Source organism: Triturus cristatus, chromosome 3_1 (genome assembly GCF_964204655.1).
Source record: "Triturus cristatus chromosome 3_1, aTriCri1.1, whole genome shotgun sequence".
NCBI classification, from domain to species: Eukaryota; Metazoa; Chordata; class Amphibia; order Caudata; family Salamandridae; genus Triturus; species Triturus cristatus.
The window spans coordinates 682,300,300-683,453,732 of record NC_140583.1 but is presented as its reverse complement, the minus strand read 5'-3'; the positions used below and the strand labels follow the sequence as shown (position 1 = coordinate 683,453,732).

The window sequence follows — 1,153,433 nt, the reverse complement described above, 5'->3', positions numbered from 1 at the left end:
GTAAAGGATATGTAGGAAATTATAATAATTAATAAATATTTATTTTTAAGAATTGTTTAAATTATAAGTTTGTAAATATGTAATTAAAATATTGTTTAGGTAATATGTGTGAGTTGTATTTGTGGGGGGGGTGTAGTGTGGGAAGTTAATTCAATATAATTAATGTATAATTAGTTAATCAGTAATATTAATTGTTTGATTGTTTATTAAATATGTAAATTCTCTAATTTTGTAAAATTTATATATTGGGTGTGGTTGTTTGTTTTGTACGAATAAGGAGTGGAAAGGTAAATAAATGTAATTGTATTATTAGTAATTAATTAGCATTCATATTGTAATGGATATTTAATTATGTAAAATGTGTCAATATTATACATTTAAATAAACATTTTAGATGTGTGCTGTGTAGTTTGTAGAGGTATAGGGTAGAAAGTTATGTAAGTAATACAATTAAAAAGAGTAATTTTTTTTATTTATTATTGTATGTTAATTGTATTATGCTTTCTAATTGCAAATAACAATGTATTTATTGGTTGTTATGATTGAATTATTTTATAATATGATTGGAGTAGGAATAATACTGTTGCACTGGCGCAAGTGGGAATAGTAAATATTTCACTTCCGTCATCCAACACTCTCCCTCCTATTGCACTAATTGGACCAGGAATAGTAAATGTAACCCCTCCAACATACAACACTTACCTACTGTTTGATTCACTGTAGTGAGATTTGTAAATTTGACACCTCCTGAGTTAGAAACTTTTTTCTATTACTTATAATTTGTAGTGTGTATAGTATATGTATTAATTCTTAAATTTTGCAGCTTACTTTGTTGTTTAAACTTATATTAATATGTTTTTAGTTATTTAAATTATAATATTTATAAATATTTATGTTTTTATTTTATTGATTTTGTTTGTTTTTAATTTGTAATTAAAATGCTTTGTTTTTAAAAAAATTTTTTTTGGATATATGTATTTATATATATTTTATATGGTATTACATTCAAAAAGTATTAAAATAATATACATTAAAAATATTATTTTAGTTATATTTTTTAATTAGATGTATATACATAAATTATGCATATTAATATATATGTTTAATTAGATTCTTTTAAATAATGATAATTATTATATTTTTCAAAACAATAATTACATCTATTTTATTTTCATTATTTTAGAATTAATATTTTATTTAATTAATGTTTATCATCTACAGTTTTTTATATATATAAAGATACAATACTTCCAACACAGCAGTAAAGGGCCCTCTCAGGCGAAAATAGTAGATGCAGAAAGAGATTTATTTCTTTATAAATGTGTTTATAATGCGTTTCGACCGACCAAAGGTCTTGATCACACAGTGAGGTGTAGACAGAGATGTCATTACATAGACAGAACAAGACTCTGGTGCCAATTACGATCCGGTAAAAAATTTCCCCGTGCGACTCGTATCCGGTCTTTTTACCGTACGAATCGTACAAGTGCCGTACGAACTGGCAATCACGATTCGCATGGTAAAAAGTCCATACGAACCGCATTGGGAATCATTCCCCACACGTCCTCGGGTCGGAAAATGTGTCCGACACGTCCTCGGACGATTTACCGTACAAATGTGAAAGGTGAAGTCCGACCGAGGAATCACGATCCATCCCGTGCGTCCGATCTCACAACCGTATGGAAAAAACACCGTCCGCACCGAACTCCCATAGCAACCATGGAGACATGTGCCCTCATACGCGCCCAACACTCCCCCCGCCCCCGTACGTCCAACACGTACCCCCCGTGTATGTACACCCCTACCCGTGTATGTACACCCCTGTACGTTCGAGTCCTACCCCCACCCCTGTACGTGTCGTACCACCGTCTATGTACACCCCAGTACGTTCCAGTCGTACCCCCACCCCTGTACGTGTCGTACCACCGTCCATGTATACCCCTGTACGTTCCAGTCGTACCCCCACCCCTGTACGTGTCGTACCCCCGTGTACCCACACCCCTGTACGTTCGAGTCCTACCCCCACCCCTGTACGTGTCGTACCACCGTCTATGTACACCCCAGTACGTTCCAGTCGTACCCCCACCCCTGTACGTGTCGTACCACCGTCTGTGTACACCCCAGTACGTTCCAGTCGTACCCCCACCCCTGTACGTGTCGTACCACCATCCATGTACACCCCTGTACGTTCCAGTCATACCCCCACCCCTGTACGTGTCGTACCCCCGTGTACCCACACCCCTGTACGTTCGAGTCCAACCCCCACCCCTGTACGTGTCGTACCCCCGTCTATGTACACCCCAGTATGTTCCAGTCGTACCCCCACCCCTGTACGTGTCGTACCCCCGTGTACCTACACCCCTGTACGTTCGAGTCCTACCCCCACCCCTGTACGTGTCGTACCACCGTCTATGTACACCCCAGTACGTTCCAGTCGTACCCCCACCCCTGTACGTGTCGTACCCCCGTGTACCCACACCCCTGTACATTCGAGTCGTACCCCCACCCCTGTACGTGTCGTACCCCCGTGTACCTACACCCCTGTACGTTCCAGTCGTACCCCCACCCCTGTATGTGTCGTACCACCGTGTACCTACACCCCAGTACGTTCCAGTCCTACCCCCACCCCTGTACGTGTCGTACCACCATCTATGTACACCCCTGTACGTTCGAGTCCTACCCCCACCCCTGTATGTGTCGTACCACCGTGTACCCACACTCCTGTACATTCGAGTCCTACCCCTACCCCTGTACGTGTCGTACCCCCGTGTACCTACACCCCTGTACGTTCGAGTCCTACCCCCACCCCTGTACGTGTCGTACCCCCGTCTATGTACACCCCAGTACGTTCCAGTCGTACCCCCACCCCTGTACGTGTCGTACCACCGTGTACCTACACCCCAGTATGTTCCTGTCGTACACCCACCCCTGTACGTGTCATACCACCGTCTATGTACACCCCAGTACGTTCCAGTCATACCCCCACCCCTGTACGTGTCGTACCACCGTGTACCTACACCCCAGTACGTTCCAGTCCTACCCCCACCCCTGTACGTGTCGTACCACCGTCTATGTACACCCCTGTACGTTCGAGTCCTACCCCCACCCCTGTATGTGTCGTACCACCGTGTACCCACACCCCTGTACATTCGAGTCCTACCCCCACCCCTGTACGTGTCGTACCCCCGTGTACCTACACCCCTGTACGTTCGAGTCCTACCCCCACCCCTGTATGTGTCGTACCCCGTCTATGTACACCCCAGTATGTTCCAGTCGTACCCCCACCCCTGTACGTGTCGTACCACCGTGTACCTACACCCCAGTACGTTCCTGTCGTACACCCACCCCTGTACGTGTCGTACCACCGTCTATGTACACCCCAGTACGTTCCAGTCGTACCCCCACCCCTGTACGTGTCGTACCACCGTGTACCTACACCCCAGTACGTTCCAGTCCTACCCCCACCCCTGTACGTGTCGTACCACCGTCTATGTACACCCCTGTACGTTCGAGTCCTTCCCCCACCCCTGTATGTGTCGTACCACCGTGTACCCACACCCCTGTGCATTCGAGTCCTACCCCAACCCCTGTACGTGTCGTACCCCCGTGTACCTACACCCCTGTACGTTCGAGTCCTACCCACACCCCTGTACGTGTCGTACCCCCGTCTATGTACACCCCAGTACGTTCCAGTCATACCCCCACCCCTGTACGTGTCGTACCACCGTGTACCTACACCCCAGTACGTTCCTGTCGTACACCCACCCCTGTACGTGTCGTACCACTGTCTATGTACACCCCAGTACGTTCCAGTCGTACCCCCACCCCTGTACGTGTCGTACCCCCGTGTACCTACACCCCTGTACGTTCGAGTCCAACCCCCACCCCTGTACGTGTCGTACCCCCGTCTATGTACACCCCAGTACGTTCCAGTCCTACCCCCACCCCTGTACGTGTCGTACCCCCGTGTACCCACACCCCTGTACGTTCGAGTCCTACCCCCACCCCTGTACGTGTCGTACCCCCGTGTACCTACACCCCTGTACGTTCGAGTCCCACCCCCACCCCTGTACGTGTCGTACCACCGTGTATGTACACACCTGTACGTCAGAGTCGTACCCCCACCCCTGTACGTGTCGTACCCCCGTGTACCTACACCCCTGTACGTTCGAGTCCCACCCCCACCCCTGTACGTGTCGTACCACCGTGTATGTACACCCCTGTACGTCAGAGTCGCACCCCCACTACAACCTCCTAAGTACGGAGCGCACCCCATGCCCCAACATCACAACCGCATGTACGAGTCGTACCAAGCCACACACAAGGACAGCACCGTACAACCAAATGGCCCATGTACACACCGTACACACGCTAAAAACGCACGTACACTACCAGGACAAACCAAAACAACACAAGAATACACCATTCGAATGGCACTAAGCCACTAAACATGTCCAACAACCACTAAAATAACACATTCACTGACCTGCAACTGCCAAAAACAAACAGAGGCCCAATACACCACCACTCCTTATAACACACCCACTCAAACTTCAAACACAGCCACACCCACCAATGGACCAATTAAAAGGGCCCACACACACAAACCATGAGCCTTTGCAACAGACTCACTGCTGCCAGGCACCACAGACAACCTACAGCACCATACTACAAGCTTTACCACACCTTACACTTGCACACCTTCACACAACCACCTTCACAAACACCCCCTCATCACATTCACACACACACACACACCTGCACAACCACACCCACACAACCATCCACACACCCCCCCCACCATCCACACACACCCCCCACCATCCACACCCACACCCCTCACCATGCCCACTACCAAGAATCCAAAGTTCAGTAACCGAGAGTTGGAGGTTCTTGTTGATGAAATCCTCAGAGTCGAGCCACAGCTCTTTGGAACATTGGTCAGAAACACCAGCATGGCAGCTAAAACAGCCATGTGGCAGACCATCATCGATGCTGTGAATGCTGTTGGGGACACCAGAAGGACCAGGCATGAATGCCAATCCAGGTGGTACGATCTGCGGAGGAGGGTCCGAGCCAAGATGCAGGAGGAACACAACCAGGCCAACGCCACTGGAGGAGGGCCCTCCCGCAGACCCGTACACTACCAGCCCTGGGAGGAGAGGGTGATGGCCATACTGCCGGTGGAGGCAGTGGATGGATTAGAAGGACTCCGAGACCCGGGTGAGTACACAAACAACGCACCTCACATGGGGGGAACGTCATCCACAACCAAAATCACTAACAGGCACGCAACCACCCCAAGCTATCGCATGACTCAACCACACTCCATGAACACGCACATGCCACTGCCGCCACCATGCCCCATGCACCCAGCTGGACAATGTCAAGTCACAGGCCACAGAAGACACCAACACCTGACACGGTAACCCGAATGGCGGGAGGGTGGGCCACAAAATCCACATAGTGCAACTCAGAAGCAGACAACAATGCCCTCTGCCCATATGGCCTAGGTCACAGCCAGACAAACACTGTGTCCCCACACAGGAAAGACTCGCCAGCAAATGGCGGACGCCTTGCATCAACACATGGGGGTGACGGCACGTTCTTGCACATGACAGCAGCTAATGAACAGCCAACATTGTGAAAGAGTGGCAGCACACACCACCACAGCAGCAGCGCACAGACACACACTACACCCAATGGGTGCCTGGAGATCAGAAACAAACTCACATCAACAAGCCAAGGGCCATTCAAAGATCTGCTAACAGTGTGTGCCCAGGAAGCTGGCCTGAGGTGACAGAGGGTGACACACAGAGGGAGGGAGAGGGGGACAGAGAGGGAGGGAGAGGGGGACAGAGAGGGAGGGAGAGGGGGACAGAGAGGGAGGGAGACACAGGGACACGGACAGAGGGAGGAGGCTGACACACGGAGGGAGGGAGAGGGGGACAGAGAGGGAGGGAGAGGGGGACAGAGAGGGAGGGAGAGGGGGACAGAGAGGGAGGGAGAGGGGGACAGAGAGGGAGGGAGACACAGGGACACGGACAGAGGGAGGAGGCTGACACACGGAGGGAGGGAGAGGGGGACAGAGAGGGAGGGAGAGGGGGACAGAGAGGGAGGGAGAGGGGGACAGAGAGGGAGGGAGAGGGGGACAGAGAGGGAGGGAGATACAGGGACACGGACAGAGGGAGGAGGCTGACACACGGAGGGAGGGAGAGGGGGACAGAGAGGGAGGGAGAGGGGGACAGAGAGGGAGGGAGAGGGGGACAGAGAGGGAGGGAGAGGGGGACAGAGAGGGAGGGAGAGGGGGACAGAGAGGGAGGGAGACACAGGGACACGGACAGAGGGAGGAGGCTGACACACGGAGGGAGGGAGAGGGGAACAGAGAGGGAGCGAGACTCAGGGAGAGCAAATCAGCCGTGTGGCGTGTGCGAATGTCTGCTCGTCAGCACGTAGACTGCGTGCATGTAGACAAGGGTGGCCAGTGCCAGAACCCCCCCTCTTCTCCATGGCAAAACACAGGGCCATGTCACAACCTGTGCACGAGCACAACGACAGCTACCTGCATTATATAAGTGTGTGGATCCACTCCATGTGCACATGTACAGTGCTACACGGAAGGCGCCAATGCATGGCTCGCCACACCTGCCCACTCCACTGCTGACTGCAGTCACACTTGACGCAGCAAGTAAGACTGTGCCACACATAGTTAAAGGGGCCAAAGTGGTGCCCAAGGGACACACCCATGCACAAGTGCACTGTGAGTGGAATGCAAGACAGATCCTAATTCCAAGAGGAAAAGTGCCAACGTTGAAACTGATGAAACATGGATGTTGCATGGACCAAAATTAACATTGTCTCTCTCACACACAGGTCAACGTCGTGGTTCACCCCCCAACACTGGGGGGGAAGACTCACAGGACCCGGATCTGCAGGAGCCCGATCCCACCGGCAGCGACCACTCTCACCACTCTGTGGACGACCCCGACCGACCTGGCCCCTCTGGTGTCCAACCACCTGCAGCACCTGCGTCAGGTACAACTGTGCCAACCACCACCCCCACTCCTGCCACATCCCAGGAGACACCCAGGATCCCTGCCCCACCACCACAATGCAGCCAGGCTGGCCAGGAGGGACATGGTGTCCCGGGCACCCAGGAGGAGGCAGGCGACAACGCCAATGCCACCCCTCAGGGGTCCCGGAGACCCGATGTACCCACAAGGGCAGGCCAGGTGCAAGTGGGCAGGGGTGGTGGGAGTGGAGGACGGCGGAGGCGCGAGCCTGACCAGTTGGCTGGGGAACCGGTATTTTCCCATGTCCGTAACATCCTGGACACATACCGGCAGGACACCACGGGCCTGGCCCAGGTTGTGTCCGTCCTCGAGGGGATCAAGACCCAGCAGGCCCAGCAACATGCGGAGCTACATGCCTGTCTACTGCAACACCAACGGAGGATGGAGGACGGACAGGCTGAGCTCGTGACGGCGTACACGGGAATTCACGATACACTCCGTCGGATGGCCGACAACATGGCCGACCCTCCCTGTGCCAGAAGGCGGAGAACATCACCACCCACAGGGAGGGAGCAGGAGGAGGAGGAGGAAACATCCGATGGAGCATCCCAGACATCGTCACGGCCTGCTTCTGAGGGTCCCCGCAGGAGGGCGGGTCGTCCACGGAAAAGACCGTGAGGGTCGGCGCAACATCACCATCTCCCAGGACACCTGGCCTGGCACCTGGCCCACTGGAGCAACAGCATCACAGCATCAAGAGACATTCTCTGCCACATGGCCCTGCTGGTCACTGTCTGACCAATGTTGACAAACACTGTGGCATGGACTCTGATGATTTCCAATGGCAAGGACACCAACTCCCCTACTGAACTTTGGATTCCAAACTCCCGGAAAGCCCCTCACTTTATCCCCCCCCCCCCAAATAATAAATCACACTATGAAGAGAAGATGCCTGCTGGTTGCATTATTACCTTACATGTGTGTTGTAAAGTCTAAACATGCCTGAGTTCTCTTTTGACTTCAACCATCCACACCCTGGGGCCTGAGTCTGGCACAGGACACACGGGTCACAGTGTATTAGGCAAGACAGACATGGAGCACCATACACACCCGTGATGGGCCCAACCAGCTGAGGGGGTGGCCGCACAACCGTGCTGACAGACACATTGAGTACAGCAACAGTCATGCGCAGAGGTCAGGGATCATGTGGAGTGTCCTGGGGGGCACGCAGATATGTGTAGACAGGTGGCAGAACCATGTCCTGCAAGCTTAAGTCCGGTGGATGCAGAGAATGGGGGCCTGGGCAACGTTGGATGCATGGGGATGGCACATGTCACAATACCCACACAGTCATGGACATCATGCCCACTACACAGTCTCAGCCCACACACACAGCTTGCATCTTGCTACTCGACACATTGACACATAGCCACAATCAGGGAAAACCATGCCAGACATGCTGGATGCACCTTGGCAACACACCAGCATTGACTGATAAGAGGCACCTTGGAGGCATAGGGACACCTTTATTAGTCATGTTTTCTGGATTGCAGAGGCAACTTGAAGTACACATGAACACATCTTGTGGAGTAACATGTGGGTCCAACACTGGCACCCCCCTTCTGCAGCACAAATGCGTGTTAGCCATGGAACTGGCACACAATTGTCAGCTAACAGCTAAACACCCACAGCTGCTCACGAAGAGCCTGCCATACACCATTGATCCGCTGATGTGGAAGTCCCACACCATGTCAAGCCAATGCTAACCGTATGTGTCCGAGAGCAGTGTCACACACGTTGATGCCATCATCACAATCCACTATCCCATCACTGATGACTGTCAACCAGTCAGACCATCTATTCAGGTGTACACAGCTGCATGTCATGTCCCATGGTGATGCAACATGTCTGCAGAGGAACCAAACATCGACAGGGGCAGTGTGCATACATCGTGAACAACTGCCACACCCAATACACCCCTGATGCATCCCTTACCCTATGGAGACTTCCAAACGTGTCCGTGCCTGTAACGCTGAGTCAGCCCACGATTACGTGTCCATGAGGAATAACAGTGCCACAACAATGCAACCAGCAGACGGCATGCGCAAGTACCTGGGGAAGAGAGACACAGAAGAAGTCAGCCACAAAAAGCACAGCCACTTGCATGTGCATTTACTCGACACATGTATGGATGACAACATGCTAGGTCACAATTATGACTGGGGAAATACAACCATCACTGGCACCATCACTCCAGTGACACACCCACACACACCTCTGACTCACGTGCCATACATGCAGGTGGAGACACACATCACAACACATGCCACACGGGGACCAATGCGTGCACACTCAGACACTGGTACTCACCACTAAGCAAAGAAGTCGCGTATGAGCCGAGTCCGGATGTCCTCCTGCGGCTCCACATCCTCCACATCACTAGCCCCATTGCCAAGCCCTTCGTCCTCCACGGGTGGATGGTCCTCGTCATGTTGATCCAGGATGAGTGGCACAGCTTTCTCAACTGCCATGTTGTGCAGCATACAGCAGACCATGAAGATTTTGCAGACCTTCGCAGGGGCATATGGGAGGGCGCCGCCGGTCTTGTGGAGGCACCGAAAGCGGTTTTTCAGCAGGCCAAACGTCCTCTCTATCACTCGCCTTGTCCGGCCATGGGCGGTGTTGTAGCGGAGCTGGGCCGGCGTGATGGGGTTGCGGAGAGGTGTGAGCAGCCAAGGGATGTTGGGATAGCCAGCGTCCCCTACATGGGAAGCACATGGACATCGTTAGAACTGGTGAAGCGGTCGTGCAGGTAGGCTATGCAAAATACAGGACAGACAGACTGTACCCACCAACAACACATGCTCTTTCGTTGCGCAGCTGCATCATCATTTCAGGCATCCTGCTACACCTCATGATGTAGGCATCGTGTGCTGATCCTGGAAAACGAGCACAGACATGTGAAATCAACATGTTGGACTGACACACCACAAGGGCATTGATGGAGTGGTAGTGCTTCCGATTGCGGTACGCTACCTCCCGTGCGTGTGGTGGTACCAAAGCTACATGTGTCCCATCTATGGACCCAATGACATGGGGAATCCCTCCCAGGGCATAGAATCCACGCTTGACCGCAGTCAACTGTTCAGGGGTTGGGAACTTGATGAAGTCATCCAGGTGAATCAACATGGCCTCTAAGAAATCATGCAGCACACGGCAGAACATGCTCTGGGACATGCCACCAACATGAGCTATGGTATATTGAAAGGTACCCGTGGCAAGAAAATGTAGGGCAGCCATTACCTTCAGCTGGGGTGTCAGTGCCGTAGGATACCTTTGCTGTGGTTGCAGGTGTGGTGCCAGTCTCGCCGTCAACTCCAGAATCAACGGTTGGGGGAAGCGGTAGCAACGGATGCTGTCATTCTCCCGCATGTCAGCCAAGTCCGGAATTGGTCGGGCAAGAGGCGGCGCTCTGCAGTAATTAGGAAGTGACAAGGAAGAGTGAGTGCACAACGACAACAAGTCATATGTACTGAGCACATGTAAATCTGTCAATACACATATGCTACATAGGGAGTCAGGTATGTGCTACATGCCCAGGACACGTATGGCTGCCAGGTGACAGGAGTGCGGAAGGTCGGAAGCGGCGCCTGACCCAGGTGAGGAAACGCTTGCAGGATATCCGGTGCTGGACGCGGAGGATCGCACGGGTCCTGCTGGGGGACTCACCTGAGAGCCACAAGAACCGCGGGCGCCGCCGTCTCTCCCACATCCAGAAACGTGTGCTGGCGGTGGTTTTTCCTGACTTGGACAGGCGTCTACAGGAGATGCAGCAGCCGGAAGGGGGTAGGTACATGTGTGTGTTTGTTGTGTTTCACCAGCATTTGTAAGTGCAATGTTCCATGGATACACTTCCAGGGTTTATGGTGCTGTGCAGATCCTATTCCCCACAGTATTGCAGTGCTCTCCTGCCTGCCTTCCCCTCCTTGCAATGTGTTCCCTGGTCTCTGTGTAGTCACTCCATCACAAAGTTATGTAGCCTGACACATTCTCCAAGTGTCCAATGCCTGCAGCATCATGTGTGGGGGTGGTGTGTAACAGGTTTAGTGACCTTGCCTGTGCCCTGTCCAGTTCTGGACTTGTGGGTTCCATGTCAGTTGGCACTAATGCTGATTCCAGACATGGGAGTTAATCTCTCGAGTGCAAGGCCTTCCAGCAGGCATGTCCCATGTGGTGGCCTGTGACATGATGTGCATGATTGTGCGTTACGCATAGTGCAGGGATGTTAGCGTGTGTTGCAGTCATTCCCATTCAGGAGCATGGAGTTGTGTGGCCACTACTGTCCCCAGGGGCATATTTTCCTAGGTTTCATGTGTGTAAGCCGAGAATGTCGACAATCTCTGTGTCTACAATATAGGTTGTGCTCTGTGCCATTGTCCCCTGGCACCATGTATATTGACGTGAGATGTATTGCAAGTGTCCACTGTCCAGCCTGACCTGATTTTCCTATTACATACTCACGGTGGCCATTGCCTTTGTGTCTTGTTGCAATCATCTGATGATGGCCATTTGTACATGATAATTTGGACAGCCGCGCCTTGGGTAGTTTGTGTGCAATACTGAAGTTTTGCATCCCATGTGTATTTCACCCTGACTAAGAGATGTAAGTGCTTCCTGTGTCTCCACAGATTTGTCTCATGTAGGGGGTGGGTGGTGCGGGCATGGCCTACATGTCAAGACCTGTCATCTCCTTGCTAGGACTGGCCAGTGTGTGATGTTTGTCTGGAGATACACTCAAGGTGCATTGTGCCAGTCAGGGTGGGCATGTTCTCAGTATTACCTATGCTGCATGTGCCTCTAGTTCCTGGATGTGGTCCCTGCTCATCCCTATTGCCTGCCACGCTGTGTGGTGCAGATGCAGTGCTGGATTGTCCCCAGGGTCTTGCTCCTCAGTCCAAATGCCATGTCATCTCATTTGCTATTGTGTCATGCTCTCCATAGTTTTTCCATGGCATGGTGGGTCACACAACTGTGTCTTGCAGGGCCTACATATGTACCTTGTTTTGTAGTTGTAACTCTTCCTTTGTTTCAGGGTATGCACTGTGACCTAAGTAGATTTGACTCATGTGACATTTGTATACAGGTGTATGATTAATTTCTGTCTCTTCACCCTGCCCACAGCATCGTCGGGGGACACGGAGGGAGACATGGACACAGACGATGCGGAGGGACCGAGCACCAGTGCCAGCGGTGACATCGGGGATGGCACTTCGAGTGGGACTGAGGCGGTGGAGAGTGAACCCGGGGACCTGTCGACTGGCACAACAGAGTATGAAGCTGACGGGTCCGAGGAGGATCACTCCGAGTGGGCGGTGGCTGCACCACCATCTGACAGCAGCCCTACATCTGGCACCGCCCCCTCCATTGGCATCAGCCGCCTCCCACGTGCTCGTGTCCCTTCCCAGCGTGCCCGGTCCCCACATGTCTCCTTCCTGCCAGGCACCGCACCCCCTGCCCCTGTCTCCACGGCTGCCGCCAATGCTGAGTCTGTGGACATCCAGCGGCAGTTGCAGATTGGTCAGACTGCGATCCTTAATGTCCTCCATGGCCACAGCCAGGTCCTCAACAACATGGAGGCATACTTGGAGGGCATTCATTCTTCGCAGGCTGACCAACGCAACTTGCTGAGGTCCATAGACTCCACACTGACTGCAGCAGTGGGTCTCCTGCAGCGCTACGTCCCACCCCCTACCCCTGCTCCTTCCACAATTCCCACTCCCATGCCTGTCCCACATACACACAGACGTAAGCATGCACCCACCACAACAGACACAGGCACCAGACCAGCAGGGAAGGTCCGCCGCACACCTCCTGACACGCACACACAGGGTGCAGTAGGCACACCCACTGGGTCGGGGGGAAAACGTGTGACACGCAGCCAGAGTGGGAGTCCGCATTCCACCCAATCCACTCCCTCCAAATCCCCTCCCCTCAGCTCTCCTGGCCACATCTCCCCCAAGGACTCCTTCATGGCCGCTCTGTCCCTGAGCCCCACATTGACACCACCCCGCAAGCGGTCAAGGAGGTCCCCGGTCAGGGTGCTTGAGTCCCCCCCCCTGTCCACATCCTCCCCCAGTGGCGCTGCGACCCATCCCTCTGACCCCCCCCCCCTCCTTGGAGCCTGTGGTTCCTTCGGGTGCAGGGGAGTCCCTGGAGGACCTTGCCAAGGTGTGCAGTGACATCCTGGCCTCCGCCTTTGGCCCTGCCCCACCCCCTGTGGTGGAGTCCTCCATCCCTGCACCCACGATGCCTACCCTTCACCCTCCTGTCCCTGCGGTGCCTGTTTCCTCACCCCCACATGATGCCCTCACCCCTGTGGAAGACAACGGATTGTAACTGTGCAGGCAAGCTAGGGGACACGCATCCCACTGTGTCCCCCATCCAGCTGGGACTCCTGGACTGCCCTATGGGCTTTGTTAATATTGGACTTACGTCATACTAGTTTTTTGCTCATGCTGAATAAAGCTATTTATTTTTTTCCCTTGGAACACTCCTGCATTGCTGGCATTGCTGTTGGTGGGGCTGCTACATGGTTGTGGGTGTTGGTCATGTGTTGGGTGTGTGGGAAATGTAGTAGTGTGCTGCTCATAGGGGGGACCCTGGGATCTGTGTGCCTCACACGGTGTTAGCTACCTTTCTCCATTCATGTATGCAGTTGCTGCATGTTGCAATTGTCCCAAGGTGTATTACTTCCTCTGTGTACCCTGACTTCTTCCCTGCAGGGTGTCCCCTGACTTTAGCACAGAGCTGTGTGTCCATTAGCTGGGTGTGTGACGTAGTCCTTCACCTTTGCACATGCATGCTGAGCGAAGTCTCCACCTGCATAATTCGTGGCATCCTTGGTAGTCATTGTACTTGTGTATGTGGCCTATTGACATGACTTCATGTGTACATGTTTTCTTTTCTGCGCTATGCATGCGTATACTCCCAGCCTCGCACACATGTGGTACATGTACTGCAGGGTCTTTGGACACCTGACTGACATTTGTGGGCATGGTATATGTGACTACTCCACCCTTTGCGTTCCATGGGCACTGCTGGGAGTGATAGGCCCCCACCCCTCCTGTCTCAGGGCACTGCTGGGAGGACTCTGCACACACCCCTCCTGTCTCTGGGCACTGCTGGGAGGACTCTGCACACACCCCTCCTGTCTCAAGGCACTGCTGGGAGGACTCTGCACACACCCCTCCTGTCTCAGGGCACTGCTGGGAGTGATAGGCCCCCACCCCTCCTGTCTCAGGGCACTGCTGGGAGTGTTAGGCACCCACCCCTCCTGTCGCGGGGCACTGCTGGGAGGACTGCACACACCCCTCCTGTCTCAGGGCACTGCTGGGAGGTCTCTGCACCCACACCTCCTGTCTCAGGGCACTGCTGGGAGGACTCTGCACACACCCCTCCTGTCTCAGGGCCCTGCTGGGAGTGATAGGCCCCCACCCCTCCTGTCTCAGGGCCCTGCTGGGAGTGATAGGCCCCCACCCCTCCTGTCTCTGGGCACTGCTGGGAGTGATAGGCCCCCACCCCTTCTGTCTCAGGGCACTGCTGGGAGGTCTCTGCACACACCCCTCCTGTCTCAGGGCACTGCTGGGAGGACTCTGCACACACCCCTCCTGTCTCAGGGCACTGCTGGGAGGACTCTGCACACACCCCTCCTGTCTCAGGGCACTGCTGGGAGGTCTCTGCACCCACACCTCCTGTCTCTGGGCACTGCTGGGAGGACTCTGCACACACCCCTCCTGTCTCAGGGCACTGCTGGGAGTGATAGGCCCCCACCCCTCCTGTCTCAGGGCACTGCTGGGAGGTCTCTGCACACACCCCTCCTGTCTCAGGGCACTGCTGGGAGGACTCTGCACACACCCCTCCTGTCTCAGGGCACTGCTGGGAGGACTCTGCACACACCCCTCCTGTCTCAGGGCACTGCTGGGAGGTCTCTGCACCCACACCTCCTGTCTCTGGGCACTGCTGGGAGGACTCTGCACACACCCCTCCTGTCTCAGGGCACTGCTGGGAGTGATAGGAACCCACCCCTCCTGTCTCTGGGCACTGCTGGGAGTGATAGGCCCCCACCCTCCTGTCTCAGGGCACTGCTGGGAGGTCTCTGCACACACCCCTCCTGTCTCAGGGCACTGCTGGGAGGACTCTGCACACACCCCTCCTGTCTCAGGGCACTGCTGGGAGGTCTCTGCACCCACCCCTCCTGTCTCAGGGCACTGCTGGGAGGACTCTGCACACACCCCTCCTGTCTCAGGGCACTGCTGGGAGGTCTCTGCACCCACACCTCCTGTCTCAGGGCACTGCTGGGAGGTCTCTGCACACACCCCTCCTGTCTCAGGGCACTGCTGGGAGGACTCTGCACACACCCCTCCTGTCTCAGGGCACTGCTGGGAGGTCTCTGCACCCACCCCTCCTGTCTCAGGGCACTGCTGGGAGTGATAGGCCCCCACCCCTCCTGTCTCTGGGCACTGCTGGGAGTGATAGGCCCCCACCCCTCCTGTCTCAGGGCACTGCTGGGAGTGATAGGCCCCCACCCCTCCTGTCTCAGGGCACTGCTGGAAGGACTCTGCACACACCCCTCCTGTCTCAGGGCACTGCTGGGAGTGATAGGCCCCCACCCCTCCTGTCTCAGGGCACTGCTGGGAGGTCTCTGCACCCACACCTCCTGTCTCTGGGCACTGCTGGGAGGACTCTGCACACACCCCTCCTGTCTCAGGGCACTGCTGGGAGGTCTCTGCACCCACACCTCCTGTCTCAGGGCACTGCTGGGCGGACTCTGCACACACCCCTCCTGTCTCAGGGCACTGCTGGGAGGTCTCTGCACCCACACCTCCTGTCTCTGGGCACTGCTGGGAGGACTCTGCACACACCCCTCCTGTCTCAGGGCACTGCTGGGAGGACTCTGCACACACCCCTCCTGTCTCAGGGCACTGCTGGGAGGTCTCTGCACCCACACCTCCTGTCTCTGGGAACTGCTGGGAGGACTCTGCACACACCCCTCCTGTCTCAGGGCACTGCTGGGAGTGATAGGCCCCCACCCCTCCTGTCTCTGGGCACTGCTGGGAGTGATAGGCCCCCACCCCTCCTGTCTCAGGGCACTGCTGGGAGGTCTCTGCACACACCCCTCCTGTCTCAGGGCACTGCTGGGAGGACTCTGCACACACCCCTCCTGTCTCAGGGCACTGCTGGGAGGTCTCTGCACCCACCCCTCCTGTCTCAGGGCACTGCTGGGAGGACTCTGCACACACCCCTCCTGTCTCAGGGCACTGCTGGGAGGTCTCTGCACCCACACCTCCTGTCTCTGGGCACTGCTGGGAGGACTCTGCACACACCCCTCCTGTCTCAGGGCACTGCTGGGAGTGATAGGCCCCCACCCCTCCTGTCTCTGGGCACTGCTGGGAGTGATAGGCCCCCACCCCTCCTGTCTCAGGGCACTGCTGGGAGGACTCTGCACACACCCCTCCTGTCTCAGGGCACTGCTGGGAGTGATAGGCCCCCACCCCTCCTGTCTCAGGGCACTGCTGGGAGGTCTCTGCACCCACACCTCCTGTCTCTGGGCACTGCTGGGAGGACTCTGCACACACCCCTCCTGTCTCAGGGCACTGCTGGGAGTGATAGGCCCCCACCCCTCCTGTCTCAGGGCACTGCTGGGATGACTCTGCACCCACCTCTCCAATTGCACAATATGTACGCTCATGACATGCACGGATGTGGGTACGCTCCATGCATTCGAGGTGGGGGTACGTGTCGTACTTACACTGTTGGGGTGGGGGTACGCTCCATGCATACGGGGTGGGGGTAGGGGTCGTACTTACACAGTTGGGGTGGGGGTACGCTCCATATGTACGCGGGTGAGGGTAAGGGTCGTACATACACGGTTGGGGTGGGGGTAGGGGTCGTACTTACACTGTTGGGTTGGGGGGTACGCTCCATGCATACGCGGGTGAGGGTACGGGTCGTACTTACACTGTTGGGGTGGGGGTACGCTCCATACGTACACGTGTGAGGGTACGTGTCGTACTTACACTGTTGGGGTGGGGGTACGCTCCATACGTACGCATGTGAGGGTACGTGTCGTACTTACACTGTTGGGGTGGGGTGTACGCTCCATACGTACGCGGGTGAGGGTACGTGTCATACGTACAATGTTTGCATGGGGGTACGCTCCATGCATTCGAGGTGAGGGTACGGGTCGTACTTACACTGTTGGGGTTGGGGTACGCTCCATGCATACGTGGGTGAGGGTACGGTACGTACTTACACTGTTGGGGTGGGGGGTACGCTCCATGCATACGCGGGTGAGGGTACTGGTCGTACTTACACTGTTGGGGTGGGGGGTACGCTCCATACGTACGCGGGTGGGGGTACGGGTCGTACTTACACTGTTGGGGTTGGGGGTACGCTCCATGCATACGGGGGTGGGGGTACAGTCCGTACATATCCGTCCCCACGCTATGTGATGCTTGTGCGGCCCGTACCCAGGCCTTTGCCACGTGGGTACAGCCGTCCCGCCATTGTTGGGGTGGCGTAGGTGTGGGCATGGTACGACTCGTACCCACGCTCTTAAGGCGTGGGTACGGGACGTACCTGTATAGTTGTGTTGCCGGTTCGCGTCGTCAGGCACTTCCGTTGTGGCGGACGCTGGCTTTGCTGGACACGCCCCCACCCCCTCGTAGTGACCAGGGCATGGGGGTCAGGTATGTCCAGGGCATGTGTGCTGTGTGACTTTGGTGGTGGTTTTGTGGCCTGCCCCTGGTCCAGCCCCCCCCCTCCCTTAGTTGTTCTGACCTTCTGCGGCGTCTGTAGAGGAGGTCGACTGCTATGAGGGCCGGGATGACACGTAGGTTTGGGACCATGTCTGTCCGTCGCGTACGGGTCCTCCTTGTTCACGTCGTCCTGTGTGTCCGTCGCGTACTGGTCCTCCTTGTTCGCGTCGTCCTGTGTGTCCGTCGCGTACTGGTCCTCCTTGTTCGCGTCGTCCTGTCTGTCCGTCGCGTACTGGTGGTCCTTGTTCGCGTCGTCCTGATTTCCCGGCAGTTTTTGGCTGCCGGAAAATATTCACCGTGCGGGATGACGTCGGTGCGAATCGTAATTCCTGGTTCGTGAATGGCAGGCTGCGAGCGTCCCGACGTCAGGTCGGCGCTTTCCCGGTTCGCAATTTGTAGGATTATTTTGTTCGGTGGGGGTTTTTTACGATTCGTACGGAAATGGTGTTCCCGTGCGAATCGTAATTCCATGTTTGTATTTTTTTACGACCGGGTACGCGTCGGACGGAGAATATGCTCCGTCCGACGGTTCGTACCCGGTTTTTACCGGATCGTAATTGGCACCATAGTAGCAGGACTTTGAGTGTGCCACAAACAACATGGTAGGGCTGCAAATGTGAAATATGCAAACATACAGTAAACGGTAGTTGCCATCTTAGATTGTAGAAGTTAAAATCCAAAATTCATTGTGATGCAGTCACAACCGTTCAAGCTGTAAGATGCCTGTGTAACAAATTATATATATTGTAATGGCACCATAACATACATGCTTGCATCAACATTGTATATTATGTATTAGGATCATACAACTGGCCACTTATTAGGTCATGTTTATGTGAGCAGACTGTGTGAAATAATGCGATGTTTGAGGGATACTCGGTATTCATGCTTGTACGACCAGGAGTCTCTGTTCCAAGGTGATACCAGGTCCTGAATGTACAGCGTCTAATCTGTATTGACACAGTGTCAAATGCAGGGAGAAAGCCCCTCGTGTCATGTATGTGATTGAGACGGCACCACTGCACGCACGTGCTAGTCCCAAGTAGGTTGCCACCTACCCCAGAGAAAATAGACAAGATGTCTATAATACGGTAAAGATAGTACCATGATTCTTGCGTCGCCTGGACATGTTGCCCACGTTCAGGAGTCCCTGCTCAGTATAATATAATAGTGTTTACTATAATAGTGTTTCATTATATTAGTATTAATATTTAAATTAATTAATGTTTATCATTTAAATGTGTATATATATCGCAATATTTTAGACAACTATATTAGTGAAAATTATATTTTTTCCTGATATTTTTGTCATTTTAATTAGTATAGGGAGTCGAATTTTTTCAATTCGATATTTTTGACTCAATATTTTGTCATTGAACCAGTCCATTAATTGTGGAGGTCTTTGATGTTACATATCATTGGTACATTCTAGGCAATTTTTGTAACTTTATCACATAGGTGCCGATTCCGATCCGGGTCGGAAAGCACTCCAACCGAGCCGGATCCGGAGGGTTTTCCGACCGAGCCGGAGTCCTGCAGTCCGACCGAGCGAGTATGATGCGGCCATATGCTGCCAGACTCAGTTCGGTTAGACTCCCATAGAAGTCAATGGGAGGCTGGCGTACGACGCGTACATGGGCTCCCATTGACTGAATGGGTACGTCTCGCGCAAGGGCGCCCCCTACAGTGGGTACTCGTTGGTGCCATCCGCACCGTACATGCCTGTGTTGGGGGGACCCTTGGGTCTCCCCCTGTGTCCGAGTCGTAGGGCTACGGCTGACAGGGGGTCTGACGCGGACCCCCAAAGGCAACGACCCAGACGTTTTGCTCGCACAGGCTGTCCAACGTGTGCATCGTACTGGCTCGGTCGTAAATCGCATCCATTGCATGCCACGGTTAGCTTCCGAACGAGACGTATGGAGTGGTTCGGACCCGGAAACGACTCGGTCGGTGAATTTCACGTAGCTCACATCGTACTTGCTCGCTCGTACAGCTGTACGAGTCAGACGGAAAACACGCGTTCAGCTCGTAGTTTTTCCAGCTGGATCGCGTTCGGTGCCCTTCCGACCCGGATCGGAATCGGCCCCCTGATGTTTTCTTTTTTCACTTAACGAAGCCATGCAAAACACTGTTTTGTGTTCCCACTGTAGTTGTTTGCCCTTATTTTTTCCTTAAATAAATAGTTTTGAAGTGTTACATTATTCTATATACATTAAAAAGAAAATAAAGGGGTTAAAAAAATAGAAGAACATTCAAATTTCTTCTAAGCCCCAAAGCCTCTGTTACTTTTTGAGAAGAAAAATCCTCCCTGTGTGGGCCGCCGCTGAAATTGTAGCCTCTCCCTGGGAATCGACGGCCAATAGTTGAAGTAGGCTGGTCCTGCTGGAGCTCTAGGGCATTGGATATTTCTTGCTGGAAATGTTCTATTTCCAAATGAAAAATGGGACTTATTCGTGTTTTCAGAAGTACTGGGAGCCTTGAGTGGAATGAAGATGAAATTCAATCTGACGCTGAGGCGGCAGCAGCCGCTCCATTAGAGTAGAGAAACACCACCTCCCCTGGCACCACCAGCAAATAAAATGATAATAAAAATGGGTTTAATCCCATTTTGTTATCATTTTATTTTAATCCCCTGGACCCACCCCAGGACACTGAAGAGCCTTGAGGGCGGGTGCAGGGGATGACACAGCTGGTGGGGTAGTCGTGTCACTCCCTTCACTGCTCATGAGGTGTTTGGCCATCCATCACAGGTGGGCCAAACCCCTCATGGGCAGTGACGCTCCCTCCAGCCCCACTGCGTTGTTGGAGAATGCAGGCACAGGCTCCTAGTCTGCCTGGTAGTGTAAGTTACAGACACTCAGGCCAATGCTGATGCTGCTCTCATGCGAGCTGCTGCTCAGCTTCAGGATTGGCCGCAGGGCAATCTGGAAGCCTGTGCCCAAGGCCAGAAGCAAGGAGAGCGCGATGCGGCAGGAGATGGCGGCAGCGTTAAGGTAAGGGTTTTTTTTTCCCCGCCCCTGAACCCTCCCATCCTATCTGCCCCATTTCCTTTTCACCTCCCTCCTCCTTTCTCTGGGCTGATCCCCCCTTTGGCAGGGGACAGGCGGCTACTGCTGGTTGGATACTTTTTATGCAGGTCCTCAGTGCTGGACTGGCCAATAACAACAGCCCTGATAAAAATGCTCACAACAACCCTGCTCCCTTCTTCTCCTCACGCAATTTCTCTTCTATCCATCCATTCTCTCTATTTCCTATTCTCTTCTCTCTCTTCTCCCTCTCTGATTGCTTTCTCTCTGTCTCCCCCTCCTTCACTCTCTTTCACTGTCTCTTAAAGCCTCCCTGTGCATGCTGCAGTTAACCTCGGCGAGCTAGGGAAAGTGGCAGTGGAACCAGGAGCATCTGTTGGCTCTCAAAACCAGCCTCCAGGGGCTCCAGGCTATCGGGGCAAAGCCTGGTGGAATAAAAAGCCTGTCCAGCCCTGCAGATCTCCCTGAAGCTCTGGTGAAATTCTTTTTCAGAAGCTTCCAAACTTTCTTCTGTTGCACAAACCACTGCTGGCGTACACTTCTAAGGGTCTCAGGACCTCAGGGAAGTCACATAGAAACTCACAAGGAATCGTGCAGAGGCCAACAGCAGGGTCCAGTTCAGGTTACGTTGCCACTGGTCAGCTGGGCGCTTATGGAAAAGGCTTCTTGCAGCTTGGTGTGTCCCTGTAGCCACACAGGAGGTAGTCCAGCTGACCCTTGGAGTCCACTTATTTGTTTTTTATCCTGGTTAAAAGAGGGAGCAGGTCCAGTCCTTTAGGATCCCTTTCATGTCACAGGCTGCAGGTCCAGCGCTCTTTTAATTTTCTGTGGGTCAAGCAAGTCTTCTTTAGATGGTGCTTTGTCTTGGGGTGCTACATTTATGCCTTATACCTACTAGGGGTGAGTGTGACTCCCTGGCACTCCCTAACTAATGGGGTGAGCTTTGTAACCCTACTGCAAACAATCCAGCAGTGCCCCTCACCCTCAAAATCCAAGATGGAGAAACACTCCTCCCCATGTGCAGAGGCTTTGTGCCTACACTGTGGTGTGATCAGGGTGATGAGCAGCCCATGGGTAATGAATAGTCACTTCTTCTCTGGACACTCATAACCAGTTCTGAGGATATAATACCAATCTGACTAGAAGGGCAAAAGGCAGCTTCCTCCAGGTTTTACATTTACTTGGGAAAGAGCAGATTCCCTTCAAAGTTAATGACGTTTCTGTGTCCACCCGAAGTGGTCTTCCTACAAGGGGAAGGAAACACCTCCAATGAGAACTTGGGTTGTTTGTCGAAGAGGTGGAATATCCTTTTCAAGCAGCAATCACAATCCCTGTGAGGATGAACCACAAAAGTCACTAAATTAGCATGTGCTTAACCCTCTGGTAGCCTGACACATAAACAGGCAGGCTTACTTTAGAGACTGTGTAAAGTATTTATACAGCACACAAACAGTAATAAAGTGAACACAACACATACCAATTTAGAAATAAAGAGTAAAAGTCAATAAATAAAATGAAACCAAAACAACAAAAAGCCAATCTGTACAAACCAAGATATGCAATTTCAAAGTTTTAGGTCAAGTACAGAGCCTAAAACCACAAAGTGTGACTCATGGTTACCTGGTTGTGCTAGACTGGGTGAAAGTCACAAGTTAAGGCTGACTGCGATGGATCAGGCCCAGATACAGGGACTAGGTTAGTTCCAAATCAAAAAGTTGCTTTTTCAAAGTCTGGTATGTAGAGTTCAGTTTGCAGTGGAGGAGACCACAAGGAGCAGGGAGACATTTATGGATGGTCGTTGCTGTAGCACAAAAGGCAGGCCAAACATAGTGGATGGTCATCGTTGTAGTGGAAAGGTCCTGTCAGACGTTGCAAATGGTCAATGCTGGAGCTCTGCATTGGCGGTCACTGAGGGCTCTCAATAGGGTAGCGTGAAGTGCTTATTTCACATTGCTTCTTGTCGCTAGCAGTCAGTACTGTAGTGCAATGAGTCAGGTCTGCCGTAGCATCATGCTGGCAAATGTAGCAGGCGGCAAGATCTCCGTGTGAATGAGTCCTTTCGCGGTTGCAAATAGTCCAAAACATCAGGATTTCTTTTTGTTATCTAAAGGAGTGCACTCTGATGCCAACCAAGGGCACAGGACCTGGGGAGGTGCCTCTTGGGGGTCAGGAACTCACTATAGCAGAGGCTCACTGGTTTCAGGCAGGTTCAGTTGCAGCTGGGCAGTTGCAGGGAGGCCTCTGGAGCTTGTTGTGTTCCTGTAATTCAAAAACGGAGGCCAGTCATCTGACTCTTGGTGTCGCTTTGCCTGAAAGGAAGGTAGCATGTCCAGTCTTCCTTCTCAGAAAGTAGGGCAGGCCTCTGGCAACTGGGCAGTCCTTTTTCTTCAGTATCCACAGGCCCAGGACTGAACGGAGTAGTGGGTCCGAGGGTCCTATTTTTCTTTTACCTGGTGCCAGCTTTGAAGTGGAAGAAGTTTCAACCCCACAGATGGTTTTGGAATCTCCTTCCTCCCTGCTCTGGTCCCTGTCTTGGGTGACAAAAGGCTAGTGTGAAGTTCTTTGTGTATACAGGAGGCAGCTCCAATTGAAGTGCAAGTGTAGTGGGTAAAAGCTCCGTCCCAACCCATGCTGGGCCCATCCTACCAACACCCAGACCCCCTTTGTGACACTGTCTAGGAGGAAAACACAAATGCCAACTGCCAACTACATCTAGTCATGGGACCCAGAACACAGACTGCAGTCACCAAATGGTTAGGACATGAAAATATCAACTTTCTTAAAGTGACATTTTCAGGAAGGTGACTTAGAATCCAACTTTACCAATAGAGAGAGTTTTAAATGACAAAAGAGAGTTTTAAATTAAAATTCATTACAGTTCATTTGAGTGTTAACATAACATCCCAGGACTAATGCCTCCTTGCGAAAAGACAGCCTGAGATTATTATGTGTAACTATATTAGGGTGTACATAGGAAATAGACTGTAATTACAGTATTACCCCTGCGATGCTATTGATTGTTCTATCACAAATTAATAAAAATCTGTTTACAAAAGAAAAACATGACATCCCTACCAGCTAAGTTATTACTTATTAAATGTAATAATGTAACCTAGTGTTATACAGTGGAAGAGATAGGCCTTATAGTAGTAAGAAACATAATGAAGGGTTTTTCACTACCAGGACAAGTAAAGCCTAAAAGTACATGTCCGTCATTTTAATATACTGCACCCTGCAATATGGGCTCCTTAGGGCCTATGCTAGTGGTCATTTATATGTATTAAAAAGGAAGGTTTGGCCCGGGCAAAAGCTTTGCTTTGCCAGGTGGAAATGGCATATTAAAACGACACACAGGCTGCAACGGCAGGCCTGAGACATGTTTTAAAAGGCTACTTAAATGGGTGGCACAGCCAGTGCTGCAGGCGCACTAGTAGCATTTAATTTACAGGCTCTGAGTACAACTTTACTAGGGACTTATTAGTAAATTAAATGTGCTAATTTTGGTGTAAGCCAATGTTACCATTGATTGACTGCCCACGCCTAAAAGATTTTATTTGGATCTTCCACAAAAAGGACGGGGTCCCCTTGTGACCCCTTTCCATTTGTCAACAGGTTACCATCTCATTTGAGGTGTCAATAATATACCCATGTTTTACGAAAAAATTTCACTTGCAAAGCATTAATACATACTATATAGACTCGCTGTTTGGAAAGGATGCTCTAAACACACCATTCCCAAATAGCGATTTCTTATGATTTCCTAAACCCATTTAGCAATTTGGTAAGATGTTACAGAATCGCTAAATGGGTTAGTCCATTTGAAAACGACATCTTCTTATTACAAACCATGAGATTTACTGAATTGCAGGGTTTGAGACTGGAAAATACATTAGTACATCTGGCCCCGAGTTTCTCCACACTTTTATTAGTCCCTGGTCCCCACCGGTACCTAATATCCCCTGACCACCAATTCCATTCTTTATGCTTATTCCCTCTTTCCTGAATCACCTCGTCCACACTCTCTCCTTCTTCAGTTTAATCACCATGCTTCTCATAATCCTGTTCTGACTCATCTCGCATCCATAATCCACTGTTTCACCACAGCATCAATTGAGCCAAGCTGCTTTTCATCAGCCATCCCATCAATTGCACACTCAAAAGACCTTTGTCTCGCTGTCATTATTTATCAAGGAGGCTGCACCAAACCTTCCTTGCCCTACTTAATATCAGCACCGGGCCAACCACACTGAATTGTACCCTGTCTTTGCCCTGGGGTGGCTGACTCACACAAGACTCTCACGGTTGTGCTGATTGCCCTTCCTTTGTGATTTATGCCTCTTTTGCTCTTTCTCAGCAACTCTACCTGTGACCATCTCATTGCCTTTCACACTTCTCCTATTCCACCTCATATGTGCTCTCCCTCCACACCCACTTTCCATGTTTGTTCTGCCCTGTATTACTTATTTCTTGGTTTCCCTTCCCCCCAAAATTGTACTTCCCCTGCTCTGACCCCTAATCTCCCAATTGCCACCCTCATGTGCCTCTCTACACTCTACCCTTTCTTTTCACTGGGCCTTCCCGGCCACATATACCAACGCTTGCTCCCATCCTGCAACCACTTGTCAACCCCAATTACACCCCTAACATTATCTTGCCAACGTCTATTCCATTCTGTCCATTGCTGTCGCTCTCCTCCCTCCCTCCTGTCACCTCACTTGAAGCTTTCTCACCAGTGCTCCAAAGAGAGTCTCCATTAGCTTGAATGCTCTTCCTCATTGCAGGTGTTGGGATGTCAGTTCCCCTTCAGCCTCTCCCGTTTGCTGCCAGCCCGTGCCGAGGAAATTACGTATGCATTCAGAGTGTCAGGCTGGGTGGACCCAGCGCCACTGCACAGCGCCACTTTCCTGCCCAGAGTGTTTATTGCACTGTCAGACTTCTGCAGTGCCAAGCTCTGCTTCACAATGCCTCCCACCACAACTCCCTGCACCTATTAACAATGGCTTATTGCAAAGGGATCTAGCTGGAGGTAAGCACTCTGAATTGGCCACCTCTGCAACCCTACCAGCGCCTGCCTAATTCTTTAAGCAGTATCGGCTCCTCCACAATGGCAGAGGAGCGTTGACCCACTGGTTCAGAGCCAGCAGTTGAAAAATAAAACAATATGTTACTATTGTTTTATTTTTCAGCTACTGGCTCTGAGTCAGCATGTGCAGAGAGGGGCAGAGCCTGGGCATGGGGGAGCACTTTTAAAACCCGTATGTCAGTTTGGCAGATTGTCTTAGGCCGGCCAAACTGACATGCTCACTTAGGTTTCTCCAACCTGGCTGTATTGTACAGCCGGTTGTAGAAACACCACAGATTCCCTGTGCCTGAGCGAGCGTCTTTTCAGCCGATTTAGGCCAATCCCCATGCTGCTCTTATGCTTGAGAGCAGCGCAGGGATTAGACGGGGAGTTCGATGCTGTCCCAGGGACTGCTGGGTCCAGGAACAGAGGAGCGTGAGGCAGCTGGCATTACAAGGTAAGTCTTGTTTTTCTAATTGTTTTTATTGACTCCAATCCCCCCCCCATGTGCTTCTCGCCGGCCACTCTCCCACCCACAACCCCTCCACCTGCCTCATCGGTCTTTGTCTCCATCGGCCGCCACTGTCTTTAAGGATGCATGGTGCGGCTGATCAGTTCCACCTAACCCTGACTCTAGCCCCCCTCCAACCCCACCCCGTTCTCCTGAAATTTCTCTGCATTGGCGAGCAAGCTAAAATCATCGCTGTAACACCCCGGTCTGACCTAAACGGAAGTTACATCCTACGTTCCTCTCTGCACTAAAGCCCCAGGGGCTAGAAGATCCTCTCTCCCTGCATCACACAGTGCCCTCACTGCCTCCCTGACTCTGTCCTCACAACCTGCCATTTTAACCCGACAGGCTTATACTCCTACACAAAAAATGTCCCAACTTTGGCTTAGTGATCGACATGCCCACTTACTAGGAAAGAGACCCTCTAACTTCCTGCCTCCCCGCTATCTAACTCACCGAACCAAAACACCGCAGAGATCCCTTACGAATACAATACCTGCAGTCTCCTGGACTGTATTACACACTTGAACAGCCAGGGTGACAGAGCTCAAATTGCCTGCACCCCCTAACCCGACAAGCCTCCTTACCACATGCCAAGTACCACCATCAGACAGAGCTTATTGCGCATTACTGCATTCCAGCACTAAACTGCATTTGTCATGCTCATGCATATATAGCTGCTTGAGGTGGTTTGTTCTCAACCAGCCAGCGCTCATTTGTTTAATCTCTAGACAAGAGGTCTTCAAACTTCATCCTGCGGACCACATCTGGCCCTCTAACAATATTTTAGCTAGCCCGCAGCAGGCCCGGTTCTAGAGGGTGGGCCGGGTGGTACAGTTCAGAACACAAAATCTCCTCCTGCTTCCACGGACGGAATGATTCCACAGTCACACGCACATACACACATCACACGCTGGTGGGGCCCATAACACCAACATTCATTCTCATCAATCTATCCGTGCCTACAGAGGGATCCTGAAATATCCCGAACTACAGTTCTATTTCCTTGGATGGAGGAAACCACATCTATTAAATTTTACCCTAACAATTCCTCCATCCGGAGGTCAATCGGATCATTTAGTTGTTCTAGAAATTTGATGAAAAACACTTCAATTCTTATATTAATCAATAAACATTTCAAGAAATAACCACCCGACACAGTTCTTCAAACAATGATTTTTCTTTATCTAATTAAATTGCAGGTTAAAATCCTAACAAATGCAATAGTATCTTTTGTCATAATTACCTATTCTGGCTAATGGTCGTTCTCTAAGTCAGAAACTGGTCCTCAGAAATTTCATCAGAGATTCTACCGTCCCGTCCTCTGCTGTCAGCGTGAAGAGTCGCATAGAGTAGCATCGATCAGGGTGCGTCTCGAGCTCATTGGGTGGTAACCTAATTTCCCTCTCTAGACTACTAATATTTATACCAAAATTTACATAGACATGTTGCATTTTCTCTATTTCCAGGCTGCCTATTGGTTGAATTCAGCCCCGTCCCAAATTTTAAGAAACAATTTCAAAAGTTCTCATACGGATGATGTATAAACTAGGCGCATGGGAAATATCGTTCCCAGGTCAGGAAAGTATCAGTCTATTGTGAATAGGTGGCTTTTGGTTCCCAGTTTGCAACATTTCTTCCGTGTTCAGGGACATTGGCATCTCGCCCAGAGTAGTCTTCATGGACCTGGTTCAGAGGTTCAAGGAGAGGACACTACGTAGTCAGTGCAGATGCCTTCCTCCATTGCTATTTGCATGAAGTCATGTACTTAAGTGAGGATTCAGTCGGCAGCCATCTTTTAGTAGGCCGAAATAGTCAACTTTAGGTAAAAGAAACACAAAACGTAATTAATACATAGAAATTACTAAAACAATGTTATTCCCTCACTAATACCCTTATGTGTATGTATTTATCTAGCCATATGCGACATTTAAAGCCGTTAATGCTGATTTATTTAAGCGCAAAACACATTAACATTGCTTAAGCTGAACATATAAATTTAATATGCATACAAACTTAGTTCACTTATTATTTTAGCCATGCAAATACATTCCCACGTGTATTCTCTTGGTTAATAAGGTTGATTAATTCAATTACCACACATTATTATTCATTAGAATTAGTTCTTTAGTCGTTTTAATAAAAAACCTATATAAATGGATTGGGTTTACCAAAATATTTTATTTTACCCGCTCCATCAATCCCGCCTTTTGTGATTTTATCACCAACAAACAACCCACCAAATTTCAATTTATCTCCCCTTTTGCGGAAAATTTGAAATGTCTTTTTTGCTTAATTAAAATTCTGTTTCCCTTTCATCTTCTCTCTGGGTTTTATCATACATACTCTCCTTCCACTCTTCCATTTCTATTTCATTGAGATCTTTTTCTGGTTTCTTTTCCCTCTTTTTGTAAATTTCTCTTTTAACCTTCTTTTTATTTCTTCTATATCTACAACATATACATCCTAATCTAAGTAATAATAATACAAAAATCACACAGGTTAATGGAAATAATATTTTCCCTATTATGGCACTACCTAATTTACCTAAGAAAGCTTTTATAGCAGCCATTTTATTGCTAATTCTAGTCCAGATACTTTCAACCTCCAGTGGTTTTATTTCATCATGCAATTCTGTAATATTTTTGATATAGACTTTTAGATCTCTGCTTTCGTCAGGAATGTAAGTGCAACAATGTTGAACTTTCAGCATTCCACAGACTGCACCCTCTTTTGCCAATAAAATATCAAGGGCAAGTCGATTTTGCATAATCATAGCACGCATGGCAACTAATTCAGTGTTTACCAATAGAAATCCTGCAGCTGTGCTTGTTGACAAACGATCCACTATGGTGGACAGCTTCCGAATATTATTTGCATTCAAAGATATTCCCACTGCTGGTATCAAGGCTCCAAAAATATCACCTACAATTTCTAACCAGGTTTCTCTTCTGCTACGCATTAGTAGGTTATTTGGTCCACTATTTTCTACTCTATCCATGTGATAGATCTTTGGAAAGACCAGGCCTACATAACATGTGCCATACCAATGGTCAGGCAGCCTGTAATAAGCCTTGTTCCCACAAATATAATACAATCCAGGAAAAACTGGGTCTTCTCCACCTCTAAATCCCCATCCGGATGCAATTAAATATGTATCATGACACTCACTTGTCCCTATGTATATATAATCATATTGGGATCTTTCTCTCATGATGCATAATTTTCCTTTCTGTGGTGAATCTAAAGCTATTGTTGGTCTAACATCACCTTGCGTTTCCTTGTTCCCATCTATTGCCCAAATGTTTTCCCCTTCTTTATGTCCTTCTGCATCCTTGTGTATTTTCAATCTTCTCTCCTCAACCATATCCAAGTATGTTTTCTCTTCTGGTTTCAAACTGCAAGTTAAATTGTTCTTAAAAATATACTCCAGAGTTAGTCCTTTAGGAGCTCATTTATGAGCCCCTGCGTCACTTTTGCGCCACCGCTGCATCACTTTTTGTGACGCACCAGTGGCGTAAAACATACGCCATGATGCGCCATATTTACAAAGTGACGCATCTACCTAAATGCGTCACTTTGTATACCCCTGCGCTACATCATACCTGCGTCAGGTATAATGTATGCAGGGTGGGCGTTCCCACGTAAGTAAGCATCGTAGAAGTGACGCAGTGAAATCTACGAGATTTCACTGCGCCACTTCTAGGGTGCAAATGCGTCAATATCTTGCGCCTGCCTCACAGCAGGCGTAAGACTGACGCAGGCCCTTTCACATGGGGCTTGCCCCATGTGAAAGGACACATTGCTGGAGTTGCGTCACTTTTGTGACACACTCCAGCAATGCGTCACTTTTGCGCCTACAGATACGTCAGAAATACTGACGTATCTGTGACTCCTTGCGACATGATGCGTCATACTGTAAATATGACGCATCATTGGAGTCGCAGGGAGGGCGCAGTGAAAAGTGACGCATCACTGTTTTCACGCAGTGATGCGTCACTTTTCATAAATGAGGCCCTTAGTTTCTATAAAAAAATTCTCCTAATGTATTAGCTTCTTTAGCTGGATTTCATTCTTTATTCATGGGCAATCGTCCAAGAATATTATCTATGTTAGACAAATTATACTCTAATTTTCCTACTTGATAAAATATACTAGTTAAGACGCTACGGTGCCAATTACGATCCTGGCAAAAATTCCCCGTACGACTCGTATCCGGTCTTTTTACCGTACGAATCGTACAAGTAGCGTACAAACTGACAAGTACGATTCGGATGGGAAAAAGACCATACGAATCGCATTCGGAAAAGTTCCCCACACGTCCTCGGGTCGGAAAAAGTGTCCGACACATCCCCGGACGATTTTACGTACAAATGTGAAAAGTGAAGTCCGAGCGCGCAAGTACGATCCATCCCGTGCGTCCAATGTCACAACCGGATGGAAAATGCACCGTACGGACCGAACTCCTATAGCTACCATGGAGACATGTGCCCGCATACCCGCCGAACCCCCCCCAGCCCCCGTGAGTACGCGCCGAACCCCCCGTGTATGTACACCCGTGTACGAGTCAAACCCCCCGTGTATGTACACCCGTGTACGAGTCGAACCCCCCGTGTATGTACACCCGTGTACGTACGAGTCGAACCCCCACCCGTGTATGTACGGTGCGTACCCCCAGCCCTGGGTGCACATCCTGCTTTTACCCACTGCCTCATTTCTTCATCTACTGCCTCATCCTGCAATTGCCTCACTTCATCCCATGTTCCCACAACGTTAGTAAACATTATGGAGCAAAAAGACATTTCCTTTTCCTTTGACCGATTAATCGAATATTTGTTTCGGACACAATACTGAGCCATGTCATTGGCAAACTGGTTTCCGGTAGTGATGTAATCACTACCTTGTCCATGAGCAGCACATTTTACCACAGCCAACTCTTTGGGCATTTGTATTGCCTCAAGCAATTTTCCAACCACTTCTGCATTCCTTACAGGAGTTCCACTTGAGGTCAGGAAACCTCTTTGCAGCCATAGTTGGCCAAAATCGTGAACAACTCCGAAGCCATACTAGCTATCAGTCATCACAGTTACTCTCGCATTCCTCCCAACCTTGCATGCCTTGGTTAATGCCACTATTTCTGCTACTTGAGCGGATCTAACTCCTTTCAAGGGTGATGCCTCTATAACTGCTGAAACTGTGCATACTGCATAGGCTGCGCTCAAAACTCCTTCATCCGTCCTCAAACAAGATCCATCTACAAAAAACACATGATCACTCTCTGGTAGTGGTAGATATCTTATATCAGGACGAGGTTTCGTGCAGTAATCAAGCACATCCAGACAATCATGATCAGCCTCTTCTCTTATCTCCACTCTCTCTGCATCAGGCAAAAGTGTAGCTGGATTCACATTCACACATCTTTCCAGACTCACATTGTTTGCACCTAGAATGACCTTTTCATACTTAGTCAGCCGACTATGTGACATGAACTGTGTTCGACTCCTGGTTAAAAGGATCGCCACACTATGGGGTACAAACACTTTTACTGGATACCCCATCACAATTCCTTCACTCTGCTCTAGACTTCGGCATGTAGCCGCTACGGCTTTCAGACATCCTGGCAGACCTATCGCCACTGGATCTAGCATTGACGAGAAATAGGCTATTGGTCTCCTTTGTCTTCCATGTTTCTGTATCAACACTGAAAGTGCACACCCATTTCACTCACTACAGTATAACTCAAACTCCTTTTCATAGTCTGGCATACCCAGTGCAGGGGCTTCACAAAGACTGTTCTTCAACTGTTTAAAGGCTGCCAATTCTTCTTTGTTCAGTTCAAGGGGGTCTTTTACCTCACTTTTTGTCAATTTTACTAATGGTTTGGCAATCAGGGAAAAATTACTTATCCACTGACGACAATAACCAACCATTCCTAGGAACATTCTCACTTCTCTTTGGGTCATTGGAGCTCTCATTCCTCTAATGATTCGGATTCTGTCTATGGTTACTTTTCTCAGGCCTTTCTCAATATTATGACCCAGGTATGTCACTTCCTTCTTACAGTATTGCAATTTTGTTGGAGATACCTTAAGCCCTCCATCTGCCAAATGATTTAGCAAAGCTATGGTGTCTGTTTCACAAGCCTCACATGTCTTTGACGCCACTAGTAGGTCATCAATATACTGGACTAAAACTGAACTCTCAGGCATGGTAAGACTTTCCAGAGATTTCTTTAACAGCTGATTGAAAATGGAGGGGCTCTCTGTGTACCCCTGTGGGATTCGGCACCATGCCAAAATACGGTTTCCAAACCGAAATGCAAAAAGTGGCTGGCTGTCATGATGCAACGGAATGGAAAAGAAAGCATGACACAAATCAATTACTGTGTACCATTCTGCATCGTGTGGGATCTGATATAAAATCACTGAGGGATTTGGAACAATTGGACAACAGGAAACAACGATCTTGTTAATCTTTCTCAAATCTTGCACAATCCTGAATTTCCCACTTGGCTTTTTCAGTCCCATGATAGGCGAATTACATGGACTGCTCATTATCTCCCTCAACACTCCTTGCTGGATCATCTTCTCAATCAAAGGGGTTACCCCTGCTATTATTTCTGGGGTCAATCTGTATTGTGGAATGTTGGGGTAAACAGCTCCCTCCTTTACAGCAATTCTCACTGGGTCTACATTTCTCATCAAGCCTACATCTTCCCCAGTGAAGTCCCAGACCGCTTCTTTCACTGTCTGTTTCAATTCTGGAGGTAATTCATCTGGATTGAATACTGCATAGGTTCCAGCGACCTCACACTCTCGGTTAGCTATGGTCATTTTGTACAGAACATCCTCATCTGGTGTTTCAAAGGCTATTCCGTCTGGTGTACAGAATATGGTGCAATTCATCTTGCACAACAAATCCCTCCCTAATAGATTCACGGGACTGGTGTCACACACCACAAATCTATGCATGTCTGAAAATTTCCCTATTCTGACCTTTACAGGATCAGTAAGATACGTTTTAATCTGGGTGTTGGACACACCAACTACTTGGATTGTTTCATTCGAAAGAGGAAGATTTTTCACATCTGCTGATCTGACAGTGGATCGTGTAGCTCCAGTGTCTACTAGAAAAGTAATGTTTTCATCATTAACTTTCCCATCTACAAATGGTCCTGTCTGATCTATTTCTAGAGATGCGCCAAGTACGCACTCTGCTTCCTCTTTTCGGTACTGTCAATAAATTTCTTCTGGCTCGCTTTCGTCATTTTGCATCCAATATTGTGACACAGCGCTCGCGCGTTGCGGTTTGTTTACCTGTTCTTCATTGTAGAATCCCGTTTCCTTGCTATATCTCTGTGTACTCCGGCTCTGTGGTAAGGGCGGTTTTGGCACCTGATTCTGTAGATTAACAGCCTTCTGCTGTTGCGGCGATGGGCCACTCCCCTCACACTGCACCTGTGGATTTAATGACGGATTTTCATCATTAGCAAGAGGTGGATTTTTACACTCTGATTTCCAATGCCCTAATCTGCCACAGTTGTGACAGGGAAACATTTTCTTGGCTTCTTCAATGTTACCCTTTCCCTTTCCTGGACCAACTTTGATTTTATGCCTGGATTATTTGCTTGTTCTATTAGCTGAGCTTCCTGTCTCTCTGCAACCTTTACTTGAGCCCACATTGCCTTCTCTTTTAGTTTCCGCTGCTTTGCCTCAATTTCATCACTAAAGTATTTAGCATGTCTCAGGATCTCATCTATTTTCTTGCTCTGCCAGTCCACGGTGTGCTGCTTGATCATGTCCCCAATCTCGGGATGCAGACCATACACAAATCTGTACACAAAATGACTCAGGTCCTTTTCTCCCAGACTGTCATCCCCACTAAACTGTTTGAAAGCCAGAATTAGACTCTCATAGTATGCGTGGACTGACTCTTTCGCTTCCTGATGTGTTTGATCTATTTTAACACAATCTGTTTCTTTTGGAGGCACTTTGTTCTTCAGGAAGGCCATAACCTGTTCATATTTCTTCATGACCTCCGGGTCTGAGGCTCCTGTTTTGGGATCTCTCGGGTATTCTTTAGTGGGCCAGTCTATGACTATCTTACATTCTGCCCACAAGTCTGCTGGCACTATTATATCAAACAGACTATTCAAATCAATCCACAGCACTTTTGACAATTTCACAAACTGTCTACCTGTCTGTACCATTCGACCGGCTTTTCCCTTCATCTAGGGAAGTCATTTGTAAATGACAAAATGTCCTGTCTGGTCCATGGGACATGCACATATCCCCCTCCTGGAATCTCTCTCATAGGGAACTCCATTACCACCTTCTCCTTTTCTCTCACATGAAACGCTGGAAATGTTCTGTCTGAGATGTCATCCCGCTTCCTATACCACCTGCTCTTCCAATTTGTCCACATCTCCTCATTTCCTCAATACCGTGATTATGTCCCTAATCTGCCCTATTCGTCCTGCAGCGTTCAGATTCTCAATGTCTTTTTCTGTGAAATCCACTCTGTATGGTTTCTGTAAAGCTTTTACCTTGTCCATGTCAATTCCCATTTCACTCGCTATTTCTGCTAGTCTGTCATGTAAATTCTTTGCTCTGCAAGTGACACTTTTACAGAGGAACAGTAGTTCCTCATCTTGGTAGTTTTTCAGCTTCTCTGTGGGAATAGTCCCTACAATCAACTCTTCTAACACCATCCGTAATTTCGCTACATCAATGGTATGAGATTCTTTTTCTTTATCCTGCAAACCTTTTAGCCAGTCATTCAATTCTTCAGTAGTTATGCTCACTGACTTCTCTGCATTCCCTGGTTCTGTCAGTCTCTGTGGTTCTAACATTGATCCTTCTACCCTTCGGCTTCTCTCAGCAGTATCGGAACAATAAAATGGATTCTTTGACACATGTAGTTCACCTTTACCCATAGCATGTTCCCAGGAACTTTCTTTCGTTTTCATCAGGGGCTGTTCTGCCTGTCTTTGGTTCACATACGGAACTGTTAGCCCATGCTCACTGTTTTTCTGCTTCTCAAAAATAGGCATAACAGGACCTATGGTCACAGGGACTGTAACTGCTTCTAGATTTTTCGTTAATTCTCTTATTTTCTCTGTCAATTCCAATGTGGTTTCTGCTAATTCTCTAGAATTTTCGTTTTTGACCCTATTTCCCTTTTCTTTAAGTGAATTTCTTCTTTTCACTTCTGGGGTCATAACTTCTGTTTTAATGATTCTCAGAGTCTCCCTTACTGGTGTGCCTGTGGTTGGCGTTTCTGGTTCCTGTCTGTACGGAGGCGGGCTCTTGTAAAACATATCATCTAGGACATCATCATCAGTTTCATTAGCCCCATACCTCCGGGTTTCTACATGATTTCTCTTTTCTAGGCATTTTCTTCCTCCACTTTCTCCTTCCGTTCTAACAGGGAATAATCCTTCTGTCATACTAGCATCTCGCCACCTTCTCATTCGATCACTATGAGTTTCCCGATCATTTGGCCGTCCAAACATGTACCTATATCTAGTTCCATTTCTCTGCTTTTCTCGCTCATGCATCTCATCTTCCCACTCTGTCAATGCCTCGAACTGTGTAGGCCTAGGTTGCGGATCTAAGCTCATTATCCTCTCCCGTAAGTTCCTTAATATTGCCAAATTAAAAGACCCATCCTCTGGAAACGCTAGAACTCCGTCTTCCTTTGTATACTTTGCAAAATTGTCTAACCAGATACAGGTATGGTACCCATATTTCGCAACCATGAAGGATGCGGGGGTCTTTGCCGGAGGGAGTAACTGTCCTTCCCTAGTCACAATCTTCTTGTCCTTCACAAACAAATTCTTCAATTTACTGAACACAGACTTTTTCTTTCTCTCGGGTGAATGATAATACATTTTCCTGTCTTTTGTGAACTCTTTAGTCTTTTCTACCACTGTACGATCTCTAATCCAATAGTAGCGTGACTCCTACTCACGCACCAATCCTGGCGCGTCTACGTCACTGTCACAACCTCCAATCCTTGCGCGTCTCACACTAACGTACCAATCCTGGAGCGTCTACGTCGTTGTCGCAACTTCCAATCCCTGCGCGACTCACACTAACGCACCAATCCTGGAGCGTCTACGTCACTGACTAGCTGTCCAATCCCAGCGCGGTCCTTCTGACGTCTACAGTCGCTGCAGCAGCTTCTGCTCCTGACTCCTGTCCTCAGTCTACCCCTCCTTTACAAAACTACGCGATAGACTTTGTTTCAATTTTACAATACTTATTAGTTACAACGAACAAACATCTCCATTGTCTGCTCCTCTAACCACAGAATAGCAAAAGACCTTTCCCACGAGAATCCTGTTTTCCCGAGAGCAGCGCTTACCTCTGCCCTACTACAGAATTATTACGTTTGTTGGCAAAGTAGCGCATCCCTCTACTTCACCCATCTATCATGCATCAATTAACTGTTTTCTCCGGAATTAAAACACATAGTTGGAAACGCAATGCTCCTGAGAAATAAAACCAGAGTTCCGCAATTAATCCGAATGCTATTTCATTTACAGACTTTCACACGAGGAAATACCGTTCATTCACACAGAATCCTGCTTTTCTGAGAACAGCGAACAGTCTGTCCTACTACAGAATTATAACATATGTTAACAAAGCAGCGCTTACCTCTACTTTGTCCTTCTAACAAGCTCAGAGTACACCTGCTACCTTTCCAGTAAAAAGCGTTATCGGCATACCAATTGGTTTCCTGGTACTTTAGACCAAATTTTCACAGATAACTCCTTGCTATCATATGCACTTCTCTCACACAGAAATTGTCTCTAATGGCAACACACAGCGATATCACCGAATCGAACCCAGACAATGCGACGCGCAACTTCAATTTTTACGCGTTTTTCCCGTGTACCTACGGGCAACCACAATCCCGTCTTTCCCGAGAACAGCGCTTACCTCTGTCCTACTACGGAACTGTCACCGAATTCTTACATCCCAGAAGCTGTACAAACGACATAGAACTCAATACGACTTCAACATATAGTGTTAATACATACATCAATACCAATCAATAATCGATAAGCTATATATACATGCCAAATCATCAAACCAAAACAATAAAAACCATCTCTAGCTACCAAGAATACTGGTGCAGTTCAGAACACAAAATCTCCTCCTGCTTCCACGGACGGAATGATTCCACAGTCACACGCACATACACACATCACACGCTGGTGGGGCCCATAACACCAACATTCATTCTCATCAATCTATCCGTGCCTACAGAGGGATCCTGAAATATCCCGAACTACAGTTCTATTTCCTTGGATGGAGGAAACCACATCTATTAAATTTTACCCTAACAATTCCTCCATCCGGAGGTCAATCGGGTCATTTAGTTGTTCTAGAAATTTGATGAAAAACACTTCAATTCTTATATTACTCAATAAACATTTCAAGAAATAACCACCCGACACAGTTCTTCAAACAATGATTTTTCTTTATCTAATTAAATTGCAGGTTAAAATCCTAACAAATGCAATAGTATCTTTTGTCATAATTACCTATTCTGGCTAATGGTCTTTCTCTAAGTCAGAAACTGGTCCTCAGAAATTTCATCAGAGATTCTACCATCCCGTCCTCTGCTGTCAGCGTGAAGAGTCGCATAGAGTTGCATCGATCAGGGTGCGTCTCGAGCTCATTGGGTGGTAACCTAATTTCCCTCTCTAGACTACTAATATTTATACCAAAATTTACATATACATGTTGCATTTTCTCTTTTTCCAGGCTGTTTATTGGTTGAATTCAGCCCCGTCCCAAATTTTAAGAAACAATAACAAAAGTTCTCATACGGATGATGTATAAACTAGGCGCATGGGAAAGTCGTTCCCAGGTCAGGAAAGTATCGGTCTATTGTGAATAGGTGGCTTTTGGTTCCCAGTTTGCAACATTTCTTCCGTGTTCAGCGACATTGGCATCTCGCCCAGAGTAGTCTTCATGGACCTGGTTCAGAGGTTCAAGGAGAGGACACTACGTAGTCAGTGCAGATGCCTTCCTCCATTGCTGTTTGCATGAAGTCATGTACTTTAGTGAGGATTCAGTCGGCAGCCATCTTTTAGTAGGCCGAAATAGTCAACTTTAGGTAAAAGAAACACAAAACGCAATTAATACATAGAAATGACTAAAACAATGTTATTCCCTCACTAATACCCTTATGTGTATGTATTTATCTAGCCATATGCGACATTTAAAGCCGTTAATGCTGATTTATTTAAGCGCAAAACACATTAACATTGCTTAAGCTAAACATATAAATTTAATATGCATACAAACTTAGTTCACTTATTATTTTAGCCATGCAAATGCATTCCCACGTGTATTCTCTTGGTTAATAAGGTTGATTAATTCAATTACCACACATTATTATTCATTAGAATTAGTTCTTTAGTCGTTTTAATAAAAAACTTATATAAATGGGTTGGGTATACCAAAATATTTTATTTTACCTGCTCCATCAGGCCGGGTGAGCCAGGCCCACCCAAACATGAGCCTGGCCCACCCCAACATGGCCCTCGCAGTGAGGACATGAAGGCCAATAGAAAATGGGCACTTTAATTTAAAACGTTCCTCAGAACGTTGTTTTTCTTGGGAGTTGTGTGATTGGGCCTGGACTCTCTCACAGCCATTCCCAATCACCCAACTCCTTTTAAAAAGGTGGGCTATGTCGTGCAAGTACAATAGGGGCATGGCGAAGGGAACAAATTCTTTTTTTGGCACCGAGTAACTTTTTCCCACCGTCCTGTGCTGTGTGGATATTTCCATTTCTGTTCAGCATTGGAGAAAAGAAGATTGTTTATTCTGATTCACCTTTCCTGACTCCTGCTGCTGCTTATCAGATCAGGCTGTGACACCAGGAGTAGGTAAGAGAATGTATAACTATTTGTTTTTATTTTTAAAATCTGCACAGGCCCAGCAAGGCACATACTTTGAGTATGCTTCATTTAAACTGTTTTTATCATTATCATGGCCATAAATGCAAGACAACATTAAAAGATGTCCAGAGAACTGGTGATTAATGATCCTGCTGGTGAGCAGTCCTTTGCCTGTTGGTAGTTTTGAAATGCAGATAAGCTGTATTTTATTTAGATAGCTCAGTGGGTTACTGCCTTTGTCACAGAGATTTTTGTGTTACTTGCAGTTCAGAAGTTACAATCCTAACATAGGACAGTGACCTATGAACTGTCATCAAAGAGCTGCATACAAACATGAATGGTATTGTTAGAACTTCACTTTTTTTGTGTTACTATATAGTTAGAAATTCCCCAGTCTTTCATTATTTTAATGTTGCTAAAAGAGTTTGGGCTGCTATACATTTTTATTAGTAAAGCCAACCCCCAACCACTTGGGTATGCTTTAAATCCTGAGTTTGTGCTTCCCCAGTCCAAACCCTCTTAAAATATACTGCTCACCAGTATGGATGACATGTAATTCCTACACCTTGTAATCCTCATTGGCTCATGTGACATTCCCTATGGACTGATTTACATACTTGTATGGTTCATTGTCTCTATATAATGTGTGTGTGATGTAAAGTACTGTGACACCCTACACTGATATGAGTAGCGCTATACAACAAATAAAATGCATATGAGAGAGGGCTACCGAGAGATGAAGGGCACTGGTGGAGGGTGGTAGTAATGGTGTCTGCGGAAAAAGAGGTCATTGGTGAGGCGCCAAAAAGGACTTTCGCACTAGCGCTAAAACCAGCCCTGTCATGGCCTTTCTGTTTTTATTTAATTAGCAGTCAGGTCATTAGGGCAACTGTGGAACACATTTTAAAGTGCGTGCTAAATATATTTACTGCTATATTCAATGTTTTAAGTTTGAAGGTGATTTTACTAATGTTTTTTCCAGGAATAATGAAAGTAGAGCTGGATGGTGGCTGATATGGGGCTGGTGCCCAAGGTCAGCTGTGAGATAAGGTGCAGAGGAGAGGAATGGTAGAAAAGTGGATAATCGGACCTAGAAGTACTTGTCTTGAAGCCTGGCCTGTTGGAATTTGAGGCTTTGCACTTAAGTCCAGACATTGCTTTTACTTTCAAATAACTCTCCACATGCTCTGTATACATACAGAATTGATCCATTGTATCATGGTGACTGTTTGCAAGCAAGTATAATGTAATCTAGGGCTTGTAGGCTACCACAAGAAGCGATAAATTGGTCCCGCAGTGGCCCACCCAAATGCACCCTTGGCCACCCAACTAAAATTTCCTGGAGCCGGGCCTGGCCCGCAGCAACCTTAGCATTCATTTGTTAAACCGTGTGTTGTTTCTCTGAGGGAAATATGTATCCAACTCCTTTGGCAGCCTGTAGGTGGCAGCAGAGTCTCTTGAATCTTCTCTATTATTTGAAATGAATAATAGCCCGCTCCAAATAATTATTTTGTCAGAGCATTTACTAATGTTTGGCATTGTAATATATCATTTCCCAGTTTAAGCACAGCATTATATCTTTTTAATTGCCACATGTCTGTTTGTTCTAAATGATAATATGCTGACGCAAAAAAGAAACAATTAACCCTAATTCACTCATTTTAAATTTTATTTATTAATTTATACAACTGATTTTTTTCGGCCCACGAATATTTGTAAAATATGCAATGTGCCCCTCATGCTGAAAAGTTTGGAGACCCCTTCTGTGGACATTGTGAACCTGTCCCGGAGAAGAGGTGTCTGTGGTCACTAAGGACACCTCTGGGCTCAGCTTGTTACAATGTGGGTACATTATTTCTGACGCTCATGCATGTCCAGAAAAAATGATCAAAGTGTCTCTGCAGAGACTCAAACTCAGAGATGCATACCGCTCCTGAGAGCAGGTCTTCTCTACTCTGCCTAGTCTTCCTGTCATGTGACGAGCTGGCCTATAGGGTAATCTGGCAGCGCCAGAAGAGCCGATCTCACAAAGTCAGTGCGGGCTAGTTTTTGGCTGGGTGTTGGCCTGCTGTGCAAGCTGCTGGGGGACTTTTTTGTACTGTTGATTTCCAACATTGTTTGCTTCAAGCACAAATGCATATAGTCTCCCATACCTAGCAAAACTTCTAAAAGGCTTGCCTTTACAAGTTTAAAAACTGCCTGGATTTGCAATTATGGCCCACTGTTTAGTTTACTAATTTGCTAATGGGCACTACTTTTAATTTGGTGCCCAGTCTATTTTCTATCCCAGTCCAACCCTGCCCCAGTCAGAGACTCTGACAGATCGTTCACACAGATGCAGACAGGCAGATGCACCAAGACTGCAGTTTGGATTTTTAGCTTCAGCACAGCGGCCCGAGGTAGATTTTCCAATGTTTAAATCAGGTAATCCTTGTGAGAGATGCAGTCCCGTGTAACTTAATCTTGCGTTTTGTATGATTATATACTTTTACCAGATGTGTTTCTGTAGTATATTTGCTTTCGATGTGACTCTTCAATAGTGCATACAAGGTGAAATGAGTTGCCTCTAAATGTCTGTGTGAGATCAGGAGTAATTGAGACATTCTGAAGAACGATTTCCCTTCCGCAGTCCTAGCAATATTCAATTTCTGTCTGATTATTTCAGAATTAAAATATTTCTAATTCTATGTATTCAGGACAGTCATTATTGCTACATATTTATCTGATACTGCTGATAGGCAGTAGTAAAGGCAATGGGGCTGACTAGTTTTAGGCATCTGTTTATTGCTGCCTGATGTCTTGATACAGGAGCAGAAACTTAACAGCCACTCATATACTGGTTATGGCTTTGGTTTACTCTTAAGAAAGTGTTACTCGAAGTGTCAAACAGTTAACATTATAATGTCACTCATATCTACATTGAAACCCTTGAAGTGTCACACATCAGCAGTCTGAAAGATTGGCAGCTATGTACATGCCATGCATTCTCAGTCTATTCTACCTCCTTCTCTGCATGCTGTTCTGCCAGTGACACCGAGCCCTCTAACTATTAAGGAAAGTGAGGAAATCATTTTTTAAATGAAGCGAGGGTGCCATCTGGCGGGGCTGCGATTATTTACAGCAACGAGCAACAGACACCACTTTAATATTTGTTCTCTCTTTTTAGAAGCCCTAGAAACAGGTTAATGATCTCCACCCTCAGAGACCTGTGAATACAATTGTGCCAAGTGATAACAGAGAGAGAAGGGATAACAGAGTCTTCGATCTAGATGTATGCAAGGATATCGATAGATTTGTGAACGAGTATGAAAATGTTTGTTTAGTTTCGTAAAATTCTGTTCATTGAAATGATGGAAAAAGGTACTGCAGCGGTATAGTGGTTAAGTCATCCTGGGTTTTAAATCTTATTTTCCCATCTGACCATTCTATGTGATCCTGAGTAAAACATTTTATCTCACAACAGTTGATGGAGCAAGGACTCGTAGAAAAGAGACTTGTTCGGAAGCAATCTTCTCATATAACTCATAACCTTGTATTAATCATGTATTGTGAAAATTAATTTGTACCACACATGATATTATAGCAAGAAGAAGCTTGCCTATGTGTTTTACTGACAAGTAACCCGAGAGAAAGCTAAAATGTTATGTTATGTTATCTGGTGTTTTATTGAGCGCTCAGCTACTCAAGCAGAGTGTCCCGGCGCTATCAGACCTATAACCGCAGAGCTCCGGCAAGATAGAAAAGACTTATTGGCCGAACAGCCACGTTTTGAGCTTCTTTCTGAATGACAGTAAGCTCTCGCTCTTTCTTAAGGACAGTGGGAGGGTATTCCAGGCCCGGGGAGCAAGATATTTAAAAGACCGCCCACCGATCCGGGCACGCCTAATTGCCGGGACCGTGGTCAAAGACAATGACGCCGAACGCAAGGCTCTGGAAGGCAGATGAAAGCCAATTCTCTTCCTTAAATAGAGGGCACCAGTGCCATGATGGGCCTTAAACGCCATAGTGAGAGCCTTGAATTCAATGCGTTTCTGAATTGGCAACCAGTGAACAGACTCCAGTAGTCCCGTAGCATGGGAACGATGGCCGAGGCCAAAGATAGCCCGAGCGGCCGAGTTCTGCACCACCTGCAAGCGTGAGAGAAGGAACTTCGGAAGACCCAGATAAAGGATGTTGGCATAATCCAACCTTGATCCTATCATAGCCTGCACCGTGATTTTCCTATGGGCAATAGATAGGAAAGGAAGGAATTTCCTTAACATTTTCAATAACCCAAAGCACTGACCGACCAGGCGCATAATCTGTGGTTTAAGAGTAAGACAATTGTCCATCTTAACACCAAGATTCCTAGCCACCGAGGCCACTGCGGAAGGAGGAAACATGTCCGCCGGCCACCAGGACTTCCAACAGGGGTTCGGAGGACAACCGAAGAAGAGAACCTCGGATTTATCAGAGTTACATTTCAACTGGTTACATTGAAACCAGGCACAAACCACACCCAGACAGCTTTAAATGCGGTCACCGTTAAAGTCCATGTTTTTTCCACATGTGAAAAGAAGCTGAGTATCATCAGCGTATGAGGCAATCTGGGTGCCAAAAGACTCAACCAGTGCCGCCAAAGGGGACATATATATGTTCAAGAGAGTGGGGCTTAATATCGACCCTTGTGGTACTCCCACCGCCAGGGGCGGCACTGCCGCCGAGTACGGAGGAGCCCAGACTGTCTGTTGCCGATTGGCAAGAAAGGACTTAAACCATCTGAACACCGTTCCCCCATGCCAATCTCCGCGAGTCTGGCCAATAGGCGATCGTGTGGAACGGTGTCAAACGCCACCGAGAGATCAAGCAGCACCAGCAGTGCCTTCCCACCGGTGTCCTGGATCTCCTTGATGGCCTCCACCACCTCCAACAGTGCAGTTTCCGTGCTCATATTTGCGCGGAAACCGGATTGGGTATAGTGCAAGACACTGTGTGACCCAACAAAATGTGAGAGAACGGATTGTACATGCTTTTCTGCCACCTTAGCCAGAGCCGGGAGCAAAGAGATAGGCCGGTAATTAGCATGGATGGCAGGATCCAGAGAGGGTTTCTTCAGAAGAGGAAGGACCATTGCCATTTTCCACGCAATCGGCACTATCCCTGTCTCCAGTGAGCGGTTTAAGATTGGATTAACCAAAGGGTTAATAATATGAGCCACTTTGGCGAGAAACTTAGCGGGGCAGGGGTTCAGCGGAGAGCCTGATCTCATTTTAGAAAGAAATTCCAGTGAGACTTGAGGCTCAATAGGTGGAAAACTCGTCAAACTGGGCTGTCCCGAGTCAGACACAATGGCAAGGGGTTCAGAATAAGACACTCCCCCAAGCCCAACAGATGGAAAAGTTGCCTGGATGCTTTTGATCTTATTGGCAAAAAAACTTGCCAGTTGCGAAACCCAGGGTTCCGAGAAGGAGCACTTCTGCGTGACAGAGGCAGGAGATGTAAATTCCTTCACAATCATAAAGATTTCTTTGCTGGTGTTGGTGGCCTCCTCAATCCTTTGAGCAAAGTAGGCTTTCTCGGCCAGATAGATTTCCTTGTGATAGGCCTTGGTGCGACACCTATAGGCCTCCCTCAATGGTTCCAGATAGTTTGCTCGCCATGCTCTTTCGGCCTTCTTACAGAGCCTTCGACTGGTATTGAGTGCAGGCGTGAACCATGGGGCAGACGCTCGCGTAGATTTCTTAAAAGTCCGCCTAGGCGGAGCCAAATCCCCCAAACACTGCATGAACCAAGTTTGAAAGCGGACTAGGTCCACCTCTAAGTCACCAGTCGACGAGCAGGGGTGAGTTAGCAGATATTGATCAATCATTTCCGGTGTTACACGATGGAGTGCACGCGACATCCGGGGTTGACCCCCATTGCCTCTCATAGTCACAGTAGTTTTAAACTGGATATTAAAGGTCACCAGCAGGTGGTCAGACCATAACACGGGGAAGGGGGGCGCCACTGTAATAGGCGAAGTAGAGAAAATCTGATCCAATATATGCCCTTTATTGTGAGTAGAGGACACTACGTAGGGTAACAGGCCCAGAGGAGTAGTAATGTCTAAGAATTTGATGGTATCTGCAGCATCCGCTGTATCAAAGGGAATGTTAAAGTCGCCCAGGAGAATGAAGTGCTTAAATTGTACACTCATTGCCGAAATCACTAGGTCCAACTCGTCGTAGAATGATCCAATAGGACCAGGGGGTCTGTAAACCAACAAACCGGCGCACGATTGAGCGGGTGAAAGTGTCAGACAAAAACCCAATGCTTCTACCCAATGGCTGCTAACTAAGTCTGTATTGCGCATGCGTCAACTGCATCTATGCAGTATGACAATCTGTCGCTTGGAGGGAATTTTCTGCACCTGCGCAGTTGCTCTGAAAATGGCTGCTTGGAATCTCACATGCTAAGCATATGCTTTTCCTAAATTAAAACAAGTTATTTATTAACTGCTAATGCGGGGACAGCATTTATAAGTAAATGGGATTAAAGTAGAGATAGGTGGTATACAGCGAATCCATGTTATTTTGAAATTAATCTGTGTTCTCTTTGATTTCCCTATTAGTACGTAGTTGGGCCTCTAATGAGATGCTGGAGTCTATAACCATGTGACCGTTACACATGCGCAGACCAAGTGAGCCAGAAGCTGCGATGTAATCCTTGAACGCCATCCAAGGACGAGAACAGCAACATATCCTGGGAACCAGTATGATGTCCTGGGAAAGGAAGAAAATCATATGAAGTGTATACTTTGTGATTGATAAAGATGTGAATGCGGGTGGGAATACGATTTATGAATAAAAATTAAAGGGCGGGATCATTTAACAATGGGCTAAAGGAATATATTGAAAATTTGGTATGGTGTGATGATCATTCCCCGTTGTCTGTCCAATCAGAGTTAGAAGTTTCATGATATTGAAACATTAATTGGTGGTACATGAGCATAGAAAGGTATAATTGAGGTAGCTTTAGTTAGTTGGACGGAGATTTGCTGAATGCTGCAGAGCTCGGGAAGCTGTCGGATTGACGAGCGAATGCTGAAGAAGAATTTTTCCAGAACATCACCTTAGACTTAATTAAATAAATTAGAAGAAGATCGCGGAAGAATCTCGAGGAGGAATGAGTGTCAGAGAGGGTGCGACGCCAGCGTCGGTGCTAGAGAGGTCATCTATCCTGTCCTGAATCCTGTCCTGAAGTCTTTGTCGCCTGATCTTTCCCGGGGGACCCTTCCCAGCTCCTTGGCCAGGGGTTGGTTTTCACACCATACTAGGTAAATATAATTTCATGAAAGTGCAGATGTACTTTTCTCTCTATCCTCTCCTTTCTGTGCACCGTTATTGCGAATTATGGTTTTGTCTGAATAATTGACTAATCAAATCTTCCTTCCTTTGAGTAACGGAGACTGTACTGTACTTTGAATTGTTCACATGAATTTAATTTAGATAAAATCTTAAAAGCTTTCCAGAGTCTGTGGTTATTCTCATCCTAAAGAAAATCGATTTATGTCATTTCTCCATCAACTAGTTCAACTAATGGTCCATCGACCAGAGGAGAGAACTCATTGATCAGTGAAAGATTGGTTAGGAATGACAAATAACTAATCTTGCAATAAGAAACAACTTAAAAATTGACCCCCAGCGGTTTTAACTAGTCAGTGTGAGTATGTGTGTCTATGGGCCCAGGTGAGTATATGGTTTTGGATTATCTGTGGCTGGTTTACCCCTGGATCAGTTTTCTGGTAGCAGAGCTATGGTTATTATTGCCTAGTTTGGTGATGAGTATTGATTATTAATTATTGATTTATGTTTCACAAACCCTTTTGTATTTTGTTTTGTGTTGTCTGGAAATTCCCCGGAAGTGAATAGCGGGTGGTAAATGGAAGCCACACTGCAGTGAGGTTGTTAGAATAAGTGCTTAGAAGCTATGCAGGGTGTATTAAAGTGAGATTGATTGGTAGCAAAGGAGTTCGCAGGTGAAACTTTGGTCTTATATCACCTAGAAAGGGTAACACCGAAGGAGCAACAGGTTCTTCCGAGCTTGAATGAAGGGTAAGCGGAACGTTTTACTCGCAGTATATGAATATTTAATCATCTACCCACAGCGGTCAAGGTTTTGAAGCTCTGTGTGCACCAGCTCAATAATTCTGATCCTGTCACCCCAGTCCTTACACTCAACTCTTAGTGGTACACCGCTGTAAGACCACTCAATATTCAACATATATACAATGAAAGGAGTGTATGAATCATAATTATAAATCAATTATTATGCATTATTACAACTAATACAATCCACAGGCCAATGATTTCCAAATTCCTTTCGATGTTGAAAAGTTTTTATTCGTAATAGTTCATTAAGTCATTTCCATATTCTTCACAAATTTGTAGATCAATCCATCAATTCTTTATAATCATATATTCTTAACAGCCTACGCGTTTCGTCCTGCAACAGGACTTCATCAGGGCTGTAAAAAAAGAAGATAAATACACTCATCAGTGTACTATTCATTCAAATTATATAAAATATTTGTACACTATTGTCCATAAAAATAACTTTTTCTGGCCTGCCTATCTTCACTCTAGATTATGCGAATAACATCAATGGATGAAAAACATATTTCAACAAAATATATCACAGCCAATTAAATCTAATTCCATATACACAACTTTCTCATGATCAACCACATCTTAGTATTGTCTATACACCAATACCCCCTGATAAAAAAACAGTGTCTTGTTTATTCATACTACAACACCATTCTAATATGTAGACAATGTCTTCGAAAAAGAACCCTTAGAGACTTCCCTTGGTATCTAAACTCTATTTTTGAGCAATTTTTGATTTATTACCTTATCTTTGATAGTTAGATATAAAAACTCCATTTTTCACGCCCTCTTATTGTATATTGATCCACCTTCTTACGTTCTCGTCCTTAATCCTAATTTGCAAAACAATTTATTGTTGACTTAACAACTCTCACAATGTTGACTAATTATGATTTCAAAAGCAAAGCTATGTACCGGTATTTTTCGCCTGATGACTGGATTCTAATTTTAGATTATTTAATAGGCGGGAATCATTCTTTTAAAACTGAAAAGTAAAGAATAGAATTCTGAATCTATTCAGATTAGTCCTCCATCTATACACTCTCCTCTTTAGAAATACATTTCTTCTCATGTGGTCCTATCTAAAATCACTTAACACCTCAAAATATTCTATCATTATACATCAGGTTTATTTATAATACTCCCCCCCCCCTTCTTATTACTGTTATATTTTCCACTTAGATCCTGGTGCTCATTTAGTTAAAATGAATGTCAAGTACCTGAATTATATATCAGACTCGGTATTCTGTATCCAGAGTCCGTGACTGTTCTGTCATAATTCTGCGTATATTGTCCTCAATCCTATTTGGTAAAGCAAATAATTATTAAAGAGTCCACTATGCGATTCTTATCTAATTACAACTGAGAAAATAAACCCACATACCGTTATTTGCTATTATTTAGGTCCTCCAAAAATTCTTCCCTAAAGTATCGTCCTTCACGTATTCCTTCTATCTTTTAGTCTTGATACCACAAGCTGACCAAGTTTACTGCAATATATAAACAAACACTCACTTAAGTAAGCCCAAATGCAACTGCAGATTCTCCAATTGATTAACCACATACGCTCCTAATACCTCCATTCCTAATCTCACATTAGTTCTATGCAAGTTCTTATTGACTTACCATTTATAAGGTCTGAGCGTCCATCACTCTTTGTAGCCGGTCCAGTGAATCCCGCCATGACTCAACTTCACTGACTTCCCACTATTTAAACATGTGACTCACCTATCGGGTTGCGATTCCAATTAGTACATCTGTTCTAAACCCGTGCATTCAAATCAGTATACGGTTCCCTCTGTGGTCCACTAAACAGATAGACCAATCACAAGTCTCTATTTTCCGCCTTGCCCCTTCCTCTAATCAGCCAATCCGCTTCTATATACCCCAGTTCCGACTCTGGTCCGTTTTATTCTTCAGTTCCGCCCAACCTTTTCATTCAAAATGAACCGCATTAGCCTATTTGTTCTCGTGCTCATAATGTATTTAGGCCAATCCGTATCCACTGCCTTACTTCAACCAATTCGATTTCGCATATGCATGTTGTAGGAGAGGAGGATCTGCTTCTTATGGTTACCCCCACTTTTTGCTGTTGTAACACTGTTTTTCGACTTTAGTCTGGCTGGGGCCCTGCTATTCAGGACCCCAGCCTAGCTGCTTCCTCTCTAAATTGATTCCTAGTACCTTATGTACACAGCAGATTGGATTCTGGGGTGCCCTTATAAGTCCCTAGTATATGGTATACTATGTACCCAGGGCATAGGAACGCCAGAGGCCTACCAGGGGCTGAAGCATGTATTATGCCACCCCTGGGAAGCCCTTCAAAATGATACCACAGGTCAGCGACTGCAGCCTGAGTAAGTTGTTGCATGCATCCCTTACTTATATAGAGGTTCAATATATCTCACCTATCACTGCACAGAGAAACCCGTATGGCAGGCCTTATCAATCCTGAAGGCAGTGTGCTTGGTTTTGTGTGAGAGGGTGCCCATGAATGAGCAGAGCCCCTCTGAAGCCTTCGGAATCTCCTCTCCGGGGTTGTCTGTGATGCAGCCTGATCATATACTCTTAAGTGCATTATAACCAAATGGTAAATGCTAACTTTGGACTGGCTGCACGGAAACATGTTGTGTTTGGTGTCAAACACCTTGGAATCATACCCCACACCAGATACTCGTGTGGGAGTATGACCCCACCCTTCTAGAGGGAGAGACATGACAGCACCGGTACACCCGGTACCAGCTTAAAGAGCCCTGGCATCACAAAATGGATGCTGCAGCCACAGACACGAGTCTGGCCTCCTGCTGCTGACCGAAACTCCGGCAGGGGAGGCCTGGACAATAGGTTTCCTGCCACCGGGTGGTGTTACCACCTCCCAGACAGACCTTAGCGGATTGGGGCTGGATAGGAGCACTCCAGGAGTGCTTCGAAGTCCTGCACTGGGAGCACATTTGGTGTCTCTGTGCACAGTCCAGCTCAGACCAGTTGCAGGGGCTACCAGCCCCTGCTCTGGCATGAAACTGGACAAAGGAAATGGGTGTAGCCACCCCTCTTTCCAAACCCTCCCATAGGTGGGTCCCCTGAGTTAGTCCAACCCCTTACTTGGGTATAAAGAAGGAAACTCTGTAACCAGAACTTTAGATATCCCTGGACGAAACTCTGAAACTGAATCCTGGAACTTCAACGATCTGTTCAATGCTAGATGATGGAAGAATCTCCCTTGGAGTAAAGGAGTTACACCCCTGCTTAGCAGGCACCAACGACGCATCTGTTTGATCTGCATCTCCGAAGCTCCCACCGGATGCTGAAGACTTTGCAACACCAGAGGTGGATTTTCAGACTTCCCAGAGGCCGAACCGAGTCCCCAGCAAAGCTGAAACCCGTAGCCCTCTTGGGTACCATGGAACCAGAACCCCTGGACACTGTGCACATTTGCAAGTGCATCAGCTTCCAGACGACTCTTGTGGCTGTGTATTGAGTTACTTGAGCTTCCCTAGTTGCTCCAGATGTGCCCTCACTCCTTCTAGCTGAGGGAGTCCCTCAGACCTTGCTGGTCTGCACCAAAGCATCTTTCTCTTTTCTGCATGGGTTGCTGTTGCCAAGGCTTGTTGTGTCCAATCCGGGCACCGACGCTGCAGCACTCGACATCCTTCATGGGACAGCTCGAATCCAGCTCCTGGTTGTCCTCGACGCCTCCAGGTCCTCGTGGCTGAAGAGTCAAGCTTCACCTCCTTCACCTGAAAACACCCGACATCGGTGGGCATTCGTCTATCGTGCCCCTGGTCACTGGCAAGTGATCCAGACTCTGTCCCCTCTGCTTTCAGGTTCTTCACATCTCCGATCCAGGCTTGGATCTCTTCGGACACTTCACATCTTCCCAGCAGCAGCACTTCTTCGCCAGCGGCCATTGAAAACGACGACGTGACCCGACACCATTTGACACCTATGCACCTGGCTTCCCTGGGTGAGGTAACTCGAGTACTCCGGTGCTCCAGTGGGTGTTGACCCTAGAACTGTCTAAGTCCAAGAGGGTTTGGTCCTAGTCCATTCCCAAGTGTCCTTTAACTCTAAAAATCTAACCGCGACTTTCCCCATAGAAGCTAACGGGTGCTCGCGGCTGTGTTCTCACACTGCACACGGCCCGTGGGTTCCCTGTGTCACTACCTTGGGTGGTTCATTGGGGTCCCAGCGATTCTACAGGCTCTAGACCTTGTGTCTAGTTAAGTCGTGGTTCTTATACCACTTTTTTAGTATATGGTTTGGTCCGCCCCTACGGCCTAACGTGTATTGTGCTACTTTACTGTAATATTTTGAAGTGTAACTTATGTGCTTTTACCTCTAGCCTCATAAATAGACTAGTAAGGTATGTTTAGGAATAAATACATATATTTTATATATATACCTGGTGAGGTCTCCTTTCATTTAGCCACTCTAGAGATTATAGACTGGTAAAACAAGCTGCTTTACATTCCCTCAAGACTTAGCCTGAAGGCTTCTCTCCATAGCTACCACTAGGATAGCTTTCAATAAAGTTTGTCTTTAACCTATCATCAATAAGGAGTTGTTTGGACTGGTGCAAGGTGCCCACTATAACTAGTAGACAGCATATACCAGGCCAACTTCTCACACATGTTCCCTTTCAGGTCCGCACAATGTTATTACCAATCCATCTCGCCGATATACTCATCGCTTAACCAGAGCTATGCGGGCTGCCTCGCGTTTTTATCTTGGTTAAGCTTATCAAAATTGCATATTCTAACATTCTAACTCTCAGAAAATTAATAGTATAAATCTACTTGTGTGCCAAGTTCTGTCCCCAATGGGTGAATTCCACATCATATTCATGCTGATTTCATCACAATATTATGCGTTAATCTTAATCACGCATATATTCCACAAATAACACACATTATTTCTAATGATATTCACCATGTCATACTCAACGTAGTCAATAACCTACTGTTATCCAACGCTCTTCACCAAGTCCTACTCAAATTTCCCTATACCTTACTGTTATTCAACGCTGTTACCCCAGTGCCACAACTCGAGTATAAGATGCAAGCGATACTAGCCCATCCGGGATGTCCAATGTAGACTAACCCACTGCTTGGTATTTACAATTCATATAAGGATCGTGATTCCAAGGTACAACTATATAACACTTGGCCCAGCCTATTTTAAATTTCCCGCGTGTTTCCTTTGTCCTTGCATAATACATGTCCAAACATTCTTGAACATACAATTATCTTATGGCTACCTGAGATATTACTATCCCAATTCCATCAACCATAAGACAATACTGTCAATGTTGCTTCCTCTGGGGCAATATCGTATGTTCCCCTCAATCTCCCGGTTTCATAATGAAGGTGTTTCAAGTTAGTTAATGTCCACCATAATTCCCAATCACTCTTCAATGTTAAATCACATGATGCTTCCATCAACCACAAACCGGCACTGTTTTTTGTAGTCCTTATATCTAAAAATCATGTTTGGTCAATTGATCAACTACAGCAAAACTCATCAAAATAAACCTTAATTCTGGACACTTTTTAGGTATACCTGAACACATCACCGATTAACAAAAAGTAATGTAGCTCATTGTCACGGTTCAACACCATGGTTACCGCTCTACATCTACTAATCCATCTTGCTTCTTGCTGGCACAAATACAATTCCCAGTTGCCACCCCTGGTTCTTGGTGCATTTTTTTGAATGCCATGGAACTTAATTCCTACTTTTTCTTCATGGTTTTCTTTAATATGTTGAAAAATGGGAGATTTTACGTTCTTGTTTAAAATGGCTCTCTTATGCTCCTGAATTCTTAATTTCAAAATTCTTTTGGTACTCCCAATGTATATCTTATTGCGTTCACATAGGATGATATACACCACCCCAACACTGTTACAATTATTAAATTCATTAATCTTGAATATTTTCTTAGTATTATAACTAAATTCTTTCGTTTTATTCATGCCTAAGTCACACACATTGCAAGCGCCACATGTAAAAAATCCCTTGGGAAGTGGTGGTAGCCAATTGCGCTCTTGTGGTCTAGAAGGTTCAAGGTAATTTCTGGTTATTAAATTACCTATCGTGGCACGTTTTCTAAATGTCACCATTGGTAATCTGAGATAGCGTCTAATAGTCCTGGTGTATCTTTCAGTAAACTTCAATTTTTGAGCAGGATTTTATATATATCATTTTGGCGTGTACTATATGTTGAGATGAAGGCCACTTTGTCTCTAGTAGAATCTCTTTGCTTCTGTATTATGGTAAATTCCCTTTTAACTAGCAGTGCTCTTCTTCTTGCTTTTTCTAAACTATCCTGTGAATAACCCCTTCCAAAAAGTCTCACGTGTAATTGTTCCAATGCTTCCCTGAAGTCTGTGTTTAAACTGCAATTCCTTCTGATCCTGATCATTCCACCCAACAGAATGCCTTTAATTACCGCTGGTGGATGTGAACTGTCTACTCTCAAAATAGAGTTTGTAGCTGTTTTTTACAAAACAATCTACTGTGAACTTTATCGCACACAATGAACAATTCTACATCTAAAAACTCAATTCTATCCTTGTCATGACACATGGTGAAATTAACATTACAGTCATTATCATTCAAAAATTCAAAATTGTCCATTTGATCCCTATCTGAACCCCTCCATATCATCAGGACATCATCAATAAAGCATCCCCAAAATAAAATTGAGTCCATCCATTTTGTTGCTCTCCTGCCCCAGGCATGCTCCCTCTCAAACCAACCCATAAATAGGTTGGCGTAAGAGGGAGCAAACCTCAAACCCATCGCTGTTCTTCTAATTTGGTGATACCACTCTCCTTCGTTTAGGAAAAAATTATTTTTCAATATCAAGGTGCTCATTTCCACAAGCATCACTGGGTGATCCAAAAGACTCACACTTCTATTCCCCAGAAAGTGATTCAAAGGTAATACTCCTTTGTCATTCTCGATACAGGTGTACAAAGCTACGACATCTAAAGTTACAAAATACAAATCTTTTTCCCACACTATATCCTGGATTTTGTTCAATACATCCATAGTATATCTGATGTATGAGGGTAAATTCATGACTAATGGCTTCAAAAATAAATCCACAAACTCTGAAATGTGTTCAGTTAAACTGCCAATACTTCAGACTATAGGTCTCCCTGGTGGATTCTGGAGAGACTTATGAATTTTCGGTAAGATATATATAAAAAGAATTGTAGGATTCATTACATTTAGATATTTGTACTCTTGGGCATCCAACAAACCTTGTTCTTTCCAAGAGAATAATCTTTCAGATATATATCTACCTGCTTCTTTCATTGGATTATGACTTAGTCTAAGCGCTGAGAAGCTATGCAGGGCTAGCAGTACAAATTTATGGACTTTTTCTGTATAAAAGTGAGTGATTGGTAGCAAAGGAGTTCACACGTGAAACTTTGGTCTTATATCACCTAGAAAGGGAAACACCGAAGGAGTAACAGGTTCTTTCGAGCTTGAATGAAGGGTAAGCGGAAAGCTTTACTCACAGTATAGGAACAGTAAGCGGAAGGTTTTACTCGCAGCAAAAGACGTAATCTATCCTTTGGTTTTAGTGGAACAGACAGAGTAGCGAATGTTTCTATGTTGTTATTAATGAAAATTGAAGGAAAATAAGTTTTCGTGTTACCTTGCGAAGGGAGGGTCAGTCGCCAGAGTTGCACTGACGTCACAGAGAGCCGCGCTGTGATAGGTTGAAACAGCGGGTGTGTGATTGACGTGAATTTGTATAGGAGGGATCAGTAGTAAGGAGTGATACTGACGTCACGAAAAGGCCACACAAGGTTTGGTTAAATGAACAGCGTGAGCCCGAGTCTGATTGGTCGAAAGAATAGAAGCAGTGCTAGGATTGGTGGCCAAAAATTTGTATAATTGAATCTCATTTGTCATTTAGTGTGAATCGTCCTGATAGAAAGCTCAAGGATTTGCAGATTATTGCTTTATGTTTCCACAGTATAGAATGTATGGTAAAAAGAGGAAAATGTCATTGATTGAGAGAATTAAGAATTTCTTTAAAAAAGACAAACCTGTATTGACTAGGGAGGGAATTCCTATACCTCCGCCAAAAACACCTGCTTCATTCATGATGATGGAGAGAGGATATCATATGTGTGTATGGATGGAGAATTGGATAGAGTACACAAAGGGTGACGGTGTATTTGCTTTTCCAGAACATGGTACGTTTAATAGGAGAATTCTTCAGAATTTGAGAATGCGAATGAATGTTTTAGATCCAAGACCCAGAATGACACAGTATGAAGCGCTAGAGGAATGGGAGACTGAGTCTTATGAGCGAGAGAAAAACAGAAGAAGGAGAATGAGGGGATTTTACCCAAGATATATGAATGGATCACGTGAAGATCAGATGAAACAATGGAGAAGAGCAATGGTATCGGAAGGTTTATATCAAGTATTAATGGCTGAAGAACAAACAGGGGGTAAGTGTAAGCAGAAAACAAAACATTTGACAATGACAGGTTTTGGTGAATCAGAAGATGAATTAATGGAGGACATTTGAACTAAAAACCTTCCACCATATCAGGAAGGATAAAATAGCATTATTCTGAGGGCCCCTGCCCTGGGAACGCCTTTGATTCCACAGGTTATACATGATCCAACAGTTAATAGGGTACTACAGGATAAGGAAAGAAAAGCAATAAATAAAAACAGAGATGAACTAATACAGAAAATAACCCAAATGAATACACACCATGAAGCATTGACAATACCGGTAACTATAGGTTCAGTTGTTCCATTATATGGAGACAAGATAAATGGTCCAAAGCCACAAGCTATGACAACTCTTTTGAATAAACCTAGAAAAGAAATTGTAATAACTTATGACCAAGCCAGGAAGTGCGATTCAGTAATTTCATTAATGGATTTGCCAATAAGGGAATCAGTGAATGAAACCCTGTGAGAAGTTACACCCAGCAGTTCAAAAGAAGGAAGGTCAGGGACATCCTCAGGAGTCAGAAGTGCAACAGCAGTAACCCCAGAAGATCTGGAGAGATGGGCACAAGGAATAGAAAAACAAAGCTCACCCCCAAAGATTTGAGATATTTACAAATTGAAAGTGGAATTGGAAGAGATGATAGCTGGAAATGTGGGATTAGATAAATTAAATACTTACAGTGAAGAAGAGTTGTTGTTCATTTGCAGGAGTATAACTAGAAATGCAATGACATTCCATGAGAAATTGACAGATCTTGCATTCGAAATGTTAATAGAAATAGGAAGATCAAAGGTATTACAGATACCATACAAAGCAGAATTTACTGATAAAGACCTTGAAAATATGAATGTGTCTGGAAGACAATTGCAGATTAGAAAGCTAATGATTATTTTACAGAAGTGGGGAGACTTAGACAGGTGGAAAACTAAGTGGACAAAGAAGAAGGAAGAAGCACAGGCAAGTCAGACAGCATCTGAATATTTATTAAATGAATCGGGAAAAGTAGAGAGATTGTGCCCAATGAGAGAAATTCCCGGAGGGGGATATGTACATGTTCCATGGAGTCGACAAAATATTTTGTCATTTACCAATGAATTCCCTAAATTAAGAGAGAAACCTGTGAATGGTACAAACACGTTGAGAGGTTTGTGAGGGTTTCGAAGGTTTTGTTGAAAGATTTGGATGGTCTGTTTGACATAGTGGTACCTGCTGATTTATGGACAGAATGTAAGATCACAGTTGATTGGCCTAGTGATGAATATCCAAGAGATCCAAAGACAGGTGCACCCTCATATGACGTAATGAAGAAATATCACCAAGTAATTACTTTCTTACAGTGAAAAATTCCTCCAAAAGAAACAGATTGGGTAAAAATAGATAGAACAACCCAAGAGCCGAATGAATCTGTTCATGCATCTTATGAAAGATTGTTGCAAGTGTTTAAACAGTATAGTGGATTTGAGAATATTGGAGATAAGGACATGGGTCAGTTTGTGTATCAGTTTGTGTATGGATTGAAACCAAAGATTAGTCAGATGATTCAGCAGCACATGTTGTGTTGGCAGGGAGAGCCCATAGACGACATTTTAAAATATGCAAAGTACTGTGGAGATGACATTGAGGCAAGGCATAAAAAATTGAAAGAGAAGATGATGTGGGCACAAGTAAAATTAGCAGAACAGCAGGAACTTAAATTAAACAATCAAACTGATGGACAAATTAAATAACAGGGTCAGAATAATAATGCTGTGAGTGGTGGTAAAGCAAGAAGACGAATGAGCAGAGAGGAAGCAAAGAAAAAGTTTCCTTGTCATGGGTGCGGAAAGTTAGGACATTGGAAAAACGAGTGTAAGAATATTCAGAATAATAATGGCCCAAATCAAAATTTAAATCCACAGACGCAGAATGAGGTGCTTATGAATCAACCACAGCAGGTTGTTATTCAGCAGAGTCAGGTGCCACCTGCCCCTATGCCAAATATTGTGGGCAAGACAAAGTACAGTGCGGACGCCGGATTTCAAGGAGGAAGTGGTAAGAAAAAATCTGTGATTTCACAATATTTTTTGCAAAATGACAGCGTGACTGAATTTGAACAATGACGGTCCCTGAGGGGGGAGGAAGAGGAATGCGTACTTGGTGCATCCTTGCCGGTAGATCAGTCAGGTCCATTTATTGATAGGAAGGTGGAAGGTAATGATATCACTTTCCTGTTGGACACTGGTGCTACCCGTTCTACTGTGAGAACAGCAGACATCCCAAACCTACCCCTCTCGGGAGAAGCCATCCAAGTTGTAGGTGTATCCAATAAGCAGATTAGAACCCCAATTACAGAGCCCATGGAGGTGCGAATTGGCAACTTTAGAGATATGTACACATTTGTGGTGTGCGACTCCAGTCCAGTGAACTTACTAGGAAGAGATTTATTGTGCAAAATTAACTGCATAATTTATTGCACACGGGATGGTGTAGCAATTCAGACTCCTGACGAGGACACTGTCTATAAGATAATGCTCGCAAAGCAAGGCACAGAGGTAGATGAAATGTACTCATTAATGACGAAAGATGACTTACCAGAAGAGTTAAAAACCACTGTGAATCCAGAAGTATGGGATTTTACTGGAAAAGAGATAGGGCTAATGACTAATGTAGACCCAGTGAAAGAACTGTGAAAGAAGGTGTAGTTTACCCTAACACCCGACAATACAAAATGAGTCCTGAAGTCAAAGCAGGAGTAACTTCTGAAATTGATCGAAATATTAAACAAGACATTTTAAAAGAAATAGTGAGTAGCCATTGTAATTCACCTATAATTGGTCTTAAGAAGCCTAGTGGAAAATACCGGATAGTGCAAGATTTAAGAAAGATTACTAAGATTATTGTCCCTTGTTGTCCTGCAGTGCCAAATCCAGCAGTTATTTTATATCAGATACCTTGGAATGTAGGATGGTACACTGTAATTGATTTATGTGAGGCACTTTTCTCCATTCCTTTACACCCAGGCAGCCAATATCTTTTTTCTTTTAAATTTGAAGATCGCATTTTGGCATGGAACTGAGTTCCTCAAGGGTATACAGAAAGTCCTTCAATTTGTAATCAAATTTTGAAAAAGTGTCCCGAGAAATTGGTTATGCCCAGAAATTCAGTTTTGGTGCAATATATCGATGACCTACTAGTAGCATCGAAATCTCGAGATGACTGTGCAACTGAATCAGTTGCATTATTAAATCATTTGGCTGATGGAGGACACAAAGTATCCCCAGAAAAATTAAAATTTTGTCGGACTGGAGTCAAATATTTGGGTCATCAAATAGAAAGGGGAGTGAGGAAGGTGACCTCAGAAAGAATAAAGATAATAAAACAGATGCAGTTGCCCCAAACTCTGAGAGAGATTAGAATGTTTCTTGGAGTAGTCAGATACTGTAGGCAGTGGATTATAGGGTTCTCCTTATTAGTGAAGCCACTAATACAGATGACGTGAAAAAGAGTAAAAGATCCAATCGTTTGGGATGATGAAAGTGCTGAAGCATTTGTAAATTTACGAACTTTTCTGTTTGAGGCCCCTGCTCTGGGTATGCCAGACTATACAAAATAATTTGCATTATTCCGCTGTGAGAGGGAAGGTTGTGCACTTTCAGTCTTAACCCAGAGACATGGATTAAGCTGACGTACAGTAGCCTATTTTTCTGCTACTTTGGATCCTGTGGCTTCAGCATTACCTGGCTGCTTAAAAGCAGTAGCTGCTACCTGTATGAGTTTGGAACAAAGTGAGTCATTTGTGATGAGACATTCAATAAAGGTGTATGTTCCACATTCAGTCGAGATTCTGTTAACAAGAACTCGAACACAGCACCATACACCTAGTCGGATGACTAAGTATGAGAGAATAATTTTGGGAGCAGAAAATGTGACGGTGGTCAGGTGCACCATGGCAAATCTAGCAACTTTTTTGCCAGACTCACATTGTGAAGAAGTTAGAGATGAAATAGGTCATGACTGCTTAGATGTGACAGAGTTATGCACTAAGCCCCGTCCGGATATACAAGAAGAACCACTAAAAGAATCTGACCACAAATTTTTTGTTGATGGTTCCTGCATGAGGCTTGAGGAAGGAGCCTATGCTGTATTTACGATTTCCAAAGTCATTGAAGCATCCTGTTTACCGGGAGTCAAGTCTGCACAAGTAGGCGACTTGATAGCTTTAATTAAAGCATGCAAAATTGGGAAAAAATGGAGAGTAACCATATATACTGATAGTCAATATGGTTACGGGGTTGTACACAACTTTGGCCAGCTATGAATGCTAAGGGGATTCATGACTTCTTCAGGACCGCCTATAAGAAACTGAACATTTGTGAAAGAACTGTTGGAAGCAATACAATTGCCAAAAGGACTAGCAGTTGTCAAGTGTGCTGCACACCAGTAAGTAAATGACCATGTGACAGCTGGTAATCGTTACACTGACCAGATTGCTTAGTATTGTGCAAGAAATAACATGGCAATAAACCAGAAAATTGAAACAAGTGGACTCAGCTGCCATCTTTTGCTATTCTCAGCTTTTGAAACATGGGATGAGGTGAGACAGTTGTAGGATGAGGTGGAAGTGAGTGAAAAGGAAGGTTGGATAAAATAAGGTTGTGAAAGGAGGACAGAAGATGACGTGTGGGTTTGTCCAGATGGCAGAACAGTCATGCCAGATGGTGTGCTTTCACAAATGGCTAGAATGTACCATGGAGACACACATGTAGGCAGGGATGACATGATCAGACTTTTCAGACAAGATTGGTACAATACAAGATTTAGGGCAGTCGCAGAAAGTCTTTGCCAGCGGTGTCTAATTTGTCAACAAATAAACCCAGGAAGGAAAACAGTGGTCAGTTAGGGAAAAATTGTAAAGGCAGAAGGACCATTTGAAAGGTTACAGTTAGATTCCATACAATATCCACCATGCAGAGGAATGAAGTACATCCTTGTTATAGTTTGTTTGTTTTCACGGTGGGTGAAGGCATAGCCTACTAGGAGGAATGACAGCATAACCGTTGCAAAATTGTTGTTGAGAGAACTGATTCCGCGGTTTGGTTTCCCAGTAACTTTGGAGTCAGATAGAGGATCTCATTTTAATAATGAAATAATTTGGTTAATCTCTGAAACATTCAAAATTGAACACAAACTGCACTGTGCATACCGCCCAGAGGCTTCTGGAGTGGTGGAACAAATGAATTGCACAATCAAGTCAAGAGTGGCAAAAGTGTGTGCATCCACATCACTGAGTTGGCCAGATGCATTACCTCTTGTTCTGATGGGACTCAGAAGTATTCCTGACAGAAACACAGGACTGAGTCCCCATGAAATTTTCATTGGAAGAGCAATGAGACAAGTATTTATACCAGGACATAAATTGTTGAATACAACTCATGATCTGGTATCAGACTATTGTAAAGGATTGGCAGACCTAGTGCATTCTGTCTCTCACCAGGTTGGAGAAGATGCAGTTGCCAGGCGGCCGGATCAAGCATATGATCTTAATCGCAGAGATTGGGTAGTGGTGAAGAATCACACCAGAGAGTCCTGTTTAACACCCAGGTGGGATGAACCAAAACAGGTTATACTGGTCACTACAACAGCAGTAAAGTGTGCAGGTTTACCTAACTGGATTCATGCCAGTCACACAAAAAGGGTTCCAGCCCCTGACGAAGAGAGACCACAACTGACTCAAACAGTTGAGGCCGCTGAAAGTTGTGCAGCCGAAGAATCTGAAGCATTAGATTCTGAAAAAGCTGAAAAGGAACGACCGAGCACCAGTCAGGAGGACTGGATACCAGTGGTTGACATACCTGAGGTGATTATTAAAACAAGAAGCAGAACAAAATTAGAAAGACAAGAAACTAGAGAGGACCAGATAGGTATAGAAGAACATGCTCAGGAAAGGGTGAAGAAAAGCTACCGGAGACACTGAGCAGGACCAGATAAGGAGAGAAGAACATACTCAGGCAGAGGTGAACCAACACATTCACAGATCTGAGGAGGGACAGACAGGCCTAGAAGAACTCATTCAGGCTGCAGAAGAACAAATTGCAGTAAGACCTGAACAGGACCAGTTAGGAGAAGAAGAAGTTCAGGTGGAAGAAGAACAGTACGAGATAATACCTGAATAGGAACAGATAGAGGAAGAAGAACATGTTCAGACTGGTAAAGATGCAGTAAAGGGACAGATGAAGATGAAGAAAATCAGGTTGTGCCACAACATAACGAAAATAAAAGAGTTCTTGAAAGAGACGAAAAAAGTGAAACTGCAGTGCAAGCAAAGAAGGTCAGAGAAGGTGATAACTGGCCAGGTGGAGTCAAAAGGTTAAAATATTGTTTGAAAACAATCAGCGAGGAACCTAAACAAGTAAATGAAGTCACTAGTCAGTCTCGACCGTAGACTGTGAAAACTAGTCGAAGAAGCCAAAGACTGAGAATCTTGAACAATAAGTTCAAGGGTCCCGAATGGACCTATTGATTCTTGAAGAACTTGAGAATCTAGATTTAAATGGAGAAAGTGATGAGGAAATAATTGCAGGACAGATTGACGAAGGTGAAGTGAGACCTCCGTGAGCAATAAAAATAAAAAAAATTCAGAAAGCAGAGTAAATAAAAGAAGAGGAATCTTTTTTGACTAAAATGGCTGAAGATAGAGTTACTGGAAGACCAAAACGAAATTGTGTAAAGAAATGTTGTAGAATTTGTATATGTAGTATTTTGTTAGTGATCATACTTTGGCTATTTTTAAAAATAGCGATTCCTTACCTTATGATAACAGATAAGAAAAATAACACAGACACAATGAAAAGTTGGCTAACATAAAAGGATATAGAGTAAAATTAGAAGCATCAGATGAGTTAGATTTACATCACACTGTGACAGATAATGACACTACATTAAATGTATTCACAAACTTGTTGTTCCAATATGTAGATACTATGGAGATTAGTGATTGTTATGTTTGTATGAAATTACCTACCTCAGTAGCAGAGGGGGTCACTTACCATCATTTACCATTAACATATGGAATTTCATGTAGTGTACTGACAAGTCTATTTTATAGAACTGGAAGACTTCAATATTATTATTCAAACGTAGAAGTGGTATTTTCAGAAATACCAAGTCAAAAGAATATGAATCCAGTACTTAGTAGTTTAGATTCACAGTTTATGGGAGAATTCTTTTTAACTATGAAAACAATCGATGTTGCAAAGGCACATAAAAATAATTCAACATGCTTATTACGTGAAGAAAAAAAGGTGTTTTTAAATTTAGTTGAAGAAAGGAGACAAGACTTCCAGAAAAGGGCTTCTGAACAGAAACCCATATTCCATCATGGGCTGAGAAAGAGGGAATTTATACAGCTGGCAAGACACATGCTGCGATTTTGAAAAGACAGGGAAGACCTGCCTCCATAGATTAAAAACTGACTATAACAATGTATTTATTGGTTCCAGTGAGTGTGAACATAATTTCTTAATTCTTGGAGGTTGGGGACTAAATGGGGGAACAGATCCAGTCTTTCCTGGTGTTTACTACATGTGTGGGAATAAGGCTTATAATAAGTTGCCTGCACGGTGGTACAGGAGTTGCTATTTCGGAATAGTATTCCCTAAAGTTTACCACATAAAGAGAATCACTGGAAGCAATGAGAACACAAAAGAACTAACATGTAGAAAGAGAGCTAGTTTTCAGAGATAATAGGTGACATATTTGGTGAATTAATACCTTCAGTGGGAGTCACTCTAAATTCACGTAGAATTTGTCAATTGTCTACAGTGGTTGACCGTCTATCGACTGATACTGCTGGAGGTTTCTTGATGATTAATACGAAAATGGTTGCAATTAGGTCTATGGTTTTACAAAATTGATTTCCACTTGATATATTGTTAGCAAAGGAAGGCGGAGTCTGTAAAATGTTGAAAGAAATAAGGGGATATATCAAGAATATTACAAAATTAGAAGAAGAATTGAAACCACTGGAGGTTGACAGTGTATGGGAAAGATTAACAAATAGTATTTCTTCAATAGGGACCTAGTTTACTAATATAGGGAAAGGCATTATAGGTCAAATAGTAATTCCATTATTTTGTGTAACCATGATCGTCTTAATGATAATGATATGGTGCAAGTGTTGTAGAAAGAGAAGGAGGTACGAAGTTAATGGAAAAGGAAAGAAAAGAAAGTATGAAGAGATACAGGTGGAAAAAATGAAAGGAGAATTATATAAGAGAATGAAAAACTTGAAAGCTGAAGATGGGAATAAAAGTGAAAAGATAGAAAAGAGAATTGAGATGTGCTAAAAGTTGGCATCTGGGTTTGATTAGTATTTTGTGTTGGCTTAAAATGCCATCAGAGAGGGGATTGATGAAGCAAGGACTCGTAGAAAAGAGACTTGTTCGGAAGCAGTCTTCTCATATAACTCATAACCTTGTGTTAATCATGTATTGTGAAAAATAATATGCACCACACATGCTATTATAGCAAGAAGAAGCTTTCCTATTTGTCTTACTAACAAGTAAACTGAGTGAAAGCTAAAATGTCTGCTAATGTGGGAATCTGTATTGCGCATGCATCAACTGCATCTACGCAGTATGACGAGCTATTTATTAACTGCTAATGCGGGCAGAGCATTTATAAGTAAATGGGATTAGAGTAGAGATAGGTGGTATACGTTAAATCCATTTTATTTTGAAATTAATATGTGTTCTTTTTGATTTCCCTATTAGTACGTAGTTGGGCCTCTTATGAGATGCTGGAGTCTATAACCATGTGACTGTTACACATGCACAGACTAAGTGAGCCAGAAGTCGCAATGTAATCCTTGAACGCCATTCAAGGACGAGAACAGCAACATATCCTGGGAACCAGTATGATGTCCTGGGAAAGGAAGAAAATCATATGAAGTGTATACTTTGTGATTGATAAAGATGTGAATGCGGGTGGGAATGAAGATTTATGAATAAAAATTAAGGGGCTGCATCATTTAACAATGAGTTGAAGGAATATATTGAAAATTTGGTATGGTGTGATGATCATACCCCTAGTCTGTCCAATCAGAGTTAGAAGTTTCATGATATTGAAACATTAATGGGTGGTACATGAGCATAGAAAGGTATGATTGAGGTAGCTTTAGTTAGTTAGTTGGACGGAGATTTTCTGAATGCTGCAGAGCTCGGGATGCTGTCGGATTGATGAGCAAATGCTGAAGAAGAATTTTTCCAGAACATCACCTTAGACTTAATTAAATAAATTAGAAGAAGATTGCGGCAGAATCTCGAGGAGGAAGAGAGTGTCAGAGAGGGTGCGACGCCAGCGTTGGTGCTAGAGAGGTCATCTATCCTGTCCTGAAGTCTTTGTCGCCTGATCTTTTCCGGGGGACCCTTCCCAGCTCCTTGGCCAGGGGTTGGTTTTCACACCATACTAGGTAAATATAATTTCATGAATGTGCAGATGTACTTTTCTCTCTATCCTCTCCTTTCTGTGCACCATTATTGCGAATTATAATTTTGTCTGAATAATTGACTAATCAAATCTTTCTTCCTTTGAGTAACGGAGACTGTACTGTACTTTGAATTGTTAAACATGAATTTAATTTAGATAAAATCTTAAAAACTTTCCAGAGTCTGTGGTTATTCTCATCATAAAGACGATCGATTTATGTCATTTCACCATCAACTAGTTCAACTAATGGTCCATTGACCAGAGGAAAGAACTCATTGATCAGTGAAAGATTGGTTAGGAATGACAAATAACTAATCTTGTAATCAGAAACAACATCAAAATTGACCCCCAGCGGTTTTAACTAGTCAGTGTGAGTATGTGTGTTTACGGGCACAGGTGAGTATATGGTGTTGAATTATCTGTGGCTGGATTACCGCTGGATGACAGCCTTCTGCATGTATGAACGATGCCAATATAATGCACTATATGTTTAACTGAATGTTCATATTATATAGCGCCAATTGCAATAGAGATGGTAAAGACCAAGGCACTGATTCAGATTGCGCAGTACAGTATTTACTCTGTCAGGGCGACAGAGTGAAATACGTTGCAGTGACCAAGAAACTTTACTCCGGATTAAGAGATGTCCGCTTCCGCAGCTGAGATCTTTTACTTGGGCAGTATCCGCCATCACTGCTATTCCTGTCAATGCATTGAAAGTGTGCCATGTGCCTCCATCAACACAACAATGTCATATGGCACACTTTAAATATCTTTTTTAATTTTGTAAAACGAAATCCCAAAGCAGGATTTTTTTTTGATAGTAAAGAAAGCAATGAGTTCCTCACCTAAGAAGTTGTCTCCCATGGCGAGGGGTTCATTAAATGTTTTTACTTTCACTTACCGCCACATTTTGGATGCAGTGTGTGAAAGTAAACACTGGCTATATGTACACCCAATCTAAATAGGGCAGGCAGGCAAATGGCCAAAGCTTTGACAGCCCTTACTCCGTCGATCTGTTGGAGGAATAAGTCAGCACCTGAGGCGGAGTTGTTTCTGTTACTGACATACTTAAGATTCGGCTGACTCTGAATGAGGTGGATGTAACTTCCAGTTTGGTGGAGAGAGTACTCCTTCGCAGTTGCAACAGAGTACCCTCTCTGTCAAACTTTAAATCAGGCACACTATTGTCATGCATCTCTCTTCCCCCTTTGTCTTTCCATGCAGGCCTGATGCTTCTGGGCAGTGGAGTAAACTAACAGAACACCACAGAAGAGCTAGTACACTTTATATTGGATAACACTACACTTGTCTCTGTGGTTGTAATAACTGTAATGGGAAAGTAGCATTGCTTCTGAGCAGGATTGCCACACGTTAGTAGCAGAGAAGTATTGCTTCTGTATTCAGAGAGAGAGGGGCCAGTCCCTGGTTAATGGGAGGCAGGGTCTGGGCCGGTGCTTATTTGGTACTTGACAAAGGCTTCTATGCTGAGAGCTAGCTCGTGATTTCTTAAAATGAATGGAGGTTGGCATGGCCCTGAAATTTGCATCTAAAGCATTCCATTGGAGTGCACCCAATGCTCAAATTACTCATTATATGGCTGTTTTGAAAGGTGACATGTTTAGTCAGTGTGGAGCCGTGTTTCCTGAGTGTTCATCATGTGCTGGGGCCAAGTTTATACACTATTCATTGCTGTTTGCCTCAAAGATAGCGTAGGTTGTACACAAATTTCAAAGGAGACCCTTTGCTCAAGTTGGAGCTCAGAGAGTTTTTTCAGAGATAAAGTTGGCCAGCTACGACCTCAGGGGATTTATTTATACTCGAACTGCCTAGTTCAGGATATGCGTTAAAGGAAACAGTGGTCCCATACAAGTTAAATTAGTACAATACCACAATTAGGAAATCAAAATTGGGTGTACGAATGTATAAATGGAAAATAAGGAAATTTAATAACAATTAAGTGCAACGCAAGAATAATATACGAAAGGTGAGTGAGCAAGACGTGATAGGGTAATGGGAAATCAGCCGATTTCCTTACCACAGGCAAGTGACTTAAAAAGTGACTTTTCAATTTGTGAAAGTGTAGATAAGCAAAAAGTCACAATCAGAGTTACATCTCCTACTCCACAATTAGATACAGATTACAGTATAGAGTTGACGATGTATGTGTAGACTACGTTTCGATCCCAATTTGGGTATAGGGATCTCATCGGGACTAAGTGATAAAACAAGTGCCTGAGAAGTTGCCTGGATAAGTATAGGGGAAAGGAAGGGGAAAGGGGTTTAGGAGGAAAAATGTGGAGAAAAAGGAGGAGGGAATTAGATAAAAAGTATGACAAAGGGCAAGGTCATGTATAGTTATAAGGATCAATATAGAGATAAACAGTTAGTACATTGGCGATATAGATTATCAAGAAAAATAGCACAAATCAAAACAAGAGGCGTAAAGTTGTGATAAAAAAGTGATAAAACACGCAAGAGGTACAGTAATAAGACGCGCTAGATGCGGGAGGGATGTGTCCCAATTAGCTAATCCCTGTAGGATGTAGGAAAGGGCAAAACATAGTCATAAGCAAGGGCTGAGAATTAGTAAGCTAGTTACAAAATTAAGGGATAGATACGTACTCAGGTCGCTGGAGAAGTAAAATTAGCACAGAGGGCTGCAATGACAAGAATAACGTCGGCAAGGGCCAATTGAGGACTGGAATGATATTATGCTATGCGTGAACGCGCAAGTAAGGGTAGGAGCAGGTCAACCTAAGATAGTAATGAATACTAGAGACTGAATGACAGCATGCAGGGGGGAATTATGGGTGATAAGGTCAAGAGCCCCAATACAGTGGAACTAGTAAGGAAGTTTAAGCAGTTGAAGGCAAATTAAACTTACTATGAGGGTAGGTCAATTATATCCTCGTGAATTCCTGATGGATAGGAGATAACGAGTGGGCAAGCAGACTGGGAATGAAGGGAGAAGTAGATGTAAAATCTAAGAGGGATCGGAAAACCTAAATTGATAAGCAATTAATACCAAGGTCTTACCGGAGAACAATAGAGAAGTATGGAGCCTATTACGACAGAACGTCGGAGGCAAGGGAGGGTGGTGATGGTCCCATCCGGGTACCATAGGTTGCAGGGCCAGTCGAAGCAATGAGGTTACCAAGTCTGAAGGAAGGGGAGGAGTGAGTTAGTGAGCGAAGGGGTTGGCATCAACCGATGGTATCGGTATATTAAAAACAGCGCTTACCAAATTAGGCAGTGTTGCGGGGATGACAGGCAGAAAGTCGCATGCTCCGTATGTTAATTGTTGCGTTGGGAGAATCAGGTGCCTCATGTGCTCTGCCAATATGCTATGATACAAGTGAATTTGAGCGCGTCTGGGGGCTGTAAGAAGGAGCGGCGCCAGGAAAAGACGCGATTCACGGGCGCGAGTAAGTATCAAGGGGAAATTGAGAGTCTAGTGCAGCCATCTTGGAAGGGAGTGTTATGTATTAACGTAGTTGAAAGGAGCTGGGATGGGCAAAGGCAGGGGTACCAAGAACAATGAGGCTACCCCCGTAAATTAGTGAAAATAGCCCTCAAACTAGCCTGGTATTGCCCCAGGGAGACACTATTGAGCCCAAAAGAAAGAAGCAATGGGGACAAAATCGTATGTGTCACTACATTTTTTTCACCAATCTCCAATGCAGTCAGGAAGTGCATCTTGAAACACTGGCCCACACTGAATGCAGGTAACCTTAATTTAGAACGTCCTCTATTTGCTTTCAAGAAAAGCAAGGGTATAAAAGACCACTTGGTAAGGGCAGCCCTCCCGAGCACCAAAAGTAATCACACATTAAGAGAGGCATGGGGACTACCACCAGTAATCGGCCATATTAAATGCGGTGGATGCAGCGTGTGCCACCTCACTGTTGATACTAAAAAACTTGTGCATGCACACATTGATGTCACTTGAACTAATCGCCCATTTCAAATGCGGTGGATGCAGCGTGTGCCACCTCACTGTTGATACTAAAAAACTTGTGCATGCACACATTGATGTCACTTGAACTAATCGGCAAATTTCAAATGCGGTGGAAGCAGCGTGTGCCACCTCACTGTTGATACTAAAAAACTTGTGCATGCACACATTGATGTCACTTTAACTAATTTTTCTAATTGTAACACTGTCAATGTTATATATGCAATTATTTGCCCTTGTGACCTAATTTATGGGGGCCAAACGACTCAAAAGATCAGGATCCGGATTTGTCAGCACAGAAGCCGGGTACGATGCAGAACACCGAATGTACCACTTGTGGAACACTTTACCGCCCTCAACCACACTGAAGATGACATAAGGTGGCAAGTGATTGCAGTAATTCATCAGCCCCCTAGAAATACGAACATTGCGGGGATCCTCAACAAAGAGGAACTAAAATGGATCATACGAACGGACTTCACACTGGACTTAATTACTTGGAGGACTGGTCCAATTTGTTATAATTTCAGTTCTCCCACTGTTAACAGATGTTTCCCCCTTCTTTTTTTTTTTTTTTTTTTTTTGAAACCGTTTATTACAAATCTCAAGAATATACAAATATGGGCCCACAACCTTCCGGCCGGCCGCTAGGAATGGCAGAAACATATGGCATACGTTCATAGAACACTTGGCGTTACAAAGGAGCATAAGCAGGAGTTATCAACATCATGGGCCACAGCCATAATACCCCACAGTACGGTTTCCTTTTATACAAACAACAAGAAAACAACACCCACAAGGCTACCCACAGTCGAATGTAGCAGCACGTGCTCCCCAAACGGGGAACCCTAACTATCCAGAGGAGTCCAAAGAGGGGAAGGGGAACAGAGCGAGGACTGGGGGAACCCTGTGCCCGGGGCTAGGGGATGGAGTCAGCTAAGGGGACGGGGCTGGTGAGGCAGCAGGCAGCAACGGTGGTGCGCAAATACTCCCACGGTAGGCGTTCCAGGGGCCCCACACTTTCACCCATGTCCCAGGCTTACCCCTCGCCACATACACCACCCTTTCTCGAAACATGCACCAGTCCATGTGCTCTTTCCAGGCCGACACCGCCGGGGGGTTCTGGGATCCCCACAGTTGCGCAATATCACGCTTAGCAATCATATATCCCAGAGTCACCCACCACGTTTGCGGAGCCGAGTAGTCAGTTGGTTCCCACACATTCAACAGGCATCTCCTCGCTTCAGGCAGCAGCGCAACACGCGTAACCACTCGCAGGACCTCGTGCACACCGCGCCAGAATCGCTCCACCTTCGGGCATTCCCATAAAATATGCAGGAAGGTCGCCAAGACACCACAACCACGCTTACACAATCCATCCTCAGTATAGCCCATACGCTGAAGCCTCGGCCCCGTCATGTAGACCCGGTGGAGTATCTTAAGCTGGACGAAGCGAAGGCGAGCCGGTATAGCCACCTCCTTCGGAGAGGCCACCGCGGAGGTCCAGTCCTCATCGTCCAACTCCAGACCGTCGGCAACCCAAGCCTCGCGAAGGCCAATCAGCAAGCCCGAGCGATCATTAATCAGTTTTTTATAAATAAGGGAGATCGTACTGTCTGGGACGTGGCCATCTAGCACTCTATCCTCCAGGGGGGAAGACTCCGGGATGGAGGCGACGTCTGGGAAGACGGAGCCCAGTGCATGACGGACCTGCAGGTACCGAAAGTATTCACTGCCCTGCAACTGAAACTCCGTCTGCAGCATCTCGAATGTTTTAAATACTCCCCTCGACCAGAGATCCCCCACTTTACTGATGCCTATCATGTCCCATTTCTCGAAGCCCTTCGAGGTCCAGAGAGAGCCCAACTTCTCAGACGCATACAGCGGTGACGCCCGGGTCAAACGGTCCTTCCACCCCATAGCTGCATTAGCCGCATGCCATACTCTGACCATGACACGCGTAGGTCCCGTCAAGCGAGCGTCGGGCGCGCCAGAGTAGAGCGATCGATTGTAGTCGCCACCGGGCAGTAGCATCTTGTCCATCTCAAATGCCGGGTTCAAGGCGGGCCCGTAGAGGCCATGGTTAATTGCAGCTAGCTGGGAGGCCCAGTAATACCGTTTAATATCCGGGAGGGCAATCCCCCCGTCATACCATGGGAGCGTCAACTTCGCCAGGGCAATGCGCGGCCTCCCGTCCCAGAACAGGCGGCGCTGTAGACTCTCCACCTCACGGAAGTAGCGCGCCGGGACTGGGTCCATAGTGTTCTGGAGAGCGTATAAGAAACGTGGCAACGACATCATCTTAAACAACGCCGCCCGGCCGAGCGGCGATAGCGGCAGGCGCCGCCAGCGCACGACGTCCTCCTTCAAGCGCTGGAGGGGGGGAAGCAAGTTCCGCTCGTAGCGGGCCTCTGGGTCCAGAGTAATGTAGACACCCAGGTATCGAAACCCCTGAGAGGCAATCTGAATCGGACAACCCCGCGGGAGGACAGGAGCCTCCCCAGAGAGCACATACACACATGATTTAGCCCAGTTGATGACAAGGCCTGAGTTCCGGCCGAATGAACATAAAACATCAACCAGGACTATGAGTGACTTACGTGGGGAGGCTAGGTACAAAAGGATGTCGTCAGCGTATAGGGACACACGGTCCTCATACTCGGGGGTCCAACGGAGACCACGGATGGAGGGGTGCCACCGCAGCCACTCCGCCAGGGCCTCCAAGGCCAGCGCAAACAGGAGCGGCGACAAGGGGCAGCCCTGTCGCGTGCCCCGGCCCAGCTCGAATGGGGCCGAAACTCTTCCATTCACCACCACCTGCGCCAATGGGCCCGAATACAACAATTTGACCCAACTGATGAAGCCCGGGCCGAATCCAAACTTCGCCAGCATCGCCCAAATGTATGGCCACTCAAGCGTGTCAAACGCCATAGTGGCGTCTAAGGACGCCAAAATGGCCGGCTCCCGCACGAATGGGACACGTGCGAGCACCCCGTGCAAGCGCCGCAGATTAAGGGCCGTGTTGCGATGGGGGATAATGCCGGACTGGTCTTGGTGGACCAGATCGCCCACCACGCCGACCAGCCGACTGGCCAGCACCTTGGCGAGAATTTTGGGCTCCGCATTCAAGAGCGAGATAGGCCGATAGGATGTAACCCGGTCCCGAGGTCTCCCCTCCTTGTGGATCACCACGATAGTAGCCAGACGCTGGTCCGGCGGGAGGGAGCCCAGCGAGTGGGCCGCCAGGAACATCGCGCGGAGGTGGGGTGCCAGTACATCTGGTCGCAACTTATACAACTCGATAGGGATGCCATTCGGGCCCATGGCCTTGCCAGAGGCAACCGAACGTATGGCGAGGGCAATTTCGTCGGATGTAGGAGCGGCATCCAGCGACACCCTGTCCTCCTCCGAGAGGGAGGGCAGCGCGATATCCCTAAGCAGGGAATGGGAGTCCTCCTCCGAGCAAGGAGAGACCGGAGAATACACCTCGCGGAAATAATCCGCGAAACAGGAGACAATTTCTTCTGGCTCGGTTACACTCACACCATCCGTCCTCTCAATCAGCGGGACCACACGATTCACTCTCTCCTTTTTATCCAACCACGCTATCAGTTTGCCCGCCTTATCACCCACATCATACAGTCGCCCCTGTTGCTCCCTACTGAGGCCCCTGGCCGCCTCCGTAACGAGGGCCCTGTAGGCCGCCTGCTTAAGTTGTAGGACATGTAGTGCAGCATCCGACACTCCGCCCTCCAAATCACCCTCCAATTCAGCAATTTCGGCCTCCACCCGGGTAACCTCCTCCCGCTCGCGCCTCCGGGCATGGGAAATAAGGGACAGGGCCTCTCCTCTGAGAACTGTCTTGAAGGCTTCCCACAGGGAGATAGCCGAAGGGACGGACCCCACATTCTCATCAAAGTATCGCTGCAAGGATTTAATCACATCAGCGCGAATGGTGGGGTCGCGCAGGTACCAGGCATTGATGGGAACTACCCTGCCCTCACCCCTCGGAAGGACATCAAAATGGAACAGGAGCGGGGAGTGATCTGAGATACCCCGCGCCAAATGGCGCACCTCCCCCACCCTCCCAGCATAGGCCGCCGGGACAAGGACATGATCAAGCCGTGAGAGGCTACCATGGGCCCCCGAGTGGAAAGTGTACTGCTGCTGCGTGGGATGTTTTAAGCGCCAGCAGTCCACCAATCCCAGTGTATCCAAGAGGCCGGATAGCCACGCCTGCGCCCGGGGGAGGTCCCTAGGGGGGTGACGATCCAGAGTCCCAGAAACCACCGCATTGAAGTCCCCCCCAACCACTAGGAGTCCCCCCGGAAGGCCCAGGAGGAGGCGCCCCAGGTCTGCAAAAGTGGTCGCCTGTAGCCCCGGTGGGACGTATACTGATACAAAGACCACTACTTTGCCTTCCATTCTCCCCACTAAAACAGCATAGCGTCCCCTATCATCATGGCGCACCTCATCAATTTCCAACGGGAGCGAGTTCTTCACCATAATGCCCACACCCCGTGAGCCCGACGTGAAGCCCGAGTGGGCCACCAAACGATAGCCACGCCGATTCATGGCACAAAAAGAGTTTCCAATAAGGTGTGTCTCCTGCAGGAAGACTACATCGGGTGAGATTCGTTTCAAATACTGCAGGACCACACCTCGTTTGATCCTATCCCCCAGTCCATTGACGTTCCAAGACAACAGAGTCAAATCCCTACCCCCCATCACACACAGGAGCCATCAGTCGTCCCCCGGAGAGCACCTTAAAAACAATACAAAAAAGGGTTTGCCTTGTGGTAAAAACGAACAACACCCCACCCCAACTCCCCCACCCCAACAGAACTCCCCCCTCCCTGCACCCCTGCATGAGCCCAAACAGCCCCCCCAAAGTGCAGTGTGCATGTCGCCCCATAGATGGTGAAACTAACTAGACCCCCAGAGGAGGAGGGAGAACCCCCAAGAGACCCCACACGACCTCCACAGGAGGAAACTTACTCGAACAGACGAACAGTCAAAAGTGACATCAATTTTGTCCAGAGCGAGGCATAATATTAGTCCCTCAGACCTGATCCGGCGGGCCCTCTCCCCCCACCGCTCCCCCCCCCACCCCCCCGATCCCGATCCCCAGGCAAGGTATCTAGCCAGTCCCCGGCTGCTTCGGGACGATCAAAAAAGTGCGTGCGGCCATCCAACTCCACCCGCAGCTTAGCCGGGAAAAGCATAGCATACTTGAGATTTAGGTCCCGTAGACGACGTTTGACTCCGAGAAAGCTTAGTCTCTGCTTTTGGACCGCTGGGGTGAAGTCAGGATAAAAATTTATATCCATATTGTCGAGTCTGACCGGCCCCTGTAGTCTGGAGGATTGCAGGATAGCGTCTCTGTCCCGAAAGTTGAAAATCCGGGTGATGAGAGGCCTCGGAGGGGCTCCGGCCTTGGGCCTTCCCCCGGGAACCCTGTGGGCCCGCTCCACCGCGAAGAATTTACTCAGCCCCCGGGGCTGGAGATGGGTGAGAATCAAGTCCTCCACGAATAGATCCGCCGCCGCCTCCTCACGTCCCTCAGGCACCCCGAGAATACGGACATTGTTCCTCCGGGCCCGACCCTCAGAATCCTCCAGGCGACGATCCATCAGCGCGCTCGCCTGGCCGAGCCGGCGCACCTCCTTTTGGAGGGCTGCCACATCCGTCGTGAGGCCCGATGTGGTGTGGGCCAAAGAATCGACCCGGTCATTAGTCTTGGATAGATCGGCCCTTACCAGGCCAACATCCACGAGGACCGAGTCAATTTTCTGCGCCAGTGTATCAAAACGCTGGTCCACCGAGGCCTTCATCTCAGCGATAGCGCCCATTACATCCCGCAGGGTCAGATCCGCGGGCAGAGCAGGAGCATCAGTCGGGCCCTCAGGGGACCTACGCGGCACCTCGGGAGATCCCTTCTGGAGGGTATAGCGGTCCATGCTGTTAGACTGGTGGACTGCGCCACGTCGGGTCGATTTAACCTTTGCCCGATCTCCATCTTGCTTTGTGGACATGGTTCCAGTCCCACGGCCGTGCCAGGCACGTCGTAAAGGGCGGGCAAGCCGGTTCACGGGATCCGGGGGGGGGTCACCACAGGGCCGCGGGGCAGGTCACAGCCGGCGGGCCGGCAGGGCACCCCAACGAGGCCACACCACCTCACAGTGCCCCGCGACCCAACCTCGCCGAAACAGCAAGGAGGGTGCAAAAGCGAAAGTGAAAGTGCGGGGTACGCGAGCCGCCGCGCCCAGCCCGCCGCTGTTGTTCACTTTGCCTCCGGATCACCCCACAGCTCCAATCCGGGGTCCGGCGTGGAGAAGGCCGCAAATCTCAATCGGTGCTACCGCCGGAGTCCGAGGTCCAATTTGGAAGCGGAAAGCGGGTGCCACCTCAGCTCGGGCTCACGAACACAGTCCCCTCATCTAGGACAGGATATTGTCAGGATATATGTAGGAGGTCGCGGAGGTCCTCGGGAGCCTCGCACCTACGCGGCCATCTTGGTTGCGCGCTAGGCTCCTCCTCCTGTTTCCCCCTTCTTATGTGCTCCTATTAAACCATTTCTCACTGTTTTGCTTACACCCCTCTTCATGATTTTGTGTTCCTCACAACCTTGGTATTTCAATATTGTGCTACCGGTTATCGACTGTACCACTGGAATTTTTGTACTCCTGGAGATCATTCTTACAGGTTCAATATCACCCCTTCAACCCGGTGCCCATTTGATATAGACTGTTGTTACTAGTGATCCCTATTCTCCGGACCCCTATCATTCTATCAACCATTATCTTTTCTTGCTCTTCTGTACTCTAGCCCTTCCTCAACTACCCTAATTCTGAGTCCCCTTAAAACCTTATACTCTGTTAACTCTTGTCACCCTTACACACATTTTGTTCTTCTATTTAATTACGTAACCTACAATTCATTGCCCCTTGTCACGTAATTGCACCATTAGCCTAATTGCTCTTGGTACCCCTGCCTTTGCCCATCCCAGCTCCTTTCACCTACGTTAATACATAACACTCCCTTCCAAGATGGCCGCACTAGACTCTCAATTTCCCCTTGATACTTGCTCGCGCCTGTGAATCGCGTAATTTCCGGGCGCCGCTCCTTCTTACAGCCCCCAGACGCGCTAGTATTCACTCGTATCATAGCCTATTGGCAGAGCACACGAGGCACCTGATTGCAGTAAGTTAATATTTATTAATTCATGTCAATTTGAGTGTTGTTACTTTAAGGAATTTTAGTGATGTAAGTAATCTCTGTGACTCGGTCCTATTCTAGAATGTTAGTGTGACATTCAGATTGAGACTGAGTTTCTGATGTGACAAGTCGCGGGTCATCTGTACCGGAATAAACTTTACTCAATTTTACATAATCCTTCGCTTCTGCAAGTTATTTGGTTCTACACCTGGAAAGGACTTACTACATATTTTGGCGACGCACTGGGATTTCATCATTCGGGCAGAGCGCTTTTGATTTTCTGAGTTGCGTTTAACCGAGAAGTATTTAAAAAAGGAAAAAGACCCACCGACTGCTGCACCTTGTGGATTGTTTCTTTTTTCAGAGATAAAGTTGCCCAGCTACAACCTCAGGGGAATTATTTATACTCGAACTGCCTAGTTCAGGATATGCGTTAAAGGAAATGTGGTCCCATACAAGTTAAATTAGTACAATACCACAATTAGGAAATCAAAATTGGGTTTACGAATGTATAAATGGAAAATAAGGAAATTTAATAACAATTAAGTACAACGCAAGAATAATATACGAAAGGTGAGTGAGCAAGACGTGACAGGGTAATGGGAAATCAGCCGATTTCCTTACTACAGGCAAGTGACTTAAAAAGTGACTTTTCAATTTGTGAAAATGTAGATAAGCAAAAAGTCACAATCAGAGTTACATCTCCTACTCCACAATTGGATACAGATTACAGTACAGAGTTGACGATGTATGTGTAGACTACGTTTCGATCCCAATTTGGGTATAGGGATCTCATCAGGACTAAGTGATAAAACAAGTGCCTGAGAAGTTGCCTGGATAAGTATAGGGGAAAGGAAGGGGAAAGGGGTTTAGGGGAAAAAATGTGGAGAAAAAGGAGGAGGTAATTAGATAAAAAGTATGACAAAGGGCAAGGTCATGTATAGTTATAAGGATCAATATAGAGATAAACAGTTAGTACATTGGCGTTATAGATTATCAAGAAAAATAGTATTCACTCGAATCATAGCCTATTGACAGAGCACACGAGGCACCTAATTGTAGTAAGTTAATATTTATAAATTCATGTCAATTTGAGTGTTGTTACTCTAAGGAATTTTGTGACTCGGTCCTATTCTAGAATGTTGGTGTGACGTTCAGATTGAGACTGAGTTTCTGATGTGACAAGTCGTAGGTCATCTGTACCGGAATAAACTTTACTCAATTTTACATAATCCTTCGCTTCTGCAAGTTATTTGGTTCTACACCTGGAAAGGACTTACTACATATTTTGGCGACGCACTGGGATTTCATCATTCGGGCAGAGCGCTTTTGATTTTCTGAATTGCGCCTAACCGAGAAGTATTTAAAAAAGGAAAAAGACCCACCGGCTGATGCACCTTGTGGATTGTTTGATTTATTTTCAGAGTTCAGCACCTGTGAGTACAAAGTACATTTTACCATCCTTTTCCCATCTCACAATGACTCTCATACCTGTTGGTGGACTTTGGCATTGTTTGAATCTCTATTACATTCCGAGCGCATGATATCTGCTGGTTCGCGCTCACGTTCTAAGTTCAATTGTCGGCATCATTGACGCTCCTCCTTCGGAATTGTGGCACTTCCGTACACGTGGGTAAGACGTCAACGCGTGATTGCTTCATCACGCTTTAGCGGCCATTTTGAGTGATTGGGATGGTTTTCATTCAAGGATACTGGTGCCACGTTGTACTTTGAGATCGTTTTCTCTCGTTATTTTTTTTTTGGTTATTACGATCGGAGCCAGTTACATTGGATAATCAAACTAAAAGCAAAGCTTTATTTTTATTTTTTCTCGTTTTTTTGTAAACAATGGCTAATTCAAATGAAAGCATTTTGGCTCCACCATGTTTTTTGAAGGTTTGAGGTAAGCCACCCACTCCATGGCACAAATGGTTAAGAGTATTTACAAACTATCTGGAGGCAATAGATGCTCTTGAGTATTCTCCATCATGAAAAAGGGCTATTTTATTTAATCATTTGGGTGACGCTGGACAACAATTATTTGACAGTCTACCAATTGTACAAAATCCAGCATCAGATGATTCTTGGAATGTATATTCTGAAGCTTTAGCTCGCTTGGGGAAACAGTACAAACATGATTCCTCAATAATGGTTGAAAGGCATGTTTTTTTTAAACGAAAGCAATTAGCAGAGGAATCCATAGAAGACTATTTAGCAACGTTAAGGGTTCTTGCCTCAAAATGCGAATTTGGTTCCTATTTGGATACTGCACTTCGTGATCAATTAGTATTTAACTGTTACAACAAAAAAATACAAGAACGTATATTAACTTGTAAAAATCCTACTTTGGATGAAGTTATGATCAGCGCAAAGAGCATTGAGTGCTCCGTTACATCGTTGAAAATCTTAGCTGAGACTTCTAGTGCATCCAACAACACCAACGTTATGAACATATCTTCCGATAATAGTAATCAAATTGACGTTAACCCCTTCGGTGCTCATGACGGAACGGTTCCGTCATGAGCCACGGTTGAGCTGTGCTCATGACGGAACCGTTCCGTCATGACCACGCCCGCGCAAGATTCCGTCAGCACAGCGGCGGAATCTGCGCAGCATGGAAGGGGTTAATGCTATCACCAATCGTTTAAAGGACAAAAAAGTGTTTGAGCGTAAACCTAACATCTTTTGTTACAGGTGTGAATCCAAATTTCATGTAGGTAATAATCCTAATTGTCCAGCTCAAGGCAAGAGATGTAATAATTGCAAAAAAATTGGTCATTTTTTCACTATGTGTAGATTACTTAGGGACAAAAGCGAAGTGAACTACATTTACACTGATGATGAAATTTGTGATGCTTTAAATGTGTCTTCTTTATCTTTACATATCAATTCCCTTGATGGTAAAAATGTTAAAGGTCCTAATTGCAAGGTATTGATCGGTCATTTGACATTGATGTAATCGCAGATTCAGGTTCGCCAATCACTATCTTAGACGAGAAAACATTTTACAAGTTATGGCCAAACACAAAATTAATATCTACTGCTGTGAATCCCAAAGCGTTTGGTGAGTATGACATCATTATGCGTGGATATTTTAATGACACAATAAACTTCAAAGGAAGAGTCATCAACACAAAAGTTTATGTTGCATTGGATGGTAGAGACATTTTAGGATGGCGTGATCAAGCTGGTTTGGGAATCCTGTTGAAACCTGGTCATCCTGAACCTGTGGTACTCGGTGATTTTCCTGCTTTATCAGTTGATGATAACAAAACACAAGACCCTATTCTTGGTAAATTATTTGAGAAATACAAATCTGTGTTTAGTACTGAAGTTGGTTTAGTCAAAAACTTTGAACACACTATTAAATTAAAAGATAAAGTTTTTCCTGATATTCAAAAAGTACGCCCTGTTCCCCTCTCTGTTAGGGACGATCTCAAAAAACACCTTGATCATTTGTGTTCTCAAGATATTATTTGTCCTGTGGAATCATCAGAGTGGGTTTCTGCTGCAGTTGTGGCCCGTAAGCACTCTGACGAGATTCGTCTATGTGCGGATTTGAGGATTCTCAATCGTAACATTGTTGTGGATGCCCATCCTTTACCTAAAATTCATGATATGCGTGCAAAGTTAGGTCGCAGCAAATTCTTTTCCACTATTGATTTACGCTCGGCATATCACCAAATCCCTTTGTCCATTAAATCTCAACCTCTAACTACTTTTGTAACTCCGTTTGGGGTTTACATGTAAAAGAGACTTCCTTTTGGGTTAGCATCTGCTGCCAGTATATTTCAGAGATTGATGGACAAGATTTTTAACAATTGCTTAGGGATTCAAGCTTTTCAGGATGACATCTTGGTGCACTCTGAAACATTAGAACAACATTACACCTTACTTGAAAAGGTTTTGCAAAATTTACAAACACAAGGAATGACTGTAAATATTTAAAAAAATGCAATTTTCTTGCTCAGGACGTGGATTACTTAGGTCACAATTTTTCAAGTGAAGGTATTAAACCAAAAAATTCATTATTGGATGCAATCAAAAATGCACCTGCTCCCTCAGACGAGGATTCTTTGAGAGCATTTCTCGGATTAAGTGAGTACTATGCTCGCTTTGTTCAAGGCTATGCACTTGTCGTACAACCTCTTAGGAATTTATTAAAAAGACATGCAAAATTTGAGTGGTCTGCAGACACAAATGAAGCTTTCACATCAGTTAAACAATTAATTGTCAATGCTCCTGCAATTAAACCGTTTACATATGGTGTTCAAAGCATCATAACCGTTGATGCTAGTGCCAAAGGTCTCGGGGCTGTCTTGAGCCAGATTGTTAATGGACAAGAGGGTACGATAGCTTTTGCTTCTCGTACATTAACTTCTGCTGAACTCAATTACAGTACCATCGAGCGTTTAGCATTAGCTTGCACTTGGTCAGTTGAAAAATTTTGCATGTATATTTGGGGACTAAATTTCAGCTATTTACAGATCATAAACCATTAATGTACATGCTTGGTGATAGTTCCTCCAATAAAGCATCTCCTCGGCTTGTGAGGTTATTAGCTAGACTTCAGGAATTCATTTTTGATATCAAGTATCTTCCTTGTGGCAAAAATATTCGAGCCAATTGCCTTTCACGCATTCCTCTTCCTCACAGTCAAGGAACTCTAGATTCTGATGATGAGCTTGAATGTGTTTTCTCTGTTGAAGATGTCGTACAAAGCTACAAAATCACTCAGGATGATTGGGTGCGAAGTTTTGAACAAGATGATTGCTTGCAAAATGTCGAAAAGTTTCTAGTCAATGGTTTGCCCTTGGATCGGAGTCTATCTGTAGAAGAAATTTTTTTTCACAGATTGCTTCTGAATTATCTTGTTCTAATGATATTTCAATTCAACAGGATACATTTGTTCCTCCCAGAGGTATTAGAGACATCTAGGTACCACTGCTACTGTTAACAAAATTAAACAATTGGTGGCCTGGTATTGACAATCAAGTCAAAACTCACGTTAACCAATGTTCTCAATGTCTTTGCTCCAACAAACATTGGAAGTCTTCTAATTCCCCTCTTTGTCCTGTCCAATGGCCTTCTGCAGCATGGAAAAAAATTGGTTTAGATTATTCCGGTCCATTTTCTGTTTTCAATTCGGAAAAAAAATATCTAATTGTGGCTGTAGATTATTTCTCAAAGTGGATCTATTTTTCTTTTGTCAAAAATGCAGATTCTGATACTGCCATTTTATTTTTGCAACGCTTATTTTACACTGAAGGAACACCTGATGACATTTTAACTGACAATGGTTCTCATTTTACTGCTCATGATTTTAACTCGTTTTCAAGCAAATTAGATATCAAACATACCCTAGCTCCTTTGTACCGTCCATCTACAAATGGACTTGTTGAGTGTGCTAACCGTTTGTTAAAAGATGCTGTACAAACAGCTGTTAGTAGTGGATTAAACATTCCCTCCTTTTTATTCCAGAAAGTATGGAACTACAATACCACACCACACACTCCCACAGGTGTTTCACCTATTTTGTTGTTAAGAGTCCGCATACCAACTTCTAAACTTAATCCTTCATGGTTACTTGAGAAATCTTCTCATGTTCCTCTTGATTTAAACAAAATTAGAGATTGTGCAATTAAAAAACAAGACAGTTATAAACATGATTATGATAAACACATGCATGTTTCTAATAAACCTTTATTTCCTGGTGATTGGGTTTTGATCAGGAAACCCACTAAAGTTTGTAAAGGTCAGTCAAAATTTTCATCTCCTGTTCAAGTTATAAGAGTTTCTCGTATGTCTGTTCTTCTACAGGATAGAGGTTGGTGGAACAGAAATGCACTTATTAAAATAACCAATAGGCAGGTTGCCATTATTCGTGAGAACAAACATAACACTAATGTAATTGAAAATTTGGATTCAGATTGGTTTGGTGTCTGTGACAATATTTGCACTCAAACTAGTTCCTCTATTCACTCATCTCTTAGTCATTCGGGTCAATCTGATAGAGGTGATTCTAATGTAACATCTTCACATCAAGTCTCACCTTGTTCAACATCTCATAAAGGAGAAGGTGATGGTAGTTGTAGGAATTTTGGAGGCTCTTGAAAAAGGTCAGCACCTCTCTGTTTCCGTGATTATGTCATGACTTAATTAATCATTTTATTCTTTTTTTTTTAATGTCATTTTTGTTTACATTTCATTGTATTCTTTTCTCAAAGATATTCCCTTGTAGTTTGAGTTAATTTCTTTTTTTGTGTAAAGGGGAGGGTGTGTAGTAAGTTAATATTTATTAATTCATGTCAATTTGAGTGTTGTTACTTTAAGGAATTTTAGTGATGTAAGTAATCTCTGTGACTCGGTCCTATTCTAGAATGTTGGTGTCACATTCAGATTGAGACTGAGTTTCTGATGTGACAAGTCGTGGATCATCTGTACCGGAATAAACTTTACTCAATTTTACATAATCCTTCGCTTCTGCAAGTTATTTAGTTCTACACTTGGAAAGGACTTACTACACTGATTCTCCCAACGCAGCAATTAACATACGGAGTACGCGACTTTCTGCCCGTCATCCCTGCAACACTGCCTAATTTGGTAAGCGCTCTTTTTAATATACCAAAACCATCTATTGATGCCAATCCCTTCACTCACGAACTCACTCCTCCCCTTTCTTCAGGCTTGGTAATCTCATTGCTTCGACTGGCCCTGCAACCTATGGTTCCCGGATGGTACCATAACACCCTCCCTTGCGTCGGACGTTCCGTCGTAACGGGCTCCATACTTCTCTATTGTTCTCCGGTAAGACCTTGGTATTAATTACTTATCAATTTAGGTTTTCTGATCCCTCTTAGGTTTTACATCTACTTCTCCCTTCATTCCCAGCCTGCTCGCTCACTCGTTATCTCCTATCCATCAGGAATTCACGAGGATATAATTGACTGACCCTCACAATAAGTTTAATTTTCCTTCAACTGCTTAAACTTCCTTGCTAGTTCCACCGTATTGGGGCACTTGACCTTATCACCCATAATTGCCCCCCTGCACGCTGTCATTCGGTCGCTAGTATTAATTACTATCTTAGGTTGACCTGCCCCTACCCTAACTTGCGCGTTCACGCATAGCATAATATCACTCCAGTCCTCAATTGGCCCTTGCCGCCTTTATTCTTGTCATTGTAGCTTTCTGTGCTAATTTCGCTGCTCCAGCGACCTGAGTATGTATCTATCCCTTAATTTTGTAACTAGTTTACTAATTGTCAGCCCTTGTTTATGACTATGCTTTGCCCTTTCCTAAATCCTACAGGGATTATCTAATTGGGCCACATCCCTCCCGCATCTAGCGCTTATTATTCTTTTGGTTCATACTGTACCTTGTGCGTGTTTTATCACTTTTTTATCACAACTTTACGCCTCTTGTTTTGGTTTGGGCTATTTTTCTTGATAATCTATAACGCCAATGTACTAACTGTTTATCTCTATATTGATCCTTATAACTATACATGACCTTGCCCTTTGTCATACTTTTTTATCTAATTCCCTCCTCCTTTTTCTCCACATTTTTTCCCCTAAACCCTTTTCCCCTTCCTTTCCCCTATACTTATCCAGGCAACTTCCCAGGCACTTGTTTTATCACTTAGCCCTGATGAGAACTCTATACCCAAATTGGGATCGAAACGTCGTCGACACATACATCGTCAACTCTATACTGTAATCTGCATCTAATTGTGGAGTATGAGATGTAACTCTGATTGTGACTTTTTGCTTATCTACACTTTCACAAATTGAAAAGTCACTTTTTAAGTCACTTGCCTGTGGTAAGGAAATCGGCTGATTTCCCATTAACCCGTCACGTCTTTCTCACTCACCTTTTGCATATTATTCTTGCATTGTACTTAATTGTTAATAAATTTCCTTATTTTCCATTTATACATTCGTAAACCCAATTTTGATTTCCTAATTGTGGTCTTGTACTAATTTAACTTGTATGGGACCACTGTTTCCTTTAACATACGTCCACCCTTGGACCCTTCAGACTTTTACGGACTCCTTGTTCTTTTTTCAAACCATAGTTCAGGATATGCAGCAGTTTCTGAAACTCTGACATAGCCAGTGCTACATTAGTTTCTTTCGTATGGTATTGAAACCTGGGCCAACTCTTCTCTGTACTTCAATTACAGTAGCCACAAGTCCCTCCTCTGTAATATTATCTGGAGGTTAGTGCTTTATATGGCCTTAGGTACCTGGTGACAGGATTAGTTGGAAAGCCAATTTGTTTCCACCCACTGGTCTCACAGGATATAGACATGTAAGTCTACACTTTGGAGTAAAGTTATGTGTGGAAAATGTGACTAACCAGACTATTCAAAGTTTAAGTAAATTTACACATGTGAAATTACTCATTTGTAAACTTACGTTTGTGTTTATACCCCTCTGATTATATGTGCGAAATGCTGCTTTAATTAAGCATGTCTGATTACATGTCCTTGTTACCTATTAAATTACCGTTAAAAAATGTTAAGTCATTAAATAAATCAATTACTGCGCTTTTATGGAATGGTAAAAAAGCGCGAATCTCTTTATTATCTCTTTGTAAACCCAAGGAGCTGGGAGGAGTACATTTCCCAAATTTTCAGCAATATCATAATGCCTTTGTTTTAAAACAGGTACTACCTCATATGGTAGGCACTGACACTTTGCCTAATAATATCTGACTCAGATTGGAGGACTCGCTTGAGTCTTCATTTCCTTTTTATTTGCTACCATTTTTCTCGAAACAACCTCAAACCTTTTCCTCTCCTCCTATTGAGCATTCTAGTCAGGTGTCTACTCTTATCCTCACAAGGCCCTTATGCCCGATACACCAACTTCTAGATTAGATTAGAATACTTGTAGAGCACATGGCTGCCTCGGCAAAGAGGCGTCCCAGCGCTCATGCAAGGCAAAGTGAGGGACAGAGAAGGGATTAGGGTTGAGAGTACAGCCAAGTCTTCACAAGGCGTCTGACGATATGATGGTCAACGATGCAGCGGATGTGCAGAGGAAGGGAGTTCCATAAGGTAGGGGCCAGTTGTCTAAAGGAGCGGCCCCCAGATCTAGTCCTTTGAAAGCGTGGGATTCGTGCGAGCATAAGATTAGCCGATCACAGCGCACTCGGCGGGGAGTGGAGGGAGCACATGTCGCTCAGAATGGGTGGGCAGGTGCCGGTCAGGATCATGTGCACGATGCAGAGCGCTTTAAAGCATACTTGGTGTGCAAGGGGCAGTCAATGTAGGCAGAGAAGGAGGTTAGTCACATGGCTATACTTGGAGAGGGAGAAAATGGTGCGTGCTGCAGTGTTCTGGACCCGTTGCAGTCGGTTCACCACAGATTTATTAGAGCCACGGAAAAGCACATTACAGTAGTCCAATCGGGCCAGTATGGAGGCTTGGATGATCAGCTGCCGCGTATGGGCATTAAATAGACCAAGTATCGGTTTGAGGCCGCGTAGCAGCCCAAAGCATTTCCCTGACACAAATTTGGCGTGTGTCTTGAAGGTGAGATCTTTGTCAAGCATAATGCCCAGGTTTTTCACTGCGGGTTTGGGGCCCGGAGGGGCTCCAAGAGCTGGAGGCCACCATTCATTGTTCCATAGGTGGGAGTCTTTGCCAATCAGAAGGATCTCAGATTTTGCTGAGTTCAGTTGCAAAAAGTTTGCCGTCATCCACTCTGCAATGGCCAATATATCTTCTTTGAATTTTGCTCTGTCCTGGCTGGGATTGTTGGACAGGGTGATCACCAGTTGGGTGTCGTCAGCGTATGACACCATGGAGATACCCTTTACTTTGGCCAGCCGTGCCAGAGGACTCATATATATATTGAAGAGCGTGGGGCTCAGGGCCGAGCCCTTAGGGACCCCACATTGCTGAGAGTGGACACGAGAGGTGAAGGGAGGGACAATAACTTGAAAGGTCCTGTTGGTCAAGAAGGAAGAGAACCATGAAAAGGCAGTATTACTAATCCCTATCTCCTCCAAACGGAGGAGCAAGATTTTGTGGGAGACCGTGTCAAATGCTGCGCTCAGATCCAGAAGGACCAAAGCTGAGGTCCTGCCGGCGTCCGCAGCAGATCTCAATTGCTCTACCACCGTCAGCAGTGCCGACTCGGTGCTATATCGCGGCCGGAAGCCATTTTGGGAACTATCAAGTATGTGATTAGCTTCCAAGAAGTGAGTTAATGTCGAATTCACGAAGGCTTCCAAAGTTTTGGACAGAAATGGAAGCAATGATATTGGCCGGTAGTTTTCTGACTTGGAAGTGTCCAATGAAGGTTTTTTGAGTAGAGGGACCACTTTTGCGTGTTTCCATGATTTTGGGACCACTGCTGAGGTCCCAAACTTCTAGAATCTTCTATATGCCGAACAAAGCCCTCAAAATTTCGAATCAAACTATTTTTGGGAAAAATTGGGTTCTAAAGGGTATAATTCAAATAAAACAGCTGATGCGTGACATGACTCCTCTTACTTTTTCTGAGGTTCAAAACAAATTTAATATTCCTTCTTCATATGCTGGTAAATATGAGTCTCTCAGAGGTGCCCTCAGGCAAGCCATCTCCACTCTCACTCAGTCCTAATCTCATAGAAGCTCCTCGCCTCCTGTTCCTGTTATTATCGTCGCCTCTTAAAGCATCATATATATATACAAATCTGCATTACACTATTCTTTACCACCCTAAGTACAAAATAGAGACATTATGGGAATCTGACCTTCAACATTCCTTATCTTTAAGGGACTGGGGTTCCATTTGGAATAAAATACATCACACATCCTCTAATGCTAGCACCACACAAACTCTTTATTATTTTTTATAACAGGCTATATAATACTCCATTTTCCCTGCAAAAATATAATCCTACATTCTCAAACGTGCTGGTCTTGCAAAGCTCTTCCTGATACATATATACATATGTTTTTTATTGCCTACCAGCCACTGCTTTTTGGATACAGGTTTGCAAGACTATTTCCACTATTTGTTTTATTGATTTGCCTTTTGATGTTAAGTGTATTTTTCTAGGAAGTTCGTCACGCTTTTGGCCACCACGTTCTAAACTAGGCATGTTTTTAGTTCTGTCACTTGCTATTGCCTTTCAAGTCATTACATCTAACTGGAAAAATGTCAAAGATATTAATGTTACCAACTGGTGGAATCTTCTTTGTTCCCATCATAGGGGTCCATTAGGATGGAGGGCAGACTTCAGTCCGCCCGCCACCCTAGCGGTGCTGGGACCAGCCACCAGTGGTGCAGCAGTCCTGCACTGACAATTAGGATGCCACAGTGGCATCCCGCATGTATTGCATTGTGGCGGGCGGTGCTGTAAGCAGCACCCGCCACAATGCTATATATGCATGTTGTGCATTGGCATGCACAACGTGACAGGTGCCTGCCACCTTATGCATGCCAATGCTGGGGGGTACCATGGGTACCCCCCAAGTGCAGTCAATCCCTGGTGGCCCGCAACAGGCCCCCAAAGAGAACTCTGCATGCCTTTCCATGGCGGAGTCTCCGCCATGGAAAGGCACTGAAAATGCCAGATACTAATATGGATGGCGGTGCCTGCAAGGCACCGCCACCATATTGCAGGCCTTTTCCGCCCGGTAGGCATTCATGACGATAGCCTACTGTCGGAAAAGCGGCGGACGGTCTTTCCGTCCGCCATGGTACCCCCCGCCATGCTAATGTGGCAGGGGGTAAAAGGCCGACCGGCGGGGTGGTTTGACGTGCGGATCGCCAACGACAGTTGGGCGGTGGCGATCCGCGCGCCATCCTAATAGACCTCATAGACTTGAAACAGCAGCAGTTACATTTACACTACAAATGAGGAACAAAGACCTTTTTTGGTCTCCGCTTACTGATTACTTAAATAAAAAGCGTGAAACTCCAGCGGGTCCACTAGGGTTTTCCAGCCACCATGAAGGCTTCTTCCTCTAATATTTAAAATAACTTCACTCACTGTTTACCATTGTTATTATTAGAAATACGTTGCAATAATATGTTTTTATTATATGAATTATTTATTATATGATATAGGTTTTATTATGTGATACTTGGGTAGATATGCAATAAGTAATATTTATTCTTTCTCTCTTCCTTCTTTCTTCTCTCCTTTTCTGTTCTCTTCTTTCCTTTTTTCATACACAAAATACCAAAAAATATAATGTTTTAAGTACAGAATGACTTCATTTAATACGATTATGATGTATTCCTTCCTTTGTAGTGAGTGTTAGGAACTTTCGCCTTTCTGGTTAAATTATATTTCATGGGTTGATTTCCTATTCCATGTACTATATAATTCTGTACATTCCTATTTTATTCAATAAAGCTTTGGTAACTAAAAAAAAAACATGTCTGAGCTAACAACACACCAGCCCTGGCAAACAGCCTAAAATTTGCAGTTCACTGATACAGTAAATGTACCTCTCACGATGTGTCACCACCTTTCTTGTTTTGTCTTTATTTTTACAATAGCAGTAGTGAATAATAAGGTATTTTTATAATAATAAAACATTATGAGCATTGCTGCAAGTGAGGGTCAAGCAACAGTATTTGGCAGTAAATGTGATGATGTCCGGCATAGGGGATAGAGGTGGCTGCACCTGCTATCAGACACATTTTCTAGGGTGGATAAAGGACAGCCCTACCCTCGCAGGCCTGAAATGCCCAGGTGCTACTCAAGTTATGACACAATGCAGGATAACCTGCGGCTAAACCTGTATCCTCTGAAGTGCATGATCTTAGTGTATGTATTGCACAAGCTCCAGCTTACAGTTTCCTGCTTCAGTACCCGAGGTGGAAGGGAGCAATGTGCCTGGCCCAGGATCCATGGAGTACCTGCCAGCTGAGGATCTGAAGTGGACCGACACAGGCCGCTTAAAATAAGTAAAATAGTAAAGCAAATCTCTCAAATGTTTGTATGCAGGTTAATAAGTGTTTGTGTGAAATAGAAAAGGGTGTGTATATGTGTGTGTTTGCGTGTGTGTGTGTGTGTGTGTGTGTGTGTGTGTGTGTGTGTTATTGACAATTGAGAGACAGAAAGTGATGGGGTGAGCGAGAGTGACAGCGAGTGTATCTGTGAGAGAATGAGTGGCTTATGTCTCAACAAAAAGAGAGGGAGGTGGAATAATTTAATTTATGGTCTCAAGATACTTCCTCCAAGTTAGTTTTACCACAAAAGTACTCGACAATCCCTTTCATTTCATAAAGACCCGGAAGTTACTAATGGAGCACTACAGGAAGTGATGTAACTATTTAAAGGAGGAATAGTCACAGGACATAACCAGAAAACACTAGGCCACAAATTATCAGAACAACATTGTACAATATAGAAAGAGAGCAAAAAACATTAACCATGACTCTGAGCACTTTACCACTGCTAACCAATGCTTAAGTGCATGTGCTTCTTTCCTAAACATGGTGACATTGGTGTTTACCTGAGTGGCATATCTGATTTATTGATAAGTCCCCTGTGACGTGGTATAACATATCCAGGGCCTTTAAGTCAAATGCTACTAGTAGACTTGCAGCACGGATTGTGCTTCTGTTAGAAATGACTCCACACAAGGTTATATAAAAATGTCCTTTGTAGTATACATAGAACATATTAGACAACAAATCCCATAAACAACTTTGCCACTAGGCAATTGTCATCACGGTACATAGATCATAACTCACTTTACCATAAGGAAGAGGTGTGTCGCAGCGGCCAGGGTGCCTGAATCCAGACCATGGGGTTCACGGCTCGATCCCCAGTGCCGGCGGCAGGTTAGCCCAGCACCATGTGACTCTGGGCAATAGCTCGCTTAATCTTCCTGACGGCCCCCAGCACCCGGACACCTCTCCGTAGGTAGCTGTGCGCTTTACAAATGCTGGTATTTCATTTCATTTTCATAAGGCAATCATCATAAACACAATTGGTGCACTAAAGCAAATACGTCTAGGTTGCACATGTCCTAAACACATTGTGAAAACATTATGCATAACATCACAGTTAGTGCCATAAAATGAATTCCTGTATGTGGCACATGCCATAAGCACACACCGTGAAAGACACAGTTACTGTGCATATCATACTATCACATTATGTTGCATTACATCAGGGCCTGAAAAGGCAGTAGTTTGATGCAGCGTAAATCACCAAAGTTCATTGTACATGAAGCACCAAACATTACCATAAACTCATAGGGTGCAGCGTCCCAGTGTTCCTACAACTCTTGATAGGGTACTTCCTCTCCACCACTTGGGGCGCAGAAGCATCTGCTCCCCTCCTACAGGCAATACTGTAATCCCAGTGGTTTCCTTGAAACCAACTTGCAGTTAGGACTACTGTAGAGGATTTCCGTAGACATGCAAAATCTTGTCTACGTGTCCCCCAGGTAGGTGTGACAAAGTGGGGAGGCACACTCACATGGGACGTCAGTTGGTAACATGGTAGAGTTCAGCTGCATGTGACCGTGTAGGGAAGCTGCAGGCTTGCAGGTCAAAGGCGGACATGGACGGCCTCCAGGACGGTCCGTAAGCAGAACAACACCATTTGGGGAGGTGAGAAAAATGTAACGGGGCAGAGCAGGACCACAGTGGATGCTTCTGGCCCGCTCGGTTACTGGCGGGTGGAAGAAATCAATTCTTCACCCTCCCCCCCCCCCCGCCCGGGGAGAAGGGACTGCCAAGCCCTCATGTGGTCTCCCTCTGCCAGAACCAACTGCTACCTCACGGTGCGCCTCCCCAGCTGCAGTAGGCAAGGGGGAGCGAGGATCCTTTCTCACTGCTTGACATGGGCCTGGGGCGACTGCGAGGCTCCGGTTTTACTCGGGAAGCAACCTCACTTTAATCCGCACCCAAGCTCTTCCTTGCATGGCCTTGGGCGGCAGTAGTTCATAGTGCCAATATCGGCAACACTTCTCATACGGCAACATACATAAATAAACCACAAGACACCTTCTCAGTTTTCGTACAGCAAAATACATAAATAAACCACACAACACCGTGTTAGTGGAGAAAATTGCTACAGGTTTATTTGCATAACAAATATGCCAACATGATTGGTTATCTTACAGGCGATCCAAGGGCAGAACAGCCCCTATGCTGCCTGCCCTCCTGATGAGCCAAATTATACCGTGGCCATCGCCAATCGGTGTTTACCAATTTTGGGAGGGGCCACCGCTCCCATCAGTGGACCGCCAGTCCACGTACTTACTCACGCCCCCCAAAAGGGGGGGGCGGAGCGTTCCAGGCAGCCCCTGGTTGCTCAGGCCCACAACCGCCCGTAGGACCAATGGGGCGCCATCGCTCTTCCAGGGGACAATGCTAAGACATCCCTGGGTATACTTGGCTTTGCACCCTTGTTGTGCTGCTGCATATAGTGCTCTTCTGTACCTTGTAGACTCTGGATCACCCTGTAACTCCTCCACAGCTCTGGGGGAGGCCAACTTCACAACCAGGGCCCCCCACCAAGGTAGCCATCTTTACCTATATCCTGCTGATTCCCGGGCCTCTCCCAGGTCCAGCCAAAACCAGTCAAAGCCCATACTGGACCGGAGGCCAACATGCCCCTTCTGGACAGGTGCCCCCATCCTTTTTTAAACTCACTGTGGACTTTAACACATGGTCAGCTTGCCTGATAAAACCAAGACCCCTCTGTTCAGGTCCTCTACACCTGGCACTCTTGATTTCCCCTGCCTTTTCCCAGGCCCCTTCCATACTACATTGGGGTATCTTTGACCATCAAACGCACATGTACACCAATGGTTGCATAACTTACACCAGGGATTCTAGCAGCAGGACCCTCCTATCCTGGAAAGTCAACTCATTGCTCCCAAGTGTCAGACCACAGTGATGAGAGGGGAGACACCCCCCCCGCCGCTGCTTCTACAGAAGCTGTTCCACTGCCTGCACCATAACACTACCACTCCCCAGGGTGGCTTACGGTTGGCTGTACCCTTTAACGCCTTGGGATCCCCATCGCCCCACCTGCATGCATGTCTTGCAGAGTCTGAAACTCGAAGGGGGACCCAGTATCCGGGGCACTCGCCTCGCCTAGCCCTTCAGTGCTGCCCTGAAAAGGCGAGACATAGTAAGTTTGACCTGCGCCCCCATTGAGTATAATGGCAACTGCCAACCGGTGCTGTGTTGCCACACTGGTGTCCCTACTCCAGCGAGTGTATATGCGCCCAGGATAACCCTAAACAATTAGTTTTGTGTTGGCTAAATGTTAACATTGCCTGGCTGAAGAACAATACCTTAACAAGCAACTCCTGATAAGATGTGCCAATGCGGGTAGAAGTAGGAGTTATGAAGCCCGCCTTACTTCCTCTCACCCAGTTATCTGTGTATAGCGCTTGTTGGAGCAAGTCCATCTAATTAAGCCAGTCACCACCCGAGATGACGCCTTGCCCTCCCAAACGTCTGCTAGTATCCCAGGGAGCCAACAAGACATTGTGAAGAGGAGGGGCCATTTGTATAAATACCTGCCCTTTTTTAGAATACTGGGAATGCCAAGTGTTCTTTAATACTTTGTAGCCCATTTGTGCTTAACCCAGAGTTTCCCCAATCTTTGGACCGTAGCACACTTGTTGGATGACAACATCCACAACCTGCATGGCTGCCAACCAAGGCTATAGGGCGGGAGCATTTACACATGTTTATTGTTGCTCCACTCAATGGTACTTGATTTATCGACCTCCGAAGGATGAAATACTAAGTGGACCTACCAGGATCTGAACTTGTGACCAAGACGTCGAACACAACCCTCTTTCAGTTTTGCTGCTCCCCAGGCCTGTAAACTTGTATCCCAGTGCCGACTTCTGGCCTCTTAACCCTTACTTGGGCATGCCTGTGCTATAAACCCACCTCTAAAAGGCCTGCTAAGTGGCTGACCACCAAAATTGCAGTCCCATTGTTAGCTGACAACTCCCAAGGAAAATTTGTTTAGCTGAAGCGACTGGTAACATGCAATCAATTAATCTTAACTATGACTGCAAAATGTGCTCTCGTAGTTGTCCGTATTAGTGCTCCATCCCCTCCATATCAGCACTATTAAGGCAACCCGCACCCTCTGGGGAATGGCACACTCACTCCACAGCTGACAGAAAGTGCCTATTTATGTGTAGCCCCTAACCATATGTTTTTTACTGACGGTATACCAGGATTATGTTGAACAGCCCCCTTTCCGGAATGGCAAGCTCGCGCCCCAGCTGACTGAACGGAGCCTATTAGTACTCGGTCAAATGACCCGACAGACACCTCACATGACGTGTATTTGAGTGCGCTGTCACCCTGGGGGTCTAACCTGCCCCCAAACTCAGCGGAACAACCACATGTGTGAGCTTGCCACAAACTTCTGTAACCGCATGCAAACCCAACAAACCATCTCCTGCACTTGGGGGAAGGGGGGAACGAGGCCACTCCTTGGCCTGAAACCAACCATGTTGCAATCCTGGATGGTCTCGACGGACCCCTCTCCTGGCCCATGCATGTAACCCTTTCAACTGTACCACATTCGTCGGAGAAGACCACTGCCGGGTAGCAAGCCAAGCCCCTGCAGAAATCGCCTGCCTGTGCGAGCAGATCAAGATTCATCGCTCCCCACTCCATCCCCAATCTTTCTTGCTTCCAGATGTTGGCATGGTGTCGTATATGGTGTTTTATTTCCCTTTGCTCAAGGGGAGAGCACTCCTGTCTGGAGGTGTGTGTACTGAAAGAAATGTGTCCTAGAAGTACCTAAGATTTTAAGTACAAATGTCACTCCTTCATAGTGCTTGGTGTGTTTAATAAAACGAATAACAGGTCAACGAAATCAAACGGGCATCCTCCGCTCACTTAAGGCGTGTTGGATTGAGGGGAACCAGAGGCATATGGCAGATATCTCCCTTGGCATGCCATCCCATTAGCACAACGTTTACAGCTCTAGGCATGTCACTTAAATTGTCTTCAACATGCGTATAAGGCTAATTAGTTTGAGTTCCGCTTTCGACAACATCCCTTCTAACCAACAGTGTTGAGTAACCACTCATGTTCGTCTCCTGTACCAGTTGTCTCAGTTTGCCTGGCACTCGTTAGACCATAGGAAGCTATGAGAATTTATTACAATTTGTTGCGCTTAGGCCTGTCAAAAGTAAATGTTATTCCATTATTACTATTGTGCAAGATCCAAACCCATTGGCTCTCTTAAATGTGTGTTTCCTGTTCAAGCCGCATAATCAGGAAAGCTAGCCAACTGTGAAGGACATAGTCTATGCAAAACATAACAGGAGTGTGTTTGCGCACCTACACCCCGGGGATATCCTGGCACTGATTAACAGATGTTTATTGCTGCCCAACTCTCTGGTACTCAGTTATCGCCCTCAGGAGGGTGAAAGGCTGAGGGGGCGGAACACCAACTGATGGGATGGCCTTAATAAATGGATGCACCTCTGCTCCCCCTTTTCTTAAAGGGGTAACTAATATGTAGAAAACTATCTGCCAGGACTGACGTCAGGCTGCCACTTCAGTTTGCCCCACACATTGGTCCTGCTGTGCTACCACTCCTAGTCACATCAGAACTACTAACCCTGACACCTGCCCAAGTGTGACACTTCAGACTATTCCAGGCCCCCAAAGCTAAAGAATGGCTTGGGCAGCAGGCAATAGTAATTTTAGTGGGATTGAATAACTCAATGCCTGTTGTAGTGGTCATCCCTTGACTTTCCACCTTGTGGATTTCACCGTAACGAGGCTGGGACTTAATGCAATGTTCAGATCTGTAAAGGGGTATCCCTGTGCTTATACTGGCAGGGGTGAGAGTGTCAGAGTCCTTTCCCCCTGCAGTATACAAAACCAATTGTACATCACTTATACTGGTCTGTAAATAACTGAATAAAATTGTCATCATTGTACCTCACAATGTTAAACCATTTTGGCGGCAGATGACCTAGGTTGCACTTTATACTACTATGAATTTTTGGGTCTTGTTCGGGTTTTTCTTCGCTATACACCTTAGTACGAACATCCACATGCATGCTCAGCTCTGGATTTGGAAGACGCCACGATTTGACCAAAAATCTATCACCAATTGACCTATTTAGTGAAAACATTTTAAAGAATTCTTAGTTAGCTACCCACTAGAACATTCTAAGCTCGGTATGTAGGAACAGCATGATTTATTTCCGGGACATTTGTCTTGTTCCTTATTTGTGCTACTGCAGTGAACATAAGTGTTCTACCTCTGTACATGTCAAACTGCCTGCAATACTTATTTTCTCTTCAAACACTGGCTAGGGCAACACACATAAAAGCATACCTTCTCTGTGTGACATTTAGATGGCACGCCGGGTTAGCATAGACCCCCGCCATGTTATTTTCCCTTCATTGCTTTGATGACCGACCTTGTCCTTCAAAAAATTATTTGCATGCAAAAGGCGCAGAACCTGTTACACTGGTATAAAGTGGGGCAAAAATGTCCCCTCCTGACGTGCTAAACTCTCAAGTAACAAGGTTGAACACAAGTCAGAGTTCCGCCATTATAACAATGGCGTATGATGACAATGAAAACCAATTGCAATCCTATACAATAATCTGTAAATGAATCACTACTAGTCAACATTCACATCACAATGTAAAACCCTTACAGGGACAGGTGACAAAGGTTGATTTAAAGCCTTTACATTCCCATAATATCGGGTCATTCTTAGTGTTTTTCCTCACTATTCACCCCGTTTAAGTCAACACCTCTGCAGTACACCTGGCACGTACCAGCTGCACACCCTACTGCCAAGGATCAGTTTTTTGTTCGTGCCACAGCCAAACTGATGTTATAATGTAGTACAAGAAATTTGTTAGGCGTTGTACTGCTGTGTGGCACAAGCAAGGCAGCAGATACCGCAAGCAGCTGAGTGGAAGGGCCTCAGCAGGCAGAGATGGAACGCCCTTAAAACTGCTAGTAATTCTAGGTTCCGCACGAGCTCAGTTCAGAGCCAACAGAATTCAAGAGGGAATGCTGCTCCCTGCTTCTAGATCTGAAATTGACATGCACTAGTCTTAATCGCGCTTACCAGACCTCCCTTTCTCTGTAATCCCAGGCAAAACATAACGTGTATTGTAAAGCGCGAGTACACCCGTGGGTATCTTAGCGCTGACTTACAGGTGTTTCTTGTTGCCCAACACGAAGGTACCTTTTTTTTTTTGCTATATATTTTGGCTCGTAATCTGCATCTAACCTTTCACATGCCAGGGTATATGATGGTCGTTTCCAACAAAGAACATTCCTCACATATTCCTTCATAGCGCGTGCCTGTCGAGCTGAGAGCTGCAAGTAACGTGCCACATTGACACAAGGTGCTGACACTCTCAGCAACACAGAGTGACCAAGTTATGACTCTGTCACGCACTCCTCATATGACCATGACCTAACCACACAGTAAGTGCAGCTTGAACATGTATGGAGGAGACCTGCGCGCCTTCCATAAAGAGGCCAGGATAATCTGCCCTGCGGCAGGGGTACGGGACGTGGGGTGGCCTCCTTCCCTCGTGCAGCATGGCATGGGCAGTTGGAGCTTAGTGCTGAGCCCCAGGTATGGGAGACATGCCTCAGCTAAGTTAGCCTAACTAGTTATTTGTGGCCTCTCTGGAAGCTGTATATCACCCACTGAGGTATGCTAGGAATGCTCCTCCAGTACACTGTATCTGTCTGGTGATTTATCAGGGGAAGCACAGCTCCCCACTTATGACGTCACAGTTATGTGTGGTACCACCTCCCCGGTTTCCGTGGCAGTCACAACCTCACATAGCTGGTGCCCCCAGCTTATCTCCGCTGCTGAGGGAAACAAACCCATACCTCAGTCGAAGTCCCGCACTGCAAGTGCCGGTTCAATAAGTTCTGCTGGCAGCATGCTTCCGCAGCGTTTGAAGAAGCCGGAATCCCTGCCAATGAGGTGTCGAAAGGTGCAGCCCCCTGATCGAGTGCGGCCTGGGATGTCAACTGAGCTGTGGGTGAGCATGGTACCTACCAGCCGTGGCTAATGCCTCACTCAACGATCCTACTGCTGGTTGGTAACTGGCGCGCGCCGCTACAAGAGTTGCACCATTACCCCGCCAACCGCAAGAGACCGGATATACAAACCCAAGGGAACAAGAAACATGGGGTGCAACTCAGAGTCCGAGTTTTGTGCATCCAAATAAACCAGGATAGCACTATCGCAGCTGCAGGCCCCTGCATTTCCCGGACTAATTCAACTCCCAAACCCTGCCATCCGACTGTGATCGGGCAGGAGAGTCTGCGGCACCTAATGTTTCCCTCCTGCAAGCTTTGATTCGAGGTCCGAGCTCTGCTGTACCCTCGCAGTGAGGGGGGGTCACTTGGTCAGACAAGGCAGCAGCCTAAAATACCCAGAGTGGTTCGGTGACCTTCTTCACCCCTTCCCCCCTCATCGGGCCCTTTGTTGGTTAGGGACTGAGCACCCGGCACATTAGCAATTCCTAGGGTTGGAGGTAGAGGACCTGTTTCCTACCCGGCACTCACCGCAACCCACCACTGGACTCCCGGAGATGTGCCGCTCCAACAGCGTACCCAGCGGGCAATAGTTCACAGGCAAATGGGAATGACCGATTACACTGCTTTAGCCGGGCCGGACTACCTGCCCACATTACGGAAGTTGCAGAGAGTGGGGGGAGTTTGCCGCCAAGGTGCAGAAATACTTCGCTGGAACGCGAAATCACCAAGCTAGATTTTGTTCCCCCCTGCCCTGGGATGGTTTGAGCCATACCCTTACTACAGTCCGGAACAGTCAGCTTGCCAAGACAGCGAGTCAAAGAAGCCGAGGTAAGCCCGCCCTGTAGACCCCCCATTGTAGACCACTCGGCGGCCCCCGGCGAGCCCAAACATGCCACTGAGTGCAGATGAATCCCGAGCACTGCACCTGCCATACCTCTCCAAGACCTTGCGCTGCCCCCTCAAAATGTTCTAAGTCTCGACTCTCACACCCCCCCCGCCAACTGGGGGACGGAACAGTCCTGGGATGACGAAAGTGGGTCAAGAGACGACAGAGGTGTCCCCTATCGGGACCTGGATGCAAAGATGGGGGGACAGGGGAGCCAGATCAGCATCCCAGCCACCGATCTCTATGTGGGCCTAGGCCTTCCCCCAGCGCCATATACTCAGGTGTCCGACAACCAGGGCCTAGCGCCCATCGCACGGCCTAAGCCCGGGGAGAAAAGCGTGTGGCTGTGGACTGAGGACACTTGTCGGAAGGAGCGCTGGAGCATAACCCCGTCCCAACCACCGACATCTGGTGCCCCATGCAAGGGAGGGAGCCGCTCAACAACGGCTGCCCTCCCCATGGCCCATAAGCGAACGGACCGCTCGGGCCAAGGACCCCCTTTACCCACATGGGCAAAGGCCTCCCAAAGCCGACGAGGCGCTCTGGCCCTGCCGCCAGATGCTGGTTGCCCACCAGATTGGGGTGAGAGGGAGAGGATTGTCCGCTCCAGGGAGGCGCTGGAAATTTTCCCATCGGTTCTACCCCGACTCGATACCAGGCCAATCCGGGCCGCCATGCAGCCTAGGACTGCAAGTAACAAAGCTAAGCCCAGGGCAGGACTGACGTGGGCATACCTCGCTGGTGGGGGGCACTCACCAGCCTCATGGCGAGCGCATCGATGGCGAACACAGGGACCAGCAGCCACAAACAGCAAGACGGGCAGCAGGCAACATTTGTCTTGTTCCTATTTGTGCTACTGCAGTGAACATAAGTGTGGGCGGGGGAAGGTATTTGTACCCCTGTCCTCCCCCACCATGGCCGGAAGTGACGCGGCCGACTGACCCTCTGGTCCCTAGACCGGGGACCCTAATACGCTGACTCGTGTGCCTTCCTGTGGCACTAAGGCGGCTGCCCTGTTAGGAGGGTCCCCTGCGTGGAACCCGGGCAGCCTGACACTCTCTGGTTTCGCTGAACAGCAGGTGGGGCTGAGCCCAGAGCGGGGGCAGATTTTCTCCCTACCATTCAGTGCAAGTAACTAGAAAGTAACTTACCTGTGAATTGAATTTCCTTCCATAGGATAACATTGGGGGTTCTTTTTGAAAAAGGTTTTGTGTCAACTTTTGAAATACAAGAATATTCTTTAAAAATCGTACAAACTACAAAAATGTAATTACTTACCTGTTTGAAGTAGATGTCCCAGTGCTGAATCTAGGAGTCCAGCACTGGATTACAAAAGTAACGCAATAGTAACTTACCTGCTAAGTGAATTTCCTCCCATAGGATAACATTGGTGATTCTATGTGAAAAAGTTTGTGTTAACTTTTGAAATACAATAATATTCTTTAAAAATCGTACCTCTAACTAAAATACATTTACTCACCTGTTTTCAGGAAATGTCCCAGGGCTGAATCTAGGATCCAACCCTGTGTTAGTAAAAGTAATCTGAAAAGTAATTAACTGCATTTTACTTAAAAAGTCCATTCATTTGAATGTACCATACTTGCAATGTGTTGCAAACTGCTTACTTAAAACTGTCACAAAATCCAGTACAAGTTATACTGCAATTTTGAACTGTGTTCATACAAGTAATTTACAACTGCAAAGTATTTATATGCTTACCTGTACCAGGCTTGCTTGGTTCTAGAAATAAAACACCAGTATATTTTTTTAAACAAAAACAATTGGCCTAGAGTTCAGTTCTTGAGTGTGTGAATTCATTTGCTGACTGAGTGTGTACATCAAATGCTTAACACTGTCCTCTGATACTGCCTTACTGCTCGACCAAGCTACCACTTTAGAGAGTAAGGTTCTATCTAACTTTAACCTCTGCCAAACCTCTGGAGACCCTTGGACTCTATACACACTGTACCTCACTTTGGTTCATTATATATAGAGCCAGTTTCTTACACTTACATGTAAGGAAAGGGAACGTTTGGGCCTGACAATTGGGTGTACTTGCCAGGACAACATGGCAGTTTACAACTGCGCGTGCAGACACTACAGTAGTAGGTCTGTGACACATTTATGGGGCTACTCATGTGGGTGGCACAACCAGTGCTGCAAGCCCACTAGTAGCATTTGATTTATATGCCCTGGCACACACCATGCAATTTACTAGGAACTTCACCAGTAAATCAAATATGTCAATCATGGATAACCAATCATTGTCATAATTAATACAGAGAGCATATGCACTCTTGCACTGATCAACAGTGGTAAAGTGCCCAGAATCCTATAGCCAACAAAACCAGGGTCAGAAAAACGGCAAAATGTTTGGGGATAAACCAATTGGTGTAACGAAACTTGAGGGCCCCCCTGCAAAGTACAAGGAGGGCCCCCCCACACTCTGGACCCATTCAGGAGCTCTCAGGCCAGGGGCCAGCCACTCATGCACAGTGCTGGAGGGGGCCCTCTGGAGCTTGCCCCCCGCACCTTTGGGTGTGCAGGGGGTATTGCTTTGTCACTGGTGAGAGGATATGTGAATGAGTGGGTCCGGTGGCTCAGTGGACTAATGAGTCAACTGTAGTGGCTTGTGTTTGACCTCATAGTCACAGATTCAAATCCTGGCTGGTCCACTCAGCCTTTCATCCTTCTGGAGTCGATAAAATGAATACCATTGAGTTGGGTAACAATAAACATCTGTTATTCAACGCCAATATACGTGTGCTTTGAAAACAAAATATGTTATGTGAGAGGATAGATACATAGGTGGATGAAAGGATGACAGAGTAAAGGGAAATTTCTGAGGATGGATGGATGGCAGAGTAAATGGAAATCTGAGGAAGGGTGAAAGGATGGTAGAGTAAATGAAAATCTTAGAGGATGGATAAAATGGCCAATGGAGGGAATGGTGAACGATTGAAAGTTGGATGAAGTAATGAATGGATGACAGAATGTAAAGGTGAAATGATTGATAGCAGAAGGTTGATGGAAGAGTGAAAGGCAAGACGAGCACTTCTAGGGTGTTTTGAACTCACACAGACACACCACTCACCTGCACACACACACTGATATCACTCAATCTCTGCTCACATAGGCGCCCCTCTCACCCTGCACTCACATGGGTAGACCACTACTCACTCAAAAAGGCACACCAGTCCTTGCGCACTCACATGGGCACATCCTCCCCCGTGCACTCACCAAAGTTTATCTCTCATCATGCATTTACAGGGGATCAATATCCCCCGGCATTCTCCATGGCGCCCATGCATTTACAGGAGCTCAGATCTCACCATGCACTCACATAGGCTCACCTCTCACCATGCACTGTCACACACTCTCCTCTCACCATGCACTAACATAGGTACGCCTCTCACCCTTCATCCACACAGACTCCTCTCTCACATATGCATACAACTCACCCTGCATGAACATCAGCTCACATCTCAACAGGCACTCACAGAGGCACACCCTGCATTCACAAGGTCTGAAGTGCACTCTCAGAGCCCCCCCTTTCACACTGCATCTGCACAGCTCAGCTGTCACTCTGCACTCACATGGGCTCAAACTTCACTCGGCGCTCGGACAGGTACATCATTCACCCTCCGCTCAGACGGGCTCACCTCTCACGCTGCAGTCACAACTTCAGCTCTCACTGTACACTCACAGCACCTCATATATCAATCTGCACTCGCAGTCACACCTCTCACCCTGCACTCACAGTCTCATCTCACGTACGCACACATGCCTCCGCAGATGCTCTTTGGGCAGGTGGAAGGTTTGGAACGTTGGCGGAGGTTTGCCTTTACACGCGGAGCTGAGGCTCGGAGCAGCGTGGTTTGGTGGAAGGGAAGTATCCTCTAACAGGATTCATAACCTGGGATATCTTCAGACAGCGCCGCTTTTGAGACAGCTGCTTGGGACTGGCACTTTCATTATCTATCACTTTCTGCACATTCAGCACATACAAAACAAAGAGCATGTCTGCAAAGAGGGTGACCAGTTTCCTTAGAGGGTGACATTACAATGTCTAAGAAACACTGGAGGAAATTGGCGCTTGTGCAGGGAAAGTAGAAAACACCCAAGCGCTAGTCATGCAAACGAACCAAACTGACCCAGTTTAATTGGTCACAGCTTAGCTTGCATTTACATTACTCCGACGTAACGAGGGAGTCTATCTTATTAGAGGCACCATGCTCTGCCACTGAAATTGAATTTGAAATTGAATTTCTTATCTAAGTGACGAGGCGGGCGTGCAGTGGTAATGTTTAAACCAAGCCTCGTGAGGGCTGTCGAGTCCATGTGGTAGGATGACCTTAAAATACTCAGGCCCCAGCCGCTGCCAGTGGCCTAACAAAACGTGAGAGGGCCCACCTGCAAGATGTGCTGAAGGGGCCTGTTAGATTTGGGGGTCTCTAGTTGGCAGAGGTAGGTACCTTTGACAAATAGGGACCCTTGCGTCTAGTCAGGGTAAGGGGGTACACTCCTAAAATAACCCCTGCTCACCCCCTTTGTAGCTTGGCACGAGCAGACAGGCTTATCTCAGAGGCAGTGTGTAAAGCATTTGTGAACACATACAGTAACCAAGTGACAACACTACAGATGGACACCACAGAAGTTTTATATCAAAAATAAGTATTCTTTATATAGACTTATCACAAGACCACAAACGACAAAAATCCACAATACTGTACTTAAAATGGTAGAATTAGCTTAGATATCTTTAGATGTTAAAATGCAACACTTTGAGTTCAATGTACCTTAAGATGCGTAACGCTATACAACGAAAGTGTTGCAGGGAAGGTTATGCGCCGGTTCCTTAAACGCAAGAACGGTGATGCGTCGGGTCCCTACTGCTGCGTAGGGAATGCGTCGGTTCTTCTCTGCGAGGGGAGGTGATGCGTTGGTTTCTTACTGCGCTTTCGTGGCGATGCGGCACGCAACGCCGTGATGCGATGAAGCTCCGGTACAATGCGACAAAGATGGTGTCTTCTTGATGCGACACGATGCGTGCACGCCCGACGGCCGTGCGGTGACTCAACGATACTGCTGAGCTGCGACAGGCCCTGCGACACGCTTCTCAGTGATGCGGCGGCGTATGATGCGATGTCAATCCTCTTCTCCGGTGATGCGAGACGCTTCAGCAACGATGCGACAGCCGTGAGGTGACTCAACGATTCTTCTGAGCCACGACAGGCCCTGCGACACACTTCCCGGTGATGCGGCGGCATCTGATGTGATGTCGATCCTCTTCTCCGGCGATGCGAGGTGCTTTGGCGGCCCTGCGATGACTCAACAATTCTTCTGGAGATCCTTCACAAGTTGATTAAAATTACACACAAAGTTCCTTTCTCCTCTCTTTGGCAGTCAGGCAACCACTGCAGGCCAATCCCTCAAGCTTAGGGATAGTCTCTCCTCAGTCTCTCTGGTTCCTCTCCTCAGCAAAGGTTTCTTCTTGTTTCCCAAAGAGATCTAAAGTTCTTGGGTATGGGTCCCAATATTTATACTCAGTTTCTCTTTGTTCTCTGAAGGCAGAGAGGCCTTTGCCTAGTCCAAACCAGTTCTGGTCAGTCCTGGAGCACTTTGTTTACATGACTCCTTCTTTCCTTTCACAGTGCAGGGCAGAGACATCAGACGCACCACAGGAGGTGGAGTCAGCATTGTGGAGGGAAGGCACAGCCCTATTCAGGTCCCAGGTGCAACTGCTCCCACTCATCTACATGCAGATCTTTCTATTCAGCCCTGTGCTGACTCACCTTGTCTCCTGGAATCCCCCAGCCCCTGTCACTCAAACTCCAGACAAGGAATACACAACCTAGCAGAGGCAGGCTTGAATGGTTAGACAAGAAAATACCTACTTTCCAAAAGTGGTATTTTCAAACACTGAATGTTAAAACCAACTTCACTAAAAGATGTATTTTATCATTCTGAGTTCAGGCATACTAAACTCAAATTTCTACCTAGTTCCCTGAGTCAGTTAGGATTATAAGATGTAATAATCAAACTTCCCATTCTGGCCTATGGAGAACAGGTGGCCTTGCAATAGTGAAAAACGGAAATGGCTGTAATGCACTATTAGGACATGCCACACACACCAGGGCATGTCCTACCTTATACTTACAATGCACCCTGCCCTTGGGCCTACCATAGGGGTGTCTGATATGAAGAAAAGGGAAGGTTTAGGGACTGACAAGTGGGTGCACTTGGCCACACAACATGGCAGTACCAGCCTGCACACAGGCTCTGCAATGGCAGACCTGAGACACACTTTGACAGGCTGCTTCTGTGGGTGGCACAACCAGTGCTGCAAGCCCACTAGCAGCATTTGGATTACCAGCCCTGGGCACTCCTGGTGCACTGTACTAGGGTCTGACAAGTAAACCAAATCAGTCAATCATGGAATCACTAATCCATACATCAATTTACAATAGGGAGCACTTGCACTGTGGCACTGGATAGCAGTGGCACAGTGCCCAAAGCTTCTAACACCAGCAAAAACACATGAGGGAACAGCAAATAAAATAGAAGGGAGACCCACGCCAAGGTGCCAGGTTTAACAGGGCCCCTCACACTCACATCTTTAGAGGCTGTGGGGGGAACCTCCAGTATGGTTATGCCTGGGGGGACCCCCTGCACTGCGGGGGCTGTGGGGGCCTTTGTTACGCCCCTGGGATACACCTGTCAAAAGGACCAGGTCTAACAGCCACCCACATAAGTATCCTGTCTCAGGCCTGCCGTTGCAGTACCTGTGTGTGCAGTTTACTGCCACTTCAACTTGGCGTTTAAAACAACTTGCCAAGCCTCAGACCCTCCTTTTATTACATATCAGTCACCCCTAAGGCAGGCCTTAAGTAACCTTAAAGGCAGGGTGCCATGTAAGTAAAAGGTAAGACATGTGGGGTTAATCTGGACATGTCCTGATAGTGACAAACACCCACATTCGTTTTTCAATACTGTGAGGCCTACCCCTCTCATAGACTAGCATTGGGAATTACGTTTTACACTTTAAAGCTGTAATTCCTAATCAGAGAGGAGTAGCTTTTTCATGATTCATCATTTTGGAATGGTAATGATAAATCCTTCTTACAGGGGAAGATAGATTTAACATTACTCTTTTAGAAATGCCTCTTTAAGAAAGTGGACATTTCTCTGTACTTATTTCTCTGAGAACCAGACAGTCTTTCTCCAATACATGTCTGGGGTAGGCGACAGCTATACTTCGTGCATTCCCTCTAGACAGCTTCAACACATGAGGGATAGGTGTCTGAGTTCCCCTCTACATACATCTGAATTCTAATGGCCTTGCCTGGGCAAGATGAAAGGGAGGGGCTAACACTTCACTTGAATAAGCAGTGTCCTGTCCCCACACAAATGACTAATTACCCCCCACAGATAGCCTGGCAGACAGGACTGGGTTGAAAGGGATACTCGTGCACGTCGGAGATCTGCTTGAAGTCACCCCCCCACATCAAAGCCACTTTTGGGTATAAGTACTGGGTCTCTGACCCCCTAAAATTAGACACTACTGGACTTGTAGCTGAAGCTCTGCCAGAGGAACTGCTGTGCTGCTTAAAGGACTCAACTTGCCTGCTGATCTGGAAGGCCTGCTTGTCATGGTTCTGTCTGTCAATCCTTTCCTCTGAGCTACAGAACCCAAGAGGCAAATGAAAAGGATGATTGTCTGTTGATGTGTATTCCTGCTTTATCACATGTGCTTCAGGATTGTTTGAGAAAGCAATAGCGTGGGTTGAACTTCCAAGTTACTCTACATTTATGCCTGTGTCATTTAACCAGGCACTGCATCGTAGCACCAGCAGGAGGCAACACTCCCCACCCCCCCACAATAGCATGCATGTTCTACGCATAAATAAAACGCACCACACAAATTTTGTTTGGGTAAAAAACTGCTGCAGGTTAATTACATACACCGTTATGTAATACGGTGGGTTATCCGCGATCCAAGGGCAGGCAACCATCTGGGCCGCCTACCCGCCTGATGAGCCAAGCAGCACTGGGGCGAACCCCGTCTGTGCTGCTGTGCTGCTCCTTCGGTGATCCTCTTCCCGGATCACGGTCCCTTATTACTCACGCCCCTTTCAGGGCGGAGCGTAGCAAGGCAAGCCCCCGGTTGTTCAGGCCCACAACCACCCGAAGGACTAACGGGGCACCAACACGGTTTTCCAGGAACCCCCCATGAGGCTCCTGGGCTCTGGCACCCCCTATGGTGCCACGCAGAGGTACCCTTCGGTACCCATTTGCTTCCAGAACGCCCTGTAACTCCGACTGCAACGAAAAAGAACAACATTACAACATTCTATGGCTCCCCCGCTGCTTCCACGCCGGGTCAGGGGTAGGGTGGGAGACGGCATGTCCAGGGCGCAAAAGAGGAAGACCAGAGGGTGGGGGAGGCCTATATACCCCCCGTACCTCGTGCCCCGGAAATGACGCTCCCTGCGTGCCGCAGCCCCTGGCTGTCAGAGTAGGGGGACTCCTCCCTGAGGGGTCCCCATATTTAGAAGAAGGGGGGTGGGCTGGTGCCTTGCTGGCACTAGAGGCCCGCCCTTCTATGGCACCCTGGGGGCGCCAGGGCAGCCGCAGAGCACCAGCAGGAGGCAACACTCCCCATCCCCCCACAATAGCATGCATGTTCTACGCATAAATAAAACACACCACACAAATTTTATTTGGGTAAAAAACTGCTGCAGGTTTATTACATACATCGGTATCTTACGGGCGATCCAAGGGCAGGCAACCATCTGGGCCGCCTGCCCGCCTGATGAGCCAAGCAGCACTGGGGCGAACCCCGTCTGTGCTGCCCCTTCGGTGATCCTGTTCCTGGATCACGGTTCCTCATTACTTTTGTCCCTTTCAGGGTGGAGTTTAGCAAGGCAAGCCCCCCGTTGTTCAGGCCCACAACCGCCCGAAGAACTAACGGGGCACCGGCACGGTTTTCCAGGAACCTCTCATGAGGCTCCTAGACTCTGGCTCTGGCACCCCCTATGGTGCTGCGCAGAGGTACCCTTCGGTATCCATTTGCTTCCAGATCGCCCTGTAACTCCGCCACAGCTCTGGAGGCGGCCACCGTCGCCGCCAGAGCCGCCCACCAAAATAGCTATGGTCTTGCCCGCTAACTCTCCTGTCTAGAGCCTCCTGCAAATCTAGATGGTTGGTATAGACGACCCCATCTATATCTAAATAGCCCTTGACGTTAGCCTGGTTCAGCTAGTGTCTGATGAAATCAAAGCCCTTTTGGCCTGTGACTTGGGCAATTAACTCTTCACCCTTCTGCGTGAAAGTTCCACTGCCTCACATGACTCCACCCCGTGCCAGCTCTGGGCGGAATGAATTCAGACACTATAGCACCCATTACCTATCTATTTGCTGATCTTCCCTAGCTGGCGCCCTTCTAGCACCGTGTGTGCCTAGACACCTGTGTCTCCCATCTCTGGGACAGCAGCCCACTTGTTAGGAGACCGCTCCTTCACCCGCCTGCCTACTTTGGCTATTAGGGCTTGCTAAATAATGACGCACAGGAATGTCCATAGCTAGGCAAATGTGACAATGAGCAAGGCTGCCCTCCAGCACTTCCCCTGCATCCCTTATTCCTTATGGGAATTTTGCCTGCTCAGCTCCCTCTGTGGTGAAACCCCCTAGGACTATCGGCTTAGAGAATCTGTCTGATTAGCACAGTGCACACTATCTGCAATATGGTGCCTAACATTCAAGATTGACTAAGTCCTACTTTACCACCATCCTCGAATTTTCCCAAATAGGGGAGGAGAGGGGGTACCCACCGCCAGCCCTGAGCATCCATAGCGGATGAAAATTACCTGCCCCGTTAAGTTTTAGTTTTTGTTGAACACTGGACGTGCCAAATGTTCTATTGACATAGTAGCCCATTGTGCTTGACACCTTGTTACCTCATTTATTGGGACGGCAGCACGCTATGTTGGCTGCCCGCGTCCACACCAAGCATGGCTAATATAGCTGACTGTGCGGGGCTTTTGAGCTTAACTGCAGCAACAGGTCACCCACCCTTGGTTCTGGAGTGCACTTACTTCACCCCGTTGACCAGACAATTGCACAGACCCCTTTGAGTGCTAACCCTGTTGAACACCGTATTGGTGTCAAATCTGGTTTGAACCATATATGTATTGACCCACTATTGGCGACACCTCCCCTTTGGTGTATTGACAACTTACGCAGCGCACCCCGCTTGCTTGACTGCCGTCGGATCACAGATGCCAGCACCTGCTAACCATATCTGACCCTGGATGCTTAATTCACAAAAGTGTCGGAATCCCAGATTCCCAGTTTTATGTTTAGCTGCAATACACCTTCAGTTAAATCGCTAGGAGATACCACCAAATGGCCCTTCAAGGTACATCTACCCCAGCATTGACTATCAACGTATTTGGGACACAGGTCGCAGAAGATGCCCCTTCCAGTCTCTGGTGCAAGCCCATAGAAGGATAACCCAGGGGGCAAACCAGTCTGTGGGAACCAGAGGGGAACATTATGTGCAAATACCTGCCGTTTCCTGAATATTGGGAATGGCAGATGGTCTATAATACCCTGTCGCCATTTGGCTCTAACGCAGTGTTTCCCAAACCTTTTTGCACCGCAGCACACTTGTTAGACGGCAACTACCACAACCCGCCTGCTGCCCTGACTAAAGCGCGGGTGAATATGTCTTAACTGAAGTGACCTGTAGCCTGCCCTTGTTTGCAGAGGGCACTTTTTAACTGCATCGACCAGACATAGCAAGATGAGACGAGCTTGCGAGCCCCACTCCCACACAGCTAAAATTAAACCTAGTCCATCAGGGGCCGAGGCATCACCTTCGCTGCACCTCCCCTTGCGTTGTAATTGCCCAGAGTAAGTGTAAAATTGTACTGTCCCACCATTGGGCTGGTAACTAAAGGCAAAGAAAGACAGAACCTGGGAATAAGATCCCCGTTTCCGAAGGTAAAACAATAATTGTCCTGCACCATTCTCAAATGTGCCACAAGCACCCAATGCGCTATCCACCTGTTGCTATGTAGATGTCATCCAATTCAATGACATAAGCGACTTATCAACCCATTCTGCCTATGTGGTCAACAAAATACCATCTGCCAGGATTTCTCCACTAACCCTATGATGCTGAACCTGGATTTGTAAGGTACACGTGAGGTTCGGCGATCGTCCCAATACTAGATGCCATGTCCACCTTATCAATATCGTCCCACTTAGTGAGGGCACTACCAGGACTCGTGAAACAGAATAGAGGTCTAAAGCCTAAGTGCCAATTAAGAAACCGCCAGGAAACCTCCGCATCATTCAGGAACTAGCCAGTGGGGCCACTTCCCCGAAAATCGGCCACAAACCCGTAACCCCCATAATCCCGCAATCCAGATATACACCGGGGGGGCAAACAGGCGACTCTGGTAGAGGTGAAAGAACGCGCGAATTCCATCCTTGCAACCCGGGCATACTACTAAGTTAGAACCGCACATCTCTATAAGCAAACAAAAGGACAGCCGGACACAGTCGTCCCACATCCAGGAAGAACCCTCTACGGTTTAAAACCCACTGAGGGGAGAAGAACAGTTCCTGCCTACTTCAATACCAACAAAACTAAAGAGAAGGTGGACCTCACTGGAGTGCCCCACCTTGGCCCCCTGACATGCACATGTCTGTGGGTGGGGGCAGAGAAACCATGACCACTGAGTGGTCACTCGCGACACCGATTGGGTTGAATGCCCAGACAGAACTGATATTGAAACCTACATGCTCCATGATTTAACTCGGGCGCCATGAGACAGAGTCTTAAACAAGAACCGGTGGACAGCCGGCCCACTGGAGACAGAGGTCTGTCCCGTTCTCCTCCGAATTCTCCGCTATAGGGGCTCCAGATAATCTCAGGTGTGAGAAAAGTCTATCTAACGTAGCCAACCTACGTTTTATACGTGAGTGACTGCCCCCCATTATGGTACGACCAAACCAAAGCTAAAGCAATAGGAGCATGAGGCCTTAAGCAACAGGTGTCTTTGTGTACTGGAAACCTTAATTAGCCACACAAAGAACCATGGAAATCCCCGTAAATGCGAGTCATCAGATCGCCAATGCAATAGTGTTGGATTTGAGACATCGGCGCCATCGAAAACTACTGATTAAAATTAGTGAAAATAGTTCTATGAAAGAAAAGCATTGAACGAATCGCTCATCAAAGTCAAAGGACATATCAAACCGTTTTGGTCTACCTTGCTGCGAAGAATGGAGCAATGCCCCTTATCAGTATTAGTGAATGAAGGCATTATGCATTCAGCCAAAGTGAGAAACACTGCCCCCAAGTAGCCTTCCCACTTTATGGCACCCTGGCAGTGCAAATTGGTTTAACGCACCAATAATGAACCCCAAACTGATATACTGTTTTGCCCCACCGAGGGCACCCTGTTCGGTTACCGCCAAGGCAGGCACCGCAAGGCCAACTGAAGGCAGAGTAAAACACAAGTTCTGGCCTAGAGCTGTTCACGGCGACACATACATAGGGACGCCCAATTTTGTGCGAAACTGGAATTAGCATACGCCCACGCTACATGCAGCAAGGCAGTTCTATGGAAAACCTGACACTTGTGCCGCCCACTTCCTTTTGCACCACACCTTGCTCCTGCCGTGCCACCAATCATAGTAACACCACCACTACTAACCCTGACACTCGTGCAAGCGTGACCATTCTGCCTATTCCAAGCCCTCAAAGCTATAAGAATGGCTTGGGCAGCAGGCAATAGCAGCAGGCAACTCTAGTTTCCTTGAAGAATGTTGAGAATTCTTTTGTTCTGAAATGAAGAGACTGAAATGAGAGCTTGAGCTCAACACGCATTTAAGTGCCCCCGACCCCAATCTGTCGTCCCACTAATAACTTGCTGCCCACACAACAGGTTCATCAGCATTTGTCACCATTTTGAGAAGCACAGCCATTTTGACACCAACAAGTTTACTATCTGAATACACCTTGTGCTAGTTCCTCTTACATGCAGCTGAATGTCTGGCGCTGTGCGCTGCTGACTCTCGCTCCACGCGAAGTATTCCATTTAATGATTCCCGCAGATGCGCCCTGCTCAGTGTTCCCCCTCACTTCCCCGTCGTTCAGACATTCCCTCAAAGCATGGCAACCTCTGAGTAGAAGAAGTGACCGAGGCTGACGTTACCACAGCTGCTGGGGCTTACCTCCCCTGCACATGAGGGCTGATGGTGTTTGTCGAATTCGTGCGTTGGATCGCACTGTAATATCGCACCTTTTACCCTCCATTCGCTCCGAATGGAGGGCAATCATGGAAAAGCATAGGGTCCAGCGGTCGCACCGGGGCTGACGCTGCCCCAACACAGAGACCCGGCTACTAGGATCAGCACCTTCCGATGTGCATCAAGATTTCTAAGCTCTAACGATTAACCGCAGGCATGCCCTCGCAGCCGAGGCGTCATGCTGCCGACCCGTAGTGCAGTGTACAGTGCGAATGGGACGACTGGGACAGTTGGCACGCCTACCTGCTTCCAGCCTTGGGTCTGTTACCAGGATTACTTCATCCTTTGCAGTAAAAGTGGTCCACCACATGACGCAAATTTATTAGGTCACCAAAAGTTTTTTTTTTGAAGAAGAAGAATGCGTAAAACTCATGATAGGTGCTGTTACTAGGCACGAAGGAGATGAGTGATTCACCCACACTCACGGTACGTTGAGCCGACGCCGTGCTCGATCCGGGATATCCCGATCCACAGACGGCACATCCGGCCGTTACTTCAAGTCCTCTCTTCTCCCGATAAGTACCCTTTTTGCAGTGCTTGTTGAGTGTACAAGTTTTTGGCCAGATACATAGCAAAAGAGGCATACATTATCGTCCTTGCCTCCTACCCCTTGTGTGATTACCTCCAGCTGGGGCCCTTCGTGCTGACCTTAGTGGAGACAATTTCGGCAAGCTCGCTCTGTGCGAGACTGGGGAAAGGTATTTCCCCAACCTGAAGCACGGTAACGCCCGCCGGAGCTGCATGTATGCCACCCCTTGAAAAACACGGCACTCAGCGTGCGCGAGCCCGGCCCTTCTTATGCCGCAAATGTGCCACTCAATTTGCTCGCACGCCCGATTGTCGTCAGGTCAGACCTGCCCCAAATGCCCGCAGACAGGGACAGCCGGTCCTAAAAGGCATCGCCAGGAGACCAAGCAAACCGCCCCAACGGGGGGGGGCACACTCACCGATAGCTGCCCACATCTGGTCCCTCAAGCCTTTGTCACTGGGACTCTTCTCACTCTGGCCCTCCCTCTCTGCCGTACGTGGGAGGTCATACATGGTGGGGGGGCTCAACTGCTGCTGCTTGTGGGCCCAGTTTAAGGGTGTACCCTACAGCTCTGTCGCCTCTGCCCGGTGTGCGCTGGCAAAATTAAGGGTAGATGTGTGCCTATGATCAGCTAGAGGCGGGCAGACACTGCGATCCCCATGAAACACTGGTGCTGGCGGGAGACTGGCCCAGTCAGGTTACGGGCACACCCAAGGCTGCGGGGGCCTGCCGGGCATTGTTCTTATGCCCCCACCCACCGCTTGTAAAACTGTGCAGTCACTCTGGCCGTACTCGACTGCGCAGCTGGCACAATTACCCGTCCTGATGCATGGGAGGACAAGGACAACCCCAGTCTGGGGCTTGGGTATTCATGTGAAGTGGGTATGGGGGACGGGGCCTCATCCATGCCACGCATGTGCTATTCCACTGAGCTGCGTCCCTGGCACTGCAACGGCCGGGAACGAAGCCCGGATCCCACCCCCTAGCTGAAAGCACAGCCACCTGACACCCCGCGGGATTCGACCATGGCATAACTTGCGATGCTTCATGCTCTGCACGACGCCTCCAGTGAAATCCCCAGGACACGCCCCTCTGCCACACCAATCGTGACCCCGGCCTAGCAAACGTATCGCTGGCAGGGGACTGATCTCCTGCCCCCACAACCAGATCAACCAACGGGACACTTCGTGCCAATGCTACACAGCGACCTGAACGCGGTGCCCCCAGACCACTCAGCCACGAGTTACTCCCCTCTCTGCAGCCACCCAGCATGCTGCCACCTAACGACCCGACTCGCAGATCAGAGATATGGGGGGCCAGAGAAATGTAATGACAGGATCATTGGATAGTGACCACCCCATATCACCCGCCCTGAGCCACAAAGCCGCCTGCGCGTGCAACAGCCACATGGCTGCAGCATGGGACACATTTACTGGCCCAGAACTAGACGAATTCGGGGAGGCCGTGCTGAGGAGATCAACGGGGTGCTAGGGAGTGAGAGCCCTATCGCGGAGATCCGCTGTGAGATTCAATGCGGGGGAACGATTAAGGGACGATATTTATTCTGGGTTTACAGGATACTGAGCACCCAAGACTCGAACCTGCTTCACAAGCACCACAGTCCGCCGCTCTGACCGCTAGGCCACAGTCGCTCCACGAGTGAACTTGCAGTCGGGCCCACTGCTCCGGATGCTGGCCCTTGCAGCATCGCCTGATAGCCCTGCGGATGCTGAAGCCGGGAGGGACCGTGCATGAGGGTAGCAAGAGGAGTTAGACAAAACTCCTTTGTTTGCGGGACAAGGCTGTGCGGCGAGATGCCTTGTAGCATGAGCCCCACCCCCCCTAAACTGCCCCCTTCCCAATCCATCACCACAACTCTGCGGGCCAGGCCTGAGAAATTGCTCCTGGGATGGGGTCCCACACGGGCCATGGCCAGCGTGGTGGGACCCAAAGAGAGGGGGGGGCGTATGGGGTAGCACTCACCTCGCTACTAACGCACTGAAGCACGACCTCAGGGCACCGAGTCCCACAGCGCGACCAACAGACGGCGTGTCCAGGGCGCAAAAGAGGAAGACTAGAGGGTGGGGAGGCCTATATACCCCCCACTCTGCCTGCAACGAAAAAGAACATCATTACAATATTCTATGGCTCCCCCGCTGCTTCCACGCCGGGTCAGTGGTAGGGTGGGAGACGGCGTGTCCAGGGCGCAAAAGAGGAAGACCAGAGGGTGGGGGAGGCCTATATACCCCGCGTTCCTCACGGCCCGGAAATGACGTGCCCTGCACGCCGCAGCCCCTGGCTGCCAGAGTAGGGGACTCCTCCCCGAGGGGTCCCCATACTTAGAAGAAGGGGGGGTGGGCTGGTGCCTTGCTGGCACTAGAGGCCCGCCCTTTTAGGGCACCCTGCGGGCGCCAGGGCAGCCGCATATTCAGTATCTGTTCCTGATTCTAGCGTGTCCTGAACCCATTACAGAGCAGTCCGTTCTGTGTATCCTGTTGTGCATTGTTGCACGCTGTGTTCTCTACCGACATTCAGTCCAGCTACTCCATGCCGTGAGTCTTCTGGTTGCCCCATACTCTTACCTCAACTCATGCCTGCGCACTGCAGCATCCTTTAGTTGTTCCGCACTGGGAGTGCTAAACAACATTTCATACATGCGCTGGAGCGCTTTCTTTCTTTTTTTATTTGGATTGTTCCTTCACGCAATGGGAGCGCTAAAGCAACATTGCATATCACACTCTCTTTCTTTGTCATTTGAATTGTTCCTTTTCCGCCCTGGGAGCGCTTAGGCAACATTGCATACACGCTAGAGCGCTTTCCTTTTTTTGCCATTTTGGTTGTGTTTTTACACGCTGGAGCACTTGTACTTATCCTGACTTTTCTGCGTTTTACAGCACTGACATTGAACCTGGATTCACCGTGTTTGTGGCTCTTGTTCTATATCCTGGATTCGCCGTGCTTGAAGCGCTTTTTCTCTGTCCTGGATTTTCAACGCATGGAGTGCTTTCTTTACATATTATTTCCGGGCTTCTTTACATATCATTTTCGGGCTGGATGTTCAGTATATGAGTACGTTAGCTCTATGCATGGAACCGCTTACCTTGGTTTCAACACCTCAGTGAATCCTCAACTGAGTGTTTCCTTTGAAGAAACCTTAGACCAGTCCATGACATTCTTTCCATTCCAAGGTGAATACAAATAAATGCACATGTTTTTTCTTTCTGTTTTGGTATGACAGTTTGAGGAGTGAAGGTGAATTAGCCCCTGATATTGCTTTTAATGTCCTAGGTTCCATTACCCTAGATGGTTTCTTGGTCTCTTCCTACTGCCTCCTCTGTTGGTTTCCTTCTACCTTTGTCCTACTGATAACTTGTTTTTGGGTGGATACCAGTCACCAGGGGTAGAAAGGGGTGCATGTACTTATGCTATATTCTGGTTGTTCTAACCTCTGTCCTTTTGTTAAAAGATGAAACTGCAGATGAAAGCACAACCAAGCCATCTAGGATCTCCTCTCTGGCCTTCAGCCATCACCCTTGTTTTTGTTGATACACATATGCAGGAGGGAGGTAAGGAACTGTGGAGGTCATTCATATCATCTCTGCAGGATCGCTCCTCAAACTTAAGGTAAGGTTTGTAGAGATCTGACAATGCTTTTCTGTTTGTTGCCCTGTGGCCTGCGGCTCTCTGATTTTGCTGAAGGTAAGCTGGACTCTGCCTTCACTCCAAGTGATCTTCAAATGTTTGTTGGCTTTCGTTCTGTTGCTTGAGATTCAGAGATATTAAAGTCTCTACCCCTGCTCCTGTACCTGGCTCACTGGAAGTGGCTTAGATACTTGCAACTTGAATTTCGATGCATCTCCTGTCTGCATGTAGCAGAACCAGCGCATCACCCCAATTGCAGGAGTAAAATCGGTGCATTGCCTCGGAACCAGCACTTTGCCTCCAGAGATCAATGTATTGGAGAGCGTACCACCACCGCTACAGCTTGAGGAGATCGACGTACCCCCTCGACTGCATAGCAGAATCCGACGCATCGCTCAACGCCTCTCGACTACTGCACCCATCTTTGGAACGGACGCATCGCCTTCACTGCTTGGAGAAGATCAACGCATCCTGCGTTTGCGGAACTCGATATCGACACATCAATCAATCAAACCAAACAGCATTTGTAAAGTGCAACACTGTCACTCTTAAGGTTATCTGGGTGCTGTGTCTCTGTCGAAGTGCCAAGTCTTAAGTCTCTTTCTGAAGCCTGCCCACGAAGACGCTGTACGGTGCTGGAAGGGCAGGTGCGGGGGAGTGTGCAATGGTGAGTGAAGAGAAGCTCAGGTTTCTAGAGGGTTGGTGGAAGTTCAATCAATGGGTTCATTTAGGCAAGTCCTAGATCATTGAGGACTTTGTAGGCATGCATGAGGATCTTAAACTGGCATCCCTTCTGAATGGTGAGCCAGTGGAGATCTCTCAGGTGGGGGGCAATGTGGGTTCATTTGATGACGTCCAGGATGAGTACAGCTGCAGAGTTTTGTATGGTCTGGAGTTTTCTGAGGAGCTGGATGGAGATGCCGGCGTAAAGGGCATTGCTGTAGTTAAGGTGGCAACTTGCCTTTTCATGGTCAGTTGGCTGTAAAGGGTGATGCCGAAGTTGCTTGAATGATCGGTCAGTGTGGGTGTAGGTCCGAGTTCTGCCGGCCACCAGCTGTGGTCCAGTGTGGGGGTGTTTAAAACAATGTTTTATTAAACTTTTCACAGCTATGTACAATATTTCACTTGCATTAAAGATATAGCAATAAGAGTAAGAACATGACAAGCAAAAGATATTACAGCATTACGTTCAACTAGGAATCAGAGTGTCCATTTACATATCCTGCGACATAATTTAACGAACAGGTCTTTACTATGTACTTTAACATTACTGAATTGGCGCAGTATTCCATGGTGACCCATCATATCCTACCAATGCCATATCTTGATGCAGTTACACTAATCATCACACGACTCGCCCAAATCTCAAACCGCTATATATTGTTTATACAAACCCCAAAAATATTTCGGGCGGCTCTGTGGGGGCATTAGGTCACTGTATGTTTCAGACTGCGTGTTACAGAAATATCATATCTTTTTCCCATTTGGACCTTGAGGGAGTAGGGCCTCGTGACCAATGCATCGCCACTCTACGCTTCGCAAGGAGCAAACCCAGACCTATACGTTTCCTTACACCTTTATGTAGGGGTTTCATGTAACCCGCTAGTGCAGTCATGGGGTCAGGAGAAAGGGGTGTACCTGTTATTTCCCCCATTTCATGAAATATTTGCTTCCGGAAGGCGGCAATCTGAGGGCAAGACCAGGTAACATGCAGAAAACGTGCACTGCTTACGCCACAGCGCTCGCAAAGGTCCGACACTCTTAAACCGTATCTGTGCAGACGCTCCGGGGTGTAATATACGCTGTTACGGTACTTAAAGTGTATTAATCTGTGTTTACCATTTAGCAACACCTTCTGTGTGACCTCGCAGCAATACCTCCATTTATTGTCATCTAGTGTTATCTAGTGTCCGCCTGCCATTGCATTCTAGCTGTAGAGTATTGTTTGCTTCTAAACTTTTGTGACATATATATATTGGACACCTATTTATTTGGAAACTGCATGTAAGAGATAGGTGAAGGAAGGGAGAGCCGGGAGCTCCTGATAATCATCGACCAGCAATGCCTACATGGCATGTCAGACCCTAAAGTAGTGAAATTGCTTGAGTGGAGACGCATGTCGCTCATCAGAAGGGGCCTCCTCCCAAGTAAGAACCTTACCCTCCAAAAAGAAGTCACCCATAGTGTGAATACGGATGGCCTGACAACCTCACTTTATACACTCATTGGGAGCCACTGACACCATTCCACCGGTAGCAATGGGGAGTACAATAGTGTACCTGCCTGTCTTTTTAATAGATCATGCCAAGCATGCACTGTCGAGTTTATAGAGTCTAGCACTCTGCAATATCTATTAGGAGGTTGAGTGATGCGTCAAGGGAGTGGGGAGGGGTCGACCACTATTTTTTCAATGTGGACATGAGGGTGAGTATGTGGGCCATGACACCAGGAGTAGGCATGCAAACATTGTGCTGCTGTGTAATATAGCTCCAGATCCGGGGCTCCCAGCCCACCCACAGAGTATGGAAGTGTGAGTGTGTCCATCTTAACACAAGGGGATTTCCCCGCCCAAGCCAATCCTACCATCAAGGCACCCAACCTCTTGAAAATATATTCAGAATTACCATTGGGATATTATTGAAGAGAAATAAAAATCTTAGCAATACAATCATTTTCATCAGGGAGATACAGCCAATGTGAGATGTGGTAGCCTTATCCATCTGTCAATGTCTTCCTCTAATTTAGTTATCGCTTTTCCATAATTGTCCCGCATAACTATCTCTGAATCATTATGAACTTGTACACCCAGATATCGCACTGAGTCAGTGGTCCACTGAAGTGGAAAGGCCATGTTGAAAGGAGCCATGGCTGGAATTAAGGGGAAAATAATGGACTTGTTCCAATTAATCTTTAGCCCAGAAACACCGCCGAATCTTATCACCTCTCGGATCAACGGAGCAAGGTTGGTAGCTGGATCCATTGTGTACAGCAGCATATCGTCTGCATAGGCTGACATTATAAGGTTATATTTTGAAAATTGAATTCCCCTGTGACCATGATACTCTCTGAGGGCGCACACTAAGGGGCATATTCTCAAGAACGGGTGATAAATATCGCAAAATTAGCTTAACGCAACTCTGCATATCGCAGTCTATCGCGGGAAAACAATGCAGTGTTAAAGTAGTATTCTCAACCCGGCGGCACCATGCAATAGTCCCACGATAACGCGTCAAATGTCCGCATTAAAATCAACGCGAAGCTGCAAAAATGCGAAAAAAGTTGCGATTAGTCCAATCGCGATACAAAAATCAGCAATAACCATCGAAAGGCCTGCAATTCCCACGGGTTATGTGGGAATATGCACAATAAAAGCAGAACAAGAAAAACCCACCAAAAACAAAATAAACTGCGTAGCAACACGGATGCACCCGGACCGAGTGCCCAGGTCAAGGCGAACCCCACAATCCCCACAGACCACCAGCAAGGAACCTCGGGGCCGGGGAAGGCCAAGGAGAAGAGAAAGAGGAAGACGCGGTTCAGTCCGCATGACAACTGGATCGCTGTCACGGAGGTGACAGAACACCAGCAACAACTGTCCGTCACCTCCACCGTGTCATTGTCAACACAGACGGAAAAATGGTATTCCATTGTGAATGCAGTCGGAGTGTCGAGGAGGCCAAGATGCGCTGGCATGATGTGAAAAGCCAAACCAAGCAGAAACCCACTGTCAACAGGAAGGCAGCAACGGCGAATGGAGGTGGGAGTCCTGCGCCACAGGAGGAGCTGGAGAAAATGGAGGCCACAGTCATCAGTGTGGTTACGGTGCAAGGAGTCGGGAGTCCGGACACTGCTCGACATGACCTGACACAACATCAACAGGGTGAGTTACGAACAGGGACTGGGGGATGGGTGGTGACGGGCACAGTGGCACACATGCACAACGATGTGTAGCACACCGCACACCCACAATGACCCTGGGTCATGTCCCTGATCCCCGTGGCACACTACAGCATACATACAAACATCAAGTAGGACCCCATCCACCATGTGCCCAAAGGGGTCCTACCCCACACATCACCAATCCACAACACAGACATGCATCCATGCGAAACACAGCAAAGATGCATATTTGTGAGCCACACTGACAATGCAAGTGACACTACATGACGAGCAGCATGGCTGGAGTACAATCACCATGACATTGTTCACGCCACGAGATTGAGGTGACTGAGTGTGGACCACATCCGTAAAGGAGCAGGTCACACTCTGACACATCCATGTGCACAAACAACCACTGACGTCAACAATACCTCTGCAAACAAACAATGCACAAGAGTACAAAAACCGTCCAAGAGGACAAATGACTCAAGTCGCCAACATCACAGCACCTTAAAAGCACAAAAGTCAAAGGCACCCCACCTTCAATGGATAAGGGACAGCAAAATCACAGCTGCAGGGGCAACTTCCCACAATGCAGCACCCACACATAGCAATGACAGCACATCCACATGGACGACAATGTGGCACACAGTGCAACATTTACACTGCAGAACAGAGGACATAGGTCTGCTTGTGCGTAGAAAATGGCCAATCAGACCTGACATAGCAGTAAACTGGTGGAAATGTACGTGTACAACCTCACCTACGTTATGTAGTCCAAATGTCCACTGTCCCGCATCAAATAGTCTGCTCCTCCCAGTCACAATGTACATTGTCAAGCAGTTTGTATGTAAACTTGAACAATGCGTCAACATACATTCCAACACAATGTCAACAAGCATCTCCCCTTCACATTGCAGAGGGACAAACAAAACGTCCAGCAGAACAAACCAGACAACTCTACAGTGATGCTGAAGAGGACCTCCACCCTTTCGACACCGACGCCCTACAACAGATCATGGACGTCTTAGGCAATTGACCTCCAGGAGCAGGGCAGCCCAGCTGCATCGAGGATCCCCCACCCCCTGTACAGACCACACAGATGGATGCACCCACCACCACGGCTGGCTCCCAGCAGCCCACCGAAGCACACATCGCATCTCAAGGCCAGGTGTAAGACTGCCAGAAAGGGGTGGCCGAACAGGCGTGGGTGGGGTTCTACCTCATGGAAGCCGAAGTAGATCACATACGTGGGTGTTAAAGTCCCATCAGGGACCACCTACACTCCCCAACAGAGACCCACACTGCGACAGAGACACATGCCTTTGCACATTTCCAGTACTGAACCACACCCAGAGCCACAGGATAATCATCCACACCCCCACACTGGACTGGCGCACGCCAGCCCAGTTCACTCCTCTTACGTATTGAGTGGGGGACGACAAAGCTACAAGCGCACGGTCTCACCCGCTGCCTGCGGTGACAGGGCTGTGTCCGCTGTACACGGCACAATGTAATGTTGTAGGGCCCGGGGACCTAATGCATACATTATGAGCAAACAGACACACTCAGATAGTTCGTGGAACTGGCTACGGGCACGTGAACCCGACACCTTTATTGCCAGGGTCACATGTACAGTGACACATGTGCTGGATGTGTGTGGGATGAGTGTAAGCCAGCCCTCATCGAGTCGTTGGTGCTGGCAACAACTTGAACAGTGATCACAATTAAAGCGGAAACAGAAAAGACCAGCATAACAGAAACAACTTTGAAGCATCATGGTGGTCACCGGAGAAAGTACAGTGTTCACCCAATATGCAACCAGAATGGTTCATGAGTTAGTGGCACCTGAAGAGCTGAGCAGGGTATCAAGCTGATGATGTAACTAGAAAGAACAGAAAGTGCGCACTCAATTTTCAACAAGTTGATAATGTAGACGGTCGGTAGTTGGTGCAAACGAATAAATCCCCCCGAGTAGGGAAATTAAATGTTCAGAAAGTCAGCACGCTCCTATCCTATCTACGAGTCTTTCTCCCTTGTAGTTCTCAACTAATTCACGTCCTTAAATACTCACGTGTTGCACTATCACATGACTACCATCCATTACACTCACCAGAGCGTACAGACGCGGCTTTCCTCGCTACTCGAGAATTCGTTAACCGACACCACCGACCGTAAGTTAATTATTCAGCTTTCGAATCACCATAGTTTTTTCCTCTTTTACCCGCCGTACGCACCATTGTTATCCTACACATTAATGCACGTAGTTTTTAACATACGTTTAATTTTCTGTTTCGGTATGATTTTATAAGGAGTTGAACCGATTATCACTGTTTAGAGGTTGTCAATTCTTCCGTCTGATTTACGTGTCAACGTTTCACGAGGTTACTCACTAACCCGTTTCTGAATCTTCACAATTTACTACGAATGTTTCGTTCACGTCCTTTTCACCGTAATTCACCGCGAACGCCTTGTTCACGTTCCTACGATATACCCCCTCACAAGAGTACACTTTACCGGTGCTTTTACCTTCTACTCTTCTCAGCACTTTTCTCTAATTCACTTACAATGTAACGCTCTTATTTCACTTTTTGAATACTGAAACTGACTCCTGACCTTGTCCTTTTTAGAGCGCCGCCCCTGAAGAAGGGCTAAAATAGCCCGAAATGCATTGGGCAGTTGGATTAATGATTTTGAATAAGAATTAAAAGAATTCTACAACATTACTTTGAACAAATGGTTCAATAAATTGAATTGACTTTTGGATTCAACTTTCGCTTACTTTGTTTCACTTACCCAGAGAACTTGCCTCTCATACTGAGTGCAATACGAATGACACTTTCCTATTCAGGAGCGTGCTGACTTTCCTATCAAGCTGATGATGGCACCCACGACAGGTGTGAGCAACTCTGATAGGCTGGCAGTAAGACACCTCCGACTCTGGCACCTGTTGTTTGGAGTTGGTCCTGGCGGTGGTGGTGTGTGCATCCTGTAGTGATGCGATGTCCGGGTAGGTCAGGACTCGATTTGATGTGTGAGTCCTGGTGGACTGCAGTTGAGGCCGCAGGCAGCAGTTGGCGCAGGGCCACAGACACATGGCATTGATGACCCCCAGGCCATCGACTCAAGAGGCCATCCAATAGTCAGTCAGACAGGGTCCATGACTAAAGTTGCACAGAGATAGTGGCCCTGGATGCACCGCGACCGGCACAGGCACACCGCCAAGGGACGGTGACTTGTGGTGCAGTGAGATAGGGCCACGAGAGCTGAGCGGGTCCTCCTCGATGTCGAAGGTGAATGTCGCGGAGTGTTACGGGGGACAGTGGAAGGTGTCCTCCAGGGCATGATGCAGAGGGCAGAAGCCGGCCGTAAGTGGCAAATGGAGGAGTGGAATTCTACAGCCTCGTTTTTGCCACAAAGTCAGTATCAACGACATTATGATGAAGACAACCCCCAGTCCATAGACGGGACATAGTCGCCACCAAAGTTCAAACAGAAAGTGTCCATGGATGTCGGGGAACAGACTTAGTGGCACCGGAGCTGAAAGGGAATGCAGTCTGTGATGAGGCCAGTACAATGAGATCAAGTCTGCCATAAATAAATCAAGACTGAGTTCCCAATGTGTGACCTACTCGACCGCAGTGTAGGCCCGAGGCAGCGGTCAGCAGGGGCCCACAGCCACGTGTCGTTGTCTCGCGAAGTTAGTGACACCAGAGCAGTTGTTGGCAGTGTTCGATCACCTCTGTAATGATGATCCTTTTTTCCTCCTGACACAATTGCGTCTTCCTCTTACACCTCTCCTTGCGTGCAATGATATGAACTCTGCCATACACAAATCAAGACTCAGTTCCACATGTGTGACCTACTTGACCGCTGTGTGGGCCAAAGGCGTAGACATCAAGGGCCCACAGACACGTGTGGTTGGGATGCTATGCACAGACTTGGTGTCACCACATCGAAGGGAGTATAGTGATTTAAACTCTGCATTGATATGTGTACTCGGCCACTGTATAATCAAGACTCAGTTCCAAATGTGTGACCTACTTGACCATAGTGTAGGCTGGAGGCAGCGGTAGAGTACGTCAACGAGAAAGGAGTACAGCTGGCCTGTGTCGGGGAGGCCGTGATGGTCTGAGGAGGCTGTCAAGGTCGTGGGCCTTGAGCTTGGAGCTTGCGCCGGCACGTGGTCGGCCCTCTTTGACACATGTCATTGTCAGCAGGTGAGCAGTGAGGCCTGGCTGCGCAGGGGCGGCCAAGATGGGTTTGGGTACCAGCGGCCCGGGGTGCAGCAGGCGCACAGGATCGCAGGCCACACCGCTCATGGAGATGATGTCGACCTTGTGGCAGGGTGGGAGAACCACGGCCAGAGCAACGTGCTTTTTATCACACCCCTACGCTGGCCTGGCGTACGCTAGGACAGCCCACTCCGCACACGCTTATGGGGGACATCACAAGCTACATTTCCGAGATCTTCCCCACTGGCTGGGGTGACATGGTTGCGTCCACTGTCCACTACACTCCAAACACCAGCAGTGCATGTAGACATGGATATGACTGTGGTCTGCATACTGCAGTCTGTCCAGCACAACTCCGTCACACTTGGCATTGTGTGCATTCTCATTCATGGGTCACTTGCCTCCTTCGCACAAGCCTGGTTCCCACCTCCCCCCACATTCCGCTATTGTGTGGCTGAGGTGCCATGCCGGTGAAGACTCATGTACATGGCTAGTCCATGTTGCCACAGTAAGTTGTGCTGTCATGTCTGGTGGGTGGGCATGTAGTTTGGCATGTTGAATGTGATTTTGTAACATGTGCATTGCAGAGTTGTGAGTTGCATGATTGTGGAGTTGAGGTGTGTTGTGTGTTCATTTGGTACTTACCAACGGGCAGTGCTTTCCCATAGGTGCCATCCTGGAGGCGCTGGTTGATGATGAGCTGTCGGAAGATGAAGGAATCATGCACACTGCCTGGGTAGTTGGCGATGACATTGGTGAAGAGTCCCCGGTGGTCCACTATTGCCTGCACATTTTGGAATGTGTGTGCTTTCTGTTGTGGTAATTGTGTGCAGTGTCAGCAGGGGGCACAAGTAGGACATGTGTGCTGTTGATTGCCCCCAACATGTGCGGGAATCCAGCTATGGCGTGTAGTCCTTGCTTGGTCTCCAGCTGTTCCTGCGCATTGTGGGGGACGTATAGGTACTGGGGTACCAAGCTGATGATGGCATCCAGGACAGGTGTGAGGGACTTGGATGGGGCTGGCTGTGAGACTCCTCCGACTCTGGCGGTTGTTGGTTGGGAGGTACCAGAGGCCAACAGGTGCAGCACAGCCAGCAGATTTGTCTGAGGTGGGATGTTGGTAGTCCGCTGTGTTGGCATCGTCAGGCTGTGGTTAATGATGGTCAGGATGTGGAGGATGGTTTTCCTTTTGAGCCTGTAGTGGGCAATGACATTGTCTGGTGTTAGGTCTGTGAGGCTGGTGCATTACCTGAAGGTCTGCTGTCTTTGTCTGCGCTGCCTCTGTGGTGGTCTGGGGGGAGGGTGGCGGTCCTGGGGGTGGTGGCGGTGGGTGTTGTGGCCATGTTGGGGCTCAGAGCTGCATGATCAGTGACTCCATGGCATCTGTTGGTCTTCAGGTGCGGCTGTGGGCTGGGCTCTCTTTTCTGGTGCAGGTTGTCATCCGACTTTGTACCATGTCAGAGCAGGTGTTAATTTCCTGCTGCTACCGCGCCTCATCGCCTGTTTTGTGGTCTTATCGCCGATCAGGCAGGTTGTTGAGAATGTTGAGGTGTGGTGTCGCGGCTTTTTTCTCGGTAACACCTACTCTGCATCTCATTAGCGATAGTTGCCGGGGTCATCTGTGGCAATGTTTTTTGCGGATGCTATCGCAGGTAAAATGGTGGTATCGGCTGTTAGCACCAGCTTGGGGCGATGAATTTATCGCGACTTTGGCTGTGATAAAGTGCCAATAACTCGGCGATAGATCCTTGAGAATATGCACCTAAGGGTTCTGCCACAATTGCATACATTAGTGAGGACAAAGGGCAGCCCTGTCTAGTGCCCTGAGATATCTTGAAGAGGGATGTAACACAGTTTCCTGTCCTGACTCTGGCTTTCGGGTGATTGCACAGAACTGAGACTAATCTGAGGAAAATCTCTCCTACACCCAGTATTCTTAATACTGCCATCATGAATGACCACTGACTACCGAGTCAAACGCTTTTTCCGAGTCCAGAAAAACTGCTGCGGCTTTAACATCTGGCCTAACATGTTGTATAGCCCCAAACACTGTCCTAATATTTTGGTTTAACTTGTGCCCCGGCACAAAGTCTGCCTGTTCTGATCCTACGGGCGTCGGGAGAAGGGGAACGAGTCTATAGGCAAACATTTTCGTATCAGGCCTGTAGGATGAACAAACCTGAGGAGATTTGCCTGGCTTGAGCAGAGTAACAATAAGAGCCTCCCTCATTGTTTGCGGCATTATGCCTGTGTCGACGATTTCTTCAAATACCCTACTTAGGTGAGGGAACAGTAAGTCCTTATAGGCCTTGTCAAAGGAGACAGTGAGCCCTTATTGACCTGGGGCGCTACCTTCCCGCATCGAATTCTAGGCGACCTGGATCTCACTGGAGTCCAGCGGTCTCATCAAGTATTCCCTATGCCCATTAGAGAGTCAGGGCAGCTGTACATGTTCTAAATAAATCTAATATAGCTTTTTCGTCGACTGCTGTCTTCGAGCTGTACAGATCTTCATAATACTTGCTGAATGTATGCGCTGTATCAGAGGGGTCGCTCAGTATACTGCCATCCTCCTCAATCAACTCAGATACTCCGCCTGAATCTCTTTGGTGTCGTGCTAGTGCAGCCAGCACTGTCCCTGGCCTATCCCCCTCCCCATAGGATTTAGCTACTGCATACTTCCCCATATATTTAACTTCATTGTCAGCTTCCTCCGTCTATTCTTCCAGCGTTTTTTTTCAATGAGTCAGTGATCTGCGGGTCACTTCCCTTGAGTGTCCCTTGCTCTAGTCTACCCAATTGACTTTCAAGAGTCGAGAGCCCGCTCCTAATGGAGCAGAGAACGCCAGCGTATTTACTGATGGCAACGCCTCTAATATACTTCTTGAATGCCTCCCAGACTGTGGAGAAGTGTTCAACTGAGCCAATGTTAATATCAAAGAAATCGTTGATAGCTGTGGCAAGCTCAGCTTTAAATACCAAGTCTAGTAATGAGTACGGGGAAATTTCCATGTGAACGGGGCAACCCCACATGGAGGATTTCCACCTCTAAGATAATCGGCGAGTGAAGGCGGACGGTGGCAGAGTCTGCTCTGACCCGTATTGGCGGTACTGCTTTGTGTGGGCGCAAAATCGTTTTAATTTGTTTCTGCTTCCTGAACACATCCTTTAAAAAAATATTAATTGGACGTTGGTTTTTTAACTTGGGGGATGTAATAGGAGCTTACCTATTACAGCGGATACCTGGGCTCAGTGGTCTGTCTTTCCCGCCCGGTCCGATGCGGTAGCTAGTACCGTTGCACGGAGGGCGTGGAAGGGAGAGCTAGGTACTTCCGCTTTGCGGAGGGGTTAGCGCTCTAGTTGGCGGGGTAGACCAGCTATTTAGGTCGCTTGACATCGCGGCCGCGCTGCGGTGAAGGAGGACAGTGGCAGAGTCTGCTCTGACCCGTATTGGCGGTACTGCTCTGTGTGGGCGCAAAATCGTTTTAATTTGTTTCTGCTTCCTGAACACATCCTTTTTTAAAAATATTAATTGGACGTTGTTTTTTTAACTTAGGGGATGTAATAGGAGCTTACCTATTACAGCGGATACCTGATCTCAGTGGTTTGTCTTTCCCGCCCCGGTCCGACACGGTAGCTAGTACCGTTGCGCGGAGGGCGTGGAAGGGAGAGCCAGGTACTTCCGCTTTGCTGAGGGGTTAGCTCTCTAGTTGGCAGGGTAGACCAGCTATTTAGGTCGCTTGACATAGCGGCCGCGCTGCGATGAAGGCGGACGGTGGCAGAGTCTGCTCTGACCCGTATTGGCTGTACTGCTTTGTGTGGGCGCAAAATCGTTTAAATTTGTTTCTGCTTCCTGAACACATCCTTTTTTAAAAATATTAATTGGACGTTGGTTTTTTAACTTGGGGGATGTAATAGGAGCTTACCTATTACAGCGGATACCTGGGCTCAGTGGTCCGTCTTTCCCACCCCGGTCCGACACGGTAGCTAGTACGGTTGCACGGAGGGCGTGGAAGAGAGAACCAGATACTTCCGCTTGGCGGAAGGGTTAGCGCTCTAGTTGGCGGGGTAGACCAGCTATTTAGATCACATGGCACAGTGGCCGCGCAGCGGACGTGCACAGTGGGCGCGCCGCCGGACCGCCGAAAGCGCACCAAAGGCAAGTCCGCGGCAAAACGGGGCACGGGGCCAGAACCCTTGCCCGTTTCGGACAAGCACTGAGCTATAGTTCCCTCCAGCTACATGCGCTTTGCCCCACCATTAGGGAGTCGTGTAAGCACAGTATAATGGCAGGGAGTAAGAGTTTTAGGTGTAGTCATTGTCCTTTTATGGTGGACTCTAATTTGAAATCCAGGGAGACAGGTCAGAAGCTCAGCCTCTCTTTGATAAACTGCAGATCCCTGAGGAAACATAAATTGGAAATCTTTGACCATCTGTTAGACGGTCAGCCAGATGTGTTATTCCTCACGGAAACATGGCTAAACGAGGATTCTGCTCCCGAAATTCTCAAGGCCCTCCCAAGTGGTTATGGAATTACTAGAGTGGACCGACCTATTGGTAGGGGAGAAGGTATTGCGATTATTCACAGACTATCTATTCAGTGTATCCTTGAGTCTGTGGACATCGTGGATAGCGAAGCAGGCTTCTTCTCTATCACGGCATCCACAAATTATATTATAAAAGGGTTTCTGGTCTACTGGCCCCCAGGGCCGTCTACGCGATTCGCATCTAGTATTATTGAGCAATTAATTCAACCGGCACTACGTTACGAGAAACTGTTGCTGTTGGGAGATATGAATCTTCATTTTGATGATCTGTCTAACACCAGGGCTCAAGAGATTTGTCAGGAACTGGCGGCTTTACAACTGACACTTAAATCGGAGCTCCCCACTCATCGACTGGGCCACTTATTAGACCCGATTTTTGCCAACTGGGGTGCCTTAGAAATGGAGCCTCCGCTTCCAGTTCTATGGTCTGACCATTTTGCAAGGTTGTAGAGGTGGTGGGGACAGGGTTCAGTGGGTGCCCCGCAGTGGATGGAAGATATGATGGCTGAAGTGGGCAGGGCGGTGAGCGGAGACCAGGTGGTGATGGTTTAGCTGATGTTCACTGATGTTTGCATCTTGTTGTTTGCGACCAGGAAAGGTATTTTGTTCACCAGGAAGCAGTTTTGGGAACTTTAGCTGGCCGGCACTCCATCACAGTCAGCCCAAACTTTCACAGTGCCCTGGTCCAGAGCAACCTAAAGTAACCTTTTTAGTGCTACTTGCTCCAAAGTGCTTTACGGCTTTTATTACTTTAAAATTCAATATCTCAACTTCTATACATTGGATTTTTGTCTTGTTTTATTTATAATATAATAATCTATTTTTTACAAACCTGTGGGGAGTTTTTTTGTGGTGTATTCATTGTGTGTGTTGCACAAATACTTTATACATTGCCTCTTTAGATAAGCCTGACAGCTCTATGCCAAGCTACCGGAGAGTGAACACAGATCATCTTTTAATGTATATCTAGCTTATCCTGACTATAGTGGTGGGTCCTGCCTGGCCTGGGTGCGTTCCTGAGCCAACAAGGAATCCCATTTCTAACATTGGTGATCAGCGGTGAGGGTTGAACTTGTGTTTGTGCAATACATATAGTTACTCATTCTTCACCGCAAATCTGTACTAAGATCAATTCGAGCCTGTCTGAGTTCTCCCTGTTCTGACAAGTCCCAATTTTTCTGCAGTGTCTGTGGCCCTACCTGGTAGTATGGAATTTGAGCTGGCCAATCCAGAAGCATACGCAGTGGCCTGGATCAAGTGGTTCTGCTAGCAGAGAAGAATGTTCTATAAGGGAAGTGCCAAGAAGGCAGTGCTTCAGAAAGCCTTAAGAGCATGGGCAGCAAAGCATCCAGAAGGGGAAGTGGATGGGTAGGAGGGATCTGAGTCTGAGGAAGTATCAGAGTGGTCCTGACAGAGGATCTTGTCATGTAGCTTAGAGAGGGGGGAGCAATCTTCCTACAGGACTGGAAGTCCACTCTAGACCAGGAAGCAGTCTGTCCTCAAAGGGGAGGAAACTCAAACTAGAGCTTGTCAAGATTGACGGGGAGGAGGTTCTGACTAAATTAGAGAAGGAGCAAGCTCTAGAAGAGAAGAGGCTGATCATGAAGGAAAGAAGGGTCACCCATGAGCTAAGCCTTAGAGAGCTTGATACTAGAGCCTTCCAAGTGGGGACCAGCAACAACAATATCGGTGGTAGCATACCAGCAGTGTCTTCACATGGGTCCAGATTTCATATCCCAAAAGATATGGGGCCCAGTTATTGAGTGGAGGATTACTTAGATAAATGGTTGGCAGTCTATGAAGTGGACTTGAAAGTGTACAGGGTCCCAGAGGAGTTCTGGCTGGAAGTTTATGGCAGTACATGTCCACAGTGAAAAGAAACAAACTCCTTCCATTGGAGGTAGGGGACCAGACCAGCTACACTCCCATGAAGGCCATTTTAGTCAGCAAGTTTGGGCTGATCCCTGAGAAGTACAGGCAACAGTTCAGGGCCAGTCACAATCTACACAAACATGGGTGGATTTCTTGGACTATGGTGGTAAGGTACTGAAGGGCTGAGTGGGGGTCAGCAAAGTTTTTAAAGGAGTACATTCTTGTTGATATAATTAAGATGCAGCCAATCTTCTTATAGCACAATATTTAGACTTCAGAATTAACTGGCCTTAATCAAGCCGGTATTAGAGATTGCCTCAACCTTAGTTCTGCAATGCATTTCCCATGGCTAGTTATAATAAACATTTCTGTTGAGACTTGGGTCAACCATTGTATTTTGAACAGCCCAATACTTTGTTAGACATAAGTACGAAAGATCTGAAAATTAAGTGCCTGGGGCTCCTTGAAGAACTCTGGGTAAATACTGAGCGGTTATAACCCACAGTCCTAAAAAAATCAGCTTATGCTGATTACGTACAATATGCAAACTCACCTTAATATATCCCGAAAGCCAGGCATAGGTTTGTACTTACGCGTTTCAGAATGGATATCTTTTACCATTTAACCAGCTCCCCCGTAATGAATGATGGGTCTAAAAAAGATAACTGTCCCTGTGACCAAGTGTTGAAACAAAGCACTATGCACATAGTCGTTTTTTTGCACACTGTGTGTAGAACAGAGGAAACGCTATATTATTCCAGTCTTTTCATTTCTGACAATGCCACCCAGCCTATTTGTTTTTGCAAACCTTACCTTCTCTGGATATATGCTGCTATCTGTCAAATTTCTTTATGGGCAGTGATCTGTGCAAGAAAGTCGTTTTAAGTTATGCACAATTTTATATATAATAATGGTGTTTTTAGATGGTATGTTTTTAATTGATCCCTGTATGTATGTATGTTTTTTACTATTACTGTCTAAGGGCCAGATGTACAATGTGATTTTGCACGCGCAAACAGGTTTGCGACCCATTTGTGCATACAAAATCACTGTGGGCCATGTACAAAGCCTATTTAGCAAGTCGCAAATTATTTGTGACTCACTAAATAGGTTTTGCGACTCGCTATTGGGAAGGGGCGTTCCCTTCCTAATAGCGACCACAGAGCCATGTATGAATGTTTTGCAGTCGCAAAACACTCACAATTTACCGCCCTCTTCGAGAGGGTGTAATGGAGGTGCAAATGGGAAGGGGTCCCCAGGGGACTGGCTCCAAAATGATTTTTTAAGGGCAGGCAGTGGTCCCAGGGACCAGTGCCTGCCCTTAAAAAATGAAACGAAAACGTTTCATTTTTATGTTTTTTCAAATGCATCCCATTTTCCTTTAAGGAAAACCAGCTGCATTAAAAAAAAAGAACTGCTCTATTTAAAAGCAGTCCCAGACATGGTGGTCTGCTGAGGCCCTGGGAGGGCCTGTAATTCCCAATGGGCTCACAAATTTACGGAGGCTCATTAATATTCATGAGCCTCGCAATTTGTGACCCCATTGATAATCGCAAACAGTGTTAAACACACTGTGGTACATGCAAAATAGCGCCTTGCACATTGCAAGTCGCAAATGACTCGCAATTTGCGAGGCGCTACATTGCGCGCCTTACATCTGGCCCTAAATGTCTTTTTATTGTATGTCATTATGTTTTATATAGTTATATTTGATGATGTATATATTTGTTTTTAACATAGATATATTTCTATGCTGTAATGCTTTTTATGCTTTTATGATATCAATTGAAATCGAATAAAGCTTACTAATAAATTAGTACATTCTTGATACTTGTTATGTACATAGAGTTCAGCAGACACCATTTCTGTCCATTAGTTCTGATTCTAGGGTGATGTGACTAATGAGATGGACGATTAATGTAGCGTCCTATTGGTGTGCAGCAGTGAATGCAAAGATTCCACTGTGCAACAGGTCTCTGTTGGGCAGTGGAATCTTTGCATTCGCTGCCACACACCAACGAGATTTCAACACAGAGAACGAATATTGGATTTTGTTTACTATTAAGAAATAATAAAGTGGATGATCTTTTTCATCTTTGCATTAAGGATCTATTGCTTGGAAACCATGAGATGACTCTTTGATTGATTATCTTTCTCATGAGGACTTCATCCTGTGAAGGAGGAGTTCCTTTTCATTAACTGTTGCATTTAGGTTGTCTACATGTTTTTAACCTGTCCTGAAGAAGATCCAGAGTGATGTATACTTACTAACGTATACACCTAGGGTCAAAACGTCAATGCTGCCTTAATCGGTCAACGTCTTTAGTCACATCACCCTAGCATCAAAACTAATGGGCAGAACGGGAGTCTGCTGAACTCTATGTACAAAAAAGGGATGTACATTTATTTATAAGTACTATTTATGTTTTTTAACGAATTTTGTGTCTGTTTGTAATTTTGTATAGAACATTGTTGCACTTTATGTCAAACCTTATCCTCTCCGCATATATGCTGTTATCTGTCGATTTTTTTTTTTTCAACACATTTTATTGTATTTTATTTCCGAATGGCCCGAAGGGCTACATACATTTATCATGTCACATCTTAACTAACCAACCATAACATAATAACCAAATTCATTGTATTCTGATAAATCAGTCCCCAGGTAGCGTTGAAGTATATAAAGAGCGACAATAGACATATTACATCTCAGGATTGCATGTTTGGAACACAGAGTCAATGACATCCGAAGTCGACGTGTGATTTTCTAGTACTAGTTTGCGGGATTCAGCCCATCTCCTCCATATTTTTGCGTGGTTCTGTGGGCATCCCCAAACCTGAAAGACCTATAATTCAAGCTCTATGCAAAAGTCTATCGCCTTTTTCCATGCCCCTATTGCCGGAGGTTTGTCCTACATCCATAGTCTTGCTATGTCTCTCTTGGCAAGAGTGAGACCCACCCATAATAAGTGGCGCTTGTATCTATTACCTCCAATATCATCCGCGATGTGTAGTACGATCAATCTGTCAATGAAGCTGGGCATGAGTGGTGGAGGTGCGTTACCGATAAAACTACCTGCTCTCCTGAAATGGTCCCATGAAAGAAGATGTATCAGCCATGTGGATCTGCCCATGTGCGGGAGTGTATGAAGGGTATTCTCAGTTGTATTAGGATTGTCACCCCCTGAGATTCTCAAGTAAAGCCTACATGGAATATTTGGGTATAGCCAAACCTGGCAAGACATGGTGTTTTGGTACCCATGAGGTGCGTCTCTTGTAGTAACAGAAAATCTGCTTTTATCCGTTTGGCTTGGCGTAATATCACGCCACGTTTAATCTTATCTAACATACCTCGTATATTCCAACTTACAATCTGTACTTGGCCCAGTGGGGCTTAACCCATGTGTGTTGCCATCCACATATAATGGTATATATCGGTGTTGCGGACCCATGGAGCAACTACCCGTAGGGCTGCCTGATGTATTGCATTGGGTTAAAACAGCACCAAACTTAAACTTAATAAAACTTTCCGGCCCCCTTTCCCCACCCCAATATCTCATAATGGATGTCCCGCAGTACAAGCCCCAACAAGGGATCGGCTCCGTGTCCATCCAATGGATCCCTGAACACCCTAACAGTTTCATGTCAATGCCCGATGTGAAACACCAGTGTACCGCTGCTCTCTTATAGATATGGAAGAATATCTGGTAGTTCTTCAAATGAGTGTCTAAAGTTACTTAGGATGGTTGCTTGTAGCGTCAGATGATGAGTCCGAGTCATGGTGTGGGTGTGTGGTTTGAGATGCCGCATGTCATCTATCCAGTGAAAGACTTCTTCTGGTGTATCGAATAATATTGTGTGAGAATTATAGGCTAAGCGCAGTCGAGCTGGACATTGCAGCATGTATGTAATCTTGAGATCGCAAAGGGGTGTCTTGGCAGCTTGAAATGATTGTTGCTGCTGTTGGACGAGTCTTTTGTAGTCTGTGAATATCATAATTTGGTGAGATTCTTGAAATAATTCAGCTTTCATCCAGGCATGTCTAAGAAAAGGTTGCGGTCATGGTAATTTAGAATTTGCGCAATGATGGGCCGAGGTCGAACCCTGCGGGGCGGTCGCTGAAGAAGAGCTTTGTGCGCACGTTCTATTATGAAGCATGGCGAGAGCGAATCCGCAGGGATCCATGAGGAGATCTACTCTGCCACCTATTTTTCAGTGTCGCCACCATCACAATTCTCCGGAAAGCCCACAAGACGGATATTGTTTCTCCAAGCTCGTGCCTCTGCGTCTTCTACCCATGACACCAGGCCTTTAGTGAATTTCTCTAGGGTGGAGACTTTTGTTTGGACTGTGGTGACAGCATCTTCAAACCCAGAGACTCTGGACTCGGCCTCTGTTAGTCATTCGACCGCACCCCTGAGGTCTGTCGCAGGAGTGTCACTCCTGACACAACTGCACAGATTTGGTCCTCCAGCGCTACTCTCGACTGGGTGATTGCGGCGAGTATTGTGGCGTTATCTGATGGGGCATCAGGGGCCCCCCTCCTCGTCTTCGCCACATGTACCTGCACCAGTATAGCGAGCCATAGCGCTCTGATGTGCGGTGGAGGACACGACTTTGTCCCTGGTCATACTCTGGGCTGATGTCGCTCCTCCTGGTCGCCTTACTGCCTCATCCCGGGGTACATCTCGTTGAGTGCCAAAGATCTGTCAAATTTGTTATGGGCAGTGATCTTTGCTAGAAAGAAGTTTTAACTCATGGACAATTTTGTATATTATATTGGTGTTTTTAGATGGCATGGTTTTAATTGATCCCTGTATGTATGTATGTTTTTTTACTATTACTGTCTAAATGTCTTTTTATTGTAAGTCATGATGTTTTATTTAGTTATATTTGATGATGTATGTATTTGTTTTTAACTTGTATATAATTTGGTATAGAACATTGCAACACTTTGTCACATCACTCATTTAAGTCACTTATTTTCTGTTGTTTGTTTTGTGATTTATATATGTAACAGACATATACAATGTGAATGATTATTTAAAAACATAAAATGAAAAACATATATTTATATATTGAGTATGTTTTTCGTGTGGCGAATTTGACTCACATTCAATGTTAAAATAATTGTCAAACATTGTTAAGTTAAGAAAGTTACTATGCTGTTATCACTTGTGATTAATTCCGATTTGTACTAAGCAATTGCATTACCCAACAGAACATATTGTAGATTATATTTTTATGGTAAGGAGTCAGCTTGTTTCCCAGAGCAGGTAATTCCCCATGCATTCCACCAGGTTGTGGTGGCTGACAACAGAGAGGGTCACTATCATGTGGCCCTCGTTCCATTTAAGTGGTCAGGTCTTCTGAAAGTTGCAGTGAGCCCTGCCATGCCTGTGGACTGTTTTTTGGGTAATGACCTGGTGCACACTACCTGAAAGGAAGCAGAGCTCAAGGTTCATGTGGAGATGTTGGGCCACAGAATATGTGCTACCACACAGTCCATGGATGCCCAGGATGGGAGTCAAAAAGGGCTGAAGTCTGGCACAATGGCCTAGCCAGTTTCTAGGAAGGGGAGAGGTAGAGGGTGTGGGAAACCAGCCACTGAATGTACCTCCAGTGAGATGGATGGGGCATTTGTGGTGGCAGCCACAGAGTTCACTGAGAAGGACATTGCTTCCCTCATTGTCCTGCCTGAGCCTACTGGATGGCCTGCGGAAGGAGTACACACCAAGGTGGAGTTCTATAGGGCACAAAGAGAGTGCCCAACCCTTGTGGGCATGAAGCAAAAGGATGACGGCCAAGCAGCAGGTGATGCCTCTGGTAGTCACCACACTCACTGGGAGGTTAACCTCCTTTACAGTCAGCTTAAGGCTCCTGGTCATGGGATAGCAAGGGCCCTGGTGGTCGCTCTATGCTACAGGGCCTTCCTACTGGAGCGGGCTCATGAAATCCCCCTGGCAGGACACCTGGGCCAAGACAGTTGCAAGGCTTGTCCCCCACTTCTATTGGCCTAGGATCAAGAATTCCTCAGATGCGTTCTGTAGAACTCGTGTGAACTGCCAGGCTAGTGGGAAGACAGGACAGAGGCTTAAAGCCCGCATAATCCCTTGCCTGTTGTAGGCACACCCTTCAAGAGTCTAGGTTCCAAATTTGTAGGGCCTATGGAGCACCAGACTGCATCAGGCAACAGGTTTATCCTGGTTCTGGTGGATCATGCCACTAGGTATCCAGAGGCAATCTCTCTGAAAACCATGACTGCACCTGAAGTGGCAAAGACCCTGATGGGAAGTTTTACCTGAGTGGACTAGCATTTTATATTGTGTACCACAATGAGGTACACTATGTACTAAGTCCAGGCAACCTTATTGGCTTACAGGGCTTCAATTAATAATCCCAAATGCTCTCTTTTGTGGTAGTGTGGGCAAGCAGTTTAGGGTTATCAGAGGGCAGTGTTAAGCATTTGTTGAAGACACAGAGACATTAAATGAGATACACACTCAAGAAACACAAGATCAATTTAGAAAAATAACAGGGATTTTCCATATTTTGTAACACTAAGAACTTCGTAATCGAGTAAGTACTTTTCGAGTTATCAATTCTTACAGTTAAGCAAAAATGTCACACAAATGCTTTTTACACGGTAATGCTTTCCTATGGAGAAACAAATATATATTGAATATAGGTATTTGCAAGCTTATTTCTAGGGTCCCCTTTAGGACTTAAGGTGCCAGGGGTCAAGGTCACAAGATTCAAAAGCAGTTTGGGTTTACTTACCGTGGAGTGTCCTGGTGCAGAGGTGCTGGTTCTGTTGGTAGCCTTGTGCTCTATACTGTAGGCAAACAACGGGGCCACCTAGAAACAGGCTGCAGAGGGGGACTTAGGACATGTCTGGGAGATCCCAATGGGGTACTCAGTTTGTGAGGGTATTGGGAGCAGTGGGGTACAGTTGGTGTTTGTGGACCCGAGCCAGGGAGCACGGGTGAAGAGGGTTTTGGTCAGCTGTTCCCATGCGTCAATGCCGTTCTTGGTCAGACCTGCAGAGGGGAACAAAACAGGAGGGCTGAGCCACTCTTGGCACAGGCCTCTGTGATGCTGATGTCCCTCATTGTCTAGTTGGTCTTTGCGGTGCTGGAGTCGGGATTGGACTTCAAACAAGCTTTGGTTGCAGCAAGTGGTCTGGTATTCCGGATATTCGAGCAGGGCGGCTCCTGGGGGCCTGGCATTTCTAAACTTAGTGGGGAGATGGATCTGACCCTCTAGAGCATGGTGACCTCTTCATGGGGGAGGGGGGTGGCTGCTGTGTCAGTGAACCCGGTAGTCAGCAAAACGGAGAACCGGACCTTGCAGACAGTGGCTGCAGGTTGAATGGAAGTGGCTCCTCCACTTCAAGGGAGATGCTGACAGCTTGGTGAAGTGCTGGTGGCCCTCCAAAGCTGTTGGAGGATGCACAGCTGCATGACAAGTCGGGTTGTCGTAACTATCAGGACAGGAGCAGGCAGGCAGGCTTTGGCGCAAAAGTCCACAGGTAGTACACAGTTCTCACTTCTTTGGTTCTTATTTCTCCTTCTTCCTCTTTTGTCAGGTGAATCTGAGTTCCTGGTGTCAGGGGGCCACCTAAATACTGTTAAGGATAGTAGCCAATGGCAAGCTACTTGCCCTTGGGGTCACTACACCCCCTATATGAATACTTCCTGTAGGGAGTTGGCATAACCCTGTCCCGGAGTTCCTAATTCCACCAAAATCAAGATTGTGAAACCCTGCCTTCATGAAACACATCAGGAAGCCCTCCTTCGAGGTGTAGCTAGCCTGGTCGTGAAACATGCCTGCTTGCATATTTAATTTCCCGCCTGTCCTGGCACCAGCTGAGCCTCAGGGCAGGAGGTGGCATCTCCCAGGTCTGGGGGAAGCAGAGGTCTCATATTAAAGGCGAAAGAGACTTTGAAGCCTCTGGCCTTGGTATGCAGATTCACTAGCCATCCTAATGGAGGAGATGTAAACACTTCCTGACAGAGCAGGCATTGTTTCTGACCTCTGAGAGTGTGGTCTTTCACCTCCAGGGGATCAGAAACTCATCTGTGGTGGCAAGCTGCAAGATACCAGTCAGCCAGCACACTAAGAGGCTGGTAGGTATTCATGGGGCACCTATAATGTGTCCTCTGGGTGCATACCTTAATAAAGCCGCTACTGACATCAGTATGGATTTAATAAGACAAGGTGTTTGATACCAAATACAATAGGTTTCAGTGAAGTTGTCATGAAGCTGGGAAACTCTTAATGACCAGTGCCCAGTACATGTACTTACGATGGCTTCCCAGTTAATTTGTACTGTCTAATAATTGAACTAACAGCACAGGGGCATATCTTCTCATGCAGACATGCCCTTACATGTAATATAATGCACTCTGCCTTATGGCTAACAGGCCTTCTGTGCGGGTAAATTACATATAGTGCATGCACTCTCTATGGGTAAGGTACACAGGATGTGTACAATGTCATGTTTTCACATTTGTTTACACCATTTCCTGCAGCCTGCAATGGCAGTCTGCATGAGTTTGGTGGTGAGTCCCTTCGGGTGGCAGAATACATGCTGCAGCCCTTAGGGACCATCTTTAGTACCCACGCCCTTGGTACCAGAGGTACCATTTACTAGAAACTTACAAAGGTGTTAAAGGTCTTACCAATTGAGCAGTTACCTTGTTTTGGGGAAAGAACACTGGCACTGGGGACCTGGTTAGCAGGAACTCAGTGCACTTCAGTCAAAATTGCATCAAATACCAGGCAAAAAGTCACAAAGGGGCCCTTTCCTACAGTTTCCCCAAGGAACTTGTGTCTGACAGGGGCACAAACTTCATGTCTGTTTATATGCAGTCAATGTGGAAGGAGTGTGAGATAACTTACAAGTTCTCCACCCCTTACTATCCATAAACCAATGACCTCGTTGAGAGGTTCAACAAGACCCTGAAAGACATGATCAGAGGCCTGCCTGAGGCCCTGCCGTAAAAGTAGGATATCCTCTTATAGTGCCTGTTGTTTGCTTACAGAGAGTTGCCACAGAGAGGAGTGGGTTTCAGCCCCTTCCAGCTGTTGCATGGGCACCCAGTCTGTGTCTGGTGAAAGAAGGGCGGGAGCAAGCTCCCAGGAAGGTACCCTAATGTGTAACCTAGAAGCCAGTGAGGAAGGCATGAAGGAGTGGTATGACAAGAATTCTACCACTGTGGTGTTTTAGCCTGGTCAGAAAGTATGGGTGATGGAACCGGTAGAGCCCAAGACCCCAAAATCTCTGGAATGGGCCCTATGAGGTGATTGAAAGAAAAGGAACAGTACCTCCAAGAAACCCACCTTCTGGCAGTTCTGACTCTGCGTACAATAAACCAGAGGATCAGAATGGCCAGATGAGGGAAAGGGAATTAGGGAGGGTACTGCGGGGAAGGAGATCTGGAACAGAGAAATTGCCTGGTTCCATCTTTTCCTTAGGAGGAGGAACAACATGCAATTCTACAGAATATGCCTTTGAGCAAGGAAATTTTACCTGTGAAACAAAACTATATTGTGGTATGTCTCTTACTTCAGAAACTTCTATGGAATTCCAGAATATTATTATCATTAATAATATTGTGTTATGTCTCTTACTTTAGAAACTTCTATGGCATTCCAGAATATTCTTATCATTAATAGAAAGATTGTTCATCAAAGAGTTTGCTAGGAAATGTGCCAGTTGCTGTTATTTGCAATTGTTATTAAAGCAACTTGCCACAGTCTTTAAATAGCAAAGTCTTTTGATAGCACACAACTGTCAACAACTGTTCATATCACCGTTTTTTCAACCACTGTTCATATCACAGTCTTATAATGAGCACAACGATTTCTATATATACATATATTGTCCCATGTTGTCTTTTTCTACTCTTTTACACTCTAAGAAGCTTTAAACAGGAACCCCAAAATGCCTAAATGTTCATCCTACCTGAGAGATGTGTAATATTGGAGATGAGGCCTACCGCAATGCCAAGAACAACAGGGTGTAGGAGAGTAGGATCTGCTTCTAATGGTTACCCCCACTTTTTGCTGATGTATCACTGTTTTCGACTTAGTCTGACTGGGATCCTGCTGCCCAGGACCCCAGTCTAGCTGCTTTCTATTCTAAATGGATTGCATGTACTTTAGGTACACTCCAGTTTGGATTCTGGGGTACCCTTATCAGTCCCTAGTGTATGGTACCCCATGTACCCAGGGCATAGGTACCCCAGAGGCCTCCCAGGGGCTGCAACATGTATTATGCCACCCCTGAGAGACCATTCAAAATGACACCACAGGTGTGCTACTGCAGCCTGTGTAAGGTGGTGCATGCACCCCTTACTTAGACATAGGTTCAATATATCTATTCTAAATCACTGCACATATAAACCTATCAGTCACCCCTATGGCAGGCCTTATCAATCCTGAAGGCAGGGTGCTGGGTTTTATGTGAGAGGGTGCCCCTGCATGAGCAGAGCCCCTCTGCAGCCTTCAGAACCTATTTTCCGGGTTTGTTTGTGATACAGCCAACCATATATATTTAAGTGCATTATCACCTCGCTGTAAATGCTACCTTTAAAATGGCTGCTTAGAAACATGTCGTGTTTGGTGTCAAACACCTTGGAATCATACCTCCCCGCCAGAAACTGGTGGGGGAGGTATGATTCCACCCTTCTATAGGGACTTATGTGAAACATCGGTACACCCGGTACCAGCTTTCTCGAACTGGGCATCACAAAATAGATGCTGCCAGCCACAGACACGAGTCTGCCCTCCTGCTGCTGAGCCAAGCTCGAGCAGAGGAAGGCCTGAAAATAGGTTTTCTGTCACAGGGAGGTGTAACCACCTCCCAGACTGGCTTTTGTGTATTGGGACTGGGTGGGTGCACTCTGAGAGTGCCAGAAAGTCTGCACTGGGGGTACATTTGGTGTCCCTGTGCATAGTCCAGCTCAAACCGGTTGCAGGAGCCATTTGCTCCTGCTCTGGTGTGAAACTGGACAGAGGACATGGGTGTAGCCACCCCTCTGTCCTGACCCTACCATAGGTGGGTCCCCAGAGTTTGTCCCACCCCTTCCTTGGGTATAAAGTAGGAACCCTGACTACAGGACTTTAGATTTTACCTGGATTAAACTCTGCTACAGAAACCAAGTACTTCGACGGTCTACACTTCGCTGGACGACAGAAGAATCTCTCTTGGAGTAAAGGAGTTACTCCCCTGCAGCAGCAGGCACCTTAACGCATCCGACCGGTTTGCATCTCCCGAGCTCGTGAGGACTCTGAAGATTTCTGCAACACAGGAGGTGGGTTCCTGAGCGTCTCTGAGGTCGATCTGCTCTCTCAGCAATCCTGAGACCAGTATCCCTCGTGGGGACCATGCAACCCGACCCCCTGTGCACAGTGTACTTTTGCAGAAGCATATGCTTTTTGGCGATCCCTGAGGCTGTGCTTTGGGCTACGTGTAGTCCTGACCCGAGCAGTATTTCCACTGAAGATTTCCGGCCTACACTCCACGAGTCTTCCGTGGGCTGGTATTTCATGATTCAGCTCGAGGTCCCTTCGCGATCCCTGGTCTGTTGGCCTGTGGGTCCCTGTGAAGGTAAATTTGACTTTCCTTGGTCTTTCCTGGTTGCTCCAGACGTTCCCTGACTCTCCATTGCTTGGAGAGTCCCTAGGACCTTGCTGGTCCTCACCGTAACTGGTTTCCTCTGCCTGCGTGGGTTGCAGTTGCCAAGGCTTGTTGGTGTTCGATCCAGACACTTTCCCCCCCAGCACTCGACATCCTTCATGGGACAGCTAACCTCCGGACTTCGGTTGTCGTCGACATCTCCTGGTCCCAGTGGCTGCAGAGTCAAGCATCCAATCTTCTCACCTGAAGCACCTGACATCGGTAGGCATTTGTCTATCTTGCGTATAAAAACTTATGGGAGCGACCCCACTGCCCAAGAGACAGGGTACCACAAATGTGTAAAGAAAAAAGTTCTCTTTGGTATAATTAACCACCTTAACCACAGTTGTGCCAAATTCAATCATACAGATATCAATCACTCATATTACCAACTAAAATTATAAAAATCATACACTATCAGTTACTCATATTATCAACTGAAGTTGTAAAGACTACTAATATTCAACCAAGCTTGACTTAAGTTCTGGAACACCCAAATGAATAACCACAGAGGCTGCACTTATTGAGAACCCTCTGATTTCTCCAATATTCTTTGCCCCGTAACTCGGCCTGCCGACACTAAGTGTGATATTTTTTATATTTTTTTTTTGCGTACCCGCCAAAGCGGATAAATAACATAGACGCCACTTTTGAACCATTCACTGGATATTGGGACTAAAAAAAGGTTTATGTAAACCACGAATGGTTTTTTGTTCCTCCTTTCCTTATATTATCTTAATTAATTAGTACCGCATTTAAGACACAACTTTAGAATACTTAAAACAACGCACAATATTTGCTAACTTGTGAGTAATCGACAACGGGTTGAGTATATGTTGTCCTTATTATATAAAAAAAAAGACTAGGGATAATAGAGGTGAGCTTATATCTCTAAATTTTCTAAATTGGATAAAATAAAACCATGGATTGTTATTGAAATAGGTATATATATATATATATACACCTAGGCATTTTGGATCTGCTTGAACTATGATTCAACACATGAATTCCTAAGTACGTCCTACGATATATAATGTCTAAGTTGACATCTACATTTGGATATGCTAATAATAAGATATCTAATATTCATTGACATTGTAGGTGGATATTAAAATATACCTTCCATGAGAAGACTGCATTGATCATTATAAATCCTGCTATATCCCTGTGGATTTCTCTGAACCATTGGTTTGAATTTATGTATGTGGAGATTCATACATTCCACATTATTATGCGATTATTGAGGTAAGAAGGAAATTCCCTACGGTTTAATTTAGTTGGAATCTTGTTGATATCAGTATTGATCCTAATAGACATCTGTATTCCTTATTAGGACCCTATATAGCTCAAATAAACTGTGATATCAAGGCATTCCATCAAGAACACATTTACAACAGAAAATTACAATAAATCTGTTCCCTTGTTTGGATTGAACCCACTGGGGGGTATGTATTATTACTATTACATATTGGTAATATTGTTAGAAAGATGGACACATAACATAAGGTCATTAAGTAACCTGATGGAAAACAATAATACCGTTTGAGCCTCTATGTTTTAGGACATATGAAGCCAGCTGGAGAATAATGAAAACAATTTAATGTGGGGAATTAATTTGTGTGTTTGGGTTATGTTTGATCCTGAGGACCAATGGACACCTTTCCTAATGACAGTATGAACTCACTGATAAAGATTTGATAGAGCTATGTGTAAAATAGGTTTTTCTTATTTACGGGATACCATACTGATTGTTCCATTAGTTTAGAAATTAATTAAATAAATAAAAAATGTTTGAAATATAGGACATTCATGGACTCACCACTGATCTAAGATCTCTAGTGTGACAATGTATTTAGGAAATTGTTAATATTGTTGTTGTTGCTTTTTAGTTTTAAAAAACGAAAATATTATTTTGTCTTTTATCCTTTTTCCTCACGGTCTAAAATTTCTTTCTGGCTTTATTAGGTTATTTTTAACTTTTTAGAAAGATTGGAGAGATTTTATTCTTGTCCTGATGAAGGTGGAATCGAAATAAGAATTAACCACCGAAACGCGTCGACGCCTGTGCAATTCAGAATTGGTCTAAAATCCAGAAACTGTTTCATATGCTGATCTATTGCAAAAAGAATAGACCTATGACACGTACACATTGATTTACACTGGAATTACACCATTCTGTGATGAATAGATTGATTTCGCATTACACCTTTGCTCTCTAAAAAATTGTTTTTTAAAAATTTTCATTTGTTTTTGTATTTTATGTGGATTGTATTCATGGACTCAATTGTAGGGATGTAGATATGTGATTATATCCTTGTGAATAAATTATGATAAAAATGTTTTAATTGATTTTGTTTCTCTATCTTTGAGTTATATGCGGTTATTTATTTGGGTGTTCCAGAACTTAAGTCAAGCTTGGTTGAATATTAGTAGTCTTTACAACTTCAGTTAATAATATGAGTAACTGATAGTGTATGATTTTTATAATTTTAGTTGGTAATATGAGTGATTGATATCTGTATGATTGAATTTGGCACAACTGTGGTTAAGGTGGTTAATTATACCCAAGAGAACTTTTTTCTTTACACATTTGTCTATCTTGCCCCGGTCACTCTGAAGTGACCCAGACTCTGTCCCCTCTGCTTTCGGGTTCTTCTCATCTTGGATCCAGGCTTTGATCCCACCGGACACTTTTCATCTTCCCAGCAGCAGCACTTCTTCGCATCACGCCATTGAAAACGACGAGGGTTTCTGACACCACTTGACCCCTATGCACCCGGCTCCTCTGGGATAGGTAACACGGGTACCTCAGTACTCACAAGGGTGCTAGCCTTAGAACCTTCTATGTTCAAAGGGTTTGCTTGAAGTCCTCTACGAAGTGTCCTTAAACTGTAATTTTCCAACCGCGACTTTCCCATAGAGTTGTACGGAGCTCGCGCCTGTGTTCTCACACTGCACCCGCCCTCCGTGGGTCCCCTGTGTCACTACTTTGGGTGGTTCCTTGGGGTCCCAGTGATTCTACGTGCTCTAGGCACTGTGTCTAGTGAAGTTGTGGTTGTTAAACCACTTTCTTAGTATATGGTTCGATCTCCCCCTGGAGCCTGCTGTTTATTGTGCTATTTACTATCGTTCTATTGATTTAATATTGTGTGCTTTGTGCTCTAACCTCATAAAGAGGTTAGTAGAGAGTGTTTAGTAATAAATGCATATATTTTATATATCTCTTGTGTGGTTCTCCTTTCATTTGGTCATTCAGGAGGTTCTGATCTTGTAAAACAAGCTGCTTTACGTTCCTTTGAGACTTAGCCTGAAGGCTGCTCTCCACAGCTTCCACAAGGATAGCTTTCTATAAAGGTTGTCTTTAACCTAATAATCAATAAGGGTCGGTTGGACTGGTGCAAGGCACCCACTTTAATTAGTGGACAGCATATACCAGGCCAACGTATCACACAGGGGAGCCGAAGAGAAGCTCTAAACCGTTCTTCTGTGACAATGATGCGCTGTACTGACGAGGAGATCTTCTGCAATGTCAGGGACCGCAGGGAGCTGAGAAGAAACACCAAACCGTTCCTCTCCAGGTGAGAAGCTCACCGCATCATCAGGAGCAGCCGCAAAGACAAAGGAACACAAGAAACCCCTCTGCTCCGAAACCACTAATAATCTGCTGTACGTCCTCGGGCGTGGTCGCTTTTTATACACGACTGTGGAGAAGACGGTGGCCACGTTGAGACATGTTCTTTGACCGCGTCATGCTCTTTGACTTCAACACAAGGGAAAATAATGTTAAAAGAAAAAGAAAATCAGGCACAAGCTAAATCACATAAAAATACGACATGTTGTGATCCTTTCTGTATTGGGAAACACATGGGTGCAAGACGAATAGTTTCCTTTGTGGACAGAACGTACAAAGGTATTTACTGCTACTACATGGTGTGCAGATACGACAATGAGGCTTATTGTCAATATATTGGTGCGCAATACTGGCATACTGGGGGTTCATGAGACAGGCAACCCCACAGGGTGCTGCATGTAAATCGCCTCAGACCCCACTTGGAGAGGTCTGAGCTCACCATGCTGTTGGTGACAGAAGAAGAGGCGAGTGACCCTCTCCCTGACATCTTGGACTCCAAGGAGAAGAATGGGTCTGTAGAAGGAGTAATGCTTTCCCCCACTCTAACTGCTGAAGAACAGAGAGAAGGCCACCAAGTGTTGAGACATTACTCTTCTCTGATCTCCCTTATCCCTGGGAATACCCACCTGTGTATCCATGATTTAGACACAGGAGACAACCTCCCTGTTAAGAATAAGTCTTAAAAGTTGTCAGATAAGGTGAGGTCTAGCATTAAGGCTGACGTGTCCACAATTCTAGAGTTGGGGGTGATAGAACACTCCAGTAGCCCCTGGTCCCGTGCTCTGGTTCTGGTACCAAAAGCTGCCCCACCTGACACCACACCTAAAATGATGTTTTGTGTGAATTACAGAGGTCTAAATTCAGTGACTAAGACTGATGCTCACCCCATTCCCAGGGTTGATGGGCTGATCAACAGGTTAGGGGCTGTCCAGTATCTCAGCACCTTTGATCTTACATCAGGGTGCTGGCAGATCACCCTAACAGAGAGAGCAAAGGAGAGGTCTGTCTTCTCCACTCCACAGGGCTGCTATCAGTTTAGTGTGATGCCCTTTGGATTAAAGAATGGCCCTGCCACCTTCTAGAGGCTGGCGAACCAGGTCCTTCAAGGTATGGAGGCCTTCTCTGCTGCTTATCTGGATGAAATAACTTTCTTCAGTAGAAGCCGAAAGGACCACCTTTTTCACCTCCAGGAAGTGCTTCAGGCTCTGCAAAAGGCAGGCCTGATTATCAAGGTAAGTAAGTGCCAGATAACACAGGGGTCTGGGGTGTACTTGGGATTCCTGGTGGGCAGGGAGAAGGTGCAACCCCTTCAGGCCAAGATAGAAACCATCATAGCCTACCCGCCCCCAAAACCCGGACTAAGGTGAGAGCATTCCTGGGCTTCACTTGCTAATGTAGGGGGTTTGTCAAGGCTTATGGCACCATTGTTGCTTCCTTAACTGAGCTGACTTTGAAGAAGCAAACCAGGAATGTGATTTGGATAGAGGCATGCAAAACTGCATTTCATTCCTTTAAGCAGACCATATGCATAGCTCCTGTGCTCAAGGCCCCTGAATTCTCCAAGGAGTTTTTCTTTGAGATCGATACCTCAGAACATGGCGTAGTGGCAGTTCTATCCCAACTTAATGAGGAGAGCTTACATCAACCTATAGCCTTCATTGCCAGGAGGTTATTCCCCAGGGAACAGAGGTGGAATGCTATTGAGAGAGAAGCTTTTGCTGTGGGTTGGGCACTGAAGACATTGAGGCCATACCTGTTTGGCAATCACTTCCTGATTCAGACTAACCACAGGCCCCTCAGGTGTCTCATGTAAATGAGAGGTGAGAATCCAAAACTGTTGAGGTGGTCCATTTCCCTACAGGGTATGGACTTCAGGGTGGAACACAGACCTGGAGTAGGCCACACCAATGCTTATGGTCTATCTAGGTTTCTCCACCTCAGTGATGAAAACTCCCTAGGGGTTGGGTAGATCTCAACACTTTCAGCTAAGGAGGGACACGTGTTAGACCTGTCATCCTTAGAGTGGTCTTTCCCCAGAATTCTTGCAATTTGCCTCCTGTTTTTGCTGATTCTTTTTGTTGTCCTTGGGATTTGGAGGACTTTACCACTGATAACCAGTGATAAAGTTCCTGTGCTTCTCCCCTAAACATGGTGACATTAGTGTATACCTGATTGGCATGTTTGATTTACTGTTAAGTCCCTTGTAAAGTGGTTTAACATATGCCCAGCGCCTGTAAGTCAAATGCTACTAGTGGGCCTGCTACACTGATTGTGCCAGACACATAAGTAGCCTTTCAAACCTAATTCCTTTAACAGAGAGGCAAAACAATGACGGAGTAACAATAATGATGGTACATAACGTATTTCAAAAACAAGTATACTTAAAGAAAGAATAGGTTCTTTTAATTTGTTGTAGGTTGAGCAAGCAGCAGAGAAACAGCCAACGCGTTTCGCCCAACAGCGGGCTTCCTCAGGGCAAGGATTGGAGTGTAGTCCGATCCAGTCCAGAACCTAACGTTTATCCCGACATCAGCTTAGGATCACTTTGTTTTTGAACGATAAAGTCTCATCAAGTGTCCCAATTAATAGAAATCAATCCAACGGAAAATTCATCAATGGGTCACAATCAATAGAAGAAATATTTTTCTCCAAACAGTCAGAAGTAGCCAAAACCATTCACTTCGTTTGGTGAATTCTTATCTGAGCATCAATATTCTTTATCCAAACGACTCCATACCACTCCGAGTTCTAGGATCACGGAACCGCGAATGCTCTTCAATCGTAGGTCACCATTCGAAGTGAATGGTTTTGGCTACTTCTGATTGTTTGGAGAAAAATATTTCTTCTATTCAGGTAGTTATTGAAATGTCACTCATAATTTCACTGAGTCTCGTAAGAAGTTATGTTCAATAAGTCTTATAGTATAGGACAGAGCAGACGGCTGCAGTCTATCTTCTTACAGATCTACCGCTTGCTAGCCCTTATCATGGAGGCACACGCAGCCACATCATACGAGCTTACTGTCACTTTTATGCAACCCAACTTTATGCCCTGAAGAAGTTCATTGTTATGAACGAAACGCGTTGGCTGACAATTTCCCTCACTTTGGATTAATTTGTAATAAAAGACTGTCTATGACAACTACAACAAAGACTATAAGACTTATTGAACACAACTTCTTACGAAACTAATGGGTGGTGCATCACTCCTTTCCCTGGGTCAATTAACTGCTTAGTTGGAAAGCTACTTTATGAACAAGCACTCACTGAAGCTGAGCTCAGTTGGATGGAGATCGAGAGGGTGCCTACTGATAACTAAAGGGTGGTCCAAATACATGAACAACAGTAGGTGTTCTGCCTAAAAAGCCACTTGGTAAGCCTCAGCGATAATATTAAGTGGAACCAGCAGGGCTAACACGGACCACCCTATCTTTCCTTCACAATATCTCATAATATTCAGGCCACAGGAAGTAGTAAAGGGGAGACAGTGGACCTACATTTTGGCCACCAGTCCAGATTCAAATTAGACCAATGAATTCCATTAAAACAACTCAGCAATAACACCTTGCAACATTAAGCATTCTAATACATCTCGGTTTTTGTGGGGTGATAAATAGTGATTTGCCCCTAATAAAGCTAAATTCATCTGGGAGTCCTGTGCAGGACCACTCATATTTGGTGAGGAATCCACAAACATTAATGACAACATTTCATCTTTCTGACTTTACCACTTCCAATTGATGTTTAAGGACGGGCACACTCTGACTCCTTTCAAAGATGGCCCCTCAATCTTGTATCAATGCATGACAGGACTGGCCTCACACACATAATGATGTCACATGTACGCACGGACCCATTGTATCCCCCGTCTCCTGCTTAATGACGTTTGAGGCAACACTTCATAAATATGAACATTCGTTCAAATGCCTCCATTGTTCGGCGGCTCGGCCAACCTGGAAAACTGATGGCACGCACCAGAAAACTGTTTCGGAGTATCCACTGCTCTTAGAGGGTGTCAAGAGGGTTGGCTTAAACATCACACAGATCACAACATATTATGGGTACCTTAGTTTAACCTTTGTTTGTTTCCCATATTCCTGTCCTTTAAATTCACTGCCTTTACCCTATTATTCTCTAAATCTCACCCTCCGAGCTCAGCTGCACCTCTGCCCTCATGCTTTCCTCTTTCAAGCTGGCTTGTCTGATCAGTTATGAAGCCACCCTCTTGAGCCCCCTCTAAATTGTCTCACACATGTTTGCCCCTACCTGGCAGATCTGTCCTATCAGCAGCAGTGCCGCACCAGCCCTGACCTGTGCCACCACAGCGTGCCAAACAAGACCACAAATGCCCCTTGTGCACTATTACCATCCTTCCCCTACATAGTAATACGACATACAACAGAAGAGTAAAATACCCCCAAAGCTTATTTTAAGGGACAGTGGGCATTAGCAACACTAAATGTCTCTGCCCTAAATATCTAGCCCCTATCTAGCTAACATCTCTGCTGGATCCCCTGCTGTGATTACCTATGGGAGACCTCTGTGACCTTTTTCTCCTTCCAGGCACCACTCAAGTAAGATAGTGCTACAAAGGAAAAACTGTATTTGTTAAGGGCTGTTTTAATTAGGCATGTCTGTTCTAGCAAAATGCCAACCCTGGTGATACATTACAGCCCACAATTCCCAGACTCCATATATTGGAGACCGAATATATGTCAAAAAACGGGGGTTCCTGGCCTAGAAATGTCGGCAAACCCTATCATTACAAGCACGATAAGTGTCTGTATTAACTCCAGTACGAGTAGGTAAAAAGATTTTTACAAAGAGTTACTGTCTATCTAAGTTAAAAAGACAATTTAACATGTCTATAGTTGAGCTCGCAAAAAAAGATAAGTGTCGATGATAGTAACAGATATCAAAGGTGCCTTCAGTCTGATAGACCAGTAAAAACAAAGAGGCCACGAACGAAAACAGTCAGAAAGGATTTCTCATCAATATTGTTACAACAATAGAAACTGCCGAATGAATAGACAAAATACCGGTTCCTAACATTGTATAGAGATAATATACAATGTACAAGTATATAAGGAGATGTAAATCTTTGTCAAAACCTCCATATTAAAACGTATTGAGAACTTTCAAATTAAATTATAAGAGTCGTTCACTAACACAAAGGTCTACGAAGTGTACCGATCATGTAAGATATCCATAGATACTACCCAACAGGTTCATGAGATTAAGGAATACGATAACATGATAATTAAGATTATAACAAGAGAGGCATAGAAGCCACTCACGAGGATTCACTTACATATCTCAGATCTCAGATCTCAGTGAAAGTCTACTTAAGGAATGGGAGGGGAACTTGGAAGGTGCCTCGCGCATCATGATGGAGATTCTAATCAGACACTCGATCGAAAAAGGAGAGAAATTGCAGGAGGAAATTGAAAAAATAGAAAAGGAGATTAGTGAAGTGGGAGAAAAAGAGCTTGTAGAAAATAATTTTTGTATACTTAAACAGGTGATGGACAATTACCAGGCATATATTAAGGACAAAAAATTAAGCAAGATTAAAAGGGATGACCGTGACTATAAAGAAGGGCGGATTTACACCTTTGCCAAAAAATTTGATCACCTGTCAGGGTCTGATGCCAAAAAAGAAACAGGGAAGAAAGGGAGGATGTCGATGATGGTCAATCTGTAAGCAACCTTTCAGTTTCTTCCACAAACAGTACTACATCCTCCAATACCAATCAGGAGATCCCTTTAGGGGAGGGGGCCTCCTCTTTTCAAAAAGAATTAGCAAAGTTACGTATTTCGAGTCGCATCCAGCAGAAAAAAAAACAACTAAAACCAGGAGGGGAGGTAACAAAAGGAAAAGGGGCCATCAAACCACCAATAGAAAAACGGAGGTTACGGCCAAACCCAGGAGAATCTAACAAATCAGACCCCCAGTGACCAACATGACAATATTAGAGGTGACACTGCACACTGTAATATGGATGATAATATCTCTGACCTAAGAATTGTAAACCTCTCTAATAAAGTATTGGATGTAGAAGAAACTAAACTTTTGTGTAAAGGTCTTAACTTCTGTCCAACTCAGAGTGGGGATTTTGCAAATATACATGTTGACCTTTTTAAATTCACACGGTTACTTAAACTTAGGGATTACTTTTCTGAGCGAATCCCTAGACAAACAAGACCTTTAACTAATGGGCAAGAAGGAATGCATACCATCGCAGATGTACGCAATATCCAATGCCTTCTCTCCATTTCGGATGAGGAAGGCTCGGATATGGCAAATCTACTCAGGGAATTGGACATTACACAGGAAATACCTACCAACAGTGTCATGCGTCCTAAATCTAAGTTTGTTCCTGCCAGCGGCTATCATCCCAATATTGATATTTTCCACAAACAGGTAACGGAGGATATATATAAACTAGAGATTTCAAGTAAACACAATAATCACACCAAAATGAATCTCACTTCTCGTGAACGACTGGCATTACAACGCCTCAGGGAAGATCCAGAGATTGTCATTCGTGAAGCCGACAAAGGCGGCAACATTGTGTTAATGAATCGTTGCGATTACTTAAATGAAATTGATCGGCAGCTCAGTGACACAAACAATTACAAAAAGATAAGTGTAAATCCCATTCCCAATGTTACATCCAAAATTAATTCAATGTTATGTGAATGGAGAGATTCCTGCCTAATCACTGAGGATGAATACAGATGTTTACGGGTCGATGGCCCCTCTTACCCTTGTATCTACATCTTGCCAAAAGTACACAAGGGGGGGCAATTCCCCCCTGGAAGACCTATTATCTCTGGGGTGGGCTCACCGACAGAGAAAATGTCAGAGTATGTAGATTTAAAGTTACAGAAACATGTTGTGAGCCTACCGTCATATATCAAAGATAGTAAGGATATTCTAATGAAAATGCAGAATTATGAATGGTCAGATGAACTTATGTTTGTTACCTTTGATGTTGAGAGTTTGTACACATGTATAGACAGAAAGTATGGTGTCATGGCTGTACAGTCCTTTCTAAATAAGGAGGGGGCAGAACTATACGCACAAAATGAAATGATTGTCAGTATGATTGATCTAATACTTTTGAACAACTTCTTCCTTTTCAATGACAGCTGGTTTCAGCAGATTAAGGGGACAGCGATGGGCTCCAGGTTTGCTCCCTCTTATGCCTGCCTTTTTATGGGGTGGTATGAGAGGGAGCATGCCTGGGCCAGATGTGCCTCCCCATGGACCCAATATGTGGTGTACTGGGGAAGGTACATCGACGATGTTATCTGCCTCTGGTCAGGATCGATGGAACAACTAGAACAATACCATCATTATTTAAATAACAATCTGTTCAATGTGAAACTCACTATGGTCCATCATAGAGAGACGATTAACTTCCTAGACATAACCTTTTATGTCAGGGATGGGATTGTGCAAAGTAAACTATACCGCAAAGCAACGTCATGCAATTCTCTCCTGCACGCCACAAGTGCACACGCGAGCTCCGTCATCGAAAACATTCCTTTTGGCGAATTGACTCGCGTAAGGAGGATTTGCAGTGAGCCAGATACTTTTCAAGCTAATATTACTGAGACCAAACATAGATTCCTCAAACGAGGTTATAACATTCGAAATGTCGCTAGAGCTGAGACAAGGATTCTTGCAACTAATAGGGACAGACCTAAACGAAGGAGCAATTCACAAGGAAATAGTGCTGGAATCAGGTTTGTGACCCAATATACTACACATTGTGATAAAATTTTCAATGCACTCCGTAAGAATTGGCATCTGCTGACGGATATTCCCGGCTTAAGAGAATCCTTAGGGAACCGTCCATCTATCACATACAGAAAAGGCAGGACAATACGTAATCACTTATGTCCTAGCTATGTTACATCGATTCCTGGTGATGGTACTTGGCTCCCTCCCAAACCCAAAGGTTTTTTTCGCTGTGGAATTTGCATTGTATGTCCCATGGCTAAAAATAAAACAACTACTTTCTCCTACAATACTGATCATAGGTACACAATTGACCAGTTTTGTAACTGCAACTCCACACATATTGTATATGTATTGGGCTGCCCATGTGGAAAAATCTATGTGGGCAGCACTGTTCGTCCTTTGAAGTTACGAATTCAGGAGCACCGACGGGCTATTCTGGGAAAGGATCCGAGATACCCTATTACAGAGCATTATATTCTGTCACATGCACATGACAATTCTTTCTGGTTCCATGCAATAGAACATGTTCTGCCCAACAAGAGAGGGGGCAACAGAGAATTGATGTTGAGGAGGGCGGAAGCCAAATGGATATGTCGCTTACGGGCTACACAACTTGGACACAACACGATAGTGAGATGCACTATTTTCTATGATTTGACTGGTTCGGAGTTTTTTGGGCTCAAATACTCCTTTTCCTTGCATTTCTAATCACATACTTGAATCCCTCTTGGATTTGGAATTACATCGGGTCAATAATGTTTTTCCCCTTGATGAATATGAGACAACCTGTTTTTTAGAAACGGAAGGATGATGTAACACTGATCATCTGTCATTTACTAGGTGGCTATCAACTCATATACGTATGAGAAGACTTCTTCCGGGATTTATTGAATATATAGAAATAATTTCTTACCTAGCAAAAATTTGATCACACGATTGATTTTACATGATACGATATATATACATAGGTATTTTTGAAGTTTGATTCCTGTTAGCAAAACATATCACCATTTATATCTTATCATAACGGGCCTAGGCCCTTATTGTAATTGTTCCCCTTTATTTTACAAATCACATCTCGCAATGATACTATTTCTTTGGAACGAATACTTTCTCTTTCAATTTAAAGGGCTTTTTGGTCTACACAAATATGGCGCTGGAGACACTTCTTACGATGTTTAAATCGACATATCAGTCTGACCCAATTGGTTAATCATACTTTTCACTTTCTTAGGAAATACATATGTTTTATTGTGAATAGCTCCATTTAAATTATAATTACCAATGAGATTATCATAAATGGGTGCCGTACTTTTCTGCGGATTCTGCCGAGTATATTAACTATATGATGAAACGTTTCCGTTTCTTTAAATAAATGTGCACAATATTATAAAAGTTTTCAAATGGGGGATTTATTTATTAGCTTTGATATCTGAGAGACGATTAGGATTATTTTTTGAAGATGTTTACCTTAATTTGAATCCCCACAACACGGTTTTCGACATGTTTAAAGATGGCGGCTAACGTGTCTATATACTTCCATTAGCTTTTTACCTATCCTCTGACGTCACACGCCATCCAATTTAGTCCCAGAAACCCCCCTTTGATTACTCCACCGACGTCACACGTGATACGGTACTTTGAGTTACTAAATCTGCATAAATACCGGTTTGGGATGCATATCCGGTTGCTTCCTCCTTGGACTGTGGGTGCCTAATCTTTGATCGTGAGGCGTCAATCGTAACGCCGCCAATATGTAAGTGAATCCTCGTGAGTGGCTTCTATGCCTCTCTTGTTATAATCTTAATTATCATGTTATCATATTCCTTAATCTCATGAACCTGTTGGGTAGTATCTATGGATATCTTACATGATCGGTACACTTCGTAGACCTTTGTGTTAGTGAACGACTCTAATAATTTAATTTGAAAGTTCTCAATACGTTTTAATATGGAGGTTTTGACAAAGATTTACATCTCCTTATATACTTGTACATTGTATATTATCTCTATACAATGTTAGGAACCGGTATTTTGTCTATTCATTCGGCAGTTTCTATCGTTGTAACAATATTGATGAGAAATCCTTTCTGACTGTTTTCGTTCGTGGCCTCTTTGTTTTTACTGGTCTATCAGACTGAAGGCACCTTTGATATCTGTTACTATCATCGACACTTATCTTTTTTTGCGAGCTCAACTATAGACATGTTAAATTGTCTTTTTAACTTAGATAGACAGTAACTCTTTGTAAAAATCTTTTTACCTACTCGTACTGGAGTTAATACAGACACTTATCGTGCTTGTAATGATAGGGTTTGCCGACATTTCTAGGCCAGGAACCCCCGTTTTTTGACATATATTCGGTCTCCAATATATGGAGTCTGGTCTGTGCTTCTTCGTTTTTAATAATAATTGTTGATTTTTATAAACCTACTTGGCCTCAATATAATGGGTATTATTAACCTTTATTTTAGATTTGACTTCATCAACTTTTGATGCTCACTGTTTTGGATATCTTACAGAGAAATTTCGCATATAAGGGCGCTTTCGGAATTACACTTCTGGTGAGATCACATATATACATATATGCCTCTTGTTGTACTAAACTAACTAGGAAATTACATACTATTTCTCCTTTTCTTTTTGCTCTCACGTGAAACTATGTATTGTATATACTCAGTGCATATATGTTAACAATATGTGATACTATTTCGTGGTCAGATTCCGGCCTTTCACCACTATTCACTTTTATTTTAGATTGACTTAATCTACTTCTGTTTTTTACTCTCTTTGGGTATTTACAGAAAAAACTCACATAGAACGCTTATTTCAGAATTACTTTCTGGTGAGATTTGACCTATATATATATATATACTATTTAATTTATAGATATATGCTGTTTGAGAAATTATATATTAGCCTATCTTCCCTTACAGGGATGCATGTACCGTATTTGGGGAATGTTCATTGTATTCATGCTAATAGCAACTGATACCTTTCTATGGACAGATGTCTGTTCTTTTTTCTCTTTTTTTCTCCCGTCACCATTTCCTTTTCTGTTCTCCCTACCTCACATTTTTTTCCCTATTTGCTCTCCCTGAAATTCATAAGATATAATGCTCATATATGATTGTATATAGTACGTATTTTTGTAACTTATTCCTCTTTTTAACTGTGTATTGATATAATCATCTATGCTGTGTGATTTATGAGTTATGTTTACATGTATTATGTGATATTATATATGTTTATGTACATAATACATGGTGTTTTATTTGTTTAGTGCCATGTGTGATATAATTAGAATGTTTAGCATTATCAAATGTTTATGTTTATATTTATGTTGTCATTTATATGTTTGTTCTGTATTGGTTACAGCCCTGATGAAGTTCCTTTAAACGGAACGAAACGCGTTGGCTGTTTTTACATGTTACATGAAGGAGAATAAAGTACCACAGTGAACTTATCCGTTTTCACGTGACTGTGACTTCATACCTGGTGCCACCTCCACTTCTTTTCATTTTGATTCCCCATGGTGTTCCTGTCTAATATATGTCTCTGCTCTATTTAGGATCTCTACCTCCCTCGAGTTAGTAATCTTCTCAGCCCCAATTTACACCAGTATTGGCTTTTTCCTGTCTCTTTCGGCCTATCAGCATCCCTGGCCTCATTGGGTTCGCGCAGGTTTAGTAACATGTCCTGATTGCCATCCCTTTCCTCACCGCGCCCCTGGAGCACCTACGCATGCGCGCCGTGCACACTTCTCTCCTTGGAGCGGGCGCTTTTCGCCTAGGCACCCCGGCAGCATTCATGCATGTGCACCAGACCTACGCTGCTCCTCCACGCCTGCGAAGTGCTCACGTCTCCGCCCGAGTTCACCAGCAAACCCACACGTACGCAATGGAGCACTTCACCATTTAACCTCTCCCTTCCGGGAGTCCCACAGCATCCGGGATTTCGGGAGTCCACAGTAGGTGCCAGGTGATGGTAGCTCCTCAACCAAGTAAGGTGGCGTTCACATTTTTCCATGGGGAATACCACATCCTTCCCTACCTTACTTCTGAGACGCGTTACTCCTTTCTTCTACAGAATTGACGTGAGGAGCGCCCCCCTCCCGCTTCCTGAACAGCGCACTCACTCAGCCATAGTGTAATTATTTTAATACTTTTACTATTCCTTCCCTGTATTGCGCATTTTGCCTCCTTTTAGTAAACAGCGCCCACCACGAACTTTCAGCGCTTTCCTCTTGGCTCTATTTCAGCCCCGACTTAGCAGCGCTCACTGGGCCATTCACTGTGACACACCTCGCTTGAGGTCTCACGGTTCCTCCTCAACCAGATCATTGCCGGCATACTCACCAGGCACCATATGTGTATTATTCACCATCTGCTGTTCACTTTAGTAGTGCCGTGTTATTTACCACCTGGCACACATAGTTCACAAAGCGCTTCGCGTTTCTCTAATTGTCTTGCCTCCGTTCTTGATACGCTTAGCAGCATGATACACCTTCATAGTGTGTGTGTCACCAATAGTACGATCCCTGCAGACAGGTTTGTTTTATCACAGCACTTAAGATTGCATTTTATAGTTGCTATAAATCCACGGCACCCAAGTGGCAGTCTCATATGTGTTTTTGTGCTGTCTTGTTTTCCTTCCACAGGTTTTGCGCTGCAGTGTCCGCAATTGTGCCGACACTGGGTCCACACACCTTAGCGAGTGTGTAGGTAAACAACCTTTTTATTTTTTCACTTACCACGTGGCACTTCGCACTTTGCCACTCACTTACTGCACTGGTCCTGACGAAAGCTCCACATTTTTACACGAGAGCTGAAACACGTAGACCTACAACACAGACAACTAGTAGATAATTATTTCTTTCGTAGTTGCATCACATACCTTGCTTTTTAGTCTATATCCTGAGCCGCCAGTAATAAATTTCCTAAAGGCAAGGATTCTCAGAGATATAATTTTAACTATCACTTCATCACATTCTTGCACCACACCAGCTCCGCTGTAGCCAGGCGTCGCAGCACAACCGGGGGGCATTCGGCCACCCGGTTGGGACCCCGATGATGAAGCATGACACCAACCAGGTTGGTGTGTGAGGGGTCTTTTAACCTACCTAGTGGGTTCCCAAACACTGTCTCACAGTGATCGTACCACACTACATTGGGTCCGTCCACCATTGATAAGACAGACGCCAAACAACTCATGACTCGTCCAGTAAGGCAAGGTGGGCTGAGACCGTTGCCATCCGTAATGATTGGTGTTCATCTCTGCCTCCCCATTTCCTGCACCTCGAAAGGTTTCCATGATGCATGCAAGTGTCTTAAGCATGTCCCTGCCTGATGTGGCCCTTGCCTTGTCCGTACTGACTCGCATATTCCAATAAAGTCTACGCAACTTCACTGGTGTCTAACTGTGATGAGTTTTGATGAGAATGATCACTCATGTGCCACAATGAGCATCGTCCCTACACAGGGAGGGTCTGACTTACGCATGTACAATGGGGGTGGATCCCTTTCGACAGCTCCACCTCTGTGAGCCAGTCATTGTATTGGGATTGTTGCTGTCAGACCAGTGCACTTAAGTGTCTTCAGCAATGTGAGCATGGTATCCAACCTCTGACCATGTGGAGCAATGTCATTGATCAGAACAGAATGTGTCCACACAGATGTGTGTGAGTAGGTATGCGACTTGATGTTCTGTTGTCACATGTGATGTAGGACACCACTCAAGGCCTGCTACCGATTTGGTCATTCCTACACACAGCTCTATTCAATACATGGACGTGTGGCTTCGTTGGGGTGTTGTGAGCTTGCTGTTGATGTGCAATGGGGACACAGCTAGTACTCACCTTCACAGTCATCCAATTGGCCATGTGTCTCAGGGAAAAACATGTGCATTGACGTGATTCACCAGGGTGTACCTTCTTGTGCAATCATTGTGCCTACATCCAGCCATACTTCCATACATGAGTGAACATATACATGACACATCTGTGTGATTTAGAATGTTTTATTCACATTCTGGTGAATGACGGAGCTGGAGCTGTACATGGCCATCCAAGACCACATAACATGGAAGCCCAGTGGTGGGCCAACCAGAGTCCTTTGGGGATTGTAAAGTGATTGGGAAGAGGGAGAGTGCAGTCTGCAGCAGGATTGCTGTGTAATTGTCAAGCAGTGAAGATGTGAAGATGTGGCAGTCCATGTCGGGGTCCGGGTGGATGTCACAGGGTATTCCGGGGGACAGTCGGAGGTGTTGTCCCAGGGCATGATGCATAGGGCTGAACCAGGCAGGAATAGGCAGGAACAGGCCATCTGGCGGTGATGAATGATACTACCTCCTTCCTCACACAGTAATTACCCTCCACATCTTACTCCTCTGATACTTCTTCTGTGTCCAATGTGTGTGGCGGTGTAAAGGCTGCATCACTGGGTTCCACTGACACATCAGGGTGCAAAGGTGATGGGGCTGCATCACTGTGTGCCACTGACGCATCAGGGGTCGGAGATGTGTGTGTCGAAGTTCCCTGCAGTTATCTGGCTCAGTGGCAGCAATGGAAAGAGGATAACGTGCAGGGCCCGGAAGATCCCAGCTACATCTTGCTGGTGTTCAGCTGTGGCAGCCCTACTTCCGGCCTGCATCTGCTCCATGGTCCCCATTGTCCTCCGCATCTGTGCCGACTCTGTGCTGTCATTGCTGGTGCCTGTCTGACTAGACAGTTCCTGTATCCGAGTAATGGCCCCTGTGAGGTCACTCAAAGATTGTCGGTGAGCATAGTGAGGACAGGGGGTGTCTGTAAGGGACTATACGTGGTTCCTGATGGGACTCAGATACCCACGTATGGCCTAGAGTTTGGCTGCCACGAGGTCGAAATCAACCCGCAGCTGATCCGCCAAAAACCACCTGGCAACCCAAAACACGGCGTTGAAATTCCATGCATAGTTTGTGGGGGTCCTGGGAGACAGCCGTGGTGGTGTGTGTTTCCTGCTGTTTGGCTTGTGCAGGTGGCAGGGTCACCTTGAGGCAGCTGGCCTGCCCTGCTCCTGGGGGTGGGCTGCGGAGGCTGTCCATTATCCGTTGGAGGGTGTCTTGACATATGTTGCAGGTTGTCCTCTTCATCATCACTGATGGGGTTTGTGGTCTGCTCTGCAGTTAGCGTTGAGTGTCCCTCTGCAATGTTAAGGGGAGATGCAGGGAAACAGAGTGTTCCCTGTATGTTGACGCTTTGCAGATGTTTACATACAGACTGCATGACAATGCACATTGTGACTGTTTTGGTGGAGCTGGCTATTTGATGGCAGACAGTGGGATTTTCGACTACATGACGGATGTGTGGTAGTACCCGTACATTATCATCACACGATGTCAGTCAATGCCAGATGTGAGTGGCCAGTTACTATGCACAAGCGGAACCTGTTGTGTCCTCTGTCCTGTGGTGTAGGTGTTGCACTTTAAAACACATTGCCGTCATTGCTGATGTTCTGTGATTGCTATGTGTGTGTGTGTGCTGCATTGTGGGGGGGGTGCCCCTGCAGCTCTGATTCCGTGTACCCTTATCCCTTTGAGGCGGTGTGCCTTTGAATTGTGTACTCTTGGACTGATTTTGTGGCTTTGTGCATGGTTCGTCTTCTGCGTGTTTTGGACGGCATGGGTTGTGGGTGCACGTGGATATGTCAGAGTGGGACCTGCTCCTTTACGGATGTGATCCGCACTGGGCCACCTCAATGTCAATTCGTGCACCATGTATTTTGGCTGCTGCCATGCTATTAGGCATGCAGTGTCACGCGCATAGTCAGTGTGGCTCACACAGCCACTGCTTTTCTATATTCATCACATGTGCATGGCTCGGTTGTGTCGTTGGTGATTTGGAGGTGGGCCTACTTGGTGTTCCTTTGTGTGCTGCAGTGTGCCAAGGGTATCAGGGGCATATTCCACATTCATTGTGGGTGTGCAGTGTGATACACATAATTGTGCATGTGTGCAATTGTGCCCATCTCCCCTAGTCCCCCAGTCCCTGGTGGTTACTCACCCTGTTGCTGTTGGGTCAGGTCATTTCGAGCTGTGTCCAGACCCCCAACTCCTGCTACCGTCTCTACACTGATGACTGTGGCCACCATTTCCTCCAGCTCATCCAGCTTCTCTTATGGCGCAGGAGGCCCACCTCCAGTCTCCTTTGCTGCCTTCCTATTGGCGGCGAGTTTCTCCTTGGTTTGGCTGTGCACTTCATGCCAGCGCCTCTTTACCTCCTCCATTGACCTCCTCGACACTCCAACTGCATTGACTTTGGTGACGATGGACTGTCATATTTCAGTTTGGATTGCCAGTGCTGCAGTGGTGGTGACAAACAGTTGTTGAGGGTGTTCTGTCACCTCCGTGATGATGATCCGGTCTTCCTGGGCACTGAGCCCCGTCTTCCTCTTCCTCTTCTCCTTGCCCTTCCCCGAACGGGGTTCCTGGCTGGTCCTCCGTGGGGCTTGCAGAGTTAGGCTTGTCCTCTGCACTCGGTCTGGGTGCATCCATTGTGTTACACAGTTTGAATAGGTTTTGGTGTCTTTTTTTTGTTGCTTTTATAGTGGATTTTCCTGCATGATGCGTGGTAATTGCAGGCCTGTTGCTTGTTTTCGCTGATTTTGGTATTGCGCATTGTGGCATCGCAACTTTTTAGGCATTCGTGTTTTGCATTTTTTGTTTGTAGCGTTGTTTTTTACGCGGTCATTTGGCGCGTTATCCTGCTGCTATCGCATGGTGTAGCCGGGTTGGGAATTGGACGTTAAGACGGTGTTATTTTCTTGCGATGGACTGTGATATACAAAGTTGCGTTAAGCTAAATTTGCGATGGTTATCATACGTTCTTAAGAATATGCCCCTTTATGTATAGGTGGCATTAGGTGCTGTATCTGAAACAACTCATATAGAGATCACTTAATGCACTCATACCTTAGAAATTGTCCCAGTGGGAGATCGTACTCAGCCATTAAGGTGGGAAAGGCTATAAGCTCCCTCTTTTGGAGATGCTAGCCCCATGACAGGCCCACAAATGTCCCAATTGCAACCTACCTGTTGTTGTCAGTGGAGCTATTAGGGGACTAGAAGGGGCAAAAGGAGTGTGCTCTCCCATTATCTTGCCCAATTTGGTTAGACATGCTGTGGCCCCCAGATCAAAATTGTGAGCAGAGTAGAACGACGTGTGGAAGGGTATATGGTGTAGTGTAGCAGCCAATCCCTAAATTCAGTCAGCTCTGTTTGATGAAGACAGCAGCTAAAGAGCCAACGGACCACCCATTGCAACTGAGCCACTAAGTAATAATTTTCAAAATCAGGTAGAGCCAGTCTCCCCGCCTCTACCGGAAGTTTCAATGTGGGAAGCATTACTGGGTGGCATCCACCGCCTCACAGCAGTCTCACCAAATAAGAATCAAGTTGTTGATAGAAAGTTAAGGAGGCGAGGGAGAACCACCATCTTGGCCAAGGCACCTCTTCCTATCACTGATAGAGGCAAGGACTTTCAGAAGGTCATCGGGGAACGAAGAGCTCTGGAGGCTTTATCCAAATTGCCATTGAGAAGAACCTCAAGCGAATGATAAATGTGAATCCTGCGGTACTGACATGTCATTTTAGTTGGCAATTGAGGGTCAGGTAGTTACAAAAGAGGATGCAGGCGTGTTTGTTTCAGAGGAAAAATGCTGGAATTAGCCCAGTTAACATGGAGGCCGGGAACGTCTGAGAAGTCCAAGATGATCTGGACCACATCACGGATATGTAACAGAAGATAGTAAGCATACAGCAAAATTATGTGCGTCTGGCTGTGTGGGGAAATCCCCCATGTGGTTCCGCGCTGGTGCCTACAAGCAGCCTGTGGCTCCATAGCCATGGCAAACAAAAGTGGAGACAAGGAGCAACCCTGTCTGGTGCCCCTGAATATTGTTCATGCAGCGGTTTCATCCGGGCAGTTGGAGCTGAGTACAGTATTCAAATCTATGTATGCTATGGCGGTCTTATCCCAAAGTGCCAGAATTTGCTGTGGATGTAATCCCAACAAAGAGAATCAAAAGTCTTCTCCAAGTCGAGGGCAATACATATTGCATTGGGATAGGAAGAAGCAGACTCCCCCTTAATATGCCACAAATGATGGAGATTGTGTGATGTATTACAACCCAGAATAAAGCCTGCCTGGTCTTTATGTATTAAATCAGGCAAAAGCGGGAGAAACCGAGTAGAAAGGATCTTGGTGAGCATCTTATAATCTGTATTTAGAATGAGGAGTGGACGATAGGACCGAAGATCCTTAGGATCTTTATAAGACTTCCACAGAGTGGGTTACGATGCTGTCAGATTAATTTAAGAGCCTCACCACAATGGGCCTGGTGATGCTGCAGGAGGGGTATGCAGAGTGGGCACTCGGTGTGCGCGCTCAATGACTAAGGGGCATATTCTCAAGGATCTATCACCGAGTTATCGGCATCTTAACGCAGGCAAAGTCGCGATAAATTCATTGCACCATTTACTAGCTGGTGATAACAGGCGATATCACCAGATTTCCGGCGATAGCATCCTCAAAACAAATTGCCACGGATGACCCCGGCAACTATCGCTAATGAGATGCAGAGTAGGCATTCCCGAGCAGAAAGCAGCGACAACACCACACCTCAACATTCCCAACGACCAGCCAGATCTGCGATAAGAACACAAAACTTGCGATAAGGCGCGTTAGCAGTAGGAAATTAAAACCTGCTCTGACCTGGTGTAGAGTCGGACAACAACCGGCAGCAGCCAAGGGAGCACAGCCCAGATCCACACCTGAAGAACAACGGATGCCATGGAGCCAACGATCATGCAGCTCGGAGCCCCAACAGGGCCACAACACCCACCGCCACCCATCCCCAGACCCCCTCCCCCCCGGGCACCTCCCACCTTCCCCAGACCAAGAGACTACACATTAACGGCATGAAATCAGGAACAACATCATCTGCCTGATGCCACAGAATTACAACAACTAACAGTCATGTGAGTACAGAAAAAGCAGAATGAATCATTCACTATTGAAAGTCCAAACAAAATATCACAATCACATTTCTCTCCAAACAACTATTTGGAAGAGTCATGGCGGGTCATCCCTGGACAATCTGTAAGTGACAGCCTGTAAGGTAATATCCAAGATAAGAAGTTGTGTCAGGCACTCATCAAAGGGCAGAGAGAGAGAGAAAGAGAGAGACTGAATAAGGAGCGCAAGGACAATCGGGCCCTTGGCTCATACATGCCAACTGTTGCTTGTGTTTTGCAATTGGTGAACTCTAAATCTAAGGCCTGGCAATGATTTCAGCATGAAGGCCACGTCACACTTCAGAAATGCAAGCATTAGTCAGACTAAAATTAGGCATGAAAGCTCCTTTGTCTCAATACACAAGGCGGAAGGACATCTGAACCTCCGACCGTGGTCTCCATTGCGCCCGGCACCCCCTGAGTGAGATACTATACCAGACTCCTACGACTCCCACACCACGAACTGCGCTAATGAAAGAGCAACGTGTCCACACCCCACACACACTTGTCCCTGCTCGAGGTACACCTGCATGGCATGCCCCCAACACATTGCCAAAAAACAACCTATATGCCCAAACGTTGAACACACATACGACTCATTTCTCCGATTTGTGGCATATCGTCCACAGAACTGCCGCCGGTCTGAGGAGTGCCGGGTGGTACGAGACCAACAAACACAATGGCAGGCAATCCCAGGCACATGCACAACCCCTGTCACGTGGAACTGTACCGTGCACAAATGCTGCATCTGTTGGGAGCTCTGCCAATGGCAGTTTTGCGAATCAGTTTCCGTCTGAGTTTCCGTCTTGCGTACGTCACATGTGTCCAGCCCTGGTTTCACTGTCGATCATGCACAATCGAGTGGCCCATGGAGGTCTGCCTATCCAACACAACGGTAGCCCAACTGGATTATGACTTGAGTGCGCGCCCCCTGTTGGCACACAAACAGGAGTGCAACCGGGATACCCGTGCATGGGATGCCCTGATCTGTGGCATGTGTGCTGGAAGTAGTTGCTGGGAGATTTCACAAGTCATCGTGTGCAGTACCACTTCGAGGCGCTCCCCTATTGCGCAGTGTTGCGGATTGGTGAAACTGCGTGGTCGGAGCACATCTGTCCGGACCGGTTAATGGGTTGGCTCTCCCTCGTGTTCCTTGAATTCAAGAACGACGTACTTCTGGAACTGATTGCCTATGAAGCAGCGCTCGCATTCATGGAGGACTAACTACCTTCCTGCAGCCACAACTGATTGACACCCAGAGCACAGGTCACAACATCGTGTTGCATCGTGGAGGAATGGTCACATAAGCCAGAACAACAGTGGACATGTCTGCATTTGCTCAGACTCAGAATGCATGTTCGTGCACCTACGCGTGTTGTCACACACCTGTGCAAGGTGAGGCAGTCCCATGGGTGGAGCTGCACAGCGTCGTTTGGCAACGTTCCTAAATCTGACATACTGCTGGAAGGAGACTACACACATGGCAATGTAGCACGACATGTGACCTTGTTGGTCCCTGTCACTTGCTCACTGTCTGCATTGCACACAGTTGGCGCAGTCCGGTGGTACAGCTCCATGCAGATCCCATGGGCTGTGAATGGTGTCCCTTGACACGGGGCTATGAGCAGATGCCTTACATCACATGACTCGACCAGCAAGGCAAGGTGGGCTGAGACCGTTGCCAAACGTAAGGATATGTGTTCATTTTTGCCTCCCCAGTTCTTGCACCTCGACACGTTCCCATTCTGCCTGTAAGTGTCTTAAGCATTTGTCGGCCTGTCGTGGTGCATTACTTGCCCGTACTGACACGCACATGCTAATAAAGTCTACGCAACTGCAACAGTGTACAACTGTGATGAGTGTTGATTTGTATGACAAATCCTGTGCCTCAATGAGCATTGTCCGTACACAGGGAGGGACAGACTGCCCCTGGTACATAGATGGTGAGTCCCTATTGGCAGCTCCACCTCTGTGAGCCAAACATTGTGTTTGGGATAGTTGCTGGTAGACCTGTGCTCTTACGTGTCTTCAGCAATGTGAGTATGGTGTCCAACCTCTTGCCATGTGGATCAATATGATCCAGTAAAACAGACTGTGTCCACACTGATGTGCGCGAGTAGGTCATACGAAGAGATGTTCTGTAGCCACATGCGATGGGGGACACTACTGCAGACGGGCTACCGATTCTGACATTTACACACACAGCCCCGTATAATACATGGACGTGGGGCTACGTTGGGGGATGCAAGATTGTTGTTCATGTGCAATGAGGCCACAGCTAGTTCACACCTTCACATTCATCTAAAGTTCCATGTGGGTCAGGGTCAGACATGCTCATTGATGACATTTAGCAGGGTGTGCCTTTTTTGTGCAATTAATGTCCCTACATTCATCCATTCTTGTACATGTGAGTGAACATAGACAGGACACATCTGTGTGATTTGGAATGTTTTATTCACATTCTGGGAAGTGTCGGAGCTGGAGGGGTACATGGCCAGTTCAAGCACACATTTCGTGGTTGCCCAGTGGTGGGCCAACCAGAGTCCTTGGGGGTATGCAAAGTTAATTTGGAGCGGAAGAGTTCAGTCCTCAGCCGGATTGCTGTGTCATTGGTACACGAGCAGATATGACAGTCCATGTCAGAGTCCAGGTGAATGTCTCAGAGTGTTCAGGGGGACAGTGGGAGGTGTTGTTCCAGGGCATGATGCATAGGGCTGAACCAGGCAGGGACAGGCCATGTGGCAGCTACGGATGCTACTACCTGCTTCCTCACACATTCATTATCTTCCACATCATACTCCTCTGAGACGTCTTCTGTGTCCGGTGTGTCAGGTGTGGGTGGTGGTGTTATGGCTGCATCACCGTGTGCCACTAACACATCAGGGGGCGGAGGTTGTAGGGCTGGCTCACTGTGTGCCAATGACACATCAGGGGGCGGAGGTTGGTAGGGCTGCATCCCTGTGTGCCAATGACACATCAGGGGGCGAAGATGTGTGTGCCAAAGTTCTAGCAGCAGTTATCTGTGACAGGCTATGTGGCAACAATCGCAAGATGAGGATCTGCGAGGCATGGAAGATCCCAGCTACATCTCGCTGGTGTTCAGCCGTGGCAGCCATACTTCCAGGCTGCATCGGCTCCATGGTCACCATTGCCCTCCGCATCTGTGCCAACTCTGTGCTGTCATCGCTGGAGCCTGTCTGACTAGACAGTTCTTGTATCCGAGTAATGGCCCCAGCGAGGTCAGCCAAGGATTGTTGGTGAGCATGGTGCGGACAGTGGGTGTCCGTTAGGGACTGTAAGTGGTCCCTGATGGGACTCAGACACCCATGTATGGCATCGAGTTTGGCTGCCATGAGGTCGAACCCCACCTGTAGCGGATCAGCCATCTTCTCCTGGCACCCTAACACACGGTGTTGGAATTCCATGTGTTGGTCGTGGGGGTCCTTTGAGCCAGCCGTGGTGGTGTGTGCTTCCTGCTGTGTGGTCTGTGCAGGGTGTGGTGTCACCGCGATGCAGCTGGCCTTGCCTGCTCCTGGGGTTGGTGTGCAGATGCTGTCCACGAGCCGTTGGAGGGTGTATGGGCAAATATGCAGGGTGTCCTCTTCATCATCACTGTAGAGATGTGTGGTCTGCTCTGCAGGAGGTGTTGATTGTCCCTCTGCAATGTAACAGGGAGATGCAGGTTAACAGTGTGTTCCATGTATGTTCACGCATTGGAGATGTTTACATTCAGACTGCATGACAGTGTACATTTTGGCTGTTTTGGTGAGGCTGGCTATTTGATGGGAGACATTGGACATTTCAACTACCTGACGGATGTAAAGTTGTACTCGTACATCATCATCTCACAATCTCATGCAATGCCCGATGTGATTGGCCAGTTACTACGCACGGGTGGCACCAGTTGTGTCCTTTGTCCTGTGGTGTATGGGTTGCACTTTGTACAACATTGTCGTCAATGTTGGTGTACTGTGCGTTGCTGTGTGTGTGCTGCATTGTTGGCGAGTCTCCCATGCAGCTCTGATTTTGCGGCCCATTATCCCTTTGAGTCGGTGTGCCTTTGACTTGTGTGCTTTTCGGGTGCTGAGATGTTTGTGTCTTGGGTCATTTGTGTTCTGATACGGTTTTTGTACTCTTTTGCATTGTTTGTCTGCAGATGTATTTTTGACATCATGGGTTGTAGGTGCACGTGGATGTGTCAGAGTGTGACCTGCTCCTTTACGGATGTGGTCCACACTCAGCCACCTCAAAGTTGTCTCGTGCACCATGTCATGTATTGTGACTGCAGCTATGCTATCTGTCATGCAGTGTCACTTGCATTGTCTGTGTGGCTCACAGCTTTTCTGGGTTCAGCACATGTACATGGGTAGGTTGTGGCATTGGTGATATGGAGGGGGGCCCTTTTGTGCACATTGTGGACGGGGGCCTACTTGATGTTTCTTTGTGTGCTGCAGTGTGCCAAGGGTATCTGGGACATGTTCCACACTCATTGTGGCTGTGCAGTGTGCTGCTCATTATTGTGCATGTGTGCCATTGTGCCCAACTCCCTCCGTCCCCCCAGTCCCTGGTTGTTACTCAGCCTGTTGCTGTTGGGTCAGGTCATCTCGAGCTGTGTCCAGGCCCCCAACTCCTGCAACCGTCTCAACACTGATGACTGTGGCCACTATTTCCTCCAGCTCATCCAGCTTCTCCTGTGGTGCAGGACTCCCACCTCCAGTCGCCTTTGCTGCCTTCCTGTTGGCAGCGAGTTTCTCCTTGGTTTGGCTGTGCACTTCCTGCCAGCGCCTCTTGACCTCCTCCATTGACCTCCTCGATACTCCGACTGCATTCACGTTGGTGACGATGGACTGCCATATTTCAGTTTGTGTTGCCAATGACGCAGTGGAGGTGACGAACAGTTGTTGGTAGTGTTCTATCACCTCTGTGAAGATGATCCAGTCTTCCTGCAGCATGAACCCTGTCTTCCCCTTCTCCTTGCCCTTCCCCGACTCCGGGGTTCCTGGCTGGTCCTCCGTGGGGCTTGTGGGGTTTGGGTTGTCCTCTGTACTCGGTCCGGGTGCATCCATGGTGCTACGCAGTTTGATTTGGTATTGGTGGTTTTTTTTTGTTGCTTTTATAGTGCATTTTCCCGCATGAAGCGTGGAAATTGCAGGCCGGTGGCTGGTTGTCGCGGATTTTTGTATCGCGATTTGGGGCATCGCAACTTTTTTCACGTTGGGGTTTTGCATTTTTGCGGAGTCACATTGATTTTAGCGCGGACATTTGACTCATTATCGTGAGCCTATCGCATGGTACCGCCGGCTTGTGAATACCACGTTACCACGGTGTTAATTTCCCACAATAGACTGCGATGTGAAGAGTTGGGTTAAGCTACTTTTGCGGTAAGTATCACACGTTCTTGAGAATATCCCCCTAAGTTAAGTGAGAGCGTTGTGGGGGCAATGACTTCTTTTATCCAACTATCCAGGAATGCCACAGGGTCGGCTCCATCCGTGGTCTCCAGTAGGCCAATTATATGAATGTTGTTGTGGTGTAAGCGGCCCTCTGCATCATTGCACTTACATTCAGCGTTATGCAGCCTTTCCACAATGTCTCCAGTTTGTTCAGTAACCGCATGTATAGAAGGTCATAGTTCCTCTATAGCTTGTGTATTTGCAGTGATCTTTTCAGACATCTTATGTTGGTTTTCCGGAAGAATTGCTAAGTCATTGATGAATGAGTCAAATTTGGCCTCAAATGCTTCTCTGGGCTCGGCAATAGCCACTAAGTTTCTATCCAACTTATTGGGGGCAGGTGTCACCATACACATATCCGAACCCACAGGGGATTTCGGATTGGAAGCCATCTGGGTATCGTGGTCCTCACCAACACAGGACGAGTGTTGCGAGTCCTGGACAAGTGATCCTGTATCAGTAACTGTGGGGTGCCTGAAAAGGTTCACCCTCCTGCAACTGTTGGGTGAAGGGGTGGGTAACGGATGGCTTTATGAAATTTAGGAGCACCATATTATATAGGAAAAATGTTAAACCCTCTGTCTGCCTTAAATATTTCTCCCCATATTCAACAATAGTAAGTGCTTTTTGTCCTATTTTTAATAATTTTTCTTGGGTCTGAAGTTAGTTTTGCATTTTGTGTCGTACTTTAATATTCGGGACCGCGTAGGGGACAGGGCCCTACCCCTGTCTATCTTGGTATTAACAAACCGCAAATGGTAAATGCGGCATGTACAAGTGCTTTATATATCGTTCTAGCTATGAATGCACTGTGTACACGTTATTCTGCTTCACTACGCGGGTTCCATTTTGGAAGCAGTGGCCATCTTGTCATTGCCCTCACATAGGCTATAATGGAGTAAATACGGGCCTCACAGTACATGGGCTTCTCCTTTGACTTCTCTGTGACCTGGGCAGCTGGCTCTGCTGCCCCAGGTCAAACCGGTCTCACGAGCTCCCCTTCCTCCGTCCACCTGTGATTAGCATCAGGGCTTGACCCGTCATAAAACCCTTTCATTCTATACAATCCCCCGGCTAATCTCTTCCACACCTGCTTGTTCCTGCTTTATGACTTGTTTCCCAAAACAGGAGATGCTCATGTTTATTGGGGGGTCTATTGACATCAACTGTGGGATCTGAACCTTACTGTGTAAATCATTGTGGGCTGGCCGAACTGGAATGTGGGATGGTCATCATGACTCTGCTTTTTCGTTTGTAATGTATACTTATAATGGCCATATCGTAAACCAAGGAATGTGTGCCTGGAGCATGATATTTTGTACTTAAGGAGAAGCCCGTTCCTATGATTTTCAGCAGTCTCCTGAGAACATACACGCTGTTGTACTTCTAGGATACCTGTAATTGGTCTGCAGCCAATAAACGAATCTTTGACTTCACCCAGAAGACTCTGTGTTTCTGTAAGTCTGGAACAGGGTGAACCCAGAAGTCATAGGGTGTGTGTCCCTGCACCGCTGGGTCTAAAATACCCAGTACTTCATTTGTTAGTCTTCAGATAGGAGAATCATCTAATTGGTGTACCGTTTCCTGTCTACAAGGACTTTTGCCCCTCCTTTTTCTTGTTTCTTAATTATTCAATTTTTATTTTTAGGCACTAGTTGTAAAGGTTTTAGGTCTGTCAATTTGCTATTTTGTCTTTGCTCTTCAGGAATATAGCAAATGTGTTCCAAGTCTTCACCAACTGTTTTGTTGAAATGTTCTATTGTTTTATTGAACACTGGAGCATTTTGGGTGTTTTGTGGCATAAAACATCTCTAATTTTCTTTCACCTTTTGCAGTTGCTGTAAGAAGATTTTTTTCCATTTGAGTTTACATGTAACTTTGTACATACATACCTTTTGTGAAACAGGTTAGAATCTTTGCCAGGTACAAAATATAAACCTTTGTGAAACACGTTCACTAATCTTTGTTCCTTAAGCATAGAATACAAATTAACAATGAGATTGTCTTTGTCAGTCTTGTCTTTCTCTGAAAACGTGCAGGGGATACCTGAGCAAACACAAGGAGAGGATGGACGGAGCGCTAATACTTTTCAGACACTTGTCCCAGTCACAGATCTCGTATGAACCCATCATTGTTCTTTAGCTCACTTCACCACCCCAGTTTAGACCCAGCTGTACGCAAATCAGGCTTGACCCTGTGCCTCATGTGAACAGTCCAGACTGAACTGCCAAGCCAGGTCTTCCCTAGACCAGAAACAAGCATCCTGGAACCGGTTGTGGGGTAACACCCCTCATCAGCCAGGCTAGATTGAATCCAGTGGCAAAGTGAGCAAGTGACTCATGTCTAGGCATACCCTGCCAACCTAGGGTGAGCAAAGCAAACACAAGGAGATGATGGACAGAGTGCTGAAACTTTTCAAACACTCATCCCCAGTCACAGATCTGGGTTGAATCCATCATCGTTCTTTAGCTCACTGCGCCACCCCAGTTGAGACCCAGCCAAATGCAAATCAGTCTTGACCCTGTGCCTCATGAGAACAGTGCAGACCGAACTGCCAAGCCAGGTCTTCTACTGGACCTAAAACAAGCATCCTGGGACCGGTTTCGGGGAAACCCCCCTCATCAGCCAGGCTAGCTTGAATCCACTGGCAAAGTGAGCAAGGGGCCCACCCACGCATTTACATACACGCCAACTTAGGGCGAACAAAGCAAACACACGGAAGCAATTGTTCTACAGTCATTATGCCCGTTGATTTCATATTTCCCTAGTTGATGTACTAGCTTCTGTTTTTCGGTCTTAGCATTCTTGGGACCAGTTTAAATAGTCCTGGGGTTGGTTTGCCTTCGAGGACTGAGAAGGTCAGGGCTAAAGAATTATATAGAAGCAAAATGCGATGCAGCGCGCGCAAAGAAATTTGTTTTATTTATTTAAATGTGTACTTACCTCCGTTCATCTATATTCCGGTGTTTACATTCCCCCACCCTGCCCCTCCCCCGCCCCGCCTCACTGCCCCACGGAACTCCCTCCACGGACCGCTACTGGATCCCGGACCTGACCAGCACAGAGTTTGTGGCCCCAAATGCACTGCGGCCGGTATGTAGTGCTTCAAACAGTAATAGAGTTAGAACATGACACAAGAAAAATCCCACACCAATTTAGAAAAATAGAGTAACTTTAATATAGTGTCTGAGACCAAACAAAAATCCAAACAGTGGATTCAGAGATATGCAATTTTAAATGTTTTAATAAAAATAGTGCCTAGAAGCACAAAGTGCCAGCTGTGGTTGTATGGTCTCGCCGGTCCAGGACTAAGTTACAAATTCAGGCTGAACATGATGGACTTGGGTCTGATACAGGGACCAAGTTAGGCCGGATAAACAAGAGTACCTTAAATCCTGGTTGTGGGGCAATGAGAAGTCCCACATCGAGGATGCGTTGCGCAGCAGAGACAATGCGAGGTCCGTGCATTGAGATGTGTTGTGCAGCAATGGTTCTGAGGAGCAGTGGTGTGATGTCCTGTGTGGAGATGAGTCGCGCAGCAGCGGTTCGGAGGTGCTGCAAGCTGCAATAAAAAAGTTCTGAATTGTGCAGCAGTTCCGATGCGGAGTTGTGCAAGGTGATGCGCTGCGTCGGTTCTGCTGGTACCACAGATGGGCTAGCAGAGCACCTTCAGGCCCACTTCATAGAGTCCAGGACTGGAATTGTACCACTTGGGGGTGGGAGGCAGGACTCACAGCTGGCACAGCCAGGTGCTGGGTCCAAGGTTGTTGGAGCCTGGTCTGTCCATGAGGCACTGAGGATCATTGGGGCCAGCCAACTGTCCCTTAGAGTCACTCTGGTGGTCCTGAGGTCAAGATGTAGGTCCAGTCCTTCACTCAGGCAGCAGGACAACAGCTTAGCAGTCCTTCTTGCACAGCAACACAGCAGTCCTTCTGAGTCTCCCACAGGCCAATAAGTGTACCGAAGAGTGGGTCTGAGGGCCCTATTTTTGTACCTGGTGCCTCCTTTGTAGTAAGAGAAGTTGCTAGAGAATTACCTTTGAATTGCCTGAAGGTTCCTGACTCCCCTACCCTGGCTCCAACTGGCTACATGAACAATGCAGGAGTGACAAGCCCTTTGTGTGAAGGCACAGCACAGCCTATTCATTTGCAAGTGGGGCTCTGCCCAGCTTCGTCCCTCCCCATCCTGCTAGTGGATGGCCTATTAGGCACACCTAATCCCTCTATTGTGTGGCTGTCAATTTCTCAGACACTAAAAAAGAAAAGTCTGCCAAAGACTAGCACTTATTAAATGTAATAAGCAACCCAATGTTATCCTATGGGAGAGGAAGGCCTCACAGTAGTGAAATACACATTTAGGAGTTTTTCACTGCCAGGACATGTAAAACTTAATAGTACATGTCCAACATTTTAATTACAATGCACTTTGTCCTGTGGGAAACCTAGTGCCTACCTAAGGGGTGACTTAAGGATTGGCAAGGGGGTTATAGTGACATGTTTTAAACAGGTTACTTAAGTGGGTGGCACAATAAGTCCTGCCATCACACTATTAGCATTTCATTTTCAGCTCCAGCTATATGGTAAAACACTCTACAAGGGACTTATAAGTAAATTAAAGATGCGAAATAGGTGTAAGCCAAAGTTTAAAGTAGAGAGCACAAGCACCTTAGCACTGATTAGCTGTGGTAAAGTACACAGAGTCCTAAGGCCAACAAAAACGAATTCAGAAAAAATAGGAGGCGTGAAGGCAAAAAGGCTGACAGGTCTAACAGGCTGAAATCTGTAGAAAGATAATTTGAGTACCCTTCATCATGTTTGCCCATTTTTTATAGATGGAGGCTACGGTGTTGGAAGCTTCCTGCTGGATGTTTGCGGAGAGAGGATATGAGTCCCTGGATGACTCTAGACCTGTTCTTCGATGTCAGATTCCTTACGCCCTCCTCGCTCCCCACTGGCCTGAGTGCCTTTGTGCTGCTGGAAGCTTGCGTATCCCCAGGGCTTTTCTCTTATAGCATTCAGCTAACTCAGAATTTGTCTTTTAACTGAAGTTTCTGTCTCAGAAGTACAGAGCCGGTCATGAAGTAAAGCTTATCAGTAAGTAACTGGCTATTTATCCCCTGTCTATTTTAGAAAGCAATATAAAGCACAGAATAAGAGACAGAAGAAGTAGGAAGATTTACTTCCTCTCAGCTGTTCACCAAGGCCGTCCTGCATCCGGGTTTTCTTTTACTTGGACATCGGTGCCAGCAGATGGTTGCTTACAAGGAAACGTTCACTTTGCTGCTCTTATAGCTCCAACTCACTATCACCCGGCACACAACAAAACAAACACTGCTGAGTGGCAGGCCCAGAAATAGCGCGCGAGACACTTTAATGTCCTGCTTACCACTCCAAGCATGTTTCCGACCCTTAAGTAACCTCCCACAGGGGCCAGTTGGGAGGATTTCCAAACACCTGATACGTACAGATGACTGTCCTGCCTCCAGGCGTAATGCCTGGGTCTAGAAAGAGCAGGTCTCCCTCGCATAGGGTTAGAGACTTGTAAATAGGCCCCTTACACAATCCCTGCAGTAATTATGGTGCCTTAGTTTGGGTGCTGAATTCCAATTAATACGTGTATTATACCTCGTAAAACCGTATCTGGCACTTTCTAAAAGTAGCTTAGTGAATGCCTCCCTTTGCTTGGAATCTGGCATACGGTTAGGTTTCCTTTCCTTTCCTTTCCCTGACAGTAAAGTTCAGTTATTTATAGACATCGCCAACGAAGGCTTCACTTTCTAATCATCACCAGGCCCATTGGGACAGGGCTCTCGGGAGGCAGAGTCAGCGCAGTGATGTGCCACACAGTCATTCAGGGAAATACCTACAAAAGCCCGTGAACATGGGCCATTGTTGTTCAAAAGTGGGGATATCGGCCCTGATATAAAACAGGAAGGGAACACTACACTCACCGCTCGAGAACCTCGCATTCTGTGATTGGCACGCACAGCACTGAGATTACGCCTTCCTTTTAAGCAAAATTAGAATAAACCCAGTCCATGTGGAAAACTGACATGGCTTTAAACGGCACTTTTCACACGTAAATGGGCACATACGCACACACGATTGAATGTATTTTGTTTTCAAGGATTTTGGGGCATATCAACAACAACCGGCGATAATTATCTCTAAGCGCACTTAGCGCTAGGATAATTACCGCCGGCTAGCGTGAATTTTTATCGCTGAGATAGCGTGCTATTAGCAACGCTTATCTCAATAGCGATAAAAATCCTCACGCTAACAGGCTAACGTGAGATTATCGCTGGAAACCCAGCGATAATCTCACGTTACTTTGTTGATAGGGACAGACAAACTTAGCCATGATATCCTCCTTCCATAGGATATCATGGCTAAGTCAGAAAAATACCAGATGTAAAAAAGCAGCGTTAACCGCGGTTAGCGCTGCTTTTTTTGTCTCTAACAGGGTTAGCGACATTCTTGATAATAGGAGAAATGTCGCTTAGCGACATTTCTCCTATTATTTTACTCTGGAACGCCCCCTTTGCATCTCATTAGAGATGCAAGGGGAAGCGTAGAGTAAAAGGGTGCTAACATGCAAATTTGCATGTTAGCACCCTGTTGTTGATAGGGCGCTAGTTTTATCTCTCCTTTTTTGGCTTTTAAAGCCAAAAAAGCAGAGATAAAGCCCTTGTTGATATGCCCCTTGGTTTGCACGGTAGTGAGCGGTACACTACATTTAGCGCTGTAATATAATATCTATCACCTAACTCTTCGGCCCTCATCGTGCAATAAAAGAACACACCCACAAGCCTGTTGTTGCAGAAAATGCCACTTCATTGGGACAGGCTTGTAGTTACACAGCGCTGCAATATGTACAACACACAACAATAACTTCATTAATGCATAACCCAATTTAAACCCCCAATTTATGCAAGGTCCCCTAATCAAACACCCCATACCCCGCCAGGTCATGCATTCGGCTTACACCCATTCTTCACATTAACCAACCTCTCTCTCATCCACTCCAAACCACCCTCGCCAAAATCACTCCCCTTCGCCTTGCTCCATGTCCTCCAAGCTCCTCTTTCCTCCCCCCCCCCCCCTGGGACTGTCACCCCACTCCCCCGAGGGATGGATGCACCCGCACCTGACCCTCCAGCCCTTAAATTACCGCTTTTGGGGAATCTGTAGTCTGCCCTACTGTGGTAAGAGAAAAAAGGTCCACAAACTAGCATAAACACCCCAATGGCGCAAAGCACGAAAAGACAGATATAAGGGTGGGTGGGTTATAAATTCTCATGAAAGACAACCCCCGCTCCGAGCTCCTTTGCCCGCTGCAAGAGGAGATCAGACCCCCTCCTCGGACCTAACATACTCCTTGCCCCTTAACCCAGTCCCCTCTGTCACTCGACCTATCCCTGACCTTGGTCTTGTGGCATGTGCCACCTTCATGAAGCCACCTGGGGGAGACCAGCTAATGCCATGCTCTCCATGGGTACCCTCATCGTGCAATAAAATAACATACCCACAGGCCTGTTGTAGCAGAGAAGGCCACTTTAGGAGGTCAGGCTTGTAGTTACACAGCGATTCAATATACACAACAATAACTTCATTAATGCATAACCCAATTGAAAACCCGAACGTTTGCAAGATCCCCCAGTTGAACACCCCATATTCCGCCAGGTTTTTCAATCTGCTTACACCCATCCTTCACATTAAACAATCTCTCTCTCACCCAACCCAAACCTTCCTCACCACAATCACTCCCCTTCGCCTTGCTCCATGTCCTCCAAGTTTCGTCCCTTCCCCTGGGTCCGCCCCCACCCCCTAAGGGATGGATGCGCCCACACCTGACTCTCCACCCCCCAAATTACTGCCACCCAGGAAAAACCCTGCAAGGTGTTTTCCTGTCCCACCCTGAAGAAACACAGATTCACAGCAAAGCATGTGCCCCAAGGCAGCTCATTGCACCCCTGCCAACAAATCCCCGAACTCCATGAAAATGAATGCCCAAATTTAGTCACATGCAACCATCCGAAACCAAGAAACATACCCCCTTTCTCGTCTTTTATGAGTGAATGAAACAACACAATAAAAAAAAAAATCCAAACGCTGGCAACATTCCCCCTTTGCCCTCTCAATATTTTTCTCTTTTCATTAAAAGCATGAAATTAGGGCAAGATGTGCGACGGTCTTTAGCGGTCGCAAACAGAAAATTGGGCCATTTGCGACTGTAAATAGCTTTTCCACATGTACTAACCCTATTTTGCAAATCGGTAAACTATTAACGACTCGCAAAAAAGAGTTTGCGAGACGGTATTAGGAAGGGGCGTTTCAAGAGTGTCCCTTCCTAATAGGGAATCTTAGGTGCATGTATGAATGTTTTGAAACCGGAACGTGGTTGCAAAACATTCATATTTTACTGACTCCGTAGGAGGTGGTAACCCATTAGCAAATGGGAAGGAGTCCCTAAGGGACCCCTTCCCCATGTGAATGTGGGTGCCAACATTTTTTTTTAAACATTCTGTTTATTGAATAAGTAAACGGTGCACTGTCGCAAACATCTGTATACATGGTATTTGGCAATCTGATACATAGTACAATTAGCAATGCATTTTGGTCAGACACACCTCCTGTCATGCTATACGTGCTCTCCCTTTGTTGTAATCCCCCTTGAGTTATTTATTCAGTGTCCGCCCTATATATTTCCCACGCCGACCATATCTTCTACTACTTTGCTGGGCAGCCTCTACTCTGATAGATCGTTTTTTCGGCCTGTTGACACCAATCCAAGTCATTTTTCCAGTCTTTAATTCTTGGAGGATCCACCTTCCCCCATTTTCTAGCAATGTTTCTTTTGGCTACGGCTGCTGCTAGCATCAGACATGTTTTGGTGTGTGTGGGCCATCTAATTTCACCAGTTACTCCCAGTAAGTGCCATCTTGCACCTATCGGAACCTGCTGCCCCACCGCCCTCGCCATTGTCCGAGTCACCCCTGCCCAGTAGTGCAGTATCACGGGACAGGCCAAACCTATGTGAAAGAAAAAACCCTTCCCTCTGCATCCCCTTGCACAGTGGTCTGAGTCGCTACAGCCCAGTCTATGCGGTAATGTTCTAGAAGCGTAGGACTTATGCAGGATACGAAGTTGCACCAGCCTAAACCTTGATCTTCTGGCAATCTCTCTAGGGCTTTGGATGGTGTCCCTCTAGTCCTCTTCCTCCAGGAGTCCCAGGTCTGATTACCATGCCTCCCTCAGAGAGACCAAAGGGTCTGGGGAATTGTTCATAATCTTCCGGTTAGTGAGTGACACTGCTTTATCTATCATTGGATCTAACAGTAGCCTATCCTCCAATCGAGAGTATTCCGGTAATGTGTCCCCATCTGCAATACATTTCCTCAGGGCGTGTCTCAGCCGGAAATATTGAAGCGTCTCCGACTCTGTTAATTGATATCCTGCCTGCAGCTCCTCGAATGTAATCATTGAGCCCCTCTTGCATACATCCCCCAGCCGTTCCACCCCTATAAGGCGCTATTTCTGGAATCTGTATAATTTTCCAACTTCCCTCAGCATAACACTATCCCATAGCGGGATCTGTTCAGTCATCCAAGCCTTCCACCCTTATTTCCCGGTAGCCTCCCACCAGGCACGTGCCACCGTCTGAGTATGTAGTGGATATAGTTGCCGGGCATTATTACAGTATAGGGCTCTGAGATAATTCCCATTGCCCATGGTGTGCCTGTCCACCCGATAGGCCGGTTCCGTCAGTGGTGCGAAGGCTCAGTCATTTACATTTATCAACTGGGATGCCAAGTAGTAACTTTTAATGTCAGGGATCACCAACCCAGCCTCATAGACTCCTTGCTGTAATTTTCTCAGTGCACTGAGTGGACCCCCTCCGTCCCACAGCAGCTTCTGTAGCTCACCATCTTTTGCTTTGAATATTGAGTCAGGGATCTGATATGGCATATTTTGCAATACATATAGGAGACGAGGGAGTGCCATCATCTTGAATAATACCACCCACCCCATTAATGAAATCAGAAGCCGTCGCCAGTGGGCGACGTCTTCTCGTAGTCTCTCCATCTGTGGGTTTAGATTTCGTGTCAGGAAGTCCGCTACTGAGTTGGAGATATGAATCCCTAAATATCTAAGTTCGTCTCTGCGCTTCAACGCTACAAATGTCGACGTAAGTGGTGGTTGTTCCAGCATCAGCGGAAATACCAGTGATTTATCCCAGTTTATCTGGTAGCCTGAGTAGCTACCAAATGATTGTAGTATATGCATTAGCCTGTGGATTGTCTGGCGTGGCTTATGAGCGTAGAGCAGCACATCGCCTGCATATAGGGAAATACGTTCACCCCAGCCCCCTCATTTATCGATCCCATACACCAGAGGGTCGTTACGCACCCACGCAGCGAGTGGCTCCATTACCATTGCAAAGATTAATGGAGAGAGTGGTCACCCCTGCCGTGCCACTCTATGTATCTTAAACGGCCTGGATACACGCTACCATTTACCCGTACCTGCGCTAATGGATTGCTGCATAAGAGGGCCAACCATGCCCAAAAGCGTAGTCCGAAACTCAGCCTGGTCAGTACGGGTGCCAACAGTTTTTTAAGAGCAGGCAAAGGACCTCTGCCTGCTCTTAAACAAGCATTTGCAATGCAATATGTCTCACATTTTCAAACCTTTGGCCTATTGGTATTGTAAATTACAATGCCTTTTATTATTGCTTTTATTAATGCTTGGAGAGGAGGAGCCTAGCGCGCAACCAAGATGGCCGCGTAGGTGCGAGGCTCCCGAGGACCTCCACAACCTCCTACGTTTATCCTGTCTTCATCCTGCCTCGGTTGAGGGGACTGTGTCGGTGAGCCTGAGTTGAGGTGGTACCCGTTTCCCGTTCTCGAATCGGACTTCGGATACCGGAGTGGGCACCGATTGAAGTTTGCGGCCTACTTCTCACCGGACCCCGGATTTGCGCTGGGGGGTGATCCAGTGGCAAAGTGAACAACAACGGCGGGACTGGCCTGGCGAATCGCGTACCCCACACTTTCGCTTTCACTTTCGCACCCCCTTGCCGTCTCTGCAAGTGAGATCGCGGAGCTCTTTGTGTTGGTGTGGCCTCGCCGGGAGATCCTGCCTGCCTGCCGGCTGTGACCCAACCCGTCGACCTGGGGTGGCCCCCCCGGAGCTCGTGGCCTTGATTGCCTGCCCTCTACGGCGTAGCTGGTGTGGGTGTGTGACCCGTGGCGATGGCCACGAAACAAGACGGAGATCGGTCGAAGACCAAGTCGACCCGGCGTGGCGCCGTACATCAGGCCAACATCATGGACCGCTATACCCTCCAGAAGGGATCTCCCGGTGGACCGCACAAGTCCTCTGAGGGCCCCCCTGATGCCCCGGATTTGCCCACAGATCTGACTCTGCAAGACGTCATGGGCGCCATTGCTGAGATGAAGGCCTCGGTGGGCCAGCGGTTCGACACCTTGGCGCATAAGATCGACGCGGTCCTCGTGGATGTCGGCCTGGTGAGGGCTGATCTCTCCAAGACCAACGACCGGGTTGATTCTTTGGCCCGAACCGCGTCGGGCCTCACGACTGAGGTGGCGGCCCTCCAAACGGAGGTGCACCGACTTCGTCAGGCGAGTGCGCTTATGGATCAGCGCCTGGAGGATTCCGAGAGTCGGGCCCGGAGGAATAACATCCGCATCATCGGAGTACCCGAGGGACGGGAGGAAGCGGCGGCGGATCTTTTTGTAGAGGACCTGATCGCTACCCATCTCCAGCCTCGGGGACTGAGTAAATTCTTTGCCGTGGAGAGGGCCCACAGAGTTCCCGGGGGAAGGCCGAAGGTCGGAGCCCCTCCGCGGCCTCTCATTGCCCGGATTTTTAACTTTCGGGACAGGGACGCGATCTTGCAAGCCTCCAGACTGCAAGGGCCGATTAAGTTGGAAAATATGGAGGTGAACTTTTATCCCGATTTCACTCAAGCGGTCCAGAAACAGAGACTGAGTTTCCTGGGTGTTAAGTGCCGGCTCCGGGACATGAACTTAAAATACGCCATGCTCTTCCCGGCCAAGCTGCGGGTAGAGGTGGATGGTCGCACGCACTTTTTTGATCGTCCCGAAGCGGCCGGGGACTGGCTGGACACTCTGTCTGGGGGTAGTGCTCGAGATGGTGGGGGGGGGGCGGCGGGAGGAGACGGCCCACTGGATCGGGACTGAGGGGTTGATATTGGGCCTCCCTCTGGACGACTATGATGCCACTTTCGACCAAGCTTCTGTTTTTGTTCTTTCCCCTCCCTTGGAGGTTGTGTGGGGTCTAGAAGGGGTACTCTTTCCTCCTCTAGGGGGTCTAGCTAGTTTCATTATATAGGGGCGACAGGCACACTGCAAGTTGGGGGAGCTGTCTGGGCTCATGCAGGGGTGCAGGGAGGGGGGAGTTTTGTTGGGGTGGGTGGGTTGGGGTGGGGTGTTGTTCGTTTCTACCACAAGGCAAAAGCATCGTTGTGTTATTTCTAAAGTGCTCTTTGGGGGACGAGTTTATGATGGGGGGTAGGGGACTGAGTCTGTTGTCCTGGAATGTTAATGGATTGGGGGACAGGATAAAACGAGGTGTGGTCCTGCAGTTCTTGAAGCGAATCTCGCCCGATATAGTTTTTCTGCAGGAGACACACCTCGTTGGCAACTCCTTTTGTGCCATGAATCGACGGGGCTACCGCCTTGTGGCCCATTCGAGCTTCACGTCTGGTTCAAGGGGTGTGGGCATTATGGTTAAGAACTCGCTCCCGTTGGAGATTGATGAGGTGCACCATGACGACAGGAGACGTTACACGGTTTTGGTGGGTAGAATGGAGGGCAGAGTGGTCGTTTTCGTGTCTGTTTATGTCCCGCCGGGGCTGCAGACGACCACCTTTGCGGATCTGGGGCGCCTCCTCCTTGGCCTTCCGGAGGGGATTCTAGTGGTGGGGGGGGATTTTAATGCTGTGGTTTCCGGAACTGTGGATCGTCACCCCCCTAGGGATCTCCCCCGTGCCCAGGCGTGGTTGTCTGGCCTCTTGGATACCTTGGGGCTGGTGGATTGTTGGCGTTTGAAACATCCCACGCAGCTACAGTACACCTTCCATTCAGGGGCTCATGGTAGTCTCTCACGGCTAGATTATGTCCTGGTTCCGGCGGCGCACGTTGGGAGGATAGGGGAGGTGCGCCATTTGGCACGGGGTATTTCGGACCACTCCCCGCTCTTGTTGCACTTTGATATTCTTCCGAGGGGAGAGGGTAGGGTGGTCCCGATTAATCCCTGGTACCTGCGTGACCCCACCATTCGCGCAGAGCTGGTTAAATCCCTTAAGCGCTACTTTGACGAGAATGTGGGGTCTGTGTTATCGGCGATCTCATTGTGGGAGGCGTTCAAGACGGTACTCAGGGGAGAGGCCTTATCCATTATTTCCCATTCCTGGAGGCGCGAGCGGGAGGAGGTGACCCGTGTTGAAGCTGAGATAACCGAGTTGGAGGGTGATCTAGAAGGGGGGGTGACGGATGACAAATTACATGTTCTCCGACTCAAGCAAGCGGCTTATAAGGCCCTCGTCACGGAGGCGGCCAGGGGCCTCAGTAGAGAGCAACAGGGGAGACTGTATGATGTGGGTGATAAGGCTGGTAAATTGATTGCGTGGCTGGACAAAAAGGAGAGAGCGAGTCGAGTTGTCCCGTTGATTGAGAAACAGAATGGTGTGTGTGTCACTGAACCAGAAGAAATTGTCTCCTGCTTTGCAGATTATTTCCGTGGGGTGTATTCCCCGGTGTCCTCCCGCTCTGAAGAGGATTCCCACGCCCTGCTCAGGGATATCGCGCTGCCTTCCCTTTCGGAGGAGGACAGAGTGTCGTTGGACGCCGCTCCAACTTCCGAAGAAATTGCCCTCGCCATACGTTCGGTCGCTTCCGGCAAGGCCATGGGTCCTAATGGTCTTCCCATCGAGTTGTATAAACTGCGACCGGATACGCTGGCGCCGCATCTCTGTGCTATGTTCCTCGCGGCCCACTCGGCGGGTTCCCTCCCGCTAGACCAGCGTCTAGCTACTATCGTGGTTATCCATAAGGAGGGGAGGCCACGGGACCGGGTCACATCCTATCGGCCTATTTCGCTATTGAATGCGGAGCCCAAAATCCTCGCCAAGGTGTTGGCCAATCGGCTGGTCGGCGTAGTGTGTGACTTGATTCACCAGGATCAGTCCGGCTTTATCCCTCATCGCAATACAGCGCTTAACCTGCGGCGTTTGCATGGGGTGCTCGCACGTGTCTCGTTCATGCGAGAGTCGGCCATTTTGGCGTCCTTGGACGCCACTATGGCGTTTGACACGCTCGAATGGCCTTATATTTGGGCGACGCTCGCGAAGTTTGGGTTTGGCCCAGGATTCATCAGTTGGGTAAAATTGTTGTACTCTGGCCCGCTGGCGCAGGTGGTGGTGAATGGTAGAGTGTCGGCTCCGTTCGAGCTGGGCAGGGGCACGCGGCAGGGCTGCCCGTTATCGCCGCTCCTTTTTGCGCTCGCCTTGGAGCCCCTGGCGGAGTGGCTGCGGTGGGAACCTTCTATTCGTGGTCTCCGCTGGACCCCCGAGTATGAGGACCGCGTATCTCTATACGCTGACGATATTCTTCTGTACCTGGCTTCCCCACGTAAATCACTGATAGTACTGGTTGATGTATTGCATTCATTTGGTCTTAACTCCGGCCTTGTCATCAACTGGGCTAAATCGTGCGTCTATGTTCTCTCTGGGGAGGATCCTATCCTGCCGCGGGGCTGTCCTATCCAGATCGCCCCGCGGGGATTTCGGTACCTGGGTGTCTGCATTACCCTGGACGCGGAGGCCCGATATAGTCAGAACTTGCTTCCCCCCCTACAGCGCCTGAAGGAGGATGTTGCGCGTTGGAGGCGCTTGCCGCTCTCGCCGCTCGGCCGGGCGGCATTGTTTAAGATGATGTCGCTGCCGCGTTTCCTGTACGCTCTGCAGAACACAATGGACGTCGTCCCGGCGCGCTACTTTCGCGAGGTGGAGAGTTTGCAGCGCCGACTGTTCTGGGAAGGTAGACCGCGTATCGCCCTGGCGAAGCTGACGCTCCCGTGGTATGACGGGGGGATCGCCCTCCCGGATATCAAACGGTATTATTGGGCCTCCCAGCTGGCTGCGATTAATCACGGCCTGTACGGGCCCGCTCTAAACCCGGCCTTTGAAATGGATAAGATGTTACTGCCGGGTGGTGATTATAACCGAGCGCTTTACTCCAGCTTGCTTGACGCACGTCTGATGGGCCCCACGCGTGTCATGGTACGAATGTGGCACGCGGCTAATGTGGCGTTGGGGTGGAAAGATCGTTTGACCCGGGCGTCGCCACTATACGCATCTGAGCAGTTGGGCTCCCTGTGGACCTCGAAGGGCTTTGAAAAGCGGGACATGATAGGCATCAGCAGGGTGGGTGATCTCTGGACGAGGGGGGGATTCAAAACGTTCGAGATGCTACAGACAGAATTCCAGTTGCAGGACAGGGAGTACTTTCGGTATATGCAGATCCGTCATGCGCTATGCTCCGTATTCCCGGACGTTGCCTCCATCCCGGAGTATTCCCCTCTGGAGGATAGAGTGCTAGATGGACATGTGCCGGACAGCACGATTTCATTAATCTATAAAAAACTTATCAATGACCGCTCGGGACTGCTGACTAACCTTCGTGAGGCATGGGTGGCCGATGGATTGGAGCTGGATGACGAGGACTGGGTATCGGCGGTGGCCTCCCCGAAAGAGGTGGCCATACCGGCCCGCCTTCGCTTCGTCCAGCTCAAGATACTCCATAGGGTCTATGTTACGGGGCCAAGGCTACTGCGTATGGGCTATGCTGTGGACGGGTTGTGTAAGCGTGGGTGTGGTTCTTTGGGGACCTTTCTCCACATTTTGTGGGAATGCCCGGAGGTGGAGCGATTCTGGCGTGGTGTGCATGAGGTCCTGCGGGTGGTTACGCGTGTGTCGCTGCTGCCCGAAGCGAGGAGATGCCTGTTGAATGTGTGGGAGCCAACCGACTACTCGGTGCCGCAGACGCGGTGGGTGACTCTGGGATATATGGTGGCCAAACGCGACATTGCTCAACTGTGGGGTTCCCAGAGGTCGCCGACTGTCTCGGCATGGAAGGATAACATGGATTGGTGCATGTTTCGGGAAAAGGTAGTGTATGTTGCGAGAGGTAAGCCTGGGACATGGGTGAAAGTATGGGGCCCCTGGAACGCCTACCGCGGGGGAATCTGTACCCCGCCGTTATTGCCCGATCCGTCACCGGCCCCGTCCCCTTAGCCAGTTTATCTCCCCGGTTCCGGGAACTGAGTCCACCTAATCCCAGTCTTGACCTTTTTCCCCCCCTTGATACTCCTATGGCTTGGTAGGGTCCCCCCGCTAGGGGAGCACATGCTGCTGTTTCCGATTGTGGGTTGCCTTGTGGATTTATTTTTTTGTTGTTATTTATATTAAAATGAAACCGTTATGTGGGCCCGGATGGTGTGGCTGTGGTAAATAATTTAATTACCGGGACTTAATTTGATACAGAAACATAATAGAAATAGCTCAGTAAATAAGAGGCAGAATCCGTGGTATTAGAGGTTCGGAATGGGCTTTATTCCAATGGACGATTCGAATCGGTTGCTCCAAGTTCCATCACCACGAAGGTTCAGGAAGTGAAGTACATACATTATTGATAATTAATCACTTTTATACAATAGGCATTACAGTGAAGCAAATGCAAGAGGCGTAACAATTGATAGCAAAGATAACATTTCACATGCGTAGCTGAAGGAGGCGTAATTGGGAGTAACAAGGAAACGTCATTGGTTGTGATGTCACATATGGGTGGACCTATGAAATAATTTCGCAATGTCAGCAGAAATACTTGGCAGAGATGCGCGCGCAGCAGCATGACGTATGATTGACGTGCGACTAGGGGGTGAAGGGGACTTGACATTTAACTCTACATGTGGCGACAGAAGTCTGGAGGGTCAAGTCAACCTAATCCCAAATCATATCTAACATCCTATGTTTAAAGAACTATGTTATCCAGAAGAGAGGTCTCTTAGAGTAGAATCTTATTCTATACTGACTATACTGACTGTTAGTGCGTGTACAAGCGTCTAAGTGTCTACACTAGATGCGAGGGCAGGAATCTTCCATAATAATAAGGCTATGAATTACTTGCATAAAGACAGAGAAACCGGGCCTTTGCTCGGTAGCTGGAAGAATGTTTACTGAAACTACTAGACAGGAATGCATTGGGCAGGGAGCGGAGCAGATAATTTCGAAGGTGAAATACAGTTTCTTGGCAGGCAACAGGCTGATGTCAGGCTTCGTGAGCCGCGCAGGGAATGAGACAAAGTTCATGGTCACAGATGCAGGCTCAAACTGGAGCTTCAGAGACAGAAAGCAAGAAAAGCTTGATGACAGAATCAGGGCCTACTTGCCTGGACTGTAAAATGGCATAAGTGAACTGTATAAAGCCGGTGGCCTTTTATACTTAGGAATGGAATATCCAATCTATTCATGGCGGATCTGAAAGAGGACATGTTGACGGTGGACGCACATGTGTTTGCGTCTTCATAACTGGAACTGGAGGGAACATACATGTACTTGTGATTCATACATGAAACCGTTGGGGTCCAAGATAGGGGACATAACTGATCAGAAAAATCCATATTTCCACATTCCCTCCTTGTCCCCTACTTGCCCGTGAAGAGATATCAATCTTCATCAATCCATTGATCTGTTCATATAGCATCATTTGTTCTTCTTTTTTCTTTTGGGACGAATGAAATCTTGGTGATGGAATACACGATGTGGCACACAGACCACAAATCGCTGGTCCACATTGTAGGCATAGACAGCAACTGAATAGTATGAGGAAGCCAATACCTAGGAAGGATAGGACCTTCCATCCAAAGGTAGATAATACACTCCAAAACCAACCGGACCAAGTCCAGGTGCCTGGATTCTGGTGTATCTGGCTTACAATCTTATGAAGGCGAGTTATGGCTTTATATACAGATGGCGAATTTTCTGGTATGAAAATGCAACAACTTGATCCGATGACCCTACAAGCTCCGCCCCTATCGGCCAGGATGACGTCAAGGACAAGACGATTTTGAAGCACAACAATCCGCATAGCAGACTGCTCTTCTGTTAAATTGCCTAAGGCGGAAATAGTTTCGTTCACTACTGCTTCAAGGGTTCTAGTTAATCTACGTATCAGCTTACTATTAGTAACGGTACCTATATAGGGAAAGAGACCTTTATTGAAATCTGTGTATTTTTCCCATGCTGTTTCAGTGTAATCGACAATTGGGAGATCTCTCCTTTCTCTATTGTGTACTAAATGAGTATTTCTGTGATAATCAGGAGGAGCTAGGAAAACAGGTGGCAAAAGAAATCCAATGTAGCAGGTACCATCCCAATCTAGAGGCAAACGTACATATGCCGTCTGACCACATATAAAATAGGAATGGCGGGAAGCTCTAAATGTCGACTTGCCTTGATCACTAAATTCTATTACAGTGGTGCATCTACTATGGCCCATATGTATGGAACCATTCTTTCTTACACATAATTCACCTTTTACTGGAAATACTGACATGGCGGATAAAATTGGAGTAGCTTCGGATTCGACATTTAGGATCATAAGATTAAGCGTAAAATTACCTAATCCATATACTTCATTTTCTAGATCAGTTCCTGTTCTCTTGGGAAGTCCCTCCTTGTTAGGGTAGCAGACTTTAAGTAAAACTAAGTTCAAATTTCCCCATACCCAGTTGTCTTGATAAACTACGGAATTTGAATCTAGGGGATTAATTAAACTAAACCATGCTCCACAGGAGCCGTTGTGTGTGAATGGGTATGGAAAAAAAGGTAGAATTCCTTTATAATTCTGATAGGGAGGGAGTCGGCCACATATCCAACAATTTGTAGCATTACTAACCTGATGGGAATGATGTAACATACTAATAAACGTGTTATTGCGCAGCGCAAATCTATAAGACAACTCATGCGGAGGTAATTCACTAAAGGAATGTTCAGCAGTAACATTATAAACATGTCTAGAAATAGGATAATATATGTGCAACAATATACTTGCAGTAATTATTAAAAGACTTAAGAAAAACAAAATTAATAACGTCACTGTGCAATGACTACGCAGTGATTTACAGTATGCATGTCGTTTCAACATTTTTCGGGTATTTTCTCTATTCAGATCTAAGGGATACATGTCAGAGACGAATTCAACCGCTTCACCTTGGAGAGGACTTAAACAATCAAATTTCCCGACTGGTTAGATCTGAGTTTTAGTTTATATTGTTCGTGACTACTGGTTTCAACAAAAGGAAGTTTTGAGTCAATGGGTGAAGACACACGGGGTGTGGTGTTTACGTCCGATGGTAGTCCATGAAATTTCTTGATATGACTTGAATGTATCCAGCCTTTTCTGCCCTCGATCTTCACGGCTGTCCTTGTGGTGAGCAGGACCAATTGCGGCGACTTCCACCTAGGATCCAGCTGAGTCTTTCGATCAAAGTTCCTCACTAAAACGAGATCCCCTGGAATTACGTCATGGGGTTTCACCTCAGTGTTGTCAGGAAAGGCTGCAGCTACCTGTGAACGACAAGATTGTAGTGCAGACATCAAGGAAGCCAAATAATCTGTCAGCATATTACAGTCAATATCAGTTATTTTACGTGGTATAGGCGTCCCCCACATATTTGGTGGTCTGCCAAAGATCACCTCATACGGGGATAGCCCTGTTCGAGAGTGTGCTACCATTCTCATGTAAAAGAGTGCAACTGGTAAGGCTACTACCCAGTCGACACCTTTCTCTCTGCATATTTTGGACAATCTGATTTTCAGGATCTGATTATGTCTTTCTACGAGACCTGCTGCCTCGGGGTGTCGGACACAGTGGAATTTCCACTGATAACCTAACAAAAGTGAAACGTGTTTCATTAGTTCGGATGAGAACGGCTGGCCGTTATCTGAGTAGACAGCACGTGGTAAACCGTATCGTGGGAAGAATTCTCGAACTAACTGTTTGGCAGTAGTCGGGGCAGTGTAATCTGAAACCGGGTATGCCTCTGTCCAACGGGAAAGAGCACAGACAACTACGAGAACATATTTGAATCCTCGACATCGTTCCATCTGGATATAATCCATCTGGAGCACTTCAAAAGGGTGATCAGGAGACTGAAATCCACCCTGTTCTACGGGAACGCTTTTTCCTGGGTTGAACTGACAACAGATCATACAGGTACGAACTTTTTGTTTAGCTGCTGCTCGTAAATGTTTATTGAACCAAATGTGTTGGATGCTGTCTAGCATAGCTTTTTCTCCTAGATGCGCTGGACTATGTATAGTGTTAATAATAACTTGGACCATTGAATCAGGAAGGAACCACACAGATTTTTCCTTCGTCATCCATCCTTGGTCCGTTTGAATCCCTCCTAATTCAGTCCATTTCTTTATTTCATCTGGTGTAGCATGCGTCTGTATGTCAATTACATCAAGAGCGGGATCTTTAATCGTCATACAATGTGTTGGCGTCGGGACTATTGTCTTTGTCATGTCGGATGTTTGAGTTTGAGCAGTCTGTTTAGCTGTTCTGTCAGCTAGATCATTGCCTTGAGAAATGATATCAGTAACTTTCGTATGAGCTTTACATTTCATAATTGATATTGCAGTGGGTAGATGTATTGCATCTAATAAGGCATGAATGAGGGGTCCGTGCTGAATGTGGGCACCGTGAGAAGTTAAATAACCTCTCTCTCGCCACAGCACGCCGAAGTCATGTACAACTCCGAATGCATAACGTGAATCAGTGTATATGTTGACTTTTTTATTTGTGGCTTGAATACAGGCTTGCGTCAGAGCGACGAGCTCTGCTGCTTGAGCGGACAAGGTATTTATGCAATTTGTTTCAATGATTTCAGTGTCTGTTGTGACTGCGTAAGCGGCCACTAACTCTCCTGTACTTGTTCTCATACATGAACCATCTACATACAACGTTAGGTCTGGGTCTGACAATGGGACATCTGTCAAGTCTTGTCTGGGTTTCGTCGTGATTGTAATAACATCAATACAATCATGAGCTAGTGGGTCTGTTCCGATTACGGGTAAAAGTGTGGCAGGATTCAATGTGTTACAACGTCTGATTTCTATATGTGGCTGGAACAATGTTAATTCATACCCTGTAAGTCGCGCTATAGTTAAATGTTGTGTTTGCGTTCGATTCAAAAGAACCTCTACTGCATGTGGTACTTGAACTATCAATGGATGTCCTAACACTATGGCATCGCTTTGTCTTATTGCTAAAGCTGTTGCTGCCACTGATTTTAGGCATGCAGGCAAAGCCTGAGCTACGGGATCTAATGTACTAGAAAAATAAGCACATGGTTTGTGGGATCCTGCTTGTTCCTGTGTGAGTACTGACAAGGCAGTACCTTCGCGTTCTGTAACAAAGAGTGTAAACTGTTTATTGTAACATGGTGTTGCTAAAACCGGTGCTTGGCATAAAGCTTTCTTTAAGCTTTCAAAAGCTTGTGTATGTTCCTGAGTCCAAGGGAGAACAGTCGATGTGGCTGCCTCCTGTGTTGTCAACTGAATGAGTGGTTTTGCTAAAAATGCATACTGAGGGATCCACTGCCTACAATATGAAGTGAGGCCTATAAAAGCCCGCACCTCCTTTTGTGTCTTGGGTATTGGCATGTTAGCTATTAACTGAATGCGGTCGGGTGTAAGCTGCCTTCCCTCCTTGGACAGCGAGTGTCCAAGATAAACAACTCGCTGGACACAGAATTGCAGCTTAGAAGGGGACACCTTGTGCCCCTTTTCGGCTAGAAATTGTAAAACTGTCAGTGATGCTTTCTCACATTCAGGTTCGCTTCTAGCGGTGATCAGCAGATCATCGACATATTGAAGCAGGGCAGTGTTTACTGGCATGTGGATACTGTCGAGTTCTCGTTTCAGTGCTTGGCTATAGATGCTGGGGCTTTCTGTAAATCCTTGAGGTGCGCGTGAGAATTTAAAGCTACGTCCATTTAAACTAAATCCGAACAAGTATTGGCTTTCCGGATCTATAGGGACGCTGAAAAAGGCATTCTTGAGATCAATTACAGTAAAGAATGTTGCTTCAGAATCAATAGCTGTCAGTAATGACGAGATATCTGGGACCACAGGGAATTGTGGCACAATGCATTTGTTCAATTCGCGCAGATCAATAACCAATCGATATACTGGCGGGGCCTTCGGATCTGTTCGTTTAAGAATCGGAATTATCGGTGAATTACATATATTGGAGTCTGTTTCTACAACCACTCCTTGGGCAATGAGCTCGTCAATGATTTGTAGTAAAGCCACTACAGCATCTGGTGGTAACTTGTATTGTCGCATTCGTGGTAGTACCACTCCTGCCTTTAGTGTAACTCGATATGGTGTAATATTCATGCAACCAACATCAGTAGGGCCTTGTGCCCATAGATGTGTAGGTAAAGTCTGCAGTCGGGGATCCATGTCTCGAGACACATAGTGACCTTTGAAATCACGTAAAAACAATCTTACTCCTTCCGGAGAACAACATATTATAGCTCCTAGAGCTTTCAGTGTTTTTATACCTAACAAGTTTTCTGGACATGATTTAGTAAGCAATAAATCTGTAGTTCTGGTCAAGGGTCCTATCGTAAGTGGAAGAGGCTGTGATACTTCATTAACAATAGGTTTTCCTGAAAAACCAAGGGAAATATTCTGTGAGCCTGAGAGGGGTGCCCCTGGAACTTCACTACGTTTTATGGTTGTTCGACTTGCCCCTGTATCGAGTAAAAATTTTCTATCTTGGCCTAATAATTCACTATGTACATAAGGTCCTTCTTGGTCTACAGGGACCTCGATAAGGGGTAAGTCAACTTCCCTCTCTAGGCTGGTTCATGCATATCGTTGATAATCAGGATAGTCGTACTGTGCGGTCTGGTACAGCTGTCGTGTCGTGGTTTGTGTGGCAGCAACAGGCAGCGCTGGTGCAGCTGGCACAAACTGTATAGACTGTTGTGGAGCTGGCATGGACTGTGCATGTTGCGGGGCTCCTTGTTCATTCTGATCCTGTCTAAGTGGCCGTGGTCTTTCTTTTGTAATACCTGTGGCGATATTACGCTTCAGGACTGGACAATCGTGTATATAATGACCTGGTTGTTTACAGTAGTTGCATGTCCCTTTTACAGGTCCTGCTGAATCACCGGAATGTGTCGTACCCTTTTTATGTCCTTCAGCTGGAACTGTCTGGGAGACTAGCATTTTCATTTTCGTGTCTTTCATGCGTCTTTGTTCATGATCTTGTTCCTCTCTAATTCTATTGTGATGATACTGTAACATTTGTAACATTTGTGATGGGGTGTTACCTTGCCAGGTACTCTCGAATTTTAATACTCTATTCTTCACTTGGGGCAAGGAATTTTCAACTAATTTTGTCACAAACAGATGTGGGTATGATTCGCTACTTGCTTTTATGCCACTATTTATACCAAAACATTTTTCAAATCGTGCATAGAAATCACTAGTGTCTTCATCTTGCTTTTGTTTACAGGCTGAAATTGCACCCCAGTCTTCCTTTTTCGTAGTTAATAAACGTGGCAGTACCTGTACTAGTAAACCTGGTAGTGCTTTAGTTTTGTCCCCAAGCCCCGAACCTGGACCTCGGGCCTTTTCTTCATTTTCTAATGCTGTCCAGTCTATCTTTTGGTCTCCCACCTCCCACTCTTTTTCCTTGAGTTTTTCATAAATGCCAGCAGGCATCAATACCTTTAATATTGTCATAATGTCGGGATAGGTATACTCTCCCATGAGTAACATGTCTTTAATTTCTCGGTGGAAACCCGCTGGATCTTTGTCATGACTGGGTACCACTTTCTTCATTTCTAACAATTCTATTTTCGATATGGGCGTATATACAAATACACGTTTAAACTGATTGTCCTCGCCCTTTATTGGGTGTACTTCTCGTAAGGGATTCTGTCTGTCCATGTAATACATCGGTCTTTCCTTGAGGGGCAGTGAGACATGTTCTGGACATACAAAAAGAATGTACTGCTTTCTTGATTCTAGTATTTCTTTAATTAGCTTAGTACCTGAACCTCTCCATCTATTCGTGAGTAATTCAGTCAATATATCAGGTAACGGACCAGGGTCTGAATGTTGACTTTGATAAAGTATAAGAAGTTGTTGAATCATATAAATCCCAGCTAAACGCTGTTCATCTGGGGTGAGGTTCAAAAATGTGTGTGCTACTGTATCATCACCATATTTTCCGGGACTGTCAATCCAATGAACGGCTGACCTGGCTAGTTCTTGTTCATCCATAGAATCGAGAAAATGATAACCCCTTCGTTCTCGCAGTAATTTGTCAGCGACTTGGAACGAATGCTCGGGGGACCTTATATTTATTATAGGTGTTTGGAAATTCCTGTTATTATCTGGACATATCGGACGTATCGGGTCAGTAAAACATCTAGTACTATTACAAGATCTTCCTCTACCTACATAGGCTATGGTGTCTGACTGTCCTGTGGGCAGTCCTGATCCTTCCTCCTCGCTTTGTTCGAACTGGTCTACCGCTAATCTCTCTTCGTGTAGGCGTTCTATTTCTTTACGGATCTTTCGGCACATGGCTATTATACAGTTTTGCTTATCATGTCTCCCTTCTGATATATTCTGGCTCCATCTGGTAAGAGTTTGCATTGCTTCCGGGTCTACCCCCGGTCGGTCTTGATTTCTGATCACACAATTTATAAGGAAACGTAACAGTTCCCCCTGTATTTCCACTTTCTGGTATTCCATAGCTCGGTTAATACATTCAGAATCTCGCCCTGTTTGGACAAAATGGTATATATTATCTAGATGCATAGTCATTCCTGGTAACTTCCCTAAATACACCGCGGCTCGTCGGATACGTAATGATGCCATGATCATTTCGTCCTCTTTGCCGGGCACAGGGTCATATCTACAATCTATAAGAAGTTCCTTAAGCGTACGGGCATTTATGAGTTTGGGGGTACGTGGATGTGCTGATTCCTGAAAGGTAAGTTTATTTACTCTGGGTGGCGTAGAAAAAACATTGGTAGCACCTCCGGTAGCCCCGTCTGGGGTATCGGGCGTGAACGGATTCGTAGAACGTGATACAGCAACTATAGGTGTGGGCACAGCTGTGGAAGCAGCTGTAGGAACAGACGTGGAAACAGATGTGCTTGCCGGAACTTGTGTCAGGATTTGTTGTTGTAGAGATACAGATACAGGATCTTGGCGTTGAACCTCCCCGGCCAACGGTCTATGTGGGGCGGGGTTAGCATACTCGGGAGCTGCGTCATCTAAATATGAGGAAAGAAAAACATCTTCTGCGGTTCTAGGATGCCCCTTGGGATGTACTTTTATTGGAAATAATGGGGGTGGCAAGTCTTTTGGTATCCCCGCAGTAGCCTTAGGTAATCCCTCGGCCAGAAGGGGATACATACCCTTCATAAGGGCATTTCTTTGTCTGTCTACTTGTTCTGATTTCACTCGTGTACCTTCTTCAATTAATAGATTTTCTCGGACTTCATTTGAATTCTCTTTACTCTTCTCTTCCTGTCTACGTGCTTTTTCTGTACGTCTATACGATTCTTTACGCCATAATTCAATGGCGTCTTTCTGTGATTGTCTAGCTTTCTTTTTCCATAATTCTTCCTCTACTTTCACGATGCACTCTGCATCCCAGGTCCCAGCTGCGGGCCACCTCTGACTTTCTGGTAATTCCTTAGTGTAGTCTACCCATAGATCAAGAAATAATATGGCGTCTAGGCCATGTTTATGATACATGAAGTACCCTGGAGTGTCCCTAGGAGGAATAGGAACAGCTTCTTCGAGTACCCCTTTTCTAGTTGTGATCTGTCTTAATTTCGAAAAGAGCGGCATTTTGAGAACTGATCTGATACTTGATCTTGAACAAACTTAATACAATAAACACGATAATGAACAGTCATTCATACCACAATATGCAGAACGTATTAACACATTTAACATTTAACATTTAAATGAGCAAACAATGATGATAACGATCTAAGGAAACTTAATCACTAAACATAATACTCGGCATTAACTGAATTATTCTGAATTTATATACTTGATATACTAGATATACTGCTAAACAGTACAGATACACTGCTAAAACAGTGCAGACCGGATTTGTGTACCCAAACCCGTCTGGACCGGCACAACTTATGTGCACGCCAGAACGCCTCCCCAGTAATGGTACTCACCGGGTAGCTCGGAACGGAAGGCCTCGGAACGGAACTGAACTGAACTGGACCGGACTGGACTCGACTCGACAACTTCGGACACTTCTGAGCTTCGGAAACCTGGTGGGCCTCTGTATACCTCGGATCTTGCTCTCTCAGCTAGGCTCTGGTCGGGATACTTCACACTTCTCACCGCCTCGTCTGGGTGTTGATCGCAGCCTCAGTCGCCTCCGCTTGACCGGAGGGAGATACAGGAAATCCTGCTGGTACGCGTTGTTGTCCGTCCAGCTGTGGCAGGAGACCGGGCCTGCAACGCACCGCCGGCGCGTGAGATGAGAAAGTGTCCCTGTTCGGGCGCCATTCATGTGGTAAATAATTTAATTACCGGGACTTAATTTGATACAGAAACATAATAGAAATAGCTCAGTAAATAAGAGGCAGAATCCGTGGTATTAGAGGTTCGGAATGGGCTTTATTCCAATGGACGATTCGAATCGGTTGCTCCAAGTTCCATCACCACGAAGGTTCAGGAAGTGAAGTACATACATTATTGATAATTAATCACTTTTATACAATAGGCATTACAGTGAAGCAAATGCAAGAGGCGTAACAATTGATAGCAAAGATAACATTTCACATGCGTAGCTGAAGGAGGCGTAATTGGGAGTAACAAGGAAACGTCATTGGTTGTGATGTCACATATGGGTGGACCTATGAAATAATTTCGCAATGTCAGCAGAAATACTTGGCAGAGATGCGCGCGCAGCAGCATGACGTATGATTGACGTGCGACTAGGGGGTGAAGGGGACTTGACATTTAACTCTACATGTGGCGACAGAAGTCTGGAGGGTCAAGTCAACCTAATCCCAAATCATATCTAACATCCTATGTTTAAAGAACTATGTTATCCAGAAGAGAGGTCTCTTAGAGTAGAATCTTATTCTATACTGACTATACTGACTGTTAGTGCGTGTACAAGCGTCTAAGTGTCTACACTAGATGCGAGGGCAGGAATCTTCCATAATAATAAGGCTATGAATTACTTGCATAAAGACAGAGAAACCGGGCCTTTGCTCGGTAGCTGGAAGAATGTTTACTGAAACTACTAGACAGGAATGCATTGGGCAGGGAGCGGAGCAGATAATTTCGAAGGTGAAATACAGTTTCTTGGCAGGCAACAGGCTGATGTCAGGCTTCGTGAGCCGCGCAGGGAATGAGACAAAGTTCATGGTCACAGATGCAGGCTCAAACTGGAGCTTCAGAGACAGAAAGCAAGAAAAGCTTGATGACAGAATCAGGGCCTACTTGCCTGGACTGTAAAATGGCATAAGTGAACTGTATAAAGCCGGTGGCCTTTTATACTTAGGAATGGAATATCCAATCTATTCATGGCGGATCTGAAAGAGGACATGTTGACGGTGGACGCACATGTGTTTGCGTCTTCATAACTGGAACTGGAGGGAACATACATGTACTTGTGATTCATACATGAAACCGTTGGGGTCCAAGATAGGGGACATAACTGATCAGAAAAATCCATATTTCCACATGGCTACCACCGCTTCTAACTTCTGTGCATTTCCCTTTGCCGCGGCATGCGCGCTATTGTTTGTATCACATGCTCCTCTTGCTTGCTAGCGGCCGGCCTGAAGGTTGTAGGCCCATCTTTGTATATTTTTTTAATGTTGTAATAAACGGTTTAAAAAAAAAATAAAAAAAAAAATAAAAAAATTAATGCTTGGAGCCGGGTTATGCAGGTAATTATGAGCTATTTACATGACATGGAGCCATCTTGTTTCTGTGATGCTGCCAGGGGTTGTGTCAAATGTGTATTGTTAGTGTTGGGTAAAGTGTTCAGTCAGGAAGCTCCTGATAAGGGGTCAAAATTGATTGATGCCATAGTTTTATACTGTTGTATGTCTGCGACAGATGCAACTTCAACACTTCCTGCCTTGAGAGGCACTGTTGTTTTATCTTGCGTTAGCCAAGACCTTTGAGTTTAATAAAATTATATATATAATGTTCCTACCTATAGGGGCATTCAGCCAGCTCTCTTCCTTTTTTGATCTGTAAGTGTGTATGTAATTCACACTAAGTCCCGCCTACTGCACCATAGTGCACACGGTAAGTCCCTTTAGCCAATCCAATGGTTTACCTTTCTGTGGATGATGTTGCTCTGCTGTTGCCCACTGGCGCCTCACACACCAAAAGTAGACCTCTTGTACAGTTTTATAAAAAACATTCACAAACATTGGCAAATTAATAAGTTGGCAACCAAAGTCAGACCTATAGGCTTTGCCAATGTTTCTTTTTCCTGATAATGTGTGTTGTATCTGACCCCCTGCTCCAAATGGAGGTTTGCTTAGTGAAGGGGGCTTCTCGCAAACGAAATAGCAATCTTTAAGGTACAGGCGATATAATATTCCATAAGGGGGCGGGAGTCAAGAATTCCCTACAGGCATTGGCTTTTAGTGACTGGGACAATTAATGATTTATTAAAATTCTCATATTGGGGGTGTGGACTACATTCCCAAGGGAGGGGCGATGATTTATTTGTAGTAAGCGACGCGATAAATAGTTTTGGAAGGCTTATCTGTTCTTGGTCCGTTGGTGGGGTGTGCACCTGTGTAATGAAGCACTTGTTCCAAGGGGACTGGGTGACGCGATGGACCTTTACAAGCATTCTCTGGCAACAAACACCCTTCTGTGCTTGTGAAATGTATACCGACTTCAAAGCGCTGTTCAGGCGCTTTTGTGTTAAAACCTCAATTTTGTTTTCCCATGAGAGTGGGATTTCTAGCTGTGCGCTGATATTCGGCTTCGAATGAGCATTAGAAGGAAGTTCTACACCATTTCACGTGCTCTGTCGAATGTGTTTTTCCTATCCATTTATAAGACGCAGAAGTGCCGAAGCAGGAGCTGCTGCTCAAATAGCACTTCAGTTCTGAGGTTTGCGTTATACATATTGAAATCAAACTGCTGCCTGGAGATAATTAGCTATTTTATGTCTTTGATGCCTTAATTACATACGTTATAGCAATGAAAAGGAAAGGAATGAAAGAATCACGGTAATAAAATCATAGCTCTGTTTTTTAGGTCTCGCCTTAGCCAGCGCATGCGCTGCTCTGGCAAGACTTTTAGTAAATGGGCTTCAAAAAGCCAACCACAGCTTTTTATGTGGCCTAAACCTTGCAGTTATGCGCACAGTTGCGAACAGAGGCGCCATCTGGCTTTCTTCTCTCATCATGGCTCATTAAGCGCATCGCGTGCACCTTCTCCCTACCGCTCGCTGCTCATCAGCTGTATTTTATTAGCGTGACGACGCACTGCCTGCAAATTCTGTTCTTAGCGTGAGGACGCGGTGTCTAACAGTTCGTCTTCAGTGCGAGGACGTGCTGCCTGTTTGTCTGGAATCTCGGCGTGAGGACGCTCTGACGGTATGCCTTGCTAAAAGCCCTAGGACGCGCTGTTTTCTCTTCCCCGCTCTGTGGCTTGGTCGATTGGGTTCAACGCGGGACTTGCTGCCTGACTTGTTTCTTTGGCATTCAATGGTCCCACGCCATTTCTCGCTTGCCCGCTGCCGCTTTCATTCCCTTTCTGGATATATATGATCTTCAAGCATGCACGTTACCTTCTCCTTGTTGCCTTTGCTCCTGCCCCCTCCCTCATCCCTCATCCTCTCCCTTTCCTGGTGCATGATGAGAACAGCGGGCTGCTCTTTCCAGAAAACACAAAATGTCTTCTGGAAGCTTGGCCCGTCTACTGTTGCACACCTTCCCCACAACCTCTCCACTCGAATTACTGACAGTGTCTCGCCTTATACGACTCCACATAAAAGCGGCTCTATGCAGGTTTCATTTATGCACTTTTCGCGTTTGCCCATGTAAATAGTGGCTGGGTAATCAGTAATAACTGCGCTTGCCGAGTGGTGATCAGTAATTTAAGTGCACGTAGGCAGTGCATGAGCGTGCAGAGTTTGCTTTTAGTATATGCGGTTCCTGAGTTTTGCTTTTTTCTTGCCTGGGCAGCAAGCATGGTAGGCGTGCGGGGGTACTGCTCTCCCAGCACTCCCAATCCCAACTCCCCCTCTTCACATAATTCAGCAGCACACCACTCCTCTGCAGAAAACCAGCACTGCGCCTACTCCCTGACCAGTGCACGCCCCAAAGCTCCGTACAAGATATTTTTGAATTGTCACGAAATGCTGTTCGCCCCAGTGCACTCTACTTTATTTTAGTAGTAGGTAACCCCCCGAGATGAGCCTGCAAAAAGAAGCAGAACTTTATGAAATGTGTACCTTTGCCCCCCCCCCCCTACTGCCTAGTGTAGCTGAAGATCCAACTCTTGGACTGTATAAGGGCCCTACTTACATCCATGTGCTGTAACTGTGCATTTCAACATCACAGGACTGCATCATTGTCCCATCTGCCTGCACCTTAACGCTCATGGGTTGTGCGGCATCCATGGTGTTTTAAAAAATGTTGCAGCATGCTTTAATGTGCCTCTCAACTGTTTTTTAGCACTGTTTTTCATTTCTCTTTCCCATCTGTTTTTTAAAAAAAATTTTAGCACTGTTTCTTATCTCTCCCATCTATCTCCCCTTCAATGGCTCCCCACCCGCCCTCTTCACTCTTCCCTTTTCTCCCTCCCACTTTCTCCTCCCCTCCCACTTTTAAGAACCCATAAAATGATGTAGTTTACTTTGTCTGGCATGTATTTTCTTTCGTGATTTTTTTCTTAGGATCCCTGCAAATGGTTAATTCCAAACTCAAACATAAAGGCACATTTGATGTCTGCAGGGGAGGGTATCGCTGAAAAAGGATACATTAAATCTATTCTGTGCACCACAATAAGTGAAACCATCAAAGGGATCATTAAGCACTCACTCAGCCCCCTCTAAACACTCTATGAGTGCCGAGGCTACTAGCCATTGTGCATTCCTTCTCTGCAAGGCTGCATGTCAGGAGACTCGCCTTGGCACGCGCACAGGACAAAATAAAATACATTATAGTTTTATCAACTTTATGACGCTAGGTAATTATTTCTTAGGTTACCTTCACAAATAAGCTAGGGGCATATCAACAACAACCGGCGATAATTATCTCTAAGCGCACTTAGCGCTAGGATAATTACCGCCGGCTAGCGTGAATTTTTATCGCTGTGATAGCGTGCTATTAGCAACGCTTATCTCAATAGCGATAAAAATCCTCACGCTAACAGGCTAACGTGAGATTATCGCTGGAAACCCAGCGATAATCTCACGTTACCTTGTTGATAGGGACAGACAAACTTAGCCATGATATCCTCCTTCCATAGGATATCATGGCTAAGTCAGAAAAATACCAGATGTAAAAAAGCAGCGTTAACCGCGGTTAGCGCTGCTTTTTTTGTCTCTAACAGGGTTAGCGACATTCTTGATAATAGGAGAAATGTCGCTTAGCGACATTTCTCCTATTATTTTACTCTGGAACGCCCCCTTTGCATCTCATTAGAGATGCAAGGGGAAGCGTAGAGTAAAAGGGTGCTAACATGCAAATTTGCATGTTAGCACCCTGTTGTTGATAGGGCGCTAGTTTTATCTCTCCTTTTTTGGCTTTTAAAGCCAAAAAAGCAGAGATAAAGCCCTTGTTGATATGCCCCCTAGATCGTGACGGTAGACAGCTTTAAGTTCATATGATTTATTTAGGACGGTCTCCTTTGCTGTGTTTCTTTTGTCTGTGTGTGGTTTTTTTTGTGTGGAGGAAAGTCTTGGGGTTTATAGTGCATTTGTGCGTTTGTTTCTTCAGAGATGTGTGCATCCCCCGAACCAGTGATGGGATGTGCTCAGTTGGGAGAGTGGTCTTTTTCAGTGATGCATATAACTCAGAAATTACTCTATGTGAATCTGTTTGGGATTGCCAGCACTTCAGCGTTAGCACGACATGCATGTGCTTTCTTCAGCCACCAGCCGGTGACACCACCTGCTTCAATGCAACACGTTGTTTAGTTGTAAAGACAAAAAGACGCACTTTTCCAGATGCACTTTGCAGACCCAACACAAGGGCAGTGGAATCTAGAATGTACCCTCTCAGTCATAAATCTTCAGCTCACTGGGGATGTAGCAAAGTTGGCATGAACTCCTGTGCGATGTGTAAATGATATTTCATTTAAAGTAAGAGTCTGCATTCGATTCTTGGCTGCTGGTGTGTGCAACTTAGGTTTTTTCTTGTAGACTTAAGATTGTGGTGTCAGATATCATATAAGCGTGCCACTTCCAGAAAACTCTCAAGCTGCCTCGCTTTATATAAGCTAGTTAAACACTGTGAGAAAACGGAGGAATTTTTTATTGTAAATACTTTTTTTAATATAGTCGTTCAGCTGTACATAATGCCTTCTTGGTCATATATAAGGTAACAAAAATACTTCTGACACTTTTTTATTAAAACTTTTTAGCATGCTGCACAGCAGCCACACTTCTCTACAGCACAGCTTAAAGACATTGGCAAAGTCAATAGCTCTGGCTAAACACTTATAAGGCCCCAAAGGCGAGACCTATTGGCTATGCCAATGCTTGTTTTGTTTTGTGTTGCTGAAAGGTGATTACTTAATTATGGAAAACCACCAGTTGTCTCCTGAAACCTCATTGACACTTCGATGTTCAGTGAATATTAAAACATGGTGCTCAACGCACCCATCATGGACAAGATGCAGGTCTACTTGGACTGCGGGAGCTCTAACAGCGCTCCACCTACTTTGTACAGAGTTCTGCTTTAGGGACAACGGGCATCGCCTGAAGTTACAAGGGTGTGCACTCCTTACCAAAGGGGGTGAAGGAGTGGGTGCCAGGCAGATGTCTCGTGCATTATTGTGACAGCACTTATAGCACTTCTTTACCATGACAAAGTGCTGAAGATCATTAGCGGATGGGTAGCTCACTATGCCCGTATATAGTGCTTATTACCCTGACAATACGCTGAAACTAATCCGTTTTGAGCATCAAACACTATTCAATTGCACGAACGGCTCGCTACAGCCACGTTCAAAGCACCAACCCTGGTGTTAACAAGTATGTTAAAAGTAATATCGCGAGGAGGAGCCTAGCGCGCAACCAAGATGGCCGCGTAGGTGCGAGGCTCCCGAGGACCACCACGACCTCCTGAATTAATCCTGGCTATATCCTGTCCTTGTTGAGGGGACTGCATCGGTGAACCCGAGCTGAGGCGCCATCCATTTTTCCTTTTCGAATCGGACCCCGGACACCGGTGGGAGCACCGATTGAAGGTTGCGGCCTTCTCCGCGCTGGCCCCCCGGATTGGAGTAGTGGGGCGATCCGGGGACAAAGCGAACAACAGCGGCGGGCAGGGCTGGGCGACTCGCGTATCCCGTGCTTTCACTTTCGCTTTTGCGCTCTCCTTGCCCTCAAGCGAGGTAGGGTTGCGGAGCGGGGTGCGCTGGTGTGGCCTTGTCCAGGTGACCGGCTGACCCACCGGCCGTGAGTCGTCCTGAGGCCCAGTGGTCGCCCTCCCCCCCCCGGAACCCGTGAACTGGTTTACCGGCCCTTTCGAGGAGATTGGCACGACGGTGGGAGAGCAGGCATGTCCACCAAACAAGATGGCGACCGGGCGAAGGTGAAGACGACCCGCCGCGGCCCGGCGCCTCAATCCAACAGTATGGACCGCTACACCCTCCAGAAGGGATCTCCGGAGACATCGCGCACATCCCCGGCGGGCCCGACGGAGGCATCTGCTCAACCGGTGGATCTGACCCTCCGGGACGTCATGGGCGCCATCGCAGAGATGAAGGCCTCGGTGGACCAGCGCTTCGACACCTTAGCGCAAAAGATAGACTCGGTCCTGGTGGATGTTAGCCTCGTGAGGGCTGACTTGTCCAAAACCAACGACCGGGTCGATTCCCTGGCCCACACCACGACGAGCCTCACGACGGACGTGGTGGCCCTCCAAAAGGAGGTGCGCCGGCTTGGCCAGGTGAGCGCCCTGATGGACCGGCGACTGGAGGATTCCGAGGGTCGGGCCCGGAGGAATAACGTTCGCATTGTGGGAGTGCCGGAGGGACGAGAGGCGGAGGCGGCAGATCTTTTTGTGGAAGAATTGATCCTTACCCATCTTCAGCCCCGGGGGCTGAGTAAGCTTTTTGCGGTGGAACGTGCTCACCGGGTCCCTGGGGGCAGACCTAAGGCCGGTGCCCCGCCGCGGCCTCTCATTGCCCGGATTTTTCATTTTCGGGACAGAGACGCTATCCTGCAGACCTCCAGACAACAGGGACCGGTCAAGCTTGATAACATGGATGTGCATTTCTACCCAGACTTTACTCCGGCGGTCCAAAAACTGAGATTGAGTTTTATCGGAGTTAAACGTCGCCTACGGGACCTGAATCTTAAGTACTCAATGCTTTTTCCAGCTAAGCTAAGGGTGGAGGTGGATGGGCGCACGCACTTTTTTGACCGACCCGAGGCGGCTAGGGACTGGTTGGACACTCTGCCTGGAGATCGGGGCCGAGGGGGTGGGGGGGGTGCGGTTGGCGGGGAGGGCCCGCCGGATCAGAACTGAGGGGTGAAGAATAGGCCTTGCTCTGGACAACATTCCTTTACCATTTACTGATCGTTTATGTTCCCCTCCGATGGAGGTCGTGTGGGGTCTGTTGGGGGCTTCCCTCCTCCTCTGGGGGACTAGTTAGTTTTTCCTCTAAGGGGCGACAGGCACACTGCACTTTGGGGGGGCTGTCTGGGCTCATGCAGGGGTGCAGGGAGGGGGGAGTTCTGTTGGGATGGGGGGGTGGGGGGGGTGTGTCGTTTGTTTGCACCGCAAGGCAAGCCCTTTACTGTATTGTTGCTCTCGAGATGCTCTGTGGGGGACGACTGATTGCTTCTACGTATGATGGAGGGTAGGGATTTGACTGTGTTGTCATGGAATGTTAACGGTCTGGGGGACAGGATTAAGCGTGGTGTGGTCCTGCAGTACCTGAAACGTATCTCACCAGATGTTATCTTCCTGCAGGAGACACACCTTATAGGTAACTCCTTTCATGCCATGAATCGGCGAGGCTATCGTTTGGTGGCCCACTCGGGCTTCACCTCGGGCTCGCGGGGGGTGGGTATCATGATTAAGAACTCGCTCCCGTTGGAGATTGATGAGGTGCGCCATGATGAGAGGGGACGCTACACTGTTCTGGTGGGTAGAATGGAGGGTAGAGTGTTTGTTTTTATATCAGTGTACGTCCCGCCTGGGTTACAATCTACTACATTTGCGGATTTGGGGCGCCTCCTCCTGGACCTCCCGGGTGGCCTGCTGGTGGTTGGGGGGGACTTTAATGCGGTAGTTTCTGGGTCTCTGGATCGCCATCCCCCTAGGGACCTCCCCCGGGCACAGGCCTGGCTGTCCGGCCTTTTAGATACTCTGGGCCTGGTGGATTGCTGGCGACTAAAGCATCCCGCGCAGCGGCAATACACCTTCCACTCGGGTGCCCATGGTAGCCTCTCGCGGCTTGATTACATCCTTGTCCCGGCGGCCTATGCTGGGAGGGTGGGAGAGGTGTGCCATCTGGCGCGGGGCATCTCAGATCACTCCCCAGTACTGTTACATTTCGATGTCTTCCCTAGGGGGGGGGGCAGGGTGGCTCCAATCAATGCTTGGTACTTGCGTGACCCCACTATTCGTGCCGACTTGATCAAATCCTTACAGCGATACTTTGATGAGAATGTGGGGTCTGTCCCTTCGGCCATCTCCCTGTGGGAGGCTTTTAAGGTAGTTCTCAGAGGGGAGGCCCTCTCCTTTATCTCCCAGGCCCGGAGGTGCGAGTGGGAGGAGGTAACCCGGGTGGAGGCCGAAATTGCGGAATTAGAGGGTGACCTGGGGAGCGGGGTAACCGACGCCAAGTTGCATGTTCTGCACCTCAAGCAGGCGGCCTATAGGGCCCTCGTCACGGAGGCGGCCAGGGGCCTCAGTAGAGAGCAACAGGGGCGACTGTATGATGTGGGTGATAAGGCTGGTAAATTGATTGCATGGTTGGACAAGCGGGAGAGAGCGAGTCGTGTGGTTCCTTTGCTTGAGGGGATGGATGGTGTGCCTGTTACCGAGCCGGAAGCCATTGTCTCCTGCTTCGCGGATTACTTCCGCGAGGTGTACTCCCCGGTCTCTCCCTGCTCGGAGGAAGATTCCCATGCTCTGCTTCGGGACATCGCGCTGCCCTCCCTTACGGTGGAGGACAGGGATTTGCTGGACGCTCCTCCCACCTTGGACGAAATTGCTCTGGCTATTCGCTCGGTCGCATCCGGCAAGGCCATGGGCCCCAATGGTATCCCCATCGAGCTCTACAAGCTACGACCGGATGTACTGGCGCCCCACCTGCGCGCCATGTTCCTGGCGGCCCACTCGCAGGGTTCCCTCCCGCCGGACCAGCGTCTGGCCACAATCGTGGTGATCCACAAGGAGGGGAGACCCCGTGAGCGGGTTACATCCTATAGGCCTATCTCGCTCTTGAACGCGGAGCCCAAAATCCTCGCCAAAGTACTGGCCAACCGGCTGGTTGGCGTGGTGGGCGATTTGGTCCACCAAGACCAATCTGGCTTTATACCCCATCGCAACACGGCTCTTAATCTGCGACGTTTGCATGGGGTGCTCGCGCGTGTCCCGTTTGTGCGGGAGCCGGCCATCTTGGCGTCCTTAGACGCCACCATGGCGTTTGACACGCTTGAATGGCCATACATCTGGGCGATGCTGGTGAAATTTGGATTTGGACCGGGATTCATTAGCTGGGTCAAATTGTTGTATTCGGGCCCATTGGCGCAGGTGGTGGTGAATGGGCGAGTCTCGGCCCCCTTCGCGCTGGGGCGGGGCACGCGTCAGGGTTGCCCCTTGTCACCGCTCCTGTTTGCATTGGCCTTGGAGCCCTTGGCGGAGTGGCTGCGGTGGCACCCCTCCATCCGTGGTCTCCGCTGGACCCCCGAGCATGAGGACCGCGTGTCCCTCTACGCCGATGATATCCTTTTGTATCTCGCCTCCCCGCGTAACTCGCTGATTGTCCTGGTTGATGTTTTGCGCTCATTCGGTCGTAACTCAGGCCTTGTCATCAACTGGGCGAAATCCTGCGTGTATGTGCTCTCCGGGGAGGCTCCGGCCCTACCACGGGACTGCCCGATCCAGATTGCCTCCCAGGGGTTCCGGTACCTGGGTATATATATTACTCTAGACCCGGAGGTCCGCTACGAGCGGAACTTGCTGCCCCCCCTCCAGCGCTTGCGGGAGGACGTTGCGCGCTGGCGGCGTCTTCCGCTTTCGCCGCTTGGCCGAGCGGCCTTGTTTAAGATGATGTCCTTGCCGCGCTTTCTGTATGCGCTTCAGAATACTATGGACTTGGTTCCGGCGCGCTACTTCCGTGAGGTGGAGAGCCTTCAGCGGCGCCTGTTCTGGGACGGGAGGCCGCGTATTGCTCTGGCTAAATTGACGCTCCCGTGGTACGATGGGGGGGTTGCCCTCCCGGATATTAAACGGTATTACTGGGCCGCCCAGCTAGCTGCAATTAATCATGGCCTTTACGGGCCCGCCTTGAACCCGGCATTTGAAATGGACAAGATGCTCCTGCCCGGTGGCGACTACAATCGAGCGCTCTACTCTGGCGCGCCCGACTCCCGTCTGACGGGACCGACGCGTGTCATGGTGCGTGTCTGGCACGCGGCTAATGCAGCGATGGGGTGGAAGGACCGTTTGACCCGGGCGACACCGCTATATGCGTCTGAGAGGTTGGGCTCCCTGTGGACATCGAAGGGCTTCGAGAAGTGGGACACGATCGGAATCAGCACAGTGGGAGATCTCTGGACGAGGGGGGGATTCAAAACTTTTGAGACGCTGCAGACGGAGTTTCAGCTGCAGGGCAGTGAGTACTTTCGGTACTTACAAGTCCGCCATGCGCTGGGCTCCGTCTTCCCGGATGTCGCGTCCATTCCGGAGTCTTCCCCCCTGGAGGACCGAGTGCTGGATGGCCATGTCCCAGACAGCACGATCTCCCTTATATATAAAAAGCTGATCAACGACAGATCGTGCCTGCTGACTAGTCTCCGCGAGGCCTGGGTTGCCGACGGGTTGGAACTGGACGACGAGGACTGGATCTCCGCGGTGGCCTCTCCGAAGGAGGTGGCCATCCCGGCTCGCCTTCGCTTCGTCCAGCTTAAGATCCTCCACCGGGTTTACGTGACGGGGCCAAGGCTTCTACGTATGGGCTTTGCTGGTGACGGATTGTGTAAGCGTGGCTGTGGTGCTTTGGCAACTTTCATGCATATTCTGTGGGAGTGCCCCAGGGTGGAGCGATTCTGGCGTGGTGTGCATGAGGTCCTGCGTGTGGTTACGCGTGTCGCGCTGTTGCCTGAAGCGAGGAGATGCTTGCTGAATGTGTGGGAACCAAATGACTATTCGGTCCCGCAGAAGCGGTGGGTGACTCTGGGATACATGATAGCTAAGCGTGACATTGCTCAATTGTGGGGATCCCAGAGGCCCCCGGCGGTGTTGGCCTGGAAAGAACATATGGATTGGTGTATGTTTCGTGAAAAGGTAGTGTATGTGGCGAGGGGTAAGCCTGGGGCGTGGGTGAAAATCTGGGGCCCCTGGAACGCCTACCGCGGGGGTATTTGTGAGCCGCCACTGCCACCGGCCGCCTCACCAGCTCCGTCCCCTTAGCCGACCCCCTCCCCCAGCCGCGGGCATGTGGTTCCCCTGTCCCTGATCTATTCCCATCCCCCTCTTCAGAGTTTGGTTGCTGGTTGGGATCCCCCACTTAAGGAGCACGTGCCGTCACTTTGGATTGCGGATTGCCTTGCGGGTGTGGTTTTTTGTGTTGTTCTGTTTTGAAAAAAAGGAAACCGTATTGTGGGCTTGGGGTTATGTGGCCTGCGCTATTGATATCTCTTGATTTACCGATCTGCACCGCCAAGAGACTCTTATTGTAGGTATGTCATATGCTTCTGCCACTCTAGCGGCCGGCCGGATGGTTGTAGGCCCATACCTGTAACCTTTTTTAACATGTAATAAACGGTTTCAAAAAAACAAAAAAACAAAAAAAAAGTAATATCGCGTGAAATGTGTGACAGTTTAATGAAATAAAAATAACATTCCACCAAGCATGTGCTCTGAGCATCCCCTACATGATTAAAAATAAAAGTAACTGCGTCATGTATGTGAAGTGGCTGCCATAGTAATTCCATATAAAAAACCCATCAAAGCAGGTACCATATTGAAACACGGAGCAGCGCCCATGTCTATTGTGCGCGTGACAGCCTGTAAAGCACATGGCGCCCTGAATGTTGCAGGAAAGCATGCCGTGCCTGCAGGTGGAGAAACGCATTAAAGAAAATAGTGCTTAATTACTCAAATAAGACCTACCGTGTAACAACCGAAGTAAAAGTGCCAGTCGCCATGGGTGGTTACAAATGAAGACAAGGCGGTGCCAAGGAGGGACTAACAAGTCTATTTATGAATCAGAAGCCAGTATTTACAAAGGACAATGGAACAACCCAATGACAAATATGGGAGGAGAGTGGGCGGGGATTCCAGTGCATACCCTAATACAGCATGCCTTGCAGAGCAAGCAGTGAATGCGCGCAACCGCTAGGCTCAACCTAAAAATGAAAATTAAACTTTTATTTTTCATTTTTAAATGCTGCCCATTTTTCTTAAGGAAAACAGGCTTCATTTTAGAAAATAAAATTGCTTTATTTAAAAAGCAGTCACAGACAAGGTGGTATGCTGACCCCAGCAGGCCAACATCCCTGTTAATACAGGCCAATCCCCATTGGGTAGCAAATTGCAACCCACCTCATGAATATTGATGAGGTAGGTAATTTGCGACCCTATTGGGAATCGTTAAATGTGTCTAAGAGACATTAGTACATGCATTGTGCGGGTCCCTATTTGCGAGTCGCAAAATAATAAAAAAATAGAGACTCACAAAATGAAATGGTCGTTGATCTGGCCCAAAGAGAGCAATTCTGTTAAATCGAAATATCTAGTATCCTTTCAGCAGACAGGTGAAACAATGCAATGGAGAAGGAATCAAATGGAGCATTGTCCAGGGCGCGTGATGAAAGAGAAGAGTAATATACTGGAGTGTTACAACGGCCCAACAATGCACTCACTGTAGCTATTTCTGCCTTTGCATACATTAAAACATGCATTAATGACCTGACTGTAGGAAGTTTGATCTACACAGATTGTTTACGACGATGTGCCAGAGTAGTATGAGTTTCTTGCCATACTTTATATGCAGTCTTATAAAACGTGAACTTTACCCTAAGGTTAGGGAGCACTTCGCAAGAGCACCAGTCACACCACACATCCATTCTTTGTAGGCAGGGGGCACATAAAGAAGATACAGTATCGCAGTGGGGTAGGGCGCAGGAGGGAAGGTAGACAGTTTAGGGTGTGAGGAAGTGGCTTTTGATAGCTTCTCTATCTAGGCCAGCGCTGAAGTAAGTCTGCGGTGCAGAGGGAGGTTATTGCAGAGTCTCGCTCCCTAATAAGATAGAGCCCAGTGCTTTAAATGGGCCGGTACTCACCGGTACTGAGTACCGGCACTTCCACATTTTCTACCCGTCAGTACCGGCACTTTTCTTTAGTCAGGGAGAGTACCGGTACCCTGATTATTGGCAGGGCATGTTCAGGTTCCGTGTCCCCCCAACGCAGGACAGATGCCACTCTGCATCCGGATCTTGCAGTCACACTGAGGCTCTGAAGTAGACGCTACTAAAGTCCAAAGGCGCACCTTTGCATTCCCCACACTGCAGGGGTTTGAGAGGGCTTGCATCACGCTATGATTAACAGGACAGGGTCTTCTAGGCAGACCCTGCACTTTTAATTAGGCGTGCAACGAGCATTCAGGTGAAAGTGCTAACTGCCAGCATGAGGTCTGCACCGTCTGTGTCTAGAAACGCCTGGCTCAGCAAACTGGCGTCTCCCTGGTGACTGGGCACCGTGGAAGCCTACGCGGAAGCAGTGAGGTTTGGTCGGCATGTTCATATGCTTGTTTACTGGCCTCTTTCGACCCCGTACTTGAGACCTTCACAAATTATATTTTATATGCTGCTTTTCGGAGTGGGACATTGAGACATTTTGGCATTTCCCTTGAAAATGTTGGAGTTGTGAGTTGCCGTTTTTCCCGTTATGATTACTTGCCAATTACCTGCATAAGGAACTTAGGGGTATATCAACAACAACCGGCGATAATTATCGCTGAGCGCACTTAGCGCTCGGATAATTATCGCCGGCTAGCGCGGATTTTTATCGCTGACATAGCGTGCTATTAGCAACGCTTATCTCATCAGCGATAAAAATCCTGGCGCTAACTGGCTAACGTGAGATTATCGCTGGAAACCCAGCGATAATCTCACGTTAGCTAGTTGATAGGGACTCGCAAACTTAGCCATGATATCCACCTTCCATAGGATATCATGGCTAACTCAGTCCTGAAGCAGGTGTTAGGAAAGTAGCGATAACAGGTGTTATTGGTGCAGATTGGGGTGTACAAATTCTCCCTACTTCCACGGATAGAGTAAATTCACAGATACACGCACATACACTCATCATACGCTTGGGCCCATTTCACTAACATACACTCAGATTACTCCATTAGCACTGAACCTGTGGGAAGAAAACCTTCTAAACTTACAGCTACCCTTGAGGCGGAAGCCGGGGGTGTTGCATTTTAAACTTTTTAACTTGCTTCTCACGCTATTTTGCACATTGCTTTTGTTTAGAAACTGTACTGTATTTTACCTGCGCTTTCTGGTGCTTTAGGGCTGGTGTCGTTTCCCCAGTCGCAGAGCCAGTGCTGGACGAGTAGGGCGAGTCCTTTGACCGCCATTGCCTCCCACGAGTCGCCTGGCCACGCCCCTCTCTGTTAGCCACGCCCCCTTCCCGACGCATTTAACGCCGTTGCTTGCTACGGCCCGGCGTTGTTACAGCTACCCTTGAGGCGGAAGCCGGGGGTGTTGCATTTTAAACTTTTTAACTTGCTTCTCACGCTATTTTGCACATTGCTTTTGTTTAGAAACTGTACTGTATTTTACCTGCGCTTTCTGGTGCTTTAGGGCTGGTGTCGTTTCCCCAGTCGCAGAGCCAGTGCTGGACGAGTAGGGCGAGTCCTTTGGCCGCCATTGCCTCCCACGAGTCGCCTGGCCACGCCCCTCTCTGTTAGCCACGCCCCCTTCCCGACGCATTTAACGCCGTTGCTTGCTACGGCCCGGCGTTGTTACAGCTACCCTTGAGGCGGAAGCCGGGGGTGTTGCATTTTAAACTTTTTAACTTGCTTCTCACGCTATTTTGCACATTGCTTTTGTTTAGAAACTGTACTGTATTTTACCTGCGCTTTCTGGTGCTTTAGGGCTGGTGTCGTTTCCCCAGTCGCAGAGCCAGTGCTGGACTAGTAGGGCGAGTCCTTTGGCCGCCATTGCCTCCCACGAGTCGCCTGGCCACGCCCCTCTCTGTTAGCCACGCCCCCTTCCCGGCGCATTTAACGCCGTTGCTTGCTACGGCCCGGCGTTGTTACAGCTACCCTTGAGGCGGAAGCCGGGGGTGTTGCATTTTAAACTTTTTAACTTGCTTCTCACGCTATTTTGCACATTGCTTTTGTTTAAAAACTGTACTGTATTTTACCTGCGCTTTCTGGTGCTTTAGGGCTGGTGTCGTTTCCCCAGTCGCAGAGCCAGTGCTGGACGAGTAGGGTGAGTCCTTTGGCCGCCATTGCCTCCCACGAGTCGCCTGGCCACGCCCCTCTCTGTTAGCCACGCCCCCTTCCCTCCTTATAAATATGCACTCGCCCTGGCAGCGCAGCAGACAAGCGCAGCGGGCTCGCACTCAGCACGCCGAAGACACGCCAAAGACTAGCCCGTCTGTGCCCGTTCGGGCCCAGACGGGCTTAGGGCATACCACTCTGCTTAACTCCTCTAGCCCTCGGACCCCCTCTCACAGGTATTCGCGGGACACACTGCTTGCTCTACGCACGGCCAGACACCCCAGCTGTTGCTATTATTGGATTGAGGGTTCCGCATTTAAACATTGTCGTGCCTGTCGCCCGCATAACACTTGCAAGGACCCTGACTCACTGACTATGGCTCTGCTTAATTGCAGATCACTGCCTTGTCATGCCACGGAGGTTCACTCCATCCTTTTGGACCATAGTCTGGACGTCTTATTCCTGACGGAAACGTGGCTGACTACAGGTTCCGACCCCGACATTGTCAACGCTCTCCCCCCGGGATACCTCATGTTCCATCTTGATAGGCCGGATGGGAGAGGGGGTGGAGTGGCCATTGTCTACAGAGACACATTCTTATGCAAAGCAGTAGACTGCGGCATCAACAACGCCGAAAGTTGTCAGTTTACCCTTCGCGTCTCCTCTACTGTCTCTATTGCTGGCCTCCTTGTGTATCGGCCTCCCGCTACGCTAGGGAACTTTGTGGATTCTTTCATGGAGGCTGTTATCCCACTGGCTGCTGCCTCGTCCAACTTTGTCATTCTTGGGGACTTCAACTTTCATTTTGACGACCCCAATGACGTAGTAGCAAGGGAGTTTCTAAGTTCGCTCGGGGCACTGGACCTACATCTCGTTAATATGGGAGCTACTCATATTAGAGGTCATCAGCTTGATGCGGTTTTTGCTAATTCTGCGAACCTACAGGCTCTCCAGATGTTAGCTCTCCCCTGGACCGATCACCATCTCATTCCGTTTAGCTGGTTGCTGGGGAACCGGAGAGACCCCGCACCAAGACAACATATTGTGGAACGACTCTGGTCGAAGCTCCCGGTGGACAGTTGGGCGGAAGAACTAGCTAGAACCTGTCCTCACCCCGTAGATGACCCCAACACCGCTGATCAGCTCTTGGGTGAATGGCTGACTAACTCTCTGGACTTACTGATCCCGAATAAAAGGAGGCTTGTCAGGGAGAGAAGAATTGGCTCTGCCCCCTGGTATACCCCCGAACTTAGGTGCATCAGAACCTCTTGTAAAAGGCTTGAACGTGCTTGGAGGAGAGAGCAGACAGAAGAAAGCCGGGCCAATTACAAAAGGGAGTTGAGGAAATATAAAAGCGCACTGAAGGACGCTAAAAAGATTTTCTTTAGCGACAGGATTGAGAGAGCAAGCAATTCTTCTGGAGAATCGTTTAAAATCTTCAAGGAACTTCTGAAAGCCCCGGTCCCTCCAGTGTTGCATGATAATCCCAAAGAAAAATGTGAGGAACTTGCCAGCTTCTTCCATTCAAAAATAGAGAAAATCCTATCCTCCTTACCCACTATTCCTCCAAGCCATGAACCGGTTACTAGCCTCACAAGTCGCTCGATTGAGCTAGCATCTTTAGGCCCCTTCTCGGTAGAGGAGGTGATAAAAGTCCTGTTGGAGATGAAGAGTGGCTCCCCGAGTGACCCAGTTCCCATAAAACATCTTAAGCTCGTGGCTAACACCTTGTCAACTCCTCTGACTGATCTCTTGAACCTTTCACTCGCTCAGGGCATAGTGCCCCAGAGATGGAAAAAGGCTGTGGTGAAAGCCCTATTGAAAAAACCAGGACTGGATTCATCCAATTTGACCAACTTCAGGCCTATTTCACTTCTGCCTGGATTTTCTAAAATTGCAGAGAAGTTGGTCAACCGTCAGCTCTCTCACCATCTTGAGTCTAACCACCTGCTAGGAGATTCCCAGACTGGTTTCCGCCCCGGCCATGGAACAGACACTGCCTTGCTGGCAGTAGTGGAGGAGGCAAGGAGCACTCTAGATACAGGAGGGTCAGTGGCAGTGATCCTCCTGGACTTGAGTGCTGCCTTTGACACCGTGAGTCATCTGTTGCTCCTCCAACGTCTGTCAGAGGTAGGTATCTCAGGGACGGCCCTGAAATGGTTGGGATCTTTTCTTTCTGATCGTTTCTACCAAGTCTGGGAAGGGTCAGAGCAATCTGCCCTAATCCCTCTTCAAGTGGTCGCCCCTTCAGGGGTGAAGATCGTCAGTTACGCTGATGATACTCAGCTGGTGGTGGGCCTCACTCAGCTGGCGGAACAACCTGAGGTGTTACACGACTGCCTTGCCAATGTTTATCGCTGGATGTCTATCTCCGCCCTAAAGCTTAATGGAGGTAAAACCGAGCTGATGCTCCTGGGCAATTCCAGCCCCTCCATTATTGCGAGCTGCTGGCCCCGGTCTCTTGGTGACCCACCATCCCCCAAGAAGGAGATCAAGTCCTTGGGAGTATGGTTGGAAGAAGACCTGTCCTTCAGGACTCATGCCAGGAAGACCGCAGGGGTTTGCTTTGGTTTACTGAGATCAGCCCGAAAGGTGCTACCTCTGCTTCCTGATCCAGCAAGGAAGCTGTTGATACGTGGCCTGATTCTATCGAGGCTCGATTATGGGAATGCGCTGTTTCTCGGTGCTCCTGAAGCGACCTTCAAATCTCTCCAACAGGTGCAAAACGCAGCTGCGAGAGTCCTTATGGATGTTCCCAGAAGGCAGTCTGCTGCTCCGGCCCTCAAAGTGCTTCACTGGCTCCCCGTGAAGGAGCGGGTGAAATTTAAAGCGCTATGTACAGCCCACAAAATTTTACATGGCAAAGGCCCCCCCATCCTTGCTAACATGGCCCGTCCTTACAAACCCCCTCGTCTGCTGCGCTCGGACCGAAAACACCTTTTGCAGTTAGCGAGAGTAAGAAGAGCTCGTTCTGGGGGCAGGCGTTTCTCTGTGCAAGTGGCCTCTCTTTGGAACTCTCTGCCCCTCAAGATTCGCTCAGAGCCCAAGATCCTACCATTCAGGAAACTTCTTAAGACCCACTTGTTTCCATAGTAGTGATTAGCTGATTCTCTCCTTCTGGTCTGTTGCGCCGGGATGCCCTCGGGTAAGCTGAGCGCATTATAAATTTCATATTATTATTATTATTATTATTAAACACCCTGCATCTACACTTATGGTCGATAAGACCTAATTGACACTGTCTTGAGTCATGATTTAACCAATAATAATCAACAATAATCAAAATAGAGTACTCAATAATTGACAAGAAATAACCACCAACACAGTATCTCAAATAATGGTAATTTATATAAAATTAGTTCAAAGAAAATCAATTCAGAAGCAAAATCATTATTCTCATAATTACCTATTCTAGCTAGATGTCAAAAATGGGTCAGGACAGGTCTCTCGATAGAAGTCTCTTAGGTCACCGTCCTCATAGCATCAATCCTCACCAACGCAAGTTCGGGAAGAAGTGGCCTCAGAATCCAAAATGCAACCAACAAACCCTCTCTAAGCTAACAATATTTATAGTGAATTAAACAATAGAAGGCAACATAAAATGTTTTCGATATCCGCTGAACCGCTGAGCAAAGCGAGCAGGAAAGGATGTAGCATCGCTACATTTGGAAAAATCTCCGCTCAGAAAAAAACACAAAAATAAAAAGACGGAAGACGGAACTAAATCTTGAAATGTTTCTTTTCCATATTCATATTTCCTCGGAACCAGCATGGTGATCATCATGTTCATTGAGGCTCCTTTGTCTTCCAAGGACATTTGGATGTCCGCCCAGAGCTGCTGTCCTCACGGAAAACTGTTAACCAGGCGAAGACTGTGGTCAGATGACTCTCGACCATGTTCAGCAAGGCCTTCTCATCAGAGTTCGACTACCCAAACGCAGGCTTTAAACGGTAGCCATTTTTTACTAGGCCAGAACGTATCATCTTAATTAAAAGAGACAAAAACAACGTTACCACAGCATAGTGATTAAACAGTGTTAACCCCACTAATACCCTTATGTGTATGTAATTATCTAGCCTTTGCAACACAAGAAAAGCATTAGTACATGACATTTAAAAAGCGTTTTTGTGCTTTAAAATAAACAGCACTCAGCAACATTTATTAAAAAAAAACATGCACATTATTAGTAAACGACACAAATGCTTCCCCACGTATAGTTTTCTCTTGTTATTTCTTATTGGTTAATTAGAACATTTACACAAAACAAATAATTAGTAATTATGAATTAATAATTTTTAATTTCTTTCGACAATAGACAAACCAGAGCTTTAAAAACCCAATAGATTTTCAACAGAAAAGTCTGCTCCAGCAATCCCCCCTTTGGTGATATTATCACCAAATAAACAACCCAAAAAAAAATTAGTAACATTTAATCCCAATTTTTAGGAGAAACTGGAAATGTCTTTTTCTTTTACACAACACTAGACACCAGACTCCCTTTCATCATCCCTCTTTGTCTCCAAATAAACACTCTCCCTCAATTCTTCTAATTCTATTTCTTGTGGATCTCTTTTTCTTTTATTTCTCCTTTCAATATTTCTTTTAATTAATTTATTTTTCCCTCCCCTGTTTTTACAACACAAACACACCAATCTTAGTATCAATAAAGCAACAATTATACAAGTCAAAGGAAACAATATCTTACCTATAATAGTACTACCTATTTTTGCAATAAAACTCTTAACAGCAACTATTTTATTAGCTATTTTAGTCCAAATACTTTCAGCCTCCAGTGGTACTAATTCTTCATGCAAATCAGTAATATTTTTGATATAGACCTTCAGGTCTTTGCTTTCGTCTGGAATGTAAGTGCAACAATGTTGAACTTTCAATATTCCACAAACCCCACCCTCCTTGGCTAATAGAATATCAAGGGCAAGTCGATTTTGCATAGACATGGCACGTACGGCAATCATCTCCGTATTTACCAAAAGAAACCCTCCAGCGGTATTTGTCGATAAGCGATCCACCACTGTTGACAGTTTCCGAATTCCATATGCATTCAAAGAAATTCCCACTGCTGGAATTAAAGCTCCAAAAATGTCACCCACTATTTCTGACCAAGTTTCTCTCTTAAAACGTGTTAGTAAATTAATATGTTCTACATCTTCTATTCTATCTACATGAAAAATCTTTGGAAAGACCAGGCCCACATAACACGTGCCATACCAATGGTCAGGCAACTTGTAATAAGCCTTGTTCCCACAAACATAATACACTCCTGGGAAAACTGGATCCTCTCCTCCTCTAAAACCCCATCCTGTCGCAATGAAGTATGTATCATGACACTCGCTAGTCCCAACAAAGTATGTATCATATTGGGATTTCTTTCTTGTAATGCACAGCTTACCCTTCTGTGGTGCATCTAAAGCTAAAGTTGGACTAGCTCCATTTCTCAATTCTTTTCCCATCTCAATGTCCCAAATTGTCTCACTCACTTTGTATTTCCCTGCCTTTTCATGCATGCTCAATCTCCTTTCCTCCACCATGTTTAGGAAAGCTTTCTCCTCTTCTTTCAAACTGCAAGTTAAATTATTCTTAAAAATGTAATCTAATGTTAATTCTTCTTTTTCAATAAAAATCTCACCAAAAATGTTAGCTTTTTAGCTGGATTCAACTTTTCATTCATAGGCAATTGCCCAAAAATACTATCTTTGTTAGACATCTTATAATCTATTTTCCCTAGCAAATAAAAAACACTACTTAACACACTACAAGAAATTCCATACGTAGCTGGTAAATGGTGATAAGTAACACCCTCTGAAACGGATGCAGGTAATTGCATACAAACGTAGCAATCCCTCACTTCCATTGTCTTCACATATTCATACAACAATTTCGAAAAAACATTGCTAGAAAAATCATTAATTGACCTATCTTTATGCATGTAAGTATTACTAATTCTAGTTGGAACTACTTTTTGTGAACTTTTCTCTACATTAGTCTCATTCTCAGTATGTATTTCAAATGTACCTATTGTAACTCTAAATGTAACTAATAAAGCTAAAACACCCCATAGTAGCATTATTAATCCAGTACAGCAACAGCACATTCTACACCATCTTTTCAAGAAGGCACATCTACTTTGATTATTCTCTATGTTAGCCATTTTATTACTTTGACCGTGTCTTTTGACTTAGCCTCTACTACTCCACTACTGTATTATTCTTTATTTCTGGATTACTTCAAACAGCTGAATTTCAGACTTTCTCCTTTTCACTTTTCTCCAAGTGATTTCTTCAGTTCACTCAATTTGGATATTCATCACTTTTCACTCCTTCTTCTTCAGCAACATCAAATTGTATCAGATCATCAACAACATCCTGTGCATCCGACTCTTCTCCAATGTCAGTCAGGATAACTTTTAAGATTCCAACAGATTTTTCCTTTTCCTCAACCACTTTTCTCAAGATCCCCTCCGGATTGTCTCGATTCACTGTTTCTTCTTCTTCTCCTCCTTCAGACAGTGCCACATAAGACCATTCCGGTGATCTGTACTTTTGGTTGGGTCTTCTAATTCTCTTTATCGCCTCAGGTTCTCTTGACTCCTTTTGCTCCTTCCTTTTTACTTCGTTTTGACTCGACACCTCATTCACTTGTTCTGCTTTCGATGTATTTGCTCTTATCAGTCTGTATCTCAGCCTCTTTACTCTGTTGTTAGGCCAAAAATCTCCTCTTACAACCTTTTTCGGTCTTGTTTCTGTATTATTTCTTTCTCCAATCCAAGTTCTCTTTCTCAGAACTCGACCTTCTGATTTTTCATTCTCACTTTCATCCGATTCTGTTTCAAATGCCTCTTGTTCTTCAGCAGTTTTCTTTCGCTCCACAGTCTTTTTCACCACTGTTTGAGACTTCCCAACTTCTTTCCCTCCTCGAGTCTCCAACACGCAATCTTCTTGCTGTCTACTTGTCCCTTCACCTAGCTTATCAGGAATGTTCCCTACACCTCCTCGGGGGTCTTCCGCAATCTGTCCCTCTCTATCTTCTTCTGACCCTACTTCTTCAGGTATAATCTCAAGTGGTTCTTCAATCTCCTCCTCTTCTGATTCAGGAGTAATTTCTGTGGAACTGCTCTTTTCTCTTCTTTTTCCTCCACTGCTTTTTGGAACTTCAGGCTCTCTTACAGAATCTGATCTCCCTTCTGAGACTCTCAATGGTTCTCTTGAAGTCTTTTCTGCTTCTTTTCCTGAACTTTGATTTTTTCTCACTGGTTCTGGGTCTTCATCATCACTGGAATCTGATTCTTCAAAATACTCCTTGCCAGTCCCATCCTTTGGGTTTGGAACTCTAAGAGTATGACTCGCATGTACCCAGTTTTTCACACCAGCACACTTCACTGCAGTTGTCGTAGTCAAAATAACTTGTCTTGGTCTTCCCCACCTTGGAACCAAGCAATTTCTTCTTCTGTGTACTTTAATCCTCACCCAGTCCCCTGGACTCAGATCATGAGCTTGCTTCTTCTCAAGTGTGGTAGCTTCTTCTCCAACCTGGTGAAACACAGAATGAACTGCGTCAGCCAGGCCTTTACAGTAATCCAAAATCATGTCATCAGTTATTGTCATCAACTTATTGACAGGCACATATGCATGTAGCATTGCGCGTCCCATCAAAATCTCGTGCGGACTCAACCCAGTAGTTCTATCTGGAGTAGATCTAATAGTCATTAGCACTAGAGGCAAGACATCAGGCCATTTCATTCCAGTGGCTAAACACATCTTACCAATCCTGTTCTTGATTGTGCCATTTATCTGCTCAACCACACCAGAAGCCTCTGGCCTGTATGCACAATGTAGCTTTTGCTGTATGCCCAATGCTTCACAAATCAAACTCATGAGCTCATTATAGAAGTGTCCACCTCTATCAGACTCAATCGTTACTGGAAACCCGTACCTAGGAATCAACTCTCTTAACAGTAACTTTGCAACTGTTATTCCATCATTTCTCCTAGTCGGATAAGCCTCCACCCATCTTGAGAACAAACAGACTACCACTAAAACATACCTTAGTCTGTTCACTTGGGGCATTTCAATGAAATCTACCTGCATTCTCGTGAAAGGACCACCTTCTCTACCTATCGTTCCCAGACTCACCACTGTCTTTTTCCCAGTGTTAAATTGCTGGCAAATTAAACATCTTTGACAGATGCTCTCTGCAATTGTCCTGAATTTTGCATTGTACCAAGTCTGTTTAAAAGACCTGATCATCGCATCCCTTCCCAAATGTCCCTGGCCATGATACATCCTTGCCATTGTCGACAACATGGAATTAGGCATGACTGGTCTGCCATCTCTATAGACCTAAACATGGTCTGTTTCTCTTGGGGCACAACCTGCCTTGATCCAGTCTTTCTTTTCTTCCTTTCCTGCCTCATCCTGCAACTGTTTCACTTCATCCCACGTTTCTAGGACATTAGTAAACATCACAGAACAAAAAGACATTTCTCCTTCTCGTTCCCTATTAATCGAGTGATTGTTCTTAGCACAATATTGTGCAATGTCGTTAGCAAATCTGTTGCCAACAGTTACAAAATCATCTCCTTGTCCATGAGCAGCACATTTCACAACTGCTAATTCTTTAGGCAGCTGTATCGCCTCAAGCAAATTCCCAATCACTTCAGCATTCTTTATTGGAGTCCCACTCGACGTCAAGAAACCTCTCTGTAGCCAAAGTTGGCCAAAATCATGCACAACTCCAAATCCATACTGACTATCAGTCATCACAGTCACTCTCAGATCTTTCCCAATTTCACAAGCTTTCGTCAATGCCACCAATTCTGCAACTTGTGCAGATTTCACTCCTTTCAATGATGATGCTTCCATCACTTCTGAAACCTTGCACACTGCATACGCTGCACTCAGCACACCCTCATCATTCCTCAGGCAAGATCCATCTACAAACAGCACATGATCACTCTCAAGTAAGGGAAGATCCCTTATGTCTGGTCTCGGTTTTGTACAGTAATCCAGCACATCCAAACAATTGTGATCATCTTCTGTCTTCACACCCACATTTTCAATATCCGGCAACAATGTCGCTGGATTCACATTCACACATCTCTCCAAAGTCACATTTGATGCTCCCAGAATGACTTTCTCATATTTAGTCAGCCGACTATGTGACATATACTGAGTTCTGCTTCTTGTCAAAAGAATTGCCACATTATGAGGTACGAATACCCTTACAGGATATCCCATTATGATTCCCTCACTCTGTTCCAGACTTCTACATGTTGCAGCCACAGATTTCAGACAACCTGGTAAACCCACAGCTACAGGGTCAAGTGTCGATGAGAAGTACGCAATAGGCCTTCTCAATAATCCATGCTTCTGGATTAACACTGAAAGTGCACATCCATTTCTCTCACTGCAGTACAACTCAAACTCTTTCTCATAGTCTGGCATACCCAAAGCAGGGGCTTCACACATTCTGCTCTTCAGCTCCTCAAATGCTGCCATTTGTTCTCCATCTAGTTCCAATGGATCTGTCATCTCACTTTTTGTCAGCTTAATCAGTGGCTTTGCTATCAGCGAGAAATTAATTATCCACTGACGACAATAACCCACCATTCCCAGGAACATTCTCACTTCCCTCTGGGTCTTTGGGGCTTTCATTTCTCTGATAATTTTGATCCTGTCATCAGTCACTTTTCTCAGACCTTTTTCAATATTGTGTCCAAGATAATGCACCTCTTTCTTGCAAAATTGCAATTTAGCTGGAGATACCTTTAACCCTCCATCTGCCAGATGATTCAGTAAAGCTATGGTATCTACTTCACAAGCTTCACGTGTTTTTGATGCCACAAGTAAGTCATCAATATATTGCACTAGTACTGAATTTTCAGGCATGATCAAACTCTCCAATGACTTTTTCAATAACTGATTGAATATCGAAGGACTCTCCGTATACCCCTGTGGGATACGACACCATGCTAAAATACGCTGGCCAAACCTAAATGCAAAAATCGGCTGGCTGTCATGATGCAATGGAATTGAAAAGAAAGCATGACACAAATCAATCACTGTGTACCACTCAGCATCATGTGGAATCTGATACAAAATCACTGACGGATTTGGCACAATAGGACAACATGCCACCACAATTTGATTAACTTTTCTCAAATCCTGTACAATCCTGAACTTCCCATTAGGTTTCTTTAGCCCCATTCTCGGTGAGTTACACGGGCTACTCAATAATTCTCTCAAAACTCCTTGCTGAATCATTTTCTCAATTATAGGAGTTATTCCTTCAATTATTTCTGGTGTCATTTTGTACTGAGGAATGTTAGGATTAGTAATTCCTTCTTTCACTGCAATTTTCACAGGATCTACGTTATTCATCAATCCCACATCCTCTCCAGTAAAATCCCAAACTGTCCTTTTCACTGTGTCTCTCAGCTCTTGAGGCAAATCCTCCGGATCAAACACAGCATATGCACCAATTAACTCACTCTCTCTATTTTCTAGAGTCACTCGGTACAAAACATCCTCATCTGGTGTTTCAAAAGCTATTCCATCCGGTGTACAAAAAATTGTACAGTTCATCTTACAAAGCAGATCCCTGCCTAACAGGTTCACTGGACTAGTGTCACAGACAATAAATCTGTGCATGTCTGAAAATTTCCCTATTTGTACTCTTACTGGTTCAGTAAGACGTGTCTTGATTTGTGTATTGGCTACACCAACTACTTGGATTGCTTCATCCGAGAGAGGAAGATTTCTAATATCTGTTGACCTGACAGTTGATCTTGTCGCACCTGTGTCTACTAACAAAGTAATACCTTCTTCATTTATTTTTCCATCCACAAATGGTCCTGCCTGGTCTATTTATAGAGTTGCACCAAGTATGCACTCTTCCTCCTCTCTTCGGCACCGTCAATAATCACCTTCAGACTCACTCCCTTCATTCTTTAGCAAGTACTGCTGTACCTGGTTAGAACACCTTGGTTTGTTTACCTGCTCATCATTGTAGAATCCCGAATCCTTATTATACTTTTGTGATCCTCTATTCTGCGGCAAGGGCGGTTTTGGCTCTTGACTCTGCTGTTTCACAACAGAAGGTTGTTGCTGCTGTCGATTATTCCCTTCGTTCTGCACCTGTTGATTTAAGGATTTACTCTCATTATTCGCTAATGGTGGATTGGTACATTCAGATCTCCAATGTCCCAGTTGGCCACAGTTGTGACACGGGAACTTTTTCTTGGCTTCCTCAAGATTCCCCTTTCCTTTCCCTGTATATCTAGGTCTATTCCCTGGATTATTTCCTGCATTATTCGCCTGTTCCACCAATTGTGCTTCCTGTCTTTCCGCAACTTTCACTTGTGCCCACATTGCTTTCTCTTTCAGCTTTCTCTGTTTTGCTTCAATTTCATCACTGAAGTATTTTGCATGTCTCAAAATCTCATCTATTTTCTTACTCTGCCAGTCCACTGTATGCTCACGAATTCTCTCACTAATCTCAGGTCTCAGGCCATATACAAATCTGTATACAAAATGACTCAAATCCTTGTCACCCAGGTGTTCATCCCCACTGAATTGTTTAAAAGCCAGTATCAGCCTCTCATAAAAAGCATGAACCGATTCTTTTGCTTCCTGATGTGTTCGATCTATTTTAACCCAGTCTGTCTCTTTTGGAGGTACTTTATTTTTCAGGTATACGATCACCTGCTCATACTTTCTCATTACCTCTGGATCTGGTGCTCCTGTTCTTTGATCTCTTGGATATTCCTCAGTAGGCCAACTTACAACTATTTTACACTCAGCCCACAAGTCTGCTGGAACAATTATATCAAACAGACTATTCAGGTCAATCCACAGCACTTTTGACAATTTCACAAACCTGTCTACCTGCCTATACCACTCGACGGGCTTTTCTCTCAGTCGAGGGAAATCATTCGTAAATGATAAAATATCCTGTCTGGTCCATGGAACATGTACATATCCTCCTCCAGGTATTTCTCTCATAGGATAAGCATCCACTGTTTTCTCTTTTTCTCTCACAGGAAATGCTGAATAAGTCCTATCTCCCGATTCTTCTCTTTTCTTGTACCACCTATCCTTCCACTTCTCAACATCACCCCATTTTCGCAATAAAGCGATCATCTCTTTAATCTGTCCTGTTCTACCAGCACCATTCAGATTCTCAATGTCTTTATCTGTGAAATCCATCCTGTAAGACTTCTGCAAAGCTTTCACTTTATCAATGTCAACTCCATGCTCATTCGCTATTGCTCTTAATCTGTCATGTGTATTTTTAGCTCTCCAGGTAATATTTTTACACATAAATAACAATTCACCATCATGATGATTTTTCAGAATTTCTGTAGGAACTGTCCCTGCAACAAGCTCTTCTAATTCTACACGTAACCTAGCCACATCAATTGCCTGTGAATCTTTATCCCTCTTTTGAAGAACTTTCATCCATTCATTCAAATCTTCAGCTGTTATTTCAGTAGATTTTCTCACTGGAACCACTTTCTTCTGTGGTTCTAAAATCGGCATCCCTGAACAACTAGCTTCACCAGCATTCAATCCTGAATTAGACTGTATCTCTAATCCTTCACTACATGTCTCATGTCTGGATTGTCTCAAATCATCATTTTCTGTCCTTTTTCCTGAATCTCCTGAAGGACCAGCCAAATTTGTCAATCTATTCCCAACATATGGAATCACCAAATTATTTTCACCCGTCCTCTGCTTATCAAAAACAGGCATAACCGGACCTATGGTTACAGGCACCGTAACAGCTTCTAGATTCTTTGTCAGCTCTCTAATCTTTTCAGTCAACTCCGATGTAGTTCTGGCTAATTCTCTCGTGTTTTCGCCACCGCTTCTATTCTCTCTTTCCCTGAAAGGATTACCACTTCTTAACTCAGGTGTCACATTTTCTGTCTCAATGATACGCAATGTATCTCTTATCGGAGAAACAACTGGTGTGCTCTCTTCTGGTTCTGGTCTATATGGAGGTGGTCTTTTGTAAATCATGTCATTCAAGACTTCATCCTCATACTCATTAACTCCATATCTTCTCACTTCTGCCTCAGGAACCCTTTCTGTACCCTTCTCTTCAAATTTTCTCATAGGGTATAATCCCTCTGACATACTAGCATCTCGCCATCTCTTCATTCGATCATGATGAGTTTCACGATCATGTCTCCTCCCAAACATGTACCTATAATTTCCCCCAGACCTTTGTTTTTCTCGCTCATGTACTTCCTCTTCCCATTCCACTAAAGCCTCAAACTGTGTCGGCCTTGGTCTTGGGTCAAGACACAACATCTTTTCCCGCAAATTTTTCAACACGGCCAAATTAAATGAACCATGTTCTGGAAATGCTAGAACACCATCTTCCTTTGTATACCTAACCCAATTCTCCAACCATATACAGGTATGATACCCATATCTCGCAGCCATGAAGGATGCAGGCGTTTTCGATGGAGGTAACTATTCACCCTCTCTCGTTTTAACATCTTTATCCTTGTCGAACCAATTTTTAATCTTTCTGAACAAAGTTTTTTTCTTTTTCTCTTCTTGGTAATACATTTTAGCTTTTACCAAACTTTTCTAATCCCTTCCGTAACACAACTCAATAGTACGATGTTTTATCCAATAACAGCGCGACTCACACTAACGCACCAATCCTGGAGCGTCTACGTCACAAGAATACAAGGTGACTCTTTCCAATCCTTGCGCGGCTCACACCAACGCACCAATCTCAGCGCGAGCACTGTTCTGATCTAATATCCAATCAGAGCGCGGTCTGTTTGACGTCAGCAGTCGCTGCAGTCTCTCCTGCTCCTGTCTCCTGTCAGTCATCTACCCCTCCTTTACAAAACTTCTCAGTAGACTTCGTGTCAGATTCTACAAAATCTATGAGTTACAACATATAAACATCTCCATTGTCTGCTCCGCTAACCAAAGAATAGTAAAGAAAATCTATTTCACAAGAATACCGTTGACACAGTAGCACATCTCTGTACTCTGCCCTTCTAACATGCATTCATTAACTGTTTCCTCTAGAACTGCTCCAAAGAGTATTACAATTAACTAAATGTATGAGCATTCACGCACATTCATACAAGAAAATGTAGTACATACACACAGAATCCTGCTTTCCCCGAGAACAGCGAACAATCTGCTCCACTACAGAATTATAACATACGTTAACCAAGCAGTGTTTTCTTCTGCCCAGTCCTTCAAACATGCTCAGAGAATACCTATTACTCCTCCCGCAATAAGCTTTAACGGTGAACCTTACGGATCCCTGGGACTTAAGACCAGAGTTTCACAGATAACCTTCGCTACCATACACACTCCTTTTATACCAGAAATATTTCTCTAATAGTAACACACAACGATGTCACTAATTCCGAACACAGACAATGTGACGCGCAACTTCAATTGTCACACGTTTTTTTTTCCTGCATACATACAGGACCAACAATCCCGTCTTTCCCGAGAGCAGCATATACTTCCCTCTGCCCTACTACGGAACTGCTACCAGCTCCCAAATTCCAGAAGCACTACATAAAACTCAACATGACGACTTCAACATTTAGTATTAGTACATATACCAACATCAATCAATAATCAATAAATCAACAGTCAATGTACAAGCAATCTAATCAGATCAAGACAATCATCAATAACCATCCTCTGCTACCAGGAAATTGGTGCAGATTGGGGTGTACAAATTCTCCCTACTTCCACGGATAGAGTAAATTCACAGATACACGCACATACACTCATCATACGCTTGGGCCCATTTCACTAACATACACTCAGATTACTCCATTAGCACTGAACCTGTGGGAAGAAAACCTTCTAAACACCCTGCATCTACACTTATGGTCGATAAGACCTAATTGACACTGTCTTGAGTCATGATTTAACCAATAATAATCAACAATAATCAAAATAGAGTACTCAATAATTGACAAGAAATAACCACCAACACAGTATCTCAAATAATGGTAATTTATATAAAATTAGTTCAAAGAAAATCAATTCAGAAGCAAAATCATTATTCTCATAATTACCTATTCTAGCTAGATGTCAAAAATGGGTCAGGACAGGTCTCTCGATAGAAGTCTCTTAGGTCACCGTCCTCATAGCATCAATCCTCACCAACGCAAGTTCGGGAAGAAGTGGCCTCAGAATCCAAAATGCAACCAACAAACCCTCTCTAAGCTAACAATATTTATAGTGAATTAAACAATAGAAGGCAACATAAAATGTTTTCGATATCCGCTGAACCGCTGAGCAAAGCGAGCAGGAAAGGATGTAGCATCGCTACATTTGGAAAAATCTCCGCTCAGAAAAAAACACAAAAATAAAAAGACGGAAGACGGAACTAAATCTTGAAATGTTTCTTTTCCATATTCATATTTCCTCGGAACCAGCATGGTGATCATAATGTTCATTGAGGCTCCTTTGTCTTCCAAGGACATTTGGATGTCCGCCCAGAGCTGCTGTCCTCACGGAAAACTGTTAACCAGGCGAAGACTGTGGTCAGATGACTCTCGACCATGTTCAGCAAGGCCTTCTCATCAGAGTTCGACTACCCAAACGCAGGCTTTAAACGGTAGCCATTTTTTACTAGGCCAGAACGTATCATCTTAATTAAAAGAGACAAAAACAACGTTACCACAGCATAGTGATTAAACAGTGTTAACCCCACTAATACCCTTATGTGTATGTAATTATCTAGCCTTTGCAACACAAGAAAAGCATTAGTACATGACATTTAAAAAGCGTTTTTGTGCTTTAAAATAAACAGCACTCAGCAACATTTATTAAAAAAAAACATGCACATTATTAGTAAACGACACAAATGCTTCCCCACGTATAGTTTTCTCTTGTTATTTCTTATTGGTTAATTAGAACATTTACACAAAACAAATAATTAGTAATTATGAATTAATAATTTTTAATTTCTTTCGACAATAGACAAACCAGAGCTTTAAAAACCCAATAGATTTTCAACAGAAAACTCTGCTCCAGCATTATCGCTACTTTTCCTGACGCTATGCTTCATAGCGTGGGGCTTGATGATAGGAGAAATGTCGCTTAGCGACATTTCTCCTATCATGTCAGGTCAGGAACGCCCACTTTGCATCTCATTAGAGATGCAAAGCTGGGCGTTAGACATCCCCACGCTAAAGCAAGGTTTCACGCGTTAGCGTGGCCTTGCTAATATAGCGATAAAATTATCGCCGCTTTTCGGCCGAAAACAGCCGCTAAAGCGGCGATAATTTTTTATCGCCTTGTTGTAAATATGCCCCTTAATGAGACAATTATGTTTCCTGGGGAAATGCGGTTTAGCATTCGGCTTCTACTGAGTTATTTCTATGATAAAATTGCCCTGTACATAATGCTTATGTTAATTTGCAGTAGGCTATTTCTCATATTTGACTTTTTTCAGGTCGAGACTTACATAATTTACATAATTTAACCTGGGGCATTATGGGACTAGTAGTCCCAGTTGTGTTATGAATGTTAACCTGGGGCATTATGGGACTAGTAGTCCCAGTTGTGTTGTGTTGTCTGTAAGATTACACAATTTTGTGTTTTTCAGCCTCTTGCATGTTGTTCATTAAGCTTAATATTAGACTGCCCCTACCTGTTGAGTGTGTATGTGGAGTATCTTGTGGCACGCTGTTTATTGGGCGCTTCAGAATATCGCTCCCCTCTGCAATGCATTAATAAGAGAGTAAGCCTTATTGGTATGTCATTTTCAGAATTTATCCCAAATGAAATAGTCTCCTCTTAATTGGTCTAATTATAATTCAGCAGCATGTTTTTACTATATGTTTTTAACGCATGTTTTTTATTGAGGTTACATTCACTGAAGGGGTCAGCACCATTTTATGAGTCCATTCATACACATTTTTGTGTTTTTAATTGTGCGGGTGCCCATTGCTCGAGCCAGAGAAGAACCACCTTGTCAGTGGGAGGTATGTGCCCGAGAAGACCCATTATTTTATATTATTTTCCATTAGTGTTTTGGTATCGAGCATACACGCTGCTTTATTTCCATTGGAGCACTATTGGGCTATTCTTTTAGCAGTGTGTAGCCAGAACACTTAGCATATTATTACTACTTTGTCAGGACACGGTCCACACACTCCCGGGGTCTCATTCAGACCCGGTCTGTCATCCACCCTTAGACATGGGTTCCAATGAGGATCTATGTTATATTGTTGTGTCTCATGTGCTCTCTGATCTTCTCTATGTAACTATTATACACACAATTGTGGTATACCTTGTGGCATCAAGTCGTTACTGATGCTCATTCTCGTGATTTATTATGTTTTCTTTTCCTAGGTATCGACCAGGAGCGGTATACACCATGCAGTTGCAGCCATGATTATAGGTACATAGGCTCACTGCCCGCCCTGACTTATCTAGAGGGCTTTTTAATTGGATTAATTTCACGTGCACTTTACAGTATTGGTCCTGAGGAAGGGCCAACAACCACTATGGCAACGAAGGCGCGAAACATGTCGACCTAAGACCTTGCTTACATCCAGGCATAATGCACTGTAGGGGCAAGAATTCACACAGTAGTTTAGTCTGTGAAGGGTATACAATATTAACAATTGCTGCACATTTACCCTTTATGAACTGACTCATCACTATGCACGCACTACTTTGACCCTCATTAGACCCCCACCCCGCACACCCGCATGCACCATCCGACAGTCCAAAAATATCTCCGACAAAGAGACCCTTCGGGGGACCCGTGGGGAATTGCAGCGCCGGCCCCACGAGGAGCAAACGCCCGATGATGAAGCATGACACTCCTTGGGGTGTGTGAGGGCAACAGAGAACTACATGTGTCCCTTCACTTCACTGGTGGGTTCCTCTCACCTAGGATATCTCTTTCTTTTCTTTTCTTCCTTCAAGTTTCCTTTTTAATAAATAGGTGACTTTTTGCACCTTGATGCAATGGTGACTGTTTGCACCATGCAATAGGAACAGTATCCCCTTTTTAGTTTTAATAGTATATGCCCAACCCTTTGGCAGGCAATTTGGTCTTTCATGTGTTCTTTCATATTCACTGGTAATGTGGACTGATTATGCCCCACGCAGTCAAATGTATTTTATAATTTTGCAGTTTGCTTAATTATGTTTTTGGCAATTTTTCATCTAAATAGCCACACTATTTGAGTGCCGAGTTGTGAATTATTCACTTCATGTGTCTGAAGCACCACGGAACGTCTCATTTCTGTGTTTACCATGCCTCACAGTGGGGGAAGGGCTATGTAAGCTCACATGTGTATGGCGCAGGCCAGATTGAGAGAGGCTGTAGGGTCGAGGGAGACCCGAGAAAATAAAGAATACCATTTACCTTCAATCCTCGAGTGTGTGCCTTCTTCTGATAGGAGCAGGATTGGATCGTGGATATTGTGTATGTGTTAACATATCCTGTTTGCCTTTCATTTCGTGTAATGAGGAACCTGTTTTGTTTACATAAACACATTTCTCGTGTTTTAATATGCACTGCAACTTGCATAGAAGTCATTATGTATGATTGTCTTACCCTTACCCTTAGCCCCGCCCCTAGCCCCGCCCACCTACCACACCTCTAGCTCATTTAATGAGTACCGGCACTAATTTATTCCCATTTAAAGCACTGATAGAGCCTATTCGCCCAGAATCACAGGCTATTGAGCCGACGCCGAGACTCGAACCGGGCTCCCAGCTCCAAGGTGTGTAGCTCTGGCAGTTACACCACATCCTCGCCCCTTTCGTCCAATAACACAAACTAGGTAAGCTTTGCCCATGAAAGTTGAATGCCAGAAAATACACTTTTTAGGGTCCACTCAGCGTACATTGTCCTGTGGTAATCATTTGTAGTGTGCTTCCCAACAGAATTGCTTTTTAAGCAATTTGAATAGGGGCTTTGAGTTGTGCTTTTTTAGGTCTCGTCTCGAAGGCTGCGCTTGCGCAGTCTCGCTCCGAGATTTAATGTTTTGGAGTGGGGCCGTAACCCGCCCCTTTTTTTTACCTCTTCTCCATTGGCTAGCCTCTTGAATGCTGGCCAGCCATTGGAGAAGAGGTTTGTCTCTCCGAACAGGCCCTGTCCTTTTCTGATTCGGGGGCGTGTTTTTTGCAACTTTTCGAATTATCTCCTCCAGCCAATGGCAAGAGGAGAGAAAAGAAAAACACGCCCCCGAATCCGGAAACGCCGCTGCCTTTCTCCAAGGCATTTCTGCTTCGCCTCGGAGAAAGGCGGTGGTGTGCTTGTTAGCCGTCTTGCGTGAGGTCGCAATACTATTCTTTCCACCCTCTTCAAGCTCACTCTCGCTATCACTGGGGTAGTTGGACATTTCTGATTCTTCCATAGACCACTCGGCTGCAGGAGACACTGAAAAGAAGCAGTCACTAATTTCATTTGGCAGCCTCACATCCCCCCGTTGCATCCCAAGCATTGTCACGACACTCTCAGACAGATCTTTATTCCGGTCTATAGATGCATTAGAGACTGAATCAAGATTCTTAGAATTAACTAGGCCGTGCTCTTGTGCACCTTCCAGTGATCGAGTACCCTGTACAGTTAAGTGAGTGTCCTCTGCTGCACAAGCCCCAACTGACACCATTTCCCCTCTCCCGCTGTGCGAGGTCAATGTTATCCGTATTATCCATATTCATCCCCCCAGCCATTATTACAGTATTACTGCTTGTGTCATTAATATTTACACTTGGAATGGGTGGGGTTGGTAGGGGAAATATCCTGCATACCTTGTGCCTGTTCCGCTGCGGGGGTTTGAGATAACTGTAGGCATGTGTTGGACTCGTCTGCAGAGCTCGGCGTTGTAGCAGCTGCCTCCACTGCCTGCGGCTGTTGTTGCTTCTGAGCTGCCTCTTCCAGCTCTTGCCTCTGACCCGATCCTCGCAGCAGCTCAATCACTGCAGGGTGGGCCGGGCGCGCATTGCCGGCAGCCCCGCCTTTCCCTTTTCGTCCTGCCTCTGACTCCTGGAGAGCACGCCGCCCCAACCACAGATTCTGAGCCGCAGTTTCCTCACCCAGCAACACCGCTCCTGTCAAGGTTGATATACGGGCTGATTTCACCTCCTCATTACCGCCACCAGCCGCGACCTTTGGCCCCATCTCTGCCACAAACCCCAGGCACGGAGCACAGCACGAGTGGAGCAGGGCTGCCGTCACCCAAAACCGGACAGCTGAGAGCCCCTTCAAAAGTTTCAATGTTCGTGGGCAAGTCCCAGTTCCCTCGTTCCACCATCCACCGGCATCCCAGAGGTCTGTTTTAATCAGTTTTACTTATTTTTGCTCAGTTCATAATCACAACCCAACGGTCAGTATGCTGCTACTGCTAACGGCCGCTACATGACCGCCATCTTGCTTCTCAAATGTGGGTCTCATTGTCTGTCAATGACCCTTCACTTACCGATCATGCAAACTTGAAGCAAACAAGCATTTACAATGCAACGGTCTCGGCATTGTTAAAGTTAGAGCTATTGGCATTGCTCATGACATTATTTTTGTTTGTTTTTTTAAAACATGTAAAGAAACGGCATTGTTATTTACAATGTCAATAGCTTAATCAGTGTGTGTGTAGGTGGCTCTGTGTGTGGGTGCAAATGCAATAGGTCTCGCATTTGAGAGTGATTAAGCTATTGACATTGTAAATAACAATGCCGTTTCTTTAAATGTTTTAATAACAAAAACATAAACAATAATAATGTCATGAGCAATGCCAATAGCTCTAACTTTACCAATGCCAAGACCAATGCATTGTAAATGCTTGTGTTTTCTAGCTAATATGCCCAAATTCTTGCTATCTTAATGTTCGCTTAAATGTTTTTTCTTCACTGTTCAGTACTTATTTTATTCATCTATTTTGGAGGGATGGTGTGAATTTCAGCAAATGCTATTAGTCCTGGCCTCTGGGCCTCAGCTGATTACATTTCTGGGATGCAGCCACTTTCTATTGGAGCTTAGAGGACTGACCCTGTGTAGAAGTGTATCAAACATCACTGCCTGCAAGTGGGGAAGAGTTAGTTTCGAAATGTGTGTTTCTTATTGCTCCCTAGGTAGACTGACTTTCATTTAGTTGCAGGGTAAATATTCGGCTTATGACTTGATATGCTTTATGCTCACCCAATCCTTGCCTGCTGGACATCCCACCTCCAGATTTGTGGTGGTAAATGGCTTCGGTCCAAGTCCCTAGCCTCTGGAGCGAGATCCTGCCAGTTAAGTCAGCTCCCTGATCTCCTGTCATTCAAGTAAGCTCTGACGATGTGAAACTTCTACAGAGCTGATGACACGCGCCTTTCTAGGAACATGTATTGCTTGTACTGGTGACAATACGAGCTAATCAAGATTCCCAAAGGGTTCGTGAGGATTGCTATAGATAAAATGGGTCTTGCATGCTGGGGCCTGGGCCCTCACTCCACGAGTTGTCGTTCAGGAGCGGAGGGATGAGTCAATGACCATGGATGAATGGGTGGATCATGGGATGAAGGGACATTACAAGGTCATTGTGCCTATTGTTAGTGGTTTGCAAGGGTGGAGGTTTGTCTGATGGTCCACCATTGCCTGGAACACACAGCTGGTCTGACTGGGAATCCAAAGATTTATGAAGAAAGGACACGCTAATAGGTTCGATCTTCGTAGGGTGTGAGGCTCTTTAATTACCTCCCTCTAGAAAAAGCCACTTCTTCACCCTAAACTGTCTCCCTTCCCTCCTGCTGATTACCCCACATTTATACTCTGTGCCTCGTTTACAAGATTTTGGTGTAGGACAGTGCCTTCATTGCTGCGCTGCCGTACATCAAAAGAAAAGGGCAGGAATGCGCCATATCTATGAGATACAGCACATTCCTATCCTCTCCTACTGCGCTGGTGCACAAATGGCTGCCATGCACCAACTCAGGCGGTGCAAGGGTGTCTGCGTTGAAATCAGGTTGTTTTTGTGGGGGAAGGCACCCCTTCCCCCACAAAAACAACCATCATGCTACTACTGGGGAGGCGTAAGCTTTTGAAGCATTCCAGGTTTACAGCATGTTGTAAATCTGGGAATGTGTCAAATGCCATGTGTATTACATGGGAACACCCACTGTAACGTCCATGGCATGCCTCCCATTGCAGTGTGAGGAAACGCAGCAACTTGCGCTACATTGCCTCACACCATATCTTACATGGCCTCGTAGATATGGGTAAGCCCAGTGCGCTGCTGGAACGTCATAAAAAGTGATGTTTTGTCAGTGCGCTGGGGTTGTAAATAAGCCCCTGTGTTTCTTCTTTATCTGTAAACAGGTATGGTCATTGTTTCTTGTTGTAAATGTACTTATAAGTCTCTGTGCTAACAAGGTGGCTACTCATGATCCTCAGCTTCCTTCCAATTGATGCCTTTGTTTGAGAGGACGCAGTGTTTAGCTGCCAAATCGATAGAGAGTGCTCCCCTGGCACTTCAGGTCGTACCCCACATCCATGGCGGTGATGGTCTTCCTCTTGGCGTGCTTGGTGGAGGTGACGGTGGATCACATTTTCCAGAAAAACCATGAGCACATTGTGAGTCGCCTCATGGATGAGGATGGAGAAGCGCTTGACTCCGCCACGGCACGCTAGGCGACAAATGGCAGGCTTGGTGATGCCCTCAATGTTGTCTAGAAGCACCTTCCTGTGCTTCTTTGCGCCCCCTTTGCCGGGATCCTTTTTCTCCTTTGCCTCATCCATCTCTGGTCTTCTCTCGCTCACAACATACCCACGGAAAAAAATAAATATGATAATGGTGATATTTTCTTATTTTTTGGTGTCATCAAATTATTGGACATTTCTTCTCTCGCATTGATTTATGTCTTTTGTTTTTGTCAGGTTTGCTGTTGATGGCTTTGTAGGAGGGACCACGAGATGTGGGAAAGCGTACCAGTCACATGAGGCGGACGGACAGACAGATTCCATACATTTAGCAGAATCGTGAGTGCTGTGAGGCACAGTTATTATCATCTATTCAGATTTTGTGTCTTTTTTTTCACTGAAAGAATAATTCTTTCGTTCAGCTGCCTCATTTGGCTCGAGGCACCTCTTGTGTTCGAGCAGTTGGACAAGTAGCATCAGAAACTGCTGTCATAATCTTTGTCCCTGCCAAGAGGGAATCCAATATTAGCTCATTGGATGCTAAATGTAGCACAGTAAATGGCGAGGCATTCACGGTCTGAGAAGCATAGACATCACTGGCACTTCATTGCAGAACTTTAAAATGTGAATGAGTTAGTGATTATGGATGCATACACAGCCCACACAGCTGACTAAATGATCTCAACACTGACTTATATATGGGTTAATGCTCCTTTACATGATGGCCAGAGAGCGCTTGCGTTCTTTCCTCATTCCACACCTTATATGAATGGAGGTGCAGACAATCTCCAGACCACCTCATTTATGTCTGTACTCATAGCTGCTCCTAACGATTGCACATTTCGAAGTAAAGGGCTTCTGCAAGAGGGCCAATATAGAACTGAAACCCAAGAAGGTTATTTGGATTCTTTGCAAGAACATCCTTGAGAATTCTGCAGGCATACTTTGCAGTCAAGTGGCAGGGAGCCCAGAGCAACTATTCACCTCGTAGCAGATAAACATCCGGTACCAAAAATCTTTCCTATCTCAACTATTCAGAGCAAAGAGGAGGGAGAAAGTGATGTTCCAGGCATCTTCACATTTCAGTTCACCCTGGCAGACCGAACACCTGAGGTGGACAACATTATATTGACATGTTATTTAAACGCATGGCAACCGTGGCATCATCTTCTCCAATAGTTGTTATGATGGAAAAGTTGTTTACAAGAAGGTGGTGGATTAGTTTAGAGCTTTCTACCAATCCAGTATTCTGTTTTTTGGAGCATAGAGCTGTTGTTCTCATCAGCTGCAAAACACTGGCACAGTCATTAAACCCCTGGATAATGCAGGCTATCGGGAGCCACAAGACTTTGGTGAATTTCGGTCCATTACTTCATGACACATACTTGCCCACGGCTCTAGCAAACCAGAAGCATTTAGGGTAGTAGAAACTGTCTAATGGACAAGTGTGAGGATGCCAGGAGGACTTTCAGATGACTAGTCCAACCACTGTTCAATATGTAAGTGGGTCGCCTCTCACCCAGTTCTCAGCCCATAGCCTCATTTGCATTAAAAGAAGAAACCACACATGGTTAGATTTTAGCTAGGTGTAAAAGGTTATACTGACCAGTCATGTACACTTCTTCCTGCATTTATGTGGTTGTGTTACTACATTACTAGTGACATTTTAAAGCCATTGGATTCCTATACGAAAGGACCATGCCTACTTAAGGAACGATCCTACAATGACTGTGATGGAAGAATTAAACATTTGAATTAAATAATTGATGTGCCACAGCATAACCGTGATGTTGCTTGTTGACACTGATGGAGCCGTGTTCCTTTTCTGGATATACTCTGGAACTCTTGGTCGACAGATCGTTGGTTGATGCTTGAAAGTGTGGAGGGGAGAACTTGTCTCATTAGATTTTAAATTCCCAGTAAATCATGATTAAGAAGAATCACCGACTTCGGGTTCTACGTTTAGTAGTTTATTACAAAGCCAAGAATAACTGGGCATACACACACCTCAAGATGAGTGTGTAGAAATACATCGGAAGTAATACAAAGGCAAACCTACGGGCAAAATTGAGATAGGGAAGCATACAAAGAATGACAAGTTTTAAGATTAGAACGCAGGCAACGACCGCCCCTACATCAAGATTATTCTTCATTGGAGGTTCGTAGGTACAAAGCATTAGTCTAACCCTACTCCACCACTAACATGACATCTCTACTTAGCATTCCCCAGGCAAGTTCAGGAAAAGGTGTCAGCACGTGTTGACTTCCTAAGAAGTATACTCACGTTGAATGTATCAAGTAGCATTAAGCTACAGAGCTTGTTCTAAGATGCATCAGATCTCCTCTCCTAACTCACTCAATCCCGGGGGCACTATCCCTAATTCCAACATCAAAATCCTAGAACACACCTATCTCGCATCACTCGATCATCCCCTCAAGCTAGACACCTCCTCATAGGTAACTTTCCAGGCGGCTTCAATCCTCCCAGCCCCTGGCTCGATTACCTTGATTCCCAGGCCTTCTCCAGTGAGAAAGAACACCGTCCCACATTATCAGCCGTCCTTGTTCAAATGTATCCTCTTCTCCTTATGCCTAACTCCTAAAACAAAAGCGTCATTCTAACTAACAAAGATGAATTTTTCTACCTGCAACAGAAACTTGAGAAAGAAAGATTCTACATGCACATGCAGATGAACATTACGAATGCTTCAGCTATCAGAGCCAGGGGGAAAATACACACGAGGCCTACAGAAAATCAGCAAACATAAGAATTAATATGAACTCCATTAATCACGCATATACATGAACATTATTACGGTGCACGTTTAAATCAGTGCATTACACGTCAGTGAATTAGATTCTCAGTCATTTATAAACAAACATTAGAATTTTCACAATTTAGAGCACACTTAGAACGTTAATTTCTCCACATTACATGAAGTATCTCTATCACTTCACTTTACACGTTATTACACTTCACATCCTAACAACCAAATGTTGGCACGAAAAAAGAATATATGCAGGTGCAAACTACTTGTGATTTTATTGGGAAACGTCCATTACAATGAAGGCATTGCACCGTAATGCCTTTACAACGCATCCTTTACAATGCAGGTGTCATTACACCGCCTGCCATTACTAGTCATGTGCCATCACAACACATGTCATTACAACCCATGCAATTACAACACAATTTAAGGTGAGTAATGGAGGTAAGTGTTATTTTTATGGTGTGTATTGGAGGTAAGTTTTTATTTATTTGGGTGGGGGAGTGTTCCAGTACTCAGGTATCCATTTTAATACATGATTATTAATTATTACTTAAATTAAAATTTATTTTATTGTAAAATTGTTAAATTAATATAGATCATTAAAATTAATAAAACAGATAGGCAGCCATACACTGGGTTTTTGGGTGGGGGAGTGATTTAATATCCAGGTGTAATTATAAGTACTCTTTACAAAATTAATAATATTTTGCATTTAATTTAAGAAAATTAATAATCCTTAAAAAGTATCTTACTATAGTTTAAAAAATAAAAAAAGCATATATGTGCAACGTAAGTTTGCATAAATAGACCTAGAAAATGTTTAAAAACATAAATATGAATAATGTATTATTTTACAGATCAAAAAAATGGACACATTAATAGTAATGTAGGAAACTTTATTACACTTAAAAAAATTAAAATACGCTATTTAAAAATAACCAAAAAACGTTTTTCAAAAGTTTATTAAAGGTATTCATTTTTTTAAATGAACATGGATTTTTGACAGTATTGTAACATATACTTTTAAATTTTTTTGTAGGTTTTTCCTTGGTTTCCTATTGGAATGAATGAGAGAAATTGTCCTTTTTTTCCTTTTCACAAAAAGAGATAATGTTGCCGCTTGTACGTGAGTTTCGTCAGTGCAAGGACCGTCGCGTCGGGATCTGAAGCAAGGAAAAGCTGAGTACATGTAAGGCAAATTTAAATTATTAAAAATAGATTAAGAGTGGCATAGTTTATTGTAAGGAGAGAGGAGGGAGTTCGTAAGAACTAGGGTAGTTATATTTTGATAGTTGTGTATGTTTTAACCCAAAACAAAATTCCTACGCAGGTAGAAGTTCTAGGCCCACGTCGGGTTGATTGCTTTCGTAACACTTTTGGTTTAATAGAATTATTTTAAAAGAATGATTACCTTTTCTATTAAACAATAGTGTTATGAAAGCAAAATGTTTTGAATATTTTGGATGCAACGGGTTTTGCAATTAAGGTATTGCGTTGTTGCGTTTTTTTGGATAGATCAAAGGAACATGGAATCAGATTTCATGGATTGCAGAAATACTTTTTGGGACAATTTTTAAAAGTTTGGATATATGGTTTTTGAACTTATGCTGGATTTCGGTCGAGAGAGGATTGCAACAACGGATTTTTTTGTAGCAAAGTTTTAAACACATTTTTTTCTTTTTCAGGTGTTTTTTGTTGGATTTTGGTTGAGAGAGGATAGCAACGATGGATTTCTTGTTGCAATTTGTGCCAAACAAGTTTTCTTTTTTGGGATGTTTTGGGCGATGTATTTTTTGAAGGTGAGCACAGTACAGTTTTCAGCACAATTTTCGCTCTATAAAATGGCTTTGCCTAACTATGTCTATTATGCTTAGTTTGACTCTGTACATGGTTTTCATCACAGATTATGAATTATTTACTATGGATTAATGGACTGCACAAGACTCTTGTTGAAATGTGGGATTGTAACAAAGTCCAAGAGTTGAAAAGAGAAGACAACTGAAGGTAAGAAACCCAACTTTAAATTCATAATTTAAATTGTTTTAGAAAAATGTAAATTGAATAAGAGAAATTTATTTTCAAAACAGGCAAGTAAGGTGGTTAAGGGGTTAGTGTAGATTAGAAATGTAGGATGTGTCCAATATTGCCTAGGTAGTCTGAAGCCACCATCAACGAAAATTGTTGAATAGCACCCAATAGTTGCTCGGACATTTCTTTTGTTCTTTTTGAATTTCGTGGGTTTAGACTACCAGTCAATGATTGCTCAATTCTCATTTCTAGAAAACTTTGCTCGATCTTCAAAATTTCCCAAAAATGATAGAAGTTAAGATGTGGTTTACCTATTAATTTGTTGAAGGAGTTGTGCCATCCCTCTGTGGCATTATTTGTTTTTGCTCCCCCCTCTATGCAGGTCGAGTAGCATTTCCACCACTTCACATGGAGACATGGCTTCCTCCTGCAATCTGACCTGCTTAGATGGCCAATCCATGTGTCTTCAAAGTAATTTAAAAGGGGAGCCAATTTTTCCACGTTTGCAGTAAAATAGTCAGATTCAGTAACAGATGTGTAGTATTCAGCTTCACTGTGAGGGAGAACACAGCAAAATGCTGTTAGTTTGTTCAATTCAAATTGCATTTTACTGACTGTAATCCTCAACTAAGGATGTTGTTTCAATTTTTCTCCACTAAGCCTGTGGAAAGTGAAAACAAATCCTTGTATTTGGGTATCCGTGTACATATTGGAAACTGTGTTAATCATAGGTAATTCAAAGTCAATTAACACTTTTCTAGGACTTTTGTTCATGGTTTTAGCTTTTATCACTGACAAAAATTCAGTGTATGTTGAGGTTTGTTTATCAGGGAGTAAAATGTACACTAAGGGCACTACTGTATGGTTAATGTAGGAATGAATAGTGTTTATTTGGGTGAATGTGTGGAGTGTGGATTTAAACGTACCTTCCATCATCCTAATTTCACTAGTCTCTAATTTAACAAGATTATGGGGTTTGCTAAAGATTATAATTCATTTAAGAGTGTTTTTGTTGTCATGCAAAAGAAAGGTTTCATTAGTAACAATTACTGTAAGTTCAGGAGGAATGTTAATGTCAGAGAAGTTTTGGGGTGTTACATGTAGGGGGTTACTTACCTGTTTTTTATGTTATATAATTCTACGTTGGTTGGGGATTTTGGGCATACAACTTGCTACATGGGTAGGAATATTTTGAGATACCTCGCTCAAAACTGAGCCACAGGGTTCATTGGAGGTGGATGCCAGGTCTTTCTTTTCATTTATATTTTCTCTTACCTCTATCTCCATTGCAGAGGCAGAGTGGTTATGCTCGGTGGTCCTTTCAACAGTGTCACCAAGATTAACCGCTCTGCCTGTGCAATGGGAGTAATAATGCACACACCTACAATGACACCTGGGCTCAGTTAATCTCTCCTTACAATAAATGTAGCCACAGTAACTTAATAGTCTCAACTTTATAAATAAATAAATAAATAAATATTTCCCCTGTTTGATTTCAAATATTTGGCTTGTTTTCTCTATGCCATTCTCTGTAGAAAAAAGAAAAAGAGAAAACATTGTTTTAGTGATTTTGTGTATGGTTTCTTTTAAAAGATTTTTGCCTGCAATGGTAAAGTTAGTGTACAAAATTCAACCAGGATTTAATTGCATTGACTCGGCAATGTTGGTTTGGAATTGTTTGCTGCCTTAATACCTTTGATGGAGAAAGGTTATTTTGGGAGAAACTTGACAAAATGAAACATGTTACCTTTATTAGGTTTTTCGGTTGTGTGGCCGGAAAGTCCTGGAGTAGATGCTGGGTTTCTTTGAATTTTTCTTTCAGTTGTTCTGTGGTGTTTTGTGCTTTAGCTTCTTTTGTTCTGAAAAAAGTGAAGAAATGTTCTTAGTTTTTTATTTGAATTCTCTTGCAAATAGCCTATACAGAAAAAGTGGAGTCTTCATTTTGTTTTTGTTAGTGTGGATCTAATTTTTAATGCAACATCAATTTTTGTTTTATAATTTGAAACCTGCATAAAAAGTTATTATTTGTTGTTTTTTTATCATCTTTACCTTGTATAGTTTGGCTTCTTCTAAGTCGATGGGTTTGATTTGTTTTTTGTGGTTAAGGATGTGTTCATCCACACTGGTGGGGTAATTTGATTTGATCTGTAGGGAATTCTTTAAAAAGAAAGTTTTAATGCATGCTTGACAAAGAACAGAAATTAAAATGTGAAATTGACAGTTTAAATATACATTTTTAATTTAAGTACATTCAATTTGCCCTCACCTCCATTCAACACTCCCTGAGGCAAGCATCGGTTGGAGTAGGAATAGTAAATTTGCCCCCACCACCATACAGCACTTTCCCTGAAGCTAGCAGCTGTTGGAGTAGGAGTAGTAAATTTGCCCCCATCACTATACAACACTTTCCCTGAGGCAAGCAATGGTCTGATTAGGAATAGTTATTTTGCCCCCACCTCCATCCAACACTTTCCCTGAGGCAAGCACCGGTCTGAGTAGCAATAGTTAATTTGCCCCCACCACCAATCAACACTTTCCATGAGCAAGCGAAGGTTGGAGTAGGAATAGTAAATTTGCACCCACAACCATCCAGTAATTTCCCTGAGGCAAGCACCAATCGATATAGGAATAGTAAATTTCCTCCCACCACCATCCAACACTTTCCCTGAGGCAAGCACTGGTTGAAGTAGGAATAGTAAATTTCCCCCACCACCATCCAACATTTTCCCTGAGGCAAACACCGGTCGGAGTAGGAATAGTAAATTTGCCCCAACCACCATCCAGCACTTTCCCTGAGGCAAGCAGTGGCCGGAGTAGGTATAGTAACTTTTCCCCACCACAAAACAGCACTTTCCCTTCGCATCTTCACTGAGGCAAACACATGGAGGTGCTAAAATAGTAAATTTATAACATATCACGGACCAGTGCCTTCTAATATATTAGTTGTGAAATTACTAACTTTTTTTGAGGGGGGTTCAGATCATTTTTAACAGCTTACTTACAGTTGTTTCTGTAAAGGTCTGTTTGTTCAAGGTTGGTAATAAGTGTTGCTGTAAGTCCAATCTTTGTTAATATATAAAGGACCATTTTAATAATTCTTTTTTTGCTTTTGGGCTCTTAACTTTTAAATACATTTTGTATATTTAGTCACTTACTTTTCAAAAGAAAAATAATTTCACGAATGTCTGCAGTAGACTAGGGGCTATTTTTCAAATGCAATAATTGCTGTAAATAAGTTAAAAAATATATTGTAAGTACTTGAGAATTCGGTGTAATCATTTGGAAGCTGTTTACTTATAAACGTACACTTCTGTCTGTTGATGGCAGTGTTCAACTGGAAAGTCAGAACAATTATCCCACTACTCCCATCTGCATGTGGTCACCATGGAAGTCAGTGTACCACTGTAGCACAAATGGTGAATGGTTTATTTTATAAGTCTTTTGTGGGTAAACGAGAATTTAAATGAAAGTAGCTTTTGGAAACAGTTTTTTGGCGTGATTCACACCCTGACAGAATGTATATTTATTTTGTCTTGTATAAACATTTTCGTTTATATGTTCCTTCTCGGAATGTCAGACATTTTGAGTAGATGGTAAGTCAGGGGCAGTATTGGGGCAGTATTAAAAATAGTTGAAGGACTGCCGTTTTATGTGCTTCAAGTTCATTGTATGTATAAGCTCTTTTTGCCTCTGACTGTAGTGCGTATTTTATAAAAAATGCTGTAAATATATGTGTTATCTTCGCCGTTTTTCAAACATATTTTTTACATTTATTATTAATACCCAGGTATTGTAACGATTAGGTAGTATTAAAAATACCAGAGTATTAAAATTAATACCTTGGTATTCATACTCTTCCCCCACCGAAATTCCCTATGTCCCTTGCATCCCGTCCCAGGTGATGGATGCAAAAATGTATACTTTCAGAAATTCGAGTAGTTAACAATGAACATATATTATGCGTTGTAATGGTATGCATTGTATTAGTATGCATTATAATGGAATGTGTTGTAATGGTAGTTTTAATATACCTCAATGAACATGCGTTGTAATGGCTTGAGTAGTTAAAAAATGCAGTGTAAAGGTGTTTGCGTTGTAAAAAACTGTGATGTGAAAGTATGCATTGTAATGGTTTGCGTTGTAATGTCATATATTCAATTATAATGCACCCCAACAAATTGAGGAGCACAATCGCGTTCTATCAGTCTCCCCTCTGATGACAAGTGCCATCACAATCAATCACAATTCCCTGTAGAAAGAACCGACCTAAACCAAAGTTGTAGCCAGTCTTCCCTGACGAAACCTTTCTAGGCTTTTGAGATTCCCATAGTGACTGTCCTGCAGTCTTTCCATTCTCCTATCACGTTGTCTATGAGAATTCTTAACCTGTAGTGCATTATGCCATTTATAGGTTCTTACTGCTCCAATCAAAAGAATCACAGAAATGACAACTATTATGATTGGCTTCAAGATGCAACTGCCAACTTTTCCAAATCCTTTCCCAACTTTATCCACAAAAAACCTCTGTTGCCAGGTCATGTACTTCATGGCGTATCTCAGTGATGTTACTTATGTACTTCCTCAGATCCTTGATATGGTCTGGGATATAAGTACAACACTTCTGAACCCTCAAAATTTTACAGACTTCGCCATTCTTTGCTAACAACAGATCTAAAGCAAGACAGTTCTGCATCACCATAGCATTTATTGATACCATCTCTCCATCCACAAGCAACAAAGACTTAGCTGTATTTGCAGACAGCTTATCCACAATAGTTGACAACCTTCTAATCTTCATGTCATTCAGAACCACTCCCAAGCTTGGTACATTCGCTCCAAATACATTTTCAACAATCTCTCCTGCACTCGTACCTCGTTTTTCTCTATGCGGTAGTTCCCCTTCTTTGCCCAAATCTTCAACGTTGTATATCTTGGGAAACACAACAGCCACAAGCCATGTGCCATACCAATTCTTTGGCAATCGCACATACACAGTCTTTCCACACACAAAATCCGCATTTAGCACCACTTGTACTGCTTCTTGCAGAAACGTCTTCGCAGTGACTCGGATTGTAAAAATGTGATCACAAACACTCTGTCCAACAAAAATCTTATCTTAACCCCTTGCATGCCCGCCCCTTTCCCCGCCCAGTGCCGCGCTTTGCATTAGCGGGCGGAGTTCATGACGAGCTGGACTCGTCATGGGCACAGCGCCACCGCAGCCCATGATGAGTCCAGCTCGTCATGGGCACTGAAGGGGTTAATAGGTTTGTACCGGTCTAATGCAGAGTTTCCCTCGCTGTTCAAAATCTAAAGCTATTGGACCATAGCTCCCTTTTGCCTTATGTGCGAGCTCCTCCTTAGTCCACTCAAATTTCCCTCTACTGTTAAGTTTAACCACTAATTGCCTATGCCTATCCTCTACTTGATCTACTAACTTCTTTTCTACATCAGTCAATGTACAAGTTAAATTGTGACGATGAGTGTAAGTTGTGTCTGATGTAACAGTAGGTATGAAATACTTCCCCATCCTCTCTTCCTGCTTGTAAGAATCATACTTATGCAGGTGCTTGTAAGCTGGAACTTCTGAAAGCACTACATCGTAGTTAGAAAAATAATATTAGTAAGGACCCTTCCTGTAAAACATGCTAAGCAATATAGTACAAGTGATCCCATACTTCAGGGGCAGGTGATGATAACAGATCCCCTCCTCTACTGATGCAGGTAACTGTATGCACACATAACAATCTCTCACATCCTTTGTATTTACATATTCATACAGCAACTTTGCATACGCATTCCGCATGTAATCACCTTTAGACATATCTACATGCAACATTCAACTTGTTTGATCTAGCATAGCTTTTTCAGCTCCTAATGTACCCTCTTTTGGACCAGGAGTGGTAGGTGTGAATGTCTCTTGCCTTCCCACCCATCAATTTCTGCTTCGTATGATATTTTTACAGACATGATAACTGCTACAACTGCTATAACTACTATCACTCCTACTATAAGTGTACCTATTATACACCTTGCTTAACAGTTCGAATTTCCAGACTCCATTTTTACTGAGTTTGGGCTAGCACAGCAAGAGGGATCAATGCAAAGTCTCTTTCTCTGCCCTGCGCTATTATTCAACAAGGTTCATGCACAGTTCCTCGGAGTCGTGGAACCAATTTCACAGTTCGCTGTATAGTTATTTACACAGTTCAAAAGACTTCCATAGCCCTTTTTCTTCTTTTACGAATGTCCCCAAGTTGTTTTGTCTCCCACACAGGCCTAGGTTATCTTCTTTAAACATAAAGCATTTTTATTTACAGTTCACAGTTAAATCAACAATTGCTCACAAGATCAGAGCCAATTTCATCAATGACACGCTGTAGAATTTCAAGACAAACTGCTGCTGTCTCTTGAGGTGGTGGCTGATATCCGAAGGTTAGAAATGACAGGTCTCGCAGACTCAAAACCTTCACACCACTCAATATCGGAGGATTTGGCACAGTCACTGTCAACACTCCATTAGTTTCTATCCAAGGGACCAATAGTTCAACCTCAATTATCATTCTAGAACTCTGCTAGTCACTCATGCAGACTTCAGTCCCCAAGTCCCCACTGATCCCAGCATCTGTAATCAGATAATTCAACTCTGGTGCAGCGTAGCTCTGGCATGGCACTCTTGCTCTCCTTGATCTCTTGTGCTTGCTCTGAGTCACTTGACTCCGATTCAGATGTCTCAGACACAGGGACAAGGTCCCTTTCAGGAGCAAGTTCTGCCTCATCTGTCTCACAGGCCACAACTCACATGCAAGTTCTGTTCTCCTTCTCTGTACCTAGTCACTTTCCACACCAGTTTCTTCAGCTGAGTCTGACTCTGTGCCTCTCACAACGTTACAGTCTCCCTCAGAGTCGATATCTGGGCCTTGTGTAGCGTGACTCCCCTCAGCTTGCTCTGGTGGGTAACCAGCCTCGTCAGGAACCCCCACAGCTTGGTTCATCCTCTCCAGTGGCCTCGCAGCAACGGCTGGATTTTTTTCAGGGAGAGGAGCTGTTTCTGCAGAGGGTCCTGAAACTATGTGGGTGTGGGAGGCGTGTATCCAATTCAGCAAACCTCCACACTCACAACTGTATTCACCCCCAGAATAACTTGGTATGGACCTCTCCAGCGAGCATCAAGGCAGTTCTTCCTCACATGCTTTCGGACAAGTATCCAATCGCCTGGACACAAGTCGTGGCAGAGGTCCTTCGAAGTCAGTGCAGTCGCAGCTTCAACCTGGTGAGACACAGAACGGACCACGTCAGCCAGTCCTTTGTAATAATCAAGGATCAAATAATCGTTGATGTTTATCAATGCTGTAGACAGCACTGCTGGCAAGCGCTTCGCCCTCCCCATCATTATTTCATGGGGTGATAGTCTTGTCCTTCTATCGGGTATGCTACGTACACTCATCAACACCAAAGGTAATGCATCAAGCCATTCCAGAGATGTGGACGAACAGACCTTTGCCACCTGCACTTTGAGAGTCCCATTGATCTGCTCCACAAGACCAGATGCCTCCGGTCTGTAACTACAGCGCAATCTCCGATCAACTTGTAAGGCAGTACACAACAGCTTCATAATCTCACTGTGGAAGTGTGTTCCTCTATTTGACTCCAATAAATTTGGAAATCTGAACCGCAGTATTAGCTCCCTAAGCAACAACTTTGCTACTATGAGACTATCACACCTCCTTGTTGGATATGATTTTATCCACTGTGAGAAAATGCACACGACCACCAGAATGTATCTCAGGCCATTGCACCTAGGCATCTCGATAAAATCAAGTTGAATCCTGTTGCAAGGACCCCTGAACCTTCCAATGTGACTCCGTGTAACTGCAGTTTTCTTTACTGCATTCATCTGTTGGTACGTAACATAGCTGTGACACACAGCTTCAGTAAATACACAAAACTGCTCCATGAATCTGCCTCACCATAGGGCTCAGTAAACAATCCGGCAACACTGCTTGATCTTCAGATGAAACCCAAATGCCATCATCTCTCCTCTCACAACCTGCTTTAATCCTGTAGGATGGATTAAGCCACGCCCTATTTACAACACTAAGTTAGCATAACCGAGATAATTGTTAGCAAGCCAGCTTTTCGTTTCTGCTGCGCTGCACACGACCCTGTTGTTATGTGTTATTCATTTTAGAAATGCTGACTCGACTTTGCCTTACAGGATAACAAACTGTTGTTTCACATTCTTAACAGTGAAATGTGCCCTTGGTCTGTACATCATGTAAAGAACGAGTCTGGGTCACTAGAAGGTACAGAGTGTTGTGATTAGATTGATCGTACCACTTTCTAGACATATCATACATACAGCTGCCAATATCTGAAGGACAAGCGTCTTTAATATTGCAGAACAGTTTGGTTTTACATTCATTCGAACAGAAGAGCTGATGCATGAGAGAGCTAGCTGATCCTTTGATGTGATTCTACTAAGCTGATCTATACGGTATAGGGTCCCCCCAGTTAACCTAAGAGACCTTCTAATAGTCTAATAATAATGTATTAGATTCTAGAGAAAGGAGTGTGGCTGTATACCACTGTCATTATTAGTATGATTGCTCCTTTCATTTTGTATGGTATTGTAACAATGCTTATGGTTCTGATCTGTACCGTTAGTCTGCTAGTGTTAGCCAAAGTACTGCATCTTAGGACGCGAGGTTTATAAAATAAACTCTTTAAACTTTACCGTGTCTGTATTATTCTGTTGTGGACTAACAAATAGATACGAACAGGTATTTCGGATTCCCACCACTCCTGAGAAATATCTAAGTCGCTTGTTCTGGTTTGTCTATACATTGGGGCCGCCTAGCTAGATCTAGGCTAACGAATGGGATACTAAGCTAGTCGGATAAGGGGATCTTGGTTCTGAGGGGAGTTTCTGGTACACCACAATTCTCTGAGGTCCTGGTCTCCTGCGCATAGTTCTGTGCATAAGCAGAGTCCCTGCAACAATCCAACCAGCTCCTTCTTGGTCTGACACCTCAACCTGCAGACACTTGACCTCATCGCAAGTGTCCGCTATGGCTAGCATCATGCTGAGCTTGTTTCTTTCTGTGCTCTCTGATGTGTAATCTTTCCAACACATGTTTCACATATTCCCCATTTCTGATGGGAGATCCTGATGACATTAAGAACCCACTCTGTGACCATAGCTGTCTGAAGTCATGATCCACACCAAACCCATATTGGCTATTGGTGTAGATGGTGACTCGGATTTGATCAGATGCACATGTCAAGGCACTGATCTCAGTGACTTGTGCGGAGTGTACTCCCTGTAAACAAGCAGCGTCCACAACTCCAGAAATAGTACAGACAGGAAATGCTGCTCTCAAACCTGCATTGTCTCTTGGACATGAACGATCAACAAAAAGGATTTGGTCCGACTAAGGCAGAGGTTCATCAACAATGTCGGTCTCGGTTTGGTGCAAAGTTCATTCACATCGAGACAGTCATGGTCCTCACAATCTTCCTCTTCAGTGTTTGGAATAGGCATCAAAGTAGCAGGATTCAACACAGAACATCTTTTCAGAGTCACATTTTCGGATGCATAAATGACTTGCTCATAGCGTGTGAGCCGGTTATTCGTCAAATGCTGTGTCTTGGTTCTCGTCATCGGGAGCTCAAATGAGTGTGGAACATATACAGTAAGATGATGAACCATCACAATTATTTCACACCTTTCAATGCTGACACCTGTTGCAGCAACGTATCTCAGACATCCGGGCAACGCTGAAGCTACAGGATCTAATGTAGCTGAAAAGTAGGCAACTGGTCTACAGACACCTCCATGTGTTTGGGTAAGAACAGACAGTGCATGAAAAGGCCTTGTTATAATCAGGGATTCCTAGAGCCAGAGCGCAACACAGGCTATCTCTCAGCTCCGGAAAGGCAACCAAACAGTTCTTATCCCATGGTAATGGATGACTCACATCCTTGTGTGTCAAATTCTGCAGAGGTTTTGCTTTCAATAACAAGTTGGGAATCCACTGAAAGCAGTACCCATCCATTCCCAAAAACATTCTAACTTCCTCTTGTCCTTCTCAATGCGATGACCCAACTACTGGACTTCAGGCAAACAGTACTGGAGTTTGCCTGGAGACACCTTGTGTCCATTCTCTGCCAAGTGATTCAACAGTGCAACAGTATTGACCCTACATACTTCCTCAGTTTCCGAGGCAATCAAGAGGTCATCAATTTACTGCATGAGTACTGAGCTCTGCGGCAGTCCTAGACTCTCAAGGTTCTTTTTCGGAATCTGATTAAAGATTAATGGAGCCTCAGTATACCCTTGTCAACACCACGTTAACACACGATTTTCCAGATGGAAAGCAAACAAAAATTGGCTTTTCTTGTGTAAGGGTACAGAGAAGAATGTCTGACATAGATCAATCACTGTAAACCATTCAGCCTCATAAGGAATTTAGAACAAGATCACAGATGGATTTGGTACCACAGGACAACATGGAACTACGATCGTGTTGACCTTCCTCAGGTCCTGTACGATCCTGTATTTACCACTTGGCCTCTGCAGTCCCATTTTAGAGGAATTGCATGGTCTATCTATGATTTCTTTCACAATGCCCTGTTTGCTCAATGACGCAATCACAGGTGTAATCACTGCCACCGTTTCCGGAGTCAGGTTGTACTGGGGTGCTCTTAGAAACTCAGCATTCGGCTTGACCTGTATCTGAACTAGCTCAACCCCTTGAATCAGTCCCATCTCTTCTCCCGTGAAATCCCAAACCACCGGAGGGACTGAGTCCCTTAAGTCGTTTGGCAGGTCTTCCACCATCAGCACAGAGAACATCTCTATGCAGAGGTTCTGGTTTGCCAATTTGAATGCAATGTCATCATCATTAGTCTGCAGCTCTACTCTTTTGGGCGTACAGTAAATGGTACAATTCAATTTACACAAAAGATCACGACCCAACAAACAGACTGGACTCGAATCGCACACCACAAATTGGTGATGATCCCGGAAGGTTCTTTTTCTCCCCGGTATCTCATCTGTCAACAGATTGGTCATTCTCCTATTTCCAACTCCTACAACTTGAATCGATTGTCCTGTGAGGGGTAGGTTTGGGACTACTGCGGACCTTACAGTAGAGCGGTTGGCACCAGTATCAATCAAGAACGTGATGGGATGACCCTCCACGTCTGCCTCCATGTATGGTCCTCTCTGGTCTACCTCTAAGACTGCTACACGGGTATAATCTTCCCTCCCCCTCAGGTGCTGTCATTGCAACGGGTCTTGATCAAACTCATTTAGAACTTCAATAAAGGGCATCTGTTGGTATACCCGATTTCCCTGTGAAATTCTCAGAGGTTGGTGAACTTTCACTTGTGGACTTAGACCCCCTCCGTTCATGAACCTGGGCCTCGTCACAGTATTTAACCTCAGGCACCTGCACTCCCCTCATCGTGAAACTGATTTGCTGGCTTTAATCGACACTTCCGCTTCCAATGCCCGATTTTGTGAAAAAAAGGACATGCAATGGTTTTCTTTAGGGTACCAACCTCGATCCCTGTCATGGGATCTATGGCTCTCCCTCTTCCCTGACCTGTGTTGATCGGCGCATTCTGGGTCCCTCCATGATGGCTCCCCTGCTTCCGACCCAACGTTCCTCCACTCGTCTGCACTTGTTCTACCCTATCTGCATTCCTCATCTGGACTAGTATCAATTTATCCTTGATTTTCCTATGCTTAGAATCCACCTTATCATTACAGTATCTGGCATACCGCAGAATCTAGTCCACTGATTTGTTTTGCCAGCAAATTAGACGCTGCTGAATCATAAAGCTAATTTCTGTCCTCAATCCCAAGACAAATTTGAAAACAAACTGTCCTATGTCCTTCGAGCCTAGCATGTCCAACCCACTGTACTGCTTAAAGGCTTGCAAGAGCCTTTTATAATATGCATTTATTGTTTCCTTGGGCTCTTGAGTAGTTCAATCTATCTTAACCCAATCGATGTCTTGTGGCGAGGTCTTGGACTGTAACCATCTGATTCCCTGCTCAAATCTTTTCATACCCAAAAGTGAAGGCCCATGTGTATAGGGGTCTAAGTCTTGTTCGGCAGATGGCCAATAAACTGCAATTTTACAAGCAGATCACAAATCACTAGGTACCACAATGTCAAACAGCCTATTCAAATCAATACACAATACTTTTGAAATCTTAACAAAAAAATTGACTTGCTTGTACCATTCAGCGGGTTTTTCCCTCAGCCGAGGAAAATCGTATGTAAATGCTGCCAAATCACCCCTGCTCCAAGCCACATGCACATACCCTCAGCTAGGTACCTCTCGCAATGGGTAAGCCTCTACTCCTGCTGTCCCCCCTCCCAGGTCCGGTTTATCTCCTATCCCCTTCTTGACATTCTTTTTCTTCAACCATCTTTCCTCCCATTTATCAATCATACTCCATGCATGTATCCCTACAGTCAATTCTCAAACATGGGTTTTCAATCCTAAGACTCTTTTCTTCCTGATCACTGTAGTGCCGCCTATGATTTCCCTGCAACATTTTTGTTTTGGACAAATCCATGTCATACTTCTGGGCCAATTCTGTCAATTTCCCATGTGCCCTCCTTGCACTACGAGTGACATCCTTCACCATGAACAACAACTCAACTTGCTCATAAAGTTCTTATTATTTCATCCACTCCTGCCTTCACCTTACTACGTCTAGCACCTTAGCCTTTACTGTGACCTTGAATGTTCCTCGACTTGATGCAGTATTCTGTTCTTCTCCTTCACTGCTCTGATTCCTGTGGCAATTTCCTGTTGCTATATCCTGGAGAACACGCTGAACCCTAGAAACACCCTAATCGACTCCTACTTCTGATATCCTCCCCATCAGTCCTCTAACTGGAGCTTTCCACATCTTCAAATCCAAACGTGAATCTGCCAATGACACTGATCATACTGCGCCAGACCCAACGCGCGCCCTAGAAGGATCTGCGGTTGTTGGCAACAGAATACTAGCTTCTACAGGCGTCAAATATGGACCATTTCCGTTTGCAGTAACATTTCCTCCTAAGTTGACTCTTTCATCCACTCCTAGCTGTGGCTGACTACTGCTTTTCCCTTGACTTTGTCCATACACTGACACTATAGGTCCAATGATGACCGGCACTGTAAGGGCTTCTAGTAACCGCAGAGCAGCGTTAATTCTGCTCATCTCTGTACCTTCCATTCCTGTTGAAATCTTTCACCACTCACCTTACACTAGGGTTAGCCTGCTGTGGTCCCATGCTCTCCATGTCTGCTGCTCTTGTCGATTCCCATCTTCCCTTGTCTGAATCTGTATTGTATTGTGGATGACGCTCTGCTAACAACTGATCTAGTAAACTTCCATCGGTGTCACTATCATCATCGTCCTTCCTGTTTCGAGCATCGCCTTCTTTCACCAATAGTGGGTACAACCTCTCTCCCTCAATACTGTCTTCTCTCCACTTCAACTGAGCCTCCCATTGCGCATCCTGGTATGCCTTCATTGCTTTTTCATTCTCCCCTGACTTCTTTCCCTGCTCTTTGCCTGTGCTTCTTGCATCCAAGCGTCTAATGCTTCAAACTGTGTTGGTCTAGGTGGAGGTCGCAATGAAGCCATCACTCCCCTCAGCTGATCTAGCATCTCTTACCGAAATAAACCATAACGTGGAAAAGCCATTTCTCCCTCCTTTTCAGTAATCTTATGGCAATTTTGAAGCCTATCTATGATATGGAGTCCTATGTTTGTGGCCATGTAATTGCTGGCATATGCTCGGGTGGTGCTTCCTCACCCACTCGAGTTACCACTCTTTTATCTCCTATACAAAGATCTCGTAACACTTTAAAGCATCTCATGATTGAATCAGATTCTTTTACTCGCAAGATGTTTTCGTTTCAACTTCCTGATGACAACCCACCAATCCCAGTGTGGTGTTAAACCAACAGACCTATCGCAGCGTGGCACACTCTGGCACCGCTCTTCCTCTCACAGCCATTAACCCTCCTTCACAATCTCACCTTACACATTCAGGCTCTCAATCATAGAATCAAGTAACTGTCTGTCCACGAATTGAAAGGACAGTCACATAAACCAACTGTCTGTCCACGAAACGACCGGACAGTAATCAAGTAATTGTCTTCCTCTCTTCAAGTTTGATAGAATTTGATCACTCAAGACCATTCACACACCGTAACCCATGACCTGCGATGGCCCCTCGAATTGCAGTGGTCCACCCCTGTACACAAGGCTTCCCACATGATTCTAACAAATCCGTTCACACAAACGTTCCCTGTCTCAGGCGGGTCGTCGATAGCGCTTCACAACATGCAATCATTGGTCAGACAATTACAGCAAATCGGTGTCTTCTACACCACAAATCTATCACGGGATCTTAGGCTACTCCTTGAGCCTGACATCAAAATTAAATCATATCCCATAGACTGTGCACCTTCGGCCCAAAACCACATTCACTCGACCCTCATCCCAACTCCGCAAAGACATCACACAATCAATTTATCACCACAATCTAACACCCAACATCCCTATTCATACTCACTCTACCGTTCACCGCCGTTCTTGCCGCACCGTCAATCCCCGTCGGACTCCGTCAAAGTCTGTCGTTCTCCGCTCTCAATCTTTTGGGCTCTCATTCTTTGGGCTCTTTAGGGCTCTATGGGGCAAAATGTTTCCTAGACTTTTCTAGATTCTCCCCTCACTTCAAGAGGAAACCATCCGACATTGCTACCAACTGATGGAGCCGTGTTCCTTTTCTGGATATACTCTGGAACCTCTGGTCGACAGACCGTTGGTTCCTGCTTGAAAGTGTGGAGAGGAGGAATGACTTGTCTCATTAGATTTTACAATCCCAGTAGATCACGTTTAGTTAGTTTATTACAAAGCCAAGAATAACTGGACAGACAAACATCTCAAGATAAGGGTGTAGAAATACATTGAAACTAATACAAAGCCTAACCTACAGGCAAAATTGAGACAGTGAAGCATACAAAGAATGACAAGTTCTAAGATTAGGACACAGGCAATGAACGTCCTTACATCCAGATTATTCTTCATTGGAGGTTCGTAAGTAAAAAGCATTAGTCTATCCCTACACTAACACTAACGTGGCATCCCTACTTAGCATTCCCCAGGTAAGTTCAGGAAAAGGTGTCTGTGCGTGAAGACTTCCTAAGAAGTACACTCACATTGAATGGGTCAAGTAGCATGAAGCTACAGAGCTCGTTCTGTGATGCTCCTTCTCTCGCCATCAGATCTCCTCTCCAAACTTAATCCTCGGGGCACTGTCCCTAAATCCAACATCGAAATCCTAGGACACACGATCATCCCCTCCAGCTAGACACCTCCTCGTAGGTAACTTTACAGGCGGCTTCAATCCTGACCTTCATTCCCAGGCCTTCTACAGTGAGAAATAACACTGTCCCACATTATCATCCCTCCTTGTTCAAATGTATATTTTCCTTGTTATGCCTAACTCCTAAAACAAAAGCGTCATTCTAACTAACAAAGATGAATTTCTCTACCTCCAACAGAAACGCGAGAAAGGAAAGATTCTACATACACATGAACATTATGAATGCTTCAGTTTTGAGAGCCAGGGAAAAATACATAAGGACTACAGAAAATCTGCCAAACTAAGAATGCATATGAACTCCAATAATCATGCTTGCACCTGAACATTATTACTGTGCACGTTTAAATCAGTGTGTTACACTTCAGTGAATTAGATTCTCATTAGTCATTTATAAACAAACATTAGAATTTTCACCATTTAGAGCACAATTACATTAATTTCTCCACGTTACACGAAGTATATCTATCACTTCATTTTACAAGTTATTGCACTTCACATCTTAACACCCAAATGTTAGCACAACAAAAGAATATATGCTGGTGCAAACTACTTGTGATTATAATGCACCCCTATAAATTGAAGAGCGCAATTGTGCTCTATTAACACGAGCTTAAAGATTAGAATTGTATATCTATAGGTCAAATTATGTGAGGGTATTCTTGCATCTCCATACCAGTTTGGATGGTGAAGAATTGCAGAGTCCCAAAAAAGTACCAGGTATTCATCTACCTAGAGTTACTAGTTTATGGCTGCAGCCCTTCTGTTGTCCATTGATTCTCCTGGCAAAAGCCTGGGCTGCAGATATGGATGAAACATGTTGCCGTTGTGGATGATGGTAGGGTAGGTGTAATCAAATCTAAACTGGATAGTGCATGTTATATCACAGTTTTTTTGTTTTGCTGTAATGGAAACCTCATACTTGAAAACAGTAAATAGAACTTTTATGCCTTTTAAGTATTGGGGATTAATAGACCCTCAAAACCTTTCCTTCATTCTAGCCATGTTCCTTTTTCCACAACCTTTTGCTGATCGCCAAAGTTCATAACTTATTGGGGATGTTTCTATTGAATATTGCTTGGTCTATAACATGTACAAATGGGATGCAGAACAATTAATTTGACCAGGATATTTTGGTAAAAAGACTTGCTATGAAATGTAAATATATATTTGTCGCCAATTAATCTAGGATTGGCCTTACAATCGTGACTATTGTATGTAAAACTGCAGAAGTGCCCTGGTTGGGAATTCTTCTATTACTGCTGTATTATTTGAGATGGGTCTGGGGGCAAAGTCCTGGAGCGACGGAGATAGAATTAGCATAGTTCAGACCCTCCCCCCGGATACTGAGGCATCAATTAGCACATTTTGTGGCACCATAAATGGAAATTTCGCGGGTCACAGCTATGTTTTTTGCAGCATTTCTCAACATATTATTTTGACCTTCTCCCTCAGACCAACTCAAAAAAGACCCATACTTGGGTGTTCTGGCCCGCCACCAAAAAGAACTATCCAGACCCCAAAACCTAAACACAAAGAGCATGGGATCCGCTCCCTCCATGGTGATCTCACTAATAGTGACTCCTTCAACCAGTATGTGACAGGCTTTTGCAAAAATGCTGGGGAATCAACTCCAAAGGAGGGAAAGGGTTTGACAGTCCTCGCCACCTTCCTTTCTTCAGAGAAAATTTCCTGACATCGTTTTTCAGACAGACACGCTTGGGAAACCATAGAGGTAGAATGCAGCCAAAGAGATGACCGTTACATCCGCAAAATCCACTGCGTGGACTGCCCTTCAGCAACAGTAGGGTGCATGCCAGTTTGAAGGTATGATTACGTTGGTTGCTGTTGACTGCTGGTACATCCACGATCACAAGAATGTTGATAATACATAACTACTAGTTGTCAGACTCATCATTAATTGTTAAACTTTTAAGTCTTCCAAAGAGGGCATAGCAAGGCTGTTTGGGCTATGTAAGTATGCAAGTTAGAAGGGCACCATCTGCTTCTGGCTAGTTAGTAGTAGGTGTGTCTGTCAACAAGGTGTTAATGTAGCATTTTTGGCAGGTTTGCAGGTGGCCTACATATGTATCTTCACTAGTATTCATTTGGCAATGTTTTTTAAACTCATTGAGATCACTGGCCACCAGTGGCAAGTGAATCTTCTTTATACTTCAGTTCACGCTTTTTGTTCATTGCCAATTTCTGAATCACAAATCCTTTTCTAGGTTTTGTATAAGCAAAGATGTTGGCTATGTGTAATAATATGTAACTTAGACCAAAGATGCAGTAGGTAAGGAGTATTGCAGAGTATTTGCTGCTGGAATTATGCTTGGAGCAAGGTGTTGCTCTATTCAGCAATCAAGGCAAGTCAAGTCAAAGGTTACTTTTTTTCTATTTAACACAATAACTCATAGAAGTGTATTAAGGAAAACGGTTCAATAAAATCACCTAAAAACAGTACATCACATTTCATAAAAAGGCGAGACACCCTTGCTAAAAACCACAATACAGAAAAACACACATTATGACTAGCTAAAAGTTTAAGATACAATAAAGCAGGCCTCACTTCTATAAAACGAATTGGCCGAAGGAGGGGACGTATGTACTTATGGCATAAATTAGATAATTTAGGCCAGATAAGAACAATATGTACAGTATTCATGCAGCAGCCATTTCATATATGCAAATTGGAGGCTCCGATGGTTTGTTCCAACCCACTATTAGCAGGGCAAACAAATTCAGACGAAAAGAAGACAAAAGTCGCTTGTGCAAAACTGGCATATCAAGCATTGAATACCATTCTGTTTTACATGAAAACTTCACCATCGCATAATGGGTAGACAACTTTTTAGACAGTGTACGTTCAACCCTTTTTTCATGTACATTGGTGCGAAATGCCTACTTGACCCATAAAACATCTGATTTTGAGATTTGCTCTGGTTCAGAGAAAGGTTCTGGTCTACCAAGGTCACTCAAAATACCTTTAATATACTGGAGCCAGAGAATGTAATGGCAATAGTCCAGACCCAGGCAATATTTCAGAATCTTTCTATTGAATACCAGAGAGGAAACCACAAAAGTAAGCCCTGTACCCAATTCTTCATGCACAATCTCTGAAGATACACTGTGGGGGATCCTCCGAATCTTCCTAAAGAATTTATTTTTGGCAACTTTAAAAAAATGATGAGAAGGCTTATAGCTTCAAATCTCAGAGCCAAATGACACTGTTGGGACACATTTGGCTTTCTAAAGGTCCATTATGGATTTGACATGGTTACGACCAAGGCACCTAGAAAAGGCATCAATGCTATGAGCAACACTGTTAAATGATAGTGCATGGGCACTCATCAATGTGTCCAAGTTCATTTTGCTGTTTAGCTAAATACCAAGCTAGAAGAATTTATCGGTATTGCCAATATGGTGTCCATTGACCAAATAGGTTTTAGTTTTAAAAATTTTCGTCCCTAGCACCATAGTATACGGTTTAGTAAAATTAGTTTTCAAACCCAGACTATCTATAAATTCATTAAATCAGTCTAACAGAAGCTGCAGGCCATTAGCTGTACGACTGATAATGACTATATCGTATAAAGTAATGCCGGAACCTGCCTATTCCCAACCTTCGGGCACATCCTTACTGTGATCCACTAAAAATCATTCTAACTGATTAAATTATAGAATGAAAGGCAGGGGGGCTAATATACAGCCATGGCGAACTTCTCTCCTCATCTGAAAGTGCTTCGTGTATTTCCCATTGGGGCTGATTCTCATTGAAGCTTCTGTTATGTTCCATATAGGTACCCTAATATAGGCACAGGTAGTCACTTAACTCTTCACCTATATTATCCCTACCATTACACTACATAACGATTCTTAGTACTGACCTTTTACGTATTTGCGGTGCTGTCCAAAGATGACATGGGGTTTTCTCCGAAAAGCTTAATCCTCATTCATTATGCATGAGGATTCTTGGAATCACAGCAGGACAGCAGGCCTACCATCTCCTGCATAATAACTATGTATAAGGGTCATTCCTTCCGTCATCCCAGTCCGATGTGACACAGCAAGGTATATCCCCAGGGTGTACCACTTTGGGTATATACACATCATCTCTTGCTGAAATAGTCAGAGGAGAAAAGGACTTCCATGCCGACACACTGACGTGAGACGCTGAGGATCCTGCATGCAGACACTCCAGCTCGCAGTGGTCTGATATCCCTTGCGGGGTGTCCATCTCGAGACCAAGACGGGGTCCCACAGTCTCTCACTTCAGGAGTCTCTCACTTCAGGTAATGGGGTTGACTTTATCCTAGAGGGATTCTTGGCTTTACACCCACATACATGTTAGGTACATTCAGGTACATCTAGTTAGGGACGCATCGTAGGAGTACACCTTTTACTGTCATGTATTTTATATGCTTGCCTGTATTCATTGTTTTATCACAATGGTAATAATCTACCATCCTTTTACTCTGATAGTGCCTATTATCGTTTATATCTGTTACTGTCTAATGGTTGTTTCAGCACACCTATTTTTCACTAGAATGACGCTGGTTCAATAAATGCTTTTTGAGAAACGTCCCCACCTTTTATTCTGTGTATCTCTCTGAAACAAAGTGAGCATGAGTGAATGAGCGAAAAGTGGCACTGTTTCCACGATTCTGAGGGATCAGGGTTGTCATGTTGGATAGTTCCCAAGAACTATTCTCTCCTTGGTAAGAGGGGTTTCTAGTGGCACTGTGAGCTAGCTGGTATACAGGCTTACATATTCGATAGGGGTTTCTAGAATCAGTCCGACTCCAATTCTACAGTATATGTTGTCTAGACGCGCAGATCCTATATAGGTTTGTAGGAACTACACGAAATGGCACCACCAACGTTGGTTTGGTCCTTATTTAACAGTCAAATCTGAGTAGTTCAGTCGTGCTTTTCTTAGAGACCCCTACTCACGTTTCCCGAGAGACGTCTGGAGTGGGAAGGGAACTATCCGCCACAGATGAGTAGGCAACATTCCTATTTATTGGCTGTAGGTTAATCAAGCTTAAAGGACAACAGTTCCTATTGTGCATAAAACCTTATCTCAGTTTCCTTAAAACTCTTCATTGAAATTCTTTTTTAACAATGACTGAAGATGACACTGTGCCAGCACAGCGTGTTTTAGTACAAGAAGAAGGGGAAATTAACATTTCAGAAAATGTTAGAAATGCCCTTACTTAAAAGCTAACAGACTATGGAGTCACAGCTAGGGGTGGGACAGTAACATTCATGATGGAGGCTCACGAGTCATACAGAACAGAGGTATTCTATTCATGGGTTAAATTCCCACCAGCAGATGTACAATCAAATACATTTCATTCTTACACTGAAGATGAATCACCAGAGGAATACAGTCCGTATGAGGACATTGAAATTCCACTCACCTACCAGGAGCACATACAGTGGTTTAAAGGCACCCTTACCCATACCAGAAACAAAGTAAGACTAGGTCTGCTCAGAAGAGACGGGCCACTTGGCCTGTCCTTGCATCTTACACACCGCATCCAGACATTGACACAATGCCAGTAGCAGACTTACGTACACTTCACAAACAAGTAATAAACTTTACAGAAACATGACACAGTTTGTGATGAGAACACTCACACAACAAGAGCTAAAGAAAAAATCAAGTTCAGAGTTCTACAACTAAAATTACACCACAAATGCTTTACGCAGTTATGGGTAGAATGCCCACTAAACGTGAACAAATGCCTTTCTGGATAGCTAAGGAAATAACACAGCTAGAGGCAGTATTTCCACACACAAGTGTTCAAGAAACACACAGAATGCTAACAATCTGCTTGCCAATGGGGATAGCTCCACAGATAGAGGATTGTACAACTTGGGGTACAGGTTTTGCTGCCATATATACCTGAACACATTAAATCCCGACATTAGCAGTAATACAGACGAATTAAGACAGATACAAACTGAGTATGGAGCAGAACCTGCTCTGAACTTATGGATGAAATTACTAGGTAATTTTGCCCAGCTATAAGCTATAATATTAGCAAATATAAAAGGGGAAGCAGCAGCAGTGGCAATACGCCAACGCCTTAGGGATTTCACTCTTTACAACAGGAACGTGAATTACCTAAAATGATCACAAACCTATGCTGAATTAGGTAGAGATAGTATCTGAGCTAGAGCAACAAAACCTCAACTCATGGGTGGTCCTGAGAAGGATAACACAGAGCAAGCACCTGATTCTTCTAAGAAGAAATGGGATAGTAACAATAAAAACAAAAAGATTAGAGAAAATAGATCTCTATCTAGGAGTGGCTCTCCTTCGAAAGGAAATACAACCTTAGAAATAGGGATAACATAAAAAAACCTGACAGGTATCAGGATACTGATACACTTCCCTCTCGTTCCTTTCAGGGTTCATCAAGAAACTCTGAGAGAGAAGGACGGTCAAAACACAAACAAGAAGAGCTTACAAAGTCCAGAGACATGCCACGTGCTTCAAGTTATCCTTCTAAAAAAGAAGACAAGCCACAATCGAAAATGAAATCTAAAAAGAAAGTAGCAGGCACTGGCGGCTGGTGGAATTTTAAAGTGGTGGGTATATGCAGAAGGAATCAACGTACGGAAGCAAGCCCGACGGCAATAAGGGGGATTCGGGGGGCTGAAGAAATGTAAAAAAAATTGGAATCTTTTTGGTGCAATTTTCAGCACTATTTTTGTGAAAAAATCAGTTATTCTAGGCATTCATAAAAGAAAACTCATACATTATTTCAGAGAATTTCTCTGTTGCCAAGCAAGTCTGACTTCTGAAGATGGCTAGAGTTCTAAGCAAAACTGCTTTGTCTCTACCCATTCCAACAGAAAACACATAACATAGGTGCATAAACATCCACAAAGAAACACACTTGTAATTATGTTCCTACTGGAAATGAAGGCTGGTCACTTCCTTCTCTGCATCAGCTATTCAATGTTGATTGCCCAGTAATCTTCACGACATATTAAATAGCTACAAGTATAAGAAATATCCATTTGAAACAAACATTTAATTTTTAGGAAGTCAGCAAAAGCTTTGCAATTTTGAACAAGGCAATTTTGCAAAATAAAAAATGAAGTAAAGATTGTACTTAAAATAGTTCATATAGTGCTCTGAAGCCCTTGGGTCAATCAGTATTTTAGAAAACCACTAAATAAAAATAAGTTATGAAATGAGTGTATTATGCATTGCTTAAAATATAAGAAATATCCATAAAAAATCTTTCATTTATTTTAGAAAGAAACAACAAAAACTTTATATGTATAAGCATGCTAAGTAAACACTTTTTACTTCATTTTTAAATACTTTGCATGCCACTCTCAGGCCCTTGTGCCTGTCAGCACAGTATAAAAATAAAATATGAAAATAAATAAATGTATATTTTAAGAAATATCCCTTCAAAACCAATATGATATTTGTAAACGCAAACAAAATTATTTTAAATAATACTATGTAAATACTTTGCATGCCACTCTCAGGTCCTTGTGCCCTTCAGCCAGCACAGCAGAAAAAGTTAAATGAAAAGAAATTATGAAAATAAATAAATGTACATTTTAAGAAATTTCAAAACCAATAGGATATTTTTAAACACAACTTAAAAAATAAAAATAATATTTAAATACTTTGCACGTCAATCTCAGGTAGAAGGGGTCTTGTGCCTGTCAGTACAGTAGAAAACGGTTAAATAAAAATAAATTAAGAAAATAACTAAATGTTGTACTTATAAAGAAATATACTCTCAAAACCAACATATTTTTAAACACTAATAACAATATACACAGATACATAAACACACATATATAAATACATATCAACTGTACAGGAGTTGTATGAATATTAAATGGAATGCGTACATTTCCAACAGTACTTCCTAATGTTATCAAACAAAACAAACAGAGCTATAAACACCTAAAACTATGATCACACATCAGATTCATATTTTCTATTTATATAGAAAGTTTGCCCGTCGATCTTTAATATGAACAAACTTTTCGATTGTTCTTTTGTTGAAGTCTGGTATTTCCTTTATTAGCTCTTTTTCCATTGACAGCATGGCCAATGCATTAAGTCTGGCTTGAGTCATTGTGTTTCACAAAAACGTTTTTACCCTCTTTAGTGTGGAAAAACATTGCTCAGACTCTGCTGTTGTCATGGGTGTAGTAATGACAACTCTTATGGTCTCTGAAAAAGACTTCTCTAAGTTGTTTTCAAACAAAAAGCGAAATAAAGCCATGGCACCACCAGTAGCCTGACGGAAGTCACATCTTCCATACAGAACTGAAAGTTCTGTATGCAATCTGGCTTTGTCTAACATAGAATAGGCTTCTATCGTTTCTGAGAATGCCTCAGCTGGGAAAGATTTGTCATGTCTTTCAAAAAGGTCACTTTGCAATAGTGTTACACTTACAAGATGCTTTGTGAATGCAAAGTGCTCTCTGGCATGGACCACAATAATGTCACAGACTTCTTTTGCTTCCTGGGTCAAAGTATTTATTTGCAGTCTCCGGTTTACAAATGTACATTCTTGTGGCAGTGTAGAATCCAAACTGTCAATGGATTCTCGTACTTTGGTGATGCTTGTCATAAAGTCTGTAGTAGCTTTCTGGACAGACACAGTGTCAATGTCTCGCTTTTGCAATTGATTATATAAAATATCTACGTGGGGCATTATATGGTAAAAAAGAAACAGAAAGAATATAAACTCTCTATCTTCTAATGTTCTAGTAAATCCCTTAGCTTCACATATAGTATTTGACTCAAAATCACCACTGTTTGCAATGGTTGACATGCATTCAAGAAGATCGTCACTGTATTCATAAATTATGTTTATTGCTCGAATATTGAAGTTCCAGCGAGTTGCAGACCCTCTTGGAAGTCTTCTTGAAACTATTTATTCAAAAATATTAGTCATATTCAGGGAGCGTGCAAAAAATTCTGTTATACCACCAAACTCTAAAAAGGAAATTTGAACTCTAGATATTTTGGAGGAAGCCTGTTCCATAATTAGGTTAAATTGGTGGGCATAGCAATGAATTTAATGTGCATTTGGGTAAACATCCCTGATTTTCTTTTGCACCCCACCAGTTGCACCACGCATGACGCTGGCACCATTGTAGCTTTGAGCAATTATGTTTCCTTTAGCACATTGCTCAGGGAAAACAATGTTTAATTCATTAAGAATGGCTGAGGCAATTGTTTCTGTAGATGAGTCTTTTAGATGTGTGAAACAATAAAATCTTTCAGCTACCTTGCAATTTCCATCAATGTAGCGGAAGACCAGAACTGACTGTGTCTTAGTAGAGACAACAGTTGTATCATAAGCTTGGGTAACTACATAATCAGTGCTTCTCAGCTTCTGTGTAATATATTCTCTTATTACTTCCAGCATACAGTCCAGCAATTCATTCTGAATAGTTTTAGAAGTGCCTTTAAACACTGTGGCTGTTTTTAAATGTGTCTCCATAGCACTGTCAATGCTGGAGACAAAATCAACAAGGCCCCTGATCACGCCAGGATTTAGAGACTCTTCAGTTTCATCATGGCCTCGTAATGCCAATTCAAAGGCACAACAATAACAAATACAGTCAATCAATTTTGATAAAATTAATCGGTTTTTATCCACTTCTGCATTAAGTTTTCTTACTCCCACACAGTATGCTTCATTCAATTGCTGTACAATGTCCGATTTTCCAAAAAGAGATAATTTCAATATATTTGTCAAATGGGATTTACAGGAATCATATTGTTTTATTTTTTCAGGCAGATGCTTTAGGTCAGTAACTCCTGTAACTTCACCTCCAAAGAGTAAGCAAGGGAAACAGAATAAACCATTTTTAGAAGCGCTACCAGTAAGCCATTCCATCCTATCATACCATGTACTGGCAAACCGAGGTGTGTAACCCTTTCCCCTATCTTTAGTAGACTGCTCAATTTTAATTTGAGGTTTATCAGCACCTAATGTTTTCACTTGCAGTTTATCTGCATGTGTCAAACCCAAAAATGGGTTTATGAGTAAACTGTCAACTGTGTTCATTGTGTCCAGCAATATATCAGACTGGAAATAGAAAACCTAGCCTGTTTTTAAATATTCCCTTGGTTGAAGACACAAAAACGATATTACACAAAATACTAAATAAACACTAATATGAATTGTCATGCACACACAAGTAATAGCAATTATTCATCCACATCCATCTTCATTCTGACAGGAATGCGACTGCAGCAGCACGTACAGCTGTTCCCCAAGCGGTATAGCCTTGTAAATATTTGCAGAATTCCTCCTGTGATCCTGTTAATAATTAAAATATGGTGTAAGCTTTACGGCTAGATGCCATTGCATGCACAACACCAGTGGTTATTGAAAAGCTTTAGCATGTCAATTCAGTGATCTGTCTAGAATTTAAAGGGTGTATTCAAATTATGGGGTCCTTGCATTACTATTATAATAATAAAAGAACTACATGTTATGAGTAAACCTAAAACAAAATACTTATACATTTTAACTAGACTTTAGATGGCAAATAATACAAAACATATTGAAAAATGTCTTAAAAAGCATGAAACTCTCACTGAGCAATACCCTTCAAAAGAGTTCTAGGCAGATCCCTGATATATCCAGTACTCATCTATTATGCACCCAACACAGCAAAATAAATGCATATTTTTTCGATTAAGAGTTTAACATTGCAGTTAGATCAGTTTGATATTCTACACAAGTATGAACTGAGCTATTTTACACACAAGACAGACTAAAATTCCAGCCTATAGGCAGTGCTAGTCCTATCAGTGATCCTATTACTAAATGGACAGCAGTCACAACTGTCACAGCACATTAGGTCAATTTTATATATCCTACTCACTGTACATACTCTGTGTGCAGTAAAAATATTGTGTGCAAAAAAGTAGACTGAAAAACATCACTGTAAAAAATATTGTCGACTGAAAAAATAGAATGAAAATAAACAGTGGCTTAAAACATGGTAAAATGTCATGCATTATAGAGTAAACCTGAGTGTACTGGGATCAGGGGTAAGGGGCATCTTCCTAAAGCAGACAGGAGCATTTAAAATTAGGTGGGGCAAAGGGGCGGGAGACTAGCAATGCATCTTAATAATTCAAGTAAAGTTAGCTTTAAGGGATAGTTAGGGGATTTTAGGGTAGCACTATGGAGTAGTAGAGGGCTATTATGAATTAGAGTAGTACTTTTTTTAAGCATGAAGAAAGGATAGAATTTATGGGCCGTTTGGGGTTTAAAGGCTTTAGGGGTGGAAAGCATTAAGGGATAGTAAGGGATTATCAGGCTACAGTTAAATAAATGAAACAACCTCATACTCTCTGGACTGTTCTGCTAGTCTAAATCAACAGGCCACACAGTTGGCACCCATATACAGCTGAATGTGGACCTATGCCATAAATAGAGAACCATGTCCTACCTTGTGGCCAGAGATTAAGGCCCAGGAAGCTGAGTTTCGATCAATGTCCTGTTGCAGCAGAGTCGGAACCACCAGGTGTCCTCTTTCGATATCTCTCAGTGCTGATCTTGAAAGTGATTAGATCACGACCAGTTTTAACTCCAATTTTTCATGTGCTAAAATAATTAAAACAAGAATTATTACCAGCAATTACATTGCATTCATGTAATGTTTCAAACAAATGTGCCTCCTGTACAATACTGTTTTACGTAAAACAAATAAAAACATTTAAAATAATAAATTCAGGTGGTTTTTAATGGAATGTGCATGAATGCAAGTGAGCTCCTGGGTCTCTGCAAGCATGGTGATGTGTGCAATTTTGTGTAGAGTTGCATGTTTCTGCAAAGAAGTGCATGCCCATGAATCTATGTGAACGAATGTGTGTGTATGTTTGAGTATGTGTGCATTGCAGTGAGCACCTGTGCCGCTGGCCCGAACTCTAGAATCCTATTAAAGTAGTGAGCAGAGGTATGGAAAACCTCATGTGACTTGAAGGGGGTTGGTGAGTTAAGGTTTAACATCGGCTACATTCAGGGGGCTAGAGAGTCGGGGGACAGGTAAGTCAGTGATCATTTCCAGCAACCGGACCCCAAGGTTGAAAACTTTCAGCACCAAGGCCACTGCCCCTCTAAGCAGCCTATAGTCCATCGCCTTTCTGGAAAACAACAGTTGGCATAGTGCGACCCCTTGGTTCTACGTGGAGCATTGTCTGGCAGCCGGGCCTGGAATTTGTTTTGTTTATGACTTGCACTAACTGAAGAAAGTGTTTTACACTCTGGGAAAGCAGCCAGTTTGGCAAGAGATTGGTGATTATTTTTTTCCAGGCAGTGCCAAAATTTGATTGTGCCAAGAAAATAAGTGGGACAAACTGCATGCTTTCCACGATGCACTTACTGCCAGCGTGCTTGCTGCTTAAATGCAGCTACTCAGACAGCATGCAAGGTGGTTAGGGCCCAGGTGTGCTATAGCTTGAATGAATAAAGAATTCTAGTGTAGTGATGCGGCCACCAGTACTAGTCTGACCACTAATGAGTGGTACTTGACAGGACTGCAAATGTGAAAACTGAACGCTCTTCAAAATCAAAAAAAAGTGTGTATCTTTTTAACATTTGAAAACTTTGACATTATCAAGTCAAATTATAGAACCACACTATGAAGACTTTATTAAACATAATAGGAGGGAGGGGCTGACACCTACACCTGAATAGGGCTATGCCTATTCCAACACAAATAGCTGCATAACCACCTGTAGTGTGCCTGGAGCCAGAGAAGGAAGGGCAGGGGCCTTTTGAGGATCAAAGACAGCCGCCTTTTGTTGTCTCCCCCACTTCAAAGACACATTTTGGTATTAGTACTGGACCTGTGACATCCCCAAATTAGTTCACTTTGGGGTCTGGAGGAGACTCTGCAACTATGAGGTACTACGCTGCTAGGAAGGACTGTCCCTTTGTCACCTGCTTTGCTGTACTGGCCTTCTGCCTGCTGATCGCTGTATGCCAGGAGTGACTGCCTCTGCACTCTGCTCTGCTGTGTTGGCCTGCTCCCTGCTATCTCTGTAATGAGGGACAACTAGCCCTCTATATCCTACAAGTTCCCAAGAACTTGTTGGCTTTCCTCCTGTTATGGAAGAATCAGGGCTATTTGTATGTTATTGGGCCACCAGACACACTCACATAGTCTAGCCCCTGCTGTGTTGGCGCCCAGTTACCTTTTGCTACTAGTCGTACTCAAGATTGCTATGTTTGAAGATACCGCAGCAGTGTAGAACTTTACCCTCAGTCAGCGCCGGGAGCACCGAGCGGTGTGAGTGCATTCTGGTTACCTAGCAACACAACGATCTGAGCGCGCTCCCTCCAGGCTCTTTGGGCTGAAGATTCACAAGACTGCCTCTACTGTGGCTGAACCTCAGTCCTGCCTGCCTCTGTGCCTCTTATCAACACAAGCTCCATGTGTGAGGTCCACCAACACAGCAGTATGGGGTCATAGTCCTGCCTGTGCTCCTGCGGCCATGCCGGAGCCCGACCCATCTTCCTACCACATGGACCCCGTGTGCGAGACCGCCGATAACCAGAGCAGCGACTCCGAGTCTCAGGTACTGTCCCGAAGACCCGCGCAGGCTGACTTCAACCCCCACTGCATTGAAGACCTTTCCGAGGCAGAGGTAGCCGGTGGGCTCATTTGAGGATTACTTTAACTTCTTTTAAAGGTTCCTGAGCACTGCGATGCCCCAGGCGAATGAGCCATTAACGTTACTACTGGCATAGCTCTTGGTAGACTGATTAGATTGTTGTCCTTTAGGCCTGGTTTTAATGACATAAAGATGGCCTATTTTTCTACAACTAGTGTGGAGTTTTTTGCGTTGTCTTTCACTGTGTTACTTTACTATGTGTTGCACAAATACTTTACACATTGCCTCTTTGATAAGCCTGCTCTGCGCCAAGCTACCAGACGATGAGAACAGGTAATCTTGCATGCGTATCTGAATTAACCTCAGTGGTGGTGGGTACTGCTTGGCTTAGGTGTATACCCTATCCAACCAAAATCCCCATTTGTAACGGACACATTCAGCAGCGCCTGCTGCTGCATGTTGCCTGCTTTCATTCCGAGCAGCAATGTGCAAGTAGGGGGGTGGGGCAGCGGCTTATCAGAGTTCACCTGGGCCCATAACAAAGGACGAAGTTAAAGGGCCATCAGGCCTCCTTTTGTCCCAGGGAGCTATCTGGAGAAGCAAACCTAAAAGCAAATGCCTCGACCAATGGGAAACAGCTGCCCTCTTCCTCCTGGACATCTCAGCCGTCTTCAACACCGTTTCCCACCACACCCTCTGCACAAGATTCCATGATGCCGGCATCCGGAACAAAGCCATGGATGGGTCTGCACCGGCCGAACACAGAGAGTAAGACTTCCACCATTCAACTCAAAACCCACAGAGGTTCCTCCCAGAGCCCCAAGCTCTTCAACATTTACATGGGCCCACTTGCAGCCATCGTCAGGAACCACAGACTCAACATCGTCTCCTACACCGATAACACCCAGCTGATTCTCTCCCTCACAGAAGAACCCACAGCTGCTAAGAGCAACTTCCACAATGGGATAAATGCAGTTGCCACCAGGATGAAGGACAACTGCCTCAAGCTTAACTCAAACAAGACCTAAGTCCTCAACCTGGGATCCACCCCCAAGTGCTGCCACCCCCTCTGCCTTGGATGACTCTTGGTGGCCCAGGCAGAGGGGGCGTGCAGCACTTCGAACCCCCCCACACCCACTGACCACGTGCGAAACCATGGCATCTTCCTGGACTGTTTCATCCTCCTATTTCCACATGCTCCATCTACTTCATAAGATCTTCTAGTTTGTCCCCAATGAGTAAAAAAAACTGTCACCCATGGGCTCGTCAGCACTCTAGCCAGCACCACCCACAAACTCCAAAAGAAACTGCAGAACATCAAGAACACCTCCGCCAAACTCATCCTGAACATTCCACGCCACAGCCACATCACGGTCCACCTGAGAGGGGAAACAATGAATCCAATACAACGCATGCCAACACAACGCAAGTACCATTACATCGCAATGCCATTACAATGCATGCCATTACAATGCATATACCTTTACCACGCATGCCTTTACAATGAATTTAGTTGTATAGGCATGAATGGTAAAAGCATATGTGTTTTACATGTAAGTATATGGTAAATATAGGGTTTAGGGTGGGTTTGGGTTTTGGGGTGTAGGGATAAAGGTTTGGGTTGCCAATATTAATTTTAGGGTTCAGGATGGGTATATGTTTGGGGGTGCCAGGGTTAATTTTAGGATTCAGGGTGGGTTTGGGTTTTGGGGTGTAGGGGTATAAGTTTGGGGTGCCAAGATTAATTTTAGGGTTCAGGATGGGTATATGTTTTGGAGTGCCATGGTTAATTTTAGGATTCATGGTGGGTTTGGGTTTTGGGGTGCCCATGGTAATTTTAGGGTTCAGGGTGGATTTGGGTTTTGTGGTGCCAAGGGTAATTTTAAGTTTTAGGGTTTGGGGTAGCAAGGGTAATTTTAGGGTTCAGGGTTGGTTTGGGTTTTGGGGTGCTAAGGGTAATTTTAGGGTTTAGGGGGTATGGGTATTGGGGTGGTAAGGGTAATTTTAGAATTTTAAGGGGGTATGGTTATTGGCACTGGTACAAAGGGTAATTTTGAGGTTGCCTGGGGGTGCTAAAAAAAAAAAATATATATACACACAGACACACACAATTACATACCTTAACCACTTTTGCCAAGTATATGTCTTTACCACGCATGCCTTTGCGTTGTAAAGGCATGCGTGGTAAAGGCATATGCATGGTAAAAGTGTGCGTTGTAATGGTAACGCATTGTAACAGCACTTGTGTTGTTACAACCGCGTTGTAATGGCATGCGATATAATGTCACATATTCCCTGAGAGACCTTCACTTGCTATCTATCAACAAAAGAATTACCTTCAAGCTCCTCACGCACGCCTACAAATCCCTCCACAACGCCAGACCTACATACCTCAACCACCACTTCTCCTTCTACACTCTCCCCTGACATTTCCACTCCACCCAACTGGCCCAGGCCACCATCGCACGTATCCGCAAGACCATTGCTGGAGAAAGATCTTTCTCCTAACTTCTGAAACTCCCTGCCTCTGCATCTCAGGCAATCACCATTACGTCCGCAATTGAGGAAGGACCTCAAGTCCTGGCTCTTCAAATCAATCGCAGATCCCCTCCCCTCAGCCCCCCACACACAGCACCTTGAGACCCTTACGGGTGAGCAGCCTTGCTTTAAATACTAATTGATTGGAAGCAATGGAGCAGAAAGAAAGGCTCAAAGCTTATCACGTCATGAAACGCTTGCTTTTGACTTTGTATGTGCACAAATAATTTAAATAGCAGTATTTTGTTTTTATTTCTTTTTATTGTGCTACTCATCCACATGTAGGTTGTCAAAGCGCTTTAGATCACATGTACACATATATTGACGATAAATAAAGTGTGTAAATCAATGTACAGCTTGTGTTACAAAAGTATGTGAGGGTTACAAGGTTTAAGAGTCGCATGCTGTTTATAGCTCACTGTGCTATATTGGAAGGATTAAAATGTATGAACTGTACATAACAAAATAAGCTCTGTATTAAAAGCAGTAACCCACTTATCTAGCTTCATAAAATAAAAATCTGCCATCTGCATATTACATTGTATATTACATGATGTGCTGTGCATGAGACACATTAACCCTTGCAAGTTTATTTAAATGCACTCGTGTGTCATGATACTAGACCTGCTAAACGGACTGTGCAATATGCTAAAATAATTAAAAAGCAGCATATTTAAAAAATGCAAACATTGCAAAAATAATGTAAAAGGACAATAATTAATACTTTACACTTACCCCAGTTATCAGGCAGCTTCTGTCTTGGTCAGTAACCGGTTGATGGTGTCAATGCTAGTTGCAGGCTGGCTGTGCTTCTTCTGTTGTTGTCCAGCAGCTACTGGTTCAGAGAAAGCTGAAAGTGAAAGCTCTACTCTGTGCAGCATGTGACTTCACGTCACAGGGTCATGAGTTAAGTCTCATGACTCTGTGATATAAAGAAAATGCTTACAGCGTTTTTTTTATTTTAAATAAAGTTCAAAGTTAATATACAATAATCATTCACTGCAATAAAAAAACACCTTAACCCAACTGAGTCGTCATAGAGAGATGGGTGGGGTCAGTTATGCAAGACCCCACCCCATCCAGTGACGACTGGTGAAAGGGTGGGGTGAGGGGGTCCTCATCATGCCCCAGCTTCCTTATAGACTTCAATGCAGCCTCGGGCTTATACTGTACCCGCCCAAGGCTTCTGTAGATTTATGATGCTGCCTTGCGTCATTTCTGGGCGGGACCCAAAAGGGCCTAAACAAGAAACACCGGGCTGGCACCTAATTCGCCTGGTTTGTTTTTGATCTTTAATTGTGACACAGGCGCAAAGCGCATGTGTCACAAATCAGCCCACACGTTGCCTGCATTTCCTGCCTAGCCTGCCTGATGCTGCAGTGATGCTCGCTCGAGTGCGTCGTAAGCTGCGCAGGCAGGCAGGCAGCAGGACTCGGCAGTCGCGGGGCTCGGCTCGGGATTTAAAATGGTAAGTAACATTGCTCTTAATTAGCATTTTAAATCCCTTGCTCATTGTGGATGCCGGCGTCGCAATAGGGAGAGCGGAGCCCCGCCGCCCTTGAAATAAAACCGCTGCTGGTAGCAGGTCTAAAAGTTATACATGCCCAGAATTCTGAGGACTCAAATACTGTACAGGGAATGGGCTCTGACGATGCTAGACAGCGCAGCAGAAGTAACAATAGCTCGCCAGAACCACATGAAATTTCTGGTGACAGTGGAGTTTAATGAGCACATCACGGTGGAAACACCTTACACGAGGGTAAGTGTTCCACATAGATTACATGAGATAACACTCCAAATGAAGGGGGGCAAACCCAGAAAAGTTGAAGGTTTCTTTTGTGAGAACTTGACTTTTGGCTATGACATCCTTTTAGCTGAAAAAGATTATCCGCCTGAAATTGTTATGGATTGCTCAAAGGGAGAAACCTTAATTTTATCAGCTTTTTCCAACCACGTTCCAATTTACTCAAAACACGCATACACACGGGAGTGGGCGGTAGCCCTTGCTCCGGCCCTATAAAGCAAACATGTTGGGCGGGATGCTTGGTCACCACACCATGTAACCCCAGTAAAAAATACTCCAACTCCACAGAGACAGTACCCAATAAAACAAGAAGCGAGAAAACAGGTCAGAGAGATCTTAGATCAACTTGAAAATCAGGGTGTAATTGAAACGTGCACCTCTGCAAGGAATAATCCTTTGTTTCTCATAATGAAAGCCAATATTTCAAACAGTCTAGTTTTAGACTACCAACATCCGAACACATGCACAAAGACATTTGCAGTACAGAATGCACACAGTGCTGCATTGACATTGTACGGAATAAAAATACAAAGCAACACGAGATATCTCAAATGGATTTTTCTGACAGTATATAGCACCTGAAAGAAGGTATTTAACCGCTTTCTCAGCGCTAGGTTCCCAGCATCAATTTTGTCAACTCCCCGAAGGATATAAGAATAGCCCCAGGTTGTTCAGCGCTATGGTAACAGAATTACTTCAGAATTTAGATGAAGAGGCATTGTCCTATGTAGATGATATTTATCTGATGGATGATTATTTACAGGATCATTTGACCAGGATGAGCACCATCATTTAAGAGTTCGCCTTTGAGGGCTACAAATTCAACTTCCAAAAATCGAAAATAGCGCACCTCAATGTCTTATTTTTGGGATACGAGCTATCAAGTGAAGGAAAAAGCCTGGCAGCTAACTTTTTAGAAAAGTATGCGCTGCTCCAACCTCTCAAATCTTTAAAAAATTTACAATCCATATTAGGATTTCTAAATATTGGTAGAACATACATTTTGGATTACGCAGAAAGAGTAAAACTTTTCTACGACTTAATAAGACCTGATTTCTCGGTTAGACATTGGACACAGGAACACACAGATATCCTTTGTTCCCTGCAAGCTGACATGATAGCTTCAAAACATTTGCAAACATGCGTTAATGTATGCAATGTGGTGGTCAATCTGTGTATACTTACCTAACCTTCAATGAAGGTGAAACAGTACACATACCTTACAAATCCAATTTGTACACAAATGCTGAAATGCGCTTTGCTTCTACATAATAAATACTGACAGCAGTACAGACCGCTGTAGTAAGAGAAAAAGAACTGGCTTAGGAGAAATGAATAATTGTCGTAACTCCAGTACCAGGCTTAGAGGCTGCTACAAAGGCAAGCGCTCCTAATGCTAAAGCCTTACATACAAGATGGATACAATGGGCTAATTCTCTCACTGCAACGGATGTAGAATACAGATATGACCCAAGGTTGAAAACTCAAGCATTCCTGCAATATGAAGAAGAATATCCTCTCCCAAATAAAATAATGCCTCTAGATCAGTATGAATACATTTTTTACACTGACGGATCTGCTGAGCCGGCCATAGGAAGTAAACAGCAATACAGCGCAGCTTGTGCGATTGTAAAAGGTCGTTTTCAGGATGGCAAGTTCCATCCCAGTTATACGAAGACACAGTCTCTAGGAGACTGCATGGCTCAGCTGGCAGAACTAAAAGCCCTATTACTGGCACTAATAAATATGGATCAAGAATTCCCCACACTCGTAGTGTGCGATTCTTTTTACTGTGTGCTGTCATACAACAAATATCTCCACTACTGGGGTCAAAATGGGTTTAAGGACTTAAAAGGTGGCACAATAAAGCATAAAATCCTATAGGAACAGGTAGCTGAGTTGAAAAACAAACTACCAAGAGCTCACGTGATACACGTGGGGATCGAGTAATACTAAACATGGATCGCAGATTAGGTTTAAAACTAACTGCACACGAGGGTCTAGGTTCTGCAAAAGCAGGGATTACTGCAACAGTTTCATTATTGAAACAACGCTATTGGTGGCCTGGTTTAATAAACAGACAAAGAATTTTGTCTTAAATGTGACATCTGTCAACAGATGAAGGGTTCCACCGTAGCACGTCCAGCACAGACACGTTTACTAATATCAGACAGACCACTAGCGTGTGTCCTTGATAGCATGTACTGTTAGCATCATTATGGTCATCACATTTTACACAAATAGAGTATTCCACGTAATGTGTTCACATACCACCAATGGGAGTATTGCCAAACACCACCGAAAGTTAGTTCAAACACTTTTGCTAAACAAATTCTCATATTTTTCAGGGTTTAACACTTCTGACCTTTTACTATAAGGTTGCACCTACAGCTGCACAGAAAAATATTCTGAGTAACACCAAACTGATTTATTCTGCATCCTTTATTGCCCAACTGTCTGAACAGGGTTTTGACTTATGGAAGGACACTATAGACACAAAATCAGTCTGGGGTTCTAAGGAATAGCAAGTTCATGGAACAGAAGCACTATTTAGAGCGTGCCTCACTCTGCAACAAATAACATTTCTGAATGATACTGTGCAACAGACTTCCTGTCTAGGACTAGCCAAGAACAAGGATTTGAACACATCACGGTTTCAACACCTTCACACATCAATTTTACATCACGTGGAGGGGATAAAATAGATGACATCCAACGGTACAATACTTCAGACCCCAATTGGAAGGGATGGTTAGTTTGGTCCAAATACACAAACAGATGTCAATCAAGATTCAGGGGTACAACCAAAGGGTTTAGTATCCATAGGCCAGACCCACGATATGTACAAAGAGAACATCCGGGGGTAGTGACATCATAGTGTTGGAAAGTTGTGCCTTGATTGGCTAAAAACCTCCCAGGTGACACAGCACTTATCCTTACTTTCAGATGAAGTGGATTTAAGGCAGTTTTTATTAGGTCCCCGAAAGCCACATCAGAAATGTTTCTATTAGGCAGTCTATAATGAACTCTGAAAAATTTCTCAACAAGAAGCTGCAGAGAGACTTCGTGAAATAGATAGAATTAACCTAGAAAAGGCATTAGCTGTTGTTGACAATTGAATGACTACATTGACATCCAGGATTTATTCACCGGGCAACATTATAGAACAGGACTTGTCCATTCTACAACATGGACAATCTCAACTATGTTCTATTATTTAATTAAGCTGGACGCTGCAATCATTGCGCGCTGGTTATGTGCCTTGGTGATTTATCAACAGTATATCTCTATTTTCAGCGTACAATCTAACTGAAAAAAAATTACGATGGCAAAAGAGGAGCAAAATATACAATGCTGCGTATTGAAAAGCTTGACAAATTACCTTTTAGTGTGGCAGAGTCACCGTCCACAGAATGGTTAATTCATGGCCACATAACACTACCGGTCACAACTTTCTAGTTTCAATATTGTCTAGAACATCAACAGGCATGCAGATATGAAGCGATTGGTAGGGCATTCATCAAGGAATCTTGGGAACTGCCTTACAGATTTCGATGCAGGAAAAGGGACATGGAAGTGTTTCTTAGCGGTACCAACTGCAAGAATTCCTCAAGTGGATCTCGCATATGCCAGGATATCATGCTTCATGGGGCCTATAATGGTTCAGTTGCTTACTTATCCTGTCACTTGAATGGTTCCCGAGCTGCCATGATTAAACCGGTATTCGAATTACTTTCAAATGGGAGTTACTTGCTGCTGAATGATCAAGGTTGTTGTGAGATGCTCCAGGGTTACTTGCTGGATGCAAGTATTGTTTCCACCGACCCATACAGTCAGGGAGGTGCCATTATCGCCTTTGTTGAATGTTTGCTTTATACGGTTTGATACACTGAGCCGAATGAAAGCCATGCTTTTACAGAAAACCGTGCCCTTAACCTCCGACTTAAAAACGTATGATCGCCAGGTTGCAAGGTCCTTGGCTGAGATACAGGCACCGCTAAGAACAAACTACCCTTTCCATTTCACAGAAATGGTACAATGTATCTTTAAATGTCTAATACGACGGGTATTATGAACATAGTTAAGACCATAGGTTCTGGACTGTTAAGCACCTTTCGGACAATCCTCTGAGTTGTTCCCAACTTTATGCACTCCATATGCATAAGCATTTTGGAGGGTTTCCGCTGATCCTGTTTCTAATAGCAGGTATCCTGATTGTCCTTTTTCTGCTACGCGATGGACATTCCAGTCACCAAGGAGATGGATTGCACGCTCTTGGAGCGCTGATACCGTGATCGCATGGTAATCCATCTGGGCACACATCGTCTTCGAGAACTGAGCGAGTTTTGGATTCTTGTCATTTAGACCAGTCTGGATTGATTGTATTCTGCCTATCCTCCTATGCCTGTTCAGCAGACAAGAATGCGTGTTGGATCTCTGTCTAACACTTCCAACAATTGCGCCACCGGACGTTGATGCTTTACTGGAACCGATAATGGGCCCATGTTCTGCAGTGTTCTCAGTGTATTCCAATCTTGATGTCTGCATTCTTAGAGCCACCACAGGATGCTTCATCTCCTGTCGAGAAGGATACTGGCTCCACAACAAATACTCAGGCCTTGGATGACACTAGTACATCCCCAGCAATGGCTGTGGTGAATACGGAGGAACATCTGTACTCGATTGACCTGATCTGGGAGGTGTTGCAGGGACCGTCATCTGCGATTGCAGGTAACAGTGATGTTGCGTCTCCCAGCCAGGGCACACAAACATTTGGCTCATCGTGTGCTGGGAAAATCTGGCCTTTTTCAAAACAACAAAATTTGGAATTTTAAACAAGACACTTTCTCTAAACTGCATGGCTTTCAGTCTCTCATTGTTCAGAATATATATATATGTCCTGTGACATTGGTGTTTGAATATATATATATTTTTTTTTCAAACACCAGGACATATAAAGCTGTGCACTCGGGCGCGGTCCGGCCACCTGGCCTTTGACACTGGCGAAGGCCAGGTGGCCGGAACGCGTGTATTTTCTTCTTTATTCCTGGAGCAAGCTGGAATAAACTGAATTTATTGCATCGAGCCCGAGTGCGCAGCTTTATATGTCCTGCGACATTGGTGTTTCAAAATAGAATCGCTGAACCATCTCCGCGAGCTGCTGCAGCCTTGCTGCTGAGAGCAGCGATTTTTGGGCGGTTTCACGTGTGGGTATATATATATATATATATATCACTTAAAAAACCATAGGTTTCACACATGTTATAGTTAGCTGTACATTTCACTCGTAAAAAACCAATGAAATTCCACGTTATAGTTAGATCAGGTAACTATAACTTGCGCGCCCACAATAAACTGCTGATGACGTCACATATTACATCACTCATGACATGGTCAGTGACATCACTCTTCACATCAATGATGACATCTGAAATGACACATTGTGGATTGCGGTCGCGCAAGTTATAGTTACCTGATCTAACTATAACGTGGAATTTCATTGGTTTTTTACGAGTGAAATGTACAGCTAACTATAACATGTGTGAAACCTATGGTTTTTTAAGTGAATTTGCAAGGTTTTTTAAATGCTAATTCCTATCTATAACGTGTGTGAAACCTATGGTTTTTTCAGTGAATTTGTACGGTTTTTTAAATGCTAAGTTATGTATTTATTTTTTATATTTTTTTCTGGTTTTTCACCGTGCGCACACCCTGCGCGCACTGTGGGCACTCGGTGCGCTTCGCGCACCTAGCGCCCACGTTGCGCAGTTCATACCGTGCGCGCCTCGCCTTTTTTTACACAGTAACAATTTTTTTTTCTGCCTTGCAGGTCCTTCAATTTATTTAATAAATGTGATTGTTATTTTGTTTTTTTTTAAATTTATTTTTTTTGCCGTGCGCGTACGGTAAGCTTACCGTACGCGCACTCCGTGATTTTTTTTTAAAATTATTAAATGTATTTTTCGTACTTTTGGGTCCTTCGTGGACCCCCTGACAAACGCTAGGGGGTCTGCAACTCTCTTCGTTGCCCCCTTTTCACGTTATCCACCTTTGTTTTTCAGTGCGAGAGACAGAAAATGGCGGCCGACACTTTCTGATTTCGACCGATTCGAATGTTTACAGTCATGTAACCACCAATCAGAATTGAGCTCGCGCACGGCACCGTACGCGTACGGTAAGCTTACCGTAAGCGCACGGAGCGCGCTTACAGATATATATATTGATTTAAATGCTATTTTCTCAGGACCTACTGAACAGATTTACACCAGACCTGCAAAAGGCACATCTCTGACCTGAGGACTACCTCTCTGCCAAATTTCAAGTAATTCTGTTCAGCCGTTCGGGCTGTAGCTCGGACTAAAGGTCCTATGGGAAAATGCATGGGGAAAACGCGTTTTGGGACCCACCTTTTTTGTGACATCATCAGCAGTGCATTGCGGGCGCGTGAGTTATAGTTAGCAGAACTAACTATAACGGAGGGATTTCTATGGTTTTGTACGAGTGAAATGGGCAGCTAACTATAACACCCCTGAAACCTATGTTTTTTTCTGTGAATTTCTAAGGTTTTTTAAATGCTAATTTCTAACTATAACATCTCTGAAACCTATGTTTTTTTTCAGCGAATTTCAAAGGTTTTTTAAATGCTAACTTTTAAGTGTGATAGTAGTTATATCTATTTTTTGTACTGATTTTCTACAGTTTTTTAACTGTTTATTTATACATATTTTATTCATTAAATAAAATTATATATTTTTCTGAAAATTGCAAAAAAACATTTTTTAATTAAAACTGAAATATTGATTAATTTTCTTGTTTTCATTTTTTATTTTAATATATTTATATCATTTTCTTAAAAAAAAAATCTAATTTTTTTCGCAGTCACGCACTCAAAGTGTACACATCACGGTGGGTGCGTGCATTCTAGCCGCCATTTTAGAAAAGTCATGAAGGATCCGTGTATGGTGTGCGACGGCTGCGTGTTTTTCAGTTACATCATATACATTTAATATCACGTAATATGCGCGATTGGTATGCGACCAGTCTGCGACTCCTGCTCCTGCGCATTTGCGACACATGCGCATTCCGGTACGAGATGTTTGCACGCTTGCGGGTCCCGCGTGACATCATATACGTGTTGGGGGGCGCTGGGTGCACGACTCCCGCAAAAACAATTTATGTTCCAAAATGAAATGTATGTGTCTTTAATATACATATTAAGGCAAGAGATTATGTAAGATATTCATCAAAATAATATATTTGTACTTATAAGAAACTTATATTATTTTTAAATATATTTTCGCGAAGTCGGGTGCGTGCGTCGTGAGTGCAGAAAACCAGGTCAGCAGAGCTGCTGTAGAGCCAGAGAACCAGGTCAGCAGAGCTGCTCTAGAGCCTAAGAACTAGGTCAGCAGAGCTGCTCTAGAGTCAGAGAACCAGGTCAGCAGAGCTGCTGTAGAGCCAGAGAAACCAGGTCAGCAGAGCTGCTTTAGAGGGAGAGAACCAGGTCAGCAGAGCTGCTTTAGAGCCAGAGAACCAGGCCAGCAGAGCTGCTTTAGAGCCAGAGAACCAGGTTAGCAGAGCTGCTTTAGAGCCAGAGAACCAGGTCAGCAGAGCTACTCTAGAGCCAGAGAACCAAATCAGCAGAGCTGCTTTAGAGCCAGAGAACCAGGTCAGCAGAGCTGCTTTAGAGCCAGAGAACCAGGTCAGTAGAGCTGGTCTAGAGCCTAAGAACCAGGTCAACAGAGCTGCTCTAGAGCCAGAGAACCAGGTCAGCAGAGCTGCTGCAGAGCCAGAGAAACCAGGTCAGTAGAGCTGCTTTAGAGGGAGAGAACCAAGTCAGCAGAGCTTCTATAGAGCCAGTGAACCATGTCAGCAGAACTGCTTCTGAGCCATAGAACTTGGTCAACGGAGCTGCTTTAGAGCCAGAGAACCAGGTCTGCAGAGCTGTTGTAGAGCCAGAGAACTAGATCAGCAGAGCTGCTCTGTAGCATAAGAACCAGGTCAGCAGAGCTGCTTTAGAGAGAGAGAACCAGGTCTGCAGAGCTGCTTTAGAGCCAGAGAACCAGGTCAGCAGAGCTGCACTAGCTGACACTGACTGACTGACACTGACTGACTGACACTGACTGATTGACACTGACTGACACTGATTGACACTGACTGACACTGACTGACACTGATTGACTGACACTGACTGACTGACACTGATTAACTGACACTGATTGACTGACACTGACTGACACTGATTGACTGACATTGACTGACACTGACTGACTACTCTCTACTACTCTACTACTGACTCTCTACTACTCTACTACTCTCTCTTCACTTCTCACTCTCTACTACTCACTCTCTACTACTCACTCTCTACTACTCTACTACTCTCTACTACTCACTCTCTACTACTCACTCTCAACTACTCACTCTCTACTACTCTACTACTCACTCTCTACTACTCACTCGCTACTACTCACTCGCTACTACTCTCTACTACTCACTCTCTACTACTCACTCTCTACTACTCTCTACTATTCACTCTCTACTACTCACTCTCTACTACTCACTCTACTACTTTCTACTACTCTCTACCACTCACTCTCTACTACTCTACTACTCACTCGTTACTACTCTCTACTACTCACTCTCTACTACTCTCTCTCTACTACTCACTCTCTACTATTCACTCTCTACTATTCACTCTCTACTACTCTCTACTACTCACTCTACTACTCTCTGCTGCTCTCTACTACTCTACTACTCTCTCTCTACTACTCACTCTCTACTACTCTCTACTACTCTCTCTCTACTACTCACTCTACTACTCTCTACTACTCACTCTCTACTACTCTCTCTCTACTTTTCACTCTCTACTATTCACTCTCTACTACTCACTCTCCACTACTCACTCTCTACTACTCGCTCTCTACTACTCTCTACTACTCACTCTCTGCTACTCACGCTCTACTACTCACTACTCTACTACTCTCTACTACTCACTCTACTACTCACTCTCTACTATTCTCTACGACTCACTCTACTACTCTCTCCTACACTCTACCACTCACTCTCTACTACTCTACTACTCACTCTCTACTACTCACTCTCTACTACTCACTCTCTACTACTCACTCTACTACTCTATACTACTCACTCTACTACTCTCTACTACTCACTCTGTACTACTCACTCTCTACTACTCACTCTCTAATACTCTCTACTGCTCACTCTCCACTACTGATTCTCTACTACTCGCTCACAACTGCTCTCTACTACTCACTCTACTACTCACTCTCTGCTACTCTACTACTCTCTCTACTTCTCACTCTCTACTACTCTCTCTACTACTCACTCTCTACTACACACTCTCTACTACTTGCTCTCTGCTACTCGCTCTCTACTACTCTCTAGTACTCACTCTAATACTCACTCTCTACTACTCTCTACTACTCACTCTCTACTACTCCACTACTCTCTACTACTCACTCTCTACTACTCACGCTCTACTACTCTACTACTCTCTACTACTCTCTCTCTACTACTCAATCTCTACTACTCTCTCTACCACTCTCTACTACTCACTCTCTACTACTCACTCTCTACTACTCTCTCTCTACTACTGTCTACTACTCACTCTGCTACTCACTCTCTACTACTCTCTACTACTCACTCTCTACTACTCACTCTCTACTACTCTCTACTACTCACTCTCTACTACTCTCTACTACTTTCTACTACTCACTCTACTACTCACTCTATACTACTCTCAACTACTCACTCTCTACTACTCACTCTACTACTCTCTACTACTCACTCTCTGATACTTTCTCTACTACTCTCTACTTCTCCCTACTACTCACTCTCTACTCTCTATTACTCGCTCTCTACCTCTCTACCTCTCTCTCTACTACTCTCTACCTCTCTACCTCTACCTCTCTACCTCTACACCTCTACCTCTCTACCTCTCTGTACATGCACACATATGCACATATATATATGCATATGCATGTATATATATGTAAGTGTATATATATATATATATATATATATATATATATATATATATATATATATATAAACATATAAATATAATCTGCATATCTATATAAATATAAATTCATGCAAACATATACATATACATATATGCATACATATGCATGGTATGTATATGAAAGTTTGAAAAACTCTAATACAAGCAAAGCTAAAAAGCCACCTAATTACAAACAGAATTGCTTTAACTTAAACGAGGGCGCGACCTATTGCATTTTCAATGCTTGTTTACTTTGATATCATCAAGAAGGCATTCAGATGTGTCACACATTTTCCATAAATTCTGAATGGTAGCACTCTAGTTGCTCATTAGATCACTGTAGTAAAGCTACTGCTCACTAGGGAGTCTGCTGCTGGTATTGAAAGTGCATGTTTCAGTCTGCATGGCAGAATTTTTTAATGAAATAGAAGAGGATTTGAGAAGTCACTCAAAATGTGCCCTAATTTTTATTTTTTCCTCACTAATCATAATTTCTATGGCAAAATGAACCTCCTCATTGTGTTCCTTTTAAATTAAACTACTCACTCTCTACTACTCACTCGCTACTACTTTCTACTACTCACTCTCTACTACTCACTTTCTACTACTCTCTAGTACTCTACTACTCTCTACTACTACTCTCTACTACTCACTCTCTACTACTCACTCTCTACTACTCTCTACCACTCACTCTCTACTACTCTACTACTCACTCTCTACTACTCTCTACTACTCTCTCTCTACTACTCCCTCTCTACTACTCACTCTACTACTCTCTACTACTCACTCTCTACTACTCACTCTCTACTACTCTACTACTCTCTACTACTCTCTACTACTCACTCTCTACTACTCACTCTCAACTACTCACTCTACTACTCTCTCTACTACTCTCTCTACTACTCACTCTCTACTACTCACTCTACTACTCTCTACCACTCACTCTCTACTACTCACTCTCTCTACTACTCACTCTACTACTCTCTACTACTCACTCTCTACTACTCTACTACTCTCTACTAGTCTCTCTACTACTCACTCTCTACTACTCACTCTCTACTACTCTCTACTACTCTCTCTCTACTACACACTCTCTACTACTTGCTCTCTACTACTCACTCTACTACTCACTCTCTACTACTCCCTACTACTCACTCTAATACTCACTCTCTACTACTCTCTACTACTCACTCTCTACTACTCCACTACTCTCTACTAATCACTATCTACTACTCACTCTGTACTACTCTCTACTACTCACTCTCTACTACTCTCTACTACTCACTCTCTACTACTCTCTCTCTACTACTCACTCTCTACTACTCAACTCACTCTCTACTACTCACTCTCTACTACTCACTCTCTACTACTCTCTACTACTCTATACTACTCACTCTCTACTACTCTCCCTACTACTCTCTACTACTCACTCTACTACTCATTCTCTACTACACATGCTCTACTACTCTCTCTCTGCTACTCAGTCTCCACTACTCACTCTCTACTACTCTCTACTACTCACTCTCTAATACTCTCTACTACTCTCTACTACTCACTCTCTACTACTCTCTACTACTCCCTCTACTACTCACTCTCTACTACTCTCTACATCTCACTCTTTACTACTCTCTACTACTCACTCTCTACTACTCACTCTACTACTCTCTCCTACTCACTCTCTGCTACTCTCTCTACTACTCTCTTCTACTCTCTCTCTACTCTCTATTACTCATCCTCTACTCTCTACCTCTCTACCTTTCTCTACCTCTCTCTCTACTACTCTCTACCTCTCTACCTCTACGTCTCCACCTCTACACCTCTACCTCTCTACCTCTCTCTACCTCTCTCTACACGCACACATATGCACATATATGCATTTATATATATGTATGTGTATATATATACATACATATATAAACATATATATAATCTGCATATCTATATATATACAAATATAAATGCATGCATACATATACATATATGCATGTTATGTACATGAAATTTTGAAAAACACTAATAAAAGCAAAGCTAAAAAGCCACCTAATTACAAATAGAATTGCTTTAACTTAAACAAGGGCGAGACCTATTGCATTTTCAATGCTTGTTTACTTTGGTTCCATCAAGAAGGCATTCAGATGCGACACATTTGCCATAAATTCTGAATGGTAGCACTCTAGTTCCTCATTAGATCACTGTAGCAAAGCTACTGCTCACCAGGGAAGTCTGCTGCTGGTATTCAAAGTGCATGTTTCAGTCTGCATGTCAGAACTTTTTAATGAAATAGAAGAGGATTTGAGAAGTCAAAATGTGCCCTAAGTTTTCTTTCTGCAGCACTAATCATAATTTCTATGGCAAAATTAACCCCCTCATTTTGTTCCTTTGCAAATTAAATGTTTTAAATGTTACCACTTTATTCCAATCAAGATGGCTTCAGGTGTGCCATACCTTTGTCATAAGTAAGACTGTTAGCGCTCTAGTTGTTCTTTAAAACACTCTGGGATTTCTGTCATTGGGCTATACTTGGGCTACATCTCGGTGATATTTGTGCTACATTTGGGCTCTTTTGTCTCTGGTGGCCATCTTGGGAGACTTGTTATGAAGTTTCCTAATTTCCTCATTTACTGCAGTCTCCTCAGTAGGCATACTGTCAGTTTTTTACTTTGACTCAATGAAGAAGGCATTCAGATGTGTCACACATTTGCCATAAATTCAGAATGTTAGCACTCTAGTTGCTCATTAGATCACTGTAGTAAAGCTACTGCTCACCAGGGAAGTCTGCTGCTGGTATTGAAAGTGCATGTTTCAGTCTGCATGTCAGAATTCTTTAATGAAATAGAAGAGGATTTGAGAAGTCACTCAAAATGTGCCCTAATTTTTCTTTCTGCAGCACTAATCATACATTCTATGGGAAAATTAACCCTCTCATTTTGTTCCTTTTTAAATTAAATGTTTTAAATGTTACCACTTTATTCCAATCAAGATGGCTTCAGGTGTGCCATACCTTTGTCATAAGTAAGACTGTTAGAGCTCTAGCTGTTCTTTGGAACACTCTGGGAAGCTGCAGTAGAACACAAAGGAATCAACTGACAGTCTCTGCCCTTGTTGGATGTACATGTTTTACTGAGAATGTCAGACTTCATTCTCACATGACTGAGAAAGATAATGTGAATTTACAGAAAATATGCTCTCAGTTTAGCTTATAGATCACCTTCCAAACCTCTGTGGGAAAAGCATGTGAAAATAGTTTTATCTCAAAGATGATTCATGATATCCCAGCAGAAGGCTTTTTCACATGGTAAAATCACCTTAGAACATACCACAATTCCTAAAATGAGTATGGTACCATCAACAAATGATTTATAATGTAACTAAAGTCTTAAAACCTTCTATTAACTGCAATGCTTTTTAATGAGGTGCTATCATGTATATTGGTCCCAAGATGGCTGCCAACACTTCTTGGATGAAGTGCTGACAGCCAATCAGATCTCACAATGAGATGTGTGGTTAGGCTCCGCCCAGATATGTATATGATTTTACTTTTGATTTTCTCAGGAACTACTGAACGGATTTACACCATATATGCAAAAGGCACATGCCTGACCTGAGGACTACCTCTTTGCCAAATTGCAAGTAATTCTGTTCAGCCGTTCGGGCTGTACCTTCGACTAAAGGTCCTATGGGAAAATGCATGGAGAAAATGTGTTTTGGGACCCCCCTTTTTTCTCAGCCCCCGCTTGACGAATCACCCTGAGACTTTCAGGGTAGGAGCTCAGCGGAGCGCCCCATTAGTTTTGAAAATTTCACGAACGTAAGTCAACCGGCGCCAAAGTTATTCAAAATAGAATTTTCACATTTCCTATGGGAACTCGGTCCTAACTATAACTATCTACTGGCGACCGCCAGTAGATAATATGTATCTCCATCCAAAAGACGCCGGAATTCCACTTGGGTACGTAACGTAAGCACTTTATTAACAAGGAGGGGTGGCGGCACCTGACGCGCTTCGGCTCCATTGAGCCTTAATCATAGGTGGGCAAACAATTTCAGTAGACCCCAGCTGGTGTCAGTTCCACATGGTTTGGTGGTCCCGAGGTCCTTCGGTACCCAGAATGCACCATAACAAATTTGAATGTCTGAAATGGAATGCAGTGGCGTTGTTACAATTCGTCCAATCCCTTTAGCACAGCAGCCGCTGATGTAAGTTTCTAAATTGTATGGTGATTCTGTTGATGTTCCCAGATGGCTGCCACAATTCCCAATGCTCCTGAGTGCTCATGCCCCAAGTTGATAAGAGGAATACAACACCTCTCACCTCCCTTTTTTGCCTCCCACAGAATACATTTAGCTCAGGATAGTCCTTATTCTTTGTTGTAGTTGGGGCAAGCAGGTCATGCTCACACAGCTGCAGTCACAGGGTCAATCCATTTCTCTGACTTTAAGTGAGCCCCCAACCTTGCAGGGCGGTTCCAGTGACACAAACGTGGAGAGTTCTGTTATTAAAATCCAAAAGCAAGACGCTGGAACTCCACTTGGCTACATAAGCACTTTATTAACATTGAGGGGGCTGCAGCACCTGATGCGTTTTGGCTCCATTGAGCCTTAATCATAGGTGGGCAAACAATTTCAATAGACCCCAGATGGTGTCAGTTCCACAAGGTTTGGTGGTCCCAAGGTTCTTCAGTACCCAGAATGCACCATAACAAATTTGAATGTCCGGAAAGGACTGCAGTGCGCGTTGTTACAATTCATTCCATCCCTTTAGCACTGCAGCCGCTGATGTAAGTATTTAAATTGAATGTTGATTCTGTTGATGTTGCCAGAGCGCTGCCACAATTCCCAATGTCTATATATATATATATATATATATATAAACTTATTTAGTACAGACTTTTCTCCTCACATGCACAATTTTTTTAAACATTTTTTAGAAAATTTACTTTTTAAGTATTAATTTTATAGACTTGCGTACCACGTTTTAGCAGTACAAGAATTTTTAGTATGTCGTCTGGTTGGATGAGGAGTGGTTGTTATGTTCCATATAGGTACCCGGATGTAGGTTCATACCCTTCACCTATATTTTCCCTACCATTACTCTACATAACGATTCTTAGTACTGACCTTTTAGCTAGTTACGGTACTGTCCAAAGATGACATAGGGTTTTCTCTGAAAAACTTAAGCCTCATTCATTATGCATGAGGATTCTTGTAATCACAGCAGGACAGCAGGCCTACCATCTCCTGCATAATACCTATGTATAAGGGTCATTCCTTCTTCATCCCAGTCCGACATAACACAGCAAGGTATATCCCCAGGGGGTACCGCTTTGGGTATATATACATCATCTCTTGCTGAGATAGTCAGAGGAGAAAAGGACTTCCATGCTGACACACTAACGCAAGACGCTGAGGATCTTGCACGCAGACACTCCAGCTTGCAGTGGTCTGACATCCCTTGCGGGGTGTCCATCTCGACACCAAGACAGGGTACCACAGTCTCTCACTTCAGGTAATGGGGTTGATTTTATCCTAGAGGAATTCTTAGCTTTACACCCACATACATGTTAGGTACATTCAGGCACATCTAGTTAGGGACGCATCGTAGGAGTACACCGTTTACTGTCATGTATTTTATATACTTGCCTGTATTTATTGTTTTAGCACAATGGTGAAAATCTACCATCCTTTTACTCCGTTAGTGCTTATTATCATTTATATCTGTTACTGTCTAATGGTTGTTTCAGCACACCTATTTTTCACTAGAATGATGCTGAGACAAAGTGAGCACGAGTGACTGAGCGAAAAGTAGCACTGTTTCCACGATTCTGAGGGATCAGGGTTGTCATGTTTGATAGTTGCCGAGAACAAATCTCTTCTTGGTAAGAGGGGTTTATAGTGGCACTGTGAGCAAGCTGGTATACAGGCTAACATAATCGATAGGGGTGTCTAGAATCAGCCTGACTCCAATCCGACAGTATATGTTGTCTAAACGTACAGATCCTATATAGGTTTGTAGGAATGACAACACTTCAAGCCCAACTTGCACATCAATCAAAAAGGTTACAAGGGCACTATCTGCCCCCAGTGTAGCCCATAGCTTCGATTTATCTACTGTAGCAAAGACTACTGAGGTCCATGAAGGCCAAATGAATGGATTCTTTGTTAACGTTGGTGTGCTTATTGATCGGTTGATAAAGATTTAAGTTCTGTTTGTTTGTCCTTCGTCCAGGTCTAAGACCATATTGACTATCTGGCATTATCTTTCCATTCTCTGCCCATTCAGTTGTTCAATTCAGCAATACTTGGTCAATAGTTTTCACTTCGGCATCTACTAAAGAAATGAGCCGGTAACAAGCTGGGTCTGCTCGGTTCCCTTTCTTTTTTGAAGCTCGGCACAGTTACCGATTTTTACAAGAAGGAGGAATGTGCCCTCGTGCTGCATTTAGATGTTGGGTAAGTAAAGGGGCCCAAAGATCTACACATAGTTTAAAAAGATCCCCATCCACTCCATTTGGACCAGGAGCTTTTCTGTATGAGAGGGGTGCTGTGACTTCTGACACTTCGTTCACATCAAAATGTAGCTCTCTCCCTCTGATGAAAGATGTGGTAGAAGGAGAATGACATTCAGTAGAATAGATGGGCTCAAGTGGGTGACCCAATCCTGCGCTGGGATAGTTTGGACCATACCTGGTGTGGCTGCCTCATTAAAAAGGGGTTGGTTCACTACACTCCAAAAGGCTGAGCTGTCTCTTAACTCACATGAAGTCACTAACTGTTCTCAAGCTCCTCTTTTGAGTGTTCTTCCAATTCCTACATGCCGTGTTATACCAACTTCTAGCCTCCTTCTTTTGAGTCTCGGTTTTTGATGAAGATCTTTATGAAATTTTGAGGATTTTTTATGGAACCATTTAGGTCTGAGACTATCTGCCCTTCTCCTCTTCCTGGTGAGAGAAAACTGTACTTCTTTACAACTATTTGAACATTAGTCAAAAATAACTTATTCGGGTGTCTCTAACAGCAAACATGCTTTAAAATCATTACTATAAATAGTATCAAATTCCTTCAGAAGTCCTCAGGATGATCTTACCCCAACCTATTCTGCAACCTTGCTTCTTTGTTCAGAAATCTATTTTAAGCAGATATTTTGACAAACATATGATTCTTTCAAGGGGAAATGGAGACAAGGGCAGTACGTGTGCTAAGTAAGGCATTTAAATAAAAACTGAGAAGACAAGATAAAGCTCCGAAGGCAGGTAAGGTAGATCGGTGAAGGATGTTGAGAGATAGGCAGAGTGGGGGAATAATGAGACAGACAGGTAGAATATACATGTTGGCATATTTAGGTAGGTGATGAAACTCAGACATGTACAAGTTGAGGTGAGTAGAAGTGGATAACTTGGGAATAACTCCTGTCCCATGTCTGTGCTGAAAAAGAGAGATACCGATAGGAGGATAAAACAGACACAGGGACTGATATTTATTTCTTTATATAGTGCACTGCTACCCGAAGGCGTCCAGGCGCTGGCAGCTCAACACACAGGGCAACCGATGTTACGTCTCAGTTGTTTGAAGAAAGGTTATAGGGTATAAAGACAGGTTTTAAGTTGCTTCCTGAAGGAGAGTAGATCAGGGAAGTTTTTTTAACTATATTGGTATCTCATTGCACCATCTGGTTGTGATACATGTGAAACTTTTTCCGCCCCATCTGTGAACACAGAACTTAGGTTCTTTCACGAACTTCAGAGAGGCAGACTGAAGTGTACGTGCTGGAGTATGCCATTGGAAGCGATCTGTTAGGTAGAAAGGACCAAGGTTATGCAAAGCCTTAAAGGCGATGCAAAGTGCCTTAAACTTGATTAGCTTCTCCACAGGCAGCCAGTGCAAGGTGTTAATTGCATGTTTGGCCGATGAATATTTGGCTGTGCCAAGGAGCAGCCGAGCTCCAGAGAGTTTTGGAGTACCTGCAATTTTGCCACTACTGATTTGTTTAGTCCAACCAAAAGCCCGTTACAATAATCACGTTTAGATAGAACTAAAGCTGCCACTTCTGTTTTCTGTAATTCTATTGGGATAAATGTTAGAATTTTCCTCAGGATTTTTAAAGTAAAAGAGATTGACGAGGTAAGCATCTTTACATGATGTGAGAAGGATAGGGTAGTGTCAATGATGACTCCCAGATTGTTTGCCTTGGTGCCTGTGGTGGGAGAGATCCCCAGCTCCGCGGGCCCCCATTCTGAGGACCAGAACGATGGGTCTCTGCCGAAGAGTAGAACTTCTGTTTTATTTGAGTTCAATTTGAGGCAATTCTCTGCCATCCAATCACCTACACATCTCATGCACTCCTTGAAGTTGTGGGCTGTGTTATGGTTTTTGCTCGAGATGGATACAATAATCTGGGTATCATCTGCATATGATACCAAGTCAAAGCCATGGGCTTTGATCAAGCGGGCCAGGGGTGTGATGTAGATATTAAACAGGGTAGGGCTCAGAGATGAGCCCTGTGGTACCCCACATGGAAGCCTAAAACACTGTGATTTAAAGCCTTCTACTTTGACAAATTGTTCTCGGTTTGACAAAAAGGATCTGAGGAGTGCAAGGGCTGGGCCTACTATCCCTGCCTTTTGAAGCCGATTTAATAGGATGCCGTGATCTACAGTATCGAAGGTGGCTGACAGGTCTAGTAATATCAGAGCTGCCAAGCCTCCATTGTCAATAGCATGTCTTATTTCCTCTGTTGCAGTAATTAAAGCTAGTTCAGTATTGTGCTTGAATCTGAAACTATATTGGATGGAGTTCAAAACATGGTTGTTCTCAATAAAGTTTGCTAATTCTTGGTTCATATGTTTCTCCAAGATTTTTGCTGGCAGAGGTAGACGGGAGATAGGGCGGTAGGTCCCTGGATATGTTTTAGCCAAACTAGACTTTTTTCACAGAGGTAGAATAGATTTTTTTTCCACCTTTTGGGAAACATCCCTGATTCAATGGTAGCATTAAGTACCTCCATGAGTGGTCGAGCAACTGTCTCCACTATCAATTGGATTACTTTGGGAGGCCAGGGATCCAATGGGGAACCAGATTTAGTGGCTAAGAGAAGTTTTAGGATTTGTTCATAGGAAATGTTTGTGAAGTTGGCAAATTGGGGTGGATCAGGTTCTGGTGTTGTGTGCAGATTTAGATTCCGTATATAGGTTTCCCGATTTATGCCCTTTTATAGATACAATTCACATTGCCCTTATTTGGACATAGAAATCCAGCCCTGATTTAGACATTGTCGATACAAACCAAATACAGGCATTGCCACCTACATCCGTCCATCCACACACAACAAATTCTTGGAAAACCAGACCCTTAAGCCTTTAGGAATTCCCCTAAGCTTGAATACTGATTTCTCCAAGAACTCGTTAAGTATGCATGAACATCTATTCCTTATGGGTTCATTCATGACGTTCCTCTGCCCGACTTTTACGTCAATACTGGCATTCCTAGAGACCTTCAAGGTATAAATATACCAGCATTTGCCCTGGCAGATTGCGGTTCCCGGAGGATTCGATCCAACCCAGACTACGCGGTTCGCCACAGCAAGTTCGGAAGGAGATCGTGTTCCAGCCTGATGCACTGACCTGACGCTGCCATCCTCCTTGCAGAGAATCCAGCTCCAGTGCTCTCTGACTTCCCTTGCGGGGGTTTAGATTATTGAGTCCAGAAAAGCGATTCCAAACTCTCTCATTCTAAGGTATGGAGCTGACTAGAACTTAGAGAAACTTTGGCAGCTCTTGGCTAAACTAAAATATAGCTAGCTATACTTTAGAAATGGCACCTACTTCAAACCTCGTACTGCACTTAGGTAATGTACACTGGGGTAGAAAAATTTAGAAGCATCAGGTGAGTATCACGTTTTAGCTTATGTTATTTATGTATGTATTTTGATTAATATATGTCGTAGCTACAAACCAGAGACTAATCCCTTTCTGTATATTCCAGAAGTTTATGCATACCTCTGAGTTAGCTGGCACACACAAGTAATTAAGTTTAATATACTCGATAGAGACATACTGACCGTAGTCCTATGTCAAATCTATAGTGTATGTTCCAATGCGCAGAGCCTTCAGGGATATAGGAACTACACTACACTGGGTGTAGGTTGAGCACTAGTGAAGATGAGTTTAAAGCTTCTGACAGTGCCTGTGAGCTCTGATTGTTAGCAGAGCTTAAGGCAAATGTATTGTAAATAATGGACACTTTATTGCAGAATGAAGACGCTAGGCTATTACAAAATGCTTGGTCTATGGTATTTTGTTTAGTGTCCTGCAGATGGCTTAATTTCAGCACCGTCGCAAATAGCTCTTTGGAGCTATTCTTTGCTCCTTCTATTTTTTCCGAAAAGTAGCTGGTTTTAGTTTTTTGAATGAGTTCTTTGCATTGTACCAGTTTTGTCTTGTATAGTTCTTTCTCTCTAGGATCGTAGTGTTGTCACCAACACCTTTCTTGTTTGCGGCAGAGCCTTCTTGATAACCTACGTTCCTCAGAGAACTAGGGTTCGGTGGGTGCTGTCCAGCTAGTTTTCCCTACTCTCCAGGAAATTGTAGCTTGTACAGCTGCAGTGATCCAGTCATGATATTCTGATGCAGCTGCCTCTGAGTCTTGGGAGAGACAGGGTTTATTCTGATTCAAATGCGAGATAAAGTCTGTTTTATCTATACGCTGCCACAGATATATTTTTTGACTTCTAGCTAGGCATTGCTCAGGGGTTGTTGAGGGGGGCAAGGTGAGATTTAACATCCCTGCTGAATGGTCGGACCAGTGGAGTTGTAGATTATTCTTATGTTTTAAAAAAGGACTGTGTGTAAAGACAGCATCCAAGAGGTGTCCTGCTCTATGAGTGGGCCCTTCCACAATCTGCTCTAGACCTACACTTGTCACCAGGTCCATAAGGGCCAGGGAGTTATTATAAGAACAATTGTCTAGGTGAAAATTGAAATCACCTAGAATAGTGTAATCTTGTGTTTTCACCTTATGTTCAAGGAGATGGCCCAAGGTTTGCATAAAAGTAGTTCTGGGTCCTGGTGGGCGGTACACTAATAAATTGTTGAAGGAGTACACATGATTGACTACTATCTTAAACGAAAGCACCTCTGCGTCTGTGGAAATGTTTTTAAATGATGCTTTTAAGTGATCTCTATAAATTATTGCGAGACCTCCTCCTTTTTTATGCAAACGATCCTTCCTGACTATTGCAAAACCTGATGGGATAGCTATCACTAAGTCGGGCCCTGATGTTTCCACAACAAAAATGAGGTCAAGGGCATATGAATCAACACAATGCCCGCATTCATGTTTATGTTTAATTATAGACCGTGCATTTAATAAGGCGCATGAGAACTCTCTGACATTTTTTCTTTTCTTAGAAGCAAACTGATCCTCCCTTGTTCCTACGGGTTGCTCTGTGTCAGTTTTATTCATGTCAACGTCAAAATAAATTTTAGTTTTTGTATCTATGAGTCTCATTTTGCAGCTTGGACACACCTGTACCGCGGTGTCATTACTGCCTCCCAAAATTGGCCCAGGACATTTATAAAGCATGGTGGATAATCCCAGGAGCTCACTTCTGGAATAAATATACATGGCTGCTGTACCGGATACCAAAACCGGCAGTGTGGCAGGCGCGGAGCGTGAGCCGAGCTCGGACGGGCTTGCCTTAGGGTGTGACAGTGGTACGCCCGCTGCACACGTCCGAAACAGGGTTGCTTTATGTACCCTCCCCTCGTGAGATCTAAAGCCTAGAGAGCTAACTGCTCCAAAATGGCGGCCGTCAAGCGCTCGGCCCAGACTGCTGCCTGACTCCCTCCACTCAATCGGCTATGTCGGGAGCCGTGGTGGATCGGAGAGCGGCACCAAGCAATCAAGTAGGTAAGTTTTGTAACAATGAGGTTAAAATGATTAAAATGTCAAACTTTTAAAAATGTCAGCAAGTGCTGGAGAACTGTGCAACAGATAGCTGTACAACTGGCTATGACAGTATAAAGTGCAATACCTACACGGAAGTAGGGAACCTCTCAAATCATCAATATGTGGCACTGCCTTGACTGATTGGTAGTGGAAGAGCTGCAGGATATGGTGTTTTTTCGTCATTGAAAAACAGAAGTCTACCCCGCCTGAACCTTATGCTAACCTCGTTGAGAGTGACCTAACGACATGCCATGATATAGAAAGATGGACTTTATGTCTTTTTTGATTGTTTTGTCTCTGGTACCTTAAAGTTCATGAATTATCAGTGTGGTTGGACTCTTCCAAACCTCATCTCTCAGTCAACTTTACTCTTCTATACTGCACAATTATATATGTATATATAGTCACAGAAAGAACAGGTTAGAGTAATGTTGTAGTTAGGTCAATTTGTCAGTGTGAACATTAACATTTTGAATGAAAAAACAACAGAAATTCAGCAGTTATAGTTAGCTAACTATAGCTTGTGCCCCCGACATGCACTGCTTATGACCTCACATATGACATCACTCATGACATGTTGTGACATCATTGATGACATCACTGATGACATCATCCAAGGAGTGTGTATGTTTGTTTTATAGTTTATATAGTGGTGAGTAACTACCATATTAATGTAATTTTGTACAGCTTGGGTGCAGCCTGGGTGTAAGTGATTGCAAAACATTTGTGCTCCTAATACACCATAACTGTGTAGAGGTATTGAACACGTTATAAATGTTTGCATTCAAGAGTGTGCAAGTGACAGTTGACTTGTATTCATTATAATCCATACTACGCTTTGGTTCTGCAAAAAAAATTCCAAGAGGAAAAAGATTCTACAGCTTTTGTAAGTAGCCTTGAGTTATTAGAGAGAATTGTCAGCATGATAACTTACACTTAACATGAAAGAGTGTGCACACCAGGTACTTACCTATGTACGCATGCTTGTTTTGCTTCAGGAGAAGGGCTATTTATCAAGTTTTCAGCACAGTATGAAGAGTGCAGGTAGTATGATCTTCAGCAGTTTCAGATCTTGGGTCCTGATTTAGATCTTGGCGGAACTCCCACCATCCCTCACTGATGGCTACAAGTACTCCATCGAGCTGATGGCCAAATCAAATGTTAACGGATGATTCATAGTAAAACAAGTGAATAAGAAGCTTACCTTAGATCACAGCGAGAACGAAGTTGATTAGCATGATGACCAAGTCAGTAGCAGCAAAGGAAGGACCTGGATAATGTTCTGTTTTTCAGGACTAGATCTATAAGTAAGTGAGAGGGACTGCAATGGGGGCCTGCTTTGCCCCCAGCTATGCAAACCTGTTCGTAGGCTGGTGGGAGAAGCAGATGGCATGGTCTGACACATGTGACAGATGGGTGCAAAATACAGTCAGTTGGAGACGTTATATTGACGATCTCTTTCTGAACTGGTGAGGCACCAAGGAATCAGCCACCCAATACATTAAATACCTCAATTCTATCAAACGTAACCTCAGATTTACAAGGGAAATAAGCTTGACTGAGGTTACCTTTCTGGACCTGAGAATATTTGTGGCAGAGGGCAAGATCCAGACAGCCCTCTCTAGAAAGTCCACGGCAGGGAATTCAACATTACATGCCAGAAGTAGTCATCCTGTTAATATAAAGAATAGTAACCCATATGGGGAGCTACTACTAATTAAAAGGAACAGCAATAGGGGGGATGATTTCCAAAGAGAAGCATCAGCAAGCATGAGGAGATTTGAAGTGAGAGGGTACCGTAAGGGGATCCTGAAGGGTTCTATGAAGAGAGTGACAGGCCAGTCCAGACCAGATCTACTGAAGGAAGAACCCAAAAAAGAGAATTCAGAGATCAATAACAGTTTCAGACTAATAAAATGTTTCTTCAATGCGGCTCACAGTGTGAGAAAAATATTGCAAGCCAACTGGTGTATACTGAAGTCTGACACAGTGATAGGTCAGGATCTACCCACACAGCCCTCACTCACGTTTAAGAGAACACGTTCCATCAGAGATCAGCTAGTGGAGAGCAACCTACAACCCCTTCAAGAGGGGGATACAAAATATAACAGGCTTTTATCCTTGTGGTAAGTGCAAAGCCTGTTCTAACAACAATAAGGTGACCACATACAAGGTAGTGGGTTTGAAAGATCCAGTTCATATCACAAAGTTTATGAATTGCAAAACACCCTATGTGGTGTATTGCCTAACCTGTCCTTGTGGCCTTAGGTATGTGGGCAGCACTATCCACCCTGCTAAAGTCCGCATTCTTGAGCATCAGAGGGTGATCCAGAATAGAGATGAGAGTTATCCTGTCGCTGGGCATTTCCAGACGCATCATAACAGCAACAGGCAACTAGTCAAATACTTTTGCATAGATCATGTAGCACGTGACATGAGAGGGGGAGATAGAGAGAAGCGACTGCGTAGTTTGGAATCATGTTATATTTTAGATATGGCGACCAAGTCACCGTCAGGCTTGAATACGAGTGAGGAGCTTGGGGTTCATTTATAGATTTGTATATTAGGCATAGGATAACAGGCGGCACAGGTGGCGGAAGTCTCTGTCACCTATAAGTGAGTGGAGCGGTATTATTGTATACGTGGCCCATTCAGGGCTCAATTGTGGCACTTGTGGTAGCAGCATGTGCAAAGTGCATGTAGTTGGATTCCCAGGGGAGCAGGCCCAACCACGGCGTAATCAGGACGTATAGACACCCCGTCGCATTTACCATCTGAGGGTTTATCTATACTCACAGTGAGTATTAGATGTAGAAATTGAATGCGAATGGTCCCGCAATGGGGCGATTATGTAAGCCAGAGGGTCATGATAATGTGAATGCTCGTAATGTGTAACCTACATGGATTTTCTCCTAAATAATGTTATTTTGTACCACTCAAGCATGGCGGGATCTTGGTTTGTCATGCCTGACTTGCGCAATGCGTGTTTCCTGGCTCCCAATTAGCTTTGAATGTAATTGCTATGACGATGTCTATATGATGAGGCACGAATGCGTCAGCAGTGCATTGCGGGGGCGCGAGTTATAGTTAGCTGAACTAACTATAACAGGGGAATTTCAATGGTTTTGTACGAGTGAAATGTCCAGCTAACTATAACACCCCTGAAACCTATGGTTTTTTCTGTGAAATTGTAAGGTTTTTTTAAATGCTAATTCCTAACTATAACGTGACTGAAACCTATGGTTTTTTAAGTGAATTTCAAAAGTTTTTTAAATGCTAATTTCTAACTTTAACGTAACTTAAACCTATGGTTTTTTAAGTGAATTTCAAAGCTTTTTAAAATGCTAGTTTCTAACTATGCTAAAAGAGGTAGGACATGTGAAGAAAGAAGAAACAACACACAGAAAGAAGAAAAAGAAATGCAGAAAGATGCTACAGAAGTCCTCAAAGACGAAGAAAAGTGCAGGAAATCATCCTGTACCCTCAACTTTTTCAGATGGGTACTGGTGGTAACTGACTCTGACTAACCAGTCCTAGAGCCAGTGCTATGCTAAAAGACACTTAGAATACAGTTAAAACACCCACATACACTAGGGAACACTATGCGTTGGGGTACCCCTGTTATTAGCATGACCTCCTCTGTAAGCCCCTAGTATATAATAGGGCAGGGGTATTAAAACTACCTCTTAAAATGCGCCACAGGGCGCGTTTGCACACTGGTGAAGGGAGGGGGTGGCTGAGCTGACGTGTGCAAACACCGTTTTAATTTGGGGGATAAAGTCCCCTTAAATCCTGAGTGTCCTTTGGGTACAACTAGCCCATCAGGTATCTCTAGTTAGCACCACAGAGCTGCGTTACAGAGAAAATGGGCTTGGCCTGGACCACCTCTCTGCAATGCAGCACAGTGGTGCTTACTGGAAGCACCTGGGGGACTAGTTGGCCTCCATGGGCCCTCGGGATTGAAGAAGAATTATTTCCCCAACTTAAAATGCGCCATAGGGCGTGTTTGCACACGTCACCTCAGGCCCCGTCCCCTCCCTTCCCCACTGTGTAAACACGCCCTGTGGCCGTTTTAAATTGGGAGATTAACTCCCCTTGAATCCTAAGGGTCCCTAGGGTCAAACTAGCCCACTAGGTACCTCCAGTAAGCGCCACAGAGCTGTGTTCCATTCAGGTGCAAAAAGAGGTTTGGCCTCTGACGACCTGTCTGCAACGCAGCTCCCTGGCGCATACTGGAGATACCAACTTAAAATGTGCCATAGGGCGCGTTTGCACAGTGGTGAAGGAAGGAGGCGTGGCCTGAAGTGACGTGTCTACAAACACACCCTGTGGCGTGGTTTAAGTTGGGGAATTAATTCGTCCTCAATCCTGAGGGTCCCTGGGGGCCAACTAGCCCACCAGGTATCTCCAGTATGTGCCAGAGAGCTGCCTTGCAGAGAGGTGTTCAGAGGCCACACCCCTTTTTACAACAGTCTGCAACGCACCTCCGTGGCACTTACTGGATGTACCTGGTGGGCTAGTTGGCCCCCAGGGACCCTCCGGATTGAAGAGGAATTAATTCCTGAACTTAAAACGTGCCACAGGGCGTGTTTGCACACATATCACCTCAGGACCCGCCCCCTCCCTTCACCACTGTGCAAACGCGCCCTGTGGCACGTTTTAAGTTGGGGGATTACCCCCCCTTGAATCCTGAGGGTCCCTGGGGTGCAACTACCCCACCAGCTACCTCCATTAAGCGCCACAGAGCTGCGTTGCAGAGAGGTGTAAAAAGGGGCATGGCCTCAGAACACCTCTCTGCAACGCAGCCCCCTGGCGCATACTGGAGGTTCCTGGTTGGCTAGTAGGCCCCCAGGGACCCCAGTATTCAAGGGGAATTCGTTCCCCAGCCGCAAACGCGCCAGGGGGCGCGTTTGCAAAGTGATGAAACGAAGGGGCGTGGCCTCCAGCGCGATGCCGGTATTTCTTTTTTTAAAGAAGGGGGGCTGCGTAGCCCCCCTTAATTTTCTCATTTTTTGTCCCTGGGGACCCCATCCCCCAGGGCCTGCCCCTAATTTTTTTTTTTTAAGTGTAAAATTTGAGAAGGGGGCCGGGTGGCCGCCCTCCCGAAGCCATACTCAGCCCCGGGGACCCCATTTCCCGGGGCATGGCCTTTTTTAAAAAAAGAACATTTTGGGCAGGGGGGCTGCGTTGCCCCCCTCCTGTGGCCACTAAAGGCCCTGGGGACCCCATCCCCCGGGGACGGCCTTTCAAATTTATTTATTAATAAATATTTTTTTATTTTTGGGGAGGGGGGCAACGCGGCCCCCCTCCCGGGCCACTAATAGCCCCAGGGACCCCATCCCCCAGGGCTGGCCCTCTTCTTTGGGGGCCATGGGGGTGTACCCAATCCCCCCACGGTCCCGCCGGCTCCCCGCCTTCTGCGGGAGCTGGCATTGCTTTTCCACATGGGAAGCTGCTTACATGCTGCTCCCTGTGTGGAAAAGCAATTTGGTTTGAATTTTGAAAGAGAGAGCAGGTTTCCTGCTTTCTCTTTCAAAATTCAAACCAAGTTTGCTATGGCAGGGCGGGAGCTGTGAGGCTCCTGCCCTGCCATAGCAAACAGCAGTGTCCCGAGGGTGGGCACCCCGGGACACTGCAGGAGCCGGCCCTGGGGGGTGGCGGTCCCCAGGGCCATCATTGGCTCCAGGGGGGGGGCGTGCGGCCCCCCTCCCAGCAATTTACAAAGCCCCGGGGGGTGGTGGTCCCTGGGGCTGGGGGGTCTGTCACGGACCCCCCAATTTACATATTTAGAGCCCCGGGGAGGTGGCGGTCCCCGGGGCATGTGGGAGGGCTTGAGCCCCACCACACAGGGTAGTTCTTTTTTTATTTTTATAAAATACACATGCCCCAGGGGTGGCGGTCCCCGGGGCTGCGGGAGGGCCGCGAGCCCCACCGCAAAAAATATTTACACTAAGCCCCAGGGGGTGGCGGTCCCCAGGGCTTGGGGGGCCATTGAGCCCCCCCCCCAATATTTTTTGAAGCCCCGGGGGGTGGCGGTCCCCGGGGCTGGGGGGGGTGCTCTGATACCTCCCACATATTTCCATAAAGCCCCAGGGGGTGGCGGTCCCCGGAGCTAGGGTGCCCCTGTGGGCCCCCCAACCCAATACTAGCATCGACCCCGGGATTTGTCCCCCCCGGGAGCAAATTAGCTACGAAGCGCAGGAGACCGCGCTTCATTTTTTTTTTAATCAGCAGGATCCGCGCAGCCAGCACGGATTTTGCAGATTTAAAAAAATAAATAAAAATTGTGGGGGCCCTGGGGGTCCTTGTGGGACCCCCTAAGCAGGCCTAGGGGGTCAGGGTGTTTCTACCCTGCCCCCTTTTTGCGTTCGGCACGTTTGTTTTTGTGCTTTCTTGTGCCTCTGTTCCACCCCACAAAATGGCTGCCAACACTTCCTGGTTTGGAGTGTTGACAGCCAATTAGCATCCAGCTAGTGCTAGGCAGGGTGCGCGGATCCACCGCGCCCATAGATATATCTATGATTTTACTTTTGATTTTCTCAGGAACTACTGAACGGATTTACACCATTTAAGCAAAAGGCACGAGTGTGAACCAAGGGCTACCTTTTTGCCAAATTTGGTTTAATTCCGTTCAGCAGTTCGGGCTGCAGCTGCGATTAACGGTTCCTATGGAAAATTGCATGGGGAAAACACGTTTTGGGACCCCCCTTTTTTCACCCTGAGATTTTCAGGATAGGAGCGGACCGGAGCGCCCCCAGTTTTGAAAATTTCTCGAAGAACCGTCAACCGGCGCCAAAGTTATTCCAAATAGAATGTTGCGGATTTCCTATGGATAATAGGTCCTAACTATAACTACCTACTGGCGACTGCCAGTAGGTAATATCTATATATATATATATATATATATATATATATATATATCACAAGTATTCCTCCGCTGCCTTCAAACACGCGGCTCTCCTGCAGAGATGGACAAGGACCCAAGTTCTTTGTGCAAAAGTGAATATCCTTTATTCCTCTGTCACCATTACGCGTTTCGGCTCGCCCGAGCCTTGATCACATATATATATATATATATATATATATATATATATATATATATATATATATATATATATATACAAAGGCTACAGGGACGTTCTAGTTAGGCTCAGATTTCACTCGTACAAAACCAGTGAAATTCAGCAGCTAACCACAAGTGCAATGCACTACTTATGACCTCTCATATTACATCACTCATGAAATGGTCAGTGACATCACTGATGACATCACTAATGAAATCTCAAATGACATCACTGATTACATCATCCACAGAACCACTCACACACCTACTCGCACCCCCATACAACCTCTTGTATGCCCACTCACACACCCACACATCCACTGCCAAGCCCATTCACAGACCTATACCAGTACTCACACACCCACTCGGCGTGAATTTGGGGGGATCTGCTGAAGATTTTAAAACAATTAATTATTTTTTGGTCCTATGGGGTACCTGTGGGACCTCCCCAAGAGGCCATAGGGGTTTCTACCATGCTCCCTTTTCTTTTTATAAGTTTTTTTCTGTGACTTTGTTCAATGTGAGTCACAAGATGGCTGCCAACACTCCCTGGTTTGAAGTGTTGGCAGCCAATCAAATATCTCTGAAACTGAGGCAAAAAATCCAAGAATTTTGTAGGTGCAAAGTGGGGTCGGTAATGAACATGGCAACAGTATGGTAGGTCTTTAAAGTCACCATGAGGGGACTGTTTATCTCCAAGGGAGGAGGCACCTTACGCGATATCCAGAACTTGCTAAAAAAATGGATCTCGAAATAAAAAATCTAGAACAAGAAATCATATTATCCGCTAATGGGGATAAAAAAGCAATTGTCAGAGACAAAATAACTGAATACAAAGACACAGCAGAGAGAGAATGGATGTTTAGAAGAAAATACTATAGAGGGGAAAGGCCGGGTAAAGCCATTGCAGATTTCATTAGAAAAACCTGATTCTCCAATTACATTACAGAAATCAGAGAACCCAATGGCACCACTCATAGGAACATTTACAAATCTTCACAACATACTACACCGCACTATACACCAAACTGAGGAAATTAAAATATCATGAGGCCTATGTGTCCCCGTGTGTTCCCCGTCACTCATGTGCACATACATGTAACCTATGTATTTCCCCTCCATGGCCTGTCTATCATGATGCTTATGCTATAACGTGGCCTGTCATCATCCAGTCTCCCATGAGAGAAACGACAAATCTGCTCTGAGGCCTACACGTTTTGCATCATGTTTTCCCGCATTTCCATTATTGTGGCTCAGCCAGAGCCGAAAAGAGGTTTCAGGCCTCAGAACGCTCTGAAAGCTGCAGCTGCGTATCCTTGGCCTTGCGCACTTGGGCCTCAGCCAAAGGGGCCCTGACCGAGGTACCGAGACAGTATTGAGCACGGTTATCTGCTTACTCCTACCGAAACCACATTCCTGCCTGGGGAAGGAGGAATAAACACGACCCATCTGCAAAGGAGAAAGCCTAGCCTTTCTGTCTCTTTTCATGTGATTACAAAGCTCACGTCAGTGAAAAGCCCATAGCCCCCATGTAAGACTTTAGCAGTAAATGAAGAAATAGATGCCACATTGGCTCTTGGTGATGGGCAACCTATGTCACAAATCAGTCCCTGCTCCAGACTTTAGATATCAGATGATACAAGATGTGCTGGTCGCCCTGACACTGAAGGCCTCACTTCCAGACTCCAGACTCCCTGGTTGCATAGCAACCATTTCACACGTCAGTTACACTTCATGCTCGAGTTGAGCACAAGGCAAAGTTCCAGTAAAGTTCCAGCTGATCACGCAACCCCCTCCAGGCATCCACCCACCTATGACACTTACCTATTATCATCAAGTGGACGCCCACCTTCACGCCTACTTACACACCCACATGCTCTTATCTCATTCTCTCTTGCTCCGCCTGAAGCACTCCTGCTTACGTATATTATTACAACGTATATATACTGTACTCTGTGAATAAAGTTTGAGAATATTCTGAGAATACTCTGAGAATTAGACCCTTCCTGATCCCTTGTGGTGATGGAACTATTCTCCCTATAACTCGAGTTATTTGAATAAAGCCCTTTTGAACCTGATACCACGGACTCAGCCTCTTGCTTCATGCATGATCATATTGATATATAGAAATTCCGAACGCGTAATATTTTATTTACGACATAAATGGCGCCCGAACAGGGACAAATCTCCTTCCCCATGCGCCGGAGATGAAGGTCCAGTTTTGCCCCCTTCCACAGCCGTGACGGACTTCGAGTGTACACGCCGCGGGTTTTCCCGCCAACTCCCTCAGGCCAACGAAGGAGACGGACTGCGACCAGGCATCCATACGAGGCGGTGAGGATTGCGGATCGTCCCGACCCAGAGCCCACCCTGCGAGAGAGCTGTGTCCGAGGTTTCTAGAGATCCACCTAAGATACGCCATTACCTGTGCAGCGTCAAGTGTCCGAGGCCTTCAAGTTCAAGTTCAAGTTCTGCTTCCCGGTGAGTTTCTCATGGGGGTTGCAATAATGACGGGTTCATTTAATGAACACGGTAAAGACGTGTCTCACTTGTGAGACCGGTATGTTCAAGAGCATGCATTCAAGAATTAATGTTTTCAAGAATTAAAGTCCAAGTTTTCAGGTGCACCGATATAACTGTATGAATGTTATTGTCTTAGTAAGGTTCAGTTAGGTTTGAATGTGTCAGGTTTTTGTGTAAGTTTGTTTCATTGTGATTTTTTGGGTTTTTTTTCATTGTGATTTTTGCTTTCGGTTACATTCCAACATGCCGTTATTTTCAAAACTGCGTAAGATATGTACCAGAAAAGGTGTACTAGAGGAACCAGTTAACATTCCGCCTAGAGACACACCTGGACATTTTATGTACTGTAAGCATGGTTTAGATGCCGTGTTGTTTTTAGAACTATGGGTGGATTACACAAAGGATTTAGAGACAAAGTATAAATGGCCCATTACGGGAACATGGGATGCGGAATGCATTATGAAGGTAGAGGAAGAGATATGGAAGAGAAAATCTAGACCTGCTCAGAAGGACGCCATTGAGTTATGGTGCAAGGAGTCACATTGAAGAACAGAGAAAGAGTTCCACAAAGCAGAGAGAAGTAGACAGGAGTCTGAAAAAGCCAAAGAAAAGAAATTACAGGAGGAAGGGGAGCGGGTAAAAAGAGAGCAGGCTGAAAGAGAAAGAAATACTGTCGTTGCTGGTATTTACCCCGTCCTTTCAGAGGAACTAGCAAAAGTGGCCCCAGTAGAAAGACCAGTTAGAGTGCCACCGCAAGTACCCCGAAAAATAAAACAAACAGCATCCGAAACGTTCATTAACACCTACCTAGAGGAATCCCCACCAGCATACGTGGACGGATTTTTCCCTGCACCCCCAACGCAAGAACAGCTCCAGGAGCTCGAGGACGGCGGGGAGGGAGGATCCGGGGCAACATCAGGAGGAGGGCCGACAGTAAAAGTAGACATCTCCGAATGTATATATGACCCAGATCCAGGAAAGGGCAGAATGCTCGTGTTTTCACTACGGCTTAGACGAGCAGTCGTAGATTTGGAAAAATTACCAGATATGGATAAACATCTAAAGAAAATGTACACATTCATAAGAACAGGGGAAGGTTCTGAGTGCATAGCAGAAGCTGTACAAAATAGAAAGGTAATTATTAAGAACTATATCCTTCGCTTCCTAACTAATTGTCTGATCAGGGAAAAAGACGAAGGCGACGGGGACGTAGACCGTTGTTATATTGGTTGGAGTGATCGCATAGATGCCGGTCAGCATGATTAATCAGGCCAGATAGACAACATGTTGACCAAAATTCGAAAGGCAATAATAGCGTCACACGAAGGAGGCCCGAACGAAAAGGCTGAGTTATCATCTGATGACGAAGCAGGGGACAAAGACAGAATACATTATGTGGGCCATGCCCGGCGATTTGAAAGGCCCAAGGGCCTCAATCACCGTAAACAGGGAACTGCCATAAAAGAAAGATATTCCCTTGAAAGTTTGTTCCAGATCACCGAAAAAGCGGTGAATAAATGGTTAGGTAACGATCAGCCCCTCACCCCGACTGAAAATGAATTAGCACGGTCAGCCACCCTGTGGATATCCCAATATGATATATATAATAATGACATCGTAGCACAAACGTTCTTGAGCCTCCCACCAAACGAACAGCGCATAGCTGGTGTTTACATGGTCCAACATTTGATCACGTTATATGAGAGTCAATATTCTGGTCCTGGTCTATTGTATAAGTTGCTGGACGACATAATACTAGACAGGTGGATGAACATGGGTACTGAACTGATTAATGTCATTCTGGATCAGCGACACAAGTATATAGTATACGTGACTAGGTCCCTGCTTCCCGCTCCACCACAGGTTAAGGAACAGACATACGACAAGCTGAACCCCCTACGAGAGGTTCATCCTGTAAAGGATGCAAATAATGAACTACAACGGGTGTATGTCTACACCCCCTTGTCAAAATTAGAGATACTGGAAATGAAAAAAATGTTACCATCTCATGATAAAGACCCGGGGGGTTTTCACCGAGAACTAAAAGACATTCTTCGCTTAGGATAATATACATATGCTGACATTCTAAAGTTATTAAAAGTACTATTGCCTGCTGGTATTTACGAGAAGCTGAAAGGACAGGACTGGGAGGTGGGAGAGAAAACGCTCAGCTGGGATCTGTTGGAAAGAGAGGCAGCCTGTAAACAGAAACCAGACGAGGACACTAGCGATTTTTACTCTAGGTTTGAGAAGTGTTTCACTATCAATAGTGGTCTTAAGCCCGGTAGCGATTCATATCCCCATCTTTTCGTGAGCAAACTAGTAGAAAATTCCCTACCAGAGGTAAAGTATAGGGTACTGAAGGTTGAGAGTACTTGGCAAGCAAACAGCCCTTCCCAAATGTTACAGATGTTACAATACCACCAGAACAGAATTAGAGAAGAACACGACCAGGAAAAGAGACGCATGAAAGACACAAAGATGAAGATGCTGGTGGCCCAATCGACACCGGCAAACACAAACACGAACAAGAATAGCACGAAACAAAGTAATGGGACCTGTAATTATTGCAAGAAGCCAGGCCACTTCGTAAATGAATGTGCAGTCCTGAAACACAATATAGCTATAGGTAAAACAAAGCCACGTCCTTATCCTCCCAAAGAAAATAACACACATCAGACATCAGATACGTTTCCACCGCCGCCGCCTGTCCATGCACCTGCACCAGCCCACGCCACAACACAAATGTATGAGCACGCTCAGACCGACTATCCAGAATACCAAGCATATTCATGAAGCAGCCCAGAGAGGGAATTCGACTTGCCCCTTATTCCGGTTCCTGTGGACCAAGCGGGTCCCTATGTGCATGCACCTTTACTAGGACAAAATAAAAAGTTTTTGATTGACACTGGGGCGAGTAGAACTACCATCAGTCATTCCGAGGTTCCAGGGGCACCCCTCTCGGGCTCAAAGAGTATATCCCTGGGCTTTTCAGGAAAGCCTATTATCAATGAGGTTTCAGAACCAGTTTCTTTAGGAGTTGGTCCACTAATACATACAACAGACTTACTGCTTACTAAATCATGTCCAGAAAACTTACTTGGCATAAAAACGTTAAAGGAACTGGGGGCAATTATCTGTTGCTCGCCAGAAGGAGTGCGACTGTATTTACGTGACTTCAAGGGCCATTTTGTAATGAAAGACATTGACATCAGGCTTCAAAATGTACCACAGCACTTATGGGCACAAGGCCCGACTGACGTAGGTTTCATGAACATCACACCATACCAGGTCACCCTCAAGGAAGGAGTGGTGCTGCCACGGATTAGACAATACAAAATTCCACCTGAAGCTGAAGTAGGGCTGCTGAAAATAATCAATGAACTCATCGCACAAGGGGTGGTGATAGAGACAGATTCAAACATATGCAATTCACCTGTTCTTCCTATTCTTAAAAGAACTGATCCCAATACATCACCTGTCTATAGATTAGTTGTGGACCTGCGAGAATTAAACAAATGTGTGGTGCCACAGTACCCTGTGGTCCCGGACATTTCTTCATTATTGACTGCCATTGATGCGAAGGCTACGTTCTTTACAGTTATCGATCTGAAGAACGCTTTTTTCAGTATCCCAATACATCCGGACAGCCAATATCTTTTCGGTTTCAGTTTAAAAGGCCGTAGCTTCAGATTCACAAGAGCACCACAGGGCTTCACGGAAAGTCCTAGCATCTACAGTCAGGCACTCAAAAGACAACTAGACGGTATTCACATGCCTACCACTACAGCACTGATACAGTATGTAGATGACATTCTCATCACTGCACGATCAGAAACTGACTGTGAAAATGCATCACTCACTGTTTTACACTTCCTAGCTGACAAGGGGCACAAAGTGTCCCCTTCGAAGTTACAATTCTGTGAACAGCAAGTGGCGTACCTTGGGCACTTGCTATCCAAGGAGGGTAGGCGACTGACACCAGAACGTATTCAATTGATTTCTGGCCTTTCACGGCCCAAGACACAAAAGGAGGTACGTGCATTCATTGGCCTCACTTCATATTGCAGGCAGTAGATTCCCCAGTATGCTTACATAGCCAAGCCCCTAATACAGTTGACGACACAGGAGGTAGCTTCTACTAAAGTCCTCCCTTGGACACAAGAACATACTGTGGCATTTGAAGAATTAAAAAGAGCTTTATGTCAAGCACCAGTTTTAGCGATCCCTGATTACAACAAATCTTTTATGCTTTTTGTGACAGAGCGGGATGGAACAGCACTGTCTGTCCTCACACAAAATCATGCAGGAAAACACAAGCCCTGTGCTTATTTTTCTAGTACATTGGACCCAGTAGCACAGGCTTTGCCTGCGTGCCTAAAATCTGTTGCAGCAACTGCCTTAGCCATAAGACAAAGTGACTCGATAGTGCTGGGCCACCCCCTGACAGTACAAGTACCACACGCAGTAGAGGTTCTCTTGAACCGAACACAAACCCAACACCTGACGGTAGCGAGACTGACAGGTTATTTCAACCACACATAGAGATCAGACGATGCAACATACTGAATCCTGCTACTCTTTTGCCCTCCAGTACAGAAAACGTTTCCCCACATGACTGTGTTGAAGTAATACATACCGTGACTAAACCAAGACAAGACTTGACAGATGTTGCACTCCCAGACCCTGACCTAACACTCTATGTTGACGGCTCATGTATGAGGACGGGGGCGGGAGAATTAGTGGCAGCATATGCAGTGACCACTGCTACTGAAATCATAGAGACTAAAAGAATAGACATACTGTCAGCACAAGCAGCAGAGCTCATCGCTCTGACACAAGCGTGCATAAGAGCTACGCACCTGAGAGTAAACATTTACACCGACTCACAATACGCATATGGGGTAGTTCATGACTTCGGGGTACTATGGAGGGAAAGAGGTTTCTTGACCTCTCACGGGGCCAAGATACAGCATGGCCTCCTTATTCAAGCCCTTCTGGAAGCTATACATCTACCTACAGCCATAGCTATCCTGAAATGCAAAGCACATACTAAAGCCACAGATACCATTTCTCAAGGCAATGATCTGGCAGACCGAACAGCTAAACAGACAGCTCAGACCCCACTAGACATGACAAAATCACAGATACCATCAATGACCAAAGCCATGACAGTCAGGGATCCTTCCAAGGATGTACAAGACATACAGACACATGCTACTCTAGACGAATTAAAGAAATGGTCGGAACAAGGAGGGGTACTGACTGATCAGGGTTGGATGACTAAGGGCAAAGAAACATGGTTTCTTCCTGATTCGATGGTACAAGTGATCATAAATACCACACATAGTCCTGCACACCCAGGAGAGAAAGCAATGCTAGACAGCTTACAGAATATCTGGTTCAACAAGCACCTGCGTGCAGCAGCGAAACAAAAGGTCAGAACATGTATGATCTGTTGCCAATTCAATCCAGGTAAAGGCATTCCAATGGAACAAGGTGGATTCCATCCACCTGACCATCCTTTTGAAGTCCTCCAAATGGATTATATCCAAATGGACAGATGTAGAGGTTACAAATATGTCCTGGTAGTAGTATGTTCACTATCAAGATGGACAGAGGCCTATCCAGTCCCTGATTATACTGCTGTAACTACCGCCAGACAATTGGTGCGAGAGTTTTTCCCACGTTATGAATTATCGCGTGTCGTATATTCCGACAACGGTCAGCCTTTCTCCTCTGAACTCATGAAACAGGTGTCCCTTCTGTTAGGGTATACCTGGAAGTTCCATTGTGTACGACATCCTGAGGCAGCAGGCCTTGTAGAAAGACACAACCAGACCTTAAAGATAAAACTAGCAAAGATTTGCGCAGACAAAGGTGTAGATTGGATGGTAGCCCTGCCGGTTGTCCTCTTTTACATGCGAATGGTAGCCCATTCTAGAACAGGCTTATCTCCCTATGAAGTGGTCTTTGGTAGACCACCGAATATGTGGGGCACTCCAATGCCTAAAAAGATCACTGATGTTGATAGTAACATGCTTACAGATTACCTGGCTTCCTTGATGTCTGCACTACTCTCTTGTCGTTCGCAGGTTGCTGCCGCCTTCCCTGACAACACCCAGGTCAAGGAACATTCCCTCGCTCCTGGGGATTTCGTATTAATACGGAACTTTGATAGAACGAGCCCTCTTGAGCCGAGGTGGAAGACGCCCAAGTTGGTATTATTGACCACGAGGACCGCTGTTAAAGTCGAAGGACGGAAAGGATGGGTTCATCTTCATCATTGTAAACGCTACTTTGGAAATAACGATTCGTTTAAAAAGGACACAAACTTTTCAGACTTTGAGCCCCCTTTACTAGAGGAGACTCCCCAGCAGGAGTACAACGCTAAACTTAGATCTAAAAAGTCAGAACCCGTTTGATCAATTAAGTCCACTAGGTGGTGAAGCGGTTGAACATGTATTCTGGCTTGCATAAGATCTTGGACACTACTGATGAGAAAAAGAGCAAGATGAAAAGCAAATACTGTAAAATATTACATGGTAGATGTATAGTGACTTTGATTTTTCTATTTCTTCTGTGCATCACGATAATATGTATCAGCTTGATACTACATGCTATTTTTCCTCCTATTGCCTCACTCTTCCACTCTTCCACTAACGATACCATAAAGCACACATTTAGTGATCTGCCATCCCATGAGCTACCGTATCGACTTGCCTTACGCAACAATACCTTTATTCAGATGCTGCACCATTCACATCAGACTAGCAATGCTACAGACTGCTGGGTCTGTGGCCGACTTCCCCCGTATCAGAAGGTGAAGGGAGTGCTGCCTCTTTTCCCTTTTCCATTCTCCCATAATGGTTCTTGCGGAGCATGGTTTGCCTTAATGACATCCATCAACGGTGATGCCAAAGAATGTCAAGACAAGGAGTGTAGAGGTGACTGGGTATGGGGTAACTTGAATAAAGTCATGAATAAAGCATGTTTCCCAGATGAAGAAGGTCTTCCCCAAAGGAAAGGTACAGATCTAGAAAATGAAGAGTATCTGCAAGGAAATGCGACCCTCGACTTTATAGTGTTGAATGTCAAGCCCATACACAATTTAGGTCCATCCTCAATTACAGTCCTGCCAGTAAAAGGGAACTTGTGTGTCAGAAAAGAAGGCTCAGTACATTTGGGGCACAGCGAGTGTAATACTATAATAGTGTTTAAAGACAAGGGAAAGTCTTACTTCAGAGCATCACGACACACCTACTTTATTTGTGGCCAGACAGCCTATGTGCAACTGCCCTTAGACTGGGGTGGGACGTGCTATATATCATTTCTTTTACCACCCGTTTTCTTGGCCCCATCGAACTATCAACAAAATCTCCAACTAACACTTATCAGACACAGACGAGGGCTCGATGCCTCTGGCATTGACCAGACTGAAACAGCTTGGGAACAATATACAGATTTCAACAAAGGATTCTTTTTCTTCATAGGTCCCGTCCAGAATAGTAAACTTATGCGCAGGCTAACAAGGATTCTAGAAACAGTTGCTAATGAGACTGCATCAGCCCTGGGGAACTTGACCCAGGAACAGTCTGCTATGAGAATGGTCGTTCTTCAGAATCGTCTTGTTCTTGACGTCATCCTAGCGGATAGGGGCGGGGCCTGTAGGGTCATCGGTTCCAGCTGTTGCGTTTTCATTCCTAATAACGCACCGTCTGTATACAAAGCAATAACAAGACTCCACAAGATTGCCCAAAGCATACACCAAGATCCAGGCACGTGGACTTGGTCCAGTTGGCTCTGGGGAGTAATATCGGCATGGGGATGGAAAGTGTTGACCGTCTGTGGACTAATACTACTGATGATATTCAGTTGTTGCCTATGTCTGCAGTGTGGCCCGGCCATTTGCGGCCTGTGTGCTACTGCATGTGTTCCACATCCCCATTTACAAAGCATTGAAAATGGTAAAATAATGCTGCAAGAACAGATTGACTGTCTCATGAGAATAGATGTGACATGAGGGTCCACTAGGGGACAAGGAGGGAATGAGGAAATTAAAATATCATGAGGCCTATGTGTCCCCGTGTGTTCCCCGTCACTCATGTGCACATACATGTAACCTATGTATTTCCCCTCCATGGTCTGTCTATCATGATGCTTATGCTATAACGTGGCCTGTCATCATCCAGTCTCCCATGAGAGAAACGACAAATCTGCTCTGAGGCCTACACGTTTTGCATCATGTTTTCCCGCATTTCAATTATTGTGGCTCAGCCAGAGCCGAAAAGAGGTTTCAGGCCTCAGAACGCTCTGAAAGCTGCAGCTGCGTATCCTTGGCCTTGCGCACTTGGGCCTCAGCCAAAGGGGCCCTGACCGAGGTACCGAGACAGTATTGAGCACGGTTATCTGCTTACTCCTACCGCAACCACATTCCTGCCTGGGGAAGGAGGAATAAACACGATCCATCTGCAAAGGAGAAAGCCTAGCCTTTCTGTCTCTTTTCATGTGATTACAAAGCTCACGTCAGTGAAAAGCCCATAGCCCCCATGTAAGACTTTAGCAGTAAATGAAGAAATAGATGCCACATTGGCTCTTGGTGATGGGCAACCTATGTCACAAATCAGTCCCTGCTCCAGACTTTAGATATCAGATGATACAAGATGTGCTGGTCGCCCTGACACTGAAGGCCTCACTTCCAGACTCCAGACTCCCTGGTTGCATAGCAACCATTTCACACGTCAGTTACACGTCATGCTCGAGTTGAGCACAAGTAAGGCAAAGTTCCAGTAAAGTTCCAGCTGATCACGCAACCCCCTCCAGGCATCCACCCACCTATGACACTTACCTATTATCATCAAGTGGACGCCCACCTTCACGCCTACTTACACACCCACATGCTCTTATCTCATTCTCTCTTGCTCCGCCTGAAGCACTCCTGCTTACGTATATTATTACAACGTATATATACTGTACTCTGTGAATAAAGTTTGAGAATATTCTGAGAATACTCTGAGAATTAGACCCTTCCTGATCCCTTGTGGTGATGGAACTATTCTCCCTATAACTCGAGTTATTTGAATAAAGCCCTTTTGAACCTGATACCACGGACTCAGCCTCTTGCTTCATGCAAGATCATATTGATATATAGAAATTCCGAACGCGTAATATTTTATTTACGACAAAACAGAGAAAATAACCCCTCGACCTGCATAGAAAATATAGCACTGGGCTGGTTGGGTAAACCCCGGAGAGAATTCCTGGCTGTGGCACTAGAAGACGAGATACGAACGACGATTATGCAAATGAAATCGGGACAGGCCCCAGGATCGGACAGTCTTCCGATCAAGTTTTACATAACATATGTGGAACATTTAGTTCCAATTTTGAAAAAAGTGTTTGAGGAAGCCAAGAAGGCTGGAATACTCCCTTTATATATGAGGGAAGCCATGATTACCTCTTTGCTGAAACATGGCAAACCAGCAGAGCAGTGTGAGTCCTATAGAGCACTTGCCTTGATTAACTGTGATACCAACACTTTACCCAAAGTCCTAGCTAACAGACTGAGGGGCCTATTTATGAGCCCCTTCATCACTTTTGCGCCTCAGTTGCATCACTTTTGTGATGCAGTGGCTGCGTAAGATATGCGTCACCGTGCGCCATATTTACGGAGTGACACATCTAGACAGATGCAACACTTCATAACCCCCTGCGCTACATTATACCTACAACAGGTATAATGTATGCAGGCTGGGCGTTCCCCCACTAGAAAGGGTCATAGGAGTCTATGAGATTTCACTGCGCTACTTTTTAGGATGCCAATGCTTCAAAACCGTACGCCTGCCTCATGGCAGGCATAAGGGTGACGCAGGCTGGGGTAAGCCCCATGTGAAAGGACACATTGATGGAGTTGCATCTGTTTTCAGACATGCCCAAGCAATACGCCACTGATGTATCTGTAACTCCTTGCGACATGATGCGTCGTACTTTAAATATGGCGCATCCTAGGTGTCGCTTGGAGGGCGCAGTGAGAAGTGTCTCATCACTTCTTTCACGCAACGATGTGCCACTTCTCATAAATGAGGCCCTGAATCTTTTAATGGGGACCTTGTACTACCAGACCAAGCTGGATTTATTCCTGGGCGTGCATTGCCCCATAATCTCCATACTCTCTTCTCGGTAATGCAGGATATAGATCCCGACATAGCTGAAATTGTATTTTTTTTAGATGCCACAAAAGCGTTCGATTCTGTAGAATGAGACTAACCTCCTAGGAACACTCAGACACATGGGAATGCCCCCAAGCTTTCTTAAATGGACTGAGCTACTTTATTACCAGCCTCAAGCCACAGTACTCCTTAATGGCTGAACCTCGTCACCTTTCCTAATAACTCGTGTCACGAGGCAAGGATGCCCATTATCCCCACTCTTATTCACTATTGCAATAGAACCATTAGCAGCTAAATTGAGGCAGCATCATAAAAAACGGGCCCTTAGGCATCCCACGAGGCATGTTCTAATACCTTTAAACGCAGATGACATTACACTTTATCTCAGAGATCCTCAGGAGAATTTAAATCCAATTAAGCACAAATGTATTTATTGAATTTGGGGAATATTCTCGAATACACATCAATTGGAACAAATCACAAACAAATATTCCCCCTCACAGATTCTAGCTCACCATATACGCTAGATTATCCCATAGAAGGAGTACCACGGAAGTTAAATATCTACGTATCAAGATTGCTAGAGATAAAACCGAATTAATGCGCATTAATTATGGCACAACTTTAGACACCCTGACTTTTTCCATTACTCGCTGTATAGCAATGCCGTTATTCATGTCAGGGCAGATCTCTCTCATAAAAACGGTGATACTACCCAAATTTCTCTACCTGTTTACTAATATTTCCCTATAACCTGGGACAACCATTCTTTGCAGTCCTGAAAACACAGCTGATCCGAATAGTTTGGAGTGGGGAGGAAAGCAACCCGGAATGAAATGGGAAGTACTGACCCTGCCTTTCTCACAAGGAGGGTTTGAAGCACCCGATTTAGGATTATAATACCTCTGTGCACAGGCATATTATGCTACATATTGGTTTCACCCTCCATTCATGCAACACTTAGCAGTTGAGTCAGGATATATGGACCAGTCTCCACTGACCAGAGTTATTGCAACACATGCTAAAGTTAGAGACACGGACCCTACCACGGTAGCATGCACCACTATGCCATGGTAAAAACTAGCAGTAATGCTGGTTTTGCCAAAGCTATATTCGCCCGAGTGCCCCTTAATTACCACCGGATCTAAAAGTAACTTATGAATTAGCATGTAGACAGGTATTGAATAAAGTACATATACAGTAATGGGTGGACCTATATGATTATGGTAAGTTTCGGACAAAGGAACAATTCTTCCGTGGAAAACACCTACAACTATGGACCTATTTATGTACGTAAGGATCAGACAAAGTGTTAAGACTACAACTCCAGCATTCTCACAGGAACCGCATATTCTGCCCCCTCTGAAAGCGATATTACAACTGGAACCGCCTCAACCTCCCTCATTTACCATAGTACGCAAACATCTTGTAAGCCATACCAGTTGACATCGTGCACACATTGGGAGAGGGAGCTCGGAAATCCTTCTTGACAAACAGTGAGGGTACTGTTGTAGGCAGACAGGGAACATAACTGCTAACAGTAGACTATGTATGATTCATTATAAGTTTCTGCATCATCTATATTATACCCCGGTCAAAATGCACAAATTTCAACTTGGGCATAACAATATATGTGAGCTTTGTGGAAGGTAGGCAGCCGATTTCCTACATCTGGCATGGGAATGTCCTGATGCTAACTGGTACTGGCATGAGGTATTTATTGCAATGGCACAAATGATAGGATCTTTCCTATAGGTGCCGCAGGTGACAGCCATTTTAGGATACATAGACGAGGTAGAAGTGGCATATAAGAAATACGCAGCATTGGGGTTGCTGATAGCTAAGAGCAGAGTCACCTGCAGATGGGGAAGGGGAAGAGCTCCCAAATTCAAGGAATGGATTCAAGACCTAATATTTTGGCAGGAACAATCACTCACTTATGCAGAGTTGCTCCTGCCTACTTCCAGACCAAAGGATATTTGGAACCCACTGAAAACATATCTATTAACTACATAGGTAAAAATATAAGTAAAAGAGGGGCACCAGTGCGATAAGTGCAAGCATCAACACTTTACATCTATGCATACCCCCCTGGTATACATATGCTGAACACAGAGATGCAATGAGTCGACTAAGAGTTGAAGGATAACGCCAGTGATTATGATATGCCATGCTATGATCAGACCATGAAATAACTAAAAAGTATGCAAATAATGCACTGGGACAAACCTGAAGGTGAAATTATAACAACTGACACTGTAATATGGACATATGTACAGGCATTATTTGTTATATGTGTGCTGCTGATGTTATGTTATTTGAAATGCAAATAAATAAACAATAAAAAAATATATATATATTTATATATCTCTCACCACTAAATGACCTTGTTTTCCGGAATCCGTGTCCCATGGGCAGGTGGCGAGTAGGAACCGAGCAGGTCTCCCGGTAATTCTATAAACACACAGCGTCTTCTTCACAGAAGGACTCGCACTCGGGAGGGAGAATTGACTGTTTATTTAGTCACTCGTAACGCGTTTCGTCAGTGAAATCTATCTATGAAACTACTGAATGGATTTACACCAGATCACAAAAAGCACCCTTTCTGGACCAACATCTAGCTTTCTGCCAAATTTTGTGTAACTCCGTTCAGCGGTTCGGGCTGTAGTCATGTTAAAAAAATAAAAAATCCCCATTGACATAACATGAGGAAAATGCATTTTGGGACCGCCCTTTTTTCTCACCCCGCTTGATGGAATCACTCCGAAACTTTCAACACAGCAGCTGAACTAAACGTGAAAATTTTGTGACGACTCAATGCAAACCAGGAAGTGTTTTGCCAGCCATCTTGTGACTTGGTAACCGAATCACAAGAAAACAGCACAAAAAAAGTGAAAAACAAGAAAAGAGGGCAGGGTAGAAACACCCTGAACCCCTAGGCCTGCTCAGGGGGCCCAGAGAGACCCCCAGGCCCAAAAACAGCATTTTATTTTATAATTTCGACTGAATTAGCGCTGTAAAATAAAGAGAAACACGGCCCACCCAGGGGCAATGCTTAATTAGCCACCTCCCCGGAGCTTTGTTTATCATATGCGAGGGGCATGCGGCCACCCGCAGCCCTGGGGACCACCACCTCCCCGGGGCTTTTTCTTAAAAAATGCGTGGGGGGCTCCTACACCCCACGCTGCCCCGGGGACCACCACCTACCAGGGCATTCCTAATCATGCGTGTGGTCCTCGGTGGGGCCCCTCAAGCCCCGGAGATCACCACCTCCCCGTGGCTTAAATGGATCTCAATAGGTGTGGTGGGGCTTCTGCACCCCCCACACTGCCCCAGGGACCACCACCTCCCCGGGGCATACATTCATTTAAATATGGGCGTCTGTAGCGGACCCCCGGCCCCGGGAACCACCACCTCCCCGGGGCTTTGAAAATGTAGGGAGACGGCTGCGTGGCTGGAGCCCTTGATGGCCCTGGGGACCGCCACCCCCCAGGGCCGGCTCCTGCAATGTCCTGAGGTGCCCACCCCGGGGACATTGGTATTTGCTATGGCAGGGCGGGTGCAAGGCTCCCGCCCTGTCATAGCAAACTCTCCCTTCAATGAAGCAAAGCAGAATTTCTTTTGGGCAAGGGGAGCTGCATGTTAGCAGCTCCCCTTGCCCAAAAGCAATTCCGGCCCCCATAGGAGGTGGGGAGCCAGCAGAGACCGTGGGGGCATTGGTGCTCCCCCTACGGTCCCCATCAAAGAGGCCAGGCCCAAAGGGATGGGGTTGCAACACAAAAAGATATTGGAAGGAATGTTGAACATTGTCAAACATTCACCCCCCAGTCACAGATCTGGGTTTAATCCATCGTTATTTTGCTCAACACGCCACCCCAGTTCAGACATAGCCATATGCAAATCAGACTTGACCCTGTGCCTCATGGGAACAGTCCAGACCGAACTGCCAGGCCATGTCTTCCCTGGACAGGAATCAAGCATCCTAGGACCGCTTTTGGGCTTTCAGCCCTCATCAGCCAGGATAGCTTGACTCCAGTGGCGTAGTGAGCACGGGACCCGCGTCTGGGCATACCCTTCCCACTTATGGTGATGGGGTACCTGGGACCGGAAGTGGCCCGGGAGGGGGGCCACGCGGCCCCCCTCCATTTAATGAAAAAAAAGAATGGGCAGGCCCCGGGGAATGGGGATCCTGGGCCGAAATTGGACTGGGGAGAGGGCCGCACGGCCCCCTCCTCATATAAAAATAATTTAAAAAGAGGCCCCTCACTGCAGCACTCTGCAAACACACCCCCTGGCATGTTCAATGTTAGGGAATTAAATCCCCTTGAATATGGAGGGTCCCTGGGGGCCAACTAGCCCACCAGGTACCTCCAGTATGCGCCACGCAGCTGGCTTGCTGAGAGGTGGTACAAGGCCACGCCCCTTTTAACACCACTCTGCAAACAAGCCTCTTGGCACACTGCTGGTGGGGCGATGAGGTTATAGGGTCTTGAGGACCTCAGGACACAAGTGGACTTCATCCCCCAAGCAGCAGTGCTCCAGTTGTCACGTTTGCAGAGTGGTGTAAAAAGGGGGCATGGCCTCGGACCACTCTCAGAAATCCAGGTGTGTGGCACTTACTGGAGGTACCTGGTGGGCTAGTTGGCCCCCTGACCCTCAGGAATGAAGGGGACTTAATACCCCAACTTAGAACGCACCAGGAGGTGTGTTTGCAGAGTGGTGGGGAAAGGGGGCGTGGCCTTTGTCCACCTCCCAGCAATCCCACTGTGTGGGGCTTACTGGAGGTAAGAGGTAGGCTAGTTGGCCCCTAAAGGACCCCCAGCAGCGAAGGGGACTTCAATCCCCGTCCTAGAGCGTGCCAGGGAGCGCTTTTTGTAAAGTGGTGGGCAAAGAGGGCGTGGCCTTCTATGAGAACTTAGCAATCCTGCTGTGTGGGACTAACTGGAGGTAATAGGAGGGGCAGTTGGCCCCCAAGGGAAAAAAAACCCTCTTATTAACCCCAGTAAGTCCCACACAGTGGGATTGCTAAGACATCTTCGGAGGCCATGCCCCCCTTTCTCCACCGCTCTGCAAACGCACCTCCTGGCAGACTACGGTATGGGGGATGAAGTCCAATTTACTCCTGAGGGATTTTGGGGGTCAAGGAGCCCTCCTGGTACCTTCTGTAAGTCCTAAGCAGCGGAATTCCTGAGCGCTTGTTGGAGGCCCAGTACCCTTTCTCCACCACTCTGGAAACGCGACCACTAGTTAAAGACGTGTTTGCAATGTAATAGGTTTCGCGTTTGCGAGAATTAGAGCTATTGGCTTTGTGAATGTAAACGTTTTTTACTAATGTTTTTTGGAGTGGAATGGATGTACGTTGTGTGTAGGGGAATTATGTGGTATGTTGTGCAGTGAAATTATGTGGATAGAAATTATGTGGTATTTAGTGTATAGGCATTATGTAGAGTGGGATTATGTGTTATGGAGGTAATTATGTCGTATGGTAGTCCGTGTTGTGGAGTGGAAACGTCAGGTTTAGTCTTCCTCATTTCCATAGAAACTCAACTATGAACTCAGTGAGACAAAAAAAGAAGGAATCACTGAAGAGCACTTGTGGTCCTAGTCAGAGGTATGAGCAGGGCCACTGGAATGCACCGACTTTAGCACAATTCTACATTTTCTGCATTAGCCACATAATTCATCATCTGCTCCCTAATCTGCAGATTTGAACAAAAAAAGCCTTGGTTCTAGCTTAAACGGCTCAAACATTATCAAAAATGCAGCGACACGTGTTGCTGAGTGGTGGAAAGCCCTTTGTAAACCTAGAATGGTCACCTGTTACTTATTGCTATATGTGGGTGTTAAATTGGTACTAATGGTGTGCAAGCCACTCTTGCTACCTTGTGCGCCCCTCTTGCCTCTTTCTGCATTTCTGTTGCTTCTTTCTGCACATTTCTTTCTTTTTCTGCACTTCTCTTCCCTCTTTCTGGAAATCTCTTCTATTTTCTGCACTTCTTTTTTCTCTTTCTGCACCTCATTTGCTTCTTTCTGTACCCCTCTTGCCTCTTTCTGCACCCTTCTTCCCTCTTTCTGCACCTCTCTTGCCTTTTTCTGTACCCCTCTTACGTCTTTCTGTACCCTTTTTTGCGTCTTTCTACACCTTTGTTCCTTCTTTCTGCACTTTTTGTTTCTTTCTGCACCCCTCTTCCATCTTTCTACACTTCTGTTGCTTCTCTCTGCACTTATCTTTCTTCTTTCTGCACTTCACTTGCCTCTTTCTGCACCTCTATTTCATCTTTCTGCAGTTCTCTTCCCTCTTTCTGTACCTCACTTTCTTCTTTCTGCACCCCTTTTGCCTGTTTTTGCACCCTTCTTCCCTCTTTCTACAACTCTCTTGCCTCTTTCTACACCTCTTTCCTCTTTCTCTACCACTCTTGCCTCTGTTCCTTCTTTCTTCTCCTGTCTTGTCTCTTTCTGCGCCCTTCGTGCCACTTTCAGCACCTCTGTTGCTTCTTTCAGCAATTCTCTTCTTCTTTCTGCACCCCTCCTGCCTCTTTCTGTACCACTCTTGCCTCTTTCTGCACATCTCCTACACCTTTCTGTACCCCTCTTTTCCCACCTCTGTTAGTTCTTTCTGTACCTTTTTTGCTTCGTTCTGCACTTCACTTGCCTCTTTCTGTACCCCTCTTGCCTCTTTCTGCACCTCTGTTGGTTCTTTCTGCACTGCTCTTGCTTCTTTCAACACCTCACTTCCCTCTTTCTGCACTTCCCTTGCTTCTCTTCACACCTCTGGTGCTTCTTTCAGAAATTCTCTTGCCTCCTTCTGCACTTCAGTTCCAAATTTCTGAATCCTTCTTGCCTTTTTCTGTGCCCCTCTTCCCTCTTTCTACACCTCTCTTGCCTGTCTGCCCTCCTGTTCCCTCTTTCTGTACCCCCTTTGCCTGTTTCTGCAACTCTCTTGCCTCTTTCTACAGTTCTCTTGCCTCCTTCTGTACCTCTCTTGCCTCTTTTTACACCTCTGTTGGTTCTTTTGCGCTGCGCTTGCTTCTTTCTTTCTCTCTTGTACATTTCTGCACCACTCTTGCCTCTTTCTGCACCCCTTTTACTTGTTTCTGTACCTCTCTTGCCTCTTTGTGCATCTCTCCTATATTTTTCTGAATCCCTCTTGCTTCTTTTTGCACCTCTGTTAGTTCTTTCTGCACATCTCTTGCTTCTTTCCGCACCTCACTTCCCTCTTTCTGTACCTCTCTTGCTTCTTTCTGTACCTGTTGCTTCTTTCAGCAATTCTCTTGCCTCTTTCTGCTCTTCTCTTCCTTCTTTCTGCACCCTTCTTGCCACTTTCTGTACCTCTCTTGCCTCCTTGTTGCACCTCTCCTACCTCTTTCTGCACTCCTCTTGCCTCTTTTTGCACCTCTGTTGGTTCATTCTGCACTGCTCTTGCTTCTTTCAACACCTCACTTCCCTCTTTCTGCACATCCCTTGCTTCTCTTCACACCTCTGGTGCTTCTTTCAGCAATTCTCTTGCCTCTTTCTGTACCTCTCTGGTCTCTTTGTGCACCTCTCTTGCCTCTTTCTGCACCTCTGTTGCTTCTTTCTGCACTTCTCTTGCCTCTTTCTGCACCTCTGAGTTAGAGGTAGTTTTAATCCCCCTGCCCTATTATGTACTAAGGCCTTACAGGGGAGGTTATGCCAATCACAGGGTTACCCCAACCCATAGTGTACCCTAGTGTATGTAGGTGTTTCATTGTATTCTAAGTATCTTTCAGCATAGCACTGGCTCCGGGCCTAGTTAGTCAGTCAGTTAATACCAGTACCAGTCAGCAAAAAGTTGGGGGCACAGGATGACTTTACAACAAGGCCTCTTTCTGCACCTCTGTTGGTTCTTTCTGCATATCTCTTGCTTCTTTCTGCACTTTTCTTCATCTTTCTGCACATGTCCTTCCTCTGTAGGCATAGTTAGAAATTAGCATTTAAAAAACCTTTGCAATTCACAGAAAAAACATAGGTTTCAGGGATGTTATAGTTAGGAATTAGCATCTAAAAACCATAGAAATTCACTGAACAAACTATAGGTTTCAGGGACGTTATAGTTAGAAATTATCATTTAAAGAACGTTTGAAATTCACTGAAAAAACATAGATTTCAGTGACGTTATAGTTAGAAATTAGCATTTAAAAACCATAGAAATTCACTGCAAAAACCACAGGTTTCAGTGACATTATAGTTAGCTAGACATTTCAGTCGTACAAAACCAGAGAAATTCGACCGTTAAAGTTAGTTGAGCTAAGGATAACTTGCGCCCCCGCAATATACTGCTGATGATATCACATATTACATCACTCATGACATGGTCAGTGACATCACTGATGACATCACTCATGACATCTCAAATGACATCACTGATGGCATCATCCGCGTGATCCTCTGATGCACCTCCTCACAGCCTAATATAACCTTTGATACACCCACTCTAAAATACAGACTGCCATTTTCGAAACCATAGATACACCAATACCAGTTAATACATATCCACTCACTGATTCCTAGGTCTACACACACATCCGTTAATTCACCCATACAGTCACTCATACATGCAGTCACTCATCAATACAGCCACTATCATATGCACTCTTACACCTATAAAGACACTCACACACTGCCACTCACCCATAGAGTTACTTACACAGCTAGTTAGTCATGCAAAGAATCAACCACACTCCCATGTACTCACCTATATAGTTATACACACACCGCCTCACTTATTCACACAGATACTAACACATACTTACACTCGTAAACAATCACTGACACAAGCACATACTCATCCATACAGCCACTATCACAATCATTCACTCTGACATATAGTCATTTACATAATCCAACACTCACATATACTGCTCTTCACATATGTAGTTACTCACACATGTACCACTGAGACATCCATTCACTCACCAACACAGCCATACACATACTCACCCACCCACACAGCCCCTCACAGATACACTCTTGAACCCATACACCCAGTGAATAACCCACTCACACATCCATGCAGTGAGTCACACCCACCCCACCCACCCACACAGACACTCAGGCACCCATACAGATACTCATACAAGCAATCAATAACCCATATAGACATTCATGTAGCTACTCACCAACCCATGCAACCGCTTATACACCAACAGACTGATACAGACATTCACACAGTTTAGTCACTAACCCATGCCTTCAGTAAGACATGTTTAATCACTCACTTATACAGTCAGTCACACACCTACTAAATCATCCATTCAGATAGTCATACACTCACTCATTCTTCAATACACCTTGGCCTATATATATATATATATATATATATATATATATATATATATATATGTATAAAACATATTTAAACTTTACAGAAACACACAGTCACTGGATGATGTCATCAGTTATGTCATCAGTGATGTCATTTGAGATGTCATCAGTGATGTCATGAGTGATGTTACTGACCATGTCATGAGTGATGTAATATCTAATATGTGATGTCATGAGCAGTGCATTGCGGGGGCGCGAGTTATACTTAGCTCAACTAACTAGAACGGCCGAATTTCTCTGTTTTTTTGTGACTGAAATGTCCAACTAACTATAACGTCCCGGTAACCTGTGGTTTTTTCAGTGACTATATATATATATATATATATATATATATATATATATATATATATATATATATATATATATATATATCTATATCAAGTGAGTAGCCTGCTGTAGAATCAAAAAATAAAAATAAAATGTATTATCCAAGTGGATCGTGGCACACAGTTGTACTCACTTGAGAAGAAAGGCGTGCACTACAAGACCCAGGAGGCCGTTGTTTGGGCCACGGCCACTGAGGCGGGGTTGTTGTAACGTATCAAGTGCCGCCAATAATCAGCTCTGCTGCAGTACTCAAACCGAATGCCCCTGATGAAGTAATAACGAAACGCGTCGGGCTGGGACTTTGACATTTGTGGACTACGAGGTAGTTTTGCTGCTGCTGCTTCCTTGAATAAACTAAGTTGGCATACTTTTTCCTGTGGTGATGGCGTCTTCTACAACAGGCAAACTTTGTTTGGTGGTTATATGCGGCTTGCCTGAGTCGCTGAAGACGCTCCGGTGCTGGTGCAGCACTCCAGAGAATCCGTCAACCGGCGGATTTGCATATGGCACAGGAGCCGTTTATCAATGAGTTCAAAGCAGTGACTGTGTTCTACAATTGTGTGCCACGATCCACTTGGATAATACATTTTATTTTTATTTTTTGATTCTACAGCAGGCTACTCACTTGAGAAGAAAGGCGTGCACTACAAGACCCAGGAGGCCATTGTTTGGGCCACGCCCACTGAGGCGGGGTTGTTGGAACTTATCAAGTGCCGCCAATAATCAGCTCTGCTGCAGTACTCAAACCCAATGCCCCTGATGAAGTAATAACGAAACGCGTTGGGTTGGGACTTTGACATTTGTGGACTACGAGGTAGTTTTGCTGCTGCTGCTTCCTTGAATAAACTAAGTTGGCATACTTTTTCCTTTGGTGATGGCGTCTTCTACAACAGGAAAACTTTGTTTGGTGGATATATATATATATATTACCTACTGGCGGTCGCCAGTAGGTAGTTATAGTTAGGACCACGTTTCCATAGGAAATCCGCAACATTCTATTTTGAATAACTTTGGCGCCGGTCGACGAATCCTCGCGAATTTTTCAAAATAGGTGGGGCGCTACGCTCCGCTCCTTCCCTGAAAGTCTCGGGGGGATTCGTCAAGCGGGGGCTGAGATAAAAGGGGGGTCCCAAAACGCGTTTTTCCCATGCATTTTTCCATAGGACCTTTAGACAGGGCTACAGCCCGAACGGCTGAACAGAATTACTAGAAATTTGGCAGAGAGGTAGTCCTCAGGTCAAGGAAGTGCCTTTTGTAGGTTTGGTGTAAATCTGTTCAGTAGATTCTGAGAAAATAGCCTTTAAATCAATATATATATCTGAGCCAGCTTACGGTGCGCTTACGGTACACTTACCGTACGCGTACGGTGGCGTGCGCGAGCGCGATTCTGATTGGCTCTTAGATCTTAGTAAACATTCGAATCGGTCGAAACCAGGAAGCGGCGGCCGCCATTTCGTGTGTTTCACTCGGAAAAAAAGAGTGATAACAAGAAAAGGGGGCAAGGAGGAGAGTTACAGACCCCCTAACATTTGTAAGGGGGTCAAAGAAGGACAGAAAAGTACAAAGAAAACATTTATTGATTTTAAAAAAAATCGCGTGGTACGCGTACGGTAAGCGTACGGTAAAAAAAAAATAAAAAAAGAAATGGAAATCAGATTTAAGTGTTTAGATATTAGGGGGCTCTAAAAAGAGCCGTTGTGTTTATGAAGTGATTTTTTAGTGGTACCTACAAGTAAGTACCGATGCAGAGTCTAAGGTTCAAGAGGAAGACTCTGTTCCCTTCATCATTGAAGTGCACACCATCTCCTCTATAAATGTCTTGCATGTCATAACGCAAGTTGTTGTGGTAAATGGAACCCATACCATAGTCACGGAGGAAAGCAGAAACAGATTTGTTGACGTGCTTTCTTGCTTTGTCAATCTGCGGACAGAAATGATTGGACCAGTTCCATTTTTGCCTTTGGCATATGTTAGAAAACACAAAGGCAGTTTTAGGGAAAAGTGAAAACAGTTGTGCAAAGGTGTCCTTCATAAGCATTTCCAGACCTACCCCAGTCAAAGTGCCTAGGTCATTGCCACCACAGTGCACTAATTATGAGGTCAGGGTGTTGGATGTGCATGAAGGATTTCACCAATGGCATCAATTGGTGCCACTTTAACCCTCTCTGACCAATCCATTTAATGTCTACATTTGGCAAAGCAAGGTCTCTCACCATACCTGTTTTCTCTGCATACTTTTCACTCCAGAAGACATAGCTGTGCCCTACAATCCACACTGTGAACATCTTCAAAGGAGAACTGGATGCACTCAGGAGGTGTAATTCAGTAGAATGGCAATATGAAAAGAAAGACAGTTTGGAAATGGAGGCATACATATTTTTTTCAGAAAAAAAGAACTGATTGGCTGTTTCATACCATTCTAGAATAAAAACTAGGCTGTATGTGTAAATTAATAGAAGCATGTTTTGTATTGGTACAGAAAAATGTGTTACCAAAGATCAGTACTATGGATTTGCTGTTAGGTTTGAAAAGTCAAGCACTCTTGCTCTGTGGAATTGAAACATTGTTTGGCGAACTTCTGACCTGACTCCACACAGCAGTGTTCCATGAGCTGTTGCTATGGTAGCAGGCAGAAGTCAAGTTGGGGGAAGGGTACTAGGCAGAAGTCAAGTTGGGGGAAGGGTACTTTTGGAAAAGGGTTGGTTTTCAACCAATAGAAATGTGTGATTACATTTGAAAAAAAGGGGCAAGCACTGAGATTTGAAACTAACATGTATATGTGTGGAAAAAGAGAGGGAAAGTTTGCCATTATCTGGTTCTGCTGAGAGGAGAGAGGTGTAAAGAACAGAGATCCTGGCTCTGATAATCTGCTGTTTGAGTGCCACATTTCTTTCACAACTAACTAATTTTAAAGGTGAGTTTAGAGTTTGAGAGGAGATGTATATGGTAAATTAAGAAATGAATAATAGAAATGCAATTCTTTTTGTTGAAGTTGTGTTTATTATTTTCTGTTTTGGGAGAAATTTAAATGTGAGGAACAAGTAAAATAATATGGACTATGTTTTCACAATAAATTAAGGTGTACTGGTATAATAAAAGAATAGTTTAAGGGTTTGAGGTTGGACTCAGTAATGCAAATACATTCAGCATCACTAAGGCTGGTTGCCCTTGCTGGAGTGTAGGCAGACACCCAGGTTACAAATGGTGCTGGTCTGAAAAAGCAGTTTGAACATGTGCTTTTTAAAAAATCTGAAAAGTGGATTCATAATGTGTCAGTCTGTAAAAGTGTTTATCACTTGCCAAAAAAAAGAGCAGTAAGTGTGCTTTCAAATTGGCAAAGAAATTTCGTTTTGTGACTAATGTGAAAACATGACTCTGTGTGCAAATAGGAATTACAGGCAGAGATTTATTGCGTATTGCTCTGGTGATTTCACAGTTGCATTAGATGGAAAGGGGGAGCCATTTTTTGGTGCAGAAGCTGACTCTTAGCACACAGGTAGCTGCTTACCATGTGGAATCATGCACAGTATTCACAAGCGAGTGGGGTTTGAGGTTTCAGTCAGTAATGCAAATACATTCAGCATCACTAAGGCTGGTTGCCCTTACAAATGGTGCTGGTCTGAAAAAGCAGTTTGGACATGTGCTTTCTAAAAAATCTGAAAAGTGGATTCATAATGTGTCAGTCTGTAAAAGTGTTTATCACTTGCCAAAAAAAAGAGCAGTAAGTGTGCTTTCAAATTGGCAAAGAAATTTCGTTTTGTGACTAATGTGAAAATATGACTCTGTGTGCAAATAGGAATTACAGGCAGAGATTTATTGCGTATTGCTCTGGTGATTTCACAGTTGCATTAGATGGAAAGGGGGAGCCATTTTTTGGTGCAGAAGCTGACTCTTAGCACACAGGTAGCTGCTTACCATGTGGAATCATGCACAGTATTCACAAGCGAGTGGGGTTTGAGGTTTCAGTCAGTAATGCAAATACATTCAGCATCACTAAGGCTGGTTGCCCTTACAAATGGTGCTGGTCTGAAAAAGCAGTTTGGACATGTGCTTTTTAAAAAATCTGAAAAGTGGATTCATAATGTGTCAGTCTGTAAAAGTGTTTATCACTTGCCAAAAAAAAGAGCAGTAAGTGTGCTTTCAAATTGGCAAAGAAATTTCGTTTTGTGACTAATGTGAAAACATGACTCTGTGTGCAAATAGGAATTACAGGCAGAGATTTATTGCGTATTGCTCTGGTGATTTCACAGTTGCATTAGATGGAAAGGGGGAGCCATTTTTTGGTGCAGAAGCTGACACTTAGCACACAGTTAGCTGCTTACCATGTGGAATCATGCACAGTATTCACAAGCGAGTGGGGTTTGAGGTTTCAGTCAGTAATGCAAATACATTCAGCATCACTAAGGCTGGTTGCCCTTGCTGGAGTGTAGGCAGACACCCAGGTTACAAATGGTGCTGGTCTGAAAAAGCAGTTTGGACATGTGCTTTTTAAAAAATCTGAAAAGTGGATTCATAATGTGTCAGTCTGTAAAAGTGTTTATCACTTGCCAAAAAAAAGAGCAGTAAGTGTGCTTTCAAATTGGCAAAGAAATTTCGTTTTGTGACTAATGTGAAAACATGACTCTGTGTGCAAATAGGAATTACAGGCAGAGATTTATTGCGTATTGCTCTGGTGATTTCACAGTTGCATTAGATGGAAAGGGGGAGCCATTTTTTGGTGCAGAAGCTGACTCTTAGCACACAGGTAGCTGCTTACCATGTGGAATCATGCAAAGTATTCACAAGCGAGTGGGGTTTGAGGTTTCAGTCAGTAATGCAAATACATTCAGCATCACTAAGGCTGGTTGCCCTTGCTGGAGTGTAGGCAGACACCCAGGTTACAAATGGTGCTGGTCTGAAAAAGCAGTTTGGACATGTGCTTTTTAAAAAATCTGAAAAGTGGATTCATAATGTGTCAGTCTGTAAAAGTGTTTATCACTTGCCAAAAAAAAGAGCAGTAAGTGTGCTTTCAAATTGGCAAAAAAATTTCGTTTTGTGACTAATGTGAAAACATGACTGTGTGCAAATAGGAATTACAGGCAGAGATTTATTGCGTATTGCTCTGGTGATTTCACAGATGCATTAGATGGAAAGAGGGAGCCATTTTTTGGTGCAGAAGCTGACTCTTAGCACACAGGTAGCTGCTTACCATGTGGAATCATGCACAGTATTCACAAGCGAGTGGGGTTTGAGGTTTCAGTCAGTAATGCAAATACATTCAGCATCACTAAGGCTGGTTGCCCTTGCTGGAGTGTAGGCAGACACCCAGGTTACAAATGGTGCTGGTCTGAAAAAGCAGTTTGGACATGTGCTTTTTAAAAAATCTGAAAAGTGGATTCATAATGTGTCAGTCTGTAAAAGTGTTTATCACTTGCCAAAAAAAAGAGCAGTAAGTGTGCTTTCAAATTGGCAAAGAAATTTCGTTTTGTGACTAATGTGAAAACATGACTCTGTGTGCAAATAGGAATTACAGGCAGAGATTTATTGCGTATTGCTCTGGTGATTTCACAGTTGCATTAGATGGAAAGAGGGAGCCATTTTTTGGTGCAGAAGCTGACTCTTAGCACACAGGTAGCTGCTTACCATGTGGAATCATGCACAGTATTCACAAACGAGTGGGGTTTGAGGTTTCAGTCAGTAATGCAAATACATTCAGCATCACTAAGGCTGGTTGCCCTTGCTGGAGTGTAGGCAGACACCCAGGTTACAAATGGTTCTGGTCTGAAAAAGCAGTTTGGACATGTGCTTTTTAAAAAATCTGAAAAGTGGATTCATAATGTGTCAGTCTGTAAAAGTGTTTATCACTTGCCAAAAAAAAGAGCAGTAAGTGTGCTTTCAAATTGGCAAAGAAATTTTGTTTTGTGACTAATGTGAAAACATGACTCTGTGTGCAAATAGGAATGACAGGCAGAGATTTATTGCGTATTGCTCTGGTGATTTCACAGTTGCATTAGATGGAAAGGGGGAGCCATTTTTTGGTGCAGAAGCTGACTCTTAGCACACAGCCAGCTACTTACCATGTGGAATCATGCACAGTATTCACAAGCGAGTGGGGTTTGAGGTTTCAGTCAGTAATGCAAATACATTCAGCATCACTAAGGCTGGTTGCCCTTGCTGGAGTGTAGGCAGACACCCAGGTTACAAATGGTGCTGGTCTGAAAAAGCAGTTTGGACATGTGCTTATTAAAAAATCTGAAAAGTGGATTCATAATGTGTCAGTCTGTAAAAGTGTTTATCACTTGCCAAAAAAAAGAGCAGTAAGTGTGCTTTCAAATTGGCAAAGAAATTTCGTTTTGTGACTAATGTGAAAACATGACTCTGTGTGCAAATAGGAATTACAGGCAGAGATTTATTGCGTATTGCTCTGGTGATTTCACAGTTGCATTAGATGGAAAGGGGGAGCCGTTTTTTGGTGCAGAAGCTGACTCTTAGCACACAGGTAGCTGCTTACCATGTGGAATCATGCACAGTATTCACAAGCGAGTGGGGTTTGAGGTTTCAGTCAGTAATGCAAACACATTCAGCATCACTAAGGCTGGTTGCCCTTGCTGGAGTGTAGGCAGACACCCAGGTTACAAATGGTGCTGGTCTGAAAAAGCAGTTTGGACATGTGCTTTTTAAAAAATATGAAAAGTGGATTCATAATGTGTCAGTCTGTAAAAGTGTTTATCACTTGCCAAAAAAAAGAGCAGTAAGTGTGCTTTCAAATTGGCAAAGAAATTTCGTTTTGTGACTAATGTGAAAACATGACTGTGTGCAAATAGGAATTACAGGCAGAGATTTATTGCGTATTGCTCTGGTGATTTCACAGTTGCATTAGATGGAAAGGGGGAGCCATTTTTTGGTGCAGAAGCAGACTCTTAGCACACAGCCAGCTACTTACCATGTGGAATCATGCACAGTATTCACAAGCGAGTGGGGTTTGAGGTTTCAGTCAGTAATGCAAATACATTCAGCATCACTAAGGCTGGTTGCCCTTGCTGGAGTGTAGGCAGACACCCAGGTTACAAATGGTGCTGGTCTGAAAAAGCAGTTTGGACATGTGCTTTTTAAAAAATCTGAAAAGTGGATTCATAATGTGTCAGTCTGTAAAAGTGTTTATCACTTGCCAAAAAAAAGAGCAGTAAGTGTGCTTTCAAATTGGCAAAGAAATTTCGTTTTGTGACTAATGTGAAAACATGACTCTGTGTGCAAATAGGAATTACAGGCAGAGATTTATTGCGTATTGCTCTGGTGATTTCACAGTTGCATTAGATGGAAAGGGGGAGCCGTTTTTTGGTGCAGAAGCTGACTCTTAGCACACAGGTAGCTGCTTACCATGTGGAATCATGCACAGTATTCACAAGCGAGTGGGGTTTGAGGTTTCAGTCAGTAATGCAAACACATTCAGCATCACTAAGGCTGGTTGCCCTTGCTGGAGTGTAGGCAGACACCCAGGTTACAAATGGTGCTGGTCTGAAAAAGCAGTTTGGACATGTGCTTTTTAAAAAATATGAAAAGTGGATTCATAATGTGTCAGTCTGTAAAAGTGTTTATCACTTGCCAAAAAAAAGAGCAGTAAGTGTGCTTTCAAATTGGCAAAGAAATTTCGTTTTGTGACTAATGTGAAAACAAATGTAGTAATATATTTAAATAAAATAAAGGATTTTTTTTTTAGTTTTTTTCAGGTATTGCTGAAGAGCAGTGAACAAAATTTAAGATGCCTACAAAATCCAGAGTAAAAAAAGACCACAAAAAAAACCTATATTTGAAGACAACTGGAGGACCTAAGTTAGTTGAAGATGCTCATGTTGGGAAGAAGAAAAAATCTTCTGGTAAGCAAACAAAAGATTTTCTAAGGAACATATTCAAAAAAAGGAAAAATGTACAAAATGTCTGTACTGGAAAGAATGATTTCAATCGAAAAGGACAGGAAAAAATTGAGAATTTAGTTAATGCAAATATACCTTCTGCAACTAAAAAGATAAACTTAAACAGAAAAACAGCGTTTAAAGAGATACGTAGAAAAATGTTTCAGAGAAGAGTTATGTCCAATTTGATGAAGGATGTGAAGAAATATAAGCAAAAGGCAAAGTTTTATAAGAGAAAAAAAGAAATTGAAGCCATTGCAGCAAAGGCATTAGAATTAAAAAGGAAACTATTCATTTTAATTTTGAATAGGATGCGTACATTAGACAAAATGGTTAATGTACTGAAATCACATAGCAAAAGGAAAAGAGTAGTGAACAGAACAAACTTTTGTAAAGTGTTTTTAGGAAAATGGATGCATAGTTCAAGTAGTGAACCTTTTTTTAATGAAGAGAGTTATTTTCAAAGTAATAGTTTGCTGCATGCAGTTGACACCAGAGGTCGTGCTTATGAAGTGAAAAATGGTTGCATAATGGAGAAGGAGATAATGGTTCCAAGAGATGAGGTACAAGTGATGGCGGATGAGGCTATGGGGAGACGTCCTAAAGCCCCAGTGTACACTTGGAATTGTAGTAGTATTTGCACTGTGCGTCAGGAATCTATTGATAAATTTCGTGAGTTTCTAAGAGAATATAGCAAAAAAAGTGTGAAACAGAAGATTAAGGTGCTTCAAAGTCTAGATCCATGCAGAGTGAGAGAGAATACTGGTTTGCAGGGTCATTCTCTGGCTTGTCTATCTAGAAAAGTGTGTAATAGTGTTTTCCATCATTTTAGGATGCTGGCTGTTCATCATACTGAAATGAGAAAGTTTGTGAGACGGTTGTATTTTGCTAAAAGTCCAGCAATAAAGTTAGATGAATTGAATAGGGCTCTGTTCCGTGGAACGGTATCAGATGTAGAGAAGGTTGTTGATGAAATTCAGTTTTGTTACTTTGGTCCTGAACAAAACAGTGCAGAGAAGGACACAGTAAATGAGGAAGAAGTGGAAGAAAATGTAGAACCCTCTGTAAGTAAGACATTTAATGATCACATAACAAAATTTGCAATAATCTCTAATGAAAGACGAAATATTACTTGTATTTGTTGCCGCAGAACTCATTATAGAAAACAAACCAGGTATGTTGATCTCTACAGAAAGAGTGAAAATGAAGATAATTATAAGTGGAAGGATTTTGCCACATATATATTTCTTGAAAATTGTTTTGAATTGGGTGAAGTTCAGCGTATTTGTAAATACTGTTACAACAAGTTAGAGGAAAATAGAATGCCGACCAGAGCTGTACATAATAATTTAGAATTGGATGCTATTCCTGCTGAACTTTCTGAATTAAATACATATGAGTCTATACTCATTCAATGTGTTCATCCGTTCCAGACCATAGTACGTATGGTGCCCAAAACTGGTAAATTACCTCCTTCAGATTTACTGAGAGGTTTAAAAGGTAGAGTGGTGTATTTGCCCTTGGATTTGAAAAAAAAATATGGAAACTATTGATGCGGATACTTTGGAAACTGAACCATTAATTATTCTGGTTAATGGTGTACCTACAAAGAATAAGAAGATTTGGCAGGAGCTGGTAGATGTACGGAAAGTACAAAGAGCAAATTTGTATTTGAAAAGGAATAACAAATGGTATGAATCAATTTATATAGAAGAAGAAGAAGAAGAAGATTTACAAGAAGACACAGAAACACCAACTGGACAAATTGAAAAAGTGGACAAGTCAAAGGAAGAAGAAATTTATGAACATTTTAGCATACATCCTCTTCATTCAAAAGAAGTTATGGGAGACAATATTGATCTATTTCAGATGAAGAAAGCAAAAGGAACTCCCGTGAGTGTATGGGAGGAGAGCTTGGAAGCTCGATGTTTTCCCCAGCTGTTTCCTAAAGGAAAAGGAGGACGATACGATGAACGTCCGGAACAGATTCCAGCTTCTGAGTATCGGACTACAAGACTATATGCTGAAGATCCCAGATTTCGACAAAGTATTCCTTATTTGTTCCATCTTTTATTTGAAAGCGACTTGTCTGCACTGTCTTATGCAGTAAATCACATTTTAAAAAGTGGAGTACATTTACAAAATGTGTCTGCTAAGGATTTTATGGAGAAAGGGCAGCACCGAGATGATCATTTGGAAACACAACTGATCAATCTGATGGCTTGTCAGCGTGGGACAAATGAATATTGGTACCGACGCCATGGTGAATTAAAATGCATGTTACGGAATTTAGGAACTCCAACATGGTTCCTTACCCTAAGCTGTGCCGAGTACGCTTGGGATGATTTACTGGATTTTCTACGAGAGGCAAATTCAAACATTAAAAACATCGAATACAAGACAGCAGGAGAACTGTGCTCATTGGATCCAGTTAATGTTTGCAGATATTTCAATCATAGATTTGAGGCTATGATGTCCTTCATCTGCAATAAAAAAAATCCACCTCTAGGAGAAGTAGTGGATTTCTTTTGGAGAAAAGAGTACCAGGCAAGAGGTGCTCCTCATATTCATATGCTGTTGTGGATCAAGGATGCCCCAAAGTTTGGAACAGATACTGATGAAGCAGTGTTATCTTACATTGAAGAATATGCAACATGTGCTATACCAAAAAGCACAGAAGAGAAAAAGTTAAAGGAGCAAGTTTTACGTTTCCAAAGTCATCGGTGTGGAAAATACTGTCGACGGAAATACAAGAGCAAAGATAAATACTACACTAAATGTCGATTTGGATTTCCTAGACCTGTTCTTTCAAATGGAAGAGTTAACAGTTTTATGTCATCTGTGAGACATACTATCACAAGAAAATCACCTAAGAATACCTACAACCTTAAAAGAAAAGAAGAATCAAAAAATATAAATGACTACAACCCAGTGATTTTATCCATGTGGAACGCTAACATGGATATACAGTATGTAGCTGACAATTCCATTGCTGTTGCTCGATATGTAACGTCTTACATTACGAAATCAGAAAAAACAGAATTGAAGGAAATGTGGGAAGAGATTTCTCACGAGAAAACTGTCAGTAAGAAGCTGTACAGTTTCAGTTTGAAGATGTTATCGCATCGAGAAATTGGATCCTACGAATGTTCAGATAGGTTATCTTCTGCAAGTCTCTACTCGAAATCAAGAAGAATAATTTGGGCAAGTTTAGGCCTTGCAGCAATGAGAAATCGGGTACTGAAATCTGTTGGAGAAATTGAATATTTGGCCGAGAATGACCCAGAAAGTACAGATATTTTGAAATCAAACATGTTGGACACATATTACCCAAAGAGAAGTCATCATCTGGAGAACATGTGTCTCTATGAAGTGCTGCAGAACTACATTTATTCACGGAAAGCCGCAGAAGACATCAACAATGGAAAATATAAAGTCATTGGTGAGGAAGGATGTTTGGTGAAGCAAACAAAAGGAAGTTTGATAAATCACCGGAAGCTGAGTTGCGACACTACTGACAAAAAGGAATTTTACTACTTGGCTCTTTTACAGCTGTTTAAACCATGGCGTACAGAGGATGAACTACTGGGAGAATTTCAAAGCTATGAAGATTCTTTTAATGCTTGCAAAGACAGCATACAATGCAATACATTCACAACTTATCTGCAAATGTTAAATGAAGAAATTGAACAGGAAACTACAATTGCAGCAGAAATAGCTAGAGACAGTTCTCAGGACAGCCAAAGTTCAGGAACACTCAGTCAAGATCCCCTAGGACAACCAATCGTTGAAAATGAAGCATCAATAGCCATGAATGAAGTGGAAACGGCTATGAATCAAGCTCAAGGAGAATTTATAGACTTACAAAATTTGGAAAGACAACTGAACGAAGAGCAGCAACAAATTTATGAAGAGATCAGAAACAAAATTGATCACGGATTTCTACATGAAAAAAAAGAGTGCTCATGCACATCATTTCATCCAATCAGGATGTATGTAAGCGGACAAGCTGGAACTGGAAAAGGTTTCCTAATAAAAGTCATCAGAAGCTACCTACAGCAAAAAACGGATTCTACTTTGTCTTGTGTGGTTACTGCTCCAACTGGGTTAGCAGCATATAACATAAAAGGAATCACTTTACATCGTTTGCTAATGTTACCAGTGGAGCATGAGAACAAAATACAATACAACAAGCTAACTGGAGAAGCATGCTTGGAAGTTTCAAGAGTATTGAAGAAGATGCAAGTTCTCATTATTGATGAGGTGAGCATGGTATCGAACTTAATGCTTGCCTTTGTGCATTTAAGAATGCAGCAAATTCTGAAGTCAGACTATGACGTGTTATTTGGAGGAAAACACGTCATAGTTTTTGGAGATCTTTTGCAACTTACTCCAGTTAAAGGACAACCAGTGTTTAATACTGTGACACATGAAGACACGAAGAAGTCATTGGGAAGCATCGGTAATACAAATATTTGGTCCTTCTTTGAGTACAAGGAACTTACAACTAATATGAGGCAAGCAAACGATGAAGAATATGGAAGTATTCTGAAAGATATCAGGATTGGACTACTCACAGAAGCTGGCAAAAAAGCATTACAGACTCGGCTGCTACATAATTTATTTCCAAAGGAAGAAATAGTTGCAGAGAAGATATACAAGAACATTGCAGAAAACAAAAGTGTCATCTGCTTAATGCCAACTCTACGTGAATGCTCAATATTCAATGAGGAGCTTTTGAAATTGGAAAAGGAAGATATCAGGAAATTGGAAGCAGTGGACAAAATTGAGGATGGAAGAATTACTGTCACATTAACAGGCACACTGAAAAATAAATTGGATTCACTAGAGAAGATTTCCAAAACAGCTGGATTAGAAAAAAATCTATATGTTTGCATGAACTGTAGAGTATTTTTAAGGAGAAATTTGGATGTTGAAAAAGGTTTAGTTAATGGAGCTATGGGAAGAGTTGTGGGTTTTATTAATTATCAGAAAAAAGATGGAATTGAATGTTTAAAAATAAAATTTGATCAGATAGAAGAAGTTAAAGACATTTGTCGTTGTACAGTTCGTTTCATGCTTGTGAAAGACTTATATGTACGTAGGTCAGCAGTTTCCGTTTTCGCTAGCATATGCTGTAACTATTCACAAGTCTCAAGGATTGACTGTAGATTGTGCATTTGTGAACATTGGTTCAACTGTGTTCAAAGAAGGTATGGCATATGTTGCTTTGTCACGAGTGAAAACATTATCAGGTTTATTCATGATAGACTTTGATGATTCAAAAGTTAGTGCTGATACAAATTGTGTAAAGGAGTATAATAGATTAAGAAGAAGCTATGCTCCTCATTTAGGTCAGTATCCTGTGTTGGAGAAATGTGTAGTTTCTCGTAAAAGGAGAAATGAGAATATCTGTAATGAAGATGTAGAGAGGAGGAAAAAAAAGAGGAGTGATGTAATTGCAAGCAAAAAGAATAAGGAAAATGAAGAACAGGTTGTAGGATGTTATTTTGAAAATAGCTCTGGTGTCAACTGCTACGCTAATGTAGTGCTGAATGTTGCATTTTATCTGGAAAGTTTGCAAGAGCAGATAATAGTAAATCAGGGAAAAAGATTCTGTTCTGTGCTGAGTCTCCTTTTTGAAAAGCTGAGTAATGATAAAACTCAAATAGAAAGTGCTACTGAAATTAGAAAAGTTTTAGATGTATGTTCAGGACGAACACAGTTTTCTCAAAATGTACAGCAAGACGCACAGGAATTCTTGATTTATTTTCTTCAGGTACTGGAAGAAGAAGGGGTTAACATTGAAAATGTATTTGGTCTCTCTTATAAATGGGAACATAGTTGTGAAAACTGTTATAATATATGTGGCTCTAATGTTGATTCTGAAAGGTTTATTTATTTAACATTGCCAGAGAGTAAAACAGTCACTTTTGCTAAATTAGTTAAAGATGCTAATCATAGCATGCAATGCGGTGAGTGTAAATCTGACATGTTTTCAACATTAATTTTAAAGGAATACAGACAGTATGTAATTTTAATGATGCAACGATGTAGAGCTGATGGTTCAAAATTGGATACTTTAATAAAGAAGTTTACAGGACAGCAATTATCAATTTCAGGAAAAACTTTTGTAACAGTTGCAATAATTTTCCATGATGGACCTACTGTAACTTCTGGTCATTACACAGTTTATCTTAAATGTGAAAAAGGCTGGACACTGTGTAATGATTCCCAATTGATTTTTAAGCAACGTTTGCCTTTTGATTTAGCAAATTCCTATCTAAGCTTCCTGAAACCTAAATTTTAGAGAGATTTGACAACATCTGGACAAAACAATTTTACCATTTTATTGGATTACCATTTGGAATTTACAAATAAAAAGATTTAACAAATTATCATTTGGCCTAATGGAAAGGTAACCAATTGTAATGTGGAATTTTTCCATTTTTTAAGGAAACTTTGGAAAACCAAAAATTTAGAAAAAATCGGTAACATCTGCACAATTTAAATTTTGGAATGTTATTGGATTGCCATTGGAAATTTTTTCAAAAAAGATTTTTAAAATTACTATTTGGCCATGCGGAAAAGTAAACAATTCTATTGTGGACTTATTTAATTATTAATTAATCTTTCGGAAACCAAAATGTTACAGAGAATCGGTGACATCTGTACAATTTAAACTTTTGTTTTTTATTGGATTACCATTGGAAATTAAACAAAAAAAGAATTTTAAAATTACTATTTGGCCTAAAGGAAATGGAACCAGATGTATTGTGGAGTTATTTGACATATATTATTGTGATTATACTTCTGAAACAAAAATATCAGACGGTATTTTAAAGAAATAAGTATTGATATTAGATGATATTTTTTAAGAATATTATGCATTTCTATAAAGTTATGTTTATGCAAAAAGAGATTGTGGGCTTTTTTAAAAACAATCTTTGAGATTGTTAATTTTTTTTTTGCCTGCTGTTAAATGATGAATGCAATTGCTTTCACAATTTATAGTGAAATGCAATATTTTCTGAAAACAGCAAAAAAAAGGCAAAAATATTTTTTGAAAAATATGTAAATATGTGTACTGTATCATTAAATGTTTTATTAAATATTAATACTTTTTTCTTTTTTTTCAGATTGAGATAGAAAATTTTCGAAAACTAGAACCATTTTTAAAGCAATTAAAAAAAAATTAAATGAATAAATCTTTTTTTGAGTGGGTATGGTAAGTCAATAATGTCATGGTCCCTTTTTTCCACTTCTCTACAATCACATTTGCAGTTTTTAATTGTAGTCTCTCAAGGACCTTGTAAATTGATTTTTAGTGTTTTTAAAAAAAAAAAAATAAAAAATAAGGCGTACCGTACGCGTACGGTAAAAAAAGAAAATAAAAAAAGTTTTTAAAAAAATATATAAAAAATAGATGAAAGGTAAGGTTGGCTCTTAAAAGAGCCGTTGTGTTCATGCAGGGACAGAGGAAAGAAAGATTGGGAATATTAGACGGTACGACAAGTGTGCTGATCTATTTTAATGTTCACTAGGGAAATATTGGTCTCCCTATAAGTAATTAGATCGTGACAATTGGCGCACCGTACTTCAACCCTCGCAAACCGAGGGTTAATTTCCAGAGGACCAGAAAAAGGAGATGCTCCCCCCACAGATGAAGGGCTCACCTGACCTGCAGAAGAAGGACTCGGCTCTGCAGATGATGGTCCAGGCTGAGCTGCTGTGGATGTGCTTGGTTGATTTACTGAAGGGTTACCTTCAGTAAGTCGAGCATGTGTCCTTCTGTGTACATCCTTAAGGTGTCTCATCATGGTGTGATTCCCAAAGGAATACTTCCTGTCAGGATTACCTCTTGAAAGTACACGCTTACACAGCTTGCAAGTCACTAAGGGTGCATTTACCTTTTGCTGGCCTTCTGGAAAAGTAAAATACTCCCATACGTAAGAGGTCTTTTGTTTCCTCGCTCTCTGCCTCAAGGTAGTGCTGCTAGCCTCACTCTCAGAAGAGCTCTGCTGTTCTGCCATCGTATCACAAAGACAAACCAACTCCTTCTCCTAAGGGATCACAAGCAGAAATGAGGGGAATGGGTGTGGTGTAGGAGAGTTCTAGAACTGAAAGTAGTTTCAACCAATCAAAAGTTGTGTTTCATGATCACATGACCTACCGTACGCTTACGGTACGCTTACGGCAAAAGTACGCATGCGCGTAAAAAAGACACGCGCTCGCGCGCATGCGCATAACAGTCACTCCCGACACTTCCGCGTAACGTGCGCGTGTAGCGTACACGCGTACGCGCCCCACGCGGAGTACGCGCGGCTACTGCAGGCAACTATAACTCACGCGACCGTAATCCTCTGCTGATGACATCAGATATTACATCACTGATGACATATGTGTCTTTATGAACAATAAATATTTGTAAGATATGTATAGCTAAAGATTAATGGAAGAAGACATGGGTAAATAAGTGTCTAAATACAGTGATGTAATATCTGACGTCATCAGCAGAGGATTGCGGTCGCGTGAGTTATAGTTGCCTGCACTAACTATAACGGGGAAATTTCATTGGTTTTTTACGAGTGAAATGTCCAGCTAACTATAACATGTGTGAAACCTATGGTTTTTTAAGTGAATTTGCAAGGTTTTTTAAATGCTAATTCGTAACTATAACGTGTGTGAAACCTATGGTTTTTTCAGTGAATTTGTACGGTTTTTTAAATGCTAAGTTATGTATTTATAAAAAAAAAAAATTTCAGGTTTTTCACCGTGCGCTCACCGTGCGCGCGCTGTGGGCGCTGGGTGCGCTTCGCGCACCGAGCACCCACGGGTCGCAGTGCGTGCCGTGCGCGCGCGATGCGCGCACCTCGCGATTTTTTTTTTTTACATGTGTTTTTTTCTCCCTTGGGGGTCCTTCTGTGACCCCCTGACCAAGGCTAGGGGGTCAGGAGCTGTCCACTCCGCCCCCTTTTCTCCACCTTTTTTTTTCACCCCCTCAGACTGCGAGAGACAAAATGGCGGCCGACACTTCCTGGTTTCGACCGATTCGAATGTTTACCGACATCTAACAACCAATCAGATTGCGCACGGCAGGGTGCGTGCACCGTGCGTGCACGGTGCGCACGTATAGATATTGATATGGTTTTAAATGCTATTTTCTCAGGAAATACTGAACAGATTTACACCAGACCTGCAAAAGGCACTTCCTTGACCTTATGGCTACCTCTCTGCCAAATTTCACGTAATTCTGTTCAGCCGTTCGGGCTGTAGCTGCGACTAAAGGTCCTATGGAAAAATGCATGGGGAAAACGCGTTTTGGGACCCCCCCTTTTTCTCGGCCCCCCGCTTGACGAATCACCCCGAGACTTTCAGGGTAGGAGCTGAACGGAGCGCCCCATTTGTTTTGAAAATTTCGCGAGGATTCGTCAACCGGTGCCAAAGTTATTCAAAATAGAATTTTGAGATTTCCTATGGAAACTAGGTTGTAACTATAACTATCTACTGGCGACCGCCAGTAGATAATATATATATATATATATATATATATATATAGTCACTGAAAAAAACACAGGTTTCAGGGACGTTATAGTTAGTTGGACATTTCAGTCACACAAAACCAGAGAAATTTTATATACATATATAAAATTATCAGCAAGACAAACCTAGGAGTGAAACAACTGCAAGTCAAGCTATCCCAAATGACCAGGGGGGGAAATCAGTACAGTCTTACTCCATCAGATATTGGATTACTTACAGATATGCAAGAACTAATGGAAGAAAACTGGATCTCCATTTCTAATACAGCAAGAGATGAAAGAGAGAATGTCAGAGAAATGCAAACAAAACCAAAAACTCCTTTCAAGCCTCACTCTACATTTAATCCGCTAATGATCAAAGAATCGATTGACAGTTTCCACAATAATGTGGTGGGCGGTTTAAAGGATTTAAATGATAAAATTCAAAATTCCATCAAACATAAGGTTAATAGACAGGAGATCCAATTTTATGCACTGATGTCCAAACTTAAAAGAAATCCAGACATTGTCGTCCACAATGCCGATATGGGTGGCAATTTAGTTTTATAGAAAAAATGTGACTATATCACAGAAGCAATTAAACAACTTAAGAACACAGATTGCTATCGGCGAAGCGACTATCCAACATTGCGTAAAGTAATCCATGATTTTAACATGAGATTAATTGGGTGGAAAAATACAGGATTACTAACTTTGGATGAATTCAAGTATATGAAAAATGACAAACCAGTAGTCTCCATCTTGTACTCAGTCCGAAGATCCACAAGAATGACCAAGTACCACCTGGCAGACCAATTATTTCCGCACATAAAAGTCTACTCGAGAACATTTCTAGATATATAGATTATTATCTACAGGAACATGTCCAAAATTTGACCTCTTATATTCGGTACACGAGCGACTTTTTAGTAAAATTGATGGACTATCCATGGCGGACTGAATACTTGTTAATCACACAAGACGTGACAAGCCTATACACGTCCATAAATCATAGGGATGGATTGAGGGCCCTTGAATATTATCTGGCCAGAAGAGGATCGGACTATGCTCAACACAGTTCCATGCTTTTAAACATGGTAGAATTTTGTTTATATAACAACCATTTTATGTTCCAAAACAACCTATACCAGCAGTTGCGAGGGGTAGCGATGGGGGCCAGCTTTTCCCCCAGCTATGCCTGTCTTCCTATGGGCTGGTGGGAGAAGCTGGTCCTGCTTAAAGAACACACACTCTTCGTAACCAAAAACATAAAGGCCTGGTGGAAGAACATTGATGACCTCTGGGACGGATCAATCAGTGAGGCAGAGGGTTTTATAGAGGAACTGAACAACAATTCATTGAACCTACACTTCACAGCCTCCATTAGCCACGAAAGTGTCAATTTCCTAGATGTGCAGGTCTTTGTTGAGGATGGTAAACTAGAAACGAAATGACATAGAAAACCTACAGCGGGCAATGCAGTACTACACGCTGGTAGCTCACACCCCAAGCATCTCATCTGCAGCATTCCGTATGGTGAGATGCTTAGACTAAGACATTTGCAGCTGTGAAAAAGATCTTATTACAGTGCAAGACACCAGCAAGCAGAGATTACGGGAAAGGGAATACACCGCACACTACACTGCATTGACGCTGCCATCCTTAAGAGTAGGGCCAAACCCAGGGAAACCCTCCTCAAAAAAGACATTGAGACAAACAACAAATTAGCTAAGGACATAAATAAATAAAAAGAGGGAGATACTTTCAGATTTATTTTAAAATTTAACAAACAAGAAAAACAAATCAGAAAGCTGATAACTAAAAATTGGCCCCTGATTTGAAGTGACCCTATGATCCTTCATCTGCTCCCGAGAAAACCAGCAATCACATACACCAGGGCAGCGTCTATGAAAGACATTTTGGTCCAGAAAGACCCTGCAGGTTCCTTCAAAAGCCCGTGGCTGACCCAAAGAAAGGGATTCTTCAAATGCAAAGTATGTAAGGCGTGCCAACACGGCAGCAATCAAACTACATACAAAACCCCTTTCGGTGACAAAGAAAATACCATCACCAAGTCCCTCAATTGCAAATCTGATTATGTCATCTATGTGCTGGAGTGCCCTTGTGGGTTGCGCTACGTCAGTAGCATGATACTACAGGGACACAAAAGGGTACTCCAGCACATAAGAGCGATACAAAATGAAGATCAGGTGTACCCAGTAGCCAGACATTTCAGTGAGGCACACAAAGCAGACCCCAATGGCCTGAGATACTTTTTGATAGATTCAGTCCCACCGAATAAAAGAGGCGGTGACAGGGAAAGAGCACTTAGACTACTAGAGGCCAATTACATCATTATCCTCGATACAAAACACCCAAGGGGTCTGAATGCCACTGAGGAACTTTATACTTGTCTTTAAATGCCCCATGACAAATTAACATTTTAAAGTCACATTTTAAGTAGGCCTTCTGCAAACTATTATCTATGAGCTATATTAGATTTTAGACATTAGTCAATACACTCTGCCTGCAGCAATTCACACAAGTTTTAACACACTGGGTGAGCTAGTTGCTTTTTACACATGGTTTTAGAGAAAAAAAAAATAGCACTAATTTATAGACTTGCACTAGCACATGCACTTTAAGTCAATGAGTTTACATGGGACCAAATATATCAATAGTACTGTTCTTTCGAAATTTGCAATTATCTGACATGTTTTAAAAAATGACAATCAATTCTGAGTTTGCAACTAGGGATTTATACCGAAATGTACTACATAAATGATTTTATGTAAATTATGAATTTGATCTTTTAACTGTCAGTGTTAAAGGTTTCAGTGTAATAGTAACACAGATGAAATTATATTGGTTGTGATAATTTTTTACCAATCGTTAAGAATTTTAAGCAAAACTATTCAGTTATGGTATCTTACCTGAACAAATGTATTTTAACAGAACTGCTTTGCCAAGTTCCCGTAATACCCACTGAATCTGTCTTTTGTTTCCATGATTTTAAACTTGTGCACTTGTCACTTTAAACACTGGTTGAGCATTGAGACAAAAATTGTATAAAAAAAACTACCCACCTGACAGAGCGTGTCATGTGATCAAGGCCCTGGACGGGCTGAAACGCGTCATGGCTATAGAGATCTTTGGGCAATAAAGAAATACCTTGCTGCACTACTTTGTGGTCCGTGCTCCGTTCTTTGAAAGGATTCTAAAGTGTTGACGGAGTAAACATCGATATATATATATATATTATCTACCGGCGGTCGCCAGTAGATAGTTATAGTTAGGACCGTGTTTCCATAGGAAATCCGCAACATTCTATTTGGAATAACTTTGGCGCCGATTGACGAATCCTGGCGAAATTTTCAAAATAGGCGGGGCGCTCCTCTCCTATCCTGAAAGTCTTGGGGGGATTTGTCAAGTGGGGGCTGAGAAAAAGTTTTCCCCATGCATTTTTCCATAGGACCTTTAGTCCAAGCTACAGCCCGAACGGCTGAACAGAATTACTTGAAATTTGGCAGAGAGGTAGTCCTCAGGTCAGGGATGTGCCTTTTGTAGGTCTGGTGTAAATGTGTTCAGTATTTGCTGAGAAAATAGCTTTTAAATCAATATATATATCTATAAGCGCGCTCCGAGCGCGTACGGTAAGCTTACCGTACGCGCACGGTGCCGTGCACGAGCTTAATTCTGATTGGTGGTTACATGACTGTAAACATTCGAATCGGTCGAAATCAGGAAGTGTCGGCCACCATTTTGTGTGTCTCACACTGATAAACAAAGGTGGAGAACGTGAAAAGGGGGCAACGAAGAGAGTTGCAGACCCCCTAGCATTTGTCAGGGGGTCCAAGAAGGTCACAAAAGTATGAAAAATACATTTACATTTTTTTTTTTTAAATCGCGGGGTGCGCGTACGGTAAGCTTACCGTACGCGTACGGCAGAAAAAAAAAGATTAAAAAAATAGAAGTAAAAATCAAATTTAAGTGTTTAGATATTAGGGGGCTCTAAAAAGAGCCGTTGTGTTTATGAAGTGTTTTTTTGTGGTACTTACAAGTAAGTACCGATGCAGAGTCTAAAGTTCAAGAGGAAGACTCTGTTGCCTTCATCAGTGAAATGTACACCGTCTCCTCTATAAATGCCTTGCATGTTGTAACGCAAGTTGTTGTGGTATATAGAACCCATACCATAGTCTCTGAGGAAAGCAGAAATAGATTTGTTGACGTGCTTTCTTGCTTTGTCAATCTGCGGACAAAATTGGTTGGACCAGTTCCACTTTTGCCTTTGGCATATGTTAGAATATACAAAGGCAGATTGAGGAAAAAGTGACATCAATTGCACAAAGGTGTCCTTAATAAGCATTTCCAGACCTACCCCAGTTAAAGTGCCTAGGTCATTTCCACCACAGTGCACAATAATAAGGTTAGGCTGTGGGAGATGTCGAAAGGTTTTCACCAAAGGCATTAATTGGTGCCACTTTAACCCTCTCTGACCAATCCATTTAATGTCTACATTTGGCAAAGCAAGGTCTCTCACCATACCTCTTTTTTCTGCATACTTTTCACTCCAGAAGACATAGCTGTGACCTACAATCCACACCGTGAACATCTTTCAAGGAGATCTGGATGCACTCAGGAGGTGTCTTTCAGTAGAATGGCAATATGAAATGAAAGACAGTTGTAAAATGGAGGCATACATATTTGTTTTAAATAAAAAGAACTCATTGGCTGATTCAAATCATTTTACAGTTAAAACTAGGCTGTATGTGTACATTTTTAGAAGCATGTTTTGTATTGGTTCAGAAATTTGTGTTCCCACAGAAGATTAATTTGGATTTGCTGTTAGGTTTGACAGGTGAAGCACTCTTGCTCTTTGGATTTGAAACATTGTGTGCTGAACTTCTGACCTCTCTGCTCACAGCAGTGTTCCATGAGCTGTTGCTATGGTAGCAGGCAGAAGTCAAGTTGGGGGAAGGGTTCATTTGGAAAAAGGTTGAAGTTTTCAACCAATAGAAATGTGTGATTTCATTTGAAAAAATGTTGGAAGCACTGAGATTTGTAATTAACATGTATATGTGTGAAAAAAGTGAGGGAAACATTGCCATTTACTGGTTCTGGTGGGAGGAGAGAGGTGTACAGCTCTGAGATTCTGACTCTGATAATCTGCTGTTTGAGTGCCACATTTCTTTCTCAACTAACTAATTTTAAAGGTGAGATATGAGTTTGAGAGGGGATGTATGTGGTGATTTTTGATATAAATATTAGAATTGTGATTCTTCTTTAAAAGTTGTGTTTTACATTTTGTGGTTTGGGAGATATTTAACTGTCTTGAACTTGTAAAATATTATGGAGTATGTTTTCACCATAGGTTAAGGTGTACTGGTATCACTGAGGAATAATGTTTTGTGCCTAGAATCAAACCATGAGTCTGTGTGCACACAGGAATTGTTGTCAGAGATTTTATTTGTGTTGGTCCGGTTCTGTAAGAATGGCATTTGTAGGAAAGGGTCAGCTTTTTTTTAATAAATATGATGGTTTTAATAATAAATAATTTATTTTGTTGGTCAGGTAAGTGTGAATTTCTGTATTTATCACACATTTAGTTTCATGCTCCCTTTTTTTCACTTCTCCTCTATCTGCTTTTCTCATTTACGTTGTACTCCCTCAAGGACGTTGTAGGGTGTAAAAAAATGTTTTTTATTTAAAAATAAATAAATAAAATGCGCGTATCGTACGCGTACGGTAAAAAAAATAATAAAAAAAATTAATAAAAAAATTTACAAAAAAGTTGGGAGGTAAGGTTGGCTCTTAAAAGAGCTGTTGTGTTAATACAGGGACAGAGGAAAGAAAGAATTGGAATATTAACAAGGACCACAGATGTGCTGGTCTATCTTGTTGTTTATTAGGGAAATACTGGTCTCCCCATGAACAATTAGACCATAACATCTGGTGCACCTCATTTGTACCCTCTGAAATCGAGGGTTCGTTTCCAGAGGAGCAGAAGAGGGTGATGCTCCCACCGCAGAGGAAGGGCTCGGCTGAGCTGCCGAAGATGTACTCGGCTGAGCTTCTGCGGATGTACTCAGGTGACTTACTGAAGGGTTTGCTTCAGTATGTCGAGCAAAAGTCCTTGAATGAACATCCCTAAGGTGTCTCAACATAGTGTGATTACCAAAGGAATACTTCTTCCTAGGATTACCTCTAGATAACACACGCTCACAAAGTGAGCAGGTAACTAAAGGAGCATTTACCTTTTTCTGCCCCTCAGGAAATGTAAAATACTCCCAAATAAAAGAACTCTTTTGTTTCCTCCTTCTCTGTCTGATGATGCTGCTGCCCTGCTCACTCTCAGAAGAGGTCTGCTGCTCTGCCATTGTATCCCAAAGACAATTCAGCTCCTTCTCCTAGGGAATCACAAGCAGTAATGAGGGGAATGGGTGTGGTGTAGGAAGATTCTGGAACTGAAAGTAGTTTAAACCAATCAAAAGTGATGTCATCAGTGATGTCATTTGAGATGTCATTAGTGATGTCATGAGTGATGTCACTGACCATGTCATGAGTGATGTAATATGTGACGTCATCAGCAGTGCATTGCGGGGGCGCGAGTTATAGTTAGCTGAACTAACTATAACAGGGGAATTTCTAGGGTTTTGTACGAGGGAAATGTCCAGCTAACTATAACGACCCTGAAACCTATGGTTTTTTAGTGAATTTCTAAGGTTTTTTAAATGCCAATTCCTAACTATAAGGCCCCTGAAACCTTTGGTTTTTTTAGTGAATTTCAAAGGTTTTTTAAATGCCAATTCCTAACTATAATATGAATGAAACCTATGGTTTTTTCAGTGAATTTCAAAGGTTTTTAAAATGCCAATTCGTATCTATAACTTATCTCTGAAGATATAATGTTTAATGATTTTGATTGGATTTCTATATTTTTCAAATTCAGTGTGTCATTTCATTAATTAAATTTTTGTTAAAATACTTTATCACCATTTTTAAATGTATTTTTTTAATTAATTCTTTTAAAAATTAAAAAATATTATTTGAACTTAATGGGTTTTTCAAACATATTTTTTTTTATTTTTCAAAATATTTTTTTAACTATATGTGCAAAACTTTATTTTATATATATTTTTCAATGTTTTTGGATCCGTGCACCCTAAGCGCACCGTTCTTGAGCCCTACGCGATAGCATCCGCGCATGGTATGCGGCGGGTACGTGGTTAGTGCGCGATTTCAATGCGACCGGTACGTGACTCCTAGCCTATACGCGACACGTTTGATGCACATAACGCGACGTTTACGCGCTTCCGCGAAACGTCATCTGTGTCTATGACGCCGTGGGTGCGCGGATCCCACAAAGTATTTAGCATTTAAAAAAACATATTTATGTATTGCATGTGAATATTAATTGAAGACAAACTCTAAACTAGTCTTAAAACTAATATATTTTGACATCTAATCCTATATTTCTTTTTAATTCAATTTCGCGGATGCGCGCTGGGTGCGCGCTGCGTAAGCGCACGGTGCGCGGATCCCATGTGACCTGCAAAAAAAGATTTGAGTGGTTCATTACACTTCCTGTTCTAACTACTGAAAGACCCCATCCATTTCAATCATTCTTCTTTGAGCTTCTTTGGAGAACCAGCTCTTAGGAGAGAAGAAGATTTTTTTAGACTAAGTATACACTTAGCTCTAACTTTTTGCAACCAAAAATGGCTTCAGGGCAGCAGGCGTCACCTGCATCACCTCAAACCTCTGAGGATGAATTTTTGCCGGAGTAACCACACAAAAAACGTTTTGCTGTGTGGAAATTTTTTACTTTCCCCGAAGGACAGAATAAGACCAATGCCACCTTGGTCACATGTAAGATTTGCAAAAGAGTCTTATCGAGAGGGGATCCTAACAAGAAATACTCTTGTGGCACGGCAAGTATGATGAAGCACATGAGGAGCCTTCATCCAAACAATCTTGCACGTGAAGAGTGCCGACGGATGAGAGACACTCCTGCTCCTGCGCCATCCACCTCATCGCAGCCGAGCACGTCAAGAGTGCATCCATCCGACCAAACATTGGACATCCGTCCTCAATTTCAATTTTTAAAAGTGCTCTGCACTAAGTGCAATAAGACTGTGCTATGGTGAGCAGTCAATCGATCTGATCTGCCGCCGGCAGGAAAGTCATATTTGCTAGTTTGTTTTTTACTGTTCCCTGAAGTTCATTGTTTGGTTTCCCCTGTTTTTTGGGGGTTTTTTTCTTCAGAAAAACCAAAAAAAATCACAAAATTGTTCAGAAAACCCCCCAAAAATTATAAAAGAAGAAAAAAATAAGTTCTTGTAAGAACTAACTTTCCTGGTTTAAAAAAAGAGCTAAATTTCTTTGTTAGTGTGTGAAAGTTTAGATGAATGTATGTGTAGTACGTAATTGAATGAATGGATTAGTAGCGTATGGTGAATGTATAAGTGCAGAACTATAAGGAAGTGCTGCAGCATCACACAGTAACCTCTTTAATTGTAGTGTGCTGTAGTACTTCCGAAGCAGAGGGATGCAACATATGTACATAAATATGTTGCAAATCTATGCTTCTCTCTGCACGGCTGCTTAAACTGCAGCCATGTGGTGACACAGGCACCCTTGCACAATAGTGCAAGGATATCTGCGTCATGTGCTGTTTGTTTTTCTACAGGAAGACATACCTTCCTGTACAAAAACAATGAGAAAATGCATTTTTCTCCTTCAATGTATGCTGAACATTTCAGCATGCATTGAAGATATAAAAATGTGGAGAAATTAAAACAATTCTCTTTGTTGTGCTTTCCTACACCAATTGTAGAATGGTGCACCATTCACACACGTATCAAGATTTATGATTTCTGATAAATCTAGACATGTGTCTTGTTCTATGAGTATTAAGTGCAATCAAGCACAACAACACTTACATCCGTTCAACACAAAGTGGTCTAAAAACAAAACACTTAAGCCTAATCTCCCAACAATTTAATTTTTTTTCCCCTTGGATCCGCGAACCCACCGCGAGAGGATCCGTGCATCCAACGCGAAAGAATGCGCGCACCATGCGCGCAATTCGCCGCTTTTTTTTTTTTTAAAGAAGGAGGGCCACAGGGGGTCCTTCTGGGACCCCCTAAGCAGATCTAGAGGGTCAGAGTATTTCCACTCTGCCCCCTTTATATCTTTTACACACTTATTCCCCTTCCATCTTCAGCCTTGCTTCTAACGAGGCAGAAAATGGACACCAACAGTTCCTGGTTTCGAATTTAGAGAGACGCTCGACAGCCAATTAGCATTCAGCGCGTGATCGGGAGGGTGCGCGCTCCATTTGGGGAGGGTGCGCTTACGGTGCGGGTACGGTCCGCGGATCCTCCGCGGCCATAGATATCACTAACTTTTTTACCCTAATTTTCTCAGGAACTACTGAACAGATTCACACCAAATATGCAAAAGGCACGAGTCCGAACTGAGGACTACCTCTTTGCCAAATTTGGTGTCATTCCGTTCAGCGGTTCGGGCTGTAGCTGCGACAACAGATCCTATGGGAAATTGCATGGGGAAAATGCGTTTTGGGACCCCCCTTTTTCTTGGCCCCCGCTTCACGGATCACCGCAAAACTTTCAGGGTAGGAGCGGAGCGGAGCTGGCCAAAAGTTTGGAGAATTTCGCGAAGATTCGTCAATCGACGCCAAAGATATTCCCAATAGAATGTTGCGGATTTCCTATGGAAAATAGGTCCTAACTATAACTATCTACTGGCGACCGCCAGTAGATAATATATATATATATATATATGTATATGCACTCTAATTGGAAGGTGTGTCCTGAGCAAGCAACTGTTGTTGCCAGTTATAATTAATTGTTACCCTTGCCCCTTCATGCAAAAGCCCACTTGAGCCACTTGTTACATGCCCCTCAGCTGTCCCGAAATTACAGAGTCATGTATACTAGCAAATACAGGTCATGTCCGAAATTTTGCTAAGCAGAACTATCCTTTGATCTGATGAAAAAACATCAATGGCTGCTTGTACACCAGTTGTCACATCAACAGCCAAGCTTCAGTCAGACAGTTATTCAATTTCATGCTGTGCAACGCTTCTGTCTTCATGCCGTTTTCTGCATAGATCTCAGCTCCCCCAATATGCAGTAGTTATCAGCATTTAGGATTCCTTGCGTATACACTTGCAAAATAAGGCTGTGACTCTCATTCGAAAATAAATGTAGGTCCAAGTGCTAACGAACAGTACATCTGAGATTCTATGTGTTAGAAATTGGATTGTTAACCCTGTCAGACAACAGCCACAAACCCTGTCAGAGAAGTTACTAAGTTAACCTGTGCTTAACCCTCTGGTAACTTGGCACACAAGCTGTCAGGCTTAACTTAAAGGCAATCTGTAAAGTATTTATGCTGCACACAAATAGCAATAAAGTAATAACACAACACAAGAAAAATCCCCTAACACTTTAGAAAGATAGCATAAAATATTATAAATTATTTGATACCAATATGACAAAAGTCCAGTCAGTAGAACCAAAGTTATGACTTTTAAAAGTTTCAAGTAAAATCTAGCACCTGAAAGATCAAAGCACCAACCTCTGACATCTAGTTGTGCGAGACCAGGTCAAAGTAAAAAAATATAGCCAACTGCCATGGAGTGTGGGTCTGATACAAAGAGTGGATAGGGCCTGATCAGTGCCTACCTTCGGACATAGAAGAAATGTTGTCAAAAATGTTTTGAGAAGGTAAAGTACAGTGTGGCAAGGCTGCAGGCGGTGTCCGAGGAGGCAGCATCGTCGTCGAAGAGCGCTGGACAAAGTCACAGTGAATATTTCTATGACATGTCCTTCCCGCCAGATCCGGCTGTCACGGCAGTACTTCTTCATAAATGTATGCACTGATTCCCACGTCACAAACTGGTAGATGTCAAGGACAGGAATTCCACCCACCTAAAGCTCATTCACGCTACAAGTTGAAGTAATCGCAATGAATAAGATAGTTTTCAAAGCCAAGAGTCACAGCAAGCAGTTATTCATCAGGTCCCACTGTGGCATTAAAAACATCTTAGACGGAACGTTTGCCACGTCTTTTATAAACCTCATAACAACAGGTAATTTAAACAAGGATGGTTGGTCGTGAAAATGTAAAAAAGGCTAAAATGGCAGACAAATAACTTTTAACAGTGCCCACTGCAAGGACTTGGTGGGCCAAAGACACAATAAAACAAAAGAACATCCCACAGCTTGGATTGTAAAAGGTCAGTCTTGCAGTTACAACAGCAAGCCGCAAACGTATCCCATTGACTGGCATAAATGGACTTCATGCAATGGGCATGTAGTGGCGAGAATAATATCCGTTACTTCTGGCATAGGATCAAATGTATTCAACTGCAGCAGTTGAATCTCAATGCATGGAGATGTTAATTGCATAGATTCAGGTTGAGGACCCTGCCCTGTTGCTGAGACAAGACGTCCTCTCAAAGTTGCAGCCTGATGAAAGAACAGGTGCTCATGCCCAGATGCTCCAGGTATCACACTCTTGATGTCTAATGAACATTTATTGATGTTTGGAAGGCATTCAAGGCCAAGAGAATGGCTTATAACTATAGAAAGTAGATATGGCATTAGGCTACCATTCAGGACCAGAGTCCTCTGAGCTACACCTCCCCCAGGTAACCTCCTCAACCCAGCAGTAACATGTCTGCCACCACCCTCAACTTTTGACTAGTATCTGATAGCGTTCCTTGGTGCTGAGCACACTAGCACATAATTTTATGTTGCAAAGCCCAGCTATGCCACCTGGTGTAGTTGACAATGAGAATGCAGAAGGCTCAAAGGCTAAGAAGCCTCAGAGCAGCCACAGGCCTGAGGCTGAAATGTTGGGATCATAGCCTGAATGTTCCAGACGTTTTGCAACGGAGGGCAGGGTGTGAACTGTACTGTTTCCAGAATCACTCTAATGAAAGAAAGTCTCTGCAAAGGAATCATGTGCGACTTTGGCTTGTGAACTTAAACAATGTCAGAAGGTTTGAATTCATCTGGAGGTGGTATACGGATGACTTTTGTGAGTCTACTTTCAATAACCAGTCATCGAGGCAGGAGAAAGCTATTATCTCTGACTTTTGAATATGAGCAGCTACCAGGTACTGGTGGTGCCAAAAGGGAGCACGGCAAACTGAAAATGCTTATGGCTTATGGTAAGTATATGTAAATACACATCCTGCAGGTGCGAAGGCACCTCCCAGGTGCTCAGGTTCAGGGCAGACAGGATCTGTGTCAGCGTGATAACTTTGAATTTGTCCTTTCGTAGGAAAGTATTCCGAGGTTAAATATCTAAAATGGCTGAAGGCCCCTATCCTTCTTCATAGTAAAAAAGGGGGAGTGGGGAACCAATTAGACCCTTGGAGGCTTGGGTAATTAGTATATTAGTAGGTAAGCATGACTACAAGGGATTCTTTCTTCTACTTATTCACATGTTTTTTCATAAATCATCTGTAGTAAGCTCTGAGCAGTAGCTTACATTGAATTATATCGATAAACGAATTACTTATTTTAACATAAACAGATCTATGAAGAATTGTAAAGGAACAAAACACAGACGGGTGTATACTTCTTGAAACAGAAATTTATGTTGGGAAAATATTTTAGAGGGTACACAAAATATTGCACATATAGACACACAGACCGAGATTAATATTGTTTCTGTTGTTGCTCTTATCTCATTGTCACTTGTGTTGTCACCCATTTCATACACTATGTACATAAGGAAATTGTAACTAATCATACAGAAAACAATTTCTATGGTGAAAACTCACAAAGAAAATGGGTGCAGTTGTCGACGTTTCGGTCTATGTGGTGAAGGCATCCACTAGATCATCTTCAGGTCGGTAATTTCATATGTTGAATGACCCTAAGAAAGCTACGTAGGTGGTTTTCCTTCATAGTAAAGCGCCTGGGCTTTCTTAATTTCAGATTGGTAAAGTTTTATGGACTGTCTATATTTCAGTTTACTAAACTCGTCGTAGTTCTTCCTCTCCATCTGTTTACAGGCCTGTTAAAGTGACCAGAGCTTCGGCGAGTACCATGGAGAGCTTTTCTCTTTCACCCTGGAGTGGCTTGCTAATGGCAGGCAAAAGTTGGGAGTTGCCACAGGGGAAAGGGACTGAGAGGACTGGTGCCCTTGTTAACCTACATGTTGCATTGCCTATCCATGCCCCCAACCTCAAAGGAATGGGGTGATTTTGGCAGTGGCTGAGGAGACTGATGGGGTCTATTTGCCAGCCCCACAGAGATGCCCTGATCGTTCCTAAACTGGTGAGGAAACTGTTTGACATGGATCAACAGACACAGGGAGCATGCTGTGGCTCTCCTCTCTTTGAAATGGTCCAAGACAGATTAGGCTTTCTCACTGAACAAACATGAACCATCGAAGACCATATCTGTGAGCGAGGTCTGCACTTGGTGGAGAATCACATTTGTGTTACCTGCCTATAACAGACAATTAGTAGTATCAAGACCAGCATTAATCATGTTTTTGCCTCATAATGGCCATCCTGAATTGTTATACCAGTGAGGCCCTAAGGTCTTCGAGGATCATCAATATCTCACTGGCCATGCCCCAGAAGGCATGTATATAAGGGCGTAATAAGCATATTGCAATCACCGATTTCAAAGCTAGGCTAGCCAGAAAGGACATTTGTTTTCTAAACGCCTGATTCCGCTTAGATTCTCTATCTGGAGAATTTGTGGAGAATGAACTTGGGTTCATCTTGCTCTTGAAGCTTGAACAACCAGACCCTCAGTGGTAGGATGTTTAGTGAGAAATTCAGGATTAATAGGCACCGGTCTGTGTTGTCTGGCCACCCGCCTATTCACTGGTGGGCAAGAACAGGGTTTTGACCAAGTACCCATGAAGGTATCAGTGAGGGCCTCAATAAAAAGGAGCAAGGGCTGAGATGTGGCTAGGATAGGCAGTAAGATTTCTGTAGGAACCTTAGTCTTAGTCTTATTGTCTCCAAGCCCCCAGCTGCTCATTGGACTACTACTGCAAATGGTGCACTCTCTTTCCTTGTTTGTCCAAGTGGCGGATTAAACCGTGCATCAAGGGAAGTATTTAGCCCAGTTGCCTGTTGCAAATCCATTTAAAAGTTATCATCATAATGAGGTAGTAGATAATCCCTATCCCTACCATCATCATCTCTGAGAGGTGGTAAGCTTTGGTGAGAATCACAGCCAAGAAGTTAGAGGTACCTCTGATGGCATATCCACCCTAAGAGAGGCACAGAATCAGTGGCACGCTGTATGGCTACCCATTGCACTTTACAAATTTTATAGTGCGACATCGGTCAGGATTGGGCTAAAGCTGGTCCAGGGTTAGACTTCAGACTCAGCATTTGTGGCACACCTGGATCAATTGTGGATTTGGCTCATCAACCAAAGATCTGGAGCAAGACTGACCAAAATTGTGAGGCTCTTGCGTCTTCTCTTTGGGTAGAGAGTGGTGGGATTGGGTTGAGTTCCACTTTGCATTTTTGTCTCTGTAGATATCCCTAGGTACTGGCATCAGTCACAGCGAGAATATAACACCCTCTTATAGCCCTCATGATCATTGAAACTAAGGAATGCTCTTCTCCACACCTCCTTGCTTTTTTACTGCAAGAATTGATTGAAAATTCATGCTACCTTAGCCACTGACTGGGGATTTCGCTGGCATGACTCTAATAGGCTCGCAAGCTTGGTGATCATGACAACTGAAGCAAAACTCCATTTGCCTCTATCCCCGATAAATGATGGCTTTCACAGCTTGCATTCCCTCTATTTAGCATGAAGAGGGTTTGGAAACAAAGAACCTTACCAATGTTGTAGGGACCTTTAGGGCTGTCTTTTTTGCATTCCTTCACTCTTGTGGACAAGGTTCAACTTTATGTTGTCTCACCGGGTTGTTTCTAATTTTGTTTTGGGGTCATTTATATAGCATGGAACTAACCCCTGAGGGTAGTTGAACTCGTCACACAGAACTAGAGAGTCTGTTTTATGCACATGTTCTGTCCTGTGACCCAGAAACTGAACAAAAACAGAGGCTGCCATCTTGGATCTTGTGTTCCTATGATTTTTACAGTACAGGCAGGTACCATCTTGGAAGAGAATGGATACCTGATGTTTATTGTTCACTGTTGCATTTTCTGATCAGACACCACCAAGTACCATGCAAACTCCATATGCTACTGCTGCCAGACTCTCCAGAGATGTGTAAGGAAACCCACCTGTCTACTTAAAAAGCAACGAAGCGCTCTTGATGGGAACTAGTATGACTCTAGGCCACGTCATGCACGGTGAACACTGATACTCTAGTACCACCTGATGCCAAGTGAGGTTCACTGGGCAGGATTCACTTCTTCATTATTCACACATCAGGATAGGCCCTGAAGTGATAACACCTTTTAGTTTGGATCGTAGTGGTTTAACAGTCCCAGGCAAGTATGTCTGCAGGATAGGCTACCCCTTGTACAGTACTTCCCAATCAAACAGAACACGTTGAAGTGTCACTACCTTTTAGCATTCCAGGAATTGCATAACAACATTTCCCCATGCAAAGAACCACAGACACAAAAACAATGTGAGAAACACTTCTTTATTAATGGAGTCACAAGTGTGAGTGTTGCAAGAGCAGAATAGACAGCACAGTGTGATTGGTCTAGTTGCCGGATCTCTGCGAGGAAATATCGAGACCCAGAATGTCATAAAGAAAGACTGCAACACAGACGTGAAATCCAAGAGCTATGTGTGATAAGAAAAAAACCTGAGGGGGAATGGAAGGTAAACAAATACGCATGGAATGGCTTGGTGTGAATGCATGCAAATATGATAATAGCCATGAGTAATGTACAGTCAAAAGGCAAAGGAAGCCAGACTGTAACCCATTATCTGCTGGTAGTGCTTCTCCTCTCCTGGTGCCAGACACTTATTGCCGTCTGAGAGTAGCCAACGACACAATTACGAACTGGGGAAGGGCAGTGACCTCTTGCAGTTGTTAGTGCAGCTTCATAACACCATCTCCCTTTCGGACCAAAGCCGAGGTGTCAAACCGGAGTACTCAACCACGGGATTGCCAGAGGATGGCCCCAGAGCCATGATCTCCACATCACAAATCGGAACATCACAGGCTGTTAGCATACTATGCCTGCAGGCTTCCGACTCGCCAACACTGACAGAGGAACGGCTTCTTAGACAATGCATCACAAGTCTGCGGGACAAAGTGAGGTGAGGGATTTGATGCCTCCTGTCCACTCTCCAGATAACTAACACAGGATTGGACTATCTGTGACACCTACCTCTAGGACTTCTATGCTGGTTCTTGCTCTGCTGTCATGATGAGGTACAAGACCTACCCTGGATACATGGCCGAGCACTCACCCAGTGCCCAACCAATTTACAGGGTGGGAGGCTCAAATAGTGGCATGCATGTTTCACCCACTTACAGTTCCCTTGCCGATGCGGCAAAGCCAGCCAGGTGCATTAGAGCAACTCCTGACCGACGCTTAGTATTCTGCAGAGGTCCTGGTCCGACCTCAGGGGATCCTTTACAAAAAAATCTTAGATATGGATGCACCCACCAGGGTGAACAGCACCAGCCTCACTTGAGGTGTCATCTCACTCCTGACTTCAGACCCAAACACTCACATTTAATATATACAGATATTCAGCAACCTGGCTAATCACTCTATTGCACCAAGTACATTGGCAGCCAGGCCGTGCATTGTCTGTCTTCCCTTCTACTTTCAGAGGAAAGCTATTAATCATCCTATTCCTACTATGCTTCATAAAGTTCCAGCACCCCCTTCACATCCACGCCCTTAACAACAATATGGACGCTGCTGATCCATCAGTGCATTTACGTATTCACTTATTCTTTAGTGGAGGTGTCCTACCATTGTTTGTGATTTAAAGTGCTATAGAAAGTGTTTGGCACTTACTGGATTTATATATATGGCATTATGAAAAGGATAAATGGGATGAAAATTAAATTTCTGTGTATATTTTAACTAAAAGAGTAGTGAAGTGCCATCAAATGCCACATTCGCTTTTTGGTCCGATATTTGACAATCTGTTGTGACTGTTTACACAACCAGATATTGCAACACTGGCCTAAAATCTGAGGTATTTCCAAGTGGCAGCATTCTTATTAAGACCATGGGCTCATGAAAACACGTGCTGTTGTATGAAAAGGACTCAGCTATTCCGTACAATTTTGGCCTCTGGCAATAAACAGTGAAAACTTGCCCTCAGCCAATTGGCTACTACGGTTTACAAAAAAGTGCCGTTTACTGAAATAAAAGAAGTCAAGACCTACAGATATTCAGGGGATGAGACACGTTCATTAATTTATTCATTCATTTCATTGATAAGAAAGTAAACTTTCAACATCTATGCTGGGTGTTTTGATATTAAACATGGCATATAGTTCCTTAAAAGGCACAATGCTTAACAAATAGAACTGGACTAGTGAATGGTAAAGAAATGCATCACACAAAGACCTTTTCACAAGTTCTGAAAGTTTTGATGTGTGAAGATGTGTTATGGAATGTTAAGACAACATATACAATGTTGCCAAGGAAAAAGATAATTTTGATTACAATTTTATTTAGTCTATAGTTAGACTATATTCACAGTGAGTTATAGTCAAATTGTGATAACGCGCCTGCAAATGAAGATAAACTATAAAGCGAATGATTACATAGCATTTTGTTGAAAGAAGACATGAAGACAGAAAATATGCTTAAATCATCTTTACGGAATATTCTTTACAGTAGAGTTTGGGCTTCTCTATAACACAAAGTTGATGTTACTAATGGTATCCTTAGACAATAATGCTCTTCTGTATTGTACTTTAGCTAATCACAATAAAACAACATATGTGACTTATTGTGACGAATGTTATTTTTCTGTCATTTCGTGTGCTACGCTTCCATAAGGTACAGTAAATTACAGCAATACTTGAGCTATTTAAATTCATAAACATTATGGAGGGCATTTCAAAGAACATTACTCATGGCTCTAGTAGACCATGCTGTGATTATGAACGTTGTTTTCAAGATAATTCTAGTTTCTGTTGCATATTACGTATAAAAGTGAATAGTGTATGTTAAGAATCCAAAGGGGGCTCATATTTCCAAAAAGAAAGTGAATGACTCATGAAATCAATCACTTGGTTGAGCATCAAATTGATGTCAACATTTCTACCCATAGGCTGAACAGATGTACAGCATATTGCTTACCATGTCATAGAATGGTGTGCATGTGCATACAACATTAGCCTATGTCTGAATGGTTTATTTTGAATCTTTCAATACTATGGAAATATTTCTTTGAGCTCTTGCCCTCTATGTTTAGCATTACAGCTAATACTTACACCAAATTGTGTTGATACAACCATTATATTAGCTGTTTTCTACATTATTGCTAATGCTAATACTATTTGCACATTTTCAAAATCAAATTATAAAGACACAAATATACAAAGAACAAAAATGTCTATCCATAATTAGTAATAGAACAGAAGTTGGCATTAAGACCTGTGTCAAAGTTCTTTGCAAATGTCACTCTTTCATTAATACTGCAATGATGCTTAAGAATGGAGACAGTCACTCTGACAAACCATGACATTTGTTGAGTTCAATAAACATCGTGCCTTAAAGCTGATATTTATTTTCTGACCAACCTTCTAGAGGGGTAGAGATCACCACAAGTGCAACTCAGACAAAAGATCATTCATTAAGGAACACTCAGACCTTCAAGCTACTGAAAACTTGAGTCACCTTTGACATGCTCTCACCTTAATAGTAAACATTTTAGCCTCCTTTCTTTTCAGAATATTGTGGCAAAAAGGCAATATATTGATAGTGAGCGCCATTGTGAATGGCACATTGGGTAAATCATTGAACATATTCTTAGATTAAGCCATGTATTGTAAAGTAAGTTACCAGCTATCTCTGCATTTCTTAGAACTGGCATCAAGAGAGACTATGCAGACTGTGATATTTCTGTTCCACGGTTAGATTACAAGTGCAACATATGCTTTTTCTAGAAAGGTTTAAGTGCAATAGGTTGATACTTTGTGAATTGATTGAGACATTAATTCTATTGAAATTTGCACAGCTTGTGGTGAAATCCTTTCAGCAAAATGTCACATATGAAATATTGTATAATGTATCTTTGGAAGACCTTTTAAATTATTGCTATTAATAGTGTTGATCTTTTATTAAAAAACAAACAAAATCAATAATAGTTTTAACTAACAGATCAAATATGATGTGAGCAGATAATGTAAACTAAAATATGTTTAAATGATCAAATGATATTAAATCTTTGGAGCATCTAATTCATAACTTTATAATGATTTTAATTGTTGACTGTGCTATTTGATTTGCTTTTTCCCGCACTTATTGTAAAGCAATGATTAAGAAAATAGAGCATATTAGAGAAATCTATCAAAAAACAACATAGATTGATGATAAACTCTAATATTGTTTTCTGCCTGTCTTTTACATAATTGTTTCCTAAAAATTATTTTTCACATATTTGTTGACACATCTGTCATTGCTGTGTACAAATATATAAGGGCATGGCTCTAGACAATTTGATTTTTATTAACAGACATTTCTTTAAAACAATGACAATGTGATCTGTAGAGGTAGGCAATGCAATACTATTTACTAAGACTTTTTTCAGGCAAATAAAAGTTATACTCCTTGCCTGATAAGGTGCATGATGATGTTGCTGTCGTTTCCAACCTCAGGTGTGCACTTCTTTTCATTTTGTCATTACCTTTGTGAAGAAATAAATTCCAGTTAACACTAAAGTGGTGCACTTTCACATGACAGCATCTACTTGTGATCAGTTTGTTTAGAGTTTCAAAAGGTGCTGTAAATGCAGTGAAGTGAGATGATTTTCCAGCACCTCCTTTATCTGTTTTCGACAATAAGACATGCAGACCGAAGAGAATCCTTGGAAAGTGCTACCAGGTGGAAGACGTGCAGTACAGGACACCATCAAGCAGTGTTCATCTTTCTAGAATTAAGTACATCATATTTAGATGGTTTCAGCCCATGCTTAGAGAACCCTGAAGAAAACTGGAACTTCAAAAAGGCTAGCTGAATAGTTCAGTAATAAAGTTCCTCCATCGAAAACCTGAGCAGTATTACTATCCAACCATCTGTAGTCTTCACCAGGTAGATAGATGTCTCGCTGTACTCGCCCTTGTTCTGTAATGGGTGCAATAAGCACCTGCAGAGAAACAATTTAGAAATTGAATTTACCAAACAATAAAGTCCCTTAAAAAACACAATCATAAATTAGAACAGCAAAAAAAAGCACACACGTCTTTAGGTAAACAGGAACACAAGAACATAATATCACATATTTATTTAATGTAATTGAGCATATGAATATACACTGCTTTTGTAAGCAGAGTACCAATAGTAAATACATGAAGTAATTAACTTCTGAATGGGGTAGAGCCAATAAAATTGGTAATTGCATTATGTTTTTAAAAAAAGAATGGATTAAAATTCTCAAAACAATAGTATAGTATAACATAATAGGTACTTTCCATTTATATTGTTAAAATGTTTCTCAAGACATGTCTAAAATATTTCCCTCAATATCATTTGATAAGATTTAGATCCCACAGGGTGTATGCTTTCAAAATTCCCCTACAGCATTTTGTTCTTTGGGAAAATGTAGCACAGGTTCTGGTCAGTTACATCATTGTGACTCAAAGATAGTGTTCACAAGAGTCAACTAAAGAGCTTTGAATCAACTAAACAGTAAAAGGAAAAGAACAAGATTTAAAGATGCAGGTAATGGGATTAGCAATCACTCAAGAACCCACTAACAGTTTCTGAACCACCATTTGTATAGCTTCTTTGTGTAATTCTTGCTGGCAGTGCACAAGATGACAGCTTTGTTATCAGGAATACAGCTGTGTGAAAACAATTATTTCTCAAACTATTGTCTCAAATTCACATATGGTAAGAAGGGGTAAGGAACCAGTCTCTACTGATGGCATAGAAGAGTGAGACACAAGGAATTAGCAGAAAGTTGTTGTAGGACCAAATCAGAGGATATTAAACAACATTGAGTAATTGCAGAATTAGCATTGCCTTTGGGTTACTTAGATTTCTGAACTTCATTTAGAGGAGTGGGAGCATACATGATCTTCATTGGCCAATCAAAGATAAGTAGCTTCTTGGTCATAATTCAGTCAGAAATTTAGGCACTAGGTTTAAAGACTGCACTAACAGAAAGTTGTTTAGATTGTAGCAATTGAAGATGGGGCTGATGCCATGTATTTACTGGAGACAATGAAGCATTTGCAATTAAACCACTGCCCATTTATTGACTACTGGAGAAGAATTGTGCATGCCAGAAGGTAGTCAGACTGCCCTCTTAGTAGAAGTTTGGGTGTAATAAATATTTTGTGAGCTAGGCTTAGATTTGTAGTGAGAGCACTGCTTCTCGTTCAAGGCAAGTTGTTTCACTTTGAAAAATGCCTATATTTAAAAGCTTTGATGGACTGTCGAAGCCAATGCTGAATCTTTGGAGTTTTTGGTAAATCTCTTCTTTTTATTCAATCAATCCATCAGGGTAATTGTAACCGTGCTACTCACCCATGAGGGTCTCAAGGCGCTGGGGAAGAGGGTTCCGCAGGTCCCTTTAGCTGAAAACCCAGGTCTTGAGGGTTTTCCTGAAGGTGTGCAGGGAGGGGGCGCACCTGATGTCTGCCGGTTGCTCGTTCCAGGTCTTGGCTGCAATGTGAGAGAAGGATCTTCCACCTGCTCTGGCTCTGTGGATGCAGGGGATTTCGGCCAGTGCAAGGTTGGAGGATCAGATGTTTCTTTTGGGCACGTGGAAGTTGACTCTGTCGTTGAGGTATTTGGGTCTGTTGTTGTGTAGGCATTGTAGGCGTGGGTGAGGATTTCGAAGGTGACTCTTTTCTCCACGGGGAGCCAGTGGAGTCTTTGTAGGTGTTGGCTGATGTGTTCTTGCCGGGGGATGCCGAGGACGAGTCTGGCAGCGGTGTTCTGTATGGTCTGGAGTTTGCGGCGAAGGGACTTGTTGATGCCGGCATAGAGTGCATTTGCATAGTCCAGTCTGCTGGTGATGAGTGCGTGGGGGACTGTCTTCCTTGACTCAGGGGGCGGGGGGAATCCATTTGAAGGTCTTGCAAAGTATGCAGAGGGTGTTGAAACGACTGGATGTGAAGGCGTTGATCTGTCGATTCATAGTGAGTGAAGAGTCGAGTATGATGCCCAGGTTCTTGGGGTGGTCCGAGGGGGTGGGTGGGCTTCTGAGGGCGGGCGGCCACCAGGTGTTGTTCCATGCAGAAGGCGTGGTTCTGAGGATGAGGACTTCTGTCTACTCGGCGTTGAGTTTCAGACAGCTCTTGGTCATTCAGGCTGCGACTTCTTGCATTCCATTCTGGAAGTTGAGTTTACCGGTGGTGGGGTCTTTGGTGAGGGAGAGGATGAGCTGCGTAAGACACAATGTTTAGGCCTTGTTGTCGGACAATGGCTGCGAGGGGGGCCATGTAGATGTTGAGGAGGGTCGGGGTCAGTGATGAACCCTGTGGGACTCCACAGGTGATTTTCATGGGAACAGAGAGGAAGGGTGGTAGTCTAATTCTCTGTCTTCTTCCGGTGAGGAACGATCGGATCCAGTCCAGGGCTGTTCCTTGTATGCCGGGGTCGTGCAATATGGCGACTAGTGTGCGGTGGGAGATGGTGTCGAAGGCTGCTGATAGGTCAAGTAGGATGAGGGCTGTGGAGTAGCCTTGGTCCAGGAGGGTGCGCATGTCGTCTGTGGCGGCGAGTAAGGCGGTCTCGGTGCTGTGGTTGCTTCAGAATCCGGATTGGAACGAGTCAAGGATGGCGTACTCTTTGATGAATCGTGTCAGTCCCCAGTTGACTATTTTCTCTGCAACCTTGGCTGCGAAGGGGAGGAGTGATATGGGCCGGTAGTTCTTGAGGTTAGTGGGGTCCGCTCTGGGCTTCTTAAGTAGGGGCCTGACTTCTGAGCGCTTCCAGTCGTCTGGGAAAGTGCCTGTTTTGAAGGTGATGTTGATGGGGGTTGCGGTTCAGGTGAGATGGCGGCTGTGGCTCTGTGGTAGATGTGAGGAGGTCAGGGGTCAGTGGGGGCCCCCCGAGTGGATGCCTTTCACGGTCGCTGCGGTCTCTTCGGTCATGACCAGTGTCCAGTTGGATATATTGTGTGTTGGCTGGTGTCCTTAGGGGACTAGGGGGCGTCTGGAGGGAGGTCAATGAAGTTGTCATAGAGGGTTTTGATCGTGAGGTGGTAGTAGGTTCCAAGCGTGTCGCAGAGGTCTTGAGAGGGGTTGATGTCTGTTGCTTCGCTGGGCAGGTTGGTGAATTCCTGGATGATGCTAAAGAGATCCTTGGAATTGGTGGAGTTGGCGAGGATTTTGTTGTGGTGGATGAAGTTCCTCTTCGTGGTTCTGATTTGGTTGTGGTAGTCCGTCATGGCGTCCTTGTAGGTGAAGTAGTTTTCAGTTGTCTTGCTGTTTCTACAGTTCTTCTCCAGGCGTCTGCAGGTGCGCCTGGCTTCTTGGAGAACGGTGGTGAACCAGGCGGCTTTCCTGGGGTGCTGCTTGTCGTGGTTGCGTTGTGGGGCAACCTCATCCGCGCAGTTGGAGATCTCTGACTGTGCGTCGGGTGTCCAGGTGTGGCTGTCTCGGGTGAGGGTAGAGTTAAGTTGCTCGTCGGTGACTTTGTTCCAGTTCCTTCGTGGTGGGCTTGGAGTTGATTTCAATGCCTTGGGTTTGTTGATGGTGAAGTGCACACAGTGGTGGTCGCTCCATGGTGGTTGTGTTGTGTGGCTGAAGTGAACGCTGTCTCCTGTGGCGGAGATGGGGTCGAGGGTGTGTCCTGCTCGATGGGTCGTGTGGTGACGAGTTGTTTAAGTCTGATGTTGGTGAGTTTGTCACAAAGGGTGGTGGAGTTGGGGTCGCTGGGGTTGTCGAGGTGGAAGTTTAGGTATCCAATGAGTATGTAGTTTGCTGAAGCGATGGTGTGGGGTGCGATGTAGTCGGTGATGGTGGTGGCGAAGGGTGTCCGGGGGCCGGGGGGTCTGTAGACAAGGGTTCCTTGCAGTGTGGCGTTGGGGATGATGTGGATCTGGAAGTCCAGGTGTTCGGCAGAGGGGAGAGTTTCACTGGAGGTGGTGAGGCAGAGGGTGCTCTTGTGGGCGATGGAAAGGCCCCCTCCCGGGTGGTTGGGGCAGTCCTTCCTCTGGATCTTGTATCTGTCTGGGATGGCGATGTTGATGTCGGGGCGGAGGAGTCATTGGTCCAGGTCTCAGGGAAGAAGGCGATGTTGGTCGAGAGGGAGTCGAGTAGGTTCTAGATTTCCATGGTATGCTTGTGTATGAAGCGTACGTTGAGGAGGATGCATCTTAGGGTGTCGCTGTTGCTGGCGTCGGCGTTGTTGGAGGCCAGAGTTTTGGTGAGGAACTGGCCGTGGGTCTTGTTCGGCAAGACCTCTTGGCATTCTCTGAGTCTTCCGGGGTTGAGTGCGAGGAGGGTGGTCGTGTCATAGCGGTGGCTGGTCGGAGATCCACGGTCCCTGGCGCTGGTTGCGGTCGGGTCACGGACAGGTGCAGACGGGCATGCCTTAGGTGCGCCAGCGGCGCGCCAGCGGCGTGCCCGCTACGGGCATTTGCTGCCCGACCGTGCATCGGCTGCCATTAAGTAGGGGAGGGGCGAAGGAGGTGCAGCAGGGAGGCGGGAGTGGGGCGGTCAGGGGGAGGGGTCACGGGGGCCGAAGCGGCAGCAGGAACGGCAGGAAAAAGACAAAAAAGGCAAGTGAAGAAATACGGACACAATCCAACAATATGGCTGAGCACAGAGATAAGGGGAACAAGTCACAGCAAGTGGGGGATAGCAATCACAATCACAGATAATGACAATAATAAACAGTTACAACTGAATAACAGTGCTACGATAGTGAACACAGCGAGGGGGCAGCACAATGAGCAATATGAGCAGGGTGGGATCAGGGCAGTCTTGAACCCTGCTCAGGAGTGGCTCTGGAGCTCTGCGGTGGGGCAGAGCACAGCAGAGCTGCTGGGGGGGAGAGCGGGCCTCGGACCGAGGAGAACGTAGACTTTCCATCAAATTGCAGATTTCTAACTTTTTCCTTATTTTGTTATGTAGTAACAAATGGTACTTCTAAGCACCCTAAATGGGTGAACATGATTGGCTGCATACTTTAATATGCCGAGGACCTTGGAAGCAGCACAAGAAATTTGGACATAAGTGACTCCAAAGTGTTGAGAAGTGAGAGCACATTAACAAAGAGTCACTTCAAATTCAAGGACAAATCAAGACACAGATACAACACTGTAGCTCACAGTGAGCCTTGAGGATACTAACAAAAGTCCAGAAAAATTAATCCCAGGAAAATATAACAGCTGAACTCATTGCCTTGACTGGGGAGGAATAAACAATTGAACTAAGAGTCAGACAAGGGATCTAGAGTAGCTGAGTGGTGGTGCATGACTCTACTAGAAGATAATGATGGGCCAGATGGGAGAAGTAGAGGTAGAGATGTCATCCCCTAAAGTGAGACTTGAAAACTAAGCTCTCTCTAAGACTGAAAAGAAGAATCTCAAAAGAACAAGTTACACATCTTCAGTAAGGCTTTTTTGATGGATGCCTGTAGTATCTGGATTCTCACTCTAGTATTTGTCTCATAAACCTGTCTCAAAGCTCCAGCTTATGAATAAAGGTTATATTCTAGACATTTTATACTGTTTATATTTGTTGTAACTTAACTACAATACTCTTCCTCACCTTTTGAATTCTCCAAAGCTCCAGACAGGATCAGGAACTTTCCATTACAAGTACTCCTGTGCACTAACAGGTGGTGCTGTCGGAATCCATCGGGCACCAACTGAATGCACAAAGATGAATACAGGCACCACTCATGTGCACTGATGGCAATTTTTCCTTGAAGTCATCCGTAACCTCAGATGCAGATTGGCTGTGACAGACTACCAATATAACAGTGCGGAAAACCTAACTTGGGACCTTTTTAGATTCTCAAAAGTCTACTACACAATATGGGGACAGTGGAGAGCAGTGAGGAATCTGCTGTTAGATAGAGTACTCACCAGAAACAGCACTAGCAAAAATAAGTAACTTTTTCTTATTATGAATACTTCTAATAGCAGATTCCTCAACCTTTGATTAAATACAAAAGCATTACCTCCAAGAGGGTGGAGGCTTTGAGGAGTTGACTTATACCAGGACCAAGCAGGCAAAATGTCTCTCCTCATGGACTTGATTTTTGAGACAGTAGTGCCCGGTGGAGCTTTACACTATTTAGTTACCTTCCAAGTCCCTTCTACCATCCAACAAAGAGAAGTCGGCTTAGATCTTGATGAACAACACAACTGCCAAGTGGTACTGCAACAAGCTGTGTATAGTGTTGTGGGTCCTGTTCCAGGAGGTGCTGACGCTATGGAGCTGGCAGGTTTTCTGAAGAGCCAGGCGAGCTCAGCAAACATAATCTGGCAGACCACAAATGGTATTTTCATCCAGAAGTGGGTAAAGACATCTCTGCCCGGTGGTGTGGGCTTTGGCTTCCCCACTGGATCTTATTCCCCACTGCAAATAACGCAAAGGTTTGCGATTGCTGTACATTGTTGCATCTTCCTCAAAGGTTCATGGCAAATCCATTCATCCTATGGTGGGACTTTGGTCTACTGTACACCTTCACACCACCTGTATTGAGGTAGGGACTTGGAGCTCCGCCCACTCTCCGCCAATATTTTTCATTGGCTTGTGTCATTGTCCTCTGTAAACTGTGGCTGTTCATTGGTCAAAAGGCTTAGTAGTCCCTCCTTAGTACTGCCTTGTCTCATTTTGAAACCTCCCATGATGACACCTCCTGTTACGTGTATTGTTACTCGGTAGGCTTTAATTACAGCCTCCTTACACTATTTTCTCAAATAGCAGGACAAGCTCTCTCCTAACGCTTTAAAAAACACAATTATAGCACACGTTTACAATGCAATATGTATCGCGTTTGGGAGAGTTTAAGCTATTGGCATTGTAAATGTCAATGCCTTCTATTTATCTATCTTACAAACAGCATACAAATAAAAGGCATTGCCATTTACAAGGCCAACAGCTCAAACTCTCGTAAATGTGAGACCTATTGCATTGCAAATGCTTGTTGGGCTGCTGCAGGCAGGCTACAGATGGTAGGCCATGAAGCTATGTTTTCCATTCTCACTCTGTGGATAGTACAGTAGGTGCTGCACAGGCGCCATTTAACTTCCAAGCCTGGGTACTTTTTCTATACCATACACTAGGGACTTAGAGGCAAGTAAAATAAGCCATTTAGGGGTAAGCCAATTGAAACTTTTTTAAAGTTGGAGCATAGGTATGTGACTCCTGTATAGCAGGGATGACATGCACAGAGTTAAACAAAAAAAAAAGAAACAAAAATAGGGTCCAGAAAAAAGAATGATCTGGTGTGACCATGCAGGAAAAAAATATATATGTAACTCTGAATACACCTTTCGGTATCTGCTAGAAATGGACATTACACCAACTATGTAATTGAAAGCTGTAGAATAGCACATTTTAAGGAAAAAGCACATTGAGAAATGGTCCTGGGTAAAGAATATTCATCTTAGACTCTGGATGGGATGGTAATATTTGAAAACCCTCTTGTAAAAAATTCTAGAAAATAATCCAAATCAGCATCAAAACAGTGCAAATGGTGAGATGGCATAAAAGAGCATCATTACCCAGATGGAGAAATAGCCCTAGAAATATGTCTTCTACACAGAAAATATTAAAGTGAAACTCAACCGTGAAGCAAGAAAACAGGGACCCCTCTAGTTATGAGACACAGAAATAATTATTCCCAGGACCAACAAGAACCCATATTTATGTACAAAAGAAGCATGTATTGTGTGACAGAGATAAGGTAAAGAAAAGAAAGTACAACATGAAAGTAAGCAGAAGGATTGACTGTAATAAATCTATAATGTCCTCAACAGCTGATTTAACTGAGAATGGCAGGCAAAGAGTTCGGAAGAAAACCCAATGAAAGGGGCCTTCGAAGTAGGAAGAAGAATCCAAATGAAAAACACAAAGATGTGGATAGAAAGGCAGGGAGATCGAAACAAGAAAAACAGTAGAAGCACTGATCTTGGACAAAAGAAAAAAATAATTTTAGAAACTTACATCAAGCTCACGCCTCAAAATAGATGTTATAGGCGACAAGATCAAAAGTTAAAATATAAGCCGGCTAATACCAATTGATATTACATTGTCAAAGCATTTAATATTTTTTTAGATTTTAGTTGGAAAAAGAAAATATTGGCATGTTTGGTGTATTGATGAGTTTATTACAGACTGTAAGAACGCTTTTTAAATATTTATTTTTTAAATGTAGACTGTTTTCCTTAAAGTATCATGGCTGCATTTAAAAAACAAAAGTTTAAAACTTTTTAAAAGTTTGTTTGAGAGTAGATTGTGGTCCCTGGACCACTACCCTCTTCCCAACAAACTTTTTTTGTAACATTTGCAAGAAGGAAAGGATCTCCTTCAGACCCCTTCTCTTTTGTGGATGGGTTATCACCTCAATATAGGAGTCTGTAACTTTTCAACGATTTACAACTTCTACAAACCATTGATAAATATGGATAGGCATCACTATTTTGAAGGGATGCCTGCAACACCCCCCTTCCAAATACCAATTGCTTATCCATTTCTAGATCTATTATAGAAGTCAGAAACCAGTTACTGATTCCTACTACAAGTTAAGTCCATTGCAAAAAGCATTTGCGTGGTCGCAAACTCTGAACTGTAACATTTGCGGCCAAAGAAATGTTTTGGACCACTGGTGCCCATGTTCTGTACTCAGTTGTTCTCTTAATTGGGGACCATATTTTGTGACTGCATTTCTGTTGGCTTATCATGGAAAGTGCTCTGAACACGCTCAGAAACACTCACAGCTTGTTGGAGAGCTAAGATATATGGACAATACTTAGGAATTGGTAAATGTGCCATCAAGAAAGTCTCCGAAAATGGATGTTATCATGGTGGAAACAGCCTCCCCTTCAGGGGGCAAAATGGAAATAATTGCAGAGAACAGTGATCCGCCAACTAAGTGGATGGAAATTTCTCCAGCCAAATCACCTTCTATACCTTTATCCCTTTGGTCAAATACCACCCTACACTGAACAGGATGAACTGTGTCAGACCTTGCAGCTCTTTGCTTCAAGTAATATATATTTATGAAGAATTCACTTCATTGAAGAATGGGAAGTCATACACTTGTGTTACCAAGTTGAAACTAAAATTCATATTCAAGACTTCTTTATGCATGACCAAACCTAAAACAACCTTTGTTGGACTCAAATTAGGGTGTCCTAAGGGGTAGAGGCAATGCGCCACTCATAAAATGGTTACTACCACTGGTATCCCTGGGAATGGGTCAAAATGTTACGCCTCCCCGGGTGAGGTCCTCTAGTGAGGTGTTATGATGAGAAATATCTTTATTTCTCCTTCTTTTTTCCTCTTTCTATGTGTGTCTCTCAGGATTATTTAGTGCGGGAAGGTGTGCCTTTCTGCACAAAACAATCCTGCGTACAACGCAGGCCCCAATGCAACATGATGCCTGAGTTGGTTTTAGGCAGCTAAAAGTGCACCCATGCTAGGAAAGGACTGGAATGCTCTGTACAATGATAAACACAGCACATTCCTGCTCTTCCCATTTCATGCAGCTCATCAAGATGGTTTGCTGTATTGCCCTGCGTAAAAAATGATACATTTGCACCCCTGTTTTTGCCATTTCACACATAGGCTGTATCTTGTTATTCTTTCAGTTAGTGCAAATCAATAAAATATTCTTCTGTCATGACTTTTACACATTCATGCAATCCCATCTTGAGCAGCGCTTGCTACTGAGCTAGTTATTAGTACATTACCTGCTCTAACACTGCTGTATGGTAGTTTCTGTTAGTTTTGTATCATATTGTTTATACATCTGGTTCCTACTTGGTCATCAGTTCTTCTTGCATATATGAACAACGTTAACTACCCAACTCCCAATCCTCCCCCAAACCCTCCTCTTAGGCATGCCTGAGTGTAGCAAGTTTCTGTGACTGTTACCCTATTTAGTTTCGCTTCTCGGTGTTTAAATCTGTGCTGCCGGTCATGTGAGTAGATGTAATCTTGATCACCCCTGACCTCCCTCCTCCATGTGCTCACCCCGTACTTTTTCATCTTCTGTGTTCTTTGGCTGTTTTAATAGTGTCACTAACTCCTCCCATGATCTCGCAGCCTCTTGAGAGCTCCTGCCTCGCATGGCTTCTCTCAGTCTCACTGCTCCCTCGTATGTCACCCATTTTGTGAATTCCTTTTTCCATATCACCGTCGAGGGTCCCCTCTGGGATTTCCAATTTGTGGTGATCTCCCTTTTGGCCAGCATGAGTGCAAGTCTTGGAACCGGCTTGTGACCTTAACTTTAAATGTGTGCGGGAACCAGTGTCAGAGACAGTATCCTGGCGTAGTTTGGATCTCTTTCTCTGTATTTTCCGCTATTATTGTTGTCACCTCCTCCAGAAAGACCCAACCCCCTGGCAGTCTGAAAACATATGCAGGTATGTTGCATCAGCCTCCCCACACCTTGGACACTGGGCTGCTCCCATTTCAAAGTATTTATTGATGCGTGTAGGCTCTGAGTTACATAAAAATGATTAATTGGAATCAAGCATTTCTAGTGACTTTTGCTGTTCTCTCCACTAGTGTGTCCCATGCTTTCTCCTCAATATCTGTTCCTAGGTCTCCTTCCCAGGTTTGTGTCAGTCTGGTGAGCAAAGGGAGTGTATCATTTCTGAGCCGTTGATAGAGACAGTTCACTGCTTTAAAAGTGCCAGAGGCTAACACCACATATTGACATCCTCCCGATGTGGGAGGTTCCGAGAGCCCCCTAGCCCCATTGTCTTTGTATCGCTTTAGTAAGGGTGGTGTATAGTAAGAAATAGCCTCTGGGTATATCATATCGTTCTCTGAAGCTATGAAACGGGAGTAAGGTTCTATCCTCATTTAACATGCCTATGGTGGTCACCCCTCTCTCGCTCCCTCCATGAGTGTCACTATTTTCAACAAGGATATCCTCCCCATAACCAAGATGGGTAGCGTGCCCCAAAAGGTGAATGAAATCTTCGCTCCCCAGATTGCCTTGGCTATATTTCTTTCTACTAAGTCCGCCCACTCATGGTAGATCGTAACACCCAGGTATGGGAGACATTTGCTTTCCCAATTCACTTTCACTTCCAGTAACGGCCTCTTGCGCCCTGCTTTTGTGGGAAAAAGGCTCGATTTTCACCAATTGCCTTTAAGACCCGACACTCTAGGTAATGAGGCTAACAGGTCTCTTGCCCCCTCTAATTCTGAACCCGTGTCTTGGAGAAACAACAATATGTCACCCACGTATAACGCAATGTGCTGTATTCGATTCTCCGCCTCTAACCCTCTGTAATGGAGCCCAGTTCTGGACCTGGATGCCAGGGGCTCCATGGCCAGAGCAAATAATAGTGGGGAGAGCGGTCAGCCCTGTTGTGTACCCCTCCCCACTTGATAGGTCTTGGAGATCACGCCCCCCATTTTGACTCTGGCAGCGGAGTCTGTATACAACAGAGATGTCCATTTTACAAACTCCGAGCCTAGTCCACATCTCACCTTCACCCTAAACAGATATTGCCATTCTAAGCTATCAAAAGCTATTTCGATGTCGACCGCAAACACGGCCAGCTCATCTTTATCATAGGTCTCATACTCTAGGATACGCAGCAAATTTTGGATATTCATTGCTGTGTTATGTATTGAGATGAACCCCACTTGGTGTATGTGTATGAGGTCCATCATATATGGAAGTAGCCTCGAGGCTAGGATTTTACTTAAGAACAGTAGCAGATTAAGGCCTAACAGAGTTCAGTAACTAAATAAATAAATAAAACACAATGGAATTCATTTTATTTATTTATTTACTGAACTCTGTTCGGCCTTAATCCAGAGTTTACTACCCCTCACCCTGCCCCTCCCCAGCCTCACCGCCCTGCAGCACTCCCTCCAGTAGCCGCTACTGCTTAAGAATTTATAACGCATGTATAATCAAGCGAAGCAGGGAGGGTCACTGCCGAGCTCCATGAGAGAAGCGTTAATTATTCCGCTGCTAAAACCCGGTGGTAAAAAAGGGGGTGGTGATAGACAGAGCATCAGAACCAATCAAACACTCACACCCAGTCAACAGATCTGGGTTTGATCCATCACCGTTCTTTAGCCCACTCTGCCACCCCAGTTCAGACATGGCTATATGCACTCAGTCTGACCCTGTGTCTCATGGGAACAGTCCAGCCCAAACTGCCAAGCCATGCCTTCCCTGGACCGGAAACAAGCTTCCTAGGACCGGTTTCTGGCATTTCAGCCGTCTTCAGCCAGGCTTGCTTGAATCCAGCGGCAAAGTGAGCAAGGGACTCACGTCTGAGCATACCCTGCCAACTTATGGCGAACAAAGCGGTACAAAAGGGGGTGGTGATAGACAGAGCATCAGAACCAATCAAACACTCACACCCAGTCAACAGATCTGGGTTTGATCCATCACCGTTCTTTAGCCCACTCTGCCACCCCAGTTCAGACATGGCTATATGCAAATCAGTCTGACCCTGTGTCTCATGCGAACAGTCCACGTCTGAGCATGCCCTGCCAACTTATGGCGAACAAAGCGGTACAAGACATGGCTTGGCAGTTCGGGCTGGACTGTTTCCATGAGGCACAGGGTCAGACTGATTTGCATATGGCCATGTCTGAACTGGGGTGGCAGAGTGAGCTAAAGAACGGTGATGGATTAAACCCAGATCAGTTGACAGGGGGTGAGTGCTTGCAATGTTCAACACTCCGTCCATCATTTCCTTTGGTTTAAAACCCAGCAAATCAGCATGATATCTGTTAAAGTGGGATGGGATTGAATAGTCTCATTTGGCGCTCCTCCTGCTTCATCTTTCTTGTCAGTATGCTCCTGTCTTTTGCCGGGATCCATATTGTCTTGACCTCATCATTTGAATAATCGCCCCATTCTTTTCTGGTGTTCCCCCAACTTTATTGTGCTGGGCGGCCGCGCTATCAAGAGTTTAGGGCTCCCTCAGTCTTGTGGAATTATCGATGCCTGTGTGGTTTCCCTATAATCGGGATGCTGCTGCTAGGTGCCGGGGGCAGCACTCTACTCCAGTATCAGGACTTGTAGCCGCCTCCCCACAGGGGACAGCCTCCTAGTGTCAGTCTGTTAGAACGGTAGCACCCTTCACCCCTGCAGCACTGCCAGCCCAGGAATGTCGCCCCAGAGAAACAGACCAGATCCCATTGACTCTTTTGTGAGTAGGTCAGGCTCTATTATTTCGCCCGGCTCCTCTCCTCTCCTCTGCTCTACTACTACTGCTTTTCGCCTGCTCTGATCTACTTGCTTCCCTATGTCGTATTTTGGAGTATTAGCTTTCAATCCTTATTTGCAGAGCCACTTGGCCCAATTCACATTTACCTCTTTATCCCAGCCATTGAAGATGGGCTGGCTCTATGAATTGGGATATCACGAGTGCCTCAGTCTGCCGTCTCGCCTTAGGAGCCCTCCAGCCCCGGCGATCTTGCACCCAGCCCCTGCTTCTCCTCCAGGGCTCTTTGTCCACCCCTTTGGTGTCGCCTCTTCTTGCCACCTATTCCTGTATCTCTATAGCAGTTGTGTAAGTACCTGAGGTCCTCTCAGTATTGCCTGCTATTGTTACGGTCTAGCTCCCTCGTTGCGTCCTGCTTCTGCGCTACATCTGCATGGGCTCCCTCTTGGTGAGGCCGCCCTGTCTGTTCTTCCACCCTTAGGGCTCTTTCTCCTCCTTAGGCCGCCTCCATTCTGTTGATTTATGAGCACCCTCCTTCCTGCTGCCTCAGGGCATCTTTTTTGCCACCATGGCAATCTTCAGTGCCTTGCTCAAGGGCGTATGCCGCTGACTGTCTCTGCAGACGCCAATCGGGGCACCCGGTCCCTCCTGGCTGCCTGTTCTCCTCCTCTGTCCTCCCGGCTCCTGCTGCCCAACGGGGCTCTCTTCAGCTAAAAATCGATTTTAAATCTCATCCATTAGTAGCAACTGCTCAGATTTCGTCAAGACCTTAAATTTTACACAGTAGTATTTTATCCCCGATATAGTCATATTCTGTTTGGAGAACCTCCAGCTCCTATTCCAGGAGAAACATATGAGTTTAGAGTTTCTTCAGGATTCAATGTTCATAGTCAGCAGATTTGTATTATTATTATTAATATTATTACTTAACATTTCTAGAGCGCGTAGCTACCCAGAGGCATTCCAGCGCAGACGGTATAGCAGTAAGATTGAGGGTGGGTCTACAGACTGATGTTTTGAAATAGCCACATTTTCAGGTGCTTTCGGAAAGTGAAAAGATGGGTCTCTGAGTCTAGCTGCAAGGGTAGAGCATTCCATAACCTGGCTATGCTAAACGAGAAGGAGCTGCCCCCACTGCGTGTTCTATGGATTTTGGGGACCACAGCCAAGCTCATACTGACGGAGCACAGAAGTTTCCTGGGGTGGTAAAAAGTAATAAGAGAGTTATAGATGGTGGGGCCTTTTCCCATCAAATATTGTGGGCTATGCAAAGGACTTATTTGACTCTTTCCAGAATAGGTAGCCAATGAAGCTCTTTCAGACATGGCTTTGCGGATTGCGTTCTTGGCCCTCCGAGCAGCATCCTGGCTGCGCAGTTCTGGGCCACTGGAGTTTCCTATTGGTGGATTTGGGCGCTCCAAGGTACAAGGAGTTACCGTAGTCCAGCCGCGAGAGGACCAGGGCCTGGACCACCATTCTTCTTGCCCTGCTGGGGAGAAAGGGGAGAATTTTTCTCAGCATTCTTATGATGCCATAACACGTACCAGCCACCTCCACAGCTTGCTGCTCAAATTTTAGTGATTTGTCAAGCCACACTCCCAAACTTTTGATCTTGAGTTTTGGGATAGGTGCTTGTCCTAGGCATGTAGGCCATTGTGGTTTGAAGTCAATGTTGGGTAGATTGCCCAGATACATGATTTCCGATTTGTCACTATTGAGCCTAAGGCAGGAGATTTGCATCCATAAAGCCACCTTCTCCACGCATGTTTCTAGGTCAGAGGTGGCATTGTGCGGGTGCTTTAGAGAGACCAGTAGCTGGGTGTCATCAGAGTAGGTGATGATTTTGATCCCAAATGGAAGGACAATGTCCGCCAGTGGCCTCATGTATACGTTAGGGTAGGACTCAGGGATGATCCCTGGGGCACTCCATACCTAAGTGGTCGACATCTTGAGGTGGCTTCTCCTGAAATGACTTGAAAGGTTCTGTCACTGAGGTATGATTGGATCCATGCTATTGCTTTCCCTGATACTCCTACCTTCCCCAGCCTGTTCAGAAGGATATCAAAATTGACAATGTCGAACGCGGCACTTCGGTCGAGGAGGATGATGGTTACTGCACCTCCCTGATCCATGATCTTTTTCGCTTCCTCCACTACCGAGATAAGAGCTAGTTCCGCACCCAGATGGGGTCAGATCCCGGTCTGAGAGTAGTGTAAGAGATTGTGGGATTCTAGGAAGGCTGAGAGGCTGGAGTCAACATGTTTTTCCAGAATCTTGCAGACCATAGGTAGTAGAGATATAGGTCTGTGGTTACTCAGGCCATATGGATTTAGGGTCGGTTTCTTCAGTAGGGCTCCGACTATAGCGTGTTTCCAGGGGGATGGAACCAGGCCGTTGGAAATGGAGGGATTTAGGACTTCCAGAATTGATGGTAGCACCACCTCTTTGACCTTGTTCATCTGATGGGGAGTTGCCGGGTCACACGGAGAGCCCGATTTTATCTGGCCTAAGATGTTTGCGAGCATTGCCTGGTCCAAGAGTGGGAATTTCTCCAAAGTGTGCCACTTATTGTTTGGGGAGCTAGTAATCCCATCAGAGTCAGTGGGAGGAATTGGGGCAGAAGGCAGTGGGGAAGCGGGAATGTGTTGTAGATGGCTTGAATTTTTTCTTGAAAGTAGGCTGCAATTTTATTGCACCGATCAGAGGAGATGGTGTTTTCAAACATTGGGAGTTCTAGTAGGATCTTTGCTATGCGAAAGATTTCTCTTGGAGTGTTGGCCGCAGAAGTGATTTTTTCTTCATAGTAGAGTGCCTGGGCATTATTATTTTCGGCTAGATAAGTTCTTATGGCCTTTCTATAATCCATTTTACTGCTCTCGCTATAGTCCTGTCTCCATTTTCTTTCCTGGCGCTGTCCTTTCTCTTAAACTCTGGGGAGTGTCTTCGACTGGGATCACTGTATCCAGTGCTGCTTCAATCTAGCTGGATAGATTTACTACTGCAGCAGTAACGTTAGAGTCTAGAATAGGTTTAGGACTCTTCAAAATGTTGGCCTATGCCTCTATGGACAGTTTAGCCCAGGGACAGTCTTTCCTTATGTTAATTTCTGTGTGCGTGCGTTTTCTTGGTCCTTTTAAGATAATGGGGATCAGTGAGTGATCCGACCAAGGCAAGGGGACAGGGGTACCTAGCGACAATTTATCTTTGTTGGTGAACACTGGGTCGAGTGTGTGGCCTTTGATATGTGTAGGGCCTACCACTATTTGCTCCATTTGGATAGCGGCTACGTTTTTGGGACAATTCTACAGCTTCAGTGTTATTTTGGTCATTGAAGTGTAGGTTGAAGTCTCCCAGTAATGTGATGTTGCTGCTTGAACTTACTAATGTTGCAGCCCCTTCTGGCATGGAGTGGATAAATTGCCCCGCCTTTCCCGGGGGGCGATATATAAGTACTCCTGCGAAGGAGCACGTTGCTGAGAATGTAATAGAAAAGTGTAGGCTTTCACAATCGGATACAGGGTTGGGCTCAACCCGACACGCAAAGCACTCTTTAAATATGACTGCTATCCCTCCCTCTTTCTTCTTCTCGCGGTATCTCCGCTGAATACTGTAACCTGGTGGGAGAGTTTGAATCACCTCTGGGGTGCATTCCCTCTGAAGCCAGGTTTCTGTTAGAAACAGAACGTCCGGTCGCTCTTCTACGAGGAGGGTGTTTAATTCGACCGAATGTTTGGGAAGTTACCTATAGTTAAGTGCAAACATTTTATACATGAGGTCGGTGTCAGTGTTTTGCTGACTATCATCCATCGGGTGGAGCCTAAATGCACAGTGTGCACATGACCTATCGCTATTGTCTAGCTACATGGACTGGCGGCATTCAACCATACCACAGTCTCTTAGCCCTGTAAGTTGGGAAGATGAATAAACCAGGGAATCTGTGACTGATTGTGCAGGGGTCCTGGCCCCTGGCCACTGTCGGGCGCAGATGGGCTTGCCTTTGGCACCCCAGCGGCTTGCCCGCTGGGTGTGTCCACCGTGCGTCTGGCACTTCATCTAGTTAAGTATTCTGCCCCCGGAAGTGAGAGCCTGGTCCCCTGAAGCGGGGCTGAGGCTACTGCGCTCTAAAGAGAAACGCCCAATCCCTCCATTCAAACGGGAGCCCCCGCGACGGACTGGGGAGTGAGAGAGTCAGCACAGGTGGGTAACTTGGCAGACCAGCACAGCAGTATAATATAGCTTAAGATAATTAATATTGTGTGTTATTTTAGAAAAGACTTTAATTTATCCATGCATCTAAAAACCATGTCATAAGACCTGCTCTCAGCTTTCCAAAATGGCCTTGTGTCTAGCAATTGAAGGATTATGAATGAAAAGTTCTTCAAGGAATGCTGTAAAAGAATGTGTGGGCATAATTTACACTCCATAAAGCACCACTTCTTTCTACCCCAGGATGTAAAATTGTTTCGAAGTGTCAGAGCATCATTATTTCTAGCACTGCAAGCCTCAAGTTTTCTAGCAGTTTCTAAACATGCAATAATTGTAGGTATAGCAAGACAGTGATTAATTGTGCAGATGACTAGCTCTTATACACTCACTCCATCCCCCAATCATACCACAATCCACTTGAAAACCTATTACTATGTTAAAATACACAATCATCCGGAGACCATCGTCAGTGACAGTAGCACAATTTTTCTATTGTGTCACTGTGCTGGAGATTGTGAGGTTTCATCAGGAAAAGAGCTGATTCAAGTTTTCTTCGAGCTGGGCTTTCTGACAGCTGTTAAACACATACATATTAGGCCTGGGCGGTAAATTCCGTTCCGCTCGCGGAATATGCGGAATTTGGGTTATTTCGCATTCTGGGGAGAACGCGGAATTGCCCAAAAGTCTGTGTTACGCAGCTTCGTAGATTTTTTTTCTTGTTCGCGTTCTCAAAATGCGTGTTCGCAAGATATTTCCCCCCGAGCACGCAAACAGCGATTGTGAATAGGAAAGAAGCATCGCGAACAAGCAATTCCGAGTGTTCACGGAATTTCTGCGTGTTCGCAGAGAATTTTTACTGTTTCGCGAAGCTTTGCGTAGCGCGACTACGCAAATTCCACCCACCCCTAATACATATACATCCAATCGAGACCAAAAGCTGCCTCAAACAGTTTAAATCCAAAGAAAAAAATAATAATTAGGTGGTAAGCTTCCACCAAGGAAAAAAAACAGAATGATCCCACCTGGTATAGCACTGTACCATTATATATTTGATACAGTGCCTATATTTTTAAATAAATAAATACAAAGCAGGGAGCCAGTGGCGTGAAGGGGAGAGATGGGACGTAAATGGACCCCAAAAATGTAAGAGTAAAACATAAAGTGGGGACTGGAAGCATGAGATACTCAGACCTGCCACTGTGTGCTAAACAAGAAACAAAAAAATAGTTCCCTCAGCATTGGGAGTTGCTCCATTCATCCACAATATCGAGGATAGACTTCGAACATGGTGTAGGGAACTAAGATAGACTAAAAAGTCATCCAGCCACGTGCAAGAGACCCACTCTAAGTGTAAAGTAAACAGACTGCAGATGATTCAGAATGTGACTGCGAGACTTATTCGTAGAGTGCCTTTCTGCCATCACATCGCCCCTCATATCAGGTTCCTCCATTGGCTCCCGGTAGCAAAACGTATTGAATTCAAATCCCTGACATTAGCTTTTGTGGCCATGCATAACATAGGACCTAGATATCTTAGAAATAGGCTTCGGCCATACCAATTTTCCCGAACACTGTGATCCAATTCCCAGTTTTTATTCTGTGTCCCCCGTTTTGCAAAAGCCACAAAGGGAGCAAGGTCCTTTACAGTCAGGACAGCTATGCTACGGAAAGCACTGCCACTACATTTACGCATGTCGGACTCTGAATCCGAGGTTCTGAAATAACTTGAAGACGTGGCTCTTCTGTCAAGGCTAGTTGCGAGGCCCAGTTTACTCATCTGACTTTTCCAGACATCGCCGGGACACCTCTGTTTGAGGTAGCTGTTTGCGCTATATAAATAACACTATTTTTACTATTATTATGAGATATGATGCTGTCCACAATATATATGTCTGTAGCGAGAGCTCAACAATGGTGTCAATTGAGAGTGACAAAATAAAACTACTTATGGAATAGAGAAAGTAAATTAGACAGACCAAATAAACACATACACCACAAACTACAGCCAAACTTTATAATCTAATATCACAAAACTGAGTCAATGTAAGAGCAGAGCAGTAGTACTGAAACAGACATTTGGAGCTGGAGAGGCTTGCAATCCTCCAAGTAGGATTCAACAGACTGCATTTCTAAATTTACACCTAAAGAATGCATTTTCAGTGAGCATATAAACCTTTAGCAAATCACATCCTACCTCATCTCCAATCAAGAATTCATCATCTATTGTAAATGTTGCTGGATCCTGAGGACTTATCCACCACAGCGGCCGGAAGACTGGATTTCCTGAATGAAGCCATTCTTCTGCGAATTTCACAATAAGTGGAACAACAAAGTGTTGATGTTTTTCTATGTAGTGTCGAGTAAGATTTAAAACCTGAAAATGATTTGTATACGGTTATCATGGAATCATTTCTTGATTTGAAAGCACAAGTGACAGTACAGTTTGCGAGATGATGGGTTTTGATTGAATAATACCATAACATTAAAATTAAAATACAAGATGCCGGACCATCATGCCAAATAAATACAGTCCTCATAACAGTTATTTGTTCAGTACTGCTGAAGTCTAATGAATACATTCCCCCGCAGTGCAGTGGCGGTATCTTAGGTGGTATTTAGCGTGCAGGGGGACGTTCCCAGTTGCGCAGTTGTCTATTGTTTTTGGGTGAGTGATTATTATTTTACTTTGCTTAAGCTTCTAATGTGTTAGAAATCAAGCTTGTGCTAGCATAAATTGGAATTCTATTTTGGAATGACATTTCGACACACCAGTGATTATTTATGATGTTGTTGCATTTGCTCTAATAAAGAATTACGAGCTCTGGAGCTCTCCCAGTCTTTGGGAACTAAGATATACCTAACCAATGACAACCTAGCTGTTCCAGACCACTTTGTATAAAGTGTTACAATTCATGTCACCTGAATAGACCATGCGCACCTCTGTAATTGCATTAGGAGAGAATCCTTGAATGAATTGTACAGTAAAATGTTTCTTGTGCCTATTCTTTATTGGTGCATGCCCTGGGAACCATGTACTTGTGTAGTAATATGTGAAATCCTTTGTCTGAAGTCCTATAAAAGGACCTGCTGATCTCTGTTAAGCAACACCCCATCGGCATCATTTAGGGGTCACCGGGGGTCGCAGCTTCGACCTCTGGCTTGCCCCTTGCTACCCTGGGACTGCATTTGAGACCCTTGGCCTCAGTGATGACAAAATCAGTGCAAGGAAAACAGTGGCAGCTCGTCCTTATGGACATCAGTTGGCTGCACTCTCTTTGTGTTCTGTCAATTATATTACAGTAATACTGGATCACATATATACATTATATATACGCGCTTGCCTAAACGCCTGGAGGACCGAAACTCTGCTGGGGACTTCATTGCCCACAATACCGCACTCCCAGGAGGGAGGAGAAACCACAGCTGACGCGCTCATAAGGCGCGGGAGAACACCACTGCGCGGGACGCGCTTGCCTAAACGCCTGGAGGACCGAAACTCTGCTGGGGGCTTCATTGCCCACAATACCGCACTCCCAGGAGGGAGGAGAAACCACAGCTGACGCGCTCATAAGGCGCGGGAGAACACCACTGCGCGGGACGCGCGCGGGCCAAGGGCGGGCCCGTCCTTGCCCGTCAGAGCCCGGAGGAGACTGGACTGGGCCATACCTCCTTCACCTGAGAAGAGACTGAAGCTACCCCTTAGGTGAGCACAGACCATCGCCCTATACTGATTCTACTAACTGTGTTATCCCACATTGCATTATTGTTTTTCCTGTTTAAACTATGGGGAGGCGTACGAATGCACCAACAACTAAATCAGCCACAACGTGCATCGAAAATATGTTGGAGAGGGCTGTCAGCACCGTGAGCAATGAAATTGAGCTCACTGAGAGACGCCTGTCCCTCGGCCTAGGGCAACTTGTACCACCCCCTGGGCTCATTGCTGAAGCAACTGATTTGACTATATGCGCCCCCGCTGCCCCTGTTTTGACCTGTGAAGAGGTCTCTGATGTCACTACACCTGATCTATCTGAGCCAAACTCTGTAACAAGTAACACCCTTATCTTAGGAGCTAAGCGCAAAAGGAAAGTTGGGAAGCCAGTAAATGCGAAGAGGAAACAACCTACCCGTCCCTGTTCCTCTCGCTCTACTTTAAAATCATGGATTCACTCAACAACAACAACTTTAACACCTGTTGAGGCTCTCGTGCATGCCCCGCCGATTGTACTATCTACACACACGATCGGAACTCAGACTGAGAATGAGAATGAATGTTTGTTTCCCTATATTGATAATGACAATCAAAGCAGAGCAATTGACACCAGTTATTTAGCCACTGTCATCACTGACTGTATTAAGTCTGTCCTTGATGATTTTCTTCCCTCACTACATGAACGTATGGTTAATTTTTTGCCTGTACAACAAGCACATCCTGCACCGCTTTGTTCGAATGATGTGCCTCAAGCTAATGCTAAGACACCCGATCTCACTAGTGTCATTAGCAGGCAAACCACAAGTGACTTCATTAATAATATGCCTACCCTCCACCAAAACATTCATGTACCACAACCCCCAATTCAGGGAGCCAATGACTGCGTAACCTGTAATAGGATCCGCACTTGTCTCGATACGAGGGGCACTAGGGTTGCTAAAAGGCCAATGGGCCATACAATTAAAACTAATGATGGTAAATTGATAAATAACACGATACTCGCCACCAATGCACCCACTAACATACCCCATAGTGACAATGACAGTCCGGCAAGGACCCCTCAAGAAGCTGATATTGATCCTAGCCATACAAATCATATCGAGGGCAATAACGTAGTATTAAATCTGCCCCCTGAGGCATGCCCATATGTTGTGATCTTAGCAGGGGTCCCCCCCCCTGAGAAAAGACCAAACAGAGTCTTGGGAGCAATTACGCTGCAAATGCGTTGATTGGCTCACCAAACACAGGAGATTTAGACCTTCGCTAATTGAAAACATCATCATGGTTCGACGAGTGGGTTGGTTGGGAAAATCTCCCAAAACTATTAAGGGTGATTGCATTATTATTAATTTTAGGAGGCAATCGGTGGCTAAAACCATTTTGACAGCACAGAGGGAACAGACTGGCCATAATACTAGCATATGCGCCTTACCCCTAGGTTACTTTTACAAACCCGTATTCGAGACACCGCCCTGTAAGTCGTATAGTTCCATCCCAACTTTCAATAGATTTTCATTACTATCTGGACTGGACTGTCAAGATTGACTGCCTACACAGGCAATGGATGAAGTAAGCATGGATGTATTAACTTCAGTACCAATCCTAAGCAGTCCTCAGCCTACCAAATCCGACTTATCAACCCTAAGAAAAGATGATCAAACACTTAAAATATTGAGTTGGAATGTAGCTGGTCTGGCATCTAAGTTACATTTACCAGACTGGAAAGAACTAATCAATTGTCAGGACATTGTCATGTTCCAAGAGACTTGGGCAACTCAGGAATTGCATATGGAGGGTTTTGAATGTCTTAACACCTTGTCCCCCATTCCCATATTAGGCAGACCTGCTGGTGGACTCTCAACTTGGATAAATATTAAGTCAGGCGGTCGTTCTAGAATTTTGCCCACAAATAGTGACAAATTTCAAGTAACCCTCTATACTCATGGGGATTCCATTTACTTGATTAATTTTTATAATGATGATTTTAAAACTGTACCCAATGTGAACTTTTCTTTGTTGTTTAATTTTTATCTTAAAATTACAATTAGCTAACTGTGGTACCCTAACTAAGGGCATATGCTTAGGCGGCGACTTTAATGTCAAAATCCCTAAGGATATTTATTCTGCTGTGTGGCCTACCACTAATGCACCATTGAGTAAAAGAGGGGAACAGCTAAAGAATCTTTTAAGTTCGCACAACTTTTTGAATGTTATGCAGATTGCTGCTATCCCCCCACCTGATGGATGCATAATCCCCAACTTACAGAAGTCGAGGCTCCACCTCCACTATTGATTACATTTTTGTAAATACTCCCCTAGAAGGCCATGTATTAAGGGCTGAAGTAATCCCAACAATACAAGGGGATCATAACCCTATTAGTACTATACTAAGTTTTTCCCGCCGCCCAGTGTACAATTGCACGCCTGGGGCATGTGATCTAACGGCATCTACTGATAAACTTAGAATTGTTTGGCGTAATATCGATAACAACGCCTTATTCGAAACAATGATAAAATCTCATTTGAATTTGGTCAACACATGCCTGATGTTTAGCACAAGCAATACAGAGGTGGTTGACGCTTTTTCAAGGTTATGTAACGGGATTAAAAAAATATTGTCTAAACCGATTCGGACATCTAACCCTGACCCCGGTTGGTTTAATACGGAATGCTCTGCGGCCAATAGAGCATTAAGAAAGGCTCTTGCAAGTAAACCTAGAGTAGGCTCTCTTGTATCATCACTAAGGGGGAGTTACAAGAAAGTCATCATACGTAGAAAGGAGGAGCTTATCACCGATCACTGGGCAAATCTTTTGCAGGCAAATGCACTGAAAAACGGCAAGAACTTTTGGAAGGCAGTCAAAGACATGAAATCTGTGGGTAACATCTCTTCACCGGTTGGATGTAATATTTCCAGTGAATCTTGGGAGGCTCACTTTAGTAAAATTTATGCCTCGCCAATCTCTAACGAACTTGAAAAAGAATATATATTCACTACCGGACTACAGATCGAACTATCTGAGGTCGAAGAAGCCATAACCCAAAGTTTAGGGGGCAAAGCACCGGGACCAGACGGCCTTCCGATTGATCTAATCAAAAGCAAACCCGATTTTTGGGCACCACTTCTTACAAATGTTTTTAATAATCTTACTGATTCATTTATCCCTGATACATGGTCATATAGTACCATAGTCCCAATTTTTAAGAAGGGGGACCGGACGAATCAGAGTTGTTACAGGCCAATTTCATTGATCGATAACACCCTAAAAATTTTGGGTAGGGTATTATTTAATAGGATCAATTTATGGGCAGAGGAAAGCCAGGTTTTGCATCCATCTCAGCTGGGGTTTAGGAGCAAGGTTGGCACGGTGGAACAGTGCCTCAATCTCCACTTATTAGCAAATACACAATAGCTAAGAAAACACCAGTGTACCTGGCATTTATGGATCTCACGTCAGCCTTCGATTTTGTCAACAGATCACGGCTGTGGCAAACTCTCCTAAATCTTGGGCTAGACGACCCATTAGTCTCCTTTTTGGCATATTTGCACAGAGACCTAAAAGCCAGGGTGCGCATAGGTAGGAACGGTGAGATTTCGAATGCCATTGAAATTGGTAGGGGGGTCAGACAGGGTTGCGTCTTGGCCCCGCTCCTTTTCATATTATATATTAACGATCTAACCAAATCTCTCCTAACTTCAACTGAAGACGTCGCAATTATTAATGGAAATAAGATTCCCGCGTTGTTTTATGCTGACGACGCTGTGCTAATGGGGCGCACTCCTAAAGCCTTGCGCGACCTGGTTCATGGCTTTGTGGATTTCATGGCAACCTTGGACTTATGTACTAATTTTAAGAAATAATTTTTAATGTCGTGTGGGTCCAAGAAATATTCTAATTTTTCAATTGTTTTGAACTCTAACCAATTGTTAAGCACTTGCACTTTCCCGTATTTAGGTTTGGTATTTGCATCAAATGGTCTATGGAACGATCATATCACTCATTGCAAAAGGAAATTTACTAACTCTATTAACACAATTCTTAGGCTACCCAAGCCTAAAAATATAGAGGTAGTTTCCTCTATCATTAAAATTTATAGATTACAATGCTTACCAACCACTACATACGGAGCAGAGGTATGGGGGTCCACTATTTGTATACCTATTCAGCGTGAAGAGAACAGATTTTGTCGCAAAGTTCTGGGAGCCCCTTTCTTATCTTCCAAATACGCTAGCCATAGCGAGCTACATCTGCCCTACGTAGAAGATTTTATTAAGGCTCGCCCGACTTTGTTTTGGCTAAGAATTTGGAAGAACCCGCCTGCACAATTGACCAGAGAGATAATCATGGATTGTTTAAAATGTGACAGAGGGATGGATATACCGTGGCTGGTAGGAGTCCATAAAAGTTTAAACAGCCTGAATTTGGAACACCTGTTTTCAAATCCTTTAGATCATAGCCCCACCAACATTAAAACCATAGAAAAACTACTCTATGCTGCTTATAAAGAAATAAGACTAGCAACTGAATATAATAAAACTTCAGTTGCTAGATATATGCAAATTGAGTATGCAACCTCAGCTATGCCCAAATATCTTTTAAAACCTGTTGGTTGCTGGGAAAGGGGCTTATTTTTCAGGCTAAGGACAGACACAATGAAATATCTGCTGTCATTTCCTACTGGCTACACGGCTAACCTCGAACTCTCCTTCTGTCCATGTAATAATACCTTGAAACAATCAATGTTACATTTTTTATTTTTCTGTTCTTATTACTCATCCCCCACTAAAAAAATCCTGATTCCGTATTTTAAGTCACGATGTGTTACTGACTATAAGGTAGCCTACGGAATGGTGCTAGCTATTAACAATGATGAATTATGTTTTAGAGTTGGATCCTTTTTAAAAACGGCGGTACGCACTCGTAACACCATGTATTCAGTATAATTTTATTATTTGATGTGTTTGAATTACTTGCATTTTAATCTTGTACTATATTTTAACTGTACTTTTATGGATATGCTGTTTTTATCCGAATAAAGTTCATATTGATTGATTGATTGACATTATATACTGTACTGTAATTATATAATTTACAGACTGCACTGTAATAATATAATTGACAGAATGCAAAGAGAGTGCAGTTCATATATATAATATATATATATTTTTTTTGAAAAACTTTCTTTATTGGCATTTATATATAATGAAACACGCAGGCACATGCGATATCGCCATTATCACATAGATTTACATTTCGAGTGCGCCCAGTCACAGTCCTTACGATCTTGCAGCCTCATGGCCCCTCAAGCCGTTCTTCGCTTTCCTGAGTGGGGCTGCAGATGTGTGCCCGGGTCCAGCCTCTGGGTGTGCCCTACTGGAGTGCGCCATGATCGCCTCGCTGCAGGGGTGCCGTGCAATGTGACTGAACCCCCTGTGAGGGGCGTCGCAGAGGCTATAGAAGTGCAGCCATTGAGTAACCACAAACTAACTGGGGGCAGAAAACCAGGGAAAGGGGGTGCACTGTGTCGCCCATCGGGAGTACTGGTAGCTGCGCGCTCTCGAGCTGGACCATCATGTGGGAGAGGGTTGGGGTGATCGCGGATGCGGAGATGGGGAAGGGGCAGGGGGGGCGGGAGCATCTAGCCTGGCCTATGAGGACTCTGGCAGTGGGGCCTGTGGTGACAACCTCTGTGAGACACCGGGTGCTGGACCTGCCGGCGCATTACCCAGGGTGGACTCCGGAGTGGCGGACGCCCCCGAGGGGTCTATCAGTCTCGAGCTCGCCGCAGCCTCTGTTTCCTGCGTGAATGTGTGCATTAACATGGCCCAGGGCATGGAGATCGGGTGTTTGCGCATCCCACGGGCCTCCTCCGTTCTGAGTGTGGTTTCCTCCGCCTTGCCCCACTTCCTGACAGCCCCCACCCATGCCGCTAGAGGGGGCCCCCCCGGCGCCTTCCAATGCATAGCAATGCATCGTTTAGCGATGATCAACATTAGGAAGGCAAACCTCCTCTCCACTTTCTGCTGCTTATGCCGTCCATGAATTCCCAGCGCACACGCCTCCCATGTGTCCAGGTCCTGGAACCCTGTAACCGTTTTTAGGGCAGTGTGAATTGTGTGCCAGTAACTGTGGAGCGTCGGACAGTCCCAAAACATGTGCCTAAACGAGGCAGCAGGCTCCAGGCATCTAGGGCAGCCAAACACCCCGTCGGGGAAATATTTCTGCAACTTTTCGGGGGTTAGATACGCCCTATGCAGGATATGCAACTGTATGTTCTTAAACCGATAGTTACGGGACACTTTCTTGGTGTATTCCAGAGCCCTTGTCCACTCCCTATCATGCAGGGGCCGTTGGAAGTCATCTTCCCAGTGTTCTCTAAGGGTCGCCAACATAGGACTCCGCAGGGCTCTCACCGCTTTGTATATCCACGTGACTAGATGGCGACCGGGCCCCATCTGCAGTATCGCATGGATGACCGGGTGTGTAGGGGGCTCCGCATCAATATCCCCCCACTGCCTACGGCAGTCCATGAGAAGCTGTCTATGCCGCAGGAATTGGCCCCCGGGGAGCTCGAAGTCTCCAACCAGCGCCTCGAAGGGTTGCAGGCTCTCCCCAGAGAACAACATCCCCCAACTCCGTTACCGCGTGATCCGTCCACACCCGCATCATTTGCTCCGTATAGTATGCTCGACCCCTAGGTAGCCCCACCAATGGCAACAACGGGGAGTACAGGGGAATACCCCGGCCAAGTCGATGAACACGCGCTAAGCAGGCACGCGCCGTCATGACTTGGAGGGGCCGGGGTGTCGGCGGTACAGCCCCCAGTAGCAACATGCGGTGGACAGCGGGGATTGGAATCCGCCCTGTCGCCATGCACAGCTCCTCTTGCGCCCTGCCCGCTGTCCAACACGACACCCATTGTAATTGGGCGGCAAGGAAATACGCCTCGAATGAGGGAGCCGCCAACCCGCCCTGATCAAGGGGCAATTGCAGTTTTGCCAGGGTTATCCGGCGGCGGCCATTGCCCCAGATGAGGGTCCCGAGCAGGGTATCCAATTCCCGGAACAGGGATCTTGGGGGAACCACCGGGAGATTGGAGAAGAGATAGAGCAGGCGCGGCACCAGGATCATTTTCGCAGCGGCTATCTTTCCCGGAACAGCCAAGTGGAGACCCTTCCAGAAATGGACTAAGGATCGGATGTTACCCATCAACCTGCGGTAATTCCCCTCATAGATATCTTGCGGCGTATGATATAGCTTAATGCCAAGATATCGAACCGCTTGGGGACTCCACGAGACTGCAATGCCTCCGATTCGTATCGGACCCTGGGGCACGACTTGTGTTAAGGGATAAACAGTGGACTTGGCCCAATTCACCCTAAGGCCCGTCACTTCTGCGAAATCATGCAGAATGCTTGATATTGGGGTCAGGTCAATCGTGATGTCCCGGACATATATGAGTACGTCATCGGCGTACAGTGATACTGCGTGGGTATAATCGCCTATCGGGATGCCCCACTCCTCGCTCGCCCCTCGCAGCAGGGCCGCCAGCGGCTCCATCGCCAACGCGAATAGTAGGGGGGAGAGGGGGCACCCCTGCCTAGTACCGCGCCGGTTTGGGAAGGAGTCCGAAATGAGAGGGCCTATGCGCACTCTGGAACTGGGCGAGGAGTAGCTGAGCCGAGTGTAGGCCAGCAGTTTGGGCCCGACACCCATGCGTAACAAGACCTGAAACAGGTAGGCCCAAGAGAGCGTGTCGAACGCCTTTTCGAGGTCCAGCACCAGACACGCTGCCCGAGGGAACCGTTCCTGCACCTGGTCCTGCACGTGAAACAGCCGCCGGATGTTCGAAGAGGTGTGCCTACCAGGCACGAATCCACTCTGATCGGGGTGGACAAGCCGCGGGAGGATCGTGGTGTACTTGTCCGCCAGGGCCTTCCCGTAGATTTTATAATCCGCCGACAATAGAGTTATGGGTCGGTAGGAGCCTAGCTGATGCGGGTCTCTATCTGGTTTAAGGAGGGATACTATAATGGATTCGCGCATGGAGTGCGGTAGGACTCCCACGTCTAGAGCCGCTTGGAACTGTAATTCTAGTTGGGGGACCAGCTGGGACGCAAAAGTCTGATAAAAGTCAAGGGGGAAGCCATCCAGACCCTGGGCCTTGTGGGTGGCTAGCGCCTTCATGGCGTGCCGAATCTCTGCCGCCTTGAGAGGGCGATCGAGGTCCAGACGCGTATCCCGGGGAAGCTGAATACGGTCCAGGAAGGCAGCCGGGGCGGCAGCCGACCCCGAGGGACGGGGGCTAGTGTACAAGCGCATGTAATGCTCTTGGAAGGCCTTGAGTATCTGCCCCTGCGAATACACCAGGGTGCCCTGGACGTCCCGTATGGCCGTGATGGTCGGGAGGCTCGAATCCCGCTTGATGAGCCACGCCAGCAGGGCGCCCGCCCGATCGCCCTCCGTATGGGCCCTAGCTGCGTATGCCGCGAAATTAAACCGAGGCATGCTTGCCAACGCTGCGGCGTACGCAGTCTCAGCTCTAGCTAACGCAGCCGGCGTGGCTTTCACAGGGTCCGCCTCCTTAGTAAGTGAGGCCAGTGCCCCTTCCATCCGCTGAATGTCCCCCTCCAGAACCCGCCGGACCCCCGCAATATGACGAATGCAATTGCCACGCATTACCACCTTAAAAGCATTCCATTCTGAGGCTCGGGTGCTGGCGGTGCCAGCATTTCATATATATAATATTTGCCACTATTGTAAAAATGGAGTTCAATTAGCTGAAATTTGACCTCTGGCAGATTAAATGTATGCTGTGTGCATGTTTGCAGGTGACAGTGTGTTTGTGTGAGAGAGTGTGTGTAAGTGTGAATGTGTGTGTATATGTAAGCATGTGTGTGTGAGTGAAAGTCAAAGGGCGTGTGATGCCACTGCCGCTACCCCTAGCATTTTGTTGAATTAACGTGCATCTGTGCATCCATTTTCCACCTCTTAGAAGGCGAATCTATGCTAAATTGACTACTGAACTCACTGATATCTTTGTAATTATGATTTGTATGATTTTGATGCTAACTTTGTTTCATGTATTTTGCCTTGATAATCCTTTATAAAAATACTTAAACTTTGGCTTGTGTCTGTCATTCTTATTAGTAAAGCTATGACCTTATGCATATACTGGAGCCTACATGTATTAGACACGGGTCCAATTGGGGCGCACCAAAGTCCATATAAGGACTACATCGCTCCTGGTCAAAGTACTTGGCACGCTTTGGGTAAGCAAATGAGAGATGGATTTGTGTGCCGACTGAGACCATATATCCGACTACATGAAAATTAACTCCAGTGCATCAGCTAACTCAGAGTAGGGGTTTCACAGCAGGTTGTGCCTAGTCCAAGTTTTGAAAAGGGCCAGGGATCCTCCGTGGGGTGGTGGATCGACTATGACTGCAGCCCCCGCCTTGAAGCAAAGAAGCGGTCATGAGACGTTCTGGGTACCATGTCAACAGAGAGTATTAAGTAAATTCAGGAGCTTGCTAGTGCATTCTAAAGGAGAGGATTAGTCACTCACACTTGGTGAACAGTAGTTGCTACTATGCAGTGGCTGATGTATAAGCAGGTTTGCAACAGTATCCTCAGCTGCGTTATGTGTTATGACCAATGATGACCGTGGTTTGTTGATTTTCATTTAGTGCATGGAGAGGAATCTATTTATCAGGTTTTTTTTAAATCTTACATATACGTTCTTGCATGCAGAACAAGAAAACAAGAATGATGCCTGAGGTACCAACCTGATATAAAGAAGAAAAACAAAGAAAACAACATTAAAGGCAACATGGGGGAAGGCACGCAAATAAGTGATGGCATCACATTGAATACAACAATTAACAGGTAGGGTAAGGCACAGACTGGGGAAGAAGACCCCAATGTAACCACTGAAATCAGTTCACCTTAGAATTGCTCGTTGTAAACAGCAAATACTCCATTGATCTCTCATTGAATGTGAAGGAGATGTCCATCTGAATGAGTTATAGCAGCAATAGGGGTAGGCTATGTGTTAGTACAAATGAGTCCGGCCAGTAACTGTCCTGATTTGAGTGCCATTTTGCTAGGTTTTCGTTATAGGCATGGTAGTCTAAATGGTGATTGTACAAATTGGGGCTCGCAGAACAACCTGCAAAATTGACAAGTCGCAATTTGTGACTCCCTGGGATTGGCCACACACATGGATGGTGGCCTGCAAGGGTCAGCAGGCCATCACATGTATGATTTGGTTTAAGTAAAGAAAATTTGTTTTAAAAATGTAGCCTGTTTTCCTTAAAGGTAATGATACTGATTTAAAAATAAATATTTTCTTAAAATGTTTCAGAAAGTTGGTAGAGTTCCTATTGACCACTGCTAACTCTCCCTGAAACTTTTTTCAGCATTTACAAAGAGGAAGGGGTCCAGAGCTTGAACTCAGTGCCAAATCTACCCTTGAAGTTCCTTGTGCTATCTTCGCATGGGATAGCTTAATAATGTTACTGCTTTCAGAACTGCTCTGTCTCTTTCTCACTGTGATTGGAGTCTAGATGGTCTAATCAGCAGAATGTTTCCATCCTGCCATCTCTTATGGGTTTGTCTCTGCGAACATGGGGTTTCCCATTTTACGTTGCCCTGCTTCACCAATTGTTTATTCCAGTCTTATACCTCCTGTGGGTATGTAAAGAAAACACTGAGTCTCTTTTTCTGTCAACAACTTTAACTTGAATGGAAGAGCAAAGCATATTTGGCCCCCATTTCTCAATATCTCTGCTTGGCCTCAATGACCGTAACTCACTGCTGCTGAGCAGCTGCAGGGAAGTCTTGTAATATCATGACCTTATCATTCTCAACCATGAGATGTCCCTGGAGTCTCACCTGTTACACTACATAATCCCTATTTTGGAAGTGGAGTAGTCTTGCGACCACCAGTCTTTGAGGGGCACCAGGTGGTGGTGGCAGGGCAGACATTCTGTTGGCACTCTCTAGCGCAAATAAGGGTGATAGTCCTTCAGGTGCAACTGTTTGCTTAAGCCAGGTCTCCAGGAAAGTTTTCTTGTATTTCCCCTCAACTTTCTCAGGCAGGATTAAAATGTATATATATTATGCCTAGCCCTTCTCTCTGAGTCTTTGTTTCTGTGTTCCAGATGTCACATTATGTCAGTCATGAATTACCTACTTCTATAGATTATCTTTAATTGGCAAATGAGGCAATTGAAGCCTCTGTTTTAGAGACAAGAGCACCCATCTTCTTCTGATCATCTTGCAGAAGATTTAAGTCCAGTGCTACAGTGTTTATTTTGGACTGCAGGTTGCCTCCCACTTTGGCAGTGGAAAGGGGCAGGGGGTGCTTGAGAGCCTATTTTGCTCTTGAATGCTGTGGGCCATGGTTTGTCACTACATCTATCTCCATGATGTCTCCACCACTTCTGGACAACTCTCAAGTTTTGCAGCTCACACAATATATTGCGGAGCTAGAGGCACCGTCCACCTCCTCATTTGTTCCCTGCAACTCACTCTGGCTGCTTTCTAGCTTGCTATGTAGTTCTCCCAGGGAAATTCGGCTTGGTGTCCTGAGGCAATACAGGCCTCCTCGCACCACGCTCCAAGGCCGTGCTAGAGCACTCCCTTGAGGTCCCATTTACCCAGGGGAGGCAATGAAGATCTCCTGCTATCTAAAATAATAGGGATCATTGGCTTCCAGAAAAGCAGAGGGGGACCCTGCTCTTTGTCTCTCACGTTCTTCACCCCCTTTGTTCCCTGAAGTGTCCAAAAGTAGTTTTTTTACCTGGTAGGGGTATGGGGGTGGCATCTCCCTCTGACTCCTGTTGCGGCCCCTCTGTTAATCCCTGGTGCTCCTGCAGTGTTCCTCCACACATCTGCTCGCCAGGTCCAATAAAGTAGGCATATCTGGCCCGATCGTCACTGGGGTCTACGGGTTTCACTCTTATCTGAGACCACCGCCATCTTGGTACTGCCTCGCGCCCTCAGTTAGCCGTCCCAATCTGTTGGGATCTGAGCGGTCGCTTACTGTGTACCTTTCCCCAGATCACAGCAGGGAGACTCCCAGACAAGTGTTAGATGGGTAGGGGGTTGTCAGTTGCAGCAGGATATTGCCACTGGTGGGTTTCAGGGGTACGTGGGCCTGAGAGCCCAGTGTTATGCAACTGATGTCATGCTTTTCCTGGTCACACTACTTCAAAAGGCCACCTGGATGAAGTCCAAATACCTAAAGCTGAGCACCAACAAGTGGTGATCTTCAGAAAGGATGCCTTGCTGTGGGACTATGCAAAGTGGCCGATCAACCCAACCCACAAGCAAAGAATCTCAGGATCATCATCGACAACTGGAATTGTCCACTCAGGTCAGGTTACGACGTAACTGCATCCCGCATCCACACTCTGAGAAAGATCTATAAGTGGCTATCAGAAAACACCAGATAGACTGTCTCATGAGCCCACACCATCAGCTGACCAGACTTTGGAAACTCTCAATGCAGGAATCACGAAGCAACTCACAGAGAGCCTGCAGACCATCCAGAACGCAGCTGCCAGACTCCCTATTCACAAGCGTACACGATTCAAACTCCTCACCCACCCATACAACGCGCTACACAACCCAAGCCCAGCCTACCTGAACAGCTGCATACATTTCCACCAACTGTCCATGCACTTCCAATCTGCCAGAAAATTACTAGCACAAGTTACAGAGATCCACAAAAGCAAATGCGGAGTTCAATCCTTATTATACACCTAAAGCTTGAAATAACTTTCCACTTCACATCCTAACCTACTCCTCTGCTGGAAATCCTTTGAAGATGAAGATTGGCTGTTCGAGGCAATAGACCTCCACGTCCAAGACCTAGCCTTAACATCTGCGAAGCAAAAGGATAGCCTCAAGGGTGATATCACAGTTTACAAATAAATATAACATAACATAACTGTATCCAGGACTTGCTAGTTACGATGTCCTGGATGTAGTGTGGCACAATTTAATGGATGCATTCATGGATAATGCAAGGAAACATTTACTGATTTAGGACTCTAGGCACTTCTAATGTATTCCACCTGCCTAAGGTAATATGGTATCTTTTACAAAGGCCCCAGGTCCACTGTACAAAAACCAAAGGAAATGATGGACGGAGTGTTGAACATTGCAAGCACTCACCCCCAGTCAACTGATCTGGGTTTAATCCGTTCTTTAGCCCACTCTGCCACCCCAGTTCAGACATGGCCATATGCAAATCAGTCTGACCCTGTGCCTCATGGGAACAGTCCAGCCCGAACTGCCAAGCCATGTCTTCCCTGGACCGGAAACAAGCTTCCTAGGACCGGTTTCTGGCATTTCAGCCGTCTTCAGCCAGGCTTGCTTGAATCCAGTGGCAAAGTGAGCAAGGAACTCGCGTCTGAGCATACCCTGCCAATTTATGGCAAACAAAGGAAAAACCAAAGGAAATGATGGATGGAGTATTGAACATTGCAAGCACTCACCCCCAGTCAACTGATCCACTGTACTGCATCATTTTGGGCTTCCTAGAGTTTAAAATGTTTCTTTTAGAGATGCCTAATTATAGTGCATTGCCAAAATCAACTGAGACTTGACTAAAGCCCATGATTGAGCAGTGTGCCAGGTGATGCCAGAGTCAGAGACAAAGCAAGAGAGAATCTTAGTTGTGTGTTATTAGAGAACACAGTCCTTCAGGGAAGAGACCTGCATCGGAACCAGGACATAAGCCCAGCATACCTTGCTGTCCAAATTTGATGCTTTTATAAGGCAGAGGCATGACTGAAAATGCCTTTATTTCCTTCAATTCTCTCTGAAATGATAACTAACCAGAGGACCCTCACATCATGCACAAATCTGACAAAGAGTATTGCTATTCAGCCTTTTGTCTGTTATGGGGAAAGGCTGAGGTGCCCTCTCATGTTAAAAAATTACTTCCTTATTTATGCCTATTGCCCTTCATGGGGTTTAGGCCATCAACCAAGACTCTCCAGCAATCTCTGTACTGGGATTTTCTTTTAATCTGACTCCAGGTGTAATCCATCTCCTTGCAGTAAGCCTCAAGGCTTCAGCATCAGATGATCCTTGGCCTTCCTCTTTTCCTTTTAACTTGAGGGTTTCAGATCCGGGCTTGCCTGGTGGTGTTTGATGCAGGCTTGCGGAGGATGTGACCTATCCAGCCCTAGCGTCTTTTTAGGATTTCTTCATGAGCAGGGAGTTGGAAAGTCTGCTGCCATAAATCGATTTGCTGAGGGAGTTTGGCCAGCATATTGCTGAAGGTACAGGCTTTGTTGGTGGTGGTCATTGTTGTCTTCCAAGTTTCTGCTCCATTCAGAAGAATTGATTTTATGTTGGTGCTAAAAAGCCTTATCTTGGTTTGAAGCATTAGGTCATTGAAGCTCCAGATCTTCTTTAGGTGAATGAAGGCAGCCCTTGCTTGTCTAAGGCACTGCCCAGAAAGATGAAGGCCTCAATCTCTTCCAGTACATCACCTACCAGTAAGTGACTACAGTTGTGCTGGCCGTGTTAGGACCAGGTCATGGAGCTGCGTCCAAGGTGTCCATTGGATCCCATTTCTTCTCGCTGTGGATCTCTTCATGATGCAGTCTAGGGCCAATAGGAACAGAAAAGGTGAGAGCAAAAAACCCTCGCAGACTTTGGTTCTCACTTGAAAGGCTTCCAAGAGTTGTCCTCCAAGTCATTCCTTCAGAGTTCTTGACTCTTGAGTTTATCTGGCACACCGTAGTGGTGGAGGAGTTTCCAAAGGGTTTCTCTGTTCATGCTGTCAACTCTTTTCCCATAGTCGATGAAGTTAACATAGAGGGGGAGTTTCATTCCATCGACTGCTCATCATCACTATGATGAGCAGTGGTGCAATCTGGTCTGTGCAGGATTTATCTTTGCAGAAGCTGTCTTGCTGGTCTTGCAACTGCGTGTCGACGTGTTTCTTGAATCTGGTCAGGAGGAATCTGTGGAACATTTTGCTTGGGGTTAATAGAGGAGTTTTCCCTCTGTAGTTTGTGCAGTTACTCGGGTCACTTTTCTTGGGGATCTTGATGAGATATCCCTCCTCCCAGACTGATGGAACCCTTTCCTCTTCCCAGATCCTTCCAAACATGGGTAGATCATGTCTATTGATGTTTCAATATCTGCCTTCAGTCTGTCTGCAGGAATGTAGTGAGGCCCTGCTGCCTTCCCAATTCTCAGATGTTTGATGGCTTGCTATAGTTCTTCCATGGTTGGTCTGCTGTAGTTGATTGGCAAGTCCTTGTCAGCTGGATGTATGCCTGGTAGAGAATGAAGCACAGGCTGGCTCAGCAGTTCTTCAAAGCACTCCACCCATCTTCGTTGTTGGCCTTTGTTACCCATGATTGTCTTCCCAGCTTTCTCTTAATCAGGTCTTTCTGGCTTGCTGTATCTACGGGAGAGTTTTCTTGTTATGTACTAGAGTTCTTTCAAGTTTCCTTTGCTTGCTGCTTCTTGTGCTTCTGTGGCAAGATCATCAATGAATCTTCACAAATCAACTTTTAAGATTCTCTATGCTTCCTATTTGGTTTTGGTGTATTCGGCTTTAGCTTTTGGTTTTTCTGCTATTGTTTGGCTAGTGTTGACAGTAGCTATCTTTCCTTTCTCTCTTGGATTTTGCAGATAGTCTCGGTGAAGATCCATTCTTTATGCTGTTGTCTCTTGGGACCCAGTACCTACTGGCAGTTTGAAGTCACTGTTTTTTTAATCTTCTCCCACTGACTTGTTACTGGGTCTCTGTCGTCCTCTAGTCCTTGCAGGACTTGAAACCTGTTACTGAGGGGGACTGAGTTTTCACTCCATTTCTGTGCATCTTTGAGGAGGGTGGTGTTATATCGCTAGTTTTGGTTTGACAGTTTCATCCACGCTTTCTTCAGCTTTAAGATTCAGTCTGGCCACAACAAGGTGATGGTCTGACAACACATCCACTCCTCTCATCACTCTGACATCCTGCAGGGACCTCTGGAATGTCTTGGCAATGTTGACATGGATGATCTGATTCTCTGTTGAATGGTCATGTTCACGTTGCCCTGGATCTCTCTCAAGGCATTTCTCCAGGATGAACTGGAGTCTGTTGTAAAACTGATTTATTTCCCTCTTCTTTGCTGTAATTTGTAGGTGCATAGCACTGGATAGCATTCATGTTGATCCTCTTTTTCTTTGTGTGGAAGGTCACTGTGATGATTCTGGGACTGTGGGCTTCCCATCCAGAGCTCTGTTGGCTGCTGACATAGCTTCATTGCTACTCCCTGATTGTAAGGAATGTTCTCTTTCTCGTGTTCAGAATACATCAGCATTCCTCCTGAAGCCAGTCTTTTCTGTCTGGACTATGTACATTAGGTCTTGCTGATGCCAAGCAGGGCTTTATTCTTGCATTTCTCCTTCCTTCTTTAATTCTTTCCTTCCTTCTTTCATGACTTCCTTTTTCTTTTTTCCTTTGTGTGTTTCTGTCTGTCTTTCTATATCAAAGACAAGAGGCTAACATCGAATGCCACAACAATTGGCTCTTTTATGTCTGTGTTAGCCCAAACCTTTTGATTTTACTAAAATTATGAATATGACAAAGTTACCTGTAGGGGTTTTCACCCACACTTCATCCATTTGCCTATGGTTGTGTCATTCACATTTTTCTGAACCCACTCGAGCATGCTTCAAAGGGCAACGCGTCACCCCAATTCAGCCATTAGCTGACTTCACTATGAGGTACGGCATTTTTTGTCAATGGTTTTATTTAGATTGACAAACTCCCTGCAGCTTCCCAAACAATAAAAGTTTGCAAAAACCATGATAAAACGAAACAAGAATTGCCGAAAGGCTGGCAGACGATGCCAGACCTATTGGCTTTGTCAATGCTTGTTCCTGTCTGGGACCGTCAGCGGAGGTTTCAGGATGGAAAAAAGAAAAATGCCCCCAGGTGCTGGGAGGAAAGTCACTGCTCGTCGCTAAAAGTGGATTAGTTGTACAAGATGAAAGCCTGTCATACAGGAATCTCTAAATGTGGGGGTAGAGGCAAGGGCTTCGCGAACCCGTCGGGCTGGAATGCCACCTGCTGGCCTCTAAAGAAGTCCCTAGGTCCCTCCATGACAATAGGACGGAAAACTAGCTGTGATGTATTGTCAAAAGCCTCGTTCCCAGTTCATGAAGAGGTTCAAGTTTGTGATCCTGTGCTTGAAATGGGCACACATTTGTGGCAATTTACAATGTTTATAACATTTCAGTGTCTAATCTGAAGTCCCAAATGTTTAAACATAGTCTGACTAAATGTGTGTGTGTTATATCTTCATCTCAATTTAAATGTACATTTACATTCTTAATTTTAAATAGCATCTTTCTAAACACAAATCTAAAATGACATGCGGAAGTGAAACTAATTAAATCCTGTAACTTTACATACCCAATCATCACAACAGACCCAAGGTGGAGTTTGAAAAACCATCACAGGAAGAAACGTAGCAATCTGCAACCAGCGAACAAAAAGTTCCTCATCAGTCATTAGTTCGTTTACAAGAGATCCTCCTTTGAAAAAACGAAAATGCATGTGTATTTTAATGGTTGGCATCGGTTTAAAAAAATATGCAAATGAGGTGTTGAGATATTAATCACATATATGCACATGTTATTAGAATCCAAAATATTCATGGTACAGTTCTCATTGGGGATGCCCCTGATTTGGAAGGTATAACTTAAGCAATGTCTCAAGGGGTATCGTTTGTAAGGGGGCTTTGTTAATGATATGTTAGGCCATCATCATAACCAGGTTACAAAATTGCATACAGTGCTATACAAGGGAGTAAAAATAACGTTCAGTAGAGGATCTCAAAAGGAGAATTAGAGGAGTAACTGTAGAGAAAAGCGCTGTGAAGGCAAGGAAATGGCCATGGGGCGAGAACATGGTCCATCATGGGTAGAAGAAAAGTCAGAGATCCAATTAAGGGCTACAACCTTGCCCAGTTTTCCAACTAGATCTTGCTCAAACCAGCCCCCCTTCTCCTTTCCTAGTTCAACGCTTGATAGCGTGTGCAGCTCCACACCCTGGAACTTGACGTCCGGATTCGGTCCGTGACCACTCAATAGTAAGTGTTCCCCTTCCCATACGGTTCTAGCTTCCTCCAGACCCTGTCCAGAACTAACCCTTGCCTAATGCGCACTTCATGCCATACCTATACACGCTTAGTCCTCCATAATGTCTCTCTGGTTGACTCATTTTTCTCCCTAATACTTCTGCTTAACTGTACTTTGCAACACTCATGCCTCATGATACTTCCTGGCCCTTAATTGGTCCCCTGACTATTCTTCTGCCCACGGTGGACCCCGTTCTCGCTCCATGGCCCTTTTGCCTTGCTTTCATGGCGCTTTTCTTTACAATTACTCCCTATATCCTCTAAGTCTCCATTTAAGGTCCACTACTGAATGTTATTTTTTACTCCCCTGTATAGCACTGTATGGAGTTTTGTAACCTGGTCCTAATGATGGCCTAGCATTTTATAAAGGCCAAAATGCTGTCGACCATCACAGCGTAACTTACGGCGCCTTCACTGTGATTGCCCAGAAAATCCTATTTGTACTTAAATGTAATAACTGTACAGGCATCACAGTTCGGTTTTTACTGTACATAATCCTGTTTGCGCCCCTTCACCGCTGTATTTACTCCCTCACATGTCACTTTCGCTGTTCACCTTTTCACAAGCACTTTTGCACGTTATCACAGGTTACATGACATTTAATGTAACACAGTGCAATTTGTATATGGAATTATTTGTTTTTGTTTTAACCATATAATTTACTTAATATATGTGGAAAGTAACTGTACATTACCGTCTTGCTCTACTTTTTTGTGTTTCCCTATGCCCCTCCAAGGCAATTTACTTTGCTCATTAACTAAGCCCCCTTACAAACGATACCCCTTGAGACATTGCTTATGTCATACTTAATTACCCTAGTCTCCACTGGGTTTATGGGTAACCTCCTGTAGCTTGCTTTCGCAACCTGATTTGGAAGGGTTATGGATATTCTGTTGTTTTCAAGTGGTGGGTTTATGCCTTATGTGTGATATTGCCAGGGTACCATCATGATCAGTGTTAGACCTGACACCGTTGGTGTGGTATTCCCCAAAACATTTTGCTTTCACCCCTTCAGTTTTCTGAATTTGTTTTTGTTGGCTTTAGGGCTCTGTGCACTTTACTAGTGCTAACCAGTGCTAAAGTGCTTGTGCTTTCTAATTCAAACATGGTAAAATTGGACTACATCTAAGTGGCACATTTAATTGACTTGTAATTCCCTAGCAAATGGTGCTACCAGTAGCCAAGGCCCGTATATTATACGTTACTGATGGGCAGCAACACACATTGTGCCACCCACTAAAGTAGTCCTGTGAAACATGCCCCAGGCCAGCATGTGCAGTTTAAACTGCCATTTCGACCTGGCAATATAAACCTTTTGCCAGGCCTAAACTTTCATTTTTGATACATATAAGTCATCCTTAAGGTTCACCACAGGCTCACAGAGCATGGTGCACAGTATTTAGAAAGTAGGACATGTGGTTAAGTTTTACATGTCCTACCAGTGAAAAAACACCTAAAGTTGTTTTTCTCTGTTGTAAGGCCTAGCTCTCACATTGACTAACACTGGATGTTCTTATTACATTTAATAAGTGCTAACTTCAGAAAGAGAGAAGATAGAGATATGCTGTTTATACCCAAATGAACTGTAATTTAAATTCCTCTTTGATCGAAAGTCAGACTTTAAGTCACAATTCTGAAAATGCCACTTTTAGAAGCAATATTTTCTAGAAAGGACATGCACAACCTGATACACTCATGTGTGAGTGTGCATTATCAATTTCTCAAAAACTTGATTGCCTAACATGCTGTTGAAAACAAATAAAGGACCAATGTTATACACTGTTAATAAACTATTAAAACAATATTAATATTCAAACGAATAAACCAGGAACAGTGTTCTTCTTCCTGATGTGCTTCTTTTATTAGCACGTCTGTTGAAGATACAAATCAAAATCAATTTCAATAGGCCATACGACGAGTCAAAACAATATGAAGAAACTCAAAACTCAATCGCAATGCATTTCGGGTGGATCCACCACCCATCGTCAGGGGATATCTACAAACTAAATTAATCTCATTCATTACATTCAATAAACACTGAAGTATGAGGCTCAAAAAAAGAGAAAAAGTAGGGTGATATGCCTCTATTGTCCAGGAGGGTTAAAAGCTACAGACTGAGTGAACTAAAATAAGGTGGTTGCTAATTGGCCCCAAAGTAGGGTTCATGTGAAAAAAGACGGTACTAGGGCTCGTAGGAAACTCGAAAGTCCCAAATCACCACATGTGCAAAGTGTGCCAAAAACGTTGTGCTTAATATCATGCATGAAACCGTCTCTACCTTGATAAAAAATCCAAATATGAAGTTGAATCTAAGCCCAAAACTATTATCCAAGTGGGTCAGTGCAGACCAGTGAAATCAAACCTAAAAATGAACGGGAGGTGTCCAACTGGAAGTGTCCGCATAAAGCAAACACGTCTGAAGAAAGTGTAGCATCCATCAGTGACACCCGCTTAACAAGACCACCTGTACCATCCTCTGTTGATCTCACAGTTTCAGAAGTACCATCTACTTCGAGTACTAAGGTTTCTTTTTTGGAGATCAGTCCAGCTGCCAATAATCCACCAACAGGACAACCCATACTCGAGCCAGGTATCACAAAATCCGTAGAGGCAGTGGAAAGCACAAAACAAATCAGCTCAGGCAGGAGACAGAAAAAGCATCAGTAGTGAACATTTCCTCCACGATATTATCGAAGGCACAAATTGCAGTACTAAATAAGGGAACATCTTTTGTGACTACATTTCACACCACACCATTTAATACAGAAATAGAACTTTATAAGTTCATGAGGAAACTGAGACTGCGATACTTTTTCTCTAGTCAAAGTTTTATGAACACAGCTTCCACAGATATAGAGTACACTGAGTTTAAACCCAAATGTACCTTTATCTCTCCCATCTCGCATAAGGTTTTTGACACTTGAGACGCTAGTGAAAAGAGATCTTTCCAACTTACATACTCCATCCAAAAAGCACCACAACTTAACTTCTGCAGACAGAAGAGCACTTAAAATTTTGAGAACCAACGAGGCATTAGTGTACCTCCCAGCAAATAAGGGGGGCGCCTTGGTTGTAATGGATCGCAATTTTTATGAGGCCAAAGTCAATGAGATGTTGTCTGATGAATCTGCGTATCTACCACTAAGTCAGGATCCCACAACTGAATTTCAAGTTATTCTTTCACACATACTAACGCATGCAAAGGACATGGGATGGATTAATTCCAAGACATTTGACTTTTTGTATATGAAGTTTCCACGCAGGCCATTCATATACATGTTACCTAAAATTCACAAGAGTCTTCAAAATCCTCCAATTCGTCCCATTGTTTCAGGGTGCAGTTCCATCCATGAACCTCTGGGTCACTATTTGGATACTTTCTTGCAATCAGGACCTACTTATGTACAGGACACGACTCACTTTTTGAAATTACTAGATGATCTCACTTTACCTCCTAGAGAAGAAATATGGTTAGGAACAGTGGATGTAGTATCCCTATACACCTCGATACCCCCACGCTGAGGGCATTGAAGCCATTGAATGGGCCCTGCTACAGCAGGGAGATATACCTGCAAATAAAGTCTTTCTCCTTGAATTGTTACAATTTTGTCTCTTTAACAGTTATTTTAAATGGAACGACAGGTATTTCCCAGCTATGCTAATATCTTCATGATAAGTTTGAACAGGAGAACATATTGAACGACAAGTCATGGACTGATCATCTCATCATATACCGCAGGTATATTGATGATATTTTCATCATGTGGCGTGGAGAGAGACAAGCTTTAGAGAGCAAGCTTACTTCACTTAATGAATTCAATCCCAGGGTTCAGTTTATATTTACTTTAGACAGTCTGGTGCCGATTACGATCCTGGAGAAACCGGGTACGAACCGTCGGACGGAGGCTTTTCTCCGTCCGACTCGTACCCGGTTGTAAAACTTCACAAACATGCAAGTACGATTCGCACGGAAACACCATTTCCGTATGAGTCGTACAAAACACCGACCGACGAAAATATACATACGAATGTGATCCGGGAATGCTCCGACGTGACGTCGGGACGCATTCAGGCAGCGTTTCACGACCCAGGAAGTACGAATCGAACCGACAGCAGTCCGGACGGCAATATTTTTACGGCACCCAAAAGTGCCGGAAAAGCGAAGTACGCCGCAAAACGAGCAGATAAGGGGGCCCGGTACGCGCTGTACCCCCCCCAGCCCCCGTGAGTACGTGCCGTACCCCCCCAGACCCCGTGAGTACGCGCCGTACCCCCCCAGACCCCGTGAGTACGCGCCGAACCCCCCAGACCCCGTGAGTATGTGCCGTACCCCCCCCAGACCCCATGAGTACGCGCCGTACCCCCACCCGTGTATGTACACCCGTGTACGTACGAGTCGTACCCCCACCCGTGTATGTACGGTGCGTACCCCCAGCGCGTTCGACTCGTACATACACGGGTGGGGGTACGACTCGTACGTACACAGGTGTACATACACGGGTGGGGGTTCGACTCGTACATACACGGGTGGGGGTACGACTCGTACGTACACGGTGTACATACACGGGTGGGGGTTCGACTCGTACGTACACGGGTGTACATACACGGGTGGGGGTTCGACTCGTACATACACGGGTGGGGGTACGACTCGTACGTACACAGGTGTACATACACGGGTGGGGGTTCGACTCGTACATACACGGGTGGGGGTACGACTCGTACGTACACGGGTGTACATACACGGGTGGGGGTTCGACTCGTACGTACACGGGTGTACATACACGGGTGGGGGTTCGACTCGTACATACACGGGTGGGGGTATGACTCGTAGGTACACGGGTGTACATACACGGGTGGGGGTTCGACTCGTACGTACACGGGTGTACATACACGGGTGGGGGTTCGACTCGTACGTACATGGGTGTACATACACGGGTGGGGGTTCGACTCGTACATACACGGGTGGGGGTTCGACTCGTACATACACGGGTGGGGGTACGGCGCGTACTCACGGGGTCTGGGGTGGGGGTTCGGTGCGTACTCACGGGCTCTGGGGGGTGTACGGCGCGTACTCACAGGGGCTGGGGGGGTGTTCGGCGCGTATGTGGGCACATGTCTCCATGGTTGCTATGGGAGTTCGGTGCGGACAGTGTTTTTTCCATACGGTTGTAACATCGGACGCACGGGATGGATCGTACTTGCGCGATTGGACTTCACTTTTCACATTTGTACGGTGAATAGTCCGGGGACGTGTCGGACACATTTTCCGACCCGAGGACGTGTGGGGAATTATTCCCAATGCGATTCGTATGGACTTTTTCCCATGCGAATCGTACTTGGCAGTTTGTACGGCACTTGTACGATTCGTACGGTAAAAAGACCGGATACGAGTCGTACGGGGAAATTTTTTACAGGATCGTAATCGGCACCACAGTCTATTGCATATTTGGATGTAAGCATTGAAGTGAAGGAAAATAAGATCGCTACCAAGGACTTCAAAAAATCCCCTGATCGCAATAATACATTACTCTACAACAGCTTTCACCCAGGGTCCTTAAAAAGGCACCTTCCATTCTCTCAATTCTTGAGAATCAAGTGTATTACTACAGATCTAACACAAATGAAAGTAACTCTTGAAGAAACCAAACAGGATTTTTTGGCACGGGGATACCCGAGGGAAATTGTGGAAGAATCAGCAGTAAGATTAGACATGTTTTCTAGATCAACACTTTTAGAGAAGAAAGTGAAAACCACAGAGAAAAGGGAAGTATTTGTTTCCACGTTCTCGACCCACTCACCTGCTATTAAAAAAATCATACTGAACAGATGGGATCTGCTGCAAGCAGAACCCGACTTTGGCAATCTTTTTAACGATTGACCGATTTTTGCTTACAAACGGTCCAACAATCTTAAAGAATTGTTAAAGAAACGAGACACCCAAGACACTCAGTCATATAAGGGCATGATGAGATGCTATAACTGTTCACACTGTAACAACGTGATTACTGGAACGTCAATAGCACACCCTTGGTCGGGTAAACAGATCAGGTTACACTTCACAGCTAATTGTAACACGCAAAATGTTATTTACGTCATACGGTGCCCTTGTGGCCTGTACTACGTTGGGAAGACCGAAACGTCTTTACGGATTCAAATCACAGAACATGAATGGAGGATTCGTACCAGAACATAGAGTTCTCCTCTAGCAAGTCATTGGGGTGACGCACATCATACAATAGCACAATTAAGAATCAGTGTGATAGAAGTTGTACATGTTCACAATGACAGAGACATGTCGAAATTTATCACCCAGAGGGAGACATTTTGGATCAGGCACCTGGATACCATGAGCCCTAAGGACTTAAATGATAAAATGGAGCTATCATGCTTTTTATAGGATCTGTTTCAATAACATTGGACTGTTGTTAGCTCAGTCGGAGGGTAAGGCGATACCGGCAACGCAGCCATGTGTATTTTGTTTATTTTGTTTATTCACTCACCAGACACTCTAGCAGCACACAATAATTCAGCCATCATGTTAATTCATGTATTACTTCAGCATCCATTCACCTTCATGAAAGCAGTTAATTCCAGACATAGCAGTGACAGACTATCGGCATAAATTGGTATATGTGCGCACTATGCTTGCAATGACGGAATGGAGTTTTATGTTCATGACAAAGCATATAATATAGACAGGATTTTCATTTGTTATTTTATACAGTACATCTACTAGTAAATTGATGTGGATTTATGTATACTGAGACAAATTGGTGTTTTAACTGTGAGACAAGAGGATATATTTGTAAAGCACTGTTGGTGCTATTATTATTAGGGTTTTCTGGTTTTAATAAGGTACTCAAGGTGTTTATGATTTTGATACAGCATGTGACATCTCTATTAGTGCAAGACTATTTGCATTTATGCGATTTGAGATAAGAGATCAATCTCATATAAATACACCAGTGTACAACTGTAATGCACCAACAATTGCTTCAAGATTTGTTTTATGACATCGAGACATGTTGCAATTAAGACCTGACGAGGAGATTTTTTTACTTGTGTAACCATTACTCGTAGCGCATACATTGTAAACTTTGTCAGCTCTTATGCAGATGGTTAAGGTTTCATCATGTATGACATCTTGTCATTTTGGGAATATGTTATGTAGACATAATTGTGAACAATTGTCTTTTTGAAAACTGCAGCAATCGTATTATTGGTAAATAATGTTATTCTTTTCTTTCAACACACTGTTTCCTCATCTTTTCATTTCATTTTATTTTTTTGTCACGCATTGGGACTATCACTCTTGTGATCTCTGGCACATTCCGAAGCACATTTGATTAACTCTTGCACTTTCTTGTGGTACTCGGCGACATCATACTTTTCCATCATGGCCGACACTTTTCTAGCGAATCACCATTTAGAGTCTCTATTTAGAGTCCCTTTTTTGTTTTCATTACACAGTCGCTGCACGTACACGGCAGCAGCGACTGAATTCACTTTTAGGCGGCATCTCTTATCGGGCGGTCACAACGTGGCTTCCGGGTTAATTTGGAGCAGACACCGCAAGACGGCATCTGTAAGTTTGTATGTGGTGTGACTTATCAGTTAGCAACAGCGAGGGAAGGCCAGCATTCTTATCAATTTAAATGCATCTTACAGATACACCTTCACATGTACCAGTGGCGTTCTTGAACAATTAACTGGAGCTAATCTTCCAATTGTTTACTACTACTTCGGAATCACGTTAATTGAGGCACCGTTAGCGTCTCATTACGTTCGCCACATTGCAGGAAGCTGGATTCTCTCGGCATTTTAGACGCTCAATGAGTTTTTCTTTCGTTTCACTTCTCCCACATTTAGACACGATTCCTGGGTGTTTGCTTTATGCGGACACTTCCAGTTGGACACCTCCAGCTCATTTTTATGTTTGATTTCACAGGTCTGCACTGACCCGCTTGGATAATAGTTTTGGGCTTAGACTCAACTTGGATTTTTATCAAGGTATGGATGGTTTCATGCATGATATTAAGCACAACGTTTCTGGCACACTTTGCACATGTGGTGATTTGGGACTTTCGAGTTTCCTTCGAGCCCCGGTACCGTCTTTTCTTTTTGTTACCAGTGTACAACATTGGTCCTCTATTTGTTTTCAACAGCATGTTAGGCAATCAAGGTTTTGAGAAATTGATAATGCACACTCACACATGAGTGTATCAGTTTGTGCATGTCCTGTCTAGAACATATTGCTCTAGTTGATAGTTCTTGTTTGAATTGGTGGTAGGGTGGAACCACCACAGGCATTGCACACCAAGTCAGAATAGTTGCAGTATAATCAGTTTAGTTGGAGTAACAGTTAAGCAGAGTGCACACCAGCTGTTATTATTATCTTTGTATTGTTTACTTTTAGAAAGTAGGCATTTTCTTGTCCCAACCAATGTACTTTCTGCCAGTGTCCTGGGCCAGATGACTGTGAATAGCTCTGCGGTTGGGGTTTGTGTATTGATTCCAGAGAGTGAGACAAAGGGGACTTAGGGATGGTTGGACCATCCTGACAGGATGACTGGGGAGGGGCTGTACCCAGCCCCAGTACACTCAAAAGGGCTTTGCCTACAGCACACACAGCCAGGAGCCTTAACCAGAACCAGCTATGGGGGAAGGACAGGACTGTCCCCAAGTATAAATATTGAACTCCAGGGCTTCTGGACTTACGGAAGATTTAGAAGAAAGACTGCTCTGCTGCTTGAAGGACTGCCTTGTTGTCTGAAGTAGGGAAACTGGACTGCTTGCCTTGCTCCCAGGCAATCCAGAGTGACAACAATGGTCAGTTGAATGGCCTCCTTTGTGAACTACTTAGGCACAGCAAGCTTCAAAGGCCTCGTTACAACTGTACAGCTGATCATCTACAACTGGACTTGCCTGAGCTCTGCTGCTGGCCTCTGCTGGAGTGAGTCCTCATCCCAAGAGGTGCCCCCCCAGGTCCTGGACCCTTGGCTGGCATCAGAAGAAGCTCTTCCAAGACAAAAGGGTGAAAATCCTGAGGTTTGGGCTTCTCACGACCATGAGCAGTTCCACTTGCAGCAAATCTCGGCTGCCCGTGACGACAACTACTGCATAAGCTGCAGAACTTGCTCTTCACATTGAAAGCGGCAGTTCCCAACGAACAGTAGCATGAGATCTGCACTTTGCGCTTCAGCGATGACAGCCCTCATTGACTGCCAACGCGAAGCTACAGCAACAACCTGATCTTCACACTACAGCTGTGACTGTTCATGATGCTCGAACTGCTCTATTTGCGATGGCAGCCTCCTCCTTGCAGCCTACTCCAAGTTGAATAGAACTCTTCACAATGAACATAAGAAGATAATTCTTCAGCGGGACTAAACTAGTCCCTGTATTCAACCTGGCCCCCATCGTGGTTGGCCTGAACTTGTGAGTTGCCCCCAGTCTAGTGCAAGCAGGTGACCATGAGTGACACTTTGTGCTTTTAGGGACTATTTCCACGTAAAACTTTAAAAATGAAATATATATGGTTCTACTGATTTTTTTCTTCTCAATTGGTTTGGGATTTTTCTTTATTACTGTTTGTGTGCTACATAAATACTTAAAACAAAGTATAACGTATAACGTTTATCAATGTACAAAGTTAAGCCTGGTTGCTTTGTCCCAATATGGGTAAATGTTTGTGGTTCACCTTGAAAAAGGATTCTGGTTGCTGCCTGAGTGGGGTTTCTCACCCCTTAACCAAGAACACAATTTTTTACAATGATGGTATTGTGCTCACATGATAATGGGGACATTTGGGGGCAGCTACCCGCATGGAGGTCTGCATCTGGGTTTTTGGGGAAGTGGTGCAGTTCAGCGACTGTACTGGGTTTTGAGCTTCATTTGGGCTACTTTTGTAGCCCAACACATACATATATAGGGCTCCATTTTAAGGCACCAGCCACCATTTTGTCTTGATGACACAGTGGCTGGTACCTAGGCAGGTGCTTTTTTGCGACAGGTTTAGATAGCCATATACTAGCTTCTGTGCTTTTGCCATTTCCTGAGTGTATAGGGTAGTTTAGGTACTGCCGTACTTACAGGATGGCAGTGGTCGCTGTCGACAAGAAGGTGGCCCAGGCCGTGCAACTGCTCACAGAGGCCGGTCACCTCGACCTCCTTGCTGGCGGGACCCAACTGCATGGGGGGCCGCCCTGCTCGTTGGCCAGCCAAGGAGGTGGAGGCTGCGCTGTTGGCCTGTGACTCCCTGCACTGGCCCTTGGCTGCATCGTTGCAGAAAGGGAGGAGGGACTGCTCCCATATGCAGAGAGAGCCCCCAGGAAGGGGTGTTGTAAGGGGTCGGGCAAGTGGTGTGAGGGGACATTTGGTCAACTCTTCCCGAACCGCGGTTGTGGCCTGGGGGACAGGACCACAGCATGCGGCACCTCGCGAGGCCTCCGCACATTCTAGCAATACCTCGCAGGTGCAGATGGTGTGCGGGGCCACTGCAGATGCTAGCCACGGCCCTGCACCAAGGGAGGTAGAGGGTAGGGGGCATGAGGATTTGCCCAACCAAGGTAGTGTTCCAGGGGATTGGAGCACAGCATACGGCACCTCGAGAGGCCTCAACACGTTATAGTGAGGCCTCGCAGTTACAGACGGTGGGCGTGCTGAAGCGGATGCCCTCACGGACCTGCACAGAGGGAGGGAGAGTGCCAATCATGGCAGACTGGGAGGCCCTCTGGGGCCAGAGCTGGGGGGTGAGGGGCTCTTAGAGGGCATGATCAAGGACATGAGGAAGCGCATAGGAGATAGGCAAGAGTTGGAACAGGTGGATTTCAGGAAGGTTTATAGAGAGTGAATGACAGAAGAGGCTGAGACTGAGCAAGGAAAGCAGGAAAAGGGGTTAGCCTCTCCAAAGGGGAGAGCTTGAAATGTAATAGATTGGAGCAAGGATACATGGCTGGACCATGGCGGAAAAGACTGAGACTTAGCAAGGGGAGCAGGAAGGGGGATTAGCCCCTCCAAAGGGCAGAGCTTGGAATGTGATAGATTGGAGCAAGGATACATGGCTGGACCAGGCGTCTATGGGAGTCAGGGCAGTCTGTGGTGGGGCCTCACAGGTGGAGATGTGGGCCTGTGGCCTTCAAGCCCCCTCACACATTTTTAGCTGCAGCTGACTTGGTATAGAGTGAGGGGAAGGAGAAAGGGCAGAAATGGGGTGGGCAGGAGGTGGCCAGGTCCAGACTGGAGAGCCTAGCCAGTGTCCTGGAAGTCATGTGTTGTGGTAAGGAATATGGGAGGCCCATAAAGGGGGAGGCTGGGAAAGAGGGGGGCGGGCCTGGGGGCAGTAGAAGGGGGACCTGGGTTGCCTTCCCGGTAAGTCCATCGTCCTGGGGTGGGGGCACTCCGGCAGGTGGTGAGGAGGTCAGGCAGGTGTCAGGGAAGGTGTTTGAGTGAGAGGAGCTGTTTTCCAGCATACCGGACCACGTCTCTGTTTTTCAGGTCAGCAGGTTTGTTGGGTGCCAGAATCAAGAGTGTCAGGTGGAGCTCAATGACCCCGAGGCAAAGAGACAATGTGGCCTCTTGGGGCTAGCTGGAATCCATTGGGGACAGCAAGATCACAGCCACAAGAAGGTCTAGGGTGACCTCTGCGGCGCAATGGGTGGAAGGACCGGGGTGTCCTCCTCCACGTCGGAGTACGGGACTATGCATCCTGCATCATTGGAAAGGTGGGGAGGGCAAGGTACGCCCCCACGGTAGGTTGGAGCGCAAACATATATTGCATGCAAATGAGCCCATGTACAGGTGTGTGGTCAGTGGGGTGCTCAGGAATCTGGTGCCACAGACTAAGTGGACATTGTTCGATTACGATGAGGGCAGTTTGGAGGAAGGGGAACTGAGAGACGAGGACAAGGGTCAGGTGGAAGTACGAAACTGGAGGCGGGAGGGTGCGGTGGGGGATCATTTAACCTAGCTGCACCTAGTATGTTACAAGATCCAAGGGCCCAGCAGAATACAGGGTGTCATGATCAGACCTGGAGATAACAGTCGATGGCTAAATGGTGGGCCCCCGAGCGGGCACTGACCTTGGTGCCAGGTAAGATACCGAAGTATGGGCCCTACGCGCCCGGAATATGTTAGACGGGTGTCACAGCTAACAAGACTCGGGTAAGAGATGGGCCCACACAAGAATGATGTCAGGGGGGGAGGCCATGGAGTCTCAAGCAAGCATGGAGGCCCGCTTGAAGATTACACATGTTGGGATCGAGACAGGTGCCTCAAGCAAGCTGGAGGCCTGCCAGAAAAAGGTGGAAATCGGGATTGAGACAAAGGAGCCTCAAGACAGTGGAGAAGCCCGCTAAAGGAAAGGGAGGTATGTGCAGGACACTGGTGTGGGCACCGAGGCCCCACAGGGCGCGTAGATAATATCACAGTGCAGCTGGGGGAAAAGAAACAAGAGCTCAGAGAACAAGGGAAGGTGATCTTAGATCAAGGGAGTACATCGGATAAGATTACTGCTAAGGGAATGGGTACCGGTTCTGTGGTGGAAATAAAGAATTACACACAAGCAGAGATGGGTGACAAGCTGGAGAGCAAAGAGATTAAGTTCAAGAAGTTGCCCTAAATGAGAATGGCCCAGCTGCTGGGGGTACATCTTATGCAGGCCACAAAAGAGAAGATATGGAAGGGGGAGTATGTTAAGATGATGAAACTCCTCCCTAGGGAATTGAGGTCCAAGGAAGGGTCTAAGGAGGAGGAACGAGAGCTATAGCAGAGAGTGCTGGTGACAATAGAAAACTGGATTGCAGCGTTCCTCATTTATGCAAGTGATTATAGTGAGAAGTACCCAGAGAGGTCTGTTAAACTCTTTAAATATATGGATGTTATAAGAAAGGCCCAGCTAAATTACATGGGCTATGCTTGGGTCCAGTATGACGAGGAGTTTCGGGCATGCATGGCAGTGGATCCGAGCGCACAATGGGGCAAGTTGGACACCGACTTATGGCAACACACTATGGGCCCGGCAAAATTTGCCAAAACTATTTTTACGGCTAGTAGTCTGCCAATCATTTACAAGCCCTTTCAAGGGCGCACCACCAGGGGAGGGGTTGGGGGCTCAGGCAAAGGTCAAAGTAGTCAAAGTGGGGCCTGTTGGGATTATAACAAAGGACTGGCACAAGGGAACTTTGTAAGTTCTGACATGTGTGCTCGAAGTGCTCAGGTAGACAACTATTGGTAGCCTGCTTTGGTGCAAGCGGGGCTGGCTATGCAACTGGTTCACGTTATGGACAACAACAAGGGGCATCGGTTGGACAACAGGGGGCCTCGCAGGGTCAGGCTGCAGTTTTCTGGTCCAGTAGGGGTCGACAGGGACCTGGAGGTAAGGGCGAGTACCCCCATTAAATTCGACAGACGTGCTTTTTGGCAAGTTTTGTAAGGCAAAGGCTCAGGTTATGTTGTAATGTGCACCTTTTTCAATATAGCTGCCTTTTTCACACACAATACTGGTGTCTGTGGTCTGTGCTGATCCCCTCTTCCCCAATGGGGGCTTGGGGGGGAAGTCGACCGCAGGCAGATCTGGCCCCCCCCCATAGTTTTTGGGGAAGTGGTGCAGTTTAGCGACTGCACCACGTTTTGGGCTTCATTGGGACTATTTTTATAGCCCAACACGTATATAGGGCTCCATTTTAAGTGACCAGCCACCATTTTGTCTTGGTGACACAGTGGCTGGTACTTCGGCAGGACTTTTTTTACCCCGCCTCCCCTCCCCTGTTCCAAGGTTTTCTGCAAGTTTTCTGTCACAGTTGGGTGGCCCCTCAGTTAGGGGTGAGGCTTGCTTTTCTTGCTATGGGTGCACAAGGGGCTATATATGTGTTTAGTTTGTCGCTTGATTTAGCTGCATAAGTGGTTGGCTAAGAAGTTGCCATGATTTACAGAAGTTTTTTGTTTGTCAGCAGCAGTTCAGGCTTAAAGGGAACTGGTAGGCAAGTTCTCCCCTGGACGTCATAGGAAGTTCAAGGTTAGGTATGAAGTTCAATGACGTTCAAAGGGTAATTGAGGTATGAAAACAAAAGGGATTTTAGAGGTCCTAGTTACAGTTGATCAGCACTGATGCAATGGAAAAATCAAAGGAGGGCTTTGAAGCTTATATTGAGGCTACAGGTGAGAAGAAATATTTATGGACAAATGGAATCTGGCCCTTCCTAAATATTGTTTAGGTGCAGAGGGAAAGAATATTCTGAAACACCTTCACCACATCTATAAGGATATTGGAGACTAAGGGCCTCATTTATGAGAAGTGACGCATCGCTGCGTGAAAGCAGCGATGCGTCACTTCTCAGTGCGCCCTCCTTGCGACACCAATGATGCGTCATATTTATAATATGACGCATCATGTCGCAAGGAAGGACAGATACGTCAGTATAACTGACGTATCTGGTGGCGCAAAAGGTGGCGCATTGCTGGAGTTGTGTCGGAAGCCTGACGCAACTCCAGCAATGTTCCATTCACATGGGGCAAGCCCCATGTAAAAGGGCCTGCGTCACCCTTACGCCTGCCATGAGGCAGGCGTAAGTTTTTGACACATTGGCGTCCTAGAAGTGGTGCAGCGAAATCTCATAGATTTCGCTGTGCCACTCCTACGACCCTTTCTTGCGGGTGTACGCCCACCCTGCATACATTATACCTGGTGCAGGTATAATGTAGCGCAGGGGTTTACGAAGAGACGCATCTACCTAGATGCGTCACTTCGTAAATATGGCGCAACATGGCGCATGTTTTACACCACTGGTGCGTCACAAAAAGTGACGCACCTGTGGTGCATAAATGAGCCCCTAAGTATAACAAATAAGGAGGTTGGAATTATGCCAGGGGAAGAGAGCAAGGGACAGGCAGGCAACTGATGGACAGAGTCGAAATATAAGGGGGAAGAACTGGAATCATGTGGCTAGGAAAGGTGTATGTTTCCATAGGATTTAAAGGACATCTGGCAACTGACTAGGCCTGTCCAGCTGTCAATCAAATATGCAGAATGTGCAGAAAAAAGAGGGCTTTATGCTTGCATGTTACCATGCTAGAACTGCTAATTCTTTGGAGGTCAGTGGAGGTGAGGTGAATAAGGTAAATAGTGAGGAGGAGGAGCAATTATTTCTACAAGGGTGTGGAGTGGAAGAAGGCCACAATGCTCATTTTTGTGATCTATTTAGAGACATTCACCTGAGGCATTGGTGCACTTTATGGCTGATTTAGACCTACCCACACAACCACTAAATTTAGAGTAGGTCAGATACATGATAAACAATTTTACCAATCTAAAAGGTCCCAGGCCCCAGTGCAATAACAGCTCATTTCTACAAATGATTTGGTCAACTTTTTACAATTGTAAAATTTGTTTCAGGAAACTGGACCACCCCCTGAATGTAAGAGGCTAATATATCCCTGATACATAAGGACGGGAACCCCTGGGAGAAATGCTTAGCTTACAGGCTGATAGCTTTACTCAAGTTAGAGCTTGAAATGTACATACGAAAATACTGGCTAATGAACTAGAATATTTAATGACAGATCTAATTGACCAAGGCCAATCATGCTTTATAACAAATAGATAGGTAAGTGACATCATCAAATAGGTCGATAGAGAGATCCAACAAAATGGTATGTCAATTTTTTTAATAGCACTACATGGCATAAAAACTTTTGATAGGAGTACTGAACATTTTTTAAATATCTGTATAAGTTTGGACTGAGTACAAGGATTATCAAGTATATATGGGCGACTATACATCACCCACTGCCAGAGTGGTCATGAATGGAGATATATCTGCAAGCCTCAAATCACAGAGAGGCACATGACAGGGATGCCCCCTATTCCTGTTACTTTTTGCCATGGCCATAGAAACACTGGCTCCAAAGTTTTGGACAGATAAAATGTTAGAGTGAATGTTTTTCGGAGACATCACACATAAAATAAACCTCTTTGCAGATGACATATTGCTAACAGTGAAGAACCAAAAAGATTAAATCCCTGAAGTCCCAGAAGTATAGCCGAGCTAGAAAGAGGTCTCTGGCTTTAAAGTAAACCTTGACAAATGCTTAATGATGGGGATGGGCATCCAAAAAGTGAAAAAAGAAGATCCAGATAGTATATCTCCATTAAGATGGGCAAAAGGAAAGATCAACTACCTACGTTTATGTTTAACATCAACCATCAGAGGTTTGTGTAAAGCAAATTATCCCTAATTACAAGTGGAAATAAATGTAAATAGCGATGCACATATTCTGTCTTTATCTCTAGGTTAGGAAGAGTGGCTGCAATGTAACTAAACTTATTGTTTAGGAAATAATACTTACTGCAGGTCCAAGACATCAAAAAAACAAACAATAGTTTTATATAGGTGTTGAAAAAGACCATCTTTTGTGTGCCATTCCTCTAGATTGTTTGCCTTCTTTTTGTTAACCCCTTTTTGTTGGCCACATGACTCTGCATACCTTATAACCAGAGGTACAGTGCGTGTGCTCTCCCTTTTAAATAAGGTAAAATTGGCATATACCTATTTGACACATTTAATTTACTTATATGTCCCTAGTATACAGTACTACATGTACCCAGAGCCTGTAAATTAAATGCTGCTAGTGGGCTACAGCACTAATTGTGCTGCCCACTGAAGTAGCACTACAAAACATGTCTCCAGGCCTCCCATTGCAGCCTGAATGTCTAGTTCTAAAACAATCATTTCAAACTGGCAAAAAAATCTTTGCCAGGCCGTAACCCTAATTTTTAAATATTTATAATTCACCCCTAAGTTAGACCCTAAATGCCCATAAGGTAGGGTGCATGATATAACACATGTATAATTAATGTCTTACATGTACAGGCAGTGAGAAACCTACAAAGTCATTTTTCAGTATGACAAGCCTGGCTCTTCAATAGGTTAACATTTGGTTTGTACTATTACCTTTAATAAGTGCCAAATTCAATTTGGGAGTAGCTAGAAAAATGGTTCAAGGGCTAATATTAATATTAATATAAAATCCAACTTAATTATCAAGTTGGATTTTATGTTACTAGTTTGTAAATTACACTTTTAAAAAGTTGTTATTTTCCTGCCTTAAACCAAGACACTTTCCTGGCAGCGTCCAGCTGACCCCAGATAGTTCCCCTGTGGTTATATGTGCAGAGGAGGGTGCTTCTCCCTTGGCAGGATGGCCTGGGGGGCTGATCCGAGCCCCTTTCTGAGCTTCAAAGGAACATACATTCTCACTTGCAGATGAAGTTCACACCTAGGCCTGTCTCCCTTTTGTCTCTCTGGTCAGGATGGCACCAAACCAGTGGGGGTAGAGGAGCTGATCAGAACTGGTTTGGGGTGGACAAAGACTTGCCCTCAACCACAGACTTGCACTTGGAATAAAAGTTGACCCCACAGACGTCTCTGTAGAACTGTCCTGGACCTGTGGAGAATCAGAAAAAGAAAGGACTGCCCTGCTGTCTGAAGAACCTGAAGGAAGACTTGACCTGCTTGCCTTGAACCCAGTTCCCCAGAAGTGACTCCAAGGGCCAGCTGGCTGACCTACTGTTTAAGCTACAGGGACACAAAAAGATTTCTGAGGTCTCTCTCACTGCAACTGACAGCTGACCAGTAGAAACTGGACCAACCCTAGACCCTGCCGCTGGCCAATGTAGAAGTCGTAAACCCCCAAGTAGAGCCCCCAGGTCCTGGACCCGTTGGCTGGTGTTAGACTTTTCACCAACTTTGTGCCTGGAGATCCGACAGAGACCGGGATTGCAGACAAAGCTGTAGCTTTCAACCTCAACCCACCGGTCAGCCTCAGCTTGCTAGTTTGACCTGCTGAAGAAAATCTGACTTCTATAAAAGGTTATAATTTTAATCTAGAGGACTCATTGGGACCTACACCATGCAGCAACCCACTGACGTTGAGACCTAACTAGGCAGAGTCTTCGGACTTCGCTGGCTTGGAGATTTCACTCTTTTGCTGATGACTGCACCAGGGACCCCTTTTCAGCAGTCCAACAATGTTGAGCCTAGCTTCGGATCTTCCTTACAACTTGCACCGCCGATGACTTGTCTTAGATCACTTTTTCTTCATTAAAGTTTCTTAGTCGGAAGATAAACTTCCCACCAGGACAAATCTAGTCCCTCTATCCGACTCATACTCTATCACGGTCGGCACTGACTTTTGACTTTGAGCAAGTCTAGCACAACTACATAACCACAGAGTGCACTTTGTGCTTTTTGGTGGTTTTTCTGATTTGTTGTGTAGTTCCGCACTTCCCAGCAGGAACTGCATGTTTGTTGGGCAACATAAATGTAGGGATGGTGCCAGACTGATTCTGTGCATCCCCGCAGGATATGTGGTACTAGAGACCAGCTAGCCCACAGTGCCACCATAAGCCTCCCTAAACCTAGACAGGTAGCAAATGGTTTTGTTAACTACAGAACCTGACAATCCTGAGCTCTCCCAGTGATCGTGGTAACATAATTAAAATAGTTTCGCTCAGGCACTCGTGCGCTCTTTCTCTCAGACAAGTATACAAGGAATACACAGTGAGGCGTTTTCAATATTTATTGAACCATTGTGATTCTTGTATAAAAGATACGTGATGCAATGATCAATAGACAGAAGCAGATGAAAGGGATTAGAAGTACAAGGACAGTGATCAGAATGAAAGGTTCCACCATCTTACTGAGACAATGTATATATGCAGGCATATAAATCAATATATAGATATGTATACAGAGTATTCCTACCAAGTATTTCCTAACCTAGATACCTAGGGTGTATGTATGTGTTCTGCCAGGAAACACCATTGGATGATCCAAACCCATTACCTGAAGGGAAAGAATGTAGGTCCCCATCATGGTCACAAGTAGGACATCCCTCGCGGACGGATCAGCTGACAGCTGGGCTGAGATTTCAGTGTGCTGCGACCTCTAAATGACAGCAAGCGCTCGTCGGTCCAAACCTGTATGTATGTGTTCTGCCAGGAATCCCCATTGGATGATCCAAACCCATTACCTGAAGGGAAAGAATGTAGGTCCCCATCGTGGTCACAAGTAGGACATCCCTCACGGAGGGATCAGCTAACACTTGGGCTGAGATTTCAGTGTGCTGCGTTCTCCAAATGACAGCAAGCGCTCGTCGGCCCAAACCTGGAAATGCTTGTTTATTTATAACAGAAAGCATACTTGCCTTGGGCTGAGATTGTAGTCCGACCGCTATTGTTTATGTACTATAGATAGCTGTGTCGCTGCATGGACGAAAACAATCATATTTGCATAATGTATGTATAGACCTTGCATGTGAAGTTCATGGTGTCATGATAGTGTCTGTGCAAAGTTGATTCTGTAAGCCAGTATACTTTCATGGAAACTTATCTGCACTGTCATGGTCACGAATGTGTGCCAAAAGTCATTGTGTGAGAGTGAAGGCAGCTTAGGAGAAACCTGTTGTATGTTTCCTTCTAAGCCCAACCAGGACACATGACAAATTCAAACTTCAAAAATTAAAATCTCTGGTTCCCCTTATTGGATTTTGGTCTTTTTCGTGTTGTTCTATTTATTAAAATGTACTCTTTTTTTAAAAAATTTGTTTGGAATTCTTTTGAGTTGCTCTATTACTTTGTTACTGTTTGAATGTTGCATAAATACTTTACACATTGCCTTTAAATTGAGCCTGACTCCTTTGTGCCAAGTTACCTGAGGGTTAAGCATAGGTTTATTTAGTGACTTTAGAGGTTCTGTCTGACAGGGATTGTGATTATTTATTTAGGTGGGTTCTCACTCTCCTCAGCCAATATATTCCCTACAATAAGGTAATAAGTAATACATTATAGCCAGGAAAACAATGCCAACAAACAAAAATTGAGGTTGGACTGGGACTATCTAATATAACAATCTACTTTAGAGAAGCACAATTACAAATTCTATATGAGTGGTCCATAAGAGAGTGTGAAAAAACACACTGGCCACATATAGAAAGGGCAACAATAGGAACAAGCATGAGCAACACCAATAGGTCTCACCTTTGGGACCTATTGACCTTGCTAATGATTTTTAGCTATGCTATACAGCATGACTAATGCTGTTGTAGCATGACAATGAAAAAAGATTACAAATAAAAGGTCTGACAACATATTAGCTGGAAAGTGGGTTTGGAATAAATGAAGCAACACAGAGACTGTGATGGACCACAGCAGCTTTACAGAGAGCAATGGGGCTAAAGTAAAAATGGGCGAGAGAGGGCAATATAGGCATAGAGAAACAAAACTGTTCATGAGGCCTGCCCTCTCCCCATTATGAATTTTTTTTGGGCAATCAAAAACATCATGAGCCCCAAAAAGTGTAAAAATGCTATACAATATAAGCAACTGCAATGCAGAGAAAAGAGTGGATCAGTACATTAAAACACACACTGTGTGGTACACCGTCCTGCAAGCAGTCACTTCTTTGTGACACTGGAGCTTGGGAACATAATTTTTAAATCCCAAAACAGTGATTATAAGTCAATAGTGCTGAAAGGTTGCTTGAGGTTGCACTAGACCACGGCAAATCCAAAGTTCAGGCCGACCACGATGGAGGGCAGGCCGGCTACAGGACGCGTGCAGGCCCTGCTGGAAAAGTACCTTGGTATGGAGCAAGGGTCGACGCCGAAGACTAGATGTGCCGGTTCCGATTCACGTAGTTGGAGTGATCCTTCGGAGTTAAACCTCGCAGCCAGGACCCACGTTGTAGTCGAATTGGCACTGTGTTGGCTCCAATCAGCGCAAAGGAGTCACTGCGTCTGTTTTTGAAGAAAACAGCTGCAGAACCCACTTCTGAGGCCCAGGACTGGAGGGGACACCTCAGCCAAGGGTAGGACAGATGGTAGTCCAGCAGCACCAGCAGAGTTGCAAGAAGTATTTTGTGACCCTCAGACCTCAGGGAACAGGAGGCAAGCCAACAAGCCCTTGGAGAAACTTGGGTTTAAGAATGCAGAGAACAGGTCCAGGTCTTCTCACTCTCAGGCAAGAAGTAGCAGGTAGTATGCCAAGAAAGCAGAGAAGGTAGCAATTGGAAATCCCTCCTACAGCACAGCAATCAGCAGGCCAACACAGCAATGCAAGTACCAAAGTGGCAGTCTCTCCTGCAGCACAGTAGCTCTTCTTCCACTGTCAAGAATTCCTGTCATGCGAGGGGAGGAAAACGGTAACCAGCGAAAACGGACTACATCTCCCAGGATGCTTAGCGGTTGAGAGGTTATGTAAACAGGAGAGCTGTTACATAACTCAAGGAAAACACGCCCTTAACACGCCCTTATTAAACAGGAGAGCTGTTACATAACTCAAGGAAAACACGCCCTTATGTAAACAGGAGAGCTGTTACATAACTCAAGGAAAACACGCCCTTATGTAAACAGGAGAGCTGTTACATAACTCAAGGAAAACACGCCCTATAAAGGGAGGAACCGGGAGGTACAACGCTGTCGGATATTGTGTTTACACCGACGTACCTGCTTAGTGAAGAGCAGTGTTCCGGAGTGGTGCTCCAGTAAGGCAAGAACGGAGGTAGGTCGAGTCGCTACTCCCTGGGCCGGGTCTTGCCCCATCGTCACCTGTGAAGGACCCGGAAGCTCTACCGGATAACCATTGAGCTTCGCTTTTTGACTCGGCTGAGTCAAAGCGCAGTGGCGCTTTTGCTGGTTGGAGTCGTAACTCCCAGCCCGACCAGAGATACAGGGACTGCCAGCTGTAACGCACACCAGGAGGTGTTTGCCGCGTTACAGACTCGGAAGTCCACGGGATCGATCGAGCGGCTGCTCTCGGTTCAGTCTTCTTTGCTTGTGATTGGGGTATCGGTGACGCATCACCAGGAGGTGACTCCGCGTCCCGGTGCAGTCTGAGGAAGAGGTTGAGCGGCTGCTCCCTTCAGGTAGAGACCCCGGCTGGGTGTTTCCCTGACTCCTCGATTCTCCCCAACACTCTTCATGCCCCTCACAGCCTACCGATTGGCATTGTCGGCCATTTCATTTCTGCCCTCTGTTGGCATACGCCGGGATCGGCGTATATGCAGAGGACGGTTAGGACCATCCGTGCTGTGGGCTGGTAACGTACTTAGCCTGGAGGATTCCAGTGACTATAACCTTTGTTTATTCCTTGTATTATTTTTGCCTTCATTAAAATAACTAAACCTTCACAAGTGGTTGCGTTCTCATTATCGTGTCTGTTAAACGATCCTGAGACGTTCAGGGCGTTACATCCTGACAGAATGTCATTGGTTCCAGCAAAGTTTTTATTTGGTGGTGTCAGGGACTCAGTACTTATACCCAAATGTGCCTTTGAAGTGGGGCGGGTGGACTTCTAAGAGGCCTTTGAAGATCACAAGGTCCTTGCCTTTCCTTCCCTGGCTCCAGAATCACTACAGGAAGGTATGCAGCTCTTTGAGTGGGGACAGGCACAGCCCTATTCAGGTGCAAGTGTCAGCTCCTCCCTCCCAATCTACCTCAGGAAGGCCCATCAGCCTGGTAATGGGCAATCAGGATGCAAATGTCACACCGCTTCTCCCTTTGTGGGACTGTCTAGAGGGAATGCGCAAAGCCCAGCTGTCACCCAACCCATATGTGAATTCAGAGACAGGCAGAGGCACAGAATAGTTAAAGTAATAAAATGCCAGCTTTCTAAAAGTGGCATCTTCAGACTTACAATTTCAAATCTGACTTCACCACAAGTTGTGATCTTAGATTGTGTGTCCAGAGACACCAAACTCCAAATCTCTACTTATCCCTATTGGAAATTACATTTAAAAGATGTTTTAGGGCAATCCCAATGTTAATCTACAGGAGAGATAGGCTTTGCAGCAGTGAAAAATGAATTAAGCAGTTTTTCACTACCAGGACATGTAAAACTCCCAAGTACATGTCCTACATTTTAAGTACACTGCACACTGTCCATTGGGCTGCCTAGGACCTACCGTAGGGCTACCTTATATGTAATAAATGTGAAGGTTAACTTGCTAGGTTGAAATGGCAGTTTAAAACTGCACACACAGGCTCAGCAGTGGCAGGCATGATCCATGTTTAAAGGCTACTGAAGTGGGTGGCACAAACAGTGCTGCAGGCCCACTAGTAGTATTTCATTTACAGGCCCTCGGCACATATAGTACACCTACCTTATTGGTGACTTACAAATAAAATAAATATGCCAATTGTGGGTAAGCAAAAGTTACCATGATTTGAGTACAGGACTAATGAACTTTAGCACTGGTAAAGTGTGGACAATTCTAAAGCCGGCAAAATGTAGGTCAGAAAAAAGGGAGGCGGAATGCAAAGAATTTGGGGGTGACCCTGCAGAAAGGGCCAGGTCCAACCATCACCATGCCTTTATTTTCTGTTTGCCTAAAGAGCCCAGAAGAAACTATGCATTACTTCTGAAATCATATTGTATTATTGTGCCTTTTAAAAAAACATATTAGTACGTTGGGAAGATCTGGCTATGTGTATGAGTTAAGTTAGATGATGTTTTCTGCTCCTTTGCTGAACAGGGAAAAAAATATTGCTGCCCAGTTAAAGATGGATAAACTAACTGAAATGAAGATGCATAATGGTTCAACGGGTCAATGGATAAACCTGATTAGTGCTGTAGACAGTCAGTGCTGCCTTAGTTGCTATACGAGTTTGGAGCTCTAGTCGGCAATACAAATTGTACCCAAAATTTGCACTGACTTACTGTTCTATTTCCGTGCACAAAATTAACTAGGCATTTACTACCTGACCGAATATCTACACAGAACAAAATTCAAAATCCAGCATTCTGCAGAACAGGAAGAGGAGAGTCTGCAGTATTGTTGCACTATCACCCATTTTGACCCCTGGAATGCATACCAATGAGTTAAGACTGCTCTGGGGAAAAAAATAACCCTTTAGTACCATTCCCACCCAGGGCTTATTTACACCTGATTGTGTTTTTTAAAACAATATACAGAAATATTGTGAAAACGCATTTCTAGAGATAAAATCTGTTTATAAGTTTTCTCCATAATTTTGAAATAGACATTAGTTAGGATTTTAGAGTATCTCCATTTATTTCATAATTCATTGTGAAAATGGTTGTACACTGTCCTGCAAGCAGTCACTTCCATGATAGCAACAGAACTTGGGAAGCGATGTGGGGTGACATAACACAAGAACCCACAACACACCTCACCTTCCAATATATGCACGCGATAGGCACGGGGAGACACCTCCGAAAGTGATTTGCGGACTCACTACGAACACACATGATGCAGCTGCTGACATCCCTCAGACACCACTGCGACACAGATCTCCACCGACCATGTACAGATCGAGATTGGGCGGCCATACTAGAAGGACCCACACATATCCCCAGGAATGCCAGATTTCGCCTCATACAATATTATATGATACACAGGGCATACTGACACCCGCCAAAATACCTAAATGCTTCGAGCACACTGACACCCACTGTCCCAGGTGCAATCTGGTGGATGCAGATCTAATTCACATGCTATGGAGCTGTACTGCTCTCACTTCTTCTTGGGAGACTGTTGTCCCTTACCTATCAAGCTGCACCGGACACACAGTGGAGGGTGTTACGATACAAGGCCTCACGCTGCACTACGGGGGCCTAGGGCGGGGGCAGACCTCTCGATCCGGACCTCGCGCATGCCGCGCGCAATAAACACACAGACGCGGTGTTGGCGTCGGTCGCCCGCCCATTTATTTTTATATCACGCGCCCACGTCAGCTGACGTGAGCGCAATGCACGCATTGTCTCTCGCGCTCTAGCCGGAGGCTAGAGCGCTAACTGTAACATCCCTCTCCAACTTGGTCTTTGACAACAGTTCAAACCTTAATTATTGGCGTCACTTACTTGGCACGCAAAGTCTCTCAATCGGCTGCTGGTCCTGGGGTTTTCTCTCAGCACATACCTCGCGGTCCCCCGAGGGGCCGGGGATTGGGTTGTTGGTGTGGCCCTCTGCCCTTGCTCACTGACTGGGTATTCGATGCTGTTCGGGTCTACCCCTGGGTTGCCCTGGGGGCCGGGGCTGGGCAGGCTTGCTGGGAGGGCCCCTGGGTCAAGTTCTTCATCGACCTCCGTGGCTTCCTGGTTCTCAGCAGGGCTCCTCACCACTTTGAACCACGATATGTTCTGGGTGACCAGCTCGCCACCTCGTTGCGCCGTCACCATGGTCCCCTGCCGGTTGACCACCATCCAGTGGCCCTTCTCGTATCTTGTCTTGAATTTTCCCCCGGGCCGTCGCTCTCTTAGCACCACTACATCTCCTGCATGGATCTCTCTCGGCACAGCTCTTCGCGCCTTGCTGACTTTGTCATTGCGCTCTTGGCGCCTTCAGAACGCCCTCTCCTCATCGAAGGGCGGGGCCATCCAGCCGGGGGCGACTGGTAGCCCGTCTCTGCGAGCTCCATTAAACATCAGGGCCCATGACGCTTGACAGGTCGAACAGTGAGGGGTGCTTCGGTATTCTCCCAAAAACCGCTGCAGTTCTTGCTCAGGGTCTGACTGTTCAGACACGGCAACGCGCAGGATTTTATTGATGGTGCGCATGAGCCTCTCTACCTTCCCGTTGGCTTGGGGCCACTGTGAGGTGATGCGCCGATGGCGGATGCCATGTGACCTTAAGAATTCCTCGAATTCATGTCCTTGGAACGGGGGCCCATTGTCACTCCGCAGCTCCTCGGGGCATCCGAAAATCCAAACACCTTCTCCAGGGCTGGGCCCACGTGCGTGAAAGCGGTGGATGGCAACGCCTCAGCTATCGGGTACTTCGAGTAGCTGTCGATAATCACCAGCGTGACTCGCCCGTCGGGCAAGCTCCCGAAGTCCACACTGATTTTCTCCCATGGGCACCGCCCAGGCTCCTCGGTTATGATGGGAGCTGGTGGTTGGGCTCCACTGGTTATCTGGCATGACTGGCAGCTGCGGACTGCGTCATCTACATATTCGTCCATGCTTGGAAACCAGACTTTCTCCCTCATTCGAGCTTTCATCCTCTCCGTCCCTTGGTGCCCTTTGTGCGCCAGCTGCGTGGCTCTTGTTCGCAGGGCGGCCGGGACAACAATTCTGGAGCCTCGTATGATGAGTCCCCCTCTGGTCACGCTCAGCTCGTGACGTACCCTCCACATGTGTTGGAGGTCGTCTCTCTCTTCGTTAGTCCATGAGTTCGCTGTTTGTAGGAAGTGCTGCCAGGTTCCTTCGAGGATGGTGTTCTTGACCTTGACCATCACCGAGCCTTGAGCAGCCGTCTCCAAAATCTCCTCCACCGTCAATGTGCGGGGACACGCTAGAGCAGCTACCAGGTCTAGGTGATTCTCGGCCTCTTCCTCCTCATCCATCGGAGTAGGCTTGCCACTGGTCTCAGGGTGTCGGGATAGGAAGACTGCCGGGTTTCTGGATCCTGGCCTGTATATCACGCTGAGGTGATACTGTTGGGAGGTTGATGGCCCACCGCTCTATCCGGGGAGGCGGGTGTGGCGCTGTTCCTCGGAAGAGTGGCACTAGAGGCTGATGGTCTGTCACCACGGTGAACGGGTGTCCGCACACGTACAGGTGGAAATGGCGGCAGCTCCACCGGATCGCCAGGGCTTCACGCTCAATTTGGGAGTATCGTTTCTCCGTTTCTGTGAGGGCCTTGCTGGCATATGCGAGAGCTGCCCACTGTCCCGGTCCTTGCTCTTGTGTCAGGACCGCCCCCAGTCCTACGGGACAAGCATCCGTTAGGATCTCGGTCTTCTTGCTCGGGTCGAAGTAGACCAGCGTAGTCTGGTCTAGTAGCGCTTCCTTGATCGCCTCGAAGGCTGTCTCCTCCGTGGCTGTCCACTGCCACATCACATCTGTTTTAGTGAGGTGTCTGAGAGGTTCGGCCAGGGTGGCTAGATTCGGGATGAACTGCCCACAGTAAGTGGCCATCCCCAGGAAACTGCGTACCTCTGCCACTGACGCTGGGGCTGCGGCCGCGTTGATGGCGTGTGACTTCCGGGGGTCCACTTGGATACCTTCCTTGGTGAAGACGTAGCCGAAGAATTCGATTGTTTGTTGAAATAGCTGGCACTTCTCTCGGTGTAGGGTGACACCGTGCTCCTGCAAACATGCTAGTGTGGCTCGGACGTGTCTGTAATGTTCCTCCACCGTCTTGGAATATATGAGGATATCGTCGCTCACGTTTAGGACACCAGGCAGGCCGATCAGAATGTCTTTAATGGTGTTTTGGAAGATTTCAGCTGCCGACGAGATTCCGAAATTTAAGCGTTTGTATCGCCTCAGTCCCAGATGCGTGCTAAATGTGGTAATGTACCGGCTCTCCTTCGCCAAGGTGAGCTGGTGGTACCCCGCGTTCAAGTCTAGTTTTGAGAACCATCGGGCGCCATTCAGATCAGACACGATATCATCCATGGTTGGTGTGATATGCCTCTCTCGTTTGATGGCTTTGTTCGGGAGGCGCATGTCGATGCACAGCCGTATCTTCCAGGGCTGGCACGGTTTCTTGGCAATCACCATTGGCGATGCCCACGGTGTGGGTCCCGTGACTTTCTCGATTACTCCTTGTTCCTCCAGTCTCTGGAGTTCCTCTTCTACCAGCGGGTGTAGGTGGAACGGTATCCGCCTGTGTCTGAGGGCTGTTGGGGTTACCACGGGGTCGATGTGGAGGCGTATCGGCGGCCTTTTTATCTTCCCTAGTCCAGCGAATAGGCCTTTGAACGTTTCCAGCAGGTCTTCGACTTGCTTGTCCTGGATCTTCCAGAGGAATGCGATCAGCCCTAGATCCTCCGCTGCGTGTCCGCTGAGTAGTGTGTCCACTCCTTGGTCAATTACGTGAATGTCAATGATAATTTCCGACTTTTCCGAGCGCATGGCTACCGTCATCTTGCCTTCCAATGGTAGCGGCGTGTTACTCCCGTAGGCGTAGATTTTGGCCTTGGATTGTCGGAGTTCAGGTCTTGGCCTGAGCCGATGGTATTGCTGTATGCCCATCACTGTTACGGACGCGCCCGTGTCGATCACCGCGTTCACTTCTGACCCAGCTATGAGTATGTCACACCGTGGCTGTGGGCGTCTAGTGCTCTTTAGGGCTTTGGTGAATGATACGAGGTATGTTTCTCCCTCGTCCTCGGACTCGGTGCTCGATTCCTGGTAGTCCCTGGTCTTCTCATTTCTCGGCTTATGCAGTGATCACAGCGACGTGTGTGATAGCTGCCTCACCAGCTTCCTCAGCGGCCTGTCCCGTTTTCTCCCGCCTTTCTGCGACCTCCTCCGGCAAACCGACGCGCAGTTGGTGCACGTTTTCCCCTTCGCTGGGCATGTTTTGAGGGGGTGATCTTCATACCAGCATGTTGGACTTGGCCCTTTTTGCAGGGTCATCCCTAAACTTTTTGCCTTCCTCCTGTATTTTTTCTGACCTGGTGTTGGCTGTTTTATGACTCTGGGCACCTTACCACTGCTGATCAGTGCTAAGGTGCATATGCTCTCCCTATGGTAAAATGTATACATTGATTGACTTCCATGTTTGGCTTATTTGGTTTACTATCAGTCCCTAGTAGAGTGCACCAGGGGTGCCAAGGGCTTGTATATCCAAATGCTGCTAGTGGGCTTGCAGCACTGGTTGTGCCACCCACAGAAGCAGCCTGGTAAAATGTATCTAAGGTCTGCCATTGCAGAACCTGCATGCAGTCTGGTACTGTCATGCTGACTGGGCAAGTGTCCCCACTTGCCAGTCCCTAAACCTTCCCTTACCTTCATATTAGTCACCCCTATGGTAGGCCCTAGGGCAGGGTGCATTGTAAGGGTAAGGTAGGACATGCCCTGAGGTGTGTGGCATGTCCTAATTGTGAATTACAGCCATTTTCGGTTTTCACTATTGTAAGGCTACCTGCTCTCCATAGGCCAGAATGGGCTGCTAGATTATACCACTCTATAATCCTAGCAGGCGCAGGAAGCATGGTGGAAATTCGTGTTTAGTATGCCTGAACTCAGAATAATAAAATACATCTTTTATTAAAGATTATTTTAATATCCTGGGTTTGCAAATGCTACTTTTAGAAAGTTAGCCTTTGCATGCCTAACCATTTCAGTCCGCCTCTGGAGGGGAGGGCTATCTTCTTTGTGTGTAGCTTGAGTGGCAGGGCTGGGAAGTTCCAGGAGATAGGCTGGGGCTGCCAGGTGGTGAATAGAAAGATTACACCAGGATGGGTGGCAGGAGTGCACCTTGACTCTGAATAGGGCAGTGCTCTGCCACCACAATGCTGGCTCCACCCCCTGGGGAGCGTCTGATGTCTCTGCCCTGCCTGCTGAAAGAAGAAGCCAGAGTCCCAACAACAAAGTGCTCCTCGCTGAAAAGAACTGGACTGGGATTATGCAAAGGCCCCCCTGGCCTGTAAAGACAAAAGAAACTTAGTATAAATGTAGGAGCCCTGCTCCTAAGAAATCAGATCCTGATTGAACCACAAAGGAACTCTGCCTGACTAGAAGGAACTGGAAGAAGCTGAAGTAACTTTCCCTGACCTGGGGAATTGGCCTGCAGTTGGTGCCTTGCTGAGAAAGGAGAGGAAAAGACTGAAAGAGACTTTGTACTTTGTTTTTCAACTATCTCCAAGGGCTTGGAAGAAGAGCTTGCCCCCTGAACTGAGTCCCAGGACCATTGGACTCATCTGCCTTCAAAAATTGAGTTGCCTAGACGATCTGTGCTTGTTTCCCGCTGGATTTGGCCCCAGTACGCCTCGTACACCATCCGCCGCGAAGTCGTGTCTTTGCTTCCCAGCACCATGCGTCTACGCTGATCCAAAAGCGTTAGTACGCGCCGTATCCCTCCCGGCCGCATTGCACCTAACCTTCCCCGCCGATTTGAGACGTACATCACTGGCTGCTGAACCCTGTACGCCGGACCCAAGTTCCATCGTCCCGCAGGTACGGTCCGTACGCTGCTAACGTACTGCACCGTGCCGTACTCAGAGCCGAGAAGCCGCAGTACGCTGATCCTCCCCGTACGCTGTCCGGCGCCGAGAAGTGTCGCCGCCTATCCGCACCGAAGGTACGGCTCGAACGCCGAACGCCACGGACTCTGCAAGCTGATCCGGGACATCCGCACGTATCCCAGAAGGTCCCGTACCAACGTCGCGTACTGACGCCGTGACCCGACCAGACCGAATACGCTGCCGAACTACGACCCGGACCCATCAACTTGTCCCGCACTGTCCGTCGCGGACCCCACGAACTTAAGGTACTTTGTTCTGTTCGCACCGCCGCGTGCGCATCACGGACCCCGGAGTCCGCACCGATAGTTTGACTCGTACTTTCCTTGTTTTTAATGCGGACGAGTCGCACACCCAGGTACGAACCGTACAAAACCTGAAAAGAAGCAGAATTGAGTAAAAGAAGCCTATTTTTGCATTTTAAGCCTTTTTACAAGAACATTGAACTTTAAAATAATACTGTGGTCATTTTAAACGTTATTCTGGTCTTGTGCTAAGCCTTATATAAAGAAACCTATTTTTAATATAACCTTGACTGGTGTCCATTTGTGGTGTGTCATTGTATTACTGTATGTGTTCACAAATGCTTAACCTATGACGCCCTGAGAATAGTCTTGACCGCTTGCGCCACCCTACCTAAAGGGTGAGCAGGGGTTATTTGAAAGGGTGATCCCCTTACTCTGACTTAGAATTGAGAGTCCCTGCTTGTCGCAAGTGCATACCTGTGCCAACTAGAGACCCCCATTTCTAACATTGGTGGTCAGCGGTGTAGATTTGAATTTGCATTTGTGATTCATGTACAGTGATTGAGTGAACACCACGTAGTGAGTTCAGACTGATAACGCAGCCACACAATATTGATTTTTGTTTTTGCTGAAGAATCTCCACTTTAAGAAACCATGCCTAGCTCAGTCAATGGAGGCGGAGCGTCCTCTATATTCTCTGGGGTTGATGACATAGATTGGGAGGAGAGGGCACTGCTGAAGTGCACAAAGAAAGTCTTAAAAGGATACCTCTCCAACTACAGAATTAACCAAACTGGATTGAAAAACAAGGAGCAGTATACAAAGGCGCTGAGGGCCTGGTACGAATCCAAGTTCCCAGAGAATGTGCTGGAGGTGATACGCCCAGAAGGTGCTTCTAAGCCTGGCAGAGGCCTGTCGCCAGAGGAGATGGCCGACAGGAGGGCTGCAAGAGCACATGAAGTGGAGATGGCAAAACTGAGAATGGAAATGGAAAGACAAAGGCTGGCCATGGAGCATGAAGTAAGAATGAGGGAGTTGGATCTCGAGGCCAAGAGTTTAGACAACTTTCCCTCTGGTGGCAGCAATATTGAATTTTATAGTGCTGAGAGAGTAGTATGTACACCCAGAGATGTGGCGCCTGACTTGAAGGAGGGGGTTAACATACACCAGGAGGTTCAAGGGCATGAGGTAGCTCCAGTAGTGCGCAGTATCCCTGAAGGGAATAGGGTAACTGGCGCAGGGGTTCATGGTCCTAGTGGCGGGAGGGGCACTCTACCGACTCTAGCTGAGAGGTGCAGGGAGAGGGGTTCCCCCAAAATTGAAGTCCTGGTGGGTGAGTGTGAAGACCGCCCAGAAGAGTGTGGGTTGTGTGACAGAGACAGTCAGATACTGTCTTGCCAATCTCAGGAGAGTGGTGTGGAGTACGTGTGTGGGGCACTGGATGGTAAGGTGAAGGATAGTTTGGTTAACCCTGCTAGGGAGCTGTGTGATCCAATTGTGGGAGAGCATATTGTAAGTCCCTGTTTCCCAGAGCTATGCCAACACCTGTGTGAGGGTGAGTTCTCTGACCGCAGAGAGCCCACATTGGAGGCAGACCTTTTGGTGGATTCCAGAGGATCTGGAGAGGCATTGGGGAGTGACCCCGTGGGGGGTGGCTCAGGTATCTTCCAACCCAGAGTGGTGGAAGTGGTGCAGAGTAGCCCAGTTAGGTCCCCTGTTAGTGGGAGGGGTGTAGGGGCTCACGTCCTGTCTCAGTGGAGAAGGAGTGAGTGTGGGGCTGCGTGCCCCCAGGTGCCCGAAACCCAGTCTCAGAGCCTGGATGGTTCTTTAAGGGAACACCAGGCGGGGAGCCTAGGCTGTCCTGATGGTCCGCCTGTTGAGGGGAATACCCTAGTGTCTAATGGACGGGGAGTGTCTGTAAGCAGGCCTCCCTCGGATCTGGTATCTGGCAGTACCGCTCCAGTTGGGAGGGTGCAGAAGTCCAGAGTGAGGGGTGAGAGAGGGAAAGAGTCCCCAATGGAAGAACCAGTGGGTCAGGGGCCAGCCAGAAGGGCTGCGTCACCAGTGAATGACCATGGTGACACCACTTCTGTCCTGGGGGATCTTCAGGCACTGTCAAATGGACAGGGGTCGGGAGATCAGCGCCAGGGAGACTGTCACACGACACATGAGTTATGTGTCACCCTCAGGGGGGGAATGCGTGCTCCCTGGGAAGTCCTGGTGCGCCAGGCAAGCGTTCAACCGCATGGGTTGGTCCCAGGGTTGGGAAGCCAGGTTCAGGTGTTGTCTGACCTGGAGGGTGGGACAACTGTAATCAGTGTCCTGACCCATGTTGCTTCTAGGGGTACCACGCCAGTTGGGAGTGGGCAGTACTCTGGAAGGGGGTGCAGAGGGAGGGAGTCCTCGCCTCTGACCCCGGCTCAACTGAAGTGTTCAGACCCTGGGTTGGAGGGCCAGGTTCAGGGTGTCCCCCCTGACCTGCACGCCCAGTTGCAGGATAGAACCCCTGAACTGGTGGGCGAATTGCGCAGGACACCTGCCCCAGGTGCCCTGGCAATTCTGGAAGGGGGTACCACTCCAGGTGGGAGGGTACAGAGCCCCAAGGAGGAGGACCGGTGTGGGAGAGGCCACCCCAGTCTTTGGTCCAGTCGCCGGGTACAGGCCTGGGGCTGGTGGGTCAGTGCCAGGATGTCATACCTGACCTGACAAGGGGGAGAATGGACAAAGGGTACCAAGCACCTGGGGCTACTGCCCCCCGCTCCCTGGCGCCACAGAGGTTTGAGAGCCCTGAGAGGCATACGGCCTGGGTCTCATCCCTGACTACTGTCAGTGGCCACTGTAGCATTTTGCTGTCTGTCTGTTGGGACACACCGGTGGGCCAGTTAAGGTTAGGTGCTGCACAGGTGGTGTCCACAGGTGAGAAGGGTTCCCCAGGGATTGGCTTGCTGGGCCCTGAGAGTATGGACAGAGGGATTCCAATAGGTTCAGATTGGCATAGAACTGGAGTCTGCCCCTGCAGTTGCGGTCCATGTCCTTGTTCTATCGCCCCAAGCAGGGAAGACCATCACGGTGGTAATTGGTCTACCCTGCGTTTTGGCTGGAAGGGGGTTGTGTTGGACTTGGCCTTATTTGCAGGGTCATCCATAAACTTTTTGCCTTCCTCCTGTATTTTTTCTGACCAGGTGTTGGCTGTTTTATGACTCTGGGCACCTTACCACTGCTGATCAGTGCTAAGGTGCATATGCTCTCCCTATGGTAAAATGTATACATTGATTGACTTCCATGTTTGTCTTATTTGGTTTACTATCAGTCCCTAGTAGAGTGCACCAGGGGTGCCAAGGGCTTGTATATCCAAATGCTGCTAGTGGGCTTGCAGCACTGGTTGTGCCACCCACAGAAGCAGCCTGGTAAAATGTATCTAAGGTCTGCCATTGCAGAACCTGCATGCAGTCTGGTACTGTCATGCTGACTGGGCAAGTGTCCCCACTTGCCAGTCCCTAAACCTTCCCTTACCTTCATACTAGTCACCCCTATGGTAGGCCCTAGGGCAGGGTGCATTGTAAGGATAAGGTAGGACATGCCCTGAGGTGTGTGGCATGTCCTAATAGTGAATTACAGCCATTTTCGTTTTTCACTATTGTAAGGCTACCTGCTCTCCATAGGCCAGAATGGGCTGCTAGATTATAACACTCTATAATCCTAGCAGGCTCGGGAAGCATGGTAGAAATTCGTGTTTAGTATGCCTGAAACTCAGAATAATAAAATACATATTTTAGTAAAGGTTATTTTAATATCCTGGGTTTGCAAATGCTACTTTTAGAAAGTTAGCCTTTGCATGCCTAACCATTTCAGTCCGCCTCTGGAGGGGAGGGCTATCTTCTTTGTGTGTAGCTTGAGTGGCAGGGCTGGGAAGTTCCAGGAGACAGGCTGGGGCTGCCAGGTAGTGAATAGAAAGATTACACCAGGATGGGTGGGAGGAGTGCACCTTGACTCTGAATAGGGCAGTGCTCTGCCACCACAATGCTGGCTCCACCCCCTGGGGAGCGTCTGATGTCTCTGCCCTGCCTGCTGAAAGAAGAAGCCAGAGTCCCAACAACAAAGTGCTCCTCACTGAAAAGAACTGGACTGGGATTATGCAAAGGCCCCCCTGGCCTGTAAAGACAAAAGAAACTTAGTATAAATGTAGGAGCCTGATTGAACCACGAAGGAACTCTGCCTGACTAGAAGGACCTGGAAGAAGCTGAAGGAGGAGTAACTTTCCCTGACCTGGGGGATTGGCCTGCAGTTGGTGCCTTGCTGAGTAAGGAGAGGAAAAGACTGAAAGAGGCTTTGTACTTTGTTTTTCAACTATCTCCAAGGGCTTGGAAGAAGAGCTTGCCGCCTGAACTGAGTCCCAGGACCATTGGACTCATCTGCCTTCAAAAATTGAGTTGCCTGGACGATCTGTGCTTGTTTCCCGCTGGATTTGGCCCCAGTACGCCTCGTACACCATCCGCCGCGAAGCCGCAGTACGCTGATCCTCCCCGTACGCTGTACGGCGCCGAGAAGTGTCGCCGCCTATCCGCACCGAAGGTACGGCTCGAACGCCGAACGCCACGGACTCTGCAAGCTGATCCGGGACATCCGCACGTATCCCAGAAGGTCCCGTACCAACGCCGCGTACCGACGCCGCGACCCGACCAGACCGAATACGCTGCCGAACTACGACCCGGACCCATCAACTTGTCCCGCACTGTCCATCGCAGACCCCACGAACTTAAGGTACTTTGTTCTGTTTGCACCGCCGCGTGCGCGTCACGGACCCCGGAGTCCGCACTCGTACTTTCCTTGCTTTTAATGCGGACGAGTCGCACACCCAGGTACGAACCGTACAAAGCCTGAAAAGAAGCAGAATTGAGTAAAAGAAGCCTATTTTTGCATTTTAAGCCTTTTTACAAGAACATTGAACTTTAAAATAATACTGTGGTCATTTTAAACGTTATTCTGGTCTTGTGCTAAGCCTATTTTTAATATAACCTTGACTGGTGTCCATTTGTGGTGTGTCATTGTATTACTGTATGTGTTCACAAATGCTTAACCTATGACGCCCTGAGAATAGTCTTGACTGCTTGCGCCACACTACCTAAAGGGTGAGCAGGGGTTATGTGAAAGGGTGATCCCCTTACTCTGACTTGAGAGTCCCTGCTTGTCGCAAGTGCATACCTGTGCCAACTAGAGACCCCCATTTCTAACACCGCAGTATCCGCACTGCCGGGTTTGGGCTGTTGGTCGCCGGTCACGGGGCCTCTGTGGTCTTTCTCTCGCCCGCACTGCATCCGTCTTTTCTATCTTCACCTCCACGCCTTTGTCTGTCCCTTTTGCCAGGGCCTGGTCCATCTCTTCTGCTCGCGCTGCTGACAGATCATGTGTCCTGGCTAGGACCAGGATGTCATTCGTCGGGATGTTGGGTTGACGAAGTATTAACCCTCGAAGCGTCTTGCTCCGGATCCCCAGTATCAGTTGCGCCCTAATTTCTTCTTTGGCCCTGTCCCCCACGAGGTGTGTGTCGGCGAGGGCCCTTAGCCTCGTGTGGAACGCATCCACCGATTCATCTTCGCGCTGCTTCGCTTGGCGGAGTTTAAAATGTTCATAGTCTGGATTGACTTGGGGGTCGAAGTGCGCATTCAGCGCCGCCACCGCTGCCGTGTAGTCATCTGGGTTCCCCGTGTTCGGCAGGTGTTTGAACAGGAGGTACACTTTTTCCCCTGCGTAGTGTAGGAGGAGGGACCTTTTGACCGCCCCATCCGTCTCCCTTGACCCGATGAAATAGTTTTCCAGTCTGCCGAGCCAGGTCTGCCATCGCAGTGCAGCTGTCGTGGGGTCAGCAGCTTCGCTGAACGGGGGTAGTACCCCTGAAGGGGGGTGATGAGGCAGCGCCCTTGCGTGGCCTGGCTGATCATCACTGCTCATCGTGGCGCGGAAACCACGTGCCAGCTGCGTCTGCAAAATGCTCTGTGACACACTTGCCTTTAGTGCCCACACTCAGGCAGCGCCGCCTTGTCTCACCGCCGGGTGGAGCACCCTTCCGGCCTTCCGGGTGTGCTTGTCGCACCGTGGCTGGCGGTGTGGTCCTGTGGTCCCAAGGGAGGTCGTGTGTGCCTCCTGGATGCAGCAGCCGGTGGAAGTGCTAAATGTTGTTTTCTTCCATGCCAAATTGGGGCAGGGGCCCACCCTCGTCGCCAGTGTTACGATACAAGGCCTCACGCTGCACTACGGGGGCCTAGGGTGGGGGCAGACCACTCGATCCGGACCTCGCACGCGCCGCGCGCATAAAACACACAGACGCGGTGTTAGCGTCGGGCGCGAACTGCCGAGTTTGCCCACCCATTTATTTTTATATCACGCGCCCACGTCGGCTGACGTGAGCGCAATGCACGCATTGTCTCTCGCGCTCTAGCCGGAGGCTAGAGCGCTAACTGTAACAGAGGGCACCTGGGAAGTATGCCTTCTGGGTCTCTATTGCAGATCCAAAAACCACAAAGTAACGTCTAGGTTTATATACCTGGGGTTCTTGCAGCTAAATGCTTGAATACTAGACACTGTAAGCTATCGGAGTTCCTGCCCACAATAGCATGGTTCCGCTTGTTGACAATCTGGGCTCAGGCAGAGAGCCTTACCCTAGAACTTCGCAGACTCCAGATGGCAAACGCATGGGATACAGTCCCCCTGGACCTCCGCAACACTTGGCAAACAAATTAGGTACCACATGCGCCTGCCATGAGCACTGATGAAGCACCGGTAACGACATGCTGTGAAGCGTAACGTTGACACCTAAAGGGCCCAATATGTGGGCTGCCAGACAGCCCCCTATCCTAGAACCTCACACACGTACCTAGGACTCATAACATCTGATGGGAAAGGTGAATACTAGGGGTGGGCGGAATTTGCGTAATCGCGTTACGCAAATCTCTGCGAAACGGAAAAAAATCTCCGCGAACACGCAGAAATTCCGTGAACATGCAGAATTGCTTGTTCGCGATGCTTTTTGCCTGTTCGCAATCGCTGTTTGCGTGCTCGGGGAGAAATATCTCGCGAACATGCATTTTCAGAACGCGAACCAGCAAAAAATTTCGCGAAGTCGCGGAAAGCAGAGTTTTGGGCAATTTCCCGTTCTCCGCGGAACGCGAAATTACCCAAATTCCGCAAATTCCACGAGCGGAACGGAATTTACCGCCCAGGCCTAGTGAATACCACCGCTGATCAAAACTGTGGGTGCAACGGAAGTGCTGGAGAATGATAGAGAGCTAAGTTGGGCAAAAGTTTATACCGTCCATTCCCTGACCCCACCTCTTTCCCCTCCCCGTCCCATTCCTACCTGTCCTTCCGCGCCCATACCTAACATGTTGCATGCAAACATCGGAACTGACAGCACCACCAGCAAGACACAATTCTCTTCAATCACATTGCCCGGAAGTAGGAGCTACAATAATGAAGACTCTGGAAACTATTAGTGAATATGATATGCAATGTTGCTTATTCAACTTTGAACTGGGATGTCTATTTTTCCAAGGCTGCTCGTAACTGATGTATGCACATATGTAATACCTGTTCTTAAACCAAAAAAATAATAAAAGACATTTAAACAAAAAAACAGTGTCCACTCCAGTGTATTCTTTGAAGTGGGCTGAGGTGTCCTTCCCAGAATCTCTCTCGCAGGATGGATCTACCCGAACCTATTTGGTCGAATTTCTAACTGTACATGATGCACTTTGATTAAAACATGGGTACTGCCAAGCTTTCAGAACTTGAAACATAGGGGCATGTTTACAAGCCTCATACCTTTTAATATGGGAAAAGGGACGTACCGGCGGTGCAAGGGGCTTGTAAATTAGCCTCAGAAGCTGGATCTCTCCCACAGCCTACTGCACACCCTCTGTAATACAGGGTTGGCTGGCCCCCAACATGGGTGCTTCCACAATCTGGGCCTTTCTGCTGCCCATTTCCTGTTCAATGTTCTTCACGCTCTGGCCATGGATCCATGAAGGAACATTTATTCGCTCCATTGCATGCGAGTAAGCATCACTAATGAGTGCAGGCATTTTTTGCCATGGTGTAACCCTTAATAGAATGTGGTCTGGGCTACATTCAAGAAAAACATATTTGGTTGAATTCCTATCATGCAACAGCACAATTTATTATTTGTATAAAAATGTTGCACTACTGTGAATCTTAAAATAGAGGCAAAGTATAAAAATTATATAAAAAATAATGTAAAATATTTGAGTGTCAAAAATTTACAGAACTGCAGGACCAGAAAGCCTGTCAATTACATTTTGTAAGTCCTTGAAGGCTAAATTCACAGCTATTTTGGTTAGAAGTTTTGTATTGGTGTAAGGTATCACTTTTATAAACATAATCCTTATAACGAAGTATTCTTAACATTGAGAGATTACAAGCACACAAGGGGCCATATTATCAAGAACGGCGATAACATTATCGCCGGTTTAGCGGCAGGAAACTGCCGCTAAAGCGGCAATAGGGGGCTTGATAATATGCCCTAGAGAATTCCAATAGAAGACCAGGTTCTGGTGTGAAGGACATCAAACCTAGGCTTCTATTGGAATTCTCAAGGGCATATCATCAAGCCCCTTATTGCTGCTTTAGCGGCAGTCTCCTGCCGCTAAACTGGCGATATTGTTATCGCCGTTCTTGATAATATGTCCCAAGGTGTCTTCACATGTTTTCAAAAGCTTCAGCTCTGGTTGCTTGGATAAAAGTCATTTCATTGAGGACAATACTCTTGGAATTCTGGCCTCTGACCAATTAGAGCACAACGTTCTCATCCAGGGGATACTCATCAATAGTCATAATCTACGAATAATCCCCGCCCATGTGCAGGATCCCAGAGCATATAGAAAATACATATATATACATATATATATGCATATGTGAAAACATATACATGCAGCCTAAAATGTTTAAAACATGGCAAAAATGCTGAAATTACATAGGTTTGCATTGTAGTACCCCTAACCCATAAGGAACAAGCATTTGCAATGCAATAGGTCTCGCATTATAAAAGTGTGAGCAGCTGGCATTGCTAATAATAATGCACCACTAGCTATTGGCTTTGTAAATGATAAATAAATGCCATTATGTGTTTGTTTTATAAAATAGCTTAAAAAAGACATTGTCATGAACAATGCCAATAGCTTAAACTTTTGCAAATGCGAGACCTATTGCATTGCAAATGCTTGTTTTGATTTGGTAGGAGGGGAAGTCACTTCTTGTTGACCACGCAGCTATTCAACAAAACCATAACTATAGCACATGTGCTTGCCCTCGCAAGCAGATAATAAATACACTTATGGCAGTAGATTTTCACTAAGGGGTGTAGGTCCACGCTTCGGACAAGTCAAAAGGGGCCCTCTTCTTTATGTAATATCCCTTAACTCACGCTAGATAGATTAAAAGAGCACCCACCTCAGATTTTTGGGACTATTAAAACTTGCAAAAACCAACACAAACTCGAGCATGTACTGTTATCGTCTTCTTAGTGGCATATTCTATTTTTGTTTAGGTGGAATTTCTTAAATAACATTGAGCTCAGGTGTTTTACTCCTTCTGGGCACTGGCGTTGCAATCCCAACTGAAAACATAGTCCATAGATGTGGATGTAACATGAATCGGTGCTTGTTCTGGGTTCTCTTTCCGTGAAGGGCATGCTTGAAAGCCTGGGTTTATAATCGATTTCCGTACAACTCCAAGCGCACTGTCCTTTCCTTTTTTGGAAGTGCAGGTACCCGGGCTAAAAGGCGAATTAAACACGGACACATACAAAGACTTAAACAATGTTGCAAAGTTGATTTATTTAGACACTGTGAGTTGGAGATTATTGCAAGCGCATGATTAAATGCACTTCTTTACTGCAGCGGGTTATGTTGAACAAGTTACACAGTGCACAGCAGCACGATGCAGTTACTCGGCTTTTGCACCCCACAAAGGCCAAGAGACGTTTCGTATTCATGAGTACGGGGCCAGGTAGGAGGAATAAACATTAGATTATGGTTTGTCTTCATGGTTTGACAGTTCACTGGATACGTAAGTGACTGAGCGCCCGCTACATCAAGTATCTGACGCGTGTTTAAGAGGGGCAGATCTGCTTGTGTAAATGGAGCCACCACTTGGGAAGGACGCCCTTCGAAAGTAAGGTACGACAGATGGGAAATAAATCCACAGATTCTTCTCAATTCGTTCACTTCTACCATAGTAGAGGGGATTGCTTTCGATGCAAATACGCCATAGAAAGTCATAGCCGCTTGTTTTGTTACTCAGCAAGTTAGACTTTGAAGAGTTTTTTTATGCTGCGATTCTAGCTCCCCTGCACCCCACGGGCTTCGGTTGACCTTAGTACAATGCAGACTGTTACATGAACGGCGTCAGTATAAGTTCAAAAGTTCAGGCTAAATTCATAGACTGTTGATTTTGTCGAGAGGCGCACTCGAGAAGCAGGAGAAGGGACAGGGCTTCACTTCGGGTCTGCCCGGCCGGTAAAGTGGATGGTGAGTCAGGGCAATCAGATCGGATTTGCTTGTAGGGTCACAATTATAAACGTAAATCTGAAAATGATGTGGGCAAAATTATAGAAAGAGAAGACACAACGTACACACGAAAAAACTTAAAGAACAGTTTGTTTTCGCCATAACCATGCAATTAAAAGGTTTAGGCAGGTATAAGCACTTTTATTCGACAAATTCATGTTTAACCCCTCCAGCTACCTACCTGTAAAATAGAGATATGCATCAAAATAGAAATACACCAGAGCCATAGCCAATAGGTCTCGCTTTTGGGACCTTATAAGTATTTAGTTATGCAGCACAATATCCTTGGTGCAACAACAACTGTTGCATGGCTAAAAACGTATAAGGTCCCAAAGGCAAGACCTATTGGCACGCTTGTTACTGTTTCTATGTGTGCTGCATTAAGCAGCTCACATAGGAGTTTCAAATTGGCATTCTGGATTGTTTTGACGCAGGAATGGACACCTTCCTGCACATACACAATCATTCCCCCAACACAGACACACCCATGCACTATTGTGCAATGGTGCCTGCTTTGACACTGGGCATCTAGATTTATTGCCAGTGCTAGGGGAAACGCAGGGGTGCGCCACATTCTTGTTAATACGGCGCCTCACTGCGTTTTCAGAATGGCAAATCTGTAGTTAGCAATTTTTGCTTAATACTACGCTTAGTCATTCTGTTGTAAATATGGCCCAATAGCTCTTAAAAAACACAAAGTAAGGGAAAACCATAACCAAGGTCAGGGATAGAAGCCATTCATAGTAAAGGAGGCCTAAAAGATTAAATGATGAGAGAGAGAAGTAAAGCGTGTTTATGGGCGTTGCTTTCATTAGTGCAACATTTGCAATGGCACCAGGGCCAGAAGCATGAGGGGCCCACTGAACTATGCTTATTGCTGTATTTTATCATTCAAGTAGCAGTCAGGGGCACATACCCTTCCTTGCATTAGGGCCCACGTTACACTGGGTTCGCTACTGAGCTTGTGAGAGAGAGAGAGAAAGGTCGTGAAGGAAGAGTGGATGTAAGGACGTATGGAAAGAAGGAAGAAGCTTTGAAGGGCCAAAAGCATTATAAGATGAATGCATGGGTGACAGGACTGATGGGTGAAGTGAAAAACAACATTTGTATGGGTGGTTGAATGAAAGAAAACCAAGAATAATAAAAGGTTGGATGAATGCATGGATAGGTGGAAGAAAGTCTGGGTGAACTGATAAAAGGAGGGTGAAATAATGGACGGATGAACATGAATGGATGTATAGATGGGGAAACGATGGGTGAATGGCTGGAAGTGTGAGTGAAAGGATGGATGGAGGGACGGAAGAGTGTAATGATGAAAAGGTCAATAGACAGAATGGTAAAGTAAGGATGGGTTGAAGCATGAAGAGATGGATAGGTGGATGGATGTACGAAAGGATGCAGAGAAAGGACAGAAGGTGGGATGAAGGGTCCTCATATAGGGTGACTAGGACCAACTTGGTTCACTCACCAATGGCATGCGTGGTATGGATGAAAGTGGGGGATATTTTAGGGTTCTGGCAACTCCAACAGTTGTGTTTGCTTTGGTCGCCCTAAGTTGGCAGATGATTCAAATGGCGTACCTTTCGCGGATGGAACATAGCATCCTACCTGCAGTATTTTTCACATTTGTATTTCAAAATTGGGTCGCCTGACTGTCTCTATTAATATTTTTTTAATCTGCCTCACAGACTTGCTGGGACTCCTTTACTGGGTGCAAGCAGTGCGGTGTGCATGACAGGCACAGACATGGCATCAGTACACCTTTACTGTATTGCATGATAAGATTAGCAGACGAGTTCGCATTATTAGGAACTCTGGGACAGATTTACAAGCCCCTTGCGCTACTCTTGCGCCACTTTTAACACGGGAAAAGTGACACAAAAGTAGCGCAAGGGGCTTGTAAATCTGCCCCTCTGTGTTTCTGTCATGGGTTTCCCCCTTCAAATCTTCCTCCAATAAGAGCATCGTGACTACAAGTCCCAGGATTCATTTCAGAGTTAAATGAAATCCCAGGACTGCAACATGGTGTCCTTGATGACACGGGGTCATCTGGTAAATGCTCCTTTATTCTCAGAGTAGACATGTTACTTAAACAACCCAATGTGACCTTTTCCTCAAAAAACGATTGGTTCTTTAATTACTCGTACAATTGTCGGAACAGGAATTGTAATGCGGCAGCGCCGGCTGCATTAAAGGGGCAGGAAGGCGGAGTTCCCGTGAGTCAGCAGGGGTGCGAATCTGTTTGTAATCTGAGGTACAATGTCTGCACTCGGAGGCCTCAATTGCATTTTCTTCCCTACAGTTCTGTAACCTAACCGCATTCCTGTGCTCGGCAGATTACAGCCAATCAGCGCATGCAGATGAAGCCCTTTGTCTCAGCCTCGCTGAGGGCAGGGGTTAAAGAAGAGAAGACAGTGGGCGGGGCAGGGGAGATAGCGCCCGAGGGGTGGGTGGGATCCGCAAATGAATCTCAAAGTCATTGTGGCTTCAAAGGCGCCAGGATGGAGGGGTGACGCGGCCTCACCTCTCGCAATCAAGGTCAGAATAAGACCCTGTAAGTGCAAATGGCGGAGGCTAAGCCCCCTCAGCGGGAGTGTTGGGGGCAATGGGTGAGTGAGACGTCCCGCGGAGGGAGGGCAAATGGACTCTTATGTAAAGCATCAACAATCTCGAGGGTTTTCGAGGCAGCATGCAGATTGCCAGCTCGCAGGAAGGGGTGTCAGAGATTACACCCTACCCCAAAGAATTAAACGAGACATTGTACTACAAGCCTCAGTTTGATGTAGCAGAAAAATGTAACCGAACCTTCTGGACATGATTTGATAAGTATGGGACCACACATTTGGTCACGTGTGAAGCAAAAGTGGGAGGCCATGATATACAGTTAGCACATAATAAACAAGGAATACATTTTTTCCGGTGAAAAACAAACCCTTACTGAAATTCTCTATATAAATAACGCTGGTGTTTCGCTGTCCCCAACACCTAAATGTACACAGCCGGCATTTGTGAGCACTGGCTTTAAATCTCGAACTCGGAAGTGGATTGAGTCATCTGTGGTCACATCCCCCACCCAACCAAGGAATACACAAGTTCGCGCCCCTGCCGCTATATTTAGCTCTGTTGAAAAAAAGCATTCACACTGTACTAAATTGCGAAAATACCGACTATGTGACTATCGAGAACTTGGTTGACAAACTCAACAAGAAGGGCTGGGCGAGAAGGGAGGGGGGAATGCCAGCAACAGAGGAGCCCGCGAAAGTGAAAGTGATCGTGATTACGATCGCTACGGAGGAAAGACACATGGCGCTGCGCGCGTGCACGTTCACGTGCACTGTAGCTTTAGGCCACGGCAGCACTTTGAAAAGCCCACATATAAAATGTCTCTTCGAGCCTTTGGCTCGCGAGACCTAAATAAAGGAAGCACTAAACAATTGTCATACAATAATGCCTTATTGCCATAAAGTAAACTTGTAATTGCAGGCATTTGCCTGTAGGCTGCAGCAGAGTTCTAAGAAACAAAGAAAACTGACACCTTGCCTTTAAGGCATTAGAGTAGGGGTACCGTGCCTTTAAGACCTGCAGGAGACCCCTTGCTCCCGTGATGCACCACAGATGGCAGTTAGGTCTGTTCTTTTTTCCGGCTCCTTCTATGAGGATCCTGGAGCTTGAGCTCTTCAGTTTTTTGCCTGAAAGTGATTTATTTGATATTTTCTCAGAAAACTCAACATTTTCTGACTCCTTAAGGCTGATTCTACTGGTATTTAGGTCTCGCTTGAGAAAGCGAATGCTGTCCCTTCGAGACTTTTTGTAAGTAGCTTTTAAAAGTGCCACCAGAGGATTTTGCTGGCCTACAGCTTGCGTTCACGAGCTCGTGCACGTGCACAGCTGCTATCTGTGTTTTTATTGCTGTAATCAGGCTCCTTTGCTCGCACTCCCCCTCCCTTCTCCCCCTCCCTCTTCGTCAGTTTCATTTGAGTCTTCTATCTCTGTGAATGCTCCTTTGCTCGCACTCCCCCCTAGTCTTAGCATTTACATCTGTGTCCCGCTGGTGCACAGTTGGTATAACAAATGATAAGGCCTTGGGATGGCTCCAGGGAGCTCCCTGCTTGACGCTGAAGTTACTGACTCTGCCCTCAGCCCTACCATCTAGTGACTTCTCTCACGCACTGTGCTGTTTAAAAATACAGGCACAATCGCTAAAATAAAACTTGTGTTTTTCTCGATAACCTGTTCTCGCTCTATTTCTTTGTATCCCTGTCTATGCTTCCGTATCTATCTACTCCTCTTTCTGTCTTACTATGTCTTAGTTTTTTGTTTCTATACACTACTTTCTATAACGCCTATTTCGGTACGTTTTTTTCTCTCCATGTCTTTTTATTTATGTGCAAGAGGTAATGCAATATTTTTTAAACATGAAAAACAATGTGTTTATCAGGAAGTTTAGGCATTCCCAAACATTTGCGCACTTCTTTAAATAATTTCTAGACCTGCTTTAAATTATTAATGTTTAACGTGCTCCTCCTCAGGAAGTTTTCACATCAACATTGCTTCCTCGGCTGCACAGTGGGTATAACAGCAGATAAGGCCGTGGGATAGCTCCAGGATCCGCTCTGCTCACATTAACACTGCCAATGACGTGCGTTCAATAGAAAGGCCCTACTCCCCACCTCCACAATGCTCCATTATGCCTGCTTTAATGTTAGCATATAGGTTTAAAGAGTGGGTCTAAAAAGGAAGCAGTTATGGGAGAGAATTTCGTGACACTTTTTACAAACCAAACTGTAAAAGCGCAAATGGAATGTTAATTTTCGTACAACATTTGTTTCTGTTTAAGACAATTGCCAGCCTGTAGTTTAAACAGCCCCCATATGTGAAAGTTGATCAAAGCCACATTTACATCCCTTTCTATCATAACGATCTTTAGAAGGAAGTGGCTTTTCTCTTTACTGTGCCACTCCAGACTCCCATTCAAACACATTTACAAACTATTGGAACGCTTCACACCACTCCAGACTTGTTGGCGGCTTCAGTTGGCAGACTTTTAGAAGCAAGGTGTTAATGCATTTCAAACACATGTGCGAGGAGCGTGCTATACAAGCTGCCCATACACATCTTGATTATTTTTTTTTGCAATGTAGAGGTACCCTAAATACAAAAAAAACTGAGCTTCACTGGTAACCTACGTGGACATACCTAGGAAGGTGCTGTTACTAATATCCACAGTTACTAAAAGGTTACCATAACTTGTGCTATAGACTGGTGCTGTACAGTGGTGCTGTACAGTCGATGTTTAGATTGGTGCTGTAAAGGGGTACTGTAGAGTGGTGCTGCAGAGTGGTGCTGTAAAGGGGTACTGTAGAGTGGTATTGCAGAGTGGTGCTATACAGTGGTGCTGCAGAGTGGTGCTGCAGAGTGGTGGTTTAGATTGGTGCTGCAGAGTGGTGCTGCAGAGTGGTGGTTTATATTGATGCTGTAAAGGGTTACTGTAGAGTGGTGCTATAGAGTGGTTCTGTACAGTGGTGCTGCAGAGTGGTGCTGTACAGTGGTGCTGCAGAGTGGTGGTTTAGATTGGTGCTGTAAAGGGGTACTGTAGAGTGGTGCTGCAGAGTGGTGCTGTAAAGGGGTGCTGTACAGTGGTGCTGCAGAGTGGTGCTGCAGAGTGGTGCTGTAAAGGGGTACTGCAGAGTGGTGCTGTACAGTGGTGCTAAAGAGTGGTGGTTTAGATTGGTGCTGTAAAGGGGTACTGCAGAGTGGTGCTGTACAGTGGTGCTGCAGAGTGGTGCTGTACAGTGGTGCTGCAGAGTGGTGCTGTAGAGTGGTGTTGTACAGTGGTGCTGTACAGTAGTGCTGCAGAGCGGTGGCTTAGATTGGTGCTGTAAAGGGGTGCTGCAGAGTGGTGCTGCATAGTGGTGGTTTAGATTGGTGCTGTACAGTGGTGCTGCATAGTGGTGCTGTACAGTGGTGCTGTACAGTGGTGCTGTACAGTGGTGCTGTACAGTGGTGCTGCAGAGTGGTGCTGCAGAGTGGTGCTGTACAGTAGTGCTGCAGAGTGGTGGTTTAGATTGGTGCTGTAAAGGGGTACTGCAGAGGGGTACTGCAGAGTGGTGCTGTACAGTGGTGCTGCAGAGTGGTGCTGTACAGTGGTGCTGCAGAGTGGTGCTGCAGAGGGGTGCTGCAGAGTGCTGCTGCAGAGTGGTGGTTTAGATTGGTGCTGTAAAGGGGTACTGTAGAGTGGTGTTGCAGAGTGGTGCTGTACAGTGGTGCTGCAGAGTGGTGGTTTAAATTGGTGCTGCAAAGGGGTACTGTAGAGTGGTGCTGCAGAGTGGTGCTGTACAGTAGTGCTGCAGAGTGGTATTTTAGATTGGTGCTGTAAAGGGGTACTGCAGAGTGGTGCTGCAGAGTGGTGGTTTAGATTGGTGCTGCAGAGTGGTGCTGCAGAGTGGTGGTTTATATTGATGCTGTAAAGGGGTACTGTAGAGTGGTGCTATAGAGTGGTTCTGTACAGTGGTGCTGCAGAGTGGTGCTGAACAGTGGTGCTGCAGAGTGGTGGTTTAGATTGGTGCTGTAAAGGGGTACTGTAGAGTGGTGCTGCAGAGTGGTGCTGTAAAGGGGTGCTGTACAGTGGTGCTGCAGAGTGGTGCTGCAGAGTGGTGGTTTAGATTGGTGCTGTAAAGGGGTACTGCAGAGTGGTGCTGTACAGTGGTGCTGTACAGTGGTGCTGCAGAGTGGTGCTGTACAGTGGTGCTGCAGAGTGGTGGTTTAGATTGGTGCTGTAAATGGGTACTGTAGAGTGGTGCTGCAGAGTGGTGCTGTAAAGGGGTGCTGTACAGTGGTGCTGCAGAGTGGTGCTGCAGAGTGGTGGTTTAGATTGGTGCTGTAAAGGGGTACTGCAGAGTGGTGCTGTACAGTGGTGCTGTACAGTGGTGCTGCAGAGTGGTGCTGTACAGTGGTGCTAAAGAGTGGTGGTTTAGATTGGTGCTGTAAAGGGGTACTGCAGAGTGGTGCTGTACAGTGGTGCTGCAGAGTGGTGCTGTACAGTGGTGCTGCAGAGTGGTGCTGCAGAGTGGTGCTGTACAGTGGTGCTGCAGAGTGGTGGTTTAGATTGGTGCTGTAAAGGGGTACTTCAGAGTGGTGCTGCAGAGTGGTGCGGCAGAGTGGTGGTTTAGATTGGTGCTGTAAAGGGGTACTGCAGAGTGGTGCTGCAGAGTGGTGCGGCAGAGTGGCGGTTTAGATTGGTGCTGTAAAGGGGTACTGTAGAGTGGTGCTGCAGAGTGGTGCTGTACAGTGGTGCTGCAGAATGGTGGTTTAGATTGGTGCTGTAAAGGGGTACTGCAGAGTGGTGCTGCAGAGTGGTGCAGCAGAGGGGTGCTGCAGGGTGGTGGTTTAGATTGGTGCTGTAAAGGGGTACTGTAGAGTGGTGCCTGAAAGGGGTACTGTAGAGTGGTGCTGCAGAGTGATGGTTTAGATTGGTGCTGTAAAGGGGTACTGTAGAGTGGTGTTGCAGAGTGGTGCTCTAAAGGGGTACTGCAGAATGGTGTTGTAAAGGGGTGCTGCAGAGTGGTGCTGCAAAGCGGTGCTGTACAGTGGTGCTGCAGAGTGGTGGTTTAGATTGGTGCTGTAAAGTGGTGCTGCAGAGTCGTGCTGCAGAGTGGTGGTTTAGATTGGTGCTGTAAAGGGGTACTGTAGACTGGTGCTGCAGAGTGGTGCTGTACAGTGGTGCTGTACAGTGGTGATGCAGAGTGGTGCTTTAGAATGATGCTGTAAAGGGGTGCTGCAGAGTGCTGCTTTAGAATGATGCTGTAAAGGGGTACTGTAGAGAAGTGCTGTAGAGTGGTACTTTAGAGCTCTTCAACATAGCTTAAAAACATTGCAAAAGCCAATCGCTGTGGCCAAAAACTTACAAAGGTCCCAAAGGCGAGACCTATTGGCTATGGCAATGCTTCTATATATGTAGGATTAGGCATCCAAATTTCACACAAGGAAAATCAATGCTCCTTGTCCCTTCCATCCTCCTCAGAGCATCAACCGTTCACAAAGAAGCCGTTATCAGTAGGAAACGCAAAATTTGGAGAAATGAAACAAAATAACTGGGACAGCTGTTCAATCCATGAGCTGGGGGAGGGCAGCTGGAGTTGGGCGAGGGAGGTCAGGGATGTGTCGCTTGTCTTCTGCCCAGCAACTAACATGGAACAGATGCGAACAGTAGTTTAGGGGAAGTCCTTTTTCTGTTTCATTCCAGCTGTTCTGGCATTACTTTGACCAACAAGCGGCGGCCATCTTGGAAATTCTTGAACCTTTTGTGACATTGTATACGTGCAGTCTAGCGCACTCATTGCCTCTGGGATACTCTGTTTCCAGCCATAGGGTATTAAATGTAAAAAATAAAACTCCGGATCATTCTGATAGCTGTGCTCTTTATTCACTGCAGTTTGAATGAAGCACTAGATAACTAGAATGCGTTGTAAAATTAAACCAATGACTGGTATTCGTATGACATGGCTAAGGTAGGCAGGGGCACGTTTTCCGGTCCTGTTATTTTAACAACCCAATACATCTTGGGAGTTGTTGATCTTTTTGCGGGGATTCTGCTCATGCACAGAACTATGCATAGGAAACCAGGACCTCAGTGAATTGTGGTGTACCAGAAACTCACCTCAGTACCCAGAACCCCTATCCGACTAGCATCAGTGTCTCATTCCTTCTCCGTACTACAGCGAAGCTACCAATGATTAGACAACCCAGAACAAGCGACTTAGGGTACTCTCAGGAATGGTGGGAATCAAGAACACTTTTGTTTCTATTCTCATATCAGTCCACAACGTGAGTAATCAGAGACACTGTAAAGTTTAAAATGTTTATTTTTTAACTACGTGCTCTAAGATGAAGTATTTTGGCTAACATAAGTAGGCAAATGATTAGAAATAATCAGCATTGTTACAATTCCATAAAACACAAAGGGAGAAATCATGTTATAATGATAGTGGAAACAGGTCTTATAGCGCCTTGTGTACCACCCTTCCCTGGCTAGGAGCTAGGTTTTATAATAATAGAAGTTCTCTAGGTTTAAACGAGAAACCCCATACCTCCAAGATCAGCTGAGGTGAATCACATCACAGGATCAGCAACGCTCTCTGTAGCTGGAAAGGTTTCTTCCAAGTGCCAGCATCATGCATGCAATGCAATATTAAAGACACCCGAGTTTCAGATATTTGCAGCTGTGTGCGTGTTGTGTCTAGAGCGTGGCCCGATCAACCTGAATCAACAGCATACATTGTTATTTGACCTTGAAGACTTCTGCACACAGTGTACAGACTGAGGTCGCGGTGTAAGTCTAGGGATGTGAAAAACAGACCGTTCTCATGTGAAGAAAAGCAAGCAGTTTAACTTACAACAACAGATACCTGTAGTGTAGAGTGCAAAAAGCAGCAAAGTGGCAAAATGGCGTTTAACTTCTAATACGCTTATGCTAACATAGCAATGTATGCAAGCAGAACTGTCTTCACTACAATCTCAATTGATCCAATTGAACTAATGTAGAATATTACTCAACACAATATGGTGTCGCCAATGACATTTAATCATCTGTTAAAATTCGACATGTGAATATATCAGTTTCTTGACTTTTCTATGTCCTAAATGTGTATTTTTTTTAAAGGAATTCATAGATTGTGCTTTTCTCCTGCTAAGTGTGAGGGTTAAATTAAGAGCACATACACTACCTGTTCTTGCAATTGATCATATGCTCAATTGACAACTTGATATGTTTGAGACGAATGCCTCCTCAGAAATGTGTTTTCCAGCTTTCCTTAATTTTACACTGTGATTCAAGGCAAAATGTTGGAGGTAGCAAGTTTTAACAACGAGCTTTTATACAAGTTTGTGTCTTGTAAAGTGCTCAATGCTACCTTCACATGATGTTGTCATGTTCTCGCCAATGTGTTTTCTATCTGTGACTGTTGGGAAGGCTCAACCAACTTCACCAGCCTGAACTACCTATTTTCATGGACAACGCCATTCACATTTCATCCTTGGTTGATACTGCCAAAGCCGCCCTGATATAATCAAAATGGCTTCTTCTCCCAGGCTCAAAGTAGCCTGGGAGTAGACTGGACTATGTTGTGTAAAGCCAAGATTAAATAGTACAAACCTCTTTTGGAAGGTGATCTACTTAAGATAGAAGCTAAAGTTAAGCCATTGGATCACTTCATGGACCCTATTTCCGGTAATATTGATCCAGGCCTGAACTTTCATCTTCTTCCCTATTCAATAAGTTGGTAAACCTTTCACAGTGTGTCTCGCATGACTGCCTAAAAATTGGTCAAGTCTCAACTGACGAAACCATCTGCAGAGAACCCTAACAATTTTCTCCCTATCTCCACTTTTTCTCCTTGCCAAAAGTCTGCAAAAGGTACGCAAGATGACTTCACATTATTTGAAATGTAATCTCCTCAATGCACCCTTTTACTCAATCTTACCAGTCCATTTTATTTTTGATTTGCAGAGTTTTATATTGCGCTGGCTAGACCCGGAGGTATCAGAGTGCTTTACATGAGGATCAGCGAGTTACATAATTACATCAGTTACAGGAGCCAAGTATAACATAGGAGAAAAACAGTGAATACACAATAACATGGGTTATTAGTCCATTCCTGGCTTTATTCTTTTGGTGTTCTGGAATTTAACTCCTTGATCAGTGGCGTAACAAAAGTTTAAGGGGGCCCCCCTGCAATGTACACAGAGGGGCCCCCCCTCCGGATTTTTTCCACAGCACTCAGACCTGAGTACTTTGCTGAGGGGCAACCTTGCAAATAAAAAAAACAGTCAAAATGCACTATTTCATTAAAGTCTTCTTTGGGGGATTGGTCAGTTTATTCTAGAACAGGCCCTTAAAATCTTGTAACGTTGCTAGTGCTGTCAAGGATTTACTATGAGCACTTTCTTGTGTCTAGTTTTCCCAAAATATTTCTTGTCACACTGTAGGCAGTATAACATGCAGTAGCTTGGTTCGTCATTGGGACAAAATATGTCTTTCTTTGAATGCTTTGATGGCCTCCAGTGGAGGGCACAGCTCTCTACAAGATGGTTTGTGTTGCTCTCATGGTACTACACACCTCCGCTCCCCCGGTATGTAGCAGGAGCTCTGTAGTAGAGTACAGAAACTTTGCTGCTGGAAACCCCCAGCCATCAACAAGCATTGGCAAAGCCAATAGGTATGGATTTTGAGTACTAACACATGCAGGGTTAACATAGTAGAGTGAGATACACAAGAGAAAACCAGTAGCGGAGAATAGATAGGGCTGTAGTAGGACAGGAGTCCTCCGTTCAGTTCAATGCAAGTACTGGATTGAAGATCAAAGGAAACACCCAAAAAGTCAGTAGCATTAGATGAGAAATCAATACTTCAAAGGGTTGAGCCAATACATTATAGACAAAGTTTCAAGCCAATGACTGAAATACGTATGCAGAAGACAGCCAATGGTTGAAAGGGGTGGAGCCAAAGTTTTTTCTTTGTGAATTGTTATCAATTGGTTGTTTAACTTTTGAACTGTTTAATCCCAGAGCTAAAAAGGAACATGTATTGCCAATATCAGTTTGTGGCTGTGTTACCAGAATTTGGAACTCTTTCCTTCCTAGCTTTCATACCACTGCCTTAATAGGCACCCCCAAGAAGTAGTTTTTAGGTCGAGCCTAGCGCAGCGCACATGCGCTGCTCTAGGAAAACGATCTCTTGGAATCACTCTGGACTTTCCACACGCTTGTGTGTGTGTTTTTTTTTTCTGCATTATTTCAATTGGTCTTCGCGTGTGTCTTTCTAAAAAGACTGCACGCAATTGGGCAAAGGCGGCTGCATGTCCCACCTTTCCCAGTAAATGTATCCGCCTACGGCTCGCGGTTACGAGCAGGGGCACCATCTGTTCGGGGTCATGTCACCCCCTGTTTTTAATTAGCGCTTTTGCCGCACTGCCATGCTCACTCGACCCCGCTTCTCTCTTGTGCCATTCTTTTTAACCAACCCTCCCTTCACATGCCACATGCACACACACAGCCCTGCCAATGCTCTGTTTGCAATGAGAAACTTGTGCATTCGCTGTCATGCTAGGCCAATTGATGTTGGCTTGTAGAAGGAGGAAGGCAATCTTAACTTTAAGTCAAGCACCCTATTAATCTTATGTTTGACCTCACAACCGCAGGTTCGAACCTCAGCGCGTCTGCTCTGCCTTTCATCCTACCAGAGGCCGACGAACTAATTAACAATCATTTGGTTGGCAAAAACATCTGTTACTTGGCACCAAGATGCAGCATACTCCAGCCCCGTCTTCACTTGCACACTGGGATAACTCACTTTCGCATCCTTCAAATTCTACTCCTGATTATTTTCTACTGTGCTCGCTTTCTGATTTGGTACTGGCAGTATATAATGCAATCTTAACTTTAAGGCAAGCACCCTATTAATCTTATATTTCCCCTCACAACCGCAGGTCCAAACCCCAGCGCGTCTGCTCAGCCTTTCATCCTATTCATTTGGTTGGCAATAAACATCTGTTACTCGGCACCAAGATGCAGCATACTCCAGCTCTGCCTTCACTTGCACACTGTGATAACTCACTTTCGCCTCCTTTCGATTCAGCTCCTGATTTTCTTTACTGTGCTCGCTTTCTGATTTGGTACTGATTTGGTACTGGCATTATATATTAGGAGCCAGCAGCGGCGGCCCGCAGGCAGCCATCTGTTTTGGTTCATGTTTTATTTCCAGACCTTGTCGCTTTCATTAGAAGGTGCGTCCACTCCACCCCACCTCCACAAGAGTGGGCTTTCATATTCTCTAAAACACAAAGGAACAGAAACTAAATCAATTACGGTGACATCTTACTTTTCAGCGGAATCTTCAGCACCGTCTAATGAGCGGGCCTTGGCCAACAAGCCTACCCTGGAAGGCAACAAGCAGCTGCTACAGTAGTTGAAGCTCCTTAAAGGCCACTCATATCTTGGTGAGGAAGGGAACGATCCTCATGGGGTTTCAGTAAATAGCTACATTGTGATGCTTAACCATTTGTTGACCGGATGATCATGCTTCTGGTTAAACAAAACAGAAGAACGTTAGCAATCAGCATTTTACCCTAACTGTTGTGGAGAAAAACCAAACATCTACAGCAGGTAAGCACAGCGTAACTCTACAGAGTGCATCTTTTCGCTCTCCCACCTCAGAAATCTGCAAGCACTTCTCCTTTCATTCCTTTTTATTTTTTGCATTATGTAGCACGAATGAAGGTATCAAAGCACTTTACATAAGTACTAGTTCAATTACAAAATCTGCCCGGAGGGTGATAATGTTCTGCATGGCTAAACACTTATAAGGTCCCAAAGGCGAGACCTATTGGCTATGCCAATGCTTGTTTGGTCTTACCACTATTTTTTTCCAGTCAGAATGCCTTCCTTATTCAGGAAATGCCCTTCCTGTGGCAATAAGATGGCACTGGCAGATCCACACTCTGTGTGTATTGTGTGTCTTCCACCCTCACACAATCCTGACCAGTGTCCCGACTGCCAGAAATTTTCCAGGCGGACTCTGCGTGAAAGAGAGTGCATAAAACTTCATGCCCAGCTGGAGAAGGACAGAAGCCGTCATGGAGGTGACCATGGAGTCTTCAAACCACCTTCTTCAAGCAAACAACACCGAAAACGGCGACATACCACCTCTCCTGAGTCCAGTAAGAAGAAGGTAACAGGAGATTCGCCGTCGACGTCGAAGTCGCCGTTGAAGAGACCCAGACACTCTTTAGCGTCGAGGGGCGAATCACCATCTCGATGTCGAGATTCTCCGCCGCATGCAAGTAAGTCGGCGTTGAGACACAGCACTTCGGGCTCGAAGGCTGTGGGTCCTGACAGACCTGAAAAGTCTCCGTCGACGTCGAAGCTTCCGTCAACGTCGAGACACTCTCCGCCACCCTCGAGGGGGTTGGCATTGAGAGTCACGACGGCGAACATCTCGCCGCAAGTGGGCTTGTCGACGTCGAGAGCTTCGTCAAAGTCCCATCACTCGACGTCAAGAAGATTGACGCCAACTCGGTGCCATGGGAGATAGACGTCGAGATCACCGGGTCGACGGCGGGAGTCGACGTCGAGGTCTCCACATCACCGTAGGCGATCGACGTAGAGAGCGGGACGGCGTTCCCATAGCAGATCCCCTCGATAGACGCCGATGGTGACGCAGACTTGAGCGACGTCGAGGCATTCGACGTTGAGGAACAAAAGTACAGCGGCCACAGGGGAGATGTCATCTGGGGACCAGTCTTCATCCCCAGAACTGCATATTGTGCACATTTCACCGGAGATATCTCCTAAAGCTGGAGAGAAGTACGGTCTGTCGCCTCGCTGGCCAGAAGGTGTTGGGACAGGTGACTGCAGAAGTCCAGGCTCGGACTACTCTCGCACTTACTCGCCTTCTAGGATCTCTCCTCAGAGAAGCAAGTCTCCCCTCAGAAGACCAAGTTCGCTTTCCACGCACCGATCACGGTCCAGGGGTCGTCAGTCTCCCCCCAGAAGACCAAGATCACCTTCTAGGCACCGATCAAGGTCCAGGGGTCGTCGCAGCTCTCATCACAACCGTCCCCATAAGAGAAAACGCACAAGGTCGCCCACATGGTCTTCCTCCACGAGGTCCTCGGTCCGGGACTATTCTCCGACCTTCTCCTCGACTCCTCCATTGCAGGTGTCTCCCATCGATGACATTGCGACCTTCTCAGATGTCCTGGGTAGGGGTGCACAGAAACTGAACATCACTTTGCATACCCCTGTAGTTCCCACATATATCATCTTCGACACCTTACACCATCGCACAGCTCCTAGACCGCTGCTTTTTTTGGTGCCAGGACTCTTGGAACCAGCTATGGCCACATTCTTCACCCCTGCTACGGTGGGCTCCGTACCATCCAGGATCGCCAAAAAGTATAAGGCCCCAGCCGAGGATCCCTTATTTTTCAGAGCTGATCCACCAGCGGACTCCATCATTGTGGCGGCAGGTCTTACTCAGCGTCTGTGTCATCTTCTGTCCCCCCAGAGAAGGACAGGAAGCAGATGAACTCCTATGGCAGGAAAATGTGCTATACGTCGGCTTCTTCCATGATGTTTGCAAGTGACTCAGCCCTTCTCGGGCGATATGACAGGTCTCTTTGGGACTCCCTCTCAAGGTTCACCGAAAAGCTCCCCAAAGAAGACCAACAGGACTTCAGCGAAATTCTACTAGAAGGTGGGCTAGTAGCCAATCAAGTTATAAGTGCGGCAGCGGACGCTTCAGATCTTGCCGCTCATGATTACTCCCATGGCGTCTGTTCACGGCGCTCAGCCTGGCTGCCCCTCACATGCCTCAAGCCTGATGCACAGATAAAGATTCTAAATCTTCCATTTAACGGCTCCTCCTTGTTCGGGGCTCACGCTGATGAGGGAATGAATAAAATGAAGACAGAACTGGATACTGTCAAGGCTGTAGGTCTGGAGAAGCGCAAAGAATATCGGAAGCGCTTTCGCCAGGGTGACAAACGTTCCTTCCAGCAGAGGGTTCAAACCCCTCAATGGTCCTCCCAGAACCAGCAGAGGCCCCAATTCCAGCAGAGGGGTCGTGGCAGAGGAAGAGGGAACACCAAGCAGCAAAAGTCCACCACTAAGCAGCCTCCCAAACAGTAAGGCATTGCTTCCTCCGCACCCGTTCGCCACTCCGGTAGGAGGGAGTATCGTTTTTCACCTGGAAGAGTGGGAAACCATGACAAGAGACAAATGCGTGCTGAATATTGTGCAGCATGGTTACTTGCTAAGGTTCAAGTCTCCCCCTCCGCAAGTGCCCCTGCAATTGAAGCGCCTTCCTCAACTTCAAAGTCGGCTTTTACAGGACGAAGTATCTATCCTCCTCTCTAAGAGGGCCATAGAGGAGGTCCCACCTCTCCAAAGAAACCAGGGGGTATACTCCCGCTACTTCCTAGTCCAAAAGCGAGGAGTAGCCAAAGAGTACAGACCTATCCTCGACCTGAGCCTGCTGAACAGGTTTATCAGAAAGAAAAAATTCCGAATGCTAGCCCTGCATCAAATCTTTCTGCACCTTCACCAGGGAGACTGGATGTGTGCCATCGACCTGCAGGACGCCTACTTCCACATTCCTGCCTCAGTGAAACATCGCAAATTTCTCAGGTTTCAGGTCTCTCGTCATCACTACCAGTATCGAGTGCTTCCGTTCTGCCTCAAATCTGCCCCACGGACATTCTCCAAGTGCATGGCGGTGGTGGCTGCCTTCCTCCGCAGGCGGAAGATCTTCGTCTATCCATACCTAGACGACTGGCTCCTGAAAAGCTCCACACCTGTGCTACTCCAGAGTCATCTCTCGACCTGCTGCATTCCTTGGGGTTGCAAGTCAACTACAAGAAGTCGGTCCTGAACTCCACTCAATGGATACACTATCTGGGCGCCTCCCTGGACTCCGCAGAGGCAAGCGTGTGTCCTTCAGAGGAGAGGTTGTCATCAATGCTTCTCAAGTGCCAAACTCTTTTCTAAACTTCACTTCCCACAGCCAGGCAAGTGTCTTCACTACTGGGATCGATGGCCTTGTGCATCTACATTGTGCCCAATGCATGCCTTCACATGCGGCCTCTACAACAAGCACTCGTAGATCAATGGTCTCAGAGGTCAGGTCGCTGGGAAGATCGTATCTCTCTCCACCAAGCTGCCAGGGACTCCATCAGATGGTGGATGAAACATTCTCACCTGCTGCAATGAGTCTTTTTTCATCAGACGCCTCCAACACAGACAGTGGTCACAGATGCCTCAATGCAAGGCTGGGGAGCTCATATGGGCCAGCTTCAGGTACAAGGTCTCTGGTCCGAGACAGAAAGAAGTTATCACATCAACTTCTTGGAGCCACGGGCGGTCCATTTGGCGCTCAAATCCCTGTATCCATCTCTTCAATCTAGCCACATTCAGATTCAGACAGATAACACAACAACTATGTTCTATCTGAACAAGCAAGGAGGCCCCAGGTCACAAGTCCTGTCTCTGGAAGCCCAATCCATCTGGCAGTGGCTGCTGGCGAGAGGTCTCTCAATCGTCGCAATCCACATTCTAGGAACCCTGAACGTGCAGGCAGACGGCCTCAGCAGAGACTTCGTAGAAGCGCATGACTGGGTGCTCAACGAAGACGTCGCTCAAGAAGTCTTCCAGCAATGGGGAGTGCCGGACATCGATCTGTTCGCAGACGCGGCAAACACGAAATGCCCCGTCTTCGCGTCCATATTCCCCCAGCAGGGATCACGGGGGAATGCACTTTTGATCAGCTGGTCGCAGACATTGCTGTACGCTTTTCCTCCGCTCCCTCTAATCCCAGCAGTCATACAGAAGTTCTACAGGACCAACACCAGAATGATCCTGATAGTGGTGGTACCCGGATCTCCTCCAACTGTCAGAGGTTCCACACCAGAGGTTGCCCTGCCGTCTGGACTTACTGACCAAGAACGAGGGGAGAGTATTTCATCCCCAACCTCCCCTCCCTCCGGTTGACTGCATGGCTCCTGAAGTCATCCAATACGGACATCTAGACCTTTCGGCTGACTGTATGGACATTCTTAGAGAAGCAAAGAGGCCCTCCACCAGAAAGTCTTATGCGTTCAAGTGGAAGAGATTTTACCTTTGATGTAGGGACAACGCTCTTGATCCGACTCAAGGTCAAGAGCAGGTGATTCTTCCATACTTACTGCACTTGGCAAGGTCAGGCCTGAAGTACCCCTCCATCAGGGTCCACTTAGCTGCTATCACAGCTTATAGAAAGTCTCCTACCCAGACCTCATTCTTTCAACTGCCTGTGGTCAAAGATTTCCTAGAGGGGCTTAAGAAAGTGTATCTACCAGTGAGGTCCCTTTCGCCTCCCTGGGAGCTTAACATTGTCCTCACCAAATTGATGGGTGCTCCTTTCGAGCCTATTCATAAGGCATCTTTGCAGCATTTGACCTGGAAGGCTGCTTTCTTAGTAGCCATCACTTCAGCCCGCAGGGTAAGTGAGATTCAGGCCCTGTGCTGCAAGGAGCCTTACACTGTTTTCCACGCCAATAGAGTGGTGCTGCGGACTCATCCGAGTTTCCTGCCCAAGGTGGTCTCAGATTTTCACATCAATCAGATTATCACTTTGCCCACTTTCTTTCCTCAGCCAACCACTCCCCCGGAGAAAGCTTTACATTCTCTAGACCTCCGGAGGGTATTGAAGTTTTACCTTAATAAAATCCTTCCACTTAGGAAGTCTGACCGGCTCTTTGTCAATTATGGTTCAACAAATACCGGTCTGGCTGCTTCCAAAAGATCTATTTCTAGATGGCTCGTCACCTGTATAGCCTTGTCATACCAACTAGCCAACAAGGTTCTGCAGGGCAGACCACGAGCACACTCTGCCAGAGGGAAAGCTTCGACTACAGCTCTCCTTCGCAACGTTCCTATATCTAAGATTTGCAAGGCGGCTACATGGCGCTCGATACATACCTTAACACGCCATTACTGCCTAGATTTAGATGCACAGGCTGATGCCCAGGTGGGGCAGGCCTCTTTGAGGAATTTGTTTGCATAACTGCTGTTTGAATGTGATGTTACTTCATGTTCTAGATGCTCTGTTGCTCGTCGCAAGACTTTGGGTATGGGCTGCTACTCTATTCATAGGTTATGACTATTGATGAGTATCCCCTGGATGAGAAGGATTAGTTACTTACCTGTAATCCTAGTTCTCATCCAGGGGTATACTCATCAAAGTCATAAGCGACCCACCCACCTTCCCGGACGAGCATTCTCTTCAAGTTATTGTTTATTGATTACAGATCTACTCAGGTGCATATGCACCGTCAAAAAGAACTGACCTAACTGCCACCTGTGGTGCATCATGGGAGCAAGGTGTCTCCTGCAGGTCTTAGAGGCACAGTACCCCTACTCTAATGCCTTAAAGGCAAGGTGTCAGTTTTCTTTGTTTCTTAGTACTCTGCTGAAGCCTACAGGCAAATGCCTGCAATTACAAGTTTGCTTTATGGCAATAAAGCGTTATTGTATGACAATTGTTTCGTGCTTCCTTTTTTTCCTTATGAGTACTACAATGCAAACCTATGTAATTTCAGCATTTTTGCCATGTTTGAAACATTTTAGGCTGCATGTATATGTTTTCACATATGCATATAAATATGTATATATATGTATTTTCTATATGCTCCGGGCACATGGGCGGGGATTATTCATAGATTATTACTTTGATGAGTATACCCCTGGATACGAACTAGGATTACAGGTAAGTAACTAATCCTTATTTTACCTTAATGAACTACTATGATTTGGGGAACGATTGGCTGTCTCCTTAATGGATAACAAAATATAACAGATACAACACTTTTGGGGAAATCTGCACATTTGGCAAATTATGTGGCAAATGCAGTACATTCATACTTCTGCGGTAAACACTGAAGCCATTATAGCCTAAATCCATTGACCTTCACCACTGTCCACTGCTTCAATAATAATGTATTCAAGAAAGGAAAACTAAGCCTAACCATTCTAATCCCATTTCTAATTCCAGTCATTTCCCAGATTAGCTTCATGTTGAAGAAAACCGCTTTTTCAAACAAACTACCCAAAAATAGATATGTAATATAAAAAAAATGCACAATGGGTACTATGTGCAATATATTCCTATATTGTCATCTCGATGTTCCGATGACATTTAAGGGACACTGATATGTATGTCGGAATCGACAACCAGTAAATTAGAATTTACTGTGCTAGAAATGGTAACCAGTGTGTTAGATTTACTCAGATGTTTGAAAATCTGTGAAACTGTTCAGCTCCTGGTTTTCAAATAAGGATCAATGCAGTTTCAGGTGCTGGCCTTGCTTCGCCCTGGATATGCAGCAGCTTAGCTTTTGTATCCCTCAGGGACTGGTGTCATGGCCTATGAAGCGTCACTTTTGTGGACTTCCAGGGAGTCCTAAGTGAGAGTCGACGCTGGTCTCCAGGCAGGCAGGGACACATTATCTCACTTTAAAAAATGGATCTTGAGGAGAGGCTTTTAAGAGTCTGTCTTCATGATATTGACTGTACAGATATATTACAAGAAATACCTTGTACCTGCTGGTAGCGGACCAGCATGAAGTAACGGGTAGACACAAATACACATGCATGCATGGATCTTGAAGGACTCGTGTGTGGTTTGCACGTCGCCTTTTGCCCCATCAGGCTGGCGTGCATGAAATGTACACCAACGACAAGAGCTAAACATGTCGCTGTGCTCCATTACAAAGCTCCGTGTAATGCAAGTCCCCAAACAGGATAAGCTACACATTCATAGAAAGGACACAATGTGCGGCTACAGGGCTGCGGCATCGCTGACAGGGCTTGCTGTTGTGCAAATCGACTCCAGTTATTAAGAGCAAATACAAGTAAAGTGGTAATTGATTAATATTACCTACTGCATCCGGAATGAAAAAGCTGTAGCCCAGCAGACTGTAGTGAAGCACAGAAGGAATAACCCCTTTTAGGCCAGAGTAGCTCCAATCAGAGTGAAGGGGAGTCATTTGAATGAAGAGAGGAAGATGATTCAATCTAAAATAAACAAATGGCAATTAGTTGCAAACACGAATAGTTACTTTTTGATTTCGTAGCATTTTGTAGCGCAGTCACAAGGCTTAGAAAGATTCAGGGCCAGATGTACGACCCTTTCATTTAGCACCTCGCAATTTACGACACATTGCGAGTCGCGAATTGCGAGGCGCTAAATGAAATGTACAACAGTGTGTTTACACTGTTTTGCGATTCCCAATGGGGTTGCAAATTGTGAGGATCATTAATATTAATGACCCTCTCACAATTTGCGAGCCCATTGTGAATGCCAGCCCTCCCAGTGATGGTGGCCTGCTGGGCTCAGCAGACCACCTTGTGTGGGACTGCTTTTTAATAAAGCAGCTTTTTTTTATGCAGCCCGTTTTCCTTAAAGGAAAACAGGATGCATTTAAAAAAAACCAAATGAAACGTTTTCGTTTCATTTTTTAAGGGCCGGCAATGGTCCCTGGGACCACTGCCTGCCCTTAAAAAATTATATTGCATGCATTTGCAAAGGGGAAGGGGGCAATTGCATTACCACCTATTTGAAGTAGGTGGTAATTGCGAGTGTTTTGCGACCGCAATTGCAGTCACAAAACATTAGTACATTGTTTTTGAGATTCGGTATTTGGAAAGGAACACCCCTTCCAAATAGCGAGTCGCAAAAAAATTGCGACTCGCTAAATAGGCTATGTACATGGCCCAATATGTTTTTTACATGGCAAACGGGTTCGCAAATCCATTTGCACATGCAGAAACAGGTCGTACATCTGGCCCACAGTTCTCAAATAACTCATTCTGCATAACTGAGGGCGGTGAACTTGAATGCAAGCTGGCAGTAGGACTGCACTTCCACCAACATAAAACGCAAGTCGTAGACAAGGAAGACACTTTAAAGATATGTGAAATATTACATGTGAACATATTTCTATTTTAGTGTGTCACAATATGCGAGAATAGTCTTAATCTGATGTTTGTTTTCTACATGTGAAAGAAAAAGGTTTCAATGTTAGTTTCTTAAGTCTGATAGCATGCAGTCTTGCTAGTCATACACCTTTGAAGGAAGAACACATGCTGGCCAGAAGTCCCAAGAGCAGAGCTAGGAGTACAAAAGGGTAAGCTGTGGGTAACAGATGGAAGGACATAGTTTCTAATTTTGTAGAGGGCGCAGTGGCACCAGGTCCTAGAGCAATGAGGGAGCCAATGCTCACCAAACATGACTGTCTTATACTACCCAGTCAATGCCCGTGGGAAGAGGGCATTTTCCTCCCATGCAGTAGGGCCTATGATGCTCTTACCATTTATGCAACTGAGCAAATGCTACCCTTAGCGATCCCATATTAATATCCATGTTTTTAGGTCGCGTATTCGAGACCTCTTGTATATACTTTAGTATAGACTTATATGTGTATGTACTTTGTGGGCTCTGGAGATCAGCCCTAGGACTTGTCTGCTTCGGGACTTTTTTTCTGTATAACTGCCTCTATTTAACTGTCTTGATAGAAAACGACCAGTAGAGGTCAATAAAATACAAGAATTGTTTCTGTTGAGGGACTTAATTTCTTTAATTTTGTGGCAATTGCCTCAATTTAACGTTCTTGATAGAAAAAGACCAGCAGAGGTCAGTAAAATACCAGATTCACTTTAACATTCTCTAGATTCCAGTCCATAGAAATTGTCTTCCACAAGCACCCGTAGACAATATTTTTCTCAAATTTTGTATTTTCCGTGATATGACCACCGAAGGTCCTGATTTTATATTAAAAACAGAGCTTTGGACTTTACCATTTCGCGCTGAAAGGCAATATTTCTCTCCATGTGTTCCCATACCTGGCATATTATGCTGTTTGGTGCTTACTTGCCCTCCATGTTAAAGAACAGTAGATGTTTCAGCACCCAGGCTAATGTGCTGCATAGCTAAATACAACTAAGGTCCCAAAGGCGAGACTGATTGCATTGCAAATTTCTTGTTTAGGTATTGCTTGAAAGCACTGCTGTTACCATACCTTATGTGGCTATTTCGTTATATCATCTGTGTTAGCAATAATCTAATGGTACCTAGGGCTTGTGAAGTCCCTTAGATGGAGCCATCAAAGTAGCCAAATTGTAAAAGAATTTTGGGTGTGTTTTGGAAATATTGGAAAAATATGCTGGGCAAAGTCTGGTTTTCTTTTGAAGAATGGCATCAACAAAAGATATGCTGAGCTAAGATTGCCCCCTACCTAACTTTCAGGAACAGGCAGACTTTCAAGGAAAAATACCTTTTTACAAAGGTTCTGCAATTTTCTTAGTGGTAGTAATGTTTTTGTACTTTTGTGGTTTCTACATACCTGCAGTTTGTGGTGGAAACATGTAAAACGTATGAGTGAACCAGAAAATGTTATACATTACTGAAAAATAGACAGCGTTCTGAATTCAGAAAGGGATCATTTGTGAAGATCGCTCTTGGTTTTTCCAAAACTAATCATTGAACTATTAAAAACTAATAAAAGTAAGTGGGAGAAAACAGAAATCGGTAAGAATGTTTTCATCTGTTATTTTTTCCCCAATTGCCAATCTTCATAAGTAACATACTGTTACACGTTAAGCATGGACATCACCACTGTTGCAGCTTATAATGATTTTTCATTCAGTACCGTTCAGGAATCAATTCATATGGTAAAATATAATGAATAAATATGTATGAGGGAAACCTATGTATTTTCTAAATGTACCCAAGATAAGGAATTTTGGAACACTGAGTAATTGTACTAGTGTAAGTTGCTCCTAATATCATGTGATTAAGAGGGCTTTTTGCAAAATAGGTTCTTCTTGCACACTTAAGAGAACTCTATTTGGTAATACCAAAAGCTCTACTATTCTATAATCCCGCACTTTTTTCATAGAAAAAAGGTACACCACTTGTGTGGATCGGTCTATTACCAATGACAGGAAAGGCTCAAAAATTCAACAAGGAAATATAAAATTTTTTCCTTTGAACATCTTTGATTTGGTGATGTGGGTAGCTGTTGTATTTGGGTTCAGGCGTGGGTGGCACCCAGAGAAACCTTTCAAGCTTAGACATTTCTAAAAAACTAAACACCCAAGAAGGTGGTGTGGCCTGTGTAGATTTCACTATGGTTTCTGTAGTAACTGACTCCAGGCTGTTTGTAGTGTTTCAGGAGTATTTATTTTAGTAGTTACAATTCCAGTAGTTCAGCCCCACTAGGAGCAGCCAGCATGCTGCTCAGCCCTTCTCAACTGTAGCCTCTCACTCCCATAGCATAGCATGAACCACATTAGAACCAGGATACTACATATCCTCCTTTCTTCCAAAAAAAACTAGAAAAGAACACTGTAACAGGTGAAGAGAAAAGGAGCAAAGCAGAAACAAGATGAAGCTAGATGAACGAAAGAGAGAACCCAATAGAGCAGAAACAAAATCCAGAAGCTAGACGAACGGAAGAAAGGAGAGAACCAGAGACTATGAAGAGCAGTGGGATGAAAATGGAAACATCAAGAGAAATGTAATAAATCAGAAAAACATAAACCATTACCCATCCTCCTTCCTATAAATAAACACAGAAGAATGAAACAGAATAGAAGGAGAAAGAAGAGAAATACAATAGATTACTCACACTTCTCCATCATGTAATGAAAACTGAATAATAAATAGAGAACAGCACTGGGCTATAGTGTTAAAATGAAACAAAGCGTAACATCAAGAGTAAAAACAAACGCCCAGTGTAACGTAAACCATGCACTATGGTAATGGGACTGGAACCCAAACCATACACCCATTAAGGGTAACAACACGCTTGTGCAGGGATAACCTCGAGGGGAGGTAAAACGTTGTGTACAGTTGCAATAAAGAAAAACCACATTGTAAAACATGCACAATGTAAAAAAAAATGAGAGACAGTGTGATACACCTCGGAAGGTCAAATGTTGTGCACTGTACAGTGGGTCAAAAACCATGAGAGACACCTCGTAATGAGGCAAAATCATGGTAAACAGTAGCAATGGGAGTGAAATCCACGCTACACTCCCCGTGTGGGGAGGAAAACAAAATGCACAGAACAATGGGGAAACAACCCAAAGAACACCCTTCGTGTAGTGGTAAGATAACTGTGCACAGTGGCAATAAAACTAAAGCCTATCCAACACATCTCACAAGGAGGTAACAAAATCGTGCACTGTGTGAGGGTAAAAAGCTTGTGCACTGTACAAAAAGGGATGAGACCCCATGGAACACACCTCGTAAGGAGGTAGTAACCATGTGCACCAGTCAGGTAGCTAAACACTAAGAGTACAGACACCCCACAAGGAGGTAATTACGTTGTGTACTCCGTGACGTAACAGAAACCCTCACGGCACCCTATGTAGGGTAAAAGTATAAGAAATAGTTTAGTGTAACAAAATTTAAAAACATAACTTAACTGGTTCTGCAGACTGGAGATAAATTAAAGTCAACAGCATCCCCTTAGAAAACAATTCAAGTAAAAACAAACTCTGCATACAAGTGTGAAAACATTTGTAAATTAGAATTGTGCATCCCTAGGTAACCTGTACTGAAAACAAAAGTAAAGCTTTAAACTTAACATAAACAATGCATCTCAGCTGGAATATAGAGTCCCTTGTTAACTAGTTGTAGAAGCAGTAGTAGTAAAAGCGTGGTTAAGGTCATCCTGTAAACAAAATGCAGAGTCTCACCAAAGATTGCGAAACATGTTGTCTGTAAATTGTCAGTCACTGGCCCAATGTATATAAAAGAAAATGGTGGTTGACAGCATCTACACTCAGAAATAAGACAGTAACCTTTTGTTGTATTCCTCTTTAGGTGTCCGTATATAGGTTTCCCTGTAATATGTCCTTATATAGTCACAATTCGCATTGCCCTTATATAGGCATAAGATCCCAGTCTTTATTTAGGCATTAGCCATGTTATCCAAATACAGGCATGGTCACCTACATCCGTCCACCCCAACGTCACAACGAGTTCTTAGAAACCAGACCCTTAAGCTCTTGGGAGTTCCCCTAGCACAGGATTATTGATTTCTCCAAGAACTCATTTATTATGCATGAACCGCTATTCCTTAAGGGTTAATTCCTGACGTCTTCCTCTGCCCGACTTTATGTCAATGCTAAAACATTCCAAGGCACCTACCAGGTGTAAATATACCTTCCCGTGCCCAAGCAAGTAGGAGGAGACCGTGTCCCGGCCTGACGCACTGACAAGAGACGCTGTCATCCCTGCTCAAACAGAATACAGCTTCCAGTGTTCTGACTCCCTTCGCGGGGTGTTAGAGTTCGAGACCCGGAAAGAGATTCCCACCTCTCTCATTCTCAAGGTATGGAGCTGACTAGAACCTAGCGGGACTCTTGGCATACTATACTAAACCATAGAATAACATCCTATAGATTACAGCACCTACTTCTTACATAGTACTACACTTAGGTTAGGTACACTGGGGTAGAACTAGTTAGAGAAGCATCTCATGATTACTCGCATTTTTAGCCTATGTTATTTATGTATATGAATATATGTGTTGTAGCTAAAAGATAATGCTAGCGCAGTAATATTTCTTTCTACTGCTTACGCTGTACATAATATATCTCGCATACTGTCTTGTGATTATAACAGCTCATATCTCTTACACGAGAAACAAGACTGTTCAATACATCCTTTTATTGAAACGCCCGTCTATTTTTTCTGTGTAACTCTGAAGAAACTAAGTATGCTCGATTGGCTGAGTGAAACTGTTATCTGTTGTTTCCACGATTCTGAGAGTCTGATTCTAAAGGGAAACAAAGTTGTCATGTTTATGCGGTTGCCAGAAACTACTCCCTTCTTGTTTACAATGAGTTTCTAGTGGCCTCTGAGTTAGCTGGCACAAAGTAATTAAGTTTAATATACTCAATAGGGGCATACTGACCTCAGTCCTATGCCAAAGCCTATTAGGGAAATAGGAACTACACTACATGGCGCCCAAACGTTTGGTAAGGCACTAATTTAACGCTAAATACTGAGTAATTCAATCGTGCTTTTCTCAGTGACCCCTACTCACACACTCCATAAGATGTCTGGAGTGGGTAGGGTTAAGTATCCACCAAAGCTGAATAGGACAACATCCTACATATTAGCTGTTTGGTTTGTTCAACGATGAAGGATACAGTGTTCCAATAAAATTGTGCACCTTATCTTGGTTTCCTTGAAACTTGTTCTACATTCTTCAAAAACAATGTCCCAGAACGGGGATAATGCTGGGACTTTTCCAGTAGTATCAGCTTTTAATTTTACAGGTTTAAATGAAACCGATGAGGGTGTTATAAACATCCCTCCAAACTTAAGAAGAGCCATCACACTAAAACTTATAAAACACGGCCTAACACCAAGAGGTGGTAGAGCAGTTTTCGTGATAGAGGCACACAAATCTTTTCAGACAGAGGTATTCTATTCATGGATTGTATTCTCAGAATCGAATCCAGTAACAAAAGTATTTCACTTCTTTAAAGAAGATGAACCACCTGAGGAATATATTCCTTTCGAGGATATTGAAATTCCACTCACATACCAGGAGCATAATCTCTGGTTTAAGGGTGCGCTAAAACATCACAAAAACATTACCATGCTCGGTCCACTAAGTAGACCAGGAGCAACATGGCCGAATTTAGCCGGCTACACACCTCATCCTGAAATTGAAGAGATGTCAGATGAGGAATTACTTACTCAAATACAAGAGTTAATAAAAATTTACAGACAATTAGTCCAATATGTCAAGCAGACTTTCACAGTCTAACCACCAATAACCACTCCAAATCAAACCCCTCAACAATGGTATACACTAAAAATTACTCCACAGACTTTACACGCAGTCATGGGTAAAATGCCCACTAAACGTGAACAAATTCCCTTCTGGATAGCTAAAAAAATTACTCAAATGGAAGCAGTATTTACAAAAACTAGCCCTTATGAGATACACAGAATCCTAACAATCTGTTTGCCAATGGGGATCACACCACAACTGGAAGACTGCACCACTTGGGGCACAGTCTTTGCTGCGATCGATACTAAAACACATGGTGTTCGGTCAATTGCAGTAATACCAGATGTCCTGAAATAAATTCAAAACGAATGCGGGGCAGAGCCTGCTCTGAATCTAGGTATGAAATTACTGAAAAACTTCGACCAGGTCTCAACAATAATATTATCTAATATTAAAGGGGAGGCAGCATCAGTGGCGATCCGCCAACGCTTAAGGAAATTTAATGTAACAGAACATCAACATGAACTACCCAGAATAATAGAAAAATCTTATGCAGAATTAGGTAGAGACAGTTTGGGTGGAAAACCTTTGAAGCCAAAACTGTCTGAAGGTCCTGAGAAGGACTCTAATATTCAAAATCCTACATCTTCTAAAAAGAAGTGGGAAACTAATAAACAAAATTCAAAAGAGAAACGTTCTCAATCCCGAGGTAGGTCGCCTCAAAAAAAGCCCTCTGAAAGGAGGCATAACCTCAGGAATAGGGATACTTTAAGAAAACCTGACAGGTATCAGGATACTGATACACGTTCCTCTCGTACCTTTCAGATATCGTCACAGACATCAGAAAGAAGAGGGCGGTCAGATCACAAAGAAGAAAGCGTGAAATCCAAAGATGATCAACACGTTCAGAAAAATAAATCAAATCCTCAATTCACAAAAAAGAAGGAAGCAGGTCTGAAGATCAGACATGCCAAGAATTCTGAGAACACAGCTCAAGAATGGAGAATTGGCTCAGACAATGCTGGACAGTGCAGCAGATGTAACAATAGCTCGCCAGAACCTGAAGGAACTTCTGGAGATAGTGGACTTGAATGAATACATCACAGTAGAGACTGTAGGCACCTTGGTTAGTACTCCACAAAAGTTATATGAAATAACACTCTGAATGGAGGGAGACATACCAAGAAAAGTGAAAGCACTCTTTTGGGAGAAACTTTCAAGGGGTTATGATATACTTCTAGCAGAACAGGACTGGCCACCAAAATTTGTTAGGGAGTGCCCACACGGCGAGGACATCATTATGCCAGCCTTCTCCAACCATATTACAATTCACCTAAAATATACTTATGCCAGGAATTGGGCAATAGCCCAGGCCCCAGCATTATACAACAAGCATTTGCAATGCAATAAGTCTCGCATTATTAAAGTTTGAGCTATTGGCATTGCTAAATAATGCAACACCAATAGCTCAAACTTTATTAATGCAAGACCTGCTGCATTACAAATGCCTCAGTTAGCGATAAAACTGGGTAATAGATTATACGTGGCAAGATACAGGGACTTGAATTGTATTTGTTCGTAGTGTGGCAGCCAGTGCAGCACGAGAAGAGCAGGAGGACCGTAATCCCACATATACTCAGCCTGGATATGGCGAGTGTGTGTATTTGTATAACTATAACTGAGTATTATCAGCTAAATACTGATGGATAAGAGCCATCTCTATATAATCACAAGGATGTACAAAATCACATTACCACATGAGATCAGTGCTCAGGAACCGAGATAGGTTGAAATTCAGAAGCAGGTGGCCTGGGAGTCACTTTGTCAACTTTTCAAAACTCTCAAGCTGTTGCAGACCCCTGCTTGGTATGCAACTAATAACAGAAACATCATCACTATGGTACCCTTTGGCAACTCACACTGCTGCGTGTCACCTGTTTACCTGCCCTTGGCCTAAGGTGAACACGATCCATTGTTCTGTCACTGCCACCTCATGGTTGCTCGTGGGCCCCTGCCAGCACCTGGCATGACCCGCCCTGCCTCAGCCTGACAATAAGAACCTAGCACGTTCCCCGTCACTGACCTGACCATGCCTGTGCCCTTTTCTAGCTACTCACCGGCCGCTGACGGGTCCTTCCTGTGTGTATTCTCCTGCCTCCTCACGGGAGAGGAAGCTCACTGTGCCGTGCCAGAGACGTCGCCAGCACCCGGTGGCCTTCTATGGGATCCCCTTCTCCAGCAGCAGCGCGAAGACAAGGCGAACACCACTTGGAGTGCCAGCCCACCTGCGGTTGGGCGGTGTTTCGAGATGGTGGGCAGTTCCTTCCGAAGGAGGGGGAGGGGCTGTTTACCGTTGGGCGGATCTTTTTTGTATAATAACCGGTTGCAGACGTTATTGGTCAGAGCCCTTTTGGTACCGCCCACAGCCTGTCAATCAATGCAGACCTGCCGTCTCATTGATTGCCTTTGTTTATGGAATTTAAATCGACTCTCCCAAATATTGAATGATCGGTAGAGTGCAAAGACCGAGAGACAAGAGGGTATTTTACTGACGGTCATTGGTAGCAACCAGAAAGCTGCTTCATACTCAGGGACAAGGACAGGAGCGAAATGAGGAGGAAATTCTCTTCACTTGCCTTCCAAACAAGCAGCAGTGAAAGCGATTGCAACAGCGATCGCTATTGTAAAAAAAAAAAAAACACCCACGAGAGGTGCGCGCAAGCGCGCCACAGTGCAACATGTGCTTTCAATTATCGCGCCCGTGTCTGGGCACGATAATTGAAACCACATGGCCTTTGGTGCGTGTAATAGACATTAATAGGCCATGGGCGGAGCAGCGCGACCGCCTTTGGCCTATTGCGTGCCGTCTTAGTGAAAAACACACACACACAAAGCCCAATCGCGTGGGCCAAAAGGAAACGCACATGCACGAGCGTGTGCGATACCTAGGCCGATTTTCAAACCCCGTACAAGAGGACTCTCGCTGTGTGAGCAGTGCTGAGCACTGCAACGCTAGGAGAGAGACCTAAAAATCATGTAGGATGGGATGAGGACTCACCTCACCACAAAATACAGCTAAAAAATCAACCTACTGCACAAAGGCAGTACCCAATAAAGCAAGAAGCTAAAAGACAGGTCAGGGAGATCTTAGATCAACTTGAATACCAAGAGGTGATTGAAACATGCAGCTCCTCAATGAACAATCCTTTGTTTCCTGTATCCAAATCAGACAATACATATGGTGTAGTTTTGGATTACAGACACTTGAACACTTGTTCCAAAACATTTGCAGTGCAAAATACACAAAGTACAGCATTAATGAATAACAGTGCGTAAAAAATATAAAACCACATTGGACATTTCAAATGGTTTCTTTTGTCAAAACATAGCACCTGAAAGCAGGTACTTAACAGCTTTCTCAATAATGGGGACCCAACGTCAATTTTGTAGACTCCCACAAGGGTTCAAAAATAGCCCGGGGTTATTCTCAGCAAGGGTAACAGAGTTACTACAAATTTATGATAATGAGGCATTGTCATATGTCGATGACATCTTTCCGACAGACGATGACCTAGATAGGCACTTGAACAGGGTGAATACCATTATACTGGGCTTCGCCTCTGTGGGCTATAAATTCAACTTAAAAAAATCCAGGATTGCCCATCTCATTGTCCTTTTCCTAGGATATGAGCTTTCAAGTGAAGGCAAGAGCCTGGCAGCTAACTTTTTAGAAAAGTGTGCGCTGCTCCAACCTCCATAAACGCTGAAAAATTTCCAATCCACCTAAAATTTGGAAGAACTTACATTCTAAATTACGCAGAAAGGGTTAAACCTCTCTACGAACTAATCAAACATGATTTTACAACAAAACATTGGACACAAGAACACACAGACATCCTGTGTTCACTCCAAGCTAACATGTTAGCAACAAATCATTTACAAACACGTGTAAATAAACAATGGGTCAATGCGGATTCACCTATTTAACATTTAATGAATGTGAAAAAGTACCAATAGCATACAAATCACATTTGTATACACAAGCAGAAATGCGCTTCACTTCAACAGAAAAGATACTGACAGCATTTCAAACCGCTGTAGCAAAAGAAAGAGCACTAGCTCAGGGGAAACAAATTATTGTCATGACTCCAGTACCAGCCTTAGAGGCGGTTACAAAAGGAAGCATTCCAAATGCAAAAGCTTTACTTCCTAGATGGATACAATGGGTTAATTATCTTGCTGCAACGGATGTTGAATGCATTTTTGATCCTGATTTAAAAACACAAGCGTTCCTGCAATATGAACATGAATGTCCTCTGCCCACTGAAATTCTGCCTCTCGATCAGTACGAGTTTATAATTTATACTGATGGATCAGCACAACCCGCTACAGGGAGTAAGCAAGCTTACAGTGCACCGTGCGCAATCGTTAAAGGTCGCATGCGCAATGGTAACTTCTGACCAATGGTCACTAAAACTCAATCTCTAGGAGATTGTACAGCTCAGCGAGCTGAACTACAAGCATTCAAACTGGCACTAGAAAGTACAGATCCCGAATTCCCCACACTTATAGTGTGCGATTCCTTTTACTGTGTTCAGTCATATAATGAATATTTACATAATTAGCTTCAAAAGGGATTCGAAGATGCAAAAGGTGGCACAATAAAGCATAAAACACTTTGGGAACAAGTAGTACAGTTGAGAAACGAACTACCAAAAGCTCATGTGATAGACACGATGAGTCATCAACATGATGGCGTTCACGCTGCAGGGAATTCATTGGCTGATGTAGCCGCAAAGGGGGCTGTTCAGATGGCTTCCGTAGCTGCGATCACTCGTTCAAAAACGAAAATAGACAGTGAGATATTGTTGGCTGTCAATGCTTCAAGCAAATGCAGTGGTGCAGCGTTACCAAAGAAATTTCCACTCAAGTACTCTTAAGTTATTGATGCGAACAACGTTCCTTTTGCTCGAATACCTGGAGTGGGGGATAGGGTAATTCCAAACATGGAACGTAGAGCAGCTTTGATTGATGAAGCACATCTGGGGAGGGTCTGTCACATCAGGGGATCTCTAAAACAATATTAACATTAAAAGAGATGTAATGGGGGCCTGGAATGAATACACTGATTCACATCTTCATTGATGACTGCAGAGACTGCAATAGACAGCGTGGTGCAGAACGCTAGCAGACACCAGACTACAAAGTATCCTGCCCATTACAGACACCATTGTTAGACAGCATTAGACTATGTACGTGCAGGCATCCTTTTGGACAAATGCAATCCCACAAACACTAAGTCAAGGTTCCTATGCATGTGGCCTCAGCGCTCGGCTGACGCTCGAACTGTTATAAAAGATTTGCGAGTCAGTCAGTCAGTCAGTCAGTCAATTATCTTTATTCGATTATTAAAAATCATAAAAGAACGAGCAAAAATACATATCACCATTTCATCTGATCACAAAATTTTGCAAACAATTAACACAAAAAACACTAAATTTTACAATAAGACATACATAAATATTTAAAAAAGATAAAAAGAAGGGTTTGTTAAAACACAACACATTCATGAAAAAAGTGAGAAGAGAGGAAATTCATTTTTCAAAGATAAAGTGCCTGTGCCTTGTGCGATGCTTATTTAAACGTGCTCCTGCAACTAGAAAACTAGCGACAGAAAAAGCTACTTTCATGTTAGGAAGAAGTTGCAAAAACAACAAGGCTGGTTTTACCTGAATAAAGCCCTGATTGCGTAAAATAGGGAGCAAATATCTTTTTCTAATCTCAGTGTAATGACCGCAAAACATGATGAAATGCATCGTGTCCTGTGTTGAAAAATGATCGCAGTCACATGGTTCAGCGTCATCGGGTCTAGTCCAGGTTCTAAAATTGCCCAGTATAAAATGAATTAAATCAAAGCGAAATCTCGTTAAGAGAAAGCGATGGTAAGGATTTGTTACCAAAAAAAGGTATGTTTCCATTCCAGGAACAGAGGAAAGCATGCAGTGTTTCCTTACCATGGTTTTTTTTAGCTCTATTGCTTCCCTCTCCAGGGCATATAAATTTGTCAGAGTATTTTTGACTGATTTTAGATCTTCATGGGTTATTCCATCTGGAGATGAGAAGAGCTCCGGGCGGCCTGCTAAAATAAGCTGGGTTTTCACATATCTTACCCATGGGATATTAAGGGCTCTGTCCAGGGCTAAACAGTCTTTTAAAATGATGTGATTTAGTGTAAGTTCCTGGTTAAGCCAGGTTTTTAACCAGCCAATCACTGGGGCTAGTTTTAGAGTGTCAGATACATAGCCCAAGCCTACCTCTGTATGCAATGCAAAGGTCGGGGTTGATTGGGGAACAGAAAGCAGAGATCTCAAAAATTTGTTCTCACGATCTGTATTTTGGCAGAGCTAGTATATCCCCAGATGACAGAGCCATACTGGGCGACTGACAAACATTTTGCTTTATAGACTTTAATTATGCTTTCCATGGGACGGGCGCCCAGTTTTTTAGCAAAACCTAGCAGCCCTGCAGCCGCTCTAGCAACAGCGCTGCTTTTGACCAGAAGCTGGGGGCCCCAGGTACCCTTTTCATCGAAAGTCACCCCTAGGTATGGAAAAGAAGGGACTCTCTTAACCTCTTTCCCCGCACAGTAAAATGTTAGCGAGTCTTTATCGGCACATACGCAATTGGCATACTACATTCTGACCAGGGCCCTGCGTTTAGCTTTCGGGCTTACAAAGAAGTCATGGCCAGTTTGGGCATAGCATTGTGGTACTCCTCTCCGTTTCATCCTGAGGGAAATTCTGTTGTGGAAAGGAAAAACCGGGACATAATAAAGCAGTCTATAACAGCTAGAAAACTAGGTTTGGGTGATGGGTGGGTCAAACATCTTTATGGGGTCCAACGCTCATTAAATAATTTGCCAAGAAGTTCTCTAGGGAGGGTCACTCCATATGAGTTCCTATTTGGGACAAGAATGTGGGTTCCTGATCTCGAATGTAAAGACCCAGTGGTGGAAAATAAACCCTTTGATATCAAAGATCGTTTGGCTGTTTTACAGGATCTAAATGAACTAAGATCGAAACAAAGCAATGTGTTCCTGAAGCCAACCACCACTGGGGAAAAACCGGCAGTCCCAGCAAGGCCTGTCTGGATCCCAAAAGTTGGGGATCTAGTCAGAGTGAAGATTGGGGACAAGAAGGAATTTGGACCTTCTTACAGAAAACCAGTACCTGTCCTAGCCGTCCATGGAACAAGAACAGTACTACTGCCTCCCCTTGCTGGAAAAAAGGAGAAAAGATTTGTGTCAATTGACCTCATCAAACCACACTATGTGGCCGATACTAAATAGAAGGCCTCGTGGACTCCGACCTAGTAGCAGACGCACTCCTCTCACTACTATCCAAGAGGTTCAGACTGAAGGGCTCATAACCATCGAGAATTCAGCAGTAAGAAATGAAGGACTAAGCAACAATGCTATGGAACTCATCCCTCTTGAAACTCAAGTAACAGTTCATCCAGATACACCTGTCTACACAAACGTAACACATGATCAACTAGTTCCAGCGATTTCGAATAAACCTGATGCAATTCCAACAATTGACTGAACTGCTTCTGGCTACTTCATTAACTTTGATACGTTTTCTGAGGATCTAAGTGAGCCTGAAACGACGCCAGCCCTAAAAACTTTCTAACAACAAGTACAAGAATGTTTTCAATTTCTGAAAGAGACTTATCTGGTTTCACCATGGATTGAACTATGGATTATTTCTGGAACAACTTTCTTTCTGCTTTGGCTAGCTTTGATAATGACTCTTAGCGTGCTTCTGAATGGCAGATATATACGTATGGACACTGAAAGTAAAAATGTGAACGTACTTTTAAAGCCACACAAGTCTTCTCATCGTGAAGCAAGAGACATTACAGCCGTTTCTATACCAGATGGTATAGTTTGGGACAAAACCAATTTCGACATATTCGGCCCGTCGGAACTTTTTAAGATTCCACATTTATTTAAAATTTCATTAAGTGACTTTATTACCTCCAGTACCTATTCTGATGATTGGGACTTTGAGACTGTTAATAACATGATGTCTGATCTAGAAAGGTCTGCTGCCTTCTCTAACAATGAAAACTTAGAAGGTTCATCAGACTACGAACAGCTTTATTGTTACAACCACTATGGTCATCATTTCTTGCAGAAATCTGCAACACCTAGAAATGTATTTATGTTTAACCAATGGGAACATTATCCTACACCACCAAAGGGTAGTTAAAAAACGTTTGCAAATGAGTTTCCATATTTTTCAGGTTATAAAATATCTGATCCAGAAACATTTTTCTATAAGAATGTGAACACAACAGGACAGAAAAATAGGTTAACTAATACAAAACAGATTTATTCTGCAGGAAAGACACTATCGACACAAAATCTGTTTAGGGTTCTAAAGATTGGCAAGTGCAGGGGATAGAAGCTTTGTTTAGAGTCTGTATCATCCCACAGCAAATAATGTTTTTGAATGACCCTGAGCAACAAACATCTTGCCTTGGATTAGCCAAGATCAAAGACATGAACACACCTTCTGTACCAACATCTGCAAGTTATGACACTACACAGGGAGCGGTCAATGTAGACACAATACTACAAACCAACAGATAAAATCCTGATTGGTAAAAACGGTTGCTCTGGCCCACAGACACATACTTCTGTCAAGAAAGATTCCTGAATAGAATACAGGGCTTTACTATCCATAGGCCAGACCCACATTATGTTCAACAACAGCATCCAGGGGTAGTTATCTTTACTTAAAGAAGACACAGACCTTAGGGATTTATTGCTAGGACCGAGAAAACCGCGTCAAAAACGTTTCATATATGCCAGCATTTATGCTGCTTATAATGAAATATGGAAGGTTTCACAGGCAGAGGCCGCAGAAAGAATACGTGAGCTTGATCGTATTAACTTAGAGAAATCTCGCACTGTGGTCGACAATGGGTTAACAACTTTGTCATCCAGAATATATTCACTGGACAACATTGTATCCTCTGCTATTGACATACTGGGGCAAGATTTAGCCATGTTACAACAAGGCCAATATCAGTTACGTTCTATTATGTTATAAGGCTGGACGCTGCAATACTTGCGTGCAGGCTATGTGCTTTGGCGTTTTATCAACACGTCGTCTCTGTTTTCAGAATACAATCTCACGGATAAACAGATCGAACTGGCACAACGGGGAGCAAAGTATACAGTGCTGAGCATTGAAAAACCGCAAAAATTACCATTTACGATAGCAGAAAAACCAGTTACAGAATGGCTTATCCTTGGCAAAATAACTCTGCCTGTCACTACTTTTCATTTTGAGTATTGCCTCAAACAAATGCAAGCAGGCAAATATGAAAGGTTGGGCTACGAATACATCAAGACATCCTGGGATTTACCTGACGAATACAGATGTTGGAGTGGGGGTCTTTAAGTGTTTCTAAGCGGTACACACTGTGAAAATGCACTGAGCGGTTCACTCATATGTCAGGACATTTCTTTACACAGGGCTTGTAATGGTTCTGTGGCAAACTTATCCTGTCACCTGTAAGGTACACCAGCTGTTTTGATTAATCCAACGTTTGGCCAACTTTCTAACGGGAGTTACCTCATGTTGAATGATCAAGGTTGCTGTGGCATTTTGCCAGGAATCCCATATCTGGTAACGGTTAGCTCCAGTGTTACTTATTGTATGCAAGTATTGTTCCCCCAAATAGACACAGTCGGGGAGTCACCTCTATGGCCTTCATTGAATGTTTCTTTTATACGTTTTGATACTTTTAGCAGAATGAAAGCCATGCTTTTGCAACAAACCGTGCCTTTGACCTCGGCCAAAGAAACCTATGATCTACAAATTGCACGGACTTCAGCTGAGATACAGGCTCTAATTCATACAAACTGCCCTATACAATTCGTAGAAATAATGGGACGTATCTTAAACATGTCTGATAACAGCGGGGTTGTACATGTATTTACGACCATATGTTCAGGACTGTTAACACCTTTTCAGGCAGTCCTCGGAATCATTCCAAACTTCGTGCATTCGGTGTTTGGTGGTCTGCCATTAATTCTAGCACTCATTGCAGGAATCCTGTTTCTATTCCTACTACTACGCTATGGCAAGCCTATCCACAGGCGTCACTCCCAGGAACTTGGAGAAAGCTTTCCTAGAACGGAAATGCCGTGAGAGCGTAGTGCAACTTTTGGGCATACCTCGTCTACGGGAACTTAATACAACATGGTTTCTGTCATTTAGACCAACCTGGCAGGATTGCATCTTACCTGTTCTACGCTGCCTGCTTTGTGGTGAAGAATGCGTGCTAGACATCTGTCTAACACTCCCATCTGTCATGCCAACGGATATGGATACTCTGCTGGACCCGATAACGGCCCATGCTCTGTGTTGTCCCCAGAGGCTACCAATCCTGATGATGGCATTCGTTGAGATCTCACAGACGCTTCCTGCTGCTGCTGAGGTACGGGATGGATCAACAGGCACACAGGTAAAAACGGACGCGACCATTGCTGTGGCATCCCATGCTGAAGGCGATGCTTCACATCTCTGTGCAGTTAACCTTCTAAACAATGTGTTCCAACTGTCACCGACATCAGTAGATGATCTTTTGTCTACAAGAGCTGATGATTTCATGTTTTCTCCAGACCCATACACTGACTTTGATTCGGCTCACAGTGTACCAGGAAAGCAATGAATTTGGCATCCATATTTTCAAAACAGAACAAAACATGGAACTCTTCCCAAAATAGTTTTTTATAGCAGACGGTAGAAGAACAACAGGCAGGCAGTAGGCAGGCAGGCAGCAAGACAGCAAGGCATACCACAGGAAATTAATCCACGCAGGAACTAACAAAACACTTTGAGTGAAAGAAACATCCATACAGCAGTGACACTATGGTAGCACACTTCTTCCCCAGACAGTGTGAACGTTGATATGTGGTATATGAACACATAAGATCAGGCTTACCCTCACTGAAGGCGCAGCAGTAGCACAGTGGACCAAAGAATAAAATGAACACGTAGAATCTGGAGAGTAGACGCCCAAACTGGACGGGCAGCTCATTAAGAAGTACTTCTCCAAACGTACAGGAAAAACTGGCAGACTGCTGTAGTAACAACAGGGACTGAGTTCTTGAGGCACTGTAGGGACAGCTTGGATAGATGTGAGGTCACTAGTGGGGCTGAGCTGTGCCAGTAGTTGAGTAAACGCAGCTGTAGTTACAGGAGTTGCTTCAGCTTGACAGGAGGTTCCCAGATACTCCACACTTGAAAATGGAGGTCTTGAAAGGTACACACGCAGGTTGTTTGAGGTAACTCATCGCCATAAAGTTGTAGTAACTGACTCCAGGCTGTTTGTAGTGTTTCAGGAGTATTTATTTTAGTAGTTACAATTCCAGGAGTTCAGCCCCACCAGGAGCAGCCAGCATGCTGCTCAGCCATTCTCAACTGTAGCCTCTCACTCCCAACATTCCATATTACATCATTAAGCGAAAATTCCACTAGCATAGCATGAACCACATTAGAACCAGGATACTACAGTTTCCTACCACAAATACCCTCCAAATGACAAATTTTAGTTTAAATCACGAAATTTCCTCACATTTCTGTGAGGTAAAGTTCAAATATCCACGGGATCAACAAAATTCCTACCTACTAGCATTCCAACAATTCTCCTGATAAAAACAACACACCACTCATGTGGAGGGGTCTATTGCTCCAACAGGCAGGCCCCAAAATGCAATGTAGAAACATCAAACGGTTTGCTTTGAAATTCACTCTTTCTGGCGACGTGGGTAGATTACTTATTTGGGCCAGGCTCCGCTGGCATCAAGGGAAACTAACCAATCCCAGACATTTCTGAAAACTAAACATCCATGTGGAGTCCACGGTTCTGTGACTTGCATTGATTCAAGTAAATCTGCCAAGAATGAAATGAAGATGTCAAGCTTTAGATAAAATCATGGATTGTCCTAACATTTGTGTGATGGAAAGTTCTGGAGCCTGTCGGGACAAACCAAATTCCTATCACCTATCATTCCCAATAAAAATTGTATTCCAATACTGTGGGTGGGCGGGCCTATAACCCTCAGTCTAAACTTGGACCGTATGATGTCAATGGGGTGTCAAGGAAGTCTTCTCATGGTTACAGTTTTAGTTAATTCCCATGGCGTATTTTAGATCCGCCCACAAATAAGTGTCAATATTAAAATCTGGAGATGCACCAACAGCCTCAGTTTTCTGTCACATAAATTTGGGGAAAATAGACTATTTTGACCTATATTTTGATGTTTGCTGGGCATTCTATGTAAGAAAACATTCAGGGTTCCACATAAGTTATATGCTATTGGATTCCGCTGGGGATCTAGGTTTCCAAAAAGTCTATGGTTTTCAGGGTTCCCCGTTGCCAGCTGACCCAGAGCCTGAATACTGCATCCGTTCACCATGGCAAGGAGAGAAAATAGTCTTTTTTGGGCATAGTTTTGACATATGAGCTGGCAGAGAGCGGATAACCCCCCGATTCTACCTCCCCCGGAGGCCCAAATACTATCTGGTGCCTAGGTTGAGGCCAGAGGCCAAACAGCCCAGCACCCCAGCACCCCCACCTCATTGCTTTTCTTGCTTTCCCCCCTGGTATTCTGGTTGGCTTTTAGACCCTCTTGGAAAGCAGACTGGGATTTTTTTACCACATATCTGTCTGTCCCAGGGAGATAAAGCCCATTGTCTAGAAAAAGATGAGACACCAAATAGCGCTTGCCCTTCTGAGCACTGCAATGCAGCCCCACCCCATAGCACAGCAGTTTGTCTACCATCTGTGAGATGCAGAATGACTCGGGGTTGACTCCCTCTCTGTAAACCAAATTTCCTCTAGCTTGCCATGGGGTTGGTTGCCGTATTCTGGCACTGGGGTGGGTCAGTGTGTCCTGGCATCTAGCCATGCTCCCCTCCCCTAAAGCACCAGCTGTCTTTCTACTCCTCCCTACTCCCTTTGGAGAAAGCCTACTGGATGCTAAGGATAGATTTCCAGAGCACCAATAGTCTTTGTGCCCCCTCCCACACTGGCATATGAGCAGCTGTTTCTTCTTCTTCCTTTTATTTTCGAAAGCTGAATCATATTAGTCTTTTATCTAGTGAAGACTACAACTTCTGAGGCCACTATTATTGGACCCAGGCTTGATTATTACAATTCTCTTTACTTAGCAATAGCTAAGAACCATATGAATAGATCTTCGATAACTCAAAGCAAAGATACCAAACCTGTGAAGAATATTTTACATAAAATACAATGGCTTCCAGTTACTGAGAGGACTGCCTTTCAATTTTGTTTGGATCTTCTCCTCTATTCCTTTAGAACGAGCTGACTAAGTACACTCAATATCATCTTTTGCATTCTTCTTCTTCCAACCTTCAAAGCTTTTCCTGCTTCAGTAAAACCTCCTTTCAAAGGCAGATCATTTTCTGTTCACCTCCTAAATTGTGGAATGAAATGCTTAATTTTTTAAATCTACTTCTTCCTATCTACATTTTCTGAAGAAGTTTACCTGTTTGTGACTTAATTTCTTGTTCTGTTGAGGATTTTTCCTTATTTCACTGCCAAAAAGCTTCAGATATTAGAGTACATTTCAAGCCATACCTTACTGCTAATGGGTGGATCCCTGTCCGAAGACCTCCCTTCTGCAACACTATCCAACTGTACTTCTTTCATTGTGATTTGAGCTTCGTGGGGCTGAGATGTGCTCCTGAGCACCGATCACAAAGAAAGCGCTGCCTTTTATATTTTGATGTTCTGACCTTTTTACAAAACCAGGCCTGCTTTACTTAAAATGACACCCCCTTATATTGTTAAAAACCTCAGAATTATCTGAAAAAACAAAGGTTAAAGTCTCCAGCCAGATGGGAGCAAAGATGCCTTTCCTGCTGCAGGAGTGTAGGCAGGGAAGGCAAGTCTTCTCCCAAACATCAGAAGATTTAAACATGCTCCTGCTGGGTGGGAGCAGAGTTCTGTTTTGCTGTCCACACTCCTGTGGGCAGGGAAACAGACAATACTTCCACCCAGAGGGAGCATGCAAAAAGATGATGTGCTCCTGCCGGGCGGGAGCAATGCCGGCTCCCGTACTATTCATGAGTTGGCTGGGACCGTGGGGGCCCTGGGTCTCCACCTCTGGATCCCAATTTAAAGTTTGTAGGTGCACCCACCCATGGCACTGGGGGATGGGGTCCCCTGGGCCTAATAAGGCTTGGGGAAGGGGGCCACGCGGTCCACCTCCCCTTTTTTATTGCTGTTGGCCCAAGGGGATGGGATCCTCTGGGCCTAATGAGGCTGAGGGAGTGGTTTGCATGTCCAATAACCCTAATAATGTACTTCAAGCTGAGGGAATGGTGTCCCCAGGGCCTAATAAGGCTCGGGGAGTAAGGCCACACAACCGTCCCCTTAATATTGTAATACAGCCCCAGGGGATGGAGTCCCTCAGGCCTAAAAAGCCTAATTTTATTGCTTTTGGCACCGGGGTATGACGTTTGCTGGGCCTAATAAGGATCATTGAGAGGGGCGCAACCCCCTCCCCCCTCCATAATATTTAATTAGGACATAGGGGATGCCATCAGCATGTTGGACAGGCCCTGTGGCCAACCTCTCACACCACGCACAGCCTTTGACCATGTTCAGCATGGGCTTGCTTCACTGCAGTGGGTTGGACACAGGGCCTGACAGCAGATCATGTGCATGGCGTGGGTTTGTTTTACGTATGGTAATAAAATAGTACTTTATGTTAAAAAACCTTAGAAATTCACCCCAAAAAATGCTTAAAGCGATGTTATAGTTAGGAACTATATTTAAATATTAATTTACATTAAAAAAAAACGATGTCATGTGAAGGAATGTGTGAAGTCATAAGCAGTTCATGGCGGGGGCCCATGTTATAGTAGGCAGGCAAATTTCTGTCTTTTTTTTTTGTTCAAAATGTTACATTGGCACTGAACTGTTCACCTAACTATAATTTCACTTTAACCTTTTTTCATTGAATATACACACACACACACAAATATATGCTTGTATACACAAGATGAATGTTACATATGTGTGCATATTTACTGCAATAAGGCATTTACTTCTATTTATCTCCTACTTTTTTCTATGCCTTTCCCTCCGATAAAATTTGACAAGTTTGACGTACCTGAATTTCAAAATTGGAAAATGCAATAGTCATACAATTCTTAAATCCAAACTCTTTGCAATCTATCTTTGGACAGGGATTGGAATGTAGTCCCAAACTCATAATCAGGTTTAAGCTGGGGTTTAAATTGGAGAACAGTATAGGGAATGTATTTTGTTTTGTTTGGGTAGGAAGGAATGGGAAAATGGAGGATTCCTGAGGTTGGGGAAAGCCCTGGACATGTAGAAGTGGTGGTGAGGATGGGGTAAGGAGGTAATCCAGATGTTGCATGTTGAAGCTTGAGAATATCATTTGTTTTGTTACCTACATCAATTTTGTACATTTTCCATATCACATGTTGGACAGGTACAATGAGGGAAGGAAAACTACAGAAGACTACATTACCACAAGTATCCTGTATTGCTCCTCAAATGACAAATATTTTAATATCATGGATCACAGACCAAGACTCCATGGGGCATATTTACAACGACATCATGTCATGTCAATTTAGCTGCACTGCGTCATTTAAAAAACTCAGGGATGCACTTTATTTATAATAATACAGCTCATCCCTGTGTTCTCCCTTGCGCCGGTGCGGAATAAGCTGCCTAGGGATGATTGTGTTTGTGCAAGAAGGTGTCCCTTCCTGCACCAAAACAATAATTAGTGTATGTGTGCTGCAGAATGGAAGCTCCTCTTTCTTAGAAGGAGGTGGGGGTGCAAAAAAAACAGGCAGCATGACCGATTGACCCAGATGGAATGGGGTCTCCACTTTGGGGAGGAATGAGGCACGGGTGTGAAGCATCACCTTATGCAAGAATGTCATGAGGTAGGGAGGCTTAGATGACAAAGCTTGCAAATCACGCACCCTCTGGGCAGATTTTATCACCACTAGAAAGTCTGTCTTGGTAGTAAACAGTGGGAGGGGACAAATGTGTAAAGGCTCAAAGGGAGCACACAGCCGACTGAAGCTGAACTCGGACAAGACGGAAGTCCTCATCCTCGGCTCCACCCCCTCGGCCTGGGATGACTCCTGGTGGCCGACCGCACTGGGAACAGCTCTAGCACCCACCGACCACGCACGCAACCTAGGGTTCATCCTCAACTCCCTCTATCCATGACAACGCAGGTCAACGCCGTCTCGTCCTCCTGCTTCAACATCCTCTGCATGTTCAGCAAGATCTACAAGTGGATCCCCACCGAAATGAGAAGAACGGTCACCCTGGCCCTCGTCAGCAGCAGGTTGGACTACGGAAACGCCCTCTACACAGGAGCTTTGGCAAAACTCCAGAAACGACTTCAATGCATTCAGAACAACTCTGCACGTCAGATCCTCCACATCCCTCGCCGCAGCCACATCACACCCCACCTGAGAGACCTGCACTGGCTCCCCGTCAACAAGAGGATAACCTTCAAGCTCCTCACCCACGCACACAAAGCACTCCACAACACCGGACCAGAGTACCTCAACAGATGACTCAGCTTCCACACCCCCACCCGCCAGCTTCGCTCCGCCGACCTCGCCCTCGCCACAGTCCCCCACATCCAAAGAGTGACTTCCGGCGGCAGATCGTTCTCCCACCTTGTTGCCAAGACTTGGAACACCCTCCCCATCCCCCTACGACAGACCCAAGACCTGCTGACCTTCAGAAGACTCCTCAAGACCTGGCTCTTCGAGCAGCATCCCCCCCCAGCGCCTTGAGACCCTCACAGGTAAGTAGCTCGCTTTACAAATGTATTGATTGATTGATAAGATTTGTGAGAACCAGATTGAGAACGTACTGTGGCATGATAAAGGGCGTAGGTGAAAACATATGTACAAGCCCTTTTAAGAACCTATTTACTTTAGGGAATTTGAGCAAGGAGGGCTGGTCCGGCAGCCGAAAGAAAGCCAACAGAGCAGAAAAGAAACCTAAACCAGTGCCGTACTGCAAAGGGTAAGAATAAAAATAATATTAAACAAAGAAGCGGAAAGAAGGTTGATAGACCTTTCTGTACAAAACTTTACAAGCTAATGCTAACAACAGGTGTATACCATCTTAGTGGAGGGCTGCTAAGATTACTTTACATACTTTGGGAGGAAGGTCGAAAGCTATCAAATGTCGTCACTCAATATCCATGCAAGGAAGCGGAGAGTTGACAGGTTTGGGTGGAGGAGCCTCCCCTGCTGCTGCCACAAAAAATCCTCCCGAAGAGGCAGCCTGTTGGAGGATCAATTCTCATTCGAAGAAGCTCTGGATACCAGACTCTCTGCACCCAGTCTGGGGCCACAAGAATGACTTGGACACAGTCGTTTTTGATCTTCTTGAAAACTCTGGGCAGAAGTGGTATGGGTGGGAAGGTGTACAGGAGGCATGAGCTCTATTTGTAACAAAAAGCATTGCCAAGCGATAGCTGCCTTGGAAAGTCCAGCACACAAAACTGCTTACATCACGCGTTCTCTTCTGAGGCAAACAGATCTAACTAAGGTTCTCTTCACTGCTGAAAGAGTGCTTGCACCACCTCCGACTGGAGACATAATTTGTGATCATCTGGGTATTGACAGCTACATTCATCTGCCCTGGCGTTCAGAGAACCTGCCAGGTGTTGAACCACCAGGGTCAACCCTGCTGTTCCAGCCATGTCCGGAGGCGTAAGGCCTCTTGACAAAGGGTTCAGGACACAATCCGCCCTGCTTGTTGTAGGGGTGGGCAGAATTTGCATAGTCGTGCTACGCAAAGCTCCGCGAAACAGTAAAAAATCTCAGAGAGCACGCAGAAATTCCGCAAACACGCAGAATTGCTTGTTGGCGATGCTTTTATCCTGTTCGCGAACGCTGTTTGCGTGCTCGGGGGCAAATATCTCATGAACACGCATTTTGAGAACGCGAACAAGCAAAAAATTCCACAAAGCCGCGGAACACAGAATTTTGGGCAATTCCACGTTCTCCTCGAAACACGAAATTATCAAAATTCCGCAAATTCCGCGAGCGGAACAGAATTTAACGCCCAGGCCTAGCTTGTTGCAATACCACATGGCAAGCATATTGTCCGTGAACACCTGCACCAACCTCACCTTGGCAGAGGAAAGAAATTAATTCAATGCTAGCCAGATCGCCCGAAGTTCCAACAAGTTGATGTGGAGCCCTGACTCTGTCAGAGATCAGTGTTCCTTGATCTCCACCCCTTCCATCTCACTACTGCGATATCTGGTTCAGGAAGGGAGAGGGATCTGCCTCTGACCCAATCGCGGTTCATCAACTACCACTGCAGGTCTTTTGCAGTTTCCTCCAAGATCTGGACCACATCAAAGAGATTCCTCTGATGCTGCCTCCACTGGAACCTCAGGTCCCACTACAGAGCCCAGATACTCCATCTGGTGTGATTTACCAACAGGATGCAGGAAGCCGGCAGTCCCAGCAGCCTGAGAGTCATTCTCCCCAAAACCCAGGATAGAGGCTGAAACATTGGTTTCATAGCCTGGATATCCTGGACTCGCCGTTCAGGAGGATAAGCCCGAAACTGCACTGTGACCAAAATAGCTCGGATGAAAGCATCTGAGAAGTAACAGGTGTGGCACATTTATAGAAAGCCCCAGCGAATGCAGGAGGTCTGCAGTTGTCTGGAGGTGGGAGACTACAGCCTGGGGTGAGATGCCTTTAACAGCCAGTCATCGAGGTAGGGGAAAACTGACACTCCTAACTTGCGCAGATGAGCTGGACCACTGCCATCACCTTGGCGAACACCTGAGGGGCGCTGGTAAGGCCAAAAGGTAGCATGGGGAACTGAAAGTGCTCTTGGCTTACCTTGAACCGCAGGTAATGCCTGTAGGTCGGCAGGATGGGGTGTTAAAACACGCATCCTGCAAGTCCAACACTACCAACTAGTCTAAGCATGTGGTGTTTAAAGACCGCACTGCAAGGCTGGTGGAAGAAAACATCTTCTTCCCAAGTGCATCCAGCAGCTTAGATTCACTATCTGGGGGAGCGGAAGGGAAAGCGCTGTGGGACGCTGAAGCCTGAACCATCAAGCTCTCAGGTGTGGAGTGTTGGCTGAGGAAACTTGGATCACCCGGTGCAGGGCAATGGTGGCGTGCTATGCTTGGCTTGGACCACGTGCCTAGAAGGACATCTGCCAGTGCTTCTTTAAAGGGCAAAAGGGGTTCAGACGAGGAAGCCCAAGGTTGAAGCACCTTGGTCAAAACATTAGTCTTGACCTGCACCAAGGGTAGCTCCAGGTCAAGGACCTCTGTTGCCCTCCTCACCACCATGGCGTAAGATGGCCCCTCCTCCATAGCCACATTAGATGGAGAGAGCATACCAGTATCTGGAAAGGTGTCCAGTCCACTGGCCTTCCCAATTTCCTCATACCACTCCAATTGCACAGTAGAAGCATCCAACTGGTTTTCCAAAGGGTCCAGAGACCCCTCACATTCTTCTCCCAAGCCTAAAACTTCTTCAAAAAGTACAGGCAACGACGTAGAACCTCTGAGCTCCATCGGTATTGGAGTCGACATTGACCAATGTCGATCCGACTCTGAGTCGTCAGGTATCAGAGTGGGTGGCGCTGGATGCATCGACTTTGGGTGCCAGTGCTGGAGAAGGTCGCATTGACACGACTGGTGCTGACCCGGATCTGGAATCGGATCCATGAGATGCCTCCGGTGCCAAGGCTGGAGCCGTCGGTGTGCAGCCTGGTGGGACCTTTCTTGACCTCGCAGGGCTTGAAGGCAGACCAGAAATGAGGGGAGATGCGGAGTTGAACCCGGCAACGATTCTGTGAAACCGTGCCTAGAGTGTCGATGCTCCTTATCTGTCTCACGGATGGACAACAGACGAGGTGAAGTCAAAGTTCATTTGCACTTCTCCTTCTCATTATCCCTCTTCCCTGAGTGTCCGAGGACTTCGAGTGTGATGAAAAGGACTTGGGGCTCCTGCAGCTGTCCCGCAACCTTCTCTTCTTAAATTGGGACCGGGACCTCAGAGGAGTCGTGCTGGATGTCACCTGCGGGCTGCAAGGAACTTCCTGGATCGCTCCTGCAAGGTCTTCAGAGCCATGCCCCGGCAGTCCGAGCATGATGCTGAGTTGTGGTCGCGCTCGAGATACCACAAGCAGACCAGATGGGGGTCGGTTGCAAACATGGTGCGGTGACAGGCGCCATACAGCTTGAAACCTACCCGTCTAATGGTCAATCCTCGACACACAAGAAAAAATCTCTCTACAAAATTTCGAGAGAAGTCTATCAAAAAGAGACAGAGGGCTAGCTCTTCTCCGGATCAGCGCTAACTGATGCCATGCACCTTGGTGGCACATATTTAGGTGTAATCAAGAGGCTTGTTTCTGGTCCAGGGAGGACCTGGCTTGGCAATGTGTGCTGTACTGTTCCTATTAGGAGCAGGGCCAAGACTGATTTGCATATGGCTGGGTCCATATTGGGGTGGCGTAGAGTGAAAAAGAATGATGGATTTAACTCCGATCTCCTGACTGGGGGTGAATGTTTGATTTTTACAGCACTCCTTCCATCATTTGTTGCCACAGCACTTTTTGCCTTAAGTGGATGGGTATGCCCAGACATGGGTCCCTTGCTTGCTGTGCCACTGGATTCAAGCTAGTCTGGCTTATAAGGGGCAATACCCCAAAACCGATCCTAGGATGCTTTTTACTGGTCAAGGGAGGGCCCGGCTTGGCAGTTGGGGCTGTACTGTTCCCATGAGAAGCAGAATGAAGACTGATTTGCACATGGCTGGGTCCAAACTGGGGTGGCGTAGTGAGCAAAAGAACGATGGATTTAACCCTGATCTCTTGACTGGGCTGAATGTCTGATTTGTAGAACATTCCATCCATCATATGTTGCCGCAGCACTTAGGTCACCACGACATCACAACCAATGCCAACGATGCCGGTAACATCACACAAAACTGGACAGCACCAGCCGATGGCGTGCAGGAGAAATGCTCATGCAAAAAGTTAATGTATCCAATCTGACAACTGAGAAATTCAAAGGTAAGGAATCTGCAGCTAGAAGTCTCTTATCAGATACCCATCCTCAATACCTCGATCGACTCAGCCACATTCCTGGAAATCTAGACATATGCAATCATCACACCGCTGCTCATGAAACCATCTGAAAACCTAGCCATGTCTCCAACTACAGCCCCATCTTCCTCCTACCATACCCAGCCAAAGTCCTAGAGAAACTAATCAATCAGTGCCTCACCTTCCAATTCTGCAACCATCAGCTCCTGGACAACATGCAGTCCAGATTCAGGCCCAACCACTGTACAGAAACAACACTCATTGCAGCCACAGACGACATCGGCAACATCCTTGGAGGAGGAGAAACGGCAGCCCTCATTTTCTTGGACCTCTCTGCAGTATTTGAGATTGTTTCACACCCTGTCCTCATCAGGAGCCTGCATAACATTGACATCCAAGGACCCGCTTGCTGCTGTATCTGCTCCTTCTTCATGGATAGAACACAAACTATCAGTCTGTCACCTTACTTATTGGAAGACCGCTAACTCATCTGTTGAGTGCCCCAAGGTTCATTGTTCAGCTCCAGCCTCCTCAATGCATACATGATCCTTCTGGCCAACATCATCTGTGAACACAACATCAACATCTTCTCCAACTCCAGCGACATGCAACTCATACTCTCCATCTCGGACAGGTCTCCCCAACATAAGAAACATATTCACGGCCTCCATGACTGAAATCGTTGACAAGATGAAAGCTACCAGTCTCAAGCTCACCACTGACAAGACAGAAGGAGTGATCTTTAGCATGGACATCTCGCCATGGAACTCCAAATGACATGAGGGTGAGAGGTGAGTTCAAACAAAAGAGAAGACCAAACCTTCAGATCCTTCAAATAATTCTCCATTGGCAATCTACTGATTAAACTCACCTCTCACCCTCACCATTCTGTGTCTGATGTCAACACACTTCTAAATGATTTCAACAATTTTTTGGAAAACTAAATGAACATACACATTTCAACTAAACACGCAAGTACATCCAAAACCTTCATCACCCGGGTACTCTAACGTCTTAGCTGGCAATAAACACGCCATCCACAGATAGGAATAGGAAAGAAAACACCTTCTAAAATGCCACCAGCAGTTGCAGTAGCAGAATACTTTTCAGGAAAATCAAATACTGCATCAACGCCATCATGCCGGACCCACCTATCACACACTCTAGAGACAAGTGCAATGCCATCCCCATCTTCTTCAGTGGAAAAGCACATTAGATTGACAGCAGATCCACAACACCAAACATACTTCTCCTCTTACAACCAGCCTTCTTGTAGATTCCTACAACGGTCATCCTTTAACACCCTATGTAAACTATTGGCTTAAGCTCACCTCCCTTTTTGCTTCCTTTCAATTAGATGGTGGTGGCCTAAAGCTCCAGCAGGGCTTGTTTGTTTTTGGGTACTACAAATCCCAGAATCCGTAGCGCCTTGGTAGTATGAATGCCATTTTGGTAAGTAATCTGGAGAACATCATTCTGCATTCAAGTAGTTAATCAGTATCTCTTTGTCTTTGCGGTCTTCTGATTTGTTTCCTTCCCAACTACCCTTTCCGTTGTTTGCCTCATCAAATTTCTGAATCATAACGGTGAGCAGAGTTAGTGGTGCCAGGAAGACAACCATTTAAAGCTTCACACTGATCCTGAGGATTGAAGGCACTGACAGAATAACGCGCTCACCCCAAAAAATCCCCCCAGTCAGTGCAACTCTGAGGTGGTTTCCTTAGAGGATGGGCTTGATGCCTTAGTGTTAGTTCAACAAACGTTAGCTGCATCCCAAATGGAGACGACAGCTCTTAAAGAAATGTAGACCTTTTTGATGTACCTTTGTGGAGATTTACTGTGAGCTCCAAGGGATAGTCCTCTAACACTTTGGCACCAGCACTTCTGCGCTAGCACATGAGTTCCTCAAATTTCTGTCCCGTCTCCTATTCCAATGGCAGCACCAGAATTCTATTCTAGGAGCCAGAATATTTCTAACTCAGGTCATGCTGCATTTCTCTTGTCGCCCTAAAGTTTTTCTACTTAAGAAGCATTCACCATAACCTATTTTGTATGGGGTGCAGCTTCTTGGGTGGCTCCTTTGGTCAGAAACAATGATCCTATTCTAACTGACTGGGATGAGTTTAGAAAAGTGTTGGAGAGAGTATTTAAGAGAAGGGCACCTACCCTTAGTGCTCTTAGGGAATTATTATAATTATGGCAGGGTAAGAAGGATGTGGTGTCTTACCCTAGCACATTCAATAGGCTAATCACAGAAAGTTCTTGGCCTGAGGAAAAAAGAGCAGCCCTATGTTATCAAGTTTGAAAGATGATCTAGATGATGCCTTGGCACAGATTGACCCACAGTCCAAGGCTTGTGCAGATTTGATCATCCTAACTTTACATTTGGACCACAGAATATCTGAGAGAAGTGGCGACAAGAGCAAAAGAGAGAAAACCTTTCCCCACTTTCAGAAAAATAACATTTTCAGTCCTGAGGCTGAGTCTGAGGTAGAACTAATAGCGATAGGGTCAATTCGATCCCCTCTGTCAAAAGAAGAAAAAGATGTGATATATAAAAATAGTCAGTGTCTTTAATGCGGGAAGCAAGGGCAAAGAGTGGCCCACTAAACCCAAGTGGAAGGCCCCTACAGGAATCACCAAAAATATAGCAGTGGCTTCAGGGGAAGCTATGGAAAACTAGCGAGCTCACATCAGAAAGAGGAGACTGGTTTGAGAAAATGGGTAATCCAGTCCTTGAGTTCTAAATCTGACCACAACAAACCCTACCATGTAATTCTGAAAATTACTCTAGTCCCAGCTTATCTAGATCCGGCACAAAAGAAATTAAAAGAAAAGGTTGGGTGTAGAATTCTCACTCACCTATTTCCCCAGCACTGGATTCATACAGGGAGATTCTGAGAGAGTTATTGGTGCCAGGGAAGGCTATACAAACCCTATGACTCAAACTTATGAAACACCTATTGAGAAGACTTAGTTTGGAGGGATTGTGTTTAAATCCAGATGATCTGATTTTAATCCATAAAGCCAATTTAAAAAGCATTTATTGAGAAGCCATGGCTGTACAAAGGGCTACTGGAAATACTTGCAGGCTAACTGGGGAATTTGGGGATTTCAAACCGCTCCCATGCTACAGACCTTTAGATGAAATAGTGCAGATGAGGACACATAAACTGTATATACAGTTTAGATACCAGTCATTACCGCCAAACGCTTTTTGTAGCAAGTGGTCAGAGGCAGCAGTTAAAGATGATTTATGTTCTGCATGTCTAGGAGGCTCAGACACATCTATTCAAATATTTTTCTTCTGTCAGCTTATGTTACCCAATGAAACAATTAGACATTACCCCTTTGTAGGTCACTGGTAACTAGAAGGCATCTGGAGGCCTTCAGTATACTTAGTAAAGACACAACGTGCGGTATAGTGTTTGCTACTGCCAAATATCTAATGTCTGTTTGGATTTGGCTCACTAAGTGTCTCTATGTAAACGGCTAAGGGTATCCATTATATTTGAAAGGTGTGATAGTTCCCTTACTCCTAATTTCTTTTTTTTTTTCTTTTTAGCTGGAAGCCCTATTTTTTGACGATGTTTGCCATGCACTCTGGGACTATTTTAATATATTTAATGATAAATTCTTAAATGAGTTTAAATAGCCACATTATATGGAGCATTTGCTATACCTATTTAGAAGTATATGGTAATCTTTAATGTGCAAAATGACAATGATAGGTCTATTGTTTTACTCCTATTTTGGATGGCTTGTAGCAAATTTCATTTTTAACAAGGATTATGTTGTTATGCATTTGTACCAATGGTAGTATGTTGATTGCGTTCGCGCTGGCACTTTATAATAGTTGGTTACATCTTAAAATTGCACTTTATTTATACTTGATGGTAGCATGTTAGTTGTGTTTGCACTGGCACTTTATAAAAATTGTTTAGATCTTGAAATTCATTCTAGGGCAGAAGTTATGTTTGGTTTTAGTAAGGGGCTGTATTGGGAGAAAAATAAACTGTGTTATCTAGGTATATGAACGTGTCTTTTTTTAGATTTGTGTTTGTGTTATATATGTTGCTTTTATGATCCTAGAGACCAAAATAAAACTTCTTTATTCATTCGAAATGACTCTAGAAGTCAATAATACTCAACACCAAATTGAGGCCATGATTGATTAGGGCTCCAATGGAAATCTTCCAAATCAAGGAGTGGCAAACAGATTGGAAATCCCCCTCATCAAAAAAAGTCTTCCTGAAGGTGTCCAATCTGTAGACGGGAAGCCCTTGTCTTCAGGGCCAATAGTTAAAAATACCAGCCCATTAATATTGAGATTCACAGAGAAGCAAATTTGCCATATTGAAGAAATCCAGGTCCAGGTCAGTGATGGTGCCCCATTATGGTTTTATTCTAGACATGCTGTGGTTAATGCAACATTTCATAGATTAGAAGAATAAAACGATGCAGTTCTCATCCACTCTTTGTACAGAACCTTATTTTCTGTCTAGTTTCAAACCTGAAAAGGCTCTAACTAAGATCCAGTACATTGTTGCAACCGCAGAATAAGCCTTCCCATGATTTATGAATCTTTCAAAGATGTGTTCAGTGAAGAAAAAGTGGAGATTCTGCATAGCCCATATGATTACCAAATAGATTTTGTCCCAGGAGCTGGTATCCCCAGTCAATAGGCTTCTGATAGTGAAACTCAATATCTGAGAACATATTTAGATAAGTAGTTGGCAAACTGGTTCATTAGGCCTTACCATTCCCCAGCTGTTTTACCCATGTTTTTCATTCCAAAGGTTAACGGGGATCTCTGTGGTTGTATAGTTCATAGAGTTCTCAACCAAAACACTGTCAAGTATTCTTATCCTTTAACACTCATTCCTGTGTTGCTTGATCCTGATTTGATGATAATACTAAATACAGTAAGCATGAGGGACTCTTTTTCCAAATTCTATCCTGGAAGACGCAGTAGTGACAAGATGTGAATCCCTGCCTTATGAATGAAACGGACAACTGTTCAACTAGAGTTTGTAAGCATTAGGTTTAATCTGTTCTACAATTAAATCCTGTTCTTTTGGATTCCAGAAGGTGAGCTTGTGTTGCAGTGATCTTAGTCCTTTGCTTTTTACAGGGACCGCATGAGTATGATTAACTAATCACCTTTGTGTAACTACACTGACTTCTGGGGCCGATTACGGTGACGGGCGGACACCGTCTTGGAAACGGGACCGACCAACCTCCAGTCGTGGTCCCGGCGCCTGATTAGGATGCAACCGAACACTGTTCAGTTGTATCCCAATATTTTCCTATGAAAGCATGTGTTACAGTCATAAACTAGCTGTAGTACATGCTCCCACAGGGAAAATGAAGGTGCCTGCCACGGGGTGCAAGGATTAACAGGGGGCACCTAGTCCCAACCAGAGGCTGCAAGGGAAACGGGGCCCTGATAGGGGGGCCCAAACACGCTTTAAGGCAGGGTTTCCATGTCAGAAAGGTCGGCATGGAAACCATGCCGGAAACCGCGCATTGTATTCCGGACGGCATAAACTGCTGTCCATTTGGATTACGTGCCGGTTCCGACTGGTTGACGGGCTCCATGAGCCCGTCAGAAGCCAGCCAGAATGACCGTCGGGTTTCAATTCTGGAATTGAAACCGATGATTTTGGGCGGAAAGCCTTCGACCTGAGATCGGAGGCCTTATGACTGACATCGTAATAGGCCCCTCTGTGTCTATAGTCCCAATACAATTCGGCTGGACTGGACTCTGGAATAATATGCTGAGTGTGTGGTGGAAATGCAATTTTCACATGCTTTGTCCTGATGAGACCCTGCAAATACCTTTAGGGTCAGAACATCAACTTTAGGATCCCATGAATCTGAGTCTTTACATTATTGAAAGAAGAAACATTGACCTTAAACAGTGTATTATTTATTGGTACAGAGAGGCTGGGCTTTATTATTTAAAGCTGTTTTTCAAATCATACATAATCACATCATGCACTTTTGTGATGTGCCATCTGCACTTTCGTGATCTTATATGACAATTGTATTTTTTTTTCCTATGTGATATTTGGAATGTAACTAAATGATTCATGTTGTATTAAAAAGGCCCAGGTCAAGTCATGTCAAAAGGTACTTTATTCAGCCACTAAAAGCCATTTTAAAAAGTGACATTTTATCAAAAAAACACCATGACCTGTGTGAACAATAAAAAGGCCAAATCAAACAGATAAGAATAATAAATCGGCTATACAAATCAATAAAAAGACAAACGTTGTTTCCAGGGCTAAATTTGAAAACTGCAAGGGATGCAATGCATAAAGTGCTACAGGGCTGAATCATAAAGTCAATTTCTGTAATCGGTGTGGCATAGAGAACACGGAACAACACATAGTGATCTCTGGGTACAGCCAGCAAAGAAGGACTAGCTACTGCAAAGACAACTTCTTCCTGTGTCTAATGGCCCCCGTTAAAAAGCTTGCAACCACAAAGCAGACCATGGGAGAAGATAGCATTTGAAGATATAATAATGCAGGCCTGACTTGGGCAAATTGACAGTTTCTGAGCAACAGAAGTATAAACTTTCTACAGAGGGGGTCATAATATTCACAGAAAAAAATAAAATGTAGGGTGTCCTGCTCTGAGAAGTTGTCACATGGACAGGATTTTAATGTGCCAGGTTTTGCATATCTTTTGGGGAACGCCAATAGCCAGGGGACCAGGTTCAAACGGAATCTAGTTAACACAAAGCAATGATAAATGTTGGTAACGAGAAGTAAGTACGGTTGGGCATGTGGGCTCGAGCTCAATGGGACATACCTTCTCATGCAGGGCTTAGCTAACTCCTTCTCTTCCCTAAGTCCCTGCCGTTTGCCAGGAACTGCTGCTTAATGTCTCTAATGGCTACTCTGGCCTGGGGTTTTGGTACAGATTGGGGCAGCCAAGCCATTTTGCCTGTTCCATAATATATTTTACCAGGGAATGTGTAAAGACCCCTCAAGAGCGGTACAATCCATGATTATAAGTTGATTTAAAGTAGGGGTAGGACAAGCCCAAATTCTCAGCCAGCGCAACTGTGGAACTACCGCTGTAACGTCTGAGATATACCTCACCCCAGTTCCTTGTGTAGATTGAATGCCGGGGTGGCGGACGGGACTACCAGGAGTTTGCGCATACATTTATTTTCAACCCCCTGGATGTCACTCACATCCTTATAACCCCAGACGTCACACCCATATATAGCCATGGGGATACATTTTTATTTATAGTTCTTCAACAGGGCTGGGATGGGTTTTGTCCCAAGTCTTTTAGCAAAATCGAGTGTAGCCCCAGCCGCTCTGGCTAAAACCTTTTTTTGTGTATTCTTTGTGCGCACCAAGACCCTTGTTCATCAAAAAGGACCCCTAAGAATGGGAAGGTTGGCACTTTAATTAATTCTGCCCCCCTACACAAAAACGTACCCTTGGCAGCCTCCTGAGGGCCTATTGACATGGTGTGTGATTTAGTAAAATTAGTGGCTGAATCAAGTGAATCCATAAAAACTATAAAACCACCAAATTGTTGAAGACCCACAGCAGTTCTGGCAAGCAGGACCCCATCGACTGCACAGAGATCATCTTAGATACAGCTTTGGGATGTCTTTGCAGCTGGATAGTAAAAATTCCCCTAACTTGTTGATATACAACGTGAACAACAAGGGGGCCAAGATGCACCCCTGTCGAACCCCTCTCTTAACTGCCCAGGAATCCACAGGCCTCCATCCTCGTTAAATCTTACCGCTGCCGTGATATTTTCATGGGCAGCATGGAAAAAGGCCACCAATTCTATATCCAATCCCATGTCTTGTAGAGTCAGCCATAACTTGGACCTGTTTACATGGTCAAATGCCGATATTAGGTCCATAAAAGCCATGTGTGCAATTCCTTTCTTATCAATAGTGTACTTCCCAATCACTAGGTGCAGGTTAAGACATTGATCCAGCATCCCTTTACCCTGCCTAAAACCATATTGTAGGTCTGAGATGACATTAAAATAATCAAGCCACACTGTTAGATGATCCAATATCACTTTCCACATAATTTTGGCTGCCAAATCCAAACGCGAGAGTGGTCTATAACAGGCAGAGTCATCCCTTGCGCCCTTTTTAAAAATGTGACTGATGTCAGCCTTTGCCCATGAGGGGGGAAAGCTGCAAGAACAGGCTGCATTAAAAACTTGAGCCAATATCTTTGCCCAGACGACAGGGTCGGACTTGTACAGGTGCTGGCTAAGCCAATATATATTTTCAAAGTGCTGTACCCAGTGGTCAGCAGATATTGAACAGTCTGTATTAGAGTTGGGAATATCAGAGAATAAAAGGGCTATTTATTACCACAGTCCAGAACAAGGAGCTATCAGACAAAACACTTGCTTGACCGAGGGCCTCCCACGCCAGTTCTCTGATCAACTTCTTCCTCTCAAAGACTGCAGACTCATAGACCTTCCTACTGCTCCTGACCACTGCTTCGTCCCTCGGGTTTTGTTTGAGAGCCTGCAATAGTTTCCTATGGGCCGCAGAACAGATGCCATCAAACCACCTCTTGGTCTTAGGGCAATTGACCCTGCTCTTAGTAGTTAAATTAGATGCTATCTGTGTAGTTACTTTATCAAAGACCTCTAAAACACCTCTATCTTGCGTACAAGGGTACAAGGGTCTATATATACTTGAATCTCTGTGACACAAAAAACATACAGATTACCCAGGAAGCTTTCCGGGATAATCCTCTCCCACTTTAGCCTACGTGCTTGGTCTTTAGTGCTGATGTTCCTGTTTGAGTTACAACTAGCCCCTGCTCCTTTTAGAGCGGTGGGGTAAAGCAGCTCGAGTGTGAGGGGATTATAGTCGCTGTGGCAGTTCCAGGAGATGCTCAGTTTCTCCACGGCCAAAACTAAAGGTGTGGAGATCATGATGTAATCAATCGTGCTGGAACTACTTTTGCAGGGATTCTGCACATACACAGAACAATGCACAGGAAACCAGGACTTTGGTGTGTAGCGGTGTACCAAAAAACCCACCTTGGTTGCCCAGAACCCCAATCCGACTAGCTATAGTGTCTCATTCGTTCTCCGTACTACAGCAAAGCTACCAATGATTAGACATCCTAGAACATGTCACTCCGACCCTCTCAGGAATCGCGGGAACAAGAAAACTTTTTCGTTCAAACACTCATACTTGTCCACAACGTGAGTAAACAGAGACACTGTATAGTTTAAAATGTTTATTTTAACTAACGTGCTCTATAATGCAGTACACGAGCCAATACTACCAGCAAAATGCATAAGAACGATATAATCAACCTTGTTACAATTCCATAAAGCACGAATGGGGAAACCATATTATAATGACAGTGGAAACAGGACTACAGCACCTTACCACCCTCCCAGTGCTAAGAGCTAGTTTATTATAAATATAGAAGACCTCTAGGATTTGTCAGGGGAACCCCATACCTTCAAGTTTAGATGCAAGGATTTACATCCTCGGACAAACACAGCTGTTCTTCGTTGGAATGGATTTCTCCAAGTGCCTCTACACGCATACAATGCCATATTAAAAGGACCCGAGTTTCAGTAGAGCAGCTGTGTTCTATGTTATGTCTATGTGCGCGGACTGACCAAAGTGAATCAATAGCATACATTGTTTTTCGACCTTGAACACGCTGTGCAGACGAGGAGCACAGTGTACAGCTAGATGTGTGAAAGGCAGACAGTTCTCTTGTGAAAAAGCGCAGAGTATTTACGAGAACAGTGCCATGTAGTAACGCTTGCAAAAGCGGCAAAATGGCGGGCAAGCATCTACTAACTTACGCTAACTTTAGCAATGCCTGTAGTTAATCCCATGTCCTCACTACACTACCTCTTCCTATGTAGGTAGGGACCAATATGGTCACCTCAGTTTGCTTTAGGCAATGTAGGTTATTGGCTGAGAAGAGCCCTTCTATGAAAATACCTGATGGCGAGTGCTCAAAATAATTAGTCAATAGTAAGGAGTCCCCCAGGTATCGTATTAATTGCAACCATGGAATAGATTGATTATTGAAGGGTACTACAGATTGAAGTATGATGGTTGCCATTGTCTGGAAAAAGAGCCCATGGGACTATTGAGATTGGTAGTATCCTTAAATAATGTGGCAGGAATAAAAGATCATAAATTACCAGTGTCTATCACAATTCTGCAGATGGTTACATTTGGGCAGAAGTGAGTATTCTCCTATTCAATTCCCACCAAAAAGATGTATGATTCCAAATTAACTAATTTTCACACTTTGCAGTATTGAATGAATGAATGAATGAAAGGAGTTTTTATAGAGCGCGATGGCTACCCTAAGGCGTCCCAGCGCTAAATAGACCTGCGTATGCGTAGAGGGTAGAGGGACCTAGTCTGTAGTGGTAAATAACAGCGTTTTTAGCCCCTTTCGAAAGGAAAGATGGTTAGATTCTGAACGTAGATGGAGAGGCAGAGAGTTCCAGAGTTTTGATGAATTATAAGAGAACAGTCGTCCGCCAGCTCTGGTTCTCTTAATTTTTGGCACCGTGGTCAGAAACAAGCACGCTGATCTAAGGTGTCTGGTGGGAAGGTGGGGGGAGATCAGGGAATGATTTATGGTGGCGCCAGATTTCCAAAAAGCGCGGTGAGCAATGCATAGGCTCTTGAAGGAAATTCTTTCCCTGATTGGAAGCCAGTGCAATTTCTTTAGACCAGGTTTTACCGAAACATGACGGGGAGCTTGCAGGAGCATTCGTGCTGCACAGTTCTGAATGACCTGAAGCTTATTGATCGTGGACTGGGGGGCCCCCAAATAGAGGGCGTTACCATAGTCCAAACGAGAGAGTACGAGGCCTTGGGTCATAATTTGTCTAGCTTTAAAGGGAAGACGGGAGAGAATTTTTCGGATGAGCCTAAGCATCCCGACACAGGTGGCTGAGAGTTTAGCTGCCTGGCAGGAGAAGTTGAGAGATTTGTCCAACCAGATACCCAGACTCTTAATTGAGTCCTTGGGAATAGGAGTAGGACCAAGGCAGGATGGCCAGAAGAGGTTATTGATGACGTTGGGAGAGTTGCCCAGAAGCATCAGCTCTGTCTTATCTCCGTTTAATTTAAGACAGGATGAGGTCATCCAGGAGGCCACTGCTTCTAGGCAGTCCCTCAGGTTATTGTTAGTCTGTGTCTGAGTTTGGTTTAAGGCGACTACTAACTGGGTGTCGTCCGAATAGGTCACAATTTTTATCCCAAAAGGGCGGACGATTGCAGCCAGAGGGGTCATATAAATGTTGAAGAGCGTTGGGCTCAGTGAAGAGCCCTGCGGCACTCCACATTCTAGAGGTTTACAAGGGGAGGTGGCATTACTCTCGAAAACCTGGAAGGAGCGATCAGACAAGAAGGAATTAAACCATCTGAGAACCTGAGTAGAGACTCCCAGATTGGAGAGTCTCTGAAGAAAGATGCTGTGGTTCACAGTGTCAAAAGCGGCGCTAAGATCAAGGAGGAGAATGGCGACGGTGCCTCCTTGATCGATAATTCTCCTAGCCTTTTCCGTCACTGCAATCAAAGCAGTCTCAGTCCCATGCAAGGGCCGAAACCCAGTCTGGGAAGGATCCAACAGATGGTGGGTCTCGAGAAACTCCGTCAATGAGTTATTGACATGCTTCTCCAGAATCTTGCTGAGCCAGGGTAAGAGAGAGATTAGGCGATAGTTCGCCGGGTTGTTGCTATCTAGGTTAGGTTTTTTAAGCAGGGCTTTTACCATAGCCTGTTTCCAAGGGAGCGGAACTATGCCGGTGGCTAGGGAGGCATTAAGCAGCTCCATGATAGTGGGGAGGATGAGTGGACTGACTAACATCAGAGATCGCGGGTCGTTGGGGGAACCGGATTTAATCTGGGACATCAAGGACTGTAAAATGGGCTGATTCAGAGGGGGGAGTGTTTCAAGTGTTACAGGGGGCGACACCTCTGTCTTAGCATCTTCGTCAGTCATTGGGAGGGTCTGGGTGATAGGGAAGGTGGTGTATATGGCCTGGATTTTTCCATGGAAAAACTCTGCCAGATCGTTGCAACGAAGTTGAGCATCACCAGGGTTGGGAATTTTTTCTGGAAGTTTAAGGAGAGTTTTTGCAATGTTGTAAATTTCTTTAGGCTTAGAGGCAGCTGCAGTGATCTTAGTTTCGAAAAAAACAGCTTGTGCGTTTCTGATTTTGTTCTTATAAGATTTTATCGCAGCTCTGTAAGCAATTTTCCTGGAGGGTGAAAAGTCCAGACGCCATTTCCTCTCTAGTTTTTCACAAAGGCGCTTGCTTTCTCGCAGGTCTTGGGAATACCAAGGGGCAGTTTTGGTGCCACGCTTGGGTTTGATGCATTCTAAGGGGAGAGTAGCATCTAAAGAATTCAGAATCCAGATATTAAAATTTCGATTGGCTAGGGTGGGATCAGGATCGAGAAAAGGTCTTGATGACTCGAGGGCCAGAGCCCAGTCCGCTCGTGAGAGTTTAGACCAATTCCGTTCTTTCCGAATGATTTTAGATGGAGGAGGAGGACTGTGTATAATAGACAGACAAAAAGGGATCAGAAAGTGGTCTGTCCAGGGTAGCGGGGTGGGGTTTTCCACCAGGAGGTCAATACAGTTACTGAAGATAGAATCCAACAGATGACCCTTACAATGGGTGGGTTTCGTTACTAACTGCTGGAGTTGTAATGCAGCAAGGTTCTCAGACAGATCTAAGGAATTATGGTCGGTAGTGTTATCAAGGTGGATGTTGAAATCTCCTAAAAGTGTGTAGTTTGCTAAGCTACATACCGAGTCAGCCAATGAGGGGGATATGGCATGAAGAAATTGCACCATAGGCCCCGGTGGGCGGTATATAAGCGTCCCTGAAAAGGTATTGGTAGCAGAGAGATCAAGAGAGAAGGTTAAACTTTCACAATTGGGTAGAGAGTTGGGCAGACTCCGACAGTTATAGCAATCCTTAAAGATAATGGCAAGTCCACCTCCTCTGGTGGGGCGGTCTGCCCGTAGGATCAGATAGCCCTTAGGTAGTGCTTTGATAACGTCAGGGTCTGATTCAGAATGGAGCCAGGTTTCTGTTAAAAATAAGGCATCTGGTTTAGTATCCTATAAAAACAGCGAAACCTCTGTGCTATGTTTGGGGAGTGACCTACAGTTCAATAGATACATGCGAACTGGAGTACTTTTATCCGTAAGGTCACGGAAGATTTGAAAGCCACAGTGTGGACAGACTAATCCGTGATCTATTGGATTGCAGGAAGGGACGCAAAGAGGTGAGGGCTTCATTCTAAGTTGAAGGAGAGCCTGGGAACTGTATCTCCGTATAGTGGGGGACAATGGAGCAGGGGTCGGGGCCCCTGGCCCCGGTTGGCCGCGGACGGGCGCAGACGGGCTTGCCTTTGGCGCGCATTCGGCGCGCCCGCTGCACGCGCCCGCTACGCTCTTGTACCATGAGACTCTTTGTAGCGTGTGGGAAGCAGACACTAGACTGCTCCCCGCGCTACTTCCAAGATGGCGGGCGGGCGTGCAAAATTGAATACTTCAATATATTTGGGGAACGAAGTATTAAAGTGCCGCAAGTGAGTAAAAACAAGTTAAAATGACAATATCTTTTAAAAATTGGTTAAAAAAACATCCAGGTAAACGCTACCTTAAAAACAATGCTAGTATTGTGCAAAAATCAGCAGTGCTGTGTTATGCAAATTGCTAAATTTAGCAAGAGTCACGTTCCAAGGACGTAATCAGCAATTCACACTGAAAAGCTGTTTTTTGTGAGTCTAAGTGGTTCAGTATTGTGCCACAGAGAGGCCTTCTGTGAGACTACACACTCCTGGATTATCACCCAAAGGTAAGACATGTAAAATATATAATTTTGCATTAATTACACATCTGACACTTAGGAATCTTATGTGATCTTCTACTTGCCTGTTGTCAGCACCTTATTTCATATGGTGTTAAGGGATGACGTAAGCCAGGTAACACAAACTTATTATATATGGCATTGCGTGAAAACCTCCAGAGGAGGCTTCTCCAACAAGTAGCTCACAAGCTACTGGTAGCTCTCCAGCTACCTTTAAGTAGCTCTCCTGTGTGCAGCCCAGTGACTTAGGTTAGAAGCCTTTGCTTGCTTGGATTAAATATATGCATGCAAAAATAGAAACACACTTATTTGAAATTAAAATGTGTGTATTTTAAGAATTGATAAGCCAATGTTTAGAAGAAAATGGTTACATTTCCAAAATATATTCAAAGCTTATATTTGAGCCAAAAAAATCGAACTAATTTTATTAACTTGGTGCTAAGGCCATTTCTACTATAGTAGTATGCATTACCCATGTAGACGCATTCCACATTAACAAAAACATTTTTTACATTACTGCTGGCAACCACGCCGCAAACACGAAGGTGATCACTGCTGGTAATCATGCATATGGTGACCACCAATGCCATCTTTTCTGGTGTGGTACATACTACATCCCTAATAATATTAGTAGCTCAGGAAGACTTTCACTGAACATAAGTAGTTCTTATTAAAGAAAAGTGTTTCTGACCTATTATGCCACTTTGGCATAGACGTCAAGGGAGCAATACTCCACAGTGCAAAATGCTTGCGGATTTTTGCTCACATAGACCTTACCACAAAATAAGTTTTGTGTGCGAAAAGTTGATTGGTGCCGCTGGTTGTGTAGTTTTCATTGTGTGAGTGCAGGTATGAATATCATTTTTTAAGTTCAATGTCATTTTATCTAAATTTATTTTATGTATTACTGATGTTTTTTTATTATTTTGTAATGTTTGATTAGTTTGTGTGTTCTAAGTTATAAGTATTTTATTATTACTATTTGTGAATTTTTAGTACAATTGTTTTGCTTTATTAACATATATAAAGAATTTTTTATGGCTTTTTGTTAATTTTTATTTGGTGGGTTATCTGCTACTTAGCATTTTTACAGTAAATTTATTTTATGGTGTATTTATTTTTTAGGACGCTTTTGACCTTTTCAACTTAATATGGGTGGTTTGATTTTTGAGGGGATATGGTGGGCAGTGTTTTGAATCCATATATTTTTGAAGTTTGTAATTGTTAAATACTTTTTTAATTGATGGTTTTGTTTCTTCAGTAAATCCATTTCCAAAATAATTGTCTAAGTAATGCTAATTACTATTTAGTTCTTTCCAAAAATAGTTAATATTTGTTTTTATCAATTGTTATTATTTAAAACTTTTAATATATTGTGTTTGTTATGTTTGTTACATTTTATTTATTATTTACATTTTTGGGTTGGACTGGTTTGAGATTTCGTTGTTCTTTTATTTCAAACCATATTTTTATTTTCTATTTTTCTATTTTTTTAAACTTTTGATGAAGTAATATGAATATTAGTAACAGCCTTTCGAAATAGAATTGTTATGATCTAATACCTATAGTGTTACATTTCAATGTTTATTTAATAATTTAATTGAACATATATAAAGTGTGTATAAAAATTACATTTTGTATTAACATTTTTAAATTACTTACATGTTTTACCATTATTCCATGTAGGTGTACTTTGTTTCATTGTATTTCTATTTCATTGTTTACATACATTTTTTACATGTTGTTCACCTAAAACTTGTCTTGAGTTATTATGGTAAATATATTATACCAAATATATATTTAAGTAATATTGATATATTTGTCCACTTCACTTTTGCACTCAATATTTTTGTACATTATGCTGGAAGTATATAAAGTCATTATTTTTTCTCGTAATATTTTTGCATCACAATATTTGTTCACCACTGGAGTATGTTGCACAAGGACTGGCCCACAGATAAATGACATATCGCTAAATTAAAGGTGCGATTTTACAATGGAGTAAAGATTATGCAAGCAACATGGAAAGTACTCAAATTAATGCAGATGAAGCCAGAATTTTAATCTGTGCTTTGTGACTGCAAGTAAAGCAGCGTAGGACAGAATTTAGTTACCAATAGCATTAGTACTAAGTTTTATTGTATACAAATATTACATGGAATTAAAAGAGCTATTATTTCAGTCAATGCATGTCTGCACGTCAGGCCCCTCACCTCCAGCTATGCATTTGCCATCTTTTCTGCAATGAGAGGCTCCCTTTGATGCCACAAGCTGCACTCCAATATAATTAAATTACATAACATTGACTTAGAAATTTACCTGGTGCAGGCAGTCACAACCGAGTAATCTCCTAACTTTGCTGCCACCTTTGCAAAATACTCAATGTAGTTATCACCTTCCAAAGCTGCTGGGGACTGGATTGATTGCTCCTTGAATGTGTTTCCTTCTCCTCCTTCAAAAGTGATGTATTCAGCTCCAACATTCTGCTGCAGCAAGCTCACTCTATTCAAATACCAGGTAATGGCGGCTTCAGAAGTAACATTGAGCCGCAGTGACAACTGTCCCTTCCACTTGGTAAACAGAGGTACCTGCAGTGGGAAGATTAGGGTGATGAGTATTTCTTGATCTGCAACTAATTACATTACAGTTGAAAAGTCTTTTGTTACAAAAGGCCGAAATTCGATCAACAGCAGATGCAGCGTTTTTTAGACTCTTAACACTTAGGACTTGATTACGAGTTTGTCGGTTCGCGGACCGTGTGACTCACGGGGACGCGGGGTGGTGGTCTTCCAACTGCCCTATTAAAATTAGAGCTTTCGGACCGCCATTGCAGTGCCACAGCCACCAGGGAACCGCTGTTCCCTGGTGGTGGTGCGGCGGTGAATTGGCAGCTATATGGCGGTCCTCTAGAATATTACAAGTTTCCTCTCTGCCACGGTTTTCATGGTGGTTCCTCCTCCATGAAAACCGTGGCAGAGAGGAAACAAAGGGGGCCTCACAGGGCCCACTGTTGCCTCTGGGCCACGGGGTGCATGCAGGGGGGGTCACAACATGTGTTTCCCTGTGTGCATGCACCCCAGTTCCTGCACGGTATGGACTTTACGGTCCATACCATGCAGGAAATGTTTTTGGCACTCCCAATGCGGTGCCCATTTTCTGAGTCACCGCCATGGGAACGACAGAAAAAAGCCAGTGATGTTATCGAAAAATAGTAATGATGAATTTTTTTTAGAAAAAGCTCAAAGAGGAGCTAATGATTTCCCAGACTGAGGAGTTTGAGAAAGCATGCTGAAATTAGATGGGTTCAAATGTGAATTTTGTGCTAACCGAAATGAATAGAATGAAACAGATACAGAAGAAAGGTGGTGGAGGTGATGCAATGAATGTGAGTGTTGAAATGATTAAAAAATACAGCTTGCCTTCCGTGGGAAGATCAAGCACTGGAGGAGGGAGTATTCTCAGGATCCTAACAGTATTCAGAGGAATGTAGAGCAAGTTTGACAGATGCAGAGAAATAATATGAAGGTTCCAAAAATGCAATTCAGAGCAGAATGTGCATAGTCAGAAATAATTTTGAATGCTGATGCCAACAGCTACAGTGATACAGCAAAACACGAGGAACAAGATGCCCTGTAGTTCAGGATACCAGCAGAATCCATTGATTCTGAATAATGAGTTGGTAGGGAGTAGTTCACATGATGGTGCCTGAGAGGGGAAAAGGACTGCATGTGTGGAGCAGTCCTAGTGGTAGACCAAAGTGACCCATATATTGATAGAGAAGCCAATGGCCATTCCATTCCATTTTTGACTGATATGGGAGGTACCTGTTTTACACTTTGTTCTGTGGAACCTACTCCTCTTGGAATGAGACATTTGGGAGTACCAATAAGACGGGTTGCAGCAGATGTTCCAATTAAAATTGGCCAGATGAAGAATATGCTTCAATATATTTTATGTGACTCTTGTCCTGTGAGCGTAGTAGCAAGAGACTTGTTATGCAAAATTGAACTGTGATATATATTGTGCACCAAATAGTGTCACAATAGAGACCCAAGATGAGGACTTTATATTCAAAATGAGATCCTCAGAATCAAGAGTGGAGTTGTTCCCAGCTTTAACAAACTCTGGATTTAAGACATATAGGGGCCCATTAGCATGTCGGGCGGATCGCCTCCTCCCGCATGGTGGTGGCGATCCGCCCGACATTTGTGCCCGCCCGCATGCCAATTCCCCCGCCATATTCCTATGGCGGGGGGACCCCGGCGGATGGAAAGACCGTCCTCCAGTTTTCCGCCGGTAGGCAATCCGCCCAATTGCCTACTGGGCGGAAAAGCAGTTAATATAGTGGCGGTGTCTGGTGGACACCGCCATCCATATTATGATGCATGCGGGGTGTTGCCTTTCCGTGGCGGCAATGCCGCAACGGAAAGGTAGCTGGTCCCCAGGGATTCTGGGGGCTGGGGGTGCACATGGGGGTACCTATGATACCCCCCTGCAATTCCATTCACAACATGGCAGGCACCGCGCGGTGCCAGCCACGTTGTGCATGGAACTGCACAACATGCCTTTTTGGCATTGCGGCGGGCGGTGCTGAGAGCACTACTCGCCGCAATGTCAAGAATGCAGGATGCGCCCGCCAATGTGGCGGGCGCATCCTCATGTCACCCACGGGACCCCCGCACCTATGGCGGGCGGTCCCATTCTACGAAAGGATGGCGGGCAGACAAAGTCCGCCTGTCATCCTAATGATGCCCAAACTGTCTAGGATGAGGTATGGGGTTTTTCTGATAAAGAGACTGGATTGATCAAAAGAGCTAAGCCAGTCAAAATAAATATTAAACCTGATGTGATATTTCCTAGAATGAGACAATACAGACTTACAAAGGAGGCAGAGGAAGGGATAAAGCCAGTGATTGGAAACATAATTGAACAAGAAATCCTCCGGCAGGTACTTGGCAGTCCTTGTTACTGTCCTGTAATGGAAATTAAACAACTGAATAGCATGTGAAGAATCAGGATCTTCGCAAGAGATTAACAAGACTATTGTTCTATGTTATCTAGTGATACTGAATCCAGCTGTGATTTTTTTATAAATTCCATGAGAAATAGAATGGTATACAGTGACCGAATTATGCTAAGAGTTCTACTCGTTCTCCCTTCATTAGAAGTCGCAATGCCTTTATTTGTTCCAATTTTAGAATTAAGGGGTCCATTACGATGGCGGGCGGACAAAGTCCGGCCGCCACCGTAAGGGAGCCAGGGACCGACCACCGAAGTCGCGGTGGTCCCGCCATGTAAATTAGGATGCACCCGCCACACTGGCGGATGCATTCTGGCCCCTTTACATTGAGGGTGGATCTGATGGCTGCAGACCCACCCGCAGTGTAAATGGACTTCACAGCATTGCCATGCACTACATGGCAGGTACCACATGGTGCCTGCCACATAGTGCATGGCAATGAGGGGGGTACCTGTGCACTCCCACCCCTTAACACCCTGGGGACCGCTACGGGCCCCCAAAAGCAAAGACCGCGAGTGTTTCCATGGCGGCACCGCCACCATGGAAAGGCTCATTCCCTCACTTATCATAATATGGATGGCGGTGGACACCACCTCCATGTTATGGCCTTTTTCCGCCCGGTCGATGAGTCGACCGGCGGAAAACCAGCGGACGGTCTTTCTGTCCACCAAGGTCCCCCCCCCCGCCATCGTAATGTGGCGGGGGGGCAGATGGGAGGCGGGCGGTGGATTTGGGCTGGCGGATCACCACCGCCATGTGGGTGGTGGCGATCCGCCCGCCATCATAATCGGCCCCATATTTCTCATGTGGTGTAGGATACCACAAGGTTAAAAGGAATGTCCTTTGATCTGCTCCAAATACTGAAGAAAGATCTAAAGAGTTTGATGTTACCATGCAAATCAGTCTTAGTAGGTCATTAATATATTGCACTAAGACAAAGAGGGACTGTAAACTTGATACAATTACTGTGTTGAACCATCCAGCCAAGGAATAGACACAAGGATTCCCCAACTAAAATACAGTATTGTAAATAGGAAATCATTTATCTCAGACACCATACTGAAAAGGGTGTGAGGAAAGTTTCTAAAGAACGCGTTTCTGCAGTTCTGAAAGTGAGTCAGCTGACCACCCAGAGGGAAATTTGGATGTTTCTTGGAATTGTTGGATACTGTTGTCAGTGGATTCCAAACGTTTCCTTGCTATAGAAACCTTTAGTAAGGTTGGCATGCAGTGATATCCAAGATCTGGTACCATTTAGATGATGAACACATTAATGCAGTTAAGAAACTGATAGAGAGCTTGTGTCATGCGCCCACATTTGGGATGACAGATTGCAATTTGATGTGCACTTTAGTTTCTTACCCCAAAACAGGGTTTAATGCGCCCAATGTTATATCTGTTTGCTGTACTGGATTCAGTAACTGTAAGCCTTCACTGCTGTTTGAAATTGGTTGCAGCTGTTTGCCTACCCATTGAACAAAGTAAAGTGATTGCGATGGGTCGGGCCTTAATTGTCTATGTCCCCCATTGAGATGAGCTCCTTTTGACAAGGACAAGGACCCAACACACTTGATGTGAGCAGATCATGTTTGCTGCAGAAAACATTTCCATTTGGAAATGCAATGTCTTGAACCCAGCAACACAGCCTCCTATGTCAGTCAAATGTTGTGAAAACAGACAGAATATTGAAGAAATATATGAAAATTAGGCCATACTTGTATAGAAGCGATTGAGTTCTTCACCAAACCAAGGCTGATCGGACATTGTTTGTAGATGGATCTTATTTGAGAGCGCAGTTTAGCTCGTTGAAAGCTAACTATGCTGTATGTTCAATTTCTATGCTGGAAACATCTCCTTTGCCAGCTGTAACTTCAGTGCAAGTGGCAGAACTGGCTGCCTTAACAAAAGCTTGCTGCCTATCAGTGAAGGTCAGTGGGTGCTATGTTTGCGCATACCTTTCTATATCTGCTGGAAAGGATCTATTTATGTGCAGCTACCAAATTCATACTCTTTATCGTGTAGTATTTATGTTTCAATCTTTGACCAGGATGAATTTCTCTCTCCTTATTTGACTGACTTTGTGCCTTTAGAAAATCTGAATATTACGGAAGATAATAGAGAAATTAAATATGGTAAGTTTTTTAGAGTGATTGCACAAAATATATATGATACTAACCGGGTTAAGAGTTATATGTGTCTTTTGATTAGTGAGGAGCACGATTTCATTTGAGAATATCATGAAAGAGGAGTAAACATGGAGAGAAACTGGGATAAACCTCAAAATTGCATTGGAGGAAATACTGGAAGAAGTTGAATTTAGATTGTCAGGTTTGCATCCAAGTAGAGAATGGAGCAAGAGAGGAGGGGTGATTTGTGTATGGTTAGGCATAGCTTCTCAAGAGAAGTAGAATAGAATTTGTAAGGGAGAGTGTGTGTGATAGAATTTATGAATGCTTAGTGAAGAGCCTATTTTGAGGGGAATTATGTTTGGGTTGGCTCATGCTATCTAGCTTTATGCTTTCCTAGAGATTATCATTTGGATGAACTGAATGATGAACATAGCTTGAAAAGAGTGAGATGAAGTTTTGGACAGGTAGTTCTAGTTATATTAGGTGCTATTATTCCTTCTATGGGAGTGGCGATGAACGATGTGAAAATTAGGCGTTCGTCTACAGTGGCAGATAGACTTGCTGTAGATACAGTAGGACCTTCCGAGGCCAGAGGGTATAAAGCATTACCCAACTTGTAGAAGGGGAGGGTTCCTCAGGATGGGATGGGAGGGTGGTAAGGGAATTGACTCACTTTTTAATTTACTTGAACACAGGTATGGGAGAAACGTAGGGAAAAAATCCACAGTTGTTTTTAGAGTCCTCATGTTTATAAGAAGATCAAAGACCTGTAGGAGTAGGGAACTGTTTATATATGGTAATGATAGTAGACTGTATAAAGGCCCAGGATTTGAGGGTATTGACATGGAATGTGAATGGGCTAAGAGTCAAAAGTAGGAGAATGAAGATACTGGAACTACTTAAAGTGTCAGATAATGATGTCATAATATTGCAGGAGGCACACTTACGTCAAGAGGAATGGGATGGAATCCTGAAGGGGAATAAATGGATTACGCAAATTGCATGTACCAATCAAACATGCAATAGAAAAGGTGTAGCAATTATCTTTAAATTCTCTGCGCAAGCTAGATTGGAAAACAATATTGCTGACCCGGGGGTAGGTGGTTGAAACGCAATGCTAAAATACATAGTGTGGAGTACACCTTTGTAGGATATTACAGCCCCAATATGGATAATCCATCCCCGCTTGAGGAGGTATATAATCAACTTCTGGGAACAAGATATCTAATAATAATGGGCAGGGATTTTAACCCTCTATTGGACCGAGCCTTGGATAAATCCACTGTTAAATCTATCATGCACTCCCCAAAAATGAGAGAACGTTTACGTCAATTAATTAAGAATCTAGGGTTAGTAGACGCCTGGAGATTAAAGGAGGGATAGATAAGAGAATATACGTTTCAGAATAAAAAATGTTCACATGACTCTAGAATTGACCCTTTTTTGACAGATTGTAAACTAAAAAAAAAGATTTGCAGAATAACACACCAGCCAATACACTTATCTGACCATGCATCAATAAAGCTAGAGATCTCAATAGGTATTTCCCCAGCCCAGGCCAGTGGACCCTGGACAGAACTCTCCTGGGAGAAATCGATGTTATAGACTCTTTGAGGGCTAGCTCGATCGATTTGTTCAATCTAAATGAATACTCAGCACCAGGACACATTGTGTGGCAGGTTAATAAGTTTGGCAGCATTTAAAAGAAAGTTGGCTAGGGATAAACTCTTAAATCTCGAAATAAGCATCAAGGAAATTCAGGAGGAGTTAGCTGATTCTACGCAACCTGTCAATGCCTTAGAGCTCCAAAACAAGCTGAGGGAGGCTAAGGATTCTTTAGGAGATTATGTGGAAGGGATAGTGCAGAGGAGGTGGAAGGCCAGCAAGTTGGCTCATTATAAATACGGAGAGGGGGTTGGGAAGTTGCTAGCTTAGAACTTAGGTGAGGCAGGATAACATTAGAAATGAAATTTAAGAGGTAGTAAATAATGAGACCAAAGAGCGATGTATAAAGGATCGAACTACTGGTGAGGCTTTCTCAGGATTTTTTCAAGAAGTATATACAGAGGACACAGCAGCAACACAGAGTGAGATTAAGGAATGGTTACTACAAGACAATCTCCCCAGCTTGAGTGTAGATCAAAATACTTTCTTAAACCAGGAAATTATGAAGGAAGAGATAGATCATAAATAATTTCCAGAACGGAAAGGCCCCTGGCTCGGATGGTTTGCCAAATGAGATATATAATGCATTAAGGGTGGAACTCTCTCCTCACTCATCAAATTTAGTAAACTGGATTTATATGGAACATCTCACCCGGCCGCCTTCATGGAATGAGGCAATAAAAACATTTATAACTAAACCTGATAAGCACCTGATTAAATGTGAAGCATATAGACCAATATCCTTGTTAAAATCGGACTATAAGATGTTCACACAAATGCTTGCTAAAAGGTTAGATAAGGTCCTAGGAGACATAATACATGAAAACCAGACAGGTTTTATGAGGGGAAGACAGCTTGCAGAACTTACCCATGACCTGGTATGTGCAATTGATGTGGCCTTGGTCTCAGGAACTCCTTTGACCATAATAATGGTTGATGCAGCTAAGGAGTATAATAGAGTCAGTTGGTCATATTTATATCAGGGCAATTAAAAGTATCTATTAAGCCCCAACAGCAAGGATATTGGTCAATGGCTCACTAACGCCATCCTTTGAAATAAGTGAAAGTACGAGACAGGGATGCCCGTTATCTCCGCTACTCTTTAATATATATATAGAACCCCTGGCCAGAAGATTAAGAGCAGAACAGAGAATTCTTTATTTTCACTACCTGGAATGGATAAAGAAAGAAGCCTTATACACTGACGACTTACTAATCTATACCAGAGACGCTCACACTTCACTGCCAGTAATAATGGAGTTAGCATCCGACTTTGGGAACATTTCAGACTATCTTGTGAATGAAGACAACACTGAACTAATTTCCTGGAACAATCCATTAGGTACCCCCTTAGGAAAAACAAAAATCAGATATTTGGGAATTCAGGTGGTTAAAAATTTGGATGAGATGGCATATATTAATTTCAACAGGCTTGTGAAAGAAACTAAAAATCTTTTCTTCCGCTGGGCTGCTCTCCCTATCTCCACTTTGGGAAGAACTAACCTTGTAAAAATGGTGATTTTACCAAAATTCACTTTTCTCTTTAATTCCCTCCCCCCTGCATTTTAAGCCAGAATGGTTCAGAAAGTTACAGGGTGAATTAAGTAGCTTTATTTGGAGTTGTAGGAGTGTAAGAATCACTTGGAAAAAGCTCAGGAAGAAAAAAGTCGATCGTGGCATCGCATTGCCAGACTTTCAACTTTACTATTGGGCCTTCGCATTAAAAAATATAAGGAAACTATTAATGGACTCTAATGACACCCCAGCATACTAAAGGGCCTTAACTAAAAACTTAGCAGAAGAAGGAAACTTTTTTTTATATAAATTCGGTCACCGCAAGCATTTAAAAAAAAGTCAATTTTAAAATACATATTGCGTCATGTAAAATATGGACGCAAGTTAAAAGAGTACTGGGAATCTCACAATACAGTGCTTAAGCCCCAATATGGAACTCCACAGGGACACCTCCGTGCCTTCAAAGACAACTTAACATTACCTTTGCTGGTGGCAGGTATTGAAAAGTGGGACCAGCTAGCTGAGAAAGGTGCTTTAGTATCATGGGAAAAATTCGGATTCTAGAATATCCAGATTCAAATTATCAATTAGCAGGCTGGTCTCAAACTCAGTCGAACTGGGGGCTGGAGGTGATCTGGAAACTGGACATGCCTGGCTGTGATGTAACATATCTGTGGCAAGTATATGCATCTATGCTTTGGTCTTCAGTAAAGTCAGCTCCACTTAGGAGAGATCACTTGTTTACACTATACAGGGGATATTGGTCACCAAAGAAGCTAGCAAAGATGGGGGATGGCAAGAAGAGGCAGTGTCCGAAATGTGCTATGGAGAATGCGGATGATGTTCATCTCTTCTGGCGGTGTCTGGCTATCCAGTCATTCAAGCAAGAAGTGGGGGAAGTACTAACTAAAATTATGGGAATAAACATTCCGGTAAGCCTTACTTTAGTTATTTTTGGAACACTGCATGGGGAAAGGGTACGTCTGGGGAGGCTTAGAGCCCAGTTAATTTTTATCTTGTTGGTTATTGCATAGATAAAAATCTTTTTAAAATGGATTTCAGAAACACAACGACGTGTGAGGGGTGGAAGGCATCAGTCAGTCGTATAGCTAGACTTGACTGTCAATCTGGCTCAACTAAAAGAGGAAGAATGTGGTCACCCTTTTTTCACTATACAATTTGATTTGATTGAAAAATTGTGTAGTATGGGGGAAAGAGTAAAGTTAGGTGAGGACATAGGAGAAAGTCCAAGGATTAAGACAACTTTTCTATCGGTTGCTGAAGTTAGTAGTGGTTGCCACAATTTCCTCTCCAAGTACTGGTTTGAAAAGGAAAAGGTTGGTAAAAGAATCTAAAGCCAGGTGGGGTTGTTGTATTACCCCTTCTGTTTAAACACCCCTTGGATATGACTCTTACCTTTTCCCCAAGGTTGCATATCATATTGATGTTGCACAATTGTTCTTTTCCTTTTGCTAAATTTGTTAGAGTGAATTAGTAGATATAAGAATAAAGCAAAAGGAGGGTGATTAATAAAGTTTATTACTGGGTTTTAAGTGATTATTTAAAAACAAAAAGAAGGGGGAGGTTGACAAAGTGTTTTTCTGTGTAATTTAGGGTAAAAAATAATTTGTGTGCACTAATGATTTTTATCATGAATATAGTTGTAACTGATAAATTAATTATGTTGTACTATTTAATTATAATGTTTAGAAGTGGGATTAGCAACATATTTTAACTATGCTACATTTTTGAAGGCACATAAGTTTATTAATATGGATGTAGTTTCTAGTGTTTTCTTCATCTCGCTCCTATTCATTCCCCCCTCCCAATCAATATCCCCCTGCAAGTACTCTCTCCCCACAATTTCCCCAGAACACAGTGCACTGTGACACAATTGGTTATTTTTCTCAGAAAGCATGTATTGTGACTGAAACTTTCAATTAAGTTCCCAAAGTATCATTTTGAAAGACACGTTTGCAGTTCTGATACAGGCTAGCTAGCACACTAGTGTACAAGTCTTTATTTGAGAATGTTTCATATTTGAGTTTATGTTATATCCTACTTAATTGTTTAACATTGTAGTCCAGCACTGCTGCCACTAGCTGCTCAGCCAGAGCGTGAGATGGTCATAGAATGTTGGTGTGCCTGTGATGCATGGAATGCCTGGGTGTCTGAGTGGATGAGTGTTGGCAGTTGAAGATGGGCTGAGCAGCTAGGGAGGCTGCTCCTGGTGGGGCTGGTACCACACTAGGCTGGCTGGAGTAGAGACAGATGTAACCTGAACTGGAGACTGAATAAAGATGGCTTAAGAATACCTCCTGGCTCCAGGTGTCTTCCTACAGAGATCACAACATTTATTTTGGCGACGAGCGGACTTGAACCCTAGAGACTCTTGGTGGACCACTGAAACAAAGGAACTACAAAGGAAACAAGGAGAAACCAAGAGATCCTACAAGCTACTACATATATAAAGAAAGAATTCCCAGGAAAGCCAGCGCCAGCCCCACCAGTGTCCTCACCAACGGACAGCCCCAAAGAGCAGTGTCCTCATCAAAGGACACTACAGCCTGGGAATACTACAGCCACATAAAGGATTACAGTGAGTTGGTGGAGTAGTTGCACTACAGCCACATCTGATGTTCCAGCCACGTTGTTACCTTCAAAAAGGTTTGGAGAGTTGGATGAGTAGCTTCTCTACAGCCAGTTGTTGGTGTTCCAGCCACAGCGCTCTACAGAGTCTACAGTGTTTTTAAGATAAAGGCACAATTTGTGATTCCTCGTCAATAAGAGGTCAGAAAAACAGCGTTAGTGCACAGATGGAGAATTTTTGGTGCTTTGGGACATTTGCAGCATGTTGGAATCTGAAGCAATGTGAGTACCTACTAGCGCTACACTGCTGTGGTGTGGTATCACAAGAATTGGGCATAGATAATTCATGGAATGCTCCATTAAGGACTTATGACCATTGTGAGAGTCATGGATTTTCAATGAAAGTGACTACATTTTTTTTTTGTTAAATGTACTACTGTGCAGCAGATTGTTTGGAGAGACAAGGGACCGACCTGCTTCAAGTCTGTCAGCCTCTCGATGTCTGCTATAGAGGCAAGGTGCCAGCTCTATGTCTTCGGGCACTCTGTGGCATCTACACATTAGCTCCTGTCTACATTGGAATAGATATCCCCACACGGGCACTTGTTTTCGCTAGCACAGGGGCAGCTGTGTACATTTTTTTGAGAACGAAGCTCTTATTGTTTACGAGTTTGTTTGGATGCCAATTGTGAGGTGACGTTCCCTGCCAAAATGTTTTTTTCATGCTCAAGTAAGTCAATTTTATTGGCTGACTATAAAAATTCTGTGCCGTATTTCTGGCAAGTTATGTCATCTGACTGGGTTAGTCTGTATCAACAAATTTGTGGGGGGAGGGGTTTTCCACACACAAGAACGTACTCCATTAATTTTGACTACAGTGTGGTTTATAACCTATGACTTATGGTACTGCTTACCTATCTAAATGTTCACAGTGTTGATTTATGTCATTATCTTCGCAACTTGGCCTAGTGTGCTGTGTTTAATCCTATAGAGTTCTTATCTCTTAGAGGTTAGTTTTTGTAATTTTCTTCAACAGTATAGTTGATGTCGTGATGCCACAGGATTACAGTTTGAGGAAGGGTCTTCCATTAGTCCTGTGGGTGGTCATCACACTGTTTCCCTACACGAGGGAAGGTTGTGGGTAACATCCCTTTGCTCAGTTTTGTTTTGTTACTCCTACATGGGGTGTGTAACCTCCACAAGGGGGTCAGGAGCTCTTATCAGTTTCGTTTGGTTACTCCTACATGGGGGTACGTAATCTCCACAAGGAGGTTGGGACATTGGTTCAGTTCCCTTACATGCATGGTACCTAGGTTAACCCTCACACAGGCTAGAGTTATGGCTTAGTCCATAGTTAGTTGCGCGCAGTATTGATGTACATCTTTTCATGGTTAACCCTCACACAGGGTTGGGTTTTGGCTTAGTCCATAAATAGTTGCGCGCAGTATTAATGTACATCCCTTCACGGGAGTTTCTATGGGTGACGACCCATATACATGTTTGGTTCCCTTTCTTTTGGGATTGTTGTAGTAGAGTATGCTATCTTTAGTGCTACTCTAGGTTAGTACTTTGGGCATTGGTTGAGTGGGGTCTTTTACCCTTTGAGTTGTAGTGCATTATGTCACAGTGTTTAATGCAAAATGCTTCAAATGTATTTCGGGTAATGTTATTCTTGCTTCATAATGTTTTTATCTTTAATGAAGGGATGGGAGATATTGTTTTTCAAATGTATTTATCTTATCCGTTCTTTGTATAATGGTTCTTTCTCCTGCGATGTTTTATTTTATGTTTGCATCCGTGGGACTTGTACCACTATTCATTTTTCTTGTGGATAGTTCTTCTTTGATGTTTATCACTTGCATGTTTGTCTTTGTTGAAGAAAAAGGGATAATGTTATATCCTACTTAATTGTTTAACATTGTAGTCCAGCACTGCTGCCACTAGCTGCTCAGCCAGAGCGTGAGATGGTCATAGAATGTTGGTGTGCCTGTGATGCATGGAATGCCTGGGTGTCTGAGTGGATGAGTGTTGGCAGTTGAAGATGGGCTGAGCAGCTAGGGAGGCTGCTCCTGGTGGGGCTGGTACCACACTAGGCTGGCTGGAGTAGAGACAGATGTAACCTGAACTGGAGACTGAATAAAGATGGCTTAAGAATACCTCCTGGCTCCAGGTGTCTTCCTACAGAGATCACAACAGTTTATATCTCTGGACTGCTGTTAATGTGGAGACTAAAAGAAGATTTTTTTCTACCTTAGAAATAGGTTAGGGTTATAAGACTTTTAAGGATGATCGTATTTCTGATTTTTCCAACATGTGTTATCACTAATTATGCCATGCTGAATGTGCAATTTTGTTAATTGTTTATAAGTAAAATTTGTATAAAAACCTCAGGTTTTAGGGTTTTCATTTTCATCCAAGAACTTTGTCTGATTATTTTAGAGACTTTTTCCCTTTATATACTGATAGTGTTCCTTGTGAATCAGACATTTAGTTTTTAGAGTTTATTAAGACTTAGAATAGGTTCTGATTTCTTACTATGCGCTTCATGGATTTACTGGACTTCTCTGTATTGCCTATTTTGAGATTTTACAATAAAACCTTTCAACTTGTATGGATTTAAAACTCAGTTATTGAGTGGCCCCAGCCATTATTTGATTTAGTCTGCTAATTTTGTTGGGCCTGAAGTTGTGGAGGGTGGTGACTCTTATTGCTGGATTAAAGGATCTGGAGCCAAGCCACCAGAGTTAAATTTTGGGGTGATCAAAATATTGGGGTTCAGTGAATTATTGGGGCTTGAGTACCCACAGTTACACTGCCCCGTGATCTACAGAACAAATTTCTATGGTCACCAACTGATCCATCTGCAGCACTACACATCTACGCTTGTCGCTGTTTTGTTTTTCATTTATGTAATATAAGTCATTTACCTTAAATCTGAGCTGCATCGTTTTGTATGAGAGTCACAAATGGGGTTTCTGGTTGCCAGTGTTCAAGTAGGAACCACCACTCTAGTCAGGGTAAGCTAGATGCACACTAAAAGATAACCGGAGCTCACCCACTGGTAGCTTGGCGCAGAGCAGTCAGGCTTGTCTAAAGAGGCAATTGTGCAAAGTATTTGGCATTAGTGCAACACACACACACACCCACACACACTAACAGAACAAAAACACCACAAAAGACTTCACACAGGTTTTGAAAAATAGACAGTAATTTTATAAATAAATCAAAACCAAAACAACAAAAATCCAATGTATAGAAGTCAAGTTATGAATTTTTAGAGCATAAAAAGAGTTCTAGTACTTAGAAGCAACAAGCACCAAGGGGGGTTATCTAGTCTCACTGGACTGGGGAAAAGACAATAGTTCGGGCAGAGAGTGATGGAGTGCAGGCTGGCTACAGGACCCATGCAGGCCCCGGTGAACAAAGTACCTAATCCTGATCGCAATAGAGTAATGCGGGGCGCAGTCGAGCAATGTGTTGATGTCGATCCTGCAGTGGTGGCTATGTATCCATACTGTAGATGAAGTGCCGAGCCCAGGTGCATTGGTTTGTAGTGCAATGCATTGGGTTTCTCCACGCAGTAAAAGGATGCTTTGATTTCTCCACTCTGTCGCCGCGGCAATACCCGGTTCCGTGGCGTCGGGCTCTCGAGTCGATGAGTTTGTTCCAAGAGCGATGTGCCAATTCTACTCCTGCAACTGAGTCAATGTGATGGTTCTGCTACATGTATACTGGAGTTGTGTTGATTTCTGTGATGCAAGTATCTGGGTCCACTTCCAGTGAACCAGCCACAGCAGCAGGGGTACAGACTTTAGGCCTGATTATGATATTGACTAATGGTATACTCTGTCACAAACGTGGCGGATATCCTGTCCGCCATATTACAAGTTCCATAGGATATAATGGCATTGTAATTTAGTAGACTGGATATCAGTCAAGTTTGTGCCGGAGTAACCCTGTTTGCCAAGATCAAGCTACAGAAGGCATGTCAGCAAGCCCTTCAAGATCACTTTGGTGCAAAAGCAGAGTTCAGGTCTCGTCAGCAGAACCAGAGAGCAGCAGGTAGCAGGACAGCACAACAGAAAAGCTTGCTTTCCAGGTCAGCAGCCCAGCAGAGTGTCAGTCCTTGATGCAGTACAGTGGTTCTTCTGAAAGAATCCAGTTGTAGGTCCAGAAGTGTCTCAATTGGTGGGGTCCATGGCCCAGTTGTTTGTTGGGTTTTAAATGCCAAGTTGAAGTGGCAGCAAAACTGCACACACAGGCTCTGCAGTGGCAGGCCCGAGTCATGTTTAAAGGGCTACTTGTGTATGTGGCAAACTCAGTGCTGCGGGCCTACTAGTAGCATTTAATTTACAAGTGGTGGGTATGTGGTATATCACTTTACAAGGGTCTTACAAGTAAATGAAATATGCCAATTGGGTATACACCAATGTAACCATGTTTAGGGGGGAAGCACATGTATGTTAGCACTGGTCAGCAGTGGTAAAGTGCTCATAGTCCTAAAGTCAACAAAAAGAATTCAGCAAAAATAGAAGGAGGAAGGCAAAATATTTGATATGACCCTTCAGCATTTGTATAGCGCTACACTGTCACCCCTAGGGGTATCTAGGGACTGTGGGTGCAGAAGTGCCAGCAAAAAGCCAGGTCTTGAGTTACTTTCTGAAGTTCGCCAGGGAGGGTGATGTTCGATGATGGAGGTGCAAGTTGTTCCAGGTCTTGGAGGCGATGTAGGAGAAGGATCAGCCTCTGCTGCGGCGGTGGCAGCTGTGTACACACAGGCCAGTGAGGAGGAGCGCAGGTGTCATGTGGCTAGATGGAGTCTTCTGAGGAGCTGGGTGGAGGCGCCAGCGTAGAGAGCATTGCCATAGTCGAGGCAGCTGGTGGTGAGGGCCTTGGTGACGATCTTTCCGGCGTTGACTGGGATCTATCTAAAGATGCTGCAGAGCGTGCAAAGGGTGTGGAAGCAGGAGGCGACTGTACTGACTTGTCGTTTCATGGTCAGTTCACTGTTGAGGATGATGTCAAGGTTGCAGGCATGTTCTGTTGGTGTGAGCAGTGGTACGAGTTCTGCTGGTCCCATATTAGTGGATGTTCTTCCTGAAGATTAGCATTTCTGTCTTCTTGGAGGTGAGTTTATGGCAGTTGTCTCTCATCCAGTTGGCTATGTTTGTCATGGTGTCGCAGAAGTCAGTTCTGGTGGTGGAGGGTCTCTGGTGAGCAAGAAGTTGATTTGAGTGTTGACTGCATAGGAAATTATGTTGAGGCCATAGGATCTGACAAAGTCTGTGAGGGGGGTCATGTAAGTGTTGAACAAGGTGGTGCTGAGGGATGATCCTTGGAGTATGCGGCATATCATATGCTTGGGTTCAGAGGTGAAAGGAGGCAGCCGGATGCTCTGTGTGCATCCTATCTGGAAGGAGGTGATCCACTTGAGGGCATTTTGCTGTATGCCGATGTTGTACAGTCGTTTGATGAGGGTGGTGGTGGGATGTGGTGTCGAATGCAGCAGAGAGGCCGAGAAGGATTAGGGCCACAGTCTCTCTGTGGTCGAGGAGGGTTCTGATGTCATCTATGGTAGATATTAGTGAAGGTCATTTATACAAGGAATGTCATTATAAAGAATAATTTTCTCAGATCTGATCCAATTTTCATCAGACCAAATTCATAACTGTCTCACACAGATATTTGATCACCTATTTCTCCTAACACATCCTTAAAGCAAATATATTAGAAAGTTTTACAATTGCGATGTATTTTCTATAATACCCAATGAGATGTCATAGGCCCTTATTACGAGTTAGCCAGAATATACTGTGGGGATACTGAGGTGAGTACTAGAATCTACAATTCCCCACACCGAATTCCGGCTATTCCAAGTTTTGTCCCAGGAATAGGGAATTACAGCATGGACACTGGAATGCCAAGTCCATTTTGAATGCATATTTCCATGATTTCAGGAACACGTTTTCTGATATGTTTAGACTGCCCAGAGGAGTTGGAAAATATTATCAGTCATTGTCTGCTCCCCTGGAATTTATTCTTGGCACGAAGTGGGGGATGGAAATGAAGAGTGCACACAGCCCTGGGCTATAACAATGGCCAAGGTTGTCCAATTTTTGAATTGGTAGACAGAATGAGGAGTGGGTTTGGTGCCTGACAGGGCAGAAAGATTTATGCTCTTACTGTGTTGTGTACTGGGAGGTGAAAGGGCAGAGGAGTGTGAGTCAGCTAGGGCCCAGGTTGATACATAGAGTGTGGAGCTAGGTTGTTTCTGTTATGGGAGTGGAACGTTGGTTGGTGGGGATCTTGTCTGTCCTGAATCACAGTATGTGTCCTGGGTTGTGTTATGGCCGAATGGGTCCTTGCACCAAGCACTGCTAATGCGGGATGGAGAAGTGGGTGAAATAGGGGGTTGTGTCCCTGCCCGAGAGAGAAATGTATGCTCCTGTCACACTGCATGGTTGGCTTTGAGAAAGGCTGTGCTCCTGCCTGCAGCACCTTCTCTACCCACTACAGTGGTTTCACAGGGAACACATCTGCAGAATTTGAAACTAGGTCTGGTGTCTCAAGGTCTGGAGTTTGCAGGCCTGAGAGTACCAGGGTTGGAATTTGCAGGTGCACTAATTCTGGACCCAAAGATTCTACGCTATTCCAAATTGTAAGTGGTGGAATTCCACCTGACATTACCACTCTTTGTGAAATACTGCCACTCAAAATGATGTCCGTACAATCATGAATAACAATTTTTCTCATAGGGAAACGCCCAACCTGTGAACACAGCTCTATCAGCTTAAACATATCTATTTCAGCATCATCAGACCATAATTTCTATGTAGTACATTGACAGGAACCATCTCTTCACTGTCATGCACCTGCTGCTTACAAGTAAATCCTGCCATTTTTCATTTGCTCCAAGTGAGTATCCCACCTTATTTTAAAAGAAAATATTTAGACAATTCATAATGAGGAGACTAGGCATCCCTCCAAATTGACACCAGTTGTATTACTGCTTGATCCATGGAAAGGTAGTTATTTGTAATTAGTTATATTTTATGTCGGACCGAACAACACGTCTTGTCATCTTGTCATAAAGTTTGACGCTATCTGAAAAATAATCGCCTACTATATGCTCTGATCAAAATTTGGGAGAAAACTGGAGCTGGATAGTTCTACATTCTAAACGAGACGTATAATGTGAACAACAGAGGGACTAGTACACAGCTACGCTTCTTACTTTTTAGCGGCGTTTGTTATACTGTTTATGATTATCCATTTATCTTATAGTTCTGTGACCCTGAGAGGGACGGGTATGCCCAGACGTGGGTCCTGTGCTCTCCATGCCACTGGAATCAAGCTATCCTGGCTGAAGAGGGGTGAAACCCCAAAACCGGTCCGAGGATGCTTGTTTTCAGTCTAAGGAGGACCGGCTTGGCAGTTCGGGCTGGACTGTTCCCATGAGACACAGGGTCAAGACTGATTTGCATAAGGCTGGGTTCAAACTGGAATGGCATGGTGAGCAAAAAAACGATGGATTTAGGCCGGGATCGCTGTACTGGGGTGAATGTATGACATTGTTCTGCATTCTGTCCATCAACTCTTGTTTTTGCATTTGTCACCCCGAGTGGGACGGCTATGCCCAAACGTGGGTCCCATGCTCTCCATGCCATTGGACTCAAGCTATCCTGGCTGAAGAGGGGTGAAACCCCAAAACCGCTCCGAGGATGCTTGTTTTCAGTCTAGGGAGGATCTGGCTTGGCAGTTCGGGCTGGACTGTTCCCATGAGACACAGGGTCAAGACTGATTTGCATAAGGCTGGGTTCAAACTGGAATGGCATGGTGAGCAAAAAAACGATGGATTTAGGCCCGGATCTCTGTACTGGGGTGAATGTATGACATTGTTCTGCATTCTGTCCATCAACTGTTGTTTTTGCATTTGTCACCCCGAGTGGGACGGGTATGCCCAAACGTGGGTCCCATGCTCTCCATGCCATTGGAATCAAGCTATCCTGGCTGAAGAGGGATAAAACCCCAAAACCGGTCCGAGGATGCTTGTTTCCAGTCTAGGGAGGACCTGGCTTGGCAGTTCAGGCTGGACTGTTCCCATGAGGCACAGGGTCAAGACTGATTTGTATATGGCTGGGTACAAACTGGAATGGCATGGTGAGCAAAAAAACGATGGATTTAGGCCCAGATCTCTGTACTGGGGTGAATGTATGACATTGTTCTGCCTTCTGTCCATCAACTGTTGTTTTTGTACAAGTAAATCCTGCCATTTTCCATTTGCTCCAAGTGAGTATCCCACCTTAATTTCTTTAAAAATATTTAGACCATTCATAATGAGTAGACTAGACATCCCTCCAAATTGACACCAGTTGTATTACTGCTTGATCCATGGAAAGGTAGGTATTTGTAATTAGTTACATTTTATGTCGTACCGAACAACACTAGTCTTGTCATAAAGTTTGACGTTATCTGAAAAATAATCGCCTACTATATGCTCTGACCAAAATTTGGGGGAAAACTGGAGCTGGGTAGTTCTACATTCTGAACAGAGACGTATAATGTGAACAACAGAGGGACTAGTACACAGCTACGCTTCTTTCTTTTTAGTGGCGTTTGTTATACTGTTTATGATTATCCATTGATCTTATAGTTCTGTGACTAAAATATCAATTCTCCATCTGACTCCCCATTTCAGACGTTTACTTAACTGTGTGAATTATCAATCCTGTTGAATCGTGTAGTGTTATTATCAATGTAAAATTGTAAATTAGAATTCATACATAATGGCCCTTAAGATGTTTTTTAACAGTAGAGATACGTTTGTGGAAGAGGAAAAAAAGAATAAAGGGTTTTGGTTCATTCGAACTTTTTTCAAATTGCCTTAGCGACAAAGTTATCTAGTAAAAATGCAAAAAAATATAGACATACCAGGTATCCATCTGATTCTGAATGAAGACCTAGCCAGAAGTCTTCTCTGCCTTCTTCCAGATATGTTAGAAAATGCTTTGCGTTAACGCTCATGTAAGGAGATACTGTTATGGAAAGTCTTAATTGTTGAATGACTGAAAAAGTATTCCCGGCCTGCCTTGAGTTTTTTCTTTTGCTTCTGGTGGGTGTGTGGTCCTAGGATAAAGAAAGAGCGATGATATTTAAAAGCTACTTGTAATAAGCAACACCAAAAAGTGAAATCTAAGTAAAAGACAGTTTTGATTACGATATAACATTACATCCTTAAGTCAATTCGTGTTAGAGAAATGTTTTGGTAATGTCTTCAAAGCGAAGCAGATGATTAGGGGAATCGTCAGACACAATTCTACTGAAAGTTATATTAGGATTACAAATGCATTATTTATGATGGAGAAGAAATACTTTTGTGTGAATTGGGTCCAGATATTGAGTAAGGAATTTAGATATTATACCTTTGATTTATACTTGTCATATCACTTTTCTCATTAGCACAGATGGAACTCTGCAGGGGATAGGGGCATTGTGAGAAATGCAAAGACTACATAAGCATTGCAAATGTTGGCTAGGTCGAAGAGATGATTTACATCATAATTCAATAATGTTCCTTAAATAACGTGCCCATTGGTCCCAGGAAACCGATCATAAGGAGCTATCAGAATACAGACCACGATGAAAGAGGTACATCAAAGCCATCTATGAGTTGCTAGTATTATTCTGGTACATGCGTTAATGCCTGTTTAGGCATGGGTAGGAGTGACAAGTTTGAAGGTACTTAGCGCATCTGATATTTATTGGATCCCTTAAATAACTCAATCGTCATTAAATTTTGGCATGTCAAACCTGCTGAAATTTAACAGGGCAATGGTATTTACCCTATTATGTGGATTTTGGTGCGTTAACTATCAAAATCTGCATGTTATTTCCCATAAACTCGTGTTCCAGCGTTAAACCAGCCTCAGATACTCTAATACCATATGCTCACCTGGGCCCATAAACACACTCAAACTCACTCAGGCCAGTTAATACCTTATCTAAATTAAATTCATGTGAGCCAAACTCAAAGTACAGTACAGTCTCCGTCACCCATAGAAGGAAAATTTAAATCAGCAAGACTTGATAAATGACGATACTCAGAAAGGAGAGGATAGAGAGAGCAGCACAATTTTAAATCTACAGAATTTATAATTACCTAGAATGGTGTGAAAACCCAACCCCTTAGCCAAGGAGTTAGAAAGGGTCCCCAGGAAAGATCAGGAGACAAGGCTTCAGGATTCAGGACAGGATTCAGGACAGGATAAGTTGACCTCTTCTAGATCCGACGCCTGCGTCACACCCCTCTCTGACACTATCTTCCTCCTCGGGATTCTTCCGCAAACTTCTTCTAATTATTTGGCTATATTAGGAATTCTGCAATTTGGTTCTTCTTTAGCATTCGCTCATCACTCCGACAGAATCCCGAGCTCTGCAGTATCTCCGTCTCAACGCGCTATCTAACTAACTAAACTACTTCAATCATACCTTTCTAATGTCCTGCACCACCCATTAATGTTTCAATTTCATAAATTTATTAACCCTGGTTGGACAGGCAAAGGGAATGATCATCACACCATACCAGATTTTCAATAAGGTCTTTCAGTTCATTGTTAAATGATCCTGCCCCTTAATTTTTATTCATAAATCTTTATTCCCACCCGCATTCACATCTTTATTAAACACAAAGTATAGACTTCATATAGTTTTCTTCCTTTTTCAAAGGACATCGTAATGGTTCCCAGGGTATGTTACTGTTTCGTCCTTGGATGGCGTTCAAGGATTACATTGGGGCTTCTGGCTCACTTAGACTGCGCATGTGTAGAGGTCACATGGGATATAGACTTCGGTTTCTTACAAAAGCGCGAATAAGAACTAATAGAAAAGGTCAAAAAGAAGAATATTCATTTCAAAATAGAATGATTTCACTGTATACCACTTATCTCTATTCTAATCCCATTTACTTATAAATGCTTTCCCCACATTAGCAATTAGTAAATATCTTGGTTTAATTTCAGCAAAGCAGATGCTTAGCATGTGAGATTTTAGCTGCCATTTTAGAAGCGTCTGCGCAAGTGCAGAAAATTCCCTCCAAGCGACAGCTCGTCATACTGCGTGGATGCAGTTGACGCCTGCGCATTACAGTTTCCCATGTTTAGCAGCCATTTTAGATTTCACTCGAGTTACTTGTTAATAAGACACGTAAGCAAGCTTCAGTTAATACTAGTTATGAGTTATTACGAGAGGATTGTTTTCAAGCAAGTCTCCTTTTTACGAGTCCTTGCTCGATCAATCCCCTCTCTGATGGCATTTTTGAGCCATCACAAAATTACCCATCACATACCTCATTTCCCTTTCCAGTCTTTTCGCTCCCATTCTCATTGTTTTCTTTTAGGCTTTTTATCTTTTTGTATAATTCAACTGTATTTCTTCTTACTTTCTTTTCTTTCCCTTTTCATTTATTTCATATCTTTCTTTTTCTACAGCATTTGCACTATAACAATATTGCTAAGACTATTATGGTTATTCCAACTATTGGTAGTATTATTTGGCCTATAAAACCCTTCTCTATATTAGTAAACCATGTCCCTATTGAGGAAATACTCTTAGTTAATTTGTCCCATACACTATCAACCTCCAGTGGTTTCAATTCTTCTTCAATGTTCGTAATTTCTTAATTTTTTTTATAGTGTTAATATAATTTCTATACTCTTATCCGGTATATAAGTGCAACAATGTTGCTCTTTCAACATTTTACAGACTCCTCCCTCTTTTGCTAATAATATATCAAGTGCAAGTTGGTTTTGTAAAACCATAGACCTAATTGCAACCATTTCTGTATTGATCATCAAGGAACCTCCAGCAGCATCAGTCGATAGATGATCAACTACTGTGGACAATTGACAAATTCTATGTGAATTCAGAATGACTCCTACTGAAGGTATCAATGCACTAAATATATCACCTACTATTTCTGAAAAACTAGCTCTCTTTCTACGTGTTAGTTCTTTAGTGTTTTCATTGCTTCCAGTGATTCTTTTTATGTGATAAACTTTAGGGAATACTATTCCAAAATAACAACTCCCGTACCACTGTGCAGGCAGCTTATAATAAGCTTTATTCCCATACACATAGTAAACCCCAGGAACAACTGGAACTGTTCCCTGTTTTAATGTCCAACCTCCAAGAATCCAAAAGTTATGTTCACACTCACTGGAACCAATAAATACATTGTTATAGTCAGTCTTTAATCTATGGAGGCATTTATTCCCTTTCTGTACAAAATCTAGGGACATCACAGCATGAGTCTTGCCAGCTGTATAAATTCCCTCTTTCTCAGCCCAGGGTGGAACCTGGGGTTTCTTTTCAGAAGCCTTTCTTTGGAAGTCCTGTCTCCTTTCTTCAACTAAGTTCAAAAATATATTTTCCTCTTCATGTAATGTCCACGTTAAATTATTCTCGTGTGCCTCTGCTATATCTATTGACTTCATAGTTAAAAATAAATTCACCCATAAACTGTGCATCTTGACTACTAAGCACTGGATTCATACTCTTTCGAATAGGAATCTCTGGAAATATCATGTCTAAGTTTGAATAATAATACTGTAACTTTCCTGTTCTATAAAATAAACTGGTTAGAATACTACATGAAATACCATATGTCTACGGTAAATGAAGGCATGTAATGCCCTCTGCTACTGATGTTGGTAGTTTAATACATACATAACAATCACTAATCTCCATAGTGTTTACATACTGAAATAATTACTTTGTTAATACATTTAAAGTAGTGTCGTTATCTGTCACAGTGTGATGTAAGTCTAATTCATCTAGTGCTTCTAATTCTACTCTATCTCCCTTTATGTTAGCTAACTTTTCATTAGTGTCTGTGTTATTTCTCTTATCTGTTATCATAAGGTAAGGAATTGCTATTGTTAAAAATAGCCAAACTATGACCACTAATAGAATACTACATATACATATTCTACAGCACTTCTTTACACACTTTCGTTTTGGTCTTCCAGTAACCCTATCCTCAGCCATTTTAGTCTAGGAAGATTTCTCTTCTTTTCTGTATTTCTCTTTATGAATTTAATTTCTTTTGATACTTCAAGGGAGTTTCACTTCTCCTTCATCAATCTGTTCTGCAATTATTTCCTTGTCACTATCTTTATTCAAATCTAGATTCTCAAGTTCTTCAAGAATCACATAGGTCCATTCAGGTCCCTTGAACTTATTGTTCAAGATTCTCAGTCTTTGGCTTCTTCGTCTAATTTTCTCTGTCAACTGCCCAGACTGACTAGTGCCTTCATTTACTTGTTCAGGTTCCTCAATTATTGTCTTTAAGTGATAATTTAACCTTTTGACACTACCTGGCCAGTTATCACCTTTCCTGACCTTCTTGGCTTGCATTGCACTTTCCTCATCCCTTTCGAGAACTCTTTTATTTTCGTTATGTGGTGGCACAATTTGATTTTCCTCGTCTTCAGAATCCCTCTCTATCAGTCCTTGTTCGGGTCTTGAGATTGTTGTTTTATCTGCCTCAACACGTTCTTTTCCTCTATCTGATCGTGTTCAGGTCTTATTTCGATTTGTTCTTCTTCTTTCTCTTGAACTTGTTCTTCTTACCCTAACTGATCCTGCTCAGGTCTTACTGCACATTGTTCTTCTGCAGCCTGAACGTGTTCTTCTATGCCTGTCTGTCCCTGCTCAAGCTCATTTATTTTGTTGTTTGCTTGAGTATAGTTTTCTTTCCCTGTCTGATCCTGCTCAGGGTCTCTAGCAGTTTTATTCACCCTTTCCTGAGCATGTTCTTCTACACCTGTCTGATCCTTTCTAGTTTCCTGTCTTTCTAATCTGGTTCTGCGTCTTGTTTTAATAATCACCTCAGGTATATCTACCACTGGTATCCAGTCTTCCTGACTTGTGCTCGGTTGTTCCCTGTCAGCTTCTTCAGAATCTGTTACCCTAAATTCTTCAGCTGCACAACCTTCAGCGGCCTCAACTGCTTGTGTCAGTTGTGGTCCCTCTTCCTCAGGAGCTGGAACTCTTTTGGTATGACTGGCATGTATCCAGTTGGGCAACCCTGCACATTTCACTGCTGTTGTTGTAACCAGTATGACCTGTCGCAGATCATCCCACCTGGGTGCTAGACATGACTCTCAGGTGTGAATCTTTACTACCACCCAGTCTCCGGGATTCAGATCATCTGCTTGATCCGGCTGCCTAGCTACTGCGTCTTCTCCAACCTGGTGAGAGACAGAACGCACTAGGTCAGCCAATCATTTACAATAGTCCACTACCAGATCATCAGTTATATTCAACCGTTTATGTCCTGGTATAAATGCTTGTCTCATTGCTCTGCCTATGAGAATTTCATGGGGGCTCAGTCCTGTTCCTGAGTCCTATTGAACAAGAGGTAATGCATCTGCCCAACACAGTGATGTAGATGCATACAGTTTTGCCAGTCTTGACTTGATTGTGCCATTTATTTGTTCCACCACTCCAGAAGCCTCTGGGCAGTATGCACAGTGCACATTTTGATCAATTTTAAATGCTTCCCAGATTAACCAAATTATTTCATTTTTTTATTCTTATTTATTCTGTTTTTTTTAACTAAAAAGGTTCAGGTCACTACAGTACATTCAAGAATTCGTTGCAACATCACAACTCTGATAATGAAGTCAAAAACATGTCATAATACGGTACACATAGCAAAGATGAGACCAGCAATAGCATTAGAGTCAAGGCGATAATGGTTCATCACGGGGGTTGGGGGGAGAAGAGGAGGCTCACAAATATTACCATGATATACATTCAATTTATCCCAGATCGCCAACCATTTTTGGGGGCAGCCGCGTGCAACATAGACAGTTTTTTCCCTAAGCATACTCCAGTCCATGTCCGCTTTCCAGGCTCCCAGTGTAGGCGGCACAGTCGCCCCCCCCATAATCGGGCAATATTTCTTTTGGCCAGCATTTGTCCCAAAGTTGCCCAGAGTTTGCCCTTGCTGTTGAGGTCTGTGGGCTCCCACACATTCAAAAGGCACCGCTTAGCTTCTGGCCGAATCGCCACGCCCCACACTGTACTCATGCACCTTCCTCCAGTATTCCTGAATCAGCGCGCACTCCCATAAGATATGCATGAAGGAGCCCTCAAGTCCGCACTGCCTCCTACATAACCCCTCGTTAGCCCTGCCCATGTATACCAGTCTGGGTGCAGAGATGTAAGTTCTGTGTAGAATTTTTCATTGGACCAGTTGCAGTCTAGATGAAATAGCAACTTTCCTGGGGGATGAAACTGCCTCCTGCCATTCCTCATCATCTAGTTCTAGCCCATCCCTTTCCCATCATTCCCTCAATGAGACAAGGGGGTCCGGTGTATTGTTTATGAGTTTTTTGTATGTGAGGGAGATGGCCTTATCTGGTAAGTATCCATCAAGTAGTCTATCCTCGAGGGGGGAGGATTCAGGTGGGGAGGACCCTACGTTGAGATTAGTTTGAAGGGAGTGTCTAACTTGTATATACCTGAAATACTCTGAATCTGCTAGTTCGTGTGTCTGTTGAAGTGAGGCAAATGTAACCGCCCCATCTGCTCCCCAGAGATCCCCGATACTGGATGGACCAATTAGATCCCATTTGTCAAAACCTCTGGTCCTCCCAAGAGAGCCCAGTTGTTCAGCGTCCCAGAGTGGAGTGGCGAGTGTGAGCTTCTTAGCCCAACCTATTTTCCGGTAGATCATGTGGCAGAGCTGGACTGAGTGTTTTGTGGGTCCTGTTAGGGCATACCTGCTGGGCCTGGAATAGAGCGACCTGCTAAAGTTACCCCCTGGGAGTAGCCACCTATCCATTCTGTAGCCACGGTCTTCACCAATACGATAGGTGCAGTGGTTTACGGCCGCCAAATGGGCCGCCCAACAGTATTTTTTGGTGTCGGGGAGTCCTCTGCCTCTATCGTACCATCAAAGTGTGAGTTTGAGAAGTGCTATACGCGGTCTACCGTCCTGTAATAAGTCCCTCTGGGTGTTCTCAATTTTGTTAAAGAATCTGGTCGGAACGAGGTTGGGGTAGTTCTGCAGGGCACACAGGAAGCGTGTAAGGGTCATCATTTTGAAAAGTGCTGCACGTCCCAATAGAGACAGCAGCAGCGTCTTCCAGGTTGCAGCGTCTCGTCTGAACCTTTGAAGTGGGGTAAGGAGATTACGCTCGTAGCGAAGTTTGGCATCGGCTGTGATAAAAATGCCCAAGTATTTAAATCCTTCTGGAGCGGTTAACCTGGGGCAGCCCCGTGGCAGGGAGGGAGGGCTTCCATGTAAAGCATACAACAGTGACTTGCTCCAGTTTATTCTATAACCAGAGTTTCTCTCAAAACTGGTGAAAATATCAAGGACAACTCGCAGTGATCTCTGGGGAGAGGCGAGATATTAGAGGATGTCGTCTGAGTACAGGGAGAAGCGGTCTTCCCATCCCTCCTCCCACTTAAGTCCTCTAATAGAGGGGTCTCGTCGTATCCAGGCCAGGTTCGAGGGAAAGAAAGAAGAGCTAGGGTGAGAGAGGGCAGCCCTGTCGAGTTCCCCTACCAAGAGTGAACGCCTCGGAGATCTTATTATTAACTACCACCTGGGCCAGTGGTTCTGTATAGAGGAGCTTCACCTAGCCAATGAAGTTAGGGTCGAAGCCCAACTTCTTGAGGACTGCCATTAGATATGGCCATTGTAGCGTATCAAACGCCATTGGGGCGTCTAGCGAGACTGCTACAGCATCTTCTTGAATAGTAGCCAGTCGCCCCATTACTCCATGTAGTCTGCGCAAGTTGAGCGCCGTATTGCGATGAGGCATGAAGCCTGACTGGTCTGGATGCAGCAATTTGCATATTACCTATTTTAGTCGATTGGCTAATAGTTTAGCTAAGATTTTATGTTCCGCAATTAGTAGGAAGATGGGCCTGTAGGAAGAGCATTCATCCCTCGGCTTCCCTTCCTTATATATGGTGACCAGTGTGGCTATACGTTGATCACGTGGTAGTTGGCCATGGTCCTTGTTGTCTTCGAACATTTTTCTTCGATACGAGGCCAGTTTATCAGGTTTGAGCTTGTAAAGCTCAATGGGCAGCCCGTTTGGGCCCAAAGCTTTCCCTGACTGAAGACTTCTGATTGCCATTGCAATTTTGTCGTTCGTTAGTGCGCTCTCTAATGATTCCCGTTCTGAGTCTGTAAGGGTAGGTAGCGCAATATCTACAAGAAGTGCAGCAGAATCTTTCTCTGGCAAATCTGAACCGCTTTGATATACCTTCTTATAGTGGTCAGCGAACTCGATAACAATGTCATGGGGTTGACAGAGCTGTTCTTAAGCACCGGGATCAGTCTCTTTGCCCTCTCTTTCTTGTCCAGCCATGCAATCAGTTTGCCCGCTTGGTCCCCTTGGTCATACAGTCGTCCATCCCTGTCTCTCGCCAGGCTTTTGGCCATGTCCGCAGCCAAGGATTTGTATTCTGTTGTATTCTGTTGTTTTTAGTTGAAGTTTATGGAGAGCGTCTTGATCCTTCCCCTTCTCAACTACCCCCTCAAGGTGGAGGAGATCCTGCTCGAGATGAGTCATGTCTTTGACTTTCTCTTTAAGCGTCCCGGCGATTGCCGATAGCGCATGGCCCCCGATAACTGTCCTGAAAGCCTCCCAGCGGATTGTAGGAGAATCCACTGAGTCTTTGTTGTCCTGGAAATAATGGTCAAGTGTTTTCGTAAGCGTGTCCTTGATTGCGGGAATACGGAGAAACCACGGGTTAATGGGTGCTACACAACCCACACTCTTGTCCCCAATTTTCAAGTGTGCCCACAGTGGGGAGTGGCCAGAGATACCTCTTGCCAAATGTCTGATCTCTCTGACAGTCGTTGTTTGTTGCTCTGCCATGAGTATGTAGTCAATTCTGGAGAAGGTATGATGGGACCCTGAGTAGAAAGTGTAGTGTTTGAGTTCTGGGTGGCGTGTCTTCCATAGATCTGTGAGGCTAAGGGCATCGAGGAAACTGGCGAGCCGGTTGCCCGTCAAGCCAATATCCCATGGCGGATGTCGGTCGAGCTGTCCCGATACAATGGAGTTAAAATCCCCTCCCATCACCAGGTGACCTTCTAGAAGTGAAAGTATGAAGGTTCCCAGGTCTTTAAAGGATTGGGTCTGTAAACCTGGTGTAACGTAGACTGCTATTAGCATCAGGGTGTGACTTTCCCATTGCCCAGAGACTGTCGCATAGCGACCCAGCGTGTCAGTCCAGATGTGTTGTATATGGAATGGAAAGGATCGTTTAATAAGAATTCCAACCCCCCTAGAACCTGAAGTGAAGCCCGCGTGCACCTCAAACGTATACCCCCACCTATTTAACACTTTACAAGTGCTGCTGACTAGGTGCGTCTCCTGGAGCAATGCGATGCCTGGTGCTTGTCGCTGAATGTACTGGAGCACTATACTCCGTTTTATCTTGTCCCCCAACCCGTTAACGCTCCAACTAAGGAGCTTTAGACTCTTGTCCCAGCGAGAGCTCATTTATACAAAGAAGACATTGGGCGTGTACCCTCGACATGCCGTACAACCCACGCAGAAAGTTTTGTTTGTGCTGTGACCGATAGTTATCCTTCCAACAACCCACCTCCCAATACCCCTGAGAACAACTGACCAAAGAAATCAACATTACATCCTCCATAAAACCGTTCGCCCCTTCCTGCTACCCTGCCGCGTAGGTTTGAAACTACCCACATCCCCAACTAGCAGAGAGCCTGTCGCCCAGTGAACAGATCAACAATTATGAGGGAGTAAAGGATGACACCATCACTGGCTACTCGGGCCCCCGCCCCCACCCATCACAGGAGAGTGACATTGTGAGGTGCCAGCAGTCCCGCAGTCCCAACCCCTGTAGAGGTTCACCGCCCCCAGTCTCTTTCAGTAAACATTATACATTACTGTTTGATGGAACCGTTCCAAGAGTTCAACATCATTAGGAGACCTCTCAGTCCCCACTGCTGACCAGTGTCGCTGGGCTCACAGATCTCGATTTTCAGGATCGCTGACTTCGCCTGTCTGACTGTGATCTCCCATCGAAGGAGGATGGTGAACTGACACAAGTGTCTCTCCAGTTATCTCCAGGGGTCGCCCTCGTCCTGCGTACAGTCTACTTATCCAACCATGGCTGCACCTCCGACGGGGCTGTGAAGAACCACGACTTCCCATCAGCTATGATCTTGAGCTTTGTAGGGAAGAACATCATGTAATTGATGCCTCTGTCTCTTAACACCCTCTTTACGTCAAAGGAGCACCGCTCTTGTTGCACTTTGAGAGTAAAGTCTGGGAAAAACCGCACTGTGGTATTTTCATAGCGAAGATCCCCCTATAGACGGGCTGCCTTCAGGATTGCATTGCGGTCTCTATAGTTGAGGATCTTTGCAATGATTGTCCTGGGAGCGGCTCCAGGCCTCGGCGGAGGGACCGGCGCCCTATGTGAAGAGGGAGGAGAGTCGTTTTGGTTTGAGGTGGTTGAGAATTAGGTCTTCAAGAAAGAGGTCCACACTCTGCCCTTTAGATTCCTCTGGGACCCCCATCACTCTAATATTGTTGCGAGCCCGCCCCTCTTGGTCCTCAAGCTTGAGGGCCATCTGGCGGTGTTGATGCACCAGCTGTTGGATCCGTTCTTCCAGATTTTTCGTTGTATTCTGAAGCTCAGCCACATTTGCCTCTGTTGCTGTAACTCTGTCCGTTGTTTTGTTTATGTCAGTTCATAGCAGGTTCATTTCAATGGAGACTTTATCAATTTTTGTTTTAAGTGTTGCGCCCAGGACCTGTATATCTGCCATTATTGAGCCGAGGGATGGCTCGGGGTCGCCAGCGTGTCCACTCGAGGCTCGATCCTCTGGCAGCGGCGGTTTCAATACAGCGTGTTTGTCGAGTTTGTCCGTTTGCACTGCTGCAGCACCTTTGGGCTTCATGTTGTCGGGACACTTGCCAGTGTTGCGGGGATTCTGCTCATGCACAGAAGTATGTACTGGAAATCAGGACCTCAGTGAATTGCGGTGTACCAAAAAACTCACCTCAGTACCCAGAACCCCTATCCGACTAGCATCAGTGTTTCATTTGTTCTCCGTACTACAGCAAAGCTACCAATGATTCAACAACCCAGAACAAGCGACTTAGGGTACTCTCAGGAATGGTGGGAATCAAGAACACTCTTTCGTTTTTAGCCTCATACCAGTCCACAACGTGAGTAATCAGAGACACGGAAAAATTTAAAATGTTTATTTTTAACTACGTGCTCTAAGCTGCAGTATTTTGGCTAGCATATGCAGGCAAATGAATATAAATAAAACAATCAGCATTGTTACAATTCAATAAAACACAAAGGGAGAAATGATGTTATAATGATGGTGGAAACAGGTCGTATAGCACCTTGTGTACCACCCTCCCCTGGCTAGAAGCTGGGTTTTATAACTATAGAAGGTCTCTAGGTTTAAACGGGGAACCCCATACCTCCAAGATCAGCTGAGGTGAATCACATCACAGGTTCAGCAACGCTCTCTGTAGATGGAAAGGTTTTCTCCAAGTGCCAGATCATGAATGCAATGCAATATTAAAGGCACCAGAGTTTCAGATATTTGCAGCTGTGTGCGTGTTGTGTCTAGAGCGTGGACCGATCAACCTGGACCAACATCATACATTGTTATTTGACCTTGAAGGCTTCTGCAAACAGTGTGCAGACTGAGTTTGTGGTGTAAGTCTAGGGATGTGAAAAACAGACCGTTCTCATGTGAAGAAAAGCAAGCAGTTTAACTTACAATAACAGATACCTGTAGTGTCGTGTGCAAAAGCGCAAAGTGGCAAGATGGCGTTTAACTTCTAATACGCTTATGCTAACATAGCAATGTGTGCAAGCAGAACCCTGTCTTCACTACACCCTCCCCTGATCGGACCACGAACAAAAAGGGAAACAATTTAGGAATGCAGAGTTCAAACTCGAATGAGACAGAACCAAGTTCATATTTTGTCAAACCAGATAATTTGGAAGTGATAAGGTCGAAGTTGTGAGGTAAAAAAAATAAAAAAGTGACCACAAAGGTGTGGCACAACCGCCATCATTGAAAAAGGAGAGAAAAAAATAGCAAATAATTATAAGAATCGTATGCTTTGAAGACGGAGAAGTGCCAATTTAATCCATCAGCGTGTAGGCACAATATGTTGCAACAGCCTCTAAGAGGAAGTCATTGTTATCATCAGTAAAGGATTCAGCCATCCAATTTAATAAAGTAAACGAACATACATGTTCTTCGATAGCCGGAGCCTCTAGCATCATCAGAGGACAACTTGCGTGTTCTTCGAGGTAACTTCGTGCCAGAAAGTCATGTGCCGCTGCACACATATCATAATTCCCTAGAACTCCATGCGCAGCCGCGCAGGCCATTATCCCGATACCAGAACCGTCCAACTCATGAGCCACTAAGGGACTCATCAGTCGATCATAATCGGGGGCAGGAGACGCCGTACTGGAGAGACACAAATCCAGAGCCCATTCAAATGAACAATCCAGGCAATGGAAAACAGGTTGCACGTAAGTAAAGTATGAGAACTGGAAGGATAATCCATAGGCTGCACTCAAGGTTCCGTTCCATAGTATTCAAGTATCCAGTTGCGAAGCTGGAACAGGCAGGGCAGGCTGTCGTGTGACACAGATTGTGCAGCCATTTTGGAGTAAACAACTCAACAGCAGCACACCGGCAGCCAAGGCGAGAATTAATGGTAACCCGCCAAAGATGCTGGAAAAAATAGAATGAAAAAATGCCAGTATCACACCAAATATTGTTTGGAACTAGGCCACAAGGCCGGAACCACAACTTTGAAGAAATGCGCCAAGCCAGTTGTTGACGAGGCATTGAATATAGTGTGAATCAGAGCGCCGAAATGAAGTGGGAGATCAGTATTTAAAAGCGCATGCACCTCGGTGCGGGTGTTCGCTATGTGAAGTACAAATGTTTTACGAGAGGAAGTTAGGGCGACTTCTTTTTGGGACAATGGAGCCCTTATTTTGCTCATCTTGTTGAACCCTGCTTTCAAGGTTGGTACGGAAGGCCAGATGGATCTGTCAAGTCTCCTCTGCGGGGGCGGGAAAAGCACATTTTTACAGCAAACTACACGTTGGGAGACAGTTACAATGTACGGAATCCCTGCTTGCATCCCGCAGCACGCTTCATTAATTAAAAGCAAATAACTACCGTTAGCTAGTAACGCGAAAGTGGGTGTTATTGCTGACACTGGATTTCCCTTTAAAATGCAAGCTAAATTCGGGGCTTGGGTGTTATACACGCCTTGCAATATATTTTTGCACACTAGTGAGTGATCAGGCATAGAAGTGCACTCCTTTCCCTTCAAATAAACTTCTTTTCCCTCTCTCAGGCACTTGTATGTGAATGGGAGTGACCAAACTTCATGGAGAAAACCGCTACTCAGCGGTTCATATCTGCCTAAGGCATAGTGTTTCATACATGAATGAACTTAAACAAAGGGAAAGGTAGTGTTATGAATCCATGAATAAGCCACACAGCCGAGTTAGATTCGGCTACAGAACATGGTGAAGGTTCCAACTTTTCAATGTACAAAAGCGAATATGTCGCATCCTTCATGGACATGAACTGTTGTTTCTCAGTCAGATTAAATGGTAAAAACAAAAATGATGTATTCATGTAGTCCCAAGGAACTTGCCCAGATTTCAATGTTTGTAAAGTCCACGCAAACTGCATTATGGAACGTAAATGATTTTGACCATGGTATAAAACAGACATTTCATCCTGTACAACATCCACAACAGATGAAGCAATATTATCTAATGTGTAAATTCTGGAAGAAAGAGTATTAATGCTATTATCAATGACAGCATGCACTTTTTCTAAATTAGCTTGATCAATAGCCCTCAATCTAGAAGCAGCTTCAATTTGAGATAATTTCCAAACCTCGTTGTAAATAGCATATACCCATCTTTTGGACCTGCCTCCTACAGGGCCTTTAACAAAGTCATTCAAATGAACATCGTCAGTCAATTGGGACAAATGAAGTTTAACTGATGCTAAGGTGGAATGTTTAAGCCAGTTTTGACATAATTTGCCTACTGAATAGGTAGTAACAGAATGGAAGTTTTCAAAACGGGGGTCCACCCTAACCTGTGTATAGCCCGGGGCCAGACCCAGAAAATTATGTTGGCATGAATCTCAACTTTTTTTCCATAATAACCATCCTTGGGGATCCAAGCTGGAAATATTGAAGGAGGTATTAGTAATTAGGGACAGCAATTCATCAAGTGACATATCTGTGTGATTGTCCCAGGTAGGATAAGCACCCAGATCAGGAATGATTGTGCCATTCATTTTTTTAGAAGTAGCCAATCCAAAGCAAGTGGTTTGAAAAATAGTAGAATTCAAAAATAACATGTGGTTCGGGATGAGGCATGCACGATGTAAAGCCTCGGTGCCCCGCACCTGCCAGCCTTTAAAACTCCAAACAGATTTAAGATCAATTGTATCTTTCCACACCTCATAGCCCCCTGTACCTAATTGATCCATAAAAGACTTGTAATACAGTAATTTAGTGTGTGTGAGTCTGACTTTGGAAGTGGACTGAGTATTCATTTTGAAATAAAAGGCTTCAGGGTTGGATCGACTAAAATCGGTAAAATATGTCAATATTTTCAATAGAGGATTTGAACTACCTTCAATGGGAGCTGGGCAATGTTCCCATTGTGTATAATTAGTCACATTTCTAAACGTATTTGTTTTATGCAGAAAATGATTGCCATAGTGTTGATAACAAAATAACTCTGCATAATTTGCTGAGTTCAAGTACAAATCTTCAGCATCAAATGCAGCATAATATTTCAAATCAGAAAAAAGAGCCTCAACGGCCTGGACATCCCAATCATCAGAGCGTATGTTTTGTTTCACAGCGTCCCCCATAGAAACACAAAGTACATTGCGGACATTAATCACCTCTGTTGGGCCATGAATTTAAAATTTTACAGCATCCCATACAATCCCATCTAAAACAGGCCAGGCAGTGATATTGACAAAAGTCTGGTCCCTCTTCATGATGTATGATGAGGAGTGGGGTGCCAAAGTTCCATCAATTAATCTAATTGCAGATCTTTCAGTAAGATAATGTACGTTTACAAGACGAAAAAAGACAACCACAAATCCAATCGACATGAACTAAAAAATAGAGATGAGCACCAATCAAAAGTAAGTCCAAGGGGGAATTAAAAAATGTATTTTAAATCAAACAGCAAAAATAGAAATTTTTGATGAGGCACTCGATGAGGCAGAGTTAGTGTCAAATGAAAAACGTGACTGGTCAACTGCACTTGTCTGTACACCAGGCAATGACACATCTGTGAGATAGGTATAATCAGTATCTTCATGGGTACCACCATCCGGTAGATTCAATAATGGATTGGTAACTGAATGCATCTCGATGGCAATGTCAGGCCTGTTCGTATTCGCCGAGGCCAAAACAGAATTTCTCAGCATTGCTGGACAAGAGACCGCTGGAGTCATACTAAGAAGAATTGGCCACACGTTGTAGTTTGACATAGTCAATGGAGATGTACCTATTATCCTTGCGACCAGGAAGTGGAGGTAAAATGACTGTTCATGTACCCTGCACGCCAAGCACTGGAACAGGTGCACGATAAGAGGGGCCGAACTCCTTCTTGTTCTCCAGCTTCTCTCGGGCCAGGTCACCGACTCGAGGTAACCAGCCAACTACCTGAATCTGAAATGCAGCATCAGTTGTGGAGGGCAAATGTTCCTTTGCAAGACTGTCTCGAGTCTCTTGTAGGTTCTGTAACACAGCAGAATAATCATCTACGTCAAAGGGTGCGGCTGATGCCGCCATGTCTAGACCATCAAGGTCCGGGACAAACATTTTTATGCCAAAGAGCATTTCGTATGGGGTCCGCCCACCCAGAGACCTTCTAGGGAGATTATTAAGTGCACGTTGTACGCTATACAAATGGGCCAACCAGTTCCTGCCAGTACCTAAAACCCTAGCTGTCAAGGATTGCTTTAAGTTACGGTTCATTTGCTCCACAACAGAATTGCCCTCAGGCCGGTATGGAGACGAAAATTTGACCTGCACCCCCAAAGACCTCATGGTTTCTTTGTACGCCTTAGAGGCAAACGCCGGCCCTTGGTCAGAATGGAGGGTGCCACATGCAAAAATTCCCACAAAGACACGCAAATCCCTGAGGACAGTTCGAGCATCAGCTCTGCGTTGTGGCCAAACCCATAGAAAACGTGCGCACAAATCCACTGCAACTAAGATGAACTTATACGCAGTATCAGAGGAGAAAGGACCGCAGTGATCTAAATAAACACACCCAAGTGGTTCATTAGATATGTACAACTGTGTTTGAGGTGGACGCGTAGCAGTTGAAGGTTTATTCTGCTGGCAAATGTCACAAGTAAGGACATAATCACAAATCTGTTTATACAATCCGCGCCACCAGTAACTTTGCTGCAAGATAGTGACAGTCGCTGAAACTCCTACATGTGCCGAGGCCATGCCTTCTTGAGCAGCTGTTATCAAGGAAAGCCTGCGGTTCGAGTTGGGATACAATCTGTCACCAACGCCGTTCATTCTCACATAGGGAACTTTATCAGGACTTAAATGATAATAGTATTTAGAAGGGAAACCTCTGGTAATTATCTCCCATCTCGGTTGCAGCAATAGCTGCCAAGATGTCATCATCAATCTTACTTTTGGATTTGTAACTGCTGCTACTAAATATGTTGCCACTGCTGTTTTCGCTGCTTCATCAGCTAAACTGTTACCAACAGCGTGTACTCCTATGCGCTGGTGACCAAGATTATGAATTACATTCAAGGGAGGCAGACGTTCTTTAAGTTCTGCAACTCGAACCCAAAGCATTTTATGTTTGATTGTGCTACCTTTGGAATCACGATTTTGAGTCCAAAAGAATAAATTGTCGTTGAAAGACTGAACACAGTAGTATGAGTCACTTACAATTAGAGTAGTCACACTGGCAAGCATCAGAGCACGTAGCTCTGCCAACTGGGCGGTACAGACCCCTAATGTCTGCGTGTGCACGACATCGGACTTGAATTCTCCATTCACAATGGTACCAGCCATTATTGAGCAGGCCGCTGAATAAGCATGCTTAGATCCCGTCGCCGGGTGCGCCGAACCGTCAGTGTAAATGATACAATGGTAATCCTCAAGCGGGCGCATGGACTGAGGAGCAGGATGAACAAATTCATGCTGCAAGTACTCCTGAGTTTGCAATGAGGAATCAAAGATAAACATGACATCTGGAGACGTCAAGGAAGTGGCACATTGTATCCAACGTGGATGCAAAGCTTAAGAATTCGGTACACTGGCTCTCATCACTGCCTCAAGGGCAGAACACGGTGTGACAACCAACATGCGTTTCCCCTGTGACAGCGCTCTCTCTTTTAGAATCGCCATCTGTACAGCAGTCAATACTTTCCTGACAGTGGAAAAGCGCATTTCAGCCGAAGCGTACAAGTGTGACTTGTAAGCAATAGGGACTGTGTCTCCCTCATTAAATGTCAAGTACGTGAAACCCACTGCGCCTGGCACGATTCTTATTACCAGGTTGGTGTGGTTGTCACGTGTCAGTAAGTATTTAGATTCAGGAAGATCAGACTGCAAGGATTGCAGTATAGCTGAATGTTCTGGAAGCCAGCAAGATTTGGTAAAAGTGGGTTGTATCAAGGCATATAGCGGCTTGATACGCTGGGCATAATCAGGAATATAAGAACGCCCGAAGTTCAAAAAACCCAGCAAAGATTGTAGCTTTTTCAGAGTTGTTGGAGCGCGCAAACATGCGCATTTCTCCAGGAAGTGAGGTGCTAAACCTCGTCCTTCGTTGTTGAGCTCATAGTCCAAAAACAACACTGTGTACTCTGCAATGTGTGATTTCGCAAAAAGTTAAATTTGTAACCGAAGTCAGCAAACATGACAATGATGCGGTCAACGCGACACAGATGCGGCCATAATTCGTCTGTGAGATAAATATCATCAACATACGAGTACGCATCAGGGTCAATGCTCTCTAACAGAGAGACAACACGTGCGGCAAAGAAGCCTGGTTTGTTTTTATAACCCATGGCTAATCTTTTGAACTGTTTTTGTTTGCTGCCAGAAGTAAAGGCTGTCCATTGACTACTAATAGAGGACAGGTTATGACTATAAAAGCCATTGGAAATGTCAAGTGTGGTCTTAAACCTTTTTCTCAGGAGACTATCAACCAGGGCAGAACTATGGGTATTCTGTATCGCGCACGTCCGACAATGAGAGTTCAAATGCCGATAATCCAAAACTAGGCGGTACGTACGACCCATCAGGTTTGGTTACAGTGAAAAGAGGAATATTCATGGGTGACACACATGTTTCAATTACACCTTGATATTCCAATTGTTCAAGGATTTCGGCAACGGGAGCTTTCGCTTCTCGCCACATGGGATATTGAGGTTGTGGCTGTGGCATTGACCGCAATGGAATCTCATGCCTGGGCAAGAGTTTATCCCATCCGACCGGAGTACGGTACAACGCCGGTGCAAGCACCTGAGCCCACTCTTCTGCAAAGCTCTGCGCCTGCGCCTTTGGCAAAGTATGTGCGAAACTAGGGAGGATTACCTCCTCCCCTTTCGGAGCGGCCAAAACGAAAGGTGGGGGCCAGTCTGCCTCCACTAACGAAATGTCATATGTAGAGGTCAGATTTTCCCCAAAAGTCCCTCTTATTGTACGTTGTATGTCACCTTCAATTAAAAGAACTATTTCATATAGTCTGTCAGGGGGAGCCACTCTAGTGTCAGCAGTTTCTACTGTAATGAACGTGTCAGTTGCTGTCACCTTCATATATGGACGCAGTGCATGCCGCACTATTGTAACCTTCGCTGCGCTGTCTAGCAGCGTTAGCGCCCATGACAGTTTGCAAAGCTGTGTTCTCACTGTCTGTGGCATAACCTGCGATTAATGCAGCAACTTTCTTTTTCTGAAACGGAGGATGCTGACGTGGAAAGTCGTCCTGCTTGCCTTTACCATCAGCCGGGCGGGGCTGCTCACATCCTTGCGGGGCACCCCGACCTCTGCTGCGTTCTCCTCCATCGGCTTGTGAGACCGATGTTTCCTGTGAAGAACAAGGAGAACATTGATCAGGAACCTGAAATCTATCAGGAGACCTAATTCTCGCGCGATCGCGCAACTCATATGTGAGTTGAGTTGACACTGGTAATGGCGATGCAGGACGCGACCCTTGTTTCTGTTGCTGCTTCCCCTGTTTTTTATTTTTCCAATTTTGTTTACGAAAAACTGGACGGTCGTCTTTAATAGACTTAACCTCCTGAGTTTACGGTTGAGCTGCTATTTTAGCAAAAGGCTGAACATCCAAACTATTGCGGCCAATGGTCTTATAAGCCGCTGAAATAATCTTCGGTAACTGCCGGGGTTAGACGAGGCGCAACTCATTTGACACTTGAATGTTAATCGCATCTCCCTTGACGTTAGCAAGGATGAGATCAGCAACCACATCAAACACGCCGACAAGCCTCATTCCCAACTCGACCGCCACCTCCGGACCGTGCTCATCCTGAACACGCTTAATTACAGAGGGCAGTACAGTCATAGACGGTGTGCCGAAGCACTTCGCATAGACTGCCGCAAAAACGTTACCCCAGTTCACACAATCGGTCACCTCAGGTATTATGTCTTTCTGCAAACAAATTGTCAGAATCCTGTGTTTCTCCACCGGAGTCGTATTAGGAAATACTGCTTACAGCTGGTCAAATTTCTCAGCAAGCCAATAAGGCATATCGTCCTTATTCTGGGGGCGCTTGCTCATTACCGAATTAACCATGATGGAACTAATAGAAATCCCGGCCGGTCCAACTGGTTGCGTCGCAACCCCAGGTGCCCCCACCTGGAGATTGCGTGAGATGTATTGCACTAAAGCCCTGTGTACCACTATCAAGGCGGTATGCAGCTGACGTACGTCGTCCACTGGGGCTTGCAAATAACGTGGATGTGGTGAGAACCCGGCCAAGACTGGCCAAGTGGCCCCAGGGATAGACAAGGGGCCTAACCGAACCAGAGTTACAGCATGGGGGAGGGCGCCACTAAACCAAATACGATGCTGCCATGCCGAAATCGGAATCTCTTGTGTCCTATATGGTGTGTAATTCGCAGGTATCGCAGTGGGAGTGTAAGTCTGGAATGTTTCATCATCCGCATTTACTGCAGGAAACGTAACCCAAGAGTAGAAAAGCTGAAAGGGGAACGCTGCATCGGCACTCACCACAAAGATTACCGACGTACCATTGTCGGGCACCCCAAACTGCGTCAGATGACGCCGGAGCGCTGCGTGACTATGCGGAGCTATATTAATATCACCCACGAGGATACAGAGAAGAAAAACAATCTATATCAAATGTAGCACAAAAAGGGCAGTAATTCAAAATGTAAACCTTTTTTAATTGTCCCGCTTGAATGAACCTATAATTTATCCATATAGGTCGGTTAATTCGTCACTTCTGTCAACTGGAAACAGGAGTGAGGGTGTTGTGGACGAATATAAGCACTACTACTCATGCACAGAACTATGCACAGGAAACCAGGACCTCAGTGAATTGCGGTGTACCAAAAAACTCATCTCAGTACCCAGAACCCCTATCCAGCTAGCATCAGTGTCTCATTCATTCTCCGTACTACAGCGAAGCTTCCAATGATTGGACAACCCAGAACAAGCGACTTAGGGTACTCTCAGGAATGGTGGGAATCAAGAACACTCTTTCGTTTTTAGGTTCATACCAGTCCACAATGTGAGTAATCAGAGACACTGAAAAGTTTAAAATGTTTATTTTTAACTACGTGCTCTAAGATGCAGTATTTTGGCTAACATAAGAAGGCAAATGATTAGAAATAAAACAGTCATCACTGTTACAATTCCATAAAACACAAAGGGAGAAATCATGTTATAATGATAGTGGAAACAGGTCTTCTAGCACCTTGTGTACCACCCTCCCTGGCTAGAAACTAGGTTTTATAATTATAGAAGGTCTCTAGGTTTAAATGGGGAATCCCATAGCTCCAAGATCAGCTGAGGTGAATCACATCACAGGATCAGCAACGCTCTCTGTAGATGGAAAAGTTTTCTCCAAGTGCCAGTATCATGCATGCAATGCAATATTGAAGGCACCCGAGTTTCAGATATTTGCAGCTGTGTGCGTGTTGTGTCTAGAGCGTGGGCGTGTCAACCTGGATCAACAGCATACATTGTTATTTGACCTTGAAGGCTTCTGCACACAGTGTGCAGACTGAGGTCTCAGTGTAAGTCTAGGGATGTGAAAAACAGACCGTTCTTAAGCGAAGAAAAGCAAGCGGTTTAACTTACAATAACAGATACCTGTAGTGTTGTGCGCAAAAGCGGCAAAGTGGCAAGCTGGCGTTTAACTTCTAATACGCTTATGCTAACATAGCAATGTGTGCAAGCAGAACCCTGTCTTCCCTACACCAGTAGTGGTCAACCAGTAGTACGGCCCCTCCTTGGCGCAAAGTCCCCACAGCGGTCTTCGGTAAGAGCTCTAGGATTTGGGTGAGAAAGCAATTACTACTACCCCCTCTTGGCGGTGCGGCTTTACTGTTTTCTGTGTGTGAGCTATAGTTTCATCTATGGGACCGCAGGTCCTTCGTAGAGATGACCGAATCGTCTTCTCACACCTCCGGGGTCACGCCGCCTCCACCACAACGCGCCCCGCCAGCGGCACAGCCCGTGGATGCTGAGTCGTTATCTGGGCGGGCCTCCCCGTGCACACGGCAGCGTCACCCTCTTTTCAGCGCCAATGATCACCCCAGCGCGTTGTGACCGAAGCGGCGGGCCCCACCCAGTCTGTCCCGGCTCCAGGGCAATGTTCACTCAGCATCCAGACCTCACCGCAGCCCTCCACCGACGGCACCTCACAGGGAAAGAGGCAGCGAGCCCCAAAGTGAAGAACCACGTCGTGCTGCAGGCCGCACACCGCCAAGCAGTCAGCCAGCATGAGTCGATCCTCGACAGCAGCTCCCAGGTGTGCGTAATACCCGGTGCCTCCAGTATCCTCTGCCGCGAGCCCCAGGAGCTCTCAGCAACGTTGCCCCAACTGGAGATACAATGCGCTGCCTCCCAGCCAGCTACGAGGGTTGAAGGAGGAAGAGGAGGGACGAAGACCTTCAAATTCGGTCTTGGCTCCCGGACACGGTAGGGCAACGCAGGATCAATGGCACTGAGGGGCAGCCAGCCAGAGAACGCCCCTCGCAGTCCGCAGGGGGAAATCCGTGCAGGCATAGGGGCGGTGAAGGCCGTGGGCTCCTGCTCCCCCCCTGCAATCGCGGTGTTACGTGCGATCTCTAACCGCAATCCGCGGTGGGCCGTAGTTGGGGCCGGGGGGGAAATCGAGGGATAGAGACCCAGCGGGCCCTTACCTTCAAAGAGTCGCCGCTGGGGAGCTCCACATAGAGGCGGCTTCACTGCCTGGTCCTCGGTCTCCACAAGGGCCTCCGTAGGCTCTCTTCACCCAGTGTCGCAGCTCAGTAATTAAGCGATTGTAGGCCGTTGTTGATGGGGTTTTCTGGTCGGCCGGTGATCCACCGGCGCTGCTGGTGATCCTGTCCCGACAGTTCAGGAGTTATGATGGATTTTCAGGGTTTTTGGGCACGGCTCCGGCGGAGCTCTCCTTTCAGGCGGCCATCTTTGTCGGCGCCAAGCCACGCCCCCCCAAATTATTTTATTATTAAAGTGAGATCTTCTATCTGATTCCAAAGTTACTGGAAAACCAAACCACGAAATTAACTATGCTGTCATTTCTCCAAGTAGGATATGCCTCCACACACCTTGAAAATAAACATATTATGACAAGGACGTACTACAATCCCCTGCATGGTGGCAATTGTATGAAATCTAACTGCAACCTAGTTATCAAAGTAAACATATAACACATTTATGTACACAGAAATGTTCACGAAACAAAGATTTGTTTGTAAAAACAAAAATAAAACAGAATTATTTGAGCAGAAGTTACTGCTGGTGTTTTTAAAAAATTGTGCAAAAACCTAATGCTTCCTCCATGCACCAGAGTGAATGAGGTGGCATGGCCTGCGGGAAGACTTGATGGCATCTCTCGGATGAGCTCCGGGCCAGCTTTCCCTGTCTGCATTGGTCACATCAGCTTCGAAGGCTAACCAAACACTGGAAAATGTAGTGGAGGGACTGGGGCACTCTTGGTTCCACCGGCAAAAACAGAGAGTTTAAACTAATTGGGAGAGGACTATCGATGCCTGGAGCCTCACCCTGACAAGAATTGTGGTTGCTGCTTGACCAGAGCTCACACCCCAGTAAACTCCACAATTCAATTTCTTACATTGGTGATCAGCAGTGAAGATTAGGACTTGTATTTGTACAGAGCCATATCTGAGTTCTAAATTCTCCCTGAGTGGTCTTTTTGCTTTATCTGAATTGTTGTGCCTGATTCCGCACCCTCAAAGATGGAGTTTGAGCTGGCCAACATGAATGGCTATTCTGTGGCACAGCTCAATTATTTCTGCAAAGAGATGGGACTTCCAGCCTAGAGCAACACCAGGAAGCTTGGGCTTCAGAAGGCTTTGAGGGCCTGGATGGAAGTCTACCATTCACTGGTTACAGCTACAGAAGGAGATGATGATATCGACAGGCAAACCTTCATTGCTGACCTCAACCTTATCCAAATCTGTGACAGTCCTACCCTCAACCTTGGAGTGACCTTATCTCTGAGGTCAGCTACACTGACAGAACTAGAATCTATCACTCCGTGTGACTGGACAGACCACCAGTGTATAACATTCCTCATCACAGAATTGCTGCCTTAAAAAAAGGTGCAAATAAACAAAAACAGACATTGGATAAAGAGCACTTGTAACATTAACCCAAATTATCTGTCATCTGTCAGAAGTTGAAACCTTCCCCCTCCTGAGGACATGTTAGATGTCTAGGTCCTTACTGATCATTACAATAACTCAATGACAACCATCCTTGATGCTATGGCACCCCTCCAACTTAAAAGAATGTCTACCAAAGTCTCCAAACTCTGGTACAATGGTAGCCTAAATGCTGAACAACGCAATCTACGATTGGTTGAATGGTCATGGAGACTCTCCCCCTCTCTAGATCGCCTCAAACACCTGAGATCTTTACGAAGTATTTACAACAAACACACACGTAGGTCCAAAGCAGACTTCTTTAGGAAACAGCTAAATGAAGCCAGAAACTGTCCACAAAAATTGTTTGAAATAATCAAATCGCAGTTCAACATTCAACCCTTCCCTCTCCGGGGGTCTAATCTGCAGCTTCACAGTGAAGAACATTCCGCCTTCTTCCTGGGTAAGACAAAAAAGATTGAAAATGACAGATAGCATTTGATCTCCTTCCTGCTCCTGCACTCAACAACCCCAATCAGTCCGTTTGGCCTAAGCGTTCTACGCACTTCCCCAAAAACAATGCCTTGATGTGCTCATTCGAAACCTATGATGAAGCTACCATATTAAAAATACCGTCTACTCTCAAACCTGCAAACCACTTCATTGATCCACTACCCTTGAATCTCATCAATGAGATAAAAACCCCACTGCTCCCACTCTGGACCAAAATAGTAAAAGCTTTGCTACGTCAATGCACCATACCAGAATGCCTCAAGTCAGGACAGGTTAACCCCATTCTTCAAAAACTGAAGGCGGACCACAAGGATCCAAATAACTTCCACCCTATATCCTGCAACCCGACTCTTTCTAAGCTCACTGATAAATGTTTCCATATCCAGTTACGCAATCACATTGAGAAATTTCAACTAATTTTTAACTGAGCATCCTAAGGAAAATCAAACCCTTCTCCCTGCGGATGACTTCAAAACAGTTGTCCAATCTCTAGTGATTTCCAGATTGGACTATGGAAATGCAACTCTGTGTGGCCTAACCAGAAATAAGTTGCCCCCCCCCTTAGAACCTCACTTAATGCAGTTGCAAGGCTTGTTACTGGATCTAAATGCAATACCAACATCACACCTGATTTGAAGTCTCTAAACTGGCTCCCTTACGAGGAAAGAATCCATCTAAAAATTGCCTGTTTAACACACAAAGCCATTCACTTCAACACCCTGACATTCATTGCACAAAAAAATGGAGTTATTGGTGGCTCTAGAACCTCTAGAAGCGCCTTATCGTTACTACTCAAACAACAGAAATTCAAGAAGAGAAAAACATACAATTGTGCCTTCTCTGGTATCGTGCCGACAATTTGGAATTCCCTACCATCAGAAATCAGAATCAACCCATCATCTGCATCGTTCAAAAAACAAGTGAAAATACTATTGATGAACACATTCTTGCGCTACTGCCCATTATCTTGACACTCCCACACTGATAAGTCACCCCGGGCGCACTGGTTATCTACCTCCTGACACTATGCCTACTTTATGGATATCGCTAGAGGACTAGAAGGATTTCTTCTCCCCCCGGGTACAACCTCATCTGGAACTATTGTTGTGATCAAATGTATTGTTTATGGCCTGCCCTACCTCTCTCCCTCACCTTTTATTCTTTGTTTATACTCTTTGGATGGGCTCCCGGTAGCTCTCCATTCCTGCCTACTTCTCACGACCTCCAGTACTTTTATTGTGATTGTTGTACAGTTTATTATCATTATAATTTACCGATTTGCTCACCTGTAGATATGTAAAGTGTTCTAATACCCTTTTGGGTCATGTTTACGCTATACAAAACTTTTACAAATAAATAAATAAGGAGAGGATCTGCATGCCAGTCCTGAGAAGAATCACTTTGCTGAGGACGGTGATATATCTATTGAGATGGAGCTACCTGTCAGAGCAAAGAGTAGTATGTTTCCCCAAGGCTTGTCCTCAGAGGATCTCGCAGACAGAAAGTCAGCTCAGGCTGGAGATGGGCAAAATCAGAATGAATGAAAAGAAACTGGCCATGGATGAAGAACAAAAGAGACTGGCTATAGAAGCAGAATAATAGAAATTGGCCATAGAGCAAAGAATTGCTTTAGAGTGGTGGTCCCACAAAGAAGCCTTTAAGAGCTGGACCTCAAGGCCTGACAGGAAGGGTCCAGCGGTGATGGTGTCAGCAATTCCAGAGTGCCCTCTGGAGATAGGAGGGTTCATATTCCCAAAGGTCTAGTACCTGGTTTTGCTATGGGGGATGATATCGACAAGTGGTTTCAAGCATATGAGGTGGCTTCCCAGATGCATAGGATCCCTGAGGAGGATTGGAGGGCTAGCCTCTGGAAGCACATTCCAGGCAAGGGAAGGGATGGCCTACTAGCATCCCTTCAAAAGGGAGACTCCTTTTGCAAGGCACTAGATGCTTGGGTGAAGGGCAGTAAAGTGAAGGATTATCAGGGGCTGTACAATTGGATTGCTAAAGAGGACATGTTCAATCATTGTTTTGCAGATCTGCACCAACACCTTATTGACAGTAAGCTCACTGACCCCAGGGAGAGTCACAAAGAGGCTGAACACTGGGCAGCACCAGGGTCCATAAGAAAGTATTTGGGGGGATCACCACAGGGGTTGGCAGGGTCCCCACCAAAGGAAAGAGGGGGAGACAAACATAAAAACCGGGAGTTCTTTAAAGGTCCCCAAACTACTTCTAAGGGTCAGCACTCTCAATCCCCACCTGAACAAAAGAAGAAATGGGGCCCGATTCATAGAACTAACAAGACAAAATCCTAAACTTACTACCATTTTGGTATTCACAGAAGGCACTTACTCATCAATGAGTAAGTGCCTTCTGTGAATACCAAATTGAGTAAGTGCCTTCTGTGAATACCAATATGAGTTAGTGCCTTCTGTGAATACCAAAATGATAGTAAGTTTAGGATTTTGTCTTAAGTTAGTTCTGTGAATCGGGCCCATGGTTCTCTGATAGTAAGTCTTCAGATGAATGTCCATAGGTTGGGCACTACAAGGAGGGTGCAAAGTGTCCCAAGCAGACACAGCCCCCAATGGTGGGCAGACTCCGGGGTTGGTTAGTGTAGCTCTTGGGGAGGAGATTGCCACAGCTAGTATGGGGTACAGCATAGAGGTTACTTTGGTGTCCCAGGGTGCGGCAGAGATGGTGTAGAGTACTCACATGCCTAGTAACACTAGGAAATACAGGCAGTGGGTCACCATCAATGGGCAGAGGCTGGAGGCTCTGAGAGCCACTGGAGCACAGGTAGTTACTAAGGCATTCCACCAGGTATTGCAGCCAACAACCATACGAGTCACTACCCATTGACTCTGGCTGTCTTTGAGTGGGGGGGTCTTGATTCCTTGCGGGTAGCTGTAAGTCTATCTATGCCTGTGGACTGTCTGCTTGGCAGTGATCTTGAACACAACTGCTTTCATAATAATACTGTGGTAAAAGGGGTTTGCACCAAGCACTCCCTTACTCATCAACCAATACATGTTCTAGTGCCAGCCAAAAATGTTTTGTTATTTGGCCCAGGTGCTGCTTACATTTAAGTTATTGGATTTGAAACAAAGTAGACAGAATTTATAATTTTGTCTAACTTTTGGCAGCACTCTGCCAATGCAACAATCATTCCACTTCAGCATTACATTTTTTTCCAGAAACCACATACCATGTATGAAAGTAGCAGTGTGGAATGTTCATCTATAGATACAAATCCTTCTCCCAGGTGATGCCTCTTAAGTTTATTAGAGAATGATCGGAGGTCTCTTTCGATTTTGGCAGCAGAATCAGACGCCCCGTAATGTCTCCACAGAGGAAACCTGAATAAGGTGTGAAAACATATTTGTTAACATTATTCAAACAGATATTGTCACCAGTGTACAAAGTGTAGCTGTTAAAAGCATGGTTTATAGTACAGAACGCGTTTACACCTTAAAGAATGGCAGCGCCTTCAGTTGCTGGTATGAGTTCCCCCGCACCCACTATTACTAATTCCCTCAATGGTGATTCCTTTAAACTGGAAACCACCTACATGCACGTGCTGGGAATCACGGATTTTGTACTGCAAATCAAGTTTATCATATTTTTCCACAAATTGAAAAAGCCAAGCATCAAGTATTCTCGCAGTGTGTGTAACAAGCGTCTCTGGTGAAATCATTAACATTGTTTTTTGCCGGACAATTCACATTCCAGATATTTTGCTTTGAGAGACCTGAACTTGTGGTATACACCCTCTAAATGTGCTTGGCACCTGCATATCCTACTTCCACCGTCGGCAGTGCTATATCCAACTCCAATGCTGTTTCTTTAAGGTTACCCACCTATAGAATTTCTGGCTGTGGAATGCTCTTTCGTCAACGCCTGTGCCCAACTGAAGGCTGAGTTCTAGTTGCTCTTTAAAATCCAAAAGGTGACATTTACTCGTCGGCCAAAAATGCTGCTTCACAGACTAACCAGAGAAAAACAAGTCTAATTTTTATCCTGTACTACTCTCCAGCCCATCTATTAGTAATATTTAGGTATAATATTTTCCTATTTCTACATTAACTGGAAGTAAAGCTTTCTTTTCGTGAATGTTGGAATTGCTCTTGTTGATGCTGATATCATTGCCCCCGGCAAGGGTAAACGAAGTATGTGGAGATCACAAAACTCAATGGGGCATTAGATCGATTCTGTGAGGATGAATAAGAACAACGACTCGAGCCCAGGAGTCGGCTTCAAAACTTTTCCTAATACCTTCCCCTGCCTTCTGCTCTGTTAAGATCTGGGGTTCTGCTGTGTAGCAGGGTCATGAGGCATACTGGGTGGGGGCGTGCCACGTGCGTGGGGCCTAGCGCAAGCAGCGCGCAGGAATCACACAGACCCAGATTCTTAGTCGGGCGCGAACTGAACTCGTTCGCCCGCCCCTTTATTTTATACACGTGCTCACGTCCGCCGATGTGAGCGCAAACTACGCATTTCGCATTGCGCTCTAGCCAAAGGCTAGAGCGCTAACTGTAACATGCTCCAAGGCAGCGTTAGCAGCAGCAAAATAACCAATGAAAATACACGCCCACATTGATCCAAGAATGTCGCAGCCTGAAATGACACAAACAAGGCCATTGCCTGACGTTCGACCCATCATTCTGATCAGAGGTCGTGGGCCTCATTTTGGGAACTTCTTGAAAGAACTTTGTTGGAGAACCTTCTCTTTCAGAGAGCTGATAGTGTAAAATTGTTGGAAATGACCCTCTTTTACATGGTATTCCTGCATATTTTTGCCTTTTGTTGCTGAACCTGTTTATTGGCAATTGCACTCTGTGCACTTTGGTAAAGTGCTTGTGCCTTGACTCGTCAATGACCACTTTTTCTTCATAAAAGTCTCTAAGTCAGAAAGTAAACATTCTGCCGTGCTGAACCTGGTCCCTCTGTCTGAGCCGTACTCCAGCGTCGTTGTTCTTAATTTTGAGCCAGTCTAGTGCGACCAGATAACCATTGTTGGCACTATTTTTAATTTAAAACTGTAACATCCCTCTCCAAGTTAGTCCTTGACAACAGTCCCAACTTCAATTCGCGGCGCCACTTACTTGACATGCAAAGTCCCGCAATCGGCTGCTGGGCCTGGGGTTTTCTCTTAGCCCATACCTCGCAGTTCCCTGAGGGGTCGGGGCTTGGGTCGTTGGTGCGGCCTCTTGCTCTGGTCCGCTGTCCGGGCGTTCGGCATTATCTGGACCGGCCCTTGGGTGGTCCGGCGAGACGGGGCTAGGCACACCCGCTGGGAGAACCCCTGTGTCAGGCTCTTCACCCACAACTGTAGCTTCATGGTTGACCGCCGGCCTCCTCACCACTTTGAACCATGAGATGTTCCGTGTGACCAGCTCGCCTCCCCGGCGCACTGTCACCATGGTTCCGTGCCGGTCGACTACTCTCCAGTAGCCCTGTTCATCCCGAGTCTTGAACATTCCTCCGGGTCGCCGCTCTCGTAGAACCACCATATCCCCCGCGTGGACCTCCCTGGGTACCGCCCTACGCGCCTTGCTGACTTTGTCGATGCGCTCCTGGCGCCTCCGGAACACACTCTCCGCGTCGAACGGCGGGGCTGTCCAGCCTGGGGCGACTGGTAGCCCGTTTCGGCGAGCCCCTTTGAACATCAGGGCCCAAGGTGCTTGACGAGTGGAGCAGTGGGGGGTGCTGCGGTATTCCCCCAGAAACCGCTGCAGTTCTTGTTCTGGGTCTGACTGTTCCGACACGGCGATGCGCAGTATTTTGTTGATGGTACGCATGAGCATTTCTACCTCTCCATTGGCCTGTGGCCACTGCGGGGTGATGCGTCGATGGCGTATGCCATGGGACTTTAGGAGCTCTCCGAACTCGTGTCCTTGAAATGGGGGCCAATTGTCGCTCCGCAGTTATTCGGGGCACCCAAACATCCCGAATACCTTTTCCAGGACGGGGCCCACGTGCACGAAGGCCGTGGACGGCAACGCCTCCGCTAGTGGGTACTTCGAGTAGCTGTCAATGATCACTAGCGTGACTCGCCCGTCCGGTAGGCTCCCGAAGTCCACACTGATCTTCTCCCACGGGCCTTTCCCATGCTCCTCGGTGATGATGGGAGCCGGCGGTTGGGCTCCGCTGGTCAACTGGCATGACTGGCAGCTGCGAACCGCGTCGTCTACGTAGGTGTCCATGCTCAGGAACCATACTTTCTCCCTCATCCGAGCCTTCATTCTCTCTGTTCCTTGGTGTCCTTTGTGCGCCAGTTGCGGGGCCAGGGTCCTGAGGGCAGCCAGGATGACGATTCTGGATCCTCGGATGACGAGCCCTCCTCTAGTCACGCTTAGCTCGTGACGCACTCTCCACATGTGTTGGAGATCATCTCTCCCTTCATGAGACCATGAGTTTGCTGCCTGGAGAAAGTGCTGCCAGGTTCCTGTGAGTATGGTGTCCTTGACTTTGATGAGCACTTGGTCTTGTTCGGCCGCCTCCAAGATTTCTTCTAGTGTTAAGGTTTGGGGGCACACCAGGGCAGCCACCATGTCGAGATGACCTTCACCATCCTCTTCCCCATCCATCGGTGTCGGTTCGCGGTGGGTCTCGGGGTGTCGGTATAGAAAGTCTGCTGGGTTTTTGGCCCCTGGTCTGTTTACCACAGTGAGGTGGTACTGTTGAAGGTTGATGGCCCACCGTTCTATTAGTGGGGGCGGATGTGGCGCCGTCCCTCGGAACAGTGGCACTAGCGGCTGGTGGTCAGTCACCACCGTGAATGGGTGTCCGCACACGTATAGATGAAAGTGACGGCAGCTCCACCGAATGGCTAGGGCTTCGCGCTCGATTTGGGAATAGCGCTTTTCTGTGTCGGTGAGGGCCTTGCTGGCGTACGCCAGGGCTGCCCACTGCCCGGGTTCCTGCTCTTGCATTAGGACTGCGCCTAGTCCTACCGGGCTTGCGTCCACTAGGACTTCAGTCTTCTTGCTCGGGTCAAAGTAGACCAGTGTGGTCTGGTCCAAGAGGGCTGTCTTGATTGCCTTAAACGCTGCTTCTTCGGCATCTGTCCATCGCCACATTACCTCGGTCTTGGTGAGGTGTCTGAGAGGTTCGGCTAGAGTGGCCAAATTCGGGATGAACCGCCCACAGTAAGTGGCCATCCCCAGGAAGCTGCGGACTTCAGCTACTGATGCCGGAGCTGCGGCCACTTTGATGGCGTGGGACTTCCGGGGATCCACTTGGATGCCTTCTTTGGTGAAGACGTAGCCGAAGAAGTCGATGGTTTGTCAAAATAGTTGGCACTTCTCCCGGTGCAGGGTGACACCATGTTCTTGCAGCCGTGACAGTGTGGCGCGGACATGCCGATAGTGTTCTTCCACCGTCTTGGAGTAGATGAGGATGTCGTCACTCACGTTTAAGACACCAGGCAGTCCGAGCAGGATATCTTTGATGGTATTTTGGAAAATCTCTGCTGCCGAGGAGATTCCGAAATTCAGGCGTTTGTATCTCCTCAGTCCTAGGTGTGTGCTGAACGTAGTGATGTATTGGCTTCCCTTTGCCAAGGTGAGCTGGTGGTATCCTGCGTTCAAGTCTAGTTTGGAGAACCACGAGCTCCGTTTAAATCAGACACAATGTCATCCATAGTCGGTGTGATGTGTCTCTCGCGCTTGATAGCTTTGTTTGGCAACCGCATATCTATGCATAAACGGATTTTCCCCGGTTGGCGAGGCTTCTCTGCGATCACCATGGGTGATACCCACGGCGTGAGTCCGGTCACCTTCTCGATCACTCCTGGCTCTTCCAACCTTTGGAGTTCCTCCTCCACCAGCGGCCATAGGTGGAACGGTATCCGCCTGTGCCTGAGGGCCGTCGGTGCCACCGCAGGGTCGATGTGAAGATGTACCGGTGGCCTCTTGATCTTCCCTAGCCCTGAGAAGAGGCCCTTGAAAGTATCCAGCAGGTCTTCGGCTTGCTTGTCCTGGATCTTCCTGAGGAACGCGATCAGCCCGAGGTCCTCGGCTGCATGACCGCTGAGTAGGGTGTCCACCTCCTGGTCAATGACGTGAATGTCAATCACTATTTCTGAGTTTTCTGCACTCACCGCCACCGTCATCTTCCCTTTTAGCGGTAACGGCGTGTCGCTCCCATAGGCGTAGATCTTGGCCTTGGACTGTCGGAGCTCCGGTCTCGGCCTGAGACGGTTGTACTGCTGTACGCCCATTACTGTCACGGACGCACCTGTGTCTATCACCGCGTTGACTTCCGTTCCTGCTATTAGTAGGTCGCATCGCGGCTGCGGTCGCCTGGTACTTTTCAGGGCTTTCGTGAAGGATATGAAGTACGTCTCTTCGCCATCTTCAGACTCGGTGCTCGAGTCCTGGTGGCCCCTGGCTTTCTTATACCTGGGCGGTGGTTGGGATGACAGTGACGTGTGCGAGAGCTGTCTTACCAGCTTTCTCTGCGGCTTATCCCATTTGCTTCCGCCCTTCTGTGTCTTCCTCCGGCAGACTGACGCGAAGTGATTTTCGATCCCACAGTTTGTGCACACCTTCCCCCTGGCTGGGCATGTTTTGAGCGGGTGATCTTCGTACCCGCAGTACCCACATAGCCGGGTTTGGGCTGGGGGCCGCCGGTCTCGGGGCCTCTGTGGCCTTTCTCGTGTCCGCACCGCATCCGCCTTTTCTGTTTTCACCTCTACTTTTTTTTCTATCCCCTTTACTAGGGCCTGGTCCATTTCCTCTGCCCGTGCCGCCGACAGATCCTGGCCAGGACTAGGATGTCGTTCATCGGGATGTTGGGCCTGAGAAGTATCAGTCCACGAAGCGTCTTGCTCCGGATCCCAAGTATCAATTGCGCCCTAATTTCCTCTTTGGCCCTGTCACCTACGAGGTGCGTGTCCGCGAGGGCTCTTAACCATGCATGGAAGGCGTCCACCGACTCCCCTTCACGCTGTCTCGCTTGGCGGAGTTTAAAGTGTTCATAGTCCGGGTTGACCTGCGGGTCGAAGTGCGCATTTAGAGCTGCCACTGCCGCCGCGTAGTCATCCTGGTTCCCCGTGTTAGGCAGGTGTTTGAAAAGGAGGTATACTTTTTCCCCCGCGTAGTGGAGTAGGAGGGACCTCTTCACCGCCCCGTCCGTCTCCCTCGAACCAATGAAATAGTTCTCCAGTCTGCCCAGCCAGGTTTGCCAGCGCGGGGCAGCCGTCGTGGGGTCAGCGGCTTTGCTGAATGGGGGCAGGACCCCTGTCGGGGGGTGATGGGGCAGCGCTCTGGCCTGGTCCTGTTGCTCCGTGTCGTTAATCGTGGCGCAAGAACCACGTGCTCGGTGCACCAGTGCAGTGACCACTGACCTCCTCAGCAAACCTGTCGACCTTTATTCCGGCGCGCGCCGCGCTGCCTTGCTGGGCGATGCACTCTTCAGGCCTGCAGGCCTTCTGCTGCTCCGTCAGCTGGTGGTGTGGCTTCATGACCTCCAGGCAGGATCTTGTGCACGTCTCCGGTAACAGCAGCTGTTCTGTGGGGGAGCTGCTGGGCTGCCTGTAGCCTCGGAGAACAGTGTAGGAAGGGGGGTGGGGTGGGGGCCCACCCTCGTCTCCAGTGTTAAGATCTGGGGTTCTGCTGTGTAGCAGGGTCATGAGGCATACTGGGTGGGGGTGCACCACGTGCGTGGGGCCTAGCGCAAGCAGCGCGCAGGAATCACACAGACCCAGATTCTTAGTCGGGCGCGAACTGAACTCATTCGCCCGCCCCTTTATTTTATACACGCGCTCACGTCGCCGACGTGAGCGCAAACTACGCATTCCGCATTGCGCTCTAGCCAAAGGCTAGAGCGCTAACTGTAACATGCTCCAAGGCAGCGTTAGCAGCAGCAAAATAACCAATGAAATGTCACAGCCTGAAATGACACAAACAAGGCCATTGCCTGACATTCGACCTATCATTCTGATCAGAGGTCGTGGGCCTCATTTTGGGAACTTCTTGAAAGAACTTTGTTGCAGAACCTTCTCTTTCAGAGAGCTGATAGTGTAAAATTGTTGGAAATGACCCTCTTTTACATGGTATTCCTGCATATTTTTGCCTTTTGTTGCTGAACCTGTTTATTGGCAATTGCACTCTGTGCACTTTGGTAAAGTGCTTGTGCCTTGACTCGTCAATGACCACTTTTTCTTCATAAAAGTCTCTAAGTCAGAAAGTAAACATTCTGCCGTGCTGAACCTGGTCCCTCTGTCTGAGCCGTACTCCAGCGTCGTTGTTCTTAATTTTGAGCCAGTCTAGTGCGACCAGATAACCATTGTTGGCACTATTTTTAATTTAAAATTTTAAAAATTCATCGTTCTGGCTCAACATATTGGATTTTTGCCATTTTTGGTATAATTTTATTTATTGAAATATTCTCTATTTTTGTAAAGTTGTTTCGGATTTTTCTTGTATTGTGTTTTCACTTTATTACTGTTTGAGAACTGCATAAATACTTTACACATTGCTTCTAAGTTAAGCTTGACTGATTTACGCCTGTCTATCAGTGGGTTATGCACATGTTTATTAAGTGACTTTAGCTGTACACTCTGACAAGAATTGTGATTAATATTTGAGGTGAGTTCTCAACCCCTCCAACTAATATAGCAATTTATTACAGAAATGTATTGTGGAAGCAAACAATGAAGCATGGCACCTGGCACCACCTTCATTTTAAAACATTTTCATTCAGGACTCATGTGCAGCCACTGTAAGGGCATAAACCCATTTGTCATTGTTTGTGACCACCTCTCATTTGAGTAAACTGAGCTTCAGAAACTCTTCAATGTTGGAAGGATAACCCTTCAACTCAGACATTTTGCTTTCACTACTACTTTTTGTTGGCCTTAGGACTCTGTGCAATTTACCATAGCTAAGCAGTGCTAAAGTGCTTGTACTCTCTCTTTAAAACATGGTAAAATTCTCCTACATCTAATTGGCACATTTATCTTACTTACAAGTTCCTACAGTTGCTACATGTATCCAGGGGCTATACATTAAATGCTACTAGAGGGCCTACAGCTATCATTGTAGCACCCATTAATGTACAGGCTAAGTCACTTTGGCAACCCCGTATGTGTTGCGATATAGATATACGATGTGTGATACACTTGCTTAAGATGGCGCCTGCAGCAACATAGGTGGTTAGTCCATCGTTGCTTTCTATGAAAGTTAACAGGTGAAGTTGCTTGGACAATTATGTACGCAGTGCGATGAAAATAGAAACACGTATCTGGGGCACGTCTCACCGATCTACGGGAAGGAGACCCGACGACTTCGGCAGGCATATGGAAGATTTATACGTATAATAAAAATGGTGAGTTAGGAGCGAATAGGCTGGTTTGATTGTTTTTGGTAAAGTTTGTGACTTTTACCAATTGTTAATTTTTTGCTTTAGCCTTCGTGTGTTAACGGATATTGGGGCTGGTAGATTGGATCACTAAGAGACTCTTGTCCTGGAGTCCTTTTGTCTAAGGGTTGTGGGCTTAAGTCTACTTTGAGCAGTTTAGAGTATTTATTGTTGTCTATTTGAGACTCTCTGCTCTACTCATGGGAGGTAGATACTATACTGTGTCGATGTAGAACACGTGACTTAAAGGTTTGAGGCTCCTTTCCTTGTATTTTCTTCTTTTCTTTCTGATCCCGTGGCGAAATACATTACTATACCCATGTCCTTTTTTGCGATAGGGACACTACGAAGAATAATAAATCGTGAACTCCTTCTGGGCTGCTGTGTATCTGGAGAGGGATGGAATGAAAATACCATTGTGATCCTGATAAGATACACTACACAAAGGTATTATAATCAGCTTATTTTCCTTTTCAAATAGAGAGCATGGTAGGGATGTCATGTATAGTGCAATATGGGAGGCAATGCTGTAAAATAAAAATTCTCCTATACAGGTATACGGAGAATTTCTAAATAAACAACGTATGGATCGGGCTTTTTCCAACAACAAGAAGAAATAGAAGGTGTTGGTTGCTGGTATGTGAATACTGTGTCTAAATACAAGAAAGGCTATAAAGATTAGATTAGAGTAGAGTAAAATGAGAGCTAGAATATAATTGCAATTACCCTGATGTTTTCTTTTTGTTCTGAATCCGTTAGGGGATCGTTACACAGGATATATCTGTGCTTAATATCTGTTGTAACATCAGGAAGTATTGCACCCCAGTATCAGATTCGTATATAGTAAGTATCTATTCACAAAATTTTGGTAGGACTAGACTAGAATACTTAAGTTAAACTTTAGAAATTTTCTCTCTCGTGCATTAGAGCTTCACATTGACAAAGTTTTTCCTTAGATCTATTAGATGACTTCCCTCTAATTTCTTCCTTATAGAGAAGGCAAGGTATCACTAAGCGTATTATCACATGTGTTGGGGTCACTAATAATTGTACCACTGTAATAGACACATACGATACTTGTGTACTGTATCATTTGGTATATATTGTAAATGTGGGTCATTTTGTCCAATCAGTGTCTTTTTAAACTTTAGATATTTTCCGGGCTAACAATTAATTTCATCTTTTATACATGTTTTTAGGAAACCCCAGGGTTTGAGAACCAGTGATATGAGAAGTAGCGGGTCCTGATGAAGGTGGCTTCTACGCTTTCTTATGCCACCGAAACGCGTTGACCAAGTCTTTTTCAAATCCTACTAATGTTTTAGTAGTTCCATTTCAGGGTTACAAAGACTAATCAACCTATAAACGCTAACTGGGATAGCTATTGAGATTTATTTATAGGATGTGTATGGTATGTGGATGTATGAATGAGTAGTATGAGTGTTTAGTGTTCTCTACCTGGGTTTGATTTGGAATAATTATTTTGTATTAGGGAATTGATGTATATTATGTGAAATGTATAATTGTGATAATGCTATAAATGAAGATTGATCTATATAATTAAAAAAAAGGATAATTCAAAAACAAAAAAAATAAAAGTAAAGAAATAAACTAAAGTGGTATATTGGGTTTTGTTCGTTTATAAGCCCATGTTTGCAGTACATGTGTTAATACTATTTTGTTAAATATAAGAAATTACATATAGGTCGTGAGGGAGTACTACTTGTTTGCACTTTGCACCCATTAATGTAGCCTTTAAAAAAATGTTTCTAGCCTGCCTGTGCAACCTATGCTGCAGTTTGAAACTGCCATTTCGATGTGGCAGAAACAACCTTTTGCCACGCCTAAACCTTCCTTTTTCATAATGATGTCACTCCTAGGTTCCAAAGGCTCATAGGACAGGGTGCATTCTATTTAAAAAGTAGGACGTGTGCATCAGTTTTACATGTCCTGGCAGTGAAAAACTCCTAAACCATACCAATTGCTATTTGTGGAGCAGGGACATGGGGGCATACTAATATTATGAATCTCTAGTTAGCGAGCTTTTTTTGCCTCTGAGTTGTCCTCATTTCTTTTGTCACAAGAAGATAGGCTTAATTTATATAGATATGTAATAAAATGGGCTTCCCTTTTATTGCGCCCTATGCCCCTCTGAATTAAAGTATATTTATAGACTGTCTTCAAAGTTATAATTGCCTGGAAATACCATGGAAAAAAAAAAAATGGGCAAAACTTGATTCAAAAAGTAATTTATGGTACATAGGCATTCTAACGGGGACATTATTGAGCAAACTAAGCCTATCCTAAACCAGTATGCCATTTTTCAAAATTGCAAAAAGAACAATTGATGGACAGAATGCAGAACAATGTCATACATTCACCCCAGTACAGAGATCTGGGCCTAAATCCATATTGTTTTTGCTCACCATGCCATTCCAGGTGAAAACCCAGCCATATGCAAATCAGTCTTGACCCTGTGCCCAATGGGAACAGTCCAGCCTGAACTGCCAGGCCAGGTCCTACCTGGACTGGAACCAAGCATCCTAGGACCGATTTCGGGGTTTCGCCCCTCATCAGCCCGGATAGCTTGACTCCAGTGGCATGTAGAGCACAGGAGCCATGTCTGGGCATACCCGTCCCACTCGGGGTGACAAATGCAAAAAGAATAATCGATGGACAGATTGCAGAACAATGTCATACATTCACCCCAGTACAGAGATCTGGGCCCAAATCCATCGTTTTTTTGCTGAACATGCCAATCCAGTTTGAACCCAGTCATATGCAAATCAGTCTTGACCCTACGCCCAATGCGAACAGTCCAGCCCGCACTGCCAGGCCAGGTCCTCCCTGGACTGGAACCAAGCATCCTAGGACCAGTTTCGGGGTTTCACCCCTCATCAGCCAGGATAGCTTGAATCCAATGGCATGGAGAGCAAGGGACCCGCGTCTGGGCATACCCGTCCTACTCGGGGTGACAAATGCAAAAAGAACAATGGATGACCAGGATGCAGAACAATGTCATACATTCACCCCAGTACTGAGATCTGGGCCTAAATCTTTCCATCAATTGTGTGTATTTTTCTTTATCACCCTAAGTGCGCCGGGTATGCTCAGACGTGGGTCCCAAGCTCACTGTGCCACTGGATTCAAACTATCCTGGCTGATGAGGGGTGAAACTACGAAACCGGTTCTAGGAGGCTTGTTTCCGGTCCAGGGAGGACCTGGCTTAGCAGTTCTGGCTGGACTGTTTCCATAAGGCACAGGGTCAAGACTGATTTGCATATGGCCAGGTCTGAACTGGGGTGGCATGGTGAGCAAAAGAATGATGGATTTAACCCAGATCTCTTGACTGTGGGTGAATGTTTTGATTTGTCCTGCATTCCGTCTATCAATTGTGCGTCTTTTATTATTCAAAATTGCAGCGGAGTAGAACTTTATCTATTTTTCATTCCTAGTTTTTGGGAAAGATCACTTTTGTCTAGGTTCTGAGCTGCCACTATTCAACAACTTTTGTGTTTTCTTTTAGGGCAATATTGTAATGAGTCCATTTGTTTATGAGATGAGGTATCTAAACAATCATTGCATTTTATGTTTTTTTGGTAAATTTGTATTGTGTTTATACAGAAAATCTTTGAATTCCTTTACTTAAAAGATAAAATCTTTAGATATGTAGACCAGCATTATATTTCCTACAGATGTTGCCCAAAGAGGACAAGTGGCTTGAGCTTGGATCATTTTAAAAACTGTGGTTTGCCTTCTTAACTCTGCTTTTTTTACACCATGTACTTAAGCTATTTTTGTATTTTTACTTTTATGATTATATTCAAGGTGGTTCCTCTGAAAGTACCAAATGTTTGGTGGACTGCAGGCATTAGTTGTTACAACTGTCAGTAAAACATTTTGGTTTTTTAAAACAAACTCCCAAAGTAAGAGTTTGTTTTTGAAAAACAAATAACTAATGACCACATCATCAAGGAACATTTTTCTCTGGGTTGGGGGGCGGAGGTGTCATTATTTTAATTTATTTGTTCATCACCAACGGGTTTTCAATGTCAGTGACGGACAGAAAAAAATAAATCAGACCATCTTCACTAGATAGAGCAGACAGTGAGATGCCTTTACTCTGATGACCAGGACACCTGTCAGGCAGCTGGAGTGAGCTTTATTTCAACATAGCCAACTGGGGCAACATCAAAGAAAAGCTGACTGTCCACATGACTTACAATAGTGTGGGAGAAAAGAGAGTTTGGCAGATAGGGTACTTTGTCATGTTTGTGACTGAGTACCTTGTACCCCAAACTCTAAATCAGGCTCTATATTCGTAAGCTTAACCTGTTATTTGATTTGTAACTGTAATTTATTAAGCTGTACTTTACATAATGTAGTAAACTAATCATGCTAATTTCCTTTTAATTAATATGGAATTATTTTCTCATTTATATATAATTAGCCTTTAGGTGTGCCAATTTATACTTTAAATATGGTTATTTTTTATATTTAGTGATTTAGAGGTGTAACGTTTGTATGTGCATATGAGTGTATATCACATATATAATATACGTAATAGGTGACTGTGTGATATGGTACAGTATTGCCACCGAGGGATTCTAGTGGATACTGGTTCATATTGGACATTATCATTATATATTTTTAGATGACATGTTTATTTTGGGGTAAACTTGAAAACAGTGTTGTTCTTTGGCGTGCAGCTAATAAAGACTGAAATTAGAATGCTTAGTTTTTGTTTGCCTTTCATGAATGCATTTTTGATAAAACAATCGGCATGGTTCAAGCCAATTAAATTCTATGGCTGCAGTTCTTCTACCACATACATAGTGGGTTTACCATTTCTGCCACACAGTTAACTACACAATGTGCCATATAGTTTGCAGATTTCACAAACATGAGGGTTTTAGCTCAAATGGCTGATACTAATACTGCCAGAAACGTCCACTTAATTTGTCTTTTTGGACCCCATACCACTCAAAAGAGCTTTATTATTGTCAAAACTACTAGCATTTTCTGCAATGAAGGCCAAATGATACAGCAAAGAAAATCTAAGCTCTGTGGCAAGAAACGGCAAATTATGTGGCATTTGTATTTTGGCCCATTTAAGCTATGATGTTTCAAATTATGCAGTAAATTATGTGTAAGTGTGATAAACACCACAGTCAGAGAAAATAATAATTCAACAGGCACTGATGATGGTCCATTGTTTTATTAAAAATCTATTTTCGAAAAGTAATTAAAACATAAGTATTTTAATACCAATCATTGCCCATTGTTAGCTGCACATACTCTATAGAGAACAGCTTCCACAAGCTCTATATTCTGCTGAGAGATGGGCTTTACATGAAAGCATTTTGAGCATGTAAAGTAGTACTACTACTTTGAATACTTGCAAAATGATATTCACAAAACTCTGACCGGAGACCTCCGCCTGTGCATTCACCATATGTAATCTGAAGAAATGTCATCTAAAAGGGCAGAGATCTCCTCACACAGAGCAATTGTTTGTTAAATTTGGGAGAAAGAATGGGAAAAGTGGGAAATGGAAAATATATATTACTAAATGGATAGAGTAAATGGATGGAAGCACATCCAAATACCAAAACACATCTGCAAAACGGTAAGGCAATGGCTAGCCAACAAGGTTACAACCATATCTACTCGAGTAGTATTACTGGCAAATAGCCTTAAATCTATTCCAGCCAATTCTTGCAGTAAGTCAAGCACCACCCACAGTTGGTAATGCAAACAAATTATTGGAGGCAGGTAATAGCACTATCACCACATAAGGAAAATAGTAATATAAAGGGAAATATGTTCATGTTAAATGAAATATTTATGAATTGTATTATCTTTTTATTTTTAATAAGAAATCTACACAAAATAAAATATATCTACAAGTAACCGAAAACACATATTGCAACAAGGCTTTAGTCATATTCAAGTTATCTGCTACTGCAAGGGGGGAATGAAAGGTTAGTACTCACTACAACCATCAACTGGCGAAAGTCATTACAAAAACAGTCAGTCACACACAGTCTTTTTGCTTAGGGAAGCAAGACAGCGCTTAAAACATTTTTTTACCAAATTGGTGACTATCTCTGTTGCCTTGCCTTTTGTTTTGAAAAAGAATGGTTCGAGGAGTGAGAGGATTTACAGGCATAGGATCAACATTTTTGAGATGTCTAGAAATGCAGTCATTTTTAGATATGGAGTTGCATCTGATATGATTGTTGATACGGTTGCTGACTGGATTCAAGCACTCACTTCACCTACAGCCTACATTTGCTGCACTCCATTTCTTCATCACTAGATCTTTCCAGAAGTTCAGTGGGGACACCATGGCATCTCACAGGCAGGGCAAGCACAGAACTTGCGACAGGTACTGAGATGCATTACAGCAGAGGTAACCAGTTTATCACCCTATCAGTCACTGGTGGAAAAACAAGTAGCAGGGAATTGTATGCCATTGCCTACTTTCCTCAAAGATTAGCTGCCATAGACTGCACCCACTTTGTTGTAAATATCGTGCACATTAATTCCCTTTTAGGTTTTGAGTTCCGCCTCCATGAATTCACCTTCTGAGAATAACATATGCGTGCAAATTAATAAATCAAAAGTGAATATGTATGAGCAAATCAAATGCACATACTTTTTCATAATGTTCTGTTCCTGAACAGATAATGATCAAGCTTACATGAAGATATTCATAGCATATAATTATTGCTTTTGATTATTTATTTGTTTCCTCACAAATGTGAAATGAAAGTTACTGGAAATTTAATAATTACGTCTTAAATTTGTTGTTTTTTAAGAGAACACTGTCTGATAGATCGAAAATAGCTGAAAGATCATTATGCTATTCTTTATTGACTATTTATCCTAAAAGGCTTCAACAAAGCAGGAAATAATGTATAGAAACCAGACATAGAGGGCCAAAAGTTGAAAGGATTTCACATCAGGCCACAGAAGGACAAAGGACTTGATTGTGAACCCTACTTACCTCAAGCTGTAAAGCGGTCAGCCTTCACTGACTGCTCAGCCAGCAGCGCCGGAGACAGTGCCTTATCATAAGCACAAGCAGCTGTCTTTGTGAGTTGAAAACAGAACTCATTGTTCTGGAATAAGTTATGCAGGTGCGAATCATCTTTGAAACTCAAATCAAATCATCAAAACAGTTTTAATCGGTGACAACAAGGCAAGCACCATAAAAGCATACAAACACATATATATCAAGAAGAGAGGAATACATTCTGATTATTATTCATATGCAATAATTAATTCTTATAAAAAAATAAATACAGACTTGGACTTCGTGGGGAGAGTGTGCGATAAAATAGCAAATCAAATTTTCCGGAGTTTTATAAAAAGACGATCAACCAAAGTCATACAATAAAGTGCAACTGCAAGCTGTGCAAGAATATATGGTTGGGAAAAGATGTTAATCATCTTCTTTTTCATACAGCAAAGCATCCAAGAGTGCATAGTCTTTTCTTTTTCTAATTGATTGTTGTATGAAGCGGATTACAGAACTAATAATTTTCATTGTATGCATGCTGCATATAAAATTAAACGCTTCCTTATAGTTAAAAAGCATATTTTTTTTAAAAAGTGGTTTCAATACAGTTTTTTTCGAATATCCTTATAAAAAGGGCAAAAAAGAAGATAAAATGCAAGGTGGACTGTAAAGTTTTACCATTACACGGGCAGGGTGGCAAGGTTCTCTGCCATTTCTCTATGCTTGGGAAGGCAATTAGCTAGTGTAAGGTGCTCATCCTTAACCTTGTCAGGTAAAATCTATGCTGTACATTCTGCACCAAGATAAGGTATAACTGGGTACCTCTCATGTAGGGGCGTTCACAGTAGGCTGCCCCTGTCTGATTTTTCATAGCCATCCTATCCCTATCATATTCTATAGCAGTGATATAGCTTAGTTTCAGGGCGCTTTTGCTGTGTTCCCGTATACTTAAGGGGTTATCTGTATTTACTTCACATTTTGTCAAAAGTTTAAATATGTAAAACTCAAAATATGTTTTTATTCTAACATGGTATTAATGTGCTAGAACTAGAACAAATATATCGCTTAGAAGTAGTAAATTAGGGTGTTCATGATATAGCTTTCATAGCAAAAATGTTGTGGTATTTTTTATTTTTTATGTTACTCATAAACTTCCTCGTTACTTTACTGTTAACACTAATTTTAGTAATAGTTCATCTTGTATGCACTACATTAGGGTTTTATTTTTAAATATATATCCCTTTCTAGTGATCCTTGAGTGCATTGTTCATTTATGAAAGAAGATTTGGTGTATCAGTAACTGTCCCGGCCTCAAGTCTCATAGGAATGCACGTTGCCTGAAATCATCTTATGCAAACATTGCTCAGTGGTTATTTATGGGTTGTGATTCAACTGTTTTTGAGATTCAGGCTAGCACGTTGACTGAGACCTTAGTGCCAGGGAGTCATACATCCAATCCTATGACTCAAGAAAACTCTAGAGAATGTAACAACTTGGCACTTTCGCACCACACAACAGAAAACATTATTTCTACAACAGACAAAGCTGGCACTCCATCAATGTGCAAACTGTCCGCAATGCTAGGGGCTGCCTCTCTGATGAGTACGCAGCATTTACTGGAAGCACAAACAAGAACCACGTTTTTTGACAGTCACCTATTGCATGACAATTAGTTGCTGGTGATTTCAGAGATGTGCGACCTAAGTTTAACTAATTCACACTGGGCTTGCATGTTTACCTATAGCATAGAAGCATCAACGTATTCCTTCATAAGATCACCACATCACATCAGACACCCATAATGCTAATGAATTTATTCATGGGTAAAACGAGTGCTATGTTCTCTTACTTATGAATACACAACAAATATAACGTCTTTGTTGCAAGTGCGGATGGGTATGCCCTTTCTTCCCATTTTCTCTTCTTTTTTCAATATCCAACCACAAAACCTCAAGAAAGGAAGGTACAACAGGGCACACGTCTGTACAGGAGCCATCACTGAATACACTTATGGTTTCCTCAAGTTGTTACTCAGATGTCTTGACCGTAGAAGGAAGGTATTCCAATACTCCACAGATTTATTATGCAAGATTACTTTAACTTGTTGAAGAAAATTTCCATGTGACAGGGCCTACATGTTGACCTTACTGGCTGAACTACAGCCCGTACTGGTTCTCGGGCGGGACATGGCTGAGATATAGCAGCCCCATGCCATGCACTGCACTGGGTGTTCACACCTGAAGCCACCCCCTTCACCTATCAAGAGGACCCACAACAATGGGGCTCTCAACTGCATTCCCTGTTATCCCTAAAAATATTGGAAATGCATGCAAGGAAATTAGTGGCTGAGAGTGACATTCATCTCTGGGCCCTCACGGGGTGTTCCACCCCACACCATGAACATATCATTGCACGATGAGCATATGACCAATTCCTAAGGATATGCCCAGGCCTGTTTTCAAGGTGGTCATGAAGCAGGTCACTACTGGCAAGCTGGTGCTGTCTCCGGGCCTAGGTCATGGAGGTGAAGGCACACCAAAAGGTACTGTCTGACCAGCATAAAGAGCATTAATAGCACTGCTGACACCTGGCATGCAGCCATTTCAACTCTTTCTGTCTCCAAACCCTCCCATTCCAGTTGGATGACTACCTCACTCCAGGGCTTTACGAACACTGTTTCCAGACCTGAACATTTAATCTAGAAATCATTGTTTTCAGGGTGTTAGTGTGTTAGACCTGACATCTTTGTGGTTTTCACCCAAAACGTTTGCCATCACACTCATGTTGCCTGAACCCATTTTTGTTGGCTTTTAGGACTCTGTGCAATTTACCACTGCTAAGCAGTGTTTAAGTGCTTGTGCTCACTCCTGTAAGCGTGGTAAAATTGACCTACACCCAAATTACATATTTAATTTACTTGTAAATCCTTAGTAAAATGGTATACCATACACCCAGGGCTAATTAATTGAATGGTACTAGGAGACCTGCAGCACATATTGTGCCACCCATTTAAATGGTCCTTTAAAACTTGTCTCAGGCTTGCCACTGCAGCCTGTGTCTGCACTTTTAAAATAATCATTTTGCTAGGCCTAAACCAACTTTTTAAATAGATATAAGACACCCCTAGAGTACGCCATAAAGAGCCCATAAAGCAGAGTGCAGTGTATTTAAAAAACGTGGACATGTACCTTTAACCTTCAAAACGTCCTGGTAGTGAAAAACTCTTAAATGTGTTTTTCGCTACTGTAAGGCCTGCCTCTCCCATAGGATAACTTTGGGTTACTTATTTCCAATGTTCTCTCTAATTTTTTTCCTCTACGTGCGGCAGTGTAAGGTCTCTGTGCACTGCAACCAAGGCTAAGTGCGCCGGAAACCAGACCACTCATGTGCGCTGCAATTAACATGGATACCCCAGCCCTGCCAAGTAGTACGCAATAGACGTGGTCCACAACACCGCACTAAAATGCATTAATCACTCATTTTTAGCACCTTGACAATGCCCGTGTAATAGGAGTCAGTGACCGCGAGTGTTGGAGCTGAATTTACAGCAGTGCGGCAGGTGTTGGCCATAAGGTGCTGTAAGGGGGGACACTGGAAAATTGAACGAGACGTTTCCTGTTTGCATCATTTTTTCAAGTAAGCATTTCACGCACTATCCGATTACGCAGCTCTGATGTAGTGAGGCCGAGCATGGGACGCGCTGAACTGCGCATGTCTGCCTTGGAGAGGGTTCCTAATAAATGCTGCACACACTCACAGGTAAAAGCATGTGATTTGCACACAAGCCCCCGGTAGCCCTGTCTGGCATCAGTCACTGACAGGTGTGCGTTGGTGCATGAGCCCCAGGGATCCCAGGTCCAACGTGAGAGATGGGGAGGGCGCGGCTCGTGCCCACAAGCCTTACACCGGCAGCAGCTCAGGTGTGAACAGGTAACCTTGGAAAGCAGGCTTCCACCTGTGAGGGGCCAATGTAAGGGCTCCTGCTTGCACAGGCATAATGAGGGAAATGCAGGTTTGTAAAGAAATGTTCTACTTTAAATACAACAATATGTGCATGCAAAGGAAAGCGGAGGGGGATCTGCAGATTTGTAAAGCGTTGTACTTTAAATACAACAATATGTGCATGCACAAGAGATACCAGGGAGCTGAACGTCGGGGTTCGTCTATGCACAGTGACATAATGCCATAGCAGACCATTGAAGGGGATACATGGCAACATTGAAGAATTGCATGTGCGCAGCTGGTTTGTTGCTGAGTGTCTTCTTTATGCTGAAGGCCCGGAGCTGCCCTGCTCAGCGATGCTGCATGTGACTCCTCACTTGTAGTGCGGAGGTCCCCCGTTGCCAGCGATTGGCGATCCACCTACCTACTCAAATTCTCCCTTTTTAGGTCTGGTGTTAGCCAAGACCTTTTGATTTTATTAAAATATGTATCACATACTTACAGATAGGGGTTTTCAGCCACCTCTCAATCCATTGGTCTATTGTTGACATCAACATGTTGCTTTTGCCCACTACAGCATACAACATTGAGCAGTGGGTCAGTCACTGGTTAACATTACTTTGAGTGACTGCATTTTGCTCTTTCACAAGGAGCACATCCACACACATGCGAGTTCCCTTCAGTGCCAGTGTTCTTACTTTATGATAACTTTAGTGTTGCCTTTGTGTTTGGAGCCTTATGTGATAGCAGGATGCTTCTGATGCACATTCCATCTTTATTAGATCCCATTTCCTGCCATTGCTGTTCCTCTAGGAGTGTTTTGCTTTTCTGACTGTTGCTAGTTTACAGCCTGCCAGATCAAATTATGTCCATTTGAAACTGTTCTGTCTTAAGTTATCCTCTTTTTCCTTTTTTCCTCTATCTTTTTTCCTCTGTCTCTTTACTTTTTTCTTTTTGTTGCCTTCTTTCATTATTTTTTCCCTTTCCTTCTCTTTCCTTCTCTTTCCTACTATTTACTTCTCTCTTACATGGTTTCTTTACTTTCTTTCCCTCTCCTTCCTCCTCTTCCATTTTTTCCTTTTTCTTTCTTTCTCACATTCCTTTTCTTTCTTTTTCCCTTTCCTTCTTTCTCTTGCCCTACTTTCTCGCTTTCCTACTTTCTCACTTTCCTTTTTTCGCTTTGCTTTTTTTACACTTTCTCTTTCTCTCTTGCTGTCTTTCTGAAAGGTAAGAGACTTGCAGCCAATGCCAGACTGATTGACTTTTTTAGGTCTGCATTAACCAGAAAACTGATCCAGTGGCTTACCAGTAACAGGTACTCTAATACCATATACTCACCTGGACCCACATACACACTACCTGGTAAAACACCGCTGGGGTCAATTGTTTATGATTCTTTATCATTCAAGATTAGTCACTTCTTATTCTGCATTGGACTGGACCTTTTGATTCTACTAACATTATGTGCATAATATAGTTACTTTTAGTGGTTTTAGCCAGACTATAGCCATTAGTCCGTTACTGTGATATTCACATTTTTCTTCCACCTGCTCTGGCATGTATTAAGGGGCAATGTATCAGCCCGCTTCAGCCATTGGTTGAATTCACTATGAGTTGTTGCATGCTGCCCTTTCATAAGGAATACATCAACACACAAAGTAGTTCCCCTTAGTGCCAGTGAGTACTATGCAAATGTGTAGTTTTATTTTAGACCCAAAAATATTTTTTGCCTGGAGATTGAGGCGGGCTTGACATATTTATGAACAACAAAGCTTTGCAAAAACCATGACAGAACCAGAATTGGCAGAAGGCTGGCTGCCAGACCTAATGGCTTTGCCAATGCTGGTTTATAAACTGTCCTCCCAGGGCAGCTATAGCCCTCAGTCGTTCATTCGCTTTAAAGGCACTCGCCAAGACCTCAATCTTGCCACTAGTATCGGTGGAAAGAGGAAAGGTGTGTTTATCCAGCTAAAGTCCTTGCAACCGAGTGAGTGTCACTGCTGCATACTTTTTAAAACCACAATATTAGCCAGTTGTAAATTTGGAAAGAATCGAGTGTCAGGGCCCAAGGGATTTCACAGGACACCAGTACTGCTTGCATCACCCAGAGCCACAGAGAGTGCTGCCAAATGCCAGTGTCATCGATACCTACTACCATCACACACCAATAATTCCGACGATCCAATCTCATCCAATAAAAATGCAAGGTCGCGGAGGCCGTGTGAATGGTCTGGACGCCCGATATTTTTCTTTTCTTTTTTTTTTATGTACATTGATTTGTTACATACTGTTGCTGATGTGCTCCGTTACAAAAATAGACAGAGAGCTCCATCATATGCTGGCCTGCCAAAAATAAGTGTGGGTGCTGAACACTGGCAAACAATCGCACAAATTAAGCACTGATATTATTAGCCCCTCACCCCTGTCCTTGTTACATACGAAGAGCTCCACTTGTCCAGAGCACTTCTTATCTTATCCAGAAGCCACAGACCCGGGAATTGCAAACATCTCATTTGTTAGAAGGTGTTCAGTCCTGAAAGTAGCGGCACTGTCAGGTGGGCGCATCTGGAGGAATGATTTGTAGAAAACAGTAAATGCGCTGGAAACTATTAGCCAAACTTGTTACGTCCAAGTTTAGCCCGATCTCACCTCCAAACTGCCCTTCTGCGGAAATGAGACTAAAGAACTGGACTGCTCATCCAATACATATCAGACGGCCACTTTAACCTCTCAGCACTCTCACAGACCTCACCTCACATAAACTGACCCATGGCCTGGCTACAGACAGCGTTAAACTGCCCTCAGGGCTGCAGAATCGTCCTGTACACTCTTAAACCTGACCGCAATTTTAACAGTTTTATTCCAAATGTGCGATGTATTATTGCACCTTGTAAAGCGCTCTGAAGTCCAGTGCCAAGGTCATGATCGCGCTACATCAATAACTAAAAGTATATAAAAACTTAAGAGCATTCATAGATGGAGATGGAGGACAAAGCGAGCTCGGCCTGGGTGTGAGACCGTCGGGTGGGCTTTTGTTGGCTAGTCCTATTTACAGGAGGCTCCACCCATTCCCATGGCCTTATACTGTGGACCATTATTGAGCCATTATTGAACCACCGCCAAGCTCCAGAAGAGACTCCAGCGGATACAGAACGCCTCAGCCAGACTCATCCTCGACATCCCCCGAAGCAGCCACATCTCCGGACATCTGAGAGACCTGCACTGGCTCCCCGTCAACAAGAGAATCACCTTCCGTCTCCTCACCCACGCACACAAAGCCCTACACGACCAAGGCCCGAGCTACCTCAACAACCGCCTCAACTTCTACGCTCCCAAACGCCATCTCCGATCAGCCAGCCACGCCCTCGCCGCCGTCCCCCGCATCCGAAGAGCGACAACAGGAGGAATGTCCTTCTCCTACCTGGCCGCCAAGTCCTGGAACTCCCTCCCGACCGACCTGCGCCTGACCCAAGACCACCTCTCCTTCAGGAGGAAGCTCAAGACCTGGCTGTTCGAGCAGTAGCAGCAACCCCGCCCCCCCCCCCCCTAGCGCCTTGAGACCCTCCGGGTGAGTAGTGCGCTTTATAAATGGCTTGATTGATTGATTGATTGAGCCCTGGGTTGTCAATTATTGCAAAAGGCTTATAAAGAACGTTGTTCTATCTTGTCATGAGTGGAAAATTTAACATCTTCCAGCTACTGATGATAACAGCACAGGTGCACGAATTCAGAGGTATAAAAAAGATTGCAAAGTCATGTGTAATCTGCCAATGTCATCTTGTTTTGTAAATCCTGTACATCACTGTTTATAATCGGAGCTACTGGAAGTATGCGGTTCTGTGTCTGCAGCGTCTACCGCATAACAATAAATTTGTCGCACTTATCACATAATCATCCGTCTGTTGAAAAAGATTCAAGCAAAATTGTTTGTAATTTAAGCAGGCCAAAAGATACCGGGAAAAAACACCCTTGCGTGGTGCTACCCACTGTCGGACCCTGTGGAAAGGTTAGCTGGCCAATTTCCAGTTGCAACTGCTTGTTTATCTTAGTCTATTCCGGTGCTCAACTGCTACTAGGGAAGTGAAACATTTGCTGAGACAGCGCTGTGATTTAAAGTAAAATATTGAGACAATAAGACATGAAATATACCTCATTATTGGCCTTTACTTGAGGCACAATTTAGTCAACTCTGCCGCACAATCTGATCCTTCATTGCTGCATTAACATGAATTCTATTTCAAAGGCACACAATGAACCCCGCGGCTGTGCGCTATTGAAAAAAGAAATGCAGAGTCTCAAATATGACTTGTGTTTTCAGAATCTGAAAGCACAGGTCATGTTTGAAACTCTGCATTTCTGTTTTTTAATAGCGCACAGCTGCAGGGCTGATTGAGTGACTTTAAGATTGTATTCATGTTAATTGCAGCTGCAATTAACATGAATTCCATTTCAAAGGGACACAATCAACCTCGCAGCTGTGCACTATTAGGAAAAGGAATGCAGAGTCTCAAACACGACCTGTGCTTTCAGATTCTGAAAGCACACGTCATGCTTTAGATTTGCTGCATTCCTTTTCCTAATAGTGCAGGTCTGATTGTGGGGCTTTGTAAAAGTATTCATGTTAATTGCAGTGCATGATGGCACTGCGATTAACACGAATACTTTCACAAAGGCCCACAATCTGCCCCGCAGACTCCCACTATTAAGAAAATAAATGGACCAAGTGCCAGAGCCACTTGCTGTTGAACGCCCTAGTGGGATGTGGTGTGTGCGCGCTAATTATGAGACACTGCGCGCTTGGGATGACTTCAGTGCGTGTGTGCACAAGCGCGCACGCTATAGGGAACAGTGCTTATTACATTTAATAAGTGATACATTTAAATTGGGAGCAGGTAGGAATGACAAGTTTGGTGTCCATAGAATTGTAGTTTAAAACCCTCTTTAATGGTAAAGTCAGATTTTATATCACAATTCTGAAAATGCCACTTTTAGAAAGTTGTGTTACAGCAGACAAATGATGGACGGAATGCTGACAATGCAAACATTAGCCCCAGTCAAAAGATCTGGGTTAAATCTATTGTTCTTTTGCCCATTACGCCACCCCAGTTTGGAGACACCGGTGGACTCCGCACACATCTGTGGCGGCCCGGGGATACTCGCATGCAAATTGCCCTTAGGAATTACTCGTCTTCACCGCTCGGAATAACTAGGGATCAACACCGGCCTTCCCTGCAGTGGATCGGGGCTCCGACCCTGCACCGACTATTCCTTCAAATTACCAGGGGATCACAATCTTGTGTCCCGAGATCAACCGCAGACGTCTCTCGACGCTGCCACCACTCCTAAGGACCTGACTTATCTTGATCTACCCCTGGGTCTTGATCTCCTTGTGCTACAGCACCCATTACCTTGGCAACGCGGTCCTGATGATGATCCTGACTCAATAGGATCGAAACGCTGTAGACCATTTTTTACCAGTGCAATTCATGGCGCACATCCTTCTCTGGTTCGTGAAATCGCTCTGAATCGTGTTTAATTCTTCCAAGAATATCATTGTATTGAACCAATTATTCTGTATATATTTTATATCCGCTTCTTCACCTTGCGCTGTGTTCCTCACTTGTCACTTGCGCCGTCACTTTCTGTCACGAGCACAACGTGCACCTAGTTCTTTAGGGTTGCCTCTGCATTTATGCTAAACAGTGCTGATATAACTGTCATGTATAACTCATGTTTCGAAATATATGATGCCATGAGCGCATTTAACAAATAAATTCGAGTCTCTCTCTTTTGTTCTCTCCCTGTAATGTCTTGTACATACATATGTATTAATTTCTACTGAATCCGGTTGAGATATTGTTGTTTATTTTTCTTTTACTAGGAGACCTGCAGCACATATTGTGCCACCCACTGAAGTAGTCCTTTAAAACTCGTCTCAGGCTTGCCACTGCAGCCTGTGTCTGCACTTTTAAAATAATCCTTTTGCGAGGCCTAAACCAACTTTTTTAATAGATATAAGACACCCCTAGAGTAGGCCATAAAGAGCCCATAAAGCAGTGTATTTTAAAAACGTAGACATGTACCTTTAACCTTCAAAATGTCCTGGTAGTGAAAAACTCTTAAATGTGTTTTTCGCAACTGTAAGGCCTGCCTCTCCCATAGGATAACTTTGGGTTACGTATTACATTTAATAAGTGGTACATTTAAATTGGGAGCAGGTAGGAATTTTATATCACAATTTTGAAAATGCCACTTTTAGAAAGTTGTGTGACAGCAAACAAATGATGGACGGGATCCTGACAATGCAAACAATTTCCCCCAGTCAAAATATCTGGGTTAAATCTATTGTTCTTTTGCCCACTACGCCACCCCAGTTTGGACCCAGCCATATGCAAATCAATCTTGACTCTGTGCGCCATAGGAACTGTCCAGACGGAACAGCCAGGCCAGGTCCTCTCTGGACCGGAAACAAGCATCCTGGAACCAGTTTCAGGGTATGTCACCCTTCTACAGCCAGGCTAGATTGAATCCAGTGGCACAGTGAGCAAGGGACCCACGTCTTTGCATACCCATTCCACTTAGGGCGAAAAAGTGTACGAGAAAACAAATGAGGGACAAAATGCTGACAATGCAAACATTCTCCCCCCGTTAAAAGATCTGGGTTGAATCCATCGTTCTTTTGCCCTCTATGCCACCCCAGTTTGGACCCAGCCATATGCAAATCCTTGTTGACTCTGTGCCCCATGGGAACAGTCCAGACCGAACAGCCAGGCCAGGTCCTTCCTGGACCGGAAACAAGCATCAGGCCTCTATCAAAAAATTGTTCCCTAAAAAGGTTTTTTTCTGCGGCTGGCAGAGGATGGGGCTCTCGGCCAGCCACCCATACAACAGAGCTCCAATATTCAAGACGTGGATACTGGCAAGACCCAACTAAGTTCGGGGGATTCTTTCAATCGAGAGGCACCGAAAGAGTGCTTGTCAATAGAGGCACATCAAGATGAGGGCCCAACAACTATGGCAGTAAGTGCAACTCCTTCAATTCCAATCCAGGTGGGAGGTAGATTAGCAAAATGTATCCACAACTGGTACCGATTAACTTCAGACATGTGGGAGCTCCACACCGTCAAGGGCTTTCACATAGAGATGTATTGGTCTCTCATTCAGCCGCACCCTTCCCGGCCACTGATGTTTTCCGAGGATCAGGCCCAATTAATCATCCAGGAGTCCTTCCTTCATCCAAGATGCTTCATCAGCAATATCTTCATGTGGAGAAGAAGGAAAAAGGATTCTGGACAGTCATAAATCTGTGAGAGTTGAACAAGTGGCTGGTATACTGCCACTTCCTGATGAAGGAATCCATCTACTGCATAATATTCTCTGTCCCAGGGACTGGCTGGTTCGTTTGGACCTGAAAGCCGCCTATCTTTCAATTTTGAACCACACCGTCGATTTCTCCAATTTGTCCAGAAAGGTCAAGTCTTTGACATGCTTGCCAGAATGAACACCCCACACAGAGGGCCATATGTAGGTAAATTACATTTACCGATTCTTAAATACCGAATTTTACCGATTCGGTATTTATGAATCGGTAAATGTAATGTAGGTAAAAAAATACCGATTCGGTAAGTGTCGGTATTTTAGAATCGGTATTTACCGATTCGGTAATGGTAACCTGTATCTCATTGATTCCTATGGGCCAGGAGGCCCATAGGAATCAATGGGAAGCCAGTTACCATTACCGAATCGGTAAATACCGATTCGGTAATGGGGGGAGCTCAATCAAGGGTGGCAGGGTGTCACAATGACACCCTGTTGCACCCCTGATTCCTGCATGTGTGCACATGTGGCACACATACATGCCCTGAGGGCATGTGTGTCTACCACAATGCACACATCTAAGGGCCAAATAATGCCTTAACTGAGACATTCGTCATTTACCACCAACTTTTAGTTGGTGGTAAATAACGAATCCTCACACCCACCACACACTCCCCCTACATCTCATTTCTGTATTCGGTATTTACCGAATCGGTAAAATTACCGATTCGGTAATTTTACCGATTCGGTAAATTACCGAATACAGAAATGATCCCCCTACATATCAAAAGCCTAAATACCGGTCGGTAATGGTATATTTACCGAAAATCGGCCGTTACCGACCGGTATTGGGCTACCTACAAGAGGCCCAGAGTCACATTCAACATCTGTAGGCATACTAAAACACACACTAGAGTGATTTCCTACCCAGCCTTCAATGATTGCCCCAAGTTATGTGTGGTGGAATGCTTGAAAACGTATGAGAGTATGACAGATGAAATCAGGCCCATGGGGGAAGATCAACTGCTCATTTTCATTAGGAAACATTTCAAAGCAGTTTCTTCCTCAGCTGGAATAAACACCTCTTTCTTTGGTGCCCACTCCACTAGAGGGGCTATGACATCTAAAGCTTTTCATGTCTGTGTGAGGCTAGAGGACATCATGAATAAAGTGGATTGGTCCTCTGAATCCACATTTAAGAGGTTTTACTTCAAACCCATTGTGGATATTGCCTCCATGGGGGTAAGTAAGCTTTAAACTTGCATAAACCCCGTCTCCGGTCCAGACCTAGCATGCAAAATTTCCTAGCTAGCGTAAAGGAAAGTTTCTAAACTGCAGCTTAGCCAGAACATAGTGGTGCTCTTGGCATCCATATATTTATTTTTATATATGGGTTGGTGCAAGTACACTATAACTCAAATATGACATTTACCTCCCATGCAACTACAGCATTTGCTGCACCAGCCTTACAGGAAAGTTAAATAAGACAAATAGGTTATTCCATTGCACAGTACATGTTTTGAAGGGAAATCACAGGTGTTATACTACCATTTAGCAGCAATATAGCACACGAGCCCCATCAACCGCAAGCATATTCTGACAGGATAAAATGAGGCAACACAATTAAATGATGCTCCTTCCCACATTTACCCATTGAATACATTCATATGTATTCAGTTGAAAAAGTTATATTACAGTTATAGTTATGAATTAAAACCGAAAACATGTACAATTCACTAATTGCATGCAAACCATAACGTGGATACCAAGGGCCATATTTATGACCTGGTTTGTGTCGCTCTTGCACCACGCAATGTGGTGCAAGAGCAACACAAACATTAAGTAATATTTTTGATGCAATGCAAAGCCACTTCCGTGGCTTTGAGTAGCTAAAAAAATATGAGATAATGCAACGCAGTGCAAATCACTGTGCTGTATTACTCTGCCCTGGGTAGGCATTCCATGGGCATTGCGTGGGTGTTCCCACGCAACTCCAATGATTGTTGACACATTCCCAGATTTACAAGATCTTGTAAATCTGGGAATGTGCCAAAAGATAAGCCTCCCAGGGGAGGTGTAACGAGGAGAAATATGTTTATTTCTCCTTGTTTTTCCCTCTTTCTATGTGTGCTGCATTCAAAAGCCTCTCAGGATTGTTTTTTTGCATGAAGGTGCCTCTTCCTGCACAAACACAATCCTGCTTACAACACAGACACACTTTCACCATGGTGCAAGGGTGCCTGCATTGGCACTAGGCTGTCAAAATGGCACCAGCGCAAGGGAAAGGTCAGCAATGCGCCGTATCGGATAAATATGGCAAATTCCTGCCCTTTCCCTGTGACGGAGGGCAGTGCAACAAGGTGACTTGCTGCGCTGCCCTGCGCCACTGAAGTTGTAAATATGGCCTTTAATGTAGTGCTCATGATCTTACTTACAATGTGACAGATCACATCACAAATGACATGCATTATCTCACAGCTGTCATGACATATGGTATTAATATTATGATTGGGATGGTACTATGATGGATAGAGTATAATACACTATGTTTTTTGCCTGAATAGGTGTTGTTTAATGATGTTGTGCTGTCAGGTGCCCTTGCATCTTGGTATACATTTAAGGAGGTCATAAGCATTGTGTTTGGTGTGTGATTTATAGTTGCATGTTTCATGTGTGAGTTATAGATAAACGGGGAAAATCAGTGTTTGTTTGGTTTCATAAAAATAATAGAATTTTAACTGTGGTTTTTCACAGTAAATTTCAAAGTTCTTTTTAAACATGTGTTAGTATATAAGAGTAAAAGAAACCATTACTTGACTTTAACTGTGTTTTTTGAGTCAATGTTATGAGTCTCTCAATGATACACTGCATAGCTCTTTGTGTGGTTAACCACCGCTGTGCTTAGCCTCCAGTCACGAACTGGGCTCATCCCTTGCACAGGACTAACCCACTGTACAAAACCTATGGGTGTACACAGTGTACCATGAAATCTTGGCCTACTCCACGTGACCAAGCCCTGCTACTCACGTTTTGATCATGATCTATCTATCTATCTATCTATCTATCTATCTATCTATCTATCTATCTATCTATCTATCTATCTATCTATCTATCTATCTATCTATCTATCTACACACATTTTACATGGGTAAACCCTATTATTGACTGTTTGCTAGTGATTTCAATGCTTGTATTTCACACATTTTATTATGCTGAATTCATTTGCAGGATATTTAACTTCTCTGAACAAATAGAAAATGTAAATGGATGTTTAACACAGCATTTCATCTTGCTTTCAGTGCTGATAAAAAAAAGGTAATTTGAGATGTCATCAGTGGTGTCATCTACCAGCTGATGAGTGATTTAATAAGAGAGCTCATAAATAGTGCGCTATCAGGCCCTATAGGCAACCCTCCATAGTATGTAAAAATACCTTATGCATATTCCCAAAATGAACAGCATAGTGTACACAATTGTATTAATGATTACAATCTTACTGCAATTTGAGAGGTCTGTAAGGGAGTTAGCCATACATTATACATTCTACAACAATGTATGTCTCAGAATTTTCAGCGAACTTTTGGAAATAAATATGTCCACTTTATAAATCTTCAGTAGTTATAGAATTTGTTTGTAGAACTACATGACAACTCTTTTACATCAACATGAACATAGACTTCCACAGGAGAATAAAGTATTGTAAGGAGTAGCTTTAGTTTTTGTCACATATTTTTTGTAAGAGTCCTTTGAAATAAGGCACAACCTATTTGTAAGGTATGACTGCAACTCAAACTAGTTATGCTCTGACTATACATTGCTCTAACAAAATACTGCTTGCACCTAAAACGCCACTAGTAGCTAAAGTGTGCACCACATAATTGTGTACCATACTGAATGAGACGTGTCTCCAGTGCTACTCTTTTTCAAATTGTGGAGCAGTAGCTTGGATGATGTCATCAGTGATGTGTCATTGATGTCAGAAAATAATACGATTTGAGATGTCATCACTGATGTCACCAATGATGTAATTTACCAGGCTATCAGAAATGTAATACGTCACTTTACCCTTTCAGTGAATTTGTTTCTGAACATAGGATAAAATCTTACCTTACTATAACGTCATTTTAACTTTCTGCTTTTTCTGTGAATATATGATTTGGTGATACCTCTTTGAGGCTGTCACCGGCTTCATAAGCTGCATATGACAAAATCAACCAACAAACATTTGCTGTATGTTTTTCAGAGTCACAGGCCCGCTTACAGGAGAACTAGACAACACAAGAATCAGCAGTTTTGGAACAGTCTAACTGTGGCTTTTTTAATGAGACCTTGTACTCTTCCTACCTGAGAATGGGTACGCGGCGGATATTTACACAGCACTTGTGACTGTAGGTATTGCTCGATGGGTTGAGCGTCGCTCGGTATGTGAGTCGGAAGACTCCGTTATAGTGACAAACTGCCTTGGGTAAGTCTACCTTAAACAGGTGCTTTTTGATTTATTTGCACACTGCACATTAACACGCTGAGAAATTCTCCCAATCTGAGAAGAGGCATGGTTGTAAAGACATTTGAATATCGAGTCTGATTTATTTTTTACAAGCGCAGCCGACATTGTGGACTTTTCCTGATAAATCCGCAATAAAATCAACCAATCAGACATTTATCTTGGTAACATGGATGTAAAAGGGAGAGACGTGGAAGATGGATTGATTATCAATTATAGCATTAATGCACAAATGAAGGATGTGATTACAGGGACATATTCCAATAAATTATCAACTTTTCCAACTTGAAAAACGAATGAAGACAGAATTAGCCAAAAGGTGGAAAAGTACTTTCTTGAAGAAATATTAGGAACTGGTACTTGTACGAGGGAACTGAGAATCCTCAGAATGCCAAGTTTTTAAAACTTGGATCCTCAAATGCTCAGTGAGTGGGCTGAGAACAGTGTAACAGTCTTTGACAATATGATCTATATCCTGAATAAAATATGGCAATAAAGACAGAGACGAGGACTTAAAAGAAATTGATGAAATCAAATTAAATGTATCCAAGTGTGATAATCAGGATTTAATAATGAGATCATACAAGGAAATTGCGGGCCTATTGAAACAGCTGGAACAAGACAGAAAAGTGAGGACATTTCAGTGAGACAAAATAGATTACTGTTGCAAAGCCATTCTGCACTCTGGGCACCCCCATTTGTTTGCTGACTGGTACTGGTGGTAACTGACTCTGACTGTCCTTGGGCTCTGTATAATCAGGCCCAGGGCCAGTGTTATGCTGAAAACACACTTAGAATACAGTAAACATCTACATACACTAGGGTACTCTATGGGTTAGGGTGTCCCTATGATAGGTATAACCTGCTCTGTAAGGCCTTAGTACATAATAGGGATGCTGCTTTCGCTGCTGCTGGCCTGTTGGGGGAATTCAAGCCCCAGAACCCATTGCTGCCAGGAAGGTGGGACTGTCTACACGCTTTTAAGCACCATCGTTTACCCGCGGCACAGGAATCTGTTTTTGCTGCTGCTGGTTGGTGGTGGACTTCAAGCCCCAGAACCCATTGCTGCCAGGAAGGAGGGGCTATCTATGCGCTCTAAAGGCCATTCGCTTACCCGCGGCGTGGGACACGCGTGGGCGCAGACCCATCTTTGCCCGTCATTGGCAGGAAGAGGCAGGGCAGGGCCAGCCCTCTTGGTTTTTTGATCTCGGTAAACCTTAGGACTGACTGTTCTCAAGCCAAGAAACTGTGAGTTGTCGAAAGTACTTCTTGTATTCCTTGTGACTGTGGTGTCCGTTTTATTTTGTCCGTGCCTTGTTCATCAGGCCATCCATTTTTTAACCCAAGCCCCACAGACCCTTAGCTTGTTGCTGTTCCTATATGATACTGCATATATATCTGTGCTTAGCATTTGTTACCAGCTTAAGGGCCAGTGCTCCTGGCCATTGGTGATGGGGGGGGGGGAAATAGGGACTTGGTGGGCTTCTGGTGCAATAGCGATTGTTAACTGTTGGGCCTGTTGAGTGCCAGCATGGTTGCAAGCAATCGCAGTGACCCTGTCCTTAGCTACTTCATCATTCTATCCTATAATACTTGCAAATTTGCATCCAAATCTACGTATGGGGAAAAGAAAGTCAACTGATTGTGGGAGTGGGAAGGCTCAGCCTAAAAACAATAAAGCCAAACAGGTTCGTAAGTCTGCAGGAAGCAACTGCGTCCTAGATCGGACTGATGATCTTTTAGTTGAATGTGAGGAAATTCTCGTTCCACTAGCCCCGGTGGACCTAATTGAACCTACCGCCCCACTAATCATGATCAATCCCCCAACCAATTTAAATCTAAATCCGCAAAAACGCATTCCTCACATTTTCAATAAATCCACTACACGCAGTACAAATAAATCCCCTATTAGCTATATACCACTGCCCTCTATTATAGACGAGGCTGAATCAAGGACCCTTGCGCCTTTATCTACTGATCCAGGCCCAGTCACTCTAGACACTGAACTCATCCCAACTCACCGATTTTCACCTCATTTGAATCTAAGCTGCATGCAAAAGGGAGAAAATGGGTTGGAGAAGGGCGTAGGTGCTATGGTAGTTGGGGTAGTGGAGGAAATAATGGAGGGCGGTAGTGCAGAACCAGGGGATGAGGTCTTCTCTGACAGGCTAACTAGAAACAAATTTACCGCATCTAGAATTATAGCTGATTTGAGGTCAGAAGTAAAACTTGTTGAAATCTGCTGTTCAAGATTTTACCAAGCAGGTCAAATTCCTTCTAGCCAGAGGTGTCTGCAATGCCCAACCTCCGAAGCAGATTCCTATCCAGCAAACAAATTTGACTCTGCTTATTAATAATCCATATCCATATGCAACCACCAAGTGTACCACTGCGCCACCAGTCACTCATGTAGTTCCTCGGTGGATGCAAAATGGATGGACACAAGTTACGAAAGGCATACTTGGTCACCAGGGTATTGTCTCTACCCCTGACCACCCCTTGCAATCCTCTAGTACCGACAACCCCCCAAGCAATTTCAATGATTGGCGCATAAACACTTGGTTACCTTCTAAGTCTATTTATATGACTAACATGCCCAAAGTTTCCTCCAATGTTAAATATGAAGGTGAAGATTCCCTAACCAACAAAGCTATCCATTGGATCCGCCACGTAAGGGATTGTCGCTCAGTTATATGGGAGGACAGCTTGAGAACCAAAAGGCTAACCTGCCCTAACACCCAGACAGACTGTATTGAATTGCTCCTAGCAGATGGAAAGGTGGCCCACAATTTGATAGCCCTAGAAGCTAGATCGAGCTCCCCTACCCCTACTGGTATCCAGCTTAAGTATCGACCCTCTCAACTCACACTGCCGCCTACTGTCCACCAGCCACATGTCCACCTAGGCTCAGAATCTATCCGACCAACAAATGATTGACTCGAATACCAAGATTATTATGCATGCACTAAAACATATTCGAAGAGCTCTTATAGCATTCAAACTGTTGCGACTAACGACAGCCACCACACAGATTTCTTTTTGCAAATTCCCCAACCTAATGTCCTTGGGATCTAAAAGGAGTTGTCGTTAGCTGGTGAAAGGCATAGCGGAGGGGGGTTGCTTCCACCATTCCTTCGGGCTGAAGTACAAGCAGGGGTCTTCACTAACTCCACGCAACTTACACGCCTTAATGAGCAAGCTAATTCCAGCAGGCTTAGTCGGGTCTCATGGAATGTGGCAGGGGTGGGATCGAAAATGTGCCTTATGCAGTGGATCCAATTTATTGAAACCTTTGATATTTGTATCCTTCAGGAAATCTGGACTACTGCCCCAGTATACATACCAGGTTACCTCACGTTCCATCGCCTTGCATGTTCCAACAAACCAGGTCGCCCACCCTGGGGTTGCTGATATGGGTGAAAACTGCGCTCCTATCTATGATACGGGAGCTCACAACTAATAGCCCTGATATTTTAGCTGTCGGAATTAGGGGAACGAATGGTACTGCTATTGACATTTTTAAGGTCTACGTACAGGGAACCAGAACAGGCAGGAGGTCGATCACTCTGCAAGAGTTGGAAGAACTGCTGGATAACAGGGCCATACAGCCCCTCCTGGTCGTAGCTGACAACTTCAACGTCACTTTTAAACCCCTAGAGAAGGAGGACATATGTGGGAGTAGGGAGGAAGAAGAGATGTGGCTTGTTCCCCACCTTGACCTACCCCCATTAAAAAATGGTTGCAAGTAGCACTACAGCTAAATGCACTCACTCTTGAGTTCGGCCTTAGGGCAGCAAATGGCCGTAAAAAGTCAGACAAAATGGGGGCCAATACATATAATAGAACCACCAATATAAGTTGCATAGACTAGTTCCTGCTCGACTTGAAACTGTGGCCTAGAGTGGTCAATATGACTGTGGGTCATACCTCAGACAATGACCACAACCCCCTTTAACTGTACTTGGCATCCCCCTGGGACATCCCCTTGAGCTCCTCTAAAACCACCCTCACGACAAGGGAGGTTCATCCAACAAATGATAATAAGCGCCTAAAATGGTCTCAGGTAACCCTGGATGTAGATAAACTCAAAACAATCATGTCCAATCTTCTGGCAAGCACTGCAGAGTTATATAGACTGGCCCAACTCCAGGGAGGGCTGGATAAGATCCTGGCTGACCATGGCCATTTATTTGAACAACTGGCTACTTACTTTAGCGAACCAAGATGCCCTAGGCAACTGGGAAGAAGACCAGGTCGCAGTTTGTCCGGTTCAAAGAGTGTAGGAGTCTCTGACATCAACTAGCCCACGTCGTTAGGGCAAACAATGTGAACCAAATACAGGAAGTGAGGAGAGCCTATAAGTTAGCCCAGGCTAGAGCAAAAAGGGATTGGGACAAGAATAGATGGGAACAAATTAGAGAGGCCTGTGCCAGAAAAGATTCCCACCAATTCTGGCTTTTAGTAACTAAGGGGGATGCTAACAGGCCTCTGCAGCCGACTAACAATATTTCAACAGCGGCTTGGTTTTGATCACTTCTAGACACTCTACTTTGGATCCTCTGTCATTGACATTGAAGATCCCACCCTTGGATATGCTCATCACATTGGCATTGATTTCTTCTCTAGAGAAGAAATCTCGTCTAGCATCAATTCCATTGTAAGAGCTAAATCCCCAGGCCCGAATGGCATCCTGGGCGACGTGTTTGTGAATGATCCCGGGAACTGGACAACCTACATCTTGGGATCGCAGCAGGTGCCCAAATACCATCCTCATGGAAGGGTGTGGAGGTAATCCCAGTATTCAAGAAAGGTGACAGGTCCATAGCTTCCAACTATAGGCCTAGTAGTCTCATTGACTTTGTTCAAAAGGTGTCTGACCGCGCACTCCTTTTGAAGATACAGACCTGGATTCGCGACCACAACATCTTGTCCCCATACCAAGCTGCGTTCAGACAAAAAATAAGCACCATCGATCAGGTGTTCCGATTTCTTCTATTGACCTGGAAGACGGTGGCTATTGGCCAGGAAAGTCTTTATGTAGCTTTTATATATTTTAGGTCCACTTTTGGCCTAGTTCCAAAACAAGCTCTGGATTGTTCTCAAAGAGCTGGGCCTCCCTCCCACGGTCTTAGGATTTGTTATCCACCTACATGAGGCCAACTATGCAAGGTGTCATCGTTGCAATCAAGGACAGCACACTGACTCGATTAAAGTTAACAAGAGGGTCCGCCAGTGCTGCTTGCTGGAGCCTACACTTTTCTCGTTATTTGTGAATAGAGTAGTCCAGCACCTCTCTGAGGTCACTGCAGATGCCCCCACCCTAGGATGCGACAAATTGGTAACACTGTTGTTCGCTGACAACACTTTGCTAGTTTCTAAAACCCATAAAGGACTTCAACTGCTTTTAGACCACTTTAAGGCCTTCTGTGACCTTTGAGGCCTCGAGATCAATACCTCGAAGACTAAGCTTTGATGTTGAATCCACATAAAACATATAAAGGGAAGCTAACTCTGAGTGGGGTTCCGCTGGAGAGAGTGAACACTTTTGACTATCTGGGGATCACTCTCTCGGGCGATATGTCCTGGAAGCCCCAAGTATTGAAGCATACTATCCACCATAGACAGATAACAGGGACTTTGATCAAAGAGCACAGGACCTCCCACAGCAAACCAGTAGCAGCCCCTCCCCACATATATGACTGCAAGGCAGTAGGTTCAGCGTTGAATGGTGCGGATCTCTGGGGATTCAAAAAGATGGAGGGCCTCATGATTAGTGAGAACAAATTCTTGAGGGCCTTGGTTTCACTCCTGCAGAGCACACCTCTTTATCCTCTAAGACTGGATATGGGATAAACCACCATTGTTGAAAGGGACAATTTGTGCCCCCTCTTATTTTGGCTTTGCTTATATTCCACCCCTGAGCTGGTTCCTGTAGTAGCGTGTTTTCTCTCCTTCTTTCTTTGCACCAATACTCTCCCTTATGTTCGACCTGTATGACTGCAGAATGTAGGATGATGTCACGGAATGTTGGTGTGTGGCCTTAGTTAGAGTGTCAGTTGAAGATGAGAGGCTGAGCAGCAGGGAGGCTGCTCCTGATGGGGCTACTACTAATTACCATCTTACTATGATCTACCATCTTTCTACTTACCTGGAACCTGATATATTAAACTACATCTTGGAACCTTCCACTCTGCCTACATTTGGACTTCTTTACTTAGTACATTTGCCGATGATTCTAAAGAATCAACGTGTGAGCAAAGAAAACTTTATTTACTCTGCTACTGTAAGTGAGGATCCTATTAAAGACATTACTACACATAAATTGAAACCTGAAGAAAAACGAAACGTAACTGAAACGCCCTGGCCAGCCCCACCATTGTCCTTTACCACCTGGCCAACCTGCAGCCCAGGGCGTCGTGCAGCTACTGTGGAGATTGCTGCTATCCTACTGCCTTGGAGGAGTTGCTCTTGCCCAGCTATCCTTGCTACAGTCGTGGGACAGGCTGCTAATTTGGTTTGGAAGTAGCGACTGGTGCTCCAGAATTAGCAGCAGCTAACTGTCTGGGAAAACCAACAGACACCCCTAGTGAGCCGTTTTGAAGTGTGCTGAGGAAAACCGACAACCCTGGTGAGCATTTACGCTAATTTAGTGATGCAGAGGCTGGTGATGCCTCTGAATCTGAGGCCTGTGTGAGGGTGGAGGTGTCCGAATATTTAACTGTGCAGTGACTTCTGAGTGCTAGGTTTACTTCTCCGCACCTCTGAAGAATGGAAGCGACATGTTGTGGGAAAATCGGCACCGCATTTACATTTTAGTAAGAGACTGCTTACGGCGCATTATTTGGTCGCTGCACCGTAGACATTTGGCAGTTTGCCCGCAAGTTTGAAATTTGAAATTCAGGCACGTGTTGCCCACATCGAGTGCACACTTACCAGTGTGATGGAGTCCTGCAGTCCTTTCGAGGGAGCCTCTGTGACGTCCTGGTTTAGGCGAAGCCCTGTTTTGCTGAGAGACGCTCTGCAGCATAAATGTGCTGCCAGCCATCCAGCGAGGCGGACATTACATGCAGCCATCTGGCTGCAGCGGCTATTGCCAAGCTAGTGTTCAATCTGTACGTTGCCAAACACATTTTCCAGAGTATTTACAATGCAGCAAGTCCGGCGAAGTGAATCAAGAGTATGGAGGTATCCAGTGACCTCTTGCATGCACGGACGTGCTGGCAGTCACTGGGCTCACCGTTGTGCTATGTGCCGCCGTTTTGTGGGATTGCAACATTATACAAGCTTATTTGCAGTTTCCTGCCTTGCCAACCACGCGTCGTCTTCTCAGTGCCAATTAAGTTAATGAAGAAGGAGAAAGAAGAAACGTTATTGCATGATTTGTTAAAACCCTTGCAAACACTACAAATAAAATTTTTCCTATTTGTAAAATTGATAATAAATCCCAGGTTCCTGTAGATAAAAGCACCCGACATCTTAACATATAAAATTCTACTGTAAGTGCACTATCCATAACTCCTATATTGGTGTTCCTATAAGAGGACTTCAGTCCGAGTTTAAAATAAAATTTGAGTCCTGGATTAGCGAACCTGTGGGCTACTCCCCTTCTAGTGACAATTTTATTTTATTTTTTTGTCCAAATACTGTCCATGTGTCTGTCCGCTCCGAACAAGGAGTTTGTTCAGCAACTAATATGGTAAGCGAGGGGTCTAGGTCTCAGGCCGAGGAAGCATTAAGCATCTCTCCTCTGCTAGTTTGTTTGCAAAGCGATCCATGAACCTAACCAATGCGCAGTTTAGGATGATATTCCGGGGATCAAAGCATGCCAACACTGCACCGCTACATGATCTGACCTCCTTGTCTATCCAACCCCTTCGTAGAAGAGCCCGTCTTTCCTTCATGAGGTTAGGACACAAAAACAGTACATGCAATAGATCTTCTCTGTGTTGGCCGCAGAGCTGGCATATTTCCAGGGCACAGTCTCTTTTCCATTTGGGAAGTTTGCAGGTCAATGGAATCACCCCCATTCTCAGATTTAAGAAGCGGAGCTTGGTGCGTGCACTGAAAGTAAGAGTAAGATAACTCTGAGGTTTCAACTGTGCGTACGTGCTAAGAGTCATCCAACTGTGACTTCTAGCAGAGAGGCTAGCCCTATCTTCTGCTGAGGAAAGTCTTTTTGCACTAAGTTTTGCTAGCCTCTTGAATTCATTTTGGTTTACATGTAAGTCCCAGAGCTCGCTCAGGCCGAGGATGCTAAGCCAGCAGGACCATTAGCGGTGTCCCGCTGGCCATCGTCTTGTGCTCAGTTGGGCCCATTAGTGGTAAGCCAGACTGCCCTCCTTTGACGCCCTCAGCTTGTGACAGCTCATTAGAAAAGTCACCATTGACTGTCTAGAGATTTCGAATTACAGCCTAATTTGTGCCGGGGAAGTGTAGGAAGGTAGCTGGAACGTCGTTCTAAAAACGTTTGCGACTAATTTGTCTAGTTGGCTACTGTCTAGCCCTTTTAGCACCTCACTTCCATAGGTTAGAGTTGGAATAACTTTTGCCTGGGCTGCCTGAAGGGTTGGAGCAAACGTTGGGCCAACTAATTTCTTTTGAATTGAGCAGAGTGCAAATGCTAACACACTTCCGTTCTTTTTTTGTTCACCCAATTGACTCTTGTATCTGCCATTATTATTAAAGAAGACTCCTAAGTACTTGTGGCAGCTGGTTTCTTCTATTCTTTCCGAGTATAAGTCCCATGCCAGCTTCTTGGGCCTTCCTGAGCGAACTGCCAGGATTTTAGTTTTCTTGTTATTGATCTGAAACCTATTCTTGTTTGAATATGCGGCGGTTTTAGTCCTATCTTTGTGTGGCTTAAAAGACCCATGTCATCGGCATACAATAGGTTTAATAGGTGAAGACTACCTATTTTGGGTGGGTGCGAGTTAGCTAGATTCAGGGCTTCCGGGAGATCAGATAAAAATAAATTGAAAAGTGTGGGGGCCAGAACGCACCCTTGCTTGAGGCCTTGTGTTGTCGAAATTGGTCGTGACAGTCTTGAGCCGTCTCCAATCTTGATCTCCAATCTTGATCCTGACCCACGTGTCCTGATGCAAAAGCTGCACAGCTCTGAATAAGCTGTTTGGAATGTTCAATAAGGAAAGTTTCTGCCATGGTTTTTACCTGTTGACCTTGTCAAAAGTCGATTTATAATCAATAAACCCCATAAAAATGGGGCTAGCACTGATCCCTGCCTGGTCGATTAAAAGGGAAAGTGCCATAAGATTGACCGTAGTGCCAGTATTGCTTGTGAATCCGGTTTGGTTTGGAGGAATTAAAGAGCATGCTTCGGCCCATGCCCGAAGGGAGTTAGTAGTATCCCTGCGAAATACTTCGCTTCGTTGTCGATTAAAGCAACCAACCTATAGTTGCCTGGAGATTTTTTATCTCCTCCTTTGAAAAAATTGGGACGAGGATCGATCCTTGCCATGAGGGCGGAATGATATTCCTTTCTAGGATGGTAGAATAGAGCGGAGCTAGCTGAGAAGCCCAGAAAGCTGAGTCCTCGTAAACAGGGGTGAGGGAATGCCTTCTGGTCCGGGGGCCCCATCTTTCGTCCCTTTTCAATCTGCTTTTGGATTATTGGCGCTGTATGGAAGTGCTCAAGAGGTAAGTTGCCCTCAATCCAGGTTTGGACCTCCGGAGCTATGCTGCCCACTGTACCAGTAACCTGATTGTAAATTTCAGTCTGCATTTGGATTAATGGCGCCGTATGGAAGTGCTCAAGAGGTAAACTGCCCTCAATAGAAGGTTGAGCTTCCGGAGCTTTGTTGCCCTCTGTACGAGTGACCTGATTGTAGTTGTGTTCTTGTAGGTCGTTGAAATGACTATACAGGTAGAGGTACCACTCAGATTCCAATATGCTAGACGAGGCAACTTTGGAGACTCTGCCCCCTAAACTATTTATAGTACGCCAAAACCTCGCAGGGTTGTTTGACCTTATGTGGTGGTATAGTCTGGCCCTGAAGGAATTCCAGTAAGCCCTTTGTTGTTCCCGTTAAGCAGCTTTCAGATAGCTTCGAGCCTCTCTTAATTTGGTTATTGTTAGTGGGTCCATTGGCTTCCCTTTAAGTTCCCACCATAGACGGTTCATACTACGTTTGGCAGACCGTATCACAGGATCCCAGGGGGTCGGCTGTAGGGACCCAGTCACTTGTGTGTATTTTATCGGTTTTGCATAAATGGCTATCAAGTTTCCTGAGAACTTATCCAGTTTTCAATTGGGTCCTCCGTTGGCCTGAAGGTGTTCCCTATTATATGCTTTGCTTCTGTCGCCAGGAGTTGAATATTATTAACTGAACACTTAATACGTTTTAGATTAAGTTAATGGATACCTCGTTGTTTTGGAGCAGCAAAATATTACGGCTACTCTCGTCACTTTCAAGATCTGATGTTTTCCTCTATTACTGTTTAAAAGCTGGATGTTCTGTACTGAAAATACTGAGTTGTAGATTCATTTTAGATATGGACCTCGGGTGAGGATGATCGCTCCTTGGAGTAAAGACTTACTATTTGTTATGTTTATTGCTATGCAGTTGTTCTTCATTTGATGGGGTTGTTTCTGCATGCTATTTGGGTTTCCCACTTAAGTGCATTATGCAAATTTTAGTCCCCATGTCTTTTGGATGGTGATTACCCTTATACTGTTTTGGGGGAGTTATGTGTGTCTTTTTGACTGATTTTGGGGAAGAGGGCCCCAGTTATGTTCCACAGGGTGATTTACGTAAATGGGTCGCGACACTGCTCGTCATGCTGCAAATAACCCCAAAGGATTCTGGATAGTGTAGTGGCTACGGTGAGTACGCCTACGCCACGAGTATATAGAAATATAATGCCATCCCTGGACACGTGTTTCGAGGTAATTGCCTCTCGTCAGCAGGGAGCAGGTAGGTATGCGGGGTGCCGATGACTGCCATATATATAGGTAAAATACCTTCCAAGGCGCGCAGGTGCAGACACCGGGCTCGTCAGCCAAAGTCGCTCGAATGAGCTATTAGTAATTTACGTAAATGGGTCGCGACACTGCTCGTCATGCTGCAAATAACCCCAAAGGATTCTGGATAGTGTAGTGGCTACGGTGAGTACGCCTACGCCACGAGTATATAGAAATATAATGCCATCCCTGGACACGTGTTTCGAGGTAATTGCCTCTCGTCAGCAGGGAGCAGGTAGGTATGCGGGGTGCCGATGACTGCCATATATATAGGTAAAATACCTTCCAAGGCGCGCAGGTGCAGACACCGGGCTCGTCAGCCAAAGTCGCTCGAATGAGCTATTAGTAATTTACGTAAATGGGTCGCGACACTGCTCGTCATGCTGCAAATAACCCCAAAGGATTCTGGATAGTGTAGTGGCTACGGTGAGTACGCCTACGCCACGAGTATATAGAAATATAATGCCATCCCTGGACACGTGTTTCGAGGTAATTGCCTCTCGTCAGCAGGGAGCAGGTAGGTATGCGGGGTGCCGATGACTGCCATATATATAGGTAAAATACCTTCCAAGGCGCGCAGGTGCAGACACCGGGCTCGTCAGCCAAAGTCGCTCGAATGAGCTATTAGTAATTTACGTAAATGGGTCGCGACACTGCTCGTCATGCTGCAAATAACCCCAAAGGATTCTGGATAGTGTAGTGGCTACGGTGAGTACGCCTACGCCACGAGTATATAGAAATATAATGCCATCCCTGGACACGTGTTTCGAGGTAATTGCCTCTCGTCAGCAGGGAGCAGGTAGGTATGCGGGGTGCCGATGACTGCCATATATATAGGTAAAATACCTTCCAAGGCGCGCAGGTGCAGACACCGGGCTCGTCAGCCAAAGTCGCTCGAATGAGCTATTAGTAATTTACGTAAATGGGTCGCGACACTGCTCGTCATGCTGCAAATAACCCCAAAGGATTCTGGATAGTGTAGTGGCTACGGTGAGTACGCCTACGCCACGAGTATATAGAAATATAATGCCATCCCTGGACACGTGTTTCGAGGTAATTGCCTCTCGTCAGCAGGGAGCAGGTAGGTATGCGGGGTGCCGATGACTGCCATATATATAGGTAAAATACCTTCCAAGGCGCGCAGGTGCAGACACCGGGCTCGTCAGCCAAAGTCGCTCGAATGAGCTATTAGTAATTTACGTAAATGGGTCGCGACACTGCTCGTCATGCTGCAAATAACCCCAAAGGATTCTGGATAGTGTAGTGGCTACGGTGAGTACGCCTACGCCACGAGTATATAGAAATATAATGCCATCCCTGGACACGTGTTTCGAGGTAATTGCCTCTCGTCAGCAGGGAGCAGGTAGGTATGCGGGGTGCCGATGACTGCCATATATATAGGTAAAATACCTTCCAAGGCGCGCAGGTGCAGACACCGGGCTCGTCAGCCAAAGTCGCTCGAATGAGCTATTAGTAATTTACGTAAATGGGTCGCGACACTGCTCGTCATGCTGCAAATAACCCCAAAGGATTCTGGATAGTGTAGTGGCTACGGTGAGTACGCCTACGCCACGAGTATATAGAAATATAATGCCATCCCTGGACACGTGTTTCGAGGTAATTGCCTCTCGTCAGCAGGGAGCAGGTAGGTATGCGGGGTGCCGATGACTGCCATATATATAGGTAAAATACCTTCCAAGGCGCGCAGGTGCAGACACCGGGCTCGTCAGCCAAAGTCGCTCGAATGAGCTATTAGTAATTTACGTAAATGGGTCGCGACACTGCTCGTCATGCTGCAAATAACCCCAAAGGATTCTGGATAGTGTAGTGGCTACGGTGAGTACGCCTACGCAGGGTGGTGTGTACCCTGTTATGTGAAGTCGTGGGTGTTAAGTGCCCCAGTTCAAGATCATAGGGAGATCGGTTCCCCATTACGTGGATGTTGTGGGAGCGGAGTACTCCAGTTCATTTTTTTAAAGATGTTTTCCTCTATTACATGGAGGTTGCGGTATTACGTGAAGGTTGTGGGAGTACATCCCAGTACATTCTATTTCTGTTTCATGGGTGAGTGTATCCCAGAGCACACCTCTTTATCCTCTAAGACTGGATATGGAATAAGCCACCATTGTTGTAAGGGACAATTTGTGCCCCCCTCTTATTTTGGCTTTGCTTATATTCCACCCCTGAGCTGCTTCATGTAGTAGCGTGTTTTCTCTCCTTCCTTCTTTGCACCAATACTCTCCCTTATGTTCAGCCTGTATGACTGCAGAATGTAGGATGATGTAACGGAATGTTGGTGTGTGGGCTTGGTTAGAGTGTCAGTTGAAGATGAGAGGCTTAGTAGCAGGGAGGCTGCTCCTGGTGGGGCTACTACTAATGACCATCTTACTACTATCTATCATCTTTCTACTTACCTGGACCCTGATATATTAAACTACATCTTGGAACCTACCACTCTGCCTACATTTGGACTTCTTTACTTAGTACACTTCCCTATGCTGCTGCCCGCTCAAAAGTGAAGGCACTTGATCGCTGTAAGAAAATTACCTGGATTTGCGAGGTGAAATCCTTGCTCTCTGCAATAGGACTAGAGGAGCTGTGAGAAGTTAAGGATCTAGCACGGCAGCCCAGCAAAGAATTTCTCAACAAACAGTTTTGGAATTGGGTGGCCCAGTCCTCTCTATCGTATCCGTCCTCGTGTCGCATAACCATGGAGTTAAAACTGTCTGGCTTATATGAACAATATCTGGAGGCTGTCAGGATTCCCCAAGATAGGAAGCTTTACATTCAATTTAGATTTGGCTCACCTCCTGTGAACTAGCTCATAGCTTCCTGGCATCAGCCATCTAGCATATTGTCAGTTTTGTCCAGGCTGTCCACTTGCTTTTTAGTCAATTTTTTGCCTGCCCTCTGTACCAGCGGTAGAGAGGCAAATGTTATCTATGCTTTAGGGATAGTGAAAGTACACATTTCACTTTCCTCCTTGTGGTAAAGAGCTTCCCAAAATCCATTTCTGTGGAGTGAGGAAATATTATATTTGTACGTATTAAGAACCCTTCAAGTCTCCCCTAGGTGTTCTGAGGGTGGGGTTCCTGTAGATATAGACAGGGTCCTTATAAAATATGTATTATAAGCACTGGTGTTGGGGAAATTGCCCAGTTAATTTCCCACATTGCAGGTCCCCAGCCAAATAGGTTAACATTGCAATAAGTTTTTAATTGAGAACTACGACAAGGGACCACAGACAATATCTTTCAAGGACTTAGGAGAATGGTATTGTTACATCCAACAATATGGTGCTGTTGATTGTATCATAAAATGTACAGAAAAGAAGTTAAAAGACTTTCTTCTCTGTATGCCAAAATGCAGCCTTCCAGTGATCTGTACTGATAGGTCAAAGTTAAGTGGATTAGCCAGGTTGCTTTGATGAAGTGATAAGTGACACTTGGGGTGAAGAGCCAGACTGGGAGGATAGGGTTCTGCTGCGCAGGAACTGCAAAGCAAGGGGGAGGGGTCGTAAACCAGAAGCTTCAAAGGCCCAGGGGGACAGGCAGAAAAAGCCAGGTTCACCTATGCCATCCCCTCTGAACCCAGACAGATGGTAGGCTTAAGGAAGGAATGTGCAGATGTCAGGGGGAGGGAGACTATGGAGATGAGCCAGCTCTTGCCACTTTGCTCAGACTTCAGCCTTATTAAATTTTGGAGAAATTGTGCTTTCTGGGAGACCATTGTGCCACACTTTGGAGGAACTGGTCATGCCCTAGGGTGTTGCCCTGCACCTCATTGGACAGGAGTGCCCTCCTGTGTGACCCCACAGAACACTGAATAAGTATCTGAGAGGGGCAGAGCCTCGCAATCACGCTGCTTGAAACAAGAAGAAGGGTCCATGTTGGAAGTTTGATTTGCACAAACCAAGCCCTGCACTCTGACTGATTGCACTTGTTACACAATCTGGAACTACATCCCCGTGGATCAAACCTGCTTCAAAAGGAATCCTTGCAAGCTACAGGTTAACAGAGTTGACCTGGACCATCACCTCCAAAAATCCCCATCCTAGAGTGACTCCAGTGGATCAGTAAGGGTTTTGTCCAAGTAGATTGTTGAAATTGAAGTCCCAATATTTCAAGTACCATCTTGGAGCTTCCAGACCCTTGGACACTTTGGTACCCTCAAAGGAACTTCAAGAAGAGGTTCCAGAAGTTTGGAACAACTTTGAAAAAAAGCTCCATATGTGGACCGACTCCTCCTGGCCAGCCAAGCCGGCGACCCTCAAACGCTAATTGGCCTGCCCTCCAGGTTCATCCCGCTAAAAAACTCCGAAGGTACGACTTCCAGAGTTTGACTGAGAGCTGGTCGAAGCTCAAGCCGTCGAACCCTCACCTAATCCAGCCTGGTAAAGAACATCGAGGGTCCCCGGGAGAAAAAGCTCCGTAAACGTTTCTATGTCCGAAGGTAGAAGATGTGGCCAGGACCATCCCCGAGAGTCAAGCCCCACACCTTCAACCACAAGCCGGCCTGGATCCTTGGTTCGTCCCGCTGAAAAGCTCTGGAGGTATGACTTTCAAAAGTTTGACCAGGAGCTCCTCGAAAAACAATCCGGGAAACCTTCACCGAATCCGGACTGGTGGAGAGATTCGAGGGACACCCACAGAAAAGCTCCAGAAAAGATTATAAGTCAGTGGGTAAAAACTTTGACCAAGGCTTACCGTGAGGGGTAGCTGCACAGGGCACCATCATGTTCGGCCTGAAACTTTGAAATTATCCCAGTATAGCATGACCAGATGTCCTAATTGGCGCTGCAGGTTTCTATGTGCGATTTTTTTCGTTTTGGCGTATTTTTTAATTGGTGTTAGATTTTTTGTGTGAGTTGTGACATATTTATTTACTGAATTCGTGTTTTAAATGCTTTACATACCTGTCTCTGAAGTTAAGCCTGCATGTTCCTAGCCAAGCTACTAAGGTTTGAGCATGGGGATACTTTCCAACATTTGGTGTTCAGCGGTGTGAATGAGGACTTGTATTTAAAGAGTACACCTTTCAGTAAAGTGATGTAAGGTTTTATAAAATCCTCTAAATTGTCTCAGAACAAAGCTTTTGAGTTTGATTTTCGGAATTTGGGCTAAACTGTTCTTCATCCATTGTTTTGATGTTTCCAAAATTGTTCTAAGTGTGTGTTGCTAGTGTTTTGACCCAAAATTAGGGAACCATGGAGCTAGACCTGGCTAAACTCCTGGCTAAACTGCCTAAACTCAAAATGGCTGATCTTAGTGTGCAGTGTAGGTTTAGGGGGCTGCCTGCTTCGAACAAGATTAGGAAGGCAGTGTTGCTTAAGTCCCTTAGAGCTGGGGTAGCTGAGGAGATTCGAGGGGGGATAGAGGGTGTTCCCCCAACCTCACCCAGGAAGAGGGTGAGGATAGTGCTGCCTCCAATTTGTCCTCTGTTAGCCATGTGATTTCAGATGGTGGGAGGGGGAAAGGGTCCCCTACTCAGGAACCACCACTGTGCCTTGCAGTGAGACAGCTTGAGGCCCAACTAGCTTTGGAGCAGAGGAAACTGGAATTGGCTGAGTAGAAGTGGGAGAGGGAGAAGGCGACAACAAGAAATGGTGGCAATGAAGAGGTTGAGATGTCCAGGGGTGAGGGGGATGACAGCTAACAGCCTTTTACGAGGGCCCAAATGATGATCAGGGTCCACTCTAAGTACTGGGGTGCAATCATATGTGACTTTATTCTAGTGGTGGAGGGATAGGCTCCTGAGAGGGAAAGATGCAGAATCATAACAGCAGATGAAGGCATGCTTGGTCAAGAGATCTGATCTGACTCCAGAGGAGTACAGGGTGAAGTTTAGAGACGCCCAGAAAGTGAGTGCTAAATCTTGGGTAGACTTTGTGGTCGTCTCAGTCAAGACACTGGAAGGCTGGATTGTTGCTAACAAAGTTGACACATATGAGGGATTTTATAATTTGTCGTTGAAAGAGCATATTTTGACTCATTGTGCAGAAGAGAAGTTACACCAGTATCCAGTGGACTCTAAGCTGACAGACCCCAGAGAGCTGGGGGAAACAGCTGATGAGTGGGTGAGAACCCAGGTTTTCAATCAGCACCAGGGGGGTGACTAGAAGAAAAGAGGACAGGTCCCTCACCAGGGGAAAGCCTAGGAAAAAGAAGGTCAAAAGCAGAATGAGTCCTCCAAAGACCCACAAGAACCTGAACAAAGACGGGGGCACCGAGCCAACCCGAATTCAAAGGGACGGGGTATCAGGGAAAGAATGGTAGGTTCTTTGATCCCTCCAAAGTGGGTAAGTACTTTGACTGTAACCAGCCTGGGCACAAAAAGGTAGATGCTGTCTGCACCAAGAAGCCCCCTACTAAGGGGCCATCCCCAGGTATTGCCAGTGTAAGTGTGGGGGTGGAGAGTGGCCCAAAGAGGGGTAGGCAGGTGGTGGAAGTAACCTATTGCAACCCTTGCTGCCTTACCTCCAAGCATGGATAAGTGCAGGCAGTGGCCTTAGGTTAATGGGGCTGAGGTGGAGGCTATCAGAGACACAGGGGCTTGAGAAACTATGGTCCTGGACAAGCTGGTGCCTCAGGGTAGGTTGCTACCTGTTAGTTTCACCAGGTGACTTATGCCAACAGTACTACCAAACTCAATCCTATGGCTATGGTGGATTTGGAATGGGGAGGTGAGTCAGGCTCTAAGAAAGGTAGATGTGTCTCCTGGGCAATGATTTCTAAGTATCTGAGTGGTCAGAGGTGGAAAGAGGTCTCCATAGGCAAATGTTGGAGCTCCCTGAGTGGATATGTGCTGTGACTAGGTCACAGACTATCAAGAAGGAAAAGGCTGGACACTTGGACCCTGGAACAAAGGACCAAGCATCCAAGGACAAGGGTACTGGGCCTAGTGAGCTAGCCCAGGGAATTCCAGAGGTTCAGGAGGAATCTAATCCTGATGGGGAGGATCTGGCCTCTGAGGCGGGACTCTATCCTTGCCAGAATTGTTAGATATGGCAGAACTGACAGGAGCAGGTGGACCGTCCAGAGAGGAGTTTTATAAGGGGCAGAGAGACTGTCCCACCCTTGAGAGCTTGAGGTGGATTGCCTCTAAGCAAGAGGGGGGAGATGACAGTGGGTTTCACAGAATCTACTGGGAGGATGGACTGCTTTATACTGAGGCCAGAAACCTCATGGAGGGACCCACCAGGATGTTGGTGAGGCCCCAAAAGTACAGAGAGTTCATCCTGACCTTGGGCCATGATATCCCTTGGCAGGACATTTTGAAAAAAAGACATGCAACAATTGTTTGAGCAATTTCTACTGGCCTCATATGTCTGAAAAGGTAAAGGTTTTGCAGCTCCTGTGTCACCTGTCAGGCCAGTTGCAAGGCAGGCGGTGAGCCAAAAGTTCCCTTAATACCACTGCCAGTGGTTGGGGTTCCCTTTGAGAGGATGGGGATGGCTATTGTTGGTCCCCTGGACCCACCTACTGTATCAGGGAATAGGTATATCTTGGTGGTGGTGGACCATGCCACTAGTTACCCTGATGCAATACTTCTTAAAACCATAGATGCCCCTGCAGTGGCTAGGTCACTGTTTGGAATGTTCACCAGAGTGGATGTTCCGAAAGAGGTGGTGTTAGATAGGGGCACAAACTTTCTGTCTAGCTATCTGACTGCGATGTAGGATGAGTGTGGTGTCATCTACAAGTTCACTACCCCATATCACTCCAGACAAATGGTCTGGTGGAGAGGTTCAACAAGACCCTGAAGGCATGATCAATGTGTTGTCTGAGAAACTCATGAGGAGATAGGATGTTCTCCTCCCATGCTTACTGTTTGCCTACAGGGAGGTTCCACAGAAAGGGGTTGGCTTCAGTCCCTTTGAGTTTTTGTTTGGACACCCTGTGAGGGGACCATTGTCCTTGCTGATGGATTCTTTGGAGAACCCTCTCAAGAAGCCACGGGCAATGTGCTTGATTATGTGCTAGGCCTGAGATCTAGAATGGCAGTGTGCATATACAAGGCACGCAAGAATCTGAAGGCTAGCCAGGAGCTCATGAAGCACTGGTATGACCAGAAGGCTACCATGCCTGAGTATACTTCAGGACAATTGGTGTGAGTGCTGTGGCCTGTGGCTTCCAGGGCTCTACATGACAAGTGGAGTGAGCCCAAACCAATCTTAGAAAAGAAGGGTGAGGTTACCTATTTGGTCAACCTTGGAACCCTCACAAGGTCCTGCATGTGAATAGACTGAAACCCCACCATGACAGGGCAGATATGACCATGTTACTGGTCACTGATGAGGGAGTGGGTGAGGAAACTGAGCCAGTGCCCGACCTTGTGTCCAATAATGTGCAAGATGGATCAGTGGAGGAAGTTGTACTCTCTCCCACATTGACAGACCAGCAGCACAGAGACTGCCAGCAGGTGCTGGAGCAGTTTGATTGCCTCTTCTCTTTAACCCCAGGCACCACTGAGTGGTGTGTGCACCACATTGACTCTGATGGCAGCCCACCAGTCAGACAAAAATTGCACAGGTTGTCTGACCATGTCAGAGCCAGCATTAAGGTTGTGGTAGCGAAGATGCTGGGGTTGAGGGTAACTGAACCATCTGATAGTCCATGGGCCAGTCCAGTGGTGGTGGTGGTGCCCAAACCTAATACCCCGGGGTGGGGGGCACAAGAGTTAAGATCCTGTGTAGAGTACAGAGAACTAAATGCAGTCACTAAGACTGATGCTCACCCTATACCTAGAGCTGATGAGCTCATTGATAGGTTAGGGGCTTTTGATTTGACTTCAGGCTACTGGCAGATTGTCCTCACAGATGGAGCAAAGGAGAAGTCAGCATCTCCACACCAGAGGGACATTATCAGTTCAAGGTAATGCCCTTTGGCTTAAAGAATGCACCTGCCACCTTCCAAGGGTTGGGAAACAGGGTCTTGTCTGGGTTGGAGCTGTTCAGTGCAGCTTATCTGGATGATATATCTGTATACAGTTCTACCTGGGGGGAGTCACTTAAGCCACAGGAGGGAAGTACTTCAGGTCATACTGAAGGCAGGCCTGACTATTACGGCAAGCAAGTGCCAAAAGGGACAGAGTTATATGGTGTACCTGGGCCACCTGGTAGGAGGAGGCCATGTACAGTCCCTCCAGGCCCACAAATCAGACTATTTTGGATTGGACAGCTCCTGTTACCCAGGCTGGTCTTCCATGGTTGGGATGTTCTGTAGATATAGGCAGGGTCCTTATAAATTATGTTTTATAAGCCCTAGTGTTGGATAAATTGCCCAGTTAATTTTCCCCATTGCAGATCCTCAGCCACACATGTTAACATTGCAATAAGGTATTAATTAATAACTACGGCAAGGGACCACAGAAAAATATAATTCAATAACTTAGGATAATGGTATTGATAAATCCAACAGCATGCTGTGTTTGAATTTATCATAAAATGTACAAAAAATAAGTTATAAGACGTTCTTGTCTGTAAGCCAAAATTCATCCTTCCAGTGATCTTTCCTGATAGGTCGGAGTTAAGTGGGTTAATCAGGCTGCTCACGTTATCATACATATTATGTTATGTATTCTCACCTTTTTAAGTAATTTAGAAACATGACTCAGTTGAACTATTTTAGAGTAGTATTGTCCTAAACAGGATTAAAACTCTTTTCAAAGTTCACCACTACCTACTATAAAGAAAAAGAAGAAACACTTATGTAATGTACTTCAGAAATTATATTATTACATTTTAAGAGGACAACATCATTTTAGAATTACATAACATTTTCAGTTTCCCTTTTTTGCTGTTCTCAAATTCCACTTAACTTCACAATACACAGTGATTTCAATGTAGTATCATCATGGAACAGCGGGGGAAAAAACAATCATCTATAATGTAGAAAAAAAACAAATCAGCATAGAGCATTATTTTCAATATCTGTAGCTATGTGTTTTCATAAATACAGTTTCTTTATTACATCCTTCTTGTACATTACGTCTATTATTTATCTGAAGGACACTTGCTGAAATGTACACTCTCATTTACACCTGGTACAATATACACAACAAATATATAAACTATTTGCTTTTCAACACAATTTTCCAAATGCAATACCAATTAGCACAAATAATAATCCAAACACTAATTAGAATTAGTAATTCTTTGCAGTGCTGTCTACTTTCTGTTCACATATTCCCAATAGGCCGAATGATGTATTCAAAACTTTGGTTTCCAAAATATCCAACATGAATTTGTTAATTTGTGTTCACATATTCCCAATAGGCCGAATTATGTATTCAAAACGTTGGCTTTAAAATATCAAATATGAATTTGGTAATTTGTAAGGTAATCTAGGTTTAAATTCCAAGTGGGCATCATGGCAATGTGTCCATCCCTCATTGCACTTTAAATACACTGTATAGTGTCCAATTGTGGAAAATAATAGCCACTATTGTAAAAGTTCTTTCACAAATAGATAATTGACTTGCAACTAAAGTTTTAATTTTGCTTTCCAGTTTTCTTCCATTTGATCTAAAATGTTGTAGTATTAAAATTAGATATTTTCCATATCTTTCTATATGTAACGTAGACAATACCTCTGATTTACTATGTGAACATTTTTTATCATGATTAGCTGTTTTTACTAATTTGTTAAAAGGTACTGATTTGCAGTCTGGTATCGTCAAGTATATGAATCGTTCTGTGTCTATTTCAGTGCTGCAAGTAAATGAACACTGTTCACATTTATGATCCCATCTGTAACTTATGCAAAATAAGTTTTCAATCTGTATTCCTTTATCTTCTAATACTCCAGGCATAAGAATTAGAAATTCTTGTGCATCTTGTTGTATATTGAGAGTAAATGTCAAAGAACCAGTACATATTCCCAAAAGATGCCGAATGCCAGAAGGAGTATGGATTTTACTTCTGTCATTTACCAACTGTTGAAATACATGACGTAGTAAAGAACACAATCTTTTTTCATGATTTCCCATGATTTCGTGATGAAGATCTTGTAGATAAAACACAACATTCAAAATCACATAAGCATAGCAGTGGATACCTGAACTATTTTCCAACTGGTATCCTACAATGTCATCAACAGTTTCCATTTTGTTTCCTTACACCTTCAACTTTCTCCTATTTTCTTTTGTTTTTTTCAACCTCACTTGAATCTTTGACTTATTTCTGTTTTGGACACACTACACCTTTTTCATATATGGGATATTTACCTAAATCCGGTGTATAAAGTCTTCTTAAACGATTATACTCTCCTACACAATTTACATTAGCATTAACCTTTTTCTCAACGAAATCAATCAAATACAAAGCAGACAATGTTCTTACTTGAGATAATGCAACGTATGCCATTCCCTCTTTTGAACACTGTACATCCAATATTTACCAAAGCACTGTCTATACTTAAACCTTGAGATTTATGAATAGTTACTGCATATGCTAAAGACAGAGGAAATTGTTTTCTCCGAACATACAAGGCTTTTACAAGCAAAAAACATACAACACACCGCACAATCTCTCTTACCTCTTCAATCTGATAAAAAAATTCTATTCCATCTCTGCTCTGAAATTTTACTAAATCAACAACTTTTCCCATTGCTCCATTTATTAAACCTTCTTTTCATTCAAATTACGCCGTAAAATTACCAGACAGTTTATACTTATATGTAAAGTTTTTTCTAAGCCTGCAGTTTTAGATACAGACTTTTCCAAAGAGTGCAATTTAGTATGTAGTTTCTCCGTAAGAAGAATAGTCACTCCCTGGTGTTCAATTTTATCAATAGCTTCAATTTCAACTATTTCTTGTTTTTCCAATTTCAAAAGCTTTTGATTGAATGTAGAACACTCTTGCAGTGTAGGCATTAGGCAAACTATAGACTTCTTTTCTCCAATCATTTCGTACATTACATCAGCCGCTGTGTTTTCAGTTGTAAACAAGTTCCTTAGTAGGCGACTTTCTAAAGCTTGTTTACCATGTTTCGTCAAGACACCAATTCTTATATCTTTAAGAATATTTCCATAATTTTCATCACTAGCTTGTTGCATATTCTTTTTAAGGTCTTTATATTCAAAATATTACCAAATGTTCACATTTCCAATACTTCCCAAAGTTTTATGAGTGTCTTCATGCACACGTGTTTTGAAACCTGGTTGTCCTTTTACAGGAGATCTCCAAATATAATTAAATGTTTTTCCTCCAAACAGCACATTGTATTCTGTTTTTAAAATATGTTCCATTCTCAAGTGTACAAAGAAAAGCATTATGTTTGAGACCATGCTCCCCTCATCAATGATTAAAAGTTTCATTTTCTTCAGTACTCTTGACACTTCATAACAAGCTTCTCCAGACAGCTGCTGATATTTAAATGTATTAACATGTTCAACTGGTAGCATAAGTATTCTATGTAAAGTAATCCCTTTAATATTGTGTGCTGCTAATCCAGTTGGAGCTGTTACAACACAAGATACATTTGAATCTGTAGTTCTCTGCAGATAACTGGTCAACACTTTAATTAAAAAAGGTTTTCCTGTTCCAGCTTGACCACTGATGTACATAAGAATAGGTTTAAATGATGAACATTGGCATATTTTCTTTCATGCAACAAACCATGTTGTTTCTGTTGTGTCACTTGTACATATATATCTTTTGTTCAATACTTTGTTCTTCTTTGTTTTCCAATGTGATATTATCCTTTTGAACTTGTTTCATTGCAGTTTCTACCTCATTCATGGTTATTGCTGCTTCATTTTTGATAATTGGTTGCCCCACTTGACTTTGACTAACTTCAGAACTGTCTTCAGCTATTTCATCTGCAATAGTATTTTCTTGTTCAATCACATCATTTAACATTTGCAGATATGTAGGGAAAATTGTGCATTGAATGTTATCTTTACATGCATTAAAAGAATCTTCAGAGCATTCAAAATCTCCAAGTAATTCTGTTTCATTACGCCATGGCTTGAACGGTTGCAGAAGTGCTAAATAGAAAAATTCTCTCTTATCTGGAGTTTCACAACTGAGTTTTCCTTTGGCATGTTTTACTAGATATCCGTCACATCCAATGACTGCGTATTTTCCTTGTTTTATATTTTCTGTAACATTTCTTTAAAAACCGTAATGTTGAAGTATTTCATACAGACATAGCTTTCCCAGATGTGGACTCCTTTTGGGATAGTATGTATCCAACATATTCGTTTTAACAATTGCTGTACTTTCTGGTTCATTTAGTGCTAAGTATTCAATTTCTTCTAATGTTTTCAATAGTCTATTTTGTGTGCAGGCAAGACCTAAACTTACCCAAATGATTCCTCCTGACTTTGAATATAAATTGGAAGAGCACAAGCGATCCAAACATTCATAGGATCCAATCTCTTGGTGGGAAAGCATGTTCAAGCTAATGCTGTACAATTTTTTGCTAAGACTCTTCTCTTGTGAAATTTCTTCCCACACTTCTTTCATCTCTGTCTTTTCTGATTTGGTAGTATAAGATGTAACATAATGTGCAACAGCAATTTAATTATCTGCAACATATTGAATATCCATGTTTGCATTTTTTTCAAAAGAACTGGATTGTAGTCATTGATATACTTTGACTGTTCTGTTCTTTTTAAATTGTATGTATTCTTGGGAAATTTCTGAGTTATTGTATGCCTTTCTGCTGACAAAAAAGAATGTACTCATCCTTTAGAAATTATTGGACCTGGGGATCCAAAACAACACTTTGTATACAATTTTCCTTTAGACTTGTATTTTCATCTACAATACTTTCCACAGCGGTGACTTTGAAAATGTAAAACTTGTTATCTCAAGCTCTTTTCTCCTTCTTCTCTTGGACTGTCACAGGTAACATACTGTCCAATGAAAGACAATACAATTTCATCAGTATCAGTTCTAATTTTTCTAGCATTCTTTATCCAGAATAGCATTTGTATAAGAGGACAGTTACTTTTATTGCAGATAAATTACATCATAGTTTGAAACCTATGGGTAAAATACCTGCACACATTTACAGTATCCAAAGAACAGAGTTCTCCACGTGTCTTCATTTTAATGTTTTTTATATTTGAACTTACTTCTCGACGAAATTCAAGTACATCTTTCCACGCACATATTCAAGCACAGCTAAGTGTTACAAACCATGTTGGTGTACCTAAGTTTTGTAACATACATTTAAGTTCACCATGACGCCGATCCAATATTCATTGGTACCACGTTGACATGCCATCAAATTAATTAACTGTGATTATAAATTGTTATCTCTCTGTTAAACTTTGTCCATGAATTCTTTTGTAGACACATGTGAAAGATGAACTCCTGTTTTTAATATGTGGTTCACTGCATATGAAAGAGCAGACAAATCATTTTCAAACAGAAGATAAAATATATTTGGGATGTACTGTGGAAATCTTGGTTCTTCAGAGTACCATCTTGTCAAGCGGTATTCTGAAGCTGGAATCCGCACAGGTTGCTCATCAAATCGTCCACCTTCTCCAGTGGGGAACAGCTGTGGAAAACAACGAGCTTCTAAGCTTTTTTCGCATACACTCATTGGAGTTCCCTTTGCTTTTTTCATTTGAAATAATTCAATGCTGTTTCCTATCACTTCTTTTGAATGTAGAGGATGAAAATGTTCATAAATGTCTTCACTCCTGGACTTGTCCATTTTTTCTATGTGGCCACTTGAAATTTCTGATTCATCTTCTAAACATATTACCTGTCAACATTTACAGTTTTATAATAAATATTGTTCTCTACAAGATATAATGTAGCCTTTTGAAGTTTATTAACATCTGCAAACTCTTGCCATATCTTTCGACTCTTTGTTGGGATGCCATTTACTAGAATAACTACTGACTCATTTTCCTCCTCTCTCCACCAACAGTTTCAATATTTTTCTTAAAATCTAAAGTTAGTACACAACTCTTCCTTTCAGACATCTTTGTAAATCTGTTGGTGGCAGCTTAACTCTTTTAGGCTCCATATGAATTATGGCCTGAAATGAATAAGAATTGACTCATATGCATTCAATTCTGCCAGTTCCTCCGGAATAGCTACTAACTCTGGAATAGCTACTAACTCTAAGTTGTTATGTACTGCTCTAGCTGGCATTTTGTTCTCTTCTAATGTGTTGTAACAATATTTACAAATACGTTGAACAGTACCCAACTCAAATCGACCTTCTACCAACAAATAAGCACCAAATTGCTTCCACTTATCATTGTTTTCCTAACTTTAAAAAAAATATTAACATTCATAGTTTGACTTTAATAATGAGTACGTCAACAACAAATACAAATATATTTTGGTTTTTAAGAGGACACGGTCTTAAATTTTGTAATTTCGTCTCCAAACTCATCAATGCTAATCTCTTTCCCATGTTCTTCAACATCTACACTTATCAAGTTCTCACTTTCTACACACGCCTGTTGCGAACCAACAAATCAAGACTGTATATCATCACAAATGTTTTTTATATCTAATAAAGAACGGTGTAAAAGAGCTGTGTTCATTTCACTTATACATAATGCAAGAGTTTTTACATAGTACACTTTCCTTACTAACTTCCACATTCCTGAGTGGTGTACTGCTAACATTCTTAAGTGATAAAAAGTCCTTTTACACACTTTTCTTGAAAGACAAGCCTGCGAATGTCCGTGCAACTTAGTATATTTTTCTGTTTTACATGGATCTAGTCCTTGTAACATCCTAATCTTCTGTTTAACACGATTGCTTACTCTCGTAAAGAATTTCGCAATATGTCAAAAGATTCCTGTCGAATACTTCAAATACTGCTACAATCCCACTTATATACAGGAGCTTGTGTATGCTTCCCTTGTATTTCTTCAGCTATTACTTCTTCCACACTACTAACAACCATTTCTTCTTTTGGAATGGGACAACCATCTTTCATCTCATAGCATCGACCACGAGAATCAACTAAATACACTAATGCGTTCTGTTGAAAGTTGCTTTCTTCAGTAAAGAAAGGCTCACTAGTAGAAGTGTGCTTCTATTCACCAGTAACATTTTTACAAAAGTTACTTCTATTAACAAGTCTTTTTCTTTGGACTTTCATAAATGTCATTATTTTATCCAATGTTCTTATTCTCTTCAATATTAAAATAAATAATTGTCGTTTCAAATCAAAAGCAGTATCTACTAGACTTTCAATGTGTTGCTTCTTCTTACACGCTGCTAATCTTCGTGTATAGGTTTTACAATCTTTTAATACATTTTGAATTACTCTCCTTCGAAAGATTCATACAAGTATCTGTTTAAATAGTTTCTCTCTTCTTGAAAAATTTAGTTTTTTCAAAAACAAATGTCTTTTTACCATTAGAAATGTTGTTCTTCTGCTTTGTTGTAAAACTCTTATTTTTCCTTTCATTGCTATTGTCTATCTTTAATTTCTCTGCAACTGTTTTAAGAAAGTGTTTAGTGGTCTTACCAGAATAAACTTTATTCTTAGTAACATTTTCATATTTTTGTAACACAGTCTTTTTACTTTTCTGTACGTAGATCTGTTTTTTTGTTGTCTTCTCTTTTCGGGTTTTCTTGCCATCTTGAATTTGTGATCCAAACAAAGTTTTCTAAAAAAAAAAAAAGAGCAGTTTCAATAGTTTGTTACATGAATTAACTATTTTAAATTAATTACATATGACTACTGACATTAACTAGTAAACAATTAATTACAATTACATTGCTATTCTCTTTATTACCAGTAAAAAACAAAAGTGTAGAAACAAGCAAGAGGACTGTAGAAAGAGGAAACATCGTACTGAGAGAGAAAGAAAGGGACAGAAAGAAAAAAAAAGTTTAGAAACACCTAAAATAATTACACATAGAATAACACAGCTAATAAAAAATTTAAGAAATTCAGAAAGACACAACAGAAATGCGCAAAGAGACAATAGCGTTGAACGAAGAAAAAACAGAAGTACACAAACATGCAAGAGAAGTGCACAAAGATGCAAGACAGATGCAGAAAGAGGCAAGACCACTGCAAAACAGGGAACACAGTTACAGAAACAGGCAAGATGGGTGCAAAAAGAGGCAAGACAGGTGCAGAAACATGCTAACAAAGATGTTCAAAAACGCAACAAAGGTGCTGAAAGAGAGAAAAGGGGTGCAGAAAAATGTGACATGGGTCAACAACACAAGTGCAGAAACAAAGAAATTACATGCAGAAACAGTCCAGACAAGTGCACAAAGTAAGAGAACTCCAAAAAGTCAAAACAGAAATCTTTGCAATGATACTATTGTAAATCTCACCATACTCCTCAAAGCATGCATGCATGTGTCTGTGCCTTTTGCTATTGCCATCCTACATCTATTTGTATATATTTGTTATGTATGATACCACTAGCAAAAGGCACAGACATATGCATGCATGCGTTCAGGAATATGGAGAGACTTACAACAGTGATATGTGAAGGGTTGCTGCTTTATATTTGGCTAGGCCAAACACTCTGAGTAGCCCTGTATAGTGAAGCTACATGACAAAACTGAGGTTTAAAATATGCTGGCAGAGGGATTAGTGATTAGGCTAGTTTGTACGAGTCTGTGGAAAGGTACACTTGAAGTACGCCGTAGAAATGTTGGTGTGTTATTGACATGGAAAGTGCAGTCTCTCTAGTTGAAAGGAGTGCATGGTCTTGCTACTGAGTTATATCTCTACTTTGACATCTATTTTCACACGCTATTCATCTAAAGATGGCAGATCTATAAAAAACATGTATACATGTATTTGTATCCTTCTTTCATGTAGGATGTCACTAACAATTGAACAAAGTAGGCTAATCACTAATCCCGCTGACTGCATGTCTTAAAACTCACTTTTGTCTAGCACCTTTACTATTCAGAAACTACTAAGAGTGTCGGGCCTAGCCAAATATAAAGCATGAACCCTTTGCATGTCACTGTTGTAAGTGTCATCATATTCCTGAAAACATGCATACATGTGTCTGTGCCTTTTGTTAGTGACATCATACATTAACGAAGCATACACATGCATGTATACCTATGTTTTATAGGTCCATGATCTTCACATGCATAACATGTATATAAATACATGGCTAGTGCCTCAGTAAATTAATGAGTGCAAGAGTAATATCTCACTACTTAGAACACTGTATGGGTAGTGCCTGAGTGAATGGATTAATGCAACTGTACAGCCTGCATCATTGGATGAGTCCATGGGTAGTGCTTCACAGAATAGATGAGTACATGGGTAGTGCCTCAGTGAATGAATGAATGCAAGAGTAGTGCCTGATTCATTGCACAATTGTGTAGGAAATGTCTTATTAATTCAATGTGTGCATAGGTAGTGTGTCCTTGATTGCATGAGTAGTGCCTCTGTGATTGTATGAGTGCAGCAGTAGTACCTGTGTGATTCGATGAGTGTATGGGTGCTGCCTGAATGGATCAATTCATGCAAGGGTAATGGCTGCATCATTGGATGAGTGCATACATACTGCCTCAATGAATGGATGAGTGCATGAGTAGTACCTGAATGAATGCTTGAGTGCAAGAGTAGTGGCTAGGTAATTGCATGCCTGTGTAGGTAATGCCTCATGAATTCGATGTCTGTATAGATACTGCCTCTTTGATTGCATGACTGCATGGGTAGTTCATGAGTGATTGGATGACTGCATAGGTACTGCCTGAATGAATGGCTGAGTGCAAGAGTAGTACCTCACTGATTGCATGAGTCCATAAGTAGTGCCTATGTAATAGCATGAGTGCAGGGGTAATGCCTCTGTGATTGCATGAATGCATAAGTTGTGCCTGAGTAACTTCATAAGTGCAAGGGTATTGTCTGAATGCTTAGATCAGTGCATGGGTAGTGCCTGAGTAAAATGATGACTGTAACAGTAATGGCTGGGTCATTGGATGAGTGCCACATAAGTGCCTGTGGGAATAGATAACTCCATAGGCAGTACCTGAGTGAACAGTTGAGTGCAAACTAATGCCTTACTGATTGCATGAGTGCATGCATAGTGCCTGTGTAATTGCATGAGTGCAAAGGTACTGCCTGGGTGATTGTATGAGTGCATGGGAAGTACCTGAGTGAAAGTATGAGTGCAAGGCTAATATTTTCGTCATTGGAGGAGTGCAGGAATAGTGCTTCATGGAGTGGATGAGTGCATGGATAGTACCTACGTGAATGGTTTCGTGCAACTGTAGTGCTTGTATCATTCAATGACTGCTTTAGTATTGCTTGACAGAATAGATGAGTGCATAGGTAGTGGCTTAGTGAATGGTTAAATGCAGAACTACTGCCTGGGTGATTGCATGTTTGCATATGTAATATCTGATTGATTGGATGTGTGTGTAGGTAGAGTCTCCTTCATTGCATGAGTGCAATGGTAGTGCCAGGATGATTTCATGAGTACAGAGATAGTGCCTGGGTGATTGGAAGAGTCATAAAAAGTAGTCTAATCACTAATCCCTCTGTCAGCATGTCTTAAACCTCAGTTTTCTCTTGTAGCTTCACTTTCAGCGACTACTCAGAGTGTTGGGCCTAGCCAAATATAAAGCACCAACACTTCACATGCCACAGCTGTAAGTCTCACCATATTACTGAAACCATGTAAGCATATGTCTCTGCCTTTTGCTCATGCCATCATACATAAAAGAAACATACAAATAGATGTATACCTGTGCTTTATAGGTGTCAGATCTTCCGATGCATAACACGTGTGAAAATACATGTAGAAGTATAGACATACCTCAGCAAGGTTGGATTGGTAAGACGGACACTCAGGCAATGTACAATGTGCCTGCATGCAAGTTGCAACTGTGTGCCGCTTTTTTGTGTAGCATGCAAGCCGATTGGGACTTTCTCTGTGCTGTTCAGATGACGCCACCAGCCCAGAGAGGGCCTAAGTGGTATTTTTCGACGCAGATATACTTCTCTTGCCTTCCTTTTCCAAACGGGTGGGAGGAGGAGCTTTGGCGGGACTTGGGGGGCGGGGGGTGTAATCGAGACAGGTATCATTCCCAGTCTCCTGATGTGCCAGCCCTGTGATGTACGCACATTGAGCTGGAGCAGGGAGCCTGACAATTACCTTCACCTATATTCAGGTTTGGTTCACCAGTCTGAACAAATCTGTGCATAAAGCAACATTTGCATTTCTTTTTTATCTCCCTAAAGTTAATAAATCATGGGTCTTTTAAAGCCCCCCCAGTATTTTGCGACAAGGCAAAATCTGCAAATGTGAACCATTTCTTTTATGTTGCCCAGGCCGATTTTGGATCCCAATTCAACCCTGTACATCAGTTACAAGACCATACAATCCTTTCAACAGGACGGACTGCACTCCTCATTTCACGAAGACACCTAAATATATACGGTGTAATTCAACTATACCTTTCCAGAGACTCATACCAAGTATCATTATCACTAATCCCACTGCCAGCATGTCTTTAACCTCACTTTTGTCTAGCAGCTTCACTACTCAGCAACTACTACGAGTGTTGGGTCTAGTCACATATAAAGCAGCAACCCTTCACATATCACAGTTGCAAGTCTCACCATATTACTGAAAGCATGCATGCATGTCAGTGCCTATTGCTAGTGGCATCATACATAAAAGAAACATACAAATAGATATATATCAGCAAGGTCGGATTGGTAAGACGGACACTCGGGCAATGAACAATGGGCCGTGTGTAAGTTGTTGCAACTGTGTGCCGTTTTAATGTGTAGCATGGAAGCCGATTGGAACTTTATCTGTCCTGTGCAGATGCTGCCAGCAGCCCACTGGGGGCCTAAGTGGTATTTTTCTACACAGATGGGCCTCGGTTACCTTCCTTTTAGAAACGTGGGGGGAGGAAGTGTTTGGGGGGAATGAGGGGGCATCGCGGGCGTGTCATTCCCAGTCTTTTGATCTGCCGGCCCTGTAATGTATGCAGACTGAGCACGGGCAGGAAGCCTGAGAATGACCTTTACTTGTATTGAGGTGTGGTTCACCAGTGTAAACAAATTCATGCACAAAGTGTGCAGGTAACATTTCCATGTCTTTTTTATCTCCCTGAAGTTAATAAAACATGTCTCTTTTAAAGCCCCCCCAGTATTTTGCGACAAGGCACAATCTGCAAATGTGTGCCATTTATTTTACATTGCCCGGGCCGATTTTGGATCCCAATTTAACCCAGTCACAAGACCATGCAGTCCTTTCAACATGACCGATTAAACTCCTCATTTCATGAAGACCCCTAAATGTATACGGCGAACTTCAACTATACCTTTCCAGAAACTCATACTAAGTACCGTAATCACTAATCCCTCTGCCAGCATGTCTTTAACCTCACTTTTGTCTTGCAGCTTCACTGCTCAGCAACTACTAACAGTGTTGGGCCTAGCCAAATATAAAGCAGCAACCCTTCACATGTCACAGTAGTAAGTCTCACCATATTATTAAAAGCATGCATGCATATGTCTGTGCGTTTTGCTACTGGCATCATAATTAAAAGAAACATACAAATAGATGTGTATCTGTGCTTTATAGGTATCGGATCTTCCGAAGCATAACACATGTGAATCTACATGTAGAAGTATAGACATACCTCTGCAAACTCGGATTGTTAAGACATACACTCAGGCAATCTACAATGTGCCAATAAGTAAGTTGAAACTGTGTGCCGCGTGCGCCACTTATTTCTGCAGCATAGAAGCCGATTGGGACTTTATCTGTGCTGTTCAGATGCTGCCAGCAGCCCACTGAGGGCCTAAGTGTATTTTGAGATGCAGATCAGCCTCTGTTACCTTCCTTTTACAAACGGGGGGAGGACGTGTTGGATGGGGGAGGAGGGGGGAGTAGAGGAAGGTGTCATTCCCAGTCTCTTGATGTGCTGGCCCTGTCATGCACGCAGATTGAGAAGGGGCAGGGAGCCTGAGAATTACCTTCACTTTTATTCAGGTGTGGTTCACCAGAGCAAAGTATTTTGCAACAAGGTGCAATCGGCAAACGTGGGCCATTTCTTTTACGTTGCCCGGGCCAATTTTGGATCTCAATTCAACCCTGTACCTCAGTCACAAGACCATGCAGTTCTATCAACATGACAGACTGCACTCCTCATTTCACGAAGACACCTAAATATATACTGCGTACTTCAAGCGTACCTTTCCACAGTCATACAAAGTAGCCTAATCACTAATACCTTTGCCAGCATGTCTTAAACCTCACTTTTCTCTTGCAGCTTGACTATTCAGCAAGTACTCAGAATCTTTGCACATTTTGTAAAATATTTCAAACAGCACACTTTTGTAATAATTTGTAATCTTTAAAAAAAATACTTTCAAACTTAAAAATATCACTAAAAAAGACTGAACCACTACTACACAATACATAACCAGGGGTGGGGGAATCATATCGCCCAACACCCGAACCAACTTGAATTTTATAAAGGGTAAGAAGATTTATAGTCTATTTTGTTGGACGGACAAGTAGACATTAAATCTCAAAAAAGAAATGAGCTGTGGGCACTTTGGGGCTCAGAGGCAATTGAAAGACTCCCCCAGCCAGTGATTGGCTGGGGGAGTCTTACGCTAGACGTCTGTGTGCTAGCATTAGTTCCACACTAGTGCAGCCCACCTGCTCTTGGAATCCAGCTGCTGATCGTGCGAGGGCGGGCGCCGAGGCAAAAAACACTTTTGAAGCAGTCTGGCTGATCAACAAGGCGCCTATTGCAATGCAACCAGTGCAGCGTTGATAATGAGTGAAAACACAATGAATGGAAGCTCACTACTCAGAGAAATTGACCTTTACTTTGTCAGTCTGCTTTTATGGACGAGGTCGCATTCAGGGGCACCGAGCAAACGATTATACTTTAACACCTGGCAGTCTTACAGAAAAGGCAGCCTTGCAAGATTATGCATGCGCTGTAAATAGAAATATTTTTTAAACTGCATCTTTTTCCTGGGGTTAAACAAATAAAGCTACATTTGAATAAAAGAAATGCCACATAATGCAGCAGGCAGAATGTATCTTCGTGATCCTGGCAATGTTATGTGTTCAGCGTATTTCAAACAGCTCACTGAAATGTGGGCCACTCTTTGCCTGGGGTATCCGTTCCTAATACCCTCCCCCACAGCCTTTCTTGCCTTTTTCTCATTTCATTACCTCCACCTTCCCTCCACTGCTTCTCGCTTAATCAGTGCCCCCACTTTATTTTACAATCTGCCCACTGCAGCAGAGGAAAAGCCTCATGTCCGTGTCAATTTTCAGGTTTAATCTGGCAAGAAACCAGTTATTCTCCACATTTTGGGCAAATTCCTGTTAGCCTGTACCTCTATTTGTTTGCATTTCTCGTCTCCTGTACCTTCTGTAAACCACCCCCACCATGCAGAGTGCTCTCGCAGTTTGTCCTAAATAAGCAGAGGCACTCTAATGAAGCAGCAGGCAGGGTTATGCAATGAAGCAATTATGCGGCAGGGTTGACTAAATGATGTGGCCACAAAAAGTTTGAGTTATGTAGCAGAATGCAGCACATTTTTGTTTAACGTATTACTTCATTTTTTGTACATCTGTATATGTTAACTCTGTCAGTATAAATGTTTTGCCTTATTACTTTCAGATTAACACCCAAATACAGTAATAGCAATGTAAAAGTGACCAGTCACTACTTGTGATAGGCTTTTCACTGTGTGGCAGGACGGGCTACCCTCTTTTTAGAAACATTTGATCTGTTTGACCTTGAATCAACAACATTTGTTAAAATATGCAGTTTAGGCAGCATGATTATGTGGAAATTTATGAGGAAAATGCCTCAACAGTAGAATCTCATAATCAGAGTGGCTCTGTTATAAATCACGCACGTACACAGGACCTGTCATCAGTGGGGGACCATCTGTCATTAGCAACGATATACAATGGCAAAAATTGCAGAACGAGTTCAATATAAAACAGAAATTATCAAAATTTAAATTTGTAGGTCTCACAATCGTCTTATATTGACAACTGCGTGAAATTATACAATATTGCCACCTCAGAATTTTATGCAAACGCTGTATTGTTGCACTTTTGTTGCACAGTTACGTCAGCAGTAAAAATGCGCCATACCAGATCCAAGGAAAAGTAACTCTGCCACCTATGTGAGTATTCGTCCTATGTAGACATAAAGGTTTGTTTTTCTTTCCCTACATGATTTGTCAAGGAGTGTTTTTCCTGTGTGCCTCACTTTGTGCCTTCTTTATGCATGAGCCCATTTCAAAATATCCAAGCATCATCCCTTAGACCTTCAGAAAGCTCACCTTCTGAAAACAAATAAAACTGAATGCGCAACTTGCTACAATGTTAAAACCTTATCTTTCACCAGGCTTGCCAATACTCGTATGTCAGCATCCGGCAACAGAATTACAGGATTTTCCCAGAAGATATCAGGCACATTTGGGTGGGCAGTGGGGGGCTGGGGACAATGGAAGTAGAGAGACAAGTAGCAGAGATCTCGGATTTTAAAGAAGAAAGTGAGTAGTACTTCACAAGTCTCAGTGAGACAAACTTGCATATCTATTGCGGAGCAGCACCTCTTCATGTTTGGGGAGCTTACTCTGCTGGTGACATTACTAAACCAGTACTGTGCACAAGAGAACCCTGTTGCTACTGCCAGTGCTGCATATGCTACTTGTGTGGAAGAATACTGTGGAGATTTAGCAGTGAGTGCACAATAGTATACTCACACCTCACATGCCCAGGAATGTAAAAGGAGAGATTGATTTAACTGTCCATTACTGCCTCTTGTGTGTTTGTACTTGTGGATACTGCCTCAGGGAACCACAGCACCTCTGCTACGCGGTTTTGGCTGCCCCATGAATCGTTCATAAGCTCTGCCAAGAAGTGCAGTTATTCCCATCCACACGTTTATCGGATAATGTTCACATGTGAGTATTTTTGAAGGTGGACAGCTATGAGTTGGCCCTAGGATGGAGAACACCCTTCTGTCCTACAGGCTAATATTCTGACATTCCATGCCAAATATGCTTCAAGAAATGTAGTCAACTACTAGTCTGCACTCTGTCTTTAGGTACTCTTTCTCTATGATTGAAATGTTGTTGCATACAAACTGGTTGCTAATTGGGTTCAGTGCAGACTGACCCATCTACGCACATACTGTACAACCAGCCAGTACAACAGTTGCATTTAAGAATGCATGACCATGCACTGCATAATTGGACTTGCACTTGAAATATATATTGCACAGTATGTTGCATTGATTGCGGTGCAGGTTCACTCCGTTCAGACCCACCTTAGTTATTTATGGAATAGTTGGGGCAAGCAGATATCTTCCCAGGACAAGTAGATTTCTGGAACATTTTGTCCATTGGCCAAGTAGAGTTTTTACAAATTTCCACACCACTGCATAACACACCTTACACATTTGTAACTCACCTCTGTAATAGTATTGCAGAATATCAAATATCAGAAACGCATTAAAAATGTTCTTTATCACACAATAAATGTTATGCAGCACTCTCAACAAGGTAAAACCAGAAACGGCAAACTTTCCCTCTCTTTGTGCACAGAAATAAATGTAAGTAACAAATCAAATTCATTCCTTCATTATTTCAAATTGTAAAACACATTTCTATTGATTACTCATATTAACCCTTTCTAACTCTCTTCTAAAAGTGCCCAAACTCGTACTGTACTTTTGTGGGGTGGCGACTCCACCACGCTGCCGCATCGCCATTGGAGCCCTGAACCCTTATGAGAGTTCAAAAACCTATTTCCAATAATACTACTGCTTATTTTGAACAGCACACTTCTTCTAAACATACTACTGATTTAGAAAAACTAAGAACAGCACACTTCTTCTAAACATACTACTGATTTAGAAAAACTAACTTTAATAGCTTATCACTTGTATTTAAATCAGCATTTCGTATTGTAACACCACAATTGTTTCAACCCTTCCCCCACTCTCCTTAATGCCAGTTTCCATAGCAACAGTTTCTACAACATGCAGTGGCAGGTCACAAGTTCACCATATATTTCAGTTCAGAACAGTAGCTTCCAAATGCAAATAGCAGGTGTGCCCAATCAGAAACATGCTTTTTCACAAAAGTAACATGAATCCTATTTTTCAGTGCACAATGTTGATCATCAGCCAATCAGTTATTGGTTTTCTCAAAAAAAGCTTGTTCTCTACCTTTTTACAAATCTCTCATTCTACCATTAGACTACATCAGCTGCAGACATCTTTTGATTCCTTCCAGACATCCCTTCAAAATGCTTACAGTATGGAATGTAGGGCACAGCTATGTCTTCTGGTGCAAAAGGTATGCTGAACACAGACGCATTGACAAAGACCTAGGTTTGCAAAATGTGGATATTAAATGGATTGCAAAGAGAGGATTAAAGTGGCACCAAATGATGCCTTTGGTTGAAAACTTTTTGCATCTCCAACCCCCTGACCTCATGATTGTGCACTGTGGTGGCAATGACCTAAGCACATTGACCGAGGTTGGGCTGGAAATGCTAATGAAGGATACCTTGCACAGTTGATGTTGCTTTTGCATCAAATTGTCTTTGTATTCTCTAATATATGCCAAAAACAGAAAGAGATCATAGAATAGGGTCCATCTATAACAACAATATACTTTTTGATATGGATGACATCTACAGTGATGGAGTTCACTTCACAGACAAATGAAACAGAGTTTTTCTCAACAACCTCAAACTGTGCATCCGCACTTACATGTAGCGCCAACAAAGCCATATTGAAAACAAGGGCTCTTTTTAGAGCCATCCTATAATCCAGAACTCAATCTTATTTATTTTTTAACATACACACTCTGTTTAAATATTTTTAGGGATTCGCAAACCTGTTGCAACATTACACAAGGCCGCGCTGTGAACTGCGATGGGGTCGCTACTCCTATCACAAAATAAAAAAAAACATTAATTAATACCCCTTATTTATATTGGCCGATATTGTACCCGGGAACCCCATCCACCGGGGCCAGGCCATTTCAAATTTTTTTTAACCAAGGAAGGAAGCTCGCGTGGCCCCCTTCCGGGCCAATGTAGGAACGAGGACCCCATCCCCGGGGCCTGGCCATAATGTTTGGGGACCGCGGGTGGAGCCCCAATGCCCCAGCGGTCCCTGCTGGCTCCCCGCCTCCTGGGGAACCAGATTTGCTTTTTGGGCAAAGGGAGCTGCTGACATGTAGCTCCCTTTGCCCAAAAGCAAATCTGCTTTGCTTCATGGAAGAGAGAACAAATTCCTCCTCTTGCTTTCATAAAGTGAAGCAGAAGTTTGCTATGGCACGGCGGGAGCTGAGTGTCCGGGGAGCAGACACCACTGGACATTGTTGGAACCGGCCCTCAGGGGCTGCGATCCCCAGGGCCATGGACGGCTCCTCAAGGACAACGTGCGATCCCCCTTGATCAAATTTAAAGCCTCAGGAAAATTGTGTTCCCCGAGGCAGGCAGGCCGCAATGCAACCCCGCATTTTAATTGATAAATGCCCCGGGGAAGTAGTGTTCACTGGGACAGTGTGGGGGAGGCTTGGCCCCGGGGAGGTGGTGCTTTGCGGGGCGGAGAGGGGGCCATGTGCCCCCCGCATATCATTATATTTGCTCTGGGGAGGTCGCAGTCCCCGTGACAGAAGTAGCCCCTACATAATAACTAAACATTGCTCCCGAGACCTGGCTCACCCAGGGGCTTAATTAAACGAAACGCGCAACACCGGCTTAGTTTATTTTTTCCGGTGTGATTTGCGGACCCTACGCAACTCCCGCCAAAAATATTAAAAACAAATGCTTTTTTTTTTACCATAGGGGTCCCTGTAGCACCCCCTGAGCAGCCCTAGAGAGTAAGAGTATTCCTACCCTGCCCCTTTTCTTTTTTGTTCACTTTTTTTCTTGCGACTCGGTTCAACTGAATCACAAGATCAGAAACAAGCTCGAGATCGGGAGGGTTCAGCCAATCAGATCTCACAATCCTCAAATATCGATATCTGTAAATGTTTACATTTCTCAAAAACTACAGAACGGATTTACACCATTTAAAGAAAAGAGCGCTTTCTGGACGAAAAGCTACCTTTTTGCCAAATTTGCTATAATTCCGTTCAGCAGTTCGGGCTGTAGCCGTGTCTAAAGTTTCCTATGGAAATTAACACAAAGAAAACACATTTTGGGACCCCCCTTTTTTTTCGACCCCCGCTTGATGAATCACCCCAAAGCTTTCAAGACAGGAGCTGACCAGAGCGCCCCATTACTTTTGAAAAGTTCCCATAGATTCATCAAACGACGCCGAAGATATTGGCAGAAGAAAAAACGCTTTTTGAACAGAAACAAGGTCCTAACTATCATTACCTTAGATATATATATATATATATATATACACATATATATATGTATATATATATATATATATATTGCACTTTGCATGGTTGAAACTTAAGGAGAAAAAAAGCAAATAAACATGAAGTGAGCAACTTGAAACTTACCTGGATTTGTTTGGTGTGCTGCCTTTCTGTGACCCTCTGGGACTTGGTGGTCATTATTGAGGGTCTGTATGGAAAATTTCTTCCTATATATATATATATATATATATATATATATATATATATATATATATATATATATATATAATATGAAGTCCAGGTGCTCAAATGTTTATCGGAGGTCAACACCCACTTTCCCCGGCTCCACCCACTCACTCTATTGGCTCCACCCACATCCTTAACTGGCATTGGTGAAAGCCAGATGTAATACGCAATCTGAATTTCAGCATAGGAGCCTTCTTCAAGTAAAGTTTTGATAGGAAGTCCCCCGCCCCTCATCTCTCCATAGCCCCTTTCTCATGCATTTCATTTGTTTTATAGCGCTTCTCATACCAGATTATGGTGTCGGAGCACTTTACATCAAACACACATAAAGACAATGAATAATATATGTGTAAGTCAGTGTATAGAAAATGTTACATAAGACCAAAGGCACTACCAGGTGTAGGCATTTTTTAAGAGTGCTTGGGCTGGAGAAGCACAAACTTGGGATTCAAATCGTAACACAGTGGTTAGGGTTACATTTACTAATAAGAATTTACTTCTGCCCAAACAAACCCTTTTTAGCAACATTAAGATAATGAAAGACTGAAAAACACATAACTTTGTAACCTGTACCATGTAGTTTGCATGCAGCTCTTTGATGGCAGTGCATAGCTCACTGAGCTAGATTATTATTGTAACATGTGAACTGTACAGAAACAAAAGGATCTTTTGTGACAAAAGTAGAAACCCACAGAGCTATGCACATAAAATACATTTATGTGATTTGCATGGTGCACACCCTTGCAGCACAGGTGAGTTCTCCGTCAGTTAACACCTTCATCATGAGGCTCCTGTTTTAAGCTGGTTTTTGTCACCTCTTTTGGGCCTTGTTTTGGAGGGATGTGGGAATAGGGAGCTCTTGCAGAAGCCTCCGCTGTGAGACCACCTTTCCCAGGGGAAAAAACAAATTGGATGTTGCTCATAGTCAGAGCTGCTAACAGAACGATGTGCAAGTCCCGGCGTCAGCTCAACTTCCTGTGATTCTGGGAAAATCATGTAATCTCCCTTAAAATAAGAATGTCTCACCTTAAAGAAAAATAAAGTGGATCTTGTGTAATGTTACAGGTGCTCGTGTACACTTCCCCAGTGCCAATAAGCAGAGTTCACACTATATAAAACTACAAAACCAATAACAAAAAATAGCCTGTCAGATTCTAATGAGACTAACTCTCTGGTGTGATTAATGAAACGGACGATATGGGAATGTGGGCCGTTTTTTTGGGTAGTGCTCGGGCCTAATTATGTTCCAATCCGACCCTGCTTATGAATCTCACTGAGAGATTGGAGTCTTGGTGGTCCCTCACCACATTCTGCAGAGGGGCCCCATTACTTTACGTAAGGCCAGTAGTTAAACCGTGGCCTCACTGTGACAGTGACTTCCCAGTGGAATTTGCACTTAAGAGCTGGCTGCCCACGGATTCACCTGGGAATGCGGACCTGGATGCTTTCAGTTTCCTCTTTCCACCTCAGCCCATTTTAGGTGAATTCCAAGGCCAGAAATGTCGCTGCAGTTATATATGCCCAAAACAAAGGCTGACATCCATCTAGACCCTGCAAGACAGTACACCCACCACTGCGCCGGGACACTGGTCTCACTGCGAGCTGCCATTATTATTCAACAGCCCCGGCTACAGTTGAAACTAACCACAGTTTGACATTGTCCCCGAGGCGAGGCCAGGAGGCCTGAAATATTTCTGCATTGGGCGAGTTTCAGTCTTCCGCCTTTTTACTCAAAAGCACATTTACTCAAAAGCAGTGTTAACAAAACAGCATGTCCGTGCTTCAATAGCAAAGTTAAATTATTACTCATGGGTTCATATTTTTAATATAATCAGCAAAACAAATGCTGTTTTGTTTCTGACAAAACTTGTGTTTTTTTTTAATAGCACCGGGGACTGTTTTGTATTAATGTGTGTTAAAATTCTGCAGCGCTCGACAGTCTGACTACATTCACTGAAGGGGCAAGTGCCTCCCGAACATTAAACTCCAGTGCAAATGCACAGTAGGGTCAAAACCGAGGATAGGAGTGAGGGTAGTAAGCGATCCTTCAGCATACAAGGCGTTAATCAGAGCAAAGAAACAATATCATATTTGAGTGGGGTGCTGTTTTTTATGCCGTGGGACAACGTCAGATTTCCCAACACCTTTCTATTTCTGAACAACTCACTGCTTCCGAGATGCGAAGAGGAGTCTAACGGGCACGTAACTAACTGTCTCAGCCCTAATCTTGCATTCTGTAACAGAAACGTTCATGCAAACCACCACGCTCAAGAAAATCAACTGTTGGTTACCCTCTGGTTACCAGCTGCTGCACGACACGCAGCTTGAACTAATAGTGCCGATCTGCCTGTGCATCATGCATGTGGCCTGATCATAAGGCGGGCGGCGGCGACAATTTAAAAAGGTTACGCACGCTGCCTCACGCAGACCACATGACCAAATCCAGCCCAATCAGTGGCCTGCCTACCGGCAGCACTGACTGAAGGGAATGGATTTATTACTGGCACAGCTCTTCACGGAGACTCGGAGACAAAGTGAAAATGTGATCGCTTATTTTATTGTGTAACACACGTTATGCAGTCACAGGCAGGTCAAGACCCGGCGCTGATAAATAAGTGCCGGTGCTATATATCTACTGGCGGTCGCCAGTAGATAGTTATAGTTACAACCTAGTTTCCATAGGAAATCTCAAAATTCTATTTTGAATAACTTTGGCGCCGGTTGACGAATCCTCGCGAAATTTTCAAAACTAATGGGGCGCTCCGTTCAGCTCCTACCCTGAAATTCTCGGGGGGATTCGTCAAGCGGGGGCCGAGAAAAAGGGGGGATTCCAAAACGCGTTTTCCCCATGCATTTTTCCATAGGACCTTTAGTCGCAGCTACAGCCCGAACGGCTGAACAGAATTACGTGAAATTTGCCAGAGAGGTAGCCATAAGGTCAAGGAAGTGCCTTTTGCAGGTCTGGTGTAAATCTGTTCAGTTTTTCCTGAGAAAATAGCATTTAAAAGCATATCAATATCTATATGCGCGCACCGTGCGCGCACTGTGCGCGCACCCTGATGTGCGCGAGCGCAATTCTGATTGGTTGTTAGATGTCGGTAAACATTCGAATCGGTCGAAACCAGGAAGTGTCGGCCGCCATTTTGTCTCTCGCAGTCAGAGGGGGTGAAAAAAAAAGGTGGAGAACGTGAAAAGGGGGCAGAGTGGACAGTTCCTGACCCCCTAGCCTTGGTCAGGGGGTCACAGAAGGACCCCAAAGGGAAAAAAAAACAAATGTTTTTTTTTTTAAAAATCGCGAGGTGCACGCACCGTGCGCGCACGGCACGCACTGCGAACCGTGGGTGCTCGGTACGCGAAGCGCACCGAGCGCCCTCAGCGCGCGTACGGTGCTCGCACCTCGCGATTTTTACAAAAAAAAAAAATTTGTTTGACCCCCTGACCAAGGCTAAGGGGTCAGGAACTGTCCACTCTGCCCCTTTTTCACGTTCTCCACCTTTTTTTTTCACCCCCTCAGACTGCGAAAGACAAAATGGCGGCCGACACTTCCTGGTTTCGACCGATTCGAATGTTTACCGACATCTAACAACCAATCAGAATTGCGCGCACGGTGAAAAACCTGAAAAAAAAAATTGATAAATACATAACTTAGCATTTAAAAAACCGTACAAATTCACTGAAAAAACCATAGGTTTCACACACGTTATAGTTACGAATTAGCATTTAAAAAACCTTGCAAATTCACTTAAAAAACCATAGGTTTCACACATGTTATAGTTAGCTGGACATTTCACTCGTAAAAAACCAATGAAATTCCCCCGTTATAGTTAGTGCAGGCAACTATAACTCACGCGACCGCAATCCTCTGCTGATGACGTCAGATATTACATCACTGATGACATATGTGTCTTTATGAAAAATAAATATTTGTAATATATGTATAGCTAAAGATTAATGGAAGAAGACATGGGTAAATAAGTGTCTAAATACAGTGATGTAATATCTGACGTCATCAGCAGAGGATTGCGGTCGCGTGAGTTATAGTTGCCTGCACTAACTATAACGGGGGAATTTCATTGGTTTTTTACGAGTGAAATGTCCAGCTAACTATAACATGTGTGAAACCTATGGTTTTTTAAGTGAATATATATATATATAGTGTTACTTATACCTTTTTAATCTACACACCTCCTGCAAATTACTGTAAGTTGCGCAGCTACGTACACAGTGTTGTCACCTCAGTCGCTACACTGCATGGAGTGCATTAAATATATCCGAGATGTCAATAGTATCTCAGTAATTAAGGTTAGGTCAGACTTTGCACTGAAAAACATTTTTCCATTTTCTTAAAAATGTTGGTACGATCTTTCAAGAAGAAAAATGGTGGGTCAAAAAAGTGATATTTCCCATTTTAATTACCATATGATTCTTTGCTCTCCAATATAAAATGTCTAAATCACACTTGGCCTGAAAGAAGAATGTTACACTAAACGTGCCTTTGCTTAGGGCCTGATTCCGATGTCGGTCAGAAAGCCTCTGAATCGAATTTGGCTTTCCCAGATCCGATTCGTAGCCCTTATTTATGAGCAAATTGTACACAGGTCCGAATGACTAAGTACGATGCGCAGATCGCATATGCGCAGAACGAAACGTTTCCGGGACCCGAGCCTGTCCGTACAACTCGTAAGCAGCCAAATTGTGCTGCGCTATGGAGCCGTATTCCGTCCGAACGAGTACGATTCACTATTCGGACAGCCGTTTTGCCTCGGTCTCAGCAAAATGAAACGGCTGTCGGAAGCGTACCTTAGGGGGCCGTAGCAGGCTCCTCTTCACCCGGGGCCCTCGCATCGGTCACTGAGGTGTGCCCATGGGTCATCCCGATCCAGACATTCATAGTGTGGCGTGCAACATGAGGTGCCCACCACAGGGTGTACGCTTTCCCCACCCACCTCTTTTCTGCTATGGGAGCCTGTGTAAGCGTCTGTACATGGGCTCTCAGAGTTCAACGGGAGTCTGAGCGAACCGAGTCCGTAAGCAAACGGCAGCATCGTAGTCGCTCGTTCGGACTCCCGGAGCATGTCTCGCTTGGAAAGCCCTCCGGATCAGAGTCGTACGGAGGGCTTTCCTAGCGAGATCAAAATCGGGCCCTTAGTATGGTTCCTCTTCAGTATTTTTCAAGAAATTAGTATTACAAGAGGGCTATTAGAAGGATTTAAGTTGAGCCGGACTGTCAATCAAGATATAGATATCTGGATCATTAGTCTATGGATGCTCTGTGATCCTGGGTCTGTGAACCATTCACAGACCCAAATTAAAAAAATAATCAAATGTGTTTAGACACAGGACCATTTTTGCCATAGTTCATTCTGACTCAACAAATCAAAAATTGTGTTTGTGGACCAGACAATATGATTGGCTGACTGTAATGTGAAAAGAAATGTTGCCATTATAGAACGAATCAACTTGATCCCTGCATTCTGAAAAAGATTAATGACCCAAAGGATGCAGGCGGAGGAGTCCCTGCAAATCTAGCTCAGTTGGAGGGGCCCAAAAGCTCCCCTATCCCCAATTTTCAAATTAAAAAATAAAACAATGATTTTGGTGTGGGATTCTAGGATCCCAAGGCTGTGTTTGTAGCCCATAGCTTGAGGCCCCTGAGGTGTGCATATCCAAGTATAGTCTGCAAAACCCTTGCAAGGGGCTGGGACCCTTGATGGACCTCTTGGAGGGTTCATGGACCCTTCACTGAGTGTGAAACCTGCAGGATGTCCAAAATGAGCATAAATGTTTTTGAGAGTCACTGAACCGCATGACAGGGTCCCCAGATCCCAAGGCCATGCGTAATAGGATTTGGACATCCACAAGAGGTCGGGTGCAGGGCACAACCAAATTGCAGGTTCTGCAGCCACTCCCTACTGCACATGGCCAAAGGCTGTGCGCATTGTGGTTAGCTGCCCATGATGGGTTCGCCACAGGGAAATGTTGCATATAGTATATGACCAAAAGTGCCCCAAAAAATCACTGAAAATAACTATAGGTTAAAGTGAAATTATGACTAGGACCACAATACATGACTTGCGCAACAGCCATGCAAATCATAACTTGCACTCAAAATGTAATGCTAATGACCTGACAATATTTATACCAAAAAATAGCAGCCCCTAAAAGTGCAATGTAATAAAATAAAAATACATGCTCAAACTAATAATTAGGCTTGGCTACATTTCAAGTGTGCCTGCATAAATGGCATACTTTTGAAATGACACCATTATGCCAAGTCGCAAAACTACACAAAATTATAGCAATGCAAATTACCAGAGCGCGAGTGGCTGTCATTCATGGTATTTGTGTTTTTGGTATTATTTTTGGATAAAAGGAATCCTTGCATCCAAAATGGATGTGTAGACATATTTCATGCGAAAATATAGCGCTAACTTCATGTTTGCATTTAGTGGAGTTAAGCATAATTTCACATAATTTTCCCATGCTTAAGTAAGGAAAAGTTAATTATGCGAATTTCGCACACCCCTATAAATAATAGTATATTTGTAGTCATCACTTTCATGGTGTTAAGGGTATGTAATATCAAATGTAAAATTATTTTAGACTTTTGTAATCTGCCCCAATAAAGGTCGTGAACAACGCATTTGGTGAGCGTGTTATGGTTAATTCTGCAAGACATAACTCGCACAACAGAAATGTAAACCACAGCGTGCACACTCAACCTGTGCTATCAACGTTCAACCCATGCAGGTGGGCAACCCCCGCTGTGCTTGTCTTTCAGCCGGAGCTGTAGGACTTGTCTGAATGCAGAGACAGAATATCGAGGTGGAAATGTCGACATACCCAAATGTAGAGTTGGAAATATCATGATGCAGAAATATCGACAGCAAGAAAATCATGGTAAAAAATAATGCAGGTAAAAATTTAAAATATTGTTTTTGAAAATAAGTCATTAATATCATTTACAAAAATATAGTTTAAAATATCGCTGTTTTAATTAGTGTTATGTATTTTAGTATGAATTTTAAAAGTATGTAAATAATTTTTTTGTATGAGTTTTGCTTTTGTTTCGTAATATATATGTTTAATTTTTAGTAGTTATTAATTTTATTTTAATTACATCTTGCGTTTATTTGTTCTGTAGCGGGATGTGGGTTTATAGGAGAATAGAGTGGGAAGCAATTTAATTATAAGAAATTAGGGGCTCACTATGATGGCGGGCGGACATTAGTCCGCCCTCCATCATAATGGTGATGGGACTGACCGCCAGACATGCGGCAGTCCCACCGGCCCAATAAGGATGCGCCCGCCATCCCGGTCTTTTACCATTGCAGACGATGCTGCTGGCTGCAGCACCGTCCGCAATGGTAAAAGGGCATGCACAGCATTTCCCTGCACCACGTGTCAGGCACCAGGCGGTGCCTGTCATGTGGTGCATGAAACTGAAGGGGGGTACCATGGGTAACCCCAAGTGCATCTCCCCACCCCCACCGGGGACCTGCAATGGGCCCACAAAGCCAATCCCCACCAGCCTTTCCAGAAAGGCCTTTAAACCACCCACATCCTATTATGGCTGGCAACTCCTAGGGAACATAAACTTTACAAGGTCTATAGCTCGCTATTTGAAATGTGTATTACAATTTAGGAAATCGATTTGTACATGACTTTCTAATTGCACATTCTTAACCGGATTATTTTTAAATGATACTGTCTTGACGATTTATGTCGATTTTAACATAGATAAGCCGAACAGTTATGTGTTTTTAATGTGTGCTTTTATGATTTTATTGTAAAATCGAATAAAGCTTATTTGAAATTAATTGAATTGAAATTAAAAATTAAATATGGCAATTGTGTAATTAATTTTAGATGTGAGTTGTGGGGTTTATAATGGTAAATGGTAAAAAGTAAATTCTTTTAAATTAATTAATAAGTTGGTAATTGATATTAATTTATTAATGTAAAATAAGTTATGGAAATTGTGTAATGTTTTTAGGTGTGGGTTGTGGTGTGAATTGGGGTAGAGGGTGGAAAGTAATTTATGTTTAATTAATTAATAATGAGTTGATCATTAATATTAATTGATCATTCATAAATATTTATGTTAATTGTTTATTTTTATTTTGTGTGGGATTTTTGGTTTTATAGGGGTAACGTTTGGGGAGTAAATCAATGTTTATCTGTTTTTTTTTTAAATTAGGAATATTTATTTAATTAATAATTAATTATGTTAATTATAGAGGTACATTTAAAAAAAAGATGTGTGTTGTGAATTGTGTGGTGTTATAGGGTAGGGAAAAAAAAGATTACATTTATGTATTAATTAAAGTTTTTGATTATAAACAATTTCAATTAAAATAGTTATTTGTTTGTAAATTAGTTTCAAATTTAAAAAAAATAATCTTTCTAGGTATTTGTTAGATCTTTTTAACATTATAATATATTTCTATCTTTTTTAAATTTTTTATATTTTTATATATTTTTTTTGTTTTAAAATCTTTTGTGTTGTAGTTTATATTTTGTTTGTTTTTAATTTTGAACTGACTCCAATGGAAATATTCATTTTTACCCCACTGCTATCCAACACTTTCCCTTCTGTTGGACTCACTGAAGTGGGAATAGTATTTTTTACCCATCCGCTATCCAATACTTTCCCTACTGTTGCACTCACTGGAGTGGGAATAGTAATTTTTATCCCTCCACTATCCAACATTTTCCCTACTGTTGCACTCACTGGAGTGGGAATAGTAACTTTTACCCCTTTGCTATCAAACACTTTCCCTACTGTTGCACTCACTGGTGTGGGAATAGTAATTTTTACCCCTCCTCTATCCAACACTTTCCCTACTATTGCACTCACTGAAGTAGTACTAGTAATTTTTACCTCTCCGCTATCCAACACTTTCGCAACTGTTACACTCACTGGAGTGGGAATAGTAATTTTTACCCCTCCACTATCCAACAGTTTCTCTACTGTTGCACTCACTGGAGTGGGAATAGCATTTTTTATCCCTTTGCTATCCAGCACTTTCCCTACTGTTGCACTCACTTGAGTGGGACTAGTCATTTTAACCCCTTCGCTATTTAACATGTTCCCTACTGTTGCACTCAATGGAGTGCAAAATTTAAGTTTAAAGATTATTAAATATTTTAATGATTTAATTTATAATATTTGTTTTATTAGATTTTATGTTCTAGGTATATGTGTATGTCTCATGACAATATTGACACTTTCCAAGACATTGTCTCTGAACAACTGTTAAAATACAAACAGAAAGTATGGTTTAAGAAATCCACACCCATGATACACAATATGACCATAGCGCAAAGAAATGCCATCATTAATTTAGCTATTGATGATCCCATCATAGTCAGACCTGCGGACAAGGGAGGTAATGTAGTCATTATGACCAGAGAGATGTATATAGCAGAAGCCAATCGTCATCTGAACGATCTCCTCTTCTACTCCCTCTCTAATGGAAATGAATAGAGCAAAAGTGTGACCAACATATGAAACAATCTCACTGAGTGGAGAGATAGAGGATAAGTCACATGGGAAGAATTTTGTTTCTTAAAAAAAGATTTAGGGGTACCCACTCATCACCATGGACTTTACCTCCTTATATACAATCAGAGAACACGAGGCAGGGATTCGAGCGCGTCAGAAATACTTGGCTAAAAGAGCAAAAAAGTATCTGGAACACACTGATATGATTATTGCCATGATCAGATTTTTTCTTTACAATGGCAGCATATACATACAAACCCTGGGTACTGCCATGGGAACTTGTTTTGCACCGAGTTTTGCGAACTTGTTCCTAGGAGCATGGGAGGAGGAGCTCAGGCAGGACAATGACTATAAAAATGAGCTCGACAAAGTCGCACTCTGGCTGAGGTATATTGATGACCTCTTCTTGATCTGGAGAGGCACAGCCACAGAAGCAGAAGAGTTCACAAATAAACTGAATAAGAACAATTACAACCTAGTACTGACCAGCAACATCAGTCACAGCACAGTGGAATTCTTAGACACCAAGTTTGAAATTGTCAATAACACTCTACACACTAGAATGTACAGGAAGGCCATGGCTGGTAACAGCCTTTTACATGCCCTAAGCAGTCATCCTGATTTGCTGAAATTGAGTATTCCCTATGGAGAGCTTCTTAGAGCAAAACGCAACTGCAACTCGAAAGATGCTCTCTAGGGAACAAGAAATCAAGCTTACCAGATTTGCTGAAAGGGGCTATCCGGGATGGGTACTACGCAGGGCCACTGGGAAAGTCAAAAGCATAAGTAGAGAGGACATCCTTAACACCAAGGACAGTAAAGATGAAATTGACAATATCACCAGAGTGATTCTGACCTATAATGGGGTTCAAAAGAGGTGCAACGCATCCTAGCTAAGAACTGGGACATGCTGAAGAAAGACCCTGTAATAGGTTCAAGTGTCACCTCTAGACCAATGATCACTTACAGAAAGGGACTCGGCTTGAGTGACATTCTAGTCCACAGCGACATAACCGAGAAAACAGACAGGGGCATCAATATACAGGGTTTCTTACCATGCGGGCACTGCAAAGCCTGTCACGGTAGTCGCATGCGGAAGGAGTATCTCAACACCAACAGCAATAGAATCACCCCATAAAACAGTTCCTTACTTATGGTTCCTCTTTTGTGGTTTATGTTCTTGAGTGCCCATGTAAACTCTATTATGTGGGCAGTACAACACATATGGCCAAGAAACGTGTCAAGGAGCACATGAGGGCAATAACCAAAAAAGATTCACATGACCACATTGTCAGACACTTCGAGACACACCACTTTTCTGACAGCAGTAAACTACAATACTTCCTCATTGAACAAATTGAAATCAACCACAGAGGTGGGAACCAGGAACTCCAACATAGAAAACAGGAATCAAGATACATCATTGAGATAGGAACACGATACCCTAAAGGCCACAATATTGATGAGGAGATAGCCATACATCTCCATGATGAATAACAGTTGCAGTATGACAATCCTGTGTCGACTGTGTCTAGTATACATTATGTATTGCTATTTTACTGAGTTTTAACACAGTTCTGATAATTTTCAGTCATCTATTTTCAAGCAGCCTAACTGTTGATCCTTTTTCTCTCTCTCCGCAGGAGGAAAGGAAGGGACAATATGGATGGAATCAATAGAACGAGTCCCTACCCTTTTCTTCGTGGCATCCTTCTCCTAGAATTACATCTGCCGCAGATAAGACTGTGCTTACTTTTCCCATGTTTATGTTTATTTTCTGTATATACACATCATTCTTACACACTGTCACTTAGGTTTTCCTTGCCGCTACATCTCCGTAAGACTGATTTGGCCTAGTCACCCACTTGGGATGAACAATTATTATTGTGGTGCTCTAATTTCTTCCTGTTGGAATATTCCACTATGGGAGTATATACACCTGAACAATGATTTCAGGCTGATTGAGATTTCAATTCTCCACTGGGAAACAAACGCACATATTTGTTGAAACAGGCACTAGTACCTTTGATCAGAAGCCTGTGTTTGATAATGTCCCTGTCACAATCACAAATATAACGTACTTTGCGATTGCTTGTCCATGTTCACTGTTGATTAAAGTTATGCGACTAGCTAGAGTAAAAACACAGATCTCCAATATGGCGACTGTTAGAATCACATGTTATATTTTTTTAACATGTACCGTTGTTCTAACACACAGAAGGAATACCGAGGTTCATAGAGATGCAACTTATGCGGAATCACATTTCCAATATTGTTATTTGTGCTGCTCTGTGCATGACAATTATTTTTTAATGGGCATTTTTCACCTTGATTTGAACGTTACAAAATGGCGCCTGCAGCCACATATACTTTACCTGTATTATGTGATCGACTTACGTCCTTTGTCAGTTTCTGTTGTTGAGTATGCAACGAGGCTCATTGTATCGTGCACTGTGTGTGATCGAGCCGCAAGGCGATACACGTCACATGGATTTATGAAGGAATAAATCCTTATTTTCCTTAACCACGTGTCTTTTGTCTCTGAGAGCGCAAGTGATTTTTCTTGGAATTGCATATATATATATTCACTTAAAAAACCATAGGTTTCACACATGTTATAGTTAGCTGGGCATTTCCCTCGTAAAAAACCAATGAAATTCCCCCGTTATAGTTAGTGCAGGCAACTATAACTCACGCGACCGCAATCCTCTGCTGATGACTGCTCGCTGTGCGCTTCGCGCACCTCGCGCCCACTTTACGCAGTTCGTGCCATGCACGCACAGAGCGCTTCGCGCCCAAGGGCCAAATACATTTTTTTTTTCCGATAAATCGCGGAGTGTGCGCACTCTGCGCAAACCTCGCAGAATTTTTTCCGTTTGGGTGGTGCGAACAGGGTGCGCGCACTCTGCGATTTTTCGAAAAAAAAATTATTATTTTTTTGGCCCTTGGGGGTCCTTCTGGGACCCCCTGACCACGGCTAGGGGGTCAGGAACTGTCCACCCTGCCCCCTTTTCACGTTCTCCACATTAGTTTTTCACCCCCTCAGAGTGCGAGAGACAAAATGGCGGCCGACACTTCCTGGTTTTGACCGATTCGAATGTTTACTAAGATCTAACAACCAATCAGAATTGCGCTCGCGCACGGCAAGGTGCGCGCACCCAGCGCGCACGCTGCGCGCGTACAGATATATATATTGATTTAAATGCTATTTTCTCTGGAAATACTGAACAGATTTACACCAAACCTGCAAAAGGCACTTCATGGACCTTATGGCTACCTCTCTGCCAAATTTCACGTAATTCTGTTCAGCCGTTCAGGCTGTAGCTGCGATTAAAGTCCCTATGGAAAAATCCATGAGGAAAACGCGTTTTGGGACCCCCCCTTTTTCTCGGCCCCCGCTTGACGAATCACCCCGAGACTTTCAGGGTAGGAGCGGAGCGGAGCGCCCCATTAGTTTTGAAAATTTCGCGAGGATTCGTCAATCGGCGCCAAAGTTATTCAAAATAGAATTTTGAGATTTCCTATGGAAACTCGGTCCTAACTATAACTATCTACTGGCGACCGCCAGTAGATAATATATGTATGTATATATATGTATGTATTCACATATATATATATATATGTATACACATATATATATATATTTATTTGTAATTTTTTATGTATTTATAAAATTGAAAAATAAACAAAATGTATAGTTTATTAATTGTTTTAAAGTAAATATATATATTACATTTTATATATGTATGTTTCATTTCTTTTTATTAAATGTATTTCTTATATTTGTTAAAATGTATATTGAGTCTCAATATTTATTTAAAGATAATTTTATTATATAATATATTTAACATTATTTTTTATATATATATAAAAAATAGATATTTTGTACATCTATATTTTATACATCTATACTTTTTTTTCGATATTTTTATACTTATCACTATAAAAAAATGATGTTGATATTTTTGACATCGATATTTATGACTCGATATTTGTGTATGGGGATATTTTGGGCGTTGATATTCTATCTGTTCATCCTCCAAGCACAGTGGATAGTAACTGCACATGGGCTTGAGCAATTGACATTGGGGGTTCAATGCTGTTCTGACTCTCATTTTCTTAGACATTTGTTAATTGTTTTAAAAATATATATTTTTTTAAAATCGTATTATTTTTGCAGTACAGTTCGCAGACCCTGGTTTCAGTTTTTTTGAAACCTCAATGAAGTTTTAGGTTTGAAAAATCTGACCCAAGGGAAGTGGGGATGTAGGTTCTGCTTGCCATTTTGTGTGGGCTGTTGGCTTGAATGCGGTTCTCCAAATCTGCTTGTTCTGGATAACTTTCAGCAGTGGAAAGACTGTCGGGACGCTGTTGCTGTCTGAACTGAAGCTGTGTTTGTAGAGGACAAGCTGCATAGCAGCATGCTGCATTGAACTACGATTCCAAACAGGCCATAAACTCTTGCAAGTTTTCAAAGAGATGATGTCCAGCTTCGATTGTGGGATATTAGATATTTGTACTTCACATTGACTTTTGCTAGTCATACTTGCTACAATGATGATGCTGCCAGGACCTCGCTACATGGATTCCGGATTTCCCTCAGGGAGAAGCTATGCTTCTTAAGGGCTAGTTTGCATGGACCAGTGGATCACACATAGAAGTATAATGAAGTCATATTGTTGATACAAATGAGCTTAGACCTATTCTCTTGAACATCACTCTGAACTCTTAGGACAGAGTCTACACTCTACCAATGGATTAAAGAGAAATATTATGAAGTCATGTTGTTGACAAAAAAGAACTTTGATCTATTCTTTGAACATTGGTCTGTAATGACTGGGTTATATGCTTCTAATGTGAAGAGATAGGGAATACTTGTAAAATAGATCATTTCATGTCATTACAATTGTCATGTTAAGGTATTGTAGATTTAGTAAGAATATACTATTACTAAAATTAGATATCTAAAGGCTGCTAACAGTATTGATTATCGCTCCAGTTTTACAGACATCAAGTACAAATATAATTATTTTTCCACAGGACAGTGTTTAGCAATGACACCTGAGGTAGCTACCGAAAGCATAGTAGGAAATATTATTGCACATTATAGTACAGTATATTTGAACTACTTATTGTTGATATGTTCAATTTTAAGCAATTACTGGTTCCAAATTGAAGGACACAGGGAGTTGGTTACATAGAGACAGAGTTCAAGGATTCAATTTACTATTGCAGTTACTGTAAGTTCCCTGAACAACCAAACGCTTAAGATATCTCCTTTGCCTTTGATTAAGTAAATTCCAGAGACCTCACTGACCATCAGTGTGACAAGGTCGAAGTGGTGGAATCCTGCTTCTCTGGTTTCACTCTTATCTCATTCCCCTTACAACGATTTTACCACTGGCCCTCATATTTCTATATACGTGGTCACTGATGGGAGTGGCAAGAGATGGAAAGAGCATCGCTCCATGTGGATCCTGCCACAAGGTTAGTGAAATCTGACATTCACAAACTGTCAAGCCATAAGCAAAGACATGGACTTACTGCAAATACCAGCCTTCCACAGTTTTATCTGGCGGTAGCAAGAGCTTCACACACCACACAAGAGCAATTAGAGTGGGAAAGGGAAGGGTTAGAGAGAGAGACACACAGGAGCTCTTCAGGTATCAGGGTAGTACAGTTGTAGTAAAGCCAAGACTGCAATGGAATTTGATTAGAGAGGATAAGCTGGCAGCCCCAAATAGATAGCAAACACCACAATGTTAGCATAAGGGGTATTCAGAGCAGGAAGGTCTGTGAGTAGAAATGTAGTCAGCTCACCCTGCTCCTTAATGGCGTTTACCTTGTTGAAACCAAATGCTTACCAGGTCCCCTGAAAGCCAAAGAGCAGGATTTATTCACCAAACAGGATAGCATAAGACTGCCCAACAAGCAAAAGACAAACAAAGTAAGCACCAGGGCTAACGGAGAAGGAACTGAAACCAAGCCACACAACAGGACTTCATTTTCCATCATCCATCTGCATAGGAAATTACATCACTGGATTTCCCATAATCCATCTACACAGGAAGTGACATTACTGGATTTCCCACCATCCATCAGCAAAGAAAGTGATTTCACTCATTTCCCACTCACGATACTCTGCGGCTTGGAATGCATTACTGAAATGTGTCTGAAAAATTATCAGGATTTATTATTTATGATCAAGAGAAAACTGCAGCCTTTTAAGGTTGAAAGCAATAAGTTTCCGTAAAATTCCAGTTTGACTACATTACATCCGAAAGATCAAATCAACCTATTGAGCCCGATTAGATTGCAGAAAGTGATGTTGTTATAATATGCTTACCTAAGGCTAAGGTCTCAAGTGGAAAATTGGCTATCCTGCAATATATAGCAGGTGTTTTCTCTAGTTAGCATGCCTCATTTAAAAATGCTTTTGATAGAACCATCAGGTTGGAAGATCATCCATCCCATCTCTTTGGAAAGAGAAGGCTGGGTACATTTCTCAAACTAGGTAAATCCCCCAAGCTATTTTAAAGTATTTTAAGTATTGATTATAAGATCTTTATAAACATTAATGCAATTGCACTGGCAAATATAACCCACAGATTTTAAGGTCAAATCAGATGCATGGTAGCAGTCTAGGAACCATCAACAAGGAGAGAGGGGGACCGGGAGCGTAATTAGAAAATAGGTCCAGTACCCATGCTCCCTCAGAGTCACGTTTTAAATTAGAGAGGGTAGCTGTTCCTAAAGAAAGGGGATAGAGAGAGATGCTATGTGTGTTAAGGACTTGGTTAGGCCGGGCTGAGTGTGGGGAATTTCTCCTTTAGATTTTAGTGCCCTCACACACCCTTTCAGGTGTCCTGCTTCATCATAGGGCGTTGCTCCTCGTGGGGGTGGCGCTGCAGTCCCCCACGGGCCCCGCAAGAGGGCTCTTTGTCGGAGTTCTTTTTTCGGAGACGCCGCAGTTGTGCATGTGGGTGTGTGGGTATGTCTATAAGGGATGTGAGTGGTGCGTTAAAATAGCTGGGTAGAAACCAAGACCTTTATTCGCGGCTCTATCCAGCATGAATTAAAAATGATCCTGGAGGTCCTCAAGAACAAATATAATGAGGGCAGATATAAAAAAATTATTCCGCAACTCTCAGGATATGTGAGTGAATGGGGGTGTGAAAATTCAAAAAAATAAGGTCAACATGTTTCGCGCATATGAATAGGTCCTTAAGGGATCCGATTGCGCTTCGTCAGGACCAAAGAAAATAAGTGGGTCAGAAAAGTAAATGAAAAAATGAAGGTTCCAGAGAGAGTAGGATACTGTGAACCAAATTTACCTTTATAGTTAAGGGAATTGCGTCGTTGCGCTTATAGGTGCTCCTTCTTAAAGGGAAACCTAAACCCAACCTGAAAAAATACAAAGATGGACAAACACACGTATATAAACAGACCAAGAAAATACAACATCTGTCATGTAGAAGTGCCAAGAAATGCCGTGAGTTCATTATACAGTGGCACGAGAAATGAACATAATGCACATGCTTCTAAATTACACATGTAGGTTCTAGTGAAATTATTCACCCAAGAAATTGCTTAAGGAGAATATAGCCGCTATCCACAGTGCACATATAAATTCGTCGAACTAATTAAATGTGCCCATGTGATGTGAAAAGACCGGAGTGCAGGTCTTTATTACAGCGGCGATTAGAACAATGAGAAAGAAACACCCGGTGTGCGTTCGGGTGTCGGTGGTATGTCATAAACATAATTAAGAAATATTTAAAAAATATTTAAAAAGCTACTAAGGACGAAACAAGCCTACCCTCCGAGTTGAAAGGGAAGGGATCCGTCAGCGGTTCGGATGAGGCGAGCAATGAAACTAAGGGGAATCAAAGAGTATTTTCAGTCTACCTTGTCCAAGTCGTTTCCACGTCGAGCGTGTTGCCATGGTGGCGGAATACTCACAAGTGTTCAGTCGCCTGCAGGGTGGTAACCTACCCCTCCTCCGTAACACGCCGGAATGGTAGACCGGTGTTGGATAAGGAGGGCTTATAAGTATTCTAAACAAACGTTAAAAAAGTGCACGGTCAATAGACTACGGAGAGTGACGGAATGACGTCGAGTGATGCTATAGGGTGACGAGCGGACGCTCTCCGCCGAGTAGTCATGGCAACGCGTTCCAATACGGAAGCGTCACGGTGCTGGAAGGTGACGTAGTGACGCTCTCTACTGGGTATCCATGACGACGTGGTCCCTTACGGACGCGTCAGGAGGTGCCGTGGTTGGTTGAAAAAAGATGGGAGGGGCGTTGTCACGACGATCAATTAGATCGTTACAGCGTTAGGCGTAAGGGGGGGTGAATACGAAGGTTGAACGAAGTGAAACCAGGATGTTGTAGCGCAGAAAATATAATGCGCGAAGGAGGTACGTTCATTCACTAAGAAACTTAGTAAACGAGAGAACGGCCAGAATGCATTGGCCAAATGTCAGGCAGCGATGAAACAGACGAAAGGAGTGACAGTAGTAGAGCAGCCGCAAAGTGTTAGACGTGATGCTAGTCAGGCAGATAGAGCAGATGGAAAACTCACAATGTGGTTACACGGTATTGGTCTCTAATGTTATGTGCGTATCAAAAGGACCGAGCCACCGAGCACACTGTGGTCGCTACCACCTGTAGTGGGACACTATCCCTGTGGCTCTTGCTCAACATGTGCAGAAACTGCGATCTCGAGAGAAATCGACCTAGGTCTAATGACACCTTGGCGCCAAACTAGACACACGAACTGTAATACTACTAATTGTGTCTACACTATAGTTTGCCCATGCAACAAGAGGTATGTGGGAATGACCACACGAGCAGTCAAGATACGCATAGGGGAGCACAAAAGCACCATAAGACGCAAGAAGACCAATACCAAATTACTAACTCATTTTTCTGAATTTGGACATCCAGCAGAAAGTCTGCGATGGACCATCATAGTTTCCAATCCCCATTGGAATAAACGGACCTTGTTTATACAAGAACAACGGTGGGTCCATAAACTGAGATGTGACTCAACGGGTTTAAATGATGAAATCCCGTGGGCCGAACTAACATGATTCCCAGAGAACCCCCGACTGAATTCTGAGCTGAATTAACCTAGGTTCCGACTTGGCAATCTGATCATCTTGATCAGGAACACGCTTTCCGGTAGCTCGGTCCTTTTGATACGCACATAACATTAGAGACCAATACCGTGTAACCACATTGTGAGTTTTCCATCTGCTCTATCTGCCTGACTAGCATCACGTCTAACACTTTGCGGCTGCTCTACTACTGTCACTCCTTTCGTCTGTTTCATCGCTGCCTGACATTTGGCCAATGCATTCTGGCCGTTCTCTCGTTTACTAAGTTTCTTAGTGAATGAACGTACCTCCTTCGCGCATTATATTTTCTGCGCTACAACATCCTGGTTTCACTTCGTTCAACCTTCGTATTCACCCCCCCTTACGCCTAACGCTGTAACGATCTAATTGATCGTCGTGACAACACCCCTCCCATCTTTTTTCAACCAACCACGGCACCTCCTGACGCGTCCGTAAGGGACCACGTCGTCATGGATACCCAGTAGAGAGCGTCACTACGTCACCTTCCAGCACCGTGACGCTTCCGTATTGGAATGCGTCGCCATGACTACTCGGCGGAGAGCGTCCGCTCGTCACCCTATAGCATCACTCGACGTCATTCCGTCACTCTCCGTAGTCTATTGACCGTGCACTTTTTTAACGTTTGTTTAGAATACTTATAAGCCCTCCTTATCCAACACCGGTCTACCATTCCGGCGTGTTACGGAGGAGGGGTAGGTTACCACCCTGCAGGCGACTGAACACTTGTGAGTATTCCGCCACCATGGCAACACGCTCGACGTGGAAACGACTTGGACAAGGTAGACTGAAAATACTCTTTGATTCCCCTTAGTTTCATTGCTCGCCTCATCCGAACCGCTGACGGATCCCTTCCCTTTCAACTCGGAGGGTAGGCTTGTTTCGTCCTTAGTAGCTTTTTAAATATTTTTTAAATATTTCTTAATTATGTTTATGACATACCACCGACACCCGAACGCACACCGGGTGTTTCTTTCTCATTGTTCTAATCGCCGCTGTAATAAAGACCTGCACTCCGGTCTTTTCACATCACATGGGCACATTTAATTAGTTCGACGAATTTATATGTGCACTGTGGATAGCGGCTATATTCTCCTTAAGCAATTTCTTGGGTGAATAATTTCACTAGAACCTACATGTGTAATTTAGAAGCATGTGCATTATGTTCATTTCTCGTGCCACTGTATAATGAACTCACGGCATTTCTTGGCACTTCTACATGACAGATGTTGTATTTTCTTGGTCTGTTTATATACGTGTGTTTGTCCATATTTGTATTTTTTCAGGTTGGGTTTAGGTTTCCCTTTAAGAAGGAGCACCTATAAGCGCAACGACGCAATTCCCTTAACTATAAAGGTAAATTTGGTTCACAGTATCCTACTCTCTCTGGAACCTTCATTTTTTCATTTACTTTTCTGACCCACTTATTTTCTTTGGTCCTGACGAAGCGCAATCGGATCCCTTAAGGACCTATTCATATGCGCGAAACATGTTGACCTTATTTTTTTGAATTTTCACACCCCCATTCACTCACATATCCTGAGAGTTGCGGAATAATTTTTTTATATCTGCCCTCATTATATTTGTTCTTGAGGACCTCCAGGATCATTTTTAATTCATGCTGGATAGAGCCGCGAATAAAGGTCTTGGTTTCTACCCAGCTATTTTAACGCACCACTCACATCCCTTATAGACATACCCACACACCCACATGCACAACTGCGGCGTCTCCGAAAAAAGAACTCCGACAAAGAGCCCTCTTGCGGGGCCCGTGGGGGACTGCAGCGCCACCCCCACGAGGAGCAACGCCCTATGATGAAGCAGGACACCTGAAAGGGTGTGTGAGGGCACTAAAATCTAAAGGAGAAATTCCCCACACTCAGCCCGGCCTAACCAAGTCCTTAACACACATAGCATCTCTCTCTATCCCCTTTCTTTAGGAACAGCTACCCTCTCTAATTTAAAGCAGTCTAGGAACAACATATTTGCAAAGGAGTGAATGTTGCTGAAACCAAGAGGGTGCCCTTAGCGATATGGTACTAGGGTTCCAAAAAGGCTTCTGACCTGGTGAACTAGGCAGATTTTGGGAAGCGGATGAAGGCTAAGAGCTTTCATGACCAGTTCATGAGATATTAATTAACCTTTGCCAGGGCTTGGAAGCAGAACTCTTATTGGAGGGTAAATCCTTGCATATATTTAAAATGAATAGATAGATGAAGCAGATGTGTGCTCGTTTGCCATCCTGTGTGTTATCTAGGTACATATTGAAAGAAAAGAAGTTAAAATGAAGTGCCAACGTCCCGGACGCCATAATAAAAAATGCTTCCTTACTTCGATCATTTTGTATTCCTTTTGGCTCTGGATAAGGGACACTTTTTAAGGGTGATTCAGATCACTGTACATTTTTCCAAACTTCCTGCTTATAATATAAACTGAAAATTGAGGTGATGTTAGTTATTAATTCCCTAAATGATATGGATAGGGAACTTCAAGGCATGGTAACTCCTGGTCCTATTCATTCTCTAGGGTTGTAAGTAACAGGACCAGTATCTGGCATATAAAAAATGGAGGTCAGATCAGAGGTCAACCACGCCATTCTCCGGCGTCCATTTTCTGATTCCTTGTTTACACACGACCGAATGAATCCTTAGCTGTCAACAAAGCAATTTAACAAATCTTTTTTGAGCAATGTATAAGACGAAATTGTTGGAGAATTAATTGGGTGAAAAGAGTCTTGAGAGGAAAACAGCGCTTCTGATTCAATGTGTTCAGACAGATTTGGAATTTACGTTGTGGTTCTTTTTGCAATGGAGGCAACAGGAGGACCAAGAATGGTCTTCCTATAGTATACAAAAGCTAAAAAATGTTTTTCTTCGAACATCAACATTCCACTTGAGTCTTGAAGAACCAGAAACTCATGAAACGTGTTGGCAGTGGAACAATGATAGCTAGCTGTGGGAAAACCCTTGCTAGGTTTTGTCAATTGTTGATTCATGGTTGTTAGAATATGATTAATTTAATCTTGGTGGACAGGATACTCCATTACAAATATAAAGGATGTCTCATACACCGTATTACAAGTGCAATATAGCCTATAGTACTTGTAATATGGCGAACAGGATATCAGTCACATTTAGAAGGGAGTATCCTGCATTACAAACTCTAAATAAGGGCCATAATATTCAAAATACTTAGGTGCACTCATACATGATTTCTGTTGATACGCACATAACATTAGAGACCAATACCGTGTAACCACATTGTGAGTTTTCCATCTGCTCTATCTGCCTGACTAGCATCACGTCTAACACTTTGCGGCTGCTCTACTACTGTCACTCCTTTCGTCTGTTTCATCGCTGCCTGACATTTGGCCAATGCATTCTGGCCGTTCTCTCGTTTACTAAGTTTCTTAGTGAATGAACGTACCTCCTTCGCGCATTATATTTTCTGCGCTACAACATCCTGGTTTCACTTCGTTCAACCTTCGTATTCACCCCCCCTTACGCCTAACGCTGTAACGATCTAATTGATCGTCGTGACAACACCCCTCCCATCTTTTTTCAACCAACCACGGCACCTCCTGACGCGTCCGTAAGGGACCACGTCGTCATGGATACCCAGTAGAGAGCGTCACTACGTCACCTTCCAGCACCGTGACGCTTCCGTATTGGAACGCGTCGCCATGACTACTCGGCGGAGAGCGTCCGCTCGTCACCCTATAGCATCACTCGACGTCATTCCGTCACTCTCCGTAGTCTATTGACCGTGCACTTTTTTAACGTTTGTTTAGAATACTTATAAGCCCTCCTTATCCAACACCGGTCTACCATTCCGGCGTGTTACGGAGGAGGGGTAGGTTACCACCCTGCAGGCGACTGAACACTTGTGAGTATTCCGCCACCATGGCAACACGCTCGACGTGGAAACGACTTGGACAAGGTAGACTGAAAATACTCTTTGATTCCCCTTAGTTTCATTGCTCGCCTCATCCGAACCGCTGACGGATCCCTTCCCTTTCAACTCGGAGGGTAGGCTTGTTTCGTCCTTAGTAGCTTTTTAAATATTTTTTAAATATTTCTTAATTATGTTTATGACATACCACCGACACCCGAACGCACACCGGGTGTTTCTTTCTCATTGTTCTAATCGCCGCTGTAATAAAGACCTGCACTCCGGTCTTTTCACATCACATGGGCACATTTAATTAGTTCGACGAATTTATATGTGCACTGTGGATAGCGGCTATATTCTCCTTAAGCAATTTCTTGGGTGAATAATTTCACTAGAACCTACATGTGTAATTTAGAAGCATGTGCATTATGTTCATTTCTCGTGCCACTGTATAATGAACTCACGGCATTTCTTGGCACTTCTACATGACAGATGTTGTATTTTCTTGGTCTGTTTATATACGTGTGTTTGTCCATATTTGTATTTTTTCAGGTTGGGTTTAGGTTTCCCTTTAAGAAGGAGCACCTATAAGCGCAACGACGCAATTCCCTTAACTATAAAGGTAAATTTGGTTCACAGTATCCTACTCTCTCTGGAACCTTCATTTTTTCATTTACTTTTCTGACCCACTTATTTTCTTTGGTCCTGACGAAGCGCAATCGGATCCCTTAAGGACCTATTCATATGCGCGAAACATGTTGACCTTATTTTTTTGAATTTTCACACCCCCATTCACTCACATATCCTGAGAGTTGCGGAATAATTTTTTTATATCTGCCCTCATTATATTTGTTCTTGAGGACCTCCAGGATCATTTTTAATTCATGCTGGATAGAGCCGCGAATAAAGGTCTTGGTTTCTACCCAGCTATTTTAACGCACCACTCACATCCCTTATAGACATACCCACACACCCACATGCACAACTGCGGCGTCTCCGAAAAAAGAACTCCGACAAAGAGCCCTCTTGCGGGGCCCGTGGGGGACTGCAGCGCCACCCCCACGAGGAGCAACGCCCTATGATGAAGCAGGACACCTGAAAGGGTGTGTGAGGGCACTAAAATCTAAAGGAGAAATTCCCCACACTCAGCCCGGCCTAACCAAGTCCTTAACACACATAGCATCTCTCTCTATCCCCTTTCTTTAGGAACAGCTACCCTCTCTAATTTAAAGCAGTCTAGGAACAACATATTTGCAAAGGAGTGAATGTTGCTGAAACCAAGAGGGTGCCCTTAGCGATATGGTACTAGGGTTCCAAAAAGGCTTCTGACCTGGTGAACTAGGCAGATTTTGGGAAGCGGATGAAGGCTAAGAGCTTTCATGACCAGTTCATGAGATATTAATTAACCTTTGCCAGGGCTTGGAAGCAGAACTCTTATTGGAGGGTAAATCCTTGCATATATTTAAAATGAATAGATAGATGAAGCAGATGTGTGCTCGTTTGCCATCCTGTGTGTTATCTAGGTACATATTGAAAGAAAAGAAGTTAAAATGAAGTGCCAACGTCCCGGACGCCATAATAAAAAATGCTTCCTTACTTCGATCATTTTGTATTCCTTTTGGCTCTGGATAAGGGACACTTTTTAAGGGTGATTCAGATCACTGTACATTTTTCCAAACTTCCTGCTTATAATATAAACTGAAAATTGAGGTGATGTTAGTTATTAATTCCCTAAATGATATGGATAGGGAACTTCAAGGCATGGTAACTCCTGGTCCTATTCATTCTCTAGGGTTGTAAGTAACAGGACCAGTATCTGGCATATAAAAAATGGAGGTCAGATCAGAGGTCAACCACGCCATTCTCCGGCGTCCATTTTCTGATTCCTTGTTTACACACGACCGAATGAATCCTTAGCTGTCAACAAAGCAATTTAACAAATCTTTTTTGAGCAATGTATAAGACGAAATTGTTGGAGAATTAATTGGGTGAAAAGAGTCTTGAGAGGAAAACAGCGCTTCTGATTCAATGTGTTCAGACAGATTTGGAATTTACGTTGTGGTTCTTTTTGCAATGGAGGCAACAGGAGGACCAAGAATGGTCTTCCTATAGTATACAAAAGCTAAAAAATGTTTTTCTTCGAACATCAACATTCCACTTGAGTCTTGAAGAACCAGAAACTCATGAAACGTGTTGGCAGTGGAACAATGATAGCTAGCTGTGGGAAAACCCTTGCTAGGTTTTGTCAATTGTTGATTCATGGTTGTTAGAATATGATTAATTTAATCTTGGTGGACAGGATACTCCATTACAAATATAAAGGATGTCTCATACACCGTATTACAAGTGCAATATAGCCTATAGTACTTGTAATATGGCGAACAGGATATCAGTCACATTTAGAAGGGAGTATCCTGCATTACAAACTCTAAATAAGGGCCATAATATTCAAAATACTTAGGTGCACTCATACATGATTTCTGTTGCACTTCTCAGCAGTGTATTTCACTATTAACCATTTAGCTTTAGCAGGCTTTTATGACAGACAACTTCACAACAGATCCTTCACACATACCCACATCATGAACAGAATACTCGTCAATTATAGCACCACTTTTTGAAGATCCATTGAACAGAGTATGACTATTTATGGTATCATGACAAATACTCACATCACAATGTCACAGTGAATTAAACCTAGTTTCCTTGAGATCAATTTTAAGTACACCACATTTTCCCTAACAACTACTGTCTAATACTTTCACTGAGCTTTTTGACAACTTGAGTTTGCTAGGTTGTGTATAAAACTTTAACAACACTTTCTAATTATCTCAAATTTGTAAACCTTAATCCAAACACCCACAAAAATAATCAGCTCTTTCACTTATGATGTTTATCATACTGCAATCTACGCTTCTTCTGCAATGTTCTTTAACCATTGTCATGTCCAATTCACTATTGTCACTTTTTTTGTACACCCAACAGGCAGCAACTTGGATAATGGATTTATTTTTCTATGTAGCCTGAATGATAATACTTCGGTAGTGCAATGTGAATTTATGTTAATATTGATGTCGATGTATGCAATAATGCAAAAATGAATTCGAATCACTGATGTCGGAATTCCCCGATATGACCTCTCCATCAACACTGAGATAAAAATGCATGGTCAGACAGATTCTACGCCCTAGGCCTGAGGCTACTGATTGACATATCACAGGTGGGGTGGCATGTAACAGCAGGACAACTGCACGACCAGGAAAAATCAAGATTAGCCCGACAGATAGGCAGCAACACCACAATGGTCCTGAGAGATTGGTCCCAATAAAATAGACATGTCCGAAGGGGTGTGCATTTCTAAAAAACCATAAAGTTAGATGCCACATGAAGTTAGGAACACTCAGCCAATCAGAACACAGCACACACTAAACATGCGGTGATCAGGTGCTCCCCATGTGGGACATCTAGACACGTTACCCATTGGCCCTCGTGTCCACGCAAGATCAAGACCCACCTGATTTTGTCATCAGATGGGAGTAATTTATGGCCACATGATGACAAGACCCACATTCCACCGCCAAAACAGGATCTACGAATTGTTTTATTATGCTTCATGAAATGTATAAAAAGACATTCAACACGATTGTACTTTGAGTCAGTCTTCAGACCCATTTTTGTATACTGAACTCCCAGGCATAGTGTTTGATTAAACCAACAGTTCCTGTTTTGCCAGGCGCCTCTTGTCTTTGTTTTTTCAAGGTAAATTCATTTTCAAGCAAAAGTTACATGATAGCACCATATTCTTCCGATTCATTTTTTCGTACATCAATTGTATGGAATAATTTAAAAGAAATGTTACATAGCCTGAGTGTTAATGGCTGTCCTTGAATTCAGCTTCTTTGTTCTTGAACCTGGCCTATCTGAGCTAGGACAGCACTCTCCAGTAACCACTTTGTCCCACACTATTCTGACACATGTTAAGAACTTGTGCCTGCAGAAATGGCCCCCAGGGATAGAGAAAAAAGCCACAAGGCAATACAAATCTCCATCAGAAAAAGCCGAAAATCCAAGAAGATTCTAGGAATAGTATGAACATTCAGAACAAGTCAGAATTCAGGGGAATTTGGCTCGAGAGAGAAGACACAACTAGCACTGACAAGGGCAGAGAGGGCTGAAGGTACGTGCAAACTGGAGCTTGAGGAAAAAAGATATAAGCAAAAACAGCAGGCTTAAAGGGCAATGAACCAGTTGAAAAAACGTGGCTGAGAGACACTTCTCTCTGAACTTGGGGGACACCTTGGATCACCATTTGGTGGGTGCCCCTGCTCAAGATCAAGCTGCGCAAGGGGGACCCATGGTTCTTATGGGAGGTGAGGTAACTTTGTCGGCTAAATCTGTTGAACCCATTCAGGGTGTCCTAGGACAAGTGCCACCCCACTGTCAAAGTCATACTGCCAAGGACATACAAAAATTAAAACATTAGTGCAGACAGAAAGGGTACTAAGAATTGCACCAATTTTATCCATTCTGTGACTTTGAATGGCGACTTGCAAGAGCCCCTGTGTATGACTACCTGGGCCTCTTTTTTCTTGCAACTCAGTGAAATCCTTAAATCATGTTTGGTGCCTTTGGTGGCCAGGTTAGCTAAAATTGAAGCTGAAGTAATAAGGACCTCCAATTTTTGTGACAACTGTTTTGGCCACCAGGGTTTGGGCCCTGTGGCACCTCATGCTGAAACTTTGTGAGCTCCCCTGGTGCCTACTGTTAATGAACTTAGGGTTCCAAAGTATCCATGCTTGCCTACGTCACAAGCTGATACGAGAGGATCCCCAAAGATACCCTCTACCTCCAGCACCCAAGGGCATGTCCCAAGAAATTGGGACGTGGGCTGCTACACCCAAGATGCTAAAGTGACCTCCTTACTTGGCCTCATTGTTGCTCCTCCACGTATTAACCTCCCCCCGCAAAGTTGTCCATTTGTAATGATTATGGAGAATGTCCCAAATCTTGTGAACCCTTGGTCAGAGACTTATGACCAGCTTAAGAACATTGTGTGTCATTGGTTAGCTGGCCACTCAAACTTTACACTGCGGGACTATCAGAACGGTACTATGGTCTGATGAGTGGACTGGATTGGTCCCTCTGAAAATACTTTTTGTGATGACTGTATTATTATTAACTTTAGCCATCCCTATTTTGCCTGGCAAATTTTGAGTCCCTCCCTTGCAATTGATAACATTAATGTTCTGCCCCAGGGTATTTTTACAGGCACTTGCAAACTGGGCCCAGACCATTTTGCCCCCCATCCATGCCACGGAAGCCAGAATTTAGTCTTCCCTGTTCTAATAGATTCATGTCATTAACTGACCTAAATGATCTGGATTGATGTTATAAGAAGCAAGTTGATATTATCTTTCCCTGCAGGAGTCCAGGATCTACCCTGGTCCAACTAAGGCATGCCCACTACGTAGATGCCGGCTCCCGGGATGCTGTTAGACTTAGTGGGAAGGATGAGGGGTGTGCCAAGTTAGAAATTACTGTTATTTCTGGAGTTCACACTTTATTTAGGCCTAAATTAATCTGTTGGAAAGTATCTGGTCTAACTTCTAAGCTGGCAGATGAGGATTGTCTTGGTTATATAGCTGGGTTTGATCTAATTTTGCTACAGGAAACTTGGTGTCTGGATCATCCAATTTGGGATGGTTTTCAAGGCTTTAGTGTTTTTGCCCAGAGGTCCCTTAGAGGTAGGAGCAAAAGGGGCCTTTTGGCTTTGACCCATACTACTAGTAATTGTAGGATATACCACATCCCTTTCGTTCACCCAGAGATGCACATTTTGTGGTGTTTCCTAGTTTATTTAACTTTTGCTTAATTAGTTCTTGCAACTCAGTGGGACCTAATGGTTCCTTGTGTAAATTAGAAACACTGTTTTCTGTTATACATTGTTTAAAGAGAAGGCTCTCAATTGTATCTTCCAACTTTAGTATTCTAATCGGGGGGATTTTTATGCTAAACGGGGGTCCACTACCACTGTCATCCTTATTTTCATTGTGTGGGACACAGGCTTCTCTGGGAATGAAGACAATAGGAGTAGAAAACCGTTGAACCTCCTATTAGAGTTTGATTTGTTGAATGGAATGGAACTCAGGGGAAATCCTGTATCTGACATCCCCACTTTTGACGGGTGAGGTCAAGATTCTGTCATTGACTACCTTCTTAGTGCACATTTATTGATCCCATCAAGGTGGTGGTTAATGACACCAGTGACCATAATTCTATCGAGGTATCCCTGGCCTTTCCCAGAATAGCACACCATCCCGTAAAGGCAAGCCCTTTAGGGATATGTATGAATGACCCAGCAGACGGATTAGGTGGAAGGGTGTGGACTTTTCCCAGCTGATTGTCTCTAATTTTTTCTTAGTAATGAATTATTTGTTTGTGGGGATACAACACAGTGCTGTTATTACTGAGGCCTTCCTTTTATTGATTGCTACTATCAAGGATAAATTTCGGAGTCAGGTGAAGTTTCATAATGTTACTGAACCAGGTTAGTTTGGAAACAAGTTTAAGCATGCAAATAAAGCACTGTCAGCAGTCCCAGGGGATAGAATGAAGGTAGGATTGTGTGACATGTAGAACAGCTACTACAAATAGAAAGAGTACCTTTAAACAAGAGATGTGGAATGGTCTGGTGGAATCTGTTCAGCTCCAAGACTCTGGGAGGTTTTGGAAAATTATCATTAGAGCAAAGCTTACGGAAACCGTGTCAGCAGGCTTGACGGCCATCGTTAGTGCTGACGAATGGGTCACCCATTTTAAGAACATCTATTCCTATGAGGGGACTGGGGACAGCAAGATGGCCATCCAATCCTCTTTTTTCCAACTTTCTCTACAGTTCGAGTTAGAGGAGGTTTGGGAGATGATTATGGACAGCCCTTCTAAGAAAGCACCCAGGCTGCATAGGGTTCCAATTGATCTATATAAGGCAAATGTGGAATTGTGGGCTCTGATTATCACTCATATAATTAACAATGAATCCCTATGTGGTTTTCCAAAAAAACATGGCATACTGCTGTGATTGTGCCAGTATGTAAAAATGGTTTCAAAAATGACCTGTGATGCTATAGGCCGATTTCCTTAATGAACTCAACGGTTAAGGTTGTTGGGCGTATAGTCCTTAGAAGGACTAAGGACTACTCTAGTGCAAGCAAGGTTATCTCACAAATACAATATGGGTTCAGGGAAGGACTGGGCACTATTGAGCATTGACTTTAACATCCATGTAGTTGTTAGTAAATATACAGTTGAAAAAGGGAGCTTGTTATTTCTTTCCTCTATGGACTTGTCTACGGCGATTGATAGGGTCAACCGAAGTATGCTTTGGGTTATCCCCTTGACACTAGGGCTGGATGAGGCCTTGATCGCTTTTCTCTGGACGCTTCATTGTGGGGTTACTGCTTCCGTTAGATATGGCCCAGGTTACACATGTACTTATGCCTTTGAATTACACTGCGTCGTCCGCCAGTGCTGTGTCTTGGCCCCCAGTTTGTTTCTATTGTATAGTAACAGTCTAAATGCTTCTTTAATAGGATCAGGTAAGGACATGCCAATGATTAAGTAAGTGCCTGTTCCGGCCCTGCTTTATGGAGACGATGCCGTGCTACTATGTGGTACCTCTAATGGCCTCAGGAGTTCGATTAATAGCATTATTACCTTGATGGATGGGTTGGATTGGACACCAATTAGCTAAGACTAAGTATATGATGTGCAGGAAGAGGATCGGGAGGTTGGACACATTTCCTATTAAAGGAAAGCGTATGGAAAGGGTTGCAAACTTTTCCTATCTAGGAGTAGTGTTTGACAAGAAATCTACATGGTTGACATGAATAGTCAATCGGTGCTCACATTTTAATCATTCTGTGGGCGGACTGTTTGATGTTTCTAAGAGAGTGGCCAGCAAGCAGTACAGCCCCTTCTAGAGGTCTTCCTAGCAAATTGCTTACCATAACAGATGGGGCAGGGGTTTGGAGGTAGGTTGAGGATGAAGGCTATTGCCATTGCCTTTGGGTGTCCTTCAACCCTTCATTTCTTCCTACACAAGGAGCTGGTCATCACATACGTAACTGAGCAGATTAAGGTGGCCCCTTTGGTTCTTTAGTTTTCATTATGGGCTAATGAGGTTCCCTCTCTTAAAAGGAAAATTATTATAGAAAGTCTGAGTTGCACCAAGGGCCTCACTATTCTGTGGCTGAGCCATGTGAAGTCCATGGCTAGAGAAATTGGGTTGCAGGATTTGTTTTTATCCCCATACTCACACATTAAGGCCCATGTGAGTAAGGTTAAACACCTTTTGGTTTCTCATTTTAGGACATCTAGGGAGCAAGAGCAGATGCATGAAGAGGTGTGGTGCAACAGCCGGGCAACTGACTCTGGAACCCGGGGACTCACGGTTCAATTCCCGGTGCCGGCGGCAGATCAGCCCAGCACCATGTGAATCTTCCCGACGTCCCCCAGCGCTTTGACACCCTCGGGTAATTGTTTGCTCTTTACAAATAATGGACATTTACATGAATCTTTTATGCTGGACTATGCTACTGTACAGATCTCACCCAACCTGGAGCAAAACTTGAGCTGGAATCCCTGGGAATGCATCCTTCTGACTAAGTTTTGTTTAGGGTTAATTAGATCGCTACTTTTTCCCTTGAGTAAATTTGATACTGATACTGTGCACATTTGGCCGTGTGATGAGTCTGATGTGCAATCACTTGAGCACTTTATTTTCTGCTGTAAACATTCTGCTGATTTTACCCGAAAGATTTTAAAACCAGTTCTCAATGTGTATGCTTTCCGGCAATAGAAGACCACATTTTTTAAGAATGTTGCCTAATACTCAAGTCTGTTTTAATGTTGATAGATTTTTTTAAATCCACAGTCTCTAAGCAAAGGTCCCTTTTATTTTAACGAGCCCTGCTCTTTTGTATGTGTAACACTTTTGTAGTGCTTATTTTGATAATGATGTATCGAATGCTATGCTACTTTTATGATTATTTTCAAATAATTGAATAAAGCTTATTTGATGATGATGAATGGCATTTTGAAGTACTTTCATAGTACAGTTATGGTACTGCAAAACATACTACAAAATGCAGTTTGTAAACAGCCCCATAGACAAAGTACCTAGCCTCCAAGCTGGAAACCTAGACCATCTTAGGTATGTCTGCCTGCCCTTCCAACTCAGATTACCCCACTTAGAAAATCCTACCCACAGAGCTTGGACTAAATCCTTTAACTAGACAGCTAGGCCCGGGCTTGCACTGGTCCAGCACATGCACTAGAAAGGACTGAGCTGGTAATACCATTATCAGCAGTCTTTTCAGTCATATTTACAACTCAGAATTATCATTTGGGGAATATCATGCAGGAGGTTTTAGGTGTAATCATACGAATTTATGCAGGCAGCGAAATTGAATATTTGGAGATGCCTGGTGTTACCAGGATAGCTCCCACTATTGCAGCTGCATCTCCCAGTAATACCAAATATGTTTACATAATGGTGCATACACTTCCTGGAACCTTCATAAACTGGACCTTATTCGTAGATGTAAGATTTTCGGATGACTTCATGTTGCTTTGCCTGCAGTTCTGTACGTCAAATCGGTACTTTCTGGGTCTTTAAATCTTACTTCAGTGGCGCTAACTGCACTAAACTGAGTATAAGGGTTTGTAAAACGAAAGCCTGGGACTGAAAAAGATGTATCCAAATGTAATGAAGTCATTTGATTAACCTAATTAAACTACTAATTTCTGATAACAAAGAACTGATAACCCGCCACCAAGACTGTGGGCGTCCACCACCAAGACGCAGGCCTTCTGTGCTCTGACTCTTGGCATGTAACACATACCATAGGCTCTTACATTCGGCACGTTACACAGGCGCTGGAAGCTGACATCCAGTACATGACACAAATCCTCAGCACCCAAATCCTCAGCACAAGACACAAGCCCTGCTCTCTGATCCCTGATACACAACACAGGTGTTGATTTGCTACAACCATCACAATATAAAGGTTTTGGGCTCTGTATATTGGGACCCAACTCAAGCCCTGGATTATGCCCTCCCAGCACACAGCACAGGTCCTTGGACTCTAATCCATGCCATTGATACAGTGGCGTTGGACTCCCTCTTCTGACACAGAGGAATACACCTTCTACCTCTGACACTGCGGCATTGGCTCTCTGCCCTTAACACATGACTTCTACCCGTACACAGAGAAGAAAGTTTCCCATCACTGACAGAATTCCTGCACTCCTGACACTGATACATGAGTCATAGACTCCCAATTTAGAACTTGGGCCAAATCTGTCAACACAACCATGGCACATGGTTTCTACGAAAACTATGCTCTAGTTCTCTTAACTGCATTACATATTTGAAACACTGAACTTTGCAACACCCTATACTGACTGAGTGGTAAGTTGTGAGCTCAGCTCAAGGGGGGGGGGGCAAATATACTCTAATAATGATCCTTAATTTGCCCCTGCTAAGCCATGTAGTGAATGTCAGAAAGACTGGGTACTGGTGGCAGAACAGGGGAGGAGGAAAACATCTCTATTTAAGTGGCCTATTGACTCAGAATATTTGCCTGAAGGTGGAGAAAGGAGAGGAATAATTAACATTGCCACAGAGTGTAGGAAGAGAAGGCAGCTTAGTTTTTGCTGTTCCAAAAAGATCAGTTTTTTTATTACTGCAAAAAGAGGACATCTATCAAACCCCGCATTGTCCCTGTGGTCTCCCTGTGCCTACCATTAGACCACCAAAAACAATTGGGTTGCCCTGTGTCCCTCAGAACCTGGGTATATAATGTTACAAACTACAATGCATTCTGTTGGGTGTTGCAATTTCTTTGCGTGAAAAATAGATGTTGAATCGTCACACCTATATAAGAAGATCAAGATATGTTCTTCAAAAAACTGTGAGATTTTGGGCCTATACTGACCATTATTCGACACCCCCAAAGCAAATCACCTAAATAAACAACATAAAATAACAATTATAATTATTTAGTATATTCAAAGCCATATATCTAAATATTATGCACATATTTTTCTCTTTCTTATAAAACTGTAAAAAACACAAAAATATATCAAATGATGTGACTTGGTGATAAAGTGACATACAGTAAAAAAATAAGTTTGACATTATACAATTCAAAGACTGATCTTAACATGATGTACATAAAGAAATTGTTACAAAGATGCCTTTTCTCTCTCCTATTCACAGCAGCTCAACAAACACCCTATATCATTATTGGCACTTCTTTAGAATGGTTGAAAGAGAATATGAAACAGGACTGCCATCAACGTTTTAACCCCTAAGTGTATGTTTAAGTAGTTAGACATCACAGCAGGTCTTCCTCAGGACTAGAGAGATGTAGACAGCCTAAATGTTGTACGATTCTAGGAAAACTGAACTCCTCCTAGCCCGAATGGAGTCCACAACATAGATCCACAAGTATCCGTAACCATATATCCAAAATCCAATATGGCAAAACCACCAAAGGGATTCGCTTTCCAAATTTTAAACATGGGGTCCATATTAAATACAGCAACAACTATAAGGAGTACTTTCTTCCTGGTCCCCAAGTGATTCAAGGACAGATTTCATCAAAGACAAAGTCTCCCCATGGCACATTAATTTTCCCCTGTGAAGCCTTAAGGCAATGTGTTGTTGGAGGACAGTTGGAAAATATATAAAATCTCTATAGACTTGCCCATCGATTATCTACCCAGGTAAATCTTTACAGGGAGACTATGTCGAGTCAACTACGCCTTTAATACGGGGAGATGTGGATGTCAGAAAGACTGGGGAATGGTGGCAGTACAGGGGAGGCGGAAGACATCTCTATTTAACTGGCCCATTGGCTCAGAATACGTGACTCAAGATGCAAAAACAAGAGGAATGCTTAGAGTAGGAAGAGAAGCCAGCTTAGTTTTGTTTGTTCCATAGAGGAAAGTTTTTTTGTACCGCTAAAAGGGGACACCTATCATTGCCCCGCATTGTTCCTGTGATCTGCCTATGCCTACCATTATGTCACATGTCCGGCAAGTCAATCAAGCAACCTTTTTTCCTCAGGCTTTGAGGGACAGAGATGAGCAAAAAGGTGATGGCCCCATTCACCTCTCCAGTTTATCTGCCACAGTTAGATTTGCTCCATGAAATTGCTGTTCAATGATATTACCATGCCAGCAATGAGGCGAGTTACCAGTACCACAGCCCTAACCAAAAAAATGTAAATGATTTTTGCTAAAAAAATACATTAAAAAAAATCTATTTTAATTTCATTAAAAAAAAGAAAAACAAGCACACAACAGTAAACAGAAGTAGAATTAATCGTAAACACACATAGCAACACGCTACCATTTCTAATCAACATATCGGTTAAAGCAAGAGACTAAGGGCTACAACAGTCATGACTCTACTATATCCATCCTCAGGTGAAACACACTACATCAACCAGTCATACACTGCCTGCCCACATAATAAGTAGGTGAGAGTGTAGATTGTGCACACCCTTATTTTCTAAACTCAAACTGACAAATCTACTGTTTAAATACTGAGTTCTGGTTGCAGTTGAGGGACCAGGCCCCTTGCCACTTAACTACACATGTAGGGCAGACATAGGTCAGACGTAGCACACAATATACCGAGTTAGTATTTATCCCCTCAAGCTGTGCACGTTTGAGTCCTGGTTGCCGTTGAGGGACCAGGCCCCTTGCCACATAAGTAAGCCATAGCCAAAACAATATTTTCACTATGTCGGTGAAAATATTTAGTTTTGCCTCTCATTTTGAGGAACAATTACTTGAAGAGGGTAAACAGGCTAAACAGGCAGGTGATCACCATCTGTGGCATGTCCAAGGAAGCAGTAGTGGCTAGATGCAGTTTCTCTCCTGATAAGATCCTTGACAAGGTTGCAGACTAGTAGCGCTGTCTCAATTCACCTACAGCCTGATTCCATGCAATGTAAATTTCAAAATACTGCCTGTACTCCTGGCCACTTATTGTCTCCAGGGAGAAGTTGGGGACACAACGGCTTCTCAGAGGCATCTCAGAGGCAAGCCGATCATGATGCTTGTACCAGCTATTGAGATGCATTACCAGCCAAGTGCACCAGCTTATCACCATGCCACATTCACTGGTGGAAAGGTAATGGATGGCAAGGGAATTATATTTCATAGCACATTTCCCTTCAGTATCAGGTGTAATTGCTTGCACCCAGGTGGCAATTCAGCCATCCCAACACAAGGAACAGAATTTTCACAACAGGCACTACTTGTTCTCCATCAATGTGCGAGCTTCGATGTCAGGGACTGCTTCAGTGATGTGTATGTTGGTTTTGCTGGGTGCATACACAACAGCATACTTATTCTGACTTTCCCCTCTTCTGCATCAGCTAGTTGCTGTGGATTATGGTGGCTTAGGCTACTAGGTAAATTTAACTCACACTGGCACTGCATATGTACCTGGGTAATGGCATCACAAGCCTGGTCACTCATTACTTCACCCCATCATAATACATCCTTGAGACTAACATTGATTGCATTCATGTTTGGAATATCTGCATAATTCTCATGGTAAGCACAAAAAAACTAATTTTGGCATGTGAAGCCAACTTAATGTGGACAAAGTGGCATTCCAGTAGATCCTATCTGAATGAATTGTTGGATTGGTATTTTACTCCAATGATATGGGGTGGGTACAATTGTGTTTTAGATACCTAGTTAGACCACTCGTATCCCACACTTTCGGGCACTGCTGTAGAAAAAACAGTAAGATGATTGCAGAATGTGTTGGGAGCTTGTGCATCTGTGGTGACAGCAGCAATATGGGAGTAGGAAGTACTCATTTTACTTCCTGAATGGTGAAGGTACTATGTTACATCTCCCTACGGGGCTTATTCACATACACAGAGTATCTGCGGCAGACACTGTTTGACCATAATGCTTTGTTGATTGGTTTTAACTGGGGAGACAGCGTATAGTAATCCACTATTGGAAAATGAAGTGTTCTCTGTTGGAAGATTGATCTTTTAGGGAAAATCTGAGAGACACAATACAACCTTTCCATTAGGAAGAATAAGGAATGGAGAATGTTCAAGGTGGGTGTCAGAGACTATCATATCAAAACAGTGGCTGGGACTGAAACAGCAGTGGAACCGTACCAGGTCAAATTGGACAGATCAACAATAGGGAATTGTGTAGTTAAATTTCTATTACTGTATCTTCCCCTTCTCCATCATCTACTCTTTCCTCTCATTGGAACCATCCTCCATCCTTACTTCTCCCTCTCCTTCACCCCTCCCTCTTTTCCCTCGGTTGGCACAACCCTACTGTTGGCTGAGAGGCTACCTTAGATGGTTGGTGACAGAACCTTCTCTAGCAGAGCAGCTGCTGGATGTGGAACTGTGGAGGTGGAATAAAGACGTTTCTTACCTGAACCTGGCGTTTCCTCCGTCTTTGTAACACTGGCGACGAGTTGCCTGTGTAAGGGAGCAGCACCCACCCACAGAGTTCAGTGCACATTATTGAAATTGACTTGAACAGTGTCAGAACAGATTGTCGTATGCTCTTTATTTCAAAGTGGACTCAGAGGTCTGTGCTTTCGTACATAGCCTCTACGGCAGACGTCCAGCATATCCCTCACTTGCCACTGGGGTTTAGTCAGCCTTTCCCTCATAGCGCTACAGTACCTTTGGAGTCTCCGTCTTACAGCGCTCTCTACAGCTGGTGAAGTGAAGCGCACCTCCGAGCATCCGATCAGTAACAGACTTCGCATGGCGGTGGGAGTGCAGTTCCCCGCTTGCGCAGTCTTGTGCAGAGTCACCTCTCAGGGCCATTCGGCGCTCAATTATCTTTCGAAGGGGAGCGGAGGAAGAAGCTTGCTTCCATGTACGCCTGTATTTGTTGGAGGGGGGGCACCCCTGACAGCCTCGCCTCTATCTTTCCGAACAGTGTGGTGCTTCCTGAGGCGGCATATCCGGAGGCGTACCGGGTCAAGGAAAGTGTGTGTGCCCGGCCCTGTACACGCCCCTCGGGTAGTTCGTCATCTATGCGAAGGACTTCTTTAAGGAGCTGAGAGGAACTCTCTCCTTTCAGCTTACCTCAGCGCAGTGCATACTACAGGAAATTACCAATTCAGCCTGCACGTTTCCGATTTCACGGTGACAGGCACACCTCTTATATTTCAACGCTGCATGTAAAAAAAACATATAGATCGCTATTCACACCATCAGAGGTTTTCAAGCCTGTCACATGTTATGCCAGTCGGCACCTCTTAATTATCACGGTGACAGGCACACCTCTGATATTTCATGAATAGCCTTTTGCGTCCCTTGAGGAGGCTCCCGCTGAGCAAAACTTGTGACTTCAACTACCCAAGCCTGTCACACCTTCGGTGTTTCTCAGTGACAGGCACACTCCTAAGCTCTTAAAACAAAAAAAGTTATCGCAAGCCTGTCATTATTACTACAGTGATAGGCACACTTCTCACAGGTTGTTGAATGAATATTTTGCCTCCCACCTCATCTTCACAGTGACAGGCTCACTTTCTTTTGGTCCAATACTACAGTGCCACATGTTTTAAACAGATCTTGCCTACTAACGGTGACTCTCAGTGATAGGCCCACTAACTAATTAAGCTGTGTTGATTATTTTTCTTCTCATCACGCAGGGCCCCTTTTCAGCTAGATCTCCCTCTTTGACAACTTTTCAATATTTTTTTCCACATTTTGTTGTCTATCACCTTTCCACTGGCAGTTCCAATGATGGCTGTGAGTATGGCTCAACCTCCGCCATTTTTAAACGAGTTTGGTGCACCAAACAGCCCGTGGAAGGAATGGGTGACAATTTTGGAATCTTACTTAATAGCTATTGGAGGGGAAAAGTTTTGCCCAATAAGAAAGAAGCATATTTTACTACACAATCTTGGTACGCATGGCAGAAAGATTTTTGACACGCTCCCAGACATACAACAAGGTTCCAACTTAGCTGATGAAGAAGGGGACCTTTACAACTTGGCACTACTTAAATTGAAGTTACACTTCGGAGACAAGGTGAACATTGTTCTTGAACGACACAGGTTTTTTAGTGGAATCCAAGGGAAGCAAGAGAGTGTTTCCAACTATGTTGCTGTGATAAGGGGTTTAAGTGAACTGTGCGAATTCGGGGATCTAAAGGATTCCCTTATTAGAGATCAAATTGTTAGGTGTGCTAACAACCCTAGAATTCAAGAAAAACTACTACAGAAGCAACCCAATCTTCAAGATGCTATAGAGATAGCAAAATCTGTAGAACACACAGCGTTATGCATAAAGGAAATGAAAACATCAACTGATAATGAACAAGTGTCAGAAATTGCTGATTTGACTGTAGAAGATACAGTCTGCAAAGTGAAGGACAAGAGCACTGACAAACTAATGAAACAAATGAACTAACATGTTATAGATGCGGCAGTAACAACCACCTAGCTAATAACCCTATTTGTCAAGCCAGAACATCTACTTGCAGAAAATGTAATAAGAAAGGGCACTTGGCTAGTGTGTGCCACATTATCTCCCATAAACCATCTGTGTTAACGAAACGCCTGAGAACAAACTACAGAGTGTGAAGAAAATCGTTTTTCAGATTTATGATTACAATGGGGTCAATCAGATAAAGTACCCACAGTGTGAAGTAGGTTTAGATGGGAAAATGATAAGAATGTATGCAGACTCATGCTCACCTTTTACACTACTTAACATTTCAGATTTCAAAAACATGAAGATTTGTGAGGAGAATGAACTACTGGTTGCGGACATTTCCCATAGTAGCCATACCAGGGATTCCATCATTATTAGAGGGATGATGAATTCATGCATCTCTTTCAAAGACCGTTCCGCCACAGGCAAGATTTACATTGTCAAGGAAGGGTCCAATCTCCTGGGGTGGCAACACCAGAAGGAACTTAGGATCAGTCTTGACCCTAACAACCCAGAACAGGTACTTGTCATAACCAGGAAGTATCAGGTAAAAAGATTTGTATTCATTTCCCTGAAGTGTTTTCTAAAAAAATGAGGGTTCCTCAAACATTACCAGCACCACATTAAGTTGAAACAGAATGCTAGACCTAAAGTACACAAAACCAGACCCATACCACACCTCTTGTGGGAACCAGTTAAACAAGAGTTAACCAAGTTACACGATTTAGGCATCATACAACCTGTCGACTGTTCTGAATGGGTTGCCCCCATTGTCATTGCTAGGAAGGAGCGGGGGGAGAACATCAGGCTTTGCATTGATCTTAGGGATGTCAATGACAGCATACTGATTGAGAGACACCCTTTGCCCCATATACATGAAATCCTTAGCACTATGGGTGAGGCTACATTATTTAGTATTCTGGATCTTTCTATGGCATTACACAAGGTGGAGTTACACCCAGATTCTAGGGCACTTACTGCGTTCACCACTCCCCTAGGCACATTTATGTTCTGTAGGATGCCATTTGGTTTGGCCTCAGCGGCCACTGTATTTCAGAAGCTAATGCAACACATTCTAAAGGGCATACCAAAGACATTATGCTTCCAGGACGATGTCTTCATTTACGGTGCCACCACAGAAGAACATAACAAGTATATTTTTCAAGTCCTTACTAAATTTAAAGAGGCAGGTCTAACACTCAAGGAAGAAAAGAGCAAAATAGGTGTAACTACAATCGATTACCTCGGGCACACTATTACAAAGGATGGTGTCAAACCTAAAACTTGCCTTGTAGAAGCAGTGAAGTATGCCCCTGCTCCCACCAATAAACAAGAACTTTTATCTTTCTTGGGCCTAGCTGAGAACATGGCCAAATACGTAAAATAAATTGCAGATTTGACTAGCAATCTTAGAGACATTGCAAAAAATAACATACAATTCAATTGGCAAGAAGAACACCAGGCAACTTTCGACAAAGTGAAATCTGCAATAATCTCCACCCCGTATCTTTGCAATTTTGACCCTAGCTGAAAGACAATACTCACTACCGATGCCAGCAATAAGGAACTTGGTGCAACTCTATCACAGGTCATTGATGGCAAGGAGCGTATTGTATCATTTGCCTCATGCACCCTTAGCAAATCTGAAAATAATTACTCTGTACTTGAAAAAGAGGCACTCTCGTGCTTCTGGGCCATCAAGCACTTTAAATTCTATTTATGGGGAATCAAGTTTACGGTGCGAACTTATCACAAACCCCTCATTTTTATGTTCAACCCTCAAGGAACTTTTAACAGCACCCCAAGAGTGGCAAGATGAGTGTTGGGTCTAGAGGAATTCTGTTTCAAAGTCGAGTATGTTGCGGGAGAACACAACTCAGCCGCAGACTTCCTTTCAAGAGCACCCCTAAATGTGGAAGAACAGTTCGAAACCACAGAGTACCCAATCCTAGAAATCCACTCGTCCACCATAAGCCCTGCTGAATGGTCTGCTTGCCAAAGCCAAGAAGATGCCTTAACTCAATTAGAAAACTACACGTTGCATGGGTGGCCTAACACACGCAATGAAATCAACCAAGAAATAGGTAAATTTTGGAAGGTCAGACACGAAATTAATCTACACCAAGACCGTGTTTGGAGAAATGACAAGATAATACCACCTCTCCAACAAAACAGTGACCAGATAGGTTGTTTAACCAATTACTTTTTTAATTAACTTAGGTGAAAAATACAAAGTTTGTGATTTATTTCACGACATTTGTGACTTATTTTATGCACATGTAAGTTTAAAATATTCATTGATGTCATAAGATAGACAACACAACATTCGATGTACCATGCTTATTACATTATACATTATAACAAACAGTTAACACTACAACAAAAACACAATCTTGAAAACATGAATTCCGAGTCCTAAGGAGAACCCTAGAATCACTCCGGGTTTGAAAGGCGAATAATACCTGGGGGAGTAATTTGGGAACTGGTTAAAAGAAATTTGTTTCATAGACAGTATACAACCCTTATGATAACTATGTGACCCTTTGCCCCATATATAGGCCGGATCTTAGGAATTGAGAATGGTTCGCCTGTTTTTGCGTGTTTAATATGGACTGGCTACATGTAAAATACTTGCAGGACACTCTTTTTTTGCATTGGGCGTTCATGTCCGAATTCATGTTTTCAAGATTGTGTTTCTGTTGTAGTGTTAACTGTTTGCTATAATGTCATAAGCATGGTGCATTGAATGTTGTGTTGTCTATCTTATGACATCAATGTAGCACTGGGTAACATGAATGGCATTCATTTTTGCCTGTATTACGAGCCATATCGTCTGTTTCTGTGATTCCGGAACATGCAATGAGTTCTTGCCAAACAACTGGTAGTGGTCCTTTACCACTTCCTCAATTAGAACCTCCAACTCCTTCTTGGAGAACTTGTGTTTTCTCTTCCTCTCTGCCTGCTCTTTTCCCTTCTCCTGTGTGTCCATGCTTGTTTTTGGTGTCTGCTTGCGGATTACTGTGCAGCTCCTGGGTCTGTGCTCCTGCTCACTGCTTCTCCCACAGCTTCAGGCTCAGTGAATCAACATGTGTGAGGCCACTTCCTGGTTGTGAGGTAATCAGGCTGCACCCGATTAGCGGATTCGCTAATTTGCGATTTTTTAAAATTGCGATTTCGCTAATACCGATTCGGTAATGCGGATTCGGTATTTTGTGCATAAAATAATTGGTTAAACAACCTATCTGGTCACTGTTTTGTTGGAGCGTTATTGAGTGGCCCATCTAGATAGTGATTGGGTCCAAGCCTTTTCTGTTTTCCAAGACAATACCACTGGCAGGATTGAGGAACAAAATCATTGACCTGGTCCACGAAGGCCATCTGGGGCGTAGTTTGACAAAGTCCAGACTTAGAGAATGCTATTGGTTTCCTGGCATGGATTCTTTGGTGGAAGCTAAGGTAAAGGACTGCAACGTGTGCGCCAATAGTGACAAATCTAAGGTTAAAAAAAAGCACCATTGTCTCCTGTATCCATACCATGCAAACCATGGGACAAATTAGCCCTTGATATCATAGGTCCCATCAACAAAAAGGGAGTCACAAAAAGTTTTGCATGTGTGTTAATGGATTACCCTTCTCACTGGGTAGTCATCAGGATGGTTAACCAAACGACTATAGAGACACTTATAAATTTCCGAAGAGACACATTCGCATCCGAAGGCATCCCCTCAAATATAGTAACAGACAACGGGGTGCAGTTCACTTCAACAGCTAAGATGTCATTCTTGACTAATTTGAGCATCAAACAGTTAAAGACAGCTCTTTACTGTCCCAGGGCCAACGGCATGATTGAGAGGGTCAACAGAATTATCAAAGAGCACATACAACTTGCATGCATCAACCAGTTGCCAGTTGAGAGAGTTTTACAAGACATGTTATGGGCCTACCATACAACACCAAATCAAATCACTGGCAGCTCTCCATTTTCATCCCTCAAAGGAAGAAAACCTGGTACCAAGTTCTTTCCTAATTAGATTGGTGGGGGAGAAACTGTGGATCAGGATGAGGAAAAAAGAAGCAGAAAAGTCGATGCACATCAAAACAGATATAAAAGTTACTATGACATCAAACATGGAACAAAAGAACAGAAATGGGCGATTGGAGACTGGGTGTCAGTAAAAAGACCCACACGTAGTGAGGAAAGTGAATCCAAATTCTTTGACCCAATGAAGATTGTGGAGGTAAAACAGAACACCGTCACCCTCGAGAACGGTCAAAGCGGGAGCATCGATAGATTGTCTAGATCCCCTGCTCCAGACTTGGCTCTAGCAGGTTCCACCTGCTCAACTAACACAATAATCAACCTCCCGCAACACTGCAAGGAGGAATAATAAGACTGGATTTCTCTATTCAGACTTTTATTACTCTACACCTTTCATTGTTGGTTGTATTCTTGCTTAGTAACTTGTCTCCTCTTCCTTTAGGGGGAAGATGTGTTGTAATTATATTCCTATTACTGTATCTTCCCCTTCTCCATCATCTACTCTTTCCTCTCATTGGAACCTTCCTCTATCCTTACTTCTCCCTCTCCTTTCCCCCTCCCTCTTTTCCCTCGGTTGGTATAACCCTACTGTTGGCCGAGAGGCTACCTTAGAATGTTGGTGACAGAACCTTCTCTGGCAGAGCAGCTGCTGGATGTAGAACTGTGGAGGTGGAATAAAGACGTTTCTTACCTGAACCTGGCGTTTCCTTCGTCTTTGTAACAGAAGTGTTCTCTGTTGGAAGATTGATCTTTTAGGGAAAATCTGAGAGACACCATACAACCTTTCCATTAGGGAGAATAAGGAATGGAGAATGTTTAAGGTGGGTGTCAGAGACTATCATATCAAAACAGTGGCTGGGACTGAAACAACAGTTGAACCTTATCAGGACAAATTGGACAGATCAATGATAGGGAATTGTGTAGTGCTACTGCAGTTATTAAACAAAAAGAAAAAATGTGCATGTTCTAAGAGAGATAAGGAAGAACGCTTACTGTAATGACTGATGAGGACAGACCAGAGAGGATCTCTGCTAGCACAAGTCAATGATGGGAGGGGAAGAGTGGTATTCACTTAGGCCGTAATCAGTGAATTTTTAGACTATTACACTAAGCCCGACATGATGGATGACATGGTATCTACTGCAATCATAGACATCTACCTAGACAAAATGGCACAGGTCAAGGAACCAATCAACTTTGCCAAGACACCGAACCACCTCATGTTAGGGGCATAAGTGGGAAAGGCCATCAGAGATATAGCTCACTTAGGAAAACTCCAGGGTTTTACTCACCTTCTCTCACCTATTGGCCCCATGATTGGTGCAGATGTACTCAGTGGCACTGGCTAGGGGATACCTCACAGACCCAACTAATGAAGCATTACTAGTATCTCTTCTTAAAACCAGACAAGATCCTACAGATACGCCTTTATAAAAGCTCCTCCTCATGTTAAACTTGTAATATTGAGCCTGTCAGCCACCCTCTCCTTGGCACGTTTGCGGAGGTCATACCAGCGCTTCTTGAGTTCGTCAATGTAGCACTGGGTGACATCAATGGCATTCATTTTTGCCTGTATTACGAGCCATATCGTCTGTTTCTGTGATTCCGGAACATGCAATGAGTTCTTGCCAAACAACTGGTAGTGGTCCTTTACCACTTCCTCAATTGTTTTGCGATTATTACTGAATCCTGTGAGGTGCAAACGCTTTGGACTGGTATAGAGTGCTCACAGACAGCCATCAGGGTGAAAGAGATGGCTGTCCGCACGGTACGCTGGTTCATTCACGTGCTGGTAAACCCCTTGATTAACAACTGCCAGCTGTGCTGGACTGTAACATAACTGAATATCCGTCAAGGCAATTCCTTCATCATTCCAGCCTCACATTAACTTAGCCAGGGCGACCCGTGGGGACCCACCATCCCATAGTACAATCCTGACCTAACCCTTCATAGCTTTGAAATAGTTTACGGGAAGAGGGAATGGTGTATTTTGCAGCACATAAAGTACGTGGCAACGGCATCATCTTAAATTGAGCCACTCCCCCGAGCAGGGAAAGTAGTAAGGACCTCCAGTGCTGAGCATTATTTTTAAGTCGCATCAGCGGGCTTCGGAGATATACGGTAGCAAGCAAATCAGGATTGGAGGCAATATAAATACTAAATTAGCGAAAACTATCCTTCACTATGCGCGCCTTGCAATCAGCCTGGTGACTGTCCTCACAGAACATATATCATGGATTTGGACCAATCAATGGTAAAACCTGAATATTTACCAAAATTGTTAAATACGTATAATAGTCTATGGATGGAGGCCTGTGGACCACAACATATAATAGGATGTCGTCCGCATAGAGAGATATTATGTCTTCCCATTCTTCATTCCAGCGCAAACCACAGATTAATGAATCCCATGGAACCCAACTTGCCAAAGGATAAATGATCAAAGCAAAAATAAGCGCTGAGTGAGGGCAGCCTTGTCTAGTTCCATGCTGAAGTGGAAACACGTAAGATGTTTCCCATTCACCACCACCAGCCCCACCACCAGGGCCATAGGTTTGGAGTAAAGGAGTTTTATCCAGGCCAACAATTATGGGCCGAAGTCCAGGAGTTCTAACACGGCAAAAAGGTATGGCCACTCAATTGTGTCAATTGCCGTAAGTGCATTGAGGAACAAGATTGCTGCATCCTCAAGGATCTTATCAACTTGACCCAGCGCTCCATAGAGGCGAACCAAGTTGTTGGCTGTGTTATGACCCGGCATAAAGTGGGATTGATCGGGATTCATCATCTTGGAAACCGTTTGTACAAGTCAGAATTAGGTCTGGGTGGTGAACTCTGCTACGTTCATGGACCTTTCTGCACTCCGCGTTATGCAGAGCTCACGGAGTGTAGAAAACTCTGCTTCGCATAGTGCAAAAACCAATGGAAATGATGGACGGAGTGTTGAACATTGCAAGCACTCACTCCCAGTCAACTGATCTGGGTTTAATTCATCACCGTTCTTTAGCCTACTCTGCCACCCCAATTCAGACATGGCCATATGCAAATCAGTCTGACCCTGTGCCTCATGGGAACAGTCCAGCCCGAACTGCCAAGCCATGTCTTCCCTGGACCGGAAACAAGCTTCCTAGGACCGGTTTCTGGCATTTCAGCCGTCTTCAGCCAGGCTTGCTTGAATCCAGTGGCAAAGTGAGCAAGGGACTCACGTCTGAGCATACCCTGCCAACCCTGGCGAACAAAGCAAAAACCAAAGGAAATGATGGACGGAGTGTTGAACATTGCAAGTTCCTTTCCAGAATCCTTGTGTGGATACTCGTGGAGCCGTGAGGGGAACGGTGAATTGAATTGAAGAAAACTACAACTCCCATCACTCCCTCACCCGGGCGCCTGCCAATCTCGTCATCAGGCAGCGCCGCGGAGGGTCAAAACCCAGGGAGGAGACCCGCAGCGCGGGACGCGCGCGGGTTGCGCCCGGGCGAAGCCCGGGCCAAAGGCGGGCCCGTCCTTGCCCGTCCCTGACCGAACCTGACTGGGCTGGGCCACCCCCCTTACTTTTGGTATATGTACCTTTGCACTCAAGGTGGACCTGTGTAACGCCGCGGACACCAAGACCAGAAGCAGAACAGGTTGCTAGGTTCTCCATCTCCCAGACACCCCAACGGTAGCCGCCACGACGTGATCAGTAGGCATATAAAGCAACCACCTGTGGCCTTTGAAATCTGCCAAAGAGCAGGTAAGATCGGATTGGGCCTTGTCCGCAACCATTCCCCCCGGAAGCATCTGTCCTCCAACTGCTGGCTATTAGCCTATCTCCTCTTAAAGTAGTGATTTTCCACCTTTTGCTCTGGTTGTATTTACGTTTACCTCCATCAGTGATTTAGCGCAATGATGACGAGGGGCAGCAGAAGTAAATCAGTTCACGGCCCAACACATATATCAGGGCCAATTGATCAATACATTACCAGGGCGAATGAGGCCATCAATCAGGGCATATCACTATTGGAGCGAAGGGTCTCCCAAGATCTGGTACTGGCAAAGCGTTCTTCCCTTGGTATTTTAGCCCTATCTAAATCGCCCCTAAATTCTGGGGAGCCTAGGCCCCTAATTACAGTCCAGGCTGAGACGCATGGAGTTCCAAATGTTGTTGACCTCTCGGCATCTTTGGCCTCCTTGGACACGCAATCTAGTGAAATTCTGGAGAGGACCCCTGTTCTTTTTAGGACCTCAAGGCAGGAGCCTCCTATTATTGATGAATCAAGAGGGGAGAGGGAGGGTGCTATCCCTAAAACCAAGAAGGTTAAGGAGGCGAAGAAACGCAAAAGTAAAAGTAAACCAAACAAAAAAGTCCTCATTAGTCGGCCACTGAACAAAAAAACTCCCATGCAGAGCGCGGCTATGGATGCTTTTGCTCCTTCCCCCAATACAATCTGCCCTAGAGACCCAGCTAACTTGGGGGAGGTTTGTAAGACTTGCGAGGCTAACCAGCAACTATTGTACAGAATAGGCGATCTTATAAAAACCTTGATCCAACCCATTGAATCATCGCTTTCAAACATTGAAAAACTGTTAGCATCTAGGAACAGATCCCCCTCCAATGTTTCCCCTGAGGCAGGGATGGGTGAGGGGCTGTCAGCATCTGGGAAGTCGAAAACCTCAACCAACATAGCAACAAGGAAGGAACAAACCCTACCCAAAGATAGTAATAAAAAACTTAGCCAACCCTCAGATGACCGGAAGAAGGTCGTCGAGTTTGCTAAATCCCAACCCCCTGTTGTTAATTTGAACTGCTCTCCACCTAAGTCCCCTGGGTCAGTGAATAATATCGATAATAATGGGGTTATGAATGCCCAACATATACATTTACCAGCCGAAGCTGAGCCATATGTTGTGATCATGACAGGTGTCCCTTGTCTTAGACCCAATTCGGAGGAGCCTCTATGGTCCCTAAAAAACAAGGTTCAGCATTGGCTCACTACCAATAGACCACTCCCACCCTTTTTTGCCAGTAAGATACTCATGGTACGTAGGGTCTCTTGGCTAGGTAGTAAAAAGAAACAAATACGGGGGGACTGTGTTATAGTCAACTTTGACAACCCCCATACGGCGGATTATATCTGCCGTTGTGACACATGGGCAAAACAAGATGGTATTGAGACTCAAAGGCTTTCCTTCTTCTACTCCTCGCCAAATTGCTGTCCCACTCCAGGAAGGGGTGGGCCGCAAGGTGGCAATTGGGTTGGAAGAGGGGCGCAGGGTGGTAGGCAGCTTCTTGAGTGCAGAGGCACAGCTCTTAGCACAGGTTGGAGTGATATACCTTTGGCCAATAGATTCAGCTGCCTAGATGCAGTGGACTGACCATTATTAAGTGGAGGGCGTGTCCCGGAGGGCGAAGATCATATTATCTCCAATCCGCCTCAATCCCCGGATAGCTCTTTGCCTAAAATTGATAGCGACATTAACCCTATTCCCCTTACCCAGAAGTCAGCCCCCTATGGAGTCCCGCAGGCCTTAAATCCATGCTTATGTTCTACTTCTATACCAGTTGCAGCCCCATCTATTGCCGAATGCATTAGTTCCCCCAAACTTAATGACCTTATTTCTTTCGATACTGTTAAGGTCCTAAGCTGGAACTTGGCAGGCATTCAAAGGAAATTGTGCTCTCCTGAGTGGAATGCCTTAGTGGAGGCTCACATGATCTGCCTATTTCAGGAGACTTGGTCTCTTGAACAGCTCCACCGGGTTGGTTATACTACGTATTTTGTCCCAGCTGGTCTTCCTAGAAACGGCATGGGTCGACCTCTGGGTGGCTTGCTTATCTGGGTAAATATTGCCTTGAATTGCCGAATAGACCAAAAGAAAATTAATTCCCCCGATATCCTAGGAATTTCTTTAAGAGGCCCTCGTATGGGTCCCACCCTTGATTTGTACAACATCTATGCCAGAGGCACTAAACATGGTTCAATGTCCTTGACAGTGTCTACCCTCGAATCGGAACATAGGAATAATTCAGCTGTAGCTCAAGTCTTGGTTGCGGGAGACTTTAATTGCACATATGAGCCTCTCACATCAGATGATATTCTTGACTTGGGCGAGGAGGATGCTAGATGGGGTATCCCAATTTTAACGATCCCCCCGATTAAGACATGGACACAAACAGCGATCCAGTTGAATGCTTTAACATCAGAGTTCGGCTTAAGAGCTACCAACGGCCGCACAATCTCAGACCCCATGGGTGCGGCCACATTTAACAGAGATAACCACACCTCAAGGATTGATTATATTATACTTGATTTTTCTCTTTGGGGTTTGGTTCAAGACATGAAAGTTATACCCACCATTGAAAGTGACCATAATTCACTTTCTTTGTCCCTCAAGAACCCTTGGCCAAGTGAAACTATTAGACCATTTTCTAGGTCAACCGACGCTATCTCTGTCTCCTCTTGTGGAAGACGGTTGAAGAGGAAATGGGTTGCGGGGTACGAAAACAAGCTCAACATCATTAATTCAGTCCTTCTTGCTTCACAAATAGAGCTGGATAGTATTGACTCGGCCTCTCTGCCCCTTATAGGAAGGGTTACATCTATCTTTGAGGGAACCCTTGAATCTATTGGGAATGTGTTCTTGAAAAAGAATCGGGTGGAAAAAAAAATGGTAGCTCGGACTTTGAGGGGCAAGCAGGAGTGGTTTACACCCACTTGTAGACATGCTAAAACTATTTTGATTAGGGCTATTAAAAGCAAAAACCAAGGAAAAATCCAGGGTGCTAGGAAAAACTATAAGGATACTTTGACAAATGCCAGAAAGGAGTGGGACCTAGAGTATTGGTATACCTTAAAAGAGGCAAGCTCTGGGAAGGACTCTAGGCGCTTCTGTGACACAATAAGAACCAGAAATAGACCGGATAGTGATATTATAACATGCAATATCACTAGTCAGGCGTGGACTAGCCACTTCTCCAAATTATATTCAAATCAAGTGAGTGAAATTGTCATAATTCCTTCTAATGACGAACATGCCGGGTCGTTAGATTGTGCTACTCTTGTCACTCCACTTACAAGTACCACTATTTCTACTAACATCTCATGTTTTACTTCACATCTGATTGCCCAAAATCTTGATTTGGCTAATCCCCCCTTCACTATTAAAGAAGTTGAATATGCAATCAGAACCATTAGGCCCCAAAAAGCAGCTGGTCCTGACGGCATTCCAGGGGATTTGTTGCGCTCAGACATCTCGAAATGGGGCAAACTTATCCTTGCCCTGCTTAATGCGATTGGTAGGGGTGCACCTATTCCTGCATCTTGGAAGGGGGCGGAAGTTGTGCCTGTTTTCAAGAAGGGGGCTAGGGACGTCCCATCCAACTACAGGCCGATAAGCTTGCTTGATATAACTCAAAAGGTGGTTGGCAAGGTGCTCCTAGTTAGACTGCTTCAATGGACCGATGAAAATAACATCCTTTCCGACCTCCAGGCAGGCTTTAGAGTGGGTACCGGCACAATTGAGCAAGCCTTTAGGTTGCTATTAGTTTACTGGAAGGTGGTGGTCCTGTCCAGGGGCAGTCTCTATCTCGCTTTTATCGACTTGAAGACTGCCTTTGTCCTAGTACCCAGAGCGACCCTATGGAGAGTCCTCACTGATATGGGGGTACCCCATCATATACTCTTGTTAACCATAAGGTTGCATGAAAACACCTTTGCCCAGATTAGATGGGGTAGAGAGGGAGAAAAAACTGGTAGAATCCCGGTAGAGCGAGGGGTCCGCCAGGGCTGTGTGTTGGCTCCCACTCTCTTTTCCCTTTATGTTAATGGCGTGGTAGAGCATCTACTGAAAGATCCTTCAGATGAACCATCCCTGGCGGGGAAACGCATCCCCACCCTCCTCTTCGCGGACGATACACTCTTACTCTCCAAATCACCAATGGGGCTTCAAAAATTGCTAAACAACTTCCAGACTTTTTGCGCAGAACGGGGTCTAATAATCAATGTTGATAAAACAAAATACCTTGTGATGAACCCACCCAAGAAACCTGTGCGTCCCCTGTGGTTGAATGGCGTGCCCTTGGAGAGGGTAGACGAGTTTGATTATCTTGGGATTCGTTTGTCGCACAATATGCTTTGGGCCCCCCATCTGTGCAAAATGCTGTTAGCACATAAAAGGGTTACAGGGGCACTCCTGAGAGAACAGCGCCAATGCGCATTTAGACCTATAGCCCCTGTTATGGAAATTTACACAGCTAGGGGAGTCAGCTCCGCACTTTATGGGGCTGAATTGTGGGGCTCATGTAACTCTAGTGAGCTGTTAAGATCAGAAAGAAAGTTCGGCAGGGCTATCATGTCACTTCTTCAGGGTACCCCCATGACCCCGCTGATGCTTGATCTAGGCTGCCGGCCCATCGATGAGTTGGCGAAATTCCGACCCTTATTATTATGGGCGCGGATATGGAGAGTTCCAGAATTAGCAAACTACGCCAAAGGTCTCGCAGAAGTAATGTCACTACCCGGGTGGCACAAGATTAAATGGTTGAGAGATATGAAAACTCTCCTTTGCAATCTGGGATTGAGTTCAGCATGGGAAAGCAGGTCCTCCCCACCAAAAGCGACTCTTAAAACATTATATTGGAACTGGATTGCAGTACATGAGAATACTACTTCTTCATTGGGCAGACTCACGGAGGACTTTCTGAGTTTTAAGGACCTGCCCCTCCGAGAACTATATCTGGACATTATAGAGAAGCCTTTTGATAGGACCCTTTATTTTAGATTTAGGGTTGGGACTCTCCCACTCCACGCTTTCACATCTGGATGGAAACCCCCTGTACAGACGACAGATCTTTGCCCTTTTTGTACATCTAGGCGCGAGACTGTAGCACACGTTTTATTTGAATGCCAAGTGTATACTCTCCCGAGGAGAAGATGGCTCAAACATGTGTGCCGCTCATTAGGCACTAGACAGCACGCTGTCGCGCTACGTATTTTAAAGTCTGATTCTCGTTCATTGTATGTTTGTGCCCTCTCTAAATTTTTAGCCTGGGCGTGGCGTATTAGAATTAACAGGCTTAAATTAATTGTTTAATCTGTTTCTTAAACTTTATTGATGTGACTTCTTATTTTTTATTGTAATATATGGTTTTTATGACTAAAATGAACTGAAACTTTTTATTGTAATGCTTTTATGATAACTTTTTATCGAAATAAAGCCTTTGATTGATTGATTGACTCTCAAAGGAGTGCCTGCTGCCGTGGCCTGCTGCATAATTCAGAGGACTGATTTGCACCTGTAATGACTGTGTTGCTGCCTGAAGCCTGTCTTGAACCCTCAGAGGCCTGCCCTGCTGCTTGAACCCTGTGCCACTACTGACTCCAGGGCTACCAGAGTGACTTCAAGGACTGTCCTGCTACTTGAAGCCTACTCTGCTGCCTAAGAAGGAAGACTGGACCTAAACCTTTCAATCTTGCAAGGGTCAGCTGACTCAGTTCCTGTTTTGAGCTACAGAGACTGAACAAGCTCAAGAGTCCCCTTTGCAGCTGCACAGCTGCCCTGCTGCTACTACACCTGCAACTGGACCTACCTAGGTCCTACTGGCCTCTGCAGAAGTGAGTGCCTCATCCCCAAGATGTACCTCCTAGGCCCTGAACCCTTGGTGTCGCATCATTTGAACTCCTCCTTGAAGAAAAGGAGAAATCAGGAGGTTTTGGTCTCCGCAACCATGAACAGGCCTGTTCATGCCAAAATCTTGCTGCTCATGCTGCCTGCAAACACAAAGCTCTGGTGACCCCGACACTTCGCGCTACTGCGGCTGCCAGCGTCGACCGGCAACACATGATATGTACTTCATGCTATAGCATCGACAGCCCAGGGTGACCACCAACACAAAGCTCTAGCAATAAGCGATCACAAAGTCCATGCCACTCAGCAGCTCTTTGTGTTACAGCAACGACTAGCAAGAAAGCTCTCCCTGCTCCTCATGGCACCCTCCACTGCAAACAAAGCTCTTTGTGCTGTACTGTAGAAGGTAACTTTTTCAGTGGGACTAAACTGGTCCTTATAACGTTCCAATCTCCATCATGGTAGGCCTGAACTTGTGACTTTCGTCCCGTCTTTCATGACCAGATAACCACGAGTGGAGCTTGGTGCTTTCAGGTGCTATACATACCTTGAATCTTCAAAATTGCATATCTCCAGTTCTACTGGTTGGATATTTGTCCTTTATGTGGCAAATAATTGATTACATTTTGTCCTATTTGTCTAATAATTGCTGTAGGATTTTTCTTGAGTTGTGTTTTTATTTTATTACTATTTGAGTTATGCATAAATACTATACACATTGTCTCTGAGTTAAGTCTGACTACGTTTGTGCCAAGCTACCAGAGGGATAAACACAGGTTAATTTAGTGACTTTTTGTGGTTCACCCTGACAAGGATTGTGGCTGTTGCTTGAGTAGGGTTTCACTCCCCAAAGCAATAACTCAGTCTCTAACATTGGTGCTCTGTGTTGGGAATCATTACTTTGTGTTCATGCAGTGCCATACAGTAAATCGAGTAACACAAAATCCCATTAAAATAATTTCATACCAACCTCTTTTGAAATTCTCCTTGTTTCGCTTGTTTTCTTTTTCCAAATTCTACCTGACTGTTTGTGCCTGTGGCCCTACATGAAAGGATGGAGTTTGAGCTTTGCAAGTTGGAGAACTACACTGTCGGTGAGATCAGGGAATTCTGCAAGGAGAGGGGCCTGCCTAGAGGAGCACCCGAAAACTGGAGCTCCAGAGGGCAAGTATGAGGAGGAGGGTACAGAGGGGCAGGAGGAACACCTGAGCACAGCTCCAGAGCTGCAGCACTCGGGGGAGGAGGACAACTTCCCTACTGAAGCAGAGTGCCCTACCAAGAGAAGCAAGCCATGTGCCCTGCCGCAGCCTGTCCCCTGAGGAGTTGGTGGACAGAAGAGCTAGGAAGAGAATTCAGGCTATAAATGGCCAAACTAAAAATGGAGGCAGGGAAAACAAAAGCTGAGGGATACAGAGCTTTGACAAAGGACAAGGCACATAGCGTCTTGGCAAAGGAGATAGCTGGGGAAGAGAGAGCCTTGGCAAGGGAGAGGTCTGCGGGGATTACTGATACAATATCATGGTAAGCAATACCATTGACAAAAATATTGCGTAAAAAATATTATTTAACACAATATTGTGCTCCTATATTTATAATGGTAAGTACACAATTATAAGTCAATGCTTTTTCTATCATGAGTCCTTTGCAAAGGAATGTTGCTTATTAATGGTTGATTCATGTTTTGTTGCTTTTTCCATTTCGGCTCTGATGAGCTGCTGTATATTTGATTATCTGTCATGTATGCTGTATTACCTATAATGTTTCACTGATCAGGTATACTTGTCTTGTATGTATTTGCCTGCCTCGATAAAAAATAAATAATTTTTAAAAAGTACAAAAATATAATTAAAAAATATTGTTTACACTAATTTTCTCCAAAAATATTGTTTGTTTCAATTAAAATAGATATTTTAATATATAAATGTTATTTAAATTGAATATAATGAAAACTAAATATATTCCAATAATGTTATATATATCTATATACATAATCACACAATGAATAAGAATATTTATTATAAAATATATTAACTTTTTATATTAAAAATGTAGCACTATATAAAACACATGGAGTATGCATGTAGTATAATTAATACACATTTATTTTTCAATATATCAATTTGTTAATTTTAAATTAATTTATTAATAGGAAAATATATATGCATCTATATTCATATTATAGTTATATATTCATAGCAATACATTTAAAATACTAATAAAATGATTATAATGTAAAATAAATTTGTTACGTTACTATATATACTCTATACATAAATGAGGTCCTCAGGACACAAGAGAACCTCAGCATTCCACCAGCAGTGCACCAAAAGCCATGTTTGCAGAGTGGTGTAAACAGGGGCGTGGCCTCGGACTACCTCTTTTCAACGCAGCTCTGTGGCGCTTACTGGAGGTACCTGGTGGGCTAGTTGGCCCCCAGGGACCCTCAGGATTGAAGGGGACTTAATCACCCAATGTACAAAGCTCCAGGGGACGCGTTTGCAGATGCTGCAGGGAAGGGGCGGGACCTCCGGCGAGTTGCTGGTTTCTATTTTCTTTTTTTCTTTTTATTTTATGGGAAGGGAGCCGCGTGGCCCCCCTTCCCTGGGCCACTATTGGCACAGGGGACCCTATCCCCGGGGCCTGGCCTGTTATTTTCTTTTTTTTCAATATATTTGCGGGGAGGGGGGCCACGTGGTCCCCATCCACTAGACCCTTTCTGGCCCCCGGGACCCCATCCCCCGGCCATTTTTTTTTAATTAACGCAGAGGGGGGCCGCATGGCCCAGGGGGCCGGCCCTTTGCGTTGGGGACTGTAGGGGGAGCCCCAATGCCCCCAAGGTCCCGCCGGCTCCCCGCCTCCTGCGGGACCAGCATTGCTTTTGAGCAATGAGAGCTGCTGAAATGCAGCTCCCCTTGCTCAAAAGCAATCTGCTTTGCTTCATTGGAGCGAGAGCAGGTTTTCCTGTTCTCGCTTCAATGAAGCAAAGCAGAGTTTGCTATGCCATAGCAAACGTCAATGTCCCAGGGTGAGCACCCTGGGACATTGCAGGAGCCGGCCCTGGCGGGTGGTGGTCCCCATCAAGGGCTCCTGGAGGGGGGCCACGTGGCCCCCCTCCCAGGTCTTTAAAGCCCCGGGGAGGTGGTGGTCCCCAGGGCCTGGGGGTCCACTATGTACCCCCGCATTTTTAATTAGTATGTGCCCCAGGGAGGTGGTGGTCCCCGGGACGTGTGGGGGGCTCTTTCCCCCACAAATATTTTTTGTTTTAAAACAGAGCCCTGGGGACACGGTCCCCTGGGCTGCGGGGGCGCGTACCCCCATGTTTCATTCTCAAAGCCCCAGGAGGTGGCGGTCCCCAGGGCAGCGTGGGGGGGATTGGGATCCCCCATGCATTTCTTTTTACAGCCCCGGGGCTGCGGGCGGCCACAGTGCCCCCCACATACAATTAAATAAGCCCCGGGGAGGTGGCGGTCCCCGGGGCTGCAGGGGCCCCTGCTAGCCCCCGCATATTAATTGGTGAGTGCCCCCGGGACCTGGCCCACCCGGGGGCTTTCAAAAACGAAGTGCGTGCTCGGACGGATTTGCAACCCCAGCGCAAATTAGGCTGATTTCTTGGGCCCTGGGGGTTCTTTAGGGAACACCTGAGCAGGCCTAGGAGGTCAGGGTGTTTGTACCCTGCCCCCTTTTCTGGTTTTAAACCTGTATTTCACTGTTTTCTTGTGACTCGGTTCTACCGAGTGTTGGCAGCCAATCAGAGTGAAGCTCGTGCCCGGAAAATTTGAAAATGGGAGGGGGCCACGCGGCTCCCTTCCAGGAGCCCTAGGGCTGGGTCCAGCAATGCTACGGGGTGCCCACCCCTGATACATTGCAGTTTGCTATGGCAGGAAGGGAGCACTGTTCCCGCCATGTCATAGCAAACAGTGTGTTCCTGCTTGCTCAAAGCAGAGCACACTTTGCTTTTTACACATAGGGAGCTGCATGTTACCAATTTCCTGTGTGTAAAAAGCAATGCCGGCTCATGCAGGCAGCGGGGAGCCAGCTGGGTCCACGGGGGCCTTCAGGCTCACTCCGTACTTCACAATGAGGTGGCCATTGCCCGGGAAATGGGGTCCCAGGGCCAAAGTCAGCCTGTGGAGGGGGATGATACAGGCCCCCATTCCTATATAAAAAAATATATATTAAGGTCTGGCCCTGGGGATTGGGTCCCTGGGGCCGAAATCAGCCTGGGGAGAGGGGCAAGCAGCCTAGGGAGGGGGGCCATGCATCTCCCTCCCTTTAAAGAAATAAAATATATACGGCCCTCGGGCCGAAATTCGCCTCAACAGGTGGTACAAAACCAGAGAAATTCAGCAGTTATAGTTAGCTGAGCTAACTATAACTCGCACCCCTTCAATTCACTGCTTATGACCTCACATATTATATCACTCATGACATGGTCAGTGACATCACTGATAACATCACTGATGACATCTCAAATGACATCATCCACAGTATCTCTGATGCACCCACTCTCAACCCAATATAACCTTTCATACCCCAACTCCTACTTCCACACTACCATTCTCAATACCATTGACACACCCATACCAGTAGTTAGACTCCCACTCAATGATTCATAGGTCTAGACACACATCCACCCAGTCACCCATACCGCCCCTCATATACCAACTCACTCACTAATACAGCCACTGATATATCCACTCATGCACCCATACAGCCACTCCCACACTGTCAGTCACCCATAGAGCTACTCACACACCTACTCACTCACCCATAGAGTCAATCACACAGCCACATACTCAAAAATACAGCTATACACACACCCACTCACTTATTCATACAGATACTAACACATACTCACCTATACAGTCACTGACACAAGCACACACTCACCCATACATCCCCTCTCACATATACTCCAACACTCGCCTATACTGACTTTCACATATGCAGTTACTCACCCATATACCGCTGACGCATCCATTCACTCACTGACACAGCCATATACACACTCACCCATACAGCCTCTCACAGACATACTCACTAACCCATACAGCTACTGACTCACCCACTCACAAATCCAGGCAGGTAGTCACACACTCCCCCAACCACCCACACAGACACTCATACGTCCATACAGGTACTCAGACAACCAATCAATCACCCATACAGCCACTCATGTACCCACTCACGAACCCATACAGCCACTTAGACACCAACCAGTCACACACTCAATAAATCATCCCTACAGGCACTCGTACACCCACTGATTCATCAATACACTATTATATATATTTAATACTCAAACTTTTTTAAGACACTCACAGTCACTGGATGATGTCATCAGTGATGTCATTTGAGATGTCATGAGTGATATCACTGACCATGTCATGAGTGATGTAATATGTGAGGTCATGAGCAGAGAATTGTGGGGGCGCGAGTAACTATAACGGCTGAATTTCTCTGGTTTTGTACGACCGAGTAAGACCTGGGGCTAACTATAACGTCTCTATCACCTTTGTTTTCTTCAGTGAATGTCTAAGGCTTTTTTAATACCATTTCCTAACTATAACGTCCCTGTAACCTTTGTTTTTCTCAGTGAATTTTTAAGGTTTTTTAAATGCTAATTCCTACATATAACGTCCCTGTATTCTTTGTTTTTCCAGTGAATATATACGTGTATGTATGTATATTTATATGTATATATATATATATATGTGTGTGTGTGTGTGTATATATATATATATATATATATATATATATATATATATAAACAAAAAATACATAAAAAAACAAATAAAAATACAAAAATATAAAACAATTAATGCTATAAAATCTATTTAACCAATATTAGAAAAACTACTGGAGTCTAAGAAAATTAAATATACTATTTCCACTCTGGTTCATGCAACAGTAGGGAAGGTGGTGGACTTCGGAGGGATTAGATTTACTATTCCTACTACAGTCAGTGCAATAGTGGGAAAATCGTTGGACATCAGAAGGAGGAAATTTACTTTTCCCACTCCTGTCTAAGCAACAGCAGGAGAAGTGTTGGACTTCAGAGGGGTCAAATTTACTATTTCTACTCCAGTCTACACAACAGTAAGGAAAGCATTGGACTTTGGAAGGGTTAAATTTACTATTCCCTCTCCAAACAGCACAACAGTAGGGAAAGTCTTGTACATTGGAGGTGTAAAATATGCTATTCCCACTCCAGTCTCTGCAATAGTAGGGAAAGCATTGAATTTCAGAGTGTGAAATTTACTATTCCGACTTCAAACAGCGCGAAAGTAGGAAAAGTGTTCAACTGCAAAGAGGGTGATTTTAATATTCCTACTGCAGTCTAAGCAAGAGTAGGGAAAATACTTCCCTTCAAACACTTCGCATATATGAATAACCTTCAATACCACAATTCATCAGTGATGGTGGAGTCACTACAATGCTCACATGAGCTCAACTGGAATTATGCAAATTATAGGTTTTAAAGCGCAGCGTGACGTATTGTCAACTCTGAGGCCAGTGAGCAAGGACGGCAAAGTTTTAAACGTGTTGGGCCACCCACTTTTATTAGCTCTGGGTGAAGACTGCCTTAGATCCATTCTGCAGGTCATGTTCCACCTCCCAGGCCAGTGGGAAAGCCAGGAAGAAGCTAAAGGCTCCCCTGGCTCCATTTCATGCATTTGGCACCCCTTTTGAAAGGGTGGGTATCAACATTGTTGGACCCCAAAATTGCGTTAAGCCACAGTTTTATCATGGGTCAGCTGAGTGACCTCCTGTTCTGAGCCACAGGACACTACAAACTCCAGAGACCCCTCTGCAACTGCCCAGCTGCCTTGCTGCAACTGAACATTCCTGGACCTGCAACTGGACCTGGCTGGTCTCTGCTGGAGTGCTATCCTGCTCCCCAAGACGTGCCTCTCAAGACCTGGCCCCTTGGTGTGGCATCAGTTGAGCTTCTCCTTGAAGAAAATGAGTATCCTGAAAATGTGGCTCTTCGCAAGCTTGCTGCTCCCGCCGCACGACATTTTGATGCTCAGGTGACACTCTTTGCGCTACAAACAGAACTCTTCACACTGGACTTTAGAAGGTAACTTTTTCAGCAGGACTAACCAGGCTCCTGTATCCACCCATGCTCCCTCATGGTCGGCCTGAAACTTGCGACTTTCGCCCGGTCTTGCACAACCAGATAACCGTGAGTGGAATTCGGTGCTTTTAGGTTTTATACTTACCTTAAATCTCTGAAAGTGCATATCTCTGGTTCTACTGATTTTTTTGTCATTTTGGTGTCAAATAATGTATTTTTATTTTTTTATTAGTGTGTGACTTTTCTTGTATTGTATTTTCACTTTATTAATGTTGATGTGCTCAATAAATACTTACACATGGCTTCTATGTTAAGCCGGTTGGTTTTGTGCCAAGCTACCAGAGGTTTAAGCACAGGTTAATTTAGTGACTTTTTATGGTTCACTCTGGCAAGGACTGTAGCTCTTGCTTGAGTAGGATTTCATTCCCCTCAACCAATAACCCAGTTTCTCACAGACGGTAATGATGCACTGACAAGCCCTGGGGAAGTGCCACTGATGCCGTTTAAGCCCTGATCTCTGCTTCCATTACAGAATGTATGCCTAGTAACTATTGAAGTCTTTCTGAAAATGTAGGTAGGTCAGACCCTATCGATGAATGTAAATATATGCCATACGAAGGTTGTGATAACCTCTTTTTGAGCTCAATTTGTACACTTATCCACTTAAAGAATTGTTTTCTGGGCTATGTGCCTTATGTATAAAACATGCTTTTCCTGACCAATACTCTGATAGATTATTGTTTGACCTATGTTTTATTGGTTTTTATACACACAGCAAAAACCCAAATACTCAGTAGAAGAACTCACCATGTACAATTGTTTTCACCCTGACTCAATTAGATATACAAATAACACGTGGCACCAATACAAACATTGTCTTGGTCAAGCAGTTAAAAACTTAGCAGTGCCCATGTGTTGTTCTCTCACCACATTCAGGGAAAGGGGGTAAGAAAGTCAGTAGATGATGAAATTATTGTTCCTATTAATGTGATACAATTTTCCACAGACTACTCCCACTGCATTGGTGCGTGGTTTGTTGAATTTAAAATGCCATAAATCTGAATAAAACAAATCATCTTGCCTATGGAGTGAAAAGGGCTATAAACACCTCTCAAATTTGCAGAGCAGGTCCACTTGAGAAATGGGGAGGTTTCGTTTTATATGGTTTATGAAGCTAGTGTGGTTCTCACTGTGCAAACGATGTTATTTATGTGCATATAAATAAATATAGATTTACTTTACTCCACCTATATGTGCCATGACGTTGTAAATATCTTCAAGGTAAGTGAATGTGGAGTTAAGAATCGTAGATCTGTACTTATTTGCTTTTATCTTCTCAATGTTTTGGTCACAGTAATTTCCATGCACAGTGTTTCTGTAGGCGATGTTTTGATACACACTCCTCCCTGGATTCGTTTTGCCGTGGAGAGGAGACCCACACAGACTGCATGAACTGCCCTTGAAGAGGACACATAGGGGTTTGTGGAAGGATGACCAACTGTAATTTGCTTTTTCATCCTTTTTAAGTGGAAGTGAATGAACAAAATGTTGCTGATTTGCATTGCAAGATGTGATCATATACCAAGAAATATAAAAATAATTTCGTCAAGCCCTGAGTACAACTTCCTTCATAAACCATTACCTTTATGAAATTGATGCCCACAGCACAAATAAGTAGATTTAGTGACTTTTTACGCAATGGTTAGATACAGGAAATACTGACGAGTAGACGACTTATCAATTTGTAAGTTAGCGGGTATTCACAAACATTTTGCACTACATGTTCTCCTAATCAGCATACCTCTCTTATAACTGAACTGTCGAGGTGTAATTGCTGCAAAGATAATATGAATGTTCTTTAAAATGTTTAGTTGTCACGGGAAAGATGTGAGTGTGTGTTAAAACCATGACACGCGCAAACTGAGCACAGAGTTTGAAGATGTCTGTAACTCAGCCATTATTTTATGAAACATTCCCATATTATGAACGTAGCTGCAAGGACCGGCTTAGGGTTTAGGGGGTAAACATTTAAGTAAATGTGTAAACATCTCTCTAGTAACAAGCGCTAGATTCTTCAGCTTCTTCATTCTTCATGCAGTCTGTCAGCAGATGTTAATGCTTTCAGTCTGACAGCAATTATCTGTCCATTATTTCCTGAAGCTCGTGCCACTTGGTTATCAATTGCATTTGTTTATTGAAGCTGGCATTCCTGATATTTTCCCACAGTTTTCGGCACACATGCTAGCAATGCGGAAGTTGAAGTTAAAACGCACTCTATCTAAATGGTATCATGTCAACAGTACAGGATAAAGATCCCCTTGATGTGTGTGGTCCTATGTTAAATTGTATCTGGCCTCGAAGGCAGTATGTCATAATTTGTGCTCCTAGCCTAGCTAATGGACACACTTACTCCTACTTCAGGACCTGCACTGGTTCACCTGCACAAGAAGGGCCACAGTTATTTTACTCACTGGCTGGCAATTATGCAATTTGCTTTGGTTTTCTGCTATCACTCTAGTTTGTCACTTGGCTTTCCTTTCCTGCACATTTTCTTACTGGGTCACTTGATTACTTTTCCCCTGCTGAAGTAGGGAGGATTTTATTGCTGTGTGCTGTCTACTAATTCCCAGTACGGGTTTACATGTTGAAAGCCATCAACCATGAGTATGCGCTTTGAATTCTCAATGCATATGTACCGCCTGAGTACCTCAAGGGAGGCTTCTGGGTATCCAGCACCCTCTTACTTCTGGACATCCTTCATCATAAGGGAAAATAGGGCTACTTATAGCATTACCTCTCCAGACGCAGGAGCAGCTCTCAGTTTTCAGAATATATGTCATTATAACACATGTGTTACATTGCATGCCATTACAACGCGTTGTTACATCGCATACGATTACATCACAAGTCGTTACAACAACTTGCTTTAGGGGGCTGCTAGACTTAGGAATAGTATAATTTACTATTCCTACTCCAGTTTATGAAATAGCAGGGAAGGTGTTGAATTGTACACCACCTTCTGCCCCCTACAGCAAGTCATTGTAACGACTTGCCATGCGATGTAACACCGCATTGTTGTAACAACCGCATTGTAATGGCATGCGATGTAACGCATGCGAAGTAAACAATGTCTCCCGTGTTTTCTCTCCTCCCCCCATGCTGTCATTAGTGTCTGAGTTATATCCTGAGGGCGTAACAGCAGAGGGTTGCATTTACGTTGCACTCGAAGATCCTTGTCTTCAAAATTTGCAAGCTGGGGAAGTGATTCATTTTTGTTTAATGTTTATTGCAAACAAATCAAACACAAGGAGATGATGGACGGAGCACTGAAACTTTTCAGGCACTAACCCCCAGTCACAAATCTGGGTAGAATCCATCATCGTTCTTTAGCACACTTTGCCACCCAAGTTCAGACCCAGCCATGTACAAATCAGTTTTGACCCTGTTCCTCATGGGAACAGTCTAGCCCGAAATGCCAAGGCAGGTCTTCTCTGCTGCCACCAAAGTTTCAGCTATATACCAGCAATAAAACTTTTAAATTTAAAAATGAATTAACTATCTCAAATTATTTTGGTAGAACAGTCAGTGTTCTTCCTATCAGGCAAATGTACTTAAAACAGGTATAGAAACCATATTTAGTTTTAATGCGCATCATGAAAATGTGATTCCTAAAGGTGCAAAAAATTGCACTAATGGTTTTGGATGACTGTAACCTGAAGGCATATTTTAAACACACTTGTATGACTAAAATGTAAGCACAGAGATCCCCTTATTACCTTGAATCTGTATTGTAATCATTTTGTTCCTATGTGGTCTGTCATTTCTGTCACACATGATTCATTCTCCAGCCTTGCCCCCTGCCCACCTTCCTAAGGACTTTGCTGGACTTTCTTTACTTTGGCCCCTAAAGCGCCTGGAAGCGCTTTTCTTTCACTCACAGCGCTAGGAGCGCTGTATTTGTGGCCAGCAGCGCGGCACTGCAATTATTAGCAAGGGAACCCCGACGTAGGGATTCCCTGCTATTTTGTCATATCCAAAGCGGGTGCCCACCCCGCATTGTGTGCTCGTTGGCGGGTGCCCACCCCGCTTATATACTCCTTTTGATAGTGGGAGCCTACCCCGCTTATCGCCGTGGTTTAATTTAATTTAATTTAAAAAATATTTCTAAAGCGCAGCGTACACCTTGCGGTTTCTTGGCGCTAGGGGGATTGGCAACTGAGGGAGAGAGACCAGAAAAAAGATAAGAGGAGATATTAAAAGAGTTTAAGAGGGGAAGGCCTGGCTGAAGAGGAACGTTTTCAAATCTCTACGAAAGGGGAGGTACTGAGTGGCAGAGCGGAGATGGTCAGGGAGTGAGTTCCAGAAAGTTGGAGCCAGGGTGGAAAAGCTGGCCCCGCCCCACTTTTTGCATGTGAAACGAGGGGTCTGAAGAAGGGACTTAGAGGAAGACCGAAGTACTCTTGCAGGTACATACGGATTGATTAATGAAGAGATAAAAGCGGGGGCAGTGCCCTGACGGGCCTGGAAGGCCATGCAGCCGATCTTAAAAAGGGAGCGTTCTTTTACAGGGAGCCAGTGAAGCTCCCTGAGAAGGGGGGTGGAATGGTGATAACGAGGAAGGCCATACACCAGCCGAGCTGCCTGGTTCTGGATAATCTGGAGTCTACGCAAGCTGTACGCGGGGATGCCGTGGTAGAGAGCGTTTGCGTAGTCCAGTCGCGATATCACTAGTGCGGCCATGATGATCTTAAGTGCCTGGGGGGAAAAAAAACGGGAAACAGTGCGGATAGTGCGGAGAGTGAGGAAACAAGAGGATACCACGGAACTAATTTGTGAATGGAGAGTGAGCTGGTTGTTTATTTTGACACCGAGTGTTTTGACCGTGGTGGAAGGGGTAGGTGCGGGGCCGAGAGAGGGGGGCCAAAAGAAAGAGTTCCAGGGGCTGGATGAACCACCAGTGAGAACCAGCTCGGTTTTATCCGGGTTCAGCTTAAGGTGGTTGTGGTTCATCCAGTCCCTGATGAATGTCATAGTTGACTGGAAGTTAGAGACAGAGAGCGGAGAGGGGGATAGATCAAAGATAAGCTGGAGGTCGTCAGCGTAATTATAAACGGTGACCTCCAGCTGTTGGAGTGCGAAAATGAGGGGAAAGATATAGAGATTGAAAAGCAAAGGGGAGAGAGAGGAACCCTGGGGAACACCGCAAGTGACAGGGAGAGGGGTGGCCGTGAAGTCGCCTAGCCGAACCGCCTGAGTGCGGTCCCTCAGAAAGGAGGAGAGCCAGACCAGAGCTGATCCCCCGATACCAGCCGCCTTGACACGGGTGAGTAAGATGGTATGGTCCACCGTGTCAAAGGCGGCGGAGAGATCAAGGAGGACTAGTGCCTGGTGTTTGTTCTCATCCATGCCCCTTCTGAGTTTGTCTAAGACTGCGACCACGACTGATTCGGTCGAATGCCTGGGGCGGAACCCGGCTTGGCGGGATGCCAGTCCTCCATTTGCCTCAACATGGGCGCTAAGTGCCGCGGTGACGTGGCGTTCCATCACCTTGCCCAGAAAGGGTAGCAGGGAGATGGGGCGGTAATTGGCCGAGATGGAAGGATCCGCGCCAGGTTTTTTCAGGATGGGCACTATTGTAGCTGCCTTTAGCACAGAGGGCACTACGCCCTGTGCCAGAGAACTGTTGAGGAAGGCGATGGGGGGGTCAGGGCAGCCGAAGTAGATTTGCTGCAGGACTCGTGCCGGGCAGACGTCCGCAGGAGACCCCGACTTCACTTTGGGAAGTATCTCTAAAAAAGAGTCCTGAGTGAGAGGGGGGATGGAGGTAAAAGGGCATAGGACGAAAGGGGGGGAGGGATCGACGAAGGCAGACGAAGGTGGTGGGATGTTGGTCTTGATAGTAGCAATTTTCTCTAAGAAGTAGGTATTAAGTTGGTCGCAGAGAGGCTGGGAAGGAGGAATTTGGGACGAGGTTCGGTCTGAGAATGTCAGGTCATTCACTATGCCGAAGATTTCCCTGGGTTTGTTTTTTGCAGAAGTTATTTTTGAAGAAAAGTAAGAGGTTTTTGCGGCTAGGATTGCTGTTTTGTATTTAGCCAGTGCTGATAAGAAGTGGGTTTTTGATAAGGGGCTGTAATTTTTCCTCCATTGCCTCTCCGCCCGTCGGGCGCTCAGTTTGAGATCTTTTAGGTGGTCATTGAACCATCTATTGGAGTCCTTAGGTCGGCGGATGGAAATGCGGCGTAAGGGAGCCACTGAGTCGCAGCCTCCAGCCAGCCAGGTGTTAATGGCCTTGGCTTGAGAGGCAGATGATAAGCCCGCGAGAATGGGAGTGGAGTTGCAGAGTGAGGAGATCAAGGAGGGATAATCCAGTCTGTTCCAATTCCGCGCCCAGGTGTTTTTGGTGTGCGGGGTTTTGGACATCAGGTATCGGAGAATGGAGAGGGAGATGAGGGTATGGTCGGACCATGGGCACGGCGAGACAGCAGCCGAGGCCACAGGGAGGTTAAGGGACCAGACCTGGTCCAGTGTGTGCCCATGGGAATGAGTGGGGACGGATATGTGTGACACGAAGTTGAGGGATGAAAGGTAATCTGTAAATTCTTTAGAGGCTGAGCACTCGTGTGGGTCTGAGGGCCAGTAATTGAAGTCCCCTAGCACCAAGACCGAGGCGTAGTTGACCACCAGGTTAGCCAACAGGTCTTGAAATGCCGGCAAGAATAAGGGCGAGGGCTGAGGAGGGCGGTACATAAGGAGGCAAGTTATGGGGGGGGAAAATGAAAGAGAGCGGACTGCCAGGAAGTCAGCAGGGGGAATAGGGGGAAAAGGGAGTGGTTGAAAGTTCAACTCCGACCGAGCGATTAGGGCGACCCCACCGCCAGCCTTGCCTGTCGGCCGGTCGGCCCGCAGGGCCACATAGGAGGGGGGTAGGGTGGCCAGGAGAACAGGGAGGGAAGAATCACAGTACCAGGTTTCGGTCAGGAGCAGTATGTCAGGTTTCTCTGAGTCGAGTAAGACAAACAGCTCGTGGTGGTGCTTGACCGCTGACCTGGTATTGAGTAGGAAGATAGACAATGCCGGAGAGCGGGGGGGGGGGGTCAAGGGGGGGGGGGGCAAGGTGACGGGGGGCGAGCTGCAGGGGATAGGGTGCAATGGGGGAAGAAGGAGCAAGGCCTAGTGAGGAGATCAGACTGCGGATGGGATCCGGGAGTGGCCAATGGCCTTGGAGGGCAATAAGGTCCTTGGTAGAGTAAGACGTAGTTTTGGCATAGAATCGTGCCCCTAGCCCCGTCCGGCGCAAAAGTCGCGCCCGCTGCGCTCGTCCGCTGCGCTTCCTGGCAAGACACATGCTTTATGCCGGTGGGTCAAGAGGTTGGAGGGGTGTGGCCAGCCGAGGGGGCGTGTCTCGCCTCGCCCTCGGGAATGGCGGGAGAAGTAAGGGGATCGTTGCAGCGAGTAGCGCTGTTTGTGGCAAGCCAAGAGATGCAGGTAAGTAAAGATGCCAGTTAAAAACACAGTATTCAATCACAGTAAATTTTAAAAGTAAATAGCCCCTGCTCCCGGCTTTCCGCCTCAGGAGCCAATCATGAATGCATGAATGAATGGTTTACGTGAGGGAGCCCACCCCTCATCGCCGCCGTCTCCGAATCACCGCTGCTGCCCCGTTCGGCCGAACCGGAAGTCAGGCGGCCCGTGCTGGGACGTGGGCGGGACGTGGCAGAAAGCAGGAAGCGGACGGGAGCCTACCCCGCGCTGGGTTTTCTGGTTGGCTAGGGCTTGCGCCAAAGCCAGGCAGAAACCACCACTCTAGTCAGGGCAAGGAAGTTACACGCCAAAGATAACCCCTGCTCACCCCCTTGGTAGCTTGGCACGAGCAGTCAGGCTTATCCCGGAGGCGATGTGTAAAGCGTTTGCGCGCGCACCCAGCAACAACACTCAAGGCCCACCACAAAGGAAACTCCACACAAGGTATTATATAAAAATAACCTTTGTATTATACCACAACACATTAGATAAAAACACACACTCTACAATGTGCCAACAGGCACGGGCAGAATTTACAAGGGATTATACGTACAGGGGACAGGGCCACATGGACCACTGTCAGGAATTAGCACTTGTGGAAATTAGCACTTAGAACATAGGAATAATACTTTAGCACATAGCACATACAATCACTGTAGCGCTAAAATAGAACATGTAGCACACAACCAGTAACTACTGGTAACAGGTAAGTACCACCTACGCAACCCTAACCACCTTAGGAAAATATCGCGCACGGAATCAGGACCTCACTAGCACCACCTGTACGAGGGAGAAAACAACCACCTAAGTATCACAATACCTGTAGGGGTAAACGCACATTACACATTCAGAGGTGTAGGGAAGGAAAACACATGATGCATAAAATACATTCAGCGGTGTAAGAACAAGGCACATGACGCATAAAAATACATTCAGGGGTGCAGGAAAGGAACAGTAGCGCAAAACTCACATTTGCCACTACCTGTGGCAGTCCCTAGGCAGGGGCAAGGGCGCCCTATGTCCCACTAAGGCTGCGCCAGCTGCGCAAGCCACAAGCGTAAGGTCCCAACCTAAACGTGGCAGCTGCCCACTAAGTGCTGGAGGAATGAGCGTGGGCACCACTGTGCCCTTCTTAAACAAATATGGCAGGGGTTGGAGCCTCTCCTGGACTCTAAATACGCAACCCTTGTGGCCCCCTGAGCCCCTCTGGGCTCTACAAGAAGGAAGTCTCCCAAAATGTTGGAGCGACCCTCTGGCAGGTGGGGCCGCTCTTCTCACCCAGAGAAATGCCCCCGTACATTTAGAGCCTCCCTGGGCTCTTATGAAAACAATGGGGGCCTCGTTGGAGCCTCTCGGGGCTCGGAAACACTGTCCCCGTCGGCGGAGTCCCTCTGGACTCTGGGGAATCTTTAAGGACGCTGATGCCCCCCCTGAGCCTTGCAGGCTCTTAAATAGCTGGGGGGGGGGGGCGCGTTGGAACCTCGCCGGCTCTTTGTACAGGGTGCGCCCTCGTTGGAGCGCACACGCGCTCAGCAGCCACCTCGGCTGCTTTGTGCACCCTCCCGGCCAGAGCCCCACTCACCGGGAAGAAGGCGCCGGTCTCGGTCACCGGCAGCGCTAGGGTGGAGTCCTGCTCGGGGACTCAGGAGGGCGACGCTTCTCTCCCGGTCCGGCCCAGCGCGGCGTAGGCTCCCGCCCGCACCTTCTCTCGGCGGGTTCCTTTTCTCGGCGTGGGGCTTCCCTCGATCTCACGGGAGCCCCGCGTCAGTCAGCAGACTTCCGACTTTAGTGCAGGAGCGCGGGGTAGGCTCCCGTCCGCTTCCTGCTTTCTGCCACGTCCCGCCCACGTCCCAACACGGGCCGCCTGACTTCCGGTTCGGCCGAACGGGGCCGCAGCGGCTCCCTCACGTAAACCACGGCGATAAGCGGGGTAGGCTCCCACTATCAAAAGGAGTATATAAGCGGGGTGGGCACCCGCCAACGAGCACACAATGCGGGGTGGGCACCCGCTTTGGATATGACAAAATAGCAGGGAATCCCTACGTCGGTGTTCCCTTGCTAATAATTGCAGCGCCGCGCTGCTGGCCACAAATACAGCGCTCCTAGCGCTGTGAGTGAAAGAAAAGCGCTTCCAGGCGCTTTAGGGGCCAAAGTAAAGAAAGTCCAGCAAAGTCCTTAGGAAGATGGGCAGGGGGCAAGGCTGGGCCAGGGGCCAGCTCACTGGGCCCTCCAGGCAGGAAGGCAGTCCAAGGTGGCGGTTCCTCCTGGCCTCCAGCAGCAGCAGCCAACCTCAGGATCCTGGAAGTGAACAGTTTCTGTGGGGACACAGCCCCATTTTTATACAGTACAAACCCTTTGTTCTGGGTTCAGGGTGAGGGGGAAAACCAGTCGCAGCTGGTTGGGGAGCACCCTTGATGTGCTCAGCCCCTCACTCTATTCACTGGCAGGGCTAGGGTCGTCAGTCGCACCACAGGGGGCGGAGCCAGCATTGTGTGGGGAAAGCCCTGCCCTATTCAGGTCCAAGGTGCACTCCTCCCCAGCCATCAGCATGCTAATCTCACATTCACCACTGGGGCAGACCCAACCAGACTCCTGGAGCCAGGCTCACCAGCCAGCTCCAGCCAATCACACGCCAGACACACTGCACACAGAAGTGCCCACTTCTAGAAGTGGCACTTCCACACTAGGTACATGCACGCCGCACACATCATCGCGCAGCATTCAATCACACGAGTCCGCACATACCAAACTCGGGCCTGCACACCCCACGCATCAGGAACTACTAGGGACACATACATTCCCCATGCATTCCTATGGGAGGGCAGGCCTATCTCACCACATGCACTCAGAGTGCGCACGCACTTTACCCTGGGACACAGGGAAAGTGCGCAGAAACCAAAAATCACCACACCAAGTCACCAATAAAAATCAAAAAGTTCAGGGGTGAACCTGCCAGAAGGGCCAAGTCCAACACAACCCCCTTCCAGCCAAAACGCAGGGCAGACCAATCACCACCGTGATGGACTTCCCTGCTTGGGGCGATAGAACAAGGACGCGGGCCCGCAACTGCAGGGACACCCTCCGGTTCTACGCCACGGTGAACCCATGGAATTCCTTCTACAACCACTGTCTGGACCAACTGGGCTACCCCACTGGTACTCCCAAGCTGTCCGCGGCCAAGACCAGGCCCTAGGCCACCCAGGTGCCACCGGTCCTTGCCTAATCACAGAGTGGGGGGTAGTAACCCCTGGCACATAGCGGCCATTCTCCACTCTTCCTGTCTGCAAGACAGGACTAGACTGCCACTGGTTCTCCAGCCTAGGGTCTGCACCCTCAGGCGGACCAGGAGTCTCGGGGAAGGCTCTCCTCCCCCTACCTCTTCTCCTAGGGTTCCTCCTCCTCCGGCGAGGGGTACACCTAGAACGCCATTCCAACCCAGGGTTTAACCCCTCAGGTTGTACCGGGGCCAGAGGTGGGCTCTCCCACCCTCTGCACCCCCTTCCAGAGCCCTGCTCCCTACCAACTGGGGCGGTACCTCTGGAAGAAGAACCGGTCGGAACGCTGGTTACAGACGTCCCACCCTTCAGGTCAGGCTGATCCCGAACCTAGCCTTCCAACCTCCGGCCTAGAACCTTTGGTGGAATAATCGCCTGGCACTCCAGGACTTTGGGGGATTTACACTCCATCCCCCTGAGGCTATCAAATGACACATATGTCGAGCGACTGTCTGTCTGGTGCTGATCTCCCGTCCCCTGTCCACCTGACAGTGCGCGGAGATCCCCCAGAACAGAAGTGGTGTCCCCATGGTCACTACACGGGATCCTAGCCCAACTGGGAAGTCCCTGACCCACTGGTTCTTCCACTGGCGAACTCATCCCCCAATCACTCCTCACACTGGACTCCTGTACCCTCCCTACCGGAGCGGTACTGCCAGACTCTAGAACCACAGGAGCCCTGGTTACAGGGGCTCCGGGTCCTCTACTCACTAAGAGATCTTCCTCAAGTGGAGTAACAGGACAGCCTAGGTCCCCAACTTGGTGTTCCCTCAAGAAACCATCCAAGTCCTGAGGCAGGGTTTCGCGCGTCTGGGGACCCTCGGTCACCCTCTCACTCCTGCTCCACTGAGCCAGGCAGTGAGCTCCTACACCCTCCTCGCTATCCTGGGACCTAGCTGGGCTACACTGAGCCTCCTCCACCACGCTGGGCTGGAGGATCTCTGAACCACTACTGTTGGAATCACTCTCCCATTCCTCATCAGAACTTGGGACCCCTTCCCAACGGTCTGCTTTTCTTGCCAGGGTCCAAGGATCCAAGGCATCACATCCCAACAGGTGTTGGCGCAACCCGGGATAAAAACTACTGCATAGCTGTTCTTTGATAACCAGAGCATACAGTCCGTCAAAATCCCGTTTCGTGTTTACCCTTAACCAATCATCCAGTGCATCCTCACATTTACCCACAAACGTGTCCCAAGTCTGGTGAGACAGCTTCCTACTGCCCCTGAATTTCAACCTCAACTCCTCCTCCTGGGGAACAGGTACCAGACTGGGGGAACTGGGACTGGGATTTCCTACACTGAAATCTATATGGCTGCCACCACTGGACTCAACCCTCCCTGGGGAGCCCAGAAAATTAAAACTGCGCGCAGGGGATAGTCTACCCTCCAGAGCTACTTTGCCTCTGGTGGAGGCCCTCTCAGCCTCCTCTATCCTCTCCTGCGCCAAGACCCTCTCAGTCTCTAGCTGTTGCTTCTTGACCTCCAGCTGCGCCATAGCCTGTGCATGCTCTAACCTGCGCTTCTCTAGCGTCAGCTGGTGCTCCCTTTCTTTCCTCCTATCTTCCCACTCCTCTGGGGACAGGGAAAGGGATGAGGCGCTGCCTCCTACGCTGGACCCAGCAAGGGATGCCCTACCTATGGGGTCCTCACTCTCTACTGGCGTCCAGGTACTGTCATCTTCTTCCTCCTCTTCTGAAGCTTCAGGGCTCCCCACAGTCCCACCACCCTCCAGGTGTGAGGCCCGGGCCCTTTCCATACTGTGCTCAAGGTCCCATGGACCCTTTTGCCATAGGACCAGGTGGTCCTAAAGTTCGTACAGAGTGTCGGACTCTCTCTCTGTACGGGACCTTCCTAACTCCTGCCTCTGGCGCCAAGCTAGCTCATAGGGATCACAAGCAGTCTCCATTCTGGCAGACGTTCTAGAGAAAAGATCACACAGGGAACCTAGGGGTCTGATCTTAACACAGGGTACACAATTCACAAAAAGGATTCAGCAAGCTCTCTAACCCAGAGAACTCACACTCACTTGCCTAGTGCCACACACCATCCATCCACACACAACCCTCCCCTCGGACTGGTAAGGCAGTTTCTACCACCCCTGATTCCTCAACCTGACCACCACGTGACACAGGTACCAACTCTGGGCGCAGGGCGGGGGACAAATGTACTGGACACTATTACGCTGCCACCACTGGATCCCACCCTCTGGTGAATCCAGAAAACACAATGCACTTAGGGGGATGATCTACCCTCCCGAGCTAGGGACACCTAACTCACAGTGCACAAGAAACACATTTCCACAGAAATGACAAAAACAAACTTAGCACAATTTTTGCACAATAATCCCTATACCATGTGACTATCTAAATGCAGAGTTTTGTAGTGCAGCCAGTTGCTGCTGCGGTACAGCGCAAACGCAAGTCCAAATCCCACCGCTGATCACTAATGTTAGAAATGGTGGTTTCTGCCTGACTTTGGCGCAAGCCTTAGCCAACCAGAAATCGCCATTTCTAACAGTTATTATAAATATATTCAAAATGTATTCACATGTGCACATAATCATATTTAAAAAAACATTACAAAACAGTTCTCGGTCATGCATGAATCAATTGCACATAGTTTTAATTGATACTAAACTCTTAGGGGCAGATTTACAATAACTGGCGCATCCCTGCATATCAGCAGGGATGCGCCAGTTATTGTGCGTCACGGCTCCTCTACCATGGATGCGCCGCATTTAAAATGTGGAGCACCATGGGGCAAAAACGGACAGATGCGTGACGCATCTGTGCCATAAAGGAAGCGCATTGCTGGAGTTGCGTCGCAAGCGCGACGCAGCTCCAGCAAGGCTCTGGGGTGCCCTATCTTTACAATGCTGCATCAATCCTTACGCCTGCTTCAAGCAGGCGCAGGGTTTTGACGAAGCATGGGCTCAAAAGTGACTGAGTGAAATCTTGTAGATTTCACTCAGCCACTTTTAGGAGGTGTTCCTGCGACGGAACGCGCCCCCCTGCACAGGAACGCCTACTTCTGGCGCAGGGCTTTACAACGTGACACATCTCCCAGAAGCGCCACGTTGTAAATACCGCGCAGCATAGCGCTGGTTTTGCGCCGCCGCTGCGTCACAAAAGTGACGCAACGGCGGTGTAAAAGAGGCGCAGGGGGCTTGTAAATCTGCCCCTCAGAGCATTACAGATTCGCACAAGGGGTGGATCTGTTGTTAGTATGTTTATGTTTTGTTATTTTGTTTTAGGAATAATGTCTTGCCTGTTGAATTAATGTGTTCTGTTAGATTCACAATGACTGTGCATGTTGGTGTTGAACATTGGAATTTTTGCACTAGTTCTTTTGTAGTTCCAGTGTTTTTTCTCTTTATTGCTTTTCCAAGTACGGTGCTCATTCTGATGTCGGACAGAAAGCAAACCGACCGACTCTTTGTCAGAATCGTTTCCGACAGACTCGCGTTCGGCGAGTCCACACGGCCAATTACGATATTTCTGAACACTGATTGATGGAAAGAAGATCAGAGAGAGGTTCACTCTCAGCTTCCTGTCCAGCATCTGAAACCATGAGCATGGTCACATCAGCTCTATCATAATAGGGCTTCAGTCAGTTGACATTTTTTGTATTATTTCTTTTTAGAGTTTTATATAGCGCGAACTAGACCCAAGAAATTGGGTATCAGAACGCTTTAAATGAACACCAGTTTTGTTACAGACTGACACATTCATTTTTTGTTAGGCACGGAGAGATTAAGTCATTTGCCCAGAATCACAGGATGTTGAGTGTCGATGCCGAGACTTGAATACATTTCCCCAGCTTTGAGGTCGCGTGCCCTAGCCGTAAGGCTACATCCTGATGTATAACTCTCTTGGGAAATTTGCAACTACCAAAGTCCGCCAAATAGGTAACCTCCCCTTTTCTTTCAAGGACAGGGTAGGGTCCATTCCATTTGTCCTGGAGGGCCTTAGGTGCCGCAGGCCCCAATACCATACCTTTTGCACTGGTTGGCAGCCTTTTGGGCATACCAGTGCTACTGGAGTTCACTGCTGTCCTTAAGGTTTTGCTTTTTCCATGTACTCAGCCATCCTGGAGCAAAGACCAAGCACATAATCCACTGTCTTCTTCTGGCTCTCAGAGTGTTTTTCTGTTCCTTCCTTCACAAGACTCAGTGGACCCCTAACAGGATGCCCAAACAAAAGTTCAATGAGGGAGATCCCCACTCCCATCTGTGGCAATTTCCTGTAGCCAAAAAGCAGGCATGGAAGTAAGACATCCCATCTCCTTATGAGTTTTTCAGGGAGTCCACCAATCATGTCTTCTAATGTCTGGTTAAATCTTTCAACCAGGCCACTGGTTTGTGGGTGGTATGGGGCAGTGAACTTGTATGTCACTCCACACTCCTTCCACATGTGTTTCAAGTAGGCAGACATGAAGTGTGCACCTCTGTATGATACCACCTCCCTAGAGAAACCAAACCTGGTAAAGATACCAAGGAGAGCCTTGGCCACTGCAGGGGCAGTTGTTGACCTAAGGGGAATAGCTTCAGGATACCTGGTGGCATGATCCACTACCACCAGAATATATCTGTTCCCCGAGGCTGTATGAGTGTCTAGGGGGCAACAATGTTGACCCCTACCCTTTCAAATGGTACCTCAGCTACTGGAAGTGGGATTAAGTGGGCCTTCAGGCAGCCTTCTGCCTTACCACTGGCTTGGCAGGAGACACATGACTTACAAATGACCTTCACCTTCTGGGACAACCTTGGCCAGTAGAAATGATTGACTAATCTACTCCATGTTTTATCCTGACCAAGGTGTCCATCCAGGGAAATATCATGGGCCAAAGTGAGGAGGAACTCCCTAAACCTCTGAGGTACTACCACTCTCCTGGGTGCACCAGGTTTGTGGTCTCTGGCATCAGTCTATAGGAGCTTATCCTCCCAATACGCCCTGTGGGTTCCACTGATACCTCCCTTTTCCTGTGCAGCAGATTGCTGCCTCAGGCTTTCAAGAGTGGGACAGGATTTTTTGTCCCTGGCACAGATCCTCCCTAGAGGGTCCCATGGGTGTATGAGTTATGCCGTGTAAGGCCCAAGCGATGTAGGCTCAGTTCCCTCTGGGACTAACACGTCCTCTTCCTGAGAAGAGGTTGTGACCTGAAATCTGTTTAGAAGCTGGTCCCTCAGTTTTCCTGCCTTTTCTATTGGAGGGCTGGTCCACTCTTTCAGGGTCCAGCACCTCTTTTTCACTCTGGGCTTTGCTCTGATAATTGTACACAAATCCAGTCTGGGATCTCTAGCATTTCCTTCATGGGTCCTTAGTTGTACTTCATCCCAAAGGAAGTCTCCAGATAATTTCTATTCAGACATACTATAGGGATGGATGAGGACACAGCCACTTCCTTCTGACCAACTACTTCCCTCCTGTCAAAAGATTCCATAGGCACGGGATGTATGTTTGTCACATTGTCAGCATTGGTGATTGGATAGGTCCTACCAATCAGGTACTTTTCTGGGTGAACAAGTTGTTCTGTCACCAATAATGACACTAGAACCAGTATCCCTCAGGGCCTCTATTCTGGTCCCATTAATCAAGGGGTGTTGCCTGTATTTTTTCATTGTAGTGGGCCAGGCAGCACATGATAAGTCTACCCCTCCCTCAAAGACTAGAGAGTTGACTCAGTGGGGTCACTGACATGGTCAGGCCAAACCTGGGATCCCGTCCGGACATTAGCATCTGCATGTACTGCAGGTTGGTTAGAGGCATTTTTCTTGTTTTTACAGCTACAGTATCCGGTTTGGTGCCCTGTAATCTTACAGTGATGGCACCAAGCCTTCTTGGCATCCCAGTTCCTTCCCTGGTACCCACCCTTTGGTTGTGAAGAGTCTCTGGGCCCACCCTCCTGAGCAGATATTTGGGGGCCTGATGAAGACTCCTTGTTTTTAGGGTTACCCTTTTTTTAGTCTCCCCCCAGTGGTACACTTGGTTACCCTTGTCTTGACCCTGCCTTCTTCCAAAACTCTTGAGGAAAAAGGGGACCTAAGTCTGCCAGGAATTGCTGTAGTTTCTCTTGGTGACAATTACTTAAAATATGCTCCTTCATTATCAAATTATAAAGCCCTTCAAAGCCATGTACATTGTTACCATCTAACCAACCTCCTAGTGATTTCACTGAGTGGTCTATCCAAACCCCTCAATTAGGGTATCCTTTATGAGGTCATCAGAGTCAACCTCTTTTTCATCGAGTGTCAGGAATCTATCCCTGCACTTTTCTGAGAACATTTCCCACAGGATAGAACTCCACAGCTTCCTTTGAACCTATCTGCTAAGACAGGCCCTCTCAAAAGCAATGAACCAATTGGTGATATCATCACCCTCAAAGTTTTTGGGGACAATCCCTTTGAGGATTTTATGGTCAACAGATTGTCAGGAGTTTAGCCTTTAAGGCTACCCTCTTGTCTAGTTTCTGAAGATCTACATCTTCGGTATCTACCTCCTTTAGGACACGCTGGAGTCGCTTCCAGTGGTTTTGCTATCTGTGGGTGTAGTGGTGGACTCAGATCTCTCCTCCTCCACCTCTTGGTATTCATCATCCACTTCCCCATCAGGGGAGGTTTTACTGGGCAGGGCCTTGTCATTGTCTGTAAATGCTACAGATGGGCTTTTGTTGGTTTAGGACCTATGGTAAGTTTCCATGCCTTGCACAGTTTTTTAAGTTGTGGAACTTTTAGATGGGCATGGGAGGTCAGGTTGAGCTCCTGGGAGGTCCCTGGATTCTCATACATGGCGTTTAAAGTAGTTGAGAGCTTATTAAGCACTTACAAAAAATGCTAAGGACCTAACTAATTTACAGACTTTTAATTCTAAACAGTGGGGGACTTAACCAAGGCCCTAATACAAGCTTAAAGTACATTTGGAAAAAAACTAAATATGGAAAACTATTTTAGCAAAAGCCAATTTTGGATTTCCTCTTGTGAAATCACTTATCAATGAAGTGGTACAACAAATGTTGTCTTGTACCACACGGCTGCACCAGCAATGTGTGAACCTGGTTCTTTATGTGATATACCAATAATTGGTTATGTCATTTAAAGAGTTCAGATATTCCCTCAGAAGTGTACAGGGCTCAATGCAAACCCAGAGTGCTCTATTTGTTATATGAGCAGCCTTATGCCTAACACAGAGTAGTGTAAGACATTTGTTATGCACACAGTGACTAATAAATGACATGCCTCAAAAAGGAGAACCACACCATGTTTGGAAAATATGTTTCTTTCTAGATTTATTTTAAAATCAACGTTAAACGTTAAAAGGTCAGTACATTTTTCAATAAAAATATTTTTCACTTTAAAAAGTTGACATTAAGGGCCTTATTAAGGGTATGGCAATCTACAGGACCACCATACTCGTGGTGACGGTCCGACCACCGCCGTATTATGAGTGTGACGGTTGGACCACCACAAGATCACCTGCTCCACCGGGATCAAGATCCGCATATTCCGATTTGAATTTCAACTGCCCATTTCATAGTGGTAAACCCGCCATGAAAAGGGTGGTGGACACGCAAGGAAAGGGACCCTAACAGGACCCTAACAGGGCCCCAGTCACTTCTGGGGGCACATGTTGTGCATGGAATGGTACCCCCGTTCCTGCTTAGTGTGGCATACACAACATGGTGCATGCCACACCGTGCAGGATTGTTCTGCAGGCACTGTCATGGCGACGGTCTGCTGTTAAGGCTCTCCTATGAGCCTAACAGACCACCGCCATGAGACTGCCACAGCACCACACATCATGGATTACACTTGTAATCTGGTTAGCGGGCACACTATGGGCTTGGCGGTCCTCTTGTCAGCCTGGTTGTGGCGGGCGGACAGGAGGACCAACAAACTCATAGTAAGGCACTTATTACAATTTTTCAGTTCAGCAATGTTAACCTATGGGAGGAAAACAAGAATGCAGTTTACAGTTAAGTACACAACGTACAATCCAGTCTTCGGGGTTTTAGGTCAACACCAGGCAAGGGTCAAGTTCGTACCAAGACTGCATCTTAAGGGGCACAGGGATGGCCGGGTCAAAGGGCAAATTTGGAGTTGGGCGCCCAATGTTAACCAATGGACACTGGGGGTGATCGAAGATGCACTGTTCACAGTTAAGTAAAGCAGTGTCAGGGGTCAATTTCTGGGGAGTTAATATAAGCATGGGGGGCACAAAGCAGCACCAAACTTAAACCCTCAGTGGCAAAGTGGAGGCTGGGTAAAAAGTGGCAACACAACGGCAGGTGCCCGATGCAAATCAATGGGGGAGGGGATCAGTTTAGGAAAAAGGCTGCAAGCTCTGTCCAGGAGTCTGGACGAAGAAAACCCACAGCTGCCCAGGTAAGTTCTGATGCTAGCGGACATAGGGATACCATTGGTCAAGCGCCCCAAGGCCAAGGGGCTTCAGTTACAGGGGTGTCCTTTTTGGGAACAGCTTACTGGGCAGGTCGTGGTCAGGGGGAGTCTTTGATTTGAGGCTGCAGGCATCGATGTAGAGTCTGGCAGGGGTCAGCCCATGGACTTGGCCCATGGGCGTCGGGTGGAAAGGTGGGTCTGGAGGCAGTTTTGCGGTTCCTCGGGCAGAGCTCTTCAGTTCTCTCTCTGTCCATGAGAGATTCTAAGTCTTTATCGAATGCAGGATGTCCTCCCATGGTTTTGGAGGTCACGGGACCTACAGGACGAGTCAACTTTTGTAGCAGTGGTGAAAGGCGGCAGACAAGCTGGCAGGACTGGGGACGAGTCAGTCACTGACTGATCCTTCTCCTTTCTTGTTGCTGTGGCTCTTCGGTGTCTGGACTTCGAGGTCATCAGGAATCTGACTTCAGGGTCTGGGGTGCCACCTAAATAGTAGATTGGGTGGCAGGTAGGGACCAGTGGGTCCCTTGCTTGGGGTGTCTAAACCCTCCATTATGCTACCTTTAAATGGTAGGGGGGCATAGCCCTAGCCCTGATTGGATAAGTCCCACCATTTTCAAGATGGTAGGCACTGAAAAATGTGCTTCATTTCGCCTCCAGCACCTGAGGGGTGGAGTTGGCGAAGGAGGGGCACACCTCCTATTCTCACTTAGTTTTCCTGCCAGTTCTCCTGCCAGAAGTGTGATTTTGAACTGGGGGCTGCCATCTGCTTCTAGCAGCAGAGGCTGTGGTTGACCCACAAAGGCGGCAAGGCCTTTGAAGCTTCCCATTGCCCAGGATTAGCTTTGTTTCTGGCCTCAGAGAGCAAGGGCTCTCACCCCATGGGTCCAGACACATGTTTGGTGGTAGCAGGCTGCCTAAAGCTAGTCAGAGACCACACCAGGGTTGGTAGGTTTTCAGGGGGCACCTCTGAGGGGCCCTCTGGGTACATGATTTAACAAATCTGACACTGGCATCAGTGTGGGACACTAAGTCAGGAAGCCTTAGCGTCCCCCCGGGAAGCGGCGATCTCTTCCAGACTAAAGCTGGTGCAACTCAAAGTTCTGCATAGGGTATATTTATCATGTCCAACTCTAGTAAAAATGGGATATAGACAAGACTCTAACTGTGGCAGAAAGTGTGGCAGGAATGGCACATTCATACATATCATTTGGGAATGTGTGCACATACAGTGATACGGGAGAATTCCTGGGAACCCAAACAGAACATAATATTGGATTATGCCTCCTAAATATTTGGGATCCCACTGACCTAGTTAGTAAAGCAAGGACCTGGGTGACATTGGGAATGTTAGTAGCCAAACGCAACATCGCAAGTTATGGAGCACACAGGAGGCACCAACAATTATAGTATGGAAGAAAGATCTGGACTGGTGTATGTTGATGGAACAAACTGTATATGAATCGAGGGGTTGCCCTAGGAAATGGTCACAAGTATGGGGTAAATGGAATGAGTACCGGGGAAACATCTGTGAACCTCGGCAGGTGACCCTCCGACTGACCCTAGTTACAGAATAAGCGAGATACCATAAAATCAGAAGCTCAAAGGGAAAAGACAGAATTAGGTGGGAAACAAGATATACCTTCTATTATTGTAATGCTCTGTATGAAAATGTATGATTGTGTTTGTATTATATTAGTATTGTCATTAATAAAAAGATTTTTTTTTTAAAGTTTCAAAAAAAAATGGTTGCTGTGCCGAACAGGGAATAATGACCTAATAGCTTGAAATCATGTTTGAACACTGGTATTAGGTTGGCAGATAAGGCAACTCAAATAGAAGGTGGGTTCACTATATCTGTAATGACAACTGAATAAAAGTAACATTTCCTACTACTTGTTGATATTAACAACTATGAAAATTCCAATCTATATAATTATCAAGAATTCCAAACACAGAAAATCCATAACCACTTCATGAATATACTTAATGAAAAATACCTTCTATTTTATTACTGCTTCAAAATCAGATTTCCATAACAATGACCTCCACTGCTATTAAATATCTGATTTCCTTTTATGCTTATTTTTCAATTAAATCTACTCATTATTTCATAACATTTCTAAAAATGTTTTTCATTATTATTGCCTCTCATACCTCTGTAAATATCCCCCAGGCCCCCTTTCCAATGAAAGGCACGGCATACAGCGGGACCTAGTTCTCTTTCCCAGTGTTGAGGGGTAGTCGGGCAGGCAAATGGGACTAGCTTGTGGGGCGGAAGGCGGTGGGAGGAACGATTACCCAAATAGCAAAGAATCCTAAATATGTTCTTCTTTTTTTTTTAAATAAAGAACTTCATACTTTTTTAAGTTTGCAAAGCTCTCTTTAAAAATTTGTGAAGGTGAGAGTAGCCCACTTTTGCAGTTTTACACACTCTACATGATACCTGGAGCAAATGGGTTCAGCCTAATTAATCCCCTGCATTTTTTTTATTTTGACAACCAGACTTTTACTGTGAGAGAATCTCATTACCTTAGTCTCACTCACTGTAAATGTACAGTAAATGGACTAAGAGTACTAACTGCCAGTGAGAAGTGGTGTAGCAATGGCGGGGGCGGCAGCTTCCTCCCACTCTTACCTGGGTCCGCCAAGGAAACCGCCAACACCCCCCCACTCTTACACACGGCCGCGGGGTAGCAAATGCAGGGGCCACCACAGGCAGCCATAGATCTAGTTACACTACTGGCCAGTGTCCATCTCTTATTATAAGGCCCCTGAAGCGTAGCTAGGGTAAGAGGTTCTGCACATGTGATACTATGGTCTTTCGCAGCCCGGTATCTGTAGACAGGCAGCCTCTCGAGAAAGGGACTCTTCAAGAATCAGCCCTGAACTGAGGTAGGCCAAATAATGTGACTGTGCAATCATAGTGTAGGACTTAAGTACTTACTGAATGTGGTTGGCTTTTTAATGTATTACACATTATAGGCGACAGCTGCACTAAGGTACAGTTTTGCCCCGTTACAGACCTACAGGGACCAGCAAGTTATGAAACTAAGGATACACATGCATCCCAAGTGTTGATTTACAGATCCTACAATCATACCTACACTCCTTATGGCACTTTTAAAAATTGTCATATTTTCCTTGCGAAACTCATAATCCGATCCCAGGCATTTGTCTTCATTACTAGGCCAAAGTTATAACTCTGCTCTCCAGAAGGAGGATAAAATGCTTCCCTTTATAAATTGGGTCTCTAGTTGGCAGAGCTATGCAACCTGTCCAAGTAGGGACAACAATCCTAGTGAGGGTAAGTCACAACACAATGCTAAATTATCATGTGCTCACCACCCTCTGGTAGCTTGGCACAGAGCAGGCCGGCTTAACTTAGAAGGCAATGTGTGAAGTATTTGTGCAATATCTCATACAACAACACAGTACATATGCCACAAAAAGACTCCACACCAGGTTAGGAATATAGATTATTATATTCTGAGCAAAACAAGACCAACACAATACAAATCCATCAAGTAGAAGTTGAGATATTGAATTTTAAATAAATAAATGCAGTCAAGCACTTAGAAGCAAGCAGCACTAAAAAGGTTACTGGTCTGGGGCAGAGTCAGAGTTCATGGCCAACGCGATGGAATGCCGGCTTGCTACAGGAACCACGCAGGTCCTGGTGAACAAAGTACCTTTACTGGTTGCAAGCAACAAGATGCGTCGACCTTCTCCATGCAGTGAGAACAATGCGTTGGTTCTGATTCACAGGGTCGATGCGTTGAAGTCGAACATCATAGTTGAGTCCTGCGTCATCATCAAACCACGCAGGAATGTCTCTGGATCGACACTGTGTCGGTTCCAATTGGCGCAGTGGTGACAATGTGTCGATTCTGTAGCAAAACAACTACAGGACCCACTACTGAGGCAGAGAACTGGAGATGGCACCTCAGGCAAGAGTAGGACTCACAGATGGCAGAGTCCGGCAGCACTAGCCCAATTAAAAGATCTTTTGTGTCCTTGAGACTTCAGAAAACAGGAGGCAAGGCAACAAGCCCTTGGAGATCACTTAAGCGGAAGGCAGAGTCCAGCTCTCCTTCAACAGAGTCAAAGCAGGGCAACAAGCAGAAAAGCAGTCCTTCGATAAAGCAGTACAGTTGAGTCATTTGAGCAGCACAGCAGTTCTTGTGACAGAGGTTCAGTTCAAGATCCAGAAGTGTCTGATTTAATGGGGTCAGAGACCCATTACGTATACCCAAAGGTGCCTTTGAAGTGGGGGAAATTTTCAAAGAGTGATTTTGAAGTGCACCAGTGACCCTTTCAACCCAGTCCTGTCTGCTAGGCTAGTTGTGGGGAGTAATAAGTCCTTTGTGTGAGGTCAGGCAACTACCCTTTGAAGTGTGAGCTCCTTCCTCCCTTCTGCCCAGGAAGGGACATCAGAATGCAGATGTATGTAGATAGATACATAGCCACACCTAGTCTTCCTGTTTTTTTGGCTGTCTGGAGGGAATACACAAAGGGGAATTGTTGCCCATCCCAGAAGTGTATTGGAGACAGACTCCAAGCCACACAGAGCTGTAAGAGCAGAGAAATGTCCACTTTTTAAAAGTGGTATTTCTGAAATAGTAATGTTAAATCCGACTTTACCAGTAAGAGGATTTATCATTACCATTCCAAAGATATGAAACATGAAAAAACAACTCCTTTCTGATCAGGAATTACAGCTTAAAGATATTTTAAGGAATTCACAATGTTGGCCTATAGGAGGAGCAGGCCTCGCAGCAGTTAAAAAAGAATTTAACTGTTTGTGACTATCAGGACATGTGAAACACAACAGTACATGTACTGCCTTATGCTTACACAGCACATTAGGGGTGAAGTATGTGCAATAAATGGGAAGTTTAAGGCTTGGCAAGTAGTTTTAAATGCCAAGTCAAAGTGGCAGTAAACTGCACACACAGGCCCTGCAATGGCAGGCCTGAGACATGGTTAAGGGCTACTTATGTGGGTGGCACAATCCGTGCTGTACGCCCTTTAGTACCATTTAATTTACATGCCATGAGCACATGTAATGCACTTTACCAGCGTTTTATAAGTACATTAAATATACCAATTGGGTATGAGCAAATGTTATCATCTTTAGAAGAAAGAGCACAAGCACTGATTATTTATTTTTTATTGTTTTTTTTCCATTTTATTTTATTGAGCAGTGCATAACAATTAGTTTGCAAAGCTTGATAAAGAAAAAGCAAATATCCTTGTTTGACAGAGATGTAAAACCACATGAGTAGACGTTAAATAACTCATATTGCAAGATTACGCATTTTCAATATAAAGTGCTGACAAGAACGCGCTAAGTGACAATCGATTTTAAAACATAGGCATACATTATACATTACACGCATGACTACTGTGAAATACAACTTTGAGTCTCCTGTTCACCCTTAGTTCTATACTTCCTGGCCAGTATAGAAGATTGTAACATATGTTCTTCGTTTAGCATTTAGCTAGTACCCCTAGTCATCAGGATTACATAAGCCAAAATATATTCTATTTAAACATTTTGATAGCCGCCCGCCCGTTTAGCATAGGCCTACTCAAACATTTTAGTTCTTTGCATTTTTTCCTGCCAGTGCCTCAGAGAAGGAGAAGGAGTCGCCTCCATTCTCCATTCTCCACTTCTGTGTATTAAGCTGCGTGTGATAGCAGTACCTATATACCGCAAACACTGGATGCTTTTTTTGGCGCTTCGATTTTCATATGAGGAGCCAAACAAAGCAAGCATGGGCTCCAGCAATATATGGATCTGCATAATATCAGTAAGCGTCTGAAAAATGTTCTCCTAAAAATCTTGGAGGATTGGGCATGTAAAAAAAAGTATGACACCAGTCTCCTGCTCTATCTAGCTTTCAATGAAAACACTGATCTTGCACTGCTGCATTCATCCGATGCAGTCTATGAGGGGTGTAATGGCCAGCTGCCTTGACAAAAAAAACATTCTTTTGAAATTTGAGGCTATCAGAGAATTCTGAACTATATGTCCATTCAAGTTCGGTGATTGAACAGCCAGTGAAATGATTGATTTTAATCAACGGTTCCTCAACTAGAGCACTGTTCATGTTGTTCCATATGGCTCTAGATCAATTTCCTACGCCTATTAAATTGCTTTTACATAACATGCGCATCAGTACTTACACTTCAGAGTTTAGAACAGTAGAGCTTGAGGAATGGCAGCTTATAATGTGTTGCCCATTAAATGGCAGTTTCCTGGCTTGCACCCCTATGCGTAGGTTTATTTCATCCTATGTTAAGCATCTTTCATCGTTGTAAAAGTCACCTAATCTAGTGAACCCTTTCTGCTTGCAGTGTTCCAACGCCGCTTTAGGGATGTTAATGCCAAATGATCATCAGTCTTCTAGTAGAGTAAAGGCATGGCAGTTCGAGGATTCCCACAGCCGAAACAGCTCTCTAATACGATATTGCAGTGTATGCAGCGACTTATATCTCGATCGTTTGAAAAATGTGGGTATTTTTAAAAAAGCACTTAATTCAATCGAAAGACTATTTCACCATTTGTATCAACATCAAATTGTGAAATATTTCAGTATTAGACATGATTTGGGCTATACTATCCAAAAGTGCAGAATGGTAAAATGTCTGACAATGAGGCAAAGCCAGTCCCCCTTGCAAATTATCTAGATGTAAAAGTGCTATTTTAGTCCTGTTCTGCTTATTTTTTCAAACGAATTTCTGGCACAATTGATCGAGTTCTCTAAAGTATGATTCTTTAACAATAATGGGAAGTGTAGTAAAACAAAAAAACACTAATGGGAGAATTGACTTTTTTTTTATCAAAGCCGCTCTTCCAATAATAGATAGAGGGAGACGATTCCACCTATCCAGCTGTGCCTTAATTTTGGGTAAGGTCGTCTTATAGTTTAAATCAAATAATTGAGAGTAGTCATGCGTTACATAGATGCTTAAATATCTAATTGGTCGTTGAGACACATATTGAGACTGGAGATTATGAGGGAGTTTGTTTGAAGAGGTATTAAAAAATAGAATTTCAGTCTTTGCTTAGTTTACTTTATAACTTCCAACTCCAGTGAATTATTTAATTGCATCCAACATATTCCAAATATTCGCTACGTTTGGTTGAAGATATAAAATAATATCATCCATGAAAAAATTGATTTTAGGCATTCTTATTATTGGAGGAATGATTGTAGTGTCACTTCGGACCTTGATAGCTAATGCCTCAATAAATAACGTAAACAACACAGGGGATATGGGGCAACCCTGACACGTGCTACGGATAATTTTAATCTGCCCTGCTGCCTTCGCATTTATATTCACTTTAGCTGTTGCCCCTTGATAAAGAATCCATAACATTTCTGCAGTGAAGACTAACACGCAATGAAATTATAATTCAAAATGTATTGAAGCATAGACCAGACGAAGCCGAGGTAGCAGCTTCCAGGTTCAGATCCCACATGAGACTGCCAGGTAAGTCCGCTAACCATCCCCATGCAACCGTAACCATTTGAAAGCTAACAAGTGTTACACGCTACTCGCATGCCACAGCGCACGCTAAACTAATTTGAACAACAACTTTGCAACATTCTTCCCGTTCCTCATGAAGGCCAGGAAAGCTTCACGAGGAACAGATAACAGAACACTACACATCCCCCCCTTTTCCTAAAAAAAAATACAATTAATCACAAATATAATCTTACAAAAAACGTGGAAGTCTGATTATTCTTTTTCCGAGAATCTTCTTATTGTGGACGCTATCCATGGATCCTGCTGATCTTTGTAGAGAATTACTGGTTGCTTTAGTGTTTTTTTTACACTGTCGAGAATCCTCGGGAAGACAGTTATCAGGAATGTCATTGACAGGTTGTTTACACAGTGCAACTCTTTTGAGATTCCAGCATTTTCCATCCTCCAAAATGACAGTGTTTTTTTTAATTTGAGATATGCGTTATGGATCATAACATTTGCTGCTATTCTTTGGGACGAAACCAGGTTTTTTAATTCTAACCCATTGACCAATGGACAAATTAACATCATGTGTATTATGTTTTTTGTCATACGATTTTTTGTATTCTCTATGTTTGTAATATAAATTGTCCATGACCTCTACAGATGACCAACTGACATCCCCAAGAGTTTTAATCCATCTTGGAACCCATTTGGACCCTGGTTTCCTTCCTCTCATGAGTTCAAAAGGAGAGAATTTTGTAGTTTCAGAAATGGAAACTCTATAGGACCAAAGAGTCTTCAACACTTGGATCTCCCAGGGAACATTGTTTTTAAAGGCCAACTGAATAGCACCTTTTAAAACTCTGTTGTACCTTTCAATGAATCCATTTCCACTAGGATTGTATATAGAAGTGGTTTTGTGAGTAATTCCACACTTAGATAAATACAAAGTCCTACTTTCGGAAGTAAATTGCACTCCATTGTCACTGATAATTAGAGCAGGAATCCCCTCGCTTAGAAAGACTTCATCAAAAATGTTTATAACAGTATTAGTATCCAAGGGCCCGATTCACAGAACTAATTTAAGACAAAATCCTAAACTTACTACCATTTTGGTATTCACAGAAGGCACTTACTCATTTTGGTATTCACAGAAAGCACTTACTCATTTCGGTATTCACAGAAGTTAGGAGTCCTAACTTTAGGACTCCTAAATGCGTTCTATGAATACCGAAAGTCTTAAAGTTAGGATTTTTCTCAGTTTAGGAGTAGTAAAGTTAGGAGTCCTAACTTTACTACTCCTAAACTGAGAAACTTTAAGACTTTCGGTATTCACAGAACGCATTTAGGAGTCCTAAAGTTAGGACTACTAACTTTACTACTCTTAAACTGAGAAAAATCCTAACTTTAAGACTTTCGGTATTCACAGAAGGCATTTAGGAGTCCTAAAGTTAGGAGTCCTAACTTTACTACTCCTAAACTGAGAAAAATCCTAACTTTAAGACTTTCGGTATTCACAGAAGGCATTTAGGAGTCCTAAAGTTAGGACTACTAACTTCTGTGAATACCGAAATGAGTAAGTGCCTTCTGTGAATACCAAAATGAGTAAATGCCTTCTGTGAATACCAAAATGGTAGTAAGTTTAGGATTTTGTCTTAAGTTAGTTCTGTGAATCGGGCCCCAAGTTCTTTATAATCTTAATTACTGGCCATTTTGAAAACATGTCCATCATGGAAATTATATATTTTCGTGAACTGCCAATGAGACCCATAATGTCCACTGCAACATTCTGCCAGGGATACTCTGGACACATGAAATCACTCATAGGAGGTCTTAAGGTTTTAAGTGATTTATCAGCTGAAGCACATAATTCACATTCCCTAACAGCTCTCTCCACCTCAATATCTAAACCTGGCCACCAAAACCTGCTTTTGATAATGGATTTAGTTTTATAAATTCCAAGATGACCATCATGGCATAAAGCTATAATCTTACTTCTGAGGCTAAAAGGTGTAATCAACTTATCACCTCTAATCAAATGTCCATCCAAACAAGCCAGTTCACTTCTGACCTCCCAGAAAGCTTTTAACTCTTTAATCTCAATTTTGCGTGGCCAACCATAACTCACAAATTCCAAAACTTTCTTCAAGTTGTCATCTTTATCAAGGGCCTCATTCCACTCAGACCTTTGAATAGAGTCAACACCATGGTCCCACAACCATGCCACCTGAACATCTTCCATAAGGTCATCTTGATTTTCTACTAATTGCGTGGAAAACCTTGAAAAACAAATCAGCAATAGCATTGTCTTTACCAGGAATGTAAATCACTTTGTAAATATAGTCCAAAAGTCTCATTGATATTCTAGCTAATCTGGCACTAACATTGCTCATACCAACATTTGATAAGATCTTAACCAGAGGTTCGTGGTCACACTTGATTATTACTTCTTTACCCCAAACAAAAGTTCTAAAATGCTCCAAGGACCAAGCACAAGCGAGTGCCTCACGTTCAATAACTGCATATTTACATTCCGCAGGGGACAAGGTTCTTGAAGCATAGGCTACAATATGCTCTTTTCCATTCTCATCCAATTATGAGAAAACAGCGCCAATTCCAGTGGCACTAGCATCAGTAGTAATGTTGTTTTTTCCATATGGATCAAAACCCTGAAGGGCAGGAGCCTGAACAATTGCATATTTTAAATCATCAAACTCTTCTCGGCAATAATTAGATCACAAAAGTTCTCTTTTATTTTTAAGAAGTTGCCTAATGTGAAAGTTTCCATTTGAAATGTTTTTAACAAATTTGGAGAAAAACTCCACCATCCCAAGGAAAGATTTAACATTGTCTTTATTCTTTGGGTTGGGAGCATCAGTTATGTTAGAAACTAACTTGGCCTTGGGACGAATTCCCACTGCACTAATTTCATGTCCCAAATAATTTACACTAGAGGCCGCAAATTTACACTTTGAATACTCAACAGACAAACCATATTTGTTTAACAAGGAAAGTACATTGACAAGTTTACTTTCGTGGTCAGCTTTATTCTTCCCCATAACTAGAATATCATCTTGAAATATGAGGACATAACCCAAATAAAGAAAATGTTATGCATAAGACGCTTGAACACAGCAGCCCCTGTGGCCAGCCAAAATGGCATCCTAGTATATCTGAAACACCCAATATGAGACACAAAGGCTGTGAGATCTTTACAAGTGTCTGAGAGGGTAATTTGGTGATACGCTTGGGACAGATCTATAGTTGAAAAAACTTGCATACCTCTAGTTTTAGAAATCATCTCGTTGATTTTGGGAGGAGGAAATTGATCAATTTGAATATTGGCATTTAAATGGTGCAAATCAATGCAAAGCCTAATTTTTCCATTGGCCTTCCTAGCTGCGACCAATGGAGAAATCCATTGAGAACTCTGAATTGGCTGAATTACACCATTATTGGCCAATCTATTCAACTCACTTGCTACTTCATCCCTGACTGCAAAAGGAATATTTCTTAGTTTATGTATTTTAGAAACAGCATCTGGTTTCAGCCCGATGCAATGTTCAAACCCATCAATCTTGCCTAAAGTCCCTGAAAATACATTTGGAAAATCCTTAAATAAACCTTTTCCTAAAGAGTCACCATCATCAACAACTAAAACTTGTTCAATACCATTGGGATCTAAAATCATTTTTAGTTTCTTCTGATCTTTCCAACCGAGAACGGATGGACCTTTCTTTGACACATACATTTTGCAAAGGGCACTTCTGTGTTTGAACCTAAACAAAAGCTTTCTATAGCCTAATAAATCAATAGGATCTACATTAAAACTCTCTGGAGCTATGTCAGGTACTAATAAATCAGAACCAATTCTGTTAATAAATTTATCAGACCATAAAGATTCATTAATAATTGTGAAGGGAGAACCTGAATCTGCCGCAATGTGAATGTTCACACCACCCATAAGCTTTGAACACATGGGCTTGTTTGATTGTTTAACACTTGAGATGTTTAGTACAACTCTACCCTCTGATGAGGATATATAATTTTCATCCTCATCACTGTCATCATCATTAGAGTTAAATTCCTTTCCTTCAATGCACTTAACTCTACTGGATTTCTTATCATGACTCACTTTGCTAAAATGACCCACCCTTCCACAATTTGAACAACGGCTTTTAATTGCAGGACATTTTTTGTTGTTGGCTAAATGGTTCTTACTGTCGCACCTGTAACAACGTAAATCTTTTTTATTAGAAGTAACTTCTTTTTTACTGCTGGATTTCTTAGGAACATTGCTTTTAGTTCTATTAGATAAAACTCTAGCCACAGTCTCTTTGAGGAACTTCAGAACCTTTGAGTGCTTTCACACACCTTCCAGACAATTCACCTTTACGAGCTACTGCTACAACATCTTTAAGAGGATTATCTCCATTAACCCAGAGTCTATCTTGAATAGAGGGATAATAAGAGTGCATAACTATTTGGTCCCTTATTAATTATTCTTCAATTTCACCAAACCTACAATCTATTGCTAATTTTTGAAGGGCCATAGCATAGTCATCAATCGATTCATTTTTAAGTTGTTAGTTATCTAAATGTTTAATACTTGATTAAAAACGCTCTCATCACCTCCAGCAGAATCCTTATTTAATTTGTTGTAAATTCTTAAACCTTCTGGGCCAAGGCTGTGCATTAATAAACCTTTTTTTCTATCATTAGACAAGTTGTTAGCATGGTCAATAGTAAAAAGGTAGTTAATGAAATATTCTTTCCATTGTATCCAGGGAACAGGTGGATCACCAGGAATACATAAACATTCTTTTGGTGGATTTACTGTAATGTTTGTAAGTGGGGTAGACATAGTAAGCGACAAATGAAGCAATTAAAATTGTTTGAAAATAATTATAATGGATTAAACATTATATGGAGAGTCACACCAATAAAGCTGTGTGAATCAGCATAGAAAATCACACTGAAGTAACTGTGTGAGTCAGCGTAGAAAGTTTACGCAGATCAAAGTTGTGAATAGAAATGCAGAGTCTCACCTTCACATTGAAGTGGTCATTATTCTCACCATTCACCAAAACGCTGCGCAGATACAGCTAATTGCGCGGGGATAAGGCTGACAACAATGAGGACTAAGGGGTATTTTTATAATGCCTCACGTTTTGTGTTGTATAATAGCGCAGTGTCAGTAATGAAGGCAGTGCGCTCCCGTCGTCCCGGCAATGTTCGCTGAGATAATGATCAGTAACGTCTGTGAAACAACAGCGATTGGTGAAAAAGGGTACTGGAGACCAATAGGAAAGCAAGATACAATGCTCCAGGAAGGAGGCGCTGAAGACGAAAATTAAACCAATCAAGAGCGTTGAAGCGCTGAATAGCTGACAGAAACGGTGGCTGAAATCCGGAAATAGCTGAATTGACGGGCAGGTTCTCGATCGGTAGGATCGTTGCCAAATAATACGTGTAGTGAAGACTAACACGTAATGAAATTATAATTCAAAATGTATTGAAGCATAGACCAGACGAAGATGAGGTAGCAGCTTCAGGGTTCAGATCCCACATGAGACTGCCAGGTAAGTCCGATCACTGTCCCCATGCAACCGTAACCATTTGAAAGCGAAGTGTTACACGCTACTCGCATGCCACAGCGCATGCTAAACTAATTTGAACAACAACTTTGCAACATTCTTCCCATTCCTCGTGAAGGCCAGGAAAGCTTCACGAGGAACGGATAACAGAACACTACAATTTCTAAAAACTGACCTGGGAATCAATATTTTCTAAGATGAGGACTTCCGTCTTGTCTGTGTTGAGATTGAGACAGAAGTCCCTCATCCAGTCGGCGACGTTCATCATACATCTGTGGAAGTTGGATGAGCTGGGTGTCGTTGGCGTAGGAGATGATGTTGAGTCTGTGTGATCTCACTGTGCTGGCCAGGGGGGTCATGTACATGTTGAAGAGGGTGGGGTTGAGAGCCAATCCTTGGGGGACTCCGCAGATAATGTCCTTGGATTCCGAGGAGAACGGTGGGAGAAGAATTATCTGGGCTCTTTCAGTGAGGTATGATGCAATCTATTTGACGGCATCTTCCTGAATTCCAGTGTCGTGGAATCTGTTGATCAAGATGTGATGGTAAACGGTGTTGAAGGCAGCTGACAGATTCAGGAGGATGAGGGCTGCCATTTTGCTGCGGTTTCAGGAGTGCCCTGATGTGTCAGTGGCTGCGATCAGGGCAGTAATTATAAGTCCTGGTGTGTTTTTCGCCTTCTGTACCCATGTATTGGGTGGACAAGGGCCAGACCTCTTGCCCCAATGCTCTTGCTATTTGAGGACAGAGGGAGTTCCATGAGCAGAAATAATCTGCTCCCACCGGATGGGAGCATACCAACATATGTACCCGCTCCTGTGTGCCACACAAGAGGTGCATCTCTCACACAGGGATCCACCTAGAGCCACAGGGCAGCCCCCAACAACCCCCAAAGGCTTTTATGTGTCCTGGATGGTTCCAGAGTACCCCAAATCAAAAGAAACATGTGGTGCAAGGCCGCATTATGCATCATCAAGTATTTTTGTGAAGCAGTTGAGTCACTAATATCATATTCAAGCCTGAGCCCTTTTGAGTGCCCTAAAAGCCCTTTGGCAAAGTTCTAGATTTACATATGTGACCTTGTGGTACCCCCAATACCAGAAGAGGCACCACCAATAGTTAATGAAGAGTGTTTGGGGAAGCTGCAGAAGGTGAAGCAGCCCTCCCCAGATAATTTTTAAAAACTCGCCTGAAGTCTACCAGTTGGTTGGATTCATGCCCCTGAAGAGAGTTTTTTCTTCATTTCAAGCTCTCCCTGAGGCTGTACTTTTATACATGGGCTTGGGAGTGTAGGAACTCTTGATGGCTGTTTTTATTGATGCTGTTGCAGTCTAATAAAATTAAAAGAAAGAGTATAATACATGGTAGTAAATTACATCATTTATCAGTGTTTATCAATGCAAGGCTTAGTGGCGTATTTACTTTAATTGAAGATTATAACATGTAATGGGTATAGGTATTGCTCTCATTGATTTCAGTCATGTTTCTTTGGCGAATTGTAACATGTGACTGTTTTTACGGAGGTGGTGACATTCTGACTAAGCCGGTAGACCTACCTTTTTGATAATGACATCACCTTATATTATAATGATGGTTCTAGTATAAGTGGGCGGTATTGTGATGCTGTCTGTAGTATAGGTTTAAAGTATTGTGGTGAAAGGGTTCAGGACCCTAGCAGGTGTGTAACAAGTTATAAGGGTGTCACCAAATGTATTTACCTGATTGCATATATTTGAAATTTTAGACATAGAATTTAATGGTGTTTGTTTAATAAAAGCACTTTTTCTTATCAGTAGAAAAAACACTGCATGTACATTGATTTATTGAGTGTTGTTGTGTACTATCAAGCTGGGGTTACTTGCCCACACCACCTCTCCTAAGTAGGCATCGCACTGCTCTGCTTCCCTACCCTGAGAGAGTAAAGTGCTGCAATAGTGTATTTAGTTCCCAGTAAAAAAAATCAGCAGGCTTGTTACTTGTGAAAGACTTGCATCCTTTGCAACTATAACCCAATTTCTTACAAGAGATGAAACTACAAAGCCCTGCAAAAAAAAGTAATGATTACTTGAAACATATCTCCTCCAAGTGTAACTGATTACTATTAGTTCTGGGACACATGCTACCTTGTGCCATGGAACCTGAGGGTGTGTGAAAGCTTTACAAAAAAAACTATAGATAGGTAGATAGATAGATAGATAGATAGATAGATAGATAGATAGATAGATAGATAGATAGATAGATAGATAGATAGATAGATAGATAGATAGATAGATAGATAGATAGATAGATAGATAGATAGATAGATAGATAGATAGATAGATATTGAAATCAGGTATACATATAAATGCAAGCTGCATCAACTGACATCATTAGTCAATTCTCGCTAGTTATCCAAGGCTGCTCACAAAACATATTCAATCCATCTAGAGACATTATAATTATGACTACAAATTGCAGGATTTTGTATAAAATGTTATCATTATGAAAACCAACCTGTTCAATTTGCCATGTTAGGAGTGTGGCCCAAAATACGGAAAATGATTACCGTAGTATGTCGGTGTTCGGAAGTGTCCTTTGATGGCCTGAGAGCAGATTTCTCATTTCTTGATGCACAGACAGCAAAGAGTGGCTGACACAAACTGTGTACTTGAGAGGTACAACTTCTGACGAGGAAGGGTTTTCCAAACAAATGTTTTTATTTCTATCTAAAGAAATTAACACAGGAACGTTTTCATGAAGCATGACTGACACTCCTATCAAAGAGAGAAACACATGTTCAGAATAAGAGCTAAAACTGATTCCCCCCAAAAATATAATTTAGTTATCTTTCCATTCTAATACCAATACAAACAGAGCACTTTTTTCATTTCTTGAGTGTGATTTCTGATGTCAGAAATACGCATGCAATAAGAAAATGATGTTACTCTTATCTTGTAATATTTATCACAAGTGTGTAATGAGGTCACTGTGCCATGTTCTCTTCACACCTCTATGTTTGAGTCCTGTGAACCTTCCGCTTCATGACCTCACCCATGAGAGGAGGGAGCCTTTTCAGTGAGCAGTGGCAAGAACAGATCCTGCACACTTTGAGCCTCATTTATGGGATTTTGGCATAGGGCAGTGCAGCAAGGCATCTTGTTGCGCCGCCCTACGTCAAAGTGAAAGGTCAGGAATGCACCGTATTTATGCAAGAATGTGCATTCCTGTCCTTTCTCCCTGCACTGGCGCCGTTTCAGCAGCCTAGTGCCAACACAGGCAGCCTTGTACCATGGGCCAGAAGGTTCACCTTCCTGCACAAAAACGATTCTAAGATGCGTTTTCCTCTGGGAAAAAAGAAGAGAAATAAACACATTCTCCCTGTTACGCCTGACCTAGGTAGGCGTAAGGATTTGGTGCTTCCTCGGGTTTACATGACTTTTAAATCTGGGGCAGCATCAAATTCCATGGGAGTTGCATGGTAAACCCCATAGCAACACCCATGGAATGCCTCCCGCGTGCACAGTAAGACAACGCATCGATTTGCCCTGTGTTACCTTACTCATGATTTATGACGCCACTCAAAGCCATGCAAGGTGGCTCTGCGTTGCTTCATAAATCAGATTGAGAGCCCTGTGCCACACATGTACCACTTTACGGGGTGCAAAGGTGATGCAGGGCTCTCATAAATAAGCCCCTATGGCCTCCACTCCGCTGTAAATTTCGTTTACCGGGCTAAAGTAATTACCATGTCAAAACTATTGAAGCTAGAAATATATTTAAGACTGCTTGCATCACCCATAAAGCCATTCACACTTCCACCATTCGCTACCTAGCAACCAAACTCAAGATATCAGGAGGCACTAGATCTTCACGTAAAGCTAAAATACAGGTGCTCGAACCTCCAACTTTCAAAAGGGAAAGACTTATGGCGCAATCTGTCTCAGGTAGTGCAAATAAAATTTGGATCTCGCTGTCTCCAAACCTTCGCATCACGTCCTCTTTCTGGATCTTCAAAAAGGACCTTAAAAGCCTTCTCTTCCAAAGACATTTTTCTCAATAACACTCTTTGCTAAGCTCCCCACCAGACATATGCTCTCACATTTAGTGGCATGACACTGATTGCTTCATGACATCCTCAAGAGGTATAACAAACTCTCCGCTTCAACTGTGCAAGTTTGTAATATGTATTTATGTATCCCTAAATGCTTTAACTTTTCTAAATATGTGATATGTAAATACGTAACTCTCACCATGAGTAACTGTAGTAGCTATACATATTGTCATCTACTACCTTTTTACTCTAAATTCCTCATGTAACGTTCTTTTGCTCTATTGGAAAGCACTCTGACACCTCTGAGTAATGTCTGCACTATATAAAAAAGCATATATAAATAAATAAATACGTGTGGAGGATACTGCCACTTACCACCTGCCCCAATGGCAGCCTCTTAGTTATAGCGGAAGCTATGTGGTGGAGCCTGGCAGTAAGACGCTCCCTCATCTGCCTTTCATTGAGGCTGCTAGTAAAATTGCACCTATTTTTGTGATCTGCAGATGAGCTGCAACCACTGCTGCCTGTCCTACACATAGTTTCTGAATCATATCCAAGGGAGCACGTAAATGTGTCTGGTAGGATGCAGCGTGAGGTTTATTGCAAGGTGCTTGCTGGGTCATAGTGAATTTAGGCAGAACTGAGAGTAGAAACATTATGGGAGGGATATACTGCTCTTAATTTGCCCCATGCCAAGCTTGAGCAGTCCAGTAGCTTTTCCCTGATGCAAATAAAAAACACAATCACAGACAAATGGATGAAGTGTAGATGAAAACCCGTAACTATGTTATACACATAATTTTAGCAAAATCAAGTGGTCTTGACTAATACAGGTACAATTGGCTGTCCACCTCTTTTCTTAAAGTAACAAAGAAAGAAGAGAAAGAAACCAGGAACAAAAAGACAGAACAGGCAAAAGAAAGAAAGAAGGCAAGAAAGAAAGATAGATAGATAGCATGAAAGAAAGAATGAAAAAGAATAGAAAGAATAAAGAAAAGAAAGAAAGCAAGAAAGATGAAAAGAAATAAGAACTTAAGGAAGGAAAGAACGAAAGCAAGAACAACAGAAAAGAAGAAGGCAAGCAAGAAAGAAGGAAAGTAATAAGGAAGGCAAGAAAGAAAGAAAGAAAAAGCAAAGAAGCAAAGACCGAAAGAAGCAAAGCAAAAAAAAGAGGCAAATAAAGAAGGCAAGAAAGAAAGAAAGCAATCCAGAAGGAAAAAAAAAACAAAGCTTGTGTCGTGTAGTTCCTAGGAATCCCCAGGATCTGCTAGTTTTGGATGACCTAAACTGAGGCCTTGGTGTCCCAACCGCTTTCGGACACCCCCACAGGATATGTCAGCCGGTAGACCAGCTAGCTCTACAGTGCCACTACCACCCCCCTGTATCTTACATTGGTGTAGGTAGTTTCTGGCAACCACTGAACATGACAAACCTGATTCCTCAGGGATCGTGGAAAACAGTACAGTACTTTTTGCTCAGGCACTTTTGCTTGCTTACTATCAGAAAATACACAGGTTGGTGATTAAGATGTTTCAATAAGTATTTATTGGTCCAGCGGCAATCTGGTGTAAAGCATAAGTGCTGCGACAATCAGGAGACAGAAGCATACAAAAGAGATTGCAAGTACCAATACAGTAAATAGTAGATACATTTCTACGATAGTGTTAATAAGATGAACATAAGCAGTCCAGATAAAAACAGTAGCACATTGCATATTCCTAAAATGTGTGCCCTAAGTAATTTGCCTAAATGCACCTAGCCTAGATCTGTATGTGCTGCATGTATATGCGTATGTAGCCAAGAAACCCCCAGGGAAGAACCAGACCCCTCACCTGATGGTTTAGAATGAAGGACCCAGTCTCTGCTTCGAGGATGACACCCCACAAGAGATGTCAGACCACTGCGCGTCGAAGATTCAGCATGCAGGACCACGTGTCAGCTTGCAAGGAATTCTCCTCTGATTTGTAGGGGGGAATAAGGGTCTTTTATACTAGAGTGGTCACTCCAGGGTTTCTTCTAGACAACCATAAAGGTGTTGGAAACAATCAGGAATGTTTTCCCAAACAAATGTGACCATGCACAGTTGGCTGTTGGCCAAGGAGGAAAAAAGTGTTGACCCATATACAGAATAATTATACCATACCTGTGGACATGTTTATGTACGTCAGGTACAGGAATTATGATAGAGTACAGAAAGCATGGTGTCAAAGAGACAGTAGCAAGCTACTAGGTAAAAGGTCACCTGTTTAGAATTGTTATTGTCGTGTGGATGGGACAATGTATGTAAAATGGGGTATACCTGACAGGACTATCCTAAAGGACACGACAATGTAAGGAAAGAAGGAAATAAATGTTTAAACAGTGTTGCAAGTGCTGCAAATTAAGGATGGTTTTCTTCCATGGGAAAAGTTTATTAATGGACCATTGGTAAAATTGAATCCAGAATAAACATGTTCTGCAGGATTGTCCACTTATGAAATCACATGTATAATATCAAAGCTATAGAACAGTTTCAAATGGGTGCAATCTGTTATGCTGTGATGTCAAATAAACATAGGATACTCCAAAAGGAGTTTATAACAGCATTAACAGGACATAGGAACTGATTAGGTGTGAAATGTGGCCTGCTGGTATAAAGCGTTTTGCGTTCACCTCCAGTTCTAAACATAAAAGCAACACTAAATTGAATATAAAGTAAAAATTAAAAACACTGGCACTGAAGGGAACTACCTTGTGTGCAGACATACTCATTGTGAGAGAGCAAAATGCAGTCCCTCAAAGTGAAGTTATCCAGTGCCTGAAGTAGGCTGACCTATCGCCCCTTGATTTATGCTGTAGTAAGCAGAAGCAAAATGTGATTGACACAACAACAGACCAATGGATGAAGAGAGATGGCTGAAAGCATCTTTAAATAAATATATTAAACATGTTATTTTTTTTTTTTATTAAAAGGTCTTGGCTAACGCCAGACCTAATCAGGATAACAAATTGCACCACTCGATTTTTAGGATTCAGATATTATTTTATTAATTTTTAGAAATAAGCCATTCAAAACTACCCACCTACATCCATCGGCAGTAGGGACTCGTGCACTAAGCATCATGAGCATATATCGTGGAAAAATTAAGTAGATGAATAAGTAGCAAAGAGAGAGATAAGAGGGTCAGAGCGAAAGGAAGGTACGTTCGGGTGTGCGCTGATGTTAAGACCTATGGAGGTGAACTCAGACAAACTAGTGGTCGTCAGGTACAGCCGTGGAAGTTAAGCGCAATATTCGTAAGTACTGGGGCAGGACAATTCACTGAATTCATAAGCTAAATGTTTGAGGCAGGGTTGCCACATCTTGTAGAATAGGGGGAGGTGGTGCAGTTTTTACATCCCTACTGTAGCCAGTTCAAGTGTGCCAGTAGAGTGTCTGTACCCCATTTGGCAAGGAGGAGCCGCTTAGCTGCTCCAAATGCTAGGGTAATGGGCCTGCCTCTAGTGGACCATAAGGAATAAGTGAAGGGGGTTTGGGAGACCCAAAAGAACATAGCTCAGGAACCAGGGAATATTAGTCATAAACATAGTGTTTACTGCTTCCAAGACCCCTTCCCAGAAAGACTGCAATTTGAAGCATTGGCAAAAAAGGTGTATAAGAGTACCCTGCTGACCATAGTGATGCCAGAAGTGGACATCGCCTGCGGGAGCTCAGGCAGCAATCCTGGCCGGTGTGAGGTACCAATAGTTAGCAATCTTCAGGAGCATTTCTTTCCTTGCGGTGTTAATGGTAGACACTTGTGCTCTGTGTAGAATGTCATTCCACTCCCTGTCTGTAAAAAGTCGCCCACATTCCCACTCCCATCTGGTGCGTGCGGGTGAATTTAGGGAGTCTGCGGTGTAACTAAAAAAGCATAGAGGTCGGAAGTAGTTTCTTGTCAGTGGAACGTGTGAGTAGCCACTTTTCAAAAGGTGTTAGTACCCTACTAGCATGCGGTCAAATCCAGTGTGATACTGTCAGGTATTGCCATTGCCTCATGTCAGGAAAGCCATAGGAAGACTGCAATGTAGGGAATTCTATAAGCCCTTCAGTATCACCCACCCGTGTGTAATTGGCTTCCTGCCAGGCCATAAATACCAAGCCCATGGCAGCTGGCGGGAAGTCGGGGTTACTTATCAGTAGTGACTGCGGAGATATTGTTGTAGAGAGGCCGTGCCGCAGCTGGACCCTATCCCAAACCCCAATAGTGGCCCGCACTACTGGTGAAATACAGATACAGATTGGTCTGCGGGGTTTTGGCATCCACGGTATCTTCAAAATGTGGATGGCCCCAATCGCCTGGTCTAGGATTCACCAGTGTTTTTCCGTTTGAGTGCGGACCACTCCACCATGTAATGCAATTGCGCTGCTTGGTAGTAGCAGTGCAGATTCAGAATCCCAAATCTTCCCGCCGTTAGCGTAAGATGGGCATGGGCTCTGGCCATCCTAGCTTGCTTACCCTCCCAGACAAAGTTCCAAATAAGGGACTGCAATTCGTCCAGCTTCCTCGGGGGAGGTTGGATGGGCAAGGTCTGTATAACACAGAGAAGTTTAGGAAGTAATGTCATTTTGATAGCTGCTATTCGCCCGAGCAAAGCCAGGCTGTAGGACCTCCACTTAGCGAGATCGGACTGCGTGTTGGCGAGGAGGTGTCCATAGTTATGGGCCACTGTAGCCATGAGTGTGGAGTGTTCCTGTATCCCCAGATATGGAATCCTACTCTCTGTCCACTGAAAGGGGAATTGGACAGCATGCCAGGATCTCTCTATCTCAAAGTCGGTTGGGTATGCCACGGATCGAGGACTTCTTCAGATTGGTCTTGGACGCAGAGGCCTCACTGAACACAGCCAGCTCTGTCGTCAAGGCTCCTAATGTGTTTTCTGGGTCAGTGAGAGTCAAGATGACATCATCTGCTGACAGTATAATCTTATGTTCTCTACGACCCATCCGGATGCCTGTTATGCAGGGGTTATTCCTTATGCGTTTTGCAAAGGCAGCATAGAGTGCGCGAAAAGCAGGGGAGATAGGGGCAACCCTGCCTCGTTCCACACATGATGGGAAATGGGGTGGATATCACACATACTCTAACAGGGGAGCAGAATAGCACGAATGTACCCAGCTGTGGAACCGGGGACCAATGCCCATGTTTTGGTAAACGAGATGCAAATAGTGCCAATGCACCCAATCAAAGGCTTTTTCAGAATCGATCAAGGGCAACAAAGCCGGTACCCGCGTGCGCCGCACCTTGTCCAGGAGATGGCACAATCGTTGCATGTTGTCACTGCATCCTCGCTCCGGGATAAAACTGGCTTGGTCAGGGCCAACCAAAACCTGAATGTTGGGGGCCAGTCTTTGGGCCAGAACACTGGTAAAAAAAATGCGTTGACATTTAAAAGAGAGATCGGGTGGTAGGAGGAGCAGCATTTGGGGTCCTTTACTGCCTTGGGGATCACTGTGATTGTGGTCAGGCACATGGAGTCCGGCAATGTATCCGTCTCACTAAAGGAATAAAACATCTGCGCTAAGACCGGGGTAAGCTGCAGGCAAAAGCTTTATAGAATTCAGCGCTCGAGCTGTCCGGACCTGGTGCCTTGCTAGGCAGTAGCTTTTGAATGGCTGCTAGGACCTCCTGGGAAGTTATATCTATATCCAGAGAGGTGAATGTAGTTGTGGTGGCAGTGAGGGGGGTGTCTGGGATAGCTAAGCCTGCATATCAGACTCCAGCAGGGATTCTGCCGTATAGAAGGTTGCATAAAAGGCTCAAAAGACATCTGCTATGTCCTTGTCCAGGTGTCGCAGGGCACCATCCGCTCCCTGTATTTAGGGGATTCTCCGTTCACTCACCTGCGCTTTGTGGCGGTGCACTAGCTTGCGCCCCACCTTGTTACCACCAGCATAATATTTCTGGCAAATGCAAAGCAGGGCGTATTCCGCTCTCCCCATGTCTATTTCCTTTAATTGTCAATTGACGGTGAACTGCCATCGAGCCTGATCGGACGAGGGTGGCCTCGAACCCCCTGACCTGGAACTCCAGCTGGTGACGTTTGGTCTGCTTCTCCCTGTTATATACTCTGGCCAGGGCAATGAAATGGCCCCTGATCACAACCTTGAATGTCTCCAACAATGTGGCAACAGCAAAATCAGGTGTGTCATTATTTTTCAAAACGGAGGTTATGGCTATCAGGGTATCTGATCGTATTTGGTCGTAGGTGAGGAGTTTTACATTAAGCCGCCAGACCGGGGGAGCTGGCGGGCGCCCGTCAAGATTGAGTCGCAGAGTTATGGGAGAATGGTCGGTAAGAGCTGCTTCTCCAATGTCTACCGAGATCATGTCTTGAGTCATTCTGGGGAAGGTGAGGAAATAATCAACACGGGCATATGTCTGGTGGACGACTGAGAAGAAAGTGTAGTCTAAAGATGTGGGATGTTTGTACCGCCATAAATCCGTTAATCCCACTTCCTCCAACCAACGTCCAGTGCCCGATGTAAGCCCCCGACCTGCTTCACCCTCAGGTTAGACCGGTCGCTATGAGTATCCATTGCAATATTGAAGTCTTCACCCGCCACTAAATCCTTGTCTGGATAAGTCAACAGTCGACCCAGTGAATCCCTAAGGAAAGCTTCCTGACATTCATTAGATTCGTAGACTGTGGCTGTAGTGTATCTAGTGCCCTGGATTAAGACATGAAACGCTAAAAGCCTGACCAGGATCTCCATAAAAACCTGCTCTACTAGCTCCCCAGAAAATGGGTAGCAAACAGGGTAGCCACCCCAGCCCTCTTGGCCACCCCAGATGAGAAGTATTGGCGATTGAACCAAAGGGAGCGTAGCCATCGCCAATCACTCTGGAGCAGGTGGGTTTCCTGTAACATACAAATGTCGCATTCAGTGTCTTTAAGGAAGGAGAGGAGTGCTAAGCGTTTAAGCATGTGCATTAAGGCACCGAACAATGAAGCTAAGTATGGACAGTACCATGCAAATATATGTAAGGGGGTATGTTGTTACACCACCAGCAGAAGGACGCGCCGGGCCTCCTATGTGGAGCATGCAGGGTTATCCATACTAGGGGTGGAGAAAGAGGAACAGAAAAAGGTAGAAACACATGAGAAAAAGAAGAGAAACAGTAAATGAAACAGGCCCATCACCTGGGTACAACTAGAGATCAATAGTTAGGGTCCAAGTCATAGGCAATACTAACAGGGATTCAGTATCAGCATGAAGGAGCTCCACTGGAGAAATATTGGATCGGTGGCAGAGGAGGTGTAAAAACAAAGTGTCCATGGCCGTGGCCACCAGCAAGGCTTGGTAGGAGCTGTGGCCTCTGTTGAAGGAACAAGACTCCTGGGGCCAATCAGTGATCACCATCTGCGCCCACATGGGCACGTTCTCGCTGGAGCTGCTGAAGCAGTCTGGTGGGAGCCTCCCGGCTGTCAGCTTGGGACAGCTTGCTCAACATTTCTATCTTCCGCCGTTTGGAGCGCCTGCTAGTTGGGGCCCATGGGTGGAGTCCCTGTGGGGACGTCGCGCATGCTGCAGACTGTAGTACCGGAATACCAGGCAGTGCTCAGGCATCCTCAAGAGTGCATACCACTCGCACCTCCTCTTGCCACCAAAATTGGAGATGAAAGGGATACCGCCATTTATATCTAATGTTCTGGGCCTGTAGGAGATCCGTTAGGGGTTTGAGGGCTCTCCGGAACTGCAGTGTTATCAGGGAAAGATCTTGGTAGAGCCACAGCCAGAGGCCCTCAAAGTTGATGATTTTCTGTTCTCTGGCAGCTGACATAATAACTTTCTTCTGTCGGTAGTAATGGAGGCAGGGAAGTATGTCTTGAGGTTGGCCCGGCACGGCAGCTGCTCGCCCAGCATGGTGAGTGCAATCCAGAGTGATCTCCTGGTCCTGCGGGGAAGGGGCCACATGTTTAAAGAGATGAGTGACAAAGTCTGCCTGGTACCCCCTGTAAAGGGATTCCTTTAATTCATATGCTAGAGCAACAGGGCTGATTCTCAAGTCCTTCAAGCTGATACCGGAGGTCTGAGTTCTTGTCACGTAGTGCCAGCAACTCCTGGTGATGGCCCACCAACTCCTCCTCACTCTGCCTTCTTCCAATGATGCCAATCCTCAGGCCCACCGCTTCCACATCGTAACGGATCTCCTTAATATTAGTCGCAATATCCCACATGATCCCCGTGAACTCATCCCTAGGGTCCCAAACAGGTGTTTCAAGAACGCTTTGGTAATGGGGGAATCATCTTGGACCATTTCACCTGCTCGAGTGTCGTCTGCAGAGAGGTCCCCTTTACTTTCTTAGCAGTAGTTTTAGCAAAGATGTCCTTAACCAAAGGGTCTTTTTTCACTGTGCAGTGGGAGGACATGGCTGGGTCTCAGTAGGATCACAAGGCGCACTAGCCACCACACCACCACCACGTCAGAGTTCCAACACCAGCCAGGTGCTTCGCCGCAGAGACACTCCAAACATTCAGTGTCAAGCAGAGTCACAGAGATCACTCCTGTGCAGGACCAGGAGTGTCCTACCACCCCTAGGAGCGGCTCACACACCCTCCTGTTCCAGGTGGGAAGAAACTGGTCGCCCGCTCACGTCGGAGTCTGCAGGGTCTCCCGCAGGGCTTCCAACAGGCACCGGGGGGATGGTCGCACCAAGGGGCTCCAATCACCACCCTGCCATCACTAGGACCCAGGTAGACACAGAGGGGACAGCTTACCTAGTGCTCCTACGGTGATGCCGCCATCAACTGAGGTTCACAACTCAGAGGGGGGAGTGTCCCAGAGATGGGACGGCCCAATACCAGTCGGACACAGAAGGTCACAGTATGCAACCCTCGTCTCGTGTCACCCTGCGCAATCAGGACGGTCCACGTGCACAACACATCACTCCCTGAAGGGCACCAGCTCCACTGTGTCACGCCATCCCCCAGGCAGACCCTTGGTGCCACCAAGTGCACCACACGCCAGTTGTTGATAGTGTTTTGGAGGGGTAGAAGAGCACGCCGCACCAGCCACAGCTCCGGCTCAAGTCTCCTCAGGGGCAATGACAGGTCTGGGTCTCAGCCGTGTTCCTCAAGCCCCGCAAACCATAGTCCAACAATGGCCCAGAGGGCGGATCACACCACGTCCACCGCAGCCCAGCCATGGGTGCACAGCGAGGGTGGCACAAAAGTCCATAAGGCTGCAAAAGCAAAGGTGCTCCACAACAGCAACTCCATGGCCCGGGGCCCATGCCGCAACACCACACCTCTACGCACCCCCACCAGGCTGACAGCCCGAGTACTCACCCGCTGAAGGCTCAAGGGGGGCCGCCCGCCACGGATTGGGCGCCACGGGACAGGTCGGACACGGGCCACATACTGTGCACCAGCACCCAGCCGCCAGCTCCCTCCAGGTCGAGCTCCCTCGATGTCTCGGCACACCACACGCCGCAGCGGGCAGCTTCTCATTGGCCGACGCTACACTCCCAGTGGGACAGTAGATATGACCCACAGCCGGGCAGGGCCAGATGCAGCAGCTGGGATCCTCATCAGCTGTATATGGTACGCGGGCCTGTAGATCCAGCGGAGCTCCGAGGTTTGCGACTTACTTGCCTTCTTGGACATGCCCCCACCCACTCAGTTTTACATGATAATGGTATGGTGGACATTGTTTGTGGTGGAGTTGAAAATGTTTCCATCTGATTAGCAATATCCCTGCCTCTTTCATCACCATATATTTGCCGTATCTAGGCAAAGTGAACCTTCCTCCACCAAAGTTCCAATATGGGCCTTTGTATACTGATCATATTAAATGTATAAGTATTGGATTGAGATAGAAAACAGTTCATTGCTCAACATTGAACATTAAACCACTGAATGTTGGTGCGACTTAAGCAAAAAAATTAAGGCGGGAGTAAACATTAATAGCCTATTCTTGGTTTAAAATGTGGAAGTAAACATTGTCAATGCCTTTAAAAATACAAGCAAGTCAACAGTGCATAAATGTGCCCTCAGTAGGGTTTCGGACTACAGAAGGGGTAAAACGTGACAAAAAATAGAATGATTTTATATTCAAGGTGCTGATATGAACATATATTCTTTATTGTACTCACTAAATAATACGTGTAATTCACAAATATGACTCAGCATTGCATAGATATTTTTGGGCTGACTGAATAGACACTGCAAGGATTACTGTGCAGCACATTTGAGCACACATTTTTAAAACCGAATTTATCGAACAAATGCAAAATGTTTTGAAAATATGAGGAGGTTTATCATAAAAATCTGTGTACGATAAGAAAATATCACTACCCTCATTCAGACTTTGAGGCTTTTTCCATTAGTACATAGTAATGAAAATTGTTCCTAGTAAATCAGTCTGTAACTATCACATGGAAAAATCTTGAACTTGCACATGCAGTAATTTGCCTCTGAGATTTGTGCCCATGCTAATTGGATGTGGTTTAGCACGAATTTAGCTCCAATGCTAATTTGTCATGCTAAATCGACTTAGTTGCAAGTATCATGGACAACAACAAAGCATTAATGATTAGCCCTGGCTAAAAACAATTACCTGTAACGTCACACAACACTGTATGAAAACGTAGACATATGACAATAAGTATCTGGAAAAAAAAATACAATGGAATGCAGGAACACAAGAAAATACTAAAAATTAGAGTTGCATATTTAAGCCATTAAGCTGGCACAATCACAAAACAGAAATATTGAAATTCGTAATGCATACTTCACACATATAGGTGCAATCCATTATACTCCAATTATTAACATACATGCAGCCACCACCGGCCATTTCCAGCCTGCAAGCCAGATTCCTGTACTCGTGGAGTATACTCTGCTGCTGGAGTAAGAGAACAACTTATGACCATCACGCAAGTGGAGGAAACTGTCCAAGATTACTGCGATAGGGCGCAATCAAACTAACATGGCTGAGTCCCAGCTACTGATACTATATCACATAAGCATGGAGACTATACATGATATCATATCAGCCACTAGTGAGGCACTTGAGCTTAGCACTAGGATACACATGACCATAGCGCCTTTTACAATTGATTACAGAACTGCTCTTCTGTGCCACAGGCTTGCTCCAATGTATTGCAATAATGCGTATTGGTTTAACAGAGCCTCAACTAACTTCCCAAAAACTCTGATACACAAGTCCTGTGGTACTGCTGCATATTGTTGACCGAAACATTTGTGGTAGGTGCATTTAATTTCACCATGTCCCACTGGTCCTTCTATAAAATAATAGCTAAAGTGAAGCATAGCCTCAAAGTCCAGATGGCATGTGAGGATGACCTCTGCCTCACTAATTTCTGTTCAAGATGTCCTTGGTCAAGGCATGATTATGTGATCCTGAAAAATGGTTTCGCATGTTCACTATGGAGATAAACCCATTCCCGTAGAGCTTGTCTCCTGATCCATTTTAATTACCGCTGCTAAGTATGTTAATATAAGACTTTTGTATCATGTGATTCAATGTGCAGTCTAAAAAAATGATATATATATATATATATATAATTTTTTTTAAACCAATGCATCCTCAAATGAAAACGCACTCAAAACCAGCTCATTTCACCGACAGAACAGCATTTATTCACGCAGAGTAAGTCTCTTCGCCATACACGTTTCGGGACTTCAATCCCCTTGATCACAGGCATTAACAAATATATATATATATATATATATATATATATATATATATAAAATATATATATATAACCTATTGCGGTTGCCAGTAGGTGTTTATAGTTAGGATGTAGTTTGTAGTTTCCATAGGAAAAGCGTGTTTTTCATTTGCCAATAACTCTGACGTCGTTTGATGAATCCTCGCAAAAGTTTCAAAACTAGTTTGATGCTTACTTCAGCTGCTGTCTTGAAAGTTTTTGGGTGATCCATCAAGGGGGGGGCTGAGAAAAAGGGGGGTCCAAAGGTGCGTTTTCCCCATGTTCATTTCCATAGGGACTTTAGACAAAGCTACAGCCCGAACTGCTGGACGGAATTACACAAAATTTGGCAGAAAGTTAACTGTTGGTACAAAAAGCTACTTTTTTGTGAAGTGGTATAAATCTTATCAGGAGTTGCAAAAGTTTTTTATAGGTTTTTCAGATATATATCTGGGGACGTGGGGACGTGAAAGGTTAGCAACCACTCTTGATCTGGTGCTGAGATCTGATTGGCCGCCAACACTTCAGACCAGGAAGTGTTGGCAGCCGTCTTGTGACACGGCTTGAACTGAGTCACAGAAAAACAGTTTTAAAAAAAGAAAAGGGATTATAAACACCCTGACCTCTAGGCCTCTCGGGAGGTGTGGGGGGTCGCACAGGGACCCTGCAAGGCCAATCAAGCATTTAAAAAAAAAAAAAAAAAACATTTCGGTGGGACCCGCAGATCTTGCCGAAAATGTTAAAAAACACGAACTGTTGACTCCCACACTTCGTTAATTATCTGTTGCTGGTGGGCACAGGCCCCCCCTCCTGGGGCTTAATATTGCCCTGGGGACCACCACCTCCCCGGAGCTTTTTTAACAATAAATGCGGGGGGCCTGTACAACCTCCCCTGCTGCCCGGGGTACCACCACCTCCCCGGGCTTATTTATTTTTCACATAGGGGTCCTTTTGGACCCCACCTCCTCAGGGCTGTAACTTTAATGAATGATGGGGCAGCGTGGACCCCGCAGCCCGAGGACCTCCACCTCTCTGGGGCACTGACCATGTCATGGGTGCTGTAATATGTGAGGTCAGAAGCAGTGCATTGGGGTGAATAAGTTATAGTTAGCTCAGGTAACTATAACTTCCAAATTTCACTGGTTTTGTGCGAGTATAATGTGCAACACTTTTTAATGAAAACACGATGTAATTTGTATGCTATTTGTAGATAGAATGATGTGCACAATTCTATCGTGAAGTGCCTCTGATGTGAGGTGTTAATATTTTAAGCACTAGTCTATCATTTTACATTGCATGTGTGTGTATTTATATACAAAAATAATCATGGACAAACCAGGAAAGACAATGTATTTTTGCACATGCACTTTTCAACCCAACCTAGTTAATAGTCAACAACTAAATTTTAATTGTGTTATGTATCTGAATATATCTTTCACTATGGAATTAATTACCATGTATCGCCAAATCCACTGGGCGCACCATTGTAAATGCACAAACAAGATGAGTGACTTTAACTGCTTTGATGTTTCGATAGAAAAGTCGGTCTTCCTTATCCACTAAAAAACTTCCAGTCATGTGATCGGGTCACCCTGCTGGTTTTAATTTAAATGCATGCAAATTATGGAGTGGCAGTTGTTGCCGAAACACGTCGCAGCAAAATATTGGAATAAAGGACTTTATTGCCAAAATCTCCCCGTGTTGGTGTCTGGTTTAGTACGTGAAGGAGTCGGATGTGGAGATATATAGTTATATATATATATCTCCAAAAACCAGCCTCCGACCCTTCAGGGTGGCCTCTATAAATGGGTACGGAGCAGCCCATCCAATAACCAACAGTTACACACCACAAAGAGGCCCAATACTTTAGTTTGAGGCATTTAATCACAGGCTCAGCAGCGCAAAACATTCCCCATATCCTTACGCATTTCGGAGTCGTTTGCCTTGATCACAGGTGGGGACCATTAGGTGCAGAGTGAATTCATGGGTGCCTTTTGACTCACGAGTCACATGACAGTCACTTAAAAATACAGTTCCCATGGTGCATTTCACTGGTAGTCAAAACATATTGCACAGCATCTTAATGAATCTTTGTTTTCAATATTTAAAGTTCATTTTTCAGTGCATGCTCACAGTGGGTTTATTGACTCACACAGTCATGTGATTATATTCCTTGCATATATATATAAAATATATATATATAAAAAATATATTATTGTGATTCTTACAGATGTTTAGCACTTTGCTAGTATTTAAGTAGAGGAACATTTATACATCAAACAGGTATATTCAGTACCTTAGATATTCCCATTACAGTCAAAACTTGTATATCTACTATCATTTTTGCGCCTGTTTACAGAACAACTAACAAACACAAACTACTATTAAACTGAGAGGGTTGTTCTTGCATATCTTGGTATGTAAACATGGGATTGCCTACGTCCTGGGTAGGTCCACCTTCGTCATTGATTTTGACAATCCTATCTTGTGTGTGTGAGAGGGAGTGTTTGGACACAGTCGATCCTATAACATTAAAGATAAAAGTGTTAAGGACTACAATTACAGCTACCACTGGACTACATTGGGGGCTCCCTATTACATCTAACACTGTTCGTATTATAGCACGTCCTTTGCAATTCTCAAGATTTTCTAGATTCTCCACTCGTCTCCAGCCCATAATATCTCAGCAAAGGGCCCCAAATCTTGGAAAATTTCTTTGGGCACCCTTTCGCTTTGTATGTTACCTTTTCTGTCCCCTTATACAAGTCCATGCTTATTCTTCATTCGGTCACTGTGGGGGTGTTTGGGGCCCACAGTATTTAGCAATGTCACTTTTGGCCACCACTTGTCCTAAGTTTACATATTATGAGTGTGTGTTTGGAGACATCAACCTCTGAGGGCATACCCAGCAAGGCATACTAGGCATCCCTTTGTAGCTGTGCCCCGACAATTTTTTTAAGTTCTTCTAGTATTTTGGTCCAGTATGATTGTATGAGGGGGCATTACCATAGTGTTTGAATGTATATCCCTCTTTCTGCTCTACAGTGGAGACACTCAGGAGCCTCGCCCTCCCAATTTTATGGAGGCGAGACCTATCAAGATATACCAAGGATTTTAAATTGTATCAGCCGTAACTGTAGTTTAATGGCCACCTCCCTCGTAAGCATTAGGACGGCCTCCCAGTCCACGTCGTCTAGTTCGCCCGTAGTGATTTCCCATTGGGCCCTGAGGCCCCTCATATTGTCTGAGATGTTATTTATAGAGTTTTATATGTCCATGTGATAGCTTTTTCGGGTATTTCTCCCAACAATAGTCTTCCCTCCGGGGTGCATATTCGGGTTTGTCAAATATGTCTACTCTCTCCGCCCTCCTAGCTGCAGGTATTTGTATCTTTGGGTATTGCTAAGTTGGCATTCCCATTGGAGGGAGCTGAACATAATCAGGGATCCTTCCTCCAGGAGGTCGCCCAACCTAGATATACCAATAACATTTCACGGTCCGAATCCCTGTAGTTTTCCCTTGTGAGTCTCTTGTCCCACCTCATTTGTCGTTCTGCTCCTCTCCATGCCTCTATTGTCCTCTGTGTAGCCGGCAGTAGTTGTCCAAGTCCCCTGCCCTCATAAATGTAGCAGAGATAAGTGTTTGGAATTGGAGCCAGGGTATAGGATGGGTGGTCACCCAGTAAGTGTCCCTATTCATTAATGGCTATCAAGTGGGCTGCGCTGTAATATGATCATTTGTCTGGGAGGGCAATCCCACCATTGTACTGACTGCGCTGGACCAACTGAAGTGCCTCTCTCGGATGACTCCCATTCCATAGGAGCATGCCCTAAACACGTCTTCTGGTATCCTATAGTATGAATTTTGAAGGATTTTGAGCAGTTTTGGGAGCGTGATCATTTGGTACGTAGTGGACCTGCCCAATAATGTCAGGTGTAGAAGTCTCCATCGTTCAACGTCCCTGTGAAATTCTAATACCCTCTGGATATTGAGTGAGACTCATTGTGGTGCTGGGGGTTATTTAGAGGCGTAAGTACCGAATCCTTTGTTGTCTATGTGGAGGTGTCTGGGGAGGTCTTGTGCATCTATTAGTCCCCCTACTGGATTTGTCCCAAATAATTCTATACACTGTATGGCATCCGTATTCTTCAAATATTCGAATTACGGTTGGAAGTGTTACATTAGGGTTGGTGCCATACAGGAGGATGCCATTTTGGCATAAAGTGAGGTCCATTCATCTTTTAATATTTCCCTATCATCTCTGAATGCTCCTACATCTCGGTGGGTTCAGACTAGGCATGCCAGTGGTTCCAGTACTAGGGTGAATAACAATGGGGACAGTGGTCAGTCCTGTCTGGTGTCCCGTTCCACCGGGAAATCTGCTGACATCACTCCGTTGACCTGTACCCTAGCCCGCGGTGAAGTGTACTGTAAATCTACCCATGCCAGGAAGACGGATCCAAATCTGAACTTCATTAAGGCCTGTCTCATAAATGGCCAATGAACAGCAGCGAATCCCTTCTCAGCATTAAGGGATAGAAGCATATGTGGGTCAGTTCTGTCTTTTATCGTGTCTAGCCAGTTAGATAGCTGACGAAGGTTGAATCTCGTCGACCTTTTCAGCATGAACCCTGACTGGTCATAATGGATGAGAAAAGTGATGACCGGTAGCAGCCGTGTGGCCAGAATAGTGGCCAATATTTTGGTTTCCACGTTCAGTAATGAAATCGGCTGGTAGGACCCACACTTAATAGAGGGCTTATCAGCTTTGTGGATGACTACCACAGTAGCATTACAGAGATCTATTGGTATTGTTCCCTCTGCTTCTGCCTCTAGATACATCTTCAATAGGTATGGTCACAATAGTCCAGCATTTGCCTTAAAGAATTCTGAGGGCATTCCATTGGGGCCTAGGGTTTTTCCCGCTTTTTGTTGACCAATTACTGTTGTGACTTCTTCCAGGGTGAGTTATTTTTCTAGGGCTTCCCGGTCCTCTGAAGACAGGGTGGGAAAATTAATAGTGTGTAGGTAATTGTGAATTTGGGAATCATCTGCTAGTTTCCTAGCCTTGTAGAGGTCTGCATAGTAACTCGCAAAGGTATCTGCTATGCTCTGCACAGTCGTATACGTGACACCCTCTTTTGGATAGTAGTCACCCATCTAGCTTTCCTCTTTTTCCTACCGAACAAGGCTAAAAAACTCCCATCTTTATCTCCTGCCTCATATAGGCGTTGTTGAGTAGCTAGGAGAAATGATCTTGCCTCCTGGCGGGCCAGTGCTTGATATTCCTTGCGAGTGACTGCGATCTGGTGCAGGATGAGCTGATCAGCGCCCAGGCCCATGTCTCTCTCCAACTCTAGGAGCCTCACTCCAGAGCTTCTACCTCCCAAGCCACTTTCTTCCTTTTATGCGCTATTATATTTTGCACCCTCTCTCATAGTACATTTTTGTAAGCCTTCCAGAGGATCACCGCTGAGGACATTGAGCCCTCGTTTTCATAGAAGTATAATTCAGATCCACTCTGATTTCGCGGGCAACTTCTGCATCTCAAAAAATCCCATGAATTGAGCCTCCACCCAGTCTATGGTCTACAGTGTCGTCTTCCTATTGAAAGCCACAAGGGGGAGTGGTCTGATAGGCCCCTTGCCAAGTATTCCACTTAGTCTACCATCCCTATTTCTACTGGCGGGGAAAGAAGATAGTCCAGCCTGGAAAACACCTTGTGGGCACCTGAGAAGTAGGAGTATGTGTGGTCAGTAGGGTGGTGTTGGCGCCAGAGGTCGCTCAAACCTAATGTATTTATGAACCCAGCCAGTGTGTTAAACACTCACTCCCGGTTGCAGGTCAGAGGATAACAAAAGCAATAGTAGCAGTCCCGGCGGTGAACGTACACGAGGCCGTGGCTTTGTTCAGCTGGTGGACTCAGCGGGAGACTGGGGAACTACAATTCCCATGAGCCCTGGTGCGTCAACCTTACGTGCAGGAAGGAGGCGAAAATGGTATTTATCCTGCAGTAGTGGTGAACGCAGGGCAGATTATTCCTCGCCGTTTGGTCCAGGATTCATTTTGGCTGTCACTTTAAGCAGTTCCCGAGTTGGTATCGGGTAAAGATGCGCTTCGCACCGTATTTCGCTGCATTCAAATTACCGTACGTACTGTAGTCTGTGCTGTTCTTCCCTTCTGAATTTGTCACCTGGTTTTCCGGTGCTGGGGTTCCAGTGGGATCCTGCATAGGTTGCAGTATTTTGTTCCCCAGACTGTGCCTTTCTGTCTCAAAGGCCAGTGGGCTATTCTCATCTTAAAGTCCTTTTTGTAAGTCATGTGAAGGACGAGAGTATCGTGGAGTGTTCCATAATACTTTGTTGAGTCGCATTAATATTTGGTTGTCAAGCGAATCATGAACGTCTCACATGTTCGGATGTATATTTTCTGGCAATGAAGATTGAAGAGGTCTGTGACGCAAATAGCCTTCTAAGACATTATTGTGTACCTTTTTGGGATACAGTATCTTTGCTATATATGTGCTAATTGTATCTATTGGAAGTGAGGGAGCAGGTAGTGCAAACGTTTGTATACCTCCTCTATTTTTGCATGAAAATACTAATTATATAATCTACTAATTATAATATTATTAAACATGTATTGCATGTATACTAATCAACATTATTAAAACTTAAGCTACACGTGGGATTTGCAATTTGCATGGCTAAATAACATAGATAACTAAAATCTGTACGCATATTAACAATAGTATATGTGGTAATAGAATACTGCATGATATATGTTGCTTATGTGATGTTTGCGTTCCTGATTGGATTGAAAAGGTGAATATAATTGCTTTAAATTTTGCTATATGCTAGATAAATACAAGCACATTGAGGGATTAGTAAGGGGTTAACATTAGATACATTATTTCTATGTATTAATTACTCTTTTGTGTTTTTTTTGCTTAAGTTGGCATTTGGGCCTAAATCGAAATGGGCCGCTGTCACCACACGCCGAAGTGGCCACTGTCTCATGAGGCGCAGAGTGAGCTGCGCATGTGCAAGAAATCTCCTAAACCTCGTAGCGACCTCTGTACCACATGTCCCCGGTCAAGGATGTAGAACGGGACATCTGCCAAGACAGGAGAACAATCAACCTTTCAGTAAACCGGAACAAGCTGACTCTTCACTGACCAATTACCTCACCCCTCGAACTGTACTGAAAATCTGGAAAAATAAGTCGGACGATCTTGACCAGCCAATCACAACTGTTCTAAAATTTAAAAATGTATCTTCTTTACTTCATTGTATTATAAAAGGGGTAGTAGAATAGGGAGAAAGGTTGCATGGCTGCTCTTCCCTATCTTCCTTTCATGACTTTGTTCATGACGCCTTTCCTGATGATCCAGATGCTGCCCGACTGCTTGATGACTGCAAACTTTTTCTAAATCCACGGGCTATTATAGATGCTTGCACGATGGGGGGCGTGGCTTGGCGCGCGACCAAGATGGCCGCAAGTCTGTAAAGCTCCGGCGCATCGGTGCCCTAATTCTGGCAAATATCCTGTACGGGACCCCCTTCAGTTGTCGGGAGCCAGGGCGGAGGTCGCCCATTCGCCCATAGAGGTACCGAGCGGAGCGCGCTGACATCGGGCGGCAGCCCAGGACCGCCTGAAAGGTGTGGCCGGCGGCTGGGGGAGGTGCTGGAGCTCCGTGACCGGCTACGCGCACTACTGGGCGCCGCGGCTTGCTGAGGGATCTCTGGGCCACAGCTGCTGGAGCGTTGGATTTGGTGGCCGGGAGTCACACCGGAGGTCGGACCTCAGAGGGAGATCGTATATTCACCGGCGGCCCGCCCCGTGAGTACCTGCGGGGGGCATTGGCGGCCGGCTGGTCGGCAAGGAGCCTGGAGGCCCGGGGCACAGACACTGGAGGCGGCCGGCCCCCGGGCGAGAGGCCCTCGGGCTGCACATTGCTGGGACGCGACGTGCCCGGAGCTTTGCCTGTGGGGGCTCTGTGGTCCGGCGCCCGCCGATGCCCGTTTGCCTGGAGGGGACAGGTGAAGACACGTGCCCCTTGGCGCAGCACGTGCGTTACTGGCCCTTGGAGGAGGCGACGGACGTGGGGTGCGGCACGGCCCCGGTGGGGCTAACAGTCCAGGAGACTCGACCCCCCTGAGAGACCTGTAGAGGAGGGACCGGGGCGCTTGACGGTGGCGTGAGACCGGCGGCAGAGGTCACTTTGCGGGCCCCCCACGCAGTGGAGCCGCGACTGCGGCGGAACTCGCTGAGCCGTGACTGGGGACCGCCTTGTGGAGCGGAGTGGTGCCGACTGAGCCAAGGCGCTGGGCGAGAAAAACCAGGCGCAGAGAGGTGGGCCGGAAGAAGACCTTGCAGGAGCCTGGCGGGCGGTCTCTGGAGGCCGCGGCGATCCCGCGCCCAAGGAAAGCTGAGAGGTGCGTCGCTGGCCCCTTCTCCTCCATCCTTCTTTGGCTCAGTGGACGCGTGCGAGTGGTGGGGCCCTGCTGCGGCGGCTGCTTCAGAGGCGGAGAGGCTTGCTGGGACTGGACTGGTCCTGCCTACCGGTCGACCGGGCTGAGGGCGGATGCCCACTGCACAACAATTGGTCATGGGCCGGCTGCGCACTGCCCAGAGAGACGGGCGGACGTCGGTGGCCGGGCCGGGCCCCGTCGCGGTGCCTGGAGAGGCTGGCGCACTGAGATGTTGGCCGCTAAGCTGGATTCGGTGCTGACCGCGGTGGAGCGGATCGGCTCCTCTCTTGAACAGACACGGTCGTCGTTGGAAGCCCGCATTGAAAAAGTCGCGGTTGACTTCACGCTACTCCACGCGGACCACCACAAACTGGCGGACAAGGTGACACAGCAAGAGCAAACTCTCCAGGAGGTGCGGCCGGTGGTCTCCACGCACACAGCTACCCTTCAGGACCTCATTGACCGGGTTCATACCTTGGAGGACCGCGTGGATGATGCAGAAGGGCGCTCTCGGCGCAACAATGTGCGAGTGGTTGGCCTGCCGGAAGGCGAGGAGGGGAGGCAACCAGAGCACTATGTGGAGGAGTGGTTGCGCAGCCTGGTCGGATCTGAGAAACTCTCTCTGCACTTTGTCGTGGAACGCGCACACAGGGTCCCCGCGCAGAGGCCCAAACCGGGGTCCCGACCGCGGCCCTTCTTGTTCAAGCTCCTTAACTACCAGGACCGGGATGTGGTGCTCCGCGAGACCAGGAAGATAGGCGGCGTCACTGTTGGGGGCGGACAGGTACATTTTTTCCCGGATTACACCGTGCTGGTGCAGAAGCACCGCAGCAACTATCTGGCGGTGAAGCGCCGCCTGCGTGAGCTCGAAATCTCATATGCCCTCCTGTTCCCCTCCCGCTTGCGGGTGATCACCGCGGATGGAGCCCGCTTCTTTGACACGCCATCCGAGGTCTGGGACTGGCTGGAGGACACGGGGCGCTGTGACGGCCGACGACCGCGGAGCCCGGAGGCCGCCGCACCACGTGGTAGAAGATCCCGCCAGCGCAGAGGGAGGAGGCAGCGGCACGCGGAAGGGCGAAGCCTGGGAGTGGCTCCCAGCCCGGAGAGGAGCAGGCTGGAACGCCAGGATGCGCTGGCAGCGGTGGCCACCCTCGGGGGACGGCGGGAGTGGAGAGACTGCCCAGGACCGGGGGGATGTGTTGACTAGCGGCTCGTCATCCCCATCTACTATGGTCTCAGACGATCAGCTGTTCCTGCTGGTCACCCCGCAGACGGCCGATCTTGTGATGTAATATGAGACCACGAGGAACATCGGGGGTCACTGCCAGGGGTACTCCTTGAATATGGGTCTTGCACCTCGCAGATGGACACCTTGCGGCTCCCATCCGAACAGTGATCAGAGGGGTGAGAGGCAGGCGAGAGTGACATGTTGCTGGAACTCTGGGGACTGACGGGACAGGTGAGCTGGGGTGGGTCCCGGGCTCCTGCCTCTCCGCAGTGGGGTGGCCGTCTGCGGTAGGGCCCACCCGTCCTAACTGGTTGTTGGGGGGGGGGGGACTCAGCCTCCCCCGGTTAGGTGGTGTGCTTTAAGGTTGGGGGTCCCATAGCTTGACACCTACACAGGCACCGTCGTGGAGGTGCACCCGCGCGTAGGGATTCTCACTCGCCTGCCCCCTAGCCGCAATTGGGCTTAGTTACACTTGGTGAGCATTGGTTCATGGTTTGGACGACTACCCGTAGAGGGTATCGCCCTGGCGGTTTAGATAGCCTGTTTGGTTTGTTCTTGCACATGGTACTATGTTTGTGCGTTGTTGTGTTGAAAGGTTTATGTTGCAGCTCCCTACATAGTCAGGCGCAGGCCCGCTGCCCCCCGCCCTGGAGGGATGCCCTTAGTCCCCCGCCGCAGACTTACCCTTAAGACATCCACATGGCTGCAACCAATGTACTCACATGGAATGTTAGGCGCATGCAGACACCGGCGCGGAGGTACTCAGTCTACGCATACATGCAGCGACACGCAGTGGCAATAGCACTCCTGCAGGAGACGCACATGACGGCTGTGGAGTTGGGCAGGCTGCGCGCACTCTGGAGGGGGCAGGTATATGGCACTACATGCTCGGCACACGCTAGAGGCACTCTAATATGGGTGAGGGCGGGCACCCCGTTTGTCTGTTTGCAGGCTCTGGTGGATCCTGGGGGGAGGTACACCTTAGTGCACGGAAGAATAGATGGTCAACAGGTGCTGCTGGGGTCCCTCTATGCGCCGAATGTAGAGCAGCTGGCCTTCCTCGCCGCCCTGTCGTCGGTACTGGCACCGTTTGCTGGCCTCCCCTGGCTCCTGGGAGGAGACTTTAACTCCGTGCTAGATATCCACATGGACCGGTCGTTCCCGCCCCTGCGGGGCACGCAGGTGGGGTCGAAAGCCAGAGCCCTTACCGCGTGGCTGTCGCATTGGACTCTCACTGATTTGTGGCGGACTGTCCACCCGGACGAGCGCGTCTATTCATACTATTCAGCGGTGCACGGCCTCCATGTCCGGTTGGACAGAGTGGTGGGCACCCCTTCAGTGCTGCCGTGGGTGATCCGTGCGGAATACATGGGTCGGACACATTCAGACCACAACCCCCTCATCCTGGGGCTTAAGTGGCAGCCCGATCGGCCCCCGATGCCGACATGGCGCCTCCAGACGGCGGCACTGGAGGACCCGGAATTTCGGGCCTCCTTGGGCACGGCGGTCGTACAGTATTTCGATCTTAATGAGGGCTCCACAGACAGTGAGCTGATAGAATAGGATGCCCATAAAGTTTGCATTAGGGGGCACTGTCTGGGCGCGACCTGGAATATCCGAAAACAGTTGGCACGTGCTCTCGCCGCCTTGGAGTCTCGCCTCCTCTCGAGCGAATTGCATGGTGAGGGGGGGGGGCACAGACTCGGGTCGCTTGCTGGACCTCCGGGCACGCCATGCCGACCTCTTGGAGCGGCTTCGTTGCCTTAATTATGCGGCTCACTCAGCCCGGGTGCATGCTACGTCGGACAGGGCGGGACGACTCTTGGCCTGGCTCATTAGGCAGGAGACGGCTCGAATACCAGTCAGTGCAATCACTGGCTCAGATGGAGCGCTGGTCCACACACAGTGGGAAATCCACCAGGCGTTCACGGCACATTATGCTACCCTGTACCGGTCAACGGGGCGGAGGAGTGCGAGCGACCTGGATGAGTTTTTAGAAGCAGGGGAATTGCCCAGGGTTCCGGAGGAGCACCATGCGGCCTTGGAGTGCCCCCCCACGGTAGACGAGATAGGGGAGGCTATTTCCGCTCTGGCTTCGGGGAAGGCGCCGGGGCCGGACGGGCTTCCGGCAGAATACTACAAAACTTACCGTGAGTCCCTGATCCCGAAGCTTCACAGCCTCTACCTGACGGCACTGGAGGGTGGCACACTGCCAGCATCGCTGAAAGAAGCCTATCTGATTTCCCTGCTGAAACCAGGACGGGACGCCACTCAACTGGGGTCCTATCGTCCGCTCGCCCTGCTCAACACAGACTATAAAATCTTGGCGAAGATACTGGTGGAGAGACTGGCGCCGGTGGTGCCCACGCTGGTGCACAGCGATCAAAATGGCTTCGTGCCCAAACGCGCCACTTCGCTCAATTTGCGGCGGTTTTTTCGAGTGATGGAGGAGAGCACTCGACAATGGCCCAGAGCGGGTTGCCTGGTCCTGGACCTAGAGAAAGCCTTTGATTGCCTGGAATGGGGATACCTCGTGTCGACCCTGTCGCACTTCGGACTGGGGCTGGGCTTCCTTCAGCTAACGGCTCTTCTGTACAAGGGACCTACGGTGCGCGTGCGTACGGGTCCATATGTCTCAGACCCCATTCAGATCGGCCGAAGTACCAGGCAGGGGTGTCCGTTGTCGCCCCTCCTGTTTGCGCTTGCAATGGAGCCGTTAGCGGCGACACTCCGTAGGGAGCTTGCGGATGGCATTCCGCTGGGAGACGCTACCCACCAGGTGTCCCTTTACGCGGATGACCTACTGGTCTATGTCAGGGATGTGTCAGCTATTCCGGCGAGGCTGGCCTGCATCCTACACGCCTTTGAGCAGCTCTCAGGCCTCCGAGTCAATGCCGCTAAATCCTGTCTGTTCGCCTTCCGGGACGACGTCCAGGACCCTGGCTACCACCTTGGCGGAGTGCGGGTCCAATGGCAGCCGGACACCTTTCGCTATCTGGGTGTCCAGATATATCGCCGCCCGGCGGATCTGGTGGAAGGTAACCTGGGACGCGCCGTGACAGCGGTCCGAGCCCAGATGGCGTTCTGGAGTACGCTTGCCCTTTCGGTGACCGGCCGCATAGCGCTTGTTAAAATGGTGGTGCTGCCGCGTCTGCTGTACTATTTTGCCAACCTCCCGGTGTATATACCGGTGTCTTTCTTCACGCCCTTCACGCGCTCTCTCCGCGATTTCGTTTGGGGAACGGCGCGCCACAGGGTGCGCTGCCGAAACTGTGTCTTCCCGTGGGCCAGGGTGGACTAGGGATGCCGTGTCTTGAGCACTACTATCTGGCAGCGCAGCTACAATGGGTGGCCCGCTGGCTAGCTGACAGATGCCGTGAGGACACGGCGACAGTGGCGAACCCGCCGCTGACAGTAACGGAGCTCCTCAGAATCTTTCACCCGACTACGAGCGCGCTCAAGCCCGAACCACTGTTGCTAGTGGTGGCGTATAAATGCTACCGTCGATGTCTCCGGCTGACACGGACCAGAATCCCATATGCCTCGGCTATTCCTCTGGAGGGTTCCCCTTGCGGGCGAGGCACGCTTGGAGCTGCAGACCTCAGGGATTGGCACGCGGTTGATATCCACACATTGGAGGACCTATACCATGAGGGGGGCCTTCTGTCATTCGCGACTCTTGTGGAAGAGACGGGGCTGGCGCAGGGCCAGTTTCTCCGACACCGAGCCCTGATAGAGACGCTGGCGGGTCACTGGGGGGACTTGCGGGAAGAGCCGGAGCAGCATTTAGCGCTGCAATACCTCCATGTCTTGGGTCGAGGGGGGCATCTAATCAAATGGTTTGCTGCGGCTTTGCGGATGCACGCGGCGCCGAGCCTAGGGACACTACGCGAGAGATGGGAGGGGGATCTTGGCCGACCTATGGTGGATAGAGAGTGGGAGAGGGTGCTGCAGGGGCCGAGGAGGGTACCTCGAAACATGAGATTTCGTCAAATACAGTTTTTTGTCCTGCACAGGGCCTACCTCACGCCGGCTGCCATTAACAAGTATTTTCATCGCGTGGATGCATGCTGCCCCCGCTGCGCAGTGGTTGACGCCGACCTGCTCCACATGCTGTGGGGCTGCCCTGCGTTACAGTTGTACTGGCAGGAGGTACATGAGGAGCTCCGTCGGTGTACAAGCCGGGAAATTCCACCTGAGTGGCCCACTTATTTATTACATCTCTTTCACCGGCCACCCCCGGCTAAGGTAGCCTCTCGTTTTCTCGATTTGGGGATTATAGTGGCAAAGCGACTTATCACCAAACGCTGGAAGGCAGACGCTGCGCCACATGTGCGAGCATGGCGTAGCTCTTTACTGGTGTGGGCAAAGGCGGAGGAGGTGGCACTTCGGCGGGAAGAGACACTGGGTCTTAGAATGACGCCCATCGCACCCCAATGGGGGGAGATGCTGCGGACTCTACTGCACTCTGAGGAGGTGGCCCCAGGAGGTAGCGGGAATGCGTTGTAGAGGCTGCGTTGGGCAACGAGGCGCTGTCCGTCTGGTTGAGATGCTGCGCTGGTGTGTCTGGCAGGCATTAAAGTGAAGAGAGTGCATGCCTAGGATCGAATCTTAGTGCTTGAGCCGGTCCTGGTGGGGGGGACTGAGGAAGCCGGAACCTGGCAGGGTGGGGGATCAGAAGGGAGGGGCCGTCTAGACTGGAACTTGCGAGCTGCTGTTGGTAGTTGTGTTAGTTGCTAGGCTGTTGAGAAAACGGCCACCCAGTTACTGAACGGGGAGTTTAGCACTGTTTGTATACCTGTTTGGGGATGCACCGGGATTAGCACGTACCTGATCCAGGAGAGGGTGAGCAGATGCTCTCCACTAGATCTGCGGCCCTGGCATCACGCGTGGTGATAACTTGATTCAGAGCCTTGCTGGCTGTAAAAGTGGGCACTGTCACTCCCTTTCCTGATAATGTACTATGGCCAGAATGCATACGCTATGCACAGAAACTCAGCTCATTGTTATATATCACGATGCTCACTGATTTAATATGATGTAATGTGTGCTTTTACCTGCAAACTCAATAAACAGATTTATAAATAAATAGATGCTTGCACGATTTTTGGTCCTTTGAGAAATTGGGACTGTAACGTGCTGAGCAAAGAACTTGGGCTTGGGCTTCGGACAATTTACGACAAAATTTGGTTATGCAGAGCCAATGAATCACCGGACTTCAAATAGCCAGATTAGGTAAATATGATGTTCCGCGTTTTACTTGAATTAATCTAGAAATTCTAAACTTTGTCGAAATAAATGCAAATATAAAATGAAATTTTAGATAAACAAATATTGATTAACAAGAAATATGAGTTTGTGGTTTATTAAGAAAAATAAGGATTCTGAGTCTTAAAATGTGTTTTAACTGGTTCTAAATCACCATCAACCAATCCAACTAAATTGGTCCATTGACCAGGTGAGTGGAGTGCCTTGATGTTTAGGATTAAGGATCTATAGGTGAAGGATGTTAATGTAAATTTTGTAAAATAACTTTTCTCTCCCTATAGGTTATATGGTTTCCCCCACATGTCCAGTGCTTGAATTTCTCATCCCTCCTGTGTGTGCAGACTCGTGAGAGAGACGTGTGAGTGTTGGTGTTATGGGCCCCACCAATGACTGCCGTGTGTATATGAGCTAGTGTGACGTCGGGTCTGCCATGCAGGGAGGGTATCGGTAAATGTTATTCCCCATTTCCCAGTCATGCGCTGGATCAGAAGCACTAACTCATTCATGTGTACTGCTGTTTTTCATAACAGAGATTGTGAGTCATGAGAGTTAAGGTTCATACCCTGTGTATGGGCCACATGATAAATATAGGTGGGTGTGATAACAAGAAGGTTCATACTACAAGAATAGCATGTAAGAATGTTATGCAACTAATATATACTTCCTTACCTCATTTCAGATATTACCTTATCTCCTTTTTCTTATCCTTCACCCAAGAGATATCATTAACACCAGTTTAAACTAACCTGAAGTTATGGGTGGTGTTATTTTACTTTACATATATGCTGATATAAAAATTAGAGATTTATATGTCAAAAGGTGTTACTGTGAGTGATAGCCATCTTGTTTCTTTCTTCCAGATCTCCCTCCCTGCTGTACCTTCCCTATCCTTCCCTCGCTTGATCACCTTAAGCTTCTGTGTTTTTATAGCATTTCGGAATTAAGGCGGTCGAGAGGTGGACCTAATGAGCATCGAACCAGCCCTGAGTATATATTGTTTGCATGAACGCTAACACAGTGGTGTGATCCCTCGTTGTCTGAGTACCGGTCTCATGCAGTATATGCGGGGGTCTATTACATCATTAAAGTCCCCTTCCACTATATGTGTCAAGGAATCTGATTCCAGCAATATCTCTGCCACCTTGTCAAGCGTTTGCTGTTGCAGTCGTCGGGGCGCATAAACACTAAGGTGAGTTCCCTTCGACCCCAGGTCCCCTGCACTGCTAAAAATGTGTCACTGGGGTCTATCCAAGTTTTGTGAGTATGGAAGGGGGAGTGTCTTTCTAATAAGAATTGCGACCCCTCTGGATCCCGTGGAGAATCCGGTATGTGCAAGGATTGTGTATGTACCTCTCCCTAGGAAGGCGCAATGATTACCATGGAGGTGTGTTTCCTGAGGAGGACTATATCGGGTTTCAATCTCTTAAAATATTTAGCCACCAACCTCCTCTTGATCTTGTGTCCAAGACCATTGACGTTCCACATCAATATAGAGTATCCTCCCTCACCATGTGCATGTGCTAGAGCTCCTGTAGTGTTCTGTATTTACGTAGTGCCAGAAGTATGGATTAACTTCTCTACCCTTGGTTTCAATGTCTCTTTGTTCCATTTAAAACAATGAACTAACCCCCCCTCGTGTCATCTTGCGGCTCAGTACCCCTTTCACCCATCCAACCCCACTCTCTCCCACTGCCCATGTACTTTCCCTCAACTGTCAACATGACAACTGTCTCGCAGGTTAAGCTTGAGAGGTCTGTATCCCCCCAACCTTCTCCCTACAGGAGAACCAACAGAGTAAAAAGGTATGTGTATTAAAATGCTAAAACTTGACTCCTACCGGGTGTGACTTATGAGTCTCAAAAGGCACCTACTGCCATCTTACTGTCTTTTCGGCCTCCGATAGGCCCATGAATCTCATCCTTCCTCGCTTCCTTCGTGTGTTTTCTGTTGAGGGATTTCTCAGGCGGCGATGTTAGAGCTTGGTTCCTCCAAGCGGGTAATCTTTTGCAGGAGTAGGTGATCGCTGTCTGTTGCTGCTGAGCGTTCCCATTCTGATGAATCTGAGGTGGCTCATCTTCTACCTTTGCCCTTGGAGTGCTACCGGTCATTGCCTGCATCAGTCCATCATCCATATCTGAGGTTTGGGCCGTTTCCTTCGGACCCTGATCTGGTCGTGAAGGAGTGTCCAAGTCTGGTTTATCCGTCTGGCCCAGTCGGCGTTTCAATTTCTGCCTCCGTGATCTGGGCCCGGCGACTTTCAGTGGGTCCCTGCTAGTTCATTTCTGTGTTTCAGAGGAGGGCGCCTGCTCTTAAAACTGACTGATTTTTTACAATGGCTTAGCAGTTGTTCTTTTTGCTGCAAACAGTGCTGAGTCTGCAAATTTCGTGTCAGCATTACCATCAGACAGCCTCATACCATAAGAAAGGAGCCTACAACTGTGTTTGTGCCGCATGGGCAGTCTGAAATGGCTGTGTCTTATACATGGGAATAACCAGAAAAATAAAATATCCCCCACTTTGTACCCAAGCTCTGATGGCACCAAGCAAGTGAGATATGTGAGCCCGAACCTCCTTAGAAGAGCTACCTTGTCTCGTCTATCCATAAATGTATCTATTCATCCTTCCACCCTTCCATCCACCTGCTCATATCCACCATTTCACCTTTACATCTTCTCCTCCATTCATTCTTTACTCCATCATTCAATCTTTTACCATTCAATCCATCCATTCCATCCTTTCATCCATACAGACATCCATCATCTATGCTTGCATCCAGTTATACTTCCATCCACCTAGACACCCATCATTTGACTCATCCGTCCATCAATAAAACCTTTCATACATCAATTGATCCTTTTACCCATTCATTCATCTGTCCATCCTCTTCAATTTCCATGTACTTTATCGTCCATCCTCTCATGTGTCCATTTTCTATACCACCCATCCATTCTCTCAAATTACCAATTACTCTGCCATCCTTTTGTCCACTGATCCTCTCAGATTTCCATTTTCACTGCCATCCTTTCACCCACCCATCCATTCTCTTAGATTTCCATTTACTTTGCCATCTATCCATCCGTCATTCCATCCATCCATTGATCCTTCCATCCTCAGATCCCCATTTACTCTACTATCTTTCAAATCCACCCACCCATCCATCCATCAGCGCATAGTTACCCTGCCATCCTTTCACCCATCCATCCATCATCTCAGACTTCAATTTACTCAGCCATTCTTCTATCCATCCATCTCAGATTTCCATTTACTCTGCCATCTTTTCATTTACCCATCATCTCACCCACTCATCCACACATCTTTCTCCCACTCATCTACCCATCCTGTCATACTTTCACCAATCCATCCATCCTTCCACCCACCCATCCTTTCACTCACTCATCCCTCCTTTTATCCACTCACCCACACATTCATCCTTTTACCCACCTATTCTTTCATCCATCCATCCATTCATCTACTCATCCATCTATCTTTTCATCCACCCATCCTTTTACCCACTCATTTATCTATCCTTTCACTGGCACATCCTTTTTTTTCTTTTCTTATTTTTCTTATTGATGAAGTACAATTGCAGCAGCAGGTTACATAAATACATTTACATGGCAAATTTCATTAATCATCCAAAAATACACATAATCCAAAGGCCTAAAAATATCAGAATCGAGTGGATAAACAACATACAAAAAAGTACCCTTGCTCCCAAAGCTAAAAAAGCAGAGCAGCTTATTTAAACAGAGATACCCAAGATGAAAACAGCCCCCAAATCATTTTCCCTATGGCCCTTCCCCTCTTGCCTTTTCATTCATAAAGTGCTGTCTCAAGATTGTGGATATGCAAAAAGTGCCCCTCCCATTGTTGAGATGAGGGAGGCAGGGGGTCAAGCCATGCTGAGGCAATACACAGACTGAAAACTGACATAGCTTTAAAAATTAGACCTTCCCCTACCCCGTTATCTAATTCCTCTATCCCCAGTAAAATAAACTGAGGCGTCAGGTATATATTTACTTTAAGTACATCGCCCAAAAACCCTACTACTTCCTGACCAACCGATTCTAGGCTACGGCAAGTGGCAAAGATGTGTACCAAATCTGCACCAGATGCCTGGCATCTAAAACAACAAGTCCCCACATCCCCCCCCCCCCCACATTTGGCTATTTTTGTTGGTGTTATGAATAGTTTGAAATGTTTTTTATAATGTTGAACATAAAATTAACTCACCCAGCTCGAGCGATTTACGAAAGCCAAAAAATCAATCCTTCCTTGCCACTTCACTTCTTGCTTGTCCAGGTTGTCAGGGGTCCCTTCTAGAAAATACCCGTATAGTTGCGAAATGGATGTTCTTATACCATTTGTTAATATTTCCATTAGGTGAATTTGTTTAAAACTTGCTGCGCCATCCGCCTCCCTCAAGAGATAATCCCTCAGCTGTAGAAAGTTTTGAAAATCCTGAGGGCCAATGTTAAATCTTCCCCTGGCAACTTCAAGAGTTGTATTATAATCCCCAGCCAACAGATCTCTGATCCTACCAAACCCCACTCTTTCCCACCTAGTTAAACAATCACCCTGCAAAATCCTAGAGAGTTGATCGTTCATGAGCAGAGGAGTATACCTGCTGTATCTACCCATCCCAAGCTTTTTGCGAACATATGCCCATTTCCGAAAAGGCTGTGGTCAGGGTCTTAAACCGAGTTCTTTTGTAATAACTTGACTCAAAGAATTTCAACAAACAGCTATTAGCAGTTGCCCCAATCAAAAGTTCAAGAATTGAGGGGACATACCCTGGTGCGTTTTCCTCCCTAACTTTGTCGTTAAATAAAGGACCATAATATTGAAGCCCTGCAGCTAAATAGTATAATTTGAGATGGGGGTAGTCTCAAAAAAGCATTAATTCTTCTAGTCCTCCCATAAGACCAGATAAATCTGGCCACCAATCTATCCATAAATTTAAGCCAATTGTTATGTCTTTCTAAGGGTATTATGCGAACAACATATAATAGCTTCTGAAGTACCATCATTTTAATAAGGTTACACCTCCCCATTATTGAAAGTTTAAAATCATCCCAGCGATTAAAGTCCTACTTAACATTTTCCAAAATGGGGACAAATTGAAATTAACTATAATATCTACCCTTGCTGTAATGTTTACTCCGAGATATATAGCTTTATCGACAATCCTGCTATCAGTGGCTGACATAAACCTATTTATCAAGATTTGTGTCTTTGCCCTATTCAACAAAACCCTGATTGATCCACAAATTCTTCAGCTAATATTTCAACAGATTGCAGGGCCCTGTTGGGATCAGATGTGATTATGGCCACATTGTCAGCATAAGCCAACATCTTAGTGTCCCAGCCCTGGAGGCTGACAGGGGTAATGTCAGGGGAGGCTTCCACCCGCCTAAGGAAGGGATCTATGTACAGTGCAAATAACAAGGGGGAAGAAGGAAAACCCTGTCTCATTCCCCTTTCGATCGAGAAGGATCACTGTTGAAGTGCCCGGTGGGATGGGCACCTCCATCTGATCAGAACCACCAGACTTAGAGGAAACCATTCCTCAAGCTGCAGCGGCTCTCTCCAGCTCAGCGGGAAAGCCGATACTATAATATTTACTGCACGCAAGAATCTTGCCCCATAATGCTTTGAGGGGCCTTTCATTGGCATTGTATCTTTGCCCATAACTTTGCTTGGGGTGGTCCTAGGAGGACGGGACCACCACCGCTTTGTTCAGCACGATAGACTCTTTGTGTTCAAGGCATCTGCTTGGTCCCCTCCCTAGGTTTTAGGGTACCCCAAAATCATCACCTCTCTCACTGCTTGATATGTTTCAAAGCTTACTTTTGTGAGGTGGCTATATGCTCTTTGCATGTAAAGGTAAAGTTGTTTTACCAAAGGTCTGTGAGGTGGGTATGGGTGCAGGAGCTAACTCCGATATGCAGTGGAGTTGGAGTTTTTGCCTGAACTCCATGTTCCCAACAGAACTAAACCTGGGCGGTGAACTCCGCTCCGCTCGCGGAGTTTTCCGCACTCCGCGCTACGTGGAACTCGCGGAGTTCCGAAAAACTTTGGTCAGCGTAGCGGAGCAGAACTTTTTCCTCGTTGGCGTTCGTCAATGTCAAGTTGGCGAGCGCAAGCGAGGAAAATCAACTTCCCTGTGAGATTTTTCCTCATTCGCGATGGTCTATATCAAGTTAGCAAACGCGAGCGAGGAAAATCAACGTCCCGGCGAGATTTCTCAACACGGGGGGAGGGTCAGGTTTCTCATTGCGAGTGGTTGCGAATGCTCGCGACTGCTCGGGTTGAGAAACTGCCCGTTCGTGTTGAGAAAGCTGCCGTTTGAGTAAAAATCTACTCAAGCAGCAGAAAAGGAAAGCAGGGACTGCTTGCGCTGGGCAAGGTGCCGTTTGCAATGACTGCACAATGCGGACAAGCATCCGGCACTGTGAAATCACAGTGAACGGCATTTTTCTATCGTACTCCGCCGCTTGCAGAGCTCCGCGTAGTGCAACTCTGCGAACTCCACCCAGGTTTAAACAGAACGCGGATTTGGGAAAACTCCGCTTGAGGAGCGGAGTTCACTGCCCACCTGCAGGCAGTCCATGTTCAATTTCACTCTGCAATACATTTTTTGTATTCTTGTCTAGTGGGAGGTTCATATACACGGGGCCCGATTCACAGAACTAACTTACAACAAAATCCTAAACTTACTACCATTTTGGTATTCACAGAAGGCACTTACTCATTTGGGTTTTCACAGAAGTTAGGAGTCCTAACTTTAGGACTCCTAAATGCCTTCTGTGAATACCGAAAGTCTGAAAGTTAGGATTTTTCTCAGTTTAGGAGTAGTAAAGTTAGAACTCCTAACTTTAGGACTCCTAAATGACTTCTGTGAATACCGAAATGGTAGTAAGTTTAGGATTTTGTCTTAAGTTAGTTCTGTGAATCGGGCTCACGGTGTCTAAGGGATGTTCTACTGCTTCCCTAGTGGCCAAAATAACCTCTAGTATCTTGACAAGCTTGTCAACATGGTGGTCAGCTTCTGGAGTATTTGTGTGTTTACAGGCTTGCCTGTTGTCATCGAATGCAGTCTTAGGGCACGATGTATGGGGCATGGTGATTTCTTTAGCGGAGCGTAGTTTTACCATTTTTATTATCATTTGTCTTTTTCATAGTGCCTTGACTCCTTCTCAAGTGTTTTTTGGTGCAGTGTGTGCACAGTTCTTACAGGTCACATCATGGTGCTGTCAGAGTTGACACCAGACCAGGGTTCTGACACTACCCAGATATCTGTGTGCAGTCACCTGTAGTCGGTCTTCTCTGTTTTTGTGCATCTGAGCGTTGCTCTTCATGTTATTTGGCCCTGTTTCCTCTTTTTTGGCGGGGATGTTTTAAAAATGATACTGCCAAGTGGGAGCAAACACAACTTTCCCTGCCCACGCTGGTGTGGGCAGGGAAACTGCTGTGTCTCAGGGGTGGACTCCCCAGAACATAGCATGTGAGACGGCCCAAGGGGACGGGCGCCCCAGAGCCTTTAGAGGCTTCAAGTGGGGGCCTCCCTCCCCTTAAAAAATAGAGTGGGACCTGGAGTCTCCAGGGGCAAAAGCAGCCTGGGGGAGGAGCACCTCCCTCGCTTTAAAAATACTGCAGGCTCCGGGAGATGAGGTCCCAGGGACGAAAACAGTCTGGGGAGGGGGATGCATGCCCCTCCACATAAAAACAAACTTTGAGGATTAGGGATAAGGTCACACACCCCAAGCCCATTTAAAACAATTTTGGCGTAATTCCCCCAGGCCCTGGCCCAGCCCAGGGGGCTTTAGAAAAGAAGTGCGGGAGTCAATCATCACTAACTTTTGAATCTTCATTGTCAACCTCGTTGCTGATGTTGGATGTTTTATTTTTTTAACGCAGAGAACATGGTATTTTAGTAGAAGTTTTAAATATTAATAATAATTTGAAATTGCAGTCGGGATTACTAATAAGTGTTGCCCAAGTGTTGAGCCAAATAATCATGTGCATGCCTCTCCCCTAGTTTGACCTTTAGCCCATTGTGAAGCTGAAGGAAAAGCTCAAAGTGAGCTTCATAGGGGAAAAGTTAGCCCAGGTCCAGCTTTTTATATTTCAAAGGTCCCTTTGTTAATAAAAGGAGAGGGGATCATTACAGGTCTAAAAGATTAGGATTTGCTAACAAAGTCAACATTAAGTTCCTGGATAAGGGCATTGGAAGAAGAACATGGGCTAATGAGAACCAATAGGCCAGGGGGGAAGTGGCAGCAATGAGTCAAAAAAGGAAGGATAGAACATAGAGAGTTGACCTCATATGAGGAAAGAAGTAGAAGTAAAGTCTATAGTGGAGCATTCAATGATAAAAGTATTAAATCAAAGAGTTCACAGAAACCAAAATAAGCAGGAAATCTTCTGAAAGGCTAGTAAAAAAGAACCCGGTCTTGGCGTTTCCCCATAACATGAAGAAGGAAGGAAGGCAGAAGGACTCTCTCACTCCGTCGGGGATGGTAAAATATTGAATGCTTTGACAAAGGTTCACTACAGGATATTATGTTTTGATGAGTTAAGGAATGGGAAAATAGTTTTTAAATTACGACCCCTATACAGATCTAAACTATTATCTGTTTTTCATAGCTGTCCCTTCCTGCGTTCCTTATCTTCAGATAATTTAAAACAAGTAGAGGTCATAAATAAAAAGGAAGGCAATGAGATAACTAAAGAGAACTTTTATTTATCTTTGGTGTACAAAGTAATCGTGAATGCTGAAAAAGAGAGCACGGCCTTAGGCTAGTGCAGCAAGGGGAATTAGAGACACAAGTAACAAATTAATTTCCAAATAATCACACTGAATTGAGTGATGTACAAGTCAATCTCACCCCAGCTGAATGGACCATGAGGACTGAGAAACATGCAATAGAATTTAACAGTGGCAACCTAAGAAATTCCTATTCCACAAAACAGGGCTGCTAAACAAAACAACATTTAAGGCTTTAGTCTCCTTACTAAGTTGCAGAATGAAGGTTGGTCTAATCTTAGTGATATAGAGTAGGATGAGTATACTCGAGACAACCATGAAGTCTTCTCTTGGAATGTACATGGCTTAAGAAGATTATCAAATTTAGAGTGGTTTAAAAAAGTCTTAGTTGATTATGTAAGAATTTGTTGCCAGGAGACCTGGCTTTCTGGCGAAAGTACAGTTACTGATGGCTTTGTTCAGATCAGTATAAAGACTAGAAAGAAGTCAAGCTACGTGTGGCCGGATGACTCTGGTCTTAAACAAAATTCCAAAAGGTATGGAACAGTTAAGAACAGAGTGTGAATGGATTCAAGCATGTGTTATAAAAACTCACATTACTTTTGCATTTATTGAAAGAATTGTGGTGTTGAATATTTATGTGGAACAGTAAGGAAAGTTATTTGATATAGATCAAGTACAACGGTTTAATACAGACCTAGGAAATCTAGGAGCATTGTATGGACATTTAATAATGAGTGACTTCAAAATGCACTTGTTTCTTATACTAGGAGATATGCTAACTAACTTTAATACCCCAATAGCTGTTTTTTTTGTTAAATGAATTAACACAAAAATAGCAGCAGAAATGCAAAAAAACCCTTTTTGAAGGGCAATTTCTTTGTCTTAATGGTTGAATGGTCTTGGATAGGCCCGCAAAACAAACCTTCCAACATGGTAATTTGAAGGGGCCAATTGACTGCATTTTTAATTAATTCTGGAATCTTGAGAAATGTAAAAACGTGCAGGTGTTAAATTGATCATTGGCTCTTATTTGTTGAGTTACTTATGAGCATGCTGGTAAGAAAACAAACCCTATCTCTGGAAATTAGTTTCACTAGAAGAAAAACATCATATATTGATGAAAAACAGCTGGCCCTGCTCGCCTAATTCCAAATCTTTACAGACCTGAACTGAAGAAGGAGGGTGGAAAGAAACATGTACCTCCAAAATGGTATCCCTCCATAGTAAAAAGAGTTTGTTAATATTTCTTAAGAATTACCATACCAGCAATACTTTAGGAGGAGGAAACAGGGTTAAGTCTGCAGGGTGATATAACTCCCAGTTTCAGGCCTTGTAAAGGCAATTGAGGAAGTTAATGCAATGTAAAAATGAAGCAAAGAATGTAGAGTTGATCTCTAATTTTCACAAAACTAAGGCAGAATATGCTGCCTTAGTCAGTAGGAGTACTAGTCTCCAGTAGAAGGTAAACAAGGAAGAAATGTTATCAGTATTGGTTTCAAAAGTCTTGAAAAAGTTTTGGGTACTTGTGCAGAAGGTGTCACACAACGATAGAGCTGAATCGTCGCTGGTCCCTGAAGAGGAATGGATTAGCTAATTTCTGCAGTATAAGGAGCTGACTTGGGGAACCCAGATAGGGAAGTAGCTCCGCCTGACAAAGAATTGCTGTCTTGCTTAACTGTAAAGTCCATAAAGAATATAGGGCCAGGTGTACAAAAAGTAGGAATTGTGATTTCTTAGTTGCAATTCTTACCGAATCGCAATTAGGAAATTGCAATTCCTAATGTAAGAAAACTATTAAATAGTTGTTCCTAGTGAGATGTAAATCGACCAACCACATGAATATTAATGAAGCAGGTCGCAATTTGTGAATCATTAGGAATGATGACCATCACAGGGATGGTAGCCTGCTGGGGTCAGCAGACCACCTGTCTGTGATTGCTTTTCAATAAAGCAATCTTATTTTTTTATGCAGCCCATTTTCCTTCAAGGAAAACGGGATGTGTTTAAAAAAGAATATGAATGGGTTACTATCTCATTCGAGGTATCCGTAAAATATAAATCTTTCACGCCCAGGTCCTACGTCCAACCCCCCCTGGCAGCCAACCACCGGCCATGGTGCAGAACCCCCACCCCAAGCCTTTGAGCTTATGAACCCTACCCCCGGGCCAGTTTATTTAATTTATGGGAAGGGGTGTGCCATCCCCTTTCCTGAGCTTATACAGGCCCTGGGGAACCCATCCCCAAGGGCCGAAATTCTTAATGTTCAGGGAGGTAGGCACACAGCACCCATCACTGAGCCTTTTTTTAGGCCCTGGGGACGCCAAACCTCTGGACCTTTTTTTTAATAAAGGGAAGGGGCACATTGCTCACCTCCCCAAGCCACTACTGTCCCCAGGGACCACATCCCGGGCCTTATTTTAAAAAAAAGGGGAAGGGGCATGCAGCCCCCCCTCCCGAGGCTCTCTAGGCCTTGGGAACCCCATCCTTGGGCCTAATTATTTCTAAAGGGGAGGGAGCTAGTGGTACCCCTCACAAAGCCACTATTGGCCACGGGGACCCTATACTCCGGGCCGTTTAAAAAAAAAAAAGTTTATATTAGTGGAGGATGGAGCGGGGCCATCTTGCGCAGCCAAAATAAGCCCCAGAGACCCCATCCCCTGGGACTTAGATTCATTACAAGGGAAGCAAGGCATGTGGCCCCCCTCTGCAAGCCATAAGAGTCCTTTGGGTCTCAGTTCCTGGGGCCAAAAACATTTATGTTAGGGAAGGAGAGCACCCAGCCCCCCTTCCCGGGCCCAAATAGGCCTTAGGGACCACATCTTCGGGGTCAAACACTAATTATAGGGGTAGTGGAGTGTGGCCTACTTCCAGATCCTTAAGTGGTCCCAGTAACCCCATCCCCAAAGGCCTAATCCATTAAAAGTTGGTGCCCCAGTGGCCTCCCAGGGCACCCACTAAACATAACGTAGGGAGCTATGGGGGGGGAACCCCGAGGCTTTCATGGCCCCCATGTCCCTAACCAACTCCCTCAAGGTAGCCAGCATTGCTACCGCCTGGCAGGAGCAGCTATTTGTGCTTGCTTCCACTGGGGGGGGGGGGGGAACAATCATAGTTTCCTTGCCCGCATAAGTGCAGGCAGGTTAGTAGAAGTGAGCTTCCACCCGGCGGGAGCATTTTAAAAGCTCCCACCAAGTGGGTGCACATTTCTTTCTGTGCCCTTGCTCCTCTGGACTGGGAAAACCACTGTGACATTATAAATTAATAACTTCATTAAAAACTACATTAAACAATTTACATTACAAACTATAGTACAAAAATGTATAACACATATACTAACAATACTAACACTTAAAACTAATATTTCAATTAAAATATATTAAATGAAACACAAACAATATTTTTTACAACTATATTTAAGCAAGCAGGGGGGGCGCAGGTGGCACACAAGCATGATGGCCGCGCTGCTGTGAGTCTCCTGCAGCTCAGGCCATTTATCTGACCTTTTTATCCTACCCAGGAGTGTTATTTTTGAGAAATCTGCAGTGGCGCCGGAGCAAATACGAGCCTGCCTGTCCCCTGGTGTTGGTCGTTCCGGGGTAGTAGGCCGGCTGCCGCCCGGAACGTGATCGCCAATTAAGGCCCCAGCCGGTGAGCTACGCTGCTGGAACTGGCCGCGGCTGAGAGCGCTACACAACTACCGCGGTGCCAAAGTGGTATCAAGGTCGCACTCGGGTCTCCCACAACAGCTGCAGCGGATACCAAGGCGCCCTAGTGGATGAGAGCTGGGCACATGTCTCCAGATCCAGGTACCGCTTACAACCATTCAAGAAAAGTTGTGGCTGAACATGGCCGAGACTATTGTGCTGATTTCCCCTCTTCGCCACAACGGGAGGTCGCTGCACAGCCAGATGAATGGTGCGCTGAAGAGATCCCCCAGTCTGGCCCATCATCGCCGCTAAAGCCAAGTTGAATACATCTGGTGAGCCGGGCAGGCATAGGTACTCCTTTGCGAAGCAGGAGTGAATGATGTCGGGGAAACTGGAGCAACGCTCCCAACGCTGCCGCGGCACTTAAAGATTGCCTCAGCCCCAGGGGGCCGGACTACAGTGGGTGGAGGAGGCAAGAGTAGCCCCACGACTACAAGGCTCTGCGCACGCAAATGCGAGGACAGTGGCCTCTGATGCAATGCCTTTTGGGGGCACATACTACCCTTTCTTCAATACGCCAGCCTAGCCATTAAAAGGCCACTATAGAAAGGGAGCAATCAACTGTGTATGGTTGGGCAGTGGGATGGTGATATACCTATGGCCAGCGATACGCAGAGGGTTCAGGCGCTCAGCACTTTGGACAGGGAGTGTCTTCTTTGCAGCCATATTGAGTGCTTGAGGTGTAAACATCCTCTGTCCTCTACGAACCGCAAGGAGCTCTCATGTTGCTAGAAATTGGTGTTTCGTCGAGGAAGCAAGTAACCCTTGTCTCCAACATGGGGAAGAATGATGCGAAGCAGACACAACTGCCTTTTGAGACTAAGAAAACCACTTGCTCTCAATCAGACGAGCCTGAACATGCGAGAGGAGAGATGCTAGAACCAACACAAGTAAAAGGTGTAAAAGGACTGCTACTGGCTATGCAGCAGAGCCTCGCCTCAATTGAAAAATAAAATGGTCTCTATGAATACCCGAATGGATGCCATTGTCCATAAACTAGACAAGCTTGACAAGCATTTAAAAGAAGCAGAGCGCCGGATCTCAGACACTGAAGACACTACGTCCAAAATGCAAAAACAGATGGTGCAGATGGATAAACTGCTTAAGGTCATCGCTGCCAAAAACGAGGACATAGAGGTGCACAGTAGGTGCAATAATATACGTGTCATTGGTGTGCCGGAGAGCACCAACACAGGCCGGATGGAGCAGTTCGTTGAACGTCTGCTCCGCGGAGAGATAGGAGCGGATTCCTTCTCCGCCCAACTGATAGTAGAGAGAGCGCATCGCTCCCTGGGTCCCAGACCACCACCTGGGAGTCCACCTCGTCTGATCATTGCGAGACTGCTCAATTACTGCGAACGGCAAGCGGCCCTTCGAGTTGCCCGGGAGAAGAGACACCTCACATTTTAGGTAAACTAATTCACAATCTACCCCAACTTCACAGCAGCCGTCCAGGAAGCGCGATGCAAATTCATTTAGTTTAAGCAAAAACGTCACCAAGCGCAGATAGATTATGCATTGATGTACCCAGCACGCCTGCATCAAGGCAAACATTATTTCTTCACCAATACACAGAAAGTGGATGACTTCTTAAACCAAATCAAACGTTCCTGCACGTCCCGCGCCACACAGGAGCATTCACCGAGAGCATCGTCCCCAGCATTGGAATAGTTAAGAACGCAGGCTGGACAGACATGGATCCTCGCTGAGTAGCGCCTCTTCTCCCCTCCCCACCATCGGGGGCTGGGTTGTGTTCCTCCTTGAACTGAACCGTGACATGAAAGAGTTGACGCGAGGGTGCTATGAAGAGCCTTCACAGCGGCGCTACGCACAGATAAGTGTTGAACTGGGACTAATTAACAAATTGTACCGAGCACCCCTTCTCCCCCCCTCAGGGTTTCCCCCCTTTTTACACACGCCATAACCTGGAGGGAAGGGAGGAATTGTGTGAGGCCTAGTGCACCCCCCAAGGGCGATCCCCCTTATTGCGGGTTATAATGCACTGTACTTTTGCTGTTAAGGGCATGTTCGTTGGGGGTGGGACTGACAATTCAGGCATGATTGGGATGCTGCAGTGGGAGGGGGTGGAGCGGGAAATGTTACTAAAGAATGAGACAGGATGGGCTAGGTCATTTATGGACTTATTATTGTATGCACTGTACAGGACTAGAAATGTAGATCTTGGGAACTCTTTAACACTTTGTTAAGACTGCTTCCATGGCTCAAACTAAAGGCGAACAGAAATTGTAAATATTAACATGGAATGTTAGAGGGTTAATTTGCGATGCTTCAGGAAACTCATCTGGATCCCCGCTGTACTCCCTCATTTGCTCGAAAATGGGCAGAGTATAGAGCATTCTCCTCATATTCCAGAGAGACAGCTATATTGATAAAGTAAATTACTCCATATACCCATGTGGCATGGCACAAGATCAATCAGGGCCTTACTGCATTATGTGGGGCAGACTGGGCTCTACCTCCACCACGTTGGTGTGTTGTTACGGACCAAATGTGGATGACCCCAAATTTTTTGCCATGCTCTGCGGCAAAATCCTGCCGATAGGATATACTCATATAACATGGGGTGGAGACTTTAACACCAACTTGAACCCAGCGCATGATAGGTCCAAACCTCTTCTGCACCATTACACCAAATCACATAAGCTATTACAAAGTACAGTTTCAGATAATGGACTGTTAGACACGCACACCCAGAGACAAAAGAAGGCACACATTACACGGCATTGCATGCAACATGGGCTAGGTTGGATTATTGCTTGGTATCTAGAGGTATAGGCCCCTGGATAGACACGGTAAAACACCTAGCGAGAACATATTCAGACCACTCGCCGGTCCGACTGTCATTAGCTCCTCCGGTTCTCAGCGCATCCCACGGGAGCTGGAGACTTATGCCTCTCACCTTGCAGGACACAGTTTTTTGCGTCGAACTGGTGCAAGAGATCACAGATTTCTTCCAATGAAATTTAGGGTCAGTGGAGTGTGTTTCGACAGTATGGGAGGCCTTTAAGGTCACAATTTGTGGTTTTTGCATAGCCAAGAGTTCAGGGGTACTCCGCCACATTCGACGCACCCTGCAGAAATTGGAAGGTGACCTAAAGAGATTAGGAGGCAAGATCAGTCGTGGCAGGAATGGGACACTCCAAAAGGATTTCATGGAGAAACTCATGGAATATAAGGAAACTGTAGAACGGGAGGTTCGCTTCAGGGTAAATATCATGTAGCCCGCAGGTATGGAGAGAGAGAGCGACCTGGTAGAGCTCTTGCGGAAGAAATCCGCAGGCCTCGCTTCTCCAGTTATGTGCTTGAAATCTCATACAGGGATGGCAATAGGCACAGGGATAAAACAGCTATACTTAACGCATTTACTACTCATTAGGCTCAATCTGCTGATGGAAAAATTAGTACTGCCTGACCAGGCGGGATTCATCCCAGGAAGAGCAACATCCCATCATCTTCTAATCTTTTTTCAATATTACAAAATATAGACTCTGATTTGGCTTTTGCAGTGGTCTTTCTTGACGCCAAGAAAGCTTTTGATTCAGTGGAATGGGATTATTTGCTAGGAATATTGCAACGTATGGGAATGCCACAGGGATTTTTATCATAGATAAGTCTTCTGTATAGCTCCCCAACAGCTAAAGTTCTGGTCAACGGGCAGATCTCGATAGCCTTTCCAATTACTAGAGGCACAAGACAAGGCTGTCCGCTTTCCCAGTTACTTTTTGCGCTGGCTATTGAACCCCGTGCGGCCAAACTGCAACAACACCATCAGGAAAAAGCATTGAGATGTTGCATGCGTCAGATCCTCGTCTCACACTATGAGGAGGATATTACCCTATACGTCAGAGACCCACAACAGAATTTAAATCCTATCCTACGCGAATTTATTGTTTTTGGGCGACTCTCAGAGATTCACATTAATTGGGGGAAATCGCAAATATTTCCGCTCACATCCGCAACAATGCAGTTTCCACTTGATTTTCTGATAGAGTGGTGCGATTCAGAAGTTAAATACTTAGGAATACGCGTTACGGGGGACCGTGCGGAGGTAATGCGCCATAACTATGGTAGAGCTTTGGGACAATATCACGAGTTATGTCACAGGATGTATTGCTTTGCCTTTATCTCTGGCGGGCAAAACTTCTCTAACTAAAATGGTGATTCTACCCCAGCTGTTGTACTTATTCATGAACATACCATATTACACTGGTAAGCACTTCTTCACAGCACTATGCTCTGAATTGATTAGGTTGACTTTGGGAGGTAAGCAACCGAGACTGCAGTGAGATGTTATGACTAGACCTTACTCTCAAGGAGGCTTTGATGTTCCCAATTTTGAACTATATTATCTCTGTGCCCAGGTCCATTATGCACACTATTGGTTCCATCCGTCCAGATATGTGCCACAGATAGCTGTGGAGCAGTGGCTTGCAGACCCAATTCCTTTGACAGGCATGATATATAGCGCTCCCATTCCCCGCAAGAGAGAAACCACGACGGTTGCCTGTACTGTGATCGCTTGGCACCGTATAGCTGATTTGCTGCAAGCTCCAATGTTATACTACCCTTTGCTCCCGCTGACATATCACCCTTGCATACAAGTGATACAGGAAGCAGCTTTTAGGAAAGTCATGGGGAGGGCAAATATAACATGCTGGGGGGACCTATCCCGGGATGGGAAGTTCTGTACACTAGAATAGTTATTCAGCGCTATTACGGCCACACCTCTTGACTTTTTTTGTATGTGAGACTTAGACAGGATGTTAAAGAGAACACGCCATCCTATCCATCAGAACCCCCAATCTTGCCCCCACTTCACATGAGATTACAATCCAAGATACCTGACCACGTTGTCTCTGTCCTATATCACACGGTAAATACTCAACAGGCTACAGGCCAATGCTCTGCTAGAACACAATGGACATATTGTTGCTCACAAACAGAACAAGTGTCAGCTAGCAACCGCCTACGTATTATCCATTTCAAATTTTTGGCACTGTATTTATTATACACCCGCCAAGATGTATAAGTATAATCTAAGGGATAACGTTGTGATAGGTGTGGGGTGGAAGGCGCAGAATTCCTCCATTTAGCTTGGAGCTTTTTCTTGAATTAATGAATACTGGTGGCAGGTCTTTGATGCATTGGAACAGATGACATCACTGACATTGGAGGCGCCTCCGTTGCTGACCCTATTGGTGTACACTGAACACATAGCTAAAAGCTGTCGCAGGTATGTCTCACTTGGGCTTTTGATGGCCAAGCGCAGAACTGCGTGCAGATGGGGACGGGGCAGAGCTCCTGAGTTCAAGGAATGGATCAGAGATTTAATATTTTGCCATGAACAAATGCTTGTGTATGCTGATCTGCTCCCGATATGCTTGCGCCCCAAAGATATATGGGAGCCTCTTAAAGCATATTTATTGTCCCACCCAGTGGTTTCTGAAACCAGGACATGATAATGAGAAAAATGCTGTATAGAATCTCAAGCCAGGCTAGAAGGACACGTATGTTAGGGGCTGGATGGCCCTCTATACCGTAGCTGGATGCGAACACTGGAGGTAGGACTGATCCAATGACAAAAAGTGCTCTTGTATGCCCGATAATAATACGAAAGAACATTGGTTGATATTTGTTTGTAACAATGCCAAAGAGTAAATTTGTAAGTCATATGGAATTTCCAATATAAAGCTATTTTGGGTACATCATTAACGATAAGATCTATAAAATGTTGAATGTAGTCCATGGGGGTCATACATGCAACTGTTGTTTATACGCCTATGCCTATGTACCAACTGTCTCTAATATGATTATTGTTTAAAGAAAATCAATACAACAACATTAACTATATTCAAGCAATCAATTAAATAAAGCAATATTATTTAAAACAATATCATATACAAAAAAGCAATATTCTTGACAACGGTATCCTGAGACACAATATTTCTGTATTAACAATTTTTTTAACACAATGTTTATGTATCACAATATTTTGTCCAAACACCCCTTGCGGTGTGATAGGATCTCACTTGATTGGTATGTTTTTGCATATGAAGTTCCAGTCTAGAACTATTGATGCCTACAACTGTTATTGTTAGTATGCATGTGAATACCTGACTCTTAGCCCTAGCTGTCCTACTAAGTAATTGGCAAAGCCCTTTCCATAATTGCATTTTTTAGTAACCATCGATCGGTGCAGTGAGATATTTGATCTCTGCATCTCATGTAGGTGACGTGACATTTTCTATAAACACCAGCCAATGCTGACGCACATAAATTCAATAGAGAGCATATCTGGCCTTCTAATTCTGGAATTGTTCATTTTGCCAGCTGTAGGCCTGTTTCTATGTCTGCATCTGACTAGGGATTGCCTTAAATCTATGCAGAAGAGGTGTATTGTAGTTTTCTTCTCTGCTGTTGTTTCTTGGGGCAAAAACCTCCAACCTCAGAATAACTGTAAAGTCTCTTAAATCTCTACTGTACAGTACAATTAATTGCACAGACTTTACTTTGCCTCTTCCTAAGAAATAAAACGTTCACAGGAAATGATGACTACATTTGAAAATCTTCTGTTAACTATCTAAAAACTGTTGGAATCTGATCAGGTGGTAATATTGTGCCATATATTATTGGAACAGCCGATGACTGGATGGAGTAGCAGACCAATACCTGGATCAAGTGATCTGAAGGACTCATAGGTGTGAATATTCAACAGGTCACTACGCATCCAACGGCCATAGTAGCATTTCTCAGCACTCTTCAGCTGGCAATCATTGCTGGCTAAGCTGCTGTGTGGTGAATTCGGGGAACAACCTTTACAACGCAACTTTTACAACGCACTACACTTACAACGCATTTTTTACAACGCAACATCCACTACAACGCATTCCATTACATAGCATGACACTACAATGCATTTTTAAAAACTACCTTTACAACGCATTCCATTACATCGCATACTACCTTTACAACGCATACCATTACAACGCATAATATTACACTACACTATCCAACACTTACCCTACTGTTGCACCCCCTGGAGTTAGAATAGTAATTTTTACCCCTATACTATCCAACACTTACCCTACTGTTGCACCCCCTGGAGTTAGAATAGTAAATTTTACCCCTATACTATCCAACACTTACCCTACTGTTGCACCCCCTGGAGTTAGAATAGTAATTTTTACCCCTATACTATCCAACACTTACCCTACTGTTGCACCCCCTGGAGTTAGAATAGTAATTTTTACCCCTATACTATCCAACACTTTCCCTACTGTTGCACCCCGTGGAGTTAGAATAGTAATTTTTACCCCTATTCTATCCAACACTTACCCTACTGTTGCACCCCCTGGAGTTAGAATAGCAATTTTTACCCCTATACTATCCAACACTTACCCTACTGTTGCACCCCCTGGAGTTAGAATAGTAATTTTTACCCCTATACTATCCAACACTTACCCTACTGTTGCACCCCCTGGAGTTAGAATAGTAATTTTTACCCCTATACTATCCAACACTTACCCTACTGTTGCACCCCCTGGAGTTAGAATAGGTATTTTTACCCCTATACTATGCAATATTACCTTAAATGCAATTTAATATTATGCGTTGTAATGGTATGCGTTGTAAAGGTAGTATGAGATGTAATGGAATGCGTTGTAAAGGTAGTTTTTAAAAATGCGTTGTAGTGTCATGCTATGTAATGGAATGCGTTGTAGTGGATGTTGCGTTGTAAAAAATGCATTGTAAGTGCATGCGTTGTAAAAGTGTGCGTTGTAACGACATACATCCGGTGAATTCTGCTAATACAGCATCTCATTGCTGTAAGAACCAGACACAAGCATAAGTTGTGTATCACTGATATAGAAGGTCACATGATATTTACTGTAAGCGATACAGCATCATGTCATGCTATATTCGCTTTCAGTCATGGAGAGCATCTTACCAGGGAATACAAGGAACTCTTCATTTCAAGAAAAATGGAAAATAATAACCATTTCTTAAAAATGCAAAGGAAAATATCCCACCCAAATGAAGAAACTAACATTTGAACATTTTACAATGGATTAAACAGTAGAAAATGTGTTTCACGTTTGAAACAGGAATGGAGTAAACGTAATCAACACCAGTAAACACATGAAATGAGAATGAAAAAATGTATTACAAACATTTCTTATTTTGTAAGCAGTAATAATTGTGCAAAATCTATATAGTCCATGCACGCCCAGTGAATACATTTTGTTTATTCACTAGGCACAAATAGACATGGGTCAAATTCGACTTCTTAAAATCCATAGATAGAAATGGTGTGAAGTAATATCCAGCTTCAACAGTTAAAAACCACAAAGTAAGGAAATTAGGGCTAGATGTGACTCGTAAAGAGGGTTTACCAACCCTTACCAAATCACAACAAGAAAGGTGCGTGAAAGTGGCATTTCCAATTAATTATGATCTGGTATGCTATTTATCATGGTTTGTGACAGCAACTGCGGTCACAAACCATTGGTCAGTTATCTAGACCTCAAAGAAGGTGGTCACCGATTTCAAACATGTCCTCTTGGGGCACCATCTTGTTCGTGAATAATTTCATCAACACCAAGGGGGAACAGACAGTGGTTCCGTAGACTACTGCCATGCCCCCCACAATGTTTTCTAAATGGGAAACTTTTTTATAGCAGCAAGAAGCACCAGTTTAATTAAAGAACACTTGTGGCTTTGAAAAAAATGAAGAAAGTTACCAGTTTACCAATATAAACACTGTGATGGTGGTCTGCTGTTCCTTGCAGGCCACTGTACCTGTATTTGTTGCCATTCAAAGGGGGTCGCAAATAGCAACTTGCCTAATGATATTCATTAGGCCGATCCTTCTGCGACAATGTGCGACCAGAGATTTTACGATGCAACCTATCAGTACACAGGTTGCTTCTTAAAATTAAAGACTGGTCGCAAAATGTTGGTTTGCAATTTGTAATCACTCTTTGTAAGTACTCCTTTTGTACTTCTGCTCCTTTCTATATCACGGTCCTATTAGAATGTCAACACCCTTCCATGTCCAAGCATGGGTGTAGTCCCCCTGACAAGCCCTTATTTGTGAAAAAATACATGCTGGTGCTTAAATTTGTTCTTAAGAGGTCACCGCCAACTTCTACCACTGAAAGCAGTTGGCATTGATGCTATCAGTAAAAACACCAACAATGTATATTTATATACAATGTTGTGGTGTAACGTATGTCCCCAAAACAAGATTCAAAACCAGCTAAAAATACCCTATAAACCTCTGAAAAAATGTTGGGAGCGCATATGCTGCAACAAATGCAAGTTCATATGCCTCTTCTCATCCTAAGGCAGAAACATAATGGATCACACATCCCCTGGCTCCGATAGTGCTGACTGTTCTTCAAACAACAGGTTGTATTCCAGGTCCCCTAGTATGTACATAAGATCCAGCAGAATTAGAGGCTCTGCTACATATCCAAGTTGAAAGATGGTCACATCATCCAGTCAGGCACATTAAGATTGACTTTCCTTTCATCCAGGAAGGCTCAAATGTTCAAATCCATAGCTTAACCCTAAGGGTTCCACTACCCTATCTCCTCACTATGAAGCAATTCTTGTGACATTCTTGGAAGGTCTGAAAATTCACCAGTTGTGACAAGTCTTCAGCCTGCACGCCTGGTGATCTGGCTGGTAAGCTTGACAAAGCACCTTTTTGGCTTACTCAACTTGTGGACAATTGCCCACTCCTGCTCGTCTGACCCTACATACCGTAAGTACTCTGAAGCGACATGCTTTGAAGGGGAAATATCAATTCAAACATAGTCTGAAACACGCATGCCACTACAACGAAAGCTTACCAACGCATGCGTCTTTACCACACATGCACTTACCACGCAATCTTTTTACCACAACCTGCCTTTACAACGCATGCCATTACCTCACAAAATGTACATATAAAGGTAAGTGTATAGTAGGTATATGCATTTGTAAATATAATATATATATGTGTGTGTGTGTGTGTATATATAGTACTGTATGCAGGATTTTGCACATTGAGGCATGATCCTTGATCCATTCTTCACACACTTTATCCTAGCCATTATTCTACGGGTAATGTGGTCAAAAATATCTGCTTGTACTTGTGATAACTCTATTTCCCCTTTTTTTTGTCTGGCCTCGCTCTGCTTCTAATAATCTGTACAATTGACGCAGGATCGCATATTTTGATATCAGAATCATTTAATCCTATGAGATAAGTGTTTTTTAAAGATATGATTTGTTTTATTTTTCATCATGCACTTTAGCACTTTATATTCATTGATGATTGGGAAAGGTCGTCTGATGGCATATTATAGTACATTCATTCAGGGTCTGGTATCTACTAACAGTCAGTTGAGCTGTATTTTGGTTATTGTGAAATGAATCATATATTCTGAGACCAAGCATTTAAGCATTGATTGTAAATCACGCAGCTTACTCTGCACCTACTTATTCATATTATTTGTGACCAATAACAGTTTGATATCTTTATTAATTTGATGTGCAACTGTAGGTTACTTGATGACTAAATACCATAGGGTCTTACATGTATTATACAGTATATTTTCAGTGTCTATGACCGTGTTTCCCACGTGATGTTGAATCAACTGGTCCTGTCACTTTAAAAGCTGCACTCATTGGTGGGTACTTTGTCATGTGAGCAAGGCTCGGAGGAGCCGAAACGTTATGGCTGTTGCTTCTTGCAATAAAGTATAATTTGCACTTAAAGAGGTCCGTGTACCTAGCTTGTTGATGTCCGGATGGTTGCCGAATTCACGACGTGGTAACCAGGATATATTTGGCCGGCTTTGGTTTCACACGGCCTTAACACGGGACCCTCTCCACGAATTGGACGACGCCTACAGTGAAACCGATTCCAGGCTTACCCCGGAAGTAATCGTTTCCATAAGGAAAAGTTGGCGCCTGACCCCCTTGGTACCTATCCGCTATTGTTGCAAACTGAGAAGGAGCTGTTCGATCGGAGTCGGAGGACGCAATGCTGCGGGAGGCTGCAGCCATGACCATGTTCTCTGACAGCCTCCCATTACCAGCTAATATCCGCAACATTAACAACGTGGATATTGATACAAGAGACAGTTCATTAAAAGAAAAGTATAACATTTTAGAAAAAAGTTACGGAGTGAGCAGAGCAAGTGGTGGGAATCGAAGTCCCTCCAACAATATATTGATGTTAACAGAATTCCACGGGGGTTACGAATACTCACGGCCCCAAGCTATGAGAACCCCAACCTGGAGCTTATGCGCGAATGGGCGGAAAGTAATTTGGAATCATCTCGGAGACTGGTGTTGATTCTGATTAAATATGCAGATATTGATAGAGCGCAACTTCTGAAGGAAATAGCTGATATCAATGAGGAATTGGACAAAATAGAGACCACAGATGAAAAAACTAAATTAATTAATGATATGACCACAAGACTTAAGAAGGAGGAAGCAAAAATCATGGAAAGGAAGGCATTTAAATTCCAGAGAGATCGAAATGATTTCCAAATTGGCCAGATTTTTACTTTTGCCAAGAAATATGATGTATTGCGAGTTCCCAAGGCCAAAGGTGCACCGACCCCCAAAGGGCCTAGCAGGAATACTAATGTGGCCGACACTTCACATTCCGAATTAAGCTTAGCAGGGGGTAGTGATTCGGAGTCGGAATTACGTAATGGGCTGGCAACAGGCCAGATTTTTAAACCATCCCCGGGGGAAGAAATCAATTTTTTATGTGCAGAAAGGAGACAAACCTTACGTCCAAGACCAACAGTAAAGAATTACGACGAAAATACGCCAATTACAGGCGCAGGCAGAGGTGTAGGGCGAGGAAGAGGAGCCCCAAGCCAAAACAAGAAGAAGGGGAGAGGCCACTGGATGAAAAAATAAATCCTAATGTCACTAGTAACAATACCATAGTCAATTTGACCCCATTAACACTCACGGAGGATGAAAAGGCTATTCTCAAACTCGGGCTTTCCTTCTCACCCCAAGTCAATTTTGATTATGCCGCCACAAGACTAGACGTATTCAAAACAGTGAGAAAATTAAAACTAAAAAAATCCTTTGCATTAAAAAACATCAAACAAGGCAACACCATGGCTACTCCCTTATCTGAGGTCCCATTATTAGAGGCTATACAAGATTTATGGGACACGGAGGAAGCTGGTAGCATCATCAATACCATTGGAACTGATGGTATTAACCAATTTACTCCGACAACTCTTTTTAGACTCCCCTCCACATTCAATCCCATTATGCCTTCACATTCATTCAGGGTCTGGTATCTACTAACAGTCAGTTGAGCTGTATTTTGGTTATTGTGAAATTAATCATCTATTCTGGGACCAAGCATTTAAGCCTTGATTGTAAATCACACAGCTTACTCTGCACCTATTTATTCATATTATTCGTGACCAATAACAGTTTGATATCTTTATTAATTTGATGTGCAACTGTAGGTTACTTGGTGACTAAATACCATGGGGTCTTACATGTATTATACAGTATATTTTCAGTGTCTATGACTGTGTTTCCCACGTGATGTTGAATCAACTAGTCCTGTCACTTTAAAAGCTGCACTCATTGGTGGGTACTCATTTGAGCAAGGCTCGGAGGAGCCGAAACGTTGATGTAATATGTGAGGTCATAAGCAGTGGATTGCAGGGGCACCAGTTATAGTTATCTCAGCAAGCTATAACTGCTGAATTTCTCTGATTTTGTACTAGTGAAATGTCAGCCTAATTAAAACATCCCTGTAACCTTTAAGTTTTTCAATGAATATCTAAGGTTTTGTTAAATTCTATATGCTAACTATAACATCCCTGTAACCTTTGGTTTTCTCAGTGAATTTCTAAGGTTTTTTAAGTGCTAATTCCTCACTATAACGTACCTGTAGCCTTTGATTTTTCAGTGAATTTCTATTATTTTTTTAAATAGCAATGGTCGTTATAGAATGCTGAGGAAAGGGGACAGGGCCTCTGACCAGCTCTCAGAAATCCCGCGGAGTAGGACTTATAGAAAGTACCAGGAGGGCTTCTTGGTCCCCAAGGTCCTTTAGCATCCAAGACAACTTTATTCCCGAACCAGTAGTGTGCCAGAAGACGTGTTTGCAGAGTGGTGCAGAAAGAGGGTGTGGCCATCAGAACACCTCTTAGCAAACTGACTGTGTACAACTTGCTGGAGGTAACAAGAGGAATACTTGGCCCCCAAATACCCTCAATAGCCAAAGGGACTTTATCCCCCAACCAGTACTATGCCAGGGGGCACGTTTGCAGAGTGATGTAGAAAGGACATCGTTGATGATTGCACAGGTAGTGCCTGCATGATTCTTTGAGTGCCATTGCCAAGGACAGACTGTGAAAACCAGGTGTTTTGACAAAGTGTAAAACAAATATATATGGACATATTTGAGATAAAGTTTTAGTGTAGTTATTTAGTAAGATACTCATATAACTTTCCCCGTTGTATTCATTTGTCGAAAGAACTACATCACAAATGCATTTTCTTTCTTTACAGCAACACCGGAGGTCGCAATGACATTTGTAGTTACGAACACAAATGAAAAAGTGTAAAACAGATATATAGACAGAAGTTTGAGTCTAGCTGTTTAGTCATGTTGGTTTAACTTTATTTTAACAAGATATTTTTAAAAGAACAATTGTTTCAAAAAATAATTTTCAACATCTAAACACACAAACACAACACAACTTCCATACAAATCTTCAACTATCCATTGTTACCTAAACTTATAGGGAATCAAGAACAGCTGCAAAACTAGTGCAATGCACAACGTCTGACAAGACCCTCTCTAGCGGGACGAACAAAAAATATTCATTTGGGATGATGTCCACTGTTATACCATCTAAAGCAGAGTGAAGCTGGAGGATCATCTACTTCAGTGGCAGCAAGAACAAATCCTGGTCAGAAACTCCCTTCTGAGGTGCAGACCACTGCAACAGATATTGCTCCAGAGTTGTCATGAATAGCCACATACTACATGGACTGTAGTGTTGTTATAAGTGCTGGTGAGCAGTGTGTTACAGGTATTCAAAATGCTGCCAAAAATCATACATTGTGTTTTTATCTCCCTTTTTATCTTTTTTGCACATTTCAGAAGAGGAGATCAAGTGAGCAGCAAGAAGGCAATGCAAAGCTGAAGAAACCTTGACTTCAGTAGCAGCACAACAACACAAAGCAGAGAGTCCATTCAAAAGTCCAATCTCAACTTAAAGATTTGGCTCCACGGTTTTCCCAGATGGTATCATACTGCAAGTATTGTGGAGTTGTAGTTAGAACTGGTGAGCAGTCCATAATGGCACATCGCAATTCTGGAAAGAATAATAAATGTTGATGTGTGTTTTTATTTTTGACATTCATAGCTCTTCTACATTGGCAGGCATTTTATTATCTTACAAAGTTGGCATCTAACATCTATCTGTTGTTCATTTTATTGTCTTCCAATTTATTGTAACACTACTTATATGTGACTTGCCATATACACAAGTCTACCCATCCCTCTACAAATAAATACACATCTGACGTTTTCCAGTTATCATAATTTACTTTTACACTTTTAAATACAAGTCAACAGTCTGTGTTTAAATTTTCTAGTAAGTGCATCAACAACTTATACACATATATTCTGCTTTTTAAAGAACACTCTTTTAAATTTTGTAATCTCTTTTTTAAACCTATCAACTGTAATATATGCGTCCGGTTCTGCAACTCCTCCCTTTTAACAACTCTTCATTTTCCCTAGAATCCTGCTCAGGACCAAAGAAATGAAACTGTACATCATCAGAAATCTTTTCTGTCTGCCACACTACCATGCAAAAGTGCTCTACTTATTTCTCCTAAACGTAAAGCAGGGGTTTTCACATAATACAGTATCCTACCTAAGGTTTGTGTTGTTGAGTGGTATAACTTATTTATTTTAAACTTCGCCTTGCAAAGATACATATGACTGATCTTAATATTAACCCTTGGCTTAGCTACGCGTAGTACCTTGTTCGCACTGTGCCAGATGTCGTTTTCAATGATTGCACAATGCGGACAAGCAACCGGCACTGTGCAATCATTGAAAATGGCATCTTGCACAGTGCGAGCTGTAGTTTTCTGCTGCTCGAGTAGATTTTTACTCGAGCTGCAGCTTTCTCAACGCGAACTGGTAGTTTCTCATCGCGAGCGGTCGCGAGCCTACGCGACCACTCGCAATGAGAAACCTGACCTCCTCGCGTTGGGAATCTCGCCGGGAGGTTTATTTTCCATGCTCGCGATCGCCAACTTGATGTTGCTGATCGCGAACAAGAAAAAAGTCTCGCCGGGATGTCATTTTGCTTGCTCGCGGTCGCCAACTTGACATTGAGAACCGCGAGCAAGCAAAAAATGACCGCAGCACTATGCAACACTACGCTACGCGTGTTCGCACTGTGCTACGTGCAATTCGCGTAGTGCGAAGTAGCGCGAACTTCGCAAACTACGCGAGCGTAGCGTAGTGCTTTGCCTAGGCTTACTTAATATATCAATGGATTCCTGTCTAATACTAGAAACACTACTACAATTCCATTTGTATACAGTACCCTGACTACGCCTTCCTCGTACCTCTTCTGCAATACCTTCTTCTACATTTCTAGATACCATCATCTCTTTTGCTATGGGAATGCCATTCTTCATTTGATAACATTGCCCACTTTAATCAATAACATAAACTAGTTTGTTATCCTGGAGATAGCTTTCTTCATTAAAAAAGCATCTGTAGAAGAAGTATGTATCCATTGGCCACTAAAAACTGTACAACAGTTGCTTCTTTTCACTAATCTTTTCTTCTGGTTTTGTCTCCTTGTGCAAAACACTATTTTGTCAAGTCTTCATTCTATTTAGAATCAAAATGAAAAGCTTCCTCTTCAAAACAAAGGCCTTATCAACTACTCTCAAAACTCGTTCTTTCTGTTTTACTGCATCTCTCCTTCTTCTACACTTTTTTAAATGTAACACTACATTTACAAGGCTGTAACTATGCAATAATTATAACATTTGCGCAGGACCAATGCATCCATCTAAACACCCACTTACAACCCATGCATGCAGTGAAATACTGAGGCATACGCGTGCACTAATGAAACACTCAGGCTCCACTCATGCACTCATGTAATTATGTTGAGAGTACTATTGTAGTAAACCTATCACCCATATTCATTAGTAAAACTTGTAAATGCATGGATTTGCAGCTAAATACATCAATACACCCTGGATGATTGAATGAGTTCATAGCTAGTGCCTAGGTGATTGCCTGAGGATACAAGTAGTGCCTAGATGATTCCCTGACTATGTCATAACTCCATGGTTCATTCCATATTTGCATACTTACTGCCTGTGTGTTTGCATGAGTATACCACTAGTTTCTGGGTGTTTGGATGAATGCCTGAGTAGAGCCTGAATGATTCGACAAGTGCGTGACTCATGCTTCAATAATTCAATACATGCATAGATACTGGTAAGATGATTAAATTAGTCCAACTCTAGTGCCTGGATGATTGCAAGAGTGCATACATAGTATATAGGTGAGTGGATGAATAGTGTTTCAGCGATTGGATGCAGCCCATGTGTTTTTGGTTGAGTGAACAGGTAGTGCCTGGATGCTTACATAACTACATGGGTAGAGCCCGCAGAATTGAATAAGTGCATCAGTAGTGCCCACCTAAAGAGATTGGATGAAAGTAAGTATACTGCTGGGGTGATTGTATTCGTGCAAGACTATTGGCTCAGTAATTAAATGACTGCATAGGTACTGGATGGTTACTACAATGGTACTCGCTACGTAATTACATGAGTAGACCCTGAGTATTTCATCAGTACATGCGTATGCCTCAGTATTTCAAAGACTGCATGGGTTGTAAGTGGGTGTTCAGATGGCTGCACAGGTTCTGCATAGATGTTATAATGATTGCATAGTTACAGCCTTGTTAATTACATAAGTCACTAGATAGTACCTAGATGACTGGATGCATGTATACGTAGTGCCTGCATACTTCAATAACTACATCATTTCTGCCTGCCTGATTGCAAAAGTAAACGCATAGTTTCTGGAAAATTGAATAGCTCCATGAATAGTGAATCACTGATTTGATGACTGCCTGAGCAGTGGCTGGGGGATTCCACGACTGCCTGAATACTGCCTGAGTGACTGAGAAAGTATCTTCGTTCCTGTTAGATACATAACAATTGTCACTATATCTCTGAATCATTGGTTATCTCCTTCTGCAAGTATCAAACTACCTGTTTTACTGTACACATGCTTTTATTCTGAGCTATGTGTGAGCAAACTTGATATATATTTGCATACATGGCCCTCTAGAAACATACATTACTTTGCTACTGAGCGTGCACATGCATCAGTAAGTTTCTAAAATGGAAAACAACATTTTGACTTTTTCACAGCACAAAACCTTTTGTGAATGGCCTACCTACATCATTTCTCAAATACTTCTACTTCTAAAACATATATTCAGCATATCTCAAACAAAAGTTACACTTGAAATGAAGCTAGCACAAGAACTCTCAATGCATTCTGCCCTGTTAATCCTTCTCAATTTTAAACAAAGCATGTTTAAGGAAAAACACAACTCTCCCCATATACATGACATTTTGATCAGCCTTACTAAAAATAGTTCACTATGTGAACATATATGCAATTTCACACCTTGAAGCAATCTTTCCCAAAATATATACCTCTCTGCATCTTTAAGCAAACTCAAATGTTCCACCGTAAATATAGTTATGTGCAAACACAAAAACTATATCTAACCATCGAAGCATATGCAAAGTGTTCATATAATTTAAAAACCACATGGACAAACACTTTCCAATGTATACCTAACTAGTATTACTTATTTTTAATTCATATACACGCAGACAACATGTTCTCATCTTTTATTTCTCACTACACTATTCCTGTTTAATAATGTTACTAAAAGTATTCTCACTACACTATTCCTGTTTAATAATGTTACTAAAAGTACTACAGCTCCCAGAATGCAAATGACAGATGTATCTATTCTGCAAATGTTTACACATTTAAAACATTTGTAGTTCCTCGTTACAACTTTCCACAAAACTATACTGTTCTTTTTTAATAATACAGACAATGTAATAAACAGGCTCTAATTCATTTTTCTCTTACTTCCCAAAACATTCACCACTAACTTCTTAAACACATACCCACTAATAGATACAGTCCAACTCATAATTTGTTTCCTCATCACTGTGATACTCCTTTTAATCAAACTGCCATATACATCTTCATTTCTAATGTACATTTTTTAAAATAATTACAAAGTTATATGCATACCACTGAATTTAGTTTGTAGATTATATTGTTGTTTTAGCTCTTTCTGCATAGTTTGGACACTGTTATGATTTGTAAAAATTAAGCACAAGAATGGTACACCACTCTCATACAAAGCAAGTCTAAAATGGCTACCTCTTCAACTTCCACTCTATCATCATGAGAAAGGCAGCACATGAAATCATGTCTTTCATTTTAGACTACTGCATCTCCACTTGTGAATGGTTTGCATCTGTTCACCCTTTCCCTCTCTTTCGAAACGAAGTTCTTGTCGCTGCGTTTTCACTATGTTTTCACAATCATCTCAGAATATTCACGAAAAAACAGGAGTTCAAACCGATATCTAGCTTCATTTTTCTGAAATTTAAATACTACACACCAGTTTAATACATATTACTAAGTTGGAAATTAAAACTTGACATTACTTACATTGTGTCATCACTCCTCAACATTTCAAAAAAGAATTTTGTCTCTTTAGCACATTTCCCCCAATAAAATCTTAGCTCAGTGTAGCTTGTAACCCAGTGTAACCAGTAGATCAAAAGTTCACAGCACATTCTAGAAAGAACATTCTGCTTTCAAATAAGATACAGCTAGTGTGGTTTACTCCACAGTTTCAAAAGCATTTCCATGTCTGTATTACATTTCTTTTTTAAAACAACAGTTAATAATAAGACTTCTTTCTCAGCCATCCAACACAATACATAACTTTATTCACTTTCATGCTGACAGCATCCAATGAAATATGTATATATATTTTTTGGGTAAAAAAAACCAAAAAACCTCCATTTTAACTGCTTTTCCTTTGGAAAACTAACTCATTCACCTCCAGCCTTCTCCTGACTACTATTGCTCCTTCACTTCAAAATGTTTACAGTATGGATTGTTGTCCACAGCAACATCTAATGGGCTAAAGTGGCTGCAAAAAAGAGAGGTATTGACAGACTTTGGTTTGCCAAATGGGCTGATTACTTGGTTTGACCAGAGAGGGTTAAAGTTTCATGAGTTGCTGGCTTTGGTTAAATCCATTGTGGATTTCCAAGCTCCTCAACTCATGATTGTGCACTGTGGTGACAATGACCTAGGCACATTGACTGGGGTAGGGCTGGAAATCCTAATGAAAGAAACCTTTGCAGAACTGATGTCGCTTTTCACTCACACTGTCATGGTCTAATATATGTCAAAGACAGAAATGGAAGTGGTCAAATCAATTCTGTCCACAGATTGATAAACCCAGGAAACATGTTAATAAGATCATCGCATGGGCTGTATCTATAACAACCTGCGTTTTGACATGCATGGAATTTATTTAAAAGATGAAATTTATAGAAAAGATTAAGTGCACTTTTGAGATGAAGGTAACAGGGTGTTTCTAAGTAACCTGAAACTTTGCATCCATTCTTATGTATAGCAGCCAAATATATACAACCAACAGTTTTTGAGGATCTTCACTAAGACGTTGTGATCTATGCGGACACATTGCGAAAACGTAAAACAAAAGCAGGCATTCAATGGCCACCAACACATCCAAAAATATTATGTAAAAAAACATTCTGAACATTGCCCTATACACATTACTATATACATACTTCTTTCAAAGCATGTTTAAACTCATGTTTTTGTACTAAGTTTCTTTAAAAACCATTTTTCGAGCCTATTTTTTGTTGTTGTGGTTATTCGGGACATCGCAATGTCGTTCTTGATGGCGACGATCGCGCCTTTCCCAAAAGTGAAAACACATATATGCACAGACACTGCAATATTCTACACACTAGAGGTTTATTACTGTACACTTCAAACTCATGTCTTTCTAGTGTATTTCTAGAAGAACCATCTCTAAAACTTATTTTCCGTTTTCGCGGTGATTCCGGAGTTGGAGAGGACGTCGCTCACAGCGATACCCTCGGGTATGTAGCGAAACCGGAAAGCAAAAGCAAGATTTCAATAGCCACCACAACATAAAATAATTATAACTATATAATTAATTCTAACCATCACAGTGGATAACTCACTATAAAAAAAAAATAATATAAATGCATTTATCAGAGTCTCAATTTCTCAATAAGTATGCACATAAATGATTCACCAATATTCGCAATGACTCGATAGTCGCGATGTCTCCGCGATGTTACACAGGGACCGCGCTGGCGGTCGCGTCATGGTCATGTATATTGCACGTGATTGAAAAAAATCTATTTTGGACACATACCTTGTGTTACTAACACGTCCATTTCTCAACCATGGGGTCAGAGCATCTCCACCCGCCCCCTTATGTGAGATTTCACACACATTTCCAGCCCCAGGAACCATTCCTGAGAGATAAAATGGCAGCCGTAACTTTCTATTCAGGTTGCGACCAGCCAATCAGAGCATTCCCGTTGGCACGTGCATTCACGATATATCGTGAAACCGTCGCAAAATATCCACGACCAGATATATCACTATAATTTTAAACTTAAATTTCTCAAAAACTGCTGAACGGATTTGCACCAAATAAACAAAAGGCACTTCCTTGAACTGACATCAGGGGTTCGGGATGTAGACGTGGCTAAAGGTTCCTATGAGAATTAACATTGCAAACGCAACCTTATTTCGTGCACCAAATTCTCGGTCCCCACAGCACAAATCACCCCCAAATTTTCCCAATCAATAGTACCTACCTTAACACTTTTTTGGTAAAATTTCATGCAGATTGGTCAACCAATGCCACAGTTATTGAAAAAAATCTATTTTGGACACATACCTTGTGTTACTAACACGTCCATTTCTCAACCATGGGGTCAGAGCATCTCCACCCGCCCCCTTATGTGAGATTTCACACACATTTCCAGCCCCAGGAACCATTCCTGAGAGATAAAATGGCAGCCGTAACTTTCTATTCAGGTTGCGACCAGCCAATCAGAGCATTCCCGTTGGCACGTGCATTCACGATATATCGTGAAACCTTCGCAAAATATCCACGACCAGATATATCACTATAATTTTAAACTTAAATTTCTCAAAAACTGCTGAACGGATTTGCACCAAATAAACAAAAGGCACTTCCTTGAACTGACATCAGGGGTTCGGGATGTAGACGTGGCTAAAGGTTCCTATGAGAATTAACATTGCAAACGCAACCTTATTTCGTGCACCAAATTCTCGGTCCCCACAGCACAAATCACCCCCAAATTTTCCCAATCAATAGTACCTACCTTGACACTTTTTTGGTAAAATTTCATGCAGATTGGTCAACCAATGCCACAGTTATTGAAAAAAATCTATTTTGGACACATACCTTGTGTTACTAACACGTCCATTTCTCAACCATGGGGTCAGAGCATCTCCACCCGCCCCCTTATGTGAGATTTCACACACATTTCCAGCCCCAGGAACCATTCCTGAGAGATAAAATGGCAGCCGTAACTTTCTATTCAGGTTGCGACCAGCCAATCAGAGCATTCCCGTTGGCACGTGCATTCACGATATATCGTGAAACCTTCGCAAAATATCCACGACCAGATATATCACTATAATTTTAAACTTAAATTTCTCAAAAACTGCTGAACGGATTTGCACCAAATAAACAAAAGGCACTTCCTTGAACTGACATCAGGGGTTCGGGATGTAGACGTGGCTAAAGGTTCCTATGAGAATTAACATTGCAAACGCAACCTTATTTCGTGCACCAAATTCTCGGTCCCCACAGCACAAATCACCCCCAAATTTTCCCAATCAATAGTACCTACCTTGACACTTTTTTGGTAAAATTTCATGCAGATTGGTCAACCAATGCCACAGTTATAGCCAAGTCACAAATACTTTTCCTACGGAAACTAGGTCCTAACTATAATTGCCTACGGGCAGTAGGTAATAAATATATATAGGGACGTTATAGTTAGAAATTATCATTTAAAAACCTTTGAAATTCACTGGAAAAAAACCTAGGTTTCAGGGACATTTTAGTTAGAAATTAGCATTTAAAAAACCATAGAAATTCACTGAAAAAACCACAGGTTTCAGGGATGTTATAGTTAGTTGGACATTTCACTCGTACGAAACCGGAGAAATTCGGCCGTTATAGTTAGTTGAGCTAAGTATAACTCGTGCCCCCGCAATGCACTGCTGATGACATCACATATTACCTCCCTCATGACATGGTCAGTGGCATCACTGATGACATCTCAAATGACATAACTGATGAGATCACCGATGACATCATCCAGTGACTGTGTGTTTCTGTTAAGTTTAAATATGTTTTATATATATTTATATATAGGCCACGGTGTATTGACGAATGAGTGAGTGTATGACTATCTGAATGGATGATTTAGTAGGTGTGTGACTGACTGTATAGGTGAGTGAGTAAACATGTCTTACTGAATGCATGGGTTAGTGACTACACCTCTCTCTCTCCCCAGCTCAACGGACGTCTGAGGTACCGACGGACAGATGCACCCCCACAAATTAAGCTGCCTTGGTCCAGTGTCGCAGGAGGTGCAGAAAAGCACTTGCGGCCCCCGCATCGCGGGACGTGCGCGGGTGCGACCGGGCGAAGTCCGGGCCAAGGGCGGGCCCGTCTGAGCCCATCAGAGGCAGGAAGAGGCTGGGCTGTGCCTTCTCTCTGAAACTTTGGATCTCAAACCATTGATCAACTTAGAATGGAAAAACGTAAGGGAGTTGCAGGTACGTTAGATGCTTTTTTGGTTAGGGCGGAGTCACTTTTAACTCATGAGATAGAACTGACCCAGCGACGCCTTTCCTTGGATCCGTCTATCCTGCAGAGGCATTTAACAGCAGGTACCCCCTCACTTGTATCGGGGGATGCGGCTCAAGATTGTCTGCCGAATACCGTCACAAATGTTCCATTCACCCCTTCCCCACCTCCTTCCGAAACGCTCCCAAACTCCCCAGTAGTGTCGGGTAGAGCTACTAGGACTAGGACCTTAAAAAATGGGGTAGCCCGAAAGGTGGAGGCATTGCCAGATAAAAGAAAGCGGGGTTAGGGCAAGAAAAACCAATGGTGATAAGGGCTCTCAAGTAATGAATTGTACTAACATTGCCCATAATGTTATTTCCTTCCCTCCAAAAACTACTTCAGTTGGAACACAAACTGACATGACTTTGCCCTTACATGTGTCAAGTGCTGTTAGTACTAAGGGAGTTATGACTGAGTCGGATGCAGGACCGGATGATCCAGCGTTGGGAGTAGTATTAACTTGTGTCCGTGACTTATACATATAATAGGTTCCAGGCATTGTCAGACTTGGACCTTCAAGACTGACAACTACCTAACGTCCAACTGGGAAGGATACCAGTAACCAATTCTAATGTCTTGGGACCTATATACTCTGTAAATGACTATAAAGTGGAAAGAACCACTGATAAGGTAGCTGCAGGAATTTCTCTTAGCACTTTAGAAAGGCAGGTAGGAGAATTAAGCATGAACACCTGTCAAAGGGATCAGATAGGTGGCCATAATAACAGTCAGAAGGATACAGTGTATAGCAATCCTGATGGACTATCGACATGTATGGCGGATATGAATAGTGTGGATGTCGAGATGGTTTCCTTAATTCAGAGTAATGAGGGGGATACTATAAATAACAATTTTACCTGAAATTTTGCTAATGACTGTAAGGGAGTCCCAAGATCAGAAAATGAAGTTGAAGGAATAGATTATGGGCAAAATATGGAAGAACGTAAAATGGAGATAAAACTGACTTCGTGGTATATTGCAGGGATCAAGAGAAACGAAAGGGATTAAGTATGGCAGGAATACATTGGACAAAGTGAAATAATACTGCTTCAAGAAACGTGGGCCTTGGAAAGCCCTTACAAGGTAGGCTTTAAAACTTTTAGTGCTGCTGCTACTCCTTCAGTTAGAGGGAGGCCCTCGGGAGGTCTTGCTATTTGGTTAAAGATTACTCTGGGTGTTGATATCAAGCAAATAGATTCCCCTTGCCAGGATATTTTGGGAGTAAGGTTTTTAGCACCTGATAAAAGGGAAGTCTACATTTTAAATATATATTGTAGACCGAACTTAGCAAGTAAGGAATCTGAAGTCATTGAACATATAGATCAATTTCTAACCACAGTTAATCAAAATGCCTTGATAATTGTGGGGGGTGACTTCAACCGCAAATTCGAACCTGTGGTTGGATTTGAAAATATTTTTGATGAAGAGGATATGGCCAATAATATTCCATTATTGGACAGTGGCCGAGTAGTACCCTGCACATCTGCTGTTGCTCAGCTATTAGGATTGGTTTCAGGTCACGGTTTACGTGCCTGTAATGGACGATTGCCTTCTGACAGCCCAAACTCCCCCACATTTGCCAGGGGTAATTCTAAAAGCTGCACAGACTATATACTGGTATCTATTCCCTTGTGGCCAATGGTATGTGATTTAGTATGTGATTTAGTAATTGAGGATAGAATAGAGAGTGATCATTACCCCTTATGGCTGACCCCCCTGCCCCCCTTTTCCAGTTAAGTACTCTGAGGGCAGGTAACTCTAGCAGTAGTTCAATTGAGCCACTGTTAACGAACAATCGTACAGCCCTTCGATAAGGGGAAATGAAATGACTATTAAAAAGAATTATGACACTTATGTTGAAATAGTTTCCCCGTACATACACCTACCGATATCAGAGATTCCAATTATGGGAATACACCATAGATTGGTAGAAGACTTAAGGCCTATACTAAGCAAGATCCCTAAATAATACAAAAAGGGGGCAACAGAGGTAGCCATACTGGACAACCTGTGGTATAATAAAGAATGCCGTGATGCAAAAAAGATTTGATCCAGGCAGTAAAGGTCAAAGACACAGTGACCCTAAGGGAAAAAAGGACTCATTACAAGAGGTTACTAACTCAAACAAAAAAAAACTTAGGAAGATAATATCTGGACGTGTAAATTATTGCAGCCAAAACAAATGACCAATCAACCTTTAGGCATTTGATAATCAAAGGTAACAAAAAGGGGAAATGTAACAAGGATCTTTTTTTAGATGCATATACTTGGGTAACCCACTTTTCCCGACTTTATTCGTCTTCTATTAATGATATTGAGTACAGTCTGCAAGACTATGAAACTTCCTCGAGCAGTGCCTCATTACAGTTTAGCTTGGAGGAAACAATGATAGCAATAAATGCAGTAAAACCAGGTAAGGCACCTGGACCAGACAAGATACCAGGGGGCATATGTATCAAACGATTTTGTATTCGCAAACGCTGCGATTCGCAAAAAAACAGCGTTCGCGAATACAAAATCGCAAAATGAGATGTATGAGCCATGTTAGCATTGCATATTAAGGAATCGCAAATTTTGCGATTTCTTAATTTTGCGTAAGCATTTAAGGAATTGCAAATTGCGATTCCTTAAATGCTATGTAACACACACCCAAGTAGTGCGATTTCTCCTTAAAAATCGCAAATTACCACCAACTTCAAGTTGGTGGTAATTTGCGATTTCTTTGAAAAATGCACTTTTTGGCATTTTTCAAAGTGCCATGTGGCGCACATACATGCCCTTAGGGCATGTATGTGCGCCATATGCGCACACATGCTAATTTCAGGGGTGCTTCAGGGTGTCATCATGACACCCTTGCACCTTTGAAATTAATCTCAATTTGCGATTAGCAAATTGCGATTCGGAATTTTGAGAATGACTTCCCATTCATTGCTATGGGCCTCCTGGCCCATAGGATTGAATGGGAAGGTATTCCTTAATTGTGATTTCGCAATTTGCTAATCGCAATTAAGGAATATTAAGAATTCGCAAAATATATGCGAATTTTTAAATATATCCCGTTTTGCAATTCTCAAATAGCGATTCTCAAAAAATCGTTATTTGAGATTCGCAAATGGATATTTTGATACATATGCCCCCTGGTGATTTATGGAGACATGAAAAAGAGGCTTGGGCTCCCTACATTAATCTTTTATGCAACTTGGTCGCCACAGGCGCACCGATTCCAGAAACGTGGAAAGGGGCCGAGATTGTAACCATTTTTAAAAAGGGTAACCGGCATGACCCTTCGCACTATCGACCGATTAGTTTAATTGATGTTTCACAAAAGATATATGCACTCCAAATTTTAAATAAATTGAGTGACTGGATTGAGGAGCATAGCATTTTATCCAACTATCAGGCAGGTTTTAGAGCTAAAACTAGCGCAAGTGACTAGGTTTTTAGATTTCTTTGTATAATTTGGAAGTATACTATATTTAGGAAAGCCCATTTGTATATTGTCTTTGTGGACCTTTGATCTCATCCCAAGAAACCTCCTGTGGAAATCATTAATAGACCAGGAAGTTCCAGGGGAAATCCTCTTGCAGATAATAAGATTACATGAGGATAACTTTGCAAGGGTTAGATGGGGTCCAAATGGTGAACTTACTGATCATATTCAGGTAAAAAGGGGGATAAGACCGGGATGCGTGCTGTCCCCCACCCTATTTTCGTTGTATGTTAACGACATCCCTGAATACCTCTTGGGCAGCGAACATGATTCTCCCAAGTTGGGGGGGGGTGCCACTACCGGCACTTCTATTTGCTGACGATACAATTAATATCGCAAACCCCCATAGGTCTGCAAAGCTTATTAAATACTTTTGGGACTGCGAAATAAAGGGCCTGGAAATAAATTTAACCAAAACAAAATATATGGCAGTTAATCTACACAAATTTTTCAAAAATAATCTAACTGTCAAAAATGAGAAGATAGAATATGTGCTAAATTTTAACTATTGAGGTATCACACTGGACACTAAAATGAATTGGAGACCACAGTTGTAAAAAAGTAAAACTATACTACTCCAAAACCCACTGCCAATAATAAACTGCCAATAATAAGGAAACATGAGAATAGTTTGTCCAAAGCTGTATCTCCTGCCCTCGAGCTATATAAATATAGGGTGCAATCTGCATCCCTATATGGGGCTGAATTGTGGGGCCACGCAACAAAAAATACTTTTATGGTGGTTGAGAACAAGTTTTTTAGAAAATTATTAAGCTTACCTGTGTGCACACCGCTAATGCCAGTAGTACTGGACCTAAATGTACGCCGCACTGACCAACAGGCAGTTTTATGACCACTATTGTTATGGGTCTGCCTGTGGTCTACAGATGAACTTGTTCACTACGGAGAAGGTTTAAAGGAAATCCTTAGACTCAAAAATGGTACTGGGTTGTCATGGTTAAAACATGTCCGTGATTGGTTTTCTAAACTAGGACTCAAGCATTTTTGGGACAATCCTTCGGGATTGTCTATGGGCTCGACAAAACTGTTGAAATTAACCTTCTGGGCTCTTAACCAAGACACACCGTCCAATTGTTCAAAATTAGGCACATTATCCACACGGTTCCTCTTAATGAAATCAACCTGGAATTTTGAGTCCTTTTTGGACGAAATACAACCACATTTGGCCAAATCCTTGTCTTGCAGATAAATCCAAATACAGTAAAATGGGCCCGTAGCGATGGGGATGTAAGCGGGGGCTGCTGTGCTATATGCCATACAGGTGCAAAAGAAAATGAACTACATTTATTATTCTTCTGCCCAGCTTACTCATATTTTAGGAGGAAAGGGAGTAAACCCATCTGTCAGCTTCTGGGCATTAGATCCTGCCATCAGGCAGAAAGAGTATTGCTCCGCCTCTAGCGTTGGTTTGCGCAGAGGCGTCAGTAGCAGCCCGATGATGAAGCATGCCACAACTTGTTGTGGGTGAGGGCAGTTTTCTAAAATCATGTGTGCTTTCTTTAAAACATTCAGCAATTGCTAGTGGATTATAGCCGTTTTTTCATCCTACCTCCTGTTTTGTGTGGTATACAGAAAGAGTATTGCGATCAGACTCAACACAAGCAGTGATTTTAGTGTCAGTAGATACCTTTTTGGCGTAAACTTAATAAGAATGAGAGTAGGGCTGAAATTTTAGAAATGTTAGAAGCTTTGTGTGTGCTCTTTTTCTTTTAAGTACATATGGAATCTATATTTAGGTCTATGCCTTGTTGGTTTTAAATTAGAGGGATCATGTTCTATTATGTATCATATTAGGTGCTTGATATGAAATTTGTATATTTTTGATAAACTTATTAATAGACTAGAACTGTTAATTTATAAAAGATGTACTAGTTTTATGAATGTTTGAAATGAAATGCTCCTCAACGCCATTTTATCACCAAATGTATTTAAAGATGGGGTTGTATCTATATTTATTTGTCTTTTTAATATCCTAGAAAGAACTTGCATTGGGACATTGATCCCCAATAACTGTGTATTTGTCTGTCGGAGTGCCCTTCAAAATGTTACAATATGTCGTTTTATTGTGAAGTATGTGAATTGAATGTAATCTTTTATGTTTTTTTTAAATCAAAATAAAGATCATTGACTTGACTAAACTGTTTGAATGTCTGTATCAGTCTGTCTGTTGGTGTGTAAGCGGTTGCATGGGTTGCTTGTCTGAGTATCTGTACGGGTGCCTGGGTGTGTGTGTGCGTGTGTGGATGTGTGGGGTGTGTGTGACTCACTGCATGGATGTGTGAGTGGGTGATTCACTGGGTGTATAGTTTCAAGAGTACGTCTGTGAGGTGCTGTATGGGTGGGTGAGTATGTATGGCTGTGTTGGTGAGTGAATGGATGACTCAGTGGTACATGTGTGAGTAACTGCATATGTGAAAGGCAGTATATGTGAGTGTTGGAGTATATAAATGACTGTATGTGAGAGTCACTGTGTGGATGAGTGTGTGCTTGTGTCAGTGATTGTATAAGAGAGTAAGTATGTGTTAGTATCTGTGTGAATAAGTGAGGTGGTGTGTGTATAACTGTATGGGTGAGTATATGGGAGTATAATTGATTCTTTGCATGACTAACTGGCTGTGTAAGTAACCATGGGTGAGTGGTGGTGTGTGAGTGTCTGCAAAGGTGTGTAAGTGCATATGATAGTGGCTGTATTGATGAGTGAGTGCATGTATGAGTGACTGTATGGGTGAGTGAGTGGATGTGTGTGTAGACCCAGGAATCAGTGAGTGGGTATGTAGTAACTGGTATTGGTGTGTCTATGATTTCAAGAAGGGCAGTCTGAATTTTAGAGTGGGTGTATCAATGCTTATATTAGGCTGTGAGGAGGTGCATCAGAGGATCACGTGAATGATGTCATCAGTAATGTCATCAGTGATGTAATTTGAGATGTCATCAGTGATGTCACTGACCATGTCATGAGTGATGTAATATGTGATGTCATCAGCATTGCATTGCGGGGGCGCGAGTTATACTCCGCTCAACTAACTATAACGGCCGAATTTCTCTGGTTTTGTACGAGTGAAATGTCCAACTAACTATAACATCCCTGAAACCTGTGGTTATTTCAGTCAATTTCTATGTTTTTTAATGCTAATTTCTAACTATAATGTCCCTGAAACCTATGGTTTTGTCAGTGAATTTCAAAGGTTTTTTAAAATGATAATTTCTAACTATAACGTCCCTGAAACATATGGTTTTTCCACTGAATTTCTAAGGTTTTTTAAATGCTAATTTCTAACTATAACGTCCTTGAAATCTGTGTTTTTTCCAGTGAATTTCAAAGTTTTTTAAATCCTAATTTTTTAACTATAACGTCCCTGAAACCTATGGTTTTTTAAGTGAATTTCAAAGGTTTTTTAAATGGTAATTTCTAACTATGCCTACAGAGGTAGGACATGTGCAGAAAGAGAAAGAAAGGCACAGAAAGAAGCAAGAGAAATGCAGAAAGAGGCAACACTATGGGTTGGGGTACCACTGGGATTGGCATGACCTCCCCTGTAAGGCCCTAGTACATAATAGGGCAGGGGGATTAAAACTAACTCTAACTCAGCGGTGCAGGAAGAGGAAAGAGAAGTGCAGAAAGAAGCAACAGAGGTGCTGAAAGAGGCAAGAGAGGTGCAAAAAGAAGCAAGTGAAGTGCAGAAAGAGGCAAGAGAGGTATAGAAAGAGGCAAGAGAGGTACAGAAAGAAGCATGAGGAGTGCAGAAAGAAGGAAGAGAATTGCAGAAAGAGGCAAAGAGAATTGGTGAAAGGAGCAACAGAGCTGTAGAAAGAAGCAAGAGAGGTGCAGAAGGAGGCAAGTGAGGTACAGAAAGAAGCTAGAGCAGTGCAGAAAGAACCAACAGAAGTGATGAAAGAGCCGCAAAGGGTGCAGAAAGAGCAAGAGCAGTGTAGAAATAGGCAACAGAGATACACAAAGAGGCAAGAGAGGTGCAGAAACAGGCAGGAAAGGTGCAGAAAGAGGGGCCAGGGATGCAGAAAGAGGCAAGAGGTGCAGAAAGAGAAAAGAGGGGTACAGAAAGAGGCAAAAGGGATGCAGAAAAAGGTAGGAGAGGCGCAGAGAGGCAAGTGAGGTACACAAAGAGGCAAGAGAGTTACAGAAAGAGGCAGGAGGGTTGCAGAAAGAAGGAAGAGAGGTGCAGAAAGAGGCAAGAGAATTGCTGAAAGAAGCAACAGAGGTGTAGAAAGAAGCAAGAGAAGTGAAGAAAGAGGCAATGAGGTGCAGAAAGAAGCAAGAGCAGTGCAGAAAGAACAAACGGAAGTGCAGAAAGAGGCGCGAAGGGTGCAGAAAGAGCAATAGAAGTGTAGAAAGAGGCAACAGAGGTACACAAAGAGGCAAGAGAGGTGCAGAAACAGGCAGGAAAGGTGCAGAAAGAGTGGGCGGGGGTGCAGAAAGAGGCAGGAGAGGTGCAGAAAGAGAAAAGAGGGGTGCAGAAAGAGGCAAGAGGGAAGCAGAAAAGGGTAGGAGAGGCGCACAGAGGCAAGTGAGGTGCAGAAAGAGGCAAAAGATTGGCAGTAAAAAGCAACAGAGGTGCAGAAAGAGGCAACAGAAGTGCAGAAAGAAGCAACAGAGGTGCAGAAAGAGGAAAGAGGGGTGCAGAAAGAGGAGAGGGAAGTGCAGAAACAGGCAGGAAAGGTGCAGAAAGAGTGGACAGGGGTGCAGAAAGAGGCAAGAGAGGTGCAGAAAGAGAAAAGAGGGATGCAGAAAAAGGTAGGAGAGGCGCACAGAGGCAAGTGAGGTGCAGAAAGAGGCAAAAGATCAGCAGAAAAAAGCAACAGAGGTGCAGAAAGAAGCAACAAAGGTGTAGAAAGAAGAAAGAGGGGCGCAGAAAGAAGAGAGTGAAGTGCAGAAAGAAGCAAAAGGTGCTCAAAGAGGCAAGAGGGATGCAGAAGGCGGAAAGAGCAGTGAAGAAAGAGAAGCAACAGAGGTGCAGAAGGAGGCACGAGGGGTGCAGAAAGAAGGAAGAGAAGTGCAGAAAGAAGCAACAGAGGTGCTGAAAGAGGCACGAAGGGTGTCAAAAGAGCCAAGAGAAGTGGGGAAAGAAGCAACAGAGGTACAGAAACAGGCAAGAGTAGTTCAGAAAGAGGGACGAGAGGTTTAGAAAGAGGCAAGAGAGGTGCACAAAGAGAGAAGAGGGGTGCAGAAAGAGGCAACATGGGTGCAGAAAGAAGCAAGAGGTGAAGAAACAGGCAAGAGAAGAGCAGAAAGAGTCAGGAGAATTACTGAAAGAAGCAATAGAGGTGTAAAAAGAAACAAGAGAAGTGCTGAAAGAGGCAAGTGAGATGCAGAAACAGGCAAGAGAGGTACAGAAAGAGGGAAGACGAGTGCAGAAAGAGGCAACAGGGTACAGAAAGAAGCAAGACAGAAATAATCATGAGAAGTGCAGAATGAATCAACAGGGGTGCAGAAGGAGGCAAGAGAACTGCATAAAGAGGCAAAAGAGTAGCAGAAAGAAGCAGGATAAGTGCAAAAAGAAGCAACAAAAATGCAGAAAGAGGGAAGAGGGGTGGAGAGAGAGGCAAGCAGGGTGCAGAAAGAAGCAAGACTGGTGCAGAAAGAAACATAAGAAGTACAGAAAGAAGGAACAGAGGTGCAGAAAGAGGCAAAAGGGGTGCAGAAAGACATAAGAGGGGTATAAAAAAGGCAAGAGAGGTGCAGAAAGAGGGAAGAAGGGTGCAGAAAGAGGCAAGAGGGGTACAGAAAGCAACAAATGAGGTACTGAAAGAGGCAACAGAGGTGCAGAAAGAGGCAAGAGAGGTGCAGAAAGTAGAAGAGATTTACAGAAAGAGGCAAGGGAAGTGCAGAAAAAGAAAGAAATGTGCAGAAAGAAGCAACAAAGATGCAGAAAGAGGTAAGAGAGGCACAGAAGGAAGCGAGAGTGGCTTGCACACCATTAGTACCAATTTAGAACCCACATTTAGCAATAAGTAACAGGTGACCATTCCTGGTTTGCAAAGTGCCTTCGACCACGCTGTAACACTTGTCGCTGTATTTTTGGTATCGTTTGAGCTGTTTGAGCTAGAAGCAGGGCTTTTTTGTTCAAATCTGCAGATTAGGGAGCAGATGATGGATTATGTGGCTAATGTGTAAAAGGTATAATTGTGCGAAAGTTGGTGCAGCCAAACAGTCGCATAATTCCAGAGGCCCTGCTCACACCTCTGACTTGGTCCACAAGTGCTCCTCAGTGATTCTTTATTTGTCTCACTAAGTTCATAGTTGAGCTTCTATGGAATTGAGGAAGACTAAACCTGAGGTTACCACTCCACAACACAGACTACCATTCCACATAATTATTCTCCATAACACATAATCTCACTCTACATAATTCCTATTAAATAAATACCACATACTTTCTATCCACACCACTCTGCAAACGCGACTCCTGGTGCACTGCTGTTCGGGGGATGAAGTCCACTTTGGTCCCGAGGTCATCAGGACTCAAGGACCTCATCACCCCACCAGCAATGTGCCAAGAGGGGCGTTTGCAGAGTGGTGTAAAAAGGGGCTTGGCCTCGGCCCCCCTCTCAGCAATCCCACTGTGTGGGGCTTACTGGAGGTACCTGATTGGCCCCCAGGGACCCTCAGGAATGAAGGGGACTTCATCCACCAACTTAGAACGCGCTAGAGGGCACATTTGCAGAGTGGTGCATGGAGGGGGCAGGCCTCCGGGGACATGCCGGCTTTTCTTTTTTCTTTGCATTTTTAGAATAGGGGCTGTGTGCCCCCCCTTATTTTTAGTATTTTTTGGGTCCTAGGGTCCCCTTCCCCCAGGGCCTGACCCATTTTTAATTTTTTTTAACAAAAATGGGAAGGGTTTCTGCCCTGGGATCCCATCCCCCGGGCCATGGCCACATTAATTTTTTTAAATCATTTTTAAGGAGGGGGGCCTTGCTGAGGCCATTCTTGGCCCTGGGGACCCTATTCCCCGGGGCATTTACTTGTTCTTTTAAAAAAAAAAAAAATGTTTGGGAGGGGGGCCGCGCGGCCCCCCTTCCCTTGGTCCCATTTGGCTCTGGGGACCCCATCCCCCAGCCTCCTTTGGTTTTTTTTTTTAATCACTGAGGGGGGCCGTGTGGCACCCCTCCCCTAGGCCACTTCTGGCCCCGGGGACCCTATCGCCGGGGCCAGACCTCAAGTTGGGGCCCACATGGGGAGCCCCAATGCCCCCACAGTTCCTGCTGGCTCCCCACCTCCTGCGGGAGCTGGCAGTGCTTTTGGGCAAAGGGAGCTGCTGACATGCAGCTCCCTTTGCCAAACAGCCATTCTGCTTTGCTTGTTGGAAGCAAGAGCAGGTTTACTGCTCTCGCTTCCAAGAAGCAAAGCAGAGTTTGCTATGACATGGCAGGAGCCGCATGTATCCTGCCTGGTCATTGCAAACGGCAATGTCCCGGGGGTGGGCACCCCGGAACATTGCAGGAGCCGGCCCTGGGGGGTGGTGGTCCCCAGGGCCATCGAGGGCTCCAGGAGGGGGGCAGCGTGGCCTCCCTCTCAACTAATTTAAGCCCTGGAGAGGTGGTGGTCCCCGGGGGTCCACAACGGACACCCGCATTTAGATATTCAATGCACCGGGAGGTGGCGGTCCCTGGAGCTTGGCAGACCCACGAAGCCCCCGTCCTAAAAAGCACATGCCCCCTTGCATATAATTATATAAGCCCAGGGAAGGTGGCTGTCCCCGGCTGCAGGGGGCCCCTGCGGGCCCCCGCTAATTATTTCGGCATTGCCACCGGGACATGGCTCACCCAGGGGCTTATAGTAGACGAAGCTCGAGAGCCTGCGCTTCATTTAAAAAAAATAATAATTGCTGGATTCGCGCACCCAGCGCGAATTCCTCTGATTCTTTTTTTTAAAATGCGTTTTTGGCCCCTGAGCAGGCCTACTAGGGGGTCAGGGTGTTTGTACCCTGCCCCCTTTTCTTGTTTTTGAATGCTTTTTTCACCCTTTTTCTTGTGACTCAGTTACCCAGTCACAAGATGGCTGCCAACACTTCCTGGTGTTGACAGCCAATCAGAAAGAAGCTCGTGCTCAGGAGGATTTGCGACTCCTCCTCGGTGCTCAGATATCGATTATTTTTACTTTTTGAATTTCTCAGCAACTACTGAACAGATTTACACCATTTAAAAAAAAGGTGCTTTATGAACCAAGAGCTACCCTTTTGCCAAATTTGGTGTAATTCCGTTCTGCAGTTCAAGCTGTAGTCGTGTCTAAAGTTCCTATTGAAATGAACATAGGGAAAATGCGTTTTGGGACCCCCATTTTTTCTCAGCCCCCGCTTGACGAATCAACCTGAAACTTTCAAGGCAGGAGCTGACCGGAGCGCCCCATTCGTTTTGAAAATTTTGCGAAGATTCGTCGAACGGTGCTAAAGATATTGGCAAATCAAAAAAGGCTTTTCCTATGGAAACTAGGTCCTAACTATAACTACCTACTGGTGACCGCCAGTAGATAAGATATATATATATATATATGTATATATATATATATATATATATTAATATATATATATATATATATATATATATATATATATATATATTGCGTGGATTCCGGTTGCATGGAAACAATTCCTCCCATAAATACGGACACAGACCCGATTCAGTGCTTCAAGGGTGTTTATTCAACCGTCGCCATAACGTGTTTCGGCTCTGATGAGCCTTGATCACATGGCATGGATACGAAGGTCAGTGCAAAATTCAAAGTGAACGGTGCCTGCAATCAGATCATCACGTGGTATATATATATATATATATCGAACTTATATATCCAACTACTCCGTTACTTTTTCCTGTTCGTTTGACAAATGGGCTCGGACCGCAGAATTAGTGCACAGAATTTGTTTATTCAGCCATTCCGCATTTTAGCCCTCACGGGCTTTGAACACATTACATATATATTTTAGGGGAATGGAGTTCTTAGGTTTAGAGTGGGTGTTTGTTTTTTGTTGGGATAGGAATTTTTAGGGTTTAGAGTAGGTATGTGTTTTTGGGTGGCAAGGGAATATTTAGGGTTTAGGATGGGTTTGGGGCCTTGGGTGGCAAGGGCATTTTCCGGGTTTAGGGTTGGTATGAGTTTTCGAGTGGAAAGAGCATTTTTAGAGTTTAGGGTGGGTATTGGTTTTTGGGTGGCAAGGACATTTTAGGGTTTAGGGTGGGTGTGAGTTTTGGGTGGTAAGGGAATATTTAGGGTTTAGGCTGGTTTTCGGGTGGGAAGGGATTTTTTTAGGGTTTAGGGTGGGTATGGCATTAAGGGTTGAGGGTTGCTAAGGATTAAAAAATATACATATTTTTTACATTTTATTATTTGTAAATATATGTATATAGTTGTGTTTTCCCATATATGTGTGTGTGTTTGCGTGTACAAATATATACATGCATACATACTTATATGTATATATTTGTATCTAAAAATAAACACTAATATACATAACACACCACTTTCCAAGGATCCGTAAGTATAGAAGGAGCAACGTTGTGGAGAAATATAAATATTTTCACCTAAACTTGAGAACTACCCTGAGTTCTCTGCTTCTTCTTTTTTGCATATATATATATATCTTTAAAAAATTGAAAGGTTTTATACTTACCTGTTAAATAATTACATTCCCGTTGGAAAGGCATGCATGGTAAAGGCATATGCATGGTAAAGGCATGTGTTTAAAGGTATGCATGTTATAGACACGCACATTGTAATGGCCACGTTGTTAAGGAATGCGTGGTACCATGCGTGGTACCGTCATACAACCAATTTGAAGTGCACGGTAATGTAATTTAACCAGAGATATTTTTTAACCTTCGAAAAGCAGTTTTTGAAAAGACCTTCATGAATTAATAGTGGTATCTCAGAATGTCTTGTTTTCCCAAACACGTAATTTGAAAAACTATTGAGGACTGATTAGTTAGTTTAAATACACTACCCATTCCACTCTTATACTAGGCTTCCTGGCAACATAGTGTAAAATTCCAATTTAAAATACGATTTAATAATTACATTAACCGTAGCATTATGCAGAATGTTTATGAGAAAAAACTGGCTTCCGCTTCTGTATTTAAATTTGAAGAGTGTATTATCTCTGCAGAAGATGTATTTTACTTCACACAATAGGTTTGGTCAAGTTAGTGCTTTGGCAACTAAAAGTGAACTAATTGTGAACTATGTCTGCTTACAAATTGGCTCTGCATAAAATGTGAATGACGAGTAATGAAAACCAATATCAGTGCAGCACAGAAGGACGATCCCTAATCCAGAGTGAGACCGTCATCTCTTAAATATAGAGAGAAATTTGATACTAGCCACCAGAAAGGAACGAAGGGATTTCCTTACCACTGCATGTTCATGTCACTTTTAGTAACACATTGAGACATGACTTGAATCGGTGCCTTGCTTAGCGATCCTTGAATATGTAGGAAGTGTTGTGGCAATAAAGACAAAAACAGAGCTATTCTATGCTAGTCAATGCTACAAGAACTGAGAGAAATCTAATTGCATTCGGCAGTAAGCGAACGTTTACACTGGTGAAGGTTTTTTTTAAAATCAAAAATCAGTAGCACATGTTATTCAAAGCCTTTTTAAAAATATCACTTAAAAAAAAAAGCTTTAATAGAGCATGTTTAGAAATAAAGTCCTTGCTCCAAGACAAAAAGATGAATATTAACATTTTTTACTATAGCACCAGGCAAGACTTTCATTTTCCCTGAGGAAGAACTTCTCAGAGTATTAATTTCTGTTGCTCGAATAAAAAATTCTCCGATAACCTGGAGTGGCCTCACTCTGCACCCCAACAGCGGGTCAGAGAACTAGAATAGTCGTTTTCAGTAACATGAAGCTTATATACAGAGCAGTGGATTGAGCGCCTAATGCTGTTTTTGATGATAATAGCACTTATAGAGCTCAATTTAGACCTATGTTTCTGAAAAGAACACGTATGGGCTGAATTACCTTTCTTTGTGAGTGCCTCGGTAATCCCCATTCGGGTGCAACCGAAAGCTTGCGTTGGAATCAGGATTAATGTTATCTGTGATTTCAGGTCTGAGGTCATTAACAGTTTTTTAGGATAGCTATTGTCCTGTAAGTAAACTAACAGGCATTTTGAAACTGCTGAATATTTGTATCGTAATGCAAACGGCACATCAAATCAACTGAAGTTGTTAATGTTCCTCGTAGTCAAGAATCGCATCAAAACATTTTCATTGATTGTATGTATATATATATATATATATATATATATATATATATATATATATATACACATAAAATGACGTATATGCTCCTTGATGGCATCACATATGGCCTCACAAGTGACATCATCAATACCATTACTGATGGTCCTACTACGCACAATTAGAATAAACATACCGCGAGAAAGACGCAACGCGATTACGTACAAAAATGGTTTGTCTTTACATTGTTCTACTACAATAAGGACTACTATGTAACCACAGAAAATGGCAGTGCCTTTTGAAACCTTGAATCCTGTTTATCTCTATGTATATGGCATTAGTTGGTGGTCGAGACGTTAGGCAATATGAGCCAGTCCTGGAGATATACAGTTCAAGTTGGGATTATTTGTACCCCTTTTCCCAGACCTATAATGAATCTTTAGGGGGTACCTTTTTCATATATATATATATTTCCACCAGCGCCACTCTAGATCTTCTCACCTCAAATGTCTGCTTTTCTATCAAAGTCTTTAAGCATAGGATTAGCACAGTGCCATCCACGCTGAGATAAAAAGGGACAAAGTATTTTGCCATTTCTACAGCAAAGTCTTTAAGCATAGGACTAGCAAAGTGCTGTCGCTGCAGAGCTGTAAAATGACAAAAGCCATTTCCCACTCCAAGCACAGTATTAGAGCTTTGAATTGGTAAAATACCAACCAAGCCAACCTGAAATGAGTAAAAGCAACCCCTGACACAGTGTTTCGCTCTAATTAGAGCTCTGCAGAGAGGTATAGCTTTGTCCAGACACAAGGGAACACCCAGTATAAGTCAATACCCTTTCAGGCATAGAGTGTAATATATATATATATATATATATACATATATATATATATATATATATATATATATATATATATATACACACACTCACACGCATATATATGTATATATATGCATGTGTATGTGTATATACACTCCACAATACTATACATTTGTGAGTATTGAGAATACCAGAATTTTTTTTTATTTAGTATTTTTAACGAAGTGTTTTGGAGAGACACAAGCAGAATTGAAGCGTTTATCAACTGCACCACCGGCGATTACGCTGCATGTCTACAACTGCTAGCATTTTGTGTGTGTGTGTGTGTGTGTACATATAGTATATAATGTTATTGCCAATAACATTTGTTTTGCTTACACGGACCATGGTTTGCGAGTCTTATTCTTTGTGGGGAAGAGCTCACTGGATTTTGTACATATATATAGCGGTTGCAGTTGTGCAGCCTAATCACCGGTGGTGCCGTTGCCTGGCGTCTCTGGTCCGACTCCAGAAAATCCTATGGGCTGAACACAATAAAGAAGAGATAGGCAATCCAATGGAGTATGGTTGAAATGTATTGCTTGGAACAGCAAGTGTCGCACATCAGATGTATGACACCCGAGGCGTTGCAAGTGGGGGGGGGCCGCACACGTTTTGGGGGTGGCGGCCTCCCCCCTCTTACCTGCGGCCGTGTGGGAATAACCAGCATCCCCTCCCCCCGCTCTTACATGCGTCCTCCTGGTGGCACAATGTCTAGCTACACCACTGTATGACCCTTGCTGTTCCAAGAAATACATATCACCTGACACTGCAGATGTGTGACACCATACTAGCATGCCTTAGAAACTGGAATGTGGTTATTTCTGAAGTATGTAGAATTATAAATCTTCTGAAACTGCTTGATTTTAATTGATTTTAATGCACATTTTCTGTTTTTTTTCTTTATATTCCTGTCTTCCTCTTCTGTTCTTTCCACTCTTCTTCACTCTGTGCTGTAACTGTATTCTACAGGGCCATGGCCAGGTGGTGCTGATTGGATAAAGTACCTCCAGTTGAGTGTAGAGAAATGCATGGACCCAGGAGTCTCAGGCTGAATAATAAGCCAATGGAGCCATCAAGTGTGAACTGAGCATATGAACTGTGATACAGTATTGGTGTGATTACCAGGTCAATTCACCACGGGCTGTGAATACGAGAGTGTGTGCTCACTGGGGCTAAATTCAGAGTATTTGAATGCTGGAGAACACTGTATTCACATGGTTAGAAGGTAGAAAATTGATTATATTTACCCGATGGGGGATAATATCCCAGTTGGGCATTATTAGAATTATTATTTATTTTTTATTATATGTTTTTTATTATAAGTAGGAACATGTCCTGTTTATAAAATCTCTTTACATGGTATTTATGTGCACAGTCCTCTACAATGGGTCTGTCTAGATGAACAGGGTGACTCCAGGTTTGGAGGAGGTAGCTCTAGGTATGGTCCATTCGGAATTTCCGACAGCTACTTGGCCTAGTAGGGTGTTAGTGACCTGGATAATATGGTAGATTGAATGCCGCTACCTAGCCAACTGTGGTGGTTTAGACCTAGGTCTCAGGATAGTTTGGATGCTAAGATTGCAAAGATACTATCAACAATCATGCACCCACAGCTGGGGCAGTCAGACATAACACTCACAACAACATATTGAGTGCAGGTATATTATGCACAGACGTTTAGAGCATAATAGTGTGATAACATTAACATGACAAGGCTTATTATTTCTTGCAATTTCTGTGTTATTTTGTACAATGTTATGCGAATATTTATAGCCATGGTTTGATTTTGTGCTGTATTGGCCATTTCCAATGTTTTGAATGGTGTTAACAATGTATTTAGTGAGTACGATACTCCGTTTCAAAATGGCGCTGATGTATACAATGTTCAATGCTGTCTCTGCCAGCCCTTTTTCAATGTCAGTTAAAACTCTATGATCATCGTTTTAAATATGGAAAGGGGCTGCAGCTACCCCATGTCTGAATAAGGCGATTTGATCGCCAAAACACAATGGGGGTTGCTGTGCCCATTCCTGTCACTTTCCATGGTGACTGACAATTCATCTTTCAGGCAAGCAGTTGGGAGTGGGCATATTTTCTTGCCAAAGGAGTTTGTGCTGTTTTCGTGTTACGGGTCTCACGGGGCTGCATGTGCAGTGCTGCCACAAGGGCCGGGACTTTTCGTGAGGAGGAGATGTGATATATTACACATTGACACAGCGGAGTTATAGTCAGATCAGAGTTTCCATAGGAATACCTAAGAACTTTGGTGCTGTGTGACGAATTTTCCTGAAGCTTTCCTAAAGAAAGGTTAATTCACCTAAGTGCCTTCCTGAAAAGTTTCTAGGTGATCCATCAAGCAGAACCCAAGGAAAGGTTTGGGGGGGATGGATTCCAAAACATTGTTTTCTCATGTTAATTCCCATATGAAAGTTTGTCAAGTGATACAGGGAAATAGTTTAAAGGAATTACAGGGTTGGCTGCCTTTGGGGGTTAGAAGCAGGGCCTGTCTACAGTGGCCAACCTCACACTGTATATGGCCAAAGGCCATTTACAGTGGAAGCTGAGTGCCTGTGGAACTCCATGCCGCACACGTCAGTGCATGGCAGTAACATGAGTTATAGTTAGCTCAGTAAATTATAACTGGTCAATGTCAATGTTATTTTGGTACTTAAACGTTAGTATGTGTGTCATTCGAGCACCTAACTATAATGTCACTTTAACCTTTGCTTTTTTCAGTGAAAATATGTATGTACATATATATATCACTGAAAAAAACAAAGTTTACAGGGATGTTATATTTAGGCTCACATTTCACTTGTACCAATCGAGTGAAATTCAGCAGTTATATTTACCTGAGCTAACTATAACTTACACCAGCCATGCACTGCTTATAACCTCACATATTTCCTCACTCATGACATTGTCAGGGATATTACTGATGCCTCTCAAATTACATCCCTATTGCCTTTGGTTTTTTTCACGAATCTCTACCTTTTTTTAAATTCGATTTGATTTCCTAACGACCCTGTAACCTTTGTTTTTTTCATTGAATTGCTAAGGTTTTCTAAATTCTATTTCCTTTCTGTAACGTCTTAGTGGGTCTGGGACTACATACATAAGTTTCTCACTAGGTGTATGAGTGGGTGCATCACTGTCTGAGCGAGTCTTTGAATGTTTGAGTAGATGTCTAAGTGGGTGCATGGATGTCTGAGTGGATCAGTGGCTGGGTGCATGAGTTTTTGAGTGGATTTGACACTTTGAGAAATACCTATAACATGCCACCTGAAGCTTTCAGTGAGACTGCACAGACAGTGTCTGCACTAGTAGCTATCACCCATGTTTGAAGGACGATTTTTATACATGGTTGACAAGGTTGTGTCAGTACTTGCCTACATATCTGAGATAATGTATAAGTGTACCTCTATCAGTGCCATGAGATGTTTAACTAAATGTGCTGGTATGTCACTGCCTGCTATAAAACCTCTATGGCTGTCTAAATGTCTATATAAGTGACTGAAGAAATGCTTCAATGCCAGCGTTAGGCAATACAGAGCTATGTAGATGTGACTGCAACTAACTTTGTGTCTACTGCATGTATTAATAGTTTCTGGTGAGTATCTGCATCTATATGCGCTTCTGTAGCTGTCTCAATAGCTGAAACAGAGGCTTTATGTTTGTCTAAACATGTATGACAGTTGTGTTAGAGATGGCATATTCTATGTAGTACTTGACAATGGGGCATGCAAGTGTACAAACAACTTAGTGAACTGAAAATAACATCTCTCATCTTTTAAGAACAAATCAGCATGCTTTATAGCCCACCGACAGCATCTCTCACATGTGAGTTGTGCGTACTGAAACTTGGATTTAAGACTTGACAAACAGCTTTTACATTGCAAATCAAGCTATAAGTGAAAGTGCACACATAGGACCTGTACCACCAAGCATCATCCATGTTTGAAAGAGTATTTCACTACATGAATGAGAAGGTTGTGTCAGTACTTGCCATCATATCTGAGAAAATGTAGGCGTACACATGCAGAAGTGCCATGAGACGCTTAAGTAAATGTGCCGGTATGTAACTGTCTATTTTAGTATCTATATGGCTCACTAAATATCTATGTAAGTGGCTATAAACCAACAGCTCAGTGCCTGTATTGTTCAGTGCTACAACTATGTTTGAATCAGCTGCATGCACGAGTAGTTTCTGAGTAAGTGACTGAATGTATATGTGCTTCTGTAGCTGTCTGACAAAGCAGTGTAACAGAACTACAACACCCAGAATTCAAAGAAAAACACTCTTTGGGAACAGCACATCATATATACACATGTAATTATTTCCACATCTACTAATGCCTTGCTGACTAAAAGTTTAACTCTCAATCTACAGTTTTTTTTTTACTACCAATTACACCATGTGGTAAGCAGCAAATGTACAACATACTAATTCAAAGCAACAGATTGTGAACCAACTTCCCACACACCTAGTCTGTAAATCAGACAAACTGTCACATTCTCATCCACTCATAAAGCATCTTACTGACATGTTATTAAACAGACAAAGCCACTCACACAACTAATCATATATTATCTCAAATAGTTCCAATATTTTCTCAAAAATATTTGAAACTCTCTTATAACATTCTCATATACCTCCAACATTTTCTTCTCCAAATAAATGTAATTAACATACTTGAAAATTACGTTCATTGATCAAATATTCTTTTTTGGACTTATCATATAAATACAATACTGTTAGGAAATGTAAGAACTAAGCATAAGAATGGCACACCACTTTCACACACAGCAACCATTAATGGCAGCATTTTCAACTTCGCAACCTCTGACAGTGCGGAAGCAAATAAAAACTTATCGTTATTTGTTTTATTTTGTCACTCCATTCATGAATGGTTAGTATGTGTTAACCCTTTCATGAACTTTTATAAAGAAGCCCGATATGTGTGGGTGTTTTGCACACTTTTGACATTGGGTTATATTTAGGCCACATTGGGTGATATGTGTGCTACATTTGGGCTCTTCTCTGTCTGGTGGCCATCTTGGTAAACTTATTTGTTATGAAGCTCCCTAGTCTCTTCATTTACTGCAGTATCCTCAGTACAACATGCTTTCAGTTTTCAGCTTTGGATTCAATCAAAATGGCGGTCAGATGTGACACACTTTTGGCATAAATTCAGAATGTTAGCAATCTAGTTGCTCATCACTATAGTAAACTGCTGATCACTAGGGAGTTCACTTGCAGTCTTCTGCTGGTGTTGAAAGTGCATGTTTCAGTCTACATGTCAGAATGTTTTAATGAAATAGAAGAGGAAAATATTTGAGAACTCACTTAAAATGTGTCCTAATTTTTCATTCTATAGCACTATCCATAATTTGTATGACAAAATGAAACCCCTCATTTTGTTCCTTTCTAAATTAAATGTTTTCAATTTTACCATTTTGATTCAATCAAGAAAACTTCAGGTGTGCCATACTTTTGCCATAAATAAGACTGATAGCGCTCTAATTGTTCTTTAGAACACCATGGGAAGCTGCAGTAGAACTCACTGGAATCAACTGATAGGCTACTCCTGTTGTAAGTACATGTTTGACTGAGAATGTCAGACTTCATTCTCATATGGCTGAGAAACATAGTATGAATTTACAGAAAATATGCTCTCCTTTTAGCTTCTGGAGTACCTTTTATAACTTCTATGGGAAAATCATGAGAAAACAGTTTTCTCTCAAACATGATTGATGTACTACCAGCAGAAGGTTTTTCCATAGGTTAAAAATACCTTAGAACACACCACAATTCCTAAAATTAGTTCCTAAAATGAGTACAGTAGCATCAACAAATGATGTCTCATTTTTGTGACCCTCAAAACCTGCCATTCACTACAACGTATTTCATAGGGGTGCTATCATTGTTCCCATGGTCTGTGAAACAAAATCTACCTTTCTGACAAATTTGGTGTAATTCCGTCCAGCGGTTTGGGCTTTAGTCATGCTCCTAAGGGAACTAACAAGGGATATCATATTTTTTTACCCCCTTTTTTTCCTCGGCCCCGCTTGACGGATCTCCACGACAATTTCCATGTGCAACAAGGCTTACTATGACCCTTTTTTTTGGGACGTTTTCATGAAGATTCATTAAACGATGACAAAGATCTAGGCAAGTCAAAAAAAGCTTTTTATATAGAAACATGGCCCTAACTATACTTACCCACTGGCGACCGCCAGTAGGTATTTTATGTGTGTGTGTGTATATATATATATAATGGATTTTATTAATGGTTTTATTGTTGTGGGAAAACAATTTTAACCTTATTATATTCTATTTATTGTTTTATCACTAATGTATTTATCATCAGTCATATTGTTTACATCTCCAATGTGTTATACGTTTATATAAGGCCAGACACTACACATTCTCCTCTCCACAACTTGGTTAGGAGGTACTATTCAGTACTGCACATCACCCTACCCCACAAATGATAGCGCTGAAATAGCTTTGATGGGTATCAACATGATGAGGTACGACACATACTAGCAGCGATATATCACCCCTTGATATGCACATAGGGGTGGCCCTAAGTTTGATAGGTACTAATTGAGGCTCTGATTTTACAAAATGGGAGAACCACAGCACACTCAGCCACATGACATTCTCAACCGTACAGATGCCATAATGTAGGATTTTTGAGCACTAACTCTGTGGTTGTTTAACTGAAAATGGCGACTGTGATTAAAACAGCTGATCTCTGTTGTATGTTTCACATACCGCGCACTTCCAAAATATCTGTTACCTTTTTATCAATGCTTTTAACGTTCGCATTTTCATATATGTATTTTAGACGAATGTATTTATATGTCTTTGTTGTAATGTTAAATTATTTGATGATGTGTTTATTTATTGGCGTTATTTGCACTATATACATTTCCTCACTTTCGCACACTGCAGGGATCTGCAGGGTACAATTGGGCAAGAGCAACTCAACATAGAGCATAAGGGGATTTATCCCGTGAGTTACAATGACACAGACTATAATATGAATATATGGGGATTTAACCTGTGATCTATAATGGATACAGACATTACAAGGTTTTCATGTTAATTTAAGATTGATTGAGATTTATCAGCTTTTATTGACAATGTACAATGAATTCGCAACACTTAACTGCAATTGTGGCATTTCGAGTTGGTCACAGCATAATTTAGCGAATATTGTAAATATGATGCTTCATAATTTATTTGTATTACAGTGGTTCACCCTGTGATTTTAGACTTTGGTAAACCTTCGGGTAATTACGAAGCGCGACATGAATAATGCATCAAGTTTGCAGCTCTTGAAACCTCAGTCTGTTAAAGTCTGTTGTCTATGTTTATGCTGACCCATATCACGTGCAGAGTTCTTGTCTTCCTATTTAAGGAAGTAGATTGATTGTATATGTTGTCATGTGAACAAGGCTCTTGGGGAGCCGAAACGTTATGGCGACAATTCTGCGAACAAGCGAATAAATTTGCACTAAGGAATCTGGTCCGTGTCTGTGATCTCTTGGTTTGAGGCTACAACGATTCAGCCACTCCTGGGGAGCATTACTTGTTGGATATATATGTATATATATATATATACATATATATATATATATAAAAGGCAGTCACCGAAGCGCGTCTTTCGTTCATCTAGACCCTAATAAAATTGGGTTACAAGCTCCTGTGAGTGCTAAATTTTGTACTTTGAAGCTGTAATATACATACATATATTAAAAAAATTGCGCTGCAGCTCTAGCCGCGGAGGGTGCACCATCTTCAAAACTGAAGACGCTGCGGCTTGGAACAAAGCCAAGCTGCCATGGCACCGCAAATGAGATTTCAAGCCAGCAGAAAAACTGAGGCCCACTGAGGGTAAAGAATGAACAATCAATTGACATGTAAGCACGTAGATCTTACAAAAGTAAAGAATGTTTTGTTCCAAAGACTACTAAGTCCAGCATGCAACTCAAATCAACATAACCTACTTAAGGTGTGGCATGTGTTAATTGGAACCATCTACGTACTTCATGTGCCTATGAATAAGAGGTTGTTACCTCGAAACGCGTCAGGCTGGAAGTTTACCTGGCTCTCCTATGCTGGTTCCCAGAGAGTGAAAACCGAATGGTTTCATCTGCGTGGGAGTGCGCTCTCGCTCGAATGAGCACCTTGGGATACAAAATATTGCGCAGCAGCTCTAGCCGCGGAGGGCGCACCATCTTCAAAACCAAAGAGGCTGCGGCTTGGAACAAAGCCAAGCTGCCATGGCACCGCAAATGAGGAGATTTCAAGCCAGCAGGAAAACTGGGGCCCAGAATGAACAATCAATTGACATGTAAGCACGTAGAACTTACCAAAGTAAAGAATGTTTTATTCCAAAGACTACTAAGTCCAGCAAGCAACTTGAATCAACGTGACCTACTTAAGGTGTTACATGTGTTAATTGGAACCATCCACGTACTTCATGTGCCTATGAATAAGAGGTTGCTACCTCGAAACGCGTCAGGCTGGAAGTTTACCTGGCTCTCCTATGCTGGTTTCCAGAGAGTGAAAACCGAATGGTTTCATCTGCGTGGGAGTGCGCTCTCGCTCGAATGAGCACCTTGGGATACAAAATATTGCGCAGCAGCTCTAGCCGCGGAGGGCGCACCATCTTCAAAACCAAAAAGGCTGCGGCTTGGAACAAAGCCAAGCTGCCATGGCACCGCAAATGAGGAGATTTCAAGCCAGCAGGAAAACTGGGGCCCATTGAGGTTAAAGAATGAACAATCAATTGACATGTAAGCATGTAGTACTTACCAAAGTAAAAAATGTTTTGTTCCAAAGACTACTAAGTCCAGCATACAACTCGAATCAACGTGACCTACTTAAAGTGTGGCATGTGTTGATTGGAACCATCCACGTACCTCATGTGCCTATGAATAAGAGGTTGTTACCTCGATACGAGTCAGGCTGGAAGTTTACCTGGCTTTTCTATGCTGGTTTCCAGAGAGTGAAAACCGAATGGTTTCATCTGCGTGGGAGTGCGCTCTCGCTCGAATGTGCACCTTGGGATACAAAAGTATATATATATATACACACACACACACTCATATATATAATGTGAGGGATACATTTAAGTATTTACATTACATTATTTTTATGCTGAGTTGTTTTGTAACCATAATGTCACTTTAACTGGGATTTTATTTTATCATAAGCTACATCAAACTGACCTTGCACTTAACTTCCTAATCATGATTAGTCCTACTGCCCACAGTCTTCGGCTATGGGAAAGTAAGGGTTGACCACAGGGTTTGGCCACATATGAGGCCCGGAACCCAACACTTGGCAAGTAGCTAAGCTCCACTGTGCACGCCCTTGGCCATGCACAGGGGGAGCAGCCAGTTCCTGTGTCCAAAACTATACAGCAGCCAACTCCTACTGTTCAGGGCCTTTGGACATGCACACCAGAGATTGAACACAGGGCCTGGCCTTTCTTCACACCCTGCATCGAACTCTGAGCTTGTGGCCGAACCAAACTGCACAAGATTGAAAGCCAATACTAAGTCCTGCATTCAACAATCTAACAGCAACCTAACCCGACTATGCACAGCCATCAACTATGTGCATCTGGGGTTGGCTGCAGGTTAGTATTCCTCATCCCACAGGTAGTAAACTCTTGCTGCACATGACCTTTGGTCTTGTGGTCAGCCCCTTTTGTGTACGACCACATCTTGTACTCAACCCTTTGTGGATAGCCACCCCCCACTGTGCCTTTGGCCCCTCTTTTTGAATTAGATGGGTAAGCATTCTTATTAAATGTTTAATTGTGGTTTCAAAGCTCATATTTCACAGAGGAGAGGTCGTAATTGTGAATTATTTTCTGTAATCCACAGTGCTGATTTCATTTGCAGCATATTTAACTTCCCTAAACAAGAACAAAAGATAATTGGGTGGTTCACACATCATCTCTTCTTTTTTCTGTGCTGTTAAAAAATACTTTAACTTTTAAGGTGCATCTTTCAGATCATTAATCGGCACACTTGGCATGCTTCCCCTTGCAGGATAATCCTTGGATCAAGCATCTACCAATTAATACTCTTTATTGTGTAAAAATAATATGGGAAATTCAGAACCCTGTCAGTGAAAAGTTACACTGCCCCACACTCCAATTTATTTATGTATGTCTTCCTAAACATACTCTATAGTATAAATATCTTACAAAAGGAAAGCAAGTTTCCATTATGTTTTAATTTCCTCACATGCACTTTGCATTCAAAATGTCATTCATAATAATGCACATTGTTGCAAAAACATTGTAAATATTAGCTCATTATCCCCAACTGTTGGAACCAGCCCTTTCTATTTGGCTGAAGGGATTCCCCTGGCCAGGCAGAACCTACCGCTCTAGTCAATGATAGGTGATTACACTTGCCATATAACCTGTGCTCACCCTTGGGAAGCTTGGGAGCAGTCAGGCTTTACTCAGAGGCAATGTGTAAAGCAAAGGCATAGCAGTCACTCGCAATAAATTCAGTGAGCGTCACAAAAGAGACTTTACACAGGATGCATGTAAATAAAGTTTATATTCAACACATAGTCAATCATTATCATATGAACATCAGATACTTTTGGGCATAAAACACATTTGGAAATATTACTAGCGCAGCACTTGGCCCACTCGTATTGGTATGATATAAATATGTTGACAATTTCCCATCTAACCCCCGACTAGAGAGGTAGCTCCCTTATGCGGTGCGACTAGCTATCCACCCAGGCACACAATAGAAATCCTGATAATACACCCCCAACATTATTTGGGACACCCTGGGTCACAACAATGTCAAAGATTGCACATACATGACAACAGAACACTTTTTAGCAGCACTGCAGTCCAGAGCCACGTCGGTAAACCCAATGTCAAGTGTATTGTGCTTTTTGCATGAAATCCGGGATGTTCCTTTAACTGAGTTAATCTCTCTATGGCTACTACCTGGTGCCAAGATGTCTTTGGGAGGGGCCAGGTGTGGAGAGGGCAGTTGGTCCACCACTATAAGGGTCAAAAAGAGAACAACTGTTGAGCGGGGAGTAACACACGGGAGCCTCTCCTAGTAGGAGGCACCTGAGTCATACACAATGATCAGGGTCATGCCCAGGCAATCCAGACACAGCGTCTGGTGCACGTTGCTATGAGTCACACCAGACACATCTGGTCTCCTTCCTGGAAATGAGGCACAATGACTGGTGCACATTGACATGGGTTGCCCAGGCAATTCCAGTCACACAATGAAAAGTTGCAAATTCCGTACAGACCTGGAAAGGAGGCACAACGCCTGGTGCACGATGATATAAGTTGCACCAGACCAGTCCGGTCACACACATGCGCAAGCTCAGCAGTGCCACATGAGGTAGAATGATAAACGATAACCCAAGGACACCCATAATGTATGTACTTCCGAAGATCCACAAAGATCCGGTCAATCCGCCAGGAAGACCAATAATTTCAGGAGTGAATTCTATATTAGAAAGACCGGCAAAATATGTCGATACATTTCTCAAGCCCCTAGTGTGTAAAACAACAAGCTTCATAAGAGACACAATGCAAGCAATTGTCCTATTGGAAAATCAACCATTAGAGGAGGAACACGAACTACTAGTAACACTAGATATAGTTAGCCTATATTCTAATATACCTCAGGAAGCAGGATTGGAAGCCCTTGAATTCTTCTTAGACAAACGCGTAAAGCCCCACAACGTGCCCACACCGTACATACTACAACTGGCCGAGATATGTCTCAAATCTAACTTCTTTATCTTTAATGACAAGCAGTTTCTACAAGTTAAAGGAACTGCGATGGGGTGTCCCTTCGCCCCAGAAATGGCCGTAATGTTTATGGCACTATTCGAGGGCCAATGGATATATGGCAACAACCCCTACGATGGACATATAAAAAGTTGGCGTCGGTACATCGACGACGTGTTCATGGTGTGGAGAGGCACAGCAGAAAATCTGAATGATTTTGTGACATGGCTAAACAACAGAAATCCAGATATTCAGTTCACTGTAAATTTCAGCAGAATAGAGATGAATTTCTTGGACCTGATGATCAAACATCAAGAGGACTTTCTATACACCACCCTTTATACAAAGAAAACAGATAGAAACACACTTCTGCACTTTCAAAGTTTCCACCAACACAACCTTCGCGAAAATCTACCATTCGGTCAATTTTTGCGAATAAGGCGTAACTGCTCTAAGAAGGACGATTACTTTAATAACGCTGCAGTACTTTTGAACAGGCTATCTGAAAGAAACTACCCAAGAAAACTGCTCAAACGTGCAATGAAAAGGGCCTGGTATACTCCCTCCTCACACCAAGACAAAAGCAAGAAAGTATGCCACTAGTATGTGTCACCACCTTTTCGGGACTTACCAATGAAGTTCAAAAAATCAAACAAAAAAATTGGAACACTGAGAAAGATCTAGACCCGTTCGTAAATACACCAATCTTTGCTTTGAAGAAAAACAAAAGCATTAAGGACAAGCTAGTGCGTGCTAATACTGAAGCAAAGGAAGTAAGTACAGACAATACAAACAATGCAGTCCCTATCTCCAATCAAAGGACACCGGAGACGTGGAAACTGCATTTCTTGCATGTATTAAATTTACATATGGATCCAAATTCGTAAAACATGAGTTCACAAATTGCAACACACATAATGTAATCTACTGTGTATGTAGTCAGCAAGTTGCACAAGAGAGATGCAGCACAATCAACTAAATGGGCCACTGTTACACTATGTACCAAAGGGCACTGTTCACTCTTTATTTACATTTTATGTTTTAAGTAAATGTCATTGAAGCAGTTAAAATGTTTAGTAAGGAGACATAGAAATAAAGGTACTTGATGGGAATAGAGAAACATTCAGAATGAGGACATGTGTGTTTTGATGTGTATGCAATTGAATTTTGCAGGTGGATGGATGGTGTTGTAGTGCTTTATAGAAATGCCACTTAGCTTCTGAAAAAAACTCTAAAGATTCATAATGCAGTATGAATAAAAGGGCACTTTTATTTTTTTGGGTTCCTTGCATGGCTTTGACCAACAAATCCTACAAGAGGATAATGATGATTGATAACTATTTATAAAGCACGTTGTGATAACAGGTTTCTTGGTGCTACGAGATGTGCCTTTTTGTAGGAGGAAGTGCAAATTTGAAGTTTTCTCTTGTAGTGCAAAAGGAAGAAGATGAGCAAAGTCAACCTGCCATCCATCGCCTTTTGTTTGTTTCATGTAATGCCCCAAGTGGCAAAGTGTACCCTTGCTCGCTGTGCAACTGGATCCAAGCTACACTACACTGATGAGACCTAACAAGACTGAACTGTCCTAGTGTTGTCTCTGCTCCCTCCTTGTGGGGACCCTACCTGGCAGGTCAGGATGGACTGTTCATTTGCCCAATGAGGAGCACGAGGAGCTAGTAATGGCTTGCATAAGGCAGGTCTCTATCTAGAGTAGCACGGTGGGTGAAGAACATGAGATTGAATGCAACTTAGAGTGATTGCCGGGGGTTAGGCTAACTGCAAGCATTCCTCTCATTACCCTACCTGTGTCTGAGTGCAATATAGAACATTAGAGAGAAGGAATGTCCTCTAAAATATACTTTTCTTAATGAGTTTCACCTTGTAGTTCACTACGGCATACTATTGGGCATTCCAAAATCATCTTTATATTCACTCAGGATCTACATTGGCTTCTTCTCAAATCTGGAATAAAATTCAAGCTGGCCTTCATCACCTTTAAGGCCCTTGCACACAATGAAACATTTGATCCTCTCTAAATATCTCTGTTGCTGTCAAAAATCTGAGAAGCCTAGATGGGCTGAGTCTTGAATTAAAAAAAGATTAAGAGCTCATGCTACCAAATCCTTTTCTAAGTTGTCCGGCCCCTTTGGCTCACATTATTGCATAACTTCAGAAGGTCAGAGATTCCTATTATTTTCTTTCAAAAGCTAAGACACCTATTTAAACTATATCTAGACTCAAAACAATTTTGTAAGATGTTAGTAGTACTTCAATAATTCTACTAACGTACTACAAAATGCTATTCACATAAAAATATTTAACTATTCAAAAATACAAATACATTTTATTTAACGTTATAAGAAATGTCTATAAATAAAACATTATCATATTTTAGAAACTTTTAAAATTTAAATATGAATGTAACATTACTATTTATTAAAAAATAATAAAATTCCTTTGAAATCTTCACTTATAATAATTTTAACACATAATACAAATATATTTATTTGACCTTAGTTGAGAATTATTTCTTAAATTAAACTTAAAAAACATAATTTTATTTTGTTTTATTGTATTCAAATTATTAATTTTTTTATTCAAAATTACATGATTAACACTGTCTCTTTTTAACAATGTTCTACATTAAAAATAAATAGATAGAACTAATTACCATTAATATTTACCATTAAAATATTTGTTCTATTTATTTAAAGCATTAAATAGACTTTTTAATTTTTATCTATAGGAAGATCTCTACTGCAGTGGCACGAGAACTATGGCCAGTGAACAGTTATTAGTGGTAATTTTACGCTCATAAATTAGGGGAGGAGACACTTAAGTCTACACTTTGAAGTCAATGTCACTCGTAATTAGTGAGTAGATAAAAGTAGTACATTTACTACAAAGTGTAAGAGTAAACTTAATCGTATAGATTTACTCATGTGAAAGTTTACCTTTGTGAATAGCCCCTATTAGACTTAGGGTGGTCTTTCCCCAAATACTTTGCCTTCATCATTCAATTTACTGATTTTGTTTTTACTGGCTTCAGAACTTTGTGCACATTACCACTTCTAACCAGTGCTAAAGTGATTGGGCTCACTCCCTAAAACTTGGTAAAGTTGGGTTACATCTGATTGGCATATTTAAGTTACCTATAAGTCCCTAGTAAAGTTGTATATCATACACCTAGGGCCTGTACAGTTAATGCTAAGAGTGGGCCAATAGCACCCATTGTATCATCCAATTATGCAGCTTCTTAAAACATGTTCCACTTCTGCTATTGCTGTCTGAATGCAGTTTTAAACTGCCAATTCGACTAGGCAAAATAACACCCTTGCCATGCCTTAAATCCCCTTACATTAGATATATGTCTCCTCTCGTTAGGCCCTATGCAGCTCATAATCCAGGGTGCATTGCAATAAAAAATGTAAACAGGCACTTTTTAGCTTTTAAATGTCCCCGTAGTGAAAAACTCAAATAGTTTTTTCACTACTGTGAGGCCTACCTCTTTCATAGAAAAACATTTGGTTGCCATATTACATTTAATAAGTACTAACTTTTGATAGGGAGCAGGTAGGAATTTCATGTTTGGTATCTAAGAAATTGTACTTCAAAATCTTTTTTAAAGATAAAGTGAATTTTAAGTTACAATTTTATAATTGCCGCTTTTAGAAAGTTGCAATTTTCCAACCCTAGCTATTCTGGGCCCAATGTAGGTGGATAAATACCGGTCGGTAACGGTCAAATTCGGTAAATTTCAATGTTACCGACCGGTATTTAGCCAATTGCAATTTTCGTAATACCGAATGGATTCGGTAATAAGGAATCGCCAAAATAAGGAAAAACGATTCCTTATTACCGAATCGGAGATACCGAAAACCCCAAATACCGATTCGGTAAATAAGAATCGGTAAAAGAGATGTACCAAAAATCGGTAATACCGAATTTCATTAAATTCGGAATTTAAGAGACGGTAATTTCCACTGACTCAAAGCAGGTGGTAATCATGTGCACAGCATTTAAACAGCCCCAAAATGCAACAGTCTCTACACAATGGCGGCCCTCTACGTTATTGCAAGGCGGCTACGACTACAGGCAGCAGGAATGAGGATCTGGAGAAGGGAGGAGCGCATATACAGACAGTGCATCACATTATTTCAACTCACTGAGGCAGAAATTCATGAAAGGTACAGGCTACACCCCCAAACTATCCTGGACCTGATACGGGACCTACACCCACTCCTGGAGCATCCTACACCAAGGGCTCACGCTATACCACCGCATGTCCAGGTGCTCTGTAGCCTCCACCTATTAGCATCAGGAAGTTACCAGGGGGTGATAGCTGCGGCAGGTGGTGTGTCGCAGAGCTGCCTGTCTCGGTTCCTTAACAATTTCCTGGATGCCATGATGCAAAGGATGCATCACTACATACGCTTCCCCACCACACAGGCCGAATTGCAGAAAACAAAAACAGACTTCTACTAAAAGGCACAGTTCCCGCATGTTTTAGGATGCATTGATGGGACACACATACCTATCTGCCCACCTGCAGCCAACGAGTACATCTACCGTAACAGAAAATCCACCCACTGCATCAACGTGCAGGTCATCTGTGATGCGGCCAACATCATCACCGACATCGTGGCAAAATGTCCTGGGAGCACCCATGAATCCTACATATTCCGCAACAGTGGGATATACACACGTCTGGCTGTGGGAGAATTTGGAGAAGGATACCTGCTAGGTAAATCACTGTGATACACCCTGATGTATACTGCTGATGAATGTGTTGGTGTTTGTTATTAATGGCAGTTTCTTTCTCACCTAGGTGATAGCGCATGTGCCGTGTGGGCATTCATCCTCACTCCTCACCTGAACCCATCAACCCCAAGTGAGAGACGATATAATGCTGCGCACAAATCAACACGCAACGTGGTGGAGCAGACGTTTGGACTGTTGAAGAGCAGGTTCCGCTGCCTCCACAAAAGCGGAGGCGCCCGTCAGTACCTACCCATCATCTGCTGCAATATCATCGCTACATTTGCTATGCTGCATAACCTGGCAACTAAGAAAGGGACAGCAGTCGATTTGACCAACTCTGAGGACGATGACGATGACTGTCCACAGCCAGAGTCCAGCGCAGCAGGAGCGGCACCAGCAACAGATGGGAGACAAAGACGGGCTGAGATTACATGGAACTATTTCTAGGTAAGTAAGGAGACAGCCAGTAATTGTGTGTGAGTGACGTAGTTTAATAGCTTGTCACTACGCCACATCATGAAGGGCTTAACATAGCAGTCCCAATTTCAAACAGCCTACAAAGCCGTCATGGGTTAATTCACCCATGTATCAAAAACAAGTGTTCCTGGCATTACCTCCTGCGCCCACGCACAACATTGCTGTTTCCTCTGTGTACACTGTCCTCACTGGAAATCTGTCCTGTGCCACCACTTTGCCGTCAGCTGCGCCTCCTGGACTCTGTAACAGGGGGCGTTTCACTACTGCGGCTATTTGTCTCCTCACTGTCCGCCACATCACCTGCACCAGTATTGGCAGTCTGATTATTTTGTAGCACTTCAAGTGCAGTGGTCACTGTCACCAGCCCCCTTGCCACATCCCATCTGCAGTGTGCTATCTCCTCCTGCATGGCCACCGAGCGCCTGCAGAGCAGAGAAGTGGAAGTGGAGAGGCGGTTCACCACCTTGGTGTAGTTCTCCATTTTCTGCCTCTACCTGCGCCTTGCCATTCTGTCATCGTCCATCTTGCTGCACAGCAGCCTCACTGAGTCGGACATGTCCCTCATGCCCTCAGTCATGTCCCTCATTCCCTCAGCCAGTGTTGTGTTCATTGTGCAGATGCACTTCTCTATGCACTGCAAGTGTGCTGTCATGTGCCCCATCTGCCGCTGAACTAATCTGATCGCCTTTCCTTGCAGGCGCTGCACCTTCAACATGTTCACCTCCAGACCTGCATAGCCACTCTGATCCTCGCCCTGCGAAGCTGGACTGTGTGCCCTAGCCCTGCGGCGTCTGGCACCTGTGTGTGGTCGTTCTGTGGGGGACTGTGTACTGGCATTATTGCCATCGTCTGGCACCGTTGGCTATTCTTCCCCCCTGCAGTCCTCGTCAGACAACTCCATCTGTTGGAGGCTGGCAACTGCATGCCTCCTGGGTCTTGGAGATGATGGCGTTGGTGAAGCTGTTGGTGATGCCGGTCGTGATGCCGGTGGTGGTGGTGTTGATGGTGGTGGTGTTGACGGTGGTGGTGTTGTGGTGTGGCCCTCAGGCGAAATTACATCCTCCTCCTCCGCTCTATCCCTCCGGGGTGCCTTTCCTGCCTTGCCTAGCGCAGCCCTGCGCGATGTCTCACCTGTGGAGACAGATTGTATATTAGTTCACTTGTCTGGCAGCATTTGCATACAAATAAATTTCATGTCTGCCAATAAATCTGACTGTCCTCTGCTTGCTTATCTCTGATGTGCATCACATGCCTTTGGGTTCAGCGGGCTGACTGTTATGATAGGTGTTACACTGACTATATCTCTCATAATGCATTGCTGGTGTTTAGTAAAACCTGTACTGGAGTGGGATTAACACTGACTCATTGGGGAATGGGGATAGGGAGTGGGGGGCGCAGCTTGGTGTGCATGCATCTTACCTTGTTTGGTTGCAGCTCTGGCTAAGCTGTCTGCATCCCCGATGCCGCTGACACTCTCAGGCTCAATGGTGGACTCCACAAGCAGTTCCAGGGCAGTCGGTGCAGGTGCTCTATTTCTTCCTCCACCTGTCAGGTTTGCTTCCTTTTTCCTTTCAGCCATCCTCTTCTTCGCCATACTCCTGAGGTCATACCACCTCTTTTTTAGGTCGTCCACGTCACGGTGGGTCACACCTATGGAATTAAGGAGGTCCTGGATTCCAATCCATATTTTTATTTTTTGTGACTCAGGCACTTGTAGTGATTTTTTACCAAATAGCTTGGTGTATTCCTTTGCACCCTCCTCAATTAAGATCTCCAGCTCCCTCTCACTAAATTTAAGTTTTCTTTTCCTTTCTGCACCATCAGTTTCCCTGTCCTGGCTGGCCATTCTGGTGTTTGATGTCAGGTAGTAGAGTTGCTCCTGTTTGTCTTTCTCTGCTGCCTGCCTCTCCAACAGCTTCTGGTTCAGTGCAGCTGCTTGGGTGTGGCCACTTCCTTGTTGGGAGTAAATAGGATGCACAGGATTGGTTGATTCCTCAATTGCAGGAATTTTGAATCACCGATTCGGTATTTACCGATTCGGTAATTAAGAAACGGTAATACCGATCGGTATTAAGGATTCGGTATTTATTTCCCGAATTTTACCGATTCAGTAAAAATTACCTAATTTTTACCTACATCGGAAATACCGATTTCTTAATACCGAATCGGTAAAATTCAGTATTAAGAAATCGGTATTTCACATTTACCTACATCTGGCCCTTTGTGCCTGCAGCCTGGCCCTTGGTCACATCACTAGGTGTAGTTGGAAGTTGAGCTTTGTTTATTCCTCCCAGACAGCCACACAATAGAGACATTAGGTGTGCCTCAAAGGGCCATCCCTGGCTGGATGGAGGGGCAGACCAGGGAAAATCCCCACTTATAAATCAATACACTGTGACCTGCCTTCACACAAAGAACTTCACACCACCTCATTGTTCATGCAACCAGGATGGTGCCAGGACAGGGGAGAAAGGAAACTCTAAGTACTTCAAAGGACATTTTCTTGAAACTTCTACTTTAAAGAAGGCACCAGGTATAAAAATAGGACCTGCAGACCCACTCTTACGTTCACTTTCTGAACCTGTGAAAGATCTCTCAGAGGACTGTCTGCTGCTGCAGCCTTCTGTGTACTTCTGAAGACTGCCTTTAACTCTCAGGACCTGCCCTGCTGCTTAAGCCATGTTCCACTTCTTGAACCCAGGACCATCACAGTGACTCCAAGGGCTAATTGATGCCTGACCCCGATGGTGCCTGCTCAGTCCTGGAACCTTATAGTGGTGCTAAAGGTGTCTGGTAGCTAAAATCCCAAACTTGGGACGTGGAAAATGTTTTGCTAAAAATTGCTCTGAGAGCCGCGAGAAGACCGGGCCAAACTTACCTGTCTATCTACCCAGGGTTCATTGCCGGTTGGCTTGACTTTGTGGAAGCTCCCACTGTATTCTTCTCCACAGCAGCAAATCCTGTTCAGCAGTCCTCTGCAGGACAGGTATCGGCCCTCATGGAATCCTCCTCAGCTACAGCCTCATCCTGCTGGAGATTTATGACTTCCAAAAAAGAGACTAAGGGCCTTACTACGAGTTTGGTGGACACGTGGACTGCGGTATCGGCAGTGGCGGTCCGAGTGCAATGAGCTCGGTGGTCCGACTGCCGTATTACAAGTTGGGCGGATCGGCTTTGCGAATGCCATCACAAGACTGCAGACTGCTGGGTTTGCAGTTGGGGGACAGGCACCTGTCTTAGGACAGTAAGGGGGAGCTGCACCGCTGTGCATTTTACAAGTTGCCTGATCTATGAGCAGACCGCAGTGTTCCGACCTCCTGCTTCAGGATGGTGGTGAAGAAGGATTTGGGGTGTGTACTCACCCCTATCCCCTTCGTCCAGGCAGATTATGACGTGGATCCCTTTCTCCGAGTCCCCCCTTCACAGCAGGATCTTCACCCTGAGGATTACAACCTGTGTGTGGCAATCTTCAGGTAAGTCCTTTTCGAATCATATACTTGTTGCCAGGACTGCCCACATATGGGCTGACCCCCAGTAATGGGTATATGGTATTTATTCACATATATCATGCATATGTGTGCATCTGACACATACGCAGTCATAATACGACAGTCTTTGGATCACCAGCGCCATGGGCTGCTGGCGGTCCTACGCCGATTGGACCGCCAAACTCTTAATAAGGCCCGAAGTCCAAACGTAGAAATCTTCAGCAGGGCTTTGTCCAGTGACTCCCAATGAAGATGCCTCCTCCTCAGATAGCCCTTCCACCTTGCCCTGCTGAACTTTACCTTCTAAAATTATTTTTATTGAAATTTCTTCCAAGTCTGCAACTAAGTGCCGACTCAGCCCAATCCACTTCCTGTATCCAACTCGGCCACATTTTTCGTCTTTGACCCGGTATCGTGTGACTGAATGTTCGTGCTAGTTTTTACCTCCAAAGATAAACATTCATAACTCCTTCTCTCCTTATTGAATTTTTGGTGTCAAATAATTTATTAAAATGTACTAAATGTTTCTAAATTGGTGTGAGATTTTTCTTGTGTTATGTTTTCACTTTATTACTGTTTGTGTGCTGAACCTCACCAACATAGGACTGAAGCAACTTGTCTCCACCCCCACACACACAGCAGGACACTCACTCGACCCCATCTTCGCCGGAGGAAACAACATTCGCTTTAGCCACACCATGGAACCGCTCTGGACAGACCACCACTGTATCCATTTCTCCTTCTCGAAACCCAACGCACACAAGCGCACGCCCTCCCTCCCATGCAGAAACTGGAACAAAGTCTCAGAAGAACACCTCACCTACGTCCTCAGCTGCACTCCTCCCCCTACTACGACAGACACCAACACAGCAGCAAGAAACCTCCACCATTGGATCGCCAACTGCGCCAACACTCTTGCCCTCCTCCAGAACACCATCAGATGACACAACACGAAAGCCACCTGGTTCACCAAAGACCTCCGAGAATCTAAGCGCTCTTGCCGACAACTAGAAAAATGTGGAGAAAAAGCAAAACTACCGAAGCACGCTCCGCCTACAAAGCCGCCACCACAGCACACCACCAACAAAGAGAAACTTCATCCAAGACAGAATCCTCTACAACTCCCATAACTCCCAGGAACTCTTTGCCATCACACAAGAATTTATCAGCCCCAACAGCGAAACAACCGACGTCCGTCCCTCCAAAGACCTCTGCAACAAACTCAGCTCCTCCTTCCACCGCAAGATCAAGATGCTCTATGACAACTTCAACAACCAAGACCTTGGCATCGCCCCGAACCTCCCCAGCGATGCCATCCAACAGACCCTCTGCACCTGGACCCCTCTCACAGCAGAAGACACCGCAAATACGATGAAAAGCATCTACTCCAGAGCAACTACTGACCCGTGCCGGCTGCACTTCTTCCACAAGGCTACCACCACCATCGCACCCGAACAATCAACTGGTCCCTCGAGACCGCCACATTCCCCGATGACTGGAAACGCGCTGAAGTCAAACCCCAACTCAAGATGCCCTCTGCAGACCTGAAGGATCTCAAGAACTTCAGGCCCATCTCACTACTCCCTTTCATCACCAAGGCTATCGAGAAAGTCGTTAACACCCAGCTAGCACACTTCATAGACACCAACAACATCCTAGACACCTCTCAATTTGGATTCCGGATCAACCACAGTACCGAGACCACCCTCATAGACGCCATCTACAACATCTGCACCCTCTTTGACCAAGGCCACACAGCAGCCCTCATCCTCCTGGACCTTTCAGCAGCCTTCGACACAGTCTCCCACCACACACTAGCTGCCAGACTCCACAACGCCAGAATCCAGGGAACATCCTTAGACAGGATTTGATCTTCCTCTCAGGCACAACACAAAGAATAAGACTCCCGACCTTTCTCTCCAAGCCAACAGAGATTAGATGTGGAGTACCCCAAGGATCCTCCCTCAGCCCCACGCTCTTCAATGTCTACATGCCCCCCCTCATAACCATCGTAAGAAAACATGGACTCAACATAGTCTCGTACGCCGACGACACCCAGCTCATCCTATCCCTCAACAAGGAACCCGACATCACCAGGTGCAGTTTCCAAAAATTGATAAAAGACATTGCAACCTGGATGAGCAGCAGCTGCCTGAAGCTTAACTCATCCTCTACTCCACCCCCTCCGCATGGGACAACACCTGGTGGCCGCCCGCCCTTGGAAACGCACCCACAACAACAGACCCTGTTTGCAACCTCGGCATCATACTTGACCCATCACTCACCATAAACAGACAGATCAACGCCGTGTCCTCCACTTGCTTCAACACCCTCTGCATAGTTCGCAAGACTTTGAAATGGATTCCCTCTAACGCCAGGAAGACCGTCACCCATGCACTCATCACCAGCAGACTGGACTACGGAAACGCCCTCCATGCCGAAATCAACAAAAAACTCCTCCGCAAACTCCAGACCATCCAGAACGCCGCAGCCAGACTTATCCTCGACATCCAACGACATGAACACAAGACCCAACACCTCCGCGACCTCCACTGGCTCCCAGTCAAAGGAAGAATAACCTTCAAACTGCTCACACACGCCTACAAAGCCCTCCATAACACCAGACCACAACACCTCAATGGACAAATCTCCTTCCACTGCCCCAAGAGAAACCTCCGCTGTGCCCACCTCGCCCTAGCCACAGTTCCCCGCATCCACAGGGCAGATCCTTCTCCCACCTTATGGCCAAGACCTGGAACAAACTCCCCCACCGCATCCGACGAAGCCCGACACTGCACCAATTCAGGAAGGACCTGAAGACCTGGCTCTTCGAATGACCTATGGAGCTGTCAACCCCCCCCCTGCACTTTGAGATCCTCACGCATGAGTAGCGTGCTTTAATACCCTTGCTTGATCATAAATACTTTACACATTACTTCTAAGGTAAGCCTGACTGCTTTTGTGCCAAGCTACCAGAAGATTAGGCACAGGCTGATATAGTGATTTTTGTGGTCTACCTTGACAGGGATTGTGGTTGTTGTTTGAACAGCGTTAACTACCCACTCAATCAGCAGCCCAAATTCTTACAGACCATAATGTTTTTTGAGATTAACCCTCTCTTCATTTTTCTAGCATTTCTTCTCTTCTGAGATCTCATGTTTAATGGCTCCACTGATCTTTTCTCATTCAACTTTGACAATCCAAATGATTGCCTCCTGTCCCATTATGGTACTTTAACACTTCCCCACCAGCCTAGGTTGTTATTGTGCTTCCAGTCTTGATATTCCCAAGTACTCCTGTTTTCATTTTATTATGTTCCATTTCTGTTCGGCCATTTATATTTTTCTCTAACAGTTCTTTAATTTCAACATTCTATGTGCTAATGTTATGTTATGTTAATTTGGATTTGTTGAGCGCTTAATACCGGAAGGTCTCTAAGCGCTGCAAGAAGAGTAGCGAAGCATCCAGGCAGTTCAGTGACAGTTACGCCCAGGCTTCTGTAAACAGAATGGTTTTCAGTTGTTTTCTGAAGGGAAGAAGGCGGCTGTAACCAATTTACATCTTTTAAAGTCCTGACAAAAGTCTGAATATTTCTTTGGAGCCAGAAGTGAAAACATGTTTATATTTGTTGATCTCTGAATTCTGTTTTTTACTTTCCTGGTTCAACTGTAGGGGAAATTTGACTCTTGGGATTTTTGTTCTATGTACAGGTCAGTCACTGTTCTTCCTGGTAAAGTAACACCTCATACAAATGCACAATAAATGAATAAATCAACCTTTTCTACATATATATTTGCCATATGACAGAAAACCCACAGTCATGTTTTTGTGCAAAACTTAACTGGGGTGTTGGTCAAATAGATCAAGTAGTACTTAAAAAAAAATAACACACAAGCACTGCAACGCCAGTGGTCTGGCTTTATGAATGAAAGCACCTTTTGTGTCACTGATGGGTGCAGACACTCAATAAGTCATCACAAACACACTCTACCACTCATCTGTGCAACCATTCTTCCAATCACCCTTTGACACAATCGCAAAAAACACACACACAAACTCAATAACATATGCAAGATAAATTTAAAGTATACAGGTAGAAAAAAGTAAACATGCAGCCTTCTAAACATGGCCGGCATATGTTTTGCAATAACAAAACTAAACATAACATAGGCTACCACTGTTTTAAAATTCAAGCGTTGGTGTCACTTTAAGAACCATGTTGGCCAACTGGGAATGGTAAAGAAATGATACACTATGGAGAACAGCATTCCATAATGTGCTCCTGGTTTAGAGGAAGTGGCCACTTGGAATGCGATGCACTGCAGAGGAAATGAGTATCAAGCAATAACCCTTTGGTACTGTCTTAAGAGCTGGTGTATCCTCTTAAGAAGCATTAAAATAAAAAGAAGAAAAGCAGCAAAGTGAAAGGGGAGCTATAAAAGGAGAAAATTTTAAACTAATGGACCAGACACCCAGCCCTGATACTGAAGTGGACTCATTTTCAGGTGGATGCCATCATTCACAATCACTCATGCAGACTGAACCATCACCCCATGCAGTTTGCTGTCAGGGAAGGAAGCAGAGTGTAAATGACACTCAGACAGCCCAAGAGCAGATAAGAACAGAACAGAGTTGACCAAAAGGCCCTCTTTGTATCTAAGTGGATATATATTTATATGTGAATGTGATGGACAGGGCCCTTCCTACAGAGACAACCCAGATTTTTGTTTGGGGTGGGCGATAAATGTGCATAGTATGCAGAGTTTTGCCCTCCTTACGTTATGCTTGTATCGCAGAGTTTCTTCTTGTGCACGTCTCACCAACATTAAGATGGCATGTACGAGTGAGAATTTGCATCCCCAGTACAACTATGAGGCACTAGAACGCCAGCTGACAAGATTTTCTCAATGCGGGCTGGCGGGTGTGGCAGGTCGTGAACATTCGTGTTGAACAAGCTGCCGCTCAAGTAGGAAATCTACTCAAGCGGCAGAAAGAAGCAGTGCCATCTAGCATGCCGCTTGATGCTGTTTGCGCTGATTTTACAGCGCGGAGTAAGCTCCTGGCTCCTAAAATCAGCGTAAGCAGCGCAATGGTCTGAATTTCGCCCACTCGCTGACCTCCATGGAATCTCGCAGAGTTTTTATGTATCTTCCCAGAATTCCATGGAGTAAAGCTCTGCGAGTTACGCTCCCCCCTTAATTTTTGCCTTCCCTTGCTGAACGGTTTTTGTTGGCTTTTAGGACTCTGCACACTTTACTCCCACTCATCAGTAGTAAAGTGCTTGTGCTATCCCTTCTAAACATGGTAAAATTGGCCTGCACCCGATTGGTACATTTAATTTACCTATAAGTCTCTAGTGAATGGTAATACCTGTACCCAGGGTCTATAAATAAAATGCTACTTGTGGGCAGTAGCACTCATTGGTCCACCCACTAAAGTAGTTTCTAAAACATATCTCAAGCTTCTCTGTAGTGCAGTTTTAAACTGCCATTTCAATCAGGTAAAATAAACCTTTTTGCCAGGCCTATACCCAGGTCCACTGGAATTATGCTGCAGGAGAGGGCCAAAGTATGCATCTGGGATGAGTACATTATGTGGCAAGAAAACACAAATCATGGGGCAATGCAGCAAATTTAATAGTTTTACTTCATTATTACATCATTTTTTCAACTTAGTAACACTGTATGGGCATTGGTTGCACCTCATTAGTACCAGTCTAACACCCAAATATAGCAATAAGCAAGAGAAAGGTGACAGTCCAGCTTAGTAACTTTTGAACCGTTTGAGCTAGAAACAAAATCTTTTTTTCGTTACAATCTACATATTATGAGGTAGATGATGGAATACGTGGCAATTGCGGCAAATCTATAATCATGTCAAAATCGCCCATGGCCACACAATCCCATAATTCCAGGGGCCCTGCCTTTACTTTCCTTTTCAATGCATATAAGTTCAGCGGCGGCTGCACGGGATGCGAAGAAGTGAGAGAGAGGTTGACAGACAACATTGTTAAAATATATAAAAACGTACCTGCCGCATTGCCCCTTTTCTGATGCTGGTCCGGTTCCAGGCGTACCACACTCTGCAGGCTCCCAGATGCCAATTCCGCTGGCGCTCTCATGCCGGGTATGCTATTCCCAGCATGAGAGCAGCGCTGGGATTGGTCTGAGCACCGTGGTTCGGTACTCAGACAGGAACTGGGATCCTGTGGCTTTTCTCCACCCGGCTGAAAACACCACAGTCGGTGGATAAATGCTAAGTGTGCATGACGGTTTAGTCGATCGTCTTAGGCCAGCCAAACAGCCATGCACACTTAGTAGTGCCCATCACCCCTCCTCCGCACTGCTGTTGCACTGAGTGCATTGCCTGCCCTACAACGAGAATGCTGGCAGCTGCAGGTAAGAAGAAAAATAAAATGATAATAAAATTGGTTCATTACCATTTTATTTTTCAAGTGTTCATCTCTGCTGCCACCTAGTGGGGTGAACTCCTCTGCCAAAACAAAGGAGCCGTCCCTGTATAACTCAACTCCTAAGGTAGGCTATACAGGCTCATAGGGCAGGGTGGATTGTATTTAAAAGTAGGGTCATATGTATTTATGGTTTACACACCCTGACTGTGAAAAACTCCTAGAGTCGTTTTTCACTGTAGTAAGGCTATTTCATCCATAGACTAACATTAGGTTACCATATTACTACTAATAAGTGATAACTTTAGTTTGGGAGCAGAGAGAGAAATACTTCTTTCCCTAATTTGAATTGTGATTTAAAATCCTCTTTAATGATAAAGTCAGATTATAAATTACAATTCGGAAAATTCCTCTCATAGAAAGTTGCCATATTTCTGCCTTCACTAAATGTGCTTTTCTGCCAGTGTCCAGGGTCACATGACTGTGAATTTGTGTGTGCTATGTATTCCTTCCTGCCATGGGTACATAAGGGTCCTGAGTGCAGGGCAGGGTGTTCCTCTCCCGAACAGAATGGCTAGGAGGTTGTACTCAGCCCTTCTAGAGAATCAAAGGGTAGCCTGTGGGCTGTGCCCAACCCCTGCCTGACTTCTGCAGTTGCCTGCTCTGTCACTGCAAATGTAGCCAACACCTGGGACTGCCTGACCTTTGTTACCCTAGAGAATGTGGAGCCAAATCAAGTGGAAGGAGGAGAACTGACCAGAACCATTTCAGCTGTAGACTGCGCAGGAACCCTACACACAGGGTGACACTGGATATAAATGTGGTACCCCTAGAGCCTCTCATCAGAAAACTCCTGGACCTGTGGAAGATTCAGAAGGACTGCGCTGCTGTTTGAGTAAAGAAGACTGAATCTGCTTGCCTTGAACTCCTTAAGAAGTGACTCTAGGGTTAGTTGGCTGAGTCCTGTTTGTGCTGGAGGGACACGACAAGCATCCAGAGGCCTTCCCTAGAATTGCCCAGCTGAGATGCTATAACTAGACTTGCCTCAGCCCTGATGCTGGCCTCTGCAGGAGTGAGCCCTGATCCCCATGAGATGCCCCGCAGGTCCTGGACCATTGGCTGGCATCAGAATGTACTCCTCCTGTTCTTCGCGGCAACAACGATCACTGTATCTCCTGCCAATGTGAAGTTCTGACTGCGACTCGCTTTATGAACCAAACCACATCCCCCTGCTTCTCCCACCAATGTAAAGCTCGAGCAGCAACCTGCTTCTTGCACCAACAACGATCTCTCAGGCCACATCAACACGAAGTTCCAGGTGAGGCTTCTCACATGGACTTGGACTCAGAGAAGGTAAACTCTTCACCACTATGAACCTGGTCACTGTGTCAGACGAGTGCTCCATCTTGGTTGACCAGAACTTGTGACTTTGACCTGGTCCAGCACTCCCAGATATCTGCAAGCATCGCTTTGTGCTTTTTGGTATTTTTTCTATCTAAAACTTTAAAAATTCTTAACCCTGGCTCTGCTGCTCGCATTTTTGTAATTTTGGCGTCATGTTATTTATTAAAAAGTACTCTGTTTTATTAAATTAGTTTGAAATTTTACTTATGTTGTGTTTTCACTTTATTACTGTTTGAATATTTTACACATTGCCTCTAAGTGAAGCCTCACTGCTTTTGTGCAAAGATACCAGCGGGTTATGCAATGGTTTCTTTAGTGACTTTTCCGGTTCACCCTGACAAGGATTGTGTTTATTGCTTAAGTGGAGTTCTAACCCCAATCTCAACTAACAACCCAGTTTCTTCCAGAATTCATTCATTATGTAATGATTTTCTATTACAACACCCTGACAGATATCTAAGAGGAGAGTCTAGCAAGTATTATTAGAGTGCAAATCTTCTCCCGCCAGCATTTGTCAGAGGCAGTAACGTACACAAAAACCCTACAAAGGTAATTTGACATTTCGTGAAACAAAATACCTATCAGTAGGCTTAAATACAGAGAAATAACAACCCACCCTTCAATGACTGTTGATGTTAACATATGCTTTACACAATCAATGTGTCAAGGCTAATGGGCTTATCATAACTTCTCATAAAAAGAAGATTAGACCAATGGCAACAGAAATATTTTCCTAACCCAATCAGACCTGTAGTTGTTATCACTGGCTTATCGTCATAACCAACTGAAGCCTCTTGTACTGAGCACAACATTTCCCACAAGGTAATCATTGGGTACATTCATGAAATTACGTAGTAAAAAAAATGACATTTGGCAAAATAAAATGCTATCTATTCTAAGAGGGCTAACAAAGGGTTCTGATAGTACAAATCTATACCCAGAGTTGATCAGAGGGGATCAGCAGTACCAAATTGCTTGACTAGTATGGTAATCATGGTGAATTCCATGTAACAAAATACCTATCTGTAGGCTTTCATACAGAATAATAAGAATCTACCCTTAAATGCCTATCGACTTTAACATATGCTTTTCACAGTCAATATGTCAGACCTAGTGCCTTTATTATAACTTTCCATTATAAAGAATTATACCTATAAACTTTATCATTGTTACCATAAGCAACTCAGATATACTGCGTTGGTACATAAGCCTTCTTTCAAGACAACTTTCATGAATACCGTACTTTGCGCCTAGATACCCCTGAGTGATTGTCGTGCTTTATAAATTTTATTTTCATTTCATTTCATAAAATTTACAAAATATACTTGTCAAACAATGCAAAATCATCAATATAGCCTAATAACGATTTCCATATTGTAAACCGTCTTTCTCTGTGGTTTGTTCAGGTGATTCACTGGAGAAAAAACCCTTGCCTACTACAGTAACCTGTAAGATTTCATGTAGCAACATCCCTCCCGACAGGCTTTAGCACAGTGTAATAAGAACCCACCCTTAAATACATATTGACTTTAACATGTGTTTTTCGCGATCAGTATGTCAGGCCTACTGTATTTATCGTAGCTTTTCGTATTTACCAATCAGACATATATCCTTCATCATAGGATTGTCACCATACCCAACTTAAGCCATTGTACTGAGTTTAAGCTTTTCAAAAGGCAATCATCTGTTGTACAGCCATAAAAGTAAATTGTACACAAAATTTCACTTAGTAAAGCAAAGTAGTATCTCTCCTAAGAGAGCCTAGTAAGGGTTATTGTTGTGCATATCTTTTTTCCCCACAGTTTTTTCGGGTAGATTACCAAAGCCCTTGTCTACTCGAGTCACCTGAAATTCGATGCAACAAAGTACATGCCTACAGACTTTAGCACAGTGTAACAACAATACATCTTTAAAAGCATATTGTCGTTCAATTGATTCTAAGATAAAATCCTTTATATGGAACTCTGCCAAACCCCGTGTCTCAGCTTCAAAACTAAAGGCTCATCGCTCCTATGGAGGAATAGGTCTACCCTCAGTGGAGCATTATGCTTTGGCATTACAGCTTTCTCAAATGTCATATATGCTTTCACATTCATCGGATACACCACAGTGGGTACATCTTGAACGCCACCTTTCATTAACAAACGCAGGTCTTTCTGTTTTATACGGCTCGGAATTTCGTCCCCGAGACTCCACCACTAATCCTATTTTGTCGGCTATGCGTGCTGCTTGGCAAAGGGCACACCGCTTACTGGGCTCACATCCTCGTCTTCATAGAAAAGCCCCATTATGGAATAATTCTGCAATTCGTATTAATAGACAATCAATATCTTGGCCTATTTGGGAAACAGCAGGTGTTTCTACCTTAGATCAACTTTTTTCAAACGGAGATATTAAATCATTTGCCCAACTGCAGGAAGAATTCCATTTGCCTGATATACAAGTCTCAAAATACAACCAGTTACGACAATCCTTACGGCGGAGTCTAGGACCTCCACCATGGCTCTTGCCTGACTCACCAATTGTAACATATCTCCACACTTGGGGTAAGATGAAAGGAGCTACATCTGGCTTTTACCAAACTCTCACTTCGCATCTTTTTTCTCAACCCTTATCGCAAACTTTACGTACTAAATGGCAAACCTTATTGTCAGTCTCTTATACTGATAATGAATGGTCTGACATTCTTAACAATCTCAACAAGGGTGCACGTGAAGCACGATTGAAATTTTGCTTATTCAAGATCTTACATGATTGGCACTGGTCACCAACAAAACTGCATAAAGCTGGCTTGCTTCCCCATTCAAACTGCTGGAGATGTGATAGTACGTCTTGTAACATTTCTCATATCATTTGCGGATGTCCAGTGATCCAACCCTTTTGGAATTATATAGGTAAAACCTTACATTCCACGATGCCTCTACAAACTCCACTTTCGCATGCTACCATTCTTCTGCATGATACACGTCAATCACAATCACTCTCTAAACCACAAGCCCGACTCTTACACACAGCCTTAGCTACAGCCAAAATTTGTATACTACGGCAATGGAAGTCACCTCAACCACCATCACAAGAAATATGGATGGTGGCCATGATTCAAACAGCTTCCTACGAACGTATTATATACAACATACAGGATCAATCTGATCTCTTTCTTCGAGTATGGTCACCTTTTCTAGCTTTAAATACCGATGCTAATATTAATGACCCATCTACACAGTAATTTAATTCTTATCCCTTTTCATTCTCATTCATCATTCATTATTGGTGGTTAATAAATCTTAATACATATTGTGTCTACCTATTTGTTGTTGTTTTTAATAGCTACTCACCAGAACACTTACATATAATTCTGTATCTTTTAATATATATATTTATACATCAAGTGAAATTATTATCCCTTATATTCATCTTTTCTCTATTATTATTGGTTTTCTAGAGTGTCTTCTTTTCTCAGGAACATATTTATATAGCTTTATATAGCATTATGTCTTATATTTGTGTACATTTTCATTTATCGTTTTCTTTTGTGTTCCCTTCTTTGCCTTCCCTTTCTCTCTCCTCCCCCCCTTCCCGTAATTCCATCTTTTATGGCCTCAATATAAAGTCAAATATTTGTTTTTGCATGGATCTGTTTATGTGTTTATTAAATTATATAATATGATTAATTATTCAGAAAGTTTTATTATATGCTTATATATAACAATTTTCTTATATATTTATTGTATGATAATGCAAACAGTTATTATACTATATGTATTCTTTTGTAAATTTCAATAAAAAATTGAACCACAAAAGCATATTGTCTTTGACACATGATTTTCACAATAAGCCTAATGGCTTCATCATAATGTTTCATAATAAATAGATAGATCAAACCTCTGAAATCTGACATGCTTGTCCCAATTAACTCATGAAGCCGTTATCCTTTAACATCAGCTTTAGACTTTACCCAACCGTGGCCTATTCAAAAGCACATAAACTGATAACCATCATGCATACTGTTATAAAATTACAAATATGAAGAAAAATACAGCTTGCAAAACAATATGCCTTTAACAGCACCAAGCAAGAATTCCCCCAGGGTTTGTCAGAGTGGGTGTCCAACGTCAAAACCCTTGCCTACTACGGTAATCTTTGAGATTCAATGCCACAAAATACCTATGTGTAGGCTTTAATATAGAGTAATAACAATCCACACCTAATTGCCTCTCGACTTTAACATATGCTTTTCACAATAAATATGTCAGGCCCAGCGCCTTTATCATTACATTTCATACTAAATAGATCATGCCTATAGCCACGATCATGGGCTTACCACCATAATCAACTCAATTCTGCTGAATCGAGTATAAATTTTGCCACAAGCCAAAAAGTGCAATACATGTAGTCTTCTTAGTGGAAAACGCAAATCTGGCTCACTCTTATCCTGTACTTTGGGGGGCCAACATGTGGGTGGAGCCAAAGCCCCTCTCTCAGCAGAACTTTAAAAGCTCTTTTTTGTTGGTCCAATAAGGACAAGTGACAGGTGCCCTGCCAAGCCAGACCTACAAATCCATGTAGGTGAATGAACAACCCCTTTCCAACTGTGCTGCTGTCAGAGAAAACACCATAAATTATCTAGTTATCTAAGACATTTTAATGGCATTACAATGCCATGTGTTAGTGCTAGAAGAGTCATGCTCAGGCAGCTGGATAAATATTAAAAAGTTATCACAGCGGCTTGGAGGACAATTACTTTTGTATGGAAGTTTCTGACCAATCAAAACATGTACTACTGGTACCTAATGTGTGGGTGGAGCCAACGCTGCTCTCCTGGTGAATCTCATACATAATTGTCTGACAACAGCTGCTCTGACAAGACTGACCATAAAAAGGGATGCAAAAGATGGGGAAAAGTCAACATGGTAACAGGGACCACGTGAAGAAAAAATACAGCAGACAAAACACGAATAACACTGCAGAGAGATTTTGTATTTCAAGAAAAAAATAATTTTTTTTCACCACCTTACAACATTCTTATAGAAGAAATCATCAACAACTTTAAGCCAAGGCTCTAGAAATTATTGGCTGCCAAAAGATCCAGACCTGTAAAAGCCTAACCTTCCAATAAGTCTACCAAAAATTGCTGAAGTGTTTGGGTGCACACGGTGGACACATAGAGTCAATTTAGCGACATTTATGATGGCACTCAATTGGCTTAAGCACAAAGCACATATTTATTTGAAGATTTACAGAACCATAACTGCAACACTAACTGTTGGCCTAGGCCGTTTCTGCAGGGTTACCCCAGATCTTTTACCTTCCTCCTACTATTCTTTTTTCAAAACATCTTTTTATAAGGCACTCACGAAGCAAAACATGGTTGTATACCACAATAGGCATGTATAGATACAGGTGTAAACAGTACTCTCCAACAGTGAGCTGGTCTTCTGCTTTTACTACAACATTCTTCTAGTCTGGGGGAGGTCAGACATCATATTAACTTTATTTCCAAACCTCAAGGACAGCCCCACGGGCGGCACACGGACTACCTCTATAAACATTCTATTTGCCCCAACTCTTTTCCCATTTGTTAGGACAACCTCTACTTTCATACAACAACCTCTCTGCACTCATGCACCAGTCCATCTCTCTTTTCCAATCTCAGAGGCAAGGTGCAGTTTCTGGCCCCACTGATGGGCTATATTTCGTTTGGCGATTATTATGCCTAGGGTCACCCAGGTTTCTTCCATACGATTCATATCTATGTAATCCCAAATATTGAGAAAACACCAATTTGTAGAAGGTGTGAGAGGGTTCCCACATACTCAGCTTATACAAGTTATCACAGACTTCCAGTAGTCCTGAACCACAGGGTACTCCCAGATGACATGGAAAAAAGATCCCTACCGCCCGTATCATCTACGACAAGTCAAATCGAGCGCTCTGCCCATCTTTACCATGATGGTGTAGAACAAGTAGGATCTATGGAGTATTTTTAGCTGCACCAATTGATACCTTTGTTTGATCGCTAATTCCCTGGGGGAGGCCACGGCCTCCGGCCAGTCTTCTTCTGCCAGATCACCTTGGTCCACTTTCCAAAGGTGGCGTAAAGGGAAAGCCTGTCTGGGGATTTGTTTATTAATTTTTATAGGTAAGGGAGATTGCCCCTTGGCTTATATTATCGTCTTAACAACCTGTCTTCCAATGGCAAAGACTCCAGAAGGACCTCTCACTGAGGGATGGTCACCTGGAGGGCATGATGAACTTGCAGATAAACTGAAGGTCTCCGCAGTTGCCAATCCATAGTCAGTCTGTAGTTCATTGAATGGGACTACTCTCCCATTGGACCAAAGATCTCCCACCTTAGTGATATCAGTTAGGTCCTATTAATTGAACCCTGGTCTTTCACCCAGTGTATCCAGTCTCTCAGAATCTCAAAGTGGAGAGGCTTGGGTAATTTTGCATCCCCAATCCAATTCCTTGAGTGCTGTATGCCAAATCTGAACTGTGAGGGCAGTTGGCCCTGCAAGGGTCAATCATTTTGGGTGGATATAAAATGCACATAGGTATCCTCCCGGGCACAAAATGTGGTGATCCTTACTGTACACTTGGTCATCGACGGGTCGATGAACCATTGGTTAATCACTGAAAAAGTGCACCGCCCAAAAGTATTTTTTGATATTGAGTAGTGCAATAACCCCATCATACCAGTCTCTTGTTAATTTAGTTAGGGCGATACGAGGGGCCCCTCCCTCCCGGTAGCAGGGTCCTGATTTCACTTCCAATATCTTTACAATAGTGCGCAGTGACGGGAAATGGCGCATTTTGCAGTGCGTATAGAAACCATGGTAGTGCCATAATTTTGAATAATGCCACACTGCCTACCAGTGAGAACGGAATCGCTCTCCAATGACCGACATCACTTCTAATCCTCAGCCAGGGGTCTTGCAGATTTTGAGCGTTGAATAGTACTAGGTCTGTTGTAACATGGATACCTAGATAACGGAATCCATCTGGCACTACATTGGCCTCACAGTCGGGCCGTCAGGCTAGCAATTCACCATGGAGCACATATACTCTGGACGTGGACCAAATAATGGTATTTACCAAAATTTGTGAAAATGTGTAAAATTTAATTGATGGAGGATTGCTGAGCAGCTAGGTATAACAGGATGTCATCTGCGTAGAGAGATATCCTCTCCTCTCAATCCACTGGCCATCGCAAGCTGCGTATTAATGGGTCCATCCGCACCCAAAAAGCTAATGTCGCAAGAATCAGCACCAAAATAAGTGGCGAGAGAGGGTATTCCTGCCTGGTCCCGTATTGGAGGGTAAACACCCCGGACTTACGACCATTGACAACTCTCTGGGCCAAAGGTTTAGTTTAGTGGAGGTAGCCAGGGCAAAATATTTGGACTGAAGCCCATTCGCTTCAAAAAGGCAAAATGATATGCCCATTCAATTGTGTCAGAGGCCATGTGGGCATCACGTGACAGGAGCACCGAGTCTTCTTGAATTTGCCCAACCTGACCCAACACTCTGTGGAGCCACAGTAAATTAAGGGCAGGGTATACTAATTTAGTGACTATTTGGATAAGTCAAGATGCCAGAAGCTTGGCCAGGATTTTGGCCTCAGCGATGAGGAGTGAGATGGGACTGTAGGAAGAATATCTTTCACAAATAAAGTGTTACAGTGTATGCAGTGAGCTTATATAATTCCATTGGGAGACTGTTGGGTCCCATCGCCTTGCCAGACTGGATAATTCTAATCACCAATTCAATTTCATTCTCTATAGGCTCTGCCTCCATGAGGGTGATGTTCCAATAGTGCATGGGAGTCCTCCGCCAACTGCGGCCTCTGCAGGTATGAGCGGTGTGGCCGGCTGGGTGGATTTTGAGAAACTACCAAAGGGAAAGTAAAAAAAATAATTAATTTTCCCTCGTGGTCGTCTCTTGAACTTCCCCCCCCCAGCCAGCCCCACCTCCCCACCACTCTTACCTGCAGTGGCCATGGCTGTCCTCCGCAGTAGTTGTACTGACGGGGGAGTTAGGACAGGTATCGTAGGCTGCAGAAGCATGGGCGATATCACATGGATCCCTCAGGTGCTTCCCAGCCACTGAGCAAATATCAGTCACCAATCGGCTTGCCCTCTATCTAGCCATGTAAGTAATTTCCCCGCTTTATCTCCTATCTCGTACACGGGAAGTTGTGTTTCACAATGTCGGATTCTGGCTGCTTCAGTCAGTCTAGGTCTCTATATTCTTGTTGCTTGAGGCCCCAAGAGTGCCTTGCATCTCCCATTTCATCTGTTGTCAGAACAGTCTCTAGGTCACAGATCTCACTTTGAAGCTTTTCCTTTTTGTTACGGGAAGGTGACGCTATGTAGGCACGGTGGAACACATATGGAAAGGATATTTATAGTTTCACCCTCCCACATTGTGGATAGGGCTACAAACTTACTCAATTGATCTGACCAGGTTCGATTAATAGTACAGGGCAACTGTTTCCTGAGGAGTAATCCCGTGCCTCTAGAACCAGAAGTAAATCCAGAATGTATCACCAATTTGGATCCCCACAGGTCCAAAGCCAAACCCATTAGATGCGTCTCCTGGAGAAGAATCACGTCCGGGGAATATCTCTTAATATACTGAAGCACTATCCAAGACTGCTCACATTCCAGGACAAGAGTCGAATCTCAGACATGGTCATAACAGGTATCATCATCTCCCATTACCCAATTGCATTTCGGCTGTCCCACTGGGTGGCATACGTAGGTGCTGCCTAGCCAGAACCTGTATAGGAGTGGATAACAGTCATATCGTATCATGAGAGTAACCAGTGTGGTAAACAAGAAAAATCGGTACTGTGCCATCAAATAAATCTGAACATTTAAACAACGAAGCAACCCCCATTCCATCCCCTACCATCCCCTGAGTTGAATCTGGACCCCACCTTCCTGCCTCCATGCAGGAGAGTCCTAGAACTGTCCATCACCCCAACTCTGCAGAGCGCCTGTTGCCCCAACCCAACATAAACATTGTGGAGAGCACAGTCAACCCAAGAGGTTACCCCCTGTTCACCTCATAAGCAACATAATGTTACCAGCCATTCAAAACATAAGGGAGGTGTAAACCAGGGAACCACTTTTCACACCAGCCCCTTCTAGCAACAGTATCTCTGTAGTAATTACCCCCTTGCAGTGTAGATGACAGAAACGTGGTTATGTGACAATAAATCCAGCCAGAGGGCTTCCGACTGGGTTCACAAAGTTCAGTATCAGGGTTTACTATTAAAAGAGAAGACAAGGTTATTTATGAAGCCTGTTGCTCTGGTGATTTTTTCCCATCTTGGTCTTATTCTCTTGCAGTTTGTTCAGTTGCCCTTTTAGGGCAACGTTCTTGCCATTTCCGGCCTTCCCGGAAGCCGTTGCCCCCCACTGTTCGCCTTCCCTCTAGCCACTCCCAAGCCTCCTCAGGAGTTAAAAAGAACTATGTTCATCCTTCAGATTCCACATGTGGCTTTGCAGGAAAAAGCATGGAGTATTTCATTGCCTTGTCTCTCAAAGCGCTTTTTACTGGACCGTGAATGTGAAATCTAGAAAAAAGGTTATTGTCCTATTTTCATAGGTCACCGGTGGAGCACTATGAGCCATTTGGAGTATCTCGTCCCGGTCACGAAAGATGAATATACAGGCAATGAAAGGACAAAGGGGGACCGTGGTTTGGGAGACGTTCGCCCAGAATATGGTGAGCCCACTCCACTGAAAAGTATTTAGAGACAGCGGAATTGCAGCTCCTTAAGGATAATATCTTCAACAAATAAGTCAACTGCCGGTCCTTCTGCTCATTCCGGGACCCCCAGAATGCGCACGTTGTTGCGTCTAGATCTCCCTTCATAGTCTTCTAGACGGGCCTCCATCATTTTACTTGTGGCTTGTAGTTCACAGACCAGGGTCTTGAGGCATGCAGAGTCTCGGTGTATAGTGACAGTGGATTGTTCAACGTCTTTGACCATTCTTGTCCACACCATACTCCACAAAAGCAGGGGTCCCTCAAAGCTCTATCATCTCGCCCATGCTTTTCAACATCTACATGAAGTTATTACCGGTCCTGATCAATGAATTTTACCTCACGTGCTATAACTATGCAGATGACATGCAAATACTCCTTCAAATGGAATGCCCCAAAGACATTGGAAAATCCCCATTTTCAGTTATCTCAGAGTCGTGGATCAGTGGATGACTTGGAGCCATCTCAAATTGAATGCTTCTAAAGTGGAAATACTCATGTGTGCCGATTGGAAACATTATGACCCACTTGCCGCCTGGCCTGATGAACTGGGATCACCGCCTAAAGTATCGAAGGAAGTAAGAAACCTCGGAATGACTATGGACTCCAAGCTATCAATGAATGCCCAAGTGGACAAACTAGCAAGATCAAGCTTTGTCACTATAAAAACGCTGCGACAAATTTTCTCTCATTTGGGATTTCAACACAAGGTCCAAGCTACCATCCCCATTACTCTGTCCAAACTCAATTACGCCAATAGCCTCTACCAAGAATCACCTTTGACGTCCATGAAAAGACTACAACGGATTCAGAACTCTGCTACCAGACTACCCTTGCATATCAAACCGCAAGACCACATCTCACCTGCCTTGAAAGCCCTGCATTGGTTACTAGTTGTCAGAAGATCCACGTTCAAGCTGCGTTGTATCACTCACAAAGCGATACATGGAATGGGACCACTCTTCATCAGGAATGAAATCACCAAACACATTCAACAAAAGAACCTCCGCTCTAAAGGGGCACCTCGCCTCAAAATCCCAAGATACAAGAAAGAAACCATGGGTGGCACATTCTTCTCTGTTCAAGTAGCCAAATATGGAACTCTTACCTCCCAACATAAGATCCACGGACAGCCACCTTATCTTCAGAAAACTGCTCAAGAATTGGCTCTTCCCTACATAAGCACCATACGCAAACAGAAATTTACAGCATATCCCTCTGTATATGAGCATTTATTTTCACTATAGATATGTACCTATCTTTGTGTATTGCTTTGTATGAACATGTAGAATAATTATGTTGTTAAAAAAAAATATATACATATACATATAAATAAATAAAAAATAATAATAATAAAAAACATTAAAGTACAATAACACTTGAAAACCGGAGTTTATCTGGTGCATCTTTGGTCTACATGTACTTGCTTCCATTGTGCATCTATGTACCTTCCATGTACTTGGATCTGTGTGTTTGTTACTTTTCTCCTGAAAAAGTATATCCAATGCACTATCCTGTTTCTCATCCTCTACCCCTATCAATATCTTTGATCTACATATACTTACCTCCTTTATACATCTATATACTTTCAATGTACTTACGGATCTATGTATTTATCACTTTCTACTAATTTAGCATTTCCAATGCACTACCCTAATTCTCAGCCTATACTTCTCTCAATATATCTTCTAGCACAACTTTCTGACTCATCTCAAACTTCTTTCTACTACTCTTCCAATGCACTACCCTATTTCTCACCCTCTACATCTATCAACATCCACTCTCTCATTTATCCCAAACCCCATACCACTACTATGATCCCCAAAATAACCCTTTCTAGGCTCTCCCCTACTCTACCCCTCCTTGCATCATCTGACACCTCTTTAACTATACCGATCCCCCATAACAAACCTTTCTAAACTCTTCCCTCTGACTCTTCCCCTCCACAACCCCCTTTTACTGATCCAAAAGCCTCCTCCTACTGCTGACCTCCAAAAAATAAAAAATAAAAAAATCTAAATCCTTCACTTTTCTATCCCTCCACTATCCTTTTCAATCAAAATAACAGACTAACATGTTCACTTCTCAAATTTCATATTCCACTATACTAATTCACCACTAACCCTTTATGGGTTCCAGAGTAGCGTGCTACTCACCAATAAAGCGCTTCAACACCCCATCAGGGTTACAAGCGCTATATAAATGCAAAACGTTTTCCCTTTTCTACCCCTCCCCAACCCTTCTCAATCCAAATAACTGACTAACATATCCATCACTCAAATTAATTTTGCTATACTAATTCAACACTAATCCTTATGGGTTCCAGAGTAGCGTGCTACTCACCAAAAAAGGGCTTCAAAACCCCACCAGGAGTAGTAAGCGCTATATAAATCCAAACCTTTTTCCCTCTTATTTCCCGCCACCTACCCTTATCTTTCCAAATAAGTGAATAACATATCCACCACTCAAATTCCTTCATATTTCACTATACTAATTTTCAACACTAATCCTTTATGGGTTCAGGAGTAGCGTGCTACTCGCCAGAAAATCCCTTCAACACCCATCGGGGTAACAGGTGCTATATGAATGCAAACCTTTCTTCCTCTTCTATCCCTCCGCTATGCCTCTCACTCCAAATAACTGACTAATATCCACCACCCAAATTTCAACACTAATCCTTTATGGGTTCCGGAGTAGGGTGCTACTCGCCAGAAAAGCCCTTCACCACCCATTAGGGATAACAAGTGCTGTATACATGCAAACCTTTCGTCCCCTTCTATCCCTCCGGTATCCTTCTCACTCCAAATAACTGACTAATATCCACCACTCAAATTACTTTTATATTTCACCATACTAATTAACCACTAATCCTTTATGGGTTTCTGGAGTCGCGTGCTACTCGCCAGAAAAGCCCTTCAACATCCATCATGGATAACAGGTGCTATATACATGCAAACCTTTCGTCCCTTTCTATCCCTCCGCTATCCTTCTCACTCCAAATAACTGACTAATATCCACCACTCAAATTACTTTCATATTTCACCATACTAATTCACCACTAATCCTTTATGGGTTTCCGGAATAGCGTGCTAATCGGCAAAAAAGCGCTTCAACTCCCCATCGGGTGTAACAAGTGCTATATAAATACAAACCTTTTTTCCTCTTCAATCCTTCTGCTATCCTTCTGAATCCAAATAACTGACTAACCTATCCACCACTTAAATTACTTTCCTATTTCACTATACTAATTCAACACTAATCCTTTATGGGTCCCGGAGTAGCGTGCTACTCGCCGAAAAAGCGCATTGACACCTCGTCAGGGGTAATGAGCGCTATATAAATGCAATTACAATACAATACAATACAATATTAAGAAGGTCTGTTCGCTGTAAGGAAACCTCTGTCATAGTGGAGTGGATTCTGACTTCTAGCTCTGTGCCTACACCCTGTATCGCCGCCATAATATCTTGTAGTGTTAAGGGTGTCTCTGTGACTGTTAACAGAGCGGCAGGCGCGGGCAGTTGGGGGGGCTCCTCTTCGATTTCGGGGTTCTTCAGCAGTGCGTATTTGTCCAGATTTGTTTGATAGGAGCCCTGCATACCCTTGCCACCCACCATAGCATTCAATTGGATGCACAGGGGGAAGAGAAAGACACTGGGGCCATGAGGATACTCGCAGCCACCTGCCAGAGGGTGCAAAGTAGCACTCCACGCGGCCTGTCAGTTTTCTCCTGTGTGTGCCGCTTCCCCTCAGGCCCAATTATGTCTACATTAAGGGCCGTACCAATCAAAGAATAACACTGTCAGGATGACTTCTCACCTGGATCAGGCATCAGTAGGAAAGTGAGACAGATGCATCCAGAGTCTCAGAATGCACAATGGGAGCTAGTACAATGAACGCAGTAACTCAGATGTGCGGGCAGTAACAGCTCACAATATCCCCAGAGTGGGGAGGGAGAAAATCCAGGGTGAAAGCCTTTGAGATTAATGTTAGTTCCACTCCAGACATAAGGGTTACTTTTCATCACTGTAGGCTTGCCCGGCTCCTGGCTATAGGCTTCACCTAACTTCACAGGGAGTGCCACGAGGGGAGCATCTCCAGGTCCTCCACCGCCGCCAGCGTGCATGCTGCCTAGCGAGAACCTGTATTGTATGTGGGGTAGGGGAGTCGCACCAAGCCAATGCACACAGCACGTCCCCCCAGTCACCAAGCTGGTCAGATCGACTGCTTCGGCAGTCCATGAGGGGCTCCAGGCTACTCACCATGGCCAGTTTCCAAGCTGCCGCACAGGCTGTAGAGAGAGAACCAGTATGGTATGCGGGGGAGAGGTGCACGAAGCCAACACCCACCGCACGTTCCCCCAGTCACTAGGCTGCTGGGATCGACTGCACAGACATTTGTGGGAAGAACAGCACTTCTCCACTGCTCACTAATGTCTTCCTCAGCTCTGCTGGTGCATCTTTGGGCTGGGTATGAGGCCGCCTCTTCCACAGTGGCACGCCAACAGTGAGCACATCCTGGGCACACTCACCACCCGAAGTCCGTTTCGGTCACTCAACTCGCCCCTCCGATGATGGCACTGGTCTAAATCGAGGCTGCGAAGTAGCACCTAGGACCCAAATGCGTTCTCCACCAAAATGGTGTCAGAGCTCAGTTGCCACTGGCTCACTGGAACCTCCCACGAACCAGCAATCACTATATTGATTATCGATTGTGGCCTGGGGACGGATAAATGGGCAGATGAGAGGGGATTTTGAAAGCGGGCGTCAGAGCCGTTCTGTTAAGCGGCCATCTTCGCTGAAGGTTGGCCACGTCTCCCCCGCCAATGTTTTTCCTGAATTTCATTTTTTTGACCTTAGGACTCAGTGCCGTTGACCACTGCTAGCCAGACCTAAAGTGTTTGTGCTCTCCACTCTAAACATGACAACATTGGCTTATACACAATTGGCATATTTACTTTACATATAAGTCCCTAGTAAAGTGGTACTACAGGTACCTAGAGCTTGTAAATGTAATGCCACTAGTGTGTCTGCCGTACTGCTTGTGCCACCCACTTATGTAGCACTTTAAACATATTCAAAATTAGAAGAGAGGGGTCCCACTCCCTAAAGGGACAGGACACCAAGATAAGACACTTCTGTCAAAAACAAGATCCCTTTGGGTTCCTTTTTTAAAGCATACAAGTACTTTCAGTCACTAAGCTTACACCATTCAAATCATCAGCGTTCATACGAAACCAAAAAAGAAATGATATAAAAATTATTTATTTTAGTATATGATTCTTTTGTGATAAAAATATATACCTAAATACAAATTCATAGAATCCACATCACCAATGTACATCAAGTGATCAAAAACAAATTAAAAATGTTTCAAAACAACAATTAGTTGGAGACAAACACCAATCTTGTACAATCAGCACACCAAGTTTGACAGTTAAATAAACTTAAATAATGACCCCTGGAGATGCTTGGGTGCTAGATTAACACAAAGCGACGTGTTTCGGTGACACAATTTGATTCATCACCTTCTTCAGGCTTAATGTAACAAATCAGTGTCTCCCCATATATCCGTTGTCAAAATTGTCAATGAGCAAAAGGGGGGAACTGTTTCTTCCTCTAATGTGGTGGTTAAACACCTCCAAACCAACCACACGACCAGTAAGGGTATGGCATATACGTCCACCCTTAATTTTTCTTCCTTTTGTTGTTGTGTTGAAAAAGTGAGGCCCATATCTCAGACTAGCCATTGCAGCCTGTGTGTATGACGATTGAAACTTTTACCAGGCCCAAACCTTCCTTTTTAATACATACAAGCCACCCCTAAGGTACGCCCTGGACAGCCCAGTGGGCAGGGTCCAATGTATTAAAGAATTAGGAGGTATACTTTTAAGATTTACATGTCCTGGTAGTGAAAAACTCTTACATTTATTTTCACTACTGCAAGGCCTACCTCTCCCATAGGATAACATTTGAGTTACGGTATTACATTGTATAAGTGTAATTTCCAAATGGGAAGAGGTGACTAGTTCATGTTTAGTGTCTCTGGAATCACTATTTAAAATACTAACTTATGGTGGTCGGATTTTAAATTGCAATTCTGAAAATGCCACTTTTAGAAAGTTGGCATTTTCTTGACGTAGCCATTTAGTGCCTGTAGCTTGTACCTGGGTAACATGTTTGGGTGTAGCTGACAATTGAGCTTTGTGTATTCCTTCTAGACAGCCATACACCAATAGGGACCTTAGGTGTTCCTGGATGGTCCATCACTGGCAGGATAGCAGGGAGGAGCTGGGCACAACCCCTACTTGCACTTGAGTAGGCTGTGTCCTGCCTGCACTCAAAGAGCTGAGTACCCCCTGTAGCAAGTCTGGAGCTAGGACATGGAAGGCAGGCTTCCTGGGGACTTCAAAGGGAAACCTCTAGAAGCTTCTCCCTCACTTCAAATGCACAACTGGTTAAAAATAATTGACCTCAGACACCAACTCTTCAGTACAGTTTTGGACCTATGAATACCCTGCCAGGAATATGGACTGCTGTGCTTCTGAAAAGACTGCCACTCTGCTGGACTACTGCTCTGAAGGAACTGCTGCCCCTTTGTGCTGACCTGCTGCCTTCTGCTCTCTTGCCTATGGAGGAAGAACTGAACCTGCAACTTTATCTTGAACCCAGGACTCCAGAGCGACCCGGGACATAAAAGGCTCCCCAACATCCTGCACCAGCCCCTGGACTTAGCTACAGAGGGTTCCCGACCTCCAAATGGTGCATCTCAAGGTCCTGGACCTTTGAATTCAAGCGTTTTGGCTCTTCACAACAGTGAACAGGCCCATTCATACCAAGACCTCATTGCTCGCATTGGAAATCAGCGTGAAGCTCCGCAGCCCAGCTGTTCACACTACAGCATCGACCACTCATGGAGATCACCAATGATAAGCTCCAGCAACGACCGCCTGCCATGCCGGCCGGCTCTTACCGCTTTGCTGACAGCCTCCCGTAACGCTCTCCCTGCTCCTTGCTGCCATCTTCAACGTGAACAAGACTCTTGCCATGAACTTGAACAGGCAAACTTCATCTGGTCGAATCTGGTGACTGTATCCAACCTGCACTCCATCGCAGTCAGTCTGAAAGTATGACTTTGACCTGGTCCATCACGACCAGATATCCACAGTTGGCCCTTTGTGCTGTTTGGCGCTATTAGTACCTAAGTTCTTTAAAATGTCATATCTCCGGTTCTACTAATTGGATTTTTGTCATTCTGGTAGTATTTTATTTATTAAATTCGGCTCTGCTTTTCTAGCTAGACGTGTGATCATTTTTGTGTGGTGTTTTCACAGTTTTACAGTTTGAAGTGTTGCATAAACACTTTTCACATTGCCTCTAAGTTAAGTCTGACAGCTCTCTGCACAGGTTAATTTTTGGTTGGGTTGTGGCTCACCCTGACAAGGATTGTGGTTGCTGCCTGACCAGGGCTCAAACCCCAGTTAACCACTAACCCAATTTCTTACACTAACCGTATAGTAAGATAAAAAAAACGAGAAGTCAAATAACTGGTGTTAAGTTTACATGAGCAAGGACGGTGACATGAGTTTTGAACTGATTACTACTAAAGCTTTAATGTATAAATTCATACACAATGGACACCATCAATAACAAAACATACAGAATGCAATATTGCAATTTGAAGAAAAAATGTAATTCTTCTTTTCTTACCTGTTGATCCTAAAAAGTATCTCTCTAAAACGGATCCATACCCTGCAGGATTTCTTTTTAGATCGCTGATTACAAAAGGTTGCAACTCCATATTCACATCGTTTAAAGGCCAGTGCTGAGCACCAAGGCTTGCTCCTCCGTACCACGAAACGTTTAGCATTGAAAAGCAATTCTGGAACAAAAACAGAAGTCTATTAGTGGCAGAAAAGACTGACTATGCCGTACAATCACTCTTCTGAAAATTATATCATCATGGCCGTAATGATCACTGATTCGCAAAGCTAGCAGCCACCAGCTGTAATGAATCTGATATGCAACATAGCCAATTAGACTTTTCAATTCTGCTACTATCTGTTTGGCAGGGGGTGGATGGGGCAGAAAGAGGGTGGGGGGATGTGGGGGGCAGAAAAAGGGCGAGCAGGGTGACTAGGAGCACAGAAAAACACAGGCCAGGAATATGCAGTGAGTGGAAGTGGAATAAGGTAATTGCAGCTGAGCAGGAGCTAATGGTAAAAGCGATGGGTAAAGACAACACTGGAAAAACGAAAAAAGGTGGCAGAAACTGTGCAAGGTGGAAAGAGTGTGACAAGGGGGTAGCTGGGACATTCAGATGTGGAGATGGATGGTGTGTTAAGCTATAGGTAGGGGTGCAATACAAAAATTTAGATTTTAAAGCATCGACCTGCAATAGTATTGACTCCAAGATAACGATTTGCACAAAATCATCAAGGTAAGTAGATATGGAGTTAAAATAGTTGATATACACTTCTGTATTCATGCTTACCTTGATGTTTTTGTGCAAGTAAATGTTTTGGAGTTGATTTCACTATGAGCCCATCCTTAAGGGCAAGGGTTCCCACACTCCCACCTTTTTGCAAACATGATGAGTGTCTGTCAGGTTGAGCAAAGGTCAGCCTGACACTCTTCATGTTCGGGTAAGGAAGTCAGGTGCTGTATATGCAGTAAATGCACAGACGCCTGGCTGCCTGAGCTGAACTTTGCTGGGCTGAAGATTTCGCTCACAGGGCTATGATCGTGACCTCTTTAGCCCTGCAGAGCACTTGGAGGTTCTCCTCCTCACGACGAGGGGTGCATCACAGATAGACTCAGACCAGGGCACTTCAGTTTTAAGTTCTGAAGCTCCCAGGGCTAACTTTCCATCAGTGACGCTACATCACAGAGTGGGGTGGGGTCAGCAAGTCTCATTGACCCCTTCCAACTCTGTGATGAGAAAGGGAAGGTGCTCCTCTCGTTGGCTTGCCCATGATAAGGTCATCCAATGAGAGAAGGCGGCAGTCCCAATCCTCCAGGAACCACTGAGGCTTCCCTTCTGCCATCCAAGATCACCATGCAGCCCTGTAATTTTTTTTTTAATACTGAGTGTGTGCATGCAAGCATGTTAGTGTGTATCTGTGTATGTAATGATGTATAGGTATTTGGGCATGCATGCTGTGAATGGGTGTGTGCATGTGTATGTGCTTGTGAATGATTTCTGTACACTTGTGAATGGATGGATATGAGTGAGCGTGCATGTAGATGGGTGAGTGTGAGTATGCATGTGTGTGTGGGGGCCTCCTTCCCTGGCTCGAATTACCTGCTGCCACTGGTCGATATATTTACATGCCAATATTTTTGTGGTGGTAGTTTTGACATACAACATATGTGGGTGTGTCTGGCATCTTCGAAAACAATGGAGTACAAAAAGGAGAGGAGAATACTGAAAGCTTGTGGGAGAACAATGCTGATATAGATCTGGCAAAATGGACTCAACAAGAATTCAACATGGAACTGATAGAGTGCCATGTTATTCTGAATTTGTAGGGGTGCATTATAATCACCGAAAGTCCGCACCCATATATTTAGTGGGAACCTATTAACGTGTGATTTAGAAATGTAGTACTAAAAGTAGTATGTATTGGTGTGACTAGAAATGTAATCAAGTCATTTACAAAGTTCAATGTAATTTCTAATTGAAATTGTATGTTAGATAATGCATAACAAATTAGTCCACGTGTAATGTGATGCATTAGGGTTAAACGTGCTCCATATTAAAGCCTGCCCATGTAGATTTGCTTATTCATGTATGCAATTTAATGAATATCAATGCTTATAATATGACTCTAGAAATATGCGCTTAAAATGTGTAAAGGCCTGATCGCATACACGCTTTAGAGAAAGGCCTATTTGATCTCATGTTAGCTGAATATTGTAGGCCAAAAACTGTTTCCCTTGGAAAGGCTCTGGGTTTTGTGAGAATCAGCAGATCTCAGAGAGTGGAAAGTTTCTCGTTCCCATGTTTCTGTTGCAGGTGCAAGGACACCTAGCTCGTTAGGAAGACTAACCCTTTGTTTTAGGAGTTAGGATGGTAGGAGAAGTCAACAGGGGAGTATACTGGAATGCAGGGATGATACTTTCAGCGGAGAAGGTGCCTGGGACCCAAGATCAAGTTAACCATCTTTGGATGAAGTATGAGTTTAAGTGGAAAAGTACCGGGGGAAGACCTGGCTGAAGAGGTGTGACGTAGGGCGTGTTCCACGATTTTGGGATTTTGAATTAGGGAGAGTGCCCCGTGGGTTGAGCAGTTGAGGATTAGATGGGAAGCTAGAAGGAGCATCTTCGAACGAGCTCTGTAGCTTGGCTACTGATTGAGCAAAGTGAGTGCACTTCTAAGGAAGTCTTCACTTCTGACACCTTCATACTCTCTTGCCTGGGGAAAATGCTAAGCAGGGATGCCACCTTAGAGGCAGAGTAGAGATAGACTAATTGATTTTTCTTTTTAGGTTGATGACTTCTAATATAGAGATTGGAGCAGTTATTGGTTGCCTAATGCTTCTGGAGCTAACTATTCTTCTTATTCTGAGTCGGATGAGACTCCTGCGTAGGATATTTTTTGTATTAGTGCCCATATATTTCCTTAACCTTGTGATGAGGTGCTTGTATGTGCAATTATTTTTGGCTTTGTAATAAACCCCTAAAATTTGAAATTCGGAGTCAGTAATCTTTTGGAGTTCAAAATTTGATTTGTTGGATCATGTGCTAAAATTGGATTTTCTCCCCGTTACACTATTTAGCAGATAGAAAGGTCCTGGCGGCCTGAGAGGATTCTTGGTGATGGTAAGATAGATAAGAATCCGGCTTTATCAGTTGGTAGCAGAGGATGGTTATCTTTGATAGTAAGGGGAGATCTAGATCAAGATAAGAGATTACTAAGGTCCATAGAATTCGAGCGATGGTGATCTATTGGATTGGAAACAGCAGATGACGGCAGCTGATGGAAACCGACGGAGAATAGCGGAGCGGCGAAAGGGTCAGTTCGTGGTAGAGTGAGTATGAACAGGGCGATGTGTTTTGTAGATTGCAGTGTTGATTTGATTGTGTGATGTCTTGCGGAGTTGGAGTGAGTGTTGAGTGATTGTGAGATCAGGCTGTGAACACGCGCAGCCCGGAAATTCTTAGGCTCGACGAGTAGTCTGAGAAGTTGTGGTGTAGAAGACACCCAGAGTTGAATCTGTTGGCTATTGAGAGGGGATTCGTGAGACGTCATCGATTACCCAGACCGAGATAGGGGGAGCGAATGTGTGAGTGCGTGAGTAACCGATGCTGGTCGTGGGTTGCTGTATGTGGAACATCGAGTGTTCGAAACCTATCAGTTGAGGCGATTGTCCGGTTGTTTCGTGGACAGATAGTTTCCAGATTTGAGGTCAACAATTTCGAGAGACTGTCTGGTCATTTCGTGGACAGATAATTACTTCATAGTGTGAATGAGACGCATGCAAGAGTGAGAAGCGAATTGCGAAGGAGGGGAACTGCTGCGAGCGGAGGAAGGGTGATGTCAGAAGGTGCCGCACTGCGATAGGTCGGATGTGTGAGTTGCACTGGTATTGGTGGATTGACATCAGGAAGTAAACGAAAATACTGTGCGCGAACAAAAATAAGTTCATCATGAAATGTTTTAAAGTTTTACGAGAATTGTGTAGAGGTGATAGACATGTAGTTACTCGTGGAGGAGAAGAAGCCCCTCCCGAGGATACCCCAGCACATTATATGGCAAAGAATGTGGTATTGCATACTATAATTTGGCTTGAAAATTGGCATAAAATGACTCAAGGAGAGGGAGAATTGATTTTCCCACGGTATGGTACTTTCAGGTTAGATGTGTTGTACCAGTTGAAATCTGTGATGTCTTCTTTGCGACCTCTGCCTAGACCGACACAGTTTGAGGCACTACACGCATGGATTAGAGCAGCGTATGACAGGAAAAGGGATAGAACTCAGGAAAGGGTGAAGAAGTCGATCAGGGCATTCCAAGATGCGAGGTGGGATGCATTAGAGAAAAGGTGGAGAGTGGAAACGATCGAGGAGGATAGTTTGTGCCCGCTACTAGAGAAAACAGAAGGTGCGCAGGCAAAGAGTGTAGAAGAGGATGATAGCGATGCGGATGACAGCTTGGTAGAGAGGTTGTTGTCGGAAAGACCACCTCCATTTATTCCAGATTCTTACGAAGGAAAGTCAACCCCAGCCGAAGGGACTAGTGGATTACAGACTCAGTTGAATGTGAGAGTAGTAGGGAAAATCTCGACAAGAACAGAGGACATGAGAATGCAGTCTCCAGCAGGTACAGAAGCAGTGGGAGGTGTGAGGTTACCGGATGCTTTTAACAGTACTGGTTACCATTGCACCCATAGTATCGGTCTATGACCTAGACCAAGTGAGAATTGGCAGTCTAGCACAGTCAACTGCAGGAGAAAGAATCACTACCGAAGGGAATGGCACAGTGAGCGAAATGGAACAGGCTCCGAGACCTATGGAATGGAGCACGCGATTGCCAGACACCGCGGACTCCTCTAGAGGATAGGTGGATGTGAGACCGGCGAGACTAAAGTCTTTGGCTGAGTCAAGATCAGATCTGAGAATATGGGTACCACCTGCGAGGAATCAGAATGGTAGAATGACAGGGAATGGTGAGCAAGATGAGTCAGGAAACAGACCAGTTTCTAGGAACATGACAGAAGAGAGTAGGTCTCGAGATCAGAGCTGTGAGAATGATTAACGCAATGGGGCAGCTTGTCGAGAACCATTGAGAGGTGCCATAAGGGCAAGGATGTTAGATGTAGTGAGGTTGAAAGCAGAAGTTGATGAAATAATTAATAGAAATTTGCTTTTGGACAGGATAGAAATTTATGAACAAGATGAGTTGCTTTTTGTAGCAAAGGATGTGACTCGCAAGGCAAGGACTACGCATGAGAAACTGACAGATTTGGCCAAGAAGTACGAGGTAGACCTGTCTAAAACTAGGTCATTGCAAGGGAGCCATAGGTTGCAGTATAGTGATCAAGAACTAGAAGAAAAGAGGGCCATAGGACTGAGGACACACTTCAGAGAGTTGATTGTAGGGATGCGCGCATGGATCATGCTTGACAAATGGGAGGAAAGGTGGTCTAAGAAGAAGAGCTCCAAAAAGACTGTAGGAGAGACGCCGCCTCCAGGTGGAGGGATGCTAGGGGTAGACGATTATCCTTTACGAGAGGTACAAAATGGAGGGTATGTGCATGTGCCTTGGAGTAGAAGGGATTTGGCTGCATTTACAAATGATTTTCCTCGGCTGAGTGAAAAGCCTGTAGAATGGTACAAGCAGGTTGATCGCTTTGTCAAAATCTCGACAGTGTTGTGGATTGATTTGAACACATTGTTTGACATCGTAGTTCCAGGGGATTTGTGGTCCGCATGTAAAGTTGCAGTTGAACGGCCAACTTCTGAGCCAGAAAGGGATTCTGTCACAAATGGTCCGTCACCCATAGTTATGAAAAAGTGATTACATGGTTAAAGTTGAAGATCTCACCTCAGGATATTGATTGGGTTAAGATAGACCGAACTGTTGAAGAACCAAAGGAGACAGTGCATGAGTATTACGAACGTCTTTTGCAAGCCTTCAAACAGTACAGTGGGTTAGATACCTTAGATTCGAAGGATATGGGACAGTTCGTTTCAAAGTTTGTGTTGGGGTTGAGACCAGAGGTTAGTCTCATGATACAGCAACATTTGATCTGTCGGCAGAACTTTGCGGTATGCCAGATACTGCAGTGATGAGGTAGATTCGAAATACAAAGTTGAAAGACAAACTGATGCTTGTCCAGATGCAAACGGCTCAAGCTCAGTCTAGTGGAGGGACCTTAGGAAGGAGACAGGGAAATAACCAAGGAGGAAATCAGAACATCCAAGGTCAGGGAAGGGTGAAATATGTTGATCCCAAGACAGGAATGGATGTGGCGACATTGAAGAAGACCACTGCGTGTCATCTTTGTCACCAGATAGGACATTGGAAACGCGAGTGTCCCTTGAACCGAGCAAATCAGGTGCAGCAGGAGGTAGAGATAGTTCAGGCACCTGTACCTGAAGTGGTAAATACTGTGACAAGGCCAAGGTCGATGAAAGGGGGAACATTCAGTCCGCAGGTACACGTTCCCCAGCCACTGAGGGTTCCGCAAGGAACTCAGACTTACCAACAGATGCCTCTTTTTAAAGGGTATGATGAGTACAGCCCAGACCCGTTAGCATGACGGTGCCTGAGGGGGGAGGAAGACTGCACACTTGGAGCAGTCTTGGAGGTAGACCACAGGGGACCGTTATTGGAAGCAGATGTTGACCGTCACCCTACCACCTTTTTGGTTATCACTGGTGCTATCCGTTATACTGTAAGATCAGCAGTAGTTCCTAACCTACCCCTCTAGGGACAATCGATCCAAGTTGTTGGAGTAGCGAATAAGAAAATGACTAGGGGCCCGATTCACAGAACTAACTTAAGACAAAATCCTAAACTTACTACCATTTTGGTATTCACAGAAGGCACTTACTCATTTTGCTATTCACAGAAGGCACTTACTCATTTCGGTGTTCACAGAAGTTAGGAGTTCTAACTTTAGGACTCCTAAATGCCTTCTGTGAATACCGAAAGTCTTAAAATTAGGATTTTTCTCAGTTAGTAGTAGTATAGTTAGGACTCCTAACTTTAGGACTCCTAAATGCCTTCTGTGAATACCGAAAGTCTTAAAATTAGGATTTTTCTCAATTTAGTAGTCCTAAATCTAAACTTAAGAAAGTCGTAGATTTCACATAGATTTGTCTAGTGGTGATTTAAAGCTTAATGCGGAGCCAGGCTGCTATATGAATATGTGGATGCGATGGATGCGAAAGATTGTTATGTGTGTATGCAGTTACCAGCTTCAGTGGACGAGGGTATTAGGTATCATCACATTGACTTATGGGATTTCATGTAATCTGTTGCTTAGCATATTTTATGAAAGAGGTCAGTTCGAGTATTTCTTTTCCAATTATGATGCAGTGCTTCCTGAAGTTCCAGCTTACAAGCATTTGAACAAGTACGATTATTATAAATCAGAAGATAGGCTTGGGAAGCATTTCATACCATCTTTGGAACTGGATACCGCATTTGCTCACCAACATAACTAGATATGTTCATTGTCAGATGTAGAGAAAAAGTTTGTAGATATGGTAGAAGATAGATATAGAAAACTAACAAAGACACGAAATACAGGAGACAGTCCAGTAGATTGGACCGAAGAGGAAAGATCGCATAGGACTAAAGGGAGTTATGGTCCTATAGCATTGGACAAGGAGCAGAGGGGAAAGTTGTGTGTGAGACCGCATCAGACCTATTACAAAAAGGTTCCAGTGGGACAGAGTATGTGTGATCACGTTTTCACTATGGAAGATTCTGCTAAGAACTTTCTGCAAGGCTCTGTACAAGTGATACCAACTGTCTATTATGTGTGTGGAAAGAATGCCTATGTCAGGTTGCCTGTGAATTGGTATGGTACGTGTTATCTGGGGATTATTTTTCCAAAGATTTACCATGCAGAGGATTTGGAGCTTTTGGAAAGTGGGCAGCATTCGAGAGTGAAAAGAGCTCAGAGTGCAGGAGTGTTGATTGGAGATGTTTTTGGAGCGATAATACCACATTTGGGAGTGATTTTGAATGATGTGAAGATCAGACGATTGGCAACCGTGGTTGAGGAGCTTTCGATGAACACAGCAAAGTCACTGTTACTTGTGGATGGAGAGATGTTGTCGATAAGGACAATGGTTTTGCAGAACCTCCTTGCTTTAGATGGTTTATTGGTAAAAGAGGGTGGGGTCTGTAAATTATTGAACGTTCAGGAGTGCTGTACGTATATACCAGACCACAGCAATGATCTGGAGAAATATATAAGTAACATCACTACAATTCATCAGGACATAGAAGATTTGACTGAAGAGGTTGTTTGGGAAATGGTTGGGAAAGGATTCAGTCGAGTGGGGAATTGGTTTGCGAATTTGGGGAGAGGATTCCTTGGCTACGTGTTGAGACCTCTCATTATCAATGTGGTTTGTGTGGTTTGCCTGTGGGGATTTGTGCGAGCCTATAAAGGAAACAGAGTTGAGAGAGCTCTTAGAGTGAATGAAATGAGAATGGCCAGACTGCAGGACAGTCAATATCAGAATCTTAAGAATATGGAGAGACTCCGAAGGGGTAGGATGGCAACAAGTTCTGGTTAGGTCGGTTCGTTCTCCAATGGAATTGTGAAATGGTGTGATGACACTAGTCATCAAAGGGGGGAAACAGATAGAGCACCATGTTATTCTGAATTTGTAGGAGTGCATTATAATCACAGGTAGTCCACACCCATATATTTAGTGGGAACTTATTAACGTGTGATTTAGAAATGTAGTACTAAAAGTAGTATGTATTGGTGTGACTAGAAATGTAATCAAGTCATTTACGAAGTTCAATGTAATGTCTAATTGAAATTGTATGTTAGATAATGCATACCGAATTAGTCCACGTATAATGTGATGCATTAGGGTTAAACGTGCACCATATTAAAGTCTGCACGCGTATATTTGCTTATTCATGTATGCAATTTAATGAATATCAATGCTTATAATATGACTCTAGAAATGTGCGTTTAAAATGTGTAAAGGCCTGATCGCATACACGCTTTAGAGAAAGGCCTATTTGTTCTCATGTTAGCTGAATATTGTAGGCCGAAAACTGTTTCCCTTGGAAAGGCTCTGGGTTTTGTGAGAATCAGCAGATCTCAGAGAGTGGAAAGTTTCTCGTTCCCATGTTTCTGTTGCAGGTGTAAGGACACCTAGCTCTTTAGGAAGACTAACCCTTTGTTTTAGGAGTTAGGATGGTAGGAGAAGCCAACAGGGGAGTATACTGGAATGCAGGGATGATACTTTCAGCAGAGAAGGTGCCTGGGACCCAAGGTCAAGTTAACCGTCTTTGGATGAAGTACGAGTTTCAGTGGAAAAGTACCGGGGGAAGACCTGGCTGAAGAGGTGTGACTGAGGGCATGTTCTACGATTTTGGGATATTGAATTAGGGACAGTGCAACCTCTGATCAAACAATATATGGCATTGGGAATAACTATTAATTGTGTAGCTCTTTCATGACAAGGACCAAGAGTGACCACTGGCTCATTGAGAAAGTTCGATTCATTATTTGTGGCAGAAGTAGGGCATCAATAGCGGCCTGTAACATGTTTTGACTCTCCAGCATTACCCATGAGCTCCGTTACATTTTACAAAGAGTAGGGTTGACTCCACCTCATCAGTGTTGCTGACAGGGTGAGACCCCTACTTGTACTGTACACTTTACAGTGCCAATATCGATAAAAGGGAAGGCTCCAGTGCATGGTCATTAGGAGTAAAGTGCTAAGCATAGTGCTCATATTAATATGAACATAAATGATTATTAAACGCACTGAATGGAATGGATGACGATTGCTAAGTGAAATAATCCACTTCCTTTGTGTTTTAAAGAGATTTATTAGTGGATCAGTAACCAACATCCATCACCACAGCAGTAACAGATCAAACTGTCATACACAGGGAGTGCGGGGTAGAACGCTCACGACATTCCACGAGCGTTCCAATCATGGGGGTGGGCGGAAGGAACCAATAGATAAAGGTTAATTACAACACATCTTCCTTCCAATACAAACTGGGAACACAATAAAAAGTCAATACATGAAATAGTCTTTTTGCCAATTGGGTTTGAGGTGCACCTTCCTCAGGTGCACCTTCACATCAGGAGTGGTATCCATGTTGTCATTACTCAGTCCAACATTGCAGTCATTGTGGATAGAGTCATCACTCCTATCATGGACTATTCGGTCTACACTCCAATACTGCCCATCGTTCAACTGTACAACATTCTCAAACACCTTGCTCACCACCTTTTTGTCAGAAAATTTTGAACAACCTGACGTTACCGTGGTAGGTATTTTCACTTTTACTGCATCACCTACCTTCCAAGTTCTAGGAGACTTCTGTATTCTTTCATTATACCTATCCACATATTTCCTTTGGTTTAGATGTATTTTATCCATGATCATATCTCGATTCACCACCTCTTCCCTTCCACCAACAAGCCACAGGGGGCTTAACTTAGTACCAGGATCTCTCCCTTTAAGAGACTTAAATGGTGACACGCCAGTGACTGAGTGGGGAGTGATAAGATAAGACCAAACCATATCCTCCAATGCTTTCCCCACATTACTGCCATTTTGTACATTAAGTTGAATACAGTCCTTGATCATACGATTTATGCGCTCTACCAACCCATTCGCCCTAGGGCAATACAATGGCGTAGGTTGATGTTCAACAGAGAACTTGCGAAGGAACTCTTTCATACGTGCTGAGGTAAATTGAACCCCATTATCTGTGATCAAGATCTGTGGTACGCCTTCTTTTCGAAAGACCCTCTGTCGTGATGCTTTCCACTACTTTGATGATAATCCATTTTGAGTGGTAGTCCACTAACGTGAGAATGAACCTTCCCCCCAGTCCTTTTACATTTAGAGGACCAATAATATCCATGGCCACTTTAACCCATGGAGCCGGTGGAACTTCCACTGGAGAGATTTTCCCCTTGCTCAAAACTTTACTCTTGTCACTTATAGTGCAGGGTACACATTCTCTTACTTTTCTTTCCACCATGGTGTCCATTTTTGGCCACCAATAATGTAACCGAATCTTACTCTTGGTCTTACTGCAACCTAGATGACCTTCATGTGCCAAATGTAGGATCTTTTCCCTTATCCCCTCAGGTGGTATTAACTTATTTCCTCGGTATAAATTTTGTCCCTGTACATGTAGCTCATTCCCCACTTCCCAAAACACCTCTTCTCCATTTTTTAAACACGGCCATCCCTCAAAAATGAGCTGCTTCACTCTTGTGAATAACCCATCGTTTGATAAGGCTTCTTCCCACTCAGGTTTATCCAACCCATCAAAAATTGTAGATACCACAATTTCATCACTAGGATCCTCCTCCGACGCCTGATTCTTAATGGCTAACCTAGACAAGCAATCAGCTGCTTGATTATTCTGACCCGGTATGTATACCACTTCACAAATTGTTTCCCTGAAGACCAAGGAACATCTAGATATCCTGGGTGTTGACCTTCCAAGATTCTTTGTTGAAAAAATGCTTAATAAGGGCTTATGATCTGTCCTTACAATAAAAGGTATGCCCCAAACAAATGTCCTGAAATGTAGTATAGCCCAATAGCATGCTAATGCCTCCCTCTCAATTACTGAATAGTGGGATTCAGCTACAGTTAGGGCTCTGGATGCAAACGCTACTATCCTTTCCCCATTCTCTGTCACTTGACTGAGTGTGGCTCCAATGCCTTTTAAACTTGCATCCGTAGTGATAATGGTGCGTTTGCTAGTATCAAAGCTAGTATCAAAACACCCCAAAAATGGTGCAACAGATATACTGTCTTTGATCTTCTTAAAATCTTCATCACATTGTCCATCCCATTCAAATTTTGTACCTTTTTTTAATACACATCTCAAAGGATAAGTAGTGTCAGCAAAGTTTTTTATGAACTTTGAATAATACTCTGACAACCCCAGAAACGATTTGATCTCTTCCTTGTTGGTGGGACATGGTGCTAACTTTATTGCATCTACAAGATTAGTTTTGGGCTTGATTCCTTCTTTGGAAATGACATGCCCTAAGTAAGTGACAGAGCGAACTCCTATTTGGCATTTTTCCTTTTTCAATGTAAGACCAGCCTCATTCAACCTACTCAAGACCAAACGTAGCTTTCCATTATGATCATCTTCAGTCTTGCCATACACTAACAGGTCATCCTGGAAACATAAAACTTGTTCCAACCCTTCTAAAATATTTTGCATTGCCCTTTGAAAAACTGCCGCTGCCGAGGCTAACCCAAATGGCATCCTACAAAATCTGAACGCACCAAACGGCGTTATGAACGTTGTCAATGCCTTACTTTCAGGATGGAGTCTTATTTGGTGGTAGGCTGATGACAAGTCTATTACTGAAAAGAACTCAGCCCCACAGATCTGATTAAGCATATCATTAATATTTGGCAGAGGGTGCCTATCAATCCATATATTCCTGATTAGCTCCCTTAAATCAATGCACAATCTGATACTGTTCGTATTGCCTTTCGATGTGATAACGATGGGTGCAACCCACTCAGCACATTCCACCGATTCTATGACGCCTTGACTCATAAGTCTGTCAAGCTCCACCTTCAAAGGTTCTCTCATCTTAATGGGAATATTTCTGCATTTATGAGCTACAGGTTTTGCCCCTTCCTTCAAATTTATTTTATGTTGATATTCTTTCAGGCACCCTAGTTTCTCTGTGAAAATTCCAGGGAACTCATCAAAAATCTCTGCCCCACACACACCTCTCCCCACCAACAAGTGGGAATAGAGAAAAGTTGATTGAGTTGAGCCACTGGCGGAATGTGTGCAACAACGTTTAAAACTCTGTTAGGAGTGTGCACGACAAGGATTGTGTATAAAGGTAACGTAACTTTGCATAAAAATATGATGACGGATATTCACTGGAAGTTAGTTCAATTATGGAAAGGGAATGGAAGTTTTCAGAAGATATGTTTCATTAGATAACAGTAACCTGAAATAGTATTCAGTCAGTCAGAGCACTGATGCATGTAAAATTCATAATTGACAAAATGGTGGCATGTTCCTTATCTGTAGGGAAGTTGGCAAAACATGAACTGTGCCACACATTCAAAATGAAGGTCAATGAAAATTAATTTGTTTACATTACCATCTTTCTCATCTTATCATATAGTATATTCTGGGTGCTAAGAGAGACAATCTTGATGAAAATACCAACTTGTGAACTGATTATGGCATCTATTTAGTACCAAAACAAACCTAGCCATGCTGGTGGTGTGACAAAAGAATCCCAAAAGAATGTTAGATGACCAGAAGGACGAGGAACTTGGATAGTCTGGGTGATGAAATTGCCTGCCACCTGTACAAACATTTCTTCTTGGTGCCTCAACATCATTGTTGGGTGAGGCTGGAACAATGGGATGTCATTTGTTAATGTTTGATTAACTAGGGGATCCATGTGTTCTCTGACAATTGAAACACCTTAATTCCGTCCTGAACACCACGGAATCTGCCATTGATCGTAAGTATATAAAAACAAAAAGACTTGTGAAAGCATCAAATCGCATATGGACTAAACACCCCTCCCCCTTTTGTTCTTGTCCCAGCGAGTGCATGCAAAATAGAAGCCACTTGTTCTGATGAAAGCTCAGTGCAGCTAAGAGTGACATGAAAATCTGATGGAGATGACGACAAGACGAGAATTGTGCTACAAATCTTCATGGGCACAACATCTTGCTCTCAATGTAAGATGAGAGAAGGGGCACTTGCTCTACCTGTACATTCTGAAAATACAAATTTTGAGAAATGACGAGGAAGTATGGTGAGTAAAGAGGACTGCAAATATGCCAGACTCGGCATGCTGTGTAGGAGACCTCATGTGCATGCACCACACCAACCTATTGGGAGACCTTGTACACCTTTCTCATCAGAAATTCATCATATCACAATAAATACACAAAACAAAAAAAATCATACATAAATGACAAAGGAATCAATCATTAACGACCGTCAAGTTGTCGCCGGTCTTCCAAGAAAATGTGATAAAGTGCAGTGTGCCAACATGCACATTTTGACCATGTTAAACAATAGCGAAAAGTGAGATGTCCTTCATCAATTGGCTGAGCCTATCCCTACATTTCAGGAAAATATGGCATTGTAGTTGTGAGCGCAGAAATATCAGCTATAGATTTAAGCATTATTTGAGACAAAAGCAGCTTTGAGCTTCAGACATAAAATTACATTTAAAAAGTGGCACACTGATATTTAGTGCTGGAGAAGTGAAAGCATGCCTTAGCTGACATGCTGCTTAGCTGCTTTCCTTTTTATGAATCATGTAAAACCATGCACAATTAATTCATGGTTGAATTTACATTGTTTAATATAGATTTGACCTCACTATAGAATGTACATTTAATCTACAAAATGTGTTTTGAATTTTCAAAGTAGCATATATATTTGTGCTGAATTAACACACATTATTAAGTGTAGAGAAAAGCTGAAATACAGCTTGTGATACTCATGAATTAGTCTCCTTTGAAAGCCTCAGCACTGTCTATTGTTCAGATGAGAATGTAATGTCTGCCTTTTCATGTTCCTCCAGTGAAAGAAAGAAGTTTCTTATAATTTAAGGCTTGTAGCTTGCTTTTATCAGTATTCAGTTGTTTAAACAAAGCCTCATTCATTTCATAACATAGAGTGAAACTGCAAAGCACACATTTTCTTCAGTATTAATATAAAATGTATTCCCAGTTTGTGCCTAAATAATACTCTCTTGTCAGAGTAAAGTTTCTTGTTTAGTTGAAATAAATTGTTTCTTTGGCAGGAAGCTAGGAGATTAAATCATTTAGAGCAAAATTCAAATGTGTTACAAGAACTGATTGATGACGTGAGGGGTGTCAATGATTTTCTGCACTTAAAATGGATGAAGTATGAAGACCAAAAGTCACATGTTTTGCTGAAATATGTACTTGTTTCTAGCTGAGGGGGCCTTTTGCTTATTCTTTTTTAGCAGGATGCTTGCAGAATCACACAGTTTTTTGCTTTTTTTAATTCTCCAGAGAGCGAAAGAAGGGGCTGTGCGCAGCCTCTGGGGAGACAACAGACAGGTTTAGAAGGAGACACGAGTGTGAGGGCAGATTTAGATGCAGACTTTTTGCTAAAAACCCCAAGCTTTATGCTTTGACTAACTGGCTTTGCCAAGACTTATTTGATCTATGCATTATTCTCTTTATGGGAGATTTTGCAATTATTAAATATTGATTTAGCTTCATTCTAAGCTCACTCTTGCTTTGTATTTCTTGAACTCTTTATGAGTTCTGACTGACATAATGTATGCCTAATTTTTTCCATAGAGTAGGGATTTCTTCCTTAATGGAACGCTTTGTAAGCAATTTATGTTATGCTCTAGATTGACTCTATTTTCAATTCTGTAACCTAATAAAGGATGAGTCAGAGAAACTTAAATTTTGATTGGAAAATAAATCCTTTTAAAACTACTCACAACTCTCATTATTGCCTTACATATTTATTTGCATTTGATTTGCTCATGTTTATGTAAGTCTCCTCTTTGGTCATCTCATGGTGTCAAAAGTCCATCGCCTTGAGCTGAAAACAAGGGTAGTGGTACTTTTGCAACAAGAAATTACTGTGTGATTTTTCTGCTCCTTCAGTTGGTAGCAGAGGATGGTTATACACCTTGACCAAAAGGAACAGAGCTTATGTTAATGTCTGAATGGAGCTACAAAACAATTTCCCAAGTTAGATAAATGTCTAGGTTCTCAAAAAGTCCTGATTCCTGATTGCAATGTCCAAAACTTGAAGACTGGTGAAGTGGTACTGGAAGGAAATTCGAGAAGTCGATTGTTGGAGGACTCAATCTGAACTATGGGAATGCGCTTTATGTCAGCATGGCTAACTACCTTTTTTCCCCGTCTCCAAGTTATTCGGACTGCTGCAGCCAAACTGGTTTGCAAAAAGACCAGGTATAGCTCAGCTTCGGCATGCTTGAAAGACCTTCATTGGCTGCCTATGAGACAGAGAGTCAAGTTTAAACCACTATGCTATGCGCACAGAGCATTACATAAACTCGGCCCTAGAATTCTGCAGGATACATTTTTATTTTTATGTCCCCTCGCGTGCCCTTAGGTCAGGCCGCCATGCAATAGCCAAAACCATACACATAAAAAAAGTTAGAGCGGAGGGTCGCTCCTTTTCTTATTTGGTAGCTACCCACTGGAACAAACTCCTGCTACAGCTTTGTCTCACTGAGGATCATGTGACATTCAGAAAGAAGCTGAAGACGTGGATTTTCTCAGGACTCAAAGTTTTGATGCCCATGAAATATTGCTCTAGACCAGATTCTTTACGTCATATGCCACAATCCCCCCTAACAGGTTTCCGCTTATCCTAGCCCCGTGATGTCCCTTGGGATGAATGTCGCACTCCACAAATACAAATACAACATAGGTGTTAGTATCAATGGGGTTGTGAAATGTTGTTAATGTGCTAGAAGGTATTATTAGTTGTGTTGAGAAAACAGTAAGATTCTGACTGATGATGACATTTTTCTCATTAGACTTGACAGAGACCGAAATGGACTTGTGACACTACAGAGAAGCTTGTTTTATGTTGTGGCCCGTTGTTGACCTAATGGAAGTAAACGGGTCCATCCATGACCTAAGATCCTGGGATAAAGCTTAAGGGCGGTCTTAGTCTGGAATACACTAAGCGTGTTTTGTCTGCTGTGGAAGTAAGTACTGTGCATAGGGCCTTGCCTGTGCTAACATAGGGAAACTTGAAGCATGGGAAGTGAAAATTGTTGAGGTTTCTTCAGAAAGGCGTATTTGGGGAAATCTCAAAGATTTTGACTTAGTGAGGGCGAAATTGCGCTGGTCGAGATTTTGCTGGATGTGAATGAAACTCTCTGATTTTATTTGGTTCTATAATTTCTTTTGTGGTTTAAATCTTTTTATTTTGAGAATGCAAAAGTAACAATACCTGCCACCTACATCCACTGGCCGGTGGGAAACAACATAAGGATGCTTGTCTTTTGTAGATGGGGTGCAAGAAGGTAGTATGAAAGAGGAAAGGCGGAGGAGACAGGAGACTGGGTAGCTGAGAGTGATCTTTATTCTAGTGATGTAAATTCATACACACAAGGGAGATGAATTATCTCCTGTGGGTGTGATCTTCAGTGGAAGAGTCTGCCTTAGTGAGTCGGAGGACCCGGAGGTATCTCTGGCACGTGAGGTCTGCAAATTCCTTGGATAAAAATTCTATGGTGGAGCCCCAGGTTTTGTAGAATCTGGGGAGTGTGTGTGTAAGACTTGCTGTAAGCTTTTCCATGCCCACCACCGCCCATACTTTATGTAGCCAGTCCAGACTGGTTGGAGTCTCATCTGTTCCCCATTTAGAAAGCAGCACCTGTTTAGTGGCGCCCAGCGCTAACGCGATCGCTCTCCCTCGACAGGACTTCTAGGTAAGCGCGCTAGGGAGTCCCAATAAGATATAGTTAGGGAGTCTGGGGATTTCTGTGTGATAGATGGTGTCTGTGTCCATCATTATTGAGTCCCAATAAGCTTGTATCTTCGGGCATTGCCAGAGAGCATGTGTGAGAGGGCCTATCTGCCCGCAGCAGCGCCAGCTAAGATTGTCCCCTCCAACCTTCCACTGCGCAATTCTGGTTGGAGTGTGGTACCAGTAATGCGCTGTTTTGAGGAACATTTCCTTCCCAGCGGTGCTACCGGAGGAAGCTGTGGCCCTATGAATAATATCGTGCCATTCTTTGAGGGAGAACTTGGCGTTCAAGTTCGGACTCCCATTGACGCTGCCCAGGGGATTTAGTACTATGTTTAGGCGTACTCAGGAAGGTATATATGTCTGAGAGCAGGCGCTTTTCCAAACTTTGTGTATGTACCATTTTTCAAACTTAGTTAGTGGGCGGCTAGCGTGGGGGCGCACCTGTGATTGAGTCACCCAGTGTGGCAAAGCAAGATATTGCCAGTACGCATCCTGGGGGACTCCAAAGTCCGAGACGAGTTGAGGGAATTCCATTACTCCCTTCTCGTCAAAAAGGTCACCAATTCTTTTGCAATTGGCCTCCTGCTATTTGATATAGCTATTCCCCTCTCTAGCCAGGGGGATGTCCGGGTTTCCTATAAAAGGGGTCAATGGTGACATGGGAGTAGAGAGGCCACAGCGCTCCTGCACCCTGTCCGACGTCCTGAGGGAAGCTCTCAAAACTGGGTAGACATAAACGCGGATCGGATGATGATGTTTAGTGAGCCAAATACGAAAACAACAGTTGATTGACAGAATGCAGAACAATGTCATACATTCACCCCAGTACAGAGATCTGGGCCTAAATCCATCGTTTTTTTGCTCACCATGCCATTCCAGTTTGAACCCAGCCATATGCAAATCAGTCTTGACCCTGTGCCTCATGGGAACAGTCCAGCACGAACTGCCAAGCCAGGATCTCCCTGGACTGGAAACAAGCGTCCTGGGAACAGTTTCAGGGTTTCACCCCTCTTCAACAAGGATAGCTTGATTCCAGTGGCATGGAGAGCACGGGACCCACGTCTGGGCATACCCGTCCCACTCGGGGTGACAAATGCAAAAACAACAGTTGATGGACAGAATGCAGAAGAATGTCATACATTCACCCCAGTACAGAGATCTGGGCCTAAATCCATCGTTTTTTTGCTCACATGTTTGCTTTGTTCACCCTAAGTTGGCAGGGTATGCCCAGACGTGGGCCCCTTGCTCACTTTACCACTCTATTCAAGCTAGCCTGGCTGATAACAGCTGTCCTAGGATGCTTGTTTTCGGTCCAGGGAGACATGGCTTGGCAGTTTGGGCTGGACTGTTCCAATGAGGCAGAGGGTCAAGACTGATTTGCATATAGCTGTGTCTGAAATGGAGTGGCAAAGTGAGCTAAAGAACGATGATGGATTCAACCCAGATCTGTGACTGGGGGTGAGTGTCTGAAAAGTTTCAGCGCTCTGTCCATCATCTCCTAGTGTTTGCTTTGTTCGCCCTAAGTTGGCAGGGTATGCCCAGATGTGGGTCCCTTGCTCACTTTGCCAAGCTAGCCTGGCTGATGACCGCTCTTAGCCAGAAACCAGTCCCAGGATGCTTGTTTCCGGTCCAGGTAAGACATGGCTTGGCAGTTTGGGCTGGACTGTTTCCATGAGGCACAGGGTCAAGACTGATTTGCATATGGCTGTGTCTGAACTGGGGTTGCAAAGTGAGCTAAAGAACGATGATGGATTCAACTCAGATCTGTGACTGGGGGTGAGTGTCTGAAAAGTTTCAGCACTCCGTCCATCATCTCCTTGTGTTTGTTTAGTGAGCCAAGGCACCTTCCAGATATGCATTCCTGCAACTGAACGATCAAGAAAGCACCAGTGTTTCTCTGACTCAGTTCTATGCCATTCGATCATATATCACAACTGTGCAGCTTGAAAGTATTGCCCCAGTAGCAGAACACCAAGTCCCCCATCCTCCTGTCTCATGTATGTTTGGTAGAATGCCATGCGAGCTCTCTTCCCTCCCCTGATAAATTCCCAGAGAAAGTATTGCAGTTGGGCCACCAGCTGTGGCGGGGCTGCAGTGGGAGAGTCTGATTCACATACAGGATGCACGGCAGTAGAGTCATTTTTATAGCAGCTAGTCTGCCTAACCATAACACTGTGTGTTTTCTCCAAGTAAGGAGCTCCTCTCGAATCTCAGATAAGAGTGTCAAGTAGTTCACCTGGGTGTCTTTTCAACCATAGGGAATATCCGCAGCCCTAGGTAGGGAATGCCCTCTGAAGCCCACGTAAATGAGAACTGTGCCGCCAGTTGGCTTTGGTAAACTTTAGGGATAGTTAAGCTGTGGGCTTGCGTTTGCTGGATGTTAATTTTAAAGCCGGAGGCTTGACTAAAGACTTCCATTTCGTGTAGGAGGGGATTTAAGGAGGTGAACGACTGTGTGAGGGAGAGCACCACATCGTCCACGTGAAGCGAGACTTTGTGTTCCCTGTTGGTGGACTCTTTATTCAAAGGACTCCATGCAAAGAGCAAATAGTAAAGGCGTTAACGGGAGCCTATCAAAAGGCTTCTTGGCATCCACTGACAGGAACAGGGTAGGGTGCTGGGTTCGTTGAGTTTCATCCAGTAGATGGCACATTCGCCGAATGCCATCACTCAAGCTGCGCTCTGGGAGAAAGCCGTATTGATCCGGGTTCACGAGACCTTGCATATAGGGGGCCAGACCAGCGACAAGAATGCTGGTGAAAATTTTCAAATCAACATTTAAAAAGGCTATGGGGCAGTATGAAGCACAATCTTGTGGGTCCTTACTAAGGCTAAGGTATCACAACCACCTCCGCCATAGACATTGTAGGGGCCAAGGACCCGGCTGCACTAAATTAGTTAAAAAGACAGGTGAGCAACGGGGTGAGGTTGGAGGCAAAAGCTTTATAAAAATCAGCCGAAAACCATCTTCCCCTGGTGCTTTCTCTGAGGTGAGTCCCTGAATAGCCCGAAGGCTTCGTCTGGGTGGATATCCGCATCTAGTTTATTGCTTCTGAGGTCAGGGGGGAAGCCACTGGTGCATGTCTCAAATATGCCTCGGATGCCGCTGGGTCTAAGAGATCTGTTGAGTAGAGGGTGGTATAAAATGACTCGATTTCAGCAGCAATGGTACTATCTGATCGGAGAATCTCGCCTCGGGAGCTTTTGATTTCTGTAATGCGGCGCACAATTGTCTGGGAGCGAAGCTGGTGTGCCAAATGTGTCCCAGTCTTGTTTCCACCTTCATAGTAGTGCTGTTTAGTGCACAAGAGGGCATACTCAGCTCGGTCACAATCCAGGACCCTCAGTTGCTTTCGTGCGGTGTTGAGATGGCACCTGGCTTGGATCGACCCCGTACAGGGATGTACCCCTTCTAATTCCCTTATCTGTGATTCCAGGTGGTCCCATTTTTCTCTCCTATCCTTATTCAGGCTAGCTGCTATAGCTAAAAACTGTCCTCTTATAACTGCCTTCAGTGTGTCCCAGACCAGGGAAATAGGGGCAGAACCGTCATTGTTGATCGTTAAGTGGGTTTGTATGGCATCCCGGATTTCTTTAATGTTTGTGTCATTTGGGAGCAGTTTGTGGTTTAGTCTCCATGTTTTCTGACGTTGGGGTTCCCCGGCTAGCTGTAACACAAGGGAAATCGGGGAGCGGTCCGAGAAAGCAGCCGTCCCTATCGTGACCTCCCGAGTGTCCCTCGTGACTCGTGGGGATGTCAAGAAGAAGTCTATGCACGCATAGGTCTGGTGGGCTGCAGAGAGGAGAGTCCAAGAGCGACCCAGAGTGTCCCACCCGTTGTACAGGCCTATCCAATTGGGGGTCTGACACTATGTTAAGATCTCCAAATATTAGATCCCCGTCCATGGATTTGAGGATGGTAGTCCGTGTTTCCCCGAGGAATGGTTCCTGTTGTTCATTTGGACTGTATATGGAGGCGACAGTATAGGTGTGACTCCCCAGTGCCACCCATAAGGCTAACATTCTACCTGGTGTTTCCACTTGCGTGCTTAGCACTGTTCCCTGAAAGTGTGTTGCTAGGAGGATGACCACCCCAGCCCTCCTCCTTGCCACAGAGGCGAAATACTTTCGGTCAAACCATCTTGACCAGAGGCGTTTCCAATCAGGGCACATGGGGTGAGTCCCCTGCAGTAGGCAAATGTCACAGTGTGCATCTCTAAGCAGTGCAAGGAGCGCGCATCTTTTGATAGGTGAGTTCAGGCCCCGGACAGTAAAGCTCAGTATCACAACCTTAAGGGGAGCCATGGGGGAAGTTCAAGGCAAATCCATGGGATGTGTAGGGGTAGACTTATGGGGGGGTCTGTGGCCTCCCTCCCACAACCAGCACCAACCGGGGAAAGTGTGGTTAACAGTGACCTGTAAGCGTGAATCTTCTTCCATCTCAACCCCATGCGCTGCCAAGGTAAGAGAGCTGCAATGGCCCCAGTGCTATTGCCCCGTATGGAGGCCCCTATGTTAAGACTTTCCATGATTCTAGTACCCTCGGAGAACCCAAGCAGAACATTCCCAGGAGGAGGCCCCCCGTGTCTGTCGGAGATTACCCCCATGGTTCTGTGGCCTTTACAGACATAGCGCTTTCTGTGTCACCGGCTTGTCGAGCTGAAATCTGGTCCCTAACTGTGGGCGAAATGTCTCCAAATAACTGAGAGTAAAAGACAGAGGGAAGGTTGAGAAGAGAGTGAAACATGAAAAACATATATAACAAGAGAACAGCACTCCAGTGGGCACAGGTATCCCCATCGTGAATGGGTCCATATGACTGGCAGTCGGTCTTTATCTTGATGACAGCGAGCTCCATCCACCCAGGCCAATTTCGTTTTCCACCTCGGACTCACCAGCAGCCTTTGGTTGCTCGTGGACAGAGGGAGGGATACATGGCCTTTGTTTCAGTTGTTAGAAGTCTCACCAGTCCAATCTCGATTCTGCAATTCCCACAGTAGGGCTTGTCTTTCTTTCTGGCTTTCAAAATCGGAGGGCCATGTACACTTCTCCCTCCTGGTCCCACGCCGCCGTCCCGGTTTTGGTGGCCCCAGGCTGCTGTGTCCTCATTCTGAGACTCCAGCGCTCTCCCTCCTCTAGGCTGACTCCGATTCCTTCCTGCACTTCTTTTAGTGACCGCACCGCCTGCGTCTCCTTGTTCCAGACAAAGGTCAGTTTGAATGGGTGCCCCCAGCGGTAGCAGATTCCTTTATTCAACAGGTAAGCAGTATCTGGTTTCAGGGTTTTGCGCCACTTCAGAGTGAGGGTTGAGAGGTCCTGATAGATTCCTACTTGAAATCTCTCCAACGGGAGGGTCGCCTTGTCTCGACTCACGTTCATAATGACTTCTTTCTGTTTGTATGAATGAAGGCATGTATGGGTGTCTTGTTGTTGGCCTGGGCTTGAGGCCGGTCTTCCAGCTCGGTGGGTAAGATGCAGGATAAGTTCCTTGTCCCCAAGCGCTGGCGCAACGTGTTGGAAAAGGTGAACATCCCTCTTCTCCTGCTTTCCGCCGTCTGCCTGGAGTGGCACTCCTTTGATGCGGACCCCCTTGACAGGTTTTCAAAGTCCTACAGGCGAAGGCAGAGTTCCTCGTTGTGGTGAGTTACAGCAGCTCCCGGGCATGATCAGAGTGCTCCTCTTTTCTATGGTCGCCAGACCTCTCAAGTGAATCCCCCCAGTCACCCAGTTCCTGGATCTCTGTTCTGTTTAATGACAGATGCCACATCCAGCCTTAGGTCCGCAAAGTCTTCCCTGAGAGTGCCAAAGTGTGCCAGAGGAAACAACAAGTGATTGGTTCCTCTGTGTGCGCACACGAGGGGCCCATGTCCTTCTCTTGGGAGTGGGCAGACAGCTGATTGGGGTCACTTTCGTCTGCCTTCTTGGAACCTGTTTTTCACAAAAGATCTTTGAATGTGGTCTCTTTGTTTGCACAATGGGATGTCATCTCGAGGAGGCTACCCCGCGGGGCGCCAATTGGCCCTCCACCACCAAGCAAGGTGAATCCAGGTTGGCAGTGAGTCGGGGTGCGATTGTGTTCCCTCTATCAAGCTCCAGAGAGGTGCGGCTTCAGATCCCTTTTCCCCACCTGGTGTCAGGAGCATACAGTACACAGTCTCTGATCCCGCTTAGTAAGTGGGCTCCCCCTACTCAGGCCCTTTGCTCAAAAACTACCGGTATTTCATTGAAGTAGGAAGTCCAATTGTGGTTACTGGGGGCTGGGGGTCAGGTCCTCTGTTGCCCTCAGGGAGGAGTGCTCCCTCAGCTGTGCAGTAGGAAGTCCATCCTACCTTTGGACTGGCCTTCGTTGTTGTTGCTAGAGGTCTGCTCTCTTCAGGCTTCCCTCACAGACATGCCGAAGGTTCCAAGCCGCCTCTAGGAACCTCAGAGGCCCCGGAAGTCTCCCGGGCCAAATCGCTCTCCAGGCATTTGACTCCCATTACTGGGCACCAGGCGCTTCCCTGGCCCAAAGTCTAAAATGGCTGCCAAGTGTTCACGACAATTCGTACCTGCTTCCCAGGGCATCTGTCTTGGTTCGGGTCTTCCCCAACAGTATGGGCCTCCCTCGGCGGCGCAGGGTGTAATCTGGCCCTCCACAGCACCGCCCGACTCTCCAGCCTATGCGGGTCAGCCGTCCCCTTCGGCGGGACTTCGGTCTGTGTCAGCCCAGCGGTACCGATGCACAACTTTGGAGACGCCCATCCGCGTCCCTGCGGCACGGCTTCTAAGACCACTCAGGCACTGAGAGCTCAGACCGACATCTGCTTCAGTTGCGCCGGGTCGCGATCTCAGCTTCCTCAGCGTGCTGAGTCCCAGGGTGGCTTTGTTGAAGCTAATTATCGGCCATGGCCAGCGTAGCTCCGTGGAGTCGTCATTACGCCGCCGCATCTTGGCCACGACCCCCCCTATAATTTCTTTTAGTTGAGCAGACAAAGTTGTTTTATGTTGTGTTTGTTTTTGTGAACGTTTGTCCTAAATGACAGTTGAGAAAAAAACTGACTGAAATTGAAACTGTGACAGGATTAAAGAAAAGAAATTGCATTGAACTATTGCAGAAATTAAATTGTTTAAAGGCTTTAAGAAACTGTTGGGAGGTAATGTGAAAAATTAGATTTTGATTGGTGATGCTCTTGAGGGAACGCCTGTGCATTTTATGTCTACAAATTTGGGACAAAAATCATGTTTGTAAATTCACCAATGGTGCAAGATTGCTGAGAAAGAGGGCCCTTTGAGATTTCCAAAATATGGTACCTTTGAATTGCAAATTATTGACATATTAAGGGAAGTGTTATATGAAATAAAGAAACCATCTAGAGCTGCACTGTTTGAAGCTTTAAGCATGTGGGAAAATACAGCAAGAGATAAGGAAAGAGAAGATTAAAAAGGTAAAGGATCAGATACAAGAGAAGGGAATTAATGATGACAAAAAGATTCAAATGAATATTCTAATGAATAGTGATTTAGGGGATGAAATATTGGATACATTGTTAACTGAGTGTCGACCGCCTTATGTGGTCCCCACTACAAATACTGATAATAGTGTACCAGCTAGTACTATAGTGGCTACTGCTTCGGCTGAAAAAAGAGAAATACAGATTGAGAGAACTTTACAGATATTTCAGATTGCCCCACAACCAATTGATGCAATACTGACAGTGATATCTCCAGGTGTTACTGCTTCAATTGTGACTGATTCAGTAAAATACTACAAACTGCAGTTGCACAGACAGTGCCTAGACAAATTGTGATTGTCCTAATTAATATGGTCCGTATTCAAAAAGCTCAAATAGCTGTAGAAGGAGTAATTACATCAGGGTTTATGTCAGAATCTCTGAATTCACAGAGTATTGAACAGAAACTACCCCAGACAGTCCAAGCATTGAAAGATGGGGGAAAAAAGGTCTTTACAACATCAACCGTCCAGGGAAAAACTAATATATTTGGAGGTGGGATTTTTCAAGCATGCTTTGAGGAAGCAGCAGGGATTTAAAAGATAGAGTGCATGTAGGAAGAAATTAACCCAGACCCCGAGAAAGAGAGACCACATAATGTTGCAAAGTTAAATATTGAACATGAAAAAATTATCTGATAATTTTTACAACATGAGAATGTGAACCAATGTCAGGAAAAATAATTAATTTCCCTAAGTTAGGAAATTACAATATGTGCAGTATGGATGATGAAGGAAATGAGACAATGCTTTCTTTAGGAATGCGATTACACATTACAGAAATGGTGAAATATTTTTAAATGCAATGGGTTTATGAAATTAGGAGACAAGTGGGCATGGGAATATGAGAAAATATAGAAACAACCAGACCCAGTTGAGAAAAATATTAAACAGAATGGGGGAGAAACTTCAGTTTACCCATTGAGAAAAATAGTGGGAGATCTGCATGTTCATGTACCACGGAACAAAAGTGAACTTGCAGCATTTGTGAACACATTCCCAAAGCTGAGAGACAGGCCTATGATGTGGCACCTACAAGTTGATGGATATGTTGAAATTTCCAAAGGTATTGTGTATGAATGTGGAAATGTTCTTTGACCCTGCCATACTAACTAAATTGTGGATTGAATGTAAAGTTTTTGTGCAAGTGCCAAGTGAGGAGACAATGAAAAACTTTTGCATTAATGCACCATTTTCTGTTGTTATGGAGAAAAACGAAGTAGTGATTACTTTTCTGGAGGGCAGAGTGCCACCAAAAGATATTAATTTGGTATAGATTAAAAGAACCACTCAAGAATTAAAAGAATGGGTTCATGAGTTTTGTGAAAGAGTGTGCCAAGAGTTTCAACAACATAGTGGGAGATAATGTCCTGATGCCAGTGACATAAGATTCTTTGTGACTCATTTTGTTATTGAATTAATGTTATCTGATCAGATCAGTGTGTACATGCAGAAAATATTGGTTTGTTTGCAGAGAAAGCTGATAGATGGGATTCTGAAGGATGAAGGGTACTGTAGTGTTGAACAAGGAATGAAGAATGAAAAACATATGATGGTTCAGATGGAGTTTGCTCAGAAACGTTTTCAGAATCAGTTGTTTGCAGAGAATGAAGGGGAGTTACAATGTGTTGTTTCACAAGCAGAAGTAAAAGCTGCACAAGGAAGAGTTGGTGTTTCACAGGCTAGAGGTAGAGGTGTTTTGGTTGGTGCAAATGTAGGTATTGATATCGCAATGCTTGAAAAAGTGTCCTTTTGCAATCTTTGTAACAGATTTGAGCATTGGAAGAGGAAGTGTAGACGTAAACATGACACAGTATATGAAAATGTGCTGTATTTGAAAATGAGAGTTTTAGTCCAAACATTTGTGCTATTATCAAATCCATTGTGAGAACAGTGGAAGTTCCAGACTTACCCCACTTAGGAAAGAATACCAGAGACATTACAAACGCAGTTTTAGAGAAGGTTGCTGCAAAAAATAGGTTAATTTGAGAAAAGTTACCAATTTGTTGTTTGTGACTCAAGCACTGTAGGCCTCGCAAGAAAACATTTGTTTTGCAAATTAAACAGCACAGATTACTGTACACAAGATGATGTTAAATATCAGATTCCTGATGAGGATGTACAGTTTAAAATGGTTCGACAAGAGATAGCTGTAGGATTGTTTCCAGAAATGACAGTTAAAAAATGACCTTCTAATTTGAAAGATATAGTAAACTCAGAAAAATGGGACCTCACAAAGAAAGATGTCCGATTAATAAAACGTGCAGTACTAGTTTTAGTTAAACTAAAACACGTTACATGTATTTAAGAACACCATCAGTTGCAGGAATTTCACCCATACTTGGAGATGAAATGAGTAAAGGAATTTTGATGGAATTGATTGGAAGTTCATGTAACTCTCTGACCATAGGTTTACAAAAACTAAATGAGATGAACAGAATAGTGTAGGAGATTAACAGCATAATTGTTTCATGTTGTCCTATGGTACCGAATCCAGCCAACATATTTTTTCACATTCCATGTATTGAAGAAGGGCTTACTGTTGTTGATTTTTGTCAAGTTTATGTCACAGTTGCATTGCATGAGAATAGTCAGGAGTACTGTCAAAAAAAAGATGAATATCTGGGACACATAATTGGAAAAGGAGCTAGAAAGGTTTCACCAGAGGAGAGAGTGGAAGCAATTCACAAGATGAACCCACCTCAAATTCATAAAGAAGTCAGGATGCTTTTGGAAATGGTGGCTGCTGTAGACAGTGGTTACCAAACCTTTCCCTAGTGGCTAATCCTTTACTAAAGCTGACACACAAGGATGTGTCTGATCCGCTTCCATCGGACAACAATTGCACAAAAGCATTCCTACAGTTAAAAGAGAAAATGAGTCGCAACCTGTTTATTTAAAAGAAAATACACCAATTTGCAGTGAGAGGGAGGGCTCCACACTCTCAGTGCCTGTTCAAAAGCATGAAGATGATCACAAGTCTGTGATGTATTTTCCAATAACCCTTGACCCCATTGTCACAATAATGCCCAGCTACCTTAACTTAGTAGCTGTGGTTGATTTCAGTCACAAAAAGAGTGAGAATATAATGATGGAATGTCCAATTACTGAAATGGTCCCTTACTTTGTGGAGTTGCTACTGAAAAATACTGTCACCAAAACATGTCTGGTTTCAAATGTATTGAGTCTACTGCCATCAAATGACATTGTTTGATATGAAACTGAACAGGAATGTCTAAGTGTCACAAATCTATGCATGAAGCCAAGGTTAGACTTTAATGATGAGCCCCTGATTGAGCCCGACAATGTCCAAGTTGTAGATGGCCCATGTTTGGGAGGTAACAATGTCATATTAGGAGCAGTATATGCCGTGTTGCCTATACATTATGTTGTCAAAGCTTCATGGCCTCCAGGAGTACAGTTGCACAATACTGTGTCCTGTTAGCCTATACATTCAATGGAATTTTCACATGTGAAACTGAGAAGGACACTGTCTATCTAATGTTGATGTCAATAACTTACACTTGGAAAGAGTTAAAGGAGGTACAAGAAAATGTTTCAGAGGCAGAACAACAAGGTTGTATCAGAACAGGTTTTGAAAAAAACAACAACTACACAGTGGCAAATGTGTTATTCCAAGAACTAATGCCCAGGTATAAATTGCCAGTTTCTTTGAAATCAGATCAAAAGACTCATTCTGTTAATGAGGCCTCAAAGATGATGTGTCCAGAGTTACAGTTTGACAAAGATTGCATAGTAGCTATTTGCCTGAAGTTTCAAGCATAATAAAGCAACACAAAGACACCACAGAGTCTCGCTTTGCAAAAGACTGGGTCTCAGCATCACTGAAGTGGCTTGAATCACAGATGAGATTAGCGATTGCTGCGAAGGATTGGTTAATGTGGAACATGTAGTTTCTCACCAGATTGCAGCTGCTACACAAGATTTGCATAGTGGACAGTGTCACAACTTTGAAGATTCGGTTTCAACCAAGATGGAAAGGCCTGTTCCAAGTGATCCTGGCAATGACTGTTGTTAAGTGTGGTGGTCTTTCAAAATGGGTGCATGCCTCTCATACACGTAGAGTCCTGTGTCCCCTTGATAAAACAGCTCCTTTTCAAGAAGAGATGCCAGCAGTGGTCTAAAGGCCATGGAAGAGGGTCAGTCAAGCTGTATTGGTACACACAGTGTAGCGCTCGCTAGCTTCTCGACAAGGTGCAGGCGGCCATACATGCGTTCCCGTAGGTGGAGTGCCCGGAAGAGTCAGTGTGGGCGGCATAGAACTATGTATGCTCCCTCAGGTCGCATGACACTACAAATCCCATAAGCCCCACAGCGGAAAACCCGGAAAGGGAAGCTCGCATTTCGGCCGGAAGAGACGCTACAAAGCCCCGCCTCTGGTTCAGCGCGGGGCTTTGCAATTTGCCTTGCCACCAGGTTCCAGCCGTGATTCTTCTCTGCAGTTTCCCTGTTCGAAGCCGCCGAGTAGTCTCTGCCGTTCTTGATTGCAGCCTCGCAGCGGGTGTGACACGCCGCTTCTACGCTGCCCTCACTTCCTCGGTTCTTTTTCCATGTGCCTATGCCGTTTTTGCCTCCTTGAACATTTAATCACTGAAGAGGGAACCAAAGGATCTACTTTAATTGCACTCGTGGTGGTCCGGAGTCAGGCAGAGCGGATGGTATTCCCCTCAGGACTGCTGTAGCTCCGTGAGCCACTTCCCTGGGCACTGTGGGTGACTTCCGACTCCTTCGAGTAACAACGGATTCTCAGGTATTTAGGTGGGATTTCTTTTGGACTTGTGCGCGGTTGCGCTGCTTTGTTTTTGGGACCATAACTGTCGTGGTTGGTGTCCATGGCCCTCATCGCTGACAGGGATATTGAATCCGGTTCAGTGTAGCGTTCCTGGACCCTTCAGTTTGGACTGCACTGTTCTCAGATCCGCTTGCCATAGTTTTTAGTGAGTAACCGCAGGCATATAGAATAGTAGTGTATGGTACGCATTACTGCATTAACTAATCATTTATTCTCTCTCCTGTGTGCATACAGTCTCATCCTGCTCCCACGAGACCTACACATCCCCCCAGGGCAATAGAGGGTGAACAGGAGAAGGAGAACAGCTGGCAGCTTCCTTTTTTGTTTTATCCACTTCCCCTTTCCCCGGGGTGCAGGGTCGCTTGGGAGTTGTACATACCCTATGCGCCACTGTGCTTTGGGGACGAGGGAGGTTAATCTGCACACCATTGTTCCCGCTGACGATCCTCAGAGGTTAGTGGCTTATCGCATGCGTATGCCATTGACATCCGACAGATTGCAAAGCCCACATTAACGGGTCAGCCTGAGCAATGGATACTAATGTTGTTCTCGCCTCTCTGCTGGAAAGCCTTACCGCTCCCCAACAGGAATTACACACTTCCCGAGCAGAAACCCATGAGTTGAAAAACGAGGTAGGGTCATTAAGAAGAGAGGTAGCGGGTACCTCTAGAGCAGGGAAAACATATGCATTTGGTAAATGTCCCTATATCAAGGAAAGTACTCTTACCCCTCCTTCATCTTCTATTGGGGTAAATTCCCAGGGAGCTAGCTTTCTACCCGACCCAACGACACTACCCCCTTCCCAAGGCACTTCACCCACCGAACACATAGTGCAGAACCCTGGTATTCCTTTAGCACCCCCTGAACGTTATTATGGAGATCCGAAAAAGTTTGAGATATTTCTCAATCACTGTAGACTTCATTTTTTGTGTAAACCGGTCATTTTCCAGGATGATGCATCAAAAACGTCGTTCATGATGTCCTACATGGGGGGTAACGCTGCAAGTTGGACCATCCCATTGATGGAGCGGAATGACCCTGTGCTCCATAACTTTCCTGAATTCTGTAACGAAATGCAGAAGCTCTTTGATAGAAAGACGCACATGATGGCCTTAGACAAAGAACTGATTACCCTTCGCCAAGGGTCTCAAGACCTGCTCACGTACATTACCACCTTCAATCGTCTAGTTGTTGAAACCGATTGGCCACAAGAAAAAAGGACTACCCTATTCTATCAGGGGTTACGGAATGAGATGAAAGACGTCCTCTCCCAAGTTGTACGACTACCCAATACGTGTGAAGAAATGATAGAGTTAGCCGTCCAATTGGATCATCGGCTGCAAGAGAGGAAGGGTGATAGAGGCCGTGGGGACTCCCGTTTCCCTGCACCCAGGTCCCGTGCATTTCCGGAAGAACAGGCGAAGACGTCAAATGGAGCAGAGCCTATGCAGATTGGGGGGATCAGAGGCCCCCTTACGCCTGAAGAGAGGGAGAAGAGGCGCCAACAAAAGCTCTATCTCTATTGTGGCAAAAGCGGCCATTTTATCAAGGACTGTAGAGCCCGAGCCAGAGGACCCGACCGTGGAGCAGAAGCCAAACCACAGAAATCTGCCCTTCAGAAGACGGAAAACTAATGAACCCAAGTATGGACGGGATCTCCGCCTTGGGTTATGGATCATACCAGATCCCATCTCTGCTAGCCAACACCATTCAACCCTCTGTGGCCCACATCAATTTGAATGTGACTGTATGGGTTTCCACCGATAAGTCTATATGTGTCTCTGCATTAATTGACTCCGGAGCCACTGGGAACTTCATAGATCAACAATATGCTCAACATATAGGAGTGCTGTGTGAACGTAAAACCATCCCTGAAGTAGTAAAAGCAGTGGACGGCAAGACATTGACTTCAGGTCCAGTACGTTTTCATACTACCCCTTTGGAAGTACGAGTGGGTATGGATCATTATGAACTCATTCAATTCGATTTGATAGACGCCCCGGATTTTCGCCTAATTCTGGGAATGCCCTGGTTAACCCTGCATGACCCTGTCATCAGATGGACGGATCGCACTGTTTCTTTGACTTCTCCGTTCTGTCGAGAACATTGTTATAAGAGACCCAATGTGCAGGACGACGCCATGAAATCCCAAGCAGGGTTGCTGTCCACCGGATGTGAAGAGAAGAAGTTCTGCTGCTCAATCGCCCTACCTGTGGAGTATACAGATTACCAGGAGGTCTTTGACAAACAGAAGGCTACACAGTTACCACCTCACAGACCATACGATTGCCGAATAGATCTCATTCCCGGAGCCGACATTCCATGCAGTCGGGTATACGCTCTCACGGAACCTGAAACACGTTACCTCAAGACGTACCTTGAAGAAAACCTTGCCTCTGGCTTCATTCGCCACTCAACTTCTCCGGCTTCATCTCCCCTTTTTTTTATTTCTAAGAAGGACTGTGATGAGCTCAGAACATGCATTGACTACAGAGCCATAAATAAAGTAACCGTTAAAAATCGGTACCCATTACCGTTGATTCCTGTGTTGCTGGACCAACTAAAAGGAGCTCGTATCTTTACCAAGTTGGACCTCCGAGGCGCCTACCACCTAGTAAGGGTCAAAGCTGGGGACGAGTGGAAAACAGCGTTCAGGGCAAAATTCGGATTATACGAATACCAAGTGATGCCTTTTGGTTTATGTAACGCCCCTGCGGCATTCCAATTTTTTATGGATGAAGTGCTAAGGGGCCTATTGGACACCATTTGTATTGTCTATATTGACGATATTCTCATTTACTCTGCTGACCGTCAGAATCACATAATCCATGTGAAGAAGGTATTGAACCGATTACAACAACACTCTTTGTTCGCCAAGTTGGAAAAATGCCTGTTCCACGTCGAAGAAGTTGCCTTCCTTGGCTATGTCATCAACGCTGAAGGTTTCCAAATGGACAACAACAAGGTGACAGCAATCACGGAATGGAAGGCTCCGCTGAACGTCAAAGCTGTACAAAGATTTTTAGGATTCGCCAATTACTACAGGCGGTTCATAAAAGACTTTTCAAAGGTCATACAACCTATTTCTAGTCTGCTGAAGAAAAACACCCCGTTTGTGTGGTCCAAGGAAGCCGACCATGCGTTCGAAACATTAAAAGAACGGTTCACCCAGGCCCCCATCTTACGTCACCCTGATCCTTGTGTACCCTTTGTAGTAGAAACCGATGCTTCACAGTACGCCTTGGGAAGAGTTCTATCTCAGCGACATCCGACAACCGGACAACTACATCCGATTGCTTTCTTTTAAAAGAAACTCACCCCTTGTGAGGTAAACTACTCCATCACAGATAAAGAATTGCTGGCCATTAAACGGGCATGTGAGGAATGGCGTCATTATCTCTTGGGAGCACATCACACAGTAGAAATTTACACCGATCTCCGCAATCTCCTTTTTCTCAAGACCGCAAAAGCTCTAACTCCTCGCCAGTTACGTTGGTCATTATTCTTTTCTGACTACGATTTCATCATTAAGTACAGACCCGGACCACAAAACGGGAAGGCAGATGCCTTATCCCGGAGAAACGAATCTGGAGATCCACCGGCGGAAGACCTGAAGGAACCGCCAGCCATTATTCCTGTCTCTGCCTTCCCAGCACAAGTTCTAGCAACCATTCTGTCACAGGAGTTCCTCGAAGAGGTAAAGGGTGCTCTAACAACCATGGATGTCCCCTCGTGGATTCAAACCAATCCAGAACAGCGGAGCACGACCGGAGATTTAGTGTACCACGATCACGCTTTGTATGTACCCATCACATCTCTGCAACAACAAGTGCTGGCCTGGGCTCATGATTCTTCGCTAGGGGGACATTTGGGAGAAACGAAAACCATCGCCTTGATGGAAAGACATTTTTGGTGGCCCACTTTAAGGAAAGATACCAGAGACTATGTCAAGAATTGTGCCATCTGTGTTCAAGGAAAGGCCAAACACACCAAACCTGCTGGCTTGTTACAACCCATTCCTATCCCTCCTTCTCCATGGCATACAGTATCTATGGACTTCATAGTTGAAATGCCACCGTGCAAAGGGTATACCACTGTGTTAGTGATAGTCGACCATTTAACAAAGATGGGACATTTCATTCCACTCACACATCTTCCCACTTCCCACGAACTTGCCCTTCTATTTTTACAACATGTCATCAGGGCCCATGGAATCCCCAGAGCACTTATCACAGACAGGGGAACACAATTCACTTCACGGTTTTGGAAAGAGCTGTGTGGCACATTAAATATAGAAGCCCGTTTATCTTCCAGTTATCACCCTCAGACGGATGGAAAGACGGAGCGACTTAATCAGACCTTAGAACAATACCTTAGATGCTTCACACTCCAAAACACCTCTGATTGGTTTCCACTTATCTGGATGGCTGAATTCGCATACAACTATGCAGAACACTCCACCCTGGGTTGCTCCCCTTTCTTCTGTATGTATGGTTCACACCCAAACATGCTCCCCTTTGACTGGCCTGTCATATCCAATCACCCCAGCATACAAGAACATCACGCTCACCTACGAGCGGTGCTCATCGACGCCAAACGCCAATTGGTCTTGGCCCAAACCGCTCAAAAACTACATGCAGACACAAAAAGGGCACCAGAACCTTCATATGCAGTAGGGGATAAGGTTTGGGTGTCCACAAAGAACCTCCATCTAAAAGGGGTAGGTAAATTGGCTCCCAAGTACATAGGACCCTACACCATTGAGAAAGTTATCAATCCTGTAGCGATGCGCTTATCCCTTCCTGCTTCATGGCACATCCATCCTGTCTTTCACGTGTGCCTACTTCTGCCTTGTCCGATTTCTACAAGATTACCCCCTAAACCCATTCCCATTGACAGAGATGGGGAGAAAGAATACGAAGTACACAAACTTCTGGACTCTCGCTTGGTCAGGGGAAAAGTGCAGTACCTGGTAGATTGGAAGGGTTTTGGAGTAGAGGATCGAACCTGGGAACCAGTGGATAATCTGCATTGCCCTCTCCTGTTGAACAGATTTCATACGGAGAATCCCGGGAAACCAGGTCAACCGCCGAGACGGCGGCTATTGAGAGGGGGTTCTGTAGCGCTCGCTAGCTTCTCAACAAGGTGCAGGCGGCCATACATGCGTTCCCGTAGGTGGAGTGCCCGGAAGAGTCAGTGTGGGCGGCATAGACCAATGTATGCTCCCTCAGGTCGCATGACACTACAAATCCCATAAGCCCCACAGCGGAAAACCCGGAAAGGGAAGCTCGCATTTCGGCCGGAAGAGACGCTACAAAGCCCCGCCTCTGGTTCAGCGCGGGGCTTTGCAATTTGCCTTGCCGCCAGGTTCCAGCCGTGATTCTTCTCTGCAGAGTTTCCCTGTTCGAAGCCGCCGAGTAGTCTCTGCCATTCTTGAATGCAGCCTCGCAGCGGGTGTGACACGCCGCTTCTACGCTGCCCTCACTTCCTCGGTTCTTTTTCCATGTGCCTATGCCGTTTTTGCCTCCTTGAACATTTAATCACTGAAGAGGGAACCAAAGGATCTACTTTAATTGCACTCGTGGTGGTCCAGAGTCAGGCAGAGCGGATGGTATTCCCCGCAGGACTGCTGTAGCTCCGTGAGCCACTTTCCTGGGCACTGTGGGTGACTTCCGACTCCTTCGAGTAACAACGGATTCTCAGGTATTTAGGTGGGATTTCTTTTGGACTTGTGCGCGGTTGCGCTGCTTTGTTTTTGGGACCATAACTGTCGTGGTTGGTGTCCATGGCCCTCATCGCTGACAGGGATATTGAATCCGGTTCAGTGTAGCGTTCCTGGACCCTTCAGTTTGGACTGCACTGTTCTCAGATCCACTTGCCATAGTTTTTAGTGAGTAACCGCAGGCATATAGAATAGTAGTGTATGGTACGCATTACTGCATTGACTAATCATTTATTCTCTCTCCTGTGTGCATACAGTCTCATCCTGCTCCCACAAGACCTACACATCCCCCCAGGGCAATAGAGGGTGAACAGGAGAAGGAGAACAGCTGGCAGCTTCCTTTTTTGTTTTATCCACTTCCCCTTTCCCCGGGTGCAGGGTCGCTTGGGAGTTGTACATACCCTATGCGCCACTGTGCTTTGGGGACGAGGGAGGTTAATCTGCACACCATTGTTCCCGCTGACGATCCTCAGAGGTTAGTGGCTTATCGCATGCGTATGCCATTGACATCCGACACACAGGTTCTGAAGCAGCACTAGAGCAAACTGAGGTGGTACTGGGAAAGCAAAGAGTGGAAACTGGCTCAGATGAACGTGGTGTCAAAATGGTGAATGAGTCAGGTCCAGCCTCTGAAGAAGGAACTAGTGCTGTGGGCTCACGAGTTGAGGTAGAAAAAAACTGGCTAAAGGGATGTCCAAAACATCTACAGTGGTCCCCTGAAAAATCATTTGCACCCACAGCTGAAACGTTTGAATCTGATCAAAATGAAGATAAACATGGAAGGCTTGGATTAAAAAAGTGCAAAGAATTGATGGTGTTCTGTCAGAGTTTTTCAGCACCTTAGTGGTCATATTGCATGGAAAAAGTACAGAATGCCACATTGGATGAACTGTGTGATGTGAGACTTGATCTGTATGAGCCACCTTGATGGCAAGCTTGAGAAAAAAAAGAGCCAAGAAATGCTAAAACAATAACTGAAAACTGTCAAGAGCTGAAAAGAATAAACATTGAATGATGAAAGAAAGAGAAAAAAAAAAGAAAAGGAGAACTTGTCTGTTAGATTTTTTTATTATTTTAGTTGCTTATTTTAGAGAAAACTAACCATTCCAAGAAGCTACTTACAGAACTCTACAATGAACGTTTGAGCTTCGCTATATATGATCTGATTACAGTTAAAACTTGTGCTGCCTTAAAAATAGAGTTAAAATTGTTATGTGCTCAGCCTTTGTGATTAAAAAACTTAATAAAGAACATACTAGTTTTAGTAGGGCTTTTCTATATATATCTGATAGAAATTACCATGTCTACATATACTAAAGATGAGTAGCAATACTTTTGGTAGAGAAAACTTATGTTTGACTCAACTAATGATGAGAGTGTTCTTTCAACAAATGTCACATGTGAAATGAAATAAGCGTGATGATTTACAAATCATTTCAGGTATCATGATCTGATAATCATCAAAGGGTGGGATTTGTGAGCGCGTAAATATCAGCTATAGATTTAACCCTTTTGGTGATTGCGTCGGCCAATGGCCGTTCATTGGCTGACACCAGGGAGGGCCACCTCCCACCCATCTGTGACGTCATCAGGCCGCGAGGCTCTGACATCACAGTTTTCCCCACCGGATCTGAGAAAGAAGCAGGTAAGGCTGCGCTCGACTTTGATGGGGAAAACAGGCCAAAAATATCCACCCCAGCTTTCAGGGAGGTCTTGTTATAAAGGGGAGAGTTTCCCCTTTCAAACGGGGCCTTCCTGACAGGGTTTCCTGGCTGTGGATTGCGGCAGCACTGCGATCCATGGCCAGGAAACCCCACTAGACACCAGGGATGTCTTTGGGGGGTCGGCCCTCGTGGGAATTGGTCGGCCCCTCACTCGGGGTCATATTTAAAAAAAAAGAAACGTTGGCTTTTCCTGTGGGGGTGCAATCACATTATTTGAATTCTAGGCATCATTTATTTCTACACAGCCCCTCCCATGGTCTTTGCTAAGTGCAGTTGCCCAGAATGCATTATGGGATGTGTAGTCGCCAATGCGAGTAAAGTCATTATTCCCTTAAGTAGGTGCGATGTCCATTCGTGAATAAAGCTTATATTTGTCCTTTGTAGGATGTGGAAGACAACAGGAGGGCACTTTGCTCCAATTGGAACGACGTGCTGAAACGGAGCAACACAGTTTCACCCCACAGCCTCTCAGACAAGCTCGAGATGGTGCCCCTTCCAGGACCGGACCGCCCTGCAAACAATTAGTAAACAAAGTGCCCTGAAGCATTCGAAGGGTCACTCGACGTCACCCGCACCATCCGGCCTAATGTTGCTGCTCTCCTCGTCCTCCAGCAATTACTCATAAATTACCCCGACGCGTTTCGAGGCTGTCATGCATCTTAATCATGGGGCTGCTTGAAGAAGAATGGCATCGCGGACTCACATTATTTGAATTCTAGGCATCATTTATTTCTACACAGCCCCTCCCATGGTCTTTGCTAAGTGCAGTTGCCCAGGATGCATTATGGGATGTGTAGTCGCCAATGCGAGTAAAGTCATTATTCCCTTAAGTAGGTGCGATGTCCATTCATGAATAAAGCTTATATTTGTCCTTTGTAGGATGTGGAAGACAACAGGAGGGCACTTTGCTGCAATTGGAACGACGTGCTGAAACAGAGCAACACAGTTTCACCCCACAGCCTCTCAGACAAGCTCGAGATGGTGCCCCTTCCAGGACCGGACCGCCCTGCAAACAATTAGTAAACAAAGTGCCCTGAAGCATTCGAAGGGTCACTCGACGTCGCCCGCACCATCCGGCCTAATGTTGCTGCTCTCCTCGTCCTCCAGCGATTACTCATAAATTCCCCCGACGCGTTTCGAGGCTGTCATGCCTCTTAATCATGGGGCTGCTTGAAGAAGAATGGCATCGCGGACTCACATTATTTGAATTCTAGGCATCATTTATTTCTACACAGCCCCTCCCATGGTCTTTGCTAAGTGCAGTTGCGCAGGATGCATTATGATGTCACGCCCCTTATTCACGTGTGTATGCCTTATGGGAGATGTAGTGTCCAATTATTGCCTCCTATGTGTAGCGTACTAATAACTGCAACAGATAAGGCCCTAACAATGAGCCCCAGTTTTGGTGTGATGCCTCAATCCTCGATCGTTGCTCCACTTTAAGAATGGTGCATCTATTCTCGTAGCCCCCTTGGAATCCTGGGGAGGTGCGTGCTTGGCGGAAGGGCGTCCGCCTCGTAGATTCCAAAATATCGGTAGCCCAATAAGCCGCACTCAAGACCAACAAGCAGGTTACCAGCCTTTATTAGAAGTATGGCATCTCACCACAAGCCAGTGAAATCAGCAGCTTTCCCCTCTCCTGACGCGTTTCGAGTGATTCTCTTCACCAGAGGCAGAGGCTTGGAAAGTTTGTGCTTGTGCGGGCAAAACACTCCCTCATTAAAATTATGTCACGCCCCTTATTCACGTGTGTATACCTTATGGGAGATGCAGTGTACAATTATTGAATCCTTTGTGTGGCGCACTAATAACTGCAACAGATAAGGCCCGAACAATGAGCCCCAGCTTTTGTGTGATGCCTCAATCCTCAATCGTTGCTCCACATTAAGAATGGTGCAGCTGATTCGGCGTACTCAACCAATGCTCATCTTGGTCCCCTACGATAGGGATTACTTCAACTGCAAAGAGTTTGTCACAGAACCCACTAAGGGATAATATTGCTTTTCCAAATAGACTACTATTCCCAGCATGCATAAGTGTAAGCAAATAAGAACTGTTAATTAGCAACGCCCACTGGGGGCGGGGCTATATATGCATGCGAAGCCGTCTGTGCACAATCATTCAAGTCGCCCAAGAAGAAGAGGCTCATTGCCTCGAAACGCGTCGGCATTTACTTGAGACTAAACTAGAGCTGTTGGATGCCTTTACTAATAAACCGCAAGGTGAATCAGCTGTGTGTGCGTCCTGGAATGCTTTGGGCAGTTGGTGGAACATATATATATATATATATATATATATATATATATACATATTCACTGAAAAAACCATAGGTTTCACACATGTTATAGTTAGCTGGACATTTTACTTGTAAAAAACCAATGAAATTCCCCCGTTATAGTTAGTTCAGCTAACTATAACTCGCGCGCCCACAATCCACTGCTGATGACGTCACATATTACATCACTCATGACATGGTCAGTGACATCACTCATGACATCACTGATGACATCTCAAATTACATCACTGATGACATCACTGATGACGTCATCCATGTGATAAATTACCACATCTTCTCACACCCTAATATAACCTTTGATACACCGACTCAAAATTTAAGAGTTCCATTCTCAAAACCATACATACTGCAATACCAATAACTACATACCCACTTATTAACTCTTAGGTCTACATACACCTCCACTCATTCACCTCTATGGTTTTTCAGTGAATTTGCAAGGTTTTTTAAATGCTAATTCCTAACTATAACGTGTGTGAAACCTATGGTTTTTTTAGTGAATTTACAAGGTTTTTTAAATGCTAATTCCTAACTATAACGTGTGTGAAACCTATGGTTTTATAAGTGAATTTGCAAGGTTTTTTAAATGCTAATTTATCAATGTATTATTATATTTTATAAATATTTATTTTACTATAAGCTACCTATATATATAGTTATAGATTAACTTTATCCTGTAATATGGAATGGCTCAGTTTTTTTTTTTTTAATTTGGATACAGTTGAACAGCATAGTTAATATCTTCTATAAACTCATGAACACTTTTAATTCAAATTTTTTTTTTAAAGTGTTTTTGACCGTGCGCGCACGGTGCACGCATGCGTACGTGCTCCGTGTGCGCATGCGTACGTGCTGCACGTGCGCATGCGTACATGCTCCACGTGCGCATGCGTACGTCGTGCGTGCTCCGTACGCGCATGCGCGCGTGCTCTGTACGCGCATGTGCGCATGCTCCGTACGCGCATGCGCGCGTGCTCCGTGCGCGTACTCGCATTCGCGCGTGCTCCGTACGCGCATGCGTGCGTGCTGCGTGCGCGCACCGTGCGCGCGCGGCAAGTCATGTGATTTAGAAACAACACTTTTCATTGGTTTGTAGTAGTTTCAGGTCATGTGATTTAGAAACAACACTTTTCATTGGTTTATAGTAGTTTCAGTTCCAGAAACTTCCAACACCACACCCACTCCCCTCATTATTACTTCTGATTCCCTGGGAGAAGGAGCTGAGCAGCTTTTCCAGTACTCCAGTACTTGAGAATGGCAGAGGAAACAAAAAAACTCTTTTATATGGCAATTTTTCACTTTTCCAGAGGGGCAGAAGAAGGTGAATGCTCCAAAAGTCACCTGCACTATTTGTAATGGTGTCTTATCAAGAGGAGATCCTAAAAAGAAATACTCTTTTAGTATTTTCACTATGATCAGGCACGTTAGAGATGTGCATCCTGTGGCTTATGCTCGAGCTGCTAGAGAAAACCCTCCAGCAGCGCAGCCGAGCACATCCGCAGTAGCTCAGCCGAGCACATCCGCAGCAGCTCAGCCGAGCACATCATCGGCAGCTCAGCCGAGCACTTCATCTGCGGCGGCAGCTTCACCTGCTTCTGTTCCTCTGGATATACACCCTCTGTTTAAGAGGGTGCATATACGGTGCAATGCGTGCAATGCTCTTCTCTCTTATGGGGACACCAGCATTCCCCTAATAGAGAGCAAGATACAGCAGCACACGTGCGGCACCCTATAATTGTTGTCATTTTTTTGTTCCTCTGTTCCTCAATTAACACAACGGCTCTTTTTAGATCCACCAAACATCTAAACACTTAAATTTGATTTTTAATTCTATTTTTTTTATGATTTTTTTTCCACCGTGCGCGCACCTCGCGACGGTGCGCGCACCGTGCGCGCTCCCCACGATTTAAAAAAAAATGTTTTTTTCACCCTTCATGGTCCTTCAGGGACCCCCTGAAAAAAGCTAAGGGGTCAGGAACTCTGTACCCTGCCCCCTTTTCACGTTCTCCACCTTTCCTTTTTACTGTCACACACAAAATGGCGGCCGACACTTCCTGATTTCTACCGATTCGAATGTTGACTGACATGAATCCACCAATCAGAATTACGCTCGTGCACGGCACCATGCGTGCACGGTGCGCGCACGGTGCGCGGCTATAGATATTTATGTGCTTTTAACTGCAATTTTCTCAGGAACTACTGAACAGATTGACACCATATATGCAAAAGGCACATCCCTGACCTGAGGACTACCTCTCTGCCAAATTTCAAGTAATTCTGTTCAGCCGTTCGGGCTGTACCTTCGACTAAAGGTCCTATGGGAAAATGCATGGGGAAAACGTGTTTTGGGAACCCCCCTTTTTCTCAGCCCCCGCTTGACGAATCACCCCGAGGCTTCCAGGGTAGGAGCTGAGCAGATCGCCCCATTAGTTTTGAAAATTTCGCGAGGATCCGTCAACCGGCGCCAAAGTTATTCAAAATAGAATTTTCACATTTCCTATGGAAACACGGTCCTAACTATAACTATCGACTGGCGACCGCCAGTAGATAATATATATATATATATATATATATATATATATATTTATATTTACAGAGAGATCTCGCAGTGTCAGGGCCTTGAGTGGGATGAAAAACGCTTTGGGGGGGAAGAGGTGTGTCTAGTGTAATATAGGGTATGACTTTAAAGCTGAAAATCTGTGCTTAGCTTAGGATTCTGCCCGACTGATATTTTGCGACTTCTGTCATGCCATTCAGGAATAATACAACAAGCAACATTACACCTACAAGCCAGTACTATTGGCTTTGTCAGTGCTTGTTAGATGCATAATATAAATAAGCAACATCTAGGACTTTGTTGTATAGCATTTGAAAAAGCTTCAGTGCTGAAATGATAAGACTGTGAAAGAACTATAATGAGTCTCTTTGAGGTTACATGAAAGGCAGTAAAGTGTGGTACTGCTGCAGAGTAAAAAAATTAAATCCTGCTAGAGAGAGAGATATCTGACTTTTATCTAGTTGCAGTGTTGACGCCATAAAGTAACGCAGAGGGCATGCTGGAAAGAACAGATCTGTATTATGGGGATTAGTAAAGCCACGAATTAGAAACGCTTTGAAACAAATGAAATATATGCGATAATAGAGGGGCTATGGAGAGATGAGGGGTTCGTTTGCTGGATGGTAGTGAGGGTATCCAAGGAGGTCATAGTGTGCATTTGTAAAGCACATGTTCACCCGTAGGCATCTTGGCACTATTTATTGGAGGTCATGGGAGGGGGGGGTGCCAAAATTATTGTCGCACTGGCTGCCACCAATGCTAAAGGCTGCGATGATGGGTATGTGGCAAGGTAAAGTAATACTTTGTCTTCTCTCTTTCTTAGTGTTTTTGGAGAGTCTACGGATTTTGTAAAGGAAAGGTAAGGTGACTTCATCATTACTGACTCTTGCATACTTCACTCACGCACACATCCACCTACACTTTGAAACCAACAGCCTATCTGTCTTCTACGTAGGATAGTGTTTTAAAAGGAAGGTTTTAGGCAGAGATGGCGTATCGTTGGATGAATGCTGCCCAGGCCCTAAATCTGGTTCTGGAGTCCAGCTCTGAGGCAGGATTAGAGACAGCAGGTACTGCGGCAGCAAGTGAGGGAGAGGACAATTGAGCAGAATCTGGGAGTGATGTCAGTTTTGCTGTCCCTTTGCAAGCACAGTCTGTGCAGTGGGACACCAGTAGCAGGTTAGGGCAACCCGGAGAGCAGGCACATGCGGCCGCAAGCACAGATGGAGTGCTCTATTGGCAGCCTCCCAATTTAGTTCAGCCTCAAATTCCGCCTTTGACTGGTGACGCTGGATGTAAAGTTGATATGGCTAAATGTTTGCCAATTGACTACTGCCATGTCTTTTTGGATGTTGACTTCCTTGATGAAATTGTGCAGCAAACAAATTTGCGTACAAGAGCATAGAGGCACTCTTGGACCTCATTCTAGGGCAGACAAGTGGACTCCCACTTCATTAGGGGAGTTGAAGATATTTTTGGTCCTCACGCTTAAAAGTGCATAAACCAACCTTGCTATCCTACTGGTCTACTCGCACGGTTTGGTTAACCCCCATCTTCGCGCCATACATGAGCAGAGACCATTTTTTGCTATTGCAGAGCATTCTGCATTCCAATGACAATTTTGCTGCATTACCCCGGGACCATCCAGACCATGACAGGTTGTTCAAAATTCGACCTGTCGTGAAACATTTGTCGGCCAGGTTTCCAGTGGTTTATACTCCTGGAAAGAATATAGCAATCGATGAGTTCTTGATCTTGTATAAAGGGCAGCTGCAGTTCAGGTAGTCCATTCCGAGCAAACGCGCTCAATATGGCATCAAGCTGTACATGCTGTGTGAGAGCTAAACTAGTATGTGGACAGCTTGAGAGTGTATACAGGGAAGGACACAACTCTTAACCCTGTAGGTTGACCTCCCATGCTAGGGGTCATAGGAAAGATAGTATGGGAGCTTGTCCAGCCATTTTTTCACAAAGGTTATAACCTTTATGTGGATAATTTCCATACAGGAGTAGAGCTGTTCAGTGAACTCTGCAAAGCTGGCACTGTGGCCTGCGGTACAATTTGTTCTCACCACAAAGGATTCCCTCAGGCGCTTGTTTGCAAGAAGCTCCAGAAATCCCAGAGTACTGCATTGTGTTCCAACGAACTGCTCGAGTTCTCAGATAGGCGTGATGTGTATGTGCTCACTACAATTCATGCTGAGAGCACTTCCCCTGTCACGGTTTGAGGTCAGATGGCCGAAGTCCACAAGCCCACCTGTATACTTGATCACAACAAGTACATGGGCGGATTGGACAAGAACAACCAGGTTCTTCAGCCACACAATGCGAGTCGTAAAATTCGCACTTGGTTAAAGAAACTGTTTACTCACCTGATCCAGATGGCAACATACAATGCGTATGTTGTTTATCATCAGACCACCACAAGAAGACTCATATCATTCCTTGACTTTCATTTGTCTGTGATTGAAAGTCTCACTGCTACAGAAGCAGCAGCCTCCACTTCATGTGTTCTGGAGGACGTGGCAAGGCTGCAGTAGTGACACTTTGCTGATAAAATTCCTGCAACACCCAAGAAGGAGCGACCATGTCGTCGTTGTAAAGTGTGCTCGATGTAGGGAGAGAGGCAGGAGACTAGTGTTTACTGTCCCCAGTGACCAAGTAAGCCCACCCTCTGTTTTCCTACTTGCTTTATGTTGTATCATACTAAAGCAAAATACTTGGAAATTGACTGAGGTGGAGCTGTCAATAGGTAAACCTTTCAATTGGTGTGAATGGATACCTATAGTCTGTGGGCCACTCCATCACTAGGCAAGCAGGTGCAGAATATTTGTTCCTCTACTTCAGGAAATCATGGACTTCTCAACGTTATCTGCTTTCAGAGCGTGATTAGTTGTTCTGTTCGCCAATTGACAAGTGCATTATAGTCCCCACACTACACATATTGTACAGAACATGCGCCACGTTGTCACGGAGTACCCTGTTTGGCAGAAAGTTAAAGGTCTGACTGGATTTCGGGGTGCTTGTTAGGGAACTTATGTATACTACACAAGGACCACCCTGATTGACATTGAGAACCGTAGTAATTGTATTAAGGCAAACAAATATCCAATGAGACTTATTCACCAACATTTCTACTTGTTTTGAAAGTGTGCAAACTCAATTATTAACTTGTATCATAACCATGTTATTGATAAAGGATAAAAGACACAATATCTTGTATGAAGATTGTTTTCACATCTTTAATTTAAGATGTAAAAACAATCCTCATACAAGATATTGTGTCCTGTACCCTTTCTCAATAACATTGTGTATGACGCAAGTTAGTAATTGAGTTTTCACGCTGTCAAACTAAAAATGTCGGTGAATGAGACCCACAGGAAATTTATTTGGCTTATTACTTTCGGGAACTTAGGCAATGTACCCCAGCATGTTTTCCTTATTTTCAAAGGTAGATATGCCCGCTCAGTTCGAGATATGGCCTACTGGGATACTCGGACACCCCCCAACTTGCATCCACACACTGGAAGGAGTTGGATTTAGCACAGTGAGAGCACTGATGGCACGCGACAGGAACGTTTACTCAAGCTTCAAGGAGCTAGAGATGGAAGGCATTAGTATAGGGTCTCTTGACAATTAGTCAGGATTAGTCAGGACTCTGATGAGGACAGACACACAAACAGATTGGAACACCATATGGTAGGTGCGCTTTCCGATGAATATTGCAAAGGTAGAAGGCAAATAGTAAAGGTAGTACAGATACACGTCATGACTTCATCTTCACCCATGCATTAAAATCCATTGCTGCCACACTCGCCCTGAATTTATTATAGTACTTATGGGTCAATGCTGCTTGCCATGTTCATCCGCGGTCAGAACTTAGTAGATGTTTAGTTTGCTATATGATAAGTGCATTACAGTCACTGCACATAACGGTGGGTTGGACACATGCTACATTGTCACGGACTACCTGTGTTTCACATTCAACCGTTCTTCATAGTTTATGATGTTCTCTTTGGAAAGCTTTGGAAAATTTCCAGCATGTTTGCCTTATTTTCAAAGGTAGATATGCTTGCTCAGCTAGAGGAATGGCTTTGCGGCATACTCAGGCACCCCCGAACTTGCATCCACAAACTGGAACGAGTTGGATTTAGCACAGTGAGTGCGCTAAAGGCACATGAAAGACAAGTCTCCCTGAGCCTCATGTGGCTGTCATGGGAGCCATTAGTAAAGGTTCACTCGGCATGCGTTCAGTAACGTTCAGGAAGGAGGAGGCGGAGACTTGACAGGTGTAAAATTTAGTCAAACTCATTATGTCTTGTGGCGTATGAATGTGATGGACCCTTGCATGGCGGTGGTATGTTTAGGTGAGTGCAAGTGATCGGGTTGATTAGGCCTATGGCTGGCGGCATGGAAGTCTTTTGTGTGAATGGCATGTGAATGGACCATACACTGGTTGGTGCCATGAAGTTGCTTTATGGCTCACCTTCAGAAGGCTTGGCTTCAATATTTATATACTTTGATAAGTATTTTTGCTTTCAAGCCAGTGTTTCTGGAGGTGCTAAAATCAACAAGTGTAAGTGGTGGATTAACTTTATCAAATTAGTGTCAGATATATATTTGTGGCGGTTTAATGGCGTTTTGTAAGAGTTTCTTTTTTGGCAATATGGGTAGCAGGGGATTTTGTGCTCTAGCTCAGTCATCACCTAGGCAAACCTTCACATTTTTGAGTAGTAGACAATGAGGGTAGAACAGGTGTGAATGACTTGTGTGGCTCTCACTATTTATTTTCACCCAACATCCCCTGCAAAGCTCAAATTTAGCTGAAATTCTAAATTTCTTCACATTTAAGTGATAGAAAGTTCAGGAATCTGTGGCTTCCGAAAGCACGGCGTCCGCAGGCGTCAGTTCTGGAGGTCGGTGCAGGAGTCGTCGGGCCCTTGAAGCCACACGCGTTGCAGATCGAACGCCTCTCTGAGGAAATCAGGAGCGCTGGCATCGGCAGGCGTTGGGTGCTGCCGTGCGAAGTGCAGTGGTGGTGCGAGCAGCGGCTCGGTGGTGGTGTCAGATGGCGTCATCGGTGAGACCAGTGTCGCGGTGCGAAATGAATGCGGTGCTCGTCGGGGTGCTGGCAGGTCGCGGTGCAAGCAGCGGCGGCGTCGTTGCTGAAGCGCTGTCATCGGCTGAAGAACTGGAGTCGATGGCGCCGGCGTCGGTAGGCCAAGGCTGCAGTGTGGGACGAGGGCGGTGTGTCGTGTAACTTTACGAGCAGTACCCTCGAACCACGGTGCAAGCAGCGGCGTAGATTTTGGCATGGAGCGTCGTCGTCGAGGATAGGCAGGCGTCGTCGTGAAGCGAGGCGGTGCGGAGTGCGATACCCACAGGTCACGGTGCGAGTAGCGGCTCGGTGGGGGAATCAGCAGGCGTCGTCAGTAAGACCAGGGCTGCGGCGATGCCCTCTGCGGTGCCTTCAAGACACAGAGTTGGCAGTGGAGTCCTAGACATCGTCGAGTTGCTTTTCTTCTGTTGCAGCACAAAACACACAGTCCCCAGTGCTGAGGGCAGAAGAGCTTTGAGTCTTTGCTGTTCCTGAGACTTCGTGAACAGGGGGCAAGCTCTACCTAAAGCACTTGGTGAAACACACAAAGTAGAATGCAGTAAGTTCAGTCCAGTCCTTTCACTGCCCAAGACAAAAGCAGCCACTGTAGGCCCACACAGCAAAGCACGCAGCAAAGTGGTAGGTCCTTCTCACAGCTTCTCCGGCTCTTCTTCTTGGCAGTCTTCTTGGTCAAAAGAGTTCTAACGTTCAGGGGTCTGGGCCCCAATATTTATATCCCAAAATCGTTTGATCTCTTAGGCAGAGAGTGTCTGTGCCCAGCCAGAACCAGTTCTGCCTTCTCTGGTGTGACTTCGTGGCAGGAGGTGGAGAGGGCATTGTCAGAGGCAGACCAGGCCCTTTGAGGTGCGAGGACATCTCCTCCCCCTTCCCCAATTGCAGCCCAGGTCAATTCAGCCCTTTCCTGACCCACCTAGACTATCTGGAGCCACTCCTACTCCCCAGCCTTCTGTCATCCAAAACCCAGACAGGCAATCCACATTCCAGCAGAGGCACCCGGGATGACTGGGCAAGAATATACCTACTTTCTAAAAGTGGTATTTTCTTATGGAGAATGTAAAAATCACCTTCACTAAAAAATGCATCTTTAGATTCTGAGTTCAGGCATACTAAACTTTATTTTTCTACCTAGGTCCCATGGCCAGTTATGTTTATAAGATATAAAAACAAACTTCCCATTCTCTCTTACGGGGAACAGGAAGCCTTGTAATAGTGTAAAACGAAATTGGCAGTAATTCACACACACCAGGGCATGCCCTACCTTTCACATACACTGCACTCTGTCCACAGAGTTACCTTGGGCCTACCTTAGGGGTGGCTGATATGTAAGAAAAGGGAAGGTTAGGGCCTGCCAAGTGGGTGCACTTGCCAAGTCGACATGGTAGTACCAGACTGCGCACAGGCTCTGCAATGGCAGCCCTGAGTCACATTTACAGGCTGTTTGGGTGGGTGGCACAATTAAGGGCTGCAGCCCACCAACAGCATTTGATCTGCAGGCCCTGGCACCCGCAGTGCACTTTACTAGGGACTAACACATAAATCAAATAGGCTAATCATGGAAACACCAATCCGTAACATATTGTACCACAGGAGCACTTGCACTTTACCACTGATGAGCAGTGAGAAAAGTGCACAGAAATACTAAGCCAGCACAAACAGAGTCAAAACCGGGAGGCCAGAAAGCAGAAACTCAGGGAAAACACGCCAAAAGATGCCAAGTCTAACAGGCCTATAAGTATGGCCTAATTTAGATCTCTGGCCTCTCAACTCCTGCAAAATGACAGATTCAAGTGGCTCATGCTAGCACAGGTCCTGTCTGCCCTAAACCCCAGAGACTGGATGGTGGTTTTGGACATGCAGCACACCTTCAGAGGTCAGGGGTACCCGCCCTCCCCTACCTTGATGACTGGCTGTTGAAGGCAGGCTTGCCAAAGGCAATAACCACCCACTTCCAGAAGATGATTCCTTCACAGATGCTCCCTTTTATCGGAGCAATTCTGGATAGTTTTGTGCCTTTCCCCAGGAACGGAGTATCCAGGACATTCAGGCTGTTTCAGCCTCTGTCCTGGATCTAAGTGTGGATGACTCTGAAGCTGCTGGAGTTGCTGGCCTCTTGCATTGTGCTAGTGAAACATTCCAAATGGTATATGTGCAAAGACGTTTTAAGGCATGGGCAAAATTGGCTCTTGCCCAATACCCCAGCCCTTCAAGGGGTCCCCTGATAGAGTCAGCTCTGTTCTGCAGAGAGTTTTGCCCTGATGAACTTGAAAAATTCTTAAGCAGATTGTATCAGACTTTCACACATCACTCATATTCAAAATAAAAGAGGTTTTCAGAATATTTCCAGCAGACTTGTGCATAATGTCAAAGCATAACTGATGTGCTTACTAACCTCCTGCCCCATTGCTACAGTCTGTTAGTACTAAATGGTTATTACTGAATATCAACCCTGGTTAATGGTCTTTACCTACACCCTAGAATCAATATGCTCACTGTTATGCATGATTCTGGTAACTTCACTAAAGGTAAATTTGTACCAAGGACCAGATTTTTCAAAATTGTCATGCCACGCAGCAAGGGAACTTGTTGCACTGCTTTGAATGAAATGGAGAGAGCAGAAATGCCCCATATCTGTTAAAAGATGGGGCATTCCTGCTCCCTCCTACACTGGTGCACTTTGTGCTGCCTAGAGCAATGCAGGCACCCTTGGGCCATGGTGCAAGGGTGCCTGCATTAGAGACATGTTTGTTTTTGTGCACATACCTTCCTGAACAAAAAACACTCCTTAGAGGCAATTCCCTCTTTCTATGTATGAAGCCGAATGCATCACCCATAGAAAGAGTAAATAATGAATGTATGACATTACAACGCGTGCTGTTACCACGCGGTAGGCAACAACGTGATCGTTACAACGACGGCTTTGTTATCACGCGTGGCATTAGCGCCGAAGCTTCGATTAGCTGCAATTAAAAGAAGATAAAGGTGCGCAAAGAGTGTGCGTGTCCCTGCTTGCTCATGAGGCAATATTCTATGGGAGCGAACTTGGGAGAAAAGGTGGGACAAGCACCCACCATTAGCCATTTGCAGGCTTCCATTTTTAAAGTACACACTCAAAAGCCAATCCAAAGTGTGAGAGGAGTCAGAGCCCACAAAGCACTTACAACAGATCGCCTGACAGAGCAAGTGCTTTTTAGGCTTGACCTAAAAACTTAACGCCATTCAGCCCATTTTCAAAGGTGTTGCAACAAATGGTAATTCTCTTCCCTTATTTATTATGGTTATGAAATATTCACCTATATTCTGGTAGTTCATGAGTCCAGAGGCTGATGGGGATGACAGGGACTACTGAAAAGCTAGCACCACACAAGCAGGATATAATTTTTAATTAGTTCACAATCTCATACAAAGATTCTGTTTCTGATTTTCTGAAGATGACGAGGAAGTGTACTCCACCACTTGACCTGCCATCAGTTAAGACCATCTGTGAAAACAGTTTACCGTCCCAGCGCTGATAGGGTAGTCGTGTCTAAAAGTGTTCCACACTTTCTCACTCTGACTCTAAAGGACGGAACGTTTTCCATCAGCATGCCAGCCACTTTTTCCAAAAGGCTATGTTACTTAGAAACTCATTATGAGCTTTAACGCATCGGTGCGCCCCAATCCACTTGCTTGAGTTTGGAAGTGAACTTCAGAGAAGTAACCCAGAACGAAACATGACCTTGCTGAAGCCATGGTGCACTAATATTTCCATACTTTAGAAGCACATCAGCCACCCTATTCACTCGGGATAATAGATTTGTTTTTTCCGTACTGGAAATGTTTGATATGAATTAATTCAAGTGCTCATTTCCAAAGCACAGGGCATTAGCAGATGGTGTGCTGATTCTCATGTCAAATGAGTGAACTCCCAAAAGAATCAGAAGTCCTGCTCCTCTGATACATTTAGAGTTGTATATCTGGTTACATTTCAGCAAATGAAAATACCTATAAGGTTACACATTTAGGTAACAGAAAAAAGGCAGCAGAGAGGATTAAAGATCTAAATACAAAATATAAATTGATCATTATCTTGAATCTCCTGCAAATATGGACACATTGTCCATGGTGTGGGCAGAATCACAGCCGCCACAGCCGGACCCCCGCCCGACCCTGTACCATTCAGGAGCGAGGAGTGGGCAAACAAATCTCTACCTGACAGACAAAGCCAGTGTGATACCCCCTTTCCACGACATCCTCGACCCACCAGCCATTTTATAGCTATTTGTCACAGCACTGAGGAGTCGGATGATGTATGTAGTTTCCTCTTTGCAGTAGGGGAAAAACACACAAAAAAGACCTGGCATCTCTGGTTCCAGGTGACTTCCCGATTCCATAAAGAGAAATTGTGATTTCAGGAATTTAGGGCCAGATGTACGACCATTCTAAACTGCGACTCGCAATTTGCGCTCAATTGCGAGTCGCAAATTGCAAGTCGCAGTTTAGAATGTACAACAGAGTCAGAGACACTGACTGCGATTCCCAATGGGGAATATTAATGAGCCACTCGCAATTTGCGACCCCATTTGGAATGGCTGGCCCTCCCAGGGATGGTGGCCTGCTGGGCTCAGCAGACCTCCATGTCTGGGACTGCTTTTCAATAAAGCAGGTTTTTTTTTTTTTAAATGCATCCCAAAATGCAGCATGTTTTCCTCAAAGGAAAACAGAATGCATTTAAAAAGAACAAATAAACGTTTTCATTCCATTTTTAAGGGCAGGCAGTGGTCCGTGGTACCACTGCCTGCTCCTAAAAAAAATGTCCCCTGCATTTGCAAAGGAGAAGGTGTCCACTGGGGACCCCTTCCCTTTGGCAAGTGCATTACTACCCTGTTGAAAAGGGTGGTGATTTGCGAGTGTTTTGCGGCCGCATTTGCGGTTGCTAAATATTCATACATGGCTCTGGGGTCGCTATTAGGAAGGGAACGCCCCTTCCTGATAGCGACTCGCAAAATAGTGTTTGTACATGGCCCCCAAGGTTTTAGCATGCACAAATGGTTTGCAAACCCGTTTGCGCAAGCTAAATTCTGTCGTACATCTGGCCCTTAGTTTGGGCATGCCAATTGAAATTAGAGATTTTTACCCTAAACCAGATTCTAGTGCTCTTGTAATGAGCCCTATGACTGGCTTGTAGAGTGAGTAGGAATCAGAATTCTGAGTATTGCAGAGTTTACCATACCCACTAGTTACAGAGTATGATAAAGTTTGCACCCTTTGTTAAATTTCAGCAGGTCAAACCTGACAGATTCTACCAGGGGTAGAAAGTACCATATTTACTCTGACATGCAGATTTTGGTGCAGCATGTTTTCCCCAAAAATTCTTAGGAGGTTCAATTTATTGCACCTGATAAATTTCTAACAAGGGCCGTATTACAGAAAGTGCCCTAGGGCGCAACGGGCTTTTGTGCCAGTTTTGCACGCCCCTGGGCTACTTTAGTATTACAGAAGGGTCCGCAGATGCTTGTGCGTCCCTTTCTTTGATACCGATAGGGAATTTCCTCATTTGCATGCAGAAATGCCCCCTAAAGGTAGCGCTGGTGCTTTATGTGCGCTCATTTGCGTGGGGTGTCCCGTATTACAGACGCGGGTGCCGAAGCAAAGAAGCTCTTGTCTGGCGCACTCACAGCGTGCCACCTAGAAGGCGCTCCCTAAGAGCAGTCTTTTGGCGGGGATAAAGGGCTTCCCATGGACCCACCAGACATCCCTTTGCATGCGCGTGCTGACACTGACTGCACCCGCCTGCAAGAGGATCTATAATCCCCCTTAAAAGTGCAGACGGGTTGCCCCCTTTACTGTGAAAACACAGAGCAGTTCTATTTTTCACCAAATGCCCGGTCCCAGGGCAGCACGAGTTTGCAGCTGGCTTGGGGGCAGCACATTCAGCATAATATTTTGTTGAGTGCAATACACAGCACCTCCTCTGTGGGGCACTCATAAGTAAGACCTTCGGTATGAAATTGCATTCTCTTTTAAATGTGGAATTATTTAGGTTTAGGTCTTTAAAATAAATTATTTAAGGATCTAGTCAAATCTAGCTGTTTCTGCTACCTATAAATATGGATAGCTAGATCTGGTGGCAGATCTTTTTCTTTTTTACCTCCCGTCTCTGGAATGTTCTACCACTGTACCTTCAATATATCCCTAGTGAAAGTCTGTTGAAGACCCAGCTGAAGACCTTTCTGTTTCGTGAAGTGTAATTCTGTTCCTATCTCCATTACCATCAAAGCACCAGAAAGCTCCTACTAAAGCAGCAGCAACGCTATATATATTTTCTTCATTCTTCATTCATTCATAGTGCATGAAGTGCCTGTGGTGGCGTAATGTGAACCAAAACAGAAGAGAAAAGGGCTTAAGTATGGCATGTTTATCATGGGTACACTGTATTGAGCTTCTGGTTATATTCAGGGTTCTTAGCTGCGAACCTCACCAGAAGCTTATTAATTTTCCTGGCCAAGACCCTTCCGAGGCGGTGTAATTAGGCTATAACAATGTGTTCAGTTTTCATCCCGTCCTATGGGGGTTGCTAAATCTAGGCAAACAGGTTATTAACATTTCTGCTACACCTATGCTAGTTGGAGATGGAATCTGCGAGGGCTCCTCATTACAAATTCCACAGACAATAATACATTTTACAAAATTCCTTTTCGTCATTGAAACTCGTCTTTTAAACAAGACCAAAGATTTTGACAATCCCAAAGTATGTTTTGAAATCTAATAAATACTTTTTTTAAAGCCAGTAGGTAAAGCGATTGTATAGAGAATCACACAACATATATGGACTCCTTTCTAAGCTCCACAGAAACTCCTACACATGCAGATATTTATTGTTGCTGATAAAATCCGACTCAGAAGGGGTGGAAAGATTTCAAGTGTAATAAATACCACGTATTACAAGTTTCCCCTGTAATGGGGAATGATATGCAGAATTTGGTGCTTACAGGATGAACATTTGCATGCCCTGATAATTACTGGACATTATTATGATGTTAAATTCCAGCAGGTGTGACCTGCTGAAATGTTACTACCGGGGTTAGACTTAAAATTTCGACTCCTGCCCAACCATTGGTTTGCACAGTGGCTCTCTTGTTTTACGGACATTAGACACCTGTGCACACAGATATACATGTATCTAGGAAAGAGAGCAGCAGACGTGTTTACCCATGTGCACAGGCCAGCAGACATACAGGTACATATACCATGTATACAGAGGCCTATACATGTACTCATAGATAATACACATTGGCCCTGATTATGATGTTGGTTGGAGTTGCCTCCAACCGAAATCGCTTCAGTTTGCGAACCAACCGACTTGAGGTCGGTGGTTTCGACACCGCTAATAGAATGCGACCGCACATGGTGCGGTCGCAAACTTCAATTTTTCAATGGGAGTTTGTGCGGCGGGCCAAAACTGCCCTCAACACAAGCTTCTATTGAAAAATTTACATTTTTAAACATCCCTGCACTGTGTGGCAGGCACCCTTTGGGTGCCTGCTACACGGTGCAGGGTTGTGAAGGGTAGAGTGCTCCCTGGGGCCACATGTGGCGGGCCAGGGGGCCCTGCTGGAGGCCCCCAAATTCTCTTTCCGACAGCAGTTCCATGTCGAAAAGGCCAACATGGAACTGCTGTCGGAAAGTGCCTCATAATCGCGACGGCAGAAATGTTGTCCTTAAGGGATTAAGGCTTTTCCTACTGGCCGACATGCTCCTTGAGCCAAGTCGGATTCTCGGGCTGGTTTAAACTCTGTCTGCCATCAATATAATACGGAGGTCAGAATTTAAACCTACAATGTCGGTCAGAAAGCCTCCGACTAGCGGTCGGAGGTTTTCCGACCGACATTGTAATAAGGCCCATAGTCACACACAATGACACATACAGCCACACACAAGCACACATAAAATTCCAGACAACTTACTTACAGACACACGAACTGTAGAATTAATGTATAGACAGAGGAATGTACGTACAAACTGATGGCTGGTAAACAAATGAATGCATAACTTGTGTACAAAGACCAACATACATAGAGACAGCCATGCAAAGAGGCTAGTCCACACCCTCACAGATTTCCATTGATGTGATTAAGATGTGAACACTTTCATAGTCATCTTAGGATCTATCACAGCCAGACCTAATACAAATAGTCAAGGCACAAATGTCAAAATTTGTTGTCAAAAGAAATTTAAATCATTTGAAAGACTAGAACGCTATATAGAGAATTAGTCGCGTAAGTTCACGAATGTGAAACTACTTCTCTTTTTTATCAAAATGAACATATTAAGTTTAAATTCAGTGTTGAGGGAAAAGCCTAAACTATAAGAAAGTAATTCTCTTGCATCTCAAAGACGTAATACCTTTAAATGAGACAGAAAGTTCCTTGCTATCTATTGACATCCTAGCAGAGTGGAACTATACCTTAAACAAGCATTTGCAATGCAACCGGTCTCGCATTTACGCGAGTTTGAGCTATTGGCATTGTAAATGACAATGCCTTTTATTTATGTTTTGTTTTTTAAAACATAAATAAAAGGCATTGTCATTTACAATGCTAATAGCTCAAACTCTTGCAAATGCGAGACCTATCGCATTGCAAATGGGGTTATTTTTTGTAAAAGTGCCCCTACCCACGCTTTGACTTTATTGCGGCCACGCCCCTTTATTTAGACACGGGTTGTGTAAAGAAAGGTACGGTCACCATTAAAGTAAAATCGCGTATGGGGCGCTTTAAAAACAAAAAACTTTTTTTAAGCAGCATAGCGCGTGCAGAAGTGCTGAGCTGTGCAGGGAGCATTTTTGAAACATAAAGCACCGCGCTGTCATGAAAACAGGATGGGTTAGGGAAAGCCTGTCGTGACTGCGAAAGCAACTACATTAAAGAAAATAGTGCTGAGAGACTGTGTAACAAGTATACAAAGAAAAATAGAAAGCAGCCGGGTCATAGAAGACCGCACCACCAGAGCTAGTCACTAGCAATATGCAATACTGCCCACCTCAAAAGATCCGCTGCTTGTGGATCACAAATATAGTCTTAGCAATTGGTTTAAATGAGAGGCAATATGAGAAAAATTTAATCAATTATATGTTAGTAAGTCAACAAAAAATATTTCGCAGGTCAATATTTTCTTGTTCTTTTATTTTCTGTAGTACTTCATTTAAAAACAGCCAGCCAACGCGTTTCGCCCAAACATGGGCTTCTTCAGGACTGTAATGGCATACAATATGAAGATGTTTTAAGATAAGCAAAAGAACAATACATTATAATAAACACAAATGTACAATTAGAGAAAAAGCAAGACAGGATAGACAGATAGAGAAATAAGTAGTTGGTCAGGCAAAAACGTATTAAAACATGTGTTTGGAATGAGAAAAAACAAAAATCCAAATATACCAGAAAACTAATGAACTGGTATTTTAAACCTGTGAAAGGAAAGTAGTACCTAAACGCCAAAGCCAAGATAAGTGAAAATGAAACAAAGAAATCAAGGACTAAAGAAAGAAAGAAAGAAAGAAAGAAAAAGAAAAGACCAGAGCCTCTGTGATAAAAAAAAAATTTTTAAAAGGAAAAGAAGACAAAAAAATAGCTAATATAACAGCTTACCAAGAAAATGTAAGCGCATAGCGTATCTTCTGGCAAGTAGATCAAAGGACCAATAAGAGCGAAATCTAAAAAAGATTGTTTACCAGAAAAGCCGATATTAGAAATGAACGTGCCTGCAATCAATAATGGAAAATAGATGTAAAGACTAAGAGCCAGAATGATTCGTGCAATGACGTAGCTCAAGGTAGAGCAAAGTTCGACAGGTATAGAGATTGGTGGTTCTATCTGCAAGAAGATGGATAAAGTAAAAAGGTATGCCTAAAGCTTTCCAAAAGAGCATATGAATATTTAATTATGCCAGACATTATCGTAAGGACCATTCCCTGAAAAGTGGCCGTGGCCACATACAATCAACACACAAAGCCCATGCAGTATGGCAATCAGGACACCACAATGATCTACACAAATGTCTACAATGTTCATGCGAGACACAAACAAAAATCTTATTGAAAGAGCCCCCACGCTCAAAGAGCACAAAATGGGCGTGTAACAAAGAAAGATACTACGCCGAAAGACAAAAATGTTCAAACTAAACAAATAAGACAATATCCTGACACACTGTGTCTTGTGTGTGTCAAAAACGCTATATCGTAAAACGTGTATCAGGGCAAGCATATATTTTTAAAAACAAGTGATCAGTAACCCACAAGACTCTAATTGTATTAATCCGTAATTTTAGAAAAACAAGTTATGTTATGTTATGTTATTTAAACTTATAGCGCGCACAGCTACTCCAAGGAGTGTCCCAGCGCGACCCAAGGAAAAACAAAGCATAACCAAACTTTAGATGAAAAGTTACTGGTTATCGAGATTTTAAGAGGCAAAACTATAATTTGGTCACAGTGTAGCAGTCACATCTAGAAACAAAATTACGACCTAAAAAAGAAAGTGTAAAAACATATCACGAACGCAAGGTGGAAACTTACTTAGAGACGGTATTAGCCGCATCGAAAGAAATGGAAGCCGTGTCCGTAATCAGCGTCATGGGGCCAGCACGTTAAGCGTTGAGAGATTTAAAAAGCAGCTACCAATTGGATACGTGTGTCAAACACTAGACCGCCCCATAGGAAGTGAGTATAACGGCTTACTTCCGGTGTCAATATAGTGTAATGAAATGAAATGAAAGAGGTAACAACTACACCGTAAGAGTGAGTTTCAAAAACACACTTCCTTTTAGTCAAAGCGAAAAAAAAGAACAGAAAAACGATAAAAAAACTGACCCAAATAAGACCACTGGATCTACTAAATAATGTGTAGGTAAAGCTCATTAAGCATTCAAATAGACTTGAAGAGAAAAGGTGCCAAGCACTAGACCGTCCCACGTTAGTGAGTTCGATTGGCTCGCTTACAAGGTCATTGTGGTGTAGAGAGCTTAGAAAGAATTACAGCTAGACCGAAAACGGTGAGTTTAGATAGCTCACTTTCGATTTCAATCCTCCGATGTAAATAACCATAATGTTCCGATCGACCAGCTTAACCAATAAGAAGCAACTTTAGAGTAACAATCAGAATAATGATGTGCAGAACTTTTGTATAGGGGATAGACAAGGTAGAGCAGCAGAGAAGGTATTCGGTACATCATGAGCAATGATTTACCAAATATTGGCCAATGCTCAGAGCTGTAAAGGTTTGTTAAGGATAATTTAAAAAATGAAAGCAAGAAAACATTTTATATCAGAGAAACCAATCATACAAATGTTCCATTCCACAAGGTTGGCAATAGGGTTACAGTGCCACTAGAGCAATAATCAAAACTATTAACCACATGCACAGGTCAATGTAAAAAAGACAGAGCATAAAAGAGACAGTGTACAAAGATTGACAGTTGGAATACAAAAATGCTAGAGCAATAGTATGCGCTTTAATAAAATGCATAGGTAAGTAAAAAGAGACATAATGCATGCATGAAACAATGCTCAAAGCTACTATAACAATAGAATGATGTTTTAACAAAGTGCACATGTAAGTACAGCTAAGCGGATGTTTTAACAGAATGCACATGTAGGTACACTAACACTGACATTATGGCAGAGTACACAGGTAAGTACAGTTAGACACAGAGCACAGATGAAGCGATGCACAAGGAGATATAATAAACACTCAAAAAAACACACAAGAGGACAAAAGGCCATATTTTTCGACCAGCAAGACCAATTTAACAAAGAATTGATGTCTTAAGAATTTCTATGTAGTCCCCTGTTCTACGATGATAACAAAACAGACATGGTCATGCATAAATGGTGTCACCCTTTTTTTTCTTGTTAAGTAAATCTGAAGAAGGCAGTAAATTCCAAAAGCTACAAGACCACACTGTTTACAAAAAATAGTGTAGTTCCCTGTCTGAATTGAGGCCCTGAGTTGAAGAGCGTAGCGTACAAATCCATCTAGTCTCCAATTGTCTTAACATCTGTGCCCTGTCACCACCCCTAATATTGCTGGTAATGGTGTCTATGCCATGAAACTTAAACCGAGCCCGGTTAACACCCACCCTGCATTCATGTGTAACCAGGGCATGCGAGTTGTCCTCATTCAGGACAGCTCTTCGATGTTCCTGAATTCGAACCTTCAACTGTCTAGTTGTGCTGCCCACATAGATTTTATTGCAACCACAGATAATTACATAGACAACAAAAGTTGTCAGACAATTGATAAATTGTTCAATCTTGTGTTTTGCACTGGTATTGTAACTGAACGTCATTGTTCTGTTACATCCCAGATGACAGATGTTACAGGTGATACATGTGTAAAACCCAGTGGGTTTGTTAAGCCATGTGTCATGCTTAGGTTTGGTCTGTAAGGTGTAGCTTGGACATAGAACATCTCTAATTGTTTTGCTTCTCCTAAATGTCATGGATTGTCTGTCCGAAATCATGCTGCCAATTCCTGGCACCCCCTTCAGTAACGCCCAATGTTTACCCAGGGACTTATAAACCTCATGATTTAGTGTTGAATAGGTGGTGATATAAGAGAGTCTCTGGGTTTCCTGGTCACGTTTCTTTTTGTTGCACTTTAGCATATCCTCTCTTTTTATAGTCGGAACCTTCCTGACTGCTGTGTCAAGTAAGTATGCATGATAGCCTCTTCTTTTAAGTCTATCTGTAGCCTTTCTGGAATGTTCTGCAAAATTACCCTCCTCACTACAGTTTCTGCAAATACGGAGAAGTTCCCCATAGGGGATTGCTTTCTTAGTGGAAGGAGGGTGTGAACTAGTGAAATGTAGAATACTGTTGACAGCTGTTTCTTTTCTGTGTAATGTACTGTGGATGGTCCCCTCTTCAGCATATAATTCGAAATCCAAAAAGTGGATTTTCTTTTGAGACATTTCAAGGGTAAAGGACACATTCAGTGCATTATCATTAAGAAAATTGTGGTATTCCTTGAATTCTGTGCCAGTTCCAGTCCAGATGATGATGATGTCATCAATGTAGCGGCCCCAGAATTGGATACGTTTGGTCCAATCTGAGGCCGCCACTGACCATGCATGGGTGCGCTCCACCCACCCCATAAAGAGGTTAGCGTACGAAGGCGCAAATTTTGAACCCATGGCGGTCCCCTGCTCTTGTTTAAACCATGTGGTGTTAAACAGGAAGACATTTTTGTCAAGGATCAGGTCTATCATCTCTATTAACATCAGAGTAGACTGGCATGTTTGGTGGAAAGATAAAAATCTATAGCTATTTCCCCAAATTCTCGTTTGATACAAGTATATAAGGATTCTACATCCAAAGTAGCAAACCACATGTTGTCATCCCATTCCAGATCTGAAAATTTATTGAGTAGGTCCGTGCTATCTCTAGTGTAAGATGGCAAATTTATTACCAGCGGCTGCAAAAAGGTATCAACAAACTTAGCCAATGCTTCTGTCATTGACCCAATACCCGAGATGATAGGTCGTCCCGGTGGGAATGGCATTTTTTTGTGCACTTTCGGGAGCAAATAGATACAAGGGTATCTAGGATTACTTATAGCCAGAAACCTAAACTCTGTATCAGATAGAAGACCCATCTCTTTCCAATGTGTTGTTTGTAAATTGATTTTGATTGTGGCAGCAATACAAGGATTATTGGCGAGCTTAGTATAATGTGTTGTGTTATTAAGTTGTCTTTCTACCTCCTTCTCATAGTCGGTCCTGTTCATAACGACAACATTCCCTCCTTTGTCGGCCTCTCGTATTATAATGTCACCATTCTTACGTAGATTTTGCAATGCTGCTCTTTCCAATGATGATAGGTTGTCTAACGTGTATTTTTTAGATCTACTGATGTGTTTGCCCTCTAGATTGTATAGTTCCTTAGTAACCAGCTCTAGAAATAGGTCCAAGGTGTTAAGATGTGCACCCTGGGGCACAAACTTGCTGTTATTGTGAAGGCCACTATCACATGTGTAATCTTGAGTGATGTTCATACTCGCTAATACATGTTCGTAAGAGGATTCATTGTCAGTATCTAATGAAAGCAACGTTGCTACATTTTTGACATATGAAACAGTGACATCAGTACACGATACAGGTACTGGAGGTATGAGACGCTCATAGTTGTTAAGAGAAAAATGGCATTTAAGTTTCGCATGTCTAACAAACTTAATCAGATCAACATGAAGATCAGTAAACAAACCCCCATACACTGGACAGAATCCAAGACCTTTATTCAATACATCAAGTTCATGTACATTCAGGGAATAGTCAGACAATTTTATAACTAAGTTGTCACTGCTAGAAGTTTGTGCCGAGTTTGTCAAAGTATCACAATAATTAGGGTCTAGCAAGCCGTTATTGCTGCAGGTTTCCATCATGTGTGTCACTGTACCATAATTACTCAAGTCTAACGCTTGTTCATTTGGCTCTTCTGATACCTTGTCAGAATGCGATCCTTTCTTATGGTTTTTTCTCCTCCCCCCTCTCCTGGTTTGTCTCTTGGTTGTTTGTTCCCAATTCGAAAATGGAAATCCTCCTCTAAAAAAGTGGAGGAGCTTACTCCTTGAGCGTGCAGTTCTGTATTATTTTCCCTGCCTGTGTCCTCAATAGAGGAGGCATCTGAACTAACACTAATACTAGAAATACTCCCTGTGTTAAGTGGGATTGGCGTTTTGTCTTTGTGAACCTGTATATTGTCAAATTTGGCAGCAAAAGTGAAGATACGGCCGAGATCATAGTCCCGGTCGTCTCGCATGATTTTATTTAGCTTCCTATTCTTCACAAAAGCTTGGTGACTGATAATCTGTTCCTTAAGAATAGCATAATTTTTTGTTGTTGCTTCTACCAAATTAATCTGATCTCCTCTTCTAGGGCTTTAATCTCAACCTGAAGCTTAAGGCATTTACTCTCAGCGTGTTTAATCAAAATTCTCATCATTGTAAAAGACGAATTGTGTAGTATTAGTGTTAGTTCAGATGCCTCCTCTATTGAGGACACAGGCAGGGAAAATAATACAGAACTGCACACTCAAGGAGTAAGCTCCTCGACTTTTTTAGAGGAGGTTCTCCATTTTCGAATTGGGAACAAACAACCAAGAGATAAACCAGGAGAGGGGGGAGGAGAAAAAAACGTAGGAAAGGATCGCGTTCTGACAAGGTATCAGAAGAGCCAAATGAACAAGCGTTAGACATGAGTAATTATGGTACAGTGACACACATGATGGAAACCTGCAGCAATAACGGCTTGCTAGACCCTAATTATTGTGATACTTTGACAAACTTGGCACAAACTTCTAGCAGTGACAACTTAGTTATAAACTTGTCTGACTATTCCCTGAATGTACATGAACTTGATGTATTGAACAAAGGTCTTGGATTCTGTCCAGTGTATGGGGGTTTGTTTACTGATCTTCATGTTGATCTGTTTAAGTTTGTTACACATGCAAAACTTATATGCCATTTTTCTCTTAACAAATATGAGCGTCTCATACCTCCAGTACCTGCATCGTGTACTGATGTCACTGTTTCACATGTCAAAAATGTAGCAACGTTGCTTTCATTAGATACTGACAATGAATCCTCTTACGAAAATGTATTAGCGAGTATGAACATCACTCAAGAGTACACATGTGATAGTGGCCTTCACAGTAACAGCAAGTTTGTGCCCCAGGGTGCACATCTTAACACCTTGGACCTATTTCAAGAGCTGGTTACTAAGGAACTATACAATCTAGAGGACAAACACATCAGGAGATCTAAAAAATACACGTTAGACAACCTATCATCATTGGAAAGAGCAGCACTGCAAAATCTACGTAAGAATGGTAACATTATAATACGAGAGGCCGACAAAGGAGGGAATGTTGTCGTTATGAACAGGACCGACTATGAGAAGGAGGTAGAAGAACAACTTAATAACACCACACATTATACTAAACTCGCCAATAATCCTTGTATTGCTGCCACAATCAAAATCAATGTACAACTAACACATTGGAAAGAGATGGGTCTTCTATCTTATACAGAGTTTAGGTTTCTGGCTATAAGTAATCCTAGATACCCTTGTATCTATTTGCTCCCGAAAGTGCCACAAAAAAATGCCATTCCCACCGGGACGGCCTATCATCTCGGGTATTGGGTCAATGACAGAAGCATTGGCTAAGTTTGTTGATACCTTTTTGCAGCCGCTGGTAATAAATTTGCCATCTTACATTAGGGATAGCATGAACCTACTCAATAAATTTTCAGATCTGGAATGGGATGACAACATGTGGTTTGCTACTTTGGATGTAGAATCCTTATATACTTGTATCAAACGAGAATTTGGGGAAATAGCTATAGATTTTTATCTTTCCACCAGACATGCCAGTCTACTCTGATGTTAATAGAGATGATAGACCTGATCCTTGACAAAAATGTCTTCATGTTTAACACCACATGGTTTAAACAAGAGCAGAGGACCGCCATGGGTTCAAAATTTGCGCCTTCGTACGCTAACCTCTTTATGGGGTGGGTGGAGCGCACCCATGCATGGTCAGTGGCGGCCTCAGATTGGACCAAACATATCCAATTCTGGGGCCGCTACATTGATGACATCATCATCATCTGGACTGGAACTGGCACAGAACTCAAGGAATACCACAATTTTCTTAATGATAATGCACTGAATGTCTCCTTTACCCTTGAAATGTCTCAAAAGAAAATCCACTTTTTGGATTTCGAATTATATGCTGAAGAGGGGACCATCCACAGTACATTACACAGAAAAGAAACAGCTGTCAACAGTATTCTACATTTCACTAGTTCACACCCTCCTTCCACTAAGAAAGCAATCCCCTATGGGGAACTTCTGCGTATTCGCAGAAACTGTAGTGAGGAGGGTAATTTTGCAGAACATTCCAGAAAGGCTACAGATAGACTTAAAAGAAGAGGCTATCATGCATACTTACTTGACACAGCAGTCAGGAAGGTTCCCACTATAAAAAGAGAGGATATGCTAAACTGCAACAAAAAGAAACGTGACCAGGAAACCCAGAGACTCTCTTATATCACCACATATTCAACACTAAATCATGAGGTTTATAAGTCCCTGGGTAAACATTGGGCGTTACTGAAAGGGGTGCCAGGAATTGGTAGCATGATTTCGGACAGACCATCCATGACATTTAGGAGAAGCAAAACGATTAGAGATGTTCTATGTCCAAGCTACACCTTACAGACCAAACCTAAACATGACACATGGCTTAACAAACCCACTGGGTTTTACACATGTAGCACCTGTAACATCTGTCATCTGGGATGTAACAGAACAATGATGTTCAGTTACAATACCAGTGCAAAACACAAGATTGAACAATTTATCAATTGTCTGACAACTTTTGTTGTCTATGTAATTATCTGTGGTTGCAATAAAAGCTATGTGGGCAGCACAACTAGACAGTTGAAGGTTCGAATTCAGGAACATCGAAGAGCTGTCCTGAATGAGGACAATTCGTATGCCATGGTTTCACATGAATGCAGGGTGGGTGTTAAGTTTCACCGGGTCAGCGGTCTAGTGGCTGAACCCGGTGCAGCGGCTATCACTTAAATGCGCACTCTGACGTGACCACGCAGCGGACGCGCGCTGCGGGCGCGCCGCTTGCACGCCGAAGGCACACCTAAGGCAAGCCCATCTGCACCCTTCCGTGCCCGGGCGGGACCAGGAGCCAGGACCCCTGCATCGTTCACCCCAGAACGCTACACTTATAACAGCTCTCACCTCAGAAAACTAAACAATGCCCCAGGAACTAACTGTGGGCAAGTTTTTTCCCCTGACAAAATCCCTAAAAACTGCCCTATATGTAAGCATGATCTTACTCCACACAGGCTAGACCATACCCACGATAAGGTCGAATTTAGAATCCTCCTCCTTAATTGTCGGTCCCTGCCCAAACATACAGCAGAGATCTGGATGCTTCTCAGGGATCAAGACCCCGATGTACTTTTCCTTATGGAAACATGGCTCACTCCTAGCTTAGGGCCAGATATCGTGCAAGCTCTTCCCTCTGGCTTCGTGCTACAAAGAACTGACCGAGCAACGGGCCGAGGTGGTGGGATTGCCATTGCCCATAAGGAAAAGGTTACCTGTCGCCTCCTGGGCAACCCGCTCGAAGACTGCGAGAATTTCCATTTTTCTATTGAATTCTCCCCACTTCTCGCCTTCACAGGCATTTTGATTTATCGTCCCCGGGGCCAAGAGGGGCATTTAATAAATCACTGCTCGAGGCCACGAATAATCTGACCAGCACGACAAGCAATTTTACGATCCTTGGAGATTTTAACCTCCATTTTGATGAGCCGCAAGCCCTCAATGCATGCGAGCTGACCAGAGATGTCTCATCTCTTAAACTCTCCCAAAAAATTACTAAAACCACACACGCTAGAGGACACCTTCTTGACCAAGTGTTCTCTAGCCTAGCCAACCTTAAGTGAACTGACCCTATTCCACTACCTTGGACGGATCACTTCCTGATAAACCTTCTTTGGTCACCTCAGACAACGAGGCCTATGACGCAATCATCCTGGATATTTGGTCGCCCTTTGGAACAAGCTCCCCCTAGTGATATGGTCCTAGGAGCTGGAAAGGACAAAACCTAGCTTAAACCAATGTCCGGTACAAGCTAATGAGGATTTCCTCGGCTGGATCGAGGAGTCACTCAATGCTGTCCTCCCAAAGATCAAGATAAAGAAGTCGGCAGGGCCCCATAATGCCCAATGGTTCACACCAGAATTATGTACCTTAAAGCAGCAATGTAAAGTGAAGGAAAGACATTGGAGGAGAGATTTTCTTCCTTCAAAAAAACTGGACTATAGGCTAGCTCTTCTCGCCTACAAAGCAGAATTAAGAAAAGCTCAAGCCTCCTAATATGAGAACAGAATCTTAGCAGCGTCCAATTCGCCCAAAGAAACCTTTAACATTATTAATAATTTACTTAAAGCCCCCCCCCAGATCAGTCTACGACACCTCTGGCAAACGGTGCAATAATCTTGCTGAGTATTTCAACAACAAAGTCCAGCTTATCCTCGAATCCTTCCCATCTAAGGATGAGGAAGACCATCCTCCTCACCCTCAGATGGATTTCCACTTAGGCCCCCCTGAATATATCCTTGAGGACTTTCCACCCGTGACTCAGGAATCCCTCACCTCCCTGTTGGCTACAGTAAATAGCGGCTCCCCTACTGAGCCAGTACCACTGAACATTTTGAAACAGGTCACACCAATAATAGCCCCTAATTTGATAAACCTGATCAACGCCCCGCTGACCACTGGAATTGTCCCCTCCAAGTGGAAAGAGGCGAGGGTAAAGGTCTACTAAAAAAGCCCAATCTGGACCCGGCTGAATTGGGCAACTATCGCCCCATATCCCTTCTACCAGCCATAAGCAAGGTAACAGAGAAACACGTTAACCTAACTCTTTCTGGGTTTCTCGAAAGCCATAGCCTACTCCATCCTTCCCAAACCGGGTTCCGACTGCGCTAAAGCACTGAAACCGCTCTATTGGCTGTGGTAGAGGAAAGTAGGAAAATCCTGGACTCAGGAGGTTCGGCGGCCATTCTACTCCTGGACCATTTGATACGGTGAATCACTTGATTCTGATCCGGCGACTCAGGAGCATAGGAGTGGATGGTACGGCTATTTCAATGGCTATCCTTCTTTTCTGGAGGGGAGAACCTTTCAGGTTTTTGAAGAAAACATTGTATCTAAGCCCACCCACTTGCTGAGTGGGGTGCCTCAGGGCTCTTCACTCAGCCCGACTCTTTTTAATATTTATATGTCCCCTCTAGCAGCCAGAGTAGCTCCTAATTAAATCCGGATAGTCACCTATGCCGATGACACACAACTGGTGGTCGGGCTTAACCAAGCCGACCAAAAAATCCATACACTCTACTCCTGTCTAAACGCTATCTCAAACTGGATGAACGACTCCCAGCTTAGGCTTAACGGAGGAAAAACAGAGATTATGAATTTAGGCAACTCTCTCAACTTCAATCCCAGCTTGATGTGGCACTCTTGTATGGGCCCAGCCCAATCCCGAAATCAGAAATTAAGAGCCATGAGGTATGGCTAGACCAGGACCTGAGTCTTAGGACCCAAGCCAGAAAAACGTCAGCGCTCTGCTACGGTCTACTGAGAATGGCCCGAAAGGTCCTGCCTCTCCTTGCCTTTGAGGCCTAGAAAGTACTGGTCCAATCATTAATACTCTCCAGACTGGACTATGGGAACGCCCTGTCCCTGGGCGCCCCCATCTGCGCGGTCACAAAACTCCAATCAGTACAAAACAGTGCCGCAAGACTGTTGATGGGAAAGACCAATAGGCTATCAACTAAACCCTCCGCTCCCTTCACTGGCTCCCGGTTCAGGAACGGATTAGGCTCAAGGCCTTGTGCTTAGTACATAAGGCAAGGCAGGGACTCGGCCCGCCCATGATCTCCACCATGATTCGTCCATATAAAGCCAATCGGAATCTTCAATCAGATGATCTGTATTTGTCAGAGATCCCCAGGATCAAGAGGTCTAGGAGTGGTGGTAGGCTTTTTTCCTATAAAGCCTCCAAACTCTGGAATTCCTTGCCTCTTCACCTTCGCACAATCCCTGACCACCTGGCTTTCAGGAAGCAATTAAAGACCATGCTCTTCCCTTAGCCCTTCTGGTCCCCCTGTGTCAGTTACCAGCGCTGGGATGCTTCCGGGTGGCCACGCGCTCTATAAATGCCCTTCCATTCCATTCCATTCCAAAAGGGGCAACTGGTAACAAAAATCACGATAACTCTTCATATCATTTTTAAACCGTTTATCATTAAGAAACTATATTTCTGCAATCTACATAAATTATGTTCTTACCATTCAAGAACGGCATCCTCTTGAACATGTTCTAATCCCTGCCGTTAGTGTGAGCGAGCCGCAGTGTCGGTTCGGCATAAAGGGTCATCTGGCAGTGACCGGAGGGCTAGTCTGACAGATCAGTGTGTGAGCTGGTTTTTCTGGCTGTGTATGAGCCACATATATGGTCTTGTGGGCCAGTTTGTACTGTTGATTTCTCCAATATTACTACACACATTGTCTCTCATATTTTGCAAAATACCTATACAGCTTGTATTTATAAGTTTAAAATTCTAAATGTGGGCCAGCTTTTTAGCTATATAATTTGCTAATGGTGGCCACTCTTAATTTGGTGACCTGGACTATTTTCTGTCTCAGTCAGAGTAGGCAAAATACAAAGCACTAGTTATACAATACACAGCTATGTCACCATTCTGGAGGAATGCCACGCTATCACTTCTTAAACTTTGCGAGACAGGGATTGATCTCTGATCATATACCCCCCATATGTGTCTATTTGATAAACACAAAAATAGATTAAAAAGCAGGCTGGTATATCAAATTGATGTTTGACAAGTGTTCAAATCAATAAAGTGAGGTGAGTCAAGGAAGTGCCTCACGTACGCAACACCCCGGGAGCAGTTGGCAGGTACTCACCAATTCGCTCACTGTGTCATTATTGGCACTTCTTAGACAGAAACGGAAAACCAACTCCCAAAAATATGTAAGTGAGAAGGAAGTAAAGTGTCAAGAAGGTGATATTTGTCCAAATCCACATAATCAGTCCCTAAAGACCCCCGTAGAGAGAGGAGGCCAAATGTGGTACTCCCAAACAGGTTAAAATTAAGTTACAGAAATATAGAGCCCATATGTTTAATTTTTGTTGTATCCTTACTCATTTAAAACAAGAATGTTATGTTACGACCATTTTAACATGAACGGCCAACATGTTTTATTGTCAATAATTTTGTGGCCATTTTATTAGGGCACAGGGACCTAATTTCACCTCAGGAAAGCACCGGACCTGCAAATTATTTGTTAAACGCTAGGAGATGCAATTAGAGAGAGAATGAGAAAAACACATAACATAGGCAGCATATATACTATTAAGTTAGGCCCAATGAAAATGCATATTCGATTGTTTACGGTGTGGTCTATTTACCAGATAGTTGCCAGTGAAGGCATTTATCTCCTTACCTTATGCCATTTAATCAAATCATTCAGGCCCCCTTGGTGTGTTTTCTCAGAAACAATCCAACTGGCTTCCTTTCTGATTAGCATATCCTCAATGCTATGGGCTCCACCTGTCACTTTTCCCACTGCAGTCCACCTAAAGGCCCTGCAACTGTGTTTTTTCTTGGAAATGTTGAACCAGGCGTGCAGTAAGTTGGCCTGTTTTCAACATGCTTATGTGTTTCTGGATTCTAACTTTAATTTTTCTCAAAGTTAGACTGATGTAATGGAGATCACAACTGCATGTCAGCCGGTAAATCACTTTGTTGGTGTTACAGTTACTAAATTTGTTCTGGAACCATGTCCGGCCATCCACCTGAATAACACATTTTGATGTTTGGGTGTGGCAGCACACTGTGCAGCCTCCACGTGGAATATGACCCGTAGGTACATTAGTTTCTCGTTTGTGCTGGTCATTCTGATGAGTGTACGAGACGGTACCTAAGATTACTGGCCCGTCTGAAAGCAAATCTTGGCTGTGGCATTCTATTTGGCCCCACATCAAGCAGGTGCCAGTTTCCCCTTATAATCTGCCTGATCTTTGTTAACAACGGGTCAAAGGTTGATACCACCGGGATGCATGGAGTATTGGTTCTGGTGGTTTTCTCAAGGAGGGAGGTACGGGGGTATTCATTGCTCTTCTCCGTGCTCTCTTAATAACTTTTGGGGCGTAAGCTTTTTCAGTAAAGCGTTCCACCAGTATGGAGGACTGTGTCACAAATGCTTCAGTCTCTGTACAGTTCCTTCTGTATCTGAAAAATGGACCAATTGGGAGACTGTCCCGTAAAGCCCTCGGATGAAAAGATCTATAGTGTAAGAGTGAGTTTCTATCCGTGGGTTTTTGATGAACTGTCGAGAGTAATTTCTGATCCTTGGCTGAGATGTCCAGGTCCAAATATACTGCTGTGCTTCTACTGATAGTCCAAGTAAAGTGTAGACAGCGGTCTGCACTATTTACCCACTGATGGAAGTCAAGAAGTGGTTCCTCAGATCCAGTCCAAATACATAGATCATCTATATATCTCTTCCATACATTAATCTGTTGCAAGACAGGCTTTGAGGCATGGTAAATGAAGTTCTCTTCAATTTGTCCCACATAAACGCAGGCCAAACTGGGGGCAAAAGTAGCCCCCATAGAAGTCCAAGAGAGCTTGCTCTTAGGGCACGAGTGTAATCCTAAAATAGTGCACTATTTTACTATGCAAAATATTTTCTTGGAAGTCATGATTTTTAAGCACGTGTTCAACATGAACCTAATCAAACAACACAAAAAAAGAGAAATAACTCGAAGTGGAGCCATCAAATTTGATCAAACCTTGACATGCTTATGAAACCCACGTGGTCAATAGGTACAATTTAGAAATTATGAAAATATTCCAGATGTTTTCTAGAAAGAGAATTTGAAATAAGTCTGGAGTAATACACAATTCTGACATTTTCAAAACAAACCAGGGTCTATTTGGCACCTATTTGGAAATCATGCACAACTCCACAAAAACATTATGAATTCAATTTCACACATATCTGGCTACGCGGACAAGCATATTTCTGAACAAAGCTTGTAAACTACCCATGCTCATGGAACTGAGCTTAAATGTGTGAACGTTAGCCCAAACAAGTATGTATTCACCTCAACATTTATGTATATTTGCGAAAGCAAATGTACTGTCATATCTAGAAGGCTGTGTTTACGCTTGCAAATTATTATTTACTGCTAAAATGTATATTCATGCCAAATAATGTGCAGTGCCATATATTCAAAAGACTTTGGACTTTGCTGACTTTCCAGAGCAAAAAAATGAAATTATTTTTCAATAGATGTTATGTTTTATTTGGTGCTGATCAGAGCATTGGAAACGAGCTGATGGGTGCAATTCACAAATGCATTTTGGAGTACGTAAAGTAGCACTCCAGCAGTCCTCATTTACATACTCTTAATTGCTTTTGCAAATTAGTTTTTATTTTTTTTAAAATGCGGATAAAGTTAGAATATTCAGATGCTATTCATATACAATTAGTACAAATAGAAAGGATTGTGTCCCCTACGCACTTTTACTAATGGAGTGTTTCACATTTTTGTGCTGATTCACAAAGGCATGTAAGAGTATAAAGATGCCACCTCGAAAACATCTCATTACCCCCCAACACATCATACGCTGTGGGTATTGTATAAGGGTGGCTGTGCACTAGGCATGAGATGATAAATGCAACCTATGGATGTAGTCTCTCTGCAGTTTATCAGCAGTGTGAAAAAAGCATGGCCATAGACCTTGCTTTGTGCAAAACACACAGGACACGATCCCAGCAAATCATTAAAAATCCCAAGAAATTCACAGAAAAAATGCTTTTGTTAACGATTGTATGGTTCTTAACTGAGGTCCCAACAGGGCCGGACTGGCATATGATGACAGTGCTTCAAGGGCTGGTCTCACAGATCAGTGTATAGTTTTATTTTTTGCCTGTTTTGAGCCATTTTAGGGTCTGGAGGGCTGGTTCTTACTGCTGATTTCCCTGATATAACCACAAATATTGCCTGGAGCAACCACAAATGCATGCAGTCTCCCATACCTTGCAGACCACTTTTAAAGCTCGTCTTTACAAGTTTAAAACTGCCCTGATTTGCAAATGTGAGTCACATGTTTAGCTATCTGATTTGCTAATAGGGACTACTTTTAATTTGGTGCTGGGCATATTTTCTGTCCCAGTCCGACTTTGGGTCCCACCCTCACCTAGATTTCTAAGAACATTTTAAAATCACCTGGTAAAGATCCAAAACCTCTGAAATTCATTAGCCCTTGAAAAATGTTGAGTACTCTCAGTGTCAAAAACACAGGAGGGGTCACAGCATTTGTTTGTGGTTAAGCATTAGGTAAACATTATAGAGAATACCTCGTTTATGGTCTATGTAAACAGGCTCACGGGCTCAATAAAATGTTTATGACCCCAAATTCACCATACAGCCGTACCACAGCCGAGCCAGGGGACCTTTCGCAAACTAGAGCAGATAATGACCAGTTAAAAATCATTAGCTGGAATACTGCAGGTCTAGGTCTGAAATTTATCGATCAAGAATGGGTCAGGAATAGAACCTATTTTGATCTAATGTGTCTGCAAGAGACCCGGGAAATAGGTCCCATTCATCTAGATGTTTTTCGCTCGTTCTACACCCCTACCCTTCCTTTGAGAGCAGGCCGAGCGAAAGGGGGTATCTTGACACTCTAAGACTCAAAGTTCTTGCCTCTTATAATGATTCGCCTTACTATAATTTATTGTTGTTTAAAGGCTTAGGTGGTGAAACTATGGTTTTAATTAACTATTACGACAATAACTTTAAAGGTGATAAGTCAAAGGTCATCAACTAAATTGAGGCAAAAATTGAAGCACTCATCAGAGATTCTAACAAGATCCTAGTATTTTATGGTTGGGTCACTTTAATGTGAATAGCTGTGGTTTTTTGGCTAAACTAATATGTGGCTTGACTATTGAGGAGGGAGAACCTATTCCTCACTTCACCTATAATGTTTATGGTAATGCACTTAGCAGACTCCTTATTATAAAGGATTTAAAAATTATGAACCTGATTGATACTAGCACAGGCATGTTGGATAAAACCTTTGGTAACAATTTTCATGGTTCAACCATTGACTATCTGGTTGTCTCAGCGCCTTTGAAATCCTACTTTTATGGTATTAAAACTAATTTTTCCAATTTTAGCAACCATGCGGCCATATCCTGTCAAATGGGCTGTAAAGGCATACAAGTTCAGCAGACAAGGCATCCTAAACTGCCCATTACAAGAAGAAATGGTATTGTACTTAAATGGGGTAAGATTGACAAGGAGAAAATTGTCTCTCTGGTTGCCAAAAACAGACTAAATGATATTATGACTTGCCTTGACACGAATATCGATCCAGTTTTGGTGAGGGCGATGGCTGCCTTTGAATCAATTTTGGATGAAGTGAACAAATGTCTGGTAGTACAAGCTCAGAAGTGGTTTGATCAGGTTTGTACTAAATCACTATCTAACTTACATAGGGCCCTTGGAATGAATCCAAGGGATGTGGAACTAGTTAGGATCTCCCGTCAGCTATACAAAGATGCCAGAAAGGATAGATTAAAAACTATGAAAGAGGCGGCTTGGGGAACAACTTTTTCAGGCGACCATCACAAATAATTCCAGGAATTTCTGGGCAGTAATCAACACCCTGTTTCTGAAAGGCTCCTTAGACCCCAACTTAGATACCCACGTGGATGGAGCCACCTAGGTTGAATACTTTTCCAAAATATTTGGTCTTACATCTGAGGGTAGATACTCCTTTTTTCGAATGCACAACACTAATCACCAAGCCCACTCTCACTTTTAACCATCTTGAAGCCAGAGAAGCTCTGCTACAGTGCACTAGTAAAAAGGCCCCCGGTCCGGATGATGTCCCAATAGACTTTTTTTTGTGGAGCAATTGGGCCTTTGGGGACCAGTTTTGACTAATGTTTTTAATGTTATTGATAGTGTGCCTGCTGGATTCTTGGTCAAAGTCTATTATAATCCCCATTTACAAAAAAGGTGATAAATTGGAGCAAACAATTATAGGTCCAGTGTGGATCAGTGTCTCAATTTGAGCCCGCTTATTGCCATATACACTCAAACCAAAAAAGGCACGGTCTATTCGGCTTTTATGGATCTATCTGCAACTTTTGATTGCATTGCTCACCATCACCTATGGAGAATTATGGACGACATGGGCAGCGATGAGGCAATCATTCTTTTTATTAGACAGTTATACTCAAATGCTCCGGCATGCGTTTACCATGGGAAACAGGGAGAGTGCACCAGGTGTTTTCACATCAATAGGGGGGTAAGACAGGGTTGCGTTCTCGCTCTATTTCCTTTTTCCATTCATACCAATGGAGATCTCACCCTGGATGTCCCAACGATGAATCATCCCATACTCCTCTATGCTGATGATGCAGTGCTAGTTGCTCGTACTGGCTTAGCGCTCCAGAAACTCTTAGAGGAGTACGTGAAGTTCATGAAAAATTTAGACTTACCAGTCAATGAGGCAAAGACCTTTATTTTAGTGACAGGTCACAGGATTATAAAATAACCATCCTTTTATATAGCAGATCGGAAAGTGGCACAGACGAATAAATTCTCCTTTTTACGGGTTACATTTGACAGATCGGTAACATGGACTCATATGGTGACCAATAGGGGTTTACTGCAGGAAAAAAGCATCACTGCAAAGTATTCTATTATCAAAAAACTAGGTTCAAAACCATTGGATGTCATTAAAAATGTATACAGCCAAATCCACTTCTGTAGTTAACTACGGGGCTGGAGTATGGGGGCATACTGACCCTGCCCCCCTTCAACTTATAGAAGACACTTTTTAGAAAAAAATAGTAGCCCTCCCTAGAAGCTGTTCTAACTTCATCTGCCATCTCGAACTGGACGACCCTTGTATATCTGACCCGATACATTTAGCACCAATCCTTTTATGGCATTCCATATGGAGGAGGGAATTTCTCGATCTCACACAACAGTTTATCAAAGAATGCCTCACTTTGGATTATGCATATAGGATCCCATAGATCTCTTATGTTAAGAGCACCCTAACTTTTTTAGGTTTATTATTGCTTTTTGAAATTCTGGCTGAATGTTTGTACATCTCAAAAAATGTTATAAAAAGTTGTTTCTTAACTATAATGGCCAAAGAGAGGTATAAAACTAACATTAACAAATATATGGTGATACACTATATAGAAGGGCCGGTCTTTCCCGAGGGGTCAGTTTCTTACCTTTCGTCTGTGACATATCATTGGCACAGATTTGTATTATTAAGGTTTCGATTACCTTATTCCTTGAATTTTGGGTTGCCCAACGGGACACGTTTCTCCTCATACGTTGCTGCTATGTTCTTATGATGGTGTGTCTCCCCAAACAAATCTTCCCATCTTTTTCTTTCGTAAATTCCATCTGGAACACCGCAAACAGTTTCTTTTCGCAGTTATGCACAAATATAAGTTTAGACAGTGTTGTCCAGATATGTTTATTTTTTTACAAATGAGTCTGACCATTTTGTGTGTTATTGTTTAGCGTCCTTCGTGCGCTGTCACTAAGGTCTAGGAGATTGCAACAACAACTAGGAATAAATTACTAATTGTATGTTGTTGTTTTTTTTACTGTTTTAATTGACATACTTTATTTTTACATTTGTAAGCTGATGATTTTATAAATGCTTGTACTTTTATGATCAATTTGTATATGATTGAATAAAGTGATTTGATTGATTGACTGATTGATTGATGTTGATTGTCATATTTTAGCTTTGGTCCGCCTCTGTGTTAGGTTGAGCATTAGTCGATCTGTAGCAGTTCAGAGTTTGACAACTATGAACGTTGTTTCTTCTTTTATGCTCCTAAAATGCTTGAAATTGAACTCACGCTAACATAACCAAAGATTCTATTTGTGAACTGACGCTGGATCACACCATGTGACCATTGTTGCTATTTTTTAGATAAATAAAGAATTGCAATCTTCCCACTAAATACAGTGAGTGCTCCCAGGAGTTTCTTACCATGTTGTAAGCAGTCATGGACAGCCCAAATGTCTCAGGCTATTGTTTATACAATGTGCCAACTCATGTGCTTGAATTAACTGTAAGAGCAACTTTACTCAATGTAGTAGTATGAAGACAGAATATTCAAATGCATTCTGTAGTAAAATGTTTCCTCTTGCTTGTTCCTTATTGGTGCATATCCTAAGAACCATGTACATGCTTAGTAATATATGAAATCCTTTATTTAAAGTCCTATAGAATGGCTAACTTTTGCTCTTTAACAGGATACCCCATTCCGTAGTTTGTAAGGTGAATCTATGCTGGATTTTGCATTGAACTTTACTTAGTTCTTTGTACTTTTGTGAGATACTTCACGTATTCTGCTTAACAAAAGAACTCCTTAAATCTTGACACGTGTCTGTTATTCTTACTGAGAATGCTACAGTTCTGAAAGGGGTTGGGGCTCAGTAGAATTAGAGACAGGTCTAGTCGCAGAGCACCAAAGTCGGTATAGGGACTACACCGCTCCAAGCCACTGCTGTGCTCTCTGTATGCGCACCAACACATTCTTCAACATGAAGCATCTGACTCCCAAATTCTACTTCTCATTTATGAGTATATTAGTGTCACCTGCATGAATGAAAAATGAAAACCGTAAATTAAGCGGCTGTTAGTGCTCGGAAGCTCATTTCGCTGTTTAATGTCTCAATATAATTTCCTGATTTTGTTGGGAAACATTCCTTCATATTCCATGAGCACAGTGGCAGAGATCAAATGTTAGAAAGATTCCAAATATTGGTTGATGCCAAGGACAAATATTAATGTGTGGCGGTGGAGCCCCTCATGGCACAGATTACTCCTGCTCACATCCTGCAGTACTGTTTCTTTTGACACACTGTCACTTTAGTCCTTCAGTTTATGTGATGAAAGCAACAACCGTCCGGAGTACAAATGCTGATCTTGTTTTAGTGTGTAGCCAAAAGTACCACAATTTATAACTGATAATGGAAAAAACACTTGACCTCCCTTAAACTTTAGCCCTATCCAGGTGTTTTTCTTCTAAACATACATTCAGTACGTACAGTAACATTGTGAATGGAGAATTCTCCTATGTTCATTACACTCACTAAGGAAAATTGTTGAGGAACGATAACTGACATTCCGCAGGGATACCAGGCAGAATTATATTCAAGGCTCCCAGTTTCCCGCGTTTTTACAGATACAACAGCTAAGCAGATAGACCGCACAGGAAGTTAAAAAACAGGTTGAGATTTCCCTAAATACACACATATGTTAACATATATTTGCACTATTATGCTGATGTTTACCTGTGTGTGTAGTGTTTTCTGTACTTGGCTGCTTAACTTGCTAAAATGCGACAGGCAGTAAAGTATGAGTCCATGTTTATCAGTTAAATAATGTGGAAATATACCATTTTATGACTCAATTTATTTACAAAACACCAAATAAATATGGATAAATACCAATAAGCTGGCCAAAATATAAACATGGATAAATACAGATGGAAATGTTAAAAAAAATAAACACCATGAAACTGGGACCCCCTGTTATATTTCACCACCAAAACCATCTATCACAGCCCATCGCTAAGAGCGAACTTCCATTGGAAAAGAAACATAGCATTATATTGGAAGCAAGTGAAAATCCTTAAAACAGGTTTATCCAACATACACCATTATAATATCACAGTACTCAAAGATACAAATTCAAGGAACATGAAACTGTCACCCGTGGTTCTGTCCTGCGTTTATTTTCTTAACTCTGCGACGCCGTGGGCCGTGGATAGATGCTACTGAACACTATCAAGGTGAAATGAATGCAGGGTTTGAGGAACCTCTATCCTCATAATGGGGTTACTTTATGAGCTACAGTTTAAGGATTAATAATTGGAGGAGGAAATAGGGAAACTTCGGCCCTGATGAAGCGATTAGGCAGTTGGAACACTTCTTGGCCTTTTTGAGGATTATATCTACTTCAATAATGGAATTTATTTTTTCAAACAATATTGCCGTTTCCGGAATCCTCATTTTGTTGCTGGTCTAAATGAAACCTTGCTTATTTAAGTAAACCCCTGAGAAAATGCAGCATGTGCTGTGTGCACAAGATTATACAATAATAGAGCTATTTAATAAAGAACCTAAAGCTCCAATAACGATTTTAGTGAAAAGAGAAAAACTAATAAAAATAAAATAACGACAAGGAGCTCAAATGTTATGCAAAAATAAAAGATATTCAGTTAAAGTCACATGAAAATTTTGTAATGAAATGAAAGGAAAAATAACAAAAAAATACACAAGTGTCCTCAGTAGTTCTATTTGCACATAGGCTCCTCATGCTGCCTACACTTACCTGGACGCACTCAGATTGAAGTTGGTGGTTTGGCACAGTCAATTGTTCTACCTCTACACTTACAAATGTTTTTGGTGCAAGACAAAATAGGAGAGGCAACCTCTAGACTTTAACAGGTAGGGCTCTGAGGACTCAGATATGCAAAGTGGGAGCCCTCAATGATGGCTGGTCATTGGGAGGAAAAAGCTCTAACTGGGGCAAAGGGACCTATCAGTGTTGGTGTGGAAGCACTTGCAGATGTGATTTGTCCTTTTAAAGATTTCTACCCTAGGACCAGATAGCGTTTTTTCGAGATTGAAGGCATTTATTGGGATGAAATCAAAGGCTCCATTTGGGTGGAGATCCTGTTGTGTAGTTTCAAAGAATCGGTAGGAACTCCATGTTTGTGGACAACATAAACCTAGGATAGTGCCACACTGATTGCATGCCCCTCCGTAAGATATGTTGGCCCTTGAACCAGCCAGCTCGCAGTGCCACTGCCAGCCCCCCAAGACCTGAACAGGGAACAAAAGGTTTTAGCAACCACTAAACATGACCACTCTGTTCCCTTAGGAAGCGTGGTGACAGATTTCAAACTTTCGCTCAGTCACTCGTGCTTTCTTGGGCTCAGAGAAATATACAAAGACTACACAAAGGGGCATTTTCAATATTTATTGAACTATAGTGATTTTTGTATAGAAGATATGGGCTGCAATGATTAACAGACAGCTACAGACACAAGTTATTATAAGAGTTCACACAGTGAATAAAACAAAGGGTTCCATCATCTTGTTGAGACAGGTTATATATGCATACATATGAAAGATTATAACAATCTAGCGTACACCTAAGATGCTAACCCCAATTTACAAATCTAGGGTGTGAATGTATGTCCTGCCAAGAAAACCCTCATCTGGAAGATCTAACCCCTTTACCTGATGGGTAACATCATAGGACCCCGTCTTGTTCACAAACTGGCACCCCTCATGCAGATGTCAGTCATTTGCCAGGCCAAAGGCTTCAGCATTCAGGGATCCCTCGAAGTCAGCAGAACTATCTTTCCTGATTATGTTCGGAAACAAAAGGCTGTATATAGAAAATTGCACTCTTGCCTTGGGCCGAGATTATGATCAGGCAGCCATTGTTTGTGTTCCAGAGATAGCTGTGTTGCCATATGGATCTAATAATGAATCCAATTTGTAATACGCACATGAGAGGCCTTGCTCCAATGCCATGGCAGTGTGATAGTATTCTCATGAAGTTTTCTGTGTCAGCAAGGTAGGTGATTCTACAAAACCAGTCCTTGCGTCACAAATGCAAAATGTTTGGAAAAAGGATTGTTTATATCCAAGAATCACACTAATTCCTACTGGGCCTAACTCGGGCACATGCCAATCCACAATCTGCTTGGCCTGGTGAGCACTGCTGGTAAGCTGTCTTTGTGAAAAAAGAAAACCACTTAGTGAGACGATGTGGCGCAAATATCTAATGAAAGTGCACTCTGACTCGCTGGATACTCCTTCTTAACACCAGGCTCCTAAAATGTAGAAAAGTGGAATCTTTGTCCCACAATAGCCACATATCCAGCAAAAATAATTTCTCTACAAACATGTACAAACATGGTGATTTTTTTCTAGAATGGCCTTCTGGAGTAGGTTGCCTTGAAATTAGATATAGGGACCCCCCACCCAAACTGGGCAGTCTTTCACATTCTCCTGAGAAACAAACCAGTTAACTGGTGTCTTGTGAACCTGTGAGCAGCTTCCTCTAGCCTTGGTCTTCCATCAATTTTCTAGACTTCAGGATCTTTCATGGGGAGGTTCCAATCAGGAGACAGGCAGATGTTCCCAGAAGTCAGAGGTATGAACAAGTCTTTCAGTGTTGCTCTCACAGCAACTGGAAACCTTATTGCAGGCAGAATGGTTTTCTCCTTCTTCTGGGTGCAAGTGTCATAGCACAGTTCTGGTGCTTGCATATCTGGCAAACTACAAGGAAGGTAGGAAAGCTCTTAAAGTGTCCAAGAAGCCATGATTCCCTCTCTGTTGAATTTTGAGTTAGTGTGTCTGCCAGCTGTGTCAATGACTCCTCTTCTAGCATGTTGAACAGCTATGATGACTGAGAACGTGGTTCCTAAGACACAAACACTCCCCTTTGACTGACATAGACCTCATGGTGGGTTGGATTTGCAAGTCCACTTCTGGATCCTGGACTTTTCAATTTTGACACCTTTGGAAGACATGTGACAATAGAAAATACAACTAAGGAAGGATAAGGATGTTGTCCCACTGGAACATGAAATAAGAATAAGAAACCTTTCCACACAAGGCTCAGTGACCTCTACCGGGCAGATATCTTATGTCCAAAGCATTATGGTGTCTCCTTTGCTGTATTAGTGTAAGATAGTGCCTCTTTTTACATGGTTAGCCCCCCACTTATTGCCTGGGAATTGATGTGGTTTCCACTGTAGTGCACAGGGTCCCTGCCAACCAGGTCCCCTGTGCCAGTGCTTCTTACCTAAAACTGTCACACAATTGGCCCTTCAGTACCTGGTAAATGTTACCTGGGTAGCTAGAGCATTGGGACTGAGAGTTTTATCTGCACCAGGACATGCATGCTGCAGTTACAGTTATCATGGCCTAGGTGAGTGGTCCCTAGGGGACTCTCATCAGTCGGTCCCCTAGGGACACCTCACCTAGGCCATGCAGACTCCAACTGTAGCATGCATGCCATGGTACAGACAAAATGACAAAGACGACATGGCACACAGCCTGTGTGCCATGCAAACCAGCACTGCCTAAGGTATAGGTATGTCACCCTTTTAGCAGGCTTTATAGCCCAAGGCAGGGTGCATTATATCTCAGATGTGGGTATATTTGCAGGAGCAGGTATGCCATTACAATATTTGGGCATATTCCCTAATATTGTAAGTGCCATGGAAGCCATACTCTAATTCCACAGCACCATTATGGCTTCTCTGAACACAGGAGTGCTTCGTACCAAACTACTCCTCTCAATAAACCCACCCTGATGTCACGAGTGGGATTTATTGAAACATGTACTCAGAGGGCACCTCAGAGGTGCCCTCTGAAAACCTACCAAGCATGGTGTGGTGAGTGACTGGCTTTAGGCAGCCTGCCACCATCATACATGTTTCTGGACCCCTGGGTCAAGAGCCCCCACTCTCTGGGACCAGAAACAAAGCACATCCTAGGCAGAGGTGTCACACCTCCTCCCCCAGGATGAGCAAAGCACTCAAGGGGGAAGCTTCAAAGGCCTGTCACCTTTGTAATGCGACCCCCCAGCCTCTGCTTCTAGCAGAAGATGGCAACCCCTGATTTACACCCCCAATTTGGGCTGGGAAACCAGTGAGAATAACTAAGAACAGGAGGTGTGCCCACCTCTGCCAACTCCACTCCTAAGGTGCAGGAGGTGAGGTGAAACACATCTTTCAGTCCCCACCATCTAAAAGACGGGGGGACTCTTCCAATCAGGGATAGGACTATGCCCCCTCCCAAAGGAGGGTGGCATAATTGATTGTGTAGTCACCCCAGGTAAGGTGTCCATTGGCTCTACCTGTCACTCCCATAAACACCCCTACATCTAGAATTTAGATATGCCCCTGACCCTGAAACTACTTCCTGCTGATCTAGAAGAAGAAGGACAAAGGACAGAGAAGATTGCCGATGCCCACTGACTCGGCTCCAGCCCTACCAGCCTGTCTTCAGCTTCAAAGACCTTGAGAAAGAAACAACGCCTGTCCTACAGCCAGCAACCTCCACAACCCCTGGGAGGACGGCCTGCCTTTGAGAAAGAGAAAAAATCAGAGGAGAATTAATCACAAAATCTGTTATTACCAGGGTCTAGGGTGCGGTATATCTTGGTTCTCCGCCCTGTCGGCTATGTGAATAGCCCTATCATTGGGTCTTTTATCACTCGAACTGTGGGTTCTCCAAGTGATCTCCAAGTGATCTCCTTTTTCCACCCAGAGGTAGACCGTCTGTTTTTTTGACAGTTGTAATAAAAAGTGCGAGAGTGTTCTAGTATAGTGTGAGATAAAAATACCTCCTGTCCTCAGTCTGAATCTTTAATTACTGAGGATGGGACAAGATAAAAAAGTGTATGGTGGTGCTATGGTGGAAGTGCTACTGTTTCACTGTACCTGGTGATAGTTCATGGAAGGTCGACATGTTTCGGCCCTTGGTAGCCCTCATGGGTCTGTGGGTCTTCTTCAGGACCAGATCAAAGTTGGCTAATATAAAAAATTGCCTATGGAAGGTAGGTACATTACTCACCAATCGTCATCGAGCTCATTCGCTCATCTTTGTTTTAGAGTAATAGTTGCTGATTTAGTCTATAAGTCTGAAGAGATAAAAGACAGTACAGATAGAAATACTCATAGATACATTTCATACATTGCGATGTAGATATTATCATGTTCTGTTTTAGCAAAATTAACCTGGTAAAGCTGGAACCGGGAAGGTTTCGTAATGGGCATGATTTGTATTACAAAATATCTAGAAAAGCTTAAGAATACAACATGAAATAGTTTTGTGCAATTGTAGAGCATGTGTAGTGTGAGGCCCGTCTCCTCTAGTGGTGAGCATGAAAAAGAGCTGTCGATAATGCTAAGGATCTAGTGAAGGGTATCATGTCAAGGACAAAGTTGCATCGCTCACGATTCTTATTGAAACATCTTCACGACTGGAAGCCCATTGGTTTGAAAGTAATATAACAGAGCCCAAAATTCGGTAGGTTTGTCTATCAGAATGGAATGGTTTCGGTACCAGACGAGGCAATGTTAGCGCTACTCCTGGATGTGAGACAGTACCTACGGTATGATAGTAATGGTAAAAGTGTACTCTATTACTACAGAGAGACTTGGAACACCAAATGTATATACGTCTCTTCTTATAGATGCCTATTCTAGTATGCTTAATGTGCGAATCGTGCAAAATTATAGCAAGTGATTAAATTATGGTGCGTGATCTCAGAATTAATATACGGGGTCTCAAAACTTGAAGTCCGGCTAGCCCTTAAGTATTGTGCTGGGTGACAGAATTACAAAGGGCAACATATTTTTAAACACACGTGGTTATGTCATGTTTATTGTGACTCTGTAACAGTCTCGTATGCTTAGTAGAAAAAGGAGATCACTTGGAGAACCCAGTGTTTGAGTGATTTAAGACGCAATGATGAGGCTATTCACATAGCCGACAGAGTGGAGAACCAAGATATACCGAACCACTTGTCGAATATGAATGAGGGTCTTCGATATACCAGAACCCTAGACCCCGGTAATAACAGATTTTGTGATTCATTCTCCTCTGATTTCTTCTATACCTAACGGAAGCCAAATGCATCTCTGCTTCTCCCTCCCTATTTTGATTAAACAAGTTCCTTTGAGAAAGACCAGAACTCCAGAGGCTCTGTCCAAAAGAAACCAACACAAAGGACACTGGTGCCCTCCGGATCCGTGATCTCTGACTACTCTGCACCCGAAGCCTACGGCCTCTGTCCAGGTGGTTCACTGATCCAGAAAAGGTTCCCCAGTGATCCTGAGTCCACGTTCATTGTTGCCTGACCCCTCCTGGACTCCACGATGATGGATGCAGTGTGACTCCAAAGGCTCCCCCCGCCCCGACCGCGACCGGCTCCGGTGAGAGAAACCCAGTGCCAAAGAACACCCCTGCACCCAAAGCTCCTGGGCCTTGAGGAGCTCAAACGATGGTGTGCCTACGACCTACAGCATCTTACTTCTGCCGTTGCTGGTTTCCTTCGTGCAGCATCCAGTTTGTCACCTGCAGCCTATTTTCCAGACCGAGTTTCTCCATTGAAATGCATTGGGTGCCAGCCACCCCTGTGCCGCTGGTGGTGTATGTTTAGTGCTGCCTTCTGGCACCCCTGGGCTTGTTTTCACCTCCAAAGGTTGAGCCCTGCAACCGCTTTACTCACCTGCAAGCATTGTGTCTTCAAGCACCTCCAGTTTCCTTTGGGTAACATTGGCCCCGATTTCCAACTTTGACCTCTGCACCCGGCCGCCCTTTGCCGCTGGTGGTGCAGTGTCTATGATAACCTGACCTTTGCCCCCTCTGCAGACTATGAAACCCTAAGAATGGAATTGCAAGTTGGTTCCTTTTTTAATTTTTATTTTAGAGTTTTATATATGTAAACTAGACCCGAGACATCGGGTATCAGAGCTCTTTACATGAGCACCAGTTTCGTTACAGATGGACACATTCATTTTTGGCAGGCATGGGGAGATGAAGTGATTTGCCCAGAAACACAGGGTGTTGAGTATCGTTGCCGAGCCTCGAACATGGTTCCCCAGCTTCGAGGTCGACCGCTCTAGCCAGAAAGCTAAATCCTCTCCTCGAAGAGAACCTGCAAAACCGCTTTGTTGTTTTCCTCTGTAGGTTAACATTGCAAAGACTGAAAATTGCAGTGTCCACTTTTGAAACTGAAAACAATTTCTTTTAAAAACGTACGTACCTTTTTGCAAAGATCTTGGTCTTGAAATATATCTTGAGCAAATATTATTTTTATAAAATTGTTGAGGATTTCCTTTTTAAGTCGTGTGTCATTTATTGTCCATTGTGTGCACAACAAATGTCTTACACTCCTCTATGTTAGATCTGAGGCTGCTCGCCCACACTATCACAAATAGAGCACTTTGGGTTTGCACTGAGTTCTGGGCGCTTCTGGGGGAATCTCTGGACTCTGTGCATGATACAACCACCTAGTAGTATAACATACAGAGAGCCAGCTTCCTACAATTAGTACCTCAAGAAAAACACAAAATTATGGAGTTATACACCTTGGCTACTGAAGGTAGAACCATCTTGGTGTCCTTGTGTCAATTTGCTTTGTTGACTCTCGTCATTTACCCCTTTTTGCCTTGTCTCATGTTTTGTCTCACAAGTCACCTAGTATTTTGTAATGCTGATTTTTGGCTTCCATTGGTTCTTATACCTAATCCTATCTGTTTGTTTTCTCTCTCCCTTTCTTTCAAAGAAACACCTAGGTTGTTGAATCTGCTTTACTCAAGGAGTTTATTTCAGGCCCCTTATTTTGCTTCATGGTGTGGGGGTTATCTGCCAAACGGTCCGGTTAAATAGCATACTGATGACAGAGAATAGGTTGCCCTTGTTTACCTTTGTATGGCAACCGGTATAAAGAAAGAGTGGACAAAACTGTGGTCGTTATAAAAGAGTTGGTTTTGAAGCACCCGTGGACAACAATTCAAATTTCAAAATATTTACCATCTCATTTGCAGGTGATCCTAATCTAAATTCAATCTATATTCTCTCACTTTTACTATATCCTAATCTAAATTCAATCTATATTCTCTCACTTTTACTATAGTGTAATGAGGTATGCATAACGGTATTTAAACCCTCAGAGAATAACTGTCAGCAGAAATTCCAACATGGCTCAAGATAGCCTTATGGTAAAGTTGCTCCTTTCTGCCCTGCAAATTCACCTGCCACCAAACAGTTTAGCTAAACTGACTTCAACAGTAGTATTTGAGCATCTTCTGCAGTCAGGCATTCCTTACTAAAAGGAAGTAGGTTATGGCAATGGCTTTTACTGGCAAATGGTCAGGGCAGTAAGCGAACATAAGAGGGGAAACACTGTAGGCTGCATTAACAACGGGCCATAAATGTCAAGCATCCATTAAAAATGACAAAGTGATGAAGGGATCAAAGTACTTAAATATTTCAACTTTCAAACGGGACGTGACTACAAACCCGAATATCCCGACCTGCATCCATGAATGCACACGTGTGCTGCTGTAGTAGCATACAGTCACATATGACAATATCACCCATACCCCAGCAAGCCGAGGTGAGTCTGGAATACATGAGTATTGAGTATAGTCAATTCTTTGGTAATAGAGGGATGAAGACGGCTATGAATGTCATGCAGGTTGTGTTAACATGAATTGATGTAGGGTTTCTTATCAATACAGTGTACAAGTAATCACAAACCACTAAAAACATGTAAGTTTTTAAACTGAGTTCAAAATGGCCCAAATCTTCATTGCTTAAAGACCAGAGCACTTTCAGAAGCGTATTTTTCCTCAACCTAATAAACTCTTAGCTCATCTTTGTTAGCCACACTTGCTTAACAAAGAATTGAGCATTCATTTCTGATTTGCCAGGCTTTCTCAAGAGGAATGCATCATTCCCACTGGAGATCCATAATGCCCTAGTGCTAAGTTTTGCTTTGAGTTTCATGTGCTTTGTTTTTGATGGGCTTGGAATCAGTGTTTGAGTGCAGGTTTCCATTATGCTGGTCCAAACTTTAAATTGCATTCCCAGAATTTGCAAATTTCACAATATTTTTACTTGTGGGATACTAGTTTGAGCATACAATATCTCAGTGTATATTTTGTCATGCCTGTCTCTAGCATAACTTTTTTATGCGAGGTATACCTTCAGTTGAAAATTACACATCAGGTTCTGGCAAACACATTTCAAGCTATTTGTCCATTTGTGTGTAATTTTTTTTATTTCAAATTGTTTTTATTGATTTTACAAAAAGAATAATACAAAATAATGACACAGTGAAAGTAACCTAAATAACAATATCATTAACATATGATGAAATCAAGGAAAGATTACAAAAGAAGAAAAAGATAGCAAATAATCCAGGTGCGATGATTGTGTGAAATTTTTCAAGAAAAGGATTTCACTCACTTCTAGTTTCTACTTGTGAAATAAAGCTTACTGATGATGGCACATGTAACAGATTCCTGTATTTTTTAAAACAGTCAAACTCCCCAAAACAATGAGGTATAAGACCTAGCAGGAATATACCTACAGACTCCAGACGTTTTATGCAGGCGTGCTCCACAGGGTCTTATTACCTAAAATTAGCCGAATGTAAAAGCTTGGACCTCCAAATTCAGAGCAGCCATCTAAGGTTTTGGAACAATTGTGGATTTAAAGAGCTAGGGCACTTTTTAGTGGGTGGCAGAGGTATTACTTGGCAAGCGGTCCAGGCGAGGTGTGGAAACCAAAGTAAGCCTCTTTTCTTTGAATATATTCAGATTTCACATCTACTAAATCCCATTCAGTTTTAGCCCAACTCCACTGGTGACTGCTTTATTTAGAGCAAAGCTAAGAGGGGTGGGTAATTGGTATAGTTTTAAATGGTCTCAAGGTAGCCAATAATGGTCAATAAATTCTTAGAAAAAGTGACACAGGAGACACAATCTCAGACCTCAAATCGGCACTGGCAAGCTATTTTACAGCTAGGCAGCAAGGCCTTAAGAGTGGCTAATTTTAAAAGAATGACTTTCTTGCCATGCTGGATGGCGTATTACACCCTCAAAGCTCTTCATAAGATACGCCCGGAACTAGAGAATAGATGCTTCCGCTGTCAGAGCATAGGCGAGGGAGGTAGGCTCCACAGTTTTTTTACCTGCCCAAAGAAGGAACATTTTGGAAAAGGATCTTTTTGGCTCTAAGCTGGGGAGTGCAGAAAAGATTAGATCCTGAGGCTGATATTGCACTTGTTGGTCTTTCTAGTCAGAGACAAAACCTTGTAATGTCAAGCGGTGAGGAGACATTTATAGCAATTGCCTCCCCTGTGGCACGCTCTCTGATACTTCAGAATTAGAGATACCTCAAAATACCCATCTATTCGGAATGGTTTAATAAAATGATCTGTACTAGGAAATTTGAAGAAGCATATGCTAAGAGAGTATGGGCATATAAAAGATTTTATGTTGTATAGAAATATATGGAGAGGCTAGAGATCTTCTTGGAAAAGTAGGGTCAAATAAAAAATTGCACTTTAGCACGGAAATTTAGTAATTTTAGGGTTGGAAAGTGCTGTGTAAATTGTACTGGCTGGGCTTTGGCAGGTTTGCCAGGAAGATGAATTTCCAGCATCATGTCCAGATGGTGAAATTACCATATTGCACTTTTTTGGCAACATCAACTGATGGAAGCCAAGGTTAAAGCTATTGAAATGATACATATTTGTTTAATATTGACTGCTGCACTTTATACATGCTTGTATTGTCTAATTTAATATGTATACAAATATGCCTATTTATCAAATCGTCTGCATTAATTCCTGTATTCTCTATTTTTCTGCTCAATAAAAAAGTTAAAAAAAAGATGATGGCACATGTAGGAAAGTGCATCATTTTCACATGATCCGCAAATGTTTTTTAGAGGGAGGCACTAGCGTTTTGATTCCAGACTGCTAATCGAGTGCATGGGTCCGACCCTTAAACATGGCTAACAACAAATTGTCTATATGACATTTGATTAAGTACAGTAATGTGGCACACAAGTTAGACATCACACAATGGCTTTAGCACAGATTTACACCACACACCAGAGAAAATGTAAAAATTTAACTACAGTCTAGCCACCCGAACCGTGAATTTGTGGTGCCACAAAAATGTAACAGCACATCCAAGTAAATTCTTTCTTTTTTTAAAGCATTCTTTTAACTTTAGCTAAGAAGACCCACAAATTATTGGTGTTACACCTGGTAGGCTTCTTAAGCCACACAGGAAACTGTGACCTTTTAGGAGATAAAGGAAAAGTGGTGGGTCACTGACTCATTTCACACAAGTTATGTTCAGGTAGGTGAACAGGTTAGAAATCAGACAAAACTTATCAAGAATCTCTCATTTGCTGGTAAGTAAGTAAGTCGTCTAGTTGGTGACTAAAGGGATTAATCCACTCTCATTACTTGTATCTTTGTTAGAAGAGTCAGAGAAGAAAGACATGGAGAAGCATGAATAGTTGATCATATTTGTATTTTGCTTGTCAGTCGCATGGATTTCCCACCTTGTGATAGCAATCTTTTAGAGAAAAAATAATGTTCAAATCATTGCGTAGTTTCTTATTTGGCAAAATTTCAGAGACATAAGGGGCTATTACATGATGGGCTTTTCTGACGCAGAGCAGAATGCCTGTTTTATGTGCCTGCAGTGCGTAAAGTGAATTAATTTAGCTTGATATTTGTCTGAGTCAATGCTATATTTTCAGAGAGCACAGCTCAGACACAGAAAGAGACAAACTTTGTTCACTTATTGCCCCAGTCGTTGGATCAGAGTGAACCAAAGTCGCCAACAGTTATTTTGTGACCAGTAAAGAAGTTAAGCTGAAAAGATAGCTTTGCTAGACATTGTGATCTGATTACTGTATACAATTGTATTCTACAATTACTGGTGTCTCTCCCCCTTTACCTGTCTAATCACTGTTTACTTTTTATACCTTCTGCATAAAAGAAGGAGCTGATAGATTCTGTGTTCTACTCTAAAACTAATGGGCTCATTTAGAACCTGACAATGCCGTGGGAGCCATTTTGACAAAATATGTCTGAACAACTGTTTGTCATTTTTTTTTGTTATGAAGTGACAAATCACCACAGTGGAGATTTATGGCCTGATTTAGATCTTGGCCGAGGCGAATACTCCATCACAAATGTGACATATATCCCCTCCGCCATATTATGATCCCAATATATCCTATGGAGATCATAACACTACGGACGAGATATCCATCAAGTTTGCGGTAGAGTATTCTGTCTGTCGAGATCTAAATAAGGAAATGAGTTCTGCAAAACTAAAAATCAAGGGTCCTAATATGCAGCTCCCGGTGTCTAAGATCCTATATTTCCTTTACAACCAACATCCTTGGCTCCTATGGACCCTCAGCATCTCAAGGGCCTTATGTTTTTGATATTCTCTCTACCGAGGTGGCCCTGCAGTAAGTCTTGGAAAGGGAAAGTGCCAAGCCTCATCGAGCTTATAGCGCTCCCTGCAACCCTTACGGGATCCTTTACAATCAAGAAAGGGCTTTCTTGGCCTCTACGACCCTCAGCATCTCAAGGGCAAGTGGAAAGCCTTATATGTCACTTCCACTATAAGTGCCAGAAAGGCTAGAAACCCTAGTACACTTAGCCAGATTGATAACTTAATAGTGGAAGTTGAGAGTATCTTGAATTCATCAGATCCCTGTGTTTCTCAGGGATCAGAGAAGCATGCAACAATCATGGTCTCGCAAAATGTTTGCCAGTAAGCACAACTCAGGAGTACAGCTCACTGGTTCAGACATCATATCAGTAAGCATCCTTGTCACATGCGTCCAGAAAGCAAACACACCCGCGCACAACCAAGCCATGTGCAACAATCATGGTCTCGCAAAATGTTTGGGAAAAAACCTGAGAGGGCCCAGAGGAGCAAAAGTCAATCCCCAGCACTTTTAGTTAAAGTTAATCTAGAGGTTCAGTGGCCACAGAGAGGTAATTAGCCTCAGCTCGAACCAACAGTTATATTTGTAAATAGATGTCCCCCTCCATCTGAAAGTGCATTAGGTGCACCTCATGTGGGGGACAGCGAATCGCAGCCAAAAAACTTGTAAGGGGGACACTACAGTGGTTAATTTTAATAACAGTTGGCCGCAGCAAGAATTCTGGCCTCTTACCAGGGGTCCGGGACCCCATTTGGGTTCTTCTATAGACAAGGGAGGGTTCTGTGGAGAGCTTCCCCTCTGTGTCTCCAGTCACTAAACCCATTCAAAATGAGAAAAGAAAGTCTTAATAGGGGGTTCATGTCCAACCTGTTCACACATATCGCATCCTGTAACTAACCCTCAGGAGAGAACTTTTTTGCCACTTTACTGCTTCCAACACATTTGAGCCCCTGGGTTCTTTGGAAGGAGTAGATTGACTTTCTAACCGAGATGCGGACTCTGTGAGCTCTACTGAAGTAGTTAGAGAAGAAAGTGACCAAACAGAAATAGAGCTGGGAATGTATTTGAGAACTTTTTTTTTTATATATGTTTATTGATTTTCAAAAAAAAAAAAAAAAAGCAAAGACAATCAAATAATGCAACAATATGCAACAAATCGTAGGTACATGAAAGGCGAATACACCCCACCCACCCCCCGCAGGCATAACACAATCGAGATTCCAGAGCATACAGAGCAAATCCGCATAATCATAAGTAGATGCTTGTGTAGCAGCCACAATACTGACAATAGTGAAGTATTAGGATAGTGTGGGATTCTGTGAGGCAAGTGGTAACGAACAACCCCCCCCAAAGGCATCCAACGCAGGCCACGAGGCGACAGAGTGGAGCAGCGAGCAGGCCGTCATACACAGCCCGTGGAACTAGAGATTAAAATAGGCACAGCAAGGCTGGGTGTCTACAGGAGATCTGGGTGGGACAGTAGATAGGCTGTAAGTGGGGCCCAAAAGTCCTTGGGGCGAGAGACTTCCGGTAATTCCTCCTCATATAGCTGCAGCTGCGTCTTGCAATAGCTCAGGTCACAAAGCCACTTCTTCACTGTAGGTACCGTTTTTGCCCCCCAGCATTGTGCAACTGCCCATTTCGCAAACAGGGTGGATATTGCGACAATTCGTCTGTGACAAGGCTTGAGGCATTTCACATAACCTAGTAAGCACAACTCAGGAGTACAGCTCATTGGTTCAGACATCATATCAGTAAGCATTCTTGTCACATGCGTCCAGAAAGCAAATACACCTGCGCACAACCAAGCCACGTGCAGGAAATCAGCGTCTGCCATACTACAACGCACACAATTAGCAGTCTCACGCAGACCATATCTATAGAGCTGTGAGGGGGAGTAGTACACTTGAAGGAGAAACTTGAAGTGAATGATTCTGAGATTGCAGTTAGCAGTGAGGCGACCAGTGAGTTGGCAACATGCCGCCCAGACCTCCGGAGCCACAGGCATACCAAGCGTGGCCTGCCAGCATAAGTAGGATGGGTGATCTCCTTGATCTCGCTCACGCAATGAAGCGTTATAGAGTTTAGTAATGTGCCCCTTCCGCCCCGCACCCGACAGCATCGCCTGCAATGCCCGTAGTGTGCTGGGCTCCTCAGGATACGATGGGTACACCGCACGCATAGCCTGTCGCACACAAACGTATGTGAAGCCAAGCAGAAACCTCAGTTTGTGCCGCCCTGAACCTCTTGCAACATTTTAAAGCGACCGTCCTTATACAGGTCCCCAAGTCGGGTCACACTCACCGCAGCTAGTTCACGCAGGGCCGAAGCCTCCCACGCCACAGAGATGTCCGGGTGAGAAGCGAGGGGGAGTAAGGGAGCTTAGAGATACGGAAGATCAGCCCGGGACGCCAGCATACACCATGCCCAAGCCGTGCAGAGGGCAGGGTTAACCTCCGTCCGCAGGCCGCCAGATCCTCCAGACAAGGTAACTGCCTGCAGCGGTGTTGGCAGAACGGCATCAGCCTCTATAGCCACATGGGGCTGGAAGCGTTTGGGAAAATGCCAATAGTGCGCAAACTGGGCCTGCGCACATAAATTATATAGGCGAAAGTCGAGGGCCTCAATGCCGCCCCGCTCAAAGGGTTGAACTAAGAGATCCCACCGGCAGCGAGGTTTTTTGCCACCTCATACAAACGTGAGGAGTGCCGATTGGAGGGTACGGAACATAGCCATATTCAATTTGATAGGAATGTTCACAAAGAAGTAGAGCAGTTTTGGAAGAAACGCCATCTTCACAACCGCTAATCTATCGGCTAATGAGAGGGGCAAATGTGTCCAGCGCTCGGCCTGTTCTAAGATGCGTGTGACAGCAAGACCATAATTCTCAGTGATAACCACGCCCGGGTCCCTATGTATCCACACTGCCAGATATTTCACTGGATATGACGTCCAGGCCAGGGGATACTCCATCTCTACTTCTCTTGTGCCAGCAGTGAGGGGGATCACTACAGATTTTGACCAATTGATGCCGAGGCCAGAAAATTGCTCGAAGCGGACATACTCCCAGAGCAACGCCGACAGATGCACAGCCGGTTCGCGGACACAGAGCAGCATGACGTCCGCATATAAGGAAACGGTCAAGGGACGTTGCCTGAACCGCATGTCTCTGACGCAGCTTACAGGCAAGGAGCTCAACGGCCAGATTAAACAACATGGGGGACAAAGGGCAACCCTGTCTCGTGCCCCGTTCAATATGGAACAAGGAGGATACCCACCCATTCACCCGAACCCTCGCCACCGGGTCGGTGTAGAGAACCTGAAGCCATTATAAGAAGAAGGGGGGAAATCCCATCCTAGTCAGGACCGTAAACATGAACGGCCATTGCAGATAATCGAAGGCTTTTGCTGCGTCGAGCAGCATAGCCACCACCTGGAAATCGGGTTCGAATTATGTAGAGTGGAGAATAGTGTACGCAAGTTGTGGGTTGTGGAGCGCTCAGACACAAAGCCAGATTGATCAGGTAAAACCAGAAGGGGCACCAACGGCTGCATCCTCGTGGCGATCATTTTGGCCAGGATTTTTGCGTCAATGTTGATGATGGAGAGTGGCCGATATGAGCCGCAGTGGTTCGGAGGCCTGTCAAGTTTCTACAAGGTGACAATGAGAGCCTCACGGAGGGAGGGCGGCAGAGTCCCCTTTTCATAAGCCTCAGCATAGACTTCTAAGAGCCGTGGAGCCAGGGATGGAGCGTAGGCCTTATAGAATTCGCAGGGCAGGCCGTCAGGCCCGGCAGCCTTGCTAGTGGGTAGCGCTATTATGGCTTCTTTAATGTCCTCCTCATCAAACGGCAGCATTAAATACTCGCAATGAGAGTTGGATAACCACCCCAGCGCGACTTCCTCCAAATAGTCATCGATCTCTGCGGTCGACGGGGAGCAGCGGGCAGCATACAATCGGGTATAAAACCGCAGCACAATATCGCAGAGATCCGACGTCAAATGATGGGCCTCACCTTCTTTATCCAGGAGTTCTATTATAGGTTCCTGACTACGTGGCTCTGCCAATTTTCACGCGAGGGAACGCCTGGGGCAGCCCCCCTCGCCATAGTACCATGCAGTTGCCCGCCGTGAGGAGTGTAGTAGCTCTTGGTCTACCGCATCATTATGCTCCGTGACCAATTCCCTGATGGCAGCCAACTTATCAGGAGAGGGAGCAGCATCATAAGCGCATTCCAGTGTCAAAATATCTGAGGCCAATTTCTTTATTCTTCTACGAATATCACGCAGGACGCCGGCCTGAACTCCGATACAAACCCCCCTAAGAGGAATTTTGAAGGTCTCCCGCAGCACTCCCGCACTATCCACAGACCCCTCATTCTCCTTAACCCCTTCGATGCTCATGACGGAGCGGTTCCATCATTAGCATTGGTTGGGCTGTGCTCATGACGGAACCGCTCCATCATAAGCACAACCCTTGAGGGAAGCGCTGGCGCTTCCCCCCTGGGGCATCGATCTTGCCCCCACAGAGGGGGATAGCCCCCACAGTGCGCGCCAACGTCATCAGGAAGCGCTGGGATGCCTGGAAGCCATTTGCTTCCAGGCGTCCCAGCAAGGAGGAGGTACGTTTTGCTGTCCGGTGGGGCCGTGGGGGGGATTTTTTCAAGTATTGAGGCATTGGGGAGAGGAAAGAGTATTTCCTCTCCCCTGATGTCTCAATACAGGGCATTCATGCAGCGTGATCGCGCACAGCGTCGCGATCGTGCTGCAGGAATGCCCCCACTAGGCACCAGGGATCCTTTTTTTATTAAAAGGAAGCGGCCCCTTGGGCAAGGGTCGCTTCCTTAAGGGGGCAATTATGTGTAAGACTTTTCTGCCCCCCCCCGGGGCCCGATAGCCTAGTTTTTTTGCGTTTCTGGCAACAAGGGGGGCAGAAAAGCCCACTAGAGCCAGGGATTTACATTTTTTTTAAACTGAAGCGACCCCTTGGGAAAGGGTCGCTTCCAGCCCATAGATTCTAAAAAAATGTGTACTCTGCCCCCCCTGGGGGCAGATTGGCTCGTATTTTTGGAATACCCCACTAGACATCAGGGAGTCCTTTTTTTAGGTATAGAAAGCGGCCCCTTGGGCAATGGTTGCTTCCTTACAGGGCAAATTTCTTTAAAGTCTTTTCTGCCCCCCCTGGGGACTGTTTTTGGCGTTTCTGGCCCGGGCGGGGGGGCAGAAATGCCCAATAGAGCCAGGGATTTTTTATTTATAAAAACGGAAGCGACCCCTTGGGAAAGGGTCGCTTCCAGGCCCCTAATTTTTTTTAAATGTGTACAGATCAGCCCGTGTATTTGGCAATACCCCACTAGACACCCGGGAGTCCTTTTATTATGTAAAGGGTCGCTTCCTTAGGAGGCACATTTTTTAAAAGTCTTTTCTGCCTCCCCTTTTTGGCGTTTCTAGCCCCGGGGGGGGGGGGGGGTGCAGAAAAGCCCACTAGAGCCAGGGATCTTTTTTAAAAAAAATTGAAGCGACCACTTGCGGAAGGGTCGCTTCCAGGGGCCTCATTTTGTTATGTGTATTCTGCACCCCCCCCTAGACACCAGGAACTTATTTGAAATTAAAGTGGCCTTTTTGCCCTAGGCGGGAGGGGGGGGGCAGAAAACCCTACTAGGCACCAGGGATTTATTTCTTTTGCTAGGGGGGCATATTTCTGTCTGCTGTTTTGTGCCCCGCCCTCAGACAAGCTCTCACAATCCCTTGGGCAAGTTCACCCCCATTTTTGCACAGCCCTATTAGAAGGTCCATCTGGCAGATTGACCAATTGGGTAGTGACAGTGTGTTATAATGTGAATTCTTTTATTCTTTGTGAATTTCAATTGTAATGCTTTTTTCTCCCTTTTTGTTCTAGTTGAAAGCTTTTGCTCTTTACACTGTTCCAGGTTGCGGTTTCGTTACTTTTGGTTCTGCTGTTTGTGTAGCTGCTTGTGCTTGGTAAGAGACTTTTTTTTGTACAATGTAAATCTTTTTCATTTCTCTGCATGAATGTGTTTTTTGCAAATGATTTAAGTATTGCAGTATGTTTGGCTTCTGTTTTTTGAGTGTCAAAAACTTTTTGCATTTGTGCTCGATGTGTATGTTGTTCTTTTGTGAGTAATTTGTTTTTTTTCTTTCTTTCTAGTGGGATATCGTTTTTGCTGTCTCTCTGCAGAGTAGGTGCTGGTGAGTGTAGCGGTCTCTTGCAAGTGAATTGTATAGTTTTTGAGTATATTGATCTTTATGATAAAGGCACGCATTTTTTGTACTTACTTATTTTGCACAGTGTTGGTTGTTGTTGACTTGTTTGTGCAGTTTCCTTTCTTAGTAGGGATAATGGCTAGCCGCAGGATTACTGCTCAGCAGGTTGTTGGTATGCTTTTTGAGTCTTCCTCTGACCATGGTCCAGAGACTGACTCTGATTCTGAGGCAAAGGTGGGAGGGGAAGATTCAGGCAGTGAGTTTTCTCTCCACATGGCATCATCGGATGATGAAGCTACTCTCAGTGCGGATGAAGCTACTCTTAGTGCGGATGAAGTGCCAGTGTTAGAGGACATTGATGTGCCGATAGTGCGGCAAGAGGCATCTGGGCTACAGCCTGGGGCTGCAAGGCTTCCCGTTGGTGTAGTGCGGCAAGAGGCATCTGGGCTGCAAGGCTTCCCGTTGGTATAGTGCGGCAAGAGGCATCTGGACTGCAGCCTGGGGCTGCAAGGCTTCCCGTTGAAAGTGCTGACGTCTGGGTTGCCCCAGGGATGGTGCAGCCAGCATTGCCAGACTTTACTGGTGTTCCAGGGTGTAGATTGAATACTGAAAACCTTTTGCCGATACATTTTTTTCAGTTATTTATGGATGATGTATTTTTGGCAGAGATTGTTGAGCAGACTATTTGTATGTCAAACAGTTTTTGAGGGACAACAGTGCCAGCCTTAAGCCCCACTCTAGAGCTACCCGGTGGACTCCCACAAATCTGGATGAGATGAAGAAGTTCTTGGGTTTAACTTTTTTGCTGGGCTTGCTAAGGAAGCCATCAATGTCTTCATATTGGTCTACTAGTCCCTTGATGACAACTGTTATATTTCCGGCAGTCATGAGTCGTGATCGGTATTTGCTTCTGCTTCGGATGATGCATTTTGTCGATAATGGTTTAGCGTTGCCACGAGATCAACCTGATTGTGACCGTCTTTTTAAGATTCGGCCTGTCCTTGATCACTTTGTTGATCGATTTTCTGAGATCTATGCTCCAGGGAAAGAAACAGCAGTGGATGAGTCTTTTGTGTTGTTCAGGGGCCGCTTGGTTTTTAGGGAATACATTCCAAGTAAGAGGGCACGCTATGGAATTAAGCTGTATATGCGGTGTGACAGTAGGACTGGATGTGTCTCTAATTTCACGGTGTACACCGGTAAAGAATCCAGGATTAACCCCCCTGGTTGCCCGTCCCCTTTTGGAGTGACTGAGAAAATTGTGTGGGAACTTGGTAGAGGATTTATTAACAAAGGCCACCATTTATATGTCGCTAACTTCTACACTGGTGTGTGGTTGTTCAGGAAATTGGCCAAAGGGGACTCTGTTGCTTGTGGAACAATCCGCTCTAACCGTAAAGGTTTCCCAAAAGAACTTGTGTGTCAAAAGCTTGTGCGGGGACAGTGCAGTGCGTTGCATTGCGAGGAGCTTCTAGCTGTGAAGTTTTCAGACACGAGGGATGTCTACATGCTGACTACCATCCATGATGAAAGCACTTCACCTGTGACTGTTTGGGGTCAGGTTGCTGAACTGCGCAAACCTGTGTGCATTTTAGACTATAATAGGCACATAGGTGGTGTTGACAGAGTAGATCAGAGGTTGGAACCTTACGCTGCTCTTCGTAAGGCTTACATTTGGTACAAGAAGTTCGCTATCCATCTTTTCCACTTGGCAACCTTTAATGCTTTTGTTGTGTTCCAGTATTCTTGTCCTGAGTCAAAGATGACTTTTGCAAAGTTTCAGGAGTCTGTAATAGGCAGCCTTGTTTTAGTGGAACAGGCAAGTGTTCCTAGAGTTGGAGTGGTGGAGGATGTTGCTAGATTGAAAGATCGCCACTTTCCTGATCACATGCCTCCCACACCCTCAAAAGACTTTCCCAGGGGGCGTGGCCAAGATGGCGGCGTGAACGGACGCTTTCCTTGTCGGCTCCCGCTCTGCTGGGCCCCAGACCCGGATCTAAAGGCAGTATCTCCCCCCACGCCGAGGTGGAAACCGGTGGAGGAGAGGGGCGGAGCCTCGGTGGGCACAGAGAGGCAGCTCGGAGCCCCCCAGGGTCCCGGGGCAGCCGGCGGGCGCCGCCGCAGCTGAGGCGCCGGGAGAAGGCGGTGACGAGGGCCTAGTCGGGTGAGAGCGCCCACGGCCAGGAGCCGGACAAGAGCTCGCACTTGCTAGCAGTGCCCTGCAAACACCGGCGGTGAGAGGGGGACGATCGCAGCGGCGACCACGAGCCAGCTCCGGTGGGGGAACGGCAACCCGGCGGCGGCGAACAGAGTCCGTCGCACCCTGCAGACCGGAGAGCCTGACACAGGCGGAGAGCCGGGCTGGAGGTTGGCGGCGATCCGGGCGAGGGTTGTCCCCTCGGCCGGTAGTCGAGCTCTGGGGGCGCTGAACTCGGGGCCGGTGGGGGCTCCCCTTCTCTCCCCCCCCCCTCTCTCCCCCAACGAGGCTAGGAGCGGGCCGCAGCAACGGCGACAGCGGTGCTCCCTGGGAGGGAGTGCCAAGAGTGGAAGCGCGAGGAAGCGCTGAAAGCACTCGCCGGTCAGTGCGGAGAGGACCGGCAGCTACGGCCCAGAGTGATTGGGCCCGGGTGCGCGCCCTCGGTGGTGCCGGCCGGGGGGGCGAGGCCCGCCGCCCGGCGCAGACGCGACTTGGCGCTCGGCTGCAGGACCCGGTGGAGACCATGGGAGAAAGAAGGCACAGTCGGCAGAGGGCGAGGAGGCTACGCGCCCTGCCTTTGGACGGTCCCTGGGGAGCGCACGTGGCGCTGGCGCAGCGGCGGTGACCGGAGCTCAGATCCAGAGCAGAGGGGTGAAGCTTGGACCGGCTCCCTGAGGCGGCCGACACGCAGGAACAGCGCTACGCACCCAGCGGGCAGCGGACAGCGGTAAGGAGGAAGCGGCTGAAGGGTGGTGCGTGGGGAGCGGCAGCGGCAGCTCGCAGCGGAGAGTGGGAAGGCCATACCGGGATTGGAGGAGGCGACCAGCCCGGGCCCAATACGCGAGGGGCGGAGGGCCCCGGGATACGCAGAGCGCAGTGAAGCTCATACAGGCAAGGAGCAGGCGGGGCGCGGAGCTTTGGACGGCGGAAGGGGCAGGGGCCCGGCCCTAAGGACCCGAAGATCACCGGAGCAAAGCGCAGCGGCCGCGGAGTGGACTGGTGGGGATAAGCCCTAGGGGACCTTGCGGAACCGCGGATTACAAGAGGTCATCTCAGGCGACGGCGGGCCCGCGCAGTCTGGGGGTCTCACCACCACCTCGGAATGGCGGGCAGTAAGGGAGGTCGGAAGGGGGAGCGTACACTCCCCGAACTCCTGGGCAGAACACAGCAAAGAACCGACAGGGGTCTGCCGTCGCCTGGATCCTCAGGTGGCACAGGAGATGCGGCTGACGGAGAACCCCCAGTCACCAGGTCCTTCATGGAGTCCCTCTTCAGCTCCCTACGGGAGGACTTCCAAACCCTAAAGACAGAAGTGGCAGGGGAGGTGCGAGAGCTGCGTCGGGAGATGGATGGCTTGGGAGAAAGAGTGGCCACGGCGAAAGACGCGGGCCAAAGACGGGACGAAGAGATTGCATCCCTGCAGCAGGAAGTGTTACGCCTCCGGGACCAGCAAATTGACCTCCAGGCACATGCGGAGGATCTCGAGAACAGGTCACGAAGGAACAACGTCCGGGTCCGAGGAGTGCCATCCAAAGAAGAAGGGGCAGACGTAGCGGGATATTTACGGGACCTGTTCCGGGAGGTTTTGGGCGAAGAGGAGACCTTTCCCATCCGCATTGACAGGGCGCACAGGGTGGGGCCCCCACTGAGGGCATCGGCGCCGCCCCCGGACATTCTCGCTTTCCTCCCGGACTTCCCACTCAAGGAGCGCATTCTGGCAGAGGCGCGAAAACGACAGCCGCTGACCTTCAGAGGACACCCGGTGGCCCTCTACCAAGACCTATCGGCCATCACCCTTCAAAAACGGAAATCCTTTAAAATTGTTACGGACTTTCTCAGAGAGCACGGAACGCAGTATGCTTGGGGGCATCCCTTTCGAATAATCTTCCGCTGGAATGGCACTATGCACCACCTCCGCTCCTTGCAGGAAACGTGCGGAGTCCTGGGCATCACCGCAACAGACAGAGATGACACGACGCCTCGGCGAAGGGGGCGACCCGGGGAGGATGGCTGGCAACGGGTGTCAAGGAGGCGGACCCGTGAACGCCTCGAGAGACCGGACTCGCCCACCATCAGGGCTAGCATGGACAGCGCGGTGCTGGAGGTGGCGGAAAGCACCGGCGCCACCGACGTGGCACTAACTGCCTGAATCACTCCGGGGGGAGAGACTTTCGCCATCTTCCATTTGCAGGTTTGGGGCCCGGGGGGGGGGGGCGGACGGGGAGGGGCGGGTGGCTGGACGTCCACTAGAATACCTTACTAAAGTTTGGTGCCCACGGGGATCGGACTTGGACTATGAGGAGCTGGAGTTGGGGGACAGGCAGGGGGAATGTGGGGAGGGGCAGCCCTAAGTTAATGGCCCGTTGCCAGGGGATAGGGCTAGAGGGTGGGTGGTGGGTAGTTGGGGAGGGAGAAGTAGAGCGGGGGGGGGACCGGGGGGTTGGTGGGGCGAGAGGGAGGGTGAGGCTAACCGGGGGGGGGGGGGTTCGTCCGGTGCGCGCGATCAGTCCCGCGGCGGACGACAGCGGTCGAGGCCTGAGTCCAGTAACCACAGCAGGGAGGCTCGGCCACATAGCGACAGCGGTTTCGTCCACAGATGGCCACGACTCTTAACATTGTGACGCTTAACGTTAGGGGCCTCAATAATCCAGTCAAGCGGAGGGCGGTTCTGTCCCTCTTGGAGAACACCCAGGCGGATATATGTCTGCTCCAGGAGACACACCTCCTGCCCCGCGACTGCCTCAGACTCCGGTCTCGGGCATTCCCTTCACAATTCTTCTCATCAAACGGCACGAAGACGGCGGGGGTGGCGATTCTGGTGGCCCGACGCTTTAGGGGAGAGGTTCTCAATAAACAGGCGGAACACAAGGGCAGGCTATTGGCCTATAGGTTCAGACTAGCGGGCCTCTCTGTCACGATAGGATCCCTCTACAGCCCGAATGACCGGCAGGAGCCCTTTTTAAGAGCAGCCTTGGAGGAGGTCATGGCGACGCCGGACAGGCATATCATTGTCGGAGGGGATTACAATATGGTCTTCGACACGACTCTTGACAGGTCGGCACACCGCTCCCCGCAGACGGGGGAGTTTTCGGCTGGCTTCAAGGCCCAGCTGGCGGAGATGGATCTGCACGACCTGTGGCGTCGATTGCACCCCACCGCTAGGGACCATTCCTACTATTCCCATGCACACAAAACGTACGCACGGCTTGACCACTTTCTGGTCACAGGCCCAATGTACTCCTTAGCCACATCGGCGGAGATAGGGGTGATATCAATGTCGGATCACGCTCCGGTCACGGCGACGTTCACCTTACCACCGGTATTCCGCACACCGCGGATCTGGCGGCTCCGAGACTCCTTACTCTATAGGAAGGAGGTGGTCTCGCAGGTCGCAGCGGCGATCCGGGATTACCTCTCACACAACGGGGGTTCCGACACATCTAGCGCGACCCAATGGGCCGCTTTGAAAGCGGTCCTGCGGGGGGAACTCATCGCGATCTCCGCGGCAGAAAATAAGGCCAGGCAGCAGAAACGGGAGGAACTTACTCAGAGGGTCCGCGAGCTGGAGCAAATGCACTGCAGGACGGGGGCCCCCCGGGTTTGGCGGCAGCTCAAAGAGGCGAGAAAGACACTGACAGCGCTTGACATGGACCGCGCGGAGTACGCGGCGCTCCGTTTAAAGCATGCCTACTACACGGGGGGAGACAAAGGCGGTAGGCTACTAGCGAGTAAACTCCGGGAGGTGCGACAGAGGCAGATGGTGAAAGAGGTCACTAGCCCGACAGGCTCGCCTGTCACGGAGGAGGCCGAAATAGCGGAACTCTTTCGCCGGTACTATGCCGACCTTTACGCCGGGGAGGCCCCAGATGCTCACGCGACACGCAAATATCTGGACTCGGTCTCTTTGACGTCCCTGACACCCACTCAGGCGGAGTCCCTAGACAAAGAAATTAGGATAGAGGAGGTGGTTTCGGCCATCGCTCGTCTCAAGCACGGTAAGTCCCCCAGACCGGATGGCTATTCGTCCCTATTCTACAAAACGTTTTGTACAGAGCTAGCACCGGTCCTAACGCGTCTTTTTAACTCCTTCGCGGAACCGGGGGCCATCCCGACGGAATTGCTGCCGGCGTCTCTGGTAGTCCTCCCCAAGCCGGGGAAAGATAGAACCCAGTGCGGGTCATACAGGCCAATATCTCTCTTAAACATTGACCTCAAGTTATACACAGGCATACTGGCGGCGCGCATGGCTCCCCATCTGCCGGGCCTCCTCGACCCGGATCAGGCGGGTTTCGTTCCCGGGAGGCAGACGGTAGATAATACCAAGAGAATCACCCACCTCATTGAAAAGGCGTCTCGGATCCCGGGTGAGAGGATGTTATTGGCGGTGGACGCCGAGAAAGCGTTCGACCGCGTTCACTGGCCTTATCTAGAGCAGGTATTGGTGAGATTCGGGATGGGGGACAGGTTTCGCCGCATGATCCTCAATTGCTACCGATCCCCGACGGCTGTGGTGCGGGTAAACGGGCATAGCTCCAAGAGCTTTGCCATCGAGAGAGGCACGAGGCAGGGATGCCCACTGTCGCCCCTGCTCTTTGCTCTCTATATGGAGCCCTTTGCGCAGCGGATCCGGGATAATGCGGCAGTGAGAGGGGTGAAATTTGGCGGCTTTTGCCACACCGTTAGTCTATACGCGGATGACGTCATACTGTCCCTAGAGGACCCGCTGCGGGCCTTACCGGAGTGCATAACTGAGCTTAATGTTTTTGCGCGGGTCGCGGGATTCAAAATGAATATGGGGAAATCGCTGGCCCTAGACCTTTCCCTCTCGCGGACGACTAGAACGCTCTTACAGCATCGGGTGCCGATAGTTTGGTCGTCGGACACTGTACCCTATCTGGGAATTTTGTTGGCCCCCACGTTACCAACGATGGTCACGGCGAACTATGCCGCCCTGGGCAAGAAGATTCAGGGGGAATTAACCCGATGGGACCGCGGCTCCCTCTCGCTACTGGGCAGGGTGGCAGCGGTCAAGATGACGATCTTGCCTCAGATTTTGTATCTGTTCAGAGCGCTGCCGCTCCAACCCCCGGCTGGGTGGATACAGAAGATGCAGGCCGACCTCAGCCGCTTTATATGGGAGGGCAAGAAACCGCGACTGAGGAGAGCGCTCTCGATGCTGGCACCGGAGGCGGGAGGTTTCGGTATTCCGGACATCCGCAAATATTTTCAAGCGACGCAGTTGCGCTACTTGGTAGAGTGGAGTAAGTGGGAGTCCGAAAAACATTGGCTCTTCCAAGACCAGGCGGTGGCCGGCAGGCCTTTACAGGAGGTGCCGTTCCTGCGCAGGGCGCACTGCCCCACTAACCTCTACGCCTCCTTCATCACCCGAGTCCCGCTGCGGACCTGGGACGCCACCAGGTGATCCCCTTTCGGAGCTTCCGACAAACTTACGCATTCCAAGAGACCGAACGGATGCACTACACGCAGGTGCGTCACTGGGCGTTGCACCCTCGGGTCCGAGAGTCGGCGGACAGACGACTCCTTCCTTATGAGCGCTGGCTCCTGTCGCGGACCTCGGATTCGAAGCTCATAAGCGACCTTTACCGGTTCCTTCAACCACCCCCAGTACATTTTTACAGCCCAGGGAGGGAGCGGTGGGAAAAAGAACTGGGCAGAGCTCTGAGCCACGAGGAGTGGGGACAGATAGCCTACAGGGCTCGGCACTCGGCGTACCACACAGGCCTCACGGAGACCCTCACCAAGGTCTCGATTTATTGGTATTATACCCCGGAGCGCATACATGCTATGGATCATAGCAAAGAGGATACGTGCTGGCGGGGATGTGGACAGGTGGGTACGCTTACGCATATCCTCTGGGATTGCCTGCGCTTGGGCTCCTACTGGCAGGAAGTCCTGGACGACGTGGACTCCCACTTCGACGTCGAGTTGCCGCGCCTGCCGGTCTATGTCTTACTAGGCCTCCCGAATCAGCTGATGTATCCCCTGAAATCCCGCAGAGGGAGGCAGATGGCCATCGCATTGGGGTCGGCGGTTCAGAATATCCTGATACATTGGCTCACGGCTACGCCGCCCACGATCACGGGCTGGATCTACAGACTGTGGTATGTATTGGGCATGGAGAAGCTGTCGCTGGCGGCAGCGGGCGAGGCGGAGCGCTTCGCGGACATATGGCAGCCGTTCCAGTCGTTGTTGGTCACGGAATTTAGAGAGTTGACCTGCCCACGTTATCTTCGGCTCCTGCGGCTCGCCGGGCCGGAGGAGACGGCCGCTTGACGTTGACTGACGTGGCCCCCTGAGAAAGACGGCGAGCGGTTTTGCGGTGGGCCTGGTGGCGCGCACTGGACGACGAACATAGGGGGGGGAGGGCAGGGGGAGGGAGCAGTGCGGGGTGGAGGAGCGGGACGGGGGGGGGGCGTTTGGGGAAATGTTTCTTAGTTTTTCAGTTGTTTTGGGTCAGGAAGTATCGAAGCGGAGGTTCCTCCTTAGGATGGTTCAGGGTCACGAGGCCTACGGCCGGGACCGCGGGCTAGTCAGCGTGGGGCCCACCCATCCCGGGCAAGTGCATGGCGGGGAGGTTCCCCACGGGTGGGCTCCATTGGATGGTACAGGGGGGGGTATAGTCAGAGTTGCCCAGCAGAGGATCCGGGGTCCCGCTTGAACAGTGCAGTTGAGACGCGGCCGGCCCCACGGGGTTGTAGGCGACATGCTGTGTTTAGAAGGGATCTGCCTAGGGGGCTCGGATGGGGTTCTGGGGGGTTAACTTACAGGAGCTGTGATCCGCCGGCCCGCAGGGTTGTAGGCGCCAGCTGCTGCTGCCATTCCGATACTGTGTTTTCTTGAATAAAACAGATTTAATCCTAAAAGACTTTCCCAGTAGGAGATGTAGAGTCTGTTGGCGAAGAGGTACGCAGAAGGAGATTTGTATATACTGCCCCGAGTGTCCTTCTAACCCTGGGCTGTGTGTGCCTGCTTGTTTTAGAATGTACCACACAAAAAATTATTTTTGGGAGCATCCATGATTGGTAAAGTGACCTGCCTGGCCTCTATTGTTTAATATTTTTTGTTCAGTTTCAAGGTTGGCATTTGTGTAGTGTATTTAGTTTCAGTTTTTGTATTAGTAGATTTGTATCAATTTGCAATTTGTTTGTGTTTTCTTATTTATGTAAAAAAAAATCCTAATGTGTTGGCGGTGTGCGTGGACTGGCTCATGGATAACGGTGTGGTGTGCTTGGACTGGCGCTTGGCTGGCAGTGTGCATTGACTGGCGCGTGGACTGGCACTTGGCTGGCGGTGTGTTTGTACTGGCGCTTGGCTGGCGGTGTGGTGAGCATGGCCTGGCGATTGGCTGGCGGTGTGCCTGAACTGTCGCATGGCTGACAGTGTGGTGTGCGTGGGCTGGCGCTTGGCTGGCGCTATGTGTGGACTGGCGCTTGGCTGGCGGTGTGGTGTGCATGGCCTGGCGCTTGGCTGGCAGTGTGCCTGGACTGGCGCTTGGCTGGCGGTGTGTTTGTACTGGCGCTTGGCTGGCGGTGTGGAGTGCATGGCCTGGTGCTTGGCTGGCGGTGTGCGTGGACTGGCGCATGGCTGACAGTGTGGTGTGCGTGGACTGGCGCTTGGCTGGCGGTATGCGTGGACTGGCACTTGGCTGGTGGTGGGGTGTGCGTGGACTGGCACTTGGCTGGTGGGGTGTGCGTGGACTGGCGCTTGGCTGGCGGTGTGTTTTTGTACTGGCACTTGGCTGGCGGTGTGTTTGGACTGGTGCTTGGCTTGCGGTGTGCGTGGACTGGCGCTTGCCTGGCGGTGTGTGAGTAGTGACTAGCTGCTGGTCACTACACACACTGCTAGCCAAACGCCACTCAACGCAATCCGTGAGCTGGTGTGGTTGCTGTGTCAGGAATGTGGGTGTGTGAAAGTGATGGGCCCTTGAATGGCGCTGTCTGCTGGTGTGAGTGTTGTAATGTGCTGGGCCCACGGCTGGCGTTGTGAATGGTTTTGTATGTGTCCCACGTATGAAAGGTGTATGAATGGCCTGTAAAGAGGTTGGTGCCTTGTCGTGGCTTTACAGCTCATGAGCTGTGAGTCAATGGTTCAGTTTCTCGTCCTTTCAATTAACAGTGCATTTCATTTTTGAGAAATCTCTGGTTAATACAACTGTATATACTGAACCATTACTCACCCTCATGCCAAATCCAACCAGTATGTATGTGTGCTTGAGGAATTGGTGATTGTGCATAAAAATGCGTCTTTTCTGTTTTTGTCAAGCAGGGTGTACCTTGTCCTTTTTTGTGAATGTTTTAATTTGTTGGTTTTGTGCCTGGTGGTGTAAATGGTCTTGTGTGTATCATGTATGAAAGGTGTGTGAATGGCCTGTAAAGCGGTTGGTGCCTTGAAGTGGCTTTACATCTCACGAGCTGCGAGTCACTGGTTCAGTTTTTTGTCCATTCAGTTATTGACAGTGCATTTCATTTTTGTGAAATCTCTTGTTAAGACAATTTTATATTCTGAACCATCACTCGCCCTCGTGCCAAATCCAACCAGTATGTGTGAGTGCTTGAGAAATAGATGGCTGTGCAGTAATCTTTGTCTGTTTTGTCTCTCTGCCAAAATAACCTAACAACTGTAGTTTTTGTCGTAAACTAAACACCCATGGGAGTGCATGGTGATGTCTCTCTTGTGGATCCCAACAAGTTATCTTACCCACAATGTCCTGCAACCCTCAAAATGTGACTGTGACATTTTCCTTGCATTATTGTGCCCAAATTTTCACACAGCGGAAAGTAACAACAAATTTCCAACCCCCCTGCATTTCTCAAAGTATCCCAATAGAAATGGTACCTCACTTGTATGGGTGGGCCAAGTACCCGTGGCAGGAAAGGGCAGAAAACCTATTGATGTGACATCAAAATTACCTATCACAAACCAACCTGGTTTTGCAAGGGGGATCATATGAGTTTTTATGTCAGGGGCTCGGTGGCCATCTAGTGAAACCTACCTAACCCACACATTTCTGAAAACTAGACACCGGGGGCTTCCAGGGAGGTATGTCTTTTGTGGATCCCCCAACGTTTCCTTACCCAGAATCCCCTGCAAACCTCAATTTTAGCTCAAAAAATAACTTTTCTCACACATTTTTGTGTGGGAAAGTTATGGCATCACCGGGCCTGTTGCGGGTACTTGGGCCTCCCACACAAGTGAGGCATAATTTTTATAGGGAGACCTGGGGGAACGCTGGGTGGTGGGAAATTTGTGTGAGCCCGCTGATGCCACAACTTTCCCACACAATAATGTGTGAAAAAAGTGATTTTTTCATCTAAAATTGAGGTTTGCAGGGGATTCTGGATAAGGAAACGTTGGGCGATCCACGCAAGCCATACCTCCCTGGAAGCCCCCGCATGTCTAGTTTTCAGAAATGTGTGGGTTTGGTAGATTTCCCTAGATGACCGCCGAGCATGGGACCAAAAACCCAGGTGACCCCCCTTGCAAAATCAGGTGGTTTTGAGATAGGCAATTTTGATGTCGCCTCACTACGTTTTGGGCCCTTGCCTGTCGCGGGTACTTGGGCCTCCTACACAAGTAAGGCACCTTTTTTATCGGAAGACCTGGGGGAACCCTGGGTGGTGGGAAGTTTGTGTGATCCCGGTGATACCACAACTTTCCCACTCAAAAATGTGTGAAAAAAGTGATTTTTTCAGCTAAAATTGAGGTTTGCAGGGGATTCTGGGTAAGGAAACGTTGGGGGATCCACGCAAGCCATACCTCCCTGGAAGCCCCCGGGTGTCTAGTTTTCAAAAATGTGTGGGTTTGGTAGGTTTCCATAGGTGCCGGCAGAGCTAGGGTTCACAAACTACTGCTAGGCACTTTGCCAAAAAAGGGTCATTTTTCACTGCGGCATTGAGGTGTGACCACATTGCGTTTTGCACCGTTTCCTGTCGCGGGCACTAGGCCGACCTACACAAGGGAGGTACCATTTTTCTCGTAAGACTTTGGGGAACGCGGGGTGGATGGAAATTTGTGGATTCACGCAGATTCCAGAACTTTCCACCGCAGAAATGTGGGGAAAATGTGTTTTTTTGACAATTTTTTAGGTTTGCAAGGGATTCTGGGTAACAGACCCTGGTGGGAGGAAGTCAAGTCACCCCATCCTGGATTCCCCTGGGTGTCTAGTTTGAAAAAATGTATAGGTTTGCTAGGTTTCCCTAGGTGCCGGCAGAGCTAGGGTTCAAAAACGACAATTAGGCACTTTGCCAAAAAAGGGTTATTTTTCACTGGCAAATTGAGGTGTGACCACGTTGCGTTTTGCACCGTTTCCTGTCGCGGGCACTAGGCCGACCCACACAAGTGAGGTACCATTTTTCTCGTAAGACTTTGGGGAACGCGGGGTGGGTGGAAATTTGTGGATCCACATGGATTCCAGAACTTTCCACCACAGAAATGTGGGGAAAATGTGTTTTTTTTTTACAATTTTTTAGGTTTGCAAGGGATTCTGGGTAACAGACCCTGGTGGGAGGAAGTCAAGTCACCCCATCCTGGATTCCCCTGGGTGTCTAGTTTTCAAAAATGTATAGGTTTGCTAGGTTTCCCTAGGTGCCTGCAGAGCTAGGTTTCACAAACTACAGCTAGGCACTTTGCCAAAAAAGGGTCATTTTTCACTGCAAAATTGAGGTGTGACCACATTGCGATTTGCGCCGTTTCCTGTCACGGGCAGTAAGCCGATCCGCACAAGTGAGGTACCATTTTTCTCGTAAGACTTTGGGGAACGCGGGGTGGGTGGAAATTTGTGGATCCACGTGGATTCCAGAACTTTCCACAACAGAAATGTGGGAAAATGTGTTTTTTTTTTACAATTTTTTAGGTTTGCAAGGGATTCTGGGTAACAGACCCTGGTGGGAGGCAGTCAAGTCACCCCATCCTGAATTCCCCTGGGTGTCTAGTTTTGAAAGATGTATAGGGTTGCTAGGTTTTCCTAGGTGGCGGCAGAGCTAGGGTTCACAAACTACAGCTAGGCACTTTGCCAAAAATTTTTAATTTTTCACTGTGAAATTGAGGTGTGACCACGTTGCGTCTTGCGCCGTTTCCTGTCACGGGCACTAGGCCGACCCGCACAAGTGAGGTACCATTTTTCTTGTAAGACTTTGGGGAACGCGGGGTGGGTGGAAATTTGTGGATCCACGCAGATTCCAGAACTTTCCACCACAGAAATGTGGGGAAAATGTGTTTTTTCTCACACAATTTTTTAGGTTTGCAAGGGATTCTGGGTAACAGACCCTAGTGGGAGGTACTCAAGTCACCCCATCCTGGATTCCCCTGGGTGTCTAGTTTTAAAAAATGTATAGGCTTGCTAGGTTTCCATAGATCCCGGCAGACCAATGGTTCAAAAACGACAGCTAGGCACTTTGCCAAAAAAGGGTCATTTTTCAATGCCAAATTGAGTTGTGACCATGTTGCGTTTTGCGCCGTTTCATGTTGCGGACACTAGGCCGACCCACACAAGTGAGGTACCATTTTTCTCATAAGACTTTGGGGAATGCAGGTTGGGTGGAAATGTGTGGATCCACGCAGATTCCAGAACTTTTCACCACAGAAATGTAGGGTAAATGTGTTTTTTGTGTCAATTTTTTAGGTTTGCAAGGGATTCTGGGTAACAGAACCTGGTGGGAGGCAGTCAAGTCACCACATCCTGGATTCCCCTGGGTGTTTGGTTTTCAAAAATGTATTGGTCTGGTAGGTTTCCCTAGGTGCCAGCAGAGCTAGGGTTAAAAAACTACAGCTAAGCACTTTGCCAAAAAAGGATAATTTTTCACTGCGAAATTGAGGTGTGTCCACGTTGCGTTTTGTGCCGTTTCCTGTCGCGGGCACTGGGCCGACCGACACAAGTGTGGTACCATTTTTCTTGGAAGACTTTGGGAAATGCAGGGTGGGTGGAAATTTGTGGATCCACGCAGATTCCAGAACTTTCCACCACAGAAATGTGGGGAAAATGTGGTTTTTTGGACAATTTTTTAGGTTTGCAAGGGATTCTGGGTAAGAGAACCTGGTGGGAGGCACTCAAGTCACCCCATCCTGGATTCCCCTGGGTGTCTAGGTTTCAAAAATGTATAGGTTTGCTACGTTTCCCTACTTTCAGCTAGATACTTCGCAGAAAAAGGGTAAATATTCATTGTGAAAATGTGGTGTGTTCACGTTGGGTTTTGAGCCATTTCCTGTTGTGGGCACTATGCCTACCCACACAAGTGAGGTACCATTTTTATCGGGAGACTTAGGGTAATTCAGATTTGTAAAGCAACTGTTATTACCTATTGATTTTTGATGCAATTCTGCCTTCCAAATGAAAGACATCGTGTAAAAAAGAAGTCATTTTGAAAAATGACCGATAATGCTCATGCTACTATGAGTATTCCCAATTTCGAAAATGTGCAAATATGTACTGTTTCTAAACTCTATAATTTGTTCCCATTTCAGAAATACATAGGTGTCTTTCATACCGATTTTTCCATGTATACATTTTCCCACAATAATTGCTATTTACCCGGAACATAATAAAAAACCATTGCAAATTGCTGCTCAGTTTTTGACTCTGGGTTCGTCGGGTTCTAGGTGAACCTACAAGTGCTATATATCCCCACAACCAGAAAGGTTCAGCGGATGTAACGATATATTGCTTTCAAAGAGCTGTCATAATTAGAAGAAGTTACAGGTGAAAACGTTGACACAAAAGGATGTTTTTTTCAACTAATTTTCAATTTTTCATATATTTAACTGTTAGTTTCTGTAAAGAAACCTTGATGGATCTACACAAATGACCCCGTGCTGAATTCAGAATTTTGTCTACTTTTCTAAAATGTATAGCTTTCCAGGATCCATTATAGCTTTCACACTCAGTTCTACCATTAACTGGAAGGAGGTTGAAAGCACAAACAATAGCAAAAATAGGCTATGTTCCAGAAAAATGCCAAAACTATGTAAAAAATGTTGGTTTTCTGACAAAAGTCTGTCATTCCCTAAAAGCTTGGAAAATGGTGATTTCAGCCCCACAAACCCATTTTTGATACCATTTGCAGAGAAAAACCCAGATGCTTTCATTTGCAGCCCGTTTTTCCCATTTTTTGCAAAACAACCAAAATTTTGCTGTACTTTTGCTAATTTCTGGACCCCTCCAGGGGAATCCACAAACCCTGGGTACCTTTAGAATCCCCATAAAAGGCTTAGCACAAGGGGGGAAAGGCCTAGCGGGAAAGGCCTAGCAGCAAAGGGGTTAAAAAAGTTACATATCGCCTCTGCAACTGTCTGCCTAAAAACCTGGTCAGTAAGCTCCGAAGGCTGTAGCCGCCAGGCAAAGGGCGGGCCTGCGCAGGTGGGAATTTGTACTGTTAGAATCACTGGCGAGTGATCAGAAAGAGTGCGCGCCTCGTGCGTCACCCCCTGCACCCAGGCACCAACCAACGTCGACATGAGCCAAAAGTCAATGCGAGACCAGGAGCCATGGACAGAGGAGACAAATGTGCTCTCCCCGGACCACGGGTGGAGAGATCGCCAGTTATCACAAAGGTGGCCCGCGTCCAGTAAGCCCACCAATACCTCCGCAGCGTGTTTTGTACGCATCTCACCGCAGCCCACTCTGTCCACCGCCGCATCTAGGCAAACATTGAAATCCCCACCCCAAATGATGGTTGCATGTGGGAAGGAGGAGATCCTGTGCCACAGATCCAGATAGAAGGAGGGGTCATCAAGATTAGGGCCGCACACATTTACCAGAAGCACACTCCGGCCACCGAGTTGCCCATGCAGTAACACCACTCATCCACAGTCACCCGTGTCTGCACGAATCATAGTAAAAGGGACTCCTCTTTTGATCAGGACACACCTTCAATAGGTAGAATAGGATGAAGCGTCCCTCACACTCGCCCAACATGCCCCCACTCTCGTCGCCGACTCCGGCATCAGATGCGTCTCCTGTAGGAGAGCTATATGTACCGAACACAATGCTTTAGTGCGGGTTCTCGTCTATCAGAACCAAGCCATTTGAGTCATTTGCAGCTCCAGACTAGCTATCGCAAAACAAGGGAGGTGGATTAGGTGGGCGATAATTGTCCCTGACAATTTTTGTGGGTCACTTTTTAAACAATAGGATTTAGAGATGGTCAATTGTCTCAATCCCAACTTATGTCAAGGACATTCTTTTAGCTTTTTCGGCCCTTTCTGGTGGAGTTAAAAGTGTCCTTATGATAGCTAGCTCGGAACACCCTGCCTCTAACAATCCCAGGTGGTTTACCACAGACTGTTTGAAGGCTCTGTGGGCCTTAAAGTTAGCACTCAAATCACGACCGAGAGATAGGGGTGAGATACCACTTTTAAGATCTATATATAAGAAGGCCTTGAAAGATAGAAAGGAGTCCCTCGGTAATGACATCTGGCAGGAGTTGGTATATGTCAGCAATTGCAGTGACAGTGGCATTCTTAAACCACTCCTTTCTAGCAGTGGACACTTTATATGACCTGGCACCGGCTGTACAGGAAAACCATTGGTAAGCCCATTTCTTGTCTACTTACTTTCTGGATGACAGTCAGGATTTGCCATCATCTGAGTTAGTACAGTGGAGGCTAGATCTCCCTGTCTCTTTTTCCATCTCAGAGGTTATTGGTGCTATCAGCCGTCTGTCAAGGCATAAGGCCCCTGGCCCTAATGGTGGTCTTGCAGATCTATTTAAGGGATATTTTACCATCTAGGCTCCATTACTGACAAATATTGTAAACGCCACGGCTTCTTAAGGTCCCTGGTCCTCTTGGTCTCAATCCATTATATTATCGGTATTCAAGAAAGGGGATTGAAGGGATCCAAAATGTTACAGACCAATTCCACTTATAGACACCACAGTGAAGGTTCCGGGCCAGGTTGTTTTAAAAAGGTTAATAGATTGGGTGGTACAAAAGAATATTATTTCCAACTGTCAGTATGGGTTTAGACCTGGGTTAGGTACCCTTGGGAAATGTCTGAATTTCCATTTACTGAATCAAAAATATATTGTGGCCAAGCAAGAGAGGGTCTGTCTTTTGGGCTTTATGGACCTTTCGGAAGCTTTTGATCGGGTGAACCGATCAAAGCTGTGGCCCCTCCTACTGACATTGGGGGTGGAACCAGCATTAGTTTCTTTTAGTTTCTTTTATGACGGACCGTCATACAGAAATGTTGGGGTATGTTAGAGTTACAAATGAGGGTGTTTGCACGAAGAGCTTTCCCATCACCCATGGGGTACGACAAGGTTGTATCCTGGCCCCATTTTTATTTACCATTTTCATTAACTGTCGAGAAACAGCACTGATGGAAGCTCAGAGTGACCCTCCCTGGATGGGTTTGTGGGCAATCCCAGTCCTCTTATATGCGGACGATGCCGCCCGTATTTCAAGGACGGCATTAGGCCTCCAACACCTCTTAGATTGTTACTATTTTTTTATGGAGGGCTTAGATTTGTCCATAAATTCTGTGAAATCTTTTACAATGAGTCTGGGGGTCAAGCCTGTTAAATCTAGGATTCATTTTTGACAGAATTGCCCGGGTTGGCTCTTTTAATTCCCTGGACATCCTATTTGATGACAGATCCTCCTAGGGCCCTTCCCATTATTCCAAGAAGTCTGTTCTCACCAGGTTGTGTGGAGCAGTAATAGATTTTACTTTACGGGTAGGTAGGAAACCTGTGAACGCCCTGATACAGGTGTATAAGGCCAAGTGTGTTTCAGCTGTTAGTTATGGTAGAGATATCTGGAGGTATCGGGATTGTGACCTGATACAATGGGAGAATAACAGATTCCTCAGGTGGCTGCTAGATGTTCTGCCAGGTACCTCCACATTTGCGGTCCATGAGTAACTTAGTATTAGTTATTTCACACACCTTCTCAAACTCCGGCCTTTATTAAGTTGGATCTCCATCTGGTAAAAGAGTGAACCCATATTGAATAGAATGATCATTCAGGACTGCCTTTTCTTAGAAAACCATAAGGCTATCTCATGGTTGAAATATATAAAGTCTGCCTTCTTAGTCTTGGGTCATCCCAACCTTTCTATGCACCCAGAAGGGATCACTAAATAAGACTACCAGTGGGTCAAACAACATTTTCTACTGCGGCAATCTGCTAACTGCGAGGACACTGAGGTTCGTAAACGCTTGGTTTGGGCTTATTGCATGATCCAGACAGCCAGCTCTCAGGAGCCTTACCTAACCTGGGTGAACAACATTTATCACCAACATCTTTTATCCAGGTTTAAGATGAATGTGATCCTCCCATTGGCTAGTTTTCCTAAAGGATGGGTGGCAGGTGGCCGTTTAGGCCCCTGCGGGTGTGATGGGTCCTCAGGGCACTTGTGACGGCATTTCGTCATGTTTTGCAGTTATTACATTTTGCTAAGGAAAACGTATTTGATTCCAGTCCTGAAGGAGGCAAAAATTTACTCAAGCGGGACCATATGGAATATATATATATAACGGGTTATGGCTGGGTGCACGGGACGAAAATAAATTAATTGCACCATACCTGGGTTCGAGATATATATATATATATATATATATATATACTAATGTGATAAATACTTCTGATGAAGGTTGTAATCCTCCCGGACTCACTGTGGGTGATGCTAATTTACTTGAAACTGTATATGACCTAGGTGATGTAACAACCAATGTTGAAGATGGCACACATTCACAATATACTAGCACAGATAGAGCAGCCTGCACTCCTTTTAAACCCCAATCTATTTTTTGTCCTATTCTCCCACATGACTCACTAGACACCTTCCATGAAGTTGTTAATAGAGAGCTCACTAAACACAAATACAGAACGGTCAAAACAAAAAATGTGAGGTTTAACCTAACTCGACAACAAAGAGACTTCATCACTTCCCTGGCTCAAGACACCAATGTTATCATTAGACCATCAGACAAAGGAGGTAATATTGTACTCTGGGGGAGGCAACTATATATTGAAGAGGTACATAAACAACTTAGCGATAGGAACTTCTATGTTGTCAGTAACACTGGAGAGTACAATGTAAGTATAACCAACACATGGGAGAAACTGTCTTTATGGCAAGAAAATGGTTTACTATCATGGCCAGAATATTGTTTTCTCAAAAAGGACTACCCGAAACTACCTATAATTTATCTGTTGCCTAAGATTCATAAAAATGCAACTAAACCACCAGGTAGACCTATTGTTTCATCAATAGGGAGTGTTAATGAGAACATATCCAAGTACATTGATCATTTTCTAAGAGAGTATGTCACACTCCTACCTTCCTACACCAGAGACACGAAGGATTTCCTCAACAAAATTGAATGTGTTAATTGGGTTGATGGGTATCTCCTATTGACTATGGATGTAAGCTCGCTTTATACCATCATTGACCATGACCAGGGTATAGAGGCTTGTTTTCATTTTTTGAAAGAACGTGATATAGGATATCTCGAACACACACACATGATTGTTGAAATGTTGAGGATGTGTCTGACTAATAACATCTTCATGTTTGACGGTGATCTCTACAAACAAGTACGCGGGACCGCGATGGGTTCATGTTTTGCGCCGAGCTTTGCCAATTTGTTCTTAGGCAAGTGGGAGGAGGAAATTCGCAGGGATGAAAATCTGAAATCTGATTTCAATTCAGTGGTTGTATGGATTAGGTACATTGACGATCTGTTTGTTGTCTGGAGTGGTACGGAAACAGAAGCACGGGCCTTCATTGACAAATTGAATCTGAATCCATACAACATTACACTCACTTCCAACATTAACAAAGAAAAACTGGAATTTCTTGACACTTGTGTTATGGTTAAACAAGACAAGTTGGTTACTAGTTTACACAGGAAGGAAACAGCCGGGAACAGTCTCCTTCATGCCCTCAGTGCCCATCCAGAAGCTCTTAAATGGAGCATTCCATTTGGTGAGTTACTGAGGGCAAGGAGGAACTGCAGTACTGATGACATGTATATGTGTGAACAAGAGAAGATGCTTGTTAGGTTCAGGGAACGAGGTTATCCGGAATGGGCTCTGAGCAGAGCCATGAATAGAATTAAGGAAACCACTAGATCGAGCACCCTCGAAACAAAACAACCTATATCTAGTGAAGGAACTGTAACCAGAGTAATCACTACTTTTAACCATGACTCTGAGAAAATTAAGAAAATACTGGCCGATAATTGGAAAATCTTAAAAACCGACAATGTGATAGGCTCCAGTATAGGAGATAGACCCCTGGTTACTTATCGGAAAGGTAAGAGTCTGAAGGACATCCTGGTCAAAGGTGATATCTCTGAAATCCCGAACAGAAGCATCCATAATCTTAAAGGCTTCTATCCCTGTGGACATTGCAGGGCTTGTAAATCAAGACACATGGTACAGGACTTTGAGATCCCAGGGATGCAACATAACAAAAAGATTTGGCAATTCCTGACATGTAGCACTAGTTTTACAATATATGTTTTGGAATGCCCGTGCAAATTGAGGTATGTCGGCAGCACAACGTGCATGGTTAAGAAAAGAGTTCAGGAACATCTACGAGCCATCACCAATCAAGATTTACACTATCCCATTGCCCGCCATTTTCGAGACAAACACCAATCAAATAACTCCCTCTTGAGATTTTTTGCCATAGAACAGGTCAACACAGGGAAAAGGGGCGGAAATAGAGAAGTAGCCCTTAGGAAAAAGGAATCCAAATGGATCATAGAACTGGAAACGAGATTCCCAGGTGGGCATAATCTCGATGAAGAACTAGCAAGCCATCTACATGAGGATTGAGAAATTCTTGAGTTCTATAATGTGTTGATTCTGGTTTAACTGTATATGAAATTTTGTGATCAGATTCTACAGCTGCATTTTTAATATGTTTTTAACTGTGTGCTCTGTTTTTGTTGCATTCTAGGAGGAAAGGAAGGGACCCTTCACTGGCACTTGTGGGTTTAGTATTTCACGGGCACCCTACCCTTTTCTTCAACAGAATCACCTGGGCACTCTACATCAAGTAAAGTGACGTAAAAACGTTTTACCTTTTCAATTATAACTTTATTCACTTTAATTTTGGTCCATGTTTCACTGTGCAGGACTATATTCCGTGTGTGACTGCTTGAGGTCTTGTAAAATAAGAATCATGTGAAATCTTGCTTAGAGCCACTAGGGCGCCTTTATTGAGATGGGTCCATCACTTGTGGATAACCAATGGAGAATTTTCAGGGCACTTGCCTGTTCAACCCTGTTTGAAATGTTATTGTTGTATGAAAAATCTGACACTTGTCGAGTTCATATACAATATTGATTGAAAAGACTATCCTAAAGTCTGAGGTGGTATATATGAATTTGCACGTGCAAATCCTAGATACAATTGACTTGAGTTGAGAATCATGCTATTTATGAGTTATACGTTTTTCAATGTACAAAATTGTCAACTTTTTAATTTTGCAATTCTACTTCAGTTCGTGTATTCATCACTAACGGGACATTATGTGATCATGATTCATCAAGTATGTTTTAATTTGTGTCAATCTGTAGATATTAAGTGGAAAGTCTACATCCATTCAGACAGACAATACTTACTTTGGTTACATTTACAAGATGGCTGCCAAAAAACGAGGCAGTTTTGAGATCTCCGAGTGTAGTACCTTTTCTATGTTTCTTGTTATCATATACACGGCATCAAGCACTGTGAAAATCGTGTGATCAAGACACTCTTGGTGTCGAAACGCGTAGCGGTTCACTTAAATAAACCTCTGTGGTTGCAATGGATTCCTGAGTGTGCGTCGTTACTTAAGGAAACTTTGAATATATATATATATATATATATATATATATATATATATATATATATATATATATATATATATACATATATACATATATATACATATATTCCATATTGTGAGTCATGTGCACATTATATTAGTGTTTTTATTATGTTTTATTTCTTTTATGGTTATTTATATAACCAAATAAAGATATTCTGTTTTTCTATATTCTGCTGCAAAAACAAATGTCAATCATCTTGCAACTGTTATTTCCTTTGCTGAAGGAAAAGTGCTGAGGGATCACCGTTGAGGTCAGGATATGCATCTATGCTAAGGTATGATAGAAGTTTTGTATTAAAATGTTTTAAGGGTTTATAACTCTGTACCTCGGATGTTATAGGGCTGGTTATTTTAGAATTGTGACACAGGTGCAGCAGATGGCTGGTAATCAGACAAGAAGTTTGTCCGAGATCAAATTTATGGTCTGCTTTTCACTCATTCTACCTCAATGACTAAACAGTAAACAAGATCATCACTGTGATCAGTTAGATGAGTAGGCTCAACCGCAGGTTAGGTGAGTCCCAAACTAAACAGGTTTGTGGTGAGCTCTTGTATTGGCTTGTTGGCTGGAAATCATCTAGAGATCAGTTTTTGTAGCCTGCTGATTGGCACATTATGACCAAAAAATGATCATTCTTGTTTACTTTGTGTTGAGAGATACATTGCTTGAACATTGTAGTGTTTTATGGAATGCTTGGAACCTTCTGCATTGTTTTTCTGCTCAATAGACACTCCATCTCCTGTCAACGTGGTTTCTGACACCGAGGACTGCAAATTCTTTTGACAATGAGGCATCCAAGAAGTTGAAACAGCTGGTGGTGACCTATTGTTCTGGTAAGCACATGAGTTTGAGATATTATTCTCTGAAAAGATCGTAGATGTTGCGTGATTTTGTATTGTATGGTAGGTGCTCAGCCAACCAATTGTCAGATTCTTAAAGGTGAGCTATTTTTGTTGGGTTCATTTGTTCTTTAGGTATGTTGAAGTGCACAGGTGGCTTGGTTGTCCTCTGCTTTCTTTCAAGGTGTATGTCTAGTCCTGACTTTGTCTCAGGTCAGACTGAGTGTTGCAATATGTAATTGTAGTAGGAGTTTGTTGGTGATGCTTTATTTTCTATCCCATCTCTCTGGAGGTTGCTGCAATAATAGACTTCTTTGTTGACATGAAATGAGGAGAGTTTCTCCTTTTGCAAGGTGAATCTTGGCAGCATTTGCCTATCTTTTTTTGGTTTTGTTTTGGGTGGGGATTTACTCTCCTTAGTAGAGGATGTGTCCATTTACAAGCTCTCATTCTTGTAGAAAATGCTAATTTACACTTGCTGAGCGGTTTGTTATTAGCACATTCGTATTTGTTTCATTTATTGATTTATCTTGTGAGACTGGTTACATCAGTAATATCAGGTATGTTCTTCAGGTATGAGAGATGGTTCACTTTGTTGTTGAGTCCCACTCCTTCGTGGTGTGGCTCTAATCTGAAATATGGAAGACATGTGAAAGTGACTCTTGTGATATCTGGGAGAAACTGTTCCTTGATTATTACAATGGACCTGTGTAAGGAGCCCTTAAGGATTTTAGAACCCTGTCTTTGCATTTTATTAGGCATCGAATTCACCTTCAAAGACTTCAGATTTAGGTAGTTAGCTATTGTCTTTCATATCCCGTTATGACAAATATTAATTGTATATTTTTTGTTCTTGGAGATATCACCTGTTAGAGAGTTTCTGTCTTTCGTTAAAGGTGTGTACTGGAGACTGCCTCTTGAAAGCCTCCTCTCTAGCTGCATTGTCTAATACGATAATGTGAAAAATATGTCTGTGGTGTCCTTTTGTGCCTTCTTATCATCTCAGAGGTGGATTCACAAAAGCATTCATGAGTAAGGTAAGTGGTATTATAGGAGTACTAGTTTATGTACACTTGAAAGCCTTGGGGAATCAGCCCGAAACATCTGGTTGCCTAAACCTGCAATGAGGGCACATCCCTTTCTATTTGTACTACTTGTATGTTAATTTTGTATGAAGATTTCCATTTTAGATGTTTTGCGGACATTTCAGAAAGGCATGCAAGTGTTTGTAAAAGAGCTCTACAGGTGTACTACTTTATGCACTCCAAAATGCCAATATGTCTTACTTTTTTCAATTGCAGGAAAATGTCCTTTTTTAGGTCTGTCTTAGAAACAGCTTTAGCTGGCCTGTTAGCCTCATGTAATGAAAAAAACTATTACATGAAAATAGATACATATATGCTTACATAGAGTGGCTTGGGGACCATCCTATTCATCCATTGGTTTGCTCATCTCTCACTCAGGTTTTGTTTGTGCCAACCACAGCATACAGCATGGGTCAGGAGATCAGTCCCTTTTTTGGTCTCAGCTAGACAGCACATGTTCTGTCTCAAAGAGAAGTGTTGTGTTCTATCTGTGGGCTTACAAGCCCACTCATCTTATCCCATCGATAAACTTCAGTATCGGTTTCATTTTCTCTGATGCTATTCATCATGGCATGTGTGTGTCATGCCTTCTTCTTGTGTTTGGCTCTCCCTTAGTGCTTGGACCAAGTACATGTCTCCTTACACTGTTCTCGGTTTTCTGAGCTATTTATTTCTTTGTTTTCAAGCACTTCATAGGAGTACTCGGGCTTTCCGGCCATCTCCCTTGTACATATACACATACATCACTAAAATGCATGCACATGTAAACTAATGCATTTCTTAAAAAGTTGTTAAAACACGTACAGCACTTTTTTGCTGCATGATTCGATGGTATTGTAGCGCTTGTTCTGTCCTCTGTCTTGCCATAGTGTGAACATGAGCCAATGGTATTGGAGCACTGTAAGTGCTCACCAGTTACATTACACAATGACACATTCATTGTCGTAGGCAGGGGGAAGCGCGAGTGATTTGTCCAGAATGACAAACTGTTCAGCGACCCCGAGATATGAACTGAATTCCCCAGTTCTCCTGTCAGCAGCTACATCCTCACTTCAGAGATGTGTTGCTAGGCAAAATGGCTAAAAGACATCCACTTTGACAAGGCCAATAGCTTGTGCATTGCCAAGCTTATTGGCTTTGCCAATGCTTGTCGTCATGTGTTGCCTTAATTGTGAGTGAAGGCATTTTGCCCCTTTACAACTGCCTCCACCTGGTGAAAAATAAAGGCAAATGAGTCTGTGCCATCATGATCATAGCATGCTCACACCAGTGTCCTGGAAACCTGTTGTGTGCTGTGCTGAAACAGCAGCATGTTTGTCATTCAGAAGAGAGAGGAAGAGAGCTTGTACAGGGGATGGATTGCCTCATGGTGCTGCAGTGGCATGGAAGCCTCATTACAGCTCTGCATCCCGTTCGACCTGCATTTGTATAACTGTCTATTCTACTTTTTTTATGCACCACTCACATTACACAAGGACACATTATTTTTGATATTTTTTAGGCACTGGGAGATTAAGGGCCTGATTACGATCTTGGTGGAAGGGGTTATTCTTTCACAAACGTGACGGATACGCCATCTGCCAAATGACACAATTCTATTATATCCTCTGGAACTTGCAATACGGCAGACAGGATATCTGTCATGTTTGTAATGTAGCATCCCATCCGCCAAAATTGTAATCAGGCCCTAAGTGGTTTGCCCAAAATTAAGGACACAGTGACTCCCAAGTTCCAACGTTGGCAGCTCTTGTAGTAATTGAATTTGGTAGTATGTAGTGCACTCCTTCTTTAATTGCGTTAACGGTTTCATCCAATGTAAACTCAATTGCTTAGTTAAACGTGCTGGGTGGGAAAGAGGAAGCCTACCTCTGAATCAAACTATACGTGTCTTGCAAGTGTATAGATGCACTGGCCCCTGCCCGCACTGATATTTTGTTTTTCAACAGCTACGGTGCAGGTCGTCTGTAAACAGTTCTGAACCAGGCAACTGTGAGGGGATTTACCAAGCGGAAACGAGGTATTCGTTTAAGATGTTTGAATTGTTTGGCTGAGTTCATCTCCAGTCATATTGTCGAGCCTACTAGCGTGTATGCTTTCTCTGCAGATTCTTTTCATTTTGCCAGGTGTCTTATCGAGTACTACAAAGACACATACAAGTCTTCAGTTGCAAGTGATTAGCAGTTTCTACATGATGGTTTCTTTCAGTTTTTTTGAGTTTGTGCACAGAATAAGGTCAAGTGGTCAGCAGACCAGTAACACACTAGGTGATGGCTGATTCATGTTTCTTTATACTCAGAAAGCATTCGTCAACGGGTCTGTCTACACCACACAGGTATTTACACACTGAAGTGGGACTTCGGTCTCAGTGTGAATATTGTGAGATTGTAATGTATGAGGGAACAGTTCCTCACTGTATGTTTAACCATGGATTTTATGTTTTATGACAGTTCCCCAGACGAAGGGATCAGTTGATCCTGAAATGCATTGGGAAACAACCACAGAAAGATTGTTTGTTGATCAATATTATGTTGTGGTTTTTTTGTTTAAAATGTATGTATCATGCCTTCATTAGTTAGAATGATATGATGGTATAGAGGTATTTACAATAAAATTGTAAATGTGATGGTTAAAATGTGCAGAGTAATGAATTAAGAAACAAAAAGAAGCATTGTTTAAGGTTTTGTAAATTAAGTGAAGTCTTTTTTACATAGCAGTGCGGGCAGGGGCAAGTACATCTATAAACTTGCAAGACACGTATAGCTCTTGTAGTAATGTCACACCCTTTCTTTAGGAAAGAAGATGCCGATGTTTCCCTGAAAACTCCTGTTTTATCACTACAAGACATTCACCAGTGCAAAATAAATGTTTGTCGCAACTTCTCCTATTGAAGACCTTGGCATTGTAGAAAGAGACTGCAGATGTTTAGCAACCAAAGGGTGCACCGCATCCATTGTTTGTTGGATTTCACTCTTTGCCGTGTATTCAGGATTTCCAGTCAAGTGCCTTACCAAACTATAGTTCTATGGAGCATCTCATATAAAAAATTATCATGACTGCTCCTAACAGCTCTCTATCCAGTCATTGTCACTGCGGCCCTCCTCTGAGGGGACAAGGCTTCAACATAGGTCGATCAGTTCTCAGCAGCACATACATGTTTTTGAATATTTTCTGTTTGGCTTGTCTAATTTGTTGCTCTTAAATTTGTCAGTTAGGTGCACAGTTTAAGGGTTGCTATGCTTCCAGCATAAGGTAAAACGCAACACTTTGCAGTACAGATTGCTCTACCTAGGTGCCGATTCCGATTCGGGTCGGAAAGCACTCCGACCGAGCCACATCTGGAATGTTTTCCAACCGAGCCGGAGTCCTGCAGTCCGACCGAGTGAGTACGATGCGGCCGTATGCTGCCAGACTCGGTTCGGTCGGACTCCCATAGAAGCCAATGGGAGCCGGTCGTACGACGCGTACATGGGCTCCCATTGACTGAATGGGTACGTCTCACGCAAGGGTGCCCCCTACAGTGGGTACGCGTCGGTGCCATCCGCACCGTACATGCCTGTGTTGTGGGACCCTTGGGTCTCCCCCTGTGTCCGAGTCGTAGGGCTGCGGGTGACAGGGGGTCCGACGTGGACCCCCATAGGCAACCACCCAGACGTTTCGCACAGGCTGTCTGACGTGTGCATCGTACTAGCTCGGTCGTGAATCGCATCCATTGCACGCCACGGTTAGCTTCCGACCGAGACGTACGGAGCGGTTCGGACCCGGGAACGACTCGGTTGGTGAATTTCACGTAGCTCACATCGTACTTGCTCGCTCGTACAGCTGTACAAGTCGGGCGGAAAACATGCGTACGGCTCGTAGGTTTTACGGCCGGATCGCGTTCGGTGCCCTTTCAACCCGTATCGGAATCGGCCCCCAAGTTTTCTACTATCTTCAGAGTGTTGAGAGCATAATGTTAAGTAGCAGCCTGAGATTCTGAGATTCTGCATTGTAGCTAATGCTCCTCATTTGGATGTGGTCCCTGTGAGTTATCTCCTTTATAATGCCCTTGAATATTGAACAGTGGCATAACACAAAATGATGGGGCCCTCCCTGCAGAACTTGTTGAGGGGGTCCCTGAGACTCCTGTTGTATTGCAAAGTTGTCCACTGTTTACACATCACAAAAACCTAAATGTGAAATGATACCCGACACACAAAAGGAACGCGCACTTTGCACATGAGCCTTACGTGCCATAATGATTCATGTACACAGTGCATCTGATACTGCGATTGCAGAGAGTTTTTACTGTAGAATTTACTGATTCTCATATTGAATGTTCATTAATGTTAAAAGAAATACATCTAATATTTAACTTAGGGACCGTCTTCACTAAATAAGAGATGCATCTAAAATAAAAGAAATACAAATAATCCTTTGATGTTGTTTAATAAAGAGATTAATGTGCAATAACAAAATGTATAAGTACGCTTTCCTGTTTTCAGTTTCCATTTCTGATGAATTCGGGTGGGGTTGTTTCAAGTTTTTTCCTAGAGACTTCAATACTTTTAAAAAACAGTGGTTATCAGTGGTTGCGCATTTTCGGGCCATTTAAAACAATAGAAACAGTATTTTTCCAGTGTTTATGGAACATTTTATTTATATTATTGCTTGCTTTCTGCACTGATAGTGCATGGCGTATGGACAGTGTACGTAACTTATTTTAGTACACCATACAATACTTCTTCAGTGAGTCTTTCGCCATGCGCACTCACTCTTTCCATCTCATTTAAACTTTTATCTGGGAAATGGCCCTCTCAACATTGGCACTTGAGACGGGCACCACCAAAACAATCAGATTGCTAACTCTTGGCACTGACATAGCTTTCCATGCCAATACCGGTGCACCTGAAGATTGTGATTCTCTGGGACAATTTCTGCAACATAAGCACTCAGAGTTATTGAGGCAGTCAAAAATGACGCACTACTTTTCAAAGTCTGGATAAAATTCCCCTTTACGGCAGGGATCTAGAACTGGTGCAGAGTACCACAGTGAGACTTCATTGACTTCAAATGCCATGGCTGCCAAAGGGACATTTCTATGCATCATTGAAAGCCATTTCTGATGCATTGTAAAATAAAATTTCCGAAATTGCTCCTCAACATTTCTTTGCTTTCCAAGTGGCAAGCATTGTAACATGGAACATGTTGCAGTGCCAAAGTCACTAAAGTGTTGCCTAGCCTACTCTCAAGGAGATGTTTCACATCTATAAAAATTACACACAACACTTGGTAGACAAGGGTGTTTTCAGACTCTAGTTTTTATATTATGGCCACTACAGCAGTCATGGTTTCCTGTAAAAATCTAAGAATGCAGTAGAGCATACTTTTTTTCACATCACTATCAATAGGAGACCGAAGATCCCCACATTTCTTGCCTCGTCCCTAAGCAGACATTCTGTAAACGGTCAGCACATGGATAATATAGCATTTGCAGCCTCTAGGACTGAGAACCACCGACTAAATGACACAGTTGGGATGACTCTTTCTTTGATGCCACACAAAGCACAAAGTGAGAAATATTTGTGTTTTAGTTCCTGCGCATAAAGCAACAGTGCACACGAATGGACTACAAGGTTAATAGCATTCTTCATTAAATCTGAAGATTGCAAAGATGCTTTTAGCATACCATCGAGCAAGTGCCAAGGATCTCTTACAGGAAAGCACTTCAGCTCAGGTATTGATTTTGACAGGTCTTCACACAACATTTTCATATACGTAGCTGAATCACTGCAAATAGAAACAAGATCACTCCAGTCGTTGTTGAACTTGATAAGAACCTTTTGCAGCAGCATTCTAAGCAACACTGTGTTCAATGTTTTCCAAAAGTAGGCTGTCATGTTTTCACCACTAAACCAGATGCTTGATGACAGCACTCTTTTCACATATAGCTTGCACTACACCTTGCATTGAATGTTTAAAAAGCCTGGGGTGTTTGGCAGTTCATCTACTATCAATACTGACTTGCTAGAAAAGGGGGATGATGTAGCAAAGGGTTTCACCCATTCTCTGTCTGGGGGTAAATGTGATGGTACATACTGGAAAAGATTCTTATGAAACCAGCCATTTTACCTACCAGTTAAAGAATCAAACATAGCCAAAATATCAAATATGATTTTGATAGTTCCTGATCCTCTACTTTTTTATAAAATAATTAAATAAGACCTAAAACATGCTTCTAAACCCTGCATCTTTAAACCAAAGACCACAAAACTGAAAAAAACTGAAACTGAAAAAAAGCAAAAGAAAGAAGAAACAAAATAATGTTAGCCCAGTCTTTCTTGCTGCTACAGTGTATGACAGAGTTACATTGTATTGGCCACTTCAGGAAGAAATAAAAAATAACTCTTTCACTCTCCTTTTCTGTTTTTAGATGGCATTTAGTTTGTGGTTGTGCAGGTGTTTATCAGGGTTTATATATTTACACTGGTGAGGGCTATTTCCCTTTCAGTGTGGTTTTATCTGTTATCATAGGTTTAACCCCTTGTTTGCGCACGACGGCTCCTGGCCGTCGTGCATTACGGTGGGCGTGTGCGCACGACGGCCAGGAGCCGTCGTAATCCCGCCCACCGTTTATTTCTCCCGCACAGCGCGGGAAATAAACTCGCACACAAGGGGTTAAACCAAAAACAAGATAGCCTATTTATAAGCTTCATTGCAACTAAAATATTCATGAATCATAATGTGTAATATATTACAAATATGAATTTTAGTAATGTATAGTTTAGTTCAAACCATCCTCTTTACTTCATTGCTGAATACTTATTCATGATTCCTAAACGTGTGCTATATTGTCTGTGTAACTGTTAGGGACACCACTATTAGCTCTCAATGATCATTATATGTGTAATGTCTTAGTGCAAGTCAAACAACAAAGGTTATTCAATGTATGTATTAATGTTACAGGTATGCGCTTTCAATGTAGTTCTCAGTCACGGTCATGTTTAAATAATTTGAATTGCTTATTGTATGTTTCATGCACCATGAACTAAAAGTACTAAGGAAACATTATATTCATATACTTTTAAAGGTGCACACACATATTAAATGTGCACCATTGATTTAATGTCTTGAGTTAGTATTACTCTAGAGGTTTGTATTCCATTATTTACTGTGCTCCCGTATTCTGCTGACTTGCTTTCTTGTAGGTATTCTCATGCATTGCTAGTCTAGAATAGATACATTTATTGCAACAGTGATAGATCGATGGCCTTGAAAAGGAGCCTTGATGACGAGCACATGAGAAACCTGTGGACGAATAAAAGACTATTATGCTCAGCCAGAGCATGTGAACAGAACAATGTTCCAGTATGTGATTTTTCTCTATTGTTGCAGTGTGCAACATCTGAATTAATTCACATAAGGATTGAAACAGATACAATGGACTTCTATTGATGATGCAATAAAAGGGGAGTTGCAGACAGACTCTATTGAGGATAACTTATCGTTTGCACTGGCTTATGCGGGCAGATGACTTCAAACTTTCCTTGCAGACTGTACACTGAACTTCCTTGCAGAACCCCTTCTGCACACCCTATGCAGAACCTTCCTTGGACACCTACCCGAACCCTCACTGCCCCTTCAATAGCCTCTCTGAGGAACTTCGCTATGTCCTGTTGCTATTACCCAAGTGTGGCTTAGACTGACACTTATTTCTGACCTACTGACAACTCTTGACCGAGCTTCTGCAATGCTAGTGCTGGTGCTACTCACACTCTTATGTCTTATACCAATCATTTTCATTAGAGCTCCTTGATTTCTGAACTCTTAGCATTCCTGTGCTTTGGACTACGTGTGAAAGACTTAGATTGCTGATGGAAAGAAAGGACCAATTGAGATTATATTCCGAGCACCACATTATCATGCTGTTATTTTACATTGCAGCAACGGAGCTGCTTGCTTGTTTGTTTAAGTCTAGTTCACTTAAACTTTCTCTATAGGTTTGGCCTACCTGTAGTTATCTTATATCCATATATATGGTCTTAAGAATGATTTACCTGAACGTGATTAATAATTTGTAATAAACACCCCTGAACTTGGCTACTGCTACTGATTCCTGGCCCTCATTGTGTAGCTAAATTGGTTGCACTGTCAATTATATTGTGGTTGATAAGATAAAGGCTAACTCCCTTCCTCCACAGTGAAACTTATAAAGATCCATAGGAGGACCAAGTTAGAAAGTAAGTAAGAGTTTATGATTCAGTAAAATAAATAATCCTGAAACCTGAACCTGCCGTGGGCCCAGAAATGCTGAATCAAATCTGGTAGCATGTCGGATAGTTCTGACTACTGATGTGAGAGAGTTAGGGTGTCAGATCTAGAACTTGCCCAAGCGCAGGCCAAACTCCAAATGCCCATAGCTTAACTGAAGGATTGATGGAGTCTCATCGGTGTGGAGACTAATTGTAGCTGCGGAGGAGTGTGAGTATTAATAGGTTTGCACGTTGTAGCTGCTTATGCTTAGATTGTGATGTTTTGTAATGGCTGTGTGCTGTCATGTGGAGTTGATTTAAGTTGGTGCTTGAATGTGCCACTAAATGCAGAGAAGTTGAAGTGGTTATTGGGTTTGTTATGGCCTAAGATTCCAGGATAAATACATACTTACGTGGTAAGTCTTCCTGTAGAAGATCCTGGATGTAGTTGTCTGGTGTATTGTTTATTGTGATGCTTGTTGTGAGACATTGTCAACAGCATCTTTAAGATACAGACTTGGGGCCATATGTATCGAGCAAAATACCGGTCACATACGGCCCCTTTGCGACCAGTATTTTGCCATTTGGGATGCATCAACCCAAAAGCAATTTGCAATATAGGTAATTGCAAATTTTGCGATGACCTTTTTTGCGAATGCAGTTCGGGAATTGCAAATTGCGATTCCCTAAATGCAATGCATTATGCATTAGCAAATTGCGTTTTCGCAATTTGGAATCGCAAATTACCATCAACTTCAAGTAGATGGTAATTTGCAATTTCTTTGAAAAATGCATTTTTCAAAGTGCATTGTGGTGCATACACATGCCCTTAGGACATGAGTGTGCACTACATGTGGCCCACTTGCACCCTTGAAATTGCATGTGCAACTTGCGAGTACCTATCTGGTACTTGCAAATTGCGAATGCAATCCCATTCATTCCTATGGGCCTCTGGGCCCATAGGTATGAATGGGAAGCCATTCCTTCACAATTTTGTTTACAAAACCTACATGCATAGTTAATTGCGACTCCTTAATAGTGATTCCTTAATAATCGCTATTAAGGACTCGCAATTTCTACCTTTGATGCATGTGCCCCTTGTTCTTTGCATGGTTGTGAGATGTGTTTGATATAGTTGATCTCAGTGCACAAAGAATAACTGTATCAATCTGAGCGAGACCCCGCTGGCCGAGGTTTCACTTAAAGTGAGTATTAGAATAGGTCAGAAGATTTTGTTCTGAAGTTTCTTGTGTGTATTGAAATCTTTTATTTCTTTAGTGGAACAGACAGACTTAGGGGTTTATTAGGCAGGTGGTTGGAAAATCTCCCCGACCGTCTTGGTAGCGGGAAAAGACCGCCCACAAGGACCGCGGCATAACCGCCGGTCCAATTAGGTTGCTTCGCAGTTGAAATCCGACCGCGCCGGTCGGATTCTGGCGATTAACATTGCGGCGGTCGCTGCTGCCAGCAGCACTGCCGCGATGTTAAAAGGAGCATGTCCTGCATCTCCCTGCACTGCGTGGCAGGCACTGCACAGTGCCTGGCACAGGGCAATGTAGGAGGGTACCTCAGGTACCCCCCAGTGCACCCACACACTCTCCAACACATTGGGGGCCCGCAATGGGTCCCCGGAACATGTTTCCGCCACCCTTTCCATGGCGGTTCCACTTCAACGGAAAGGCTGGCTACCGCCTGGCCCTGAACTGCGACAATTGTAGCGATCCAGCTCCACCCACCAGGCACGCGGGCAGGCTGCGACCAGCGGATATGTGGCGGGCAAAAAATCACACCGCCGCAGTCACAACCGTGATGCTAATCGGACCGGCGGTTTTCTGGGTTTGGCTCGCGGGCGAATAGCCACCGCCGATTCGACGGTTGTCACCGCCGGACCGGCAGCGCCCATCCGCCCGCCATCCTAATAGACCCCTTAGTTGTTGAATTTGCTTGCATTGTTTGTGTGAATGGAAAACGCAATTTAGAAGAAATTTGGGGGCCATGGCTTAGCGGCGAACCGAGATGGCCACTTAGATCCGCAGCTCCGTGATCCTAGCTCCCGCCACGTCTATCTGCCGCTCTAATCCGTTTCCCCAACGGGGTGAAATCAAACCGGAGATCCTTTAGAGTGGGTTCCCGACGGCTCTGGTCCTGCCCAATGCCTACGGACGGGTTTACCGGGATAGACAGCCGGAGGCCTGTGTGGCGTCCTGAAGCCGGGGCCCACAGTGTGGAGCAGCGCCGCAGCTGACGAGAGGTGGGCCGGACTGAATACTGTGAGCACCCGAGGCCTGAAGGCTGGGCCCTCAGGGTTGCTCGTCGACTGGTGTGAAGGCAACAGGGGCCAGATACATGCGGCGGAGCCTGAGGGGTGAGGCCCGACTCAGTCCGGAATCGGAACGGCAGCAAAGTGCGCATTGATGGACCGAGACGCCATCGCTCTGTGGTGCCAGCCCGTCGACCTGCGCTGAGACCCGGGAGGAGCGGTGGGGCTTCCTCTTCCCCAAATAGTACCTCCTCTCCCCCCTGATCATTACTAGTCTTTTACAGCGCGGGGATGCCTCCGGGTCACCAGGCGCTCTATAAATCGTTAAATAAAATAATAAATAAGAGGCAGGCACCGGATATCGTTCTGCTCCAGGAGTCACACCTGGTCCGGAATCTATGTGGAGCAATGCACAGAGAGGGATACAAGATGTGGCACATTCTGGATTCAACTCTGGCTCCAGGGGTGTGGGAATCAAGGTGATAAACACACTCCCCCTTGCCATAAGCTCCACATGGGTGGACGATCGAGGCAGATATGTTGGTGTGTCCGGGATGTGGGAGGGCCGTCTCATCAGATTTATGTCCATATACATTCCCTCAGGCCTGCAGGGCACTACGTTCGCTGACTTAGGTGCAGTACTGCTCACTATTCCAGATGGTGTTTTTAATTCTAGGGGGCAACTTCAATGCAGTGGTCTCGGGCACGTTAGATAGATACCCCCTCGGGAGGTGGGGCCATCGGCCCGTCGGCTGCCAGATTTTCTTGAAACTATGGGACTGGTCAATGGATGGAGAGTCTACCATCCGGACCAGATACAGCACACCTTTCATTCTGGGGCACATCACAGCCTTTCCCAACTAGACTATTGTTTCATACCTGCTGCACAAGTCGCCGACATAAACAAAATCAAACACCTGGCTAGAGGCATCTCCGATCACTCGTCCGTCTGGGTTCACATGGTCCTTAGTCTGAGTAAAGTGGGGAGGTTAGCCCCAATTAACCCTTGGTACCTTCGCAACCCTAAAATCCGTAAAGATCTCATTAAAGCCATAGACGAATATTTCGCCGACAATGTGGGGTCAGTATCCTCTTCCCAGACCCTATGGGAAGCATTCAAGACTAATTTGGGGACAAGCCCTGTCACTGATATCTGGCTCCAAGAAAGATATAAATCTGGGGTGACGCCAGAGAAAACTTCATCTACTTAGCCTAAAGCAACATGATTACAAAACCCTGGTCTCAGATAGGGCCAAGACCCTGAGCAGGGAACAACAGGGTAGGATCTACGATTTGGGAGACAAAGCAGGGAAACTCATAGCGTGGCTGGACAGGAGGGAGTGGGCGAGCCGGCTGGTGCCCGGAGCTTGAGGTGGAGGGAAACATCTCGATTACAGAGCCGCAGGAAATAGTGGACAGGTTCGCTGGGCATTTATACGACAGTAACTTCACACACAGACGTGGATTCACAGGATTTACTGCGTGACATTATGCTCCCCTGCCTCTCCCTTGAAGACCGAGACTACATGGATAGCCCTTTGACAACGGATGAGATAGCGCAAGCGATTCGCTCATTAAATTCTGGGAAAGCACTGGGCCCCAATGGCATTCCTATTGAGCTATACAAACTGAGACCGGATAAACTTGCTCCTTATTTGAAGTCTATGTTTGAAGAATCCAGGGAAGTAGGAATATTGCCCAGGGAGCAGAGAATAGCCACAATTGTCACTATTCATAAACAAGGAAAGCCAAAACAGACTGTGCCTATCTCTCTCCTAAACGCTAACCCAAAATATTGGCCAAACTTTTAGCTAACCGCTTAGTAAAAGTGATCAGTGGCTTAGTGCATCCAGATCAATCTGGCTTTATGCCTCATAGGAACACGGCCCTGAACATACGCAGAGTCCATGGGTGCTAGATAGGGCCCACACACTTCGAGAGCCAGCTGTGATTGTATCCCTAGACGCAACCACGGCCTTCGATACCATTGAGTGACCCTACCTCTGGGCAGTTTTGGCAAAGTTGGGATTCTTTCTCGAATACACTCAATGGGTGCGTCTTTTATATTCTAAACCACTGGCTCAAGTGGTGGTAAATAACAGATTATTGGCTACATTTCTGCTTAGTCGGGGAACTCATCAAGGTTGCCCATTGTCCCCTCTCCTTTTCTCCTTGGCCCTGGAACCCCAGGCAGCCTGGATCCGTTGGGATCCATTGATAAGGGGGCTGCGGTGGTCCCCCGGCTGGGAGGACCGCATCTCACTTTATGCGGATGACATATTACTTTATCTGACCTCCCCTAAGAAGTCTCTTGCAGTAGTACTAGACATTCTCGCAGTTTTTGGTAGATACTCTGGATTCTCCGTCAATTGGGGAAAATCCTTGTTATTTGTTTTGAGGGGAGAACCACCCATCCCTCTGAAAAACTGCCAAATACAAATCAACACGGTAGGGTTTAAATATTTGGGGATTTTTGTCTCACTTGACCCTTCGGTCCGCTATGCACAAAACCTCCTTCCCCTTCTCAGCAAACTCAAAAGTTATATTGCCAGATGGAAGACACGTCCCCTCTCCCTCCTGGGCAGAACCGCCCTGTTCAAAATGATGTCCCTACTACGGTTCCTTTACGTCCTGCAAAACTCTCTTGACCCAATTCCGACACACTATTTCAAGGAGATTGAGGGCCTGCAGAGGGACCTACTATGGGACGGCAAACCTCAAATTGCCCTGAGTAAATTAACGCTGAATTGGTATGACGGAGGCACCAGCCTCCCAGATAACAAGAAATACTATTGGGCATCCCATCTTGCAGCCATCAACCATTGCACATATGGTCGTGCTGCCGATCCCAGCTACGCCATGGATAGATGGCTCCTTCTGGGTGGCAACGACAATAGAGCATTGTATTCCCGACCTACGCGATTTATGTTGACAGGCCCTAGTAACCACTCTGTTCAAATCTGGCATGACGCCACTAATTCTCTTGGTTGGAGACATAAATTAACATTAGCCACCCCTCTTTGGGACTCTGAGAAACTGGGTGATTTGTGGAAAACTAAGGGGTTCGACAGATGGGACCTTATTGGGATTTCATATATTAAGGATGTTTGGGGAGGTGGAGGGATCAAGTCCTTCAGTACGTTACAGAGTGAATATGAACTGGCAGGAACAGAACACTTTCGCTACATACAGATCCTGCACTCTCTTCAGTCTTCCTTAACTAAAGGGACTGTTCCTCCAGAGGCCTCTCCCCTGGAGGACAGAATATTAGACGGTCATCTCCCCGACAAAACTATCTCCATAATATACAAGAAGTTAATTAATCACAAGGCGGACCCCCTCCAGACACTACGGGATAGGTGGGTACACGATGGGATAGAGTTAGACGATGAGGATTGGCAAGTGGCAGTATCTTCCCCCAGGGTGGTGGCTATCCCGGCGCGCCTACGGTTGGTGCAGCTTAAGATCCTTCATAGGATTTACATTACGGGGGCCCGGTTAATACGCATGGGGTGGTCCGACACTGGAGAATGCAGGAGGGGCTGTGGCCTTCTGGGAACGTTCATACACAATATCTGGGAATGCGCACATATTAGCTCTTACTGGCTTCAGATACATGACACGATCAATGAAGTGTTACGGGTCTGTCTCCGTCCAGAGGCAAGACAATGCCTCCTAAACATCTGGGAGCCCACGGATTTGAACACTCATCAGACACAATGGGCCATCCTAGGGTTCATGTTGGCAAAAAGGAATATCGCCCAGCAATGGGGGGCAACGGACCCACCCACACTAGAAGCTTGGGAAAGGAATCTTGACTGGTGCATGTTTAGAGAGAAGACAGTATACTTGGCAAGGGGATGCCCTAAAAAGTGGTCCCGTGTATGGGGCCCGTGGAATGCATATAGAGGAGAAATTTGTGCACCACCTCGAAGTATCGAACAAGATGACCCACCCTCCCCATGATGTTCCCCTCTTATGTTATTAATGTTTATCCTTCCATCCATACTTCTTGCACTGTATAAGTGATTTGGTCCTCTGTATTGTGCTACTTAAACTGATGTCTGTTTAATAAAAAGATTTGTAAAAAAAAAAAAAATTTAGAAGAAATTTGTAAATGAGGGTGAGCTGCTGCAAGGAGTGAGTTTGACGCCAGTGTGCTGCGCTGGAATAGGTCAGATGGTGTAAAGCCACGCTGGGTTTGGTTGTATAAATCATAGAGAGCCACGCTGGTACTGGTTGTGACTGCCGAACAAGAGAATTGTGGTAGAAATTAATTTCCTGGTTTAAACGGAAAGTCCTTTCTGAACAGTGTATTAAATATACCAAAATGAAATTCTTGAAAGCTATACAACATCTTGTAAGGGGATATGTGACTGTGCCCATTGGAGGAGGAGAGAAGACACCACCTAAAGGTACGCCAGGTCACAATATGGTGACAGATGAGGGCTTTCACGCATGTGTTTGGCTCACACAATGGCAAAAATCACTGAGAAAATTGGTGCATTGCAGTTTCCCCATTATGGAACATTCAATTTGACAATTATTGAGAACGTGAGGATGAAATTGTACAAAATAAAACTGCCTCCTTGACCTCCCCAATATGGAACACTGAATTCTTGGGAACATGTTGCACATCTTAAAGAGAGATATCAGGGAAGAGCCAAGAGAGCCATACGTACTTGTGTGGATGCTAAGTGGGATGCACAGCAGAAAACCTGGAGAATTTGTATCATTGTGGGAACTCGATTAAATTCTGCACAGTCAACTGAAGGAGAAGAGAAGGGTAAATGTTGAGAAAAGAAAAAGCATATAGAGGCAGAATGGGATGAGAATCATCAGGAAGATAGTGACAGTGAATGAGATGAGGATTTTGTGACCAAATTATTGTTCAATCCTCTACCTACTTATAATGAAACACCGATTGCTGGACCGAGTAGTGCACTAACTGGTGGAAACTTTGATGGGCCTTTTGCACCATTCAGTGTGAATCCAAATTCAGTTGGAGAAATTTCAGTGAGGACAGTTCCTTCAACATCACATGGTCTAAATGCCCCAGATGCGCTGACAGTTCCCGTCGCTATAGGTTCTGTAGTCCCTTTGTATTAGCCTTAAGCAACAGGAAATACTACACATACTTTGGCTGTTACTCTGGGACAAACGCTGTAACTGACAATTCAACAGGTTCAATGGCGAGACAAGTTCTTCAGACTCCCATGGCTCTGATAAAAGGGAATACTTCAAGTGTTTCCAACACAACCTCCACCTTGAATCAGGCAGATATTGACTTTTTCATGCCCAATAGACTGCCCCACCAATGATGCATTACAGTCTCCCTAGGGCAGAAGTGCCTACAGGATTGCCAGCTTCTGACATGTCCCTTTTGCAGGCACCTCCTGTCTTAAGCAGGTCTTTATGCTCGGGAATTCGATGATTGACTTAGAGGACTGGATATTCCAACAAATAGTGGAAATCCTGGAACGAATGGAGGAGTTACTGCTCAAACTCCTGAGAGAGAGGGTCATGGATGTGGCTAAATTGAAAATTGACATGGAAGAAATGCAACTCTTAGTCCAACTCAATTAGAGGTTTGCCAGGATGATAAGCTATCTGATAAAGACATTACTAGACGCGCAGGACAGGTACATGATAGACTTGCAGAACTAGCTCTGAAACATAGGACTGACAACCAGAGATCCAAAGTCTTACAGAGGAGCCACAGGTTGAGCTTTAGCAACCGAGACCTTGCAAACATGTGCCCACGTAGAATGAAATTACAGATTAGAGAGTTGATACCATATGTATGGATATGACGTGCGCTGGATAGGTGGGAAGGTAGATGGTCAAAGAAAAAGGAGACAAAAAAAATTAGGATACATATGCCTCCACCTGGAACAGAAGAGGACGATGAAAATGTACACATGCTTCCCATGAGAGAGGTGCCCTGCGGAGGGTATGTACTCGTACCATGGAGGAGGGTTGTTCTCTCATACTTCAGAAATGACTTCCCGAAACTGAGAAAGAATCCAGTGGAAACGTACAGACAGGCTGAGCGTTTTGTGAAAATCTCCAAGGTTTTATGGAAAGCAAAGGCTACCTTATTTAAAACTGTGGTCCCAAGTGACTTATGAGTTGAATGCAAGGTTCCTGTTGATTGACCCGAAGTGGAGCCGATGAGACATCCTCACTCACAAGCGCCATACCCAATAGTGATGAAAAATATCATCAGGTGATTATCCATCTGAAAATGAAAATATTTCCTACAGAGATCGATTAGGTCAAAATTGACTGGACGACCCAGGAGTCAAAAGAGTTGATTTGTGCTTACTATGAAAGATTGTTGCAGACATTCAAGCAGTTCAGTGGGACAGAAAATATCTCAGCCAAGGAGATAGAACATTTTGTTTTCAGATTTGTTCATGGTTGAGACCTAAGGTTAGTTCCATGATCCAACAGCATTTGATTTGTTGGTGTAAGCCCATTGATGAGATCCTATGATATGAAAAATATTTCAGTGATGAATTGGAAATAACACACAAGACGTTGAAAGAAAAGTTGATGATTACACAAATGAGGGCAGCACAGAGAGGTCACAATCAGCCATTTATTGATAATAAAGGTCTCCTACAGGGAAGATATCAACAGGTCCCTATGATGCAAGGCGTTAATAGTTGTCGGACCTGGTCCTTTTTGCAGGGTTATCCCCAAACATTTTGCCTTTCTCCACCTATTTTCCTGACCTTCTTTTTGTTGACTTTAGGACTCTGGGAAATTTACCACTGCTAATCAGAGCAAAAGTGCATGTACTCTTTTCTCAAAATAGGGTATGATTGGTTTTTACCTGTTTGGCATATTTGATTTATATGTAAGTCCCTTGTAAAGTGGTATCCCATATACCCAGGGCCTGTAAATCAAATGTTCCTATTGGGTCTGCATCACTGCTTGTGCCACCCACAGAAGTAGCCTTTTGAACCTGTCTCAGGTCTGCCAGACAAGGTCTATGTATGCAGTTTACTGCTACCTTAACTTGGCATTTAAAACTACTTGCAAGCCTTAAATTCCCCTTTTATAACACAAAGGTCACTGCTAAGGTTTCCCTAGGTTGCCCTATGGGCAGGGTGCTGTGTAGGTTAAACGTGGATAAGTGCGTTTATGTGTGGCAAACAGCCTATTTCGTTTTTCACTGCTGGATGGACTGCCTCTGTGCCAAGTAACCTTATCTTCTGGCCTGCCTGCCTGCTTCTCCCTGTGTGCCCCCAAGTTCTCTCCAAGGGCTTGTTGACTTGCCACCCTGTTCTATCGATCAATCAATCACTGCATTTGTATAGCGCGCTACATACCCGAGAGGGTCTCAAGGCGCTGGGGGGGGGGGGGGGGGGGGGAGGTGCTACTGGTTGAAGAGCCAGGTCTTGAGGAGTCTTCTGAAGGCCAGCAGGTCCTGGGTCTGTTGTAGGATGGTGGGGAGAGTGTTCCAGGTCTTGGCGGCGAGGTAGGAGAAGGATCTGCCGCCGGCTGTGGTTTTTCGGATGCGAGGGACTGTGGCGAGGGCGAGGTTGGCTGAGCGGAGGCTTCCGGTGGGGGTGTGGAAGCTGAGTCGGTTGTTGAGGTAGGTGGGTCCGGTGTTGTGCAGTGCTTTGTGTGCGTGGATCAGGAGCTTGAAGGTGATCCTTTTGTTGACGGGGAGCCAGTGCAGGCCTCTCAGGTGGAGTGTGATGTGGCTGCGGCGGGGGACGTCAAGGATGAGTCGGGCCGAGGCGTTCTGGATGTGTTGGAGTCGTCTCAGGAGCTTGTTTGTAGTTCCTGAGTAGAGGGCGTTCCCGTAGTCGAGTCTGTTGGTGATGAGGGCCTGGGTAACGTTTTTTTTCGTGTCGAGGGGGATCCATTTGAAGATCCTGCGGAGCATACGGAGGGTGTTGAAACAGGACGCGGAGACGGCGTTGACTTGCCTGGTCATGGAGAGAGTGGAGTCGAGGATGACCCCCAGGTTGCGTGCGTGGTGCGTGGTCTGTGGGTTCCAGGGCTGTGCCTAGTGACGTGGGCCACCAAGAGTCGTCCCAGGCTGATGGGGTGGGTCCGAGAATGAGGACCTCTGTCTTGTCTGAGTTCAGCTTCAGTCTGCTGTCCTTCATCCAGTCGGCTACGGCCTTCATTCCTCTGTGGAGATTAGCTTTGGCGGTGTGGGGATCTTTGGTGAGGGATATGATCAGCTGGGTGTCGTCGGCGTAGGAGATGATGTTGAGGTTGTGTTGTCGTGCGACGTGGGCGAGGGGGGCCATGTAGATATTGAACAGCGTCGGGCTGAAGGAGGATCCCTGTGGGACGCAGCAGATGATCTCGGTGGTTTTGGAGCGGAAGGGTGGGAGGCGGACGCTCTGGGTTCTGCCGGAGAGGAAGGATGTGGTCCAGGCCAGGGCCTTCTCTTGGATACCGGCGGCATGGAGGCGTGCTGATAGGGTGCGGTGGCAGACCGTGTCAAAGGCTGCTGATAGGTCCAGGAGGATGAGGGCGGCTGTTTCTCCTTTGTCCATCAGGGTCCGGATGTCGTCAGTGGCGGCAATGAGGGCGGTCTCGGTGCTGTGGTTGCTGCGAAAACTGGATTGGGAAGGGTCCAGGATGTTGTTAACTTCGAGGTAGCGGGTCAACTGTTTGTTGACAATCTTCTCGGTCACTTTTGCCGAGAAAGGGAGCAGGGAGATGGGCCGGAAGTTCTTGAGGTCCTTGGGGTCCGCCTTGGGCTTCTTCAAAAGGGCGTTGATCTCGGCGCGCTTCCAGCTTTCTGGGAAGGTTGCTGTCTCGAAGGAACAATTGATTGTTTTCCGGAGGTGGGGCGCAATGGTTGCGCTGGCTTTGTTGAAGACGGGGTGAGGGCAGGGGTCCGATGGGGATCCGGAGTGGATGAAGTTCATGGTTTTGATGGTGTCTTCATCGCTGGACCAGACGGTCAGGCGACTGGTGCGAGTGGTAGTCGCAGGGGTGGTGGATTCGGTGGTGGGTGCGGGGGGGTCGGAGTTGAAGCTGTCGTGGATGTCGGTGATCTTGCGGTGGAAGAAGGTGGCGAGGGAGTCGCACAGGTCTTGAGATGGCGGGATGTCGTTGGTGTTGGAGCTGGGGTTGGAGAGTTCTTTCACGATGCTGAAGAGCTCTTTGGTGTTGTGTGCGTTATTGTCTAGGCGGTCCTTGAAGGCGGTCTTCTTATCGGTCCTGATGAGTTGGTGGTGTCTGCGGGTGGCGCTCTTGAGGGCTGTGTGGTTGTCTGGTGTTCGGTTGTGGAGCCATTTCTTCTCCAGCTTCCGACAGGTGTGCTTGGAGATCCGGAGGTCCTCGGTGAACCAGGCGGCTCTCTTGTTGGTGTGGTTGGTTGTAGAGGTCTTGAGAGGGGCGAGGGTGTTGGCGCAGTCATTGATCCACTGTGTGAGGTTGGTCGCGGTGGTGTCTGGGTCGGTAGGGTCGGTGGGTGGTCTCAGGGCGAGGGCGGTAGACAGTTGGTCCTCGGTGACCTTGCCCCAGCAGCGGTGTGGTAGCTGTTGGGTGCGGTGGTGTGTGGTGGGTTTTCTGAAGGTGAAGTGGACGCATCTGTGGTCGGTCCAGTGTGGTTCGGTGGTGTGGTTGAAGGAGACATGGGGGCATGCGGAGAAGATGGGGTCGAGCGTGTGTCCAGCGGCGTGAGTAGGTGTCGTTACGAGCTGTTTGAGTCCGAGGTTGGCGAGGTTGTCGATCAGGGGGGTGGAGTTGGCGTCGTTGTTGTTCTCGAGGTGGAAGTTCAGGTCCCCGAGGAGGATGTAGTCCGTGGAAGCGAGGGCGTGGGGGCTGATGAGGTCGGCGATGGTGTCACTGAACTGTGGGCGAGGTCCGGGAGGTCTGTAGATGAGAGTTCCTCTGAGGGTGGTGTTGGGGTCGGTGTGGATCTGGAAGTGCATGTGCTCGGCGGTGGTGAGGGTGTCATCGGTGTTCGTTGAGATTTTGATGGAGTCTTTGTGGATGATGACAATTCCTCCTCCCACTCCGTTGGTGCGGTCTCTGCGGGAGATCTTGTAGCCCTGTGGGATGGCTATGGCGATGTCTGGTGCTGAGGTGGCGTTCAGCCAGGTCTCCGTCAGGAAGGCGACGTCGGGGCGGTGGAGTCTAGGAGGTCCCAGAGTTCGATGGCGTGCTTGCGAGCAGAGCGGGTGTTGAGGAGGATGCAGCGGAGGTCGTTGGGTTCTCTGGCTGGTGGTGTGGAGGGTTGGATGCTGGTGAATCTGCAGTTCCGACAGGTGAAAGGCCTCTGGGTGCGTTTCGGGGTGGCCCGGTAGCAGGGGTGGTCTCGTCTGGTGTTGAGTGCGTGGAGGGTGCTTGCGTCATAGTGCAGTCTGGCGTTGCGAGGGGTTCGGGGTCCAGGGGTTCTGGCGCTGGGTGCGGTCCAGGCGCGTACGGGCGCAGACCTGCTTGCCTTAGGCGTGCCCGCTGTGCGCGTCCGTTGCGCACCCGCTTCGCGGCCTCCATATGAGGGCAGAGGGAGGGAGGAGCAGCTGGGAGGTGGGAGCGGGGCGGCCAATGGGAGTGAAGGGGGCGGGGCCACAGGGGCTCAGCGGCGGGGGAAAAACCGGGGAAAAAACGGTGGGAAAAGACGGCGGGAGAGGGACAACAGAGCACAGGGGTACAGAAAGCAAAACACAGGGGCACAGAATGAAAAAACAAAGTGGCACAGAAAGCCAAGCGCAGGGGTACAGAATAAAAAAGGGAGCGAGTAGTCAGGCGGCAAAAGCGGCAACGGAGGTTCAACCCACAGGGGACTGCGTGGCAGATGGGGGAGCTACATGCCTGGTGACAGGGTCAAATTTTGCTCTCTACCACCGCATCGTGGCCTCCATATGAGGGCAGAGGGAGAGAGGAGCAGCTGGGAAGTGGGAGCGGGGCAGCCAATGGGAGTGAAGGGGCGGGGCCGCAGGGGTTCAGCGGCGGGGGAATACCCGGGGAAAAAACGGCGGGAAAAGACGGCGAGAGAGGGACAACGGAGCACAGGGGTACAGAAAGCAAAACACAGGGGCACAGAATGAAAAAACAAAGTGGCACAGAGAGCCAAGCGCAGGGGTACAGAATAAAAAAGGGAGCAAGCAGTCAGGCGGCAAAAGCGGCAACGGAGGTTCAACCCACAGGGGGCTGCGTGGCGGATGGGGGGAGCGACTTGCCTGCCAGCCTTTCTGCTGTGGGACTCTACCTTTTGGGAGTCTGACAGCAGCGCCCTACCCAAGGAGCTGTGGTGGACTGTTCCCTGTTCCAGAAGCTACAAATCAGCAGGTGGTGAGCGCTGCTCCCTGCCAACCCTTAGTGCGTGTTAAGGGCTTTGCTTCTCGCTAAACACAGGGCGTGTTTCCAGTGCTTTGGGCTGCTCCCCTGGAGAAGGCATTATTACGATCATCACGTAGCTGATCTACTGATGTCGCAAATACATTACAGGTGCTTCCTGTTGTAGCAGGACGAGTGCCCCATGAAGAATCTGCACCTCTCCCTCTGCCTCTGCCAGACCTGCACTGAACCAGCCATGTGCGCCCAGCCATGCGTTGCAGAGGTGACAAGACTCCTTGTGATTTCAGGGCCGCTGCGTCCCAAGGGAAATCCTGGGCTGGGCGAGGGGGTTCATACTTTACAATTGCATAGGTTCGCTTTCCACTTCGGCAGCCATGTCATGGTGCCGAGTCCCACAAGAGTATACGGCGCCCCTCAATTTTTAATCAGATACTCAAAAAGAGTCCTTAGAGATGCCTCAGGATTCGGTCCTAGTCTAATACATTGATGATGTATTGGTGGCATTGAATACTCAAGAGGCTTGCAAACACAACAATATTCTTTGCTGAACATCTGAGTTAAGAATGTATCTAGGACACCACATTGAGAAAGGAGCAAAGAAGGTCTCCAGAGGGAATCTTGGTGATTCTGAAAATTAATCCACCAACTACTCAGAATGAAGTCTGAATGTTCTTGGGAATGGTGGGCTAATGTGGGCAGTCGATTCCCAACTATTTCCTTTTGGCCAAACCTCTTCAGAGATTGACACACAAAGACATATGAGATCCGGTAGCATGGGATAACAGCTCTATGTGTGACTTCTCAGAACTGTGAGTATGTGTCTTTATGGCCCTGGGAATGCCTGATAATAACAAACGTTTTGCTTTGTTTTGCAGTGAGAGAGAGGGCTGTGCTCTCTCAGTGCTTACCCAAATTTACAGCAGTGCTTGCAGGCCAGTGGCTTATTTTTCTGCCACACTTGATCCTGTAGCCGCCACACTGCCTGACTGCCTTAAAGTTGTTGCCTCCACCTGTGTTTGTCTTGAACAGTGTGAGAGCATAGTTATGGGTCACCCTTTAACTGTCTTTGTACCTCACTCAATCAAGGTATTGCTAACCTGTACTTGGACACAGCACCTTGCCAATAGTAGATTCAGCAGGTGTGTGAAAATCATCCTGGGTGACAAGAATGTCACCCTTAGGAGGTGTACTATTCTAAATCCTGCTACCCTGTTATTTCATCCTGGAAGTGAAACAGTGGGTGATGAAGCTGAACATGACTGCCTAGATGTTGTTGAACTATGCCAAGACCTCACATACACAATGTGCTACTACCTGAATCAGATCATGTGCTGCTTATTGATGTCTCCTATTTACATGACCAAGATGGAAATGTAAAAGCTGCCTATGCAGTCTGTACTGTTGCAGGTATGGTTGAAGCCTCCTGGTGGAGTGTTTTCAGCACCTATGGCCGAATTGATTGCTCATACTAGAGCATTCTGTATTTTAGACCAGCTGAGAGTGACTGTTACACTGATAGTAAGTATGGCTTTGGTGTCGTTCATGACTTTGAGAAGTTGTGGTCCCAACGTGGATTCACGACCTCCTTGGGGTTACCAATCTAGAAGTGAGAAAGTGTACGAAACCTTCTCCAGTCCTTACAATTGCTTGCCCAAATTGCTGTGGTAAAGTGTGCTGCCCGGTACTGTACATTGAATTCTTGCACTTTTAATGGTGAATACATCAATTAAAGTTCAGATGTCACAAATTGCAATATTTTGTTGTCTGCTGTTGATACATGGGAGGAAGTTAAGAGATTGCAGGAAGAGGTGCCAGAGGCCGAACTGCAAGGTTGGATCAGAGCAGGTTGTGTCAAAATAGATGAGGATGATGTTTGGGTTTCAATTGATGTAAGACTAGTGTTACCAGACAATTTGCTACCACCTATGACATAACATTACCATGGTCCTGCACATGTGGAGGGAGATGCAATGGTGTGCCTCTTTCGACAATTTGGTTTAACCTGAGATTCGGATAGATGGCTGAAAGTTTGTGTCACAGATGTGTCAACAACAGAATACAGGTAGGAAAACACCCGTAGCCATGAGTCACATAGGGAGGTCAGGAGGTCCCTTAAACAGAATGTAAATGGACTTTATAGAGATGCCCGTCTGTAATGGATTGAGATATGTCCTAGTAACTTGTCACAGTGGGTGAAAGCTTATCCAACTAGGAGGAATAACAGTCTCACAGCGGGCAAGCTATTGTTGAGGAAATAATACCACATTTCGGTTTCCCGACTTCCTGAGAGTTAAACCGAGGAACTCATTTTAACATTGAGGTCCTGATGCTGTTGTGTGCAGCATTTCAATTTGAGCATAGACTATACCGCAGTTATCGTCCAGAGGCTTATAGCATTATGGAGCAAGAAAATTGCACGTTGAAATTCAGATTGGTGAAAGTGTGTGCTTCAACATCTCTGAAGTGGTATGATGCATTGCTTCTAGTGTTTATGAGTCTGTGAAGGAATCCAGACAGGAGGACAGGATTGTCGCCCCATAAAATCATCATGGGAAGGGCTATGAGACAACCAGCTGTGCCTGCGAATGCACTTGTGAACATTACAGATGACATTATTCTTGATTACTGTAAAAAACTGGGGGACGTTGTGCGTTCTGCGTCTCGCCAGTTTGGAGAGGCTACTGCCCTGCCTCATCAGGAGCAGTGCCAAGACCTCAGTCCCGGTGACTGGGTTATGGTGAAGAAGCATGTTGTTCTTGGAGCCTCGTTGGCGTGGGCCGTACTAGGGAATTCTGGTAACCACAACTACTGTAAAATATGGAGGTGTCCTGAACGGGGTAATGCTGCCCATACTCGCAGAGTCCTGTGTCCCCTTGATGATATAACAGCACCTGTTCCTGGGGAAACAGAGTTTACAATGCTGTCATTACATCGTAGTACTATTACAACGCAGTTGTTACAACGACCGTGTTGTTAGTACACGATGCATTTACATCGCAAATCATTACAATGAATTCCAGTAGGGGGCGCTGATGGATAGGAAATGAAATCCAACACCTTCCCTACTGTTGCACAAACTGGAGTAGGAATAGTAAATAATACTATTCATAAGTCCAGCGTGCCACCTCCTGGAAGTCGTAATGGTTTGCGATGTAAATGCATCGCGTACTAACAACGCAGTCATTGTAACGACCGCGTTGCAAAAGCATGCGATGTAATGCATCGTGTAGTAATGTGCTATTTTCCTGTTCCTGATGGGCCGGTGGCTACAGTGAGACAGAGGGAGCAGGTCAGTCAAGCTGTTGGGGATCAGCAAGCTGCTGGAACAGCACTCGTTTGGCCGGGGGGGGCTGAGAGAGTCAACAGTTGTCGGAACAGAAGAGTCCAATCCAGTAGAGTTGAACACGTGAGGTTCAGACCCTGGCAAAGGGCCTAGTGCAATGGTAACGTGAGTTGTACCCAGAGACAGATGGCCCAAAAGGCAAGCAAGAGGAAGACACTGCCTGACTGATGTGCATGTACCGCACACAATCCCAGAGTGGCCCAACAAATCTGGCCTGAGAGATAGTAAAGAAGGAGGGCCAATAGTGAGGAGATCAAAGAGAGTAAGAGTGCCCTGCCAGAGGTACTCCTCACCTGAATGGACTTTTTTGGCAATCAATGGTTGGGAGAGAGAGTTTCATACATTTTGCTATAACAATTTGCATGCACCTGAAACTCCTTGAACTGAATTTATTTTGTGGCTGAACTGAGATTTGAAATTACATTGGCACTAAACAGACTGACTCAACTTGTTTTTGATGTGATTATCAGTGAATTCAAACTGCACATTTACTAAGTTTCACTTTACATTTTGAGAAAAATACATTTGAACTTTGTTTTGCTACCCATGCAAGTGGGAACTAAATGCAAATTTAATTGTGCTGCCATCTTCTAAGCCAACACTAGTGAGCTCATGCGGAGAGGTCAAATTTACTATTCCCACTCCAGTGAGTGCAACAGTAGGGAAAGTGTTGGATAGTGGAGGGGTAAAAATTACTATTCCAACTCCAGTGAGTGCAGCAGTAGGGAAAGTGTTGGACAGCGGAGGGGTAAAATTTACTATTCCAACTCCAGTGAGAGTAACAGTAGGGAAAGTGTTGGATAGCGGAGGAAGAAAAATTACTATTCCCACTCCAAAGAGTACAACAGTAAGGAAAATGTTGGATAGAGGAGGGGTAAAATTTTGAATATCCACTCCAGTGAGTGCAACAGTAGAGAAAGTGTTGGATAGTAGAGGGGTAAAACTTACTATTCCCACTCCAGAGAGTGCAAAAGTAGGGAAAGTGTTGGATAGCGGAGAGATAAAAATTACTATTCCAACTCCAGAGAGAGAAACAGTTGGGAAAGTGCTGGATAGTGGAGAAAAAAAATACTATTCACACTCAAGCACTCAAAAAAACTAGGGGTGGGCGGAATTTGCGTAATCGCGTTACGCAAATCTCCGCGAAACGGTAAAAAATCTCCGCGAACACGCAGAAATTCCGCGAACACGCGGAATTGCTTGTTCGCGATACTTTTTTCCTGTTCGCGATCGCTGTTTGCGTGCTCGGGGTGAAATATCTCGCGAACACGCATATTGAGAACGCGAACAAGCAAAAAATTTCGCGAAGTCGCGGAACGCAGATTTTTGGCCAATTTCGCATTCTCCGCAGGAACGCGAAATTACCCAAATTCCGCAAATTCCGCGAACGGAACGGAATTTACCGCCCAGGCCTAAAAAAAACCAAATATATATATATATATATATATTATTTTAGTTTTTTAAATAATAAAAATTAATAAAAATATATACATATTTTTTACACATATAAAAAGAACACATATTATAATACTAATTACAAATAACAAAATCCTACAAATAATATATAAAATAAAATATTAAATACATACACAAAAAAATAATTTTTAAACTAGAAAATATTTACAAACAAAAAAATTAATGAACATAAATGTATTTCTTTTATTTCCTACCTATAACACTACACTGATAACTAAACACTTCAACATGTTTAAATAAATGTATTTACATAATTAATATAATTAATAATGAAGTACAAAAATATTATTAATAAAAAAATAATAAACATTAATTAACTACACACACTTTAACTCTATAATATCCTCAACACAGACCTAAATTAAACTATAAAATATTAAAACACAATAAAAACCTATTTTAAAGTTAAAAACTATTACTATTAACAACTAATAACTAAATAATTAAAATTCATTTAATACCCAGACTTTACCCCTTTAAACGTAAAAACACATAAACAATTACCCCATATAAATATCAAATAATTAACATCAATTAACAACTATATATAATTAAACACAAATTACTTCCCACCCTTTCCTCCTATAAAAACCAAAACACACACCTAAAATTAATCACACAATTACCATAATTAATTACCAATTTATTAAAATTAATTAACAACCAATTATTAATTCATCAATTAAAAATAAATTACTTCCCACCGTTTACAGCTATAAGCACCACAACAAACTCTACACAATCATTACAAAATTACCAAAATGAATAACCAATTAATTGGTTAAAATTAATTAACAACCAATTATTAATTCATAAATTAAAAATAAATTACTTCTCACCCTTTACATCTATAAACATGACAACACACCCCAAAATTAATTACACAATTACCATAATTAATTACCAATTAATTCGAATTAATTAATAATGCATAATTAATTACTTTACACATTTAACACTATAACATATCAATTAAACAAATATAAATAAATAAAAATTAATCAATAAATGTAATATAATTAAATTACTTCCCACCCTATTCCCCTATAAACCCACAACCCGCTACAGAACTAAAAATGCAAAATCCAAATAAAAGAAAATTAATAACTACTAAAAATGTAACACACATATTAAAAATACAAACAATCTTATACAATAAAACATACATCACATACATATAAATATATACTAACACATAACAATAATAAAAAACAATATTTTTAAGAACTATATATTTTTTTGTACTTGATATACAAGAGGTGTTGTCATCAAAAACTTTGTTTTTTTTTTTAAGTACCTACCAGAGACACCCCTTTCTTGCACGCCATAGTCACGTGCAAGTCATCTGAATTTGGATGATAAGGGTATTTTAGGGTTATGGGGTGGGTAAGGGTATTGGGTTGTAAGTGTATTTTCAAGGTTATGAGGTGGGTAAGGGTATTGTGTTGTAAGTGAGTTTTTAAGGTTTAGGGGTGGGTGAGGCTATTGGGTGGTAAGGGTATTTTTAAGGTTTAGGGGTGGTTAGGGGAATAGGGTGGTAAGGGTACTTTAGGGATTTGGGATGGATAGGGGCATAGCATGATAAGGTATTTAATAAAGGCGCAGTTCGGAGGGGTTCTTCAACAGTAAAAATAAAATACAATTATTAAACAAAATTTGAGGTTTGGGGGGTCTCCCCCAAAAAATCAAACCTTATTTATACTGACCTGCATTGTAAAGGCATGCATGGCAAAGGCAGATGTGTGGTAAATGCATGCTTTGTAAAGAATGTGTGGTAAAGACATGTGGGTAAAAAGCAAGTTTTGTAATGCTGTACAACCACTTCCAACCATCACCCAGGAACTGAATAGCTTCTTGATCACTTGTGAACCTGCTCTCAGAGCTGAGACAAATGCTGTGGGTGGGGGGAGAATTTCTATTCAATTGACAGGATGACCATCTGGGCAGTGCTCGGGAACCTAAGTATCTTCAAAGAGGCCTACCCTGTTACAGGTGGATGCAGCTAACACCCCAGCACATCTGCTCTTTTGTCTTTTTAGCCAGCCAGGCAGCAATCCAAGTAGAGGGTGAGCTGCACCCACCCTGAAAACAGAGAAGGGGTTGCTCATTTCCCTGGCCTAACCTCTATGGTGGACACAAGGACTCTGCACAAGGGAAGAAAGGTTCTGCCATCTTGGATGTAGGTATATAGGGTCACTGTGGGTTTGATTTCAATAGGACACACAGGAACTGCTGCACAAGTGGGTAGGGTTACCCCTAAGAACATGTTCCCTATCGGCTAGGAAGGAGCTAGGTGCCACTCCTAACCACATGCCAGGTGGGTGTCTAGGGGTGCCAGGCATAAATGTGGCACCCCTAGACACCCTCTTCAGAACACTAATGGACCTGTGGAAGACAGAAGAAGGACTGCACCTGCTCTTGAGATCTGTGAGGAGAACCCTACATGCTGGGTCTGCTGCAACTTGTACACAGGAGAAAGAAGTGGACTCCAAAGGTCTGTTGGTTGACCTCCTGTTAAGCTACATACAGTTTCCACTGAACCTGCCCTCGACCTTGCTTATGGCTTCTGTTGAAGTGAGTCCTGCCCTTGAAGTGTTGTTCCTAAGGTCCTGGAACACTTGGCTGGTGTCAGAGTGTAACCCTAAATCCTTGAACTTAGAAACGTTCCAGACTTATTGGCTGGAGAACTGACATAAGACTGGGACCAATATGACAAGCCAATCCACCGAGGGTGCATTGCTGGTGTGCCTGAGTTGATTGTTGGTTCGCCTATGCCTTCTCCACAACAGCAAATCTGTTTCAGTGGGCCCAAAGCTAACCAGCATCCGAAGTCGTCAAACCCTCTTAGCCTACAGCCTAGCCTAGCCCCGCTGGAGGAATCCAACTTCTGAAAAAGTGTTTAAGTCCAAAAGTAGAAAACGTCAGTGCCAAGACACAGCTGATCAACATCATTTTGTGCTTTGCGCTTTTTGGCTCTATGTTTATTTAAAGCTTTAAAAAGTCATAATTCTGGTTCCCCTTATTAAATTTTTGTCATTTCGGTGTCATGTTATAAATTGAAGTTGGAGTGGGATATTTATTGTGATGTGTTTTCGACTTACTAACCGTATGGAACTTCTAAATGCTTCACATATTTTTTTAAGTTAAGCCTGTCTGCTCTGTGCCAAAGCTTCCAAGGGTCGAGCTCCTTGAAACCTTTACCTGACCTAACAAGAATACTGACATTATTACTTGTGGTTGACTCCCTTCCTCCCCAACTAAAAAAACACTTTCTCACACCAATATTGACTTTTTAAATCTTTTTCTGCATTAGTGGGGGTACTGCCCTTTCCTTATATGAAATTTTTGAGAGGTCTTGGGTAGGGTGAAAAGTTTTTTTGTTTAATGGCAATTTGTAATGCACGTGTGTAAGTGAAGTGTACATCAGGGAACAGAGAACAGGCTCTTTCTTTGGGCAATGTATTTAGAGGAGGAGGAAAGAGAGAAGTAATGGTTTAGGGAAGGGTAGAAGAAACACGTTTTTAGGTTTATGATAACACTTCTTGTTTGTATAGTTTGCCCTTTATGGTTGCATGAGTTGTTACATCAAAGACATTTGCTGTTGGTGTAGATTTGTGGGTATTTGTATGGTCATTCTAAGTCTGCCCATGTTGTAGTCATTAGGGATTGAGAGAGCTAGTGTGATCCAGTACAGAGTGATAGAAGAGAACTGCAAAGTCTGCCAGTCACTTGAGGAGAAGCAACAATGAAGTGTGTTGGAACAAAGTGGCAGTAACAAGCAGATTTTCAGATAAGTTTATGTTTAATGATGTGTTTGCCACTTTGCCCCTGAGTAAACTGGGAATCAGAGGGGGTTCCTCAACAACACATGGTGAAGCAGGAATTCCATTAGCCTGCTGATGTAATCTAGGAGAGGACCAGTGTAGGAACCTGGGGTCACCAGGCCCTATAGGCGGTAGCGTGGCGCGAGCCGGTCGGGCAACCAGAGGGCTATGTGTTAAGCAACCATACACCACACGCTTCTCATGGACTAGAGTCACACACAATAAGGGACGCCACACCGTTTAAATTATGCAAATACTTCAAGTTTATCCAAGTATAGCTGGTCAGTTGCAGTTCAGGAAATAACAAGGTAATACATGAATCATAATACCATCGTAACATTACATTCGACACTCTGGGTGATATCTATGCAGTGCCTAACCTCGTTCATGTACCCACGCCCGCTGGTTAAATGCGGGAGATTCTAGCGCTGTGCGCGCTTATGTAAAGTCTTTCCCTGAACAGGCCGTCTAACACAGCGCACTACTTGTAAGGGGGAACATTGGGTTCATCAACATGGCGCCCGTCGAACTGAGCACTCCTCGTGACCACTGGCCCCTAGTACTGTGTAGCAAGGCATACAAAACACAGCGCTACGCGCAATCAGTTACATGTGGAAACGTTTGCGTAGAACAGTTATCACAACGCGTTACTCGTAATCAGTTGCATATCATTACCTTCGAGCAGAGCATATAACACAGTGCGCTACCCGCGTTCCTGGGCATGTAATTTACTTTCGAGCAGGGCATATAACACAGTGCGCTACTCGCGTTCCTGGGCAGGTGATTACTTTCGAGCAGGGCATATAACACAGTGCGCTACTGGCATTCCTTGGCATGTAATTTACTTTCGAGCAGAGCATATAACACAGTGCGCTACTCGCATTCCTTGGCATATAATTTACTTTCGAGCAGAGCATATAACACAGTGCGCTACTCGCATTCCTTGGCATATAATTTACTTTCGAGCAGAGCAGATAACACAGTGCGCTACTCGCAGTCCCGGTCTCTCCGGCTGGGGAAGCAGGGTCGGTGGCGTGAAGCGCCACACGAGGGTAATGTCAGTCAGTTCTTTGGGCGGCTTCCAGCGGGGAGGGTGACCGGACTTGAGGAGCGGGTCCCTATGCTCCGGTGCAGTTCACAGAGCACCGCGCTCAGTATTACAAAAGGGGGGACACGGACAGGATCCCTCGGCGGGGTCTCTCCGTCGCGCAGGCAGGGGAGGGGACTCCCACGGAGGGGACAACCCGGGCCAAGTGCGGTGTGGTTTCCAGACCAGCAGGGGGCGCACCAGGGGGGATCTCGGCCTCCGGGCTTACCTCCGTCTCGGCGTCAGCAGGCGTCCGTCCTCACGACGTTGGGGGAACTCGGCCCCGACCTTGCGCACCTCCTCACACGGCTGCGACGGCAGCGACGGGCCCCGGGCTTCGCCTGGGCCTCGCGACACAGCAGGGCACTCCTCCAGGCCTCCAGGCCGCGGCGGTGAGCGCGCTGGCTTCGTCGTCGCCGGGGGGGGCTCAAATTAAGGATGGGGTAAAGTGCTCAGCGGAGCACGCTGCCGGGGGTCCCAGACCAGGGCAGGGAGCGCGGGGGTCACAGCGCTAGTACCTGGTCGATCCCCGGTGACTTGGCAATCGGCTTAGTATTTTGTTCAATAGGGTAGCTTGGACACGCAGTCTCAGCTCTGGCATTCAAGGCTTACAGCTCGCTCTTGTCATGCAGTCTCAGTTCTTAAAGTTAGGTTTCCGTTCTCAGTTGACAGATGAAGTCTTTTGGCGCAGATGTATCTGGCGCCCTTAAGGGGTTCTGTTACAGGGGTAGGGATGGAGAGGGCGACTAGGTCCTTCCTAGTCAGGTTGGCAGAGAGTCTCTGGGTCCTCCTACTACTGGGCAAGATCAGTGGGATTCACAGGGCACCTCACTCACTTAAGAGGCAGTACCTAAATCCTGTCACTCTCAGAGGCATAAGTCCCTGGCTAGGCCCTACCGCCTACACTCCTGGTGGATTCTTCCAGCTCTGCTTCACCCCAATGGCCAACTCACCACAAAAGTTTCCCTCCCACTCTTAAGTAGCCCTAGGTCAGGTGACCTTTAGCCAAGGCGGCAAAAGTAAAACCCCACCTCCCTTCTAGAAGGTTCCAGCTTCTTCCAGGAGCTTCCCCACTCTAACTATGGGACAACAAGGCGGGCTGGTATCGCAACATTGTTGTGGGTCCCAGCCAGCTCCTGGCAGCTAGGGTGCTACTATGAAAAACGACCACCCTTCAGTAGCAGGGGTCTGTGGCAGCCATCTTGGGCGAAGTAAGCACCTGCACCTTAACACTACAAAAACGAAAAAAAGTCAGGGAAAAAGGGCCAAGTCCAACATAACCCCCTTCCAGCCAAAAGCCAGGGTAGACCGATCAATGCCTTGATGGTCTTCCCTGCTTGGGGCGAGAAAAGGTGGACGCAGGCCCGCAACGGCAGATTCTTCTTCACTCTGGAACCCGAGGGTTCCCTAACAAACCTCCCTGGACCAACGAAACCACCCCACTGGGGCTCCCTAGCTAGTTGTGGCCAGGACCGGCCCCTGGGCCGTCCAGATGTCTCTGGCCCGGGTGAACTCGCGGAGTGGGGGGCAGTAGCCCCAGGCCTGTAGTGCCTGTTGACCACTCCGGTCCTCCTCCTTGCAGTCCTAAACTGCCTCTGGTCCTTCCTCCTGGGGTTCACACCCTTAGGCTGACCAGCCTTCAGGGGCGAGGCTCTCCTCCCCCTAACTCTCCTTCTGGGGTTCCTCACCCTACCCTGCGAGGCACCCTCAGACCACCACTTCCTCCTCAGTCTAGGGCCTTGACCCTTCAAATGATTCCTCAACCTAGGGTCTAAACCCTTAGGCTGAGTCGGTGCCCGAGGCGAGACCTTCCTCCCTCTGCACCCCCTCCCAGAGTTCAGCACCCTCCTAACGGGAAAAGTACCCCTGGAAGTCAATTTTGGGGGGACCCTGTTAGCAGAGGCCCCACCCGCCAGGTCAGGCAACCCCTGAGCCTGGCACCCCAGCACAGGATCTAAACCCTGTGGCTGGGCCAACCCCAGAACATCAGGCGCGCTGGTTACAGTCGCCCTGGGTCCTCCTGACACTAGGGGCTCCCCTGCACTGGATGGCACATTGGGACAGCCTAGGCTCCCAACCTGGGGCTCCCTTGCGGAACTCTCCAGGCCCTGAGACTTCGGTTGGGGCACCTCGGGACACCTCCCCGTCTCACGCCTTCCTACAGATAGGTCGTGAGGCCCTACAACCCTCTCTCCCTGGGACCTAGCTGGGCTATCTGCCACTTCTCCCACCTCGCTGGGTTGGGAGATCCCTGCACCACCCCCTTCAGGTTCACACCCCAATGCCTCCTCAGACACCCTAGTGATGTCATCCTGGGGTAAATAAAATTCTAGCTCCTGGGGAGCTTCCGGTATGCTGCCACCAGTGTCCTCACTGGACACATTCATCTGGAGGGCACGCAGCTCCAACTCCTTCATTCGAAGCTCGTGCGCCATCCTCCTCTCCTCCATTGCCCATCTCTTATTCTCCCTTTCCCTTTCTCTTTCCTGTTCCAGTTTGGCTAGCTTCCATTTTAACTGCCTCTCTTCCCTTCTGTCCTCATACTCCTTGGGAGACGCGCTCCTACTAGACCCTGTCCTACTACTGGCCCCAGAACGTCTCCCTGGGGGCACATTTTCAGACTCCTCTATGTTTACGATGTCTAGGACTTCCTGGGCGCTCTCCTCCTGAGGTGCATCTGGCGCCTCCTGTCCCTCATCCCCTCTCCCTTCTGGGTGGGCTTCTACCCATGCCCCAATGGCGGTACGGAGTTCCGGCGCTTTGGCCTTCCGCATCACGGGCATCCCCAACTCCTGCGCGAACTCCCTTAGTTGCTTCACTGTGTACCCCTCGAGGTCAGCTAACCGGGATTCCATTCTGGCAGGTGGGGACCTAGACACTAAGGAGAAAATTCCTAGGGTATAGGCAACAGTTACCGGCTCACCAGGCTTCTTGCACTCTCAACCTGGACAGTGGAACTAACAATGCAGCAATCAATGTTTTTAGAGCTTTGGAACACAACAGGCGTTTAATTGTGGCGCCCTTCGCCTCACGGAAGGGTGCTCTATGGTCACAGGTCCCAAGGATCCCACCGCTGCCACCAATGTAGGAACCTGGGGTCACCAGGCCCTATAGGCGGTAGCGTGGCGCGAGCCGGTCGGGCAACCAGAGGGCTATGTGTTAAGCAACCATACACCACACGCTTCTCATGGACTAGAGTCACACACAATAAGGGACGCCACACCGTTTAAATTATGCAAATACTTCAAGTTTATCCAAGTATAGCTGGTCAGTTGCAGTTCAGGAAATAACAAGGTAATACATGAATCATAATACCATCGTAACATTACATTCGACACTCTGGGTGATATCTATGCAGTGCCTAACCTCGTTCATGTACCCACGCCCGCTGGTTAAATGCGGGAGATTCTAGCGCTGTGCGCGCTTATGTAAAGTCTTTCCCTGAACAGGCCGTCTAACACAGCGCACTACTTGTAAGGGGGAACATTGGGTTCATCAACATGGCGCCCGTCGAACTGAGCACTCCTCGTGACCACTGGCCCCTAGTACTGTGAAGCAAGGCATACAAAACACAGCGCTACGCGCAATCAATTACATGTGGAAACGTTTGCGTAGAACAGTTATCACAACGCGTTACTCGTAATCAGTTGCATATCATTACCTTCGAGCAGAGCATATAACACAGTGCGCTACCCGCGTTCCTGGGCATGTAATTTACTTTCGAGCAGGGCATATAACACAGTGCGCTACTCGCGTTCCTGGGCAGGTGATTACTTTCGAGCAGGGCATATAACACAGTGCGCTACTCGCATTCCTTGGCATGTAATTTACTTTCGAGCAGAGCATATAACACAGTGCGCTACTCGCATTCCTTGGCATATAATTTACTTTCGAGCAGAGCATATAACACAGTGCGCTACTCGCATTCCTTGGCATATAATTTACTTTCGAGCAGAGCAGATAACACAGTGCGCTACTCGCAGTCCCGGTTTCTCCGGCTGGGGAAGCAGGGTCGGTGGCGTGAAGCGCAACACGAGGGTAATGTCAGTCAGTTCTTTGGGCGGCTTCCAGCGGGGAGGGTGACCGGACTTGAGGAGCGGGTCCCTATGCTCCGGTGCAGTTCACAGAGCACCGCGCTCAGTATTACAAAAGGGGGGACACGGACAGGATCCCTCGGCGGGGTCTCTCCGTCGCGCAGGCAGGGGAGGGGACTCCCACGGAGGGGACAACCCGGGCCAAGTGCGGTGTGGTTTCCAGACCAGCAGGGGGCGCACCAGGGGGGATCTCGGCCTCCGGGCTTACCTCCGTCTCGGCGTCAGCAGGCGTCCGTCCTCACGACGTTGGGGGAACTCGGCCCCGACCTTGCGCACCTCCTCACACGGCAGCGACGGGGCCCCGGGCTTCGCCTGGGCCTCGCGACACAGCAGGGCACTCCTCCAGGCCTCCAGGCCGTGGCGGTGAGCGCGCTGGCTTCGTCGTCGCCGGGGGGGGGCTCAAATTAAGGATGGGGTAAAGTGCTCAGCGGAGCACGCTGCCGGGGGTCCCAGACCAGGGCAGGGAGCGCGGGGGTCACAGCGCTAGTACCTGGTCGATCCCCGGTGACTTGGCAATCGGCTTAGTATTTTGTTCAATAGGGTAGCTTGGACACGCAGTCTCAGCTCTGGCATTCAAGGCTTACAGCTCGCTCTTGTCATGCAGTCTCAGTTCTTAAAGTTAGGTTTCCGTTCTCAGTTGACAGATGAAGTCTTTTGGCGCAGATGTATCTGGCGCCCTTAAGGGGTTCTGTTACAGGGGTAGGGATGGAGAGGGCGACTAGGTCCTTCCTAGTCAGGTTGGCAGAGAGTCTCTGGGTCCTCCTACTACTGGGCAAGATCAGTGGGATTCACAGGGCACCTCACTCACTTAAGAGGCAGTACCTAAATCCTGTCACTCTCAGAGGCATAAGTCCCTGGCTAGGCCCTACCGCCTACACTCCTGGTGGATTCTTCCAGCTCTGCTTCACCCCAATGGCCAACTCACCACAAAAGTTTCCCTCCCACTCTTAAGTAGCCCTAGGTCAGGTGACCTTTAGCCAAGGCGGCAAAAGTAAAACCCCACCTCCCTTCTAGAAGGTTCCAGCTTCTTCCAGGAGCTTCCCCACTCTAACTATGGGACAACAAGGCGGGCTGGTATCGCAACATTGTTGTGGGTCCCAGCCAGCTCCTGGCAGCTAGGGTGCTACTATGAAAAACGACCACCCTTCAGTAGCAGGGGTCTGTGGCAGCCATCTTGGGCGAAGTAAGCACCTGCACCTTAACACTACAAAAACGAAAAAAATCAGGGAAAAAGGGCCAAGTCCAACAACCAGCCAGCAAATACAAGCAGTGTGCAGTATAACACCAGAGGTGAGTAGGGAAGGAAAGGAACATAGGTGCGAAACCTCTTCATAGTCCAGGGTTCATCCTGGAGAAGGGTGGAGACTTAAGTCTTGTACAAGGTTGAGAAAGGAGAGAAGCTCTCCTGAGAAGAGGGTCCTTCGACAGTGGTATCAGAGCTCAAGAGGTGTGGTGTGCTAACAAAATGAGTTGGAACAATTAGTTAGAAAGTACTGAGGGTGCCTGAGTGTCATGTGTGGTCTGCAGGCAGTGGTTAGCCAAGTAATCAGCCTGCAGTGGGGAGCAGGTGGCTTAGTGCCAGTCTCCAAGGCTATGAAAAGTTTAAATTCCAGTCTAGTCTCTGGAGCCCTAGCTCCAAGAGGGAAAGTTGGGCTGAAGAATTGACATGACCCACTGTACAACATGTAGTGATACCTTTAGACGCACCGCTGACCGCCTTATTAAAATGGAAGTGAAATATATTGCAAATCCTGCTTCATTAAAAACATCAATTTGGATTCTGCATGTTGCCTACATTAATTTATCTCTAAAGTGTGAACAATATCACCGTTTACAAAGGCAAATATTATTGCAAAAAATGCATCCACGTTTGGGCAAAACACCTTAACCTGTACTATAATCTGATCCTTTGATGACTAATTTTAAGAAGTAAAACTCAATGGGGCTCATTATGACGGTGGTTGGACAAGCCATGGGCAGGTGACTGCCCGATAAGACTTCAGCAGTCCCACCACATAATTATAATGTGCCCGCCGGGCTGGTGGGTGGAAAAGTGCTCAATAACACTGTGGCTTGCGCAGCGGCCCCGAAAAATGACCGCTGCACAAGCTGCAGTGTTATTGGGCACTTTGTGTACATTCATACGCTGTGTGTCAGGCACCATGGTGCCTGATACACAGTGTATGAATGTGCGTGGGGGCACTACATGTGCCCCCAGGGCCACAATACAGTGGACCACTGGGAACAGAGGCCCTACTTGGGGCCCCCAAAGTCCCTTTTCAGCTATCTTTTAATGGCGGTGAGACCACCATGAACAGGCAGGCAGAAAGGGACATTGTAATCCTTCATTCAGGACCACTATCAGTAGATTCTGTCGGAAGCTGCGGTTCATTCCCCAGCAGTCAAGGGTCCGACCGCCTGCATTGTAATGCGGTGGTTGGCCCGAAGGACCATCTGTCAGTGGGACTATCACCGAGGGCCTCTTGGTGGCGGTCCCACCGGCATCATAATGATGCTCTAACATTTAATCATTGTTCATGAACTATGCCATTGACCTACATGATGACGGTAAGTACCTAATTAATTTTGGTTTGGAGTTATACTCTGAATTACACAGCCTAGATAATGTGTCTGAATAATATATGGTATAAAGTACCCCCTGCAGTGCGTTAGAAGGATAGTCACCAAGGGGTTCCATGAACATACAGAGGAAGAAGGCTAAAGGTCGAGTTCCTTTTTGATGTTATGGAACTCTATAGTTACACCATCACCTTTCCCACAAACCACTTTAACCATTGATGCCTAGCTCTGACATAAGAAAGAGAGGTCAAGTTTAAAATTAGAAGAATAAAAATAAAATCTTTAGTGCAAAATTAAACATGTAAAAAAAAGCTGTTAGATATGTTTTGCAAAAAGATGTTAGAATCAGTTTAATACAAGTCAGATTTTAAAATCAGAAGCCACAGTAGCTTAGAATGTTTACAAACATGCAGAAAGATTCTAACTTTTCTATATTTACCTAAGGAGCAGCAGCAGATTCTTTCCTTGGGCGCCGGGGCTGTGCCCACCCTAGTACCGGCATTGACATATCTTTTTAAATGCTAAGTAACACCAGTGGTGATGTTACTTAGCATTTTAAAACAAATGTGGAAGACTTGCACCAATCCTGTTGCCTGCCTGATGGATGATGCTCTGAGTCAGACACTAGCGTGAGACAGGGCAGGCAGGTTTCTTGTGACACATGCACAATGCCCATGTGTCGCTTAAAAGCTCTGCAAACAGGGCTGACATGGTGCCATCCCTATATTCACTGTTTGGGGACCCTTGAAAGCACCCACAAATAATGACAGGCAGCGTCATATTTCCAACTAGCCCAACGCGGGTACAGTATAAGTCCTGTACCTCCAGAGGCTCCTAATTGCTAAATCTGCAGCATGATGACCACACCCGTTCCCAAGTTGTCACTGGATGGGGTGGGGTCATCAAGCATAACTGACCCCACCCATCTCTGTGTTGAGATGGGAAAGGTAGGGTTTAGATTTTTTTATACTTCCTGCAGCTTTTCTACAATAATCACTGCACGTTCTATTGTGCTGTGATTACTGTAGTAACGCTGCATTATTTAAATATTTTTCTTTTCTCATTTGACCTGAAGTCACAGAGTTATGAGACTTCACTCATGACCCTGTAAGGTCGAGTCACATATAGAGTAGAGCTTTCAGTTTCAGTTTTAGCTCCTCTGTGAACTGTGGCAGAGACTCAGACCTCGGACGACAACAGCGGACTGCAGCAGCAAGTCACTTATCCTGGCCCGACTCATCAACTGGACCAGAAGCTGCCTGATAAGGTAAGTTAACGTTTTTAAATATTTTATTTTTTAGTATTCAAGCATAAAGATATGTATTTATGTGTGTGTTTTGATCTTTGAACATTGTTGGAGTGTGGAGAACATGTAAACCACACCATATTTTCTGACAGTGACAAGAGACCACTCATTAATTGGAGCCAGTGGATGAATGCCTTCAACCATTTACAGTCTTATTTTGAGTCCCCTGGAATTCTTGTTACATATGCAAATGGAAGTTTGCGCCGAAGCAGGATTTCAGGTTTTCTAGAATGACTGCACTCCTCAGTTGTCGGCAAGACGCACATTTCACAAGGAAACACGTGGTGAAATTTGCTTGGGACAAACACTTGGAAAGAAGCAAAACCAGTGCTTAATTTGAGCCGGTGCTTTCCGGTGCTCAGCACCGGCACTTAATTTGTTTGCGGTGCTCGGCACCAGCACTTAATTGTCAACACTATACTTGGAACAGTCTACCACATGGTGGAGCTGCTCATCTAATTTAGAGATAAGCAGAACAACGGTTGTTTATGAATACAATATACATGAAAAATTTGCTAACATCTACCTCCCGAGCCATTCCTTTAGCTATGGGGACCTGGAATAATCTGACCTGTCTCATTTACATGCGAGAGGGATGGTTAGGGGTGGGTGGTATTTGCGTAGCCGCGCTACGCAAAGCTCCGCGAAACGTTAAAAAATCTCCGCGAGCACGCAAAAGTTCCGCGAACACACGGAATTGCTCGTTCCGCCCGTTCACGATGCTTTTTTCCTGTTTGCGAACGCGGTTTGCATGCTCAGGGAGAAATATCTCGCGAACACGCATTTTGAAAGAGCGAACAAGCAACAAATTCCGCGAAGCCGCGGATCGCGGAATTTTTGGCAATTCTGTATTCTCCACGGAACACAAAATTACCCAAATTCCACAAGTTATGCAATCGGAACAGAATTTACCGCCCAGGCCTAGTTAGTAGTTGTTTTGGCAGCGATGTCAAGGGCGAAGGGTGGTGCAACCTGCAATGGCCTCCTGGTCAGAGCCCTGGCACTTAATATTTTACAAATTAAGCACTGAGCAAAACATGTGAGAAACTGTAGCGCATTCTGCACATTATGCTGCATTTGGACCGCATTTACTTAGAATCCTCCAGTGGTTTTGCTCTGAGGTAATATCTACTGTGACAGTATTTCCTTATGGTAAAATTCATGGCTGCTAAATTCAGTACACACGTAATTAGGCCTTGGGTGTCTCGTGCCATTCTCTAAATTTAGACTGGAGAGAAAGATGCTGATTCTCCTCTGCTGATTCAGTAGGAGAGACAGGTGGTATGTGAAAACGTTGAAGTGGCTGGGGACGAGTAGAATATATCAGTGAATAATAATAATGGAAAAATTACTCTGGGGGTTAACTCATGTCCTTGAGAGATTTCTGTTTTATCTAGTCCCAGTTTTCAATCAAAGTATCAAAGACGGTTAATGTGTTTCTTTGTGCACATTTATGAACCTATGTTATGTGTTTTATATTGGCACGGGTAGACCCAAAGCAGTCTTGCCTGGTACCCTTGCCCCTTTCGGAGGTCAGACTTGCTTGGCAACCCAGAAATTCTAGAAAATATTTTATGAGTTCTCCTTCATGAATGTCTATAAGAACTGTATTTTTAGTCCATTTATCAACAAAATAGTGCTGCAGATTGAACCAAAATACACCAACTTTAAAAAGAAAACTCGGGGGGGAGAACTCTCCCCGAACTCCACTATTAACGTAATTTCACTTGCTACCATTCAGTCATTCATTTTGCTTATGCCGCACCACTTTCAAATTCCACCAGCCGCCACTTGTGAGGAGAGCCAAAAATAAACATGTTGGAATAAATATCCCCGTTATACTTGTAACTGTAGACTAGAGAAATAGAGTAGAAGAAAAAAAGTAACATTTCATATTGCCTTAATTATACACCGTGACCTGACCTGCCTTACCTTTTAACAGCTGCCTCTGGGAGCAGGCATTGTGATGTCAGAACTTAACTGTAATAACTTATCAAAGTTAGGTTTGTACGATTTTATTTAATTTTGTTCCCTTCAATGACATATAAACAGCTGGAATGATTATTGTCATTGCGTTATCTAAACCAGAAATTTTGTTTTAGTTTATCATGATGCACTGAGATTGTGTGATTTATGTAACAAATATTGCCTTAAAAAACCAATGGTATTCTTTGGCACTGAAAGATCTAATGATATCTACATTATACATACATTATATTTTATGGCTCTTTGTGTAGAGCATCTGGGACTACAATAATACACTATACCAAAATATGAACAAAACAATTTGGAAAAAATAGCATGACCTAGATCAGTCTGTTAGTGATATTGTGTTAATCGACATTGATCAATTCTAATACGGCCCTCCTTATGAGATGGCTGGACACTGTGGCAGAGATAAAGGCGGGGCGGGGGCAAATTAAATTACTGCCGTTTGTCTCTGCTGCAAAGTCTGACCATCACATGTTTTTTTATTCTGAAATGGCAAAAAATGACTCACACCCAGATTTAGTACTTATGTTTTGTAAGTGCTACTCCGTGATTTGTGTAAAACCAAAAATTCCTTAATAATCGGATAACAAATTATTTTTTTTAAATTCTCTTGCATTTTTAATTGCTATTTTTTTTCTTCTATATTCCATTTCTCTCATGTGTTTTTGCACCTGTGATGTTGCTAACTTGGAGTTGGAGCTAAGCAACATTGAGTGATTCAAAGTAGCAGAATTAGGGAAGCGCTGTAAAGAGAGAAGGCTAATCTTGAGGAAGGGAGCAACAAAATGGACTTTCAAATAGCACTCAGAGCCTTTGAGGAGCTCTGCAGGTTACAAACTGCAACAAAAGAGCAGGAGGGAGATGACCCTGAGAATGAAGAGGTGGAAGAGGAGGAGGATGAAGGAGATGGCCGGGCCTCAGGCTCAGAGCTGCAACAAGAGGAGGAGTAAAATTTGCCAAGAGCCAGGTCCCCTGTTGTATCTATGACTGAGAGCCTGACTGGCCCGAGCTAAGTGGACTTAGAGGTTAGGCAGGCCAAGAGAGATTTGAAACTGCAGTTGGCCATACTGAACTTGGCTGCAGAACAGCAAAAGGCTGAGGCAGAACAAGGCATGGCAGAGAAGAAGGCTGAAGCAGAGAGAGCCTTGGCAGAGAAAAAGGCTGTTGCTGAGTGGGCTTTAGAAGTCTTGGAAGAAACAAATGACTTCCCCACAGAGAAAAGAGCATGAGGCCAGAATGAGGGAAGCTAATCTAAGGATTGAGAGGGAAGAACTTGCCCTTGCCAAGGAGAAGCTTGCTCTGGCCAGAGAGCAGAAGTTAAGTGGGTTAGAGCCCACCGGTGGCAGCAATATCCCTAAGGATAGAGACAGGACCTATGATAATAGAAACCTGAGCAAGATTGTCCCTCCCTACAAGTGTGGGGATGACATCCACAAATGGATAACTGCTTTGGAGAGGGCTTGCAAAGTACAGCAGGTACCCCAAAGTCAGTGGGCTTGCTCATGAAATGAGTTGAAGGAGCTGGATGTAAAGGCCAAACAACTCTCATGATTCAGCAACAATGGTGGCAGCAGCAGTTCACTGTACGAAGCAGACTATAGGGCCCACATACCCAAGGACCCTATGCCTTGCTATGTGAGGGCAGGGGTTACATAGACAAGTGATTTGCAGCCTATCATGTAGCCCTAGAAATGCATAGGATCGCTGAAGGATGATTGGGTAGCCCAGAGCTTTCCAAACTCTGCGTCACGACACGGAACTGTGTCGCCTGACGTGTGGGTACATTTTGCCACTCGCTCCGTTAGCAATTTCCAATTTGTAGACCCCCCCCCTCCACTTCTCCAAATGGTGATTAACTTGAGCCCATCTGTTATCACTTTCTCCCAGTGCCTCAGTTCTCATACATGGCAACAGTGAGAATTATTGGAACTGCACTGACTTCAGGTATGAACATTACATCCTTAACTGGACAGAGCCAGCGACCAGTGGAAGGGCAGCAGCACACAGCATCGGACATGTCCATTAGCCATTCCGCCCCTGGGCCCCCTTGAAGACAGAAACTGTAACTGAGCATTTTTAAAATGCTCACAAAGTACTCAGAAAAGAGGAAGTGATCCTAATGCCATCTTGTACTATAGCAGAAGAGGGGCTTCTTTTCTAAGATTGAACCCACCATTAAGGAGCTCCAGTTAAAATTATGCAGAACTGAGGAACAAGTGCTGGGAAAATAGCGCCATTGAAGACCACCAATCAGAAAATTCTTCTCATGCTCCCTTCAGAGAAAAATGATTGTCCAGTGCAACTGTGGCAAAAGAAAGAGGGGCAGATGATCAAGAGAGCAACGTTTCAGGGTCTTGTAAGCAATATGTTGCTCACAAGCTATACATGGTGTACCACTGCTCTAAGGGCCTCTTTTTTCTTCAAACCTCATTCCATTGCCATCATAAGAGGTCTGAGATCCCTATTGTAAAAGGTTTGATTGGACATATGCATTGATTTTAGGCAGGAGAAGTATCTTTACCCAATCTTCTGAATCCTACTCTGCCACATTCCATCCACCTTAGATGCCTCATCAGTCTTTGAGGCTGGCGTTTCCACATCGAAGTTAATAGAGAATAAATACATATTTATTCTGGTTACTGGTCCATAACGTTCCTATTTCTTAAACTGCCAGACTAATCAGGCTCTGGTGTGCCTTTTCGTTTGCAGAGTAACTCTATGCATCACTAAGCACTGGGGAACAGGAAGGAGTTTTGTCTGCGAATAGTGTGCAACCGTAGCTGCACTGCGTCAGATGCGCGCCTGCACTTGCTGCTCTGTCGCTTAATGGATTGCATTAAAAAACAGTTGTCAGGAGATGGATTGAATTGGTAACGACAAAAGGATTGAAAAGGCCCTGTTCCCATTTTTTATAACTAAGGCAGGGGAATCTCAGGCGGCATATATGTACTTGACCCGAGTTCTTAATCCTATGTGGTGTTTTGTACAGTACCTCAAACTCAATGGACACAGTCACGAGTTGCAGGTGGTAACAGGAGTTACTGACTACATGGAGGTTACAAGTGATGTGAAAGTTCTGTAGCCACAATTTCCACTGCCCCATCCCCAGATATGTAGACTGCAAAAGGTAGCCAAAATCTGTGTGAGAAACAGGCTGAAAATGGTCACGAATCCACAGAAATTGGTGCAGTAATCCAGCTTTCCCCAGTTATTCTCCATTTCTCAGGGTCCACCTAGCAATGCAGGCCTTGTAATTCTGCATCCTGAAATTGTAATTAAAGCATTGAAATGCTGATGAGTTCAGAATCGTGCTCATTAGTCTACTTATGTAGGACATTACAATGTGTTTTTTCTCTGACAACCATTGTACTTTTGTGCTAATTACCGGCTGAACACACTATTGTTCACTGTGGGTAAATTATGTCTGCGTTACAGTGTGTAATTCCTTCCGTTGACGTCCGTGACACAATGTTTGTGGTCAAGGACTCCAATCTCTCTTGTCCAGTTAGTGCACCATAAAGTTAGATATTTGGCCTCTTCCCCTCATACATCCCTGGCAAAATTGCCCTCATATTTCACCGAATGAGGCCAATGGGACAAGTAGTTCTCTGTAAAATTTCATCCAGCAGACCAGTACAGCTCGTAAATTCGGATAAAATGTGTCTTTGCCTTTCCAGCAGATTAATACTTTTTGACTTTACCACGCTGTGACACTGTTAACTGCTTCAGGCATGTATGGCAGAAAATCAGAATTTGCTTGTATGGTGGACAATCTTGGATCTCCAATATGACACTCATAATCCATTACGCCTTTCCATGCCACTCCGCTTCACATGTCTGACACCAACCTTACCCCACCAGGTCCTTCATAAATACCTCTTCCATTCATTTCTAAAGTTGCACACTTGAAACACCATGTTCAAATAACCTGTGTTACATGCTAACCATCCTATGACTGTTCAGTTACTTGTGCACTAAAGTGAGCCTTGCTTACTGAATGCTGGATTGAGATGTTTGGGAATATAACTGTAAAACTAGAGTTGTTCAGCTAGCCGTCAAAATAGTTCTGCACTCTGGTTGTTTGTACATTCTGAAACTCACGTTTCAAGCAAGCTGTTTTTTTTTTGCTGTTAAGTAAATGCTTTGTTTATATTTCTGACTTTCAAAATTGGTTGAGATTCAAGCTCTCTGTTTACTGCTTACTCTTCCAGTGTATATCAATATTGTGATTTATGGATTAATTGTCATATAGCTGGGTTTGAACTGAGGTGGCGAAGTGAGTTAAAGAATGATGATGGATTCAACCTACATCTGTGACTGGGGGTGAATGTCTGTAAAGTTTCAGCACTCTGTCTATCATATCCTTGTGTTTGCTTCATTGTTTTATAGACTGATCTTAAGTCCTGTGATATTATTGACATGATTAGAACTAGATTCTTGAAAGATAGCAGCCATTATTTTCAACTCAGCTTGGACAATAGTTTGATTTCCCAACCATTTTAAAAGTTTCAGAAACGTGGTCCTTCAATTTAATTAGAATTTCCCATGGGCAATGTTGACGTAGCTCTTCCGCCTTCAATGTCATGTTTTTCACGTGCCGCACTGCTACCTCATTTAGGTTGCCTGTCTCTGGTCCAGTCAAAAAGGCTTTAGTGTCATAGCAGAGCAATATGTGGTTGTTTATGTGATTATCTCGTGATTTCTTCCTGTTCAAATAAGTAGATTAAAACAGCTACATAAATTAGTTTTTTAGGAAAGTAAGCAATCTAGTTTGGTGGGGAAGACCATGTCATGGAAATGTAAGGGCCTTCTGATAAATTAAGATGGAATATAATTGTGGGTTCAGGACAGCTCACTTGGCATCCTGAGTCTGTCCGAGACACTGTCAAAACAATTATTACTTCTGTCCCACCTTATGCTAAGAGCTCTGATTTCATATGATTATCTACTACTTAAATTCTGAAATGCTACTAGAGAGAATGAGGGCTGTAAGCAAGGCGTAAGAATGTTAAACTTCGTATCTCATGTTCTTTCTATCTCTAGATTTCCACATTTCTTCCTTTACCCGGAAGCAGCCCCATAGTTTCCTGGATGCAGTCACAGAAACAGCAACGTTGGACACAGCAGCATCATAGGCTTTAAGAAGCGGATGCAGCAGCACTAGCCACAGAAACAGCCACACTGCAAATACAGACACCTGAGACAATAGCACCAGATGTAGCAGGCATCAGTCACGCAGAGGAATGAGAGACACCATGTTCTAGTTTAACCCAGATTGCATGAATGCCTAAAAAAGGAGACGATGTATAAAGTTCAAGATTTACTGTGGGACATTCAAGAGATCACTAGGCAAGGGCAAGATAAGGCAAACAAAAACACAACATGAATACGTTTATAATTAAGAAGCGAAAAGCTGGTGAAGATGGCGTTTGCGAGGAACAAAATGTAGCAGCTATTGAGGAAATTACCCAAGAATCAACTGACCCGTCTGTCTCAGTACGTAAGAAGTGTAAGGGAAAAATCTCCAATCCTCGTTTATATAACAAAGCTTTTATGAAACTGGGGTTCACATTTTCTGGTAATGAAAACCATCCTTCTTCCAGTGTTTAGGTTGTGGGGAAATACTTGCAAATGAAAGTATGGTACCAAATAAATTAAAATGAAATTTTACCACAAAACACAGCCATTTGTCCGAAAAACCAGTAGAATACTTTATTGAGCTTTCAAAATCTATAAGGAAGCAGTCTTCATCATTCACAAAGAGAATGAAGATATCAGAGAAAGCTCAAAAGGCAAGTTACTTGGTTGCTCAAATCATTGGCAAAAACAAGGAACCACACACTGTTGCCGAAACCAGCATAAAGCAATCTTGCTGTGCTATTTTTCGAACAATGTTTGGGCCAGAATTTGAGATAGAAGTTAATAAAATCCCTTTGGCAGATAACACAATTGGAAGATGTATTCAAGATATGTCTGCTAACATTAAGCTGCAAATGAAGGATATCTTTCAAGAAGATAATATGATCTTTACATTGCAATTAGACGAATCAACAGATGTCAGTGGGTTAGCTCAATTACTGGTTTTTATACGTTTCATTCATACTGACAGAATTATTGAGCGATTCCTGTGTTGCCTAGAACTTCCAGTGAGAACTAGAGGTGAGGATATATTTAAAACTTTAGATTGCTTCATGAAGGAAAACAATTTGCAATGGTTAAATTGTGTTGGGATCTGCACGGATGGTGCACCCTCAATGGTTGGCTCAACAAAAGGTTTTATAGCTTTAGCAAAGAAAGAAAATGAAAATATCATATTTACTCATTGCTTTTTACATCGCGAGGCCCATTGGAAATTAATTAAGAAAAGTTATGGACAAAGTGGTTTAAATGGTCAATCACATTAAAAGCAGACCTCTTAAATCAAGAATATTTGCTCATATTTGTGAGCAAATGGGGGCAAGGTTTAAAAAGCTTCTAATGCACACAGAGGTTTGTTGGCTCTCAAGAGGTCACATGCTTTGTCGTGTATACGAATTGCGAGAAATGATGCTTAAACTTTTTGAGGAAAATCAGCAACACGAATTATGCGATCTAATTCAAAACAGTCATTGGTTCACAAAATTGGCATATCTTGCTGACATATTTGAACATTTTAATAAAATTAACACCAGTATGCAAGGAAAAGGAGAAAATATGTTCACAGCAGTAGATAAAATTTGTGCGTTGAGGGACAAAATACAAATTTGGAAAAGGAAAGCGAAAGAAGGCAATTTTGAAATGTTTTCCAAAACTGCTGAGTGCCAATTGAAATGTGATAACAGTCCGCTGATTGTTGACCATTTAACATTGCTCGGAGAGAAAGTTTATCAATACTTCCCAAATGTTGAAATCCAAGACTATGATTGGATCAGAAATCCATTTCTTTCAACTGCAACTGGGAACTTTTCACTTACTGAAGAAGAAGAATTAGCTCAAATAAAAAATGATCGAAGTATGTTAATGATGCATGAAGAGGGTGATTTAGGCAGCTTTTAGATTCGTGTTACAAAAATGCATCCAAACATAGGTAAAAAAGCGTAAAAAATCCTCTTGCAGTTTTCTATTACATACATTTGTGAAGTATCCTTTTCAACGATCACAAACTTAAAGACACTGAAACGTGGAAGCTTGAAAATGCTTGATGATGAAATGCGAGAGTCTTTATCTAATATTCAACCAAATATTGACCAGCTGTGTTCATCCTATCAACCTCATATATCTCATTAAAATAGTAAGTGCTGCTGTTTTTATTCAAAGTTTTTTACTTCTTGTGCTAGGAGAGACAAAATAGCACTTTAGAAACGCAAAGTGAAAGAAGGACATTTTGAAATGTTTTCCAAAGCTGCTGAGTGCCAGCCGAAATGTGATATCAGCCTGCTGATTGGTGACCATTTAACATTGCTCAGAGAGAACCTTTGTTGGGAAAAAATCCTTTAAGCAGTGCAAATCATTTAATCACATCTACAACAAAAGGGAGTACAAACAGGTTTATTGCATATGGCAGGCTAGTTCAGCTGGGAGAGTGATATGCTATAAGAATAGAACAAGTCAGTCTCAACTTACATACACTTACATACACTTACAACTTACATACATTCACATACAACTTACATACATTTCGAGTCTACTCTTATAATAACATTATAATTAACATTGCTCAGAGAGAACCTTTGCTGGGAGAAAAATCCTTTAAGCAGTGCAAATCGTGTAATTACCACATCTACAACAAAATGGAGTACAAACAGGTTTATTGCAAATGGCAGGCTAGTTCAGCCGGGAGAGTGATATGCTATAAGAAAAGCACAAGTCACTCTCAACTTACATACACTTACATACACTTACAACTTACATACATACACATAAAACTTACATGCACTTCGAGTCTACTCTTATAATAACATTATAATTAACATTGCTCAGAGAGAACCTTTGCTGGGACAAAATTCCTTTAAGCAGTGCAAATCATTAAATCACCACATCTACAACAAAAGGGAGTACAAACAGGTGTATTGCATATGCCAGGCTAGTTAGTTCAGCTGGGAGAGTGATGTGGTATAAGAAAAGCACAAGTCAGTCTCACCTTACATACCCTTACATACATTGACAACTTACATACATACATACACATACAACTTACATACACTTTGAGTCTACTCTTATAATAACATTATAATTAACATTGCACAGAGAGAACCTTTGTTGGGAAAATTCCTTTAAGCAGTGCAAATCATTTAAACACTACATCCTCAACAAAAGGGAGTACAAACAGGTTTATTACATATGCCAGGCTAGTCCAGTTGGGAGAGTGTTGTGCTATAAGAAAATCACAAGTCAGTTTCAACCCACATACACTTAGAGTCTACTCTTATAATACTAATTTTGGCCTAGATCCAAATTTAATACAATGTTCATAATAGAAAAAGCTTCATGCTTTTCCGTTATATCCCACCCAGATTACATACATTTCCCGCAGGTTTTCCTTGTGTTCGTGACTTCTCAAGCCACACTTACAGACTACAATAGGAACATTCTTGTTGCTCCGAATTCCCTGTAACATATTCCAAGACAGAAAGTTTCTCAGCCAGAATACAATAGTAAGGAAAAAACACTTAAGCCAGACCGCATTTAGACCATTTTTTGATAGCAGGCTGTAGGTTATTTCCAGATACAAATGTGCAACTTAACATGCATGTTTAACCACACATTTAAACCACATTTTACTGTTTTTCTTTTTTTACATGAAAAAGAGTCTTAGTTTGGGGGTAAATGACAGGTAAAACAGAATAATAAGGGCCTAAATATAAATTTCACCTTCATCATTACTTCCCAAATGTTGAAATCTAAAGATTATGATTGCATCAGAAATCCATTTCTTTCAACTGCAATTGGGAACTTTCGCTTTCTGGAGAAGTATTGGCTGAAATAATAAATGACAATGAAACGTGGAAGCTTGAAAATGCTTAATGACGAAATGCGAGTGTGTTTATCAAATATGCCACCAAATATTGACCAGCTGTGTTCATCCTATCAACCTCGTTCATTTCAATAAAATATCAAGTGCTGTTGTTTTTCTTCAAAGTTTTTTAACTCTTGTGCTATAGAGACAAAATAGCAATTTGGAAAAGCAAAGTCAAAGAAGGACATTTTGAAATGTTTTCCAAAACTGCTGAGTGCCAGCTGAAATGTGATATCAGCCAGCTGATAGTTAACCATTCAACATTGCTCAGAGTGAACCTTCATCATTACTTACCAAATGTTGAAATCTAAAGACTATGATTGTATCAGAAATCCATTTCTTTCAACTGCAATTGGGAACTTTCACTTTCTGGAGAAGAATTAGAATAAATAAAAATTGACACTGAAACGTGGAAGCTTTAAAATGCTTAATGACGAAATGCGAGTGTCTTTATCTAATATGCCACCAAATATTGCCCAGCTGTGTTCATCCTATCAACCTCCTTCATCTCAATAAAATAGTAAGTGCTGTTGTTTTTATTCACAGTTTTATAATTCTTGCACATATTTACATATTGTTACTCATAAAGGACAACATTTTTTGAAAATGTATGTGTGTTATATTACAAATCATATATATTTTTTACAAATCAATGAAATGTTTTCGTAAGATATGTTGTGTCCCCATACATTTCGATATTTACAATTTTTATGAGATATGTATTTGTCCTTATCTCTTATTTGCTGTTAATTTTACGTCAAAGTGCTGAATGGAAAAACATATGACTCGTCTTATTTTCTGTTGGCTTTTGGCGCGCTGCTGAGAGCAGCCCCATCTGAATTCAATGTACAGAGAGCAGCTGATAAGTTGCATGATTGTTTTACCACTCACATTTTCTCCTTCCTGAACGGATTTTTGTATAACTCATATTCAGCAAGGCAGCAGGCATACTTTGTGCATGGTTGGAAGGGTTGGCTGCGTGAACCCGCCCTTTCAGGCACAAACCTAACCTTACACCCAGTTTTGCTAGTCACTGTCTTTGTTAAAACAGATTCACAATTGCTTTAGTAACCTTCCTGCTTTCTCAAATTTGCTGGAAAATGCACCATTTGCCCACTTTTTTTCCAAAATGTTCTTCCAAGGGGAGATTCTCCCCGAACCCCCTTAGGTGGTTCGGGTGCGCTCGCACACTACACTGCCTTACTGTATCCCAAAAATTATGCATCTCCAAAAACTGTGTCACCAACATGAAAAGTTTGGAAAGCTGTGGGGTAGCCAGTCGCTGGAGGCATGTGCCCACTGAGGGGATGGATTCTCTGTTGGCCCTAGTCAAAAAGAACAGGCTACAGTATACTCTTATGAAGGAAGCCCTTAGAAGAAGTATGGTCTGACCCCTGGGAAGTACAGGTTAACATTCAGGGACAATCAGAAGCTGTCAACCCATCCCCGGATAGATTTTGTGGACTACTCCAAGAAGGCACTACATGGTTGGGTAAAGGGCAGTAAAGTGAGTAATATGATGAGCTGTACAATCTTTTTCTAAAAGAGCACATGTACAGTTATTAGGAAATGAGCTTGAGCACAACATGCAAAGTGAAGCTCAGGTCTTACTTGAAGATGACGGGATTACCTGAGTTGGTGCTGATTACTACACAGTCCATGGCAGCCCAATAGGGAAGTCAAAAGGGCCTGGAGCCTGAAAAAAGTGGCTCAGGCACCTGCCAGCAAGAAGAAAGTTAGGAGGCACGGGAAACCTGCACCGGAAAGTGCTACGGTCTGGGATGAGGCTGAAGCGGAGCGTGACACCCCAGAACCTACAGAGGAATCCATTGCTGCTCTGAGACACCTGCTTGCACTAGCTAAATAGCAAGCTGAAGGAAGCATGTCCGAGGCAGAGTTCCATCAAGTGCAGCATGGGTACCCCATGCTTGAGCGGCTACGGTGGGTGGCAAATGGAGGCACCTCTGGATATCACCTTATCTGTTGGGAGAATGGTCTCCAGTATAGTGAGCATAAGGTCCCTGAGCCTGGGCCACCTCATGTGTTTGTAGTCCCCAGTGCCACCAGGCCACCGGAGCTGAATCATGATGTACCCTTGGCGGGACAACCGGGGCAGGCAAATTCTTTGTCCAATTGGTCCCCCACTATTGGCCTACAATGAGAGTGACCACAGACATGTGCTGTGGGTCCTACACTACCTGCCAGGCCAGTGGGAAGTCAGGGTAAAAGCAGAAGGCTCCCTTGCTCCCATTCCTTGCCATGGAAACCCCCTTTGAGAGGGTGGGATTTTACATTTTAGGGCCTTTTGGGGCCTCTGGCCCTCAAGACATCCCAGGGCAACAATATTATCCTGGTCTTGCTGAATCATGACACTGGGTACCCTGAGGCCATACCTCTGAGATCAGTGGCTGCACATGCAGTGGCCAGGGCACTGATGGGAATATTTACCCGAGCAAGTTTCCCCAAGGAGGTTGTGTCTGACCGTGGCACCAACTTCATGTCAGCATGCATGCAGTCAATGTGGGAAGAGTGTGAAGTAATATACAAGTTCTGGACACCATTCCACCCCCAGACAGTTCAACAAGACCCTTAAATTTATGATTATGGGCCTTTCAGAACCCTTGAGGCATAAGTGGGATGTCCTCTTACCATGTCTATTGTTTGCCTACAGGGAAGATCCTCAGAAGGGAGTGGGGTTCAGTCTCTTCGAACTTCGATTAGACTATCTTGCCAAAAGTAATCTCAGCCTTGTAAAGGAGGGGTGGAATCAAGCTCTCAAGAAATCTCTGCACAGTGTAGTGTACTTCATGTTGGCCCTCCAATCTCAGATGAAGAGCTTCTGTAAGAAGGCCACTGAGGGCCTGGAGGCCAACAAGGAGATCATGCAACCCTGGAGTGTCATACTAGCCAAAAAGGTGTGGGTGATGGAGCCTGTGGGGCCCAGGGACCTACAAGACTGGAGAACCAGGCCCTATGAGGTTAAGGAACAGAAGGGTGAGATTTCCTACCTGGTGAACCTACAGAAACCCCAGAACCCTTTCAGGATCCTGCATGTCAACCATCTCAAGCCTCACTTCTAGAGGTCCAAAGTCACTATGCTCTTGGTGACGGATGGAGTAGAGGAGGAAGAGAGTAAGCCTCTCCTGGACCTTCTTTCTTCTAATGAGCAAATGGTTCAGTTGAGGGTGTGGTCCTCTCCTCCACCCTGACTACAGACACAAGAGAGAATGTCCCCAGTTGCTGGGGCAGTTCTCTTCCGTGTTCATACTTACCCCCGGGGTCACCACTTGGTGTACCCATGACATTGAGCTAGAGGACAGCATGCCTGTCTAGAATAAAACCTACAGTCTGTCTGATACAGTGAGAGCCAGTGTGAAGGATGAGGTGTCCAGGATGGTGGAATGATGAGTGAATGAGCACTCCAATAGCCCATGGTCCAGTCCAGTGATGCTGATACCTTAGGCTGCCACAAAGAGCGCCACCCCAGATCTTCCACTCTGCGTGGACTACTGAGGGCCTGACTCAGATACAAAGACTGATGCTCACTCCATCCCCTTGTTGCGGACTGATAGAGAACTGCCCACTTCCAGAGTACTTACGATCTAACTTGGGGAATACTGACAGATTGCCTTAACTGAGGGAGCCAAGATCAGGTCTGCATTTGGCACCCCAGAGCGCCACTTTCAATTCAGAGTGATGTCCACTGGGTTAAAGAATGACCCGGACACCTTCCAAAGACTGGTCAACCGAGTCTCGCCTTGGCTGGGGACTTCAGTACCAGGACGATATTGATGTCTTCAGCTTCAACTGGGGTGACCACCTGTACCACCTCCAGGAAGTGCTACAGGCCCTGCAACAGGCAGGCCTGACTATAAAGGCCAGTAAATGCCAGATAGGGTAGGGTTCACTGCTGTACTTGGGCCACCAGGCTTGTGCGGGCAAGGTCTGGCCTGTGCGGTTCAAAATCCATACCATTATAAATTGGAAGCGCCTTAAGACCCATGTCCAGGTAAGAGCTTTCGTAGGCTTCACTGAGTACTACCGGATATTTGTTAAGGGGTATGACACCACTGTTGCTCCCTTAACAGAGCTGACCTCTAAGAAGCAGCTCAAGAAGTTGATAAGGGCAGAGGAGTGCCATAAATAATTTGTCACCTTGAAAGAAGCCACGTGCACAGCACAAGTCCTCAAGGACCCTGACTTCTCTAAAGAATTCCTGGTACAGTCAAATGCATCAGAGACTGGCATTGGGGCAGTCCTATTGTAACTAAATTATAAAGACTTAGACCAACCTGTAGCCTTCATTAGCAGAAGGCTACTTCCCAGGGAACAAGGACAGATTTCAATAAAAAGAGAGGCATGTGCAGTCGCCTGGGCCCTGAAGAAGTTGAGACCACACCTTTTTGGAACTCACTTCCTAATTCAGACACACCAAAGAACTCTTGGAAGACCAATACAAACGTGTAGTGAAAATGTAAAACTATTGAAGTGGTCCAGCACCCGAAAAAATGGACTTTACAGTGGAACATTGCCCCGGGACTGACAATGCAAATGCTGATGATCTTTCAAAATGTATGCGCCTTAGCAATGAGAATTCCCATGAGGTTAGGTAGTTCTCCCTATTTTATGCTGTGGGGGTACATGTTAGAAATGACCGTGGTTTGCATGATATCCCCCCAGATTTCTGCCCTCTGTAGCTGAACTTGTTTTGGTGGGCATTAGGACTCTTTATCCCTGCCAACCAGTGGTACAGTGTGAGGTTGCTTTCCCTTAAACATGGTAAAATTGGCATTCACCTGATTAGCACATTTAATTCACTTATACATCCATAGTATATGGTACTACCTGTACCAAGGGCCTGTAAATTAAATGATACTAGTGAGCTTCAGTACTCATTTTGACACCCACAAAAGTAGCTCCCTAAGCATGTATCATGCCTGCCATTGCAGCCTTCAGTGCAGTTTTAAACTGCCATTTCCACTTGGCAAAATAACCCCTTTGCCAAGTATAAACCTTTTTTAATGCAAATAAGTCACCCCTAAGGTAGGCTCAGAAGGCTCCACAGGCAGGGTGCAATGTATTTAAAAGTAGGACATGTATATTTAATCTTTTACATGTCCTGGCATTGAAAAACCTACAAAGTAGTTTTTCAATGTGGCAAGTCTGGCCTCCACTAGCCTGACAATGGCTAATACTAAATTCAGTTTGGAAATTGTAAATCAGTGCAAAGTGTTAATATATAATTTACTTTCCACTGCAAAATTGTATCTGCACTGAAAACTGCCTAAAATGTTGCGTCAGTTTAGAATTCCATGGATGGTACAAGGGTGTTTCCACTCTACTACCCATGGTTTTTGACTCTTCTTTGGTGGTTTCCTTACCCGCGTTTACACCTGAAGCACTGTTTCTGCACGACTGGGATGGGACACGGTCCCCCAGCTTCCAGGGCTTCCAGTGGGCGGGACAAAGGAGCAAACTCGTGCTATAAGCGCATTCGGCTGCCCGCACCGTGGGACTCTTCTCTGGCGATTTTCCTTCCCACGTTTACACCCGCAGCACTGTTTCTGCATGGTTGGGGAGGGATTCAGTACCCGGCTACCAGCGGGCGGGGCAAAGCAGCTAACTCGCTCTAAAAGTGCATACGGCTGCCTGCCCAGGTGAAGACTGGCCCAAGATGGGCCCGTCTTAGCCCGCCATAGGGCGGACTGGGCCTACTCTATTAATCCTTGGATTTAAGCCTCCCATTGACTGATAGAGGTGCAGCCTCCTATACTCTGAACGTACTATTTACTTTTAACTATATTGTTACCTGCCTTTGCTCACGATTGTTCAGCTACCCCTTCCTACTCGTGATAACATGGGGAAAAGAAAGGCGCCCCCAGCAAACAGTACACATTATCCTCGCACGTCCATTGACAGTTTTCTAGTGAAGGCAATGGATCTCGTGGCTAATGAGATAAAGTCAGCTGAGCGGCATCTTTCCTTTACGTCAGATGATCATCCTTATAGCGCAATCATCCCCACCCGGGCCATCAGTGCTCCTTGTAATGATGAACATTGAAACAATCGAAGCCCCAGTCTCTCATACTGACACACCTAATACATACACTGGGCGAATATCATTGGGGACTCTAACCATCCTGGCTCTGAGCCGGCAGGGGGACATTACTCTGTTATCCAGGTGTATTCTCCTAATCCGGAACCGTCGACCAAGCACAGGAAAAAGGTACAAATGCCAAAACAAAAATCAATAACCCCCAAACAGGTGCCCATACTTTTGGGGCAGTCAAATGTAGTACCTTTACAATCCACCACTGCCAATTCATGGGTGTCCCTAAGAAAACAAGCCAGTCAGTGACTTCTTGGACGCTAAATGATCCCCTATTTCCAACTGCCTAACAGTCATTGATGCTGGTTTAAGCTAACTTTCAAAATCTATGAAGGAATGGGCTTTAATTTCAGCGACAATGCCACCTCGCATAACAATCGATCGACCCGCCCCCGTCCAAAACCCCCTACCACAGGAATCATAATCACCCGCAGCCCCCCACTCGAAATATGACACTGGGCAAAATTGTCAGGGTGGCTACCCGGAACTCAAGCACGACTGCACAAATAGCCCTCCATTGTGCACATCAGGATGATTGACCCCTATCTGTTAAAACGTTTGGACCAAACCCTGGAAGACGGGCTGAAAACAATACCTCCATTTCTTCTATTTGCTACTTTGCCTGTAATTGGCCTCCCCCCAGGTTCCTGCCCCTATGCTATCATATTAGAAAATGTACCAAGGCTATCCACAGACTCTATTGAATCAACAGGGGCACTCAAGAATAAAGTCATTTTTTTGTGAAATAGTTCTGTAAACTTTCACTGGCACCTCAATCACAAAATAATATTTATGCCTCAAATGGGAGGAATTGAACCCCTGGAAATAAATTACCCTGGTGATACTGTAATTGTAATGTTTGTAAAACTAAGTTTGCAAACCTAAGGTTGCTGTGGACATTTTATGTTTAGCACAGGATGGCTTTGCAAAACCAGGCCCCATAATGATATTGCTATTGGGCTTCTATTAAAGACGTTTAGCGCAAACTGTTTCAGGGGAGGCCTGGGCCAGCAGTTCAAACCATTTTCATAATAGACCCCAGTCAACTTTCTGCTTACCACTCAAGAATAGGTTTATGCCTCTGTCAGGTATGGAGGGAAATGACTGACTTCACATAGGGCACAGCTTTCCAAACTTGTTGGTGACACACTTTTTGGAGATGCATCATTTTTGGGACACAGTAAGGCAATGTAGAGAGCGAGCGACCCCGAACCACCTAAAGGGGGTTCGGGGGGTGCTCCCCCAGAAAACATTTTTGAAAAAAAAGTGGGAAAATGGTGCATTTTCCAGCAAATTTGAGAAAGCAGGAAGGTTACTAAAGCAATTATGAGTCTGTTCTAACAAAGACAGTGAATAGTAAAACTGGGTATAAGGTTAGGTTTGTGCCTGAAACAAGAATATATTCATGCACACATTGACACATGTCCCAGTGATTTACTGCACAAAATGGCCGGGTTCACGCACTGGCAACTCTTTCAACCATGCACAAAGTCCGCCTGCTGCCGAGCAAGCGTAGTGAGCGATCCCGAACCACCCAAGATGGGCTTGGGGAGGCTCCCCCCCGGAATTTTTTTTGAAAAAAAGTGGGCAAATGGTGCATTTTCAAGCAAATTTGAGAAAGCAGCAAGGTTAATAAAGCAATTGTGAATCTGTCCTAACAAAGACAGTGACTGGCAAAACTGGGTGTAAGGTTAGGTTTGTGCCTGAAGCAAGAATACAATCATGCACACATTGACACATGCCCCAGTGATTTAGGGAACAAAAAGGGAGGGTGCACGCACTGCCAACCCTTCAACCATGCACAAAGTATGCCTGCTGCCTTGCTTATAAAAAAATCCATTCAGGAGGGGGAAATTGTGAGTGGTAAAACAATAATGCAACTTCTAAGCTGGTCTCTGCGCATTGAACTCAGATGGGACCGCTCTCCGCAGCGCGCCAAAAGCCAACAGAAAATAAGACGAGTCATATGTTTTCCCATTCAGCACTTTGAGGTAAAATTAACTGCATATAAGAAATAGGGACAAATACATATCTCATAGAAATTGTAAATATCAAAATGTATGGGGACACATTATATCTCACAAAAACCTTCCTTGATTTTAAAAAAAAATATATGATTTGTAATATATCACACATACATTTCCAAAACATGCTGTCCTTTATGAGTAACAATATGTAAATATGTGCAAGAATTACAAAACTTTGAATAAAAACAACAGCACTTACTATTTTATTGAGATGAATGAGGTTGATAGGATGAACACAGCTGGTCAATATTTGGTGGCATATTAGATAAAGACACTCGCATTTCGTCATTAAGCATTTTCAAGCTTCCACGTTTCAGTGTCATTTTTTATTTCATCTAATTCTTCTCCAGAAAGTGAAAGTTTCCAATTGCAGTTGAAAGAAATGGATTTCTGATGCAATCATAGTCTGTAGATTTCAACATTTAGGAAGTAATGATGCAGGTTCTGTCTAAGCAATGTTGAATGGTCAACTGTCAGCGGGCCGATATCACATTTCAGCTGGCACTCAGCAGTTTTGGAAAACATTCCAAAATGTCCTTCTTTGACTTTGCTTTTCCAAATTGCTATTTTGTCTCTCATAGCAAAAGAATTAAAAAAACATTGAATAAAAACAACAGCACTTAGTATTTTATTGAGATAAATGAGGTTGATAGGATGAACACAGCTGGTCAATATTTGGTGGCATATAAGATAAAGACACTCGCATGTCGTCATTAAGCATTTTCAAACTTCCACGTTTCAGTGTCATTTTTTATTTCAGCCAATTCTTCTCCAGAAAGTGAAAAGTTCCCAGTTGCATTTGAAAGAAATGCATTTCTGATGCAATCATAGTCTTTAGATTTCAACATTTGGGAAGTAATGATGAGGGTTAAATTTATATTTAGGCCCTTATTATTCAGTTTTACCTGTCACTTACCCCCAAACTAGGACTCTTTCATGTAAAAAAAGAAAAATAGTATAATGTGATTTAAATGTGTGGTTAAACGTGCATGTTAAGTTGCACATTTCTATCTGGAAATAACCTACAGCCTGCTTTCAAAAAAAGGTCTAAATGCAGTCTGGCTTAAGTGTTTTTTCCTTACTATTGTATTCTGGCTGAGACACTTCCTGTCTTGGAATATGTTACAGGAAATTTGGAGCAGCAAGAATGTTCCTATTGTACTCTGTGTGGCGTGAGAAGTCACGAACACAAGGAAAAAATGCAGGAAATGTATGTAATCTGGGTGGGACCTAACGGAAAAGCATGAAGCTTTTCTATTGTGAACATTGTGTTAAATATGGATCTAGGCCAAAATTAGTATTATAGGAGTAGACTCGAAGTGTATGTAAGTTGAGACTGACTTGTGCTTTTCTTATAGCACATCACTCTCCCAGCTGAACTAGCCTAGCATATGCAATAAACCTGTTTGTACTCCCTTTTGTTGTAGATGTGGTGATTAAATGATTTGCACTGCTTAAAGGATGTTTTCCCAACAAAGGTTCTCTCTGAGCAATGTTAATTATAATGTTATTATAAGAGTAGACTCGAAGTGTATGCAAGTTGTATGTGTATGTATGTAAGTTGTAAGTGTATGTAAATGTATGCAAGTTGAGACTGACTTGTGCTTTTCCTATAGCACATCACGGTCCCCGCTGAACTAGCCTGGCATATGCAATAAACATGTTTGTACTCCCTTTTGTTGTAGATGTGGTGATTAAATGATTTGCACTGCTTAAAGGATTTTTTCCCAACAAATGTTATCTCTGAACAATGTTAAATGGTCACCAATCAGCGGGCTATCACATTTCAGTTGGCACTCAGCAGTTTTAGAAAACATTTCAAAATGTCCTTCTTTCACTTTCCTTTTCTAAAGTGCTATTTTGTCTCTCTTAGCACAAGAAGTAAAAAACTTTGAATAAAAACAACAGCACTTACTATTTTAATGAGATACATGAGGTCGATAGGATGAACACAGTTGGTCAATAGTTGTTTGAATATTAGATTAGCACATCACTCTCCCAGCTGAACTAGCCTGGGAATGTTCCCAACAAAGGTTCTCTCTGAGCAATGTTAATTATAATGTTATTATAAGAGTAGACTCAAAGTGTATGTAAGTTGTATGTGTATGTATGTATGTAAGTTGTAAGTGTATGTAAGGGTATGTAAATTGAGACTGACTTGTGCTTTTGTTATAGCACATCACTCTCCCAGCTGAACTAGCCTGCCATATGCAATAAACCTGTTTGTACTCCCTTTTGCTGTAGATGTGGAGATTAAATGATTTGCACTGCTTAAAGGATTTTTCCCAGCAAAGGTTCTCTCTGAGCAATGTTAATTATAATGTTATTATAAGAGTAGACTCAAAGTGTATGTAAGTTGTATGTGTATGTATGTATTTAAGTTGTAAGTGTATGTAAGGGTATGTAAGTTGAGAGTGACTTGTGCTTTTCTTATAGCACATCACTCTCCCAGCTGAACTAGCCTGCCATATGCAATGAACCTGTTTGTGCTCCCTTTTGTTGTAGATGTGGTGATTAAATGATTTGCACTGCTTAAAGGATTTTTTCCCAGCAAAGGTTCTCTCTGAGCAATGTTAATTATAATGTTACTATAAGAGTAGACTCGAAGTGTATGTAAAGTTGTGTGTGTATGTATGTAAGTTGTAAGTGTATGTAAGTTGAGACTGACTTGTGCTTTTCTTATAGCACATCACTCTCCCAGCTGAACTAGCCTGCCATTTGCAATAAACCTGTTTGTACTCCCTTTTGTTGTAGATGTGGTGATTAAATGATTTGCACTGCTTAAAGGATTTTTCCCAGCAAAGGTTATATCTGAGCAATGTTAATTATAATGTTATTATAAGAGTAGACTCAAAGTGTATGTAAGCTGTATGTGTATGTATGTAAGTTGTAAGTGTGTGTAAGTGTATCTAAGTTGAGACTGACTTGTGCTTTTCTTATAGCACATCCCTCTCCCAGCTGAACTAGCCTGCCATATGCAATAAACCTGTTTGTACTCCCTTTTGTTGTAGATGTGGTGATTAAATGATTTGCACTGCTTAAAGGAATTTTTCCCCAACAAAGGTTCTCTCTGAGCAATGTTATATGGTCACCAATCAGCGGGCTGATATCACATTTCAGCTGGCACTCAGCAGCTTTGGAAAACATTTCAAAATGACCTTCTTTTACTTTGCTTTTCTAAAGTGCTATTTTGTCTCTCCTAGCACAAGAAGTAAAAATCTTTGAATAAAAACAGCAGCTGGTCAATATTTGGTTGAATATTAGATAAAGACACTCGCATTTCATCATCAAGCATTTTCAAGCTTCCACGTTTCAGCGTCTTTAGTTTGTGTTGGTTGAAAAGGATACTTCACAAATGTATGTAGTAGAAAACTGCAAGAGAATTTTTAACCCTTTTTTACCTATGTTTGGATGCATTTTTGTAACACGAATCCAAAAGCTGCCTAAATCACCCTCTTCATGCATCATTAACATACTTCAATCAGTTTTTTATTTCAGCTAATTCTTCTTCTTCAGTAAGTGAAAAGTTCCCAGTTGCAGTTGAAAGAAATGGATTTCTGATCCAATCATAGTCTTGGATTTCAACATTTCGGAAGTATTGATAAACTTTCTCTCCGAGCAATGTTAAATGGTCAACAATCAGCAGGCTGATATCACATTGCAGCTGGCACTCAGCAGTTTTGGAAAACATTTAAAAATTGCCTTCATTCACTTTCCTTTTCTAAATTTGTATTTTGTCTCTCAACGCACAAATTTTATCTACTGCCGTTAACATATTTTCTCCTTTTCATTGCATACTGGTGTTAATTTTATTCAAATGTTCAAATATGTCAGCAAGATATGCCAATTTTGTGCACCAAAGTTTGTTTTGAAGTAGATCGCAGAATTCGTGTTGCTGATATTCCTCAAAAAGTTAATGCATCATTTCCCGCAATTCGTATCCACGACAAAGCACGCGACCTCTTGAGAGCCAACAAACCTCTGTGTGCAGTAGAAGCTTTAAGGCGGATGGAATGTGGCAGAGTAGCATTCAGAAGATTGGGCAAAGCTACTTCTCCTGCTTAAAATCAATACATATGTCCAATCAAACCTTTTACAATAGGGATCTCAGACCTCTTATGATGGCAATGGAATGAGGTTTGCAAAAAAAGAAGCCCCTGGAGCAGTGGTAAACCATGCATAGCTTGTGAGCAACATATTGCTCACAAGACCCTGTACCTCTTTATTTTGCCACAGTTGCACTGGACAATCATTTTTCTCTGAAAGGGAGCGTGAGAAGAATTTTCTGATTGGTGGTCTTCAATGGCGCTATTTTCCCAGCACTTGTTCCTCAGTTCTGAATAATTTTAACTGGAGCTCCTTAATGGTGGGTTCAATCTTAGAAAAGAAGCCCCTCTCCTGCTATACTACAGGATGGCATCAGGATCACTTCCTCTTTTCTGAGTACTTTGTGAGCATTTTAAAAATGTTCAGTTAAAGTTTCTGTCTTCAAAGGGACCCAGGGGCGGAATGGCTAATGGGCATGTCCGATGCTGTGTGCAGCTGCCCTTCCACTGGTCACTGGTTCTGTCCAGTTAAGGAAGTAATGTTCATACCTGAAATAACTTTCACTGTTGCCATGTATCAGAACTGAGGCACTGGGAGAAAGTGATAACAGATGTGCTCAAGTTAATCACCATTTGGAGAATTCGAGGTGAGGAGTCTACAAATTGGAAATTGCTAACGGAGCGAGTTGAAAAATGTAGTGGCAGATTCTTTCCCAGCCACAATCTACACTACATTGCTGAAGTTTGCTTTTCTTAGAAGGCCCTTTGGCTTCTTGCTTTGTTTTCGGGCACGGTGGTTGTTGGCTGCCTGGCTGGGGCACTTGGCTGGCTGCCTCCTTATCTGCAAGGTGTAAGAATGCCATAATGCTCCTTGGCAGGAGGCACCCCCAGGGTCGCTGGGTTAATGAAGAAGCGTGCAGGGTTGGCTCTGCCCACCCTGGCTCTGAGTGCTTGGGAGGGAGTATTAATCATTATGGACTGCGACTTTATCTGGCAGCAGTCGATACTGCTAATGAAGCCACTCACCGTGCTCCCTTGAGGGTCATTAATCCCCCTATCGCCCCTGTCTCCAGTCCTCTCACAGGCCCATGCCCGCTGAGGTATTTATGGGCCTGAGTGCAGCCTGGCAAGAAGAGGGGGCTTTTATCAGGGCACAAAGATAGATGGCGGGCTAGCTCCCCCAGGGGTCTCCGAGCAACTGAGGCCATCAGCACTGCTACCCAGCTCCCAGTCTCAGGCCCTTGCCTGTGAAACGCTCCACAGACGCCTGACCCGAGCCCCTTCCCCACTCATAAACACCCCCATAAACATAATTTCTTCGAAATGTCACCACCATAAACATAATTTCTTTGAAAAGTCCCCTTGAGCTCCCAGAGACTTCTCCCCTCACCCCTGGCCGCTCAATCCCTGACTTACTTTTTCTGGAAAGTAGCCGCAGCCCCCCTGCCGCCATTTGTAAAACAGTGACATGAACGGCAGTAAAACTACTACACGTCCCATTGGTCCAACACATTCCGGCGCAGAGGTGCAGGAGGTGAAGTGATAGTTGGAAGACAGAGAGGAGGCAGCATAAAAGGTGAATAAATGGGAATGGGGAGTAAACATAAAACTACGTGTGATAAAATGAGTTAGAATAGCAGTAGACATGATAAATGACAAATACAAAGTAATTACCCACCTACAGCAGGTCGGTCAGGCAGGCCTGGAACTCATGGTGGCGGAAGTGGCGAGAGGACCTGGGCGTCTCCCCTCAGCAGCCTCTGGCCAGTGCCCCTCATCTCCGGGCTGCCTCTACTATTAAAAGGGCGCCGTACCAAGCGCCTGGGATGAGGAGAAGAGGCGGCTCCATGAATTGCGTATTCAACGATCAACGCACACGGCAAATGGAACTAGGCCACGCGCACACGCTCCACTAACGCCTCTCCTGTCTCCTTGTACCGCGTACTGCATCACTGACATGCAGCCGCGGCCCGTGGAGGGGGTTCCGTGGGGCGGTAAGGCGGGGAGGGGCAGGGTGGGAGATTCTAAAAACCGGAATATGGATAATTGCAGGTAAGTAAACAATTAAATAAACAATTAAATAAATAAAACAAATTTCGTAGCGCGCGCTGCATCGCATTTTGCGATGCAGCGACAAACAGACTGACTGTCACGCTAACGCCACGCTGTTGTGTTAACAATCGCTGCTGCCCGCTGCAATTATTGTCGAGTTTTAACTTTTTTTAAAATTGTGTATTTGCTGTGTTGTTTTTATAAATCTCTCCTGCCGTCCCCCAATTGTCCGCATTGCCTGCACATAAAAATTTGTATTAGCACTACTCACCATTTGGGTGTTGTCCGTACTACCAAGCTCCCGACCGCCATCTTGGGTGTGGGGCTAAGACGCCCCCAAGACGCCTCCGGGGCTGCGCTCTAGTCGGAACGAGCGCTTCTTGCCACACGCTATTTAGAAGCCATTATGGTCGCGCGCAGCGGCGCGCCGGAGGAGCGCCAGAGGAAGGCCCGTCTGTGCCCGTCCGGGCCAGGACGGGCCAAAGGGCCACCCCCCCTGGTCGTCCATGGGTCTACTCACCTGCTACCCTCAGATCTCTCTGCACAGGCAAAACCGTGTTAGATGGGACAACTTTCGCCAGTCTTCGGTCTGAAGCCTTGTTACAGGGAGAGGACATATCTAACCACACTAGGACACAAGGCTTTACAATCGCTATGCTGAACACACGTTCTTTGCATAAGCACCATCTTGAGGTATTTACATTGTTGGGTGAGGGCGAGATAGACATCCTTGCACTCTCAGAAACATGGTTGGGTACCTCATCAACACCAGACATTTTAGCAGCCCTACCCCCTAACTTTGATGCTCTGTGGTATAACCGCCCTAAGGACAGCAGAGGGGGAGGGGTGGCAATCATGTTCAAGAAGAGCCTTAAGGTGACTCAGATGATAGCAGAAAACTGCGATTGCGCAGAATTATTAGGGATAAAAATATCACTAAAATCCTCATGCATCCTGCTGCTGCTAGTATATCGTCCACCTCAGAGCTCACCAGAATTTAATGATGCCTTTTTTGAACTGCTGACGGACTTGGCCTCTAGATATAAGTCCCTTATAGTGGCAGGTGATTTTAATTAACACTGGGACAAGGTCCCCAGGGGGCCCATTGAGTCAGAGTTCGAAACTAATCTCTCTGCTCTCCATTTAAATCAACTTGTAAGGGGCCCCACCCATGTGAAGGGCCACACTCTTGACCTCGTTTGGTCTTCTCTGCCACTGATGAAAATTCTTGATGTCAGCCCGTGCATCTGGTCAGACCATTCTCTGATCAAGTGCTGGGTTCCGGGAGACCCCTTGTCAGCTGCCCCTCTACAAATGAGGAGGAAAGTTCGCTCCTGGAAGAAGATTGAGGCTGACTCCTTAATTTCGACTCTGCTCTCCTCCCCCCCTCCTAAGACGAAGCAGGCGAATCTGGACTCATATACTATGACCCTAACCACCTGGATTCGATCTGCTCTAGATAAGCTTGTTCCGGAGCGACTGGAACTGACTCGGAAAAATCGCTTAAAGAAAAGAAGCAAGCTCTCCGCAAGGCCGAGCGTAGGTGGAGACTTAATTATGGGTTAGCAGAGTCACTAACTTTTAAGTCACTTCTTGCCAGCTATAAATTGGCTATCCTGGCGAGGAAATCCGCCTTCTATGAGAATAGAATCAGGGAGGCCACAAATAAACAAAGAGAGACCTTTGTGATTCTAAGGGAACTCACGCAATTAAGCGATAAAAGTCTCATGGTGGACCAACCCGACTGTGATACCTTTCAAGGCTTCTTCCTTCAGAAGGTACAGGATATCCTGACGGACATTGCCACGCTTTCAGACAGTTTGTCTCTACCATCCTGCTCAGACATTCAGCAGCCAGCTGGGACTTTGAATAGTTTCCCAGATATTGATGGGAAGCGATTGGCGGAACTTGTTAGCCACGTTAAATCAGGATCCAGCACAGATCCCTGTCCCCCGAATATTTTCAAGCTGGCTTTGCCAGGTATTCAGCCCCAACTGTTGCACCTACTGAACGCCTCATTAGAAGCGGGCTACCTTCCAGCATTGCTGAAGGAAGCCAGAGTCTCCCCACTCCTAAAGAAAGTGGGTGATGACACTAAAGCACTGAAAAATTATAGGCCTATCTCCCAACTGCCTTTTCTTAGCAAGATCTTAGAAAAACATGTCTTGAACGCCTTGGCCAGCTATCTGGAAGAACACCATCTACTTCATGCCAGGCAGGCGGGTTTCCGGCCACAGCACAGTACAGAACTGGTTATGGCTACGGTCACCGATGAGTTGAGAATCAGAGCAGATAATAAACAACCATGTGCTCTGATTCTTCTAGACCTATCGGCAGGTTTTGATACGGTCAGCCATACCATCTTGCTGGACCGTATTGCGAAGTTGGGGATAACAGGCCAGGCGTTCAAGTGGTCAGAATCCTTCCTGTCCGGCCGCACTCAGAGGGTTCAGATGGGGGATCAGTTGTCTGGGATTAGGGACGTGACATGGGGTGTGCCTCAGGGGTCCGCACTATCCCCCTTACTTTTCAACATCTATTTACAACCTCTGATGGAGGAGCTTACGCGTAGAAACTGTGAAATTTTCAACTACGCTGACGACACTCAGCTGCTGGTGCAGCTGAAAGAAACCAGAGAAGCCCAGGAATCAGTAAGGAATTTGCTTAGATTTACGGTCAATTGGATGACCAGCAACTTCCTCAAGGTGAATGCTGAGAAAACGGAGGTACTGGTGCTCACCGACAAGGCCAACCCGTGGGATGACTTGTTTTGGCCCCCAGAACTTGGTAAAACTCCCACTCCCGGCACCGTGGTAAAAAGCCTCGGCCTAAAGATCGATGTGGATCTTACCATGGCCCCTCAAGTTTCGGCTGTGGTGGGCTCCTGCACGGCCGTGATGCGGCAGCTACGCAAGCTAACCACCGTTCTCTCAGTCTCCACCTTACAAATCATTGTCTCAGCGACTGTTATTTCGAGGCTTGATTATGGCAACGCCTTGTATCTCGGCTTATCGCAGAAGCTGCTGACGAAACTGCAGGTTGTGCAGAACGACGCAGCCAGGCTGATTTTCTCTCTCCCGAGAAGCTCACACGCAACCATACTCCTTCGTAAGTTGCACTGGCTGCCTGTGAAGTTCAGGGTCCAATTCAAGTGTCTCTGCATAGCCCATAAGGTTCTCTTTGGCAAAGCCCCAGAGTATATTAAGCAGCGCTTGAGGAAGTATGTTCCCGGCAGAACTCTACGCTCTGGCCACGTCTCCAATCTGTCTCAACCCAGATTTAACTTAAAAACTAAAGGAGGCTGTGCTCTCTCAGTGATCATTCCACAACTATGGAATGAGCTTCCGGCCAGTCTGAAGGAAGATTCACAGTTACTCTCCTTCAGGAAAAAACTTAAGACACACCTATTTGGAAAGGCAACACTCCCAGCCTAATTGGAGTGGGCAGAGGGCACTGTGGCGTCAGTATGTTTGTGGTTTTTCTGTTGAGCGCTTAGAGACCGGCGGTGATAGGCGCTATATAAAAACCCTATAACATAACATAACACATTAGGCACACTACAAAAGAAACTCCACAGAAGGTTATATATGAAAAATTGCGTTTGTATTATCCAAAATACATTAGAATCATAATCACACATATACACTGTGCCAACTGGCACCAGGTAATAATGTGCAGGGGATTATATACATGGCATGGCCAATTGGGCCACGGTCAGGACCATTAGAAAGCACAAGTAATAACACAACCAGTAACTACTGGTAAAATAATGAACTCAGCATTATCACATTAGGCATAAACATCATAGCATGACATTTGCATTATGCATCACATTAGGCATACATCCTAATACCCAGCAGTGCACCCCATAAATACTAGGAAGGTGCAAACATCTCCTGGGGAACTTACACCACACCAGGACACCAAATGACCCCAGGCTAACTGGCCTTCTCTGGGGCCCAAATGCCCTCTGTCCCAAAAGTCAGGGCTCTAACTGGGGCCATCCAACTGGCCCTCTGGCTGCCTTGCCTGCAAAATCTATGTGCAGGATGCACTGGGACGCGAGGGTGCGTCTCACCCCCTCCTCCTCAAGAACCCAAAAAAATGCCCCCTCGTTGCAGCTGCCTGCGCTCCTGCGGTGAAGCTGAGGCAGACAAAGTGCTGGCACTAACAATGTCTAGGGAGCCCCGTTCACCGGGCTCCTCCTTGTGCCATCTCTTGGCACCAACAATGCCCAAATCACACCCCACTCACCGGGGCTCCTCGTGGACTCCTCCGGTCTCTGTGGGCAGGGAGGATGGCACCAACAATGTGCCTGGCAGGCTCCGTCTCTTGACAAGACACGAGGTTGTCACCGGGGAACCCTCGAGGCTCCGGTCCTCTTTCCTGGCTGCTGGATGCCCTTGAGGCTCCATCCCTTGGTCTCTGGCGGCAGAACACGGGCTCTCAGCTTCCTGGGCCGAGCCCCACCCCCGATCAAGCCTTCTGCCACCTGTCTTCCGGCAGGCACTTACTCTCTCTCTCCGAGATGGGGGGGAAGGCGGGGATGGAGCTCGTGTATCCTCCAGCTCTGTGGCGTCAGCAGGCCCACCCACAGTCAGGCACGGCCACCTGTCTTCCGTTGCGGTGCAGCGATTCTTTGGTATCCCAAAATGTGAGGTGGGCTCCCGCTCCCTTTCTGAAGGCACCAAAACGAGAGGTGGGCTCCCGTTTAACCCCTGGAGCACGGGGGATCCCCTTCAGGAAACTTCACAGCCCAGCGCTGCAGTGTCCCAGCACAGGTGCAGCGCTCACGAGGCGCTATAATCAGAGTCCCCCCAAAAAAGAAAGGCAAAGCTGGGCCCAGGCAGACCCGCTCACAGGGCCCTCCAGCAGAGGGGCAGTCCCTTGTGGTGGTTCCTCCTGGGGCACAGCAGGCACAAGTAAGCACCTACAACAGCACAAAAAACATGAGGTCATAGTCCCACTATGTATATTGCATTTCTCTTTGTTCTGCCTTGGCACAGGGATTGGGGAACCAGTCTCAACTGGCTCTGGGGTGTATTGGATCACTTTGTGTACAGTGCTCACACCCTCCTTTGTCAGGTGGGGGCTCGGTCATCAGACACACCAAAGGGGGTGGAGCCAGCGTTCACCCAGGCAGGCACAGACGTATTCAGGGTCAGGGAACCACTCCTCCCACTACTCCAAATGCAGATCTTCCATTCAGCCTAGTACTGACTCACCCTGCCCTCCTTGGAGCCACACACCTCTCCAGCTCCTGTCACTACAGAGCCAGACATCCAATACACATCAGGCAGGCAGAAACATAGCACACAGAAATGCCAACTTCTAAAAGTGGCATTTCTAAAGTAGAGATAATAAATCCGCGCACACCATTATGCAGCATTTATTATTACTATTCCAAAAATAGCAAACTTGACCACGTTGCTCCTCTCATATGAGGAATTACTACTGAAACACTTATCAGGGAATCCCCAATGTATTCCTATCGGAGGGCAGCCTCACAGCAGTGAGAAACCAAAATGGCTGTTTGTCACTACCAGGACATGTCACATACTTAAGGTACATGTTCTACCTTTCACCTACAATGCACCCTGCCCATAGGGCTAGCTAGGGCCTACCTTAGGGGTGACTGAAATGCAGTAAAAGGGGGGTCACAGATGTGGCACACACTTTAGGTGTCACATCACAGCGGCAGTAACACTGCACGCACAGGCCCTGAAATGGCAGAGGCCTGTGACGGGTTTGAAAGGCTACTTTGGTGGGTGGCGCAAGCAGCGCTGCAAGCCCACCAGTAGAATTTAATTTACTGGCCCCAGGTATATGAGATACCACATTACTGGGGACTGACAGGTAAATTAAATATGCCAGACAGGTGTAGACCAAACTTACCATGTTTACCACAGAGAGCACACCCACTTTACACTGGACAGCAGTGCTAAAGTGCCCAGAGTCCTAAAACCACCAACACCAGGTCAGAAAAAAGACTAGGAGGAAGGCAAAAAGTTCAGGGATGATCCTGCAAAAAGGGCTAAGTCCAACAGTACTATTAGTAATTTTAAGGTCAAGGTTCAAGTATCAGAATCATGCTATCAAATTCTGAATCATTATTCGTCAAAACAGTTTAATATTCTGGAACTGGAAAAGTTAGTCTCAGATTTCATGCTCAAGCAGAAGAACCACACATCACTTATATGGGAGTCGATTTTAATATTTCCAAATGCACAGAGGGGATCGTATATGTGGTTTTACTAATGCTCAAGGGGATGACATGGGTCATTTTGTACACTCAAATTATGGAGTAGCCCTAAACCAGTTGGTATTGTCGTATAATTAAAGTTTTTGCATCCAATGTCCAGGCTCATGGCAAAGCCAATCCATCTACTTTTGTAGAAAGGGGCAAGGGCAGTACAATAGATTTTGGTCTGGTGTCAAGAGATCTGGTACAAGACCGTGGGGTATATTTACAATAGAAGTGACAGAGATGCGCCACTTCTGAAATGCATGGCTGCACATTTTACAACAATATGGTGCAGCCCTGTGTTTCCCCCTGCGAAAGAGCAAAATTTAGCTGCCTTGCACCATAGTGCAAGGGTGTCTGCGTTGCAGGGGAAGATATGAGCGGCAGGTGTTCCTTCCTGCAGATAGACATTATAAAACTGCATTTAAAGATTGTTTATGTGTGCTGCTTAATGCAACACACATAGAAGTTGCAAAAAGTCATTTTTTTAATGAGTCTTTATGTGGAGGAAGGGACACCTTCCTGCACATACACAATCAATTATGTTTTGCTGTTTCCATGTGTGCAGCACAAAGCAGCACACATAGAAACAGCAAAAACGAGGAGAAATTAAACATTTATCCTTGTTTCGCCGTGTTAAGACCAGGTTTTCCCTGGTCTTAATTTTGGCACTGCCCCATTATTTACACCACCCTTGTAAATATGGACCAGTATAAAAATAAATGGGTGTTGTGGTGTAACACCCACAGGAACACCCATCGCCCTCCCCTTTCACGCTACGTATAGCCTGAAAGGGTGCCTTATATACAAGGCAGCGATAAGCTACGTTTAGTGGCTTAGCGCTGTCTTGTAAATAAGGCGAAGCCCCTATCGTCACCACAACGTCGTGAGAAGTGATGTTGTGGTGGCAATAGGGGCTTGTAACTATGCCCCCTTGTGCATTATGAGGTATGCGCACTCCCCCATAGTGGTCATAGTTCAGTTAGTCTAAGCCTTCGGACTTCCCTTACTCATGGTACACATGACAAGACTATACTCCCGGTTAACTATCAACCATATAAGTGGGGGGGTTTAAATTGGTGTTTGATTAATCTTCACATGTTCTTTAATACCCTGGTGGTTGAGGTCTCCAAAGAATTATCCAGCCGTCTCTCTATGAAGGATGAAGCAACTAAAATCTGGGACAATTTCGTGGGGATCTGTGAAACCAAGGCCCGAGGGCTTCTTTCGAATAAACCACCAAAAGAATGAGCTGAGCAATCTTGGTTTAGCCCTGAGTGCACTGCAGCACTCAAAGCCCTAAAGTTAGCTACCAACAAAATGCCACGTGACATCACTGGTATTAGGGAAGCAGGAACCAGATATAAGTGAGCTCTACTACAAAGGAAACAAGATATTAGAGTCAGAGCATGGTAGGATTTAAATGAAGCATCCGATCTGAAAGATACCAGACTTTTCTGGGATGTAGTTACTCAACCTTTTTTCTAAGACAATCAAGTTTCTTATATTGAGTGTCATATCCCTAAAAAAAAATGTATCTGCCTTTTTTTTCTTATTTTTAATCCAGATAAAATGGAGATACTAAGTGTCAAGGGAAATAGTCCCGACCATCATCCCATAAATGATAAGTGGCTAACTGACCTCATAGATTTACCCTCAGTCCCAGAAGCCATTATCAGTATTGCAAATGGGAAAGTCTTGGGCCCTGACGGGGTCCCTATTGATCTTTTAAAAAATAACATAGAATTTTGGGCTCCCCTTGTGACAAATCTACTTAGGACAACAGTGAAGAGTGACCTTATTGATTCTTGGAGAAAAGCCATTATAGTACCCATCTATAAAAAAGGTGATCGTAACTCACCTGCATGTTACTGCCCAATTATCTGACCGGTTCGACTGCAAAGATTCTAGGGCAAGTGATTCTGGGCAAACTGGAGGATTGGGCAGAGGCTCATTCTTTTTTTTGCCCTGCCCAATATGGCTTTTGACCAGGTCTAGGGACCAAAGAACAAACGCTCACTTAACACCTATCCTAGGGAAATACATCAAGGCCAGAGGAGGGGCCATACACATGGCCTTTATGAACCACTCCTGTGCCTTTGACCTTGTAGAAAGGGGCCTATTATGAGACATATTGGAGAAGGCGGGAATTTGATGCCCCCCCCCCCCCAGCTGGAGCTTGTGAAGCGCTTGCACCATGACCCTACGATGAGTGTACGCTTTTCATGGAATGGAGACTGTACAGCCCCTATAAAGGGGGCTAGACATGTGAGGCAGGGCTGTATATTAGCCCCCTCCCTCTTCCTAATTTACAACAATTCCCTAGATACTGCCCTAAGAGCATGCAGCGGAGATGTCCCTAGGATAGGTCTGCATGCTGTCCCAGTGTTGCTTTATGCGGATGAAGTGGTTCTTCAAGCATTAACAGCAAATGGTCTCCAAAAGTCTTTTAAATGGCTTCAAAGAATTTCTGCTTAAAGTGAATCGGTCAAAATCTTTGTCATGACTTGCGGCCTCAAACATACTAAGTCAAAAACATTTTGTTTAGGGGGGCATCTGTTGTAAAAGTATCCTCCTTTAACTACCTAAGAATTGTGCTTGATGCAAATAGGGCATGGAATAGGTTATTGACCCAGAGAGAGCAAGAAATGTGAGCAGCAGGTGATGAAATATTTAGCTTTGCAAAAAGGTTAGGCACAAGCAGGTTCAGCAAATGATTCAATTGTATCAGTAGGCACATATGGAGCCAGAGTTTGGGGTTATGCTGTCTGCCCGAAACGTCAAGTAACCAAGAACAGATTCCTGTGCATGCATCTGGTCATCCCCAAATCTTCTTCAAGTCTCATTGTACACTTGGAGTCGGGTATAGGGTTCATGGAGGATAAGATCTCCATGTTGCCACTTTTATTGTGGTTAAAGTTATGGAGTTCCCCTAAGGCAGATTTTTCAAGGAAAGCGCTGGTAGACTGTTTAAAATTAGATAACATGACTGCTATCTAATGGCTGGCTTATGTATGTGGTACCTTTCACAGCCTGTGGCTTTTTTGAGTCACCTGAAACCATTAGGCCTAATCTCAAATGGAAATTAAAGGAAGCTTTAAATCATATAAAGAGGGAATCAGATTCATAAAGTCCTTTGACATGCCTTCAGTCAACAGGCATATTCAAATTGGTATATGTTATGTTATATTTATTTGTACAGCACACAGCTACTTGAAGGTGTCCCGTTGCTAGCTACGGAAAAAAGAGAGAAGAAATGCACACTAATCCAGATTAAAAAAGTAGTGTTTTTAATTTTTTCTTAAACAAAAGAAGGTCCTGAGAAGCCCGAAGAGCCAAGGGCAACAATTTCCAGGCAAGGCCAGCTTTACGCACAAAGGAGTTTCCCCCAAGTCTTTGGCGATTAAACCTGGGGGTCTGAACCAGCAACTGGGCAGACGAACGCAGCTATCTCCCTGGTGTGTAAAAGGCAAACCTCTTCTGCAGATAGATAGGTCCCAGGCCATAAAGGGCCCTATGGGCAATGGATAACATTTTGAATTTCAGACGGGATTCGACTGGGAGCCAATGTAAGGAACGCAGGTGAGTGCGGACACTAAGCCTTGATCGCAAGCCCAGAAGAAGCCTGGCCGCCGAGTTTTGAACAACTTGCAATTTCTTAACTAAGAAACCTGGGCTGCCAACCAAGAGGGCGTTGGCATAGTTCAAATAGGATAAAATGAGGGCACGGACCACAGTTTCTCCGGCACTAGCTGGCATAAGAGGAAGAAACTTCCTCAAGGTTTTAAGAGTGCCAAAGCAGGTACCAGTCAACTTCTTCACCTGTGTCGAGAAATTCAGGTTTACATCGAACCAGACGCCAAGGTGTTTTACGACGCCTTTACTTGTGGTTGGATGAGGAAATCCCAGTGGCCAGAGCATATCTCTAAAATCAGACGAGAAGGAGCCATACAAAAGTACTTCAGATTTTCCTTCATTGCATTTCAGCTGAGCATTCGCCAGCCAGTGAAAAACCGAAGTCATACAGTGTTGCGCATCCACAACCGAATCATCTTCCCTGTTCCAAGAAAATAAGAGCCGAGTATCATCAGCATAAGCCATCACTTTAGCCACTAATGATTCCGCAAGATAAACCAGTGGAGTCACATAGATATTAAAGAGCAAGGGGCTAAGTGATGACCCCTGCGGCACACCCGTACTCACCTGCAAAGGCACGGAGGCACATGGAGGAAGCCAGACTTGCTGCGACCGACCCTCCAAGAAAGACTTGATCCACTGCAGAGCTGAACCAGAATCTTTCTGAAAGACGGACAAGGAGCAGAGAGTGGAGCACGGTATCGAAAGCAGACAAGAGATCTAACATCACCAAGGCTGCTTTCCCGCCGGCATCCAAACACTCCCGGATCGCCTCCGTCACCTCAAGCAATGCTGACTCCGTGCTATATGAGGCACGGAAGCCGGATTGGGCCGGGTGAAACAAACCTGACATCTCGACATAGTTGGTAAGTTGAGACGTAACCACCCTTTCGCAGACTTTAGACAAACTTGGTAGAAGCGAGATAGGGTGGTAATTCTCAGGTCACAGAGGGTCAAGAGATGTCTTCTTAAGAAGGTGAAGAATCAGCGACTGCTTCCATGAAGAAGGAACATGTGCCTCTTAGAGCGATTTATTGATCATATAATTCACTTCTGAGTTAATAGTCTCTGCCACATCAGACAGAAGTCTGGCAGCACATGGGTCTTTAGGTGATCCCGACTTTACAGCCTTGAGAATCTTAAGAGAGCTAGGAAGATCGATCGGTCTAAACACAGAAAAAAAGGAGGCAGATTTTTTCCACGGTCTCGCCAACTCGACATCACTAAGCTTCCTGGGGGAAGTCGAAAACGTCTCTTGAATACTAAATATTTTATCCCTAAAAAATTTTGCCAAGGTATTGCACCAGGTCTCCGTGATAGGTAACACTACCACTAGGGCGCTAGGGGTCAGGAAATTCTGCACAATAGCAAACATTTATTTTGGATTGTTGTTAGCCCTCTCAATGCGGGCGGCATAATGCTGGCCTTTGGCCTCTCCAATGGCCATATAGTACAGTTTTTGTTTGGTTCTAAGGGTGCGTTTATCAATGGGACATTAACCGCTGGAGCCCCAAGCTCTCTCCAATAGTTTGCACGCATGTTTTAGCTTCCTCAACTTGGGGTTAAACCAAGGCTTAGATGGGGACTCTCTCCTCATCCTTAGTTGACATGGTGCAGAAAGAGTCTCGACCGAATTTGCGATCAAGTCAACAAACTGGGACACATTTTCCTCCAGGTCCCCCCGGAGGGAGGGCCGGGAGGCTACCAAAGCGCTACTAAACTGCCAAGGGTCCATTTTCCTAGTGGCTGGAGGACGATGGTGACTGACAGGTCGTAAAGGATGTTTAATATTCCAAGAGAAAAATATGGGGAAATGATCTGCCCAAGCAACTGGCATCGGCCTCACTACTAAGATAGGAAAATTGGAACAAATGATATCCAAAGTGTGCCCGCCCAGAGGCGTGGGGTGCGTGACCCATTGTGAAAGGTTAGCCAAGTGGAGGGAATGTAAAAACGCTGCAGAATCAGTCGTCTCCGCGTGATCAAGATGGAGATTAATATCTCCAAGAAGCACATACTTCGAATAGCGTAGAGCACGCTCTGCCAGCGCATCCCCACAGGTATCCAAAAAAGCCTTGGCTGACCCAGGAGGTCGATAAATCAGGGACCCCCCCAAAATAAAATGGGCAGACAGTTGGAGGCGAAAATCCAAGACCTCACAGTCTCCCCAGAGAATAGATGTTTTGCTAAGAAGAGACCAACATTCCCTATACAGAATGGCCAAACCACCACCTCTTCCCACTGGGCGATCCACCCGATGGACTTTAAAGCCGGCCGGTGTAGCCAGGGCCACAGTGGGATTGGAGAAGGTATCAAGCCAAGTCTCGGTAATAAACAAAAGGTCCAAACCATTATCAGTAATCAAGTCAGCCACATCCACATAGTGCTTTTTTAAAGATCTAGCATTAATAAGACAAGCACTAATGCTCCCAGACTTGACTATATCAACAGGCCTATCAATCAACAGGGGCTCCGGTGTAAATAGGAATCCTCTGACATGGAGCCCTATCTAGAATGGATAACATATCCTTAACATAGATTTTATCTCACTAGGTTGAGACTGACTACAGTTCATTTTCTTGTGGCTTTCCCCTTAGGGGATACTTGGTTTGCTTCCCTCCCCTGTTGCCCATATGATTCGGTTGCCGCTGAATCTACTGCACACTTTATGCTTTTTTGCACCTTACACAATTCTTTTAGATGGCTCTTCCTATGTCCAGTTCTTCTAAATAAGCACTTTATTTCCTATAAAGAGGGCTTGAATTATTTGCAGAGTTTACCTTCATTTGGTGTTTGTACTGCTGTACTGTTATATTGTTGCTCCTATCAATGGGCATGGGGAGCAAAAAGACAATGGAATTAGGCCCAGATCTCTGCACTGGGGCTAATGTATGACATAGTTTTGTATTCTGTCCATCAATTGTTCTTTTTGCAAATTGAGAAGAGCTTTTGCTTTTTAATGATGAATGCGGCTCAGCAGGTTCCGGAGCAAACAGGAATGTTTGAGTTTGCAAAGGGCCCAAAAGCTTGACTTAAAGAGCTTTAGAACTACTTTCAAAGGCCCAGGACCTCCTGAGAAGCCCCTCTAGGGGGTCAGAAGCTCATTGAAGTTGGTTTCAGGAGCTGTAGGTAGCCTGCTATGTCACTAAGGCTCTGATCAAGAGGCCAGCAGACTAGTCGTTTGAGTCCCACTGGGGTACTGGGTTAAAGATGGGTTCCAGGTTCAGTTCCTCCTTTCCTGGCCAGAGGGCAGCAGGCTGCCTGTCAGCCCAGCAATGCAGCATCTCCTTCAGAGTGGCAGCCCTTTCAGCAGCACAGCAGTCCTTATTCCTGGCAGAGTATCAACAGGTCCAGATGTTTACTGACGAGGTGGTGTCAGAGGTCCAGTACTCATACCCAGTTGTGCCTTTGAAGTGATGGATACTTCAAAGACATGCCTTTGAAGTGCACAGAGGTCCTCCCTTCCTGCCCTGGCTCCAGACTCACTACAGGGGGTATGCAGCCTCTTGTGTGGGGACTGGACACAGCCTATTCAGGTGTAAGTGAGGCTTGGTCTAGCTCCTCCCTCCCATCATGCCAATATGGCCCATCAAGTCACACCTAAGCTCCAAATATGTGTGGCTGTTCAGGGAGAATACAGAAAGCCCAAAACTCACCCACCCCCGACATGTGATCAGATCAAAGCAGCAGGCACCAAATGGCTAAAGTAAGTAAATGCCAACTTTCTTAAAGTAGTTTTGTGAGAATTGCAATTTTAAATCCAACTCCCCTATAAGTTTGGATTTCAAATTGTGAGTCCAGGGACACCAAACTTGAAAAGTCTCTCTCTTCACAATTGGTAATTACTCTTATAAATTGTAATATTGTGATCCCAATATTATCCCATGGGAGAGATGGGCCTTGCAGTAGTGAAAACGGCATTGAGAGTTTTTCCCTACTAGAACATGTAAAACTTAAAAGTACATGGCCTGCCTTTTATCAATACAGTGCATACCTTAGGGGTTACTTATATGTATAAAATGGGGAGATATACGCCTGGCACATTTTTTATTTTGGCCAGGTCGAAATGGCAGTTTATACTGCACACACAGGCTTTGCAATGGCAGGCCTGAGCCTGGTTAGAGGTCTACTTAAGTCGATGGCACAATAAAGGCTGCAGGCCCACTAGTAGTATTTAATTTACTGGCTGTGGGCACATGTAGTGAACTTTAGTTGGGACTTATAAGTAAATTAAGTATGCCAATTGGTGATGAACCAATATCACCATGTTTTAGGGACAGAGTACATGCACTTTAGCACTGGTTAGCAGTGGAAAAGTGCTGAGAGTCCTAATGCCAGCAAAAATGAAGTCAGAATAAGTGCATGAAGGAAAAAGGTTAGGGCAAAGACTACCCTAAGGCTGTCAGACCTAACAAAGAGCTAATGTTTCCGCCACTCCATCCAACATGTTGTTGGTAAAATAAAACCTGAAAATAAAATAAATGATGTTTGAGGCTTGAGATAAAACAAAGGAAAGCATTTGTCTACCTTGTTAAATTTTTCAATTATTGTATTGAAAATATATTATCAAATCACAACATGATATCATGGACAATTATTAAAGTTACCCGCTCAGTAATAGGTGTCTGATGTGTTAGCAGTAGAAGAATATTTACTTTTAAAAAGAAGCCACAATGGCCTGCAGCCAAATTCATTAATGGATTTCAGCATATTATATGAAAAAGTCACAGAATGGGACTTTGGGTGCAGATGGGCACCCTCTTCTCAATACATATGAATTAAAATGAACGACCAGGAGGCCAACAAGAACAGTATCCGACAAAGCATTAGACATAGTGCAATGCTATAAGAAGATGATGTAGCACTTAACACCGTCAGCTAGACTTTTCAGCCCACTTAAAAGAATGAGAATGGTAATAAGGAAAATGAAGAAAACATGCACCGCAAATGCATGATCGAAAACCATACTTTCAAAATCACCTGCCTGTTTCACAGCACCCATGCAGTATTGTACAGTGCTTGTGTCGTAAATGCGGAGTAACAACCTCTGTTTTTAATACTTATATAAGAAAGCGTCATGATTTATCGGAGGAACAGGTTTTAACACTTACATAAATATCACCATGTTCCTGCCAATCTCTGTCAGTTTACAAAGAAATACATTTAAGAAATATACATCAACAGGCCATCGGATGGGCAACACTGGAGATCATTAAATAACAATAAAATAAAGCTAATTAGACTTTCACTCAAGGAGCAAACCTCTAGATGACTGGTACAAACAGATGAATGTCGGCGAGCCACTAAAACTTTGAAGAAAATATCAAAACATTGGGCATATGCTATGACCATTAGAAGCTCATGAGCCGAGCTGTAAAAGTACATTATCTTCACAATTACACAAATTCCCTGCCTGGGGAGAAACAAAATAGCCAAGGGTGGTCAGGGCAAGGGTAGGTTCTCACATAGGCTATATGGAGGTCCTCCCAGTCACAACCCACCCCTCGACACACACACACAAAAATGTGACTAGGGTGGCATAGGGGCTTCTGTAAGGGAAAATATATCACTGACTGTCAGAACATTGCCCTGGTTACTGCTGGCCACACAAAAAAAAATGTGGAAATGTAGCTCTTTCATAAAAATCCCTCTGGGAAAACAAGAACTCAAACATTGTGCAGATGAGCCAAATAGTATACACTAGATAGAAAGATTGTACGTCACTTTTCAAATGCTGCTCTGTTGACTAACCTCTACATCGTAGGGCATTGCAAAGTTGAAGGCAAAGACCCTGTTAGCACCCACCTTTTTATCAAAAAAGTTATTTAACAAAATGTTGTTACCCTTTTTAATGAAAAAGCCATTACCATCAAGTAACTACCTCATAATGTAATGGAGGCAAAATAGTAGTTTGACGATGTAGTGGGTGGCATGTTAGATCGGACAGGCAGTTTAGCTACACTTTAGCAACTGGAATAAAAGGAAATGCTCTACAGGAAATGGCATTTGAGGTAGTGTGCGTCAGTTTTTAAAATGCAATATCTTTTTATATTAGTGACGATCAGACGTTCAACATTAGAGAGATGCTTAAAATACAAAAGTCGATGCTTTAGGAATCACTCCCTTGACCTCGAGGATCTTGCTACCACACTGACCCCTGCCCTCCTCACATCTACCACAGAGCCGCCTCAGCCATCACACCCGAATTACAACGGACCATCAACACCACCTTCAAAACAGGCACCTTCCCAGACGAATGGAAGCGTGTAGAAGTCAGGCCCCTGCTCAAAAAACCCACTGCTGCCACCACCGACCTCAAGAACTACCGACCCATCTCGCTCCTCCCCTTCGCAGCCAAAGTGGCAGAGAAAACGGTCAACAGAGAACTAACACGATTCATCGAAGAGAATGCCATCCTCGACCCATCCCAATCCGTATTCCGAAGCAACCACAGCACCGAGACCGCCCTACTCGCTGCCACAGACGACATCCGCACCCTCCTGGACCAAGGCCAGTCCGCAGCCCTCATCCTACTCGACCTGTCAGCAGCCTTCAACACCGTCTCCCACCGCACTCTAGTCGCCAGACTGCACGACCTCGGCACACGAGGAACAGTCCTGGATTGGATTCGATCATTCCTCACCGGAAGAACCCAGAGAATCAGACTACCACCCTTCCTCTACGACCCTATGGAAATCACCTGCTGTGTCCCACAAGGGTCATCACAGAGCCCGTCCCTCTTTAACATCTGCATGGTCCCCCTCGCAGCCATCGTCCGACAACACGGCCTCAACATCGTATCCTATGCCGACGACACCCAGCTCATCCTCTCTCTCACCCGAAACTCCACAACCGCCAAACTCAATTTCCAGAAAGGAATGCAAGACGTAGCAGTCTGGATGACCTACAGCTGCCTTAAACTCAACGCCAAGAAGACAGAAGTCCTAGTTTTTGGAACCACCCCGTCAGTATGGGACTAAACCTGATGGCCAACCGCCCTCGGTAGCCTGCCTATCCCCTCAGACCACGCCAAGAACCTCAGCATCATACTCGACTCATCACTCACCATGAACCGACAAGTCAACGCCGTCACATCCAGCTGCTTCAACACCCTCCGAATACTCCGCAAGACCTTCAAATGGATCCCCCACGAGTCAAGGAAGACAGTCACCCACGCACTCATCACCAGCAGACTAGACTATGGAAACGCCCTCTACGCCGGCATCAACAAATCCCTACTCAGCAAACTCCAGACTATACAGAACACTGCCGCCAGACTCATCCTCAGCATCCCCCGGCACAAACACATCAGCCAACACCTGCGAAAGTTCCACTGGCTCCCCGTGGAGAAAAGAGTCACCTTCAAAATCCTCACCCATGCATACAAATGCCTACACAACAACGGACCCAAATACCTCAACGACAGAATCAACTTCAACGTACCCAAAAGAAACCTCCGATCTTCCAACCTCGCACTGGCCGAAACCCCACGCATCCACAGAGCCAGAACAGGCAGAAGATCCTTCTCTCACTTGGCAGCCAAAACCTGGAAGGAGATACCGGCAGACATCAGACACGCTCCCTCCCTGAACACCTTCAGGAAGACCTCAAGACCTGGCTCTTCGGCTAAACGGACCTGCGGACCTCCCTCCCCTAGTGCCTTGAGACCCTCACTGGTGAGTAGCGTGCTTATAATCCCCTGATTGATTAATTGATTGATTGATTTTTAGTGCTATAAAAATACTCTGTATATGCTGTATGCAAGTTTTCTCTTAAATGTGCTAAAGTGCATCCACACTCTTACACATTGTAGCTTTTTTCTTTTGTGTCACAATATACTTCTCCTAGCAAGACTCCCTCATTATCCCTCCTGTTCTACTGCAAAATACACTTTTCTCTTGTTCGTCCTACTGCCCCTTACATTGGAACTTCATACTCCAATATCTTCGTTATTAGTTGCCTTGGTTTAAAGTATGTTATCCACTATCTGACCTTGACCATATGTATCTGTCTTTCTAAGGTAGCATATGTGCCACAGAAGAGTTAGTGTTATTCCTTCAGCAACATGATGTCTGGAGGATGTGAAATTGGCTGGAAGTGGATGGTAATGAGAAGTATCCGGTTCAGAAAGTGAGATTCTTTTAGTGGGGCATGAGATAGGAAAGCTGTCTACAAGCATGAGACTGTGCCAAGATATGGCACGCCCATGAGCAATTATTTCTCATTTTGAAGAAAAGAGGATCTTTGGGTGAATATGTCTGCCCTCGAATAGTGCACCTGCACACAGGTCTAAAACAATATTTTGACTAGGACGCTCTCGATACGAGGCAACTATTCAACGGTTGAATCAGCAGAGTTGCCAAAGTTTGGGGAGTGGTGGTTGCACTTCCTAACTCTGGTGGCTAGTATTATATTGAGTGTAGTGTAAATTGTGGTTTAAACTGTTGAATCAGTGAGGCTGAGTTGGGTCAGAGGAGTTGCCAAGGTTTGGGGCTAGGTTCTTGTGATTCCTGACTCCAGTGGCCAGTCTTATATTGCAAAATTAACAATTGATGGACAGAATGCAGAACAATGTCATATATTCACCCCAGTACAGAGAACTGGGCCTAAATCCATCTTTTTTTGCTCACCATGCCATTCCAGTTTGAACCCAGCTATTTGCCAATCAGCCTTGACCATGCGCCCAATGGGAACAGTCCAGCCCGAACTGCCAAGCCAGGTCCTCCCTGGACTGGAAACAAGCATCCTAGGACTGGTTTCAGGGTTTCACCCCTCATCAGCCAGGATAGCTTGACTCCAGTGGCATGGAGAGCAAAGGACACAGGTTTGGGCATACCTGTCCCACTCGGGTTGACAAATACAAAAAGAACAATTTATGGACAGAATGCAGAACAATGTCATACATTCACCCCAGTACAGAGATCTGGGCCTAAATCCATCGTTTTTTTGCTCACCACGCCATTCCAGTTTGAACCCAGCCATATGCAAATCAGTCTTGACCCTGCGCGCAGTGGGAACAGTCCAGCCCGAACTGCCAGGTCAGGTCTTCCTTGGACTGGAAACAAGCATCCTAGGACCGGTTTCGGGGTTTCACCCCTCATCAGCCAGGATAACTTGAATCCAGTGGCATGGAAAGCACGGGACCCACGTCTGGGCATACCCGTCCCACTCGGGTGACAATTGCAAAAAGAACAATTGATAGACAGAATGCAGAACAATGTCATACATTCACCGCAGTACAGAGATCTGGGCCTAAATCCATTGGTCTTATATTGAGCATGGTATAAACGGTTGGGTTGGTGGAGTTGAGTTGAGTCAGCGGAGTTGCCAAAGGTTTGGAGGTAGGTGCTTGCACTTCATGACTTCAGTTGTCAGTCTCATACTAAGTTTGGTTTAAACTGTGGTACAAATGGTTGAGTAGGTGGAGTTGAGTTGAGTCAGAGGAGTTGCCAAAAGAATGTTTAGGGGTAAGTGGTTGCACTTCCTGTCTTCGGTGGCCAGTCTTTTATTGAGTTATGTATAAACCATGGTATAAAGCTTCAGTAGGTAGATTTGAGCAGAGTCAGTGGACTTGCCAAAAGTTTGAGGACAGGTGCTTCAGCTTCGTGACATCGGTGGCCATTCTTATATTGAGTGTGGTACAAACTGCAAGCCCTGTAGCTCTGTCTTCTTCATTTGGACATCGTGGGAGTTACAATAAGTTAGGTAGAGGTAAAGTTTTTCTTTGGAAGAGATTTTAGTTTGTGCAGTGGATTAAACATGCCAAAATCTGCTTATTGCATTATCAATGTTGAATCAAGAAGAAAAGAAAGGATGAAGGGGAGAAAATGGGGCAAATGTAACGTTGTATGTTTGTTGGTTGTTGAAGGGCGCTCCAATTTATGGCTGTCTTAATCCTCTGCTTTGTAGTTTTTTGTTAAATGCTAGTATAAGGACATGAGTTTTTAGAATTTGTGAGAGAGCTGGTTCACGTGCCTGACCATGGTTTGGTGCTTTCTGAAAACCTTGGCTTGTTCTGGGCACTACATCTCGGAGAGTCAGCTTGAGCACAGAAATACAATTTTATATTCATCATTTTGCTTGTATTTCTTTGTATTAAAATGGCGTTGGTGTTTCCAATGTGTGGCTCTCTGAAACAAAGTACACTGCTGAGAAAGAAGTACTGCTACCCATAGCAAGTACTAGGATTAGGGTCACACTTCTGGGCTTCCCTTGTTCGCTGCCTTCAGTCAGTCGTATTTATGGGATTTTGCATTCCAGTTGCTTTAAATTCATGGCTGAATAATAAAAAAGCTTCTTATACACTTTGCCAAGAGAACCTCAAGGATTTAAGCAGCTCTGGTCATTTTAGATTGCATAAGCACTCAATTTCGTTCATGCTATTTTGCACCCTCTTCTTAACATACCAAACACACAGCTGGCAATATTTAATTTCATATTGGGTGTTTCGGATCATACATTGAAGGACAGATGAGAAGCTAGATAAAGTTGAAGATTTTCCTGCCTGCGTCGGGTATTGTGAAATGTAAACTGTGACACTGTTGGCAGCAGTTGTTTGGTGTGGCATTGGCACATTTTACATGAATGGGACATACTCCTGAATTTGTTAAATATCAGAACTTGCTGTGCAACGGGGAATCATGTCTGAAAAGTGAGTCTTCACAGATGGGAGCTCGACTCCCGAAGTTATCTGTCACCACGCCCCAATACACTGCCAAAGACATCAAAAATCTTTTAGCGCCTTCCCCCGCTCAGGAGCCCAATGTGCACCACCCTTCTTAACCTTAGCGCCTTTGAAAGACTAACTATGACAAAAAGCGTCCCCCAAGCTCTTGTGATAGCTGCAATAACAATTTTACCTCGGCCCCACTGAAATCCTAATAGAGTACTCCTTTTGAACATTCTTTTTAGCTAGCTGTCTTGTTCCTGAGAAACCATTTAGCACTGCATCTTAACCCGGGTTTTGTCAAGTTATATTGTGGGTGGCCTGGGGCTACCTCCGGAACCCATCAAGGGGCAAAAACAGCTATTTAGTCCTTTTATGCAATTTAACATTTACTTTTTTTCTAAAAGTTCTGACCGTTTTAATCTCCTTAATTGTTTTTAGTTTTAACAATTATTTTGTTTTACTTCAGTGCTCATGTTCCTACTGGCCCTTCAAGCTGTCCTACATTGTAGACAAATACGAACGTACTCATGGTTTAGTTGTAATCGCACAGTAAAGACTCTATCTATCTCGAAAGTATTAATTTTGTCGTTTGTTTATTATATCACCCCCTATTATATAGTGACATAAGTGTGAACAACAGTGAAATCTACTAATGTACATTTATGCAAATGAAGTTGTATTGTAAGCCCTATTGTAAACAAGCACAGATTACCTGACACGACACCGGGTGTTGACTGTCTGAATTCGTTAAAACTCGTCTTTGACTACTAAAATGTTATAGTGTTTTTTTATCATTATTTTCACGGTCTGAAATCTTTAAGCCATTGCGATCCTCATCAATTTCTCTCACATTTTCTGCTAAACCTAACTCTGCCCGTTTCTGCAGTATTTCCTATATGATTACAGTTCAGGTTTGTTTCCTTGACACCTGGCATCCGGAACATTAGTTCATTCACGTGCCCCCTCTGTCCAGCTGCTCCGCTGGCGTTTGGAGCTGTTCTGGAAATAATACCCTCGAAGGTTTCTACTGGGCATCTGTTTGCTCATTCACAGCCCACACCTGCTATTTTGTGAACTGTCCCTGTGGCAACATAATGAACAGATTTCTTCCAATAATGCACCATTTATCCAAACAACAAAGTTAAGGATTTAGCAAAAGTTAAATCGCGCTTTTTAAAAGGAGAACATATTAGATAAAGCTTGCACTTGGGGAAAAGGGAGCGCATCTATTTTGTATATGTCTTCTATTTCTATTAAAGGGAATGCAGCAAACCTTATTAGGGCTTCTTACATGAACATGGACTCGGGGTAAAAAGAGGATTTTCTTTCTTTGCTTCGTGTGTGTTAAAGAACAAAGAGCCAAGTATTCTCTAACCTAAAGCCGTCCTTCGTATTTCAAAAGTAGAGCAAATAAGATGCACTGTACTTTTATTACGAAAGCAGTTCACAAAGAGCAAAACAATGTTCTTAACAATTTGCAAAAAAGTGTTGACAATATAACTGTTCGCTTGTTGTGCTGATGTGGACGGTAGCAATGTGGTCCTCAGTGTGTATTCTTTATAAACAAGTCATTCCTATTTCCCAACAATGTATATCAACTTATGAAAGGGGTTCTCTTATTCACTGCTTATCCATCAGGTATGATTGGGATTTCAAATGCCTCGATTGATTTATTTATCTGTGTAAATGCCAATGTAACCACATGTTGTGCACATTGAATGGATTCTGGGCAAGACAGCTGACCTACAGACATTTCTTTTTCGGTTGCTATGGCGACAGGATGCAATTGTTTGTACAGCTCATAAGTCATTCCTCTCATAACTTGAGTCAGTAAAATACTAGGCAGTGCTTGACTGGGATAATGTTTAATGCAGGTGTTAGCTGCACCCATTAAAGCCTACACCACAAGCAGCAATCGAGTGTCACATTTAATTTAAGTAAGTGTTTTACTCTTTTCCACAGGATGTGCCAAGTAATAGCAAAGGAATCACCAGAGTTCTTGGATTTGATGCCAACTTGAAAGTTATTATCTTAAGTCTGGCGCTTATATAGCATTACAGTGGGCCTGATAATGTAGTAGAGGCAGCAGCTATCAGACATATATAAGTGTAGTGTTACATCAACACAGCATTTGACATACTATAAATCACATGCACATATCTCACAAACAAATTAGCGTGCTGCTCTCAGTCACTTCCAGCCATTCACTTTACCTTGAGTTTGACTTGGCACCGCAGCGGGGTCCAGTGGATACCGTAACACTCCGTGTTCAGAGAGACGTTGGGCTCCAAGGAGATCTTGAGGTCCATGGTGGAGTCCCAGGAGTAGCAGAACTCCGTCTTGTTCGGCCAGCAGGTGTTCTTGACAAATGGGATCTCCATGTCCGGTAAGGCACCGAGGCCAATCTCCACAAAGGTCTTGTCCTCTCCCAGTGTCTGCACCAGGAGGGACTGGGTCCTCCTCTCCCAGATGAGGCCGCCAAGGCTGCCCTTCAGGATCCAGTTCTTGTTTGGCTGGTCTACCACTTGCCAATAAATAATGCCAATGGTCATGACGAAGAAGATGGCTACCCCCATGCAGGCCACTCCGCCTTTCCAGGTTTCATTCATTTCTTTTTGTCCATTGTCCCAAGACACCTCAGGGATAGGGTTGTGGTTCCGAGTGTGAGGCATTTAAGACAATTTCTAATTTTAAAAAACAGGGTTCTTTTTTATTATACTAAAAGTTTCTAATTTTCAGTCTACACTTAAAACAACTCGCCTGCTTGAAAAAGTGCATTTGAAAATGTCAATCTTCGCTGAAGCCGCTGCCTGGCACTTACCACATGTTGCTAGGGGGACGGTGCAGTTATTCTAGTTAGCTGAGTGCTAGCGGTGCAAGGAGAGTGCCCGGAAATAGCTGCAAATGTGCTGCTTCCTTGCGGTGCCAGAGCCGCCCCCTGCCAGATTCGTTTCAGGTGCCGGAGCCCGACCCGACGTGTGCTGTGTGGAGCCTGCGTCGCTCCGTAACGTCGCGCGCGCCGCAGTTCAAGCAGACTGTGTGCACATTCCTGCTTCACGGGCTCCCGGGCTGCAGGAAGTGATTAGTTACTGCTCTGTGAGGGAGCCTAAAAATGACCCCATTCTACAGACCAGCCACAACACATTACATTACATTACTAACCCTAGCGCAATTGTCGTGTACCCTTACTCCCTAACTGATGGCTTTTAAAGATGAATACGATGAATTACTTACACAACCATGTAAATTACAAAATAACCAGTTTAACATACATTGGGGCAGATATAGTAAGGGTTTGCAAAGTGACGCACACTTTTCATGGGTATTTCCTTTCGACCTGGAAAGGTGCCCCTATTTTTAGAGCAAATAGAGCTTAGCACTTCTATTGTACACCACTTTGCGCCGACTGCGGTTACTTTGGTGAAAACAGTGCATTAAAGCAAGCACCCGCAGCTTTTGACGCAAAGCCAATACGAAACCTATGCTGGACATCACACACGTGGCGTGGAGCCAGGCAGCCCGCTTGTGTACCATTGCTTCGGGTGGCAGCAGTAGCAGGTCATTTTTAACAATTGTAATTCTTTTAGCAAATTTAGCACTGTAGTTGGGAACTATGATTGTTTGAATGTTACATTTCATAAACAGAGGGCTGTAATTAGGACTGCCAAGTTGTGCACCTTTCATTGGTAGTGCATTTTAGCGCTGGTAAACAAGTTAGCACCACCTTGTTCAAATTTTATATGCAGGCCCTAAACTGACAGGTTTAGAATTGGAAACGTTGCTGAAGGCAGTGGGATCGATCAAAAGCGAATTTTCTGGTGGAGCCTTTTTAAAATTAAATTGTAATATAATATTTAAGTGTCAGAATTTATCAACATTACTATATTGAACACTTCCGACCTTTACAATGCTTAAGCTTGATATTTGTTGATTGAAAAAACTGAAATGGCCCTGTCTCTCATTCCTGCAAGCTCACCCTGAAAACGTGACCTGGGCCAGCGTGTAAAGTGAGCAGAAGAAATACTGCGTAGGGCAGAACATTTTCCAGGTCTTTGCTCAGGAATCTGTAGGAAACTATCCGGGCAGGAAAGGCGCATAAGCGCGGCGGCACAGGAATGGCTGGATGCGTTAGGAGAAGCGTTAACAACACAGGAAGGGTCACACTCACAGATGTGTAAAATATACAACATGTATCATCTGACCTCGCAGCGCGAGCTAGGCTGCCTAAAGCTATTCGTGGCCTGCCCTGGACGCCCTCGTGCTGGGGGTATCGAAATAGGAAGGCTCGGGTATCGAGAGCATAAAAAAACGATAAGGTGACGCTCGGCACGATCTGGATTCACGATGAGACCTGACGCATTAATTCACATTAATTTGATTCGGGATCTTTTTTTTGTATACATCTAGTCTGTTAGCTTCACTATTTGTTTCCTCAGCTCCACAGAGAGGCCACTCTCTATGTAAAGATGGCTATTTAAAGCAAACCTGGAACCCACGTGAACACAACAAGCTCAAACCACAACATACTGCCACCAAATGGAAGATTGAATTTCAAACCTGTTTGTTTTTAAAAACGAGAAATTATAGTTTGCTGTTAAGGGGGTCTCCTGTGCCCCCAGCTTATTCCCAATGTAGGGGGTGCATTAACAGAGTCCTCACTATTTCCAGAGTCATCAAATTCCCAAATCGATGTGTCAAACCACATGACGATCAGTATGCTCCTTCTGTTTCAGTAAGTAAGGCGCCCATCCAAATACTAATTTTCGCCCTACTCAATCTTATCTTACTCAGAACATGTCACCCTCAGACTTGATACTCTCCATGCTTTCCACTTCTGTGAAATGTTTAATAACACATTTCTCTTGTCCCTCTACACATTCCTGATAACTGCCCAGTGACCCTTCCCCCCCGTCCTGACTATTACTGTCACCCCCTCTCTCCAGACAAAGTTACCAATTCAACCATAGCAGTTGAAGCTAACAAGCAAGACCTCACAACATCCCTCAACACCTAACCTCCATCTCTCTTTATTCTCTCCTCATGCTCACCTCACCGCTCCACTCACCTTAAGTCCTTGCTCTACGACTCCAGTTCATCTCATCACCATACATGCATCCTCAAAGCCTACCCCCTCTCTTGAACCTGTAGGCCATCAAATCATCAAGACACTGGCAATCTCTTCTAAAGGATTGTACTGCCTCTCCAAAGCCTTGGACCAATGCCAGTCCTGTATGCTTTAAGTCCAGTGGTCGTACCTCTGACTAAGGAACTAACTGGTGAGCCCTCTACCTTCTCACCTTATCGTCCTGTCTTTTGACTCCTTTTATTTTCAATGATACTAGATGTTTATCAAGTTTACCCTCTGCACCCTTCAACCTATTCAAAACAGAGGTTCAAGCCCTTGTGATATCCACGCTAGAATATGGTAGTGCCCCCCTTGTGGGACTTCCGAAAAGTAACTTTTCACCACTGAAGGCCTCCCTGAATGCGGCAGCAAAGGTCATCACTGGCTCATAAAAAAAGGGACATATCACCCCTGACCTCCTATCATTGAAATGGCTTCCATTTGAAGCTAGGATCCACCTCAAAATTGCATGCATGACACATAAAGCTCTTCACCATAACACCCCCATTTACTTAGCACAGAAACTAGTTATATGGGGTGGGAACAGATCTTCCTGAAGTAGAAGCTCCTTTCTACTTTAGCCACAAAAATTCAGCAAAAAAGAAAATCTACATTCCAGCATTTTCTGAAATCGGACCAAAAATCTTGAACTCTCTTCCTCTTGAGTTCAGGCCCAACCCTTCCACTTCCTTCTTCAAAAAAGAAGTAAAACTTCTGCTACCAAACAGGAGCCTCTCACTTTGAAATTTTACCTCCCTCTCCTCAATTGTGTTGCTATTTCCTGTTTATTGGAGATCATCATGACATACATTGGAGTTTGCCCATCAATTACTTACAAGTGACTATTTACCCAATCGCCCCTCCTATTACTTGATTATGTAATTTTGCCTAGTTGATCAATCCTTGTTGACCTCTATTGTTTATTGTTTGTACTATACCTACCTTTGATGTTCCTGTAAAGCGCTCTGTCATCCAACTAGGTCTTATCAATCCTTTTTTTTTCATCTCTTTTTTCTATATTATTTTTGGTGTGCACTACAAATATCTCTCGTTGTTCTTGTAAAGCGCTCTGACACCCGACTGGGTCGTGCTCGATACCAGTCACCCCAATCAGATTTCATTAATTTCCCGTCCCCAAGAACATCCCCATATAAATGCCCAACTGTCTCATCTCTGCTGAATATAGCCACAAAACCTATCCTCATCTTTCTCAGTCCTTCAGTAGTTTTCAACATTGGTGGCCAAGGCACCATACTAGCTGTTCTCACATCTCAAGATACAGTGTTGAGCAGTCATCAACCTATTTATTTGATCACTCTTGGCGCTCCTCACACTCTGTACCCTCATTGCCACAGTGGGTATCCCAAGACTCTATTGTGGGCATTCTCATTTTCTTTCACTCTAAAATTCAACTCCAAAATAAGCCCATTACACTTTACTGCCACCAAGTCAGCTGGCTCTCCACTAAATAAACTTCTTAGCTTGGCCTTAAGGGCAGTACCAAACATTTCACCAAAGCACCTCTTTTAGAACCTCTCCAGATATGTTCCACAACAGGCATTGCAATCTGATAAGTCCAGTCAACTTTACATCCACCAATCACAAGCAACACTATTTCCATGTTAGGGTCATAAATATTTGGACACTTCAACTGGAAGGTACTCCTCAGTGAATCCCCCTCCTATCAAATTAATGTATGCCCATATAACCATGTATCTTTTATTTCAATTTCTCAGATACCAACCAATCAACTTTGTCCAGGAACGACTTCCTTCCCCATAACCCTGTTATTTAACTGTTTATGTATTTCATTCATAATGTAAATGCATATTCAGTCAATTAAAACTCACTGTACTTTTATTGTTTGTCCCATCTTTTAACATTCAGCTTCACCGTATTTCTGTGTTAATGCTTTGTTGCATTGCATTCCATTAGTAAGGTGGTTGTCATAGGTACAACCGCCTTACTGGTGCCCCCCCTTAATACATATGCAAATGAAAATATTAGCATTTACTCATATTTAAAATGAGATTTACAATTAATTGAATCACAAGGCTGATGACATCTAAGAATGGGCAATCACATTAGTAAAATTCAATCCTGCTTCCCAACTGTTCGTCCCACTTCAAAATGATATGATTAAAAATGAAACCTGCAGATGGAATAATAGCATTTATAAATAAAAACAAACACTCTTGAGAAGAAAAAACGTCCGGTTTAATAGTAAGCCAGTCTTACCACTGGAAGGTTGTAAACCTCAATGTTGGACTTGGCCCTTTCTGCAGGGTCATCTCCAAACGTTTTGCCTTCACCCGCCTGTTTTTGTTGGCTTTTACGAGTCTGCACATTTTACCCCTGCTAACTAGTTGTAAAGAACTTGTACTCTCTCTTTTAAACATAGTGAAATTGGCTTACACCCAATTGGCATATTTAATTTATTTTTAAGTCCCTAGTAAAGTGGTACTACATATACACAGGTATTGTAATTAAAAGCTACTAGTGGGCTTGCAGCACTGATTGTGCCACCCACCAGACTTTGAAACATGCCTCAGGCCTGCCTTCGAATCAGATGTGTGAAGATTTAAACTGCTATTTTGACCTGGTAAAATAAACTTTTGCCAGGCCCAAACCTCCCCTTGTAATACTTATCAGTCACCCCTTGGGTAGGCCCTGAATAGCACCTAGTGCAGGGGGTAGTGTATTTAAAAATGTAGACATTTACCTTTAACAATACATGTCCTGATAGTGAAAAGTCTTACATTTGTTTTTCACCACTGCAATGCCTACTTCTCCCATAGGAGAACAGTGGATTGCCTTATTACATTTAATAAGTGCTAACCTTTGATTAAGCCAGGGCGTTCTCTGCCATACCTTGAACCTTAACCTCCTCATATTTACACAACTCGGACAATTTTTTTCTCCCCTTATGCTCCCTCACCTGGTGCAAATATTTTAGAAAACGTTTCTGTGAATTACATCCTCCCCTTCCCCTCCCTCCCCTCCCGGGGAAAAACCTCCCTTTCTCTTTCTGTGGGCGGCACATTCTGTCTTTTTGAGCTCTCTACTCCCCAGGCCTTAGCTGTGTTCATTTTGCTGCAATTTCACCCGCTCAATAAAGCACTCCACTTCTTTCGGGTCTCTTATGTTGTACATCTTGTTCTTCCACATTATTTTTAGGTAGCCTGGGAAGCACATCTGGACAGTCGCTGCCAGAGATCTTAGTTGTTGCATTTGTTAACCTAACTCCTACTGTCTTATCTTGCCTTAGAGATGTTTGACCGGATTCTAAATACCCATTCGTCCTTTGTTTAAGGGCTTCACTTAGAATGTTCTCGATTAATACATAGGTCTTGAAATTTATCAAGATTTTCCTGGGGTTTTTCCTCAGCTTTCCCTTTCCAAAAGGGCCCCGGTAGACCCTCTGTATATTCTCTGCCAAGGCAGTCGATTTCAACCAGGGAAAGCTTTCTACCAGTAGATTAATCATGAATTTTTTAATTTCCTCCCCTTCCTAACCTTCCGGGACATTTAGAACTCTTAGGTTATTTCTTCTTGCCTGATTTTCTAGGGATTTGACTTTATCTCTGAGATCCCTTTCATTTGTTTTGAGGAATTTAATTTCTGTTTGGTTGACTCTACTTCTTTACCTATAGCTGTTAAAGAGCCTTCCACCGTTGTTACTCGTTCCATTAGAGTATTCATTTTGGCTTCCAGAGCTTCACAAGTCCCCTGTATTTTCAATTGTTTTTTTCCAGATGTGACGAAATGTGCCCTTATTTCTAATATCAAGGACTCTATCAACTTACACGTGTTTACTTGTGCCCCTTCTGGTTGTGAGTTACACGTGGCTAATGTCTGTTTTTGTTGAGACAGGCAGGAACATTCGATATTTGCCTCACCCTCAGCATCCTCTGTATCTAGAACTTGAAACCTGTTGGTATTCATTTTCAAACACAACACGTAGAGTCTGCGGGTCTAAACCAATCTCTCAAAAGAAAAGAAGCGACATGTCAGCACGTTCAAACAAAAAAAGGAAGAAGTCCTCATAAAGAGGGCCAAGTCCCATCACCCACCGAGGTGGCATGCTTCATCATCTGGGACCTCCCATAACTACACCTGGTGTAGTTATAGAGCTACGACTCCTTCGATTACTATAACAAGGAGGAGCTCAGGGATGTTTTGATTCCTGTGGTTGGGAGGACGGATTATCTCAGCATGAGGAAGACTGTCATAAGTGTGGTGAATCTAGATGCAGTGTGTGGAATAGGAAAGTGATTTAAAATTGATCATCATCGGAAAATAAATTTTATTCTGTATCCAATGACACCAAACTAAAAACAGCAGAAATTGTGAGGGGAGCGCGTCCACAAACGTTATAGGGCCGCGCCCTCGTGGGTCAACATGTTTCAGCCAACCTGTGTCTACTCAATGACTGTGGCTTTCGTCAGGACCAAAAGGTAACACTACTGCAAAAAATGTGAGTAAGTGAGAAGTGAAATAAAAAGGAACGATACAACCTATCAGAGTACCTACTTATCCGTGGATATGTGGCACCGTAGTGATGTAACTTAATCACCTGGAGACAAAACAGAATAATAATACATAAATGTGCTGAACATATCTACTACGTTTTCTTAAACATAATACAAATGTCTCGTGCATAAACATTTGTCAAGCGTACAGACTGCATTGTCCTCTTACCCGCAAAAAGTCAGGGATGCACCTAAACTCCTGGTTACAACTCAGGGCGTGAGGCAACGCTCTAGAAGACAAGAAAAAGGGGGAGAAAGAACTAGCTAATGCCATAAACAACAGAAGATGGTATATTCAACTGTGTGAGCAAAAAGCTGTATAACCATGGAAACTAAAAAACCTATAAACAGACATAGGTATGTTGACTGACTATAAAATGTATAAAACCATGCTACTAATGTACTGGAAATCAGATTAACCAGGATCTTGAGTGAGCATGTCCATGACAAGAATGATACTGAAATCACCAACAGCAAGCGAATGTCAACCATGTAACTGAATACAGCCAGAAATGACTCCAAGACCAATCTCTAAGGTAGGGTTCAGTAAAGAGACTAAGTCGTTGTGTACAGATGAACAGAGAGCAGGCTTACCTGTCCGTCGTTACCCCGGACCTTCTACCTAGTTGTACCGAGCGTAACCGGAGCATCGTAAGCCTGCCCTTCATAACGATCATCTGTATGAAGTTCCGGGCATCGGACCAATCATCGTGCGGAGGCGCGATGACGCAACACGCTAAACAAACGTGCGTCGAGAACGCAACGAATGCTGGGGATTGTGGTCTCCGCAAATTGTGTAGCGAGCTTATGGCCGGAATTGTGCGATGTAGTGGACAAAAATATATCTTAAGAGTGGAATCACAGTCCCATCTGTCCCCGTTGTGAAAATCTACACTCTTGTATCACATGAAATTGAGTGGTTATTAACACAAACATTATCGGAGTAAAAGAAGGTACGTTTGCGTCCGGGATAGACGCGTCTTAAATTGTGGCAATTCAGTAACAGGACGCTCTAAAAGTCAAAGGTGCAGGAAGATCTGAAAACATTCTAGATAGAGTTACAGTGGACTAAACGTGCAATTCTCTCCTGTCATATGAAAGTTTCCATCCCAAATCAATCAGGTCCGGCTTACGATTTGGGCAATTTCTCCGCTTGAGACGTAACTGTACTGACACTGATAAATTCAAAGAACATGCTGACGTTCTCTCGAGGAATTTAAGGGCCAGGCAGTACCCCTCGAAATTGATCAGACAATCCTATAAGCGGGCTAGCAACAACAATCGTGATGCCCTATTAGAACCATCGGTACCCAAGGCCTCTCTGGATAGACTGACATGTGTCCAGACTTTCAGCACTCACTCTAATCAACTTCAGAAAATCATACGAAAAAACTGGCGCATTTTGAATGTGGGACAGATACATCTTAGCCCTCCGCTTTTTTCGTTCAAGAGAAGTGCGAATTTGCGAGACACACTAGTACACACGCGCCCACAGAACAGAGTGATCTCTAAGACCAACACCTTGTGGAATTTGCCACCTGTCCAAGGGCATTATGCATGTGGTAACTGTGCAGTATGCAGTATGCAGTATGCCCCAACACCAGACATACTACAGAAGTAGACATAGGGACAAACAAACCCTGGAGGCAGATTAAACACACTAACTGCAATAGTGAGTGGGTAATCTACTTGATCACTTGCCCCTGCGATTTAAGATACGTGGGTATGACCACGAGAAAGGTCAAACTCAGGATAATGGAACATAAAAGTACCATTAGATGTCAAAGGCAGGCAACCCGCATGACTAGACACTTTGTGGAATCCAAACATAGCCCTGACGACATTAGGTGGACGATCATAGAACAACCCTTCATCCCGTCCCATATAACAGATGTGTCCACTTTCCTATTCAGAAAAGAGCAACGCTGGGTTTTTACACTCAAAAGCGATACGATAGGGCTCAACGAGTCAATTCCTTGGACTTCGTTGTGATACTGCAGGGTCTAAGCCCATGTTGCTGACGATGGGGCTTTTCCTTTTCAGTTAAGTCTCACGAAACAGCATATCAGTAGAATTAACATAAAAACTCTAGTTGTATCTATTGGTACTTTAGTCAACTATGTGAAGCATGGGAGAGTGGTATAAACCATCCCAACCTTCTCAGTAAGCCATAACTCTTAATGTATAACACCTCTTCAGGTAGAGGGACACTCCCATGTATGACAGCCTAAGACTGACTCGGACTTTCCTAGGGAAATTTGCTTCCTCGTCCAGTTATACACAAGAGGATGCACGTTTAGTCCACTGTAACTCTATCTAGAATGTTTTCAGATCTTCCTGCACCTTTGACTTTTAGAGCGTCCTGTTACTGAATTGCCACAATTTAAGACGCGTCTATCCCGGACGCAAACGTACCTTCTTTTACTCCGATAATGTTTGTGTTAATAACCACTCAATTTCATGTGATACAAGAGTGTAGATTTTCACAACGGGGACAGATGGGACTGTGATTCCACTCTTAAGATATATTTTTGTCCACTACATCGCACAATTCCGGCCATAAGCGCGCTACACAATTTGCGGAGACCACAATCCGCAGCATTCGTTGCGTTCTCGACGCACGTTTGTTTAGCGTGTTGCGTCATCGCGCCTCCGCACGATGATTGGTCCGATGCCCGGAACTTCATACAGATGATCGTTATGAAGGGCAGGCTTACGATGCTCCGGTTACGCTCGGTACAACTAGGTAGAATGTCCGGGGTAACGACGGACAGGTAAGCCTGCTCTCTGTTCATCTGTACACAACGACTTAGTCTCTTTACTGAACCCTACCTTAGAGATTGGTCTTGGAGTCATTTCTGGCTGTATTCAGTTACATGGTTGACATTCGCTTGCTGTTGGTGATTTCAGTATCATTCTTGTCATGGACATGCTCACTCAAGATCCTGGTTAATCTGATTTCCAGTACATTAGTAGCATGGTTTTATACATTTTATAGTCAGTCAACATACCTATGTCTGTTTATAGGTTTTTTAGTTTCCATGGTTATACAGCTTTTTGCTCACACAGTTGAATATACCATCTTCTGTTGTTTATGGCATTAGCTAGTTCTTTCTCCCCCTTTTTCTTGTCTTCTAGAGCGTTGCCTCACGCCCTGAGTTGTAACCAGGAGTGTAGGTGCATCCCTGACTTTTTGCGGGTAAGAGGACAATGCAGTCTGTACGCTTGACAAATGTTTATGCACGAGACATTTGTATTATGTTTAAGAAAACGTAGTAGATATGTTCAGCACATTTATGTATTATTATTCTGTTTTGTCTCCAGGTGATTAAGTTACATCACTACGGTGCCACATATCCACGGATAAGTAGGTACTCTGATAGGTTGTATCGTTCCTTTTTATTTCACTTCTCACTTACTCACATTTTTTGCAGTAGTGTTACCTTTTGGTCCTGACGAAAGCCACAGTCATTGGGTAGACACAGGTTGGCTGAAACATGTTGACCCACGAGGGCGCGGCCCTATAACGTTTGTGGACGTGCTCCCCTCACAATTTCTGCTGTTTTTAGTTTGGTGTCATTGGATACAGAATAAAATTTATTTTCCAATGATGATCAATTTTAAATCACTTTCCTATTCCACACACTGCATCTAGATTCACCACACTTATGACAGTCTTCCTCATGCTGAGATAATCCATCCTCCCAACCACAGGAATCAAAACATCCCTGAGCTCCTCCTTGTTATAGTAATCGAAGGAGTCGTAGCTCTATAACTACACCAGGTGTAGTTATGGGAGGTCCCAGATGATGAAGCATGCCACCTCGGTGGGTGATGGGACTTGGCCCTCTTTATGAGGACTTCTTCCTTTTTTTGTTTGAACGTGCTGACATGTCGCTTCTTTTCTTTTGAGAGATTGGTTTAGACCCGCAGACTCTACGTGTTGTGTTTGTTCAAGTGATTTGGGGATTTGTCTGCGCAGGTCTCTAAAAATTCCCTTAGACCCTGTGACCAGTTGTTTTGTATTGGTATTCATTTTCACCCTCTCCTTTGTCGTTTCCTCAGCTTTATTTGCGTTATTAGGGCTTTCCTATCGTTCAGGTTGTGGTCGTTTGATGGTATCTTGCCTGGTCTGGACTTTAAAAAATGATCATAGTGATGGAGCCATCTTTACTCTAGGGCCTGTTGGTTTACCATGCCACACTAAAGGCTGGAGGTCAGGTTCTTGAAGTAGTGTGGTTTGTTTCTCCCTTTTTAGGTCACGCCTTGGCAGCGCATGCGCTGTCTCAGCGAGACCTAAAGTAATCTCTATATGTTAGCAAGCAGCCAGTAGTTTTTCCTGCTGCTTACCTTTGGCTTAGTGTTGGCGCACTGTTTCTTACCTTGTTTTTCAGTGGCCCAACTGACTTCCGTGAAGTCCGGAAGCAGCGGCCACCAACTACAGTTTTAGTCCGCACTGTTCGGACTTTTTGTTTGTCTTGCGCATCGCTGCCTGACCTAAACATGGCAGCGGCGCATGCGCAAGACAAACAAAAAGCCGGCCGGTGTGTGCGAGGGGTGGGCAGCGCATGCTGCTTGTTTTACTAAGGTTTCCTTTTCCAACTATTGCAGTTTTTCGTTCTGTCCATTTGTTTAAACTGACCATAATGAAGACTACCACTACGCAATTTTTACATGAATAGCTTTAATAAATGTTTTTGCTCGCGTGCACGTGTTTTTTTTTCTTTCATGGCGGTGAAATAAAGCCAAAGTGTCTTAAGCTTTTTCACTTCTTTGCGCGCATGTTTGTTTTATTTGTACCGGTGGCACACGTTGAAAAATATAACAATGAAACAACGTTAACATAATTTTAACATGAATACCTTCAATAAATGTATTTGCTCGCGCGCGTGTTTGTTTATTTTCTTTCATGGCGGTGAAATAAAGCCAAAGTGTGTCAAGCTTTTCTACTTTTTCACGCCTTACATCAGTCGGTATTGTTTCAAGACCACCTCCTGTGTCGTTTCTGTTTTAAAACATCCATATATGCGGTTTCACTGTTGAGGACGGTTCTGTTGCATCTCTTTGTCGCTTTCTTTGTCGTCCGAGATGTTTGGCCGTTTTTTTCATTTAATGTTGAAGATGGTTGAGCTTATACCCTTATTATATGAGTTCCCCTGCAGGGGTGTCCGTGGGAGAAAGAGGAGAGGACTGGTGGCACTGCTAGGAGGAACGTGTGGTACCGTCTTGAGCTGTCTTTTCAGCCCCCGCCTGCCTGCTGGGTATGCAGATTACTGAAGTACCAAAACATCCCGTGCCATCCATCCTGATCACGTGCGAGCCAAGCCCCCCCTGTCTGTTTTTTTAAATGCAGATGGCGGTTTGGCCGAGTCCCCTTGAACTCTGGGGAGTCAATTGCCTTAAAGCTGGCTTTTAAACGAAGTAATTAAAACAATTAGTCAGAGAAAAGGGCAGCAATTTAAGAAAAATAGAGACATTCCCATGGAGTGGGTGATACGTTCACCGATTAACCCTGCGAAGTAAAAGCTATTGTTATTTTCATCACACACAGAAATTTACTTCACACTGGGAGCCTAGGGGGCAGCCGAGCACAGCGAGGTCTGCCCTCTGGGCAGATTGGGAAGGGGGAGGAGGGGCGCGGCCGGAGCGGCCATTTTGTAAATTTTGGGCTGCATTTGGGGATAGCCCAAATGTAGCCCAAATTCAGAAAAGTAGCCCAAGGGGTATTTAGGCTGTTTTCGCGCTATCCCAGCCACCATTTTAGGTTTGGTGACCTGGTGGCTGGGAGCGCGAGTTGTAAAGAATTTTGAATTTGCTTGTAGGCGGTAGATTGGTGTGGCAGTAGAGATCGTACCTGAGGTAATGGCAGGCGGGGATTACAGGGTGCTGGAGGCGATACGACTATTGAGTGAGGCGGGGAGGATGGATCTCCTCATCCAGGACGCGACGTGGACGGGGCGCCCCGTGAGGCGCGCGTCCGCGGGGGTGGCGGCCGCCATCGCGGCATGTTCGCCCCCCGGTAGGACGGTGGGCGGAACGGTGAGTGGCAGGGATGGCGCGTAAGGGAGGAGCGCGGCCCCGCAGAGGCCTAAGTCATGTGAAGGCCGCTCCGCAAGCAGAGGAGCGGCCGTTGGGAGGCCAACTGCGGGAGCACGAGGACGTTCGTGGGAGGGCCGTGCTTCCGACCGGGGACCGGCCCTGGGAGCACCGGAGCTGTCGGAACGGCCGGGGAGGGGCGGGGCCGCGGGGGGAGAGACAGGGAAGGGAATTTTGCCGGCGGAATTATCTCGGGGCAGCGCGGGGCGGAGGAGCGCTGCCCCGCTGTTTGGTGCGCAAGGGGAGGGTTCGGGGGACAGCGGCGAGATGGCACGAAACACAGGGGCGAGCATACCTGAGAGGGGCACGCAACGGGGCCCGCAGATGGGGCGGAAGGCTGACAGGGGCCACGCGTGTAGCAGTGGTGTGGGCCCCAGTGGGGAATGGAGCATGAGCGGACGGGGGCGCGCACGGAAAAGGGGGGGGTGGGTGGGGGGGCGCTCGGTTCGGGAGGCGCTGAACTGGAGGGTGCGGGCGACGGGTTGCCAGCCCACGTCGGGGGGGTAAGAGGGGGCAGGCGGACGACGGGTCGGAAGGGGGTGCAGCAGGGGGGGAATCCCCGGTGCTGTTTGAATCAGAGGGTAGCGAGAGGGACTGGGAAGGCCTGGACATCTTCGCGTCCTGGGCGGAGGGGTTGGGGGGGGCATCCGGGGCAGGGGAAGGAGGCGGGGGGCCGGGGGGCGCGGTGCCGGGGGAGAGGGCGGGGTGGGGCGGTGCGGGGAGTGGTGGGGCGACGGAGGGATGGGGGTCCGGGGGTTGGGAGGGGAACGCGGAGGGGGCTGGGCCAAGTGGGCAAAGGGGGGGGGTTCGGTGAGGGGGAGTGGAGCGACGGAGATGACGGGGATGGTGAGGAGGGGGGGTCGTGGATCTGAGCGCGGTGGGCAAGGCGTGGGTAGCGGGGGCGTTGGGGGCAGGTAAGCGGGGATGGGATGGTAGTTGGAAAGGAGGTAGGCCCAGCACACCAGACCATTCCTTTTCTTTTCAGGAGATGGACCGACAGTTTGACCGTCACGGGGTGCCGGACTTGGCAGGGCTGGGAGCGGCTCAAAGGCACCAAGGAGAAGGGAGGGTGGAGCCTTGGGCGGCGTATCCTGTACCGGCGAGGGATCCCGGCGCGGCTGGCAGAAGTAGGCCCGGTACGGGCTCGCCAGCCCCAACACCCACGGGGTCGCAGCGCCCCGGGGAGCATCGACAGAGGAGCACCACAGCGGAGGATGTTTGTTTACCATTCAGGCAGTTGGCGCCACCAGCGGGGAGCGCTGGGGGTGTAGGACAGGAGGAAGTGGATTATGAGGAGGAGAGCATGGAAGAAGGGGAGCTGCGTGATGTAGGGGACGGGGGGGGCCAAGTAATGTTGTGGCTAGTTTTTTGCAGGTGTCACGACACCAGGCGAGACCCACGGGTCGGACATCGAGGTGGGAGACCAGCTCGGCCCACAGGATAGGACGCCGGGAGGAGCGGCAGACAGAGACACTGGCGCCAGGTAATAAACATTTGCTCGGGTGCCCAGTGATGGTTTCAAGAGGGATGGAGGGGGTTGGAGGGGGGGGTCGGGGTGAGGTTGTGCAAGGGAGCGTACGTGGTGGATGCGGCAGTGGGCACGGAAGGGACAGGAAAGGGGGACGAAGGGAAGATCACCGAGAAGGGGACGGACAGGATCGAGACAGGTGACGCAAAGACAGGGGAGGGGGAGACTAAACTGGAAAGTAAGGAATTGAAGATCAAATGGTTACCGTATATGGGGTTAACAAAGCCCTTGGGGGCGCATTTGATGTTGGCAACAAAAGAGAGGATTTGGAAAGGGGAATATGTGGAGATGCTCAAACTCCTGCACAGGGAGGTCAGGGCAAAGGAGGGCTCCAAGGAGGAGGAATTCGAGTTGGCTAAGAGGCCTAAGGTACCTTTGACGATAGAAAACTGGTCAGCGGCTTTCCTCATTTACGCCAGTGTGTACTGTGAGAAGTTTCCGGAGAGGTCAGTGGCCATGTTTAAATACATGGACGTCATTCGGAAAGCGCAAATTACAGGGGGTGGATATGCCTGGGCACAGTATGATGAGGAGTTCCGGGCGCGCATGGCGTGGGATACGGAGGCGAAGTGGGGTGAGCTGGACACGGACCTGTGGCAGCATACGATGGGGCTCACGGAGTCAGGGAAGACTATTTTTACGGCCAGCGGGCTACCGCTCGTATATCAGCCCTTTCGAGGGGGACCTGAGGGGGGGGTGGGAGGTGCAGGCAGGGGGACGGCAGGGGAGAAGGGTGCATGCTGGGACTATAAAAAAGGCCTATGCACGCGGGAGTATTGCAGTTTCCGGCACGAATGTTCAGGCTGCGGCAAGAGACATGCGTTGGTCAAGTGTTGGGGGGCTCAGGGTCAGTCGCAAGGTAGTCAGCAGTGGCAGTCCGGAGCCTTCAAGGCTGGGGGCCAGCAGCAGTCACAGCAGACGGGAGGGGGGAGGGGGGCTAACGGGCCTGGGCCAAAGGGCTCTTACTCCGGTTAGGGTGGAGAATTTGGTGGGGGCTCTCGGGGGATATCCGGACAGGGAGGCGGCGGAGCAGCTGCGGGTGGACGGATTCAAGTTGGGGTATGAGGGTCCAAGGGTCAGGAGATGGGCGGACAATCTGAGATCGGCACGGGAGCACCCACAGGTGGTACAAGCGAAATTGGATAAGGAGGTACAGGAGAGCCGCATGGCGGGACCCTTTCAGGAGTGGCCGTTGCCCAATTTGATCGTGTCACCCATTGGAGTGGTGCCCAAAAAAGAGCGGGGACAGTTTCGCCTGATACAGCATTTGTCATGGCCGGAAGGTGGGTCAGTCAATGACTTTATTGCGGAAAGTGCGGCCACTGTGTCTTACTCATCTGTTGATGTGGCTATGTCACTGGTGGTGACCGCGGGCGCAACAGCGCAGATGGCAAAGTGCGACATAAAATCAGCTTTCCGGCTGCTGCCAGTTCATCCAGATGACTGGGATCTGTTGGGCATACAATTCGGCGGTCAATGGTATGTGGACAAGGCATTGCCGATGGGCTGCTCCATGTCTTGCGCACTTTTTGAATGTTTCAGCACGTTCCTACAATGGTTGTTTACGGAACGGACGGGTCACCAAGGCGTGACGCATTACTTGGATGACTTCTTTTTTGTCGGCACCTCAGACTCCGCGGACTGCCAGAAGGCCCTGGACAGTTTCCACGAGATCATGGGGGACATGGGCGTGCCCCTGGCTCCAGAGAAAACACAGGGGCCCAGTACGGCACTGGCCTTCCTAGGCATTGAACTGGACTCCGTGCTGATGGAGGCGCGCCTCCCGGCGGATAAAAAAGCAAAACATGTTGGGGCTACTGACAAGTGTGTTGGCACGACAGAAGGTGACGGTTAGGGACATCCAAGTGTTGCTGGGACATCTCAATTTTGCCTGTAGAGTGATCAGAGTAGGGCGGACGTTCTGTAGGCGACTGGGGAGAGCATTGGAGGGGCAGAGGCCTCCACACCACCATGTTCGGCTGTCAGCCGGGGTGCGGGAAGACTTGAGGATGTGGCAGTTTTTCCTGCAACAGTTTAACGGGGTGCCTTTGAGGAGAGAAGTGGACATGGTGTGGGACGTGCAGATCTTCTCGGATGCAGCGGGGAGCAAGGGGTTTGGGCTGTACTGGCAGGGGAGGTGGTGCGCGGAGCCCTGGCCCGCGGAATGGTTGTAGGGTGGCAGGAGCATTGTTTTCTTGGAATATTTCCCCTTGGTGGTGGCGGTCACGCTGTGGGGGGTTTTGTTAGCCCACAAGAAGGTCACGTTCAGGATTGACAACATGGCGGTGGTGCAGGTGGTCAACAGGCAGTCGGCTCGGGACGAGCAAGTGGTGAAGTTGTTGAGGGTCTTTGTGCTGGGGTGTTTGAGACATGATATGGCATTTCGCGCGGTGCATGTGCCCGGTGTGGACAATGACATTGCGGATGCCTTGTCTTGTTCACAGTGGGGGAGATTCCGTGGGCTCCCCAAGGACGTGGACGAGAACCCGACCAGAATGCCGAACCAACTCTGGGAAGTAGGCAACACAGGATGCTACAATTGGTTCTAGGCTCTTTAGCACAATCTACGAGGTTGGCATACCGGGCGGCGTGGGAAGAGTTTGTCCGTTCAGGGGCGCGGCGGAGGGCTTCCGAGGTGGCGAGACGGGAAGATGGACTTGGTGGAAAAAGGGCTGACAAAGGTGACGATAGTGGGCAAGTTGGCGGGGGTCGCGTTCGTCAGGAAATTTTTGTGGGGCTACGCCCCCTCCACGGGGGAACTGGGGGCTCGGATTTTGGAAGGCTGGGCACGGGAATGTGGGAGCATCGCCCGGGTTCGGAAACCACTGTCTTGGGAGCTGTTAAGAGGGGTGATGGGGGTTTTGCCCAAGGTGTGTTTGGATGAATGGGAGGCCATCCTTTTTTCTACACTCATGTGCTGGATGTTTTTCGGGGCCTTTCGGGTGTCAGAGTTGTTGGGGTCAAAAGGGGAGCGGGGTCTGTCTTGGGGCGAGGTCTCTTTTGGGGAGCGGACGGTTAATATTTGGCTCCGGAAGGCAAAAACGGATCAAAAGGGTCGGGGAAAATGGGTTGCCCTGAAGAAGGGGCGCTCGCCGTCGGTTTGTCCTTTTCGGTGGGGTTTGCGGTGGAAAGCATCTTCTGGAGGGTTGGGTGACCTGGTCTTTTCCCATAGGCAGGGGTGGGGAGTTAAGGCGTCGCAATTGCTGGCTGTGCTGCGTAAAGCGCTGAGGAGACTGGGTGTCGAGGAGAAAGGTTTTGGCACGCATTCCTTCCGGATCGGGGCAGCGTCGGAGGCGCATGCGAGGGGCTGGGACCGCGGGGACATAATGAAGTTGGGGAGGTGGTCCTCGAATTGCTATCAGCGGTATGTGCGCAGCGAGACAGGGGGTGGGGTGCTGTAAGATGCAATGAGATGGGCTTTTCGTATTTTTTTTCCCTGGTTTTCATTCTTGTTTTTCTTTTCAGGTTCGGTTATGGGACCCCTCGCCAGGGAGATGTCCATTTGGATTGTGGGGCATTCTTTTGTGAGACGGGCGCAGGTCCAGGCCCAGGAGAGCTATTTTGGGGAAAGTTTGGGGTTCAATAAAGATTTGTTCTCCGTGGGATGGAGGGGTAGGGGCGTATGCGCTGGAGGGAATTGGTACCGGTGTTGAACGGGATTTTAAGGGCGGGTCGGTGCCCGGATGTGTTGGTTTTACATTTGGGGGAAAATGACATGGTCAGGGAGACGGGTTTGGCGCTAATGCGGGCTATGAAGAAGGACTTGGTGTTGATCAAAGAGAGATGGGCTGGTTGTTCAATTGTTTGGACTGAATTTGTCCCCCGGAGGAGTTGGAGGGGGGCTGTCAACCCTGGGACAGTTGATAAGGCGAGGAGAAAGCTTAATACGGAGATGGTAAGGTTTTGCCGTCATTTGGGGATGGGGCGCTTAGCACATAGGGACATCCGTTATGATGCGCCGGAGATGTTCAGGGATGATGGGGTGCACTTGTCGCGGATGGGGATGGACCTGTATCTTTTGGAGTTGCGGGAGGTCTTGGCACGGTTGCTAGGGGTTTACAGGCGTTAAGTTTTCATGCGGTCCCGTGGGTTTTTTTTTTGGGGGGGGGCAGAAAAAAGGGAGGAAGAGGCGTATCTGCCAACACTTCCCCCATTTCTTCTGGGTGGCGGGGTGGTTGACAGTTAGCCGGGATTGGCTAGAGTTTGTTGTTATAGGTTTGGTAATTTGGGTCCAGGAACAGGGAAAGAGTAACCAGGTTGGATAAGTTTAGATTAGAGGTTGGATAGTTACAGTTGCACAGAAGGCAGGTAGGGGTTACGGTCAGGGGAGTTTGGGAGTTGGAAAGGCTACATGGTGTAGGATTGGGTTATATGTTGGTTATGGAATGTTATGTTGTATTTTGGGGGATGGGGGAACTGATGTGGGGATCGTAGGGGTGGGGGAAGGAACAAGGGGTCAGGAAATTATTTTATAGCGAGGTCTTAGTTTTGTAAGGCAGTGGCCAAGGAGTTAAAATTGTGATATGCACCTGTTTCAATAAAGCGGCCTTTTACACACACAATAAAGTGGTCTGGTGTCGGCTTGCGCCCCCTCCAACCTTAATCTCCCAATGGGAGCCTGGGGGGCAGCCGAGCACAGCGAGGTCTGCCCTCCAGGCAGATTGGGAGGGGGGAGGAGGGGGCGTGGCCGGAGTGGCCATTTTGTAAATTTTGGGCTGCATTTGGGGATAGCCCAAATGTAGCCCAAATTCAGAAAAGTAGCCCAAGGAGTATTTAGGCTGTTTTCGCGCTATCCCAGCCACCATTTTAGGTTTGATGACCTGGTGGCTGGGAGCGCGAGTTGTAAAGAATTTTCCCTCCCACCCACCCTAATTTTTAGGGGTTGCAGGGGCGTTAGTTTTAGGGGCGTTGGATGGCGAAGGAGGAAGTATGGCGGGCAGCATTTGTTGAAACAGGTACATAGGGGGAGTATGATGTATTGTCGCTTGGAACAGGTGCAGGCGGGGTGATTGACAGTTGGCCAGGATTGGCTAGAGTTTGTTGTTATAGGTTTGGTAATTTGGGTCCAGGAACAGGGAAAGAGTAACCAGGTTGGATAAGTTTAGATTAGAGGTTGGATAGTTACAGTTGCACAGAAGGCAGGTAGGGGTTACGGTCAGGGGAGTTTGTGAGTTGGAAAGGCTACATGGTGTAGGATTGGGTTATATGTTGGTTATAGAATGTTATGTTGTATTTTGGGGGATGGGGGAACTGATGTGGGGATCATAGGGGTGGGGGAAGGAACAAGGGGTCAGGAAATTATTGCATAGCGAGGTCTTAGTTTCGTAAGGCAGTGGCCAAGGAGTTAAAATTGTGATATGCACCTGGTTCAATAAAGCAGCCTTTTTCACACACAATAAAGTGGTCTGGTGTCCGCTTGCCCCCCCTTCCCCCTTAATCTCCCAATACGTGCTGCGAAATTGCTACAGTTGGTGTAATATTATTGCGTTCCAGCCTGTGAAATAATCTTCAGAGGGACAACGTTGCTCTTGGTGCGAGAGCAGAGTTTTAATACCGGATTCAGTGTCACAAAATCACGCCCTGTCACTAAACTCGGTGCCTCGGTTGTAAGTCCGAGTCAGAAGGGCGCATACGGCCCGAGGTTGGTGCAGTGTCCTGCACGAGACAACTTCCGGCTGGAAGTCAGGCCGGTGGTAACCGGACAGGGTCACTCAGAGAATATAAAGGCTCTCTGTGGAGGGCACTACTCTTCACAGGATAAATCTATTTATTTTATGAGACATACTCTCCTTGGACCGCCGAGTGTCGGTCAGAAGGGCTGGTTCTACGCCAGGTGTGAGAAGCTCACGCAGCCCTGTTATTGTATTTCCTTATTGCACAATCTGGAACCCCGCAGACATGTTTTCTACGTATAAATGCAGGATGATGGAAACTAGAAACGAAATAAACTGCGTTATTTCGGGGCGAGGGGGTCCTTACACCTATTGACGATACCAGTCGCCCCCTGATAATTCCAATATTTCAACTCAAACACTGTACGTGTTCAAAGGAAAAAGACAGCTACTGTTTTTTTTCTAAGCAATTATCCATTCTTGGGCAGCCCCCGACTCCATATATGATTCAAAGATTATCTGTACAGCGCAGATACTGGATGTACGGGCACGTGTTGTATTTTCTCCACATTATGCGGCTCATCCCCTTCACCAGTTAGAAATGGGCTCTGCTGGATGCTGTGGACAGAAAATTGCTCTTCAGAAATGAGGTAATTTCCAATAGACCCCTTCGCATCTTGAGCGGTAATGGCGTCGAATCATGTTTAATGGCTGCTTGCAGGTGTTGTTTTAACTGTATTAGAACTTTCTTTGTTTGCAGCAGATTTTTTGGAAAGGAATGAGTGCGAGGGTTGACAAGCTGTGACCAAAGTGACAACTCCGCACTTGTGTGGCCTAACTTACTGCTCCTGCCAGCGCTCACAGTTTTTCAGGGGCTTTATTTGTACTGGTGCCACACTGTTTAAAACAAATGCTGACTCAAAGGTTTTAATGAATACCTTCAATAAATGTATTGCTATTACAATATCCCTTAATGCATATGGGACGGCCTCTTACAAATTTGATATACCTTAAACTTGATGCGTGAGTGTTTGTTTATTTCTTTCATGACGATGAAATACATCCAAAGTGTCTTTAGCTTTTACAGTTCTTTAAGCTTGTGTTTTTTTTTGGGTAATGGCGTTCGAAGAAACACGAACTGTCTTCAGGTTTCACAGTTCTTTGCGCAGTTATTCCGCCCCTTTGTTTGTACCGGTGCCACACCACACACACATACAACCAAACCACACACACACACACACACACACAACCACACACACAACCACAACCACACACAACCACACACCCAACCACACACACAACCACACACACAACCACACACAACCATACACACACCAACACACACACAACCACACACACAACCACAACCACACACACAACCACACACACAACCACACACATAACCACACACACAACCACACACACACACAACCACACCGTCAGTGCACACTTTCACCAAACACAGACACCATCAGTCGTCAGTGCACTCTTTCACCAGGCACAAACCCCACCAGCCATCAGTGTGCGCTTCCACCAGGCACACACCACCAGACGTCAGTGCACGCTTTCACCAGGCACACACACACCACCAACCGTCAGTGCAAGCTTTCACCAGGCACACACACACCACCAGCCGTCAGTGCACGCTTTCACCAGGCACACACACACCACCAGCCATCAGTGCACGCTTTCACCAGGCACACACCACCAGCCGTCAGTGCACGCTTTCACCAGGCACACACACCAAATGCCATCAATGCACGTTCCACCAGGCACGCACACCACCAGCTAACAGTGTACAATTTCTACAGGCACACACACCACCAGCCATCAGTGCACACATCAATTGTTAACGCATCCACAATTAACTATTGTAGCAATCGCAGTATGGTGCACTTTACTTTTAAACATATTCATCTAAAGCGCAGCATGCCACCACTGCTACAAAAAAAAAATACACATTTATTTGGCCTACAGTTTATAGACTTTAGTTGCAATTGGTGTTGCAATATTTAGCAATGCCAATAGCTCAAACTTAATTAATGCGAGACCTATTGCATTGCAAATGCTTGTTTTTTATGGTTGTGGGTACTAGAACATTTTTTTCTTTACTGACTCCTGGGGGGTGTTGATCATTAAATGCCCATTTCTCAGGCAATAGCTTATCCCTCTGTTGTGTGTTTGGTCCTGGTCAGCTGATCTTGCTGGGTTTGCTGGGGAGTGCTTTTTCCCTTTTATCCTGCCCCCACTTGCAACAGATAAATCAGGAACTTGCATTATATTGGCTCCCCCACCTTTAGCACTTACCCCATTCATACGGCCCCTCGCCTCTCTTTCTGAAACTACACAATCCCTCCACAGCACAGGTGATCCAAGGAGACCCACCGCTTCACTGCTGGCAGCCGCCGCATCTTACCCCGGAAAGGAATCCGAGGTGCGGTCCTACAGTCACAGCCCTGTAGAGAAGCTCCAAAATAAAAAGGGTTTCGAAACGCGTTGGCACATTTCTTACCAACAGGGGAACAGCTTTGTTTTCTTTTTAAAAAAAGTGTAAAACGAATGACCCCCGTTGGGTGGTATCCCCAATTCTGTTGTAAATTAGTTGTGATGGTTATATGGGGTACCTGTTTGTTCTTTCCTTGACTGGGATTAGTTTAAATTGATATATGTATGTTGTGTCTTCACTTCATTCTGTTTTTGTGAAGTATTCTTTTGTGAAATCACCAATGGATTTTGTTATATTTGTCTTTATTGCTCACTCTTTTGTATCTAATTTTACACTGTGTAAATTGTGAAGTGTTGGCCATCTCCCCGGTAGTACTTCTAAAATATGTATAATACTTTTGAATACGGAATAATTAAATGATATAGGCTGTCTTATTTGTGATTTTGGTCTTAGTCTGTTTATTAGTTTACAGCCAAATCAAATAGTCAGCTAGATATCTCACTTTTTTTTTAAATGTATTGGCCCAATCTAGCTGTGAGGTGTAGGGCCTCCTCCTTTTTGGTATTGTTCAGTTTTAGAAAGTTGGCATTTTCCTGCCCTAACTGTTCGGTGCCTGAAGCCTGTTCCTGCGTCACATGACTGGGTGTAGTTGGCAGTTGGAGTTTGTTTATTTCTTCCATGACCGTCACACAATAGAGGGGTTAGGTGTGTCTGAATGGGCCATCAGCTTGCAGGTTGCGGGGGCAGAGCTGGGCACAGCCCCACTTGCAACTGAATAGGCTGTTCCCTGCCTTCACACAAAGGACTTGTCACCACTGCATTGTTCATGCAGCCAGCTTGGAGCCAGGACAAGGGAGTCAGAAAACTTTAAGGACTTCAAAGGGAATTCTTTAGAGACTCCCCCTACTTCAAAGTGGACACCAGGTATAAAAATAGGACCCTCAGACCAACACTTTGGTACCCTTCTGGACTTTTGGACACTACAGATGAAGGACGGCTGTGCTTCTCTGCTGCCAAAAGGACTGCTAGACTGCTGCTATGCTACTCTGCTGCCCAGTTGGCCACTGCTGTACTTGCTGAGAAGGAACACTGGACCTGAACCCTTTATCCCAGGCTGAAGTGACTCCAAGAGTCAGCTGACTGACCTCCTGTTCTGAGATACAGGGACATAACAAGCTCCAGAGGCTCCCTGCAACTGCCCAGCTGACGTGCTGCCTGGACCTGCAACTGAGCATGCCTGAACCCTGTTTGCCTTTGCTATAGTGAGTTCCTTACCCCCAAGAGGTGCCCCATATGCCCTGGACCCTTAGTTTGACATCAGGTGACCTCTTCGCCCAAGAAAGGAGAAATTATGAAGTTTTGGGCTCTTCCTGACCACAAAGAGTCCTGTTTGTGCTAAGATCATGTTGCCTACCAATGCAAAGTGCCGTTGAACCTGACTCTTTGTGCCACAGTGACTGCCCGGTAATGCAAGATCTGCAATGCAAAGCTCCAGTAATGACAGTCTGTGATGTCAAAAAAGATCTTCATGCTACTGTGGCACCCAGCCTGCTCTTTGTGCTAAATTGACGATCATCCACAACCCTCTCCATGCTCCCTTTGACTCCCTCCACTGCTCTTTTGAATGTAACTCTTTTGGTGGGACTAACCTGGTACCTGTATCGGTCCCACTCTCCACTGCAGTCGGCCTGCACTTGTTACTTTCATCTGGGTCTCTCAGGACCAGGTGACCACGAGTGGCTCTTTGTGCTTTTAGGCGATATATGTACCTGAACTCTTTAAAATTGCATGTCTCTGCTCAACTGATTAGATTTTTGTTGTTTTGGTCTTCAATAAGTTATTATTATTATTATTTTGTCTAAATTGGTGTGGGATTTTTCTTGTGTTGTGTTTTCACTACATTACTGTTTGAAGTGGTGCATAAATAATTTACACATTGCCTTTTAGGTAAGCCTGACTGCTTTTGTGCCAAGTTACCAGAGGGTTGAGCACAGGTTCATTTGGGTGTGCTTGTGTTTCACCCCGACAGCAATTGTGCTTGCTGCATGAGTAGGGTTTCTCCCTCCTCAACCAGTAATCCAATTTCCAAGACACAAGATGTGCAAATATAGTGATAGGAGCTTTAAGACAACCCCTGCTTTCCGCACACCAGGAATTCACTAAATGGGCCACAGCTAAAAGCTGAAATTGAAGCTGTAGGGTCCAACAATATGTTACCAAGATAAAACAGATATGTGGTCGCAGTTATGGATTAATGTTCAAAATAACACAAGATGACATTGTAACTTCACCATCCTCTGAAAGTTATTTAGTTCATTGATATTGTCAAAGGAAAGATAATTTCAATGATGGCTACAGATGGTGTTGTGGGGGAAAGGTTTTGTTCTTATGAGTTGCATGTTAATGTATATACAAGTGATGCTTATATGCATCTAGGCTGACAAGTGCCCTGTACTTTACACAGCCAAACAGATGTGCAGTCCGGTGCACCTCTCCATGCTTAAATCTTGACAGTTATTCAGGCTGATGTCAAGTAGTTCTAATTTGTTTTCTGAATTTCCTTCCAGAACATGGGTATTCTAGACCCTCTAGCACTAAGGACTTAATCAGTGTGCCAACCTGAAAATGAGAATCCAGTGGACTGCAACCACCCCGAAACTCACTCAGCATAACTTGAGTGAGATGTATTCCAGGTAACAATCAGTCCTATGAGATTTAACTGGGTTAGTTTGTGTTACCCAAAACCCTCTTTCATCATGAATAGGCGCACCCAAGAGCACTAGGAAACTAGGAATGTATTTTCAAGAGTTATTAAAATCAAAATCCTATCCTACTGCACGCAATATGAAAAGTAAGTATTATAAAACCACATCAGTATCTTTTGACCCAAATATGACTAGCTCACAGTGCTTTACCTGAACTCCTAACATTTCCATAGTAGCAGGTGGTTTTGGAAAATGTAGAACATGAACCTCTAGTTCCCAAGGGAACCGTGGAAACAAATCATTACCTTTTGTTTCTCACTCATGCCTGTTCATGGTAAACAAAAGAAAGCCACAAAAAAGGTTTATAAAATATATTGATTGAAAATATCCTAGTCTATTTAGAAGCATTTGTGCTGTAATGAAAAAAACAAATAGAACTGAGCAACGTAATCAATATTACTAGCAGGCTGTAGATAATTAACAACCCAACTATGGCAACACATTTATCTACCTAGGCTTATTATAACTATGTGAGTACAGGTATATATTAGTGATCCTTGGGATTAGCACCGGACCCCAAACCTGGTGTCTGTAGTTAGGTGGTCCTCATCATAGGTGTAAACTCAGTTTACTCAAGGCTGTTGGCTTCGTCCAGGACCGGTTTCTCTGCTGAAATTCTCATCTCTGCCCCCCCAGGGGTGAGACACAGTTTATATGATAAGAACTACTGTGTTGTAAAACTGGAGCTGTGCTACTGTATTATGTCTAAACAAGTTAGGAGATGTTCCTGACAGAGCACAAAAAAACAGTCCATGATGTTGTTTGACCTTGTATGAAATGTTCAGACTGAATCCCAAGAAGAGTCACTAGATAACAAATAATATGTGCAGCGTATTTCTAAAATAATATCATGTCACAAAATAAATGTATTATGTGTGGCTGTGCAAAGCAGAAGCAGCCTAAAACAGCTAATATGTGAAACTAAGGGAGAACCAAAGTGGGCCTGAATAGGCAATCTTAACACCTCCTTCTTGGTTGGGAAAGTGACTTAGCAAATAACCAAATCATAAAAATGCAAGCACAAGCTGAGAAAATTCCATGCAATGCTAATAAGCATGTATACAAAAAAAATAATAAAAAACAGAACATGAACTTTTTTAAAGCGTAGCCAAATAAAGCTGAGCCAGAGGCACCAAAGATTTCTTCCACAAGATCAATGCCCAGTGAATCCAGAATGGATTCCATCTCCATGGATGGAGATTCTGCAACTGCGCCCTTTAAAAGTTTAAAAGAACATACATGATCCTCACTATCAGCTGATGCTGAGGAAGTAGCCTGGTGACCTGCATCTCTGTTCTTAGAGCCAGAGTTTGATAATCCTGGTGCTGAAGCATCCATCTTACCCAAATGGAGTAGTCATACCACGCATCTTGAAGCAGCCGCAAGTTCATGGAAAATGGGTTGTCATCCGACTCATCAACAGGTTCGTGTCCACAGGAACAGGCAATTGTAGAGCTAAGCAGACATCCAATGCCCATCCGAAGGGGCACCATAAGCAATGAAAAAAAGGTTACACCTAGGTAAACCAGGAAGGTGTGAATGACAATGACCAGTCAGTGTTCAGTTCCTGGAGCAAAGAGACTACAAAGAGTCATATTTTGCATTCACGGCACAGCTGGATCGGTGGTAGTTCCAGTACCAATGGGCTTCGAAATGGAACATACATTGCGGAGTCACAAAAATAGAACCATAATGCCACAAATGAGGAATAATAGCTAGGGTATGCCCCTGAACACAATGGAAAATAATGACTGGATAAATGCCGGTATTACTCCAAAGATCTTCTTAAAGAGACTGACTATGCCAGTCCCAATTATTTGGTGGTGTGCTGTATTTTACCCTCAAATTGTATATCCAAAATGTTATAATCTGGAATGAAGTTATCAGTTGCTGTCACTTCCAGAAATTCATGGAGATTCTGGCGCAGTATAGTGACTTCTGCCACGCTGTCTGGGAGAGTCACAGCCCACCTCATGTTCAGGAGAGTTTTGTAATGTTTGTGGCATACTTTAAGGTTATAGCCGCAACTTTCTTTTTTGAAATTCGGGCTTAAATTAAGGAGGTTTTTCCGCCTTCTTTATCTTCATGTCAGACGAGCATTGTGAGTCCCCCTTCAGTTTCACATACTCTTCCTGTCTGCATTCACAACGCCCCCCTCGTCTCTCGCATTGTTTTTCTGGTGCATCCTGAAAAGAACGAGAAGTATGAGTATCAGAAAATCAGGTAACTGATACCTTTCAGGTTCTTTTGTTTGTGTGCAATCACGCAAATTGTAGCGCCTTTCAGAGGACTCTGGTGGCAGGAGGACCCCCTCAGGATTAGCTTTTTCTTTAGATTTCAGTTTGTCCCATCATTTTTTAACAAACTCTGAGTTTTGCTTGGCAGGATCCTTGTTGGAACTGGTTTTGGCAAGTTGTGGTTTACTGGGCTTGGCTTCCAAATTATTGCGTCCCATAGAAGTATACACTTCAGCAGTAATTATGGGTAGCTCATGTTTCTAGATGCCTTTGGCAATCTGTTCAATCAACTGGCATATAGCCAGAGAAGCTGCTTCACCTTTAACCCCTTCAGTGCCCATGACGAGCTGGACTCGTCATGGGCTGCGGTGGCGCTGTGCCCATTACGAGTCCAGCTCGTCATGAACTCCGCCCGCTAATACAAAGCGCGGCACTGGGCGGGGAAAGGGGCGGGCATGCAAGGGGTTAATGTTAGACAGAATCATTGCAGAGACCAAGGGAAAGTTTCCCATTAGTTTCATCTCCAAATCCAGGGCAACATCTGCCCCTGTTAGCTCTGCATTTGTTTTAACACCTCCGGCAAGACTGACATAGAGGGAGTGCCATTTGTTATGGTATATACTGCAGCAAAGACTGTGCCCCAACTGGCACAGCCACCTATAACAGGAGCCATCCCATGAGGTAAGCATATAGGGCCAGATGTATGTAGATAGCATTTTTCGATCCGCTAGGAAATCGCAAAATGCAATGTCGGAAGGTGTATAGTACACCTTTTGCGATTCCTAGGGGGTAGCAAATGACCTACCTCATGAGAATTAATGAGGTAGGTCGCAATTTGCGACCCCATAGGAATTGCAAAAATCATGGGGATTGTGGCCTGCTAAGATCTGCAGACCACCATGTCCGTTATTGCTTTTCAATAAAACAATCTTTTTTTGTGAGAAGAAGCCCGTTTTCCTTAAAAGAAAACGAGATGCTTGACAAAACAAAATATGAAAAGTTTTCTTTTCATTTTTTAAGTGCAGGCAGTGGTTCGTGGGACCACTGCCATGCTCTTTAAAATGGTTTTACAAATATTCACAAAGGGGAAGGGGTCCCTTAGGTACCCCTTCCGATTTGCGAATGGGTTACCACCTACTTGAAGTAGGTGGTAAAATGCGAATGTTTTGCGACCACAATTGCGATCACAAAACATTCATACATACTGATGTGATTCGGTATTAGGAAGGGATGCCCTAAACAAGCCCCTTCCTAATACTTAATCGCAAAATTGGATTTGCTGCATCGGAAAAGCAATTTTTCCGTTCACAAACGAGCAGATTCTGCAAATCTGCCCGTTTGCAAATGCAAAAATGCTTGATACATCTGCACCATCGTCAATATTCTGTGCTTGTCTTGTGGTTCCGTAAGGGGAAACACGGCTTCAAGTTGATGAATGTTTTTAGCGATCCAAAAAGGAAAGTCTTCACGATTTGTGAGAATTTTGCCCATAATTGAATAAACAATTATAGGACTTATGGTTGCCACTGCTAGCAACTGAGCTTGTGTTGCCAGACCGGCCCTTGCTGGGACAGCCAATAAGGTGCGCAAAACATATTGAGTTAAGTGTCTATAGAGTCTAACTAAACCATTATTCAATTGCTATAGCTCATTAACATTGAGATCTTGTAAATTAGGGAATGGTGTATAACCAGCTAAGGCTGGCCAGCAGGCCCCTTCATTACTAAGGGGACCCATGCGTACAGGTGCAAATAGATGTATAAGGCGACCTCAGAACCAATTTTGATGTTCCCAATGTGAGAGTGGAATTTCTTAGAGCAAGTATGCTCTATATGCTTGCGGTGGATTAAAATTAGTGTATTCATGAAATGTGCCTATATATTAGCATCCACAGCAGGAAAATTGACCCATGAATAAAAGACTTCTAAGCGATGGCTCTCATTTGCTTCAGCCACGAAGATAAAGTAAAACCTGCAAAGTCAAGGCCATGTAACATTATATATGCAAAGACTGCCGGTTGGGAATTGTGGGAAATTGGTATAGGCTGCCCCTGCGGTAGCGCGAGGAGAATGCCTACATACACAGGGGCTTATTTACAAGAAACAGACGCATCTGTATAGATGCGTCAGTTTCCCTGCGCCTGCGTGCGAAACCCTTGCGGCACAATGGATGCACTGTATGTACAATATGGTGCACCATGGTGCAAGGATTGACAGATTTGTCAGAAATTTTGATGCATCTGTTGTACAAAAGTCACGCATTGCTGGAGTTGTGTCGCAAGCACAACACAACTCCAGCAATGCATGGGGAGGCCTATTTCCAATACACTGCGTCACTCCTTATGTCTGCTCCAAGCAGGCATTGGGTTTCAACGCAGTGGCGTCCTAGAAGTGGCGGTGTGAAATCTTGCAGATTTCACTGAGTCACTTCTACGAGGCTTTCCCCCGTGGGAATGCTCATCCTGCATACATTATACTTGATGCAGGTATAATGTGGCAAAGGTCTTTACAAGGTGACACATCTCCCTCGGTGCGTCACGTTGTAAATGGGCCGCAATGTGGCACATTTTTATGCCACCTCTGCGCCACAAAACGTGATGCAACCGCGTTGCAAAAGTGTTGCAAGGAGCTTGTAAATATGCCCCACAGACGCTTACGATTCTCACATGATGAGGAACCTTTGAGAAGCCATACACAGGGCCCTATTCGACCCGCGGGAAAGGAGAGGAATATTTTGTTCCACAACAGAAGAACTTTCTACATAGAATCGTTTGCCTTGGAGAAACACAGATTTTATACTACAGCTCTGTCCTTTGAAATAAGACAACATAACCTGCCTACTGACATTGGATCTCAGGGAGAGCCCCAGTAGGAATATCAGTAAACATCCAGATACCCCTTTACTGTCCCTCCACTTCCGAGTAGTACCCTTGGTGGTCCTGAAGAAGGTGGGCTCATAATATACTTTCCACCAAAACATACATATACCGAAGCAAGAATATCCTTCCCTACAACACAGCAACGGTTGAAAAAGACATTTCTTTTCTCATTTTGTTAGGATAGTAATTGTATTTCTAGACTGGGAAACGTATGAGTGGTTTTTATGACTGTATGAGAGTGCATGTGTGAGGAGAGAGTGGAGTAGTATGCATGAGGTTATGAAAACAAATTTGAAGTATACATTTGGTGTATACATTGTTTAATAATATTAGTTGCCTTGTGTTCTTTGAGGTATATACACTCGCAAGTTCACTCCCAAATAGGAAATGACAAAAAGTAACTATATTGGATTAAATTGTGCAATTCTATATATGCATTGTGTGTATTTATGTTACATAATTTGTTTCACTGAATAATCAAAGGAACACATTGTATAGCACTTTATGTATAGTACGTATTTATTTATTGTTGTATGTTTAATCCAATTGTGAAAAGTAAAATCCACAAAAAGATTATAAATTAAAGAAATGAATATTTAAATTTAAAAAAAGCAACAAACTAGGAACAGCATGAGATTTACACAAGGGTGACTTTATTCATTTAACCAGCCGTAACATAATTATAGACCTGGTGGAAGCAATACAGGCCTGATAGGACACCCCTTTTAATTTATTGCCCCTGCTCCATTCTAAAAGCAGCAATAGAAACAAAGTGCAAACACACATATGAGTAATCCTTTAAACGGTTCAAGCTTGAATGGTCAACAGAAAAAATGATGTGCTCCCTAAAAATACTGTGGAGGATATATCCCCAACACCACGGACATACTACTAAGCAGACCTGCTGCATAAGTACCAGACCATGTTGCAGGGATTCATGTTTGCAAGCAGAACTGTGCCTTGGGAGAACAGGACATCAGAATTTAGGGACTGAGCCTCTCTACCACATCAGTACCAGTAACAGGTGATTTTGGCAAACCTAGAATATGAACCTCTAGTCCCCAAGGTAACCGTTAAAACAAACCATCACCATTCATTTCTCACTCATGCATGCCCATAGTAAACAAAAGAAAGACATGAAGGAAGTTTACAATATATTTATTGAAACAATTGTAGTCTATTTTGAAGTAAATGTTCTGCAATAACTAAACAAATACAACTGAGCAACATAATCAACATTACTAGCAGGCTGTAGACAATGAACAACCCAACCGTCAATCAATCAGTATTTGCAAAGCCCAGCTTATCGCCCTTAAAGGTATCCAGGCCCTAGGTTTCTGGACCACTAATATTTCTATCTAGGCCTAACCTGACTATGTGAGCACAGAGATATATTAATGATCCTTGGAATTAGCGCCAGGCCCCATACCTGTTGTGTGTAGTAGGTGGTCCTGTCAAAGCCCAGCTCACCTGAGTTTCTGTTCAGTTCTGATGGAGGTTGAAGACAGTCCGACCCCACCCTGAAACTGCTTGTTCCAGCACACTAGTGTAAACATTGCACTAAGAACCAGAAGCTCAAGGGGAGGGGGGAAGTGGATAAAATAAAAAAAGAGAGAGACAACACCGTTCTTGTGTTTCCACTGTTGAAGTGCCGTTACAAGCTGCGGCCCTCTCTGATTTCTGTAGAAACGGGTGCCTATTGGAATATAAACAAAGAACAGATAGGTGCAACCTATCCCTACATGTGTTCCTGACTAACCCTTAATCTATTAGAAATTCCCTTCTACAAGTACCTCTTGGATCCTGGTCTTTAGCTTCCAGGTTTGGTATGTGTTACTGTTCTGGGATGTGTTTTCTATCACTGTAAAATTCCTATATTCCTATAAAAATCAAACGAATATCATTATCAGAGTTATCAACATCTAACATTCACCTTAATATAACTAAAGCCGAAGTTCTTAATTGTAAACTCACTTTTCACACATTTCCAGACTTTTATAAAACAAATACTGTACTTTTACATCAAGATAACGCAGGTAATTAGTTCAAGTCCTTGATTTACTGTTGGCCTTTCTGCCAATGATTTCCTCTGTTCGATTTTCAAAAGTTCCAAATAAAACAATGTTTATTTCACTAAGTTCCACAAAGTATTCTTCCACAAGTTCGTGGGAGCTATCTTGTTCCAAATTGTCTATACATGAATCCAGAAATCGCCGTCAAAGTTCTTTCAGGTAATAAAAGGTTTTGCACTTACTTGTTGCTGGAAAGGGATACTGATCAGTCTAACCTTGTCCTCTTTCTCTTTTGCAGGTTGATTGCAGCGGGCAGAAGAGGGACTGAGGCAGGAAGGAGCCGGAAACCGGAAGAAGGAAGAGCCAGCAGTCACGCCCGTTGAAGCCAATGAAGGTCAGGAGAGAGCAGGAATGCCAGCGCCGAAGGATACGTCCTCAGGTAAGCAGGAGGTAGACGAGCACAAGCACTGGATGAGGCTCAGGGGCTGTCTTTTATAGACAGGACTGGGTGTGGTTCGAAGAGCTGGGTGTGGTTCAAAGAACTGGGTGTGGTTCTCACATGCCGGTGTGCAGAGCTTGTGTTATTATGCTAATGAGTAGAATTAACACCTGCTGCCCATGTTCTAGAAAGGGGTGCAGAGCTTCAGTTATTAAGCAAATGAGTTGAAGTAACACATGGCCTAGGGAGGGGTTTTCTAAATAAGCCTTGGTAAATGCAAGGTCCAATGTGCAATCAAACAGAAAAATCCAAACTTGTGAATACATTAAGCAACATACACAGAAGCCTAGGGAGGGGGCTGAGATAACAAGAAAGGCTTTCAATAGTATGTTTAAAAGAGAGCTATTACTAAGACCACTAGTGCAATGAGAGGGGACATGCTCTTTGCTGTGCACAAACCCTAACAGGTCCACATCATAGGTCTAGGCACAGTTGCTGCCTCCGTTCAAAGACGGCTCTCTGCTTGAATTCCCCTCTCTGCCCCCGAGGGGTGAGACACGGTTTATATGATAAGAACTACTGTGTTGAAAAACTACAGCTGTGCAACCGTGTTATGTCTAAAAATGTTAGGAGATGTTGCTGACCGGGCACAAAAGGTACATCATGTTATTTGACCTTGTATGAAATGTTCGGACTGAATCCCAAGATGAGTCACTGAATAACAAATAATAACATGCAGCATATTTCTAAAATAATATCATGTCACAAAAATACATGTAATATATGTGGCTGTGCAAAGCAGAAGCAGACTAAAACAGCTAATTTGTGCAACTAAGGGAGAAACAAAGTGGGTCCAAAAGGGAAATATCCACAGTGGCAACAATACTTGTCAGGAGGTAGCACAATAGAACATATTGTAACATTATTCTTTAAATCAATATCCCAAAACTCTCCTTCTCTAGGTTTACTAAGCTAAACTTGGGACCAAAAGAGGCCTATTCAAACTTAATAGATGTTCCATGCCAACGTACTATGTTGAACAGCTGAAATAATGTTCAGTAAAAAAAGAGCAGCTGTTGCTCTTATCCCTGTGTCAAAGCGGTTATGTTCTTGAGTTGGCAGGTAAGCAAGTGAAAGAATCAATGTGCTCTCCAAGTAGCCTTCTCCAATGAATGCTGTTTATGGCTCCTGCATGATCCTTAGTTTGAATCCCTCTAGTGAAGTTCCTCTTTATTTAATAACACTTTAGTCCAGTTTATATATTCTGCCTGAACATTGTTGAACATGTTTAACATAAGCAATTATTAGTAAAGCTTCTCTAACCTTTCACTCACTTATAGTCTGTGAAATATTTGTTATTGTTTAAAAACAATAAGAAATCAAGATGTCACCTTGTATGAGGCCTTGTTCGTTCTTTTTAAACAATACCTGAAAAAGCAATGCAAACAGTGCAAAATGTATTCAAGCAAGCTACATAATCACATTAAAATTAATAAAGGTATTTAAACTGATATATTTATTTTTCAAAAATTCACCGAATTATGAACACATATAATTTAACAGGGTGACACCTAGAATAGAAAATATATGAAGATTGTAACAGTGCCACAGACCCATAAAATCCCCTGAAGAAAAATATTTCTATCAATATTTTCAGAATAGCAGTAAAGGATTAATCTGCTAACCTAGTTACATACAATAAATTGCAAATCAGAAATAGATTATATCAGATGTGAGGCATACTTCTATATGTATAAATATCAAGTACAAGTTATTCATTTCATAAGGATATTGATCACACAAAGAAAAATAGGGTTGAACAATTAAATTAAGTCGGACTTTCCCATAGTAGCATTTAGATCAATACTTGAAAGTCCCAAAATAGTGATCCGAGGTGCCACGGGGATCACCCAATAAGACAGTCCTCCTTATAATTCAAATAACAATTTCAAATTCTCAGACATTTCACAAAGAACAGAGGCTAATTAAGGGCAATTTTTAACAACAATATTTATCCCATGTTGGCTCATCTGGCTGCCACTCAAGTGGGACTCAATGCTCAAGGTAAACCTTTTGGTGATAACTTTATGAAGAAAAAGATGACTGAAATTGTCTAGCTGTTTGGGGGTGTGGGGGGTAAAGTTGAATTGCGCTAATCTATGCCAATGTTTCTCTATGATTGTTCTATACTACATCCAACAAGATGATACTATACACCATGTCTATTTCGCCAATGTAAGTGACATGCCAATGTTATAAAATGAATAAATGCAATAAAGTGTGTGTTAAAAAAACTTTACAAAGGAAATATCTGAATAAGTGACAACATTTTCTTCTATTATCAAGGCCCAATCCTCCCTTTGCAGAGTTTGTGGACAACATGTTTTGCCTAGACTTGTGAAAAATGGGGCCACTTGACCATTTTATTTACTTATAATAGTCAGTCCACATCAATAACAAAGAGTATTCACTTTGACTCTAAGATTTTCAGATTTGCCACAAAGAACAGAAGTCAATCAAGGGCAACTTTTAACAACAGTAAATGTTCAACCCACCCCTCTTTTAATTGGAGGTTGAATTTATTTGTTACATCACAACTTGTTTTTTCTTTGTAAAGACATGAATGCGTATATATAGAGATACATGGGTAAGTTACACCTTTACCAAATAGACTACTCAGTGAACTTTTTTTTACAAACTCCTTACATCTTTTTAGGCTAGACAGTTGTTTTGGTCATTGAAGAAGTACAGGATCTATTAGCTAAAAGGTTAATTGAAATTTCCTATTTTAAATTTTCTCAGGAACTTCTTTTTGGTAACATACAAAAATATTTATGCCTGGTTATAAACCTTCACCATTTTGAGAAGTATTAGTTATAGCATAATTTCAAGATGGAGACTATTCCCCATCTCAGATACTGTCTCCAAATTAAGGACTCCTTACTGCTCCAATTTCTAAAGGCCATTTGTCATCGCCACAGGAAATATCTTCAATATTCCTGAAGAGTTCAAATGTATTAATTCAATTCCCTCCTTTTCAGATTGTCTTCAGCTTCTTGGTGTTTCATCAAGCATCTCAACCCTGTGGAGCCCAATCTCAGATGTCAGAGATTTTGTCTTCGAAATTGTTTAAACACCGTTCTTATCTAAGTGGCTTAGGACAAGCGCTTGATATTTGCAAAGTTATATTTTTCTATTGATAAGTCAGGCATTTATGATAAATCAAGAGAAATCTCTCACTGAACCAGTTAAGTCGTTAGATAGACAGCCAAAGCCATTAAAAACCGCCGCCCGAGAGATTACATTTTTTTTGTGTCTGATGGGTGGTTCTTTGGGGTCCCACTTCAGTGCCTCTGAAAAAGGTACCGCAATGGGAGCGTCAAAGGGAGTTCCGGCAGGGCATGGACTGTTAAGTCCATGCCCTGCAGGAACTGGGGATGCAGGCATACAGGGGGGCACAACATGTGCCGCCCTGCATGCATCCCATGGCGCAGAGGCAACAGGGGGTCCTGTAGGGCCCCCTTTGTTTCCTCACCGCCACACTTTTCATGGCGGACTCACCGCCATGCAAAATATCGCGGTGAGAAAACTCTTCATATACTTGGTGGTGCCGCAGTGACACCACCAGCATATTTGGGGCCTCGGGACCACTGCACGACAGCCAGAGATCGTGGATCCCTGGTGATAGCAGCGTTCCTGTGGCTGTCCAAATGCCAAAGTCAGAATATGGTGGGGTTGACCGCCACTCTGGCGGTCCACAGACTGTCACCATGAATACGGCGGGGGTCAATGGACTGCCATAGTTGTAATAAGGGTCTCAGTTTCCTTTTGTGGACTATACTTCTTTTCATGATCAAAGCTCTGTGTTGTACAATGGTTGCAGAAATCTGAGTGCTGTATGCCTGATCTCAGAACATCTTCTGTTCAGCTTCTTATTTTATTCAGAAAGCCCCATCTTCTGGGGTATTTTGTCATGATTGCTGATGGATTAAATGGATTATGCATTACACCGAGGAGGTCATTTATATATTTGGAACTCACTCCTCTGTGGGTCCCATAGCATCTAAGGCTTTTTGGGCTAGAGCTCATTTGAAAGATGTTCTAAGAACAGATAATTGGTCTTCAACATCAACCCTTAAAACTTTTCAAAAGAAAATCCTTTATTTATCGTCACAGGTAGAAAAAGGCATAGTTCATTGCATATAGTCTATACAATTGCATCAATTTTTAATAGAAATCTTAATTTAGTCACAACTTTCACTAAAATCACAGATTTATGTCAAATTCCATGGTAAAATTCATAATATTTAACACAAAGACTCCCCCCCCAACAAAAGTAAGAAAATAAAAATAAAACCTAATCCCACTGATTGATTTTCTCCCCAAATTTTATGGAATTTCACCATGGCCCCCACTCTTTGGAAGTATAACTTTTCCTTAGATTACACCTGTTTATTTTATATAACCATTGGTTGAAGGTTATAGATTCTGCTGATTTCCATTTTTGAAGGATTAAGGATTTGGACACTAATGATGAAATAAATAATAACTGTTTTGTCTGACTGATAAATTCAGAGTGTTGTTGATACCAAACTGAACATTTAATAAATCTGTGGCAAGATGAGTCAGAAATTTCCTGATAAGCCACTGAAAGATTAGATCCTAGACATCAGTAATGGCTCAGCAGGTGAAACATACATGTACCCAGTCTCCGAATTGATGTCTAGACCTAAAGCATGACCTAGAAGTGGACGGAAGCATTCTATGCAGGACAGAAGGGGTGTAGTATAGTTGCCACTTACAAAAAAAGGCCATACAGTTGAAGTTAGCCCTGCTAGAGACTTTATGTGACCATTTGTTGTAGGATTTCCACGTATGCACTTCTATTTTGCACCATATGGAAGTCTGAATGTCATGAAGGGCTTGCGGAAATTTTTTATCATTGAGTTGTTGCTGGATTATTCAGTACCAACTCCCCACCCGTCTTATCCCTCTCACATAATAAGCATGGCTAATCATGGTGGCCAAGGTATCCTCTGGAAATTGCGAATCTGAATAAAAGTAAATAATAGGGAGGAGCGAAGCTCTGAGTTACCCAGTTTTAGCTGGTCCCATGTCGTCATCCTCCCTTTGACCAGGAGATCCCCAAACTGGCAGATCATATTTGTTTTCCAATTTCTAATACTCCTATTGTTGAGATGGAGGCCTAGTGAATTAAAATCTTCTAACAAAATGTCAGTGCAAAAAAAAGCAACCCAAAGTTCTTTTTTCATTTGAGAAAATCTGGAAGGAATTATATGCAGGACCTTGTATCTGCTACGTTTTGGGAGTTTAGGAATTTTAAGGAATTGAGTCAGCTGGATATTGGTTTCTAAGAGCATTATTCTAAAGTAGAAATTGCCTTCCGACTCCTGGGGTATAGCTGCCCGAACACATCAATCGAAAAAAGCTGATTGGTAATACTTCTTGAAATGGGGCAGCGCAAGACTCCCGTCCTCCACGCACAACTGTACATTTTCAAATTTTGTACAGGGTTTTTTACCTGACCAAATGAATTGGTGCAAAACCAGATTAATTCCGTTAAAATAGCTTTGAGGAGCTTTGATTATTACGTTTGAAAATATTTTTTAAAAGGGGGAAGAATCGTTCTATTTACTAGTGCTACTCGTCTAATAATCGAAAGTGGGAGTGACTGCCTTGTCGTAATAATTGGTTGGACTTGGAGATCGTGGAAGCATAATTTAGCTGCAAAAGCTGTGTGAAATTGTGGGATACAAAAATGCCCAGATATCGAATCTAACCCGAGCCCGACCTGCATACTTGGGGCTGGATCTCACTCGGAAGTACTTGCAGTTGAATAGCATCAACTCTAACTTTGAATTATTAATTCTGTAGCCCCCTAGCTCTGAAAATGTCTTGACCTTTCTGAATGTTCTTGCAATATTTTGCTTTTCCCCTTTCAAATAGAGGATCAAATCGTCCGCAAACAACTTGAGTTTGGGGGCCCCTGGCAAAGGTGCCCTAATCTGGGGATCTTGCCGCAACAGTGAGGTTTAAAGCTCAATAAACAGTGCGAACAGCACTGGGGACATTGGGCAACCCTGACGGGTGCTACGTCTAATTTCTAGAGATTCTGCCGTATGGGCATTAACTATGATTTTGGCTTCTGCTTCACTATATAAAGGCTGAAGAAGCTTCACCAGCTTGGGAGGAAAATTAAACCTAAGTGAAATAACTGCAAGAATATCCCACTGAACTAAATCAAAGGCCTACTCTGCATTAACCATAATGATCGCAGGTTCTATATCATAATTAGAAAAAAAGTCAATGGCCTGAATTAAAAAGTTAGTGTTATGTGCTATAGTTCTCCCTGGCAATAAGCCACATTGCTTCTTATCCACAACTTCCTGCACTACGGGAGTTATTCTAGAAACAAAAATGTTTGTGAGCAATTTATAATAGTTATTAAGTACGCTAATGGGACTAGATGAACCTGGTTTATCAATTGGTTTATCCTTTTTTGGAAAGCTTACTAATATGGCTTCGGCGAAGGATTTGGGTATCTTACATCCCTTCTAACATTTCATTGAATAATTGAACCAACAGTCTCGCAAGTTGAACCACAAATGTTTTGTAGAGCTCAGCGGGTAAACCATCACTCCCACAGGCTTTCCCTTTGGCAGAGTTTTTTATAGCTTCCTGTACTTCTACTATCATTATAAGAGTCTCCGCCTGAGTCTGCTGATCTCTGCTAATCAAGGGCTAACTTATTGCCTTAAGGTATTCGCTGATTGTCTCCGTAGAGGTAGGTGATGAAGCTGTGTATATAGTCTTCTATAATTCTTGAGAAATACCTCATCAATTTCTGTCATTTGGTTAACATTCAGGCCTGAGTCTTCATCATAGATTGATTTAATGGCCACATTGTTGTGCCTCTTTTTAACAGACCATGCCAGAAATCTCCCTATATGGTCACTCTCCTCCTAAAACTGAGGGAAACATGTGTTTTGATTTACTATTGTCTGGGATTCGTAGTGTTCCATTAGGTGATTTCTAGCTTCTCTCAAGTTAGATTCCGTTATTGGGGAATAGTACATTAAGTGCTTTCGAGTTGCTTGGTCTAAACTCGCGCTGGAATAGCGTTGTCTTTTCTTTGTTTAATTTAACAAGGCTAGCTTTGAAAGAGATTGCCTCACCCCTGATAAAAGCTTGCATGATTCCCAAACAGAGAATGTGGATGCTGATCCACTGTTTCTTTTTAGAAACTCCATGAGGCTGGCTTGCATACCCATGACACAGCTGGCATCAGTAAATAAGTTCTTGTCAAATGCCCTCTTCTTTGTGTTGATCCCTATCTCAATTATTAGAATAGAATGATCCGAGAATAGATTTGTAAGAAAAAAGGACTTTCCTCTAGTCAATTGGTATGAAATTAAAAAGAAGTCTATTCATGAGGCTGAATTAAATCTCTTTGAATAACAAGTGTACTCCTGTTCCTGTGGGTGCTGAATTCTCTAAGGATCATGTAATGCTAACTCCTGAACCATTCTAGCCAAAAAGTTAGAAGACTTAGGTTTGTTTGGGTTCTGTTCTTATGAGACGAATCTATTCTAATATCCTGTAATACAATGAAATCCCCTCGATCACCAGAAAGGTGGAAAGTAGATGCAGTTTTTTCTTGAGATCTTCAAGAGAAGATGTATCGTCCTCTATGGGGCCATAGAAACTAACAATTTGTAGAACCTGACTATGTACGTTTACGCTAACTATTATCCATCTTGCTTTAGGGTCTTTAATTTAATATTTCTACCTGAAAATTATGTGTTAATAGAACCGCAACCCCCCTAGCTGCTGCTCCAGCCGATGCAAAGAAAGTCTGGGAAATAAAAGTTAGTCTAGGAGGAGTGGATTGAAGTTTCAGTTGAGTTTTTTTTTAAGCAGTATTATTATTGGCTGGGTCAACATAAGCCATTGTAGTGTAGATTTAACTTGATTTGATTGTTAGCCCCATCAATATTACATGAAGCTATCCTAATAATCTGTCTATCTGCCATTAAAATTGAAAAAGCTATTCAGTCCCCTTACTAGCCATCTTTTAGACCTTTGTTGCCCGACCCTTTCTGCTTCAAATAATATCTGAATAGACTTCTCTTCATATTCAGGCTTATAGGCCCATAGACCATATCGCTTCTAGTCCTCTGTGATTTTTTCTTTTTTCCCCCCACCCCCGCATCCCATGACCCCCAACTCAGACCTCCGACCCCTCCTGAAGCCCTACCCGTCACAGGCTCTTCCACAAACCAAACCCCTTCCATTCGCCCTTCCCATTCCCCCTTCTCACTGAATGAGTACCTTGGTATGGTACTCTCTGAGCCCTTACCAATGAGAGGGAAGCAAGATGGTTGAATACATTACAATGTTTATTATTTCACCTTAGAAGCACTTCTAGACCAGGTAGAAGAGACAAAGAAGAGAGAAAAAGGGGTGGGGGTTTAAGAGAAATAGCATAGAGGAGCAGAGAGCAAGGAGCACTTTGCCTAGTAGGCATAGCAACAAAGTTACAAACCCTCATCTCCCAGAAATGCTACCTCTGTGCCCTCCCTCCTCCCTGACAAAGTGCAAGAATTCCTTAGCCCGGTCCACTGTTTGGAACATATGTGACCAGCCTTGAAACATCATTTTCAATTGCTACACATTCCCCGCAGGTGCCCACTCATGCTTAAAGTCATCAATTAGTGTAACAAATTCTCAACACCGCCGTTCTGCCAAGATCAACATGTCAGCGTAGATCTGGAAAGTAAAGTTGTCCGAAGTTGAGAAGGACTTATTCTTAATTGCCTGTGCCAAGATCTGTTCTTTAATCAGAACATCACCGAAGTTGGCCAGGATTGTGCGTGAGTGCGTGGCATTTTTAAACCGAACTGCCGGAACCCAATGGGCCCGAGCTATAGTTAAGAATGCCTCTGCTGATTTGTCGAGCTATAGTTAAGAATGCCTCTGCTGATTTTTTGGGTAAAATATATGTGTGGATCAGGTGCAATATGAACTCTGTAATAGTTCGTCCTGCTTCCCGACCCTCAGGTATGCCAACGAACCTCAAATTAGTATGCCGGGACCTAATCACAACATCATCTAGGTTTAATTGAAGATCTTCCAACTCTCCTTGCATTTTTGAAGAGACTCCTTCATGTTTTTACAAGTATCTTCCAGAGTAGATACCTTCAGTTCCACCTGGGTCATGCGAAAAGCTGGTTTCTGAATATTTCCATTAATCCGCTCGAGTTGTTCGATGTTTTTCTGCTGAATGCTTTCTTGGGAAAGCTTCATTTCCCAAAGCTTGATTAAGATCTGATTTAGTGTTGTCTCTATAGATGCAGGTTGAGCAGTCAGAAACGAGCATGATGTCGACTCTAGTTGATTTCTTGATTGATCCCTGGTTGACGAGGCCTCCTTTTCTGCTTTTGCGGCAAGCTCCCGGTCTCCCTGTATATGCATTCTCACAGCGGCCTGATTCATTACACTCTCTATCTGTACTCCTTTCGAGCTTCCCAACTTAAACAGCAGGTATGTCAATTTTCCCTTACCAGCTAGTGGATCATTTAAGGGTAGAACTGGCCGGACTGTAGGGAGATTGATTATAGCTGGAGTAGGCAAGGAAGAAGCCTCCGAACATAGCGACGATTCCATCCCATTACTTGTGTCCTGTAGTTGCTCATACCAGCCCTGGGGAGAGCACCTTCTGGGCTGCCATTTGCACTCGTATTTTGCTGCTCTGTTCTTTCACCAGCTGGTAGCGTACCATGTCTCGAATTTTTACTAAGCACGTGAGTTTTCATTGAAGGATCGCCTGAAATGCATTTCATTTAAGTCGACGTAAGTTGCATCTGTGCTATAAAGACCGCTGCTCCAACTCCCCCACTACACCTCCACCTAGAGAAAAGAACCTAGGGTCTCTTTGCAGGCTGCTTCAACCTATTTTCCCTCGATCTTTTGACCTGTAGACTTGTACTATCTGCCTCTGTTTGCTTTTTCCAAACCTATATCCTTGGAGGTAATTTTCAGTTTTTTTCCTCCAAGGTTATACACCCCCCCCCCCCCCTTTATCAGTACTTCTTATGTTTTCTTTTCTGAAGAAGGCACCATGGTCCAATCAAGGGAATACTTTCATACAGTGGCGGCTCACTAAGGCGGAAGAGAGTTGCCCACTGGTATTTCAGCAGTGCAAAAAATAAAAAACAAAATGATAATAACAGGACTTTATTATCATTTATTTTTCTATACAGGAGTTGGGGCGGGTTGGGCTCTGTGATGCCAGAGCGCGGGAGGAGTGTTTTGCACTCCTCTTAGTGCACATTACGGTTTGGCCAGCCTCAAACCGTCATGCCCACTTGGCTTGTTCTCCTTAGGCTGTGATGCACAGCCCAGTGGAGTACATGCCCAGACTCCCCAGGCACTACCTGAGTATCCAAACAGGACGCTCAGACCAATCACAACGCTGCTCCTGCAGAGTCGTGATTGGCTGGGAGTGTCCGGAAGCCTGGGTGCTTCCAGCACAGCAGAAGGAGGAGAGGTGTACGATGGCAGGAGAGGCATGCAGTGGTGCAGTGGAGAAGGTAATTAAAAAATATATATATATCCACCCCCCTGCCCCACCATCCCTGTTCCAAGGCAGCCACTACTGCTTTCGCACCCGGCTGCTTAGATCATATCAATCCTCAAGCCCCCTGTTGTCCCTTCCCTTAGCAATATCCAGAAAGTTATTCACTTTACACCCTAAGTCTGGAGATATATATGTAACTAAGGGAGGGGTAGGCTAGGTTTGAGCAAATTAGCAAATTAATTGGTATAATGTAGATTAGTGCAGGCCGGTCTTCGGGTAAAGTGCAGCTTTTCCAGGCAGAGAGGCCATCAAATTTGAAAAGCGTGATGATGTTGTGATGAAAAATGGTGGACCAAATATCAAGCCATGCATTCAGATATTGCTGTTCACCTGCTGTTCTCCTCTATGTTATGAATTATGATCCTATCGTTTTACCTCTCTTGCAGTATAACAGCAGACGCTCAGGCGCTGATGCTATAGTGAGCTCCACACACTCAACAAGCACTACACTACTCCACTGCTATCCATCTAGCCCCTTGTTAGTCACATTTTCCGCTTACCGCGTAAATGTCTCGGGTGCTGAAGTGAGCTTCTGCTCCTAAATCCACAGCTGGTCAGATAAAAGAAACTGATTCCTCTGAAACCGATGGTCGAGGAACGCCCAGGCATTGCGTATCTGCCCTTTGTATCTGCCGCTGCAGTTTGCCACTTGCCGCTACTCTCTGGCATTGACACCGGATGAAAATATGAGATTGTATGCCGAACAACGAAGCACCATCCACTCCGCTATCGGGAGACCATCCTGCTTGCTCCTCTCCGGAACTGACCCAGCCGGGGAGCATGACTGGAGCTTGACGTGGCTTCCGGTCCTCATTCGAACCTTTGAAACTTTTTATTGTAAACCTGTTCTTCATTATTGATTTCCAGTAGTGAGCATGCTTTAAAATAGTAATACTATGATCCTCTGATCTTAATATAAAATATAGATTTCCCAAGTTTATATGTAGGAGAGAATTTATTGTAATAAAGGTTCAGGAGCAAATATCTTTCCATTACTTGTCTGTTTTGACTGGAGTCTCTTTTCCTCACTTCAGCCTCCTTTCTCTATACTATGCTCTTTTTATTCATATTTCTAGTTTTCATAAATTCTGGGTCCCAGTCTACCTGAGTATTCTCATGTGCATAGATCAAAGACTAGCAAACAGCCTAGAAGAAAGGCCTAGTGAACACTCTGTGACCTCGGCCAGCAATCGCATCACCTTGGAGCAACATGAGGCTGGGTGGACACTGCTCCATAACATGTGGAGGAGCTTGATATGCTCATGGCATCAGGGGCACACGTGCACAGCAAATGGGAAGCAGACAATAAGCTTATGGGTGAGTGAGATATGCCTGATGGAAAATATAATAGTGAATAGGTTTATAGCTGGTATTACAGAACACCATAGGGGCAGCCTCACACATTTTGAGCAAGTCCCCGTCCTTCAAGGGCGACCCCAAATCAACAGCCCACCTCTCCTATAGTAGAGTAAAAAGCAGCAACATGCCCCATATAGTCCCGACACCAGTCTCCTAGTGGAGGCAACATCACAAATAAATTGACAACTATGATGCGTCGGGGGTTCAGAATCTCAACATCCCCAGAGTCTCTGCACAGCTGCAGCCAAGGTACAGTGTAGTAAAAGCTGCCCTACCACGGAGGCCAAACTCCTCCCTCAGGTTCTCAAAGGAGCGCAGCACCCGGTCTGTCTAAAGTGCACCCAAAGTATCTACACCTCCCACCACCGAGTCCTGAAGGCAGACTCGCTTGACCCCCTGACTTACGTCAGCAGGGCCTGGAGTGGCAGCTCTGGAGTAGAGTGAGCGTGTGTCCGGTGGAGCGCCCGCAGACAACAGTTCTACAGTGCAGCTAGGTACTTCTGGCCTGCAGTAGGTACTCTTTTTGGTTCATTAGAGGCCAGAATAGGGCCCGGTCAGCAGGGCCGGACTGGCAGTAGCAGGCACTGGGCGTTTCCCCGGTGAGCCGCCAGGGTGGGGTCCAGTTTTGGGCTCCTAGGGGGTCGTTTTTGTTACCGGGGGCCTGCAATTTCAGCCCGCAGTAACAAAATCGTCCAAAACCGGCCCTTGCAAACAGCTCGGCTGCACCCCCACAGCCCCACCAGGGGGGCTGGCAAAGCAGTTTGCCAGGGCTGGTTTCGGGTCCCAGTCCAGCCCTACCAGTCAGATGCATCCTGGAGGCGTAGAGCCTTAGATTGCTTCATTGTACAAAACCACCCCATAGACTACTGCAGCTGGGCCGCCAGGTGATATAACTTGAAGTCTGGGGCACTCATCCCCTGTCTGCAGACGCACAGTGCAGTTTAGACAATGCCACTCATCGGTGGCCCCTGTTCCAAGTGAGGCAGATCAGGATTGTGTCCAATTCCAAAAATATACCCTGAGGCACCATCATCCGTAGGACCATAAAGAAGTGAAGAAGGTGGAGCAAGGCAATCAATTTAGCTATCACTATCCGACCAGCCACAGAGATCAGGAGCAACTTCCAGAACCCTGCACAATCCTGAAACACCACTACTGGAGCTCCCACCTTTCCTTCCAACAACTTAGTGACCGTTCGATACATGTAGAGCCCTAGATTTTGCACTGCTACCCAGTGCATGCCGCACAGGTCTGCCTGAACCGGTAATAAGCTGGTCTTGAGTCAGTTGATGCATAGGCCAGAGGCCACCCCGAATTCCATAAGGAGTTGCACTGCTTTCACAGGATCCGTGCGCTCGTCCCGAGAAGAAGAACCATATCATTCCCGTACAAGGAGATATAATGAACAACCCCATGAGATGGAAAGCCAGCAAAAAATATGCCAGCACAGGCCCGACACGCTAGTGGCTCCAACACTATGTCGAAGAGCAGTGGGTACAGCAGGCAACCCTGCAGAGTATCCCTCTACATCGCATATTGCCCCGAGATATCCCCCGTGCGGAATGACGCCGCAGGGTGCATATAGAGTAAGCGGGTCCTTGTCACAAATCAATGTCCCAATGCCAGCAGGGTCAATACAGCTTGGAGGTAGTCTCACTCCAGTCTTTTTGATGTCAACAAACATACATCTAGCCCACTCCGTTAGGAGGGGACCATCTCTCAAAAGAGCCGGCAGCCTCCAGATGTTAACTGCCGTACTACAGCCAGAGACAAACCCCGACTTATCAGTGTGAATCAGGTCCAGCATGAGAGGCAGTAACCGCTGAGCCAGAATGCCACTGAGGATCTTGTAATCGACATTCAACATCGATAACCGTCTATAGGCCGTTACATCTGTAGCAGTTTCTCAAACTTAAATGGGGACAATAAGGGCCTCATGCAAAGAGGGGGGCAGGGCCGTAACCTCCAGTGCCTCTTGAAACAAGGTAATTAAGCGGGGGCAAGCAGGTCGATATAGGGCATATAAACTCCACCAGGAGTCCATCTGTCCTCGATGCCGAGCCATCGGTCTTATCACCGCCTCAACCTCTTCAATAAATATTTCTCTTCCCAGCCTCCTTTGGTGTAAGCCGGCACATCTGGAGGTTTGCCAGACAGCTCTGCATACAGGGTCCCCATTCCCTACCATCACTGGTATAAAAACTAGTATAGTATTTGGCAAAGGCCAGATGAATCTTATAATGTCTATAAAGCTGACCTCCCAAAGCCATGGCTGTCAGGATCTCGATCGGCGGCGCACCAACTGCCGTGAAATCCAAACGCGGCGGCTCAGAACGCGTCTGTCCCGAGACTACCCGTCCCGGCGAACGTTGCGAGAGACGTTTCACGTGACTCGCGCAACGCCCGTCGCGTACGTCAAAAGGGAAAAGGTTGACTCCTTCGGAGCCGATAATTCTTCCAGGCTAGACGCATGGAGAGAAGCACCGCTGTACTGGAGAGAAGCACCGTAGTTCTGAAGAACCAGACAACGAGAGGGCTGTGCACCATCTCTTTGACAACCAGACTAACGAGGTAGGCGTGTTGTAGCTATTTCCTACCTTCGCTCCTCCGAGGACCGAGACCCGGAAACAGTGGGTCTCACGGAGAGGAGCGTTTGGATTTTCAAAAACCTCGAGCCAGCTCGCCCCTCTGTTGGAGGAGACCATACCTAGAGGGTCTCATGCAGAGGAGCTTTTCTGGTATTGTAGATCCTCACCCCTCCAGAAGGGCCTCATGATCACTCCGTTTGAAGGAGGTCTGTTCCGGAGCTCAAGCAAGGAGGGGGGGGGGAAAGAGCGTGAGTGATTCTCAGCCCTGACTTTCCCCGAGTGGCTAGAGATCTCACTACCAAACAAACACTGTTGGCTACAGTCATATCGTTCATAGACTGCATTTCGGAGCAGTAAAGACATGCTGCCAGTATGCGTGAATTATCTTGTGTGGCATTGATGATGCAGAGTTGATACTGGCATAACTCAGTAACTGGCAGAAGCCAGGGCGTGTATCAAGTAACGTACCAGCAGCCAGTTCTCATTTTTGTTTCTTTTCTTGTGTTTCGTCTATTAGATATAGGAGAGAGCCTCATCAAGAAGGGGTGGTGCCATCCCTGCTGGGCATGAGAATAGTGCTTCATACACAAGTGGGTATATGCAAGTGAAGAGACTGAGACATGTCGTGTTCCAAGTATTATTATCACTGAAGTGTCGATCCGATTTGTGTGGTCTTTGTTTCTTTTGTTTTATATTAGTTGCCTGAAGCATGCTTGCCACTGCCTCTTACTCTCCCCTATAAGTTAGGCCGCACCTTCTTTGCTTTTCAGGTGAGCTGAGCGAGACAGTGTATGTAATGATGGTTTTCGTGTAAACAGTTCATAAAGAGTTATTGCAGACACGGAGCTCATATGGTGTTTGTCTTTTCTTTGCTTTTCAGATCTCTCTCCCCGCAGTCCCTACCCTTTCCTTTCCCCGCTCGATTACCCCAACAGTCCGTGTTCACTTACATGCCGGACTTGGGGTTGGCCAGAGGTGGGCCCCTTTAGAGCATCGACACAACCCTGGGGACATCGGAACGGAGGAACCTGACAATGACCAACTCCAGGATCGGAGGCTTGCATCTGGCAGGGTTAGCTAGCCACGCCTATAAAAAAACAGTCTTATCCCTCTCAGCGAGTGCAGGGAATCATATATTTCCTGTAGTAAAAAACAGCGGAGATGCAGCACATGTTCTGCCACCCTCTCCTTGGTCTCAAGCGATGCCTGCTGGAGGTTTGGCCGTTCAGGTTGCAGCTGCGCCAGCTCTCGGAGTGATCACTCATGTATAGTAATCTCCATTAGCAGGGTTCGGTGGCCCCAGCCAACTCCGATATACACTGGCAATGGATGATGACTTTAAAGACATACCATTCTTCAAGTGCTAAAGATGTTGAACCAGTGAAGAACCTCAGGAAGTTACCCGTAGACCCAGTTGAGACCTGGGTAAATCGTGTTTTAGCAAACAGCAAAGTCTCAAGTGGTAACGTTCATAGGCAATTATGTAAAACATGCACAGTAATTGCAGAAAGAACAAAACAAGGAGACATCAGTGGTTTAAAGAGAAATATATGGAGCGGTCTCTATTTTAGAAAAATGAAAAAAAATAAAGAATCAGCACTATTTGCATTATATGTGGTTGTAACTCATACAATCTTGTGCACTACCATGTTCGTGCGGAAATGTGAACAGTGCAAGTGACAAGTGAGACAAGGAAAAAAGTGAGAAAGGCAGCGATAAAGAAATATACAATTATTTAAATGGTTGCAAAACACAAAGACTTTGACAAGTTGGTGAACCAAAAAATGCCAAGAGATGCACAGAGTATTCAACGGCATTTCAACCTGTAGTTAGTTCAGGTCATCTTCTGGACCAGGTTACAGAAGAATTTGTCAGTGCTGTACAACGAGAGAGTGAGAAAAAGGGGGGAGAGAATAAGAAGAGTGTAAACCACCGGATGAATCAATTTAAACAGGGAGAAGATAAACATGGAACCTGTGATAGAGCAAGGAGGAAATCCAAGGAATGGTATTTCAAAACAGGCACCCAAGGTAGGGTGTGCACATAAATCCGGTTGGATGGGCAGAAATGTTGCACTACCGCAATACAAACACGGACCAAGTCTCTGCACTTGGTTCATTTTCCGAATCAATCTCCGACAAGGTCGTTATCTTCTACAGACCCGACAATATGATTAATTTTACCTTGTAGGACTTCACTCCGTGTTCTACACAGATTGATTAGATCACCACTCTCCCGCATTTATCACTACCTGAACTTAATTCACTTAATGAGTTTAATGTCTACGAGGCCATTAACCGTTACAGACTTGGCAACTAGTAACCGGTCCTACTTTTTCTCGCTAGTTACTTTCCAGAAATCTTGATTGCACACTGGACCGGTAGTGCAACATCTCGTCTCATCTACCTGGGTTTCTCTGCACACCATACCTTGGATGCATGTTTTGAAATACAATTTCTTGGATTTCCTCCTTATTCCATAACAGGTACCATGTATTTCCTCTCCCAGTTGAAATTGATTCATCCGGTGAAATTTCACTATTCTTATTCTATCTCCCTCCATTTTGTTCACTTTTCACATTGTACAGCACTAACAAATTCTTCTGTAACCCCGTCCTGAAGATGACCTGAACTAACTACAGGTTGAAACGCCATCAACCACTCAGAGCAATTCTTGTCATTTTTTGGTTCTCTAATTTCTTCAAGACTTTGTGTCTTCATAATCAATTTTGAAGTTTTGCAACCATTTAAGTAATTGTATATTTCTTTTGCACCACCTTTTTTGCTGTTTTTCTTGTCTCACTTGTCACTTGTGCCATTCACTTTTCTGCACGAGCATGGTAGTGCACAAGATTGTATGGGTTACACCCACATATAATGTAAATAATGCTGATAATTTGTTTTCATTTTTCTAAAATAGAATAGAGACCACTCCATATATTTCTCTTTAAACCATTGATGTCTCCTTCTTTCGTTCTTTCTGCAATTACTGTGCATGTTTTACATAATTGCCTATGAACATTCCCTGTTGTGACAAAGATGTTGAACTGCAAAATAATGTTGGAACCCCTCCTGGATGGTTTCCCGTAACGCAGGGTATTCCAAGCTGGCTGCCTTCTATTGGCAACTCGGCATACAAGCATGAGTGCCACCCCACTGTATCTACAAAAGAAGGGGCTTTGGTCGGAGATGGTTCTTGACAGGTATTCAACATACAAGATCGCACCTAGCATATCTGGCAAGCACAGAAAAGTATCTAGTTGAACATGCAGCACGTGTACTACAGAGTGGTATGAGTAATCCCGCTCAAAGGCGAGTTGGACAGCAGGGAAGTCCCGGAGCGGGAATGGAGAGATCCCAGTCCACATCGGCTGCACAATTAAAGTCCCTGCCAAAAGCAAGCACCAGAGTATGGGACATAGCTTTGAAGAACGTGGTCTAGTCCGCATTAGCTGCGTAGACATTGAAAATGGAGATATGTCAACTTGCCAGCCTACCCATCACAATAAAATACCTCCCATCCAAATCGATCTTCTTGCTAGTGATCTGAAAGGAAACTCCTGACTTCACTCAGATAAGTGTCCTCCTAGCAAAGGACAAACATGTAGTATAGATGCCATGTCCCCTCCAATGTTTACAGAGGGCCACCCCTTCCCTTACATCCAAGTAAGTTTCCTGCAATAATGCTATATTGTCCCCATGCTGCTACAGATGTGACAGACCTTTGTAGCGCTTAGTCATATTGTTCAAGCCATGCACATTCCAGGAGAATATTTTGTAAATATCAGTGTCACCCCCTCCATCAGCAGCGCGCAGAGGCCAAGGGCACCCCCATCCACATTGCGCAGGTAAATAACAATACCAAGTCTCATCCTAGCAGGATCTAGATGGAAAGTAGTTAACTGCATGGTTCCAAAACTAAACACCCCAACACCCTCCACCCCAGGGCAGCAAGCCAACATCCCACAATCCAAACTGAATCACATAGCAATGCAATGCAGAAGGCCATGGAAACCACCTACTCCACACTGTTACACAATGGCCCTCTCTGAAGGGTCACCCCAAACGTTTTGCCTTCCCCCTCCTCTTTTTCTAACCTTCTTCTTGTTGGTTTTAGGACTCTATGCACTTTACCACTTCTGAGCAGTGCTAAAGTACATGTGCTTCTCCCCTAAACATGGCAACATTGGTGTATACACATTTGGCATATTTAGTTTACTTGCAAGTCCCTTGTAAAGTGATTTACCATATGCCTAGAGCCTGTAACCTAAAGGCTATCAGGACCTGAGTGTGCAGTTTACTGCCACTATGAGCTGGTATTTAAAACTACTTCCCAGTCCTTAAACACCTCTTTTATTAGACATGTCACCCCTAGGGTAGGCCCTAGGTAGCCCATAGGGCAGGGTGCTGTGTAAGTAAAAGATACAACATGTACTGTTACATTTTGGATGTCCTAGTAGTGACAAACACCCAAATTTGTTTTTCACTACCGTGAGGCCTACTCCTCTCATAGGTTAGCATTGGGAATTCCTTAATACACTTTTAGGCTGCAATTCCTGATTAGAAACAATTAGCTGCATCATGTGTTATATCTTTGGAATTGAGAAACTGAGAGCAATCTTAACCCATACAAACAAGTCCCCAGCAGGATGTCCTGTTTTTTTTAGGTCAAGCCTAGACTGCTCGCATTACTGTTTTAGAAATGCCCTTTTTAGAAAGTAGCAATTTCTCTGCTCCCAGTGCTCTGTGTGCCTGCAACCTTTTGCCAATACACATCTGGGGTTTGTGACAGCTCCACTTTGTGTATCCCCTCTATACACCCACAAACACAGAAGGGGTAGATGTGTCAGAGTGGCATTCATCTGAAATCTGATAGCTCTTCCGGGCCAGGAAGGGAGGAGGGGAGCTGACACACTTGAATAGGCAGTGTTCTGTTTCCCAAGCAAATGGTTGATTACCCCCAACTGATAGTCTAGAGCCAGGGTTGGAAAGAAAGGGCTTGTGTGCACTTCAAACAGCCTTTTTTTAAGTCACCCCCACTTAAAAGGCACAACTGGGTATAAGTACTGCTGCTCTGCCCCACCAAGTCAGTACACTACTAAACCTGTGAATTAATCTGCAAGGAGTAAAGACTGTTATGATCCACGGATTGCCATCCTGTTTGACTGCTGCTCTGGAAGAACTGCTGTTCTGCTTTGCTGTGCTACCCTGTTGCCTGCTGATCTCTGACCTGCTGAGGACAGGGTCTGGACCCATCTCACATGAACCCACAGTGGCTCCAAGGGTTTTCTAGCTTGCCCCCGTTCTGAAGTCTCAGGGCCATCAATGAATTCCTTTAACCTTGCAACAACACCTGGCCAATCCAGTCCTGGGCCCTTGAAAGATGGTTTCTGCTGTGCTGATCCATCAGTACTGACGCAATAATGACTGTGCGCTGATCGTAACTGACGCATCGCCCTTCAATGCAGATGCTCAACAACATTGCTTTGAGGGACTGTGCATCTCGATGATGACGGATTGTGCGGCTCAGCAACAATGCATCACCTGCATTGTAAAGGGGTTCCTCGACGAAGCCTTCCTTGACTGCATGGATCGGAACTGACACATCGCCTGTATTCACTGAATCAATGACGATGCCTCACCTCCTCTGCTCCTCGCATCGAGTCTTCGACATCAACGCTTCCTCCATCCAAGGTACTTTTTCAGCGGGACTTAAATGAGCCCTGTAGCTTGCCTTCCCTCCATCGCGGTGAGCCTGAACTTTGGGTTTACCCCAGTCTAGCGTGACCAGATGTCCTCAGTTGGCGCTTTATAACACTAAGCACTATAATTTGATTTAATCTTTAACGTTCTGGTTCTACTTATTGAATTTTGACCATTTTGGTCTTAATTTACTCAATAAACTTTGTCTATTTTTTTAACCCTGTGTTGAGTATTTTGTGGTGTTTCATTGTGTACTGTGTGTGTTGCACAAATACTGTACAAATTGCCTCTTGAGATAAGTCTCTGTGCCAAGTTACCAGAGGGTGATCACAGGTTATCCTTTAGTGTGTATCTAGCTTACCCTGACCAGAGTGGTGTTTCCTGCTTGTACAGGGTGCATACTCTGACAACCAGAAACCCCATTTCTAACACACACTGCATGGGGCAACAGGAATAAAAAGGCAGAAAGAGGGGGAGCCCCAGCAGAGAAATACTTCACCTGGCCAAATGCCGAACAACAAAAGAGCACTCCCATCACATGCACCTGTCAGGCATTTGCCAGGTAACAACATCAAGCAGGGGAGACAGGCGCCCCCTCAAACTTCCACCCTATCAGTAATACCAGGTCAGAATCTCGGTGAAGATCATTAATAGTCTGAGGAGTGACCTCTGGCTAGTCCCCACTATGGGCGGTTTCTGAAGTGGAATCTGAGTCCGACATGAGTCTGAGTCTGTGTCTGCCTCAGCACCCTTCGAACAGGAGGGTAGCCTCACGGAGTCCAGAGTCGTAAGCGTGGCAGTGGCTTCCACTACATCCTGGTGACTCACCTGAGCTGCCGTAGGTGCACTGCCTTGTAGGCATTTGGCACAGGGGCAAGTCCGGGGACATCGCACGCCACCCTCCAGTGGCCGCAATTCAAAAAAGTCCCATAACTCTTGAGGGTTTGAGAAAAATGTACCCCCCCGGTCGGTGGTTACTTGAAGTCTAGCAGTGTGCAGCATGGCATTTCTGATGCCTAAGTCGTGGAGCATACGCTCACTTGGCTTCCATAAGTGGGGCCCTTGCTTCTGAAATGCCCAAGTAAAGTCAGGGAAAACCATAGCCTTATTGTTTTCAATGCTCAGCTCGCTGGGACTTTTCAGGATGGAATTACAATCACAAAAATGAAGGAGGCTCTCCACCGTTGGTCTGGCCGGCACCCTATGCTCATGATCATCTTATCCACACACTCAGGCAGTCCCACTACTCGAATGTTATTCTAGTGGGTCCGTCCCTCAGAGTCTTCTGCTTGGACCTCTAGGACCCAGACACAGTCCAGAACCCCAGCCAGTTGGTCTTTTAAATCTACAGTCGGTGGGCCGATCTCCTGCAGCGTGAGCTCTGAGGCCGCAAGTCTCTCAGCCAGTTTACACTGGTTGGCATGGAGAAAGACCAAATCTGCCACCGCAGTTTCCATTTTAAGCTCCAACATCTCCTTTGTGTCTCTGATGGCCAGGAGTATGGAGTCCTGTATGTTCTGTAGGACTGCCAGCGTCCCTGGAGGGGGCCCACTTCACCCTCACCTCCTGGGGTGGTCTATGTTGCCAGCCCTTGGAACACTTCTTTCCAGGACCCTGGCACCGCATGACTGCAGCGAGGTGACACACAGGGGGCACACCTACACCCATCCTTCAAGATCCGGGAAGCAAACACAGTACTGTCAGTCTGCACATGGGTTCTCCCCTAGGTCCGATCAACTCACAGGAGAGTAGACTCCAGAAATCTCCACCAATGTTGCGGCGAAAGTTCTCTAGAAGAAAGCATCAGGAGATAGTGGCAGGGGCAAAGTGAGTGTGGCTCCAGTGCCCAACTCACCCAGGCCTCACACACAGCAGGTGGAAACTCTGGCCTGGTAGGGTCATGTAGGACCCAGCAGCATTCAGGACCAGCGACTGTCACTGGGAGATCACAAGCACTTCCTGGTCCCCGCCCCTGACGGGAGGTGGCACTGCGCCCCCTCCAATCTTACAGCAAACACTTCTTTACCACGTTCAGGCCTGGCTGCTTTCAGTTCCCAATGTACTTCTCAGTGGGTAATTGCAGGGCCCTCAATAATCCTGGGCTATCCTTCAGGGATTTGAATGCAGGCTGCAGGCCACCGCAACACCACTAGGCCTCAAGGTTACTCCATGCTGCACTAGCATTGTGCCCCCCAGGTCTCACCACCACAGCCAGGGGTCCAAAGTGAGCTCCAGGTGACATTTAACCTTAGGTGAAGCGTGCAGTCCCCATCAGGGTCACCAGGGGATCGCCACGTTACCTGGCTGCTTTAACCAGACCCAACAGGCCTCTACGCCTACCAGGCTCTGCTGGCTCTGTCCAGTGCACTGTGGAGTGCGGCCAGGCAAGCAAGGGTCAGGGGATGCTCTCCTCACCTCCCCAAGTGCATCGCAATTGGGTCCCCCAAGGCCAGATCCAGCGCTGAGGGTAAGCATCAACAGCCGCAGAGAACAGGTGCCGCCATTTTACATGCGGCCTGTACAGTGATCCTGGCCTGGGTATCTGTGCGGGCGAGGGATTGCAAAGAATCACTTTTTCTGCTCCTGGGGATGGGGGAGAGGGGGTTACTGGGAGGGGCACCAGACACCCTCAAGGCCCTCAAGTGACAGGTGCACAAAGAATTTGCAGGACGAGCCAGATGTGAGAGCCCAGCCGGGAGCTGCGCAATCCGCATCTCAGTCCATTTGCGTCAGGCCATCATTCAAGATACTTCAGAGTATATTTACAAGAGGATAGAGCCACAAGAACGTCACTTTTAATGAAATTCGTGTGGCTCTATACCCTTCTCCATGTTTACAAAGTGGCACTAAGCAATTTTGAGTGGCTTTACACCGCTTTGTAAATACGGCTCCTTTACATGTATAACTTTGCGTGAAAGGGGCATGCAAAGGGTGTTGCCGTGGGCGTTCCTCCGCAACACCCCTTGCATTTTGATCCTCCCCCAGATTTACAAGATGTGTAAATCTGAGGCAGCACCAGAAACTAACGCCATGCAATAGTAGGCGTTAGAATGGTGCACTGAGTAGAAATTCTTTTATTTCCCCTCATTTTTTCTTTTTCTATATGCAGCACACTTAGAAAGAGCAAAACGCCATTAATGATTGTTTATGTCCAGGAAGATGTCTCTTTCTGAACATAAACAATCATTAAATAATGACGATTTGCTAGTTCTATGTGTGTTGCAGAATGCATCACACATAGAAGTAGCAAATCACCATTATTGATTGTTTATGTACAGTAAGGGACAACTTCCACAATCATTAGCTGAAACTCAGGCACTCTTGCACTATGGTGCATGGTTACCTGCGTTGGTGCTGTGCGGTGCTGTCAGATTTGGCGCAGCTCCGCGCTCCGACATTTCCTTGTAAATATGCCCCTAAGTCACGAAATCACACAAAAGCATACACACTCAACATTTTTGCTCAGCCTCTCATTCACATCTCATTTCTATAGTCCACATGTGATGATGAGGGAGAGAGTTACAGACCTATTCACCCTCCTCCACCCACTCACTAATAATGGTATAACCATGCAGCTCTCTGATTCTCAAATGCTTAAATAATTTGCAGATAAAATATAGTATGAGGTAATATTGGTCTTTAGAACATAAAAGTAAATGGTTCACACTCTCCTTAGTTTTTCAATTTTAAAGAAAAGTACTGAAGTTGCAGCGTCCAGCACGGTATCGCTCTCTGAGCTTTGAAGCATGTGGTTGCAAAGAAAACATGTAGCATCCCCTCACTGGGGAACGTCCCCTTATTGTACTGGCAAATTTCCCAAAAGAGGGAGTATTCACGTTGATCACCAGTTCAACACGTTAATCAATTTCAATTATGAGATTTATTTAAATCATACATTTTTGTTGGGTGATTTCCATCCATCTCAACTTTATCTCATTTGTCTTTAATAACATTTGCCCATGATGTGTATAAGAAAATGTCTTTATTCACAAATATAGATCATCCCAATGCATTCGGGTTGGAGTTGCCTTTCGTCAGGGGATCACAATTCTATAAAGAAATATGAGTGCGGTGAAAACGAGTACTATCCAAAAGATATTACATAATGGGTACATTGATGGTTAAAGGCAGACTTAATGGTGTGAGGTGGCCTGGCATAAATTGGAAAAACAGAAAGAAAAATGAAAATAAGATTCAATGAACAGAAGAGAATAAGGACAAGAAATTTGAAATCTGTTATTGCATCACGTTTTTTGGCATTCAGTCATAATATTTGCCAACTGAAATTCATGATTCTGGAAACAGTTGACATCAAAGCGGGTAGAGACAATCAAAAATATTGTTGCAGGGATATACAGAGCTATGTGCAGGAAACCAACGCCTCAGTGTGTAGTGGTGTACCAAAATACCCACCTCGGTGCCCAGAACCCTGATCCGACTAGCTATAGTGTTTCATTCGTTCTCCGTACTACAGCGAAGCTACCAACGATTAGACATCCTAGAGCATGCTACTCCGTCCCTCTCAGGATACGTGGGAACAAGAACACTCTTTCGTTCAAACTCTTGTACTTGTCCACATCATGAGTAAATAGAGCCAAGAAATAGTTTTAAATGTTTATTTTAACTAGCGTGCTCTATAATGCAGTACACACGCCAATACTAGCAACAATATGCATAAGATCAAACAAATCAGCATTGTTACAATTCCATATAGAACAAAAGGGGAAATCATATTATAATGATAGTGGAAACAGGACTTTTGTGCCTTTGCCACCCTCCCCGTGCTAGAAGCTAGTTTATTATAATTATAGAAGACCTCCAGGCTTTGTCCGGGGGACCCCATACCTCCGAGTTCAGATGCAGGAAATTACATCTCCGGACAAGCACAGCTCATCTATCCTGGAAAGCGTTTCTCCAAGTGTCTTAACATGCATGCAAGGCAATATTAAAAGCACCAGATTTCCAGGTTTGCAGCTGTGTTCTATGTTATGGCTAGGGACATGAGACTGACCAAAGCAAATCAACAGAGCTCATTGTTTTTTGACCTTTAACACACTGTACAGATGAGGAGCAGAGTGTTCAACTAAATATGTGAAATGCAGACAGTTCTCATGTGAAAGCGAGCAAGCAAAGTGTTTACGAGAAATGTGGCATGTAGGAACGTGAGCAAAAGCGGCAAAATGGCGGCCAAGCATATCTAACTTATGCTAACTTAGCAATGTCCGCAGGTGTGTCCATATCCTCACTACAATACCTTTTACACAGAGAAAGCATTTGGATAAAGAGACATGATACACTTATGCCTAATGGTTTAAATGACAGGATGGAATTCAGTTGTTATTTATGAGTTGATCTTTTTCACATTTCTGAACGTTTGATAATACATGGCAGATTACAGTTACAATCTCATTGTAGTTGAGCTCAGCGATAATGTACATTTATTTCTCATAAGATGTACTCATCTGTTAAGTTTTTTTACTCCGAACATATATATTTCAGGTGCAAGTATAGACATTCATTTGTGGGGAACGTCAACTTTTTCACTCGGGTCATTTTTGAAAACCACTTTAAGATGGCCCCTGTCTACTCTTCTGACTTTAGTCCTGTTTTTAGTTTGATGATTCCACCTCGATAATAGTCCCTTGTCACTTGCACACTTGTCTCAATATGGCGGAATATCCGAACGCGTTGTAGCATCGAATTCTGGAGCAGTAAGAATGCCGGACTATTTTAAGAGGCGTATCACTCTCACAACATATTTTACTATTTTTAGCACTGGGACAAGTTTATTGGTCATTTTTAACTGCATTAAAACAACTCGCGATGAGCATGTACTATGATGCTTTCATTCAGAAAGACTTGGTGTTTATATCTGTAACACTTACACAGTTTTGGTTCGCTGTATCTGTGTGCATGGTTATTGTAAAATGTTGAGTTGTTCTCATTATCATGATTAAGATTAAGCCCTTGCATGATTCGCCACTTATAATTTCGGGTTTTCACACGAAGCGCGTACTACAACGCTTTCATTTAGAAACACTTGGCATTTATATTTATATTTATAACACTCATTCGGTTTTGGTTCCCTGAATTTGCGTGCACGGTTATCGTAACACGTTGATCTATCCTCACGATCAAAATATCATTGTGTATTTACTTCGATTAAGTCCCTGCATGATTCACCACTTGGAATTTCGGTTTCTCGCTTGAAGTGCTTCTGATGATGTATGTTTTTCTTCTTTTTTAACATTTATCACAATGGTCGATTTTCTAATTCATATTCATATATTTTTTTTTTTTCTGAGCATCACGCCATTAAGTCTGTCTTTAACCATCAATGTAACGATAATCTAATGTCTGTTGGATAGTACTCATTTTCACCGCACTCATATTTCTTTGGAGAATTGTTATCCCCTAACGAAGGACAACTCCAGCCCGAAATGCTTTGGGATGATCTATATTTGTGAATGACGAAATTTTCTGATGTACATCATGAGAACATTTATTTTAAAGAAAAATGATATAAAGTTGGGATGGATGAAGGTTACCCAACAAAAATGTATGATTTAAATAAATCCTATCATTGAAAATTAATTAACATGTTGCACTGGTGATCAATGTGAATACTCCCTCTTTTGGGAACTTTGGCAGTGCAATAAGGGGATGTTCCTAAGTGACGGGAACGCTACATGTAATTTTGGTCTTTTCTAAGTCTCCTAAGTGGCGCTTGGCAATTAATTCAGGTCTTAGTGCAGTAAATAATTCAATAATTTTCATTCCTACTCCGAGATAATGGATAACCTATTCATATCCAATCTAGGGGGTATAAGCATGCAGATTTCAGGGTAGATAATGTGTTTTCAAGATGGTGAATATTTTCGTCAGTTACATGTTTAACCCTGAGAGGATATAACCTGTTTCTGGGCATGAAAGGAGTAAGACCATCTAAATCCCAGGATGTTTACTGATTTAGCTATTTAAGATTCAGTCAGATATATTAAATAACTTGTGTTCACTTTCCCAGGCATAACAGTGACACAATCTTTAGTGCAGTGTGACGTTGTAAAGTCAGTCAACTCACAACTGCACTTTGAGTAAATTTTTTTAAATTAAATAAATTTATATATATTTTAAAATAATTCAATAAAACGTTTAAATAAATAAAAATTAAGTAAAGAAATATATTTTAACAATACTAAATAATTATTATTTATAAATAATAGTGAAGGTGAGACTTTGTAGACAATATTTATAAATAATATTAATGAATGTAAGTAACATATGTTAGTTATTTCATTATTTATGAAGCATTTAATTTGAAGAGTTATTCAGTTCATTAAGTCTTTATTTCGATTATAAAAATCATAAAAGACATTACAGTCAGTTAAAAGTAAAAACAAGTTAAAAATACAAATGTTAGAAAGCATATCAGCAGGTATGCGCCAGCTATTGGGCGTCACGGCTCCGCCACCATGGATGCGCCGCATTTACAATGCGGCGCACCATGGGGCAAAAATGGACGGATGCGTGACGCATCTGCTGCCTTAAAGGCTCATGGTTGTCCTATCTTTAAAATGCTGGATCAATCCTTACGCCTGCTTCAAGCAGGTGCAGGGTTTTGACGCAGCATGGCCTTAAAAGTGGCTGAGTGAAATCTTGTAGATTTCACTCAGCCACTTTTAGGAGGCGTTCCTGCGCCGGAACGCCCCTCCCCCCCCGTGCCGGAACGCCTACATGTGGCGCAGGGCTTTACAACGTGACGCATCTCCCAGATGCGTCACGTTGTAAGTACCCCGCACCATGGTGCTGGCTTTGTGCCGCTGCTGCGTCACAAAAGTGACGCAACAGCGGCGTAAAAGAGGCGCAAGGGGCTTGTAAATCTGCCCCGTAGTGTATTCAACCAAATACAGGGGAAGGTTTCGTACAGCACACATCCTGAAGTCATTAATGTCGAGGTCCTCATATGCGAAAATGAAGAAAAAGGAGGTGAAGTGAAATAAAACAATGGCCTAGAATCACACAATTGGGTTAAGTGGAGAAACTGGGATTAATCCCAAATTTTTGGTTTCACATTGTGCAATTTAGACACCAGATGTATAAGCCTTGCTTCCCTTACACCCACCTTATGACCAACCCCTCACCAACACCCAACGCCACCATATCACTGTAGCCCTCAGTCACATCACAGACCAAATTCTGTGGCCCCTAGGAAAATGTTTGCGAGTACCCATATCCTAGAGTTTGGTGACCTGCATACATTTACTACAGGCATCTATTGTTGTCAGCCAGAAATGAATATGTGACTGCGCATTGCGTACTGAGTGGACATGTAGCCCCTGCAGTCATGATGTTCATGATGCTATGTGCACCAGTGAATGGCGGAGAAGGCATAGGGGCCTCATGCTGATAACTTCCTAAGAGGCGCTGATGCCCCGAAGACCTATGGTGTTTTCACACCCCTTAATGGACATCGAAAGGTCAGTGTCTTCAAAGACGAGGTGGAAACAGAGTCTGTGCAGTGGTCTCCAACTCGTCTTCCCTGCCACCATGTTATCAGCGGTGGTAATTTCTGAACAAATAAGTGCTGGGGCTCTGGTCAGAAGGCAGCGTGCACCTGCCCATTTCTCCTGTTAGCACCGCCTAAAACAGAACCAACCACTAACCATGAAAGTTGGGAGGGGATGCTGTTGATTTCAGAGCTGGCGACTTCGGAGCTGGGGAACCAGGTCCGAGTCTCGGTGTCAGCTCAACATCCTGTGATTCTGGGCAAATCATTTAATCTCCGTGTCTACCATGAATTAATGTGCCCTTAAGAGGTAAAGATGAAAAGAGCCGCTGTTGATGATTAAGTGCAGGTGCTGAGCACCGGAAACCACCGGCTCAAATTAAGCACTGATTATGAGCTCTTCAATAGTTTACCAAGTGATGGTTGTCGATGTCGAGTGAGGCACAGTGGCACTGCATAAGATGGCAGGTCTGAGTTCAATTAATATGTGCAATTTGGTTTGTAATTCTGAGTGGAAATACGACACTTAGGTCATCTGCAACCTAAGCTAAAAATGCACAGAGGTCCGTCCTCTGTCTTCCACGCAAGCAGCATTGTGGGAGAACGGAAGGTTCTTTATTTAGGATTATGTCACTACAGCCGGAATGCAGGGATTAAAAGCTCGGAACAGAAGAGGAAATTCAAGTTTTTTTACAGTACATTTTGTTTCAGTCGCTTTGTGATCGTCAAACAGTTTTCCAGCCCTTCGAATGCAATGACCGTCTGACTCTGAGATTAAGCCTCTTAGGGCAGTTTTGCAGTGTTGGCTGCTGGTTCAGAGGCAATCCGGATGTATTTCGTGTGAAATTCTAACATTAACCCATGGTGGTCTCTCGTGGCAAAGCTTACATCGGCCCAACGGCTTATTTTCACTCTAGCAAAAATAAGAGGAATTATCCTCAGCAGGGCAGGCCGTTTCAGGTAAGAGGGGCTGGGACCTCGCCTTTTGCTTCCTTTCACCCTCATAGCTGATGTCAGAGTTAGCCTTTATCATAACTGAAAAACGCGCCACATTATACAGAATAATTCGAGCTACAGGTTAACATGTTAAAAACAATAGATGTCTTTCTATTAGACACATGTGCTCTCTGAACAGGACCTTTAAAATAAATCACTCTCTGATAATCACTTTCAAAATCTTGACCCCATCACCGACCCTCCAATCTCTATTCTTGCCTTCTCAAGCAGGAATACACCGAATATTGGACTGCTTGTTCTTAAAGCTGTTCTAACAGCTTTTTCGTGCAGATACTCCCTGGGCCATGCACAGTGGCCCCACTCCACGTGAGAGGAATCAGGTCTCAGCAGAATATCGGTGTCCTTCAGAAACCTGGCTATCCGTAGAGGCTAAACAAGGAAAGCATTTACCATTAGAGAGCAGCATGGGTACCAGAGATTAGCACAGCTTTACACTGCACCAAGAAATTGGGAAAAATCGGGAAAGGTTGCCCTTCACGAAGCTTCCTGACTTTAACTGAGGTGAAGTTCTTCCACCTGGAAAAACTGCAGCTGATGATAGATATCATGCTGCTGCAGGCTTTCCCATGGGTGGGCCACTTGTACCAAACTATCATGGTTGCAACACGCGCCATGCTCACTTGGGTACAGGTGCTTGGGAATAGGGTCAATATAGGAAGCAACGGATCCATGGCGGGTCTGATTGTGAAACGCAAAAAGAACAATTGATGGACAGAATGCAGAACAATGTCATACATTCACCCCAGTACAGAGATCTGGGCCTAAATCCATCATTTATTGCTCACCATGCCATTCCAGTTTGGACCCAGCCATATGCAAATCAGTCTCGACCCTGCGCACAATGGGAACAGTCCAGCCCGAACTGCAAGGCCAGGTCCTCCCTGGACTGGAAACAAGCATCCTAGGACCGGTTTCGGGCTTTCAGCTCTCATCAGCCAGGATAGCTTGACTCCAGTGGCATGAAGAGCACGGGACCCACGTCTGGACATACCCGTCCCACTCGGGGTGACAAATGCAAAAGAACAATTGATGGACAGAATGCATACATTCACCCCAGTACAGAGATCTGGGCCTAAATCCATCTTTTTTTGCTCACCATGCCATTCCAGTTTGGACCCAGCCATATGCAAATCAGTCTCGACCCTGCGCCCCATGGGGTCTGATTGTGAAGCCTGGGTTGGGAAGGCTTTTCAGCCCAGCAAATAATAGTGACAGGACGGAGCTATGTATTTTGCCAGGGGGTAGGGGCTCTGATGAGTGGTAGAGGATACTGATGAAAAGCGGAAGTATTGCTGTTGCTTCCCCCTTTTAAACTTCAAAAGTTGTGTACAGATAGAAGCCTTTTTTAAAAGACATTGAGCCCTATTCAAAAAGGTAAATTTACACAAGTAGATTTACTCGCATAGAAACGTATTACTACCTAGTAGTAACTTTATACTTTTTGCTATGCACCATTTCCACGTGTAAATTTACTAGTATGTGCAGACTTACATGTCTCCACCCTCTGAAGGCAGGGTGTGGAGCCTGCTAGAACAGTATTTCCCAGTATAAAAATTAGCACTAGTAACATTTCACATGGAGGTGGCTGTCTCCGTTACCAGGGCAGTGATTGCTGTATGGTAAAGTATAGGAAAATATAATAAAGTTTCATAACTAATAAACAAAAATATTAAAAGTATTTGAATGCAAAGCAAAAATGTAAATTAACTTACATAATTATTCTTAACCACAAAATATAATACAATTCAATGACTCCAACTACGCACAGGTTCGTTGGGGCACACATGGCGAAGTAACAGAAATATTCCCCGTTTTAAAGGGTGTGCTCCAAAGATGTGTCCTCGCAACCACCCTGTTTTCATTGTTTATTGACAGGGTCGTCCAGTACTATTCCACATGCCCCACTGATGCCCCCACTTTGGCGGGTTTGAAGATATCCCTACTCATGTTCGCTGACGACACCTTGATCCTATCCAAGACCCAAACAGGGCTACAGGCTGCTCTATCCCGGTTCGAGGAGTTTTGCCGCGACCATGAGTTGGTGATCAACGTGGATAAGACTAAGTTCATGGTTCTTCACAAGTATAAAGCCATTAAGGGTAAAGTGTACATGAATAATGTCCTTTTAGAACAGAACGAAGTGTTCACATATCTGGGGATAACCTTAAGTAGGAAATTAAATTGGAAGCCCCAGATTGATTTGCTAGCTTTAAAACATGCTCAGCTGGCTGGGGCTCTTATGAAAGGCTTTCATTTACTAAGCCAATAGCCCCTGCCCTTAAGATATATAACTCTAAAGTCGCCACTGCAATCCTATACGGCGCAGAACTCTGGGGCCATGAGGACATAACCCCCCTGGTTATTGCTCAAAACAAATTATTTAGGGCACTAACAGGTTTTCGGCAATCAACTCCATTGTTGCCCTTATTTTAGGACATGGGTTGCTTTCGTATTGAGGATCTGGCTTGATTTAGGCCTATAGATTTTTGGAGAAGGCTCTGGGTCACCCCTGAGCTTTCCCTCTACGCCAAAGCTCTCCTGGATTTTAGGGGGGTAGGCTGCCTAGGTAAGATTAAATGGCTTCAGTACATAAAAAATACATTGACTGAAATGGGGATGTATACTTTGTGGGAGAATCCTGAAGACAACCCATTTCCGTCAAAAAAGGAGCTCAAGGTAGCTTACTGGGACATGGTCAAGCTGAAGCTTTTTTCCTCTTTTACAAGGCCCACTTTGTCCAGGAATTTCTTGATGATCAAACATGAGCCTGGGTTCGAATCATATTTGGATTTTATTTTAAGACCGTTGGAAGTTATATCATCAGTTTAGGGTAGGCTCCCTCCCGACTAAAGCTTTACAAGCAGATGGTACCCGCCTACGACAGGAATGTGCCCTTTGTGTTCAGCTCAGACTGAATCAATAGCTCACATCTTATTTGTATGCCCGGCCTACAAGTTACCCAGGTCGAAATGGCTCAAGCCCACTTGTATTAGTCTGGGTACAAGATATGCTATGGAGGCGTTAAGGATCCTGCAGGCATGTACCCAGGAATCCAGTGTTGTTGCTATGGTAAAATTTCTGAGCTGGGCCTATGCCATTCGGGCTAACAAATTAAGGGAACTTTCACTTGTCTCAACCTTATTTTATACCATTTTTAAGGAATTTGTGGTAGGTTGATTTTGTCACCCTGCCGAGTCTTGGTGTAGGGTCTAGTGACCTCTCCAAAGACCTGGGCAGCGTTATGGTAAAATCAATGCTATATTTGTTTTGGCATTATAACACCGCCTTGCCTACAAACTATTGCTGGGTTGATATTTTTTATATTACATCATCTTAAATCTATGGATTTTATAGTGTATAAGAGCATGATAGAGTTGATGTATTAATATATAAATTTATGCACTTATTATTGTGATCACCTTGCAATAATGTCAGTTCCGTATTTGACATGTAACCATCGTCAGAAAACATGGATTCAGCTTAGTATCCTACGCCGATGACACCCAGCTCATCCTCTGCCTCACCAAGCAACCTGACATCACCAGGCACAGTTCCCAGGAAGGAATGACATCTTATCCTGGATGAACAGCAGCTGCCTGAAGCTCAACTCGGAGGAAACGGAAGTCCTCATCTTCGGATCCACCCCCACCGCATGGAACGAAACCTGGTGGCTTCCTGCCCTTGGAAACCCACCCACCCCCATGGACCACACCCCCAACCTCGGCATCATACTTGACTCCTCAATCATCATTAACCACCAGATCAATGCAGTGTCCTCCAGATGCTTCAACACCCTCTGTATACTCTGCAAGACCTTCAAATAGATCCCCTCCACTCCAGGAAGACCCTCACCCATGCACTGATCACCAGCAGGTTGGACTATGGCAACGCGCTCTATGCTGGAATCAACAAAACACTCCATTGCAAACTCCAGACCGCCCAGAACGCTGTAACCAGACTCGTCCTCAGCATTCCACGACACAACCACATCACCAAGCACCTACGTGACCTCCACTGGCTCCCTGTCAAAAAGAGAGTAACCTCCAAACTGCTCACAAAGCCCTCCACAACACCGGGTCCCAATGCCTCAATGAAAGAATCTCCTTCCACACCCCCAAGAGAAACCTCTGCTCCGCTGATCTAGCCCTTGCCAAAGTCCCCCGCATCCACAGAGCCAGAACGGGGGGCAGACCAGGAACAAACTCCCCCTCAGCATCAGAAAAAGCCCTACACGGCGAGTCTTCAGAAAGGACCTCAAGACCTGGCTCTTAGACGACCTCAGAGCTACCCGATTTCCCCCCCCCGCCCCTCCTCCCCCCTCCCGGCGCCTTGAGACCCTTACGGGTGAGTAGTGCGCTCTATAAATCCCTGATTGATTGATTGATTGATTGATTATCAGGGGCATAGCCTCAGATGGGGTATAACAATGTATTCTTGGCCTGATAGTTGTGTCTGGAGGCCCTGATTTGGGTCTGCTATCTCTGGGCCAAGAATAAAAGACAACAATAGTGATATTTTATGCAAACAGGAGAGAGAAAGAGATACCCATCTAGTGGCTGAATTTCAAAAGGTGAAACCAGATAACCTGGAATCAATACCGGCAGCCCTGTTTGTCCAAATTGTGTGATCCTAGGCAAATATTTAATTTTACAGAACCTACTTTTTCTTTACTATCCCATTTAAGCTGTTTTGTAAAATCTAGAGTTCAGTATGTGCACTGTACAAGCACGTCTTGTATTTGATTCAATAGACTATAATGTTGCTCTGTCTTTAGGCCACATTTAGGGTTTACATGGCTACTGACTTGCCTCTTAGTTCACTAATGGCATTGTTGTTGGAGGGCACGCCGTGAATGTTTCTAAAAACAATCACGTTTAATAATGTCTATGCAGTGATATAATCTGATGTACTAAGGTAAAATGCTTCTGCATGTTAAAGAATACATATTTTTGAATTTTGAAAAGATTGTTTCTCTATGTTTATTGCTCGATCTATATGCCTTACATTTTTATTACTCGGCCTGTGCATGGACTGTTGGAGCCAAGCAAGAGCTATGACTCAGCCCACCCTGTTAATTTGCCTATGCTCCCTTCTCTATTTGCGACTTGGGTAGGTACATGGGGCCATCAGTCACTTGATTAAAATGTTTTGTAAAAAGTGAGGACTAGAAACACAGAGCCCTGGCCAGACACACCAATTTGACAGCTCTACCTTCAAGACGTCATGTAGCAAAACAAAGAAGAGTGTGTGCAGTGAAAATACATTTAAATAAGTGAAGACAAGGCAGGGACTCCAGGCTGTTGTATTGCATGTGACTATCATCATGAGCGCCAACAGACAGCTACCAGGTCCAGGTGGGATGGGCATGGGCATAGCTTAAGCAGGAGCGTTTGAGGTGTGAAACCCATCAAATGCAATTTTGGTTTGGCAGTTGGATCTGCCGGACCTGAGTTGGATCTGCTATGTCTGTGTCTGTTTTCCTTGTCGTTCTCATGTTACAAAAGGGTTTTCACCCTGCCATGTTTTGGATTGGGAACTTACATATACATAGTGGCTGGTTTGCCAGTTGTAGTTGTAACTCAGCACTTATAAAGCTACTCCTTGAATGGCTGAAAATGTACTACTTTTTGGAATTCGCAAACATTGGCATTAGTAGGCTAGGAAAGCTGTGCCAGCCTCAACTTTCCAGGCATGTTACTGGCAGTCAAACACCTAAAATGCAATAGGATGAACGCTTGCAAATAGTCTAACCAGTTGCAATTTCTCAGGCTAGCATTACAGCACTGTGTTTTTTCACCCACTGTGCCACTCTCGCCAAAGTCCCACCTAATGCAAGTCAGTACTGAGCCTGCTCCTCATGGAAACAGTCCATCCTCAACCATGTTCATCTCATGCCTCCTTCCTACTGTCCTCTGCTTGTTTTACATGATTTTGATGAAGGTCAGAGTTCGGTGGCTGAGTAGTCATGCTTGATATGCGTCCCAAAAATATTTTTTTTGCCTTGACTAACCGTGTGAACCGCAAGTGACTCCACTCATACTAACTGAGAGATACGGAATCCTTGGGGACCTTAAACTGTCCCACATTCTAGACTGCTCAGTGAACATGCTGCCCCTGTTTTAAGGAATTGACGCGTACCAATCAGAGGATTTTCTCATATTTGTATCACCATTTCTTTACGCATTGTGAAAGCCCCAGGCCTGCGTGCCATGAGGGGATTAAACACGTGTTGACGACTTTCTTTGTTCTGTTCTGGAACCACTTTGGACTGCTAGTTCATCTATACATATTTGGAAACATATCAAGCAAGACTACCTAGCCACCCAACTCTGTCCTTTATCAAACTTATGTATTTTGCTCCAATGGGTTATGGGTTTCCCATTTTGCACATCTTGATCTCACCTGATAGTACCTGGTGAACTAGGAAGGACCAATCCCGGGATAGCTTACCCCTTCTAATACTCAAGTTCACTGCTTTTTTTAGTTGGGAAATTTGAAATTCACCCTTCCCAAGAATCTCACTGCCTTAACTATGCTCCTGTTCATGGGTTGTTGCTAAAACTTAGACAAGAGACTGACCAAGAGGTAAGATTCTTGGAGTAATTTGCTTGTGTCAGACAGCATTTGGAGTGTGAGCACCCAAGCCTCACACTCACTCGATTATTAAATCCAGCATGGGCATCAAGGCACATACTGCGTCTAACTAATGCAGAAGGAAATAGGAGCACAATAAATACCTCAGACATAGTGGCCAAATTCACTGAATTCATACAGAGTTATAAAGAGCTGAAAATATATGTGTGGGACTTGACCCTCTCTGCAGGGTCACTTCTAAACTTTTTGCCTTCACTCCTCCTGTTTTCTGAATTCATTTTTGTTGGCACTAGGACTCTGTGCACTTTACCACTGGTAGCTAGTGATAATGTGCTTGTGCTCTCTCCCTAAAACATAGTAAAATTGACCCACACCTGATTGGCATATTAAATTTACTTATATGTTACTACATGTACCCAGGGCTTGTAAATTGAATGCTACTAGTGGGCCTGTAGCACCCTTTGTGCTACCCACTAAAGTAGCACTTTAAAACACTTATTAGGCCTGCCATTGCAGCCTGTAGTACAGTTTAAAATCGCTAATTTTAATACATATAAATCACCCCTATGGTAGGCCCTAAACAGCCCATGGGGTATGGTGCAATGAATTTAAAAAGTAGGATGTGTTTTTAAGTTTTACATGTCCTCTACACTAAAATACTGGCAACGATAAGAATGAAAATGCTTGCAGTCATAAAAGCCTAAGACTACCTGAACAGTCAGACTTTTTTTTCTGGTAGGTCAACATCTGACAAATGACGTACCATTTTTTACCTTGGTGCAACAGATTCATCCGGAGTTTTCCATAGCAGTGGTGCTTTAAGATGCCAAGAAGGTGTTCGATTCATTGTCATGGCCATATATGTTCGAGATACTTAGACAAATGAGACTGGGGGAAGGCCTGGAAGGTTGGATTGCACTACTGTATGCAGGACCGTGGATTATGGGCTGTCTATTGTTCTCCTTTGGCATAAGAAGATGCACCCGGTATGGGTACGCACTATCACCACTGCTATATGCAATCATTACAGAGCCACTAATCAGTATACGTAAAGGCAAGTGTTCTCCTGGTGGACCCTGGATAGCTGTGAAACATAATTTAGTCTCCCTTTATTCAAATGAAGTGATATTATATGTGAAAGAACTGTTGATCATTCTCTCAACACTAATGAAGAAGATTATGCAATTTGGTTGTTTTTGTGGAACAAGAATCAATTGGAGTACATTGCAGATAATTCCACTCATTCCTAACAAAAGTCAACCAACAATAGACATTTCATTAGAGTGGTGTGCCTATCCTCTTATATACTTGGGTATCACAGTCAATATAAATCCGGCATTAGATATTTCAGAGAATTATGATTCAATGGATTGTAAAATACAGCAGCAGGCAAGGAGATGGGGTAAACTTCCTCTCTCAATGGTGGATTCAATAGCAGTAGTTTTCACTGGTCCACTAATGCATGAAAGGAAAGATAGTAAAAGAGTTATAATTCTGCACCACTAATGATAACTACATCTCTATAAAGCAAGCTTTCTACTCTGTCCATTCCCCAGGAAATGATCAAAGCAGACTCTCTTCCTCTTTTGTTAGATGCACACACACATCTAGCCCCTCTCCCTTCTGTTTTCATAGTAGGGCAGGATGGGCTCCTGTGCTGTTAAGCAGAGTGAGGGATAGAGAGCTAAAGAAGAAACATCACCAGGGTGCCAGCTGCATGAACAAATGTAATGTGTGCAATTAGATAGATACCAAATAGACAGACAGATGATGAAGTCTGTTGGAAGTGCTGAACTAAAAAGCATACGCAGCAAAATATTGCATAGTTGATACTTTTGCTAAAATGTCAAGTATGTTTGTTGCACCTTTACGAAATTCTACTTGCACAGCATTACTTTGTGAACAGAAAACTGTAGATCCAACACATATTATTGCAGCAAAATTATACAAATTAATGCTCAAGGGCCATTCGAAAATAGTATGGAAACTCATTTTATAAAAGGCTTAGGCACCAGGGTCGGATTGGCCTATAGGGCAATCTGACAGTGCCCAAAGGACTGGTCTTAATGGTCAGTGTGTCGGACTATTTTATGACTGTTTTTGTGCCTGTTTTATGGTCTTATGGGCGAGTGTTCACTGTTTATTTCCCTGTATTGCCATGAACATTGCCTGTAGCAGGCCCAAATGCATGCTGTCTCCCTCATCCTACAAAACACCTGTATAGTGTGTCTTTATAAGTTCAGTCAGTCAAAACAATGTTTATTTTAGACCTTGGTCTTTAAACAGTAATAGAACCAGTTAAAAATAAGAGTTCAACAGCACAGTTTATACATTCTCAATGATAAAAGTTAATATTTATAAAGAATTATATATAATTTAAAACTCACTTTAAAATACTATGCAATTCATCTATTTTAAAATGTTATATTGACCTTGTTTAAAATGTAAGACAATTTAAAAACTCTAAAAGTTACGGCTAATTCTCTCTGAGGAAACTTTTAATTACCTTCATATAGTTCCCTAATGCAATCGCGATCTCGAGATTAGGCATTTCTGTAATTAAATTCACCGCCTGTGTCCGTAGCTTTATATCATATTTTAAAAATATTGGGCGGAGATATAATTTACGTTGCTCTAATATCGTTGCACAATCTAACAAAATGTGTAATATATAACCTTTTGTTCCCAGAGTGCACTTACAATCACCATCGTCATCCAACATTTATATTTTTGATTCTTCCTTTACCAACCAGGGGTTTATACCAATTCTCAATCTTAAGATTTCCTGTCTGTACCAATGGTTTGGTAAAATGTCCAAATAAGGGAACCAATTTTCATTTAGCCATGAATCCCACATAAATTGCACAGATTTTTTCTTAGCCAGATATTCCATATCTGCACGTCTAGAGACTTCTTGTCCATGGTTCTTGAGGTCACTTTTTGTAAATTCTACATACAGGGATTCTTGGCAAATTTTTACCTTTATGTTCTTACAGGCCAATAATACTTTCTTCCTGTTCTCTTTAGCCCATTTTAGGTTGCTAGTTTGGATCTCTTTTCTGCACCATTGAGATACCTTCTGGCCTATCTCTATATCCAAGCGTTACCAGAATCTAATTAAAATCATTTGTGACTGTACACTCCAAGCAGTAGCACCTATCTCGGTTCTTATTGCTTGGATCATCGACGAATGTGGTAGTGACAACAATGTTTTCAGGCATTTCCCTTCCTCTACATCCCAATCACATTTGCCACTTAAGCAAAGAACTTCTGCTCCATAGAGTACTTGTGAGGGTATCATTGTGCCGAAAGCCTTTAACAGCGGTCTGTGAGACATATTACCATAATCACGGTTGAATTTTTTCAGTCCACATATCGATGTGAAGGCTTTCGCTTTCTGGGTTTCTAGGTGAGTGTGCCACTTTAAAGACCTGTCAAACCACATCCCGAGGTAGTGATATTCATTCACTGTTTCCAGTTTCAAGTCTCCTTTAAAAACCAATTAAATTGAATATCTTTTTTTCCAAACATAACATTTTTGTCTTTTCCATATTTACAGTTAAAAATGTCCTTTCGCAATATTCTCTAAAAGCGTTTAGCTTTCTTTGGAGGCCCATTTCAGTCTGGTCCAAAATTACCAGATCATCTGCATACAATAGCCAAGACACTTTATTTCTGTCCATTCTCGGGCTTGCACTTCTTTCGACCTCTTTGTTTTAAGTTCAGAAAGTTTTTATTGAAAGAAAATGTTCAAATGTTACAAAATAAGACACAAAAATAAGAAAAGTATAACAACAAAAGCAAATATCAGGATAAGTAATGGCAATAACATAGGCTGTAATATGAAACATCAAAGATTCAAAATAATTAGAATCAAAAACTGGCACTTTATATGAAATAAGGTAGTAAAAAGGGATATGAGATATACAATATAAGCAAAGGAAAGTTAACAAAGAAAGAACGAAAAAAGAAAACCTTGTTTAACAATAACAGGAAGTTATGGAGGTTTAGAAACTTCTTCTTGTAACGGAGATAAGGACACAGAGGTACAAGCACTTAAGTCAAAAAATACTGTGACTTGGCTCCACAATTCTCTTCGCTTACTAGCTAAGGTTAAGGGATAAACAAAAGTCGTGTCCAATCTGTGATTGTAGCAAACAGCATACCACCAAGCCTTATAAGATAATTTGGTATAATCTTTCCAATTTTTAGTTATTTGTTGAAATGCTACAGCTAATAGCAAGTCAATTATACTAACACTACAAGTGCAATGATCCCAGATAGGAGAAAGACTTCCTAAAAAAAATGTGAGATAAAGAAAAGGAGTGAGTGGAGGAAAAAATCCTATTAATTTGAGACCAAACTTGCTTCCAGAAACTAAGAACATGATGACAACCAAAAAGCATAAGGAAAAGGCCTGCACATGGTGAGGAGCAGGACCAACATTTGTCAGAGGCATCTGGGAAGTGTTTGCTAAGGGTGAGTGGTGAAAACAATAAACGATTATAAATAAAAAATAATGTTTGAGTAGTGTTGGCAGCTCTAGAAGATCTACAAATCTTTAACCACAGTTTGTCCCATAACTGAATGGACCAAGAGGATGTAAAATCTTTTTCCCACTCTTCCTCTGTCACGGTTTTAATGCGGGGGAAGGACTGAGTGTGGAGAAGGGCGTATATATTTGAAGCTTTAGAATGTTTAAGTAGTAAAGAATTCAACGAGGACACATCAGAAGGTGCGTGGATTGATGAAGAAGGTACAGCAAGATGAACCTCGTAAGCTTGCTGTACAGCGCGAGTCAGTAACAAATATTTGGCTCGAAAAGAAAGAGGTAAATTGAAAGAAGTGGCAGCTAAATCAAAGGAAATAATCTGAGTATGCTGAAACAATTGCCGCACCCAAATAAGGCCACGAGTTCTCCAGGTTTTCCAAAAAATTGGCTTATTGTTGATCAAAATAGATGTGTTATGCCAAATAGGTTGATCAAAAAAAGATGAATCTGGTGAACAGGAAAGAAGTTTAAAAGTGTGTTTAAGAATGGGAGTTGAAATAGACTGAGGTCTACGTGAAAACATAAGGTATTCTTTGAAGGAAAAAGGAGAAATGAAAGACTGTTCTAAGGTCAACCAGAGAGGGGAGGATAATGAGGAGTCTTCAATCCAATGAGAGACTTGATGTAATAGGAAGGATTTATGATACAAGGAAAAGTTTGGGAAATTCACCCCACCCTCTCTTTTAGAGCGCATTAGCTTATATAAAGACATACGAGATTTTTTATGTCCCCACAAAAAGGAAGACAGAATAGAGTTAATTTTCTTGAAATATTTCAAGGGAATAGCAAGAGGTATGTTGGATATAGTGAACAAAACAATGGGAGAGAGCATCATCTTGATTGTGTCTAATCTTCCCCACCACGATAGGTAGAGAGGATGCCATTTATTAGTAAGAGTAGATAATTTTTGTATACAGTCGTCCACACACTTAGTGACAGTACCCGAAAGAGAGGAATGAAAATAAGGCCCAAATATTTAATAGAATTAGGACTCCAAGTATATCCTGAAGCAGAGAAGTCATCTTTAAAAGTCATTTTAGTAAGTGGTAGGATTTCGCACTTATCTTTATTTAGTTTATAGCCAGATACCTGAGCAAAAGAATGAACTTCATCTAAAAATGTTGGAAGGGAGGTATCTGGTTGGGATACGAATAATAAGACATCGTCAGCGTAAGCTGCCATTTTAATGTTAGAATTATGAAAGGTAAAACCATGGATACTATCATTCTGACGGATTCGCAAAAGAAAGGGTTCTAAAGCAAGATTAAACAAAAAGGGTGAAAGTGGGTAACCCTGTCTAACCCCTCTCCCTAGTAAAAAATAAGAGGATAAGCCCCCATTTGCCAAAATTGCTGCTCTAGGACAAGAATAAAGGAAGGAAATCAGGGTAGAAATTTTTGATCCAAAACCAAACCACTTCAGAGTTTTAAACAGATAAGGCCATTCAACCCGATCAAAAGCTTTTTCCGCATCCAAAGCTATTGCTGCGAGGGGATGGGGATAGTGTGAAGTCTTAGAAATAATATCAAAAAATAATCTAGTATTGTCCGACAACAGTCTGCCTTTAACAAAGCCAGACTGTTCTGTCCCTAAAAGCTCGGGTAGGAAAGACTCCAAACGTAAAGCTAATGCTTTGGAATTTTTTTTATAATCAATGTTTAATAGAGAAATAGGGCGATAATTTTTACAGTGCTGTGGATCCTTACCCGGTTTCGGAATAATACAAATAAGGGCATCAGAGAAGGATACAGAAGCGGAACCAGTTTGAAGAAAGGTAGAGAGAAGCAGATGTAATTTGGGGATTAGCAAATTTGCAAAGCAGGAAAAAAACACAACAGTAAAGCCGTCCGGCCCCGGAGCTTTCCCATGTTTGAGAGTATGGAGAGCGTGAAGGAGATCGCTGTGAGTAAGATCGGATTCTAAAGAAGAGAGGTCTGGAGGAGTATCGAAAGGAGAAGCAATGGTTGACAAAAATTGGGAAATGGACTGCTCAGACGAGGATGTTTCTGAAGAATACAATGTTTCATAAAAATGTAAAAATTCTTGTAAGATGTCATCACTTTTATGCTTCAATAACCCATCATGACCATAAACAGATTCAATGGTGACTTTGTTTTGTCTCACCTTTAAATAATTGGCCAACAATTTACCAGCCTTATTCTGCCCACCATAAAACTTAGCGCTAGTCTTTAAGAGAAAATTAGAGGCATTAAATGTGGAGTCTTTATTAAATTGAAGTTTGGCAGAGATGAGGTCGTTTAAGCAATCCTTTGATTTAGAAGTATAATATAAGTGCTCTAATTGTTTAATTTTGGAGAGTAGAACATTAGTATCATGTTGGGCTTTCTTTCGCTTACGTGAAACATAGGTAATGATAAAATCCCTGGCTGATGCTTTGAAAGCATCCCAAACTACAGGAAATGGAACTTCACCTGTATGATTGAGCAAAAAATAATCGTGAAAAAAAGATGTAAAAGAGACAAATTGTGCATCAAGAAGGAGAGCGTTATTAAAACGCCATTTTTTAATGGAAAGAGGCTTCCGTAGTACATCCAAAGTAATAGAAACTGGAGCATGGTCCGAAATTAAAATGGAACCTATGTCAGAAGAAATAAGGGACTGGGTAAGGTGGTGTGAGATAAAAAAATAATCTAGCCGAGCTTGCGTTTGGTGAGGGGGTGAGAAAAACGAGTATTCCCGCGAGGTGGGGTTGCAGAGTCTCCAGGCATCAGTAAGTTTGTATTGTGCAATGAGGTGAGTGAAAGACTTTTGTGATTTATGTGGAATGTAAGCGCTAGCTGAACATCTATCCAAAAAGGGATCAAAAACTTCATTACAATCACCCACTAAAATAAAGTTATCAACATAATGTTGAGTGATCAATGGAGCTAAAGAGGCCCAAAAAGAGGCGTCCCCACATGTTGGAGCATACACATTTAAAATGGAAATGGGAACATTGTCTAAAATAAAATTAACTAACACCCATCTGCCTGAAATATCAGCAAAATGCGTCACTGACTTGACTGGAAGAGATTTTTTAAATAAAATCAAAACGCCATTGCGTTTACCATCCCCTGGGGAAAAGTACACTTCACCCACCCAATCTCTCTTCAATTTGGCAGACTCATCTGCCGATAGATGGGATTCCTGTAAACAGGCTATATCTGCATTGAGTTTGGTCAAATGTGATAATACTCTCTGTCTTTTAATTGGCGAATGTAAACCTCTAACATTCCAAGAAAATATTTTCAATGGCATAAAACATTGTTAAAAAGCATATCAAGGTACCAAATGAGGAAGAAGCATGAGAAAGAAAAATACTAAAAGCATATATGCATATTAAGAAGAGACAGCAGAAATAAAGGAAAAGAAATTAATATAAAACAACAAAGTGAGAGCCAGTTACATGATGAAGAGAAAAGGGGAGAATAAAAAAGAAGAGGAATAGAGAGGGAAGATGAAAAGACTGAATCAAGAAGTAAGAACAGAAAGTGAGCTGAGGAAAAGCATAGCTAAAAGAGAAGTAAGGTGCTAAGGACCATAAAGAAGAGAGAGAAAGGAATGTAAGAACAACAGAACAAAGGAAGGAGAAAAAAAAACTTACATATTGTCGAGAACAAACAAAAGGAGAGGAGGGTGAAGGCCACATGAGACAATGACGGGTCATGAGCTCCAAAGGGAAGGCAGGGAAGGAGGACAACCGCAACGGACTCCAAGGACATGAAGGAGGATGGTGATGTGAAGGAAGAAATCTGTGAAAAGGGGGAGAGAGGATGGAAGTTAAATGTTAAGAACACATAGATTTAACGTAAAAACAAGCAGTCAAGAAAATAGTATAATCATAACAATCATGAAAACCAACAAGGAACCAGGCATAAAAGCATTAATATGAAATAGGTGAGTGGTCACCAATTAAGAAGAACTAGAGGAAGCCGCAATGTCCATTTTGATAGCAGTTTGAGAATATAGAAAACTCTTTAGTTTCAGCGGATCATCATAAGTAGTAGTCTTGTTGTTGAAAGTCACCTTGAAAAGGCAGGGTTGAAAAAGTCCATATCTCGCTCCCAAAGAACGAAGCTGTGGTCTAAGTGAAAAGAATTCCTTGCGCCGGTCAGCAGTGGATTTAGCATAATCTTGTGCAAAGAAAAGCTGATTGCCAGACCATGTAAGGCGAGGAAGAGCCTTGGCTGCAGACAGAACGGTAAGTAAATCTGTATACTCCAGAAAAAAGAGGATAACACCTCTCGGCCTTTTGACATGAGTAGTGGAGAATCCAGTAGGAGGAGGACCTAAACGGTGAGCCCTTTGTATGTTGAGACTAGTGGACTCCGGCAACTGGAGAATCTTCGGCAAAAAGGACTTGAAAAAAGCAAGGGCATCAGACCCCTCTGAATTTTCCGCCAGGCCATAAATGCGAAGATTATTCCTCCTACTTCTGTTCTCTAAATTCTCAATCTGTTTGTGGAGTGCAGAAACTTGGAGACATAATGGATCAATCTTGGCAACAGAGGAAGTAAGAGTATCCACAGATTGTTCTAGAAGGGTCATACGACCATCAATAGTAGACCATTTGTCAGAGAGCAATTGAAGAGTAGTCTTGGTTTCCTCAAGAGTAGTTTTAGTTTCCTCAATAAAAGGGCGTAATGCCCTAATTTCATCCAAAAGGACATCCATTGTTACTGAGGAGGTTTGTTTGGGAGGAGAAGGTGGATCTTGTTTTAGTCGTTTGGTTGAACCTTTGGTGAGGCCACTGGTTTGTGGAGCTGAAGCAGAGGAAGAACTTTTAGCAGGATCAGAGTAGTCATCCATCTCTAGGCATTGATATCTAGAGCTCGTGTGAAGGAGAAATTTGCGAGGAGTTGAAGAAGGCTTGCGTAGTTCCTTATATACTCTACCCATAGAGGAGATGACAAGTGCGACTAAAATATACCACAGCTGGTAAACGAGCAATATAAGGTTTACAACATGGGTGAAATCTGAAGAGTCAGATATGTCCACATACAATAGCAATTATGAAGTATTTAATGAGTCATCATAATAGCGCTAGAAAACTGAATTGCGTACAGGTGAGTGCATTGAGAAGTAAATAACACAGTATAGAGAGCATGAAACGAAAATATGATACATAAACATATTGAACCTGACATAAATCAAATATGTGGTTGCAGCAGTTGGAGGAAAATGGACTGCGAGGAAATATGTTAATGGCATCCAAAAGCGTGGATAAATCAACACTGTAACACTACAATTCAAAGAGCCAGGCTAGTTACGCTGTACATGGAGGACTAGTCAGCATAAAGTGTAGTGAGGAATCTTTCTGCCACTGTAGAGCTCACTGGGATAAGAACTCAAAGACCAGCTTCAACAAGATGGCGGCCGAAGTACAAAAGTAAACACCTCACACGATCACAAAATAAATGGAAACGTGCCACCGAGGTGTGGAGACAACAGATGATCCATCGTTGGTGAAGTGCAGAAGGGAGTATTGTCCAACTGATGACAAGTCAGACTGCAGCAGCACTGTGACTCGATAGCTAGAGCCAGAAGTGACAGGAAACCTAAATCACCCAAAAAGCGCTCCAACAGAAGTCAAATCGATCCAAATATGTTAAGAGGGCATTGCGAGTTAATCAGCAGGCTGTCAGTAGGGAGAATTAACATGTAAATCCGCCAGCAGCTGAGTTCGTCGGAAGACGCTAGGAGCGTATCTCCGGCTGCATGAATACAAAATGGCGGTCGCTGCACTAAGTGTCGGCACCTCACGCAGTTACTGAAGGAAAAAGTATACCCACAGGTCAAGTCGGGCAGCCAAAATCACCCCATCAGTTCTCCACCCGTTCCGAAGTCGGAGACCATGACTTCTAAAGGTTAACAGACCGCAGGGAGTCCCGTCGGGGTCCTCATCCTCCGCGCCGCCCGGGAGAGCTACAAGGAAGCCGCCATCGTCCGCGGGCGCTAGCCACGCCCCCCTTCTTTCGACCTCTTGGGTTGCTGGTAGATCTGCAAAAAATATGGCAAATAGCAGAGGGGCCAACACACAGCCCTGTCTAAGGCCATTCTCAATTGCTATTTTTGGCGTCAATGACCCTTCCGTGTCTCTAATTACTTGTGCCCAATTTCCACTATGTAGCTCTTTTATTATCGCCAGCAAGCCTTCAGGGATATTTTTGTTTACAAGGGTTTCCCAGAGGCAGTTCCGATCAACTGAATCAAACGCTGCTCGAAAATCAACAAAACAGCAGCACAGCTTACCATTTTGTTCTATTGACTTGCGTGCTACTACCCACAAGGCGAAGGAGTGATCGACCGTGGAGTGGCCTTCTTTGAAGCCCTCCTGTTCAACTGGTACAATTTAGAACTCCTCCACCCAGTCCTTTAGTCTATTCAGAATCATTTTTGAAAAGACGTTTTCTCCTATGTCTAGCAAATTAATCAACCTATAGTTTTGTGGTGCATTCATATTGCCTTTTTTATGGACTGGCCTTATTACAGCTCCCTTCCAATTCTTTGGTATTTTCCCTACCGCTAAGATTACCAGGAACAGATGACTTTGTCTCTTCAGATCGTGCTTTTTACTAATGCTTCTTGTTACTTTCCTTATCTCTCTTTTTTTCTTTAGACAGTCTGCAGAGAACCATTTAGGTTGTCTAACAGGGATTATATGTTGGTTTGTCTGGTTTGTCTGTTTTGTCTGTTTTGTCTTTTTTTTAGTTCAGTTCGAAGGCATTGCACCACTTGGACTATTTTTCCCTCATACCATTCCAAATTCTGGCCCCCTATGTCTCCCAAGACTACCTTTTGTTGAAATGTTCCTCATTTCTCCATATACTCTTCCGTTAGTCTAGTTGTCACTCTCTTGGGGTATTGAACTTGTTGTGAGATTACTTTATCTCGGAGTTTCAGGATTCCCCCTTGAATCATCAACTGCAGGGGATTGTGGTCTCTGCCTTCTTTCTGAGATATCTTAAATTCCCTTATAAGAGTGAAGTTCCAAGCAAACATAAAGACACAGTCTATTGGGCAATTTTGTGTGGCTATTTTAAATGTTTTCTTTGCTGGGCGATCTGCTTCAAATCTGCCATTCAGGCAGAAAAGACCCTTTGCCCCTAGATAATTTCCCAGATCTTTATCCTGTCTTAAGATTTCACAGGCTGGAAAAATTGCTTTTTTTATTTCATATGCATCGAGTATATCTCTATGCCAGAGGTTTACCTTCTTTGGGTACAATTTATGATTAAAATCCCCCAAAATAAAAAATATTTTCGAATCATACTTTTCACATAGAGAATCTATATCGTCTTTAAAATGCACCAACTCAATTCCATACTGTGTAGCATTCTACCATTGCATATACACATTTATGATGATTACATTTTCATATTTTTTATCTAAAATCAGCAGAGATAGTCTACATGCCAGGAGCCGTTTACATTTTACTTTTAGCAAGGTCACGTTATTTGTTACTTTTGTAGACGCCCTGCCGGGCGTCCAAACCTTTTTTTCTTGGCCGGTCGATGGAGTTGGAGGAAACCATCAAATATTGGGGTTTCGTCGCATAGCCAGGTTTCTTGCAGACAAACAATTTCCACTTTATTTGCTAGCTTATTTATACGTTCTTGTTTTATTAAATCTCCAAGACCATTTATGTTCCACAATAAGAAATTAAGGCTATGCGGCACCCCTTCGTCCTATTCCACCTCACTTAATCCTCCATCTTCATCCATTACATCCTTATACCTCTGGGAGGGTCCTGCAGGGCTACTTATTTGGCTCCAGTTACCCCGAGAGTTATCAATTACTGAATTATTGACTACTACATTCAAAGTGCTTCCACCCTCTTCATTTTCCTCTAGTAGCCTCATCTGTCTCTTTCCTAGTCCTGCATGAAATTTTAGAAAGCTACTTCCTAATTGGCCATTTCCCTTTAATTCTTTCCCTGGGATTAACCATATACCTTCCTGGTGCATCTCGCTCACCGCTTTCCAAATTGCCATTTTTACCAGGTCGGAGTAGAATAGTACTCTTGTGATCTCCTTTCCATTTATGTTTTCTATAAAACCCACCTGTCTCAGATCTTTTGTTCCTATTCCCCTCAGACTAGGGCATTTAGAAAATGAGAATAGGATTTGAGACCTATTTAAAGGTATAATCTTCCTTGTTTTCTTTCCCTTTTTTTCAGTTCGCTCAGGTTCAAAATACAACCATTTGTTACTTCCCACCTCTAACCCTGTCTTGGGGGCTTCTAAACCTGCCTGCCCGGTGTTTTTCCACATAACATTCCCCATTTTACCTTTTGCTTCTATTTTACCTTGTTGCGGGACTGCTTTTTCTTGATTTTGGTTCTTCTGACGATTTGTATAATGTCCTGCATAATTTAGTTTTACTATGGGTTTTGTATTTGTGGGTTTCGTTTTTAATTGTTCCTTTCTAGGTCCCTTGCTACTCTGTTTCTTTACTTGATTTTTGGGTCCCTTCATCTTGCCCTCAGCTCTTGGGGTCTTAGCAGGTAACATTGTCAGTGCAGGAATTTTTAAATGTACCTCTTTCTCCTTTTCCTTTATTTTCCCATTGGTACTGCTTTAGTTTCCCTCTTTCTGCATATCTTTTTTGTAAGATGACCCCTATTGTTCAAGAAGCTATATCTTGGGTTTCCCCCTCTTCTTTTTATCAACATCGGGCACTTAGATATATATACATTGTGTGGGGTTTCTACTGTTTCTATGCTTTCTTTCTGTGCTATAGGCTGGGGGTCTGCTACTGGTTTCATCATGTGGGGCATTTGACCTCTAATTCCTTGCAGCTACTCCTCAATCTTTTTCAAATAAAGCTTTTGCGTTTTCAGAACCCCATTATTTAGCATTGTAACTTCTAATATCCCCTGCAGGGTTTTCTGAAGCATCAACAATAAATCCATCATTGAAGAGGAGGGGTTCGCGGAAATGTCTAGGTCTTGTAGACTAGTTCTCTCGGGTTCGACTATTCTTTCAATTCTCGATGTTTCCTGCTGGATTTGATTTCTTATTCCTTTTGATTGTAGTGCCGATATATTTTGTGAGTCCCCCCAGTCAGTTCTTGACCCTTGGCTGTTGTTCTCCATTTGGCCTGAAGTCTCTGATTCATGTGCTTGCATCGAGAATAGTTTGGGGGATGATGACAGACGCTGTGCTGTTACTAGGTCGTTGTGACTCAGAAGGGAGTGGTTTATTAGGAATGATGCCTCCAATAACTCTTCAGGAGATTCTACCATGCCATTCCTGTTCTGTCGTTCTGCTTCTGCTTCCATGGACTTCGTAGATAAGTCTAATCTTTTGTAGTATTTACCTAAAAAGTCCTTTATGGATTTGGTAGCTGACATAGTTCCATTCATTTCTTGCAGGGTCTTCTTAATGGCTTTTTTATTTTTTCTCTTTTGAGGCGCCCCTTTAGTTCTTTCTCTGGGACTGGCCTGGCTCTCCTGACTCTCTTTTAAGATCCTGATCTCCCCAGAAGGCTTTCTCCTCCCGGGGCTTTCCTCCATAGGCTCCTTGCGAGTTTTTTGCTTCCTTTTTGGTGCCATCGTCCCTTAGGTGTAGCAAATGTGTTTATTTATTTATTTTTAATTTTTATTGCGCACATGTATAGTCCAATTTTACGCTGCGTTATAATTTTAAAACAGTTCCTTGCACTTTCCTTGCTTTTCCACCTTCCCTTGCACCCTAATCAACCAAATTTACCAATTAATGGATACTTAGAAGGGCATTGGGGTACAGCAATCGTTCATGCAATCATTCATGCTCTTACCTCTGTTGTGCCTTTATCCTGCCATGTCTGCCAATTTGCTTTTGAAGTTTTGTACTTTTTTCCTCAATTCGGTGTTCTAGTGGCCTCCCCTACGCCTCTTTCTTTCCGCAGGGGGGGGTGGCTCAGTAATTCCACCCCAGGCTTTAGATTATCTTCTTGGGTGCTCTGGGTCACCTGCTTCCCAGCCTTCTCCAGCTTTCTCTCTCCTGGACTGTCTGTCCACCTTCTCCTGCACGTTGATTCCTTCTGGGCAGTCAAGGCATGTTTTGGAGTGCAGTTTAATCACACAGAGGTGCAGTTTAACCGCACCTTTCTTATGTGGACCTTTTCTTTTGGCTCCCGCGGCTCTTTTTCTCCCGCAGTATCCTTCCCTGCAAGTTTGCGGCGGGACCCGATATTTCCCTTGGGTCTGCCGAAATCAAAATGCCGGTACTCGGTGCGTCTAACTGCTCGCGTCCCGCGACTCGGCTCGCAGCTCCCGGTGGGCGGTGCTAGTCCTAGGCTGGTTTGGCGCTGATTGCGTCCTTGCGCAACGTAGCGTGATGTTCAGGCAGACAGGAGGTGGCGGCAACAACAGAGTAAAACAGCCCCAATTTGAAAATATAGAACACTTTTTTAGCTGATTTGCTAATAGGGTCCACTTTTATTTTGGTGCCTGGGCCTATTTTGCGTCAGAATAAGATACATAAATCAGCAACTAAAATGTCATAGTACCAACAAAATACATAAAAAAGCATTGGTAATGTACCAGTTTCACTTGTGAAGAATAGTAACAAGCAACACATAAATTGGTATATAAATCTGCAGCAAGATGGAAAAGCAAAAAGAGGCAAAACTTTAATAAAAATAGTTCCACCAAAGAAGATGTTAACAGTGTTTTGGCTATGGGAAACTAATAAGAGAAGCAGACGAGGCACAAACATTTTTAAATGCAGGAAAATATCCTACAGCCAACAGAAATGGAGGAAAAGAAAGTAGCACGAACAGGAACCAATGAAAAGCAAGGAAAGATAGGAGGCATGGATGTAAGCCCCTCTTAAGTTTATGTTAAAAACAATAGATTTCTCAAGCACAGCGCAAGCGCTATGCAAGCCAAACCTAAAAAAACATGGGCCTCAATTTCAAGCTAGAGGTTATATTGCACCTGCAGTTTATCAAAAGGAATACTTGATTTCATTACCCAAATCCAATGTGAATAAAAAAAAGACAATGTAACCATCCTCAAAATGCTATGGCCTTGACAGACAGTCTGGTGCATGGTGGAGAAAGACAGCAGGGTCACTAGTTTCCGAAGTTGCTGCATCAAGCCAATACAGCTCCCCACAACAGCAGACACCTGGCTATTTAGGGTTAATCCAATGTCCAACTCAATACCCAGGCTCTTCACGGCTGTCACCGGTACCGGGGTGGTGCCAAACTCTTGAGGCCAATAGAGACTGGACCAGGGTGAGACCCCTGAAGTAAGAGCAAGCACTTCTGGTTTATCTGGATTTACCTTCAGTGAATTAGAGGTCATCCAATTCATAGTGAACCGGAGAATATTCTGGACATTACACTGTGAGTCGGTGGAGTTGTCAATTCGCACAATTAACTGGGTATCATCAGCGTAGTTAAACACTTGACAATCTGATTTTGCCAGTGCATTTATCAGAGGCTGAAGGTGAATGTTAAAAAGCAGAGGGGACAGCGCGGAGCCCTGTGGGACCCCCTATCGTAGGTTGCCCTGCCTAGACGTGCAATCTCCTAGTTGGACTCTTTGATCCTCCAGGAAAGAAGTAATCCATTGGAGGACCTTCCCAGTGACTCCCAGCCGCCGGACACGGGCTTACAACTGCACGTGATTCACTGAGAGATCTAATAAAATTAGAGATGAGGGTGTCTTCTTATCAGCTGCAAGCCTCAGGTCATTCAGCACTGCAAGCATCACCAACTCAGTGCTGTTGTGAGCCCGGAACCCGGCTTGCCGAGTGTGTAGCAGCTGATATTGTTCAACGAAGGATGAGAGGACTCGGAGTACGTGTTGTTCGAGGACTTTAGCCAGGAAAGGGAGTCTGGATGTGGATATCCAGTACAATTTTCAAGGTGTCCACCAAATTGCTACTGGCTGCGCTCCTAAAGTCGCAAGTAATTTGAATGCCTTCAAATCCTGATTTGATAATGCACGATGAGATATTTGTACTTGCAGATAAGCCTTTTTGGATAGATGATATTTAATTTACCTAGCCTCTCTCCGTATTTTGCTTAGCACGTTTGTAGTTGTCATTTATGGATCAGAGCAAGACTTAAAGAAAAAGGATCCCCATCCCGTTACGAAACCATGCTGACTCGAAATTGAGGAAGTTTTTATGGGAAGTTGCAGAGGTGTCCAGTGTACCAACAAGGATGTTAGAGAGCGTATCCCCTCTGCAAGTTCTGCCCTTCAGAATAGGACCCCATTCTTAAAGAAATGAGCAAATCTGCACGTGGACAATTCTGACTTTGCATGGACCAAGTTATTTACTTCAGGAATTTGCAAAATTCTTTTAAATGGCACCAGGCAACCTTTGCAAGTTGCGTTCATCTCAAATGTTTGTGGATTCCATTTTCTCTGACAATTATACACATGGAGGAAACTCTTTCCTGACACCTCCGCCCATTTTTGGGTGAACCTGCCTCCCCTACGCCCGGGAGAAGCGTTTTACTCCTGTGCACGACAGGATTGAAATCTGTGACTTTTTCCAGAGTGGGAAGGAGTCAGAAAATGTGTTTGTTGTTTTTGAATGCCCACAAATTCGTACTTTAGAAGGCGTGTGCAAACATTCAGCAGAGTCCATGGGGGGTTCCCCTCCACTCCGCCCAAGGAAGTAAATATAATCACGTGGTAATCTCGTGTATGTAAATACTGATTTGGAAACTTGGTTTTGCGTTCATAAATCATGGTATTTGCGTGCAAATCTAATTTACATGTGCAATTAGTTTTGAAAATGAGGACTGAAGTCTTTAAGAAACATTTCTGCCTGCCTTTTTCCTCATTTTCACAGGGCCACTTTTCAGAACAGAAATAGGTCACATGACCTTGAAACAATGAACCCGAACTGATTAGGCAAGGAGGCACGTGCGCACCATTTCCATTATGTTGTGTCCGGTTATATTTTAAACGACTTCCTCCTGTTGATGGTTTCCACTTTGCATATCATCTTGTGGCTAATGTATTTTCTCAAGCTTAAAGGGGCCATCCAGTGAAATATCTCACAATGGATCTCTAAACCCAAGCAAACCTCATCAAAGGAACTTACTAGAATGCCAATTGCCAGTGAAGTCCTGGGTTAAATATTTTTCGCTTCACCAGATGACTCCTTTTAGGCGTTTATCCAACATCTGTTTTGCTATTACTAAAACAATTTTACATGCCTCTAATAAATGCACTGAAAGGAAATTATCTATAAAATAATTGCTCCATTTAGAGATAAAAAAATACAATGTACTAACGATATTTCCAAATCACGTTCAATGAAGTTGCATCTAAGGGCTAGCGCAAGGCTTGTCTTCTGCAAGAAATTCCGAGGAACGGGTTTATTAAAGCCTTAACTCTGCTCGGTTTTACTACCTTTGAGCGTTTAATTGTTGGTCCATTAAAGTAAATACATGGACATCCATAACCAAGCCCTTGTCGAACATGTTTCATAATCACTTTATTTTTGACTGGTTTACAATAAAATGGATACCACTAAATAATCAAATAATCACATTAAAATAGTTGAGAAACACCAATGATATGCTTGAAAAGTTTTTTCCAGCTGAAGTCATTTTACACATTTCCTCAACTGTGAACTCCTTAACTTGTTCGAAAGCCAATCATGATTACAAATGGCCAGGGAATACCTGGTCTTCGAATGGCAATACGAGGAGAAGTTGTCAATTTCTCCTCGTTTTTTGCTCCTTCTATCTGCAGCTCGCATAGAAAGAGCAAATCGACATTATTGTTTATGTGCAGAAAGGTGTCCTTTCCTGCACATAAACAATCACCCCTGGCAGCCTTTTTCTTTTTTAAGCATTTTGTATAGCACGAACTAGACCCGAAGATATAAAGCATCAGAGCGCCTTACATGAACACCAGTTTCATTACAGATGGACACATTCATTTTTTGTTAGGCCCGGGAAGATGAAATGATTTGCCCCGAATCGCAGGATGTTGAACGTCGTTGCTGAGACTCGAACCTGGTTCCCCAGCTTCGAGGTCTACCCCTGTAGCCACAAGGCTACATCCTCTCCCTTTTTAGCATCAGTGCTAGAGCAAACACAGGGGTGCACTATATTCTTGTGAATGTGGCGCATCCCCGCGTTTTAAAAATGTCCGAGCGCAGGGTTGCCAAATTTTGCTTAACACTTCACGCTGAAATTTTTTTGTAAATAGTTCCCTTTGTGTGTTCCTCCAATCTTGGAGGAACATCCTTTCCTTATGGCTGACCATATTTCATGCGCTTCTGTGTATGGGGTCGACAGTCAAGCCTGTTCTAACTGATCAAGGCTTTATGAGCATTGGCCTCAGACCGGAAGCAAGTATCTGCTCATGTTGTCAAGAAAGATAAGTACAACAAAGAAAATGGGTTTATGAGTAAGTTACATCCAGGGCACGGGAAACGATACTAGGCAAAGGGAATTGACTTGATAGCACCCCCATCCACTCGGTTTGCAAGTTTTAGGGAACTAGGAAGGGTGCACAGATACTGGGTGCTTATTTTGTTGAAGAATACGTGTGGTGCCCAAAGCTGTGCTCAGAAGCCTGCAGCCAGCACCTTTGCACCGAATACCAAGGGTGTAGAATCTGGAATCTACCTCATGCCTCCTCGACTTCCAGACACTACCTACCCCTTTATCGCACTCATGCAGGTTCCTGGTTTTTCCCTTTGTGGTGGTATTTCTCTTTTTTTTTCACTTTCTTAATCTGTTGCGCGTTTATCGTTTCTTGCTCTCGGGAAATGTTGGATGAAGAAAAATAAGTGACGGTCCCCAAAAAGGAGTTCCGCTGCCCCCCACCTACGACCACTGGCTCAAATAAAGCACTGCATATACCCTGGGATATCCAAGATTGGCACATGGAACTTGTAAATCCATACCAGGCCATGAGTAGTCTTTCTTTCGTTTTGGACATTCCTTGATGTCCTGAATGAGCCAGATTCAATAACTCAATACGGAGTGACGCAGGTGGAATAAGTCTAGTCCCTCTAAATAAAAGTCCCTTACTCTCAGAGAGTTCACTTCTCACATTCCAATATTTCTCACAATCTCCCTTAACTTTGGTGTTCCAAACTTCTCTGATTAACAACAATAATTCTTGCAATTCTTTATCTGAAACACACTCTTCACACCACCTACTTTCTTTGACACCATCACACTCAATATTGCATACCCATTCATCTGGCTCATTTTCTTCAAGACTTTGTTTTTCTTCATTACTTTCCCCTAATCTTGAAAGAGCATCGGCTATCCGCTAATTGGAGATGGGGCTTTAATTACAATACCTCTCGACATTCGAGTGCGCTCGCCGAGCGCAACCGTGAGGTCTTAACAAGTTTAAAAACACCATATGGGTCGGCACGGGTCATTGTTCCCTTACCTTTCCTTCACACAAATGTGCATCCATCTCCTCTGGAAGAAACAAAGCACTGGCGGCCCTAGCGGTTAAGAAGGGGGCTTTACTATGTACTCGGTACTCCCAATCCATTCAACACCCAGGTGTCCCTGTGGAGACGGTACATAGACGATGTCTTGATGATCTGGAACGGGAACACCACAGAGCTGGGCAACTTCCATGTATGGTTGAATCAACAAAGTAAAGATATCCAGTTCACCATACATCACGATTCCGATAAGGCAATGGCCTTCTACTTGTCATCTTATGAATATGTAGCCGAGCAAAGCCGGCTGTAACTGTAAATAATGTTTTGATGCATCCATTGTCATTATCATTCTCTCCTACCCTCACTAAGTTCACAATACCCTTTTCCCCCTTTTTTCCCCCACCTTGTGGGGAACTTGGATTGATACGTTATCCCAGACATATTGCTGGATGTTGAACATCAATTTTGTTGCTCAATATGATTAAATAATATTGAAACGTTTATCTTGATGTGTAATTGAATCAATGCCGGTTGGCATTCAATTAAATGTGTTTTGTCTGAAATTGTACGACTGGGACCTATCCTACTTTGAAATACGGAGGCTGCAGACACTGGTCCAAATGGTTGCCTTATGAATCTGTACATGCCGAAAGGCGGTCTGAAAGATGTAAGATCTTTGGATTTCTCATCAAGCATTATCTGGTGATACGTAGATTTAATTTAAGATCTACTGTAGAAAAAATCTTAGCCACCTTTAACAGCATAAGCATGCCAGAGATTTTAGGAAGAGGATATCTATCTACTATAACTTGTTTATTTAGCTCCCTTAAGTCAACAGATAAACGTAGACGTCCATTAGCTTTCCTTGCGGCTACAACTGGTGCCAACCACTGAGTTCCTTCTACCTCTAACTCCAATTTCATTTCATCTCTCACCGCAATAGGCACCCCCGCACCTTACCGGATACAGGTACTGCGCCACTAACTAGTCGTATACTGTGCACATAACTACAAAGACATCCAAGCTTACTCCTAAATACACTAGGGAAATCTATTTTTAAAAGTAAGGAGTAGATGTCGTCAAAGTCTTGTTTGACATTTACCTCACTTACATGAAAATTCACTTTCAAAATAATTGGAGGATCATCATTGGGATAAAGTATAATGCCTAAATCTCTCTGGTTAAACCAACTCAGGATACTATCACCCTTTTGGGAAATGTAGATTTTTCCAGAAACATACCTCCCTTTGTATTCAATCAGACCCCAGAAATATCCTAAGAGTTTTATGGGTCCACCACCATAAGCACTAGGTTTAATGTCAGGCTTTAATATCTTCACCTTGTCTTTAAGATTGCCTAAATAGAACTGTTTGGAGACAATTGGGATTTTCACTCCCAAATCAAATAGTACCTTGGTCCTTCGCCCTTCAACTATTATCTCGTCCAAGGGACCTTTCTTATTACAAGCAGTGAAAATCAGAACAAGCATCACTATCACTATTACATTCATGAGAAATGACATTAACTTTGCCTTTGTAGTTCTTAGCTTTACAAACTGCAGTGCAATGTCCCACTTTCTTACAATTTGAGCATGTAGATCTCAGTGCTGGACATTTCTTATAATTTGAAAAGTGCCCTACATTCCCACATCCATAGCATTTGGGATGGAAACCATTTTTCTTTCCAGGCTTAACATAACCTACTTTCTTCAAATTTTTCTCTTTAGAGGAACTTTCAATAAATGAACTGCATTTCCCTTAGCCTCATGTTTGGTAATCACTTCCACACATTTCTGAGAATGTTCAAATTGTTTTGCAGTTATGAGAACTTTATCCAAAGAGGGATCATCTTTTTGCCATAAATCCTCTCTCACTTTTTCTACAATACAACCTAACATAAATTGATCCCTTATTCTTTCTTCCAATAACACCCCAAACTTACTTGACGATCCCAACTTTCTTAATGCAGTGACATAATTCTCTACAGACTCACCCTGTGACCAAAATGATAGTGCTCTAAAATCGTGCTTACTTTTGGTAAGTAATGTCTATCCAGTTTCAACATGCAAATTTCAAATTCGTTTAAATTGACATCATCTATTTCCGGCAAGTGATCAAACACTTCTTGCCCTTCTGAACCAAGACAATGCAAAAGAAGAGCTGTTTTCTTTTCTGCACAGAGATTGGTTCCACATACTTTTGCATATCTTTCAAACACTTTCTTCCACTTCTGCCATTTAATAGGAGGATCACCAGGAGATGTAAAAAAACGGTGGCGTTGTAACATTTTGCATGGTGAAGTTCTTGTTTGAGAAATAAACAAGAATGCAGCAAATAACAAATTAAAATGAATACGAGCAAAATGCTGCCAAAGTGTACAATGCAGGAGTTAGACTGCAATGCAATAAAATGCAGGTAGCAGAATATATCAATTATGTCATGAAAGGTAGGTAAGTCATTACACTGGCAATAAGCTGTCAATAATGCATAATAACGTAGATTATAGATGAATATGTATATATAGTGAAACTAGAATTCAATGGTCTCAATTGTATTAAATGAGATCCTTAAACTGTGAAAGTGTTGAAAACTCAAAAGGAGAAAAAGATAATATCAGTTCCACAATTATCACCAAAGTCGCATTATATGGAAAACATCAAGAAATAAAGAGTACATTATAACTCAAAACATTTCCAATATGGCAACCAATTTTCCACATTGCGTGAACAATACGTGGTAATAAATAGCTTTGGTAACGTCAATAGCGGTGAATGAAAATTTCAACACAGACTTCTGACTTTCCTAAAAGGGCCGACACATTGTAGACGTAACGTGAGGAATGTGGGGCCGTGATTTCAGTGAAATCTGGGCTCTTAGCGTTCACATGAGCGAACAAACATAGTGTGTTTACAAAAAGAACGAATGAAGAGGTGCGTGCCGAGACGCGTGCTGTAAACGCCTGAAGAATGCTGGTGCCCTGGGATACATGGTGAGTTGTTATTTTTCAAATGAAAGCTGAAGAATGCTTGCGCCGATGTCTCCCAGCTTTAAAACATCCCAAAAATTGATGACGCGCCGAAGTCTCGCCAAAGTCTCCCAGCTTTAAAACATCAAAGCGAGACTGTGCGATGAAGTCCTCACACTCATTAGGGCAAGCATGAAAGTCTGGGCAAAATTAAAGTTTGCGCGGTGAAATCCTCAGACCCACAATATCAAAAATCAAAGTCAGGGGTAAAGTTCATGATGCGCAGCAAACAACAAAATGCCCAAATGACTTGGTGAAACAAAGTTCAAAATGCGGATGATCCAGCGCCAAAACCTCCCAACCCAGTAAGATATTTGAAAGGGTGAGATGCACGGCGAATGCTCCCAATCCACATAAAAGCATAAATTGCCCAAATTTAATAATCACATCAATGTAGAGGAGGAAGTGAAAAGAAAAACTCACATGACACTTTAAAATGGATAAAGTGATGAATGAAGTGAAGTTTTCCTAGGTGGACTTCTTTTTTCTAAAAGAAATTTCTTGATGATGTTGAGACCCTGGATTTTCTCCTTGTTCTTGTAAATACGCTGGGTTTATTTCCTTCGCTCGTCACCAGTGTAAAATAGTTAATTCTTAAATGAAAAGGAATCCAGAGTTGATGAAAAAGTAAGTTTTATTCCAAATGAAAGGTCTCATACATCCAGTAGGCTCCTGTGAGATCAACTGATCATTTTCCATTTCACATATGCGTCACCAGGTTCTATCACTATGGTGCTACACAAATGAATACACTGGATGCCATGCCTAAGAAGATGCACAGAACTAAAGCACAATACTACAAACAGTAGAAGCAGTTTAAATCATTGTGGCACCCCGAATCATGCAGCCTTTTCAGAGTAAAGTATATATCTTGGATGCATTTGCAGTTGTGCATATTAAGGTGAGATACATTTAGAATTTTCTGGCTTCTGATTTCACTTCTTGTTCACTCCCTGCGCTGGTTACTTATGCCATGAGCCTTGCTGTCCATCTGTCAGCTGTATTTCAAATTATTGAACTCTCCCTCCTGCAGCAGCTGGTAAATCCTCCAAATTATGTTTTACAGAAGCTAGCAAATCGATATCTGTAATCGAGTTCATATGTAATTCAGAACTAAGTATCTTCATGAAGTATTCCTGTAGCTACAAGTAATGGAAAGAAAAAGATATCCCTTAAACTGATGCCATAAAATTACAGACTTGTATGTGACCACGCTTGTGTCAAAGAGTCATGAGTTTAACTTGGTAAGGATGAATTATGCTACTTATGTCCAAGAGTTATATTTGTTTTCGGGAGAAAGCCCAAACAACACCAACGGCTTGGCTTTATTTTTTTAAAGAAATGAGAGCAACTAAGGGATTGGAGGTAATCACCACAATATCGTCAGACTAAGCTGAGTTTTTGTGGGAAACCCCAATTAAAGACAGTGAGAGCATGTCAGACAAACTAATGAGATGTTTTACATTTGATTACACCTATGGTGCAAATAGCTGCAGGGAGAGAGGGCACCCCTAGTGAGTGCCTCTCATTGTAGGAAACCTGTGATACCTGTAGAGACCACTTTTGTGTAATATCTTTATATAGAGCTTTTTTTCCAATTGATCATCATGGGACCAAAACCAACATAATTCAGGACTTGTCAAAGGAATGGCCAGGCAACCATGTTGAATGCCTTTTGGCATCTAGAATGGTCATTGTGGCTGGGCAACCCTGAATTGATACTATATAAAATATGGTAGCTGCCTGACTGGTATGAAGAGTAGTGACCCTTTGGGGTACAAAGCCATGTTGCATTGGATCTACCCACTGCCCTGTCCAAGGAGATATCCATTTGCACTAATTTTGTTGGAGATGTTTGAATCAGAATTTATTGAAGAAATGGAACATCATGATCCACAATTTAATGGATTCTTATCTTTTTTTAACGAAATACGGCTATGTAGGTTTCCTTTCACAAGGCAGAGAATTTTCAAGTATTATGATCAAAAGAGCTGAAAAGAAATATTACAGAGGGGACAACATAGTAATAAAGATTTTCTAAATTTCTATAGTAATATAATCTGGGACATAGGCTTTTCCAAGAAGGAAGTCCATAATAGCTGTGCCTAGTTCATGCTTAGCAGTGGGTGCTTTCACAATTAGGCGCTGTAAAGATGTGACACTATGGGGCTGATTTACAAGCCACTTGCGCCGCCTGTGCGTCATTTTCTGTGACACACTGGCGGCACATTTTCTGCCCCATATTTACAAGGACATAAAATTCCACAGTGCATGGTTTTTCCTGTCTCCCCTAGGTGCAGTGCCTAAATACGGCCCCATTACACGCAGCACTTTGCGTGAAAGGGGCATTCCATGGTTGTTGCTGTGGGTGTTCCCATGCAACACCCATGGAACCTAACACATTTCTAGATTTACGAGAAATCGTAAACCTGGAAATGCGTCTGAATGGTACGCCTCCCGAGGTGATACCTAGGGAGGCGCAATGAGGAGAAATGTACTAATTTCTCCTCCTTTTTTTCTTCTTTCTATGGGTGCTGCATTCTGCAGCGCACATAGAATGAGGAAATCACCTCTCACGATTGTTTATGTGCAAGAAGGTATCTCTTCCTGCACATAACCAATTAATAAAGAAATGACGTTTTACAAGTTCTATGTGTGCTAATGCAGTACACATAGATGGTGAAAATCGCCATTTCAGATTGTTTATGTGCAGGAAGGGACACCTTCCTGCACATAAACAATCATCCCTGTGACACAGGCATCCTTGCACCATGGTGCAAGTGTGCCTGTGTCGGTGCATGGCAGCTAATTGTGCACCAGCGAAGGAGAGAGCAAAGGGATCTATCATATCCTTGTACTTATGACGCATCCCTGAGCTTTGAAAGTGCCACAGCGTGGCGCAGCCAAAGATCTTGCGGTGCCGCGCTGTGACACTTTCTTGTAAAGGAGGCCCTTTCAATATTAGATATTTTGATATGAATATGACTCAGCAAACCTCTCCAGTTAAAAACATATACAATAGTCCTGGAAGATGTATATTATTAATTCTTTCTCCTGAGCAATATTACCCCGGGCGCCACTTGTAGCTGTTATGTGATCTTTTTACTGCTTGATCTTTTAGTTTTAAGGTGCTTCCCATATGTTTGTCATTCTCAAAGTTCTTCAATCAATGTTTGCTGGGATCGGTGGACTGTTTTATCCCATAATTGTTTTTTGTTATCATCATTTAAATAGTGGTAAGATGATTAAATAATGTCTCCAAAGTATATTGATCACATCATTGTATCAGGAAGTTTGCATTCTCGAATTATAAAATTTCTGACAAAGTTGTCAGGTCATCAGTGCTAGGAAATTAAAGGCAGCAGATGTTGAAATATGGCTGAATTATCTACTCTTGTTGCATAAACACTACATATTGTTACTGACATTGATTCCTTGGAGTCCTAGTAATCTGTTCGTCCAATACTACCTGATGGTATGTCCCACGAAGATCTAATTCGAAAACCATTTGGACTGACCTACAGCTGTTATAAGAACCTCAATGCATGGCAAGGGATAATTCTCCACCCAGGTTGCATTTTTGAGAGATCTAATATCTATACATAAATATTAATCACTTGATTTCTTTTTGCAAGACCAATTGGTGAAAGCCATAATGTTGCATCAACGCCTTCATTGAGTCCACCATTCTGCATTGTTTTCAACATTTATGTCAAATTGCTTCTTATACTGTTTGGTACATTTCGAAGCCTATGTTTGACTGGAGGGACTCCCTTCTTAACCTTAATGGTAAGTACAAATGTATCTATTTGGTCAATCTTGTTCTGAAACACCCCTTAATATTTTTCTCTCCAATGTGCCTGATCCGTGACTGAACTGACTAATGAAACCAGGCACTTCTGACCAGGTCTAATTATCATGCCAAAAGCATCCCATAATGCTATCATCCTAACACATGCATGCTTTTGTGGGCTACATATACCTTTCCTTGTATGGTTTTGTTCGTGAATGTTATATCAGCCCAAAAGTATCCCACTAGATCTATTCTACAGCCTTTGAATGCTGTGATAATGATATCCGGGGGTAACAATTCTTATTTGAACAACATTCTTTATACTTATCCCTGGATATAATAGTGATTTTTGCACCGGAATTAATAGGTAGAGGTATGACGATGCTGTCAATCTTCACAGAGATCAACGGATCACCATACATTTTCTCATTTTGAATACTGTTTATTTCTTCGCAATCTACAGATAACACCTAGGGCCATATGTAGGAAGCCAAATTGCGATCGCAAATGCTGAAATTCGCTCAATTTCTGTGTTTGCGATCGCAATTTGGGCAGTGTGCTATGTAGCACACAAAAACCCACACGCAAAATAAGGAATCGCTAAATTTGCGATTCCTTATTTTGCTAATGCATTTAAGGAATCCCAAATTGCGATTCCTTAAATGCAATGTAGGAAGCACCCACGTTGTGTGATTTTGGCTTAAGGAATCGCATATTACCACCAACCTCAGGTTGGTGGTAATTTGCGATTTCTTTGAAAAATGCACTTTTTTGCATTTTTCAAAGTGCCATGTGGCGCACAGACATGCCCTTAGCGCATGTATGTGCGCCACATGTGCACACATGTTTATTTCAGGGGTGCAAAAGGGTGTCCTATTGACACCGTTGCAACCTTGAAATTGCATTCTCAATTTGCGATTCTCTAATTGAGAATCGCAAATTGAGAATGTCTTCCTATTCATTCCTATGGGCCTTCTAGGTATTCCTTATTTGCGAATCTCAATTTGGGATTCGTAAATAAGGAATAGGTGGGAATCGCAAAATATTTTGCTAATCCTACCTACATTCCGTTTTGCAATTCTCTAATTGCGATTCCCTAAAAATTGCAATTAGAGAATCGCAAAACACGTTTTACCTACATATGGCCCCAAATCTTCTTTTCTTTTTTCGAAATCCTTAAAAATTTAGCAATGCGGTCAATGGGACAAACCACTAGAGAAAATCGGTCACTTGTAGGTCGAGTTGCATTGTACCCTTGCAGGGTAGAGGCGATACGGGTCCCAGGAACAAGCCACAGCAGTCAGTTTCATTTTCCCTTGCCTGTGGCCCCAAGTGCAGAGTTGTCCTGGCTGTCCTGGTGCTGACAGAGAGCTGCTTTTACGGCTGAAATGGTACTGCAGGGGAAAAAGATGCAAAAACAACAGGGCCGATGTCGGATAAATGTTAGATGGAGTCTCGCTAGGTGCAGTGTCCAATGCAGAGGTAGGTCGACGGACTGGTGTCGAACAAGCCGTGGCAGCGGTAAGTGGAGTAGAAAATAACTTAGATGTCCGTTGGTCGCGGGGAAAGCGGTAGCTGCCTGTAACTTCGTGGACTACAGTCCCCACAATGTACTAAACCATCTGGATTTGGCTGATCCCTTGTAGGGTCTGATGGCCAGCGATTGTTTGGATTCAGAGCGTTGTTTTACCCTCAGTTTGCAGGGGACTAGTGGCACTAGTCCAAGGGAGTCTTATGCTGCTTTGGGCATTCACAGGGGTCAGTCTGACTTGGGTAACTGAGAAATAGCCTGGGTCGCGTCTCAATAAGGCAGGGCCAGGTGTGTTGTCACAGAGACAGAGTATCCCTTTTTTGCTTTGGTGCAAGTCCTGTTGTCGCTGTCACTGGTCCCTTCTTTGTCCATTTTGATGCAGGAAGTTCAGATCTGATGTTTTGGTGTCAGGGTTGTCCATTAAATCCTAGATTAGGGGAGCTAGGAGAAAGTAGCCAATGGGCTGCTTGTCTCTACAGCTATTCTTCCACTGAGGTGACCACATCCGTGGGTGTGGGTAACATTTTCTACACAGAACCCTCTACTCTGCCACTCTTAAAGATGGCAGAAATGTAATTTTAGTGTACAGACCAAGCTGTTCACCATAGAGGTGTATCTAGCCTTGTGGGGGTGTACACCTCCTTGGCTATCTAATTCGCTGCATGTCTGGGTGAAAATGTGCCTGGAGTTGGGGAATGGCTGTTTCTTCCTCTGGGAGTCAGCCTGGTGAAGCCTTTGAAGCTCACCGCCTTGATGTGCAACTTCACTAGCCTGCTTTGGAGGAGGGAGGTGTGACTTCCTTCCTGCCCAAGCCTTTGTTCCTGACTCCTGGGAGTGATCACACTGCCTGGGCGGTGGTCAAAAAATGTGGGAAACGTAGGCTTGCCAGCCAGAGCACAGAGTAGCTGGGGCAACACAGTGGGCAACCTCTAAGGTAGCCACCTGGGTGCATGCCACATCGCCCTTGACAGGATTCATATCAGGGGTGAGAAGGCACATTGTTTGATACCAAACATGGCATATTTAGGGAGCACCATCATGGAGCTGCCAACCTCGGGTTTGCCTGGGTGCCAGCCCATGTTATCCTATTGACCGTCTATCACTTTTAGTGTCCTTTAATGGTAATGGGCACTATATGGTTATATAGGCTTGCACTTACATGTCCGCACCTGTGATATAAGGCACCCTGCCTCCTGGGCATTAGGAGGCCTTCCGTAGGAGTGAGTGGCATATATCAGAGATAGTGCATTGATTTTGTCACACATGATGAGGGTAAACCCAAGTTGGAGAAGTTCGCACTGCTCCTGCAGTCTGCAATGGCAGGCCCTCTTCTCTTCTGGTAGTCTCTTTGGGTTACTCAGGGTGGTGCAAACAGTGCTGAAAGCCCTGGGACCCATTACCACCCATGCCCTGGGTACCACTGGTACCATATACTAGGAACTTATAAGGGAGGTTAAGCCCTTGTCAATTGGGATTGTCAATTTACACATAACAGTTTTAGGGTGAGAGCACTGGAACGGGGGCCAGGGCAGCAGTCATAAACGTCAGCATTGGAGCAAAAAGTGAGGGGGTGACTATCCAGAAAGGGCATTTTCATACAATATCCCTCTCCTCGCCAACAAGACAAACTAAAATATAAGCCTCACATTAGGTTCGTTTGTCATGATGTTAAGCTCTGGATCACTGGTCAAAAACACCAACTAGCGGCTTACCTTAATTTGGTAGCCAGTTCTTTCACTAAGGATCCTACTCACAGAGCTCCAGTAAGGTGACAGTGCAGGGCCTCACACAGTATTATGCCTTCATTTTGGTAGCAGAGTCACACAGTGTCATCTTTTGCTGCTGCTCTCTGTGCACAAAGCGCTAGGCAACTTTAATGGCTGTCCAACCACTCTGGCTTAGTAAGGGTGGTGTGCACCTAACACTGATGCTCAGACAGCTGCTGCCGGGTCACGAGAAGGAACACAGGGTATGATCAGCCACTGACTCCCTTCTGTTTTTAGAAATTGAATCACTAAAGTTGGGGCGAAGTCAGAGCATGTTCTCAAACACAGGAAA

General features: G+C 44.5%; 1 protein-coding gene across 3 annotated transcripts; it reads right to left on the bottom strand.

The window, feature by feature from the left end:
• Positions 1-358,416: 358,416 nt before the first annotated feature.
• On the bottom strand, positions 358,417-1,054,023 carry LOC146860800 (SITS-binding protein-like). Of its 3 annotated transcripts, none has more exons than XM_085644760.1 (10): positions 1,053,213-1,054,023; positions 845,579-845,750; positions 720,387-720,546; positions 555,285-555,435; positions 527,508-527,702; positions 507,978-508,246; positions 463,658-463,794; positions 401,648-401,769; positions 382,688-382,867; positions 358,417-363,087 (listed from the first exon to the last, which is right to left on the bottom strand). In XM_085644760.1, exons 1-10 carry the CDS (start codon positions 1,053,669-1,053,671, stop codon positions 362,914-362,916), a joined length of 2,019 nt encoding a protein of 672 aa, XP_085500886.1. In that variant the 5' UTR covers positions 1,053,672-1,054,023; the 3' UTR covers positions 358,417-362,913. The 3 variants fall into 3 exon arrangements, with proteins under 3 accessions (XP_085500886.1, XP_085500885.1, XP_085500887.1); XM_085644759.1 differs by having other exon boundaries at positions 720,387-720,594; positions 1,053,213-1,054,021; XM_085644761.1 differs by lacking the exon at positions 527,508-527,702 and having other exon boundaries at positions 720,387-720,594; positions 1,053,213-1,054,022.
• Positions 1,054,024-1,153,433: the final 99,410 nt, after the last annotated feature.

Coding starts and splice junctions, on each gene's coding strand:
- LOC146860800 (XM_085644759.1), bottom strand. CDS start 1,053,671: ATGCCTCACACTCGGAACCACAACCCTATCCCTGAGGTGTCTTGGGAC. Junction 555,436..720,386: donor CCGAACACCGACATACTACG/GTAATCATTTTC, acceptor CACCTTATTCAG/GTTTCCTCTGTGGAGACATT. Junction 527,703..555,284: donor CACTGCTACTTTCATACATG/GTATGTGGTTTC, acceptor TCTTTATCCTAG/GACCACACACCCACCAGAAG.